The sequence below is a fragment of the Lissotriton helveticus genome, chromosome 9 (assembly GCF_964261635.1).
Source record: "Lissotriton helveticus chromosome 9, aLisHel1.1, whole genome shotgun sequence".
In the NCBI taxonomy this organism is placed as follows: Eukaryota; Metazoa; Chordata; class Amphibia; order Caudata; family Salamandridae; genus Lissotriton; species Lissotriton helveticus.
Genome location: NC_136070.1, coordinates 771000258 through 772153690, shown reverse-complemented (window position 1 = coordinate 772153690; position 1153433 = coordinate 771000258). Strand labels below are relative to the sequence as shown.

The 1153433-nt window shown below is 45.0% G+C and overlaps 1 protein-coding gene across 1 annotated transcript; it reads left to right on the top strand.

Annotated features, from left to right (window-relative positions):
* Positions 1-208404: 208404 nt before the first annotated feature.
* Positions 208405-1140246, top strand: KLC3 (kinesin light chain 3). The gene is made up of 13 exons (XM_078660896.1): positions 208405-208445; positions 415581-415860; positions 628971-629198; positions 697221-697296; positions 847774-847999; positions 902748-902835; positions 931279-931380; positions 999029-999202; positions 1045195-1045291; positions 1080715-1080752; positions 1133456-1133586; positions 1136352-1136418; positions 1138821-1140246. Exons 2-13 carry the CDS (start codon positions 415594-415596, stop codon positions 1138908-1138910), a joined length of 1584 nt encoding a protein of 527 aa, XP_078517022.1. The 5' UTR covers positions 208405-208445; positions 415581-415593; the 3' UTR covers positions 1138911-1140246.
* Positions 1140247-1153433: the final 13187 nt, after the last annotated feature.

Here is a 1153433-nt window from a genome sequence, read left to right as displayed (position 1 = left end):
CAAAGAAGGGACCCATGGAGGCACCGAGAGACGTGGGACCGGACCTCTTGGAAGACCCCTCTAACGCTGACTGCGCAGCATCAGAGGCACCCTCGATGCTGTGCTTTGGGGTTTGAGAAGCCCCAACCTCGAGCAGCCCTTGCACTGAAGATCCGCCCCCCAGCATCTCCACGATCTGCGTGAGGCCCTTTTGCATCATGCCACTCGACGCCCCATCCCGGCCACTTGCCACGTGGCTAGCGGCCATCTTGGCGACAAAACCTTCAACTTACACTGCAGGTCTGGTTGCTCCAGACTTGCCCTCGCTCCTGTAAAAAGGAGCCCCTGCTCTGACCTTGCTGGTCCGAGTAACAAGCCTTTTTTGATTCCTGCGTGGCTTGCATTAGCCAAGGCCTGTTTGCTTCAATCAAGTTGCCGACACCGCCAACAGCGAAAAGCCTGCGTGGGACAGCTCGTGACCGACTCCTGGACGTCTTCAACCCCTCGTGTCCACGTGGCTGCAGAGAGAAGCTACACAACATCACCTGTTTGCACCCGACATCACCTGGTTCCACTCTGGTTCCACGGTAGTCACTGGCTAGTGACTTTGAACATTGTCCCCTCTGCTTTCAGGTCTTCACCTCTTCAGATCCACCCTTGGATCCACCGGAACTCTTCACATCGAGTCGCCTGTAGCATCTTCAGCTCCAAGCACCATCGACCTGCGTGACGAAACCCGACACTACTTCGACCCTATGCACCCGCTTCCTGTGGGTGAGGTAACTCAGCTCCGCCGGTGTTCCCACACTGGTACACACCTCTAGTGTCTGTGTCTAAAGTTTCATCCTTCTAGGTCACTCGGAAGGTTCCTTTTTAACTAACTTTGTAACTTTTACGCACCATTGACATTGCATTGGTAAAGCGTGCACTTTCCGCACTGCACCCGAGTCCCGCGGGCCTTTCCCGACTTCTTCACTGCTAGTCCCGAACAGCTCCAGCGATTCCCCAGGCCCTAGGCCTCTTCACTTTCCCCATAGTGGTTCTTATACCACTATTTTAGTATATGGTTTAGGTGGCCCCTAGGGCTCATCCAAATTGTGCAACGTTTGTGTATTTAAACTGTGTTTTGTTTTAACGCATTTTCTTCTGTGCTCATAAAGAGTATCAGGGATATTTGTAGAAATAAATCTATATATATTTTCAATATATATCTGTGTGATGTCCTTTCATTTGGTATTCAAGGGATTGTGTATGGTAAAACAGCTTGCTTCACATGCCTTTACAGAGTTTAGCCTAAGACTGCTTAGTCCATGCTACCCCTAGGATAGCTTGTCTATAATGTTGACTTTACAACCTGCACCATAAGGGTTGCTTGGCATGGTACAAGGTGATCACTAGAACTAGTGAGCATCATATACCAGGCCTACTTCTCACAGGGGCCCGCTGGGGGTCGTGATGGAGTTAATGTTAATGTTAATGTTAATGAAACTTATGAAGCGCGCGTATACCCTGAGGTGTCTTGGTGCTGAACTAGAGTAAAAAACCTGTGGACGGGGAAGGTAACAAAACGGCTAATTTGAAAATAGCCAAGTTTTTAACTGTTTTCTGAAGGAAGAGAGGGAGTTCAACCCTCTCAACGATACAGGGAGAGCATTCCATAATTTTGCTGTACAATAGGCCGTGCTCCGACCTCCCCAGTTGGCGGTTCGGATCTTAGGAACCATCATTAATCTGGTGTTTGTCGATCTTAGCTGCCTACCTGGATGGTACCATGAGAAGAGATGTTTCAGAGGTACCTGTCCTGCCCCATTCAATGATTTATGTGCCAGGCAGAGAGCCTTAAACTTGGAACGTTGCACCACAGGCAACCAGTGGAGATTCCGTATCTCTTCTTTGACTGATTGGTACTTGGGGATTTTCAGTAGAAGCCTGGCTGCAGCATTCTCTACCATCTGGAGCTTCTTTAGATGTTGTTTCTGTAACCCAAGGTATAAACCATTACAGTAGTCCAACCTAGGCAGCACCAGGGTGGTCACCACTGTTTTCCTAAGATTCTGAGGGATAAATGGTAAGACCTTTTTGAGTTTCTTCAGCAAATAGAAAGCAGTTGAAACTATAGCATTAATTTGATGCGCATAAGTGAGACCATTATCTATCAGGACTCCGAGGTTTTTTGCCTTCTTCACTGGTTCCGGAGTCCGTCCCAGTTCAGCCGGCCACCATAGCCCATCCCATTTGGGCTGTAAATTGCCGAAGGTAACCACTTTGGTTTTATCCCAGTTGAGTTTTAAACAGTGTCTACCCAGCCAGAGGCTGATTTCCCTCATGCAACTTTGAAACTGCACTGCCGGGGATAAAGTGTTTTTGTAAGTTACGACTTAACTCATAGGTACTACCAGATTGGGTTTTTTATCAGGAGGCTAATAAAGGGTTAAGAGAAAGTGACCAATGAAAACTAGTATAGCAATAGATAAGAATGAACAGAACGTTTTTATTTGCTAAGTATATATCACAGGAAAATGAAAGGGAAAAATTGTCATTACTGGCTCTTTTTTTCCAGAGAGAGATACTTATTATTTTCTCTGAGAAGAAATTTGAAGTGAAACAGTGCTAACATTTAAGACTCGACAAAGCAAATTAACAGGTATGTTAATAATGAAGAGATTCATAATGTATTTATATTTATATAAAGATAGACTGTTATAAGTATTAGGTTTAACTTATTAGTTATATAATTGTATGATAAAAATGTGAACGATTTGAAATGTTTGTTTATTGATGAAGTGAAGAGGATGTACAACTAGTAAAATATTTGAAAAGTAATTTATATATACTAGTAAGGACTATCATAGATAGGTATTTATATAATGAAACAGTTAGTAGCAATAAAACGTCTGTTCTCAATTTTGCATTTCGAGTTAGGTTATTGAAAATTTTGTAAATGGTTTATTGAATATTTTTAGATTTCGTTTTGGTACCTTATCTGCAATTGGTATATTTCATTTATTTGTAAGGGTGCACTTCAGTGGTGTACTTGTAGTAGGATCAGGTGATGTAGAGCATGCGTATGAAGCGTTACTGCTTGTATGTGTCAGGCCTGGTGCAGTTGAGCCTGTTCATTGAGTTCTTCTGCTAGGCCGACTTGGTATTTAAAACTGCTTCACAAGCTTTAACCTGCTGTTGTTCTACTTAAAAGTCACCGCTAAGACAGCCTGTAGCTAGGCTATAGGGTAAACTGCTATGTGCTTAAAAGCAAAGACATGTAGTTAGAAGTTTCAGTAAGCTACATGTACACTTTCATGCGCATATGCTGAGTTATGCATCTAGTGTTCTACATTGAGTTGAATCTGATGTAAGCACTCATGAATGGGTAGAGCTACTAATACATCCTCTCACAGAGTGTTTCAAGCACCTACATTTTCACTCACATGCACAAACACAACACTTATGTATCTTGCACTAATTGAAGCAGTCAGACACTCACTTCGAAAACCCATTTGCCACGACACACCCAAGAGACAGTCCATGCCAAAACTTATATATATATTTACAGAATCATTAAATCACAAACAGAGGCAACGATGTAGTAAGAAACTTCCATACATATAGAAACAGACCCTCACATCGAGACTAAAACAATCATTCAGATATCTAGTAAACAACTCACACTACCAAGTGAACCATGCAATGAAGTAGTCCTTTAAATATGACTCAGGCGTGGTATACTTGAGCATGTGCATGCAGTTGTACTGCTAGGCCGATTTCCATCTAAAACTCCTTCACAAGTGTTACTGTGCTGTTCTACCAGATGTAACTCACAGCTAAGGTAGGCTGCAGCTACGCCACAGGGCACGCTCTTATCTGCATAAAAGCTAAAATGTAGTTAAAGTTTCAGTGAGCTATATAAGACCTTCCAGGCCCATATGCTTTCTTGTACTTTCAGTGATCCACATTGAGTTAAATCTTATATAAGTGTATATGAAAGTGGAGAGCTACTGATGCATCCTCTTTGAAAGTGTTACAAGTATCTAAACTTTTACTCACATACACTGAGATAACGCTTATGTATGTAGCGCTAATGGAGGCAGTGAGACACTCACTTAAATAACCTATTGATTACTGAAACACGAAAGAGACAACCCATGCCAGCCCTTATATATATATTTAACAAGTCGTTATGTCCCAAATAGAGCCAGCGATGTAGTCAGAAACTCCCATACATATAGAAACATACTTCTAGAAAGGGATAGAAACACCCCTTCAGTTATCTAGTAAATAACTGACACTACCAAGTGAACCATCCAGAGAAGTAGGCCTTTTAATATGTCTCAGGCGTAGTACACTTTAGCCTGCGGAAGCTGTTCTACTGTTAGACCATAGATACTCACAAACATTTTCCAAGGGGCCGCAAAGTTTTGTCTATAGTGATCCCAAGGGTCACAATGATGATAGCAGGATAGGAGTTGGGCTTTGTGGGTTGTTTAATGTTGAAGGATACTTTACTGGATTATTTTCCTTTTTTTGAGTTAGCTTGTAAATAAAAACTTGCCCATTTATTTAAAGTCTTTGGGCCCGATTCACAGAATGAACTTAAGACTCAATCCTAAATTTACTACTATTTTGGTATTCACAGAATGCACTTACTACTTTTGGCATTCACAAAATAAACTTACTACTTTCGGTATTCACAAAATGAACTTACTACTTTTGGTATTCACAGATTAGACTTACGACTACTTAAAAAGTTTAAAGAAGGGGAAGGCCCCTGGCCTCGAAGGACTTCCAGGTGACCTTTTCAGTTCGGAGCCGGCTGCTTGGGGCCCGGTCCTGACTGTAGTTTTTAATGCTATCCTTAAGGGTGGTATGCTCCCGCCCACATGGTTGGGCGCAGAAATCATTCCTCTCCATAAGAAGGGGGACAAGAGGTTACCAGAGAACTAGCGGCCAATTAGCTTAATTGACGTCCCCCAAACATTTTTTGGCAAGGTAATCCTAAATCGAATTCAAGATTGGAGGGATGAAGTAAATATTTTGTCGGACCTCCAAGCAGGTTTTAGGGAATCCACGAGCACAACAGACCAGGTCCTCAGGTTTATGATGGTGATCTGGAAAGAGGTCACCATTAACAGCGGCCACCAGTATGTTGTGTTCATGGACCTGAAGACCGCCTTTGATTCCATAAATCGGTAACAGCTATGGGCCACCCTGAGGGATATGGGGATGCCGGTTTACTTGGTTAACATCTTGATCCGTATGCACTATGAAACCTATGCAAAGGTGAGATGGAGCAGTGACCCTGCCCTTTCTGGGAAAATATCTATACAGAAAGGAGTACGCCAGGGGAGCGTCCTGGCACCGACTCTTTTTACCCTTTTTATAAATGGCATTATAGGGGAGCTTTATAATTGTGGTGGGGACCCCCCAAAACTGGCTGGTCAGCAGATCCCATGTTAATTATTTGCTGATGACACGCTACTCATTGCAAAAACTCCTAGTGGCATCAAAAATGTGTTAAATAGATTTGAAAAAGCCTGCCAGAGTAGGGGATTAATGATAAACTGTGGCAAAACAAAATACATGGTTTTCAACCCTTATAAGAAAAGCACAGGGCCTTTGTTATTGGACTCCGAGGCCCTAGAGAAGGTCAAAGCCTTTGATTATTTGGGAATCAGGATAAGTGAGGATGTATCCTGGTCAAACCAGATTAGAAAGAGTACTTTGACCCTTCAACATGTTGATAGAGCACTATTGTGCAAGATCAGAACCTCCCCCTATAGACCACTAGCCCCTATATTAGAAATTCACAAGGCAAAGGGCTTAGGAGTGGCCTTCTATGGGGCTGAGCTGTGGGGTCTGGATAATGCAAAAGAGTTGACCAGGGCCGAAAATAAGTTTATAAGGGCAATCGTGAACCTCCCAGGATGCACACCCTCAATACCCCTTAGATCTGATCTAGGGTTGAGATGCATAGGATATTATGTTATCCTAAGGGCGCTCACCTTTTGGTTAAGAATCTGGGTGAGTAGCACGAAGGTACCGCTGAGGTGTGCTATGGGCGAACTCCTTGATTTACATAAAAAACGGGGCGGGTCAAATGGCTCAAACAATTGAGGGATTGGTTCACCAAGCTTAGTATGAGTTATTTATGGGATGATCCAGGTTGTATCCAGAAGGCGACTATTCCGTTTTTTAAAAAAAGGTTCTGGGCTTTTATGGACCATGATTTCTTGATAAATATTTCTAATGCCAAAACAAAAGGGGAGCGTAGAGGTACTGATAGAATCACCCTCCAAACGGAACTTTTATAATCAAGGAGATTCTATCAAAAAAGTGAAAAAGTGAAATATTTTTAATTTTTAAGATTTTTAAGATACTATTTCTCTAGTGAACGTGCTAGGCTCTCTCTTAAAGGTGGAAAGACCAGAGCGCAATGTGCTTATTAAAATACCCCTCACACACTAAAAAAATCCAATAGTGTCATGCTTCATCATAGGGGTCTTCCCGCCCCTATAACGGGACGGGGCGTGCTGCGACCAAACGAATACGCGGGAGCACTTATATTGTGACAGTGACTATGTGTGAGTGCACAGGTGTCAGTGAAAGTGTAGGGACCTCAAAAAGTGATTTAAAAAAAAGTTAAAAATTCCCTGGCGTAGTAGAAAAAAATACTTTATTCGCTTCGCTAGCTGGGAACGTTAAGAAGGGGTTGTGAGGTAGAGCAGTAGCTAGCTACCTGGTCGACATGTTTCGTAAGCAGTCCCCTACTGCTTACTCATCAGGACTAAAAAAGCGATCCCTACTAAAGTATACTCAGTTACTACAGAATATGCCTACTGTCCTATGAACAGTGCAGCAAAAATCAGCTGACTGTTTCGTGCTTCGGGGCATGAGTTGGCCCAGTGAAGCAAAAAAGAATACAAATAGTACCCAAAAAAACGACCTATTATGGTCTCTGTGGAGAAAAGGAGGAAAAAGAGAAAAGCAACACATATACGTAAGTTCTACGTTGTGATCCAAAGAAAAGTACAGACAATCGGCTATGTACCAGTATGCCTTATATATCAAAGGCAATCATATCCCTACATGCTTTAAGGAGGGATATTGCTTTGGTTATAAACAGCGTCTTGTTGCTGGTTACAAAAACAGGGACCTCAAACTGCTTGGTTCCACTGTCATCTCGTCATACATACACACAAAAGCGACTCAATGCATTACCAATAAACAAGCAATTCAAAATGAAGGGACCTCCTTCACCTTTGGTTTCTAAAACAAAGAAAACAAGAAAACGCTAGCTATTAATTCGGCACTTTCTTAGCCCTACAATACGTACACTTTTCAGTTAATTTCAATGCCCCATGAGCTTGCAGGCGAGGGGTGTTCTTCCGCGGTACTGTGAAAACAAAACCGCACCTTGGTTTTACTTGTTGCGCCAAGTTCAGAATTATCGCTTGTACCCGTTACCCATTTATTAGAGACTCGGGGTAAGAGTCTATTACTCACATGTCCGGCATGGAAAAAACGCATTGTTCCCACCCCCGTGCTTCTCTGATGAATGCCCGGTTCGTGTGTCTCGTGTTCCTTAAGACACGGTCGTTTCTGCATTGTCACTCTACAATCTAGTATCAATTAGAACGCAACCCTCCCAAAATGGCCACCAACTGGTGGGACGATGTGAGGAGAAAGACGGAAGTCTTTCTACTCTTTCTTAACTTTCACTCGGGTGGTGCGTAACAAGAGAAATGACACATACACAATTCACAATACTGCTCTAAGATACTAAGAAAATTCATAGTATATAAATAAGATTATATGTGTACATTTGTCGACTCTTCCAACACAACGCTCATTTTCAACTATCATTCTCTTTGTTGTGTCCATGTTTTAAGCAATTAAAAATGAGTACCTGAGGGTCGCAGTGTTGGTGTATTTACACACTCTCTGTCATGCTCACTGTAACTCAGACAGGGGGGGGGGCGGGCGCATGCCCCTCATTGTCAACTATTTGCGCAATATGAGAATTGACACATACACAGTTCATAATACTACTTTAGGATATTGAAAAAAAAATGTTGCCAGCAGACAAAAATGATCAACTCTTCCAACACAACGCTCATTTTCAAATCTCATTCTCTTTGTTGTATCCATGCTAAAAGCAATTAAACAAGAGTACCTGGGGGTCACAGTGTTGGTGTATTTACACATTCTCTGTCATGGTTGCTCTGACATGCACAGGGGGGTGCATGCTCCTGGTTGCCAACTATTCGGTCAAAGAATGTCATATCATTAACGAGACTACAGAAAACTCACAGCATATTACGTGGGACAGTTCCAATGGGATGCCTTACAGTTGCGCCCACGGGATGTCATCGTTCAACCCAATCTTGTGCGACTGAATACGAAACACCCATCTTTGTTCCTTTTCATGAAGGGTTCTCTCGTTGCTGACGATTTCAATCACTGTCCATTTTATTTCTTCTGGTTTGTGACCTAATTCAAGGAAGTGATTGGTCAGTTTTGTGCTGGATTTCCTACATTTTATTGTACTTTTATGTTCGCCTATCCTGATTTTCACTGCCCTGCTTGTCATCCCTACATACTCAAGTTTGCATGGACAGGTAATCAGGTATACAACGTTCACACTATTACAGTTACTGAAACCTCTTTGTTCCCAGTTTGTTCCATTATTGAATGTTATTTTTTTGCTCTTCTGGGTAAGGCAGCACACCTTACACCCTCCACATGGATAATGTCCCTGGACAAAGTTTGGGTTTCTTAGTACAATATTAGTGTCAGTTTTCGGTCTAGTGTGCACCAAAACGTCTCGTAAACTCTGAGCTTTCTTGTGGGCAAACATGGGTTTGGGTATCTGTAGTCCTCCACTGTTCAGGATCTTCCAATTTTTGTTGATTATTTTTGTAATCAAATCTGAGTTGGTATTATATGTGGTAACGCAAATTGGTCGTTTCTCTTCGATCTTTGGTATCTTTGGCTCCAGTAGGCTTTCACAGCAGTTGTTCTTTGCTCTTGTGTATGCCTGATTGATGATACGATCTGGGTACCTCTGCGCTTTTAATTTCTTTTTTAATTCCTCCGATTGTTTTTTAAAATTGTCAATCTCTGTGCAGTTTCTGCACAATCGCAGGAACTGACCGTACGGGAGATTGTCCCGCAGGTGTCGAGGATGGAAACTTGTGAGGACGAGTTCCTGGGATTCACAAGTACAACCTCTAGGAGCAACTTGGTTTTCCTTGACTTGAACATCTTTCCGAAGAACGGAAGATTGATGACGACAACCCACTTCAAAGGCACCTCAAAGAATTGTCTTCTCATGTACAATAGTTTCCATCCTCGACACCTGTGGGACAATCTCCCGTACGGTCAGTTCCTGCGATTGCGCAGAAACTGCACAGAGATTGACAATTTTAAAAAACAATCGGAGGAATTAAAAAAGAAATTAAAAGCGCGGAGGTACCCAGATCGTATCATCAATCAGGCATACACAAGAGCAAAGAACAACTGCCGTGAAAGCCTACTGGAGCCAAAGATACCAAAGATCGAAGAGAAACGACCAATTTGCGTTACCACATATAATACCAACTCAGATTTGATTACAAAAATAATCAACAAAATTTGGAAGATCCTGAACAGTGGAGGACTACAGATACCCAAACCCATGTTTGCCCACAAGAAAGCTCAGAGTTTACGAGACGTTTTGGTGCACACTAGACCGAAAACTGACACTAATATTGTACTAAGAAACCCAAACTTTGTCCAGGGACATTATCCATGTGGAGGGTGTAAGGTGTGCTGCCTTACCCAGAAGAGCAAAAAAATAACATTCAATAATGGAACAAACTGGGAACAAAGAGGTTTCAGTAACTGTAATAGTGTGAACGTCGTATACCTGATTACCTGTCCATGCAAACTTGAGTATGTAGGGATGACAAGCAGGGCAGTGAAAATCAGGATAGGCGAACATAAAAGTACAATAAAATGTAGGAAATCCAGCACAAAACTGACCAATCACTTCCTTGAATTAGGTCACAAACCAGAAGAAATAAAATGGACAGTGATTGAAATCGTCAGCAACGAGAGAACCCTTCATGAAAAGGAACAAAGATGGGTGTTTCGTATTCAGTCGCACAAGATTGGGTTGAACGATGACATCCCGTGGGCGCAACTGTAAGGCATCCCATTGAGTTAATGATATGACATTCTTTGACCGAATAGTTGGCAACCAGGAGCATGCACCCCCCTGTGCATGTCAGAGCAACCATGACAGAGAATGTGTAAATACACCAACACTGTGACCCCCAGGTACTCTTGTTTAATTGCTTTTAGCATGGATACAACAAAGAGAATGAGATTTGAAAATGAGCGTTGTGTTGGAAGAGTTGACTAATGCACAAATAAGATCATTTTTGTCTGCTGGCAAAAAAAAAAAAAAAAAAAATTTCAATATCCTAAAGTAGTATTATGAACTGTGTATGTGTCAATTCTCATATTGCGCAAATAGTTGACAATGAGGGGCATGCGCCCGCCCCCCCCCTGTCTGAGTTACAGTGAGCATGACAGAGAGTGTGTAAATACACCAACACTGCGACCCTCAGGTACTCATTTTTAATTGCTTAAAACATGGACACAACAAAGAGAATGATAGTTGAAAATGAGCGTTGTGTTGGAAGAGTCGACAAATGTACAAATATAATCTTATTTATATACTATGAATTTTCTTAGTATCTTAGAGCAGTATTGTGAATTGTGTATGTGTCATTTCTCTTGTTACGCACCACCCGAGTGAAAGTTAAGAAAGAGTAGAAAGACTTCCGTCTTTCTCCTCACATCGTCCCACCAGTCGGTGGCAATTTTGGGAGGGTTGCGTTCTAGTTGATACTAGATTGTAGAGTGACAATGCGGAAAGGACCGTGTCTTAAGGAACACGAGACACACGAACCGGGCATTCATCAGAGAAGCACGGGGGTGGGAACAATGCGTTTTTTCCATGCCGGACCTGTGAGTAATAGACTCTTACCCCGAGTCTCTAATAAATGGGTAACGGGTACAAGCGATAATTCTGAACTTGGCGCAACAAGTAAAACCAAGGTGCGGTTTTGTTTTCACAGTACCGAGGAAGAACACCCCTCGCCTGCAAGCTCATGGGGCATTGAAATTAACTGAAAAGTGTACGTATTGTAGGGCTAAGAAAGTGCCGAATTAATAGCTAGCGTTTTCTTGTTTTCTTTGTTTTAGAAACCAAAGGTGAAGGAGGTCCCTTCATTTTGAATTGCTTGTTTATTGGTAATGCATTGAGTCGCTTTTGTGTGTATGTATGACGAGATGACAGTGGAACCAAGCAGTTTGAGGTCCCTGTTTTTGTAACCAGCAACAAGACGCTGTTTATAACCAAAGCAATATCCCTCCTTAAAGCATGTAGGGATATGATTGCCTTTGATATATAAGGCATACTGGTACATAGCCGATTGTCTGTACTTTTCTTTGGATTACAACGTAGAACTTACGTATATGTGTTGCTTTTCTCTTTTTCCTCCTTTTCTCCACAGAGACCATAATAGGTCGTTTTTTTGGGTACTATTTGTATTCTTTTTTGCTTCACTGGGCCAACTCATGCCCCGAAGCACGAAACAGTCAGCTGATTTTTGCTGCACTGTTCATAGGACAGTAGGCATATTCTGTAGTAACTGAGTATACTTTAGTAGGGATCGCTTTTTTGGTCCTGATGAGTAAGCAGTAGGGGACTGCTTACGAAACATGTCGACCAGGTAGCTAGCTACTGCTCTACCTCACAACCCCTTCTTAACGTTCCCAGCTAGAGAAGCGAATAAAGTATTTTTTTCTACTACGCCAGGGAATTTTTAACTTTTTTTTTAAATCACTTTTTGAGGTCCCTACACTTTCACTGACACCTGTGCACTCACACATAGTCACTGTCACAATATAAGTGCTCCCGCGTATTCGTTTGGTCGTAGCACGCCCCGTCCCGTTATAGGGGCGGGAAGACCCCTATGATGAAGCATGACACTATTGGATTTTTTTAGTGTGTGAGGGGTATTTTAATAAGCACATTGCGCTCTGGTCTTTCCACCTTTAAGAGAGAGCCTAGCACGTTCACTAGAGAAATAGTATCTTAAAAATCTTAAAAATTAAAAATATTTCACTTTTTCACTTTTTTGATAGAATCTCCTTGATTATAAAAATATTTCTAATGGCCCGCTTACGATACATTTTCTTAGTTTTAAATGTGAGCTTACCTTTGAACAATTTTTAGATGATATTAAGCCCCTTCAGGCAAGAGCTTTATATTTGCAGTTCAGATATGGGATTTTACCATTGTAACTAGAAGAAGTAATTGGGCCAATGCATCTGTTTAATCTATATGCCCTGTGTGTTTGGATAAACCAGAGACCATAGAACAATTTCTCTTTTTCTGTACTGCATATAATGATTATCGGAAAAAATGGATCATCCCTGTGTGTCACATTTTATGTTGCATTCGCCCCTCTAATGCCATTAAGATATTTACGTTTGATAATACCAGGTGGCTTGTATTTGCAGTAACAAGGTATCTTCTGTATGCGTGGCGGAAACGTATGAAGTTTTTTAAATTTAATTTTAGTACATATATAACAGCATTTATTGAAATGAACTGTCATTACTTCTTAACTTTAATTGCTCTTATTTGGAACATGATGTTTTTATCACATTTTATTTAATTGTTTTTGATATATTGTATTATGATGGTTTTTATTCTTGAAAATGATCAATTTTTCTCTTGATCGAACAATTTACTACTACTTACGACTACTAACTTTACGTCCGCACCGGGCTGTAATTTCCGCCTCCGGGTTGGAATTTACAGCTATTCAGCGGGATTTACGATTCCGGGCCGGAATTTACGGCTCTATGTTGGAATTTCCGAATTTAAGCTGGAATTTCCGATTCCGGGCCGGAAGATACCAATTTTGGCAGTTGGTCATGTTAGCCAAGGGTAAACACCTGTCCAAGTGCCTACCATCCCCAGCCATGGATCAGCTGACACCCTGCAGCCAATCGCAGCCAATAGCTCCATTTTGCCATGATGAATGTTGCCAGTGCCTACCCTCCCCACCACGCTCCAGCTGAAGCCAATTAACACTAATTGACCAGCACCACAAAACACATAAAAGCAGCACACATTGAAGGAACGGGTTTGGCCACAGAGAGTTTGTGTCCACAACGCTCACATTGCCAGAGGAAATGGAAATAAGGAGAAAGAGGAACTTCACTGCAGAGGAGACCACCATGCTTGTGGAGTTCATCGTCAGGCACCACAAATGCCTATATGGACTCCCACCCTACTGCACCAGTAGGACACAGAAGGCAGTCCTATGGCAGCAGTTAGCCACTGCTGTCTCAGCATTGGGGGAGGAGAGGCGCACAGTACAGGACATCAAGAAAAAGTGGCAGGATGAAAGGCAGAGGGTGAATGAGAAGTACTCCAGAATTGAATTAAGCAGGATCCTCCCTGCTGCATACCCAGGACCATGCATCCGTCTCACCCCACTGGATATTCTGACCACAATACACCCCCACTTGGTCCATGGGCTGCCTGTCAGTGATGTTCGCTACATGGTGCCAGGTAAATGGAATGAAAATAAAAAGTGCATGAAAAGATTGTCTGTGTTACACTGTCATTGTGAGTAAGGAACTTGTCCAAAGTGTATATAAAAATATAGTCAGTCAGAGACTCATGTGTCACCCTCTATGTAGCATTATTACTAACAAGGGGGGGAGAGAGAGATATATATCGAAATGGATTCGTTCTCCCTGGTCAAATGTACATAAACAAAAAGAATCCACTCCTTGGGTGTATCCTCCCAAAGTGGGGAACACCCTTGTTGTTTTTGGTCCCCTCACACACCAACAGGCCCCTTGGTGTCATGCTTCATCATCGGGGTCATCGTACCCCTCTGCGGGGTACGGCGTGCTGCGACCTACGAATACGCGGGAGCACTTAAGATGACTATGTGTGGTGTGGATGGGGTATTCAAATGTGAGTGTAAAGTGGGGTTTAGATCTAAGTGAGTGAAGTTTAAAAAGGAACCTGGCCTGTGGGGTAACAAAACACTTTTAATGGGCCCCCAGGCTGGTACTATTAAAATAAAGTGTGGGAGGTTGATAATGCAAACAATGTGCACTACCTCCTCTCTGTGTGCGTCGACATGTTTCGGTGAAAACACCTTCTTCAGGACGGGGTACACAAATCCCCACCTTACTCACGTTTCTCTATCTTATATCAGGATTTCTAATAAAAGTGAGATTATAAAGTGCAGGTAATAATGTACCTAACAAAAACGTCGCTTATTGGTCGACCTGTTGGGAGAAAATAGACAAAAAAGTTTTTTGTGGTGGTCTACTTTTCACAACCATAGGTAAAGTGACCGGGGGTTACAGGTGACTTGATAGCGGTAAAAGTATCAGACTATAGGTGTCCATTGTGCCTATAGTGGAAAAAAGGACAAACTAGACTCACTAACATATAACATAAAACACATACTTTTTCTTAGTGAATATGGCATTATAGCGACATTCTGAACATTGTATCCTAGGTGGTTAAGGGTTGTCAAATCTAATGTTGAGTGCTCCTGTGAATAAAAAGGGGGAGACACTACATGCCCATATACACTGGTAACATACTGTTTTCTTAGTGAATACGACATTATAGCGATATTCTGAACATTGCACCCTTGGTGGTTGGGGATTGTCAAATATAGTGCTGGGTGCACCTGTGAACAAAAAGAGAGACTATGCAAGCCCATATACACTTGTAACATACTGTTTTGTAGGAGTAGAAGTGCCTCATGAGCGCATCGTCAGGGTCTTTTTATGCTAGTTAGCACCTGTCAAAAGAATGGAGTGTCAGATTGCCATTTTTACTTACATTGGCGTCGTGGAGATAACCTTGCTCTCTACCCAAATTACTCACGATTTCAGCTAGGAAATTCCTCCCGACCGACCCCTCCGTGGCTCCGGTGATTGTGTCAAGGGAGGTGCCGAGTACCGGTATTTGTACTTTTTCTCAGGCTCCGATCATTTTAAGATTGGATAATTGGAGTTTCCTGCCTGCCCTTGTAAGGGCTTGGTGCCGGTTCTGCTCGCGTCCCCAGGCATTAGTGTTGCGTTACCGCCCATGCGTGCTGCCATCCCGCACAGATGTAAATGTCTCTTGAGCCGCGCATGCGTACTGCTCACCCTCACGTGTCTTGCGCACGTTGGATTGAAGTGGGCAGCCCAGGCGTGTATGTCTGTGGAGCCGCGCATGCGTGGTGCTCATTCTCATGAGTATTTTGCTAGGTTTGCTGCGGGCGAGCGCATGCGAGTACTATTCTTATCGCCCTACTTCTTTCATGCAAACATTATTCTGGCTAATTATTAAAAAAAAGAGAGGCATTAAACGCTAATGTGTCTAGATATGTTACCTGACCATGAGTGGGAGTTGATAAAACCCACTTGGTATTACTGATAAAACATATGCAATCCAGGGGGGACCCTATTGCTTTATGAAAAGGTGTGATCCACCGGGGAGATCGAATACATCTAGACTGTGTTCAATGTTAGACATATTGATGCAATAACTCAGTCTATTCGCTCATTGTTCTATAATACATTGGAACCGGTTGGATGAGGTCCTTTCTAGGCTAAGTGAGTATTACAGTGTCATCCCTTAGGGTATAGGTGGGGACGCTCAAGTCCTTGTTCGGATTGTAGTTGTTCCACCACTGTCCACCTTATGTCGTTGACACAATGTTCGTTCTCCAAGAAATGGGTTGCCATTTTTGTCGTGATTTTTCTGCAACGTATGTTGCTCTTGTGCTCACCTATTTGTACCTTCACAGGTCTCGTTGTCATGCCAATGTACTCTAAATTACACGGGCAGGTGATCATGTAAATAACATTTCTGCTATTACAGTTAGTCAGTTTACGTTGTTCCCACTTGGTACCATTGCTGAAGGTCAAATGTTTACTTTTCTTTGTGAGATGGCAGCTTGCGCAGTTTCCACAAGGGTAGTGGCCACCCAGACCATGTTGTGAGAGGTGGACTTGCTTTTGTGGTTTTGGGCGCGTGTGTACCAACATGTCTTTGAGGTTTTTACCTCTTCTATGAGCAAACATTGGCTTCTCAATATTCAGGGTCTCACTATTCAAAATGCGCCAGTGTTTGTTCATTAATTTGGACACTTCGTTGGTGCTGGAACTGTAAGTGGTAACGCATATAGGTCTAGTGGATGCCTCATCTGGTGGGATTTTGTTCTCCAGCAGAGCTTCCCTGTTATTGTTTCTAGCCCTTTTCATTGCTACATCAATGATCTTCTCTGGATACCGTCGTTGTTGCAATTTCTTTTTCAGGTCTTGTGCTTGTGTTTTGTAATCCTTGATTTGGGTACAGTTACGCCTTAGTCGTAGAAATTGTCCGTACGGTAGATTGGTCCGTAAATTACGCGGATGGAAGCTGTCATACCTGAGGAGGCAGTTCCTAGAAGTTGGTTTGAAATGAGTGGTAGTATGCAATATGCCATCCTTAGAAAAAATGTTAAGATCAAGGAACACCAGCTCTTTGTTAGAGACTGTGTGGGTGAATTTCAAGAAACGGTTCTGCTGGTTCAGCCATTGCATGAACTCGCTCACTGTTTGGTGGTCACCCTGCCAGATTACAAACACGTCGTCGATGTATCTCCTCCAGATGACTATATGTTGTTTGTATGGGTTGTTAGTGTGTAGAATTTTCGTGCTTTCTAAATGATGGACGTACAGTCCGGCCAGGCTTGGCGCGAATGTACTGCCCATATTGGTGCCATGGCTCTGGAGGTAGAGGGTTCCCTCAAACTCAAAAAAGTGTTTTGTTAGTGCCATGGTGATGCACTCCATGACCGCACCACGTGGTGTCTGGTACTTCCAGTTGTCACTGTACAACACCTCCTCAATTATGTTAATGGTTTCATCATGAGGGAGGCTCGTGTACACCTTTCCACGTCAAGACTTAGGAGTAGTTGGCTGTTGGGGTCAAAATCGAGGTTCTGTAATAGTTGCAGTACAGATTTTGTGTCCTTGAGGTAGGTATTTGTCCCTTGTACCAAAGGGCGCTGGAATGCATCAGAGAATTTCGAGAGTGGTTCCAAAATGGAGCCAATTCCCGAGACCATAGGTCTACCAGGTGGACTTTCTAGACTCTTATGTATTTTTGGAATACAATAAAAGTACGGTATTCTCTGAGTTTTTTACACTAGGAATTCTGCTTCCTTTTTGGAAAGCCAGTTGTGTGCTAGGGCTTCCTCCACCATGCCTCCGATGGTGATCCTGATGGATTCTGTCGGGTCTGTGGGAAGGATGGTGTAATTTCGTTGATCTGATAGCAACCTCATACACTCTCTTTTGTAAGCTTCTGTTGTCTGCACCACTATCGCTCCCCCTTTGTCAGCGGGTTTAATGGTTATGTCTTGATTGCTGGACAGTTCGCGAATAGCCTCCTGTTCTCGGCGGCTGGTGTTGTGGAACACTTGTTGGTGTACTCTGGTCATGTTTTTTAGTTCGGCCATTATTGCGTTTTCAAAAGCCAGAACCTCGACTGGAAAAGCGTTGTCCGGTGGTGTGAAGGTGGACTTAGGTCTTAAACCCGTGTCGGTTTTGGGGCTCTTCTCTCTCCCTTTGAAAAAGACTTGCAGTTTGATCTTTCAAATAAACTCCTGTACTTCAGTATGTAACCTGAAAATATCCAGTTTGTTGGTGGGGACAAAACCGAGTCCTTTATTCAATACCTCTTTTTGAGGGTCCGATAATTCCCATGGAGTGATGTTTATTACTAGGTCCTCTTCCGGCTGGTCGATGGATTGTCCGGTAGGGCCCCTGTCATGCTCCTCGTGTTCATCCTGGGATCCGGTTGTATTGGGTCTTGCCACATCACCGTGTTTCCTTTTCTGTTTCAGCCGCGGCGTGGTCCAGGGCGTGACTCTAAAAAAGGCTGGTTCTGATAAAACCCAGTGTCAAACTCGTTTGCCCACTGTGGGTACATAGGACCTGGTGGTGGTGGACCATAGTTATGCGGAGGATAAGGGCCCGGCACCCCGAATTGGGAGTAGTATGGTTGCGGTTGAAACCCTCTCCATCCTCTTTGTCTAGGGTATTGTTGGCCTCGTTGTCTTGGTGTTCCACTGTACCTAGGGTTGCTGTTTGTGCTTGATCCAGACGATCCTGTATCGGAACCGTCGCTGTCAATATCGTCACTGTCAATATCGTTGTTCACGTTGCGTGAAACGTAGTCATCTTTTGTGTAAGGGTATGCAGTCTCTGGGGTAAAGCGATCCTTGTCTTTCCCCAGTTTTTTGAATTTGCTCTGTTTAAGTGTGGCCTCGAAATCCGACATCTGTTGGTTTAATTCGTCCAGTCTTCTCTTGAGTTCAGTTGGTTTTATATATGTTTTTTGTTGGACCTCAATTTTTTGTATGTCAATCTTTAACTCTTGTGTGATCCGTTTGCTGGCTAGTGCTAATCGTAAAGACAGCCAAACGGATCACACAAGAGTTAAAGATTGACATACAAAGAATTGAGGTCCAACTAAAAACATATATAAAACCAACTGAACTCAAGAGAAGACTGGACGAATTGAACCAACAGATGTCGGATTTAGAGGCCACACTTAAACAGAGCAAATTCAAAAAACTGGGGAAAGACAAGGATCGCTTTACCCCAGAGACTGCATACCCTTACACAAAAGATGACTACGTTTCACGCAACGTGAACAACGATATTGACAGCGACGGTTCCGATACAGGATCGTCTGGATCAAGCACAAACAGCAACCCTAGGTGCAGTGGAACACCAAGACAACGAGGCCAACAGTACCCTAGACAAAGAGGATGGAGAGGGTTTCAACCGCAACCATACTACCCCCAATTCGGGGGGCCGGGCCCTTATCCTCCGTATAACTATGGTCCACCACCACCAGGTCCTATGTACCCACAATGGGCAAACGAGTTCGACACTGGGTTTTATCAGACCAGCCTTTTTTAGTGTCACGCCCTGGACCACACCGCGGCCGAAACAGAAAAGAAAACACGGTGATGTGGCAAGACCCAATACAACCGGATCCCAGGATGAACACGAGGAGCATGACAGGGGCCCTACCGGAAAATCCATCGACCAGCCGGAAGGGGACCTAGTAATAAACATAAACATCACTCCATGGGAATTATCGGACCCTCAAAAAGAGGTATTGAATAAAGGTCTCGGTTTTGTCCCCACCAACAAACTGGATATTTTCAGGTTACATACTGAAGTACAGGAGTTTATTCGAAAGATCAAACTGCAAGTCTTTTTCAAAGGGAGAGAGAAGAGCCCCGAAACCGACACGGGTTTAAGACCTAAGTCCACCTTCACACCACCGGACAACGCTCTTTCAGTCGAGGTTCTGGCTTTTGAAAACGCAATAATGGCCGAACTAAAAAACATGACCATAGTACACCAACAAGTGTTCCACAACACCAGCCGCCGAGAACAGGAGGCTATTCGCGAACTGTCCAGCAATCAAGACATAACCATTAAACCCGCTGACAAAGGGGGAGCGATAGTGGTGCAGACAACAGAAGCTTACAAAAGAGAGTGCATGAGGTTGCTATCAGATCAACGAAATTACACCATCCTTCCCACAGACCCGACAGAATTCATCAGGATCACCATCGGATGCATGGTGGAGGAAGCCCTAGCACACAACTGGCTTTCCAAAAAGGAAGCGGAATTCCTAGTGCAAAAAACTCAGAGAATACCGTACTTTCATTATATTCCAAAAATACATAAGAGTCTAGAAAGTCCACCTGGTAGACCTATTGTCTCGGGAATTGGCTCCATTTTGGAACCACTCTCGAAATTCTCTGATGCATTCCTGCGCCCTTTGGTACAAGGGATAGATACCTACCTCAAGGACACAAAATCTGTACTGCAACTATTACAGAACCTCGATTTTGAGCCCAACAGCCAACTACTCCTAAGTCTTGACGTGGAAAGCCTGTACACGAGCCTCCCTCATGATGAAACCATTAACATAATTGAGGAGGTGTTGTACAATGACAACTGGAAGTACCAGACACCAGGTAGTGTGGTCATGGAGTGCATCACCATGGCACTAACAAAACACTTTTTTGAGTTTGAGGGAACCCTCTACCTCCAGAGCCATGGTACCAGTATGGGCAGTACATTCGCCCCGAGCCTGGCCGGACTGTACGTCCATCATTTAGAAAGCACGAAAATTCTACACACTAACAGCCCATACAAACAACATATCGTCATCTGGAGGAGATACATCGACGACGTGTTTGTAATCTGGCAGGGTGACCACCAAACAGTGAGCGAGTTCATGCAATGGCTGAACCAGCAGAACCGTTTCTTGCAATTCACCCACACAGTCTCTAACAAAGAGCTGTTGTTCCTTGATCTTAACATTTTTCTAAGGATGGCAAATTGCACACTACCACTCATTTCAAACCAACTTCTAGGAACTGCCTCCTCAGGTATGACAGCTTCCATCCGCGTAATTTACGGACCAATCTACCGTACAGACAATTTCTACGACTAAGGCGTAACTGTACCCAAATCAAGGATTACAAAACACAAGCACAAGACCTGAAAAAGAAATTGCAACAAAGACGGTATCCAGAGAAGATCATTGATGTAGCAATGAAAAGGGCTAGAAACAATAACAGGGAAGCTCTGCTGGAGGACAAAATCACACCAGATGAGGCATCCACTAGACCTATATGCGTTACCACTTACAGTTCCAGCACCAACGAAGTGTCCAAATTAATGAACAAACACTGGCGCATTTTGAATAGTGGGACCCTGAATATTGAGAAGCCAATGTTTGCTCATAGAAGAGGTAAAAACCTCAAAGACATGTTGGTACACACGCGCCCAAAACCACAAAAGCAAGTCCACCTCTCACAACATGGTCTGGGTGGCCACTACCCTTGTGGAAACTGCGCAAGCTGCCATCTCACAAAGAAAAGTAAACATTTGACCTTCAGCAATGGTACCAAGTGGGAACAACGTAAACTGACTAACTGTAATAGCAGAAATGTTATTTACATGATCACCTGCCCGTGTAATTTAGAGTACATTGGCATGACAACGAGACCTGTGAAGGTACAAATAGGTGAGCACAAGAGCAACATACGTTGCAGAAAAATCACGACAAAAATGGCAACCCATTTCTTGGAGAACGAACATTGTGTCAACGACATAAGGTGGACAGTGGTGGAACAACTACAATCCGAACAAGGACTCTTTGAAAAAGAGCAAAGGTGGGTTTTTCGCCTGGGGACCAGTACCCAAGGCCTGAACGATGACATCCCGTGGGGACAATTGGCCTAGGGTTGGTCTACCTGAGCGTCCCCACCTATACCCTAAGGGATGACACTGTAATACTCACTTAGCCTAGAAAGGACCCCATCCGACCGGTTCCAATGAATTATAGAACAATGAGCGAATAGACTGAGTTATTGCATCAATATGTCTAACATTGAACACAGTCTAGATGTATTCGATCTCCCCGGTGGATCACACCTTTTCATAAAGCAATAGGCTTCCCCTGGATTGCATATGTTTTATCGGTAATACCAAGTGGGTTTTATCAACTCCCACTCATGGTCAGGTAACATATCTAGACACATTAGCGTTTAATGCCTCTCTTTTTTTAATAATTAGCCAGAATAATGTTTGCATGAAAGAAGTAGGGCGATAAGAATAGTACTCGCATGCGCTCGCCCGCAGCAAACCTACCGAAATACTCATGAGAATGAGCACCACCCATGCGCGGCTCCACAGACATACACGCCTGGGCTGCCCACTTCAATCCAACGTGCGCAAGACACGTGAGGGTGAGCAGTACGCATGCGCGGCTCAACAGACATTTACATCTGTGCGGGATGGCAGCACGCATGGGCGGTAACGCAACACTGATGCCTGGGGACGCGAGCAGAACCGGCACCAAGCCCTTACAAGGGCAGGCAGGAAACGCCAATTATCCAATCTTACAATGATCGGAGCCTGAGAAAATGTACAAATACCGGTACTCGGCACCTCCCTTGACACAATCACCGGAGCCACGGAGGGGTCGGTCGGGAGGAATTTCCTCGCTGAAATCGTGAGTAATTTGGGTAGAGAGCAAGGTTATCTCCACGACGCCAATGTAAGTAATAATGGCAATCTGATACTCCATTCTTTTGACAGGTGCTAATTAGCATAAAAAGACCCTGACGATGCGCTCATGAGGCACTTCTACTCCTACAAAACAGTATGTTACAAGTGTATATGGGCTTGCATAGTCTCTCTTTTTGTTCACAGGAGCACCCAGCACTATATTTGACAATCCCCAACCACCAAGGGTGCAATGTTCAGAATATCGCTATAATGTCGTATTCACTAAGAAAACAGTATGTTACCAGTGTATATGGGCATGTAGTGTCTCCCCCTTTTTATTCACAGGAGCACTCAACATTAGATTTGACAGCCCTTAACCACCTAGGATACAATGTTCAGAATGTCGCTATAATGCCATATTCACTAAGAAAAAGTGTGTGTTTTATGTTATATGTTAGTGAGTCTAGTTTGTCCTTTTTTCCACTATAGGCACAATGGACACCTATAGTCTGATACTTTTACCGCTATCAAGTCACCTGTAACCCCCGGTCACTTTACCTATGGTTGTGAAAAGTAGACCACCACAAAAAACTTTTTTGTCTATTTTCTCCCAACAGGTCGACCAATAAGCGACGTTTTTGTTAGGTACATTATTACCTGCACTTTATAATCTCACTTTTATTAGAAATCCTGATATAAGATAGAGAAACGTGAGTAAGGTGGGGATTTGTGTACCCCGTCCTGAAGAAGGTGTTTTCACCGAAACATGTCGCCGCACACAGAGAGGAGGTAGTGCACATTGTTTGCATTATCAACCTCCCACACTTTATTTAAATAGTACCAGCCTGGGGGCCCATTAAAAGTTTTTTGTTACCCCACAGGCCAGGTTCCTTTTTAAACTTCACTCACTTAGATCTAAACCCCACTTTACACTCACATTTGAATACCCCATCCACACCACACATAGTCATCTTAAGTGCTCCCGCGTATTCGTAGGTCGCAGCACGCCGTACCTTGCAGAGGGGTACGATGACCCCGATGATGAAGCATGACACCAAGGGGCCTGTTGGTGTGTGAGGGGAACAAAAACAACAAGGGTGTTCCCCACTTTTGGAGGATACACCCAAGGAGTGGATTCTTTTTGTTTATGTACCCTCTATGTAGCACCACAAGTCCCAGAATCCTTTGCATTAGAAAAGGCTAATCCCTCCTCCCCTTTTGAAAACATGGGCACAGTACTGCTGTCGTACATACACAACCCTGCTAAGTAGCAAATGACAAATATTAGCAGGGAAGCGTCAGTACCAATGTGACATGCAATTCAACCCTTGCGCAACCACGGATGCGTCGCAATTACATTGTGGTGCACTGTGGCGCAGGGATAGACAGATGTGTGTTGCATCTGATGGTGTTTAGGGGGGTGCTCTGCTGGAGTCGTGTCGCAAGTGCGATGCAACTCCAATAATGTCCATGGACCGCCCATACCTAAAGTGCTGCGCCACTCCTTACGTCTGCTTCAAGCAGGCGTAAGGTTGCGTCGCAGCGGTCTCTGAAAAGTAACTCTGTGAAATCTTGCATCACTTATACGTGGCATATCCCAAAGGAATGCCCACCCTGCCTACATCAAAGCTGACGCATGTTCAATGTTGCGCACGGCCTCACAACGTGACGTTTGACCATAGATGCGTCACGTTGCGAATAATTCAAAATGTGTCGTCTGTTGTACTCCACTGCTGTGTCACAGAAGTGATGCAACAGCAGTGTAAATCTTTTTCAAGGGGCGTGGAAACCTGCATCAAATTCTCCAAGAAGTAAATCACCCTTGTCCAGCCTAAATCACAAAGCAGAAGGTGAGAGAATCATCAGATCAAAATATGTCATACACATACTCTGTTGTCCATTTCCCACTCTGCCATGCCATTACATCCCCAACATACCACTGCTCCTACCTGCCCTATCTGCGGCAGTACTTCTCAACACTGTTAGCACGCAGAAGATATGGGGAAATCCCTGAAAAGTTCCACGAGCACATTTCCCATTTGGTTACTTTTCTCTCTTCTCCCCCATTGACACATCCAGCCAGAGCACAGACAAATGCAGTAGCAGAGGTCACCACATCTACTGGGAGGAATCGACAACGTACAGAGGAAGGCATTACAACCTCACTAACTGGTAAGTCAAACTGGCCAGGAGATGGTCAAAATGCATACACTGTCAGGAGACGACAGAGGGACAAATAGTGCCCACCTATGAAAGTCAACCAGAGATGCAAAAATTGCTTCATTACAATTGGAGTTATAATGGACATTCACCTTTACCATATGACATTTGTGAACAGCGAAAGACAAAATATAAAATGTCTTGGTTCATCATACTTTTGTAATTGTGGTTCATAACATGTATTTCACCAACAGTCCCAGACCGGGGAATCCAATCCTGTAATCGAGTGCCACAACTAGTCAAAAGGGTGGGCCCACTATATTGTAATAGTGTCTGTAGACCTAAACAAGAAATCCTATTTGCACAGATATGCTAATGATGAACAAGCGGTGAGATACCAGTCTCAGTAGTATTGACAATGCATCCACTGTCCAACTTCAAATCTTTCCAAAGGGCATTAAATTGTGCAGTCCACACAGCTGGTCATGTACTTCTTACATTGGATGGAATATTTGTTGGGCATCAACAAAACACGATAGTGGACCTTACCTCTGGATTCGTAGGCATGTAATTGTGATATAGGTTGCATCTAGGTAGTGGGCCCATTCTAAGTCATATGTGGGATCACTCATAACATTATAAATTACACACTTCTGCAACGGTGGTGCCCACAACTGCTTTGCTCGTCCTTTGTGCCAGAAATCGAGTGCATTACGTGTGGCAGCAGAAATGTAAAGTTGCAAAACACACTTATCATTGTAGGTACAATGCGGTCCTCCCAGAATCAAAGACATGCACTGACTTCTGCTACAAGGTTGGATGTGACATCTGTTCAGGGACCACACACTGCTCCGGTGCTGGGCCAAGGTAAGTCAACCCTAGAATAAATCTGGCTGAATTCTCATTAATTGGGCCTTTCACCTCTACTGTATGTTGTATGTGTTGTACAACACTCTTGTCCTGCATCACAATATGCTCACATATGGCATTTGAACACATGGTAGATCAGACAGTGGTGGCAAACGAGAGGCTGACACAAAATGTTTACCAAGTGAGTGCAGAATGGACATACAATAGAACAATGTGTCATATGAACTGACCAAAACACAACAGGCTTGCAATTCAATGATAGGATAAATCTCTAGCAAAATATACATGATTAAAGCAAAATGAAATTGGTATGGTTGAGGCACACACTGATGCCAGTTGTGTACCTTTGAGATGGGTGTAGGGGCTGCTAAGGTGAATCTTCATGTAGTTACACCTGCAAAATGACTTGGCTGAAGAGCATCACGACAATCCAGTGCAGGCGGGAAGCCTCAAAGCTTCTCACCTCATCTGCAATGAGTGATCATAACCAAATGTTGTTTTCTGCTTGCCTCACTTCTATCGTATTCAGATGTATAGGTGAAAGTTGAAATATGAGGTTTGGTTGTCTGCTGCACAAGACACCATCCATTGTCAGCTAAGTAGTACCATGATGTTGGAAATAGAGTATGGGAACAGAGGACACTCAAAGGATGAACATAAGAAATCTGTGTTCTCTCATTCAAAAATGAGCTGTGTGACCTCATGGGTAGGGAAGCACAAATAAGCATCATCATGTCCCTGACTACTGCACATCGCACAGATGAACTCCTTTCTGACTTGTTAACAGACAACATTACACTCATGAAAAATGTTAGTCTCAATGGCAAAGGTGAAATCAGTGTGACGCGGATGAGTCCGGGTCATTTATCCTCTTCCTTGAAATATCAGTAACCTTCTCATACAAGTTTTTCAGGGGATTGTGTCATCTTATTGATGTCAGTGCTGCATGGAGGTAACAGCTGGCAAATGCTGCATGTGAGCAGGTGCCCACATGTAAAGTCCATGAGGTAAACAGGCTGCACATTGTCCTGGATTATCCGCAAATGGTTATTGGGAATGACATGTTGGCTCATAGCTACAATCTGTTGTACTAAAATATGGACATGTATGTCTCATCACAGGTGCTGACAGGATGATACCACTGCAGCGGACAACATCTCGGGGGATGCATGACATCCTGGTGCAGCAGTGAAAGGCTTGCGGGCCTGTCCTTCAGATAAATCTGGCATGAGGTGTGTCACTTGCTTAGATTACTAGGCCATGACAGAGATCAGGATCCCCTTCTGCATGGAATCAAAAGTTGTTGTTTACAAAGTGAAATACAAATCAGGAGTGTCACATGTGCCTGTTTGTCAATTGGTGATGCAGATCATTGAGACTGTTGTCTCTACCCTCTACAGCTATGTCTACAACATCTATGAGGAGACAGGTTCAGCAGCATACACCAGGGGGGAACCCGAAGGTACAGAAAGTTGTGGCTGGAGCTGGTGAGTTTGCTAGTATTATGTATATCTCCGTGTAACACCTCAGTGCTATGGTGTGAGCGGTCATTTGTGGGGGTACCCTAACCAGGTCACATGATCCTCATCTGCTGATGCAAAGTACAGTTAATACAACCCTGGTGTTGCACCAGATGTAATACCATGTCAATCCCTAATACGGTTGCAACTTCTGTGTTCCAGATGATGCTGAGGAAGAGATGACAGACCTACGACCAGTGCTGCAGACGGGGAATCAGAAGGGAGAATACCCTGATCCTCCAGGCAGTCGTGTCGGCAGCAAGTCATGCTCAAGAGGAGGAGGGAGATCATGATGGCGTTGACTTTGTGGATGATAATTACTTCATATCTATCCATTCGGGGGATGACGATTCTGATGTCACGGCATCACATCCTCCACCAAGCAACGTTCGTCAGCCTCCTCCGAAACCCCAGCATAGAGTAAAGAAGCCACAGCTCACACGCATCACAACACAGACATCACTCCCTCACAGCCCTCATGTCCTGGACCGACATGGTGGTTCCCGTACCCGCTCTTCCCTGCACAGTGTATCCCTGCCATTCTCTTCACCATCTGTGGGAAGTACCAGCCCTATTGTGGTGCAGGTATCCCCTGGGCACCATTCTCCTGCCCACAGTCTTCAACCTGCCACACCCCTGGTGTTGGACCTGCTCACCCCATCCCTGGCAGACACGTGCAGAGGGGGCCTGCACTTGGCGATGGTGGCCAGTGGTAGCAGGACTTCTTCCAACAGCAGGCAGATGTGAGGCAGGACATTCGTGCCATAGGGGCTACCCTGTCAGACATGTCTGGGTCCCTGCAGGACATGGTCCAATTCCCTCAGGTGGTGGACAGGGTGAGCCAAGCTTTGGATAGGATGGATGGAACTTGGCAGGACATGTCCAGGAATATAACAGACCTGATATCCATCCAAAGGGAAGAGAGTGCAAGACACCATGCCTTGGCCATGAAGATGATGGAGGGCATAGTGAGTGTGATCCAAAGTCTCCCTTCACGGCCAACGCAGGGAGGGGAGCAATCATATCTGCCTGCAGGACAGCACATCCACACACCTGTACCACCAACTGCACAGCACCACAGCAAAGGTACACAAACACACCGGCACCCTAAACAGGCACCCTCACCACCACACCACCTGCACAACTACCACAAACCCCTGTACTGTCACTCCCACCACCCCCACCACCAACCTATGCACAGTCACCCCCACCACCTGCACAACCAACACCAACCTCTGTACAGTCACTCCCACCACCTGCACAATCAGCCCTTGTCCAGGCACATTCAGAAAGGGGGTGGTGATGGACAGAGCATCTGAGTTAAACAGAACACTCATACCCAGTCAAAAGATCAGGGCTTGATCCATCACCGTTTTTTAGCTCACTGCACCATCCCAGTTCAGAACCTGGCTATATGCAAATTAGTCTGACCCTGGCCCAGTGCATCATGGGAACAGTGCAGACCAAACTACCAAGCCAATTCTTTACTGGAAAGGAAACAAGCTTCCGGGGACCGGTTTCTGGCATTACAGCCGTCTTCGGCCCGGCTTGCTTGAATCCTGATGGTGCAGTGAGCAAGGGACTCACATCTGAGCATACCCTGCCACTCCTATAGTGGCCAAAACGATTCAGAAAGGGGGTGGTGATGGACAGAGCATCTGAGTTAAACAGAACACTCATACCCAGTCAAAAGATCAGGGCTTGATCCATCACCGTTTTTTAGCTCACTGCACCATCCCAGTTCAGAACCTGGCTATATGCAAATTAGTCTGACCCTGGCCCAGTGCATCATGGGAACAGGGCAGACCAAACTACCAAGCCAATTCTTTACTGGAAAGGAAACAAGCTTCCGGGGACCGGTTTCTGGCATTACAGCCGTCTTCGGCCCGGCTTGCTTGAATCCTGATGGTGCAGTGAGCAAGGGACTCACATCTGAGCATACCCTGCCACTCCTATAGTGGCCAAAACTTTTCAGAAAGGGGGTGGTGATGGACTGAGCATCTGAGTTAAACAGAACACTCATACCCAGTCAAAAGATCAGGGCTTGATCCATCACCGTTTTTTAGCTCACTGCACCATCCCAGTTCAGAACCTGGCTATATGCAAATTAGTCTGACCCTGGCCCAGTGCATCATGGGAACAGGGCAGACCAAACTACCAAGCCAATTCTTTACTGGAAAGGAAACAAGCTTCCGGGGACCGGTTTCTGGCATTACAGCCGTCTTCGGCCCGGCTTGCTTGAATCCTGATGGTGCAGTGAGCAAGGGACTCACATCTGAGCATACCCTGCCACTCCTATAGTGGCCAAAACGATTCAGAAAGGGGGTGGTGATGGACAGAGCATCTGAGTTAAACAGTACACTCATACCCAGTCAAAAGATCAGGGCTTGATCCATCACCGTTTTTTAGCTCACTGCACCATCCCAGTTCAGAACCTGGCTATATGCAAATTAGTCTGACCCTGGCCCAGTGCATCATGGGAACAGGGCAGACCAAACTACCAAGCCAATTCTTTACTGGAAAGGAAACAAGCTTCCGGGGACCGGTTTCTGGCATTACAGCCGTCTTCGGCCCGGCTTGCTTGAATCCTGATGGTGCAGTGAGCAAGGGACTCACATCTGAGCATACCCTGCCACTCCTATAGTGGCCAAAACGATTCAGAAAGGGGGTGGTGATGGACAGAGCATCTGAGTTAAACAGAACACTCATACCCAGTCAAAAGATCAGGGCTTGATCCATCACCGTTTTTTAGCTCACTGCACCATCCCAGTTCAGAACCTGGCTATATGCAAATTAGTCTGACCCTGGCCCAGTGCATCATGGGAACAGGGCAGACCAAACTACCAAGCCAATTCTTTACTGGAAAGGAAAAAAGCTTCCAGGGACCGGTTTCTGGCATTACAGCCGTCTTCGGCCCGGCTTGCTTGAATCCTGATGGTGCAGTGAGCAAGGGACTCACATCTGAGCATACCCTGCCACTCCTATAGTGGCCAAAACGATTCAGAAAGGGGGTGGTGATGGACAGAGCATCTGAGTTAAACAGAACACTCATACCCAGTCCCCCTTTTTGTAATTGTTTTGGCCACCATGAGTGTGGAAGGGTATGCTCAGACATGAGTCCCTAGCTCATTGCACCATCAGGATTCAAGCAAGCCGGGCCGAAGACGGCTGTAATGCCAGAAACCGGTCCCCGGAAGCTTGTTTCCTTTCCAGTGAAGAATTGGCTTGGTAGTTTGGTCTGCCCTGTTCCCATGATGCACTGGGCCAGGGACAGACTAATTTGCATATAGCCAGGTTCTGAACTGGGATGGTGCAGTGAGCTAAAAAACGGTGATGGATCAAGCCCTGATCTGTTGACTGGGTAGGAGTGTTCTGATTAACTCAGATACTCTGTCCATCACCACCCCCTTTTTGTAATTATTTTGGCCACCATGAGTGTGGAAGGGTATTCTCAGACATGAGTCCCTTGCTCATTGCACCATCAGGATTCAAGCAAGTCGGGCCGAAGACGGCTGTAATGCCAGAAACCTGTCCCCGGAAGCTTGTTTCCTTTCCAGTGAAGAATTGGCTTGGTAGTTTGGTCTGCCCTGTTCCCATGATGCACTGGGCCAGGGACAGACTAATTTGCATATAGCCAGGTTCTGAACTGGGAAGGTGCAGTGAGCTAAAAAACGGTGATGGATCAAGCCCTGATCTGTTGACTGGGTAGGAGTGTTCTGATTAACTCAGATACTCTGTCCATCACCACCCCCTTTTTGTAATTATTTTGGCCACCATGAGTGTGGAAGTGTATGCTCAGACATGAGTCCCTTGCTCATTGAACCATCAGGATTCAAGCAAGCCGGGCCGAAGATGGCTGTAATGCCAGAAACCGGTCCCCGGAAGCTTGTTTCCTTTCCAGTGAAGAATTGGCTTGGTAGTTTGGTCTGCCCTGTTCCCATGATGCACTGGGCCAGGGACAGACTAATTTGCATATAGCCAGGTTCTGAACTGGGATGGTGCAGTGAGCTAAAAAACGGTGACGGATCAAGCCCTGATCTGTTGACTGGGTAGGAGTGTTCTGATTAACTCAGATACTCTGTCCATCACCACCCCCTTTTTGTAATTATTTTGGCCACCATGAGTGTGGAAGGGTATGCTCAGACATGAGTCCCTTGCTCATTGCACCATCAGGATTCAAGCAAGCCGGGCCGAAGACGGCTGTAATGCCAGAAACCGGTCCCCGGAAGCTTGTTTCCTTTCCAGTGAAGAATTGGCTTGGTAGTTTGGTCTGCCCTGTTCCCATGATGCACTGGGCCAGGGACAGACTAATTTGCATATAGCCAGGTACTGAACTGGGATGGTGCAGTGAGCTAAAAAACGGTGATGGATCAAGCCCTGATCTGTTGACTGGGTAGGAGTGTTCTGATTAACTCAGATACTCTGTCCATCACCACCCCCTTTTTGTAATTATTTTGGCCACCATGAGTGTGGAGGGTATGCTCAGACATGAGTCCCTTGCTCATTGCACCATCAGGATTCAAGCAAGCCGGGCCGAAGACGGCTGTAATGCCAGAAACCGGTCCCCGGAAGCTTGTTTCCTTTCCAGTGAAGAATTGGCTTGGTAGTTTGGTCTGCCCTGTTCCCATGATGCACTGGGCCAGGGACAGACTAATTTGCATATAGCCAGGTTCTGAACTGGGATGGTGCAGTGAGCTAAAAAACGGTGAAGGATCAAGCCCTGATCTGTTGACTGGGTAGGAGTGTTCTGATTAACTCAGATACTTTGTCCATCACCACCCCCTTTTTGTAATTATTTTGGCCACCATGAGTGTGGAAGGGTATGCTCAGACATGAGTCCCTTGCTCATGTCACCATCAGGATTGAAGCAAGCCGGGCCGAAGACGGCTGTAATGCCAGAAACCGGTCCCCGGAAGCTTGTTTCCTTTCCAGTGAAGAATTGGCTTGGTAGTTTGGTCTGCCCTGTTCCCATGATGCACTGGGCCAGGGACAGACTAATTTGCATATAGCCAGGTTCTGAACTGGGATGGTGCAGTGAGCTAAAAAACGGTGATGGATCAAGCCCTGATCTGTTGACTGGGTAGGAGTGTTCTGATTAACTCAGATACTCTGTCCATCACCACCCCCTTTTTGTAATTATCTTGTCCAGGCACAGACACCAAATGTGCAGACACCAAATGCACCTGCACTTGTAGATCACCCAGTACAACACCCACATACATGTAAGTGACAAGCTCAACCTGACCCCTCACAGCGATCATCACCCTCAAAATTGCGGAGTCACAAGCACGATCGCCAGTGACATTCATGTGGTAAATTTGTCTTGGGGTCCTTAGGTGTGTAGTGAAAATAATAATCTACAAAAGTAATATTCTGTTGTGTATCATGTCCTGTCTAACGATGTAGGCATGTGTGTGTGTGTGTGTGAGACACAGTTGCAACACGCTATTATGTGCATAGCATATGACTCACAAATTATGTGTCCATATTTGGAAACAAACATTCAAAATGAAGTCAAACAAGTTAAACTAAGTAGATTTCCTCAAAGATATTTATGTAGGTACAGAAAATAACCGTCCGTTTGGAAGGGAGAAAGGAAAACAAATGATGATCTTAATCCAGAAGGAGAAGGGAACTTGGATTGGGGTGGGGCAAAAAAATATATAATACGTCAGGGAGCGTCAGGGAAACCAGTCTATTTACAAAGGGAAAATGAAATCTTTGTCCACAACAACGTCTCAGTCAAAAAGTCAAGTGTCCTTCTGGTCATCCTCCAGGACCACAATGTCCAGATCCTCAGTGTCCGATGCAGGCACACAGCAGGCTGGTGCAGGAACAGGCACCACATGGGATCGTGACACACGAAGAGTACGGGGGAAACAGTGTGGGGCAACTGACAGAAGGAGACATTGACAGTGGTATGGGAAGGGATTTGGGAGACAACAGACGTCATGGCTGTGGTCAGAGAAAGGACGTTGGTGGCGAGGTTGTCCAGAGATCGGAGAATGTCCGCTCGCATCGTGCTATCTCTAGACACACTTGTAGAATGATGCGAGCGGACATGTCAGTTTGACCCTCAACCATCCAACTCAAGTCCCCTGGCACAGCCGCAGGAGGAACATCACCGGGAGGGGCCTGGGGGGGACAGGAGGGATGTGGTGCCTCATTTCCGGAGCAAATGTGTTTAGCTTGGCGGCTACGAGGAGGGGAACAGGTTGCAGGGGATGGAGCTGGAGCCCCCGATTGCATGGGGGACTCTAGAGGTAGGGAGGGGCTGATGACAGGCCCAGACTGAATGTTGGCCACTTGTGAAGAGTGTGGGGGAGAGTCGCTCCCCACCACATCATGTTCAGAGATGTTGGGTCCTTCCCCCTACCTTCAATGTCCACAGCCTCCACCCGGAACGTAGCACCAGAGTCATGTTCTTCCTCTTCCCGGGTGGGCGCAATCCCCTTGCCTCCTGATGTTGAGGTCCCCTCCTCCTCCTCTTTTTCCTCGCTGGCGGAAAGAGGGTTTAGCCGCCGGCGAACTGATGTCCGCCTGCTCCGGACCTGTTCCTGCAGTTCTTCTGTCTCACCAGCCATGCCTGCTGAAATGAAAGAAACATCCTGATGTGGTGGTTGTTTCATGCAGGACGAGACACATACATAGATGAGCCAAGGTCAGAATTTGTTTTCCTCTGATCACACTCTACAATTGTCAGGGGCCGATATACGACTTCTGACGCATCTCTGCTAATCAACAGAGATGTGCCAGAAGAGTTGCGACGCATCTGCCCACCCGTGCGCCACCACTGATGTGCCGTATTTACCATGCGGCGCACCGTGGCGCTTGGGTGGGCAGATGCGTGACGCATCCCCGGCGGAAAAGCGGCACATTGCTGGAGTTGCATCGCAAGCGCGACGCCACTCCAGCAAGGCTCGGGGTGCCCTATCTCTAACATGCTGTGTCAATCCTTACGCCTGCTTCAAGCAGACGCAGGGTTTTGATGCAGCATGGCCCTAAAAGTTACTGAGTGAAATCTTGTAGATTTCACTCAGCCACTTTTAGGAGGAGTTCCTGCACCGGAACGGTCCCCCCAGTGCCAGAACGCCTACATGTGGTGCAGGGCTGTACAGCGTGACACATCCCCCAGATGCGTCACGTTGTAATTACCCCGCAGCATGGCGTTTGGTTGGCGCCACCGCAGCATCACAAAAGTGACGCAACGGCATTGTAAAAGAGGCGCAAGGGCCTTGTAAATCTGCCCTTCAGTGTTTATGAACTTACATTCCATGTATGTTTACAGTCATTTACTGAATTGAGTCTGACATGTACATCTCATGTGTATTATTGTGGCTTACGCAACTGTATTGTCCAACCCTCAACCTTGGCATTCTTGTGATCTGTGTGTCCTGTCACTGCTACATGTGCCAGTTCCAAAACCAGTCCACCAAAGGAGAACATGAAGAGTCCAGATTTAATTGAATTTGGCCATTGATATGGAGTTGCAGCTCTTTAACGTCTGGACAAGTGTCATCTGCTTTGTAGCAAGCATTTTATGGGATAAACCGAATGCCGAATGTGGGTCACACATCTACATAGGGTCTGGGCTACTTCTCTAGCTACATTGTGAGTCTACCCTTTTGCCGTCCCCACACATCATCGGACAATCCAGTGCCGCATATTGGCTTTGTTGACTTTAAAGGTAGTGCAGTACACCGGTGAACAGTGGTGGGTGGTTGTGACAGCTACCTGTACATGTGAAATGTCATACAGGCCACCAAGGGTGAGACGTCTGTCAGTGGACACACCTTGCAAATTTAGGAAAACTTAAGAGGGATGCAAGGATCTCAAAGTCTGTCTTGACTCCATGGCACATGATGATCTGTCTCAATTGGAACCCAAACTCTACAAATGTAATGCAAGTCACAGCATCCAATACCCTTTGGCTGGCCATGCACACACTGGACAGTGTCTGTACCATTGCTCATCCAATGCACACATCAGTTATGATTGAATGGTAGTGGTGCTGGCAAAGCAGAATTCAAAATGAATGCACAAGTGTGGCTCATTTACCCAGTTGTCATGAAGAAACTACAACTCCCAAAATGCACTCTTCCCTGTACAGTACATATGCCACCGTGTGCCTTTTTAATCTTGGTGACTGCTGCATGGACACAGAATTGGTGAATGGAGGCATGGGACACACAATGGTACAGTACTGTTTCACTCACATCATACTCCCAGACACATATTGCATATGATGCACTTACTAGATCCCAGCTGCTCATGCTCCTCCAGATGAGCATGGAGGGTTGGCCAAGATGCTCGCAGGACCCTCCTGTACGGTGGGGAGAGGCAAGGACAATGCACATGGTGCTGGGAAGACAGGCCCACCAGCTCCCTGGCCTTGTGGCGGGACCAGCGCTTTAGGTCCTCCCAGCGCTTGCGGCATGCCCTAGCACTCCTGGTGTACACTCCCACTGTACTGCAGCGCTCGCCGATGTTGGCCCATAGCCAGGCCCAGGCTGCCTAGGCTGCAGTGCTCAGCTGGTACTCAGGGTCCCTATATAGCTGAGGAAATTTGTCCAGCACCCCCTCAGCACAAATCTTATCTATACAGTGCTAATGAAGACAGTGACACTTACTTAAATAATTCATCAGTAAGTGACACACCCAAAAGAAAATCCATGGCACCTCCTACATATAGATGTACAAAGCTAAATAGTCACAAACGGAACAAGCTGTGTGCTATGAGACTTTACTACACATAAAAAAACCAGATAGGAACAGATACAGGTATGCCGATTTGGAGTAATTCTCTGACACTACTAAGTGAACCATCCAGAGAACTAGTCCTTTCAACATGTCTCAGGCGTAGTATACTTGAGCGTGTGCATGCAGTTCTACTTCTAGACCATCTTCCTATTTAAAACCTCTTGAAAATCCTCATCGTACCGCTGTACTCCTGATAAGTCAACCCTAAGGTAACCTGTACCTGGATCATAGAGTAAACTGCTATATGCATAAAAGCATGGAGATGTAGTTAGTAGTTTTAGCGAAGTATAAGTACACTTTCAGACACTTATGCTGTGTTATACATCCAGTGCGCTACATTCAGATGAATCTCATGTAAGAGCTTAGGAAATGGCAGAAGTAATTTGAAACTTGTTTTTATTAGCATTTTGATATTGCACAATCCAGACCATATCATGAGACATTTAAACAACAATTTGTACAAACAGCATTGGAAGTCTAGAATAGGGGAACAGTGACAATTGGGTCGGGTCTGTATGGTCCGTGTATCAGCGGTAGCAATAGCAAGAAACGTGTGGGGTATAAACTAGGGAAAGAAGCATGTAGGTGCAGAGTGCGCGTATGAAAGGGGCGGTACGTGTCTGGTGGGAATGGACGTGGTTAGTTGTATCGTAGAATCGTGGTGCTGTTAGAGAGGGGGCATAAGGACTAGGATCATGACTGCACCGGGGGGCTAGGGGTGGAGGAATTGGGCGGGGGAGTTTCCGGGGCTTTCTCCTGTGTCAGCTGTTTAAAGCTATGCAGCGGCATGGCGCATTCCATGGAGATGGGATGTTTCCGGACCCCCTTAACCTCTTCTTCGTGCAAAGCATCTTCCTCCACTGCCGCCCACTTACATAGTGCTCCCACCCATGCCGCTAAGGGGGGGCCTGCGGGGGATCGCCACCAGTGCATGGCTATGCCCCTATTTGCCAGTAATAGCGCTAGGGAGATGAAACGCTTGTGTGCCTTGAGATGCTTTTGGATCCTGAATATGCCCAGCGCTGGCTTCCCATGTGGTGAGGGTTGTACGTCCCGTGAGTTCCGTCAGAGTGGTATGAACCGTCTGCCATAGAGTGTGGAGGGTAGGGCAGCTCCAGAACATGTGGTGGAAGTCTGCGTCCTGGGAGTGACATCTGGGGCAAAGGAATTGGGAGTCGGGGTAGAATTTGTGTAGGTGTGCTGGCGTTAAATATGCCCTATGAAGAATGTTGTACTGTATAATTTTGAAACAGGCATTTCTAGATGTCTTTTTGGGGGCTTCGAGGGCCTTGACCCATTCAGAGTCGTGTAGTGGACGTCCAATTTCGTCCTCCCATGTGGCACGTAAAGCTGTCAGGGGTGTGTGTGCAATGTCTCGTAGCGCCTTGTATAGCCAGGTAACCAGGTGTCGGCCCATCACCATGCGTAGGACTGCGTGCTTGGTTCCCCAGCCTGGAGGTTGTGATGGGGGCAGAAGCCTTCCAGGAGCTGGCGATATCGTAGGAACTGACCTGGGGGGAGGTCGTACTCGGTCACAAGCCGCCGGAATGGTTTGAGTTGCCCCTCTTCAAAGAGGGATTCCATTTCCGTGATCCCACATGTCGTCCATGCAGTGAGCATGTTGGTCGGGAAGTATGTTTCGAGCCTAGGCCAACCGATCAACGGAAGCAGTGGGGAATATGGGGGTGTACCGGGTGATATGCGATGTACCCTGAGCATGCATCGGCGTGCCACCGTCATCTGTAGGGGATATGTACGCCGTGGTTTTGTTCCCGGAAGAAGGAGACGGGTGAGTTCCGGTATGGGGATCTCGCCCGTCGGGGTATGTGTTTCGCTCATGTATCGCCCCGCTGTCCAGTAAGATAACCACTGGAGTTGGGCCGCCAGGAAATAAGACTCGAAGGATGGGGCTCCTAGGCCTCCCTGGGTGGTAGTCAGTTGCAGTGTCCTCAGCGCTATTCTGTGCCTGCCCGATCCCCATATGAGTGTACTCAGGAGAGAATCAAGGTCGTGGAAAAAGGTTCTGGGTGGGATGACCGGTAGGTTCACGAAGTGGTACAGGAGTCGGGGGAGCATGATCATTTTAGCTAAGGCTACGTGACCAATCGGGGCAAGTGGGAGCTTGGACCAAAAGCCGACCGCCGATCGGATGCCGGCCAGCGCCCTGCAATGGTTCCCCTCAAATAGATCGGTCGGGGAGTGGTAGAGACGGATCCCGAGGTATCGAGGGGCCTCCGCTGTCCAGGACACTTTCTGTGTCCCTATTCAGATGTCGCGAGGGGGCAAGTCCGGATGAAATGGGTATACTGTGGACTTGTCCCAGTTGACTCGGAGCCCGGAGGCGCTCGCGAAGTCTGTGAGTGCCGACCATATGGGAGTAAGGTCGTCCGAGATGTCTCTTACATAAATCAAGAGGTCATCGGCGTACATGGATACGCTGTGAGTGACATCTGCGAGCAGAATGTCCCAGTGGACACCCTCCTGACGCAATCTAATGGCTAGGGGTTCGACCCCGAGGGCGAATAGGAGAGGGGAGAGCGGACAGCCTTGCCTCGTACCCTTTTACACCGCGAAGGTCACAGAGATGTGTTTCCCTATTCGAACCCGTGAGGTAAGATCTGTGTACAGAAGCTGCGTGTACGCTATGAGGACAGGGCCGATGTTAAGCCGGCGCAAGACGGAGAACAGGTATGGCCAAGTGAGGGTGTCAAACGCCTTCTCAAGGTCTAGGATGAGGCAGGCAGAGCGTGGGAACAGATTTTTCGCTTGATCCTGTACGTGAAAAATAGGACAAATGTTTTGGGATGTGTTCCTGCCTGGGACGAACCCGCATTGATCCGGGTGTACCAGGGGGCGTATAATTTGAATATATCTATCTGCCAATATTTTCCCTAGGATTTTACAGTCGGCCGACAGAAGTGTGATGGGACGATACGATGACATAAGTTGTGGATCCCGGTGTGGTTTTAGAAAGGGCACTATGACAGACTCCCGTAGGGAATAGGGCAGCTTCCCTTGTTCGAGGGCTGTCGCAAACATCAAAGTTAGTTGCGGTACTAGTAGTGGGGAGAATGTTGTATAGTATTCTAGCAGGAGCCCGTCTAGGCCTGGGGCCTTATTACGGGATAGGGCGCGTATCGCGTGGGTGACATCCGTAGATGTTATCGCGTAGTCCAGCGTCTGTTTGGAAGCATCCGCGATCGTAGGTAATGTCAATGGGTCAAGAAAATGGTCCGCCGAGGAATGTGAGATTATGTGTGGGGCATTATATACCGCCGCATAATAATGTTGGAACGCTAGGAGGATTTCGTGTTGGGAGCGCACTAGGGTACCATCAGGAGCGATTATGTCGGTGATCGGTCGGATCTCAGTGTCTTGGCGCGCCAACCAGGCGAGCATTGTGCCGGTTTAAACCTATCTTTATGTACTCAGGCAGCATATGCCCTAAAATTGTATTTGCGGAGGTCGGCGCAAGCCGACTGATAGGCCGTTTTAGCCTCTGCCGTGAGTCAAGCATGCTCCTCGGAGAGGTCGTCTCGCTTGGTGACCATGGCGAGATGTTGTTCCGTTTTGGTGAGCGCCTGCTCTAGTGTCCGTTGATCCCCGGTGATTTGCTTGATGCATTCCCCGCGAGCCACCACCTTGAATGCATCCCACTGTACCAACAAGGACGAGGCTGAGCCTGCATTGTGGGTAAAAAAGTCTTGTATGCTCTGCGTGTGTGCGTGTTTAAAGACCTGGTAAGTCAGACACTCCCGAGGTAGCCGCCAGGTGGGAACTGGAGGGTGTGGGGGGCGGCAGTTGAGTCGCAGGATGTGGGTGTCATGATCCAAAACGATCCTACCCATGTAATCCGTTGAGACGACTTTGGGGAGAATCGGCGTGGAGCAGAGGAACCTGTCTAGGCATACCCGTAAGTTAAGGGGGACAGAGTGGAAGGAGTACAAGCGGGTGTGCGGGTGAAGGTGTCGCCATGCATCTGTGAGAGCCCAATGCAGGGCCCAAGCGCGGAACTTCTCTGTTTGCTTATGAGCCGGGGAGCTCTGGGGTGGGGGGTGTGAGCGGTCTAGGGTGATGTTGAGTGTGCAGTTGCAATCCCCTCCCAGAAGCCAAGGGGTAGAGGTGAACTGGGCTAAGATTCCCGTGAGGTGGTCCCAGAATTTATCCTGCTCTACGTTAGGGGCGTAAATGCTACCCAGAAGGACTGCTTGGCCATCAAGGAGCCCCTCGAATAGAGCGTATCTGCCTTCCCTATCGATCACCCGGCGAAGTTCCCGGAAGGGGGTCCCTGGTTTGACCCAGATCAGGGCACCCCGTGCAAGCGCGGAGTAAGTCGTAGCGCAAATTGTGCCGCGCCATTTTGCCTGTAATCTGCCCACTTCGGTGCTGGTAAGGTGGGTTTCCTGTAGGAGTGCTATCCCGGCAGCCTGACATTTAATGTAAGAGTACACGGAGTAGCGTTTCCGTGGTGTGTGCAGGCCCTGGACATTGAGTGTGAGGACGTTAATGTCCGATTGTGATGCCGCCATCATCTAACATGTGCACTATAGGGGGAAAGCACCCATGTGACCCGTCAGGACTAATGTCAGGGTATTGAGTGTACACTGACACGCACCATGCTTTAAACGGGGTGGGACCATAGTAAACCGGGAATGAAACTGGGGGTGGGAAACAGTCCCAATACATAGGACATGTCACCGGTGGTGACATATCCAAACGAATACCCTGCTAGGGGGCGGGTATAACAAGAATCTGTGGGGGCAGCAGCATGTGTACTTGCGAGGCTGTGTGCGGATCAGGCCTTTGAAGGAGTGATGAATGTCGCGCGTGAGCCAACATTGTACCTTGGTGGCAGGAAAGCTGTGTTAAGGGTGAATCCCAGCTGTGTGAGCCAGATGTCCACAAGGGCGGTAATGAAATACAATCACTTCAAAGATGCACCCGATTGTCCATCTAGGATAGCATCTGCTGTTTGTGGGGTGACCAGGGGAGGGGTGGTGGAGCCACCGCCAGACACTGTGCCATCACTATCGTTGTCTCCTTCCGACAAGGCCGACCAATGTCCTGCATGAGGGGCGACGCCTGTAAATCGATCACAGCCTGTAGGTGCTTCTCGGCGTTCCCGTACGATCTGTGTCAAGTCCGGGGATTCCGAAGGGGGGGACCCAGTCCTGCTGGCCGTTCCCTGGCGTGATCGTCTCGAGCCTCGTCTTATAGATCTTGCTGGTTTGGGACTGGGGTTGTGTTGGATCTCCGCCCTGTATTTTGGGGGACAATGTTGGTCCACCCAATCTTGCGCCTCTTCAGCGGTGGTAAAGAAGATGGCAGTGCCTTTGTGTAAGATCTTGAGGCGCGCCGGGTATAGCAGGGAGTATTGAACGTTGTTTGCCCGGAGGCGCCTTTTGATGTCGAGGAAGGAGGATCGCAGTTGTTGGATAGCTTGTGCGTAATCCGGAAAGATCATGATCTGGCTGTTTTCCACTTGCAAGGGACCTGCCGTCCGAGCCGCTCAGAGCACCGCGTCACGGTCGCGGAAGTGTAGGAATTTTGCAAGCATCGGTCTTGGGGGGAGTCCCAGTTTCGGTCTCCTGTTTGGCACCCTGTGGGCGCGTTCTAAGGAGAAGAACACAGTGCGGTCAGTGGCCGGGGTGAATGATTTAATCCATGTTTCCATGTAGTCCAAGGGGTGGAGGCCCTCAATTCCTTCCGGTAGGCCTAGGACGCGAATGTTGCAGCATCGAGAACGGCCCTCCAAGTCGTCTGCGCGTTCCTCCAGGGCCGCCATACGATGCAGGACCTCCTGTAGTGTGGTTTGCTGTGCTCTGACCGTGGGTTGCAGATCGGCCAGTGTCTTTTCCCCATCTCTCACTTTATTCATGAGTTTCCGGTGATCGTCGCGGATCAGGCCAATGTCCGTGGTCAGGGTGCCTAGTCGCTCCTCCATGGATAGCCGGGACAATTCGATGGCCGCCAGCACCTGGTCGAGCTTCGCCGAGAGAGTTGGGTCGGCTGGCGGTGCGGTAGATTGCGACCATGCCCTCGTGTGTGGCATGTTTTCGGGGCTGTCTCGGGTACCAAGGTGGGCTGTGTGCCCCTGGGTTTCCCCATGGTGGTGACGTCCGGGGTAGTCTCTTGGTGGATACTGTGGGGTAGGTGGAGGCGCCCCGCACGTGTTTTGTTCGGACTGATGAAGGTAGGGTGCAGTTCGCTGCTCTGCAGGTAGGCGCCGACCGTAGCGAAAGGAGGGTCCAGCGAGGAGCGGTGTGGTACAACCCCCCCACGCTTGAGGAGCAGCCAGTCTGTGGGGAGAAGGGGGAGTAAAGGTCCAGATGCAGTGTTCCTCCGACAGAAAGGTTATTCGGTTGGCAGCAGGGGGTCTCCCAAGTCCCACGACCTTGTAGCGGGAACCAAGCGGTCAGCGGGACAGGGGAGGGTACCTCGATGAAGCACACCAGAGTCAGGCAGCCACTGCAGTGGAGAGGAGAGCTGACCGTCCGATGGGAGTCTCCGGCGGGTCGCTGTAGAGAGCGTGACAACAGGTGCACAGGTGCCCTTGAGGAGTGGCTGCGTGAAAACCTCACTGTCCGTCCCGACCGGGCGCCATCTTATGGCCAGGCACAGTGGTTGTCGAGGCGGATTCAGGGGATCAGCAGTGGTCCAGTCCCAGGAATGGGGCCCCAGGTCTCAACGCCTGCAGCACGCACCCTACTCAGGAGGGAGATCGCCGAGCAGCACTACGATGTAGGGGCTTCGTGCCGGAAGCCGGGTACACAGCTCTGGTGGGGTCGCGCCGATTCAGAGTCCCACGGAACAGGAGGCAGGTTCCCTCTGGAAGGGTGAGTCTCGTGGGCGGTCACAGCAGCATCCGACGCCCCTCAGTAGTCGCCGCCGAGTAGGGGAGATCGTTAGGAGGTGGCCAGGGACAGCCGGCTCTGAATCACCGGGTCGCGGCCGCAATCTTGGGATCTGGCGCGCGCCTCCGGTGAAAGTATTTTCTTTCTTCTGCGGCCACCAGTGAGGGTGCTCGGGACCGCGGTGCTATGTCGGCCACCGGGTACGTTCTGATCACTGATTCCGACGGGGATGGGCCGCCGCGACCTCTGGAAACGGGCAGGATGCGGGCCCGATCGCGGAGCCTCAGCAAGTCACAGCCGCCATCGTGGCTTGCGTAGCCACGCCCCCTTAGGAAATGGCAGAGGTACTAGTACATCCTCTCAGAAAGTGTGTGAAAAATCTAAACCTTCACTCACATGCACAGACACAACTGGTATGTATGTAGTGCCAATGGAGGTAGTGATACTGTCAGTTAAATCACTTGTTACTAACTGTCACACCTAAGAGACAACCCATGCCAACCCTCACATATAGCTTTATAGAGCAAACCATTCAGAAACAGAGCCAGCGATGTACTAATACATTGTTCTACCTATAAAAAAAAATGCCCACATAGTAAATGACACACTTATTCAGATATCTAGTAAAAGACTTTCACTATCAAGTGAAGGATCTAGAGAAGTAACTTCTTCAATATGTCTCAGTCCTAGTACACTTGAGCCTGTGAACGAGGTTCTGCTTTTCGGCCAACTTGGTATTTGAAACTGCTCCACAAGCCTTAATCTGCTGTTGAGCTAGTTAAGGTAACATGTAGCTAGGCCATAGGATAAACTTGTTTTTGCATAAAACAAAAGACATATACTTAGACGTTTCAGTGAGCTACATGCACACTTTCAGGGGCATATTCTGACTTATACATCCAGTTTTCTACATTCAGTTAAATCTCATGTAAGCACTTATAAAAGGGAAGAGCTACTAATACACACTCTTAGTCAATGTTTCAAGCACCTAAATCTTCAGTCACATCCACAGACACAACTCTTCTATATCTAGCATCAATAGAATCAAAGACGCTCTCACTTAAATAAGTTAATACTGACTGTCACACCTAAGAGACAATCCATGCCACCCCTTACATATAGATTAACAAAGCTAATCAATCAATCAATCAGAGTTTTATAGAGCTCACTACTCACCCTTGAAGGTCTCAATGCACTAGGGGTGGGTGTGAGCAGCTTAGTTGGGGTCATTCAAACAGCCTGTTCTTGAGGTCCTTGCTGAATTGGTGCTGTGTCAGGCTTCGTCAGAGGTGAAGGGGGAGTTTGTTCCAGGTCTTGGCTGTGAGGTAAGAGAAGGATCTTCCACCTGCTCTGGTCCTGTAGAAGTGTGGGACAATGGTTAGAGAGCGGTCAGCTGAGTGGAGATTTCTCTTCGAGGCATGGAAGGAAATTCAGTTGTTGAAGTATTGGGATTCGCTGTTGTGGGGGGCCTTGTAGGCATGTATGAGCAGCTTAAAAGTTCCTCTTCTTTTGACGGGGAGCCAGTGGAGGTCACGGAGATGTTGGGTGATATGGTTGTGCCGTGGGATATCGAGGATCAGTCTGGCTGTGACGTTCTGGATAATCTGGAGTAAGTATGGGCAGAAAATTCGCTCCGCTCGCGGAATTTACGGATTTTCTGCAATTTCGCGATCCGCGAATCTCGCGGAATTGTAGAAAACTCTGCGAAATCGTGAGCGGAACGGATTTTGCAAAACTGAAGTACATGAAGCACTTACAGGGTTACAGCAGGTGCCCAAGTTGAAGCTAATTTCTTTGTAACCATTTACAAAATGGTTACAAAGAAATTAACTTCAACTTGGGCAACTGCTGTAACCCTGTAAGTGCTTCCTGAGCAGCGCCTCCAGAGTTCGTTGCCTACTTGCAACTATTCTCTGACCCTGCTCTGACCCTCGAAGCAGGGTCAGAGAATAGTTACAAGTATGGCACAATACTCCTGTCACAAAAATTAAACCGCAACAGGAAGCACTTACAGATAAGGAAGCAGGTGCTGGACTTGAAGCTCAAAATCAGTAACACATTAACCAGCCCCAAATAAATTTGTCTCGGTTGAGGCTGGGCAGGTGTGCTTTCTTCCCATAATCTACAGTGGTGAACCAGAGGGTGCTGTGATGAACCAGAGGGTGACAGTGGTGAACCAGAGGGTGGCAGTGGTAAACCAGAGGGTGCTGTGATGAACCAGAGGGTGGCAGTGGTGAACCAGAGGGTGGCAGTGGTGAACCAGAGGGTGGCAGCGGTGAACCAGAGGGTGGCAGTGATGAACCAGAGGGTGGCAGTGGTGAACCAGTGGGTGACAGTGGTGAACCGGAGGGTGTCAGTGGTGAACCAGAGGGTGCTATGATGAACCAGAAGGTGCTGTGATGAACCAGAGGGTGGCAGTGATGAACCAGAGGGTGGCAGTGGTGAACCAGAGGGTGACAGTGCTGAACCAGAGGGTGGCAGTGGTGAACCAGAGGGTGACAGTGGTGAACCAGAAGGTGGCTGTGGTGAACCAGAGGGTGCTGTGATGAACCAGAGGGTGCTGTGATGAGCCAGAGGGTGGCAGTGATGAACCAGAGGGTGGCAGTGGAGAACCAGAGGGCGACAGTGGCGAACCAGAGGGTGGCAGTGGTGAACCACAGGGTGGCAGTGATGAACCAGAGGCTGGCAGTGGTGAACCAGAGGATGGCAGTGGTGAACGAGCGTGTGTTGTGATGAACCAGAGGGTGGCAGTGATGAACCAGAGGGTGCTGTGATGAACCAGAAGGTGCAGTGGTGAACCAGAGGGTGGCAGTGATGAACCAGAGGGTGGCAGTGATGAACCAGAGGGTGGCAGTGGTGAACCAGAGGGTGGCAGTGATGAACCAGAGGGTGCTGTGATGAACCAGAAGGTGCAGTGATGAACCAGAGGGTGGCAGTGGTGAACCAGAGGGTGGCAGTGATGACCCAGAGGGTGGCAGTGGTGAACCAGAGGGTGGCAGTGGTGAATCAGAGGGTGACAGTGGTAAACCAGAGGGTGGCAGTGGTGAACCAGAGGGTGGCAGTGGTGAACCAGAGGGTGCTGGGATGAACCAGAGGGTGCTGTGATGAACCAGAGGGTGGCAGTGATGAACCAGAGGGTGGCAGTGGTGAACCAGAGGGTGACAGTGGTGAACCAGAGGGTGGCAGTGGTGAACCAGAGGGTGGCAGTGGTGAACCAGAGGGTGGCAGTGATGAACCAGAGGGTGGCAGTGGTGAATCAGAGGGTGGCAGTGATGAACCGGAGGGTGGCAGTGGTGAACCAGAGGGTGCTATGATGAACCAGAGGGTGGCAGTGATGAACCAGAGGGTGCTGTGATGAATCATAAGGTGCAGTGATGAACCAGAGGGTGGCAGTGGTGAACCAGAGGGTGGCAGTGGTGAACCAGAGGGTGGCAGTGATGAACCAGAGGGTGGTAGTGGTGAACCGGTGGGTGACAGTGGTGAACCAGAGGGTGTCAGTGGTGAACCAGAGGGTGCTATGATAAACCAGAAGGTGCTGTGATGAACCCGAGGGTGGCAGTGATGAACCAGAGGGTGGCAGTGGTGAACCAGAGGGTGACAGTGCTGAACCAGAGGGTGGCAGTGGGGAACCAGAGGGTGACAGTGGTGAACCAGAGGGTGGCAGTAGTGAACCAGAGGGTTCCGTGCTGAACCAGAGGGTGCTGTGATGAACCAGAGGGTGGCAGTGATGAACCAGAGGGTGGCAGTGGTGAACCAGAGGGTGACAGTGGCAAACCAGAGGGTGGCAGTTATGAACCAGAGGGTGGCAGTGATGAACCAGAGACTGGCAGTGGTGAACCAAAGGGTGGCAGTGGTGAACCAGAGGGTGCTGTGATGAACCAGAGGGTGGCAGTGATGAACCAGAGGGTGCTGTGATGAACCAGAAGGTGCAGTGGTGAACCAGAGGGTGGCAGTGATGAACCAGAGGGTGGCAGTGTTGAACAAGAGGGTGGCAGTGGTGAACCAGAGGGTGGCAGTGGTGAACCAGGGGGTGCCGTGATGAACCAGAGAGTGCTCTGATGAAGCAGAGGGTGGCAGTGATGAACCAGAGGGTGGCAGTGGTGAATCAGAGGGTGACAGTGGTAAACCAGTGGGTGGCAGTGGTGAACCAGAGGGTGGCAGTGGTGAACCAGAGGGTGCTGTGATGAACCGGGGGGTGCTGTGATGAACCAGAGGGTGCTGTGATGAACCAGAGGGTGGCAGTGGTGAACCAGAGGGTGGCAGTGGAGAACCAGAGGATGGTAGTGGTGAACCAGAGGGTGGCAGTGGTGAACCAGAGGGTGGCAGTGATGAACCAGAGGGTGGCAGTGGTGAACCAGAGGGTGGCAGTGGTGAACCAGAGGGTGCTGTGGTGAACCAGAGGCTGCTGTGATGAACCAGAGGGTGGCAGTGATGAACCAGAGGGTGCTGTGATGAAGCAGAAGGTGCATTGGTGAACCAGAGGGTGGCAGTGGTGAACCAGAGGGCGACAGTGGTGAACCAGATGGTGGCAGTGGTGAACCAGAGGGTGGCAGTGATGAACCAGCTGGTGGCAGAGGTGAACCAGAGGGTGGCAGTGATGAACCAGAGGGTGGCAGTGGTGAACCAGTGGGTGACAGTGGTGAACCAGAGGGTGGCAGTGGTGAGCCAGAGGGTGCTGTGATGAACCAGAGGGTGCTGTGAGGAACCAGAGGGTGGCAGTGATGCACCAGAGGGTGGTAGTGGTGAACCAGAGGGTGGCAGTGGTGAATCAGAGGGTGCTGTGATGAACCAGAGGGTGACAGTAGTGAACCAGAGGGTGGCAGTGGTGAACCAGAGGGTGCTGTGATGAACCAGAGGGTGGCAGTGATGAACCAGAGGGTGGCAGTGGTAAACCAGAGGGTGGCAGTGGTGAACCAGAGCGTGGCAGTGATGAACCAGAGGTTGGCACTGCTAAACTGCCCGGGAGCCCTGTGGGTGTGAGCCCCCGCGCTGCTGAGCTGCCCAGGGGTTGTGAGCCCCCGCGCTACTGAACTGCTCCGGGGCCCAGTGGGTGTGAGCCCCCGCGCTGCTGAACTGCCCCGGAGCCCTCTCAGTGTGAAAATCATTCGTGCTCAATTGCCTGGGAGCCCTCTGGCCCTGCCCCCAGTACATATATACCCATACCGCACAGCACCATTATGCTCTTGCAGCATGAAGTCTGGTGCCTGGATGCTCCTGATCCGTGTGGGTGGTACCATCGTCTGGTGCAATAAAAATGTAAAGTCATAACTTGCTACACAGCACCAATAATACGTGTCCCCCCTGGCACCGGTATGCGCATGTACCAGGTGTGCAGCACCTGCATGCCACTGCACCTTACTGCCCAGCACCAGCATATGACTGTACGAGGCAGTTTAGTATGAGATGGGACATTGTCCAGCAGCAGCAGCTGCATGCGCCTGAACCCACTGAGCAGGATCAGAATGGCTTTGTACCAAAACGCGCAGCCGAGCTATCTTGGACATCTGAAGGATTCTGGGGTCCTGTGCCAAACGTATTTTTGCATCCATGAGTTTCCCGAGCACCATCCCCGTGTAGCTCCTGTGACCAGGAGGCTGCTTTCTCCTCATCTGCTGCTCTGCTCGGTCTCTGACCCTTTATAAACAAGATGCATGTGAACTTGCATAGAAGATCCGCCCGTTTGCCCCCGTCTACCACACACTTGCGGTATGAAACGTCTTCCCGTCTGTCCCCACTATAATGGCCAGCTCACTCAAGGGACCTCGGCGCCTTTTGGCGCCCTGGCAAAGTTACAGGCACATGTGGTCACATATTTGTGAAAATGGCAAAAAAATCCGCGAGTTCGCGGGTAAATTCGCGAACTCGCGGATTTTTTTGCCATTTCACGCTAATTCGCGGACTGCGAATTCGCAAATTTCGGCCATATTCTGTAGTTTGCGGATGAGTTTTTTGTTGATTCCGGCATAGAGGGCCTTGCTGGTCTGCTGGTGATAAGTATGTGAATGGCGGTTTTCCTGGAATTGGGGGAGATCCACTTCTTGTGTAGTATGAGGAGGGTGTTGAAGCATGTGGAGGAGACGGGGTTGATCTGGCGATTCATGGTGAGTGATGAGTGCAGGATGATGCTGTGGTTGCATGTATGGTCAGTAGAGGTGGTTGAGTTTCCGAGGGCGGGGACCACCAGGTGTCGTCCCATGCAGAGGGGGTAGAGCCAAGGATGAGGACTTCTGCTTTACCCGAGTTGAGTTTCAGGCAGTTGTTCCTCATCTAGTCGCCACGGCTTTCATCTCTTCTCGGAAATTGGGCCTGGTGATGTTGGGTTCCTTGGTGAGGGAGAGGAAAAGCTGGGTGTCATTGGCATAGGAGAAGTTGTTGAGCCCGTGTTTTCTGACGATGGTTGCAAGGGGAGGCCATGTAGATGTTGAAGAGTGTGGGGTTGAGGGAGGATCCTTAGGGTACTCCGCTTCTCATCTCTGTTGGTTCTGTGAGGAAGGTTGGGAGTCTTATTCTCTGTGTTCTGCCTGAGAGGAATGATCATAGCAAATCTAAGACCTTTCCTTGGATGCCGGTGTTGTGGAGCCTGGTGACTAGTGTGCCATGGGATATGGTGTGGAAGGCTGCTGTAGGTCCAGGAGGATGAGGGCTGCCGTATGGCCTTGGTCAAGGAGGGCACAGATGTCATCGGTGGTGGCAAGGATGGCAGCCTCAGTGCTGTGGTTGCTGCGGAATGCAGATTGAGAGGTGTTTAGGATGTTGTTGGTTTCTATGAAGTGTGTTAGCTGGGTGTTGATGGTCTTTTTGATGACTTTGGCTGCAAATGGAAGCAGTGAGATGTGTCTGAAATTCTTGGGGTCCGTTGCGTCTGCAGAGGGTTTCTTAAGAAGGGGGTTGACTTTGGGGGATGTGTCTGTCTTGAGGAAGAAGTTGATAGTTTGACGTAGCTCAGGTGCGATGACAGTGGCAGCCCTGTGGAAGATGTGGGGGGGCAGGGGTCAGAGAGTGCTCAGGAGTGGATGCTTTACATGGTCTTCTGTTGTGAGAGGGGTCCAGGTGAGAAGGGTCTGTTGGGTGGCGTCATTGGGGGTGGGGGTTTGGGCGGTGCAGGGGTCTTGGTCTTCGAAGTTGTCATAGAGCATCTTGATGTTGAGGTATAAGAAGGAGCTGAATCTGTTGCAGTGGTCTAGAGAGGGAAAGACGTCAGTTGTTTCCCTGTTGGGTTTGGCAAATTCCTGTATTATGGCAGAGGTCTTTGGAGATGTGGGAGTTGGAGAGAATTCTCTCTTGGATTACATATTTCTTTGTTGATTTGATAAGTTAGTGGTGTGCTGGGATGGTTGTTTTGTAGGTAGAGAGTGCTTCCGGGATTTTGCTGTTTCCTCACATCTTTTCCAGTCGTCGGCAGGAGCACTTGGATTCTTGGAGAGCCATGGTGAACCAGTTGGCTTTCTTGTTGTTTCGTCTCGTGGTGTTCTGGAGGGGGGGCGAGAGTGTTGGTGCTGTTGGCGATCATTGGTGGAGGTTGCTTGCCCCTGTGTTGGCATCTGACATAATTGGGGTGGAGAGCAGGTGAGCGTGGAGACAAGTTGCTTCAGTCCTATGTTGGTGAGGTTCTCTAGGAGGGCGGTGGTGTTGGGGTCGCTGTGGTTGTCCAGGTGGAAGTTCCGGTCTCCAAGCAGTATGTAGTCTGTGGAGGCGAGGGCGTTGGGTGCGATGAGGTCGGCGATTACATTGGCGAAAGGAGTCCAGGTGTTCTCTATGCAAGAGTTCCGTGGAACGTCGTTATGGGGTTGGACTGGATCTGGAAGTGGCTGTGTTTCATGGGGTGTGAGGCGATGTCCGAGTTAGTGGTTGTCAATCAGAGGGAACTTTTGTGGATGACGGTGAGGCCTCCTCCTGGGTGGTTTAGGGCGGCCTTTTCTCAGGATCTTTTATCCATCGCGGATCACGTTTGCGATGTCGGGTGAGGAGCTGTCATTGGTCCAGGTCTCCGAGGAAGGGGACAAAGAGAGGCAGCAATGTAGACTTTACTACCTATAGATTAAAAAAACCTAGATAAGAACTGAAACACATATACACATATCTAGTTAAGGTCTGACACTACCAAGTCAACAATCTACAGAAGTAGCCCCTTTAACACTGTTGCTGCTAGGCCTCCCCCCGCCCCTGTGCTAAGCCATTTTTTGGCTATTTGGGGTAATTCGCTTTTAGGCCCCTGTACCTTTTTGTCCACATATGGTATCCATTTAAAATTTACGTCCTTTTTTTCAACACCCTGAGGATTCCAAAGCTACCCAGAGATTGTGGATTCCCCTGGAGGGGCCCCAGAAATTAGCCAAAATATAGCTATATTTTAATTTTTTTTTTAAATGGGAAAAAAGTGCTGCAGAAAAAGCATCTGATATTTCCCTACAAATGGCATCAACAAAGGGTTTGTGGTGGTGATATCACCATCTTCTCAACTTTCAGGGATAGGCATACTTTTGACATAAAACCTACATTTTCTACACTGTTTTGGCATTTTACTGGGACATAGCCTATTTTTGCTATTTTTGGTGCTTACAACCTGCTTACAGTTAGTGGAGGAAATGGGTGTGAAAGTAATAATGGATCCCTGGAAAGCTGTACATTTCTGAAAAGTAGACAACATTGTGAATTCAGCAAGAGGCCATTGTGTAGAACCTTTTAAGGTTTTTGTTATCGAAACTAACAGTTAAAAATAAATAAATATTGAAATTGAGATGAAAATACATCCATTTGTGCCAATGTTTTCACTGTAACCTCTTCTAAGTATGACAGATTTGTAAAAAGCAATATACTGTTACATCCACTGGACCCTCTGGTTTCGGGGATATATAGGACTTGTAGGTTCACCAAGAACCCGAGGAACCCAGAGCCAATAACTTAGCTGCATCTTGGTTTTCCATTGTGTACAGGGGATAGAGCAATTCATTTGGTAAAATATAAAAAGTGAAAAATAGGTACCAAGGAAACCTATATATTTCCAAAATGGGAAGAAAATATAGAGTTTAGAAGCAGTGGTTATTTGCACATACTTTTTTTTATAAATTGTCGTACATTTGGAAGGCAGAAGAGCAAAGAAAGTAAATTGGTAATGACACTTGTTCTGCGATTCTGTGTTCCCCTAAGTCTTCCGATAAAAAATGCTATCTCATTTGGGAGGCTTAGTGCCCGTGGCAGGAAACAGCCCAACATGCAACGTGGACACATCACATTTTTCGAATGTGCCTAGCTGTTGATTTTGGACCCTAGCTCAGCCGGACCCTGGGGAAACCTAGCAAACCTATACATTTTTTATTTTTTATTTTATTTTAGTGAAAATCTTTTTATTTAAATAACCAGCTCCATAACAGTGCACATCAGTTAGCAACCGAAGTTCATTGACAATTACAAATAAAATCAGCCGCAGATTCAGTAATAAAACCTTTAAACCCACCCACCACTACAGACCCCCCATAAACACTGACACATCCCCAGTGGACCCCCAACTCTGGACCCATCGAGCAGACATATTATATTCACCAACCCCACCCCACTCCCCTTCCCTCCCTGCTAGGTCCGCAGCGCGGCCCTCCCTAGTGCATCCGCATCCTAAGGAATCCAATGCAGAACGAGTGCCACAATACGTCAGTAGTAAGTGCACCACTATGGAGTACAAAGTTCCATACCGACCCTCCCTCAGGTCGACTCCTCATCCTTTTGTGAGTCCATCCACTCTCCTCGGTACCTCCTCTAAGCCACCCATATTTTCTCCCATTTCTTAGGACAACCTCGACTCTTATAAATAACTTTTTCAGCCCGTTGACACCAGTCCAAATCTCGCTCCCACTCCTCCACCGTAGGCACAAGATCACTTCCCCATAACCTCGCAATATTTCTCTTGGCTACCATACTCGCCAGAGCCAAGCACACTTTGTCCCATTTCGGCCAGGTGATGTCACTAGTGACCCCTAAGACAAGCCATCTGGCCTCCAGCGGCACGTCTGCGATGTTATTAATAAGCTTCCTGTACGTGAGGGAGATAGCTTTATCAATCATAGGGTCTAATAGTAGTCTATCCTCGAACGGAGCATATTCAGGTAACTCCAACCCTTGAGTCAGGTGTCTGTGCAGGGCATGTTTAAGCTGTTGGCAGTGTAGGAACTCCCCATTCTTGTTTCAAAGAGAAAGGGAGGTCTCCTCACGGTTCCGTTTTTAGAACAATACGAGGTGCGAGAGGAGCAGGGAGGCCGAATACTAATAGAAAGAGTTGGTAAATTGAAAAAGACCGCTCACAATAACCTTTGAGTGACAGCTTGCAAATACTTGACAATATCCAGTCATGCGCAGTCCCTTAGGCTGAATCCCTGCTTTTAAGGAGAACATTGAGAAAAAAAAACATTACGGTGGCTCCCTTGCCCTCAAAATAAAAAGAACATTCCGAAACATTTAAGACAAAGGTATCTGTGTCGGAAAATACACACCTAAACCAAAAGGTGGTGTTTTGACGGTCCATGAAAAGCCCCTCTCATTGATTACAGAGGAACATATTTTGAATGTAATGACATCTTTTAACCAATAATAATTTTTGTCCTGATGAAGGTGTCATCACTAAAACCGAAACGCTGCGTCGACAACTTGTTTTTAATTGTCCCTTGATCACTTTTTTTATTGTCTTTTTATGAATTGTATTATGTGAACATGGAAGTGTATATACCCTACTTTTTTAATATTTCCTATTGTGGCACTGTAATTGATAAATGATATTTTACATCATATGGAATAAACTGTATAAATTTCATAAGACTATTTTTGTCCATTTGCATATGTTTTTTAAAATGTGGTTTGTTCTTGTGAGGATCTCTTGAGTTATGGCGGTATACAAATAATAATCCATTGTGTGGTATTAATAGCGATCTGTTTAGTTTTTCCGGAACTCCCCATTCCCCATCTGGAACTCAGCCTGCAAGTCTGCAAAACCCACCATCTCTCCCCGTTTCCAAACATCACCCAGCACATCAATACCAATCAGGCTCCACTGACGCAGACCCTGAAGTTTCACCACTGCCGGCAGGAATGTCCCGGCCCACAGAGGAGTCTGCTCCATAAGCTTTGCCTCCCATCCTAGCAATTTTGTTGCCCGTTTCCACACTCCAACCACCGCTGCCGTTTGGGGAGGTAGAGGACGACCGCTCCTACCCCTAGTATAGAGGGCCGCTAAATAGGTACCGCTGCCAAAGGCTAACCTATCTACCATATAGGCTGGTTCGTCCAACGGGGCAAACACCCATCCATTTACATTAATCAACTGCGTCGCCCAATAATATAGGCGGACATCCGGCACAGCTAATCCTCCCTCATAGGGCCCCCTCTGCAGTTTCTTAAGAGCAATTCCTGGACACCCCCCACTCCAAAGCAGGGAACGTTGCTCCAATTCAATCGTCCTGAAAATTTGGTCTGGGATCGGGAAGGGTGTATTCTGTAGGGCATAGAGTAGGCGTGGGAGTGCCATCATTTTAAATAAAACGGCACGCCCCATCAAGGAGAGCGGGAGGGACCTCCAGTGCTCCACGTCTCAGCGGAGTCGATCCAGTTGCGCTGACACATTCAGGTGCAGGAACTCCGAGTCAGACTGTGTAATAATCCAGATTCCCAAGTATTTGAATACTTCCTTCCAGGCCAGGCCGCAACAGTCTGCCGACAGCTGCGGCTGCGGCCCCACTAGGACATGTCCCAGGGACTTGTCCCAATTTATACAGTACCCGGAGTAGGTACCAAACTTGTGCAGAATTTCCATCAATCTCTGAATGGAAGCAGCCGGCCTCTGAACATACAGGAGGATGTCATCGGCGTACAACGAGATGCGCTCCTCCCAACCCCCTCCCAGGTCTATGCCCCATACCATGGGGTCTGTCCGAACCCAGTGCGCCAACGGCTCTAGCGCTAACGCGAACAGGGTGGGAGAAAGGGGGCAACCCTGACGTGTGCCCCGACTCAGGTGGAACTCCCTTGACGTTACTCCGTTGACCCGGACTCGTGCGAGCGGCTCAGTGTACAGCAGCCGTACCTATTCTCTAAATTGGTCTCCGAAGCTCATTTTCTCCAGAACTGCATATATGTACTGCCAGTCCATACTGTCAAATGCCATATGGGCATCGAGGGATAATAGGGCTGCCGGTACCTCAGGTCTCACTGATACCTCCTGTAAGACCCCGAACAGGCACCTTAGATTTAAGCACGTGCACATGTGGGGCATGAAGACCGACTGGTCCGGGTGGATGAATGACTGGATAACTGCCCCTAGTCTCATGGCCAGGAACTTACCAACACCTTCGTCTCAAAATTAAGTAGGGATATGGGTCTGTAGGAACTACACAGATCCTGCGGCTTACCGGTTTTATGGATTACTACGGTCGTTGTCGACCGCAGATCCTTGGGGAGTTTCCCTACCTGTTTGGCTTCGTTAAACATATTCAGCATATGGGGTGCGAGTCGACCCGATATGCACCCGAACGATTCACCGTTAACCCGTTGGGCCCCGGCGCCTTCCCCGCCTGCATGTCTACCATAGCGTCTTCTACCTCCTGAACTGTTATCATGGACTCCAGGATATCTCTGTCTGCCTGTTCCAAAGCCGGCAGCTGCAAGGGGGCCAGGAAGTCCTGACACTCCTGCTCTCGCTGGGCAGTATGCGACCTATAAACTGTCTCATAGTACCGTGCAAATTCTTCCGCTATTTCTTTGACCGTAGCATGCACCGACCCGTCCGACCGCGCAATCCCCGGTACCTAGTTACTTTCCCGATCCCGTCTCTCTAGCCAGGCTATCATTTTATTGGCCTTATCCCCTAAGTCATACACCAGTCTCTGGACAGCCAGGGCGCAGGAGTGCGCCTGGTCCGTAAGCAAGTCTTGTGTCTCTTTTTCCAAGAGCTGCCTCCTATGCCTTCTATCCTGCTCCTGGTCAGGAGCCCCTTCACCCACTTCCTCTAGGGCCTGAGGTTCCCATTCTAGTGTGTCAATGTGCGCAAATTTGTCCTTGCGACGTTTTCCCACCTCCGTCTGCACAAAATCTCTAGCCACAGTTTTGTACGCCTCCCACACTATCCTGTGCGAGCTGACAGAGCCTACGTTATCAGTGAAATATTGGTCTACCCACTACCTGAACACCTCCTGGAACTCCTGATCCTTAAATAAGAATGTATCAAGTCGGGGGGAGGTTTAGTCCATTCTCGCTCCGGTCCTCGCAGCTGTACTCCGACTGGGGAATGGTCAGAAATCCCTCTGGCCCTATGACACCCACCCTGGAATAGACCCATGCGCCCCACCTGTGTGAATAAGTAATCATTCCTGGACCCTGAGCCGTGAGCCGCCGATATGTGTGTGTATTGCCGAACCAGGGGATTGTGTGCCCTCCAAAGATCCACCAGGCCCATAGCATGTATAAAGTCCCGAAAGTGACAAATCCCTCCCCTGGCAGGCTGATTCTGTGACCTATCTAAGTCCCGCTCCATCACTGCATTCATGTCGCCCCCCAGGATCAGGATCCCTGATGTCATCTCCCGCAGCAATTTCCCTATGTCGGGGAGAGTGGTGCTGTGTAGCTCAGGAGGGATGTACAGCGAACATAGATTAATTGTCTTGCCCTCCCACTGAGCCGTCAGCGCCGCGTAACGCTCTAAGGGGTCCAACCATTGCCTCCCAATTATCAGCGGTAAGGCGTTCTTAATGAGTATCCCCACCCCCCTTGAGCCTGTGGTAAAACCGGCATGTGTCCGCAGTGTATAGCCAAATCTATTAAGGGCCTTACAATGGTTCCCAAGCAGGTGCATCTCCTGGAGTAGGACAATGTCTGGTGCTTGTCTGTGTAGGTATTGGAGCACCATGGTGCGCTTTATCTTGTTCTGCAGGCCTTTAACATTCCATGACAAAACACTGATTTGTCGTGCGTGTGGTGTATGCATTGTAGATACTTAACACGAACCTCCGAGGAGACGAGTGCCTCCTCCCCCTCCCTCCACTTTCCACTTGCCTACCAATAGTGCCATTGGAGCCAACACAAAAGAAGAAAAAAGAAAAGAAAAACACAAGTACAATCTTCTCCCCCCAATCCCCAGAACGAACCCCCCTCCCTGCTATGCCGGCCATCCCCCAACAAGCAGAGCGCCTGTAGCCCTTCAAACGAAAACCTAGGGGGTGAGTACTGCCAACCTGAGGGCTCCCGTCGACTCCCCACTGCTAAATATTAGCTGCCACATCCTATCCTAATACCCCTGAATAATGCAATCACTAAAACACTCAAGGCCTCTAACCCACATACTTTAAACATCCTTCCCTCCTCCCAAACAGTGTCAGCTGGGCCCTCATGCAATTCCCACATCATAAGGACCCCCCCTCCTATGGGCCAACCTCCTAGACAATATCCATCGCCACTCCTGGCGCACAGTCAATGTCTACATACGAGAGTCTAAATACATCACTTGCATTCCAGCCATTTCCTGCGCTCCAAGTCCATCCTGGCCACCTCACCTGTCCGGCGAGGCCAAAAAACTCCGAGGCCGATTCCTACTGTAAGGCAAAGTATCACAGTGTTGTCAACGTCCTTTCCCCGTTGAGCCAGCCGAAGACGTTGGAGATTGCGGCACCGTGTTCCTCCAACCGCCCCCCAATCCAGGGCCTCCCGATGCACCTGCGTGTTCCTCCAGCCAAGAATGCACATCCTCCGGGGAAGTAAAGAAGAAAGATTTCCCATTTGCCAACAGCTTGAGACGTACTGGAAAAAAACATCATATTTTTGATGCCCGGATCTCAAAGCAGTTTTTTAACTCCATCAAAGGATCGGCGCTCCTGTTGAACCTTCAGCGTGAAATCCGGAAAAAGCCTGATGGTGGCATTGTCCAGTCGCAGATCTCCATGTTGGAGTGCTGCCTGCAGGATGACATCACGATCTCTGTAATTGAGAATCCGCGCAATTATTGTCCTCCGTGGAGCGTTCGGGCGCGGCGGACGGACCGATGCCCTATGTGCACGCTCAATAGCGAAGAACTTTGAGAGGCGTTTGGGCTGTAGATGCTTGAGGATGAGGTCCTCCAGGAACAAGTCCACGCTCGGCTCCTTCATCCTCTCCAGCACACCCACCACGCGTATATTATTTCTGCGGGCCCTTCCTTTCTGATCCTCCAGGCAAGCCGTCACTACCTTCTGTTGATGAGACAGGCGCTGTACCTGTTGTTGCAACTGTTTGGTGGTAATTTGGAGTTCTGCAATGTCCGCCGCATTCTGAGTGGCTTTCTCCGACATTTTGTTCAAGTCCGCTATCTTTAGCGCCATTTCAATGGATACCTTATCTATCTTTGTTCCAGCGTGGTTCCCAGTGTCTGTATGGCCTTCATGATCGACGTTAAGGATGCTTCTTGTGCTTCTGCCAGAGCACCGGTCTAGGCATCGCCCCCGCCGCCCGTAGTGGCCGTGTAGTTATCCATGGTGTTGGTCTGAGTCATCGTGGATTTCTTAGGCCTCATTACCGGTACCTGACGCGCTGGGTCCACAATGCGGAAGGGGGGAAGCACTTCACGAGAACACCCCGGCACCACTCCGTCTGCACCCCAGACGTCAGCTCCACGCTCTCCTAGGGTCTCACTCGAGCCAAGAGACTGGATCCACGATCAGTCCCACGGGCAGTGCAACCTCTCCTCACGGCCAGTACTCATCCGGCCTCTTTTCCACGTGGGCGCACTGCGCCGGACCCTTCCGCCCGAAAGGTTCACAGCGCCACTCAATGGCCATGAACTGGTGTCTCTGACCCCCTCGCCCTTGGTGCCAAACAATGTCTCCGGTGCTCCCCCACCAAAGAGACACCTCCTGTGCTGTCGAGGATCCTTCCACTCCTGTCCCAGAGCGCTCTCGTCCGCAGTCGTGCTCTCGGCCTCCCAGCCTCCGCACCTGCCGCCTGCTGGGCTCCACCACAATGAAGGGCCCTCCGTCCGCACTGGTCTCATGCCCCCTCAATGCACCAACTGTCTCACCCGATCCGCAGGGCCGCTGCAGGTCTGTGCTGTGGCCCTACCTCCTCAGACATTCAGGGATCACCACCGCCTTGCCCGGGTTCCCATCAGCCACGTGTCTCGTGTCCCAGCGCTACTGGCTGTATTCAGGTGCTTTGCTGCTATGTCCGCCGGTGCCCCCGGGGTCGCTGTTCTTGCCCCTCACCTGGGGGGGCACACTCCCAATGTTGCCTCTCGCGATGTTGCGGGCTTCTGTAAGGAGCCGCTGGGCTCACCGCTACTCTTGGTGCCCGCCGCTGGCACAGATCAGCCGCCTCCGGCGTTGGAATAAATTTAGGCCGGTGCCTGGCGCGCTCCCACTCATGCACTAGGCCACAGTAGGCCCCGGATGTCGGGCGGACACTGCGGCACTTCCGCGCAGCCGGGGGAGACCGGACAAGGATCCCCTCGCACCGGAGCACTTCAGCGCCACGAATCTGGCCTCCAGGACAGTGAGGCTTCCGGATATGCTGCGGATTTCAGGGGCCTTCGGGATTCCTCACGGGAGCTGCGCTAGTATGCGGCGATCTTAGGTGCCGCCCGGCCACGCCCCCAACCTATACATTTTTAAAAACTAGGCATCCAGGGAAATTCAGTATGGGGTGACTTGTGCGGCTCTCACAAGGTACTGTTACCCAGAATACTTTGCAAACCTCAAACTTTGTCAAACAAACTACATTTTCCTCATAATCTGTGACGGAAAGTTCTGGAATCTGCAAGGAGGCACAAACTTCCACCTACCCCTAACTCGCCAAAGTCTCCTGATAAAAATGGTACCTCACCTGTGTGGGTAGGACTAGTAACTGCAACAGGAAACATCCCAAAACGCAACGAGCCTAGCTGTGGATTTTGTACCCTAGCTGTGCCCGCACCTTAAGAAACCTAGCAAACCTATACATTTTTTAAAACTAAACACCGAGGGAAAAGCAGGATGGCGTGACTTGCGTGGCTCTCATTAGGTTCTGTTGCCCATAATCCCTTTCAAACCTCAAACTTTATTAAAAAAATAACACATTTTCCTCACAGTTCTGTGACGGAAAGATCTGGAATCTGCGTGGATCTGCAATCTTCCACCTACCCAGCATTTCCCAAAGTCTCCCGATAAAAATGGTACCTCACTTGTGTGGGTAGGCCTAGTGCCCGTGACAGGAAACAGCCCAAAACGCAGTGTGGGCACATCATATTTTCCCAGTAAAAACTGACCCTTTTTTCAATGTACGAGCAGTGGAATTCGAACCATAGCTTAGCCGGCTCCTATTGAAACCTAGAAAATCTATACATTTTTAAAAATTAGACACCCAGTAGAATGTAGGATGTGCTGACTTGGTGGCTTTCACCAGGTTCTGTTACCCAGAATCTCTTGCAAACCGTGCAATTTGTACAAAAAACAAATTTTCCTCACATTTCTGTGATGGAAAGTTCTAAAAACTGTGATGATCCAAAAACTTCCACTCACCCAGCATTCCACAAAGTCTCCTGATACAAATGTTGCCTCACTTGTGTGGGTAGGCCTAGTACCAGTGACTGGAAACGGCCCAAAACGCAATGTGGACACATCACATTTTTCTACCAAAAACTGACCCTTTTTTTACGATGTGCCTAGCGGTTGAATTTGAACCACAACTTAGCCGGATCCTAGGGAACCCTAGCAAACCGATACATTTCTGAAAACTAGACACCTCAAGGAATCTAGGATGGGGTGACTTGCGTGGCTCTCACCAGGTTCTGTTACCCAGAATCCCTTGCAAACCGCAAAATTTGTACAAAAAATACATTTGCCGCTACTTTCTATGATGGAAAGTAATGGAATCTGCGTGGATCCACAAACTTTCTCCCACCCAGCATGTGCCTAGCGGTGGAATTTTAACCATAGCTTAGCCGGCTCCCAGGGAAACATAGCAAACCTATACATTTTTTAAAACTAGACACCCAGAGAAATCTAGGATGCTGGGGAATCTAGAATGTGTGACTTGCGTGGCTCTCACCAGGTTCTGTTACCCAGAATCCCTTGCAAACTGCAAAATGTGTGCAAAAACACATTTGCCTCTAATTTCTGTGATGGAAAGTTCTGGAATCTGCATGTATCCACAAATTTCCACACACCTAGCATTCTCCAATGTTTCCTGGTACAAATGGTACCTCACTTGGGTGGTAGGCCTAGTGCCTGCGACAGGAAACAGCTCAAAGCACAACCTCTTATTTTGTGCCTGGCGGTGGATTTTGAACCTAGGCTCAGCCAGCACCTATGTAAACGTAGCAAACTATACATTTTTGAGAAAACTAGACACCCAGGGGAATGTAGGATGGGGTGACTTGTGTGGCTTTCTCTGAGGTCTGTTACCCAGAATCACTTGCTAATCTAAAAATTAAGAAACAAAAAACACATTTTCCTCACATTTCTGTGATAGAAAGATCTGGAATATGCGTGGACCCACAAACTTCCACCCACCCAGCATTCCACAAAGTATGAAGATAAAAATGTTACCTCACTTGTGTGTATATTGGCCAAGTGCCCGCGGTACGGAAGGGCCCAAAACGTATTGTGGATACATTAAAATGACCTATCACAAAACTACTTGGTTTGGCAAGGTGGGTCACCTGGGTTTTTGGTCATGGCTCGTCGGCCATCTAGGGATATCCACCAAACCCAGATATTTCTAAAAGCAAGACACATGGGGGAGTCCAGGGAGGTATGCCTTGTGTGGATCCCCCACATATTTTCCTACCCAGAATCCCTTGCAAACCTCAGATTTATCTGAAAAAAAATCTATTTTTCCCCACGTTTCTGTGTGGGAAAGTTGTGGGATCACTGGGCTGACACAAATTTTCCACCACCCAGTGTTCAAAAACCCCCGGGTGTCTAGTTTTTAGAAATGTGTGGCTTTGATATGTTTCCCTAAATGGTCGCCGATCTGGGCCAAAAACGCAGGTGCCCCCCCTTGCGAAACCAGGTTGTTTTGAGATGGGTCATTTTGATGTCTCCACAATACGTTTTCGGCCCTTCCCAGAAGCGGGTACTTGGCCCACCCATACAAGCGAGGTACCATTTTTATCAGTTGACCTGGGGGAATGCTAGGTGGTGGGAAACTTGTGTCAGCCTAGTGATCCCACAACTTTCCCACACAGAAACATTAAGAAATGTGATTTCTTTTCAGCTACATTTGAGGTTTGCAGGGTATTCTGGGTAGGAAAACCTTGGGGCATCCATGCAAGCCATACCTCCCTGGACTACCCCCTGTGTTTAGTTTTCAGAAATGTGTGGGCTTGGTAGGTTTCCTTAGATAACCGCTGAGCCCAGGGCCAAAACCCCAGATGATCCGCCTTGCAAAATCATGTTGTTTAGTGATAGGTAATTTTGATGTCTCAACAATACGTTTTGGGCCCTTGTCTGTCGTGGGCACTTGGCTCACCCACATAAGGTATAATTTTAATCGGGAGACCTGAGGGAATGCTGGGTGGTAGAAACATTGTGATTTTTCTGATACCAGTAGATTATGACACATTAATGCAAGGAAAATGTGTGACTATAATCACATTTTGAAGTTTGAATTGCATTGTGAATAAAAAAAGTTATTGGGATCCATGAGAAGCACACAACCCAGTACTTCCCATTCTTATTAGTTTACAAAAATATCCAAAGTTGGTAGATTTTCCCAAAAAATAACCTACATCTTGGCACAGAAGACAGACAAGACAAATATTACTGCCTATCCGTCTGTTCCTCAAGAACACACACATACTAGTTGGATTTGGCATGAGGGTGAGTGAAAGGTTCAAAATGTACATCTTATTAACAAGAGATTTCACTAAAAGGATAAAACTCTGGACCAATGACTCACAGCTCGTGAGCTGTGAAGCCACGTCACGGCACCAGCCTCTTTACAGGCCATTCACACACCTTTCATACTTGACACACATGTTCAAACCACCAACTGCGGGCCCAGCACATTACAACGCTCACATCAACAGAAAATGCGGAGACAATGTACACCATGGCAGAGAAGGACAGAAAAGACAAATATTACTTCAAAATTAATTATTCCTTAAGTACACACACATACTGGTTGGATTTGGCACGAGGGTGAATGAAGGATCAGAGCATAAAATTTTATTAACAAGAGATTTCACAAAAAGGAAATGTACTCTTAATAATTAAAAGGTTAAAAGCCTGAACCAATGACTCACAGCTCGTGAGCTGTAAAGCCACAGCAAGGCACCAACCTCTTTACAGGGCCTTTACACACCTTTCATAGGTGACACACACAAGACCATTCACACTGCCAGCTGGAGGCCAAGCACATTACAACATTCACATCAACAGACAGTGCCATTCAAGGGCCCATCACTTTCACTGGCCCACATGACTGACGAACCAATCACACCCGCTGGCGGTTAACGTTGTTGTGTTCAGATGCACTTGGCTAGTATTGTGTGTGTAATGACCAGCAGCAGGTCACTATTCACACACTACCAGCCAAAGACCAGTCCACACACCACTAGCCAAGCCCCAGTCCACTCATATGGCCAGCCAAGCCCCAGTCCATGAACACTGCCAGCTAAGCCCCAGTCCACGCACACCACCATCCAAACGCCAGTCCACACACACGGCCAATCAAGCCCCTGTCAATGTACACCACCAGCCAAACGCCAGTCTACAATCACTGCCAGCCAAGCCCCAGTCCATGCACACTGCCAGCCAGGCACCAGTCCATGCACACCACCAGCCAAGCACCATTACATGTACACCATCACCCAAACGCCATTCCACGCACACCACCATCCAAATGCCAGTCCACGCACACAGCCATCCAAGCCCCAGTCCATGCACACTGCCATACCAAACTCCAACACACGCACACTTTCATCAAAGACATTTTAACAAGAAAGAAAACCCAAACCCCTTAGAAATAGAGATAAAACATTGGGGAACATGCATCAAAGTTAGGGATTGCGAGTCCTTATTAGCGATCATTAAGGAATAGCTATTAAGAAGTCGCAATTACCTATGCATGTAGGTTTTGCAATTCCTACATATTCTTTAATAGCCAATCGCAAATTGAGATTCGCTATTAAGGAATGGCTTACCATTCATTCCTAAGGGCCTAGAGGCCCATAAGAATGAATGGGATTGCATTCGCAATTTGTGAGTACCAAATAGGTACTCAGAAATTGCGCATGCAATTTTTTAAGGGGGCCAAAAGGCCAGCCTGATACACCCCCCAAAACAGGTAAGTATGCAATGGGTAGGCAGACAAAATATCGAAATTAAAATATCGATATACAATAATATCGATGTTTTAATATCGATGGTATAGTATATCGATGTGCCATAATATCGACAGACAGAATATCGAGATTAAGGTATGTATGTTAGTAATATCGAAATTTTGATGTTTAGTGTTATATATTTTATTATGTTGTTTATATGTTTGCTAAATATGTTTAGAAATGTATGTTTGAAAATTAGTAATTATGTTAACATTTTGCGTTTTAGTATTAGAGCGGGTTGTGGGTTTATAGGGGAATAGGGTGGGAAGTAATTCAATAATAATTAAATAATTCATATATATTTTTAAATATTTTTTAATTAATAATTAATTTGTAATTAATTGAAACTAATTAGTTAATTACATTAATTAGATTTAATGTGGTAATATATTTAATTTAGTGTTATTGTTAATTAATAATTAATTGGTAATTAATTAATATTAATTAGTTAATTAAATTAATTAGATTTAATGTGCTAAGATATATAATTTATTGTTATTGTTAATTAATAATTAATTGGTAATTAATTAATGTTAATTAGTTAATTACATTAATTAGATTTATTGTGCTAATATATTTAATTTAGTGTTATTGTTAATTAATAATTAATTTGTAATGAAATAATATTAAGTAGTAAATTAAATTAATTAGAGTTAATGTGTTAATATTTTTAATTTATTAATTTTTGATATTGTTAATTAATAATTAATTGGTAATTAATAATTATTAAGTGATTTTTGAACTTTTACAACGCACTACCATTACAACGAAACTTTTACAACGCAAAAACTATTACAACGCATGCATTTACAACGCATGTTTTTACAACGCAGATACCTTTACAACGCATACCATTACAACGTAAGTATTGGTAAGTATATAATTATATTTAAAATGTTATAGTTTTGGGTTTTTGGGTCAAGGGGTATTTTTAGGGTTCAGGGTCAGTTTTTAGTTTTTGGGTAAAGGGGTATTTTTAGGGTTCAGGGTCAGTTTTTAGTTTTTGGGTAAAGGGGTATTTTTAGGTTTCAGGGTCAGTTTTTAGTTTTTGGGTAAAGGGGTATTTTTAGGGTTCAGGGTCAGTTTTTAGTTTTTGGGTAAAGGGGTATTTTTAGGGCACAGGGTCAGTTTTTAGTTTTTGGGTAAAGGGGTATTTTTTGGGTTCAGGGTCAGTTTTTGGTTTTTGGGTAAAGGGGTATTTTTAGGGTTCAGGGTCAGTTTTTAGTTTTTGGGTAAAGGGGTATTTTTAGAGTTCAGGGTCAGTTTTTAGTTTTTGGGTAAAGGGGTATTTTTAGGGTTCAGGGTCAGTTTTGGGTTTTTGGGGTACAGGGGTACAGTGTAAAAATTAAAGTAAAATTAAATTTAAATTAAATTAATTAAATTAAATTAAATTAAATTATATTATATTAATTTTAATTAATTTACATAAAAAAATTATTATATACTTACCAATACTTACGTTGTAATGGTATGCGTTGTAAAAGTATCTGCGTTGTAAAAACATGCGTTAATATTTGTAAAATTATATGTATTTTTAAATTAATTTTAAATTATTATTAATACATTTAAAAAACGATATTTTTAATTTCGATATTTTTGTACAACGATATTATTTTTTCGATATTTTTGTACTTACCATTATGTAGATATAATTTCGATATTTTTGATTTCGATATTTTTGTGTCGATATTTTTGTATGTAGATATTCTGTCTGTCGATATTATGTCATACATTCTATGCAATGTGGTGGGTATGCACAACAATGCACTTTGAAAAATGAATTTTTTTGCATTTTTCAGAGGAATTGCAAATTACCATCAACTTGAAGTTGTTGGTAATTTGGGAATCCAAATTGCAAAAACGCAATTTGCAAATGCATGATGCATTGCATTTAGGGAATCGCAATTTGCGATTCCCTCACTGCATTAATAATTAAGGGATTAACAAAAAATTGCGATTTCCTTAATTACGAATTGCAAAAAAGGTACATGCATCTGAAAAGGCCATTTTGCAATTGCAAATGGCAGAATTTTGCTATTCACACTATTTGCAATCGCAAAATGGTTGGATGCTTGTGTCCCTAGAATTATAAATACAACAGTAACTAAGTTCATCATTAAAATGCCAACTATGATACAGAACTACAAATATAAAACAATACAGGCCAGGCAGTTCACTATAAGACTCATGATTGCTCCCCAAAACTCTTTTGAGTGTGATACAATCTGAAACATGTGAGCACAAACAACCCAGGGTTAGAAGGACATCCAGCACAGTGCATTCGACTCGCCTTCTGCATACCTCTTCACAAACAGACTCTACATCTCTTACAGGGATTGTTTTTTTGTAGGCATGGGAGGAATTAAATCAGGAAAGTGGCAATCTTTGAATCTAGCCACATTCTCTACCACTCTAACTCCAGGAACATTTGCCTGTTCCACTGCAACAAGGCTGCCTATCACAGACTCCTGAATCTGAACATAAGTCATCCTTGACGCTCTAGAGCACTCCTAGAACACAACAAAAGCATTAAAAGTTGCTAAGTTGAAAAGATGGATGGCCAACTTCTTATACCAAATGTAAGCCTTACAAACAGTGGTGTAAGGTTCCAATTTCTGGTCTACTCTATCTACACCACATATGTGCTTATTTTAGTCTACAATGCATACAGGTCTGCGCACTTCAGCAACCTGACCCCAAACAGTCACAGATGATGTACTTTCATCATGGATGGTAGTCAGCATGTAGACATCCCTTCTGTCAACAAATGTTACAGCTAGCAGTTCATCACTACCCAAGGCACTGCACTGGCCCCTTTCAAGTTTTTTGCAAACAAGCTCTTTTGGGTAACGTGTACCGTTAGAGTAAATTGTGCCACAAGCAAGAGTTTCCACTTTGTACTATTCCTTAAACACTTGCACAGCAGTGTAGAAGTTATAAAGGCACAAATGGTGACCTTTGTTAAAAAGTCCTCTACCAAGATCCTACACAATTTTCTCTGAAACTCATAAAGTGGAAGGACAAGCAGGGGGGTCAATAGTGGAATCCCCACCAGTGTACACCCGTAAATTATAGACATATCCTGTCCTACTTTCAGACAACATATACATCCTAATTCCACAATGTGCCCTCTTGCTAGGAATGTACTGCCTAAAAACCAATTGGCCTTGAACAGGACCAAAGACTCATCAACAGCTATTTCTTTACCTGGAGTATAGATCTCTGAAAATCGGTCTACAAAGTAATCAAGGACAGGCCGGATCTTAAAAAGACAGTCACAGTCAGGGTGATCTCGTTGCAACACTGAAGCATTATTAACAAAATGCAGCATCTGAAGCAAAAGTAAATACTGATTACAACTCATAATTGAAGGAAATATGGCCATTGTCATCAAGGGACTGAAAGACCAATATGAAAACAGGGACGGCTTCCTTATCAAGCCCATCAAAAAAGATAAACCCAAAAACGTATTAATCTCATCCAGATTTGTAGGAGTCCACCGGGTAGCTCTAGAGCGGGGCCTAAATCTGGCACTGTTGTCCCTCAAATACTGTTTAGCATACAAATTAGTCTGCTCAACAATCTCAGCCAAAAATACATCATCCATCAACAATTGATAAAACTGTATAGGTAAAGAAGTTTCACAATTCGGCTGCACCATGTTTGGATCAACCAGGCGTTCGGTACTTCCAATGGGAAACCTTGCACTCCCAGGCTGCAATCCAGATGCCTCTTGCTGCACCATCGACACATCAGTGTCCTCCTCTAAAAAAGGCACTTCATCTGCACTGAGAGTAGCTTCATCCGCACTGAGTGTAGCTTTATCATCAGATGATTTCTCGTAGACAGAAAACTCACTGCCAGAATTTTGCACTTCCACCTCTGCCTCATACGCACTGCCATACTCATAATCATGGTCAGGGGAAGATTAAAAAACATACCACCCCCTGCTTAGCAGTAATCCTGCAGCTAGCCATAAACCTTACTGATAAAGGTAACTTGACCAACAAGTCAACAACAACAAACACTTTGCAAGATAAGTAAGAAACAAAATGTGGCTTTACACAAAGACCTATATACTTCAAAACGATACCACTCACTTGCCAGAAACAGCTAGACTCACCACCAACTACTTTGCACAGACACAGCAATGACCAACAATATCCCACTGAGAAAGAAAAAGAAAGGAAAATTACACATCGGGCATTAATCCAAAAAGAATTTCAAGCTCCAAACATAAACTAAATATGCTGCTATTATGACAATACTTACAAAAAATTCATTCCTGCGTGACAATAATACTCATTTGGAGTAAACACAACAGCAAAAAATTCTTACTAAATACATGCAACTACGCAACTGTAGATCAACCACTGCCGAAACGCTAAACAAGAATGCAAATGTTTGCACTAGAATAAAGAGGAGAAATAAAACATTACAATCACATATGCAAATAATGCACCAGTCCACACACAATCCACCAGATAAGCTGGGTGCAGGTGGACCTAAAAGCATAATGCTGATCTGCCACCAAGGGGAGCAGAAACAGGCAAAATATTCACCCCTTATAAGGCGAGGGACCCTAGCCCAAGGGGCAGCTCGCCCAATCGCAGAAATAGATTTTGACAAAATCCCTGGTATCTGGTGGCTTCTGATAAAATATTCACTCTCCAACAACAACATTTTAAAAACCCTGGTGTCTAGTGATTTCTGCCCCCCCTCCGGGGGACAGATGGACCTAAAAATATATGTCCGATCTGCCCCCAAAGGGGGCGGAAACGGCCCCAATGATCACCCCATAAAGGGGACCGATCCTTGCCTAAGGGGCCGCTCCCCAACAACAACAACAACATAAAAGATCCCTGGTGTCTAATAGCTTCTGCCCCCTGGTGGCAGATGGGCCTAAAAGCATAAGGCCAATCTGACCCCAAAGGGGGCAGAAACTGCCAAAAAAATCACCCCCATAAGTGGATGCTCCGCAACATAAAAAATAAATAAAAGAAAACAGTGGTGGCATAGTGGGCTACCCACCTCATCCACCTTTCCATAACCCTTCCTTTGAGGACCCCCGTTTCCAGACCCCTCACTTTCCTACCACACAGTTTCAACATTTTCAGGGGCCTTTTTTAGGGAGGGGCTGCAACAAAGGCAGGGGCAAACAAAGAGGCCAACAGAGGGTGACCTGGGACGACCAAGACCAGGAGATCACACAAAGAGTAACCAGGAGTATGGCATCGGTCAGTGTACCAGGGACCAGCCGCCAAAATCCCTAGTGGTCAATCTGTCCTCTTATGTCTTATATCCAATTCAGGAACATCTTCTAAACAAGGGATTGGGATTCGTTCCCACCAACCAACTAGACCCTTTCAGAGTGCGTCAGGATTTGGCTGTGTTCTTTCGTAACTTGAGATAACGGGTCTTCTTTGAAGATAAAGACCTTGTTGACCCTTCCAAGGGGGATACTCCCTTCCGCCCAAAATCCACGTTCACCCCGCAGTTGGCAGTGTTACCTCCGGAGGTGGCTACCTTCGAACAGGCTGTGGTATGTGATCTAGAAAACTTGAATACATCGCAGTCACACTCCTTCTCGAACCTTTCAACTGTGGAGAAACAGCCTCTGAGGGATCTTATGGACTGTGATGAGATTATCTTGAAACCTGCTGATAAAGGAGGTGCCACGGTACTGCTGGACATCGGAACATACAAGGAAGAATGTCTCCGGTTGTTAGCCGATGAGAGGAATTACCGGAAACTATCTGAGGATCCCACTGAGGTAATCACTCTGGAAATTGTGACTGCTGTTGAGGAGGCCAGATCCAACGATTGGATTTCGGAACAAGAGGCAGTTTTTCTAGTAAACAAACAACCAAAAGCGCCCTACCTTTATGTCCTCCCAAAGATACACAAACCAGCAGGACCCCCTCCCGGAAGACCTATTGTTTCCGGGATGGGGTCGTTGCTGGAACCCTTGTCACAATTTTGTGATTTTTACCTTAAACCCCTGGTCCAGAAACTTCCGGCCTACCTAAGGGATACCCTGGACATTTTGAACCATCTCAAAGATATGCATTTCGACCCTGATTTAGAATATCTTATCGGGCTTGATATTGAGGCATTGTATACAAACATCCCGCAGAGGGAAACCCTGCAAGTGTTGGAAGACATTCTTTTTCAGGAAGACTGGCCTTACCAACCCCCCAGGACATTTATCCTACATCTGACAGAGAAAGCACTAACTCAGAATTTTATCAAATTTGAAAACAATCTATATCTACAGACCCATGGGACCACCATGGGAAGCGTTTTCGCACCAAGCTTGGCGGGACTTTATGTCGGTGCATTTGAACACTCTGTTATCTATCATGAAGCTTGCCCATGGAGGTCCAACATGAGGCTGTGGCGTTGATATATCGACGATGTCTTAGTCATTTGGAGGGGTGATGAAACATCTGTCGGCCTCTTCCTTGAGTGGCTTAACCAGAGAAATCCCCTGTTACACTTCACTTCCACTGTTACCAAAACCAGTTTGCCCTTCCTGGATTTAGTCATCGAACGAGGAAAGGGTGTCCTACAAACCAGGGTGCATCATAAGGCGACAGACAAGAATGCATTACTAGCTTTCACCAGCTTCCACCCCCGTTCGCTGCGTGAAAACTTACCGGTGGGACCGTTTTTTCGTATTCGTCGAAACTGCTCTGAACAAAGTGATTTTATTGCAGAAGCCAGCCTTTTGTCTGCAAAACTACAGGAGAGGGGGTATCCGAGAAAAATAATAAAACAAGCCAATAAAAGAGCATGGAATGTTGATTGTGAAGCTCTACTATCTAAAACTAGTAGACCATTAGTAAAAAAAAACAGTCTTTGTATCAACATTTAATACTGCATCGCAACAAATCAGACAAACCATACTAAAAAACTAGAAAATTCTGAATTCTGGAAATCTACAGATGAATAAACCACTCTTTTCTTTCAAACGCAGCCAGGATCTCAAAGATCTATTAATCCACACGAGGCCAAGGACACCTAACAGTCAGGGCATGGTTGGTACCATCGTGGGCCTGCCCCCTGTTACTGGACACTTTTGCTGCGGTTCTTGTAGTGTTTGTCACCTCACCACCAATACCAAACAGATTGACCTGGGTTTACCAACTCCCTGGGAACAGAGGTCACACACTAACTGCAACTCACAAGGAGTGATATACTTGATTACATGCCTGTGTGGTAAACAATATGTGGGCATGACGAGCAGGAAGGTCCGGACCCGTATTACCGAACACCGCAGCACTATTAGATGTGGCAGATTTAATACTAGGCTGACAACACACTTCTTAGAGGCAGGACATACTGTGGAGGACTTAAAATGGACGGTCATAGAAAAACCTGCAGTAGGGTCTCGTGGACAGGATGCCAACAGAGCCCTATTTGTGAGAGAACAGAAATGGGTCTTCCATCTCCACAGTGACCGTTCGGGTCTCAATGACGATATACCGTGGCATGCCCTGAGTAGGTAATTCCTATGAGTCAGGCCAGTACAGTATCACATAGTATATCTGCAGAGAAACCCTTTTTATCATAGTGCATTCCAGCTAGACACCCATGCGTACCCTGGACACCAATATCTAACCATCAGAGTAAGATCAACCTTTGAATCAGGGGGGGTGGTTTCCTTATACTACCTCCTTGAACAGTACTCCAGTGCATGCACCATTCCGCTCTTGGTCAGAGCACTCAATTCCCTCATTCCACCCAGTTGACATTTAGCCTGAGCCAGGGCCTTCTATTATACTGGTCTAGGAATAAACTATATTGCCCGAGGCGCCCTCGCACATGCACAGCAAGCCCTACGTGGCCAGTGTCTGCACCGGTAATGTGCCTGAGGGCGTTGTCTCCCTGTCATGGGCAGTTATCAGGACTGGGGCTTCTGTGGCGGGACCCGGACATATCTTTCTAGTCCGTGCATGGGGTGATTCTCCCACCTGTAGCTGTGTGTTATTAAGCTATGGGGCAGAGTTTTTCCTCCCGGGTTTTGGCGGTGTCGAAACTCTCGCTAAGTACAAACTACATTTCCCGGCGGCCCTGCGCATGTCATGACGTCTCTACGTGGACGTTCACGTCACGCTGAGCCGCCCGGGAACGACAAACTAGTTGCTTTAAATGGCGCAGGCATCTTCACGCCGACACCTTCGCGGCGTTCCAGGGAGCGGGCACAAGTGATGTTGGAGCTACCTTCGAAACAGTAAGAGGGGAGAGAGGGGGGTCTTTTGGGCTCCGGATGGAGCGTTTACCTAGTTAGACGTTTGCGTGGTATATATTTTGTATCGACGGGGGTGATTTCCAACGGAGGCTTAGCAAATGACTAAATGGCACTTATGAAGTTTGTATGTTCCCCCAGTGAATAACTTATGACGTAGGCAGTACTCAGAGAATTGGTGTACCACCACTGGGGAACAAGAAATAACTTTCATATTGAGTATGTTTTTCTTTGAACACAGGTTGTGTTCTTTGGAACTCCCCCCGCCTGACGCCAGTACGAGCCTTATGAAATAATAGACTCGGTAAGCCTTTCGTGCATTATCAGTACTGGGTGGGGGTGATATGTACACAGTGACGTGGTATACGCGAATGGCTGTTGAGCAATTATGTGGGATGTGTTAGCATATCTCCACATATTTTAACACACATATATGTATCTTTGTGACACGTGTCTTATTTTTAACATAAGCAGCCAAATGCTGACTGGGGGGCATTGATACACAAAACAACCAATTTCAGGAAATACCCCTGGAACACGAAGTTCGCCTGGGGGTACAAATGGTATCCACGGGCTCTAGAACCATCGATGTATGCAAATATTCTTGAACCAGCGGCAGCATTTCTTTTTAATTGACAAAGCAGAGCACGGCGGAGTCTTAGCTCACCTCACCTTCTACCAGCGTTTTTAGCCCACTCTTCGCAGCACCCGCTCCGCGGGTGCCGCTTCACAGGCTGCGGACACCGGACCAACTGGGCACCTTTCTGTGGCGGTAAGGCGGCTGAGGGCGCGAGGCGTCAGCGGGGCTGCGAGCGTGCAGGGACTTCATTTCCCAGAAGTCCCTGCTAGACCGACGGAGAGCTTCCGGTCCGCTCTCCCTGCTGGCCCGCCCCCCACTCCCCCTATATTACAGCTTCCGCCTCCCGCAGCGCGGGACGCAGCCCGGGCGAAGACAGGGCAAAGACTGGGCCGTTTGAGGCCGTTCGAGGACGGCCGAGGACTGGACTGGCCTACCCTCCTTCGCCTATCCGGGGAAACTGTTCAACTGTGGTTGGTGTTGTTAGAAATTTTTTTGATCCATAGAAGGTTGTATTTGGGTTTTCACTGTTTATGAACATGTCAGTTAGGATAACCCGTAGCAAGACTGGCAAGGGAAACACTTCAATCAGTGGCCCAATGGATGATTTTATCACCCGTACTAATCAGGCAATTGATGAGGAAATTTTTAAGTTACAGTCCCGTGTTTCTCTTGAACTGGCAGCCGCAAGAAGATTATCAGAGGTAATTACTGCCTCGAAAAAATCTTCACTGGGGCATATTGCAACTGCTGTCACCCCGGATAGACCTGCCACTCTTAAATCATTAGTCCTGCAGGCAGAGGTTCACCAGGTTCCAACTCTACAGCTTGTTTCACAGGCTGCAGAGTCTATTGAAGATGCCGGTGACACAATTCCACCTGTATTGTCCCCCGTGAAAAATGTATCTTTTAACTTTTTTAATCCAGCAATTGTAAAACCTTCTGCTGACACGCAGGTCAATAGTTCTAATTTCCCTGACCCTGTAATTTTTAATTCTTCAAGATCTAATCTAGATTTGGGCACCTCCCTAAAAAGGAAAAAGATTTCCCGGTATGCTTATTATGGAAAAAGGGCAAGAGCTGTGCAAAAACCAAAACTGCCCCCTACGCAAATCTCTAAAACGATCGAAGGGATTATTCCTAAGGAACAGATACACGTAGAGGGTGCCAAGGGTGTGTCACTATCTGCTAAAAACCTTATTACCCCTCAGGAAGGGGGTTTAACTGTTGAGGATCAGATAGGGAAGGAAGGGAAGGACGGGGAATTCATAAGCATGGTTTGGGAAACACTTAAGAAATTACTCTCCCCCCTTGCACATAGACTCTCCTCCATCGAAAACAGTTTGTTGGAAATGGAGAAAAGCATCATAGCCTTGGCTACTCTTGGCTTGAGAAGTCTAGAAAATCAGGGCATTGGGGTAGAGGATCCGATTCCACAGGTATCTAACTCTCCTTTACCTATACCTCCACCTGAACGTCCAGTTCCGAAACCACGATCAGTGGGCGTGAATCAAATTGTTGCACCTCAACCTGTTGTCCCTTCCCGTCCTTGTACTAAACTTACCTCAAACCCTACTGTAGTTCCCCCTCCTAAACAACGGCCGACAGAATTTCATCAACAGTATCCCCGGGGTACATCTGAAAAGAATAATTTCAGAGGGGGGTATATCGATCTTCCCCCAGAGGCAAACGACTACGTGGTTGTCTTGACGGGCGTTCCAGAGCTTGAAAATGGCCATCACGAGAACCATTGGTCTTTGAAGAACAAAACAATGCACTGGCTCAATGCAAACCGTGCAATTCCCAATGGTAGGAAGAGTAGAGTGCTGATGGTACGACGTGTTCCTTGGGTGGGCCCTACAAAGAAATCTGTGGTTGGAGATTGTGTAGTGGTGACCTTCGAGGACCCCCATACAGCACGTTATATTTGCTCTTGTCCCAATGGGGAAGGTTCCTGTGTAATTCCTAGACTTCTGTCTTTTTTCTATCCTCCACCCCCTAAAAAACCCCTGTATGATGGTTGGTCATTGGTACAGCGCAATCCTTGGAGGACTTATTCCTCCAATTACCAAGATTCTTCTATGTGCTGGAATGGTCTACCCACCCAGAATAGGTTCAGCTGCCTTGAGGAGGTAGACTGACTTACAAGGCAAGCAACGGTTAATGTAGAATTAATGGCCTCTGCAACTCCGATGTCAGGGCCCCCTGTAAGCCCCCTTGTAATGTCTGATTATAATCACGGACACATGGAAAGTTATCCAAACCCGATATTAGCACATATTGATAATGCTGAGGAATGCGCTGTTGCTATGACTAGTCCCCCACCCAAGGTATCGTTCATAGTCGACCCACAGCAAGATAGTGCAGTTCCCCCCTTGGTACCACCAGTCTTTAATGCTGAACCAGATCCTCCTAGTACTGAGCCAACCCCTCAATTGATTTTCCTGTCATGGAATATCGCTGGAGTGGGCAAAAATCTGAAAGACCCAGAATGGGCAGATTACATTGACACCAGCGATTTCTGCCTATTGCAGGAAACTTGGGCATTGGATATCCCGCACAGGATGGGTTACAAAACTTTTGGTATCAAGGCCACTCAGTCCGGCAGGGGAAGGCCTTGTGGGGGATTGCTCATATGGCTCAAAATCACCTTAACTATAAGAGCTGAGGTTATAGATACAGGAACCCCAGATATTCTGGCTCTAAAAATTGTATCTACCAATGGGGGTGAATATTACATTATTAATGTTTATAATAGACCAATAGGGTACTCTAAAGTCTCGCCCACCCTGGAAATCCTGGATACTTTCATGAAAAGGGTGGTGGGCGAAACTCCTGTAATACTAGGGGGCGATCTAAACTGCAATTTTGAACCGATTCATGGGATCTCAGATATATTTCAAGAGGAAGACCAAGCATATAATATCCCCCAGCTTGACACCCTGAACTATGTCCCCTGTAGCACTCTGGCGGTTCAATTAATGAGGCTAACAGTTGATCATGGCCTCAGAGCGTGCAATGGTCGACTTCCCTCAGATTTTACAAAACAACCTACCTTTGGGAAATCGAATAGTAGATTCGATTTTATCTTTGTCTCATTAATTATTTGGCATTTTATGCTTGATTTTAAAGTCTCACTGAGGGCAGAGAGTGATCACTTTCCCTTGGAACTTTTTATTGACCCGCATATAATTAGTGACACTATTGGTCCGGCACCATGTGAGGTGGGTGCTGATGTCCAATGTGAGCAGGCACATATAATTAATAATAATAGACGTGCTCTAAAATGGCCACATCTTTTAAGTGAGGGTAAGACCCTGGCTGCAGTTTATTCATTGTTTGATAAGACCTTTTCACCCTTAGTAGGACAACCTTTATCTACTGATAACTGTGATTATTTTGTTGAGCTACACGCTGTCTTTTTTGATGAACTAAGAGTTCATATGTCTAAATTGCCGAGGAAGAATCGCCAAAATGTACGCGTGGGATGCCATGGAAAACTGTGGTACGACCACGCTTGTAAAATGGCTAAGAGAAAGCTCTTATATGCAATTAGAAGTAAAGTCCAAGATGATGTTAGACTCGCTAGGGAGGAGTACAAGCGAGTTCAAAGGGTATCACAAAAAACATGGGAAGAGTCAATCTGGGCTGAAATGTTGTTTGCTGCTAAACACAATGACAATGTCGGCTTTTGGAGGTTGGTTGCAAATGGGGGACACGCCAGTAGACCCGTGAGGGATTCGTATATTGATGAAATGACATGGGTAACGCACTTTTCAAATCTGTATAAACTATATGATAATGATAACGAGGAGGAGCCCCCATGTCCACTTTCACCACCTGTGTGTCTTGATTTCACTCTGGAGGAAACATACAGAGCAATCAATGAACTAAAAAATAATAAAGCCCCCGGACCAGATAAAGTATCGGGTGACCTCTATAAACATGTACCTGAAGTTTGGGCACCCTATATTAACCGTTTGTTTAATGCTTTGTCCATAAGTTGTAATTATCCTGATAGTTGGCGTGCAGCAGAAGTTGTCCCGATTTTTAAAAAGGGAAAAAGATCTGTACCCTCAAACTATAGACCTATTAGTTTAATGGACATTCTGCAAAAACTCTATGCCAAGCACCTACTATTTAGGATAAATGACTGGTTGGAGGAATCGGCCATACTTTCCAAATTTCAGGCAGGTTTTAGGTCCAAGACCAGTACGCTAGATCAGGTCTTTAGATTTTGTTGCCTGATTTGGAAGTACGTCCAAATTCGGAAAGGTCATTTGTATGTAGCCTTTATCGATCTAAGGGCGGCATTCGACCTTGTCCCTCGCAATCTACTATGGAGAACGTTAAACACAGCCGGTCTGCCAGCAAGTCTATTGGTCCACATTATTGAATTGCACGCTAGAAATCACGCAAACATCAGATGGGGTCCGAAAGGTGAATTGACGCGTGACATCCCGATTAAGCGTGGTGTCCGACAGGGATGCGTCCTGGCCCCCACTTTGTTTTCTATTTTTGTTAATGATGTGCCTGATTATCTTAATGCTTGCAATAACGATTCGCCACAACTAAATGGAGAGAGAGTGCCTGCGTTGCTCTTCGCGGATGATACCATCTTAATATCCCAAACCAAGAAGGGCCTCCAGGCACTCCTAAACTCCTTTAGCAGTTACTGTGTGACCAAAGGACTAGAAATAAATGTTGATAAAACAAAATGTATGGCTTTAAACCCTATTAGACCGGATAAAGGGAACTTGACCCTGAATGGGGAAACTTTAGGTACTGTGGAGAATTTTATTTATTTGGGGGTAGTACTCGATTCTAAATTAACATGGAAGGCTCAAATCGAAAAAAGTAAGGTGTCATATGCCCATAATGTAAAACCTATAATCTGCAGATTGAATGCTAGTACAAGCAAAAGTATAACTCCTGTACTTGAACTTTTTAAATTCAAGATTCAGTCTGCAGCATTATATGGGGCTGAGATATGGGGACCTTGGGCCAAGGAGAGCTTTCAAGGCCTCGATAACAAATTCATGAGATCAATTGTAAGGGTCCCAACCAGCACACCACTAATACCTCTCCATCTCGATTTGAACTTCAAACGAACCGACCACCTAGCTATCTTAAGACCGCTAATGTTCTGGATAAGGACTTGGTCCACTCCGGAACTGGTAGATTACAGAAAGGGTCTTCAAGAAATATTAAATTTAGATACTTTCAATTCCCTTCGGTGGTTCGGGCATGTTAAAAAATGGTTCTATAATTTGGGGTTGAGTTCATTTTGGGAAAATCCAGAGAATTTACCAACTCTTGCTAAAAATACTGTGAAAAGAGCATATTGGTGCTTTATGAATGATAGACACACTCATGACAGTAGAATTGGCACCCTAACAAGAAACTTCCTAACCTTCAAAAGCGAACCATGTTTTGAACTGTTCTTGGACGAAATAGAGCCGCCCCTAGCCAAAACTCTCTTCCTGAAGTTCAGGTATGGGAACCTCATGCTGAACTCTAACGTTGAGCGTTGGACAAATAAAAAACTGGATTGTCCTAATAGTACAAGTGAGAGATGTCCTATGTGCTCAGATTTATGTAAAGAGAATGAGGTCCATATGTTGTTCATATGTAAAGCATATCTGAAAGCTCGGAAAAGATGGCTCAAACCCATGTGTGCTCTTTTAGGAACTAGATCTTGCTTTGTAGCATACAGGATCCTAAAAACAAATACTGCACAGTTTATTGTATTTAGTATCAGTAGGTTTCTTTACTCAGTGTTTATTGTCCGAAAGAAAATGGGACAGGTGCTTTGAAGATGGATAAATTTTAATAGTGAATCTTGCTGCTAAAAATTTGTATTTTCCCGCTGAATGAATTATGTCTTTGATTTCATTGGTGAGAATTTAATTTTACACCATATTAATGTAATTATTGCCTCAATTGATTTCACGTATATATTGTGTATGAATTGATGAATGTATATATGTGTCTCTTTTATGGCCGTTGGCCGAAATAAAGATTACTTCAGTGCAAATACATGTTGTGGGACATCTTTCCCAATTTACGGCATCCCATTATATTATTAAAATGGCTTTTATTTGTATCTTTTCTCTTTTTTTTAGTAATGATATTCCATGTTGGTGGAAGTTCCCTCCACGTGGGTTTCCTCTAATTTGCCAAATTGAGGTAAGAGGTAACAATGACTGGGGCAGATAGACTGTCTTGAGGAAGACCGACTTGACCCATTTAAAAGAGGGCACCCTAATACGGTCGAAACATGTTGACCATCGCAGTCAAAGGAGTAGTGTTTTAGGATCTTGACCTCCTGCCTAAACACTTTTCATCCTTCACATTTTTTAATCCTGACAATGGAACCTATGAATAAAGGGTTAGCAGGTATCCACGAGCCAGTTTTACCGAGCACTACCTAACTGCACTTTTTGTCTATTACTCACCCAGTCTTTAAGGGTAACACTTATTGTTGTGATCACTGTTAGTCACATTTGTGTTTGTCCTTGTTCTTTTTGTGTACTGTGTTTTCCCCCTCCCTATGCTCCACCCCCTGCATGGCTACGCGGGGACGTATTGTAAGCAGGTCCCATGATGAAGAATGTCACATACATTTGTATGTGAGTGAGGGCAGTTTTTCAAAAATTTATGATTTTTCATAGCCTTTTTCTTCATCTTAAGTTGGGTTTCTTTCTCCCCACCCCTTTATGTGTTTACACGGCATAGAGGGGTACACGTAATTCTAAATAAATAAGCCAATTGGCCCCCAGGAGGGAGAAACAGCCAAAATATTTGCTCCCCAAAAGGGAGTAACCCTTGCCCAAGGGTCGCTCCCCTATTCCCATTTTTTTTTTAAACCTGGAGGCCTAGTGGGGCACACACACACACAAAAAATAAGCCGATCTGCCCCCCTAGTGGGGCTGAAATGGTCAAAATAATTGCGACCCAAAGGGGAGTGACCCTTGCCTAAAGGGCCGCTCCGCGAACCACGAAACTGATTAAAAAAGAAGAAATACATGGTGTCTAGTGGACATTCCTTCTGCACGATCGCGCTCCATGCGCGATCATGCAGAAGGAATGCTACAAACAGACATCAGAGGAAAGGGAAATCCTTTACTTTCCTCCAAAGCCTCTTTGTTTAAAACCCACCACCCTCCCCAGGGAGAAACTTATCTTCTCCTCCCGACATGCTGGAAGCAAATGGCTTACAGCAGGTCCAGTTGCATCTAATGCGGTGCCTGCTGATGTCATTAAATGATATGGAGGGATGGGGGGGTGGGAGGGTGGTGAAACGGCTTTTGCTGCAATCCCTGGTGTGGGCCCACGTGACATTAGACTACTCCCCTCCATCCGGAGCATGGAACGGGTTAACATGTCTCAGGCCTAGTACACTTGAGCCTATTCATGTAGTTCTACTGACAGGCCAACTTGATATTTGAAATTGCTTCAGAAGCCTTAACCTACTGTTGTGCTACTTACAATTAACCCTAAGGTAGCCTGTAGCTAGGTCATAGGATAAACTACTATGTGTATAAAAGCAAAGACATGCACTTAGAATTTTCAGTGAGCTACATGCACAGTTACAGGTGCATATCCTGCCTTAGATATCCAGTGTTCTACATTGAGTGCAATCTCATGTAACTTATGAAAGAGTAGAGCTACTAATACATTCTGTCACACAGTTCTTGAAGCATCCAAATCTTGACTCAGATGCGCACAGACACAACACTTATGTATGTCGCACTAATTGGAAGAAGTGAGACACTCACTTAAAAACCCATTCCTCACTGACACACCCAGGAGACAATCCATGCCAGCCCTTACATATATATTTACAGTGTCATACAATCACAAACAGAGCCAGTGATGTACTAGGAAACGTCCTTACATATAGAAACAGACCCCCACAAAGGAACTGAAACAGTCCTTCAGATATCTAGTAAAGGACTGACACTACCAAGTGAACCATCCAGAGAAGTAGCCCATTAAACATGTCTCAGGCCTGGCATACTTGAGCATGTACATGCAGTTGTATTGCTAGGCCGATTCCACCTAAAACTCCTTCACAAGTGTTACTGTGCTGTTCTTCGAAATGTAACTCAGAACTAAGTTCGGCTGCAGCTACGCAACAGGGCACATTCTTATCTTCATAAAAGCTAACATGTAGGTAGAAGTTTTAGCTATATAAGTACTTACATGTCCAAATGCTGACTTGTACTTTCATTGTTCCACATTGAGTTGTAGCATATGTAAGTGTATATGAAAGTGGAGAGCTACTAATACATCCTCTTCAACAGTATTACAATCATCTAAACATTTACTCACATACACTGAGACAACGCTTACGTATGTAGCGCTAATGGAGGCAGTGAGACACTCACTTAAATAACCTATTGATTACTGAAACTCCAAAGAGCCAACCCATGCAAGCCCTTACGTATATATTTAAAGAGTCATTAAGTCTCAAATAGAGCCTGCATTTTGGTCAGAAACCTCCTTACATATAGAAACAGACTTCTAGAAAGGAACTGAAACACTCCTTCAGTTATCTAGTAAATAACTGACACTACCAAGTTAACTATCCATGGAAGTAGGCCTTTCAATATGTCTCAGGCATAGTACACTTTAGCCTGTGGAAGCTGTTCTACTGATAGCTGTTCGACCATAGATACTCATTAACATTTTCTGACGGGCCGCAAGGTTTGGTCTGTGGTGATCCTGAGGGCCCCAATGATGCTAGCAGGATGGGAGTGGGGCTTTGTGGGTTGGTGAATGTTTCAGGATACTTTTTTGGTTTATTTCCCTTTATTTCAGTTAGCTTGTAAATAAAATCTTCCCAATTTATTTAAAGTCTTTTTGAATGTTAGTGATGTCTGAAGTAAACAGCAGCACAGTTCTGCTGTTAACCCGAATGTCATATATGAAAGTCAGGATGGCCGCAGGTGGCCCCTGAGCCGTACTTTGAATATCACTGTGTTAGACCATCTTGATATTTAAAACCCCTTGACAAGCCTTACCTGTTGTTGTACTACTGGTATGCCGACTTGGTTTTTAAAACTGTTTCACAAGCCTTAACCTGCTGTTCTACTGCTTAAAAGTCACCCCTAAGGTACCTTGTAGCTAGGGCATATGTTAAAGTGCTATGCGCATTTAGGCAAAGACATGTAGTGAGAGGTTTACGAGAGGAACATGCACACTTTCAGGCACATACGCTGACTTATACATACAATGTTCTACATTGAGTACAATCTCATGAAAGCACTTATGAAAGGGCAGAGCTACTAATACATCCTCACAAACAGTGTTTTAATCATCTAAACCTTTACTCACATACACAGCCACAACTATGTATGTAGTGCTAATGAAGACAGTGGCACTTACCTAAATGATTCATTAGTAAGTGACCCACCCAAAAGACAATCGTTGGCACCTCATACATACAGATTTACAAAGCTAAACAGACACAAACAGAGCAAGCAATGTGCTAAGACACTTTACTACATATAGAAAAAGCCAGATAGGAACAGAGACAGTTATGCTGATATATAGTAAACCTCTGACACTACTAAGTGAACCATCCAGACAACTAGTCCTTTCAAAATGTCTCAGGCGTAGTACACTTGAGCGTGTGCATGCAGTTCTACTTCTAGACCACCTTTCTATTTAATACCTCTTGACAAGCCTTACCATGCCGTTGTACTCCTCATAAGTCAACCCTAAGGTAACCTGTACCTGGACCATTGAGTAAACTGCCATATGCATTAAAGCATGGAGATGTAACATATATGCACACTTTCAGACACATATGCTGAGTTATACATCCAGTGCTCTATATTCCTTTCAATCTCATGTAAGAGCTTATGAAATGGCAGAGGTAATAGTATATCCTCTCAGACGGTGTTTAAAACATCGAAACCATCACTCACATGCACAAACACAACTGTTATGTATGTAGTGCCAATAGAGGTAGTGATACTGTCAGTTAAATCACTTGTTACTAACTGTCACACCTAAGAGACAACCCATGCCACCCCTCACATATAGCTTAATAGAGCAAAAACATCAGAAACAGAGCCAGCGATGTGCTAATACATTTTTCTACCTATAGAAAGAAACTTCCAGATAGGAAATTATACACTTATTCAGATATCTAATAAAAGACTGTCACTATCAAGTGAAGGATCCAGAGAAGTAACCTCTTCAATATGTCTCAGGCCTAGTACACTTGAACTTGTGAAAGAGTTTTTACTGCTAGGCCAACTTGGTATTTGAAGCTGCTTCACAAGCCTTAATCTGCCATTGTGCTAGTTAAAATTTGCCCCTAAGGTAACCTGTAGCTAGGCCATAAGGTAAACTGCTATGTGCATAAAACCAAAGACATATAGTTAGAAGTTTCAGTGAGCTACATGCACACTTTCCGGGGCATATTCTGACTTATACAGCCAGTGTTCTACATTCAGTAAAATCGCATGGAAGCGTTTATAAAAGGGAAGAGCTACTTATACATCCTCTCAGTCAATGTTTAAAGCACCTAAATCTTCACTCACAACTCTTATATATCTAACATTAATAGGAGCAGTGGAGATCTCACTTAAATAAGTTATTACTGACTGTCACACCTAAGAGACAATCCATGCTACCCCTTACATATAGATTAACAAAGCTAATCAATCAATCTAAGTTTTGTAGAGCTCACTAATCACCCATGAAGGTCTCAAGGCACTGGGGGTGGGTGTGAGCAGCTTTGTTGGGGTCATTCAAAGAGCCACGTCTTGAGGTCCTTTCTGAATTGATGAGGTCGGGCTCCATTAGAGGTGAGGGGGGAGTTTGTTCCAGGTCTTGGCTTCGATGTAAGAGAAGGATCTTCTACCTGCTCTGGTCCTTTAGAAGCGTGAGACAGTGGTTAGGGAGAGGTCGGCTGAGTGGAGGTTTCTCTTAGAGGAATGGAAGGAGATTCGGCCAGTGAGGTATTGGGGTTCACTGTTGTGGGGGGCCTTGTAGGCATGTGTGAGCAGCTTGAAAGTTATTCTTTTTTTGACTGGGAGCCAGTGGAGGTTGCGAAGATGTTGGGTGATGTGGTTGTGCCGTGGGCTATCGAGGCTGTGTCTGTGACGTTCTGCAGTTTACGGACAAGTGTTTTGTTGATTCCGGCGAAGAGGGCGTTGCCATAGTTCAGTCTGCTGGTGATGAGTATGTGAGTGACGGTGTTACTGGAGTTAGGGGTGATCCATCTTAAACATCTTGCATAATGTGCAGAGAGTGTTAAAGCATGCGGAGGAGACCGCTTTGATCTGGCGATTCGTGATGAGTGCAGAATGATGCTGTAGCTGCGTGCATGGTCCGTATAGGTGTGTTGGGTTCCGAGGGCGGGGGGCCACCAGGTGTCATCCCATACAGAGGTGGTGGAGCCAAGGATGATGACTTCTCTTTTCTCTAAGTTGAGTTTCAGGCAGCTGTTCCTCATCCAGGTCGCAATGGCTTTCATCCCTTCTTGGAAATTGTGTCTGGTGATGTTGGGTTCCTTGGTGAGGGAGAAGATAAGCTGGGTGTCATGGGCATAGGAGAAGATGTCGAGCCCGTGGTTTATGACAATTGTTCCAAGGGGGGCCATATAGATGTTGAAGAGTGTGGGGCTGAGGGAGGATCCTTGGGGTACTCCACATCTGATCTCTGTTGGTTATGTCAGGAAGGACAGGAGTCTTATTCTCTGTGTTCTGCCTGGGAGGAATGACCGTAGCCAGTCTAAGGCCTTTCTTTGGATGCCGGCGTTGTAAAGCCTGGTGGCTAGTATGCAGTGGGAGACGGTGTTGAAGGCTTCTGTAGATCCAGGAGGATGAGGGCTGCCGTATGGCCTTGGTCGAGGAGGGCACAGATGTCATCAGTGGTGGCAAGGATGGCAGTCTCAGTGCTGTGGTTGCTGCGGAATCCAGATTGAGAGGGGTCTAGGATATTGTTGGTTTCTATGAAGTGTGTTAGCTAGTTGGTGATGGTGTTTTCATTGACGTTGGCTGCAAATGGAAGCAGTGAGATGGGCCTGAAATTCTTGAGGCCTGTCTGTTCTGCGGAGGGTTTCTTTAAGAGGGGGTTGACTTTGGCACACTTCCAGTTGTCGGGGAATGTGGCTGTCTTGAGGGAGCAGTTGATAGTTTGACGTTGCACGGGTGCAATGGCAGTAGCAGCCCTTTGAACGATGTGTGGCGGGCAGGGGTCAGAGGATGCACCAGAGTGGATGCTCTTCATGGTCTTTCGGGTGTCTTCTGTTGTGAGAGGGTTCCAGGTGAGAAGGGTCTGTTGGGTGGTGTCATTGGGGGTGGGGGTTAGGGCGGTGCAGTGATCTTGGTCTTCAAAGTTGTTGTAGAGCATCTTGATCTTGAGGTAAAAGAAGGAGCTGATTCTGTTGCAAAGGTCTTGGGAGGGAGGGACGTTGGTTGTTTTGCTGTTGGGTTTGGCAAATTCCTGTATGACGAAAAGTTCCTTGGAGTTGACGGTGTTAGAGAGGATTCTCTCTTGGATTACATTTTTCTTTGTTGATTTGATGAGTTGGTGGTGTGCTGTGATGGCTGTTTTGTAGGTGGAGCGTGCTTCTGGGGTTTTGCTGTTTCTCCACGTCTTTTCCAGTTGTTGGCAGGAGCACTTGGATTCTTGGCGAGCCGTGATGAACCATTTGGCTTTCTTGTTGTGTTGTCTCGTGGTGTTCTGGAGGGGGCGAAGCGTGTTGGTGCTGTTGGTGATCCATTAGTGGAGGTTTCTTGTCGCTGTGTTGGCATCTTTTACAATTGGGCTGGAGTGCAGGTGAGGGTGGAGATGAGGTGTTCTTTGGAGCCTTTGTTCCAGATTCAGCTTGGGAGGCAGCGGGTGTGCGGTGGGTTTCATAAAGGGTGAAGTGGATGCAGTGTTGGTTGGTCCAGAGAAGTTCCATGGTGTGTCTGAAGTGAATGTTGTTTCCTCCAGAGAAGATGGGGTCGAGTGTGTGTCGTGCTGTGTGAGTGGGGGTGGAGACAAGTCGCTTCAGTCCTATGTTGGTGAGGTTTCCTAGGATGGCGTTGGTGTTGGGGTCACTGTGGTTGTCCAGGTGGAAGTTCAGGTCTCCGAGTAGTATGTAGTCTGAGGAGGTAAAGGTATTGGATAAGATGAGGTTTGCGATGACAGTGGTGAAAGGAGTCCTGCTGGTCTGTAGGCGGGAGTTCTGCTGAGCGTCGTTCCGGAGTTGGACTGGATCTGGAAGTGGATGTGTTCCATGGGGTGCAAGGCGATGCCTAGTTGGTGGTTGTCAATCGGAGGGAACTTTTGTGGCCGATGGCGAAGCCTCCTCCTGGGCAGTTAGGACGGTCTTTTCTCAGGATCTTGTATCCACCACGGATGACGGTTGGGATGTCGGGTGAGTAGCTGGCGTTGTTTTATGTCTCTATGCGGAAGGTGACAAAGAGAGGCAGCAATGTAGACTTTACTACCATAGATTTTTTTAAAACTAGATAAGACCTGAAACACTTATCCACATATCTAGTTAAGGTCTGACACTACCAAGTCAACAATCTACAGAAGTTGCCCCTTGAGCCCCTTAGCTTCTAGGATTGCCCCCGGCCCTGTGCTAAGGCTTGTTTTGGCTATTTTGGGTAGTTCGCTCTGAGGCCCGGACCTTTTTGTCCAAATAAGGTATCCATTTAAAATGTGCGTCCTTTTATGACAACGCCCTAAGGATTTTAAACCTACCCAGGGTTTGTGGATTCTCCTGGAGGGGACCCAGAAATTAGCCAAAATACAGCTACATTTTTTTAATTTTTTAAAAATGGTAAAAAAGTGCTGCAGAAGAAAGCAAGCGTCTGATTTTTTCCCTGCAAATGGCATCAAAAAAGGGTTTGTGGTGCTGAAATCACCATTTCCTCAGCTTTCAGGGACAGGCAGACCTTTGACATAAAACTAAAATTTTCTACATAGTTTTGGCATTTTACTGGGACATAACCTATTTTGCTATTTTTTGTGCTTACAACTTCCTTCCAGTTAGTGGTGGAAATAGGTGTGAAAGTAATAATGGATCCCGGAAAGCTATACATTTCTGAAAAGTAGACAAAATTGTGAATTCAGATAGAGGTCATTTGTGTAGATCCTTCAAGGTTTTTGTTATAGAAACAGTTGAAAATAAAAAATATTGAAATTGAGATGAAAATACAAGCATTTGTGCCAAAGTTTTCACACTAACTTCGTCTAAGTAAGACATATTTTTGAAAAGCAATATACCATTACATCCACTGGACCCTTTTGGTTGTGGGGAAATATAGGACCTGTAGGTTCACCAAGAACCCGAGGAACCCGGAGCGAATAACTGAGCTGCGTCTTGGTTTTCAATTGTGTACCGGGGATATAGCAATTCATTTGGTAAAATATAAAAAGTGAAAAATAGGTAACAAGGAAACCTATATATATTTCCAAAATGGGAAAAAAATATAGAGTATAGAAGCAGTGGTCATTTGCACATTTCCAAAATTGTGGATACCCATACAATCATGTGGATTAGAGGTCATTTTTCAAAATGACTTCGTTTTTTACAAATTGTCCTACATTTGGAAGGCAGAAATGCAAAAAAAAGTCAATTGGTAAGAACATTTGTTCTACTATTCTGTGTTCCCCTAAGTCTCCCAAAACAAATACTACCTCACTTGTGTGAGTAGACTTAGTGACCACGGCAGGAAACGGACCAACACGCAACATGTGTTTCCAGTGAAAAATGACCCTTTTATTGCAATGTGTCTAGCAGTGGATTTTTAACCATAGCTCAGCCGACACCTATGAAAACCTAGGAAAGCTATACGTTTTTGAAAACTAGACACCCAAGTGAAAACTGACCTTTTTTTCTAATATGCCTAGCTGTTGATATTAGACCCTAGCTCAGCCTAGGGAAACCTGGTAAACCTATGCATTTTTAGACCCTAGCTGAAGTTAGGGAGACCTAGTAAACCTATAAATTTTTTGAAAACTAGACATCCAGGGGAATTCAGTCTAGGGGGACTTGTGTGGCTCTCAGTAGGTGTTGTTACCCAGAATCCTTTGCAAACCTCAAACTTTGTCAAACAAACAACATTTTCCTCAAATTTCTGTGAAGGAATGTTCTTTAATCTGCGAGGATCCACAAACTTCCACCTACCCAGCACTCACCAAAGTCTTCTGATAAAAATGGTACCTCACTTGGGTGTTTAGGCCTAATAACCACAACAGGAAACGTCCTAAAACGCAATGTGGACACATAACATTTTTCCACAGAAAACTGACCATTTTTTCGCAAAGTACCTAGCTGTGGATTTTGGACCCTAGCTGTGCCGGCACCTAAGGAAACATAGCAAACCTATACAGTTTTTAAAAGTAGACACCCAGAGAAATCCAGGATGGGGTGACGTGCGTGACTCCCACGAGGTTCTGTTGCCCACAATCCCTTGCAAACCTCTAACTTTGTAAAAAAAATAACACATTTTCCTCACAGTTCTGGAATCCCAAACTTCCACCCACCCAGCATTTCCCAAAGTCTCCAGATAAAAATGGTACCTCACTTGTGTGGGTAGGCATAGTACCCACGACAGGAAATTGCCCAAAACACAACATGGATACTTCCCATTTTTTTCAGTAAAAACTGAACCTTTTTTTGCAATGTGCCTAGCTGTGGATTTTGAGCTATAGCTCAGTCGACACCTAAGGAAACCTAGCACCCTATACATTTTTGAAAATTAGACACACAAGGCAATCCAGGATGGGGTTACTTGCTTGGCTCTCACATGGTTCTGTTACCCAGAATCCCTTGCAAACCTCAAACTTTGTCAAAAAATCCAAATTTTATGCACATTATTGTGATGGGAAGTTTTAGAATCTGCGTGGATCCACAAACCTTTACTCACATCACTCACCTAGCATTCCCCAAATTCTCCTGATAAAAATGGTACCTCACTAGTGTGGGTAGGCCTAGTGCCTGAGACAAGAAGCTGCCCAAAACGCAACGTGGACACATCACATTTTTCCACGGAAAACTAATCCTTTTATTGCAATGTGTCTAGCGGTGGATTTTGAACCATAGCTTAGCCGACACCAATGAAAACCTAGGAAAGCTATACGTTTTAGAAAACTAGACACCCAAGGAAATCCAGGATGGGGTGACTTGCGTGATTCTCACCAGGTTCTGAGGCATGTGAACTCGCATACAAGGCTTGTATGCGAGGTCACATGCCTCTTATGTGTAAACAAAGTCAGAGACCGATCAGAGCAGCAGATGAGGAGAAAGAAGCTCCTGGACACAGGAACTGCACGGGGATTGCGCTTGTGAAAGAGAAGGATGAGAGGCCTCAATCCAGCATCACAGCTAATTTTCCACTGTAGATATGGGTGAAAGCACACCTGCCCAGCCTTGACAAAGCTCACGATTGTTTTTGGGCTGATGAATGCGTTATTGAACTTGAGCTTCAACTCGGGCACCTGCTTTATTTATATCTGTAAGTGCTTCCTGTTGAGGTTTATTTTTTGGGACAGGAGCATCGCGCCAGAATGAACCCTGCCCTTCATATTTTCCAAGAAGACGCCATCATTTTGTGCAATTCCTCTACTCAACTGGAGTACTTTCTACTGGCTAATCAGTAAGTGCTACCTCGTTGGGTAAATGTATAGTGCTTTTCCTACACTACAGCTGTGTAAAGTGCCAGAAGAGTTGTCTCCAGGGACCATGTGTGTGTTACTATGCCATCGCGCCGAAGGGCGCAGGGGTCCCTTGAGTGAGGTGGGCATAAAAAATTTCAAAGATCCGCCCGCTCGCAAATTCGCAAATTTTCGGCAATTCCGCGAGATTCGCGGATCGTGAAATTGCTGAAAATCCGCAAATTTCGTGAGCGTAATGGATTTTCGGCCCATACTTCTTCAAAACTAGACACCCAGGGGAATCTGGGATGTGGTGACTCGTGTGGCTCTCACCAGGTTCTGTTACCCAGAATCCCTTGCAAACTGCAAAATCTGTACACAAAACACATTTTCCTCACATTTCTTTGATGGAAAGGTCTGGAATCTGCATGGATCCACAAACTTCTACTTACTCACCTAGCAGTCCTTAAAGTGGTGCCTCACTTTTATGGGTAGGCCTAGTGCCCGTGGCAGGAAAAGACCCAAAACGCAACGTAGACACATCACTTTTTTGTTGTAAAAACTCACCCTTTATTTGCAATGTGCCTAGCGGTGAATTTTGAACCATAGTCTAGCTGGCACCTAGGGAAACCTGGCAAATCTATACATTTGTGAAAACTGGACACACAGGGAAATCCAGGATGGGTTGACTTGCATGGCTCTGACCAAGTTCATTTACCCAGAATCCCTTGCAAAACTCAAACTTTGAAAAAAAAATAGAAATTTTCCTCACATTTCTGTGATGAAAAGTTCTGGAATCTGCGTGGATCCACAAACTTCCACTCACCCAGCATTCCCCAAAGTCTCCTGATACAAATGGTACCTCACTTGTGTGGATAGGCCTAGTGCCTGTGACAGGAAACAGCCCAAAAACTCAACAGGGGCACGTCACATGTTTTCAGTTAAAGTCACCCTTTTTTGCAATGTGTCTAGCGGTGGAACTTGAGCCTTTGCTTAGCAGGCTCCTAGGGAAACCTAGCAAACCTATACATTTTTTTAAACTAGACATGCAGGGGAAAATAGGATGGGGGACTTGCATGGCTCTCACTAGGTTCTGTTAACCAGAATCCCTTACAAACCTCAAACTTTTTAAAAAGAAAACACATTTTCCTCACATTTCTGGGAAGGAAAGTTCTTGAATCTGCGTGGATCCACCAACCTCCACCCACCAAGCATTTCCCAAAGTCTCCCAGTAAATATTGCACTCACTTGTGTGGGTAAGACTAGTGCCCTCGACAGGGAATGACAAAAACACAACGTGGACACATCACATTTTTCCAGTAAAAACTGACCATGTTTTAGCAATGTGCCTAGTGGTGGATTTTGAGCCATAGATTATGCAGCACTGATGGAAACCTAGCAAATCTATACATGTGTGAAAACTGGACACCCAGGGAAATCCAGGATGGGGGGACTTGCATGGTTCTGACTAAGTTCAGTTACCCAGAATCCCTTGCAAACTTCAAACTGTGTAAAAAAAAAGACATGTTCCTCACATTTCTGTGATGGAAGGTTTTGGAATCTGCGTGGATCAACAAACTTCCATTCACCAGCATTCCCCAGAGTCTTCCAATAAAAATGGTACCTCACTTGCGTGGGTAAGCCTAGTGCCCGAGACAGGAAATGCCTCAAACAATGTAGATACATCACATTTGCTCACTGAAAACTGACCCTTTTATTTCAATGTGCCTAGCGGTGAATTTTAAACCATAGCTCAGCCAGCACTTAGGGAAACCTAGCAAACCTATACATTTTTCAAAACTAGACACCTGGAGAAATCCATGATGTGGTGACTTCCATGGCTCTCACCAGGTTCTGTTACCCAGAATCCCTTGCAAACCTCAAACTAAGAAAAAAAATATATTTTCCCCACATTTCTGTGATTTAAAGTTCTGGAATCTGCGTGAATCCACAAACTTCTACTCACCCAGCATTTCCCAAAGTCTCCCGATACAAATGGTACCTCACTTGTGTGGGTAGGCCTAGTGTCCGTGACAGGAAACAACCTAAAGCACGACATGGACGCATCACATTTTTCTAGGAAAAACAGCCCCTTTTTTTACAATGTTCCTAGCGGTTGAATTTGACCCATAACTTAGCTGGCTCCTATGTAAACCTAGCAAACAGATACATTTCTGAAAACTAGACACCCAGGGCAATCTAGGATGGGGTGACTTGCGTGACTCTCATCAGGTTCAGTGACCCAGAAGCACTTGCAAACCGCATAATTTGTACAAAAAAACACATTTGCCTCGAATATCTGTGATGGAAAGTTCTGAAATCTGCACGAATTCACAAACTTCCACCCACCCAGCATTTCCCAAAGTCTTTCAATAAAAATTGTACCTCACTTGTGTGGGTAGACCTAGTGCCCTCGACAGGAAACATCCAAAATACAACGTGGACACATCACATTTTTCCAGAAAAAATTAGCCAGCACCTAGGGCAACCTAGCAAACCTTTATATTTTTGAAAACTATACACCCAGGGAATTTCAGGATGGGGTCACTTCCATGGCTCTTACCAGGTTCTGTTACCCAGAATCCCTTGCAAACCTCAAACTTTGTAAAGAATCCACTTTTCCGCACATTTCTGTGATGGAAAATTCTGGAATCTGCATGGATCCACAAACTTCCACCCACCCAGCATTCCCCAAAGTCTTCCTAAAAATGGTACCTCACTTGGGTGGGTAGGCCCAGTGCCCGCAACAGGAAACGGCACAAAATACAACTTGGATGGATCATATTCTTTCACTGTAAACTGACCCTTTTTTTGCAATGTGCCTAGCCATGGATTTTGAACCATGGCTCAGCCAACACCTAGGTAAACGTAGCAAACCTATACATTTTCAAAAACTAGACACCCAGGGGAATCCAGGATGGGTGACTTGCGTGGCTCTCTCCAGGGTCTGTTATCCAGAATTCCTTGCAAACCTATAACTTTGTAAAAAAACACATTTTCCTCACATTTCTGTGATAGAAAGTTCTGGAATATGCATGGACCCACAACCATCCATCCACCCAGCATTCCGCAAAGTATAATGATAGAAATGGTACCTCACTTGTATGGGTGGGCCAAGTGCCCGCGGCAGGGAAAGGGCCCAAAACATATTGTGGAGACATCAAAGTTACCTATCACAAAACTACGTGGTTTGGCAAGGGGGGTCAGCGCCATCTAGGAAAACCCACCAACCCCAGATATTTCTGAAAACCTGGGGTTTTGGCCCTGGGCTCAGCGCCATCAAGGAAAACCCACCAACCCCAGATATTTCTGAAAACCTGGGGGAGTTCAGGGAGGTAAGGTTTTCCTAGATGGCCGATGAACCCAGGGCCAAAAACCCAGGTGGTCCCCCTTGCAAAACCCGGTTGTTTCATGATAGGTAATTTTGATGTCTGAACAACATGTTTGGGGCCCTTGTCTGTCGTGGGTACTAAGCCCATCCACACAAGTGAGGTACCATTTTATGGAACAAATCTTTCTATTGAGTTAGTTGGTAGGTGTCTCGACATCTGCACACAGGCAATCGCATACAACCACAGGGGCCGGCGGCTGAAAGACAATGCATTGAGTGTATACATAACTCCACCGCATTAATAACGACATCCCAGAGGCTGGCAGCGCTCAAAGTCAAACCTAACAAATAGGAACAGCATAAACTCTCAAAAGCAAATGCCTGGCTAGAAACGAGAACCCACCTTGAAGGGAGGACAGCAAATAAAGAAAACCCACCATCTCGACCACCCCCCAAAAGAGAAGGGAAAACAGAGGGAGACCCGTACCAAGGTTTGCAGGAGTTGTATATCAACCGGTGCCACCCACCAAGACCAGCCCTAGCCCTCTCACTCGCTTAGATGGGGTACTACCTATTCCGAAGTTGGAAGTATTAGACGTAGCACTTGCAGGAGTTTGGGGCAAGTGACCTCACGGAGGTCCTTCGACAGCAATGTTATGAAAGGAGCCCAAAGCTCTGCATATTTTGCGCTCTTCTGACCTTAATTCAGCAAGAGTTGTTCCATGGCAAGAGCCATCCAGAGCCTATGGAGCCAAGCTGTGTGATCCGGAACCATGGCAGTGCCCCAATGAACTAATATCGCCTGCCACGCTGCAAGTAATGCCAACGCCATCTGCCGGCCTCGTAGTGAACGCAAAGGGAAAGTGAGTGGGTTTGATAGCCCTAGCAGGGTGTAAGCCGGGAAGCGAGGGATCACAGTGGCAAATGCCGTGTTGATGTCATTAAGTACCTGCTCCCAAAATTGCTCTAGCCTCGGACAGTGCCAAAGAAGATGTGTAAGGGAGCCTGTCAGGCAGCACCCTCACCAACATTCTTCAGTGTGATTCTTGTCCCAATGGTTCATCCTAGCTGGCGTAAGATACCAATAGGATGCAACCTTGAACGCGGATTCAGTCCCAGCAGTGTTGTATGCCATATGGTGAGCTCTGTAGTGGATGTTGTCCCATTCCTTGTCTGTGAGGGACAGCCCCAGTTCTGCCTCCCACCGGAGTTGACCGCGAGATCGCTTCCCTATTGTGTGCGGAGAAAGGAGGACATAAAGTTCCGCTATGAGATGTTTGTCATCTTACTTATTTGCTATCCATTTCTCGAAAGGAATAAGCTAACGAGAGACATGTAGTAGATAGGCTTTAGAGGTAGCCCAGTGCCCTAGATAATAAAACTCATCAGTGCGAGGAAGGTCAAGGTCTTGGCGAACCCGATCAAATGGGTGGATGCCCTTGAGGTCAAATAAATGACCCAAGCGCTTACAGCCAGCTTCCCTCCATCTCTGGGCAACCGCAGTCTTATCTCTCATAAGAAAATCCAGGTTATCTACCATCATCGTCATTGGGGAGGAAAAGGTAGTAAGGACTTTTGAGAGCGCCCCCTCATCCCACATTTTGATTGTCGCTGCCATGACTGGGAAGAAGTAAAGGTCCCATGATCGTGATCGATGGAAAAGCTAGATTTCACGCCAGACATTCGCACCGGCTACTGTCTGGTCCATAAAGGTCCAGTGCTTCTCTGAAAGTGGGCAGTTTCCCTCCAGCACATATCGAAGGTGCGTGGCTTGTGGATATCTGTGGACTAGCGGCAATTTCACCCCTCCGTCACCCTTGGTGCGTGACAGTTGTGCCACCGAAAGTTGTACCTTCTTATTTCCCAAATGAATTTGTTCATAGCAAGCTGCAAGACTCGCAGGGCTTTAGGTGGCAGTATTAACGGGAGGGTCTGGAACAGGTAGAGTATTCGCAGCAGGATCGTCATTTTTACTGCGGCGATGCGCCCAAACCAAGATAAATTGTGTTTTAGTCCGCCCGTCCAGAACCTTCTGTGTCTGGGCCACCAAGGTCGAGTAGGTCAGCTCCAGGGTACGTGGGAGCGAGAGGGTCAGGAGGATGCTCAAATAGGGCACAGGGTCGCTAGACCAGTGTAGAGGGAAAGTCTGCCAGAGGGCCTCCACCTGTATTTGCGGTAAGGACAAGTTAAGGACCTGGGACATGCTAAGGTTGACCTTGAAGCCAGAGAGACGTCCAAAGGACTCAAGTTCTCTGACCAGCGTGGGAAGGGAGGTTAAAGGTTGTGCGAGGGGAAGGATGACATCATCTGCATAGAGGCTTATCTTGTGGATGTCGCCTCCGAACTTGAGACCCTGGATGCCCGGTTGATCGCGAATTTTCTGCGCGAGAGGCTCCATGTAAAGTGCAAATAAGATAAGCGAGAGGGGTCACCCTTGTCTCATGCCCCGGGCGATCTCAAAGGGGGAGGAGGATACCCCATTAACACTAACAAATGCCCAGGGGGCACATAGATGCACTGCACCCATTGGATGAAGCGGGGGCCGAAGCCCCGCAAGACGTTGAAGAGGTATTTCCAACATACTCTATCAAATGCTTTTTCGGTGTCAACAGAAGAGCACAGCTCCTACCTGGGAGCAATAAACACAGTTGATAAGGTGGAGAAGGCGCTTGGTATTGTCGCCTTCCTGATGAGTGGGAATGAACCCCACCTGGTCTGGATAAATTAGGCCCGCCATTAGGGGGTTAAATCGAGACGCTAGTATGCCCTTGAAGAGTTTCGCGTCGATGTTAAGCAGCAAGATCGGGCGGTAGAAACTACAGAGCCCTGGGTCTTTATTAGGCTTAAGGATGAGGGAAATTGCCGCCTCGGACATAGAGTCCGTAACCGCCCCACTGTCTTGAAAGGAGTTGAACAGGTGGTTAGAAGAGGGAGCCAATTCGTGACAGAATGTTTTATAAAACAGGACAGGGTAGCCGTCGGGGCCCGGTGATTTGTCAGCTTCAGCTGTGGGATGGCTGAGATTACCTCGTCCAACCAAATGGGGTCCTCCAGGGGTTCTGCCTGCGCTTTTGGGAGGCGAGTAAAGTTGCTAGATCCAGGGTAGTCTCACACATCAGGGGGACCATGTGCATCCGCGCTATTGAGAGAGTGGTAGAAGCATTGGAATTTCTAAACAATCTGGGAGTCCAGGTGGATCTCCTCGCCTGTAGGCCACTTGAGGGAGGGTTAGACCCTGCCACTGCCCTGGCACGCAATTTCTGTGCTAACATCCTTCCTTATCTGTCACTACCCAAATAGAACTTATGATGGAGGCGAAGCAAGGCATATTCCGCCCTGTCAAGGTCAAAGCGTTTAAGAAGCATCCGCTTCTTCTCTAATGACCGCCCAACCCTCGGGCCCCCGGTGCGTTTATGTATCGCTTCCAGTTCTGCCACTTCCTTTTCAAGGCCCGAACAGGCTTCCTTACGTCGCCGGTTGTCAGCGGAGGTGATGGCCATAAATACCCTGCGGATCACCGCTTTGAGGGTTTCCCAAACAGTAGCCAGGGATGTCTCACCAGTGTCATTGTGCTTGAGGTATTCTAATAGCTTGGCACGCACACCCACTACAGTGTTAGGGGAGTGTAAGAGACCTAAGCGCAGGACGTGCCCGACCCCTTCAGGTCGTAAGGAAATAGAGATATATGCATGGTCAGAGAGGGAGCGTGTGGCTATAAAGGTGTCACTGATTCTGGGGAGAAGCGTATTAGAGATCAAAAACATATCTAGACGTGCATAGGATTTGTGCGCTGCAGAGTAATGGGTGTAATCACGCATGTCTGCATGCTTAAGGCGCCAGACATCGTGAAGCCCGCAATCAGTCAGTCATTGTTTACCCTCCGGGCTCCCACCTGAGTGTAGCGCTGCCCTGAGCGGTCCCAGCCATTGTCCATGACCAAGTTTAGCTCCCCACCCACCACTAATGCAGAATCCAGTGAAGCCAGACCATCTGTAACATGCCAGCGGAGAAAGGGCTCTTGATGTGCATTGAGTGCATATATATTAACTAAAGTGAGAATAGTCAACCCCCATTGAATCCGGAGAGCTAGGACCCTGCCCTTGGACTCATAAAAAGTAGACAATACCTTGCCATCAAATTTAGCCCCCAGAGGATGGCCACCCCATTCTTTTTCGCTGCTCAAGAAGACCAATATTGACGAGGGTATCGCTGTGTACGCATGCGGGGAGAATCTTTAGCAAGCAGATGGGTCTCTTGAAGCAGACATATTTCCTTTGGACTGTTCAAGTAGGGAGAGGATTGCAGCATGTTTTGTAGGGTGGTTCAGGGCCCGAACTTTGAGGCTCACAATTTTCAGGTCTCTAGTCATAACAGATGGGGGCTAGCATGCAAGGCACATCCAAAGGGTTTAGGGAGCAAAGTGCAAGTGGCGGGCTGGAGAGCGTGTGGGCCAATGAGGGGTAAACTTAAGCGCGGGCCTGGTACGGGAAACCCCTAAAAGAAACCCCAACAAGTATACATAAGAAAACATCCCATAATAACTCAATCCCATAAAGGAACAATAGACATAAGTCTGTCTGCAAGGAAAGACCAAAAGGGATCGTGACCTTGGCGGCAGACCACAGAACAGAGTACCTGGAGAACCAAGAACTGCGGAGGGGCATTCCACTGGACTAGGAAAGGTAACCGTCCCATGTGCCCCTCCGGCATCACTCCATGACGTCCATCCCCGCATTCTTGACTGGGGTGCTCAAGGGGAGTCATGGGGCTGCGAGAGAGAGGAGATCACAGCAGCCTTCCGTTCCTTCGCCATATCCTCTGGGTCTGGTTTCGTAGAGGCCATCGGCTTACCAACAGTGTCTTTGAGGCCTTCCCTCTGCTTTTTGCCCACCATGTTGTTCAGTCCCATCAGATCAAGAGCCTTAGCGAGTGAGCGAATATGTTGCAATTTCCCTTGGTGCTTAAATATGATACGAAAGGGATAGCCCCAAGAGTATGGAATTCCATTATCGCGAAAGTAGGAGGTGACGCTCTGAATTCTCTCCTTTTGGTTAACGTGGACGCTGCAAGATCCTGAAAGAGGACTGGTGAGTGCCCCTGGAACTGGATCGGCTGGGCCACTCGAGCCTTGCATAGGATCTGCTCCTTGAGCTGGAAATCATGCACGCAGATGAGAACATCCAGCGGGGGGCCTTTCCTCCCCTGGGCAGACCCACACGATGCACCCGGTCCATCTGAATTTCTTGTGGGCCGTCGTCCCCCAATACCTGCCGAAAGAGAGACAGGATATAGGATCGAAGGTCATCCCCCTCCGCTAACCAGGGGACCGTGCGAATACGGATATTGTTCCTTCGTGAGCGGTTCTCTAGATCCTCTGCGTTGGCCTGCAGGTCTAGGTTTTTATCCCGCAGCCGAGTACTTCCTGTTGTATTTGGTGCAGGTCTTCTTCAGGGTGCAGGTCTTCTTCCCAGCTCAACTCGTGCTCCTCTAGGACAGCTACCCTTTCCCCTACTTCGTCGATGTTTCGCTGGACTTCTTTGAGATTAGCAGAGAGTTGGCCCTTCAAGTCCAGTATGTCCTCTATGATGGCGGTAAATAGCTCCATCATGAAAGCTTTCGTAGCTGGTCCGTCTGCCCGTCCGATTGTTCCAAGTGCCCCGGGTCCCGGGGTGCTGCGTTTGCTGCATCAGAGCCATCTGACTGTTTCAGTAGCAAGTCTTTGAGGGTCTTTTCCCTTTTCACTCGGGCTGATGTCATGGAGCCATGCTGAGCTCGAGGAGGTCTGTGATGCTGTAGCCCAGTAGCTCCTCCGGGCCTGAGGATAGGACAGCTCTGTGGTACTGGCCCGAGTCCGTTAGGGCAACCACGGGGCCGGTGTCCCGTCAATGTGGGTCTGCAGTACGCGGTAAAAATACGCCCAGTCTCGCAAGTCCTCTTCAATCAGGCCTTGTACCTCCCAGGTGGCCCTCTCGCTCCAGAAATCCCAGCACTCACGTGGCAGGGAGGCGCTTGAAGAAGCCCAGATCCACTCAGCCGGTAGTCAAGTGAAGGTCCCGGTGGTGTCACAGGCGAGAAGGTGGCCTGCATAGAGCAAACTTGCAGCTTGCGGCCCCCCTTCCGAGGCAGATCAGCTCTCCGACTGGCCAAGGCAACAGGCCCTCAGTCTATGTCCTCTGTCAGCCGCGGGGGGCCCGTGGGGGCTTGATGGTCAGCTGGGCCTCTCCCTACAGTCAATGCCAGGCTTGTGACGCAGTCGCTTTGCAGCCGGGCCCTCTGCCCCGGGCAGACGTGTAAATGGGAGACAGACCCCCACTCACTGGACTGTTTGTCCCAGCGCCGGAGTTGGCGCCCGCCACAGCTGCTGATCTTTTGGTGAGCGCAGCATTGGTCAGATGACCAATGCTGCACTCACCAAAAGAACAGCAGCTGTGGCGGGCGCCAACTCCTGCGCTGGGACAAACAGTCCAGTGATCCGGCCTCTCCCTTGCGCCCCGTGAAGAGGTGCTGGCAGGCCCAAGGAGCGTGGGCCCGGCCAGAGCGCTCCCCAGGAAGTCTACGGCTGCGGTGGGGGCCAACTCCTGCACCGGGTAGATAGTCCACTAGTCCGCCTGCTCCCCTGGGCTCCGTGAGGTGATGATAACAGGCCCCAGGCCGGGCGCCCCCCAGAGGGCGATCCCGGCCGGCATAGTGAAGGAGACAAAATAGCAGGTGGTCCGCAGGGCCTCAGCAAAGCAGTCGCTGCATCCCCACGCTGGTCCGGAGTTCTTACAGCCGCGGGCTATCCCAATCCCCCAGGGCTACACTCAGGCTGTGCAATGGCTCGGGGCTGGTCCGAGCAGCGCCGCCGTGGGCAGATCCCAGGTCCGTCTAGAAGAACCGCTGCAGTCGCTGCCATCCCCGCTTCAGGGCCCTCGTGGTCCGACCAGGCACAGGGTCAAAGAACGCCGAAATGCCTGCTAGCCGCCTCCACACCGGCACCAGAAGAAGCACTACTGAATTCCGGTTCCCGTATGGCTGTTTGGGGACCAGCGATGGGGCGATAACAAGGCGATGAAGTGGCAAAGCCAGAGGGACGAAATCACATGTCCTACCATGCCGCCATCTTGGCCACACCCCCTGAGGTACCATTTTAATCGGGAGAACTGAGGGAACGCTGGGTGGTAGAAACATTGTGATTTTTCTGATTCCAGAAGATTATGACACAGTAATGCAAGGAAAATGTGTGACTATAATCACATTTTAAAGTTTGCATGGCACTGTGAGAAAAAAAAAGTTGTTGGGATCCATGAGAAGCACACCACCCAGTACTCCCCATTTTTATTAGTTAAAAAAATATCTAAGTTGGTAGATTTTCCCTAGAGACAAACTACATCTTGGCATAGAAGACAGACAAGATAAATATTGCTGCCTATCCATCTGTTCCTCAAGTACATACACATACTGGTTGGATTTGACACGAGGGTTAGCGAAAGGTTAAAAATGTAAATTGTATTACCAAGAGATTTCACAAAAAGGAAATGTACTGTTAATAATTAAAAGGTTAAAAACCTGAACCAATGACTCACGGCTCGTGAGCTGCTAAGCCATGTCAAGGCACCAACCTCTTTACAGGCCAATCACATACCTTTCATACTTGACACACACGTTCACACCAACAGCTGCAGGCCCAGCATATTACAACACTCAAATCAACAGACAATGTAGAGACAATGTACACCCTGGCAGAGAAAGACAGAAAAGACAAATATTGCCTTAAAACTAATTATTCCTTATTTACAAACACATACTGGTAGGATTTGGCACGAGGGTGAATGGAGGTTCAGAGCGTTAATTTTTATTAACAAGAGATTTCACATAAAGGAAATGCACTATTAATAATTAAAAGGTTCCTTCAACAGACTGCTGCTCCCGCTGATCTTTTCGCCCTGTTCTTTGGCTACCGCGCTGCCTCTCGCGGCCCCCGCTTCGCGGGAGCCGCTCGCCGGATTGGGACTCTGCTGACACCGAATCTCCTGGAACCGGAGGATTTCACATTAAGTGCCTGAACTATCCACAAACAAGAGGCAGGACTGCGAGGACCAGACTGCCCAGCGCCGTTGATCGGCCGCAGCTGGTCCTCTTCCCGCCCCCTCCAGCACAAAGACCGTGCAGCGTCCGTGCTCAGTGGGTTCCTTCAACAGACTGCTGCTCCCGCTGATCTTTTTGCCCTGTTCTTTGGCTACCGCGCTACCTCTCGCGTCCCCCGCTTCGCGGGAGCCGCTCGCCGGATTGGGACTCTCCTGACACAGAATCTCCTGGAACCGGAGGATTTCACATTAAGTGCCTGAACTATCCACGGACAAGAGGCGGGACTGCGAGGACCAGACTGCCCAGCGCCGTTGGTCGGCCGCAGCTGGTCCTCTTCCCGCCCCCTCCAGCACAAAGACCGTGCAGCGTCCGTGCTCAGTGGGTTCCTTCAACAGATTGCTGCTCCCGCTGATCTTTTCGCCCTGTTCTTTGGCTACCACGCTACCTCTCGCGACACCCGCTTCGCAGGAGCCGCTCGCTGGATTGGGACTCTGCTGACACCGAATCTCCTGGAACCGGAGGATTTCACCTTAAGTGCCTGAACTATCCACGGACAAGAGGCGGGACTGCGAGGACCAGACTGCCCAGCGCCGTTGACGGCCGCAGCTGGTCCTCTTCCCGCCCCCTCCAGCACAAAGACCGTGCAGCGTCCGTGCTCAGTGGGTTCCTTCAACAGACTGCTGCTCCCGCTGATCTTTTCGCCCTGTTCTTTGGCTACCGCGCTACCTCTCGCGGCCCCCGCTTCGCGGGAGCCGCTCGCCGGATTGGGACTCTGCTGACACCGAATCTCCTGGAACCGGAGGATTTCACATTAAGTGCCTGAACTATCCACGGACAAGAGGCGGGACTGCGAGGACCAGACTGCCAAGCGCCGTTGATCGGCCGCAGCTGGTCCTCTTCTCGCCCCCTTCAGAGACTCTTTGTATATTAGCTCCATCAGCAAAGCGCACGCGGGACGTGCGCGGGACCCAGCCCGGGTCTGGGCCAGAACCCTTGGTTTTGTCAAATCCAGCCGTTTGTGTAGATACCGGGGTCCGCTATTATTGTGATTGTTTCCCCTTCTCTTACTGTACTTGTTTAGCATTTTGGAAGCAGGTCTTTCGGTTTGCTTTTTGGTAGTTAGGACCAACCCCTTGCCATAGGAATGTGTACCCGTGAAACACGTAGTAAGACTGCGGCCGGTGCCTCCAAATTGACAGGCACTTTAGATAACTTTATTGTACGCACTAATTCATTAATTGATGAAGGTATCGCCCTTATGGAAAGAAGGGTGTCCCAGGATCTCGCATATGCGAGAAGGTCTTCCTTAGGTATTATAGCCTCTGCACGCACGCCACTAAAAACCCATTCAACCCCCGAATTAAATCCAATCGTCTCACCGCCTATTTCCCACTCTACTAATAGTAGCCAGCCTGCTACACTGGATTTTCCCACCCTGATAGCCCCTCCCTTAGCTCTTCTTACACCATCTGTGATTCCCCAGGCAGCTATTGACTGCCAGGAAGAGACATCTAATCTTAGGGGCATAAGGGAGGGTGCTATCCCCAAAAATCCAAAACCATCTAGTAAGGAAAGTAAGGATTGAATAGAGGTTGACGATGGGGCGGTGGGTCCTATAGAGATTGCCAGTAACACCAGTGGCAATATGGAGGGAAGGGTTAGTATGGTCAACCCGGTTAACAGTGTAGCGAGAGTGGAGGCGAGCCATGCGCCCCATTCCCTCCCGATGGGTCTTCCTGACAACTCAGCCTCCAACACCAGTCTTGCGAGTCTCCTTGAGACAAGCAGCCTGGATGAAACCACGGAGGGATTGGAAGATAGAAATGGCATATTCATGAGTTCTTTATCTAATCTTATCAAATCTTTACTCACACCCTTGGAGACTAGATTACAGGGGATTGAACAGCAGCTCCAGGCTATACACCTGGAGCTTAAAATCCACTCAAAAGCGCCTGTCCAAAAAGTCTCGAGTACCCCAGTACTGTCCAATACTAAACCACCTGTATCCTCTAAACAGCTAGCAGGGAAAAATGTGTCAACTACATTACTTCCACCTAAAACCCCCACTTTGAAGACCACCAATAATAGTGCTGCCAAATTGTCATCTAATGCCCCTAGTAAATCCAAGACTTCTGATGGACCCCCCACCTCAGCACCCAAACCATCAACCCCCCACCTGTGAAATCTAAGGTACGCCGTAATACTAATTTACCACCTGACGCATGCCCCTATGTAATAGTGCTAACAGGCGTCCCTGAGCTGGCCCCTACAATAACTGAATCCTTTTGGGCTCTCAAAAATAAAGTCTGCCATTGGTTAGATCAAAATTATCCGTTACCACCAAATATCCACAGTAATCTACTTATGGTAGAGAGAGCCCCTTGGGTACGCGAGAATAAACAAAATATTCAAGGGGACTGTGTTGTTGTGACATTTGAGGATTCGTGTTCGGTGGAACATATAATTGCTGGGCCCCCATGCAACACTAACTCTTCAGTTTCAGCCAAACCTCTATCCTATTTCTATATGGTTTCAGACTATCGTAGTAATAGGTGGAGCTGGCTAAGAGGCTCTAACCACACGGGAAGAGGAACAAGAGGGGAGCCTTGGCGGGACCACAACCTAAATCAGTGGAATGGTAGTAATACCGGAGGGTGGACTCCAATGCAGCCTATAATGGGTAGCCATCCCCATAGCTACAACCAGCAAAATGGGGCATGGTCTGGGCAACATCATAATAATACTAGTCAGTGGCATGGTGGCAACAATGGAGGGTGGAGTACAGTCCCGAGAAGAATTGGCAGGCCCCTGTATGAGGCAAACCATTTTGATGGAGTATGGTTAGGACAACAGCATAACCCTCCTCCTATACCCTGTTTTAACCGTTTTAGTGGGTTGGAAGCAGTTGACTGACTCCCAGTTTTTTCATCGGGGAAAGTAACACCGAGGGAAGTGCTAGACCCTTCTGGGGCTGATGTATGTATGTCTAGAGAGACTCAAGTATACCTGGAAACCTGTAGCCCCAGTGATAGTAAAGAGATAGTTGGCCCTTCACTCTTAACCACACCGGATAAAGAAGTAGTGAGGGAAAAGATAGACCCTTCGGAAGCTGAAGTTGGTAGTCTCAGGGAGGACGAGTTACACTCGGAACCTTGTGGCCCTAGTTTCAGTGAAGAGGAACCCGGTCCCACACATTTATTTACTGTACCGACTGTAGTCGGCACTCCTATTAGTATTCTTTCCTGGAACATAGCAGGGCTCAAGAAAAACCTTGCAACTCCAGAGTGGAATGATTTCATTGATCTCTTCCATATCTGCATGTTCCAGGAAACTTGGTCTCTCTCTCCGCACTACAAAAATGGGTATTCTACCTATTATGTTCCGGCAGTCTCCTCAGGGAAAGGTCGCCCGTCTGGTGGCCTCCACATATGGGTGAAAGTTAATCTAAATTACGTTGTCACCATGCACAGTGTCCCCTCAAATGACATCTTGCACATCTCCCTGAAAAGTCCCCATGGGGATAAAATACAAATTTTTTGTATTTATGCAAGAGGGGCACAGGGTTGCCAAATTTCACAAACAATTGAGCTGCTGGATTCCAAGTTATCAGAACTTCCACCTGGTTCAAGAATCCTGGTAGGGGGTGATTTTAACTGTACATTCGAACCTCTGGATGATGAGGACATATTGGGTTGGAGCTCGGAGGACTGGAGACATTCTATACCACCTCTAGATCTGGCTCCCATCAAGAAATGGTACCCCAGAGCAATACAGTTGAATGCTCTGGCTTTGGACCATAACTTACGAGCTCTTAATGGGTGGACCATTTCTGATCGTAATGGGGCGATGACCTATAATAGGATAGGCTCCCCATCGCGAATTGATTATATTTTATTAGATGTCCAATCCTGGGCCAACCTTGTAGATATGGAGATCAAGCAGTCCTCAGACAGTGATCACAACCCTTTGTGTATGGGAATTAACTGGGCCAATGGGTTAAACGAGAGTGTAGGACCGAAGCTGATCACTAAGGAGGTCTTTCCCTCCAACTGCAACAGGAAACTAAAATGGGATGTGGTTATGTGTGAAGAGGGGAAACTTAACCATATCAGGGAATTAGTTATCGCAGAAACTTCCAATTTCACAGCGATGGATCTGGTAAACACAAATCTCTCGGGCCAAAATTACTAGACCATTATCAGAACTTTGTAGTTAATATAGGAAAGTATTTCCTTAAAAATTCTAAGGGGAAGCCACCGGTCGCTGTGCGAACCCCGAAGACCAATCTTTGGTATACAGCAAACTGCAGGGAAAAAAGGAAGGCGATTGGCCTAGCCATTAAACTAAAAGATCCAAGAGCCGTGAAACTGGCCAGGTGTGACTATCGCAAAACCATTACCCTAGCCAAAAAGAACTGGGAGGAGAACCATTGGCAGCAGCTTTAAATCGCGGCATATGAAAAGAACTCAGTCACTTTCTGGAAATTAATTAATATTCTAGACCGTAGAGGAGTTGATCCCATTTTAAATCACATAAGCGAACAGCAATGGCATGCCCATTTTTTAAAACTATATTGTGATGATGACGCTCAACCTCACCCAACACCATTAGCTTTACGTTACCCAGGAATAGATTCACCCACCGAGGCAATCCTATTTACTGTGCGAGAGGTCCGAGATGCCATCTCTAAAATCCTTCCCGGTAAAGCAGCCGGTCCAGATGGCTTGCCCGGAGATCTGTTATCTTACGACCCCTTAATATGGGCAGATTTCATTGCATGCCTAATGAATTTACTCCAGCTAGGCCACCCCGTCCCGGAATCATGGAAAGGGGCGGAGGTGATCATGATTTATAAAAAAGGAGATAGAGAGGACCCTGCCAACTACAGACCAATTAGTTTAATTGACACAATTCAAAAGGTAGTTGGCAGGGTCATTATAAGCAGAGTTGAGACATGGCTTATGGATGAGGGTATATTAACTCACTTCCAGGCTGGGTTCAGGCAGAATGTAGGAGCAATGGACCAGGTGTTTCGGTTTTGTGGTGCGGTCTACTGGAAGTCAGTATCTATTAATAAGGGCAGCCTTTATATGGCTTTCATAGACCTCAAAACCGCATTTGATGTTATCCCACGTGCCAAACTGTGGGAGGTATTATTGGCCATGGGGCTTCCTAGCTATCTGTTGCAACTTGTCATCAAGCTCCATGAGGACAATTTTGCAAGGATACGGTGGGGGAGTCAGGGGCAACTGACAAGGAGGGTACCAGTAAATAGAGGGGTGCGGCAGGGATGTGTGATGGCCCCAACGTTGTTCTCCCTCTTTATAAATGGGGTGGTGGACTATTTGAGGGAGGACCCTGCGGACGCGCCCGTCCTTGCCGGGGAGAAGACCCCCACACTCCTCTTTGCGGATGATACCCTCCTGATGTCCAAGACCCCGAAGGGCCTGCAAAAATTGCTTGACCGTTTCTCTCTCTTCTGTAAAGAGCGTGGTTTATCAATAAACACCCCGAAAACAAAGCTAATGGTTTTATCTGCAAGAAGAAAGGTGAGAAAAGTACACATCTCACTTTTCGGGTCACCTCTGGAGGTGGTAAATGAATTTGATTATCTGGGGGTGAGGTTATCCAATAATATGTCCTGGGGCTCCCACATATCCAAAATGGTACTTAACCTCAAAAGGGTGTCTGGAATGATATTAAAAAACCAGCGCCTCTCCATTAGCAGACTGGTTGCTCCAGCCTTGGCAATCTATGAGGGGAAGGCTGTAGCCTCGGCAGTCTACGGTTCTGTACTATGGGGTACTGAAAACATCAATGCCCTGGTGTTTGCAGAGAATAAGTTTATTAGAGATTTGGTATCACTTCCAGTGTCAACCCCTTTGTTACCATTATTTTTTGACATGGGCAAGAAATCAATTGCTGATAAAGTCCATCTCAGGCCACTGTTATTTTGGGTGCGCCTCAGAAGGACCCAAGAACTAATTGAATATGCCCGAGTGTTGGACAAATTAATCTCCCTCAATGCCAACAATAAAATAAAGTGGCTCAACAACCTTAAGCTGTTGGTAACTTCTATAGGTTTGGGAGAATCATGGGTCTCGCAAAGTCCACCTCCCAAACAATTTGTCAAAAAGTTATATTGGGATTGGGTTGAGACCAAGGTCCATGCCAACCCCAAATTGGGATCCCTGACGACCAAATTCCTTGAACATAAACCAACATGTAAGCTGGAACCCTTTTTGGACTTTATCCAGCTACCCAGAGACAGGACCTTGTTTTTGAAATTGAGATATGGTACTTTGCCCCTTAAGAAATTTATGGAAGGATGGAAAGGCATGGGGGGGGCATGATTTAAATTGCCCAGGTTGCACTTGCCCGAAGGAAACCCTAGGTCATTTCTTATTCGCATGCACAGCATACAAGCGTGTTAGGAACAAATGGCTGAAACCAGTATGCAGGGTTCTGGGTGTGAAAGATCATAGATCAGCCCTGCGTATCATGTTAACTAACACTGCCTCAATGTATATTGTCTGTGGGGTTACAAAATATCTTGCGGGTGCCTGGATAATTCGATCTAGGTTGTTGGGCAATGTACAATAACTCATCTGAAACGACTGTATAGTTTTAATCTTCCCCTTTATTTTAAAATAACCACGTCTTTTTAAATTGTTTGAGTTATTCTGTTGGAATGTAGTACTTTTGGGTAGATTGTTTTTATGTACTTTTGTATGTATGTTTGTACTTTTATGATAAATATCTATCGAATAAAGTATTACAACAACACTATTAATAATTACAAGGTTAAAAACCTGAACCAATGACTCACAGCTTGTGAGCTGTAAAGCCATAGCAAGGCACCAACCTTTTTACAGGTTATTCACACAACTTTCATAGGTGACACACACAAGACCATTCACACCGCCAGCCACGGGCCCAGCACATTACAACATTCACATCAACAGACAGCGCCATTCAAGGGCCCATCACATTCAGTGGCCCACATGGCTGACGAAGTAATCACACAAGCTGGCGGTTGACGTAGTGTGTACAGATGCGTTTGGCTAGCAGTGTATGTAATGACCAGCAGCAGGTCACCACTCACACACCGCCATCCAAACGCCAGTCCACACACACCACTAGCCTGGCCCCAGTCCACGCACACTGCCACTCAAGCCCCAGTCCACGCACCCTGCCAGCCAAGCCCTAGTCCACATACACCACCATACAAACGCCTGTCCACGCACATGGCCATTCAAGCCCCAGTCCATGCACACCGCCACCAAAAAGCCAGTCCACACACACAGCCAGCCAAGCCCCAGTCCACGCACACCGCCAACCAAGCAACAGTCCATGCACACCACCAGCCAAGCGCCAGTTCATGTACACCACCAGCCAAACACAAGTCCACGCACAACAATCCAAACACCGGTCCACACACATGGACATCAAGGCCCCAGTCCATGCACACTGCCATGCCAAACGCCAATCCATGTAAATTTTCATCAAATCATTTTTAACAATAAAGAAAACACAAACCCATTGGAAATAGATACAAAACTATAATTATAAACAAATCAACAGTAACTAAATACATCATTGAAATGCCAACCATGAAACAGAACTACAAATATAAAAAACAATTAAGCATGGGCGGATTTTGCGAATTGGCAATCCGCGAACTTGCGTATTTATGGATTCGCAATCCGCAAAATCCGCGAACTCTCGCGAATTTGCGGATTTTTTTTTGTGTGTTCGCAAGGGTTTCTGCCAGTTCGCGAGGGTTGTGTACCAGTTCGCAATTGCGAACTTACTTGCCGGCTCGCAACAGCCGCGACTATGTTGTTTCTACGTCTGGTTCATCATCACAGGTTCACAGCACCCTTTGTTTCACCACTGCCACCCTCTGGTACACCCATGCCACCCTCTGGTACATCACTGCCACCCTCTGGTTGGTTTATCACTGTAGATTATGGGGGTGAAAAAAAGCAAGCACACCTGCCCTGCTTCAACTGACATGAATTAATTTGGGGTTGATTAATGTGTCACTGAATTTAAACTTCCAGTCTGGCTGGCACCTGCTTCCTTATCTGTAATTTGCTTTCTGTTGCAGTGCAATTTTTTTTCACAGGACCTTTGTGGCCTACTTGTAGCTATTCTCTGAGCCTGCTGTGAGGGTCAGAGCAGGGTCATAGAATAGTTGCAAGTAGGCAACTGAACTCTGAAGGGGCCCCTCAGGAAGCACTACAGGCAATGGTTCCTAATGATAAGATTGAACTTTTGCACCTGCTGAGTGCTTTCAGTTTTGTCTGTAATTGCTTTCTGTTGCAGTGTAATTTTTTTAACAGGACCTTTGTTGTATACTTGTAGCTATTCTCTGAGCCTGCTGTGAGGGTCAGAGCAGGGTCATAGAATAGTTGCAAGTAGGTAAATGAACTCTGAAGGGGCCCCTCAGGAAGCACTACAGGGAATGGTTACTAATGATAAGATTGAACTTTTGCACCTGCTGAGTGCTTTCAGTTTGGCAAAAATCCAAATATCCAGCAGCATCCACAAAAAGTAATCCTTCCAGGTCAAGATCCAAATCAAAGTGACCAGCACATGAAGAAAGCACTGGGAGGAGCCTGCTGGACAGGAACAGGAAGTTGGAGACTGTGGGGCACTTCCTTCCTCCCACCCCCCCCCCCCCAAAATGGACTCCTTGCAAAGAAAAAGTGCAGGCAAATGTCAACCTGAGGAGTTATTCTGATAAAAATCATAATTTTCAAGGTTTATGCTGCCTGCTGGTGAATTTCTTGTGCGAAATTGCAAATTTTGTAATCTCGCAATTGCGAGATTGTCGCTGCCCGCCGCATCTACGTGTTCGCAAGTGTTTAATCCCGCGAAATTATATAGTATTCTAGTTAGCAAGTGCGACCAAGCAAAAAATCTGCTTCGCACGGATTTTACGAATTTTCGGCAAGTTCGCGAGAGTTCGCGGATTGCGAATTTACCGAAAATCCGCAAAATCCGCAAGCGGAACGGATTTTACGCCCATGCTTAAAAACAATACAGGACAGGCATTTCACTACAAGATTCATGATTGCTCCCAAAAACTCTTTTGAGTGTGATACAATCTGAAACATGTGGGCACAAACAGCCCAGGATTAGGACAATCAGCACAGTGCATGTGACTCTACTTCCGCATACCTCTTCACAACCAGACTCTACATCTCTTACAGGAATTGTTTTTTGTAAGCATGAGAGGAATTGAATCAGGAAAGTGGCAATCTTTCAATCTAGACACATCCTCCACCACTCCAACTCCAGGAACATTTGCCTGTTCCACTGCAACAAGGCTGCCTATCACATACAATAAAAACTAGAAGACAGAGAGAGGGTCTAAGGGAACATTTAAAGAACTGGCATGGATTTATTCCTCTATCAAGTACTGCATACAGTTGATGAGTGATTAGAATCCGTTCTTTTTAAAAGATATTTTCTGTTTGTAAAGAAGTGTTAGTGTTGCAGTTTCTAGAGGGGGGCGATACCAAAGGGGATGATGGATGGAGCGTTTGAGCAAATAAAACACTCACCCCCAGTCAACTGATCTGGGTTTAATTCATCACCATTCTTTATCTCACTCCACCACCCCAGTTCAGACATGGCCATATGCAAATCAGTCTGACTCTGTGGCTCATGGGAACAGTCCAGCCCTAACTGCCAAGCCATATCTTCCCTGGACCAGAAAAAAAGCATCCTGGGACTGGTTTTGGATTCATAATCCTCATCAGCCAGGCTATCTTGAATCCAGTGGTAGAGTGAGCAAGGCACCCACGTCTGGGCATACCCTGCCAACATAGGGCGAACAAAGCCATACCAAAGGGGATGATGGACGGAGCGTTTGAGCAAATCAAACACTCATCCCCAGTCAACTGATCTGGGTTTAATCCATCACCATTTTTTAGCTCACTCCACCACCCTAGTTCAGACATGGCCATATGCAAATCAGTCTGACCCTGTGCCTCATGGGAACAGTCCAGCCCGAACTGGCAGGCCATGTCTTCCCTGGACCCGAAACAAGCTCACTCTACCACTGGATTCAAGATAGTCTGGCTGATGAGGATTATGAATCCAAAACCGGTCCCAGGATGCTTGTTTCCGGTACAGGGAAGACATGGCTTGGCAGTTCGGGCTGGACTGTTCCCATGCGGCACAGGGTCAGACTGATTTGCATATGGCCATATCTGAACTGGGGCGGTGGAGTGAGCTAAAGAATGGTGATGGATTAAACGCACATCAGGTGACTGGCCGTGAGTGTTTGATTTGCTCAAACGCTCCGTCCATCATCCCCTTTGGTATCGCTTTGTTCGCCCTAAGTTGGCAGGGTATGCCCAGACGTGGGTCCTTTGCTCACTCTCTCACTGGATTCTAGATAGCCTGGCTGATGAGGATTATGAATCCGAAACCGGTACCAGGATGCTTGTTTCAGGTCCAGGGAAGACATGGCTTGGCAGTTTGGGCTGGATTGTTCCCATGAGGCACAGGGTCAGACTGATTTGCATATGGCCATGTCTGAAATGAGGTGGTGGAGTGAGCTAAAGAATGGTGATGGATTAAACCCAGATCAGTTGACTGGGGGTGAGTGTTTGATTTGCTCAAACGCTCCGTCCATCATCCCCTTTGGTATCGCTTGGTTTACCCTAAGTTGTCAGGGTATGCCCAAAGGTGAGTCACTTGCTCACTCTACCACAGGATTCAAGATAGCCTGGCTGATGAGGATTATGAATCCAAAACCAGTCCCAGGATGCTTGTTTCCGGTCCAAGGAAGACATGGCTTGGCAGTTTGGGCTGGACTGTTCCCATGAGGCACAGGGTCAGACTGATTTGCATATGGCCATGTCTGAACTGGGGTGGTGGAGTGAGCTAAAGAATGGTGATGGATTAATCCCAGATCCGTTGACTGGGGGTGAGTGTTTGATTTGCTCAAACGCTCTGTCCATCATCCCCTTTGGTATCGCTTTGTTCGCCCTAAGTTGGCAGGGTATGCCCAGACGTGGGTCCCTTGCTCACTCTACCACTGGATTCAAGATAGCCTGGCTGATGAGGATTATGAATCCGAAACCAGTCCCAGGATGCTTGTTTCCGGTCCAGGGAAGACATGGCTTGGCAGTTCGGGCTAGACTGTTCCCACGAGGCACAGGGTAAGACTGTTTTGCATATGGCCATGTCTGAACTGGGGTGGTGGAGTGAGCTAAAGAATGGTGATGAATTCAACCCAGATCAGTTGACTGGGGGTGAGTGTTTGATTTGCTCAAACGCTCCGTCCATCATCCCCTTTGGTATCGCAGTTTCTAGAGGCCCAGTGTGGTTCCCAGACACATAAATAGATTACTGTTGTATGAGTAGACTGGTGGATATCTTGTTGTGTATGCCTATCACAGACTTCTGAAACTGAACATAAGTCATCCTTGACGCTGGAGAGCTCTCCTAGAACACGACAAAAGCATTAAAAGTTGCTAAGTTGAAGAGATGGATGTCTAACATCTTATACCAAATGTAAGCCTTACATACAGCAGTGTAAGATTCCAACCTCTGATCTACTTTATCAACACCACCCATGTGCTTATTGTAGTCTACAATGCACACAGGTTTGTGCACTTCAGCAACCTGGCCCCAAATAGTCACAGATGAAGTACTGTCATCATGGATGGTAGTCAGTATGTAGACATCCCTCCTGTCCACACATTCCACAGCTAGAAGTTCATCACTACGCAAGGCACTGCACTGTCCCCTCTCAAGCTTTTTGCAAACAAGCTCTTTTGGGTAACTTTTAATGTTAGAGTGGATTGTGCCACAAGCAAGAGTGTCTACTTTGTATACTTCCTTAAACACTTGCACAGCAGTGTTGAAGTTGTCTAGGTACAAATGGTGCCCTTTGTTAAAAAGTCCTCTACCAAGATCCCATACAATTTTCTCTGAAACTCCTAAAGTGGACGGACAACCAAGGGGGCCAATAGTGAAATCCCTCCCAGGGTACACCCGGTAATTATAGGCATATCCTGTCCTACCCTGGGACAACATATACATATCTTAATTCCATAACGTGCCCTCTTACTAGGAACCTACTGCCAAAAAATCAAGTGGTCTTTGACCAGCGCCAGGACACCTCCGGGTAAAAGTGCGCTTTAAAAATGTCAAAAATAAATAAATAAATAAACAGGACCAAAGACTCATCAAGAGCTATTTCTTTACCTGGAGTGTAGATTACTGAAAATCGATCTACAAAGTAATCAAGGAAAGGCTGAATCTTAAAAAGACGGTCCAGTCACTGTGATCTTGTGGCAATGCCGAAGCATTATCCACAAAATGCAGCATCTAAAGCAAAAGTAACTACCAATCACGACTCATAATTGCAGGAAATATGGCCGTTGTCATCAAGGGACTGTTAGACCAATATGAAAACAGGGAGCGCTTCCTTATCAAGCCCATCAAAAAAGTTAAACCCAAAAACGTATTAATCTCATCCAGATTTGTGGGAGTTCACCGGGTACCTCTAGAGCGGGGCACTGTTGTCCCCCAAATACTGTTCAGCATACAAATTAGTCTGCTCAACAATCTCAGCCAGAAATACATCATCCATAAAGAACTGAAAAAACTGTAAAGGCAAAAAGTTTCACAGTTCACTCCACACTCTGCAGCGCCACTAAAGTCAACCAACACCGGCTGCACCATGTTTGGATCAACCCAGAGTCCAGCACTCAGCTTGTTCTGACTCTCGATAAGAATAATTCTAACGCAGAGCAAGTACTTAAAGAGTGTCTGTCAGCAACCTTCAAATGGATGTCTCTCAACGATCTAAAATGTAACTCATCCAAGACTGAGATTATTCCATTTGGTCCCAATAATTCCTTTTCCCCTCAAGATTGGTGGCCCGATAAAGCAGAACCCCCTCCTAACACTCTTAATGCTGCCCGTAACCTTGGCATAAAATTTAACAACTCCCTCACATTCAACCAGCAGGCCAAAGAAGTAGCAGGAACATGCTTCGGCATCATTAGAAGCCTTAGAAAATTATTTGACTTCCTCCCTCTGAGTGCCAGACGTACGGTAGCTGTAGCCCTTATAACATCAAGGTTGGACTATTGCAACAGCCTCTATGCAGGACTAAATAAATCTGCCCTGCATAAGCTCCAAATTGTCCAACACGCAGCTGCCAGACTGGTTCTCAGAATGTCTAAGAAATCCTCAGCCTCCACAGCCATGAACACACTACATTGGCTTCCAATACATAAGCGCATCCTGTTTAAGGTTCTCACCATTACCTACTGAGCCTTTTACCATCATGGCCCACTCTACCTTCGCAAATAATTCAGACATTATCAACCTTCACGTTCTCTTAGGTCCTCCACTGCTAACCTGTTGCACGTTCCCAGGTTCAAAATGTCAACCAGAGGAGGTAAATCCATTGCGGTCATTGGAGCAAAAGCCTGGAATAAGGTACCCATATGGCTGCATCAATCCACCACGGAACGAAATTTTAGAAAGCTTTTGAAAACCTGGATTTATTCCCTACCCAACTCCGAATGTATGAGGCTCCTAGGATACGTTGCGTAGCCAGGTAGCCTTTTTACCTCTCTTACCGTCTCTCTGCCTTTAAGGAATCCAAGCGCCAAGATACTCCTTGGAGTGGTAGTTGCGCTATATAAGTGTTGTCTCACATCACATCACATCACACTTCCAATGGTAAACATTGCACCCCAGGCTGCAATCTTGATGCCTCTTGCTACACCATCGACACATCAGTGTCCTCCTCTAAAACAGGCACTTCATCTGCACTGAGAGTAGCTTCATCAACACTGAGAGTAGCTATATCATCAGATGATTTCTTGTAGACAGAAACTCACTGCCAGAATCTTGCACTTCCTCCTCTGCCTCATACTCACTATCAGTCTCATAATCATGGTCAGAGGAAGATTAAAAAAACAAACCAACCACCTTCTGAACAGTAATCCTGTGGCCATAATCCTCACTAATAAAGGTAACTTGACAAACAAGTCAACAACAACAAACACTTTCAAAATAAGAAATAAACAAAATGTGGCTTTATCACAAAGACCTATATACTCCAAAATTATACCACTCACTTGCCAGCAACAGATAGACTCACCACCACCTACTCTACACAGACACAGCAAGGACCAACAAAATCCTTCTAAAAAAAGAAAATTTCACATAAGACAACATAATACACATCGTGCACAAATCCAAAAAGTATTTCACGCTCAAAACTTACATTAAATATGCTGCTATAATGACACCACTTATAAAAAATGCATTCATGCATGACAATAATACTAATTTGGAGTAAACACAACAACACAAATTCTTACCAAATACATGCAACTACCCAACTGCAGATCAACCACTACTGAAACCCCAAACAAGAATCAAAAGCTTTGAACTAGAATAAAAAGGAGAAATGAAACATTACAATTACATACGCAAATAATGCACCAGTCCACACACAATCCACCAGAAAAGCTGGGGGCAAGTGGACCTAAGAGCATAAGGTTGACCTGCCCCCAAGGGGAGCAGAAATAGCCAAAATAATCACCCCCAAAAAGGTGAGGGACCCTAGACCAAGGGGCCACTCGCCCAATCGCAGAAATAGATTTTGAAGAAATCCCTGGGGTCTAGTGGCTTCTGCCCTGAGGCAGATGGGCCAAAAATGTAAGGCCGATCTGCCCCCAATGGGGGCAGAAACAGCCAAAATATTCACTCTCTAACAACAAAATTTTTAAAAATCTGGTGTCTAGAGGTCCCTACCCCCCCCCCCCCCCGGCGGACAGATGGGCCTAAAAACATATGGCTGATTTTCCCCCAAAGGGGGCGGAAACTGCCCCAATGATCACCCCATGCCTAAGGGGCCGTTCCTCAACAAAAACATTTTTAAAAAACTGGTGTCTAATAGCTTCTGCCCCCCCCCCCCTTTAGTTGGCAGATGGGCCTAAAAGCATAAGACCAATCTGACCCCAAGGGAGGCAGAAACTGCCCAAGAAATCACCCCCATAAAGGGGAGCGACCCTTGCACAAAGGAACGCTCCACAACATCAAAAAATAAAATAAAACGCTACTGGCCTAGTAGGGTACACACAATTCAAAACAAATAAGCCAATCTGCCCCCAGGGGGGAAAAACGGCCAAAATAATTGCTCCCCAAAGGGGAGTGACCCTTGTCAAAGGGTTGCTCCCCAAATCCCAAAAAATAAAAACAAGCTGGAGGCGTAGCGAGGCATTCCAAAATAAATAGGCTGATCTTAAACAGCCAAAATAATTGCTCCCCAAAGGGGGGCGACCCACGCTCAAGGGTCTGCTCCCCAAAACTACAAAACTGATTAAATAAAAGAAATCCATGGTGTCTAGTCGGCATTCCTGCTGCGCAATCGAGCTCCTTGCGCGATCATGCAGCAGAAATGCTCCAAAGAGACATCGTAGGAAAGGAAAACCCTCTCCTTTCATCAGTGCGTCCTTGTTTAAAAACCCCCACCCTACCCAGGGAGAAACGTACCTTCTCCCACCGACGTGCTGGTAGCAAATGGCTTCCAGTGCGTCTGGTTGCATCTAATGATGTCGGTGTGCGGTGCATGCTGACGTCATTAGATGTTGTGGAGGGGTGTGGGGGGCAGGGGGCAGCGAAAGGGCTTCCTCTGAATCCCTGGTGTGGGCCCGAGATGGGCGGCCCACAAGGGGAGCCCCAGTGCTTCCCCCATTGGTGGGTTCTAGGATGGCTGGGAGCCGTCCAAAGCACACACTCACCGTGACATTGGACGACTCCCGGACGTCCGATGCACGGAACGGGTTAACATGACTCAGGCCTAGTACACTTGAGCCTGTGCATGTAGTTCTACTAACAGGCCAAATTGCTATTTGAAATTGCTTCAGAAGCCTTAACCTATTGTTATGCTACTTAAAAGTCACCCATAAGGTAGCCTGTAGCTAGGCCAAAGGATAAACTGCTATTTCTATAAAAGCAAAGACATGCACTTAGAATTTTCAGTGAGCTACATGCACAGTTACAGGTGCATATCCTGCCTTAGATATCCAGTGTTCTACATTGAGTGCAATCTCATGTAACTTATGAAAGAGTAGAGCTACTAATACATCCTGTCACACAGTGTTTGAAGCATCCAAATCTTGACTCAGATGCACAGACACAACGCTTATGTATGTAGCAGTAACAGAAGAAGTGAGACACTCACTTAAAACACTCATTCCTCATTGATACACCCAAGAGACAATCAATGCCTGCCCTTACATATATATTTACAGTGTCATACAATCACAAACAGAGCCAGTGATGTAGTAACAAACTTCTGTGTATATAAAAACAGACCCCCACAAAGAAACTGAAACAGTCATTCAGATATCTAGTAAAGGACTTACACTACCAAGTGAACCATCTATAGAAGTAGCCCTTTAAACAAGTCTCGAGCCTGGTATACCTGAGCATTTGCATGCAGTAGTACTGCTAGGCCGATCTATCTAAAACTCCTTCACAAGTGTTAACGTGCTCTTGTACCACATATATCTCACACCTGAGGTAGGCTGTGGCTAGGCCATAATGTACGCTCTTTTCTGTTTAAAAGCTAACAAATGTAGTTAGAAGTTTCAGTAAGCTACATGTGCACATAAAGGCCCATATGCTGATTTATATTTTGAGTGTTCCACATTGAGTTGAATCTTATGTAAGTGCATATGAAAGGGAAGACCTAGTAATACATCCTCTCAGACAGTGTTACAAGCATCTAAACTTTCATTCACATACACAGAGCTCACTGTACGGAGTGTCAATGGAGGCAATAACCCACTGACTTAAATAATCCATTGATTACAAAACACCAAAGAGACAATCCATTCCAACCGATGCACATATATTTAAAGAGACATACAGTCTGAAACAGAGCCAGCAATATAGATCTAAATTTCCTTACATATAGAAACACACCATAAGAAAGGGACTGAAACACTCCTTCAGATATCTAGTAAAGAACTGACACTACCAAGTAAACTATCCAAAGAAGTAAGCATTTCAATATGTCTAAGGCCTAGTACACTTGAGCATTTGTATGCAGCTCTACTGTCTTGATATTTAAAACCCATTGACAAGCCTTAATCTGCTGTTGTACTGCTGGTAAGCCAACTTGGTATTTAAAACCATTTCACAACCCTTAACCTGCTGTTCTAATACTTAATAGTCACCCTAAGGTAGCATGTAGCTAAGCCACAGGGTAAACTTCTATGTGCATAAAGGGAAAGACATTTATTTGGAAGTTTCAGCGAGCTACATCCACACTTTGAGGTGCATACAATGACTGATACATCCATTGAGTTGAATATCATGTAAGCAGTTATGAAAGGGTAGAACTACTAATACATCTCTCAGTCAGTGTTTCAAGCATTTAAACCTTCACTCGTGCACAGATACAACTCTTCCATATCTAGCACTCTTACATATCTAGCACTAATGGAACCAGTGACAGTCTCATTTAAATAAGTTACTATTGACTGTCCCACCTATGACACAATCCATGCCACCCCTCCAATATAGATTTAAACTTGTTATCTCTTTTTAAATGCTCCACCCCTAAACCAAAAGTCTTTTTATTCCTTTTTTTGTAATAATGATCTTGTCTGACTATCTGTTTTCAATTGGATCATGAGAAATGGGCATGGTTCCCTTACACAGTTTTACAGTCTGAGGTGTTCATCACAAGAGACGTCATATGCAGTGGCACTGTATGTTTTAAGTCATTATTGCAGGTTGTATATAAAATGACACCCTTGTGTAGGGAGCAGGCTGTGAAACTATACTGAGATCAAAGAATGAATTTGTATGTTTATTGTAATACGTTCTGCACAAACGTTCTGCACAAACTGTTCCTTTTTATGTTTTTATTGGTATTGTAACTGTGCTTGTTTACTATAGCTTTTATGACACAAGGTGTCAAAATACAGCTTATAAAACAACAACAATTTAGATTTACAGAGCTAATCATTCACACACAGAGGCAGCAATGTAGTAAGAGACTTTACTACCTATATGTTTAAAACAAAACATATGAACTGAGACACTTATCCACATATCTAGTAAAGGTCTGATAGTACCAAGTCAACCATCCAGAGAAGTAGCCCATTCAACATGTCTCAGGCCTAAGACACTTGAGCCTATGCATTCAGTTCTACTGATAGGCAACTTGGTATTCAAATCTGCTTCAGAACCTTTAACCTGGTGTTGTAATACTTAAAAGTGACCCATTAGGCACAGGGTAAACTACTATGTATAAAAATCAAAGATATGTAGTTAGAAGTTTCAGTGACCTACATGCACGTTTTCAGACACATATGCTGACTTATACATCTAGGGGTCGATTCCGATTCGGGAACAAAACGCTCCGAATAGCCGTTCGGAGCATTTTTCCCGTACGAATCGTACCCTGCAACGTCCCCCATACGTATGACGAAGTACGATTCGTACCAGGAGCCGTACTCCGTACGAGTCGTACAAGACACCGTATGACTCTAATCCCCGTACGATTCTCCCTCGGAACCCGCTGTACGCGACATCTGTACCGTTCGCGATATGTGTCGGGTACGCACCGTACGACCCTTTTTCTACGGGAGCTGGAAACAGCCATAAAAGCAGAGTTCGTGCCGAGACAGGTACGGAACGCCCCCCCCCGGGTACGGTGCGTACCCCCCATGATCGCAGGGGTACGCACCGTACCCCTGCGATCATGGGGTGTACGAGCCATACCCCCATTGTACGATCGGTGTATGAGCCGTACCCCCCATTGTACGACCGGTTTACGAGCCGTACCCCATGTACAATGGGTGTACGAGCCGTACACCGATCGTACAATGGGGGTACGGCTCGTACACCGATTGTACATGGGGTACGGCTCGTACACCGATCGTACAATGGGGGTACGGCTCGTACACCAATCATACAATGGGGGTACAGCTCGTACACCCCATGATCGCAGGGGTACGGTGCGTACCCCTGCGATCATGGGGGGTACGGACCGTACGGTGTGTATGTGTTTGTGTGCTTTTCCATACGACTCGCCCTTACCTGATGTGAACCATACGAATCGCGTCCTCATACCCTGGTCCGGATCGTACTCGTCGGGTCGTACGACATGTGTAGGAGTCGTACGGTATGTGTACGAGTCGTACGGTTCACGGTTTCAGCCTTGCAATACGTACGGATCGTGACGATTCGGACGGATTCACGGAATACGGATCGTACTTCGCGACTCGGACGGACGGGTACGATTCGTACGGAGAGGGCTCCGGATACAAATCGCACGGACCGTTTTTTTCCCGATTCGGAATCGACCCCCTAGTGTTCTACATTGAGTGCGATCTCATGCAAACACTTGTGAAAGGGTAAATATACTAACACATCCTCTCACACAGTGTTCAAGCATCTAAACCTTCACTCACATGCACAGACACAACATGTATGTGTCTAACACTAATGGAGGCAGTGACTCTGTCAGTTAAATAGCTTATTACTAACTGTCACACTTAAGACACAACATATGCCACCCCTTACTATGTTTATTTGCAATTTTCAAATATAGGTAACAAAAAGGAAAAATAAACAGCACATGATGAAGAGACAGATATAGCAGAAGTAATAGACATTCTTTTGCGCATTGGCTATACATATCGAATTCTGCACATAACTTCTGTCATGTCCATTAAACAATTATGAATGTCTGACAAAATATAGAAAGACAAAATATCGACCTACAAAAATATCGGAGCAAAAATATCGATGTCAAGAATATTGACATCCTATCTACAACATGGTAAGTACAAAAATATCGAAAAAATATATAGATGGCAAAAATAATGTTTTTTTTAAAATATTGTTTTTTTAAAATCAAATAAAAATATGTAAAATAAAGCAAAGAATACTTAAAATTATATTAAACATAGTTAAAAATATTTTATAATATTTGAAATTAATAAGTAATATATAACTTTTAATAAAAAATTTGTTAAACATATACATATAATATGTAACATAGATACGTAGTTAATAATCAATTGTAATAATTATTTCAATAACTTATAAATATTTATAAATATTATAAATCACAAATTCATCTATACACATAAAAACATAAATAAAAATTAAATAACAGAGGGAATAAAATACTATTACAACTCTAAAAAAACAACAGTAAGGGAAATGTTGGATAGCGTAGGGGTAAAAATGACTATTCCCACTCCAAAGAGTGCAACAGTAGGGAAAGTGTTGGATAGCGTAGGGGTAAAATTTCTTTTCCAACTCCAGAGAGTGCAACAGTAGGGAAAGTGTTGGATAGCGTAGGGTTAAATTACTATTCCCACTCCAGAGAGTGCAACAGTAGGGAAAGTGTTGGATAGCGTAGGGGTAAAAATTACTATTCCCACTCCAGAGAGTGCAAAAGTAGGGAAAGTGTTGGATAACGTAGGGGTAAAAATTACTATTCCAACTCCAGAGAGTGCAACAGTAGGGAAAGTGTTGGATAGCGTAGGGGTAGAAATTACTATTCTAACTCCAGAGAGTGCAACAGTAGGAAAGTGTTGGATAGCGTAGGGGTAAAAATTACTATTCCAACTCCAGAGAGAGCAACAGTAGGGAGAGTGTTGGATAGCGTAGGGGTAAAAATTACTATTCCAACTCCAGAGAGTGCAACAGTAGGGAAAGTGTTGGATAGCGTAGGGGTAAAAATTACTATTCCAACTCCAAAGAGTGCAACAGTAGGGAAAGTATTGGATAGCGTAGAAGTTAAAAATAACATTCTTATAAATAAATTAATATTAAAAAATATTTAATACATTCATTATTAAATAAATCTAAACTATTTAAAAATACCAATACATAATTATTAAAACCATAATTACCAATGAATAATTAATATCCAATAAATTAATTATTAATACACAGCTATAAATGTAGTAACTACTTAATTACATATTAATTACTATACACACTATTCCCCTATAAACGCACAACACACGTCAACAATAAAATAATACACTTAACATAATTATCAATTAATAAAAATTAATTACCAATTAATAAAAATTAATTACCAATTATTATTTAATTAACAATATTATAATTAGCAAAAACAATGAATGAAAATACATTATTACTCAATTACATTTAAATTACTTCCCACCCCATTCCCCTATTAACCCATAACCTGCTACAGAACATAATTATCAATTAATCAATCAATTACTTTTTTTACCAATTAATAAAAATGAATTACCAATTAATTAACATTAAGTTATAATTCCTAAAAATTAATAAATAATTTAGTATAATTAAATTACTTCCCACCCTATTCCCCTATAAACCCACAACCCGCTACAGAACATAATTATCAATTAATCAATTAATTAAAATGTATTAACAAGTAATACAAATTAATTACCAATTAATTAAAATTAATTTATAATTCCTAAAAATTAACAATTCATTTAGTATAATTAAATTACTTCCCACCCTATTCCCCTATAAACCCACAACCCGCTACGGTACTAAAATACAAAATTTACTTAAATTACATTAAAAAAAAATACATATTAAATACATAACAATATACATAAAAATCATATAAAAATCGATATTAGTAACATCGATATTAATAACATCGATATTAGTAACATCAATATTACTTACCTTCGATATTCTGTCCCTTCTATATTAAAAAAAATCGATATTACTTACCTTCCATATGCTGTCCCTTCGATATTAAAACATCGATATTATTGTAGGTTGATATTAAAAAATCTATATTTTGTCTGCCTACCAACAATTACATATATGTATTTAGTTTACGTATTTGCTTTTGGAAGTGTATTGCATATGAACTACAATCATGCGCTCATTGAGCTGTCTGTGGTGTGTTCAACCCCATCCTCAAGAGGGTCATTTGTTTATGTGCCCATTCAGTATATATTATATGATGATACATTTTGATGCAATTATCATACAGTTATTTACCAAACAATCAAACAAAGCAAAGAAACCATCACCAATCCATTGCGGCTGGGTCATGCACTGGAAAGGTAGTCCGTCTTTTCTTCTATTCTGTAATACGCCTGTTATGTCATGTTATGTTAATAACTATTTCTAAAGCGCACGTACACCCGTAGGTTTCATGGCGCTATTTGTACGAGACACTAGGCACAGTTCTAAGCGTAAGCCTGTTGGAAAAGCCTGTCTCCTTCCCTTTCCAATACCGTGTGCGGTGATCAACTGGGTCTCTCGTGTCTCCAGCATTCCGTGCTCCGTATCTAATCTTACATGGACATGACAGTATTAGATTCATTGTGATTCCGAAGCACGGGATGTTTGATGATCAGCGTCTAAGTCTCGCTCATCCACCACCTGTGAGAGTTGTTTCCAGCCCCCCTGTCTGTGTATTTTAATTTCACCAGTATTGTATCCCAATGTTGCACAGTAGGATATTTACGCAGAGCTGCTATTTCCTCCCTATGCAAGGATGTGCTCTCTGCCTGAGCCCACACTGCAAGTGAGTTTTTCCAGCTATTCAGGGCGGGGGCTTCTGCGTGCTTCCATCTTTTTGTTATCAGTCTTTTGACCACTATGAGGCTCAGATCAGTGAACCTTGCTGTGACTTTATGCTTTTTTGATCTGGGGTAAAAGCCTAGTATACATTCCTCCCAAGTCTATAGAGGTGGTCTTCTGGTATACTTTGCTAGTGCAAAGGAAACAATTGACGGACGGAATGCTGGACAATGCAAACATTCACGCCCAGTCACGAGTCTGATTTTGCATACGCTGGGGCCAAACTAGAATGGCATGGTGAGCAAAAAAAACAATGGATTTAGGCCCAGACCTCTGTACTGGGGTGAATGTATGACATTGTTCTTCATTCTGTCCATCAATTGTTCTTTTTGCATTTGTCACCCCTAGTGGGATGGGTATGCCCAGACGTGGGTCCCGTGCTCTCCATGCCACTGGAGTCAGTCAGTCAGTCAAATTATCTTTATTCGATTTAGTTAAAAATCATACAAAGAGCATAAAAAAGTGTTATATACAATTAAAATACAATTAAACAATTTCATTACAATCGAATACATATGACAGAGTGTTATTATAAAAACAAAGATTAAAAATCTATACAAGCAAGTTATACAGGGTGATTTTCTAAGCTCCTACATGATCTAGATCTAGCTGCCGCCACTAAAAAGTTTGCCATGCAAAATGTAATGCGGATATTTTTCAAAGATTGTAGGTAAAACATGGCTGGTCTCACCTGAGAAAAGCCAGCTTCCCTTAAAACAGGTAACAAATGTTTTTTTCTTTGTTCGGAAAAATAATCGCAAAACATAATAAAGTGCATGGTGTCTTGTGCAGAAAAATTGTCACATGTGCACGGTGGAGCTAGCTCAGGTTTTGTCCAGGTGTTGAAACTGCCCAAATAAAAATGAATAAGATTAAACCTGAATTTCGTTAAAGGAAACCTATGGAATGAATTAGTGACAAAACATAAATAAGGTTCAAGTGCGGGTGAATTAACTAACAAATAATGGCGTCTAACTGATGGCTTTGACAGTTCAGTTTCTTCACGGCTCATTCTTGCGTTTAGCATAAATTGTTTTTTTATGGTATCCACATCAAGTTTAGTTATTCCAGAAGGGTCAGTAAACAAATCTGGCCGTCCCAGGTTCGTAAAGGTTTTTTCCGAATAAGCCAGCCATGGAATTGCACTACTATGCTCCAAGCACATAACATCTTTCATGATCAGATGGTTAAGGGTTAATTCTGGATTTAGCCATGTCTTGAGCCAATATATTAAAGGCGCTAGTTTTAACCTATCTTGGACATAATCCATTCCTACCTCCGCATGAATGGAAAAAGTCGGTGTCGATTGGGGAAGGCACAAAAGAGAGCGTAAAAATCTATTTTCTGCCTTCTGGATGTTTTCCAAACAAACATAACCCCATAAAGGCGCACCATAAAGTGCCACAGAGAAGCATTTGCTGTTATACACCTTTAAGATGGCTTCCATCGGTCTGTGGCCCAACCTTTTAGCAAAACCCAAGAGGGCCATTGATGTCCTTGTCACAACTAAGCTTTTGGCCCTTACCTGGGGACCCCAGGTACCCTTGTTGTCAAAAAGCACACCCAGATAGGGAAAAACAGGAACTCTAGACACTACTTGACCCTTACATCTAAATGTCTTTACCATGGTTCTTTTGTTTTGCGGTCCAACGATCATAGTATGTGAATTATTTGAATTAACCTTCAAATCAAGATGGTCCATGAAGATACCAAATGCATCCAAAAGCTGTTGGAGACAAACGCCAGTACGGGCTATAAGCACTGTGTCTTCCCCATATAGGAGAGCCGGGATCTTAACTTCTCCTACACGCGGAACGTCTGTCGCAGCCCCCTCTAGATGATTGCCAAGGTCGTTGATATCGATTGTAAAAAGCAGAGGAGCTAGTATGCAGCCCTGCCTAACACCTCGCATCGAGTTAAAACGGGGTGTACATCTGCCTTCTCTAGTGACCCTCACTACAGCATAAAGCTCTTGATGAAGTGAAGCCATGAACCTAACCAGGGCCTCATCAATCCCCATCCTCAAGAGGATATCCCAAAGCTTGGACCTGTTGACCAAGTTGAAGGCCGAGGAAAGGTCCATGAATGTACAAGGACCCCTCCTTGGCCACCGTATACTTTGAGATCAACAGGTGCAAGTTGGAGCACTGCTCAATCGTACCTCTTTTCTCTCTGAAGCCATACTGGATGTCGGCCAACCCACCACAACCTTCCAGGCTATCCCTTAACCTAGCCAAAAGCACTCTACCCAAGATCTTTGTTGAGGAGTCCAGAAGGGATATAGGCCGAGAACACCCCGGATCGTCCCTTTGCCCCTTTTTAAATATTGGGACTATAGTAGAAGTCACCCATGTAGTTGGGGGAGGGGTACTATTTGCAGCTGTGAATACATTAGCTAAGATGCCCGCCCATAGTTCTGGTGAATGTATATAAAAATCCGCTGGTACCCCATCCGGGCCAGGGGCTTTGTTCCTAGTTGTGACGCGGATTGCTTTCTCCACCTCAGCCCTGTTAAAGTGCAAGGGAATGGCCTCATGGGAGGTGGTATCAAGTGGTTGGGTGATGGTAGCATTATCTCCATAGACAGAACTAAAATGTGCCAGCCACTTGTCATCTGGGATGACACAGTCCGTGTCTAAGTTTGGTGAGTCGGAGAAGTAAGGCTGGTTGATAACAGACCAAAACTGCCTGCTATCCCGCAAAATGTCTATGGAAATTAAATTCTCCCAAGCCTCCTGCTTGATCTTATCCTGTCTGTTCTTGATAGCTCTTTTATATTCTTTTCTTAGGCTTGCAACCAATGCCCTGTCCCTAGGGTTTGCTTTAAGGGCCAGTTTTAGGGCTTTATGGGCTTTCGAACACAGAGCGTCAAACCATCGGCAGTGTTTAATCTTTCCCTTCCTCAGTTGGACCATGAGACCGGAAGAGACCTCACTGCAGATCGTTTGAAAAGCATCCATGATGACCCTGCCCTGCGAGGATGGATTTGGCAAATCATTATCAGGTCGTTTATCTGTGGGCCGATATCAGCATAAAAATCATCAGGGACCACGCTTGCCCACTTCAGCCGTCTACCCTGGTCAATTAGGCTTAGTGCAGGTCCAGGGGAAACCTGTCCTGGCTTGGGGCCCATACAATCCCCCCATGCCACCACCAAAAGGACGGGATTATGGTCACTAATAGAGGAAGGGACTGTACAGAAAGAAATAGTACGGGTAAGAATGGCAGGAGTCGCAAAGATATAATCAATCGTTGTCCCAGGCATTGTCCCCTTGAAGGTGGGTAATCTAGGCTCCCCCTCCCTATTCCCAGATTCAAAGAAATTAAAATAGGCCAAAAGTTCTTCAAGTTCTTCACCTGCTTTAGTGTGCTCAAAGTGAGGGCCCTCCAGACCCGATGTCTCCATACAATCAATTGAACCACAGCCTAGATCACAGGGGTGGATATTAAAATCACCCATTAACACATATTCATAATTAGTGTGAGTATTATGACTGATTGAGTTTAAAATCGAATCCAGTGCAGCAATGTTGTCACCTCCCCAGTCCTTATTACTGGAGTTATAAAAATTAATAAACAAAGTGCTCTTGGAAGGACTAATTACCCTTTCAACAATCAGGCAATTCAAGGAGTCATGTTTAATCTGTTGCAGCGACCCTTTAAGGTCAAGTGAAAAGAGAGTCAAAAGGCCCCCCCGGCTCTACCTGCATTACTTGGGCTTGCAGCTACAGCGAAACCAACAAAACCGTCCAACCAGAATTGGCGTGAGGTGTCCCAAGTTTCCTGTAGGGCAATAACATGATGTTCTCTGATAAAGCTCATCCAATCAGTGTCATTCAATTTAGATTTAATTCCTGCAATGTTCCAGCTAAGGATTTTGCAGCCCGTTGCTCCCATTGGATTGCTTCCTCCCACAGTCGACGTTAGCTCAACCTTTGATAGTCAATCATTGTCGTCCAGGCCGGACAGGGGGGCATAATGGTTACTCAAAATAAGCCCACCATCCTCGCTTGGGTCATGTGCGATCTGTGGGCTGATGAGCGGAGGGACATTTGGGGCTATTGCTGATTGAGTCGCTATACCAACATTAGCATTTCTGCGTACCACTGATGCCCTCCTGCCCTGCCATCTAGCTTGGTAATTTATTTTGGGTCCCGAGTAGGCTGGAGGTTGATAAAAGAAGCCTAAAGGAACGGGTCTCAAGCGGTCCCTAAACGAGATCGCAGAACCGTCCCAGAACAGCCTATCGGCTACACTGTCCCTACAAAAGTTGATCACCACACAATCACCATATGTAGTGTTCGGTTGTTTGCCAATCCTGACCACTCTCCTTGCATGGATTATCATATCAGCAATGTTCTCCCCACAACATTTCTCAGAGCACCACATTTTCACTTTGGCCATAAGATCCCTGGTGGATTCCCTCTCCCCTTCCATAAGGGGTTCCACGCCAATAAACACAGCTACCAGGGGAGAGGCCTCTGGGGGAAGGTGTAGTTTGTATGAGCTTGGGGTGGCCCTCCTCAGTGGGGGTAAGATCCTCGGGGGTTGAGCCGATGGTTGGGCTCCTGAAATAGGGGCGTTCACCATCTGTTGAGGGGGAACTGGTGTTAAGACCTGGGGTCTGGCATTTTTACACATAGTACTACTTGTGGGGAGTATATTTATCGTGTTGCCTACTGGTGTGAAAACCCCACCCACCACCTCAGGTATACATTTGTTTGTTAGAACTGGATAGGCCGGTAAGGAGCTTACAAGTCTGTCAATGAGGGAACATTTCTTCAGAAGGCCTTCCAAGCATGTATTTAAAGTGTCCACAATGTCTTTTGCAATACCCACCAAAAGGGGTTCAATCCTCGCCACAAAAAGCTCCTCCAATTTATCCTCCAAACTGTCTGAAATGTCAATTGTATGTGGCTTCGTAATTACTTTTTTCCCTTTTTTAATTAGCTGAGGCGCCCGCTGGGGGGGACACCCTTGGAGATGTAACAGTAGGAATGGGGACAATGACTTTACTCGTTTCACCGAAAGGGGGAGGGTTTACTATAGTGACAAGTGGTTCCAGGGGGCAACTAGGTGCATTAATGGGGCCTGGCACGCCTGCCTCCAGAGACTGTGATGATGCAACATATCGTGGGGAAGTTGGAACAATGCCCAGTTCTTGTTTGGCAGTGGCAAACTCCTTGGTCAGTGCCCCCACAGCAGAGGAGAGGTATGACATTATAGAGTTAGAGTGTCTAGGTACTTTGGCATTTTTCCCACCATCCTCCATGGTTACCTGTTTTTTCCTCTTACCCATTTGTAGTGGTAGATGTTAGCAGGGTGGCCCCGCCGCACCTCCTTCTGCCTCGGACTGCCAAAGACTGCCCCGCCCTTGTCCCGGGCTTCTCCCGCGCGCAGCTCGCGGGACGAGAGGGCTCTCTCCCCTTTGTAGCGCCTCCGGGCGCTCTTGTGGCGTGTGGGAGACGCGACGCCCCAGGGGCTGCTGGGAAATGTAGTCGGGACTCGGAGAGTCTCCCGGCGCTCCCGGTCTGCAAATGTTTTCTGCCGTTCCCCTCACGGCGCTCGCTGCAACGCCAGGAGCCGATGCCCCCTGCGCTGTATCAGCAGGTAAGGTTTTGTGCCAGTTGTGCCAGTTGTTGTTCCCAAGGGGCTCACGGGCTCTCTCCCCTTTGTAGCGCCTCCGGGCGCTCTTGTGGCGTGTGGGAGACGTGACACCCCAGGGGCTGCTGGGAAATGTAGTCGGGACTCGGAGAATCTCCTGGCGCTCCCAGTCTGCAAATGTTTTCTGCCGTTCCCCTCACGGCGCTCGCTGCAACGCCAGGAGCCAATGCCCCCTGCGCTGTATCAGCAGGTAAGGTTTTGTGCCAGTTTTGCCAGTTGTTGTGCCACTGGAGTCAAGCTATCCTGGCTCATGAGAGCTGAAAGCCCGAAACCGGTCCTAGAATGCTTGTTTCTAGACCAGGGAGGACCTAGCCTGGCAGTTCGGGCTAGACTGTTCCCATCCCATTGGGCGCAGGGTCAAGAATGATTTGCATATAGCTGGGTCCAAACTGGAATGGCATGGTGAGCAAAAAAAACAATGGACTTCGGCCCAGATCTCTGCACTGGGGTGAATGTATGACATTGTTCTGCACTCTGTCCATCAATTGTTCTCTTTATACCTCGCTAGTGCTGCTGTAATTGCCTACCAATACGTGGTTAGGGAGGCGTATGACCACAACATATGAAGAAAATCCGCATTTATCTGTAGACAACGGGGGCATGCCGAAGTGGTCGTATTAAAAAATGTGTTCAATTTGTCTGGCAAGAGGTATTCCCTGTGCGTGATATATGTTTGTATAAGGCGGAATTCTCTGTATGCATGTGGGGTTGGCTAATATTGTCTCCCACTCGCAGTCTGTCCATGGGCTTACCCTGTCTTCTTCCCATTCCAAACGCAAAGCTGTCATCGGTTTTGTCGTGTGAATTAGTAGTGCCTTCACCAACCTATATACTCTGTGTGACCCATTGCCCACCACGTGCAAATATTGTATCAAGAGATACATCTTTGGTTCTACATTTATCTCTCCCCAGGCCGCTGAGAGCGATCTCTTAATGAAATTGTGTAGCAGGAATTGTCCTGCTGGTAGGTCGTTTATCTCCACTAAAGTCCCAAATGGTATCAAATCCCCGTCAGCATAAAGATCTACCAGTGTATGTAACTCGGCTGCATGCCAATGCGTAAGCGTCCCGTTGGAGGTATCCATCTTTCCTCTGGGGGTCCCCAAAAGTGGTAGCAAAAGGGCATTCGGCACAGTATTTCTGGTAAAGTAGAAGCTCCTCCTATAGCAGTGATGGGCTAATGCAAGACAAGCCTGTGAGGGGCTGTGGGGCAGGCAATCGGGTGAAACAGATGGCATATCTGATATTGGGACCATGGTGGCTGCATTGAGGCTGTCTCTAACCACTTTGTCACTCACTGCAGTTGTGCTGCCAGATAATATAGTTCCAAGTTGGGTACTGCTAGACCTCCCCTGCCAGTAGGGGTGTAGAGTTTCCATAATGCTATCTTGAGACGGACCGAGTTCCAAATAAGTACTCAGATCATATGCTCAAGCTCACAACATATCTTGGCTGGGACATAGACCTGAAGATTGGAACAATAATATAATAGTTTGGGCAGCACTACCATCTTGCTCAAAGCTACTCTACCCATCATGTTCAATGGAAGTGCCTTCCAGAACTTGATCTGCGCTCATATAGCAGCTACAGCCCTGGTCAGGTACCCCTCCAATATGTCTGTAGGGCCCGGTATATAAATATACACAGCTACCGGAAAGTGGACGCCTGCCAATGGAGGAGCAAGTTATTAATGTGGAAATTCGGATCCGTGGTCTCGTCCTGCAACGGGTATAAACATGATCTCGACCAGTTTACCCTCAGTCCGAAACCTTCTCAAAATTCCCAAGGGTATCTGCTATGGAGATAGGTACGTTATGTAGATCTTTCAGGTTTATTAGTAGATCATCTGCGTAAAGAGAGACTGCATGTAGACCATCTGCCAGCCAGATACCCCAGTCTACTCTGTACCCTCCCTGCATAGCTGTGCTGCCAATGGCGACAAGTCAGAAGAGGAGCGACAACAAAAGGGCAACCCTGCCTAGTGCCTCTATTGATAAGTATATTCTCTGATATTAGCTGTCCTGTCCAGACTCTGACGGGAGGTTGCTTGTAAAGTATTCTGATCATATGTAAAAATGAGTCTCCAAAACCGTATCCACTCAGCACCTTGAATAGGTACGACCATCTCAGGGAACCAAAGGCCTTTTCTAAATCTAACACCAAGCAGGCTGAATGAGGCCAGGCGTCTGTAGCATATCTCTAAACCCTGAAGAGCCTGCAGATGCTAAGTGCCGTACTTTTAGTGGAGACAAATCCGTTTTGGTCCATATGTACCAAAGTTCGTACCAATGGTGCCAGCCTTGCGGCTATTGTGGATGCCAGGATCTTGTAATAAGTGTTAAGTAACCCCAGTGGCCTGTACAACCCTAGCATTAGTGAGTCTCTGCCTGTCTTGGGAAGAGAAATCAACAGTGCTTCATTTTGTGTGACTGAGAGCATAGAATCAGTTAACAAGGTATCATAAGCTTTCTTAAGCTGAGGTACCAGAGTTTCTGCACATACCTTATATAACTCTGCCGGCAGGCCATCTGGACCAGGTGTTTTGCTAGTTGCTAGTGCACTTATACTTGCTCTTATTTCGTATAGGAGGATAGAGTCATCTAGCTCCAGCCTTTGCTCGGGTGTGATCTGTGGTAGTTGAATGTCTGCTACGTACCTTTGAAAGTCTTCGGGTGTAGCTAGGATCGCGGACTTATAAAGTGCGGTGTAATGGGTCATGAATTCCCTATGTATGTCCCTTTGTGAATACAGTGTGGTGCCTTGTGCAGAGCAGATTGAGGTGACTGGTGAAGCAGCATCTTCTGTCCAGATCAACCATGCTAGGAGTTTACAGGAAAACTACAGGCTTTTTCTCCGGAGTGGTGCGTGCCCGGAGAATGCACTGCATAGTTAAGGCAGCGGAGCCTTTCCAGCAGTCAAGAATGTGCCTCCTCACTGTCAGCTAGATGCTTGGTCAATCCTTCGATTGCATCATTCTTGTGTGCTGCCAGTGTCTTCTCTAAGGTAATACATTATTTTTCCAATTGCTTGCGCATGCCAGCTTGCACTCCAATGCAGTGTCCTCTACTAATTGTTTTGAAAGTGTCCCATTCTACCAATGGTGAGACGGGTGAGTCTGCATTTACCTCAAAATATTGTTCTACCGCCTCCCCCTACTGAATCCTGATATGTCGCATCCATTACTGTGTGTAACCTCAATCTTGGAATTGGTGATGTGTCTGTGTTTCAATCTAATTGCCGTGTATGTGGGTTATGGTCCGAATGGGTTCTCCATAAATATTGGGGTTCCATGATGACTGGTAGGAGTTCCTCAGACACTAATATCCGATCAAGTTGGACGTGTAACCCATGTGCCCCAGAGTAGAATGAATACATTCTATCATGCTGGTTCCTGTGTCTCCATCCATCTAGTAGATGCCACTGTGAGACCCAACCATTTAGTGCCCTTATGGCAGCCACTGAAGGCGTACCGGGAAGGGGGGAAAGGAGCGATCTAGGGTTACATCTAAAACATTGTTATAATCACCACCCAGGCTCATGGGAATTCCGTGCCAAACAACCAATTTGTTAGACAGGATATCTAGGAATAAGGCCTGTTCAGTATTGGGTGCATAGATCGATGCAATAATGATTGGTTGGCCATCTAGTCTACCCCGTGTTATATCATATCTGCCCTCTGTGCCAGTCAATGTTTCCTCTAAGTGAAAAGGAGTACCTGGTCGAACCCAAATCAGTACGCCACTGGCGTACGCCGAAAACTTGTGGCATGTAGCTGCACCCTCCATCTCCTCTTGTAGGTTCCTGTCACCTGGAGAAGGGCAATCTGAATGTGGTGTCTCTTGAGATATGAATAAATTAAGTATCTGCAGGAGGGGCTATGCATGCCTCTCACGTTCCAAGTACATATTTTGGTTGGGGCCATGGGTAAACAGTCTAAATATCGAGTTTTTTTATATCGATCTAAAAGAATATCGAGTTGGAAATATCGTAGGGACAGAATATTGAAATCAAGAATATCGATGTCCAGAATATCGACCTGAAGGTAAGAAATATTGTTTTTGTTAATATTGAAGTTAGTAATATCGATAGCAAAAATATCGATGTTACTAATATCGATATTATTATTAGTGTTATGTATTTTATTATGTATTTTATATGTTTGTTTTTATAACTTTTTCCTAATTATTGTACTAGTTTTAGAATATCTCAACAAGCATACTCTCCAAACTTCACTCCAGGCGAGAAAGAGAGACGGACCCAAACGGCACTGGCAGGTAGATGTTTATTCAAAACTCCCCTCTGCGACGCGTTTCGAGCACAATGTGCCCTTGATCACACGGAAAATACAGCGTCTGCCATTGTTTAAAGTTGCTTAGTGTCCAACCCCTTTTGTGAATCACATGATCTCCATCAATAGACATAGAAGAAAAACTCCGCTATTTCACACTTATACAAACATATTATGTCTAGTGTTTTCTCTTTTCTCAAGAGTTGGTATAGCATTTTTTCTTTCTGTAATTATAGCTTTATATTGAGGTTTATGTGTTTTAATTTTCTCAGCAGCATGAATGCTTCAAAGTGCAAATGCAGCAAATCAAAATAAATATATACATATAAATATATAAATATTGATACAATCTTTTCTCCATCTGCACATTAGTACACAGTAGAATAATTCATAGAACCCACATACATAATTATTTCATATATCAATAAATATGTAAACAAATAACTGCAAAAAATCGCAATATGGGCAAAATCCGCAACTCTGGGTCAACACTAAGGGCCTGATTCTGATGCGGGTTGGAAAGCTTCCCGACTGAATCGGGTTGGAAATGGTTTCCGACACACTCGGATCGGGAAAGTCCGACCGACGGAGTACGATGCATCCGGATGCTTCCAGATACGATTTTGTTGGACTCCCATTGACTTTAATGGGAGCATTTGTTCCTAACCGCATCATAATTGGGCCCTAGGTTGGGAAGACACGTTCCCGATCCGATTTGAAAGGAGCAAATGCCATTAGGAGGCCTTCCTACCTGCATCAGAATCAGGCCCTAGGTGCGAATGCTTTCCTAACCGCATCAGAATTAGGCCCTTAGGAGTAAATTCCTTGTGATAGTTCCTCTAAACACATAATGAAATTACTCATCACCACTCTTTTTTAGTCTGCATAAATGCATTACAAAAATGTATAGAAATAGCCAACTTAATTCTGCGGGTTCAAATTATTAAACAATGTCTAGATGGATGCCTCTTAATGCTAAAAAGGGGTTTGTAAATAAATAAAGTGCTGCAGTGCTCCTAATAACCTACTGAATGCACCTATGCATACCTGACTCAATATTGTATAGACACACCTCACTAACAATTCTATAAAAATACCCTACTGTGAAAGTAATAACGGTTAAAAATACGGGAATAATTCATTACCTCAGATTGCATATTGCACACTGTGTTTCAATTATTTTGATCATAACAGTAAAAATTGATTTATTTGTATCCACAAATCCTATTTCAATCAATCCTGAAAGATGAACCCTGTAACCCACATTGGTTGTAGATATACAATAACACTACCACTTGCTCGTTCAGATATAAATACGTAAAACCACATTTTGTACCCATGCTCATAAATAATCGTTGTCGTTAATAACTATGGCTCTGAGATGCTGCAAAATTCTGACGTGCACCTGTAGCTTGGTACTGCCAACATAATGCAAGCCACAGGTGCACGTCAGAACATACACAGCATACTCACTTCTACAGCCATAGTTTCCTTTAATTGCCACACTTGTATCCGAAAAAGGAGTATTGTAATGGGTTGTATTAGTGCCGAACTTGCAGGCTCGGCATGATGAGCATTTGTGGAAGCCTGATTTAGTTTGAGCCATGTACTAGCCATGCAGATTTCTGGACTCATTTTGACCAGTTGGCTCCTTATAGATCTAAATTTTCTGAATGTGATGGTAGGTGTCTCTGGTAATCTACTTCCCAGGACTCCATCTGTAAGCATAATTGGGCAGTTCTTTTTAATGATTGATTGGATTTTTCTCTCTTGCTTACTATATGTTGTGATGAGTCTAGGGCTCTCTTCCTCCCTGTTGTCTGTTATTTCTTTTGGGGCTAGCAAAGATTCTCTTGACCTTTCATTAGCATTGCTCAAAGCCCGAGAAAGGACTGATTTGTTATACCCTCTCTCTTGTAACTTCCCTATCATCTCTTTGGAGCACTTTTCAAATTCATGTGGTGAACTACACATACGTTTGAATCTTAATAGCTCGCCAAACAGAATGCTCTCAATGAGGTGTCTTGGATGCCCGCTACTAGCGTGCAGTATGCTATTGCCCGCTGTCACTTTCCTGAACAAAGTTGTTTCTACAGTGTTGTTGTGGACTTAGACTTGTACATCCAAAAATTCCACTTTTGTTGTACTAATATTGGATGTGAAGTTAAGGTTACTAGAATTGTTGTTTAAAGTCTTCACAAATTCCTGTGCACTTTCCTCATCTCCATCCCATACCCAGAAAACATCATCTATAAACCTTAACCAGTGACAAGCATGCTGTATGTTAGGTGTTTTACTTAGGACCTGTTCCTCCCACCAGCCAACATGCAAGCATGCATAGCTGGGGGAGAAACAGGATCCCATAGCCACGCCCCTTTCTTGCTTCCAAGTCTCTTTACCAAACAAAAAGCAGTTGTTATTTAAACACCAGGCAGCCATTTCACATAACATTTTGTTATGACCATAATATTGACATGGTCTTTTATCCAAAAAATGTTTGACAGCTTTTAGCCCTGCTTCATGGTTGATGCTGGTGTATAACGACTCGATGTCTAATGTTAATAGGCACCAGCCGTCTTACCATTTGATGGTATTAAGTTTGTTCAGTTTTAGAATATATGTATTACATTTTTAGAACTTAGTAATAATTTGTTTAAGTAAATTATGCATTTTAGTACCATAGCAGGTTGCGGGTTTACAGGGTAATAGGGTGAAAAGTAATTTAATTATGGTAAATGAATACATTTTTTTTAGGAATTAGTAAATAGGTTTTTTATAAATGTTGCCCTTTGATTCTGTTGCGGGTTGTGGGTTTATAGGGGAATAGGGTGGGAATTAATTTAATTGTAATTAAGTAATTATTTATTTTTTATTTATTGGTATTGATAATTAATTTTATGTTAAATAATTATTAATTGGTAATTAATTTGTATTAATTGGTAATTCATTTTTATGAATTGATTAATTGGTAATTATATTAAGTGTATTAATTTATTATTGAACTGTGTTGTGAGGTTAAAGGGCAATAGGGTGAGAAGTAATCTAATTGTAATTAAGTCATTCTTTATTTTAGTGTTGAGTATTGATAATTAATTTATTGTTCATTAATTAGTAATTGGTAATTAAATTTGAGTAATTATAATGTATTGGTATTGATCAATAATTTATTGTTAATTAATTAGTAATTGCTAAATGTTTTATAATAATTATTGTTTTTTGGTATTGAAAATTATTTTATTTTTATTTCATTATTATTTGGTAATACATTTTTAATTATTATTTAATTGTATTTATCATCAATTTAATTGTTAATTAATTATTAATTGGTAATTCTTTTTAGGTAATTATTTATTGGTATTGTTAATTAATTTATTGTAATTTAATAATTAAATTATTATTATTGTTTTTTATCCCCTTCCGTGCGGGGCTGTTTCCCCCGCTGTGCTGGGGGGTGGGGGGGGGCGCGTACAGCGCCCCGGTGCTCATGACGAGGTCAGCTTGTCATGAGCTACGGCGCTCCGGTGCTCATGACGAGCTGAGCTTGTCATGGCCACACCCGTTCCAATGGAACGCTCAGCACTGCAGGGGAATCAGCCCAGCATGCGAGCGTTCCACGGAACGGGCGTGGTCATGACGAGCTCAGTTCGTTATAAGCACCGGAGCGCCGTTGCTCATGACGAGCTGACCTCGTCATGAGCATTCAAGGGGTTAATATTTTAATTATTAGTAAGTTATTTTAACCCCTACGCTATCCAACACCTTCCCTACTGTTGCAACCTCTGGAGTTGGAATATTAATGTTAGCCCCTAAGCTATCCAACAGTTTCCCTACTGTTGCACCCTCTGGGGTTGGAATAGTAATTTTACCCCTATGCTATCCAACACTTTCCCTACTGTTGCACTCTCTGGAGTTGGAATAGTATTTTTTACCCCTACGCTATCCAAAACGTTCCCTACTGATGCACTCTCTGGAGTTGGAATAGTAATGTTCACCCCTACGCTATCCAATATTTACAGTTTTCGTTAATGAAGTGTATAACTTTTTTTTAAAAATAATTTGTTATATATAGTTTTGATGTTTTTATTTATATTATTGTTGTATGTGTATGTATTTATAATTTATCAAATGTTTTTTAACAATTTATGTTATTATAATAATTGATTGTAAGTATTATTAAGTAAGTATATATATTATATGTTTAATTTTTTTTAACATATTTTTAACTATGTTTATTTTAATTATATATATTATTTATCTAATTTTACATAATTTTTAAACATTTTTTTTAAATGATATTTTTAACAACAATATTTTTTTCGATATTTTTGTATTTCCAATAATGTAGATAGGACTTCGATATTCTTGACATCGATATTCCGCCTCCGATATTTTTTACGTCGATATTATGTCAGCCATTCGGGGCCATGATACTGTTACATGAGCAAGTGTGTGGCGTGCACACCGATCAGAGATCTTATCTTTGGGCGTGGAATAAAACCTAGATAGAGACTGTTGCTGATCTACCTTGAATTCAGGGAAGTAATTGTGTCAACTCAGCACGTGATGGATGGCATAACGGCACCAAACTAAAACATACAATGCCAAAAGGGTGAGAATGCAACTAGCAATTGTCCAAACTATAGAATAAACAAACAACATTCCGACAATGTCAAGGAGGTTTGCTGCACAGGCGTAATACGGTTATAAGGCAAAGCACATAGGTTCATATTACCTCTTAATGTCCCGGTATTAAAGGCATAAATCGGGGTCATACACTGCAGATGTAAGTTGGGTCCGTATGCATAGCTATACATTTTTTTGCAGTGTATCATAGTTCTTTAAGTCCCATCCTCTCTACACTCACCTCTTGCAGCACTTAATGGTACATAGGAACAAACATTTTGGAGCATTGTTACATGAGTCATAAACTAGGCTATTTGTACTTTGTGTATGCCAGCTTCCTCGCGATCAGCGCGTTCATTAAGTACTGAGTCAGAGACTAAATTACATTATCCGCAGTTTGTGGGGTGATCCCTGGGAGGTATTCTGAGTCTTGTGAATTAAGGGTCTCATCAGATCGTTCACCTTCACTGTCTCACTCCTCTATGCCCAATTCAGACGATACCTCACCTTCCCTCCAATTCCTGCTGCCACTTGTAAAGCTCTACGCTGATCCTGTTTCATCTGTTCTACTTTGGGCCCAAGGGTCTGCGACCTTAGGGTTTTAATGTGTCTCCTCTCTCTCCCACTCTTTCCAGTCTGGCCACTGGCATGCATTTCCTTTGTTCCAGTTGATACTGATGAGCTTCCTGCAGATTCTCATATGTCCAACCATTCACCTGCTGCTTCAGAAGAATTGAAGAATTGCTATTTACCTTGTGCTATCACCCGTAGTGGAGCTGGGAATAACAAGGAGTATTTGAGGTCTTGCTGCCGGAGCTGGCGTTTCACAGCCATAAAGGAGTATCTTTGTTTTTGGACCATTGCTGTGAAATCTGGGAAAAACATGACAGTACTGTTACCCACTTGTACTTTGCATTTTTCTAGTCTCTATCCCTGTAATTCAACGCACAGATCAGGTGTGGTCTAGAGTTAGTTCCTGGTGGTGGAGGTTTTGACGGCACCCTATGTGCTCTCTCAAAGACAAAGTGGGGGGAGAGTGCTTCTGTCGGTATCAGGTCACAGAGCCAGGACTCAATGTATGCCGCCGTGTTTCTTCCTTCCATACCCTCTCTCAGGCCACCTACGCGCACATTATTATGCCTCGACTGTCCTTCAGCGTCTTCTGCACTGTTTTTCAGGAAATCAATATGGGTCTCGAGGTCTTTAATGCGCCTATCCATGGTCGCCATTTGCGGAAGAATCTTTACCACTGCAGCTTCCGTGGCCAATGTGCTATCCACAAGTTTACGATGGTCTGCACGTAGTAGATTCAAATCAATTGCCACCTTATCAATTTTACCTTTTAAAGATGCGCAAGTTTGATCCATAGTTTTATTCAGCATCTATACCGCTGTCAGGACTGCGTCCAGCTTGGCGGTCATTTGTTCTGTTGGCCCCTCTCCAGCCATCCTGCCTGTCTGTGCGCAGGTTCGGGGGGGGCTGAACAGAGTGGCCCCAGTGCTTGTCCATGGTTGTCCTCTTTGTGACATTGGGTCACCACGAGCTCGCAACAATAGTCTTCTGGGCTTTAGTGGTATGGTAGCTGAGGGGGGCCGTTTCGAGATCCTTCTGGTCCAGGTGGGCGGTATGCTGCATTGTATGCCCAATCGCGGGTTGGGTTTATATTTGATCGCAGTTGGAGACCCTCAAATCTCACGGTGCTGCGTGTCCCTTGCATCAGCAACAACTTATACGCTGCTTGAGGTCCCACCGATAATGTGTATTATGGATCCTGTGCAGCCATATTCGAGATCTAAAAGTCTCTTAAGGCAAAGCCAGGATGCCAGCAACCTCCCTCCTGCCTATAGGAGTATGCCGTAGAGCCCTTGAAATGCGCGCTACCTCCCTGTTCTCAACCCTTTGAGTCCATGTATTAAAGGCAAATAATCCTGTCCTATTTCGCTCCTGTCACGTCACCAAGTTCCTCAGGCCTGCCGGGCTGTTCCCGGAGTCTCCGCATGTGCGGCAGCAGTCTCTACTGGCCGTGCATGGCCGCCGGCCTGTTTTGCAAACACTGTGTAAATTACCGATCTCATGTATTGGCCTGTGTTCAGGACTCCTATCCCTTTGCGTGTGCTTTCTACAAGCCGCAGTCCTCTCAATGCAAGTGCGATTTGGGTGGGCCGTGTATGGTGGCACACCGAGAGCTTCAGTGTGTCGCGGCCTGCTGGGCGTGTCTCATCCCCGGCACTGCCTTGGAATTGCAGCCAGGCTGCCTTCACTTCCGCCTAGGCTCTTCTGTCACCCCGCGCCTCCAATCACAGTGCATGATGATACCGGCTCTCGTAGGTCGCCCAAGACACTCTGGACCCGGCCACAGTTTGATGAGCTTAATTGTTGACCCCGGCAGTGCACTAAATCAGGTGCATTTGGTGGATGTTGGGCATGTCGGGACGGAGCTCTAACAGAGCGCGTCCAACGCCATTGCCTGCTTGTCCACGCCGAACCAATGCCACCCCTTACATATTGATTTATAGAGCTAAACATAAACAAACGGAGCCAGCAATGTACTAAGAGAGTTTTCTACCTATAGAAAGAAACCAACACATACAACTGATGCACTTATCCAGAAACATAGTAAAGCTCTGACACTACCAAGTAAATCATCCATACACGTAGCTCTTTCAACATGTGTCAGGCCTAGTAAACTTGAGCCTATGCATGCAGTTCTTTTGCTAGAGCATCCGGATATGTAAATCCCCTTGACAAGCCTTAAGCTGTTGTTGTTCTACACAAAAAGCCTCGCCTAAGGTAGCCTGTAGCTAGGTTACAGGGTAAACTGCTAAGTGTATAAAATCATAGAAGTGTAGTTTGAAGTTTCAGTCAGCTACATGCACATTTTGAGGTTCATATGGTGACCTATAGATTCAGTGTTCTACATTTAGTTCACTCTCATGTAAGCACTTATAAACGGGGAGAACTACCAATATATCATGTCATATATAAGCATCTACACATTCAGTCAGATGCACAGATACATTTTATTTATCTACTTCTAATGGAAGCAATTGGACATTCACATAATTAGTCCAGAGAACTAACATTGAAACATAACTTTTACTACTAGATCCCTAACAACTTATTTAAGTGAGAGTGTCACTGCTTCAATTAATGTCAGATATATGAGTTGTCCTGCACAGTTTTACTGCTAACCACTCTTCATATCCATAACTCTTTGTAAACGCAAAACTTTTAAATAGTAAATACAAATGATTTGTAAAGTAACCTGTGAATAAACTATAGCACCACAATGGTATAAAATTGTAAAATAATGGTATATCTATAAATTTAGATGATGTAATTATAGAACTTACAGTTCTTTTAAGATTTCTATTTCACTTGAAACAGAAGACTTAAAAATGACACTAATGGAACGAAAGAGAGGAGTGCATAACCAAAAAACTGTACTACATCAACAAGACTCAAAATAAAAAAGTGGATGATGGACACAATATTAGGGATGTAAAAAAATCTACTGGTAAGAGAATTAAGCAGTTTCTAAAAAAGTATTATGAGGAATGAAAAATGTGGAAAATGATGAGAACAAAAAGAAAATTTTGACAACAAGTCAAAAACAAAAAGGAATAACTCATGTTCAAACTATAAAGATTTGTATAAAAGCACGTCGTTTAACAACAAGGCAAAAACAGTACATACATTTAAGAAGAAGAATGTTTAGAAATAAGGTAATGCGACATTTTGCAAACAACATAAAACAGTATAAGAGAAGATCAGCAGCTCATAAGCAAAACAACACATAGAAAGTGAGGTAGAAAAAGCATTTGCCTTAAAGTGAAAAACTATTTCTTAATAATAAACAGAAGGAAAAGTTGGATAAAACAGTGCCCTCTATGAAGAAGTAACTCCAGGAAAAAGGCTTGTTGATAGAAGAAACATTTGTAAAACCTACACTGGTATATGGAAACATACTTTCAGGACTGAGCTTTTTTTTAATGAAGAATGCTATTTACAAGAGAACACATTAGTGCATGCAGTTAAAACAGCTGGTCGATGTTATGAGGTGAAAGATGGTAGTCCCATTCCAAAAGAGGATATGGTTCCTAGGAATGTTGAGGAATGATAGCTGAAGAAGTATAGGGAAAATGTAGACATGATTCCATATAAAAGTTTAATTGTTGTAGTATTCAACAAGAATCTATTCATATTTTACGTCAGTTTCCAGATAGGAGAAGGATTGGCATTTTGCAAGGATTTGATTCATGTAAAATCAGAAAGTATGGTAATTTACATGTACATTCACTAGCTTGTCTATCAAAGAAAGTGTGCCAAAGCACCTTGCATCATTTCAGAACGTTAGCTGTTCACCACTCTGAAATGCGCAAGTTAGAAGACTTTACTATGTGAAAACACCTGAACTATGTTTAGGAGAAATGAACACAGCTCTTTTACATGGTTCAGTTTCAAATGTAGAAAATGTTTGTGATGATGTTTTATTTCGTTTCTTTGGTCCTGAAGAGGAGTGTAAGGAAAGTAAAGACTTGACATCTGCAGGTGTTGTAGAACAGGACAGAGAGATTACTATTGATAACTTAAGACAAGAGAACGAAAAGTTTAACACAGTTTCCTCTGAAAAATTAAACTGTGTTTGCATTTGTTGTCGACACACTCACTAAAAAAGTCAAACTAAGAATGTTGATTTGTATTTAAAAAGTGAAAAAGAAATCAATGATAAGTAGCCACAATTTGCTGTTTATTTATTTGTGGAAGAACAATTAGACTTGTTCACTGATCAAGTTAAATGTAACTACTTTTACAACAAATTAGAAGATAACAAAATGCCAGATAGAACAGTACATAACTACTTAGGGCCCCATTCACAGAACTAATATGAGACAAAATCCTAAACTTACTACTTTTGGTATTCACAGAAGGCACTTACTACTTTTGGTATTCACAGAATGCACTCACTACTTTTGGTTAACTTTACTACTTTTGGTTAAATGTACTACTTTTGGTTAAACTTACTACTTTTGGTATTCACAGAAGGCATTTAGTAGTAGTAAAGTTAGTTTACTACTCTTAAATGCCTTATTTGAATACCAAAAGTAGTAAGTTTAACCAAAAGTAGTAGGTGCATTCTGTGAATACCGAAAGTAGTACGTTTAGGATTTTTTCTCAGATTAGTTCTGTGAATCGGGCCCAGGGAGTTGGTACCTATTCCTCAAGAACTAGCAGACTTAAATGTTTATTAGTCGAATCTATGTACTCATTCAAGGCCATAGTTTGTATGGAGCCTAAGACAGGGAAGGTGCCACCAACTGACATAAAAAGACCTTAAAGGAAGAGTTGTGTACTTAACATTAGATTTTAAACAGTATAATAAAACTATTGGTGTAGACCGAGAGGATAACAAATCCCGTGTTATTCTAGTAAATGGTGTTCCTACAAAGAATAAAAAAAATCTAGCAAGAGTTAGTAGATATTAGTAAAGTTAGAAATGCGACATTATACCTGGTACAAAATAGTGTTTATTACAAGAATGTGGATGTTCTTCAATCAATCAATCAATCAACCAATCAGGGGTTTGTGAAGTGCACTATTCACCTGTGAGTGTCTCAAGGCCCTGGGGGGAAAGGGGGGTCGAGCAGTTCCGTCTCATCCGAAGAGCCAGGTCTTGAGGCTCTTCCTGAATGCTGCAGAGTGCGGGTTCATCTAATGCTGAGTGGGAGTTTGCTCCAGGTCTTGGCTGCGGTGTAGGAGAAGGATTGCCCCCCACTCTGGCTTGGCAGATGCGTGAGATTTCAGCCAGGGCAAGAACGGTGTAGCTGAGGCTTCTCTTAGATGCATAGAAGGATATTCTTTCATTGAGGTATTGGGGTCTGATGTTGTGGAGGGATTTGTAGGTGTGAGTGAGGAGCTTGAAGGTCATCTCCTTTTGACAGGGAGCCAGTGGAGTTCTTGTAGGTGCTGGGTGAAGTGGTAGTGTCGAGCTATGTGGAGGACCAGTCTAGCTGCAGTGTTCTGGATTGTCTGGAGGTTGAGGAGTAGAGATTTGTTTATTCTGGCGTAGAGGGTGTTCCCGTAGTCCAGTTTGATGGTTATGAATGCGTGGGTGACGAGCTGTCTGGATACGAGGTGGATCTGTTTGAAGGTCTTGTGGAGGATGTGTCATGGCTGTAGCAGGTGTGAGGCACAGGCAAATAAGGGGTACACATAAACACATACTTGCCTCCTTAGGTCACTGAAGAATGACTGGAAGACAAGGGTACGGTGAACTACATCTCCCAGCATCCTCAGGGAATGTCACAGGAAGGGGCTCCAGTGATCGGCAGTTGAGGGAGGGCAGTATATAAGCCCCTTCTGTCTTCTGACCCGGTGCTTGTCAATCCGACTTCCTGGATGTGGATCCTGCTCCCAGCCGATCCTGTTTTCCACGTTGGATTACCTGGCCAATTTACATCGGCTTGCTTGTGCGAGTGTTCTGCTCTGCTTTCTTCTGCGCTCAGTTCCTGCCCCGGCTTACAGTGCTGTATTTCTTTCACCTTGGCGCAGCGGTTTTGGAACTGTGCCTTTGCAGCAGTGAGCGCCTAAAGTGTGTGCCACGTCTGTGACCCCCCCTTTTACTGCATGTCAGTCACCCCTAAGGTATGCCCTAGCTAGCCCTATGGGCAGGGTGCATTGTAGGTAAAAGGTAGGACATGTACCTTAACTGCGTGACATGTCCTGGTAGTGACAAACAGCCATTATAGTTTTTCACTGCTGTGAGGCTCCCCTCTCATAGGAATGCATTGGGGATTCCCTGGTAAGTGTTTCAGTGGTAATTCCTGATATGAGAAGAGCAGCATGGTCAATTTTGGTATGTTTGGAATAGTGATAATAAATGCTGAGTAATGGTGTGCGCAGATTTATGATCACTATTTTAGAAATGCCACTTTTAGAAGTTAAACTAATGAGTGTGAGAGTGCAGCCCTTTTCTTAAATTGAAAACCGTCCTTGAAATCTCCAGTTGTATGTGCGTGCATACAGCGAACTGTGGATCGCCTCCACCACAGCAATTGAAACAATGATCAGACCAGACTTTTAGAAGTTGACATTTCTGTGTGCTATGTGGCTCCCTGCCTGGCTTTGGTGTGACAGGGCCTGGGGAGTTGTGTGGCTCCAGGGAGGGCAGGGTGAGTCAGTGCTAGGCAGAATCTGCAGATCTGTATTTGGAGTAGGTGGAGGAGTAGTCCCTGACCCTGAATAGGTTTGTGACTGCCTGGGTGAATGATGGCCCCGCCCCCCTGTGGTGTGTCTGAGGACCGAGCCCCCACCTGACAAAGGGGAGTAGAAGCACGGTAAACCGAGTGCTCCAGTACTCCCCCAGAACCAGTTGAGACTTTTTCCCCAGCCCTGTGCCAGGGCAGAAGAAAGGGAAGATGTAGTATTAATATTGGGGATGTTATCCGATGCAGGGTGTGCTGCTTGGGGCTTACTGGGACTGGACGGATGCCGCTAGGAGGAACAGCAGCTAGGGCTGGACCTGCTGCCCTGCTTGGCAGCTGAGAGGGTATGTTGCCTGTTTTTGAGCCCCAGTGCACTGGCCTGCCTGTGCACTTTTAGAGGGAAGTGCTGCCTGCTTCCTACTGGTGCCTGCAGGTGAGCCCCTGACCACTGCCCAAGCTTCAGATTAGGATTTGGGCTGACAGCGCGTGGTAAGCACTTTTTCCTGTACCCAAGAAGGGGGAGCTTCTGCAGGCAGGCGCCCGTGTGCGCTTTACCTTTATTGCCCCCCAGTACTCCAGTACCAAGATGCACCCACCTCTCTTGCATTTTGAGGACAAGAGCAGGTGGCAGGGCGCTTTGCTGTTCAAAGGGCCAAGGCGGGGTGAAGTACAGGAAGAGTGCGGTGTCCGCACCCCCGCAGTGAGTTGATAGCATATTCTCCTGTTCCTGCCTGAACAAAGGAGGCAGGTGAAACTAAGCGGAAGTCAGGCAGGACGAGCCTGACGGTGGGCGGGACATCGCGCCCTCCATGAAGAAAGCTGGCCGGAAGTCAGGCATCGGTTGCCTGGTGGTAGGCATGGCTGAGGAGCCACAAGTGGAGACTGGGCAGAAGGTTTCTGGTTCCCTTGCCGGCTTTGAGAAGTACGGAGCCTCGCGGGCTCCCGTGGTCCAGTTTCGCGCCTTTTTCCACAGGGCCGGACGTGCAGCGCTGCAACAAGATGACCTGGTGAATGGTGCTTGCAGGGGAGCATGTGTGCAGGGTTCCTGTGAAAGGAAAACCGAGAAGGAGAGGCTCCACAGATCTGAGGTGGCGAGACCGGTAAGAGGCCAGGAGAGGGGCCGTACCAACATTCCCCCTAACTGCAGAGCAGCTGCCCCAGGTGGCAATGGGCAGCTGCCCCTAAACGAGTCATAGTATTGGGGGCATTCCTTCGAGGTGACCAAGGTGGGTGGCATCCCTGCCCCCTTGCACTACGGGCATTTGTTCTTGCTTCAACTGCAACCAGAGGACTAGTGGAAGCCCAGTGAAGGGGCTCAGAGTTGGGAAAGCCCTCATTGAGAACGGGCATTGTGGGGTGACCTCAGGACAGGGTCCCCCGCTTGAGAATGTCCTGGTGAAGGGGACAGCAACACTAAGTGGGGATACGCCTGTTGAGGGGCTGAGGTTCCCAATAGGTTGCACAGTAATGATGGGACCTACTGATGATGCGCAATGATGGTGCATTGGTTTCCAGCTGTATTGACAAAAGATGTTATATGGTGCCATGTTGTGTTTTTGATGCCTAAATGTGGTTTCATAATATGGTTCATACCTAATGTGATGGATGAATAATGTGTTTATGCTAATTGTGCCTTTACCAGTAGTTTCTGGTTGTTTTATTTCTTACTACTTGTGCTTCCTAAAGGTTCTGACAGTGGCCTGATTGGCCCTGTCATGTATATAATCCCCTGTGAAGTATTGCCTACTGCCAGGTGGTACAGTGTACTTTTGTGATTATGATTCTAATGGGTTTTATGATAATAAAAATGCTATTGTTTATATAACCTTGAGTGGAGTTTCTTTTGTGATGTTCCTAGTGTGTCGTTGCTGTGTGTGTGTGTGTTGTGCAAACAATTTACACATTGCCGCTGGGAAGAGCCTGACTGCTCGTGCCAAGCTACCAAGGGGGTGAGCAGGGTTTATCTTCAGCGTGTAACTCCCTAGCCCTGACTAGAGTAGTGGTTTCTCCCTGGTTTAGGCTTGTGCACAGCCAACCAAAAATCCAATTCCTAACAATGGGGGAAAGGTTAAGAAGCTTGCTGTGTTCCACAACTGTTCCCCACTGAACAGGGTGGACGATTCGATGTCCATCCTGTACAGATACCAGCATCTGAATACCGATCAACAAGATTATTCTTAGAAGATTCAAGATTTTGGCAGTGTATTCCCAGTATATGTCATGTTCTGTGATTTGCCTGGACATTCATATGCAGTGAACCATATATTGAAAACAGGACGTTTTCTGCAAAATCTTTCTGTAAGAGAATTTAAGAACAAAGTTCAAAGAAGGGATGAAAATTTGGAATGCAGCTTTATCAATTTGATGGTGAGCCAACGTAGCACCAACATATATTAAAATCGCTGTCATGATGAACTTGAATGCATGTTAAGAAATCTAGGCACACCTACCTCTACCTGGTTTCTAACACTCAGCTTTGCTGAGTATGCGTGGGATGACCTGCTTGAAGTCATGCGTGAAGTAAATTCAGATACAAGGATCATCTAAGTCAAGACAGGTTTGCAGATATTTTCGCTACTGGTTTCAAACTATGATATGATTTATCTGCAATAAAATAAATCTACCTCTTGGAGAGGTAATTGATTTTTTTGGGCGACAAGAGTACCAAGTCAGAGGTGTTCTTCATATACACATGCTACTATAGATAAAGGATGCACATAATTTGAAACAGATAGTGATGGGGCGGTCCTGTCTACCATTGAACAATATGTGCCATGGAGAGAACAGCTTGAAACAACATGTTTTACAGTTTCAAAGTCATAGATGTGGAAAATACTGTTGTTGAAAATATAGATGCAAAGGTAAATGTTATACAAGATGTTGTTTCAGATTCCCACGACCTGTCATTTCACAAGGTGGAGTAAACATCTTCTTCTCAGCGGTAAGACACATAGTAACTCGGAAATCATCCTAAAACACATACAAGCTAAGGAGAACAGAAACTTCAAAGTATATTAATAATTATAATACAGTCAGTTGGAAAATGTGGAATGCAAACATGGATATTCAGTTTGTTGCAAACAATTCAATTGCTGTTGCTCATTACATCACATCATACATTGCAATATCTGAGAAGTCAGAGATGAAAGAGGTGTGGGGTGAGATTTCTGCAGAAAAGAGTCTCAGCAAGAAATTGTACAGCTTTAGCTTAAAGATGCTTTCCCATAGAGAGATTTGATCCTCTGAGTGCTTTTATTGGTTGAGCTTGGCCAGTTTATTTTCCAAGTCAAGAGGAATCGTTTGGGTAAGCCTAGGCCTAGCCAGGGCACGGAACAGAGTATTGAAGTCTCCCCCAGAAATCGTATACTTAGCACAGTTTCAGCCAGAAAGCACTGATATTGTTAAAAGAAATATGGTGGATAAATACTATCCAAGAAGTAGTCAACATCTGTAAAATGTATGCATCTATGAGGTACCTCAAAACTAAAGGTCAAAAACGAATGCAACAGAAAACATACATGAAGAAAAAGATGCAGTGATAGGATGTGTTGGATGTTTGGTCAAACATACTAAAGAAAATCTTATTATCCATTAAAAACTCAGTTGGCAAATTCCGGATAAGAGAGAAGTTTTCTATTTAGCTCTCCTGCAGCTCTTCAAGCCTTGGAGTCTTTCCTATCTAATTGAAAATGTTGAATGGTGAGATTGAACAAGAAGAAATCCTCGCAGCTGAAATAAATAAAGAACATTCACAAAGTAGCCAAAGTTCCGGACCATTGACTCAACCACCGTTCTGACACGGGATCTTTTCACTCACACTGATGATGGTTTTATTTACCTGTCACAGCACTGTGTGTGCACGCATTGACAACCATACCGATAGCTATCTACCCCACCACGCTGCTACCCTGATCTTTATAACATGCATGAATTCAGTATGGACGTTAGAGACGCTAGTGACTTTGCGAGGATTTCCCCACTTGAGACCATATATATTATCATTCTCCTTTCTTTTTAGGATGTCCCCTGACGAAGGGCAAATCTTGTGCCCGAAATGCATTGGGATGATGTATGAACTCTAAATGCATACCCAGTTATACATGTTTGATTTTATCTGGAAATATGCAACGTTGAAGAATACAATGATCATTGAAAACAAGTGATCATTAAAATATTGGTTTATGGACCTGTTTACATCAACTCTTTAATTTTGGATTCAAGTTTGATTAAAATTCTCATCACGCTGTGCGCTGGGGGACAGCCCCTATCCAGAGGCTGCACCTGACTGAGTATTCCGACAACAATTTTTGGACTAGAAAGTGAAGCCCCGGTTGCACGCGACAACCGTACAACACTCAAATTGTCTAAGCACCTGGTTGTGCGCTTCCTTCATATTTGTTTATTTTACATGTTCCTGTCCTGGACACGGCACACCAACTGTTTAAAATGAATTATGAAACCATTACCAACCTTACTGACTCTCGAGCAGACACCTTTGCATTTTCTGATGATGATGATGCCACCAAAATATACGGTCTCATACAGGAGGATATCTCCCTATTGTCGAATGCAAGAAACAAAGAAAGTAACATAAAACAACTATTGTACTTATTGAAAAAGGAATCCAACCAGAGGCTCCACGCTAGCACGCTCATTAGATATCACCGTGCACAATGGATACCCAGGGGCCTGAGGGTCCCATTAAAACCGTTACTCTGCAAAAACAACTCAGGATTTGTTGAGAAATGGTACGCCATTCTCAACAAGTGCTCTCTGGATCTCATCCTACTAATAATAGAGGAACTGTCGAAAGCCCTGGAAGAACTAACCATTGAGATTAACATCATAAAGACCGAATTGACGGGGGCGTGGCTTAGCACGCGATGTAGACGGACGTGCCTGGGATGAGCTCCGAGTGAAGCTCCCCTAACACGGGCCATTTCTCCGGCATTTCTCACTGTAGCTGACCCAAACTCGCACCGAGTGTGCCCGGGAGCCTGATCCACCGCCTGAGAGACTTTGGGGCGGATCGGCGATACGGACCCTCCGACCAGCGGAGGCCTCAGCAGTTACCCGGCCAGGGCCCACTTCCGGCCGGCAGCTCCGATTACTCGAGCCCGGGGATCCGGCCCTTCGAGGTAGGCCACGCCGCGCACGCCCACCCCCGGACTGCACGGGGTGGGGGACAGGTCCACACCGCAATGTCTGGTGCCCCGAGCGACCCCACTGCCCGGGAGCCCCTGCATTTGGTAGCGGAGGCGGCACCCTCGGCCACTCAGGCTTGGAGCATCGGCCCGCTTAGCCGGCAGCGCCAGGGACACCCCGCTGGGCCACACGGTGATCAGGAAAGAGCCACACCACACCGATTGGGATCTCCATTGCCCTGCTGCCCGAGAGCCCTTGCAATAGAAAGTGGAGGCGACGCGCTCGGGCGCGCTGGATCCCTGCCCCCCCCTCTCTACCCGGGGGTGATTTCCAGCCCACGTCGGACCCGGCCCGTGCCCAGGGACCCGGCCTACACCTCGCAACGGTCGCATACACACTTGAGCAGCCCTGTTGTAAGGCGATTCCGCCGTACTTACGGTGGCATAGTGCACGCCGGGGGTGCTGAACTTGGCTGCGCGGGTGGCGGATCCCGTGCAAACCCGCGCGTAGCGCCCCGTGGTTCACCCCTCGCCGAGGGACACGACGCCCTACACCACAATTGCTGTTGTCCGGTACCACCCGGACAGATTGATCCTCCCACACCCGGAGGAACGAGGGCGGCCAGAGAGGCCACGTGGCCTGGATTGACCAGTCTACCCGCGGTCCCACCAAGAGGAGAGTCGCCGTCGTGTCATTTGAAGCGACATCCAGTGGCGCACAGGCGCTCCTACACCGACTGCGACGCAACCTTTGCACCCTCCCTGGGCGGTGTCGCTGAGCGGGATCCCGAGTGTCCTGGCGGAATAGCGATCCCCTCACCAGTTATACCGTGCCCGGAGTGGGCGACGCGGAGTGCCAGACCTCGTGACAAACACGCCCAAGACCCTGCAGTACTGGTGGTGGAGGCCTGCCATCCCGGCTGCCTTGCAGTGCTGACCAGTCCCATGTCAGGAGGGACTAGAGCGAAGACCGGAACCGGAGGGGCACTTAACAAGGGGAAGATGGTGAAGAACCTCGAGGCTGACCAGACTGCCTCCAAACTGGACACCATGCTAGCGGCCATGGAGCGCTTAGAAGAATCCATGCAGTTGACCCGTACGTCACTGGAGACCAGGATAGACAAGGTGGCAGTGGACTTGACGCACCTCAGGGCGGACCACAAGAAACTATCCGAACGCACCTCAGTCCTGGAACAGACTTTGGCGGAGGCCTCGCCCAAATTGGTACAGACGGATAAGCATATACGCGACCTCCTCAATCGAGTGGAGTTCCTCGAGGACAGGGCGGAGGATGCGGAAGGACGAGCCCGGAGGAACAATGTACGCATAGTGGGCCTGCCGGAACGCTGGGAGCGGAGGGAGGCGGCGGAACATATGGAGGACTGGCTCCGAGGACTGTTGCCGGAGGGCACGCTGTCGCCGCACTTTGTAGTGGAGAGGGCGCACCGGGTGCCGTCCCGTCCACCCCCGGAGGGCTCCAACCCCAGACCAATGCTTATGCGAGTGCTGAACTACCGCGACCGGGACACCATCCTGCGCGAAACCAGGAAACTATCGGACATTAAAGTGGACAATGCAAAGGTGATGTTCTTCCCCGACTACACGGTACAGGTCCAGCGGCAGCGCCACTCGTTCATGGCAGTGAAGCAGAGACTCAGGAGTGTGGCTCTCAAGTATTCGTTACTATTCCCGGCACGCCTCCGGGTGGTAGCACAAGATAAGACACATTTCTTTGACACTCCTGAGGCAGCTGCGGCCTGGCTGGATTCTGGAGTCGATACGGGTCGTGGGACCGCACCACCAGAGCCGCGCAGAAACCGCGGCGCCCGCAGACGGAGGCACCGGCGCCCCTCGCCGGCTAGGTCGTCCGCTGCGGATACAGAGATGGGCCCCACACCAGAACAAATACAAAGCGAACAGCAAGAAGCCCTCCGGATGGCAGCCAAGCTCGGTGGATCACAGTCGCCTATCCTGATCTCCAACGCCAGCCCCAGATCACGCGGGAGCGAGGATGACGAATCCTTGTACGGGCTGCCGGATGAACAAGTCATGGAAGGCCTACCGGATGTCACACCCCAAACGGCGGACCTAATAGCGTAGTGAGGTCCCTCACTCTGTTCTTGAGCGGACCACGGTGGTTGGCGCCACGTAGGAGGCAGTGCACTACATTGGAAGACCCACTTGGCGGACCCACCGGGGCTTCTGAAGTCCTCAGACAGCACAATCGGCGCTGTCCTCGGGCCCGCGCCCTGCCCCCGCCCCCCCCACCCTGGTGAACCCTGACTTGCTCCCACTGCCAGGAGGGGGGTCGGGGTTACGCTGTCTGCGGTGCGCCAGAGACATTGTGTTGAAGGGGTGGCCGGACCCCTAGAGGTGAGTGTCCCCCGGGAGGTGAAGGAGGGGCCTCCGGAACAGAGTATCCCGGCTCTGGGACGGTGGGCACTTTTGGCCCTGGATGTGCACACTGACATTGACTTCTGCTGGCCTTTGGCTCACAGCCCGTGGAGGGGAGGCACCACAGCTCTCTTAGCCTGGTGAACTAACATACATTGCTTGTGTTGCGCACTCTGTCACCCCCCCATTGAACTCACGGATTACTTGAGGCTCATTAGAGCGTTTGGGCGACGACACGTTTTGTTGTTGCCCTTTTGGCATTATGGTTCTGTTAATATTCTTTTTGAGACTAGTGTCGGCACTGACATGTCACAGTTTATGTCCCTGTGTCTGTGTGGGATGGCGGGCTGGAATCCTGGTCATTGGTTTCTGCTGTTGTACTTATGTGGCCGGGGCGGGCTGGAGGCTGGGGGGGGTGTGCGGGTGATTGGGAGATGTGGAAACTGTGATGGCTACGGTTAAATTTTGTACCTGGAATGTCAGGGGCATGCACACACCCTCACGTAGATATCAGGTGTACTCCTATCTTAGAAGCCAGATAAGCCTTACAGGCAGTAAGGACAACTTCTAAGCACTCTGATAGGCACCTTGGTGCGTAAGATCAATAAAGTTTTAAACTGAAAAGTTGAACGTAAACTTATCATGAATTTTATTTCAGCAATCCTTGTGCATGATAGTAGTCATTTGATCACGAATTCAAAACATCATCATCATATTATGGTCATATGATCCAATGAGTATAAGTGTTTGCATTTCTTTTACGGTTATACATTCAAAACTGTCCCCGGTTATATATTCAAAGCTGTCCCCGATGCATTTCGTGCTGGGATGCACTTCTTCAGGGGGAATCTAAAAGGTAAAAGGAAACCACATGTAGGGCGCTGATACAGGAGTCCTAGACACATGCTATGTACAGCGATACTAAACAATAGTGAGTAAAGACCATGCCAAAGTATGTTGAGACGAGAGGGTGAAAAAACAGTGTGGTTTCATCCGTGGTACATAGAAAAAGCACGTGACTAAAGGCCGTTTCAAACGTGAAGGTAACATGCCTGTGTGTTAGAGGATAGTGTCCAAAAAGTAGCACACCAAAGGAATCAAGAGATAAAAAATAATAAATGAAAATACGTGATTAATCAGCAAAGGCACTGTGCAAAATTAAAATATCTAAAAGTAGAGCACCCGAAATATCAACGTGTGGGATTGTAAAAGTAACGGTGCGCATAGGATGCTACTTTGCCAAACTTAAAACGCTGAAAAAGCGAAGCTCTTACCGAGTGTACAAGAGGTTAGACCCATTCCGCAAAGTGAGTACCGAGCTCAAATTCGAGAACCCGGAAGACGCCACGCATGCGCGTTGAGTGGAGTTAAAAGCGCATGGAGACGAAACAATGAAAACAGACTTAACTCGCAATGCGAGTGAATGGAAAAAAGAGAGAAACGAAGGTCTACAGTTCAGCAATAAATTGGGGGTGAATATGAAGATCAAATAATAATATAAATCAATAAATGGGCAGGCAAGGGAAAGCGCAAAAGAGAGGCCTGTGCAGAAGAGAAAGAATAGAGAATAATAAAGATATCGGAAGGAGTGACGTGTATCAGAGACAGTACATAGATGAGTATAATGAGAAAAAAAAGAGGATGATGCAGGGAACAAAGGGAAGGTCATAGAAAAATAAATTACTAACACATCCAGGTGTATGCAAGACAATTATACATAAAAGGCAAATATGCAAAAAGGTTATCAATCAAATGAGCATGTCAATTTGCAAATAGAACGAACACAATATCGGAATAATATATGTTTAAAGGTAACAACTGTATTCCAATCTATCATTGAGTCCTTTTGGGTGCATCGCTAGAAGACGGTGTATCCAATATAATTCACGACGTAGCAGATTTTTATTATTGTCTATGTGGGAATGTTTGTCCACTACTTCCAAGACAAGGAAGCGGATTTGGCTCGGATTGTGTCCATGTTGCACAAAATGGGCTGCTACACAAGATTTGAGGTTTTTAGTGCGTATGTTGCTACGGTGCTCCGTCAATCTAGTTTTGATTTTCCTTTCAGTTTTACCTACATAAGGTAGGCCACACGGGCATTTCAGCAAGTATATAACGTTGGTCGAGTCACAGGTGGCATTGACTTTCAGATGAATAGGCGTCCCTTGGGTAGGGTGTGATAGACAATTCCCTGGAATGATACTACTGCAATGGCCACAGTTGTGGCATGGTATAGTGCCTTTGTAGGTTGTTTGTTTTGAAGTTGGAAGTTGCTTAAGCATGGACGCAATATTTTTAGAGCGTTGGTGTGCAAAAATTGGAGGTTGGTCAAATATCTTGTTAAAGTCCGTTTCAAGTTGTAGCATTTGCCAGTGCCTGCGGATGGACTGTTTGATCTTTGAGGATTGTGTAGAATATTTTGAGACAAATACAACTCGGGTGTCTGATTCTGTAAGCTGTTCTCTAGGTTTTAGTAGCTCTTGTCTGGATTTGTTCAAGACTCTGGTTCTGGCTGTTTCTGTAATTTCCTCTGGGTATCCCCGTTGCTTGAATTTGGTAATAATGGTGGAACTGTTATGCTCAAAATTTTCAGGGGTAGATGCAATTCTTTTGGCCCGCAAAAGTTGCGAGTATGGCAGGTGTCGTTTTAAGCTGGGTTGGTGGAAACTCTTGTAATGCAAGTAGTTATTCCGGTCGGTGGCTTTTGTATAGATTGAGGTGACAAATTGGTTGTTGTTTAATGTGATTTGTACATCCAGAAAGGATATGGATTTTGAATCAAAACTGTAAGTAAATTGAATACGATCATCTACTTGATTGAGGTAATTGATGGCTTGGTGAAGTTGGTTCTCATTGCCTGTCCACACTAGAAAAATGTCATCGATATAACGGTAATAGGCATGTATGTGTGGTTGCCACAATTGGTGACTCAATATGTATTTGGTCTCAAACGAGTACATGAATAGATTAGCATATGCAGGAGCCGCACAGTTGCCCATGGCGACTCCTGATAACTGTTGGTAGAATTTGCCAGTTGATGCTTTAAAATAGCTGTGATGCAAAGTATACTGCATAAGTTCCATGATGAAAACTTGTAAGTCCATAGGTTTTTCACTATGTACCAAGGCAGTTTCTAATGCTTCCAATCCCAAATTGTGAGGTATCGACGTATATAAAGAGTTAACATCAATAGTGCATAAGATCACAGGTTGATTGGGTTGTATATTGATGTTTTGAAGCTTGATTAAGAAGTCTGTGGTATCCTGTATGTAAGTAGACATGTTTGTCACAGATTTTTGCAAATGTTTGTCGATATACTTGCCAGTTGGTTCGTGGATGGAATCACATGTGCTCACTATCGGTCTAAAAGGTGGCTTGGTAGTATGCTTATGAATTTTGGGTACAAGGTAAATGTATGGTATCTGAGGGTAATCTTTGACTAGAAATCTTTTGTCTTTTTCGGTGATGGTTCCAGATAAGACAGCTTTAGTAACGATGGTAATCAGAACCTGCTTGTATTCGTAGGTAGGATCAGTATCCAGAAGCAAATATAGATCAGGATTATTCAGATGCTTATCTAAATGAAGATTGTAGTAGCTGGTGTCTAAGGCTACTAGTGCTCCTCCTTTGTCTGCCTTGCAAATTTTTATGTTGCTGTTAGAAGAGAGTTGTCTGAGTGCTTGAAATTCGTTAGTTGGTAAATTGGAACGATGTTTAGAGGACGTTTTAAAGATGGTGTGAATGTCTTGTTGTACAGCTATTTCAAATGTGTCCAACACTTTGTGACTCGTAGGTGGGATAAAAGAACTTTTTGGTCTTAATCCCATTAGGGTACTTTGATCTTGAGTAGTTTGTGAGGGACATACATTAGTGAAGAAATGTCTTAAACGTAAAGTTCTCATGAACTTGTAAAAAGAGATGGTAGTATCAAGTTCATTAGTGTGATACGTTGGTACGAAGTTCATGCCTTTTTGGAGAACTTGTTGTTGAATGTTAGTTAATGGAATTTGTGAAATATTTATTACTAAATTCTGTGACTCCTGGTGGATTTCGCCGGTGGTAAATCGGTGGGTCACAGACCCAGGAGGTCCCGCAGGACCCACCGATTTACCACCGGCGAAATCCACCAGGAGTCACAGAATTTAGTAATAAATATTTCACAAATTCCATTAACTAACATTCAACAACAAGTTCTCCAAAAAGGCATGAACTTCGTACCAACGTATCACACTAATGAACTTGATACTACCATCTCTTTTTACAAGTTCATGAGAACTTTACGTTTAAGACATTTCTTCACTAATGTATGTCCCTCACAAACTACTCAAGATCAAAGTACCCTAATGGGATTAAGACCAAAAAGTTCTTTTATCCCACCTACGAGTCACAAAGTGTTGGACACATTTGAAATAGCTGTACAACAAGACATTCACACCATCTTTAAAACGTCCTCTAAACATCGTTCCAATTTACCAACTAACGAATTTCAAGCACTCAGACAACTCTCTTCTAACAGCAACATAAAAATTTGCAAGGCAGACAAAGGAGGAGCACTAGTAGCCTTAGACACCAGCTACTACAATCTTCATTTAGATAAGCATCTGAATAATCCTGATCTATATTTGCTTCTGGATACTGATCCTACCTACGAATACAAGCAGGTTCTGATTACCATCGTTACTAAAGCTGTCTTATCTGGAACCATCACCGAAAAAGACAAAAGATTTCTAGTCAAAGATTACCCTCAGATACCATACATTTACCTTGTACCCAAAATTCATAAGCATACTACCAAGCCACCTTTTAGACCGATAGTGAGCACATGTGATTCCATCCACGAACCAACTGGCAAGTATATCGACAAACATTTGCAAAAATCTGTGACAAACATGTCTACTTACATACAGGATACCACAGACTTCTTAATCAAGCTTCAAAACATCAATATACAACCCAATCAACCTGTGATCTTATGCACTATTGATGTTAACTCTTTATATACGTCGATACCTCACAATTTGGGATTGGAAGCATTAGAAACTGCCTTGGTACATAGTGAAAAACCTATGGACTTACAAGTTTTCATCATGGAACTTATGCAGTATACTTTGCATCACAGCTATTTTAAAGCATCAACTGGCAAATTCTACCAACAGTTATCAGGAGTCGCCATGGGCAACTGTGCGGCTCCTGCATATGCTAATCTATTCATGTACTCGTTTGAGACCAAATACATATTGAGTCACCAATTGTGGCAACCACACATACATGCCTATTACCGTTATATCGATGACATTTTTCTAGTGTGGACAGGCAATGAGAACCAACTTCACCAAGCCATCAATTACCTCAATCAAGTAGATGATCGTATTCAATTTACTTACAGTTTTGATTCAAAATCCATATCCTTTCTGGATGTACAAATCACATTAAACAACAACCAATTTGTCACCTCAATCTATACAAAAGCCACCGACCGGAATAACTACTTGCATTACAAGAGTTTCCACCAACCCAGCTTAAAACGACACCTGCCATACTCGCAACTTTTGCGGGCCAAAAGAATTGCATCTACCCCTGAAAATTTTGAGCATAACAGTTCCACCATTATTACCAAATTCAAGCAACGGGGATACCCAGAGGAAATTACAGAAACAGCCAGAACCAGAGTCTTGAACAAATCCAGACAAGAGCTACTAAAACCTAGAGAACAGCTTACAGAATCAGACACCCGAGTTGTATTTGTCTCAAAATATTCTACACAATCCTCAAAGATCAAACAGTCCATCCGCAGGCACTGGCAAATGCTACAACTTGAAACGGACTTTAACAAGATATTTGACCAACCTCCAATTTTTGCACACCAACGCTCTAAAAATATTGCGTCCATGCTTAAGCAACTTCCAACTTCAAAACAAACAACCTACAAAGGCACTATACCATGCCACAACTGTGGCCATTGCAGTAGTATCATTCCAGGGAATTGTCTATCACACCCTACCCAAGGGACGCCTATTCATCTGAAAGTCAATGCCACCTGTGACTCGACCAACGTTATATACTTGCTGAAATGCCCGTGTGGCCTACCTTATGTAGGTAAAACTGAAAGGAAAATCAAAACTAGATTGACGGAGCACCGTAGCAACATACGCACTAAAAACCTCAAATCTTGTGTAGCAGCCCATTTTGTGCAACATGGACACAATCCGAGCCAAATCCGCTTCCTTGTCTTGGAAGTAGTGGACAAACATTCCCACATAGACAATAATAAAAATCTGCTACGTCGTGAATTATATTGGATACACCGTCTTCTAGCGATGCACCCAAAAGGACTCAATGATAGATTGGAATACAGTTGTTACCTTTAAACATATATTATTCCGATATTGTGTTCGTTCTATTTGCAAATTGACATGCTCATTTGATTGATAACCTTTTTGCATATTTGCCTTTTATGTATAATTGTCTTGCATACACCTGGATGTGTTAGTAATTTATTTTTTCTATGACCTTCCCTTTGTTCCCTGCATCATCCTCTTTTTTTTCTCATTATACTCATCTATGTACTGTCTCTGATACACGTCACTCCTTCCGATATCTTTATTATTCTCTATTCTTTCTCTTCTGCACAGGCCTCTCTTTTGCGCTTTCCCTTGCCTGCCCATTTATTGATTTATATTATTATTTGATCTTCATATTCACCCCCAATTTATTGCTGAACTGTAGACCTTCGTTTCTCTCTTTTTTCCATTCACTCGCATTGCGAGTTAAGTCTGTTTTCATTGTTTCGTCTCCATGCGCTTTTAACTCCACTCAACGCGCATGCGTGGCGTCTTCCGGGTTCTCGAATTTGAGCTCGGTACTCACTTTGCGGAATGGGTCTAACCTCTTGTACACTCGGTAAGAGCTTCGCTTTTTCAGCGTTTTAAGTTTGGCAAAGTAGCATCCTATGCGCACCGTTACTTTTACAATCCCACACGTTGATATTTCGGGTGCTCTACTTTTAGATATTTTAATTTTGCACAGTGCCTTTGCTGATTAATCACGTATTTTCATTTATTATTTTTTATCTCTTGATTCCTTTGGTGTGCTACTTTTTGGACACTATCCTCTAACACACAGGCATGTTACCTTCACGTTTGAAACGGCCTTTAGTCACGTGCTTTTTCTATGTACCACGGATGAAACCACACTGTTTTTTCACCCTCTCGTCTCAACATACTTTGGCATGGTCTTTACTCACTATTGTTTAGTATCGCTGTACATAGCATGTGTCTAGGACTCCTGTATCAGCGCCCTACATGTGGTTTCCTTTTACCTTTTAGATTCCCCCTGAAGAAGTGCATCCCAGCACGAAATGCATCGGGGACAGCTTTGAATATATAACCGGGGACAGTTTTGAATGTATAACCGTAAAAGAAATGCAAACACTTATACTCATTGGATCATATGACCATAATATGATGATGATGTTTTGAATTCGTGATCAAATGACTACTATCATGCACAAGGATTGCTGAAATAAAATTCATGATAAGTTTACGTTCAACTTTTCAGTTTAAAACTTTATTGATCTTACGCACCAAGGTGCCTATCAGAGTGCTTAGAAGTTGTCCTTACTGCCTGTAAGGCTTATCTGGCTTCTATATTCGTACACCTTCTGGACCAGGAAGGTGATTTTCTAAGCACCTATCAACTCAGACTACTGATCTCACTTAGTGTATACACCAGTTTACCCTGGAGTGCAGCGGTTCTTCACATAGCTCCTATCTTAGAAGACATCAAGTACAGATCGCATTGTTGCAGGAGACCCACCTGACAGCCGCGGAGGTTGCCACACTTCGCCGTAGATGGAGAGGGCAGGTATTTGCCACGAGCTTCTCAGCGTTTGCTCGAGGGACCCTGATCTGGGTGCGACCGGGGGTTCCATTTGCACTGACACATAGCGACATTGATACAGAGGGGCGTTATGTCTTCATACAGGGCAGACTAGACGGGCAACAGATAGTAATAGCCTCCATCTACGCGCCAAATGTCGAGCAGGGGAGGTTCCTGGCGAGACTGTCGACGGTGATTGCACCTTGGTCTGACGTGCCACTATTGTTAGGTGGCGATTATAACAGTGTACTAGATGTCTCCCTTGATCGCTCGTCTCCTCCGGCGGCTGTCGCCCCAGCCCAAGCAACCTCCAGGGCCCTTCTTGATTGGGCAACGCAGTGGAACCTGCAGGATGCTTGGCGGGTCAGGAACCCTAACGCCCGGGTATACTCCTACTACTCTGGGGCCCACTCATTACATGTTAGATTAGATAGGTATATGATGTCCCGTGACTTGATTCCCTACGTAACAGACACCGACTACCTGGGGCGGACGCACTCAGATCACAACCCACACACTTTGGATTACGGGTGGAAGCGTCCACGCCCGCCTGTGCCCACATGGCGGCTACAGCCGGATCTCTTACTCGATATTCCATTCCGAGAGGAGATGTCCAGGGGGATAATACAATACTTCGAGGACAATGGCGACTCTACCTCGTCCCCGAAAATTGAGTGGGACGCCTTTAAAACGGTGACCCGAGGGAGCTGCCTCGGTGTGCAGGCAGGTGGAGCGGGATCTGATGACAGCGGAAGCGACTTTGCTCGACAAAGAACGGGAAGCGGTAGAGGGCGATGACGCCCAATTGTTTACAGCCAGGGCAGATCACGCCCTTTTGATGGAGAGGCTGAAGAACCTTAACTTTGCAGCACACTCGGCACGCACCCACAACACAGGTGACAAGCCAGGTAGACTCCTATCATGGCTGATCCGTCAGGATACTCAGTCTGCGTCGGTGCTGTCGATCCGCACGACTCAGGGCACTGAAGTCTTCACCCAAAAATTGATACATGAGGCGTTCACAACGCATTACAGGTCCTTGTACAGCTCGCGACTGAGAGCCACCGAGGTGGAAATCGCAGATTACCTAGCGACACTGCAGCTACCAGCGGCCACTCGTGCCCAACGGGCGGAGCTTATTGGTGAGGAGCTACGAGAGGTGATTTTTTCCCTCTCTAATGGCAAGGCGCCGGGCCCGGACGGGCTCCCGGCAGAATTTTACAAGGCCTACTCCTTGTTACTAATACCGGAACTGTTAAGGGTGTACAAGGCGGCATTTGAAGATGCTGAACTTCCAGCGTCCCTGAACGAGGCCAATGTGATCTCCCTGCTGAAACCAGGCAGGGAAGCGTGCGAGCTGGGGTCGTACAGACCGTTAGCGCTCCTTAACACAGACTACAAGATCTTGGCGGCAACATTGGCTCGGAGGCTTGCGCCCCTAGTTCCCACGCTGGTGCACTCTGACCAGAACGGCTTTGTGCCCACCCGCAGCACGTCTTACAACATACGTCGCTTCTTTAGAGTCCAACGCTACGCGATCTCCAACTGGCCATGCTCAGGGTGTATAATACTTGATCTAGAAAAGGCGTTTGACTCGCTGGAGTGGCCCTTTCTGCTCCAGGTGCTCAAAAAGTATGAGCTGGGCGACGCCTATATCCAAATGGTGGCGCTCCTCTACCAAGCGCCCGAGGTGCGAGTCCGGACTGGGCGGCTGTTCTCTGACAGAATAAGGATCGGGAGAGGCACCAGACAGGGATGTCCACTCTCTCACCTGATATTCGCACTCGTGATGGAGCCGTTGGCAGAACTGCTCCGGACCTCCGGAGCCGCCTGGGGCATCCCACTGGCGGATGGAACACACTCGGTGTCCCTGTATGCCGATGACCTGCTGTTATATGTCAGGGACCTCACCCACATACCAGCGGCACTCACGGACATCTTTCGGGTGTTCGGGGATATGTCAGGGCTCCGCGTCAACTGGTCAAAATCAGGGGTCTATGCGTTCAGTGACACTATGCCACAATGTGAAGTGCGAATGATGGGCGAGGAGCTCCGATGGCACCCGACGGTATTCCGATACTTGGGGATCCTCCTATATCGAGACCCCGTTGCTCTCCTAGAGGGGAACCTTGTGAGAGCCATCTCCTCGCTGTCGGCCCAGGTCACGTTCTGGAACTCCCTCCCACTGAATGTGCCGGCTCGAGTGGCGCTGACAAAGATGATAATGCTCCCCAGGCTCCTCTACTTTTATGCTAACCTTCCGGTGTATGTACCGACGCGCATATTCAAGGGGTTGGAAGCCCTCACCAGACGCCTGATCTGGAATAAAGGACGCCCCCGGGTGGCATTGAGGACCCTCAATGCGGCTACGGAATCTGGAGGCCTGGCGGTTCCCAATCAGGAACGATATTACCTAGCGGCCCAGCTGCAGTGGGTTGCCTATTGGCTTAGTGGCAGGAACCTGTTGGACACGACCACGGAAGACTCTACCCTGACCCCAACTCAGGTGCTAACGCTCTTCCACCCCCTGACGCGAGGCCGGCCTCCCGACCAGATCCACTTAGCTGTCGCAAGACAGTGCTTTGTGCAAAGCCTCAGGCTTACTAAAAGCACGGTGCCATATGCCCCGAATCTGCCGCTGCTGGGGACCCCCTGGGGGGGTGGCGTGATGTCCTCTTCCGTGCTACGCAGTTGGACTGCGGCGGACCTGGACATTCTAGGTGACTTGTATAGTGATGGGGAGCTACTGACCTTCGAGACTCTGACCGCCGACACAGATCTGCCGGCGGGACAGTTTCTGACACACGCTCGGCTTCTCCGAGTGCTGACGGAGAAGTGGGGAGATCTGTCTCAGGAGCCGACCACACATATGCTCATACAGTACCTACATGTGATGGGCGATGGTTCCCATCTGGTACACTGGCTGGCACAGGCGCTGCACTATCATACTCAGTTCTCCTCCCAACGACTGAGAGAGAAATGGACAGCCGACCGGGGTAGCGAATTGTCAGATAAACAATGGGCCGCAGTACTGGCTGGCGCAAGGAACATTCCTCGTAATGCGAGATTTAAGATTATCCAATATTACATAATACACCGCGCGTATTTGTCCCCGGACAAACTAAATCGCTACTTTGGCCTTGCCTCTTCAGCATGTCCCAGGTGTGGACTTCTGAACTCGGATCTGCTACACGCACTTTGGAGTTGCCCTCACCTTACCATGTACGGGTCGGCGGTCGCTGACACATTAGCGGCTGCCACGGGCGGCGCCCTTCCCAAGACGTGGGAGGCATGTTTACTGGGACTCTACAAGAGGACCAAGCAGACCAGACTACAGGCACGTTTCTGGGACCTGGGGCTCATTACAGCCAAGCGACTCATCACGAAACGCTGGAAGAATACTGCCCCCCCGCGACCTGTGGACTGGTGTCGCTCATTTGCCAACTGGGCCAGCGCAGAGAGCGTGATATTACACAGAGAAGAGACGGCGGGACTCCGTATGTACCCGATTGCCCAAGAGTGGGACGCTACCCTGACTGCTTACCTTCAGGCTTGTACCCAGGCTGGTATCACATGACCGCTTCGTTACAGAGTGGTGATGGACCCGCCATCCCCCGCCCCGACATGCTGCTCCCCCCCTCACCCCCCCCGGCCGTTGGGGTAACGCCCGACGAAGTCTGCTAGCTATTATTCCCTCCTACCACCACATGCCCGCAGCGGTCCTCAATCCACGGGCATTCCCGCCCCCACACTGTCCTTATACAGCGTCACATACACCATTAGTGTCACTGATACACTACTGTACACGCTCACACTAGTCCGATTGTTGTTGATGTGTTTTCCCTCCTGTTTCCGTTACTTCCCTATTATTTCTCTTGATTGGCAGTTGGTTTGTTTCTGCTGTGCTCACGATGATGTTGATCTCCCCCGCCCCATTTACCCTCTCTTCAATGTTTATTGCATACTGCCATGATCACACGACTATAGCCCTGTGTCCCAAATGGTAATGTGGGACGCGATTCCTGTCTTTAACAACACCCGTGCCAACCAGGGAACACGGCCCAGGGTAACCGCTGTTGGCTATCATGACCACTTTGGCCCTCCTGCAGTGACGTACGCTGCAGGCACTGCAACCCAAGATTTCTCCTGGAACTGAGAATTGCGGACTAATGCATCTTCCCTGGCTACTGTTTATTTTTCACCTAAACACGACTGAAATGTCGAAAATGTTACTGACCGGGTACTGATTGTCGTTTATATGACATTGTATGATCTATTGGCTTGTTACTTGTGAAATTAAATAAAATCTGGGACCGTTGGTCTCAAAAACAAAAAATAAAGACCGAATTGACCAACACTATGGAAGCTTTGGATTTCACTAAGACCTTGGAAGACATCACCATACAATTGAACAAATATACCCAGGAAATACAAGAGCGGAAGATCCGCAAGTTCAAACGTGATACCATTGACTATAAACTGGGGGAGGTATACACGTGGGCTGAAGTGTATGCCCGCCGATGCCAGAACCGCCCATACAATCCGTACACCGCTACCGACACTTCCTCATCTGAAGGGGAATCTCGATCACAGACTTCCCAACAATCGCAAGAACCATTGCTATACCCTCCACATCCACGGTGACCTCGGTTCATTTTTTAGAGGAAGGCCCAAGCGTACAGGACGACCCAGGCGGGGCAAAAGACGCAGATGCACTGAAAGTTCTTCCGGAAATCAAGAACAAGAGGGTCAAGAAAAAATAATGGACTTCAACAACCTGGTCATCAATATTTCCTCATATGAACTAACACAACATGAGACCCGTACTCTCCAGAAGGGACAAACATTTGTACCCACCACCAAGACGAACACCCTGGAACTTGAAGTCAGTCTCTTTAAATTGGTGAGGAACATCAGATTAAGACATTATTTTGAAAACTTGGTGCAAACAACCACCCAAGACGATGATATCCTACCTTTCTAGTACCTGCAAGTCACAAAATATTAGACACCTTTGAAAACCTTATCAAACAAGAAATTTCTTCTATGAAATTCCAATCGACTTCCAAGCATTGCAACCTTACAGCCAAAGACAGAAGCATACTCAGCAACCTGGCCAAGAATCCATCCATAGTCTGTCAGAACGCTGATAAGGGTGGTGCATTAGTCATCATGGACAGCGAATACTATCGTGAACAAGTGATGATTCATGTTTCTGACACCAACACCTACGCTCAACTAAATTACAATCCCACACAGGAATTTGCGACCACACTCTTGAATATCATTCAACAAGCATTAGAGATGGGCACCATCAACGAAAGAGTCAAACGCTTTTTGATTCAGGATAACCCGAGATCACCATCATTGTATATGCTGCCTAAGATACACAAGAACTTACAGAGACCCCCATTCAGGCCCATAGTTTCTACGAAAGGCAGTATCCATGAAGCAACCGGGAAGTTCATTGATAAGCATTTACAACCATTAGTGATTAAAACCAATTCCTACATCCGTGACACAACAGATTTCTTGAATAAGATCAACTCCATTCAAATCTGTCATGATGAAGAAATATGGCTATGCACAGTGGATGTTAAATCACTATACACCGCAATTCCTCACAACCTTGGCATAGAAGCCATTGAGCGAGCATTGTTGGATTCTACCATTGAATCTAAATGACAGATTTTCCTGATGGAATTGTTAACGTTTTCCCTCTACCACAGCTATTTCAAATGGAATGACAGTTGGTACCTACAATTAAATGGCACTTCCATGGGCAATTGTGCAGCTCCTGCCTACGCAAATTTGTTTTTGCGATATTTTGAAGAACAACATATTGTCAACACCAACGCGTGGCTAGAACATGGTAAACTTTTCCTCCGGTTTATCGATGACATTTTCATCCTGTGGTCTGGTCCCGAGAGTTCACTCCAAAATTTTCTACACCAACTGAATGACATCGACAATCGGATACAATTCACATGGGAATTCAATCACCAACAAATCAATTTCCTAGATGTACAAATCAACCTCACCGAGGGCATGATTTCCACCAATCTGTTTTACAAAGACACTGATCGCAACAGCTTACTTCATTATAACAGTTTTCACAGACCGGGTTTAAAAAACAACCTACCCTTCTCACAACTACTCAGGGTCAAACGCGTTGTATCATCATCACTGGAATGTGATAAACTAATTGACGAAATGCTGACTAGATTCAGCAATCGGGGTTACCCACAAGAAATCCTAGAAACAGCGAAAACCAGATGTGCGAGAATCAACAGACAAGACTTACTGTCAATCAAAAGTAAAGAGAGTAAGAACCGCATGGTCGTAGTCTCTAAATACTCGACAACAAGTACCAAATTTCGCAACATCATTCTGAAACACTGGACACTATTGAGCAGAGAACCAGATTTTAGAGGTTTATTCGAGAATAAACCCATTTTCGCATACACCAGGGGATCCAACTTAAAGGACCTACTCAACAAACCTGTGACTGATACACAAGGCACTGAATACAAGGGTCTAACACCATGCTATAATTGCAGTTACTGGGCCAGGGACAGACTAATTTGCATATAGCCAGGTTCTGAGCTGGGATGGGGCAGTGAGATAAATAACGGTGATGGATCAAGCCCTGATCTTTGGACTGGGTAAGAGTGGTCTGCTTAATTCAGACACTCTGTTCATCACCACCCCCTTTTCTGAATCATAATTGCAGTAACTGCCACAATTCAATACCCGGCAATTACATTCACCATCCGATGAAAGGGACTCAAATCAAACTCAAAGTTAACGCCACATGTAACACTCCTAATGTCATCTATATGCTGAAATGTCCCTGCGGCCTGTGTTCTGTTGGCCACACTGAACGAAAAATTCGCACAAGCATATTGGAGCACAAGAGTAATATGCGCACTAAGAACTTGAAATCTACTGTGGCTGTCCATTTCGTCAAACAAAGACACAACATTTCACTATTGAAATTTTTGGTACTAGAAATCATTAAACAGACTGAAGGGGTTAACAACAAAAACAGACTGCTACAGAGACAGAACCACTGGATCCGTTTTCTCTGCACGATGCAGCCTAATGGGCTAAATGGCAGAATGGAATTTCTTTGCTATCTGTGATGACCTCCCGGACTTATAGCATGTTGTTCTATAACTGCTTTGTTTTCTATGATTGAATGTCTTCCGTTAATATGCTTGTTCACAAGATTGAGTTCATATTTTTCCCGGAGTGGTTTTAGTTCTCACACTTCACATTAACCTTCACTTTTCATCGCGTTCTTTACACCTTTTTCACTTTTTTACCCCTTTCCAACATGGCGTCCATCTTAGTTTGAACATGGTAGTCCTTCGTTCATCTTTATGATTTTGAACGTCCCATAATGCGATCATGGCTACCGCACTCACTTTTTGCTCACAACGCGTTTCACAGGCAGGAACCTTATATGCGAGATACTAACTCCATACACTTGTAAGTACCCCTTCATGGGAGACGCTTGTTAAACTACGATATTGCATTAATTCAGTGTGAAAGTCTTCGACTTTTTAACTCGTTACACTGTTTACACCTTACAGGTCATTTTGTGACACGCCACGTTACATGGGAGCTATTTTTAACTACTGCACGAGTTTAATATGCATGGCACGTTTGTTTCGATTTCGCAGTTATCACAAGCTCTATATTGGGTTTCACTTCTGTTTATCGATTATCTTACTCTATCACCGACTCTTTTACCCCGGCAACCTTAACCCCTTCCATGCTCATGATGAGCTCAGCTCGTCATGCAGTACACTGCTCGTGTGCTCATGACGAGCTCGTCATGAACAATGGGAAAAAATGAGTGCCAGCGCTTAGGAGGAAATGCTGTAGCATTGATGGTGTTAAGTGATGTTCCGCTTTACCAGGGGATTACAGGAGGGCATTCCCGCTGACTTTTCACCGTTCTGACACGGGATCTTTTCACTCACACTGATGATGGTTTTATTTACCTGTCACAGCACTGTGTGTGCACGCATTGATCACCATACCGATAGCTATCTACCCCCACCACGCTGCTACCCTGATCTTTATAACATGCATGAATTCAGTATGGATGTTAGAGACGCTAATGACTTTGCGAGGATTTCCCCACTTGAGACCATATATATTATCATTCTCCTTTCTTTTTAGGATGCCCCCTGACGAAGGGCAAATCTCGTGCCCGAAATGCATTGGGATGATGTATGAACTCTAAATGCATACCCAGTTATACATGTTTGATTTTATCTGGAAATATGCAACGTTGAAGAATACAATGATCATTGAAAACAAGTGATCATTAAAATATTGGTTTATGGACCTGTTTACATCGACTCTTTAATTTTGGATTCAAGTTTGATTAAAGTTCTCATCACGCTGTGCACTGGGGGACAGCCCCTATCCAGAGGCTGCACCTGACTTAGGTCTATTAATACCGATCTGCTCTTGTCCACAACTGCATAGAAGCCAGGATGTATAGTATACCACTAGTCTAATCGTTGTTTTCCTTTTCCTTCTCCTCTTTCTTCTTTCCTTTTTTTTCTTTCAGTTTCTTTTCCTCTCTCTCTATTGATCACTTGGGTTAGCATTTTGATACCCTTATATGAATAACAACCCTTTGTATGCTTGTGGACACGCTATATTTTTTTATATATATATATATATATATATTAGATCCACAGGTTGCTTACAAAGCATAAAGGACGCACTCAGGAAATTGCAGAAAAGCGGATTTATTTATCCAGCAACACGCTACGCGTTTCGACAACTGATTTGTCTTGATCACACGTGAAAACCCCCTGGTGGTGACAATGAGTTATACATTTCGATCAAGTAAACACAGACAACGGACATACAAACAGTTCCACTAAAGTAATGTAGTAAAACGACCGCCATATTGAACTGGTGAAAAGTGACCATAATATCTCATACTCGGACAGTGCCTGAGAACAAGGAATTAATGCAGCGCAAGTTACTGCAACAAAATAAACATTTGAGGACAAGTGCCCTCTTAGACTTTAAAAATTGTTCAAATGAAAAATACAAGTAAGTATTACTAATGTATCTCGTAGTAGGACAGTACCTACAAAACAAATTCATATTACCATGCAAACTATTGTCATGCAACATTTTAAAGAAGAATGAGGACTAGTGCCCTTCCAACTGAAACAGCTATTCAGTCGTGGATGTGAATATAAGCCAGATTCACTAGGTACATTGGTTACGGCGGTCTGGAACAATAATCAAAACATGGACTCGTCAATTGACATGTCTAGCCATGTACCAGAAAAGTCTTGCAAACAAAACGAATATGTATACATCGGACAGCAGGGAGAGTGCAAAGAAATCAAAAAAGTGAAAATTCTACTTTCATTCTTGTGGTAGTGTCATTCATCCAAAGTTCCATATGATAGAGGACCGTGACAATAAATGTGACAGGATTGAACACAGGAATTCTCCATCATATCCTGAAAAATACACATAAAACATACAGTTAAAATCAAATAAAATCAATGTAAACCTGCAAAGGAAAACATGAATGATTATATCTTTTTAACTTATTCATTTTACACAGCTTGTTCTGAAGCTAACATTAATATTGTTCATAGAACTAAGGGATCCTAGGAAATGGGGGGGGGGTGTGTGGGGGGTTTGGTTGGGTTTTTTTTTGGTGTACGAGGGAGGTGAGGGAGTAATTTATCCCTCGTGTAAATGAGTGGCAAGCTCCTCATCCCAGTTATGCCCTCCCGGAAATTTAGTCTCGAGGTCCATGATCCAGCGTGATTCCTTCTTCCTCAACGCCAGTTCACGGTTACCCCCTCTTCTTCCAACATTTACCTGTTCTACCACAAAGAACTTGAGCAGAGAATTGTCTGAGTTGTGGAATTCTCTAAAGTGCCTTGCAATAGGATAGTGACTGTCAACATGAGTGATGGCCCTGAGATGTTCCATTACTCTCTTTTTGGCTGTGCATGTGGTGCTACCCACATACCTTTTGTTACATGGGCATTCGAGTATATAAACAACGTACGTGGTGGAACAGGTGAGGAATTGCTGAATAGATTTATGTTCCTTCTTCCCTGGTATGTTGATATACTTCACCATGGTACTGTTGGAGCACGCCTTACAATGCCCACAGGGGTAAAACCCTCTAAGACCTTGAGTGTGTTTTATGTTGTCAGTTATGTCACTTTTAATGAGCATATCTCTCAGATTCCTGCCTCGTCGGTAAGTAATTTGGGGTCTAACAGTGAGGAGGGGACCTACGATATTGTCACTACGTAAGATTTTCCAATTACTGGCAAGTATTTTCCGTACTTTATCGGATTCCTGATTAAAGGTGGTTATAACTCTCACGTTATTCTGGGTATCACTACCTATGTCTGAGGGTGTTGGGTTGAGAGCTTTCGTTCTATCCACACTCCCGACTTTTTGGACAGCTTTATTCAGTACACCTTCGGGGTATCCTCTCTCTCTAAATCTGTTCAACATGCAATCTTTTTCAGCTAAAAAGGTGAACTCATCGCTACAATTTCTCTTTGCTCTGAGTAGCTCACCATACGGAATGCTCCATTTAAGAGGGTCCGGGTGAGCGCTGAGGGCATGGAGGAGGGTGTTCCCTGCGGTGTCCTTTCTATGCAGTTTAGACGTGAGATGCCCATTGGTGACTTCTATTTCTGTGTCAAGGAATTCCACACATTTCTCACTAATGTTATGAGTGAGATGTATATTATAGGAATTCCGATTCAATGTATCAATAAACGTGACAGCTTCTTCACGTGTACCTTGCCAAACGACGAACAGATCGTCGATATAACGTATCCAGGTAGTGACTTTATCAAAGTATTTTTTGAGGTCAATGTCCGATCTGATTTCTTCCTCCCACTTCCCTAGAAACAGATTCGCAAAACTAGGCGAAAATGCTGAGCCCATGGCCGCCCCACGTACTTGTTTGTAAATTGCTCCATCGAACATGAAAATATTGTTCCGTAAACAAATTTTCATCATGTTTATGAGCATGTGGGTATGGTCCATGAAGCAATTATCCCTTTGTCTAAGAAAATACAAGCTAGCTTCCATGCCCTGTACATGATCAATGATCGTGTACAGTGCATTGACGTCCATAGTAATGAGAAGAGAGCCCTCTACCCATTGTAAATTATCAATCTTTTTCAAAAAATCAGTGGTATCTTTGATATATGCCGGAAGTTTGAAAACATATTCTCTCAGGAAGTGGTCTACATACTGCGAGAGATTCTCATTGACACTACCTAGGCAGGAGATGATGGGTCTGCCCGGGGGGTTGAGAGCATTTTTATGGACCTTGGGGAGCAGGTAGAATATGGGGAGCTTGGGATAATCTTTCTTCAAGAAGCAGAATTCATGCCATGTCAATAAGCCCTTGTCCCGCCACTCAATAAGTGATTCCCAGGTTTCAAGTATACATTCATTATACTGGACCATAGAGCTTTTAACATAGAAGTCACTGCTGTTGAGTTGTCTCAATGCTTCGTTTACATACATATCCCTACCCCATAGGACAATATTTCCCCCTTTATCTGCAGGACGCAGAACAACACTTTTGTCTTCTGCTAATGAGAGAATGAATTCCCTCTGATTTTTGGTGAGATTGAAATCACCCTTTCTGCTAGATCTCGGTGCGTGTTTGAGATTCTTCAGTTCTCTAGTAACCACATCGTGGAATGTATCGATAGAATCGTGAGGCATGATGGGACAAAACACAGATTTGGGTTTAAAGGAAGAACCTGCCGCTTTGTCCGTTCTATTCTCTTCCATGCTGCTATTATAGGTATCCTGTTGACTTTCCCAAATAGTCAAATCCATGATATCAGCGGATATTTCCTCAGGAATAATATCCAAAGGGTCACCTCCACCTGCCGTATATACCTCTCCTTGGTTATGTTTGAGATAGTGCCATTTCATAAGTTTCAATTTCCTAGTAAATTTAAAGATATCCACTCTTGTGTCAGGGTAATTGAACAATTCTGTGGGGCAAAAAGTGAGACCTAAACAAAGAGTTTGTTTCTCAGAGTATGTGAGGGTTCTAGAGGAGAGATTGATTATAGTTTTGTTTACCATTTGTGCATCCATGGTTATTTTTTGTTTTTGTAACCACTTCTTTTGTTTCCCACTGGTTTTTGTTGTTTCTTTTCGTCTCCTCTGCTGGAACTTGAGTCGTCGTCTGAAAGACCTCCCCTTCCTTTCCCTCTGCCCCTTGGGCGCCCTCGTGTTGGTTTCTTCTGGAATATCGGGGTTGGGTCCTGGACTTTCTTGTGTCGTGTTCTGAGAACCCTGAACTCGTCTAAAAAATTGGCCTGCTTGGTGATTGGTTCCATCTCGGATGCGGTACTATCGCTTTGTCCAGATGCATCGCTATATGATTCAGTGCGTACACTGGACGTACCTGCTTCCACCGATGCTGTACTAGTGACTGTATTCTGCTTGGTAAGGCCAGCTTGATTATAAAGATAGTCATATTTGGGGCTATATGTAAGAATTCTCCCGCTTTCGTAATCACCGCAGTCTCTATGTAACTTGCGTTGTTTCCGATATTTGATATCGTCTTCATATTTTTTAAGACGAGTTTTCAATTCCTCTTTGAATTTGGTGATAGTCTCCTGATCAGGGTGGCTGGCAAATTCATCGTCTAGTTCCTTGAGTTGTTTCAAGATGCCATCACGTTCCTCCCATGCATCTTTAATAAGTATCAATAGCATGTTTTTGCTGCTAGTTGCGGAATTCAGTGCCCAGTCCTGTAACATTTGCGGGTTAGGTGATTCATGGGTTGGGGTTATATAAATCCTAAGTCCCCGTGGCACCATTTCTTTATCCACATAGTCTTGCAGGGAGGTGGCCTCCCACCATCGCGAGCTTTCCTGTTTGCGAAGTTTCTCATATTTCCTCAGCTGAATAGATAAGGATTTATTGTCCACAGTTACACTGTTAATAGGCACAGTGTAAGCTTTGCCAGGGGCCCTAGCGAACAGAGTCGCTGCTTCGCGTTTCCTCTCTCCGTCGTCATCCATTGAGAAAAGAATTGTAAATTAAAGGGCGTCACTTGAAAACACTGTGTAGAACGAAATTGTTATTTTTATTTTTTGCACTCTAGGTCTGACTGGATAACACAGCGGTAAATTACCGTCTTGTAGGTTCAATACTTCATTGTGAGTAACTGCAATCTCCCCCGCTACAATGAACGGTTCCTGATGCCACACGAGTAATTTCAGAATGATAAAACCCCCCACACCCCCCCCCCCCCCCCATTTCCTAGGATCCCTTAGTTCTATGAACAATATTAATGTTAGCTTCAGAACAAGCTGTGTAAAATGAATAAGTTAAAAAGATATAATCATTCATGTTTTCCTTTGCAGGTTTACATTGATTTTATTTGATTTTAACTGTATGTTTTATGTGTATTTTTCAGGATATGATGGAGAATTCCTGTGTTCAATCCTGTCACATTTATTGTCACGGTCCTCTATCATATGGAACTTTGGATGAATGACACTACCACAAGAATGAAAGTAGAATTTTCACTTTTTTGATTTCTTTGCACTCTCCCTGCTGTCCGATGTATACATATTTGTTTTGTTTGCAAGACTTTTCTGGTACATGGCTAGACATGTCAATTGACGAGTCCATGTTTTGATTATTGTTCCAGACCGCCGTAACCAATGTACCTAGTGAATCTGGCTTATATTCACATCCACGACTGAATAGCTGTTTCAGTTGGAAGGGCACTAGTCCTCATTCTTCTTTAAAATGTTGCATGACAATAGTTTGCATGGTAATATGAATTTGTTTTGTAGGTACTGTCCTACTACGAGATACATTAGTAATACTTACTTGTATTTTTCATTTGAACAATTTTTAAAGTCTAAGAGGGCACTTGTCCTCAAATGTTTATTTTGTTGCAGTAACTTGCGCTGCATTAATTCCTTGTTCTCAGGCACTGTCCGAGTATGAGATATTATGGTCACTTTTCACCAGTTCAATATGGCGGTCGTTTTACTACATTACTTTAGTGGAACTGTTTGTATGTCCGTTGTCTGTGTTTACTTGATCGAAATGTATAACTCATTGTCACCACCAGGGGGTTTTCACGTGTGATCAAGACAAATCAGTTGTTGAAACGCGTAGCGTGTTGCTGGATAAATAAATCCGCTTTTCTGCAATTTCCTGAGTGCGTCCTTTATGCTTTGTAAGCAACCTGTGGATCTAATTGGATTTTCGGCTTGTGGTTCGCCGAACTTGGACGCCACCTGACTCGGGAGCGACGATCCCGGTAGAACCCTTTTGTGCCTACATATATATATATATATATATATATCAATCACAAAGTTGCTCACAAATGAAGGCGCCACTCATAGCATGTTGAACTCCTTTTATTCAATGACTGCAGGCAATGACAGCCACTTTCTTAAAACAAAAATCCATCGCCAGACGCGTTTCAAGCATATCCTGCCCTTGTTCACTGGCTTCTGCATGGGGAGAGGCAGCGTCGAATGCGGAACACCTGCAGCACTTTTAAATACGCTGTACTTCCCTAGTGGGCGTGTGTAAATTGCATCCTGGTTATTGCAGTCCACATTCGATTCAAACCCCAGTGGGTGTCGCCATGGCCCATAAGTTTGTGCAAGTATTTACCCCAGTGGGTGGTTAAAAGTGAAGAAGCTGCAATCCTGCATCTTACTTCGTCATTTGAATCGGACATGCCATCCCTTTCATCAGCGCACAGGATCCTCCGCGCTGAAGGTCTGCTTACTCTGCAGCAGGGCACCTTCGCGGCCAGAGCAGACCGCTAACATCAATTACAAAGTTGCTCCCAAATGAAGGCGCCACTCATAGCATGTTGAACTCCTTTTATTCAATGACTGCAGGCAATGACAGCCACTTTCTTAAAACAAAAATATATATACATCCAATACCAGTCCAAACTCTCTTTCAAAAGAAGGCGCTGACTCCGTGAATATGCTTCAAAGTAATATTTCTTTATTCCGATTAAAACGACCCAGGCGCGTTTCGACGATATTCACCGCCTTGCTCACTACCTGCCTAATATATATATATATATATATATATATATATATCATCACACTCTCCCTCCAGCAAGAGGGATAAATGGGCGCACTCCCTTAGATGCAATATTATGATGTAATAATCATGTGACTGCCTTAAATAGTTTTGGAAAACAGCAGGAAGTTGATCGTGACCAAGATGCTTGCGTCATCGAAACGCGTTGATCAAATGCTTTCCATTGCCCAAATTTAACCTTGAATAAACGAAAATTGTGGCAAATCTAAGGGAGTGCGCCCATTTATCCCTCTTGCTGGAGGGAGAGTGTGATGTTATAAAACTGCATGGTTCCGCCGTAGGTGTCAGCACCCGTGATGAGCGCTCAAGGGTCGGGGACTTGTGAACCAGCGTGTGGATATATATATATATATATTCACTGAAAAAACCATAGGTTATAGACCATATATAGTTAGGAATTAGCATTTAAAAAACCTTATTTTACTCACACAAAACCATTGAAATTCCATATATAGTTAGTTGCACTAACTATATATTGCGCACCCGCAATCCACTGCTGATGATGTCACATATTACATCATTCATGACATGGTCAGTGACATCACTGATGACAACATCCAGTGACTATGTTTCTGTAAAGTTAAAATATGTCTTACATATTGAAGAATGAGTGGATGTATAAGTGTCTGGACGAAGGATTTAGTAGGTGCATGACTGAATGTATGAGTGAGTGATTAAATGTGTCTCACTGAGTGCATGGGTTAGTGACTAAACTGTCTTAATTTGTGCATCATTATGTCTGTTGTTCTGTAAACTGCTGCATGTGTTGATCAGTAGCTATATGAGTAACTATATGGGTTATTGATTGATTGCCCAAGTATTTGCATGGGAGACTGAGTGTGTGTGTGGCTGGATGGGAGGTGTGTGACTCTGTACAGATCAATGTGTACTTGTATCAATGATTGTATAAGAGAGTAAGTATGTGTTAGTATATGGTTGAAAACGTAAGGTGCTCTATGTTTAACTGTATAGAGTAGAAAATGGAAGTGTGATTGATTCTTTACAGGACTGACTAGGTGTGTGAGTAACTCCATGGATGAGTGGCAGAGTGTGAGTGTCTGTATAGGTGTATGAGTGCATATGATTGTGTTGTAAACATGAGTGATTGTATGTATGAATGATTGTATGGGTGAATGAGTGAATGTGTGTGTAGACGTAGGAATCAGTGAGTACGTATGTAGTAACTAGTATTGGTGTGTCAATGGTTTCAAAAATTATACTCTGTTTTTAACACTGGGTGAAACAGAGGTTATATTAAAATGTGAGGAGATGCATTGTATTGTCACATGAATGATATCATCAGTGATGTGGTCATTGATGTCAAATGAGATGTCATCAGTGATGTCATTTGAGATGTCATCAGTGATGTCATCAGTGATGTCACTGACCATGTCATGAATGATGTAATATGTGACATCATCAGCAGTGGATTGCGGGTGCGCAATATATAGTTAGTGCAACTAACTATATATGGAATTTCAATGGTTTTGTGTGAGTAAAATAAGGTTTTTTAAATGCTAATTCCTAACTATATATGGTCTATAACCTATGGTTTTTTCAGTGAATTTTCAAGGTTTTGTAAATGCTAATTCCTAACTATATATGGTCTATAACCTATGGTTTTTTCAGTGAATTTCAATGGTTTTTTAATAGCAAATATCATAAGCTGTCGAATGTCAAGTACGTGGTAAGAATTTTTTTTTTCGTGTTTATGCACACTGATCTGCTTTGATTGCTGCCCCCCACCCCTCATTTCTATTAGGAGTACTCTCTCTTTGCAGATAGTGAAGGGTAGTTAACGCAGCCCTTTCCCCCTTTGTAATCTGTCGTGCCTGCTTCTCTCTCCATTTGATTGATTGTTCTCTTTGGTTCATTCTCTATTTACAAACAAGCACAGAGTCGCAATACTCTGTTTAGTCTTTGCAGATAGCGAAAAATCGTGTAAAAAAACAAAAGGAATCGAGCAAAATCAGTAGGCCACTAATGGGATCTCTTTTTGACCTCGCTAAAATAGAAACATTAGGAACAACCTGTTGAAAATAGCAATGCGTATGTACATAAGCGGCGTTCATTTGTGTTCACAGTACCCCTTGTTGATTGTTTCAATCGAGCATTGAATTGTTCGATGTTAATTCTCTTAAGGATCTTCTCTACCTGCAAACGAGGAAGAATAGGAATATTCTCTCTCCCTTTGCAGATAGTGAAGGGTAGGTAACGCAAGCCTTTAACACGTCGTACCTATTTCATTCCTCATTGATTGATTGATTGTCCGAACATTGACTGTTTGGGAATTAGTTCTTTTTGGAGGTATTCCCTGTTTGCAAATAAACGTAGGAAAATCTTTGCAAGTAGTGAAAGGGTACGTAATGCGGACCTTTCTCCCCCGTTGTAATCTATCATGCCTATCCCCACTGATTGATGCACCTGTTTCACCCGGACCATTTACTAGACATACGTCATCTGGCCCGACCAGAGAGCACCCCTAGTGAAAAGGACATATGCAATAATAACGAAGTGATCACTGTATCCTGTTAACAGAAACTTTAGCATGAAACAACCTGGAAAGAAAAGAATAGGAAAACGAAAATCAGTAGGCCACTGATGAACATGAACTTTTATTAAACAACGAACAAAGAAACGATAACATAACGTAATGATAAAACCTATTAATGTCCTAGAAACAAGAAAACGTTAAAATATGCCAGTGGTGAGAGACCAGAAAAACAGTAAGAGAAACCAAATCACCCCTCGCTGTCCCACCGCCTGCCACGCCAAAAAAATCGATAGACTAGGGAAAATGCAAGTCAGTAGAACATCCGCCCCCACTCTGGAAACTTCCAAGGTGGGGCAGGGTTCCGGCTACGCCCAGCCGGGAGCAGCCCATATAAGGCAGGTCCTGCTGCCACGCCTCGGCCAGGAGATCCTAACGTAGGGTGTAGCCGGAGGAGAGGCCGAGACCAACGGGACCCGGCCAGGGGATTGCCTTTACAACGCTGAACAGTTGCAGGGGGGGGGGAATGTCTCCTCGACCCTCCCCTCTCTCTCCCAGTCCGGCCGCGGTGGCCCTTGAGAGTTGCAGGTAGTCCCGCCACATGCTCTTCCGGTCCGGCCACCAACGGTCGGGGGGCCGAGGCCGACGGAATCCGGCTGCAGCCGATAAACCAAGAAACCCGTTCATGGGGCCAGAGCCAGGGGCGTCCGGCCGACATCCACCGGAAGCCCGGCCCGAAGACGGACGGGACACTTCTTTCTTTTATAATGGCTGCGACAACACTGGGGGGGGATGTCTTGCACATGCCTCCGACCCCCCCCTCGTCCTCATCGCCTGGTCCGGCCATAACAAATCTCAAGCGAGACGCCGTGGGGTGCACTGGGAGGGAGAGACGGTGCGAACAGGCCTCTCCCGCCTCCCCAGTGTAGGCTTCCCAGCTGCACCCTCAGCGGTCCAGGCGCCCGGAAAAGAGTTCTTCCACTGTGGCCATGCTGCAACGTCTCGCCCGGCAGGGTGGAGCCCGTCCGTTCATTTGACCCCGCGATCGCCAGTAGCTACCGAACTCTCAAAATGGCGGTCGACCTGGCAAGAGCGGGCCCAGCATAAAGAAATGGCCCGGTCACTGGTTGACTCCACCACCGTAGTCCTCCACGACCTTGAAGATTCTAGAGGAGCCGCGGGAGTCTCCCACCCCCGATGGGGAATGACTGCCATGATCACCCGTGGAGTGACGAAACTGTATCCGCGGGACGTCGGCGCCAGCCTCACTTTGAATTACTAGAATCCTGCAGACCTCACTTCCGGTGAAAGCACAGTGTGACCCGGTAGGAAAAATTGTTGCACCCCCTCCCCTTTTTGACTGATAGTTCAAACCACCGATCCTTTCCTTTGCCCTTTTAACGGAACTTTGGACTGCCTCCCCCTCTTTTACATTTTCTAGAGAAAACAAAACATTAACCACTACATTAGCATAGCAGTTGACACCAGAACTGTTTTCAAATTGAAAACCAACAACATCTTCAACAGAATCCTTTTTGTTTCTGCTGTGACCCTGCTCCAGCACAGGCATTGTCCCCAGCAGTAATTCTGCAATGCCGGTAAGAATAGCTGTGGTGCCTACTGGACTCACTCACCCCCGCGGCGCCCCACGCCGTTATTTGCTGGGCGGCAACTTGCTAGACATCACCTTCGTGACATCCAGATTTCAGCGCGTTCTGCTGCCTTGGAACTATTCGCACAACAGACCGCTACTGACAAGAATATTTCATTATTGGTGCTGTCAATTTCAATAAATCTATTACTGTTTTTGTTTTGTTGTATATATTTATATGTTATTAAAGTTTTATATTCCTACTACTTTGTTGGAGTGCTATATATTTTTTATGTGACACATAATTGTAAAAACTTTGATGTACAAAGAGTCATTCCTGGAATCTTCCGCTTCAGGCTCGGTCCCCTCCCCAATCACAATACAGGATAGTTTTCAGATAGTAGGAACACGTGTGGTGTGACGGATCTCATCGGGTGTGGGCCTTGATCTACTATAACTCCTTTGAAGAGGGGTAATTCTTTACAGCTGGGGCCATAAACTACATCTGCAGGGCTAGCTGATAGCCTGGACAATCGGACACAGAGGAAGAGGAGTGTCACAGGGTGCGGTAGTGAATAGGGCGAAAGGGAGGTGTCGGGCGGGCACAGTGTGATTCTCAGGGAAGAGCAGCGCAGATGGGGGGAGGTTTATTGCCCATGCATAAGACAGAGAGCGGGGGTGACCAGTGCCTGGGGAAGATGCTTGCGAGGGTGAGGAGCCATGCTACGAATCGACAGCGTGCAGAGAGTGGGTCTGGTCAAGACATCTAAAATGGCTGCCGTGCACGACAAAAGTGTGGCATTTCAAAAAAGGCAAGATGGCGCAGACAATGTTTTTCAACACTTCCTCATTTCCTTCGAATCGAACGTTAACAGACGTTGGGGCATATTACCAAAGTTAAGCGATATTTATCGCTAACGATGCTTACCAACCAATTTTTTACCACTAAGCATCGTCAGAAATTATCGAAGATAAACCTTACTATTATCAAGGTTTATCGCAAATGCGATAATAAACGGCCGCAATGCATGAATATCGCTAAAAACTCAGCGATATTCATGCATTACCGAGCTAATACTCTTAGCCATGTTATCCACCTCCCATTGGATAACATGGCTAAGAACTGCTCAGGGCAGGTGTTACTTTTTGGAGATATTCGCGCTTAGCGCGAATATCTCCAAAAGTTGGTAATAGGAGATAGATATCTTGCATGTTGTAATGCAAGTTATTGTGGTATATGGAACTCATACCATAATCTCTCAGGAAAGCAGAAACTGATCCTTTTGGGACCGCCTAAAAAGGCCTAGGGGGTGAGGAGTACTCTACTTTGCCCCCTTTTCACGTTCCGAACTATTTTATTTTACTCTCTTCTGTAATTACACAAAATACCAGCGATAAGATGCATCGGAGACACACAGTGAGAGAAAGGAGGCCGGAGATGAAGAAGACATGTCAAATACACATTGGAGATAATATAGTGGCAGAAGGGAAGTAAATATGAGTAAACTTACCATGTAACATAAAAATGTTGCACTCTATACTATAAGTCTCATTTTATACTACAATCACTTCGCTACAACCTCATAAATTAAAAATAAAAATAAATAATGTCTCAAACAATTTTTGATTTCTAAATATAAATTTATTCTTCAAAATTTTCTAAATTTGAAACAACTAGTAACATGTCCTCATCAGTAATTTCCTCTTCAATCATCTCATCTGGAATCTCCTCATTAAAAGTCTGCAATGATGATTCTTGTAACTCTATGGTCTCCAAACACTCGATAAATTCGCCATCAAGAGATTGATCAAAAAAATCATTCAAGTCATCTCCTCCTTCTGACAATATTTCATTATTGGTGCTGTCCATTTCAATCAATGTAGTGGAATCATTCAAGTCATCTCCTCGTGACAATATTTCATTATTGGTGCTCTCAATTTCAATCAATGTAGTGGAATCATTCAAGTCATCTCCTCCTTGTGACAATATTTCATTATTGGTCCTGTCCATTTCAATCAATCTAATGGAATCATACAAGCCATCTCCTCCTTGTGACAATATTTCATTATTGGTGCTCTCAATTTCAATCAATGTAGTGGAATCATTCAAGTCATCTCCTTGTGACAATATTTCATTCTTGGTGCTGTCCATTTCAATCAATCTAATGGAATCATACAAGTCATGTCCTCCTTGTGACAATATTTCATTATTGGTGCTCTCAATTTCAATCAATGTAGTGGACAATTCAAAAGAAATTGCCACGGTCTCTTCATTGTGAGCCATTTTATTTTGAAATTGCTTGCTGTAAATTGCAGAAAAAAATAATCACTTTCATTTATCGTTTTTAGTAATACATAATATAAAACTAACTTCATCAACTATTTAGTATAACAGAAGGACTGCAAATAAATAACAGAAAACATTTTTCAAATTATCTTCAAGTGTACAACATAGTTCCCCTTACAAATTAACAACTCACCTTTTTAAAAGTAGCAGAAGTGTTAGTACTGTGTAAATCAAACACCAGAAATTCACCACCAAAAATTCCTCACAAATGTACCTCAGACAGTAGTATCACAAAATGGCTGTGGTTTCCTCTCATTTGACATATATACATAACCAATTAACTTTCATCACACACAAATACAAAACCAAAGTAACATTTTAATTGGTTCTAAATTTCAACACTTTCAAATGTGTTTTCCCCATGCAATTTTCCATAGGACATTTACATACGTCTACAGCCTGAATGGCTGAACGGAATTACACCAAACTTGGCAAAATGGTACATCAAACCTAAGAGGTCAGGAAGGATCTACTATGACCCCTTATGGTCATTTCCCCCTTCGCTTTGGCCTCCTCTTGTCTCTCAATCCTACCGAGAGACAAGATGGCGGCCGCTACGGACTGTTTGGAATGTTGACAGACGCCGGAGAACCAATCAGCTTCGCAAAGCTCCGTAACGCGAAAAGTACGCGAAGCGGAGCGCTGTTACAGATATATATCTTTTTTTGAACGTTAATTTCTCAAAATCCACTGGAGCACATATATTGAGACCTAGCAAAGGCACATCGGGCTACCAGTCCCTAATATTTTGCCAAGTTTCGTGCAAATCCATTCAGGTGTTCGATTATTATTATTATTATTTTTTTTTGCCCCGCGGGGCCCTTTTAAAACCTCCACATCAAACCTAGGGGGTCAGCGAGGATCTACTATTCCCCCTTATGGTCATTTGCCCCTTCGCTTTGGCCTCCTCTTGTCTCTCGATCCTACCGAGAGACAAGATGGCGGCCGCTACGGACTGTTTGGAATGTTGACAGACGCCGGAGAACCAATCAGCTTCGCTTCACAAAGCTCCGTTGCGCGAAAAGTACGCGTCCTAGGACGCTGCCCGGTCCGCTGTTACAGATATATATCTTTTTTTAAACGTTAATTTCTCAAAATCCACTGGAGCACATATATTGAGACCTACAAAAGGCACATCGGGCTACCAGTCCCTACAATTTTGCCAAGTTTCGTGCAAATCCATTCAGCCGTTCGGGCTAAAAGTGAGGCCAACCGCCCTATGGAAAACTCAATGTTAAAAACACGTTTTGGGACCCCCCTTTTTTCTCGGCCCCCCCTTGACGAACCCCCCCCAAATTTTCAAGGGCTGCTCAGAAACAAAATGTGCCATTTTCCTGAAAATTTCAGCCAATTCCGTCCACAAACGCCAAAGTTATTAGACATAGAATTTTCAAAAAACCCATAGAGAAAAAATCCTAACTATATATACCTACTGGCGACCGCCAGTAGGTAATATATATATATATATATATATATATATATATATAACCTACTGGCGGTCACCAGTAGGTAGTTATAGTTAGGACCTATTATGCATAGGAAATCCACCACATTCAATTGCCAATAACTTTGACGCCGATTGATGAATCTTCTCGGAATTTAGCAAACTTTTAGCCAGCTCAGTTCCAATCGTTCCCTGAAAGTTTGGGGGTGATTGGTCAAGCGGGGGCCGAGAATAAATGGGGTCCCAAAACGTGTTTTCCCCATGCAATTTCCCATAGGACCTTTAGCCACGGCTACAGCCCGAACGGCTGAACGGAAATACACCAAATTTGGCAAAGGGGTAGTCCTCAGTTCAGACTTGTGCCTTTTGCATAAATGGTGTCAATCTGTTCAGTAGTTCCTGAGAAAATTACTGTTGAAGCCATTTATATATCTATGGGCGCGGGGGATACGCGTATTGTGCGAGGATTGTAATTGTATCATAAGCGCAACGTCCCAATCACACGCTCAATGCTAATTGGCTGTCAAGCGGTTGTAAACATTCTAAAACAGGAACTGTTGGCAGCCATGCTGTGCCTCAGTAGAAGCAAGGCTGAGGAAGTCAGTGGAATATGTGTGAAAAACGGTGAAAGGGGGCAGGGTAGAAATAATTTTACCCTCCAGATCTGCTTAGGGGGTGCCAGAAGGACCCCCAGGGCTGACAATTTTTGTTTAATTGCGGGCAGGTGGGTGTAGGGTGCGCGGAGTCTGCTGTAAAATAAATGAAATAAAAAACAAGGTTTTTTTATAATTCGCTCCCGCGGGCGGTAAATACCGGGGGCAAAATTATTATATTTTATGGGGCACCCTTATAGTTAGACCTCGGGGGGGCTAAATACCGGGAGCAAAATTATTAAATTTTATGGGGGGCACAGAGGTGCCCCCCAGCCCCGGGGATCGTCAACCCCCGAGGCTTAAAAGAAAAAAATGGTGGGGGGGGTCGAAGGTCCTCAAAGGTATCGGGGACCATCATCTCTCAGGCTTTATGTATTGTGGGAGGGGGACTACGTGGCCCCCCTTGTGGAGCACTTGAGGGGCCTGTTACCCCCCGGGGCTACAAAAAAAAATCATGATTGGGGAGGTGGGGTCTGTAAGGTCTCCAAAGACCCGGGGACCACCACTCCCCGAGGCTTTATGTATTGTGGGAGGGCCGGCTTTTGCAATGTCCCAGGGTGCCCATCCCACCCTCCCAAAGTAAGGAAATCTGTTCTCTCTTTCAAAATGTAAATCAGATTGGTTTTCCACATGGGGAGCTGCATGTTAATAGTTCCTGATGTGGAAAAGTAATGCAGGATCCCAAACGCGTAGAAGTTGTGCAGCAAAGGCGCTGGAGTCGCGCAGCCTACAGATTATGAGTCGTGCATCCAGCATGTGCAAACCACGGGCCGCACTGAGCGCTGCTCGGTGCGCAACTTTTACTTTTTCTGTAAAAAAATAGCCCCTATCAGTACTTTCTAATATTCCCGGGGATCGTATCCCCAGGGTCTCAGAAAAAATGTTGGGGACCGTGAGGGGAGCCACAAGGCCCCCATGGTCCCGCCGGCTTCCCGCGTTCTTCGGGAGCCGGCATTGCTTTTCCGCAAGGGAAGATGCTAACTTGTATGTGGAAATGCAATCTTGTTTGGATTTTGAAAGTGAGAACAGATTTCACTGCTCTGTCTTTCAAAATGCAAACAAAGTTTGCTATGGGAGAGCGGGAGCCGCAAGACTCCCGCCTTGTCATAGCAAACAGCAGTGTCCCGGTGGTAGGCACCCCGGGACACTGCAGGAACCAGCACTGGGGCTTGGCGGTCCCCAGGGCTCTCGAGGGTACCATGTGGAGGGCTACGCAGCCTGACTGCCACTATATACAAATCTCCGGGGGTGGTGGTTCCTGGGGTTTGAGGGATGTTGTTGAGGCCTACACACTTTTAATTTTGTAGGGGGGCTTGGACGCGAAAGTGGCACAAGGGGGTTGTAAATCTGGTACACAGTGTTTTGTTTTACTTTGCTTTCCTTTCTGTCTTGTAGAGGATTCACGGTAAATATAACGGTTTTCGTACAGCCAGTACCTTTCAAAGCTAACCCAAAACGGCTTTCTGCCTGTTACCATAGTAACAGTTCATAGAACACTTACGTGAGCACAGAGGTTAGAAGCTCACCACACTATGTTGCTAATGGAAAAAGTTACTGTGCTGGAGTTTTAAAACTTTTCCATAGGAACCGTTAGTCGTAGCTATAGACTCTGGTAGAGATCTGGTAAAGAGTTAGCTTCAGAATTTTACTTCAAATTATGAATATAATTTCAATTGGGGACCGACATCCCCCCAAAAAAAGACGTATATACTTTTTTTGATTAACTTTTATTAAAACAACAATAACTGAAAACGTAACTTAAAGATAACAATACAATAACTAGAAACATACGTTTAACAAAATAATATAATAAACAAAATGTCATATGGATTAGCGTGCTACTCGCCAAAAAAGAGCTTCGAAGTCAGGGGTAGTAAGCGCTATATAAATGCAATAACAATACAATACAATATGGACTTGAATAGAATTACTGTAGGTAATCTGCAAAACAAAAAAGAAAATTAGTGTTTAAAATTAGATCAATGTGACTAAATGAGGTCAAACATTACAAGTCAAGGTAACACTTGACGATATTTCCTTATTTTAACGTGTGCAGTGTGCCTGATACATTTCACTTGTCGTATAGGCCCGCGTTCAAGCGGTATCTGTATGGAAGTGCCTACCACGTCAGATTTACATTACAGATCAACAGGTCTTTAAAATAATTCAGAGATGAGACAGAATTAGGTGAGAGATCAAGTCATTATTCAGGACAATATTCTTTAGGGTTTATTTACAAGACTCTTGCGCCCCTTTAGTGTTACTTTTCTCATGTTGAAAGTGACGCAAAAATGGCGCAAGGGGCTTGTAAATAAGGTCTTTTAATTCTAATGCATTTAATCGGAGGGATTGTATATGTACGCCGCTCTGCTTACCTTGTGTAAACACTGTGACCAACAGAGTTCACAACTTGAACTCAGCTTTGGTTCTACACGTCAGAGTGGACAGCAGTGTCCATAACTTTAAAAGAGAAAGAAAAACAATGTGAGAGAAAGTGAGCGAGAGAAAGAGAGAAAAAACAACATTAAAAGTGTGGGAGAAAGTTATAGATGGAGCAGTTAATACTGGAGAAAATACTCGTAGCTCACCTTTTGCCTCCATTGTGTGTCCAAGGACGTGCTGCTTCATAGTGCACCCTCCAGTTTAGTGATCTGAAAGATAGTATATAGAGTTAGTAGTTAGTAATAGCATAGTACATACAAATGCACATGTACATTTTTGGTTTATTTTTTTTGTACACTCAGGATACTATATTACAACAAGTTCCACTGTAAGGAGGTGTCTGTGCGGTGTTTTTTTCAAAAGTACTATATCCCATGCATTCCCACTGCATAGCGGTGAGTTCTCAATATTGGGTATCTAGACTGTTGCACCCCATTGACCTGCAGAGTCCGAAGGTGAGTGTTTTTCTTGGGAAGTCAGAGGCAGAATTAGAAGCTTCTTGCGCTACTTTTCCCATGTTAAAAGTGACACAAAAGTGGCGCAAGGGGCTCGTACATCTGCCCTTCAAACTGTTGTAACCTATCTATTCTCACTGGCCGGCGGTAATTGTACATTCCTACGCAGTGAAGCTGCCGCACACTACCCACTTTCTCCTTTTACTGATGACTTGTCATTGTTTCGGAAACAAGCTTCTTTGCTCACCTTGTGCCATTGGCCTGATTCAAAGAGGGTGCACTACATGTCGAAGCAGCTTTCTCAGAAGTTGGTACAATGGCCAAGCATCATCGCAGAGTTCTCGAACGTTGAGTTTTAGAGGTGTTGGGGGGGCGCCAACTTGTGAAACACAACCTCTAACATAAAAAGGAAGTTAACATTGTGTGTAAGTTTTTTTATCAAAGGAGAGAAGAAGTGAGAGAGTACCTGCAAAGAATATTCGCAGCTCAACTTTGTCACCAGTGTGTTTTTCACTACGTGCTGGGACATAATGCACCCTGAAGCTCTGCATCTAAAAGATATTAAAAGAAAGATGTTATGATTGGTAATTGTTACTATCTTAATGTGGAGTTGAATAACATCGCCCTTTCACACACGTTCCATCTCACATTTGAAAGAACTATTTGTATAGTTTATATTCCGGACGTTTGAGCGATTATAAAAACGTTCCTGCTATTGGAACAAATATATATACATGTCATTTGATACACTATAAGGACTGCGTTCATCTAAATCGCTGTGTCACCTTTTTATATCCAGTCTGCTGCAGCCCATCGACTCCCTCCGATGCGCACCCAGGCCTCACTGCTCACCTTTTCGTGGACAGGACACGTTCTACATCATGTAGTCCTGATTTGCCACTAAGAAGTCTCACATATAGTGCTGAGTCTTAATATCTCTATGGCTAACGACATACTCGTGCTCCCATCATCATCATCGCAGGTTCTTCACCCTCTCAGTCCTTCCTGTACCACTAATTCAGTGGCCAAAGAGGCCATGCTCGTGGTAGTGGGCCCCCTTGTTCGGTAGTTCGGGCCTACATGAGGCTTCCGAAGCACTAGGACGGACCATCACAGCGCTTGCGATGGAAGCAACTCTAAAATGGCGTAGAGCACAGGCGCCCAGTCTTTTTTATTGGTAGGGTCACGAGTGTAGTGACGCATGTGCTGGATGGGTGTGGTGTGGGTGTATACCAGCCATGAGGGAGTGTGTGTGCCGTTTTGACAACTAGATCTGGAACTAAGAAAGAACTAAAATGGAAATTTTGGCAATGTTTCGTTCTTGTGTTTTCCTGGAAGCGTAAGTGGAGTGGGCTGGCCTGACATATGCCAGTGCTGCGCGAGGCTCTGAACCATGATTCCGGGGCTATGGGCGTGGTCCCGTCGTGAGCTATATGAGAATTCAAGTGATTCGAGTGTCCGTTTTGTAGTGCTGACGTCACCAGGGTCTTAAAAGCAAATGTGTCATTATATCTGTAAAGTGGTACAATTTGGCCAACATGGAAGGTACGGGGTATCACTGACTGTATATTTGTTCATAGTTGCACACATAAAAGATGGTGGACATGACGTATTTCTGCGATTATGAATGTTTATTGTACATTCAGTGGAGTATTGTAACTGTAGTAATACAGGGCTGTGAAAGATTTAAGTTGCAGTTTTTGGCACATGAAGGGCTGTTAATATATATACATATGTGGTCATTCAGGTAGACTGAAGAACTTGATGCTGGAAATCAGTGTTCGAGTCTCGGAGTTGCATCCACATCCTGTTATTGTAGAGAAATGACGTAATCTACACGTGCCAGAAAATGTACTGTAAATACGGTGCTCATGTAAATTGCTGATATACTTTTGGGTTGATTTTGCGCTATATAAATATGCTTTTAAAAAAAAAAAGGAGGAATAGCCCACTCTGACTTTCACAGGTAAGATGGTTGCATACGCTATCTATAGTACAATATAATGTGGTAGGACCCTGGGGCAGCATTTTACAAACATAATAAATACACAGACACAGTTAGATAGTTGAAGTGGGTACGGGCACGTGTGCTCAACTCCATTTTATTACGTTGTTGTTGGTAACAAGTAGAATAGTAATCATGATATCATACACAGATATTTAATCATAAACGGTTTACTAGTTCTGTTGTACAAATGTAGGAGCATTGTATGTGAAATAATACACAGAACATTCTATCGTAAAGGATTCATGAGTTGTGGTGCACTGAGGTAGGGGCGGTTTGTGTGCAGCCTGCGATGATGCGTGGTCCAGGCAGATCGCACTGGTAAAAGTGTGTTTTGACTATTGAATTTTGCCTTAACAAGGGCATGTGGCAATTATTTACGGTGTACTGAGTTAGTGGTACGTCTGGCGTTTATCGTGTGCTCACCCTGCGATGATGCGTGGTCTGAGGGGGCTGTACTGAAATCATTCACTGTTGTATACTGGAGTATATGAACTTTGAGGGGGACAAAAAAAAGTAGCATTGATGGTTATCAATTGCTCTGCAAACTAGGTTACTGTTTGCTCCCCATAACAAATTAAACAATTGCACTTCACTCTGTGCATTCTAACTTTCTCAAATTGTGGACGTATGTCTGGTGGCGATGTTGAAGGTGATACCCCAGAGGTACTTGGTATTGCCGATGGTGGAGGTACATTTTGGCGCAAACTTCTACATTCTTTGTTATCATAGTTCACAGAATGCAACAATTGAAGGTGGTTGCGCATACTAGCAGTGCAACAGCACTAATTTTTCCCTGCTTTAAACAAATTGAGGCTGAATTTAATGATGTCTATAGTGTAGATAAAAAGGTAAATTCAAGTTGTGAACCCTATTGTACCCAGTGTACATGGAAGCTAGTAGTCAGTACAGTTATAGAACAATGCTTTTTTTCTCTTTTTTTTAACAAAATCTGAATACATACAGTATAATTGACTCTGCGTTAAATAAATCAAGGTTGAATTTCCTACTGTCTGTAGTGTATATGCAAAGGTGAATTCAAGTTGTAAACCCTGCTGTCCGCAGTGTAGGGTGGAGTGCATCATCTGCAATCATGGTGGAAGTGGAAGATAGGACATATATAGAAGACATTATTAAAATATTTCTGGGACATATAAAAGGGATAGAATGTGTCTCCGTGACATAAAACTCTTCACTCTTCTTTGTGATAATTCATGTGAATTTTAACAGAATCATAACACATACAGTACAATTGTTTCTGCATTAAATTAATCAAGGTTGAATTCCCTACTGTCCGTAGTATACATGCAAAGCTGACTTCAAGTTGTGAACCCTGCTGAGTGTAAATTGAAGGCAGTAGTTGACACAAACATCGAGGAATGCTTTTTTGTTACAGTTAACATATTCTAAGGACATAGTACAATTGTCTCTGCCTTAAATTAATCAAGAATTAATTAAATGTTGTCTGTAGTGCTTAAACGCTTCTGGTATCAAGTAGTGAACTCTTTTGATCGCAGTGTACATTTGAAAACAGCACTCAGTACACTCATTGAGGAATGTTTTTTGCGGCATCCTTTAAGAAAATTGTCTCTGCCTTACATAAATCAAGGATCTCTTGAATGCTGTCCGTAGTGTAGATGGAAAGCTGAATTCAAGTTTGAACCCTGTTGTACGCAATGTAGATTTAAGGCAGTAGTCGACACAAAGATCGATGAATGGTATTTTGTCACATTTAACAGTATCTGAGGACATAGTACAATTGTCTCTGCCTTAAATAAAACAAGGCTGGATTCAATGCTGTCCGTAGTGTTGATGCAAATCTGAATTCAAGTTGTGATCCCTGCTGTCCACAGTGTAGATTGAAGGCTGTAGTCAGCACAGTTATAGATTAATGCTTTTTGTCACATTCTTTTACAAAATCGGAAGACATAGAATCCAGTTGTGAACCCGGTTGTACACAGTGTAGATTGAAGGCAGTAGTCGACACAAAGATCGATGAATGGTATTTTGTCACAGTTAACAGAATCTGAGGACATAGTACAATTGTCTCTACCTTAAATAAAGCAAGGCTGGATTCAACGCTGTCTGTAGTGCAGATGCAAATCTGAATTCAAGTTGTGAACCCTCCTGTCCGCAATAGAGATCGAAGGCAGAAGTTGATATAGATATAAGTCTACGGTGCTGTGGCGCTGAGTTCTCAATGGGCCTGTATCGAGGAGGCACATGGTCATGGCGGCAGCCACGTGGCAGGGTGTGGACCTTTGCTGTGGCAGGGTCTCTTCTCTTCGCAGAAGTGAACCACGGCCAAGGCGTAGCCTAATTATTTATAGTCTTACGTTGACGTTGTGTACGTTGGATTAGCCAACTCTGCTTCTGTTTCAAAGGGGGGAGAGTTGAACACAGCTACATGAGCAAAATATTCCCCAGTGTCTGAGATAATATGGTTGCATCCACTATTCAGTACATTACACGTATCAATGATATATGTACACACTGTCATGAATGATATAATATGTGACTTCATCACCAGTGGACTGCAGGCGCGAGAGTTACAGTTAGTACATCTAACTATCATGGAGGAATTTCATTGGTTTTGTATGAGTGAAATGTCCAGATAACTATAACACCCCTTAAATCTATGTTTTTTCCAGTGAATTTCTAAGGTTTTTTAAATGCTAATTCCGAACTATAACCTGCCTGAAACCTATGTTTTTTCAGTGAATTTCTAAGGTTTTTTAAATGCTAATTCCTACCTATAACCTGCCTGAAACCTATGTTTTTTTCTGTGAATATATATATATATATATATATATATATATATATATTCACTGAAAAAACCATAGGTTATAGACCATATATAGTTAGGAATTAGCATTTAAAAAACCTTATTTTACTCACACAAAACCATTGAAATTCCATATATAGTTAGTTGCACTAACTATATATTGCGCACCCGCAATCCACTGCTGATGATGTCACATATTACATCATTCATGACATGGTCAGTGACATCACTGATGACAACATCCAGTGACTATGTTTCTGTAAAGTTAAAATATGTCTTACATATTGAAGAATGAGTGGATGTATAAGTGTCTGGACGAAGGATTTAGTAGGTGCATGACTGAATGTATGAGTGAGTGATTAAATGTGTCTCACTGAGTGCATGGGTTAGTGACTAAACTGTCTTAATTTGTGCATCATTATGTCTGTTGTTCTGTAAACTGCTGCATGTGTTGATCAGTAGCTATATGAGTAACTATATGGGTTATTGATTGATTGCCCAAGTATTTGCATGGGAGACTGAGTGTGTGTGTGGCTGGATGGGAGGTGTGTGACTCTGTACAGATCAATGTGTACTTGTATCAATGATTGTATAAGAGAGTAAGTATGTGTTAGTATATGGTTGAAAACGTAAGGTGCTCTATGTTTAACTGTATAGAGTAGAAAATGGAAGTGTGATTGATTCTTTACAGGACTGACTAGGTGTGTGAGTAACTCCATGGATGAGTGGCAGAGTGTGAGTGTCTGTATAGGTGTATGAGTGCATATGATTGTGTTGTAAACATGAGTGATTGTATGTATGAATGATTGTATGGGTGAATGAGTGAATGTGTGTGTAGACGTAGGAATCAGTGAGTACGTATGTAGTAACTAGTATTGGTGTGTCAATGGTTTCAAAAATTATACTCTGTTTTTAACACTGGGTGAAACAGAGGTTATATTAAAATGTGAGGAGATGCATTGTATTGTCACATGAATGATATCATCAGTGATGTGGTCATTGATGTCAAATGAGATGTCATCAGTGATGTCATTTGAGATGTCATCAGTGATGTCATCAGTGATGTCACTGACCATGTCATGAATGATGTAATATGTGACATCATCAGCAGTGGATTGCGGGTGCGCAATATATAGTTAGTGCAACTAACTATATATGGAATTTCAATGGTTTTGTGTGAGTAAAATAAGGTTTTTTAAATGCTAATTCCTAACTATATATGGTCTATAACCTATGGTTTTTTCAGTGAATTTTCAAGGTTTTGTAAATGCTAATTCCTAACTATATATGGTCTATAACCTATGGTTTTTTCAGTGAATTTCAATGGTTTTTTAATAGCAAATATCATAAGCTGTCGAATGTCAAGTACGTGGTAAGAATTTTTTTTTTCGTGTTTATGCACACTGATCTGCTTTGATTGCTGCCCCCCACCCCTCATTTCTATTAGGAGTACTCTCTCTTTGCAGATAGTGAAGGGTAGTTAACGCAGCCCTTTCCCCCTTTGTAATCCGTCGTGCCTGCTTCTCTCTCCATTTGATTGATTGTTCTCTTTGGTTCATTCTCTATTTACAAACAAGCACAGAGTCGCAATACTCTGTTTAGTCTTTGCAGATAGCGAAAAATCGTGTAAAAAAACAAAAGGAATCGAGCAAAATCAGTAGGCCACTAATGGGATCTCTTTTTGACCTCGCTAAAATAGAAACATTAGGAACAACCTGTTGAAAATAGCAATGCGTATGTACATAAGCGGCGTTCATTTGTGTTCACAGTACCCCTTGTTGATTGTTTCAATCGAGCATTGAATTGTTCGATGTTAATTCTCTTAAGGATCTTCTCTACCTGCAAACGAGGAAGAATAGGAATATTCTCTCTCCCTTTGCAGATAGTGAAGGGTAGGTAACGCAAGCCTTTAACACGTCGTACCTATTTCATTCCTCATTGATTGATTGATTGTCCGAACATTGACTGTTTGGGAATTAGTTCTTTTTGGAGGTATTCCCTGTTTGCAAATAAACGTAGGAAAATCTTTGCAAGTAGTGAAAGGGTACGTAATGCGGACCTTTCTCCCCCGTTGTAATCTATCATGCCTATCCCCACTGATTGATGCACCTGTTTCACCCGGACCATTTACTAGACATACGTCATCTGGCCCGACCAGAGAGCACCCCTAGTGAAAAGGACATATGCAATAATAACGAAGTGATCACTGTATCCTGTTAACAGAAACTTTAGCATGAAACAACCTGGAAAGAAAAGAATAGGAAAACGAAAATCAGTAGGCCACTGATGAACATGAACTTTTATTAAACAACGAACAAAGAAACGATAACATAACGTAATGATAAAACCTATTAATGTCCTAGAAACAAGAAAACGTTAAAATATGCCAGTGGTGAGAGACCAGAAAAACAGTAAGAGAAACCAAATCACCCCTCGCTGTCCCACCGCCTGCCACGCCAAAAAAATCGATAGACTAGGGAAAATGCAAGTCAGTAGAACATCCGCCCCCACTCTGGAAACTTCCAAGGTGGGGCAGGGTTCCGGCTACGCCCAGCCGGGAGCAGCCCATATAAGGCAGGTCCTGCTGCCACGCCTCGGCCAGGAGATCCTAACGTAGGGTGTAGCCGGAGGAGAGGCCGAGACCAACGGGACCCGGCCAGGGGATTGCCTTTACAACGCTGAACAGTTGCAGGGGGGGGGGAATGTCTCCTCGACCCTCCCCTCTCTCTCCCAGTCCGGCCGCGGTGGCCCTTGAGAGTTGCAGGTAGTCCCGCCACATGCTCTTCCGGTCCGGCCACCAACGGTCGGGGGGCCGAGGCCGACGGAATCCGGCTGCAGCCGATAAACCAAGAAACCCGTTCATGGGGCCAGAGCCAGGGGCGTCCGGCCGACATCCACCGGAAGCCCGGCCCGAAGACGGACGGGACACTTCTTTCTTTTATAATGGCTGCGACAACACTGGGGGGGGATGTCTTGCACATGCCTCCGACCCCCCCCTCGTCCTCATCGCCTGGTCCGGCCATAACAAATCTCAAGCGAGACGCCGTGGGGTGCACTGGGAGGGAGAGACGGTGCGAACAGGCCTCTCCCGCCTCCCCAGTGTAGGCTTCCCAGCTGCACCCTCAGCGGTCCAGGCGCCCGGAAAAGAGTTCTTCCACTGTGGCCATGCTGCAACGTCTCGCCCGGCAGGGTGGAGCCCGTCCGTTCATTTGACCCCGCGATCGCCAGTAGCTACCGAACTCTCAAAATGGCGGTCGACCTGGCAAGAGCGGGCCCAGCATAAAGAAATGGCCCGGTCACTGGTTGACTCCACCACCGTAGTCCTCCACGACCTTGAAGATTCTAGAGGAGCCGCGGGAGTCTCCCACCCCCGATGGGGAATGACTGCCATGATCACCCGTGGAGTGACGAAACTGTATCCGCGGGACGTCGGCGCCAGCCTCACTTTGAATTACTAGAATCCTGCAGACCTCACTTCCGGTGAAAGCACAGTGTGACCCGGTAGGAAAAATTGTTGCACCCCCTCCCCTTTTTGACTGATAGTTCAAACCACCGATCCTTTCCTTTGCCCTTTTAACGGAACTTTGGACTGCCTCCCCCTCTTTTACATTTTCTAGAGAAAACAAAACATTAACCACTACATTAGCATAGCAGTTGACACCAGAACTGTTTTCAAATTGAAAACCAACAACATCTTCAACAGAATCCTTTTTGTTTCTGCTGTGACCCTGCTCCAGCACAGGCATTGTCCCCAGCAGTAATTCTGCAATGCCGGTAAGAATAGCTGTGGTGCCTACTGGACTCACTCACCCCCGCGGCGCCCCACGCCGTTATTTGCTGGGCGGCAACTTGCTAGACATCACCTTCGTGACATCCAGATTTCAGCGCGTTCTGCTGCCTTGGAACTATTCGCACAACAGACCGCTACTGACAAGAATATTTCATTATTGGTGCTGTCAATTTCAATAAATCTATTACTGTTTTTGTTTTGTTGTATATATTTATATGTTATTAAAGTTTTATATTCCTACTACTTTGTTGGAGTGCTATATATTTTTTATGTGACACATAATTGTAAAAACTTTGATGTACAAAGAGTCATTCCTGGAATCTTCCGCTTCAGGCTCGGTCCCCTCCCCAATCACAATACAGGATAGTTTTCAGATAGTAGGAACACGTGTGGTGTGACGGATCTCATCGGGTGTGGGCCTTGATCTACTATAACTCCTTTGAAGAGGGGTGATTCTTTACAGCTGGGGCCATAAACTACATCTGCAGGGCTAGCTGATAGCCTGGACAATCGGACACAGAGGAAGAGGAGTGTCACAGGGTGCGGTAGTGAATAGGGCGAAAGGGAGGTGTCGGGCGGGCACAGTGTGATTCTCAGGGAAGAGCAGCGCAGATGGGGGGAGGTTTATTGCCCATGCATAAGACAGAGAGCGGGGGTGACCAGTGCCTGGGGAAGATGCTTGCGAGGGTGAGGAGCCATGCTACGAATCGACAGCGTGCAGAGAGTGGGTCTGGTCAAGACATCTAAAATGGCTGCCGTGCACGACAAAAGTGTGGCATTTCAAAAAAGGCAAGATGGCGCAGACAATGTTTTTCAACACTTCCTCATTTCCTTCGAATCGAACGTTAACAGACGTTGGGGCATATTACCAAAGTTAAGCGATATTTATCGCTAACGATGCTTACCAACCAATTTTTTACCACTAAGCATCGTCAGAAATTATCGAAGATAAACCTTACTATTATCAAGGTTTATCGCAAATGCGATAATAAACGGCCGCAATGCATGAATATCGCTAAAAACTCAGCGATATTCATGCATTACCGAGCTAATACTCTTAGCCATGTTATCCACCTCCCATTGGATAACATGGCTAAGAACTGCTCAGGGCAGGTGTTACTTTTTGGAGATATTCGCGCTTAGCGCGAATATCTCCAAAAGTTGGTAATAGGAGATAGATATCTTGCATGTTGTAATGCAAGTTATTGTGGTATATGGAACTCATACCATAATCTCTCAGGAAAGCAGAAACTGATCCTTTTGGGACCGCCTAAAAAGGCCTAGGGGGTGAGGAGTACTCTACTTTGCCCCCTTTTCACGTTCCGAACTATTTTATTTTACTCTCTTCTGTAATTACACAAAATACCAGCGATAAGATGCATCGGAGACACACAGTGAGAGAAAGGAGGCCGGAGATGAAGAAGACATGTCAAATACACATTGGAGATAATATAGTGGCAGAAGGGAAGTAAATATGAGTAAACTTACCATGTAACATAAAAATGTTGCACTCTATACTATAAGTCTCATTTTATACTACAATCACTTCGCTACAACCTCATAAATTAAAAATAAAAATAAATAATGTCTCAAACAATTTTTGATTTCTAAATATAAATTTATTCTTCAAAATTTTCTAAATTTGAAACAACTAGTAACATGTCCTCATCAGTAATTTCCTCTTCAATCATCTCATCTGGAATCTCCTCATTAAAAGTCTGCAATGATGATTCTTGTAACTCTATGGTCTCCAAACACTCGATAAATTCGCCATCAAGAGATTGATCAAAAAAATCATTCAAGTCATCTCCTCCTTCTGACAATATTTCATTATTGGTGCTGTCCATTTCAATCAATGTAGTGGAATCATTCAAGTCATCTCCTCGTGACAATATTTCATTATTGGTGCTCTCAATTTCAATCAATGTAGTGGAATCATTCAAGTCATCTCCTCCTTGTGACAATATTTCATTATTGGTCCTGTCCATTTCAATCAATCTAATGGAATCATACAAGCCATCTCCTCCTTGTGACAATATTTCATTATTGGTGCTCTCAATTTCAATCAATGTAGTGGAATCATTCAAGTCATCTCCTTGTGACAATATTTCATTCTTGGTGCTGTCCATTTCAATCAATCTAATGGAATCATACAAGTCATGTCCTCCTTGTGACAATATTTCATTATTGGTGCTCTCAATTTCAATCAATGTAGTGGACAATTCAAAAGAAATTGCCACGGTCTCTTCATTGTGAGCCATTTTATTTTGAAATTGCTTGCTGTAAATTGCAGAAAAAAATAATCACTTTCATTTATCGTTTTTAGTAATACATAATATAAAACTAACTTCATCAAGTATTTAGTATAACAGAAGGACTGCAAATAAATAACAGAAAACATTTTTCAAATTATCTTCAAGTGTACAACATAGTTCCCCTTACAAATTAACAACTCACCTTTTTAAAAGTAGCAGAAGTGTTAGTACTGTGTAAATCAAACACCAGAAATTCACCACCAAAAATTCCTCACAAATGTACCTCAGACAGTAGTATCACAAAATGGCTGTGGTTTCCTCTCATTTGACATATATACATAACCAATTAACTTTCATCACACACAAATACAAAACCAAAGTAACATTTTAATTGGTTCTAAATTTCAACACTTTCAAATGTGTTTTCCCCATGCAATTTTCCATAGGACATTTACATACGTCTACAGCCTGAATGGCTGAACGGAATTACACCAAACTTGGCAAAATGGTACATCAAACCTAAGAGGTCAGGAAGGATCTACTATGCCCCCTTATGGTCATTTCCCCCTTCGCTTTGGCCTCCTCTTGTCTCTCAATCCTACCGAGAGACAAGATGGCGGCCGCTACGGACTGTTTGGAATGTTGACAGACGCCGGAGAACCAATCAGCTTCGCAAAGCTCCGTAACGCGAAAAGTACGCGAAGCGGAGCGCTGTTACAGATATATATCTTTTTTTGAACGTTAATTTCTCAAAATCCACTGGAGCACATATATTGAGACCTAGCAAAGGCACATCGGGCTACCAGTCCCTAATATTTTGCCAAGTTTCGTGCAAATCCATTCAGGTGTTCGATTATTATTATTATTATTTTTTTTTGCCCCGCGGGGCCCTTTTAAAACCTCCACATCAAACCTAGGGGGTCAGCGAGGATCTACTATTCCCCCTTATGGTCATTTGCCCCTTCGCTTTGGCCTCCTCTTGTCTCTCGATCCTACCGAGAGACAAGATGGCGGCCGCTACGGACTGTTTGGAATGTTGACAGACGCCGGAGAACCAATCAGCTTCGCTTCACAAAGCTCCGTTGCGCGAAAAGTACGCGTCCTAGGACGCTGCCCGGTCCGCTGTTACAGATATATATCTTTTTTTAAACGTTAATTTCTCAAAATCCACTGGAGCACATATATTGAGACCTACAAAAGGCACATCGGGCTACCAGTCCCTACAATTTTGCCAAGTTTCGTGCAAATCCATTCAGCCGTTCGGGCTAAAAGTGAGGCCAACCGCCCTATGGAAAACTCAATGTTAAAAACACGTTTTGGGACCCCCCTTTTTTCTCGGCCCCCCCTTGACGAACCCCCCCCAAATTTTCAAGGGCTGCTCAGAAACAAAATGTGCCATTTTCCTGAAAATTTCAGCCAATTCCGTCCACAAACGCCAAAGTTATTAGACATAGAATTTTCAAAAAACCCATAGAGAAAAAATCCTAACTATATATACCTACTGGCGACCGCCAGTAGGTAATATATATATATATATATATATATATATGTGTGTGTGTGTGTGTGTGTGTGCTAACCCTGTAACAGTTTTACTCTATGTATCTTTCTTATGAAAATCAATAAAGTACTTTGAAATAAATAAATAAAAATGGCTACCTCTTAGAAAAATGCCACAACTGCATTACAAAATTAGGTTTTTTGATTCATCTCTGCATGTTCCTGCTGAAAGCGGGTGACTTTAGTATAGTAAACTGTTCATGGACTCAATTTTTTATGAAAAAACAGACACTTTTATCTGAAGAACTTTATCCCTATTTTCCCCCAAAACTCAAACATTTGCTATATATTGCCTATTTTCTCAGTACCCTCCAGGGTAATCTATAAACCCTGGGATCTTAAATATCCCCTGGATGTTGGGGGGAAAATTGACACAAATGTTGCGAGGATACCTTATGTTGAAAAAATGTTATGGAGACCAAAGCATGAACTACCCCAAACAGCACTCAGCAGATAAGGGGTTAATGCTAGTGGTAATCGTTCCACAGCATCCTGTAAGTGCAAACTTCCCTAAGTGACCCTCTGGCATCCCTGTACACGAGAAAGACCATTTTATTTTTTGCAGATTTATATAGCGAGAACGCGACCCGAAGGTATAGGAGCCCTGTACATGAGCACCAGTTACCTTACACAAGAACACATTCATTTTTGGTATTTTTGGCTGGGACGGCTGGAGTTTTGCGCTCTGTTTATGAGCGACGGTACCGGAAATCAGAGAGTAGCCCACGGCAAGAAATTAGAGGCGACGGCCCAGAGAAGGCGAGCTGAAGTGACGGGATCGCCAGAATATCCTAGTGCTGGCTTACACTCCCAAGATGGCGGCTCTCTGATGTGAAGGAGAGACCTGGTGTCAGAAAAAGCGGAGAGTGGGCCGAGTTGCGGGAGAAACGACTGGCCGCTGAGACGCGCGCCTTGAGTCTGGAATCACAGCACTGGGAGGTAAGAGGGTGAAGCAGCGGACTGAGCGGCAGACTGTAAGATAGCGGCTGGACCCCGTGACTGACAAGATCCCGGCGGGGGAGGCTGCTGCACGGCACCGGAGGGTGGTTAGTAGTTGGGGACACCCTCTGGACTTCCTTACACAGCGTGGGGACGATCGACAGCCAGCTGGGGGCCACGCTTTGAAGACAGCAGAGAAGAGCAGAGGTAATTGCAGAATGGCGGGTGAGCTGACATGCGGACATCGGAACGGAGAACCCGCTACCGCAGCTGCTTGATCCCGAGTGCGGCGGAGCTGTGATTTCGATTCCCTGACAGCACTGCGCATCATGTGGGAGCGTCCCTCCTAACAGAGTCTCCATATACGGGGCCATGAGGTGAGAGCGCGCGACCCTTCCTGGGAGGCCAGGGGGCATCCAGTCAATCACTCAGAGCCTCTCACACCACGCGCCGATTTGAACCGGCCCACACACCGCCAGGTTAGAAGCTGGGATGCTGTAAACCACGAGTGGCCTAGAACTCGTCCTGCCTGTCCTCCTTGCCTGGCCTTAAGATGGCTGCCTGAGCCCTCACATCTTGGCAGGAAGCCCACGATCCGCTACAGGACATTACCTATATTTGTAAGGAGTTCTTCACCCCTATGCTGACCCCTCGCCTGGTAGCCTGCCAGCACTTCCTTGCCTTCATTCACTCATGCATAAAGAGTGAAATGGGCTGGTTCCACCCTCTGCATTTGGGGGCCATCTTGGAGTGGGAAAATTGACATTATCCCAAGGATCTGGTTCAGGAACTCTCCTCTTAACATCATCCATGTGCCACTGATAAAACATTACCATCGGACAATAGCGTGGGCAGCTGCAACATTTCTTCCTATCTATTTAAGGGACACATTGAGTGCCCTGGCGGCCTTTCGCTCATTACAGCTGCGAAGTAAGTAGTGCCAGCTGCACCATTTAGGCCTTTTACAGCTGTGCAGCAAGTAGTGCCAGCTGCACCGCTTAGGCCATTAACATCTGTGAGGCAAGTAGTGCCAGCTGCACAGTTTAGGCCACTCTATCTGTGGGGACAGTTCTGATTGAGTTAGGAGTGAGATGCACTCCTTCGCCCCATTCCCTCACAGCTGCGCAGCACTTAGTGCCAGCTGCAACGCTTAGGTTTGCGTAAGTGAGCATCCTTTGGCTTTCGCTGCATTGGCAGCAGCCCTGACATTCTGGATACAGGGCTTCTGAGCCCCCCTCTGAGATTACCAGTTGGCCAGGGAGGCTGGGAGGTTTGCTGGGCGCCAGGTCCTATTATGATTATGTGGTGCTAGGAAATGTTTTTCATGTAGTATGATTTACTCACCCTGCTCTGAGCGAGTGAAATGGGCTGGTTCCACCCTCTGCATTTGGGGGCCATCTTGGAGTGGGCAAATTGACATTATCCCAAGGATCTGGTTCAGGAACTCTCCTCTTAACATCATCCATGTGCCACTGATAAAACATTACCATCGGACAATAGCGTGGGCAGCTGCAACATTTCTTCCTATCTATTTAAGGGACACATTGAGTGCCCTGGCGGCCTTTCGCTCATTACAGCTGCGAAGTAAGTAGTGCCAGCTGCACCATTTAGGCCTTTTACAGCTGTGCAGCAAGTAGTGCCAGCTGCACCGCTTAGGCCATTAACATCTGTGAGGCAAGTAGTGCCAGCTGCACAGTTTAGGCCACTCTATCTGTGGGGACAGTTCTGATTGAGTTAGGAGTGAGATGCACTCCTTCGCCCCATTCCCTCACAGCTGCGCAGCACTTAGTGCCAGCTGCAACGCTTAGGTTTGCGTAAGTGAGCATCCTTTGGCTTTCGCTGCATTGGCAGCAGCCCTGACATTCTGGATACAGGGCTTCTGAGCCCCCCTCTGAGATTACCAGTTGGCCAGGGAGGCTGGGAGGTTTGCTGGGCGCCAGGTCCTATTATGATTATGTGGTGCTAGGAAATGTTTTTCATGTAGTATGATTTACTCACCCTGCTCTGAGCACCTCTAAAGGTGATTTCATGATGATGAGGTTGTCTTGCATATTTTGGTTATGCTAGTGAGATTTTGTTCCACCTTGTGCTTTATGCCCCCAATGTTTAGTGATTCTCAGAATATTAGGGTCCAATATTAGTCTGTTGAGATTATGGGCGTACAATGCGGTTGGTGCCGAATGTGGTTTTTGCTGCAGGCTGATGCTAAGTATAGTGATCACCAGTGGATACTGGGTGTTCGTTTATGACCTGTTTTACTTTTACTAAATTTGCTTTGTGATGGTTATGACAGTGGTCCAGTTGGCCCTGTCATATGTAAAAAAAATTATCTTGTAAATATCATCTAGTGCCAGGTGGCATCATGTATACCTAGATGAAGGGCCCAACAAATACCAGCGGAATCACTGAGACTCCCAAGCCCCCCATCTTCTGCTAACCATCTGTTCCTAATCACCTCACCTCCCAGACGGCACACTAGTTCAGATATCTTCACCCGACGTCTGGAATATGTGCCCCCTTTATGTCCTTTTTACTTCTCCTCATCACCGCTTTCTTAGTAACACTCTTATCCCCCCCACCCGCATCCTCCTCATTGTCCCAACATGGCCACCACTCGAGTTAAGGCTAAAATTAACTGTTACAAAATCATTTATCCTCCCAACCAGACTAAAGCTTCAGTAAAACGATTGAAGCATAACACTATTGAACGTTTCCCTGATTCACTTTTTGTTGATCAATTTTACAATGGTCGTTTTGGGAGGCTCAAAAACGATTTCATTTTCTTCACTCACGACACCCCCTCTTGGTCCACCAGCTTATATAATTCCCTTAACGTCACCTCCTCCTCCTCTATCCCTCATGGGAAAGAACTGCAAATGTCCCCTCCACGTTTTTCAACGGCTCCCTCACTATCTCACTCTATAACAACGGTACTGTCATGATCCCAGGCAAAGACACCTGTCTCTCTCTCTTTGGCCACCTCTTCCCCTCCCTACTTTCCTCCTCTGCGACCGGGTCATCCCCTGACTCTTCATCTAGCTCCACCCATTACTCCCTTTCTCCTCCCCTGACCCCCTACACTCCAATAGGCTGCATCCCCGAGAAGCACAGGTCGACCAACTTCCCTCCCCTTCTCCTGTGCCCTCCTCTCCCATTCCTCCCCCTCACAGTATGCCCCCCTTCATCACTTCAGCCTTACCTTTAGCTAATACGCTCCTCGTCCAATCTGCACCATCCTGGGACTCCAATTTCATCTCCTCTCACCTTTTTTTCTTTCCTGCCACCCCCCTGTTTAGTCCACCTCTCATCCAACCTTCTCCACCAGTTAACTTTCCTTTCGCTCCCCTTACTCCTCCCTCTCCCACTATTCTCTACCCCCTCCCCCCTCGCTTTTTACCCTGATTTTTCACAAACCCATTGCATCTCTCTCCTTCCCCCCACTCCTCCAGCATTGCTATGCTACCCCCTCTCCCCCCTTGGTAACCCTTTCCATTTCCCTCCCTCTGCCCAGCAGAATCATTTCCTTTCTTCAACTTCCCTTTCTGCCAACCCCCCTCACTCTGCCAGATGCCCGTTCCCTCACAGCCACCTCTCCTAGCTGACAGGACCGCTCCAACCACCTCCACTCTTTTACGCCCTAACCTCCTACATCCCGATGATTCCACACAGTCCTCCCCTCTCATTCTACCTCACCGCCTTGATCCGCACTCATCTCCCCCTAAATATGTCCTTAGTTTCTTTCCTTCTTGCAACGCCAACAAAGACAACCCACCCTTCACCTCTGATACACCAACTCCCGCTCTCAACCTCCACTTTCCCCACCTATGAACCCTATACCCCAACTCTCCTTCTGTCCCCCAACCTCTCCCCGTCCTTCACCACCAATTTCACCCCCTCCTGTTTCCATCGAGCCACCTAACCTTCCGTGCTCTGCCCTACTCTCTCTGGAAAATAAGCTACGCTCTCTTATCACCTCCATCTCCCAACTTGTAGCTACCATTTCACTTTTAAGCTCCAAAATCTCCACTTTTCCTTACACCTCAACTCCTTTGGAAAACTCTCACCTTCCCACGACATGCACCTCACCCCCCACCCCAGTATAGCTAAGCATAACCAGTCGTCTGCAAACATCGTTAACTCACACAAGCCCTTGAACGCCACCCTTCTTCAACTTGCATCTCCGAGTAACCCAACTATCTACACTATTCTGACCATCTCCTCTGTCAGAACCAAGCATCCACCTAAACCCTCCCCGTATAAGAACAATACCCCTATCACCCTTCTTAGCCCAAGTGCCCCCGTCACCAAAACAGTCTTGACAGAGCTGCGCTGTCTGCTCCACAACTGCAGATCTGCAATAAAAAAACACAAACTTGAAATCTCCGATACCATCACCCTTCACAATATTGACATGCTTTTCCTAAAAGAGACCTGGTTCAACGATACTTCTCACTCTAAGTTTGATCTCCTATACCCACAGGCTATTCTATTTTTATGAATGACAGAACTGAAAAAGTTGGGGGAGGTGTTGCAGTCATCTTTAGAAACTCCCTTCACCTTAAGGCTTTTCCTATCAGCGCCTTCCGCCCTATTGAATGCCTAACTCTTTAGCTTCAACTACACCACCGCTCACCCCTCAGATTCCATGCCATTTACCGCCCGCCTGGCAGCGGCCCTTCATTTATGGAGGAACTCACTGACTTCATCAGCAACCAATACTCGCAAAGAGACAATCAGACCTTCGTGGGTGACTTAAATCTCCACTGGGGCTCCCCGCAAGACTCTTCCGCGAATTTGCTGGCCACCTTCCTCTCTACAAACGATCTTATCCAACACTGCACAGAATCAACACACTTTAAGGGCTCACTCATGGACCTTGTTATTTCTAAACCAGGCATGCTTTCTATCGCTACCCCTATTCATGTAGACAGGTCTGACCACCTCCTCATCCCATTCTCTCTTCACCTAGCGCACTCTACAACTCTTGGCCAACCTAAGAGGGCTATCTCCTGGTTCAGTGACACTAAAAATATTGACACTGTTTCCCTCTGTGAATCAGCTTTGCTGTCACTTCCAAGGCTAGACCCGAACCTAGATGTTGACGAACTCACCTCCCAATGCCTCTCAATCCTTGCAGTCTAAATCAATAACGTCGCTCCTCTCCAAAGCAAAAAGAAAAGGCACATTCCCTCAGCACCTTGGTTCAACAAATCCCTCAATGAAGAAAGGAAGCACCTGGGACTCCTGGAGAAACCATGGAGGCAAGCGCCCTCCCCCGATAATTTGGCCACGCTTCGTTCAGCAAGATCCAAGTACCACAAGGACATCTTACTTGGGAAAGCGTCGCACTTCAGAACCCTCCTTGACTCAGCCAAAAATAGACACAAAAAACTATTTGATCTCATCAAGAATACTAACTGCTCTCCCCCAACCTCTAAGTTGGAGGATTCTACAAAGAAAGCAGCTGACTTCGCTGTATTCTTTGACGAAAAAGTTAAATCACTTGTGGATCAGGTCGCTCATCCTACCCCTCCAGAGGAGCGCAAATCACTAGCCATTTGGCAGAACTTCGACCCCATCTCTAAAGATGCCCTCCTCAATTGCATCCTCGAAACAAAGCCCTCCAACCATTCTCTTGACCCCATCCCTAGTGCCATTGCCATTGACTTCTGTACCCATTCTCTTCCCTATTGGACCACTCTGGTCAACCTCTCCCTCTGTCAAGGCTCCCTTCCTGTTCCCTTCAAAACTGGGCAGGTCACCCCTCTGCTTAAAAAACCCACTGCTGATGCGAATGACCTCAACAATTTCTGCCCCATCACTAACCTACCCTTTCTTGCAAAAATCACAGAAAGATGTGTAGCGAAACAACTCTCTCGTCATATCAAGGACAATGATCTTCTTGACAATTTTCAGTCAGCTTCATCCAAAACTGCAGCATTGAAACAGCATGCTGCAAGTGATTGATGACGCGCTGCGGATACTAGATTCGGGGGGGTCTTGTCTTCTAATTCTCCTTGACCTTTCTGCAGCCTTTGACACTGTCAATCACAACACTATCCTCAACACTCTTCAACAGAGAATGGGCATGGAGGGCACTGTGCTTAAATGGTTTGCTTCCTTCCTCTCTGATAGATCCCAAATGATCAAAATAGCGAACAGTCTTTCATCTACTTTGGCGGTAGGTCAAGGTGTTCCTCAAGGCTCTATACTTGCACCCACATTGTTCAATCTCTATTTAGAACCACTGGGAAATCTCCTAAGTAAATCCTGGGTCCACTATCATCTCTACCCAGACGACACTCAAATCTACCTCAAGGTTGCCTCCACTCACAAGCTCTCCGTCCTAAGCTCTACTCTGGACTCCATTCAAAACTGGATGTCAACACATCAACTGATTCTGAATCCCTCCAAAACTGAATTCCTCCTCCTCTCCTCCTCACTTTCTCCTCCCCCGGTTCAATCATGGATGGATCAGAGTAATCTACTTAACAATAAACCCATCATTGTCGACAGCGCAAAATCCCTGGATGTCATACTCGACAAAAAACTCAATCTAATCTCCCACATCAACTCCACTGCAAAGTCTGCTCGATACCAACTGAGCCTTCTTTGGGGAATTTGTTGCTTCTTCCCGGAGCAAGACCTTAAAACCCTGGTCCAATCGCTGGTCCTCTCCAGACTGAACTACTGCAATTCTCTTCTCACTGGCCTCCCCAAATCCCACCTGTCCCCCCTTAAACTTGTTCTCCATTCAGCTGCTCGCTTCATTTATGGGGCCAAAAGAAGCGATCACATCACACCCATGCTATCCACCCTCCGCTGGCTTCCCATTGACGCAAGATCTATCTACAAGACTGCCTGTATCACCCACAAAGCCTTGCACTCCTCCTCTCCTCGCTACCTGGCGAATAAACTGAAACTCTCTGGAGGCTCTAGACCATCACGTAATGCGTAAAATTTACTGCTGGAACCTCCCACTTTCAAGAAGGAAAGATCGATGGCCCAATCCTTTTCAGGCAACGCAGTGAGAATCTGGAACTCACTTCTGCCTCAGCTCCGGACCACCACCTCCTCCCAAGCCTTCAAAACTGACCTCAAAGTTCTCCTCCTTCAAAGACACTTCTAAATTTAATTCACACCCTCTCTATTATCTGAAGGAAGACCTTCCATTATAGTGAACCCTTTTCTCCATGACCTTGGAAGTGCCTTCCCAGTGTGTTCTGCCATGTATTGCGGTATTATCCTTCTACCTGTGTTCGGTACTCTTTTGTAACATGCACACGTCACTTTCTCTTGTAACACACTGTTTGCTACCTCTTACATTTTGTTTGCTTTCGATACTTGCACAAGTGCCACCATTGCCTATGTAACGTTTGTTCTTGTGTTTGAGTGTCTGCCGTATATTGCAGTACTATACCTCTACCTGCACACGTCACTTTTTCCTCCTGTAATGCACCGTTTGCTACCTCTTGTATTTTGTTTGCTCACAATTGTCACTTTTGCCTCATGTAACTTAACGTTTGCTTTTCTAATTTGTTCACTTGTAATGTTCTCCTTATGTATCAGTTCTGTTCCTAATGTGAAGCGCTCTGACACCTTCGGGTAAAGTCAGCGCTATATAAAAACGCATAAAATGAATAAAAAAATAAATGAATAAAAACCTAGTTCCCCAACTCCGACGTCGGCAGCTCTGGTCGTTAATGCCATACCCTCTCACCTTTGGAGACGGGTGGCAGGCAGACTCTCCTACCCGACCCACGAAAGGTGCTGGAGCATCCCCGACTCGGTCATTATCCTCATTCTTTTCCCGCTGTTTTATTTACTACAAGAATACACGCACCCCCTCCCCCTGTTGTTGACAAGCATATTTTTATTGCGATCTAAGTGGTGTTGCCCCGCCCACACCGCCGCCTGCTGTCCCGTAGCCCCGGTGCGGGTGCGGCGTCATGACAAAGAATGAGAAGCGGCCAAACCTAACCCTTCGGCTCTTTCGCTCATCGAACTTCGGCATCCAATAGCAGCCTGCTGCCACCTCCAACATGGCCGCCAGGGTGGGGCCCCCAAGCACCCGCACCTCTACCAAGGTGAGAGCGTGAAACCAAGTCACGCACAACATGGCTTCCTGGGACTACCAAGCGACTTGACTAGCAATCCCCAGTGCATTGTGGGTGATGTCACTGACAGCTGAGACTGATAACAACAAGAGAAGCTGAGGTACGGTCCAAGGGCTCTTTCCGAGGGATGGAGCTGGGGAGAGGGGAATTCGGGGTTATCTGAGATACGGATTGGAAGTATTTAATGACAGGCCCTACATCTTCCAAGACCCCATAGTTAGTATGTGTCTGGAAGAGGGTACAGTGGAGACAGACTGTTTAGGTTGCCCCGTTTTGAGGGATTAATCACCTGTGCACGCATCTCGCGTGAGGATGCGAGGGAGAAGTAGACTAACGAGAGACGTTGTTTAAAGCAGCCTGTTATCTTCTGTGATTTTCATACTATTGTGTCAATGTATTTACTTACATAATCTTTGTATTTAAGCACCATTTTACTTATTGCATAAATAGTCTCAAATTTGCTCACCAAGAACGTAATGGTTTCTTAATAAGTGCGTGAGTGTTCGTAGGTTTAGGAGAACGCGTCAACTGCACTGCATGTCTGTCAAGTACGGGTGTTTTGGGATTATAAGGAAGTCTTTGAAGGGAATAAAGTATGCTTGTGCCAGTTTTGAGAATGTCGTTTCGTCAATAAGAAAGTATAATTTTGCTTGTAATGACTTCTCCCCCTGCGTTGTCCCATGGTGATAGATATCTCAGTGGGTTGTATACTTATAGGTAAATTATCTGTCTGACGTAACATTCAAACCGAATCTCTACATCGCCGTCTTCGCCTTCATCTTTCTGTTGTCGGAAAACATTGCACATGTGTATCTTTCAATTAAAAACCATCAATAGACTATAGATTTTGTACAATTTGCTATTTTTTAATTAAAAGTATTTTGTTTTATGGAACATTTATATTGCACTGTGGTGCTCTTCTCGGTTGACCCGACTATTCGTCACTATATGTATTTAAAGCCATCTCCGACGTATTTCGCGATGAGAGTGTACTTTGAAGTGGCTACAGGCTTATCACTGACCGCTCTTATTTGGGTAAAGTAAAGTGTTCTATTTTATGCAAAGTATAAGCCCTCTTTTTCAGCATCAAGTGAGTGAGTATCTGCCAAGCATCCCATGTCCCCGCAAGACTGGATTGACTAGTCCTACTTTTTCTTTTAGGGTTCTGGGACTTGCCGACTTCTTTTTTTACAATTCTGGACTTGTAGTCCTGGTTATATACAGGGTTAAATAAGACTATAATGCCCAGAATAGTAAAAACAAAAAAAAAAACATTGGTAATGCATCTTTTTTGCCTATGTGTTTAATAATACGCAGTTGTTGTTGTAAATTGTAGCTTCGTGAGCGGTTGTGCACTAGTGGGCTTGCTAGGATGGAAAGAAATCCAATAACTGCACCCGTTCTACACCTTAAAAAAATATATGATGAGAGATGCACGTAGAAAACATCATTCAGTCAGTGTCCGGGTCAAAGGAAAGAGCTAATTGAAAAGTATCACAGGAGTGGAGAGGATGTAGTGCAGGGACCAGAGATGCTGACTCGGGAGCTGGACATGTCGGTTCAAGTCTCAGCAGCGCCAGAGTCTGTGATTCTGGAAATCAGTGATCAGTTGCACTAGATAAATATGCCAATTTAAAGTATCACACAAGAGTTTTTCTAACTCAGTTTAAACTGTATTTATAATTTTTAAGTAGCGGAAAACAAACAATACAATCATTTTGTGTTTGAAACTATTTCAAAATGAACTACATTTCACATAATGCATTTCGCTAGTACAGCATATACATGTAGTGTAATTGCTTAAAACATGTTATTGGGACTAAAATGATATAAATTGTATGAAAAATAATAAATATGCTCCATATAATACATCACTTTAAGTGGGATAAAAAAAACTAGGGGGTCTCTCAAAGGGACGTGGCCAATGTAATTAAGGGCACGGCTTAAAAGCACGTAAACTAAAAATCTGTGCTTAGCATAGTGTGCCGCCGACTTGTATTTTGCTGTTTCTGTCATTGCATCCAGATATATGATATAACAAGTAAAATCATACTTACAATTTGTTAATAGTTGTTAGTTGTATAAGATAAATAAGTAGCAACTATGGCTTGTATATAATATTGAAAAAGCTTCCACTTAAAGCCCTGGTGACACTCCGACAATGTTGTTGCTCCTGAGTTTCAAAAAGAGAAGGGAAATCCAGAGAGAAAATGACTCTATTTAAAGGATTTCCCTTCCCCTACAACGCTCACCTGGCATGACATCATGTTGTAACTTCTCCACTAGTGAGAGGTGAGCAGTGTGAGCAGCGCACATCGATGTGCCTGTTGTCACTGTAGGGTGGAAAAAAACGGGCCGCCTGTGCCAGGGCACAAAACAGAGCCCGATAGAGACCCGTTTCGAGGCCTCCTTTAAAAAACTGCCAGTGCTCAGCACCGGTGAAACCCGGCCCACTTAAAGCCCTGCTGACAACTGACATAAAACTAATATGTTTGCCTCACTGTAATGCCACTTGATCCTCTACTTTTTAACCTATGTTTATGTTTTATATTTGATTGCACTATATGTACCCATTACTGTGACTGGGCACCTAGGTCCATGAGAAAGGCCGTGCTAAAACGAGTCAGCCCGTAGCTGCTTTTCTAATAAACATGGGGGTGTAGCAGCAGAAATTAGTAAGTGCAGAAAAGCTTGTATCGAGGTGAAAGAAACATAGTTAATTTAGTAAGCACAGGCATCCCAGTCGGCCCACATTCCGTCGCTGAGGGTGGCATTGGGAGTATTCTTGGAGCAACTTCAAGTTCAAACATTTCCTCCTTGCCCGCCCAAACTGTGATTTCAATCTTATGAAACCTGACGCTGCATGGGAATGAACCGCATTGCCACAGTCCCAGTACCAGTGACATCCAAGCTTAGCTGGAGAGAAACCATCTCTTGTGGGCTTGCTAGGTTGGAAAGAAATCAGAAAACTGCACCTGTTCCACACCAAACAAGCATTATGGGAGTGGAGAGGTTCTGTTGTAGCGGCGAGAGCTGCTTACCAGAGAGCTGGGTATCCCAGTTCGAGTCTTGGTTGCGCACAACATCCTGTGATTCTGCTCAAATCACTTAATCTCTCCCTGTGATAAATTGCATATTAATCTGCTGCTAAATGAAAAAGCAGAAAGAGGCAAAATTTATGAAAAAATAGTTCTACCAAAGCGGATGTTAACAGTATTTCGGCTGCAGGAAACTGATAAGAGAAGCAGACGGGGCCCGTGCATTGGTAAATGCAGGAAAATATGCTATGGCCAATAGAAATGGAAGAAAAGTAGTTGGCACACATAGGAACCAATGAGATGCCAAGGAAGATAGGAGGCAGGATGTAAGTCCCTTTTAAGTTTATAATAAAACCAATAGATTTCTCAAGCACAGCGCACTCACTGTGCAGGCAAAACCTAAAAAGCAGGACTGTCTGACTTAGTTTGAAACTTTTATGTAAGGCGGGTGCAAACACTTGACCCACGAGTGCTAAAAAAGGGGTGACATGATTGCCTTTGCAGCGTGCGCTGCCAGAATCCTAATTCTACCTAGGTAGTCTAGCTAAGTGATCATTTGTGTAAGTGATTAAACGAGTGAGCAAATGAGCAGGTAACTAAATGATGAAGACATTGAGAGGGTGACTGAAGAGAAGGATTAACTGATTCAGTGAGTGAACAAAGTATTTACAGAGCGCCACATAAGCTTTAGAAGCATTTTGGGTTATGGGTACTTGATCCGTGAGCAGGTTAAATAGAGTTGAGGCATGGTTTCTACTCCCCTCTCCATTACATCTGTTGTGCCTTCCTCCTCTCCCATTCTCACCATCACCTACTTGTTCCTACCACCTCCCCCTCTTTTTTCAATGTTTCTGTTCCTCAGTCCTTTTCAGCCTTTCCTCCTATACGTTTCTCTCTCCTTTGCCATCCTTATCCTCTCTCTCTTCCCTTTGCTTAGCTCAAGGGGAGTCATGAGTGTGCTGCGGGCTAGACTCCTGGCTGCTGTATGGGTGGAGAAATACAGCAATGTCAGCATAGATAGTAGATGACACACCTATTGTAGTCAAAATCATCATAATAATTTCGAAATGCTCAGTGGCAACGTTTTTAGGGGTGCTGTCCTGGTATGTGCTTCGTCCCATTGCACTTGAAAATAAACACTCCATTACAAAGCTGATGCATGTACATTTTTCAGTCCCAGAATGTGACAACTGTCAGAACCAAGATGAAATAATCATCAATGCATTCACCAAACGTTATAAATTTTATTAAATCATATGTTTTCATTCTTCTCCAGTTTTAACCAAACATTGTGATTCTGATATTCAGATGCATTAAAGTGCCCATCCATGCATTTGCTACAGCATGTCGCAATTCACAGTTCGTCAAATAACAAGATATAGTGAACCCCATTGCATTTTAGGCCTTTAGCCCTTCCTCAGGTGTAACTCTGGTATAAAAAAAATGACACATCAGACAGGCAGAAGCCAAATCTCTCATAAATACAAGCGTAACCATTGATTAGACTGACGCCTCATGCCAGTAAGAATTCAAAACCTGCCAAGTGCTGAAAACTCGATTAAGTATATGCTCGTCAAGTTTGGAAACTGTGCCCCATGCAAAACAATACATTAAAAGGTGAAGAATGAAAAGTAAACTCGTGTCCACAACCCAATAGGAAGCCCACTGTCATAAGCTTCTAACTGTAATGTGCTCCTGTTGTAACCAATCACACCTATTTTGTAAATCTTATTGACTCACCAACCTTTAAAACGGCAATGACTCCAAGATGGAGGCTGATCGAAACAAGCAGGCACTTAATTAGTCCTCCATAAGTGAAAATACAGCAATACTCATGGTTCAGTGGGCCCTTCAGGCTTTTGGACCCAGTGCCACTGTACCATTGACAGCTATGCCACTGCGTATCTTCTTTCTTCCCATCCTTTTAGATCCACTCTTCACTCGCAAGACGTCTTTCGTTGGTTCTACGCGGGTTTCTATTCACCCACTTTTCCATAGTTCTCACAGTGAAGTTCTGCAGATGGGGCCTTTTTCCAGCTCCCTTGAAGCACAGGAAGCCACTGCTCAGTATCCCAACTACTGACCATCAAAGTTGGTCAGGTTTTTTTCCTGCAAATATTAAGGAGCGATTTGAGGACAGTGCCCTGGGAGACATCACCAATGTCGATATGCCGATACCATTCGCAAAACCTTTGGAACCCTGTCAAATGGGATAATAGCTGGTTATGCCAGAGGGGCATTTCATGGGTGATGCAGCCCCACTACCTCATTTTTCGGAGGGATTTGATGGTGGGTAACAACATGCAGTGATTTGAATTACTGTATATATGGAAGGTAAGAGTCGAGTCATTTAATATCCATCATTCTCTTACATATTCTGGGTCGTCACTAGGTCCATAACGCCAATCCTTGATCACCTGGAGATTTGATGTGGTGTAATTGGCCTGCATGTCTGCGTCTGCAATGCCACCACCGTATATGAATTGGAAGCATGTACGGAGCGCTACTCGGGATGCACTGCCCCCACCCCCCATAGGAATTGTCCCGGCAAAGCATTGATGTCCCTAAACAAGGAAGGCTGAATCGGGAACAGGTGGTTCTGTAAATGATAGAGTAGGGAGACCATTTTGAAGATAGCAGATCTTCTATATAAAGATAAGGGCAGCCCGAGCTTAATGCTGGAACGCACTTTTTCCGCAACAGTGCCCAGATTTCTATCCCACGAGACCTGGGGAGAATTGTAGCGAGGCAGGAGTGTAAATAGATATGACCAGCATATGGAGTCAAAGGCTTTGTCCATATCAGCTAGTAGTAATGCTGCTGGTCTATTTAATCGATCCACAGCTGCGATTGCATTATGTGCTCACCAGATGTTATGACAGGTAGAGCTATGGGGAATAAAGCCAGCTTATTCTAGGAGGACAATATCCAACATATATGGTAGCAGCCTATTCGCTAGAATTTTAGCTAGGTTTTGGCCTCAATTTTTAGGAGGGATATTGGATGGAATGAGGAGTGTTGTTCGGGTGGTCTGCCCGGTTTAGGGAAAACCACTATCTCTGCGTGCCCCCAGTCGGATGGGAGACGCGTCATCTCAACCCATTTTTGGATGGTATTAAGGAGATGGGGGCCTACTTGAGAAAAAAATGCTTTGTAGAACTCGCTAGGGTAATCGTTAAGGCCAGGGGCTATATCCGTCCGTAGGTCCGACATGGCTGCTGTGACCTCCTCTAGTGTAATAGGTGTATCTAGGGAGTCTCGTACATCTCCTGGGACAGTACGCTGTGGGAAATCATCTAGAAAGCTCTCGATCAACAATACATGTATCACTGCTCTTGGTCGATAGAGGTATTTGTAGAATTGTCCAAAACTACTTGCAATTTCTGTCGGGTCTGTGATGGTCATTCCCTGTACATCCTTGATAGGGGAAAGAGGGGCGGATTTCGTAGTCTGTTTACATAATCTATATACTAATTTGCTAGACTTATCTCCCCACTGATATATTCGGCTTTGGTATGCCAGCCAAGCTTGCTTGGCTTCCTCCAATAATGTGCTTTAGTATTGTTGCTCAGCCAATCGTAGATTCCTACGCCCTATTTAAGATTTACGCTCGAGGCAGCGAATTTCTAGTGTTGTAATTTGTGTTTCTAGGTGTAAAAGCTACCTTGTCCGGCGCCTTCGATCTGCTGTGGTTTAGCTTATGTCCACCCGCGTATAGTGGGCTTCATGGCTTCCCACAGTATCTCTGGCGATGAGACGTTATGAGGACGTGCAGTCTGTGGACACTACGACGGAACATTTTCTTCCTCATATCACTCCCTCTACCCTTCTGTGTTTTCAGCCCGAGGACTGCTAAACCTTTAAATTCCTCGACTTGGCCCGTCACACTTACACCCCTTCAAGACAGAAGATGCCGGAGTTGGAAGGCGTTCGTCAGGACCATCTTGTGGAGTCAAGGAGGAGGAAGAGACACTCGTGCAGACCTTTGCAGTACTACCTTGGAACGACGCAGGACCAGCGCGTACGGCGAAGGAGGAGTCATCCTACACCGAAGAGCCGTTCCAGGGAGCGAGGCCGGAAGGAGAAACAGACGGGCAGCCAGACCCTAGCTGGCAACGCGGAGACGCCCGCCACGGCCCCGGAGGGACGTGGCTTGACAAGGTACAAGGAAGCCTTGGGTTGGTGGGACATAACATTGCCATACCTAAGGGTGGGGGTGTAGAGGGAGAGAACCACTAGGTACAGCACCCGGTTAACACTACGCGCGGTTGAAAGCGCTTGCGAACACTGGTGACGGTAGTGGTATATTTTCCCCTACACTCCCTGAGCTACCCCCGACACTCGCAGGAAGGAGAAACCCTTCTTTACCATTTCCTTTTGTTCTTTCTTTGTTTTTTCGGTCCCTTGCAACCTTGAGACACCTACCTTCCGAGCCAACTACAGAAGGGGGGAACATCAATTCATAACATTCTCATTATGGACAAAATAATCAGCGACTGCTACATTTATATGATCCCTGTATTTTCAGTTGTATAGATGCCATGGGGATAGCCGCCACAGGAATGGGCGTCAATGTGAACCAGTTGCAAGTGTTAGTGTGATGGGGGAGTTATCAGATAAGCCGCGGGGAAGGATTGTGGCTGAATATGATGCCCGGGTATGAAAAGATAATGTAATCGGGAAGATGTATTGTGTACAGCAGAGTGATATGTATAGCTCTTGTCATGAGGATGCTTTACCATCCATGCGTCTACCCAGCCCAGCATGTTCACCAGAGTTAGTCATTTGGACTTCTTGGCATGCCCTTTGGCTCTGGGGGGCGTCCCCTATCGATACAGACATGCATTGTATCATTCCAGTCCCCACCCATGATTGTGAGACACTCGGATATAAGAGCCCACACCTTTATGAAACAATCCATGAATGTTTGAGATAACGGGGGAGTGCCATAGATGCTACCCATAGCTACGTGTTCGCCATTGATGGATCAATGGACAATGATATATCTCCCATGTGTGTCACTCCATTGGGAGGTATGTATGAATGGTACACTACGGTGTATGAGAACGGCTACACTCCTAGAGGCCCGAGCGAACCCTGCATGGTACACTTGATTATAGCCAAAGCGGGCAAAACATGGTGTCTTGGTGCCCAGAAGATGCATCTCTTGCAGCATCACAACGTCGGCTCTAGAACACTTTGCATTCTGAAGTATCACACCCCTCTAGACTTTATCAAGTATCCCTATAGCATTCCAGCTCATGACGCGCAGCTGCCCCAGAGGGGTATCATCTATCGGCAACAACATTGATATGTGTTTAAATGACGTGATGTATAGAATTGCACAGTAGGATCCCTAGCTAGTATTGCACTGTCTAAGCATTGGATACAAAAACCATAAAAACCAACATCCCCCCACCACAATACCTCCGAGAACATGAAGCATCTGTCGCAGATGGGACGTCCAGATGGCCCCAATGGGGGGCCGACGACACGTACCTCCAAGGGAACCCCGAACACCCATATGCCAAAATGGCAACTTTATAACAAAGGCGGGGTGCACCTAAGCAGTCCAGCCCATGAGTAATTAACTGGTGGCTAAGTGATCAGACCACAAATATCTTGATGCAAAGTTTTTAGGTTTAAAGGTATGTTAATTTCGATTGTGTAGAGGCACTCCCGGCTGAATCTTCACCTTGATCGCCCTCTTGGGCCTTGGATCGTCAAGTAGACCTGGACCGGTGTCGCTGTCTGTCCTTCTGCTGTCTTTGTCTGCGGTGGGGTTCACCAGTGGACGAATCTGAATCCTGTCTAGGAGTAGTGTGGGGCCTGGGCCGAGTCCGCTTGTCCGTTTAGCTGAAGACCGCTTCCGCTTGTCAATGAAAAGGGTCCGTGTGTTGTATATGACTCGTAGTCGGGCCAGGAATTGAAGTGAGTACTCTATTTAGATCTCACGCAGCCGTGCCTTAGTAGCTTGAAATGACTGACGCTGCTGGATGACCATTTGCGTATAGTTCAGGAAGATCATAATTCTCTGGGACTCATAGAAGAGGTCCCCCCTCATCCTGGCATGCTTAAGAATTGAGTCCCCGTTGTGGTAATTGAGGTAAAAAGCAATCATGGGTCGCCGCCGTGCCTCATGAGGTGGATGCTGCAACAGGGCCCTATGTGCATGTTCTATGATGAAACAAGGGGCTATAGCGCCCTCTGACATCCACGAGGCCAGCCATTCTAAGAGGAATTTTTCAAAGTCTTTACCTTCCCTGTTCTCCGGGAACCTCCCGAAACGAAGGTTATTTCTGCGGCTCTTCCTTCCGCATCTTCCACCCGGGTGGTGAGGCCCTTGGTGATTTTCTCTAGGGATGAGACCTTCGCCTGCAGCTCGGGGACAGCATATTCTACCCATGATACCCTCATCTCTGCCTCAGTGATCCGCTCCATGGCTCCCCTGAGGTCCTGGCGTAGCAGCGACACTTCAGATCCGACCAACCCTATCTGGACCTCCAGAGCCATTCTCGTCTGGGTAATTGCTGCTAGGAGTACAGCGTTATCTGGTGGGACGGCTTGGTCACCCTCAGATCCTGTGGATTCAGCACCTGCCCCACTGAACTTGTCCATGGTGCTTTGTTTGGGGTTCCCACCGGTTGCTTTAACTTTTGTCATGGTGAGGGTGTTGGACTTGGCCCTTTTTGCAGGGTCATCCCATAAGTTTTTGCCTTCCTCCTGTATTTTGTCTGACTTGTTTTTGTTGGTTCTATGACTCTGGGCACTTTACCACTGCTGATCAGTGCTAAAGTGCATATGCTCTCCCTATTGTAAATTAGTGTATGATTTGGTGATTCCATCATTGGATGGTTTAGTTTATCTGTCAGACCCTAGTACAGTGCACCAGGGGTGCCCAAGGCTTGTAAACGAAATGCTGCTAGTGGGCTTGCAGCACTGGTTGTGCCACCCACAGAAGCAGCCTTGTAAAATGCATCTAAGGCCTGCCATTGCAGAGCATGTGTGCAGTCTGGTACTGTCATGTTGACTGAGCACATGCCCCCACTTGCCAGTCCCTAAACCTTCCCTTTTCTTCATATCAGACACCCCTATGGTAGGCCCAAGGGCAGTATGCATTGTAAGTATAAGGTAGGACATGCTCTGGTGTGTGTGGCATGGCCTAATAATGAATTACAGCCATTTTCGGTTTTCACTATTGCAAGGCTACCTGTTCTCATAGGCCAGAATGGGCAGTTAGATTACATTTGATAAACCTAACTGACTCAGGAAACATGGTAGAAATTCGTGTTTAGTATGCCTGAACTCAGAATGATAAAATACACCTTTTAGTGAAGTTGGTTTTAACATTCTGTGTCTGAAAATACCACTTTTAGAAAGTAGGTATTTTCTTGTCCAACCTTTCCAAGCCTGCCTCTGCTAGGTTGTGTATTCCTTGTCTGGTGTTTATGAGTGACAGGGCTGGGGGATTCCAGGAGACCGAATGAGTCAGCCCAGTGGTGATCAGAGAGATGTGCATCTAGATAGGTCGGAGGAGTTGCACCTGGGACCTGAATAGGGTTGTGCCTGCCTTACACAATGCCGGCTCCACCCCCTGCGGTGCGTCTGATGTGTCTGCCCTGCACTGTGAAAGAAGAGAAGGAATCATGTCAACAAAGTACTCCAGGGCTGTGCTTTCCCTCCACAATGCTGGCTCCACCTCCTGTGGGGCATCTGATGTTTCTGCCCTGCACTGTGAAAGGAAAGAAGGAGTTATGTAAACAGAGTGCTCCAGAACTGGTTTGGACTGGGCAAAGGCCCCTCTGCCCTCGGAGGACAAAGGATTTTGGGGTATAAATATTGGGACCCTGATCCCAAGAAATTAGATCACTTTTGGACTACAAGAAGAAACCTTTGCTGAGGAGAGGATCCTGAAGAAACTGAGGAGAGACTATCCCTAAGCTGAAGTGCTGCTTGGGGGATTGGCCTGCAGTGGTTGCCTGATTGCCAAAGATAGGAGAAATACCTTTGTGTACTTTATTTTCAACTTGTGAAGGATCTTCAAGGGCTTGGAAGAGAGCTTGTCCTCTGACCGAAGTCTCAGGACCAGTAGACTTCATCCACCTTTGTGGATTGCTGCTGGAAACGCTGTTTCAGTGGCTACAGAGGCAGGCAGCTGTGACCGACTCTCACGACCGTCCCGGTGTCCTGTAGGCACCACATCGAACAACGTCTGTATCTTGCAACATAAGCTCTGAGCTCACTGACTCTGTCCTGACGCCGTCACCAAGCCATTGCCTGCACCGTAACCTGTGACCACCGCGACGTGCAACGCCTCGCTACACCGACTGGTACTGATCTGACCGACGTGGTCACTGTTGCTGACTTTGAGTCCTGTGAACGCATCGAGTTGGGCACCGCCTCGCACGCTTTGCAACGCACCGCCCGACTCGTACCGCTGTCCGGACTGATCAACGCCAGCTCTCGAACTCCGGCTCTGCCACCGCACCGCAAGCTGGAAGCACCGCAACGAAGCACCGTCTCGCCCTGCAACGTACGTCTTGGACCCACCGACTCCGTCAACGGGCCGCTGCCTGCACCGCATCGGGGGACAACGCGTCCTGCAATGCTTTCTTTTCTGCACCGCGACAAACGCCGGAACCGGCTTGAACGCCGTGCCTGCCGCATCAAGTAAAGGTACTGTGACCGAGTCTGTCTACCCTTGAGTGGGCCCGTATCGATGCGGTCCGCTGGATTTGTTAGACTCTGTGTTATTTCATCAACACTGTAGCCGGACAGGGCTACCGACTTGCATAGAACTCTGATTTAAGCATTTTTAACAAGAACTCTTGGTTTTTAATAGTACTGTGGATTATCCTTATCATTTTTGGTCTTGTGGTAAATCTATATAAAATAAACTTCTTTTTATAAATATACAACCGTGTGGTGTTTATTTGTAGTGTTGTCACATGATTACTGTATGTGTTCACAAATGCTTTACACACTACCTCTGATATAAGCCAGTCTGCTCATGTCAAGCTACCAAGGGGGTGAGCAGGGGTTATTTTAGGAGTGTACTCCCTTACCCTGACTAGAGAAGAGGGTCCCTATTTGTCACAAGTACCTACCTGTGCCAACTGGCGATCCCCAATTCTAACAGAGGGGATATAGCATAGTTTGCTTACACCGTCCATAGAGGTGACCACCAGTAACAAGGGGGGGAAGCGCGCCAATGGCTTTTCAGTCCCGCATACAATGAGCCGTGGCCTTATTCTAATCCCTTAGTTGTGATATAATTGCAACACAAATGGCATTCACATGGAGGTCCCTCTGCCTGGTAGGCACCAAGGGGCGCTGGCCTGACACAACGCACATCTAGTAGGTGCACAGCACTCCAGACACAGTCTCTGGGATGAGCGCAACCACCCACCTCCCGCAGCTGTCCGTCGGTTTCTCCTTGGGGGGTAGTCCCCGGTAGCCCAGTGGTGCCTTTACACGCTTCGCTGAGGTCCAAGACCAACCAGCGTCCCCCAGTGGCCCAATACAATGCTTAAGGGCATCTCCACTACCTCAATGTGATCCCAGTTTCATAGCCGCCAAGGCTGGACGCTCCAGAGGAGACTGCGTCCTGCGTTTTTTGGGCCTCCTCTGTTTCAAATCAGAAAACTCCTCAGCTTCTCCATCAAGGCGTCAGTAATCTAACGCCTCTCCGTGGCCGGCACAGCATCTGGGGGGCATCACAATCACACCAGCACTGTCCTGAGCCCCGCAACCGCCATGGCCTCACAGTCCGTGGTAATCTGTGTCCCGCATTTTTACCTTGAAAGGCCTCCCCTTTTAAGCCCAAGCCACACAGGGAGCGGGGGAGGCAGCCCAGGTGCTGATAAGATGTAATCTGCTCACCCCGCACCAACCGCGGGGACCGGGCCACCAGACAGCAGATTGTCCTGGGCAGCCCCGTTCACTCACCGGCTGCCCCGGGTCCCACGACGGCCAGACATCACAGGAGTCCCTCAGATCAACGACTCCGTCATCTTTGCTGCGTCTCCGTAGGTCCTCCTCGCTGCTATCACAATGCGCTCAGGGTATTAGCAGATTAGTGCATGAGCTGGATACAGCACAGCCCGGGCTGTCTTAGCAGCCACGCAATGCCACAGGCTGGATTGTAATGTCCACTTGTCACTGCGAACCATGCCGCTGCCTGCCAGCCACCAGTCTCCCCCTCTCAGTCTTCTTGGGCCCCTGGCATTGTCACACGAGCCACAGACGACATGTCGCTGCAGTCTCTGCCCGAGCTCCATCTGGGGAACCACAGCAGAAGTTTTGGGCAGCCAGCGGTCTCGTGGTGCTATGGATTTTGGTATTGGGCTGGTGGAGCCGCTCTAGCTTGCATCCGCCATGATGGCCTGCCCAGCCACGCTCCCCTTATCTCTGTTTTTAACTTAGTAATGTTTGTATCATCACTTTTAGTCCATGTTAACCTGTCATTCTATGCTTTAGCCTGTTTGATAGATGTGAGAAGTTGGCCTGGTAGGGGATGTTTCCAATTCTGGAACCACCTACTACCTGACCAAACAATCCCCTTATGGTGTCTGGTTGTAAGTCAACCTTATTAGACAAGCTATCCTAGGGGTAGCATGGACTAAGCAGCCTAAAGGCTTAACTTAAGAGGTCGTGTTAAGCGAGCTGTTTTACCACATACAATCCTGTAATACCAAATGAAAGGACACCACACAAGTATATATTATAAAAATATATGTGTTTATTACTAAAAACAATCCCCAGTATTCTTTATGAATAAAGGGGCACAAGCGTTAAATCAAAAGCACTGTTTAAACATACAAGTTGCACAATTATGGATGAGGGCGGGGGGCCACTCAAACCATATACTAAACAAGTGGTATAAGAGAGGCCACTCGAACAGTGGTTAGGCCTAGGGCCTAGGGAATCGCTGGGAGCAGTCAGGACAAGCAATGCTGAAGTCGGGAATGGCCCTCGGGATTCGGGAGATGTGCGGAAAGCGCACGCATGCACCAATGTTAACCAATGGTGCGTAAAAGTCAAATAGTTAAAGTTTAAGGACACTTCCGCTGAACCTAGAGGAACAAAACTTAACACACAGACCCTAGAGGTGTGCACCAGTGTGGGAACACCGGCGGAGCAAAGTTACCTCACCCACAGGAAGTGGGTGCACAGGGTCGAAGTGGCGTCGGGTTTTGACACGCAGGCTCTTGGTGCTTGAAGCTGAAAGGGCTGCAGGCAGGGTGAAGACGAAGTGTCCGGTGGAGTCCAAGAGTGGACTCAAGTTGTAGAGTACCTGAAAGCAGAGGGGACAGAGTCTGGGTCACTCAGCAGTGACCAGGGTGGAACCAGGACGGAACCAGGCAATGTCGGGCGCAATCAGGTGGTCGTCGAGGTGCTTCTCTTCGCTGTCACGTGGGCTCTGGGGCATCTGCGACGTCCAGGAGCAGGTCACGATCTGTCCCACGCAGGCTCTCACCGTCGGTGCAGTCGGCTTCCGGTTTGGAGCAAACAAGCCTTGGTAAGAGCAATCCACGCGGGATTGGAAGATGGCGTCTCACTCGGACCAGGAAGGTCAGAGTCGGGGCTCCCTTTCAGGGGAGCTGGTGTGGATCTGGAGCAACCAGAATCACGAGTCTTCTTTTGTAGTTCGTCGGCACAGGGACCACAAGCCAGCTGGCAAGTGACCGGGCCAACGCGTTGAGCCAAATCGTGCCAAAGGGCCCCACGCAGCACTCGTCGAGTGTGGAGGGCTGAACTTCGGCTCAGGAGTAGCTCAGGGTGGGGGCTTCTCAAACCCCGGTGTACAGCTTCGAGGGTCACTCGTGGGCTGCACGGTCAGCGTCTCGTGGTCACTTCAAGATGGCGTGCCCCACGCTTCCGGTCGCCTCCACGGGTCTCAGCTTTGCATGGACTGTGGATCGGGCTGTTAGAAGCAGGGCAGGCTTGATCTCGTCGATCTCAGTCGCTCGAGTTCCGGCGGGAACTGCAACTAAGTAGACGTCGAGGGCTGGATGGTGCCTGCTGCTGCAGGGTGGTCACTCCTTGACCACAAGGGAGATTCTTCGGGCTTCCACGTTGAGATGGAGGGCGAAGGGTCCAGAATATCGTTTCAAATGTTTCTTCCAGGAAATCTGATGTGCATTGGCACTGCTCCCACTCTTATTCGAATCTGGTGGGCGTGATTACCTGCTAGGTCCCCTCCTATGGGTGGGACCCAGGAAGTGGGTGGATACACCCCCTTCCTTTGATCCAGGCCGCCCTGGCACGAGGGCTGGAGTGCCCCAGAACCGGTTTGGCCGGATTATGCAAGGGGCAGCCTTGTGCGCCCCAGGCAGTGTCTGGTTTCTTTCAAACCTCCCTGCTACAATACACTATCTCCTGTCTGGAGGGCGGTGACACCCTCCTGTGACAGGAAACCCTTTGTCCAGGACCCCCTTGACTGGGTTTCGGTCAGCTCCAGGGGTCCAGACATTTGTCTGTGGCAGAGGCATCCATTTTGTGGATCTTAAGGTCTTTGGAGAAATCAACCGCATTAAAGTGAAGTAACATGTCTTACCCCTCTAGAGGGGTGGAATGCCATCCCCGTCGCCAGAACTGGCGAGGGGATGGTATTCCAAAGCGTATGACACCTTACACGACATGTTTTGATAAAGCCAAACCAGAGTTGCTAAATAACCGCGAGGATTATAAGGCACTTAATAGTATATGGTATGGCATTATCCTGAAACAGCTTAGGGATTTGTTCCCGACGGCTGCAGACAGGCTCAGCTCATGCTAGAGCTCCATCTCACATAAAAACCATGCACCCAGCCTCCAGGATTGGTGAGGCCTGTCTATAGGAGTGGCTCACAGGTTTACATGTGTCCAGATATAGGTTTAGACATAGGTATACTATATCTAAGCAAGGGGTGTGTACACCACCTTACCCCAGCTGAGTGATCAGCCAGTTGTGTCAATTTAAGAACCAGCCAGGGGTGGCAAAAGATATGCTGCAGCCCCTGGTAGGCCTTAGTGGCTCCTGTGCCCTGTGCACCTATAGTGCATTCTACAGGGGCTGACAAGGAGTCCATTTCCAATTGGTATGTACCTAGGGTACATGGAATCCATTTTACAGAGAGAGCAGATGGCCTGGGGCCCTGATTAGCAGGGAACCAGGTCAACTAAGTCAAAAAACCAGCTAAACACAGGCAAAAAATCTGGGGTAACCAAAGTCAGGTAGCCACCTTCCTACATAACCCCCCCCCAAACGAAAGGAGATAAGGCTATCCTTGGCCAGGTAAGCCTATATTGCCTGAGTGGCCATATAAGGAAGTACCTGCACTAGCATGGGTACCCCCTGTCTCATGGTCCACTAAGCAGTCCCTCACCCTTTGGGTATTAGAGGGTCTCCACCATAGGGAATCACTACCTTGGGTGTGTTTATGCAAAGTTAAAGGCTGGTTTGGATATGGAGTATTGAAGCGAGGCTCTACTAATTTAGGGCTTAGCTTCCTCCAATTATCTTCCACCATGTGTGCCTTTCTCTCTTTAACTGAGTTGCACTGTGCTCTCAGGGTCAACCTCTGGCTACCTAAAGCTGGAGGCTGGGTCCCTCTGTTTGGCTTGCTGGAGGGACAGTTCAGGTTTGGGCCCCTTGGGTCCCAGGTTTGGCTGTGCCCAACAGAATCCATCTGTGGGAGGTCCCTAACTGTTTTTAAGGGGGCTCCCTCAGGAGTTTTTAAAGTTTTCACCTTACTAGGGCTACTAGTTTTGGTGCACCTAATCTTTTGATGGGGGTGCTTTATTTGACAGGGGGCCCTCTGGGTCTCACTGTCCTTCTTGTCCTCTGCAGCCCTGGGCTGGCTAAGGCAAGGTAGAGAGGGGCAGGTTACCTGCTCCAGACTGGGTCCCACCTGAGAAGGGTCCACTGACATCAGAGGTTCTGTCAGGCTAGGCCCAACCACCTCTGGGGCAGCTCCTTCATCAGGGGTAAGATCAGTTCCCTGAGGAGGCTGATCCTGTCCTAAAGTCTGGTGAGGGGGAGATTTCTCTTCCTCCTCCATGCTCTCAGTTTGTGTGGAGTTATCCATCATTTCAGGTTTCACAACACACATGTCAGTTTGAGTTTGGGCTGTGGCCATCACAGCCCCACCAACCTTTTCAGGAGGAGACTCAGTTTGGGTTTCTGCTGTTATCATAACAGCTTTGCTATTCTGTTCAGGAAGAGCTTTTACTAAAGATGGGGCAGAGAGTTTCTCAGCCCTACCAACCTTTTCAGGAAGGACATCTTGGATTGGGGCTGTAGCCAGTACAGCCTCACTAACCTTTCCATGGGAATTCACCATTCTAGAATGGGTTTCCTGTTCAACCTCAGCCCAGGCTGAGATCTCCAAATCATTACCCAGTAGGCAGTCTACAGGCAAGTTTGGTGACACTGCCACTCTCTTTGGGCCAATGACACCTCCCCAGCTGAGACTTACTACTGCCATGGGATGATTTGTTTGGATTCCATCAATGTTTGTAACCTGGTATGTGGCACCAGGTAGAAGTTGCTTAGAGGGGACTATGCCATCAGCCACCATGGTGATGCTAGCCCCTGTGTCTCTAAAAGCCTCAACTTTCAAACCATTGATGATGGGTTCTTGTCTATACTTGCTCAAAGTATTTGGGCAAGCAGAGAAGTTGGCAAACCCCATGCCAGTCTCATAAACAAGATCATTGGGTGATGGGGACCTGGATAGGCCAGGGTCCACCTGAGCTCCAACCGTAAACCCACCCAGATTCCTGGGTGTGCTTCCACTTCCTGGGGGATTACTGCTGACAGTAACAGGAGGTGTTGAAGCTGGCTTTGGAGGTATATTTTCTTTATTGTTATTCTTGGGACAACAGTTGTCTGTTTTGTAATGCCCAACCTGTTTACAGGCATAACAATAAGGCTTTTTCTCTGTTGAAGAAGTGTCTTGGGACCCACCCCCATTCTTGGAGTTTTGGGGCCCTGGGGAAGTCTTTTCTTTATTTTTATCCCCACCCTTATCTTGAGGCTTGGTAGACTCCTTCTTCTGGTTACTGTCCTGATTCTTAGGCCTAATCCTGGTTCTGACCCATTTGTCTGCCTTCTTTCCCAATTCTTGGGGAGAGGTCAGATCAGAGTCTACCAGGTGCTGGTGTAAGAGCTGGTTCTGACAATTACTTAGGATCTGCTCCCTCATAATCAAATTGTACAATCCTGTAAAGTCATGTACTTTGCTGCCATGTAGCCAACCCTCCAGAGCCTTAGTTGCACAATCAACAAAATCAGTCCAGTCCTGAGTCTGTGTCTTCTGGGTGTCTCTGAACTTCAACCTGTACTGTTCAGTGGTTAAGCCAAACCCATCTATCAGAACACTCTTCAGGACGTTGTAATTGTTTGCATCCTCATGTCTAACAGTGAGGAGCTTATCTCTCCCTTTCTCTGAAAAGGAGTACCATAAGATTGCTGCCCACTGTTCCTCAGGAACCTGCTGTACCATGCAGGCTCTCTCAAGAGCAGTCATCCATTTGTGGATGTCATCCCCTTCCTTGTAGGGGGGCACAATCTTTGTCAGGTTTCTACTATCATAGGACCTGGGTTTCTCTTTAGGAATATTGCTGCCACCAGTGGCATCTAAGCCACACAATTTTTTCTCTCTTGCCAAGGCAAGTTTAGCTTGGGCCATGCTAAGTTTAGCTTGAGCCAAGGCTACCTCCTCCCTCTCTATTTGGAGTTGGACAGCCCTCATTCTGGCCCTATGCTCAGCTTTCTGAGAAGCAGTCATGCCTCTCTCTGATTCTCTGGAGGCACTAGAAATATGAGAGTCCCCTGAGGGAGATCTCACTCTTCTGTTGCCTGGGAGAATCACATGTTGGGTTCTGGGGAGGTGCTGGCCCTCTCCATTCCCCAGTAGGTCCAAGTTGGCCTGGCTAAGCCTACCAACTGGAACCTGGCTACCCTGATCCTGTACTTCTAAGTCCTCAACCTCTGAGTCCTCATCCAAGTCATCATCATCCTCCTCTTCAGGGGGATCAACTACAGGGGGGTTCCCTCCAGTTCCTGTATCTAGGGAAGCTGCTTTTGCCTTCTCTAAGTCATCCTGTTCTAGGATTTCTACCAGGATTAGGCAGGTGGGGCTTCTGCCCCTTTTTAACCCTCTTGCTTTGCACAAGGCAATCAAGTCTCTGCGGGTTAGTTTGTCATATCCAAAAGTTGCCTGGGTAGGGTCAACTGTCACAGGACTAGACCCTGAGGCCTTTCCTGTGTCAGACATGGTTACTAGTGAGGTGTAAGTGGTGCACTTACCTACACTAAGTGTTTTCCTACTGGACCTTGCTAGTGAGTTGTAGTCAGGGGTGTGCTACTCCCTTCAACCTACAACTACTAAGTTCAGTAGAACTTAATATGCTAAGCTTTTGATTTTATATGTACCTAGAGGTACCTGATGTGATCTTTCAATTTGATATAAAGATTGCAATGGTAAAACAACAGCAAGCTCAAATCCGCACCGCTGCTCACCAATGTGAGAAGTTGGCCTGGTAGGGGATGTTTCCAATTCTGGAACCACCTACTACCTGACCAAACAATCCCCTTATGGTGTCTGGTTGTAAGTCAACCTTATTAGACAAGCTATCCTAGGGGTAGCATGGACTAAGCAGCCTAAAGGCTTAACTTAAGAGGTCGTGTTAAGCGAGCTGTTTTACCACATACAATCCTGTAATACCAAATGAAAGGACACCACACAAGTATATATTATAAAAATATATGTGTTTATTACTAAAAACAATCCCCAGTATTCTTTATGAATAAAGGGGCACAAGCGTTAAATCAAAAGCACTGTTTAAACATACAAGTTGCACAATTATGGATGAGGGCGGGGGGCCACTCAAACCATATACTAAACAAGTGGTATAAGAGAGGCCACTCGAACAGTGGTTAGGCCTAGGGCCTAGGGAATCGCTGGGAGCAGTCAGGACAAGCAATGCTGAAGTCGGGAATGGCCCTCGGGATTCGGGAGATGTGCGGAAAGCGCACGCATGCACCAATGTTAACCAATGGTGCGTAAAAGTCAAATAGTTAAAGTTTAAGGACACTTCCGCTGAACCTAGAGGAACAAAACTTAACACACAGACCCTAGAGGTGTGCACCAGTGTGGGAACACCGGCGGAGCAAAGTTACCTCACCCACAGGAAGTGGGTGCACAGGGTCGAAGTGGCGTCGGGTTTTGACACGCAGGCTCTTGGTGCTTGAAGCTGAAAGGGCTGCAGGCAGGGTGAAGACGAAGTGTCCGGTGGAGTCCAAGAGTGGACTCAAGTTGTAGAGTACCTGAAAGCAGAGGGGACAGAGTCTGGGTCACTCAGCAGTGACCAGGGTGGAACCAGGACGGAACCAGGCAATGTCGGGCGCAATCAGGTGGTCGTCGAGGTGCTTCTCTTCGCTGTCACGTGGGCTCTGGGGCATCTGCGACGTCCAGGAGCAGGTCACGATCTGTCCCACGCAGGCTCTCACCGTCGGTGCAGTCGGCTTCCGGTTTGGAGCAAACAAGCCTTGGTAAGAGCAATCCACGCGGGATTGGAAGATGGCGTCTCACTCGGACCAGGAAGGTCAGAGTCGGGGCTCCCTTTCAGGGGAGCTGGTGTGGATCTGGAGCAACCAGAATCACGAGTCTTCTTTTGTAGTTCGTCGGCACAGGGACCACAAGCCAGCTGGCAAGTGACCGGGCCAACGCGTTGAGCCAAATCGTGCCAAAGGGCCCCACGCAGCACTCGTCGAGTGTGGAGGGCTGAACTTCGGCTCAGGAGTAGCTCAGGGTGGGGGCTTCTCAAACCCCGGTGTACAGCTTCGAGGGTCACTCGTGGGCTGCACGGTCAGCGTCTCGTGGTCACTTCAAGATGGCGTGCCCCACGCTTCCGGTCGCCTCCACGGGTCTCAGCTTTGCATGGACTGTGGATCGGGCTGTTAGAAGCAGGGCAGGCTTGATCTCGTCGATCTCAGTCGCTCGAGTTCCGGCGGGAACTGCAACTAAGTAGACGTCGAGGGCTGGATGGTGCCTGCTGCTGCAGGGTGGTCACTCCTTGACCACAAGGGAGATTCTTCGGGCTTCCACGTTGAGATGGAGGGCGAAGGGTCCAGAATATCGTTTCAAATGTTTCTTCCAGGAAATCTGATGTGCATTGGCACTGCTCCCACTCTTATTCGAATCTGGTGGGCGTGATTACCTGCTAGGTCCCCTCCTATGGGTGGGACCCAGGAAGTGGGTGGATACACCCCCTTCCTTTGATCCAGGCCGCCCTGGCACGAGGGCTGGAGTGCCCCAGAACCGGTTTGGCCGGATTATGCAAGGGGCAGCCTTGTGCGCCCCAGGCAGTGTCTGGTTTCTTTCAAACCTCCCTGCTACAATACACTATCTCCTGTCTGGAGGGCGGTGACACCCTCCTGTGACAGGAAACCCTTTGTCCAGGACCCCCTTGACTGGGTTTCGGTCAGCTCCAGGGGTCCAGACATTTGTCTGTGGCAGAGGCATCCATTTTGTGGATCTTAAGGTCTTTGGAGAAATCAACCGCATTAAAGTGAAGTAACATGTCTTACCCCTCTAGAGGGGTGGAATGCCATCCCCGTCGCCAGAACTGGCGAGGGGATGGTATTCCAAAGCGTATGACACCTTACACGACATGTTTTGATAAAGCCAAACCAGAGTTGCTAAATAACCGCGAGGATTATAAGGCACTTAATAGTATATGGTATGGCATTATCCTGAAACAGCTTAGGGATTTGTTCCCGACGGCTGCAGACAGGCTCAGCTCATGCTAGAGCTCCATCTCACATAAAAACCATGCACCCAGCCTCCAGGATTGGTGAGGCCTGTCTATAGGAGTGGCTCACAGGTTTACATGTGTCCAGATATAGGTTTAGACATAGGTATACTATATCTAAGCAAGGGGTGTGTACACCACCTTACCCCAGCTGAGTGATCAGCCAGTTGTGTCAATTTAAGAACCAGCCAGGGGTGGCAAAAGATATGCTGCAGCCCCTGGTAGGCCTTAGTGGCTCCTGTGCCCTGTGCACCTATAGTGCATTCTACAGGGGCTGACAAGGAGTCCATTTCCAATTGGTATGTACCTAGGGTACATGGAATCCATTTTACAGAGAGAGCAGATGGCCTGGGGCCCTGATTAGCAGGGAACCAGGTCAACTAAGTCAAAAAACCAGCTAAACACAGGCAAAAAATCTGGGGTAACCAAAGTCAGGTAGCCACCTTCCTACAATAGATGTAAGCAGTGGGGCTATTAAAATATTATAATCAAAGACCCGTTGTCCGACATAGTTACATAAACCCAAGAACCTCTACATTCTTTTCAGTCTTTGGCTCTGCCATCTGACTGATGGATGCTGCTCTGATAATTGTTGGCCATATGTTGCCCTTGTCTGGCCATTACCTTCATCATTCTTTGTAGACGTGCATTCTATAATAAAATGTTCTGGCTTCCTGCAATAGTAGAATTTTTGTCCGCTCTAAAATATATTTGATCTATGTCTCCCAGAACGCCCTTGCCCTCCTCTTCTATTCATGTTATTTCTTCCTTGGGACTATAGTTGGCATTGTAGAATGACTGCAGGGGGCACACCCTCGGATACTGCGACTAACTTAGTAGTGGCTTTTGGCAATTCCTCCCTCAGTTTTCTTAACCAACTTCTGCTGGATAAATGTAACCGCTGCTTTGTCTGTTTTGTCTTTCTCACTCTTTTCTCTTTCTTGCCTCTTCTTACAATAGTGTAGTATGAGTGCATGTATCTATATCCATGGTTTGGTATTTAAAGCTACTAAGTTATTTAATTTGTCTTGTACTTCAGTTGGTAGTCACTACTTCACCATGTTATCACTAGGACCCTCTGCTCTGGCTTTGGCCATTGTTAGTGCCTCTCTCTTAACCTCTTCTATACCTGTGCACCTTCTACTTGTTTCTGTGAATGACTTTTCTTTCTCCTGCCCTTCGGTCTGTCTCTGGGTCTCTTTTGAATGGGAGGACTGGCAGGCTCTTGGGGCCATGGGTGCGTGTGGTGTGTTGTGGCGTCTTACCATTCTGCCTATCTAAGCAAAAATCCCCTTGATGCCTATTCACAGTTCCGAAATATAAAAACAATACAAAAGAGAACTATATAAAGAACTTATATCTTTGTGTTATTTATTACAAATACAAATTCATACATATGAGATTAAAAATACAAGTAATGTATGTCCTAAAATCAAATCAAGGATACAAAATATAAAAATCACAAGTAAAATATAACTAATACATAATCAATTATGACCTGCATAATCTGAACGACAGACAGAAACATGTACAACATAAAATGTGTTCAATACAACATGTACATTCGAAGTCCTATGTATACATTTTGTCATATACAAAGATAAAATCTGTATTAAAACACCAGTGCTGGAATCTTGAATTGTACTTCGAAAGTGCGTTGACGCGTTTCGATGGATACAGCAGTTTATACCATCTTTGTCAAGACTTGTGATATTCTGTCATGTCAAGGGGGTCAACTGAAAATACACACCCTACAATAAGTACATATACAATTAGTACATTACAGTTATACAGGAAGTCAGTTTAATCATTCCTTAAACTTTTATTCACACAATAGATGCCACTGAATATTCCTCCAATATAGGTGAGGTCATCTTATATGTAAAAACCCAGTTGTTAGAGTATCTTTTCTGTTCACATTCTTTATTTACTCCTTAATCGAACTATAGAGACAAACAGAAATGGACTCCTATACACCCTGGTTGCCATGCCTAGTTAAAATTGCGACCATAGGTCTGTTAACAATCTTATGAAATGCTGTACCATCTAACAAGAGTAATACATGGGGTAATGGGCATCTCAGGGCAGTCTGTTCCGTCTTGTCACTTTACATCTAACAAGACTGCATATATTAGTATTATCTGAAGTATAATGCCCTTTATCTTTTCGTAGTGCAAAGAAATTTAAATAAATTAATCATACTATGTTGCTTTCTTACCCTTGCTAATAATGCTTTCTGTAAAGATGAGGGCAATTTCTTGAAAGAGTCTGTAATAGCTTGCGGTAAAGTCTGGCTATCCGCATGCCTCTCAACACCCTGTAGAAGGCTAAGGAAGAATAGAGCGCTCATTACCAATATGCCCTCATGTGTGATACACCGAGCTTTCCTCGTTAAGCTATATATATTATAACCACTGGCAAAAAGGCGCGCTCGTAAAGGTAAAGAAATTTGTCATGTACCTTTAAAAATTTAATACTGGTGGACACCCCAGTCCTCACGCCGGATAAAATACAGTGTGTACGGTTCCACTATATTCTTTTCTATTCGTGACATCCAAATGATAAGGGGATCTGTTTGGGACATAGTTTAATTATATGTTATTTGAAGCTGTACTTCCCCCATTATGCTAAACATCCTAAAAACCTAATTTTGCCAAGAATCCTACCTAGAAGGCGGCAGATTGCTGGTAGCGTTACCCGTTATGGACGAGGTAAATCAAGCCGAAATGCTCATGGCACAACAGGCAGGTTGCTGTAGAGATACACAGAAAAGAACACTCAGTTCCAGACTATGCCTGTTTTGAGTTAGACAAGGTGAGGCTAAGCTATCGCGCCAAAATAGCCAAGTTACCTGCAGATTTCTTTCGTGCTACCTATGACTGGGGTTCCGCGTCGAATGGCAGAAGGGATGCTGAAAATCGTTGGTTAAATACGATGTACTCTATGGTTTCATTGGTCAACTTCAGTACTGGATGTCCAATGGCTAAGTGTCTACCACAAGGCTCCATGTAAATGTGTCCGTGGTCCGGACTCTCGTTTCATTGGGTGGAGGGCAAAACCGGAAACGGAAACACTTGGGAGCGGTTCCCTATTTGGTCCTCAGTCCAAGACTATGATCTATTTACTTGCTAGGTAGCTGGTATTGGCCCGTACTGAATCACGTGACATATCCAGCTTGTACATAATAGGCTGTTTCTTCTCAAAACAGAGAAGTCGGCCGATGTACTATCTCGTACCAATTCGTACGTAAACTGTCTCAGGAACTTGCCCGCACACCGCGTGGTGCAATCTTAAAGCTACGGAAGTTCTAACGGTACACGAAGGAATGTTAATGTGCACCGAATCCTACTTAGAGTGCAATAATAAACTCACTGAGACCACCTCCATGAATCAATGAATTAGTGGGCACGGGTGGCGTATACGTATGTTCCTGATCTGTATAATACAGAAATATATAAGGGAAAAAAAAGAAAAATCATCTCATAGAAAAATATAAAAATAATTTTTATTCAACCGAGACTGTATAAATTGGTAAGTGGCTACAGGTCAGAGACTGCTATATCAGATAGCTACAGTCACTGAGGGGAAGATAGTGTTGCTCAAAGAATACAGGTCAAGACTATAAGCTCTGACCCTGCAACATACATCAGGAGTAAAATTAAATACACTTTGCCCAGTCCTCTCTCGAATTAAGTCCTTTATAAACTGTATTAAAGTGACAAATGAACCACTGTTCCCGGATTTTCCTAAGCGAGTCTACATCGCCCCCACGTCTGTTAACTCTGATTTTTTTCTAAGATGAACCATTTAAGATCCTCACAACTGTGGTTCATGTTGTTATAGTGTTCTGTCAGTGGGGCATTGATCTTATTGGTGCGGATGGCTGATTTGTGTTCAAGAACACGCTTGCGAAGTTCCCTACTCGTCTCGCCAACGTATCCTAAATCGCAGGGACATATCAGTAAATACACCACATTTTTGCTGCGGCAATTGTTAAGTGTTTTAGGTGTAAAAGTTTTGCCACTGAATTTCAATTCTCTGCTGTCTATGCAGTGGGGGCAGATGGAACATGTGCCACATTTGTGGTTACCACTTGCTACAGTTCCTCCCATTGTGGTTTGTGTTTCTTTTGGGGTTTTGTAGGTTTTCACTAAAGAGTTCCTAATTGTTTTATTCCTTCTAAAGGAAAACAGGGGTTTGTTTAACTGGGTTTCAGCGTTATAGTTTAAGATCTTCCAGTTCCTGTTTACAATATTTTTGATTTGGTTGCTAATGTGGGAATATTGCGTCACAAAGACTACTCTATCCATTGAATTGTTTTTCTTGTTTTTATTTTGATCCAATAGGCTGTCTCTATCGTAAAAGCGCGCTCTTTTTAATGAGTGTTTAATTAATTTGTTGGGGTATCCTCTAGCTTTGAGTTTATTTTTAGTGTTCTCTGCATGATGCTAAAAGTCCTTTAAATCTGTACAATTTCTCCTCAGTCTAAGGAATTCGCCAAAGGGAATATTATTCTTTTGTGCCTTGGGATGGTTACTCGTATAGAATAGTAAAGAATTCTTATCGGTAGGTTTTGTGTATAACTCAACTTTTAATACCTCATCATCACTCTTGATGATGATATCTAGAAATTCTACCTGTTCATTACTATAATGACCAGTAAACTTGAGATTGGAGTCACCCAGGTTAAGCCATTCGAGAAACATATCAAGGTTACTGCTCTCACCGCTCCAGATGAATATGATGTCATCTATATAGCGGTGCCAGCTAGTGATGTTTTCGAAGAACGGGGCGACCTCATTGAATATGTGTAGGTTTTCAAAGTTCCCTACGTAAAGGCAAGCCAGGCTGGGGGCACATGTGGACCCCATGCTGGTCCCCTTCGTTTGTAAATACAGTTCGTCCTTGAACAGGAAAAAATTTCTTTTCAAGATGAGATGATTACATGACAGAATAAGCACTTATTACCCCCTCCTAAATCTTCAGTGTCTAAAATGGAGGAAATGACATCTATGGTGCTGTTCTGAGGTATGTTCGTATACAGAGCTTCAATGTCCAGGGTGACCTAGAACTGGGTCACCCTGTTGAAGCTCTGTCCCTCAAAAGTAGCCATGGCATGCGAGGTGTCTTTTAAATATGACCTTTGTTCGGTTGAAGAAAAAAATCCACATAGCGACTCAATAGCTCCAACATGGAACCTATGCTACTGATGATGGGCCTCATAGGTGGATTGACTACGCTTTTGTGAATTTTTGGAAGGCCGTATATCGCTGGGATGACGGGGTGTGTATTTAACAAAAATTTAAATTCGTTATCGCAGATCCAGCCTTCATCTTTTCCTAGATTTAAAAGGGCATTGACATCCGTTTTAAGTTTCCTAATCTCTGTGAATTTGGATCGTTGATAATGTTCTTTCACATTAAGAAGATCTCAAATTTTTTCTTCATATTTCGGGGTGTCGAACACGACTGCCCCCCCCCCCCCTTATCGGCGGGTTTTATAGTTAACTCATTACAGTTTTGTAGAGTGGTTAGGGCTGTTCTTTGTTCCCTTGATAGGTTGTTGTTATATCTATTCTTGTCTGTGTAAAGGGTTTTTATTTCAACCTCAACTACCCTCTCAAATATTCAAAGGGATTTGGAGCACCCTGCTGACACGTCACAGCTGAATTACCTCATGCATCAATGTTGCTCGCTTCACACACAGTTCTCACAGTTTGTTGGCCAGTGCCAGTACCAGTATTCTTTTCAAGTGTATCCCCAGACACGTGTTTCTAGATTCCTCTTTCATCAGTGGGGAAAATGTTCATAGGTGCCTGGACGTGCTGCCGCAGTTTCCTCAGGGTTAGTGCCACTCTCAGCGCACAGGGGCTCACAGAGCTCGTCAGCTCACGGCCCACGGGAGCCATCTTAAATAGTCAAAGGGATTTGGAGCACCCTGCTGACATGTCACAGCTGAATTACCTCATGCATCATGGTCGATGTGGTTCAGTGTTGCTCGCTTCACACACAGTTCTCACAAATATTTCAACATTTTTGTCAAGTTGATGTAAGTTGGGAAGGAAAGTGGATTTAGGTTTAAATCCTGTAACACTAGGGGCCGGTTGGTATTACCTATTTTCAAAGAATCTATTGAGGCGAATTTTTCTAAAGAAGTTCCTCAAGTCACTTTCTAGCTCAAACAAAGTATGTTTATTGGTGGGGGCAAAACTAAAACCTTTTTGGAGCACGTCCTGTTCATCTTTAGTTAAAATTCTATGTGATAAATTGATTATAGGGAATTCACCCATTTCCAATACTGCTTGCTCCTTGTTGCTAGGTTATCCCGGGCGCCATTCTGAGGTTGATGATTCCGGGGTGTTACGGCTCGATTCTAACCCCTGAAATTTCTCTGGCCCCGGTTTGGTCGCCTCTCTAAAAAAGGCTCCCGTTCAAAATTGGGTCCTCCTCTACTTTCCTGGGGTCTATCTTGTTCTTCCTCGCTACTGGACCCAGATGTGTCGGAGAAGGTGATACGCTTGTTACCACCTCGAGAATACACAGGTCTTTGATAAGTGGGTTTATCCCATTTTTGTCCCTTCTTGTTGTCAAAGTAGTCTTTCTAAATGTAGGGGTAGACTCCCTCCTCAGTATATCTTTCCACATCTTTCTTAAATTTTTTCAATTTCTTATTTGTTAGATATTCTCTATAACCCTCCACATCCATATTAACTTCTTCTAGCTTCTTCTTGGCGTCCTCCAACGCTGGGGATTGTTTAAGAAGTGTTTCTAAATTCTCAATTTCCTGTTTTTCTAACTCAATCAGTTCCTGTGCAGTTTCTAATATGAAAATAAGCCAGTCGCGACTGCAACGGTTGGCGATCAGAGTCCAGGTTTCAATAAATTTGGGGTGTTCTATGAACAAACCAGGCTCATTGCGTACCTGCAGACTGATTGGTATTACCCCTGCTTTAAAATAGTCTATCAGGAATTCAGAGTGAAGTTACGTGCGTATTTGTTTCTTTTTAAGATTCAGAGTCTTCACGAGTTGTTCATGACTTGTATTATTAAGCCCCTTATACCCTCCCATATGTGGTTTCAAGTTCATAAGTTTGTTATACTGGTCGTCAGAGAACCCGAAGGTTTTCAATTTGTCCATACCAGTATCAATGACGTGCTTTCACTACGTACAAACTCTAATGTTTAGTCAATGAATGAGACCAGAAAGCCTCTCCAATCAACCGGTTGTACAAACTATGTACATTCTGTACACTGTTTTTCTATCCACTCTTTGTCTCCGCAGAAGACTTCAACCAGGTGTTCTACAGGGGACCCCATATCTCTTTGTTAAACACTTAAATTTAAAGAGGGATGTTGATCCGAACAATGCATCAATATTTACTCTATTAATGGATTATCCACGTGTCTCTCTAACCTTCAAACATCCCTACTTGGTAGCCCTGTTGCCTTAATACTTTTATTTTAACTTTTTGTATTCCTCAATTCTTTTTATATGATCATATACTTCTATGTATTCCATATACATACTATTTGTCTTCCCTTTCAACTCACATATGCTGATACCTGTAAGCAGAGACTAGACTTACATCCTATATCCTGTATCCTGTACACATGTAGATACATGAGACAAATATTTTATTTTACTTTTATATGTATGTTAAAATATGATTACAATCCCAAAGAGCAACATTTTTATACTGCAGTTTTCATCTACTAAATTCAACCATAGGAGAATGTTTTCATATACTGACTGCCTGTTATTAACGCTGTCCATAAATCTGTCTCTAATACACCTATTAACACTATTTCTAAGTTTTGTAAATTTCCTGGTCCTGAACAACATGTCTCTATTTGAATATTCAAAGACACTGTCAATTCAATTTTTTGGCTAATTTATATTATTCCTCTATGTCTGTCATGTTATCCTTGTCAATTTTAGTGCACGAGTAACAGGAACTTTTGGTGCCATGCTGAAGGGTACGTCCTTCAGTATTATTGGAACTATTATATATATTTCATTCACTATAGAGAACATATCTATTTTGTTATATTACATAGGGACATTTAATATGAAGCATTACGTTCAAAATCGTCATACAGTTCACTTTGTGGTATTTAATCTGTTACAAGGTCACAGGGGAGAGTCAATTAGAATCATTTGTTAGTCGTGGAGATTTGAACAAAAATAGGAAAGCCTACGTTATATACTACACAAAATAAAATGGTAAAATTCATTAATTTCTACTTACTCATACATATACATCAATGCTTAATTACATACTAATGCAAAACCAACAGTTGATGGACAGAATGCAGAACAATGTCATACATTCACCCCAGTACAGAGATCTGGGCCTAAATCCATCGTTTTTTTGCACTCCACACCACCCCAGTTCAGACATGACCATATGCAAATCAGCTTTGACCCTGTGCCTCATGGGAACAGTCCAGCCCGAACTGCCAAGCCATGTCTTTCCTGGACCGGAATCAAGCATCCTAGGACCGGTTTCTGGATATCAGCCGTCTTCAGCCAGGATAGCTTAACTCCATTGGTGTGGAGAGCAGGGGACTCACGTCTGAGCATACCCATCCCACTCGGGGTGACAAATGCAAAACCAACAGTTGATGGACAGAATGTAGAACAATGTCATACATTCACTCCAGTACAGAGATCTGGGCCTAAATCCATCGTTTGTTTGCACTCCACACCACCCCAGTTCAGACATGGCCATATGCAAATCAGCCTTGACCCTGGGCCTCATGGGAACAGTCCAGCCCGAACTGCCAAGCCATGTCTTTCCTGAACCGGAATCAAGCATCCTAGGACCGGTTTCTGGCTATCAGCCGTCTTCAGCCAGGATAGCTTGACTCCAGTGGTGTGGAGAGCATGGGACTCACGTCTGAGCATACCCATCCCACTCGGGGTGACAAATGCAAAACACACAGTTGATAGACAGAATGCAGAACAATGTCATACATTCACCCCAGTACAGAGATCTGGGCCTAAATCCATAGTTTATTTGCACTCCACACCACTCCAGTTCAGACATGGCCATATGCAAATCAGCCTTGACCCTGGGCCTCATGGGAACAGTCCAGCCCGAACTGCCAAGCCATGTCTTTCCTGGACCGGAATCAAGCATCCTATTTATTTATTTTATTTTGTGTCTTTTATAAAGCGCGCAGCTACCCCAACGGGGTGTCCCGGCGCTAAGTGATTGCGGATCTCAAGGAGGGACCAGAGATGGGCGATTAACGGCAGAACAGGAAGGTTTTCAGAGCGCGACAAAATTCTTGTTCGGTCTTGCTCATGCGTAGTTTAAGAGGCAACCTATTCCACCGCTGGGCCGCACCTAGTTCAAAGGTTCTTCCTCCAGAGCGAGATTTTTTGAATCTCCGAATGACCAATAGGCCTTTGGAATTGGAGCGTAGAGAGCGGGAATTACAGTATGGACGAAGAATTGATCTGAGGTGAGCAGATCCGTTACCCTGGGTGGATCGGTAGGCGAGTGTCATTGCCTTAAACTCGATACGTTTGCTCATGGGGAGCCAATGCAAGTCATGAAGGTAGGAAGATATGGGGTGTCTCCGAGGGAGACCACCTATCAGTCGAGCAGCGGCATTTTGGGCGGTTTGAAGTTTGTGACAAAGGCCAGCTGAGAGTCCTAAGTAGAGTCCATTAGCGTAATTCAGATGGGAAATGATCAACGCGTGGACTATTGTCTTTCTATTGTCACTTGAAAGGTAATTAATCAGTTTTCTTAAAATTTTAATCTTGGAAAAACAGGCAGCTACGACTGATTGGACTTGACAGCTCAAGGATAGCTGTTGGTCCCAGCGAACTCCGAGATTCCTAACTGAGTCTTTAGGGATAGGGGCTAGGCTCAGATCAACCGGCCACCAGATGTTAGGGTCGAGAGGAGAAGGTTGATTAAAAAATAGCACTTCCGTCTTAGTGGCATTCAATCTCAAAGAGTTGCGATCCATCCAGTGAGCAATGTCTCGGATACAGGATTTGAGGGGATCAAAAGTGTTAGTGGAGGGGTTATCAAAAGTAAAAAGCAGTTGAATATCATCAGCATAGGATGTAGCTTTGATGCCGGTTTTAGAAATCATCTCAGCTAGCGGGGAAAAATAAACATTGAAAAGTAGGGGGCTTAATGAAGAGCCCTGGGGAACACCCCATTTCAATGGCTTGGGGGAGGACTTAAAAGGGGGGGTGTGCACTAGTTGAGTGCGGTTTGATAAGAAGGAGCTGATCCAGTTGAGGACATTGCCCTGGATTCCAATGGTTTTCAGACGATCCAGTAGGATTGGGTGAGAGACGGTGTTGAATGCTGCTGATAAATCCAGCAGCACCAACACCGCTCGCGATCCTCTATCTAGGGCCCATCGTACGGAGTCTGCCATATCTATGAGGGCTGACTCCGTGCTGTATCCTTTGCGAAAACCATGTTGGGAATCGTGAAAAAGGTCATGAGTCTCAATGAAACTCGCAATTTGCTGATGGGCGAGCCGTTCAAGTATCTTAGCCGGGGCCGGGAGGAGGGATTTTGGCCTGTAATTACCTGGATTACCAGGGTCGAAGTTGGCTTTTTTTAAAAGGGGAACAAGGTAGGCCTGTTTCCATACTTCCGGGTAATGGCCTGTGCTAAGGGAAGTGTTCCATATTGTGTTAAGGTGGGGATTGAGGAGTGGGGCCAAGGCTTTAAATTGTTTTACTGGCCAGGGATCCACTGGGGATCCAGATCTGCATCTTAGCAGCTCCTGTAAGGAGGCCTCTTCCGATATAAAATCAAAGTCAGCGAGGACAGGACCTGACATAGTGATTTACGTATAATTCTCAGGGTTATTGATGTTCTCGCTGATGGGGAATGAGGCCTATTATCTGGGCAATCTTGTCCTCAAAAAATTCAGACAACTGGGAACAGAGTTCTTGAGAAGTAGGTTGTTGTCGAATCAGGGCCTGAGGGTCAGTGAAGGATCGAACGATAGAGAAAATTTCTCGTGGGGCATTGCTAGCTTTATTGATTTTCTCCGCTAAGAAACCTCTTTTGTGCTTAATGATTTGTTTTCGGTAGTCTTTAAGGGCCTTACGGTACGCCAATTTGCATTCTGTAGAATACCCAGATCTCCAGCGCCTTTACAGTATTTTACAGAGCGATTTTTGTTGACGTAGTTCGTCAGAGTACCAGGGGGCTGCAGGTGAGGCCCTAAAGGTCTTTATAGGTCTAAGGGGGGCTAATACATCAATTGCATTAGTGATCCAAGTGTTCAAATTGGTGATACGAGAGTCCAGATTGATAGCAGGGGGGGGCTGCTGTCTTTAAGATGCTCTTCCATGGAGGACAAGGAGATTTTACTCCAATTTCTTCCTTGTACTCTTGGAATGGAAATAGGACGGTCTAAGCGGGTCAAGAGGATGGAAAAAGGAACTAGACAATGGTCTGACCAGATAACTGGAAGGGGGGCTTCTATTGTTATATCAGGAAGATTAGAAAAGATTAAGACCAGAGTGTGGCCTGCCTTGTGGGTGGGATAAGCGACTAGCTGTCGCAAATTACAAGCAGCCAGAGAAGATAGAAAATTAGAGCTGGCTAGACAAGAGAGGTCGTCAATGTGTAAATTACAATCTCCGAGAACCGAGAAATTGGCGTACCGGGCACAGGACTGGGTGAAGTAATCTAGAAGAGCTGGGAGGTGAGAGGGGCTAGAGGAAGGATGTCTGTATAGAAGGAGACCTGTGAGGGATATAGAAGCCGAACATTTCACCCAAAAAGGAAGCCCTTCGATACTATCGATAGGGTCGAAAGGCATGGATGAGATGGCCCACTTGTTTTTATGGATAATGGCCAACCCACCCCCCTTTTTACCACCTTGACGGTTGGCACAGATAATGCTAAAACCCTCTGGGATGGCCAGAGAGATGGCAGGGTTGGTGTCTTCAGTAAGCCATGTCTCGGTCAGAAACAAAAGGTCCCAGTCATTATCTGATAGAGATTGATGGATGTCGAGAGAGTGCTTGACTAACGACCGGCAGTTAATCAGGGCGAGTTTAATGGATATAGACAAGTTAGGAGCTCTCGATAGTATCCGCCTAGGAGATTTAATAGGGGCAACCAGAGTGTTAAATGAGGAGTTACAGAATATACATTGGGTGTTCCCTCTATATAGATCTAGGGGGTTGAGTTGATGCTGGACACATTCCGTAGGACGCAAGGAGAGTAATGTCTTACGGTTGTAGACAAATCTTACCGGGCTTGTGTATCCAGCAGCGTGGTTAGCCCCGGCCGCGATCTGGTCGCGGACGGGCGCTCAGACGGGCTAGACTTAGGCGCGACTTCGGCGCGCTGTCGGCGCGCCCGCTGCGCGGCCGGGTTGGAGGGGACATTTTATGCAATGGGGGGCGTGGGAGGGAAAACCACTAGAACTCCACCCCCAGCCTCGCTCCAATATGGCGGCTCCGCTTCGTTAAGATGCTTCCTACCTCAGCGCCTTAATCGGCGGAGGGGAAGATTGACAAGGGTCAGGGTAATGTGCAAATATGCGGGCAGATAAAATCAGGGGTCCAAAATAAGCAAATACGTTTTTAAAAGCTGCGAGCGTCTATGTCCTCGTTGTGTTGCTTCCCACCTCAGTGCCTAAATCGGCTGGGGGGAAGGATGTCATGCAGTGGGTCAGGATACTGTGCAAATATGCGGGCAAATACAATCAGGGATAACAAAGTAAACAAATGCTTTAAAAAGTGCGAGCGCCTATGTCCCCGGCTTCCGCCTCAGAGACCAACAACAATCAATGACTAGGACCGGTTTCTGGCTATCAGCCGTCTTCAGCCAGGATAGCTTGACTCCAGTGGTGTGGAGAGCATGGGACTCACGTCTGAGCTTACCCATCCCACTCGGGTTGACAAATGCAAAACCAACAGTTGATGGACAGAATGCAGAACAATGTCATACATTCACCCCAGTACAGAGATCTGGGCCTAAATCCATCGTTTTTTCCTGGACCGGAATCAAGCATCCTAGGACTGGTTTCTGGCTATCAGCCGTCTTCAGCCAGGATAGCTTGACTCCAGTGGTGTGGAGAGCATAGGACTCATGTCTGAGCATACCCATCCCACTCGGGGTGACAAATGCAAAACCAACAGTTGATGGACGGAATGCAGAACAATGTCATACATTCACCCCAGTACAGAGATCTGGGCCTAAATCCATTGTTTTTTTGCACTCCACACCACCCCAGTTCAGACATGGCCATATGAAAATCAGCCTTGACCTTGTGCCTCATGGGAACAGTCCAGCCCGAACTGCCAAGCCATGTCTTTCCTGGACCGGAATCAAGCATCCTAGGACCGGTTTCTGGCTATCAGCCGTCTTCAGCCAGGATAGCTTGACTCCAGTGGTGTGGAGAGCATGGGAATCCCGTCTGAGCATACCCATCCCACTCGGGGTGACAAATGCAAAACCAACAGTTGATGGACAGAATGCAGAACAATGTCATACATTCACCTCAGTACAGAGATCTGGACCTAAATCCATCGTTTTTTTGCACTCCACACCACCCCAGTTCAAACATGGCCATATGCAAATCAGCCTTGACCCTGTGCCTCATGGGAACCGTCCAGCCCGAACTGCCAAGCCATGTCTTTCCTGGACCGGAATCAAGCATCCTAGGACCGGTTTCTGGCTATCCGCCGTCTTCAGCCAGGATAGCTTGACTCCAGTGGTGTGGAGAGCATGGGACTCACGTCTGAGTATACTCATCCCACTCGGGGTGACAAATGCAAAACTTACAGTTGATGGACAGAATGCAGAACAATGTCATACATTCACTCCAGTACAGAGATCTGGGCCTAAATCCATCGTTTTTTTGCACTCTACACCACCCCAGTTCAGACATGGCCATATACAAATCAGCCTTGACCCTGTGCCTCATGGGAACCGTCCAGCCCGAACTGCCAAGCCATGTCTTTCCTGGACCGGAATCAATCATCCTAGGATCGGTTTCTGGCTATCAGCCGCGTTCAGCCAGGATAGCTTGACTCCAGTGGTGTGGAGAGCATGGGACTCACGTCTGAGTATACTCATCCCACTTAGGGTGACAAATGCAAAACCAACAGTTGAAGGACAGAATGCAGAACAATGTCATACATTCACCCCAGTACAGAGATCTGGGCCTAAATCCATCGGTTTTTTGTACTCCACACCACCCCAGTTCAGACATGGCCATATGCAAATCAGCCTTGACCCTGTGCCTCATGGGAACAGTCCAGCCCGAACAGCCAAGCCATGTCTTTCCTGGACCGGAATCAAGCATCCTAGGACCGGTTTCTGGCTATCAGCCGGGGTGGCTGAGTGAGCTACAGAATGGTGATGGATTGAACCCAGATCAGTTGATTGGGGGTGAGTGTTTGATTTGTTCAAACGCTCCGTCCATCATCCCCTTCTGTATCGCTTTGTTCGCCCTAAGTTGGCAGGGTATGCTCAGACGTGAGTCCTTTGCTCACTTGGCCACTGGATTCAAGATAGCCTGGCTGATGAGGATTATGAATCCGAAACCGGTCCCAGGATGCTTGTTTCCGGTCCAGGGAAGACATGGCTTGGCAGTTCGGGCTGGACTGTTCCCATGAGGCACAGGGTCAGACTGATTTGCATATGGCCATGTCTGAACTGGGGTGCCTGAGTGAGCTAAAGAATGGTGATGGATTAAACCCAGATCAGTTGACTGGGGGTGAGTGTTTGATTTGTTCAAACGCCCCGTCCATCATCCCCTTTTGTATCGCTTAATTACATACTAAGGCAACCATGGCCCTACTGCATCAATTCTAACTTACATACTAGGGCAAGCAAAGCACTTCTCTCGGGATTTGTAGAGAGAACAATGTTTCACTATTTGCAACTATAAATTGTGACTTCCAGACTTAAGGTCTGGATAGTTTGAGTGTTCTAATTTTACTCGGGGTGAAGTTCCAGTGAAAACCGGGTTACTTACCAGTCCCTTTGCCACACTTCGGAACATATGCTGATTACGCAGCCTCAAACCCTGTTCTACCTTGACCACTTTCAAATTATTTAGCTGAGCCCATAGTATCTTCCAAACTTACCACTGGGATCCCTTAATATTGTGTCAATGCACAATCTTGCGTGCAAACAATAAAATGAGATATTAATATTATTTTTATTTTTTTTGTCCTCATTTGTGCGATCTTGTTGTGAAAAGCAACAGGGTCACCTCTTGCCATTGGCCCTTAGGAAGAGTTAGGAGACCAGGTCTTGATGCCATCAGATTGCCATCTTTGCGTGGGTTTATACATTGCTGTCCCAGCCCCTACAAACCACATATGGCTCTTGATCGCATTTGTTTAAATCATCGGACATCCCTTTTTATCCTACCCTCTAAAAGTGTCCCACAGACCCCAATACTTTGTACGTTTGCTTTCCCCTTTGAGACTATCCAAGTTCCGGAATTTATCTACTGACCTAACCCAATCTTCTACCTTAAGGGGAGAGGGAAGACCCCAATTCATACAGATCTCACGTCTGGCAATTAATATGTGTGAACAAAAGGTATTTCTGGTTCCTTGTTAGGATAGTATTACATTAATTGATATCTAGTATGCCAAAAATAACATTAAAGGTTCTTACCTTAAAGGGCGCTTTTAGACTTTCACCAATAATCTTACCAATTTAATTCCAATATGTGTCTAAATGGTGACACGCATGGAACATATGAATATCATTGGCCTCACTCTCTCCACATCTCAGACAATTCTTAGTCACCTGGGAATTCATTTTAGATAGCCTTTCGGGGGTCCAGTAAGATCTGTGCAAAGTAAACAAATGATTTTTCCTTAGAGGTGCAGAAATTATAATGTGCCATAAAAAAGTGCAGGATACTTGCCATGGTTGTTGCAAATCTTTTTTTTTTTCAGTTCAGAGATTATATTGTCAGAAACAGATGAGTCTTTAGAGATTTCCTAAAGGCTCCAAGATTGGAATTTTGCCTGAGAGAAAGGGGTAAAGTATTCCAAATGGTGGGGCCCCTATAGGAAAGAGTCTTTCCTTTTTTTAAATGTTTCTTTTTTTAATTTTTTTATTGAAATTAACAACAAACAACAAGACATAAAGCACAAGGCAAAAGTACAGTGATGGTGATCCTGAGTCCATGTGGGAGCAGCTCCGAACATTAAAAAACGTACAGTATAGTTAAAAGCAATAGCGGGGGGGGCAGCGAGGAAACAATGCAATATATACAGTTGAATCAAAACACTGGGAATGCCAATTAGGGGGACATGGGGACATCAGAGGTAGAGTCATGTGGGGGAGTACATATATTTCCACGATAAGCATTCCACTGTGACCAAATTCTGTTCCACTTTCTGGGTCTGTCCCGAGACAAATTTACTGTTTTTTCCCTAAAAAAGCACCAGTCCATATTCTCCTTCCACGCCAGTACAGTGGGCGGTCTGTGGGAGCTCCATAGCTGTGCAATATCCCTCTTAGCAATCATGTTGCCGAGGGTCGCCCAGCAGATCTGAGAAGCATTATAATCGTTGGGTTCCCACACATTCAAGAGACAGCACCGGGCCTCGGGTAGAAGCAGAACGCCCGTGACATTTTCCATAATCGCATGCACTCGGAACCAGAAACCAGCCACTTCGGGACATTCCCACAAAATGTGAAGGAAGGTGCCAATCATGCCGCAGCCACGCTTACACAGCCCATCCAAAGAATAACCCATTCGAACCAGACTCGGACCAGTGACATACACACGGTGAAGGATCTTAAGTTGGACAAACCGAAGGCGGGCGGGTATGGCAACCTCTTTAGGTGAGGACAAAGCAGACTGCCAGTCCTCGTCGTCCAGTTCCAATCCGTCGGCAATCCATAAAACCCTGAGGTGCGCAAACAAGTCAATTCTGGTGTTGATCAGTTTTTTATAAATCAGTGAAATTGTACTATCAGGGACATGGCCGTCCAGGATACGGTCCTCGAGAGGCGAGGATTCAGGAATAGCAGTTCCCACAGCAAAAACTGACCGCAGAGCATGACGTACCTGAGCATATCTAAAGAATTCCCTGTCTCCAAGCTCATAATCCGTCTTGAGCACCTCGAAGGTCTTCACATTTCCTTTAGTCCAGAGGTCACCTACCTTACTTAGACCCATCATGTCCCATTTATCAAAGCCTTTCGTCCGCCACAAATTGCCCAAACCTTCGGAAGCATACAATGTAGACCTATTACACCATCCCAAGGCCGCATTCGCATCGTGCCACACTCTTACAGCGATTTTCGTGGGCCCGGTCAACGTCCTATGAAGCCCCTTGGAATATAGCGCTCTATTAAAATTCCCACCGGGCAAGAGGTGCTTGTCCATGGCAAAGGCTGGGGTAGGACCAGGAGCGCAAGTTGCGTGGTTAACAGCACTTAATTGAGAAGCCCAATAGTAGCGCTTGATATCTGGGAGGGCAATACCTCCATCGTACCACGGAAGCATGAGCTTAGACAGAGCAATCCGCGCACGCCCGTCCCAGATCAGCCGCCTCTGCAGGTGCTCCACTTCACGAAAATAACCGGATGGAATGGGGTCAAACATTTTTTGGAGTGCATACAAAAATCTGGGCAGCGACATCATTTTGAAAAGAGCCGCGCGACCTAGTGGCGACAAAGGCAACTGCCTCCATCGTACAGCGTCAAGCTTGAGCCGGTGAAGAGGGGGTAGCAAATTGCGTTCATAGCGAACTGTGGGATCCAAGGAAACATAAATCCCCAAGTATTTAAAGCCAGTATCAGCAATTTGAATCGGGAATCTACGAGGCAGTGGAGGAAGCTCACCGGACAAAACGTGGACGCGCGATTTAGTCCAATTAATAATGAGACCTGAGTTCTTCCCGAAGAAGGTCAGAACTTCAAAAAGCACATTAAGGGATTTCTGGGGGGATGTAAGATATAAGAGGATGTCATCCGCATATAGCGAGATTCGGTCCTCAAAGTCGGGAGTCCACCTAATGCCTTTCATTGAAGGCTCCCAACGGAGCCACTCCGCCAGCGGCTCCAAAGCAAGGGCAAAAAGCAACGGGGACAGCGGGCAACCCTGCCGAGTGCCACGCCCAAGTGTAAAGACACCGGAGACCTTACCGTTAACAACCACCTGGGCGAGGGGCTTTTCATAAAGAAGCTTCACCCAGGCAATGAATGTCGGACCAAACCCAAATTTGGAGAGAGCCGCCCAGAGATAAGGCCATTCTATAGTGTCAAAAGCCATAGTGGCGTCCAAGGAGGCTAAAATGGCCGGCTCAGTAAGAGTCCCAGCTCTCGCGAGAACTCCGTGAAGTCTCCGAAGATTAAGGGCGGTATTCCAGTGTGGAATGAAGCCGGATTGATCCGGATGGATCAAGTCACTAATCACCGTAATCAACCGATTAGCTAGCAATTTTGCCAGTATCTTGGGTTCGGCATTCAGTAGTGAAATGGGCCGATACGAGGCGCAGCGATCGCGCGGCTTACCCTCCTTGTGGATTACAACGATGGTAGCTAGTCGCTGATCAACGGGGAGGGAACCAGAATCGAAAGCCTCAAGGAACATATTCCTTAAGTAGGGCGCCATTTTGTCGGGTCGTAGCTTATATAGTTCAATGGGCAAACCATTAGGACCCATTGCCTTGCCAGAACGAAGGGAACGTATGGCAACAGCGACTTCATCTATAGTAAAAGACGCATCCAGTAGGGCTCTATCATCATCAGAAAGGCGAGGCAATGCTATGTCTCGCAACAACAATTGGGAATCCTCCTCGTCCCTATCACTGACCGAGGCGCATACGGTTCGGAAATGATCAACAAAGCACTCAACAATACCAGCTGGGTCAGTAACACACTCACCATCCGGCCTTTCAATCACAGGGACGACACGATTCACTCTCTCTTTCTTGTCCAGCCACGCAATCAGTTTACCAGCCTTGTCGCCCAAGTCATATATCCTGCCCTGTTGCTCTCTATTCATCGCCGCGTCGGTCACAAGGGCCCTATAATCAGCTTGTTTTAAACTGAGGGAATGCAATTTAGAACGAGTAACATCACCTTCAAGATCAGTCTCAAGCACAGTTATTTAAGTTTCAATGCCTACAAGTTCCTCACATTTAGCCTTCTTGGAAGCAGCAATCAAAGATAAAGAATATCCACGAATGACAGTCTTGAAGGCCTCCCACAGTGAAACGGAAGAAGAAACAGACCCCTCATTTTCATCGAAGTAATGGTCAATGGATTTCAGCAGTGCAGAGCGGGTTTTAGGATTGCGAAGATACCAGGGATTTATAGGAGCCACTCTACCCTCGCCACCCACCCCAGCCTCGACACAGAGCCACAGGGGGGAGTGATCAGAAATGCCCCTGGGAAGCTGACGGATCTCTTTGATGGAGGGTAGTTGCGCTGCTAGCATTAAGAAATAATCTAACCTGGAGAGACTACCATGGGCCCCCGAGTGGAAGGTATATTGTAGCTGCGTAGGGTGCATCAACCTCCAACTATCTATAAGGCCAAAAGTGTCCAGCAGGTCAGCCAGCCACAATTGAGACCTAGCCAAATCTCTAGGAGGGTGGCGATCCAAAGTGCCAGAGACCACCGAGTTAAAGTCTCTGCCACGGATCAGAAGACCCTCAGGAAGACCCAATAAGAGCCGCCCAAGGTCAGCAAAAGTCGACGTCTGCAGGCCCGGAGGGACGTACAGTGTGAGTATGGAAAGCGTCTTACCCTCCCATATACCGGTGAGCGCAGCATAGCGCCCCCTGTCGTCGAGTATTACATCATCAATTTCAATGGGGAGAGAGGACCGGATGAGAATACCCACTCCTCTGGAGCCGGAAGTGAATCCAGAGTGAGCGATCAGTCGGTATCCACGTCTATTCATCGCCTGGCATGCGTTACCAATTAAATGCGTTTCTTGCAAAAGAACAATATCGGGGGAATGACGTCTAAGGAACTGCAGCACAACCCCTCGTTTTATCCTGTCTCCCAAAACATTGACATTCCAGGACAGCAGTCTTAACTCACTACCCCCCATCCCCGTGAAGGAAACAGAGCACACCCCTCACAGGACCCAATGATTGAAATGGATGTGAACAAAAAATAAACACACGAACACCCCCCACCACCCCCCAACTTGAACCCGTTACAACGCCCCCACCCTGCACCCCTGCGTACGGCTCAAAAGCCACCCCAACTTGCAGTGTGCCTGTCGCCCAATCATAAAACTAATCTACACAAAGAACCCAGGAGGAGGAAGAGTCCCCTTACACCCCCGCCACCCTTGGGCCGATCCAGAATAGAACAAAAGAACAATTGTCCAAACTCAGCTGACAAACAGGCGGAAAGTTCAGACGTCGGGAACCATAATGTCACTCTTGCTCCGGCGAGCCACCGTCAGCGCCACCGGGGTGCTCAGTTCGATCACCTCTTTTTGGCAGGGAATCAAGCCAGTCACTGACATTGTCCGGACGATCAAAGAAAAACGTTCGTTCCTCATAGTCGATCCGTAGTCTGGCTGGAAACAACATGGCGTACTCAAGGTCCAAATCGCACAACCTTCGCTTCACTCCCTGAAACCCCATTCTCTGCCGCTGAACCAGTGGAGTAAAGTCGGGATAGAAGTTCACAGTGGTGTTTTCAAATTTCACAGGGCCGCTCTCCCGAGAAGCCCGAAGGATAGCGTCCCTATCCCAAAAGTGTAAGCGTTTGGCAATTATGGGTCTCGGGGGGGCACCCGGTTTCAGCTTCCCACCAGGAAATCGATAGGCCCGTTCAACAGCGAAGAATTTACTGAGGCCGGCGGGGGCGAGGTGATTCAGGACCAGGTCTTCCACCAAGAGGTCGGTGGCAGCATCCTCGGGATTTGCCGGAACACCTATAATGCGTACATTATTACGCCGGGCCCTATTTTTAAACTCCTCAAGCCGACGGGCCACCAAGTCCTGCGAAGAACGCAAGTTGCCGATCTCAGTCTGTACTTCCGTGACATCAGTAGTCAGGCTGGAGGTCTTCAGATCCAACGCCTTGACCCTTTCATTGGTCTTCGCCAGGTCCGCTCTAATCAGCGTGACATCGACAGCCACCGTATCGATCTTGGAGGCGAGGGCCTCGTACTGTTGTCCCATGGAGGCCTTCATACTGGTGATGGCGCTCATGACGTCTTGAAGCGATACCTCCGTGGGTGCAGCAAGATCCACCGTGGGGTCTTCAGGAGTACGGCCAGTGCCACTGGGGGATCCCTTAGGATGGGTGTAGCGATCCATCACATTGGTTTGAGTTTGCCCCCCACGGAGAGGCGTTTTCGTCTTGCGCTTCTGGTGGCCATATTGGAAACAGTGCCCCGGAGGGGCCCTCGAGACCTGGTGAAAATGGCCGATCACAATGAGGCCAAAAGTACACAAAATGGGGCCAAAGTGAAGAAAATGCCAATAGGGCTAGAGGCCAGACACTCACGGAAGAAGGCACTCAGCAGTAGAGCGAAATCAAGCCGGATCCGGAGTAGATCAAAAAGAATGCCAGTCAATCAGAGCCTGGAGTAGGAAAGTGAAACTGAAAGTTAAAGTGAGGCCGCCTGGGGAAAGACCCCTCTGGCCGTTGTTGTTCAACTACTCCTCGGCCTGAAGATCAGCAGAGCCCCGTCCCCGTCCCGGGGCAGGCCGTAAAAGTACAAGTCGATGTTAAAGTGGCCCCCGACGTCCGATTTCAATTTTGAAAGGAATATTTAGGTCAGCCAAAGATCGCCTTCAAAAGCCCACCTTCAGAATCAGGATATAAGCAGGATATTTGCGAAGGGCGGCGCGGGTCTCGGGAGCTCTGTGCTCACGCGACCATCATGGATGCCCGCGAAGCTCCTCCCTGCTTGTTGCAAATCTTGAGCTGGAAAGAACTTCTTCCACTTTAGAACCGGAGTGTCGTTTTCCGTTTCCATCTTTTCCACCAAATGCCGGTACCACTTTGAGACTTCTTCCTACCCGGGGGCTTTATATAGTTCGTGGTCTAGAGACTCAACGTAGTCTGGCCATGACGCTTGCTCTTTAGCCCAGCTCGCCAACTGGTAGAATTTAAACCTAGATATTCCATTGTTTGTCATTTCCACTAGCTCGTCCCAAGGTTTTAGATCACCAAGTTCCAGTAACTCTCCCCACTTGGTAATTCCTGCTCTTTTCAGTGGCAGTGCTAAAGAGTCTCTCACTCATAGATTCTGGGGTTCCAGGAGAGTTCCATACCGGAGCTTGGGGGCTATAGTATGGATATCGCCATAGTTTCCTCATACCAGTCCAAAGTTTGAAAGCAGCTCTTGGTATCTTTAACCTAATTTTTTTTAAATACTTTTGATGGCCAAATTTATGTAAGCAGTGACCATGTTTTATCACTGCTTTCCAGTAAGGGGGGTAAGTCTCATATCCTCCGAAAAGGTGTCTTATATTCTTAAACTGAAAAGCTTTGTAGTAAAATATGAAGTCTGAGCTAGCTATCCCCCCCTGGTTCTTCTTCTGGCTCAGTTTCCTCCAAGCTACCCTGACACTTTTGGATGCCCAAATGAACGAATTTATTTCGCCCTGAACTTTTTTCAGATATCGTAAATCAAACTCCACAGGAATCGTATTGAAAAGGAACGTAAATTTCGGAAGGATGGCCATTTTTATAACATTGGCCCTCCCCATAAAAGTAAGCGATAAGCAATTCCAAGACTTCAGTAATTTCCTTATCTCTTTAGCTTTTATTTCTATGTTTGTCTTAGCTATGTCATCAATATTTTTCAAGACTTGGATTCCAAGATATTTGATTTTACTTTGGGACACTATTCGTGGGTTTAATATATTCCAGTGCATTACCTCGGTTTTCTGATGATTTATTTGATAACCAGATATTTCTCCAAAGCTTGTTAATATATCAGTTATGCTATCAAGTGACTCATTGAGACTGCTGGTGTAAATCATCAAATCGTCTGCATATAATGCCACCTTTAAATCCCAACAGTTAAAACTAAAAGGGATAATCTCATCCGAGATCCTGATCACATTGGCTAGCGGCTCTATATATAAATTAAAGAGATGTGGGGAGAGTGGACATCCCTGCCTGGTGCCTCTTTTAATTTGAAAGACATTTGAGGTACTTCCATTAATGAGTATTTTCCCTGTTGGTGCAGAATAAATATTATTAATTACTCATGAAAAATTCTGACCTAAGAATAAAATTAGATATTATTGTAAAAAATTGTTAATGTCTTTACATATAAAAGGGAACAGACCTCGTACTATACCCACCTTAAAAACACCACACTCAGTATTTTGGGCTGGCAGTTTGTGAAGTCAAGCAGAACTCCTGCCTGGCTCACCAATATGTTGGGAGTAAAAAGCTACTAATAAAATAAGACAGAACAATTGTAAACAATAATATGGTTTCAATCAATCAATCAATTGGGAATATCTGCCACTCTCAAAAAGAGACAGTCTGAAGTTCAAAGTTCTGGATTACAGGCATTAGTATATATACTGCAAAAGCCCAAAAACACAGGTTACAAATTCCTACATGACGCACATAGCAAGCTGGACAGATTATATATTACCTAAACACTTAAGTATTTCCAAGAATGTATGTGCCTATGTTTAGCAGAAGCCCCCTCTTCTGGATTAGTTCTCAGAGTTAAGATGGGATAACATAGAAACACATTTTTGGTTTTCTGCATAGCTAATGATTATTTCTTGTTTGACATCAGTGGGCCCAATCAAGCCTACCTGACTTGAACATATTCTCAACAGGCTTGCGTTTACAGCCTGTAATCAGCACTCCCTGACAGTACAAAAAATAATTTCTACTGTCGGCCTCTCGTTGTTTAACAAATAGAAATGTGGGGGCCTTTTCTGTGTTGTCTGTACTAATTGCTGATGTCCTGTCAAGTTTGAGTCTGCAAAGAATCCTAATCTATTTATGTATTTGAGTGCAGCTAAATTGACCATACAACAGTTTGTGTGTTTTCTAAAACTAATGTGCACTGTGACCCATGTAATTCTGTGGAACCCACAGTTCTCTTTTACAGCACGCCCTTGTATTAGCCTAGGTGGATTCACTACTGACATAGGTTTAAAACTATCCTTCACCTGAAATGTGTGTATTGGGGTTTTATTATTTCCCTACATGGGAACCAACCTACTTAAGTGGAACTGAACACTGTACACTGGCATAAAGATGCGAGAAATAGGATGGTGGGTGGGGAAGACACTTTGAGTACATAGCCAAGAGGGGACATAAGAGGGAACACACTACAGAACTGCTCACACAAAAGTGTTAAATTAGCCATTTTTAGTTAATTAGATGCCCTTGAAGAGAGGTTAGTGGATTCAAGTGATATATTGAACCTGATACACATTACATTTATCTGTTAGTTTGGGTGGTGTGCAATTGTTGCTGCTTCTATGAGATATTGATGGTCTTGAAGATGATGCAGTCTTGAAGTGATAGCCAGTGCATATTTTTTAGGGTGGCTGATAGGCTGTTGAATTTCCTGAGTCCTTTGATGAGATGAGCAGCAGCATAGAGGATGTTTTCAATTGGTTTGGGTATCGCTGTTTGTGATAAATGGACTGCAGCCATCCAGATGGGTAAAGCATTCTTTGTGGAGAGAAGATTTAAGAATGTTCAGAAGGGAGAGTTGGCCCTGCTTTCTTGCGTTTTCTTTGCAACATGAGCTTAGGTGCTTTTTGAATGATAGGTCCAAAATCATTGATGAATCAGAAGAAATTTGTGTTTGGGCTGAGTAGTTAAGATAATTCACCCAGTTACATGTTATTGCGTCGATGCGTGATTAGAGGCAATTACTTTTTTTTATTTGCTGTTCAAAACCTCGATGTCCTACTTCAGAGTAGCTTTGGAAATGTGCATTTTCCCTCAAATCATTGCTTCTTTAGGAAACATCTTATAGAGCCTTGAAGCTGGTGGTCTCTTCTGTCATATTTTCACCATCCACCAGCCCAGTTGTCCTGTCAATTCATTGCTTCTTCGTCCTGCCCATACTGCAGGGATCTTAGGGTGATTACTCTTCAGCAAAACTGCGTTTGTACAATTAAAGTTCTACCACCAGGTCCAAATGTTAATGTTTTAAGAAAAAATGTAGATTCATAGGTTTAACATGCCATTAAAATCAAAAGTATTATGAAGACAAACACAGTGACCATGCTCCAAGGTGTAATACAACAGTGAGTGAGACTGGAGATGCTTGTTGTTTTATAAGGAATGCTTTTTAAAATATGTTTGATATATAGTTTATTAGTCAATTAAAACCATTAACATGACTCAATCATACAGTACAGCGCAATTAAAAAAGAATCTAAAATAATTGTTATACATCTTCTTTAGTTGATAGCAAAAAAATACATCCAGGCAATAACAATGTAGACAACTGGCACAAACTTAGTATAACATTGTAAACACAAGTAAAAGAAAAAGATATAACCAATGATTATGATAACATAAAATTTAATAGCGATGATAAAAATTGATAAACATGTTCATTTGGATACAAAACATTATAAAAAGATAATAAAAGAGGAGAATACAGTATTTGATTGCAGTATTCACTCTAGCATTAGGGAGAAATAAAAAGCTGTAATGATTCCCAAGGCTGATTGTCAGAGTTGATGTCTGTCTGTCAACGTGTTTCGACACAACCAGTGTGTCTTCATCAGGACAACATCAGCGTATTTCTATAATTCAAAAGGTACCAATTTTAGAATAAAATTACTTGTGTTGAGAGAAAAACAACTTTTTCCAAACTTTTTTAGTTATGCTCTAACAGATTGCCAGATATGTCTTACAAAACAGGACAAATTAAACCACAATAATGAAGACACATAGAAAGAGACACTCAACAATTTAAGCGTTCAGAAAAGGCTTCTGTATGTATCCCACTAATTCAAAAAAACATATACAAAAGGCACTCGATATAGAAACTAGTAATTGCTGGTTCAACTCAAGGTATTATCGGCAACATTGGTAACATTTTGTTTTTCAGAGATTACATTCCGATAGCTATTCAAAATATGAACCTTAGAGACAAAGGAGGGAAAGTAGAAAAACATTGGTGCTACTGTCCTACATAATTATGAGTATTGAGAGCAGGGATACAGATTGTTTCACAAATATAACTGCGACCTGTACGTTATCTAATTATTATCTAATTAAAGACAATTCCCTTAAAAAACGAGGCCAGAGTATTTGAATATAGAGCGGGACTGTAGATTGATTTACAAAGTCCTATGGCTCTATAATTATGAATGCTTAGGGCTATTTTCTCTATCATTCTTGTATGTGTTCCTCCTTTAACTGTTCTCGTTTGTAAATACATTATAGCAGCGAAATTATTAACTTTTTATAAAAACATACCAATAGGTTTCTTCATACGTTTTCTCAAGATTCGTAGATATAAAATGGTACAGTATATGATGTACTGTCTTATTGCTACCTCGCTGTCTGTAAAAAAATATATAATCGCCATAAATGATGATTTCATAAGGCATATTTGTAAACAAAAATGATTCATTTCTCAGATTGTCTTCTATTGACACTGTCGAGTTTTACCTTTAATTTTTCATTTAGATGAGTGTAGCGATTATGTCAAGCTTTATCGTCATCAGGAACTCATCATACTAGGGGCCACTCTTTAGTTAGTTCTGCAGAGAGAAAATAGCGGACTTTGATATAAATTACCCCTTCCCTATGTGTCCTTACGGTAACTGAGTTCTTTAGGCAATCTTACCTTGATACATTAGAACATGCTCATTAGCAGTTAGCATCCAAGAGTCTGAACTCGAGTGACGTAATACGTATCACGTATCAGGCAGGCTCATAAACGAGTATTATTTTCTGTAAATAGTGATATAAAACAGAGAATAACTATCTTTTCGGCAATTGTTTACTTAACAATCTGTTGGCATAAGATATGCCAATTCGAATGAATCTTGTCTCTCTGACACATACGTTAAAATATTACGCCTTGCATGTTCGTATTAAGGTGTCCAGGTAAATTGGAGAGCGTTCGATGGTTGGGACGACGGCGTAATAAGGAATCACGGCAGTCGACTTCCGCTATAGTAACCTTATGCCCAGAAAAAACATATATCGTGTGAGGCATATGCACAGAAGTGTATGCACAGATAAGCTCACTAGAAGAGACATAAGCACGTGCGCTCTGCCTAATATTTTTTAACAAATAAGCCCGGAAACCAGAATATTTAACAGGTCACCCAGTAGGATTATATCCATGGTCCCCATGGGACATACGATAGTTTGTTAATACAATATATCAGATATGCTTATTCCTAATACGAAATATCTATCTACGAGGCGCATACCTGTCTGCAGGTCGAAGCCCGGCGTGTTCAATGGCGGCGGCTGAGTCCGTAACAAAAAGGAAGGAATTGTAAGGTACAAGCTGATAGGTATATATATATATAGTGATTTCTAATAGGTTAAACAAGGTAGCCCCACCTTCTCTTAAAGCAAAAGGTTACCATACCATAATGCACACGAATGGCATGCATCCACAACAAAGTGGGTCGCAATGACTGGGATGTGAAAAAGGGTAAAATACGGGAGAGATCACGGGATACAAATCAGCAAGACAGGGGAGGGGGGCTGGGACGGGGGGGCGATTTGAGGGTTCTTTTCGCGAAGGGATGGGGGACGCTTTTTTTGTTGAGGAGGTTTCAGTACAAGCGAGTCTATAGTTAAGGAACATCTTTTAGTGTTGAAGGGAGAATCTTTATAGTGTCAACAGGCATTGGGATGTCGTAAAGTATACTGTTTATTGATTCCCTTATGTGATTGTGTTTTCCCAAGGAAGTTCCAGATTCAACCCTCGGTCGAATGTACCCAGGGTGAAAATCCAATACACTTCTTTTTCCTTTCTTATTTTCTCACCTCCTTTATTTTCAGACATATGTATTTTTTCTAGAAGGCACCATTTCATCTCTGTTGGCAAGTGGTTGTGTTCCACATAGTGGCTCACCAACGGTGCCTTATGCTTCTTTGTTTTGATGGCGGATCTGTGTTCTGTTAGGCGCGTTTTTACTGCCCGGGCAGTTTCACCCACATAGCCTAAATTGCAAGGGCACACAATTAGATAGACTACATTACGAGTGTTGCAGGTACATAGTTCCTTATCATTGATGGTTACATTATTGAATGTTGCAGTCTCACCAGTGATGATAGAGTCGCAAGACTGGCATGAACCACAACGGGATGTGCCACTGACTCCGTTCTTTCCATCAATGGATTTCTGCACATACGGAATATTTGTTGATTTAGTTAAGCGGGATCGAACAATGAGGTCTTTTAGGTTTTTATTCCGCCGATGGGCGAACATGGGTTTAGCAAGTTTACTTCCATTTTGATTGACATTAAGCAGATGCCAATTTGAATTGATCACCTGTCTTATAGTAGCATCTAAGGTCGAATGTCTAGTGATGCAGACAAGCTTTTGTTCTTGTACCTGTTTCTGAGTATTTAATAAAGAGTCACGGTCAAAAAACCGTGCCCTTTTATAGGCTTCCCTCACCAGCCGGTGTGGGTAACCTCGCTCCAGAAATTTCTTCTTCATTGCAGTCGACTGAAAGTCGTAGTCCTTGAGGTTAGTGCAGTTTTGCCTCACCCTAAGAAATTGAGAGAAAGGGATACTATCTTTTTGGCACCTGGGGTGGTAGCTTTTGAAGTGTAACAGGGTGTTTCTAGCAGTTGGTTTCGTGTATAAGTCAACTTCAAGGTGTCCATCGTTGTTGTATCTAATATAGATATCCAAAAATTCCACTCTCCGTTTGTTGGTGTGAGCAGTGAAGCGTAGGTTGGTATTAGTAAGATTCAACCACGTAAGAAAATCTTCCAGAGTCTGTTCCCCATCGGTCCATACAAAAAAGATGTCATCAATGTAACGGTACCAATGGGAAACAGACTCATAAAAGGGGGCAATTTCGTTATAAATGAATTTAGATTCGAAAAGCGTCATGTATATATTCGCTATTGATGGTGCCATGGAAGCCCCCATACTCACACCCTTTGTTTGTAGGTACATGTTGTCCCCGAACTCAAAGAAATTTTCCTTCAAAGTTAATGACAGACATTCTTTAATGAAAGACTTCGAGCAGGGGATATCGTACCTATCAATAAACCACATTGTTGCATCAATGGCTTCAGTCTGTGGAATGTTGCTGTACAACGATTCTATATCTAGGGTGACTAGTATATCTCTGTGTTTATTAAAAGGGAGATTCTCTATTTTTGAAATGATGTCTCCAGTATTCCTGATATACGATGGTGTCAAAGGGATATAAGGGCGTAGAATTTTATCCAAGTATTTAGAGACAGCCTCAAGTGGTGTCCCTAAGGTAGAAACAATTGACCTTAGAGACACCACTTGAGGCTGTCTCTAAATACTTGGATAAAATTCTACGCCCTTATATCCCTTTGACACCATCGTATATCAGGGATACTGGAGACATCATTTCAAAAATAGAGAATCTCCCTTTTAATAAACACAGAGATATACTAGTCACCCTAGATATAGAATCGTTGTACAGCAACATTCCACAGACTGAAGCCATTGATGCAACGATGTGGTTTATTGATAGGTACGATATCCCCTGCTTGAAGTCTTTCATTAAAGAATGTCTGTCATTAACTTTGAAGGAAAATTTCTTTGAGTTCGGGGACAACATGTACCTACAAATAAAGGGTGTGAGTATGGGGGCTTCCATGGCACCATCAATAGCGAATATATACATGACGCTTTTCGAATCTAAATTCATTTATAACAAAATTGCCCCCTTTTATGAGTCTGTTTCCCATTGGTACTGTTACATTGATGACCTCTTTTTGGTATGGACCGATGGGGAACAGACTCTGGAAGATTTTCTTACGTGGTTGAATCTTACTGATACCAACTTACGCTTCACTGCTCACACCAACAAATGGAGAGTGGAATTTTTGGATATCTATATTAGATGCAACAACGATGGACACCTTGAAGTTGACTTATACACGAAACCAACTGCTAGAAACACCCTGTTACACTTCAAAAGCTACCACCCCAGGTGCCAAAAAGATAGTATCCCTTTCTCTCAATTTTTTAGGGTGAGGCGAAACTGCACTAACCTCAAGGACTACGACTTTCAGTCGACTGCAATGAAGAAGAAATTTCTGGAGCGAGGTTACCCACACCGGCTGGTGAGGGAAGCCTATAAAAGGGCACGTTTTTTTGACCGTGACTCTTTATTAAATACTCAGAAACAGGTACAAGAACAAAAGCTTGTCTGCATCACTAGACATTCGACCTTAGATGCTACTATAAGACAGGTGATCAATTCAAATTGGCATCTGCTTAATGTCAATCAAAATGGAAGTAAACTTGCTAAACCCATGTTCGCCCATCGGCGGAATAAAAACCTAAAAGACCTCATCGTTCGATCCCGCTTCACTAAATCGACAAATATTCCGTATGTGCAGAAATCCATTGATGGAAAGAACGGAGTCAGTGGCACATCCCATTGTGGTTCATGCCAGTCTTGCGACTCTGTCATCACTGGTGAGACTGCAACATTCAATAATGTAACCATCAATGCTAAGGAACTATGTACCTGCAACACTCGTAATGTAGTCTATCTAATTGTGTGCCCTTGCAATTTAGGCTTTGTGGGTGAAACTGCCCGGGCAGTAAAAACGCGCCTAACAGAACACAGATCCGCCATCAAAACAAAGAAGCATAAGGCACCGTTGGTGAGCCACTATGTGGAACACAACCACTTGCCAACAGAGATGAAATGGTGCCTTCTAGAAAAAATACATATGTCTGAAAATAAAGGAGGTGAGAAAATAAGAAAGAAAAAAGAAGTGTATTGGATTTTCACCCTGGGTACATTCGACCGAGGGTTGAATCTGGAACTTCCTTGGGAAAACGCAATCACATAAGGGAATCAATAAACAGTATACTTTACGACATCCCAATGCCTGTTGACACTATAAAGATTCTCCCTTCAACACTAAAAGACGTTCCTTAACTATAGACTCGCTTGTACTGAAACCTCCTCAACAAAAAAAGCGTCCCCCATCCCTTCGCGAAAATAACCCTCAAATCGCCCCTCCCGTCCCAGCCCCCCCTCCCCTGTCTTGCTGATTTGTATCCCTTGATCTCTCCCGTATTTTACCCTTTTTCACAACCCAGTCATTGCGATCCACTTTGTTGTGGATGCATGCCATTCGTGTGCATTATGGTATGGTAACCTTTTGCTTAAAGAGAAGGTGGGGCTACCTTGTTTAACCTATTAGAAATCACTATATATATACCTATCAGCTTGTACCTTACAATTCTTTCCTTTTTGTTACGGACTCAGCCGCCGCCATTGAACACGCCGGGCTTCGACCTGCAGACAGGTATGCGCCTCGTAGATAGATATTTCGTATTAGGAATAAGCATATCTGATATATTGTATTAACAAACTATCGTATGTCCCCATGGAAATAATCCTACTGGGTGACCTGTTAAATATTCTGGTTTCCGGGCTTATTTGTTAAAAAATATTAGGCGGAGCGCACGTGCTTATGTCTCTTCTAGTGAGCTTATCTGTGCATACACTTCTGTGCATATGCCTCACACGATATATGTTTTTTCTGGGCATAAGGTTACTACAGCGGAAGTCGACTGCCGTGATTCCTTATTACGCCGTCGTCCCAACCATCGAACGCTCTCCAATTTACCTGGACACCGTAATACGAACATGCAAGGCGTAATATTTTAACGTATGTGTCAGAGAGAAAAGATTCATTCGAATTGGCATATCTTATGCCAACAGATTGTTAAGTAAACAATTGCCGAAAAGATAGTTATTCTCTGTTTTATATCACTATTTACAGAAAATAATACTCGTTTATGAGCCTGCCTGATACGTGATACGTATTACGTCACTCGAGTTCAGAATCTTGGATGCTAACTGCTAATGAGCATGTTCTAATGTATCAAGGTAAGATTGCCTAAAGAACTCAGTTACCGTAAGGACACATAGGGAAGGGGTAATTTATATCAAAATCCGCTATTTTCTCTCTGCAGAACTAACTAAAGAGTGGCCCCTAGTATGATGAGTTCCTGATGACGATAAAGCTTGACATAATCGCTACACTCGTCTATATGAAAAATTAAAGGTAAAACTCAACAGTGTCAATAGAAGACAATCTGAGAAATGAATCATTTTTGTTTACAAATATGCCTTATGAAATCATCATTTATGGCGATTATATATTTTTTTACAGACAGCGAGGTAGCAATAAGACAGTACATCATATACTGTACCATTTTATATCTACGAATCTTGAGAAAACGTATGAAGAAACCTATTGGTATGTTTTTATAAAAAGTTAATAATTTCGCTGCTATAATGTATTTACAAACGAGAACAGTTAAAGGAGGAACACATGTTATGTTATGTTATAACGCTTTTGTATAGCGCACGGCTACTAAAAGAGAGTGTCCCGGCGCTTTCCACCTGCAACTCAGATTAAAAATAACACAACACAGCAGAAAGTAAGAAAAAATCAAAGCAGAAAACGGTGAAAGCAGCCTAAGGATTAAAAAGCCAGGTCTTCAGGCTTTTCCTGAACTGGAACAAATTGGCAGTGCTGCGAAGCGTGAGAGGGAGCGAATTCCACAGCTGGGGAGCTTTACAGCTGAAAGAGCGTCCACCCGCGGGAGCCTTCCTCACCCGCGGGACCACCGCTTTATAAAGGGATTCAGAACGCAATGAGCGGACTGGTCGATAGAAGACGAGTCTCCGCCGCAGGTATCCGGCCCCTGATCCATACAAGGCTTTGTGCATCAGGGTCAGGGATTTAAACTGGATCCGCTTCCGGATGGGCAGCCAGTGTAGCGCCTGTAACAGCCCGGAGGCTCGGGCTCGTCTGCGCAGGCCAAAAATAGCCCGGGCGGCCGAATTCTGTACCACCTGTAGTCGCTGGACTAGGTAATCAGGGAGGCCAAGAAAAAGGGCATTGGAGTAGTCTAGCCTTGAGCCAACGAGAGCCTGCACAGTAATCCGCCTGTGCTCCTCAGACAACAGGGGCAGGAATTTGCGGAGCATTTTCAGAATTCCATAGCAGGTGCCAGCCAGACCCAGAATGTGAGTTCTCAGCGACAGCTGGTTGTCAAGCTTGACACCCAGATTTTTTGCTACCAAGGAAGACTGTGCAGGAGGGCTCATGTCAGACGGCCACCAATGCTGCCACTCCGGATCGGCTAAGCAACCAAAGAATAGAACCTCGGACTTGCTTGAATTGGCCCTTAGACTGTTCCGTTGGAACCAGCCAAAGACCAGAGCAAGGCAGTCCCGAATTCTCCCTCCATCAAACTCCTGATCTTTCCTGCATGTGAAGAGGAGTTGCGTGTCGTCGGCGTAGGAGACGATCTGGGCCCCGTATACTTCCACCAAGGCCGCCTAAGGGGACATAAAGATGTTAAACAACGTGGGGCTCAACACAGAACCCTGTGGAACCCCAACTCCCAGTGGCGGCATCTCGGCAGAGCTCTGGGAAACCCAGACCGTCTGGCGGCGGCCTTCAAGGAAAGATGTGAACCACCTGAGCGCCGTCCCCCTAAGGCCGATGTCATAAAGCCTCGCTAGAAGCGCCCTATGGGGGACGGTGTCGAAGGCCGCCGATAGGTCTAACATGACCAACATGGCCCTCCCGCCGACATCCAGAGTCTCCCTGATGATCTCAGTAACTTCTAGCAGGGCCGTTTCCGTACTAAAATTAGGACGGAAACCGGATTGAGATGGATGGAGCAGATTGTTAGCTTCCAGAAAGCTCGACAGGACACCGTGGACATGTTTTTTCGTGATCTTCGCCAGGGCCGGAAGAAGTGAAATCGGCCTGTAATTGGCCAGAACCTCGGCGTCGAGACCCGGTTTCTTTAGGAGGGGGATCACCATCGCTCTTTTCCAAGAGCTAGGGACCCTCTCCTCCCTCAAGGAGGCATTGAGGATGGGATTGACCAGCGGGTTCACCACCGCCGCCATCCCAGCCAAGAATTTGGTGGGGCAGGGGTCGAGTGAGGAGCCAGATTTCAGATTGGCCAACAGCTGCCTGGACACATCGCTGGATACAGCTGGGAAATCAGACAGCACCGCCGCAGATGTATGCGGAAGTCCGCAACCCGCCCCGGTGGCGCCGCTTCCATCATATCCACATACAAGAATGATAGAGAAAATAGCCCTAAGCATTCATAATTATAGAGCCATAGGACTTTGTAAATCAATCTACAGTCCCGCTCTATATTAAAATAGTCTGGCCTCGTTTTTTAAGGGAATTGTCTTTAATTAGATAATAATTAGATAACGTACAGGTCGCAGTTATATTTGTGAAACAATCTGTATCCCTGCTCTCAATACTCATAATTATGTAGGACAGTAGCACCAATGTTTTTTCTACTTTCCCTCCTTTGTCTCTAAGGTTCATATTTTGAATAGCTATCGGAATGTAATCTCTGAAAAACAAAATGTTACCAATGTTGCCGATAATACCTTGAGTTGAAACAGCAATTACTAGTTTCTATATCGAGTGCCTTTTGTATATGTTTTTTTGAATTAGTGGGATACATACAGAAGCCTTTTCTGAACGCTTAAATTGTTGAGTGTCTCTTTCTATGTGTCTTCATTATTGTGGTTTAATTTGTCCTGTTTTGTAAGACATATCTGGAAATCTGTTAGAGCATAACTAAAAAAGTTTGGAAAAAGTTGTTTTTATCTCAACACAAGTAATTTTATTCTAAAATTGGTACCTTTTGAATTATAGAAATACGCTGATGTTGTCCTGATGAAGACACACTGGTTGTGTCGAAACGCGTTGACAGACAGACATCAACTCTGACAATCAGCCTTGGGAATCATTACAGCTTTTTATTTCTCCCTAATGCTAGAGTGAATACTGCAATCAAATACTGTATTCTTCTCTTTTATTATCTTTTTATAATGTTTTGTATCCAAATGAACATGTTTATCAATTTTTATCATCGCTATTAAATTTTATGTTATCATAATCATTGGTTATATCTTTTTCTTTTACTTGTGTTTACAATGTTATACTAAGTTTGTGCCAGTTGTCTACATTGTTATTGCCTGGATGTATTTTTTTGCTATCAACTATTCTGCCCTGATCCAGGAATCTGATCTTACTCAGGGGGTCCCTGTTTAACGCTATAGATCTTCTTTAGCCATTGGACATCTTGTTAATGGCCCAGACACATTTTTTAACTGCCCTTCCTAACTATATAAATTAAAATGCCAAATACAGATGATAAGTGGCTTAAGGTAACTGATTGAGCACTAACATTTTCCCTAAGCGTGAATTTGCAATGCAGAAAATTGTAATACTAATAAATAAACCGCTATAAGTAGTTAAAGTCCTTGGATCCTGGTCCAGAGGGTGAGAATATGTGCTATACTAAATGGACAGTGATTTTTCAACCTAAAAAGTGCTGATCTACAAAACTAAAAGACACACAGTTGATGGACGGAATGCAGAACAAATCAAAACATTCACCCCAGTCAAGAGATCTGGGATAAATCCATAATTCTTTTGCTCACCACGCCACCCCAGTTTAGACCTGGCCATATGCAAATCTGCCAAGCCAGGTCCTCCCTGAAAGAAGCATCCTAGGACCGGTTTTGGGGTTTCATCAGCCAGGTCCTAGGATGACTTGGCCTGGCAGTTTGGGCTGGATTTTTCTCATTGGGCGCAGGGTCAAGACTGATTTGCATATGGCTGGGTCCAAACTGGAATGGCATGGTGAGCAAAAAAACGATGGATTTAGGCCCAGATCTCTGTACTGGGGTGAATGCATGACATTGTTCTGCATTCTGTCCATCAATTGTTCTTTTTGCATTGATCTACAAAACTATGCATTATTAAAGTGCCAATGTGCAAGACAAAACTGCCAGGGTAAGCACATTTTTGCCGTAGCATGTTGGTATAAGGAATAGCACCTATAGAAGTCCCTAATAGCCCGTCCTTGCGGTTTACCTGCTCATGTGAGTTTACCTAAAAACAAATGTGTTGTCACAGCCTAATATCAGGGTGCCCCCTCAAGGTACACTCAACACTCGACCTATGTGCTAATACATTTTTTAACATGACCAAAAACTAGACTAGTCTAATGTACAACATTGTGTTACTTGGGTCCCTTGACTCCACGAGTGCAGTCTTACAAGACCTGATTTCCTGGTCAAGAAACTCTTGTCTTAATAGACTTCTTTGTTGGTCGATCAGCGCTGGGCAGATACATACAATGTGAAGCAAAGTCTTGATCCCCTGCTGGCAGAAACGACAGCTCCAGTCTTCACTTAGGCCACCCATTTTGGCATGAGCTCTAATGTGGGTGTCTCACCAAGTCTAAGGGCCACAAAAGACTGTTTAACCTTCTAGTGATAAGGTGCTGCAAGCAGGAGTGATTGTCGTAGGCTTGAATATGATTTCAGTACTAGCCACCCGTGATGACCTAAGTAAAGCTTTAGTCTTCTCCTTGATCATCAAATTTTAGCAGGCTTTTCAGTAACTTATGTGTTTTTCATAGATATCCTATTCCCACTCAAAGTAATAACAATTCCGTTCGCAGTAAAACATTTACAACATTACAAAATATACCACAGAAACACTTTGGAGAAAGACCTATGAACTTGATGACTTGCATCCAAAATCAAACCATTCTTTAATAAATAATCAAATACCCCATGATCACGAAAAGATTAAAAAACTTAGAATCATTGAGTTTCTTGCAGGAAAGGTACCTTTTATGAGCAGATCGATTTAAGCAGAGGACAGCCTTTGGTCAGGGTGGATTGAGAACCAAAAGCAACCCTGGCAAACATGCTGAAATCTGCTACCTTCCTTTCCTCCCTCTGTGTCTCTTTCCAGCCATCCATCTGATCTGACCTTTTTCTCATTGCCCTCTCTGATCTCTTGCAGTCCCTCCTTCTCTCACGCTCCTAAAGACTACTGTGCCTGCTGCAGTTTATCCCTCAGAGCTGGGGAAAGTACCAGAGGCACCACTAGCCACCCTGGGCTGTCAAAACCAGCTCATCGCCATTCAGGGAATGCCAGATGGAATAAAAGGCCACTCCAACCCTGCTTTTGGTACAAATTTGCATACAAGACCTCGCTGAGGCCCCAGCCAGATGGTATGTTTGAACTGCCCAAAGTATTTCTTCAGGTTGACTTACCACCCAATGGTCCTTTTACTCAATTGTATTTGATGTTTTTCAGTTTTATGTTGGCACAGAGATAAAGTTTTGCCCAAACTATCATTATCAAGTGCTCAAACAAACTTCAGAGCCTTAGAATCTGTACAAACTTCTTCTCTACTGATAACGCCTGATTCTTATCTTATCTTTTTATCTGTCTTACAAATTTATAAGAATCCTTGGTCGACTGGATCTTTATTATCTGCTAAGAAGTGTAAAGGGGAAAACTAAAATTTACCACAAAATCAATCAACTCAATTTTTTAACTCTAAAGGATCACTGACTGAAGTCAAATGTTAAAGGATTTATTACAAAGCCAAAAATAACTGAACATACAAAGACCTCAACACAAGGTTTAGGATATAAATGGGCACTAATACAAACATAATCGTACGAAGGAGTTTCGTCTGACTCAGAATAAGGCATCAGGCACGCGATGACTGCTCCAATCTCTATTTTAGTATTCATTAACCTAGAAAAGAAAGGCAATTAATCTGTCCCTGCACTGTCGCTAAAGTGACATCCCTACTTAGCATTATCCCCAGGCAAGAGAGAGAAAGGTGTCAGTAGTGAGGACTTCTTCAGAAGTACACTCACTTGCATAGGTAAGTAGCCAAAGCTACAGAGCACGTTCTAAGATGCTCCTTCTAGCTTCCCTCTAGTCCTCATCTCCTCCACCCTCCGGGGCACTGTCCCTAATACAAAATCACAAAACAGTAGAACACACCCTTTACACACCCCTTTGGACAGGTCTCCTTTCCTGTACTCTTCCCTAGAAACTATGACTTCATCCAGAAACCGTTGATGTGTCCTTGGGTCCCAGACGCCTTCTCAGTTGAAAGTATCATATCTACATTCCTGTACACTCCCATGGCAGCTTCTCCTACCATCCTAACTCCTGAAACAAAAGGGTTATTCTGCCTAACGATATGTGTGTCCTTGCACCTGCTACAAGACGCATGTGAGCGAAGCAACCTTGCACGCACACAAAATCTGCTGCCTACCTTCGACTGAGAGCCTTCCCAAAGAAAAATATATTTCAGGCCTGCAATATTCAGCAAACATAAAAATCACAAACAGGCCTCGCATTGCAAAGCATAGAAAATCAGATAAGCCTTTACACGTTTATCATACGTTGCTATGATCACATTATAAGTATTAATTTCATTACTCTGCATACATGAATAAGAAAACTACACGTGCAGACTTTAATATGGTGCACATTTACCCCTAATGCATTACTTTATACATGTACTAATTAATTATGCAACATCTAAAACACATTTTCGATTAAAACACGACATTAATCTTCATAAATGAATAATCACATTTCTACTAATATATGCTGTTTTTAGTACTGCACTTCTAATGACTACACATTAATACATTCCTTTAAATATGTGGGTGCTGACTATCTGTGATTACGATGCACCCCTACAATTGTCAAAACAACATGACGCTCTATCAGTTCCCCCCTGTCATCACACATTCACAAAACTCCTGTGGAGAAAGACCCTACCTAAACAGCACTTGTTGCCATCCTTTCTCGTCTGCGTCTTTCCATATTCTTAAGACTTTGATAATGACTGTCCTGTAGTCTTTCCATCCTTCTCTCTTGTGCTCTAAGTGATCTCTCAATTCTGTTGGCCATATACCACTTGCAAGCTCTCACAAGACCCACAAACAGATCACACAAACAACAACTATAATGAGAGGTTTCAAGACAAAGCCAAGGAAACCTCTTCCCAAATTTGCAAACCAAGTTCCCACTCGACCAAACACTTTGCCAACTTTCTCCCAAACTCCTTCTTCAGTCAAATCCTCAATATCATGATGAATCGAAGTGATGTTACTTATGTATTTCTCCAGATCCTTGCTGTTATCTGGTATATAAGTACAGCATTCCTGAACTTTCAACATCTGACAGACTCCGCCCTCTTTTGCTAAAAGGACATCTAAGGCAAGACGATTCTGCAAAACCATGGTCCTTATCGACAACATCTCTCCTTCCACCACCGATTTTGCTGTGCTCATCGACAACACATCAACCACAGTCGCCAACCTTCTAATCTTCACATCATTCAATATTACACCCAAACTTGTATCATTGCTCCAAAAATATCTCCACCTATTGCTCCCACACTTTTACCTCTTTTCATTCTTGAATGCTTCCCTCCTTCTAAAAGTTCCAAATCTTCTGCATGATAGATTTTTGGGAAAATAATTGGCAAATAACACGTACCATACCATTTTGCAGACAATCTTCCATAAGCATTCGTACCACACACATAATCCACAGTTGGTATCACTTGTACAGGACCTTGCGAAAAGTCCTTTGCAGAATCTTCCAAGGTGAAAACATGATCACAAGTAGTCTGTCCCACTGGAACATTCTCATACTAAGTCTGGTGACGTCTTATACACAACTTCCCTCTCAGCTCCTTTTATAGCGCTATAGGGCCATAACTCCTTTTTGACTTTGCAATCTCTCTTCATGGATCCAATCTACCATACCCTCTCCTGAATCTCGTATCTGTGTTAGTTTTCTGTATCTATCTTTTACCTGATCTACAAACTGTTTCTCTACATCTGTTAATGAACAGGTGAGATTGTGTCTATGGGCATATGCCGTATCCAATTCTAATGAAGGTATAAAATACTTTCTAAGCCTATCCTCTGATTTGTAATAATCATACTTATACAAATGCTTATAAGCTGGTACTTCAGGAAGCACTGCATCATCAATAGAAAAGAAATATTCAAGCTGACCTCTTTCATAAAAGATACTAAGCAACAAGCTAGATGAAATATCAAAGTCAGTGGGAGATGATGATATCGAATACCCTCATCCACTGAAGAAGGTAACTGCATACACTCATAACAATCCTTCGCATCCATGGCATCTATGTATTCGTATAACAACTTAACATACTCATTGAGCTTGAAATCACGTCTAGAAAGATCTAGATGAAATCTACAATTTTCTTCTAGTAACAGCTCTTTCAGCTTGTGACCTCTTTCTGGCTAGAAGTGGTAGGTGTATGGTTTGCCTGAACATCCACTGCCTGCTCATGTGGAACTAAATATGAAAGTACAACTACTAGAATTTTCAAGGCTATCACTCCACCTACAAGAGTACTTATTATACATTTGGACCTACTATTCAGATTTCCAGCCTCCATGATCTCAGAAAAGTTCTCAAGATTCTCAGTTCCAGCAACAAATATTCAAGAGTCTCCTTTTTCCTCCTTCAGTTGCTTGTAAACCAGTTCGAACAATACTCCAGAAAAGCTGGAAGTCCCCCTTTATGTTTTCAGTTAATTTTTGACACAGTCCAAAATACTTCCTTAACCCTCCTCCTTCCTCAATGGTAAGTCCATAAAGATCTTCTTCTTCCACTCGGACCTAGGTTATCTTCGTTCACCTCATTCACAATAAATGTCACCTTTAATCCAAAATAACATTTGCTCCAATTATCTCTAGAACATGCTGTAAAAGTTCAAGACGGAGAACAATCACTTTGTGAGACGGAGCTTCATGACCAAACGTAGGAAACGTTAACCTGTGCAAAATCAGATGACGTATTCTGCTCAAAACTGTAGGATTTGGAACTGTGAGGGTTAGTACTCCTTCGATTTCAAGTCCTAGAACCAACAACACCACATCTATTTTTACATTGGGACTATTGCTGACCACTGTCACTGCCCTCAGCCTCCCGGAACTCCACACTCCTGGCATCAGTCACAACGTATGAACACTCCGGAGTTGCATATCTGTGGTTAGGCACTCTTGTTTGTCTTGATCTTCTCAGACCTCCACGAGTTTGCCCTTCTTCGTTCTCTTCTGATTCCGAGTTCAGACACAGGAGCAAGATCTCTCTCGGAAGCCAGTTGCAGAGTCAGTCACCTCTGCCTTTCAATCCAACTTCTTCTGTGTTTTGAGTTCTTCTGCTTTCCTCCCGCTCACCCTGCACGCCACTTCCCTCTGCTGAGTCTGATTCTGGACCACTCTCACAGCAACTTCCTGTCTCTGAAGCAGTATCTGTGTCGCTGTTATTGCGACCCTCCTCAGCTTGGCCCAGTGAGCAACCAGCTTCTTCAGCCACCCTCACAGCTTGACTTGTCCCCTCCAGGGACCCTGCCACCTCAGCTGGATTTTCACTCGGGAGAGGAGCTGTTTCTTCCAAGGGTGCTGAAACTCTGCAGGTGTGCGAAGCGTGCACCCAATTTGGCAGTCCTCCACACTTTACTGCAGTGCTCGTTACCAGTATCACCTGGTAAGGGCCTCTCCAGTGAACATCCAAGCAGCTCTTCCTCGCCTGCTTTCGGACAAGCACCCAATCCCCTGGACTCAGATCGTGACAAAGATCACATGAAACTGAAACAGCAGCAGCCTGCACCTGACACAGAACGGACACATCCGCGAGTCCATTGCAATAATCAAGGATGTCATCTGCGATGTTTATTAAGGCTGTTGATGGCACTGCTGGCAACCTCATTGCCCTCCCCAATAATACTTTGTGGGGTGAAGGACCTGTTCTCCTAATGGGTGTAGTGCGGACACTCATCAGCACCAAAGGCAGAGCATCAGGCCACTTCAGAGATGTAGACAAACACACTTTCGCCATTCGAGCGTTCAAAGTCCCATTAATGTGTTCCACTGTTCCAGAAACCTCTGGTCGATAGCTACAATGGAGTATTTGATCTACATTAAAAGCTGTGCTAAGCATCTTCATGATCTCACTATGGAAGTGGGTCCCTCTATCTGTTTCCAAGGAGGTCGGAAAACCGAATCTCGGTATCAGCTCCCTCAACAACAGCTTAGCTACTGTGAGTGTGTCGCACCTACATGTTGGGTAAGCCTCCACCCATCTCGAGAACACACACACCACCACCAAAATGTACCTCAACCCATTGCACTTAGGCATCTCAATGAAATCCAAGTGCATTCTATTGAAAGGTCCCCCGACCTCCCAATGTGACTCAACGTAACCACAGTCTTCTTTCCAGCATTCATTTGTTGACAAGTGACACACCTCTGACATACAGCTTCTGCCACTGCACAAAATTGCAGCTTGTACCACGTCTGTTTGAACACTCTCACCATTGCATCTCTTCCTAACTGTACCGCACCATATATTTGCCTTGCCATCGGGTTTAATAGATCATCTGGTAACACCGCTCGGCCATCACTCGAAACCCAAATGTCAACATCCCCTTTCTCACATCCTGACTTGATCCACGCACTTTTCTCCTGTTCTGAAATCTGTTCCTGCAGGCGCTTGAGTTCATCCCAAGTGTCTGCCATGGCTAACATCATGTTGAACTTGGTTCTTTCTTGGCTCTCTCCTGTGTAATCTCCAGTGAAAATACAACCTTGTTCAGCACAAAAACGTGAAACTTCATCAGCATATTTATTACCAAGAGAGACAAAATCCGTCCTCCTCCCATGTGTAGCACACTTCACCACAGGTATTTCCCTTGTGCACTTCAAGGCTTCCAATAGTAGCCTCACAAACTCCCCATTCCTAATAGGACATCCAGATGATGTCATATAACCCCTCTGTGACCATAACTGTCCGAAGTCATGAACCACACCAAATACATATCGGCTGTCGGTGAAAATGGTGATTCGAATTTGATCAGCTGCCAGACAGGCATGAGTCAAAGCAATGATTTCAGCTACCTGTGCGGAGTATACTCCTTCTAGACAAGCAGCTTCAACCACTCCTGTAATGGTATATACAGCAAATGCTGCTCTCAACTGACCGACACCGTCTCTTAAACATGAACCTTTAACAAAGAATATTTCATCAGGGTCAGACAGAGGTTCATTAACAATGTCAGGTCTCGGTTTGGTACAAAGTTCAGTCACATTGAGACAGTCATGATCCTCACAATCTTCATCAATCATTTTTGGTACGGACATCAAGGTGGCAGGGTTCAACACAGAACACCTTCTTAGTCTCACATTCTCTGCAGCAAGTATACCTTGCTCGTAGCGTGTGAGTCTATTATTAGTCAGGTGCTGTGTTTTTGTCCTTGTCATGAGCAGTTCAACAGAATGCAGAACATACACAATCAAAGAATGCCCCATCACAATGCTTTCGCATCTTTCAATACTGACCCCTGTTGCAGCAACTGACTTGAGTCATCCGGGCAACGCTGAAGCTACTGGATCTAAAGTAGCTGAGAAACAGGCAACTGGTCTACGGACACCTCCATGATCAAAACTGATAATGCACAACCTTCTCGTTCACAACAGAATAGTGACAAGGTTTTTTATAATCAGGCATTCTCAGAGCCAGAGCATGACACAGGTCCTCTCTCAACTCCAAAAGCGCCTTCATACAGTCATTGTCCCATGGTACCACATCACTCACATCCTTGTGCGTCAGCCTCTGCAGAGGTTTCGCTTTCAGAGAGAAGTTGGGAATCCATTGGCAACAGTAGCCAACTATCCCTATGAACATTCTGACTTCCCACTGTGTGGTAGGCACAGCCATACTTATGAGTGCCTCAATTCGATCAGGTGACATCTTTCGCTTGCCTTTCACTATACAGTAACGCAAGTATTGTACCTCATTCAGACAATACTGTAACTTATTTGGAGATACCTTGTGTCCATTCTCTGCCAAATGATTCAATAAAGAAATGGTGTCAATCTTGCAAGCATCCTCTGTCTTGGATGCGACAAGGAGATCGTCTATATACTGCAAGAGAACTGAGTTCTGCGGCAACACACAACTCTCCAGATTCTTCTTAAAAATCTGATTGATGATCAATGTACTCTCTCTGTATACCAATTAACACACAGTTTCCAGCTTAAAAGCAAAAAAAATTGTCTCTCCTCATGAAGTGGTATCGAAAAGAAGGCGTGACACAATTCAATCACCGTGAACCACTCTGCTTTACATGGAATCTGAAACAATATCACTGATGGATTCGGTAACACTGAGCAACATGGAACAACTATTGTGTTGACCTTTCGCAGGTCTTGCACAATCCTGAATTTCCCACTTTGTTTCTGTAACCCCGTAATAGGTGAGTTGCATGGACTGCCCATTATCTCTTTCAGAATTCCCTGCTGAATCATAGAGTCAATTACAGGTTTTATCCCTGCAATAATTTCTGGTGACAGATTATACGGAGGTGTTCTTGGAAACTCCACATTTTGCTTAACCTGGATCTTAACTGGCTCAACTCCTATGATCAGCCCGATATCCTCTCTTGTGAAATCCCACACCTTCAACAAGACTGAATCTCTTAAGTCAAGTGGAAGCTATTCCACAGTTACCACAGGGTACATCTCAATGCACAAGTGCTGGTTTGCAACCTTAAAGGTGGCATCGTCGTCATTGGTCTGCAATTCCACTCCCTTGGGGGTGCAGTAAATAGTCTAGTTAAGCTTACACAAAAGATCCCTTCCTAACAGACAGACTGGGCTTGAGTCGCATACCACAAACTTATGTCTATCTCGGAAAGTCCCTATTCTCACAGGAATCAGCTCAGTCAATGGGTTTGTTATTTTCTTGTTCGCTACTCCTACAACTTGGATGGATTGTCCCGAGAGGGATAGGTTGGGAACTACTGCAGATCTAACAGTAGAACGGGTAGCACCAGTATCAACCAAAAAGGTGGCAAGATGAACGTCAACGTCAGCTTCTACAAACTGTCCTCTCTGGTCTACCTCCAAGACTACCCCAGGAGGTCAGTCTTTCTCTCCCCTCAGGCACCCTCATGCCAACGGGTCGAGGCTGTACTCATCAGACACATCAAGGAGAGGCATCTGCTGGTATGTCCGAGTCCCTTGCGGGATTCTCGGTGGCTGGGGAACCTGCGCATGTGGAACTAATGTCCCCTCTTTCATCGATCCTGGCCTCGTCACAGTATTAACCATTTCAGGCACCTTCACTGCCTCTACCTCCTGCTGCAGCTGATTTGCTGGGTTCAATGGACCCTCGCATTTCCAGGGCCGATCTGGTGACAAAGATGACATGCAGTGGTCTTTTTCAGTGACGCCACATCTATTCCCATTTTGGGGTCTACCGATTTTCCCTTCCCTTGGCCCTGGGCAGTTTGAGCTCCTCCCCGATTGTTCCCTTGTCTCCTTCCTAACGTCCATCTACTTGGCTACATATGGAGTCCCTTGTCAGCAGTTTGCATCTGGACTAGCATCCGCTTATGTTTAAGCTTCCTATTTTTTGAGTCCACCTCATCACTGGGGTACCTGGCATATCGCAGTATCTCGTCCACTGGCTTGTTCTGCCAACAGATCAAATGCTGCTGAATCAGAAGGCTAATCTCTGATCTCAAACCCAGAACAAACTTTGAAACGAACTGGCCCATGTCTTTAGGGTCTAGCGTTTCTAACCCAGTGTACTGTTTAAAGACTTGCAAAAGTCTTTCATAATACTCATGTACTATCTCCTTTGGTTCCTGATCTGTTCGATCTATCTTAACCCAGTCAATATCCTGTGGCGCTACCTTGGACTTCAGTCATGTGATCACCTGTTCAAACTTCTTCATGACAATAGGCGAAGGACCATTCATAACAGAATCCCTGTCTGGTTCAGAAGTAGGCCAATCAATAGCAACTTTACCAGCTGCCCACAAATCGCTCAGAACTACAATGTCAAACAGCGTATTCAAATCAATCCACAACACCTTTGATATCTTAAAGCGATCAACCTGTTTGTACCATTCAACTGGCTTCTCCCTCAGCTTAGGGAAGTCGTTTGTGAACGCTGCTAAGTCACCTCTACTCCAAGGCACATGCACATACCCTCCACTAGCAACCTCTTGCAAAGGATAATTCTGTATTCCCAACACTCCCCCTCCTGGAGGTGGAGTCTCTCTTACGCTCTTTTTAGCACTCTTCTTCTTGGACCATCTTTCTTCCCACGTATCGATCATTTTCCATGCGCGTATCCCTATGATCAGCTCCCGAATGTGGGTCCTCAATCCAATGACCCTCTTCTCTTCCAGTTCCTGGTCACTGTACTGCAACCTGTTACCTCCTTGTAACATCTTTGTTTTGGACAAATCCACCTCGTACCTCTTCGCTAAGTCAGACAGTTTCTCATGTGCCCACCTTGCATTACGATCAAAAAGAAACAACGAAGAACCCTGCCAAAAACTTTTCAAAAAGGCCCTAAATAGGGTCCTATATATTAGACAGAGCAACGGAGCCGTCCAAACACAAGTAAGGGGGAAAGATCATTGATGTTTTAACAATTAATTTTATTATTCATTTTTTCATATTTTCATTTTATATTTTTTAGAATAAGCTATATAGTATAAAAAAAGGTACAAAGGTAACAATCATTTCATTGAATAGTCAAAAACACAGTAGCAGCTTTCTATAGTCCCACACAGACCAACCACTCTCACATTCATAAATACACACATTCATTCATATCCATGCACCTAATCTCTCATTCACAACTAGAGCCGTAATCACAATATTACATTAGCGCCATCTGATAGATGGATGACACGGTGACAAACAAATCATCCGATGGAAAGGAGGTGGGGGCAAGAGCACATATAGGACTACGGATGGATAAAACAATCCTATTGCCCACTGTGGTAAAGCCAACGCGCGTTTCGGTGTCTGGTCCAAGCAAGGGACCACACCTTCATCAGGGCGAAGATGTAATCTGGAAAGGGGGAAAATAACATCTGTGAATAAAAAAATATATATCACATATATGAGAGTCAGTTTTAAAATATGAACTTCAACTGCTAAACAAGCTACATCATTATATATAAACATCAATGTCATTCTCACATTGTATAGGCTTGTGCTTCAGTGGAGGGCTCCGTGTCAATATACCTCATTCATTTATTTATGGAGGGTCCCAATAGGTGGGTACTCAACAAAAAGGCCTGGAGGGAACGGTTCGGGCGCACATATGCACAGTCATATCCTGTGATTGGTGCTGGCTCATGTTAATACACGGGAGCCAGTTCATACATTCATACACTATGGTGAGGCTACTGATTCATAACATATAAAACATTTCAACGCAGAGAATTAAGGCAGAGGTGAGCCTATGAGATTTTCAGAGAAAAAGTGTTACATACAGAGATCCATCCCGTTTGCCGAATTCAGTCTAGATTTAGGCCCGATGTAGCGGGACCTTTCAGAGTAGAAAGAGCATGATGGATGCAGTGGTCCAGACTGGGCCAACCCTGTCAGGACAAAAAAGGGGAATATAGATCTCTCTCATTCTACATTCGAGAGAGATCCAGATGACTTAACAGGGGCCAGACCGATGCACGGGTCTAGTCATAGAGGGGCATTATAGTGGGGGTTCAGACACTCGTAGGGATAAGCAGGGGTCACCAAAATCTATGTCCCAATTGGGTATAGCCTATTTATATTGGACTCACCAGTATAAGCTTCACGCAAACAAATTTGAGATGCTCGGCAACTCCAATGGCTCATTCGCTGGAGTCGCACATAGGCTATTTCTTCAAGTAGGCGCCACCTAAGGGGGACGCTAGGGAGCAGCGTCTTCAAAGGCGGTGGTTCTATAAAGAAGCATGAAATATATAGAAAATTATATGGGTATGGCCTGAAGATACAGTAGAAGGGGAGGTGTACATTAGCAACCAATAAACCCAAACGCCTGGCTAGGAATGCTAAAGGTAAAAATATTCAGGCTTACCTATAATAAGGTATTGGTGGCTGTGAACGGCAACGTCAAAACAGCGGCGTCCTGGGATTCAGGGATTCTTCGGGACTGAGATTCTATTAAGACAGGTGGGATATATATATATGTTGAGTCACGGTCCTAGCAGGTATTGCCAATAACTCGACACAGTAGGTGCTACCTGGTAGGGCGACCATACCCACAGAGACCCAGGGAGCGGGGTTATAAACGGTCAGGGGCACAACGTACCTGGGCTCATGGGAAAAACGTCCAGCGCAAGAGATTCTAATCTTCAGAGCAGCGGTATCCATCCGCACCGGCGGTTCAGGCTTTAAAATGTGCTCGCTGCACACGAGGCTGGGAACTTAGGGCCAGGATCTGCAAAGTTCAGAAAATCCAACAAATTACCGTCCTAATAGGCGCAAACCAAAGTCAGGGATCTAGATATCATCCAGTCATTAATCGCACTTAGTGCGAGATAGATGGTAAAGAGGCTGGGGATATGTCGGCCGAGCCTCCGTTTACCTGGCTCTGTCAGGGCGGATAGATCTCATTTCTCGTTGAGGAGGTGCATCATTCAAGGGAATTGCCGGAGTCATCAGGTACGGGGGATTCGAAAATACGTATTTAAAAAGCCGGAACTATGCACGATAGCCCAATCAAGGCAGGCGCTGGGGGGCGGGTCTAGACATTTAAGGCAGGGGTCATTCTTTATGCGATACGGGTAGAAATAGGACTACTAAGATATAGACCGGTGGCAATACAGTCTGCGGCCATAGTGGAAGCTGTAGGTAGAAAACAGCATCCACGGCCGTGCATTGAACAACATAAACATTTTCACCGACATTTGAACTGTGAGACTAAGCACAAGGGGCTAAGATACACGAGACTGACACACAAAATAATAAAGAAGCAAATAAATACACAAGGGAGGGGGGTCGGGGACGGGCCTTTCAGATCTCACAATATACGCGCGTTCCATATGTCAGAGAGGCAGCAAGATCTCTAATTAAAGGTTGGCGAATAACAGAGCCCCAGGGGTGCTGCAGCTCACTGGACATATGTCAATAAAAGTTTTCAAACGTAGGATTACTGCCAGGGGGCAGCGTGATCAATGGGAATATGGCGCTGAGTCCGTCTAGGGGGCAAAAAGCCCTGCACCAAGCAGGAGTCAATCGGGAGTCGATGTTCGCTCCCAGGGATAAGGGAGCCCAGGAGAAATTGGTGTGCATCACCCGCCATTCCAATTTTGATCATAAATTGAGACAGACCATTAATTTCTGTTAGCACCTCTTGAACATGGGAGACAGCCGCTAGTCCCTTCTCAAACCCATTTTTGCTTTCCGAAGGAACAAGAATTTGAAAAACCATCCGAGGTAAATTACCAACCAAGCCACCCTTGTTACCCACTGCCTTGAGCCCTATCTACGGTAATCATCGCTGAGGCAATTGCCAGGCTTGTCCGCATGCTTTGACTGGTGATGTTATCATCTCGTGTGAGCGCACCATCTCGCTGGCCCAGAATAAGAAAATGACCAACTGCCGTACATCCAATGTAACATACGTAATTTTATGTCCATGTAAAACCCCCGATTGTTGTGAACGTATCTAGGACCCTATTTAAATATTCCCGATTTATGCCCTTATGTGGTTATAACAAATCATATCCTTATAAAGGCATAAGAATCGTATCCATATTTAGTCATAGCCAATGCAGTCCAAATACGGCAAAGCTACTCCCATAGACTCCTAAAAAGTACAACGCGTTCTTTAAACAAACTAAGCTTCCAGCAGCCCGGGAATTCCCCCTGCTTTTGTTTTGATTTGTCCAAGAACTCCTGGAGTCCTGAAAGAACTGTAAGTTCTTAGTGACGTCATATGTCCAAACCTTACGTCAAACTCGGCACCTTCCCGTTATAAATATACCAACAGCTGCCCTAGCAAACACACGGTGGTTTTAGAGCAGATCGACTATCTACTTGCCCGACGCCCTGCTGTGGCAAGTGCCGAAGGAAGCCGACCCTCCCATTGACGCACTGAGAGAGACGCTGTCTTTTCTCCTGCCGAGAAATCCAGCTCCAGTGTTTCCAGTCACCCTTGCGGGTTGCTGGGAGATCGAGTCCTGAGAACGAGATACAAGACCTCCTTCATTCTCTAACCAAGGTACGGAGCTGATTAGATCCTTAGAGAATTCTTGATTCAGATTCTTGGCAAAACTATCTGAACTTAAACTGCAGCTCATATACTCCTTCCCACGTACTAGGCTTAGGTTAGGTACACCGGGGTAGGCGTATCTTAGAAGCACCAGTTGAGTACGTTTAGTCATGGTTTTATATATGTATATATTTTATCTATTTTAAACACGGTATGGCTTAGAAACTGTACCATGCTTTTACAGTATTATTTCATAATACTCCTTTTACTGTACGCACTTTACTTTATGACAAGTATTGCAATTGTGGCAACTCACTTCTCTTGCATGAGAAAGAAGACTGTTCAATAAATAACCACTTTTATTGAAAACGCCCGTCTCTCTATTTCTCTGCGCTTCTGGTGAAACTAAGTATGCACGATTGACTGAGTGAAATAGTTATCTATCGTTTCCGCGACTCTGGAGATATACTCCTTATTCTGGAGGGAGCAAAGTTGTCATGTTTATGCGGTTGTCAGAAACTAATCCCTTCTTGTCTATTCAGGAAAGTTACCTCCTTCCTGTTCACTCGAGAAAGTTTCTAGTGACCTCTGAGCTAGCTGGCATTTATAATTAAGTCTAACATATTTAGTAGAGACCTAGTCGACCTCAGTCCTACGTCTAAACTATCGTTTATGTTATTCCAATGCGCAGAGCCTATTGGGAATATAGAAAATACACTACATGGCGCCCAACGTTTGGTAAGGCGTTAATTTAATGCTAGATGCTAGAGTAACTCAGTCGTGCTTTTTCACACAGATCCCTTACTCCCGTAAATACTCCAATAGACGTCTGGAGTGGGTGAAAGGTTAATATCCGCCGAAACTTAGTAGGATGAGAATCCTATGTATTCGTTTTTGGTTTAGTCAACGTTGAAGGATACAGTGTTCCAAAATATTGTGCACCTAATCTTTGTTTCCTTGAAACTCCATCTGCAAACTTTCTGTCAGAAAAATGTCGGATAGTGAAGACGAAAGGGAGAGAGCTAAATTAGCAACTCAACTTTTAGCAGAAGACACAAGTCTCCAGGAAGAAGACCCGGAGGCTATACTCATCCCAGTCAATGTAAGGAAGAGTGTAACTTGCAAACTTATAAAAAATGGAGTATCATCAAGAGGTGGTAAAGTCATATTTGTGGTAGAGGCCCATGAATATCGGCAGACAGAGGTATTCTATTCCTGGATACATTTTCCAGCAGCACATGCTGTGACACACGAGTTCCACTACTACAAAATAGGGGAATCTCCAACGGAATACGTCCCCTTCGTGGACATTGAAATTCCACTAACATACCAAGAGCACCAGCTCTGGTTTAATGGCGCCCTAAAACATCAAAATCACTTCACCAGGCTCGGTCCACTAGGTAGACCAGGAGCCACATGGCCGGTTCTAGCCGGCTATACACCACATCCTAACATCGAAAAAATGACAAGCGGAGAACTTTTAGTTCAGCTAAAACAACTAATTAAAATACATAGATAATTGGTCCAATATGTCATGTGGACTTTAACAGTCCAACCAACAATAAGAATTCCACAGCAAACCCCTCACCAGGGGTACCACAAATAAAATTACACCACAGACTATACAATCAGTCATTGGCAAACTACCCGCAAAACGGGAACAAATCACGTTCTGGTTAGCTAAAAAAATAACTCAAATAGAGGCAATATTTCCTGATACTACACCTATGAGAAACACAGAATTCTGACTATCTGCCTTCCAGTGGGGATCGCACCACATGTGGAGGACTGTGACACTTGGGGCACAGTCTTTGCTTCAATATACACAAAAACACATGGTGTTCCGTCTATGGCGGTTATACCAGACGTACTAAGACAGATTCAAAATGAATATGGTCCAGAGCCTTCTTTAACTCTAGGTATAAAATTACTGAAAGACTTTAAACAGGTCTCGGCTATACTATTAGCCAACATAAAAAGAGAAGCAGCATCTGTGGCGATCCGCCAGAAATTGAAAGAAACAGATATAGCAGAACAACCTTTTGAACTTGCCAGAATAATTGAAAAATCCTATGAAGAATTAAGTAGAGATAGTTTGGGTGGGAAACCACTAAAACCAGAACTAACTGAAAATCCTGAAAAAAGTTTATTAAGAATAATCTCAATACTCCAAAAAAGAGGTGGGAGGGTAATAAACAGACTACTCCCAGAGAAAGCAATTCCAGTCTAGAGGAAGGTCTCCCCAACGGAGAAATAGATCTCCAGAACGGGGGGGCAGGTCTCCACAACGGGAGCCCTCTGAAAAAAGATACAACCTTAGAGATGGGGATAAATTAAGAAAACCTGACAGATATCAAGATAATGATACACGTCCCTCTCGATCTTTTCAGACTTCCTCACAGAAATCGGAAAGAAGAGGACGGTCAGAACACAAAGAAGAGCGCGTCAAGTCCAAAGACAAGGAACCTGCTCTTCAAAGTAAAAAATTACAATTTCCCAAAAAGAAGGTAGCGAGCATTAAAATAAAACATGCCGAGGATTCTGAGGACATAACTGAAAAACGGAGAATGGGCCCAGACAATGCTAGACAGCGCAGCAGAAGTGACCATAGCTCGCAAGATCCTGATGAATCTTCTGGAGACAGTGGACACGAATGAATACATTCAGGTGCAAACTGCAGACACCAGAGTTAGTGTGCCCCATAAATTATATGAAATAACATTACGTATAGAGGGGGACAAAACTAGGAAAATAAAGAGTCTCTTTTGGGATAACCTATCTAAAGGCTATGATATCCTGCTAGCAGAAAAAGACTGGCCACCAGAGTTTGTCAGGGAGTGCCCACATGACGAAGAAATGATTATGAATGCCTTCTCAAATCACATTCCAATTCATAAAAAATACACATATGCTAGAAAATGGGCAGTGGCCCAAGCCCCTGCATTATATAAAAAATCATGTAGGATGGGATGAGGATTCTCCTCACCATAAAATTCAGTTAAAAAAATCAACCTACTGCACAAAGGCAGTATCCTGTTAAGCAAGAAGCTAAAAAACAAGTCAGGGAGATCTTAGATCAACTTGAATATCAGGGGGTGATTGAAACATGCACCTCACAAATGAACAATCCTTCGTTTCCTGTCTCCAAGCCAGACGATTCATATTGTCTAGTTTTGGACTACAGACACCTAAACTCCTGCTGTAAAACATGTGCAGTACAAAACTCACACAGTGCAGCACTAATGAATAACATCGTGCGCAAAAAATATAAAACAACATTAGATATCTCAAATGGTTTATTTTGTCAAAACATTGCACCAGAAAGCAGGCATTTGACCGCTTTCTCCTGTATGGGGGCCCAAAAGCAATTTTGTCCATTCCCACAGGGATTCAAGAACAGCCCAGGATTATTTTCAGCCAGGGAAACAGAATTACTACAAATGTATGATGATGAGGCATTATCCTATGTCGATGACACCTATCTTACAGACGATGACCTGGAGACACACTTGAAAAGAGTGAACACCATTATACTTGGATTCGCAGCTGAAGGGTACAAATTCAACTTTAAGAAGTCACAAATTGCCCTCCTCACTATCCTATTTTTGGGATATGAGTCATCAAGTGAAGGCAAAAGCCTAGCAGACAACTTCTTAGAGAAGTGTGCAGTACTCCAAACTCCAAAAACGCTGAAAAACTTACAATCAATTCTAGGTTTCCTGAATTTCGGAAGAACATACATTCTAAATTATGCAGAGAGGGTTAAACCTCTCTATGAATTAATAAAACCTGATTTCAAACCAATCAATTGGACTCCGAAACACACAAAAATTTTAAGATCAATACAAACAGATCTGTTAACTAAAACAAAACTGCAAACACGCGCAAATGAACTTAACCTTGTAATCCGAGTCGTCCCAGGAAGATGCGGATTCACGTACCTGACCTCTAATAAGGGAGAAACGGTACCAATAGCTTATAAATCACACTTGTACACACAAGCTGAAATGAAATTCAGTTCTACTGAAAAAATTCTGACTGCGGTTCAAACTGCTGTAGCAAAAGAAAGAGCCCAAGGCAAGAGCATATCTGTTTTAACAGCAGTATCAGCACTTGAGGCAGTAACAAGACCAAGCATTCCGAATGCTAAAGCTTTAGTTCCAAAATGGATACAATGGGAAAATTCTCTTGCTGCAACAGACGTGAAACACGCATTTGATCCGAAAATGAAAAGACTAGAAGATCTGGAATACGAACATGAATGTCCTCTGTCAATCGAAATTCTACCTCTCGAACAATACACCTGTGTAATATACACAAACAGATTTGCACAACACTACGTTATGAAAAAACAAGTTTACAATGTAGCATGCGCGATTGTTAAAGGTCGCTGGTGCTTAGGTAAATTCAGACCGATGGTCACTAAAACTGAATCACTCAGATACTGTACAGCTCAGCGAGCTGAAATAAGATCTTGAAAGATGGCGCTTGAAAATGCCGATCGCGAATTCCCCACACTAATAGTGTGTGATTCGCATTACTGCGTCCAGTCTTACAATAATGACATGCAGACCTGGATCAAAAACGGTTACAAAGATGAGACAGGTGCCACAATAAAGCATAAAAAACTTTGGGAACAAGTAGTTCTTTTGCAGAAAGAACTACAAAATACTCACGTGATACATACACTGAGTCATCAACGTGATGGCGTTCACGTTGCGGGGAATTCATTGGCTAACTGAGCCACAGCGGCAGCGGTCAAACCGGCTTCCCTAGCTACAAAAAAGTGTTCTAAAAAACAAATAGATGGAGAAACGCTACTAGCAGTAAAAGCCTCAATGGAAGGCAACTATGCGGCGTTACCTCTAAATTATCCACTCGGAAATATATACATAATTGATGCAAACTCCGTTCCGTTTGCTCGAATCCCTGGAGTGGGGGACAGAGTAATCCCAAACACGAACCGGAGGGCTTACTTGATTCAAGAAGCACACATGGGAATGGGTCTGAGGCACCAAGAGATCTTGAAATCTCTAATAGAATTACAATCACAATACTGGTGGCCGGGGATGAGTGTGCAAATTTATTACTTTGCAATGAATTGTCAGGACTGCAACAGAGATCGCAGTTGTGAAACGGACCAGACACCAGCTCGGACACCTCTATTAGAAAGCATTAGGCTATCTGTACGCAAACATACAGACGGAAAAATGCGATCCCATAATTATTAAGACGAGATTCAATTAGATGAGGCCTCAGCGCTCGGCTGACGCCAGAACTGTTATAAAAGATTTGCGAGTCTTTATCAGCACATACGCAATTGGCTTGCTACATTCTGACCAGGGTCCTGCGTTTAGCTCTCGAGCTTACAAGGAGGCCATGGCCAGCATGGGCATTGCATTGCGGTACTCTAGTCCATTCCATCCCGAGGGAAATGCGGTAGTTGATAGTAAAAACCGAGACATAAAGCAATCTATAACAGCGAGGGTATTAGGTTCGGGTGACGGGTGGGTCAAACATCTAACAAGTGTCCAACGTAGTCTTAATAAACTGCCAAGAAATTCTCTAGGAGACATCACTCCGTACGAACTTTTGTTTGGTACTAGAATGATCATTCATGACCTCGATTGTCAGACTTCAGTGGTGAAACAAAAAACCTTTGATATCAAGGATCGTTTGGCTGTTTTACAGGACTTGAATGAAACAACAAGAAAAAGTCTAAGTAACATAAAGCTAAAGCCAACGGCCACTGAAGAAAAAACACCTGTCCCAGCAAGACCTGTCTGGATTCCAAAAATTGTGGATCTGGTCAGAGAAAAGATCGCGGTGAAGAAGGAATTTGGGCCTTCTTACAGAAAAGCAGTACCTGTCTTAGCTGTCAGCGGAACAAGATCAGTAGTACTACCGCCCCTTGCTGGTAAAAAGGAGAACAGAGTTGTATCAATCAACCTGGTAAAACCACAATCATGTGGCCAATAATAAGTAGTAGGCCCAGTGGACTCCCAAAAAGTAGCAGAAGACCAAACCTTGCTACAATCCAAGAGGTTCAAACTGAGAGACTAATCACATTTGATAAACCTGCAGTGATTAAAAAAGGACTATGCAACAAAGCCATGGAACTTGTGCCTCTTGAAACCCAAATTGCAACAGTTCGTCAAGAAACACCTGTCTACAATGATGTAGCATCTGAACATACATATCCAAAGATAAATGAAAATCCGGAAGCAATTCCAACAATTGACAGAACTGCATCTGGCTACTTCATCAATTTCGATGACTTTTCTGATGATCCAAGTGAACATGAAGAAACGCCAGCAACTAAAACTTTCAAAGAAAAAATGACTGAACTATTTCATCAACTCAAAGAAATATATCTGATTTCACCATGGATTGAATTATGGATTGTGTTAGGTGTACTTTTCCTCCTACTATGGCTCATTTTTGTTTTAATTTTGGGAAAATTCATTGAAGGAAAATATAGTACAATGGACACAGCAAGTCAGAACATCAACTTGGTCCTAACGCCTCACAGATCTTCTCACATCAAAAAAAGATAACTATCATCAGTGAACATCACAGCCATTCCTATACCTGGTGGTGTAGCATGGGACAATACTGATTACAACATATATGGCCCGGTTGAGCTTTTGAGATATCCACATGAGTTCAAGGTTTCATTAAGTGACTTTTTATCACCAAGTACTTTCTCTGATGATTGGGACTTTGAAAATATTAACAATATGATATCAGATTTAGAAATGTCAGCAAAATTTACAGAACATGATTATTTAGAATGCTCATCAAAATATGAAGAAATGTATTGCTTTAACCATAATGGGCATCACTATTTGCATAAATCTGCTAATCCTAGAAATGTTTTTACTTATAATCAATGGGAACATTGTCCAACACCGCCAAAAGGCAGCTCGAAAACATTTTATGAGAAATTCCAATACCTCTCAGGGTTTAACATCACTGATCCAGAAACGTTTTATTTTAAAATGCAAAATAAGACAGGAATGAAAAACATGTTGACAAACACTAAATTGATATATTCCACAAAATTTTATGAAAAAATGTCTACATTTGGTCTTGAATTATGGAAAAACAACATTGAAACAAAAACCATTTGGGGTACAAAAGATTGGCAGGTACAAGGTCTAGAATCATTATTTAGAGCCTGCATGATCCCTGAACAAATGATGTTCCTGAATGACACCATTCAACAAACAACCTGTCTTGGCCTAGCCAAGATAAAAGACTTAAACAAACCGTCTATTCCAAAACCAATGCCTGATAGTTATAGTACTACAGATGTGGAGATAGACGTACCCCATATTTTACACCAAAACAGAACAAATCCTGATTGGAGAAAATGGTTGATCTGGCCCACAGACACTAATAACTGTCAAGATAGATTCCTGAATAAAAGACAGGGGTTGAAACAGAACAGGCCAGACCCAAGATATTCCCAGAGACTACATCCAGGGATAATTACAACATACAGTGTAGAGAAACTATGCCTCAAATGGCTACAGAGATCCAAACTGCCTTAGAATTAAGCAACACTTAACTTTACTTAAAGAAGGTGCTGACTTGCAAGATTTCATACTGGGACCTCGCAAACAGCGTCAAAAACGTTTCATATACGCCGGTATATACGCTGCGTACAACGAAGCTTGGAAAGTAATGCAAATTGAAACTGCTGAAAAAATACGAGAAATTGATCGTATTCATTTGGAAAAATCACTGTCTGTAGTGGACAATGGCTTAACGACTCTGTCCTCCAGAATTTATTCACTGGACAGCATTGTATCATCTGCTATTGATATAATAGAACAGGATATACTAATATTACAACATGGCCAGTCCCAATTACGTTCTATTGTACAGTTAGGCTGGACGTTGCAAAATTTGCGTTCAGGTTACGTGCCACGGCGTCTAATCAACAAAACGTCATTATTTTCTATCTTTAACCTTACTCATAAACAAATCTCTTTGGCGCAAAAAGGAGCAGACTATACGATACTGAGCATTGAAAAACTAGAAAAATTGCCATTGACAATGTCAGAACGACCTGTCATTGAATGGATAATACATGGTACAATTACAATTCCGATAACAACTTTTCAGTTTCAATATTGCCAAAAGTATTTACCAGCAGGCCTGTATGAAAGGTTGGGTAAAGGATACATCAAGTCAACCTGGAATTTACCTTATACACATAGATGTTATAGTGAAGGGAAAAAAGAGGTATTTCTTAGTGGTAATAACTGTATAAAATCACTAACCGGTACACTTCTGTGTCAAGGTATTAACTTGCATGGAGCCTGCGAAGGTTCATCAAACAACCTTTCATGTCAACTGCACGGCACCTCTGCAACACAGATAGAGCCTTTTTTCAGACAGCTTTCCAACGGCAGCTACGTTATAATAAGTGACTGCAGCTGTTGTGGCATGGTGCCAGGAATAGCCTAGCGCGTGAGCGTTACTTCCAGGGTCATTTGCTGTATGCAAGTATTGTATCCAAACAGCAAACCAGACAAGGAGGCAGCAATATGGCCTTCTCTGAATATCTCTTCTATTCGAATTGATACTTTAAGTAGAATGAAATCCATTCTTTTCCAAACAACTGTGCCTTTAACCTCGTCCAAAGAGACGTATGATCTGCAAGTTGCAAGGACAGCGGCAGAAATACATACATTATTATCAACCAATTGCCCCGTGTATTTCGCAGAAATGTTAGGTCAAATTTTAAACATGTCTGATACCAGTGGCATCGCACATGTATTTAAGACAATTTTTTCGGGACTATTAGAACCCTTTGAATCAGTCCTGAACATCTTCCCAAATTTCGTGCACTCTGTGTTCGGTGGCCTGCCTCTTCTCTTGGGACTCGTAGCAGGAATTTTATTTTTGTTCCTTCTGCTCCGATATGGCAAATCCAGCCACAAACAAAACTCAGGCTACCATGGAAGAAACGATCCTTGTGATGAGATGCAGAGAAAGAATAACTAAAGTACTCGGTTTAGCTCGACTAAGAGATCTGAATACCACATGGTTTCTTTCATTCAGACCAATCTGGCAAGATTGCATCTTACCTGTTCTACGATGCCTGCTATGCGGAGAAGAATGCGTGTTGGACGTCTGTCTCACACTACCATCAGCAGTACCTTTGGATATCGATACTTTGCTTGGTTCAGTAACGACTCATGCAACGTGTTGTCCCCAGCGGCTACCTATTCTGATGACGGCATTCGTTGAGACTTCACCATTACGATTAGGTGACGGTGAGGTACGAGATGAAAGCAGCACACAGGTGCCACCTTCTGTGACCATTGCTGATCTAAACAGCGACGACAGCAATGCCTCTCATGTCTGCACTATTTCTGCTTTTTCGAACTTGGTGGAACTTTCCCCTACTGTTGTAGACAAATTCTTTGCAGATCTATCTGAGTTAATGTTCTCTCCTAACAACGAGAATAACTTTGTGCACACAGCGTTCCCTGAACACTGAATTCGACCTTCAATTTTTAAAACAGAGCTTCTAAAAAACTGTGGAACTATTTTTTGCCCTGAAAGCGAAATTATTTTTCCCCGTTCCCAAAATATTTACATATTTTTTGGCACATGATACTCTGCTTAAAGTAGAACTATTCTTAGAGAACAAGATTTCTATTTTCAAACTCTAGAGACAATATTTTGATTCAGCCTCTAGCACATGTACAATCTTGTAAAAATATGTGATGAAATGGTCTCGACCTTCTCTTCTGTATTAAGAGCCATTTCATAAATGTAATTTTCGTGATTTATTCAGTCATCATTCTAATGTACAATATATGCATAATCTGAATGATATCATAGCTTGAAAAGCGTACAGTATACTACTCATTTTTCGTGTACATACCATTTCAAATGCATTTTATGTATTTTGGGGTGGGCTGGAAAACACATGCATAGTTATATGTTTAATATTGCTTAGTATTTAGTAATGATGGACATTATACGTGGAGTGGGTGTTGTGAACGTATCTAGGACCCTATTTAAATATTCCCGATTTATGCCCTTATATGGTTATAACAAATCATATCCTTATAAAGGCATAAGAATCGTATCCATATTTAGTCATAGCCAATGCAGTCCAAATACGGCAAAGCTACTCCCATAGACTCCTTGAAAGTACAACAAGTTCTTTAAACAAACCAAGCCTCCAGCAGCCCGGGAATTCCCCCTGCTTTTGTTTTGATTTGTCCAAGAACTCCTGGAGTCCTGAAAGAACTGTAAGTTCTTAGTGACGTCTTATGTCCAAACCTTACGTCAAACTCGGCACCTTCCAGGTATAAATATACCAACAGTTGCCCTAGCAAACACACGGTGGTTTTGGAGCAGATCGACTATCTACTTGCCCGACGCCCTGCTGTGGCAAGTGCCGAAGGAGGCCGACCCTCCCATTGACGCACTAAGAGAGACGCTGTCTTTTCTCCTGCCGAGAAATCCAGCTCCAGTGTTTCCAGTCACCCTTGCGGGCTGCTGGGAGATCGAGTCCTGAGAACGAGATACAAGACCTCCTTCATTCTCTAACCAAGGTACGGAGCTGATTAGATCCTTAGAGAATTCTTGATTCAGATTCTTGGCAAAACTATCTTAACTTAAACTGCAGCTCATATACTCCTTCCCACGTACTAGGCTTAGGTTAGGTACACCGGGGTAGGTGTATCTTAGAAGCACCAGTTGAGTACGTTTAGTCATGGTTTTATATATGTATATATTTTATCTATTTTAAACACGGTATGGCTTAGAAACTGTACCATGCTTTTACAGTATTATTTCATAATACTGCTTTTACTGTACGCACTTTACTTTATGACAAGTATTGCAATTGTGGCAACTCACTTCTCTTGCATGAGAAAGAAGACTGTTCAATAAATAACCACTTTCTCTATTTCTCTGCGCTTCTGGTGAAACTAAGTATGCACGATTGACTGAGTGAAATAGTTATCTATCGTTTCCGCGACTCTGGAGATATACTCCTTATTCTGGAGGGAGCAAAGTTGTCATGTTTATGCGGTTGTCAGAAACTAATCCCTTCTTGTCTATTCAGGAAAGTTACCTCCTTCCTGTTCACTCGAGAAAGTTTCTAGTGACCTCTGAGCTAGCTGGCATTTATAATTAAGTCTAACATATTTAGTAGAGACCTAGTCGACCTCAGTCCTACGTCTAAACTATCGTTTATGTTATTCCAATGCGCAGAGCCTATTGGGAATATAGAAAATACACTACATGGCGCCCAACGTTTGGTAAGGCGTTAATTTAATGCTAGATGCTAGAGTAACTCAGTCGTGCTTTTTCACACAGATCCCTTACTCCCGTAAATACTCCAATAGACGTCTGGAGTGGGTGAAAGGTTAATATCCGCCGAAACTTAGTAGGATGAGAATCCTATGTATTCGTTTTTGGTTTAGTCAACGTTGAAGGATACAGTGTTCCAAAATATTGTGCACCTAATCTTTGTTTCCTTGAAACTCCATCTGCAAACTTTCTGTCAGAAAAATGTCGGATAGTGAAGACGAAAGGGAGAGAGCTAAATTAGCAACTCAACTTTTAGCAGAAGACACAAGTCTCCAGGAAGAAGACCCGGAGGCTATACTCATCCCAGTCAATGTAAGGAAGAGTGTAACTTGCAAACTTATAAAAAATGGAGTATCATCAAGAGGTGGTAAAGTCATATTTGTGGTAGAGGCCCATGAATATCGGCAGACAGAGGTATTCTATTCCTGGATACATTTTCCAGCAGCACATGCTGTGACACACGAGTTCCACTACTACAAAATAGGGGAATCTCCAACGGAATACGTCCCCTTCGTGGACATTGAAATTCCACTAACATACCAAGAGCACCAGCTCTGGTTTAATGGCGCCCTAAAACATCAAAATCACTTCACCAGGCTCGGTCCACTAGGTAGACCAGGAGCCACATGGCCGGTTCTAGCCGGCTATACACCACATCCTAACATCGAAAAAATGACAAGCGGAGAACTTTTAGTTCAGCTAAAACAACTAATTAAAATACATAGATAATTGGTCCAATATGTCATGTGGACTTTAACAGTCCAACCAACAATAAGAATTCCACAGCAAACCCCTCACCAGGGGTACCACAAATAAAATTACACCACAGACTATACAATCAGTCATTGGCAAACTACCCGCAAAACGGGAACAAATCACGTTCTGGTTAGCTAAAAAAATAACTCAAATAGAGGCAATATTTCCTGATACTACACCTATGAGAAACACAGAATTCTGACTATCTGCCTTCCAGTGGGGATCGCACCACATGTGGAGGACTGTGACACTTGGGGCACAGTCTTTGCTTCAATATACACAAAAACACATGGTGTTCCGTCTATGGCGGTTATACCAGACGTACTAAGACAGATTCAAAATGAATATGGTCCAGAGCCTTCTTTAACTCTAGGTATAAAATTACTGAAAGACTTTAAACAGGTCTCGGCTATACTATTAGCCAACATAAAAAGAGAAGCAGCATCTGTGGCGATCCGCCAGAAATTGAAAGAAACAGATATAGCAGAACAACCTTTTGAACTTGCCAGAATAATTGAAAAATCCTATGAAGAATTAGGTAGAGATAGTTTGGGTGGGAAACCACTAAAACCAGAACTAACTGAAAATCCTGAAAAAAGTTTATTAAGAATAATCTCAATACTCCAAAAAAGAGGTGGGAGGGTAATAAACAGACTACTCCCAGAGAAAGCAATTCCAGTCTAGAGGAAGGTCTCCCCAACGGAGAAATAGATCTCCAGAACGGGGGGGCAGGTCTCCACAACGGGAGCCCTCTGAAAAAAGATACAACCTTAGAGATGGGGATAAATTAAGAAAACCTGACAGATATCAAGATAATGATACACGTCCCTCTCGATCTTTTCAGACTTCCTCACAGAAATCGGAAAGAAGAGGACGGTCAGAACACAAAGAAGAGCGCGTCAAGTCCAAAGACAAGGAACCTGCTCTTCAAAGTAAAAAATTACAATTTCCCAAAAAGAAGGTAGCGAGCATTAAAATAAAACATGCCGAGGATTCTGAGGACATAACTGAAAAACGGAGAATGGGCCCAGACAATGCTAGACAGCGCAGCAGAAGTGACCATAGCTCGCAAGATCCTGATGAATCTTCTGGAGACAGTGGACACGAATGAATACATTCAGGTGCAAACTGCAGACACCAGAGTTAGTGTGCCCCATAAATTATATGAAATAACATTACGTATAGAGGGGGACAAAACTAGGAAAATAAAGAGTCTCTTTTGGGATAACCTATCTAAAGGCTATGATATCCTGCTAGCAGAAAAAGACTGGCCACCAGAGTTTGTCAGGGAGTGCCCACATGACGAAGAAATGATTATGAATGCCTTCTCAAATCACATTCCAATTCATAAAAAATACACATATGCTAGAAAATGGGCAGTGGCCCAAGCCCCTGCATTATATAAAAAATCATGTAGGATGGGATGAGGATTCTCCTCACCATAAAATTCAGTTAAAAAAATCAACCTACTGCACAAAGGCAGTATCCTGTTAAGCAAGAAGCTAAAAAACAAGTCAGGGAGATCTTAGATCAACTTGAATATCAGGGGGTGATTGAAACATGCACCTCACAAATGAACAATCCTTCGTTTCCTGTCTCCAAGCCAGACGATTCATATTGTCTAGTTTTGGACTACAGACACCTAAACTCCTGCTGTAAAACATGTGCAGTACAAAACTCACACAGTGCAGCACTAATGAATAACATCGTGCGCAAAAAATATAAAACAACATTAGATATCTCAAATGGTTTATTTTGTCAAAACATTGCACCAGAAAGCAGGCATTTGACCGCTTTCTCCTGTATGGGGGCCCAAAAGCAATTTTGTCCATTCCCACAGGGATTCAAGAACAGCCCAGGATTATTTTCAGCCAGGGAAACAGAATTACTACAAATGTATGATGATGAGGCATTATCCTATGTCGATGACACCTATCTTACAGACGATGACCTGGAGACACACTTGAAAAGAGTGAACACCATTATACTTGGATTCGCAGCTGAAGGGTACAAATTCTACTTTAAGAAGTCACAAATTGCCCTCCTCACTATCCTATTTTTGGGATATGAGTCATCAAGTGAAGGCAAAAGCCTAGCAGACAACTTCTTAGAGAAGTGTGCAGTACTCCAAACTCCAAAAACGCTGAAAAACTTACAATCAATTCTAGGTTTCCTGAATTTCGGAAGAACATACATTCTAAATTATGCAGAGAGGGTTAAACCTCTCTATGAATTAATAAAACCTGATTTCAAACCAATCAATTGGACTCCGAAACACACAAAAATTTTAAGATCAATACAAACAGATCTGTTAACTAAAACAAAACTGCAAACACGCGCAAATGAACTTAACCTTGTAATCCGAGTCGTCCCAGGAAGATGCGGATTCACGTACCTGACCTCTAATAAGGGAGAAACGGTACCAATAGCTTATAAATCACACTTGTACACACAAGCTGAAATGAAATTCAGTTCTACTGAAAAAATTCTGACTGCGGTTCAAACTGCTGTAGCAAAAGAAAGAGCCCAAGGCAAGAGCATATCTGTTTTAACAGCAGTATCGGCACTTGAGGCAGTAACAAGACCAAGCATTCCGAATGCTAAAGCTTTAGTTCCAAAATGGATACAATGGGAAAATTCTCTTGCTGCAACAGACGTGAAACACGCATTTGATCCGAAAATGAAAAGACTAGAAGATCTGGAATACGAACATGAATGTCCTCTGTCAATCGAAATTCTACCTCTCGAACAATACACCTGTGTAATATACACAAACAGATTTGCACAACACTACGTTATGAAAAAACAAGTTTACAATGTAGCATGCGCGATTGTTAAAGGTCGCTGGTGCTTAGGTAAATTCAGACCGATGGTCACTAAAACTGAATCACTCAGATACTGTACAGCTCAGCGAGCTGAAATAAGATCTTGAAAGATGGCGCTTGAAAATGCCGATCGCGAATTCCCCACACTAATAGTGTGTGATTCGCATTACTGCGTCCAGTCTTACAATAATGACATGCAGACCTGGATCAAAAACGGTTACAAAGATGAGACAGGTGCCACAATAAAGCATAAAAAACTTTGGGAACAAGTAGTTCTTTTGCAGAAAGAACTACAAAATACTCACGTGATACATACACTGAGTCATCAACGTGATGGCGTTCACGTTGCGGGGAATTCATTGGCTAACTGAGCCACAGCGGCAGCGGTCAAACCGGCTTCCCTAGCTACAAAAAAGTGTTCTAAAAAACAAATAGATGGAGAAACGCTACTAGCAGTAAAAGCCTCAATGGAAGGCAACTATGCGGCGTTACCTCTAAATTATCCACTCGGAAATATATACATAATTGATGCAAACTCCGTTCCGTTTGCTCGAATCCCTGGAGTGGGGGACAGAGTAATCCCAAACACGAACCGGAGGGCTTACTTGATTCAAGAACAACACATGGGAATGGGTCTGAGGCACCAAGAGATCTTGAAATCTCTAATAGAATTACAATCACAATACTGGTGGCCGGGGATGAGTGTGCAAATTTATTACTTTGCAATGAATTGTCAGGACTGCAACAGAGATCGCAGTTGTGAAACGGACCAGACACCAGCTCGGACACCTCTATTAGAAAGCATTAGGCTATCTGTACGCAAACATACAGACGGAAAAATGCGATCCCATAATTATTAAGACGAGATTCAATTAGATGAGGCCTCAGCGCTCGGCTGACGCCAGAACTGTTATAAAAGATTTGCGAGTCTTTATCAGCACATACGCAATTGGCTTGCTACATTCTGACCAGGGTCCTGCGTTTAGCTCTCGAGCTTACAAGGAGGCCATGGCCAGCATGGGCATTGCATTGCGGTACTCTAGTCCATTCCATCCCGAGGGAAATGCGGTAGTTGATAGTAAAAACCGAGACATAAAGCAATCTATAACAGCGAGGGTATTAGGTTCGGGTGACGGGTGGGTCAAACATCTAACAAGTGTCCAACGTAGTCTTAATAAACTGCCAAGAAATTCTCTAGGAGACATCACTCCGTACAAACTTTTGTTTGGTACTAGAATGATCATTCATGACCTCGATTGTCAGACTTCAGTGGTGAAACAAAAAACCTTTGATATCAAGGATCGTTTGGCTGTTTTACAGGACTTGAATGAAACAACAAGAAAAAGTCTAAGTAACATAAAGCTAAAGCCAACGGCCACTGAAGAAAAAACACCTGTCCCAGCAAGACCTGTCTGGATTCCAAAAATTGTGGATCTGGTCAGAGAAAAGATCGCGGTGAAGAAGGAATTTGGGCCTTCTTACAGAAAAGCAGTACCTGTCTTAGCTGTCAGCGGAACAAGATCAGTAGTACTACCGCCCCTTGCTGGTAAAAAGGAGAACAGAGTTGTATCAATCAACCTGGTAAAACCACAATCATGTGGCCAATAATAAGTAGTAGGCCCAGTGGACTCCCAAAAAGTAGCAGAAGACCAAACCTTGCTACAATCCAAGAGGTTCAAACTGAGAGACTAATCACATTTGATAAACCTGCAGTGATTAAAAAAGGACTATGCAACAAAGCCATGGAACTTGTGCCTCTTGAAACCCAAATTGCAACAGTTCGTCAAGAAACACCTGTCTACAATGATGTAGCATCTGAACATACATATCCAAAGATAAATGAAAATCCGGAAGCAATTCCAACAATTGACAGAACTGCATCTGGCTACTTCATCAATTTCGATGACTTTTCTGATGATCCAAGTGAACATGAAGAAACGCCAGCAACTAAAACTTTCAAAGAAAAAATGACTGAACTATTTCATCAACTCAAAGAAATATATCTGATTTCACCATGGATTGAATTATGGATTGTGTTAGGTGTACTTTTCCTCCTACTATGGCTCATTTTTGTTTTAATTTTGGGAAAATTCATTGAAGGAAAATATAGTACAATGGACACAGCAAGTCAGAACATCAACTTGGTCCTAACGCCTCACAGATCTTCTCACATCAAAAAAAGATAACTATCATCAGTGAACATCACAGCCATTCCTATACCTGGTGGTGTAGCATGGGACAATACTGATTACAACATATATGGCCCGGTTGAGCTTTTGAGATATCCACATGAGTTCAAGGTTTCATTAAGTGACTTTTTATCACCAAGTACTTTCTCTGATGATTGGGACTTTGAAAATATTAACAATATGATATCAGATTTAGAAATGTCAGCAAAATTTACAGAACATGATTATTTAGAATGCTCATCAAAATATGAAGAAATGTATTGCTTTAACCATAATGGGCATCACTATTTGCATAAATCTGCTAATCCTAGAAATGTTTTTACTTATAATCAATGGGAACATTGTCCAACACCGCCAAAAGGCAGCTCGAAAACATTTTATGAGAAATTCCAATACCTCTCAGGGTTTAACATCACTGATCCAGAAACGTTTTATTTTAAAATGCAAAATAAGACAGGAATGAAAAACATGTTGACAAACACTAAATTGATATATTCCACAAAATTTTATGAAAAAATGTCTACATTTGGTCTTGAATTATGGAAAAACAACATTGAAACAAAAACCATTTGGGGTACAAAAGATTGGCAGGTACAAGGTCTAGAATCATTATTTAGAGCCTGCATGATCCCTGAACAAATGATGTTCCTGAATGACACCATTCAACAAACAACCTGTCTTGGCCTAGCCAAGATAAAAGACTTAAACAAACCGTCTATTCCAAAACCAATGCCTGATAGTTATAGTACTACAGATGTGGAGATAGACGTACCCCATATTTTACACCAAAACAGAACAAATCCTGATTGGAGAAAATGGTTGATCTGGCCCACAGACACTAATAACTGTCAAGATAGATTCCTGAATAAAAGACAGGGGTTGAAACAGAACAGGCCAGACCCAAGATATTCCCAGAGACTACATCCAGGGATAATTACAACATACAGTGTAGAGAAACTATGCCTCAAATGGCTACAGAGATCCAAACTGCCTTAGAATTAAGCAACACTTAACTTTACTTAAAGAAGGTGCTGACTTGCAAGATTTCATACTGGGACCTCGCAAACAGCGTCAAAAACGTTTCATATACGCCGGTATATACGCTGCGTACAACGAAGCTTGGAAAGTAATGCAAATTGAAACTGCTGAAAAAATACGAGAAATTGATCGTATTCATTTGGAAAAATCACTGTCTGTAGTGGACAATGGCTTAACGACTCTGTCCTCCAGAATTTATTCACTGGACAGCATTGTATCATCTGCTATTGATATAATAGAACAGGATATACTAATATTACAACATGGCCAGTCCCAATTACGTTCTATTGTACAGTTAGGCTGGACGTTGCAAAATTTGCGTTCAGGTTACGTGCCACGGCGTCTAATCAACAAAACGTCATTATTTTCTATCTTTAACCTTACTCATAAACAAATCTCTTTGGCGCAAAAAGGAGCAGACTATACGATACTGAGCATTGAAAACTAGAAAAATTGCCATTGACAATGTCAGAACGACCTGTCATTGAATGGATAATACATGGTACAATTACAATTCCGATAACAACTTTTCAGTTTCAATATTGCCAAAAGTATTTACCAGCAGGCCTGTATGAAAGGTTGGGTAAAGGATACATCAAGTCAACCTGGAATTTACCTTATACACATAGATGTTATAGTGAAGGGAAAAAAGAGGTATTTCTTAGTGGTAATAACTGTATAAAATCACTAACCGGTACACTTCTGTGTCAAGGTATTAACTTGCATGGAGCCTGCGAAGGTTCATCAAACAACCTTTCATGTCAACTGCACGGCACCTCTGCAACACAGATAGAGCCTTTTTTCAGACAGCTTTCCAACGGCAGCTACGTTATAATAAGTGACTGCAGCTGTTGTGGCATGGTGCCAGGAATAGCCTAGCGCGTGAGCGTTACTTCCAGGGTCATTTGCTGTATGCAAGTATTGTATCCAAACAGCAAACCAGACAAGGAGGCAGCAATATGGCCTTCTCTGAATATCTCTTCTATTCGAATTGATACTTTAAGTAGAATGAAATCCATTCTTTTCCAAACAACTGTGCCTTTAACCTCGTCCAAAGAGACGTATGATCTGCAAGTTGCAAGGACAGCGGCAGAAATACATACATTATTATCAACCAATTGCCCCGTGTATTTCGCAGAAATGTTAGGTCAAATTTTAAACATGTCTGATACCAGTGGCATCGCACATGTATTTAAGACAATTTTTTCGGGACTATTAGAACCCTTTGAATCAGTCCTGAACATCTTCCCAAATTTCGTGCACTCTGTGTTCGGTGGCCTGCCTCTTCTCTTGGGACTCGTAGCAGGAATTTTATTTTTGTTCCTTCTGCTCCGATATGGCAAATCCAGCCACAAACAAAACTCAGGCTACCATGGAAGAAACGATCCTTGTGATGAGATGCCGAGAAAGAATAACTAAAGTACTCGGTTTAGCTCGACTAAGAGATCTGAATACCACATGGTTTCTTTCATTCAGACCAATCTGGCAAGATTGCATCTTACCTGTTCTACGATGCCTGCTATGCGGAGAAGAATGCGTGTTGGACGTCTGTCTCACACTACCATCAGCAGTACCTTTGGATATCGATACTTTGCTTGGTTCAGTAACGACTCATGCAACGTGTTGTCCCCAGCGGCTACCTATTCTGATGACGGCATTCGTTGAGACTTCACCATTACGATTAGGTGACGGTGAGGTACGAGATGAAAGCAGCACACAGGTGCCACCTTCTGTGACCATTGCTGATCTAAACAGCGACGACAGCAATGCCTCTCATGTCTGCACTATTTCTGCTTTTTCGAACTTGGTGGAACTTTCCCCTACTGTTGTAGACAAATTCTTTGCAGATCTATCTGAGTTAATGTTCTCTCCTAACAACGAGAATAACTTTGTGCACACAGCGTTCCCTGAACACTGAATTCGACCTTCAATTTTTAAAACAGAGCTTCTAAAAAACTGTGGAACTATTTTTTGCCCTGAAAGCGAAATTATTTTTCCCCGTTCCCAAAATATTTACATATTTTTTGGCACATGATACTCTGCTTAAAGTAGAACTATTCTTAGAGAACAAGATTTCTATTTTCAAACTCTAGAGACAATATTTTGATTCAGCCTCTAGCACATGTACAATCTTGTAAAAATATGTGATGAAATGGTCTCGACCTTCTCTTCTGTATTAAGAGCCATTTCATAAATGTAATTTTCGTGATTTATTCAGTCATCATTCTAATGTACAATATATGCATAATCTGAATGATATCATAGCTTGAAAAGCGTACAGTATACTACTCATTTTTCGTGTACATACCATTTCAAATGCATTTTATGTATTTTGGGGTGGGCTGGAAAACACATGCATAGTTATATGTTTAATATTGCTTAGTATTTAGTAATGATGGACATTATACGTGGAGTGGGTGTTGTGAACGTATCTAGGACCCTATTTAAATATTCCCGATTTATGCCCTTATATGGTTATAACAAATCATATCCTTATAAAGGCATAAGAATCGTATCCATATTTAGTCATAGCCAATGCAGTCCAAATACGGCAAAGCTACTCCCATAGACTCCTTGAAAGTACAACAAGTTCTTTAAACAAACCAAGCCTCCAGCAGCCCGGGAATTCCCCCTGCTTTTGTTTTGATTTGTCCAAGAACTCCTGGAGTCCTGAAAGAACTGTAAGTTCTTAGTGACGTCTTATGTCCAAACCTTACGTCAAACTCGGCACCTTCCAGGTATAAATATACCAACAGTTGCCCTAGCAAACACACGGTGGTTTTGGAGCAGATCGACTATCTACTTGCCCGACGCCCTGCTGTGGCAAGTGCCGAAGGAGGCCGACCCTCCCATTGACGCACTAAGAGAGACGCTGTCTTTTCTCCTGCCGAGAAATCCAGCTCCAGTGTTTCCAGTCACCCTTGCGGGCTGCTGGGAGATCGAGTCCTGAGAACGAGATACAAGACCTCCTTCATTCTCTAACCAAGGTACGGAGCTGATTAGATCCTTAGAGAATTCTTGATTCAGATTCTTGGCAAAACTATCTTAACTTAAACTGCAGCTCATATACTCCTTCCCACGTACTAGGCTTAGGTTAGGTACACCGGGGTAGGTGTATCTTAGAAGCACCAGTTGAGTACGTTTAGTCATGGTTTTATATATGTATATATTTTATCTATTTTAAACACGGTATGGCTTAGAAACTGTACCATGCTTTTACAGTATTATTTCATAATACTGCTTTTACTGTACGCACTTTACTTTATGACAAGTATTGCAATTGTGGCAACTCACTTCTCTTGCATGAGAAAGAAGACTGTTCAATAAATAACCACTTTCTCTATTTCTCTGCGCTTCTGGTGAAACTAAGTATGCACGATTGACTGAGTGAAATAGTTATCTATTGTTTCCGCGACTCTGGAGATATACTCCTTATTCTGGAGGGAGCAAAGTTGTCATGTTTATGCGGTTGTCAGAAACGAATCCCTTCTTGTCTATTCAGGAAAGTTAACTCCTTCCTGTTCACTCGAGAAAGTTTCTAGTGACCTCTGAGCTAGCTGGCATTCATAATTAAGTCTAACATATTCAGTAGAGACCTAGTCGACCTCAGTCCTATGTCTAAACTATCGTTTATGTTATTCCAATGCGCAGAGCCTATTGGGAATAAAGGAACTACACTACACTATGTGGGCGAAACTGGACGCGAGTGCCGCCTTAGAATAGGGGAACACAAATCTAATATCCGTAATGGCAAGACCTCGGCCCCCGTTGTCTCACAATGGCAGGAGGCTAATCATACTGAAAAATACCTTAAATGGTCCGTTTTGGAAAAAATCCAAGCACCGGTGGGAACTGATCCCACATCTGTGCGCAAAAAGAGGGAAGTCTTCTGGATTTTCTATCTCAATTCAATCAAAAAGGGATTGAATGAAGAATGCCCATGGGCCAATGCCATTCTGCCTCCTTGAACTGTGGAGCTAGACTCCTGCTTGGTGTAGGGCTTTTTGCCCCCCCTAGACGGACTCCGCGCCATATTCCCATTGATCACACTGCCCCCTGGCTGTAATCCTAAATTTTAAAACTTTCATTGACATATGTCCAGTGAGCTGCAGCACCCCTGGGGCTCTGTTATTTGCCAACTTTTTATTAGAGATCTTGGTGCCGCTCTGATGTATGGAACGCTCATATATTGCGAGATCTGAAAGGCCCGTCCCCGACCCCCCTCCCTTGTGTATTTATTTGCTTCTTTATTATTTTGATTATCAGTCTCGTATATCTTTGCCCCTTGTGCTTAGTCTCACAGTTCAAATGTCAGTGAAAATGTTTATGTTGTTCAATGTAAGGCCGTGGATGCTGTTTTCTACTTACAGCTTCCACTATGGCCGCCGACTGTATTGCCACCGGTCTATATCTTAGTCGTCCTATTTCTACCTGTATCGCATATAGAATGACCCCTTCCTTAGACGCTTAGACCCACCCCCAGCGCCTGCCTTGAGTGGGCTATCGTGCATAGTTCTAGCTTTTTAAACACTGTAGGAAGGTGAATACCTGACTATGGTTACCCCAGATTTTTTGCCTTGTGTTTAGCTGGTTTTCGACTTAGTTGGCATGGGATCCTGCTAATCAGGGTCCCAGGCTATCTGCTCTCTTTTAAAAATGGACTCCATGTACCCTAGGTACATACCTAATTGGATATGGGGTCACCTTATGAGCCCCTGTGCAGTGTACTATAGGTACCCAGGGCATAGGTGCATCCAAGGCCTACCAGGGGCTGCAGCATATCTTTTGCCACCCCTGGCTGGCCATCCAAACTGACACAACTGGCTGATCACTCAGCTGGGGCAAGGTCGTGTAATCACCCCTTGCTTAGATATAGTATACCTATATCTAAACCTATATCTGGACACATATATACCTATAAGTCACTCCTATGGCAGGCCTTAACAATCCTGGAGGCAGAGTGCTTGGTTTTATGTGAGATGGTGCTCTAGCATGAGCTGAGGCTGCCTGCAGCTTTCGGAACCATTTCCTTATCGCTGTTCCAGGGTATTGCCATACCATATACTCTAAGTGCATTATAATCCTCGCGGTTATTGCTAACTTTGGTTTGGCTTTATCAAAACATGTTGTGTAAGGTGTCATACACTTTGGAATACTACCCCCTCGCCAGTCCTGGTGACGGGGGTAGCATTCCACCCTTCTAGAGGGAGAAGACATGTAACTTTACTTAAATGCGGTTAAATCTAACCAGAGTCCCAGCATCACAAAATGGATGCTGCTGCCACCGACACAAGTCTGGCCTCCTGCTGCTGACCGAAACTTGGCAGGGGAGGCTTGGACAAAAGGTATCCTGTCACAGGGAGGTGTTACACCTCCCCAGACAGGAGATAGTGGATTGAGGCAGGCAGGGTGAGTGAAACTAGACACTGCCCGGGGCGCACAAGACTCCCCATGCATAGCCCAGTTCAAACCGGTCCTGTGGCACTCCAGCCCCAGCTCTGGCGCGAAACTGGACAAAGGGAAAGGGGTGTAACCACCCCCTTCCTGGGTCCCACCCATAGGAGGGACCTAGTAGGATATCCAGCCCCTTGATTTGGAATAAAGGTAGGAGCTGTGACCATTGAAGGCAGATAATCCTGACTGAAACTTTGATACAGAACTCTGGACCCTTCGACATCCCACTCAACGTGGAAGACTGAAGAATCTCCCTTGTGGTCAAGGAGTGACCACCCTGTGCAAACAGGCACCATCCAGCGCCCATTGGTTTGCTTTGTTGCAGTTCCAGCCGGAGCTCGAGCGACAGAGATCAACAAGAACCAGCTTCCCTGACTTCTAACAGCCCGATCCACAGTCCCAGTGAATCTGAGACCCATGGAGGCGACGTGAAGTGTGGGGCTGGCCATCTTGAAAAGACGGCAAACTGCTGACCGTGCAGCTCCTGAGGCACCCTCGAAACTGTGCGTTTGGGTTTGAGAAGCCCCAGCCCCGAGCAGCTCGTGTACCGAAGATCACCCCTCTAGACTCACGGAGTGCTGCGTGGGGTCCTTTTGCATTTTCCTGCTTGACGCGTCTGTCCGGTCACTTGCCCGTTGGCTAGTGGTCACTACGACGCCGAAACTTTGAAACTACTCTGCTAGTCTGGTTGCTCCAGACTGGCCCTCGCTCCCCTGAAAAGGAGCAAGCTCTCTGACCTTGCTGGTCCGAGTAAGAAGTGATCTTCAAATCCTGCGTGGGTTGCATTTGCCAAGGCCTGTTGACTCCGATCCGGAAGCCGACACCGCCGACAGCGAGAGACTTCGTGGGACAGCTTGTGATCCACTCCTGGATATCCTCGATGCCCCAGAGTCCACGTGGCAGAGGAGACAAGCTTCTCGACAATCACCTGATTGCGCCCGACTTCGCCAGGTTCCTTCTTGGTTCCATCCTGGTCACTGGCTAGTGACCCAGACTCTGTCCCCTCTGCTTTCAGGTACTCTACATCTTCGATCCACCCTTGGATCCAACCGGACTCTTCTCTCCTGGCCGCCTGCAGCATCTTCATCTCCAGGCTCCATAGATCTCCATGACGAAACCCGACACACTTTGGCACCTATGCACCCGCTTCCTGTGGGTGAGGTAACGATTGAACGCCGGTGCTCCTGTAGTGGTTTACACCTCTAGTGTCCTAGTTTTAAGTGGCTAAGTTCTAGTCCAGTCGGAAGACTTTTGAAACAGTAACTTATACGCACCATTGACTTTGCATTGGTGCATGCGTGTGCTTTTAGCGCTGCACCCGAATCCCGCGGGCTACTCCCGTCCTAACTACTGTTAGTCCAGTTTAGTCCCAGCGATTCCCAAGGCCCTAGGCCTTACCACTGTTCGTAAAGCGGTACTTATACCACTTAATTAATATATGGTTTGAGTGGCCACCGGGCCTATCCATAATTGTGCAACTTTTGTATGTTTAACTGTGCTTTTGTTTAAACGCTTGTGCCTCTGCACTCATAAAGAGTACAGAGGATTATTCTAGTAATAAATACATATATTTTTATAATATATAACTTGTGTGGTGTCCTTTCATTTGATATTACAGGACTGCATATGGTAAAACAGCTGGCTTCACATGCCCTCTTGAGTTTAGCCTAAGACTGCTTAGTCCATGCTACCAATAGGATAGCTTGTCTATAAGGTTGACTTTACAACCACCACCATAAGGGATTGTTTGGACTGATACAAGGTGCTCACTAGAATAGTGAACATCATACATCAAGCCAACTTCTCACATTGGTGTGCAGCGGTTGGGATTTGAGCTTGCTGTTGTTTTACCATTGCAATCTTTATATCATTTGAAAGTTCACATTAAGTACCATAGGTACATATAAACAAAGCTTACATACTTAAGGTCTACTGAACTTAGTAGTTGTAGATTAAAGGGCTTCGCACACCCTGACTACAACTCACTAGCAAGGTTCTAGTAGGAAAACCCATAGTGTAGATAAGTGCACCACTTACACCTCACTGGAGTCATGTCTGGCACAGGTGAGCAACCCAGTCCTCTACCTGTGGTAGGTGACCTTACCAAGGCACCTTTCAGCTATGACAAACTCAGCTTCAGAGACTTGAGTGCCTTGTGCACTACAAGGGGGCTGAAAAAGGGTCACAACCCTACCATTCCCATCCTGATAGGTATCCTAGAAAGGGATGATCTTGAGAAGGCTAGTGCAGGTCCCTTAGCTAATCCAGGAGAAGGAGTGAACCCCCCAGATGATGAGAACACCACCCCAGAGGTAGAGGATGAGGAGGTGGGTCCAGATTCAGATGATCAGGGGGATGTCCAGGTCCAGGGTAGAAGGCTTAGCCAAGCTAACTTGAACCTACATGAGAATGGAGAGGGTAACCACGTCCCCAGACTCAATAGCAGAATACTCCCTGGCAATAGAAGAGATAGGTCCCTTTCCAGGGACTCTAACCTTTCTAATGCCTCAAGGGCTTCTCAAAGGGGAATGGCTTCCCCTCAGAGAAAAGAGCATCAGGCCAGGATGAGAGCTGTCAAACTCCAGATAGAGAGGGAAGAGATAGCCCTGGCCCAATCTAAACTTGCTTTAGCAAGGGAACAAAAATTGTGTGGATTAGATTCCACTGGTGGCAGCAATATTCCTAGAGAGAAAGACAGGTCATATGACAATAGAAACCTGACAAAGATTGTGCCCCCCCCCCCCCTATAAGGAAGGGGATGACATCCACAAATGGATGACTGCTCTGGAGAGGCCTGCATGGTACACCAGGTTCCCCAGGATCACTGGGCAGCAATCTTATGGTACTCCTTTTCTGAGAAAGGGAGAGATAAGCTCCCCACAGTTAGACCTGAGGATGCTAAAAACTACACTGTCCTGAAGAGTGCTCTTATTGATGGGTTTGGCCCAACCACTGAGCAATACAGGTTGTTGTTCAGAGACACCCAAAAAGCCCAGACTCAGGACTGGACTGATTTTGTAGATTGTGCTACTAAGGCTCTGGAAGGTTGGTTACTTGGCAACAAAGTACATGACTATACAGGATTGTATAATTTGATTATGAGGGAGCAGATCCTTAGTAATTGCAAAAACCAGCTTTTGCACCAGCACCTGGTGGACTCAGATCTTGCCTCTCCACACGAATTGGGTAAGAGCGCAGACAAATGGGTCAGAACCAGGATTAGGCCTACGAATCAGGGTAATGACCAAAAGAAGGATACTTCCAAGGCTCAAGAGAAAGGTGGGGATAAATCAAAAGAAAAGTCTCCCACAGGGTCCCAAAACTCCAAGGATGGGGGTGGGTCCCAAAACACTTCCTCTAACCCTAAGAAACCTTATTGCTATGCCTGTGAGCTGACTGGCCACTGGAAGACAGATAGCTGTTGTCCAAAGAATAACAATAAAGAAAATATTCCTCCAAGTAAAGCTCCAACACCTCCTGTTACTGCTACTGTTAGTAGTAATCCCCCAGGTGGTGGGAGCACCCCCAAGAATTTGGCTGGGTTTACTTTTGTAACTCATGTGGACTCTGGCCTAACCAGGTCCCCAACTACAGCTACTCTTGTCTGTGAAAATGGCATGGGGTTTGCCAACTTCACTGCTTGCCCAAACACTTTGAGCAAGTACAGACAGGAGCCCCTCATCAATGGTCAGAAAGTTGAGGCCTAGAGGGACACAGGGGCTAGTATCACTATGGTGACTGAGAATCTAGTCCCCTCAAGACAACTTTTACCTGGTGCCACATACCAGGTGACCAATATTGATGGAGTGCAAACCAATCATCCCATGGCAGTAGTAAGTCTCAGCTGGGGAGGGGTCACTGGCCCAAAGAGTGTGGCAGTGTCAACAAACTTGCCTGTAGATTGTCTACTGGGGAATGATTTGGAAATCTCAGCCTGGGCTGAGGTGGAACAAGAAATCCATTCTAAAATGGTAAATCTCCATGGAAAGGTTAGTGGGGCTGTGATGGCCACAGCCCCAATCCAAGATGTCCTTCCTGAACAAGTTAGGAGGGCTGTGCCAGTCTCAGCCCAATCTCAAACAGATTCCTTCCCTGAAAAGGTTAGCAGGGCTGTGATGATAACAGCCCATACCCAAACTGAGTCCCTTCCTGAAAAGGTTGGTGGGGCTATAGATGGCCACAGCCCAAACTCAAACAGATTCATGTGTTGTGAAGCCTGAAACTATGGATCACTCCACACAAACAGAGAGCATTCAGGAGGAAGAGAAATCTCCCTCCCACCAGACTTTAGGAAAGAATCAGCCTCCTCAGGGAACTGATCTTACCCCTTGTGAAGAAACTGCCCCAGAGGTAGTCAGACCTAGCCTGGCAGAGCCCCTGATGTCAGTGGACCCTTCCAAGGTGGGACCCAGTCTGGAGCAGGTAACCTGCCCCTCTCTACCATGCCTCAGTGAGCCCAGGGCTGCAGAGGTCAAGGAGGTCAGTGGACCCCAAAGGGCCCCCTGTCCAATAAAACACCCCCATCAGCAGATTAGGGGCACCAAAGCTAGCAGCTCTGGCAAGGTGAAAACTTTAAAAATTCCTGAGGGATCCCCCTTACAACTAGTTAGGGCCTCCCCCAGATGGACACTGTTGGGCACAGCCAAACCTGGGACCCCAAGGCCCCAAACCTGACCTGTCCCTCCAGTAAGCCAACCAAAGGGACCCAGCCTCCAGATGTAGGCAGCCAGAGGTTGACCCTGAGAGCACAGTGCAACTCAGCCATGGAAAGAAAGGCATCCATGGTGGACAGTGATTGGAGGAAGTTGAGCCCTACCTTAGTGGAGCCTCACTTCAGTACTCCATCTCAACACCAGCCTTTTGCTTTGCCAAAACACACCACAGGTAGTGATTCCCTATGGTGGAGACCCTCTGATACCCCTAGGGTGAGGGATTGCTTAGTGGACCATGAGACAGGGGGTAACCATGCTAGTGCAGGTACTTCCTTATATGGCCACTTAGGCAATATAGGCTTACCTGGTCAAGGATAGCCTTATCTCCTTTTGTTTGGGGGGGGGGGGTTATGTAGGAAGGTGGATACCTGACTATGGTTACCCCAGATTTTTTGCCTTGTGTTTAGCTGGTTTTCGACTTAGTTGGCCTGGGATCCTGCTAATCAGGGTCCCAGGCCATCTGCTCCCTCTTTAAAATGGACTCCATGTACCCTAGGTACATACCTAATAGGATATTGGATCACCTTATGAGCCCCTGTACAGTGTACTATAGGTACCCAGGGCATAGGTGCATCCAAGGCCTACCAGGGGCTGCAGCATATCTTTTGCCACCCCTGGCTGGCCATCCAAACTGACACAACTGGCTGATCACTCAGCTGGGGCACGGTCGTGTGATCACCCCTTGCTTAGATATAGTATACCTATATCTAAACCTATATCTGGACACATATATACCTATAAGTCACTCCTATGGCAGGCCTTAACAATCCTGGAGGCAGAGTGCTTGGTTTTATGTGAGATGGTGCTCTAGCATGAGCCGAGGCTGTCTGCAGCTTTCAGAACCATTTCCTTATAGCTGTTTCAGGGTATTGCCATACCATATACTCTTAAGTGCATTATAATCCTCGCGGTTATTGCTAACTTTGGTTTGGCTTTATCAAAACATGTTGTGTAAGGTGTCATAAATTTTGGAATACTACCCCCTCGCCAGTCCTGGCGACGGGGGGAGCATTCCACCCTTCTAGAGGGAGAAGACATCTAACTTTACTTAAATGCGGTTAAATCTAACCAGAGCCCCAGCATCACAAAATGGATGCTGCTGCCACCGACACAAGTCTGACCTCCTGCTGCTGACCGAAACTTGGCAGGGGAGGCTTCGACAAAAGGTATCCTGTCACAGGGAGGTGTTACACCACCCCAGACAGGAGATAGTGGATTGAGGCAGGCAGGGCGAGTGAAACTAGACACTGCCTGGGGCGCACAAGGCTCCCCATGCATAGCCCAGTTCAAACTGGTCCTGGGGCACTCCAGCCCCAGCTCTGGCGCGAAACTGGACAAAGGGAAAGGGGTGTAACCACCCCCTTCCTGGGTCCCACCCATAGGAGGGACCTAGTAGGATATCCAGCCCCTTGATTTTGAATAAAGGTAGGAGCTGTGCCCATTGAAGGCAGATAATCCTGACTGAAACTTTGATACAGAACTCTGGACCCTCCGACATCCCACCCGACGTGGAAGACTGAAGAATCTCCCTTGTGGTCAAGGAGTGACCACCCTGTGCAAACAGGCACCATCCAGCGCCCAACGGTTTGGTTTGTTGCAGCTCCAGCCGGAGCTCGAGCGACAGAGATCGACAAGATCCAGCTTCCCTGACTTCTAACAGCCCGATCCACAGTCGCAGCGAATCTGAGACCCGTGGACGCGACGTGAAGCGTGGGGTCGGCCATCTTGAAAAGACTGCGAAGTGCAGACCGTGCAGCTCCCGCGGCACCCTCGAAGCTGTGCATTGGGGTTTGAAAGCCCCAGCCCCGAGCAGCTCGTGCACTGAAGATCACCCCTCCACACTCACCGAGTGCTGCGTGGGACCCTTTTGCATTTTCCTGCTTGATGCGTCTGTCCGGTCACTTGCCCGTTGGCTAGTGGTCACTATGATGACGAAACTTTGAAACTACTCTGCTAGTCTGGTTGCTCAAGATTGGCCCTCGCTCCCCTGAAAAGGAGCAAACTCTCTGACCTTGCTGGTCCGAGTAAAAAGCGATCTTCAAATCCTGCGTGGGTTGCATTTGCCAAGGCCTGTTAACCCTGATCCGGAAGCCGACACCGCCGACAGCGAGAGCCTTTGTGGGACAGCTCGTGATCCACTCCTGGACATCATCAGTGCCCCAGAGTCCACGTAGCAGCGGAGACAAGCTTCTCGACAATCAACTGATTGCGCCCGACTTCGCCTGGTTCCTTCCTGGTTCCATCCTGGTCACTGGCTAGTGACCCAGACTCTGTCCCCTCTGCTTTCAGGTACTCTACATCTTCGATCCACCCTTGGATCCAACCGGACTCTTCTCTCCTGGCCGCCTGCAGCATCTTCATCTCCAGGCTCCATAGATCTCCACGACAAAACCCGACACACTTTGGCACCTATGCACCCACTTCCTGTGGGTGAGGTAACGATTGAACGCCGGTGCTCCTGTAGTGGTTTACACCTCTAGTGTCCTAGTTTTAAGTGGCTAAGTTCTAGTCCAGTCGGAAGACTTCTAAAACAGTAACTTTGTAACTTTTACGCACCATTGACTTTGCATTGGTGCATGCGTGTGCTTTTAGCGCTGCACCCGAATCCTGTGGGCTACTCCCGTCCTAACTACTGTTAGTCCAGTGTAGTCCCAGTGATTCCCAAGGCCCTAGGCCTTACCACTGTTCGTAAAGCGGTACTTATACCACTTATTTAATATATGGTTTGAGTGGCCACCGTGCCTATCCATAATTGTGCAACTTTTGTATGTTTAACTGTGCTTTTGTTTAAACGCTTGTGCCTCTGCACTCATAAAGAGTACAGAGTATTATTCTAGTAATAAATACATATATTTTTATAATATATAACTTGTGTGGTGTCCTTTCATTTGATATTACAGGACTGCATATGGTAAAACAGCTGGCTTCACATGCCCTCTTTAGTTTAGCCTAAGACTGTTTAGTCCATGCTACCACTAGGATAGCTTGTCTATAAGGTTGACTTTACAACCACCACCATAAGGGATTGTTTGGACTGATACAAGGTGCTCACTAGAATAGTGAACATCATACATCAGGCCAACTTCTCACAAACACGTATTTTCGAATCCCCGTACCTGATGACTCCGGCGATTCCCTTCAATGCCGCACCTCCTCGACGAGAAATTAGATCTATCCGCCCTGACGGAGCCAGGTAAACGGACGCTCGGCCCACAGATCCCCAGCCTCTTTACCATCTATATCACACTTAGTGCGATTAATGACTGGATGATATCTAGATCCCCGACTTTGATTCGCGCCTATTAGGACGGTAATTTGATGGATTTTCTGAACTTTGCAGATCCTGGCCCTAAGTTTCCAGCATCGTGTGCAGCGAGCACATTTACCGCTGGTGCGGATGGATACCGCTGCTCTGAAGAATAGAATCTCTTGCGCTGGACGTTTTGCCCATGAGCCTAGGTACGTTGTGCCCCTGACCGTTTATAACCCCGCTCCCTGGGTCTCTGTGGGGATGGGCGCCCTACCAGGTAGCACCTACTGTGTCGAGTTATTGGCAATACCTGTGAGTCAACATATATATATATATATATATATATCCCACCTGTCTTAATCGAATCTCAGTCCCGAAGAATCCCTGAATCCCAGAATGCCGCTGTTTTGACGTTGCCGTTCACAGCCATCAATACCCTAATATACGTAAGCCTGAATCTTTTTACCTTTAGCTTTCCTAGCCAGGCGTTTGGGTTTATTGGTTGCTAATGTACACCCCCCTTCTACTGTATCTTCGGGCCATACCGATATTATTTTCTATATATTTCATGCTTCTTTATAGAACCGATTCAGAAAAGGGGGTGGTGATGAACAGAGTGTCTGAATTAAGCAGACCACTCTTACCCAGTCCAAAGATCAGGGCTTGATCCATCACCGTTATTTAGCTCACTGCCCCATCCAAGCTCAGAACCTGGCTATATGCAAATTAGTCTGTCCCTGGCCCAGTGCATCATGGGAACAGGGCAGACCAAACTACCAAGCCAATTCTTCACCAGAAAGGAGACAAGCTACCGGGGACCGGTTTCTGGCATTTCAGCCTCGTCGGCCCGGCTTGCTTGAATCCTGATGGAGCAGTGAGCAAGGGACTCATGTCTGAGTATACCCTGCCACACCTATAGTGGCCAAAAACGATTCAGAAAAGGGGGTGGTGATGAACAGAGTGTCTGAATTAAGCAGACCACTCTTACCCAGTCCAAAGATCAGGGCTTGATCCATCACCGTTATTTAGCTCACTGCCCCATCCCAGCTCAGAACCTGGCTATATGCAAATTAGTCTGTCCCTGGCCCAGTGCATCATGGGAACAGGGCAGACAAAACTACCAAGCCAATTCTTCACCAGAAAGGAGACAAGCTACCGGGGACCGGTTTCTGGCATTTCAGCCTCGTCGGCCCGGCTTGCTTGAATTCTGATGGAGCAGTGAGCAAGGGACTCATGTCTGAGTATACCCTGCCACACCTATAGTGGCCAAAAACGATTCAGAAAAGGGGGTGCTGATGAACAGAGTGTCTGAATTAAGCAGACCACTCTTACCCAGTCCAAAGATCAGGGCTTGATCCATCACCGTTATTTAGCTCACTGCCCCATCCCAGCTCAGAACCTGGCTATATGCAAATTAGTCTGTCCCTGGCCCAGTGCATCATGGGAACAGGGCAGACCAAACTACCAAGCCAATTCTTCACTTCACTAGTGAGCTAAAAAACGGTGATGGATCAAGCCCTGATCTTTGGACTGGGTAAGAGTGGTCTGCTTAATTCAGGCACTCTGTTCATCACCACCCCCCTTTTCTGAATCATTTTGTCCACCATATGCGTGGAAGGGTATACTCAGATGTGAGTCCCTTGCTCATTGCACCATCAGGATTCAAGCAAGCCGGGCCGACGACGCCTGAAATGGCAGAAACCGGTCCCCGCAAGCTTGTTTCCTTCCCAGTATAAGAATTGGCTTGGTAGTTTGGTTTGCCCTGTTCCCATCATGCACTGGGACAGGAACAGACTAATTTGCATATAGCCAAGTTCTGAGCTGGGATGGTGCAGTGAGCTAAAAAATGGTGATGGATCAAGCCCTGATCTTTGGACTGGGTAAGAGTGGTCTGCTTAATTCAGGAACTCTGTTCATCACCACCCCCCTTTTCTGAATCATTTTGTCCACCATATGCGTGGAAGGGTATACTCAGATGTGAGTCCCTTGCTCATTGCACCATCAGGATTCAAGCAAGCCGGGCCGACGACGCCTGAAATGGCAGAAACCGGTCCCCGGAAGCTTGTTTCCTTCCCAGTATAAGAATTGGCTTGGTAGTTTGGTTTGCCCTGTTCCCATCATGCACTGGGACAGGAACAGACTAATTTGCATATAGCCAAGTTCTGAGCTGGGATGGTGCAGTGAGCTAAAAAACGGTGATGGATCAAGCCCTGATCTTTGGACTGGGTAAGAGTGGTCTGCTTAATTCAGGCACTCTGTTCATCACCACCCCCCTTTTCTGAATCATTTTGTCCACCATATGCGTGGAAGGGTATACTCGGATGTGAGTCCCTTGCTCATTGCACCATCAGGATTCAAGCAAGCCGGGCCGACGACGCCTGAAATGGCAGAAACCGGTCCCCGGAAGCTTGTTTCCTTCCCAGTATAAGAATTGGCTTGGTAGTTTGGTTTGCCCTGTTCCCATCATGCACTGGGACAGGAACAGACTAATTTGCATATAGCCAAGTTCTGAGCTGGGATGGTGCAGTGAGCTAAAAAATGGTGATGGATCAAGCCCTGATCTTTGGACTGGGTAAGAGTGGTCTGCTTAATTCAGGCACTCTGTTCATCACCACCCCCCTTTTCTTTATAGAACCACCGCATTTGAAGACGCTGCCCCCTAGAGTCCCCCTTAGGTGGCGCCTACTTGAAGAAATAGCCTATGTGCGACTCCGGCGGATGAGCCATTGGAGTTGCCGAGCATCTCGAATTTGTTTGCGTGAAGCTTATACTGGTGAGTCCTATATAAATAGGCTATACCCAATTGGGACATAGATTTTGGTGACCCCTGCTTATCCCTACGAGTGTCCGAACTCCCACTATAATGCCCCTCTATGACTAGACCCGTGCATCGGTCGGGCCCCTATTAAGTCATCTGGATCTCTCTCGAATGTAGAATGAGAGAGATCTATATTCCCCTTTTTTGTCCTGACTGGGTTGGCCCAGTCTGGACCACTGCATCCATCATGCTCTTTCTACTCTGAAAGGTCCCGCTACATTGGGCCTAAATCTAGACCGAATTCGGCAAACGGGGTGGATTTCTGTATGTAACACTTTTTCTCTGAAGATCTCATAGGCTCACCTCTGCCTTAATTCTCTGTGTTGAAATGTTTTATATGTTATGAATCAGTAGCCTCTCTCCATGGTGTATGAATCTATGTAATTGGCCAGAAGGGGTTTCTTTTAGATTTCAGAGTGGAGAATGGGCGCACTGCCTCCAATGAACGCAATGTAAGTTCAGAACTCTCAGTGTAACTGTGGTGCAAATGGCGAGCGGAAAAGAACCCTACAACCGCTCTAAAGTATGTGGAACATACAAAAACATATAATTCATAAATGCCGATTGCACACACTTAAAATGTTATTTCGTGGTTCATTCCTAATCAAGGAGAAAAAGATACGTATATGCCAAAGACAACAGTGATAGACAAAATTGTAGGTTCTTGTTATTGTAGTTGTTGTAGATTTTTTAATTGGTTACACAACCTGCCGACACGTGTTTCGTCACCTCTTTGAACATTAGTTCGCGACTCCTCAGGGCTGAGAAAGATACAAAAAGTATACAGTGGAACATCTGACAGGAGGTTAAATAGATGGCCAGTCGGCGCAGCATCCATTCGTGTCATTAAATAACAACATAAGTGTCACCCGGTTGGAGCGAATATCGGGTGAGGTACTGCGATTTATATCTCATGTGAACACTAAGCTGAATCCCTCATCTGTTCCCGCATGCGCAGATGTTAATCGGTGGGAAATTGAAAGACGAGCATCTGTATTAGCTGTTGATGCACCTGAGTATCGACGCACCACCAGGTGTGCCGCGAAGTGCATAACCGTGACGTAACATCATACATGTTTACAGTGTCTGATAGTGCTCGTGTGGTGAAAGAAAAAATATGTATCTTTATTATTTCTATACATGACCATACCTGTGGTGTGTGAACCAAGAGATAGACGGTCTGATGGTAAGAAAAATACAAAAGAAAAAGGAGACAAGGGTCAAGAATGAAGTAACGGGAGGTTAAAAAAAAAAAGGAGACCAGAAACAAAATGAGTGCCACAGAGTTAGGTTCCATGGACGGTATAGATCTTATAAAAAGTTGCTCACCGCTCCACCGGTGATAGTTCCGCCCCGGTGGGGCCCGTGACCAGTAGGAGAAAATATCTTTTGTAGCGAGGTTGCTGTGGGGTAAACAGCAGAGAACACAAGTCATGATATATGTGATGCTTGGTTTAAAAGTTCAAGATAGCATGGTACAAGTAAAGAGCTAGATAGTTCCCTGAAAAAGATGTACCCTTGAATGCTTATGAGTTCTGCATTTATTGCTCGGGATAGGATGGATCCGTGATGGTGTAAAGTTCCAGCGGAGACTTGGAGTGGAGTTCGCACTGAAAAAAGGGGGAATGTTGCTATATGAGTACACACTTCCGAGAAGTGTGGTTGTACAAGTTTATTAGGGCAGACTGCCTAACACAACCACACTCAACTTTGTCTGACAGTAAAAATTTCAACTCGTGAGGAGTACCTTTTTTGTTGAGTCTTGCCGTGGAGAGCCCGGAATGAGTGGTTGTTTTGTCCCACAGGTGGCGGATAACCATCTGTAGTAGTGAGTCCTATAACCAAAACTCATCCATGAGGATTGTGGTTTCTAATTGTTAAGGAGCAAAAGAGCTCATAGATAGACGGTAACCTCATCTGCTGAGAAACAGTGTGGATAACTTACTTGATGTGTATGGTGTTCTCTGAGCGATCTTCCCAGGTTTCCGTGTTCCGGATAATGGACACGTGACCGGAAGAGGAATAACGCTTAAGTAGTGGAAGGAACGTCTCTAGCAGAAAGACTAGAACGCTACCCAATGCATCTAATGATAGAAACCACTTCTATTGCTCGTGGGAGCGTTGATCAAAGTCGGAGAAAGCCCGGTCCTGTCAGGAGCTAACGGGTGGAGCTGGTAACAATCTTAGATAGCATAAAAAAAGAAATAAGTATAAAAGAACAGTAGTAAAAGTACCAGTAAAAGTAAGAGATAGATGGTGAAGTGTGGCACCCAAATTGTGAGTTAGCCGAGAACCTGTGTCTTTGTCTCGGGGTCCATTGTGGACAAAAAAACTTTTTTCGTGGCATAGTGAGGGACACGTGTGTGTTCCATCACAACTCGCATTTGGATCATCATAAGTCAAGTGTGTAGTTAAGTAATGCATAACAATCAGTAGCAGAGCAGTGCATATTCAACATTACATAGATATATACTGTTCCTAGCTAGACAAAGCATTACATGTACGTGTGCGTAATTGTATCTACTATTTAAAAACAGCAGTCAAATACCAAAATATACCATTATTTGACACTTCATGAGCATATAAACCTCATTGTATACGAGACATAACATAGTTATAAACAGGAGTCACACATATACCCTAATGGACCAAGGGTTCATGAACCAGTGTGAGAAGAAAAGCGTTGATCTATTACCTTCATTGAGTCACAGCCCAAATTATATTGGGATTCGAAAAGACAAAAACATGGTGTATGTAACAGTACAGCGGGGGCGGAACTTTCAGCGGTGGAGCGATGAGCCACTTTTTATTAATTTTATGAACTGGCTCCCGTGTAATTACATGATCCAGCACCAATCACAGGACATGACTGTGCATATGTGCGCCCAAACTGTTCCCACCAGGCCTTTTTGTTGAGTACCCACCTATTGGGACTCTCCATAAATAAATGAATGAGGTATATTGACACGGAGCCCTCCACTGAAGCACAAGCCTATACAATGTGGGAATTACATTGATGTTTATATATAATGATGTAGCTTGTTTAGCCGTTGAAGTTTATATTTTAAAACTGATTCTCATATATGTGATATATATTTTTTTATTCACAGATGTTTTTGTCCCCCTTTCCATATTACATCTTTGCCCTGATGAAGGTGTGGTCCCTTGCTTGGACCAGACACCGAAACGTGCGTTGGCTTTACCACAGTGGGCAACAGGATTGTTTTATCCATCCGTAGTCCTATATGTGCTCTTGCCCCCACCGCCTTTCCATCGGATGATTTGTTTGTCACTGTGTCATCCATCTATCAGATGGCGCTAATGTAATATTGTGATTACGGCTCTAGTTGTGAATTTGAGATTAGGTGCATAAATATGAATGAATGTGTGTATTTATGAATGTGAGAGTGGTTGGTCTGTGTGGGACTATAGAAAGCTGCTGCTGTGTTCTTGACTATTCAATGAAATGATTGTTACCTTTGTACCTTTTTTATACTATATAGTTTATTCTAAATAAGAGAAAATGAAAATATGAAAAAATGAATAATAAAATTAATTGTTAAAACATCAATGATCTTTCCCCCTTACTTGTGTTTGGACGGCTCCGTTGCTCTGTCTAATATAAAGGACCCTATTTAGGGCCTTTTTGAAAAGTTTTTGGCAGGGTTCTTCGTTGTTTCTTTTTAATTGTCTGGTCTTTTCCCCCGCATACCTGCCTATATTTTCCCCTGGGTAGCCCCCTTCTATTAAGCACCTTGCCTTACGAGTCACATCCTTTGCTACAAACAATAATTCGTATGATTCATAGTGTTCCACTCTCTCCAAAGGCAAGTTTCCCCTCAATGATCTCATCTACCTCTGCTTTCTGCCCCTTTCAAGTAGTTGAGTCAAATGATTGGCAGTGAGGAAGCCCCAGAATATAATTGCCAGTCCACCACCCAAAAAATCGTCCTATCTTGAGTGAGAATAGAGTATACTGAGCGATATCTTGATTGCACCAGTCCTTTAGCCATGTTTCTGTAATAAAGAGGAAATCCAGGCCGTAGTCAAGGAGCAGGTCATGAATTTCTTGAATGTGTTTACATAAGGAACGGACATTAACCAGGCCACCATATAATGATTTCCTGCTTGAATTATTTGCAAGAGTACAAGTGGAGTCAAGACCGCCTACCATATGGGTTTTGCATTTAAGATATGCTAAGGGACCATACATTTTGTTGCGGGATATCCTTAGTTCACAACCCCCAGCAAAGTTGTTTAATTAATTTAGTACCGCGGATGACATTTTTGTATGTGGCTGTGAACATTTAGCATTGGCTGGCGCTGGACGCGTTGTGGACGGGCGCATACGGGCTGGCCTTTGGCGCGCCAGCAGTCCTCCATAGTGTGTGTCCCATTAAGTACCTTCAGATAAAGAGCCACTAGAGCTCCAAAAGCCAGAAAATGGCTGCTCTATGAGGGACACCAGAGGTGAGTGTCGGAAAGAGAGCAAAGTGCAAGCGGGAGTAAGAAGTATTGCGAGGCAGATGAGACAGAAAATGAAGCACCTCGCAATTAGCACACCAAAGTTAAAAAGATACAAACAGCTCCCCGTATTTAAGAACAGATTCAAATTCAATTACAGGTTCAAGTTCAAATTCCCTCTGTGTTCTAAAATGTTAGCAAAGTTCCCTCCGTAATTTAAAACTAGTAAAAGAGAGTAAAGCAGTTTTAATTCACCACTTTATACTGCTAACCAACCGTATTCTTTAAACATTTATTGTATATCCCATATATTTGCACTCCTTGTAAAAAAGATTAGGACAAAATCTTAAGCCGCTGCAAAGCTCAGTAAAATACTAGTACAATCCTCTATGACAAATTATTTGGCTTTGATGAATGTTGACTCATGGAATATAGTTATCTCATATATGTATGACATTGTCAGCGGAGTTATGTCTCTATAAGCATACAGGTGTGTCTTTCTAGGCAAGGTGCTAATTCTGGCCTTGGAAGTAATTGTAAGAATTGCTGTCAGACCCTGCTGTGGTCTTTTCTACCTGAACGATTTACCTTCAAATGAGATGAGAGAATCTGCCTCCTCTCCCCTAGACATCCTGGATGAAGAATATGCCCACTTTTAAGGTCCATGAGAGAAGGTCAGAAGTGTGCTGTAGCCCCGTTGTTGTCACTCTCCATTTTGTGTGGCCTCTCCTGCTACCGTAACAGATTCTTGCAAAATTATGTGGTCTTCTTCATGCAGAGCAAGTGTTGCCTTGTGCAGACAGTCATCTGACAGATTGTACTCTGCATTATCCAGAGGATTACCTACTGCTTACCTTCCCCTCGCCTGATATTGGAAGCATACCCAATACGGGTTCTGCTTCAAAACAAATAAACAGACTCCATCTTGGTGGCTTTGTAGTCATCCGGATTGTGCCTTTACTTTATTATTCTCAAATGCAGTATTTATCATCGCCACCCATTCATTAGATAATGTATGAGACCTTCCAAGAGTAAACTGTAATTTAGAACCATTCAGGGTTTGTGGAGTATGAGACCTGTCAACAATGATGAACCGCATCCTTGAATCAATGTAGCCTGCGAATATATGATGTTACCACGATTGCAAGTTCCACGCATGGCATTACCACGCGAATTTTAGTTCGCAAGTGGCTTTACCACGCTGGAATTTACAACAATGGATTATAACACGCGTAGAAACGTCCACTAAGCACAAATGAAACATAATGAAATTGATAGGCAAAAAAAGTATGTCTAGAGTTTGTAGTAACTGCTTAACCCATTCGATCGTTTTTTTTCAACATTCAAAAACAACAAATTACCCTAGATTTATAAATTCTTTTATTTTACTGTGCGCTTAAATATTTATATATTTTAAATAAAGATTATTTACTTACCTTACACCTTCCCGTCTTTCACCAGCAGCCCTTCCTTCCATCCACCATCGAAACAAGCGTCAAAACACGTCTACCAACATTAAAAACGGACTGCTATTTTGACGTACACGGCACGTCTTTGGGGGAGGCACTTTCCTTTTTCTTCAGTGGTACTGAAGTGCGTATTTTTATTTTCGAAGTAACCTGCTCCTTTGTTTTTGGTTTTTTTTTGGGGGGGAGACCCCCCCAGCCCCCCCAAGTACCCCCCCCAGCCCCTCCCCAGCCCCCAAGCCCACGCAGAACGACTGGAAGGAATACCACGTCTCCCCCCCCAAAGCCCACGCAGAACGTACTTGCGTGGTAGTGGAGGTCGTGGAAGGCACCCGCGTTTAAAAGACGTTTTCGTGGTAAGTGACTCGTGGAAAACGTTATTAGTGGTAATTAATTCGTAGTAAATGATGTTTCCCGTAGCCTGCACCTCCTTGTTTGCGTCATCAGTACATCTGCTGGCGATCTCTCAAATTCTGGCATAAAACTTGTCAATTGATTCGACTTCTCCCTGATGTGCCTGGTGCAAAACAGTACTTTCGTAGTCCGGTTTCAGTTGTGGATTAAACCAGGCTTCAGGGACATCTACTGCTGCATTTTAGTTGGCCTTATCCCTCGTGATGGATAGACTGTGCAATAATTTAAATATCCCTTCTGCGTAGTGAAGAAATAAGGAGTGTTTCATTCTGCGGTCATTTTCTATCGCAGTTGTGAAATAATCATAGATAATAATCATCCACACTGCGCACAGGGCCGCTGTCTACACAGGCGCAAATATTTCACTGAATGGTAGTGGGCAAGCCATTGCACTTACATGCATGTTGGGTGGAGATGCAGCAGTGACTTGCACATGTTCCAGGTATTAGCCAACCTGTCTAAGGATTGTTGACCACCACCATCCTTTGTGGTAACGCCTAATTCAGAGTTTTGTTAGGTACTATCAGAAATACACACCTCTGTAGAGTACTCGTAGATGCTGCAGCGCCTCTGAGCGGTAAACCGGAGCAGATATTGCTGTTATGTACCTCGAATTTCAAGTGACATTTCTGTCTCGGGTACGAGACGAGTGCATGCTTTCCGGCCCTGCAGACGGTGTTTCTTGCAAGACATGTTTAGACAGTATTTCGATCTCAGGCTGTAGAATTGTCAGTCATATTTTTTTTCCAGTGTTCCACCACAGCCGTTTGAAAAACAGTTGTCTTTCGCCAAAATGCACCTGCTATCACTGATAGCCTATCAGCAGTCCAGCTATATGGCAACCTGCACAACAGTTATGGCTGCTCCCATGAATCGGTAGTGGAGCGGGAAGGGGTGAGGTGTGACTGTGCTCAGCCTGGGATTGTACTCCGCACAGGCTGTAAGACTTACCTACTCCATAAAACACATTTTGTGTCACAGCCTGATGTGACAAGCAGCTGCAGGGGTCAGGAAAGGTGTATAGGAATAAACAAACTTATTTTCTCCTGCTCTGCATAGAAAAGGAAATATCCACACAGCAGAACAGTAGGCAAAAAGGTGACTGTTGTCAAAGAAAGGATTTGTCGCCTTTCACAATGTGGAGATGAAGGGGTGAAAAAATATCAATGATCTTTTAAAGACCTGTGAAGTACTCGGGTGCGGCTGCGATAATCTCTACGACCAAATTTCCAACTGTGACACAGCAATGCAAGCCAATATAGGACAGGACAAAGTTATAAACATCAACCCTCTAACACCATCTATAGTAGAATATTACATAAAAAAGGCGAGACCCTCGGCTGCAATGGGTCCAGACCAAATTCCTATAATGGTTCTAAAGAACAACTCAAAGGAGTGGAGCAAGTTTTTAGCACACCTGTTTAACCATATAATTAGTACAGGGGAAACTCCAAAGTCCTGGAAGGGAAGTATAGTAATCCCAATTCATAAAAAAGGCTCCAGAATGCTTCCCGGCAACTACCGACAGATTGCTCTCCTTGATTCAACCGGTAAGATTTTTGCAGCCGCTGTTCTAGATCACCTAAAAGAATGGGCATTCTCAACCGGCTCCATTCCACTTTACCAAGCAGGATTTAGAGCCAAACACTCGGTTACAGACAATATAGCAGTACTCCAAACAATACTAGAAAAATATGTGATCAAAAGATCGCAGGTAGTATATGCAGTATTTATAGATTTTACCACTGCCTTCGACAGGGTTGACCGAGTCAAACTTTGGAGCAAACTCCAGAAAATGGGAATACCACAAAATCTTCTCCATTTATTAACATCATTATACTCAGGGACCTGGTGTCAAGTCCAACTAGGGAGGGAGAAGGGCCTAACCTCCCCAATATCAACTCCAAACGGGCTGCGCCAAGGGTGCCTTTTAGCTCCCTTATTGTTTTCCTTATATTTTAGTGATTTACCGGAAATTCTTAATCAGGTCAATAACCTCCCGCCGAAGATCGCTTCCACTAAAATTCACTGTATGATGTATGCCGATGACGTAGTAATCCTGGACTTGACTCTATTCGGCCTCCAACGAAACCTCTCGGCACTTACTAGATATACAGACGAAAATTATTTAATTCCAAATATCACTAAAACTAAAATTCTACCATTTACAAGAAAGAAGTCTCACTATAAATATAATTGGTTATTAGGAGCAAAACCACTGGAAATTGTTAAAGAATACATATACCTTGGGAGAACATGTACTCGCTCTTTGCACAACCAGCCTCATCTGCAAAAAATGGGTAGAAGTGCAGATGTCCACGCAGGGGCCATTCAAAGACTCTATTCATCCACTGCCCGAAGACAATTCTCCTCTTTGCTCCAGGTATATAATTCAAAAATCCCAGCAGTTTTATCATATGCAATAGAATATATCCCAATAAAAGAATGTATTCAAATAGACATTAAAGAAGGAAAAATCCTGCGGAAGTTAACCAGGATGCCGCAAGCAGTTCCGGTCCAAGCTCTTAGGTTAGAACTATCGTTAACCAGTTCCTACGCCAGAGGGATTACAAACATAATAAGATGGGCATACAACTTGGTTAATGCCGATCCAGGAACCCTTAGAGCCCTGTTAAAAATAGAGTCACTGGAGCAAGACTCAATAGCAAGAATGAAGGGACCCCCTCAGAAGGTTAATTTAGGCCAAGGAACAGAGGGGTAAGAAGAAAACAACACTGAAGAGGGATGTTCCAACAGAGGCCATAATCTTATCATACAGGTGTATATTTCATAATAAATTACAAAAAAAGAAGGGGGTGACAGGACCACACCACTATTTTTTTTTAAAGAGTTTTTTCAAAACCATAAGATTTATTTTATTACAATTATCAGTTTGTTAATGCTTTTTATATACTTCATCAAGTTTTCATTTCATAAGAAACATTTATATCACACATGTGTGTCTACAAAGGTATGTACAATTCTCTGTAAGACAAGAGAAATCTAATACACTAATCCATAAATGTGAAAAAAATAGCACAAAATACCATGAATAAATAACCCCTGGAGACAAACACTCAATCACTCACAAACTCACAGACTACCACTATCATACACAGACTCCATCCACAGCCATAACGTCTGGAAAAGCTGAAGTTCGTTAGCCGTGTATTCATGCCAACTACTCGGTCTCAAAAATGAGAACCCGCACTGGGTCGACGCGCGTTTCGGCGGCTCAAGGCCACCTTCCTCAGGACCTCTTTCAGGCGGTACAGTCCATTTAGCCTGGGGACCTAAAATGTATAAATAAAACTGTCACCATAAAATACTCTCAGAAATTGTTTTGAGAGAGCATTCGTGTATACAAACAAATCTTATTCCTAATTATAAACACATTGCACAGCAAAGCACGGTAATTCTACACAAGACCGATCAAGAGAAGGGGGGAAAACCTAAAAAGAAAACTACACAATGGACCTGAAAGGAAAAAAAGTATTTGGTTCGTACAATTTATTTAAAGAGACACATACAAAATACTTTAAGATTCCAGAACGTGACATCTTCAGTGATCAAACCTAGCGGAAAGCAGTGCTACAGGGAATTCAATCGTGGACATATATCCTCACAAACCTATAATAACAAAACATGTTTTAACAGCGACCTACTTACAGTTAAAATAGGTTCTTGTTCACAGATCCTAATTCGTGATATCAAATAAGTAAGATCATGTGGCCATTTGAATGGGGAGATTGAGTTCAACAGATTTGAAAAGTAGGGTAGAGTACCAAATGTAATTATTATACATGCTCTTTCGTAATATAAGTAACCATATCCTACCAATCAGAACCTAGTCCTACCAAAGTCATGACTGACGAAGGACAAAAGTCTTTGGCACCAAAGCGAAAAAAGTTTTTTTGGTCAGGGGTGAGTATAACGTTCAGCACAGAAGTCTACGAGAAAAAACACATGTATTGATAAATACTCAAATATTGTGGTGGCGTTCGCCGTTACTCTCCGAATCTTGAGGTGTAATATGGAAAAAAGGCCCACCTTTTAATGTAGATGAGAGATTCCTATTTCCCGTTTTTTTCAAGATTAAAGAATATTCTTTCATTAAATCCGATAGAGATAAGTTCTTCTATTCGTATTTTGCCCTAGAACAGGAAAAGATATGACCTTAGTATGTATATGTGTAGTCCGAATACGACGTATCAGGTCGGACTGAATCGGCCCCAGACTCTAATCAGGAGGTAACGACGATGGTAAAAAACGAATCTCAGTTGGCGTATGAACGGTCTACTTACTTTAGCGTTCCTTCAGTTGCAGTTTAAGTATCCCACCCGTCTGTTGCTTCAGATGCAAACAGTAAAATGCACTGATCTACGTGCTTTTACGTTAGCAGCGAGGTCGCGTAATATCGCGATATTTCCCAAATACCGGAACAGATCACAGCCTAGTAAGAGGCTGGAAATAAGTAACGGACTGCGCTAAATCTAATTTACAGCCCATGGAAACAAACATAGGCGCATTGGGAGTCCTGAATAGGTTGTATTTTTACACGGAATAGCGGCAAAGAAGAAGGAAATAATTGCCGGCAATAAAGATGAAAAATGCCCAATGCCGAGTTTTGTGATTGCTTATAAAGAGAGCAGATCACAGCCTCAAAAAAGGCTGGGAATAAATAACAGACTGCATTAACTCTAATTTTCGGCCCATAGATGCAAACATAGGCGCATTTGGGAGTCCCGAAGTAGATTGTGTATTTAATACGATATTGCGGTAAGAAAGAAGGGCAAATGCCGGGACTAGAGGTAGACAATGACTTATGATGAGTTTCGTACTTGATGAGAGGGGTCGTATGTAGGATGTTAGCTATATTACTCGGTAAACTGGCTTACATTAGAAAAAGTACGATCAATCATGTATTTTATATTTATATAGGGGAAGAATTAGAAAAAAGAGGCTCAATTTAAAAATGTAGGTGTCAAACCAATTCTGAAAAAAATGACAGGTACAGAAAGGAGAATTTGACAATATAGAGACAAAAGAAGATATGTCCAAGATAAATCCACAAAAACTGAGTGGATAGAAATAAATAATACATCACTTAAGTATCTAGAATGGTAAGGACTAAAACAATATTGGGTATGAATGAGGAATAACTATTGTGTGACATACCAAGATATTTCCTCATTCAGGCCTCGTTTGACACAATCGAGATGGTAAATCCAGAAAGTCTCACGTTTCTTCCGTGTAATTTCAATCGGCTGGCCTACTTTGGATTGAACCTTTTCCAGGATAGACCATTTAATTTGCTGTTCATTATGGTTCATGTCTAAGCAATGCTGTACGAACGGAGCCATCAGTTTCTTTGTCCTGACGGCAGATTTGTGCTCACTGAAACGGAGACGGAACTCACGTCCTGTTTCCCCCACATATGCCAGTCCACAGCTACAGAATAGAATATATATTATATTACTGCTGCGACAGTTTGTTATATGGTGAAGACTCTCCAACGTATATATTTAGTAAAAACCTAAGCAACGTTTTTAAACTAACTTCAGTTTCCTTAGAAATGTTAAAATCTTGGACACCAGCCCAGCTGAAACTTGCCCTGAAGCACTTAACACCAAGGCTAAGAATGGAACTTGACATCTAACACTGCTCCAGGCTCTCAATGTACAAACAGTACGCGGCCACATTAGTTTTTAAAAAAATGCAACCATATATCTTTTTTAATGTAAACCATGGAGTAAGGCGAAATATTATTCAAGTACGGCTAGGAATACTACCTCTGAAATCACACACCTTTAAGTGGTCATCAAATCAAGGAGGAACTAATCAATGTGACTTATGCAAAGGTGGGGTGCAAGATCTTGAACATGTTCTATTTGCATTCCCAAATTAGATCGTGGTAGCAGCCAGAAACAGATATATCACTCCGATCAAAACAAAATGTAATATAAATTCGGTCCAAATGTTGATTTCCCTCTTCAAAAGTCCACCCAATGAATTTGTCTGCATTAATATGTATTACTTTTTTTAAATTATATTAACGTGATAATTTTATTAACAAAAATTTAAAATGTTATTGTTTATGTATTTGTTGTTCTCGCAAGAGAACTGAATCAAATAAAAACTACTACTACTCTATAACTGTCTGTGTGTGTGTGCCCCCGGGAAGCTTTTCTCAGCCCGGGAACACACACACACACACACACACACACAGACAGCCCTGTGAGCCCGATGACGTTGCGTGCTTGCCTTCAAGCCCTCACTGCGAGGGCCAAGGCTCCTGTTTGGGTGGGCTTGGCCCACCCTGACCACCCGCTAGAACCGGACCTGGCAATCAGCAGTCCAGCTATATATGGCAACCTGCACAACAGTTATGGCTGCTCTCGTGAATCGGTAGTGGAGCGGGAAGGGGTGAGGTGTGACTGCGCTCAGACAAGGAATAGGAGCCTGGGATTTTTCTCCGCACAGGCTGTTAGACAGCCTGGGTGGAGAACATGCAAGTGCTCACCACTCCATTCTGCTTCAGTCGCCAGAGCAGCCTCGCCCTGCCTTAGCACGGAAAAATAAAATAATAGCCTTGTACTATTATCATTTACTCTTTCTTTTTTTAAGTGCTGAAAGGCAGTGGAGTGACGCTCCGCCCCTTCAACCATCTCAGAACACTATAGGAGCGTTCACTCACCCCCCCGTTGCTCATTGTGGCCAAACGGAGTACCAGATGTGGTGTGCAGTACGAGGCAGTGTGTGGCAGCTCCAGGCATCAACCATGTTGCGCTGGGAAATGGGCATTGTACTGTTTTGCAGAGTTTGACCTCACCAGAAGGGAGGCACGTATTTGGTTCACAGCGTTGACGCCAGTGCAGTGGTGGTGGGGGTGGCGCAATCAAGAAAGTCTTCGACACCACTGTAATCTCTTTAAGACTAAGCTCATGTGCGCAAGTTGCCCTTTTATTGACTCTTTGATTACATGACTGGCATTACCGTGCTTACGACAATGTGAGAATTTGTATGTGCAGGTGGCACATTAGTGGCTTGCTCCCTTTAGCAACGCAATAAATCGATAATGCAAGTACGCTGCTTGCCTGGTTGGCTAACCCAACCCCCAGAGGAACTCCTATATTACACTTGGCATCCCCGACGGGGACCCTGGTATACACAAAAAAGGAGATTAATAGGTTGTTCTTTGACTATTAGAATGAGTTGTCCCGGAGTAAACTGCGGGTTACTGGGGATGATATAGGGAATTTCCTGGCCGACAGTGTGCTCCCACAACTAGAAATGCAGGTGAAATTGCTCGGACAAGAGATTACACTAGGGGAAATTAGGAGCGCAGTAAAGCAGATGGCGCGGAATAAAACACCAGGTACGGACGGGTTGCCCATAGAGTTTTATTTGGCTTATATTGATATCTTGGCCCCTAGGCTGTTGGCGGTTTTTAAGGAAGCAAGGGAGACGGGAGTACTGCCGGCTTCTACCTGTGAGGCGGTTATTATCCCACTGCTCAAACCTGGGAAGGACTCCTCTTATAAGACGGTTTATCGCCCCTTATCCATGCTTATGTCCGATTACAAAATACTGAGCCAGATCCTTGCGACCTGGCTCCTGCCATATATGGTACAATTGGTCCAATCGTGATCAAGTGGGATTTATACCAACCCGGAATACGGCCACTAATGTGCGACGGCTACTTCGTATATTAGGGGAGAACCATTCTGCGGCTTCTACTGCGGCTAGCCTCTCGGTGGATATTGAAAAGGCGTTTGACAGTCTTGAATGGCCCTACTTGTTTCATGTTATGCAGACATTTGGACTTGGAGAGGCTTTTGTGGGATGGACTGAAATCCTTTACAGATCAGCAATGGCCCGGGTTCGGACGGGGACTATGATTTCCCCCTTATGTCCAGTGGGACGAGGTACGAGGCAGGGATGTCCGTTGTCTCCTTTATTGTTCGCATTGGCCATTGAGCCTCTAGCATCACACGCCAGGTCGGGACAGAACTATCTCGGGTTAGAATTACGATGGGCCGTGCAGTATAGTTCACTCTATGCCGACGATTTGCTTATGTTTCTGGCTAATACGGAGGAGGCCTTGGATGGAGCGATGACGTTGCTCTGCGAATTTGCAGGGTCTCAGGAATTGAGGTGAATTGGGGGAAGACTTGCCTGTTTCCAGTGACCCCATTGGAGACTAGCCCCGCCCATGTCAAGGGCATCCGGTGGGAGTTTAGTTGTATGCCCTACCTTGGAACTAACATCTATCATGCACCTGATGACCTGTTAGAAGGGAATATAGACAGGTCTGTGCGTGGATTTAGGGGTAGCTTAACATTTTGGAGTACCTTGCCGCTTTCGGTGGCCGGTCGTGTAGCCCTACTAAAGATGGTGGCGCTCCCCCGGTTGTTGTAATATTTTAGGACACTATCGATTTGGATACCGGGCTCCACTTTTAGACAACTTTGCTCAATGATTGGGGGATTTTTGTGGGAGAATGGAAGATGACGGGTGGCACTGGACACAATGATGCACCTAAGGATTGAGGGGGGACTGGCGGTGCCGGACCTTGAGCTTTAATATTTGGCAGCGCAACTGCAGTGGCTTACCCAAGCGGTGGCATTCTAGTTTAGGTGTCCTAGTGACCCAGAGGGACGATGGATACCGCGCCATGTGTTGTCCTTTATAATTCTTCAGCAGAGTCTGCGCCTGGGGATGCTTACTAATGAGGAGCAGACATGGAGGTTATGCTGGAATCGGAGTCAGCCTAGGGCTGGGATTGCTCGTCCCTATGCTCCGGAGATACCACTGGGAATGTGTACAGCTCTCGCACACTAGGGGACTGGGCTGCATTGGCTGAGTGGAAGGCACTGGGAGTTCAGTTAGTGGGTGATCTGTACAAGGACGAAGCCCTGTTGCCCTATCAGGCCGTGCAGGATAGATATGGTGTCCCCGTGGGGATTACTTATTGCATTCCTCCCTGGTTTCCGTGGTGCAGCGACATTGGAGGGAGGGACTCTCAGAACCACGGACAGCCATGGTATGTCAGTATGTGGTGATGGCGGCGGGGACCTTTTTTTAAAAACTTTATTTTTGGCATTTTGTGTAGAACAACATACAATTTCACAGTTCAAGACAAGCAGCAGCATGGTATATCCATTAAGTCATTGCATCTTGGTGTATATACATTACATATGGCATCATTAGTATTGGTGACAGTTCATATATCCAGTATCACATAGTAATACACATCACATTGACGGACCCGCAGACCCCCATCATCAGCAGTAGTCAGCCCCCTCCCTCTATGCAGTGCATTTTGCAAGGTAACATCTTGCTCCAAGTATTTCGCATACATTCTTGTTAGAACGCATCTGAGATAATCTCTACCACTCACTACCCCGTCTCTCCATTTCCAGCATTGTCGTCAACCCCCAGTGCCATTGGACTAGCATGTCCCCCTGATGCTGCGCCCTGTTGCAGTAAGTAAATCTGTAGGGGTCCCCATATGTCTCTAGGTCTAGTAGACAGCGGTAGAGTTTCTGCATGTATTTTACTCTGGTCTTGACAATATATCATATCTCGTATCCATACTTTAAATTTAGGGGCAAGTCCTCTTCCCCATCTGCAGGCAACTCTCCTTTTAGCTAGCAATAATGCTACATCCAGAAAGTTGCGGCTAGGTTTTGGTATTTGTGCAGTGTACCCCAATAGATACAGCAATGGCTCAGTAGTAACTTTCATGTCTAACATTTTTTCTAATGCACCGTGCACCTCCTCCCAGTATTGTCCCACCTGTAGACATTCCCATGCTAGATGTAAGAATCCAGCCCCAGACCGACCACATCGTTCACAGCAGTCATTGTCAATTAACCTATATCTGTATTTCCGCATCGGAGTATAATACATTCTGTGTAAATACTTATAATGTATGATCTTAAAACGGCAACTGGCCGTCATGCACCCCGTAATGCTACAGCAGTACTCCCACTGGTCGACCGTTATGTCACTCCCGAGATCTACGTTCCAGTGCCTCCTTGCTGTGCTCATAATTGCGGGTGTGTGTGTACGGAGGCTTTCATATATCCTTGACACCATATGTGCACCATCATTGCTATTCACCACAACATTCAGGGGTTCAACGCTTTCTGGCTCTCTCGGGTAATCTGGAAGGAGTATTCTCATGCTCTCCCTCAACCTTATTTAATAAAACACCTCCAGTGGGCTGGGATCGTGGTCCCCAAAAAAGCCTTCCTGTGTGCGAAATTAGTTTGCTACAAACAGATCCCCCCAAGATGTTATGTGCAATACCCGACACAGTTTCTGGAATCCAGCCTCCTGCAATAATACTATCTCCGGATGACAAGTAAGAGGCATACGCGGTGCATACAGTATGGGTGCCCGAACCCTACGTTGCACCCTCTGCCAAGCGTCTATGGTGCAGGACACTGTGGTTGGGGGAGTATCCAACACTGCCGTGGGTCCATATACCACGCCATTCAGTGGGATGGGGTGTGCTATCCAGTCTTCCACTGCAATCTGGGGCATATAGCGAGTGATACAAGTAGTGAGCCTGTGCGCTAAGGTAGTATGCTTCAAAATCCGGAACGTCAAACCTCCCCTTATCATATGGTTGTGTTAAGATCGCCCATTTTAGCCTAGACTGCCGCCCCCCCCAGACCAGTCTAATTAATTCCGATTGCAGAGTTTTAAAGAAGAAAGCACCGGAATGGTAAGGGATATTGAGGAAGTAATATAGGAAACGTGGCAGTATTACCATTTTGACAAGGGACACTCTGCCAGCCATTCATAGTGGCATTGCTATCCACCTCGTAATGGTATCTGTCAATTTTGTTATGGCCGTCCCATAATTGAGTCTCAGTGTTTCGTCCCTATCCTTTGAAATCTGTATCCCCAAATAGCGTAAGTCACCACTGCACCATTCCAGAGGGAAGTCCAGCGAAAACTCCCGCACCGTTGGAGTCAGCGGGAAGAATTGTGATTTCCCCCAATTAATTGCGACTCCGGAGAGTCTGCCGAACTTAATGAATTCCTGCAACAGTGCATTCAGTTTGTGTTCAGGGTCTGCGACATATAAAGTTGCGTCATCAGCATATAGAGATATGGACAGCTGGCGTTGAAAGCAATGGAATGCACTCCCCTGATGGAGCTGTCGTATCCGGCATGCCAGCGGCTCAATCGCAATGGCAAACAATAGAGGGGAGAGCGGGCAACCCTGCCGGGTACCCCTAGTGATCTTGACTGCTTCCGAGAGGAGCCCATTCGCAAGCACTCTCGCCGTTGGTGCCGTATACAGTAACTTCACCCATGATATAAAGATTGCAGGAAACCCCATTTTGTGTAGCACGGTAAATAAATATCCCCACTCCACAGAGTCAAAAGCTTTGGACGCATCCAAGAACACCACTGCTAGAGGAAACTCCGGTGCCACCGTCTGTATGAGGGAGAATAGTGTTCGTAAGTTATGAGACGTCGCTCTCGTCGGGACGAATCCCGATTGATCAGGGAGAATGATTTTGGTCATAAGCAGGGACAGCCTCGTGGCCAACACTTTAGCCAGAATTTTTGCATCGCAATTGATGAGAGAAAGGGGCCTGTACGAATTCACAGCGTGTAGGGTCCTTTCCCGGCTTCAATAGGGACGTGATCACAACCTCCCTCATAGATCGGGGCAGCATCCCCGCCTCCAAGGATTCTTCAAAAACCTCCTTCAGCACGGGCGCCATGATGTCAAGGTAACACTTGTAAAACTCAGCGGGAATGCTGTCAGATCCTGGCGCTTTGCCATTCCCCAGTGACATTATGGCATCTTTGATTTCGTCCATGACGAACGGTGCACTCAGGAAGGTTCTATGCACGTCACTTAACCAGCATAACGCCAGTTCCCCTAGGAACCCGTCCAATTCTACTTCACCAGTGGATTGCGAAGTGTATAATTTTGCATAGAGCGCCTGAAGTGTCCCTAGTATCTGGTCGCTGTCCCGCCGGGTCTCCCCTTCCTGATCAACAAGTTCCAATATGACATTGGTACCTCTCTCGAACCGCACAACTTCTGCCAGTGCTTTCCTTGGTCGTTCTCCTTTATTGTAGTGATGAGCACCCCAGTATTTGCCTCTAAATTTGGCTTCTCTCTTCGCCTCTTCTTCATACTCAGTCAGTTTTGTACGGAACTGATGATGAGCTGCCCCACTATCCCGACCCGTCATCTGTCTCTCCAGCGCTTGCATCTTCCTTTCCAATTTAGCGAGAGAGTGACGAATGTCCCGGAGAACTCCAAAACTCTTGGTCATACACCACCCCCGCACTGTGACTTTAAGGGCTTCCCAGATCATCTCCACGCTATCCACCGAGTTCTTGTTACGAGGAAAAAAGTCCTCTATGTCCTCCCTCAATTCCTCCCGGAATACTAAGTCCAGCAATGCTGTGGGTTGAAGTCTCCATGTGCGCTTAGGGCGATCATAGGCAGGCAGCTTCAGTGTGACTAAGACAGGGCAATGATCAGACTGGGTTCTAGCAAGGTGCCGAGCGTCTACAACCCCAAGGGCCAATTCCTTAGTTAAAAAACAATAGTCCAGTCTCGCCCATGTACCCGTGTAGGACGTAAAATGTGTGCCCTCCTACTTTGTGGGGTGTGTGTGTCTCCAACTGTCCACAAGGTTTCCCTTTGCTATAATGCCCCCCAAGGCCTCCCGTATCCTAGGGTGAAAGTGCGTCTGGCCATCGGTCCTATCCATGGACGGCACCAGGGCCACGTTAAAATCTCCTCCCCAGACAATCCTTCGGGGTCCCGCCTCTACTATCTTGCCCCATAGCATCGTGAAAAACCCTGGTTCATCCGTATTCGGCGCATAACAATTGACAATTGTAACAGAGTCCCCCCCCAGCCTTCCCCATAGTATAACATAGCGTCCTTCCTTGTCCACCTGCTGACCCTGCAGTGTGAAGGGGATCGATCAACGTATCAGTATAGCAGTGCCTCTGGCATAGGAAAAATAATTGGAAAATGCTCTGGTGCCCGCCCATCTACTGGCAAATGTGGGATTAGTCTGTGGGGCTATACGAGTCTCCTGCAACAATACTATGCTCACGTTATGCCTATCCAAATAGGCCAATACCTGTCTGCATTTGCGAGGGTCTTTAAGGCCTCTAATATTCCATGACAGAATCGTGCAATTATTAGTGACAGTATCACCCATCAGAAAAATACCTCATGCATGCATCATACACCCACGATTGTTGACGTGATGCCTCTAGCCATCTCATTCCACTGCTGCTACGTCCTGTGAACTGTGTGGCCACCAACAACAAGTGGCCTTGTCCCCTACCCCCCTCCCACTTTCCTTTGCCAATCCTCCCCCATGTGTGTCCTTCGAAAGCTTCTGCTCGTGTATCTACACCAACCCATCCCACCAACAGCCACCAACTATGTTGCCCCCCTCCCACACCCTCCCCCTTGTCCTCCCCCCCTACTGTCAAGAAACAGGCAACTTTCTCCCCATTCCCCTTCCCCCCCTCCCCTCCCCACCCACTGAAGCAATCCCAACTTGCCAGATGATTCTCCCACCCCCCCACCCCTCCCACTCAACAACCCACACAATAATAAGGTTAAACTCAACATGGGGGAACTCCCGTAGAGGAAACGCTTCAGAGAGGCACACAACCACCAACCCTCCAAAGCCCCGGACCTTTTGCGACCTCTGGGCTCTTAGTCTAGGAGGGATGGTGGGGCCTGGAATACGTTACCACTGGAACAGCACAGTTCTCCACCTCCAGCCGGATGGGAAGTGTCCCCAGTCCCTTCGCTCCCATTCAGTTCACAGATGACCAGCTGTCCATCCCGGAATATTATCAGTAGGAGCAACACACAGTCTCATGTATGAGTAATCATTCATTATCTCCCTCTTCCGGAAGCTGTTCATGCTGGTCCTCTTCCTGCTCATCAGCTACCCGTTGTGCCCTCTTCCATTGCTGCAGATAGTCCTCCACATGCTGCGGGTTAGTGAAGAAGCGTTGCTTGCCTTGGTGTGTTATTCGCAGCTTCGCAGGATATAGTAGCGCATAGTCAATCTGGGCCGCGCGCAGTTTCTTCTTCACCTCCAGAAATTTACGACGCTCCTCTTGGACTAGGGGGGTAAAATCCGGGTAGATCGAGAACGTCACCCCCTCGTACACCAATTTCTGTTTCGTGCATACAGCCCGTAGAGCCACATCGCTGTCCCGATAGTTCAGTAGGCGTGCGATGATCGGCCTGGGCGGCTGTCCAGGCTTTGATTGGGGCCCCAGGGACCTGTGAGCACGCTAGACTATAAATTGCGCAGAAAAGGCCTCAGCTCCAAATGCGGACTGTAGCAGCTTCTCAATATAGTCCTCCATTCGTCCTGTGTTGGTAGATTCAGGTATATTGCCTACGCGTTTGTTATTCCGTCTACTACGGGCTTCCAAATCTTCAATTTTCGCCGCGATTGTCCGAAGAATGTTGTCCATCCGTGCCAGTCTCATTGCATGACTGGCGGTGGCGTCATCCGACTCCGAAATGCGCCTTTCCGCCTTTGTCAGCCGTTCCTCATGTAGATCGACCTTATGTACCAGGGCATCCATTCTGGAGGTCATCCTGTCCACTTCACCCACTACCTTGGCAAATCCCTGCCGCATTTCTTGTAAGATTTGACGCAGGTCACTATCCGCCGACGTCTCTCCCCTCTGCGCCGCATCCGTACCTTGCAAGCCCGCCGTCGTGGTGCCTGTCTTGTGTCCCTTTTTAGGCGCCTCAAAACTAGTCTCGACTGGTAAGTATCTAGCTTCCCCATGGCTTCTTCAGGTAGGTCTTATTAATTTCTTGATTTCGCCAGTGCCAAGGCAATCTCCAAGGGTGTCCTCTAGTCACGAGCCCCGGACTGCACTTCCACACTTCTGGTACACTACCCTTATAAATATCAGCCGCCCAAATATCTGTGCATCAGCAATGCTACCGCACTCCTCTCGTATGCTGCAGCGAAGCGTGTCCTCTGTTATGCGGTCTCAGTCATCATGGTAAGTCGCTAGGACATCAGCGTGACCACCAATGGACAGCAAGCTCTGTATTGTCCAGTTTAATCACTGCTCTCGATTTAGGGCCCACTTCTCACTCCCTTTAGCAACTCCAGGCTTTGTCACCAGGGACCAGTGATCCTTCGGTGTGGGTTTCCCCACTTGCCTCACCTTACCGCCCTTTGCCGTATTCCCTGGCCGGACGGGCCGAACCTGTGCTGCCCGGAGCTCCGGAAGACCAGGCAATCACTCAGGGGAGGCCACGCCTGGGAGTACAATATCTCGTGTTCCTCCTCCCGCCGGCCCGATCTTAAATTAATCCGTGTGCAGGGATAGACCCTCCGATTGCACCCCGCTGCAGATCAATGCACTGGGTGCACACTATTTTCAAATCCCCTGTTCTCCCCCTCTGCCGTGGTGGCCGCGATATTCCTGCAGCCTGTGACCCGCCGCCAGCAGCCCAGGTCTACTTGCCTCGTGTCAAGCCACGGCCTCTCCTGACTCTGGCGCTCCAGCGCCCGTCTCGGGGGAAAGTGATCAGTCGCGTTTCTCAGGCTGGGAGCGTCCAAGCAGCTTCAAACTTTCACCGAGTCTGGGGATAATTATCAGCAATCCATACAGTTCATGGTCCCTGTAGTGTAGCCAGTTATGAAGGATTATTGTAGGATTATCCAAGCCACGGGAGCCTCACCTAAAGGCAGCCATTCCGTTCATGCGCCCTCTAGCGCCCCATGGCGGCGGGGACCTTCAAGGCAGTCGCATGTCTATACAGGCGCATGAAGGGGGAGGGAATGGAGCACCTGAGGGAATTGCAGCGGAAATGGGAGATGGACTTAGGCAAGGAGATTCCTGAGAAGACATGGGCTCAAATAGTCAGGAGAGCATGGAAAAGTACTAGGAACGCCAGATTCCAGCTGGTATACTTTTTTATATTGCACAGAGCATATCTTACACCTGCTAAGATTAACAAGTATTTTAAAATAGACACAGTCCGGTGCCCACGTTGTAATTTAGAGGGAGCGGAATTTCATCACATGATGTGGGGTTGCCCGTGACTGGGGACGTACTGGGAGGAGGTGGTGGACTGGCTTTGCGAAATCACGGAATGGCGGATTGAACCTGACATGGGTACTTGTTTATTGCACTGGTTTCCGCATACACCCAAAACAATGGTAACAAGCAAGTTTTTGGACCTGGGATTGTTGTTAACTAAACGAGATATCACAGCACCCTGGAAGTCAAGGGGGGGACCCAATATTGCGAGGTAGAAGCAGAACTAGTAAAGTGGCGACGAGCGAAAGTACAGTCCGGCTTCAACATGCCAAGCGGACTACCAACGATAAGGCGCTGGAAACTGTAAGTGCATGGGAGGCCTTATTTGTGGTGCTGCGGACACCAGAGGTAGGGTCAGATGTAAACTCTGACCTGAATGCACAAACGGGGTCACCCTGAAATATAAGGGCGGCAAGGAACCCCCTAGTGCAGACATGTTGTGCTGATTTTGCAATGGAGTGGTTAGAGATTAAAGACGTATTGTATGAATATTATTGTGACAAGTGCTGCTAAGGGAATGTTTGATCTGGATTACATAGGCAATCAGTAGTTGGGACACACCAGTGGAAGAGGGTGGGGTGGGAAGCTGGGAATGAGGGAAGTTTGTTTAGGCTGCATTATAATACTCTGGTCTCATGGAATGGGCGCACCTCAATAGCTAGCAAGGAATGGGCCCCTGCCAGACTGCTGCATGTCATACGGGGATACGGCTAGCGGGAGCTGGTTTATAGAGTGTTAGCATATAAATACCGTGGATATGTCGATGGGGGCAGGGAGACTCCTGACTAAGAGGGGGCCATTACCATGAAGAGTACTGAGCAGGAGTAATGCTGTATTATTGCCTGTCGAAGTGTTGTAAAAATCAATAAAACAATTTAAAAAAAGGCAGCCCAGACAGCACACAGGCTCTGCAATGGCAGGCCTGAGCCATATTCTACAAGCTGCTTCTGTGTTTTGCACAACCAGTGCTGTAAGCCCACCAGCAGCATTTGAATTACAGGCCCTGGGCACACATGGTGCACTTTACTAGGGTCTGACAAGTAAATCAAATAAGCCAATCATGGAGTCACTAATCCATTACAACAATTTACAATGGAGAGCATATGCACTTTAGCACTGATCAGCAGTGAAAAAGTGCACAGAGTCATTAAACCACCAGAAACAGGTCAGAAAAAATACAAGAGGAAGGCAAAACGTTCAGGGATGACCCTGCAAAAAGGGCCAAGTCCAACATCACTCTACATGGGGATCACCACTCAACTACTCAACAGACTCCAGACCATTCAGAAGACAGAAGCCAAGCTCATCCTCGACCTCCGAAGCAGACCCACATCTCACCTCACCTAAGAACCCCACACTGGCTCCTGGTCAGAAAACGGTGCCAAACTTCTCACCCACGCCTGCAAGGCCCTCCGCAACAATGGTACAGCCTGCCTCAACCAGAAGGTAAACTTCCACCAACCTACCTGCATCCTTTGCTTCACTTCCCTCTTCCTGACCCATGCCCCCACTTTCACAAAAGCAGAAGTGGCGGCCATGCCTTCTCACACCTGGCAGCCAATTCATGTAAACAGCTTCTCGCTCCACCTCTGGACTTTATCCACCCTCAAAGAAGACCTGGCTCTTTGACTAACTCAGCTCAGCAGTAGAATTCGCCCTCACACCTAAACAAGTAGATAACTAAAGGGGTGATAAGCCGCACTTTATAAATCCTACTTAATTGATTGATTTTATCACACACATATACACTAGCATCTCACATATTATGAGTTTAGGGACAGTGAGATAAGGTGATTTTCCCAGAACTGCACAATTTTCATTTAAGTGCCAAGCAGCATTCAAGGCCAGGTCCCCAGGTGACAAGATGCTGGTGTTCAAAATGTTACATTCGAGATTGGTGCCTGTGGCATGCACTGCCAGGGCTGACATCACCTGCTGTTCAGTTCAGTTCACAGATCCTTATTCAGTTACACAAGTAGCCATGAAAGTACAAATATACATAAAATAGTTATAATAATTAAAACAGACTTGTGCTCTAGATCATATCCATTCCCAAATAATAAAATCAGTGCAGGCTCCATATCATAATGCCACTAAAAACTGCGCACTAAAAGACAGCCATTGTTTGTCGGGCCCTCACTGCAGTTTTCAAAAATGGCCTAAAAGGATGCATTTCTCATTATTCAGCTGGAGCAAGATGTAATAAGTTTCTCACAAATCTGCGATACAATGCCTCTTAACTAATGGTAATGAAACGCTTTTAGTGTACGTTGAATAAAAATCACAACACAGAATTTTTTTTAACATTGATTGACCCGACCTCCCTTTGCATATACAGAGGCAGGAGTCTAAGTTAGCATGGAAACCTAATGGGAAGCTTAACAAATATTTGACTATACCTCCTCTAAAGCGATACAGCAGAGTGTGCCCCCACTGCCCCATCAGGCGTATTAAATATCATTCACTGGGGGCACACCCATCACGGTTCACATTCAGATAAGCTTTTACTCTTGATTTACCAAGCTCATTCTTCAGCCTCTCCACTTGCATGAATTCAAACTAGGCAGTTCGCAACTGTCTTTTACTAATAGTATAAGGGCCATCCGGGTTCTTGAAAAATTGTTGAAAGCCTATCCTAAACATGCAGGATTTTACATACGCCAGCCATGGAATATTTCTACCTTTAGCACAAGAGAGACCGTCTGTTGTAATGTATCTTGTGAGATCTACCTACGTGTTTTTCCAAATTGCTAACCATAGGAGCAGTGGAGAAGCACAAATGTAATCTTCGACATAGGGAAAATTCAATTCACTTCACCCTGAATTCTTCCAGTTGGATTTGGGGGCATTTATTAATAGTCCAAACTTCAGCCAATAAGTGGCAATTGGGAGACATCGTGTTTTAAAGATGTTCAGTAAGGGCACTAAGGCTCCCTCATTCCTGGGGCGAGGTAAACTGAGTAGTGGGTCTATGGCTCTAAAATGTTTACTCCCACTATGTGCTTTGTGGGCTTCCCAAGAGCCAGTATCAGAAAAGATCATGCTAAGGTAAGAAAAAGTACTTGTGCATTGAAGTGATAAATCACCCACTTTCGGGGTAGCCAGTTTATACTTTTTTGGACCACAAAACATTATGAATGGTTTATTAAAATGTGTGCGCAGATCTAAGAACACTATAAAATTTACAAAGCCGCTTACTAACTGCTGAAGTGCATTAGAAGCACGGGCCATCAGCACAGCGTCATCAGCATAAAGTAGTGATGGTAGTAGAGAGCCTTTAATTTTAGGGACATCTGAACTGATGGGAGTAAAAATGGGTGAAGGTCATTTATATACAAAATAAATAAAAGTGGAGGTAAAAAGCATCATTACCTTACTCCTCTAGGCATGCTAACATCTCTGGATACTTCCCCCTGCATATTGATTCTAATTCATCGCTTTCATGCCTCTGTGTAAATATGCCAGAAAGTGCACTAGTGTTTTGTCCAGTCAGATGGATATTAAAATGGCCCACAGCTTTGAGTGATTCCCACTGTCGAATGCAATAGAAAGTTCCATAAAGGCCAAATAAATTGGAAACTTTTCGACGACAGTGTATGTACCTTTTATCAAATTTAAGTTAAAGTACTGCTCTACTGTGCCAACTTTTGCTCTAAAGCCATATTGGTTGGGATAAATTATAGGCTTCTCTTTTGCCCAGTCCTTTAACTAATTATATAAGACCCGGCCTAAACATTTTATAGGGTGGTGTCGATTGAAGCTATTGGTCTATAACAAATGGGCATGGAGTGATTCCCCCTTTTAAAAAATGTGCACAATTATGGAATTAAACCATGTGAGAGGTGAGGGAGTAAAGGCAAGAGTGTTAAAAATGTTTAGTAATAAAGGTGCCCAAAAACTGGTGTTATATTTTAAAAGATCTATGGGAACCCCGTCAGGGCCAGGAGCCCTGCCTCCAGCACCTTGATGCAGTGCCACCCCTACTTCTTCTAAAGTCTTTTGTATTAAAGCAAAGCTAGGCTCTGGCAAAATATCTACATCTGGTTGGTGAAGGGCATATACACTAATAAAGTGTGCCTACCAATCTGGCTAGTGATGTTACAGCTAATCTTAGTCTCTTTTATGTATGATTGCTTTATTTCTTTAACAGTAGTCCAGAAAAGTTTTCTGTTTTTATCATTAGCCGCTGTGACTAGTGAATCCCACTGTGTGTTTAATAATTCCACTTTCCTGGGTAAGGTTGCCTGTTTGTATTGCTTGCTTTACTTAGCCACAGTCTGGGGATTCCTTGGCGATGCCTTAAGGGCACGTCGCAACTGAGAACTAGCCGTGCAGTACGCCCGGTTAAACCATCTCGGCTTAGCTGGGAGTGAGTTAGTTGGAACAAACACAAAAATTGGTGTTAAACCCTCAGAGAAATGCTGTGTGCTTAATCAGCAAGTCAGCAGGTTACTGCCAGAGAGACCCAATGAGTTCTCTGTGTGCTGCTAGTTGTTTGTTACCTAAAGTCAAAGCAATTCCAAGAAGTGGACAAGGATGGATCACTCACGTAAAGTGACATGCTTCATCATTTGCTACCTCGTCCAACCCTGGTAAGATGTTACTACCAGGGCAGATTCAACCTCAGAATGGGGTTTTTCTGAGGGAGCTCTTAGATTTTTCTTCTCTCAGGACAATGATTTAGGTCCAGTTTATGAAAAAACATGGGATAATCCACTAAAGTATCCTTTAATTTGGTGTTATCCCTCGTTGGTTAAAAGATTACCAAGGGGTAAGTACAGGAGGCATACGTAGGTGTAATGACTTGTCTGCCTCACCCTACAAATAATTATGCCAACATGTTCCTGCCTCTAATCAGATTTTTGCCAATGATCAGGTCATGCAGACATATCCACCCATGGGACCTACAAATATGACACTCTACAATACTCTACAATACTTACCCAAGTAGGAATACCACTTATACCTTATCTCTTGCTGAGAGTATTTCTACAACAACAATCTTCCTAGTGATAGCCGCTGTGCATGAGACAATTAGCCGATCCTCTCTGCTACAGAATACTCGCCTAGGAAGAACCACATGCAACAAACACAATGCCTCTCACCACAAGAGAATAGAACCAGTCAGTATATTCTGGGGGTGCAATAATTAGAATTCGCACATCACTTGCCAGGAGTAGAACAACTTCCTATAACACAATTATCTGCTAGAAGGGAGAATTCACCCATCTTTCTACAACATAAGCATTTGGCCAAGAAGAGTCCATACCTCCTGCTACAAGGAAAAGGCGAATTGGTATTTCTGGGATATATATATCACACTTGACATAGAGTCGTTATATACTAGTATCGACCACTACCAAGGACTTGAGGCCACCAAATACTATTTATCTAAGCGCCCCATTGAATACTATGCACATAGTAAAGTCATCATTGCATTGATTGATTGGTGCTTGCACAACAATTTTTCTTTTTAATGATGCCTTATACAAAAATTAAGAGGAGTTGCTATGGGGGCCTGTTTCTTCCCCAGCTATGCATGTTTACATGTTGGCTGGTGGGAGGAACAGGTCCTCAGGCGTACTCACAAGGCTATATTTGAAGTACATGTCACTGCATATTATCGTTATATTGATGATGTGTTCCTATTATGGCAGGGAACACAAGAAAAGGCAGAATCATTCATTGCAGCCATAAACGATAATTGCATGAATTTAAATTTTACCTCCACTATCAGTAAACTACAAATTGATTTCCTTGACGTGAGGCTTCAGGCCAAGGAAGGGATATTATCTACTATGCTATTTCGTAAACCTACAGCTGGGAACATAACGTTACATGCTTTAAGTTCCCACCCTAAACATCTCATAGCGAGCATCCCATATGGCGAAATTCTAAGATTGAAGCGAATTTGTAGTGACCATGCAGATTTTTTGACATGCCAAGAGGAAATGTGCAAGCGTCTTAAAAGCAGAGGATACAGCAATAAAGTTATTCAAAATGCCATTGCTAAAGCTAGTGAGCGTCCTAGAAGTACTCTGTTCACTAAGCTCCATACTGGTAAGGATCCAGGAAAGGAAGTTTCTGATAGTCCTAGATTTATCACCACTTTCTCTAGGCAAGAGAGAAGAATTAGAGCCATCATGACTAAACATTGGCCAATTGTTTTGACTGATGTGATGTTACAAGAAAGGTTACCCAAAGTACCATCAATTACTTTTAGAAGAGGTAAATCGATGGGCACTGAACTTGATAAAAACTCTCCAGAAACTAGGAAACCACCACTTTGGTTACATACTGCCAATGGCTTTAGACGCTGTACCTCTTGTCGAGCCTGTAAATTTGGGTGCAATAAGACAAGTTATTGCACACCCTTTGAAACGTCTCCTGTTCCAATAAGAGGCAGTTACAATTGTAAAACCGAATGTGCAATTTACGTTTTGACGTGCACTTTCGGGCTAAACTACATTGGTAGTACTAAGCAGCCAGTGCACGTTAGAATATTGCAGCACATAAGGGCAAACTACACAACGATCCTGCTTACCCTGTGGCCAGACACTTTGCCAGTTGCCATGGTAAAGATATCAATTGTCTATCATATTATGTTGTCAGTGCCATTTCGAAATCCAAGAGGGGTGGCACCAGAGAGCGCCAGCTCAGGCAACTTGAAACAAAATTTATATTAAAGTTTGATAGTAAGTGGCCACAGGGATTAAACAACACAGAAGATATGCACACCTTTCTGTAACGATATAATATGGATTGTTGTGTTGACAATAACAATGGTTACAATTTGGTTGTCTTGTAATTTCCTGATACCAATATAAATTTATAAGAATTTCCTAATAGTCAGCTGATACCTTTTCTATACCTCACCTTGATTGTTTTTACAATGTACTGTTTTTTAGCAATATGTCAATTTTTGTAATAATTTTATCAATTTTTAATATTTTACCCTGGATGGAGTATCTTATTAATGATGAATTATAATACGTGCTGGCTATCAACTATGTATATTGTATTTTATAATATTAATCAAGGTCTTAATATATTTAATATTGCACTGCACTTTTTTAGGCTATTTTGCACACAACTGTTTTTTGCACTGTCTTGTTAGTTCTTATTTTAGGACCTTTTTGCACTAACACTTTTATTGGGTACTTTGGTTGCCTGGATTTATCCGGTTAGAATTACAATGCACATGGGCAGTGAATGAGTGAATTGTCAAAACACAACGCCGATACAATGTTGATTTATCCAGAGAGAAATTTTTGTGCATTCATGTACAATTTAAATTTGTATCTCAGTAACTAAAGTTGCCGAAAATTGCTATATTTGTTAAAAGTAATGTTGTGCGCGAAATACACAAACATTTTAAATTAAATTTATAGCGTATAAGCATGTATTTGTGTCAGGTATAGAAGAAATACTTTGCACACCGTGCTCTTTAAGTCTTTTCACACTGCCGTTTGACCCTGTGACTGTTACTTTAATGCAACCCAGGTGTACACATTCACTATATGTATATAAAGAAAAAAATGGCGCAATTCAAGCTGAATGTGATCAAGGGCTGCACAGCCCGAAACGCGTCATCGTGAGGGGTGATTAATAAAGTATTTCTTGCTTGAAAACTTTGCTGCAGAGGCCTGAGTCTCCTTCCTCGCCAGGGGCTTTCTGGAAGTGGTTGGGATTATCTTCGGATATATATATATATATATATATATATATATATATATATATATATATATATTTTTTTTTTTTTTGTTTTCTACAATGTGCCCATGCGCTTAGGAGCGCGCTCGACATCACTCGGCCAGAGGGCTTTGAATTGCAGCATGCCTTCCTGCTTCATAATTCATTTCCAGGCCAACGCGTTTCAGGGTTCCACGACCCCTTCTTCTTGGGCAAGACAAAATGGCATTTAAACCTCGCTTTGTTTAATTTTCCGGTATTTATTCATTTGCATAATGATCCCAATTAGCATGCGCACAACGCTGAAGCTTTCCAAATGCACGATGGGACATGAAGTTTTAAAGCGAGCAAATTGTCCTTTAGTAAGTTAAATGTCCAAATTGTACTGATTAATTACATTAATTCCTTAGTAGGTAATGCCACAGGCAGGCAAGCTTGATGTGCATATCGAGTGGGGTGTTATCCAGTTCTGAAGGTTCAGACGGCAGCCTCATACAGCAGGTAGTCAGTTTCACTCACAGCTGATGATGGCGCAGCTCCCAACAACAGACATAATGATGCACAAATTAAGACAGTTTAGTCACTAACCCATGCATTCAGTGAGACACATTTAATCACTCACTCATACAGTCAGTCACGCACCTACTAAATCCTTCATCCAGACACTTCTACATCTACTCATTCTTCAATATGTAAAACATATTTAAACTTTACAGAAACACACAGTCACTGGATGATGTCATCAGTGATGTCATCAGTGATGTCATTTGAGATGTCATCAGTGATGTCATCAGTGATGTCACTGACCATGTCATGAATGATGTAATATGTGACATCATCAGCAGTGGATTGCGGGTGCGCGATATATAGTTAGTGCAACTAACTATATATGGAATTTCAATGGTTTTGTGTGAGTAAAATAAGGTTTTGTAAATGCTAATTCCTAACTATATATGGTCTATAACCCATGGTTTTTTCAGTGAATTTTCAAGGTTTTGTAAATGCTAATTCCTAACTATATATGGTCTATAACCTATGGTTTTTTCAGTGAATTTCAATGTTTTTTTATTAGCAAATATCAAAAGCTTTAAAATGTCAAGTACGTGGTAGGTAAAAACATTTTCGTGTTTATGCACGCTGATGTGCTTTGAACGCTGCCCCCCCCTCTTTTCTTTTAGGAGTATTCTCTCTTTGCAGATAGTGAAGGGTAGGTAACGCAGGCCTTTGCCCCCGTTGTAATCCGTCGTGCCTGCTTCCCTCTCCATTTGATTGATTGTTATCCAAGCATTTACTGTTTTGGAATTGCTTCTCTTTGGTTCATTCTCTATTTACAAACAAGCACAGAGTCGCAATACTCTGTTTAGTCTTTGCAGATAGTGAAAAATCGTTAGAAAAAACAAAAGGAATCAAGCAAAATCAGTAGGCCACTAATGGGATCTCTTTTTGACCTCGCTAAAATAGAAACATTAGGAACAACCCCTCATGAGAAATATGAAACTAGTGAGAGGAACCGAGCTCGACGCCATGATGGCTGCAAGACAGCTCGGCTCCGCCGCCCACCCCGCCCAAAATAACGACAAACCCTATGCAAATATTATAAATATATACAACACACCAGCAAAGTAACAGGGTAAAACGTTTTATTAAATAACTATTTACATGGCAGCCTGCTGCAACATCGATTCAAATACATGCCGCCGTTCCCGGGATTTCTCCCCGACTACACTGCGGCCTACGAGATGGAGAGGCCGGGGCGTTGACTAGGCGGGGCCTCCGGCCGCAACCACAGCGCCAACGATCGCTGCTGACGGAGGGGAGCCTTGCCGGTGAGACCACTGATCTGAAGAACCGCTGCCTGCGGTGCCTCCCTGAGCCGCTTGACGGAGGCCCCCGAGGGGCAGTGTGGTGGCGCGGACTCGGAGGGGGCGCTTGGCTCCTGCCCCCTCCCCAAGTCTTGTTGCCCTGAGATCGCCCCCGACATAGGCGGCCGGCTCCCGGGGTCTGGCGGAACTTTTTGCCTTTTGGTGACTCTTCCATTCTGGACCTTGTCCCACAATCCGTTTGACCTGAAGACACGTCCTGCGGTGCCCTGGTCCGACCATCACATATACCTGCGCCAGGAGACGGCGTGGGGTGCACTGGAAGGGAGAGGCGGCGCGAACGAGCCTCCCCCACCTCCCCAGGTGGAGGTTTCTCAGCTGCACCCCAGCGCTTCACTCGGCCAGCTGAATTGCGCCCGCTCTTGCGGCACAGTGCCTCGCTCGGCCACCTGAGTTTCGCCTGCTCTTGCTATTACAGCGTCTCACCCGCCATCCGGCTGAATTGCACCCACTCTTGTGGTACAGCGACAGGCGGCTGCCACGGAGCTCACGAAATGGCGGTCGGCTCCACAGACTTGGGCCTGGCCTGCAAGGATGGCTCTGGGCAACCCTGGAACTCGGACGCTTGACTGCTAGGGCATGGGCCCCATTCCCAAAAGCGTCCCCTCAGCCTTGAAGATTCTACAAGAGTCACCGGGGCCCCCGACTCCCGCAGACTTCCGGTGGGGAGCGACTGCCATGATTGCTCGCGGAATGGCCACGACGTAGCCACGGGGTGCCCTCATGCTGACGCCAGCTTCAGTCTGAAACATCCAGAAACACTGTAGACTACCAATTCGATCAGTTCCGGTGGAGCCCCAACGTGACCCGGTAGAGAAGAACTTGCCCTCCCCTCTTTGACTGATGGTTCTTGTTGCCTGTCCCTTCTGTTGTCATTTAACGGAACTTTTTGGACTGCTGAAAGGGGTTCTGTTCCGACCGCTGGTTGGTGGAGACATTTTGACTATATTCTGGACCTGCCCGCCCTCGCCCAAAAAGGTCGTCGGTATAAATGAGACTCGCAACTCCTTGATGTGTACTGGTTGCTCAGCCTTGATATCACGAGATATGTATGCAGTTTTGGAGCACATGGCGGGCGGGGACGGGTACTGATTGAACATTTGCACATCCCTATTGATATTAAGTTCTGATGTATTATTCATTACTGTACTATTGAAAGTTCGAATTAACGTTACTCATGGTACTTGCCCGCAAATGTATATCTAGATAATTTCATTGTAACTGGTCCTGTCGTACTTTCATTATAAAATTAACGTCCACCGATTCCGCAACTGTTAGACACCTTAATTCTTGCAACCTAATGGCCCGCCCGTTACATTTTTCTACAGTGTAAAGGTCTCCTCATCATATACGATTCCAGTTTGCTCCGTGGCCGGCCCACGTGGTTGTAGGCCCGTATTTGTATACTGAAATTTTTGCAAAAAAAAAAGTTTTCGAAGGAAGTATGGAATCAGCGTCATAACAATCGTCTAGGTTGGTAGGATTTTAGAATAATGGCTGTTATTCCCAAACAATAGAAGACAGATAATGCAGACCCTTTGCCTGAATTTTGGATTGATTGAAATTTGTATCCGTCACACCTGCCCTTTTTCCAGAATTGTTAGAAAATGGTCGACCGTAGCTTAAGGTATCTGCCGAATGTAAGGTGTGGTATTTTGTCCCATAAAATAAGACTAATTGAGAAACAAATACACGAAGAGGGAACTCGAATTTAGAGACAAACAAAATGAAACATTTTTTGGCATCATAAGAAGGGGAGGATATGTTACACAGAAAAATAATGCGAAAGGGATAGCCAAGATCTGTTGTATCACACGTTCCTGCAGCTAGTCTGATACATGGTAAGTAGAAGCTTTTTCGTGTTTGCGCGCGCTGACATCCTCTGAATGCTGTATCCCCCCCCTTTCTTTTCTCCTCTGTAGGTTACATCGGAGTTCCGACTGAAGAATGGAGTGGACATGGACCGCACCGTGCTCCATGTAAGGAAAGACATAGACAAGCGCTGTCAGATATTGCATGGAGTGCAGACCATCACTGTGAACGTGAAAAATTGTATGGTGTGACTGAGCGTACATGCCCTGATTGTATGGTATGAATGTGTATGTATTCCATATGCCCGGCCGATAAACGTTCTGTTTGCGCAACTGCCGCGTTAGAAAACAACATTGTGACGCGTCGCGTAACTGCGACATATCGCGTTGTCGCGTAATGCGTCATATGACGAGCCGAGTTAGCGCACCCGGAAGTGCTCCGGTGCGCGAGGCGCGAAGCGCAGCTTCCCGGAAGCGATCCGGGGCGCGGCGCGGAGCGCGTAACGTAAGCATAACAGGTCATGTGACTTGTTAATAAAACTTTTCATTGGTTCATTTCACTTTTGGGTTCCTAATGATGTAAGGCTAGGTCATGTGACCTAAAAATAACACTTTTCATTGGTTTAGAACTATTTTTTGTCCCAAATGATGAAAACCCCTCCTTGTTTCCTCACTCTGACTTTCATCTTTGTGAGAGGAAGACCTTTTTTCATCACTTAGCAATGGCAAGTGTTGTAGCTTCAGCTGGTGCATCCCCACCACCACCACCACCACCTCCTAGGAAGAGAGTACCACCTCCTCAAGTGGTAGTTGAGCAAGAGGTGCCCCCCCACCTTCTTGTTGCCTGATTCGGCCAGCTCAATCGATCGAGCATGAGACTCAGTTGTGATCTGAAGAACCGCTGCCTGCGGTGCCTCCCAGAACCGCTTGACGGAGGTCCCCGAGGGGCGGTGTGGTGGCGCGGACTGGGAGGGGGCGCTTGGCTCCAGCCCCCTCCCCAAGTCTCGCTCGGCCAGCTGAGTTGCGCCCACTCTTGCGGCCTACGACATGGAGAGGCCGGGGCGTTGACTAGGCGGGGCCTCCGGCCGCAACCACAGCACCAACGATCGCTGCTGACGGAGGGGAGCCTTGCCGGTGAGAGCCACTGATCTGAAGAACCTCTGCCTGCGGTGCCTCCCTGAACCGCTTGACGGAGGCCCCCGAGGGGCGGTGTGGTGGCGCGGACTGGGAGGGGGCGCTTGGCTCCTGCCCCCTCCCCAAGTCTCGCTCGGCCAGCTGAGTTGCGCCCGCTCTTGCGGCACAGTGCCTCACTCGGCCGGTTGAGTTTCGCCTGCTCTTGCGGCTACAGCATCTCACTCGCCATCCAGCTGAGTTGTGCCCACTCTTGCGGCCTACGACATGGAGAGGCCGGGGCGTTGACTAGACGGGGCCTCCGGCCGCAACCACAGCGCCAACGATCGCTGCTGACGGAGGGGAGCCTTGCCGGTGAGAGCCACTGATCTGAAGAACCGCTGCCTGCGGTGCCTCCCTGAACCGCTTGACGGAGGCCCCCGAGGGGCGGTGTGGTGGCGCGGACTGGGAGGGGGCGCTTGGCTCCTGCCCCCTCCCCAAGTCTCGCTCGGCCAGCTGAGTTCCGCCCGCTCTTGCGGCACAGTGCCTCACTCGGCCGGTTGAGTTTCGCCTACTCTTGCGGCTACAGCGTCTCACCCGCCATCCAGCTGAGTTGCGCCCACTCTTGCGGCCTACGACATGGAGAGGCCGGGGCGTTGACTAGGCGGGGCCTCCGGCCGCAACCACAGCACCAACGATCGCTGCTGATGGAGGGGAGCCTTGCCGGTGAGAGCCACTGATCTGAAGAACCGCTGCCTGCGGTGCCTCCCTGAACCACTTGATGGAGGCCCCCGAGGGGCGGTGTGGTGGCGCGGACTGGGAGGGGGCGCTTGGCTCCTGCCCCCTCCCCAAGTCTCGCTCGGCCAGCTGAGTTCCGCCCGCTCTTGCGGCACAGTGCCTCACTCGGCCGGTTGAGTTTCGCCTACTCTTGCGGCTACAGCGTCTCACCCGCCATCCAGCTGAGTTGCGCCCACTCTTGCAGCCTACGACATGGAGAGGCCGGGGCGTTGACTAGGCGGGTCCTCCGGCCGCAACCACAGCGCCAACGATCGCTGCTGACGGAGGGGAGCCTTGCCGGTGAGAGCCACTGATCTGAAGAACCGCTGCCTGCGGTGCCTCCCTGAACCGCTTGATGGAGGCCCCCGAGGGGCGGTGTGGTGGCGCGGACTGGGAGGGGGCGCTTGGCTCCTGCCCCCTCCCCAAGTCTTGTTGCCCTGGTGTGGCCTGAGATCGCCCCCGACATAGGCGGCCGGCTCCCGGGGTCCGCGAAACTTTTTGCCTTTTGGTGACTCTTCATTCTGGACCTTGTCCCACAATCCGTTTGACCTGAAGACACGTCTTGCGGTGCCCTCGCAATGCGGCCTGGTCCCTGAATGTGTGCAGGGGGACGGTATTGATTGGATCAAGATGGCGGCTTCACACAAAGCTGACTCAAGTGTTGCTGCTGATGCTATGCAGACAAAAACTGGTTTTCAGTTTGTACATTCTTCAGGATTTTTCCATCCAAGGCTGGTTGAGAGTTTGTAGAACGATGGCTTCAGATTTTCAACATACTACTCTTCAACATTCTTCATAAATGTAACAATGTGAGACTCACTAGGAGAACGGCCGTTTATCTTTCCTTTCAAAATGCTGCCAACAATATTTTCTGAATGGAAGACACCATCTTGTAGCATAAAGGGCTGCGTCAAGGGTGGTATTACCCAGAATGTCTTGTTTTCTAGTGCTCGTAATGACAAAGCCAGAACTGCCGAAAGGGATTCTGGTCCTGCCGCTACTTATTGGAGACATTGAACTATACTCTGGACCTGCCTGGCCTCGACCAAAATGGCGCCAGTATGGGAGCGACTTGCAACTCCTTATGACGTTCTAGTTACTTAGCCTTGACGTTATGGGGGATGTATGCGGTCTTTGTGCACATGGCGGGCGGGGAAGGGTACTGACTGGGAATACGGACAACCCTATTGATGTCGATTTTTCATTATTGATTATTGATTATTGTATTAATAAAGCTTCGAAGTAATGTTACCCATGATACTCGCCCATGGTGTATGGACGATTTTATTGTAACTGATCCTGTTATACTTTCAATTATAAAATCAACCTTCACTGATCCTGCAACCGTTTGTCACGTTTAGTTTTTTCAATTAAATGGCTCGCTTGTTACATACTCCTATACCCCTGGCTTTTGAAAGACACCATCTTGTAGAATAAAGGGCTGCGTCAAGGGTGGTATTGCCCAGAATGTCTTGTTTTCTAGTGCTCGTAATGACGAAGCCAGAACTGCCGAAAGGGATTCTGGTCCTGCTGCTACTTATTGGAGACATTGAACTATACTCTGGACCTGCCTGGCCTCGACCAAAATGGCGCCAGTATGGGAGCGAATTGCAACTCCTTATGACGTTCTAGTTACTTAGCCTTGACGTTATGGGGGATGTATGCGGTCTTTGTGCACATGGCGGGCGGGGAAGGGTACTGACTGGGAATACGGACAACCCTATTGATGTCGATTTTTCATTATTGATTATTGTATTAATAAAGCTTCGAAGTAATGTTACCCATGATACTCGCCCATGGTGTGCGTATGGACGATTTTATTGTAACTGATCCTGTTATACTTTCAATTAAAAAATCAACCTTCACTGATTCTGCAACCGTTTGTCACGTTTAGTTTTTTCAATTAAATGGCTTGCTTGTTACATACTCCTATACCCCTGGCTTTTGAAAGACACCATCTTGTAGAATAAAGGGCTGCGTCAAGGGTGGTATTGCCCAGAATGTCTTGTTTTCTAGTGCTCGTAATGACGAAGCCAGAACTGCCGAAAGGGATTCTGCTCCTGCCGCTACTTATTGGAGACATTGAACTATACTCTGGACCTGCCTGGCCTTGACCAAAATGGCGCCAGTATGGGAGCGACTTGCAACTCCTTATGACGTTCTAGTTACTTAGCCTTGACGTTATGGGGGATGTATGCGGTCTTTGTGCACATGGCGGGCGGGGAAGGGTACTGACTGGGAATACGGACAACCCTATTGATGTCGATTTTTCATTATTGATTATTGTATTAATAAAGCTTCGAAGTAATGTTACCCATGATACTCGCCCATGGTGTGCGTATGGACGATTTTATTGTAACTGATCCTGTTATACTTTCAATTAAAAAATCAACCTTCACTGATTCTGCAACCGTTTGTCACGTTTAGTTTTTTCAATTAAATGGCTCGCTTGTTACATACTCCTATACCCCTGGCTTTTGACCCTTTCCTACGCGCGGTCTGTACTACCGCCCTCGGGCGATCTATGTAATGAACAGACTACCATTGCCGAAACACAAGGGAATGCATCTCAGAGAAATAAGTCAAGTACGTGGTAGATAAAAACATTTTCGTGTTTATGCACGCTGATGTGCTTTGAACGCTGCCCCCCCCTCATCATTTAGATTACCACCGCCCATTGCACAAAAGCGTACCGGGCGCTCCCCGCGGGGCCCTTTTAAAGCCTCCACATCAAACCTAGGGGGTCAGGGAGGATCTACTATGCCCCCTTATGGTCATTTCCCCCTTTGTTTTGGCCTCCTCTTGTCTCTCGATCCTACCGAGAGACAGGATGGCGGCCGCTCCAGACTGTTTAGAATGTTGACAGACACCGGAGAGCCAATCAGCTTCCCTTCGCGAAGTTCCGTTACGCGTCAAGTACGCGAACCGGAGCGCTAACCGGAGCGCTGTTACAGATATATATATTTTTTTGAATGTTAATTTATCAAAATCCACTGGAGCACATATATTGAGACCTAGCAAAGGCACATCGGGCTACCCTACAATTTTGCCAAGTTTCGTGCAAATCCATTCAGCCGTTCGAGGTAAAAGTGAGGCCAACCGCCCTATGGAAATTAACATGAGACAAATGCGTTTTGGGACCCCCCTTTTTTCTCGGCCCCCCCTTGACGAAACCCCCCCAAATTTTCAGGGGCCGCCCAGAAACAAAATGTTCCATTTTCCTGAAAATTTCAGCCAATTCCGTCCACAAACGCCAAAGTTATTAGACATAGAATTTTCAAAAATCCCATAGAGAAAAAATCCTAACTATATATACCTACTGGCGACCGCTAGTAGGTAATATATATATATATATATATATATATATATATATATGTATATATATATATATATATTACCTACTGGCGGTCGCCAGTAGGTATATATAGTTAGGATTTTTTCTCTATGGGTTTTTTGAAAATTCTATGTCTAATAACTTTGGCGTTTGTGGACGGAATCGGCTGAAATTTTCAGGAAAATGGCACATTTTGTTTCTGAGCAGCCCTTGAAAATTTGGGGGGGGTTCGTCCAGTGGGGGCCGAGAAAAAAGGGGGGTCCCAAAACGTGTTTTTAACATTGAGTTTTCCATAGGGCGGTTGGCCTCACTTTTAGCCCGAACGGCTGAATGGATTTGCACGAAACTTGGCAAAATTGTAGGGACTGGTAGCCCGATGTGCCTTTTGTAGGTCTCAATATATGTGCTCCAGTGGATTTTGAGAAATTAACGTTTAAAAAAAGATATATATCTGTAACAGCGGACCGGTTAGCGCTCTGGTTCGCGGACTTTTCGCGCAACGGAGCTTTGTGAAGCGAAGCTGATTGGTTCTCCGGCGTCTGTCAACATTCCAAACAGTCCGTAGCGGCCGCCATCTTGTCTCTCGGTAGGATCGAGAGACAAGAGGAGGTCAAAACAAAGGGGGAAATAACTATAAGGGGGCATAGTAGATCCTCGCTGACCCCCTAGGTTTGATGTGGAGGTTTTAAAAGGGCCCCGCGGGGCAAAAAAAAAACAAAATAATAATAATCGAACGGCTGAATGGATTTGCACGAAACTTGGCAAAATATTAGGGACTGGTAGCCCGATGTGCCTTTGCTAGGTCTCAATATATGTGCTCCAGTGGATTTTGAGAAATTAACGTTGAAAAAAAGATATATATCTGTAACAGCGCTCCGCTTCGCGTACTTTTCGCGTTACGGAGCTTTGCGAAGCTGATTGGTTCTCCGGCGTCTGTCAACATTCCAAACAGTCCGTAGCGGCCGCCATCTTGTCCCTCGGTAGGATTGAGAGACAAGAGGAGGCCAAAGCGAAGGGGGAAATGACCATAAGGGGGCATAGTAGATCCTTCCTGACCTCTTAGGTTTGATGTACCATTTTGCCAAGTTTGGTGTAATTCCGTTCAGCCATTCAGGCTGTAGACGTATGTAAATGTCCTATGGAAAATTGCATGGGGAAAACACATTTGAAAGTGTTGAAATTTAGAACCAATTAAAATGTTACTTTGGTTTTGTATTTGTGTGTGATGAAAGTTAATTGGTTATGTATATATGTCAAATGAGAGGAAACCACAGCCATTTTGTGATACTACTGTCTGAGGTACATTTGTGAGGAATTTTTGGTGGTGAATTTCTGGTGTTTGATTTACACAGTACTAACACTTCTGCTACTTTTAAAAAGGTGAGTTGTTAATTTGTATGGGGAACTATGTTGTACACTTGAAGATAATTTGAAAAATGTTTTCTGTTATTTATTTGCAGTCCTTCTGTTATACTAAATACTTGATAAAGTTAGTTTTATATTATGTATTACTAAAGACGATAAATGAAAGTGATTATTTTTTTCTGCAATTTACAGCAAGCAATTTCAAAATAAAATGGCTCACAATGAAGAGACCGTGGCAATTTCTTTTGAATTGTCCACTACATTGATTGAAATTGAGAGCACCAATAATGAAATATTGTCACAAGGAGGACATGACTTGTATGATTCCATTAGATTGATTGAAATGGACAGCACCAAGAATGAAATATTGTCACAAGGAGATGACTTGAATGATTCCACTACATTGATTGAAATTGAGAGCACCAATAATGAAATATTGTCACAAGGAGGAGATGGCTTGTATGATTCCATTAGATTGATTGAAATGGACAGCACCAATAATGAAATATTGTCACAAGGAGGAGATGACTTGAATGATTCCACTACATTGATTGAAATTGAGAGCACCAATAATGAAATATTGTCACGAGGAGATGACTTGAATGATTCCACTACATTGATTGAAATTGACAGCACCAATAATGAAATATTGTCAGAAGGAGGAGATGACTTGAATGATTTTTTTGATCAATCTCTTGATGGCGAATTTATCGAGTGTTTGGAGACCATAGAGTTACAAGAATCATCATTGCAGACTTTTAATGAGGAGATTCCAGATGAGATGATTGAAGAGGAAATTACTGATGAGGACATGTTACTAGTTCTTTCAAATTTAGAAAATTCTGAAGAATAAATTTATATTTAGAAATCAAAAATTGTTTGAGACATTATTCATTTTTATTTTTAATTTATGAGGTTGTAGCGAAGTGATTGTAGTATAAAATGAGACTTATAGTATAGAGTGCAACATTTTTATGTTACATGGTAAGTTTACTCATATTTACTTCCCTTCTGCCACTATATTATCTCCAATGTGTATTTGACATGTCTTCTTCATCTCCGGCCTCCTTTCTCTCACTGTGTGTCTCCGATGCATCTTATCGCTGGTATTTTGTGTAATTACAGAAGAGAGTAAAATAAAATAGTTTGGAACGTGAAAAGGGGGCAAAGTAGAGTACTCCTCACCCCCTAGGCCTTTTTAGGCGGTCCCAAAAGGATCAGTTTCTGCTTTCCTGAGAGATTATGGTATGAGTTCCATATACCACAATAACTTGCATTACAACATGCAAGATATCTATCTCCTATTACCAACTTTTGGAGATATTCGCGGTAAGCGCGAATATCTCCAAAAAGTAACACCTGCCCTGAGCAGTTCTTAGCCATGTTATCCAATGGGAGGTGGATAACATGGCTAAGAGTATTAGCTCGGTAATGCATGAATATCGCTGAGTTTTTAGCGATATTCATGCATTGCGGCCGTTTATTATCGCATTTGCGATAAACCTTGATAATAGTAAGGTTTATCTTCGATAATTTCTGACGATGCTTAGTGGTAAAAAATTGGTTGGTAAGCATCGTTAGCGATAAATATCGCTTAACTTTGGTAATATGCCCCAACGTCTGTTAACGTTCGATTCGAAGGAAATGAGGAAGTGTTGAAAAACATTGTCTGCGCCATCTTGCCTTTTTTGAAATGCCACACTTTTGTCGTGCACGGCAGCCATTTTAGATGTCTTGACCAGACCCACTCTCTGCACGCTGTCGATTCGTAGCATGGCTCCTCACCCTCGTAAGCATCTCCCCCAGGCACTGGTCACCACCGCTCTCTGTCTTATGCATGGGCAATAAACCTTCCCCCATCTGCGCTGCTCTTCCCTGAGAATCACACTCTGTGCCCGCCCGACACCTCCCTTTCGCCCTATTCACTACCGCACCCTCTGACACTCCTCTTCCTCTGTGTCCGAATGTCCAGGCCGGTCCTAGGCTATCAGCTAGCCCTGCAGATGTAGTTTATGGCCCCAGCTGTAAAGAATCACCCCTCTTCAAAGGAGTTATAGTAGATCAAGGCCCACACCCGATGTGATCCGTCACAGCACACGCGTTCCTACTATCTGAAAACCATCCTGTATTGTGATTGGGGAGGGGACCGAGCCTGAAGCGGAAGATTCCAGGAATGACTCTTTGTACATCAAAGTTTTTACAATTATGTGTCACATTAAAAATATATAGCACTCCAACAAAGTAGTAGGAATATAAAACTTTAATAACATATAAATATATACAACAAAACAAAAACAGTAAAAACATTTAAACAACGAAGAGACCGTGGCAATTTCTTTTTAATTATCCAATAGATTTATTGAAATTGACAGCACCAATAATGAAATATTCTTGTCAGTAGCGGTCTGTTGTGCGAATAGTTCCAAGGCAGCAGAACGCGCTGAAATCTAGATGGCACGAAAGTGATGTCTAGTAAGTTGCCGCCCAGCAAAAAACGGCGTGGGGCGCCGCGGGGGTGAGTGAGTCCAGTAGGCACCACAGCTATTCTTACCGGCATTGCAGAATTACTGCTGGGGACAATGCCTGTGCTGTAGCAGGGTCACAGCAGAAACAAAAAGGATTCTGTTGAAGATGTTGTTGGTTTTCAATTTGAAAACAGTTCTGGTGTCAACTGCTATGCTAATGTAGTGGTTAATGTTTTGTTTTCTCTAGAAAATGTAAAAGAGGGGGAGGCAGTCCAAAGTTCCGTTAAAAGGGCAAAGGAAAGGATCGGTGGTTTGAACTATCAGTCAAAAAGGGGAGGGGGTGCAATAATTTTTCCTACCGGGTCACACTGTGCTTTCACCGGAAGTAAGGTCTGCAGGATTGTAGTAATTCAAAGTGAGGCTGGCGCCAGCATGGGAGCGCCGACGTCCCGCGGATACAGTTTCGTCACTCCACGGGCGATCATGGCAGTCATTCCCCATCGGGGGTCGGAGACTCCCGCGGCTCCTCTAGAATCTTCAAGGTCGTGGAGGACTACGGTGGTGGAGTCAACCAGTGACCGGGCCATTTCTTTATGTTGGGCCCGCTCTTGCCAGGTCGACCGCCATTTTGAGAGTTCGGCAGCTACCGGCGATCGCGGGGTCACATGAGCGGACGGGCTCCACCCTGCCGGGCGAGACGTTGCAGCATGGCCACAGTGGAAGAACCGTTATCTAGGTCGTTCCGAAACTGTGCAGCACTGTAGTTGTTAGGATGCCACCGCCTGGAGCGCTGAGGGTGCAGCTGGGAAGCCTCCACCTGGGGAGGCGGGAGAGGCCTGTTCGCACCGTCTCTCCCTCCCAGTGCACCCCACGGCGTCTCGCTTGAGATTTGTTATGGCCGGACCAGGCGATGAGGACGAGGGGGGGGTCGGAGGCATGTGCAAGACATCCCCCTCCAGTGTTGTCGCAGCCATTATAAAAGAAAGAAGTGTCCCGTCCGTCTTTGGGCCGGGCTTCCGGTGGATGTCGGCCGGACGCCCCTGGCTCTGGCCCCATGAACGGGTTTCTTGGTTTATCGGCTGCAGCCGGATCCCGTCGGCCTCGGCCCCCCGACCGTTGGTGGTCGGACCGGAAGAGCATGTGGCGGGACTACCTGCAACTCTCAAGGGCCACCGCGGCCGGACTGGGAGAGAGAGGGGAGGGTCGAGGAGACATTCCCCCCCCCCTGCAACTGTTCAGCGTTGTAAAGGCAATCCCCTGGCCGGGTCCCGCTGGTCTCGGCCTCTCCTCCGGCTACACCCTACGTTAGGATCTCCTGGCCGAGGCGTGGCAGCAGGACCTGCCTTATATGGGCTGCTCCCGGCTGGGCGTAGCCGGAACCCTGCCCCACCTTGGAAGTTTCCAGAGTGGGGGTGGATGTTCTACTGACTTGCATTTTCCCTAGTCTATCGATTTTTTTGGCGTGGCAGGCGGTGGGACAGCGAGGGGTGATTTGGTTTCTCTTACTGTTTTTCTGGTCTCTCACCACTGGCATATTTTAACGTTTTCTTGTTTCTAGGACATTAATAGGTTTTATCATTACGTTATGTTATCGTTTCTTTGTTCGTTGTTTAATAAAAGTTCATGTTCATCAGTGGCCTACTGATTTTCGTTTTCCTATTTTTTTCTTTCCAGGTTGTTTCATGGTAAAGTTTCTGTTAACAGGATACAGTGATCACTTCGTTATTATTGCATATGTCCTTTTCACTAGGGGTGCTCTCTGGTCGGGCCAGATGACGTATCTCTAGTAAATGGTCCGGGTGAAAAAGGTGCATCAATCCGTGGGGAGTAGATAGGCATGACAGATTACAACGGGGGAGAACGGTCCGCATTACGTACCCTTTCACTACTTGGAAAGATTTTCCTACGTTTATTTGCAAACAGGGAATACCTCCAAAAAGAACTAATTCCCAAACAGTCAATGTTCGGACAATCAATCAATCAATGAGGAATGAAATAGGTACGACGTGTTAAAGGCTTGCGTTACCTACCCTTCACTATCTGCAAAGGGAGATAGAATATTCCTATTCTTCCTCGTTTGCAGGTAGAGAAGATCGTTAAGAGAATTAACTTCGAACAATTCAATGCTCGATTGAAACAATCAACAAGGGGTACTGTGAACACAAATGAACGCCGCTTATATACATACGCATTGCTATTTTCAACAGGTTGTTCCTAATGTTTCTATTTTAGCGAGGTCAAAAGAGATCCCATTAGTGGCCTACTGATTTTGCTCGATTCCTTTTGTTTTTTTACACGATTTTTCGCTATCTGCAAAGACTAAACAGAGTATTGCGACTCTGTGCTTGTTTGTAAATAGAGAATGAACCAAAGAGAACAATCAATCAAATGGAGAGAGAAGCAGGCACGACGGATTACAAAGGGGGAAAGGGCTGCGTTAACTACCCTTCACTATCTGCAAAGAGAGAGTACTCCTAATAGAAATGAGGGGTGGGGGGCAGCAATCAAAGCAGATCAGTGTGCATAAACACGAAAAAAAAAAATCTTACCACGTACTTGACATTCGACAGCTTATGATATTTGCTATTAAAAAACCATTGAAATTCACTGAAAAAACCATAGGTTATAGACCATATATAGTTAGGAATTAGCATTTACAAAACCTTGAAAATTCACTGAAAAAACCATAGGTTATAGACCATATATAGTTAGGAATTAGCATTTAAAAAACCTTATTTTACTCACACAAAACCATTGAAATTCCATATATAGTTAGTTGCACTAACTATATATTGCGCACCCGCAATCCACTGCTGATGATGTCACATATTACATCATTCATGACATGGTCAGTGACATCACTGATGACATCACTGATGACATCTCAAATGACATCACTGATGACATCTCACTTGACATCAATGATCACATCACTGATGATATCATTCATGTGACAATACAATGCATCTCCTCACATTTTAATATAACCTCTGTTTCACCCAGTGTTAAAAACAGAGTATAATTTTTGAAACCATTGACACACCAATACTAGTTACTACATACGTACTCACTGATTCCTACGTCTACACACACATTCACTCATTCACCCATACAATCATTCATACATACAATCACTCATGTTTACAACACAATCATATGCACTCATACACCTATACAGACACTCACACTCTGCCACTCATCCATGGAGTTACTCACACACCTAGTCAGTCCTGTAAAGAATCAATCACACTTCCATTTTCTACTCTATACAGTTAAACATAGAGCACCTTACGTTTTCAACCATATACTAACACATACTTACTCTCTTATACAATCATTGATACAAGTACACATTGATCTGTACAGAGTCACACACCTCCCATCCAGCCACACACACACTCAGTCTCCCATGCAAATACTTGGGCAATCAATCAATAACCCATATAGTTACTCATATAGCTACTGATCAACACATGCAGCAGTTTACAGAACAACAGACATAATGATGCACAAATTAAGACAGTTTAGTCACTAACCCATGCACTCAGTGAGACACATTTAATCACTCACTCATACATTCAGTCATGCACCTACTAAATCCTTCGTCCAGACACTTATACATCCACTCATTCTTCAATATGTAAGACATATTTTAACTTTACAGAAACATAGTCACTGGATGTTGTCATCAGTGATGTCATCAGTGATGTCATTTGAGATGTCATCAGTGATGTCATCAGTGATGTCACTGACCATGTCATGAATGATGTAATATGTGACATCATCAGCAGTGGATTGCGGGTGCGCAATATATAGTTAGTGCAACTAACTATATATGGAATTTCAATGGTTTTGTGTGAGTAAAATAAGGTTTTTTAAATGCTAATTCCTAACTATATATGGTCTATAACCTATGGTTTTTTCAGTGAATATATATATATATATATTGCAGCTCCAGAACACCAGCCTGCCGCACTCTTAAACGGGTGCTTGCTTGACGGGGGTGTGCCCGTCTTCGTATTTCAGCTCCCAATTTCCACCAGGCATTTCCTCCTGATAAAGAAAGCAGCACACACAGGGGTTGCCTCCAAACAACTTTATTGGAGACCTCCGCACATCAAGACGCGTTTCGGCGCTTAGCCTTCGTCAATTGCTCCACGATAGGCACCGCAGCCGCCATTGCTTTTAAACATTTCAATCTTAGTCAGCGAATCATTGACATAGAAGAAGGACGAACAACATGATTTACCAGATGCCGCCATCTTATAACGTGCATCTATCGAGCATTTAGATATAAATTCGTTTATATACTTATGATACAAATGTATACTATTACATCCACTCATCCTGTAATAATGCATCTATTACATTTACATGTTTCAGTTAATCATGCCCTAAATGGGCAATACCTTTAGATAGGTTTAGTTCAATCACGCCCTAGATGGGCCTCCCTCTATATGTCCAATTGCTGCTAACATTCATGAAATACAAAATCTCAATTAAAAATGTATATACAAATATGGAAGACATTCTCAGAGTCACAATATCATCAATTGAATCAGTAAATTTAGCAAGATCCTTCATGCATTTTTTGAGATACCTGGAAGTAATTCATCCCAAGTGTACTGCTAATTCTTCACAGCTATTCAGACCTTTAGGATTCTTGCTCTGTAAATCAATAATATATCTCGATTCCAAACGTCTCAATTTTTGTAGGCGGTCAGCACCCCTAGGACTCGCTGGAACACTATCCAGACAAAAATATGACAATAGATCCCTATTGTGCCCATGTACCTTGTTAAAGTGTCTGGCAACTGGATATGCCTCATCTATGTTGTTTATGGCACGCATGTGTTCTAATATGCGCATTTTGACTGGGTTGATCGTGCTCCCAATAGATCTTAGTCCGCATAGGCATATCAAACAATAGATGGCATATGGCGTGGAACAAGTTAAAAAATGTATTTATCCTTTTGGGTGATGTCAGACCTGGTACTTTGTAGGTCAGAGTACGTTTGCTGATTTTACAGGCTTTACAGCGGCCACATGGATAGAAGCCGTTTAGAGGTTTTAGTGAAGATTGAACAGGTTTTGCTTGGTGATGACTATGAACAGGTTTTGCTTGGTGATGACTATGCACTAAGTCATCCTTCAGTGCCCTAGCTTTCCTAAAAGTGACTAGAGGATTGGGAGGCAAGTCCTCTCTAATGACATTGTCTGTCTGTAAGATGTTCCAATTTTTACGTAATATTCTCTTTAGTTGGCCTGCATTCTCAGAAAAAGTGGTTATTAATCTAAACGTGCCACGATCAGAGCTACGTTTTTCCTTATTTTTTAGCAGTTCGCTTTTCTGTATGTTGTTGACTCTGGTTAGGGCATTAGTTAATACTTTCTCATTATATCCTCTTACTTTGAAGCGTTGTATGCTAGATTTAGCTGCCTCCTGGAATTCATTGTCACTTGTGTTGTTCCTTTTTAGTCTTAGCAATTCTCCATATGGGACACTATTTATTAGTTTTTTTAGGGTGATTGCTCGTGGCATGCAGTGTCGAGTTCCCTGCTGTAGTTTTGCGAAAAAGTTTAGCGTGTATCTGTCCTTTGTCTATGTACACTGTAAGATCCAGATAATCTACCGTTAAGGTACTGATTTCCCCACAAAGTTTCAGGTTCACATCATTCTTATTTAGTACCTCTACATATGATGCAGCCAGTTCAACTGGACCATCGAATATGATAAAAAGATCGTCGATGTAACGTTGCCATGTTACAATTCTACAGTTCCAATTTTGGTTCTCCTTGGCCCAGGCCACCTGCTCCTCCCACCAGCCCACGAAAAGATTTGCGTAGCTGGGGGCCAAGCAGGTTCCCATGGCCACGCCCGTTAGTTGTTTATACAATTGGTTGAGGAACAAAAACATGTTATTTAGGCAGAAAGTTGTAAATTCCATTAACATTTTATTGTGTTCATAGAATCTCACTGAACGTGTCGCCAAAAAACTCTCTATTGCCCTTAAACCATCTTTATGTGCTATGCACGTGTATAGGCTTGTTATATCCAATACCATCATGCAATAACCTTCCTTCCAGTCAATCTCACTTATTTGATTAAAAAAATGCTTGGTATCTTTGAGATATGATTTCAATGTATTCACATGTGGAAAGAGAAAAGAATCAATATACATTGACAAATGCTCTGTTTGCCTCCCCTGTGAGGCAACAATAGGCCTCCCAGGTGGATTAATTTTGTCTTTGTGTACCTTAGGCAGGTAATAAAAAGCCGGAGTGATTGGATTAAGGCATCTTAAAAACAGATATTCATCACAGTTCAACATATCAATTTTATACCATTTTGAAATCATATTGTGGTATTCTGTGATACTTTGGTTATAAATCTTATCTGTGATCTTATTATAACACATGGTGTCATTAAGTTGTCGAAATGCTTCTGTTTCATACTGTATTCTAGTTAATAGCACAATGTTCCCCCCTTTGTCTGAGGGTTTGCAAACAAGTGCAGAGTCTTCACATAGTTTATTAAGTGCATCTTGTTGGGTCTATGAAAAATTCCTTTGCCTTTTTACATATTTATTGTTATTCCTTAAACGTTCAAGATCTTTGACCACCGCTTCAGCGAACGTGTCTATGGCATCATTTCCAGTTATTGGCATAAAACAAGAGGCAGGTTTAAACGTACTTGCTCCACCTTTCTGTTGGACCTCCATTTGTGCTAACATTTGTGTATTTCCAATCTCCGAGTCTCCTCCTTCATCAATTTCCCTTCTAAGTTCTTCCATAGTTCTAATGCCTGCCAAGTCTTTACACAACAATTCATCAGTTTCTCTACTTTCCATTCCTACAGCCGTAGGTTTAATAGGGGATGGTTTTAACTTGAAGAATTTGTATAATTTCAATTTTCGAGTGAACTTAAATAGATCTATTCTGGTCTGGGCGAATTCCAGATTCTTTTGAGGTCAAAAGGAAAGACCTAACTTTAAAATTGACTCCTCTTCCTTAGTTAGTACTTTCGGTATCAAATTGATTATGGTTAGGTTTTCTTCTTCATTTAATTTTTCTTGTTGTAGAATTTCTTGCTGCGGGTTACTGGTGGTGAGCCTGCGACATTTCTGCCCCCCCTCACCCCGCCTCGTCTTCCTCTTCCCGCTCTTCTTTCTGGTGGTTTCCCTCTGCCTCCCTCCAGTTGTTGCTTCCTCATCAGTTTGAATTCCTCATAAAAAGGAGACGGATCTGCTTGTCCATCTTCACTTGATAACTCGTCTCCTGTTACTTCAGATTCAGAGGTTTCAGGCACCATTGCTGTCGATCCGGTGATTTTCTTACGAAGTTCTTTCCTTGGATTATCGCATTTTTTAGCAAAGGTAAGTACCCTGCCCAGACTATAATCCCGTTCATCTCTGTCGAATTTTTCTTCCTTACGTTCTTTTATTTTTTGTTCATATGATTTCAAACGTTTTTTCATCATATCTCGTTTCTCTTGCAATTTACTTTGATCCTCTTCCTTTGACAATTCATCTTCCAATTCTTTAATGAGGACTAAAGCCTTGTCGTGCAGGCACAGAAAATGGCTTCAGTCATGAAAATGGAGTTAGTTAAGCCATGCACACAGAAAGGCCCAAAGCAAGATGGAATTGAAAAGCAAGATGACATGAGAGCATGTCAAAGGCAATAGTCAGCACTGCCATGAAACAAGGTAAAGTCAGAAAACAGAATGACATTAAACCACGTCAAAGCCAATAGGTCAAAGTCATAATTCACCTAACCCAAATAACATTATATACATAATCCCTCAGTATCCAACATTGAGCACATGTGTGCACCATCACCAACAACACTGCACCTCAACATCCCACACCTTCTATTCTTGGCAAGACTATTCTACTGAAAGACAGTAAGATTATAGAACAGAAGAGAAGTAGGCATATGCAAGTCCATCCTACATTAAGAGTAAGGTAACATAACACACGGAAAGAATGGTGGTGGTTGAGGGTCATCATAGGGTGTCAAGACCACAAATGTTTCTCATTCACTACAGGGTCTAAGGCATTCGTCAGGGCCATGTCTATGCCCCCTACACTGCAATTAATAAGTGCTGGGTGGGCTTAGATATAAACAGAGGACCAACCTCTAAATTGGTATCATAATTAGTGATAACCTATGAATGGTCTCTTTTACGATTTAAAAAAAATATATGTAGCACTATATGACACAAATTAATTAACAGACAATTGATTAGGGTGAGTAGACTAACTCTAGCCTTTGGTCAAGTCCCAGATTTGAATCCGTATAATACAGAAGGTAAATGTGTCGCCTGCAAAGCACATCATCTAACACGAAGATGACAGAATTTTATTTTATGTAGATAGTAAAGTGGGTTACTGATTTTAACACAGAGATCCTTTTGTTTCCTGCAGGTCATACATTTGAATCTTTGTAATATAGCACAGTGAGTTATGAAGGACATGCAACTACAACACCTTGTAAGCCTGTCTCATGTAACCCATCTTGCACCACATGTACATTATTTATTGTCAATGTGAAATTTGTATGTTCCGTTAAAAGCTCGGACACCCCGCAATAAGTTACATGGCGCTATAAAAGAAAAAAAATAGTGCTATTGAAATTGTTATTTTTGTAAATACTGGGACAGACCAACACACCTGACATTCTTAAATTGCAGTAAGGATATGTTGACTAGTAAACGGGTTGGTATGCTGTGTAAGTGGGAAAGATATGTCCTTAACAGACAAGAACCCTCATTCACCCAAGGGTTACATGCTTCATCATTGGGCTCCCTCCGCACATTGGAGCCAGATGGTCCCTGATGTGGGCTACAACTTCCCACCTAGTGTGGTGGTGTGGGGAGGAGCTGAGGTGTTTTAAGGCAAAGGGATGCCACAAAGTGAATCTAGTGAGTGAGGGACAGAGTGCAGTGAAAAGCCACTTTTCTAGCCTATATGCAGCATCCACGAGCAATGTAGAATTTAACCGGCAAAATTATGTAACAGGCTCGATCATAGCACCTCTACACTTTAGCTTGGATGAAACATTGGCTGCAATAGATGTGGTCAAACAGGGGAAGGCACTGGGACCAGATAAGATACCAGGAGATCTATGGGAACATGACAAAGAAGTTTGGGGCCCTTATATTAATCTTTTATGTAATTCAGTCGCCGCAGATGTGTCTATTCCAGAATCATGGAAAGGGGCTGAAATAACAACTATTTTAAAAAAAGATAATCGCCAAAACCCTTCGCATTATCGACTGATTAGCTTAATAGATGTTTTACAGAAAATATATGCTCGGCAAATTTTAAACAAACTAAATGATTGGATTGAGGAGAACAACATTTTATCAAAGTTTCAGGCGGGATTTAGAGCCAAAACCAGCACAATTGACGAGGTCTTTAGATTTCTCTGCATGAGTTGGAAATACACAGTATTTAAGAAGGGACATCTGTATATCGCCTTTATGGATCTGAAGGCTGCCTTCGACCTCATCCCTAGAAATCTCCTTTGGAAATCTCTAAAAAATCAAGGGGTACTGGGAAAAAAAAATACTCTTGCAAATAATACGACTCAATGAAGATAATTTCGCAAGGGTTAGATGGGGTCCAAGGGGAGAACTTACTGAACCAATTCAGGTAAACGGGGGAGTAAGGTAGGGATGTGTGCTGGCACCCACCCTTTTTTCATTATATGTAAATGATATTCCTGAATATTTATTGGGCTGCGAACACTATTCTGCCAAATTAGGGGGGTACCAGTCCCTGTGCTTTTATTCGTGGACAATACTATTTTAATTTCCCAAACGCCCAAAGGTCTACAATGTCTAATAAACACCTTTGGAGTATACTGTGAATCTAAGGGTCTAGAAATAAACTTTAACAAAACAAAATACATGGCAATTAAACCACACAAGACTTTTAAAAGGGGTTTAACTCTCAAGAATCAGAAAATAGAGTATGTGCAGAGTTTTAATTATCTAGGTGTTACTTTGGATACCAAAATGCTCTACCAATAGTACAGAAACATGAGAGCAGTTTATCGAAAGCGGTATCCCCTGCCCTTGAGGTATACAAGTATAGGGCACAATCAGCATCCCTATATGGGGCAGAATTATGGGGACCTTCAAGCAGTAATATGTTTGTGGTGGGAGAAAACACGTTTTTTAGAAAATTGTTATGCATTCCAGTGCGTACACCACTCATACCTATTGTAATGGACCTAAATATATGCCGCATAGATTACCAAGCAATTTTACGATCGCTGTTGTTCTGGGTGCGACTGTGGTCAACTGTAGAGCTCGTCCACTATCAGGAAGGGCTGGAGGAGATTCTAAGGTTAAAAAATAGTGCATGGTCGCCATGGCTGAAGCATGTCAATGACTGGTTTCATAAATTATATATATTTTAAAGAACAAGTGGACCCCAGCACTGAGACCTCGGGTAGTATAAGGTTGGTTGATATAAACAATGGTCTATTGGAGGCCCGAAGGGTCCTCTGGAAGCCTGGGCTACAAATAGTTTAAGAACAGATTGAATCAAACTTACAATTTCACGAGAGTCCTGAGAGGACTAGGTTATTTGATATATATGGACACAAGGTTTTGTTTGAAATGACAACACATTTATTATCTGCATTAATGGAATATCATATATTTAAGTAGTATTTCTAGTGCTCATTTAGGAAATGGCAGAGCGTGAAGTGAAGGTGTGTAGGTGACATTTTAAAATGTACATCGCATTGAACAACAATAGTAATTATCAAAACTCCACAAATAAATTAAAGTGATGATGGAGATTTTTGTTGAGGAGGTCGATGGCATTTCGATCTCAAACTATTGAGATCATCATCAGGACGTGAGCATGTGAGCAATTAGAATCTACAGGAGGAGAAAATATTTTTAGAACCTTGGCCCAAAGTGATGGTGGAGATTTTTGTTGAGGAGGTCGATGGCATTTCGATCTCAAACTATCGAGATCATCATCAGGACGTGAGCATGTGAGCAATTAGAATCTACAGGAGGAGAAAATATTTTTAGAACCTTGGCCCATGAGGCTGTACATACATTAAGTCAAGTTCACTGTCAATTTTGAATTAAAAGGAAAAAGGATGCGCGTGATGAGTATGGCAAACAATTACAGGCGGTGATGAGTCCTATGCACAAGGCGAGATAGCCATAAAAAGTTCTTCATCATAATCATAGGAAAACTGTATTGTTGAGGCTATTTAACAGGAGTGAAGCCTGCTTAGGGCATAGCGCTATTTGTTCACCGAGTTGAGGCTAGTAGCAAGAACAATTGAACCTGAAGCGTGTGGTGGGGAAGTGGAAGCGAACGGTGATGAGTTCTAATCATGCATTTGTTACAGAAGTTATTACTAATCCTGTGAATTATCATGAGAAGCGGCGCGCCAAGAGTAAAACCAGCTTACTGAAAAGTATTCAAAGTGATATTCAGCATGCCCGGAAAGGGGCTTGTGGATGGAAGCGTTGTGAAAGGTCACAGGCCTGTTTCTAAAAATGGGGGTGAGCTATTAGTTGCAGCATTGCACCGAGTAACAGTATTTCTAGTTAGTGCAGAAAGTAAGGGGACTTACTGTTTGGGATTGCACGTGGCTCAATAGATTCCGTGCAGACATCAGATAACTATCTCATCGGTATCGGTGATCTAGGGGAAAAAGGGAGGGTTGTAGGAGCTCTAGTGTGAGGGTAATTTATTAACCAGATGCGTGGTGAAGCATGAATGTCCAAAGGCCACTTACTTAGAAAGCCCACATGGGGTGAAGAGCGAGGTCGGAAACCCGTGTTAATTCGGGATGGATCAGTTCGTCAGGGCGTCTAAAGACCTTAATCTGGGGGTGAAAAATTTGGAATTAACTGGCTACCTGGGGCGGGGCCACAGGTAAGAGGAAGCCACTCGTGCGGCAGTAACTACTTACTTGGAATAGGTAGCTCAAGTCAGCGGGGTGGACCGGAGTGATCCGGTACCATCAGCGGAGTGAATCCGTCAATCTAAGGGCGGCTTTCGATCTTGTCCCGCGTAATATTCTGTGGCAAGTTCTTGCAGGGCTGGGGATGGCAACTGAGCTGTTGAGCCTAATCGTCCGCCTACATGAGGATACGTTTGCCCGGGTTCGGTGGGGCCGTCAGGGAGAGGTAACGGAAACCTTCATGGTTGAGCGGGGAGTGAGGCAAGGTTGCGTCATGGCGCCGACCTTGTTCTCGCTCTTCGTGAACGGGGTGGCTGAGTTCCTCTCCCTGATCCCAACTGATGCCCCGGCGATGTGCGGTGAGCGGGTCCCGATCCTCATGTTCGCCGACGATACATTGATTATGTAAAAAACGCCACGTGGGCTCCAGCGCGCTTTGAAGCGCTTTGAAGATTTTTGTCTGAAGAGGGGTCTTGAAATAAATACGGCAAAAACAAAGTTTATGTTCCTTAATGGCCGTATATCATCTGGGCCTGCTAAACCCTTCAGAGGAGTGATGTATATGAATGGCGCCCCGTTGGAGCGGGTTGACGCCTTCACCTATCTGGGGGTCACACTCCAGAGAGATTTGGGGTGGACCAGCCAATTAGATATTGCAGTATTAAAACACCGCCAGCAGGCTGGCATTCTTCTGAAAAGGTTTAGCTTATCATCAACAAAGCCCATTAGCCCACTACTGGAAGTCTATGGGATGAAGGTGCTAAGTTCGACATTGTATGGTGCCGAGCTTTGGGGTTTTCAGAATTTGAGAAATTTGACGATAGCAGAAAATGAATTTCTGCGAAAAGCAACTAGCGTCCCTATAAGTACCCCTCTAACACCTCTAATATGGGATCTGGGGAAAAAAAGAGGTCCAGGATCTTGCCTCTCCACGGCCTTTGTTGTACTGGCGCCGAATGTGGACCACAGAGGAGCTCCAGCAATATGCACAGGGACTAAGGGAGATTATGGTTAAGGATGTTTGCCAAAAAATATACTGGCTGAAGTCCATTTGGTCCCTATTACTTAGGCTGGGGTTGAGAGAATTATGGGACGACCCGATAAATGCTGCATTCCCTTCCAAGAAAATGTTGAAAGAAAATTATTGGGGGATGGTAAACGCAGAAGCTTGTACAAGGGGTCTTTCCTCACACCTAACAGGCCGTTTTCTAGAGTTCAATGCCCAACCGAAACTGGAAATATACTGGGATGCCATAGAGAAACATCAGGATCGCAAACTCCAATTTAGAGTAGGCTCCCTTCCAGTTAGGTCCTTTACAGCTAAATGGGCAGGGGAAAACGGTAAGGATAAATGTTCTAAGTGCGGGGAAGAACGAGAGACAATAAGCCATCTCCTCTTTTTTTGTCCTTTATATACTGCACCTAGAGCCATGTGGGTTAAGCCTATTTGCAGAGCGATTGGTATACGCAGGCATGCAGAGGCCTTAAGAATTTTATGTACTGACCCCAGCCCCTTAATTGCTATTGCTATGGCCAAATTTCTGAAATGGGCCTGGGTGATCCGTATGCGCCTTATTGCGGCAGTGCTCTGATTACTAAGTATTTATTACTGATAATTATGTGTAAATATGTGGGACGACTTATTTTATGTGATCTATGTGCAATATCCCCTGTTCTGTTAAAAAAAATGATGGATTTTGTTTTATGATTCTAGATTTTATGAAATTGAAATAATTGATATTCGGCAATAATCCATAGCAGTTTAATTTATTCTTAGATATTTATTGTACTGTTTTTATTGGAATTTTACCATTGAAAAACTGTGGTTTTATGTATGTTTTTATGAATGCTTTTATGACTTAATTTTCGAATAAAGTTTATGAACCGGAAAAAAAAAAAAGAATCCGTATCTCCTTCCGCTTAGGGCCAAGGACAGTTTAAGGAGTGACGCATGTGCGATCTGAGCATGCACATAAGGACGGGCACGCGTAGCTTGCGTCAGAGGCTTACATAGACGCCATGTTGTGATGGGCGCCTAGGATTAGAGAGGACACCTAATGATTTCCGATTATGGATCGGATAAGAAAACACGTTAAAAACAAGTAAAACCAATCACGATAAACAATTACAATTTGGACAAAAGCATAAGACAACCGAGTCAATATGTAGTTAGCCACTGCTTGGGTTAAAGATACAAAGTGTGAGTAGCAGCTCATGTTGGATTATAGTCCAACCATTACGTTTTCACAGTGTTATGTTCCATTCTTCAAGAGTGTGAGTAGCGGCTACTATTAGATTAGAGTTCAAGCATGACAGTGTTCACAGGATTATGTACCATTCTTCAAGAGTGTTGAGTCCTTTCTCAATGGAGCGGTAGTAGAACATCCACTTGCATTCCAATCTGTTGAGGATAGTATGAGGATCCCCTCCTCTTGCATTGGGGCTTATAATGTCAATCACTTTCCAGCGCAGATCTTTTTCAGAATGGCCTTTTTCAATTAAATGTTCCACCATAGGTGCGTTGGTAACCTGACAATCTATTCTGCTTTTGTGCTGGCTAATTCTTGCTATCACTTTTTGAGTTGTTTGACCCACATAAATGAGGTCGCCAGGGCATTTTAATAGATCACATTAGTGGAGTTGCAGTTGGAGTTGGAGAAAAACTTAAGTTTGTGAAGTTTTGCAGACATTAGATAACTATCTCGTCGGTATCGGGTATCTAGGGGAAAAGGGGAGGGTTGTAGGAGCTCTAGTGTGAGGGTAATTTATTAACCAAATGCGTGGTGAAGCATGAATGTCCAAAGGACACTTTCTTAGAAAGCCCATCCTATTACATTTCAGATGGGTATGATATACATTCTTACAGAGTGACTTATATTCACATTTGCTCTTGACAAATGCCTAAGAACTCATTTTGGAGTCCATGAAAGGCAGAAACATGTTGAAATCTGAGGGGGCATACTTGTTTTGAAATCCCTGTCCTCTGCTGTTTTAATCCTATCCAAGTACACTACCTAATAAAATTATTTGAGCCCTTAAGATAGTTTTATCTATCCCTGCACTTTTCACTGCACACTGTCCCTCACTCTCTAGAATCACTTTGTGGCATCCCTTTGCCGTAAAACACCTCAGCTCCTCCCCACTAGGTGGGGAGCCGTATCCCATATCTGGGACCGTCTAGCCCCGATGTGCGGAGGGTGCCCAATGATGAAGCATGTCACCCTTGGGTGAGTGAGGGTTCATGTCCATGAAGGACATCTCTTTCCCACTTACACAGCAAACCAACCTGTTTAATAGTAGAACATATACTTATTGAGTTTCTAGGTTTAGATAGGGAGTAATATCTTTCTTGTTGATCTCCCTTGGATCCTACGTGTGTTATTATTATTAGTACAGTGCATGCATCTCTTGTATACAAGGACTGAATAAAGGCAAAAGCATGCCTCTCTTAAGTATTCGTGAAGCGAAAATAAGCTGTGTGCCTTTCTTTCCCCTCCGTGGCATTTACATTCAAGTGTGACGTTCCAGGTCGCCTCCACTCAGTATATTCAAACAAAAGGAGGCCCGATGGCCCCTTAACTTTGGCCTTTATCTTCAGCCCAGCTAAAGGTGAAAAAAAGCTCCCTCACTGACTGCACGTTCCTGCTGGGAATCGAAAGCATTAAGACAGAATGGAAGGTGCACTCTAAAAGAAGTCAGTATCAGGATTTGCTTTTTTGTATAAATTCTTTCAAACATCATAGGCACAGCCAACGCGTTTCGTTCCTTTCTTGGCTGTTTTGGAACTTCGTCAGGGCGATAAATAATAAACTCGAGTCTCCAAAGGAAAAAAGATTCAAAGTGTCATACGGTTCCACATAGTAATCCGTACAGGCCGAACGTGCGTTCTCAAAAATAAGGATAGCGTATAACAGCCTGTAGGTCTTGGGGTTGTCCTGTTTCTCACGTAGCGAGGTTAATAACCAGTTTTAGGTTTGAGCCAGCCTCTTATTTGTATTTCGAACGTCGAGGTTCCCCGAAAAGTAATCCCAGCCCAAGTACTTATGAGCAATGCTAGAAACGTAAACTGCAAGGTGCCGAACCTGTGATAGGGTATCGACTCTCCAACCCCCGGCGTACGCGGCGTTCGCGAGAAACAGGACAACCCCAAGACCTACAGGCTGTTATACGCTATCCTTATTTTTGAGAACGCACGTTCGGCCTGTACGGATTACTATGTGGAACCGTATGACACTTTGAATCTTTTTTCCTTTGGAGACTCGAGTTTATTATTTATCGCCCTGACGAAGTTCCAAAAAAGCCAAGAAAGGAACGAAACGCGTTGGCTGTGCCTATGATGTTTGAAAGAATTCCAAAATAAAGAAGAATTTATACAAAAAAGCAAATCCTGATACTGACTTCTTTTAGAGTGCACCTTCCATTCTGTCTTAATATTTTCATTAATTATGCATCCTGCGGCAGCGGATGTTAGAAGTGTTTGCACCACTGTTACTAGGAACTAAATGAATCGTTGTGCATGACCTGGTTTGCTGCTGTGGTCCTTCTGTCTAACGGGAATCGAAAGCAGGCAATGTGCAGGTTCTGAAAACGTGTCCCGGTGTCTGAAAGTAACACCGGTACATGTTCAACATATTTCTGTGGGGCCAGCTTCTTGGCAGGGGGGACGGCATCCACCCTGTGAGAAGAGTGGGTGGACGCAGTGTACCTGCGTGTACCCCCGACTTGTGCCCTGTGTATAAGAAAAAGTTTAAACAGATATCATCTCTACGGAAAACACCAGAAAATGTTTTTTTAAATTATATATATATTACCCTACTGTGGTTAGAACAGGAATGGTAGGCAAAATATTCAGGCCCCACATGTATTATAAGTTTTATAAGGAAACACAACAACACTTCAGATACACTTAAAGCACAAAAGCACACCCCTGTCCTCTTTTGAAATAGGAGCGATGTACAAGGATACCAACATATCCTGTTGCACTGCCTCTTGATGGGCCTGCATTCTAACAATCCTCAAAACACTCCATATAAGACTTACTCCATCATGGTCAAGAATCCCCTTGTCACCTAACTTACCCCATTGAACAGACATCTGGTGCCGTGATTTTTTGCCTGGGAGCTCCTGCTTTTAAGCTTCCAGGTCACAGTAAAATGAGATGACCATTTGCACCTGTGTCTGCAGGCCATAGTTGAGGGGCAGGTGAGGAAATCCGGACCTGAGCCGAAATCCTCAGCCAGCATGCAATTCGGATCAGAGAGTCCCGCCCAGCTGTCCAACATTCCTGCACCTTGTGTCTCGATCATATGTCTATTTAGGGGCGTTTCCCCAAGGCCTATGGCACGTAAGTATGCATGTGGGAGGAGGCGATGTAACTGAAAATCCGGTTTGTTTAACCCGGGATTGTCTGTCATCCTCATGTGACGATCTCTTTTGTGCTGCATTATGGGACATGAAGTCCCTCATCGTATTGATAACTGGACAACCTGTAGTTTTCTTAACAAAAAAATATATTTATAAATTCAGCCAAAAGAGTATTAAGACATCATACGTCTGCTCATTGTCAAAATTACTGTGATCTGAGAGACATGTGGGACAGAGCCCTCATTTTCGAAAAGGAAAATTATATATTTTCCTGGATTTTTACATGTGCCACCAAATTAACATTGTCTCCCATGGATAGGCTTGGGAAGATGCATTATGATTATTTACAGGTAGACCCAGTTTTATACACAAAGGCAGATATAGAACCTTATGATGGAAAGACCAAGTGTTGCTACCTTTTGTTTATGGATCCCCATGGGATATCGTTGTTTAGACCCTGTGGATCAGTTCGGAGTCTATACACCCATTGTTGTTCACACCTGAGCAGTGCTCTTGTGATGTCGGTGTTTCTTTGTTCCAGTTTTTCTAGAACATACTATTCTATATGGTTTTGAGTAGGTTGTCTTTCTATATAATGTCTTTTTCAGTTTGGTATTATCTTTCTTGCATCTGATGTTCTGTTATCCTTTCCATAACCTTTTGTGAGGTCATCCTTATGTATAGGAGTACACACAGGCATTTCAGCATATAGATCATGTTATTTGAGTTACAGTTTGTTAGATGTTTTAATTTCCAGGGTGAGGAAATGCCCACATCCACCTCAGTTCATTTCTTTGTGAAGGTACGTACTCCACAGCTTCCACATGGGTAGTGGAGGGAGATTCCAGAGTCTCTGTTGTGACTCCACTCTCCTCAGTGAGTTAGTTGGAATCATAAGCTCTTTTTTGATTTTAGTGCAGAGATGTGTAAAGGCAGCGACTGCAGGGTTAATATATTCATCCTCGGTAACGCATGCCTTCACCAGGGGGAGATTTTTACCAATCACCTACAGACAAGGTGACATCCAGACTTCTGGTGAAGAAGGGAGCAAAGGGAATTGGTAAAATTGGCTGTATATTTTACCGTAGCATTGTTGTTGTATTGCTTTTTTCACTAACCACTCACTCTGCCATCTCTCATTTCACCTTCCTCTCTTCTTTACTGTCAACACACATTCCCCTCTCATTTCTTTCTCCTCCATATTCTCTCACACTTTGACTTTCTTCTTTTTCACTATTCTCTATCTCTTCTCTCTATCTTGCTCCACAATTTATACCGGCAACCCTTCCCTCTCACTTTCATCCTCTTTCCCTCCTCCTCAATTCCATGTTGGAGACTAACTGAGATAGAGGTCTGTGGTAACTTGCACTGAATATAAGTTTGTCCCGCCAAGTATCTTAATCCCCACAGAGATCAGTTTTTACTTTGTTGGAATGAGTACTGAACAGCTCACCTAGGCCTGTGAACTGGCTCTTTGTGTATACAGGGAATCCGCTCTAGTTAAACAAATCAACCGTCTGTAAATGAGCTCAACAATATATTTACATGACCTCTGCTCCATCTGTACTTGGGGTATGCTCTATCTGTACAGGGTTTAAGCACTTTATAGGCAGGGACTCGGTCATATCTATGTTGCAGCTCAGCTCTACAGGAAGATGGGACCTGTCTGTGACAGAGTCCCACTCTTTTCAAATGTGCAAAAACGAATTTTATCAGCACAGGAATTACTAGATGTCATCCCCAACTCAAGATGAGTATTTAACTTTAGTTTTAAGTTCCTCTCCTTAAAACGGGCACTGAAATGTGCTTCTCTATGCCAAGCAGTCCTAACCCTTTCATTGGTGCACTGTGCAGCAACATAGTAGACATGATGCTTTGCACTGCAGTTGAACTTCTCATCTATATGTACCTCGTCTTCTAGTCCACTCTCTACTGCACACTTCTCTTTCTCCCCAATCTCCCTCACCATCTACACTTTGTAATGAATGTTGTTTTGATAGTTATTTTAGGTCAATTAGATATTCTTTTTGGCCTTCAAAATAAAAAGACAAAAGTGAAATGTAAGGAGTTGTAAGCAGTAGATGGAGAAAAAAGGAAAAGGGAAGATGACAGAGCAGAAGAGGTGGCAGTGGCATGAGGAGGAAGGGCGGGACGAACAGTGCGAAGGCCCAGGTGACTTCCTATAGGATGATGTAATAGTAGTCAAAATGCACTGCAGCAAATAGTAAAGAAAAAGCAGTCTTGGGCAGAAAATCAAAAGGCAACTAAACAATTTGTTACATTTCACGTTGTGTCTGCACTCCTAGCTTGAGCTTTAAAATCCACTTTTAATGCACACTGTTCTTGAACAGGTACCTAGACTGTGTCACAGCAGCAAGTGTGTTAACCCACAAGACGACACTTGCTGGTTTGAAATTGACACTGAGTTGTCCAGGGTGAACCAGGCACTAACTGAGAGCATACATGAATCCGCTTAATGAACAGCAGCAAGGCCCAGCAACTGCACAGCCAATATGCATTTCAAGTCAGACTTTGAAATTAATGTGTGTCTCAGATCTAGAGCTTGACACCCTCCTTCTCCCTTCACCTCAAGGTTTTCTAAGCACCAGCTGTCACTTGCAGAGAAGGTAAAGATGACCAAGAGGTAGACCCCACGATTGCCGAGCTGTTTAGGACAAAACATGCTGCGGCAGCAGAAAGCTTCAGTAGGCGTATGCCAAGTACTGACCATGCACAGTGCCAAGCTGATCCACCTCTTTAGTATATTATGTGTCCTTCCAACAAACACACAGGGGGAGAGGCACACAAGGGCCTTCTGTAAAGTGGACTATGAGAGGTTCGCACCAAGGCATAACGAAATATTGCACCAATTGTGTCATTTCTGTAATGTGGATGTCCTGCTCTAACCAAACTAAGCCAAAGAGCATATATGAGGCAGAGGAGTACTATGACGGACTGCACTGCACCACTGTCAGTGTATTGACTGTTAGATGTGTGGCATGACGTTATTGTTAAGCCGTCACCCTGAAGCCAATACTGCATGACAGTCTCACGAGCAACATCAGTGTTTGGGTCAAGCTCGCATTGCCTCTGAGATAGATCAGAAAGCCATAGATATTTTAATCAGAGGATCTAGGCTGCTGCCTGCGGGGCCATTTTTTAAAAAGACTCTGTCTCCACAAACAAACAGTGCCACTGGAATTATGTAATTCTTCTGCCCCAGCATTATTTTCGCCTCATTTCGCCTGTATTTGCCAAATGTTGCATATTTTAGCAGTACAATGTGTTTACAGCTCAAATGGATCAAAAGTTACTGAAAATTCAGCGACATGTGTTGCTGCACAGTGGAAGGCCTTATGTAAATCATTAGTTGCTTATTTCTGTATTTAGGTGGTAAGCTGGTACTAGTGAAGTGAAACCTTAGCTCATATGGTAAACTAATGAAGTAATACCATCACAAAATGTGCCACATTACACAGCATAGTATCCCTATTCTTGCAGCATTATTTAGTCAATTATGCCGCCTAATTTGGTCGTTCCTGTAATATATTGCCAATGGCCCTGTTAATAAGTTCCATTCACCAGCAACTCAGAAGCAAAGTACTGCCCATAACCCTATTTGCCTTTAGCACTATGCTGGTTCTTATATTTTTTAGCCATACTAGTTTTTCTTTTGTTTTCAAGAAAAACCACAATCCCCCTTTGACCCAACAGAATGCTAGACACAATGCTACTGCCAGAAAAGTCTGGACTGTCTGGTGGGCACTGAACCACTGCAAACCCATTTATAAAGAGAACATTACTCCCCTTCATTGCATTGATATAGTGCTTGCTACCGCTCCTCATGGGTAATAAGCACTCTATAAATGCAATTGCACATAATACAATTTTTCATTTTCTGCCTTGCTTTCTTAGAAGCACTCAAAGGGTATCAGTCAAGTTGGGAAGTGGCAGAGACCACCTTTTCAGTACAGGTGGTCTCTCTCATCCCAGTGCTAATAGGCAGTCATTAGCTCTCCTATAAAATGATAGTGAAGCCTGAAACACATTGCCCTGCACAGCAGAGCCCCCATCATAAGGTCTGCCCTCTGCACGCTAGGATATTGTGAATCACTAGTACCTCCGCCCCTTATTCAGAAAAACATTTTGTAGCAACAGTAAACACTGAATTTGTATTTTTAAAGAAAATTAAATGTCGTCCCTGACGCCACTTTTAGAGCAATGAGACAAGTACACTCGAATATTCAGCCAGGGCTATGACCCATGACGTAGAGGGGGGCAGGACGGAGGAGCTGAAGCCCTTTAGCCCAGTGGGCATTGCTCGCCTGGTGTGGCACTCAAGGAAAGTATGCAGCAGAAGCTCTGAGCTTAAGAGTTTCTGAATAGTGAAATACTGCAGAACACGTCGAGAAACAATTCAAAGGCATTAAAAAATGAGAAATTACTTTACAGCATATAGGTGAAAACTCTGCTCAGTTTGTGAATATAAATGTGGATCATTGAATCGAAACCTCCACGCTTCCCCAAGAAAGGTCGAATGCAAGCAGTACTGTAGGACAGCTGAGTCTTGACGAGGCACACCCACGTAAGTGGCAGCCCTTGCTGGACAGGTTCTGTGAGTCCAGGAAGGCGAAAACACTCATTAATAGTACAGCATTCCTCCTCTAGTTGCTCCTCTGACACATTTGTCCTCTTATACCAATGGTGCAGTTATGGAGTAGTAGTAGTAGTTGTACTTTATTCGATAAAAAATTTCATCATAAAAGTATACAATTTATACAGTACAATTAAAGATTAAAAAAAACAAGAACCCACCAATCCTTGTATACATACAACATTACATACTACCCAATTCTAAAATCATTAAAATATACATTAATAAACGAGTGCAAAAGAGCCATAAAAACATCCTACCAGGGTTGCCAATCTAGCAATTGGGTTATGCTAGGGTGGGCTTGACCCTCCTCATACTTGCCTGCCATGCACTACCCAAGTATTTCGCTACCCCACACACCATGGCAATAGAAGACGTGACAGTGCACAGGACCCGTAGGGCCATTTTATGACATCTAAGGCCCAACCCCATGCATAATGGTTTTAGCCATATCTTCCTAGCAACCCTATACGCCGGACAGGCAAAAAGAAAATGCGCTACAGACTCGTTAGGTGCTGCGCAGCCTGGGCAGGCTTTCGATAGACCACCAAAATTATTCCACCCAACGGTGAAATCATTCACCGGGAGAGTCCCGAACCTAAGTTTTAAATAGAGTGATCTATCCAAAGGTTTCCCTATAAGGTCTAGAAAGGGTTCAAGTTTCCTTGTCCATTTGATCTCGAGGAACCGCTCAGAGAGAGGACCCTCTGCATCTCTGCATATGGCCACCTCTTGCACCCAGTCCCAATAAAGCTTCTTGATCACTAGCTTGGGAGGCGGTGTTTGGCTTATCCATGATTCACTCAAGCCCAATTGCACAACCAACTCCCTCAGATTACACAGCCACTTGATCTTATTACCCGTATTAAGCAAAATAAGTTCATCTAGAACTGCTGCATAATTATGGAGTTCCCGGGTCCTTCTCAGTCGCACCCAAAAAAGTAATGGGCGCAAGCGCACTATGTCTTTAAGGGGTCGCCTACCCAAATCTAGCCTTAGTGGGATCAGCAGGGTAGAAGATGGGAGGGCCACCAAATCTCTCATAAACTTGTTTTCGGATGTAACTAAATCCGCTGTGTTCTCGAACCCCCACAACTCGGATCCGTATGGGGCAGCCGGTAATACTTGGCCATCATAAATTGTGAGGGTCGATGCAACGGGTTTAGTCATCGACTCCCGCTGCTCCCTCAAAACCACCCCTGAGACTCTTTTATGATTTAATAACATTTTGGCCAGGTGATCTTTCCAATTCATCCGACTATTTACCCTAACACCCAGATAGTCGAAGGAATCTACCATCTCCAAAGGAACACCATTGAGCGAAACGTTATTCCTAAATCTCTTGGAGGGTGAGATGGTCATAAGCTTTGTTTTAGAGGTGTTGATGGTGAGGCCTCTTTCAGTGCAAAACACACTAAAACGGTCCAGGAGCTTTTGGAGGCTTGTAGGAGATTTGGAGATCAAGATGGTATCATCCGCGAAGAGTAGGGTAGGTGTTTTTTCCCCCCCGCCAGGGATGGCGCATCTGCCGCTTCCTCCCTCAGATGGTCCACCACTCCGTTCACAAAGAGGGAGAACAGGGTCGGCGCCATAACACATCCCTGGTGGACCCCACTCCTCACGGGCACCCTCTCTGTCAGATGTCCCTGGGTGCCCCATCTAATCCTCGCGTAATTCCCCTGGTGGAGCTTCACAATAAATCCCAAAAGTGGCCCTGGGAAACCCATCTCCTCCAGGATATCCCACAGCCTTGCATGAGGGACCAGGTCGAACGCCGTTTTGAGATCTATGAATGCCAGGTAAAGACTACCCTTGTTAATGGTCACAGCCTTCCAATAGATCGCAAAAAAATGGAAGACCTGGTCCACCGTGCCCCCACTTCTGTCGAAACCCTGGTTGGAAATGGGAAAGAACATGCTCCTCTTCCATCCATACACCCACCCTGGAGATGATGACCCGGCCAACCACCTTCTGGATCACGTCTATCAAACTGATCGGTCTGTAATTGGCAGGGTCATCTCTAGCGCCCTTTTTATACACAGTCACCACCTCTGCTCCCTTCCAGCAGTCTGGCACAGGGTAGCCCTTGGAGATCAGATTCATTATTACTGCAATGAGTCTGGCCCAGGCTACAGGTTCGTCCAAGAGTAGGTCCCCTGGTATCCCATCAGGGCCAGCTGCCTTCCTCGGGGTCAGATGTCTAATGGCCAATAATACCTCAAAGGGCTGAAATGGTTCCTCAAACACCAGTGGAGATTGAGCCCTAATATCGGGGTCTGAGGGAGGTGAGGATATCACTTCTATCCCGCCATACAGTGCAGAGAAGTGGGAATACCATTATTGTTCTGTTATATGGTTGGCGATGGGTGGCGTGGTTTGCTGCCTAGCCTTGTTGATCAATTCCCAGAACAACGTGGCATTCTTCCTATTGGCTGCAGACTTAAGATCTTGCCAATGTTTTTCCTCCCACTCTCGTTTGGCCAGCACTAATGCCCTCGCATAATCCTTCCTAGCCGCTCTAACTAGTGAGGGATTCTTTTTATGCAGGGCAACTGTTAACTCCTTCCTTTTTACCTTGCACTGGTCAGAATACCACGGGTTACTGGATTTAGCCACTTTACTATTCCCTCTACCCCTTTTATATATACTAGCAGCCCGTCCCGACGTTGTACGGGTATGAATTGCTGCCGGCCAGTAGTATATTGTTTTGTAGGATTTCGTTTAGATAGCATTTCTTATCTGTGACAGGTCTGTGAAACGCTCCGATTCACAGTGCACTGCTGATGCACTTAAGAGTGCGCATACAGTAGTGTGTGAACTCGAGTTTCCCTACTTTATTTTTCCTTGCAATATTATATAGCTCGAACTCGACAACATGGCATGAGCACAATTTACATTACAGAAGAACACATTCATTTGTGGTAGGCACGGGGAGACAAAGCGATTTGCCTGGAATCACAGGATGTTGAGCTGATGCCGAGATTCGAACGTAGCTCCCCAGCTCTAAAGTTCGCAATTCTAGAACTTGTGGCTGAAGGTGTGTCTAAAAGTGTATGTCGGTGCTGGCCATCAATGAGAGAGACCTGTGCATTTTTCAAATGGGTGGTGAAAAAATATGATTATGTTGCTGGAGATGTGGGCCGCCGTGCCACCAATGTACTTACCGGGGGAGGGTAAACACCCATTATTCCGCAACTTTCTTTCCGCATACCATCACTCCGCATACTTTCATTACGAAAGTACCATGACTCCGCAATGCCATTATAACGCATGGCATTACATTTTATATGCTTTTACCACGCATACATTTACATCATGAATGGTAAAAGCATGTTTTTTTTAATGTTTGGATATGGTAAGTATGGGTATAGGGGTATATGATTTGGGGTACTGAGGTATATGTTTTGGGGTGTTTGGGTATTTTAAGGGTTCAGATATAGTTTTGGGTTATGGGGTACAGGGGTAGTTTTAGGGTTTAGGGATATGTATGGGTTTTGGGGTACAGGGGTATTTTTAGGGTTCAGGGCTAGGTTTCGGTTTTGGGGTATAGGGATATTTTTAGGGCGCAGGGGTAGGTTTGGGTTTTGGGGTACAGGGGTATTTTAAGGGTTCAGGGCTAGGTTTGTGTTTTGGGGTACAAGGGTATTTTTAGGGTTCAGGGCTAGGTTTGGGTTTTGGGGTACAGGGGTATTTTAGGGGTCAGGGGTAGGTTTGGGATTTGGGGTACAGGGTTATTTTTAGGGTTCAGGGCTAGTTTTGGGGTACAGGGGTATTTTTAGGGTTCAGGGGTAGGTTTGGGTTATGGCGTACAGGGGTATTTTAACGCTTCAGGGCTAGGTTTGGGGGTACAGGGGTATTTTAGGGTTATGGGGTAGGTTTGGGTTTTGGGGTACAGTGGTATATTTAAGGTTCAGGGTTAGGTTCTGGGTTTTGGGGTACAGGGGTATTTTTAGGGTTCAGGGGTAGGTTTGGGTTTTGAGGTACAGGGGTATTTATAGGGTTCAGGGCTAGGTTTGGGTTTTGGGGTACAGGGGTATTTTTAGGGTTTAGGGATAGGTTTGGGTTTTGGGGTACAGTGTATATTTATAGGGTTTAAATGGGTTAGTGTTTAAGGGTGTTGGGGTATTTTAAGGAGTAAGGATGGGTTATGATTATGGGGTGCAGGGGTTTTCAAAGGGAGCAGGGTGGGATTAGCACACGATATGAGACATGGCATGAAGGGCGGAACGAAACACACGCCCCCAGCGTTTGTCACGCCCCCAGCACACGCCCACAGCACAACGCAGACACGCCCACAAGGGACTACTTTGCAGGCACGGTTCTTTTACCTTTTAAATGTATATGGTGGGCGTCTGCATAGCCTTTGTCCTTCTGATGCAACTGCCCTTTCCAACGCTGTATTGGGTGTTGTGATTGGTGCTGTGGTTCCTGAGATTACCCACCTCACAGGTTTGGCCTCTCTCTTTATTATATTAGTATGGATATATACACTGAAAAAAACATAGGTTTCAGACACCTTATAGTTGCCCCCGCAATGCACTGCTGACGGCGTCACATATTATTACATCATTCATGACATGGTCAGTGACATCACTGATGACATCTTAAATGACGTCTTAAATGACATCTTTGATGACATCACTGATGACATCATCCAGTGACTGTGTTTCTGTAAAGTTTAAATATGTTTGAAATATATATGCCAAGGTGTATTGAAGAATGAATGGGTGTATAAGTGTCTGGATGGTGGATTTAGTAGCTGCATGACTGACTGTATAAGTGAGTGATTAAATGTGTCTTACTGAATGCATGAGTTAGTGACTAAACTGTGTGAATGTCTGTATCAGCCTTTTGTTGCGTAAGCTGCTGCATGGGTTGGTCAGTAGCTACATGACTGTCTATATGGGTTAGTGATTGGCTGCCTGAGTAGTTGTATGGGAGACTGAGTGTGTGTGTGGGTGGGTGGAAGGTGTGTGACTCTGCATAGATGTGTGAGTGGTTGATTCACTGGGTGTATGGGTTCAAGAGTGCATGTGGAAACACCTATATGGGTGGATGAGTGTGTGTATGGGTATGTTGGTGCGTGAATGGATGTCTCAGTGGTACATGTCCAAGTAACTACATATGTAAAAGGCAGTATATGTGAGAGTTGGAGTATATAAATGACTATATGCGAGAGGCAGTGATTGTGAGAGTGGCTGTATGGATCAGCGTGTACTTGTGTCAGTGATTGTATAAGAGAGTAAATATGAGTTAGTATCTGTATTAATAAGTGAGGTGGTGTGTGTATAACTGTATAGGTGAATAAATAGGAGTGATATTGATTCTTTGCATGACTGATTAGGTGTGTGAGTAACTCCATGGATGAGTGGCGGTGTGTGTGTCTGTATAGGTGTATGAGTACATATCATAGTGTTGTATTGATGAGTGACTGCCTGTATGGGAGCCCATTACCAGTTTGAAAATGCTTGTACCTGCACCAGCACTTTTTGAGGATCTTTGCCCGCAGCTGACCAGGAAGCACTGAGGAGACCGGGCAGATGCCGGACGGGAGAACTACAACTCCCAAGATCCCTAGCGGCGCTGCATGCCACGCACGCAGCCACCGGTGCGCCAGGATGCACCTTAACGGGGGCTAGGGCTCCCGCAGCACGGGACGCGTGCGGGCGTGCCCGGTCTGCTCGGGCAAAGCCCGGACCAAGGGCGGGCCCGTCCGCTCCCGTCAGAGACCAACTGAGGCTGGGCTGGGCCACAGCTCTGAATTTCATGTCCTAAGGTACTATGACTTTGACTTTGATATTTATTTGCCAAAAGGTGCAACCATCTTCAATGAAAGGATCATTATAGCTGCCTGACACAATCTTGTTTGGACATTGGACTTTTGTTCTTTTGTTATTTCTTCACTAAGGGAGTGTGCTTGTAAGGCTTATAGTCTGCCACGCCCACTAGCAAATCGTTTTTACTTTTTCTATCTTTTTACGTATTTTACAGTTTTAGCCCGCTGTCTATCTTGTTCTTTGTTATTTGTGTGCGACATACTTAACATGGGGAAGCGAAAAACAATGTACGCCCAGAACAAGAAGTTAGTTAATACAGGAGAGCATTCCCGTCAGTCTTTACTCAACTACCTCACTGGTGCTGTTGGCGCCATAGAAAGGCAGATCAACACAGTTGAAGAGGCCTTGAAGCCTGGGGTAAATGAGAGTACCTTACCGAAAGTCAGTTCTGAAATAGTTGAGGATCACAGAGGTAAATCGGGCACAAATGGATGTGTGGTGAATATTTCTGACCATCTGTCAGGTAGTGAGCAGGAACTCGATGTACTGAACCAGCCACCGAATAGGCGTGCTTGGAACCCGAGTAATTGCCCTAGTAGCGGCCCAAGTTCCACCGGGAGGGAAGTTATAGACCCTATTGTAGTAGAGAGGCTTTCCCCTAAAACCCGAAAAAGGGCCCAGAAAAGGACCAAGTCCACACCAGCTAATAAATCTGAAAATTGGGAAAAAGCAATAATTAGCTCAAATATGCGTACGCAGACTGAGGTAGAAAAATTAAAAGTAAAATTGGACGCCCTAGACAGTTTGATAAGGGATAGCCTAGGTAGCTTGAAAACCAGAATAGGTGCTATTGAGGTGTCCCTAGCCAAATGCTTAGATATTGTTCAGTTCTCATCATCAGGTAGAATGGGATAGGTTGGCCACACTGTTGAAAATGACCACCTAGCTCCTAGCTCACTTACAAGACACACGGGTTATGCTATTACTAGTATTAAAGTTCCTTTAGTTGTACCCTCTCCAGCAATCCAAGACACGTTAAGCGCCAATCCATCAGTCCAACTAGCCACTAGCGCACCAGCCCTGTTGAAGACAGCCACACTTCTTTGCTAGCAAATCCTAGTACTGCAAAAAGACTCCAGGGTTACAACACATTACACGCTTAGATTTACCTCCAGCTGCCACACCGTATATAGTGGTCTTAGTTAATGTTCCTGCATTGACTGACGAGGTGGGAGAATCATGGGTGAATTTAAGGAATAAGTCTCTACCGAGGCTGGGTTGTAGAACAGGATTAAGTGGTAAACTATTTGACAAATTCAAGATGGTAAGGAGGGTGAGCTGGTTGGGGAGCGGACCAAAATATCTTAAAGGGGACTGTGTTGTGTTGACATTTAAAACGCCAAACTTTGTGAAATTAATTCTGAATAGAGTTGGGGATAACTTTACCGGTAATTCACAGATTAGTGCTGTTCCCCATGGATACTTTTATTAGCCCCCAAACTGGAATCCCCCTAGGTCAAACTGGGTAGATTCTACGCTGTCCTACTGGAATCAGTTTAATATTCCCATCCATAATCGCTTTGATAGACTCAATGAGCTCGAAGAAGTACACTGACTGAGATTGGGTGATCTCACGGATGCTGTTACTATCAGCCCACTTGTTGATGCACGACAGAAGGGCCCTTTATTAGACAGCCCTAGCTGTACTAGCATAGCACAACTACCACAAGTGATACCAACCAACACAGCCACCAATTGCGAAGAGAAGTGGGATGATTCTGTGCATTATTCCACCTCCCATGATGAAATTATCCCCCCTCATGGTGTGGGTTTTGGTGGTTATGTGGGCAGCAATACAAAGGATACTAAATGTCAGATCATGTTTTGGAATGTGGCTGGACTAAAAACAAAAGCGACTAATAAAGTGTGGGTGGATTATGTAAACAAATTCGAGATACTTATGTCATATAGTTACTGCTTATCTATATACTGGGTTAAGTTAGCATGAGCTTAATAAATGTTTAAACGCCATTTTTCCTTTTGTTGCTTCTGCACACGACACTTAATTGTTGATTTAGCTTTCAACCTACAAGAGTGTTGTGATTTACATGAGAATAATATGTTATTGCTCTGACATCAGCTTTGCTTAGTAAACTAAGTCTGTACAGAGAGTGCTGAAGCTTCAAGGATAACTCGACACAGAATTGTTGTTAGGTCTGATCTCCGCACCTTCATAGACATAACATAAGTGCAGCTCCTGCCAAATTCTGGCTTTAGGCGCGTTTTATATTGCTTTGCTTAGAGCACACATACACACTTGATGCGGTTCGCATGCAGAGAGAGCTGGTGGAAGCTGATGTGATCTCTTCATACTAGGATCTTGAGGTATGGGCCCGCCCTGCTAAAACCCAAAGAGACCTTCTTAGATATTAATATAATATGCTAGTTAGGGAGGGTGAGAATTAGGTGTTGTTAACCCTTATTCATTACAGCATTTTAGTATGCTGTCACCATTTGCCTTTTATGGACTAGTAACTATGCTGATAACTTTGCTTCTGATAATATGTTTCCTTGTATTATCTAAGATACTGCGTTTGAGAAAACGGCATTAGTAAATAAATATTTCAAATGTGCACGTGTCCTCATTTACTCCACGTTCTGGTTTGAAATGATTGTATAACGAAAGAGTGCTCATGTGTTCCACGTGACCTGAGGTATCCTAAGTTCATGTTCTGGTTTGTCTAATCATTGGAAGTATTGTGATGACCAATGAGATACTGTAGCTAGCCTGGTAAGGGGATTTTGGGTACTGAGGTGAGTTTTGGGTCACCCTAATTCGCCGAGGTTCCAAATCTCTATGCACAGTTTTGTGGGAGAACGGAAACCCTGCTACATGGCGCCCAACCGTTGGTGGTCTTATATCATGACACTCGAGTAGTATATCATTCAAACCTTAACCCCTTCACTGTCATTTCCGGAAAACGGTGGTGTCGGACAAACCTACCTATTTTTGAAATAGGTCTTTTCAAGCTTGAATCTTTCTAAAACGGTTTCCTTGAATTACTACCCAGTTATGCTACAAAGTTTACTTTGTTTTTCTAAGTTCCTTTGCAGTCATGGCCCAGCCTGTGGACATTCCGCAGCATAGTCGAATTGCTGTGCGCAATCATTTGCAGACTTATAATGTACCCATTGATGGCTTGGCTGTGATTTTAGTGGTGAGTGCGGAAGCAGCTTACCCGTACGAACTCTTTTATTCGTGGGTGACATTTTCGGCTGTGGACGCAAATTTGAATGTATTCCACACTTACACTCCCTCTCCTGTGCCGGCTGAATATACTCCGTACAGGGCACTGGAAATACCTATTGATCATTGGCAGCATCGCGTTTGGTTTGGTGACGCCCTACCCCATTCTTTAACCGCTCCGAGGTTAGGTCCTTTGTCCATTCCAGGCGCAAATTGGCCTGTTTTGGCTGGATTTACTCCCATCCTTAACACGGCAATTGTACCTTAGCGGAGGTTCGTAGACTACATGTATTTCTATTGCCGTGATTCGTGCGTTAGTGCAATACAATGGTCGTCATCTCCCGGGGGGTCCGGCTCTTCCAGCGGGAGAGGGCGGTTTGAAGCTCAGTCCTGTGATGGTCAATGCAGTGATAGGTAAGCGTCCCCAGGAGAAGGATGATTTTCCTTTCTGGCTTGCTGAGAAATTTGACCAGCTGGAAGCAGTGTTTCCTAATACAACTCCTGGAGATAAACATATAATCTTAACAATTAGTTTACCGAAGGATTTGGCCCCCGAACTCGTTGACTGTGAGACCTGGGGAAGAACATTTGCGGCGGTCTATGCGAGGTGTTACGGCACTCCGTCTATGGCTGTCCTGCCTGAGATCGTTAAACGTGTTCAAGATGATCACGGACCGGAGGCAGCGGTTGAATTGGGTATGCGCCTGTGTGGCTCCTTTGATATAGTTTGCGATCTCATTCTTGCTAATGTCAAGGGGGATGCAGTGAACTTTCAAGTGGCTAATGCTTTGGAGGCGATTCCCGATGCCGATAAACCCAGGCAGTTGGCGAGGATTATTGTGGCTGCTTATAGAAAGGTGGGTCGCAATAGCAAGGGTCTAAAGCCTTTTTCTGTAAGAGAGAAGAAGCAACCCCAAGGGCAGACTTCAGAAACGGAAGTCCAGCCCCAGTCCAAAAAACAAAATTGGCCTAAAAAACAGAAACAGGGTAAGCAACAACAACAACAGAAACAGGAGTCTCATCCTGCGTCTCAGTTGCCTGCGCAAACAGAACGTGTTTATGACTTGCGTGACAATTAAATCACCTGATCGTTTTCAGGTTTCTGATCAACGCTCTCCTCGTTCCTTTCAGGACTCACAGGCCCCGAAGACCGGTGGTGGAGGAGGCGGAAGGGGTCGGGGTGGTCAGCAAAGTCGTGACCAGCCCCGCCAGACAGAAGGCACGGGACAGCAGGACGGCTCAACGCCGAAGAGACCGCAGTTTGCCAAAAAGAAAGTCTCAGCTTTAACAGCGCATCGATATGCCACAGATAGTGAGAACGCGGCTTCGGAATCTGACATGGGCTCTGACTTTGCTGGACAGCGCGGTGGAGATTACCATTGTGAGAGAGGCCCTGCGTCCACTACTGAAGGTGACAGCGACTGATATTTACGTTGTGATAGAAACAGCCGATACAAGAGTTGCTCCCCCTGATAGACTTTATGAAATTGTCCTGTTAGTAGAAGGTGACATACAAGGTACCATCAAAGGGGTATTTTGGGAAAATCTTTCTTCTACGTATGACATTTTGCTTTCGGAGGCTGACTGGCCCCCACCTTTTGTGCTTGCAGCGCCGCGAGGGGAGGAGGTAATCCTCCCGAGTTTCGCGAACACTGTCTTGAAAGAGCATGCGCAACATTTTGCAGAAGAGTGGGCTAGGGCTCTAGCGCCGGCTCTGTACCGCAACCAATGTGGTTGGGATAAATTGTCCCCATGCCACGAGATTCCTTTGCGGTCTCAGCCGCAGCCTCAACCTCAATATCCCATACGGCGTGAAGCAAAAGCTTCCGTCGTGGCAATCCTTGAACAATTGGAATATCTGGGAGTTATTGAAACATGTGTGTCACCGATGAATAACCCTCTTTTTACTGTGACCAAGCCTGACGGATCATATCGTTTGGTTTTGGATTACCGGTATTTAAACTCGCATTGCCGTAACTGTGCAGTACAGAATACTCACGGCTCTGCCCTAGTGGATAGTCTAGTGCGTAAGCGTTTTAAAACAACGCTTGACATTTCCAACGGTTTTTATGCCCATAGATTGGATGGTCTTAGTTCCCAATGGACCAGCTTTAGTTGTGGCGGTGTCCAAAAACAATTTCGGCGTCTCCCAATGGGCTATAAGAATAGTCCTGGGATTTTCACCGCCCGTATCGTGTCTCTCTTAGAGAGGATCGACCCAGATGCTTGCTCGTATGTGGATGACATATATCTCACAGACGAAATTTGGGAGCATCTGTGTCGAGTGAATTCCATTATTTGTACCTTTGCTGACATGGGTTACAAATTTAACTTTGCAAAATCGCACATTGCGGAGTATACAGTGTTGTTCCTGGGCTATGAGCTCAACAATGAAGGTAGAGGTTTGGCTCCTCACTTCTTGGAGAAATGCGCACAGTTGCGCGCTCCTACAATGCTGAAAAAATTACAGTCTTTACTGGGCTTTTTAAATTTCGGGAGGACATACATTCCAGAATATGCCCAGCATATCAAGCCTTTCAATGCTTTGATACAACCAACTTTTTCCAAGTCATGCTGGCTGCCTGAGCACTCAGCCATCTTGCAATCTTTGCAGGCTGATCTGCTCGCTTCTAAATTCTTGCTGACTCGTGATAACCACACTAACCTGGTGATAAGAATCATTCCTGGGACGGTGGGTTTCACGTACCTGACTTTTAATGAAGGAGACACAGTACCTATTGCCTACAAGTCACACTTGTACACCTCGGCTGAAATGCGGTTTTCCACTGTGGAGAAAGTTTTGACGGCTGTGCAGATGGCGATTCTTAAGGAACGTGCTCTGTCACAGGGGAAACGCATGTTGGTTGTAACACCCTGTCCTCATTTAGAGGCAGTTACGAAAGCCAGTGTACCAAACTCTAAAGCTTTGCACCCTCGGTGGATTCAATGGGCTGCTTCCTTAACGTCCACGGATGTCACGTTTATTTTTGACGCCTCGTTACAGTTGCAGGAGTACTTGCAGTATGAATTCGTTCATCCTGCTCCTCTGGCTATGCGACCATTGGAGGACTTCCATTGCATCATTTACACTGATGGTTCGGCGCAGGTTGCGCGTGGCTCTAAACATGCCTACGTTTCCGCCTGCGCCATTGTGGTCGGTGCCATGGTGAACGATGAGTTCAAGTCCAGGTTTGTGCACACGCAGACTCTCGGGGACTGCACCGCACAGTTGGCAGAGCTTTGTGCTCTTTTACTAGCGTTGGAGTACGCTGATCCTAGTGTGACTACTCTTATTGTGAGTGATTCTTACTACTGTGTCCAGTCTTACAATGAAAACTTGTTCTTTTGGATTCAGAATGAATTTTGTGATTCCAAGGGTAGCACAATAAAACACAAGATGATCTGGGTTCGAGTGGCTGAGCTTAAGGCTAATCTGCCGCTCGTTTTTGTGATTCATACTCTCGGCCATCAGCGCGTGGGAGTTCACGCTGTCGGTAACTCGCTTGCTGATGAAGCAGCGAAATCAGTGGTGTCTAAGTATCTAGTTGCAGCTGTTACACGGTCCAAAAGTAAGATTGATGATAACATCTTGGCGGCTATTGCTGCCACTGAGAAGGGAGGTAAACATCCTACGGGGTTCCCTTCGAAGTACACATACCACTTAAGTCCCGAAAAGGTTCCTTTTGTGAAAATTCCTGATGTTGGTGAACGTTTAATTCCCAACTCGGATCGCAGAGCAGGCTTGATTACAGCGGCGCATGAAGGTGTGGGGTCTGCGCATGCGGGCGTCTCGGCCACTGTAACTCAATTACAACAGCGTTTCTGGTGGCGGGACTGTTCAAACAGACGCGTGATCATGTCCTTCAATGTGACATTTGCCAGCAGATTAAACCTTCAACTGCTACGCGTCCGCCACAGACACAGTTGTACATATCTAATAAACCACTAGGTTGTGTTTATTTAGATCACTGCGGTCCTTTTTCCTCTGATACTGCGTATAAGTACATCTTAGTAGCAGTTGATTCATGCACACGCTTTGTATGGGTTTGGCCCCATCGCAGCACTGATTCACGGACTGTCATAAGAGATTTGCGTGTCTTTGTAGGGATTTTTGCCTGTGGTACTTTCCATTCGGATCAGGGTCCGACTTTCGCCTCTAAGGCGTATAAGGATGCCATGAGTTCGATGGGGGTCCAAGTCAAGTTTTCGTCTCCCTACAGACCTGAGGGTAATAGTGTAGTGGAGCGAATGAACCGTGACTTAAAGCAATCTTTGACAGCTCGAGTTATAGGCACTGGCAGAAACTGGCTGGCCCACCTCAATGGCGTGCAGCGTGCACTTAATAATCTCCCTAGAAGGTCTCTGGGTGGGCGGACCCCATACGAAATGCTCTTTGGCATCAAGATGTACGTCCCTGACCTTGATGGTCTAGACTGCGTGGTTCGGGCCACAACCTTTGATGTAGATGAACATTGCAATGTTTTACAGGATCTACAAAAGACCAGAGACTGTCTTGCAAAGGAACATTTGCCCTCCACGTCGGATGATGCGTTGCAGATCCCGGTACTTGGCTGGCTACCCCAAGTTGGAGAACTGGTTCGAGAAAAGATCGATATCAAGAAAGAATTTGGTCCTTCCTATCGAGCTCCGGTTCCAGTCCTTGGAGTGAAGGGCACGAGAACAGTCATTTTACCACCGCTTCCAGGTCGTAAGGAAAACAGGTTTATCTCCATTGACAATGTCAAGATACACAGAGTGGCCGATTCTTCTTAGTATGACACCGGCAGTCTCCTGTCCTTCCATTGTGAGAAATTCTGTTTTGGCCACTGCTTCTAATCCTGAACCAGAAGTGGCCATCGAGTTACCTGCAATTTCCAGTCCTTTAATAAGTACTTTGCCTGGTACTGACCGTGATGACATTGATTACACTTACCCCACTGACTTATCTATGCCTGACCTGCAAACACGTTTGGCCACAGAATCCAGATTTTCTTTTGACACTGTTTCCAATGCCTCGAAGAAGCCCTCAAGGTTTGCAGTTTATGCCAGCTTATTTAAAACACATTTTTTGATTCCCCCTTGGACATATATTTGGCTAGTGCTTTTTTCAATTTACCTTTTTATGTCAATTGGGTTTGTGTTTTATTTTTTTCGAATTGTGAATGGACATTATGTCGAGGAAAGAACATGCATTCGACATCTCAATGGAACTTTGGCCCCGCTTTCCTCATCGCATTCTGCACACAGACTGAAAAGAGACTTGACATTTGTTAACATCACTGCTTGGCCTGTTCTTGATGGGATAGTGTGGGATGCCGTTAGATTTCAAATTCATGGCCCTACAGAGGTTGTTAAAGTCCCTAATGTACTTAGAGGGGCCGAGGTGGCTCCAGAAGGACTTTCCCAGTTTTTCGCCCTGGAGCGAGCCCACAGGGTCCCGGCGCGCCCTCCCAAGCCGGGAGGGCCGCCGCGGCCTATCGTGATGCGCCTCCTGCACTTTCGAGATAGAGATCACATCCTCCGAAGAGCCAGGGACCTGCCGGACCTTACTAGAATAGATAATAGCAGGATCATGGTCTTCCCGGACTTCACGAGAGACGTACAAAAACAACGGGCCTCCTTTCTGGCGGTCAAGCGGAAGCTGAGGTCGCTGCAGCTGCCCTATGCTATGTTGTTCCCGGCCCGGCTGCGGGTCATCGCTGGAGAACGGTACCACTTTTTCAACACACCGCAGGAGGCTTGGAGCTGGTTAGATACCAGGGGGGAGTCGGACGTGGGCACCCATCCGATGGCCTCACCTGGCAGGCACTCCGCTGAGACGACGCCGCCACGGAGATCTGGTTCCCCGGCGAGTTGGCAACAGGAAAGAGCTAAGGCGGTGCTGGCGGTGGCGGCCATCAGCCAGGGAGGCGCCAGCCCTGCCAGCGGCACGTCGGAGCAGTCAGGGGTCGGTGCTCCCAGTCCTGGCTCCAGTAATGGGCACGACCTCTCGGAGACGGACCTGCCGGTGGTGACTCCCAGACAGCGGACGGCATCTTTGGCTGATGTGGACGACAAGCAGTTGGACAAATTTGTAAGGTACTGGGATGTGGGTGGGAGCTGCCTTCGGTCGCTATGCAGCGAGATGCGGAGGCCGCCTGAGGCTCATCACTGAGATGTGGGGGAGGTAGAGCAGGGGGGGTTCCTCCTGACTGTTCCGGGGGGTGCGGGGCGGGGGCGGGGGGCTTCGGACCTGCTTGGGTAGGTGTACTGGCCACCCTAGCCCTATTCACTTGAAATACACTTTTGTTGCTTGAGTTTGGATGGGGTTTCCACGTTGGTTGTGTGTCCGGGGGGGTGGGTGTTGGGGAAGTTTGTTTGATCAGTTTGGGGGGGGAATGGGGGTGGGACCCAGGCGTGCCAGAGGGGTCGCTGAGAGTGTGGATGAAGCGCAATAGACTCTACAATGGGACCCGACCTAGGATACAAATGTCTTACGTGGAATGTAAGGGGGATGCACACGATGCAGAGGCGCCACAAGATTCACTCCTATTTAGTCAGGCGGGGTATTCACTTCGCCTTCCCCCAGGAAACGCATCTGCTAGACAAGGAGGGTAAGGCGCTACAAAGGAGGTGGAGGGGACAGGTCTACCACACTGGATACTCCGCATATGCCAGGGGGGTGGCCATCTGGGTACGGGCGGGGGTTCCTTTCCAATGTACACAACACCTAATTGACCCGGAGGGGAGGTATGTCATGGTGAGGGGCAAACTAGATGGAAGGGACCTTACTCTGGGCTGTCTATACGCCCCGAACGTGGACCAACCTGCGTTTCTCTCCTTATTGTCCAGCAGGCTGGCCCCGTTTCTGGTGGAGCCCTTGCTCCTTGGAGGGGATTTTAATAGCATCACCGACACCACCCTGGACAGGTCGCACCCCCCCCTGCCCAATGCACCAGCTGGCAAACTAGCACTTGCGCGCACTGCTTGGCAGCGCCAATGGGGCCTGGTCGACTCATGGAGGGCTCACCATCCATTGGACAGGGATTATTTGTTTTTTTTCGCTCTCCACGAGCTACACGTTCGTATCGATGCCTTCCTGTGCTCTCAGGGCGTGCATGCAGAGGTGTGCCACAGCGAGTACCTCACGCGCACGATCTCGGATCACAACCCGTTGCTTTTGCAATTGGGCTGGTCCCAATACCGCCCGCGAATCCCTGCCTGGAAGCTAAGCTCCGGAGGCGCTGGACAACCATCTCTTCCGCACAACAATAGCCTCGAATTTCGAGGAATATTTTCAGATCAATGCGGGCACAGCGGGCTCGGTCACGATAGAGTGGGAGGCCTTCAAGACGGTGGTGAGGGGTCAATGCATTGCGGCGGCGTCGGGTGTTAGGAGGACATTGCTAGCAGACATCGCGAAGGAGGACGGGAGATTGCGAGACCTAGAGAGAGCGAGACCCGAGCGGCCGGACACGCATGAGGCGCTACTTGAGGCGCGGGAAGCAGTGGCGGCGACAGTGGAGCGCCTCAGGTGCTTCGACTACAAGACCTACCTCACGCGCACGCACTCGGAGCGCGACAAGTCGGGAGCTCTTCTGGCCTGGCTGGCCAATCCGGCTCGCCGGAGCTCGGTCATTCTTGAGCTCAGGGACCACTCGGGAATGGCACGGTTTGACCAGGGGGGGGATCAATGAGGTATGCTACGATTACTACACGGAGCTCTACCGCAGTAGGATCCTGCCGTCGGCGGAGGAATTCCAGGGTTTCGTGGAAGGCCTGGACTTGCCCGAGTTGGATAGGGAGGGCGCGAAACTGCTCGGGGGCAAAATTGAGGAGAGGGAGGTGAAGGTCGCCATCTGGCAAGGAACAAGACGCCGGGTTCAGACGGGCTCCAGACGGAATTTTATCTCACGTATATCGACCTCCTGGCGCCCAAGCTGACGCGGGTCTACAATGAGGCGAAGAGGCTGGGCAGCCTACCGAAGACCTCTGGCGAAGCACTCATAGTCCCCCTACTGAAACCAGGCAAGCAGCCGTGGGACAGAACAGCATACCGCCCGTTGTCCATGCTCAACCTAGATTACAAGATCTTGAGTAAGATCTTAGCGACGCGCCTGCTCCCCCACATGGCCTCGCTGATCCACGCGGACCAGTCCGGCTTCATCCCGGCCCGCAACACGTCGCTTAATGTGCGACGGCTCCTGCACGTGTTGGAGGCTGACACCTATGAAGGTGATGAAGCGGCGGTGTTTGCAGTCGACATGGAAAAGGCCTTTGACAGCCTGGAATGGCCTTATCTCTTCCATGTAATGCGCACGATGGGTCTGGGCGATGGCTTCATAGATTGGACGGCGCTGCTATATCGAAATGCGACGGCGAGGGTCAGAACTGGGAGAATCATCTCTGAGATGTGTGCAGTGAGCAGGGGCACCCGCCAGGGATGTCCTCTATCTCCCCTATTGTTCGCCATAGCTGTTGAACCACTTGCGGCAAGGGCCCGACTAGGACGGGCGTATCAGGGACTAGATGTCTATGGGCAGGTACACCACATAGCTTTGTATGCGGACGACCTGCTAATGTTTCTGGCGGACTCGGATGACTCTCTGCGCGGTGCTAAGGCCCTCCTGCAATCACTGAGTAGGGTGTCAGGTCTCCGGGTAAATTGGGCGAAGTCGTATTTGTTTCCAGCCCGACCGCGCAGAATATGCCCCCAGCCCTCGGAGGGGGTGACGTGGGAGGAGAGGAGCCTGCGCTACCTCGGGACCTCAATATTTCATGACAAAGCGGATATTCTTGAGGGGAACGTCGGTTCGGCAATCAGACACGCCAAAGAGAACTTTGAGTTTTGGAGTACGCTCCCGTTGTCGCTCATGGGGAGAGTGGCACTTCTTAAGATGGTGACCCTACCGCGACTGCTTTATCTCTTTAGGACCCTCCCGATCTGGATCCCGGTGAGCTTCTTCCAGCGGTTAAGATCGTTAGTAATCGGCTTTCTGTGGGGGATGGGCAGACGCAGAGTGGCGCACGGCACACTTCTCCGCCCAAGAGAAGAGGGGGGACTTGCGGTACCAGACTACGAGCTGTACTACCTGGAGGCTCAGCTACAGTGGCTAACTCAATGGGTCGCGTGAGCCAGGAGAGAAGGCGATGGATCCGGAGAACCGGCGGGCCCCGTTCAGGTATTATCCCGGATTGTTCTGGGGCTCCCGATGGGAGATTTCCATCTCACGCAAGAATTTGCGACGGCCCGGAAGTGCTGGAACAGATACCGCCGGAGGGGCCGCGTTGGGGTGCCATACGCCCCTGAGATCCCGCTCCAGCTGTGCGGGGCACTGCCGCATGGGGGCTCCTGGCATGGACTAGGGGATTGGGAACAGCAGGGACTCAAGTCCATGGGGGACCTCTATGAGGACGGGGCGATGCTGCCTTTCGACCTACTGAGAGACCGCTTTGAGCTGTCGGGGGGGGACTTCCTCCTTCACGCGGCGCTAACATCGGCAATCCGCAAGCACTGGAAGACGGGCATGACGGAGCCGCCACTGTCTCTGGGATGCCAGTACGTGGTGATGATGGCGGGGACGATCAAGGCAGTCACGTGCCTATACAGACGTATGGTCTCGGAGACTGTTGCTCCTCTGCTGGTCCTGAAGACGAAATGGGAGGCAGATCTGGCGATGGAGATCCCTGAGGAAGCGTGGACTGGCATAGTGGCGCGGGCCCGAAGCGGAACGCGCAACGCTAGATTTCAGCTGATGCACTTCTATGTCCTACACAGGGCCTACTTGACACCTGACAAATTGCATAAATACTTCCCTACCCACCCGGCGGCCTGTCCGCGATGCCCGGCAACCTTAGCTGATTTCCAGCACATGTTCTGGTCCTGCCCAGAGTTGGGTCCCTTTTGGCGGGAGGTAGTGGACACCCTGAGGGAGGTCACGGAGAGAGACTTACATTTATCCATGGCACACTGCATCCTACACTGGTTCCCACACACATCGAAGAACAAGATTACTAGCAAGTTCTTGGACCTGGGTCTGCTCCTGGCGAAGCGTGCCATAACATCCCAATGGAAGCCGAGTAGGGGCCCTGTGGTGGAGAGGTGGAAGGCTGAGCTGCTCAAATGGGCCCGGTGTGAAGGAGAACTCCGTATGCAGGCTGCGCTTAGAGCAGAGAATGACACGGCACTGGAGAAGGCCAGGGCATGGGAGGGGCTGATCTTAGACCTCACACTTTTGGGCCTGGAGGAGGAGGACACCCCGGCACATAGCCCTGCCCCGGCGGACCGCCTGCCCAGAGAGGTGGCGACCTAGACTCCCTCCCTTATTCCCCTACTTCCTGAGTGAGGACTACGTATCATTTGTTGGATACTCCTGATGGTCCACTTCGGGACTGCATTGGTCGGGATGACTGTGATCTCGCACTGGTGGTGAGCTGGCACGCTTGGGAGGGTGGGGGGAGGAGTTGGGGGAAGGGGGGATAGTTCTGGAGGGGGGGAAGGGGTGGAGGGGGACAGGGTGGGTTGGGGGGGTGGGGAGTTCTTGCTTAGACATGTACAAGAAGAGACCTTCCTGATTTCTCTGGACAACGCGATTCGGGGGGGGGGGAGCGGGAGGATTGCAAAGCAGCATTGTCTTGCCCCAGAAAGCTGGTAACAACTGTTCCGTGTTATTCCTCCCTACACAAGTATTTCTCTACTATTGTGCTGCTCGACCTCCGGGGTGTGAGCTGAAGAGCTGTGTAACACGAATGTTGATAAGTCATAAGAGGGATGTTTACCAGCAGAAATGACTCATATGATGTGAATGTACCGCTAATATTGCTGCAATAAAAAGATATGTACCAAAAAAAAAATGGGGGATGTAGTGAAACAAAACATACGTTCTGATGATTGGGATGTTCAGGCCGTAGAGACTTTGTTTTCTGATTTGAAATACTATGCTGCCTTTGATGCTGAAGATTTTTACTTAGAATCTGCTAATTATGGTGATTTGTTTTGCTTTCAACATTTTGGCAATCACTTCTTACATAAAACAACTTCCAGAAGGAATACTGTTAATTATACTCAATGGGAGCATTGCCCAGCTCCTAAACAAGGCAGTTCAAGTACTTTTTTGAAAAAGTGCACTTATTTTACAGACTTCAATCAGTCTAATCCCGAGTCCTTTTATTTTAAAATGACACAGAAGCCTATGTCCAAGGTTAGACTTACCGATACCAAATTATTGTATTCGAAGTCCTTTCTTGATCGGCTGGCTGTTGGAGGCTATGAATTGTGAAAAGAAACTATTGACCTTAAATCAGTTTGGGGTTCTAAAAACTGGCAGGTACAAGGCACTGAGGCTTTGCACCGTGCTTGTCTCATCCCGAATCAAATGTTGTTTTTGAATTCCTCTATTTCACAGACAACATGCTTTGGATTGGCTACTTCTAAAAAATTGAATACTCCAACCATCCCTGAGTTAGAAGAATATTCTGGCTGGAGTAATTATACTCAGTTTTTGATTAGGGACTTGCAGACCCTATTGCTGAATTCATCCTTTAATATATCCAGTATGGATCCAAAGGGTTGGCTGATGTGGCACAGAAGTGCTGATTCATGCCAGCACCGTTTTCTGGGTTTATCTGATGGCTTTAAACAGGTCAGACCTGATCCACGTTTTGACACTGAACATTCTGTCACGACTTACTCAGTGGGCAAATTATGTCAAAATTGGCTGAAACATTCAAATTTGGCTGCAGTTAAATTACATCTTGTGAAGCTGAATGAAGATGTAGATTTAAATGATTTCATAAAAGGCCCGGCTAGTGGTAGGTCAAAAAGATGGATATATGCTATTTACAATGAAATCTGGAAGACATCACAGATTGAGGCAGCGACACGCCTTAGAGCTATAGATCAAGCTAATCTGGAAAAAGTGCTTGCAGTGGTAGACAATAGTATTAACATGCTTTCTTCCCGCATTTACACGTTAGATAATATTGTGTCCTCCCTAATGGATATTGTGCAGGATGAAGTATCTGTCTTGTACCATGGTCAAAATCAATTGCGTTCTATCATGCAATTTGCGTGGACCCTACAGACATTGAAATCTGGCAAGGTGCCATGGACCTACATGAATGTTTCCTCTCTCTTTGCCCCCTTTAATTTGACTGACAAGCAGCACTTGCTTTCCATGCGAGATGCATCCTTTTCAATGTTACATATTGAGAGATTGGAGTCCTTGCCTTTTTCTGTGGTGGAGGCCAGCGCTGCAACGTGGCTTATCCACGGTTTGATAACATTACCTTTTGCTTTGTATAAATTTACAAATTGTATGCGATATGTTGCCATAGGTCGATATGAACCATTAGGTAGTGCGTTTCTCCATGAAGTCTGGTCCCTTCCCTTTACTTATAGATGTTTAAAAGACGGGCAGGAGGTTTATCTGAAAGGGGAGGAGTGTACAGAAACACCAGATCACTCATTAATGTGTAGGCACATACAATTGCACGGTTCTTGTAACCAGGACCGGCCAAATTTAGCCTGTGTTTTAAAGGGAACGCCAGTTCCAGCTATCATCCCCACTTTTACCTTACTGGTGAACGGAAGTTATTTACTTTTAAATAATGAGGATTGTTGTGGGTTAATTAAAGGTGTTGGTTATGTGGTGACCGTATCTGAGCGTGTGGTTTGCTGCAAAAATGTACTTTACCCACCCACGCATGGGAACGGGGATGTTTCCATCTGGCCGCGCATCCCAACCTTGACAGCGGAGTTCAATGGCATGAGTAGAATAAGAGCTCTTTTGTCCCAAAAAGAAGGGGCCTTGAGTTCGGCTCGAGAAACATTTGTGCTTCACATAGCTAACACTCGCACAGAAGTTCAGGCCCTTTTAAATACAGACTTGCCGTTGCATTTCAGCGAGCTGGTTCATTCAATCTTTAACGCGTCTTCCACGACTGGGCTGGCGGACTTTTTAAAAATAGTTAGCAGCGGACTCTTGACTTCATTTGAGAAAATATTTTGAGTCATTCCTGCTTTCTTCCAATCTATTTTTTCAAGTCTGTGTGGTGGATTCCCAGTTTTGCTGGCACTGGCGACAGGCGTTCTGGTGATCTTTTGTTTCATTAAACATGGATGCCCTTCCTGTGCAAGAAGCCGCGCAGCCCCTCCTGGCACTGTTTCGCAACAGGATGCTTGAATATTATGGCACACTGCCGCTTGCGACTTTAAGCACGGCGTTTGGATTATCGTTTCGATTTTCCTACTTCACTTGTCTCCAGCCTGTATTTCATTGCCTGAGCTGTGATTTTGACTGGGCCATTGATTTGTGTCTCTGAAAGACGGTTTCTCCTGACGTCGATTTTAATCATCTGATGTGTCCCGTCGTGGCTCACGAGTTGGTTTGTTCTGGTGATAGGATTATGGCCTTGGCATTGATGCATGGACTAATGGGTCCTTGAAACATACTCTCAGCGGCGCAAGATTTCTTGGCACAGAGTTTTCTTGAGAACCCACCGAGTTGTCCTCTGATGGTAATAGAGGCTCCGGTACTAGAAGAGCACGTATGTTCTTTCGCACTTTTAAATTGGATGGCTGAACTGTTTTCGGATGAAGACGGTGATTTCATGTTGGAGGCTGTTGCTGCATATTTTGCATATTCGGTCTTGTCCTAAAAACCTTTCCAAGTTTCAGATCACGACCCCTTATTTCTACTGACATATCTTTTTGCAAATTTTGCTTGACTTTGTCAACTCCCAGACCTATTGGCATGAGCAAAAGTGAACAAAGTATTGACATTTTGGATTTTTTTGATACATGAAATATAAAAAGATGTTTTCCCATCGATTTTTATATTATTAACATTGCTCATCGTTCTTGAACTCTGTTTTCATGAAGAGGCCCTTATCTTATCTTATCTTATCTTATCTTATCTTATCCGTGCTCGGATCATGGGGGGTGTCATATAATTACTGCTTATCTATATACTGGGTTAAGTTAGCAGGAGCTTATTAAATGTTTAAACGCCATTTTTCCTTTTGCTGCTTCTGCACACGACACTTAATTGTTGATTTAGCTTTCAACCTACAAGAGCGTTGTGATTTACATGAGAATAATATGTTATTGCTTTGATATCAGCTTTGCTTAGTGAACTATGTCTGTACAGAGAGTGCTGAAGCTTCAAGGATAACTCGACACAGAATTGTTGTTAGATCTGATCTCCGCACCTTCATAGACATAACATAAGTGCAGCTCCTGCCAAATTCTGGCTTTAGGCGCGTTTTATATTGCTTTGCTTAGAGCACACATACACACTTGAGGCGGTTCGCATGCAGAGAGAGCTGGTGGAAGCTGATGTGATCTCTTCATACTAGGATCTTGAGGTATGGGCCCGCCCTGCTAAAACCCAAAGAGACCTTCTTAGATATTAATATAATATGCTAGTTAGGGAGGGTGAGAATTAGGTGTTGTTAACCCTTATTCATTACAGCATTTTAGTATGCTGTCACCATTTGCCTTTTATGGACTAGTAACTATGCTGATAACTTTGCTTCTGATAATATGTTTCCTTGTATTATCTAAGATACTGCGTTCGAGAAAACGGCATTAGTAAATAAGTATTTCAAATGTGCACGTGTCCTCATTTACTCCACGTTCTGGTTTGAAATGATTGTATAACGAAAGAGTGCTCATGTGTTCCACGTGACCTGAGGTATCCTAAGTTCATGTTCTGGTTTGTCTAATCATTGGAAGTATTGTGATGACCAATGAGATACTGTAGCTAGCCTGGTAAGGGGATTTTGGGTACTGAGGTGAGTTTTGGGCACCCTAATTCGCCGAGGTTCCAAATCTCTATGCACAGTTCTGTGGGAGAACGGAAACCCTGCTACACTTAGTTCACAAGAAACCTGGGTTGAGGAACCTATTCACTTTTGTGGCTTTAAAACATTGCATACCCCAGCCACTAGCTCGACACATGCCAGAGCAAAAGGGGGTCTTTTACCTATATCTCCAATCATCTTAAATTCAGGAAAGTTGAGATGGTTACTGGTAACAGCTATCATCACATTATTAGCATGCATGTGGACAAGGAATCATGTGTGATTATTTTTAACTTCTTTAACAATGCCCCCTCCGAAACTGTGGAGGAAATTTTGGGAAATCTATGCAGAAACGTAAAAGACCTGCTTGACCAGATTACTAATGATGTCTTTGTCATCTGGGGAGGGCATTTTAGTTTTTTCTTATGCCACAAGGGAGATAGGGGGACGTGCGGGATCATACTTGGTAAAGACACTAGTCTTTGGCACTTTTCACATACATTGTATGGGGATCTCCTGAATGACATCATGTTCTCCTGCGATCTGGGTTTGTTAATAGTCTGTGTCTACCGGAGGTCCCTTTCAGTCCAGCTTTTAATTGTAGAAGTGTCTTTTCAACTATTGATTACATCCTGATATCTTGTAGACACTCTGCCCGTATTAGGAATTTTATTACACACGATACCACTAAGCGACCACTTCCCGTTAAACGTTGATATTTTGGTGTTTAATCAAGACTTTAAGAGGAAAAATAGATCTAGGCAGCTCTTGAATAATATTACTCTGAGTAGACAAAATGGATACGCCTTGAAGTGGACGAAAGTGATACCAGAGGATTTCCTCTCTAATTTACAGACAAAGTGTAATGATAGTTTTTGTGCCTGTTTAGATGAAAATTCCCCTCATTCTGTAATCATCAAGAACTTTATAGCTTTCTCAGCCCAAATCAAAAAATGTCTTTGGGTAGATGCCAAAAGGTGCAGTGCTAAAAGTGAAGGGTGGTTTGACTCCGCCTGTACTAAGGCCTACTCTAGACTCGAACATGTCTTAAAAGCCACAGTTAAGGACCATGACTTAATAAGGGAAGCCAGAAGGAGCTACAAGAGGGCACTTACAAAAGGGAAGAACGAAATGAAAGAGGAAGCGTGGAATGCCCTGCATGAGGCATCTACGAATTGCAAAGTCAAAGTCAAAATTATGCTTTATTCGAGATTTCACTCATAAAAGCAAGAACGTGCTAACTTTAAGAATACCATTAAATTTACAGACAGTTATATTAAAAACTAAAGCATAACATTTACAGTTTATGACTCAATATTCAGTTCAAATTTTGAAAGATTTCATACAATACACAATTAGCCATTTTTTAAAAAGTAATATATGGAAAGAAGTTAAAAAACGACCTGGATATAACAAATTTTTAGTAAAAGCATAGATAAAACATGCAACAAATTAACCAGACAGAGAATAGTCAAGTGACTAGCAGTCTCTGTCTGATCAATCATGCCCATCCAAGATATTTGGCAGTGGCTATTGATATCCATATCTCACTACTGGTGCAAATGATACGCAAGGCAACTGAACTACTAGTAGTACCTAAATTCTTGCACATCGGTTTTAACCATACACGTCTTGGGTCCGAATAGGCCGTACAAGAGAATAAAAAATGGCCAATTGTTTCTTTAAAGGACTCACAAGCAGGGCAACTATCGCTCAGTCCTCCTTCCCATTTGGCTGTCAAAAATCTAAGGGGAAGCGAACCTGCTCTCAATTAGAAAAAAAGTTTTCTAGCACCAGGTTTGGTGATAATATCCCAATAGGGTTCCAGAGAAGGGTACAACTTAGCTTCTAAGAATCCTTCAGTCATAGATCCTGGGCTACAACTATTCCAACCCCAGGAGGCTACCTTTTCCCAATAAATTTCTTTTAAAGCACTTTTAGTAGGAAATATAGCTCCAGCTGGGTCTGTCCAAAGCGAACTCAATCCAAGCTCGGTTAAAATTACTTTCAACGATTTAAGCCACCCGTTTTTATGGAATATATCCGCTTTGATGATATCTAGAAACCCCTCAGCGTAATGAGAAAGCTCGGGCGTGGCCCAGAGCCTTCTCCAGTACAGAATCGGTCAAAGCCTGACCAAATCTGTAACCGCTTTTCTGCCCAGATCGTACCTCAGGGGCAGCAAGGGAGTACTTCTAGGGACACCAGTTATTGCCCGGAAGAACTTATTTTCTGAGATTTGCAGGGCAGCCACCTTCTCGAAACCCCATAGCTCAGCACCGTATAGTGCGGAGCCAAGAGCCTTTGCTTCATATACCTGCAATGCAGGCTTAACAGGTTTCGTCAGGGACTTCCTATGCTCAGAACTAATAGCACCTGATAGTTGCCTATGCCTCAATGTAGCAACATCTATATGTTGGCACCAACCGCTCTTTTTCAAGATGTGGATACCCAGATATGTAAAAGTGTTCACTACCTCTAGGGATCGGCCATTCATGATAATTTTAGATTTAAAACTACGGTGAGGATTAACAATCATAAGTTTTGATTTGGTCACATTGACCTCCAGGCCGTGCTCCCCGCAAAATTGATCGAAGATAGACAGTGCACGCTGTAGGCCACTTGGGGTCTTTCATAGGATAAGCGTGTCGTCTGCAAACATTAAAATAGGTATTTTTATACCGGCTAGTGAAGGTGCGTCCAACTTTGCAGATAACATGCAGGATACAACACCGTTAATAAACAGTGTAAAGAGAGTGGGAGCCATTGAGCAACCTTGCCAGACGCCCCGTTCAACCGGGAAGTCCTCTGTCACCATGCCCTGCCCCCCCCCCCACTGAATTCTGGCAAACGTTACTTCGTGGAGCCGCATTATCAATGTCAATAGATCGACTGGTACTCCCAGATTCTTGTGAACAGACCACAGCTTCGACCGTGGTACTAGATCGAAGGCAGCCCTTAAGTCGACAAAAGCCGCATATAGACTACCCCCACCCAGCACCACGGTCCTCCATTGCAACAGATTAAAGCGGAAAACCTGGTCCACAGTACTTGTGGACCCACGGAATCCCGCCTGAAATGGCGAGAGAGCTTCATTATCCTCTGCCCAATCAAGAAGCCTGTTCACGATAACACGCACATATAGGTGCATTGTTATGTTACGTTAAATCATTTTATAAAGTGCGAGCAATTGCCCAGAGGCGTCAAGGCGCTACTGAGTATTGGAGCATGTAAGCTAAGTTAATAGGTGAAAAGCCATGTCTTCAATGACTTGCGAAAGGAAAGCAAGTTTGTCTGAGATTTAATGTGCCGTGGCATAGAGTCCCAAAGTTTTGAAGCCCCTGTCACAAAACCTCTGCCGCCCCAAGAGTCTTGCCTGAACCTAGGGGTCATATTGGTTTTGAATGGAGGGGCCTCTCCGACGGATACCATTTGAGCTTATCCTTGAGGTAATTTGGGCCAATATCGTGCATTGCTGTAAAGGTGAAACATAGGGCTTTGAAATTTAGACTTTGTTTGACCGGGAACCATTGAAGCATCCCTAGAGCTGGTTTAGCAGATTGGAATTTGGGGATTCCTGACAAAAGGCTAGTAGCAGCATTCTGAGTGGATTGCAACTAATTTAGATACTGCACCTGTATGTTTAGATCCAACCTGTTGCAGTAATCTAGTTTTCACAGTACCATAAGGACGCCAAGATTTTTGACCATTTTCACAGGAGATGGTAGCAACCCTAGATTTTGTGGCCAGGAGGAGAGTGTAGTACAAAAGGTGGTGTCCTTGCCGAAAAGGAGGACCTACGTCTTGCTGGAATTCAGTTTTAGACAATTTTTGTCCAGCCAGTCCTTTAAGGCCATCATGCAATCATGGAGTCTAAGCACAGTGTTATCAGGGGATTTGTAGAAGGACACCACAATCTGGGTATCAAGTACCAAGTTCTACATGTTGTTCCCCATTATACAGGAAATACTTGTAATTGGGAGTTATTTATTGGATCCGATAAATTCGACCCAGCAGAATGGGATTTTATTGGGTTAGATTAATATCAGCCCAAACACCAGCATACTCATAATAGGAGTATTGGCCAATTTGTCTCCTTTCATTTGATCACATCAGCCAGGCAGAATTTCATCAGATGGAATGCTGTCACTAGGCAAGCCTTGAAATGAGACACTGAACTGAAGGTCATCAGCTGTTGATACGCTAGAATATGCCTCTAGATTTTTTTATCAAGCATCCTAACTTATTGATTGAACAAAAGCAGCAAGAACATGAGCAACATAGGGACCACAGCAGAAGCTGCACCAAGAGGCAACACACAGGACTGCATGGCGTCATGCATTGTGCTACAATCATAAAGTAGTCCATTGTATTTGGTAAGATTGAACTTGCAAGCACCAGAACAACTCCCACATGACCAGTTGTAGCCAAAGACATTTGTAAATCCAAGATTAAATATTTGAATTATGTCAGTTTGCCTAGCCTTAAGTTAATCTTCAACAATGCACACAAGGACAGTCTCTGTCTAATGAGATGATTTCTAGCCCTCCCAATCTATACCAGTCAGCTCTCTTTTCCTCTATACCTTGGAAACATCCAACTGCTTTAGTGCTTTAATTGCAAGGGATTGGTTGGTGATAGAGTGATAAATTGCACACACATCGACATATGGACCTGCATTAAACATGAGCAGATACATCAATTCACGATTACCACCGCCGTGCCTCCCCCCCTCCCCTAAAATCATCAAACATAGGAAATTAACCAGAAATCATTACCTTTTCCTCCTGGCAAACTGGAGACAAAGATCAAAGCACAACTACAACTTACACCTCCCTCCCAAAACGCAAATGACCTTGCCGAACACTACAACAAATCCATCTTGGAGGTCCTTGACCAAATTGCCGCCGTCAAATTAAAACTGCAAAAAAAACAACCCGCCAAATCCTGGTTCAATGCTGATCTCAACAACGAGAGATGCTCTCTTAGGCTGACCGAACGCACATGGAGACAACACCCTTCCCCCTCAAATCTTGCTCTCCTCAGAGCTGCAAGGGCTAATTACAAAAAACACATCCTCATTGAAAAGGCCTCCTACTTCCGTGCACAACTTGACCGGGCTAAAAATAGACCTAGGGAACTATTTAGCATTGTAAAAGGGCAAACAGCTTCTGCCCCCCCCCCCCAAATTGATGGCCTCTATCGAAATATGCAAAGAAATTGCAAACGTCTTTTCCGAAAAAATCACCAAGATTGATCAATCCTTTGCCTTAACCCCACCTCCACATTGCTCATCACCCCCATGTGACTTTCCCTCCAAGTCCCCTTTTACACCTTCACCCCCTCCTGACTCTATTTATCTCCCTCTCACTTTCGGCCCTCCGGAACTCTACTTCACCAACCTCCAGCTAAATAATAATGCATCTTGGCTTAACTTCAGCCCAGTTACAGAGCTTGAAGTCCTCAACATCATCACCAAGCTTAAACCTTCCTGTCATACCATGGACCCTCTTCCGGCTAACCTTGTTCAAGATCTAAACCATATCATTGCACCATATTGGACCACCATCATTAACTCCTACTTGGCCTCGGGTTGTGTCCCTGTTTCCCTCCAGCTTGGCCGAATCACTCCCACCCTCTAAAATACGACAGCCTATCCCAATGACCTCAACAATCTACGACCTATCTCTAATCTTCCTCTTCTATTCAAGGCCCTCGAAAAATGCGCCCAGCCCCAATTGGACAAGCACATTGACTCTTTCAACCTTTTGGACACATTTCAGTCAGGCTTTAGAAAAGGCTACAGTACTGAAACTGCCATGCTCAACATCATTGATGACATCCATCACTCCCTCGACAAGGGGGAGGCCTCTCTTCTCATTCTCCTTGACCTCTCTGCTGCTTTTGATACTGTTAACTACTCCGCCTTACTCAACACCCTCAAAGATTATTTCGGCTTCAATGGTCCTGTCCTCAAATGGTTCTCCTCCTTCTTCCAGCACAGAACCCTACAAATTAAAATCAACGACTGCCTCTCTAAACCTATACCTGTCTCCTTGGGTGTCCCCCCAGGGTTCCATTCTCTGCCCTTCTCTATTCAACCTCTTCATGGAACCACTCGCCCTCATTCTTAAGCAAGCAGGAATCAACTTCCACCTTTACGCTGATGATACCCAACTCTACTATAAGATCAAATTCCATACCGACATTCTGAACTTCAATGATGCCCAGACTAAGATTCAACACTGGTTTCATCACAATCACCTTAAACTCAACCCTAAAAAACGTAAATCATTCTCTTTGCTCCTAAAGGCAACTGGCTCCCCATTCAACGCTGGATCTCTGACCTTAAAGCTCTCAACTGCTCTCTTTCTACTTCTAACACAGTTAAATCCCTCGGTATAATCATCGACCAGAACCTCAGTCTTACTTCCTACACTAAAAATTTAGCCAAAGGAGCTCTCTTCACCCTCCATCACCTTAAGAAAATTAAACCCTTCATTCCTGCTGATGATTTTAAATTAGTTGTTCAATCTCTGGTACTGTCCAGATTGGACTGCGGTAATGCTATTCTCTTGGGAACACCGAAAGTCCGCTTAACCCCAATCAAATCAGTCCTTAACCTTGCAGCCAGGCTTATCACCAATTGTAAGCGGTTTGACCACATCTCCCCTGCCCTCAAAGGTCTCAAATGGCTTCCCATTGAAGGCAGATCCTCCTACAACCCACCCCCTACTGTACTAGGCTCCCACTACATTATACCTGACTCACTTTCCCCCCTCTTCCCATTCCTGCATATACTTCTACCCTCCCCTCTAGTTCTCTTGTAATTACCGCCTACTCCCGCATACTATCACCCTTCCCATCACCCTCCTCAGTCCCCCCCCTACTTTTATACTCCCCCCCCCCTCATCCCTGACCATCCATGCTAGTTTAACTATTCAATACTGGCTAGAGTCTAATGGTATTCCTTAATTATAGTCCCATGTTATAACCGTACTGTGTAGATTGCTCCAATTGTCTTGCTTTTTACCTTGTTGTACTAATGTTTTATTGCAATTTTCTTTTTCTTCACCTAACCATTGTAAAGCGCTCTGATACCCTTGGGTCTAGCCAGCGCTATAGAAAACCTTTAAAATAAATAAATCAATGTTTTTGCAGTGACTCTAGGACCTTACCTGTCTAGATGTACCTGCAGATGACCTTCAGCATTCTTGCAAGGTGCTCTTTAGTAAGCTTGGCAGATAGGGCTCTAAGCCATACGTGATTGCATTAATCTTAATGACAAATTTATGAATTCCTGGGGCAGGCAGTAGGTTAAATACCTTCAGGACCAGAACTGTTTTAGGCATGGGCATAGTGGGTAATTAACCTTGGCCCCCGCTTTCCAAGCAACCCCCTGGAAAAGCAATTGGGACGCTCTCTCTACCACTCTTTGTGCCTTTATTTCTCTGCATCAGTATTTTTACCAACTTTCTGTATCCCAACTCTCTCTCTCTGACATATCTTCCTCTCACCCCACTGTTCTGTTTCCATATCTCCTGTATCTACTTAACTTCTCTCCCTCACCTCTCTCTTTACTTCATCTCTCAGCCTTTCTATATATCTCTCTGTACACCTCTCTTTTCCTTTTTACCTTGCCACCCTGCTGTCTACCTCCGTTCTCTATCCGCCCAATTTCTCTGTCGTATATCTTTCTCACTGTCTTGTCTCTCTCCACCTCGCTTTCTCTCTCTCTCTCTCACTAACTTTCCTTTTAATTAGCCTTACCCTTCATTTGCCTCCTCAACTCTCCACCAGACCCCTCTCTTTCTACCTCTGTCCCTTCAAACCCATTTCTCTCAGGTTCATACTCCTTTCTCAGTATGTTTCTTTCATTATCTCTGTTTATCATTACCTCCTCGCTCTTTCTCATCTCTCTGTCTTTACCTGCCCTGTCTTTGTATACCTCACTCACGGATAGGAGATAACCGAGTAAACCAAGCCAAGACAGAAATACTGATGTTTAATTACACCGTATCACAGCTTCTTAGCAATCCATAACATCGCGACCTATTAGATATCTTGGAATATTTGTTACAAACAATTATGATCAATTCTTTTTGCTTAATTATTGGAATACTCTTAAAAAAATTGAAAAATATATTAGATCGGTGGACCCTGCCCCCTCTGTCATTAGTAGGCCAGGTATCCGTGAATAAAATGTCTATTTTACCCTTATTTTTATTCTTGTTTCTTAATCTTCCTCTTAAAATATCTTATACACATTTTGAAGAGCTGGATGGGATTATTCGAAAGGTAATTTAGGCTAAAGAGCAACCAAGAGTTAAACTGTCCATACTCCAATGAGGGGCGGGGGAGGGGGCGGGGGAGTACTTCCACATTTTGTGACATATCAGGCATCGTTGGTATATCTGACAATCCAGCTAGTCGCAATATCTTCAAAATACGATACATTTATATTTAACTTCATCTTAACGGAGAGTGCAATTAAATTACCTGTTCTTCTGCTATTTCCAAAGTTACAGAAAAAAACAAATATAAGTTGTTATTGGGTTTCGTATCTTGCATACAATTATTTTTTAAAGCACGTAATATACCTGCGTGCCACACATTCACTCGAATACAAGACTGCGAGATTTGGGGCCTACAGTTTCTTCAAGATGTTTTACATCAATGGAGAGATTTTGGTTTTGAACAATTGGGCGATTTTTACAATCACACAAGACTGATTACTTGGGATTCTACTGTACAGCAGTTTGGCAGACCGAATGCAGCCTTTTGCTTAAGTTTTAACCAACTAACTAGTTTTTTTAGGAATAACTCTAGGTTGTTGAGTGATTCTGCAAAGACAATAATTTTGCAAATGCAAAAGAACAAGTTGCTCATAGAGGGTAAAAGTGGAGGAAGAAACAGGATGTAGATTGAATACTAAAAAATGGCTGATACTAAGTGAGATTGGATATAGTGTACTAAGAGCATCAAACTGTATAAGAGGATGGCCTTTTTTTATCAAGGTGGTTGACCTATTGTGCCCCATATAGATTGTATAAGATGTTCCCATCACTTCTAGATCAATGCTTTAGGTGTAAGGCTAGTGGAGCTGGAGGATGGAATCTTATATTTGTTTTCTTGCTGTCGTCTACAGCAATTTTGGGGAAATGTTTTTAAGGTTATTGATCAATGTATGGTGACTTCATTTTCTCCATCACTTAGGCTGGTACCATTCGGATCCTCGTGTAAGAAATACCAGCCACGGAAATATAAGCAATATTTTATTTCATTTGCAAAAGCGGTAGCCAGATCATTGATCCCACAGAACTGGAAAACAGACAGGATACCATCAGTAGAACAATGGTTTTGTAAGATGTCCAGGACGTATGCTTTTGAGGAGTCATATGCTAAATGTGTAGGCGCAGTTTGTAGATTCAAGGTTATCTGAACATGTTTTTCTTTATTTTTGCTGGAGAATGAATAATGATTATGATTAGTATTTTTCCTGCTCCAAAGCTGCTATTCAAAGATCAAGATTAATGCTGAGTTTAAAATTGATTTAGGCAATTGTTTAGATTAGCTGTGTGCATTTTAGGCCAAAGGATAGTGCTATTCAGCTGCTGTGTGATGTATTTGTATTTCCTCCAAGCAGTGTTCAACCACTTCCATCCCGAATCTTATAGATATCAAGTAAATACGAAGGTTTTTGGGAAATCTAGCACTTTATCTTGAAATCATGCTGCTTCTTAGGCTGGTTAAATTGCACTAAAAATGGTCGGTTAATAATATTTTTAAATGCCCATTATTGCACTTTGCAATTTATGCTTCTCACCCTGATAGGTAGAAACCGGTAGCTTATTTCTGTCTGGTTAGTTGATTTCTTAAATTATGATCATGTTTTCTGATATTGGGAATTAGAAATCTAATTGCTTATGATATCTTAAATAGGCTTTATGGTTTTTAGATTAATAGATACATAGTCATTTTTAAGATTTATAATATAATTGTGGTATGGTTTTTGTATTTTCTGCTTCTAATTTTCCTAAGCAGAAAAAGATCATGTTTGACCTATTTAATCCATGCAATCCATTTACTTGAAAGCTGCTATGGAGAATTCTATTGGTATACAAAAGAAGGTCGTACAAAAATATATATATACAGATATAGGTACACAGATGGCGGTCATATCTATTGTTCTCCCTCCACTGGAGAAGAAAAGAGAAAAGAAGAAAGGAGAGGAGGAGAAAAAAAGGGGGGGGGGTTTCGACTGGTTAGGATAGGAGCCCAGATGCATCAAGCAAAAAAACTGTCGCAAACAGGCAGATTCTCAGAATCTGCCCCTTTGCGACCGGTATTTTTGCATTTGGGATGCATCTTCCCAAATGCAAAAATCGCAATTAAGGAATCTCTAAATTGAGATTCCTTAAATTGCGATTGCATTTAAGGAATCTCAAATTGAGATTCCTTAAATGCAATGCATCAAACTAAAAAAAATAGCGATTTCGCTTATAGGAGTAGCAAATTACCATGAAGTTGAACTTCATGGTAATTTGCAAAAACTTTGAAAAATGCACTTTTGTGCATTTTTCAAAGTTTCATGTTGCATGCACACATGCCCTAAGGGCATGTGTGTGCGCAACATATGTGCACAGATCAATTTCAGGGGTGCTACAGGGTGTCCTTTGGACAACCCTGCCCCCTTGAAATTGCATTCTCAATTTGCGATTCTCTAATTGAGAATCGCAAATTGAGAATGTCTTCCCATTCATTCCTATCGGCCTCTAGGCCCATACGAATGAATGGAGAGGTATTCCTTAATTGCGACTCGCAATTTGCGAGTCGCAATTAAGGAATATTAAGAAATCGCAATTTGTTTTGCGATTTCTTGATGCATTGCATTTTGCGATTCCTTATTTGTGATTCCATATTTTTCGCAATTAAGGAATCGCAAAAACCAATGTTGATGCATGTGCCCAGGATGAATTGTTAATTTCGCACTTTGCACTTTCTTTCTTCTGTCGGAGATGTAATTAGATGTGATTTTGCTTTATATATGTCAGATTAAAAAATGTTCTTGAATGAACTGCTTTCTCGACCTACTCAATTAAAATTGTGTAAACATTTTTTTATTTCACCCTATGTAAAGATAGAAATCAAGGCAACAGTACTTTTCACCTTTCTGCAAGAATCGCAATTGCGAAATGGGATTTAATGTTGATTACGAATATTCGGCAATTCAATCTATTTCTAGCTCTATGTGCATTTATCCTATTTTGATATTATGCAGTAGTCCATTAGCAATTCACCAGGCCACAGTTGCCGTGTCTTTCCTTCAATGGGAGTAAAGACTGGTTTAACAATCTAGTAGTAGCAAGACAAAGACAACTTGGATTCAAGCGCAAAAAGAAAGGGTTTTATCAATGCATATTTAAGCTTTAGTTTTTGTTACTCTTTGTCTGTGGACGGCAGGCAGGTTGTGCTCTCAATTTCTGCTTTGTGTGCCCTCGTTAGTTTAACATATAATTAAGAAGGTCCGAAAAGGTAGACAAGCAGTCATCGCAGCCTTAAACCCCGCGAACACTGATCTGAACATTAAACTAGTTTAAATTCATTGCAATTGCTTTGTTTACAAGATAGACATAAACATTAGATGATTCATATATATGTTGGACTAAATACAACAGGAAAAACCTTTTTTAGCCTAAAAAAAATCTTTGTTTAGCACGTAACAAACAAATTAATCAATTGTGCACCAGTGTACCTTTTAAAATAATTTTCATTCCTGTTTTATTGTGTGTATCTTCATTCATGGTTTTAATTAATTAAAGCATTAGAAATATTATTTACTAAAGTAATATTTCACTTCACGAGGTATTTAATGAACTGACACTTGGCAATAGATACATATTTGTTTTAAACTGCGGACCTAAATATCTCTTGCTGGTCTGGAGCTAAAAAAATCCTTAAGATGGCCGGATACCACCTCTAGGTGGCTCAAGCAGTATCTTGTGACCCCTGGAGCCAAGTCAGGTTTACTGCCAGCACAAGTATGTTTTGGCCAGGTTTATAGCCTATCTATCTATTGTCTGTTTTTAAAAACAAGTAGTTACCAAGGAATCCTAGTCGTATGTCCATTATAAAGAATGATCTTCATATTTATCCTTGTTATATTACTGATTTATAGCAACTGCTGTTACTTTGATTGTGTCATCTAATGGTGCATTCTTGTTATTCCCAAACACAGGTTCCAACACGTCATGAACACAATGGTGGAGTGCAGCGAGAGTCAGGTGGAGAAGATGGGTACCGATGACATCATTACCAATACCCGGCATGTGGTGAAGGGGCTGGAAGCTCTGCGGAATGAGAACAAGGCTATCTCCCAGCAGCTGCAACTTGTCCTACTTCAGGATGATGAGATGAGTAATAGCTGGGGCAGCCAAGACAGAGAGCTATTAGAAGAGAAGCATGGCATAATCAGCAAGTTTCTGGAAACCATTGATCTTGGGCTCAGTGAGGCTAAGGTAGGCACCTAGCAAGATGCTACATGCATTGCTTGTGGATACTGGCCTTTAGTGTTGCAAAGTACTTTCTCATAGAAAAGTAATCTGTGCGGAAGTGGGATAAGGTATGAAGCTTGGAGAGGTCTTACTCTGGAGTAGTCCCTGATTGTGAAATAGCTCGAACTCTGCAAAGCTGTCTGCTCATGGATAACACAGTAGAGGCATACACATTCATTTGCATATTCATTGATAATTATGTAAACTGTGGCAAGGCTACATTCTGAGAGCAGGATTTACTTCTCAATAAAATGTGCTCATATTTAATCGCAAATTCTCTTTGCTTTCAGGATCATTTTAATCCTGTGCCTGCTGGAGTCTCAATGGCTGGGTCTAATGCTTACAGTTCCATTGTTGATGCTGAATGTTCAGTATTGCGTTGCTTGGAGTTCTGAAATGGGGACATTAATGTCTGTGTTTGCTAGGAGGGAAATTGAAGAAGGACACTGACACCCCCACAAACAGACCCACATCTTGGGTCGCACCACTCTTCAAACCAAACAATAGAACAGCAGTGGTGCCGTTGTTAATGGTGATCGTATATCCAAACTCCATGTTGTGATTTATTAGTCAACAATGTGTTGTAAGTTACAAATAAGGTTTATTCACATGGGGTCCATGTCATGTTACAGTTAAAGAGAAACGTGAATACACTGAGATCTTGTCCCATGCAAACACTTTGACCACAGTTATGCAGGCAGGGATAAAGTACTACGGAAAGAAGATGTAGCACAACTCCTTTTCTTATATGAATACATTGACTGTCAGCCTCAAGCACACCAAGGGTCCCTAAAAAACAGTACACTACAGCCATATTGAAAAAGACAGACAAATGCACAACACTCCCACAGATGAACATCACCTACTTACCCTCGAACAAGCAAGCAATGGAAAATCACACGGACAATGCACAGAAAAGCACAACTAAAACTTGCAGATGAAAAAACAAACTGATGGGATGACACACATGCATACAATACATCAACACAAGTGGGTACAAAGAGTTTAATTCTTCTGAGAAGCTTGCAAGGCAGAGAATCCCGTCTTTTGTTTTGCAGTAACAAGTTCTTCCCTTGGGAGTTTGTTGCTACGAAGCATACGTGAATGCGGAGTGGGCTTCTTTAATGTAACAGCCCACTTGGCATTAAACAGCAATGTAAGTGCCTAGATATATGCACTTTATTACTGAAATACCTGTGGCTGGTTCTCCGCTAAGGGGTTTGGAGGCCAGGGTATCCCCATCATCCTGACAAGCCTCAAGTTCAAGTCTAAATTCTATTCTATTCTAAGTACTTATAGAGCGTGCCATAAGATTATCCTGGTCCTAGAGAAAATGCTGAGAGCACAGAGCTATTTTCAAAGAAGCAGAGTCGCTGTGAGGAGGTTCTTGAAGAAAGTTAAGCAGTAAGGATAGATTTTTGCTATGGATAGATAACGCTTTCTTAATCAGAAGCACGAAGTACCAGGCAAACAGACTTAAAAAGAATGCAATTGGGGTTGGAAGGCCAGTGAAGAGAAGAATGAAATGAAGACATATCGGAGGCTGGAAGATGACGTGAATACCCACATTCTGATTTCAAATAAGGTATGCAAGAGGAATGGAAGGCCAGAGAATTGCTGTAACACAGATGTGAAAGAACTGTCACCTGAAGAATAATCTGAAACTTATTTGCTTAACGCATACAGCCTTACAACGTAACAAACCAAGTTACCTGGGAGAAAAGATTAGAATCTCAGGAGGCAACCGCTCACTCAGAAGCACAAACTATCTCAGGTTGGAAACCCCAGATTCAGAAAGAAACAACCTGCACACGCTCCTTTTCCGGGTAAGCTCCAAGGATCTGGAACTCTCTACAACCCAAGGTTCGGTCAAAACCATCAACCCACGTCTTCAAAAAAGAAGTGAAAGAGATTCTAATGAACAGATTCCTCTCCTAAAAGTCACAATGAGCCTGTCCACTGGGCGCATTGGCTGCTACAATGACTGTTATACCAATACAGTGCTGAAGCACATAAATCCCAGTAGAACCCACACAAACATTGTTCCTGGAATGGAACCGACGCAAAGCAGAATCATGAAAAACTACCCTGGTGTTCCAGTGACTCATAAACGAATGGAGGTCGTCTATTAATAACTCTGTTACCACATACCATATCTTACTGGAGTTCTTAAAAGTTGCTATTTGTTTCTACCAGATGTAATTTCTATGTATCAGCTCTTCGTTTATGTTTATCTATTTTATGAACCCTATACCCTTGGATTATGTTCGCGCTTTATAAAACACCAAAAATATATAAATATATGACACAGAAATTTGTGAAGAGAAGGAAATTTAAGGCTTGTTTCCCAGCATGTGGCACAGAATAGGTTGTCAAAGACTGGCAAACTTCAAGTGATGATCCAGAGTGGATGTTTTGGGGAATGTATTCATTTCATTCGCAAGTAAGAGGCACAGAATCTGAAAGGAAGGGTGAAGTAGGGAGTGTGGCCTGACACCAATGGAGTTGCATATGATCTGTGAAGCTCACAGCTAGCCGCCAACATCAGAGACATCAGAGCAGTGCTGGGCCATTCAACTGCCTTCCAATACCCCCAATTCTGAAGAGCAATAAGCTGCCGTAGAATACAGGATTTGGCACTCTAGCCAAGTGCAAAGAGAGAAACCGAACACTAAGCGATGCAATACCCAGGCTGTGCGGGTGATACAAGATGGTGGCTACGAGCAGCAACGGAGATAAGAGGTTAGGGCACAACAGCTGTGGGCTCTGGGCACGCTAAGGACAGTTTTGAGGTGAGAGACTATTGTGTCTCTACTCTTTGAGCCCATGTGAGCACCTGGAACAAGGCAGTAACTCAGGATGGTGAGAGCTCAACTGAGTACCCCCCATTGTTGTCTGAATTGGGTGGAGAGAAGTTGTAAGATGGCAGACTCATTTCCTTCCTCACATCCCTGTAATCATGACTGGTATGCACTGCCGATCTGGTGGCACCAAGCGCAGGGCAGTATAAGCTCATTGAGCTGCCGACTGAGGTCCTTGGGACCTGGGATCCCACACTCTGCTCCTCAGATACTTTCCTGGAATACTGAAAGGATATACACTAGAATTCTCTGGCGAGGGTGCTAACCATCAAATGGCAGAACAATACCACCACTTGGGAAATTGGACAGACTTCGCACAGTCCACAACACCATCATGGATAGACTCTCTAAAGTGAAAAATGCCACTGTGATGGACCAATCACAGGAAGAGAAAGGAGGCCCGACAGACACCCTGGCGCCCCTCTTGGAACTATGTGGGGAACTGAGAGATTATGTTAACTCCGTTAGCAATGCAATAGCAGCAGGCGCCCCAATACTGGTAACACGGAGAGGGGCTGAAATTGTCCCTATCAACAAAAAAGGCAGCAAACAGAAACCTGAGAATTACAGGTCAATTAGCCTGATAGATGTACTTCAAAAAATCTACGCCAGACAGTTATTGAACAGGCTCGATGACTGGATAGAGACTAACAATATATTGTCCCAGTATCAGGCAGGATTCAATAGATTACTTTATTTTGACAAAAATGCCTTTAAAAGTGTCACATACAACAGGTCGATAAAATCATTCAATTTAAGAACACATTTGTACAAGTAAAAGTAAAATTTCATTAAAATATAAGTAATGGCAATCGGAACAACACTTAAGAATAAAAATATATATATGTATATATACTCAATATTAGGACACCCCAAAATCTCATTAGTAGTAGTTATACAGTTAAAGCCTCCTTAGTTGTTGGTCACCAGCTTATATTGGTGCACTGCATCACATTTGGGGATGCACTGCGCGCAACGAAATTCATTTTATTTATTTATATGTTTACTTACCTGTAATCCTTCATTATCCATAGATTACTACCCCCACCCTGCCCCTCCCCCTCCCCCTCCCTGCATCACTGCCCGGCAGCTACTCCCACCACCGACCGCTACTGGTATGAATTCTAACGGTAGTTTACCCCTATTGGCACTGCCAATGTCTACTTGTGCGACCCATTCCCAATAGTGCTTCTTTAATATAGCTTTCCGATGCAGGGGTGAGTCGTCATTTTCCCAGGCTTCTTTTAGCTCTATGTTAAATACAAGCTTCTTTATGTTACTCAGCAACCCCACCTTGCTAAAAACATCAAAGCAGATGACCTCTGCCATAGCTTCAGCATAAGATGACAACTCTGGGGTCCTCTTGACTCTGGCCCAGAATAGGGGTGGACAAAGCTTAGCAATGTTGCTAAGGGGACGTTGCCCTATATCTAACATAAGTGGGTAGGTTGGGGTACATTGGGACAGCATCACTAGGTTTCTTATAAGTTTGTGCTCTGATCTAGTGAGTCCCAGTATCTTTTTGAATCCCCACAATTCGGAACCGTACAGGGCAGAGCTAACAGCTTTAAGGTCGTAGGCCTGTAAAGGAATATGTGACGTTACAACGCCACATATTTCATCGTGGTAGGTAACAACACAGACATTACATCATCCGCGTCGTTACCACGCATTACAACGCAAGTCGTTTCTACAACTTGCACTAGATGGCGCGCTGGACTTAGGAATAGTATAAATTACTATTCCTACTCCAGTTAGCGCAACAGCAGGGAATAAGTTGGACTTAAAATCCAACACATTCCCTGGTGTTGGGCGCCATCTAATGCCATCTAGAAATGACTTGCGTTGTAATGCCATGCGTGGTAACAACGCGGACGATGTAACGTCCGCATTGTTACCAACGCGCGTGGTAGAACGCTGTCTCCCCCTGTAAAGCTGAGCCAACTGGTCTAGTGTGAAGAGAATGATGTTCTTTCACTAGTGCCCCGGTAACTTGTTTGTGATTTAATGTCATTTTTGGTTTGTGGGGGTTCCAAAACATTGCCTCCAAGAGTTTAACCCCTAGATAATCGAGAGTACTTACTCTCTTCAGGGGTGTCCCTCCCAAAGTTGGCTTACCCTTGTATGACCTGTGAGGGTAGAAAGCGATGAATTTTGTCTTGGAAGTGTTGACTTCAAGTCCCTGAACTGTACAAAAATTATTAAATCTATTGTATAGTGACTGCAGCCCCCCCAGGGTTTTGGACACCAATAGGGTGTCATCTGCAAATAAGAGGGTCACTACCTTCTCTCCACCTAAACACGGGGCATCAGCCGGCTCTTGAGATAAAAAGCTTATGACTTAATTCAGGTAAAGTGAAAACCGGATGGGCGCCACAACACATCCTTGGCGAACACCCCTACTAACATGAATGTGGTCAGTAAGCTGCCCCAGTGTTCCCCATCTTATTTGAGGAAAATTATTTTCGTGGAGTCGGATGACTAGATTCAGGACTGGAGAAGGAATTCCCATGTCATTCAACACTTGCCATAGCTTAGATCTGGGGATTAAATCAAAAGGTGTCTTCAAGTCAATAAAAGCCAAATACAGGCTACCCTGACCAAAAGTTACGAATTTCCAAAAGAGCAATAATAGGCGAAAAACCTGGTCAATGGTTCCTGTCTTTTCTCTGAAGCCAGCTTGGTATTGTGTTAATATAGCATTATCATCTGCCCAGGCCAAAATCTTCTGAAGGAGGGCTCTGCTAAAAACGTTTTGCAGCGCATCTATTAGGCTGATAGGCCTATAGTTGCAAGGCTGAGCTCTATCCCCTTTTTAGGTTGAGCCTGTAACAGCGCGCATGCACTGTTCTGGGGAAGACTTCATGTAGGGGGTTTCAAAACTAACCTAGGAAACACACACGCTCGTGCGTGCGCTTTTAGTTTCGGCTCACGCTATTGGCCTTTGCGTGCGTCTTTTTAACAAAGACAGCACACAATTTGGCAAAGGGGGGCACATTGCTCCGCCCATGGACTATTGGGGTCGGTTACCCACATGGCCGCCATGTGGTTTCAATTATCGTGACCTGACACGGGCGCGATAATTGAAACCAGACGTCTCACTGTGGGGCGCACGCGCACCACTCGCGGCCTTATGTGTGCAGCGCCTGCTTCCTGGCCGGGAGGAGGTCTGTGTGCGGAGGTGAGGTAAGGAGCTCTTTAGGATGGTGGGTGAGAGTGTGCCCCGAGTCGCGGCTGCGTGCTCGGGGGTGAGGAGGGGGATGGGGGAGATAGGACAGACACGTAGAGTGTCCCCGGGCAGAGCCTGTGCCCTCACCACTTGTTGAGTTGTGCCTGTTGGTCACGACCGAGCCTCAGGTGGCATTGCCTCGCAGCAGCCCGGGCGTCGCCCCTCATTGAGCAGGCTGCGAGACGGGCTGCCCTATGCAAACACAACGGCTGCTCCTCTGCCTAAGCAGGACCTTCTCGGTTAGGAAATGTCACTTACAGACATCTATTTCCACGATCGTCTCGCTAGACATTTTAAAACTGCCTTCAATTTAGAGCGTTTTTGCCATTGAAACTTTCAGAGGGTTGGCGGCAGGTACGACATGGAAGGAAGGCTTGGGTGTTGGAGAGGTCTGAGGTAGTGATTGGTTTTCAGGCGCATCCCACATCGTTTTGATTAATGATCTTTTTGTTATTAATTATGGTGACACAGTTACCATGCAAACCTGGGCTTTAAATGGGATGAAAAAAAAGGGGGGGGGGTCCGCTGAAAGGGGCGTGGCCAGTATAATTAAGGACATGGCTTAAAATCGGTGCTTAGCATACATAGTGTATTTTGCTGTTTCTGTCATTGTATCCAGAAAAATGATACATTAGGTAACATCATACCTACAACAAGTCGGGACTATTGGCTTTATCAATGGTTGTTAGCTGTATAAGATAAATAAGCAGTAACTATGGCTTGTATATTATATTGAAACATATTCCACTTAAAGCCCTGGTGACACCACGACAATATTGCTGCTCCTGAGTTTAAAAAAGAGAAGGGAAATACAGAGAGAAAATGACTCTTTAAAGGATTTCCCCCTACAACACTCCCCTTGCATGACGTCATGCTATAACTTCTCCACTAGTGAGAAGTGAGCAGTGTGATCACTCGTACATCGATGTGCCTGCTGTCACTGCAGTCAGGAAAACAAGCATTTACAATGCAATAGGTCTCGCATTATCAAAGTTTGAGCTATTGTCATTGTAAATGACAATGACTTTTATTCATTTGCATCGGTGCGTAAACAATCACTTTGTACTTATAGTCCATGCTTATGAGAAGCAAAGCTGGCAGTCTCTTTTACTGGCAGCCTTGCTCATCGTAAGCAAGGACTATACGTTCAAAGTGCGTGTTTATGCACGGATTGCAGGTTTTAAATACAAATGAATAAAAGGCATTGTCATTTACAATGCCAATAGCTCAAACTTCAATAATGCAAGACCTATTGCATTGCAAATGCTTGTTCTACTTGCTAAGATGCTTGCTCCCTCTGAGAGGAATCAGAGGACAGTTCTTTCAGTGATGATGCAGCGTCTCAATGGGTGCCTCTGATCAGCTAGGCGCATTATCTTCAACAGACCGGTATATGGAAAATACTGCTTGATGCGACTTCTTGTTTAAGAGACTTTATGCTTAATGAGCACCCCTTAACTAAATCGAGCACGCTCGCAATCAGTCAATAGTACTACCTGTATTATTATCTAAGACCTCAGCATATCAGTGAGCCCTCCACCCCGCCCACCCACATTCCCTAAGCACCACAGGTAGTAGAGAATGTCACCTGCACAGGCTGAACACCTCTTGCGTCAGTAGTCTTCCCCCAGACAGCCGCTGCCTCCGCCACCCACACACACACTGGATTCACGAGATACCCACTACTTTACTGCAGCACCTCACGTGCTGGCTAAACACCACCTGTCAAAGCTTGAAGCCCTCTGCATTTTATCAGAGCACCGTGTAGTAGCTGAGCACATCCTGCAGAAGGGACGTTGTGGTGAGCTCCTCGTGCAGAAACTGAGCAGATGCAGAACACCCTTGCATTATTTCAGACTCCAGCATCAGCTGAGCACCCTGAATATGAACTGAGCCCCCTCACCCAACATATATATTAGCTGAGCACGCCCGCATCCACCGACATTTGCAGATCGCCGCCTGGTTTTATAGAGGCCCCCAATCAACAGAGCCCCTGTTTTAGCAGAGACCTCCATGCATTAGCCGAGTATGTCCTGCTGAAGGGACGTTGTGTTTACAAGCACATCCTGTCTGAAGCAAGCGCTTAGTCATAGAGCCGTCACCCGAGCCCCGCTTGCACACCATGAGAGCAGACTTGACAGATGAATCCCCCTGCACTGGCTCAGCACCCCCATGCATTCTCTGAGCAGCCCTGCTTTGGTTCATCGCTTGTGTGACTCTAGCGCTTTGGTGCGCAGAGCACATGACCTTCGCCGCCTGTCAGTGATGGGTGACAGCAGCCGGCCTCTCCCACCCCACGCACCAGATCCCCACTAATGTACATCAGTGTCACATGCGGCACCTACTCGAGCTTCCTCCTGAAGCGCTTCAGGCCTCCCGCGAACCCGCAACGGATGTGTGTGAGTGGTGCTCGGAGCCTTCCTCTCCTTTCCAGTGACAGGGTGCCCTCCGCTCCTCCTCCATTCCCCCGTCGCTCCCTCCCGCCTGCGAGACAGACGCAGACGCGAGCGGCTAGGGAAAAGCAATAGAACGCAGAGAGCAGGAGCACGCCCAGCAATGAGTGCAGCTGTTTCACGACCCTCACACATCTATTTACACTCCTGGGAAAGGACCAAAAGATGCTGCGCTCAAATCTTTTCATCAGTGCGAGAGTGTACTACAGCGATCAGGGCCAGGTAAAATTCAAGAAAACCCAGGTAAAAGTGAGCTAACAACGAGTAACAAGCATTTGCAATGCAGTAGGTCTCGCATTTATGCCAGTTTAAGATATTGCATTGTAAACGACAATGCCTTTTGTTTATGTTTTAAAAACGAAAACAAAAATAAAAATAATTTTCATTTGCAATGTCACTAGCTCAAACTTGCGTAAATGCGAGACCAACTGCATTGCAAATGCTTGTTAATAAATAGGGACCCCACTGCCCCCAACCACGAATATGGGACAGAGGCACCACTTGCAGTGGCATTAGAAAGAAAAAGTATGTAACGGGCCCAACTTAGAGTATCAGATATAGAAAGATCCCCAGGAACTCCATCTGGCCCTGAGGCTTTGGCCTGTATTATTCGTCCAATTGCACCCTCAATCTCCTTCAGAGAGAAAAAGTCTAAGTCCATATGCTGGGGAGGGCACGAGTTATCTGCTGCAGAGAGAGGATCTGCGGGATCAGTGTAAAGCTTTTTGAAGTAATAGTGCCAGACTTGGGCTTCAATATAGTTAGGGGGCGAGGAACCGCCTGAGTCGTTTCCCCAGACAAATAAGGACCAGAATAGTTTTGCATCTTTATCGGCACAAGCCTCCTTAAGGGCATGTCAGCAGGATTTGTCCCACTCCTTCTTCACATGATTGATGGCAGCCTTATAGCTACTTCTAGAGGCTCTGATTTGGGTGGTCTCTTTAGATTTAAGTAGCCAAGGCAAGTTTTTGCCGTTGGGTATTACAATCCTTGTTCTACTGGGTTACTTGACCCGTTTTCGATTTTCTGACACTTGGGGCCAGATGTAAGAAGTCGTTTGCGATTCGCAAATGCCGGAATTCGCAGAATTTCAGCGATTGCGAATCGCAAAAGTTGTTTTGGTATGTATGAGCAAAATCGCAAAATAAGGAATCGCAAAAATTGTGATTCCTTATTTTGCTCAAGCATTTAAGGAATCGCAATTTTGCAATTCCTTTAATGGTATGCATCAAGCATTTTTTTTGTGAATCCACATTAAGAAATCGCAAATTACCACCAACTTGTAGTTGGTGGTAATTTGCGATTTTCTTTTACAAATGCACTTTTTGGCATTTGTAAAGGTGCCATGTGGCGCTCATACATGCATGTGCACCATATGCCAACACATGCACATTTCAGGGGTGCAGCAGGGTGTCCTTAAGACACCCTTGCACCCTTGAAATTATTCTCAATTTGCGATTAGCAAATTGCGAATTGCAAATTGAGAATAACTTCCCATTCCTTCCTATGGGCCTCCTGGCCCATAGAAATGAATGGGAAATTATTCCTTAATTGCGATTTGCAATTTGCTAATCGTAATTAAGGAATTTTAAGAAATCGCAAAAAAATAGTGATTTTCTAAATTCATCCCAAATTGCAATTGTCAAATAGCGATTTCTAAAAAATCGCTATTTGGGAATCGCAACTGATGGTGATGATACATCTGCCCCTTGGTTTGTGTCCTGTTTCAATAGAATAGTAGCCTCTTTGATCAAAGAAACAAGAGTGGACAGAACCTACTTTTGCTAACCCTTCGTGGCTCTTGGGTAGAGATTGTAATTCAAAGAAACCCGCCAACAGATCCTGCCGTAGTTGCTGAAGTTTGTCTTCACAGACTATTACCCTTTGCCATCTCAATCTGTGACCATCGTTTGTTGGAACGACCTCCTTTGAAATATTCGGAGGTGGGAGCTCATTAAGGGTACCGCCCCACACTGGCTTCATGCCTAGGCAAAGCGGGTTATGATCACTGTCAGTTGTGTGTCCCACAATCATATCAACAACACTCCTTCATAGCCTCAAATCTATCAAGATATAATCAATTTTGAGTTAGGCTATTTACTCTATTGAAGGTGTTTGCTCCAGAGGAATCCGATTTTGATCTCCTGTTCACTGCCCTCAGCCCATACTCTAGGTTTAGGGCAGTTACTTGAATAGCTAATTGTGACCATCTCTTTACTGGCGGCAGGTCTAGGGAGGGAAATCCCCACATCTGGTCTTCTTCACTCGTCCCTGTTTATCAGTTGAGTCTAAAGGTTCAAATGAGATGTTTAAGTCCCCTGCTACCATCAGCCTTGACTAAACTGGGTACTTGTCCAGGAGTTTCCCCCAATGGGCAAGAGTGGCTGATGGTCTACCCCCCTTTGTTTCCCTCTCAAATATGTTAAATAACTCAGTGGATTTACCTAAATAGCCCATAATACTTAGCCCAAGAATATCTGGGCTATCCGAATTCAGGAATGTAATCTTATAACACAGGGAAATCTTGACCCAGATAATCAATTCCCCTGACGGGCGCCCTTTCCCTTTCGAGACTGCAGGGGACCAGGTTTCCTGAAAGATACACACATCAAAGCCCTCTCTAAATCTGTACCAATGGCGGAGGGACATTTTGTTACCTAGTCCTGCCACAATACTGTATTGAGTTTGAGTCAGAACCTAGCCTGGAGTGCAGACAGATATTGGTAGCAGCTGGGATCATATTATTAGGATTGGGTCCAGATTTCATGCCGGAAAGAACTCCCCAACTTTGATTTGTTCTACCACCTTAATTTTTGCTAGTCCTGCTCCACTCCTTGATTATAGATGAAGTGCCTTCATGATGGAGACTAGGAGTATGTATCATGGTAATAGTGCAAGAATTTTTATCCTGGTGACGATTTGAACCTTGAAGTCAATCAATGGTTTCCAATGTTGATTTGGGTCCTGTCTGGTCCAATAAGATGGATGGCTTTGGTTGAGTTTGTGACTTTTCTCTGGGAATATGGCGTCTCGGTTGGATATGAGACTAATCTGGTGGACGGCTTCTATATTCTAAGGCTAGAAGATTCTCAGCTATCTTGTTCCCTTTGAGAATTAATTCTATGCAATCAGTGGTCTGATTTGGGACTACACATCTTCTTACCCCTAGGATGTCGTCATGAATTACTGATCAGCATCCCACAACATGGCGAATCCAATGGATCGCTTTGTTTGTCAGTGAATCTCCGCTCTTATACACTTTCCTCTCGCCCAGTTTGGGAACTTCGATCTTCGAGGTGGCATATGGGGCAAAAGTGCTTGGGCTTGAGGGATTTGCTGTAACCAGCCAGATTTAGCCGGCGGAGCCCCCTGGTATACACTATTTCTTGTCGCACCGTGGTGAATAAAAAATGTAATCCTAGCCATGTGGTTAAGAGGGGAATCAGTTGTGGGGGAGGTTATGTTTGATACACCTTGGTCATGGCAGACAGTAACAGAATGTTGGCTGCTTTGTGTGTAGAAGGAACCCTTCTATGCTTAATAAGGGGTGTTAGGAGAGGAGATATATAAGAAGGTTGGCTAGGTTCTCTTGGTACTTTCGCAGCCGGAGGAACAGTTCTTGAACTATTCTCCAACAGTTGCATCAGTAGCCCTTCTAATCCAGCTATCATGGATCTTACAACCCCCACTTCTGTCCTCAGGTCACTAATGAGCTGGAAGGTATTCAGGTTGTGATCTTGGGAATTTGGAATTGACTCACTTATACCTCTATAACGGGGTGCATGTTGTCATTTTTTGGGTCAGTGTTTAAGTCAAAAAGAGGGGAGTATCTATTACTACACTGGATCCCTAAGGTGGGCTGGCTCATTGTGCAAGTATCAGTTGGTGGTGAGTGAACTCTCACAATGTGGCATAAATCTCTCTGTTTGCCAGGGGTGGGATTCTTACTTGCTATTCTATTAAACATTTTTGAAATAGACGGTGTATCTTGTATTATTTTGGGGGAGTATGACTGCCTGATGGACTTGGTGAGGCTAATGCTTCGGTGTCTAGTATGCCTTCACACTCATCTAGTAAGCAATCGATTCGATCTAGGACACAATTACTACCAGGGTGTTTCTTCAATTTCTTTGCTTCTTTCCCCTTCCCCACTAACCCCCCCCACCTTCTGCCGCTTTCCTTTTCCTCATGATCGGCACAACCGCGTTTGACAAAAAGAAGACTGCTCCCGCTTGTGCGCCTCCCTAGATGTCCTCTTTTCTCTGAAGAGAAGACACAACAAAAATACCTAACCAAATTGAAGGGCCACCATAAAAATACAAAAGAAAATGTCCCACAACTGAACAAGTGGGTATTATGAGGTTGTGAGGTTATGGATCAATAGTCTCGACACGCAAATGGTCAATAACTTCCGCAGTGTAGGGTATGGCAGCACAATGGAGGGAGTTTGCAGTCATTCAAGCTTTAATGTCACGGGTCGGAAGGAATGTCAACAAACCGTCCTCCTAGCTGAGGATAGAATAGAACGACTGATTACCTTGTAAATACAGCAGCCGACCTCAGCAGATCTGAGTTCTGAGGCGCACTGGGGGTGGCCCTGTCCTGCCTCTTCCTGCCAATGACGGGCAAGGATGGGCCCGCCCTTGGCCTGGGCTTAGCCCGGGCACGGCCCTCGCGGGTACCGCGCTGCGGTAGACAGCGGGCGCTTTTATAGCGCGTTGCTCCCTCCAGGGAGTGAAGGCTTCTGGGGCATGTGGTCCTGTGGCCCCCAGCAGCAAGACAACAGCAGATGCAGCGGTAGTTGCTCCCACGCCGCGGGTGACAGCGAGCGATTTTATAGCGCGTTGCTCCCTCCAGGGAGTAAAGGCTTCTGGGGCATGTGGTCCTGTGGCCCCCAGCAGCAAGACAACAGCAGATGCGGCGGTAGTTGCTCCTGCACCACGAGTGACAGCGGGCGCTTTTATAGCGCGTTGCTCCCTTTAGGGAGTGAAGGCTTCTGGGGCATGTGGTCCTGTGGCCCCCCAGCAACAAGACAACAGCAGATGCGACCGTAGAGGTAGGATTCAGATCATGCACTAGTACAGTAGATCAAGTTTTCAGACTTACGTGCATTATCTGGAAATATGTCAAGATAAAAGAGGTCCACATCTATGTAGCATTTGTTGACTTGAGGGTGGCTTTCAACCTTGTACCCAGATGTTTACTATGGGACTCACTAAAAAAACAAGAAGTTCCCCCCCAGCCTATTAACACAGATAAAAAGGTTGCACAGTGAAAACCATGCTAGAGTCTGTTGGGGCATGAATGGGGAGCTCACAAAACCAATCCCAATAGACAGAGGAGTGAGACAGGGATGTGTACTTGCTCCCACCTTGTACTCACATCAATGACGTGGCAAACTATCTGCAAAGAACTGGAAACGACCCTCCCAAATTGAACGAGAACTTGGTACTGGCGCTGTTGTTTGCAGACGACACCATCCTGATTTCACAGTCTACAAAGGGATTACAAAACTTGATGGATGATTTAAACAGATATTGCAACGCCTAGAAATAAACACTAGTAAAACCAAGCATATATGGCCATAACCCCACATAAGGGTTTTCGAAATAATTTTAAGTTGAGTAATCGGAGAATAGAACATGCCACTACTTTGACTTATTTGGGTATACTACTCGATTCCAAATTAGCATGGAAACAGCAAGTCAATCATTCAGCACTACGGCTAGCCCAAGGGGCAGGGGCAGTCCTTAAGAAGTATAGTTTGTACTCAAGTAAACCTGTGACACCAGCGCTCGAGCTATATAAATGCAAGGTCCATGTGGCAGCACTGTATGGATCAGAGCTATGGGGCATTAGTGACACTAAACAACTAACAGTTCGAGGAAAACAAGTTTGCGAGGAGACTACTGGGGCTGCCGTTATCAACACCACTTATTGCAATGTTCCACGATTTAAACATGAGGCGTATAGGGCACATTACAACTCTACGACCACTTCTTAATAGAATATGTCTGTGGATAACACCAGAATTAGTAGCATACAGAGAAGGTACATGAGAACGGAAGGCCATTGACACATGCCTCACCTTTTCTTGACTAAGACTTGTAAGGGAATGGCTCACAGAGTTAGGTCCCAGATCATATTGGACTGAGCCGTTAGTTTAACATTGAGTTGCAAAGACACACTAAAGAGAACTTATTCGCAACACATACTGAACGCACTCCACTGTGATCCAAGACTAGGAAGGTTAACAACTCAATTCCTTACCATTAAATCAAACCAGAGTTGCGACAAACTTCTTGACAATGTACAGCCATACTTAGCAAGAGCTCTGTATCTAAAGTTAAGGTACAACATCTTACAGACTAAGAGCCATACAGCAAACTGGGCGGTTAAGGGAGACCGCTCTTGCACTTTATGTACTACACGCACTTTAGTGTCCACACAAAATAGAGCACATATCTTCTGCCGACATATGACATGGCAAGGAGGAAATGGATCCGGCTGTTATGCAAATCATTGAGATTTAGAAAGCACCAAGAGGCACTGAGGGTGTTGAAAACTAGCACTGCACCACATGTCATATTTGCCCTATCCCGATATCTGTTTATAGTTGGACTAATAAGATGCAAAGTGGGTCTAATCCTGTGATGTCCCAAGGACCAATGCACCTATGACTGTGAAAGTATCCTGAACTGTATAAAATAACCAGACATCTCTCTTCTTTTATTGTATTATATGAAGTTTGTTATTCAATTTTTTAAAAGAGAAGCTATTGAGGTGGTAATAATGGAATGCTTAGTGATGGTCTAAATTGTTTTAAATTGATGCCTATTTTACTGAGAACACTATTATTTACTGGTTGATGTATTTTAGATCGTATTGTGAATAATTGTAATACTATGAAACTTTTATGGCTTTTGGCAGAAATCAAGTATTTACTTACTTACTTACTATTTGTGTGCTTGAGGGTAACTAATCTTCCATATGACATGCTCTTTTTTGTCCATATGTTTCGGATGCTGGGCTTTCGTCAGCACGAATTTTACCCCTTTTGGGTAAATGTTCCCTACATGTCAGTCAAATGCATTGTAAATGGATTAACAGTGGAGTGTTGTTAAGAAAAGACCTAGTAAAGTTGCCTCTAAACCAATCTTGGCTTTACTCTAAAGTGGGACAAAGTGGACGAGCCTAAACTACTTGCTAACCTATTAGTAACAAACTGTGAGGATTTTCACTGTTGCTTAGATCCACAACTGAGCAGCAATCTGGTGATAGAAGCATTCAAACCCTTATGCAGACTCTTAGGCACCCGCCAGCACACAATGGCCTTACGCATTCTAACGTCCGACACATCCGCTTTGGTTGTTTGCGGTGTCTCAAATTTTTTAAAGTGGTCATGGTTGATTCGTGCAAGAAGGCTGTCCTTGTCAATTTAATTCTTGTTTTAACTGTTTTTAACATTTTATTACCTTTTCTTCCCCTTCTGTGTAATTAGGAAGTGATTGTTTTAATTGTTGTGTTTTATAATTGTTGTACAAGCTTTTATGATATTTTTATATATTGAAATAAAGCCTATCAATCAATCAATTAATATCCAAGCTGTAGGAAGGTGGATATCTGACTATGGTTACCCCCAAACGTTTTGCCTGGTGTTTAGCTGTGTTTTTTTTACTTTAGTTGGCCTAGGATCCTGCTATTCAGGGCCCCAGGCTAATTGCTCTCTCCTTAAAATGGACTCCATGTACCTTAGGTACATACCCAATTGGAACTGGTTCACCTTATTGGCCCCTGTAACAGTGTACCCAGGTACCCAGGGCATAGGTGCTTCCAAGGCCTACCAGGGGCTGCAGCACGTATTGTGCCACCCCTGGCCTGGTCTCCATATTTGACACAATTGGCTGATCACTCAGCTGGGGTAAGTCGGTGTAACCACCCCTTACTTAGGTGTAGTATGCCTATGCCTAACCTAAAATGGACACATATGTTCCTATCAGCCACTCCTATGGAAGGCCTCATCAATCCTGGAGGCAGAGTGCTTGGAAATATGTGAGATGGTGCTCTGGCATGAGCTGAGCCTGTCTGCAGCTTTCGGAACCATGTCCTTTAGCTGTTTCATGATACTGCCATACCATATACTCTTAAGTGCATTATGAACCTCGCGGTTAAATGCTATCTTTGGTTTGGCTTTATCAAAACATGTCGAGTAAGGTGTCATACGAATTGGAATACTACCCCCTCGCCAGTTCTGGCGACGGGGGTAGCATTCCACCCTTCTAGAGGGATACGACATGTACCTAACTTGAACCCCGCTTAAAGTTAAACAGAGCCTCAGCATCACAAAATGGATGCTGCTACCACAGACACAAGTCTGACCTCCTGCTGCTGGGAGTCCTTCCAGCGAGGGAGGCTTGGACAAAGGGTTTCCTGCCTTGGGAGTTGCTAGCACCACCCCAGACAGGGTTTTGTGTATTGGGTAGGACAGGGCTGCATAGAATCAGACATGCCTGGGGCACACAAGGTGTCCCTGTGCATATGCCAGTTCAAACCGGTGCCGGGGCTCTCCAGCCCCAGTCTTGGCACGAAGCTGGACAAAGGAAAGGGGGTGTAACCACCCCCCTTCCTGGTCCCACCCAGAGGAGGGACCTAGCAGGTAATCCGGCCCCTAGAATTCGAATAAGAGTAGGAGCTGTGTCCCAAGACTTCAGATCATCCTGAACTTGACTTGAAAATAAGAAGAAAACTGGACTTCGACATTCTGCTGCACAGAAGACTGAAGAGAATCTCCCTTGTGGCCAAGGAGTGACCACCCTGTGAATACAGGCACCAACCAGCAACTCGACGTCTGCTTTGCCGCTGCCTCCCGACGGAGCCCGAGCCCAGAGCTTGACAAGACCCAGACTCCCAGACATCTCAGAGCCCGATCCACAGTCCCTGAAAAGAAGAGACCCGTGGAGACACCGAGAGACGTGGGACCGGACATATTGGAAGACCCCCGAGAAGCTGACTGCACAGCACCTGAGGCACCCTCTACGCTGTGCTTTGGGGTTTGAGAAGCCCCGACACGAGCAGCATTTGCATCGAAGATCAGCCCCCCAGCATCTCCACGATCTACGTGGGGCCCTTTTGCACTTTGCCACTCGACGCGCCATTCCGGTCACTTGCCACGCGGCTAGTGGCCATCTTGGCGATGAAAACTATGACTTGCACCACTGGTCTGGTTGCTCCAGACGGGCCCTTGCTCCCATGAAAAGGAGCACTCGCTCTGACCTTGCTGGTCTGAGTGTTAAGCTTTTTCCACTTCCTGCGTGGCTTGCATTAGCCAAGGCCTGTTTGCTCCAATCAAGTTGCCGACACCGCCATCAGCTAGAGCCTTTGTGGGACAGCTCGTGATCGAGTCCTGGACGTCCTTGACCTCTTCGTGTCCACGTGGCTGCGGAGACAAGCTGCACCTCTCCACCTGTTTGCACCCGACATTGCCTGGTTCCATCCTGGTTCCACGGTAGTCACTGGCTAGTGACTTTGAACATTGTCCCCTCTGCTTTCAGGTCTTCACCTCTTCAGATCCACCCTTGGATCCACCGGAACTCTCCTCCACGACCCGCCTGCAGCATCTTCAGCTCCAAGCACCATCGACCTGTGTGACGAAACCCGACACTACTTCGCACCTGTGCACCCGCTTCCTGTGGGTGAGGTAACTCAGCAACGCCGGTGTTCCCACACTGGTATACACCTCTAGTGCCTGTGTCTAAAGTTTTATCCTTGTAGGTCCATCGGAAGGTTCCTTAAACACTAACTTTGCAACTTTTACGCACCATTGACTTAACATTGGTGCATGCGTGCACTTTTAGCACTGCACCCAAGTCCCGCGGGCCTTTCCCGACTTCATCACTGCTAGTCCCGAACAGCTCCAGCGATTCCCCAGGCCCTAGGCCTCCTTCCTTTCCCCATAGTGGTCTTATACCACTATGTTAGTATATGGTTTAGGTGGCCCCTAGGGCTCATCCATATTGTGCAACTTTTGTATATTTAAACTGTGTTTTGTTTTACCGCATTTGCTTCTGTGCTCATAAAGAGTATAGGGGATATTTGTAGAAATAAATCTATATATATTTTCAATATATATCTGGGTGGTGTCCTTTCATTTGGTATTCAAGGGGATTGTGTATGGTAAAACAGCTTGCTTCACATGCCTTTACAGAGTTTAGCCTAAGACTGCTTAGTCCGTGCTACCCCCTAGGATAGCTTGTCTATAAGGTTGACTTTACAACCTCCACCATAAGGGTTGCTTGGCATGGTACAAGGTGATCACTAGAACTAGTGAGCATCATATACCAGGCCAACTTCTCACATTGGTGGCAGCGGTGGGATTTGAGCTTGCTGTTGTTTTACCATTACAATCTTTGAGAGTATCATTTGAAAGATCATACAGGTACCTGATAGGTACACTAAAACAAGACTAGTATACTTAAGTTCTGTTGTAGAGGATAGGGAGTAGCACACCCTGACTACAACTACTAGATAGGTTTGGTAGGCAAACACCAGTGTAGGTAGATTGCAACATATCCACCCACACTAGAGCAATGTCTGGAGCAGAGGGATCCACTGGACCTATCTCTGTTGAGAGTGACCCTCCAAGGGCACCATCCAAATTTGCCATCTTTACTTTTAAAGAACTGAGGCAGCTGTGTTCCTTAAGAGGAATCAAAACGGATCCTACCCCTACAGCAGGTCACCTCAGAGAGCTTTTAGACCAGTCTGAAGCTCTAAAAACCTCCAAACCAGGCCCCTCAGGGACTGGAGATGGAGGCTCTCCCACTGAAGATGACAACACTGACACCCCTGCCCCTGTCATCCAGATAGATGAGGAAGACAAGGTCACTGGAGATACTCAGCCAGAGGATGAGGAAGAAGAGGAGGAGGAGGAGGAAAGTGGGTCTGAGGATGAGAGAAATAGTCCGGTGCTAGTCAGCAGGCTTAACCAGGCTAACTTAAGCACATTTGGGACTGAAAGTGGGTCCAACCCATTCAGACCCCCAAGTGGACTTAACCAGGAGCAAAGGAGGAGAAGGAATCACTCAGGTGAGTCCAATGCCTCCCAAGCTTCTAGAGGTTCTCATGGACACTCCAGAAGGGAGTTGTCTAGCCCTCAGAGAAGGGAACATGAGGCCAAAATGAGAGAGGCTGAACTTAGGATCCAGAAGCAAGAATTAGAAGTTGCCCTGGCCAAAGAGAAACTTGCTAGAGCAAGGCAGCCTAGAGAGAGTGGATTAGGATCCACTGGTGGCAGCAATATCCAAAAGGATAATGACAGGTCCTATGACAATAGAAACCTGAGTAAGATAGTGCCCCCCTACAAGACTGGGGATGACATCCACAAATGGATGACTGCACTTGCGAGAGCCTGCAGAGTACAGCAGATCCCTCAGGAGCAGTGGGCAGCAATCTTGTGGCTCTCCTTTGAAGGTAGAGGCCTAGACAGACTCCTCACAGTTAGTGATGGGGATTCTAGAAACTACCTGGTCCTGAAGAGTGCTCTGATTGATGGGTTAGGCTTAACCACTGAACAGTACAGGTTAATGTTCAGAGACACCCAGAAGACACAGACTCAGGACTGGTCTGAATTTGTTGAATGTGCCACTAAGGCTCTGGAGGGCTGGTTGCTGGGAAGTAAGGTTACAGACTATACAGGATTGTATAATTTAATTATGAGAGAGCAAATCTTAAGTAATTGTCGAAATCAGCTTCTACATCAGCACCTGGTGGACTCTGATCTGACCTCCCCACAAGAATTGGGTAAGAGGGCAGACAAATGGGTCAGAACCAGGATCAGGCCTAAGAACCAGGGTGGTGACCAAAAGAAAGAGACTACCAAGCCTCAAGAGAAGGGTGGGGATAAATCAAAAGAGAAGACTTCCCCAGGGCCCCAAAACTCCAAGGATGGGGGAGGGTCCCATGACACTTCCTCTACAGAGAAAAAACCTTATTGCCATAACTGTAAAAAGCCTGGCCATTGGAAAACTGATCCCAGTTGCCCTAGGGCCTGCAATAAGGAAAATATACCTCCAGGTAAAGCTCCAACACCTCCTGTCACTGTTAGCAGTGGTCCCCTAGGTGGTGGGAGCACCCCCAAGAATTTGGGTGGATTTACTTTTGGAGCACAGGTGGATTCTGGCCTAAACAGGTCCCCTACCTCAGATACTCGTGTCTATGAAACTGGCATGGGGTTTGCCAATTTCACTGATTGCCCAAATACTTTGAGCAAGTGTAGACAAGAACCCCTCATCAATGGTTTGAAAATTGAGGCCTACAGAGACACAGGGGCTAGTATCACCATGGTGACTGAGAATCTAGTCCCCTCTAGGCAACTTTTACCTGGTGCCACATACCAGGTGACAAACATTGATGGAGTTCAGAAAAATCATCCCACAACAGTGGTAAATCTCAGCTGGGGAGGAGTCACTGGCCCAAAGAAAGTGGCAGTGTCCTCAAACTTGCCTGTAGATTGTCTACTGGGGAATGATTTGGAAAGCTCAGCCTGGGCTGAGGTTGAACAAGAAACCCATTCTAGAATGGTAAATCTCCATGGAAAGGTTAGTGGGGCTGTGCTGGCCACAGCCCCAATACAAGATGTCCTTCCTGAAAAGGTTCGTAGGGCTGAGCAAACCTCACCCCCATCTTCAGTATAAATTCTTCCTGAGAAAATTAGCAGGGCTGTGATGGTAACAGCCCATACCCAAACTGAGTCTCCTCCTGAAAAGGTTGGTGGGGCTGTGATGGCCACAGCCCAAACTCAAACTGATACCTGTGTTGTGAAGCCTGAAAAAATGGATCACTCCACGCAAACAGAAAGCATTGAGGAGGAAGAGATATCTCCCTCCCACCAGACTTCAGGAAAGGATCAGCCTCCTCAGGGAACTGATCTTACCCCTGATGAAGGAACTGCCCCAGAGGTGGTTAGGCCTAGCCTGACAGAGCCCCTGATGTCAGCGGACCCTTCTCAGGTGGGACCCAGTCTGGAGCAGGTAACCTGCCCCTCTCTACCTTGCCTTAGTCAGCCCAGGGCTGCAGAGGACAAGAAGGGCAGTGAGCCCCAAACGGCCCCCTGTCAAATAAAGCACCCCCATCAGCAGATTAGGGGCACCGAAGCTAGCAGCCCTAGCCAGGTGAAAACTTTAAGAACTCCTGAGGGATCCCCCTTAAACTTAGTTAGCGACCTCCCACAGATGGATTCTGTTGGGCACAGCCAAACCTGGGTCCCAAAGGGCCCACACCTGAACTGTCCCTCCAGTAAGCCAACCAAAGGGACCCAGCCTCCAGCTTTAGGTAGCCAGAGGTTGTCCCTGAGAGCACAGTGCAACTCAGTCAAAGAAAGAAAGGCCTACATGGTAGAGAGGGATTGGAGGAAGCTGAGTCCTACAGAGGAATCTCACTTCAGTACTCCATCTCAACATCAGCCTTTAACTTTGCCAAGACACACCACTGGTAGAGATTCCCTATGGTGGAGACCCTCAGATACCCTTAGGGTGAGGGATTGCTTAGTGGACCAGGAGACAGGGGGTAACCAAGCCAGAGCTGGTACTTCCTTATATGGCCACTTAGGCAATATAGGCGTACCTGGTCAAGGATAGCCTTATCTCCTTTCGTTTGGGGGGGGGGGGTTGTGTAGGAAGGTGGATATCTGACTATGGTTACCCCCAAACGTTTTGTCTGGTGTTTAGCTGGTTTTTGACTTTAGTTGGCCTAGGATCCTGCTATTCAGGGCCCCAGGCTAATTGCTCTCTCCTTAAAATGGACTCTATGTACCTTAGGTACATACCCAATTGGAACTGGTTCACCTTCTTGGCCCCTGTAACAGTGTACCCAGGTCCCAGGGCATAGGTGCTTCCAAGGCCTACCAGGGGCTGCAGCACGTATTGTGCCACCCCTGGCCTGGCCTCCATATTTGACACAACTGGCTGATCACTCAGCTGGGGTAAGTCAGTGTAACCACCCGTTACTTAGGTGTAGTATGCCTATGCCTAACCTAAAATGGACACATATGTTCCTATCAGCCACTCCTATAGAAGGCCTCATCAATCCTGGAGGCAGAGTGCTTGGAAATATGTGAGATGGTGCTCTGGCATGAGCTGAGCCTGTCTGCAGCTTTCGGAACCATGTCCTTTAGCTGTTTCATGATACTGCCATACCATATACTCTTAAGTGCATTATGAACCTCGCGGTTAAATGCTATCTTTGGTTTGGCTTTATCAAAACATGTCGAGTAAGGTGTCATACGAATTGGAATACTACTCCCTCGCCAGTTCTGGCAACGGGGGTAGCATTCCACCCTTCTAGAGGGATACAACATGTACCTAACCTGAACCCCGGTTAAAGTTAAACAGAGCCTCAGCATCACAAAATGGACGCTACCACCACAGACACAAGTCTGACCTCCTGCTGCTGGGAGTCCTTCCAGCGAGGGAGGCTTGGACAAAGGGTTTCCTGCCTTGGGAGGTGCTAGCACCACCCCAGACAGGGTTTTGTGTATTGGGTAGGAAAGGGCTGAATAGAATCAGACATGCCTGGGGCACACAAGGTGTCCCTATGCATATGCCAGTTCAAACCAGTGCTGGGGCTCTCCAGCCCCAGTCTTGGCACAAAGCTGGACAAAGGAAAGGGGGTGTAACCACCCACCTTCCTGGTCCCACCCAGAGGAGGGACCTAGCAGGTAATCCGGCCCCTAGAATTCGAATAAGAGTAGGAGCTGTGTCCCAAGACTTCAGATCATCCTGAACTTGACTTGAAAATAAGAAGAAAACTGGACTTCGACATTCTGCTGCACAGAAGACTGAAGAGAATCTCCCTTGTGGCCAAGGAGTGACCACCCTGTGAATACAGGCACCAACCAGCAACTCAACGTCTGCTTTGCCGCCGCCTCCCGCCGGAGCCCGAGCCCAGAGCCTGACAAGACCCAGACTCCCAGACATCTCAGAGCCCGATCCACAGTCCCTGTAAAGAAGAGACCCGTGGAGGCACCGAGAAACGTGGGACCAGACATCTTGGAAGACCCCAGAGAAGCTGACTGCGCAGCACCTGAGGCACCCTCGACGCTGTGCTTTGGGGTTTTAGAAGCCCCGACACCGAGCAGCATTTGCACCGAAGATCAGCCCCCCAGCATCTCCACGATCTGCGTGGGGCCCTTTTGCACTTTGCCACTCGACGCGCCATCTTGGTCACTTGCCACGCGGCTAGTGGCCATCTTGGCGACGAAAACTACAACTTGCACCACTGGTCTGGTTGCTCCAGACTGGCCCTTGCTCCCCTGAAAAGGAGCACTCGCTCTGACCTTGCTGGTCTGAGTGTTAAGCTTTTTCCACTTCCTGCGTGGCTTGCATTAGCCAAGGCCTGTTTGCTCCAATCAAGTTGCTGACACCGCCATCAGCTAGAGCCTTTGTGGGACAGCTCGTGAACAACTCCTGGACGTCCTTGACCTCTTCGTGTCCACGTGGCTGCGGAGACAAGCTGCACCTCTCCACCTGTTTGCACCCGACATTGCCTGGTTCCATCCTGGTTCCACGGTAGTCACTGGCTAGTGACTTTGAACATTGTCCCCTCTGCTTTCAGGTCTTCACCTCTTCAGATCCACCCTTGGATCCACCGGAACTCTCCTCCACGACCCGCCTGCAGCATCTTCAGCTCCAAGCACCATCGACCTGCGTGACGAAACCCGACACTACTTCGCACCTGTGCACCCGCTTCCTGTGGGTGAGGTAACTCAGCAACGCCGGTGTTCCCACACTGGTATACACCTCTAGTGCCTGTGTCTAAAGTTTTATCCTTGTAGGTCCATCGGAAGGTTCCTTAAACACTAACTTTGCAACTTTTACGCACCATTGACTTAACATTGGTGCATGCGTGCACTTTTAGCACTGCAGCCGAGTCCCGCGGGCCTTTCCCGACTTCATCACTGCTAGTCCCGAACAGCTCCAGCGATTCCCCAGGCCCTAGGCCTCCTTCCTTTCCCCATAGTGGTTCTTATACCACTATGTTAGTATATGGTTTAGGTGGCCCCTAGGGCTCATCCATATTGTGCAACTTTTGTATATTTAAACTGTGTTTTGTTTTACCGCATTTGCTTCTGTGCTCATAAAGAGTATAGGGGATATTTGTAGAAATAAATCTATATATATTTTCAATATATATCTGGGTGGTGTCCTTTCATTTGGTATTCAAGGGGATTGTGTATGGTAAAACAGCTTGCTTCACATGCCTTTACAGAGTTTAGCCTAAGACTGCTTAGTCCATGCTACCCCTAGGATAGCTTGTCTATAAGGTTGACTTTACAACCTCCACCATAAGGGTTGCTTGGCATGGTACAAGGTGATCACTAGAACTAGTGAGCATCATATACCAGGCCAACTTCTCACACAAGCTAACATCAAAACTCAACTGACCCACTCATTTCCCACAAAAGACATAGCCCAGCCTCGATTGTTCGACAAGAACGGTTCAGTAGCTTCCCATAACCTCCGGAAAGCTATAAAAGTCTTACCAAGAGATAACGATCATATTGGTGAATTGAGTAACATGTAGAAATAAGCCAGGGATGAAAGACAGAAAGAGCTAAAACACTAAGCTTGGGAAACTCTAAAGAAAGCATCTGACCAGAAAGATAGCAAAACTCTCTGGAATGTGTTTAACTCAGTTTTCCTTCCAGATAAGGGCGGCCCTTCCCTGGACGCTCATATAGAGGAAGAGTCATAGATAAGTTATTTTCAGGATATCTTTCATAGTCCAGAGGGCCTATGCCCTGTGTCAGATAATTTACCTATCAAGGCCAAAACCTGTCTCTCATTTGATTTACAGGAAATAGAGATTGACTTGTCACAGTCACCACCCCTAAAAGCAGTAGATCCTGACAGGGTTCCAAAAGATATCTTCATAACAAATAGACCGTTGTGGTCCCCTCTAGTGACCGTAGTTTTTAGGTCTCACCTATGCAGCGCGCATGCATAGATGACCTTTAGCAATCGATTCCCCTTTTCTGTCAAAAACGCGCACGCATTGCATTGCTTTGAATGGCAACGCGTGCACATTTGGCGATTCCATTGCAGGAGCGAGCTTTGAAACCATCTGTTTGTAATTAACAGATGGCTCCTGCTCGTTCCCTGCATGGGAAACCGGTGCAGGCCCCCTCTTTCTACCCTCCCCCTGCTGCCTCCTTTCATCGTGAGGCAAGGGCGCTTATTTACTTTGAGCGCGAGGCTCGGGCGCTTGTTTCCCAGTTGCTGTTCTAAGCTGATGCAGGGTGCCCTTTCAAGGGGGTGTGTTTGGAGAGGAAAATCACGCTGTGCAATGCACAAAAACATCGCTTGAAACGTGCATGAATAGGGATGAAAAGAACTGTATTTCCCTCCACAGCATTTCTTTTGCTGGCCTGGCCCCGGTCATTACTTTTTGCCCCGCTGTTTGTATCCCCCCCTGTGTCGTGTGTGCCACCAGCCCCCTGCCCCACCCTCTCCCGTGATGCATATTTTCAGTTCAGCTTTCTACTTTCCATTGCAAAGCTTCGGTGTCTGATGTAATATAAGGTAAACGGTGTCCACAGTTACTTCGTCTACGAGCTGGTATAGAATTCCACGCCCAATAGCTGGCCAAAACTGCATTATTCATTTGTTCATACCCTGTCTTTAGTAGGTTGTAGTGGAGACTGGTAACGTAAAACCGCTGTTCTCAGATGCAAAAACAAACTGCTGCTACAAGTTTTAGAAAAGAAAGCATAATACCCAAGCCATGTTTACTTTGTGATGACGTGCGAGGAATCACAAAAAAATATTCATTTATTCATTTGGCTACGTGCCCAACATATTGAGAAGCCTCTCTGGAGATGTCTGGGACAAGCTGGCGAAAGGGGGTGGAGCTAAATAGACCAACTTGAGGTGTATGTTCTTCTTTGCCAATCGAACACACAAGTTGCCTCATTTTACAATTAAACGAGGATAATGACTTATACACATCTGAGACCTGATGGAGTTTAGTATAACAAGCAAAGAAGCCTATACAAGTAAAGTGTTCTGAAGGATTTTGGACTAAGATGCATTGTAGAATTTATACAGTGATTGATACAACGCTTCGGAACTTGATCGTGTGCAAGTTTCCAGGTACGTGGTGAGCAGTTCAGGATTTGTTTTGTGATTCTGGAGTTTAAAGTCTGGATTTTATAATGGGGTTAACAGGACTATATATATACTAGTGCGAGCTTTCTGAGGGCGTGAACTGTATGTGCTGTCAGTATCTATGCAAACTGCACAAGTTGGAGAAGTGAAGAAGGAGTTTTCGAACAGTTTAATCTCCTTCCACAGACCGCTTTGCGCAATTCTCTTTAGCAGTGAAAGGTATTTGATCCTGCTACGTTAAGTACGGTTGCATATATGATTTACCAAAGACACGTGTTCCTTGTTGATGAATATAAGAAAAGCTGCCCGAAATAATTATACCAAACGTGGCTCTTTTTCCCTGTGTAATTTCCGGAGGGTGATATTTGGTTGCACTTTGACCACCACTTCATCTAATTAACAGCTCATAATTGTGCGCCTGCGATGTACCGCTACTGTAAGGTGAGATCATTTATATGTGTGCAATTTGCACCTAATTCTAAACTGTGCACATCATTTGTATCAACAGGTGTTAAAATAATCAAATAGTGACGTTAAACCTGCCACAGAATATCATAACGCGCTGTATTATCTGCCTTTTCTTGCTGCTGTGCAGCATGGCTAAAAGTAAAGTTATTAAAAATAAGTGCTGGTTGCATCATAGCCGTATTTTCCTAACTTTACTTTTAGCCATGCACAACACAAAAGGTCATAAAAACATGTCTCTGTTTACTGACGTCCGTCTACAAGCTTCCAGCTCCCCATGATGCATTTGAAACGAACGAGTCACAACCACACCACATGGCTACGGGATAACAACTTCTAAAGCTAAAGGCACCGATTTCCTAAAACGCACAAGTAGACTGTGCAGGCTCTCATCTTCCTCGTGGGCTGCGATGACACAGCTGAACAACTTGAAAACTCCATTAAATCCACTTAGTCTTTAAATTTGTTATCTGAGAAGAAAAATACACTGTATAGTGAAACGCATAAGGACTATTAAAAGTAATAGCATAATAGTAACACAATAAAGTATAAACATAACCAAACCCAAACCTCTCAAGGAGAGGAAGGTGGGATAATGTTAGCCTCAGTTTGTCTTTAATGAGATCAAGATTCTTTCTGCATAATTATTGGAGAATCGTAATTTCATTACAAGACCGGAGGCTACCATTATGCATGTTTAAAGCCATGTAGGGCTACACTGCTAACATGCTCTATTGGTCTCAAGTAAAACTTAGAGAAAGTACTTGCGTTAGACCAATCTGCTGCTTTAAGTATTTTGGGAAGAGAACCTCCTGCCCAGAATACTTTGCTAGCCATTGCACCTCTAGAAGAGTGAGCTCAGAATCTAGAAAGGTCAATTCCAGCCTCATGCATAATCAAGCGGATCCACCTGGCTAGGGTAGCTGAGGATACAGGTCTAAAGGGTCTAACATATGATAAAAGAAGTTGATCACAACCAACAGCTCTAAAACTTGAAACCTTGTTTGCATAGCATTTCACAACACATACTTTTTCACATTCATGAAAGATAGGATAAAAGATGGACTCAGACATTGTTTTTGTTCTTTTCCAGATGTCAAAATGGATGCCTTCACAATGAGTAAAATCTATTAGAAAGTTCTAGTGCTCTAATGTCTGATACCCTTCTAAATGAAAATCAGACACAGGAGAGTAGCCAATTTCATTGAGATTCTTTTAAGGGAGAGTGATTTGTTGTGAGGCCAAGAAAGGAAGAGATTAAAAATAAGGTTAACATCCGAAAGGGATTGGTAACTTGCCTTGGGAGGTCTTCCTAATCTAATACCCTTCATAACTCTTTTGAATTTCTCCCAATTGCAAGATTATTAATGAGAGTGTGACCTGAAGAAATTACTGATCTGTAGCAATTTATGGTTCTAAGGAAAGACTTAAATCAAAGAGATGAGCAAGATAGTTAGCTACCTGTTGAAGAGGACACTGTAGGGAATCCAAATCCCTTTCCAGGCACCAACAAGATCATTTTCTCCAAATGCCCTTGTATCTTTTTCTTGTACCTGGAGCCCATAAATCTTCCAATAAGCTTTTAGCTTCTCCAGAAAGGTCAGAATATCTTTCTGAATTCCTGATATCCTCCAAGCAAGAAGGTTCATGTTCCTTTATAAGACTAAAGGGTGTTCTTCTCCGTCTAGACCCTGGAGTAGGCCTAAGGAGGATGGACTCAGCAGAGGAAAGTCCACCTCTAACTCCATCACCCCGGGAAACCAAGCCTGGGATTTCCAAAAAGGAGTTATCAGAATGATGGAGCAAGACTTGAGTCTGACCTTCCACAATAGTCTCTAAATCATTGGGAAGGGGGGAAAGGCATAAGTCTTGTTCCCTTCCCAAGACTGGAGAAAGGCATCTACTCCTGAGGCATAGGGGTCCGGCCTCCAACTGAATTATCTCTCCACTTGGTGGGTCAACCTGCTGGCAAATAGGTCTAATTGTATCGGGCCCCAAAGATCTTGGATCTGAGAAAAAAATCTCTGGATTCAGTTTCCAGTCGCTTGAGTCATGGAGGAAACGTGAGTTCCAGTCTGCTCTCACATTCTGTGAACCCGGGAATTCTGCTCTGAGGGTAATCTTTTGGTCCCAACAAAAATACCATATTCGTTTGGCAAGATCTGAGAGATTTCTGGATCTTGCGCACCCAAGGCGATTTATGTAGGAGACCGCTGAGAAGTTGTCCAAGCAGATTAGGGTATTCAAGTTCTTTAAAAGTTCCTTGAAGCTCATAATTGCATTCAGAGCTGCTAGCATCTCCAAGGAATTTATGTGAAAGGATTGTTATTCCAAAGACCACCTCCCTCCGGTCTCTAAATCTTTTAGGTGAGCACCCCATCCTTGATTGCTTGCATCTGATTCTATTGTGAAATCCAGAACATTCCCGATGATAGCTTTCACGTTCCAGGCTTGGAGGTTTTTCAACCACCGATGAAGATCCTCTCGGGCATCTTGCGAGAGAGGTAGAGTCTTCGTACCCGAGGCCCTTCCTCAGGCCCAGTGCTTTCAATCTTTGCAGACCCCTGTAATGAAGAGGACCTGGTGAAATGGCTTGAATAGAGGAGGAGAGAAGTCCTAAAACTCTGGCCAGATCTTTTAGTCGGATAGATTCTTTTGAAAGGATACTGAAACATGTTTTTTTATTTTGGTAACCTTACTATGGGGAACGATTACATTTGAATGAATAGTGTTTACATTGAAACCAAGGAATTCTAGTTCTTGTGAGGGGGTCAGAATAGATTTCTCCATGTTTATAATGAAGCCCAAGTCTCGAAGGAGGTCCATGGTCATTTTTAAATGTTCCATATTTTGTAACTTGTCTTGGCACATGATGAGGATATCGTCTAGATAAATTATTAAACAAATCCCCCTCTTTCTGAGATAGCTGACCACTGGACGAAGGACCTCGGTGAAGCACCAAGGGGCTGATGATAGGCCGAATGGGAGGCAATGGAACTGATAGAGTTCCTTTTCAAGTAAAATGAAGGTACTTGCGACACTCCTCGTTCCATGGGTATGGTAAAATAGGCGCCTTTCACGTCCAATTTTACCAGCCAATCCCTTGTTTGCAAGATGTCCCTCAAAAGATGGATACCCTCCATCTTGAAGTGTTTGTATGTTAGAAATTTGTTTAGATATTTAAGATTCATGATGGGACGCCAACCCTTGTCCTTATTTTTGACAAAGGAAAACAGTACTTAAGAAGCTCTTTGGGATTTCGGAAAGAGGAATTTTTACAATGGCTCCTTTGTCTAACATTTGTGAAATTTCTAGATCTATTAAATTTGAGTTCTCCTTGTCCAGAGTCATTTTGTTTGGAATCTTTTCTTTAAAGGGCTCTTTACAAAAATCTATCTTGAAGCCAGTTTCCAAGAGCCATGGATTTTGGGTGATTTTAAGCCAATTGTTTGCGAAAAGATTGAGTCTTCCTGCCACTTTAGAAGGAAATGAGGGATTCAGACTTACCTTGGAAAGATTGGTTGGCGAACCTTGATCACGACCTCTTGAACCCCTTCTTCTCTCGGGGTAGAAGTGTGAACGGGACCCTCTGTAAGAACGAGTGTCTCTTGTTTCTTGTGGATAAAATTGGGACTTGAAGTAACCACAGCTGACAGGTTGTCCCCTCCTGTCAGCCCTTCCATAAAAGTGGTCGTCCCCCGAAGACTCTTCGCATGATAGACTGCGCCTTACTAAATGCATTGAAGGTGGCCACATATTTTCCCAAGGATCTGATGAAGTTATCACTGAATAACATACGCTTGGCACCGCACATGTCTTCTTTAGCGGAAAGGTCCGCGAGTTTGGGGTTCATTATGAGAAGGACCGCTATCCACGCTCAGTGATTGGGTTGGCGTTAGCATTCCCAATAAAGCAGATTGCACGTTGGGACCAACCTCTTAAGAGCTTGGTATTAATCGTTGCATTGTTGTTCCTGGCTGCTTCCGTCATATCAAGAATTTTTTAAAGAGAACCCAGGACGTCAAGAAGCTTATCTTGACACTGCTTCAAGCATCTTTCAATTCCTTTCCTTGGGTCCCTCCCCTATTTTAAAAGAAAGGTGATCAATTCGGGGTCAAGGTTGGAGGTATTACAGATCTTATCCTCAGAAGAGGGGCGAGGGCATTCATTACGTAGTAAATTGCTTGTGTCTCTGTCCACGGGTTTCCGGACCCATTTGGATAAATATCTACCAACATGGTCCATAGGCCACCATTCCGTGCTGCGAGGATGACGAATAACAGTGGGATTGAACATCTCCTCCCTAAGGGAATCTTTATTAGTAAATGAGGATGTTAAAGGATGTTCTAAGTCCTCGTCAAGATCCTCAGGGGTATCTTGGGCTCAAATACAAATTCATCTTCCTCAAGGTCTTTAAAAAAAGGTAATGAATCCTTACTTAAATCATTTGTATTGTATAAAATACCATTCTCTATAATGCCGCTCTGGGCACCTCTTCTCCCAGTCCCAGGTATCTGGGATCTCTCTATTGTCCTGCTACGAGCACCAACATCTCTTGTAGCGCGAGCGCTACCAACTTCAACAGCATGGGTGAATGCCTCATTCAGGTATTTTTTCTTTTGAAGTACTTTACCCCTTATCTGAGGTCTGCTGCCAGAGGTGGAGTCCCCATCAGAAAGAGAGAAATAAATCTCTTCGGGAGGGGAGATCCTCTTCCTCTTAAGTAGAGCAGCATTAACTGCTTCCCTGACGGACGATTTGACCTCATGGTCGATTTGTTTTTTTAAATTATCCCCCAAAGGTTCCTTAGTGGCCTGAGGTGGGGTATTATGGTCAGGGTTCAAAATGATAAATATTCCAAAAGGTAAATAATAATTAGCCTTAATATGGCTTAATCAGGCAGAAATAGATAGTATCAAAATTAAACTTGTCAATAGTTCGCCCTGGCAGGCTTACTCACGGTTGTGCAGAATCTGCACTGTAATCGTTTAAGGAATATACCTCCAAAGTGTAAAGACACTGTAGCGTGAAAGCAGGCCACCGGGTGGCGATCTTGTATTAAAATATGTGCTTGTTGGAGGCAAAAATCTTGAGAGAGGCTCCGGCTCCGTCAGGTATCGTTACGCGCTCGAGAAAGAGGCAGCGTAACTATGGAAAATGACGTCAAGCCTGAGAGAAAGGACATGACTTCCTGCTCACATGAGCCTGAAGCGCGTCTCGTATCCTAGCATGTTGCTAGGATATCAGACTTCAAAGGAGGCAAGCTCCGGTTCCGGTATTTTCTTTTAAATCTCTTATTAAGGGAAAAGGAAGAAGTTCTCTGAAGCGTAGCGGTTATTGGAAAAGGAATAAAGGAAGGGTGAAACCGGTTGCCCCTTAAATGCTCACATGTGCAGCACAGTCAAGGAGCAAACCAGCACTTACCTCGTGAAGACACCTTTTGGGTTTACACGGCTGAAACGTGATCAAGCCGCAAGGTGAAACGCGTTGTTTCCTGCCAAATAAATTTCGTGCACCAGCAACTCTACGTGTGTCTAGTACGTCTATTCGGATGAATGGAAAGTGGATATATATATATATATGAAGTTCCACAAGGTGCCCAAAAAGCAGAGTGCACTCCCTGCTTGCCTTCTCCAGTAAGGGGGGGTTTACAGATGCAATCAGCGCCAGCAGAGCCTGACGCGTATCGAGTTATCCACTCTTCCTCATAGGCTGTCTGCAAATTGAGTAACTGCAAGCAAAAAACAAACCAGTATCTTAGTCCCTTATTTATTGCCATTATGCACCATAGAGATCACCTGATTATTTTCTTCACAAGTGAACAATATCAACATAGTGTGTGCTGGGACTGGTAGTCTTTCAATAATACCCCAGTGGGCTGCTTGCAGTTGTCTCAATCAAATAGTTCATAGTCACGAAAGCACTTGCATGATAACCTCCCCGTTCAAATTATCGGCAAACCAGATCCGCCCTGCCGATATTTGTACCAGCAGCGGAACCATTATATATATATTCACTGAAAAAACCATAGGTTTTACATACGTTATAGTTAGGAATTAGCATTTAAAAAACCTAGCAAATTCATTGAAAAAACCATAAGTTTTTTATCTGTTATAGTTAGCTGGACAATTTACTCATACAAAACCATTGAAATTCCCATGTTATAGTTAGTTGTACTCACTATAACTGGCGCACCCGCAAAGCACTGCTAATGACGTCACATATTACATCACTCATGACATAGTCAGTGACATCACTCATGGCATCACTGATGACATCTCAAATGACATCACTGATGACATCATCCAGTGAATGTGTATCTTTCTGATAAAAAAAATATATATTTTATATATGTGTACCTAAACATCGATGGAAGAACAAACGATTAAATTAGAGTTTAAATGGATGTTTTTTTTATTTGATTGTATAACTAACTTATTAAGTGGCTGTTACTAAATATATGTATTACCAAGCCTCCTTCTTACGTTTTGAAACTTTTTTGTAAATCGAGTTGAACGCCATTTTGAGACAGAGTGCGTGACCGGGTGCGCACACCCAGCTATTTTTCAACAAAACAAAAACAGTTTTTTGGCCCGTCGAGATTCTTCTAGGACCCCTTGAGAAGGTCTAGGAGGTCAGGGTGCTTCTACCCTGCCCCCTTTTTGTGTTCTACACATTTGTTTTTCTGCTTTCCTCGGTCTACCGAGCACAAGATGGCTGCCAACACTTCCTGGTTTGAAGTGTTGAAGGCCAATGAGCATGCAGCTTGTGCTCGAGAAGTTTTAGAACTCAAAAAGGGGGCAGGGTAGAAGCACCCTGACCCCCTAGGCCTGCTCAGGGGTTCCCACAAGGACCCCCAAGGCAAAAAAAAAAATTGGGGGGGGGGGAAATCATGGGGTGCGCACACCGTGCGCGCACCCCGCGATTTTTCGATAGTTTTTTTTTTTTCGTCTTGGGGGTCCCTGTGGGACCCCCTGAGCAGGCCTAGGGGGTCAGGATGCTTCTACCCTGCCCCCTTTTTGAGTTCTACACTTTTTTTTCTGCTTTCTTGTGCCTCAGTCTACTGAGGCACAAGATGGCTGCCATCCATTTCTGTTTTGGAGTGTTGACAGACAGTGGCAGCCAATCAGCATGAAGCTCGTGCACGGCAAGGTGCGCGCACGGTGCAGGTCCTATGGAAATTATGTTTTCGGACCCCTCTTTTTTCTCGGCCCCCGCTTGACGAATCTACCCGGGACTTTCAGAGAAGGAGCGCAGCGGAGCTGGCCAAAATTATGGAAAATTACAAGCAAATTCCTCAACCGGCGCCAAAGTTATTCCCAATAGAATGTTGCGGATTTCCTATGTAACAAGGTCCTAACTATAACTACCTACTGGCGACCGCCAGTAGGTGTTATATATATATATATCCAGTAGGTGTTATATATATATATATATATATATATATATAACACCTACTGGCGGTCGCCAGTAGGTAGTTATAGTTAGGACCTTGTTACATAGGAAATCCGCAACATTCTATTGGGAATAACTTTGGCGCCGGTTGAGGAATTTGCTTGTAATTTATATATCCACAAAAGTGCCCAACAAAAGACGGAAGAGCCCACGCAGGTAAGATCTGCTTTTCGATTTTTAATAAGACTGCTGCAAGAATGAAACAAGTGTGCCTTCAGCTTAGTTAATGTTCGAGCCGACGCGTTTCGTGCTGTATGCACTTCTTCAAAGGCTGCTTCCCAAAATGCGAAGAGACTTTCCCAACATTTACATTCAATTCCAGTACCCACCCATCAGGGCGTGGCCACTTGCGAGGCCTTCCGGTACTTGTAGTGCCGTAGTATTCCTTCTGTGAGTTGCTCTTCACATTCACCATTTATTCTCAATATATTCTGCCCCAGTGGGTTGCTGAATACAGTCTTGGTCATACTGCACATAATTTGGAGTCTTAATGCACAGCGCCTGCCCCAGTATAGGTTACGCCGGTTGGCATTAGCCTTGGGCCTGCATAGCAGTGGGGCTCCTTCCACGGCTTTAGGCTTCGCCGCAAATAATCCACAAAAGTGCCCAACAAAAGACGGAAGAGCCCACGCAGGTAAGATCTGCTTTTCGATTTTTAATAAGACTGCTGCAAGAATGAAACAAGTGTGCCTTCAGCTTAGTTAATGTTCGAGCCGACGCGTTTCGTGCTGTATGCACTTCTTCAAAGGCTGCTTCCCAAATATATATATATAGGTAATATATATATATATAGAATTAATCTCCTTAAATATAGCTGAGGACTTTATGAATTGTTTCTCTACGATTTAGCTGCTGCCACCTTAATACACATTGGGGCTCCTTTGTGTTTTCACTATGTATTATGTCCCAGCCTTGGTCGGGTTGTTTAGATATATCTTTTTGTCTTACAATCATTTTAATCATGCACGTAACAACACATTTTTGCACATGGTATTTTGCACAGTTTTGAGAAAAAATTAATATTGCTGCTATGCTCTGCAATTATTTTGCGAATCCCTTTTGATCAGAGTCACTAATTAACGATGGAATATATGCATTAATGCAGTTGTGTCAAAATTGTTACATTGCACTTTATTTGTATATATGGATTTATCCAGAAATTTTATATTGCCCTTTGGACCAATTTGGTTGAGATTAGAATGTGATTTCAATTAAATGTTTTCATGACACAAGTGTTAAAACTAAATTTTCGTTCTATCAAATTGTATAGTATGAATTATTTCAGTAGGTCATGATAAGTGGTCCTGTGGTCAGAATTAATCAATATGTATATATGTGTAATTTTCAATTGACTGTTTTGTTCCCATCACGCAGTCTGTTTGCTATGTCTATAACTAGCTTGCTAAACATGTGACCGGAATGGGAAGGGCATATTATTTAAAAATGGCTACAATCAGTCACAGCCTTTATGTGATCAAGGGCGCCTGAGCCCGAAACGCGTCATCTGCCGTATGCTGTTGAGGAGGTTGTAATAAACATCTTGCCTACAAAGAAGTGGTTCGCTTCTCCTTCTTCGCCGCCGAGGTCTTTGGTGGAGGTGGACGGAGTGGTTTTGTTGATATATATATATATATATATATATATATATATATATATTACCTACTGGCAATAGCCAGTAGGTGTATATATAGTTAGGATTGTTTTCCATAGGGAAATCGCAACATTCTATTGGGAATAACCTTGGCACCGGTTGAGGGATCTGCCTGTAATTTTCCTTAACTTTGCCTCGCTGCGCTCCGCTCCTTCCCTGAAAGTTTCGGGGGGATTCGTCAAGCGGGGGCTGAGATAAAAGGGGGGTCCCAAAACGTGTTTTCCCCATGTTAATTTCCATAGGGCGGTTGGACTCACTTTTAGCCCGAACGGCTGAATGCTTTTCCACCAAACTTGGTAAAATTGTAGGGACTGGTAGCCCGATGTGGATTTTGAGTAGTTTAGGTTAAAAAAAAAATATATATCTATAGCAGCTTACCCGTGAGCTTACCCGTACGCTTACGGTACGCTTACCGTACGCGTACCGTACGCGCACCTACGCGTACCGTACGCGTACCTCTAGGGCGCGAGCTGCATTCTGATTGGCTGCCAATGGCTGTCAACACTCCAAAACAGAAACTGTTGGCAGCCATCTTGTGCCTCGGTAGACTGAGGCACAGGAAAGCAGAAAAACAAACGTGTAGAACTCAAGAAGGGGGAAGGGTAGAAGCAGCCTGACCCCCTAGGCCTGCTCAGGGGGTCCCACAAGGACCCCCAAGGCCCAAAAAAAAACAAAAAAATTTCGTAAAGTCGCGGTGTACGCTTACGGTGCGCGTAGCTCATTTTTTTAAAAGAAAAAAAAAGATTTGGGGGCCTTGTAGAAACACCCTGACCCCCCTAGGGCTGTTCAGGTGGTCCCACAAGGATATTAACATATATAAACGTTATCCGCTAATAGAATTAGCATTTAAAAAACCTTGCGAGTTCACTGAAAAAACCAAAGGTTTCAGGCCTTATATAGTTAGGAATTAGCATTTAAAAAACCTTTGAAATTCACTGAAAAAAACATAGGTTTCACACCAGTTATAGTTAGGAATTAGCATTTAAAAAACCTATGAAATTCACTGAAAAAACCATAGGTTTCACACCAGTTATAGTTAGGAATTAACATTTAAAAAACCTATTAAATTCACTGAAAAAACCATAGGTTTGACACCAGTTATAGTTATCTGAACATTTTACTCATACACACACACACCCCACACACATACCCCCCCACACACACACCCCCACACCCACAGCCCCCACACACACACCCCCCACACACACACCCCACACATACCTCACACATACCTCACACACCCACACCTCCACCCACACCCAAACACCCCACACACCCACACCCACACCTTACACACCCACACCCCCACCTACACCCACATACCCCACACCCCCGCACCACACACACCTCACTCCTCCCCCACACACACACACCTCACAGACACACCCCACACATCCCCCACACACACCTCACCCCCCCACACACACACACACCTCTGACACACACCCCACACACACACACACACACACCACACACACACCTCACACACACACGCACACACACACCCACACACACACTCCTCACACACACACACCCCCACACACCCCCACACACCCACACACACACCCCCCACACACACCCACACATCCTACACACACACACCCCACACACACCCCCCCCACACACACACCCCACACACACACACCCCACACACACACACCCCACACCCACCCCCCACACACACACACCACACACACACACTCATTATTTTTTTTTTTGAGGGGGTGCGCGCCCTGGTACACGTATCGGTACACGTACTGGTACGCGTACCCTGGAGAAAAAAAGAAAAAAGAAAGACAGAGTTTTTTAAAAATGTAGCATTTTTATATAAATTGGAGGTACCCCGCGACTTTTTTTTAAAAAAAAATATATTTTTTTTTTGCCTTGGGGGTCCTTGTGGGACCCCCTGAGCAGGCCTAGGGGGTCAGGGTGCTTCTACTCTGGCCCCTTTGCGAGTTTCACACCTTTGTTTCACTGCTTTCTTGTGCCTTGGTTCTAACAAGGCACAAAATGGCTGCCAACACTTCCTGGTTTTGATTGTTGACAGACAGTGGCAGCCAATCAGCATGCCTTCCCGAGAAAGCTGCATGGTCATTGGCTGTCAAGACTTCTAACCAGGAGGTGTTGGCATCCATCTTGTGCTAGTGTTGACAGACAGTGACAGCCAATCAGCATGCCTTCCCGAGAAAGCTGCATGCTCATTGGCTGTCAACACTTCTAACCAGGAAGTGTTGGCATCCATCTTGGGTCTTGGTAGACTGAGGCACAAGAAAGCAGAAAAACAAACGTGTAGAACACAAAAATGGGGCAGGGTAGACACACCCTGACCCCTTAGGGCTGCTCAGGTGGTCCCACTAGGATATTAATATATTTAAACGTTATCCGCTAATAGAATTAGCATTAAAAAATACTTTGAAATTCACTGAAAAAACCATAGGGTTCAGGCCCTATATAGTTAGGAATTAGCATTTAAAAAACCTTGCGAATTCACTGAAAAAAACATAGGTTTCAGGCCTTATATAGTTAGGAATTAGCATTTAAAAAACCTTTGAAATTCACTGAAAAAAACATAGGTTTCAGGCCTTATATAGTTAGGAATTAGCACTTAAAAAAACCTTGCAAATTCACTGAAAAAAACATAGGTTTCAGGCCTTATATAGTTAGGAATTGGCATTTAAAAAACCTTGCAAATTCACTGAAAAAACCATAGGTTTCATGCCTTATATAGTTAGGAATTAGCATTAAAAAAAACCTTTGAAATTCACTGAAAAAACCATAGCTTTCAGGAGTTATATAGTTAGGAATTAGCGTTTACAAAACCTTTGAAATTCACTCAAAAAACTATACGTTTTAGTGGTGTTATAGTTAGCTGGACATTTTACTCATACAAAACCATTGAAATTGCTCCTATATAGTTAGTTGTACTAACTATATTTCGCCCACCGCAGTGATGTCATTTGAGATGTCATCAGTGATGTCACTGACCATGTCATGAATGATGTAATATGTGACATCATCAGCAGTGGATTGCGGGTGCGCGATATATACTTAGTACAACTAACTATATAGGAGCAATTTCAATGGTTTTGTATGAGTAAAATGTCCAGCTAACTATAACACCACTAAAACCTATAGTTTTTTGAGTGAATTTCAAAGGTTTTGTAAAAGCTAATTCCTAACTATATAACTCCTGAAACCTATGTTTTTTTCAGTGAATATATATATATATATATATATATATATATATGACATCACTGATGACATCATCCAGTGAATGTGGTTTGCTTCGTTATTTAAATATGCATTATATATATAGCAATTTGCATTGAAGAATGAGTGGATATATAAATAAATATTTGGATGGAGGATTTAGTAGCAGTGTAATTGACTGTTTACTTGACCAATTTATAATGTCTCACTAAATATAGTGGATAGTGACTAAACTGTGTGAATATCTGTATCACTTTGTCAGTTGTTGTGTAAACTGATTCTACAGTTGGTTACTAGCTATGTGAAAGTCTATATTAGTTATTGATTAGTTAACTGAGTATTTGTATGGGAGTGTGAAAGTGTGTGTGGTTCGGTGGAGGGTGTGTGACTGTCCAAAGATGTGTGAATAGTTTATTCAGTAGATATATGAAGTTAAAACTACATGTTCTAACAGTTTGGGTGAGGGAATCTCTTTATGGGTGTGGTGATGAGCAAATATATTTCTCAAAGGTACAGGTCAAACAAACTAGAAAAATAAAAGGCAGTGTATGTGTCAGTTGTTGTATATAAATAAGTATACATAAGACACAATGATTGTGTGAGTGACTGTATGGATAACTGTATACTTGTAATAATGATTTTATAATTCACTAAGTATGACTTACTATCTAAATGAATAGAAGAAGTGGTGTTTGTATAAGTGTTTTGCTAAGTAAATATGTAAGTATGATCCATTGTTTGCATAAATGAGTAGGATGACTTCATATGTGAATAGGATGCGTGCTGTTGTTTAATGTCGATATAGATGTATAAGTATTTTTGATAGGTTTCTATTGTTCATTGACAGCATGTATGAGTGAATCCATGGGTAAGGGATTAGATGTGTGTATACATGTATGAATCACTGAGTGGATTTTTAGATACTTGTATTGCTGTGACAATGGATTAAAATATGATACTCTGTATTTTACAAAGAGTGATGAAAAATTGTAATAGTGTATGAAAAGGTGTATGTGATTGTCACGTGGATGATGTCATCAGTGATATTATCAGTGATGTCATTTGAGATGTCATCAGTGATGTCACTGACCATGTTATGAATGATGTAATATGTGACATCATCAGCAGTGGATTGCGGGTGTGCGATATATACTTAGTACAACTAACTATATAGGAGCAATTTCAATGGTTTTGTATGAGTAAAATGTCCAGCTAACTATAACACCACTTAAACTTATAGTTTTTTGAGTGAATTTCAAAGGTTTTGTAAAAGCTAATTCCTAACTATATAACTCCTGAAACCTATGGTTTTTTCAGTGAATTTCAAAGATTTTTTTAAATGCTAATTCCTAACTATATAAGGCCTGAAACCTATGGTTTTTTCAGTGAATTTCAAAGGTTTTTTTAAATGCTAATTCCTAACTATATAAGGTCTGAAACCTATGTTTTCTTCAGTGAATTTCAAAGGTTTTTTAAATGCTAATTCCTAACTATATAAGGCCTGAAACCTATGGTTTTTTCAGTGAATTTCAAAGGTTTTTTAAATGCTAATTCTATTAGCGGATAACGTTTAAATATATTAATATCCTAGTGGGACCACCTGAGCAGCCCTAGGGGGTCAGGGTGTTCCTACCCTGCCCCCTTTTTGTGTTGTACACGTTTGTTTTTCTGCTTTCTTGTGCCTAATTCCTAACTATATAAGGCCTGAAATCTATGTTTTTTTCAGTGAATTTGCAAGGTTTTTTAAATGCTAATTCCTAACTATATAAGGCCTGAAACCTATGGTTTTTTCATTGAATTTGCAAGGTTTTTTAAATGCTAATTCCTAACTATATAAGGCCTGAAACCTATGGTTTTTTCAGTGAATTTGCAAGTTTTTTTTTAATGCTAATTCCTAACTATATAAGACCTGAAAGCCCACCAGGAATCTCCAGTATGCACCAGGGGACTGCATTGCAGAGAGGTGTAATTAAGCCACGGCCCTTTTTACACCTCTCTGCAACGCAGCCCCCGTGCATGTTTGAAGAGGGGGAACTCATTCCCCCTGCATACTGGGGGCCCCTAGGGGCCAACTAGCCCACCTGGAACCTCCAGTATGCACCAGGGGGCTGCATTGCAGAGGTGAAATGAGGCTATGCCCCTTGTTACACCACTCTGCAATGCAGCCACCTGGCGCGTTTGCAGAGGGGGAACTAATTCCCCTTGCATAATGGGGGTCCCTGGGGGCCACTTAGCCCACCAGGAGCCTCCAGTATGTGCCAGATGGCTGCATTGCATAGAGGTGTAATGAGGCCACACCCTTTTTTACACCTCTCTGCAACGCAGCCCCCGTGCATGTTTGAAGAGGGAGAACTAATTCCCCTTGCATACTGGGTGTCCCTGGCAGCCATCTTGTGCCTTGTTCGAACCAAGGCACAAGAAAGCAGTGAAACAAAGGTGTGAAACTCGCAAAGGGGCCAGAGTAGAAACACCCTGACCCCCTAGGCCTGCTCAGGGGGTCCCACAAGGGGTCCCACAAGGACCCCCAAGGCAAAAAAAATAATATATATTTTTTTTTTAAAGTCGCGGGGTACAAAAAAACAATAAAAAAATATATAACAACAATAGGAATAAAAAAACAGTTCTTTTCAGAACTACCTCCAATTTATATAAAAATGCTACATTTTTAAAAAACTCTGTCTTTCTTTTTTTCTCCAGGGTACGCGTACCGATACGTGTACCGAGACGCACACCCCCTCAAAAAAATAAAAAAAATAATGAGTGTGTGTGTGAGTGGTGTGTGTGTGTGGGGGTGGGTGGGTGTGGGGTGTGTGTGTGGGGGGGTATGTGTGTGGGGTGTGTGTGTGTAGGATGTGTGGGGGTGGGGGGGGGGGGTGTGTGTGGGGGGGTATGTGTGTGGGAGTGTGTGTGTAGGATGTGTGGGGGTGTGTGTGGGTGTGTGTGTGGGGGGCTGTGTGTGGGTGGGTGTGGGGGTGAGGAATGTGTGTGTGGGTGTGTGTGTGTGAGAGGTGTGTGTGTGGGGTGTGTGTGTGTGGGGGGGTGTCAGTGGTGTGTGTGGGGGGGTGAGGTGTGTGTGGGGGATGTGTCTGTGAGGTGTGTGTGTGTGGGGGGGAGTGAGGTGTGTGTGGGAGGGGGTGTGTGGGGTGTGTGGTTGTAGGTGGGGGTATGGGGGTGTATGGTGTGTGTGTGGGTGTGGGTGTGTGGGGTGTTTGGGTGTGGGTGGAGGTGTGGGTGTATGAGGTATGGTGGGGGGTGTGTGGGGGGGTGGGTGTGGGGTGTCTGTGTGTGTCGGGGTATGTGTGTGGGGCACCCCCTAAAAAAATAATGAGTGTGTGTGTGGTGTGTGTGTGTGGGGGGGTGGGTATGGGGTGTGTGTGTGGGGGGGTATGTGTGTGGGGTGTGTGTGTGTAGGATGTGTGGGTGTGTGTGTGGGATGTGTGTGTGTGTGTGGGGGGGGTGTGGGTGTGTGTGTGAGAGGAGTGTGTGTGTGGGTGTGTGTGTGTGAGGTGTGTGTGGTGTGTGTGTGTGTGTGTGTGAGGTGTGTTTAAGAGGTGTGTGTGTGGGGGGAAGGGGTGAGGTGTGTGTGGGGGATGTGTGGGGTGTGTCTGTGAGGTGTGTGTGTGTGTGTGTGTGTGTGTCTGAGGGGGGATGAGGTGTATAGGTGTGTGTAGGTGTGTGTGGTATGTGGGTGTGGGTGGGGATGTGGATGTGTAAGGTGTGTGTGTGGGTGTGGGTGTGTGGGGTGTTTGGGTGTAGGGGGGGGTGTGGGTGTGTGAGGTGTGTGTGGGGTGTGTGTGGGTGTGGGGGGTATGTGTGTAGGATGTGTGTGTATGTGTGGGATGTGTGGGTGTGTCTGTGAGGTGTGCGTGTGTGTGTGTGTGTTGGGGGGGAGGTGTGTGTGTGGGATGTGTGAGGTATATATATATATACAATTTCTATGGCAAAATGAAACCCCTCATTTTGTTCCTTTTCAAATTAAATGTATTAAGTGTTACCACTTTATTCCAATCAAGATGCCTTCAGGTGTGCCATACTTTTGTCATAAGTAAGACTGTTAGCGTTCTAGTTGTTCTTTAGAACACTCTGGGACATTCTGTCATTGGGCTATAGTTGGGCTACATCTGGCTGATATGTGGGCTACATTTGGGCTCTTTTGTCCTTGGTGGCCATCTTGGGAGACTGCATATCAGAATTTTTTTAATGAAATATAATATAAATCCATTCAGCCGTTCGAGCTAAAAGTGCGACAGACCTCCCTATGGAAATTAACATGGGGAAAACACATTTTGGGACCCCCCTTTCATCTCAGCCCCCGCCTGACGAATCCCCCCCAAACTTTCGGGGAAGGACCGGAGCGCCGCGAGGCAACGTTGCTGAAAAATTCAGGCAGATTCCTCAACCGGCGCCAAAGTTATTCCCAATAGAATGTTGCAATTTCCCTATGGAAATCAATCCTAACTATATATACCTACTGGCGACCGCCAGTAGGTAATATATATATATATATATATATATATATATATATATATATATATATATATATATATATATTACCTACTGGCGGTCGCCAGTAGGTATATATAGTTAGGATTTTTTCTCTATGGGTTTTTTGAAAATTCTATGTCTAATAACTTTGGCGTTTGTGGACGGAATCGGCTGAAATTTTCAGGAAAATGGCACATTTTGTTTCTGAGCAGCCCTTGAAAATTTGGGGGGGGTTCGTCCAGTGGGGGCCGAGAAAAAAGGGGGGTCCCAAAACGTGTTTTTAACATTGAGTTTTCCATAGGGCGGTTGGCCTCACTTTTAGCCCGAACGGCTGAATGGATTTGCACGAAACTTGGCAAAATTGTAGGGACTGGTAGCCCGATGTGCCTTTTGTAGGTCTCAATATATGTGCTCCAGTGGATTTTGAGAAATTAACGTTTAAAAAAAGATATATATCTGTAACAGCGGACCGGGCAGCGTCCCAGGACGCGTACTTTTCGCGCAACGGAGCTTTGTGAAGCGAAGCTGATTGGTTCTCCGGCGTCTGTCAACATTCCAAACAGTCCGTAGCGGCCGCCATCTTGTCTCTCGGTAGGATCGAGAGACAAGAGGAGGTCAAAACAAAGGGGGAAATAACTATAAGGGGGCATAGTAGATCCTCGCTGACCCCCTAGGTTTGATGTGGAGGTTTTAAAAGGGCCCCGCGGGGCAAAAAAAAATAATAATAATAATAATCGAACGGCTGAATGGATTTGCACGAAACTTGGCAAAATTGTAGGGACTGGTAGCCCGATGTGCCTTTGCTAGGTCTCAATATATGTGCTTCAGTGGATTTTGAGAAATTAACGTTCAAAAAAAGATATATATCTGTAACAGCGCACCGCTTCGCGTACTTTTCGCGTTACGGAGCTTTGCGAAGCGAAGCTGATTGGCTCTCCGGTGTCTGTAAACATTCCAAACAGTACGTAGCGGCCGCCATCTTGTCTCTCGGTAGGATCGAGAGACAAGAGGAGGCCAAAGCGAAGGGGCAAATGACCATAAGGGGGCATAGTAGATCCTCGCTGACCCCCTAGGTTTGATGTGGAGGTTTTAAAAGGGCCCCGCGGGGCAAAAAAAAAAATAATAATAATAATCGAACGGCTGATGACCATAAGGGGGCATAGTAGATCCTCGCTGACCCCCTAGGTTTGATGTGGAGGTTTTAAAAGGGCCCCGCGGGGCAAAAAAAAATAATAATAATAATAATCGAACGGCTGAATGGATTTGCACGAAACTTGGTAAAATATTAGGGACTGGTAGCCCGATGTGCCTTTGCTATGTCTCAATATATGTGCTTCAGTGCATTTTGAGAAATTAACGTTCAAAAACAAGATATATATCTGTAACAGCGCTCCGCTTCGCGGAGATAAAATTATATGTGTATTACCTAGCTGTTGCTAACACCAGTTAGCGACGGCTAGTAGGAGATAGCGACCATCTTGGGTCCCACTTTGCATGTGAGTGATATTTATCACTAATGACATGCAAAGTGGGCATGCCAAGATGTTAGCGACTGGAAACAGTCGCTCACATCGCTATCTCCTATTATCAACTTTTGGAAATATTCGAGATAAGCGCGAATATCTCCAAAAAGTAACAGCTGCCCTGAGCAGTTCTTAGCCATGTTATCCAATGGGAGGTGGATAACATGGCTAAGAGCATTAGCTCGGTAATGCATGAATATCGCGGAGTTTTCAGCGACATTAATGCATTGCGCTCGTTTTTTATCGTATTTGCGATAAACCTTGATAATAGCAAGGTTTATCTGCGATAATTTCTGACGGTAAAAAAATCGTTGCTAAGCATCGTTAGGGATAAATATCGCTTAACCTTGGTAATATGCCCCAACGTCTGTTAACGTTCGATTCGAAGGAAATCAGGAATTGTTGAAAAACATTGTGTGCGCCATCTTGTCTTTTTTCAAATGCCACACTTTTGTCGTGCACGGCAGCCATTTTAGATGCCTTGACCAGATCCACTCTGTGAACGCTGTCGATCCTTAGCATGGCTCCCCACCCTCGCAAGCATCTCCCCCAGGCAGTGGTCACCCCCGCTCTCTGTTTTATGCATGGGTAATAAACCTCCCCCCATCTGCGCTGTTCTTCCCTGAGAATCACACCCTGTGCCCGCCCGACACCTCCCTTTCGCCCTATTCACTACCGCACCCTCTGACACTCCTTTTCCTCTGTGTCCGATTGTCCAGGCCGGTCCTAGGCTATCAGCTAGCCCTGCAGATGTAGTTTATGGCCACAGCTGTAAAGAATCACCCGTCTTCAAAGGAGTTATAGTAGATCAAGGCCCACACTCGATGAGATCCGTCACAGCAGAAGCGTTGCTATTATCTGAAAACCATTCTGTATTGTGATTGGGGAGGGGACCGAGCGTGAAGCGGAAGATTCCAGGGATGACTCTTTGTACATCAAAGTTTTTACAATTATGTGTCACATTAAAAATATATAGCACTCCGACAAAGTAGTAAGATTATAAAACTTTAATAATTTATAAATATATACAAGAAAACAAAAATAGTAATAACATATAAACATTTTTAGAGAAAAACAACGAAGTAGCGGTCGGCTGTGCGAATAGTCCCAACGCAGCACAACGTCCAGATTTCCGGCGTGGGGCGTCGCGGGGGGTGGGTGATCAGTAGCAAACTGTTGTGCGAATAGTTCCAAGGCAGCAGAACGCGCCGAAATCTAGATGACACAAAAGTGATGTCTAGTAAGTTGCCACCCAGCAAATAACGGCGTGGGGCGTCGCGGGGGGTGGGTCATCAGTAGCAAACTGTTGTGCGAATAGTTCCAAGGCAGCAGAACGATGGCACCAAGGTGATGTCCAGTAAGTTGCCGCACTGGTTTTGGTATCCTACAATGCTGCTCCGAATAACGGCGTGGGGCGCCCCGGGGGAGGCGGCGTGAACGGGCCTCTCCAGGTGGAGTCTCGTCTGTTGTAGTGGGGCGCCCCTTTACCGTTTCAGTTGCCATTCCGTCCGCTTTTGGTCCACTGTGTCAAAATCCGCCATTCAGCTGAGTTGCGCCCACTCTTGCGGTGCAGCGATAGGCGGCTGTCACAGGACTCTCAAAATGGCGGCAGGCTGTTTCCTTTTTGGGCCTGGTCCACTGAAATGGCCCTGGGACACCTTGGAAATCGGACGGTTGTCTGCTAGGTCTTGGACCCCATTCTCGAAAGCGTCCCCTCCGCCTTGAGAATTCATCAAAAGTTTTGGGGGCCCCGACTCCTGCAGGCTTCTGGTGGGGAGCGGCTGCCATGATTGCTCGCGGAATGACCACGACGGAGCTACGAGATGGTGGTGCTCTCATGGTGACGCCAGCTTCAGTGTGAAACATCCAGAAACAAGGTGGGGCTTTCATCGTTTGGGGGAAAAAAAAAGTTTTCATCCAATGAAAAGTGTTGTTTTTAGGTCATATGATCAAGCCTTCCATCATTAGGAAACCAAAAGTAAAATGAACCAATGAAAAGTTTTATAAACAAGTCACATGACCTGTTATGCGGCATAGGGTATAAAATGCGGAGAAAATACGTTGGCACGTGAGGCGGCGTCAGTAGCGGACCGATGTGCGAATAGGCCGAAGGCAATACAACGCGCCAAGATCCGGATGGCATCGAGGTGGTGTCATAGTTGAGAGTTCTGAGCAGCGGTTGTAACACTGTCTGAAGCTTATTTGCAGCTGCTGCAGCTTCACTACGCGCCAAGATCCGGATGGCACCGAGGTGGTGTGTAGGAAGTTGCCGCACTGGTGTGGCCATCCTACAATGCTGAAAGTCGGCGTGGGGCGCCCCGTTGGCCTGTGAGTTTGCGTCAGTAGCGGACCGATGTGCGAATAGGCCGAAGGCAGCACAACGCGCCAAGATCCGGATGGCACCGAGGTGGTGTCTAGTAAGTTGTCGCACTTCTGTGGCCATCCTACAATGTTGAAAGTCGGCGTGGGGCGCCCCGTTGGCCTGTGAGATGGTGTCAGTAGCGGACTGATGTGTGAATGGGGCCAAAGGCAGCGCAACAATATTTTCTACTATATTTCCGGTGTAGAAGAGACCACAAGGCGCTGAGATGCCAAGATCCGGATGGCACCGAGGTGGTGTCTTGCAAGTTGTGGTACTGGTGTGGCCATCCTACAATGCTGAAAGTCGGCGTGGGGCGCCCCGTTGGCCTGTGAGATGGCGTCAGTAGCGGACCGATGTGCGAATAGGCCGAAGGCAGCACAACAATATTTTCTGACTGACACCACAAGGCGCTGAGATGCCAAGATCCGGATGGCACCGAGGTGATGTCTAAGTTGCGGACTGATGTGCGAATGGGGCCAAAGGCAGCGTAACAATATTTTTTGTATGGAAGATACCACTAGGCGTTGAGATGCCAAGATTCGGATGGCACTGAGGTGATGTCTAGCAAGTTGGTGTGGTCATCCTACAATGCTGAAACTCGGCGTGGGTCACCCCATTAGCCTGTGAGATGGCGTCAGTAGCGGACCGATGTGCGAATAGGCCGAAGGCAGCACAACGCGCCAAGATCCGGATGTCACCGTGGTGGTTTCATAGTTGAGAGGCACTTCATCTGCAGTGGGGCGCCGAGATCCGGATGGCACCGAGGTGATGTCTAGCAAGTTGCTGTACTGGTGTGGTCATCCTACAATGCTGAAACTCGGCGTGGGTCGCCCCATTAGCCTGTGAGATGGCGTCAGTAGCGGACCGATGTGCGAATAGGCCGAAGGCAGCACAACGCGCCAAGATCCGGATGTCACCGTGGTGGTTTCATAGTTGAGAGGCACTTCATCTGCAGTGGGGCGCCGAGATCCGGATGGCACCGAGGTGATGTCTAGCAAGTTGCTGTACTGGTGTGGTCATCCTACAATGCTGAAACTCGGCGTGGGTCGCCCCATTAGCCTGTGAGATGGCGTCAGTAGCGGACCGATGTGCGAATAGGCCGAAGGCAGCACAACGCGCCAAGATCCGGATGTCACCGTGGTGGTTTCATAGTTGAGAGGCACTTCATCTGCAGTGGGGCGCCGAGATCCGGATGGCACCGAGGTGATGTCTAGCAAGTTGCTGTACTGGTGTGGTCATCCTACAATGCTGAAACTCGGCGTGGGTCGCCCCATTAGCCTGTGAGATGGCGTCAGTAGCGGACCGATGTGCGAATAGGCCGAAGGCAGCACAACGCGCCAAGATCCGGATGTCACCGTGGTGGTTTCATAGTTGAGAGGCACTTCATCTGCAGTGGGGCGCCGAGATCCGGATGGCACCGAGGTGATGTCTAGCAAGTTGCTGTACTGGTGTGGTCATCCTACAATGCTGAAACTCGGCGTGGGTCGCCCCATTAGCCTGTGAGATGGCGTCAGTAGCGGACCGATGTGCGAATAGGCCGAAGGCAGCACAACGCGCCAAGATCCGGATGTCACCGTGGTGGTTTCATAGTTGAGAGGCACTTCATCTGCAGTGGGGCGCCGAGATCCGGATGGCACCGAGGTGATGTCTAGCAAGTTGCTGTACTTGTGTGGTCATCCTACAATGCTGAAACTCGGCGTGGGTCGCCCCATTAGCCTGTGAGATAGCAGTTCTTTGGATTTGGGCCTGGCTCGTCTGCTGTAGTGGGGCGCCCCTTTACCGTTTCAGTTGCCATTCAGCTGAGTTTCGGCTGCTCTTGATGCTACAGCGACAGGCGGCTGCAACAGGACTCTCAAAATGGCGGCCTGTTCTTTGGATTTGGGCCTGGTCCACTAAAATGGCCCTGGGACACCTTAGAACTCGGACGCTCGATTTTTTTTTCCTTTCCTGTACATGCAAAAAAAGGTAAATGCCCGGTACGTTACACGCTTCATCTGCCACGATGAACTCTCTAGAGGAACCGAAAAAAAATATAGTTGTGGTAACTATACCATGCATTGTCATATGGAGAGGTGGCACCAATTAATTATAGTGCTGCATAAAAGAGATTTGGAGGAGAACCCCTGACCTGCTAGTACATTCATCAAAGAAGTGGCACTGAGAGCTTCAGAGGCAAGGGAAACGGTCCCAAATATTTAGAAGAACTTTGGAAAGATTAAAATGACATGTTTAGATTGTGGCAAATTTATTTCATGTGGACATCTGAGTGTTACTCTAATAAATACAGTATATGAACATCATCATAGTCGATGGTTGGTAGAGACATTTTGACTATATCCTGGACCTGCCCGTCCTCGCCCAAAATGGCGCCAGAATAAATGGGACTCGTAACTCCTTGTTGTGTACTGGTTGCAGAACCTTGAAATCACGAGATACGTATGCAGTTTTGAAGCACATGGCGGGCGGGGACGAGAATTGATTGAATATTTCGACATCCCTATTGATATTAAGTTCTGATGTGTTATTGATTACTGTACTGTTGAAAGTTCGAATTAACGTCACCCATGGTACTTGCCCGCAAATGTATATCTAGATAATTTTATTGTAACTGGCCCTGTCGTATTTTAATTATAAAATGTACGTCCACCGATTCCGTAACTGTTAGACACCTTAGTTCTTGCAACCTAATGGCCCGCCCGTTACGTTCCTCTACAGTGTAAATGTCTATTTATCATATACGATTACAGTTTGCTCCGTGGCCGGCCCACGTGGTTATAGGCTCGTATTTGTATAATGAAATTTTCACAATAAAGGTTTTTAAAAGAAAACATGGTAGTAGTATATACATTGGTAAAGTTTTTAATAATAGTCACTGTTTTAGAATCATTAAAAGGCAAGTGAAATAAAGCAGACCAATTACATGAAGGGTAAAAGGTATAATACGAAGGAACGCAGTAAAGATAAATGGTCAAGGGCTGTTGTGTTTTCTATTCCTGCAACATAAAGTGATCGATAAGAATCTCATATTCAGGCGTATCGGCGACTAAGACAGCAGGTCGACCCTCTTTTGCTCAACGGCTCCGTCATGGGACGAAGAAACGCTCTTTTTCTCGAAAAAAGAATATATTTTACTTGCAGGACAGTTGTAAAATTTCCGGGAAAGTACATTAGCCTGGAACATTATAACATATATTTAAGAAAAAATAATGTTCGGAAGTAATGAAAAGCGTAATTTTTAGGTCATATGACCAAGCCTTTCATCATTACAATAAGAAAAGTAAAATGAACCAATGAAAAGTTTTATTAACAAGTCACATGACTTGTTATGCTTACGTTACGCGCTGCGCGCCCCGGATGACTTCCGGATGCGCTAACGCGGCGCGTCATATGACGCATTACGCGACAACGCAGGTACAGAATATAGTCAAAATGTCTCCACCAACCAGCGGTCGGAACACAACCCCTTTCAGCAGGCTAAATAGTTCTGTTAAATGACAACAGAAGGGACAGGCAACAAGAACCATCAGTCAAAGAGGGGAGGGCTAGTTCTTCTCTACCGGGTTACATTGGGGCGCTACCGGAACTGATCGAATTGGTAGTCTACAGTGTTTCTGGATGTTTCAGACTGAAGCTGGGGTTAGCATGAGAGCAGCACCATTTCGTAGCTCCGTCGTGGTCATTCCGCAACCAATCATGGCAGCCGTTCTTTATCGTTATTTTGGGCGGGGTGGGTGGCGGAGCAGAGCTGTTTTGCAGCCATCATTGTGTGGAGTTCAGTTCATCTCACTAGTTTTGTATTTGTCATGAGGGGTTGTTCCTAATGTTTCTATTTTAGCGAGGTCAAAAAGAGATCCCATTAGTGGCCTACTGATTTTGCTCGATTCCTTTTCTTTTTTTTTACACGATTTTTCGTTATCTGCAAAGACTAAACAGAGTATTGCGACTCTGTGTTTGTTTGTAAATAGAGAATGAACCAAAGAGAACTAATTCTAAAACAGTAAATACTTGGATAACAATGAATCAAATGGAGAGAGAAGCAGGCACGACGGATTACAATGGGGGCAAAGACCTGCGTTAACTACCTTTCACTATCTGCAAAGAGAGAGTACTCCTAATAGAAATGAGGGGGGGGGGCACCATTCAAAGCAGATCAGTGTGCATAAACACGAAAATGTTTTCACTTACCACGTACTTGACATTCGACAGCTTATGATATTTGCTATTAAAAAACCATTGAAATTCACTGAAAAAACCATAGGTTATAGACCATATATAGTTAGGAATTAGCATTTACAAAACCTTGAAAATTCACTGAAAAAACCATAGGTTATAGACCATATATAGTTAGGAATTAGCATTTAAAAAACCTTATTTTACTCACACAAAACCATTGAAATTCCATATATAGTTAGTTGCACTAACTATATATCGCGCACCTGCAATCCACTGCTGATGATGTCACATATTACATCATTCATGACATGGTCAGTGACATCACTGATGACATCACTGATGACATCTCAAATGACATCACTGATGACATCACTGATGACAACATCCAGTGACTGTATGTTTCTGTAAAGTTAAAATGTGTCTTACATATTGAAGAATGAGTGGAAGTATAAGTGTCTGGACAAAGGATTTAGTAGGTGCATGACTGAATGCATGAGTGAGTGATTAAATGTGTCTCACTGAGTGCATGGGTTAGTGACTAAAGTGTCTTAATTTGTGCATCATTATGTCTGTTGTTCTGTAAACTGCTGCATGTTTTGATCAGTAGCTATATGATTAACTATATGGGTTATTGATTGATTGCCCAAGTATTTGCATGGGAGACTGAGTGTGTGTGTGGCTGGATGGGAGGTGTGTGACTCTGTACAGATCAATGTGTACTTGTATCAATGATTGTATAAGAGAGTAAGTATGTGTTAGTATATGGTTGAAAACGTAAGGTGCTCTATGTTTAACTGTATAGAGTAGAAAATGGAAGTGTGATTGATTCTTTACAGGACTGACTAGGTGTGTGAGTAACTCCATGGATGAGTGGCAGAGTGTGAGTGTCTGTATAGGTGTATGAGTGCATATGATTGTGTTGTAAACATGAGTGATTGTATGTATGAATGATTGTATGGGTGAATGAGTGAATGTGTGTGTAGACGTAGGAATCAGTGAGTACGTATGTAGTAACTAGTATTGGTGTGTCAATGGTTTCAAAAATTATACTCTGTTTTTAACACTGGGTGAAACAGAGGTTATATTAAAATGTGAGGAGATGCATTGTATTGTCACATGAATGATATCATCAGTGATGTGATCATTGATGTCAAGTGAGATGTCATCAGTGATGTCATTTGAGATGTCATCAGTGATGTCATCAGTGATGTCACTGACCATGTCATGAATGATGTAATATGTGACATCATCAGCAGTGGATTGCAGGTGCGCGATATATAGTTAGTGCAACTAACTATATATGGAATTTCAATGGTTTTGTGTGAGTAAAATAAGGTTTTTTAAATGCTAATTCCTAACTATATATGGTCTATAACCTATGGTTTTTTCAGTGAATTTTCAAGGTTTTGTAAATGCTAATTCCTAACTATATATGGTCTATAACCTATGGTTTTTTCAGTGAATATATATATATATATATATGTATATATATATATTACCTACTGGCGGTCGCCAGTAGGTATATATAGTTAGGATTTTTTCTCTATGGGATTTTTGAAAATTCTATGTCTAATAACTTTGGTGTTTGTGAACGGAATTGGCTGAAATTTTCAGGAAAATTGAACATTTTGTTTCTGAGCAGCCACTGAAAATTTGGGGGGGTTTGTCAAGGGGGGGCTGAGAAAAAAGGGGGGTCCCAAAACGTGTTTTTCCCATGTTAATTTCCATAGGGCGGTTGGCCTCACTTTTAGCCCGAACGGCTGAATGGATTTGCACGAAACTTGGCAAAATTGTAGGGACTGTTAGCCCGATGTGCCTTTGCTAGGTCTCAAGATATGTGCTCCAGTGGATTTTGAGAAATTAACGTTCAAAAAAAGATATATATCTGTAAGCGCGCTCCGGGTAGCGCTCCGGTTCGCGTACTTGACGCGTAACGGAACTTCGCGTAGCGAAGCTGATTGGCTCTCCGGTGTCTGTCAACATTCTAAACAGTCCGGAGCGGCCGCCATCTTGTCTCTCGGTAGGATCGAGAGACAAGAGGAGGCCAAAACAAAGGGGGAAATGACCATAAGGGGGCATAGTAGATCCTCCCTGACCCCCTAGGTTTGATGTGGAGGCTTTAAAAGGGCCCCGTGGGGCAAAAAAAAAAAAAAAATGTTTTTTTTGCGTGGGGAGCGCCCGGTTCGCGAACCGGGAAGCGGTCCGGGGAGCGTACTATAAGGAAAAAAGAATGATAGACTTTTCAAATATTGTATGTTAATTGATTGTTTGTTTTGTTGATTTTTTTTATTTCTTTATTTTTTAAGCAATTATTTATTATTGTGATTGTGTTTCAAAATTTAATAAAATGTCTAACATTTCACTGTCTGAAATGTCGTTATTTTCATTGAACATAGCTTGTAATGTTTGAGTGTGTAAAATGTCCTCATTTTCAAGGAGGACATCTACTGATTGCACACATTGCAGTAGTTCTTGGTCCCAAGTTTCATCCATAAATTCAATGTCATTTGGATCAATGATTTCTTGGTTGGTCTCTGCAAGGACAATTTCAAATGAAACTTTATGTTCGCCTTCCATTTTGCCTGAAATTTGCATAAAAAAATATATATTAGTAGAGATAGGGCACTGTTGGGATTAATTTTAGATAGGCAGTTTTTAACAGTGAATTTATCTTTGGGCAGTGTATAGTATCAGAGTGGAAGTAGGAATATAAAAAAGTGTATGTGATTTAACGTAAGTAAATTCATAATTATACAAGAGAAGCCTAACTCCATCCATAACTATAACAGAGAAGTCTATCTAAATCTATAACTACTACAGAGGGATAGTATATAACTATCAGAAAAAGTTTACCATATTAACTTAAAGTGCACAATATACTTCAGTTTTTAAAATAACAACTTACCTTTAAAAAGAAGTTGAAGTTATTAGTGAAAATCCTATTGAAATGTACACCAGGAAGTAGTAGTCAAAATGGCTATGTTTCCTTCTCTTCCTTTATATATATTCAGGTACATAACCAATCAAATGTCAGGTAAAAAAAAATAGAAAATGAAAGTAACATTTTAATTGGTTGTCAATTCCAACACTTCAGATGTGTTTTGTGAAGTAATTTACCTCAGGGTATTTAGAGAGGTCTACAGGCTAAATGGCTGAATGGAATTCCAACCAAATTTGTGAAAATGGTAGGGATTGGTATGTAGTATGAACAAATCTATATTTGGTGAAAGTGTCTGCAGGGTTTCTTCTGTAAATTACTTTCCCACCTTTTTTAATGGAGCGCTTCCGGGAGTCCACCATTTTGTGTTTCGGTCGAATTAAAATACAAGATGGAGGGCAAATAATGTTCAGAATGGGTAGAAGGGGGCACGGTAGATGTATCTTGACCCCCTAGGTTTTCTGAGGGTGGCTGAGGAGGCCCATATGTGCGGAAAAAAAACATTTTTTTAAAAAATTTCGCGCGGTTAGCTTCCGGTTCGCGTACCGGGTAGCGCTCCGGGGAGCGTACTTTGTTGAAAATTTGTGAAAAAAGTTAGAGTAAAATAATAATTGTGAGTGATCAGATGTAGGGTAGCTCTGAGAAGAGCTTTTGGGTTTATGGTACATTTAGGTACTTATAAGTAGGTACCAATGCACAGTCTTAAATTCAAAATGAAAACTCTGTTGCCCTCATCTGAGAAGTGAACTCCATCTCCTCTGTAGATATCTTGCATGTAGTAACGCAAGTTATTGTTGTACATGGAGCCCATTCCATGGTCTCTCATGTAAGCTGAAACAGATTTGTTTACATGCTTCCTCGACTTCTCAATTTGTGGACAAAATTGGTTCGACCACCTCCATTTCTGTCTTTGGCATATATTTGAATATACCAAGGCAGTTTGAGGAAAAAGTGCCATCAATTGCTCAAAGGTGTCCTTTAAAAGCATTTCCAGACCTACACCAGTCAAAGTGCCCAAGTCATTACCTCCACAGTGCAAAATTAACAGGTCAGGTTTAGGCAAATGCATAAAGGTTTTCACCAATGGTATCAATTGGTGACATTTTAATCCTCTGTGGCCAAACCACTTAATTTCCACATCTTGTAAATTGAGGTTAGGTAAATTTCTGTTCTCAGCATACCTTTGAGCCCAGTAGATGTAACTATGTCCAACAATCCAGACAGAAAACATGGTGAGAGAAGGTTCTGCTGCAGTCAGATGAAGTGTGGCAATGAAATGGCAGTTGGAAAAATAAGAGTTTAAAATGAAAAAAACTGTGGAGTTTCTGTGTTAATGAAGCAGTAGCAGTGATTGGTGGATTTTGATTGCTGAAAACAGAAAGTTAAGGTGCATGGATGAGTTCTTTGAAAGATGTAATTTGAATGGTCAAGAAAAAATCATTTAATGAAAGATTGCACTGGATACGCAGGTGCACTGAGAGTTCAGAGTTCAATTGAAACATTGTTGTGTGAACTTGCAAACATCAGAGGTCTTTCAGGAGGTGGTTGCTATGCAAAAAAGGCAGAAAGGGCAGAGGGGGGAAGGGTGTTGATTTGAAAAAAGTGAGGGAAGAGTTTTGATTGGGTGACATGAGAGATATGTGTGATGAATTACAGGTTTTCTGTGCTTTTTATGGCTGCAGACTCTGGAGTGCATACCTTTTGCTCTGCTAAAGACAATTTGGTGTGTTTCTGAGACTGTTTTGAAACTCATAAAGTATTTGCTAAGGTGAGAAAAGATTCATTTAATTTAGATAGAGAATAGTATGGTTTAGGGAGAACATTATGAAGAAAGTTGTGTATTTAAAATTTTGATTTGTGTCAAGTGTTTTACAAATAGATTTTGTTTCTTTGTGTTACATAGCCATGTCAAAAGTGACGCTAAAATAGTGCAAGGGTCTTACAAAAATGCTTTCATGTGTCTTAGGGTATTTTAACTCACTTCCCCATGAATGTATGAATATAATTGCTTTACAAGTTGTGTTTAAAAACGTTTTTTGAAATCAATTAGGTTTCTTGATATGTACTGCTAGAGCTTCATAGGTTGCTTGGGGCATATTTATAAGGCCTTTGTGTCTCTCTGATGTTATTTTTCCCATTTTAATTTAAGACCTTTCCCTGTGGTGCAAGGTCCTTGTAAATACGCCCCCATCTGTGCTTGGCAAATTTAGATCTTGATTATTTGACTTACATAGCCATGTTAAAAGTGATCTAAAAATGGAGCAAGGGCTTAAAAAAAAAACGATTTCATGTGTCTTAGGGCATTTTAAGTCACTTCCCCTTGAATGTAGGTATATCATTTATTTAGATGATGTGTTTAAAAACGATTATTGAAATCAATTAGGTTTCTTGATATGTACTGCTAGAGCTTCATAGGTTGCTTGGGGCATATTTATAAGGCCTTTGTGTCTCTCTGATGTTATTTTTCCCATTTTAATTTAAGACCTTTCCCTGTGGTGCAAGGTCCTTGTAAATACGCCCCCATCTGTGCTTGGCAAATTTAGATCTTGATTATTTGAGTTACATAGCCATGTTAAAAGTGATCTAAAAATGGAGCAAGGGCTTAAAAAAAACGCTTTCATGTGTCTTAGGGTATTTTAAGTAACTTCCCCATGAATGTATGAATATAATTGCTTTACAAGTTGTGTTTAAAAACGTTTTTTTAAATCAGTTAGGTTTCTTGATATGTAATGCTAGAGGTTCATAGGTTGCTTGGGGCATATTTATAAGGCCTTTGAGTCTCTCTGATGTTATTTTTCCCATTTTAATTTAAGACCTTTCCCTGTGGTGCAAGGTCCTTGTAAATACGCCCCCATCTGTGCTTGGCAAATTTAGATCTTGATTATTTGACTTACATAGCCATGTTAAAAGTGATCTAAAAATGGAGCAAGGGCTTAAAAAAAACGCTTTCACGTGTCATAGGGCATTTTAAGTCACTTCCCGATGAATGTAGGTATATAATTTATTTAGATGATGTGTTTAAAAACGATTTTTGAAATCAATTAGGTTTCTTGATATGTAATGCTAGAGCTTCATAGGTTGCTTGGGGCATATTTATAAGGCCTTTGAGTCTCTCTGATGTTATTTTTCCCATTTTAATTTAAGACCTTTCCCTGTGGTGCAAGGTCCTTGTAAATACGCCCCCATGTGTGCTTGGCAAATTTAGATTTTGATTATTTGACTTACATAGCCATGTTCCATACAGTTCTAACCTTCTGCGTAGTCTTTGATATGCTACACTCCATCTGCACTATGAGATACCTAAGCAAAGGAAACACAGGTGATGTGATTGTGAAATGAGGAAAAGAAACTCCACATTTTTCAATTACATCACATGTGTTTCCTAAGTTTACGAATGACATTGTGCAGATGAGGTTTAGGTCTGTCCACGGACACAGAAAAGGTCTGGCCTTTGTTCAAGAGTGAAGTGGACATGACTTACTTCATTGGTAGGCCTTCACATGTATTATCTCCTATGTACTCTTCAAAAAGCGTAAATTTCATCTGCAACCCTGAGTAGGCCTCACCTCAAACAAAGCCTCATAATCGAAGCAGAGACTAACGAATGGATTAGTAAAAAAGAGGCTGATTTCCTGACCATCACGGAACCTGTCACACCGTACTTCTACACCCTCCCCAAGATCCACAAAGGGACCACCCCAGTCCCAGGGAGACCTATAGTCTCAGGAATTGGATCACTCTTGGAGCCCCTATCCCAATTTTGCGATGCCTTTCTCCAACCACTGGTAAAGCAGATTCCTTCGTACCTACAGGACACCAGAGACGTCCTACGTCTGATTAATGAAGTGGATGGCAGAGAAGATGTTGATCTCCTCCTCACTTTAGACGTAGAAGCGTTGTACACAAATATACCTCAACTAGCTACCCTGGAGGCTGTGGATTATGCCCTGCGTCAGGAAGAGTGGTCTTGTGCCACCCCGATAGCCTTCATCATGGAACTGGCTCATCTAGCCCTTACTGAAATTTTTTTTAGGTATGAGACCCAACTCTACCACCAGATTCGCGGGACCTCGATGGGTTCGACGTTTGCACCGAGCCTGGCATGTATCTATATGGCAAGCTTTGAAAAGAACCACGTCTACCCACCAGAGCAGAACCCATTTCGAGAACATCTAACACTCTGGCGTCGATACATCGACGATATTTTAATCTTTTGGAAGGGTGATCGGACTAGCTGCGAAGCATTTTGTGTGTGGATTAACCAGCAAGACCCCTTCTTGAAATTCACAGGCACGATCTCTGAGGACTCGGTACCCTTTCTGGATCTGACAATCAAACTGGAACCCACAGCAATCACGACAACGCTGTTTAAGAAAGGGACAGAGAGGAATAGTCTACTGCTGTACGACAGTCATCATACCAGAGCCCTGAAGGACAATCTGCCCTTTGGGCAATTTCTGCGGATTCGCAGGAACTGCACATCAGTCACAGACTACAAGCATGAAGCTAACATTCTTCAACATAAACTCCAGGACAGGGGGTACCCGACCCGACTCCTTAAGTCATCATCGAAAAGGGCCCTCAATAATAACCGAGACTCACTGCTGGAAATCCACACTAAGGAACGAGACAACATTATTACTTGTGTAACATCTTACACAAGAAATTCCAACTTTATCAAAAAGACTGTGAACTCGCATTGGGGAATTCTGAATACGGCGGGCCTTGAAATACCTCGACCTCGCTTTGCGTTTAAGAGGAAACCTAACCTCAAGTATACCCTGATCCATACCCGCCCCAAGATAACAAGCACGCGCCCAATCAATACACTCTGGGACCTGCCACCAGTAACAGGCCACTATCGTTGTGGCTCTTGTGTTGTTTGCCCCCAGACCATCCAAGGCAAAACCATAGAACTTCCAAATGGTTTCAACTGGCATATCAACAAGCATACGAACTGTAACAGCGTGAGGTGCATCTATATGTTGACATGCCCATGCAAGATGCTCTACATCGGCATGACGATGCGCACCGTGAAAGTGCGCATTATGGAACATAATAGCAATATCCGCTGTAAAAAGACTCATACCAAACTGTATGAACATTGTAGACAACACAATCATCTGGCGGACAGCATCAAATGGACTATCCTTGAATGTCACCCTTCCATCAACCAACAAGCACTGTTCAAAATAGAACAACGATGGGTGCATCGTCTTCAAACAGATGCACATGGGTTAAATGATTCGGTGCCCTGGAATATGCTAGCCAGATAACCTCGCCTCACTTCTGTTCTCACCCATGGCGATTTATCATTGTACCGTATCCATTAACTGAACCCACAGTTATGTCCCAATTGGGTTTTCACCACTCTAAGATGGCGCTCAACTTAGAACGTCGATCCGGGTTGTGGCCGCCCTCTCCTGCCCACACTACGCATCCCTGCGTTACCTAGCAACGCCCTGGACACACGCCCACTCACGGCGTTCGCGGTATTCTACTTCTGTAGCAGTTCTGCCGGACGCCGATCGAGCGACTGTCCTGCGATTCCGCCGTGTGGTAGGGGTAGGTGCTTACAAGCCCAGTGCCTCGAGCATTCAAGGTAAGATGTGGTTTACGGACATGACGGTGGATGTACCATCATTGTGCACTTGCCTTCGGCTTAACCATTATTGATCGTCTTGTTCCGCGATCCACAAACCTAACTGGAGTAATTATCCTATCCAGGTAACTACCTTACAGCTCAGGCCCCACAAGGACAGTCAGTGGGGTTCGTCTATCGGGGACTCCGGGTAAGGAACCTTCTGTCAATAATTGCTCCTATTTCCCGCTACTCTGTACCAATTAAGTGCTTTGGTTCTGATTGCAGAGTTTAAATTTTCGTTCAATTCACAGTTTAATTGATACACTACCCCTTGGCTGTAAACCACAAACGAGTGACTAAGCATGGAGTGTATAGCCTTATGTACATTACCCTTTTGCACCCTGAATATTTAAGACATTAGGCACTTTAAATGCAAACCGTCTCCCCGTTTACTTCATGTTGTAAGTAAACCTTGTGTCTCTCTCCAGCACACTCACTTTGTGTTCACAGGGTTCCTTGTACTACACCTTGAGTGCATGTTAACCATACTGTATAATCTTCGAGTGAAATGGCACATCTTTGACTGTGCCCTTCTCCTTTTTTCTCTCCCTACTCCTAGGGCGGGAAATCACGCAGAATTCTATCCTGCGACCTCTGGCAGGTTGTATATTTAACTTTCATGCTAATGGTTAAATAATCCCTACAAGTTGATGAGCATTTAGGTCCTGAAGAATTGCCTTAGTGGCATGAAACATGTTGACCGCACTATAGGCGAGGGTTGAACGAGGCCATATTACTTTACTTTTTGTGCCTCGGTACCCCTCCCTTCACCAATTTTAAATGAGGCAGCGAGCCATGTCATTAAAGGTCTTAATGGACTCTACTGACCTGTTTTAACTTCACTCACGCTCACAATTGCACTTTGCACTGGCCCCCCACACACATGCATCTACTGGCTAAGGAATAAAAGATCTCCATTAAAAGAGTAGCACCCTGTGCTACCCGACAGGCATTGCACCGCCAGCCTGCCGTTGGAGCAGGAAGCCAATGATGACACAAAACAATCATCGGGTGGGATGGCAAAAGTCGTCCAACCTTTGAATTGTGTGAGGCGTCCTCAATTCCGTCAAGGGATTACCTCAATCCCGCGAACATTGCACACTCTTTAGAGAGAGACATTCCCTTAATCAACTCTCTGTGGGGAACTTTGTACACCTTTTTGATTGCAGTAATAGGACACGTACACTGGACCCCGGTAAATATTGTCCCACTTCCGTCCCCCTTGTTGTTATAATTGTGAAATGAGGAAAAGAAACTCCACATTTTTCAATTACATCACCTGTGTTTCCTAAGTTTACGAATGACATTGTGCAGATGAAGTTTAGGTCTGTCCACGGACACAGAAAAGGTCTGGCCTTTGTTCAAGAGTGAAGTGGACATGACTTACTTCATTGGTAGGCCTTCACATGTATTATCTCCTCTGTACTCTTCAACAAGCGTAAATTTCATCTGCAACCCTGAGTAGGCCTCACCTCAAACAAACCTCTGGATAGGCCACACTTTATCGTCATCCTGAATCAATCATTTAAAATGTTAGGGACAGATTTATGATAGGTGTAAGCTTATTTTGCGTCACTGTGCTTGACTTTTGTGACGCAGCGGCGGTGCAAAAGATTTGCTATGTGGCGACATATTTACAACTTGATGCATCTAGGCAGATGTGTCATGCTGTAAAGTCCCGTGCCACATGAAACCGATGCACCAGTGATGCAAAACATGCACCATGTTGCAAGACAGGCCTCATTTCATCTCCAACAAGATAAGAAGCTGAATCTTCTGTAAATGTGAAAATTGTTGTATACACTGCTCAACTTATGTGTACTCTTTGATATGCTACACTCCATCTGCACTATGAGATACCTAAGCAAAGGAAACACAGGTGATGTGATTGTGAAATGAGGAAAAGAAACTCCACATTTTTCAATTACATCACCTGTGTTTCCTAAGTTTACGAATGACATTGTGCAGATGAGGTTTAGGCCTGTCCACGGACACAGAAGAGGTCTGGCCTTTGTTCAAGAGTGAAGTGGACATGACTTACTTCATTGGTAGGCTTTCACATGTATTATCTCCTCTGTACTCTTCAACAAGCGTAAATTTCATCTGCAACCCTGAGTAGGCCTTACCTTAAACAAACCTCTGGATAGGCCACACCTTATCGTCATCCTGAATCAATCATTTAAAATGTTAGGGACAGATTTATGATAGGTGTATGCCTCTTTTGCGTCACTGTGCGTCACTTTTGTGACGCAGCGGCGGTGCAAAAGATTTGCTATGTGGTGACATATTTACAACTTGATGCATCTAGGCAGATGTGTCATGCTGTAAAGTCCCGTGCCACATGAAACCGATGCAGCAGTGATGCAAACGATGCACCATGTTGCAAGACAGGCCTCATTTCATCTCCAACAAGATAAGAAGCTGAATCTTCTGTAAATGTCAAAATTGTTGTATACACTGCTCAACTTATGTGTACTCTTTGATATGCTAGAGTCCATCTGCACTATGAGATACCTAAGCAAAGGAAACACAGGTGATGTGATTGTGAAATGAGGAAAAGAAACTCCACATTTTTCAATTACATCACCTGTGTTTCCTAAGTTTACGAATGACATTGTGCAGATGAAGTTTAGGTCTGTCCACGGACACAGAAAAGGTCTGGCCTTTGTTCAAGAGTGAAGTGGACATGACTTACTTCATTGGTAGGCCTTCACATGTATTATCTCCTCTGTACTCTTCAACAAGCGTAAATTTCATCTGCAACCCTGAGTAGGCCTCACCTCAAACAAACCTCTGGATAGGCCACACTTTATCGTCATCCTGAATCAATCATTTAAAATGTTACGGAGAGATTTATGATAGGTGTAAGCTTATTTTGCGTCACTGTGCGTGACTTTTGTGACGCAGCGGCGGTGCAAAAGATTTGCTATGTGGCGACATATTTACAACTTGATGCATCTAGGCAGATGTGTCATGCTGTAAAGTCCTCTGCCACATGAAACCTGCTTCAGTTTTCATATAGGTGTTTTGTTGCAAGGTATGCATTAATTTGCATGAAAGCCCTGTAAAACTAACACAGTGAAATTTAGAAGATTTCACAGAGTCAGCTTTATAGCATTGCTGAATCAAATCCTTACGCCTGTTTGAAACAGGCATAAGAAGTGATGCACCATGCAATGTGAGGCTTCCTCCTGTGCATTGCAGTAGACATGTCACGCTTATGACGTGATTCCTGCAATGTGCTGCTTTTGCGGCACAGATGCGTGACGCATCTGTGCTGTTTTTGCTCAATGGTGCTCCACATTGTAAATGCGGCACACTATGGGTGGCAGAGCAGCGGTGCACATTAACTGGTGCATCCGTGGGGATGCGCCACTTAGCATAAATCTGCCCCTGTACATTTAAGTATGAGCAGGGGACACAGAGTCGGTGAGGCTTATCCAAGGTTAAGAAGAGATGAGTCCTGTTCACTGAAAACTTGGACATAGGCCTCACCTCCTCAGCATCGCTGGACATGGCTAAATAATAGCTGCAAAATGTTACTCTTGTTAAACAATTTTACTATTATAATCTCTGAGATTTGTCTCTTACTCTGCAACATCTCATTGTTGTTCTCTTTCTTTAAAGATAACGACAACATCAACCATGAGTGACAATCAGCAATCAGTTGATCTCGACCTCATCATTGAACTTGTAATTGAAACGTCAGTGGAAGTAGATCCCTTGGATGATTTAAATCCTGAGGATGATGAAGAACATGATGAGGATGCCGATTTGTCAGAATTGTATGACATAGGGTGGGAAGCTGACCTGCTTGAGCCTATGGAACTATAAACATTTATTTTTTAAATTTACAATAAATGAAAAGTAAAAATGTAAACCGTTTCATTTAAAATTAAACACACCTTCAAAAACAGGTTATGTGTAGTGTCTTCAATAAAATATTAAAATATGCTCATAAAATTAGATCAGATTCACATATAAAACAGGACAGGTAAAATGAAGAAGAATTCCATTTCTTTTCTGCTATTTGTATATTCTAAATTTGCCAAAGCACTAAAAAATATTCTATGTAAAAATGTCAAGTAGTGTGTTAAGTTTTTGATGACTGTTATTGATTTACTGTTTGGTAATAGTGGTTAATAACATTTTTTATTATATTTTACCACAGATTCAACTGCAGATCATTTCAAATTTTGAGAATGCCAACTAAGGATAGAATGAGAAAGGCTACAAAACGTCAAAGACAGCAGGTCCATCATTTACTGCAGCAGTCCTCTACAATAAAAAATCGTCAAGTCACCAAGAAAGCACCGGGTAAGACCACGAAAACATTCATAAGAAACATTTCTAGAAAAAAAAGTAGTACTACAGAAAATGTTTTTGTCCAGAAAAAGAGAAGCAATGTAAACGGAAAGGAAAGGCCAATCAAAAATGTTACTGCTAGAGCAAGAGATAACTCTGTGCATGATAGTAGAAGGAAACAACAGTTTAGGGACATTCGTAAACGAATGTTCCGCAACAGGATAATTGGCAATTTGTTAAAAAATATTAAGAAAGGTCAACAGAAAGGGGTTTTTTATAAGAGAAAAAAAAAGTTGAGAAAGTTATTGATCAGGCATTTGAAATTAAACGAAAGTTATTTATTTTGATAATCAATAGAATTAGGAAGCTAAACAAGGCAATTTATGATTTCAAAAGAAATAGTAGATGGAAGAGAATAGTTAATCGTAGTAATTTTTGTGAAGTTTTTTCCGGAGAATGGATGCATAGTTCAAGTTGTGAGGCATTTTTCAATGAGGAGAGTTATTTCCAGGATAATGATTTGGTGCATGCAGTTGACACCAGCGGTCGAGCTTATGAGGTGAAAGATGGTTGTCCAGTTGAAAAAGAAAAACTTGTGACAACAGAGGCAGAAGAGATGTTAGGTAATCAGGTTTTAGGAAGACGTCCTAAGGGACCTGTGTACACCTGGAAGTGTAGTAGTATTTGCAGTGTGCGACAGGATTCCATCAATTTGCTTTGTGATTTTGTACGGACATTTAATAAGAAAAGTTTGAAGCAGAAAATGAAGTTGTTGCAAGAATTAGATCCTTGCAGAGTGAGAGAAGTGACAGGTTTGCATGGTCATTCACTGGCTTGTCTTTCCAGGAGAGTATGCCAGAGTGTTTTTCATCATTTCAGGATGCTAGCAGTGCATCATAATAAAGTGAGGAAATTAGTTAGAATGTTGTATTATGCTAAGAGTCCAGCAGTTATGCTTAAACAATTATGCGCTGCTCTTTTGCATGGTTCTGAAATAGATGTGAAGAATATGTGTGAAGAAATTGAGTTTTGTTACTTTGGAAGTAAAGAGGAGAATGTTGAAATTGACCCAGAAGAAGAGGGTAATGTGGAAGATAGTGTACAGGTTTCCAGTACAGATAATTTTCAGAAGGAAATTGCCACATTTCAGGTGAAATCAAGTGAGAGGCCTAATTTCACTTGTGTGTGTTGTCGACGCACTTGTTATAAGAATCAGACTAAGTTAGTGGATTTATATGCAAAAAGTGAAAGGGAAAATAATAGTGAATGGAAGGATTTCGCTACATACTTGATGGTAGAAAATGTTTTGATTTGGGATCGGATCAACGTGTGTGTACTTATTGTTGTAATAAATTAAATCAAAACCAGATGCCTGCTAGAGCGGTTCATAATAATCTGGAATTGGTTGAGATTCCTTCTGAATTGAAGGATTTAAATACTTATGAATCTATTTTGATTCAAAGTATCCATCCCTTTCAGGCTATTGTAAGAATGGAGCCAAAGACAGGGAAATTGCCTCCATCAGATTTACAGAGAAGATTAAAGGGAAGAGTTGTTTATTTGCCTCTAGATTTGAAGAAAAACATTAACACAATTGGAGTAGAAAAAGTGGAAGAGGAACCTCTGGTTATCTTAGTTAATGGGGTTCCGACAAAGAATAAAAAAATATGGCAAGATTTAGTGGATGTTAGGAAAGTCAAAAAGGCAACATTGTATTTGAAAAAAAATAATAAGTACTATAAGAATGTATATGTTGCAGAAGAGGAAGTAAGTGAGGAAGAGGATAGCGATTTGTGTGCTGGTCAAATTGAGAAAGTAGAACCCTCTAAAAGGGAAGAAATATATGAACATTATAGTGTTCATCCTTTGCATTCCAAGGAAGTCATGGGGAATGCTATTGAGTTGTTTCAAATGAAACAAGCCAAAGGGAGTCCCATTAGTGTCTGGGAGGAAAGTTTGGAAGCTCGATGTTTCCCACAGCTATTTCCAACAGGTCAAGGAGGAAGATATGATGAGCGACCTCATCAAATTCCTGCTTCTGAATACCGGACTTTACGATTGTATGCAGAAGATGCTAGGTTTCGACAATGCATTCCCTATTTGTTTCATCTCCTGTTTGAAAGCGATCTGTCTGGACTGTCATATGCAGTGAACCACATCTTGAAAAGTGGTATACAGATGCAAAACATCTCGGCAAGTGACTTTATGGATAAAGTCAATGTCCAGGACAGTATTTTGGATTGTCACCTGATTAATCTCATGGCGTGTCAGCGTGGTACTAATGAGTACTGGTACCGTCGTCATGGTGATTTAAAATGTATGCTGAGGAACTTAGGAACTCCCATATGGTTCCTCACTCTGAGCTGTGCCGAGTATGGCTGGGAAGACTTACTTGAATTTCTACGAGAGGCAAATGGAATTATCGAAAACATCGAATTCAAGACAGCCGGAGAACTGTGCTCTTTGGATCCAGTGAATGTATGCAGGTACTTCAATCATAGATTTGAAGCTATGATGTCTTTCATCATGAATAAGAAGAATCCACCTCTTGGAGAGGTGTTGGATTTCTTCTGGAGAAAGGAGTACCAAGCAAGAGGTGCTCCTCATATACATATGCTGCTGTGGATCAAGGATGCACCTAAATTTGGAACAGATCCAGAAGACTTAGTGATGAGTTTCATAGAACAGTATTCTACATGTGCTGTTCCAAACGCAAAGGAGGACAAAAGCCTAAGAGAACAAGTTCTACGCTTCCAAAGCCATCGTTGCGGAAAGTACTGTCGTCGTAAATTCAGAAACAAGGACAAGTTCTACACCAAATGTCGTTTCGCCTTTCCACGACCGGTGATTTCTAAAGGAAGAGTGAACAGTTTGATGTCTTCGCTGCGACATAATGTGATGAAGAAATCACCTAAAAACACATACAATTTGAAGAGGAACGAAGAGTCCAAGTACATCAACGACTACAACCCAGTGATTTTGTCCATGTGGAATGCTAACATGGATATACAGTTTGTGGCTGATAGCTGTATGGCTGTGGCTCGGTATGTGACATCTTACATCACCAAAAAAGAAAAGACAGAATTGAAGGATATGTGGGAGGACATTTCCCATGAAAAGAGCCTCAGTAAGAAGTTGTACAGTTTCAGTCTGAAGATGTTGTCGCATCGAGAAATCGGAGCTTACGAATGTTCTGACCGGTTGTCTTCAGCAAGTCTCTATGCCAAATCTAGGAGTATCGTTTGGGCGAGTCTTGGTCTTGCTGCAACGCGTAATCGAGTTCTGAAACCTGTGCGGGAAATTGAGTATTTGGCGGAAAAGGAGCCAAACAGTACCGACATTTTGAAGACCAACATGTTGGATACATATTATCCAAATCGAAGCAGTCACCTCGAGAATGTTTGTCTGTATGAGGTTCTACAAAATTACATATTCAAGAGGAACATCAAAGAAGATATTGATAAAGGAGTGTATGCTGTAATTGGAAGTGAGGGATGTCTGGTCAAGCAAAGAAAATGCCACTTGGTAAACCATCGAAAATTGAGTGGCGAATCTCCTGAAAAAAAGGAGTTTTTCTATTTAGCACTTTTGCAACTTTTCAAGCCTTGGCGTGCAGAAGAGGAACTGCTTGGAGATTTCCTCTGTTACGAAGACTCTTTCACTGCCGCCAAGGAGACCATAGAATGTCCTGCTTTTCCCAAATATGTAGAAATGTTGAATGCGGAAATCGAGCAGGAAGCAACGATTGCAGCCGAGATTGCCAGAGACAGTTCTCAGGACAGTCAGAGTTCTGTTTCATTGAGTCAGGATCCACTAGGAGGACCTGTTATCGAAAATGAAGCTGCCACTGCCATGAATGAAGTGGAAAGAGCCATGGCACATGCTCAGGAGGATGCGGTTAACTTAGAAGACTTGGAAAGACAACTCAACGTTGAGCAGAGGAAAATATATGACGAAGTTACCAAGCAAATTGATCATGGATTAAGTCATGAGAAGAAAGAGTGCTCATGTACGTCGTTGAAGCCTGTCCGACTGTACGTAAGTGGAGAAGCGGGAACTGGAAAGACTTTCCTCATTAAAGCAATTTCATGTTATTTGAAGGAAAGGACTGAGTCATCGCTGTCTTGTGTTGTCACCGCTCCAACTGGACTGGCAGCTCATAACATTAAAGGTATTACTTTGCATCGTCTACTGATGCTGCCAGTGGAGCATGATAACAAATTACAATACCACAAGTTATCTGGAGATGCTTGTTGTGAAGTTTCAAGAGTCTTGAGGAAAATGAAACTTCTTATCATTGACGAAGTAAGCATGGTTTCCAATGTCATGCTTGCCTTTGTGTATTTGAGAATGCAAGAAGTTCTTAAAACAGAGTATGATGTGTTATTTGGTGGTAAACACATCATTGTTTTCGGAGATCTTCTGCAGCTGACACCAGTGAAAGGACAACCTGTGTTCAAAATGCTCACGCATGAAGATACCAGGAAGTGCCTAGGGAGCATTGGCAACGTCAATATATGGTTAAACTTCAATTATGCTGAACTGCATGAAAATATGCGTCAGGCGAAGGATGAAGTTTACAAGAATATTCTACAAGATGTTAGAATTGGAAAAGTGACCGAGCATGGGAAACAAGCTTTACATGCACGATTACTGTCAAATTTATATGCAGAACAAGACGTTGTGCCTGAGAATATTTTTCAGAAAATTACTGAGAAGAAATCTGGAATATGTTTGATGCCAACTCTTGGAGAATGTGCCATCTTCAACAACAAAATGTTGCATTTAGAAAACCAAGAGATTGTGAAACTGGAAGCTATTGACAGAGTAGAGCATATGGGATCAACAATTATTTTGTCTGAGAATTTGAAAACAAAATTGGATTCATTAGAGAAGACTATATCTAAAACTGCAGGTTTTGAAAAGACTCTGAATGTGTGCTTAAATTGCCGTATAATTTTAAGAAGGAATTTACATGTTGAAAGAGGTCTGGTAAATGGATCAATGGGTAATGTTGTTGATTTTGTGAAATACAGAAATTGAGATGGAATTGAATTTTTAAAAATTCAATTTGATGGCATTGAGGAAGTACAGCTAATTGGTCGTTGTTCTGCTAGATTTTTGCTTGTAAAAGACTTATATGTTCGCCGTAAGCAGTTTCCTGTTTGCTTGGCATATGCGGTGACAATCCATAAATCACAAGGTTTAAGTGTAGACAGTGCATTGGTGAATATTGGCAGTTCTGTGTTCAAGGAGGGTATGGCATATGTGGCATTGTCACGAGTTAGAACTTTATCAGGATTGTACTTGATTGAGTGTGATGTCACAAACATTTGTGCGGATCTAGATTGTGTTAAGGAATACAATAGGTTAAGAAGAGAGTATGCGCCACATTTGCCTCAATATCCTTTGTTTGAGAAACGTGTGGTAGGGCGGGAACGAAGAAATGTGACCAATACTAGGGAGGTTGTAGCAAAAAGACGAAAAGTCGATGAACCTGAAATTATAAGCAGAAAGAAAAAGGATTCTGTTGAAGATGTTGTTGGTTTTCAATTTGAAAACAGTTCTGGTGTCAACTGCTATGCTAATGTAGTGGTTAATGTTTTGTTTTCTCTAGAAAATGTAAAAGAAGAGATTGTGGTCAATTCGGATCACAGATTTTGCAGTTTGTTAAATTCTGTGTTAGAGAAATGTAGCACTGATAGAACAAAAATAGAAAGTGTGTCTGAAATTCGAAATCTGTTAGACAGATGTTCAGGTCAAACACAATTCTCTCAAAATATTCAGCAAGATTGTCAGGAGTTTTTAATGTATATGCTTGATGTATTGCATGCTGAAGGTGTAGATGTAGATCACCTGTTTGGGCTTTCTTATCAATGGCAGCATGACTGCGAGAACTGTAGGGTATCAAGTACTACTAGTGTAGACTCAGAAAGATTTATATATTTAACTTTGCCAGACAGTAAATCAGTGTCCTTTAATAAGCTAGTAAAAGCAGCTGATCACAACATGGAGTGTAGCCAATGTAAATCTGAAATGATGTCAACATTATTTATACGAACATATGGCCAGTATGTCATTTTAATGTTCCAACGATGTAGGCCTGATGGAACAAAATTGACAACTTTAATTAAAAATTTTGTAGCTTCGCAGTTGTCAATATCAGGAAGGACTTTTGTAACTGCAGCAATTATATATCATGACGGTCCTTCAATAACATCAGGACATTACACAGCTTATTTAAAGTCTAGAAACGGCTGGTCATTCTGCAACGATTCTGTTTTAACTTTCAAAAAAAATTTGCCGTATGACCTTAAAAATTCTTACCTGGTGTTTTTAAAACCAAAATTTTAGGGAAAGAATCTCGGGATGTGCTCTGAGGAATTTCAAGAGGTTCTAATGGCTCCTACACGATTTGGCCTTGAGGATAAGTGTAGTACAGAGACAGAAGTTATTTTTGAGTATTAAATAGTTCCTGGAAAAAAAGAAGATTTTCTTACAGAAAGTGGTGGGCACAGATTAGTTGAAGGACAACAGAGTATTTCCCAAAGCAAACGGTCTTCTTACCATAACACTTGACGTCATGGAAAAATAACTGCACTTTGAATGAGTTCAGAAAAACTGTTTCTTTTTATAAGCTAATTCAAGCAGCCAATCAAAACATGGAGTAGAGGGAATGTAAGTCTGCAATGCTGTCTAGATTATTGGTCCAAACTTTTGATTATAATGTCATTTTAAAAATCCAACTATATAAACCTGATGAAAGTAAGTCTTCAACTTTAATTACAAATGTTGTGGCTACACAGTCGTTGATTTTAGGAAGAACATTTGTAACTGCAGCTATTATATGGCATGATGGTCATTTGACAGATCCGCTTATTACACAGCTTAAAATGTAAAAAAAAATTGCTGTTTCGGAAATTATTCCCATTTGACTACGATACAATGTTGCCTTTTTATTTAAAAATATTCTTACTTTCTGTTTTCAGAAAAGAGAATTTAGGGTAGGTAACTGGCGTATAATGATTCTAGGGGTTGATATAATTTTATCTACTGTTTTATATTGCTTTGTGATTAAAAGTGATGTAGACAATTAAATAATTGTAGTAGTCATAGAGGTAGTGTAAGTCTGCTTCATAGTAAGCAGTATCAGTGTCATAGGAAATGTAGAACATGAGTGAGCAAGAAGGGTAAGATATTACTAGTCCAGGATTGTGAAAGTGATCTTGAACGTTTTCTTTCTGAAAGTTGCGGAAATACAAAATGACGGGATTTGCTTACAAGAATTCCAAGAGTTATAAATGGCTCTTACATGATTTGGCCTTGTGGAAACATGTGGTAGAGAGCGAGAAGTAATTTATTGTATGTAACATATTTTTCAAAACGATGGAGGTTTTCTTTCAGAAAGTGGCGGGCTGAAAATAAAAACAGCACAACCGAGTGTAAGCTGTTCATAGGACATCCTTCGACGTCATGGAAAGTAAGTTACTTTTGAGGAGTTCTGATTTCTGATTGGTTATGTTATATGGGTTTTTTAAACACAATCATTTTGATTGTGTTTTTTTCCCCACTGTTATATGATGAATACCTTCAAGTCACTGTTTTTAGTGAAATTTGATAAATTCTGAGAACAGCAAAAATAAACCATTTAACATGTATAATTAATTCTGTACTTTTTGTATTTATGATATACATTTAAAACTGTGTAGGGGGCATGCAGAAGCTGAGGCTTCAGTAAGTGTCAAAGTTGTTGCATGCAGTGCGTACTCTTTCATATGCTGGACTACATCTGCACAATGAGATACCTAACCAAAGGAAACACAAGTGATGTGATTGTGAAATGAGCAAAAAAAATTGCACGTTTTTCAAATACATTACCTGTGTTTCGTAACATTACGAATCAAATTGTGCAGATGAAGTTTAGGCCTGTCCAGGGAAACAGAGGAAGTCTGAACTTTATTGGTTGGCCTGCACATGTATTATCTCCTCTGTACTCTTCAACAAGGCTAAATTTGATCTGCAATCCTGAGTAGGCCTCACCTGAAACAAACGTCTGGATAGGACACACCTTATTGCCATCCTGAAACAATCATTTAAAATGTTAGGAACAGTTTTATGATGATTGTGCACCTCTTTTGCGCTGCCATTGCGTCACTTTTGTGAGACAACAGCAGTGCAAAAGATGCACCATGTTCCAAGATAGGCCTCACTTCATCTGCATCAAGATACTGTTAGTTTAAAATGTATATCTTTAGGACTGTGTAGGGGGTCTGGAGAAGCAGAAGCTTCTGTAAGTGTCAAAGGTGTTGAAAAACTGTTTGTCCTTCAATCTTTTCCCTTGTCTTTTCTAATTTTTAAATACATGTTTTAATATTTTTCAAATGTTTGTTCTCTCTTTCACAGATTGAAAGTATAAAAATAACAAGTGACTAAGTTAACGACAATTATAAGGTAAATGTTTTGTACTCTTCATTACATTTCTATCACATTTAACTACTATTAGTTCCACTGCTTCATTTCTTTAACCCTCACTTTCCTGCCTTTGCTACTTCCCTCATTCCTTTCTCTATTACTTACTTACTTTACTCCTTCCACTCCTTTTCTCAGTCCCTCTCTTCTCATAGTTCCTCACTCTTGTTCACTCACTCCGTCTCTATTACTCTTAGTGTCTTTGACTGATCACTCTTTCACTACTTGTTCATTATGCTTTCTCTGTGTAGTTGAAGCACACTAAGGGGCATATTATGAACAGAGCCAATAAAATTATTGCTGTTTTTATCGGCAGAAAACTGCTGCAAAAGCGGTTTTAGCGGCAGTTTTCTGGCGCAAAAGCGGCTTTAGCGACACATTTCTGCCGATAAAAGCTGCAAAACTTTTATTGCCTATGTTGATAATATGGGCCTATGTTATTTACATTTCTTTGCTGTTTCAATTATTCTTTTTCTGTTACTTCTTCTTTTCTGCTTTCTGTTTTTTCTCTCTGTTATTCCACATGTTTTAATCTTATTTTGAACATTCACTCACATTCTCTAAGAAACTCTTCTGTGTTATTCTTCTACTCTCCTTTTTTTCTTTCATTTCCTTATCTATTTTGTTTTTCACAATTATATCCTCTTCCATCTTTTCTTCGGTAAATAAATCTATTAAACAGTATCTCTGGTTTAGTCCCTATAGCTGTCTTTCTTTTAACATTACTCTCTGTTTACTTCCCTTATACTTACTCTTCTTTTTAAAAAAAAAAAGATTTTTGGTTCGCTCCCGGTTCGCGTACCGGCGAGCGAACCGGGAAACGAACCAAAAGAAATAGAGCTTGCCAGAGTGCTAAACATTCTAGCAATATTTTTATAAAGGGGAGGTAGTTCTGAAAAGAACTTTTTTTTTAATGTTTTTGTTTTATATATTTTTTTATTTTTCTGAACATTTTTTGTTTTTTTTGTATTTTTTGAACAATTTTATGTTTTTTTTGGTTTTTTGGGGGGGAAACAACAAAAAACTGGCATTGGAAAGGGCTCAACAGGAGCAAAAAATTTTTTATTTTTTGGGGCGTTTAGAGCACTTGTGGTTTTCAAATGCTTTGTTTATTAAGTTAATGCTCATATTGGCACATGAGAGTAAGGTACCGCAATATAAACAGACAATCTTCATGTGGATAAAGTTATCCTGAATGTTTGGCACTGTTTCCCATGCCTCTGGCCCCGACAGAGATACCTGTGCCGATGTCCTGGCCACAGGAGTTGGTGGGTTGTCCTGGAGGTCACGCATCTGTGCCCGGCTGTAATTTAGTGGATGCCACCTCAGCATGTGACGGTGCATAGTATAGTTGCCGTAACTATACTTCTTATCTGTGCCTCTAGATAAGTCCTCTTTGCATATGAGGCACGTCACATACCGAGCATTAACTTTTTTCTGTCCTTCAGGAAAAGAAAAAAACTGCCAAATGAAACTATTTTTATGATGAGATACCCGGGGCTCCTCTTGTAAAAACTGTGTTCCCTGTATTTCCTCTTCCTCTTCTTGATCCTCTTCCTCCTCTGTGTTGGGAAGGAACTGTGGAGGTGGTCCTCTCTTCCTATGAGGAGGTGGTGGTGGTGGTGGGGGTGCACCAGCTGCAGCTACTAGTGAAGCCATTTTCCACTGAGCAAAATAGGTCTTCCTTTCACAAAGTTGAAAGTCAGAGTGAGAAAAAAGGTGGGGGCTTTCATCATTTGGGAAAAAAATAGTTCTAAACCAATGAAAAGTGTTATTTTTAGGTCACCTGACCTAGCCTTACATCATTAGGAAACCAAAAGTGAAATGAACTAATGAAAAGTTGTATTAACAAGTCACATGACCTGTTACGCTTATGTTACGCGCTGCGGAACGCGCCCCGGATCGCTTCCGGGGAGCTGCGCTTCGCGCCTCGGTTCGCGCTCCGGAGCACTTCCGGGTGCGCTAACGCGGCGCGTCATAAGACGCATTACGCAGCAACGCGATACGTCGCGCTTTCGCGACGCGCCCCGGATCGCTTCCGGGGAGCTGCGCTTCGCGTCTCAGTTCGCGTACCGGAGCACTTCCGGGTGCGCTAACGCGGCGCGTCATAAGACGCATTACGCGACAACGTGATACGTCGCGCTTCCGCGACGCGTCACGATGTTGATTTCTAACGCGGCAGTGGCGCAAACGGAACGTTTACCGGTTCGCGGACCGGGTCGCGGCACCAAATTGAGCTAACGGGAAGCTTCCCGGTTCGCGAACCGGGAGCGAACAAAAAAAAATAATAATAAAAAAATTATTAATAAACATATAAAATATATTTTTTGATTTAAAGAAGAATACATTTTACAGCTATAGATATTAGCTTTTAAAAAACCAATGAAATTCACTGAAAAAACCATAGGTTATAGACCATATATAGTTAGGAATTAGCATTTACAAAACCTTGAAAATTCACTGAAAAAACCATAGGTTATAGACCATATATAGTTAGGAATTAGCATTTAAAAAACCTTTTTTTACTCACACAAAACCATTGAAATTCCATATATAGTTAGTTGTACTAACTATATATCGCGCACCCGCAATCCACTGCTGATCATGTCACATATTACATCATTCATGACATGGTCAGTGACATCACTGATGACATCACTGATGACATCTCAAATGACATCACTGATGACATCACTTTTCGTTTGAGGAAATTGCGTGACATTTTCCAAAATTTTGGCCAGCTCAGTTCTGCTCCTTCCCTGAAAGTTTTGGGGGGATTCGTCAAGCAGGGTCCAAGAAAATTAACTTCAAAAACACATATATATCTATATAAGCTTACTGTAAGCTTACTGTACTCTGTACCTTCCCGAGTACGAGCTGCATTCTGATTGGCTGCCAATGTCTGTCAACACTCCAAAACAGAAATTGTTGGCAGCCATCTTGTACCTCGGTAGACTGAGGCACAGGAAAGCAGAAAAACAAACGTGCAGAACTCAAAAAGGGGGCAGGGTAGAAGCACCCTGACCCCCTAGGCCTGCTCAGGGGGTCCCACAAGGACCCCCCAGGCCCCCCCAATTTTTTTTTTGAAAAATCGCGGGGTACGCGTGAGATCTGATTGGCTGTCGGCACTTCATCCAAGAAGTGTTGGCAGCCATCTTGGGACCAATATACATGATAGCACCTCATTAAAAAGCATTGTAGTTAAAAGAGGGTTTTAGGACTTTAGTTACATTATAAATCATTTGTTGATGGTACCATACTCATTTTAGGAATTGTGGTGTGTTCTAAGGTGATTTTACCATGTGAAAAAGCCTTCTGCTGGGATATCATGAATCAAAAATTTGCTAGCATTCGCGCCAAGAATTTTCAATTCTATTAAGGAAACCCAGGCGAGGATTATGCTTCTCAATCTTTACTGCAAAAACACAGCAGCCTATGAAAATGCATATTTTCATCATAACAGTATAACAAAACTACATTTCCCATGATGCACATATGTATAGGCACGCCCCCACAGTCCATAAGAACCCTTAGCGTGCTGCCATCTTCCTCTTTCTTTGAAGCGAACAAGTCCAAACGATAACTTGAATAATTGTACAACTCCTCCAACGTGGAAGAAAAAATGGTCCTCAAGAATATGATCCTGACATCCATCTTCGTCTAGTCAGACTTCTTTTCTGATCCTGAAACAAAGGAAATGAAACCACCGTAATCACTGAATATATGGATGGGCACGCTTGTTACACTTAACCAAGCCTCGCCTCCGTGTCCTTAATAGAATTGAAAATTCTTGGCGCGAATGCTAGCACATTTTTGATTCTATTACAGGGCCGGAGGCTTCAGATTATGCTAGTTTAACGCTCTTTAAAAACCACAGAAGTAATATCATCCACCGGCTTATAATAAAAAGTCTTAAATGTCGACTCAGAGGACCAATCTGCACAACGCATAATGTCCTGAATGTTAGAACCCAACATGAATGTTTTTGACGCCATTGCGCCTCTCACAGAATGAGCACCAAATATTTGTGTGTCTATACCAGCTTCTTGCATTATGAATCGAAGCCATCTGGCAATGGTGGCGGCTGCCACAGGTTTAAAAGGTTTCTGCAGTGCAACCAACAATTGACAACAACCCTGAGGCCTTAAGGCCTCGTGCATTCCTCATATATCTTTAAACATTGTACGACACATAATTTTTCATTTTCTGGAAAAGCATTATAATTAACATATCTTGACAATGTTTTAGTACGACCTGTAATATGAAATGAAACCCCTTCAGGGGTAAATACTCTACCTGTAACGTCGAGTGCTCTCACATCCGAGGAACGTCTACACGACGACAGGCAAAGCAGCATGGCCATCTTGGCAGATAGCTGTTTCCTAGATAGGAGTGCATTAACAGGCCATTTGTTGAATAAAGATATCACTAAGGAAACGTCCCACAGACCCCTATATTTGGGCTGGGGAGGGTTGGCAACCCTAATACCTTTAAGCAATTTGCATACTACCGGGTGCATACCTACCGGTTTCCCGTCTATCTGGGTATGCCCCGCAGAAATGGCCGTTCGGAAGTAGTTAACTGATCGATAAGCCAGACCTTCCGCCGCCCTATCCGACAAAAAATTCAACACATGGGTTAATCCTGCCCCCACGGGATCCAAATGTCGTTCCACGCACCAATCCACCCAGTTCTTCCAGGCCGAGAAATACCGATTTCTGGTAGAAGGTGCCCAGGCCTGTCTGATAAAGTCCGAAGTCCTGTCCGAAACTCCTGGCATTTGCCACTGTTCCCTGAAAGCCTCCATGCCATCAGCGTGAGCCTGCCCTCTAGAATCAATGGATGCTGCTCCTGAAGAGGACCCAGCAACAGCGATTCCGACTCCGCTAGTAACCTCGGAAGATCGCAACTCCATTGTAACAATTTGGGGAACCACGACTGGGACGTCCACCATGGCGCCACCATGACCAACTCCCCCCTTTGCCTGATGACCTGCGTCATCACTCTGGGGATCAGCAAGAACAGGGGAAACGCATACTGTATCGCATTCGACCAGTCCTGCAGAAAGGCATCTGTCGCCTTCGCCAATGGAGCCGGCCTCCAGTTGAAAAACTGGGGAATCTGGCACCTGAGTCTGGAGGCAAAGAGGTCCATCTGGAATGGATCCCAAATCTTCTGAAGCCACTGGAAGACTTCGGGATGCAGCTTCCAGTCGCTGAAGTCCCTGAGGTGCCTGGAGTTCCAATCCACCACCTGATTGGACTGACCCGGAATGTACTCTGCCATTACTGAGATCTGATTCATGAGGCAGTAATGCCAGAAGTCCTTGGCTATCTGCACAAGAAGATACGATCTCGTGCCGCCCAACTTGTTGATGTATCTTACCGCTGACACATTGTCCATGCGGAGGAGGATACAACATGAGGTCTGCCTCGGGGATAGCGTCTGAATTGCGAACAACCCTGCGAGCAGTTCTAAGCAATTTATGAGCAAGGAAAGTTCTTGCGAAGACCATCTGCCGCCCGTGGAGATGTCCCCGCAGCGTGCGCCCCAGCCCCATCGGCTGGCGTCTGACTCGTTTACCACCTCTGGCTGAGATCCGAAGATTGCTCTGCCGTTCCAGGCATCCACATGACCTAGACACCACTGTAGCTCTGACCTGACTTCCTGTGACAGTGGGATGACGTCCGAATAGGACAGTCCCTTCTGGAGATGTTTGATTTTTAGGCATTGAAGGGCCCTGTAATGAAGAGGGCCCGGGAATATCGCTTGAATGGATTTGGCCAATATCCCCACTACTCTTGCTATCGCCCTGAGCGTGACTGTTTGACTGCTCAATAACTTTAGGATCTCCTTCTTGAGGTCCTTCAGTTTTGTCTTTGGAAGGCACAGTTGGGCCGACTGTGAATCTATCGTGAATCCGAGGAAGTCTATCTTCTGAGTCGGAACAATCACCGACTTCTTCGGATTGATAACAAACCCTAGGCTCTGAAGCAGCGATGTCGTAAGGACGAGGTGCTGCCTGAGAGTTGCTCGATTCTGTGCCCTGAGCAAGATGTCGTCGAGGTATATTATGAGCCGTATACCCCTTTCTCTGAGATGGACCACCACTGGTTTCATCACCTTGGTGAAGCACCAAGGAGCTGAGGAGAGCCCGAAAGGAAGAGCCAAATATTCGTAGCATCGGCCGTTCCAGCTGAACTGGAGGAACCTGCGATGCGGCTGGAAGATTGGAATGGATGCATCCTTGAGATCTAACCTGACAATCCAATCTCCTTCCTGCAGCAAATCTGCTAGAAGATGGATACCTTCCATCTTGAAATGGTTGTACGTTAGGAATTGATTGAATTCTTTGAGATTCAGAACCAGTCTGTTACCACTTCCTTTCTTCTGTACAATAAATATGTTGCTGCGGAAACCGTGAGGCCCCCTGGATGGTGCTATTGCGTGCTTTCGCAGCAACTCTGCAATCTCCTCGTCTATAAAACTGTGATCTTGTTGGGAAAAATTGACATTTGCTGGGGGACTTGACTGAAATGGACGAGAGTAAAACTCTAACTGAAAACCCTGTACGGTTTGCAACACCCAGGAATCCTGAGTTAGCTTCTGCCACTGATGTAGACAGTGTTGAGTGCGACCCCCCAAAGGAAGAAGAGAAAGGTCTACAACGCTCACCTGTGGGCTGCTGGGCCTTGAAGTTCGCCCTGGTTTTGCCGGACTGGAAACGCCCTCTGTTGAACCTGGTGAACCTGCGGGATGGGTAGAAGGTACCACCACGAGTGGAATCGTAGTCATTTCTTCTGTGACCGAAGTCGCCTCTCTGGGAACCTTGGTGACCACCACGGCCTGACGAGCGGCCCCCGCCTCGCCCGGCCCGATTAAAAACACCCTGGTTGAACACTCGTTTTATCCCGGATTGCGCTTTGTCGAGGGTAGTAAAGGTACCGACGTACTTTGCAATGTCCTTGATGAATCGCTCCCCAAAGAGCTGTCCTGCCGCAAGGGGTCCAGGTTCTGCATCCCCCAGCTCCATAAGGTTGCTGTCCATCCGGATCAGAAGTGACTTCCATCTTTCCGATGAGATTGCGCTATTTGCGTTGCCTATGAGGCATATGGCCCGTTGGGTCCAAACTGCCAAAATATCAGCATCTATCAGAAGAGAGGACTCCTTGGCTGCCAAGGCCATTTCCAGGATTTTGGCCAAAGGGACCACAACATCCAGCATTTTATCCTGGCATCCCCGCCAGGCGCGGTCGATGCCACGTTTGGGGTCCTTTGAGAATTTTCGCAGGAATGTTAGCAGGCTTGCATCAATTTCGGGCGTCTCCGCCACTTTGTCCAGCAGCTCGGGGTGCGGACACTCTGACTTTAGGCGATTGCGTACTTCCCTGGGGAAGTTTTTCCTCAAGTTGTCATGAAGATAGGCCGAAATTGCGGGGGGAGGCACCCAGTCTGAGGATCGAGGGTGCATGATGTCGGAAGGATCAAAGGTGAAAGGGGTAGAGGGAGGAGGACCCGCCCCTGACGGCGGAGTTGTCTTCGCCTTCTTTGGAGGGGGAGGTTCCTCCGAGGTGTCGGTGTCGGTATCTGTATTGGTAGTGGCAGTGTCGGTGTCTGTATCCATGTAGGTCTTAGACTTGGCTTTGGCCTTGATACCTGAATAGGAGTGTTCAGCTGTCCCACTAGCGGGCAACGTGGAAAGAGCCTGTGCATGTGGCCACTGCTCTGCGTTAGAAGAGCCCTGGTCGGATATGGAAGCCTCTGACTTCTTCTCTGCGGCTTTTTGTCATAGCCGTGCCTCTTGGCGAAGCACTCAAGCTGTTTCCTGATAGGGCGCAGCGCTGCCGCTAAAGCCTGTTGAACAGTCTGTGGGACCGTGGTCTCCATAGCCCTGTTCACAGAGGACTGGACCGAGGCGTCCAATGCATTCACTAGGTTGTCCTCCAAAACAGCTTCCTGCTGTTGGTCATATGTTTCCTCCTCAGCATATTCTTCAGAATATTGCTCCCACTCAGCCATTTGTATAGTGGTGTGAAGTTAACAATGGGTATATGCTAACAATGTAATTGAAGGTCTATGAGTCCTTCACAGCCACAAGGAGGATAATGGGGGGGGGGGTCAGCCCACCAGCACACAAAATATCTCACTTCACAACCCCCTCAGCAAAGCTCTAGTCAGGAGGGTCAGAGACCCAGGCCAATAATACAATCCACAGAGCGTGTGCTCACTCTCTTGGCCAAGATTTTACTACCTGCAGACAGGTGATCACTAAGGCAGAGCGATGCTCGTACTGGAAACACGTTTAAATTCAGGTGATTTTCGCGCTGCTAACGCGCTGCCCAAACGCTACTGAAAATAGCCCAAAACAAGCCCAATTCAGCGCGTTGAGGAGCGCGTTGCTGCCGTGAGCCACCCGGTGCCTACAGCATCAGAGGGCGATCAGGGGAGCCCTTGCGCATGCGCGAGGAGCGCTTGTAACGGGGAATGAATACAACCGGGAACCAGGCTCATTAATGATAGAAGCGGTATCGGTCTGCCTCCGGTCAACGACCGTCACTTCTACACACCCGAACCGGCGTGAATCTAGCCACAAGGAATGCGATTGACAGTGGGTGAGAGCGCCGCGCTAGCAATAACGCACTCGCCCGCTAAGGCACAAAAATTCAAAACACACCAGGCATATAGCGGATTAACCTGACAGTATCAAACAATTGTAATCATCATTTTAAATAGAAATATCGCAATATATACACAACATGCAAAACAGCAGATGGAGGGAACAAAGTGCACTTATCTCGCTGTGAGCAGCAAAGAAAGAGGAAGATGGCAGGACGCTAAGGGTTCCTATGGACTGTGGGGGCGTGCCTATACATATGTGCATCATGGGAAATGTAGTTTTGTTATACTGTTATGATGAAAATATGCATTTTCATTGGCTGCTGTGTTTTTGCAGTAAAGATTGAGAAGCATAAACTGAAGCCTCCGGTCCTGTAATGGAATCATGTTTGAAAGAAAACTATTATCTCATGCTTTTCCCACAGTGGTTTGGAAGGGGATCTATAAGCTAAACTGAAAGCATATTTTCTGTAAATTCACATTATCTTTCTCAGTCATGTGAGAATGAAGTCTGACATTCTCAGTAAAACATGTACATCCAACAAGGACAGAGACTGTCAGTTGATTCCTTTGTGTTCTACTGCAGCCTCCTAGAGTGTTCTAAAGAACAACTAGAGTGCTAACAGTCCTACTTATTACAAAGGTATGGCACACCTGAAGCCATCTTGATTGGAATAAAGTGGTAACTCTTAAAACATTTAATTTAAAAAGGAACAAAATGAGGGGGTATATTTTGCCATAGAAAGTATGATTAGTGCTGCTGAAAGAAAAATTAGGGCACATTTTGAGTGACTTCTCAAATCCTCTTCTATTTCATTAACAAATTCTGACATGCAGTCTCCCAAGATGGCCAATAGAGACAAAAGAGCCCAAATGTAGCCCAAATATCACCCAGATGTAGCCCAAGTATAGCCCAATGACAGAATGTCCCAGAGTGTTCTAAAGAACAACTAGAGCGCTAACAGTCTTACTTATGACAAAAGTATGGCACACCAGAAGCCATCTTGATTGGAATGAAGTGGTAAGTCTGAAAACATTTAATTTAAAAAGGAACACAATGAGTGGGTTCATTTTGCCATATAAAGTATGATTAGCGCTTCAGAAAGAAAAATTAGGGCACATTTTGAGTGACTTCTCAAATCCTCTGCTATTTCATTAAAAAAATTCTGACATGCAGACTGAAACATGCACTTTGAATACCATCAGCAGACTTCCCTGGTGAGCAGTAGCTTTACTACAGTGATCTAATGAGCAACTAGAGTGCTAACATTCAGAATTTATGGCAAATGTGTGACACATCTGAATGCCTTCTTGATGGAACCAAAGTAAACAAGCATTGAAAATGCAATAGATATCGCCCTCGTTTAAGTTAAAGCCATTCTGTTTGTAATGAGGTGGCTTTTTAGCTTTGCTTTTATTAGTGTTTTTAAAACCTTTATGTAAATAACATGCATATGTATGCATATATGTATATGTATGCATGCATTTATATTTGTATTTATATAGATATGCAGATTATATATGTTTATATATGTATGTATATATATATACACATACATATATATATATGCATATTATATATATGTATATGTGTGCGTGTCGAGAGAGGTAGAGGTGCAGAGGTAGAGAGGTAGAGGTAGAGAGGTATAGACTAGTAGAGAGAGGAGTAGAGAGAGGTAGAGAGGTAGAGAGTGAGTAATAGAGAGTAGAGAGTGAGTAGTAGAGAGTAGTAGAGAGCAGTAGAGAGAGTAGCAGAGAGTGAGTAGTAGAGAGTAGTAGAGTGAATAGTAGAGTGAGTAGTAGAGAGTAGTAGAGAGTGAGTAGTAGAGAGTGAGTGGTAGAGAGTAGTAGAGAGTAAGTAGTAGAGTGAGTAGTAGAGAGTAGTAAAGAGAGAGTAGTAGAGAGTGAGTAGCAGAGAGAGAGAATAGTAGAGAGTAGTAGAGAGTGAGTAGTAGAGTGAGTAGTAGAGAGTGAGTAGTAGAGTGAGTAGTAGAGAGTGAGTAGTAGAGAGAGAGTAGTAGAGAGAGAGTAGTAGAGAGTGAGTAGTAGAGAGTAGTAGAGAGTGAGTAGTAGAGAGTAGTAGATAGTGAGTAGTAGGGAGTGAGTAGTAGAGAGAGAGTAGTAGAGAGTAGTAGAGTAGTAGAGAATGAGTAGTAGAGAGTGAGTATTAGAGAGTAGTGGAGTAGTAGAGAGTAAGTAGTAGAGAGTAGTGGAGAATATTCCAAAGTTTAGCACAGCACCACTTGCACAATAAGTCCAATCAAATCTTATCACTTGGAGTCCTTATTGAAGCGCTGAATCTTGGTGTATATTCCAATGCTTTTATTTTCCTTAAGTTTATGTACCACAGCCAGCCAACGTGTTTCGTTCTGTACAACAGAACTTCTTCAGGGCGTTCCTATTTCCTTCAAGTTATGTCGGTATCCTGTTGTCATATAACTAGATATTTCTTCCAAATGTTAGACGAGACGTAAGTACATTCTTATTCAAAGTGACTAGGTATCAATTTTACCCACACAATTCGGGCAGACTTGAGTAATGTATAGCATCCTCAAAGTCAGTCTTTCAAAAATTCCAAAGTTGAGGACATGATAATCCAAATCCAAATGTTTCTCAAGAAAAGTCATTTTCAATCGTTTGGCATATTGGCGTTTGGGCAGATATGACCCAGGGACCCCCAGTATGCAAGGGGAATTAGTCCCCCCTCTGCAAACGCGCCAGTGGCCTGCGTTGCAGAGCGGTGTAAAAAGGGGCATAGCATCATTACACCTCTGTGCAATGCAGCCCCCTGGCGCATACTGGAGGTTCCAGGTGGGCTAGTTGGCCCCCAGGGACCCCCAGTATGCAAGGGGAATTAGTTCCCCCTCTTCAAACATGCACGGGGGCTGCGTTGCAGAGAGGTGTGAAAAAGAGTGTGGCCTCATTACACCTCTCTGCAATGCAGTCCCCTGGCGCATACTGGAGATTCCTGGTGGGCTTTCAGGTCTTATATAGTTAGGAATTAGCATTAAAAAAAACTTTGAAATTCACTGAAAAAAACATAGGTTTCAGGCCTTATAGAGTTAGGAATTAGCATTTAAAAAACCTTGCAAATTCACTGAAAAAACCATAGGTTTCAGGCCTTATATAGTTAGGAATTAGCATTTAAAAAACCTTTGAATTCACTGAAAAAACCATAGGTTTCAGGCCTTATATAGTTAGGAATTAGCATTTAAAAAACCTTTAAAATTCACTTAAAAAACTATAAGTTTTAGGGGTGTCATAGTTAGCTGGACATTTCACTCATACAAAACCATTGCAATTGCTCCCATATAGTTAGTTGTACTAACAATATTTCGCGCACCCGCAATCCACTGCTGATGATGTCACATATTACATCATTCATGACATGGTCAGTGACATCACTGATGACATCTCAAATGACATCACTGATGACATCACTGATGACATCATCCACGTGACAATGACATACACCTTTTCATACACTAGTAAAATGTTTCATCACTCTTTGTAAAATACAGAGTATCATATTTGAATCCATTGTTACAGCAATACAAGTATCTAAAAACCCACTCAGTGATTCATAGATGTGTACACACATCTAATCACTTACCTGTAGATTCACTCATACATGCTGTCAATGAACAATAGAACACTATAAAAAATACTTATACACCTAAATCGACATTACACACCAGCACACATCCTATTAACATATGAAGTCATCCTACTCACTTATGCAAACAATGGATCATACTTACATATTTACTTAGCTACACACTTATACAAACACAACTTCATCTATTCATTTAGATAGTAAGTCATACTTAGTGAATTATAAAATCATTATTACAAGTATAAAGTTATCCACACAGTCACTCACACAATCATTGAGTCTTATGTATACTTATTTATATACAACAACTGACACATACACAGCCTTTTATTTTTCTAGTTTGTTGGACATGTACCATTGAGAAATATATTTGCTCATCACCACACCCATAAAGATATTCACTCACCCAAACAACTGTTAGAACATGTAGTTTTAACTTCATATATCTAGTGAATCAACTATTCACACATCTTTGGGCAGTCACACACCCCCCCACCGAACCACACACACATTCACTCTCCCATACAAATACTCATGTAACTAATCAATAACTAATATAGACTTTCACATGGCTAGTAACCAACTGGAGAATCAGTTTACACAACAACTGACAAAGTGATACAGATATTCAAACAGTTTAGTCCCTATCCACTATATTTAGTGAGACACTATAAATTGGTCAAGTAAACAGTCAATTACACTGCTACTAAATCCTCCATCCAAATATTTATTTTTATATATCCACTCATTCTTCAATGCAAATTGCTATATATATAATGCATATTTAAATAACAAAGCAAACCACATTCACTAGATGATGTCATCAGTGATGTCATCAGTGATGTCATTTGAGATGTCATCAGTGATGTCACTGACCATGTCATGAATGATCTAATATGTGACATCATCAGCAGTGGATTGCGGGTGCGCGAAATATAGTTAGTACAACTAACTATATAGGAGCAATTTCAATGGTTTTGTATGAGTGAAATGTCCAGCTAACTATAACACCCCTAAAACTTATAGTTTTTTGAGTTAATTTTATGTTTAAATCATTTTTATTGAAGCAGCACAAAGACACAGAACATACATTACATGTGAGATGCAAATCTGTAATGGCTAGAAGCGTGTATGAGGCTTGGAAGCCCTCCCACTGAATGTCCAAAAGTAGTCGAGCCAGCAGAGTTACACCAGTATATGCAGTGCTGTAATAAGAGAAGAAACTCCCTCCGAACAAACACCCCTCCCCGAACTCCCAACTCCTCATCCCCTCCCACCCCCGCTCTTTCCGTCCAGCGCTCAGGTCTATATTACCCCGTATCTCTACGCCCCCACCCTGGATGGACATCCCTTTGAGTGAATTTTAAAGGTTTTTTTAAATGCTAATTCCTAACTATATAAGGCCTGAAACCTATGGTTTATTCAGTGAATTTATATATAAATATATACATATATATATATACTCCAGTCCATGATTCCGCCGAACCACAATATAAAGTGCACTCAAAAGCAATACAAACATCCCAGGGTATGGATTTGAAATGGATTCCCATCATTCGCTGCTAAATCGACAAACGCGTTTCGGCGTCACCGCCTTCGTCAGTGTTAACTCATTACTTACAATTGTGTGTTTAAATAAAGTTATGCTGAAACAAACTTCATGGAAATAGAAAGTGTCTTAGTGAAAACAAAACATCAACATCACATGGCGGCCATTTTGGAACGTCTCGTTTGCACATAACTATGGGTATGGTATTCGTGTCTGTGATTCAACATAAATTAATTTAGAATTAAGGCGGTAAAAAAATTATATATATATATATATATATATATATATATATATATATATATATATATATATATATATATATATATATATATATATTACCTACTGGCGGTCGCCAGTAGGTAGTTATAGTTAGGACCTAGTTTCCATAGGAAATCCTCAACATTCTATTTGGATTAACTTTGGCCCTGATGGATGAATCTTTGCGAATTTCTCAAAGAAGATGGCTCCGTCCGCTGCGCTGCTTCCCTGAAAGTTTGGGGGGGATTGGTGAAGTGGGGGCTGAGATAAAAGGGGGGTCCCAAAACGTGTTTTCTCCATGTTATTTTCCATAAGACGTTTAGACACGGCTACAGGTCGAACGGCTGAATGGATTTATAAGAAATTTGGCAAAACTGTAGAGTCCGGCTCGCAGATTACGCTTTTTTTGGAATGGTGTAAATCTGTTCAGTAGTTGCTGAGAAAATTAAACTTAAAGTCAATTATATATCTATAAGCGCGCACGGGTGCGCACACTCAAGCGGCTGCGCGCGAGCGGAATTTTTTTTTGCTGCGTGACGTCTGTTAACGTTCGATTCAAAGGAAATCAGGAAGTGTTGACCGCCATTTTGTCACTGCGAGTAAATATATTGTCATTTCAAAGCGTTGGAACATGGAAAGGGGAGAAGGTAGAGATTGTTTTGCTGCGTAGGTTCTCTCAGGGTGTGCAGTAAGGCCCTTAAACGCGAAAATATATATATATATTTTTTTTTAAATGTGCGGGGTGCGCGCACCCGGGCGCGCACACCTATTTACAAGAGTGTGAAAATGGAGATAAATCAGAAGTTTGAGTGCTTTGATATAAGGTGGCTCTGAAAAGAGCCCTTGTGTTAATTGAGTTTTTTCTGCATTTATAAGTAAGTACCGATGCAGAGTCTGATGTTGCAGAGGAAGATTCTGTTTCCCTCATCCGTGAAATGAACACCATCTGTCCTATAGATGTCTTGCATGTGGTAACGCAAGTTGTTGTGGTAAATAGAACCCATGCTATAATCTCTGAGGAAAGCAGAAACAGATTTATTAACATGTCTCCTTGCTTTCTCAATTTGTGCACAATGTTGATTGGACCAATTCCATTTCTGTCTTTGGCATATATTGGAATATACCAAGGCAGTTCGAGGAAAAAGTGTCATCAATTGTCGAAAGGTGTCTTTTAGAAGCATTTCCAGACCTACCCCAGTCAATGTGCCTAGATCGTTCCCACCACAGTGCACAATTATAAGGTCTGGTTCTGGGAGATGTATAAAAGTTTTCACCAATGGTATTAATTGCTGACATCTTAATCCTCTTTGCCCAATCCACGTTATCTGCCCATTTGGTAAACCAAGGTTGGAAATTCGTCTGCTTGCTGCATATTTTCCACTCCAGTGAATATAGCTGTGTCCTAAAAGCCAAACCTTCATTTTCAAGGCAGATGCACTCGTACTCCGATGGGTTCTGGAAGTGGAATGGCAGTTAGAAGCTGAAAGTCAGGATAAAAAAATAAATGGATGAAGCTTGGTGTGGTTGAAAAACGAAAAATGATTGGTTGATTCTAATACGTGAAGATTGAAGACTACGTTGCATGTTAATGTTATGTAAAAGAAAAAGTAGTATTGGGTGTGAAAAAAATGACATGCAACAGAGCTGTGGATAGGCAGGTGTTTCTGGAGGGAAAACAGTGTTGTTAGTTTGCTGTAGAACGTTGAGATATGAACTTTTGACCTGTGCCTTCAGCCAGGTGCAGAATGAGGTGTTACCATGGAAACAGTCAGAGATGGCAGTGGGTGATGGGTGACTTTTATGTGACATTGAAAATATTGTGAGGGACAACCAACTGAAATGTAAATTTGAATACAAAATTTTGCGGGAGAAAATATGATTGGCTGAAGAGACATATATGAGTCTGTATTGACTGGATATCTGTGCCATTGAATTTTGGTTGCAGTGATAGCAGCATAATTGAGACTTCCGTCAAACGAATATCTATTTTGTGACTGTCACTGTTGTACATCGTACAAAGCATTGGTAAAGGTAAGTCTGTAACTGTTTGTTTTGTCATGTACCGTAAAATATGGTTTACTCACAAACAATGATTGATTTTCCTCATAGTTTGAAACTAAACTCATTTTTGGCTGTCATAATGTGTTGTATTTCTAAAACTATTTTTAATTTAAATGTGAAATATGAAGTATAAAATATGTTTAATATAAAGAGCAATTATTTGTGTGATTTTGAAGCCTTTATATATAATGAGAGAAGTTGTTTATGAAGTGAAAAAATGATATTAGCAGAGAGACAGATAATGCAGATAGAGAGAGAAATGGTAAATTACATGTGATACCGTCGTGAAAAAATGTTAATGGTTAATGAATTCGTAAACTTTCTGTCACACGACAAAATTAGAGTGCGGTTTCTGAACGCGGCCTGCATTGGTGGGTGTAGGGTGAGAGGGGCAGGTGGTTGAGTGAAATAAAATGAAAAGTTGGTATATTACATGTGATACCGTCTTGAAAAAGTGGTAATGTTTAATGAATTCTTAAAGTTTCTGTCAGACGACAAAATTATAGTGCGGTTTGTGGCCGCGGCCTGCATTGGTGGGCGTAGGGTGAGAAGGGCAGGTGGTCGAGTAAAATAAAATGAAAAGTTGGTACATTACATGTGATACCATCTTGAAAAAGTGGTAATGCTTAATGAATTCTTAAACTTTCTGACAGACGACAAAATTACATTGTAGTTTGTGGCCGCGGCTTGTACTGGTGGGGTGAGAGGGGGAGGTGGTCGAGTAAAATAAAATGAAAAGTTCTGACCATGAGGTTGTACACAGATTTGTGCAGTAAATGTGTTCGTAAATTGAGGTACCAAACGGAGTATACAAATATCTCTCTCACTCCTGCTGTTTGACTGCATCTTCATCTGCCTTCTGTTTTCCATCTCCGTTGCCCTGTGTTATCTTATTGTGTGTGTGTCTGTCTGTGTCTGCCTTCAGTCCGGGCTGAGGAACTTTGCTGTGGAGGCACACACAGATAGTCGCATCAAAGTAGTTGGAACGCTTTCAAAAAACTATTTATATAATTGAAATGCTTTTTTGAAGCGCTAGTGAATGTTTTCTTTCAGAATTATCGCTCGGTTGCTTCCATAGAGCAGAGGGTATGTTGTATTTCACTACTTAGTGCCTCTGCATCTGCACTCTGTTCTCTGGTGGCTGGCGGAGAAGTGTTTGTTATTGTGGAGATTAAAGCGTGATAAGGAGTGAAATACGACATAGCGTCTGGTCTGTAGAAGCGTGGGAGCAGTGATTAACACTGAGTGAAGCGGAACTGCGACGGTGCTTGAGAAGAGTAATAAATTATTTTTTTACAGAGGTACAACTGTCTGCATGGTGCGCGACCTACTAAGAAAGGGTTCACGGGCTGTTATAGGCCTGTGGGTTCTAGTATGAGTAAATCAGGTCGACAAAAGAAAATATTAAGTTAGTACAGCTGAAGTTACGTTGAACACATGAATACTGTTTCAGTATACAATCATTTTAGTTGAGATTATGGATTAAAAGAGAGAACGTGTATATTTGAAATGTTTATTCAGAAATGCACTGTTTTCAAGGCAAGTTTCTAATCTAATACGAGTAGAGACATTGCAAAAAACAAAGTAATCGGTATAGTCAGTAGTACATAGAATACAAACGGTATAGTTGATGAAAAATGAATATGGTTTTGCAAAATTAATTATACACTCTTATGAGGAAGTATATTATATTTTAATAAATGGAAGAAGGTCTCTGCCCTTTCAGTTTAGGAACGATACATGAAAATGCAAGTGGTTAGACATTATGTCTTTATCAATCAGCTCTCTGCATGCGAAGCACTATCACGTTTCTGTTATGCTATTGTGTAAGGGAAAAAAAACGCGCCAAAACTGACAAAATGGCGAGAGGTGCATGTATGTAATCAAAATATTTCAGTTTATGGAAAATTAAATGATCAGAGGTGTCTGAGGCGGAATTAAGCAGTTCAAATGCGAAATTGCGTTTACAGTTATAAAAAACTCATTCTATATTTACACATTAATTAGGGCACATGTAGCATATATTAGCGATTTTTGGTTCGAGTACGTTTGAAATAACATAAGATAAGATATACAATAGAATTGTTGAGATTAGACTTTAATAAAAAATAAAGTTAAAAATCGAGTAGGTGAAGAAAAAAAATTTTGTCCACATAAAAGATCAAAATTTAACCAGTAGGAAATCATAATGTCCACTGTTAGTAAAGCCAATAGGTCTGTTCATGTTAAGAAAATATCCAGGAAAACGTGAAAAAGATAGGGAGGCAAAACGAAATGTGGACGTCAATGGCTTGCATAACAGTCAACCCAGGATTGTATAGGCAAAGTAGGCAGCAACTGCTTCTAACAAGAAGTCACTGTTATGATCCGAAAATATGTCAGCCATCCAATTGAAAAGAGGAAAGCAGCATTCATGATCTGTTATTACCGGAGCCTCTAGTACCATCAGAGGACAGCTCGGTGGGTTTTCAATGTAGCTGTCTGTCAGGAAATCTTGCGCCGCTGCAAATATATCCCAATGACCCAGAACTCCTTGTATCGCTGCAAAGGCCATAATCCCTCCGTTGCAACAAAACTGTTCATGATCAATTAACGGATTCATGAGATGATTGTAATTCACTTCAGGAGGTACCAAGTTGCAGAGACATAAGTCCAGGGCCCACATGAAATCACAGGTCAGGCAATGAAATACAGGCTGCACACAGGTGAAATAGGAATATCGAAATGATAATCGATATGAAGTATTCAGAGTCGAGAGTGCTAAGATGCCGTAGTAGTCAAGCATCTTTTGGCGAAATAGTTCTAAGTGTTCCGGCTTGTTTGCGAAGACAGGAGGGACATCCATTTTGAAATAAACGAGATGGGAACACAAACGTCGCAGCACTGGCAGTTCAACAGGAAGTCCACAGAAAAAGGTCGTAGAGCATGGAGTGAAGAGTAGCAGAATGACTTGATATAATTTTTGGCAGTCCGGTCACTAAACCATTGCTTAGTAGTTATAAAAAAAATAGCCTGTCTTAAAGTGGAGGATGCGTTTAAAATTAAGGGAGTCACCTCAGTACATTGTAAAGGAAGGCCACTCTTTTATAAGGAATGGTGTTGTCTGTGAATATTAGCTAAGTGAAAGATATGTTCGCGAACAGATGCTACGCTAACTTGTTTTTGTGACAATAAGGCTGTTGTTCATGTCTTGTGATTCAAGGTCGGAATTTGCTGCCAGATGGAAATATCAAGGTTCACATGCGTGGGGTAGATAAACTACATTCTTAAAGGGAAGCAAATGCAGAGTGATTTTTACCGCATAAGCTTTGTCGTTTAAAAAGTCATAGTGATTTTCATTATATGTAAAAAATAATATCACTGATGAAGAATGAAAAAAAATCGTTATAATAATAGGCACTGGTGTATTTTTGGAAAGATATGCAACATTACAGGGATTCCACTTAAATAAGTCATGTAATTGAAAGTGCCTGCATGTGGACGACTAAATATATGTTTAGGCGTTTAATATGCAGCTTTGAAAAAAAAACGTGCGTTTGTTTTAAAAATGAAATGTAAAGGTTTAGAGCAGGAGTTTCCAAAGCGGTCGTGGAGGGCTAGATGCATGGCAGATTAAAAAAATTACTACATGTTTTTCAATGGGGTTATCTTAAACATATGGGGGCATATTACCAAGCAATAGCGATAATTATCGCTATTGCTTGGTTAGAGACAAAAATGTACCGCTGCGCTGCGGCAATTTTTATCGCAGATAAACCTTGGTATTACCAAGGTTTATCACAAATGCGATAAAAAACGGCCGCAATGCATGAATATCGCTGAAAAGTCAGCGATATTTATGCATTACCGAGCTAATGCTCTTAGCCATGTTATCCACCTCCCATTGGATAACATGGCTAAGAACTGCTCAGGGCAGGTGTTAGCTTTTGGACATATTCGCGCCTAGCACGAATATCTTCAAAAGTTGGTAATAGGAGATAGCGATGTTAGCGACTGTTTCCAGTCGCTAACATCTTGGCACGCCCACTTTGCATGTCATTAGTGATAAATATCACTGACATGCAAAGTGGGGCCCAAGATGGTCGCTATCTCCTACTAGCTGTCGCTAACTGGTGTTAGCGACAGCTAGGTAATAGGGAGATAATTTTATCTCCGCTTTCTTGGCTTTTAAAGCCAAACAAGCGGAGATAAACCCCCTTGATAATATGCCCCTCGTTTCTTTATCTACTGTGCAGTTTTTCTGCATGTTGCCTATTCTTTGATTTTTACTGTTGCTGTGTCTTATACATTTTCCAGGGGCGGGTATAGGGTCATGGCAGCCCTGGGCAGGGAGCGTAGGTAGGGGGCTCTGTAACAGGGGGTTTGGGCGGAGCGTGCAGCCCACTGAAGAGGGGGGGTGGATCAAGGTGTTTGGAAGTGGAACAGAGGCAGAGCACGCCAAATTCCTGCCATGGTCCGCTACGCAAATATGTATGCATCCTTAGAGGATTATTATATTAAGGATATATATTAATATGGTGGCTCCTGGGGTTTGGTGGTCCTGTGCAGGTGTACTGCTTGCATATGCCCATGGTTGGCCCTGTATTTTCTGTCTATGCACTTGTTCTCCGTCACATGGGCTTTTAGTTATGAAGGCCTTGTGTCGCTGGTGCATGAGTTTTAACATGGGAAAAAGTGATATATCTGTGGCGCAATGGTTTCATAAATGAGACATTTTGTATCTTATTGTAATGATAGAGAATCTTGGGGAATTTATCTGTTATGCTTGTTCTTTGCTATAATGGCTCTATGCTGTGTAAGAAATAAGTCTGTAATAAGTTAATTAAATGTTATTATTTTCTCTTTTACAGTGTTTGGTGCTGAAAAGCAACAACCTGCCTTCTGAATTACAGAATTTGAGGAATTATATTCTTTTTTTCAGGTGAGTTGGTATTTTTGCACAGGCAATTTTTTTGGGTGCACATGAAAATAATGAAGAAGATTTTTTTAAATGTTTGTAAAATTTCATTTTGGAATATGATTTTATCTTGAATTATTCACATGGGTTGTATCTACTTATACTAGATATGTATTTTGAGATATTCTCCACTGACAATTGAAATTATCTTTTAATGGGCTTGGTGCATGTGTTCTTTTTGATGGAGTTCAGATTTACGGATCATTGGAGTATAATTCTTTCATTTTTCCATTACTTAAATCTTGTGAAGTGCTCATGATTTTTGAAATCTTGTTGCATTATGTTTGGCAGTTTTTCTCCTTTATTTACAAAGAGGTATTATGATATGGTTCTAGGTGTGATGGGTATCTTTCCTGCATATCTGTGATTATACTATGTATAGGCATTGTTTTACATATTCATGCAGAGGTTTATTATGAGGTTGTTCTTCATGCTTAGTATGACATTTTGTATATGCTATGACTTTTACATGGTGAGTATGCTGTTGAAACATAAAAGGAACTGTCTCTGTGGGAAGTAGTAATCTGTTAAGTGAATGCTATGGTTTGTATAGTGTGAGCCTTCTCTTCAGAGTGCATATAGTTTACATAGCTCTTTGTACTGGTGAACTGAAAAAATGGGTCTGTAAAAATTAATTCTACAGATTATCAATATTTGTGATATCTAGAAGATTTACTTGAATTTCTTCAGGAGGCGAATGCAAACATAGAAAATATAAACTACAAGACACCCGGAGAACTGTGTTCGTTAGATCCGGTTAATGTTTGCAGATATTTTAATCATAGATTTGAAGCTATGATGTCTTTTCTTACAAACAAGAAAAATCCGCCTCTTGGTGAAGTACTGGATTTCTTTTGGAGAAAAGAATACCAAGCAAGAGGTGCTCCTCATATTCATATGCTGTTATGGATCAAGGATGCTCCTAAATTTGGAAGAGACTCGGATGAGACTGTACTCTCTTTTATTGAACAGTATGCCACTTGTGACATACCTAATAGTACAACTGATAAGGACTTAAGAGGAAAAGTGTTACGCTTTCAAAGTCATCGTTGTGGAAAATATTGTCGGCGAAAATTCAAATCAAAGAGTAAATTCTACACCAAATGTCGTTTTGGATTTGCACGACCGGTACTTTCAAAAGGAAGAGTCAACAATTTGATGTCATCTTTGCGACATAACATCAGAAGAAGGTCACCTAAAAATACGTACAATTTAAGAAGAGGTGAAGAATCCAAATATATAAATGACTATAACCCAGTCATTTTGTCCATGTGGAATGCTAACATGGACATACAATATGTTGCAGACAACTCTATTGCTGTGGCTCGATATGTAACGTCTTACATCACAAAATCTGAAAAGACGGAACTGAAGGAGATGTGGGAAGACATTTCTCATGAAAAGAGCCTAAGCAAGAAATTGTATACGTACAGTTTGAAGATGTTGTCTCATCGAGAAATTGGAGCATATGAATGTTGTGACCGATTATCATCAGCAAGTCTTTATGCTAAATCAAGGACTATTCTCTGGGTGAGTTTGGGTCTTGCAGAAACACGAAACCGTGTTCTAAACCTGTGCAAGAAATTGAATATTTAGCCCAGAAAGAACCAAACAGTACAGACATTCTGAAAACAAATATGTTGGATACATACTATCCAAATAGAAGTACTCTTCTAGAAAACATTTGTCTGTATGAAATACTTCAAAACTACACTTTTAAAAGGAATGTTACAGAGAACATTGATAAAGGTGTATATGCTGTAATTGGACAAGAAGGATGTCTGGTGAAGCAAAGAAAAGGACACTTGATTAATCATCGGAAACTGAGTTGCGAAACACCTGACAAAAGAGAATTTTACTATTTTGCTCTTTTGCAACTCTTTAAACCATGGCGTAGAGAAGAGGAACTACTTGGGGACTTTGATAGTTATGAAGATTCATTCAACGCATCTAAAAGTAGTATTGAATGTACTGTTTTTAGTAATTATCTGCAAATGTTGAATGATGAAATAGAGCAAGAAGTGACAATTGCAGCGGAGATTGCTAGAGATAGTTCACAAGATAGTCAAAGTTCGGCTTCATTAAGTCAAGATCCACTGGGACAACCAATTATCCAAAATGAAGCAGCCACTGCCATGGATGAGGTGGAAAGAGCAATGCAGCAAGGTCAAGAGAAAGTAATCAACTTAGAAGAATTAAAGAAGCAATTTAATATTGAGCAAAGACAGATATATGATGAAGTGACAGAGCACATTGAGCATGGCTTTCGTCATGAGAGAAAAGATTGCTCATGTATGTCATTTGAACCTATTCGATTATATGTAAGTGGAGAAGCTGGAACTGGTAAAAGTTTCCTAATTAAAGGAATTACTACATATTTACAGCAAAGAACTCAGTCAACACGGTCGTGTGTTGTTACTGCTCCAACTGGATTGGCAGCACATAATATTAAAGGTATTACTTTACATTGTTTACTGATGCTGCCAGTTGAACATGAAAATAAATTACAATATCACAAGCTATCTGGAGAAGCTTGTTTTGAAGTTTCTAGAGTGCTTAAAAAAATGAAACTTCTTATTATTGATGAAGTAAGCATGGTATCTAATTTAATGCTTGCTTTTGTGCATTTAAGAATGCAACAGATACTTAAGACAGAGTACGATGTGTTATTTGGAGGTAAACATGTCATAGTTTTTGGAGATCTACTCCAACTAACTCCAGTGAAAGGACAACCTGTATTTGAAACTGTTACGCATGAGGAGACTAGAAAGTGCCTGGGCAGTATTGGAAATGTTAATATATGGTCACATTTCAAATATACTGAACTGATTCAAAATATGCGACAGGCAAAGGATACTAAATATGGAAATATTCTTCAAGATATCAGGATTGGAAAACTAACTGAAGATGCGAAACACACTCTACGAACACGATTACTTTCCAAGCTGTTTCCTAATGAAGATAATGTACCTGAGAAAATATATAGTAAAGAGGTAGCAGATAAATCAGTGATATGCTTGATGCCAACTGTGAAAGAATGTTCAGTTTTTAATGAGAAAATGTTGAATTTAGAAAATCAACAAATTAGGAAACTGGAAGCTAAAGATAGAATAGAGCATGAAGGTAGTACTATTGTTTTGTCTGAAAAGTTGAAGTTAAAATTGTATTCTCTTCAAAAAAGTATATCTAAAACTGCTGGTTTAGAGAAAAATCTGTATGTATGTTTAAATTGTCGGATAATTTTAAGGAGAAATTTACATGTAGAAAGAGGATTGGTAAATGGAGCAATGGGTAATGTTGTTGGTTTTGTTAATTATACAAATAGAGATGAGATTGAATTTTTAAGAATAAAATTTGATGGAATTGAGGAAGTTCAGCAAATTAGTCGCTGTTCAAATCGTTTTTTGCTTGTGAAAGACTTATATGTCCGTCGGAAGCAATTTCCAATTTGTTTGGCATATGCAGTGACTATTCACAAATCTCAAGGTTTAAGTGTAGATTGTGCTTTGGTAAATATTGGAAGCACTGTATTCAAAGAGGGTATGGCATATGTTGCTTTATCGCGAGTTAGAACTTTATGTGGACTTTATTTAATTGATTATGATGAGACAAAGATTAGTGCAGATTTAAATTGTGTGAAGGAGTATAATAGGTTAAGAAGAGAATATGCTCCAAGTTTACCTCAATATCCTTTAATTGAAAGGCGTATGGTTGGTCAGAAAAGGAAAAATGAGGAGAAATGTGCTGAAGTAGTTGAGAAACGACGAAAAAAAGATGTCGCTGTTGTTGGTAGGCATAAGAAAACGGTTAGTATTGAAGAGATTGTTAGATTTAAGTTTGAAAACAGGTCTGGTGTCAACTGTTATGCAAATGTTGTAGTTAATGTTTTTTTTCTAAAAAATGTTAGGGAACAGATTGTAGAAAATCAGGAGCAAACATTTTGCTATTCCTTAAATTCTATATTTGAAAAATGTAGTAGTGGTGAAAGTGAAGTAGGAAGTGTTTCAGAACTAAGGAATGTTTTAGACATATGTGCAGGAGTAAATCAATTTTCACAGAATATTCAGCAAGATTGTCAGGAATTTATTATGTATATGTTTACAGTTTTGGAAGATGAAGATGTAGATATTGATAATCTTTTTGGCCTTTCTTATAAATGGGAACATAACTGTGATAATTGCTCATTTTCAAGTAGTACTGATATACACAGTGAAAGATTTATATATTTAACATTACCAGACTGTAAAGAAGTGTCTTTTAATAAACTAGTTAAAGATGCGCATCAGAACATGGTCTGTTCTCAATGTAAGTCTGAAATGTTATCAACTTTATTTATTCATAGATATGGACAATATGTAATATTAATGTATCAACGATGCAGAGCTGATGGGAGTAAATTGTCAACTTTAATTAAAAATGTTGTGGCTACTCAAGTATCTATTTCTAGAAGAACATTTGTAACTGTAGCCATTATTTTTCATGAAGGGCCTTCCACATCATCAGGACATTATACAGCTTATTTGAAGTGTGGAAGTGGGTGGACGCTTTGCAATGATACCCAATTGACTTTTAAGAAACGTTTGCCTTTTGCCTTAACTAACTCCTATCTGCTATTTTTGGAACCCACATTTCAGTAGAATCACTTGCTGTAGGAAGATTAATACTGTAAAGATATGAAACTTTCTTGTTTACAAATATCATGTGACTGAGGGTGTACAAATCTATAAATGAAATTTGTGTTTGGTATAGTGATAACATCAGGTAGAAATTTAGTTAATGTTTGGTGGTATAAAACATTTTACACATTTTTACTGTAAAGGTTCAGAAAAGAATAGATAAGATTAAGATTAAGAAATTTCAGAAAAAAACTACTTAACTCATAGTATTTGGCCATGTGGAAAAATATGAGAGAAGAAAATTAGTACTTTAGATAATTATTTTAGAACATATATGGACGCAAGTTTTTGGGAGAGGTATTTAAAAGGTAATGAGTTAACTTATACAATTTGGCCATGCGGAAAGGTATGAGAGAAGAAAATGTATACTTAAGATAGATTTTTATAGGAGATACTTGCACGGTGTTTTTTTGAGATATATTTAAAAATAGGTCGTATAGTTTAATTAGTTTGTAACTGTGGAAGATGTAGTGTGCTTACTCAAGAAATTGCGAATTTGAGAAAAACATTTAAGATATGTTTTTTTCAGGTATTTATAATATGTATGGAGATTTTGGATGTTTTTTTTAAACACAATCATTTTGATTGTGGTTTTTTTCCCCGCTGTTATATGATGATTAATATTGAAATCACTGTTTATAGTGAAAATCAATGTATTCTGAGGACAGCAAAAATAAACCATTTAATATGTTGTTTGAGTTATTTTGTTACATTGAATTTAGAAATATGTATTATAACATATTTTTTTACTGTCTTCCACAGATATTATATTTATAAGGTAAGTACAACTAATAACATCCGAGAGTTTTCTCTGCCTCTCTCTTATTGACTCCTACTTTTTTTTATTTTATGAAATGTACATTATAATCTTATTTTTACTTTTCTTCCACAGGTACTACATTTTTAAAAGAAATTTACTTTACTTTTTTATTATTTTTTAGGTAAGTATAAAAATAAAGAAACTTTTACATCACTGTGTCATTTCTTTGTCTATCCTGCTTAAAGCAATGTCATGTTTAATATAAGCACTTCCACATAGGATTGGGTGCATTGTTATAAGGCATGCTTTAAAAGTGATTTAATGAAATGAGCGACATTTCACTGAGTGAGTTCAGCAACACTGATATATGAAAACATTGGTGGGAAATGATATTAAATGTTACATGTTGTTCTTTCCAGGAGTTTAAGTTCTTTGCTGCAGTGGCAATTCTGCCACAGCATTAGGGGGCCGGGGGGCTGAGTGGTACTTCTATGCTCATGATAGAGCTACTCCTTCATGAGGCACGGTTGAGATCTGTTCATGATACAGTGGTTCTGTCATGGCTCTGCTTAGTCAATAGAACGTGTCATGGAGGCGCAATATTAGTGCTGTGCAAGCACAGCGGCAAGCCCATGACAAAACTGGTCCATCCTGAGGACAGCTGAGGCAATGCTCGTGATGGAGCGGCTCTGTCATGAGCATGGAAGGACTTAACAGGTGTTAAAAAAACCTGAGGGGTCTCTTCAAAGAGAGTGTTGGTTGTAATTTAAAGGGCACTTTAAAACACATTGTGGCAGCTTTATGTTGACGTTGCGTCTCTTTGCGCCACAATTTCGTCAGTTTATTTAATACAATGACAGTGGAAATAATGTACCATATTTACAACGTTATGGATCTAGGAGATATGTCACATTCTAAAGCCCTGCACCATAAGGAAGTGTTCCTCTGAAGGAATGCGTCTTGAAAGTGGCTGACTGTAATGCATGATATTTCACTCAGTGACTTTCAGACCCATGCTGTTTCAAAACTGTGCATGTGCTTGAAGCAGGCGTAGGTATTGACGCAGTATTGTGAATATAGTGCATTGGTGAGCCTTGCTGGAGCTGCATCACACTTGCGATGCAACTCTAGTAATGTATTACTTTTTCAGCACAGATGTGTTACGCATGTATGATGTTTTTGTACCATGGTGCGCCACATTTCAAATGTGGCACACCATGGGTAACGGAGCACTAGCATACTGTGGTGCACATTAACTGGTGCATATCTGGGTATGAAGTAGTTAACATAAATCTGCCCCATAGGTTACAAATCCGCGTTTAGTAGAGTGTTCGGCCTTTGTAGTGTTATGTTTTTTCTGTTATTCTATGTAGGTATGTAATATTGCAAGATTTTTGTCACGAAAAAGAAGCCATGAGTATTGGGTTTGTGAAAGATTGCAAGATTTTTAAAATTAAAAAGCAAGAACCATGGCATTGTTTAATATAGCATTGTAAATACTTATCTTTAATAATGATGAGAGAGTAAAAAAAGGTTAACCTGATGTTTTAAAGTTATTCACAGGCTTCTTTAGAGGAAGTGTTCTATATGATTGTAGCGTGGGTGTTTGACTTTTTTATAGGTAATAGAATGCATTTTGTATGCTGTAGCAGGAGGAGTACTACATACTTGAATATTCTTCAGTGCTTATTTTCATTTTGTAAGTGGTATTGAGACCGACACAGAACTTCAATGGATCGGAGGGGCTGTTCCTGTGCATCTGGAGGACTGCCAAGCCGTTGCAGCAGTGGGAGTGAGGCCTCTCACAGGGGTGTAGCGCAGCTCCTTTTGATGCTCACAATTGCAGATAACAGGGTAGAGATGTCTGTGGAATTTATAGATAGTTAGTCACACTAAAGTGTGGGCGGCGCCCCTAGCACTTCATTACGGCACACAGGGGAGCCGCGTTGCACAGTTTGAGAATCAGAGACTTAGGAGATAAACCTTCATAATAGGAAGGCTTCTAAGTGATAAAAATCGCCGGTGCTCGGCGTTAAAAATATCACTGCTATCGGTGGAATTTTCCACGGTGTTAGTGCTTCAACAGAAATGGGAACACATATCTGATAGAAAATCCTGTAACAATCTCAGTATTTCACATTATCGCGTGAAAAGAAAGTCTTTCGAAAGATGTTGAACATTGTTCTCTTTTGAGAGTAGAAAAGATAGTGAGAGAAGTGGGTGGAGTTCTCCGTGTAAATTGCAGAATAGAAACTACTAAGAACCATTGGAAGTGTTGTTTTCAAGTCACATGACTTCACATGCGCGTCTCAGGACGTGTACGCGGTGATAGTATCTGGTCACGTATGCCATTTGGAAGTAGCGGTCTAATTCAGCGAAGTTTCAAAACATGAAAAGGAGTAAATCCAAACACATCCGGATTTAATATATCTTCTGAGCTCGATTGAAGCATACAATTGTTAAAGTATAAAACCTTTTATATATTTTTTTTAAAATACCAAGGTGTGTACATTCGGTCACGCACGAAAGTTTAAAAAGACATTCGGCTCCATTTAATGAAAATGTTCATAATAATAAAAAAGAAGCCTAGGTTTAGTGTCTTTGACGTAGTATAAGTTCTTTGATGGGTCTATGAAGAAATTTAATAAGTTGCAATTGCAAAGTTTTCACGAAATATATAGGCGGGTGCGCGCACACGGTCGCGCACGAACGAAAGGCAAAAAAGCGGAGATAAACCCCTTTATAATATGCTCCTGGAGCTGTTTTTGGTACAATGAGTTAGTTCTGAAAAGAACTTTTTTTTTTTTTTAAACAACTGTTATGTTGTTTTTGATTTTTTAAACTTGCAACAACATTTTCAAGTGTGACACAGGATCAAAATGAAATGAAGAAATTTATCTTTTCTCGGGGCATTTATGACTCTCAATTTTTAGTTTAGTAAGAATGAGGCTCTGCTCTCCGTACAGAAGAATTTCTCCACACTCGTTGCATTTCATGTGCACCTTTGCAAGATATGGTCTCAAGTCCATCAGAGCACTCGATGGAGATACAGGTCGTCCACCAGAAGATGTGCTGGCCACCTCTGATGGTAATAGCGTGGCCAGGGCTCTTGTCGATGCCTTTGCAAATTCCACAGGGTGCACTTGTTTGACATGCCGCACCATGGTATGTATGGAAAAAGAATATTTTTTTCTTGGATTTCCTCTTGAGAGAACCGAATTGCATATCGTGCAGGTAACTTTTGGCGCATTCACTTTCTTTTGTTCTTCAGGATAAGTGAAAAATTGCCAAATAAAAGATTCCTTTTTTCTTTTTAAAGGTAGTCGCTCATTTCCTTCAGATTCGGAAGATGAATGCGGGGCGGCAGCCATTTCAGCAAAGTCTTCCGAAGGGTGTTGAACGTTGTTCTCTTTTGAGAGTAGAAAAGATAGTGAGAGAAGTGGGTGGAGTTCTCCGTGTAAATTGCAGAATAGAAACTACTAAGAACCAATTGGAAGTGTTGTTTTCAAGTCACATGACTTCACATGCGCGTCTCAGGACGTGTACGCGGTGATAGTATCTGGTCACGTACGCCATTTGGAAGTAGCGGTCTAATTCAGCGAAGTTTCAAAACGTGAAAAGGAGTAAATCCAAACATATCCGGATTTAATATATCTTCTGAGCTCGATTCAAGCATACAATTGTTAAAGTATAAAACCTTTCATATTTTTTTTTTAAATACCAAGGTGTGTACATTCGGTCACACACGAAAGTTTAAAAAGACATTCGGCTCCATTTAATGAAAATTTTCATAATATTAAAAAAGAAGCCTAGGTTTAGTCTCTTTGACGTATTATAAGTTATTTGATGGGTCTATGAAGAAATTCAATAAGTTCAGATTGCAAAGTTTTCACGAAATATATAGGCGGGTGCGCGCAGTCGGTCGCGCACGAAAGCCTGGAAATGCACTATCCATTTTATTGAGAACTGTTGCCAAGAGTGCGCACACCGGGTCGTGCACGAAAGTTCAGAAAGGCAATTTTTATTTACAGACAAATTTTAATGCGTTGAAAAAAAGGCAAGGTACGGCTGTACTAATTCTGTATCGCTTTACAAGGAGTCTCTATGCAACTTGAACAGTGAAGAAAACGGCTTGTTTCCGAAAAAAATATTGCCAGAACTTTATTGGCAAAAGTATAGGTTGTATACACGAGATATTTCTGAATTAGCATTTTAAAAACCAATGAAATTCACTGAAAAAACCATAGGTTTTACACACGTTATAGTTAGGAAGTAGCATTTACAAAACCTATGAAATTCACTGAAAAAACCATAGGTTTGACACCAGTTATAGTTAGCTGGAAATTTTACTGATATAAAACCAATGAAATTCCACGTTATAGTTAGTTGGACTCACTATAACTTGCGCGTGTAATGCACTGCTGATGACGTCACATATTACATCACTCATGACATCACTCATGACACCATCCAGTGAATGTGTGTCTTTCTGAAAAATAAATGTGTTATATATGTATATATTATTGAATATCTTAGTGAATACATATATTACTGAGTAATGCTTAAATATTTAAATATATGTATTAGTGTTTCACTTTGTGTATAAGTGGCTGCATGGGTTGATGAGTAGGTACATGTGTATGTATATAGGTTATTAGATGTTTTTCTTAGTATCAGTATTAGTGTTTGCATAGTTTGGTGGAGGTATTACTTAGTACATAGATGCAAGAATGACTGAGTCTCTGTTTGTATGTGTTTTGAAGACAGCATATGTGAAGGACTGTATGGGTGGATTAGTGTGTATATGTCTGTGTTAGTGAGTGAATGACTGTCTTATTAGTGTCTTTATCAGTAACTACATATGTTTTAATGTAGTGTATGTGAATATTGATGTATATAAGTGACTATATGTGAGAGTGAGGGATTGTAAGAGTTCCTGTTTAAATTAGTATGTGTTTCTATAAGTGATTTTTTAAGAGAGTAAGTATGTGTAAGTTTCCTTAGAAGTAAAGTGGTAGTGTGTGTGTAGCTGTTTATGCAAATAAATGGATGTTTCTCACCTGTTGCCTGTTGTGGACTGACGAGGGAGCTTTGGACTGCGAGCACGCAGGAGCTGCTCTTCCTTTAACTTCTCTCAACTCCTCGCGGAACCCGCTCCGCGGGTCCCGCTTCGCCCTTGGTTCTGTGTCAGCGCTGCTGAAAGAGCGCTGTGTCTCCAGGATTCTTAGTGACTGAGCCTCTGTGGCGGTGGTGTGGGCAGGGCTGCGAGCGTGGTCAGGCGAGGACTTCAAGTCCCAGGAGCGCCTGACCCTCGGCATCACCAGCAGCTGACCCGCTCTCCCTGCTGGCTCCTCCCCCGCCTCAGCGCGGCTAAAACCAGCGCCTCAGTTTGTTCTGTGGTTTCTCACCTGTTGCCTGTTGTGGACTGACGAGGGAGCTTTGGACTGCGAGCACGCAGGAGCTGCTCTTCCTTTAACTTCTCTCAACTCCTCGCGGAACCCGCTCCGCGGGTCCCGCTTCGCCCTTGGTTCTGTGTCAGCGCTGCTGAAAGAGCGCTGTGTCTCCAGGATTCTTAGTGACTGAGCCTCTGTGGCGGTGGTGTGGGCAAGGCTGCGAGCGTGGTCAGGCGAGGACTTCAAGTCCCAGGAGCGCCTGACCCTCGGCATCACCAGCAGCTGACCCGCTCTCCCTGCTGGCTCCTCCCCCGCCTCAGCGCGGCTAAAACCAGCACCTCAGTTTGTTCTGTGGTTTCTCACCTGTTGCCTGTTGTGGACTGACGAGGGAGCTTTGGACTGCGAGCACGCAGGAGCTGCTCTTCCTTTAACTTCTCTCAACTCCTCGCGGAACCCGCTCCGCGGGTCCCGCTTCGCCCTTGGTTCTGTGTCAGCGCTGCTGAAAGAGCGCTGTGTCTCCAGGATTCTTAGTGACTGAGCCTCTGTGGCGGTGGTGTGGGCAGGGCTGCGAGCGTGGTCAGGCGAGGACTTCAAGTCCCAGGAGCGCCTGACCCTCGGCATCACCAGCAGCTGACCCGCTCTCCCTGCTGGCTCCTCCCCCGCCTCAGCGCGGCTATAAACCTCCTCTGTGACACCGCAACGCGGGAGCGCGCGGGAGTGCGCCGGGAGAAGCCCGGGACAAGGGCGGGACCGTCTGAGGCCGTCAGAGGCTGAAGAAGGCTGGGCTGGGCCCCCCCCCTTGGTTCTCCGGTATCAAATTAGTGTGTTATCTTATTCAAAGGCTTGCATTGTATTTTAAGGCTTTGTTTATTAGGTTTTATATTATATATTTGTTCTTATTCTTTTTTTCCCCCTCTCTAATATAAGTCTCATGACGGCTAAAAAACTACGCTCTGGGCGAGTGATTGTGGGGAGATCTGGGTCTAAAACCAAATCCAATCCTCTACGGAACAAAATTGCATCTTCCATGCAATTGAAAGGTCAATGCCAGCTTTTCAACTTATGGGACAAAGGGAAAGATAAACCCACTGATTTGCAGTCCCCGAATGTCATTCCGGGTTCTAATGAATCGGTGCCTGTTAACCAGGTCATTGATGTTTCTTCTAGTTTAATCTTGGTCGCAAGTCAATCTTTGCCTATTTTAGCTAGCCCCGAAATTTTAAGGGGTTCGCCGTCGGCGTCTAACAATGTACAACTGAAACAGAAGGCTCCCCTTGAATCTCTGGGTAATATGTCCTCAAAACTTGTTAAAACTGTCCCCTCTCAAGTTGCACCGATGGATGCTCCTAAAGTTCCTGTGAATATTGATCTTTTTACAGCCGCGTTGGTTAAATCCCCTGTAGTGGGGAATGATTTTACACTGCCTGACATTGATTTAACAGCTCATAGGGCGCGGGTAGGATCAGTACAGGGGAACCCTAAAGGAGAACCTCTAGAGGAAGCAATAACGATTTCAAGTTCCGGTCCTCTAAATAGCACACCTTCTAATAAAATAGATTTTTCCCTTCCACAATTAAATTTTACATCTTGTTCAGGTCAAATGTTGAACAATGTAGTGGAGGGTTCTCCAAATATTAATGGGAGGTTAATCTCTAATTCTTTATCCTCTTTGGAATCAATTCTCTCTTCGATTTTAAGTCTGCTTGAAAAGTTTGTGGGAGGTTCGGAATGTATTTTTGACACTGTAACGCAAATCTTGCAAGTTCTCTTGTTAAGTAAAAATGAGTTAGTGTCAGATCTTCCTATACCATCGGCCCCTTTGTTGGTACACCCGAAAATAATCGCACCCTCTGCTTCGGCAGTTTTGGATTCAGCTTTATCTTTTCCTTTGATAGAGGGACAAAAGGAAAAGAAGCCGGTAGCCCTCCTAGCTGTCCCCAATCCTGCCAAAGTAGTTTCGGCTGGCGCTAATTGTATAGCTCTAATTAGCGACAAGATAGATGCAACAATATCTTCCCCTCCCATTCCCAAATCCGAAATCCCATCTCTCTTTCCGATATTCTCCTTGCCATTAAGTAAAGAAGAGGAGATTCCTAAAGTAAATACGGGATTGATGGGAAAAGAGAGTCCTTTGAAACATAAAAAGACTAAAATAAAGAAGAGGAAACCCATTCGAAGGTTTGCTAAGAAAAGACAGAGGAAACTTTTCTTTGATAAGAATGCTGAATTAAGTATGGATGATTCCCTGCAGGCGGAGCAGTCTCCTCCTCCTCATGTAGAAGTTAGGGTTGTCTCGCCCAAAGAAAATGCCCCCTCCCCTGGGCTAGGTCCTATGAGCTTCACTAATCCCTTTCTTCCCAAGGTTTCCTACCCCTCCGCAAATCCTTTTTCCTATTGTAACGGTAAAGCAGGTTCTGGCCAAGTAATTTCTAAGGTTTCCTTACCTTCTGTCCTCCCGTGTGCGCCTCCGTTGAATCCGTCAGCTAGACCCTTTCAGGTTTCATCCTTAAAAGAAAAAATAAATGTGGATACGTTATATCTTGATTTCTCTCCCTTATTTGAACCTGATTTAATTTTAAATCGATCTACCCTGTTGATCTGTTTTAAAGAGATCGAAGGTTTGAAATTAATTCAAACTTCCGATTTAGATATTGTATTTCTCCTTAATTCTTATATGGGGAAACCATTAAGATCATCAAGGGTGAAATTTTATTCGAAAGTTGTATTAAATCTTGTTCTACAGTGGGCAGAGGAATTACAAGTTAGAGGGATAGATGTCATGCCATACTTCGGGGAAAAATTTTCCCAAAGTATTGTTGCTGATTCTCCACTATCACTTCCCTTAAATACGGGAGTGCAGTTGTCGGATTGGTCTAATTCTAAATCAGAGGACCTAAAAATTTGTGTGGCTAAGAATGAAAGGCTAGTCTCATACAAAAATCCTCCCCTTAAGCAGACAGTGAAGGATGATCAATCCAAATGGAGTTGGTTACCTGGAGTTCTAGCGAGTAGATCTGCTCCCGGTTTTAAACACCATTCCAATTTTTAACAAAGAGCTGAAATTTATTTCATGGAACACTGCTGGATTTAAGGATTATAAGGAGAAATTGGGTTTCCTACATTCTCAAAAGGCTGACATAATCTGTTTGCAGGAAACATGGGTTGAAGGAAGATTAGCTTTGGAAAAAGATTTCTTTGTTTTGGATTGCAGTGCAACCAGTACTAGAAGAGGCCATGCCAAGGGAGGGTTAGCATGCCTGTTATCTAACAGATTGCATTGGAACTATTCATATTACTTAGATCCAGGAAAACTGTTTCAAGCAATAATGCTAAAAGATGTTTTTGAGGATTGCTCTAATAGATTGTTGATTGTGATAAACATTTATATTCCTCCTAATTGCAGTTTTAATGCTGGTCTAAAAACTCTGTTTTCTTTTTTAACTAAAGCGTTTGATATCTCCCCTACTCCGCACGTGTTAATGTTTGGGGACCTAAATTGTAATATATCTAACTGTGGGTTGGAGTTGTTTAGAAATATTTTATTAGAAGAGTCTCTGAATATACCACCAGCCCAGTTTCCCTCCAAAATTAAAATTAACAAAAGAGGTAAAATTATATTAGAGGGTCTACTTAATGTTGAATGCTTAATAGTAAATGGGAGGCTTCCATCTGATATCCCGGCAGCTTACACTCGAAAATCTGAAAAGGGAAAATCTATTATTGATTTTATCATGGTAGATTATGCCGGTTTTCACCTACTGAAGGATATGAAGGTCATTGAGACTAATCTTAGTGACCATAATGTGTTGACGCTTTCTGTATCCGTCAAGCTTCAAAAAGCAGATCCGTGGAGTCTGGATATAGATTCTGTGAATTTTGACTCCAGCTCAGGGAAATGTTTTTGGAACCCTTATATTGTTGGAAATCTGATGCCTCTTTTGTATTTTACTGTTGAGAATTTACCCCTCTGGGAAGGGAGAGTGCTGTTATGTTTTTATAAATTTTTAGATTCTGTAACGGCTAGTGCAAAAAAGAAACCAGGTCTGAAACAATCCCCTGTGGTCCATTATCCACTAAGGGCCTTAAATAGAGAAATAAACAAAGTTGTAAGGGCGCAATTTTTATTCTTTACTCAAGAAGCTAAGTCTAAGTTGCTTATCTTAAAACGAAGGAGAGTTAGGCTCAAGGCCCGCTTAAAACGGTCCACGGAAGATGCCCTCTGGATCCAACTGAGGGAAGCTTCTTATAATGGCCGAGCCAAGACTTTCTGGTCCCTAATTGGCAAAGGTTGTGGTACCAGAGCCAGTCCTACGCCTATTGCCATTGAGGAACAGGTGTGGGTTAATTATATTGAGAAGTTGTACAGTAGCAATAATTTTCATGTTTTAAATGTTGAATTGGATAATGTCTCACGTATACCTGACTGTCCTACAGAAAAGGAAATTGAAAGTGCCATCAACAATATGCGCTCCTCTGGTGCGATGGGGCCTGATAAAATCCCAATTTTAGTATTAAAAAACCAGAGCGAACTTTGGAGTAAAATACTCTTCCCAGTGTTTAAATTTTGTTTTTCTAGCGGAACAGTCCCCCCCTCCTGGAAAGGAAGTATTATTGTCCCTTTATATAAAAAAGGGGCACGAGATCTACCACAAAACTATCGTCAAATAGCTTTGCTTGACGCGATTGGTAAGGTCTTTGCAAAATGCGTGCTTAGTTTAATGAATCAATGGGTATTTGAACATAAAATCCTTCCCATGGAGCAAACTGGCTTCAGACAAAATCACGGAACTCTTGATAACTTGACTGCATTACAAGTTATCAATGAAAAATATGTGAAAGTCCGTGGTGGCCAGGTATATGGCGCATTTATTGATTTCTCCACCGCCTTTGATAAGGTAGATAGAATTTTGCTTTGGAGAAAGTTAGTTAACTTGGGTATGCCTTCATTCCTTATTAAGTTAATTCGCGCCCTTTATTCTGATACTTGGTGCAGAGTTCTACTTGGAGGTGAACGTGGTGTATCTAAATTAATTCCCACCTCCAACGGGTTGAAGCAAGGTTGCCTTTTGGCTCCATTGCTATTTTCCTTATATACAGTTGATTTACCCGTCACCCTCTCTGCTTGCGCCGGTATTGCCCCGTATTTGGGTGGAGCTCCAATTGCATGCCTTATGTATGCAGATGACATCCTGATTTTGGATCTCACCCCAAAGGGCCTGAACAATCGGCTGCATGCATTGTCTGAATATGCCGAAGGCCATTTCTTATCTATAAACACGGCAAAAAGCAAAGTTATTTGTTTTTCTGGTAGAAAGAAGTCTAAATACCTTAATTATCCATGGGTTGTGGGAGGGAAAAACCTGGAATGTGTGAAATCTTATACCTTCTTAGGTAAAATTGTCACTTATAACTTAAGTGACAAACAACACATTGACAATAACTCTCGTAAGGCTATCTCGCAGGGAAAGAGCTTAGTTTCCCTATATAAAGCCACAGGTAGAAGGCATTTTTCTATTCTTTTAGATGTTTTTAGAGCAAAAGTTCCTGCCTCCCTGTTATACGGTATTGAGTTAGTTGATCTAAAAAAGTGGAGTTTTTTAAACTCTGTGGAAGGGAAAATTTTACGTAGTTTATTGTCTGTAGGTACTGCAAATTCAACTGCCTCCTTGAGACAGGAGCTGGGTTTACGTAGCAGCTGGGTCCAAGGTTTGGCAAGCATTATACGTTGGGTAGTAGCTTTATCTAAAGGTGAACCTGATACTTTACGAGTTCTCATAAAAAATGAATTATTAGGATCTCTTAATGACTTTTCACTGATTGTAAAAAACTTCAGATTTGCCGTGTTAAAATTAAAATTGGATGAGGAGACTCTATTTTTATTGTCCTCTCTCCAATTAAAAACGGTTCTGAAGTCAGCCTCTTGGGAATTGGGGTTTTGTCAGGATAGAGACCTTTGTCTAGCAAAAAAAGGTTGTACGCCTGTTATTGAATCTTATACCCTGCGGAAGGCTCAACCATATATGCATTGGAATATTTCCCATGGCGCCAGGCGCCTTGTGTATTTATTAAGACACAATTTGCTTCCGCTGAAAGTTCTATATGCCAGCTGGTTTGGTCATTCGGCACGCTGTGATCTTTGTCAATTGTATGATCAGGACTTAGATCACGTCATGTTTGTCTGTCCGACATTGATGCCTTCTAGGCGTAGATGGTTAAGACCAATTTGCTTACAACTCAACATATCATCTGCTTCTTTGTTTAAGGCTGCCTTGATTAACCCACCTAATGAAATGTTTGCTTTTAAACTGTACAACTATTTTAAATGTTTTTTAGACCTATATTAAGATGTCTCTTGTAATTTTGATGGTATAATATTTTAATATATTTCTTGTTTGTATGTATATGCTGTTTTATGTGGACCTCATAAAGAGTTCCTTATCATAATAAAATAAAACTTGAAACTTGGATGTTCAATAGTTTATTTGCATGTGTGAGTATGTGTGTGAATAACTTTTGGATGATTGTCAGTGTGTAACAGGATGTGTAGGTGTATCACTACATATGATTAGTGAATATATGTATGAGTGACTATATAGAACTGTTGGTGAATTAGTGCATGTGTATATAGATGGTGGCATTATTGAATTGGTTGTTGTAACTGGTATGGGTATCTCCATTTTTTTGAAAATGTTAGTTTCTATTTTTGAATATTGTTTCAAGGGTTAGATTACAGTGAAAGGAGGTCTGTCACTGTGTCACAAGGATGGTGTCATCAGTGATGTCATGAGTGATGTAATATGTGACGTCATCAGCAGTGCATTACACGCGCAAGTTATAGTGAGTCCAACTAACTATAACATGGAATTTCATTGGTTTTATATCAGTAAAATGTCCAGCTAACTATAACTGGTGTCAAACCTATGGTTTTTTCAGTGAATTTCATAGGTTTTGTAAATGCTTCTTCCTAACTATAACGTGTGTAAAACCTATGGTTTTTTCAGTGAATATATATATATATATATATATATATATATTCCCAAGGAAGTCTGCCCCAAAAGAAGAAGACTTGAGGCACACATTAGTTTCCACATAATTCATTACCCAAAATTGATGGATTGTAATCTGATTCGACCATCAATGTTTGGTGAATACCAGCCTATATGGACCTTACTGTTTACTGAAGGTTTTTTCACACCCGAAAGTTAATATCACTTTCTCCTGACTTCTTTATGTGCTTTAGACATTCCGCCGCACCATTTATTATGCCCTGTATGGTCTAATGAAGCAGCAGAGCTTCGTTCTGTTTACATGATGAACAAGTAATCTATACTCTTCGATTTCTTACGTGTTCGTCTTATCTTAAGGAGATCATGCCCTGTATGGGCTTGTCGTGTCTGCTATGACACAGTTTGTATTCAGCAAAGTTTGGAACACCAAGTACCTCATTGGTCTCTATCTCATTTTTGCAAATGGGAACCTTACTTCCTCAACAATCACTATGTATACGTATTTAACCTACATTAATCCACATCTCTTCTTCGTTACTTAAGCCTCTCAGTGCTTTGGTTTGTAATCTGATAATATATCTTGACTCCAATGTGCGTAACCGAACTGTATCCCCTCCTCTTTCCCTTTTCTCAATCTGATCTAGACAAAAGAATGTGAGTAGACTGCTATTGCTCTGATGTTCTGCCTCGAAATGTTGAGCTGCAGGATAGTTGTGGTCCCTGTTATTGATCGCTCTTAGATGTTCTAGTGTTCGTTTCTTAGTGGGATGGATAGTACTCCCCACGTATTGTTTTCCACCGGGGCATACTAAGCAGTAAACAGTATGGTCTGAATTGCAGTTCAGGAGTTTGGATATGGGGGTCTTAGTTCTCTTTCCAGGTATCTGATATTCTTTTACCTTATGGCTGTTCCTGCACGCTTTGCATTTCATGCATGGAAAGAACCCCTTAATCAGAGATGTATTTTTCTTTATATATATATATATGTATGTGATCAAGGGCAGCTCCTGCCCGAAACGTGTCGTGCCAAAGAAAACCTGTAAAAAGGATAATAAACTTACCTGTGACACTCGTAATGCTGCGTGGTGGTCCGTGATTCCTGTGGTCAGAACCGATTCAAGCAGAGACCTGGTTATATTATATATATATATATGTATATATATAAATATATATATATATGTTCGAGGCATTTGAGCTGCAGATTACACACTGTAGCATAGATCGCCATCTAGTGTTGGGCTTGGATGTTTATATTTGTTTTTGTCCTGAAAAGTTCTTTGGAAGTCACGAGATAGGTGATTCCTCCTTTGGATCATATTGCGCATGGGCATCGGCTCCATCCTCAGATTGTTTTTTCCGCCATCAGGCTCGGATGTTTTTCCTGCTATACGGTTTGGAACAAAGTTTTGTTTTGTTCGGTGCGCAATCCCTCACCCGTTGTGACGGTATTGTCTCTAACGCGCTTCCCATCTCAAAGCGAGTTTCCACAATTTCCAAGTGTTTGCTTCCGGTCGTCGACGAAGGCCTTCGGGCCTACTTAGGCCTCATCTTCTAACTCATGGAAAGGACGCCATTCAAGAAGTGTCCTCAATGTAGGTCGAAGTTTCCCCACACCAATCCACATGAGGTGTGCAACCTTTGCCTCTCACCAGAGCACGAGCCCAGGGACGGTTCAGCTTGTGCCTCCTTCTGCTCCAAAAAGACAATTCGAGACAGACGAGCTGGAAGAAAAACGGCTCGCTTGTCCGCTTTGATCCCCGACAACATCTTTGAAGAGGGCGTCAATGTACCAGAATGGCAGCGGGCTGAGGAAAATGCCAGTTACTTCGATGCCGAATACTCAGACGTCGAGGACATCACTCCAGCTCAGTGGGTCGTAAGTACACACGTCGGCTGGACCCTTCCTCGACACCCTCCAAAAAGGCTTCAGTGACACCCTCGCCTTCGGGCCCGGGTGCACACCGAGAGACTGCTTCCCATGCCCCGCCTCCGGGCTCGGCAAAGAAGCCTACCAAGCCTTCAGGCGACTCAGGCTCGAGTCAGCCTACTCCCGGTGCTGACACACACCTACTGGCACCGAAAAAGAAGCCGTCCTCTTCCTCATCCGCGCCGACCGCTGCTTCGACATCCAAGCACTCGGCGCCGAAAACTGGCACCGGCTCATCGATGCTGAAACCGCACTCAGAGCCGAGCAAAAAACTGCCACCTAAAGGCCCCGATTCCCATACTTCGGAGCCGAAAAAGGCCTCGGAACTGAAAAAACACCATGTTCCACCAGCCAAAGACATTGCAAAAGGTCACGGTTCTAAACAAAAGACTCTAGAACAGCTACTGAGTCCGTGCCGAAAAAGCCTCTGGAATCGAGAACTTCAACACCGAAGGATCAGCCTACTACAGAAGAGCTTTTTACACCAGATCCTACTCAAAAGACTCTTGTAAAGGATCCTAAGACTGGACAATTGGCTCTTAGCTCCAAAAAGAGACCACTGGATGTGCCTGCACCAGCTCCTCCTCCTAAAAAGAGAGACATTGCAACCTCCCCATTAAGGATCCCTTCTCCACCTCCTCCTCCACCTCCCCCCACCACATCACTCTCCTACACCATCCCCTATTCCAGTAGGATGGGATGATGATGATGTGGATATAGATTCTGATGATACAGGGGGAGGTGCGGATGAGCCATCAGGGAACACTAGTCCCCCTCAATCACCTAACCCATGGGATGATTATAACACCCCTGATGTCCCTTACGTTTCACAGGACAATGTATATCCCTCCAGGCCTTCCCCACCAGAGGACACTATAGGCTTTAACCTACTTGTCCATAGGGCTGCCCAATACCATGGGGTTGACCTACACACAGACACTGTGGAGGAAGGTTTCTTAATGGACACTTTTGACACCACACAAAGGTCCACTTCAATTCTGCCAATGTTTAAGGGGGTCATTAAGCATGCACCAGAGGTATTTAAAGATCCAGTCAGGGCTCGAGTCCTCAACCCCCGAATTGAGAACAAATACAAAGCTTCCCCTACAGATCCAGCCTATATTAGAGGCCCTGCACCCCTAGACTCCCTTGTAGTCTCCAATGTACGGAAAAGGGCCAATTCCCAAACATCAGGCGAGGCCCCCCGCCAGATAAAGAGTCTAAGCTCCTTGACGCTTCTGGCAAACGAACAGCATCACAGGCAGCGAACATAGGGTGCATCGCTAATACTCAAGCGATGTTAGCAAGGTATGACAGGGCACATTATGATGAGCTGGAATCCATAATGCAGCATCTCCCAGAAAAATGAAAAAATAGGGCCAATGAACTCCTACAGGAAGGTAAAACTATCACCAATACCTCCATCTGTTGTGCCCTAGATGCTGCAGATACTGCTTCAAGGGCAATTAACACCAGTGTCCTTTTGCGTATGCATGCCTGGCTACGTATTTCAGGTTTCAAACGTGAAGTCCAGAGTTCCATTCTTAATCAACCATTTGATGAGCAACACCTGTTTGGCCCTAATGTCGATGTATGTCTTGAAAGGATGAAAAAGGATACCAACACAGCTAAATCTATGGGAGCCTTGCAGTCGCAAGCTCCCAGACGCTCCTTTCGTCGCTCATCCTACAGAGGCAACACAAGAGGCTATTCTTCCGATAGCCCCTCTACTTCTTATAAGACCCCTAGCCAATCCACCTTCACTAGGGGCTACCACAGAGGGGGTTACAGGGGTAACAATAACAAAGGCAGAGGCAAAATTACAACTCCCGCTCTGCCTCCACCCCTACCCAATGACTTTCCTCCACTTCCCCCTCACAATTCCACTCCAGAGGGGGGGAAGACTACAACAATTCCTTCCTGTCTGGACCAACAACCCATCAGACAGGTGGGTGCGACAAATTATTCAATCAGGTTACTGTCTCGAACTAACATCAGCGTCCAATGTCACAAGAGCATCTGTTACTGCTAAAGCAAGAGGTAATATCCCTACTAGAAAAAGGTGCAATAGAACCAGTTCCTCTGCAACAACAAAACAAAGGAGTTTACTCCCTCTACTTTCCTATCCCAAAGAAAGACGGCTCTCTAAGGCCTATTCTAAACCTCAGACCCCTAAACATATACATACAGTCAGACCATTTTCACATGGTCACACTCCAACAGGTCATTCCTCTTGTTTCGCAAAAGGACTTCCTTGCTACTCTACATCTCAAGGACGCCTACTTCCACATTCCCATTCACAACACTCACAGGAAGCATCTCAGATGTGTAATAGACGGTCAGCACTATCAATTCAAAGTACTCCCATTTGGAGTCACAACAGCACCAAGGGTATTCACCAAGTGCCTATCAGTAGTGGCAGCACACTTAAGAAGACAGCATATTCATATATTCCTATATCTAGACGAGTGGCTCATAAATGCCAGCTCCTACAACCAGTGTGTACAACACACTCACGACACTATCCACCTGCTTCAACACTTGGGGTTCACAATAAACCACACCAAGTCCCATCTGCAACCGTCTCACATACAACAATACCTTGGTGCCACAATAAACACCTCAAAAGTGATAACTTATCCTTCTCCTGTCAGGATAGCAAACATGCAAGCTCTTCTCACAAAACTTCAACCAGAACACTCCTTTCCAGCTCGAGTGTTCATGCAGCTCATAGGGATGATGGCCTCTTGCATATTTATAGTGCCCCATGCAAGACTACAGATGCGTCCCCTTCAACAGTGCTTAGCAAGACAATGGAACCAGGCTCAAGGTCAATTGACAGATCTAGTGTTGGTGGATGGTCATACTCATCGCTCTCTGCAGTGGTGGAACACCAAAAACCTTTCCAAATGGCAACCGTTCCTGAAGCCAGTTCCTCAGATATTCTTGACAGCGGACAGATCGCTCTCCGGCTGGGGAGCACACCTACAGCAACACACCATGCAAGGCAGGTGGATGTCACAACAAAAGTTACTCATATCAACCACCTGGAGTTACTAGCCATATTTCTAGCCTTAAAAGCATTCCAGAAGCAGATATCAAACAAGACTGTATTAGTCCGCACGGACAACATCAAAGCCATGTATTACATACAGAAACAGGGCGGAACACACTCCCTGCAACTCTCTCAGCTAGCACAGAACATATGGCGCTGGGCTAACATGTTCCAGGGGTACAAAACACCATGGCAGATCTGTTGAGCCGTCAAACACAACAGATCCACAAGTGGGTACTTCATACGCAAGTTCTTCAACCGTTCTTTCAGATGTGGGGACAACCTCAGATAGACCTCTTTGCCACCCACGAAAACGTCAAAGACCCAAGCTTCGCCACCAGATATCCACACCCACTGTCCAAAGGCAATGCAATATGGATGAACTGGTCAGGCAGATTTGCGTACGCTTTTCCGCCTCGCCCACTCATGCCACTAGTAGTGCGCAAACTACAGCAGCACTCTCAAACACTCATTCTAGTTGCTCCAACGTGGGCCAGACAAACGTGGTACACCACACTACTGGAACTTTCTGTGGTACCGCACCAAAAACTGTACCTATCTCCACGCCTCTTAACCCAGAACCATGGAGAGATCAGACACCCGGACCCAGCTCAGCTCAACCTTGCGATCTGGCTCCTGAGGTCCTAGAATTTATTCGGTTACTTTATCCTTCCTCCTGACTGCATGAGTGTCATTAAAGAAGCTAGATGCCCAACCCCTAAAGCATGCTATGCACCTAAGTGGAAATGTTTTGTAATATATTGTCGTAACAACAATATCAACCCTCTAGGTGTGTTCATTCAACACATCATAGGCTACTTACTACACCTCCAGAGATGTAATTTAGCCTACACGTTTATCAGATTGCTTCTTGCTGCCATAGCAGCATATTTACAAAACAGACAGCATCTATCACTCTTTGGAGTACCTGCTATTAAAGCCTTCATGGAAAGACTTAAAAAAATAATTCCGGGAGGAGGAGCCTCGCGCGCACCCAAGATGGTCGCGTGAGCACAGGGCTCCCGGACCCTCGCCACCTCCATCGACTATCCTGTCCTTTATCCTGGTTCAGACGACGGGTGTTTATTGGCACAGTTCTACTGCTTATTTATTTGTTTCAACGAACTTTTTTGGACTTCGGGGTCCAGAGCTACAGACTGTCGCAGTTTTCAGGCCTGCTCCATGGCGACGCCCCGCGCTCTCTTGTCTCGCTTGCCGTTCAGTAAGTGAACAACAACGGACTGCCAGACTTGCGTGGGCTGGCAAATGCTTTCGGTTTCGATTTCTGTCCGGAGCTTAACCTGACTTTGTCGGCTCCGTGGGCGGCCGGACACTCCTGCATCCTTGGTCTCTCCGTTCCTACTGCCGATCTGTAGCGGTTTCCAGATCTGAGACTGGCACCACCTTCGCCCTTTTGGTCCTACATTTGCCACCGCAGTCACCATTTTTACCCGTCAACGGGCGACCCGTGCGGGTCCAGGATCCAAGATGGCCACCAAGCCTGAGGGTGGGAAGCGCGGGCCTAAACCAGGCGTTCGAGGGAGTGCTCTGCAAACGAACATTATGGACCGGTACACCCAAGCTAAGGGATCGCCGGGAGCAGCAGCTAAAACCTTGACGACAATGCCGGAGGACTCATCGATTGAAGACGAGCCCTCGCTGCGAGATCTCATGGGCGCCATCACTGGTATGAAGGCCTCATTGGGGCAACAATATGAGGCCTTGACTCTCAAACTGGATACGGTGGCGATTGACGTCAATCTGATCAGGGCGGACTTGGCGAAGACAAACGAAAAGGTCAAATCCTTGGATCTTATGACCTCTAGCCTGGTCACCGACGTCTCTGATTTGCAGGGTGAAGTTGGGAATCTGAGGAAAGCCAATGATTACTACTCTGGGCGCCTAGAGGACTATGAAAGCCGTGCCAGGCGCAATAACATTCGCCTGATTGGGGTCCCGGAATCATCGACTGCTGCCTCGACGGACCTATTGGTGGAAGACCTGGTGCTGAACCACCTGGCGCCCAAGGGTCTCAGCAAGTTTTTCGCTGTCGAACATGCACATAGGATCCCCGGCGGCACTCCTAAATCAGGTGCTAACCCTCGACCTATCATTGCGAGGATTTTTCATTTCCGGGACAGAGACGCTATCCTGCAGGCTTCGCGGCAGTCAGGTCCCATTGCCTTTGAGAACTCTACTGTCAGCTTCTATCCGGACTTTACACAACAGGTCCAGAAACAGAGGCTGGGGTTTCAGGGGGTCAAGAAGAGACTCCGGGAAAGGTCAATGAAGTATGCCATGCTCTTTCCGGCCTGTCTGCGGGTGGTACATAAGGATCGTACTTTTTTCTTCGACCATCCTGGGGTTGTGAGTGACTGGCTTGACTCGCTGCCTATGGATCATGAACCTTTTGAGGACTCTGGCAAGTCGGATTGGGCGGAAGGTGGCCCGACGGAGCAAGAGTAACTGTTGACTTTGACCCCGTACCCTTCCCGTTGGCTTTGAACTGTGCTGTGCTGTGTTCTTAATGTTTGCAAGTGATAGTCTCTTTTTTGGGGGTGGGTGGGGGGTGGACGGGTCCTTTCTCCTCCTGGGTTTTCTTTTCGTAGATTAGTTGGGTGGTTGGGCGACAGGCACACTGCGAGTTTATGGGGCTCTTTGGTCTTCAGCAGGGGTGCGGGGTGGGGGGTATAGTTGTTTTGACATTTCTGGGGGGGCTGGGTTGTTTGTTTGAATTTTCTTGTTACTTGCAAGGCGAAGGAAAGGCGCTCTCCTGTTTTTTGCAGTTGCTCTGGGTGTGGGGCCGGGGAGGGGCTGGGCACGGGGATGGGGGGTAGGGGACTTAGGTTATTGTGTTGGAACGTGAACGGGTTGGGGGATGGGATTAAGAGGAGGGTGGTGTTACAATTGCTGAAACGTTTGACTCCAGATGTTGTCTTACTGCAGGAGACTCATTTGCTCGGCAACAAGTGCTACGCCTTGAATAGGCGTGGTTATCGCCTTGTGGCGCACTCGGGTTTCACTTCGGGCTCTAGGGGGGCGGGCATTCTGGTCCGGGCCTCCCTCCCCTTGGCCATTGATGATGTCATATTGGATGATAAGGGACGATATGCCGCCATTGTGGGGCGCTGGGAGGGGAAGGTTCTTATTCTGATTTCTGTCTACGTGCCCCCGGGCCTCCAGGCCACCACCTTTGCTGATCTGAGTGGACTTATCCTGGGCCTCCCCGAGGGTTTGCTTTTGGTTGGGGGTGACTTTAATGCGGTGGTCTTGGGAATGCTTGATCGTCACCCTCCCAGGGAACTGCCGAGGGCCCAGACTTGGTTGAGCGACTTCCTGGAGACGTTGGGGCTCACTGATTGCTGGCGGTTGCTTCACCCGGGACAGTTGCAATATACCTATCATTCTGGTGCTCATGGTAGTCTCTCGAGGCTAGATCACGTTTTACTGCCCTCGGCCCATGCATCCCTCATACGGGAAGTCAAACATCTGGCACGGGGTATCTCGGACCATTCTCCGCTTTGGCTGGTGGTTGATGCACGGCAGGGTTCGGCGGGCCGAGTGGCCCCGATCAACCCCTGGTATTTGAAGGACCCCAGGGTCAGGGATGAGCTGGTTAAAGCACACAATTGTTATTTTGAGGAAAATGTGGGCTCTGTTTCCTCCCCTAGTGTACTTTGGGAAGCTTACAAGACTGTCATTCGTGGCCAGGCCCTCTCATTGATTGGTAGCGTGAAGTTGGCCAACCGTGCTGAGACGGTTCGACTTGAGGGGGAGGTCACGGCCCTGGAGGAGGGCTTGGAATCTGGGGTTACCACTGAGGGGCTACATCTGCTGGAGTTGAAACAACATGAATACAGAGCTCTGGTCACTGAAGCTGCTAAGGAAATGGGGCGGGAACAGCAGGGACGCCTGTATGATGTGGGTGACAAGGCTGGGAAACTGCTTGCTTGGTTGGATAGGAGGGAAAGTGCGAGTCGTGTCGTCCCTGTGATTGTTGCGGAGACTGGAGAGTGTTGTACGGACCCTGTTGATATTGTCGCATGTTTTGCTGATTATTTCCGCGAGGTGTACTCCCAGGTGTCTGATCGATCGGAGCAGGACTCCCACCTGTTATTGCGTGATATTGCACTTCCCCGATTGTCTGATATTGATAGGGATGCTCTGGATGCTCCGCCTACTGTGGACGAGATTGCCGCTGCTGTCCGTTCGGTCCGATCCGGCAAGGCCTCGGGCCCTAACGGGCTCCCCATTGAGCTATATAAATTGCGCCCGGATTCGCTAGCTCCTCATTTGCGCTCTATGTTTCTTGAGTCTTTGGAGGTGGGGTTTCTCCCGCCAGACCAGAGGCTGGCCACTATTGTTGTCATCCACAAGGATGGTAAACCTCGGGATCGCTGCGCCTCTTTTCGGCCCATTTCGTTGATTAACGCGGAACCTAAAATCCTGGCCAAGCTGCTGGCGACACGTTTGGCGTCCGTTATTGGGGACCTGGTTCACCCTGATCAATCCGGCTTTATACCGCATCGTAACACGGCGCTTAACCTCCGAAGGTTGCATGGAGTTCTGGCACGGGCTGAGACGCTGCGTGAGCCCGCCATCTTGGCGTCCTTGGACGCTACGATGGCGTTTGATACAATAGAATGGCCGTATTTGTGGGCGGTTCTTGCTAAGTTTGGTTTCGGTTCGGACTTTGTTCGATGGGTCAAATTGCTCTACGCCGGTCCCAAGGCCCAGGTGGTGGTCAATGGTCGGGTCTCTGCGCCCTTTGCACTGAGCAGAGGGACGCGACAGGGCTGTCCCCTGTCCCCCTTGTTGTTTGCTCTTGCCTTGGAACCTCTGGCGGCCTGGTTGCGGTGGGAACCATCCCTGAAGGGCATTAGATGGAATTCGGAGTTTGAGGACCGTGTATCTCTCTACGCTGATGACATTCTGCTTTATCTTACATCACCCCGTAAATCCCTCATTGTGCTGTTTGATGTCTTGACGTCCTTCCGCAAAAACTCAGGTCTTGTCATCAACTGGTCGAAGTCCTGTGTATACGTTCTGTCGGGTACCGCCCCCCTTCTGCCAAGCGGCTGTCCTATCGCGATTGTAGAAGATGGATTTAAATATCTGGGCATTTTTATCTCGCTGAGCCCTGCACTGCGGTTCGACCGTAATTTACTGCCCCCTCTTTAGCGCCTTGGGGCGGATGTGGTCGCCTGGGGGAAACTTCCTCTCTCTCCCCTGGGTAGAGCGGCATTGTTTAAGATGATGTCACTGCCCCGATTCCTCTACGCATTGCAAAACACGCTTGACGTTGTCCCGGCTACATATTTCCGTGAGGTCGAGAGTTTACAGAGACGACTGGTGTGGGGGGGTAGGCCCCGGATTGCCATTGCTAAATTGTCACTCCCGTGGTACGACGGTGGAATTGCTTTGCCTGATATTCGTCGCTATTATTGGGCGTCTCATCTGGGGGCAATAAATCATTGCATGTATGGCCCTTTGCCGAATCCGGCCTTCGCGATGGACAAATGGTTGCCACCGGGGGGCGACTACAATAGAGCCCTCTACTCGAAACTCACCCCTCGCAATGTGACGGGCCCCACTAGGACGGCCGTCCAGGTATGGCAACATGCTTCCATGGCGCTTGGGTGGACTGATAAATTGACTCGTGCCACCCCCCTGTACGCCTCAGATAGACTTGGCTCACTTTGGCAGTCCCGGGGGTTTGATAGGTGGGACTTGATTGGTATCAGCAGGATTGATGATGTTTGGACTAAGGGGAGAATGAAGACGTTTGAGGAATTGAAAACCGAGTACGCTTTGAGCGATCGCAAATTCTTTCGCTATGCACAGATCCGCCACGCGGTGCTCTCGGTCTTCCCTTCGGGTGTGGAGATTCCGGAGTCGTCCCCGCTTGAGGACAGGGTACTGGACGGACATGTTCCTGATAGTACGATTTCGCTTATTTATAAAAAGTTAATCAACTCCAGGTCTGACCTCCTGTCTCGACTTAGAGAGGTCTGGACTGGTGATGGGCTGGAACTGGACGATGAGGACTGGCAGGCGGCGATCTCCTCCCCTAAAGAGGTGGCCATCCAGGCGCGCCTTAGATTTGTGCAACTTAAAATCCTACATAGAGTGTATGTCACTGGTCCCCGTTTGGTGCATATGGGCTTCTCTGTGGATGGTTTGTGTCGGCGTGGCTGTGGTCTCCTGGGCACCTTTCTACATATCATCTGGGAGTGCCCTGAGATAGTACGATTCTGGACCCGTGTGCACGAGGTGATGAGTGAGGTTACCGGGGTGCGATCGATGCCGGAAGCTAGGAGATGCCTGCTGAACGTATGGGAACCAAATGATTACTCCGTGTCGCAGCTTCGGTGGGTGCCTTGGGCAACATGATTGCTAAAAGAGACATTGCGCAATTGTGGGGCGCTCAGGGCCCGCCCAGACTTCAGAAATGGAAACAAAACATGGACTGGTGCATGTTCAGAGAAAAAACTGTGTATATTTCTCATGGTACCCCCCGGAAATGGGGAAAGATATGGACTCAGTGGAACACTTATCGTGGTGATATATGTGCCTCTCCTCTCCCTGACCCTGATGTTGCACCTATGTCCCCGTAACCCGAAGGTTCCTCCACACACTATTGTATACTGATTGCAATTTGTTTCTTCTGCCCCCCCCCACTGTGTAACTCTTTCTCGATAGAACGAACGCTCATTGGATTGTCCTTCCCGCCCCAACACCATGTAATGCAACGTTGTGTATATTGATGTCTCTTTTTCTTCTTCCTTGCAAGTTGTTTGTGTTTGTGTTATAAAATCAATAAAAAGTTTTCAACAAAAAAAAAAAAAGAATAATTCCTCCCAGAGCACCACCTTCACCAGTGTGGAATTTAAACATTGTTCTCACACTGCTAATGGGACCTCCCTTCAAACCTTTACATGAATGTGAACTACAATTTTTAACATGTAATTTAACGTGTTCCTGGTAGCTATTACTTCTCTATGGAGAGTTAGTGAACTACAAGCACTAACTATTCAGGAACCTTTTCCGAAAATGCATAATAATAAGGTTGTTCTCCGTCCTAATCCTAAATTCCTTCCTAAAGTAATTTCTCCCTTCCACCTCAATCAATCTGTGGAACGGCCCTTTTTTTTCTCGCAGCCACAAACGGTCACAGAAAGAGCTCTCCATACACTAGATGTCAAAAGAGCATTGCTATACTACATTGAAAGAACACAACCCTTTCGTAAGACCAAACCGCTTTTCGTGTATTTCTTACCACCACATAAAGGCAACCCTATATCAAAATCAGGGTTAGCTAGATGGATTGTCAAATCTATACAAATTTGCTATCAGAAAGCTAAACGTACATTATCCGTTCCACCTAAAGCTCATTCTACAAGAAAGATGGGGGCTTCAATGGCATTTTTAGGGAACATTCCCCTAGATGACATCTGCAAAGCAGCTACATGGTCTACACCGCACACATTCACAAAACACTATTGTGTAGATGTGCAAACTAAACAACAAGCTACTGTGGGCCAGGCTGTACTCAAAACGCTATTTCAAACTACTGCAACAGATACGGGTGGTCGCCGCTAAGAGTGGGCACTGCTGTATAATCTATGCTATAGTGTGTAATATGCAGCTCATATGCCTCGAACAGAAAATGCTACTTACCAGTTTGCATCTGTTCTTGGCATGTAGAGCTGCAGAGTTACACACGCCCACTCGCCTCCCCGGCTACCTTTATCTGTTCCAGTATTATCTTAATTAGATACAGCTTACATGGACATCCTTCTTTACTTGCAAAGCTCCATCATTTCCCTAATGGCGTAAAACAATCTCAGGATGGAGCCGTTCACATGCGCAATGTGATCCAAAGGAGGAGTCACCTATCTTGTGACTTCCAAAGAACTTTTCAGGACAAAAACAAGTGCAAACATCCGGGCCCAACACTAGATGGCGATCTATGCTACAATGTGTAACTCTGTAGCTCTACATGCTAAGAACAAATGCATACTGGTAAGTAGCATTGTCCATGTATATTACCTACTGGCGGTCGCCAATAGGTAGTTATAGTTAGCACCTAGTTACCATAGGAAAATCGCATCATTCTATTCCCTATACCTTTGGCACCGATTGATGAATCTTTGAGAAATTTTCAGAGCGTATGGCCCGCTGCGGTCTGCTCCTATCTTGAAAGTTTCGGGGTGATCCGGCAAGCGGGGGCCGAGAAAAAAGGGGGGCCCAAAACACGTTTTCTCCATGTAATTTTCCATAGGAAACTTCAGACACGGCTACTGCCCAAACTGCTGAACGGAATTACACCCAATTTGGCAAAAAGGTATCCCTTGGTTCAGAAAGAGCCCTTTTTGTTAAACGGTGTAAATCCGTTCAGTAGTTTTTAAAATATTAATGGGAAAAGAAATATATATATCTGGGCGGAGCCTAACCACACATCTCATCGTGAGATCTGATTGGCTGTCAGCACTTCATCCAAGAAGTGTTGGCAGCCATCTTGGGACCAATATACATGATAGCACCTCGTTAAAAAGCATTGCAGTTAATAGAAGGTTTTAAGACTTTAGTTACATTATAAATCATTTGTTGATGGTACCATACTCATTTTAGAAATTGTGGTGTGTTCTAAGGTGATTTTACCCTCTGAAAAAGCCTTCACTGGGATATCACGAATCATGTTTTAGAGAAAACTATTTTCTCATGCTTTTCCCACAGAGGTTTAGAAGGTGATCTATAAGCTAAACTGAGAGCATATTTTCAGTAAATTCACATTATCTTTCTCAGTCATGTGAGAATGTTGTCTGACATTCTCAGTAAAACATGTACATCCAACAAGGGCAGAGACTGTCAATTGATTCCTTTGTGTTCTACTGCAGCTTCCCAGAGTGTTCTAAAGAACAATTAGAGCGCTAACAGTCCTACTTATGACAAACGTATTGCACACCTGAAGCCATCTTGATTGGAATAAAGTGGTAACTCTTAAAACATTTAATTTAAAAAGGAACAAAATGAGGGGGTTCATTATGCCATAGAAAGTATGATTAGTGCTGCAGAAAGAAAAACTTAGGGCACATTTTGAGTGACTTCTCAAATCCTCTTCTATTTCATTAAAAAATTCTGACTTGCAGACTGAAACATGCACTTTGAATACCAGCAGCAGACTACCCTGGTGAGCAGTAGCTTTACTACTGTGATCTAATGAGCAACTAGAGTGCTAACATTCGGAATTTATGGCAAATGTGTGACACATCTGAATGCCTTCTTGATGGAACAAAGTAAAAAACTGAGGAGACTGCAGTAAATGAGGAAATTAGGAAACTTCATAACAAATAAGTCTCCCAAGATGGCCCCCAGAGGCCAAAGAGCCCAAATGTAGCACAAATATCACCTAGATGTAGCCCAAGTATAGCCCAATGACAGAATGTCCCAGAGTATTCTAAAGAACAAATAGAGCTCTAACAGTCTTACTTATGACAAAAGTATGGCACACCTGAAGCCATCTTGATTGGAATAAAGAGGTAACACTTAAAACATTTAATTTGCAAAGGAACAAAATAAGGGGGTTCATTTTGCCATAGAAATTATGATTAGTGCTGCAGAAAGAAAAACAAGCATTTGCAATTCAGTAGGTCTCGCATTAATTAAGTTTGAGCTATTGGCATTGCTAAATATTGCCACACCAATTGCAACAAAAGTCTATACATTGTAGGCCAAAAAAATGTGTATTTATTTTGTAGCAATGGTGGCATGCTGCGCTTTAGATGAATATGTTTAAAAGTAAAGTGCGCCATACTGCGATTGCTACAATAGTTAATTGTGGATGCGTCAACAAATGATGTGTGCACTGATGTGTGCACTGATGGCTGGTGGTGTGTGTGCTGTAGAAATTGTGCACTGCAAACTCAATGTATTCATAAAGTAGAAGCAGTTATGAAAAACTGTGTGGGTTCAGACACTAGCAAATATTCAACAGAATAGCATGGAGGGGAGACTTTAGGAACGCAGGCATGAAATTCCCGAAAACACACTAAAGGCGATGCCTGGAATACTTGGAAATAGTCTAAACTACTGACACTCGCTCTAGGTAGCATTCCAACCCAACATATATTTCTACCACTATGCCACTCTTGACAGAGGCCCCCCTCATGGGAATGGTTCAGTCTGAACTGCTAGGCGAGTGAGGCTCCTTCCACAAGGGTACACAAGCAACCCCAGACCATGTTAGATCTTGTCAGTAACCTATAACATGGTAGACCTCCGGCAACAGTAACCACAGGGAATACGGTTTTGTAAATACCATCACAGAAGAGTTAAAAGATGGCATCAGAAGTGGATGCCATAACAGCGATAGATACAGTCTGCCGGTAATGCTGCACAAGAATAAAAACAAGTTTGGTTAATTGTTTCAACCAGAAGGCCACAGTGAAAAAAATGAAACGTATTCTTCCATTAGTCACGGTGGCTGGGGGTAAGTCGAAAAATAAAGAGTGTAGTGTAATCTGATACAAATGCGAAGGAATTTGCATGCCTAAGATTGAAAACACTTGCCATCTTGCATTATAATCATTAATAAAGAGTGGCAGGGGGCCAGAGCAAAAGTTGCCTCACTTGTTTTCAGGTGTGTTTCACCAGTATAAACTAATCCGTGCATTTTTTTAATGCTCCCCCCCCACCTTTTTTATAAAATTTCACTGAAGCAATGTTTTGAGGAAAGGCAATATGCAAATGTGGGTCACTTTTTTTGCGTGCCCGGGCCGATTTGTATTCCCAATCCAACCCTGGTCGCCAACTGCCCTGCGGGAGAGGGAGTGGTTGTTTTCTCGAACCACGTTGGTGTGTGGTTGGGTGGCCTGAAGGGTGGGCATTTCCACACGGGGTTATTTGTGCACAGAGGTTTTCACTGGGGGTTCTAGCCTTGCGTCCTTGCCCATGACGCTCTTCTTGCATGCAGTGAGGGTGATGCCTTCGACTCAAGAATATGTATAGTTAGAATGAGAAAATACACTCCGGTTGCTCAACTGCAACTCTTCCGTCCTAGTGACAGCGGAGTTCTTCGTGTCTGTGTTTCCACCTGAACTCTTGGTTGTGCTTAGTTCTAAAGCATGCACAAGGCAGAGAAAGCCACGGGGGGGATCCCTGCTGGTGTCTTCCTTTTCGCGTGCTCTAGTGACAAACCATTGAGGCTGTCATGGTGCCGCCTCTTCTACTCATGAGCCAGAAGGTTCCGCCCAGCGTACATGAGAAAAGGATTCTGCTGTCTTTGACGTGACATCTGCAGCTGGCCAAAAACTTTCTACCTAGGTGACACCGGTGCACATGGAGAAAGATGCAGAAGGCACCACTGAAAGAAATAGTAAACAGAAGAAGAATCACTGCCACTACTTATAATTAACAGAGGCCGAAGGGGCAGGAACGCGTTCCTTGTAAAGTTGGTCTGTCGAAGGAGACTTCCACTGAATCGACCACAGCGACAAACTGATTGCCACATCCGGAGGACAAGCGGGGAATCTGGAATTGCCTATATGACGACGCCACCCAGAGTCTGCTGAGAGGAGAACGGCACAGAGTCATTCATAGAGAGATGGAGGCTCAAACAGGCACAACAAGTTGCATATGAAACTTGTGCATAAACAGCTAACGATAGCTCGTTATCGTTGCCTTATGCTGCCACCTGCTGGAGAATTCTGGGCACAGCAATGCAGTCTGTTTATGATAAACTGCTGTTTTCCCGTACGTGCTGGAAACCCTGTCGCACGAACATGAGAAAGTAAGAGCAGCTGAATCCTGTGAAGTCCGGTTAAACCTAGGAAGTTAATGTATACTATATATTTAACAAGCATTGACCGCGCGACTGTAAAAGTAAAGCGGCGCAGCCGCGAAATGAAATACATTTTAAAAAACGCGAGTGGTGACGTGCGTGGTGTGCACGTGCGTCACCGCAAGTGCTACTTAGCCAGCGATCATGCGCGTGCTCAGAGTGTTCTTAAGAACAACTAGAGCGCTTACTGTCTTACTTATGACAAAAGTATGGCACACCTGAAGCCACACAATGAGGGGGTTCATTTTGCCATAGAAATTATGCTGAAGAAAGAAAAATGAGGGCACATCTTCTATTTCATTAAAAAATTCTGACATGCAGACTGAAACATGCACTTTTAATACCAGCAGCAGACTTCTGTGGTGAGCAGTAGCTTTACTACAGTGATCTAATGAGCAACTAGAGTGCTAACATTCAGATTTTATGGCAAATGTGTGACATATCTGAATACCTCCTTGATGGAATCAAAGTAAAAAACTGAAGGCATTTCCTACTGAGGAGACTGCAGTAAATGAGAAAATTAGGAAACTTCATAACAAATAAGTCTCCCAAGATGGCCAACAGAGACAAAAGAGCCCAAATGTAGCATAAATATCACCCAGATGTAGCCCAGATGTAGCCCAATGACAGAAGTGTGTAAAACACTTTTTATTTTTTGTGTTTTTGCAGTTTTATATAGTGCAGACTTGTCCGGTATTGGAGTGCTTTACATGAGCATTGGTCACATCACACAAGAACAAATTCATTTTGGTTTTAGACATGGGGAGATTAAGTGATTTGACCAGAATCACAGAATGTCGAGCTGAAGCAGAAACTCCAACCTGGTTCCCCAGTTGCAAAGCCTGCAGCTCTGGAAGTAACCACATCCTCTCCCCTAAGTGCAATATTTAGTCAAGTGGTCAACTGGATAAAAAAAACATAACAAATAATTTAAAAGTGCTTTGTCGCTATTTGAAAACTCAGAAAATATGACCTCATTTTAGTTTTTTAGAGCACTAACATTAATTTTGATTCAAATAAAACCCTCTCTTATATATAATTTCCAAAGGAAATACTCTAGGTATTACAGTTTTGATTACATCAAGATGACGTCTTTGTAATAAATATAGAATGTTAGCAATCTAGTTGTTCATTAGGATACTGTTGAGAGGCAGAGGCCAGGGGCACGGACTCTGAAAATTGTAGGCAGGTAGGAGGGTGCAGAGGCAACAATTTGACCACACTGGGCAGGCAGGAAGTGCAGTGGCAGCACAACAGACTATGGAGGGCAATGGAAAGGGGGCAGGGGCAACAAACCAACAATACAGGACTGGCAAGAGAGGCTGTGGCAATATAGTAGACCATTGTGGGCAGAAGGAAGAGGCAGTGGTAGTACAACCATATATGCCAACAGACCCGATTCAGCCAGGAAACGTCCAATGTTTTTAAGCCCAAATGGGCTTTATTTGATCTGTCTCCTGTCTACAATCTCCTCTTTTTCAATGTAAGTCAAAGGGGAAAATCAATACCCCAGTCTTTTTTAAAAATCTCCCTCTTACCAGGTTCAAAATGTTAGCAAGTATGGTACATTAGATCATGAAGGCAGGAGGAATTGGGGTAGGGACATGGACTCGGATAACAGAGGACAGGAGGGACATGGAGAGTTGCACCAAACTGACTCTACAGGACAGGCATCAGGGTTTGCAGCAGCACAATACACCACACAGGTAATGCGGGATGGGAGTGCAGCACAACAATCCATAGAACGCAATAGGGAGGGGCCAGGACCATGCACATGGTCAACAGAGAACAGAGGGGAAAGAGGCAATTGTAGCTAGCTGACCGTAATGGACAGACAGGAGAGAAAGCTGCAGCATTACACACCATAAAGGGCAGGAGGGACGGATCAGGGGCATTACAATGGAACAGACAAGCCAGGAGGGAGGTAATAGGGGTCTGCAAATGGAAACAGAGGACTGGGGGCAAGGGGGCAGGGCAGGAGCAGGAAGATAAACATGGAGGTCAGGCAGGATGGGCACTAGAAGCAAGACACACCATGGAGAGCAACAGTGAGACTATAATGGCATACACACAGACCATGGAGGGAAGGTGGGAGGGGGTCAGGGGCAAGCTAGCTGGCCACACAGGGAAGGTGGTAGGGGCCGTGGCAGCACAGAAGACCATGCATGGCAAGCGGGAGGGTTTGTGGCAGCACAATCAATCAATCAATCAAGCATTTATATAGCGCACTACTCACCCGGAGGGTCTCAAGGCGCTTGGGGAGGGGGGGTCTGCTACTGCTCGAACAGCCAGGTCTTGAGCTGCTTCCTGAAGGCGAGGTGGTCTTGGGTCAGGCGGAGGCGGGTCGGGAGGGAGTTCCAGGTCTTGGCGGCCAGGTAGGAGAAGGACCTTCCTCCTGTGGTGGCTCTTCGGATGCGGGGGGCGGTGGCGAGGGCGTGGCTGGTCGATCGAAGTTGGCGTGTAGGAGTGTAGAAGTTGAGGCGGCTGTTGAGGTCTCGGTTGTGTAGGGCTTTGTGTGCGTGGGTGAGGAGACGGAAGGTGATTCTCTTGTTGATCGGGAGCCAGTGCAGGTCTCTCAGGTGTCCGGAGATGTGGCTGTGTCGGGGGATGTCGAGGATGAGTCTTGCTGAGGCGTTCTGGATCCGCTGGCGACTCTTCTGGAGTTTGGCGGTGGTTGCGGCGTAGAGGGAGTTGCCGTAGTCCAGTCGGCTGGTGACGAGGGCCTGGGTGACCGTCTTCCTGGTCTCTGTGGGGATCCACCGGAAGATCTTACGTAGCATGCGCAGGATGTTGAAGCACGACGAGGAGACGGCATTGACTTGTCTGGTCATGGAGAGGGAGGAGTCCAGGATGAAGCCTAGGTTGCGTGCGTGGTCTGTGGGTTTGGGTGCGCTGCCCAGGGCTGGGGGCCACCAGGAGTCGTCCCAGGCGGAGGGCGACGATCCCAGGATGAGGACTTCCGTTTTATCTGAGTTCAGTTTCAGGCGACTGTTCATCATCCACTCGGCTACGTCTTTCATCCCTTTGTGTAGATTGGTTCTGGCGGTGTCGGGGTCGTTGGTGAGGGAGAGGATCAGCTGGGTGTCGTCGGCGTAAGAGATGATGTTGAGGTTGTGTTGGCGTGCGATGGCCGCGAGGGGGCTCATGTAGACGTTGAAGAGGGTGGGGCTGAGTGATGATCCTTGTGGTACTCCGCAGATGACTTCGGTGGCCTCGGATCTGAACGGGGGAGGCGGACTCTCTGTGTCCTACCGGCGAGGAAGGAGATGATCCATTCTAGTGCCTTCTCTTGGATTCCGACGTTGCTGAGGCGCTGCGCTAGGGTGCGGTGGCAGACAGGGTCGAATGCCGCGGAGAGGTCCAGGAGGATGAGGGCCGCGGTTTCTCAGTTGTCCAGCAGGGCTCGGATGTCATCGGTGGCTGCGATGAGGGCGGTCTCAGTGCTGTGGTTGGCCCGGAAGCCAGACTGCGAGAGGTCGAGGGATCCGTTCGTCTCGAGGAACACGGCCAGCTCCTTGTTGACGGTCTTCTCGGTGACTTTGGCCGGAAACGGGAGGAGCGAGATGGGGCGGTAGTTTTTGAGTTCGGTGGGGTCTGCTGACGGTTTCTTCAGGAGCGCGCTGAGTTCGGCGTGCTTCCAGCTCTCCGGGAAGGTAGCGGTGTCGAAGGAGGTGTTGATGATGTCCCGCTGGTGGGGTGCGATGACAGCGTCGGCTTTGCTGAAGACGTGGTGAGGGCAGGGGTCGGTTGGGTATCCGGAGTGGATGGAGTTCATCGTGCGGATGGTGTCTTCGGTGGTGGTTGGGGTCCAGGCGCGGAGGGTGGCGGTGGGGGGCATTGGTGCGTTGGTTGCGAGCTGAAGCTGTTGTGTATGTCTGCGATCTTGTTGTGGAAGTAGGAGGCGAGGGAGTTGCAGAGGTCTTGTGATGGGGTGATGTCGTTGTTTCCGGCGTTGGGGTTGGAGAGCTCTTTGACGATGTTGAAGAGTTCCTTGCTGTTGTGTGCGTTGTTGTCCAGTCGTTCCTTGAATGCGGTTTTCTTGGTGGTCCGGATCAGTTGGTGGTGTTTTCGGGTTGCAAGCTTGAGGATGGTCATGTTGTCTGGTGTAGGGTCTCTGCGCCAGGCTCGCTCGAGGGCCCGGCAGTTCTTCTTGGAGCTCTTGAGTTCGTCGGTGAACCATGGTGCTTTCTTACTGCCGGGTCTGCTGGGTGGGGTTCTCAATGGGGCGAGGTCGTCTGCGCAGTTGCTGATCCACTTCGTGAGGTTGTTGGCGGCCTGGCTGGGGTTCGGTGAGCTGGCGGGGGGGTCTTGGCTCAGGGCTGCGGCGAGCTGGTCGGCTGTGATCTTGTTCCAGCATCTGCGTGCGATCTGTTGCTGGTGGTGGTGGATAGTGTTCTTTCTGAAGCTGAAGTGGACGCAGCTGTGGTCCGTCCAGTGTAGTCCGGTCGTGTGGCTGAAGGCGATGTGCTTGCTGGATGAGAAGATGGGGTCGAGTGTGTGTCCGGCGTAGTGGGTGGGGGAGGTCACCAGCTGCTTGAGACCGAGGTTGTCGAGGTTGTCCAGCAGGGTGGTGGTGTTGCGGTCGTTGTTGTTCTCCAGGTGAAAGTTGAGGTCCCCGAGGAGGATGTAGTCGACGGAGGGGAGGGCGTGCGGGCTGATGAAGTCGGCGATGTTTTCGCTGAATTGTGTGCGTGGTCCCGGGGGTCTGTAGATGAGGGTGCCTCTGAGGGTGGTCTTAGGGTCGGTGTGGATCTGGAAGTGGAGGTGTTCCGCGGCTGCGAGGGTGTCGTCGGTATTGGTCGTGATGCGGATGGTGTTCTTGTGGACGATGGCGATGCCTCCTCTGGTCTGGTTGATGCGGTCCCTCCGGGTGATCTTGTATCCGTCCGGGATGGCGATTGCGATGTCGGGCGCTGAGGAGGCGTTCATCCAGGTTTCCGTGAGGAAGGCGACGTCTGGGGATGTAGTGTCGATCAGGTTCCAGAGTTGGACGGCGTGCCTGTGGACGGAGCGAGTGTTGAGTAGGATGCACTTCAGGTGGTTGCTGTTGGTGCTCGGCTTAGCGGGTGCGGTGCAGGTCCGGATGCAGGTGAACTTGCAGGAGTGGCAGCTGAAAGGTCCGTGGGTGCGTCTTGGGGTGGCTCGGTAGCATCCAGGGATTCGGCCGGCGTTGAGTTCGGTGGCGTCGTAAGTCCGGCGGGTGGGCTGGTCTCCTCGGGGGCCAGGGGTACTGGCGCTGGGCACGGTCCAGGCGCGGACGGGCGCAGACGGGCTTACCTTTGGCGCGCCCGCTGCGCGTTTGCCACTCTGCCATAAGTGGAGAGTGGGGGGGCGGAGCGAGGGTGGGTCAGCTGGGAGGCGGGAGCGGGGCGGCGAATGGGAAGGACGCTCGAGGTGAGGGGGCGGGGCCACAGGGGGCAGCGGCGGGGAGCGGGGAGGTGGCGGGGAGCGCGGCAGGGGCTGGGTGCGACCAGGCGATAGCAGGGACAGAACAATAACGCACAGATGAAACAACACGGGGCACAAGGAGATACAGACAGCTAGACAAAGGTGCACAGGGTAAAGGTAATCGCAGCGCTAGTGGGGCAAGATCAGCAGCAGCAACAGCGGAGTCCCAGGATCATGGCGGCAAGGTCAGCAGCCGAGGTGTGCCAGGATCGCAGCTGCGGGCAGTGGCGGCAAGGAGGGGCAGCCTGGGCTCACTCACGAGGAGTGTGCGCGGTGCGTGGTGTGACCGGCCCAAGGGACAGTGGTCACTGCTCACCACCGCGCGCACTCCGTCCTTTATGGTTGATGGGCTATGATGGGCAAGAAGGAGGGTGCAGGGGCATGCACAAAGAACCATGGAGGATGGAAGGGAGGGTCAGAACCTGGGTACAGACAAGAGAGTTCAGGGGAAGGGGCCTCACAACAGACCATGCGGGGCAGGCAGGAGGAGCTGTTGCAGCACAACAGACCAGGGAGGGCAGAAGGGTGTTGCAGTAAAATGGACCATAGGGGACAGGAGGAAGGGTATAGGGGCATGGAATGTGGACAGGAAGGGTGGAGGTGGCAGGGACAGGTTGCAGCCATCTGACAATGCTAGGCAGGTGGGAGGGGAGTGGCAGCTCACCAGAACACTCAGAGTAGATAGGAGTCTCAGGTCCATGTAACATGGTGGGTAAAAATGATGGAGCAGGGGCATGCACAGAGACATCGGAGGGCTGGGGGAAGGAGAAAAGGAGCAGCAAGCTAAGCACAGAAGCTAAGCAGCACAGGGCTGTAATAAGGGAGCAGGGACATGGATTGGACAATGGAAGGCTAGGAGGAGGAAAGGCAGGAGCAGCAAGCTTGGGTGGGGCAGCACAATGCCAGGCCCTGCTTCCAACCCCCACCATCTATTGTGATATGCATCTTAATTAACGTTAAAAAAAAACTAGATATTTGCTGAAAAAACAAAGGTTACAGGGACGATATAGTTAGACTCAGATTTCACTCATACACAACTAGTGAAATTCAGCAGTTATAGTTACCTGAGCTAACCATAACTTACGCCCCGCAATGTACTGCTAATGACCTCAGACATTACATCATTCATGACATGGTCAGTTACATCACTCATGACATCACTCATGACATCTCAAATGAGCTGTGAATAGAATGGAACTATAATCGCTAGAACTTTATTTAGGTATAGTGTGTGTATATTAACACCCCTTTTTTTCTTTTCTTTCATGTAAGAACCATTATAATACACAACGTGCCCAGATTAATATGGCCGATAGCCTTTCACTTTAAAGTAATGTGTAGTCCATTGTTTATGTTGATGTTTGCAGTCCTAAGTATGTTTATTATGAATAAGTCATGTTGAGGAGCCTACAGGTATGGCGGTCACGGGGCAAGATATGCTGAACTGACATTGTGTGCATATTAAACCTTGTTTTCTTTTCTTTATTGTATCAATTCCTGAATTTTCACATCGTGACCAGGCCAATATGGCCGCCAGCTTTTTGGATTAAAGTAATATGTAGTCCTTTGTTAATGTTGGCAACTTTAGGCATTTGTACATTTAAATAAGGATGCTACAATTACGTCTTGTATCATTATCAAGGTTCGGATGAGCCGAAACGCGTGGATCACGTCCTTTGTAGATTAAATACTTCTAAACAACAACCTGAGTGCTGGTTCCTTCCTTGTAAGCGTGAGAGGAGATTACATATATATATATAAAATTCACTGAAAAAAACACAAGTTTCAGGGACATTATAGTTAGAAATTAGCATTTAAAAAACCTCAGAAATTCACTGAAAAAGCCACAGGTTTCATGGACGTCATAGTTAGTTGGACATTTCACTCGTACAAAACAAGAGAAATTCAGCCGCTATTGTTAGTTGTGCTAACTATAACTCGCGCCCCCGCAATGCACTGCTGATGACGTCACATATTACATCACTCATGACATGATCAGGGACATCACTGATGACATCTCAAATGACATCACTGATGACATCATCCACGTGATCATCTGATGCACCTCCTCACACCCTAAAATACAGACTACCATTCTCGAAACCATAGACACACTAATACTAGTACAGCTACAATATTCTGTGCACTATGCATGCAGAGCTCTAACCAGCTACATACTTTTGATACGCTCTTCTAAATACCCAGTTAGTACCTATGCAGTCTAGGAATCCTTCTGTCTGTCCCATGCACTTCTCCATTCACCCATCCAGCACTATCTACGTATCCTTTCACCTCACCAATACCTAAGCACTTATAAATTCAGCACGCACTTTCTTTGCAACACTGAAATTACTCCAGTTATTCGTCGTATACTTAAGGAATGGCGTAGTCCCTAACACAGGTGCAGGTACAATATTTTGTACACTATGCATGCACACCTCTAACCAGCTACAAACTATTGATACGCTCTTCTAAATATCCAGTTAGTACCTATGCAGTGTAGGAATCCTCCTGTCTATCCCATGCATTTCTCCAATCACCCATCCAGCACTATCTACATATCATATTACTCCACCAATACCTAAGCACTATAAATTCACTATACACTCTGTTTGTAATTCTGTAATTATTCTAGTTACTAGTCATGAACTTATGTAATGGCCTAGCTACCAACACAAGTACAGCTATAATATGTTGTGCACTATCCAAGCAGACCTCTAACTAGCTACATATTATTGATACACTCTTCTAAATACCCAGTTAGTACTCATGCAGTGTAGGAATCGTCCAGTCTCTACCGATGCACTTCTTTAATCACTTATCTACCACTATCTACTTATCCTATCACTCCACCAATACGTAAGCACTTATAAATTAAGTGTTCACTCTGTTTGCAGCACTGTCATCATTCCAGTTACTAGTGGTATTCTTATAAAATGACCTAGGCACCAACACAAGTACACATAAAATATTCTGTGCATAATCCCTACAAATCTCTAAGCAGATGCATACTATTGGTCCACTCCATTAAATACTGAAGTAGTACCCATGCAGCGTAGGATACCTCCTGTCAGTCTCATGCAATACTTCAATCACCCATCCAGCACTATGTTCTCATTGTATTAGTCTGCCAATACCTAAGCACTTATGGGGCAGATTTACAAGCACCCTGCGCCACCAGTATGACACTTTTTGTAACGTAGTGATGGCGCCAGGCACTCCTTCATATTTACAAGGAGAGGAAAAGCCACCCTGCATGGTTTTTCCTCTCCTTGTAAATACGACCCCTTCTTATACAGAGCTTTGCGTTGAAGGGGCGTTCCATAGGTGTTGCTGTGTGCGTTCCCACGCAACACCCATAGAACAAGACACATCTCCAGATTTATGAGAAATCGTAAATCTGGAGATGTGTGTGAATGCTGTGCCATCCTACAGTTGGTGTAGCAAGGCGCAACAAGGAGAATTGTTTTCATTTCTCCTCATTTTTCCCTCTTTTAATGCATGCTGCATTCCACAGCATACATTAAAAGAGGAAAATGCCTTTACTGATTTTGTGCAGGAAAGTGTCCCTTCCTGCACAAAAACAATCTCCACACGACACAGACATCCTTGCACCAAGGCGCAAGGGTGCCTGTGCCATCGCATGGCTGCAGTTTGTGCAGCAGTGCAGAGGGAAGCACAGAGTTGCAACATATTCATGTACATATGTCACATCCCTGTGCTTCGGAAGTGCCACAGTGCAGTGCAGCTAAAGAGCTTGCAGTGTCACGCTGCAGTACTTCCTCATAAATCTTCACCTATAAATTCACCATACACTACTAATGCATTCTTTCAGTCAATCATGCTGTATACATATATTCAACCAAACTATAACACATTACCTTGTAATTATAGTTCTTTCTTTAACCAAATAAGGTAGTTCTGATGAGAACTTTTTTTTTCTTCTTTTTTCTTTAGTATTTTTTTAACAATTTTGTATGTTTTTTCAAAAAAATGAACAAAAAAAAAGAACGAATAAAACAGGAAACTTTTGGAATTAAAGACACAAAAAAAGAGCTTGGACAGCACACCTACAGTCACTATTTAGTCAGCAAATATATATCACATCAATGGGTATTTCACCCATTGAACACCAATAGGAATATCAACAGTAACAGTAACAATAGTCAAAATATAAGGATCCAAGGCATGTAGCAGTCTTGATAATGTTTATTCCAAAATCACTTCATTAAACTTCCCAGCACACAACTTGCCGACACGTGTTTCGTCTTTCAAAAAGACTTTTTCAAGGCAATAATAGATGTCCATTATCCTGGAGTCTGACACAAAGGCGTGGAAGCTGATCACAAATGTGGAGTGGCATTCATGGATAGCCACCATGTAGGCAGAATTTTCAACTGCGGTCAATAATGAGCCATGGAATGTTACTCAAAGAAGAAACAGATAATATTCCAAACGTTCTTGTTACACATTCAGGGGTGACGTCACCATTAACACAAAATTGGAACACTAAATGGATCTGTGATTCGGTAACTATCCAAACGGATAGTACTTATATAATCTTATCTTGACTGGCGAAATAACCCAAAAATGTATAAGATGAGTAAATATGTAGATACTCCGTCTGGTCCAAATAAAGCCCTTCTATTAAACTGGCGAGTCCACCAAGGTCACTACCGATATACTGTGTATTCAAGTTGTCCTCTCCTGCGCAGTGTATAGTGTAATGTCAAACTAACAGCAATCAGAATGGATGGTCAAAACCATGATAAGTCCCGAACTAACGGCGGTGCCCCCGCGGTCACAGTACGTCCAATTTCATGTGCAGAGGTTTCTCTATTTAGAGAACACTACTACCCACCTTTGTGATGTTAACTTTTGGAATTACTTATCATTCCAAAAACAACAACAACAAAAAATTAACAATGATGGTTGCGTTGCGCAGCACAAACTGCATCCACCGGCTGCCCACCGAAGCATGTAAGTTTCTTACACTTCACGCAGTGTTGCTCGAGAAAGGCGATTTCTGGCCTAATGTCCATTGCAGGTGTTCCTGAGGATGCTCCAGACGTACTTGCCACAGCAGGTGAGGGGTTCAAAGCAGCTCACCTCATTTCCTCCCCAGCAAGATTGAGAGGATGTGTGGTCCGGAGATGCTTGTACATAGATGCAGATTGCATAAAACACAATTGATGGACAGAATGTAGAACAATGTCATACATTCACCCCAGTACAAGGATCTGGGCCTAAATCCATCGTTTTTTTGCACTCCACACCACCCTGGGCTAGACACTGGCTATATGCAAATCAGCCCCGACCCTGTGCCTCATGGGAACAGTCCAGTCCGAACTACCAAGCCATGTCTTTCCCAGACCGGAATCAAGCATCCAAGGACCGGTTTCTGGCTATCAGCCTTCATCAGCCTGGATAGCTTGACTCCAGTGGTGTGGAGAGCCTGGGACTCACGTCTGAGCATACCCAGCCCACTCGGGGTGAAAATTGCAAAAAACACAGTTGATGGACAGAATGTAGAACAATGTCATACATTCACCCCAGTACAAGGATCTGGGCCTAAATCCATCGTTTTTTTGCACTCCACACCACCCTGGGTTAGACACTGGCTATATGCAAATCAGCTCTGATCCTGTGCCTCATGGGAACAGTCCAGTCCGAACTACCAAGCCATGTCTTTCCCAGACCGGAGTCAAGCATCCAAGGACCGGTTTCTGGCTATCAGCCTTCATCAGCCTGGATAGCTTGACTCCAGTGGTGTGGAGAGCCTGGGACTCACGTCTGAGCATACCCAGCCCACTCGGGGTGAAAATTGCAAAAAACACAGTTGATGGACAGAATGTAGAACAATGTCATACATTCACCCCAGTACAAGGATCTGGGCCTAAATCCATCGTTTTTTTGCACTCCACACCACCCTGGGTTAGACACTGGCTATATGCAAATCAGCTCTGATCCTGTGCCTCATGGGAACAGTCCAGTCCGAACTACCAAGCCATGTCTTTCCCAGACCGGAGTCAAGCATCCAAGGACCGGTTTCTGGCTATCAGCCTTCATCAGCCTGGATAGCTTGACTCCAGTGGTGTGGAGAGCCTGGGACTCACGTCTGAGCATACCCAGCCCACTCGGGTGAAAATTGCAAAAAACACAGTTGATGGACAGAATGTAGAACAATGTCATACATTCACCCCAGTACAAGGATCTGGGCCTAAATCCATCGTTTTTTGCACTCCACACCACCCTGGGTTAGACACTGGCTATATGCAAATCAGCTCTGACCCTGTGCCTCATGGGAACAGTCCAGTCCGAACTACCAAGCCATGTCTTTCCCAGACCGGAATCAAGCATCCAAGGACCGGTTTCTGGCTATCAGCCTTCATCAGCCTTCATTAGCCTGGATAGCTTGACTCCAGTGGTGTGGAGAGCCTGGGACTCACGTCTGAGCATACCCAGCCCACTCGGGGTGAAAATTGCAAAAAACACAGTTGATGGGCAGAATGTAGAACAATGTCATACATTCACCCCAGTACAAGGATCTGGGCCTAAATCCATAGTTTTTTTGCACTCCACACCACCCTGGGTTAGACACTGGCTATATGCAAATCAGCTCTGACCCTGTGCCTCATGGGAACAGTCCAGTCCGAACTACCAAGCCATGTCTTTCCCAGACCGGAATCAAGCTTTCAAGGACCGGTTTCTGGCTATCAGCCTTCATCAGCCTGAATAGCTTGACTCCAGTGGTGTGGAGAGCCTTAGCCAGTGTCTAACCCAGGGTGGTGTGGAGTGCAAAAAAACGATGGATTTAGGCCCAGATCCTTGTACTGGGGTGAATGTATGACATTGTTCTACATTCTGTCCATCAACTGTGTTTTTTGCAATTTTCACCCCGAGTGGGCTGGGTATGCTCAGACGTGAGTCCCAGGCTCTCCACACCACTGGAGTCAAGCTATCCAGGCTGATGAAGGCTGATAGCCAGAAACCGGTCCTTGGATGCTTGATTCCAGTCTGGGAAAGACATGGCTTGGTAGTTCGGACTGGACTGTTCCCATGAGGCACAGGGTCAGAGCTGATTTGCATATAGCCAGTGTCTAACCCAGGGTGGTGTGGAGTGCAAAAAAACGATGGATTTAGGCCCAGATCCTTGTACTGGGGTGAATGTATGACATTGTTCTACATTCTGTCCATCAACTCTGTTTTTTGCAATGTACATAGATGCAGTGCCACAAGAGTATTTTTTTTTCCACTGCCTCTTGACAGGACCCGGTTACAAATTGTGCACGTCACCTTTCTCGCATTTACTTTCTTCTCTCCAGGTGGAAAAGTGAAGAATTTCCACATGACAGATTCCGGCCTCTGAGGACGTGGTGCTTCCTGCAAGAATTCTTCTTCAGAAGATACTTCCTCCTGCTGCTGCTGCTCTCCAGATGCCATTTTGTTTGATATTTTTTGAAAACCACCAAGAAAACAAGCAAAAAGAGTTCTTGTAGGAAAAGAGATGTCTCTCTAAAGATGCTCCTACAAGAATGATTATAATGGGTGGGGTCCTTCAATAGTTACAGTGGGAAATGTTAGGAACCAATGAAATCTTTTTTTTTTTAGGTCACATGGGATCCGTGGACTCTGTGCTCACGAAGCACGCACCCGACGCAACTTCGCGAAAATATATTTCATAATAATATAAGTTTAATATAAGTACAAATATATTATTTTTATGAATATTTTAGATAATCTCTTGCCCTAATATGTATATTAAAGACACATACCTACCATTTTAGAACATAAAAAAATGTTGGGGGAGTCGCGCACCCAGCGTGCCCCAGCACGTATATACTGCCACGCGGGACCCGCCACCGCGCAAGCGTTGTGTACCGTAATGCGCATGTGTCGTGAATGCGCAGGAGCAGGAGTCGCGGACTGGTCGCATACCAATCTCGTACATCACGTAATATTAAATGTATATGATCTAACTGAAAAACACGCAGCCGTCACACACCGTACGTGGATCCTACACGGCTTTTCTAAAATGGCGGCTAGAATCCGCGCAACCACCGTGATGTGTACGCTTTGGGTGTGCGACTCAGAAAAAAAAATTGAAAACAAGAAAATAATATAAATATATTAAAATAAAAAAATAAAACCAACAAATTAAACTATTTCTTGGTGATTTTATTTTAAATGTATGTAATTTTAAGAAAAATATGTAATGTTATTTATTATTTAATTAATTTTTGGGATTTTATATACATACAGCGAAACAATTGTTATGTCGGTTTCCCGCCTTTGTTAATTCAAGGTATGAAAGCAGAAAGTACATTTTTGGCGGGTCCCCCTGTACTGGCTATAGTTTCCGGATATGATCAAGATAGGAGAGTACATGATAGCTAGGAATAAGTGTAGGAGAAGGATAGGACAGGCATAAATCTAACTATACCAACCTGCTGCAATTGCAACACAGGCAAGGGGGACCTAGAACATCTCATCTTTCTGTGCCCAACACTCAAGGGGTTCTGGGGCATGGTGTTTGACTTCATAGACAACACGTTCAAAGCCAAATTGTAAGAGACTTTGCCTCACTCACCACAGCATTCATCTGAACCAACCTCCCCTGAGAGGGAGAGAGGGAACTAACGGACCTACTTCTAACCGCGGCAATCAAACTAGTGCTAACGAACTGGAAGGATTCCACCAAAACTACGTATAATGTTATTTAATAAATAAAATATTGATAAATAAACAGTTAAAAAACTGTCGAAAATCAGTACAAAAAAATAGGTATAACTACTATTACACTTAAAAATTAGCATTTAAAAAACCTTTGAGATTCACTGAAAAAAACATAGGTTTCAGGGGTGTCATAATTAGCTGGACATTTCACTTGTACAAAACCATAGAAATTCCTCCGTTATAGTAAGTCCTGCTAACTATAACTCGCGCACCCGTAATGCACTGCTGATGATGTCACATATTACATCATTCATGACATGGTCTTTGGGGAATGCAAGAGAGTGGAATTTTGTGGATCTACGCAGATTCCAAAACCTTCCACCACAGAAATATGAGGAAAATGTTTTGTTTTTTACAAGTTTCGAGATTTGCAAGGGATTCTGGGTAACAGAACCTGGTGAGAGCCAGACAAGTCACCCCATCTCGATTCTCCTGGGTGCCTAGTTTTTAGAAATGTATAGGTTTGCTAGGATTCCCTAGGTGCCGTCAGAGCTAGGGTACAGAATCTGCAGCTAGACACTTTGCAAAAAAATGGCCAGTTTTCACTGTAAAAATGAAGTGTGTCCACGTTGCGTTTTGAGCCGTTTCCTGTCACGGGCACTAGGCCTACCTACACATGTGAGGTACCATTGGGATCGGGAGACTTAGGGTAACACATAATTGTAGAGCAACTAATATTACCTATTGACTCTCGATGCATTTCTGCCTTCCAAATAAAAGACAATATGTAAAAAATAAGTCACTTTGAAAAATGTCCTATAATTCTCATGCTAATATGGGTTCTCACAATTTCCGAAATGTGCACATAGCTACTGCTTCTAAACTTTATATTTTGTTCCAATTTCAGAAATACATAGGTGTCTTTCATCCCGATTTTTCATTGTATATATTTTCCCAAATTAATTGCTAAATGCTCAGTACCTAATAAAAAACCATTGCACAACGCTGCTGGGTTTGTCGGGTTCTTGGTGAACCTAAAGTCTTATATATCCCCACAACCAGAAAGGTCCAGTGGATGTACCAGTATATTGCTTTCAAACATCTGTCGTAATTAGAAGAAGTTACAGGTGAAAACCTTGGCACAAATGGCTGTTTTTTCAACTCATTTTCAGTTTTTCTTATTTTCAACTGTTAGTTTCTATAAAGAAACCTTGAAAGATCTACACAAATGACCCCTTGCTGAAGTCAGAATTTTTTTAATGTAGAGCTTTCCAAGATCCATTATTGCTTTCATACCTATTTCTACCATTAACTTGAAGAAGGTTAAAAGCACAAAAAAATAGCAAAATAAGCTATGTCCCAGTAAAGTGCCAAAACTGTGTAAAAAATGTTGGTTTTCTGAAAAAAGTCTCTCAGTCCCTGAATGCTGGGAAAATTGTGATTTTGGCCCCACAAACCAGACGCTTTCATTTGCAGCACTTTTTTCCAATTTTTCCAAAAAACAAACAAAATTGAGCTGTATTTTGTCTAATTTCTGGGTCCCCTCCAGGGAAATCCACAAACCCTGGGTACCTTTAGAATCCCCATGATGTTGGAAGAAAAGGACGCAAATTCAGCGTGGATGCCTTCTATGGTCAAAAAGTTACAGGGGCCTAAGCGCGAACTACCCCAAATAGCCAGAAAAGGCTTAGCACTGGGGGAAAAGGCCTAGCAGTGAAAGAATTAATGGCTGCCGCTGTGTGCTGATTCACGCTCCAGCGTTACAATGTTGCCTTTTTTTTCTCCTGGTGCTGAATGTTTAGAGACGAATCCTTCGGCTCTTCCGCATTCCTTGTTATATTTCATATCGGTACCCTAATATAGGTCCAGGGAACATTGTACTCTTTCCCTACATCCTCTCCCCTTCATTTCATATGAACGAGACTTATAAGGACAGAACTCCTCATAAGGACAGAACGTCTTATAGGGACAGAACGCTTTATAAGGAGTGACACCTTTTATGGACTCATGCAGAGGGAGAGTTTTTGCCAATCGATATTGCGATGACGTCATCATTAGCACATATAAATAATTTATGAGGACACTACCGAGGGGGTATACTTCACCATCCTCTACCTACGCACAAGGTTTAATCCCCTACATCATCCTCATACTAAACAATGGCTAACACACGCACAAGGACTGTATAAATACAGCACCTCTTGCTATCAGTACTGGGGAGGGAACCGAGACTTCAAGGCCAAGACACTGACCAGAGATGCTGAGACTCCTGCATGCAGTCGCTCCAGCTGACAGTAATCTGATCATCCCTTGTGGGGTGTCCAACTCGAGACCAGGAAGAGGTCCCACACTCTCATTCTTCAAGTAATGGTGTTCGACTAAATCCTAGCTGGATTCTTGGTTCTTAGGCCTATTAGCTCTTTCACACCTCCCCACATGCTAGATACACTTAGGTGCATCTACACAGGCATTTTAGGAGTATGTGCTTTATTTTATAAATGTATTTTATATTCATGTATCTGTTCATGACTATTGCAAATTGGTAGAACTGTACTATTCATTTTTATTCACTGTTCTGCTGATCCTATATCTCTGCTACTGTGTAACAGTTGTAGCAGCGCATATATATTTTACATTAGAAGAACAACGGTGCAATAAATTCTCATTGTAAACACGCTCAACTGTTTCTTCCGTGTATCTCTCTGAGACAAAATGAGGAAGCACAAGTGACTGGGTGAAAAGTAGTATATAATGTTTCCACGAGTCTACGGAATCAGGATTTGTTGTGTTCTGAGGTTGCCAAAAACTAATCTCTCTGATAACAGGATATTCTAATGGCCCTGTGAGCTAGCTAATGCAAACTAGGCTAACATACTCAGTGGGGGTGTACAGAGTCAGTCTGCCACCAGGCCCACACTGTATGTTATCCAGAAGCGCAGGTCCTGCAGTGATACTATAGGAACTTCACTACATCCTGTGCTGTCTCAAGTACAATCCTGCTGCCTTCTGCCTAACGTGCGTTCGCAGAGCGTCTTACCCCCTGGATCTTCTTCAAATCGCATCAGTGTCCTCCAGCACCGGTGCTCCGGTTTGATCTGCTCGGCTTAACAGTCCGCTGTGCTCGGTTGACTCAAACCACAACAGTGGTGTGAGTTGTTTCCACTTGCATTTAAGGCATTCCAAACTACGGTGTTGACCGCTTCTCAAATTCCTTGAAGTGATTCAGGCTTTGTCTTGGGCGCCGATGCTCCACAATTAATGTTCCAACTAATGTTCCCTCTCCTAGCTTGCTCACGACCGGTGTCAGTCTTGCTAAAGGGATCGAATTCCTCTTTAATTCTTACCACCAAGGAAGAATGGCTAGCACTCCAGGTATTTAGGTTGAAGGCTTATTTAAAGCAGTTGATAGCCATCACCATCACCAGTTACAACCAACGCGTCTCGACCAGATTGGTCTTAATCACAGTTAGCAGTAGTCCATCTTTAATTTTCTTTCATACCCAAAATCCCAATCAGCCTATAATCAGGCATTGTGGGATTCGTAGTTCTATTCATTTTTGTCACTCCACACTATTGGGGAGTCTTATGTTCTTGACACATTATGTACATATTTACAAATTTACTATGGTCTTTTTGTCCCATATTGGATTTTGTACGTTTATGTTACACCATGGATTATTCGCCTCCTATGGGCTCAGTGCCCTGTTGTCTTTAGTGTCATTTATTTTCTCATAAATTTTCATGTGTGATATTTTTCATTGGTTCTTTGGGTGTATTTACATATATGAATATTTCCACTGTAACACTGCTCTTTATTCTGATCCAAGCATGTGATATATGAAGGATCCAATGCTGGATAAGAAAATAAGTTATGTGTAACTGGGGTTCTCTAGTATTGGCATCTTTCATAGATTCACATGGTACCCTCCCTCCTCCCCATGGGGGCTCACCTAGCTATTCCATTATCTTTACTTATCTTTTGTGCGAGAAAATCGGAGAGCCTGGTGCCTCTGTGGTGAGTGTTCTAAAGGGTGCTATTGCCTGATTTGCTGTACTTTGGGCTGTTCCTCATTACTAGGATGAGTTATCAAAGTAAATGTTTTTTCTCGATTTACTTCAATGTTAATGTTATTGCTTACTGCTTTATATATACCTTGGGACTCCCACTTTGATGACAGGGAATTATTCAAACGTGTGAATCTATGAAAGATACCAATACTGGAGAACCACAGTAGAGGTAAGTAACCTATTTTCTTACTGCTTACTAAAATGCAAGCATAGATTATCTTCAATATCATAATACTCGCATTCCATCCTTTCATAAATAGATTTGGAAACCACTATTTGTATACACACAGCACACTTGAATGCAGGCAAATGCATTGGAAAATACAATTTTTACTGGGTAGTACCATGCATTAAATTGACAAACAATATTTAAAAGATGTGAAACAGTGTTCAGCAAACTTAAGTGAAACACTGCTTAGTTGCAAAATGGTTGAGAAAGGCTCTTTTTCTTGTGTTGCATTCATTTTGCCAGGCAACATAGAAAGTATGTGACATACTTAAGCAAACGTAAGTGAAACGCTGCTTGGTTGCGAAATGGTATTGAAAGGCTCACCCCAAGATGTTAAGAGGGCTGCTTCAAGGGGGAGAAACATGCCAGCTAAACGGCTGTGGTCCTGCTCCCTCTGGATTGTTAATGGGTATTACCACAGGGACGCCGACTTCCCAGATTTCCCCGTATAGAAACTCGGCTACCCCCCTCTCTCCCTCCACTCGTACCTCAAGGGGGCTATGTGTGGCAAGCTCCATTTCTCTGACCCCGACAGGCTCATGTAGGGGCTTGCAGACCTGGATGCCTGCAGCGGTCCGCAGGGAGCTGGCGGCTGGGAGGAGGCAGCGTGGAAGCATCAGCATCGGGATTCTGCTCGCTTTCAGCTCTGGGTCGCCGGAGGCAGGGCCAGCACTAGTACTGGCACGTACCCGAGCTCCTGGACTTGCATAGATTGGATGGCAGAATCCGGTCCCTAGACAGGGAGCCGGTGTCGGAGCCAGAGCTACATCCTTCTCGAGGACGCCAGCTCTGCTAGATGGGATGAAGGTAAGAGGGGACACAGTCTCTCGGTAGGAAGTTTAAATGGCAACGTGCATTTACCTCTCAAGAGGGTCATTATAATCTCTAAGCTACTTGCAGAGGGGGAGGCTCACCCCAACTGCATGGAGACAAGTGAGACATTGAAACTGGACGCCCCGCCACTTATAATCAACAGGTATACTTTGCGTGCAAGAGTGGTGCATGCCTCCCTCAACATTGCCATCACCAAGCCTATCTTCCCCCACGAGTATCCCCTCTCTGAAGTAAGAACATCAGCAAAACAACGTAAGCAGAGAGGGGCGACAATGGTCGACAAAACCACCTCCAAGGGGAAGGAGGCTAGTAAGGGCAAGGGAAGAGGTAGGGGTAGGGGCAAGAAGCCATCGCCCCTAAAAGTGAAAATTACCCCTTCACTGAAAACATATTACAAAGCCACGTCCACATCAACCATTTCTGCCTGTGATCCCTCAAAGGAGCGCTGGTCAAGATAGTCCCTTGGTGGATGTCCATAGGTGATTGAGTTTCCCAGTGGTGGACATAAGTAAACACCCGAATGAAATAAGTGCAGCACCCGAAGGAATGCTTAGTGCCCCGCAGAGCAATCAGAAGGGGCAAAGACAACCACCCCTTCTGGAAGATCCAGTGGTGAGTCTCGACGACGCATCAGAGATACACCCAGCAGTGAGTCTTTCTAATAGATATTCCATCCTGGCGACTCATGATACTCAGGAAACGCTTTAGTACGTCTCAAAGGCTACAGATGATTGTGTAATTACAGACTCCAGAACATGCTCCTTGGCAGATATACTACTTGCCTTGAAGGACGAAATGACAAGTAGGTTCACCGTCTCTGAGATCAACCAGGCTGGGATGGCTAGTAGATTCTCCATTTCAGAAGCAAACCAGGCAGCCATTCAAGCCTCCTGTGAGGAGTTGGCTCAGAGATTGGACGAAGTTACTATGAGAACAGATGCAATTGAGTTGGAGATCCCCAAAATCAAAGAAGCTATGCACACCACCTCAGTGGATTTGGCAAAACTATCGCCCCAGAACAAAGAACTTAAAGATGACCTCGAACGTTTCGAAAACCACTCCAGGAAGAATAATCTGAGGCTCATGAATGTACCTGAAGCCCTGGAGGGGTCAGATATAAAGGGTTCATGATTTCTTTATTAAAAGGGACAGTAATGAAGAACTCACCCGACGTGGATCTTGCACATGAGATACAAAGGGTGCACCGCGATCCCTTTAAGAGGAATCTAACTAGGCAAAAACCCAGGAAGATCTTGGTCTACTTTTTGTCATATTCTGTTAAGGACCTGATTCTATCTTTAGCCCTCAAGTAAGGCACTATAACATCTGCGGGTCTGTCCCAGGGTCTGGGGGCTGCCTAGGTTTGGGTCGGTGGCTACTGGGATGACCGAGGGGGAGGACGCTAAGTGAGAGGCTGAGTCTTTTAGTAAAGGTTTATTTTGATGTAACAGCGTCTTTGCCGACTGGTTATTCGTTCTCTGGCAAACGCTGCGGGATCAAAGGGTGGCTTTCGTGGTGAATCCAGTTTGCTGCACGGGAGACTCCGGGCTGACTTCGTCTCTGTTCCTCTCCGACTCCAGGGTGGGTTACAAGAGAGAGAGAGACTGTGTCAGACAGCTATATGAGACCATACAGTTCTTTAGGACCGGGGGTGAGGGAAACCGGTGCAGTTGTGCAACCTGTACACGCCGTGAGGGAGGTGCTCGTGTAGGAAAGGGTTCTTGAAGGGGGCTAGTTTACAAGGGCTATACAATCAGTCTGGAGGCGGGACACGGTGCCCCACCCAACCCGCTACTCGGCCCCGTACCTGTTGGAGCCACGCCCCTCCCTTGGGTGCGTGGCGGGGCGAATAGTGGATCCGGTGGCCTCCTGGCTTCGGGTCAGTATCTCCGCTCCCCGGCTCTCGTCTCCGTTCTCCTTCTCCCGAGTCTTCTCTGCGCTCCAATCTCGATTCTCCTTTCTCCGCCTGGGAAACGCCGTCCGCTGTTTCCGGGGCTGGTCTCTCTTTTGAAGTTCCTCCCGGACTGTTGATGGGCGGGGCTAAGTCTTCCCATGCCGTGTAGTTAAAGGGACCGCCGTCCCCAGGCTCACTCGGCCAGCATGCTTCCTGCTCCTCCGTCCAAGTGGGGTCAGGCGGCTGTTGGGAATCAAAGGTAGTGGGTAACAGGCGAGTGGTGTCCCACCAGTCAAGGTTTCGTTCTTCATCCGGTAGACTCGCCCCGTCACAGGGTCTAAGCCCTTTTTCTTTCTCCATAAGTTCCGATAGCTCCCACATCACTGCTATAAGACAGTGAGAGCTAGGGAAGAGGCTTGAGGAGTCAAATAACCTGGGGTCCAAGGCCCAGCTGAAGTTTCCTGCATTACTGTGCGTAATGCGGAACAATCACACGCACCAGAGCCGCACAATCGCGGAGGCGGATGTTCTTGTTAATAAAATCAAAACAGAGTTGGGGGGAAGAGAGGGTGGCCGCTGAGGTAAAGGGAATTTTTAGGTAGTAAGACCCTAGATTTAACTGTATTTTTTCATAATGCCGGGGGAGTATGGACCGAATAGGCTTGGCCTATTGGAAGGGAGGGTTCCTCATGGGGGAGGGGGTCACGGGGTGGGGAGGGAGGGGAGGAGGGCGGGGCACACAGGGTGGGGTTCAGTGGGTAAAATAAAAAAACTCATCTCACTTTAAGTTTAAGGAAGGCCCGTCTTGTCGATATCAAAGGTTTGCGAGCTGATGGCGGGAACTCTAATAAAAGACAGTAAGGTTAGCTTTATCTCTTGGAATGTTGATCGGTTAAGATGCCCCATAGGCAAAGGTTGATTTTGAAATATCTAGAACTCTCCCCAGCTCAGATCTGTATTTTGCAGGAAACGCATTTAAGTTTGGTAGAAAGTAATGTAATTATTTCTAGAGTCCCCTGTATAAAATGTTACTGCACCTCACAACAGACGATCAACAGTAGAGGTGTTGCAATCTTAATTAAGCAGGGGGGCTCTTGTTCTATTAAATCTGTGCAGACTGTTCAGACTGGGAGGTTGATAGTAGCACAGTTGGACTTTGGAGGTTTGGAGTTAGTTTGTGCTTCGTTCTACGGCCCTAATGTCGATGACTGAACCTACATCTGCAAGTTACAATCTAAATTTATCACCTGTAACTCCCCCTCTGATTATAGGTGGTAATTTTATTGTCCTTTTGGATCCACTAAAAGATAGGTCTAATCAGAGTCACTACGTAGGGGCTCCTCGAGTCCGTCGAGCAATGATAAATCTCTTGAACGACTTGGACTTGGTAGACGTCTTGAGGCAAAGAGGGGAGATCTTCAGGGGCTCACATTTCATAGTAAAAAATATTGTCATTCATCCAGGGTCGACTACATTATAACCAATAAGTCTACTCTGGTGGGCCTGACAGAGATCTCGGTTCTACCAAGTCACCTTTCCGATCATGCCCCAGTTTTATTTTCATATCTCAGTAAAACGTATATGTTACAATCTAGATGGACGCCTAACAGAGCCATGCTCCTGGACCCTGAGATTATTCAGGTCATTAAGCTATCCTCTCTAGAATTTATTTAATTAAATATGGGTTCTACGACCATGGATGTTATCTGGGACGCCTTTAAGACCAACTTGAGGGGCAGGCTCCATGGACTCATATGCTCCAAGAATAGGGCTGAGGCCCGGGTGCTACATGTCATCGAGGAGAGAATACTGCAGTTAGAGAATGAGAGGAATCGACTTAGCCATGGGCGCCCAGGAAAGCTGGCACACGTCCAGGGTGACCTGGATTGTGCTAGGCAGGAGTACAGAGGTAAATTATATCAGAAGTGCAGGGCACAATGGCTCACTAAGAGCATGCAAAACTTCGAGTATGGGGAGAAGGCCGGTGCTTTACATGCCTGGAAAGCAAGAGCTGACCGCTCATAAAAAATAACATCAATGAATTGATAATAAACAACAACGGGGATAAGTCAAGCAGTGTCGAGGACATGCAAGCCTGCTTGCTCTCCCTTTTTTCAGACCTCTATAAAGAGGACTTGGCCCCGTCCCCAGGTCACATACAAACTTAGCTGAGGAGTAAATCTTTGCCAACCCTCACGGATGAGAGTCGTGACATCTTAGATGCTCCCATCACCCTCGAAGAGATTAAAGATCAAATAAAAAAATTTAAGAATAAAAAAGCAGCGGGCATGGATGCACTCCCGAATGAAGTCTATAAACTTCTAGCAGAGGAATTGATTCTGGCACTGGGCACCATGTTTGACTCAGTATACTGCCCTACAGGTAAAGTCCCCAAGTCCTGGAAGGAGGCTACCATTGTATTAATCTTAAAGCCAGGAAAGGACCCTTTAAAAGCTGACTCTTAATACCCAATCTCTCTGCTGAACGCCGATTAGAAGATCTTTATGGGTATTTTGGTGGGGATACTGGCTAAACTGGTCCCCAACCTGGTCCACATCGATCAGAAGGGCTTTGTAACAGGGAGGTAGATCCAGGAGCAGACACAACTGTTTATAGGTAAGATAGACTTGGCCATTGGAAGATCTGATTCCCTGGCCATAGTGGCCTTGGATGCGGCCAAGGCCTTCGACAGGGTCTGCTGGGTGTACCTCTGGGAAGTACTAGAGGTAATGGGCTTCGGTCCCATTTTTATTCAAATCCCGAGGGAATGCTATCAAGGAGCCTCTGCTAGGATCCTTCTGAACGGTATGTTGACCTCTAGCTTTAACATCCAGAGGGGAACTCGACAGGGTTGCCCTATCTCCCCCCCCCTCCTGTTTAACATCTACATAGAGCTATTAGCGCAAGCTATCAGACTAGATGATTTGATCTATCCTTTTAAGTCCCAACACTATCGTTGTAAGCTAGCTTTGTATGCCGACAACTTAATATTATATACCAATAACCCCAAGGCGGCTATCCCACGGGTCGAAGCCCTTCTGGAGGAATTAGGGTCTAACTCGGGCTACTTAGCTAAACCTGAGGTGATGTGTTGGAACATCGACCAATGGGAGGGCACAGTCAGCAAAGAGTGAAGATATTTGAGTATATACATCGTTAAAGATCTGGATAAAATCTCCCTGATTAATTTGAATAAAACCATCAAGGAAATAGATCGCCTCTTTAGTAGATGGAGGAATCTTACCTTGACAATCTATGGGAAGGTAAACCTAGTGAAGATGGTCATCCTCCCCAAGCTGACCTATCTGTTTAACACAGTCCCCTTGGTGTTACCAGTGAGAGCATCAGTAAGGTTCAGGGTAAGATTGGAAGCTCCATCTGGGGTGACAAGGGAGTGAGGCTGTCTTGGAAGAAGTTGAGGCGTAGACTTATCAAAGGGGCTCTGGCTCTTCCTGATATCGGCTGGTACTCGGTCACATTTCAATTTAAAGGCGTTAGGATTTTACTCTCAATACCAGAGGAGTCAGCGTGGGGAAGGCTGTTGGGTGAAATGGCTATGATGGAGGGAGGAGGAGGTGGAGAGGGCTTTTTATATAAGTTCGGGGTCCGAGGTATTTTAAACGAGTACGCCTGAAGGTCCTTAGGGCAGCCTTGTAAACTTGGTACAAAGTGAGACGTAGATGGGGAATCGGATACTATTCAGATTTTGCACCTATTTGGGATTCCCCCGGTACACCCCCATGTCTCAGGGATAGTTTTGCTGTACCAATTAAGAGAGCAGGCATCACCATCTGGTCTGACTTGTTAGATACAGAAGGGATCCACCCTTGGGAGTTGCTAAGGGCCAAGATGGGCACAGGGTTTTCCAGGTTTAAGTACCTACAACTTGTTTCCTGGTTTGAAGCAGAAAAGGGCAATGTAAGAGGAGATTGGGAAACGGAGCACTTTCTTCAATCAGTGCATCCAAAAAAGAAAGAGAACTCTATTTGGTATAACAAGTTTTTAGAAGCTGAAGATCTGGAAATCCCACCACAGTCCTTGGAATCAATCCCCCTTGAGCCCTCTATAGATGCCCTGTTCGAGCCCTCTCTGAAATTACTATACAAACTTACTAAACCAGCAAGCCTAAAAAGAACCACATTTTTGTTATCAATAGACTTTACTACACACCGGCCAAGATAGCCAAGTTCGACCCACTGCCTATTCCAAAATGCCCAAGATGCATGACTTCTAATGCCAATGATATCCATATCTTCTTTAAGTGTACCGAATTAGGAACTTTTTGGAAGGGGGTGCGGGACACCCTTCGTGGCATTTTTAAAGTAAACATCGAAGTCAACTTGTCGTTAGTGTTTTTTGGTGATGATGGTTTGTTTAGCCAGAATGCTTCACAAATCCGTAGTGGGCTGTTGTTATACTTGGTGCTACTTGCCCGGAGAGAGATCTGCAAGAATTGGAAAGACCCTCTACCCCCGAAGAGTGAGGACTGGCGTAAAGCCACATTTGCTATGGCTCACTTAGATCAGGATGGAGCTGGGGAAAGCCCGATAAATATCTGGCAGCCCCTTATGAGCTGGGGCCGTGATCTGAGATTAATATAATCGGTCTTATGATTATACCATGCTCCCACCAAATGGGGCCGGTCTGGGCGACCTAAGGAAGTGCGGTAAGCCGTAGGGCGCAATGATTGAAAACAACAGCTTTGTAAGATCCGCAGAAGCTTATTGGTGAGATGAGGACAAAAAAAGAATGCTGCTTCAGGGGAAAGCACAGGAGGCACGTCCCTGTAATCATAATCTATGGAGGTTAATATAAATTAAAAGTTAGCAGACCCCGAACTTATCTTTAAAAAAAAAAAGTCTAGTCTAAAAATTAAACAAAATCAGTTCTCGTAATCGCTGCGTAAAGAGTACCATGCTGGGAATTCTTCTAATGCTTTAACCTGCTGCAGTCCTGGCCGCATACTGATTATTGTGTATGGTGTGCTTTTAAAAACATCTTCGTTCTGGTTCCTCACTAATCCAACAGGGGTTTCGGTCCCGTGGCAGGATGTGATGTAAATTAGTATATCCTTCTCAGAAAAAGGAAGCCATAAAAAATGCTGTCTGATCCTTGCGCTGTGAAATAAGTACTTAATTCAACCTAATATAATGGCAGAACAACTAGGCCTAAGTTTACTGGATGAAATTGCATTCTTAATCCTTTCAGCACCACCTCTGATTTGTGATTTAAACTTGAACAAGCACTGGCACAGGTATAAGGCTGGGAATCTCAAGCAGAGCTAATTAAAATCTAGGTTAAAACAAACTGTTACATAGGGCTATTATTATTGAATATTTAACTGCAAATGCAGCCCGACAGGTTTTATTGTAAACTGTAATCCTCTTATGTTTTTTAGAGAATAAAGGGCCAGATATACGACCCTTTCATTTAGTGCCTCGCACTTTGCGACTCATTGTGAGTCGCACATTGGGAGGTGCTAAATGAAATGTACAACAGTGTTATTACACTGTTTTGCGATTCCCAATGCGGCCGCAAAGTGCGAGGCTCATTAATATTAAAGAGCCTCACGCAATTTACGAGCACATTGGGAATGCCAGCCCTCCCATTGATGGTGGCCTGCTGGGCTCAGCAGACCACCATGTCTGGGACTGCTTTTTAGTAATTCAGCTTTTTGTTTTTTCAATGAAGCCCATTTTCCTTAAAGGAACATGGGATGCATTTTAAAAAAATTAAATGAAACGTTTTCGTTTAATTTTTGTAAGGGCGGGCAGGCAGTGGGCCCCTGCCCTTAAAAAATATTTTTAGAGACAATCACAAAGTGGAAAGGGTCCCCTGGGGACCCCTTCCAAATTGCAAATTCATTACCACCCTCTTGAAGAGGTTGGTAATTTGCGAGTGTTATGCGACCGCAATTGCGGTCACAAAACATTCACACATAGCATTGCGGGCACAATTAGGAAGGGAACGCCCCATCCTAATTGTGACTCACAATTCCTAAATAGCGAGTCGCAAATCAATTGTACATGGCCAACAGTGATTTTGCATGCGCAAACGGGTTTGCAAACTCATTTGTGCATGCAAAACCACGTTGTACATCTGGCCAAAACTCTTTAAAAAGGATTGGTCATTAATAGCTGGGGTGATCCTGCGACTGGCTAATCCTAATCATCAATACAGCAAAATGCGTATGAGAGGCTATTCTCATTTAGATCAAGGGAAGTGAAGACTACCTAAAAATTCAGGTTCAAATCAGTTTCTGTAAGAAATTTGTTTACGAGATAAACAAAGAAACCACTGAACTAAGGTTTCTCACACAAAGCAAAATTACCAAACTGCAAATGGACATTAAAAAGTTTAAACTGGAGAAAGTCTATCTTTACACTCAGGATGAATATTTATATGTGATTGGTTTATAGGGATCAAGATGAGACCCGATTTTGAAGCATGCCACTAATCCAGTGGGTGAGGGTCTTAAAAGATATAAATAAATATTCCTGCTAGAATTTTTCAAAACTTATGCTCGATAGGATACCTGTGCTAGTAGTTTTTACACAGAGAGATTGTATACTATACTCCTGGTAAAAAAATCAGACAATGGGGAAATAAGAAAAGATAGATAATTCCAGTCATCAGCATGGGGAAACCAGAGATGAAAATTGAGGTCCTGGCTTCGTTTACTTTATGGACTTTGAAGAGTATCTTGAAATAGGATACCTGAGTGGTCAGCTGGGCTGATGGCTGTTTTGGTTCAGACACCCATCAAAATACTAGTTGATACCAAGTTAAGATAGGTGTTGGAAGTTGAAGCCTATTTATTAAATGTTTTGGTTGTGGGTGGGGGGCTGCTGTCTAACTGTTCAGGTTGAGTGAGTTGGGTAAGTTATGTTTTCAGTTTTTTATAAATACAGAGAAGACACTTGTGCAGACACTAAAGCAGATGATTATTTGAAACGGAGTGAGGGAAGGTACCAGAGATACCCAGGGGCATAAAGTTTCCTCTAACCTGAGTGCAGTATGTAACATCCCAGAATTAAGTTACTCACTGGAAACACAAGGGGATTAAATAGCATGGTCAAAAGATATAATGTGCACTCCTATATAAGGAGGAGGGGAGTTAGGATAGCACTATTACATTAGATTCACCTTACTCTGAAAGAAGGTCAGGCACCACGAAAATGATTGAGAGGCCAGATTTTCTTTACCAAACACTTGATCTTTGCCAGGTCAGAGGCCTAGCTATCATTAGTGCAGCAGGTGGAGTGGCACCTGGGTCCAAGGGTGGAGGCGGCCCTCTGGACTCCACTTATGGCTGAATTTTCATACAAAACGGTGGCAAGGTGACATTTTCCTTGCTTGCATAAGGGCCTATGGCATTTTTGGTATGCCTCTGTGCCCTAAGGAGTACTAATCTGGATAAGGCCAGGATTCCCTTTTGAAATAACTGCTGACATATAGGACCAAAACGGGTGCTACATTATATTGGGAGAGAGAATAGATCAGAGAGATGTAACCCTGGTGAATGTATTTGCACCAAACGTGAATCTAACAGGGTCCTTTGACATACCCAACCCGTTACCCACTTTCAGTATAGCCCTGTGATAATCAGAGGGGACTTTAATTATTCAATTGTTTGACACATTTATTTACTGAACCGATCACTTCCGTGACTAAGGGACTCTCTATTAATTAAAATATCAAAAATGTTGCCAAACGTAATATTGCGCAATTGTGGGGAGCCAGTCAGGGGCCCCAGATAGGGAAATGGATGGAGGATTTAGACTGGTGCATGTTCAGAGAGAGATCGGTGTATGTGGCCAGGGGTAGACCCAGGAAATGGGGGGAAATCTTGGGAGCCTGGAACAGCTACAGAGGGGATATATGTGTTCTTCGGATTGTAAATGAAGATACTGTAGTGTTGGAATCTCCATGATCCCAGAGTACTATCCTAATGTGTATCTTGCTATATGGAAGACGTATAAATAGCTACTGTGTTAGCTCTGTCTGTCGCCTGATGCTTTTATTGTTTATATGTTAATAAAAAAAATATATATATAAAAAATGTTGGAGAAATGGTTGGCTCAATGGAGACTGATAGATTAATGGAGAGCACACAACCCAGTAACTAGAGACTTTTCATTTTACTCGGGAATGGCTGACCTGCATGTAAGGTTAGATCTCTTTATATGCTTTCCTCAAACTCAAGCAGATGTAGAGACTATAGACTACCTACATAGTACAATCTCAGATCTTAACCCACAATTGGCCATGCCATGGGAAGAGTAATTATATAGATCAAATGGCTATAGTTCACTTGGGATAGCATCAGCCACCAAGAGTGATGCAATATAACTGAATTAAAACACATAAAATAAAGCAATACGCCTAACACACAAAACAAATGCCACCCAAGAAAAAGCCATTATGTTATCCACAAACAAACTCTAATTTAACGCAATTATTCCCTACTAAGATATTATTGATCACTGAAATGTATATACACATTGTCAAATGTTGGTCAAAAAACAAACAGAGAAAGCAATTCTAAAACAACACACATAATATTGATATAAAATATACAGGGTAATTGCTGCCACTGATTCAACAGCAGTCATAGGGCTAGTTAAATTTGATAACAACTCAATTGAGTTACACAATCACAAACTTTAATAGATTTTCAGCAGTCCATATTAGCTGAATATAGGTAAATGTTTCAGCCCACTGTAACCAAGGCCACCATCAGGACATAGTGTCACAAAATACAAAAATATATCTATACACTTTGTAACCTAAACAAAAGAAACAGGGAGATGGAACAATTAGAAATAATTTTGTATATACATTTATATATATCAAAACAACAAAAGGAATAAAAGTGGCAATTAGAGAAAGACAATCACAGAATGGTGATTCAAAGAGCAAGCTAAAGAAAAATGCCATTTTAGATGTACTATTTCAGAATGTCTTTATTTATTAAAAAAAACATGCTGCAGGCGAATATAACCCCTGTGTCATATTTATTTTTAAAGATACAAATATTTTGATTTAGTACATGTTTCACTGGGACTTCTTCGTGACCTAAACCTTCTATTCAGCTTTTTTTAAATTCTCTTTGTAAGCCTACACACAGGGTGACATATACTTCTTTAACGTGCTCTTTGCATCACCATTCTGCGGTTTCTGTGACACAATAACAGTGTACGGTTTTTATTTGATTCTGGAGCATTTCACTCTGTGTCAGAGTGTCTACCACCCACTTTTGCATCCTAGGTCATTCACTATTTATGCACATAGATTGTATAGCACCAGTACACTTTACACTCGCCTATTTCACTTGCACTACGTTGTTTGGTATCACCTTTATACTTTCAATTTTACTTGAATACATAAATGCAATGTTTTGCATATGTATACCCCAAAATCCTTTGCTCTCTGAGGGGAGAGGGGCCTGTGCCCAGATCAAGACAGTTCTGAAGCACTCTGTTTACCAGACTTCTTCTTTCCTTTCACAGCGCAGGGCAGGCACATTAGAAGCCCCACAGGAGGTGGAGCCAGCATTGTGGAAGGCAAGTACAGTCCGGGAGCACTTTGTTGACAGTCTTCCTTCTCTTCTTTCAGTGTGCAGGGCAGAGATATCAGACGCACCACAGGGGGTGGAGCCGGCATTGTAGGAGGAAGGCCCAGCCCTATTCAGGTCCCTGGTGCAACTCCTCCCACCTATCTAGATGCAGATCTCTCTATTCACCACCGGGCTGCCCCAGCCTGCCTCCTGTAATCCCCCAGCCCTGTCACTCACAAACCCAGACAAGGAATACACAACCTCGCAGAGGCAGTCTCAAATGGTTAGGCAAGCAAATACCTACTTTCTAAAAGTGGTATTCGCAAACACAGAATATTAAAATAAACTTCACTAAAAGATGTATTTTATTATTCTGAGTCAAGGCATACTGAACTCGAATTTCTACCATGTTCTTTGAGTCTGCTAAGATGATAAACAGAACACGTGTTCTTTTAAAACAGCTCCTCTCCCTCTAAATCTCCTGGGCTCAATTTCCCGCCTGCCCGCCTCGTTCCGACCCGGCAATAGTGCCGTTGTGCGGAGGGCGGACAGGCAAGAGCCAGGCAGACTGCACTTCCGGTTTTCCCCGGAGTTGAGGTTAGCGCTCTAGTGGCTACCTCACTCCGGGCTATTTAGCCACGCCCTTCCCATAAGCGCGCAGCGGTTGCGCGCAGGGGGCGCCTTCGAGCGCGCCTAAGAAGCGCCGAAGAAAAGCCCGTCTGCGCCCGTCCGCGACAGGACGGGGCGAGGGGCGATGGACTCTGACCCTACCCAACGAGCTCTGACCGGTAAGGGCACACGAATAATCTGCTACTCGGCCCAAACGCTTCTGACCCTCAGACCATCATGGTCATGTAGCACGAACATTCCTTGGCACCGGGTAGAGGGAGGTTTCTCCTGTTTGCAATGCCGGCGTCTATCTCGAAACAGTATTCCCCCCTCAGTTCATAAACCCCCTCCTTTGGGTCTCAGGAGTTTTTTTCTCAATGTACGGTCATTACCTAAGCATCAACATCAAGTGTGGGATCTAATCTACTCTATGCAACCAGATATCTGCTTCCTGGCCCAAACATGGCTAAAGCCACACACAGTCACTGCCATTGCCATGGGGATCCCTGCTGGGTATAAAATCAAACACCTTGACCGAGAAATAAAAACCGGAGGCGGCCTTGCTATTATACATAAGGATTGTATAAAAGTAACTATAAGTGAGCAGCACATGCACCCTCAACTAGAAATAATGATTTTTAAATTTACCCTTACCAGTCATGTTTCCTGGAAAGGTGCTTTGGTATACCGACCCCCAGGCACTGACTCGAATTTTGCTCTTCTTCTTCAAGAAATCCTGGCCCCTCATATCAAATCTAAAGAAGACTTTCTTCTTTTGGGAGACTTCAACACACATGTCGATCTACCCACACACTCTGATGCCACCGCCTTGATTACAGACCTTGCCAACTTAGGTCTGGAGTTACAGAATCACGGACCCACCCATAAAGGTGGACACACGTTAGATCTGCTTTTCTGTAACTGTGCTAAAGTTAGTTGTTCCCCGGCAAAAGAAATAGCATGGACAGATCATTCCATGCTTGAATTCCTTTTGGCTACCCCCATAAAAAAGGTTAAGAGTGTTCCTCTTCCCCCTACTTGGCGACGAGAGTGGCACAAGGTCACCACCAATAAAATCCAGGAATTCTGGATAAATCCAGAAATCTCAGCAACCGACACTGCTGATATGGCCTTAACTAAGCTTAATGTCTCAATCAAGCAAGCTATTGACTCTATAGCCCCACTAAAAAAGCACAAACAATACCCAGTGTCCAAGCAAGACAGCTGGTATACCCATGAGCTGAGGGTAGCTAAACAGAACTGTAGACGGGCTGAGAAAGCTTGGAGGAAAGGGAAGACCGAGAGCAGTAGAGTAGCTTTCCTAGATACTCAATCCAAGTACTACAAAAACATAAAGCAAGCCAGGAAGCAACACTTAACACAGCAGATTGCACAGGCCGGCAACTGCTCTAAGGAGCTCTTTAACATTCTGCAGAATTTTATTAAGCCGATTGCCTGTGACAGCTCCGAGGATTTTTCACAAGACCTATGTGATGAAGTCTCTAGATACTTTGAGGATAAAATAAAGAACATCTACGAAAAAATAGTGGCTGCCAATGATGCTATAAAAACCTCCAACACAGGCCATCTTTATCCTCAAACACCGGTATCTGGTAACAAATCCACCCTTTCATCCTTTCCTCCGATCACCAACACAGAGCTCCTTTCACTCTGCAGCCACATTAAATCTGGGTCGCCTAATGACCTTATTCCAACCAAAATGGTCGGCCCCATGATCCCTATTCTGGGCCCGCACATGTTGGATGTGACTAACATCTCCCTAACTAAAGGCCAGGTCCCTGCAGATTGGAAAAGGGCAGTGGTGAACCCGATCAGGAAAAAGGCATCTTCTCCTTGGACTGACCTCTCCAATCTACGACCGATCTCCCTCCTGCCTCACCTGGGTAAGGTTACAGAGAGACATGTGAACACCTATCTCTCTCAACATCTGGAAGCGACGGAAGGCCTGGACCACTCACAATCTGGTTTCAGGCCTAACCACAGCACAGAATCAGCCCTTCAAACAGTGACCAACAACATCAGAATGGCACTGGATGAGGGCAGCTCCCTGATTCTGGTGCTGTTGGACCTTTCCGCCGCTTTCGATACGGTGTCTCACACGGTGCTCCTTGACCGCCTAGGTGAGGTGGGTGTGGAGGGAGAGGCTCTGACCTGGATGAAGAGCTTTCTGACTGGTCGTGTCCAAGAAGTTAGGCTGGGCTCCCACAAATCCACACTAAGGGAGCTCAATAAGGGAGTGCCACAAGGCTCATGCCTTAGTCCTACACTCTTCAATGTGTATGTGGCACCCCTAGCCAACCTGGCTAGATCTTTCGGGTTCACCCCGGTGTCGTATGCTGACGACACCCAACTCCTTTTCCCGTTTAAAACTCTCACATCTGCAATCAAAAGATCTTTTGCAGATGGTATGAGAGCCATTGCAGACTGGATGTCAACTAACTGTCTGCAGTGCAATGTGGGGAAAACGGAGGTAATGTGTTTCGGGCAAGCAGCAACATATTGGTCATCTGACTGGTGGCCCGCGGAGCTTGGCCCTGTCCCCACCCCCAAGAGTTCCGTTAGGAACCTGGGAGTGCTTTTTGACCAGCAACTCACCTTCAAGGGACATGTCAATCAGGTGGCTGGTACCTGTTTCCGGGCTATCGGGATGCTGAGACGAGTCTTCCCCTATATACCAGACCATCATAGAAAAACGCTCGTGCAGGCTCTGGTCATCAGCAGGGTGGATTACTGCAATGGGCTGCTCCTCGGAGCAAACGAGGAGCAGCTCAGTAAATTGCAAGTAATCCAAAACACAGCGGCAAGGATTGTCCTGAATGTTCCAGCTAGGACTCCTTCAAACCCCCTGCTGAAGAGACTCCACTGGCTTCCAGTGAGGAAGCGAGTCCAATTTAAGACCCTATGCACAATTCATAAGAGCAGGATAGGGGAGGGCCCGAAGTACATGACTAAGATCTTTCAGCCCTACATCCCCGGGCGTTCTCTGCGCTCCAGTCATCAGCAGCTCCTACAGACACCAAGAGTAAGGTGGCCGTGCATTAGCTTATGCCGGCCCAATACTCTGGAATTCCTTGCCCCCAGAACTCAGATCAATCTCCAGTCATCTGTGTTTTCGGAAGAATTTAAAGACTTACCTATATCCCGATAAATAAATTACCCTTCAGTTTCGGCACTCCTTAATAATCATGCTCTCGTAACTAGCACAATCTCGTGGTACAGCAAGCGCAGAGATACCCCTTCGGGAGTCTAGTCTGGCGCTTTATAAGAATATAAAATAAATAAAATAAATAAATAATCTAGCAGCCCCTTCTGGCCTATGGAGAACAGGTAGCCTTGCAATAGTGCAAAAATGAAAATGGTTGTAATTCACTATTAGGAAATGCCACACACATCAGGGCTTGTCCTACCTTATACTTACAATGCACCCTGCCCTCGGGCCTACCATAAGTCTGACAAATATGAAGTCAAGGGAATGTTTAGGGACTGGCAAGCTGGTGCACTTGCCCAGTCAGCATGACAGTACCGACCTGCACGCAGGCTCTGCAATGGCAGACCTTAGACATGTTTTACAAGGCCGCTTCTGTGGGTGGCCCAACCGGTGCTGCAAGCCCACTAGCGGCATTTGGATTTACATGCCCTGGGAACACTCAGTGCACTGTACTAGGGTCTGACAAGTAAACCAAACATCCAATCATGGAACCACTAATTAATACATCAATTTACAGTAGGGAGCTCTCGCACAGCACAGTGCCCAATGCATCTAACGCCAGCAAAAACACATGAGGCAACAGCAAAAATGGAAGGCAGACCCACGCCAATGGTGCAGGTCTGACACCCAGGTTCCAGGATTACTGGGTTGCCCCTTATTCTCATACATTTATGCTCTGTGCAGAGGGGAGGAACGTTTAGATTGGGATGTATTGATTGCTGCCCCCGCCCTTCCATTTACGGATGTATACTATATAGAAGGTCAGAAAAGAAAACCAGATACTTATGGCACACCAATGTCAAAGAACTGTGATTTAATATGGTACTTCCTACCTCCTTTTAGGTCGCTTGTGAGTTAGCGATACACCAGATGTATATCCAATGCTGAAGACAACTTAATGGACAATAATCTCTACTTGATGGGACAGGAAATGGTTTGAGGTAATCTAGAAAGACATGTAGAGCAATATGTGGGCTTGATATATGTTAATGAGAAATTAGTGGATGCCAAGGAGCATAAGTTGAGTAACCTCAAGAATGTAAGTGTATTAATGGTATGTGATGAGATATGAAATGGTTATTAAGTTGGCTAATTAATGATACATTTTAAAACCAATAAAAATTGTTTCAAAAATTGAAAATGAAGGGGAGGTACTAGAAAAAAGAGACATGGATGTGGAGGTGGGGTGGGCAAGAGCAATAAAAGGACCAGCAAGTTTTCTGAACGTTGCAGAAAAAGGGGGAAGGGAGGCCCCAAAGAGTTTGTGTGGGCTGAGGGGTAAGATTGCAGCTGGAAGGATTCAACAATTTAAACATTTCCTTTGTCAAATTGGAGGCAGTGGAGATAGTCAGCGAAGAAGCTAGCATGGGCTAACAATTGTTTTTTACTGTAGGCTTTAGGTTTTTTTCTACTGTGGGTACAGGTTGTATCGTCCCTACTCTTATACTCTTGTTCATTGATTTGTCATATACTTTTTTGTTTTCTAACACATATAACAGTAGCAACCTTTTAGAGCAGTGGCCCTGATGAAAGCCAAGGGACGTGTTGCCCGGTAGGCAGAAACATGTTGGCCGTAATTGCGACAGTCATTTGTTTCATACTGTCGTTTGCGCTGTTCCTATCTTTTAACTAGGGGATGTGCCTGGTTTCTATTAAAGTATCTGTTTCAGACATATCACCCTATTTTAAGATTCCCCACTTTTTGTATGTTGCACTGTTTTTCACCACTTCCTATTGACCATCACAATCTGTCCAACAATTGGAGGCACACTGTGGACCGTATCCAGTACTTATCAAGACTGTGTGGCATATGGTCTAGATGATCTAAGGACCTGCCAGGTCACAGTGTGGACGACCAAGTGATAGGACTAATCATTTGGTTTGTTTGATGGTTATCCACAATATACACATGTACTGGATTTGGTTTGATCAGTTCTCTAATTGATTATTAGATATCACTGCTCCCCCTTTTTTCTTCTCTTCTTCTGTATACATTGTTATATGGTGACTGGGGCACCAACTGACATAGAGATAATTCCTGCCAGTTTTTTGCCAGCAATCTGCTTGGCCTTTAGACCTCCTAGGTTCTTGTGTGTTATCCAGGCAGTGGAGATAGTCAGCGAAGAAGCTAGCATGGGCTAACAATTGTTTTTTACTGTAGGCTGTAGGTTTTTTTCTACTATTGAACAAACTGAAAAAAACTGTCTTGTTTAGAAATGGAGCCAATCTTTTGATAGTTAAAATGTGTGTCTCCAAGGAAGTAGAGGTTCCCACAATTTCCCCTTGAGTGACCACTTTTATTACCTGATTACCCAGTGTTAGAATTGGGGGTCTCTAGTTGGCACAGGTGGGTACTTGTGACAAATAGGGACCCTTTCCTCTAGTCAGAGTAAAGGGGGTTACACTCCTAAAATAACCCCTGATCACCCTTTAGGTAGCGTGGAGTGAGCAGTCAAGACTTATTTCAGAGGCGGTGTAAATTAAGCATTTTTGACCACATACAGTAACCAAATGACAACACTACAAATGGACAACACACAAGGTTTTATATATCAAAAATAAGTATATTTTATATAGAGTTACCACAAGACCAATAAACGACAAAAAGAATCCACAGTACTATTAGATTTCAAGAGTTCTGGTTAAAAGTCTTAAATCAAGGTTCTGTGTGAGTCGGTAGTCTGGTCCAGCTACAGCGTTGTTGAAAATAACACGGAGTCTAGCAAATCCAGCAGACCTCGTTGGTACGGGCCCACTCAAATATCGACAGGCTCAGTCACAGTACCTTTTACTTGGGGCTGCCGGCACGGATGTGCGAGCCGGTTCCGGTGATTGTCGTGGTGCAGAAAGGAAGCGTTGCAGGACGTGTTGTCCCTCGATGCAGTGCAGGCAGCGGCCCCTTGACAGAGTCGGTGGATCCAAGGCTTGCGTTGCAGGGTGAGACGGTGCTTCGATGTGGTGCGTGCAGCTTGCGGTGCTGCGAACGAGACGGAGTTCGGGAGCTGGCGTCGATCAGTCCGGACAGCGGTGCAAGTCGGGCGGTGCATCGCAAAGCGTGCGCGGCGGTGCCCAACTCCGGTGCGGTCCAAGGACTCGAAGTCAGCGGCAGTGACCGCGTCGGTCAGACCAGTTCGATTTGGTGTAGCGAGGCGTTGCACGTCGCGGTGTCCATCCAGTCACGGTGCAGGCTACGGCTCAGTTACGGTGTCAGGACAGAGTCAGTGAGCACAGAGCTTGCGTTGTTCGAGGTGGACGTTGCTCGATGCGGTGCTTACAGGACACCGGGCCGGTTGTGAGAATCGGTCACAGCTCCCTACCTCTGTAGCCACTTAATTCCAGCAGCAATTCACAAAGGCTGGTGACGTCCACTGGTCCTGGGACTTGGGTCAGGGGGCAAGCTCTCTTCCAAGCCCTTGGAGACCGTTGCACAAGTTGAAAGTAAAGTCCACTAAGTCCTTTCTACTCTCTTTGGCAGTCAGGCAACCACTGCAGGCCAATCCCCCAAGCAGCACTTCAGCTTGGGAATAATCTCTCCTCAGTTTATTCAGGTTCCTTCTCCTTAGCAGAGGTTTTGTCTTGTAAGTCCAGAAGTGATCTAATTTCATGGGATCAGGGTCCCAATATGTATACCCCAAAATCCTTTGTTCTCTGAGGGGAGAGAGGCCTGTGCCCAGTTCAAGACAGTTCTGAAGCACTCTGTTTACCAGACTTCTTCTTTCCTTTCACAGCGCAGGGCAGGCACATCAGAAGCCCCACAGGAGGTGGAGCCAGCATTGTGGAAGGCAAGTACAGTCCTGGAGCACTTTGGTGACAGTCTTCCTTCTCTTCTTTCAGTGTGCAGGGCAGATACATCAGACGCACCACAGGGGGTGGAGCCGGCATTGTAGGAGGAAGTCCCAGTCCTATTCAGGTCCCAGGTGCAACTCCTCCCTCCTATCTAGATGCAGATCTCTCTATTCATCACCGGGCTGCCCCAGCCTGTCTCCTGGAATCCCCCAGCCCTGTCACTCACAAACCCAGACAAGGAATACACAACCTCGCAGAGGTAGGCTCAAATGGTTAGGCAAGCAAATACCTACTTTCTAAAAATGGTATTCGCAAACACAGAATATTAAAATAAACTTCACTAAAAGATGTATTTTATTATTCTGAGTCAAGGCATACTGAACTCGAATTTCCACCATGTTCTCTGAGTCTGCTAAGATTATAAACATGTAATAATCTAGCAGCCCCTTCTGGCCTATGGAGAACAGGTAGCCTTGCAATAGTGAAAAATGAAAATGGCTGTAATTCACTATTAGGAAATGCCACACACATCAGGGCTTTTCCTACCTTATACTTACAATGCACCCTGCCCTCTGGCCTACCATAAGGGTGACTAATATGAAGTCAAGGGAAGGTTTAGGGACTGGCAAGCAGGTGCACTTGCCCAGTCAGTATGACAGTACCGACCTGCACGCAGGCTCTGCAATGGCAGACCGTAGACATGTTTTACAAGGCCGCTTCTGTGGGTGGCACAACCAGTGCTGCAAGCCCACTAGCAGCATTTGGATTTACATGCCCTGGGAACACTCAGTGCACTGTACTAGGGTCTGACAAGTAAACCAAACATCCAATCATGGAACCACTAATTAATACATAAATTTACAGTAGGGAGCACTCGCACAGCACAGTGCCCAAAGCATCTAACGCCAGCAAAAACACATGAGGCAACAGCAAAAATGGAAGGGAGACCCACGCCAATGGTGCCTGGTCTGACACCCAGGTTCCAGGATTTCTGGGTTGCCTCTTATTCTCATACATTTATGCTCTGTGCAGAGGGGCGGAACGTTCAGATTGGGATGTATTGATTGCTGCCCCCGCCCGTCCATTTACGGATGTATACTATAAAGAAGGTCAGAAAAGAAAACCAGATAATAATGGCACACCAATGTCAAAGAACCGTGATTTAATATGGTACTTCCTACCTCCTTTTAGGTCATGCATGTGAGTTAGCGATACACCAGATGTATATCCAATGCTGAAGACAACTTAAAGGACAATAATGTCTACTTGATGGGACAGGAAATGGTTTGAGGTAATCTAGAAAGACATGTAGAGCGATATGTGGGCTTGATATATGTTAATGAGAAATTAGTGGATGCTCAGGAGCATAAGTTGAGTAACCTCAAGAATGTAAGTGTATTAATGGTATGTGATGAGATATGAAATGGTTATTACGTTGGCTAATTAATGATACATTTTAAAACCAATAAAAATTGTTTCAAAAATTGAAAGTGAATGGGAGGAACTGGAAAAAAGAGACGTAGATGTGGAGGTGGGGTGGGCAAGAGCAATAAAAGGACCCGCAAGTTTTCTGAACGTTGCAGAAAAAGGGGGAAGGGGGCCCCAAAGAGTTTGTGTGGGCTGAGGGGTAAGATTGCAGCTGAAAGGATTCAACAATTTAAACATTTCCTTTGTCAAATTGGAGGTAGTGGAGATAGTCAGCGAAGAAGCTAGCATGGGCTAACAATTGTTTTTTACTGTAGGCTGTAGGTTTTTTTCTACTATTGAGCAAACTGGAAAAAACTGTCTTGTTTAGAAATGGAGCCAATCTTTTGATAGTCAAAATGTGTGTCTCCAAGGAAGTAGAGGTTCCCACAATTTCCCCTTGAGGGACCACTTTTATTACCTGATTACCCAGTGTTAGAATTGGGGGTCTCTAGTTGGCACAGGTGGGTACTTGTGACAAATAGGGACCCTCTCCTCTAGTCAGAGTAAAGGGGGTTACACTCCTAAAATAACCCCTGCTCACCCTTTAGGTAGCGTGGAGTGAGCAGTCAAGACTTATTTCAGAGGCGGTGTAAATTAAGCATTTGTGACCACATACAGTAACCCAATGACAACACTACAAATGGATAACACACAAGGTTTTATATATCAAAAATGTGTATATTTTATATAGAGTTACCACAAGACCTATAAACGACAAAAAGAATCCCCAGTACTATTAGATTTCAAGAGTTCTGGTTAAAAGTCTTAAATCAAGATTCTGTGTGAGTCGGTAGTCTGGTCCAGCTACAGCGTTGTTGAAAATAACACAGAGTCTAGCAAATCCAGCAGACCTCGTCAGTACGGGCCCACTCAAATATCGACAGACTCAGTCACAGTACCTTTTACTTGGAGCTGCCGGCACGGATGTGCGAGCCGGTTCCGGTGATCGTCGCGGTGCAGAAAGGAAGCGTTGCAGGACGTGTTGTCCCTCAATGCAGAGCAGGCAGCGGCCCGTTGACAGAGTCGGTGGATCCAAGGCTTGCGTTGCAGGGTGAGACGGTGCTTCGATGTGGTGCGTGCAGCGTGCGGTGCGGCGAACGAGACGGAGTTCGGGAGCTGGCGCCGATCAGTCTGGACAGCGGTGCGAGTCGGGCGGTGCGTCGCAAAGTGTGCGAGGTGGTGCCCAACTCCGGTGCGGTCCCAGGACTCGAAGTCAGCGGCAGTGACCACGTCGGTCAGACCAGTTCGATTTGGTGTAGCGAGGCGTTGCACGTCGCGGTGTTCATCCAGTCACGGTGCAGGCCACGGCTCGGTGACGGCGTCAGGACGGAGTCGGTGAGCACAGAGCTTGCGTTGTTCGAGGTGGACGTTGCTCGATGCGGTGCTTACAGGACACCGGGCCGGTTGTGAGAATCGGTCACAGCTCCCTAACTCTGTAGCCACTTGTTTCCAGCAGCAATTCACAAAGGCTGGTGACGTCCACTGGTCCTGGGTCTTGGGTCAGGGGGCAAGCTCTATTCCAAGCCCTTGGAGACCGTTGCACAAGTTGAAAGTAAAGTCCACAAAGTCCTTTCTCCTCTCTTTGGCAGTCAGGCAACCACTGCAGGCCAATCCCCCAAGCAGCACTTCAGCTTGGGAGTAATCTCTCCTCAGTTTATGCAGGTTCCTTCTCCTTAGCAGAGGTTTTGTCTTATAAGTCCAGAAGTGATCTAATTTCATGGGATCAGGGTCCCAATATGTATACCCCAAAATCCTTTGTTCTCTGAGGGCAGAGAGTCCTGTGCCCAGTTCAAGACAGTTCTGAAGCACTCTGTTTACCAGACTTCTTCTTTCCTTTCAAAGCGCAGGGCAGGCACATCAGAAGCCCTACAGGAGGTGGAGCCAGCATTGTGGAAGGCAAGTACAGTCCAGGAGCACTTTGTTGACAGTCTTCCTTGTCTTCTTTTAGTGTGCAGGGCAGAGACATCAGACGTACCACAGGGGGTGGAGCCGGCATTGCAGGAGGAAGGCCCAGCCCTATTCAGGTCCCAGGTGCAACTCCTCCCGCCTATCTAGATGCAGATCTCTCTATTCACCACCGGGCTGCCCCAGCCTGTCTCCTGGAATCCCCCAGCCCTGTCACTCACAAACCCAGACAAGGAATACACAACCTCGCAGAGGCAGGCTCGAATGGTTAGGCAAGCAAATACCTACTTTCTAAAAGTGGTATTCGCAAACACAGAATATTAAAATAAACTTCACTAAAGGATGTATTTTATTATTTTGAGTCAAGGCATACTGAACTCGAATTTCTATCATGTTCTCTGAGTCTGCTAAGATTATAAACATGTAATAATCTAGCAGCCCCTTCTGGCCTATGGAGAACAGGTAGCCTTGCAATAGTGAAAAATGAAAATGGCTGTAATTCACTATTAGGAAATGCCACACACATCAGGGCTGGTCCTACCTTATACTTACAATGCACCCTGCCCTCGGGCCTACCATAAGGGTGACTAATATGAAGTCAAGGGAAGGTTTAGGGACTAGCAAGCGGGTGCACTTGCCCAGTCAGCATGACAGTACCGGCATGCACGCAGGCTCTGCAATGGCAGACCTTAGACATGTTTTACAAGGCCGCTTCTGTGGGTGGTACAACCTGTGCTGCAAGCCCACTAGCGACATTTGGATTTACATGCCCTGGGAACACTCAGTGCACTGTACTAGGGTCTGACAAGTAAGCCAAACATCCAATAATGGAACCACTAATTAATACATCAATTTACAGTAGGGAGCACTCGCACAGCACAGTGCCCAAAGCATCTGACGCCAGCAAAAACACATGAGGCAACAGCAAAAATGGAAGGGAGACCCACGCCAATGGTACCAGGTCTGACACCCAGGTTCCAGGATTACTGGGTTGCCCCTTATTCTCATACATTTATGCTCTGTGCAGAGGGGCAGAATGTTCAGATTGGGATGTATTGATTGCTGCCCCCGCCCGTCCATTTACGGATGTATACTATAAAGAAGGTCAGAACAGAAAACCAGATAATAATGGCACACCAGATGTATATCCAATGCTGAAGACAACTTAATGGACAATAATATCTACTTGATGGGACAGGAAATGGTTTGAGGTAATCTAGAAAGACATGTAGAGCAATATGTGGGCTTGATATATGTTAATGAGAAATTAGTGGATGCCCAGGAGCATAAGTTGAGTAACCTCAAGAATGTAAGTGTATTAATGGTATGTGATGAGATATGAAATGGTTATTAAGTTGGCTAATTAATTATACATTTTAAAACCAATAACAATTGTTTCAAAAATTGAAAGTGAATGGGAGGAACTGGAAAAAAGAGACGTAGATGTGGAGGTGGGGTGGGCAAGAGCAATAAAAGGACCAGCAAGTTTTCTGTACGTTGCAGAAAAAGGGGGAGGGGGGGCAAAGAGTTTGTGTGGGCTGAGGGGTAAGATTGCAGCTGGAAGGATTCAACAATTTAAACATTTTCTTTGTCAAATTGGAGGCAGTGGAGATAGTCAGCGAAAAAGCTGACTATGGGCTAACAATTGTTTTTTACTGTAGGCTTATAGAGTCCTTTGATAAAGAGTGATCTATGGGTCAAAGTCTTACAGGTGTCTTTCAAAGTAAATATTTATTTCTGAAATCTTGATTATACCAAGGGCGGATGGGTACGACAGCAGCATCAAACTGGTTTGAGAGTAAAGGTACTATCAAGTCACTGGGCAATACAGATAGTGACCAAATATGTAGCTTTGTCCTAAGAAATATTTAAATTGGAAATGGCATGTCGTGGATGAGAGAGGGATCAAGAGGGTGTTTATCAAAAGAAAAAGGAAGCACTAAATGGTCATACCATGGAAGTTGATTAGGAGTATCCATCACAATCTAGTCAGTGACATCCAGTGTGCTATTGGCTAGTAAATTTATGTGGGAATTTAGCTTCAGTATAAATCCCAAAAATGTGACACAGCCAGTGATAGAGGATATACAGTTAAGCATGTTGAGACTGTCAAGCCAGGTTTGTACTGTAATGGGGACATTGGTGGTGGGAGGTGGTGAAATCTGTGAGGGTTAATGTTAAATGTTGGATTTGCCAGAACTGAATATTAATGAGTATCATAGTGAGGGAGGCAGCTGCTTCAGAGGGTGTGATTTTCATATATTAGTGACCTTCTTAGCATAGAGATGGTAGGGGGTGTTGAAGAGTCTCAGGAGTAAGGCTGATTCTATTTACAATTTATAGTATGTGTTAAACTAATTAAGCACTTTCATTAACTTTTGTTGTTTGGGGGCTGTGATGTGCGCTCAGCAGAACTCAGTTTTGGGGGAGGTTTGGGCAGGTTTGACTGGCTTGCTAAGGTGGGGGTATTCTGACGTGCACTGTAGTTGGTGAGGTCACTGTGGGACACTCCACCTTGCCACAGATTTCACGTATTTTGTTCATGTCATTGGAGTATCCAATCCAATCCAAAAGTTCTTTATTTTGGCTATTAAGGCAATAAAACTACAATAAAAACAGTAAAATCCTCATGTCATAAAAATACAAGCTAAAAGTAAAACATATCGACATACAATGTTATAACAATTGCAGGGAAGCAGAAACTAACTTGATTCATTATATGTGAGGATCCAGGGAAGTCAAGATACTATTCACTGCAATTCATCTAACAGTTAGGGATTAGCCTTTCAGCATTTTTTTTCTTTTCACCCACATAGCCATTAAGTACTTAGATAGTGCAAATACAATACAGTGTAAAGTGCTCGACTTTAAAATTCTAAACGAATGTAAACAGTGTCTGAAGCCTAGATTCCTACACAAGGGTACTAGCCAGTGCTTTCTTGGTCTACTATAAGCAGGGCAAAAAAACAGCACGTGTAGTTCATCCTCCACAATTGCGCTGCACCCTGGACAGGTTTTATCGTCCGATGTAGACCATTTGCTTGTGAAGTCTTAAATGGGCAGTGTACCAAACCTCCATTGGATAAAAAGTTTCCTTGCAGTAGTTGGAAAAATGATGTCCATAAATTCTTCGAACTTAAATGAACTTTTGGAAACCAAAAATTGTTCAGTGCGGGTGCCAATTTTTTGGGCGCACAGGAGCGTAGTTAGGCTTTTGTCCTTGAAGTTCTTAGTGAGTGATTTACGAGAGACCTCAAGACAGCCTCTTTCGGGTTTATCCCACAGATCAGCCAAGCCTAATCGGGAAAATTCTCGTTTTACATAGGCCAACCATGGGATTCTGTCAGAACAGTTATGGCTCAGGACATGCTTCAAATCTTGCCTATAGTAAGACAATTCAGTAGTAGACCATAGCCTGTGCCAGAACCTCAACGGATTTAGGGCTAACTCGTCCCCTATAGAAGGGAGGCCCAGATCTAGTCTCAATGGTAAAAGAGGTGTGCCTTGTGGTAGAGACAGCAGTCGTCTAAGGAAGTTGGTCTCCACCTTAATGAGTTCTGTTCCAGCATTATAGCCCCACAGTTCAGCACCATGTGATGAGGCTGCTCTGGCTTGAGTTTTGTACATCTCCAGTGCTGGATTAACTGGCTTGAAGGTTAAGGAAATTGAAACCTTCAAAATGGCCCCCACCATTTGCGTTAACTTTAGGCGCGATCTTGCTATCTGTGGACCCCAAGATAGGTTTTCGTGCAAAGTTACCCCCAAGTACTGGAAGCGGTGTAACCCTTTCCAGCCTATCCGATCCCAAGGTTGGATTTGGCCTAGTTGTTGCCGAGGGATTGAATACCATAAACTTGGTTTTGTCTGCATTGATCTCGAGGCCGTGGGCTCTGCAGAAGTCCCCAAACCCGTCCAGTATCCGTTGGATCCCCATGGGGGATTTGGGGAGCAGGAGAGTTTCATCGGCAAACATAATTGCCGGAACCCTCCTGCCTGCCAGCCTAGGGGCGTCATTGTTGATGACGTTGTCAAGGTGGGATATTACGCCGTTGACGTAGAGGCAGAACAGGGTTGGTGCTAAGACACAACCCTGCCTCACTCCCCTGCCAACTGGGAACCTAGATGACAATGCCCCATCCCTTCCACACCTAACCTGGGCAAAATTCCCATTGTGAAGCCTGATAATTGCATGCAGGAGCTGTGATGGAACACCTAACTCCCTAAGAACCGCCCATAATTTCTCGCATGGTACTAGGTCGAATGCGGACCTCAGATTCACAAACACCATGTATAGACTTCCCCCCTCGATCCTTGCCGTTTTCCAGAAAAGAAGAACGAGGTGAAAAATCTGATCCATGGTGGATGTGTTCTTCCTAAAACCTGCTTGGAGAGGACTAAGGATCGCATTGTCCTCCATCCAGTCCAAGAGCTGGTCCAGCAGAAGACAGGCGAAAAGTTTTTGCGGTACATCTATAAGGCTGATCGGCCTGTAGTTGGCTGGGAGCAGAGGAGAGCCCTTTTTAAAAATCGGTACTATCTCTGCGCCCAGCCAAGTACAGGGGATCTCCATTCCCCTCAAAACTGAATTAAAAATAATGAGCAGATAGGGACCCCAGATCTCTGGTTGGTGTCTGAATAAGTCTCCAGGGAGTTTGTCCAGGCCTGGATCCTTCCCCCGTGCAAGTCTCCCTATTGCATTTAATACCTCACCCAGAGTGAACTCTAATTGTTCATTATGGTCAGAAGGGATAGTAGAACTATCTTGATACAATTTGCTAAAGTGGGATTCCCATACCGTAGCAGCAATATTTGGCTCTACAGCAGCTTTTGGTTCCCCCGATCCTGTATATAGTAATGACCAAAATTGTCTAGAATCCCTGGTTTCCAAGGCCATTGTTAGATTGTTACCTCAATCATCATGCGCAGGAATGGACACTTGTATCTACAATAACCATTGGTTATCCTTTGAAAACCCTCATAGACGTTGAGATGTTACAAGTGCGGTGTATCTTTTATCCGCCCCTTCTCTAGCGTCATGGCATATTCATCTGGTTAACAAATGACGTGCTATATGCCTGCCTCACCCGAGGCAACCTCTGGAAAGAGTAGAAGTGTCCAGAAATGAAAAAATGCACTTGTCCAGAGGGTTTTTAGTGTAGTGCTAGTGAGCCAGAAAATTCTAAAAACAATTTTGCACCCAAACACACAATTTATTGAAATAAGGGGTGTAAACTGTGGTTAAAAAATAGTGGTATACGAGGTAATCGAGTTACAGGACTACCATATAACTCCATCTAGGTCGACATGTTTCAGCTCTATTTGGCCCGAGGGGTCTGTAGAGCTTTCGTCAGGACAATACATAAAAGACAAACTGAATACTCACACTATTCGTGTAGTGTTCATTGGAAGTATGAAAGTATCACACTCAGTTTCCTGTGTTTGGGAAAACAAATATAAGAACAATTGTACATCGCGGCATATAGCATGCACAGCAGGAGGCTCAATTTGGTAGCCCGGTGCAGGGAAGTGATATAAATTACATCAAGCTCCGTTAGTATATTTGTATGCATCACATTATGGATACTATATTACATGGGAGTAGTGAGGATGTGGAACAATGGATCGTGACACTAGGACTTAAAGATGATTTAAAATGAAATTAATACTCATTTAGTAACTCGTGAAAGTTGCTATAAGTGGCCCAGATGCCCGTTAAATGGTTATAGGCACGGGGGTCTAGCATTGTGGGTCATGCACGCAGTGTTTTAATTCATGCGCTAATAATATTAGTACCTTAATTTGCAGGAAATCTCTCCGCATCAGACGGGCTGTTAGAGTCGCTTGTCACAAGACATTCGCTAGAATAATAATAGGCAATACATGTTGCAAGAAGGTATCATAATGATAGTAAAAGCGCAGCCGTTACTCACTGCGTTTGGTTAGACGCTCGTCTCGCGCCATTCTTACCCTCATGTTGAATGCAGTTACTGCTTGTGCTGACTCTGCCCCTGGGAAGAGGAACTGCAATCCCTCGTTTGTTTTTAACGTCATGAAGAACAACAAGGGACTACTGCCAGCCATGATTCTTAAAGTGGCAGAAACACTTTGTTTGTCATCGTTCTAAGAAACGAGATGGTAACTAAATTGTTAGATTGTGCCATCTATCCCAATCCCATTCAGACTTTGCATGAGCAATTGCCTCCTTGTATTTCCGTCTGAGCTCATGTATTTTGTGTTTATCTGTACCAGACTTGACCATTGAAATCAGCTCAGTCTTGATCTTTTTACACGTAGAATTATACCAGGCTGAGGTTGGTGACCTCTTCTTCCTTCTCACGGACACAGGGTAAAAAACCTCTCCTAGCCTGTCAACTAGGTCTACATGGATTTGCCCTAATTTCTCATTAAAATCTGTAGCTATGGGTTGATTAATCAGGTCGTCCATTTCAACTAGTTTTGGGAGCGCAAGGTCATAGATTTTCCTGACACACTCTGTAGAGTTAACTAGTTTCCCCCATTTTACCCTACGTCTATTGTTGGATAATACTAGAGCCCCTGTGTCTTGTTCTGTGTCATTTAGTGGTGAGGTTTCTTTAGGCCCTGGGTGAACCATATTCAGACAGAGAGCGTTATGGTCGCTGTCAGCTCTCACCGTCACTGTAAAATCCCGGACCTTAGACCACATGCTAATATCCACAAAAATGTAATCTAGGCGTGATTCGTGGCCCTTCCTATTGAAGGTACACACTGAGGGACTGTCAGATGGAGTGCGCCCGTTACAAGCCCTCAGGGCGTAGTTCAGGGTAAGGGACATGATGTGTAACGCCAAAGGAGACCATGATTTCGGACTTGGCGATTGACAGGGGGGAATCCCCCAGTAGTCATCCTCAGCCATAAGGGCACCCTCCTTTAGTCCATGTAATGGTTCAAAGTGGCAGTTGACGTCCTTGAAGATCTTACAGTCAGCGGGTAGTAGCCCTAGAAAAAGAGATAATTCATCTATAGTGGGTGATTCCATAGACACACTCACTGGACGTGAGTATACATTCACAATAGCCAGGTTACAGGCATGCGGCCATTTAAGAAGAACGCATTGTACGTCTTCCGAATGTGTTGGTATAATTTCCGCTGTACAACCTAAGTGGGTAGCCACCCAAATTGCAAGTCCACCAGACGGCCTCCCTTTGCCTCCCCACCTAGCAGGGACATAAAAAGTTGCATAACCCGTCCTGGGGTAAACTTCCCTAGCCCAAGTCTCCTGAAAGAGACAGATGTCATTACTATCCACTAGGGAGCCCCATTCACTGCAATCAATTTTATTAGCGATACCTGCAAGGTCTCATGAGAGAACCTTCATTCTTTTTGGGCCCAAACTATGCACTCTTCCCACCTCGCACTCACCATCTAGATCTAAGTTGGTGGCTAACACCCCCACCGGGAGTACCTGCCCTTCCCGGACCCCCGAATCTGAGGCGTGTTGTGTTCTTGTATTCCGAGGAAGGATTTTTAATACATGGCGACCGGGGGATGTGGTGGACGATTTTATAGGGGATTCTAAAGTACTAGTGGTACTTGGCCTAACGGTAAAGAGGTGGGGGGCCACCTCTTTACTTCCCCCCGTGCATTCATGCCGTGGAAGTCAGTCTACCTGATCAAGGCAGCTATACCTGTTGACATGAGCATAGTTGTTCTGTGTTAGTGTATCATGACGTATGGGCCTATACCGCGAGCCATCAGTGGCAAAACCCACCCTTGTCCAGCCGTCATTCACCCAGGATACAAGTTGTTATTTCTTGGGTAGAAAAAAGACAGCGGTACCAGTTGGATAGTTGTGTTTCCTAAGCTCCCCAACCAGTTACAAATATGGGGAACGATCTGAGAATCCCTGAAACTTATCAGAATGCAATCACTCCTTATTTTCTTTGTGGTATATCCCACCCAGGGGACCCTCCTGACCATCAATATTTCCCCTCTCAAGTTTGGTGGCAGGGGCCTATGAATGTTTAACCAACTAATGACTTTGTTTCTTAAAGAATCGAAGGATTCTGGTACAGAGTTGGAAAGCTCAGGGACCCCGGTCAAGATTACAGTATGGGCTGCCGCCTCTGGCGGCAGATTGACTATATTTGACCGAGTTAGGGTGTTAACATTCTGGTGGGGGCGGTTATCCGTCCTAGTGGACGTCTTTTCTTGCCTCATTATGGTCGTTGGGATAGGCAACTTTGATTTCCGCGCTAAAGGCACAGGTGGCAGTTGCCTTGGAGGGGGCAAAGGGTTAGGTTTTGGTATGGTAACTATGGGTGCACTCACCGCAGAAGGGGGGTTGGTCTTCTTTGAAGTTAGGGTACTGGGAGGATTAGAGGAAGAGGGAGTCCCCACGTTCATCATAGTTACCCCTTGGATGTTAGTCAAAGTTCTTAACTGATCCTCCATACCCCCGGTCACTTGTTCTATTGCTTGTAGCCTCGTGTCTATGCAGTCAAGCCTGGCCAGCAGGGGGTCTAGGAGTTTCTTCAGGACATTGGTAATAAGATGAATAGACTGTCCCCTCCCAACACAAGACCCCTCACCAAAAATAAACGGGCCTGACTGCACTGGCACCTGTAATTGGGAGGGCTGCGTTGGACTCGCAGTTTCATTAACAATCATGGTAGGAGAGGATTCCGTCGTGTCAGGCATATTATCTTTAATAATGGGAGCACGATCCATTTTAGCCCTTTTTGCACCCCTAGACTGTCTAGCTCTTTTCCTTTTCGGGACAGCACCTTCCCGGAGACCCCGTGAATGAGTTAAATTGGGATCACTCCCCTCATCCAGAGTCAGAACTGAGTCAGATGTTGGAAATGAAGACACCTCAGGTATGGTATGGAGGGAGTCTCGATGTGAGTTTGAGGAGGTCCTCAGCTGTTGTAGGACAGATTCAATAGTTTGATCAATGCTATCCAACAGAGATAGATGGGAGGCATCCAGTGTTTCTGGGGATCTGGCATTCGTAGTTGAACCCAGAGAAGATCGCTTAGCGCTCTCAATCCCATCCGCGAGCTGTCTTTCTAGGGCTGTCAATTCGTTATTTACCACAGTGTTAGCTCTAATGAGCAAACTATCCAAAGTACCTGCAACCATGGTGGACGATGCCGTGGCTTTCCTTCTCGTCTCCCTTGTTGATTTGGTCTTGGTAGATGTGGGCCTCAGCCAGGCCTTAGCGGTGGGGCACAGAATATGGAACAGCTTAAGCAACTAAGCACGGGCCTAGAGGGGTGGCCCGGTCCGGTCTCCCCCGGGCTCGAACGGCCTAATACGGGCCCGCCCTTGGCCCGGGCTTCGACCGGCGCTGCCCGCGTGCGTCCCGCGAGCGCGGGTTTGGGTGAGGTTAAGTAGGAGGAGGCGGGGGCGGGAAGAGTCTCCAGGTGCGGCTGGTGAAGCGCCGCAGTCACTCCTGGGACTCGCAGTCCCACTCCGTCCGATTTCCGCCCAAAATGCAGGTCCGGTTTTCCTCAGGGAACAGGAAGGCAGCAAAATACCTCTTGCCTCGCCAACACAACTACAAGCGGCTCCCGCGGAGCGGGGGCCGCGAGTCGTGGAGAAGAGGACCTGGGAGGCGGGGCGGAAAGAGTCTCCAGGTGCGGCTGGTGAAGCGCCGCAGTCACTCCTGGGACTCGCAGTCCCACTCCTTCCGATTTCCGCCCAAAATGCAGGTCCGGTTTTCCTAAGGGAACAGGAAGGCAGCCAAATACCTCTTGCCTCGCCAACACAACTACGAGCGGCTCCCGCGGAGCGGGGGCGCGAGTCGTGGGGAAGAGGACCTGGGAGGCGGGGTGGGAAGAGTCTCCAGGTGCGGCTGGTGAAGCGCCGCAGTCACTCCTGGGACTCGCAGTCCCACTCCGTCCGATTTCCGCCCAAAATGCAGGTCCGGTTTTCCTCAGGGAACAGGAAGGCAGCCAAATACCTCTTGCCTCGCCAACACAACTACGAGCGGCTCCCGCGGAGCGGGGGCCGCGAGTCATGGTGAAGAGGACCTGGGAGGCAAGGCGGGAAGAGTCTCCAGGTGCGGCTGGTGAAGTTTCGCAGTCACTCCTGGGACTCGCAGTCCCACTCCGTCCGATTTCCGCCCAAAATGCAGGTCCGGTTTTCCTCAGGGAACAGGAAGGCAGCCAATTACCTCTTGCCTCGCCAACACAACTACGAGCGCCCCCCGCGGAGCGGGCCGCGAGTCGTGGAGAAGAGGACCTGGGAGGCATGGCGGGAAGAGTCTCCAGGTGCGGCTGGTGAAGTGCCGCAGTCACTCCTGGGACTCGCAGTCCCACTCCATCCGATTTCCGCCCAAAATGCAGGTCCGGCTTTCCTCAGGGAACAGGAAGGCAGCCAAATACCTCTTGCCTCGCCAACACAACTACGAGCGGCACCCGCAGCCATGGACGTGTGACTACATCCAGGTCAGTCTGTCGTCCCCAGCCTTCAACTACAACAGTGCAGTTGGACATCGAGCAGCTGCTGTGATCAAATTGGATTTGCTGACAGCTTGAACAAAACATCACACTACTCTCACCCTAGTAGCCGGCACTGCACCAAGCATGGCTCTGGAACAGCTGTTAGTTGTACAGGTATATGCAAGGCACCAACTAAGTGTTGGACAGTGGCAGACTATGGTCCATGATTCGAGACCTTCAAGTAAAGTCTCAACTGAAACAGGGTGACCGTCAGTACTGAACATGTGACAAGGCAGCCAGAAACGCTGTGTTGTGTATCAATTGTGGTTGAGGTGAGGTTGCTTGGGGTTTTGTTTCGACTGAGTCAGCCCTGCTAAAATTAGCCAGGTCTAGGAAATGCTGTGACGAAGTAGAACCTCACCCACCCCATATGACGATTTCATATGGATGCATGGGAGGATGGACTCGAATCACAATGCATCACACATACCACATCATATGTGACATGATGCCGAAAGCAAGACTTGTTTTGTTATGGAATGAATGTTGGTGTTCCTTCTGTATCTCTGGGAAGCTCAGCTCATCTCCCCGAAGGCAGTAAGTGCACGCAAACAGTCCCACCCTGTAAAATAAGTGCCAGAATTCAGCACCAGCAAACAGTGGCACAAGTCAAGTATTGAGATTATGTGTGTTTGAGTTTATTTTAAGACCCGTGGGAAGCTTTGCTCACCGAAATTCATTCAAGGTTCATTGGGCCAGACTTAGAGTTTGTCGGGCAGGGTCGCAGTACATCAGGATGCAGTCCATGCAGTAGTCTCTGTACACTGAAGGGAACCACTTCATGGTGTTCTTTTTCAATGTACTACAAGTTTGGTGGATGGCTTTTTTGGTTTGGACAGCCATCCGCCAAACCTGTAACCCTTTTTTGTTTTTCAAAAAGAAACCCCCAAAGTGAAACTTTTCTTTTTAAATAATAAACTATGCAACTTTTCCAGGGTGTGGTAGTCATTTTAGGTTTTGTTCTATCCATCACCGCCAGGATTTTCTCGGCAGTGAGGTGATGCAGGGCTCTTCCGGAAATAATTTCTAAATCCATGTCACCTTTCCCTGAAATATAACTTCTAACATATTCTCATCAGTGGGGCCCATAACACTGCAAATCACTCATAAACACTATACACTCTACTTCATGGATCTGTGAAATTCAAAGGAAAAGCTGCTGTATCATAGTGGAGTATCTAAAACTAAAATTGAATATTTACACTATTTACACCTGCAGTTTAGATGTGTTTACCATGGTTTTCATTGAATACGACATTTTAATTAGACACACCACCATTGAGATCAATGGATCTGCTAGTAAAAAATTAGGCGTAGAAAAACTCAAGACCAGCTTAATTCTCCATTTATCTAATTTTTATTAAGAGCAAATTCAGCATGTCTAAGATTAATCACTTTATTTATTTCTTTATTTTAAAAAGACGACATTTAAAGAATAAGGGTTTAAATTCAAGATAGCTAGATTCATTTATTTAAGAAAACTCGAAATTAGACATTTTCATTTTATTTTATAAAGCAAGAATTAGCAAAAGACAGATAGTTCCCAAATAATCACTTATTCTCCTAACCTCCGTAGCTAAGCTCTCAGCTAAAGTGCATCTCCCTGTGAAAGGAAATTGAACAATTATTCAGAGTCTTACATCTCAGGAAAATCAGCATTCCAGCAGCATCTCTGGAGGAAATCGAAGAGAAGTTTTTTCTTCAATAAAATCAGCACTTTTTTATACCTTTTTCACTAGCTCTATCTATCTACAAGTGTAACTTTCAGCCTAAATTTGAGTTCTGATTGGACAATCTTGGGGTGGATGAACATCATCTCGTCATCATAATATTACATTTTCCTTCCGTCCTCAATTTTCTAATGGGTCCTTTGTTTGGCCCAAGTCCAGCCTAGTCCTGTTCTCTACTCGCAACTTTAGCATGTATTCCCACGTTCTATACCATTGTGCTCATCATTTTGGTAGCCATCTATACTTCCAGGCCATCATGTCCTTGAACCGTAGTCACTCCAGGCACAAGCAGCTCGCATTCAGACTTTGCTCGCGCATGCGTATTTCTTTTGTGACCACAATAATCAAGTGGCTCCATTTTCTTTTAGGCCTCACGAGTCAAAATGGGAACTATCATAGAAACAAAAACAAACAAACATTAATTTTAAATAATTTGACCCTTCTGTTTACTGCCTCTCTTTGTAAAGTTTTCCCTATTAGTAATTACCTAGCAAATAGCCACATTTAAGCATGATATACTCACTTATCCTCGCGTTTTGCAACGATAATACATAAACAAAAGCACATTTATGCTGCATTCCATTATCTTAAAGCTGTTCATTAGTTTATGACATGACAAAATCACATAATTAGTTAATTATGATTGCAACATAAGCAAAATCAGTTCCCACATGTATTCGTATAGGTGCATTTCTTATTCTAAGTTGATTAGTCACGTATATCATTCCATTAGTACAAATTATGTTTATGGAAGTGTGACTTTGCAAGGGGTACACAACATTTTGCTTCTCCACCTCGCTCCATCAGAGGCACAGGAAAAATAAGACATTCCACCGTCTACCCTAAATAGGGTGGGATGTGTAATGGCCTTTCTTTGATGGACCTTACTCCACTGGGACGTCAGGAGAAGTATTTTATTGAGGGTGTCAACGGGGGACCAGTTGACAGAATACTTCTGGTCCATCCGACTAGAAATGAGGAGAGCTGACCCAGGGTTTGGCAGGCATGGTAATCTGTTGCTGTCTGCCAAACTCTAAATAATGCGCCTTGTTACTAAAGCATGAGCTAATGTTTCTGGGTGCAAGTTAGCAGATTTTAAGCAGACTGTTGACAAGGAGAGGTGGCATGCTGCAATAGGTGCAGGTTAAAAACATCTGCAGTGAATGTATGCTCTGCCCTTGGAAAGTCCTCACTCTTTTATTGAGAAAGAAAAGCCAGAAAATGCAAATCAGCTGGCATTCAGTTTTAGAATTAAAGACTTCAGCATGTTACAGCATAACACAAGTACAAGTAATGAAACTGGACACTTCTGCCCAGAAAAGGTTTTGTCTTATGAAGCCATCATCTAGATTTCCCTTTAACCAATTTTCTCAAGATGACACTTCTTAAGTTCCCTTCTATTTGGATATTATGTTCTGTCTCCCTAGTCCTTTTTGTCTTTCTGTGTGAACGATGGCATATTATGTCATAGTGTTTAGCATGCATGATGCTTGTGGAATATATGGGTTGTGTGTTGCATATCTGTCAGTTGAGGGAACTCATTTTACGATGAGCTTAGTTTTCGTCAGCATTCTCCTGGTGGAGTGCAGCTTGGGTGAACCACGAGTTTCTCGTTACCTGTAACCTTGTGTGGACCTGATGTAAATGAACTTGTGTACCTACATCGGTGCAGACTACTTTATCATGATAATAACCAGGCAACAGCGTATTTGTCAAAAAACAGTCTCTCAATGTATTATGTGTCAAATTGTGATCCTATCAACAGACCTCTGTCTCCTTTCTTAAAGTGAAATATCAAACTAGGGCGCTTCAATTCATATAAAGTCCTCTTCTACGAATTTTCAATATTGATCACAGTCCGAACATCTTTCATTTTTTTTACTTAACAGATATTTCCTTAATTAAAATCAAAGAGAGACATATTGGGACCCAGAGGAATGCTCGACACATTTCTGTAAAAAAACACTATTCCTGAACTTCATCAGGATCTTTTCTAGCATTAAGATCTCTGTGTACTGTAAGAAAATAACTTGAGAAGGGCTGCGAAAAGAAGTCAAGCACATGCCACAGAAAATGTCACCTGTATGTCACAGACAACGCTGGTCATCACAACGCGTGCCATAACAACGCGGTTGTTACAACGACCACGTTGTTAACATGCAAAGCCATTACTACGCAAGTCACTACATCGACTTGCAGTAGATGGCGTGCTGACATTAGAAATTTATAATTCACTATTTCAACTCCAGCCTACGTAACAGTAGGGAAGATGTTGGAATAGTAAACTATACACTATTTCTAATGTTAGCACGACATCTACTGCAAGTCCATGTAATGACAGTGCGTGGTAACAACGCGGTCGTTGTAACAACCGCGTTGCAAGGGCATCGCAATGTGATGCCCGCATTGTAGTGGCTGTTTCCCGTACTGGACATGGGGTGGCTAAAACATTAAAACATTGTACAAGCATTTTAATTCATTTCTATGAAACGCAAAGCAGGCACTGTGGATCAGCCAATTAAAAAGGCCACACAGTGATCACACTCGTCCTTTGCCACTCTTGGGACTGTACAGTGCATATATTTTGATAGAACCAGTAAATCAAAATCCTCTTAACTGAATTAAAAATAAGTCTGATGGTCGGTTTGGGCCGTTTACGTGGGGGGTGTTAGCGGGTGGCACCGAGAGTAGTGGTCTCCGTGGACCCTGGCACTTTTGATTTTTTTACGAATTTGCTTGCATGCTGCAACCGTAATTAGACTTTTAAGTCCCATTTCCCCAGCTTCCATGGCATTTTGTGAGGTTTTACATACAATTGAAGGTTTCTCTAAAGATTTGAAAGTTACCGTGTGGCATTTGGCTTGTTTACTCAAGAGTTAGTCTTACTTATTGACGTGATGACCAACTATTAGATTCTTTAGAAGTTGATCTGATGTAGTTTGATGTGGACACAATCACTATTTGGGCATCATTCCTCTCTTTCTGCTCATTGTTCAGTAGCCTTTGTCAGCAGTATCGATTTTACTGGAGCAATTGTTGGCTACCCAGCTCAGCATGTATGCCCATGTCTTATCCCAGGCCAGTACTTTATTTCTGTTATTGCATCATTTGTGCTTCTATGAACTCCTCGGTGGTAAGGATCATTTGACAAAACAAAATATTCCTTTTCTGTTGTCCTTATTTTAGTTCAACACAGTGATATTTTGACCATACAGATTTTGACCACGCCCCACGAAAAGCCGAACTAAATATAACCAGGCCAAATTTACATCCTTGTTCCCATATAGTGGATTGGAATTGATTCTGATTTCCTCTAGTGGGCCTGAGAAAATAGCTAAAATGAACCATAAAAAATAAAAATGTTTATACGAAAACTGGGAATAGCGTGTTGGGAGAAAATGTGTGTTTTCTCTCCTAAAAATGCCTAAGAAACAATTGATGGACGTAATGCTGGACAATGCAAACATTCACCCCAGTCACAAAGATATGGGTTTAATCCTTCATTCTTTTGCTCAACACCCCACCCCACTTTGGACCCAGGCATATGCAAATCAGTCTTGACCCTGTTCCTCATGGGAACAGTCCAACCCGAACAGCCAAGCCAGGTCCTCCCTGGACAAGCATCCTGGGACCGGTTACAGGGCATCACCCTTCATCAGCCAGGCAAGCTTGAATCCAGTGGTGTAGTGAGCACGGGAACCACGTCTGGGCATACCCTTCTCACTTACGGCGACATATGCAAAAGAAGTAATTGATGGACGGAATGCTGGACAATGCAAACATTCACCCCCAGTCACAAAGATATGGGTTTAATCTATTATTCTTTTGCTCATCACACCACCCAGTTTGGACCCAGCCATATGCAAATCAGTTTTGATCCTGTTCCTCATGGGAACGGTCCAGCACGAACTGCCAAGCCAGGTCCTCCCTGGACCAAAAACAAGCATCCTGGGACAGGTTTCAGGGCATCACACTTCATCAGCCAGGCTACGATGATGGATTCAACCCAGATCTGTGACTGGGGGTGAGTGTTTGAAAAGTTTCAGCACTCCGTCCATTATCTCTTTGTGTTTGCTTTGTTCGCCCTAAGTTGGCAGGGTATGCTCAGACGTGGGTCCCTTTGCCACTGGATTCAAGCTAGCCTGGCTGAAGAGGGGTGTTACCCCGAAACCAGTCCCAGGATGCTTGTTTCCGGTTCAGGGAAGACCTGGCTTGGCAGTTCAGGCTGGACTGTTCCCATGAGGCACAGGGTCAAGACTGATTTGCATATAGCTATAGTTAAAATATTTGACGTTACAATATAGCACAAGGCCAAAGATCCCAGATTTAAGTTCTCATGATTTTTCAAATGACATGCGTTATCTGTAAAAAGGTGTATGCCGAAGGGGCGCAAAAGCTGTGTTACTCAAATAGGAGCAATTCCATTAAAACACAGTTATTTAAGACGGACATAGCAAAAGTCCTGGGAAGTCCACCTGTCCAATCTACTCACTTTAAGACTCTATCTAGACTGGTGGGAATCTCTGCATAAAAAAGGATATGGTTTCTGGTAAATGTAAATGTAAAATGTAAATTGATACTTGTATAGCACACTACTCACCCGCAAGGGTCTCAAGGCGCTTGTACGAATACCGCTGTGGAACCCATCCTGGCTTTCCCTGTGAGGTGTCCACTCCTGGGCACCCCCAAGGTGGAGGCAGGCATCCTTAGCGTTGTGGGGGCCGTTGTGGAGATTAAGTAAGCTATTGCCCAGAGTTGCAGAGTGGGGCTCCATGATTGGAATAGGCACCGAGGCGAGAATTATCAGGTCTGTGGAATTTTGAGCCCAAGACCCGCCGAGGCGGGGAATTGAACCTTGGTCCTGGGCTAGACCTCTGCATCAGGGTCTGCCGCTCTAACCATTGAACCACACTTCTCCACCTGGTGTCGCCATGAAGCTCAGGGCAATGTGATGAAGTGAGTAGCCAGTAGACCACACAGTGCAGCTAACAGGTTGGGTCAGAAAAAGAACGGCGACTGATTGTAATTTATGTGAGAAAAATGACTTGGTACAGTAAAAAAAGGGGATATGGTTACTGGCACTCCCACTGCATTAAAGTTGTTACCGCTCTTGTAACGAAATTGGTGAACCGGATATTAAGAAATGGGTTCTCTGGATTCATGGCTCCTATGATGGCTTGGTGCAGGAGCAAACACCGAGTTTATTCTATTCGCCCCATAGCAGCATCCTTCGATTATTAAATAAGGTGGGACAAACACATCCCACGTGCTCAATCAACTCTGAGGGGCACCCACACCACCTGCACACTGTATTGTGATTTGAACGGCTCCAATCGGGTGCATGGTACAAGAAAGGCCATCCACCCATCCTGAGTGCCAAACATCTTTTTTTCATTCTACTGCCTAGGTGCGTGATAGATGTGGCACTGTGACGCCTGGCTTAAACCCCGATAAAACCATCCAGGCATGTTTGTGTTTTGCCGTGGTGCCCTGTCAAAGTGAAAAGACTAGGACCGGACTCTTTTTTTAATTGTACGTTTTAAGGGCCTGCTGGGGTGGGTTAGTTAGTTCCCTAGAAATCGGTTGCATCGAGCATTTGCAGTGAGTGTTCTAGATAGCAGTGATGTTTTCATCCCACTTGGCTGGATGATATTTCTTGCTACAGCATAGCCTCAAGGCTTCCTTCCCTTGAGGTGCGCAGTTTGTTACACAGCTTGATGAGAGCGCTGGCTCCAACCCCTCGATGGTCTAGAAGGCCGACCTCAAGTCTTAACTGAGCTGGGGATGAAGTTTTCAGTAGACACCATACTGGCTTGAAAATTCTTGTTATTGTCTTGTTCACCATACGGGAGTCTCTCCTCAGCATAATCTCCTGGCCATATGATAATTAATTGGAAGTTTTGGCTTTCTAAACAGTTAAGTGAGGGGTCAGATTTGGGCCGGATAGCTGCCTCGCGAACTTCGTTAGTGCTGCCTCCATTGACAGAGCCTTAGCCCGACCTCTTCCTTCTGTTTGGAGAAAGTGCCACTTGAGTCCATGTAAACCCCAAGATATCTGTTGAAGTCTGTGTTTTCAATGCTTTTGCTGTTAAATTGCCACCCACCACTTAGCAGCTTCCATTTCCCAAAGGTAATTGTCTTTGTCTTTGATAGGTTTAATTTTAAATTGTTGCTAATTGTGTAGGGGAGCAGCTGATCAATAAGCCTCTGCAAGCCAACCCTTGTGTGGCTAAGCAAAAGGTGATCATCTGCATATAGCAGATTGCTTACGCAGGTGCCGCCAAGTTTTTGAGAGTGGGAATTTACATTGTCAAATAGCTGTGATAAATCTGAGATAAAAAGGTTAAAAAAAAGGAGCGCCAACACGCATCCTTGTTTTACACCACAGATGTTTGTATTTTCCTTGAGACATGAGATCCATCCCCCAAATTTAATGCTAATCCAGGTATTGGAGTGACGCTGGATTATGGCCTTTAAAAGAGGAGAAAATATTCCCCATTTCTGCAGTTTAGGCAATAGAAGACTCCTGGGCATGCCGTCAAAGGCCGCATTGAAGACGGCAAAGCAACAATGAAGTGGCATTCTTGAGGCTGATGCTTTCTCCATCAGTACAAATAATTCAAGCAGAATAGTTGTGGTTCCTGATTTTGCCACAAAGCCGGTTTGATTGAAGGGTAAGAGATGATTATTGCAGGCCAAGTACAACAGCTCTTGGAGCAATAGGCAGGCATAGTATTTGATTTCAACGGCCAGGAGGGCTATCATTCTGTATTTTTTGGGGTCAGCTCTCCTAGCTCCTTGGGTGGATGATGGCTCCATGCAAGAACACTGGTATATGCTGACTGAACCAGCAATCGGAGAATAGGGGTTCAAGGTGTTCGGACCACAGCTTGATGTCTACTTTGTACAAAGCCTGAGGAAAAACATTTGGCCCAGGGGCCCCATCCGACTGGCTGTTGCTTATAATTTGTGCTATTTTGGTTCTTAGTACTTCAGGTGCCTTTGATGCCTGAGACCAAGGCTCCTCTTGCTGATGAGAGATTTCAGTAATATTTGTGACTTGTGTTTGGGAAGCTGTGTCTGTTGGTTGCTCTTGCCTTCCGGTGGGTGATGTGCCCAAGGAGAGGTGCAAGTAGTTAGTGATGGACGAGAAGGCGGGTGATTTGGATTTAGCAGATTGTCCCTCTTCATTTTTTGACGCTTTGAAGTGAACTTTCAAAAATGATACCCATTCCTCTTCACCTATATTAGCACTGCTTTTCCCTCTAAGGGCCTTGTGTCCTCCTGTTCACAAGAGACCAGAATAACTTTCGATTAGCGTTTTTGCTTGCATTGACTAATTTTAACCAGAACTGGTCAGAGCTTTTTTGTTTGTCTTGTTATATTGTTTGCCTGAATGCTTTTTGGGGTTGCTTATAGATGCTAAATAGCTGAGCGTCCCCCGGGCACTTCCGGGCATGTCGTATAGCTGAATTACGTAGGGTTTTTAATTTTTGGTCTCTGCAGAAGTGAGTAATAGAATCCTGGTTGAGGGTTTTCAAGAGTGCAAGGAAATTTGCTGAGTGATTGGCTTGAAAAGAACTTTCATGCTGCGGTGGGTACCATTTCAACAGAGCTCCTTACACCTAGAAGACCTCTGCACTTTGTCATTATATTGGGAATGGAAAATTCTGACCATTTTAACCTTTTAAGTTTCTCTGTATAGATTCCATTTGTTGTATGACTTGTTATCGCGTGCCGGCGACACTGAAAGACATTACTTGGGGGAGATGGTCGCTCTCTCCCCGTGGCACGATGGAAACATTTTCTGTCAAGCAGAGCATTTCGTTGTTACATAGTGGGTAGCCCAAAAATTATTGGGTATGTCTGTTTGTTCTTGTCCAGTTTGGCAGTTTGGCCCTGGGGAAATGGCCATTCAGTATTGTATAACCCAAACTGCTAAATTGTAGGACCGTATATTCTCCTAGTTTACTGTGGGCTTTGTTAGATCCATGAGGTATTGATTACCCCCCCCCCCTCCGCCCCGGATAAATATCTTCATGCTTTTCTGCTGTATTTTGGAAGAGGTTTGTATTGAAATCACCTAAAATTAGACAGGTTGTGCTTCCGTGTTCACTTATGAGATTAACCATAATCCGGGTCAAGTGTTCCAGTTTAGCCTTTTTCCCTCTGGAATTTGGTGGAATTTATACACTAATCAGGAACAGTTGTTTGATGGAATTAGGGCTACTGATGCCGATGATCCAGTCTTCTTCAAATTCAAGCTGGTTGATATTTAAGTTCAACTTGCCAGCTACGTATATCGAAAGCCCACCCCTGGGTCTACTATGCTTGTACAGTCTTAAGGTAGAGGACCGAAATTCCAAGTAACCTTCTATTGGAATGCTTGCCTCCAAACATGTTTCCTGGAGGAATATGATCTCATGATTTTGAAAAAACGTTATTGTGGCCGGGGATTGAGATTTCGCAGTGAAACTGTTAAGGTTCGAGCAGCATATTGTAAGGCCAAGGTGGGTGCTATTTCAATCATGGAAACCCCCAGACAAGGTGGCTGTCAGCCAGGTCCAGTCTGCCGTTGTCATGGCTGAATCCTCTGGTGCACTGTACTACAGGCTTACTAGTAAATCAAATATGCCAATCGTGGAGAAACCAACTTCCATTACATTTCAGACATGGAGCACTTGCACTTAGCACTGGTCAGCAGTGATAAGGTGCCCAGAGTCCTAAAGCCAGCAAAAACAAAATTCAGCACAAAATCAAATACAAGGGGTCAGAAGCTAAAAGACAGGGCAAACCACGCCAAAAGAGGCCTGGTCTAACAATGTGTAAAGCATTTTAAAGTACCAAAACAGTATAAAAGTTAAAGACACAATACAATACAAATCCCACTCTAATTAAAAAAAAGAGACACATTTATTAAGAAAAATGACACATGTAGGAAGGTACTATCCTTCTGCATGGTTACCTCCACTTTTTTACTGGTGATGTGATGGTTTCTGACTAGTCTGACTTGAATCCTGCTGATCAGGACCCACTTCTCTGTGCTTTCTCCCTTAAATTGGCTATGGTGAATTACTTAGGTACATCCCAGATTGGCTACTGGTGTATTCTTTATAAGTCCCTAGTATGTGGTACTAAGGCACCCAGGGCATAGGTAGACCAGGGGTCTCCCATGGGCTGCAGCATTTATTATTACACCCATGAGAGACCACTCATATTATGACTACAGGCCAGCCATTGCAGCCTGTGTAAGCAGGTGCTATCACCACTTACGACAGATATAGGTTTCCTTACAGCTGAGGTCACTGCACTTAAAACCTACAAGTCACCCCTAAGGCAGGCCTTTCAATCCTTAAGGCAGGGTGCTTGGTTCTAAGTGTGAGGGTGCCTCTGCATGAGCAGAATAACCCTACAACCTTCGGAGTCCATTCTTCTGTGTTGTGAGTGCATCAGCCATTATGATACATAGAGTGGCCATGCGTCATTACGCGATGACCATCTCTAAACTGGCTGTAATGAACCCTGTTGTGTTTAGTGTCAAACATGTTGGAATCATACCCCCACAATGTAAACGGTGTGGGAGGTATGATTCCATGCACTGTAAAGCTCTTCTGGGAGGCCCTCAGAGCTCCCGGTACCAGTCTTCTAGACCCGGACAGCACAACATGGCTGCTGCCGGCCGGAGGCACGAATCTGCCCTCTTGCTGCTGAGCCAAGCTCGAGCAGGGGAAGGCAGGACAATAGACATCCTGTCACAGGGAGGTGTGACCACCTCCCGGACAGGGTTTAGTGTATTGGTGCAGGGTGGGAGCGCTTGCCAGCGCCACTTAGTCTGCTTGAGGGGCACATTTGGTGCCCTCCTTGCATAGTCCAGTTCAAACCAGGTCAGTGTGCCGTTGGCTCCCGCTCTGGCACGTAACTGAATAAAGGATATGGGAGTATACTCCCCATTGTCCAAACCTCTCCCCTGGGAGGGAACACTGATTTGTCCCAACCCTTTCCTTAAAGTACATAAGGGCCTACCTGTGGGTCGGTCCCTTGATTCGTCTTGGGACAAGATTCATATCAAGACACCACTTCATCTTCAACCGTCTGGGCACTGTGGACTTCGCTCGGGGTATCAAGATTGTAACTTGGAAGACTCCTGCTGCTCCTGGTCTTGTTGGGACAGGTGGACCGGTGAGTTTCCCCCTCCTCTCCTGTGCCCCTCCCCTGCATACCCTACACGTCTGCTGTGGGTGTCGGCGGCCTGCGGCGTAGACCCACAGGTGTTCACAAATTGGGTGACTCTGCACCCTGAAGTACCCCCTGCCTCTGAGATTACGACCCTGTGAATACTGGTGCCTTTCCTCAACACTGCCGCAGTGCCCTGTCGGAGGGCGGCAAGTTGTGTCCATTGCGTGTGGAGGCAGTGCGGGGCCTGCCTGAAACCTGGTCAGAATAAAGGAAAAATAGACGGCTGCAGGTTTATTCTCTGGGTGCGTTCAGCCCGAGATGCATTGCTTGTAGGTAAGTTATTGGATGTGGACTGACCCTGAGGCTTGAGAAACTGCTTCTGTGTGTAGAGACTATTCCTTTATGCCTGTTGCTTCAAACATTTGTCAACCATGCATGATGAAGGGGTCACTGAGGGCTAGGATCCCAGTGGACAGCTAAAAACTGGAGGTCCCCTTGCCTTGAGGGTGAGAGAGAAGAGAGAGGGTCACCCCTGCGGCTGCAGGATTGGGAAGGTGGTCTCAAGCCCCCTGATGGTGGGGCCTGAAGCAAATTGAACTTGGCAGTTGAGGGGACGCGCCTTGATAGCAAAGTGCTGGGGAGGTCCCGTGCCCATTGGCCTGGCGGGGTAGTGGGCTCTCTCTGAGGAGGAGTAACGACAACACAGCTCTTATTGGCGGTCACGCTGCGAGAAGCAGAACGTAGCTTGGACCACAATGGGCAAAGAGGAGGCCCAGAAACTGACTGGATCCAATACTTTCACGCAATACACCACCCCTAGACACCCCCCAGCGGCTAACCAGACAAATTGGAGGGGGGTAGCGGGAGTCAGGAGGGGAGAGCCCGGAGTCCACTATGGCAGAGCTTTTGGCAGCTATACAGGGCTCTAGGAAGGCACTTGAGCACCAAATAGAAACTGCCTCAATAGATGTTAACCTACTACGAGTGGACCTCAGTAAGGTGGCTGAAAAAGTCACGAGTGCCAAAGCGGACATACCGGACCTGAAAGGAAAAGGGTAGGGCAAGGCGTAGCAACATACGTGGAATGGGCATATCGGAAAAGGCAGAGCAATGAACAGCTGAACAATTTCTAGAACATTGGATCCGTACCCAGCTACGACCCAAGGGACTGTCGGACTTGTTTGTAATAGAGAGAGCTCATAGGGCCCTTGTCTCGCCCCTGCCTCCGGGGTCACAGCCCTGGGCTATCATAGCCAAAATCCTCAATTACCTGGACAGAGACTGCATCCTCCCGGCAGGCGGGAGCACCAGAATCTCCAGTATGAAACTACCAAAGTCGCTGTGTACCCGGACTACACCAAAAAAGTCCAGGACCTTCGAAAATCCTTCCTAGGGGTAAAACGCGAGCTGCGTGAATTGAATTTGCAATACAATCTCCTGTACCCTGCTAAATTGAAGATGTTGGTGGGGGACAGGGCGCACTTCTTTGACTCCCCAGATGACGTATAGGAGTGGCAGGAGATCCGGGGAGGTGGGCTGCCACCCGGCAAGCCGCGGAGACAGAGAAGAAGGTAGGGAACCAGTGCAGACAGGGGCCCCGGCAGCAGAAAAGTTGAGCGGGGGCACGGAGCTTGGTTAAGCCCTCGCAGCGGAGGATCATGGTGGGAGAGGACGGATCACTACAGCTGGATGCCCCTGTGGATGAAGATATGGCTCCCAACTCACTGGGATCTGTTCCCACCGAGCTGGATCAGGAGACCAAGAATCTGGGACTGACAATGGACACTGTGCCCGAGATTATGATGGAAGAGCCTCCTGAGGGGAACGGGACTAAGTGATGAGCACAAAAGCCCTGGTATTGAGAACAGCAACACAAACGCTCTATAGATGTGCGGTAAAAATGCACAACGTTTTTTGTTGATATGTTGAGAATCAGCTGGATGCTCCACCAGAGAGAAGGGGCGGGAGTTAGGGTACTCGCAGGAGAGAATAGACATGGCTGAGAATGTTGAGAAATCGACAATGGATGTATAAGTATTGTCCGTGGGTGGCGGGTAGGGCAGTTTTGTTTTTCGTTTATGATTCAATGCAAGTTGTGTTATGAAAATGGGCGGATTGACACATGAGAGTGGTTAGTCCAGGGACACGGTTAGACAGATCATACAAACATCTGAATATGGCACAGGAGGTAGAGTTCCTTAGTTGAAATGTCAGAGGGTCGGGCACCTGCACCAAACAACAGAGAGTTCTTTTATTTCTTAAAAGACACAATGTAATGTCCACATGCCTGCAGGAGAGGCATTTAGATGATGCTGGTGCTGCACGGTTAGCGAAAAGGTAGAGGAGCCACGTGTTTCACTCCTCGTACTCCACCTACGCCTGATCTGGGTGGCTCCTGGGGCCCCATTTATGCTTCAGTATACCGATGTTGATGTTGGGGGCCGCTATGTGTTATTAAGGGGGAAACTTGGTGGCAGGGACATAACCTTATTGAATGCTTATGCCCCAAATATTGATAAGCCTGTCTTTTTTATGACATGTCCTTCCAAGCTTGGAGGGAGGGCGATGTATGGTAATGACACCTTTCATTACTTTTGAGCAGGAGTGCGAAGGGTTTGGTCTGGGACAGGGGCAGTATCTCCAATATGCAGGTCTGTGGAACTGGCCTGGGTTACATGGCCCACATATCCAAATATGCCTCAGACGACTGAGAATTGATATTCTGCTCACATGCAGTAGCAGTCGTGGACTGGTATCACTGCTATACAAAGCTATGAAGGTAGACTCGGGGTCCCTAGCCCTTGAGGCATGGGACTCATGGAATGAGGACCTACAGGTTCCGCTGCTGGAAAAAAGTTGGACGAGGGCATGTGCATAAACATGTAAGGTGTCCAGTAATGCCCACCTGAAGCTGTTGCATTAGAATTGTTTGCAGCAGGTGTACATGACCCCCGTGAGGCTCCATTGTATAGATGCCAGCTGTTCCCATGAATGACCTAGGTACAAAAGGCACACTCTGTGTTTATGTACCTGGCATGGGAGTGTCCAGAGGTTCAGCAGTATTGTTCTAATATAGTAGCAAGCGTCTGCAAGGGGGTGGGAATACCAGTGGAGGCAAAACCTGAGCACTGCCTCCTGGGGCTAGTTCCACAACCCAAGAAATGGAAAATCCACAATAGATTGCTACAATTAACTCTGATGCTGGCCAAACAGATGGTGTTTATATGCTGGATGAGCACACGGCCCCGAAAAATGAAAGCGGATAGGGGATGTGGGATAGTGGTCTCTTGCCGAAGAATTGCACATGAAAACCTGCCAGAAAGACAATAAACCAGCTGAGGACATTGCACTCTGGAGAGAGTTGTGTAGGAAGGTACTAAACCCAGCAGGAAATGGAATTGGTCAGATCAATGGATCTGACAGCAGCAGCAAAATGTAATACTGGGAACTGTGTAGTACTGTAGTCCTGTATGATGCTAAGCCTTCCGTTATGTCAGAGATAAATATACAATAATAATGTGTGCATTGGACTCCGATACAAATTGGAAACAAACTGGATGGAGATATGTTGTTAAACACTGTGTATGACCACTCAGTTAGTGTGAGAAATTGAATAAATAAAGTGTTTAATTAAAATAAAAGGATGGGATGAGAGAAGGGTTGATTGACGTGGCTGTGAAACAAGGGAAGTCAGAACCGTACGACAAACATCCTGAGGAAAAGAAGACTGAAATGAGGGCAGGAGGAAGGGAGGAAAGAAGTAACAAGGATTGGCCAGCGCAGCTAGAACACCAAGGCGAGGTCGTCGAAGCAACTACCTAGGATGTGTGCATGTCTACCGCTATGGGTGTATAATAACAGGCAAATCAAGTCAGGCTCCCGTGGAAGCATATGGGTGTGTTCAGGTAGCCAGAGGCGAGGCAGGGTAAGGGGGCTGAGCAACGTGGCTGGATCTCCTAGGGCAAGATTGCTGAAGGGAAACTTATTGTGTGTAATGTGGAAGCTTCACATTCCAATGTGAAAGGTCCCGGGCAGGCCAATGCTCTGCCTCACTAAATACTGCTCAGCCGGGAGCGCGTAAGCCTGGTGAGAGGTCCTAAATACCCTAATGGGTTCAACCACTTGTCTAGTGGTTGCGGTGCGATATGGCCGTAAAGGTGCTCTGGGGGCAGGTGAGTGAGGGAGATGGGAACTTGAGGAGGGAAGGGTGTCCCAGGCATCTGGGCTTAAAAGGTATTCAAAAGAAAAAGCAAGGGGCAAATTGAAATATACATATTTACAGACATTATTATTTAGAGATTAGCACTTCCACTGCCATGAGAACAAAGAGGCAATCAATTTACAATGCCAGGAATACAGATAGAATTTCATTTCAATTGGAGAAAAGCAGAAAAATGCAGGCATTGATGTTTTTAGAGCTGCTGTGGACAATGAGAGCATGGATCTCCAGGTATATAGAGCATTTGAAAATAGTTAAAACGTGTCTAGTCAGTTAATTGAACTATAAACATGGAAAAACCATAGTGGCATAGACTCCGTTATGAGTAGCAAGGAAAAAAGGGCAGAGTTATGGCCATGCTCTAGGGAAAAGGGAAGGTTGTGTATGATAGAAGCCTAAGTGTAGACATTATTGTGCCACTCATCCAGTGTGTTGAGGCCCTCATTAACCGAATTGCAACATGTGATCCAGCGACATTCGCATCTTTGCAACAGAAGTGAGAGATCACTGCCCGCAGTGGAGGGGATGGTTGATCCGTCACTTGGCAAATCATGTCAGTCTCTGAATGGTTCATGGCAATATAGTGTTTGTATATACAAATTCATCTACGATCCAACAAGTTTTGAAATACCATGAAAGACCAGGACTTTAACTTTTGCGGACACTCGTTTTCCTTAAGGAATGCACACAACAGCAATTTAGCACCACAAATACACAACCTGATCTCTACAATTTTCACATGCACAGGTGCTTCCGGATAAATTCACGGAGTGAATGATCCCCTTGGTTTCCCATCCAAGAATTATTGTGGCATTGTGCCAATACATTTGCGGATAAAATCTGACAGTGTGGTGACGTGCACACAGAAGTTCAAGATTTAAACTAAGTGTCAAAGGTTTCCAGTAGTGCAGTGACACGCACTACTGCTACACATCGCTGACAGTGTGGTGACACACACAAGGAAGTTCAGGTGTTGTATCGGCTAGTAAGGTTTCTATTAGCGTGGTGATGAGTACAGCGGAAGTTTGAAAGCACTGTGATGCGCATATCAGGAAGTTCAGGAGTGAAATTGATCAGCCATTGTGTTAAGTGTAAAGAAAGCAATTTTGATCCACAGTAGTAAACTAGTATATTATTGTGTTTTCTCTCTGTATTTTTCAATATTATTGTAAATATTTTGAAGAAAGGTAGAAACCAAGAATTTTTAATTGCCTGTAAAACAGTACATATAGAAACAATGCAGGCAGTTAATCCATCACCACCTTTCCTAGATACACCGGGTGAACCTCTTATTTTAAGGCGTCAGTGAATCAATGCTTTCAAAACCTATTCAGAAGCAATTGGTGCTCATAGATTTAGGCCAGAAAGAAAAAGTATATTTTCCTCCATTGCAGGATTTGAGGGAAGGGCAACAGTCAAACCTCTTCCAGACCTTGTATTAGGACAGTAAGAAGAGTTGGATGAATATCAGGAAACCATCAAAAAATTAGCAAATATGTTTAATGTTGAACCAAGTCTGGTTATATTACGCCATCCATTTGTCAAGAGTACAGAAGGTAGGGGAAGACGTTGATACCACTTAACTGATTTAAGGAAGTTAATTGCAGAGTGTGATTTTCAAATATTTTGTGATAATTAGTGTGTGATCAATTCATCAGCCACTGTTCAGACAGAGCCAGTCAGCAGAAGTTATTTTTAGGAAATCCCTCTCTAGAAGAGAGTATAAGAATAGCCAAGAATATTGAAATAGCCCAGAAATCCAATAAAGAGTTGGATAAAAAAGAGTTTGAGTCGGTTAATCCAGTACATTTGACTGCTGATACCACAAAAAGGAAAAAGATTTTTCCCAGAAAAGTTTTTTCAAACGTACAGCCGTATGGTTTAGGTGTGGCAATCCATGCCATAATAAAAGTGGAAGAACATGGCTGACTAAAAATATAGTAAGTAGGTCATGTGGGAAGCTTGGGCATTTTGAAAAAGAATGCCAGGGACAGAAGAAAACTGAAATAAAGTTTGGGTATGTTAAAGATAACAGTGATAGTGAGTTAGAGAACATGATTTTGGACATGAAAGACATGGTTTTGGTCGTAGGTGATGAAAAGATAAGAACAGGAGATTCTTCGGATTGTGGTGATCCTTATGTGAATGTAAAGCACTACGAAGAACTACGAAGCACTACGTCTTCTGGTTGATTGTGGGGCACGCATTACATTGATTACACAAGCTCCATTTCTAAGTAATTGGAAGAACGGACAGTTGTCGCCGCCGGATCGTGCGCCGTTTTCTTATGAAGTTTGCAGAATAGATTTACCTGGTTATTTTGAAGATGTCTTGGAATTCAAAGGTAGATGCATCCAGGGCAAAATATATGTTGCAATCAAGGGGTTGAACATACTTGGGTAGTTCGGCCAAGGTCTGTTTGATATGATGTTGTGTCCTGGTGCTAAAGAACAGGTTTTAGCTGTAAGAGATTCTAGTTTTGTTGAAGAACCTTTGAACAATTACCCCAAGGTGTTTTGCAGGAGAATTAGGAAGCATTAAAGGATTTAGGCATAGAATAAAGGTTAAGGATGGTGCAGTACCAATCAAGCACAAGATGAGAAGTGTTTCTTTTAGTGTGAGGAAAGATTTAGAAAAAGAGCTCACATTGCTATGTGATAGAGGGATAGTCTTACCAATAGAATCTTCAATCTGGCTTTCTCCACTGGTAGCATGGAAAAAGAATAACAAACAGAGTATGTGTAGTTCTTCAAAGTCTAAACAGAGAAATCTGGATAGATTCACATCCACTTCCCAACATCACAGAAACGTTGTCCGTGGTTGACAAAACTTAATTTGGCAGCTGTGTACCACCAAGTGGAAACGATCCTAAATCAAGACACCTTAATGCTTCTTATCTCGCTATCAGGAATGTTTCAATATTGTTGTATGCCGTTTGGCCTAACATCAGCTGCATCAGTGTTTCAGTGCCTCATGGTGAATCGGTGTGTCCATCTTTCAAGATGGCATTCTTATTCATGCCCCAGAGAGAAAGACCCATGATGATATTTTGTCCATTTTTCAGAGTCAGAGGGTAGTCTTGAAATGTGAAAAATGGGAATTCCGCTAACAGTCTGTGGATTACTTGGGGCACATAATTTCCAGCACAGGAGTCCAACCAAGACTAGGTTTAGTGAAGGCTATTTTACAGGCACCCCCACCTAGTGATAAAACTGGTGTGAAATTGTTTCTTGGATTAATCTTTTGTATTTGCTGTTTATACCTCATTATGCCACTAGAATCAGACCGATCTCTAATTAGTTAAAAAGAAAAAACATAATTCAAATGGGATAAAGATTTTGAGACAGCTTTCGAATGGTTGAAAAAATAATTGAGTGAGGTTAAAGGCATATGATCTCACTGCACTGTAGATGCAAGTAGCCATGGTTTAGGGGCATTTTTGACACAAAATGTTGACAATTAAAAACAAACAATAGGGTTTGCATCGAGGGTGCTTAAAAATACAGAGTTACACTACTCAGTCATTGAAAAAGAACTTCTGGCATGCTGGTGGGTGATTGAAAAATGTAGATGTTTTTGTGGGGTAGGAGTTTTACTATACAAATGGATCAAAAACCTTTCTTATACATATTAGCAGATACATCTAATAGGAACAATACTCCCAGTACAGCCAGATTGCCCCCAGGTTGCTACAGTTTCAGTTTAAATTGAATATATCTCTGGTGGGAAGAATATGAGAGCAGACTTTCTCTCACATTTTCCTATAAATGTAGGTGATATAGAAAACAAAAAGACAAGTTCAGGTTCTTGTGACGATTAAGATTTAGATGATTGCATAATAGAGTAATTCGAAATTAAAAATACGTCTGTTGTTTCAGAAGTGTGGAATGCTGCTGAACAAGATAGTGTCTTGAATGTATAATCAAATTCAGAGTTGAGGGATGGCCAAAAGAAAGGAATGTGGATGTGATCATACAACCTCATGTCAAGGTATGTGATGAATTGTCAGTAGAAAATGGTTTAGTAAGGAGATCAGAGAAAATAGTCCCTCCTCAAAGGGTGAGAAGTATTCTGTTATCAAAGGCGCATGAAGGGCATTTTGGGGCCACTCTCATGAAGCGTAGAGTAAGTGAATATTTTTGGTGGCCACAGATGGATAGAGACATTGACAGTATGGTACTTGATTGTGTAATTTGTTCCAGAAGTGACAAGGTATTACAACCATCTACTCCCCCTTTGACTCCATTCCGCTTCCTTCAAAACCCTGGGAAAAATTGGGGATCGATCTGATGGGACCTTTTCATTCTCTATCTCATCACTAATGGTTTGCTCTAGTACTAGTTGATTATTACTCAAGATGGGCAGAAAGTACATATATTGGTGAACCAGATTCCAAAGCAGTTTTAGATTTTTTTTTTGTTCAAATCATTTTTATTAGACAAGAGGAAAGTAAGGAAAGGAAAGCAAATGTAAAAACAATAATACAAACAATCATGTCATTACATTGCAGAGGTCAAAGAAAAATAAAGTAACACAGAGTATGATCCAGAACCACACCTACATAACTGAAAAATGGACAAGCGTAAGGATGGTATTGATACTTGAGGTGACATTATACACAATAAATGCATTATGATTGGTTATGACAACCAAATTTACAGTTCAGCAATACAATGATACAATACAACATCCTAATGATCTCAGTGTGGACTTGACTAACAGTTGGTTTTCAAAAATATACAATGTATAAACAACCGTCATGCTCATGTGTCTAGTTATATAAGATATGGGTTGTGCAACCGCAATGGGGCTCAACAAACAATGTACAGGATCTTACTGTTAATATATGGTCTTGTGCTGGTCCATTGTCGAATACCTGCGTGCTATTCGTGACTTATCTCCGGATGGCTACTTGTCGGCGTTTTTTTAGGCGCCTAGCGAGTGATGGGCATACTACGGCGGGTCAAAGTAAAAGGAAGGTGCGTCCAGAGAGGTCCAGAGTCTCTTGCTGGTAACTTGCCACGGGGAAGAGTTTAGAGCAGGATTATCTATTCCTCTGATACAAGATAACCACTCCTTCCAAGCAGTGAAAGAGACCTCTGAAGCTGCCTTCCAGTGACAGAGGACAACTTTGCACGCCAGGGTGAGTAGCAGGTCAAGGAGTTGGCGATCGTGGTCTTTTACTAACAATGGGTCGATGGCCCCCAGAATTAAGTAAATGAATTCCCTCTTCGGTTTGATGTTGAATATGCGTTCAATATAGTCAAAGACGTTGGACCAGTATTTATGTAACAGAGGACAATGAAATAGCATGTGTAACAGGTCACCATCAGTTAGGGAGCAATTCCAACAAGTGGGGGTCTCTCTTAGATTAAGTTTAAACAATTTTTGGGGGGTCCAGAACACTCTATTGAGTATCATGTATTTGGTTTGCGAGAGGATTGGTGATACTTTGTGTGTGAGGGCTGAAGCACGGATCTTATCCCAGTTAATAACTATTCCGGTATTGTTAGGTTCTGCTTCCCATTTAAGTTTGTTTCGTCTAAGTGATTTGCTCAGTGTCGGCGCGAGCAATTTGTAAACTTTAGATACAAAGTGACCTGAGGATTGTAGGTGAGGGAGTGTCGATTTTAACCACGGTGTCGACAGTGTGAACGTGCGCGTGGACATAGCTGACTTTAGTTTTAGGAATGCATAGAAGTCAATTGGCTCAAGGGAATGTTTAGACTGGATCGTTGAGAAAGGTAACGGCATGTGTCCGTCGTAGAGATCCGAGACCACGTTGATTCCTTTGTCTGACCAATGTTTCCAAAAAGGGGACGAGCCATTGATCTTTATGAGTGTGTTACACCATAGGGATGAGGAAGCGGACTTCCTTACCTGCAGGCCGGATTTATGTGTTAGGTCTAGTCTGAGAAGAGCTCTTTTGGTGTTGAGCATGATGTACTTAGAGTGCGTGAGGTGTGACAAGTCCATGGTGAGTACCGCTGCGAGAGGGGCTTTGCCTATGACAGCCTTTTCAATATTGATCCACAACGGCGTGTAGCCAGGTGCTTCATTGAACCAGGAAGCTCCTTGTTTACATAAGAAAGCCGTTTGATAGTTTCTGAAGTTGGATAATCCTAGCCCACCTTTTTGTTTTGGGAGTTGCAATTTTTACATAGAGATTCTGGGTTTTTTCCCCTTCCATAGGAAGTTACTAAATAATTTGTCTATTTTTTGTAGAAAGTCCTCTGTAAAGGTCATAGGGAGCATGCTTGCCATATAATTGATTAAGGGGGTGACCATCATCTTTAATGTCTCCGCTCTACCCCACCATGACAAGAATTTTGGAGACCACCCTTCTAGGAGCTTCTATACTTTCTTGAAGAGTATATCTTCGTTGATTTTCAGTGTCATGATTAGGTCTTTCTCAAACTCCAGGCCAAGGTATTTGAAGCTCTTCTGTTGCCAGGTAAGCCCAGAATCGCCTAAAATATTTCTATCACTCATGTTATTTAGCATTTTCACCTCAGTTTTGTCCTTATTCAGGGAGTACCCGGACACACAAGAGAATTCCTCAATCGAGGAGAGCAACGCAGGTATAGCTCTATCAGCCTGTTCACTGAGGACTAAAACATCATCAGCATATGCCGTGAGTTTGATAATGCAGTCATTGAATGGAATTCCAGGGATGTCAGCATTCTCCCGAATTCGGTACAGGAAGGGTTCAATTGCCAGGAGGAACAGGGATGGGGACAAGGGGCATCTCTGTCTGGTCCCTTGCTCCAGTTTGAAAAGTGAGGAGAAAGCTCCACCGGCCCTCACTCTAGCAGTGGACAGGCATAAAGTGACATTACCAGTTTAGTAAAAAGAGGACCCAACTCAAATTTATGTAGTACCGCTTCCAGGTATGTCCAATCCACCTTGTTGAACGCTTTTTTCTGCATCGAGTGTTATCGCAGCAGTGGGCGTGGAGAGGAGCTTAGCCTTTTCTATCACGTGAGCTAGGATTCTGGTATTGTCACTTGACAATCTATTTTTCAGAAAGCCGGCTTGTGAGGGGTGGATTAAGAAGGGCAGTACTTTCTGGATGCGTTTTGCAAGGATTGATGCCAAAAGCTTACAATCCAAGTTTATTAACGAGATGGGTCTGTAGTTTTTGGGGAGTTTTGAGTCTTTTCCCTCTTTGGGTATCACGTCAATCACTGCCTCGGCCATCGTTCCCTTTACCTCTCCCGTAAGACTAATCTCACTAAACGCGTTCAGAATTGGTTCCGTAAGCGTGTGTGAGAAACATTTATAAAATGTTACCGTAAATCCATCTGGGCCAGGGGCTTTCCCATTCTTAAGAGACTTGATCGCACCTGCAACTTCTGCCTCAGATATCGGTTCGTTTAAGCACTCTTGTTCTGAGGGGGTAAGTGTTGGTAGTGCGCACTTGGAGAGGAAATCCACCACTTTTCCTTTATCCACATTTATATTCTTGGCATAAAACTTCTCATAGAAATCTTTGAATAAATCGGCAATTTTATTGGGGTCCGAATTGGGGGTGCCTTTGTCATCTAGTAAGGAATTGATCGCGTTCTTTTGAATTTTAAATTTAAGGTAGGCTGCTAATCCTTTTCCCGCCTTATTAGAGTCACAGATTTGAAAGCGTTCCTTTCTGTCTAGCCAGACTCCTGCCCTTTCACTCACTAGTTTATTATAGGTATATTTCCGGTTGGTCAGTTTTAGAATTTTTAAAGGAGCGTTTCATGTGGGAGGGGTTTACTGAGACAGTGGTCTCTGATAGTGAAGTCCAATTTGTTTCAACTGAAGTAGAAAAATCTTTCATAGCAAGTGGCATCAATCATCTCAAAAGTTTCCTTTACCATCCCCAAACCAACGGCACGGTTGAGCGCCAGAACAAAGTTTTAGGCAAATGTATTAATTGGGCAATTGTACATAAATGTGTGTTACCAGTAGCTGTGAGGACCATGCTCTGGTTTTATAGAACAACACCACATTCCACAACTGGTGTTTCACCATTTCAACTATTTAGAAGTAGAAAACCTTCAACTGAGTTCAAGCTAGCTTGGATGTCTAAATGGCTTAAAAGAATTTGTCTTTGTCTGAGTTAGACATAGTTGAAAGGAACAAGGTTGAAGGTGGACAAGTTAAACAAAAGATGTTTTATGACAAAAAGAAGAGTGTGTCTGTGAATTTTTTTGAAGTGGGAGATGTTGTACATATTAAGAAGGTGTTTTTTGTAAAAAAAAAAGAAATTAAAGGTGAATCAAAATATTCAGAGCCTATGAGAATTGATAAGAATAGTGGTAATGCTGTGCGTGCCAGTGGATGTAGCTGGTGGAACATGAATAAAGTTATAAAAGAGTTGATACGAATATGTTATCCGAAGGTCTCCAGGACACATGAACTGTAAGTGGGGAGATTAGAGAAATGAGAGGGAGAAAGAGAGAGAGATTGTTTAGGATGGGAAATATTCACTTATGACAAAGTATGTTATTTTATTGCCAGTATGAAATGTAAGTAGTGCATTGATGTTTTTTGTATAATTATATATATTTATTTATGATTATTTATAGAAAGTTAATACTGTCTAATAAGATTAATAAGGAATGTATTTTTCCATATATGGTATTCTCCAGAGGCACAGTTCATCTTACATTTCCTCAAACACTATGTTATTGTGTACATTATGTTTTCTGTTTTCTTATTTTGGTTGGTTTATTATTTGTGTAAGGTAAAGAAACATGTAGTATGTTGCCTGCGCGGGTATTCCCCGTGTGAGCATTGTATGGTGCCATGGCTTGTGGAGGGTCTGTCTGACGCAGTTCGCAAAGCCGACAATGTCAGTTGAGAAGACAGTCATGAGCTGACGACACTGGATGGTCTGTGGGATGATGTACTATGTGTGTATTAAATAAAATACATCTCAATCAATCAAAAATTTGTAAAGCACACTACATACCCGCGAGGGTCTCAAGGCGCTGGGGGGGGGGGGCGCTACTGATCGAACTGCCAGGTCTTGAGTATCCTCCTGAAGTTCAGCAGGTCTTGGGTCTGTCGTAGGCTCAGTGGGAGGGTGTTTCATGTCTTGGCGGCGAGGTGGGAGAAGGATCTCCCACCGGTGGTTGTTCTTCGGATGCGCGGGACGGTGGCGAGTGAGATCTAAGTTAACCACTACCAACCACTACAACCACTACCTTATTGTGGTTACTACAGATTCTCTCTGTATTTCTGGCATTGTAACTTGCTTTCCTGGCTGTGCAATTGCTTATCTGAAAATATTTAAATAATGGCTGTAAATATGTATATTTCAATTTGCCCTTTGCTTTTTCATTGGAATACCTTTTAAACCCAGATGCCTGGGACCCCCTTCCTTCCCTCACGTTCCCATCTCCTTCCCTCGCCTGTCCCCCAGGGCACCTTTGCGCCCATATCACGCAGCAACCACGTGACTAGTGGTTGAACCCATTAGGGTATTTAGGACCTCCAATCAGGTAAGTATGCTCCCATCTGAGCAGCGTTCAGTGAGGCAGAACGTCGGCCTACTCGGTACTTTTCACATTGCAATGTGAGGCTTCCACATTACACGTGGTAAGTTTCTCCTCAGCAACCTTGCCTCGGAGATCTCTCCACGTTGCTTAACCCCTTTTCCGTGCCTCGCCTTCATGTGGAGTGGCTACTTGAACACACTCATGTGCTGTCATGGGAGAACGGCTACATTTGCTCATCATTATTCACCGACAGCGGTAGTCATGCATGTGTCAGGAACCAGCTGCCCTCAGCATGAGCAGTTGTGTCACAACACCCGTCACCGACCCAACCCTCTCTCTCCCTTACAGCCACAGATTATGGAGCGCCTCTGGGAAGAGCAAGGCGAATACCCGGAAATGCAGAACTGCCCCTTTAACACCCTACAGCCGGACGAGTACAGCCCGCCCCCTGGGGGTGGGATTCCACAACGTCAGCCCAGGATAGGATGGTCTGGAACCACAATGGGAGTGGTGATCCCCGGAAGGAAAAGGTGGGCGACAGCGAAACCACTGAGACGGGACCGGGAAGAAAAGCACCTGAAGACGGAGGTAGAGGTGGGAACGACCTGAACGAGGGAGAGACGGAGAAGCCCTGAGGCCAACGATCCAGTGCAGCGCCGAGCCACGTGGCTCCAACAGGTACGAGCGCGCCTCTTGGGAACAGGGAGGAAAGTGGGGACAGCACCAGCAAGGGCCGCGCAGACTTCGGCATCCTCGCAGTATGCAGAGGTTGCGAACTATCCCGCTGCATTTTGGTGACGGTTTACCCCCTCCCTCTTTTCCACTCACTACCTCAACCAGGCGGGTGATTGTATCCTCACTCCCTTCCCCACATAAGTGCTGCAGCAAGGCACTAACGTAGGTACTTTCTTTTCTTTTCATCCATCGGTGTCTTGGAGCCCTGGAGGGAGACCTGAGAATGAGACGCCAAGGAGGGAGAAGAGAAGATCCCCTGAAGACAACATCGCCATCAGAGCCTCCATTTGTGTTCTAAATTGAGAGTTGTACCCCAAGACTAAATAAAAAAAGTCTTCTGCTTATCACAGTGTCACGCGTTGTTCCTGCTCTGCCCAACAGCGTGGGTCCTAGGTAATTGCTTCGGCGGCCCGCCTTGCCATTCTAGTCGCGCTGCCCAACCTGTTAATTCTCTGCCCTTTTCCTCCTACTCTCCCTTCTTGTAAGTCTTCCTTTCCTTGGGATGTTTGCCCCAGGGTTCTAACTTCCCTTGTTTCAGAGCCGCATTAATCACCCCTTTTCTCCTTCCCTTCTTTACAGTAAATTGAATAAAGGTTAATTGATTGCCCCATCTCGCGCCTCCAACATCGACCTCCATTTTGGACATTGGTTTTCTCCGGTCGGGTGTGGGACATTTCACAAACCTTGACTAACCCAACATTAGTGCTTTAACCCTGGTAAGAGCTTTCCTTGTACTTTTTGCGGTATCGGTCCTCCAACCAACCCAACCACACCTGTCTCACGCCTTTCCCTCTTCACAGAAGTCCCCCTGCAGGTATAACTTTTGCGCACCCAACATCTCTCTATTTGGATTGGTGCAACTTTGTGCACTTCTCTGGACTCCCAAATATAGCAAGATCAGTGTATTGATATTCCCTCCCCATCTGTGAGATCTTGAATTCCACATTACGCTTCAGATAGTTTACACCTTTAGCATTTTTGTAGTTCCTTCTCTCTTCCCACCCGCTTCCTCCTGACCCTATCCTTTGTCTCCCTCTCATGCTGCTACAGTTAATTGATTCTTGTTATCTTGTCCTGATGATGACCTGAAACAACACAGATCGAAATACTGGTGACAACATTCAGCATATTTACGCCCTTCTTGGCACTTAACATGTTTCTAAAAAAAATATTTTTAAAACCATGCCCTCTCGCTGTTCCACTGTCTTACCTGTCTCACATTGCGCCTTCACCTTGCCACCAGTACTTTTGTGCGCATATATTTTAGATTACACTTACATACGCTGAAATTTAATATTCCTGTTTGTAATTACACTTGCATACGTTGAAATTCCTGTCTGAAATCATTGCCTTTTCACGTATTCAAATACAGACCGCAATATCTAAACCTTGGTGTTTCTCCTTCCATGTCGCCTTTTGTAATTTAATTTACGCTTCAATATTTTTCCTCCAAAAAGTACCTGTTACAACATTGTTGTTTGTCATTAGTGAATTCATATAGCACAGTGGCCACTGCAGGATAAATTTAGCCAAGCTGCATCTCTGATTGGTGCCCTGTGGGCTGGGGACTGCACATTTTGAGCTTTATTACCTGGTGCTGGCCTCCAGTGGCTAAGCCATTAGCTTTCTGGGTATTATTCACTAGAAGAATCATGCTTCATTCCACACCCCCTTGCATCTGGGAAGATTCCATGAATTGCTTCTCCCAGGTACCAACCTTGGGAGCAGATTGCCCTAGTTATTACGTATCGCTCTGAGGTGCTTCGCACAGAGCCTACTCCTCACCAGGCATATTACATCCTAGGGCCCTGTCATACCTTGTTTTGTATGCCTAGGCACCTTGGCCGCCTGACGACTGGTGATCTGACTAAATGGGAGGACGTGGTCATCACATCAGTGGGAGATCTGTTGCAGAACAGCCAGCTGTTTTTGTTAATGCACTGAAGAACAGTTTGATTTACATGGAGAACACTTTCTGATGTACCTGCTATAAAGCGGCTCCTGCTACAGACGCCATTGTCATGCAAGCCCGCCACAATGTATGAGAAGCTGAACTAGGTATCATGCATAATGACAAGGCGTTGGAGAGAGTAAGAGCATATTCACACACCGTCTCGCCAGACTCAACAATTCAAAAAGAACAATTGATGGACAGAATGCAGAACAATGTCATACATTCACCCCAGTACAGAGATCTGGGAATAAATCCCTTGCTCAATCTGCCACTGGATTCAAGCTAGCATGGCTGATGACGGCTGATTAGCCAGAAACCGGTCCCAGGATGCTTGTTTCCGGTCCAGGGAATACATGGCTTGGCAGTTCAGGCTGGACTGTTCCCATGAAACACAGGGTCAGACTGATTTGCATATGGCCATGTCTAAACTAGGGTGACGGAGTGAACTAAAGAATGATGATGGATTAAACCCAGATCAGTTGACTGGGGTGAGTGCTTGCAATGTTCAACACTCTGTCCATCATCCCCTTTGGTTTTGCTTTGTTTGCCCTAAGATGGCAGGGTATGCCCAGACGTGGGTCCCTTGCTCACTCTGCCACTGGATTCAAGCTAGCCTGGCTGATGACGGCTGATTAGCCAGAAACCGGTCCCAGGATGCTTGTTTCCGGTCCAGGGAAGACATGGCTTGGCAGTACGGGCTGGACTGTTCCCATGAGGCACAGAGTCCTACTGATTTGCATATGGCCATGTCTGAACTGGGGTGGCGGAGTGAGCTAAAGAATGATGATGGATTAAACCCATATCAGTTGACTGGGGGTGAGTGCTTGCAATGTTCAACACTCCGTCCATCATCAGCTTTGGTGTTGCTAGACTCAACAATTCAACATAGGGCCTACTTATATCCCAATAAAGACAATAACATGTTCGCTACTGCTGCCACCTCCTATCTCTGTTATGCAGCATCCTCAGCAAATTTCCAACACATGCTATGGGATTGTCCATCTTTTGCGGCCAACTGGTCTGAGGTTGTAGACAGGTTGGCTACTGAAACTGGGTTAGTAAAAAAACTGTTCGGTGGTGTGTGTTCTTAGACTCTATAAATGGCCCAGAATTAATTAAGTCCCCTCCCACTTTCTTGATCGTGCTTTATTCCTTGCTAAACAGGCAGTTACCATGAATTGGTAGGCTGTGCACCACCAGAGGTCAAGTTGTGGCATCCAGTCACTCTCAAGTGGGTTGAGACTGAAAGGAGAGCCATGCGCAGTGAAGAAGTTAGAGCGCTGTGCAAGCACCCTATCGCTGGTCACTGGGGTTAACCTATTGCTCAACATAAAAGAGTGATATAAAAATTGCAATTTGCTGTCATAATTTCTTAATGAAGCTTTGACCAATGCTTTAGGCTGCTCCTACCTTCCAGCCCTGGTGGCGAACTGGGTCGGGATACTGCACTTTTCTGAGCGCTTGCAATACATCAGCCAATTACCTACTTTGCAACTTGGTCCCACCTCCACCTGTCTGTTTGTGCGGATGATCTACGCTATTAATATTCATCTTTGTGCAGCTTGCTTTGTATTCTAAAATGTCAGGAATTATTGTATAAGAAAAAAAATAGGTAGCAGTGTTATATCCTTAAAATCTTCCATTTTACTTACTGTTTCCTCCTTTTTAAACATGGGTACAATCCAGTTTATGTTAAATAGTATCTTGTGTGGAATTGTCCCTGTAACACAACCCAGTCATTGTTATTATTCCCTCCATAATGTGCTAAGCAGGAGAATTTTAAGTCTCAACCTTATTACTTAGTCATTGGATTCCTCAATTTCTGACCTTATCACCTAAGCAGATAAAGCTTAGGACAGTGACTGGTGTGAGGCTTACTGTGATAGACCGAACTAGAAAAGTGTCAGAATCTCCAGTAGGATGGTAACAGTAGGTTATTTTTATAGTTTTATATAACGCAAACTCGACCCAAAGGTATTGGTGTACTTTACATTAGCACCAATTGTATTACATAAGGACACATTCATTTTTAGGTCGAGCCTGGGCAGCGGATGCGCTGCTCTGTGAGGCATGCTGTATTAGAGTATGGACTTGAAGCCCCGCCCACTCTCCGCCCATATTTGTCATTGGCTTGTGTCATTGTCCTTCGTAAATGCTGGTTTCTGATTCGTTAATACGCTTGTTAGTACCTCCCTAGTACCGCCTTTTCTTCATTTGTAGACTCCCAAGAGGACTGGCCCTATTACTTCGGTTGTTACACAGTATGTGTTATTTAGTCTGTAACTACTAGTTTCTTTATTGTGTTTCTCCTACTGCAGGCAAGTCATGCGCACTTTCACTTTCCAAGCAGCTAGGGGCAATGGTAGCTGCTTCTTAGAAATGTAACAGGTCTTGCATTTACAAGAGTTTGAGATATTGGCCTTGTAAATGGCAATGCCTTTTATTTATGTGGTAATTATCAAAACAGATACATTAAAGCATTGCCATTTACAATGAAAATAGCTTAAACTCTCTCATATGAGAGACCTATTGCATTGCCAATACTTGTTTTTATTAGGCACAGTGAGAGTAAGTTATTTGTGTAGAATCACAGGATGTTGAGCCAAAGCTGAGGCTCTGACTTGGTTTGCTCGTTCCAAAGACGACAGCTCTGGCCGTTAAGCCACACCCTGTCCCCACTGAGATTTCAAGATTCTCATTAACCTCAAGGTACCCTGAATATTCTTTCTAGACTGCAAGAATTAGTATAGCTGAGATCCTTAACAGTGGGGATGTGGAATTAGTACCCCTGAATCTGGGCCAATATGAGTCTCATTTGGGGGAAGTACAAACCAGGTGGAAAACTAGTATTGAGGACTGTAATGCATGTACTGCTGGGTTATCCACTTTACACTATGCACCACAAAACACATTTTGGGTAAGAGTTATATCTCCCATTTTCCTCAGTACTCTGCAGTCCGGTTGGGTTCACCAAAGTAAGAAATGTCATTGTTTTATGAGGAACAGATAGTACACAATTTTAAAGTGACCAATGGATTGGTTAATGATTTGTTTATGTCGACACGATGAATTGTCTTTTGTTTAAGAAATGTATTGCTATTCAACCTATTGTTTAAATATGTAGCACAAAGACGCTTCACCAAGAAAGCATTAATGATTTTGGAGACAGTGAACAGTGAAATTGACTGTGGCATAGAATGGTTGTGAGTTGAACTCCCTAAATTTAAGGGTGTTGGGCTCTCATGTATTTCTTAAAACATCACAGAAGCCTGGAATGCCCTGATTTCCAGAATGTTATGGAAGATTGACATTTCCCCACTGGTCTGGTATGAATGTTTTACTTAATGTATTGACATTTGTATTTTATTCCCTTCTCTGTGATGCCGTCATACAATACAAGTGCAAGCAATGTAACATAACAAGAGCATTTGTAATATGGTTGAAGTCAAACTACTAATGATGAAAATACTATTATTTGTGTCTCAGGTGATGATTGCACTATCTGCTCACATTGGACATTTGGAGGCAGAGAAACACAAGCTGAAGACTCAAGTCAAGCGTCTGTGCCAGGAAAACCTTTGGTTAAGGGACGAGCTGGCAAGTACACAGCTGAAGCTGCAGCAGAGTGAACAGATGGTGGCACAGTTAGAGGAGGATAAGAAGCATCTGGAGTTCATGAACCAACTCAAGCAGTACGAACCCAAGGAGGAGCAGGTATTGTGTGTAAGAAGGGCGCAGAAGTAGATCTACACATAGCCATAATTTTTGTTATGGTACTCCTATCTGAGTTTTAAATTGTTTCATGCATCATCATATGGAGACCCTTTCAGCAAATATTAATTGTGAATAAGACACAAGGCAGTAGTTACCCTCATTGAATAAAAGAGTTTAGTTTGACATCAGGTACAGATGGAGCTATCCTACTCTCAGTACATTCGAAAGACATTTGTATTTGAAGAGGAACACTGTAAGGATACAATGCAAATGTAGCAATCTTTAGACAAATAACTTCATTGTATGTTAATTCTACTAGAAGAACTAACCAAGTACCAGGATAGGGAAATCTTTCTTGTACTTATTAGAATGTTATTAGAAATTGAGGCACTTTTATGTGGAGAGGTGTAGTGCAGTGGCCAGGGCAGCTGACTTTGGAGCTCAGGGCTCACGGTTCGATCCCTGGCTCCGGCGGCAGCTCAGCACCATGTGACTCTGGGCAATAGCTCACTTAATTTCCACAACGGCCCCCTGCGCCTTGAGACCGGTAAGGGTGAGTAGTTAGCGCTTAACAAATACGGATTTATTTATTTATTATTAATGTTGTGTTGTAAGTAGACTCCGGTTACGGCAAGTGATTTTAGGGATTTATTCCTAATGGTACTTGCCCTCGACAGACAGAGACCGGCAGGCCCGGATCTTAGGATGAACTGACCAGTCCACTGGACCACTTAGAAATGTAGTTGTCTAACAATATGACATATCTCATTTCACCAGGAAGTGAGACAAATGGTCCAGAAAACTCCAGGGCCAATTTGTTCCAAGGTGCTTCAGGGTATGGACCAGGGGGCAAGGGCGTCTTTCTGACGGTCCAATGTTTATCAGAAAGAAGACACTCTGGGTATTTATCAACCACTTGTTTGACCTGACTGTCCAGAGAAGGCCACCAGTGATGCTGATACTCTCAAGGATTGACTATTGAAATAGTCTCATGCATAACATTGCGACAGGTCCCCTGAAGAGGCTCCAGACTCTAAAAAAATGCAGCCACACGGTCCCTTTTTAAAATTCCAAAATATGAATCCGCTAACGGAGCCATTAGGAAACTCCACTGGTTCCCAATTAGACAACATTGCTGTTTCAAACCATTATGCTTAGTCTATAAATCACTGTACAGCCAGGGACAAGTACATTTCAAGGAGAAGCTTAGTTGGTGTATCCCAGGGAGGACTCTCAAATCTGTTTCCATCATGAACCTGACTGTGCCCCCATTCAAGAGGACCACTTGGGGCAGAAAGAGATTTTTCAGGGCCACGGCAGTGCTCTGGAACAGCCTACCATTGACACTAAAAGCCACTCCATCCCTACTCGCCTTCAGAAAATCTTTAAAGACCTGGCTTTTTTCACAAGACTAGCAGACACCTAAGCTCAGCAAGAAGCCAGTTATTGTCCATCTAATTGCTAACTTTACTCATGCAGGTCTTGAATGCAGAGCTCAAGTTAGTTTCTGGTTTTGTTAGTGACACCACAATTTGAGTGTCATCGGCGTATGATGCAAGAGAGAAAACAGAATTTCTGATGAGTGTCGTTGGCGGTGTAACATAAAGATTGAAGAGTGTAGGACTCAGGGCTACGCCCTGGGAGACTCCACAAGGCAAAGAGAAAGGCCTTGATGAGATGTTGCCCAGTAATACACTTTGTGAGAAAGGATTGAAAGAGATCTAGTACAGTGGCCTTGATCCCAAGGCTTCGCATAGGTCAACCAGGATCTCATGGTTGACCATATTGAACCCTGCCGAGAGGTCCAGAAAGACCAGAGCCCTTGTCCCTCCATTATCCAACCTTTCTCTGATGTCTTCCATTGCTATTATCAAGGCAGATTATGTACTCATTTTTTTCCTGAAACCATGCTAAGTATCATCCAGAAGAGCGTTTTCCTTTATGTACTCTGAGAGTTGCTTATTTATCACCTTCTTTGCCAATTTGGCTGTGATGGGGAGTCTTGATGTGGGCGATAGTTGTTCTGGTCCAGTTCATTCCGGTTCTCCTTTTTTTAACAAAGGCTGAGCAGAGGCCAGTTTCCAAATAGAAGGAAAAATTCCCTCAGCAAACATCTTGTTAAAGATTTGCTCAATGTCTTGTGCCATTTGTGTAGAGATCATGTGCATTATTTTAGGAGGGCAGGGGTCTTGTGGGGTGCCCGATTTAATCAATGGGATTAACTTTGTGAGTTGTTCTGTTGAGGGGGGGGGGGGGCTTGGAAGTGGAAAGACTAGCTTGAGCTAATGTTGCAGTTGATGGTTGTCCGTCCGATTGGCTGGCCGTCCTACCCACATTTAATTTATGAACATTTTTTCGGAACCTTTTCTTGAAAAACGTTGGCCAGGATACAGGTCTTGGTGGTGCCCAAATGTCCTTGATGTGCTTTGGATATGAAGGACTCACCTGGCTTGAAAGAAGGAGCATGTATATACCCTCTCAGGACCAAACCTTTGAACAAAGACAGTTCACCGGCTACCTGAGCATAGGTCTTCAAGTCACACTGTAAACATCTAATTTCAGGCCAACTCTGAACTATATACATACTGACCTACTTAAGGGTTTCATCCTTTTGTAAGGCATTATTCCATTCCTCCTCGGAAAACATGGACTCATCACCCAGACAGGCCTGTACAGCATCCACATATGCAACACAAACATCATCATCCATTTCAAGTTCTTCATCTAGTTCAGGCAGAGGCATACGAAAAAGGCAATCAGCTTGAAAATGTTTCCCTCCAGCCACATGGCTTATGTTAAACGTATATTCATGCAACTTTGAAACTAACCATGTAAGCCTTGCGGACACGTTTTTATGAATCCTCCCTGTGAAAATGTAAATGGGAGGCTTTATGATCTGTTTGTAAATCAAAATGACGTCCCCAGACATACATATTAAAATTCTGAACTGCCTAAACGCATGCCTGGACCTCACGCTCAATCGTGCTATACTATCGTTCATATTTCTTAAGAGACCTAGTAGCAAATGCAACAGTTTATTCTCTGTCTCCTTTCCTCTGGCTTAAAACTGCTCTTAGACCACAGAGGCTGGCATCTACAGTGATAAGGGGCGTGCAATCCTCCCTGACAGTAGATAGTGCTGGTGCTCTCACAATCAAGTCCTGCACTTTGTTTAAAGTAGTCTGCATCTCCTACCCCCAAATGAACGTCTGCCCTTTTTGCAACAGAGGTCTGAGAGTTTTTACTACTACCGCATATCCTGACACAAACCGAGCGTAATATTCTGCAAGAGCTAAAAAGGAACGTAGAGCATCACAATCAGTGGGCGCACTGGCATCTTTAATAGCCTTGACCAAAGAGAACTTTAGCTTGATTCCAGTGTCATTGATGGTAGGACCCAGTAATCCAAAACCTTGGTGGCAAATTAGCATTTATCTTTTCTGACAGTCATGCCTCTGTGGTTGAGTATGGACAAGACTTTATCTAGAATGCAATTATGTTCCTCTAACGACTGCTAACATCAGAATATCATCCTGATCTGCTTGTACCTCTTTAAGATCAGAAAACAGGGCATTCATGGGGTTTTGGAAAACACTGGTGGCTGATGCTTGTTAGTCCCTCCTTAGTACTGCCTTGTCTTCATTTGTAACCTCCCATGGCTACTGGCCCCTTTACTTCGGTTGTTACACGGCACGTCTTATTTAGTCTTGTAAGTATTCTCTCTTTATTTACTTTGGTTGCAATTGACGGACTCGTGCTTAACTGTGAATATCGTAAGCTAAAGTGCTGGTGCTGTAATTGCTTTTCAAGTTAAGAAATAGATTTTTTTTCAATTTCTTTACTTTTGAAACGATTGTGGCACTGCACTTTAGCTTAAGATATTTACAGGTAAAGCGTGAGTGGGGCAATTGTAACCAAAGTAAATAAAGAGAAAAAAAAGATGTGCAGACGCTATTTTTTTTTCTTTATTTACTTTGGTTACAATCGCTTTAGCTTAAGATGATTACAGCTAAAGGACGAGTGTCACAATAGCATTCAAATGCTGGTTTATGGGACAGGAGCAGAAATAGTAGTAGTAGGCACAGAGTAGGCACAGAGTGTGCGTAAACATTTCGTTGTAACTTCAGTATGGATACACTAAAGCCATGGTACTCAAAGTAAGGCCCGCGGGCCGTAGCAGACGTTCCTAGGCGGCTCACGGACCTTTTCCACGGCATAATAATCGTAGCTGGTCTTGGTAAACACAAAAGAGGGCCTCATGAGCATGCACATGCTCCAGCGCCCTCTTTTGTCTTTACTGAGAGCCTGGGTGATGTTGTATGCCTAACACTGGTGGGAAGCAAAGGCCCCTTTGAAGTCAGCTGTTGCACATTCATAGCTGACTTCTACGGGGCCTTCCGAAAGCTCTGCTGCCTTTGTCAATGACGTCACTGCCCACAGCCGGCTGCTTTCTACGCCGTCTGCAGCTTTGAGCACTGCAGTACCTGTGCCTCTCCTCTCCATCCGCAGACAAGTTTATTTTCAAACTCAATTGCAGCTAGCCTGTCCTCTTCCAGGTCAGTGATGGACTGTTTTTTGGCTGTTTGTGGGCCAGTTTTACAGTGTGCTGGGTTAGGTATAAGATACAGTGCCCACACTATTATAAAATGTATGGGTCTGAAAATAGGTAAAACATCTAACCAGCTTTAAAATGTCGATCTTGTGTTATGTATTGTCACTAAAGACTTTAGAATTTCTACAAGATTTTGTTGACTGCTCGCTGGTAAATATACAGCTAGCAAAAAATATACATTTCAGTAGTAGACAGGCAATGGTACCCACAACCCTGCATCAAGCCTCAGTCAAAATATGTGATCTTCTGGTTGTACTTTTTTGTGCAATATTTATGCCTGGTCATAACAGCGACAGTAATACATTCTGCAATACCAAAATGGCACTACGTTGCCGCAGGAATTTTCTCATTGAAGTGCAGGTCATGCTGCTAATTTCCACATATCTTTTTCTTCGTAGCACTTGCTCTGTTTCCTTTTACCACAGGGTGGGAATTCAGTTAGCTGGGAGAAGAGAAGACTGGGCAGACCATTTCCCTCAATTCCTCACAGTATATTGTCCCAAACGTATTGGGGGCGGGGGGTGGCATTCAGGAGCAGAGAATGTAAGCTAAGGGAAGTTACACACTGGGACACTGGGAGAACGTGGAAAGTTACATACTTCTTTGTGACGTGTGAAGTTCCCTGAATTTATCTGAATTTGCAGCTGTAATTATAATTTGCAAGCACATTGTAAGAAGCCTAATTGTACATGCACAGTGTCAGGCCCCCTGCCCTTCCATATCTTACCTGCCAAAGCATGCACAAGCCCCCCTTAGTCCTCCGTATAAACTGAAACACACATCCAAAGACCATCTCAATTCCCTCTCTTAGCTTCTGAAGCAAACTCAGTGCCTCCCATCACCTCTGATACTACATCCAGAAAGATAATGTGATGCCCACTTTACTGTCCACACAGTTGCTCGAAGCACATCCAAAAAACCCTCTCTGCTTCCTCTGTTGGCTGCCCAAAGCTCAGTCTAGGGTGCTCTCTGCCTACTTAAGCTGCTCACCCAAACCACACACAATGGCTCCTTCACCAATTTGCTTGAGGCATGCCAATATTTATCTCCCTCCTCCTTTGAATGCAAATAGTAACTTTGCCTGCAGTATTCAAGCCATGCACAGGAGGGGAGATGCAGCCCCTGGCAGTGGGAGTTGGGTGTAAAAAAACCAACTTGAAATGCCTCAAATACTGTGTGTTTGTATGTGAGTGAGTGTGTCTGAATACGCAAGTGCATGTCTATGAAAGTGTATGTGTGCATGGTTATTTGTGTGTGTATACATGAGTGTGTATGAGCCTTGTGCCCATTGCCCACAATGGTGCAAAAAATAATTCTGAATGCATTAAGGTCAAAGTAGGCTCAGAGAAGTGGCGGTGCGTCCATTAGGGCACTGGGGCGTTGACCCATAAGCCGCCCACGCCTGCATCCCTCGGCGGCTTTGACTAAAGGAAACTGACAATGCATGTCAGTCAGCATGACGCCGAACCGCCCTCCCCCTTCAGAGTTTCAAGGGGGTGGGCGGTCCGGCGTCATGCTGACTGACAAGAATTGTCAGGTCAGGGGGTAACGAAGTGCACAGAAGGCAACAGCACAAGTGTGCATGCAGGGTTTAGGTCGGAGAATTTTTCCAACCAGCCCAGTCATGCACACTAGTGTTAGCTGGGGCTGGCGGCTGCGTATTAGGAGAGTGAAGGGTTAATAAACGCCGCAGCCCTCGGTCTCCTAATGGGCTGCAGGGCGGTGAGTATCCCTGCTAAGCCAATCCTGGTGCTGCTGGAGCAGGTTCTGTTCAGAAGTCAAAGGCGCCAACGAGGGACCCCAGCCCAGGACGTGCATATGAAATACACATTGCTGTGTTTTTACCTCGCGTATGACTGTATTTGTATTGGAGGACGTGATAAGTTTTGGAGAGTCTTGAAATGATGAGGTGACCTTGATGCACATCGTCTGCCCTAATTATTCGCCACCTGTTTTTTCCTGGGACTTGTTTTCTGCTTTCGATGTTCAAGGAATGGCAAGCTATAGTGACTAGCACTGCTTGTTTGGCATCACACAGAATTAATACGTTCCTTATTTATTGGTATTAAATCAGGACGAGTTCTTTCATTCGCAGTCTTTGCCATGAAGTGCATTTGAATAACGCCATGCATCGAGACACACTCGGAATTTCCCATCCTTTGAACTGCTTAAGCGACCTGGGCCCCACCAATAATAAGGTGAACCTGGCTTTCATGATAAATACAGCATTATGTGGTAGATCCGACCACCGTTTCTTCGCTGTTCCTCTGTCTGTAACACTGACACGGAGCTGCGGACCCGAGCGAGGCCTTAACATGCTGCGGTCAAGTTACTCCCAGACTTAGTTCTCGGCTGTAGTTGGAGCAGGCTTGTGAGGCCTCTTGTGTTCTAGGCATCCATACCCTTCCTCACCCCCACCACCCTTCTTCATATGTTCCTCTAAATGCGCAATACTAGGATGGGAAGGAGCCAAACAGAGTGCTGTCTGGCTCAGAAAAGGCTATCCTGCAACACTCAAGTGCCAGGGGACTGGCGGCCTGAGTTGGTAATGGCAGAGGTGGCGCAGACTTGGTCACTCAGTTAAGTTTTCTTATTTTAATTTTAAACTTCCCTAGCCGCCACCCGACCACCCTACCACCCCGCCCTCACCGAAAGCGAGAGGGACGTAACTGCTTAGTTGTCCAGGTTTTCCTCATGAATGGGAGTCCTAGTAGCAATGGATGAATTTGTTGGTATTAATTAGTAGTGGTGGGAGAGCCGCAGGAAGCTGAAGCCTGGCCGAGCTCGTGGTACTGTTAGAATCTCGAGTTTGCCCATGGCTTCTGCTTATCTCTCTCCCTACTCAGGATGTGGCATAGGGGTCAGAACTGACGGCTTTAGAGCTGGGGACTAATTTAGAATCTCTGGGTCGGGTCAGCATCTTGTGATTCCGGTCAAAGCCCTTAATCTCCCCCTGCGTACTCACCATGAATGTGTTCTAATGTAGCTGGCGTTAAGGTAAAGCGCTATAAATTTGGGCTAAATATAGCCAAGAACCCGACACAAAGGTTAAACGAAGGCAAAGCCTTAACATAATGAGACAAATGGATTAATCATGGCTTCCCTGCTTAAATTCTGTGATCTAATGCACCCCTTTTTATTGCATACGAAAGATCTTTAAAACGTGGGTTTAGAATTAGTTGTTCAAAAACCTATTGTTTGTTTTGATAAAACTATAACGTTGCTGTATAATCTGGGCCATGTACAGGATTTACATGACAAGTGATTTGTCTATGTGTATTTAGACATGAACTATTAGAGAACTCGCTCTTAATAAATTCTTATTGGAGCAGTGTTATGTGGCTTATTTCAGAGCCGTTCCAGGGAATGAGATCTGTTTCTTCATCGAAATAATACTTTACGTACAGACCAAAGTAAACCATGGACACCAATGTTTAAAAAGCAAACATATTTCACAAAGCTGTTAAGCACTATGAAAAGGCGGTGTCGAGTCAGCACCAGCAAACTTTTGTAAGAGCAGACAGACAGTGCAGTGATGGTTCCACCCTTGATGGTTTTATGATATATATGAAACTATTTTAACAATATTGACTTTCGAGTTCAGGCAGTGCTGTGATGGTTTTATGCACAATGGTTTTATTATATATCTTAAACTATTTTAACAATATTGACTTAAGAGTTTGTGTAATCAGTCGCTAGTCTTGGCTGCAAACTAAGGACAAAGGTCATTTTCCAGAATGGTGCCGTGAAAAAAAGTGAAATACCATCGAATTGGTTGTTTCACTTAATCATCACTTCAGCTGGCTCATGACGCACTGCGCAGTGTTACTTTCCCTTCGGCATAGCGAGGTGTTGTATGTGGAGCGCCTTCCTATGCATCTGGAGTTGCTGTATGGTTGAGTCTGTTCCAGCATTGAGCACCTCTTCTGGATAACGAGAAACTGTGTAGTTGCGTCTGTCTCTACATTGAGCTCCTCTCCTGGCTTAAGACATGCTGTATGTTCGTGTCTGTCCCTGCACTGAGCTCCTCTCCTGGCTCAAGAGGTGCTGTATGTTCGTGTCTGTCCTTGGATTGAGCTCCTGTCCTGGCTTAAGGCATGCTGTATGTTCGTGTGTGTCCGAAACTGAGCACCTGTCCTGGCTCAAGAGGTGCTGTATGTTTCTGTCTTTGTTAGAACAGATTCACAATTGCTTTATTACCCTAACTGCTTTCTTAAATTTGCCTGAAAATTCACCATATGCCCACTCTTTTTTAAAAGAAATTCTTGGGGGAGAACCTCTCCCAAACCCCCCGTAGGTGGTTCGGGCTCGCTTGCTACAGCAATTGTTTTCCACTTCACCACTTTCAAATATCACCAGCGGCCACTGAGAGTGGAACCAATGCAAGTGAATGCATGCAACGTTACACTACAGTACTGACTTAGCCAACCCTCTTGCCTCCTCTTTGAAGTTACATCTGCTTTTGAAATACAGCACTGTTAAGTAATGTCTTGAAAATGTGACTTTTCTTGACTCTAGTAGCCCCGACCCCACCCCACTTATAACCCCACCCTCACCTGCAGGCCCATCGGTGCGGCCCTCGGCCACAAACCAAACTATACTATTGACCCCCAAGATAAAGTTTGTGAGTACCGATGCACTAAAGGAAAGTGCGAGGTGCTGCTCAATTCTTAACCTCAGTGATTGTCCTTCAGAGCAGCCTGCAAGGTGGCTTTTAACTACATGTCTAGGGCAGCAGGGAGTGCACCGGGAGGGTGCCTGTCTCCTGTGTGCACCCAATGCCAGGCTGGAAAACAATCAATACAGAGATGCAGTGCAGACAAAGGCGGCTGAGTTGTGTTTTCCTCTCAACCGGTGGACGTAAAATTACATGAATAAAAATCAGCTCCCAAACCCCGCCTCGAAGTAGTTGTGTCAAAGGCTGGTGTAATAGGTCCGTGAATTCTTAATAGCTCTGTGCAAATGGAGGCATGCCGAACTGAAGGACATGCATGAAAACCGTAACAAGAAAACACGGTTCAAGGAAAAAGAGGCTTTTTCTTCATACTGGTATTATGCGCTTATTGTCTCATTGCATCGTTTTTAGGTCTCCCCTAGCAACGCAGCACATGCGATGCTCACCTTGGCGAGACCTATTGTTGTCGGTAGGGTCGGCGAAGGGGGACAAGAGTTGTGCATGCGCCTGAACAGGCGATTTGCACATCTCCTCGTGTACGGCTCGCGGCTTCACAGCAGATCGTAACCGTCAGGGTACTCGCCCAGACAGGAGATGTAAATTGATACTTGTATGGCGCACTACTCACCCGCAAGGGTCTCACGGCGCTTGTACGAATACCGCTGTGGAACCCATCCTGGCTTTCTCTGTGAGGTGTCCACTCCTGGGCACCCCCAAGGTGGAGGCCAGGCATCCTTAGCGTTGTGGGGACCGTTGTGGAGATTAAGCACGCTATTGCCCAGAGTTGCAGAGTGGGACTACATGATTGGACTAGGCCCCGAGGCGAGAATTATCAGGTCCGTGCAATTTTTTGAGCCCAAGACCCGCCGAGGCGGGGAATTGAACCCTGGTCCCAGGCTAGACCTCTGCATCAGGGTCTGCCGCTCTAACCATTGAGCCACACTTCTCCACCACAGGCGTGCATAGATGTGCACGCCTATGGTGTGCGGGCTTGGCGCGCTTACGTCAGCTGCTTCCATCGCTCGCACGCATACAGCGGCATTAACATTGCGCTCTGTGAAGTCTTTCAGCCACCCTCTGACCGGTCCTTGTCTCAGTTCTTGGGGCTGGAAGAACATTCATCTCTGTCAATTCTGAATGTAAAAAGGGATTTCATGAATGTCTTGGTAAGTTGTGACACAGTTACAAGAATATGTGGCTGTGATATTAACTGGGTTGGGGCAATGCACTCTAAAGACTTTGATCCTACAGAGATGTGGTATATTTGATTTGTTTTGACTTATTCAATGAGCAACAAATGTTACCCTTTTGCTGATGGCCTTCATACTGTAGTGCACCAGTAGAGTTTTCCTAAGTTATCAATATTTTACATTAAAGATGAACAGTATTTTGCCACTTTATTTTCGATGTCCTTAGACAGCCTCTCTGCACTCCATAGACGGGATGTGAGAAATCTTTGAATCCTCCTTGATAACAGTTTGACAGTCTCAGATTCGGGTTCTAAAGACTTGCTTAACTGCGGGTACTTTGTTAAATTTCTGCTCCCGGCGCGTTATGTTCTAATAATCTTGTAAGGCATAGAGGAGGCTCAGGTTCCGTTAGTGAGACGATTTTCCACAGTTGATAGTTTTAATATTTAGATTTTCAAGTTGTAGTGCAGGACTACAAGTTTGTACATTTCCCGCATACAGAAAGAAAATAAACTCCAAGTGTGTTTTGTTAAAACAAACGTTAACTCACTTCCTACTATCCAGTTTAAATTATATGTCGTTAAAACCAGTGCTTGGAATGGAAAATAGAAATGCAGGTACCTCTGTAGCAGAGTACTGCTTGTTTCTGAGTTCTGGAGTCTCCAATTAAAAGTATCACTTCTCTCCTGAGACATGACGGTACTCTACCTCTCAAAATAAAAAGGTGCCGGTACTCAGTACCGGCCCATTTAAAGCACTGGCTAAAACACAGTGTTTACTGTCACTGTACCTTCCTATTTTGGTTCCCTATAGTCTCACTCGACAAGAATATCCTCCCTTTATCCAGTATTGGGGTATCTTTCATAGATTCACATGCCTGAATCATTCCCCGTCACCGAGGCGGGAGTCCCACAGTAAAATACAAAAGCAGTGACCTAAGTAAATAACAGTAGTAGGCAAAAAGAAAGCCAAAGGGCCTAAATCTTAGTATCCTATCTACATCATGTTATGAAAAGAACAAAAAATTAGTTCCAACCAATCAGCTACCAGCTCCCTCTAAAACCTTCCCAGCAGCGGCAGTTCTCCTCAGATTTTCACTGCACGTCGTGTGGAAGGGAGTCTCCCTGAGTGCCTACTCAGTTCTTCACTTCATTTCTTCAAGGATGTCTGATAAGAAGGCCGTTTTTAGACCCTGCAGGACTTGTGAGAAGAAGAGAGTCCATGTGGATGACCAGCACAAGGACTGCATTTACTGCCTTCATCCTAAGCATGTTGTTAAGGATTGTAGAATTTGCCGTACTTTCCCTACTAAAACTCTGAGGGATAGGGAGGCAAGACTTCTCTTATGGCTCAAATCTTCCTTGGCTGAGGAGGATGATAAGGCCTCAGCTTCAAGTAAAAGGGCTAGATCCCATGACAGCTTTTCCAGTGAGGGAAGAAAACATCATAAGGCTTCCCATGATGTTTCTGACCATTCACAGAGGTCGCCTAAACTTTCCTCTGGGTCAACGCTGTCTTCGTCCTCCGAGGAATCCAAGAGACCTTCGACTTCTAAAACCATGAGTAAACTTCAGGTCAAAACTCTCACTCTGGTTCCATCATCGACGATTTCCGTGACTTCTGCTGCCCCCTTGTCAACGGCTACTGTCTCGACAATGGCCATTTCTTCACCTATTGTATCTACTAAGATCTCTGTCACGTCTAAGAAACCTGTTCTTAAAGACTCGTCGACGAAGAGTTCATCGTCTAAAACACCTTTGACGACTGTGTCGACGTCGAGCACATCGACGAAGGTTCCATCAACGACGAAGGTACTTTTATCTTTAAAGTCTATCTCGTCGACGACTGTCCCGTCAACGACTACTTCAGTGATGTCCCCGTCGACGAAGAGCCCGTTGACGAGGAGCCCGTCGACAACAGTCCTGTCGACGAAGAGCCCATCGACAACAGTCCCGCCGACGAAGAACCCGTCGACGACAGTCCCGTCGACGAAGAGCCCGTCGACGATGATTCCGTTGGCGATGATTCCATCGACGATGAGCCCGCCTACAAAGAGCCCGTCGACGACGAGTTCGTCGACAATAATCCAGTCGACGACGAAGAGCCCGTCGATGAAGGATTCATCGATAATGATTTTACCAGTCTCTCAGCCATCACACTCAACGCCCATATCATATACTCATTTTCAGTTGAAAACTTATCAGAGGCAGGATTACAGTAAAATATCTCCTCTCTTGCCATCTCACATCTTGGAAACTTACATTGAAGATGAAGATTATGACAACGAAGATGACGAGGGACCGTTTGGCATAGTTCACCACCCCTCTAAGCTTAACATAAAGTGCCAAGAAGAAGATGATGAAGAATACCAGGAACTCTATTATCAGGAAGATCTTACTACCCCAACAAGCCTTGGCAACAGCAACCCACGCAAGATAACAAGATTGGCTTCGGAGCAGACCAGCAAAATCTGAGGGACTCACCCATTAGAGGGGAGTCAGGGCACATCTGGAGAAACCAGGGAAGCCCAAGAAACAAATGATTGTCCTTTGTGGGGACCCACTAGCCAACGGACTAGAGATCGCGAAGGAGCCTCGAGCAGAAATGCTGAAAGCAGGCCCACGGAACACTCGTGGAGTGTAGGCCCACAATCTTTGATACAAAAGGTGCCCAGGGCTTGGACTACAAGTAGCCCAATGCACAACTTCGGGAAAGCTCGGGAAGTTGATGCACTAGCAAATGTGCAGGATGTCCAGGAGTACTGGTCCCACGTCTCTTGTGATAGCTACAGGTATCAGCTTTGCTGGGGACTCGTGTCAGCCTCGGAGATGTCTGGAAGTCTGTGTCCTGTGTCACAGATTCGTTGGGATCTGGCGGGCGCCTCGAAAATGTAGACCGGCAAGATGCTTCTTTGGTGCCTGTTTGAACAGGGGAGTCACTCCTTGACCCCAAGGGAGATTTCTTCTGTCTTCCAGTCGATATGGAATGTCGAAGGTCCAAGATTTCTGTATCAGAGTTTCGTCCAGGGTACTCTAAAGTCCTAGTGACTAGGGTCCTATACTTATACCAAGTTTAGGGGTTGGACTAACTCTAGGGTCCCACCTATGGGAGGACCTGGGGAGGGGGTGGTTACACCCCTTCCCCTTTGTCCAGTTTCACACCAGAGCTGGGGCTGAGTGGCCTAGCAACCGGTTTGAACTGGGAAATGCATGGGACACCTTGTGTGCCCCAGGCAGTGTCTGAAAAACATTCACTGAATGCAACCCACCCTGCCCCAATACACTAAAGCCTGCCTCCCTGGACAGGAAACCTATTGTCCAGGCCTCCCCTGCCGGAGTTTCGTCCAGCAGTAGGAGGTCAGACTCGTGTCTGTGGCAGCAGGATCCATTTTGTGATGCTGGGGCTCTGTTTATCTATTACCGGGAAAGTAAGTGTGTACATGTCTTCTCCCTCTAGAAGGGTGGAATGCTACCCCCTCCACCAGAACTGGGGAGGGGGTAGCATTCCAAAGTGTTTGACACCAAACACGACATGTTTTGTTAAAGCCAAACCAAAGTTAGCATTAACCGCGAGGATTATAATGCACTTAAGAGTATATTGTATGGCCATATAACAGAACAGCTATAAGGAAGGGATTTCGAAAGCTGCAGAGGGGCTCAGCTCATGCTAGGGCACCTTCTCAAACACAACCAAGCACTCTGCCTTCAGGCTTGTTAAGGCTTGCCATAGGAGTGAATTATAGGTTACTATGTGTCTGTTTTAAAAGGTAGATATAGGTATACTATATCTAAGTAAGGGGTGCTTGCACCACCTTACCCAGGCTGCAAGTGCAGACCTGTGGTGCCATTTGGAAGGCTTTCCAGGGGTAGCATAATACATGCTTCAGCCCCTGGTAGGCCTCTTGGGTACCTATGCCCTTGGTACCTAAGGTACCATACACTAGGGACTCACAAGGGTAACCCAGTAACCAATCTGGTGTGTAGCTAATGTACAGGTAATCAATTTAGAGAGAGAACAGCTAGGTTGTGGTCCTGATCAGCAGGGCCACAGCCAGACTAAAGTTGATAAACCAGTAAAACACAGCAAAAAGTGGGGGTAACCATAGTAAGCAGATCCTACTCTCCTACAGGAACTAAATACTGTGTTGGCACAATTGATGAGACAACCATTTGAGCCTTTCAACAAAGCAGATCTCAAGTTTCTCACATGGAAGGTTGCCATTCTGCTGGCCCTTACATCTGCACAAAGGGTTAGTGAAATCCAAGCTTTCACTATCACAGAACCCTTTTTACATTTCACTAAGGATTACATAACTCTTCGAACAAATCCTAGATTCATCCCTAAAGTACCATCTCAATTTCACTTGAATGAACCGGTAAAGTTAGAAGTGTTCTTCCCGGATCCATCCACGCTAGCTGAGAGAGCATTACACTCTCTCAACGTTAAGCGTTGTTTAAAGTTCTACTTACAGAAGACTACGGACATCAGGCGATCCAACCAATTGTTCGTGGCCTATGGTCAAGCCACACTTGGGACTGCATTAACAAAGGCAACAATAGCCAAATGGCTGGCTTCTACGATTCATTTCTGCCATGACAAGGCCAACAAACCTTTGCAGAGAAAGGTCAAAGCACATTCTACCAGGACTGTAACAGCTTCTACAGCATTGTTTGCTGGAGTGACTTTGGAGAATATATGTCGTGCTGCGACATGGAAAAATGTCCACACGTTCACGAACACTACTGTCTGCAATCTGCACAACAGGATAATGCAGCTATAGGACAAGAGGTTCTTCGACATCTTTTTCATTACGGTCAGATTCAGGTATTTTCCCTTTATATGCTGAAATGTTTCATGAGACTTATTTTACGTGTTTTTCCACTAAATATATGCATATTTCTTTGTGTTAATAATCTTGCCTTACTTAAGTAATGTTTCTTGTTATACATTCTATTTCTTTAAAGGCTTGTTTAGGTCCAGCCTTTAAGGATGTGTTTTGGGAGTTTATGAACCTTGTCTCCCACCATCCGCAAATGACACTGTTTTTAGCTTACTGCTTGCTATTCTGATTCAGGCATGTGAATCTATGAAAGATACCCCAATACTGGATAAGAAAACAAGTTACTTACCTGTAACTACAGTTATCCAGTTTTTCATATAATGATATAGATGGCTACTAAGATTTAGGCCCTTGGGCTTTCTTTTAGCCTACTACTGTTATTTACTCAGGGCACTGCTTTTGTATTTTACCATGGGACTCTCGCCTCGGCGACGGGGAATGATTCAGGCATGTGAATCTATGAAAGATACCAATACTGGATAACTGTAGTTACAGGTAAGTAACTTGTTTTCTTTCTCCAGATCTATATGCACACAAAAGTATATAATAGTTACTGAGATGTGATCTGCAAAGTTGCTTCGACTGTCACTTTGGCTTTTGTTTTAGCGCTTAAATCTCTGACTTAGAAGACATTTTTGGGGGGAAAACTTTTGGTATGGCTGCAGCGCAGATGACGGTGATCTCTCCCTAGAGATGCCGAAGAAGAGCAGCTGTGTGTGTCTGCAGGCTCCCAAGCATCCCTGAAGAGCGTTGCCTTCATCAGCAACCTTTGCACGAGCCTTTGGTATTTCAATCTACGGCTCCACTAGTGGATTCAGGCTCCCCAGGACTGATAGAGTGCTAGCTGGATGGTCCAAGGAAATCTCGACAAACTGGTTCTTGCCTTCGTGCGCCACTTCTTGCTGAGTTCTCGCAGGTATACACAGGTGCAGTAAAATGCTGGCTCCAGCCACGGAGGTGGCGGCCATTCTACAAACCCTCTACAAGTCTGCCGCCTTGGAGGAGGGAGGAGGGTTTCACGCGTAACCCGAAGACACTCAATTGACGGCCACATCCTAGTAGCTCGGAATTAGCAACATCGAAGTGATACTTTCAGTCAAATTCACATTTGAGGGTTAGAAAGCGTGTAGCTCTGCATCATATTACCGAGGTGCAGATCTGTGATAAGTACATGCTGCTCTAGAATCCAGTGCTTCTGGTTTCATTCCCTTCTTCGGGTGGGGGTACGAGGGTATAGTATACATTAAGAACCGTACCTTTAATTTCAAAACACTCCGGTGTCTTTTGTTGGGAGAAACGGATGGTTACAAGTGCTACAGCCGTGATTGATACCCGTTTAGGTCAAAGGAGTTGTCTCTTCTTTGGACCCTCTGAAAGATCGCGGTTCCGCTCAAGAAAATTAGAAATCATATGGCGCTCACTGGGTTGTCTCATCCATGAGGTCTCCTCACTTCAGATGCTGTTTATTTAAAATGTCCGGCTAACCAGTGTTTACTGCGCCCTGTACACCCACTTTTGCAATGAAATCTAGCCTCAGCTGAGAAGGCTACTCTGTTAAAACACCATCGCACATACCCCTTTGCCAGTGGTCAAAACCACTAAACTCATAGGCTGGACTGCAAAAGCAAGTTTTTGCAATGCAATAGGTCTCACATTTGCGAGAGTTTGAGCTATTAGCATTACAAATAACAATGCCTTTTATTTGTTCTACAAACCAAAACATAAATAAAAGACTGTCATTTACAATGCCAAAAGCTCAAACTCACGTCAATGCGAGACCTATTGCATTGCAAATGCTAGTTGTGGCCTGTTTACGGCTCTGGCGGTGCTCCCCACAGTGCAGTATGTTTGACTTTGTGTCTGTTTTCCCGTGAATGGTTGGAGGCCCTTCATATTTTTGCTGACCAGATTTGTGAATTACACAGTGGTGAAGATGCTGCTAACAGGATGTCGTAGCTCGTATATGTGTAAAGCCAAGTGAGCAATGTATAATTCAAAGAGTCCCCAGTAATCACTGGAGTTTATTTATGTTTAATCTGAGCTGTACTCTTCGCCTGTTGTGTACTGTATCTCAGAGCATAGCGTTTTACGACTGATTAAGTATAACATGCATTCTGTTCTGCATAGTTAGAGACTTTCACGCATGTTGTCCAATATATAACGTTTACTCCCTGCAGTGCGACAGATATATGGGTTAACCTCATAGCTGCAGCACGGCCATGGTCCAGACAGACCTTGGCCAGAGGAAAATACACAGAGATTAATGTTAGTGGCTATTGGGCCCGGGAAACGGCCTCTACAACGAAGCCGTTTCCACAAAATCATTTACCACGCATGCACTACAACGCATGCGTGGTTACAACTAAAGGCTTTACCACGCATACCTTTACTACGAAATACGTAGTAAAGGCATGTGTGGTAAATGAAAAGAAAAACGAAGGGGGTTTTGGGGGGGTCTCCCCCATAAAAATAAATAAATCGCTGGGATAAAAAGGGGGGCTGGGGGGGGTCTCCCCCCCAAAAAACAAAACTAACCTGAGGAGCCGAAGCTAAAGTTGAGGTTATCAACGTCGTTAGGGAGGAAACGGAAAGTAACTTCGCTTCCTCTTAACGACGTACGTCCGACGTAACCAGAGAAGATGGAGGGAAGGCGAGTTAAAAGGTAAGGGGTATTTTAGTAAAATACATATATATATATATATTAAGGGTTAAGGGTAAATATAAGGAATGAGGCTGGGGGAATGTAATTTGGTGAGTTTTAATCTTTATAAAGAGTATGCCCTCACCATGCATACATTTACAACAAAAAACGGTGTAAATGTATGCGTGGTAAAGGAATATTCGAGGTAAAGGTTAAGCGTGGAAAACAAATTCCGTTGTAACGCATGCGTGGTAAAGGCATGCGTTGCAACGGAATTCGTTGTAACGTCATACATTCATTGGGCCCAGACGGCTACATTTTCTTCTTAGTTGAACAAGTCTCACGTTAGCACTTGACTAGTTAGAATCTATTTTAATAATTGTCCTATTTCATCTACGCATAATATTTCCCACAATATTTAATCACATTTTAGAAACGTGATCAGGTTTTGTGCTGTGTGCTGATTGCAGCATCCTGTATTACTTATGAATGTCATCTGCTCTACTACTTATGTTTGATTACAGAGAATTGTTGTTTGCCAAGAAAGTGTGCTTCTTTTTTTCTGCATTTTATTAGCCTTTAAATCTTTTAACTGCAAGTTATTTCACTTCTTGTTGTAGATAGATTATGCATTTTATTGGTTTCAAAATGTGTCTGCTTTATTTTAGATTGAAAACGAAACGATAAATCACTGCTGTTCAGTGAGTGAATTGAGGGACGTCCCCTTTGCTCAATATCAAAAGTTATAGGAAATGAAATCCTCTGAGTAGAACAACAGCTTAAGCCACACTTGAATAGACTTATTCGCTCTGCTGTTCTTAGCAAGTCTTCAAAGCAGTTAGAGTATTTCTGAGGCTATCTGCATACAGTTGCATATAAGTGATGTGATGGTTGTACTACAGCCGTAGTTTAAGTTTTCCATTTATTTTAGTATTTGATATAGGGTGATGTTGAGACCAAGGAGCACTGGAGCAAGTTACAGCAAATGTTGTTAGCGTATCATGGGCATCTTGTAGATCTGACCCCGTACACAGGTCATTGTGATAGTTTAAATTGATGCTGGATCACAGATTCCGTATATGTTCTGTTTTGAAGAGATACGGAGGTGTGGATACCTAATTTCCATGTTCTAAAAATCCACATCTGTGGTACACAAGGCCCACTCACCACTCCCTCCCTTTCTAGTTTGTCCTCTGTCACCTTCTACTGATATGTTCTACTCTTACCCTTACCCAGATCTTCTACGCACAAAGCCCCATTGGGTGGCTGCATCTGATTATTTCACAGGCGCAGTGATACATTTATAGCCACGGAGATCTACCTTGCACTAATGTGAGATAAATGCTGCATCACTAACTGGCACATGCACCAAGCATTTTACCGGTCGCAAACGGGCTGATTCTCAGAATCGGCCTGTTTGCAGCTGGTAAAATGCCAATTCCGATGCATCAAACCCAAAACCCATTCGCAACATAGGGATTCGCAAATTTTGCGATTACCTAAATTGCGAATGCTTTTAGGGAATCGCAGATTGTGATTCCCTATTTGGGATGCATCAAAGCCTTTCCTAAATGCGACTTCGCATTTAGGAAACGCTAATTACCATCAACTGCAAGTTGATGGTAATTTGCTAAAACTTTGAAAAATGCACAAAAGTGCCATGTGGCGCACACATATGCCCTTAGGGCATATGTGTACACTTAAGGGCATATGTGTGCGTCACATGAGCACACATGCCAAATTTGGGGGTGCAGCAGGGTGGCTTTTAAGGCCCCCTAGCACCCTTCAAATCGCATTCGCTATTTGCGAGTACCTATTTGGTACTCACAAATTGCGAATGGCTTTCCATTCATCCCTATAGAGGCCCCTAGGAATGAATGGGAATTGATTCCTTAATTGCTACTCGCAATTTGCGAGTCGCAATTAAGGCATTTTTATGAATCACATTTTTTTTCCGATTCCTACATGCATTGCAGTTTGTGATTTCTTAATAGCGAATCAGTAAAATTCACTATTTAATCGTGAAATGCCTCCTTGATGCATGTGCCCCAAGATTGTTATAAGGTCCCAAAGGCGAGACTGATTGCATTGCAAATGCTTGTTGTACCTGGCTCTTCTTTACTGGAATAAGCTGCCTTTTGAGGTTCGAATTTGCACCGATCATCTTCAAGTAAGGAAACGACTGAAGACTGCTGGCCAGTGCTGGCTTCCTGCTGAGACACCCTCCCTGAGGTGATTTGTGCGTGTTAAAAGTTAAAATAACAAATAAAAAAATAGTACTTATTTTGCGCCTGTCTTCTTATTGGATTGGTTTAATAGATCAGTAACTTTCTCTCCTATGTTTCAAACAGCTTTATCCTCTGTCCTTGGGAATGTAATTCACTCTTTTAAGAAGAAAAAAAATTATTGGGTTTTTTAATAAACATCTGATAAGTTATATAAGGTTCAAACTAAAGCAAAGTATTCGTCGAATAACATTCAAGCATGGATTGTGGTAGTAACCTACACAAATATAGCTATCTATATATACACCGCTAATCCCGTTAACTGTTTGACTCTTATCAAATGTGCATTTATAAATATGAATAGTAGCTCTGGGAAAGTTTGCAGCCTTCATAGTGTCCTGCACTCGTGAGCAGGAAGTCATTCCGTTACTTTCTGCTCAGATTCCTCAAACACAGTAACATTACAACATGTTTATTTATGAAGGCTCCCCAAATGTTTTCATATTTTTGCAGCTGATTATTAAGTGTGTAGATTACTTGTTCATGTGACGTCATGTCCGACATGGCCGTTGACAAACGCATCCACCGTCGGAGGTGTCGATTAATTCCAATGTCTCAGTATACTAAATGTAGCTACTGCCAGGGAGGAATCTAGCCAGCTTTTTTTGGGTCGGATATGCCTTCAATATCATATGTGCCATGTAAGAGCGCCAGCTGTAGTTTTTGGTCAGAAATATCTTGTAAGATTTTCATAAAAGAGTCCCAATGTAGCCTAACCATTGGACATGCCCATTAATTCTTTTTTTTTACTAACAGCATGGCAATACACATCTCAGCAGACAGGATCATATTCTTATGCACAGGGCCCATTACAGGGGTACCAGTATTACAATGTCATTATACAAAACAATCAAACAATAAACCTTGCATGTGCACCCAGCTGTGTGTAGATGATCCCTCACAAGAAAAAGAACAAAGATATCTGAATAGGAGGCAAAGCAGTGCGTGGGTTGGAAAGTATTCGCCATCGGGATAAGGTGGAACGGACAGCTAAATGTAACTAGGAGGTGATGCCACAAAAAAAGGATAAGAGATGCCTAGCAGCTGGCGAGAACCAAGGAGGGTTTTGGTGTACCAAGCAGGTCCTATATGTAAGCATAGGGAACCACCAGTGAGGGGCATTTTAGGTTGTGTCGTCGCCCAATCCAGGGTCCATTAGGTTAGTCTTCCTTGGTGGAAATATCATCAAAGATTGGTATTAGTCACCCCATGTCATATAGTCAGAGGCAATTTTGAAGTATCATGTCCCATGCTTTTGCATGACCAGGGTTCCACAGTACTTTCCATCCTTCAGTTTGAAGCATTGATCCCTCACACGCAGCCCATTTAGATAGCTCCCAGGGAGCAGACTATGGGGCACCCCGTGGCAGAGTTGATAAAGTTCATCACTGTCTCCCAATAAGAGGCAAGAGCAGCGGCATCCCCACACTGCATGAAAGAAGTCAGTACCTATTTCTCAGCAGCGAGGACATGCCACCTGTGTCCCCGGGAACATGGGATTAATGCCTTTAGGCGTGAGATATGCTCTCTGGATATAATAAACCAGAATGAGATAGAATTCGACATTACAGTATATGCATTGTGTGTTTTCATAGGATATTATGCCATTCCTCATCTAGGAATGCTCGGCTCATGTCTCAGGACCAGATATCTCTGACATCAGTCATTTGCACTGGGTCTGTGCTATCAGCGCTTCCTGGATGAGTGATCATGTGGGACTGGCCAGTGATGGTGAAATAGTCTATAGAGCCCTATGGCCCAAGGGTTCTTGTCCTTCTTCCCCCCATGTCCAACTCACAGTGGCTGCACCTGCCCCGAGTAACAGGAAATGGTGAGCAGTGAATTCATAGTCAACTAATTCAGCGAAGTCTTCCAGTTTCCCATTCTCATACCAGTCCTGAAGCATTGTCATACCCCTCCCTTTTCAGTCTCGTATCCTGGACCAGTTGCCCTCATGTGGGAATTGCAATTATGTAGTCCAGGGAAGGTCCTTTCCATAGGGTGTTACTGTCTTTGTGTGAGTTGCAACTCCCTGGCCCATGTGAACTGGAGTGTTCAATAAAAGCCCAGGGCGGTTGTTGCCCAGTTGAGCACTTGCATCAATCAATATTGACAGCAGAGAGGTGCGGCTCAGGATAACATTGTAGTGTGTTTATCTAGGGACCTGTATCGATACTCCAATTTCTGACCCTTGTCCGGTTATAAATCACTAATATCCATACAACGGCACAGAAACCAGTTTCATAAATTAGTCATAGCGCATGCTGTCACATTAAGCAAGCACTATTCCTCCAGCCCCCTAGAAAGCACACCGAGTTCTCTAAACAAACCAAGCCTCCAGCAAACCTGGGAAATCCCCGCTGCTATTGTTTTGATTTCGTTCGAGAACTCCTGTAAAGAATGTAAAAACGACCAGTTCTTAATTGACGTCTTATGTCCATCCTTACGTCAAACCCGGCACCTCTCAGGTATAAATATACCGACACTGCCCTAAGTAAAGACACGGTGGTGATGAGCTTGGAGCAGCGACTACTTGCCGGAGAGCCCAGCTGATGCGAGAGCCCACGGACGCTGCCCCTCCCCTTTTGACGCGCTGAGGAAAAACGCTGCCTTTCCTCTTGCCGAGGAATCCAGCCTCCAGCGTTTCCAGCTTGCCCTCACGGGTAACTGGGCTACCGAGTCCTGAGAAAGAGATACCAGCCCTCCTGCCTTCTCAATCCCAGGTACTGAACTGACTAACCCCTTACAGAGAATTCTTGAGTCAGACTCTTGGCAAAACAAACTTAACTTAAACTGCTACTTACTTACTCCCTCCCATGTATTAGGCTTAGGTCAGGTACTCCGGGGTAGGCGTAGTTAGAAGCACCAGTTGAGTACGATTAGTCAATGTATATATGTATGTATATCTTTTATCCATTTTAAAGTAACATATGGCTAAGAAACCATATCAATGCTTTTACAGTATTATTTTATAATCCTGCTTTTACTGTATGCATTTTACTTAACCATCAGTATTACAATTGTAGCGATTTATTTCTCTTGTATGAGAAAAGAGACTGATCAATAAATAACACCTTTTATTGAAAACGCCCGTCTCTTCTTTTCTCTACAATCTGGTGAAACTAAGTATGCACGTATTGACTGAGTAAAATAGCTGTCTTTTGTTTTCACACGACTCTAGAGATATACTCTTGATCAGGGAGAGCAAAGTTGTCATGTTCTATGGTTGTCAGAAACTAAATCCCTTCTTGTCTATCCAGGGAGGTTAAACTCCTCCTCGCCTATTCGAGAAAGTTTCTAGTGAACTCTGAGCTAGCTGGCACACAAAACTTAAGTCTAATATCGTCAGTAAAAGACCTAGTTAAGCTCAGTCCTACGTCTACACTACTGAAGATATTATTCCAATGCGCAGAGCCTATTGGGAATATAGGAACTACACTACATGGCGCCCAACGTTTGGTAAGGCGATAAATCTAACGCAAGGCATTAGAGTAACTCAGTCGTGCTTTTTCACACAGACCCTTTCTCCCATAAATACTCCAAAGACGTCTGGAGTGGGTCAAAGGTTAAAAATCCGCCAAACTTAGTAGGAGGAGACTTCTATGTATGGTTTTTGGTTTATTCAACGTTGAAGGATACAGTGTTCCAAAATATTGTGCACCTAATCTTTGTTTCCTTGGAAACCTGATCTGCAACAAAAAACCTTTCTGTCAGTAAAAATGTCAGAAACCGAAGAAGAGAGGGAGACAGCTAGAATAGCAGCTCAACTCCTAGCGGAAGACACAAGTCTCCTACAGCAAGACCCGGATGCAATACTCATCCCGGTTAGCATAAGAAAAACTATAACACTTAAACTTATAGAAAATGGACTAACACCAAGAGGTGGTACAGTCATATTCGTAATTGAGGCACACGAATATCGGCAGACAGAGGTATTCTATTCATGGATAAACTTTCCAGCAGCAAACGCTGTCACAAAAGAGTTCCACTATTATAAAATAGAGGAACCTCCGGATGACTACACTCCTTTCGAGGAGGTGGAAATCCCATTAAAATACCAAGAGCACCTGCTCTGGTTTAAAGGCGCCCTAAAACATAATAATCACATCACCAGGCTCGGTCCACTAGGTAGACCAGGAGCAACGTGGCCGGTTCTAGCCAGCTACACACCACATCCAGACATTGAAAAAATGTCAATACCAGAACTTTTAGCACAGCTAAAACAACTGATTAAAATACAAAGACAATTAGTCCAATATGTAATGCGGACTTCAACAGTCCAACCAGCTATTAACATTCCACAGCTGACCCCTCATCAGGGGAACACAAATAAAATCACACCACAGAACATACAGTCCTGTCTAGGTAAAGTACCCGCAAAACGGGAACAAATTCCATTCTGGTTAGCACAAAAAATCACTCAAATAGAGGCAGTATTTCCAGATACTACCCCTACTGAGAAACACAGAATTCTGACTATCTGCCTTCCAATGGGGATCGCACCACATGTGGAGGACTGTGACACTTGGGGCACAGTCTTTGCTTCCATTTACACAAAAACACATGGTGTTCCGTCCATGGCGGTAATACCAGACGTACTAAGACAGATTCAAAATGAATACGGTCCAGAACCTGCTTTAACTCTGGGTATGAAATTACTGAAAGACTTCAAGCAGGTCTCAGCTTTATTATTATCTAACATAAAAGGGGAAGCAGCATCTGTAGCGATCCGCCAGAAGTTGAAAGAAACAGATATAGCAGAACAACCATTTGAACTTGCCAGAATCATAGAAAAATCCTATGAAGAACTAGGAAGAGATAGTTTGGGTGGGAAACCAGTGAAACCCCAACTAACTGAAAATCCTGAAAAGATATTTATTAAAAATAATCTAACAGCTCCAAAAAAGAACTGGGATGGAAATAAACAATCCACTCCCAAAGAAAAAAGATTCCAATCCAGAGGAAGGTCTCCTCGGCGGAGAGAGAGATCTCCGGACCAAGGACACAAGTCTCCCCAGAGGGAGCCCTCTGAGAAAAAATACAACCTTAAAAATAGGGATAATTTGAAGAAGCCTGATAGATATCAAGATATTGATACACGTCCATCTCGATCTTTTCAGACTTCCTCGCAGAAATCGTAAAGAAGAGGACGGTCAGAACAAAGGGAAGAGCACTTCAAGTCCAAAGACAAGGAACCTGCTCATCAAAGTAAAAAGTTACAATTTCCAAAGAAGAAGGTAGCCAGTATTAAAGTAATCAAACATGCCGAGGATCCTGAGGACACAGCTGAAAAACGGAGAGTGGGCTCAGACAATGCTAGACAGCGCAGCAGAAGTGAGCATAGCTCGCAAGATCCTGATGAATCATCTGGAGACAGTGGACACGAATGAATACATTCAGGTGGAAACTGCAGACACCAGAGTTAGCAAACCTCATAAAATATACGAAATAACATTACGTATAGAGGGAGATAAGACTAGGAAAATAAGGGGTCTATTTTGGGATAACCTCTCCAAAGGCTATGACATCCTTTTAGCTGAAAAAGACTGGCCACCAGAGTTTGTCAGGGAGTGCCCTCATGGCGAAGAAATGATTATGCCTGCCTTCTCAAATCACATTCCAATACATAAAAAATATACACTTGCAAGAAAGTGGGCTGTAGCCCAAGCTCCTGCATTATATAAAAACCATGTAGGATGGGATGAGGACTCACCTCCTCACAAAATCCAGTTAAAATCACAACCAACTGCACAGAGGCAGTACCCAATTAAGCAAGAAGCTAAAAAACAGGTCAGGGAGATCTTAGATCAACTTGAATACCAGGGGGTGATTGAAACATGCACCTCACAAATGAACAATCCTTTGTTTCCTGTCTCCAAGCCAGATGATTCATATCGTCTAGTTTTGGACTACAGACACCTTAACTCATGTTGTAAAACATTTGCAGTACAAAACTCACACAGTGCAGCACTAATGAATAGCATAGTGCGCAAAAAATACAAAACAACATTAGACATCTCTAATGGTTTCTTTTGTCAAAACATAGCACCAGAAAGCAGATATTTGACCGCTTTCTCAATAAATGGCTCGCAGAAAAATTTCTGTCGTTTGCCACAGGGGTTCAAGAACAGCCCAGGATTATTCTCAGCGAGAGTAACAGAGTTACTACAAATGTATGATGATGAGGCATTATCTTATGTCGATGACATCTATCTAACAGATGATGACTTGGATACTCACTTGAAAAGAGTGAACACCATAATACTTGGGTTCGCAGCAGAGGGTTATAAATTCAACTTCAAAAAGTCAAGAATTGCCCATCTAACTGTCCTGTTTTTAGGATATGAACTATCAAGTGAAGGCAAAAGCCTGGCAGACAATTTCTTAGAGAAATGCGCCGTAATCCAAGCACCAAGAACGCTGAAAAACTTACAATCAATTCTAGGTTTCCTGAATTTCGGTAGAACGTATATTATAAATTATACAGAGAGGGTTAAACCTCTCTATGACCTAATAAGACCAGATTTTAAAACAATCAATTGGACTCAAAAACACACAGAAATTTTGAGATCATTGCAAACAGACATGTTAACTAAAACAAAATTGCAAACATGTGATAACACACGCAACCTTGTAATCCGAGTCATCCCAGGAAGATGCGGCTTCACATACCTGACCTCTAATGAGGAAGAAACGGTACCAATAGCATACAAATCACATTTGTACACAAAAGCTGAAATAAAATTTAGCCCAACGGAAAAAATTCTAACCGCGGTACAGACTGCTGTAGCGAAAGAAAGATCCCTAGCACAAGGTAAACGAATAATCATCGTTACACCAATACCAGCCCTAGAGGCGGTAACAAAGGCAAGCATTCCAAATGCTAAAGCATTACATCCGAGATGGATACAGTGGGTTAATTCTCTTGCTGCAACAGACGTGGTATACGAATTTGATCCTAATTTAAAAACACAAGAATTTCTCCAATATGAATTTGAATGTCCTCTGCCGACCGAAATCCTGCCTCTAGAACACTACGGCTGTATAATATATACAGACGGATCAGCACAGCCCGCAGTTGGGGGTAAACAAGCTTACAGTGCTGCGTGCGCCATCGTTAAAGGTCACTGGCACGGAGGAAAATTTAGACCACTGGTCACTAAAACACAATCTCTAGGAGATTGTACAGCTCAGCGAGCAGAACTACTAGCATTTAAGATGGCGCTTCAAAATATCGATCGTGAATTCCCCACACTCATAGTGTGCGATTCATATTATTGCGTGCAGTCTTATAATGAATACTTGCAGATCTGGGTTGAGAACGGTTTCAAAGACGCAAAAGGTGGCACAATCAGGCACAAAACGCTTTGGGAACAAGTAGTTCTTTTACAAAAGGAACTACAAAAGACTCACGTGATACATACACTGAGTCATCAACGTGATGGCGTTCACGTTTCAGGGAATTCATTGGCTGATGAAGCAGCGAAGGCAGCTGTCCAAACGGCTTCCGTAGCCGCTATCACCCGGTCAAAAACAAAAATAGACAGCGAAATATTACAAGCTGTCAGCGCTACAGTAAAAGATGCGATAGAAACACTCCCAAAAGGGTTTCCAGTAAAGTACTCATACATAACTGATGCAAATAACGTTCCATTTGCTCGAATCCCTGGAGTGGGGGATAGGGCAATTCCAAACATTGAATATAGGTTAGGACTCATTATTATGGCACACAAAGGGCTCGCTTCTGTACATGCTGGTGTTTCAGCCACAGTATCGCTATTAAAACAGAGATACTGGTGGCCACACATGAGAAGACAAACTAGGAACTATGTTCTAGAATGCGAAATATGCCAAAGGATGAAGGTATCACCCGTGAAACGACCAGCACAGACGCCCCTTCTAATCTCAGATAAACCATTAGCATGTGTTTACCTGGACCACTGCGGTCCCTTACAAAGGGATGGCAACTATAAATATATCATGGTCGCAGTGGATTCATGTACGAGATTTATTTGGATGTGGCCCCAGCGCTCGGCTGACGCCAGAACTGTTATAAAATATTTGCGAGTCTTTATCTGCACATACGCAATTGGCATGCTACATTCTGACCAGGGTCCTGCTTTTAGCTCTCGAGCTTATAAGGAGGCCATGACCAGCATGGGCATTGCATTGCGTCCCTTTCATCCTGAGGAAAACGGAATTGTGGTAAGAAAAAACCGTGACATAAAGCAATCTATAACCGCAAAGGTATTAGGTTCGGGAGCTGGGTGGGTCAAACATTTAATAAGTGTCCAACGTAGTCTTAATAATCTGCCAAGAAATTCTCTGAGAGGTCTCAGTCCGCACGAACTATTGTTTGGGACTAGAATGTTAATCCAGGACCTCGATAGTCAAACTTCAGTGGTTAAAGAGAAATGCTTTGATATCAAAGATTGTTTGGCTATTTTACAGGACTTAAATGAAACAAGAAAAGACCTGAGCAACATAAAGTTTAAACAACAGCCAACAACCACTGAAGAGAAACCACCTGTCCCAGCAAGGTCTGTCTGGATTCCAAAAATCGGGGATCTGGTCAGAGAGAAAATAACGGTGAAGAAGGAATTTGGGCCTTCTTACAGAAAGGCAGTACCTGTCTTAGCTATCAACGGAACAAGATCAGTTGTACTACCGCCCCTTGCTGGTAAAAAGGAGAACCGAGTTGTATCCATCAACCTGGTTAAACCACAATCATGTGGCCGATAATAAGTAGTAGGCCAAGTGGACTCCCAAGAAATAGCAGAACACCAAAATTTGCTACAAACACAGAGGTTCAAACTGAGAGACTAATCACATGTGATAAACCTACAGTGAATCAACAAGGACTATGCAACAAAGCCATGGAACTTAAACCTCTTGAAACCCAAATCGAAATCTTACATCAAGAAACACCAGTCTACAATGATGTAACCACTAACCACTGACTATGCTAATGCAACAAAGCAAATTCCAAAAACAAAAAGGAATCTAGAAGCAATTGAAACAATTGACAGAACTGCATCAGGCTATTTCATCAACTTCGATGATTTTTCTGAGGATCCGAGCGAACCTGAGGAACTGCCGACACTATCAAAGACTTTTAAAGACAAAGCAAAAGAACTCTTTCATCAACTACAAGAAACCTATTTGATTTCTCCATGGATTGAATTTTGGGTGGCACAAGGTGTATTTGTCCTCATACTTTGGCTCATCATGGTACTATACTTGGGACATTTCATTGAGGGAAAATATGTTACAATGGACACAGCAAGTCAGAATATCAACTTGGTCCTAAAACCACACAAGTCTTCACACATCGAGAAAAGAGACCTTTCTTCAGTAAACTTCACAGCCAATCCTATACCCGGTGGGGTAGCATGGGACAAAACTGATTACGAAATCTATGGCCCGGTCGAGCTCTTGAAGTATCCTCATCAATTCAAGGCTTCATTAAGTAACTTTGTAAAACCAAGCACATTTTCTGATGATTGGGACTTTGAAAGTATTAATGGTATGATGTCAGACCTAGTTATGTCAGCTAAATTTACAGAACATGAATATTTACAGGGTTCATCTAATTATGACCAGTGTACTGTTACAACCACTATGGTAACCATTATCTGCATAAATCTGCTCAACCTAGAAATGTTTTTAATTATAATCAATGGGAACATTGTGCAACTCCACCAAAAGGAAGCTGGAAAACATTTTATGAAAAATTTCCATATTTTTCAGGGTTTAACACAAGTAATGCAGAAACGTTTTATTTCAAATTGTTAAATAAGACAGGAAGGAAAACCATGCTTACAAATACAAAATTAATCTATTCAGAATCATTTTTTGACAAAATGAATACATTCGGTTTTGATTTCTGGAACAATAATATTGAAACGAAAACAATCTGGGGTACAAAAGATTGGCAAGTGCAAGGTACAGATTCCTTATTTAGAGCCTGCATGATCCCAGAACAAATTATATTCTTGAATGACACAATTCAACAGACAACCTGTTTTGGCCTAGCCAAAATTAAAGACTTGAACAAACCGTCTATTCCAAAGCCAACACCTGACAGTAATAGCACTACAGATGTTGAGATAGACGTATCCCATATTTTTAACCAAAACAGAACACATCCTGATTGGAAGAAATGGTTGATCTGGCCCACAGACACAAATAACTGTCAAGATAGATTCCTGAACAAGATACAGGGGTTAAAAATGTCCAGGCCAGACCGTAGATACTCCCAGCGACAACATCCAGGGATTGTAACAACATACAGTGTGGGTAAACTCTGCCTCGAATGGCTACGAACATCCACACTGGCAGAAATTAAGCAACACTTGACTTTACTTAAAGAAGGTGCTGACTTGCGTGATTTCATTATGGGACCGCGCAAACAGCGTCAAAAACGTTTCATAGCGGCCTCTATATATGCAGCTTACAACGAAGCTTGGAAAGTAACTCAAATTAAGACAGCAGAGAAAATACGGGAAATTGACCATGTTAATTTGGAAAAATCACTTTCTGTTGTGGACAATGGGTTAATGACTCTGTCTTCCAGAATATATTCACTGGACAGTATTGTATCATCTGCAATCGATATAATAGAGCAAGACTTACTGATGTTACAACACGGTCAGTCCCAATTGCGTTCTATTTTACAGCTTGGCTGGACGTTACAAAATCTGCGTTCAGGCTACGTGCCTTGGCGTTTAATCAACACAACGTCACTATTCGGTATCTTTAACCTTACTGATACACAAATCAGCTTGGCACAAAAGGGTGCAGAATATACAATTCTGAGCATTGAAAAACTTGAGAGATTACCATTGACAATGTCAGAACGACCTGTCATTGAATGGATAATACATGGAATCATAACTATTCCGATAACGACTTTCCAATTTCGATACTGCCACAAATATATACAGGCAGGCCAGTATGAAAGGTTGGGTAAAGGATACATTAAGTCAACATGGAACTTACCTTATACACACACATGTTATAGTAATACAGGACAGAGTGTATTTCTTAGTGGTAATAATTGTGGAAAATCACTAAGTGGTATACTTCTATGTCAGGGTATAAGTTTACATGTGGCATGTGAAGGGGCTTCAAATAACCTTTCATGTCACCAGCTCGGCACACCTGCAACAAAAATAGAACCATTCTTTAGAAGACTTTCTAACGGGAGTTACATTCTAATTGTAGATCACAGATGTTGTGGCTTACTGCCAGGAAAACCTTATCTAGTAAGCGTGAGCTCCATGGTCACTTGCTGTGAGCGAGTATTGTTTCCGAATGACACTCCAGACAGGGAGGGAAAAATTTGGCCCAGTTTGAAAATCTCTTCTATTCGAATTGATACTTTAAGCAGAATGAAGACTGTGCTCCTACAGACGCCAGTTCACTTGACGTCATCAAAAGAAACGTATGATCTCCAAGTTGCAAGGACAACGGGAGAGATACATGCATTGTTATCAACAAATTGCCCCCTACACTTCGCACAAATACTAAGCGAAATCTTAAATATTTCTGATACAAATGGTATCGCGAGTGTATTTAAGACCGTTTTTTCGGGACTGTTAACTCCATTCAAAGCAGTCCTGGGAATATTTCCCAATTTCGTCCATTCTGTCTTTGGCGGACTTCCACTCCTGTTGGGACTCGTAGCAGGCATCTTATTTTTGCTACTCCTGCTTCGTTATGGCAAGCCATGTCACAGACAAGACTCCAGCAACTATGGAAGAAACGATCCTAGCTATACGCTATCGGGACCGCATAACTAAAGTCCTTGGATTAGCCCGGCTAAGAGATCTGAATATGACCTGGTTTCTTTCGTTCAGACCCATATGGCAGAATTGTGTCTTACCTGTATTGAGATGCATGCTATGCGGCGAGGAATGCGTGTTGGACACATGTCTTACACTACAATCAGAAGTACCATTGGATGCAGATACTTTGTTGGGTCCAGTAAAGGCTCATGCATTGTGCTGTCCCCAGCGGCTACCTATCCTGATGACGGCATTGGTGGAGACTTCACCACTACGATTGAAGGGTAGTGAAGTACAGGATGAAAGCAGCATCAACCAGGTACGGCCTTCTGTAAGCAATGCTGAGCAAAACATCACTGAAAGCGAACATGCGCACGACTGCATGGTAGCGACATTTTCCAACTTGGTCGAACTTTCACCTGAGGCAGTAAACTGTTTTTTTGAAAATCTGTCTGAAATGATGTTTTCACCAGAACAGAGAGAGTGACTATAAGCTAACGTGCACACAGCATTCCCCGAACTCTGAATTTGGCCTTCGGTTTTAAAAACAAAGCTACTGACAATTTTTTCCTTCTTCCCCTGAAAACGAAAACTTTTTTCCCAAATCCAAAATATTTACTTTTTGGCACTTATCTTCTGCTTAAAGTAGAACTATTCTTAGAGAACAGAGCTTCTATTTTTAGGAACTCTAGAGACAATATTTTACCTCAGCGTCTAGCGTATTTACAAGTAATTGTATTTATATGTGATGAAGTGGTCTCGCACCTTTTCTTCTGTATTAAGAGCCATTTCATGTGTTATTTTCGCAAATCATTCATGCTGATATAAAATGTGCATCTTTTTTTGAATGATTACACTGCTTGAATGCATACAGTACCTATACTCATTTTCGTGTATTTCGAATATGCCTATTTTCAAATGCAACAAATGTATTTTGGGGTGGTTCGGTATACACATGCACTATTAGTTATGTTTACTATTGATTAGGTTAGTAAATATGGACATGAATTCGTGGAGTGGGTGTAGTGTGTTTATCTAGGGACCTGTATCGATACTCCAATTTCTGACCCTTGTCCGGTTATAAATCACTAATATCCATACAACGGCACAGAAACCAGTTTCATAAATTAGTCATAGCGCATGCTGTCACATTAAGCAAGCACTATTCCTCCAGCCCCCTAGAAAGCACACCGAGTTCTCTAAACAAACCAAGCCTCCAGCAAACCTGGGAAATCCCCGCTGCTATTGTTTTGATTTCGTTCGAGAACTCCTGTAAAGAATGTAAGAACAACCAGTTCTTAATTGACGTCTTATGTCCTTCCTTACGTCAAACCCGGCACCTCTCAGGTATAAATATACCGACACTGCCCTAAGTAAAGACACGGTGGTGATGAGCTTGGAGCAGCGACTACTTGCCGGAGAGCCCAGCTGATGCGAGAGCCCACGGACGCTGCCCCTCCCCTTTTAACGCGCTGAGGAAAAACGCTGCCTTTCCTCTTGCCGAGGAATCCAGCCTCCAGCGTTTCCAGCTTGCCCTCGCGGGTAACTGGGATACCGAGTCCTGAGAAAGAGATACCAGCCCTCCTGCCTTCTAAATCCCAGGTACTGAACTGACTAACCCCTTACAGAGAATTCTTGAGTCAGACTCTTGGCAAAACAAACTTAACTTAAACTGCTACTTACTTACTCCCTCCCATGTATTAGGCTTAGGTCAGGTACTCCGGGGTAGGCATAGTTAGAAGCACCAGTTGAGTACGATTAGTCAATGTATATATGTATGTATATCTTTTATCCATTTTAAAGTAACATATGGCTAAGAAACCATATCAATGCTTTTACAGTATTATTTTATAATCCTGCTTTTACTGTATGCATTTTACTTAACCATCAGTATTACAATTGTAGCGATTCATTTCTCTTGTATGAGAAAAGAGACTGATCAATAAATAACACCTTTTATTGAAAACGCCTGTCTCTTCTTTTCTCTACAATCTGGTGAAACTAAGTATGCACGTATTGACTGAGTAAAATAGCTGTCTTTTGTTTTCACACGACTCTAGAGATATACTCTTGATCAGGGAGAGCAAAGTTGTCATGTTCTATGGTTGTCAGAAACTAAATCCCTTCTTGTCTATCCAGGGAGGTTAAACTCCTCCTCGCCTATTCGAGAAAGTTTCTAGTGAACTCTGAGATAGCTGGCACACAAAACTTAAGTCTAATATCGTCAGTAAAAGACCTAGTTAACCTCAGTCCTACGTCTACACTACTGAAGATATTATTCCAATGCGCAGAGCCTATTGGGAATATAGGAACTACACTACTACATGTACCCCAGGAGGCATGCCCCCCCTTCTGCAGTGTCTTCAATAGGCTGCCCACTTTTAGTTGTGCCACAAGGTAGTAAAGTTCCAGGTTTGGAACTGCACGCCCACCATGGTCTGAGGGTAGACGCCTGCCTCCGTTGTCCTGTGTCCCAGATGAGAGAAATTAAGAGGCTGTCCATCTAGCGAAAGATGGATTTTGAAAGCCAAAACGGCAGGGCTGCAAAGTAATATAGGAGGCGTAGAAGGAGAACAATCTTTGACAGAGCGACTCTGCCTGCCACGTATAGAGGTGGGGTCAGCCACAAATTAATGGAGGAGCAAAGGGGCGTCAATGCTAATTGCAAGTTGCCCTCAAGAACATTGGCCACTCTGTGGTAGTGTTGTAAATGAATCTAGGACTCTAGTGTAATTTTTCCTGATTCATGCCCTTATATAGGTATAGATTATCCTATCCTTATATAGGCATAGAAATCATTACCATATTTAGACTGAGCCTATGAAGCCCAAATACGGCATGGCTTCTTCCACTAAATTCCAAGAATCAACAACGATTTCTTAGAGAAACCCGCCTTCAGCAGCTAGGGATTTTCCCTTGCCTAAATACTAATTTATCTAGGAAATCATGGACTTTTCGAAGAACTGAGTCTTCGGTGAAGTTATTAAGTCCAATCACACGTCAAACTCGGCACCTTCAAAGTATAAATATGCCTAGATTTGCCCAGACAAACACACAGTGGTTTGGAGCAGATCGACGTACTACTTGCCCGACGCCCTGCAGCAGCGAGTGCCAAAGGAAGCCGACCCTCCAGGTGACGCACTGAGAGACGCTGTCTTTTCTCCTGCCGAGAAATCCAGCTCTAGTGTTTCCAGGCTACCCTTGCGGGTTGCTGGGAAATCGAGTCCTGAGATAGAGATACAAGCCCTCCTTCATTCTAAACCAAGGTACGGAGCTGATTAGACCCTTAGAGAATTCTTGGATAGATTCTTGGCAGAGAAATACTAAACTTAATCTACTCCTTACTTACTTCTTCCCTTGTACTAGACTTAGGTTAGGTACACCGGAGTAGGCGTATTTTAGAAGCACCAGTTGAGTACTTTTAGTCATTATTTCATCACTGTATGTATTTTATATGTTTTAGGCAATTTATGGCTTAGAAACCATATCATGCTTTTCCAGTACTACTTTATAATACTTTTCGTATTATATGCCCTGTACTTTATAACCAGTATTACAGTACAGTACATTTCTTATGCTCGAGAAAGAAGACTGTTCAATAAATACTTTTTATTGAAAACGCCCGTCTCTCTATTTTCTCAGCACCTCTGGTGAAACGAAGCATGCACGATTGACTGAGTAAAATAGTTATCTATTGTTTCCGCAACTCTGGAGATTGATTTCTTATTCTTGTCATGTTTATGCGGTTGTCAGAAACTAATCCCTTCTTGTGAATTTGAGAAAGTTTCTAGTGACCTCTGAGCTAGCTGGCACTCACAATTAAGTCTAATATATACAATAGAGACCTAGTCGACCTCAGTCCTACGTCTAAACTATAGTATATGTTATTCCAATGTACAGAGCCTATTGGGAATATAGGAACTACACTACATGGCGCCCAACGTTTGGTAAGGCGATAATTTACCGCTAGATACTAGAGTAACTCTGTCGTGCTTTCCACACAGACCCCTTTCTCCCGTAAAAACTCCAATAGACGTGTGGAGTGGGTGAAAGGCTAATATCCGCCAAAATTGAGTAGGACGGAAAATCTTATATATTAGTTTTTGGTTTGTTCAACGTTGAAGGATACAGTGTTCCAAAATATTGTGCACCTAATCTTTGTTTCCTTGAAACTTGTTCTGCAAACTCTTCAGTCAGTAAAAGATGATTAGGAATGAAGAAATAGCTGCAGCAGCAGCACAAGCAGATTTAGATGACAGAAATAGGTTCCATAATGACCCAGATGTTATAAACATCCCGGTAAATGTAAGGAAAACTATAACTTACAAACTCATAAATAATGGAGTATCATCGAGAGGTGGTAAAGTAATATTTGTTATAGAGGCACATGAATATCGGCAGACCGAGGTATTCTATTCATGGATTCACTTTCCTCCAGCAGATGGAGGGACACACGAGGTCCACTACTACAAAGTATAGGAACCTCCAGAGGAATACGTTCCTTACGAGGACATTGAGATTCCATTAACTTACCAAGAGCATCAGCTCTGGTTTAAAGGCGCCCTACAACATCAAAATCACATAACCAGGCTCGGTCCACTAGGTAGACCAGGAGCAATATGGCCGGTTTTAGCCAGCTATACACCAAATCCTGACATTGAAAGAATGACAGGTCCAGAACTGTTAGTACAGCTAAAACAGTTAATTAAAATACATAGACAATTGTTTTAATATGTCATGCGGACCTTAACAGTCCAACTTATTGTAAGGATTCCACAGCACACCCCTCACCAGGGGAACACAAACAAAATCACACCACAGACTATACAATCAGTCATTGGTAAACTGCCTGCTAAAAGGGAACAAATTCCGTTTTGGTTAGCACAAAAAATTACTCAAATTGAGGCAGCATTCCCTGATAGTACACCTCATGAAAAACACAGAATTCTGACAATCTGTTTACCAATGGGGATAGCACCACATGTAGAGGACTGTGACACTTGGGGTACAGTCTTTGCTTCAATCTACACAAAAACACATGGTGTCCCGTCTATGGCGGTAATACCAGACGTTCTAAGACAGATTCAAAATGAATACGGTCCAGAACCTACCTTGAATCTAGGTATGAAATTACTGAAAGATTTCAAACAGGTCTCGGCTATACTATTAGCCAACATCAAAGGTGAAGCAGCATCCGCGGCAATCCACCAGAAGTTAAAAGAAACAGATATAACAGACCAACCATATGAGCTTGCAAGAATTATTGAAAAATCATATGAAGAACTAGGTAGAGATAGTTTGGGTGGGAAACCATTAAAACCCCAACTAAGTGAAAATCCTGAAAAAATCTTTCTTAAAAATAATCTCACTGCTCCTAAAAAGAAGTGGGAAAACACTAAGCAAACACGGGGAGGTAGGTCTCCCCAACGGGAGCCCTCTGAAAAAAGATATAACCTTAGAAATAGGGATACTTTAAGAAAACCTGATAGATATCAAGATACTGATACTCGTTCCTCTCGTACCTTTCAGACTTCTTCGCAGAAATCTGAGAGGAGAGGACGATCAGAACAAAAAGAGGAACGCGTGAAGACCAAAGAAGAACAGCACGTTCCAAAAAATAAGAAAACTCAATTCACCAAGAAGAAGGTAGCAAGCATAAAGATCAGACATGCCGAGGATCTTGAGGACACAACTCAAGAACGGGGAGTGGGCCCAGACAATGCTAGACAGCAAAGCAGAAGTGACCATAGCTCGCAAGATCCTGATGGATCATCTTGAGACAGTGGACTTGAATGAATGCATTCAAGTTGAAACTGCCGACACCAGGGTTAGTGTACCCCACAAGTTATATGAAGTAACACTCCGGATGGAGGAGGACATACCTAGAAAAATAAAGGCACTCTTTTGGGAGAAGCTTTCTAAGGGTTAAGACATTCTTCTAGCTGAACAAGACTGGACACCTGAATTTGTCAGGGAGTGCCCACACGGCGAAGAGATAATTATGCCAGCCTTCTCAAATAACATTCCAATTCATAAACAATATACATATGCCAGAAAATGGGCAGTAGCCCAGGCTCCAGCATTATATAAAAATCATGTGGGATGGGATGAGGACTCTCCTCACCGTAAAAACCAGTTAAAAAATGAACCTACTGCACAAAGGCAGTATCCAGTTAAGCAAGAAGCTAAAAAACAAGTCAGGGAGATTTTAAATCAACTTGAATACCAAGGGGTGATTGAAACATGCACCTCGTCACTGAACAATCCTTTGTTTCCTGTCTCCAAACGAGACAATTCATATCGTCTAGTTTTGGATTACAGATATTTAAACTCCTGTTGCAAAACGTTTGCAGTACAAAATGCACATAGTGCAGTACTGATGAATAACATTGTGCGGAAAAAATATAAAACCACATTAGATATTTCAAATGGGTTTTTCTGTCAAAATATTGCACCTGAAAGCAGGCATTTACCGCTTTCTCAATAATGGGGACACAGCGACAATTTTGCCATCTCTCCCAAGGATTCAATAATAGTCCAGGGTAATTTTCAGCCAGAGTAACAGAGTTACTACAAATGTATGATGATGAGGCATTATCCTATGTCGATGACATCTATCTTACAGACGATGATTTGGACGGGCACTTGAAAAGAGTGAACACCATAATACTCGGGTTCTCTTCTGAAGGGTACAAATTCAATTTTAAGAAATCAAGAATTGCCCACCTCAATGTCCTATTCTTAGGAAACGAGTTATCAAGTGAAGGCAAAAGCCTGGCAGCCAACTTCCTAGAGAAATGTGCGCTGCTTCAACCTCCAAAGACGCTGAAGAACTTACAGTCAATTCTAAGTTTCCTGAATTTTGGAAGAACTTGTGTTCTAAATTACGCAGAAAGGGTTAAACCTCTCTACGAACTAATCAAACCTGATTTCAAACCAACAAATTGGACTCAAACACACACAGAAATTTTGCGTTCAGTGCAAACAGACATGTTAGCAAAAACACAATTAGAAACACGCGATAATGCGCGCAATCTTGTGACCCGAATCATCCCAGGGAGATGCGGATTCACATACCTGACCTTTAATGAAGGTAAAAAGGTACCAATAGCATACAAATCACACTTGTACACACAAGCTGAAATAAAATTCACTTCTACAGAAAAAATTCTGACAGCTGCTCAAACTGCAGTAGCAAAAGAGAGAGCCCTCGCACAGGGTAAATGCAAATTAATCGTTACACCTGTACCTGCCTTAGAGGCAGTAACAAAAGCAAGCATTCCCAATGCTAAGGCTTTACATCCGAGATGGATACAATGGGTTAATTCTCTTGCTGCAGAAGACTTTGAATACGTTTTTGACCCCTGCTTAAAGACACAAGAATTCCTACAATACGAGTACAAATGTCCTCTACCGACCGAGATTCTGCCTAGAGAACATTACAGATGTATAATCTATACAGACGGATCAGCACAGCCCGCAATTGGGGGTAAACAAGCCTATAGTGCTGCGTGCGCCATCGTTAAAGGTCGCTGGCGCGAAGGTACATTTAGACCTATGGTCACTAAAACTCAATCACTCGGAGACTGTACAGCTCAGCGAGCTGAACTACAGGCTTTCAAGATGGCGCTTGAGAATACCGATTGCGAATTCCCCACACTAATAGTGTGCGATTCGTATTACTGTGTCCAGTCTTATAATGAATATTTGCTGAACTGGGTTTAATACGGGTTCAAAGATGCAAAGGGATGCACAATTAAGCATAAAATGCTTTGGGAACAAGTAGTTCTATTACAGAAAGAACTACAAAAGACTCACGTGATTCATACACTGAGTCATCAGCGTGTTGGCGTTCACGTTGCAGGGAATTCATTGGCTGATGAAGCCTTGAAGGCAGCTGTGTAAACGGCTTCCGTAGCTGCGATCACTCGGTCAAAAACAAAAATAGACAGCGGAATAATGAAAGCTGTCCCTGCTTCAGTCAAAGACAGTGGTAAGACACTCCTGAAAGGCTTTCCTATAAAGTACTCATATATAACTAATGCGAATAATGTTCCTTTTGCTCGAATCTCTGGAGTGGGGGATAGGGCAATTCCAAACATGGAACATAGGTTAGGACTAATCTTAGCAGCACATGAAGTACTGACCTCTGCACACGCAGGAGTTTCCGCCACAGTATCATTATTAAAACAGAGATATTGGTGGCCGCGCATGAGGAAACAAACTAGAAATTATGTTCTGGAATGTGAAATCTGCCAAAAAATGAAAGTTTCTACAATAAAGAGACCTGCACAGACACCCCTTCTGATTTCAGATAAACCACTGGCATGTGTTTACCTGGAACACTGTGGTCCCTTACAAAGGGACTGTAACTATAAATATATCATGGTCGCAGTGGATTCCTGCACAAGATTTATTTGGATGTGGCCCCAGCGCTCGGCTGACGCCAGACTGTTATAAAGTATTTGTGAGTCTTTATCGGCACATATGCAATCGGCACGCTACATTCTGACCAGGGTCTTGCGTTCAGCTCTCGAGCTTACAAGGAGGCCATGGCTAGCTTGGGCGTTGCATTGCGGTATTCTAGTCCCTTCCATCCTATGGGTAATGCGGTAGTGGAAAGAGAAAAACGTGACATAAAGCAATCCATAACAGCTAAGGTTCGGGTGAAGGGTGGGTCAAACATCTAATAAGTGTCCAACGTAGTCTTAACAATCTGCCAAGAAATTCTCTGGGTGGAAACACTCCGTATGAATTACTGTTTGGTACTAGAATGTTAATCGAAGACCTCGATCGTCAAACTTCAGTGGTGGAACAAAAAGCCTTTGATGTTAAAGATCGTTTGGCTGTCTTACAGGACTTAAATGAAACAAGAAGAAGTCTGAGTATCATGATACAGAAGCCAACAACCACTGAAGAAAAACCACCTGCCCCAGCAAGACCTGTCTGGATTCCAAAGATTGGGGATCTAGTCAGGGAAAAGATTGCGGTAAAGAAGGAATTTGGGCCTTCTTATAGAAAAGCAGTACCTATCTTGTCAATCCAAGAACCAAGATCAGTAGTAATACCGCCCCTTGCTGGTAAAAGGGAGAACAGAGTTGTGTCCATCGACCTGGTCAAACCACATCATGTGGCCGATAATAAGTAGTAGGCCCAGTGGACTCCCAAGATGTAGCAGACGACCAAATCTTGCTACAATCCAAGAGGTTCAAACTGAAAGACTTTTCACCTTTGATAAACCTGCAATAAGAAAAGAAGGACTATGCAACAAAGCCATGGAACTTGTGCCTCTGGATACCCAAATAACAGTTCGTCAAGAAACACCTGTCTACAATGATGTATCATACTATGATTTGTATATGCCTCTGACTATACAAATATGACAAAGGAAGAAGCAACTCCAAAGATTAATAACAATCCTGATGCAATTCCAACAATTGACAGAACTGCCTCTGGCTATTTCATCAACTTCGATTTTTTTTCTGAGGATCCCAGTGAACCTGAAGACAAGCCAGCAAATAAAACTTTCAAAGAAAAAATAACAGAACTCTTTCATCAACTTGAAAAAACATATCTGGTTTCACCATGGATTGAATTTTGGATTGTGCTAGGTGTACTGTTCCTCCTGCTCTGGCTCATACCAGTTTTAAGCTTGGGAAAGATGATGGATGGAAAATACAGTACAATGGTCACTGCAAGTAAGAAAATCAACTTGGTCCTGAACCCTCACAAATCATCTCATCGTGAAAAAAGAGACCTGTCATTAGTGAACATCACAGCCGTTCCTATACCTAGTGGTATAGCATGGGACAGAACTTATTATTTTCTCACACATTTATTTGATTTATTTTATTTATTTTGTTTAGAGAGTTTTATATAGCGCAAACGTGACCCTTGGGTATCAGAGCGCTTCACAGATACATATACATGATGTAGAGCTATAATTCGCATAACATTGCCATACAGTGAGTGAGGTAGGTAAGTATAGAGCTATATAGTAAACATTTCCCTTGATAAGAGGTAGGTTAGGTATAGTCTAAGGTATAGAGCTATATAGTAAACAAATACATATTCATATAGTTCGTACAACATTACCATATAGTGAGTGAGGTAGGTAAGTACAGAGATATGTAGTGAACATTTCCCTTGACAAGAGGTAGGTTAGGTATAAGTCTAAAGTATAAAGCTATATAGTAAACATTTCCCGCTGATAAGAGGTAGGTTAAGTATAGGTCTATAAGGAACCTATCCTAGCATATGTACAATGGATTCGTAAGAATAGACTAGTGTTTGACATCGGTGTTACACCTTTCTATATACTTTCAGACTGCGTCTGCCAGGTTACTCTACTAGTCTACTATATCTGTATGTTGTATTCCTGTACAAATGATCCGCATTGTCTTTTATCTGTGTATTCTTCATCCCGGTTCTGGGGAAATAAAGTGCCTCCAGCTTGTCCTGTCTAAGTAGAACTTTCTCTTTCTTCCATTCAATGTTCAGATTTGAACACATTTAGTACGTGGTGGCGGTGAGGTCCCTTCTTGTCTATGTAAGGAACTTACTCATTGGGAAGATATTTGTTTCCCTTTTGAATGCTGTCGTGTTTGTAATTTTTCTGATATTTGGAGGGAGTGAGTTCCAAATTCTGGGGGCTGCCCCTGAGAAAGCTCTGTCGTATGTTTTCTTTTTCCGGAAGATGGATGGTTTCAGCATCAGCAGATTGGCGCTCCTTACTGGTCTGCTTCCTCCAGACAGCTCAATCTTCTGGGCCAGGTATCTTGGTGTTTTGTAGTGTAGAGCTTTGTGGGTGACACATGCCATTTTGAATTGGATTCAGGCTTCGTATGGCAGCCAATTTAATGCTTTTAGATGTGGGTAGATATGGTCGAATTTCCTCGATCCGGTAATGAGCCTTGCTGCTGCATTGAGGCATGCTTTCAGTGGTGCTGTGGAAATTTTTGGTAGGCCTGCTAAGGTTGTACATCCGTATTCAATCCTTGAGATTACTAATGATTGTATTGCCAATTTAAGATCTGCTGATGAGATGAATGGTTTCACTTTCCTTAAGTAGTTCAAGTGAAAGCGGGCATTTTTTGCCATTGAGTTGAAGTGAGCTTTCATGTCTAGGGTTCTTATCTAATGTGATTCCTAATGATTTCGCTGAGTCCACTAGCGTAGGGGTGCAGTTCAAAGCTGTGATCAATCTGGTCCATTCTTCTGCCTCTGAGTGGTTCTTTGGTGGTAAGATTAATAGGAATTCCTTTTTTTGTGCATTGAGTTTCAGGTGATTACTTGTTAGCCATTTTAATGTCATTTTTAAAGTCTCATTCATTAACTTGATGTCTTCCAGGGATTCGATCTTGATGTAAACTTGCGTGTCGTCCACGTACATGTGGTAGGATATGTTTGCGTCTCGGAGGAATGGAAGGGAAGAGGGTCTACACGCAACTCTACCACCCCGAACCTCCTAAAGTAAATTTAATATACACAAAAAGGGGTGGAGAGGAAAGAAAAACATATAAAGAGGCGTACAAGCAGTGACACATTTGTGTAATATGAAAAACTGCCCTCACTCACACACAATGTGTGTGACATGCTTCATCATCGGGTCTGCTGCGAAGCCCAGGCGTAGCCACGCACAGGGCGGAGCATAGGGAGGGGGAACATAAAATACAAGAACAAAGTACAACACAAAACTGAGAGTGACGACAATGTTCACCACAAGAAATCACAATCCAGGACTAGGTACAGTGATAGAACAAAAAATTGCAGTAGGGAATAGTGAGGTTAACACTGGCTCCTGGATACCTGATATAACTTTATTAATAGCTTCCAAGGTCAGGATTAAAACTATGTTATGGATGGTGGTGATAAGGTAGGATATTAGGACCCCCTAACACCCCTCCTTTACTGCTAAAGTCAACATGTTTCGACCTAAGCGTGCCCTCAAATGGTCAGTCACATTGATCTTCTTCAGGACGTCTGACTGTCCCAGTCTCCTATAGTACCCTCCTTACCTTAGTCTGGCGCTACAGCAGTACTAGTCACTTTATCAACCAATTTGGTCCGTGTGGAGGGAATTCCGCCAACACGGGTGACATATACTGCAAGAAAATAATAAATAGCATTCATAATTGTAAGCAACACCAAATGTTACCTATACTGCAGTGTTTTAAGGCATCTTATTCCCATATCTTGCATAATGCCCCTCCATCTCAGGTATAATTACTGGCCACTGCTATACAGTCAGTTAACCTTGCCTCGAACCAATCGTTCCAACAATTGATTAAAAAGATATAAAGACGTGTGTCCCAATTTAGATACCAAACATATCGTAAAAGTCTGTCACATGAGATGTTTGTCTCCACTAAGTAAATTTATGACCTTTTCATAATCCAGGGTATTGTAACCGCATGTATATAAAATCCCCATCCATTATAAACAGTAACAACTCACCAAGTTTATTGAGAAATTAAACTCGACCTGACGTCTGGGGGGGTGAAGTTCCAAGGAACACAACCTGTGTTACAAAACAAATGGAGATTCACAAATGCAGAAATGCCAGGGTCCTGGTAAATGTCCGTATCTACATAGTTAAACGCCCCTTTTAGGACCCCAAGAAAGGCAGGTCTCCTCTCAGTATTGCATTCGAGAAGAGAAACCTGGCCGACGTTCAGAAGTCTGCGTGCTGCCTATCGAGACTCCTTAAGATGCCTGTACTCCATAGTTTCCCGTAGGACTCAATTGTATTACAACCCCCAGTCAGGGCCTGGGCCAGCTTCCCATGAGGTCCCTAGTTACAAGCTTCTAAATAGCGAAGACCGAAACAGGCCCCATCGTGCTCCCAGTAGTATCAGTATATCAAATGGAATCGCAATCACTCCTAATGACATACATACATGCCCCTGCGGTCTAATCGAACGGAGGGGAAAATGCTCAAACACTCTCTCCACATCAGCCCGCTATCGAAACCCAAAGCCCTGCATCTTACTGCTCCGGTGGATGGCTCCGACACCACTCGTGCCCCTCACATAGACGCCGCGAAGATACCGGCGGGATGTTAAACACGCCAATATCAATGTGTGTGGAAACCTTTGCGTGTCTCGGTCGTCGCTTGAGCAGTGACAAAATCTTGCGCATGCGCGATGTCAAAGTATTCTGCCCGCACTCTGGGAAATGTAGTTTTAATCCGCACGGCCATCCCCGGCTAGATTTAATTCATTGGAATGATTATTCATACATACTATTACACACCTTGTGCCCTGAAATGCATCTATGTATGCCCACATCGGCGGGATGGTAAAAAACCCAATATAGACACTGTAAGGATTATTATCACTCGTGTAGTTGCCATAGTTGAAACTAAGGTGTGCATACTGTGGTGTAGGCGTGTCTGTATGTCTTATTCTCCATCAGAGAGTGTCATACGAACCGCAGTTCTCTGTTTTGTCAAGATGTCAAAGCCTCAGGGGCTTAGTCCCTTCATATACCCCCAAATGGGTAGGATTTGGGTTTAATCTCATAAATACAGTTTATCTGCTCATGGAGTACCAAGGTATGTCGTCATTAAGTCCATATAAATGGCTCTTAAGGCGAAACACCCATTTTTGTTCGCGTAAAAATAGTGCTCTATTTACGTCTGAAGTCTGCAAATGAGGTTTTTCAATGACCGTCCACCTCAGGTCATCCTGTGAATGACCCGCATCTCTGAAATGTGTTGTTAATCGCGTATTAGATCTGCCACATCTAATCGTGCTGCGATGTTCGGTGATGCGGGTTTTCACTTTCCTGTTGGTCATTCCCACATATTGTTTTGAATAGGGGCAGGTCATTAAGTATATCACTCCCTGTGAATTACAATTTGTGTGCCCCCTCTGTTCCCAGGGTGTGGGTAGGAGTGAGTGAGAGGGATGGAGTGAGTGAGAGGGAGGGAGTGAGTGAGAGGGAGGGAGTGAGTGAGAGGGAGTGAGTGAGAGGGAGGGAGTGAGAGGGAGGGAGTGAAAGGGAAGGGAGTGAGTGAGAGGGAGTGAGTGAGTGAGTGAGTGGGAGGGAGGGAGTGAGAGAGAGTGAGGGAGGGAGTGAGTGAGAGGGAGGGAGTGAGTGAGAGGGAGTGAGTGAGTGAGAGGGAATGAGTGAGAGGGAGGTAGGGAGTGAGAGGGAGGGAGTGAGTAAGAGGGAGGGAGGGAGAGGGAGTGAGAGAGAGGGAGTGAGAGAGAGCGAGTGAGAGGGAGCGAGTGAGTGGGAGTGAATGAGTGAGAGGGATGGAGTGAGTAAGAGGGATGGAGTGAGTGAGAGGGATGGAGTGAGTGAGTGGGAGTGAGTGAGTGAGAGGGAGGGAGTGATAGTGAGAGGGAGTGACTGAGAGGGAGGGAGTGAGAGGGAGGGAGGGAGGGAGTGAGTGGGAGTGAGTGAGTGAGAGGGAGGGAGTGAGTGAGAGGGAGGGAGTGAGTGAGAGGGAGAGAGGGAGAGGGAAAGAGAGGGAGGGAGAGAGAGGGAGAGAGAGGGAGTGAGTGAGAGGGATGGATGGAGTGAGTGAGAGGGATGGAGTGAGTGGGAGGGAGGGAGTGAGAGGGAGTGAGTGAGAGGGAGTGAGTGAGAGGGAGGGAGTGAGAGAGAGGGAGGGAGTATGTGAGAGGGAGTGAGAGAGAGGGAGTGAGAGAGAGGGAGTGAGTGAGAGGGAGGGAGTGAGAGAGAGGGAGTGAGAGAGAGGGAGTGAGTGGGAGTGAGTGAGGGAGTAAGTGGGAGTGAGTGGGAGTGAGAGGGAGTGAGTGAGAGGGAGTGAGTGAGGGAGTGAGAGGGAGTGATTGAGTGAGAGGGAGTGAGATGGAGTGAGTGAGTGAGAGGGAGTGAGTGAGTGTGAGTGAGTGGGAGAGGGAGTGAGTGGGAGAGGGAGGGAGAGGGAGTGAGTGAGACAGAGAGGGAGTGAGACAGACGTGGTAGGAGAGGGAGTGAGACGGAGACAGAGAGGGAGGGAAAGGGAGGGATAGGGAGGGAGACGGAGAGGGAGGGAAAGGAAAGGAGAGGGAGGGAAAGGGAGGGAGACGGAAAGGGAGGGAGACGGAGAGGGAGTGAGAGGGAGGGAAAGGGAGGGAGACTGATAGGGAGTGAGATGGAGGGAAAGGGAGGGAGACTGATGTGGAATGGCATGGAGGGAAAGGGAGGGAGACTGATGGGGAGTGAGATGGAGGAAAAGGGAGGGAGACTGATGGGGAGTGAGATGGAGGGAAAGGGAGGGAAATGGAGGGAGAGGGAGGGAAAGGGAGGGAAAGGGAGGGAAATGGAGGGAGAGGGAGGGAGAGGGAGACGGAGAGGGAGTGAGAGGGAGGGAGACGGAGAGGGAGTGAAAGGGAGGGAGACGGAGAAGAAGTGAGAGGGAGGGAGAGGGAGGGAAAGGGAGGGAGACGGAGAGGGAGTGAGAGGGAGTGAGAGGGGTGAGAGGGAGCGAGAGGGAGGGAGAGGGAGGGAACAGGAGGGAGAGGGAGGGAAAGGGAGTGAAAGGGAGTGAGACAGAGAGTGAGTGAGAGGAAGGGAAAGGGAAAGGGAGGGAGGGAGGGAGATGGAGAGGGAGGGTGAGAGAGAGGGAGGGAGAGAGAGGGAGGGAGTGAGAGAGAGGGAGTGAGAGAGAGGGAGTGAGACAGTCAGAGAGCGACAGAGGAAGACAGGAGAGAGGGAGGGAGAGAGAGCTAGAGAGAGGGAGAGAGAGCTAGAGAGAGGGAGGGAGACCGAGAGATAAAGAGAGAGAGAGATGTGTGTATGCTGGGACAGCTCAGTGGACGAAGGCGTCCGCTGCAGGGACCTGTGACCAACCTCATGGTCAGTTTTATGTTGTTGCTCTAGCCCCGCCCCCTCCCCCACTGACCCTGCCCCCCACCGATGCGGCCCTCGGACACAAACCAAACTGTAAATTTGGCCCCCGAGAGAAAGTTTGTGAGTACCCATGGCGTAGAGGCTAAAAGGAGGTTTTTCTAGAGGGACCTTCGGGTGTGGGGGCCTAGGCAGGTGAAGGGGCAGGGGGCAGAGCTAAGAAGCAGGTGGGGCAGGAAAATGGGGAGGCGGCATTTCTGCCTACTCTCCCGCCTTTTCCTGGGTGACGGGGTTGTTTAAAAGTTGGCCAAGTTTGGCTAGAGTTTTGTCGTTTCTTGTTAAGTTTGGGGAGTTTGTGAACAGGAGCAGGGAAAGGGTAAATAGGTAGGATAAGTTTACATTAGAGGTTCGTTAGTTACAGTTGCATAAAGGCAGGTAGGATTTTAGGTCATGGGAGGTTAGGGTTTACAAATGCTATATTGTAAGATTGTGTAATATTATTGTTATGGAAAGGTATTTATTGTATGTTGCAGGGTGGGGGTTATGATGTCGGGATCGTAGGGGTGGGGGGAACAAGGGGTCAGGTATTTTATGTATAGAGAGGTTTTAGTTTTGTAAGGCAAGGTGCTAGGGTTAATAAAATTGGGATATGCACCTGTTTCAATAAAGCGGCCTTTTACACACACGAAATGGTGTCAGTGTGGCTTGCCCCCCCTTCCCCTCCTAAGGAGGGTTTAGGGGGCATCCGAGCACCGCGAGGTCTGCCCCCTGGGCAGATTGGGTGGGAGAGGGGCTAGACAGACGCGGCCATTTTTGGGCCTTTGGGCTGCATTGGGAGCAGCCCAAATAACAGTAAAGTAGTCCAATGTATTTAAGGGGTCTTCGCGCCCTCCCAGCCACCATTTTAGGTTTGGTGCCTGGTGGCTGGGAGCGCTGCGTAGTGAGGTTTTTTGTCCCCGCCCACCCTCCCTGGGTTTTGGTTTTTTTTTGTGGGAGGCAGTTATAGACAGGTTTTTCACTGGAGGTGTTTTGTTGGAACAGGTTCATAGGGGGTCTAAGATGTTGTGGACTTGTCGCTTTGAACAGGTGCTGGAGTGAGAGAGTGAGAGTGAGGGAGAGAGTGAGAGGGTTGTTTGAAAGTTGGCCAAGTTTGGCTGGAGTTTTGTAGTTTCTTGTTAAGTTTGGGGAGTTTGTGAACAGGAGCAGGGAAAGGGTAAACAGGTAGGATAAGTTTACATTAGAGGTTCGTTACTTACAGTTGCATAAAGGCATGTAGGATTTTAGGTCATGGGAGGTTAGGATTTATCAATGCTATATTGTAATATTGTATAATATTATTGTTATGGAAAGCTATTTATTGTATGTTGCAGGATGGGGGTTGTGATGTGGGGATCGTAGGGGTGGGGATGGACAAGGGGTCAGGTATTTTATCTATAGAGAGGTTTTAGTTTTGTAAGGCAATGTGCCAGTGTTAATAAAATTGTGATATGCACCTGTTTCAATAAAGCAGCCTTTTACACACACAAAATGGTGTTGGTGTTGCTTGCCCCCCCTTTCCCTCCCAATATCTGGTGTTCCAGCTAAGTACTGCTATATTGTCCAGGGCACAGCGCTCCACAATATTGGCTACGAAGGAAGCCCCTTGTGTGAGATGTCACCTCTGCCTGACCAGGGCCTTGCTAATTGTTATTGGCAGCACCTCCCTCATGGCTCACCCATGCAGCAGTCCCAGGCCATGCAGCTGTGTCAACGTGTCACCTCTCCCTTGCCTCGCCCCGGCAAGCATCAGGCCCTGGCTACAGGCCTTACAATGGCTCTCTCCAGTCCCCGTAACCCCACTGGAGGTCTCAGTTCTGGTGCCCAAGTGCACTGCCATAGTACCCCCGGCCTCCTCACTGACCCTGCAACAAGCATCTTTTGGCCCCATGCCCTGCTGGCAACCAATGTCCCAAATAATATACGTGCTGCACCAGTGCTTCATTGCCTGCCACCTAGATCAATGAAAAGGCAACCTAGCCCACCTGGTTCGATTGTCGGGGGCCATCACACCCTGCACCGTCCCGCCACCCTTCAGACTGCATCTTGCCTGTGAAAACCCTGGATGTGTCCCATTCACATTGCACCAAGACCCAGAGGTACAACAAGAGCTCTGTACGCCATGGCAGATTATGCCAATGTTGCATGTGTCATTGCACCTCAGCAGTACTACCCAGTTGTGGTGCTTCAGCAAGCTGGTCGATTCTGCTACCGCAGCCCCCAGATGGACAACATGGGTGGGCCAGCTGAACAATTACTTTAACAAGACCATAAAACCCACAGCACCGTCAAGCATTCCCTTCTGCTTCATTGCTGAGGGTAAGAGATTTAAAAACTGAACACAACTCTGGCACGGACGCAGATCACTATGATGCTGCCATGAGGGCCACTTCGACCCCCAGTTGAACCCAGACTTTGAGCATTTCGAACTGCGCCAAGCACACCATCGCAAAGCGGAGTTGATCAACAACTTCTTTACTCATCTCTGAGAGTTGGCTAGCGCCTGCACAGCTGACGACCAACCAAAACAAATCTGAGCACAGATCCTCCAAGGGTGCCGATCTAAGACCCACTGAGGCCTGATCCTGAGACAGCCCAACATCAGCCTTGACGACGTCCTCATCCTGGTGCAGTCCCATGACCTATCAGCAGCACGAGCTGCCGTAATGGACATGGTGCTGGCTCACAAGGACTGCAGCAGCACACTGCCCGTCAAGATAGAATTCATGGACGTGGTGTCCACCGGAATAAAGAGCCCCTGCCCAAATTCATGGCACCTGAGCCCAACGCTTGGTGCAGAAACTGCAGAATAGACGAACGTGCCCTTGAGCATTGCCTAACCCAAGGAAAAACATGCTTCAACTGTGGCAAGCTCAACCACTTTCTCAAGGTTCACCACAGAGGACAGAGGAGGTAAACAGAGGATGGCTGTAAAAAAAAGCCATTCGCAACTCTCACTGTCTGACGCTCGAAACCAGAGCGCAACCCCACAGCGCACGTGGCTGAGCGCCCCCCAAGCCGAGTTGCCCTCAGAAGATAAAGAGGTCTTTCTCATCTCCTTTTTGAAGCAACTCAAGAAACACAGAAGGCCCCAACCCATGTACGAAGTTGATGTAGTGAGGCTGACCATCAGGGCACTCATCGATACTGGTGCTTCCATCAAAGCAATGTGCTACAACCAAGACCGACGCCTTTGCCCTAGGTCATTGCCCTTCCCATCAACAACTAAGATCTATCCCTTTGGAGCACTCACACCACTATTGTTTAAAGGGACGATGACCATATTGGTGCGGTCCAACGACAAGGAGACCCCGGCGAAGTTCCACATCATGGAAGAGGAGGTGCCACAAAGCAGAGGACCTAGGCCTTGTGTTCTTTGCCCAGAACCTTCAGGCCTTCCAGGTGGACAAAATCACAAACCAGTTCCACAGTCTTTTCTAGGGTTCTTGGATGCCTCTGAGCCTTCCCAATAAACTATACAATGACAAAATAATCAAGGCAGTGGCGCTGAGACACCAGAGAATCAGCCACTAGTCTAGCAGGAGTTGGACAATCTACAAAAGCTGGGTGCCATCAAGAAAGTGTCTGGGAAAACTCTGTGGATGTCCCCAATGGTTCTCGCAGAAAAATCCAAGCAGCCAGGCAAGATTCGGCTGCATATAGATATGCGCCTAAACAACAAGGCCACTAGACTGGTGAGACACATTACACCCACAATGGACTATAACATCCCTGACCTCAGCGGGGCCCGCTGGTTTTCAAAGCTCAACCTTAACCCTGGATACCACCAACTGCATCTCCACAAAAGCAGCAGGTATATCACCACCTTCTCCACACACCTAGGCTTGTAAAGGTACATGCATCTAAGTTTTGGGATCTCATCCGCAGCAGAGGTGTTCCAAAATGCAATTCGGGAGGTTCTCTTTGGCCTCTAAGGAGTAATGAATGTCAGCTATAACATTCTGATGTATTCCACCACAGCAAAAGAGCATCACCGCCAACTCAGATCCACCCTGAAGCGACAGTGCGATCACAGCCAGTCAATCTTAAAAAATGCTCCTTCTTTGAGGCAAGCAACAAATTCTTTGGTTATGTCTTTACCAAGGACGGCATTCAGTTCAATCCCCGGAAGTCAAAGGCAAATCAGAAGACTCCGGCACCTTGCAGTGCTACAAAGTCGCAACTTCCTGGGCATGGCCACGTGCTGCAGTCAGTCCATCCCTAACTTGTCGACCATCGCGGACCCTCTCTCAGCCCTAGGGAAGGCAGACACCTGGTTGGCCTGGGGCCCTAAACAAGATGACTTGTTTCAACATATCAAGTGTACACTCCTCAGCAAGTCAATGATGGCCTACTTTGACCTCAAGCACAGAATGGAGCTCATCGTTTACATCAGCCTGGTGGGACTAGGGGCAGTGCTGATGCAGGAAGTAGATCCAAGGTGGTGGGCTCAGTTCGCCTTTGCAAGCAGAGCCCTCACTCCGACGGAAGCCAGATACGCCCAAATAGAAAATGAAGCCCATGCCATCCAGTGGCACCTAAGCTTCTATTGGCAACCTTTGTGAGTAGTCACCAACCACAAGCTGCTGGTCCCACTCATCAAGGGCCCTACACCCAATCCTCCGCCCAGCATAGAACAGTGGGAGATACAGCTCCAGCAATGTCACCTCGAGGTTGTATATCAACAAGGTTCCCAGAACGTAGCTGACTTCCTCTCCCGACATCCATCTCCAGAAAACAGCTGGGCGAAGCAAGAGGCAGACGATCAGAGAAGTACAAACGGATTGTAAGCAGAGGAGTTTGCCCAAAGGCACTGAATCTTCAGGGAATCATCCAAGGAACCACATAGATGCAGTACTGATGAAAGTCGCTACTATGCTTCAGAAGGGGGTCAAACACGTTCCTGCAGGACGCTAACCAGTCGGGAGGCCATGTCAAAGAACAGCTGATTCAAGTCTGGAGGGTCAGGAATGAGCTGTGCTCCCCGCCCCGATGACCTCGTTCTACACGTTCACTGTATAGTTATACCAGCAGAGTTAACAAGCCAAGTAGTGGAGCTAGCCCACAGAGGGCATCAAGGGGCTGCCAAGACTAAGAGTCATCTGAGATAGAAGGCGTGGTCCCCCTGGCTAGAAGCAGCTTTGGAAGAACTGGTATAATGATGTGTAGCCTGCCAAGTGACCAGTAGTCCAGAAGCCCCGGCACCGCTGCTCCCGGAGGAACAAAGTGATGACACGTGGAGGCAAGTCAGCCGTGACTTTGGCAGCTTCCCGGATGGATGCACCACCATGGTGCTAGTTGACAGCTACTGCAAATACCCCATAGTGCAAGTAATTGAGTCACTGTCATTTCCCAACATTTGCCCTGCACTAGAGAAGGTCCTGGCCCTGTTGGCCCTCCCACAGTAGAGCAGGACAGACAATGTCCCACCGTTTTGAGGCCTTGAATGGCAACCCTTCCTGCAACATCTTCGCATACAACACCGACAAATCACCCCACAGTGGCCACAAGCCAACAGCGATGTCTAGTGCTTCATGCACACTTTGAAGAAGCCGCTAAGGATCGCCATCCATGAAGGAGCCGACCTCAAAGACAGCCAATATTGATTAGTGCAGGAGTACTGAGGAACCTCACACTGCACAACCAGGTGTTCTCCATGGGCCCTTATGCTGAAAGGACACTAAAGGGAGACTATCCCGGTCCACCCTGAGTGGTCCCCTCCTGAGTATGGCCCAGATTGCACCCAAGTGCAGAGAAAATAGAATAGCTCAAAGGCAAGCTGGCAGCGGGTAGACCGACACAGCCACTTGGAACCCAGAGACTATGCGATTCTTAGAAAACATTGCTTAAGATGGAAGTTCTGCACGCCCTACGAACCCGGGGTGTGGAATGTGACAAATGGTCACACAATTTTGACTGCGGACAAGGGTGAGGAGATGGTGACAAGAAGACAGTGAATGCCCCGACAGGAAATAAGAAAAATTGCAAAGCGGTCCAATGGACATTATGGTAGGGGATGGGCTCAGTAACCAGAGACCAGGAGGCGAGCAGTCACCAGTTCAAATCTGCCCTGAAAACCTGACTGGAAGACCCTATGGCGAAGCAAGAGAGAGGAGCCAATCAGTGATCCCAGGAGCCAGAAGTACAACCTGTGCCTAAATCCCCAACCTAACCAAAGACTGAATGACTTTGTATAAGTGTGTTAGGGAACAGATGTAGTGAGTCACCTGGCCCCTTTAACTCGGATATATTGCACCACAACAGTCAAGGGTGTAAGACCGCTTGTGGTCTTTGCCCGTACTCAGTATTTGGTGTTGCAACTGTCTGGTGTTCCCGCTAATTACCGCTCCAGTGTCCAGGGCACAGCACTCCACAACACATACTGCAATTATCCGTTCTCCCATTTCACTCTAATAGGAAGTGTACTGTTGGCATGGTGTGTCGTTTTAGTATGCTTTCTGTATCTAAGACTCTGTGGTGTTCTTCATTAGAAAACATATTTCACATTAAGAAAAGGGAACTGCTCATTATCTCCCACATTCAGAGAAATTATAAAAGCATCATTGAGATACTTATGATGATACTTAGGTCTTCAAAGGTACCTCTTCTGACATTGAGCAAATTGTCAATGAAGCTTCCCAAAAAACATAGCATTTTGCACAAAGGCATCTATCCTGTCGAGCAAGGCATGCTTTCTCTTGTGAAGAGGTTGGTTTTAAGGAACTCTATTGCAGTGCACCACAGGTGTTGGTGTGCTTCATTATTGAACATGAACATTTTATTTTGAATTAGTAATTACTTCATCTGCAAAAGTGTGTTAACCTGAGCAGTAAAACCTACTAAACTGGCATACCTAGTGCTTCTGTATTTACACATATCTACAGGCAGCGGCAAATATCAATAGTAACCATAAGCAAATTGACTATTAAATTCCACATTTGTAAAGGGCAAATTAATCACCCCTCGGGGTATCCAGGTTCTGGGGGGCCATTGGGGGGATTGAGTCATATTAATGCTGAGCTGAGCTGAGCTGCCGCTGGGGCTCGAACCGTTAGCCCCGTGCTCCGGAGTCAGCTGCTCAGGCCGGTGCACCGCACCTCTCCCACTACTGTCGACTGTGTATCACTATTTGATCAGAATGTGTTGAATTTCTCTGACTTAAGAGGGCGATGCGGTTACTAAAAGTAGCAGCAACGCATCTACAAATTCAGTTAGATGTTCTGCGAGAGAAACTATTTGTAAAATAATGAAGCCACCCTTATGACACCCAGTATGTTAAATGTATTTGACAACAGATGGAGTCTGGGCATTTTGTTGAGATCTATAAATCAATCATTAGTTAACAGACTCACATTTCACCATTCTTCCACACGGTGAGCAACAAAATTAATTGTTGTAATAACGGGTAATTTCAACTTTTTGATTTGACTGCATCGCAATCCATTATAAAACGCTTTATTCGGTATGCAATGCACAACCATATAAGCAAATAACAAATACACATGTTAAAATCATCACAAGTACATAAATATATATATATTTTTTTAATCAAAGATGCTTTATTCGAGTTATTACTCATAAAAGCGCATACAATCACAAATATAAAAGACATCCATTAAAAAAGCACCTCAGTTATACACATCAATAGAATTTCAGACATATTATGCCTTTTTGACAAAACATTGATTCATAGATAAAAAAAGAGATTAAAAAATACAAAGAGATAAAATACAGACGAAGCCCCGATACAATATAAGACAATCAACTGCCTAAAGCCCTCTGCCTGATAGTCCATGCCCATCCAAGATATTTGGCTGTTGCTATAACTAGTGGCATAGCAGTGCTAGTGCAAATAATTCTTAGAGCTACAGCACTACTAATGGTACCTAAGTTTTTGCACACTGGTGTTAACCAAACACGCCTTGGTTCAATGTAGGTCCTACAAGCAAACAAAAAGTGACCAATTGTTTCCTTGTGTGCTCCACAGGCTGGGCAGCTACTGTTAGATATATCCCCCCCCCCCACCTGCCTTTTAGGGACCTGAGGGGGAGGGCACCTACTCTCATTTGAAAGAGGAGCTTCCTATCCCTTGGCGTATTAATTGCATCCCAGTAAAGTTCTAAACTTGGGTGCGATTTACCTTCTAAGAAGCCGCCAGCCATAGAACTAGCGTTGGTGACTCTCCAATTCTGAATAGCTACATTTTCCCAATAAATTTCTTTTAAAACTTTTTTACTTGGGAACGAAGCTTCTGTCGGATTATCCCATAACGATTGGAGACCAAGATCACCCAGCACGGTTCTAAGAGCATTCAGCCAACCTATTTTATGGAACACATCCACTTTAATGATAGCTAAAAAACCCTCAGCATAATGGTGGAGCTCAGGTGTGGTCCAGAGCCTCCTCCAATATAGAATAGGATGAAGCCTCGCCAGGTCTACTACAGACTTCCTACCCAGGTCATACCTGAGTGGAAGCAACTGAGTACTTTTAGGAAGGCCTGTGATTGCCCTAAAAAACTTGTTTTCTGATGTTTGCAAGGACTGAAGCTTCTCAAAGCCCCATAACTCGGCACCATATAGTGCAGAGCCAAGGGCCTTGGCCTCGTATACCTGTAATGCTGGCTTAATCGGTTTAGTCCTAGATTTTCTATGCTCTAAACCAAGAGCACCAACCAATTGTCTATGCCTTAGGACTGCAATGTCTATATGCTGTGACCATCTGAGATCATTCGTTACATGGATACCCAAGTACATGAAAGCTTTAACATCTCTAGAGGGCGAGCATTCATGGACAGCTTAGACCTAAAACTTCGGTGGGGGTTAAAAGCCATAAGCTTAGTTTTAACCACCTTGACTTCTAAGCCATGCTCCCCACAGAAGTTGTCAAAAATAAGTAATGCTTGTTGAAGGCCGCTCGGGGTCTTTGATAAAATCAGGGTGTCGTCTGCGAACATTAAAATCGGTATCTTAGTACCAGCCAGAGAAGGTGCATCTATGTTAACAGATAGCATACGAGCTACAACTCCGTTAATGAACAGGGAGAAGAGCATTGGGGCCATTGAGCATCCTTGCCGAACTCCCCGCTCCACCGGGAAATCTTCGGTAAACACACCCTGCCCCACCCCCACTGGATCTTGGCAAAGTTCGCTTCGTGCAACCGCATTATCATTGACAGCAGTTCTTCTGGCAGACCCAGGTTCATTAGGACCGACCACAGCTTAGACCTTTGGACCAGGTCGAAGGCAGCCCGCAAATCGACAAAAGCCGCATACAGGCTGCCCTCGCCCAGTAACACAGTTCGCCACTGCAGCAAGGTAAACCGGAAAACCTGATCCACCATACTGGTGGACTTCCGAAACCCAGCTTGGAATGGAGACAGGGCGTTGTTCTCCTCAACCCACTCCAAAAGCTTATTGACAACCATCCTCCCCATCACCTTTTGGATGGTATCAATTAAGCTTATGGGTCTATAATTCCCGGGTTTAGAACGGTCTCCCTTTTTAAACACAGGAATTATGATAGCACCCTGCCAGGATGACGGTAGAGGTACTCCCTGGGCCACTAAATTAACAAGGAGAAAGATGTACTTACACCAACGCTCCTTGTCGTGGATAAAGAGATCCACCGGGACCCCATCCATTCCTGGGGCTCTACCACTTGTCACTGAGTTGAGGGCCGACATTACTTCGTTATTGCTAAAAGAGTTTTCTTTGTAGAAGACAGGCCTAAACCCAGCCATGTCACTACCTGGTTGCGTTTCAGCATACTGGGGTTTAAAATAGTTAACCCAATCCTCCTCTGATACATTGTTATCGGGGGGTCGGGTATCCCACCCCTACCCCACTTTACAATGTTTCAAAAGAGCCTGGAGTCTTTTTTCCCACTCCCTTCCTTTAACTCATTCCAGTGGAGCTCATCCCATAATTTCTTAGCTATGGATATACTCTCCCTATACTCCTTTCTGGCGATACGAATAGCCAACAGTTCTCTACTCTTGATTGCGGTGCCTAGAACTAATCGGGCATACCTACACTGGGCGTTGTACCACTTTGCTGGCTTAATAATTGCCCTGCTGACCTTCTTTATCGGTTTCAGGAAATGATTACTGATAACTGAAAAGAAATTATCGTGAATTTCTGTTGCTTTATTCAGGCCTTTTATGGTTATGTTAACCTGGTCCATGTCCACTGTGGCTCTATCCACCTCAGCGTTAATAATATCCATGGACTGTTGGTTTGACAAAACATATGGCCATTTTAACCTGCGCAAATCATTTGTAGGGACAATCAAAGGTGCACTGTCCCTCCCTGCAGTCAGGATCTCATTATCAGATGACCACCACTTGTGTTCTACGCACAGCGGATTGTGATCGCTTTCGACCCTCCATTTGACTTCCATATCGCAGACCAATTCCCAGAGTATCAGGCTACACATGACATAATCTATTCTGCTCCTGTGTCGTCCATTATCAAAGGTGAATGCCCCCCCCTTGTCGCTCTTGGTTCTCTCGTTTAGTGCCCTTAAACCCCTTTCAAGACAAATGGCATTTAAACAGATAATGTCTTCAGACCACCGAGTGACTGGATTCAATTCTAGTTTGGGGACCCCCCATTGCCTATCCTCTTCTTCCCCAGCAAAATCATCATGAATAGCCAGAGGTTCGAAGGTGCGGTTTAGGTCACCAGCTATAATAATATTATTGTCTAGGGAATGGGTTTCAAGGAGGGAGCCCAAAGCCGCTAAAACTTCTGACCTCCCACCCTTGTTGCCCCTGGCATAGACATTATAAATGTCAAGCCATCCTCGAGGGCCTGTGTCCATTCTAATAAGTTGGATGTCTTTACTTCCAACCTCTATCACCTTGACTGTTAGTGCCATACTTTGCCGAACCCATATAGTCAGGCCACCCATAGGTCGGCCCTTGGAACCTTTGGTTGCTGGGACTGAACAATTCAGATACCCATGGGCAAAAGGGGGTTCACACAACCACGTCTCCTGGAAAATGCACACGTCAAAAATATTTACAAAGTTTACCCAATCCTGCGTTTCCTGTTTGAGACGCATGCCAGCTATATTCCATGAGACTAAATTTCCCACACCAACCCTATCAGTATTGGAAAATTGATAATATTGCCAAATTATTAATAATAAATAAATATAGGACAAAACATCTGTCTCTTGCGGCCTAAGCTAGATGCTGTCACTATACAAAGTCTAAAACAGTTCTGATTTCAAGTGAATTACAGAAATAGCAAAAATTCTTAACAGAAACCATCATGTGCAAATAGCTCAAATAAAGTGCTTAGTTCACTCTAGGCTCATTGGTGTGTTCTTAGATGACTTTAGGAAATACAAAATTACACAAATTACGCCATAGGGAGCCCTACATGTTCTAGATACTGCAGAGTGCAAATTTCGCTGGATACGTCACTTAAAAACCAAATACAGTACATTATAAATTTCCTACTGCAACTTATAATCACAAAGGGCGAATACAGTTTAAGGTAACATCCTAAAGTGCATTCTTAAACATACTTTAAGGTATTTCTTGAGTAGATTAGAAACATCATTTAGCAATATTTTTAAAATAAAATTGGTCTCAGGCTATGGATTGGTTTGGTGCCGGATACAACATTTTAGATACCTTGCCATATTTATAGATATAAGGTCTGATTCCAACATTTGTAGAACCAGGAAAGCAGGGCGGCAATGTCGAAGACCCATAATTTTCAACATTGGGGTCAACCAACGTTTTCTGGGTTCAGAATAAAATTTACAGAATAAAGTTACATGAAGGAGGGACTGCGTTGAAATACCATCACAAGGACATTGGGTTAGCTGCTTGGACCAATCGTTTGGAGATGGAAAACTTACAAAGCAATGAAAGATATTTAATCTGAATCTAATCAATAAAAATGTGTCAAAGCTAGATAACTTCATAGTTAAGTAGGGCTGGATCGTATCTGTTGTTTGGATTAGCAATGAATGCTGTACAGAGATTTTATTCACTTCAGCAGACAGTCGGAGATCCACTAGGTGGTTTAACCCCTTCCATGCTGATGACGAGCTCAGCTCGTCATCAGCGTTACCTACCGTGTGCTGATGACGAGCTGAGCTCGTCATGTAACGCGGTAAATTTAAAAATGCCGCATACAGCGGGAAAAACGGCCGACGTATGCGGTTAAGCATTCATTCCTTAGCGCCCTTCTTGAGATCCTGGCCATTTCTAGGAGTCTTACAATAGTAATTCTGGAGGCCCAAATCACAAAGAAACGTCTTAACATACTGTAACCATAAAATCTTATGGACATGTTCTAACTTGACACAATCTGTCACGATTGCTTGAGTGAACTTTAGTTTGTTAGATGTCCAGATACGGTGCCATAACAGGACTGGTTGCATCTGAATGATGTCGGAAATATAAGGAATACCCAACTCTGTATGGCAACTGTATGTTGACGTACTTTGTGGTACTGCAAGTACGAATCTTAGAAAGCTGTTTTCAACCTTTTGAATAGTTTCAAACTGCATGTGCCCCCAGACCCCAGCCCCGTAAATGGCTGTGCTAACACATTTAGCATGACAGATTTGAAGCATCTCTTTAGGGGGTCTTTTTCCAAGCCTCTGTGTAAATGCAACTAAGGCCATTGTAGCTTTCAAGAACTGGAGCTTTCTAACCTCAATTGCCCTTTTTCAGGTGCAATTTTCGTCTGTAACCACTCCCAGATAGGGATAGGTTGGAGTGTGGTCAATCCTGCAATTGCTTAAGTATATTCCCTTTCGTAGCTTTTTACCAGAGGTCATTATAAAGGTCTTTTTTATGTTAATTTTTAAGACTAGGTATGACATGAATGAATTGTAACGATTTAGGGAACGCTGCAATTCAAGGGGAGTGCGGGCAATAATGACCGCGTCGTCCGCGTATAGAAGTGCGGGAATACGGCCGTTCTGAAACTAGTGGGAGGTCCTGGCTCCCTTCCAGCATAGCTGTTTCCAGACCATTTGTGTATAGTGTGAAAAGGAAGGGAGCCAGGACACAGCCCTGCCTTAGTCCCAGCTCCACTTTGAAGGCTGAGGATAACTGGCCCACCACGCCATATCTTTCCCTTGCAGTTGCGTTAGAGTCGATTTCTCGCTGGTAATTGACCAAGAGCTTGTCAACCCCCATTTCTGTGAGAATGTCCCAGAGTTTCACATGGCCCACGCAGTCAAACGCTGCATTCAGATCTACGTATGCCATGTATAATCTACCGCCCTTCGCGTCTACATATTTGCCTCTGATCAGTGTAAGGTTAAGAACCTGTTCGATGGTGCCGAGACCTTCCCTGAAGACGTACTGGAGGTCAGATATGATGTTGTTATCTTCCGTCCAGCACTGCAAACATTCTAATAGGATTCGGCCCACCACCTTTCCCAGCAAATCGAGTAGAGAGATAGGGCAGTAACACGTTGGGCTGTTACGGTTGCCCTTTTTGAAAACTGGAACCAAGATGGACTCCGACCAAGAGTCCAGGAGTCCAACCTTTCCTGTAGCTTCTAGGACCCTCGGTAATAAAGAGGCCCATAGATCCATTTTGGATTTGTATAGATCCACAGGGACCCCATCCGGGGCCTTCCCTCCTCTGCTTAGTTTCAGGGCTTGCACAACTCCGGCCAGGGTAAAATCTAATGCCAATGAGCTAGGAAGGACACTTAAGTTTTCGGGCCCTTGCCAGGGGGTACCAGATGTTTCATTAATAGGCTCCGTGAGTCTAAACATCTGGGAAAAATAGGCTATCCATTTGGTTTCGGTGATTGTAGCTTCTATTTTGCTTTTCTCTCTTGGCCCCGAAAGGAATGGTGAGTTAATAACCTCCAAGAATGCTGTGGTACCATTGATTTTACAGCTATTATGTAGGGCGACCCAGTGTTCCTCTTTCAGTTGGTTCCTTCTCTGCTGAAGTGTTTTATTATATATTTTTCTTAGTTGGATAACCTCTGTCCTATCTCTAGGGGATATTTTGAGGGCTACTTTAAGGGCAGAATAAGCTTTAGAACAGGATGAATTAAACCAGGTGGTCTTAAAGTTTCTTTTTCCTTTGGGAAGAATGGTTAGGGCTTCATTTACAGATTTAGTTATTAATTTGAAATTGTCTATGATCTCCTGAGGAGATGAACTCTCTGCCAGGCATAGACTAACTGCTGTCTTAGCTGCTCTGATGACCTTTTCAGATATTATTTCAGGATCAGTGCGGGTCCACTTTATTGCGTAGCCATTTTATCTATTCATGGTGAGGTTTTCATCCCGGAATAATGTCTTTGGTTTTTTCCGACCTTCTAACAGTTGCATTATAACAGAAATGGGGAAATGATCGCTAAATGCGCAATCATGCGTTATAAAGTTGGTAATGGGGTTGGGGGCGCTGCTTGCCATGAAGATGAAATCAATGCAGCTAGACGCTCCTCTGCCGTTAAAAGTGGGACTTAAGTTAACAGAAGGTGTTAACAGCTCATTTGCAAAAGCCAGTTGGAGTAGTGACATTGTCTCGTTCATACACTCCCCTTTAAGGGAGTGGGGAAAGTGAGTAATGTTATTCTCTTGGGGATCCTGATAGCCGCAGGTGATATCGTTGTTTCTCTCACATAGAGGTAAATTAAATTCACCGCCCCACATAATTGTGGGTTTTTTCTCGTGATTGATATTAATATAATCTAAAAGGAAGTGACGTATTTCCTTCAGTGTCTCCACTAGATTTATTTCCTGCAAGTTATTGTAAAAGTTTACTACCACTATATAAGCTGATTTATTTACAATTATTAAGATTATCTGGTAGTTCTCATTTTTTAGGGAGCTGGTTTCTACAGGTTGGATTAAGTTGGAAACATAGATCACTAACCCACCTTTAGCTCGCCCTGAGGCTGAGGTAAGTGCCGGGGAAAAGAATGTTTTTTAGCCGTTTAGCTGGATAGGTGATACTGCCCATGTCTCCAGAAAGCAAAGGATGTCATAGCACCGCACAAATGTTATCCACCCTTCTTGATTGATCTTGGGTCGGAGACTGGCAATATTCCAGAAAATGACTTTGATAGCAAGCCCTCCCAATGTGTCAGCCACTAACTGGGAAGATGGATTTACTGGACTTCTCTCTTTGGGGGGGGAGCTACTAGTTAGAGAGACCATGGCTAATTCTGAGTGTATTATTTCATGGGGGCTTAATTGATTTGCTTTGTGATCATTGTTGGGTGTTGGCAGCTCCTGAGCCTGTTCCTTGGGGGGCGGGACGATTTGGGGGAGCGAAGTCAGAAAGTTTACCGGAAATAGGTTATCTTGGGGGGGATCAGGGACTGTTAGCCATTGCCCATCGCGTCTTGCTCTCTCAGAGTTGGGCCAAACAGGACTTATAGGAAAAAGTGGTTGTCAGTCCACCTCTTCTATTAGTGACAGAAGTTCGAATCTATTCTGTGTTAAGATAGAACCATTGGCATTCATTGTAGGATTGGGAGACGGTCTATAAAAGAAGCCAAGTGGGACAGAAAGGATTGCTGTGGATGGAGTCAGTGTTTCCTCCTTATCGGCTAAGAGTGAGCGAACAATTAGTGGAGTATTGAAATTAATAACAATGCAGTCACCCTTGATACTTTTTTGAGAAGAGCCGACCCATCCTACTCTCCGGACGATAAGGATTTGCTTGGTATTCTGAGGGTGGAAGTGCTTGTATTTTACTAGCCAATCCACCACTTTGTTCCGGAGAGAGAACCAGGATTCGGACACTCCTTGCTTTAAGGGTGGAACGCCCGTTAGTACCAGGACATAGGGACATTGATGCGGGTGGCAAATTTAAGGAATCTGTGTTTGGTTGAGCCCTACTATTGGGAGGATTATGGTTCGCCTTCTTCTGCCCAAGGTTTGTGAGGTTCTGCTCCCTATCAGTAACCTTCGGTGTGGGGCCCCCAGTGATATGATTTTGATTCACTTATTGCAGGATCATGGGGGAACCAGACCGGACAGTTTTATTAAGTTGATTGAGTGGATCTCTTAAAGGCGGTACAGTGTTATTTACACTAAGTGTCAAATTGGGAGCTTCTAGTCGGGCTCTAATTGAGTCGATGTCCACTTTCATTTGGTCCATCTTGCTCTCTATACGAGTAAGTTTTTCATCAAAAGTGGAAGAAAGAAGGGCAGCCATTTCACAGATTTTTTGTTCTAAAATGTTTTTTACAAGTGTTTACATGTGTTTCCCTAGGTTTTGTACGGTTGCATACGAGTTATCAGTAATGGGACTTAACTGGGCTACAGGATGGGATTGGCTTTCGTCTGTTTGGGTTCCCAGTGAACAGGAACCAGGCCCAGCTGACGCCTTTCCCTCTTTGACCAACTTGCCTCCCTTTTGTTTTGTGCCCGTTACTCGGCCTTTCCTTTGTTTGGTTTGACCCCGAGTTTGGGGGCCCTTCCCTCTTGGGATGGGGTTGCAGGGGGACTTTCTCGAATTTCAGGTGATTTTAGTAACGAAGAATCCACAGGTGAGGGAGAGAAAATTAGGGAGGGGGAATTAGTCAATAGTAAAGAAGTGTTAGGGTCCTTCTCTCTGATAGATGGAATTTATGATGGATCGAGTGAAAGTCTACGCTCTGTTAAGTGGATCTCATGATTAATTAGAGATTCAGCTCTTAATAAGTATGCAGCTAGGGTGCCCGCGGTACTCTTACGTTTCTCCATCGATGGTGAAGCACTATATAAATCTTAAAAATCAGTAGATGCTGTGAGTTCTAACTTGGCGGGAAAAAAGAAAGCTCTTTATACAATAATATGAAGGTAAGCAACCACTGTTATGTCCCGGTTATAAAGGTTCTTACCAAGGCTCTTAATGGGTCCACTTATGTAATATCGCCAAGGGACCGGGCCACGGTCGGCCCCGGACGGCCACAGACGGCCCGCCCTTTGCCCGGGCTTCGCCTCACGCGCGCCCGCGTAGCGGTGAGCGTAGCCAGTAATATGGGCAAAGAGTGATAGGGGGAGGAGCTCGGAGTTGTTGGCTGCAGGGGCTCCTGGGTCGTGAAGTCCCACTGGCTCCCACTCTCCCGGTAAGTGCTGGTGGCAGGAAACAGCCGCTGCGAGCGGCTCCCGCGAAGCGGGGGCCCTGAACGGTAATAAGGCAGCAGGGGGAGGAGCTCAGAGTTGTTGGCTGCAGGGCCTCCTGGGTTGTGAACTCCCACTGGCTCCCACTCTCCCGGTAAGTGCTGGTGGCAGGAAATAGCTGCTGCGAGCGGCTCTTGCGAAGCGGGGGCCGCGAACGGTAATAAGGCAGCAGGGGGAGGAGCTTGGAGTTGTTGGCTGCAGGGGCTCCTGGGTTGTGAAGTCCCACTGGCTCCCACTCTCCCGGTAAGTGCTGGTGGCAGGAAACAGCCGCTGCGAGCGTCTCCCGCGAAGCGGGGGCCGCGAGCGGTAATAAGGCAGCAGGGGGAAAAGCTCGGAGTTGTTGGCTGCAGGGGCTCCTGGGTTGTGAAGTCCCGCTGGCTCCCACTCTCCCGGTAAGTGCTGGTGGCAGGAAACAGCCACTGCGAGCAGCTCCCGTGAGGCGGGGGGCGCTAGCGGTAATAAGGCAGCAGGGGAAGGAGCTCTGAGTTGTTGGTTGTAGGGGCTCCTGGGGTGTGAAGTCCCGCTGGCTCCCACTCCCCCGGTAAGTGATGGTGGATTCGCAATCAAATGATATGTGTTAAGTGAGTTAAGAGCAATATTTTCTTCTCGTATAATCTCGTCTCTTGCTTTTGCCGTTTTTCTAATGTTTTCTGATATGTGTATACATTTTTGCGTAAAGTCTAATCAAATAGGTCAGTGCTATTACCTTTTGGAACGTTTCTCACAAATGTAGATTCACGCCGAAGATGCGAGTCTGGCGACACGTCTGTACTGCAACTCTGTAGCATCCTGATGGTTTAATCTGTCGGCATTGACAGATATTAGGGCTCTGGATATCGTTAATAGGAATGTGATGTGAGCTACTCTGTTGTGAAATGCAGCAAGGCTTTTTTCATCATATATCAATAACTGTCTAGAATCTACCATATGAAGACAAATATCAAGAACACAATGGTTCTACTCAGTGGATATGCAATAAGCAACTCAGTTATACATTTAAACTGTTAAAATAAGTGGTGTAAGAATTTGAAACATGTCAAATCCAAACACGGGAGATGATCATTGTATGTAGTTCATACAATTTCTGTAATGGGGCATGAAGTATTGAAACGAGTGGCTGATACAGTGGCCAGTGCAAATATGTGATACACTTCTGTGATAAGTGAGGAATGGCATAAAATGGGGAAAAACCTATGAGCCCCTTTGAGAACAAGTAGCAAGAATGTTTGTAACAGGGTTATCCCACAAAGTTGCTGTTATATTCTAGGTCTCAATTTAGACCCCAGTTGTCTTGTGATGCCTCTTATCAGAGGTAAACGTGTTCACTCAGACCATTGACACTATGCACCACCATCAGAACTATCTCAAAATTGAAAATGCATTGGAGATAGATGAAATTAGTGAAGAGCCCCACAGGTTGCTTACAATTAAAAGCAATTTGCTAGTCATCTGGGCAGCAAACTGCAAAAATGGAAGATCAAAATAAATGTAGGAAGTGTTGCATTGATCCATGTGGCAAAGCATCTTGATGGCTTACAATGTCGGCTGAAGGAGAGCTCAGAGTGGCTGCTGAATGCCACAGTCTGGAATTTGTTGTATGATGTAATTTTACATTCTAAAATGTTTTCATTTTATTGTGATAATACCCAGGTTCTACTTGAAATAAGGTTACCTTGTGTAAAGAATGATTGATCCAAAATGTAAGTGTTTCCAAGTATCTTTATTGGAAGACAAGCAGGTACACCTTATCCTGTCCAGCTGTACTCAACTGACTACAGTCCCCCCATTCTAGAGTCTAGCCGTAGTGCATCTTCCATCACCATGGTACCAGGAGAATGCACTACACCCAAGACACCACACCTTGTTAGTATCTCTGTCTAAAATCTACCATGATACTGCATGTTCTACAGTAGTTGCCTTAATCCTTGGTGCTTTTGTGAGGTGACAGCTACGTTTATTTTATCTTGACATTTATAGAGCGCAAGGCTACCTCCAACGGAGGTGTCCCGGCACTAAGGTAGCAGATTCACACAGAAGGCACAGGAAGAAGAGCTAAGTATGGTTAAAGAGCCAGGTTTTTAAAGCTCTCCTAAAGGCCTATTCTGGTTTCGTCATGTAGAGATGGAGAAGCATGGCATTCCATAGCTTCACAGTTCTGACTACCGATGCTCTGCCCCCTATCCTGGCCTTACAGAAACGAGGAATAGTGAGTAATTTCATGTGGTTTGATCTCAGGACCCGGTCTTGTTGGTAACTTTGCAATCTGAGTCTAGGTGAAGCAAAGCTGTAGAATACATTAGTCTTTGTACATTATGCCAGGGAATATATAGTCCATAATTACTTAACCTGATGTCAACAATTTTAGGCCCCCATCATAAGCTAACAGGATAGCAAAGATTGGGTTTTGTGGAATCTGTTAAGAACAAAGGAGAAAATAGGAACTGTAAACAGTGTGTGATAATATACTTTGAGCATGAGACTACTGAAGTGAAGTATCATTGAGATGTTCGTGGGGTCTTTTAAAAAATATAGGTAGCTTTGTACGAGATTTTATCATTTGTTTGCTCCAGTAAATTGCAAAACCTATCTCAGTATGAAAGGGATTTTGAAATAAGGAACAAGAGAATTACTGACCTAGTTGTCATACCTCTGAATACCAAAAAGATTTTTTTTTTACCACTATTTTATGGTCAAAAAAGTAACCTTCACATATATTGTGAACATTATACAGACTCCCAGACCTTGTTGTGGTAAAAAAAAAGCGATAGAAAATCAACACTTACGTTGTTGATACTTTAGGAGTTAATCTCAAGGTCCTGATAGGTGAGTAGGTCGATAGTTTGGGGGGGGTCAATAATGTCACATAAACCTAATGATTTGTACATGAGTAACCTATCATGGTACTGCATGAACAGGATAAGGCACCTGGCTAGCCAAACCTGGTGTCCTTTAGATCTCAATTTGAACACTACTTATTTGTTCTGAGCTAGTGTAACCATTATGTAACATGGTCACATTTTCTCTCAAAACAGGAAAAAGATGATTCCCAGTCAAGAAAAGACAGTCTTGCAGATCTGTTCCCCAGCGAAGAAGAGGAGCAAAGGAACAGTATGTATGGAAGTCACTGATTTATTCGCTTCAGAGAGATTAGATACTTGAACGTTCAAGTAATCACAATATGCCACAGCACAAAAAGACACATCACCCTTCCTGGTTACCCAATGCGATTATTAGTGAGGCCTTGAGAATAGAGGCAAAACAATAATTGTTATTCCCTGGAAGACTATATGGAAACTCATAATCGGAATGTGAAAGCAGAACATAACATTTCTATCTGTAAAGCACTGTCTTGCCCTGAGTATTGAATCTTTAGTGTATATACAATGTAAACCTGCTAGGAGGCTAGACACCTTGTTTTTGTATGACAACACTAACCCAACCCAATAAACTAAAAGACAACTTTACAGGATTATAAGACATTCCTGAATTACATCAGTCAACACATTCAGTGTATTGTAACAGAACTAACAGCCTGATTCATGTACATGCCGTTTTGCGTGTCCCTAATAGCGAATCATAGCGATTCGCTATTGAGGACACGCAAAACGGCATTCATGTAGGAATTGCTACTTAAATAGCGATTCCTACATGTTCTTTATTTGCGAGTAGCAATTTGCTACTCGCAAATACTTCCCATTCATTCCTATGGGCCAAGAGGCCCATAGGAATGAATGGGGATTTGCGAGTAGCAATTTGCTACTCGCAACTAAGATAGCGATTTTAAGGGTGCCAGGGGTGTCCAAAGGACGCCCTGTAGCACCCCTAAAATGCACTTTTGGACAGGTGTTGCGCACACACATGTCCAAAGGACATGTGTGTGTGCTACATGCAACTTTGAAAAATGCTTTTAAAAGCATTTTTCTGAGTTTTTGCTATTTACCGACAGGTCTGACCTGTCGGTAAATAGCGGCCCCAAAAGTCCAAAATCGCTATTTTGTTTTGTGTCATGAATAGCATTTGAGGAATCTCTATTAGAGATTCCTTAAATGCCATTCCACGCAAATATGCGAATTCTTACATAGCGATTTTTGCATTTGGTATCATGAATACCAAATGCAAAAATCGCACTCGCAAAGGGCCAGATTCTCAGAATCTGGCCCTTTGCGAGTGCAATTTACCTACATGAATCAGGCTGATAGTACTTGTCACATTCTACATGCTCTCCAAGATGCACAAAGAAAACAAACAGGGCAGCCCAATCTTCTCTGCATCAGACAGGCTGCTGAGAACATCTCTTACTCGGATTGAAAGAAGAATTTCAAAAGTGCCCTCAGGGCACAAGACTCTCTTACTGAAACAGTAGCCATGAGCATATACAGTTTGACTCACAACTATCTACACTTAGAAATTACACATATCCAGATGATAGGTAGGGTATTTACCCCATTGCAGTTATAGTTCTACCCTGCACTCTGTCCTAACCCCATACCAATCCTTGAACACAGGGCTACTACAAACAGCGACGTACCCAGGCCATGTACTTGGCGCAGACATTCAGATACTACATTTCTCATTCTAAATGCCCGTGGAATACACACTGCATGGAAACGCTATGCTATCCACGCATAAATTATGCACCACCAAGCTCAGATCATATAACTACAGGAAACACATCGGCAGTATCTACCAATATGAAACAAATAAAGTTCTGGGAGACCTCATCTAAGGTCTTAGCGGTACAAAAGGGGGTGGTGATGGACGGAGCATCTGAACTAATCAAACACTCACACCCAGTCAAAAGATCTGGGTTTGATCCATCACCGTTCTTTAGCCCACTCTGCCACCCCAGTTCAGACATGGCTATATGCAAATCAGTCTGACCCTGTGCCTCATGGGAACAGTCCAGCCCGAACTGCCAAGCCATGCCTTCCCTGGACCGGAAACAAGCTTCCGAGGACCGGTTTCTGGCATTACAGCCGTCTTCAGCCCGGCTTGCTTGAATCCAGTGGCAAAGTGAGCAAGGGACTCACGTCTGAGCTTACCCTGCCACACTTATGGCGGCCAAAGCGGTACAAAAGGGGGTGGTGATGGACGGAGCATCTGAACTAATCAAACACTCACACCCAGTCAAAAGATCTGGGTTTGATCCATCACCGTTCTTTAGCCCACTCTGCCACCCCAGTTCAGACATGGCTATATGCAAATCAGTCTGACCCTGTGCCTCATGGGAATAGTCCAGCCCGAACTGCCAAGCCATGCCTTCCCTGGACCGGAAACAAGCTTCCGAGGACCGGTTTCTGGCATTACAGCCGTCTTCAGCCCGGCTTGCTTGAATCCAGTGGCAAAGTGAGCAAGGGACTCACGTCTGAGCTTACCCTGCCACACTTATGGCGGCCAAAGCGGTACAAAAGGGGGTGGTGATGGACGGAGCATCTGAACTAATCAAACACTCACACCCAGTCAAAAGATCTGGGTTTGATCCATCACCGTTCTTTAGCCCACTCTGCCACCCCAGTTCAGACATGGCTATATGCAAATCAGTCTGACCCTGTGCCTCATAGGAACAGTCCAGCCCGAACTGCCAAGCCATGCCTTCCCTGGACCGGAAACAAGCTTCCGAGGACCGGTTTCTGGCATTACAGCCGTCTTCAGCCCGGCTTGCTTGAATCCAGTGGCAAAGTGAGCAAGGGACTCACGTCTGAGCTTACCCTGCCACACTTATGGCGGCCAAAGCGGTACAAAAGGGGGTGGTGATGGACGGAGCATCTGAACTAATCAAACACTCACACCCAGTCAAAAGATCTGGGTTTGATCCATCACCGCCACCCCAGTTCAGACATGGCTATATGCAAATCAGTCTGACCCTGTGCCTCATGGGAACAGTCCAGCCCGAACTGCCAAGCCATGCCTTCCCTGGACCGGAAACAAGCTTCCGAGGACCGGTTTCTGGCATTACAGCCGTCTTCAGCCCGGCTTGCTTGAATCCAGTGGCAAAGTGAGCAAGGGACTCACGTCTGAGCTTACCCTGCCACACTTATGGCGGCCAAAGCGGTACAAAAGGGGGTGGTGATGGACGGAGCATCTGAACTAATCAAACACTCACACCCAGTCAAAAGATCTGGGTTTGATCCATCACCGTTCTTTAGCCCACTCTGCCACCCCAGTTCAGACATGGCTATATGCAAATCAGTCTGACCCTGTGCCTCATGGGAACAGTCCAGCCCGAACTGCCAAGCCATGCCTTCCCTGGACCGGAAACAAGCTTCCGAGGACCGGTTTCTGGCATTACAGCCGTCTTCAGCCCGGCTGAACAGTGATGGATCAAACCCAGATCTTTTGACTGGGTGTGAGTGTTTGATTGGTTCAGATGCTCCGTCCATCACCACCCCCCTTTTGTACCGCTTTGGCCGCCATAAGTGTGGCAGGGTATGCTCAGACGTGAGTCCCTTGCTCACTTTGCCACTGGATTCAAGCAAGCCGGGCTGAAGACGGCTGGAATGCCAGAAACCGGTCCTCGGAAGCTTGTTTCCGGTCCAGGGAAGGCATGGCGTGGCAGTTCGGGCTGGACTGTTCCCATGAGACTGTTCCCATGAGGCACAGGGTCAGACTGATTTGCATATAGCCATGTCTGAACTGGGGTGGCAGAGTGGGCTAAACGAACGGTGATGGATCAAACCCAGATCTTTTGACTGGGTGTGAGTGTTTGATTGGTTCAGATGCTCCGTCAATCACCACCCCCCCTTTTGTACCGCTTTGGCCGCCATAAGTGTGGCAGGGTATGCTCAGACGTGAGTCCCTTGCTCACTTTGCCACTGGATTCAAGCAAGCCGGGCTGAAGACGGCTGGAATGCCAGAAACCGGTCCTCGGAAGCTTGTTTCCGGTCCAGGGAAGGCATGGCTTGGCAGTTCGGGCTGGACTGTTCCCATGAGACTGTTCCCATGAGGCACAGGGTCAGACTGATTTGCATATAGCCATGTCTGAACTGGGGTGGCAGAGTGGGCTAAAGAACGGTGATGGATCAAACCCAGATCTTTTGACTGGGTGTGAGTGTTTGATTGGTTCAGATGCTCCGTCCATCACCACCCCCCTTTTGTACCGCTTTGGCCACCATAAGTGTGGCAGGGTATGCTCAGACGTGAGTCCCTTGCTCACTTTGCCACTGGATTCAAGCAAGCCGGGCTGAAGACGGCTGGAATGCCAGAAACCGGTCCTCGGAAGCTTGTTTCCGGTCCAGGGAAGGCATGGCTTGGCAGTTCGGGCTGGACTGTTCCCATGAGACTGTTCCCATGAGGCACAGGGTCAGACTGATTTGCATATAGCCATGTCTGAACTGGGGTGGCAGAGTGGGCTAAAGAACGGTGATGGATCAAACCCAGATCTTTTGACTGGGTGTGAGTGTTTGATTGGTTCAGATGCTCCGTCCATCACCACCCCCCTTTTGTACCGCTTTGGCCGCCATAAGTGTGGCAGGGTATGCTCAGACGTGAGTCCCTTGCTCACTTTGCCACTGGATTCAAGCAAGCCGGGCTGAAGACGGCTGGAATGCCAGAAACCGGCCCTAGGAAGCTTGTTTCCGGTCCAGGGAAGGCATGGCTTGGCAGTTCGGGCTGGACTGTTCCCATGAGACTGTTCCCATGAGGCACAGGGTCAGACTGATTTGCATATAGCCATGTCTGAACTGGGGTGGCAGAGTGGGCTAAAGAACGGTGATGGATCAAACCCAGATCTTTTGACTGGGTGTGAGTGTTTGATTGGTTCAGATGCTCCGTCCATCACCACCCCCCTTTTGTACCGCTTTGGCCGCCATAAGTGTGGCAGGGTATGCTCAGACGTGAGTCCCTTGCTCACTTTGCCACTGGATTCAAGCAAGCCGGGCTGAAGACGGCTGGAATGCCAGAAACCGGTCCTCGGAAGCTTGTTTCCGGTCCAGGGAAGTCATGGCTTGGCAGTTCGGGCTGGACTGTTCCCATGAGACTGTTCCCATGAGGCACAGGGTCAGACTGATTTGCATATAGCCATGTCTGAACTGGGGTGGCAGAGTGGGCTAAAGAACGGTGATGGATCAAACCCAGATCTTTTGACTGGGTGTGAGTGTTTGATTGGTTCAGATGCTCCGTCCATCACCACCCCCCTTTTGTACCGCTTTGGCCGCCATAAGTGTGGCAGGGTATGCTCAGACGTGAGTCCCTTGCTCACTTTGCCACTGGATTCAAGCAAGCCGGGCTGAAGACGGCTGGAATGCCAGAAACCGGTCCTCGGAAGCTTGTTTCCGGTCCAGGGAAGGCATGGCTTGGCAGTTCGGGCTGGACTGTTCCCATGAGACTGTTCCCATGAGGCACAGGGTCAGACTGATTTGCATATAGCCATGTCTGAACTGGGGTGGCAGAGTGGGCTAAAGAACGGTGATGGATCAAACCCAGATCTTTTGACTGGGTGTGAGTGTTTGATTGGTTCAGATGCTCCGTCCATCACCACCCCCCTTTTGTACCGCTTTGGCCGCCATAAGTGTGGCAGGGTATGCTCAGACGTGAGTCCCTTGCTCACTTTGCCACTGGATTCAAGCAAGCCGGGCTGAAGACGGCTGGAATGCCAGAAACCGGTCCTCGGAAGCTTGTTTCCGGTCCAGGGAAGGCATGGCTTGGCAGTTCGGGCTGGACTGTTCCCATGAGGCACAGGGTCAGACTGATTTGCATATAGCCATGTCTGAACTGGGGTGGCAGAGTGGGCTAAAGAACGGTGATGGATCAAACCCAGATCTTTTGACTGGGTGTGAGTGTTTGATTGGTTCAGATGCTCCGTCCATCACCACCCCCCTTTTGTATCATCTAAGGTCTTGGCCCAATTTACAGCCTCACCATGGATTGTGGGAGGAGATTACAATAGCACGCTAGACCTCTCCCTGGACGGGTCCTACCCCCATTCCGACTTCCCCTGTCCACACGCAAACAGCCCGTTTCCACGCATGGACGAACCAGTGGTCACTAACGGACGCCTGGCGACACACGCACCCGACAATCAAACTCTATTCCTTCCACTCCATCCCACACAATCTACGAGTGCAACTAGATCGATTCCTGTGCTCACCTACACTCCTTTCCATGATTCAAAATTTTTAATATTTAGGCCGAATAGTCTCGGACCATGACGCACACGTCGTAATGCTTCGATGACTCCCACCCCTAACACCAATCCCCACATGGCTACTGCCATGGGACTGCCTCGAAGACCCGGTGTTCAGACATGAACAGAGTGAAAGCATCCAAAACTACTTCATCGAAAATGAACACACAGCATCATGCAGAACATTAAAATGGAATGCCTTCAAGGTCGTCATGAGAGGAGCCTGTGTCCGGCAAATCTCCGGGGTGCGCAAAACACTAAAACAGACCATGCAGTTGACGGAGTCACATTTAGCAAAACTGTCAAGAGATGCGGACACCGGCACGATACCCTTAACACAGATAACAGAGGCAAAGACTAAATACGTGGAAGCATGCGCAGACTTATGCAGATATACCTCCAGAGCTTACGCCGCCAGAACAAATAGAGAGGGGGTGGAGCTGGGACTTTGTTGGCCTGGCTAATCCGGCAAATTTGGATTCACAACCAATCACTAGCATAACAGACTTGGCCGGTATCGTTACTTACACACAAACAGAGATTCTGAAGGCCTTTCATGAATACTACGTGGAACTATACAAAGAACTGACACCAGACAAATCGGAATACATAGACAAGATACTAAACCTACCGTTAGAATATTACAGCACATTCTCCTCCCAGTTAGACGCAAGGCTCAAAACAGTCATCATCACTGAATTACAAACTGGGGAACTCCCCAAGTCAATGCGCGAATCCATACTAGTGACCTTTTTCTAAACCGGACCGAGATCTCCTATTACGATCTTCATACCGACCAATCACATTCCTATCATCAGATTGCAAAATCTTAGGCAAGATTCTAGCAGACTGGGACACTGGGATGCTCCCCAAACTAATACACACGAACCAATGCGGGTTCGTACCCAAGAAAAATACCTCCCAGAACATCTGCAGACTTTTCCACGTCCAGGACGGGGTGCGGGGCCAATTCCCAAATGCCACGTGCCTTATTTTGGACTTGGAAAAAGCTTTTGACACCCTGGCTTAGCAGTTTTTGTTTGCAGTGCTGCAGTGGGTGGGGGTCGGTCCCAAATTAATGGCCTACACCAGACTGTTGTATACACGTCCCAGGTTCGCATTGGCTGACACATCTTGGCTCCCTTTCGAGTGACCCGCGGCACACGCCAGGGTTGTCCGTTATCCCCCCTCCTTTTTTGCCCTCGCAATAAAACCACTAGCAATCAGGCTCTGCGAGGGAGGTGAACACTGGAGCTTACCATTGGCGAATCACACCCACAGAGTGTACCTATTTGCAGACAACCTATTAATATACATACAGGATATCACCATGGACCTGGCTCCCCTCTGGGCCATACTGAACGACTTCGGGAAGGCAGCAGGGCTGAAAGTCAATTGGGCAAAATCCACTATATACCCTCTCCACCCAGACATCCCCCCACAAGAAATATGCTTTGGATTGGTTGAATTAGCGTGGAACAGAGACGCCCAGGGTACCTCGGAATCAGACTATACCACTCACCCCCGAGGCCTTCTTGCACGAGCTGAACTCCCTGCTAACTTCTCTGGTTTGGGGAAAGGATGCCGAAGGGTAGCCCTGGCGTCGCTACAGTTGCCAAGGGACCTGGGTGGATTGGGCACCCCGTTCTTTGAAGCTGTCTTCCTGGCAGCACAACTCCAATGATTGTCGCTCTGGACGGCCTGACAACACTTGGAGGGAAGGGGCTCTGGCTCAGGGCCCCTGGCGATTCCAGTGGTGCATCGTCTACTCGTTCAAGGTACCCAACCGGACACAGCCCACCCCATTCAGGTGGCGGTGGCCGGATCCTGCATGCAGATACTCTATCGCTTATCTCGCAGTGCACCGCTGTACTCCCCACTGTTACCACTGGCGGGCCTCCCCGAGGCCAGGACCACTACATGTCCTGAGATGACGCATCTGGACAGAACACTCACGGAGGTGGAGTTCCTGTTTGTGGATGGACACCTTAACTCATTCGAAAGCCTGATAGCAGGGAGCGGGCTCCCAGCTTGACAATTCCTCCTACACAGACAAATTGTCTCTGATTGTAAACAGACCTGGAATCTAGCGGAGGTAGAACCCAAGGCACACCCTACACTTCACACGATATTGAACATGGGCACAGGGTATCACCTCATTACCTGGATCTATAGATCCATCCAAGAGCTCATAGCCACGACACTCACCCAACTTAGGCTAAAGTGGGAGGAGGAGTCTGGACGTGCACTGCACGACAAAGAATAGCAGACAGCTGTAGAGCACCACAAGAAGGTATCGCTGTACCAGCGCTTTAAAAACATCCAATTGAATGTATTACACTGGGCGTACTTGACACCAGCAAGCCTCAAACGATTCTACTACATGACACAATTTGGATGCCCACACTGCCACCTGCCTAGTGCCACATTTATACATATGTTTTGGACCTGTCCTACTTTGCAACCCTACTGTACGAAAATACACAACCCAATACAAGAAACCACAGGGCTCGGGGCCTTAACAAATGGGAGGCCAGCGCATTAGGAATTATTAGGCACAGGAAAGGTAGGACAACAGAAACATGATTTGCATCGTTAGCCATGTTCCTAGCAAAACGAAACATCATAATGCAATGACGTGCGCCTGCAGGTCCCCCAATAGAGGCCTGGAGAGGAGCCATCATAAAATGGAGCATGGCGGAGGAAGAAGCAATCAGGCTCGAAGTGGCACGAGGGACGCACCGCCACCATATCTCCATGGAATGGGCAGCGCTCCTCCAAAATTTTAAACAAAAAAAGACACCAACTACATCTTCTAGAACCACCCCTGAGGCGTCAAACCCCCGATCCTCGCAGCTTCAAAAGTAAATATACGCGAAAGTCCCCTGGCTGTCCTTCGCCCTTCCCAAACCCTCTCACAAGGATTCTAGTTAGACCTCCAACCGGGACATAGTGCATCTCTTCAAACACTACAATAGTAACTTAGAGCCCAACTGCAGTAAGGTCCTTTAAGAAGGTCATACAAAGTTGGGCTCAACGTCTACCCCCAACCACACTCCCCGAGTTATACCCCCAGTTACCTATAACGTTCATACTCAATATTCACACTCATCGACAGAACCCTAGAACTAGAGTCAGTGATCATAGGCCCTGCATATCTTTAACCTGTTCACACAAGACACAACACACCTAAACACTCAGAAAACTCAAGTTAGCCATATTTCAGTGATGTAATGAAACCACATGACTGCCAGATTTAATTTTAAAAAATACAGATAATAGGTACAACAGTAGTAATCCGAGTGGTACTACAATTAGCAAACCTATTTATCGCATACATGCAGCAGGATTTCATTGCTACTTGTAATAGGTCACTATTAAAGTACTTGAGCTACAGTGATGATATCCTCTTGAACTGGACTGTTGTGGAACAAGGCCTCTTACAGTCCAACTGAAGATTTGATCATTTCACCCATCAATCAATAACTTGTCTACCATCTCCAAAGCATGCATTTCCTTACCTTTCCTTGCCTTGGCGAAAGGAACTATGAAATACACAAACAAGTGGTGGTTCAGCAGCAAGTTCATAAACACAACAAATATAACCTAGACCCCACATGCAGAACAGGATTACAAATTATTCAAGACATTCATTTGTTCTTCTCACAATGTGATATTTTTTAATGTGTGTGAAATGCTCATAGAGACACTTTTACACTGAGGAAACAAACTGGGCACAGCATAAGGTAGGCGCATATTCACTTGCACAGCCTAACAAAACCATACATCGCAATGGGTGAAGATTTTTTGGGAATGCACGTCTCTGTGGGCTTATTGACTAAGAAAAGATTGGACCAAAGCAGTGACCATGTGAAGACCACACTGATATTACATTGATTTTACATAGTGACAGTTTTCATCCGTTCCGACACATAAATGGGGTACTGTTTTTATTGAAAGACTTGTGGGAATGCTGGATGGTAACAATTTGTGTATTCTCATAGATTCCAGAACATTCAATGGCGATGCAGCGTGCCCAATGTAATTCGTTTTAATTATTTATTCATGTACTTACCTCCGTTCGGCCGTATGCTGGAGTTTACTTCCACCCACCCTGCCCCTCCCTCGCCCCACATCACTCCCTCCAGGAGCCGCTACTGCCGTGGATCAGCAATCCACTGAATATTACTTATAACCTATGTTTTGCTGGTATTAAAGTGATATCTACAGATTAAGTGGAATAGTAATGGCACCCTGAATGCTGTCACATCATCCTCATAGAAATGTTTATTTCATTTTCATTGAAAACCATGGGTCTAGCCTGGATCATTAGACAGCTAAGGTAGTGCTTTAGATAGAGGGTAAGCAACAACAGCAAAATAGGTCGCACAGGACAGGTATGATTGGATACATAAACAAGTTCTGGGACCGCTTCTATTCTGACAACATGTCAGTGGGGACTTTTGAGATTGCATGAATATTATCCCCCAATTTATACTAAACTCAGGCATGTCATGAAAGAATATAGACCCTTCCCGAAGACACAATTAAATGCCTTGTTTATTGTCCAGAAGAACCAGGCCAAGCTTTTCACCTCTAACTGCCACCACATAAAAGAGTTTAATTGCCATATTATTATGAGCTGCGTGGTATCCTTCCCAGGGACGAATCAATGTTGCCAAGTTGAAATAATCTTTGGAATGAACCTGCTAAGATGTATTGCATCTATTTTAGGGCAACGTTTGTAGTCGTTTCAATTAGAAAGAAGGGCAAATACGGCCCAAGTTATCTAGCTGGCGTTTTCTTTCTATGAAATATAATAAAGGTAATTTTATTTCACGACTCCAGAACCTCTACACCCTGCTTAATGCTGGCATCTAGTTATAAGAATACCAAAGCAATGATAGAAGCAAAGACTTTAAACGTATACGCGATACTTGGGTAAGTGTATCAGAAAATAGCTGGAAAGAGTCGGCCGGAGCTTCAGGGGGTCGGTAAATGAGTGTTCCAAATAGGGCAAAGGAGGGGACTAAGACAATACCGAAGGACAAACCTTCCATGATGTTGAAAGTCAACAATTCTGAGATAGAGCAAGAATAGGAGGAGTGGTATATAATAGCAAGCTCTGCACCATTTTTCTGCAAACAATCCACATGTTTAATGGAGAAGCCAGGAGGGATGGCCAAGGCTATATCAGCCGCCGACCAGTCCTTAGGCCAGGTTTTTGTTAGTAACAACAGGTCCCAGTATTTCTCAATGAGTATATTATAAATGTCCAAGGCATGTCTCAGTAGAGAGCGACAGTTAATGAGACAAGCAGAGAAAGTTGGGCTGAGAGTTTGTGAAGTTATTGCCTCTGACGCAGTGCAGGGGGTTAAATCCCCACCCTCATCAATGGGCAGATAAAACTTGGCGTAGGCGTAGTTGTTAATATCTTCCTTAGGTCCTTTGCCATCTTTATCATAGAGCATTTGATAAATGAGTGGAAATGTTTCTATAATATTTAAAGTTCCAGAACCCGATAAGGCATCATTATTTATAACGGAAGAGAAATTGTGGTATATACTTTATAGCTCTAGTTTTGACCCCTGGTCTTGCTCAGTGCCTCACTATATTCATATCATACTTCCTTATGACACCGGTATGCACATGCAAACTTCAACCACAAGTATCTCAGTTTCTGTGCCTGTGATGTGATGCAACAAGCTACTGACAGATTTTGCTTTCATTAGGGTCTTTGAGCAAACCATTTCACAATTTTCCACCACCACTATTGGAAAACACTAATTTACAGTTATTTAATAATTTTGTAGCGTCTCACCTTTAGAAATGCCTAATTGTTGCCCCGCTGATAAAAGCTTAGAGTGTTTTAGTGCCTCCATATATATCCTATTTTAGAAGCATGGCTATAGGATTGCGATCTGATCTCCTAATTAGATGAATAAATATTTGAGCTGGCACTGAAAACTTCTGACACTTGCCCCCACATGCATCAAAGGTTTTTGGAATCGCAAACGGTGCGAATCGGAAAATTCGGCCGTTTACGATTCCAAAATCACTTTTTGCTATGCATGAAACTTTTAGGAATTTTTTGCACTTCTAAAAAATGCGTTTGCATTTAAGGAATCGCATGTGTGCGATTCCTTAAATGCAATGCATGATTTTTTTTTAAAATGCGAATTCTAAAATAGGAGGTGCAAATTAACACGAGGTTGACCCTCGTGTTAATTTGCGAAAATTTAAAAAAAAGCAAAAAAATGCATTTTTTAAACATGCATGTTACAGACACACATGTTCTTAGGACATGTGTGTGTGAAACATGCACTTGAAAATACATTTCAGGGGTGCAGGGGGGGGGTCCTTTGGACCCCCCTCTGCACCCTTGCAATGCATCAACAAATTGCGAGTGCAAAAAAAAAAAAATGCAAAACGGCATTGATTCCTATGGGCCTCTAGGCCCATAGGAATCAATGTAATGCCATTCCTTAATTGCGATTCGCAATGAAGGAATCGCAATTTCCGGAAATTAAGAAATCCTAAAAACTTTTAGGATTTCTTGATGCATAGGATTTTGCATTTCCTAAATAGCGAATCCTTAATTTTCGCTATTTAAGAAATGCAAAATCCTAGATTGATGCATGTGGGGGTATGAATTTATGTGGAAAATAACAAAATGTAAACCCAAACTTTTCTCCCTTCAATAGCAGCCATCGGACCTCTGGACCCAAAATATCTATTAATCATACGACGCAAACTGAGCCTTCCTCATATGATACTTAGCCCCAAGATCAGTAATATCCATGGGCCACATGTAGCAGACAATTTTGCCTTCGCAAATGGTGCGAATCGGTATTTTTGTCCGTTTATAAATGCAAAATAGCCTTTCAAGATGTATGAAAGGCTTTGTAGTTGCAATTTTTGGTAATCTCAAAAATAGTGATTATCTAAAATTGCGACTACATTGTGATTCCCTTAGCACATGTACCAAACATTTTCTAAGTGCAAAACTGTACATTCAGGAAAATGCTATTACCATCGACTTCAAGTCGATGGTAACCATGTGAAAACTGCAAAGAAATGCATTTTTTTGCAGTGCCATGTAGCGCACGCATGCTACTAGCGCATGTATGCGCTATACACGTGCACATTTTTTTGGGGGTGCTTCAGGGGGGCCTTAGGCCCCCGGGAACCCTTGGTTTTGCATTCCCTAATTTGCAATTACCAATTAGGTAATCGCTAATGCAAAATCATTCGCACCTATCGGATGGAGTAGTATTACCTAATAGCGATTACCCATTTACCAAATCACTTTTTGGTAATAGTAAGGAATGGCTAAATCTTTAGTAATTTCTTACATATATAACATTTTGTGATTACCAAACCGTAATTTCGTAAAAATAGCTGTTTGGTAATCGCAAAATGCTTTTTTGATACATGTGTCCCTATGTCCCTATTTTACTCACAGTTGAAATATTCAAAGAAGCACTTTGATCGAGCAAGTAACGCAACCGTGCAAATGGAGATCTGTTACGAAATGCTAATAAGTTAATGATCCATGTTTTGCAGCAAGACCCGACCTTTACCGGAGACATACTAACTGGCTGACAGACCTTTCTTGACTTTATTTTGAGTACTGAAACCTTTAACATTCCAGGTTGCAATTTTCAAATTGGTCACAGCTATCAGAGACCATGCCATTGATTTGTCATCTTCTAATGTTTGCTGCAAGTGGCCCTCCCCTCCCCAAACCCAACTGACAACCAATCCTGGGGAAAATCAATCTTTAAAAAAAAATATATATATTAGGTATTTTTAACCCCTTTTTTTTAGACAAGGCAACATATATATACTGATGGCAAAATACAATTATGATACACTTCAAACAACAATGAATAACATTTCATAGACAATACATATAGAGCAAAAAAAAACATTGTCAAACTTATAGGTGGGCAGAGTTTCCCTAACAACAACTCATTATTTATACAAGCTTCACACTTCAATTAATCAATTAAAGCCATTCTGATATTGGAGACCAAATTTTTGCTCCCATAGTTTTTTTCCTTCTCCCTTTGGTTTTATGAATTGATAACTCCAGATTGTACATTGCTAGCAGTCTTGAGCGCCAGTTCATAAAGATGGGTGGATCAGGGCTTATCCAATCGTTTGTGATGCAAGCACGTACCACTGCCATACATATAAATAAAAAAGAGATTATTGCTCTAGATCTAGTGTCAGCCACCCTATCCGACCCTACCCCAATTAGAACTAATTAACTTGTTATTGTCACAGGGGAGCCCATTATTAAACCCCAAAATGTCTCAATTTCCTTACAAAACATTCACATAATTTAGGACATGAAAAAAACATATGTATTGAATCCGCTGCATATAAGCTGCACCTGTTACATTTGACTCCAGCGGTTGCCCCCGATTTAGAAATATTCCTTGGTGTATAATATAGATCATAAAGGGCCATAAAATGTTGACTGCGGGTTCTTCCCGTCATTTAAACTTGATTAGCAAGCTCAAGGGATTTTTTTCATATCAATAACCTTAACACCCAATTTATTTTCCCATTTTATTTTCCAAAAATATAAGTCATCAGGATATGTTTCCATTAATTGTTCATAGATTTGACCAATTGGTAGTTTTTCTTTCTTCATGTTTTCAATTAAAGGAATCTTTACCATTTCCTGACCCCAACCGAGCAAATAAACTACGAATTTGGAGATATTTAAATAACTCATGATTGCCTAATCCATATTTTTCCTGTAAGTCGAAAAATGATAATAATTGGCCCTCATCACACGTATCCCCTAAGCATCGTATACCTTTTAAGCCCCATCTATTTGACACTTGATCTCGAAAAATTAAAGGAAGAAAGGCAGAAGCTGAAAATGGGATGTAGGCATTCAAAGTTAAGACCCTATCTTATGTTTGATTTGCTTCCAAACTAGCTAGGCAGCCTTAAGATTATTTTTTTATTTTTATTTTTAAATAGCTAGGTTCAATTACCTTGACTAGAAACTCATTAGTCTCCTCCCCCACCCCAAATTCATAAATTGATGATCCATGGCATTGCATAATTTCAGCCTTGGAGAAAATTAATCTAATTATAGATGTGAACATGAAAGCCATTTGAGGGTCATCTGCTTCGCTTACACCAGCGAGAAACCTCCAGCCCCAAGCTCCCAATGATGATTCTTATGATATTGTCAAACAAGTATCAAATACCGAAAATCTAAAAAATAAGTTAAAAAGAAGAAAATAAATTGCTTTAACTCAAAATAAATGTATATTAATTAATAATATCTGTGTGCCAGAATTGCAAACTCCCCATCAGGCAACTGGTCCACGCACTAGTTTCTGCCCAGTACCAATTCTTATCATCTGTTGACTTGAGGCCTGATGTATCAAGAACTTTGTGAATTTGTAAAGATAGCCAATTTTGAGAAATTGCAAACCCATTGCTTTTTGACCTTTGTACTCAGGCCTTAGGTATAAGTTGCGCATTGGAAAATCAATGAATTCACTAACAGGTTTAGAAAATTGCTGCCTTTTGGTTCACTTTTTTTAGTCCTTTGCATTCATCGTCAGAGCATGGTGCTTTCAAAGACTAAGCTGCCTTCTAATACCAGGTGCGTGGGGAGGGATTATGACACCCGTGCAGATACAGACAACTGTGGTTTGGTAAATGCTGTCAACCTTTCGACTGGTGCACCCCTGCCTTTGAGTGGGAGGGGTAAAACCTCAACACAAGCAAAAACTATGGAGTGCTTCTTGTGGCACATTTATAGATGGCCAGCAAAAAAAAAGCCCTCTGTCGCTGTGACCTTGGTGCTGTAGATCATAGGGGACCTGGAGACCTTTTCAGGTAGTCAACCAGGCACACATAAACAGTGTTTTCCTGTGCTCCTAGGCAAATGTCACATAATAAGGCATATGATGGGAGTCTGCTACACGAACACGTTTTATTTTACTGGATCTTAGAGCTTACTTTAATGGCACCCCAAGTGCTGTTCGCACCTGAGGTCAACCATAGGCCTGGCCCGGTATGCTTAAAAAAAAAGTATTTGCAGACCCTGTTTTGCAGTTTGAACCCAACTTTGGCATCCAAAATGGTCCCCATTCTCGAAGGGGGAGTTTATTTTCAAACTTAGGACCACGGATTGCAGGGTAACGGCCCAGATATTTATAACTTTTCACCCTTTCATGCCCAACATACCATTTTCGTAATATTGAGTATTTGAAAACCGCTGAATGGCTTTACACTAAACCAAGCAAAGGCACTTACGTAAGTAAAGTTTTAAAGTTCTTGCCATGTTTGCTGTGATTGTGTTCCGTTTTTTTTTTCTGTAGCAGAGATTAAGGATCTTAATGAGAATTTAAATGGGACAGGCACTTTTTTTTACCACCCTTTACTAATGCCCCCCTTGACAGGTTTGTATGAAACTCAAACTATCAAGATTAAACTAAACAATGTAAGTGCCTAAGTGTTGGGCAGATACATAAACGTGTTGTAAAAGTTAATAACAAATGAATGACTTTTTGACCTCCATTTAACTACCAACTTGTCAGATCTGCATGAAACCTGACATTCCTGTACTGGATTTGAAGTGCCAAAAACAACCTGCCAAATTTCATGCAGATTCCTTAAAAAGCACCAATGTTATTAGCTCGTGGAAACATTTTTGTCACCCTGTAATAGATCTACATGAAATTGCCATGCCCACAAAAAACTTTCAGTGCTAAATGTTTCCATGTAGTTTCATCAAATGATACTTCATTCAATAGCAAATGAGCATTTTTTGGGCTCCCTTCTAGCTGTGTTCGCCTGGACGAATGTGCAGAAATTTAAAAATTACCAAGAATAAGCTAAAAATGCTAGGCATCAGGCAAATTTAGTGCAAATTCATCTGAGAACTCCACAGTTATAGTTAAACCATAAATACACCTTTCCAGCTGTCAAGAAAAAAAGCATAAAATTTAGTCTCTTCATGTGCAGACAAACACAAATTTTAAATGCTGCACCAAACCAAGCAAAGGCACTTGCTTTTCTTGTCAAGTTTGGGGTAATTCTGTTCAGATGTTTTTTCTATATCGGGAGTTAGTATTTTACTCTCCCCCTCCCCTTTTTTCCCCCAGCACACCTCTTTGGTGGATCTTCACGATCCTAGCCTTGATAATCCTAAAGTTATTAACTTTTTATTTGAGAGTTTTTTGTATATTTGAACTGGGTATTAGGAAAAAATGTCTAACAGGCACATGCATCAACCTTTTTGCGAGCACAAATGGTGGGATTCTCAAAAATCATCCGTTTGCTCCCGCAAAAAGGGCTTCTGCGATGCATCAAACTGTAAGGCTCTCATAATTTAGGAAATCGCAATTTATTGTGATTTCTTAAATTGCGATTGCATTTAAGGAATCGCAAATTGCGATTCCTTAAATGCAATGCATGATGAAATTGCAAATAGCGATTTCGCTAATAGGGGTCGCAAATTACCATCAATTTGAACTTGATGGTAATTTGCAAAAACTTTGAAAAATGCACTAAAGTGCATTTTTCAAAGTTGTAGGTTACACACACACATGCCCGTTGGGGCATGTGTGTGCGCAACATGTGTGCACAGATCAATTTCAGGGGTGAAGCAGGGTGTCCTTTTGACACCCTTGCACCCTTGAAATTGCATGCACAATTTGCGAGTACCTATTGGGCACTCGCAAATTGCACATGCATTTTCCCATTCATCCCTGTAGGCCCATAGGAATAAATGGGAAGGCATTCCTTAATTGCGACTCGCAATGTGCGAGTCGCAATTAAGGAATGTTTGGGAATCGCTAATTTTATAGCGATTCCTACATGCATAGGCTTTCGCAATTCCTTAATTGTGATTCCTTAATAATCGCAATTAAGGAATCGCAAATACCTACATTGATGCATGTGCCCCTAACTCTAAATTCAGAACCGCTAGCGCAGGTGTAGTTATGGTAAGGTCAGAATTTCCAATGTACAGGCTTTAAATTTTTTTTATGATACAACAATATTGTGGCCTAAATATTGAGGACCAAATATCACAAACGTAAGTATCTGTAGGTAAGTAGAGGTTTACCATTGTTTACATATAAGCTTTCTGAGAGAGACACTTTGATACCAACTTATTCACATTTACCAACAGTCTCAGTTTGAGGAACTCATTATTTGCTGCTCCCAAATCATATCAATTCAGAATTATTTTTTTCACACTCATTTTATGTTGCAATTGAGAAAATATTATTTGTTGTCACCGTTTGTTTCAAAAAGCCAAGAGTATTATCATAACTAAGCATGCTTTTAATTTGTCTTAATGGAGTATGAACAGCACTAATGCATTATAAGAGCATGATTTAGGTTTACAGCATTATTTCACTAATTATAATACAAATATTATCAACAATTATGGTCTCATGTTGGTCAGCTGGTGTTTAATGTTTCCTCTTCAGCAGGTGAGTATTCTGCTGTCCAAAAGTCCCTTGTCACTGAACAATGAATTCTGAAGGAATTGATAATGGTACATCATTTGAGCAATAGGCACCATTTACGCTAATACTGTAACAATAAAGCATTCCAGCTTCGCAGAATACTTTGAACGCCTGAATAATCCTTTGGAACCAGTTAAATTACTTTATTATTGCTCTGTGGTGATGTTTCAAGGATAGATACATTCAGTCCTGGCACTTAACCTGTATTTATTTGGAGAGAAGATTTAGATGATGTTGTGTGGTTTCTACTATTTCAGTAAGACTACCCTTGGGCAGCATAAGGGTCAAAACTTTGTGGAACTGAGTCAGTGCACACCATTAGAATATGTTGACCTAATTCCTGGCTACCTCACAGTGTGCCACGTGGACCTCTAAATCTTACAAGGTGAGGGACGTGGCCAAGATGGCGACCTGAGGAGACGTCTGAGCGTGAGGCTTCTTGTCCCTAACCCCCGTTAATGCCCCGTTATTGCCCAATTTGACCCCCCGAGAACTTTGATTACTGCCCGCTGTTGGGGAGCGCACGGAGGAAGCTTTGGAGAGGCCGGGCACGACGCAGAGATACGCCTGTGCTCCTAAGCGGCCAAGATCGCTGTTCCTGCCCCGCGGAATACAACATGGCGGCCGGACCCGCCAAGTGACTGCGGACGGCCTGGTCCCCGGGGGCTGGCCGCCACAAGCAGCGGACCAGCACCGAAAACGACATCGCTCCCCGGATCTGGGAGGTGGCTGACAGCAGAGTGAGAGGCGAGCCGCGGGCCCATCATCGGGTGGGCCGCGGCGAGACGTGGCCGAGCCAGCCGGGAGAGGAATCACCTGAGGCCCCGATCGGGGCCTGTGCTGAGCCCTCTCCGCGCGCAGCAGTAGCGCCTGCGGGGACGGAGTGTGCAGCGGCCGGCCGAATCGCGGCCCACGAACCCCCCCAGAGGAGGTGAGGAGAGCTGGGCTGGGCTGCTTTGGGTGCGGAGCTCAGGGGGCGTCTACTCGAGCCCCCGGCGGGAGGCCTGGCGGGGACCATCAGGCCGGGGAGTGTGCCATTCGGCGCCCAGGCTAGCACAAGACCAGAGGCAGACCCCACGGACAACCCAGAAGGCACGGGTCACATTGCAGCACTGAGAGCCCCGGGCAAGAGAGAAGAGCTACGCCGGGCCGGAGCAGGCCGGAGCTCGGGGGGAGATAGTCAAGCCCCCGGTGTGGACTGGTGAGGGGGTACAAACTACGCTATATCATGTGGGGCCCCTATGCAGGACAGTAGAGCAGCACCGGACTGCCGAGTTCCGTGAGCCCGGAGAGAGCTGTCCGAATCCCAGGTGGGAGCCTGGTGGGGCCTACCAGCATTGTGACTGTAGTGCTGCGGCGGCGCTGCCGTGCGGGACGAGGGACCTCGGCCTACGGCCCTCACGAGTGTTTGTCCCCAGGGTCGACTTGGCCCCCCCGGACTGGTTTGATCCTTACTTGGGCCCACTAGAGGCGGTGCATCCGTTGGAACGGTGGACAGATGAGATCATGCGAGCTGGGACCTTGCGCGCGATCGAGCATGGCTACCACGAATCGCAGAGGGGGCCGCACAATCCATGACATGCTGACTAAAGGCGCCCCGAAAGGAGACAAGAGCCCCGACAATCCAACACCAACAGATCGTCCCAAGGAGACGGAGCGAGAGGTGGGAGAGGCCCCCATCACCAAAGCTTTCTTGGAATCACTATCCATTCCCTCAGGGAAGACTTCCAAACCCTTAAGCAGGAAATGGCGGGCGAACACAGAGAGCTGCGCCGCGATGTCGACAGCCTCGGGGAGCGAGTGGCGGTGATTTAAGACACTGAGCACACTAGAAGCGAAGAGGTCGAATTCCTGCAACAGGAGATTATTAAGATTCACGAACAACAGACTGACCTACAAGCACACGCGGAGGACCTCGAGAACCGCTCCCGACGCAATAACATACGGGTCCGGGGGTGCCTTCCGAATTAGTGTTACGATCTACTTGCAGCGATTGTTTCGGGACATACTGGGTGAGCCGGAGGATTTCGAGAACCGAATTGATAGAGCACATAGGGTAGGCCTGGCCAATGAAGGTGACGCAACGGTGGAGGGTTCATCCACGCAAAACACCCAGCCACAATCCCTGTGGACGTCGGGGGACGAATGGCAGCGGGTGGGACGCCACCGATCGCCCAAAAGCGATCCCAAGCCGGACCCCAGGACTATAGCTCAAGAACACGCAGCAGCAATACAAGAGGTCTCCAAAGACACGAAAAACGGAACTTGATACGGCACCGATGGGGGAACCGATGCACGGTATCATAGCACTGGGTTGGGGGGATGGGACGGGGGGCCTACGAGGTCGCCACTGCCACACACTTCCTTAACTAGTAACTCTACTACAGGCCTTGACTCAGTTTGTATAGGCCTGGGACAATGACCGATTGTTGGGGTTTCACAGTTGGGGAGGGAGGAGCATGGGGGGTGGAGGGGCTGGGGGAAGTTGGGGAGTTCGAGAATTCGGGACGAGTGGGGGGGTCAGTAGGGGGGTTGTGTTGGGAGTGGGGTGTTGGGTGGGTCGGGGTGGGATTGGTTTGGGGTAACGGGTGGGACTGCGGGTGGGAACCAGTGTGCCAAAGGGGGATTGCCAGAGATGAAATAACCATAATCCACATTTGTCTTCTGTTGCCTTGCTTGCCTCTTCAGCTAGCGCCTTCTCTCTGTCCACCTTTCAATGTGTCTTTATCCACAAGCGGCGCTCCAGGTACACTTACTTTAGGAACCAAGGTGTCGAGGGATCTTACAGTGATGACTCGCTCACTACATCTCCATTTGCCACAGAAGCGTGCCTCTGATCATGTGACATTCCACTCACCCTCCTTACTATGGCAGACACTAGTTTGAAGGTACTGACCCTTAATGGGGAGGGGTTGAACAACCGCATCAAGATTAGGGCCGTGATTTCATACCTGGAGACTCTGGGGCCGAGATTTGTTTATTACAAGAAACTCACCTTTTGCCCAAGGATTGGCACAGGATGCGCTCCCGTGCCTTCCCCCAACAGTTCTTTTCCTCTCTCCCAACGAAGAGGGCTGGGGTGGCCATTCTAGTATCTAGGCGCTTCCGGGGAATGGTGGGGGACAAGGTGGGGGAGATTAAGGGCCGCCTCTTGGCTTACACCTTTCTAATAGGAGACCGACGCTTGACGATAGGCTCCATCTATGCCCCGAACACGGGACAGGAGGCTTTTTTAAAGGGTGCAGTTTCGGAGTCACTTCAACCAATCCAATCCAAAAATTCTTTATTTCGGCCTTTTAGCCATAAAAGATACATATAAAACACATAATTACAAGAATGCATGTTATGTTTAAAATGTTATGTTAAGACATAGTTTAAAAAGATAAATGAAAAAAATACATTGGCAATACAATTTGTAAAAAGCCATCTTTTGGTGATCAGAGTTTTAAGAGCTTCCTCCTAATGTGCCACATGGCCGTTAGAAATGTAGCAACAGCAAATACTATATGAGGGGAAGTATTTGTTTTCAATATTCTGTAAGAAGCCGCAAAGCTCCTGATGCCCAAATTCCTACATAAGGGGACTAGCCAGTGTTTCCTCGGTCTAATGTAGGCTGGACAAAAGAACAAAGCATGGATTTCCTCCTCATCAAAGATGCAACAGCCAGGGAATGTTTTGTCATCCCCCTTGGCCCATTTACATGTAAAGGATTTAAGTAGCAAAGTACCGAACCTCCATTGGATGAATAATTTTCTTGCCAATATCGGAAAGATAATGTCCATAAAATTTTCAAAGTAATAAGAATTTTTGGATTCAAGGAAACGTTCAGTTAAACTCCCATTTTGGGGTGCAAGCACAAGGGAAGCAAGACTTCTCTCCTTGTGAATCTCTATAAGTCTTTTCCGCGAAACTTTTTGGCAGCCTAACTCGGGGGCCTCCCAGAGCTTGTGGAGACTCAGCCGGAACAGTTCTTTCTTCACAAAGGCCAGCCACGGGATTCTGTCGCATTGGTTCAGGTTCATTACATCGGTGAGGTCTTGCCTATAATGTACAAAGTCAGCAGTGGTCCATAGCCTGTGCCAGAATCTTAGTGGCTTTGATTCCAGATCCTCACCTATGGGGGGAAGACCCACATCTAATCTTAGCGGAAGCAGGGGCGTGCCACGGGGGAGGGCCAGGAGGCGTCTCAAGAAATGGTTTTCTACGCTCGCCAACGCTGACCCTGCTTTATACCCCCATAGCTCACTGCCATATGATGCAGCAGCTTTAGCCTGTGTTTTATACATTTCAACTGCCGGGGCAATCGGTTTGAAGGAAGAAGTATTCGTGACCTTCAAAATCGCCCTAGACAGTTGAGACAGCCTTATCCGAGAACTTGCTATTTGTGGTTCCCAGGATAGATTTTCGTGCAATGTAACCCCCAAATACTGAAATGTTTTTACCCTCTCCAACCTTACAGAACTCAATGAGGGATTTGGTCTTGTCTTGGATGAGGGGTGTCACTTCAACCCTATAATTCTCTCTTGCTCATGGTGGGGGGACCTCAATCTGGTTATGGACACGAATAGAGACAGGTCAGGGCATCGCTATGGGGATTCAGGTGCTATTACAGCCGCCTGTACAGAGTGGTTATGGGAGAGAGGCCTGGTGGACCTGTGGAGGACCAAGCACCCTAACACGACGCAATTCACCTTTTACTCTCACGTGCACCGCATATATGCCAGGTTAGACCATTACTTGGGCTCCTCTGAGCTACTCGCGACCCTCGGCGATGTTTGCATAGTGCCTGCAGCCCTCTCGGATCACGACGCGGTGGAGCTGTCGCTCACGATCCCTACGCCCTGCCGCCCCCATGGGTCATGGCGACTGCGTGAAACCCTCCTGAAGCGACCGGATGTCACCAAGCAGCTTCATAAATGTATCGTGGAATATTTAGCCATTAATGGTACTTCGGAGACGTCGGTGTCGGCTCTGTGCGGTGCCCTGGAATCAGTGGCCCGCGGTGAACTTATCGCGATAGCCGCGGCCGAGGCCAAGGTCCGTAAAGCGAAAAGAGACTACCTCACCGCTCAGGTTTCTGAGCTAGAGAGGGTTCATAGCCGCACTTGCGCTCCACGGGTCTGGAGACAATTGAAGGCAGCCAGGGCCCAGTTAGCCAGCCTAGACACTGACAGGGCGGAATTTGCTGCTCTCCGTCTCCGCCATACGTATTACGTTGGGGGTAACAAAACTGGCCGCTTACTTGGTAGCGCCCTGAAAGCTAAAACCCAACATTCAAAAATCTCTCGCCTTACAGATGACTCGGGCGCAGTCCTCACTGAGGAGACTCAGGTTGCGGAGGCGTTTCGGACCTTCTACGCCTCTTTATACGGGGCCGACGCGGTGTCCCTCGAGGATGTCGATGCTTATTTGGATTCGGCGGCGATCACCGAGTTGTCTCAGGCAAACGCAGACGCTCTGGATGCTCCCATCCGTCTGGATGAGGTGCTGGCCCCTATATCCCGCCTTCGCCCGCTCAAATCCCCGAGACCGGACGGCTTCTCAGCCGGGTTTTACAAAACCTTTAGTCAGCTGTTAGCTCCTGTCCTCACCCGGCTTTTCAACTCCTTTGAAGGCCCAAGCTCCATCCCCCCGGATATGCTGGCGGCCGAAATAGTCGTGCTACCTAAACCGGGTAAGAAACCTACGCACTGCTCCACGTTCCGCCCTATTTCGTTACTCAACTTAGACCTGAAACTCTTTACCGGAATTTTGGCTGCGCGTCTTGGTCCCTGCCTACCTGGGATCTTGGAGCCTGACCAGTCAGGCTTTGTTCCTAATCGCAATGCAGCCATAACACCAAACGGGTACTGCATTTGGTTGACAAGGCCCATTTCCAGGACTCGGACTCTGCGCTGTTGGCCATCGACGCTGAAAAGGCGTTCGATCGCGTCGACTGGACCTACTTACAGCGAGTCTTGATGCGCTTTCGGCTGGGAAACCGCTTTCAGTCCTGGATCGCAAGTTGTTACCACCGCCCCCAAGCTCGGGGGCCGCTTGGGCGGCCTCCGATCGAGCCCTTTTGAGATCCAGCGCGGCACGAGGCAGGGGTGTCCCCTCCTACCCCTCCTGTTCGCCTTGTACATAGAGCCCCTGGCGCAGAAGATCCGGGATAACCTTGCTATCCATGGCATCACCTTCGACCGAGAACCTCACACGGTCGGCCTTTATGCCGATGACATCATAGCAGCTCTCGAACATCCAGACCGGTCTGTACACGCTTTTTTGGAGGAGCTGGAATCTTTTGGTGCTGTCTCAGGCTTCAAAATCAATAGAGGGAAATCCCTGATATTACCCCTGGGAGAAAATGCCCACCCTGGCAGGAATACATCTGCATACGGGGGTGACTTACAGCTGACCACACAACTCCCATACCTGGGTGTCACTCTCACTTCCTCGACGGAGTCGACGATAGCTCTTAACTACAAAACCCTCACCTCCCAGATCCGGACCGACCTTACGCGCTGGTCCAAGCAACCCCTCTCCCTACTGGGGCGTGTCGCAGCGGTGAAGATGTCAGTTCTACCAAAGATCTTATACCTCTTTCAAACCCACCTGGTCACGCCACCCGCTGGTTTCCTCGCGGACCTACAAGCCGCTCTCCACCATTTCATCTGGGAGGGGAAGCGTCGCGCTTACATAAACGGCTGGCATACAGGAGCACAGATGAGGGGGGTCTCGGAGTCCTCAACCTTTTGCAATATTTCCAGGTCTCCCAACTCCGCTACTTGGTGGAATGGTATAGGCCGAAATCCGAGAAACTGTGGCTATTCCAGGACAGGGCGATGGCCCAGACGCCCCTTTGGAGGGTTCCTTTCCTCCTCCGGCAGCACCGGCCGCGATACCTCTTGAAGTCACCTATCACCCGCACCATCATGTGGGTTTGGGACACGGTCGCTGTTACAAGAGGTTTAACAACCTTCCCCTCCCCATTTTACCCCTATCCTGGACAACCCGGAGTTCCCGCCGGGCAATGACCCCCACGCCTTCTCGCAATGACGCGGTACCAACTGCAGTGCTGCCGGCGACCTTTTCGATCTACGGGGCTTTCTCCCCCTTTTGGACGTTAGGCAGGGCTACGACATAACAAATCCTCACCTTTTCCAATACTTCCAACTCTGGCACTGGCTCACCATTCCGGTCTACGCCCCCCTAGTTGGCCGACCGATGCCGGTCTTTGAGAAATGGCTGATGACAAAAGACTCGGATAGACATCTTATTTTGGACATCAACAAAATGCTCACGCCCCCGGCCACTCCGGGCAAAGCGGCGGGTCAGAAGTGCTGGGAAGCGGAACTTGGCAGAGCTCTGACACCAAGAGAATGGAGCGATATATACTATAGGGCCTCACACACAACACTGCAGGCAGGGAAACAGCGGTGAAGCAGCTGGCCATGTATTGGCATCTCTGTTCAGTTCAGTTCAAACGTCTTTATTTCGATAAATGTCAACATAAAAGACATCATAAAACACTTTCTTCTTCTTATTACAACATCATTTACCCTAAGAAGAGAAATATTTAAAATATCTAAGAACTTAATTTAACCATAAATACCCAGACTCATCTCCTACCAATACAAAATTACACATTAACACTATGATCCTAAATGGTTAATTGATTAATATACATAAAACAAGATTAAATGTACATATAAAGACGTCCCAAAAAATACATTAATGTTTAAAACATCAGTTAATCAACAAACAAGTAGCAGTTGGGTGCCTCGCTCTAATAACCCATGAATAGCCCAAGAATTTAGCAATAGCTATGGCCACCGGGGCTGATGTTATCGTCCTCAGCAGCCATAAAGCCTCCTGTCCCACCCGTGTTCTCAGATTTTTACGAATTGGTTTTAACCATTTTCTCCGAGGGGCAAGGTATTCGGGGCAGACAAAGAAGTCATGGTCAATAGACTCTATCTGGTCTCTACACCATGGGCAGGTAGCCGTGGTCTGACCGCCCCATTTTTTTGTAAAAGATCTTAGTGGTAACGTCCCAACTCTAAACTGGTGGTACAGCTTCCTGTCAATACTCTTAGTGATAACATCCCAGTAGGTTTCAAACGATGGGTCGAGCTTATGATTCAGGAACCTACCAGTCAGGGAAACTGAATCAGACTGGGCAATAAGCTGATTCCTTTGGGCCGACCAATATAGATCTTTATAAGCCCTTTTAGAGGGGAATACATTACTACTGGGGTTCAACCACAGCTGACTTAAGCCCATATTCTCTAGTATGGTTTTAACAGTCTTAAACCACGGGAGACTGCCAGAGCCTACTATAGATCTAACATCTTGCATTTCCTTCGCAAAGGATGCGAGTTCCGGCGTTGTCCAAATCCTCCTCCACAGGGCAATAGTCCTAAAGCGTGCAGCGTCATCAATCGGTTGGCAGCCTAGATCCAGTAACAGGGGTTTCATAGGAGTAGATTGAGGCAAACCAACCAGGGAGCGCCAAAATTTATTTTGTACTCTGACTAGGGGGGACAAATCCGAGTAACCCCAAAGGTCCGCACCATACAATATTGACTAATTTATTTTAGCATTGTATATTTTAAGTGCAGGACCAATTCTTTTTGTTATTGAGGATCTCTGTTCCTTGACAAGACACCCAGTCAGATGGGCAAACTTCAGAGAAAACACATCAATCTGGGCTTTCCATCTAACCCTGTTTTCAAGAACAACCCCCAGGTAGGTCATCGTCTCCACCTGTTCTAACCCAGTACCATTCATACTGACATAACCCGCCAGCGGCCTATTTTTCGTTAGCACCATAAATTTGGTTTTACTCACATTGACCTGAAGGTCATTGATCTTGCAGAATTCCTCAAATTTATTTAGTGCTATTTGTAGCCCCTTTTGGGTTTTGGAAAGGATGAGGGTATCGTCTGCAAAAATGAGGAGTGGGAACTTTGTACCACCTAGAGCAGGAGCATCAGTCGGTGTGTCCGCCAAGAAACTGCACAACTCTGTTGATAAATAATAAAAACAGGGTCGGAGCTAGTACGCACCCCTGGCGGACACCACGAGTGACCGGAAATCTCTGAGTAACCTGCCCCTGCCTGCCCCATCTGACTTGTGCAAAATTTGCCTCGTGCAGTCTTATAACCAAATCCAGGAGATTACTAGGCATTCCCATATTCCCCAAGGCCTCCCATAACTTGGCTCTCGGGACAAGATTGAAAGCAGACTTTAGGTCTACAAATGCAGTGTAGATTGTTCCTCCACCCAGGGACACCACCTTCCAATAGATGAGGATAAATCTGAACACCTGGTCGATCGTGGTGACACAGGATCTAAAACCGGCCTGCATGGGGGATAAGATGTTCTCAGTATCCATCCAGACCTGGGTTTTAGCCAACACCATCCTAGAAATAATTTTTGGGATTGCGTCTATCAGACTAATTGGACGGTAGTTCCCCGGGACCGAACGATCCCCCTTTTTAAATATCGGAAAGATTTCAGCCCCCAACCAAGAGTCCGGGATCGGAGCCCTATTTGCAATTGCGTTCGCAAGAATAGTAATGTACGGCACCCATATCCCGGGGGCATGTTTAAATAAATCTGCCGGGATACAGTCCGTGTCTGGGGCCTTACCGGCTTTTGTTAGACCCAGAGCAGTCTCTGCATCTTTTGACTCAAATACTATGGGGGGGGGCACCGCAACCTTGGCAATGCAACAGAAAATTCCGATACACCAATAACCGCTATTTCAGGACCCTTGAACTGGGATTTGAAATGTTGTACCCAGTCCTCTTCAGCAACATGATTAGAGGGGGTTTGCAGTTCAAAACTCCTCCCCCACTTTACAATCTGCAAAACTTAGTCTGGTTAGTAGACAATCTAGCCTCATATAAGTCCAACCAATGAAGATCCTCCCATTCCCTCTTAGCCTTTATCTGGATCTTTTTATACTTGAACCTTGCCTTCCTTATATCTGCACTAACACGAGTTTTTAATGCAGTAATCAAGACACTATGTGCCTGCCGGCACTATTTGTTATACCATTTGTGTCCTGGTTTCACAGCCGAGATATCCACAGGCTTAGTATTTTTGGAAAAAAGGACTTTCAGGGATCTAAAGAGGTGTTCATGTAAAACACTTATTTGCGCCAGATTATCCAGGGGATCAACCAATGCCTGCATGGCATGCAGAGTATTTAGAACTGTGTGGGAGATCTTATCCAAAACTGCAGGATCTTCCACTATTCTAGTCCATCTTACCCTCCGCCTATCATTTGTTAAAATGGCCTCAGCTGTAGCATATTCGGTATCTCTAGTATGTACTGGATTATTTTCGAGCTTCAGACTAAGGACCAGAGGGTTATGGTCGCTCTCCGGACGGGCAAGAACAGACTTGTCCACCAAAGTTGACCAGCACTCTACTTTTAAGAGAATATAGTCAATTCGACTCGTTCTCACCCCATTGTCGAATGTGGCCCTACCAATTTTGTCTGAGAATGATCGGCCATTTACTGCTCTCAGCCCCCATTCGAGACAGAAACCTAACCAGTGTAGTGCCGCTTCAGTCCTATTCTTGATAGTTTTTAATTTGAGGGGTGGGATATTCCAAAGCTTATCTTCTTCTGTAGCAAAGTCCTCCCCGCCCCCCACATGGGGCTCGAAGGTACAATTAAGGTCCCCAGCTACAATTACAATCTTGTCCCTCCCTATCGAACTAAGCAGAGAGTCAAGCTCTTTGAGGATGGTCGCAGGACTTTGCCCTCCAGGTAAGCCACGTGCATAAACGTTAACAATAAAAAATTCTCGGTGGTTAGGTCTAGTTAGCTTTATTTCAACAATATCTGGGTTGAACACAGTCACCTCAGTGGGCCTGTATTTAACTGACTGCCTTACCCAAATAGTTAGGCCTCCTGATGCTCTACCCTTTCTGGCCCTTATGGCGAGTTTGTGAAAATTAAGATATCCTAAACGGTAAATTGGATCAGTAGCCCAGGTCTCCTGGAACAGTAGGATATCATGAATGTCCACAAATTCAACCCATTCGCCAATTGCTACCCTGCTTTTCAGCCCTGCGATATTCCACAAAAGCTATTTTAAGGGGGACTTCCTGGCTGACCAACTGGGGTGGAACTGCATTTGAATCTGGTGAACTCTCAACCTCCAACAGGGAATCTTTACCTGACAACTCTACGGTGCTACCACCCACAGGTACATTCTCCCCCAAAGAACCCATCTCTAAATGTGGGCTGCCGGGTTGCCTAGACAAGACATTTCCACTGGAGACATTGGGGAGTCAATCCACACCCTCTAAATCTGAAAGAGGATCAAAGCTATTAAACACGGATAAGAGATGCGCCACCCGATTTGAGGGAATTACACCATAAGGTCCTCTCCGGCGTTGGTTTGGATATGCTATTTGAGGGCCATATTTCATACAAGGATAAAAATAATCAAGGCCCAGAGATTGTATGTCACCTTCTCTTCCAAACCTAGGCGCTCTTCTGATGTAATCTACCACCCAGGGATCTCTGAAGTTCACTACGACGCAATCCCCCTCTAAATCCTTGGGGTTATGGCCCACCCAGTTCACTCTTCTAACTCCCAAAATCTCTGTATTTGAAGAAGGAGGAAGAGTTCTATTCCTGTTTAACCAGTAGACCACCTTATTTTTCAACTCCCCATAGGACTCTACTTTCTCCCCTCCTATTGCTCGTACTCCCACCAGTATAATCGTATATGGCGCAGACTCTGGGGGGAGATCGATACAAGGGAGACATTCTTTGCGGACCTCCTTCCCCTGCGCGGATTGGCCATTAGTCTTTTTACCAGCTTTCAATTCACTCGACACAGGCTGCAGCCTAGGCACCGCCTCCATCAGCCTCCCCTCCACCCCGGTGGTAACTGAAACTTTTTTACATACTGGCTGTTTCTTCAAACACGATTTTTTCGGCTGACTATTAGACTTTATGCCAGAAACCTGAAGGGCCACCCTAGAATTACCAGATCCCGGACCCTTGTTAATAATATCTGGGACCTTGGTATTGACCATACTTCTTGCCAGATCAGCCAATGTAAGTGAGTTATCTGTGACCTGTTTCTCAATCTGGTCTAGTTTGGAGTTAATCATTCTGGTTCTCTCTAAGAGTGGTAACATCAAAGATTTCACCAAAATTTCAATTTTGCCCAGAAATCCTCCATCATCAAATACACCGAGGGGAGAATGATGGATAACTTCTGTTGGAGCCCTAATTGGGCTAGGGGGCTGAACAACAACTGGCGGTGGTGTCAAAATGTTGGATTTCTTTTGTATTTTTACCCGACCACCCTTCAGAGGACCACCCCCTCTTTTCTTGTTGTTAGGCTTATTCTTAACTATTGACCCCATGTTCTGGGTTATCAGAGATGAACTATGTAGGAAGCGGTCGCTCGCCTTGCACCCTGCCCGATTGCCACAGCGCTTCGCAGAGACTGTGATTGGTATCGTAGCGCTATACGCCTGCCTGCCATTATTTTGCCTGCCACTGCTGCCGCTTTGTATACCTGCACTTTGTGTGTTTGAAAATTGCATTGTGTATTTAACTCTGATTGTGGAAACGTGCACCTCGTCATTGTATCATTCATTGTCAGCCAGCGCTCAGCTTGCATTGTTGATTGGCTGTACTACGCGCTTTTCATATTTAGCGTACTGCCCTCAGCGTCTCTCCTCCCTGCGCCCCAACCTCGCCCAGGCTGAATTTCTATCCCCCCACCATTTTTTTTCTTGTGCCTAACCAGCACCTACAGCCCACCTCCCGCCTCCCAGCTGCCCCTCCCCCGCACGGACTCAGAAGGCTTGCCTTGCCTGCTGCTCCTCTGTGACCTCTCCTACCACGTAGGAAGCGGTCGCTCCCCTCGCACCCTCCTGCCCGACTGCCACAGCGCTTCGCAGAGACTGTGATTGGTATCGTAGTGCTATACGCCTGCCTGCCATTATTTTGCCTGCCACTGCTGCCGCTTTGTATACCTGCACTTTGTGTGTTTGAAAATTGCATTGTGTATTTAACTCTGATTGTGGAAACGTGCACCTCATCATTGTATCATTCATTGTCAGCTAGCGCTCAGCTTGCATTGTTGATTGGCTGTACTACGCGCTTTTCATATTTAGCGTACTGCCCTCAGCGCCTCTCCTCCCTGCGCCCCAACCTTGCCCAGGCTGAATTTCTATCCCCCCACCATTTTGTTTGTTGTGCCTAACCAGCACCTACAGCCCACCTCCCGCCTCCCAGCTGCCCTTCCCCCGCTCCGCCCCCTCCACTATCCATATTAGACCGATGTCCCAACGCGCAGTGGCCACGCGCTGCGGCCACGCAGAAGGTGCGCCAAAGGTAAGCCCATCTACGCCCGTCCACGCCTGGACCGCGCCCAGCGCCAGACCCCCTGGTCCCCGCTTCACCCACCCCCCCCCGCATTACTTACGACCCATCCACCCTCCTAACACTCAACCCCGGCCGACTCCCTAACTGTGCCCTGGCCGCACCGGGACACACCCATGGACCCTTCACCTGCCACTCCTGCAAATACGACTCCTTCGAGACCCACACCAAATCCACAATCTCCAACCAGAGATCCGACACCAACCACCTTAAATGCATCCTTCTCAACACCCGCTCGGTTCACAAACACGCCATCGACCTTTGGAACCTACTCGACACCTTTTCCCCGGACGTCGCCTTCCTAACAGAAACCTGGATGAATGCCTCTTCAGCCCCAGACATCGCCATAGCCATCCCGGACGGCTACAAGATCATCCGTAAGGACCGCACCAAGCAAACAGGAGGAGGCATCGCCATCGTCCATAAGAACACCATCCGCATCTCAACCAGCTCAGAAGACAATCTCGCTATCGCCGAACACCTCCACTTCCAGATCCACACCGACCCCAAGACCACACTCAGAGGCACCCTCCTCTATAGACCCCCAGGACCCCGTACACAATTCAGCGAAGACATCTCTGACTTCATCACCCCACACGCCCTCCCCTCAGAAGAATACATTCTACTGGGAGACCTCAATTTCCATCTGGAAAAAAGCAACGACAGGAACACTACCACCCTCCTGGACAATCTTGCCAATCTCGGACTCAAACAACTTGTTAACACCCCCACCCACTACGCAGGACACACACTCGACCCTATCTTCACCTCCAGCAAGCATATCTCCTTCACTCACTCCACAACCCTCCACTGGACGGACCACAGTTGCATCCACTTCACCTACAACAAGACCACGATTCACAACCACCCTCAACCAACTCTGCGAAGAAATTGGAACAAAATCTCAATCGACCAGATCTCCACATCACTTCTTCTAAAACCCCCTGCCTATTCGACGAATCCTAACCAAGCCGCCACCAACCTCACACATTGGCTAACCCAAACCGCCGACAAACTAGCACCCCTGAAAAAACATCAAGTCAAGCAAGGAAGCAAGAACGCCCCATGGTTTAATGATGACCTTAAGAAATCCAAAAAACTCTGCCGATCCCTTGAAAAAACTTGGAAAAAAGACCCAAACACTATCACCCAAACCGCCTTCAGAAACGCCACCCGCAAACACCACCAACTAATCCGGACAGCCAAGAAATCAGCACTCAAAGACCGACTAGACTACAACGCCCACAACAGCAAGGAACTTTTCAACATCATCAAAGAATTCACCAACCCCACCGCCAGCTCCAACGACATCACCCCCTCTCAAGTCCTCTGCGACTCCCTCGCCTCCTTCTTCCATGACAAAATCGCCGACATTCATAACAGCTTTGACAACCAACCCGTAAACCAGCCTTCCCCTCTCTCCCCCGAACCTATAACCCCTCCGAATAACTTTCTCTACTGGAACCCAATCACCACAGAAGACACCATTCGCCTAATGAACTCCATCCACTCTGGATCCCCCACAGACCCTTGCCCCATCACATCTTCAACAAAGCAGACTCCATTATCGCACCCCATCTCCGAGACGTCATCAACTGCTCCTTCAACTCAGGCACATTCCCTGAAAAATGGAAACACGCCGAACTCATCGCCCTTTTAAAGAAACCCACAGCCGACCCCACCGAACTCAAAAATTACCGCCCCATCTCGCTCCTCCCATTCCCTGCCAAAGTCATTGAGAAAGCCGTCAACAATCAGATCGCCGCCTTCCTCGAAACCAACAAATCACTCACAGTCTGGCTTCCGAGCCAAACACAGCACCAAGACCGCCCTCATCGCAGCAACAGACGACATTCGAACACTACTGGATAACGGAGACACAGTCGCCCTCATCCTCCTCGACCTCTCCGCAGCCTTCGACACAGTCTGTCATAGCACCCTAATACAACGCCTCAGCAACATTGGAGTTCAAGGAAAAGCATTGGACTGGATCACCTCTTTCCTCGCTGGAAGAACTCAGAGAGTCCGCCTCCCCCCTTTTAAGTCAGAGGCCACCGAAGTCATTTGCGGCGTTCCACAAGGATCTTCGCTCAGCCCTACCCTCTTCAATGTTTACATGAGCCCCCTCGCAACCATCGCACGTCAGCACAACCTCAACATCATCTCCTACGCCGATGACACTCAGCTGATCCTCTCATTCACCAAAGACCCAACCACCGCCAAAACCAACCTTCATGAAGGGATGAAAGAAGTAGCCGAGTGGATGAAGCACAGCCGTCTGAAACTGAACTCGGACAAAACGGAAGTCCTCATCCTAGGTGCATCCCCTTCCGCCTGGGCGAATCCTGGTGGCCAACGGCCCTAGGAAAAGCTCCCATACCGACGGACCACGCACGAAACCTGGGCATCATCCTGGACTCCACTCTTTTGATGACCAGACAAGTCAACGCCGTCTCATCATCATGCTTCAACATCCTACGCATGCTCAAAAAAACATTTAGCTGGATCCCCACTGAAACAAGAAAAACGGTCACCCACGCACTGGTTACAAGCCATCTGGACTACGGAAACACCCTTTACGCCGGCACCACCGCAATACTGCAGAAAAAACTCCAACGCATTCAAAACGCCTCAGCCAGACTCATACTAGACATCCCCCGCACAGACCACATCTCCGGTCACCTGAAAGACCTTCACTGGCTCCCCATCAACAAAAGGATTACGTTTCCATCTCCTCACCCACGCACACAAAGCCCTCTACGAACTTGGACCTGACTGCCTCAACACGCGCCTTTCCTTCTACACTTCCACCCGCCATCTGCGTTCGTCCAACCAAGCCCTCGCCGTTGTTCTGCGCATCCACAAAACCACCATGGGGGGAAGATCCTTCTCCTACTTAGCGGCCAAAACCTGGAATTCCATTCACATCTACCTCCGCCTTACCCAAAACCACCTAGCCTTCAGAAAACAGCTCAAAACCTGGATATTTGATAAGTAAACCCCCCCCCCCTCCTCAAGCGCCTTGAGACCCTCTGGGTATGTAGTGCGCTATATAAATTTCTTGACTTGACTTGACTTGACTATGATTCAAAGGAGAATTAGATACTCCTGAAGTGTTGCTATTAGAGACCGGGCTGGAAGGAGATGCAATTACAATAGTACTGTGTCAGGATTGGCAGTGGCTCAAGAATAATAAATGCCACTAACCTTAACCTTGAGCCCAGCGGAGACGCTGCATGAAGAAATGCCTCCCAATTCCACCCTGGCACGATTCCCCACAGGGTAGCTTAAAACCCTCTGCGTGAACTCGTGCCCCGGGGAAAAAGGGAAGTGGACAAAATAATAAAAGAGCTGTGTTCTCTGTGGTCCCCTCAAGATCTGGTCAAAAAGAACTGCCAGGCACCAGGAAGGATTCCCACTCTGCAGAAGGGGAAGATAATACAATATAGATATAACACCTGTTCTTTCCCAAAGGTTAACAAACAAATGCAAGGTATAGGTGTCTCTCCTTACGAGAAGTACTACAGCTAATCAAGATATTTCTGTCCCTTTTTCTTTCAAAACAAAAAAATAATGTTAAACAAAAATATGATTGTCCAATCCAAGGGATTCTGTAGACGGCTCATACAGCAGAGACACAACAAGTGTCTTAGTCTGGCAAAATAATCAGAATGCGTCCCAATGTCACTTTAGCATAGTTTGCAAAGAGAAGCCTTGTCCATAAAACAAGCGTTGTTAGACACACAACGCGATGTAAACGAACTGATCCCCCGCCTGTGGCACTTAGTTGGAGAGAGTGCAGGAATCAGCTGTTCCGAGGATTTCTCTACAAACACAAAAGCCAAACTCCTTCCCCGAAGCACTTAAAATGATGTCACCCAGAACACGTCTTAAACATCAGACGCGCGTATTTTACCCGCTGCCTGTAGTGGAAACGCGAAGCCTTGCGTTTAAACTGCACCGCGGCTTTTTCTTCTCATGCACACAAGAACACGAGACAAGAAGCGGAGGAGGCGAGCCCGCACTCCTACCGCTAATGTACCTGCTACAAGTCTCGACTAAACACGAAGCTCCTGTAGAATGTCCCGAACAACAAAGGCTGCAATCTTCAAGCTGAAATCCGGCGGGGAACACCATCCGCCATCCCTCGAAGAAACCAGATTGATTGACAAGTACCTTCTCAACGTGAAGGAGGTGCTTTAATAAGTTCCGCCCTAAGCCTCATAATTCCTACCCCTAAGCATGCTGGTAGATGTAGTTTTCAGGATGAATACCCTTGCATTTGGTCGACCAGGGAAACAGCGAAACCTACGGGAATGGTATGGTAGTATCCCTGTTGGCCACGTGATCGCTACATACTGCCCACAACATCAACAGTGTCCACAGGCAGGGGGCTAATGTCAAGACCAGGTTGAACTATAGGTACAGGGGAGACCACAGTCCCAATACGTCCTACGGACGAGCGCTTCCCCATTAATAAGTCTAGGGACAAGCGCTTCTCAGCAAAGGCAATCTCCTTTTCAATAATTGTGGTAGCCCTTTTAAAAAATTGATCCAAGGTACCCGTAACCACCCCGCCTGAAGAGGAAAGAGTTACATGTCTGTCCTTCCCAGACCGTAACGACATGATAGCTTCTTCCTTAACGCCTAGACACAAATGTAAGAGTCAAAAAAATCAAAATAGGATACTTAGCTAGAGTGGAGGGGTACAGAGGATCATGGGAAGGATGCAGGTAAAAGAGAGGGGGCCCGGCCCGACCTTGAACGTCCTTGGACGGCCTTAGACGGCCCACCCTTTGCCCGGGCTTCGCCCGCCCGCGTCCCGTGTGCGCGTGTATAGATGAGCCTAAATAGGGAGTGCTGTGGGGGTGGTGCGGGAAGAGGACCCAGGTGTGGGCGGTGTCTGTGGCGCTAGGCAACCTGATCCTCGCAGTCCCGCAGTGGTGAAGAAGGAAGCCCCAAGTCGGCGTTAATCCCGGTACGGCAGGCAACGGCGTGCAGGAGAGTTCCACACAAGTCTTTAGCCTCAAGCGCCCCCCGCAGAGCGGGGGCCGCGAGGCGCTATGTAGTCCTGGAGGGCGGGGCGGGAAGAGGACCCAGGTGCGGCCGGTGTCTGTGGCGCAGGCAACCTGGTCCTCGCAGTCCCTCAGTGGTGAAGAAGGAAGCCCCAAGTCGGCGTTAATCCCGGTAAGGCAGGCAGCGGCGTGCAGGAGAGTTCCACACAAGTCTTTAGCCTCAAGCGCCCCCCGCAGAGCGGGGGCCGCGAGGAGCTGTGTAGTCCTGGAGGGCGGGGTGGGAAGAGGACCCAGGTGCGGCCGGTGTCTGTGGCGCTAGGCAACCTGATCCTCGCAGTCCCGCAGTGGTGAAGAAGGAAGCCCCAAGTCGGCGTTAATCCCGGTAAGGCAGGCAGCGGCGTGTAGGAGAGTTCCACACAAGTCTTTAGCCTCGAGCGGCACCCACAGAGCGGGGGCCGCGAGGTGCTATGTAGTCCTGGAGGGCGGGGCGGGAAGAGGACCCAGGTGCGGCCGGTGTCTGTGGCGCTAGGCAACCTGGTCCTCGCAGTCCCGCAGTGGTGAAGAAGGAAGCCCCAAGTCGGTGTTAATCCTGGTAAGGCAGGCAGCGGCGTGCAGGAGAGTTCCACACAAGTCTTTAGCCTCGAGCGGCACCTCACTCCGGTCAGGCTCCATAAGGGAAACCCGACCCGTAGCGCTTTGTGCTGGAGGGGATGTGGGGAACGGGGCACCTTGACCCATCTCCTCTGGGACTGCTGTGAAGTTCGGGGCTATTGGGAGACGGTCCTAGACAACATTGCTTCAACTTTCGACACCGAAATCCCGAGATTTCCGGCATACACTGTCTACCCAATGCACTCACTTTTCCCCTGAAATCTACTCGGGTCGCCAGATGGGGATCGCCATGCAAGCGGCTACGCAACATGTCCTATCGCTCTGGGGCTCGACCACCAGGCCTACACACATGGGATGGCTACACAAACTCTGGTTCACTTTGGGGATGGAACGCATCCAGGCTACACTTACACACACCACAGCTGCATTCCAAAAGGCCTGGCTCCCGCTGCTAACTCTCTTGTCCAAAGAGTTTAATGAAATCACGTGCCCCAAGTATCTCCGCATTCTGCGACTTACCGAAGCTACGCATGACCCTCTGTGATCTCAAGTATCTCTGCAGTACTCACTACCTGATTGTTTCTGAGATTGTTTTCCATGCACGGCACACTGGTTGGGGTGGGAGGGGGGGGTTGGTTGGGGGCGGGGATGAGTTCCTGGTTTCTGTTCTTACAGTTTTGTTCTCTTACAACGCCTACCATTCAATGCCTTGGCATTATACCTCTGCTCTGGCATGTGTACCTCGCCTATTGCTCGATTTACAGAGAAGACGTGTCTGTCTGTCTCGCTAGCAATGTATGCCTATTGCCTTTCCATCGTACTGTGATGCCTGTTTTTGCTCTCAAAATCAATAAAACACATTTGAAATTAAATCTTACAAGGTACTGGTGTCTGCATCCTCAGAACATGACCACCCTGATTGCTCAAGGAAATGGTGGAAACAGATCTACCCATTTGTTGTTAACACAGGCACCCCATAGGGAGATACAAGAAGTACATCATTTGGCATTTCAATTACTTATTGGAGTAATTGGACTCGTATAAAATAGATGCAGTGCAGTGATTAATTGATTTATGGGCCATTAACATCCTCTTAAGCAGCACGACTCGTCAGAAACATCGCTTGATCTCAGTCTCCTTTTACGCCCTCTGGGGCTACAATAAATGTTTAGAGCTGGGCTCTAGGGGCCACAGGTTACTCGCTCCATTTATAAACAGCTGGTTTATATTTGCTGCAAGTACTCCTGACTTGTGCTACACAGAAGCCTGTTTGGGGTTGACCTCCACCTCACTTTTACCTCCTGTGTTTGTCTGATTGACTTCAGGGGATTTGTTTGTTTGCTGCTGTCCGGCTCGCTTGGGACTCACCTATGCTCCACGGCGCCGTGAGGGTGCCACAAGAGTTCGCCATTTGACACCTGCCAGCGGTATCCTTCTTTAACCTGGGAGTCTTGGTTGCCGCGGGGGCGAGCCGCTGCAAGGTGCAGCCACTGGGGCACTACATCGCTCATAACCCGCTGTGCACCTCAACAGCTGTCTTGAATCAGCCCTACTTAAGGACTACAGACACCCGCTGCGCAACAGAGTGACTACATCACGTACCCGGAGGTCTATTGCATGCCAATTTTCACGATTTGTTTTTTTATTGATATTTACTTTTCCTTGTCTTTGAACCCCTTGGACCCTGGCCCAGCAACAAGCACTGGTCTAGACGCTAATATTCGAGATACTGACAGTTCCAACAAAGACCTGTTTGGTTTTGGACTGAAATCTTGTCCCTCTTTTTATTTATCAAGAATCCTAACCAAAGGTGGTTGCAACCTGATTGTGTTTTTACTAGGCATCTCACAGTAAGGAATTGATTATTTTATTTATTATTATTTTTTTTGCAGAGTTTTATATAGCGCGAACTAGAACCGAACCGAATCAGTTATCAGAGAGCTTTACATAGCACCAGTTACGTTACATGAGGACACGCATTCATTTTAGGCACGGGGAGATTAAGTGATTTGCCCAGAATCACAGGGGGGTTTTGGCGTCGTTACCGAGACTCGAACCCAGATCCCCAGGTCCGAGGTCGAGCGCCTTAGCCGTTAGGCCAACCCCTCTCCCCAATTATGGGGAAAAGGAAACATCCAGGAACGACTGTGGTGAAATCCCAAATAAAACTCGATCTTTTATCGTGAATTACATCAAGGGCGCAATGGGGGTGATAGAAAAGCATATTAAGAGTGTGAAGGAAATCTTTTGTCCTAGTTACTGGTTTGGCCAACTCTAAAGGAACCCCTTCTTTTCATATTAAAAACTGGAAGTAATGCAGTACTTTCCTTATTTAGGTGTCACATTTGATAAAAAACAATCAGGGTCATATATGGTGCATAGTAGGGCAGTAACTATGGCGCGAATAATGGTAGCAGTTTTGACCTTCACTAAAAATTTAGGCTCAAAACCCATTGCCACCATAAAAAAGACTTACAGTGCCAAATCAATCTCTGCCACAACATACGGGCAGGGCTTTGGGGAACAGCACCAATAGACTCTCTCCAAAAGTTAGAAGATGCCTTTTTTAGACGTTGGTATCTCCCCCAGGCTCATTTTCAAACCATGTCTGTCACCTTTAATTAGACTTATCATACGTAACCGACATTGTCAAACTTGCCCCGGTCATGCTTTGGCACTCGATATGGAAAAGGGACTCCGTGGATTTAACTCAGACCATTATATAAAACTGTTTATCGTGGACAACGTACTAAAAATTGCATGGTTGCAATACGTTAAATTGAATATGTTCTCATTAGAAGTACCTGAACTATTTACAAACCCTGAGCTTTTGTGCTAGATTTCCAAAAAAGATCCTCAAAGCATTATTTTTGGCAATTGCATATTATGAAAGAAAAGAAAAGCACCATGCAAAATTCTCTGTAATGCTGTACAAACAGACCCCAGCCCTAATTGAGGGTGAGTACTCACATTTAGAAAGTGTCAGAAACCTACAACATAGATTTATCTTTTGAGGTTCCGTATTAACTTAATTCCGTTGATGCTGGGCTTCACTTTGAAGAAATACTCTATTAAAGATTTGCCCCCTGCCTATGTGGCAATTTCACCGACCAATTGAACCTCCATGTTTTCTTTTTTTGTCACTTTTGCAAAAAACAACAAGCTAGATACTTCCTTCCCCTTTCAACACTTTATAATTTTGCACAGTGTCGCCCTGCCCTGAACTTTCAAAAAATGCTCAATGATCCCTTCGCTTGCTTCGCTGAAGTTGCATTTCTCTGGGCCTGCTTGCGAAGGAGATAGCTTATAGAAATGTGATTTCTATAATTTAATTCTCAATTAACTGTTTTATTTATTACTCAGCAATTTACTGAGCTGATAACAGAGCATTAGGTGGGTTTTTTTAAATCCTCTATTCAGCAGCTAATTGAGGTGATAAAAGAGCATTTAGGGCAAGCGGGATACTTGATCTTGCACTATGTTCACTTTATCGGCTTGTGGCACCATTTACCTGAACGCCGTACACCGTCTTGCACGCTGTGCCCACTCGGAGATCAGAGTGTGTTTGCTGCCTCTCACAGGACCTGACAGTTTGCCTTCTAAATGCGGTGGGAGCCGCGAGTGGTGCCTGGTGTGCGGCTGAAGCCGCGAGGGTCCCCTGAACGCGGCGGGAGCCGCGAGTGGTGCCTGGTGTGCGGCGGAAGCCGCGAGGGCTCCCCGGACGCGACGGGAGCCGCGAGTGGTGCCTGGTGTGCGGCGGACGCCATGAGGGCTCCCCGGACGTGGCGGGAGACGCGATTGGAGCCTGGAGTGCGGCCAAAGCCGTGAGGGCTCCCCGGACGCGGCGGGAGCCGCGAGTGGTGCCTGGTGTGCGGTGGAAGCCGCGACGGTCCCCTGAATGCGGCGGGAGCCGCGAGTGGAGGCTGGTGTGTGGCTGAAGCCGCGAGGGACTCCTAATTGCGGCAGGAGGTCATGTCCACGGTAAAAGCCACAAGTGTAAGTCCCTTCTGTGTAATGTGATAACAAACGCTGCATTTGATCGTTAGTAACCTTTCACCTTCAGTGGAGCTGCAGTACATTTTGATAGTAGTAGAGCAGCAGAGCAAGGATCCCGTAAAGACGCTGTGAGGAGCTGCGTGGGATTTTGAAGAGAGTCTGTGAGTACAGGAGTTGATGGGCATTGTGAACAAAGGGGTGGCGGTGGATGAAGCCTACCACTGGCACCTGTCTATAATCTCATCTAAGTGGCCATCCGTATTTACTATAGTGTCCCTTCAAGGCCCGGGTTGTGCCTTAAGACTTTTTGTAAACAGCCTTTAAATGAACAGGATGTCTCAGCAGCAGGAATAACCAGCGGAATTAGCAGTACAATAATCAATTAACTAATGACTGATAATTAATGTCTGATGTCTGTGGGAATTGTATAATCGCAAAAGAAACTGTGATTTAGGGAATTGTATAATCGCAAAAGAAACTGTGAGTTAGGGAGTGGTAACTTGGCGCTAGGTGCGGTGTTGCATGAGCTGCGCACCGGCGTATTGGCTCTTTGGAGCATAAGCTCCCTGGTTGTGTTGGCTGAAATTGGACAAGGGTATTTTTCTAACGTTAGATCTTGTTGGCTCAGCAAGGAGTGCACCACTGTCTAGCGCTTCAACTTCGCTGGATCAATAGTATGGGACAGTAGGCATTAGCAGATTAAGTGCATGGCTGGCCACAATCCACCAGGTAATACCTCCTTGGCATAACCAGGACGACTGAAATTACAACTGAAATAACACTAAGTGATCGTCTGCACTCTAATGGCCTATAAAAAATTAAGATAAAGAACTATCTTTATGAAGAGGATGGGAACAGAAGAGGCAACTAGAAAGAGCACTGGGAAGATGATAAGAACCGTAAAGTCTGTATCGTGCCCTGGAATTAAAAAATATTTTGCAAAACTAAACCAAGATGAACAGGGGCAATCACAAAAAGACCATCAGATAGTCCAGCAAAAAAAAGGGAATAACGAGGCTGGAAAGGATGGAATACAAACCATCGATCAAACCCAAACTCAAAATCAAAGAACACAAGAGGTCCTCCAAAAAAGTACGTTAATAAACCTGGAGGAGTCAATTTCTAACTTTACTATATTGGAATCAATAATACCGGAATCATTTAAAATACAACAATCTCAAGAGTATAACATCACCTCTCCAGATATTAACATCAAAGATCTGATATTTCACATGGGATACCAAAAGGAGACACAGAATTTTCGGAAGAGTACTCCACAAAACCCATCTGATCAAAAGGGATTCCTTGAAAATTCACCAGATCTTCCTCTTTTTAAAACTACAGGACTCTCTAAAAATTACACCCCAGTATCCAAATTTCTATTCACTCTGCAAAGCATCCTGGAATCAGTTCTTACTCATCTAGGGAACATATTGGAAAATTCTGATCAAATGCTTGATACTCAATTAGGAATGCTAAAATATCTAGTAGAGAAAAAAAGGAAGAAAGAGCAGTTAAAATCAACATTAATAGCAGGGGTTTGTGGTAAATGTAAAGGGGAAAATTCTCCCAATCCAAAAGTTGAAATAATAAAAACTCTTTCCCCACTGAAGAAAGAAATTGCAATCCAAACTGGAAGGAAATTATCTAAGGAAGCTAAGGACAAACAGGATCATAACCAGATATATTCACTCAAAAAACTTTTTAAGGAGGAAACCAAATCAGAGACTCACCAACTACCTGTAGCATATTATCCAATCTTTACAAAACAAAAATCACACCCAAATTGCCTTTGAGCAGTCCCGCAATATTACATTCTAAAGTAACTGCTGAGACTGAGCTATCTAACAATGCCACACAGGGCCCAGAAACTACAAATGGCAAAAGAAACCAAAAGAAAGACTAAATTGAAAAGGAGAAAGGCGTTAGGAAGAATCGAGAAAAAGAAAGCCCGTAAAACAAGATTCCAGAATAATTCCCCCTCACCAATCCAATCACTAGATAAAGAGGAAAGGGCAGAAATGCCTCAGAACCCCGAAGGAAAAAGAGCAGAAGTCGCCGGTGAAAATTCAAAGAGTCAATTCTAACCAACTTAACAAACTTAATCCGAAGGCAACACATTTCTTATTAGTAGATCACGGACCTACGACCCCGGCATTAAGAGATATCTCAAAAAGAACTTTTACTATCGAGAAAAAGTATCTACAAGTAGAGGAGATCCGGCCTAACCATCTGGAAATCACAGAATTATTCCCCTCAGGTGAAGCTCCACTTAACCGCGACCGAATTATCAGTCTGCTTCAAAAGATTCAGACGTTACACTCTCTAGCGAGAAATTAAATAAAACTAGCTACCTTCCTGGAAAAAACTAAAACAACAACAGCGATTGTAGAATTCTGGTCTCCAGTGATACCAGGTATTATATTAAAGGAGAGTGAGATTCTCCACAAATATGGCTATGATTTGACTCCAGTATTAAATCACGAAGTCCAAAAGCTACAAATAACAGAAGAATCTTTTAAAACGCAGAGACTGAATCAAAGCTTTAACACCATGAACAACCCTCGGATGTATGACATTACAACGCATGCTTTTACATCACATGCCTTTACAACGCGGTTTTTACAATGCAAACCTTTACAACGCATAGCGCTTTGGGGTGCTGGATAGTGAATAATTTAATTTACTATTCCAACTCCAGTCCCCGTGGACACTAGGGAAGGTGTTGGATAGTAAATTAAACGTATTCCCTATCCTAGAGCGCCCCCCAGCGCAATGCGTTGTAATGGTTTGCGTTGTAAAAGTTGCGTCGTAAAGGCACTGCGTGGTAAAAGTTGCGTTGTAAAGGATGTTTCCCACAACCCTCCAGACCACTATGCAGAAAACATATTTGTCTCCATAAAGAATGGCGAAAGAGGAATCTGAAGTAAAAAAACTCCTAACAGGAAAATAACAACGAGGGATTATTCATGGGCCTGGATCTCGGAGACCCTGAACAGCAACAAACAAATTAAGGATAACAAATCTTCAGTTTAGCACAGGCTTGACTATCTCTTCTTGGAATATTGCTGGGAAAACTCACGATAAGAGGGCTGAAATAACAAAAAATTGTCCAGCGATAGTGGCCCTGCAAGAAACTTGGTCTACATCAAATTTTGATCAAGAAAAATACTTTGTATATGATATTCCCGCAGAGCAGGTTGATCGAGGACATGCGAAAGGTGGGATAGCGATTTTGCTTAATGAAGGTTACAAATGGGCCCAAGAAATAATTCCAACTAACTCAAAGAACTATCAATGTATCAAGATTAAGTTCGGGATAAATCCTCTAGTAGCTCTAGAAGATCTACTAATTTGTAATGTCTATATCCCCCCTGGAGCAAAAATGGATGTACTTGCTATAGAAATCCTCGAAGACATAAAAAAACAGTAGAAGGACAAGGCTATCCATCGCTTTTCATTATGTGTGACTTCAATGGGAAAGTGTCTAACCCAGGGTGGTGTGGAGTGCAAAAAAACGATGGATTTAGGCCCAGATCCTTGTACTGGGGTGAATGTATGACATTGTTCTACATTCTGTCCATCAACTGTGTTTTTTGCAATTTTCACCCTGAGTGGGCTGGGTATGCTCAGACGTGAGTCCCAGGCTCTCCACACCACTGGAGTCAAGCTATCCAGGCTGATGAAGGCTGATAGCCAGAAACCGGTCCTTGGATGCTTGATTCCGGTCTGGGAAAGACATGGCTTGGTAGTTCGGACTGGACTGTTCCCATGAGGCACAGGGTCAGAGCTGATTTACATATAGCCAGTGTCTAACCCAGGGTGGTGTGGAGTGCAAAAAAACGATGGATTTAGGCCCAGATCCTTGTACTGGGGTGAATGTATGACATTATTCTACATTCTGTCCATCAACTGTGTTTTTTGCAATTTTCACCCTGAGTGGGCTGGGTATGCTCAGACATGAGTCCCAGGCTCTCCACACCACTGGAGTCAAGCTATCCAGGCTGATGAAGGCTGATAGCCAGAAACCGGTCCTTGGATGCGTGATTCCGGTCTGGGAAAGACATGGCTTGGTAGTTCGGACTGGACTGTTCCCATGAAGCACAGGGTCAGAGCTGATTTGCATATAACCAGTGTCTAACCCAGGGTGGTGTGGAGTGCAAAAAACGATGGATTTAGGCCCAGATCCTTGTACTGGGGTGAATGTATGACATTGTTCTACATTCTGTCCATCAACTGTGTTTTTTGCAATTTTCACCCTGAGTGGGCTGGGTATGCTCAGACATGAGTCCCAGGCTCTCCACACCACTGGAGTCAAGCTATCCAGGCTGATGAAGGCTGATAGCCAGAAACCGGTCCTTGGATGCTTGATTCCGGTCTGGGAAAGACATGGCTTGGTAGTTCGGACTGGACTGTTCCCATGAGGCACAGGGTCAGAGCTGATTTGCATATAGCCAGTGTCTAACCCAGGGTGGTGTGGAGTGCAAAAAACGATGGATTTAGTCCCAGATCCTTGTACTGGGGTGAATGTATGACATTGTTCTACATTCTGTCCATCAACTGTGTTTTTTGCAATTTTCACCCTGAGTGGGCTGGGTATGCTCAGACGGGAGTCCCAGGCTCTCCACACCACTGGAGTCAAGCTAACCAGGCTGATGAAGGCTGATAGCCAGAAACCGGTCCTTGGATGCTTGATTCCGGTCTGGGAAAGACATGGCTTAGTAGTTCGGACTCGACTCTTCCCATGAGGCACAGGGTCAGAGCTGATTTGCATATAGCCAGTGTCTAACCCAGGGTGGTGTGGAGTGCAAAAAAACGATGGATTTAGGCCCAGATCCTTGTACTGGGGTGAATGTATGACAGTGTTCTACATTCTGTCCATCAACTGTGTTTTTTGCAATTTTCACCCTGAGTGGGCTGGGTATGCTCAGACGTGAGTCCCAGGCTCTCCACACCACTGGAGTCAAGCTATCCAGGCTGATGAAGGCTGATAGCCAAAAACCGGTCCTTGGATGCTTGATTCCGGTCTGGGAAAGACATGGCTTGGTAGTTCGGACTGGACTGTTCCCATGAGGCACAGGGTCAGAGCTGATTTGCATATAGCCAATGTCTAACCCAGGGTGGTGTGGAGTGCAAAAAAACGATGGATTTAGGTCTAGATCCTTGTACTGGGGTGAATGTATGACATTGTTCTACATTCTGTCCATCAATTGTGTTTTTTTCAATTTTCACCCTGAGTGGGCTGGGTATGCTCAGACGTGAGTCCCAGGCTCTCCACACCACTGGAGTCAAGCTATCCAGGCTGATGAAGGCTGATAGCCAAAAACCGGTCCTTGGATGCTTGATTCCGGTCTGGGAAAGACATGGCTTGGTAGTTCGGACTGGACTGTTCCCATGAGGCACAGGGTCAGAGCTGATTTGCATATAGCCAGTGTCTAACCCAGGGTGGTGTGGAGTGCAAAAAAACGATGGATTTAGGTCTAGATCCTTGTACTGGGGTGAATGTATGACATTGTTCTACATTCTGTCCATCAATTGTGTTTTTTTCAATTTTCACCCTGAGTGGGCTGGGTATGCTCAGACGTGAGTCCCAGGCTCTCCTCACCACTGGAGTCAAGCTATCCAGGCTGATGAAGGCTGACAGCCAGAAACCGGTCCTTGGATGCTTGATTCCGGTCTGGGAAAGACATGGCTTGGTAGTTCGGACTGGACTGTTCACATGAGGCACAGGGTCAGAGCTGATTTGCATATAGCCAGTGTCGAACCCAGGGTGGTGTGGAGTGCAAAGAAACTATGGATTTAGGCCCAGATCCTTGTACTGGGGTGAATGTATGACATTGTTCTACATTCTGTCCATCAACTGTGTTTTTTGCAATTTTCACCCTGAGTGGGCTGGGTATGCTCAGACGTGAGTCCCAGGCTCTCCACACCACTGGAGTCAAGCTATCCAGGCTGATAGCCAGAAACCGGTCCTTGGATGCTTGATTCCGGTCTGGGAAAGACATGGCTTGGTAGTTCGGACTGGACTGTTCCCATGAGGCACAGGGTCAGAGCTGATTTGCATATAGCCAGTGTCTAACCCAGGGTGGTGTGGAGTGCAAAAAACGATGGATTTAGTCCCAGATCCTTGTACTGGGGTGAATGTATGACATTGTTCTACATTCTGTCCATCAACTGTGTTTTTTGCAATTTTCACCCTGAGTGGGCTGGGTATGCTCAGACGTGAGTCCCAGGCTCTCCACACCACTGGAGTCAAGCTATCCAGGCTGATGAAGGCTGATAGCCAGAAACCGGTCCTTGGATGCTTGATTCCGGTCTGGGAAAGACATGGCTTGGTAGTTCGGACTGGACTGTTCCCATGAGGCACAGGCTCAGAGCTGATTTGCATATAGCCAGTGTCTAACCCAGGGTGGTGTGGAGTGCAAAAAAACGATGGAGTTAGGCCCAGATCCTTGTACTGGGGTGAATGTATGACATTGTTCTACATTCTGTCCATCAACTGTGTTTTTTGCAATTTTCACCCTGAGTGGGCTGGGTATGCTCAGACGTGAGTCCCAGGCTCTCCACACCACTGGAGTCAAGCTAACCAGGCTGATGAAGGCTGATAGCCAGAAACCGGTCCTTGGATGCTTGATTCCGGTCTGGGAAAGACATGGCTTAGTAGTTCGGACTCGACTCTTCCCATGAGGCACAGGGTCAGAGCTGATTTGCATATAGCCAGTGTCTAACCCAGGGTGGTGTGGAGTGCAAAAAAACGATGGATTTAGGCCCAGATCCTTGTACTGGGGTGAATGTATGACAGTGTTCTACATTCTGTCCATCAACTGTGTTTTTTGCAATTTTCACCCTGAGTGGGCTGGGTATGCTCAGACGTGAGTCCCAGGCTCTCCACACCACTGGAGTCAAGCTATCCAGGCTGATGAAGGCTGATAGCCAAAAACCGGTCCTTGGATGCTTGATTCCGGTCTGGGAAAGACATGGCTTGGTAGTTCGGACTGGACTGTTCCCATGAGGCACAGGGTCAGAGCTGATTTGCATATAGCCAGTGTCTAACCCAGGGTGGTGTGGAGTGCAAAAAAACGATGGATTTAGGTCTAGATCCTTGTACTGGGGTGAATGTATGACATTGTTCTACATTCTGTCCATCAATTGTGTTTTTTTCAATTTTCACCCTGAGTGGGCTGGGTATGCTCAGACGTGAGTCCCAGGCTCTCCTCACCACTGGAGTCAAGCTATCCAGGCTGATGAAGGCTGACAGCCAGAAACCGGTCCTTGGATGCTTGATTCCGGTCTGGGAAAGACATGGCTTGGTAGTTCGGACTGGACTGTTCACATGAGGCACAGGGTCAGAGCTGATTTGCATATAGCCAGTGTCGAACCCAGGGTGGTTTGGAGTGCAAAGAAACTATGGATTTAGGCCCAGATCCTTGTACTGGGGTGAATGTATGACATTGTTCTACATTCTGTCCATCAACTGTGTTTTTTGCAATTTTCACCCTGAGTGGGCTGGGTATGCTCAGACGTGAGTCCCAGGCTCTCCACACCACTGGAGTCAAGCTATCCAGGCTGATAGCCAGAAACCGGTCCTTGGATGCTTGATTCCGGTCTGGGAAAGACATGACTTGGTAGTTCGGACTGGACTGTTCCCATGAGGCACAGGGTCAGAGCTGATTTGCATATAGCCAGTGTCTAGCCAGGGTGGTGTGGAGTGCAAAAAAAACGATGGATTTAGGCCCAGATCCTTGTACTGGGGTGAATGTATGACATTGTTCTACATTCTGTCCATCAACTATGTTTTTTGCAATTTTCACCCTGAGTGGGCTGGGTATGCTCAGACGTGAGTCCCAGGCTCTCCACACCACTGGAGTCAAGCTATCCAGGCTGATGAAGGCTGATAGCCAGAAACCGGTCCTTGGATGCTTGATTCCGGTCTGGGAAAGACATGGCTTGGTAGTTCGGACTGGACTGTTCCCATGAGGCACAGGGTCAGAGCTGATTTGCATATAGCCAGTGTTTAACCCAGGGTGGTGTGGAGTGCAAAAAAACAATGGATTTAGGCCCAGATCCTTGTACTGGGGTGATTGTATGACATTGTTCTACATTCTGTCCATCAATGGTGTTTTTTGCAATTTTCACCCTGAGTGGGCTGGGTATGCTCAGACGTGAGTCCCAGGCTCTCCACACCACTGGAGTCAAGCTAACCAGGCTGATGAAGGCTGATAGCCAGAAACCGGTCCTTGGATGCTTGATTCCGGTCTGGGAAAGACATGGCTTAGTAGTTCGGACTCGACTCTTCCCATGAGGCACAGGGTCAGAGCTGATTTGCATATAGCCAGTGTCTAACCCAGGGTGGTGTGGAGTGCAAAAAAAACGATGGATTTAGGCCCAGATCCTTGTACTGGGGTGAATGTATGACATTGTTCTACATTCTGTCCATCAACTGTGTTTTTTGCAATTTTCACCCTGAGTGGGCTGGGTATGCTCAGACGTGAGTCCCAGGCTCTCCACACCACTGGAGTCAAGCTATCCAGGCTGATGAAGGCTGATAGCCAAAAACCGGTCCTTGGATGCTTGATTCCGGTCTGGGAAAGACATGGCTTGGTAGTTCGGACTGGACTGTTCCCATGAGGCACAGGGTCAGAGCTGATTTGCATATAGCCAGTGTCTAACCCAGGGTGGTGTGGAGTGCAAAAAAACGATGGATTTAGGTCTAGATCCTTGTACTGGGGTGAATGTATGACATTGTTCTACATTCTGTCCATCAATTGTGTTTTTTTCAATTTTCACCCTGAGTGGGCTGGGTATGCTCAGACGTGAGTCCCAGGCTCTCCTCACCACTGGAGTCAAGCTATCCAGGCTGATGAAGGCTGACAGCCAGAAAACGGTCCTTGGATGCTTGATTCCGGTCTGGGAAAGACATGGCTTGGTAGTTCGGACTGGACTGTTCACATGAGGCACAGGGTCAGAGCTGATTTGCATATAGCCAGTGTCGAACCCAGGGTGGTGTGGAGTGCAAAGAAACTATGGATTTAGGCCCAGATCCTTGTACTGGGGTGAATGTATGACATTGTTCTACATTCTGTCCATCAACTGTGTTTTTTGCAATTTTCACCCTGAGTGGGCTGGGTATGCTCAGACGTGAGTCCCAGGCTCTCCACACCACTGGAGTCAAGCTATCCAGGCTGATAGCCAGAAACCGGTCCTTGGATGCTTGATTCCGGTCTGGGAAAGACATGACTTGGTAGTTCGGACTGGACTGTTCCCATGAGGCACAGGGTCAGAGCTGATTTGCATATAGCCAATGTCTAGCCAGGGTGGTGTGGAGTGCAAAAAAACGATGGATTTAGGCCCAGATCCTTGTACTGGGGTGAATGTATGACATTGTTCTACATTCTGTCCATCAACTATGTTTTTTGCAATTTTCACCCTGAGTGGGCTGGGTATGCTCAGACGTGAGTCCCAGGCTCTCCACACCACTGGAGTCAAGCTATCCAGGCTGATGAAGGCTGATAGCCAGAAACCGGTCCTTGGATGCTTGATTCCGGTCTGGGAAAGACATGGCTTGGTAGTTCGGACTGGACTGTTCCCATGAGGCACAGGGTCAGAGCTGATTTGCATATAGCCAGTGTTTAACCCAGGGTGGTGTGGAGTGCAAAAAAACAATGGATTTAGGCCCAGATCCTTGTACTGGGGTGATTGTATGACATTGTTCTACATTCTGTCCATCAATGGTGTTTTTTGCAATTTTCACCCTGAGTGGGCTGGGTATGCTCAGACGTGAGTCCCAGGCTCTCCACACCACTGGAGTCAAGCTATCCAGGCTGATGAAGGCTGTCAGCCAGAAACCGGTACTTGGATGCTTGATTCCGGTCTGGGAAAGATATGGCTTGGTAGTTCGGACTGGACTGTTCCCATGAGGCACAGGGTCAGAGCTGATTTGCATATAGCCAGTGTCTAAGCTAGGGTGGTGTGGAGTGCAAAAAAACTATGGATTTAGGCCCAGATCCTTGTACTGGGGTGAATGTATGACATTGTTCTACATTCTGTCCATCAACTGTGTTTTTTGCAATTTTCACCCTGAGTGGGCTGGGTATGCTCAGACGTGAGTCCCAGGCTCTCCACACCACTGGAGTCAAGCTATCCAGGTTGATGAAGGCTGATAGCCAGAAACCGGTCCTTGGATGCTTGATTCCGGTCTTGGAAAGACATGGCTTGGTAGTTCGGACTGGACTGTTCCCATGAGGCACAGGGCAGAGCTGATTTGCATATAGCCAGTGTCTAACCCAGGGTGATGTGGAGTGCAAATAAACGATGGATTTAGGCCCAGACCCTTACTGGGGTGAATGTATGACATTGTTCTACATTCTGTCCATCAACTGTGTTTTTTGCAATTTTCACCCTGAGTGGGCTGGGTATGCTCAGACGTGAGTCTCAGGCTCTCCACACCACTGGAGTCAAGCTATCCAGGCTGATGAAGGCTGATAGCCAGAAAGCGGTCCTTGGATGCTTGATTCCGGTCTGGGAAAGACATGGCTTGGTAGTTCGGACTGGACTGTTCCCATGAGGCACAGGGTCAGAGCTGATTTGCATATAGCCAATGTCTAGCCAGGGTGGTGTGGAGTGCAAAAAAACGATGGATTTAGGCCCAGATCCTTGTACTGGGGTGAATGTATGACATTGTTCTACATTCTGTCCATCAACTATGTTTTTTGCAATTTTTTCCCTGAGTGGGCTGGGTATGCTCAGACGTGAGTCCCAGGCTCTCCACACCACTGGAGTCAAGCTATCCAGGCTGATGAAGGCTGATAGCCAGAAACCGGTCCTTGGATGCTTGATTCCGGTCTGGGAAAGACATGGCTTGGTAGTTCGTACTGGACTGTTCCCATGAGGCACAGAGTCAGAGCTGATTTGCATATAGCCAGTGTCTAACCCAGGGTGGTGTGGAGTGCAAACAAACAATGGATATAGGCCCAGATCCTTGTACTCGGGTGAATGTATGACATTGTTCATTCTGTCCATCAACTGTGTTTTTTACAGTATTTTTCATGGTTTATGGTTGTATAATGAAACGCCTAACGATGTACCGCTCTGATATTGATTCCCTGATTATTTTGTATTTGAAAACTGTAAAATAAAGGTTTAAAAAAAACTGTACACAGAACCATACCGCCCTAAAAAACTCAACTAGAGCACAAAATAAAAAGACGGCCACAATAATTAAGGATATGGTAAAGCTTTCCTTTAGTGCACTTACTGAAAGATTAGAACACATTGAAAGTACTATATCGGCTTGTGTAGATCTGTTGGGGAAGGTATACTTGCAACCTGATAGTTGCCCCATGACGGGAGACAGTACGGAAACCCTTTAGCATCTTGCTGACGCCACTTGACCATGTCCAGGGCATTACTAGCGATCTCTGTCACTATCTGTAGTAGCTGGACCCACGTTTGTTCCATCTCTGAATATTCCATTGACTAGCCACAGGGTCAATCCAACTCCTCTGTTTCAACAGGCTCATGCATTTCTTGATAACAAGCTCCCTACTATCTGTAATCCCCTCCCCAATACCCCCCTTAGCTAAATGTTTTAATAAAGAATCAATTTATGATCAGGTCATCAAATAAATCTGACTTCCTGGACCTTCCCCCAGCAGCGACACCGTATGTAGTTATTTTGGCAAATGTCCCTATTCTTTCCACGCCAACACAAGAATCCTTGGACTCACCCAGAAACAAATCTTTAAACTAGTTAAATGCCAGGGTAGGTGTAGGTGGAGGTCTCTTTGCAGACATTAAGATGGTAAGGAGAGTTAAATGGGTCGGTAAGGGACGTAAATCACTTCAGGGGGATTTTGTGTGGTGTTATCTTTTCAAACTCTAGAACTGGTTGACACTATATCAGGCAGAGGCAGTTCATCACATTTGAATCCATACCAAATTGCAGTTTTACGGACTTTAACCTGGTGCAGCCTCCCCACTCATTATATACCATCCTGACTCATAATAGATTTGACAAACTTTCTACATTCAATGGAGTGGACTGACTGAAGGCCGCCAACTGGATCAGAGAGGGCAATTGTGTAGGCTCACATAAAACGTTTAATATAATCCGTGTGCCCGAGCAGATACAATGGTTGACAGATGTTCTTTATCTCCAAAGACTCGTCCTAACCGGATTTCTACATCTACCTTGGAGGATTAAACCCAGGCTAATCTAATAAATACTGCCACCACTGTCCTATTTTGGAACGTGGTAGGGTTACGCCGTAAGAGTACCATGAATGAATGTTTTAATTGTGTCTAGATTCCAAATTGTATATGTACAAGAAACCTGGTCTGTTGAACCGATACATTTTAATTGTTTCAAAACTTTTTATACCCCAGCAGTTCCTTCGATCTGTGGCAGTCCTAAAGGTGTCTTATGTACCTATGTGTCGAACAAGTTAGTCTCTCCAAACATTGCTGTGATGTCTACTAAGTGTACTACCAAATTATTTCTATCCAGTTTTCACTATCAAGGATAAGGGTGATAATACATGTTTACAATAATGCTTGCAATCTGGATATTATATCCGTTTTACACCAACTAGATACCGACCTTGATTCATTACATTTGAACGATTCAAGAAAAATTATTATCTTATGTGGTGGTGACTTTAATCTTCGAAGGTGCCCCTTGCCATCCAATAAGGTCTGTGGTCTGGCAAATCCTAATAAAGGTGATATCACTCATTTCTTGCATACTGGCTATGGGGACCTAGTCAATGAGATACTATTCAAATATGATTTAGATTTTTGTAACAAACTAAGTAACCCTTCGGTTGAAGTTAATTGCACAACAGTGTTCTCGCAGTCTGTCCCACTTAAAAAACAGTGTCTTCATTTCTACACCTGTAATCGAAAGGTAGGACCCATGTCCCTTGTACAGATCACTCCCCTAAGGCTTCATATCTGCCTACTTGATATTGTTGTGAGCAATTCATAAAGTGGAATGTTGAAGTTGGCAGAGATGTAAACCCATGAATTATCTGAGTGGCTGATGGTGTTTCTGCAACAGTGAAAGGTAATTTCTCTTGATGTTCTATGTTTAACATCATGTATGTGGTGTCCTTCTTTGCCCTAATTGTCTGCTCTCTTGTTAAATTGCATGGCAGGAATAAATCAGTTGTGTTCAAATGCTCCCAGGGCATGCTACCATTTCGCAGAGTCTGTAAAGTAAGCTCAATAGCATGATGGGTCTAAGCTGACTTTGCCATGTTGTAAAAGGAACATGTCACTTTGTGTGATATCAATAGCTGATGTCACAATGCTACTCAGCGAATACATTCTAGTGGATAAAGTAGCCATTCCATTGTCAACTGCTGCTAGAGCCTTTTCTAAATTTACACTATCAATTACACGTATCAGCTTAGCAGCTTTCCGCGGTGAAACTTTCCACACTTCATTGTACATAGCCTACAAAAGGTGCTTTTGACGTGGCTTTCTAGGACCTAACAAAAAGTTCTGTAAGTCCATGTCATTTGATTTTTTTTTTTTTAATATATTTTATTTTTCCGCCTTAAATTGCACACATTGTATTACATATATTATACATTTGCCAAATAATGATTTTGAATTTATAATTAACCACATCTGGTTTGATGAGACTGCTCCTAACAAGAAAAAGGTTACACAATATCCTCCTAGACTTATGGTTTACCAATATCAATATTTCCTATAACATTTCAAAAACAAATAGGTTCCTATATTGCCATGCCCTCTTTCCATTTTGCAAGTGGCTCCCAAATTTTTAATCCTAACTTTCTTCCCCTTTTCCCCTTACGTGAATATATTGCCCTCTCCAAATTATACATGCCTAATAAATTTGAAAGCCAAGTTTGCATTACTGGGGGGATCTTATCCAACCATGCTCTTGCTATTGTGAGCCTTGATACTGCGGTGGCAATAAACGTAAATTCTTTATAGGTATGATCTTCCCCCGCGTCCCTCCCCAACAAGATTAACAACGGCGTCAGTTGTACTCGTAATCTTAAAGTGCTACCCATAAAATCTTCTACATTTTTGATCAGAGTGTGTATCTGGGGGCAGGTAGCAAACATATGTACAATGTCTGCATCTAATGCATTACAGCGAGTTCCAGTCAAGCCTCTCCATTTAGCTATTCTGGCCGGAGTATGGTACAGCGAAAACAGAGTCTTGTAATGCTGAGATTGGAGGGGACCCGAGCATAAGATAGTATAACCCAGGTCGAGTGATTCCGCAAAGCTTTCAGGTTCCCCCCCAGTTTTTCAACCCATTTGTTGCTAAATTTAATCATGTCGTCTACCTTCCCTTTTACGAGACTTGCATAAAAAGATCTTATCGTGCAATCTCCTCCTAATATTATTTTCTCAAGTATTTCATTTCGGGTAAAGCCCGCTTCTCCACCCCGCTTTCTGCTGAGAAAGCGCCTTATTTGTAAAAAAATTTAAAAATCCCTAGTTCCAATACCATATTAGTGGGTTAAATCTTCAAATTGAACAATCCCCTCTTCATCCATTAAATCCCCGATCTGTGTTATCCCTTTTTGTGCCCACGCAGCCATTGTGGAATCAGCAAAGACTTCCGCCAGGAAGGATTTATTCTTGTATAACCTGGTATACCTATTATATCTTCCTAGGTTCGCTTTTTTTAAAAAAGCATTCCATATCTTAACTGCTGCTTCTACGGTCTTAAATCTAGTCCTTTTATAGTACCCATACTCTACTCGATTTAATAAACAGTTTTCCGTCTCAACCCCCAGCACTGCTGAATACACTTCCGTGGACATGGTCGTAACTCTTTGCTCGAGTCCCCCACCCCCAATTAATCCTTGCATATACTGTAATGCTGCTGCCATTTGGTACATTCTAAAATCAGGGCCCCCCACCCCCCCCTCCCCTTTCTCTCGAAAGAGACATATAGCGATATGCACGCCGGGTCTTCCCGTGTGCCCAAATGAATCTGTTCAATAGATTCTCTAACAAATTAAACCATTTAACTTAAAAAACCAAGGGGATAGTTCTAAAAAAATAAAGAAATTTGGGCAAAATCAGCATTTTTATTACATTAGTGCATCCCATCAGGGAAAGATGAAGATTATTCATTCTCTCTAAATCGCTCTTTACCTTTGAAATTAATGGAGTCATATTACTCTCGACTACTGCTCTCAGGTCCGCCGATAATGAAACCCCCAGGTATACTGCCGAGCTAACCACTCTGTTATCATCGCACCTAGCAAATAAATTCTTTATAATCTGCGTTTTAGCTCTGTTCAAACTATACCCGGATATCTGACCAAACATCAAGGCCTCTGCTTCTACCTCTTTTATAGCTAGAGTAGGATTTGATGTTAAAATTGCTAAGTCGTCTGCATATGCAAGGGTCTTCACTATGCAAATATTTACTCTTATTGGTGGTATGTCCAGATTGGTTTCAAAACGCTGCAATAACGGCTCCAGATATAACGCGAAAAGAAGGGGCGAGGAAGGACACCCTTGCCTGGTCCCTCTAGCAATATTTACTGCAGCTGAGAGCCCTCCGTTAACTCTAATCCTGGCACTAGGGGTGATATATAAGGCCTGTATAGCTTTTATAAACTTTTCCCCTATCCCACACCACCTCAAACCATACCACAGATAGTCCCAGGAGACCCTGTCGAACGCCTTCCCAGCGTCAAGAAAAAGCGCTGCAACAGGGTCTCCTAAGACACCTACAGCATCAAAGATGGTAACTACAGTCCTAACATGTTGGGTTGTCCCTTTACCGGGTATAAACACGTGCTGGGTGGGGGTTACCAGTTGCTCAATAATTTTTTCCAATCTTTTTGCCAGGATTTTAGAGTATACCTTTACATCTGAGTTCATCAGTGTTATGGGTCTATAGGACTTCTTCTGGTGGTTTACCTTTTTTTAAAATAACAATAATATCAGCTCCACCCCAGGATTCCGGAGTAGATTCCCCTATTTGTGCTTGCAACAATATGTAAAACATATCTGCAAGTAGTACATCCCTAAATGTTTGGTAGAATTCGATTGGTATTTGGTCTGGCCCTGCTGCTTTCCCTACTGGTAGGCTTGCAAGGGCAGACTTTAGTTCTTCCAGGTGAAAAGGACCCTCCATTGTCTCCCGATCTTCTTCGGACAGTGTCGGTGGTAAAATATTCATCAGATAATTTTCAATATCTCCCGGGCTTGCTATGTCCTCCGGGGTGTATAGATCTGCATAAAACCTTCTGAAGACTTCCCTTATCAAATTAGGATCTAAAACCAACTTCCCCTGTCCATCCCTTATCTCTTTTATTACCGCAGCTGCTGTTCTCTGCCTAGTTCTTATTGCTAGTACTTGCCCTATTCTCTCACTATATTCATATGTTCTTTCCTTTTTTGTTAAATAATTACCTGCTGCTTTCCTGGCCAATCCTTCGACAGCTTCGGCTTTCAATGCTATCATTTTAAATAAATGTTCTTCTAGTGATAGATTCCGTACAATTGCCCTACTCAAATTATCGTCTTCTCTTAATAACTCTTTTTCTATCTGTTCTCTCTTATCCCTTTCCCTCTTCTGTCTTGCCAGAACAAAACTCGTAGTTTCTCCCCTTACTCCAGCCTTAAAGGTGTCCCAGACCACCCCTGGGGATGCTGTCACTCTATTGATTTCCCAAAAGTATTGTATCCATGGAATCATATGCTCCCTATATGCAGCATCTTTTAACAAAGTTCTCTCAAAAGACCATTGGGAGGGTGTTCTTTGTATTTGAGTAATTTTAAGCGTGAAAATCAATGGACTGTGGTCCGAGATAACCCGTGGAAGTTTTTCTATATGTAAGCCATGAAGTAAGGTGGTGGACATTAAGAAATAATCCAATCTTACCATTACTTTGTGCGGTGCTGAATAAAAAGTGCTCCCATCCAAATATGGGTGTAACTTTATCCATGGATCAGCCAAGGCATTGTGAGCAACCATAGCAGCTAATGTATTATACACCTTCTTCTTCCTTCCCCGATATGACCCCCCAGGCTGTATAAATGAACTCTCTGGGTCATGTAAATTAAAGTCCCCACAGCACACTATGGGCTCGGGCCACTGAGCTAACTCCATATCTAAGAATTTAAACACATCTGGATCGTCTTCTGTGGATCCATAGACTGAAACAATAGTTATTGTCTGACCCCTAAATTTGATTTCCAAGATCACCCATCTACCCCATTTATCTTCCTTCTTTCTCTAAATAATCACGTCCCTACTTTTTCCCAGAATTGCTACCCCTCTAGTCTTCGTACCCTGTTTAGTGCTTGCAAGAACAGAGAATCCTAATTGCTCCAGAAGATAAACCTTACTCCCTTCTATATGGGTCTCTTGCAGACAAATTAAATCCAAACGCAGGGTTTTTAGATATGCCGCCACTTTCATCCTCTTATTCATGTCGTTGAGACCACATACATTGATTGTTGCTATCTTACATGCCATTGCAAAAATTGTTGGAGAACGTATCTAACTAGACCAATTCTTTTTAAGATCATCAACCAGTATATAGGCACACCGTACATTCTAGATAAATACCAATGTGTTAAATCATATATTAAAAAACAAATCATTGTTGCTATTTTCCCGCCCCCCCTCCCCTGAGCCCACCCCCTCCTCTCCTCAGCTCTCCCCTCTCCCCCCTCCCCCCTTTTACAGGCAAATAGGTCGAGGGACCTATGTGTGCCCGTGTTAGGTCGCGCTAGTCGCATCCCTCTCTCACTTGACTTTATATGTATGCTATGCTGCCCATTTACCCTTCTAGCCTTCTAGCTGAGTTCTGCCAGTAGTGATTAATGTAAACACCCATGCCAGACCTATTTTAACCTTCCTTCTGCTTTTTCATCTCTTCCAAAAATAACTGTGCTTTAATTTCGGATGAAAACATCCAGGGTTTCCCCCTCACGACGACCTTAAGCCTGGCAGGGAATAAGAGATACGCCTCCATACCTAGGGCCTTAAAAGGAGAGATCATCTGTCTTAATTTCCATCTCCTCTCTATGGTTGCATGACAGAAATCAGGCCTGGCAAAGAAAGTTACACCTTCAAATGACCTCCTATTATCAGGCCTTGCCTTACTGATGATCTCTTCCCTGAGCAGGAAGTTTCCTACATTTACTAAGATAGCCCGTGGGTGGTTCCCCTGCCCATCCCTTCCTGCGCCCCCTAGGCCATGGGCTTTCTTCGTTATAAATGGGAACCTGTGTGCTCTCTGTATCTCCCTATCCCACTGCCACTGAGGTTCTGGGAAAGCTCCCTTCAGTAAGTCGACCACAAATTGCCTAACGTCCTGCCCTTTTGTCCCTTCTGCCACACCCAGTAGCCTGACATTATTCCTCCTCTGCCTGTTCTCAAAATCCTCCATTTTCCAACACATGTCCACCGCTAGTTTCTCCTGTTCTGATTTAAATGTCTGCCAGCTTCCAACATCGTCCTCCAGTCTTCCAGTGCGCTCCTCCACCTCTGTTACTCTGTCCACTATCCCATCATAGAGCTTATTGACTTTCCTCAAAGTGTTTTGAATTTTCTTTGTTGCCTGTCTTGCTCTTCGACTTTCTGCCCTAGCCTCCCCTTGCATCTGCTTGAGGGTGCTAAATAAAGCTTCGAAAGGATCTCGCTTGTGGGGTGGAGGTCCACCCGCAGCTCCCTCAGCATCCAATGCCGCTCTGGTATTATCATTGTCATCCTCCTGATACACCTGTGATGTTGCCGCATAATCCCATATCAGTCGCTTCTCGGCGTGTTGGGAAAATTCAGATGTCTGCCTCCTTAGCTTCCCGTGTCTTTTCTTCGCCGTGGATTCTTTTCCTGAGGTACTGTAATCTGTTCCATTTATACCCTCCCCCTCCTCCTCTGAACTAGTGTCGATAGATAGTGCTGATTCGGAGTCCTCATTTACTGAATAGAATTCTGCTTCCACAGAGGCACAGTCTCCTCAACCCATAGCTTGCCTGCTTATACTTGCTTCAAAGTTATTTTTATCAGCTAAACTGGCCATGCTACCCCAAGTATCGTTCGCTGCTTTGAGGCATTCATTTCTTCCTCAACAACCAGTAGGGCCCGAGCATGTCAGCTGTCGTATCCCCGCTTGCAGTATCTACGATTGGGCCCCCTCTGCTTCCCTCTTTGGCCCCGTTCAGTGCCTCACCTCTGTCGTGTGCTCGCCCAGCTGCTTGAGCCTCCGAAGCGGTGTTTCGGTCGGTGTTCCATGCCGGAGCCGGTCGTTGCTTAGCAACCAGCCTCTCAGCGACTCCAGCGCTTGCAACGTCTGTTGCATCCTCGAGGCCGATGATGGGAATCAGGGCCGCTGGTTCGTTTGTCTTCTTCGGAGGAACGGGTTGCTCTGGGAGCTTCGTCGCGAGTACCAGAGTAGGTTGTCTGAAAGCCGTATCCCGATTCTTGCCGATGCTCTCCCCTTTCGCGGAATTCGACCTGGTTAGGTTATGCTCCTCCGCTAGATGCCCGCTCAAGCTTTTAGCCACTGTGTTTAGCTTCCCCCGCATCTCTCCTTTTTTCCCACCTTTCTCAATCGTAGGGGGAGGGAGTACCTTCCTTGTCGCTCCGGTGCCTTTTCCAGCGGGGGTATCTGATTTCACGTTTGCAGTCAATCCTGTTTTAGTTGCTGTAGGATCTAGCGTCTTCTTGCTTTTCTCGCCCCCCTTCTCCTGGGTTGCGGTCCGAGAGGGTACCTTCGGTGCCATGCTCCGCCTGACGAATAGTTTCACAACTCTACCCTTAGCCCAAGTCCAGGCCACTCCGATCCGATATATTTGTTTCTGGAAGTACTTATAGTCTAAAGTCCGGCTGTACCACCAACTCTCCGACTCCATTAAGGGTAGATTTTTAGAGCAGCACAACGTCCTTCTCCTTGATCATAGCGTTTCTGTGAGAGAGGGATTAGGTGCGACCTCTCAGCACAACGCTGCTGCGGCCATCTTGCCTCAAGTCCATGTCATTTGAAAGAAGAGACAAGTGTTCTTTCACCTCATCTAACATGGAATGTTTTAGCCATTTGAGGCATAATTTTTCCATGTTATATGTCGGTACTACCCCTGAGTGTTGTGTCTGCATGTAACGTGGGTCTGGTCAGTTTATCCTACAACCCTTCATGTTGTTTAGAAAACGTGCATAACAACCATTAGTATCTAATAGCCATCCCTCTGGACTGGAATGTGAAGAATTAAATGTACCATTCTTGAGCATGTTGTTGAACTTTTCCTTTGTGTAATTTGTGTACGGTTGCCAATACTCAAAATGTGCAAATGTGGGAATGTTTGGTGTGTTCCTATCCTTTGTCTTGGCCAGGCCGAGGCAGGATGTTTGTTTCACAGTTTTGTTCAGAAAAATCATTTGTCATAGCATTTAACTTGCCAGTCATCAGTTCTTTAAACAGATATTAAATCATTATTGTCTTTCCAAAAGTTGACTGCTGGGAAATAAAGGGGTACAAAAGGGGGTGGTGATGGACGGAGCATCTGAACCAATCAAACACTCACACCCAGTCAAAAGATCTGGGTTTGACCCATCACCGTTCTTTAGCCCACTCTGCCACCCCAGTTCAGACATGGCTATATGCAAATCAGTCTGACCCTGTGCCTCATGGCAACAGTCCAGCCCGAACTGCCAAGCCATGCCTTCCCTGGACCGGAAACAAGCTTCCGAGACCGGTTTCTGGCATTACAGCCGTCTTCAGCCTGGCTTGCTTGAATCCAGTGGCAAAGCGAGCAAGGGACTCACGTCTGAGCATACCCTGCCACACTTATGGCGGCCAAAAGCGGTACAAAAGGGGGTGGTGATGGACGGAGCATCTGAACCAATCAAACACTCACACCCAGTCAAAAGATCTGGGTTTGACCCATCACCGTTCTTTAGCCCACTCTGCCACCCCAGTTCAGACATGGCTATATGCAAATCAGTCTGACCCTGTGCCTCATGGGAACAGTCCAGCCCGAACTGCCAAGCCATGCCTTCCCTGGACCGGAAACAAGCTTCCGAGGACCGGTTTCTGGCATTACAGCCGTCTTCAGCCCGGCTTGCTTGAATCCAGTGGCAAAGCGAGCAAGGGACTCACGTCTGAGCATACCCTGCCACACTTATGGCGGCACAAAAGGGGGTGGTGATGGACGGAGCATCTGAACCAATCAAACACTCACACCCAGTAAAAAGATCTGGGTTTGACCCATCAGCGTTCTTTAGCCCACTCTACCACTCCAGTTCAGACATGGCTATATGCAAATCAGTCTGACCCTGTGCCTCATGGGAACAGTCCAGCCCGAACTGCCAAGCCATGCCTTCCCTGGACCGGAAACAAGCTTCCGAGGACCGGTTTCTGGCATTACAGCCGTCTTCAGCCCGGCTTGCTTGAATCCAGTGACAAAGCGAGCAAGGGACTCACGTCTGCGCCTACCCTGCCACACTTATGGCGTCCAAAAGCGGTACAAAAGGGGGTGGTGATGGACGGAGCATCTGAACCAATCAAACACTCACACCCAGTCAAAAGATCTGGGTTTGACCCATCACCGTTCTTTAGCCCACTCTGCCACCCCAGTTCAGACATGGCTACATGCAAATCAGTCTGACCCTGTGCCTCATGGGAACAGTCCAGCCCGAACTGCCAAGCCATGCCTTCCCTGGACCGGAAACAAGCTTCCGAGGACCGGTTTCTGGCATTACAGCCGTCTTCAGCCCGGCTTGCTTGAATCCAGTGGCAAAGCGAGCAAGGGACTCACGTCTGAGCATACCCTGCCACACTTATGGCGGCCATAAGTGAAATAGGGAAATAAAGGGGCCCAATAAATTAATTTTGTGTTGGTCAGCATATTTTTCTTTGCCGGGAAAGGGAGAAGTTTATAACAATAAGACTCTGGGTGTTCCGGGTTATTGCCAGAAAAATACGCAAACATCTGTGCGAATATTTTGGAGCTACCCAAAGGTGATGTAGGGCAATATTTCCATTGTGTGTAAATATTGAAATTGGAGTACTAGCTCTATGTAAGTCATGGTGCACATAGTGATGAGACCAAAATATTTCATCATAATTCGATATTTCACTATACATATCTTCACTTTCAAATACAGTGTAATGTACTAGCTCATCAAGCATAGATTTGATTGTGTTAATGTCCTAATTATCAGAGATGCTGCCAGGATTAATTACATCATTCAGTGATATGTTAAACACATTTGTTATCTGTAATGTTACTTTTAGTCCGCAAATATCATATGGTACCTTATTCCAAACTATTCCATCAATTACTGAAACCACCAAAATATTCACAAGAGACAGGTCTATTGTGTGATGAAGTATGAGGCTTCAATACCTCGGTTACCAGTTCAACAGCATAGCATTCTGTCAAATAGAGGACATTCAGAAGCGCAAAAAATACTGTCACAAAACCAATCCAAAGGAATAGCAATGAAATAGAAATCCAAATGTAAATACAAGGTGGAATAAAATATGTCATTTTTCAGCCAAATTATAAATGCAGACGTTTCATGCGGTCCAAGGAAAAGTCATCAATGGCAACAAAATAACCAGAGGCAATCTGTGCAAAAACAGGGACCTCATGTAGTAGTGTAGAGCTCGTAGTAAACTCTAATGTTGAATCATAATCAACAACTTCCTTGTTCCAATGTGGTGTTGAAACCTATGAATTTTCATACAGTAATTGTATGGTGTTGGTAGATGTAACTGGAAGTAACAAGACTTCAGAGTCCGATATCCCCAGCCGGGGAGCAGAAACCTCAGTGCTGGTTAAAGCTTGTAATGATAGTGAAAGGAGGCAGGTAACTACCCAGGAGCCCTCGTGCCCTGCTGTACAGGACTGGCCACATGGTGCGGTTTGATTAGGTCAATTGACACAAATCTTTTGTGTTTACAACCAGCAAGGGTTGGTAAAATATCAATTCTCGTAGTTTCAACAGCCAGGACCGGCACAGGCACTCTGCAAGATTGGCCAAACTCCTTCTTGTCCACAAACCTCTCTCAAACCAGATCCCCGATCTTTGGAATCCATCCAGGAGTTGCTGGTTGTCACGTCACTTTGTTAGTGGCAGTATGTTGCTCAAGCTTGTTGCTTTGCTTGTCCTGGAAGTCTCTCAGTTGCTCTAAGATAGCCAAACATGTACTGATATCAAAAGGCGTTTCTGCCGGCACTGTACTAGTAATGTCAAGGTCTGTAACCCACATCTTGACCCTAGACAGGACCTCATAGGGAGTGCGCCCACCCAAGAATCTTCTTGGGGGATTGTTTAAGGCTCTCTGTACCCCATACAGGTGGTTGACCCAACTGTGACCTGAACCTAATACTCTATATGTTAAAGACTGTGTTAATTAACGTTTTCTCCATTCCACTATGGCATTTCCCTCAGGATGATAGGGGGTGGAGTAGAGCACAGTCACACCGAATGTTCCCATGACATTCCAGTAACCGTAAGAGGCAAACGCTGGGCCCTGGTCCAAATTGAATGCGTCTACTGCATTTGTGCTGAGTAAGACTTGCAAATCTTTTATAACCGTTTGAGCGTCAGCCGATTGCTGCGGCCATGCCCATAGGAATCCACTGCTAACAGAATCTATTTAAAAGATCAATCAGTCAGTAGTTGCCCGCAGTGGTCCAGATAAAACCAGTCATAGACTTGCTTGAAATTAAGAGAGGTGTCTGTGGTGGAGACCTTTTATATATTTACAAATGTCACATTTAAGGACAGAGTCTTTAGTCTGTTATAAAGACCTGGCCACCAGTAGCATTGCTGTAATAGTGAAACTGTAGCCGCCACACCTGATTGAGCAGATGTTAGACCCTCGTGTGCTGCCATGATTAATTCTGGCCTGTGGTCAAATCTGGAATAACTCTATCCCCAGTATGGGAAGACGAGCAAACAGAATTTTGTGTGCACTTAACTGGTAGGGATATTTTGCTGGAAAAGATTTTTGAAAGGGGATGCCACAGCGCAAAACTGTGACAGCCATCATTATGTCTCCATCTATCCTCATATTGGAACGAGTCACTGCAGCTACAACACCACTTTGCACTGCTGCTTTTGTGGCTTCTTCAGCCAATGAATTCCATGCAACATGTATTCCTACACGTTAGTGGCTCAGCGTGTGGATAACATGAGCCTTTATCAAACTTGTTTTAAGATTAGCATCCTTTCCCCAAAGCAACTTTTGCTTGATAGTATATCATATCCAGTCTCTGAATCTGTTCTGGCTCCAATAGTGTAAATGCTTATTGTAAGATTGGACACAATAAAATGAATCACACACTAGAAGTATGGGAAACTCTGGATCCGTATTCTCAAGTGCCAGAATTAGAGCTTTCAAAAAAATGTTTTTAGAGGTTGGAATACTCAATCCCTCTTTCTGCCACTGAGCTCTGCACAATATGTGGAGAATAGCTGTTTTGTTCCAACTGCTGACTGGACAGATCCATCAGTGTAAACGAGAAAGTCATACTGATCTAAAGGCATTATTTTACTGGGCACAGGGTATTCTTGTTCGTATTGTTGTGTTTGTAAAGTGGAGTCAAAGACATAGTCTACCTCTGTTGCTGTTAATGAATTGGGCCCCTGTATCCATTTGAGATGCCCTTTGTGACCACTCCAAGGCTGGAATGGTATTCATGACAGTTATGCCTTTCCCCTGAGCAAACGATGTTTCTTTCACTACAGCTGTCTGTACTGTCGTCAGTATTTTTTCTGTTGGTGCAAAACACATTTCTCCATTGGAATATAAATGCAATTTATATGCAATTGGTACAGTGTCACTTTCGTTTTATTTGACATATGTAGAGCCTGTGGTCCCCACGATTACATGTATCATGAGGCTTTTGGTGTTAACATGTGTGTAAGTGCTTTGAAGTTAGCATGTCATCTTGTACTAAACAAAAGATGTGTGTGTGTCTGGTGTCCAATGTGTGCTTGAAACATATGGGTGAATTAGCTTGTAAAATGGTTTTACCCATTGTGCATAATCTGCTATGTATGTTCTACCAAACTTTAGAAAGCTCAATAACAATTGTAGCTTATTTACTGTGTTTGGTGGCTGTAAGAGTGCATATTTCTCTAGGAAATGTGGCACTAAGCTCTTGCCTTCATTTAATAGCTCTTATCTCAGGAACAGGACATTGAGAAAGGCAATTTTGGATTTCTGGAAGTTGAATTTGTAGTCTATTTTAAGCAAACTCTACAATAATTCAATCTACTCTGACTAGATGTGTTTCCAAGTCATCATCCATTAGATATATGTCATTGACATAAGACAATGCTTCATTGTCAACATTTTGTAACAGTCATGTTACACGTGCAGAGAACAAACTGGGCTGTTCTCATACATGTTTGACTATCGACAACATTGTTTTTGTGATCGGAAGGCGATAAATGATGTCAAATACCGGCTCTCAAGTGCTATATTTTGGCAGAAAAAGCCGTTTGAAATGTCTAATGTTGCATCATGTTGTTCGTTAGTGCTGCGCTGTGTACATTTTGTACTACAAATGTGTGAGCATGGCTGTTTTTCTATATTGTAAGACTAGGCAGTATGAATGATCTAGTTCTGCTACTGCGAACAAATGATTGTTTATTGGTGAGGTGCAAGTTTTGATCACTCCTTGATATTCAAGTTCTGTTAGAATTTCTGTAACAGGTTTGGCTTCATGTTTGATGGGTATTGTGGTTGCACTTGTGGGCTGGACCTTATGGGTATTATATGGTAAGGTGCATCTTCATCCCAGCCCATGTGATTACAATAGCATGCCTAGGGCTTGTGCAACAGCCCACTCCTTGGCATATGAAGGTTTAACTGATCCTGGAACAAGAGCAGAGAAGGCTGGTACTATAACACATTCTCCTCGTGGGACATTTTGTACATACTCTGGTGGGCAGACCTTTTCAGCCAAGAGAATGTCATAACCAAAATGTTAGGTTCTCCCAAAATAGAAATTTAAGGGTGTAAGTTATATCACCCATCATGTGGAGTTGCAAATCATATAATCTGCCAGAAGAACTAACTCCCTGATCCAGTGTTTTCACCTGAACAAACTCATTAGTTGCTCTCGACATCAGAAACTCATGAAGATTCTGGCGAACTATTGTGTCTTCTGTCACGCTGTCTAACAGAGTCAGAGCCCACTCCTTGTTCAGAATAGAAGTAGAGTCCTCATTATGTGTGGCATGTTTAAGTCAGATCACAGCCACTTCTTTTTAATTTGAGGCTTTTGTTGTGGAAGCATTTCTTCCTTTTTAGGTCTCGCCTACGCAGCGCACAAGCGCTGCTTTGGGGGACTTCTTGGGATCACTTTGTACTTTCTTGGAAACTTGTGCATGTTTTGCACTGTTTCCAATGAGTACTCGTGCATGCAGAGCTTTTGCCTTGTGGAGCGAACAGTGGCGCCATCTGGTTGCAATTATCGCGCCTTGCTGCTCAATCCCGCAAGGCAAATGCTGTGCATGCACGAGTACTCTTTAACTTTCGCAGCCGCAGGCCGCACGTGTCTTTCAGCGCTTGTTTGTTTTGTGAATAGAAGACAACAGAAATGGATTGACATTCAGGGTTACCTAGAGACTACATAGCAGGCTGGTGCTTTTGACACACAGGCAGGACTGGACAGAATATTTTCTGACTACATACCGCTGGCTCTTAAGCACAAGCTCTACCCATTTGCCTTTCATTTCACCTCTCAAAAACTGTGTTTGTAAAATGAATGAATGATTTCTTTAAAGGGGCCAGATATAGCCTAGCATTTCCTTCCTTCCACAAACATTAATTTACAGCATGAAGACACAAAAATGTAATAAAATCTGGTGGTTCGATAAACTATGTGCAATTAAGTGTTATTTAATACTGAAAATATTTTACTTCAACAGGAATATTTAATTAATCTCCAAGCCCCAAAGCTGGAAGGAATACCATGCCCAGTAATCTTTGCAACAGATGAGCCTTATTTAAATACTTTTCACAGGTGGGAATGTGCCCTGATGCTTTCTCTAGTAATCACAATGTTGAGATTCAATGAAAATACTCTATCCATTACGCCTCTGCCATCAATTGCTCTGCACTGACGCTCAGGCTATTGATGGTTCAGTTGTACACTGCTGCTTATGAAGCTCAGAAGGTGGGCTGCCAGCCAAGTGAAGTGGCAGGGATGGAGATCAAAGACACCAATCGCTGGTCACTATTGTACCCGATTTTCTTTGGGGCTGAACCTATGATGAAGTATGACAAATGTCACAGGAAGACAATAAGCAAAGCATATGAAGCAGCATTGCCACTTGTCAAGCATGCTAGTGAGTCTTTATGACCACAAAAAGTTCTGAAACAATCCACAATTGGCAGCTGAATCAATCAATAAATAAATCAATTCCAGTCATCCTAAACCAGTTTATTCACGCCCTTGCAATTGAAATTTCTTGAATTTTAGGCAACGGTCACTGAAAATATCTTATGTTCTCTTGGTAGATATTTTTGGGGAGCCTTACGATCTCAATAAATGTACAACACGGGCCCTACAATTCACAAACTGCACTAAAAAAATGTTTGGCAGATTTATGGCAGATTTTTAGGATTTTTTATGGTGATGCACGAAGATTGTTTAGGAGAAGAGTATTTGACATTTCCTTTCTGATTAGTACTTTGTTATGAAAAGAACTGCAGGAAAAATAGAATCAAAGTTTCTATTCAGTTTGGAGTCCCAATGTCACTAGACCAATTATCACTTCTCAGCCAGGCTCACAAGGTTAAGTACACAATATCGTAAGGACGCTGCTCTGAATGCTTTTGCTGGCTGTGGGAATCCGCTATAATGAATTTGATGTATCATAAGATCTTTTGTACAAAATTAAATCTGCAAATGAGACTATCCTCGCTTAGAACACTGGACCAGGGCTCTTCTGCAAGTCAGAAGACAGTCAAATGGTTCAATCCCGATCTAGCTAACCTGAACAAAAAGTGGGTTGGAAAATGGAACAGAGGTGGAGGAAATCCAAATCAGCAACCTTACGAGGGAATAGCATTGAACAATAATGAACCCATGATGAAGTATGACAAATGTCACAGGAAGACAATAAGCAAAGCATGTGAAGCAGCATTGCCACTTGTCAAGCGTGCTAGTGAGTCTTTATGACCACAAAACGTTCTGAAACGATCCACGAGTGACAGCTCAATCAATAAATAAATAAATTCCAGACACCCTAAACCAGTTTATTCACGCCCTTGCAATTGCAAATTTCTTGAATTTTAGGCAACGGTCACTGAAAATATCTTATGTTCTCTCAGGAGATATTTTTGGGGAGCCTTACGATCTTACAAATGTGCAACATGGGCCCTACAATTCACAAACTGCACAAAAAAAATTTATGGCAGATTTTTAGGATTTTTTATGGTGATGCATGTAGATAGTTTAGGAGAAGAGTATTTGACTTTTCCTTTCTGATTAGTACTTTGTTATGAAAAGAACTTCAAGAAAATAGGAGCAAAGTTTCTATTCAGTTTGCATTCCCAATGTCACTTGACCAATGATCACTTCTCAGCCAGGCTCACAACGTTAAGTACAAAATATAGTAAGGACGCTGCTCAGAGTGCTTTTGCTGGCTATGGGAATCCTCCATAATGATTTTGATGTACCAGAAGATCATTTTTTTACTAAATTAAATCAGAAGATGAGACTATCCTTGCTTAGAACACTGGACCAGGACTCTCCTGCAAGTTAGAAGACTGTCAAATGGTTCAATCCAGATCTAGCTAACATGAACAAAAAGTGGGTTGGAAAATGGAACAGAGGTGGAGGAAATCCAAATCAGCAACCTTACGAGGGAATAGCATTGAAAAATAAAGAACCCATGATGAAGAATGACAAATGTCACAGGAAGACAATAAGCAAAGCATGTGAAGCAGCATTGCCACTTGTCAAGCGTGCTAGTGAGTCGTTATGACCACAAAACGTTCTGAAACGATCCACGAGTGGCAGCTCAATAAATAAATAAATAAATTCCAGACACCCTAAACCATTTTATTCATGCCCTTGCAATTGAAATTTCTTGAGGGAATAGCATTGAAAAATAAAAGAAAGTAAAGAAACAGCATTACCAAATCAATCAAGGACTAAAACCACACCAGGAAGTTTATCCAAAAATATTTAGAAACTTAACTGAGTGGGGGGATTTAAAATACGTCCCTGTAACTTTAGACCAACAGTACAAGAACTTGATGTCTTTTTTCAAAGATATGATCCTCAAGACAAAAGCTTAGACATCCTTCCTGCAGATCCATTTGGTCGGCTTAATATCCTATTCTCATTTTCCTCCTTAAAAAACACTGCAGGTTTTGCACAAAAGTTAAAGGATGCTGATAAGTTGAAACCATCGAATATCACTGGAAAACGTGCCCTCTATCGGCCAGGAGATAAAGGGAATTATAAATGACTCATTCTACCAAGGATCACTCCCTAAGCAATTAAAGAATGCAATTATCACTCCCTTACTAAAGAAATCTTGACTCAATACTTCAGACAAATCCCAAACCTACGCTTCACCAGTTAAACCAAGCTTGGTAGGCTACACCCAAGCTGTGAGAACTTCTAGAACCAAATAATATTCTACACAAGATAAGGTTCTGGAACAGGAGCTGAAATTGTAAATATCACAGAAGAGCTTCCTTGAAGCAGGATAATCAGAAATCCAGATCCTTATCGGACTATATATAGATGGAGTCCAGGGTCCACTAGAACTACTCTTAAATAGAGCCGATCATTTTTGAAAAAACAGAATTTGCATGTTAGAATGGTTCACCCTCTTAGTCAGTAAAATAGAATAGATATTATGTGGGATCACAGACACTGTCACTTTTTCTTCTTAAAAAAAAATATCTGTAAGTTCACATCCGGCTGGGCAATGAATCGTAAGTAAATGAAACGTTTTGCTGGAACAAGGAGAGCCACGTTTACATATAAGGATCTGACACCATAACCCTGAAAGTGGAAGACCAAAAAACAGCCTGCTTTTCCTCTGTCTTATAGTGTTGAGAAACACTCAAATCCTAAAACATGCAGTAAAGTCTGTATGAAAATGGTTGGTCAAGGACGTCACGTCTGGTCATTAAATCATCATAGTGGTAAAAAATACCAACATTTATATCTTGCTGTTATTCTAAGGAGCCTGCCACTGCGCCAGTTTCCTCCCCTGCTATGAGTTATAGAATAAAGCAAAATATTGTTTCTAGAGTTACAAGAATGGTGAACAGAATGAACAATTTAGCCATTGTGAATTTGCATTGGATATTATGAATACAGCGGACCAGGTGGGGGTTCTGATACCGCAACATCCTACTTTGCCATTTCGCACAGAAAAACTGATTATTATGTAGGGGAACCTGGACCCTTTAAAAAAACTGTGTTTTAGGTTGTTTTTAGCTGGTTTGAGCGTGGTGCACGGGTTAAGTGTCCCTCTCTTTTCATGTATTCAGTGCAGCCATTTTTGTGAGGCCTTCTATACCGCTTAGTTATCGGTCTAGTTTCTCTGACACTCCAACACACTGCTCTATGTAGAGGAGTCATGCGCAGGCAAGTAGCGGAGCAGGTGGGGTTTTGATACCGCTAACTCCTACTTTGCCATTTTGCACTGAAAAACTGATTTTTATGTGGGGGAACCTGGGCCTTTTTTGAAAACTGTGTTTTAGTTGTATGTAGCTGGTTGAGCATGGTGCATGGGTTAAGTGACTTAGACTTAAAAATATTTTATTTGGTCTGTTTTGTAATCTACAGATCATAAAAGTACAAAAGGATATAAATGCATTTAAAACCATGTTAAGTTAAATAAATCAAATTCAGTTACAATCTGACAAGTTAATTAGTCAAGTTAAAAAAAATCACGACATCATCTAAGTCCTTTAAAAGTCACTTGAAACTATATAAACATGTTAAATAACAATTTCGATAATAGAAACAACGTGATGATCAATCATTCACATATGATCATAAAATAGCCCGTGCATAGTTATCCATTAAATATAACTAGCTGAACATGTTTCATGTGCAGAAAGAGCCATCTTTTTCCTTCTTCTTAGGCAGGCTAGCAAAAAAAGAGGCTGTCGCAAAACAGATATTTGGATTCTCAAATTGTTTTATATACAATAATGCTGGACGGCATTGCCTAAACTTTAGCTTCTGTAGGATTGGGAGGATAAATCTATCTCTTTTCATCTCAGAGAGCCCACAGAAAAAAAGGTATGAAGGTCTGACTGCACCAACTCCCTATCACATGGGCGTGCTGACAGGCCAGAGCTCCTATACCTTCTTGAAGGATGACCTAACATCAATGTAATTAAGTTTAAGCAGAATCTCAGCAAACAAAATCTGTGCTGTCTATTTCCAATGGTATACAAATCGGAGAAATCCCCACAATTATAGGTGGTAATTAGATACATAGCATCACTGATTACTTCTGCCGATTTCCTTCCTGGCGCTCATATGCCGCCTTTGCGAAGAAGGCTTCCCTCAGTTTGTGCTTCGAAGTTATTCTACACAAGTTGGTATTGGTGAACAATTCCTCTCAACCTAAGGCAGCTAGGTTTACCCTCACATACTGAAGGGAATTTACATGTATTTTCCAAAGCAATACATTTTTTAATTATAAGCTGCGTTAAATCTGCAGTATCTCTGTGCCATATTGAGTGCCATCTGGGTGGGGCGATCTTGATAATATCTGTTATATAGGGTAGTCCTGCTTCCGTGTGGCAAATGTAATTCGAACACGATCTGGGGAGAGAAAGTACTTTCCTAAAAAATCGGTCCACTAGATTTTGAAGTTGCATTACCGGTACCGTCCCCATGTACCTGCCCCATATGTGGCTGCAGAGAGTGTCTTTGCCTGGTACATTGACTTCATAACGGCTAGTGGTTTTGTGCCCAATCTCCTAGCGAAAGAATTTATAGCTTCCATGCTCCTTTCCATCCCCAGAGCTCTATTTTCTACCATATTAGCCCAGGACTGTTTTTTGTCAAAATGGACCCCTAGATATGAAAAAGAGTCAATCACCTCTAGTCTCCTTGGGCCTAGGGCAAAGGATTGCGATCTCTTTACCACAGGAGTACCTACTATAAGGACAAAGTACTTTGCTTCATTTACTTTTAGACCCAGTGAAGCCATATAGGAAGCAAAGGCAGTTATCAGTTGTTGAAGGGCCACCCCCGTACGAGCTAATAATACTGTGTCATCCGCGAATGCGAGAATCGGTATAGTTTGGGAGTAAAAAATGGGCACGTCTAATATATATCTCCAGTCAATGCAACACCAATCCACTTTGTGTATACAAAAAAGAGGAAGGGGCGAGAACGCACCCCTGCCTAACGTCACTTGCGATCTTAAATGAGCGGGTGCACTCCCGACCTTCCTGTATCTGACACTGGCATTCGCATTTGATTACAGCTGCTGAATAAAACGGGTACGTTTTGGGTACATCCCCATTTCCTCCATTATCTCCCTCAAGTGAGAATGGTTTTTGCAATCAAAAGCAGAACTTAGGTCCAAAAAACCCCAAAAGATCTGCCCTTGTTTTTCTCTCGTATATTTATCAGTTATCATAGCTAGGTTGAGGTTCTGGTCTATAGTGCCTCTACGACCCTGAAAATCATATTGCGCCTGCATCAGGATCTTATTCTCCTTTGCGTTCCATTAGCTTTGCTGTAGTATCCAATAATGAAATGGGTCTTTAGTTCTGTGGTTTTTGCTTGTCGCCCTTTTTATATATAGGCACGATCGTGCTAGTGTTCCATGAGGCTAGTGGGGTTGTTTTAGCAATTTCATTAGAAACATTAGTTAGCAGAGGGGCCCATAAGTCCTGGAGGTCAAGAAAGAAATCTATGGGGACACCATTGGAGCCTGGAGCCTTTCCACTAGTGCACTTAGCCAGTTCCCTAGTAACCTATTATACTGAAACGGTCAGATATTCATTTATTGGTCTTTCTAGGTCAGGACCATTAGATCCAGAAATGTTATTTGAATAAAAAATCTCTTTGAAATGGGCTACCCATTGATCTTCGCTTACATGAGCATCTAGAGAAGGGCCACTGTTTTTTTAAGTGAGGAGCGTTGATTACTCTCCAAAAGTCTTTTGAATTCTTGGAGGCGGCCGCTATCTCCAGTTGTTCCCATGCTTCTTCTCTTATAGCCTTTTCTCTATCCTTTCTGGCCTCCGCATATGCCCTACGAAACAGCTTGATCTGATCTCTGTCTTTTGGTTGTTCCTTTAGGGCCTTATGCAAATTCCTATGAGATTTTGAACAAGCCCAATCAAACCATCCTTTCTCCTGTGTTTTTGGTGGGGTTTTAGTACTCGGCAGGGTCAGTTTTACTTTCTTCAGTAGGGTCTCAAAAGAAGAGGGCAAAAGGGAAGTATTGCCATCGCACTCTTGCCATTTTAGGACAAGCACCATATTCTCAGCTAAGAATTGTGGTATTACTTTCATCTTGTCTATTTGTGCCCACTTCAGCTGGTAGCCATTTTTACGAGCTAAGAAAGGTTTATCACTTTTTTGGTATGAGTTTTCCCCCCTTAGATTTATCATTAAAGAAGTGGAGAAGATCGCATGGTCACTAAAAGCAGTACATTGTATTGCTAGTTTGGCAATCCTACCCCGTATTGGGCCCAACACTATAATATAATCTATGGTTGAATCATAATCCTTTCTATTGGAAGTCTTATGAAATTCGCCATTTGCTATGTCCAACTCATTTATCATTTCCAAATCCCTTGCATGGTGGAGTCCATTTAAACAGTTTCCATACTCATGATGTATAAAGTGGACTACATTTTCGCCCCGTATATCTTCAAGACCACAGATCTTGGTTGATTTGAGCTTGCATGGCTGCACGTTAAAATCTCCCATCCACACTATATTTATATCTTTTTTCTTCTTTCCTATGCTAACTTTTCTTAATTCAATTTCTAGAAAACTCACCACTGTTTGAAGTTATTATTATAGGAATTTATTAATAGCCAATCCTGATCGCTATCTCCCTCTATCAATGATACATGAAACTGTGGGCTTGGGAACACAAATTTTAAAATGTTAATACACAATGTGTTTGCTATTAGACTTAGCAAGCTTCCTTTTGCTCTCCCTGCTGGAGATGGAACAGCGTTTGTTTCATAAGATCGAAACCCATCTACACAAATGTTTTCCAGGGCCCAACTCTCCTGGAAACATAAAATATCATGGTTTTGCCACAATGCCAACCATGCGTAAATATTCAGTTTTTTGCCCAAACCTGCTAAGTTCCAGGAAGCTATTTTTACAACTGCTTTACACCTCTCTCTACAAGGGGGAATAGTACTCTCTTTCCCTTGCTTAGGAGACAAGTGACCCTCCAATAATTGGCCTTGCGGGATTTGTTTTAAGCTAGGCATCTTTAGTCAATCACAGGCCTCAGGGTCTGTAAGGGGTGTAAATCTATTTCTCATTTGTATCCCCACATTTTGGGTCACATTTACCATATTCATTGGATTTGGGTTGTCAAGAGGTACTACAGTAGTAGATCTTGCCAGGGGTTAACATATGGAGGTATATATCTGTAAAAGTACTCCAAGGAAGAAGGGAAGATCTGTGACCTATGTGGGGTATGGCCGTTCATCTGCGCCAATATTAGTCTAGCTACTGTTTTGTGGTTAAAGCTTATTACAACACAATCTCCTGGGTACACTTTAGGTGAAGATCCCACCCATCCAATTCTCCTGGCCATTATGTTGTGATTGAACAGGCCTTCAGGTGTTCTGTCATAGTGACCAAGTTGCCTATTTATCCAATGTAAAGACTTATCCATCAACTGTCTTGTTGATTCCCTTTGACCTTCTCTTAAATTAGGCAGGTTTACCAAAACCAATACTAATGTTGACGCGCAAGGTGGCAGATCCAAATATTCAGTCCGTCCTATCTTACTGTATTGGTTTCCTACATGTGGAAGTGAACCTGGCTGATCGACTACGGGTTGGCTATCCAAGACCCTCGCATGTATGGAATCTCTATTTGATAGAATAGAATAGAGCAAGCAGTTGTGCATCTGTTGGGTGGCGCTGTTTATTTTTCCCCTTATTCGGATGTTGGAGAATGTCTCAGGGGAGGTCCTTACCTTCAGGTTGGTGATCTAGGTGTACCTCAGGGTCTTCTTTCCCTATGTGCCCCCTATTTGGGTCTCCCCCCCCCTCCCCTTGCACAGAGCCAACTAAGCCCTGCCCTTTAACACCCACAATCTCCCTGTTTGTTGGCATGCCCAAAAGCCTCTCTTCTATTTTACTTAGTCTAATCAGTATAGTCTGTGATAAACTAGCAATCAGTTTGTCTATTTTTTCCCAGAGTACTTCATCATTCAAAGAATGGGGTAGAGTATCCACAGGAGTGACCTTCATGTAAGGTTTTGGGTCATTCTCTTTAGCCAGTCCCCGGGTTAAGTGCACCGCTCTTTTCTTGTATTTAGCGTAGCCATTTTTGTGAGGCCATCTATACCGCATAGTTAGAGGTCTAGTTGCTCTGAGGCTCCGATGCACGGCTCTATTTAGAGCAGTCATGGAATGCCGAAGGTGTGCCAAGGGCAAGCACATCTGCATCCAAACGAGTCCAGGGGCCAGAATCCCTGCTTCTTTCACATTAAGAAGAAAGTACTTCCCCCGGGACCAGTTGAAAGCACTTCGTTCTTTCATGTTCAGCGGCCTGTTCGGCATCCATTGATCCCATTTAACTGCAGATTTTGCCATTTTTCATGTAACCACACTAACACTAAAGACGGAGCAGCCCAGGTAGAGGGTACTTGCTGGTGTTGCAAAAACTAGGGGCACGTTTTACTTCCTATGCCTGATATCATTGCAGCAGTACCAAAGAATTACAGTATAATTAGAGTTGACCGTAAGGATAAGCCAGGAGGTGGAATTGCCACAGTTTTTTAAAACATATACCAATGTAAAATAGAAGAGCTGCCTTTCTCTGCTTGTGAAGCTTCATTCTTTTCACTTGGCCTTACCCCTAACTCTGGCCTTTTAATGTACCGCCCTTCTGATTATGCTGGGTCCTGTTGATCGGCAATTCCTGATTTGATCGCTACCTACATACTTAAGAGCTCTAATTTCATTTTTTTGGGAGCTCTAAATATTAATTTAGAGGACTCTACTTGTTGTCTCAGCCAGACCTTCATTCAGGATCTGGGCACCCTGAATCTTATTCTCAGCAAATTTGTCCCTACTCACAAAGCTGACCATCTCTTTGACCCTATACTCTCTAACATTACGAAACCTCACTATGGAGCCTACCAGGCAACTACTTTGGACTCATCATCTTGCAGTGTCTTTCTACATTATCTCTTATTCTTCATTCTTGCTGAGGATAGCTAGGCCCCAATTTAGGATTGGAAGCTGGTCTAAATTAGATATACCCTCCTTTAACACCTGCTTATCAAATAACTGCCCTCAGCTGACACAGAAGGTAGATATAGACCAGCCCATGGTGGACAACTGGCTTTGTGACTCCTTGGATGAAGTCTAGGCCTGGGCAGTGAACTTCGCTCCATTTGCGGAGTTTTCTGCACTCCGCGGAGCTCGCGGAGTGCAGAAAACTCCGCTTCGCGATGTACAGCAGAGTTTTTTTCCCCGCTGGCAAACGGTAAGTTCACAATCGTGAACAGTAAGTTCGCAAGCGCGAGCTGCCGCTCAGGTAGAATTTCTGCCAGAGCAGCAGGAATACCAGCACAAACTGCAGTTTGCACTGCACTCCGCCACTTGCGAAACTTTGCAGAGTTTTTTTTGTAACTTTGCGGAGTCCCGCCTAGCAAAACTCTGCAAACTACACCCAAGCTTGATGAAGTCCTGTCTGCTAAACTTAAATTGTCCCCTATAATCCATCCTTTTGCTCCGTGGTTCAGCATGTTAGAATGCAAATATTTTGGTGGTGTTAATTATGTATTGTTCTATGTAAGTTAGCATTTGTGGCGCCATTTTATATTTGGCCGCCATTTTGGGGGTTTTTTTTGGTTGTTTTTTTTTGCTTGAAAGGCCTGGATTTTATTTATTTGTGCATTGTAAGTATTATAATCATGGTTCTTTTTCAATAGAAACTGCCAGACCTTTTAAAAGGATTGTTAAAAGAAAGTCTAAGACTTGAAAGGTTTTTGCCAAATGGTGACATCCGATCACCCTACACATCATATTTCCTAAAAAAGAAAAACAACATACATAAAAAAGATTGGTGTATCCTATCCTCAACACATGGCCGCCATTTTGAACCATGATCGAAACTAATCTTTCCCTTCCTGAAAAAATACCTTTTGGTGAGTCTTGGTTCTCCAAGGTTGGGCCAATCTTTTTCTCTATTAATAAACTGTCCTTATTAGTGCATACCTTTCCCACTAGATAGGGGCCTTATCCCCCTAGTCTAGCGGTGGGCACGTACGGAGTGACCTTGAGTAGGAGATAGTGTGTGCCCGGCCCCAGGATCGAAACTTATTCTTCTGTAGTTCTTTGTGTAGATGCATCTGCATGGAAAATTCCATTGTGGGCGTGCCTTCATTGGTTCTGAATTGTACATAATGTATCACAATGTTTGCGGATATTAGTCCCTCTGCAGCAATCCTAAGAGACTGGGCAGACTGGGCTCTGCTCAGTGTATCTGAATTGATAAATTGGTTTGTATTCTCTACTGTCTAACCGACCCTTCATTTGTATGGAAGGCTTAGAGGTGGTCGTGACTGACCAGGGTGACCCTAATTGGGTCACTTCCTTCAAGCAAATCTCTTTTTGAAAATGTTTTGCAAGAGACAGTAAATGGACTGGCGAAACAGTATGAGAGGAACTTAAAACTCAAATACAAAACAGCCCTAAATCTGTATCATGTGCACTGTAAGTAAGCTTGTGTCTCGTGTTATTCAGTTAAAGTCTCTGAAGCATAAAACTGCCCCAGCACATTAATAAAGTGGTGCAAGAATTATCTAGTCCTAGCAATCTGGCACCACCTCCCTCGCTTTCCCAATTGCATTGTGATGAACTTGCGTTTTTTTTTTATTAATATGGCGACTGTGATCCAGTCTGTGCTGATCGTAGCGCAGAAAAATAAATCCCAAGCGGAGATTGATAGCCTGGAAAATAATCGATCATTATCCCAGACCAGGGAAGGGAATCTTCAGGATTTGGTAGGTATGCAGTCATGGCCCTTTTTGGATGTGCTCCTCCTTTTGACACTGGTACAATTAATAAAGTCTGCTTTGCCTTTGGGCCCTTTTCCTCCTTCTAAATTAAGGACCTTGAACACGCACCAGCTTCAATTACTGGTAGGACTCCTCCCTTCAGGAGGGACATATACCTAAATCATGGAAACATTCGATGGTTCTACGTTTAATAAATAAAACTCACCTCAACCCTTCTATTTGGTCTAGTTTTAGACCCATCTCTATGCTGCTCATACTTGCGAAGGTGTTGGAAAAGCATGCCAATCTTCAACTGACCACCTTAGTGGAGGCCCAAGATACCCTTCACCCGTCACAGTCTGTGTTTAAGTCAGGACACAGCACGAAATTCGCACTTCTGGGAGTCATAGAACATCTTAGACGGCTCCTGGATTCAGGCGGTACAGCTGCGCTGATTTTATTAGATCCCAGTGCATCGTTTGATACTGTATCACATGACATCCTTGCTAAGAGACGGACTCTGCAGGATCTTCTAGGTACTGTGCTCACTTGGTTGACCTCTTTTTGATGGATTGTTCTTTTCAGGTCTTTTCGGCCAATGTTGTGTCTAGCACTCTTGCTCTCACATCAGGTGCCCCACAGGGGCAAGCCATCAGCCCTACACTGTTTAATGTATATGTTGGCCCTTTAGCAGATCTGGTTGAAAGCTGTGGTCTCACCCTGTTTTCATATGCTGATGGCACTCAAATTATCTTCTCTTTGTCCTCAGAACAGGGATACAATTCTGGAGACTTAAACTCCTGTCTTGGTCTTGTCTACTCCTGGGTGAGTGTTAACTCGCTTAAACTAAATGGAGACAAGACCGAGATAATGGTACTTGGCTAGAATCCCCAGCTGTGGGGACCCCAACACTGGCCTGCCTCTCTAGGGGCTATTCCAGAACCTGCTCAGAATGTGAAAATTCTAGGCTTTTGGCTGGACCCAAATTTGTCTATGAAGCTGCAGATGACCAAAATAGTGTCTACATGCTTTGGCATACTGAAATAGTTAAAATAGATTCTGTGGAAACTTCTGCTGTCTGCCTAGAGGACAGTGATCCTGACCATGATTCTATCGAGATTGGATTATGGCAATGTCCTCTATTTGGGGACCGAAAAGACCATAACGTCTTCAAGTAGTGTAATACTCTGCTGCTAAGCTCGTGCTTTGATTGCCTAGACACGCTTCAGTGTCCTGTTTATTGCATGAACTACATTGGCTCACAATAGATAAACACATCCAATTCAAGACACTCTGTCATATGCGACCATCTCCCTGCCTCCTGGCAGGTCGCTACATGCACCGCGCAGCTCCACCTGTTCGGCGCCAGAGCTCCCAGCCAGCTCCTGCCAGGGTTCAAAGCCTGCTTAGGCTCTGCCCATCGTTGGTTCTTTTCGTGATTGTTACTGTGTTGCTCTGCATAATTGTGTTACTCTATAAGTGCACTAACGTTTTGCTCCCCCACTGTCCCCCTGACCTCTGCTCTCCCTCGCCTCCCCCTCCCATTCCCGGTTCCTGCCACTGTGTCCCCTGCGGCCCCGCCCCCTCATCCCCCATTGGCCACCCGCACCCGCCTCCCAGCTCCACCTCCCTCCCACCTCTCCATTTATGGCAGCCGTGTGCAGCGGGCGCGCCTAAGGCAGGCCGTTCTGCGCTTGGACTGCGCCCAGTGCCAGAACCCCTGGCCCCCGCGAACGCCACAACGCCCGACTCCGCTTCGATGCCAACACCCTCCACGCACTCAACCCCAGACGAAAACACACCTGCTTCCGGGCCTCCCCGAAGCGCACCCACTGACCCTTCTCCTGCCGGAACTGCAGCTTCACCAGCATCCAGCCCACCAAACCTCCAACAAAAGAACCCAACTGCCTCAGATGCATCCTCCTCAACACCCGCTCCGCCCCCAAACACACCATCGAACTCTGGGACCTTCTCGACTCTACCTCCCCAAACGTCGCCTTCCTGATGGAGACCTGGCTGAATCCCACCTCAGCCCCCGACATCGCCATAGCCATCCCAGAAAACTACAAGATCACCCGCAGGGACCGTACCAACGGCATTGGAGGAGGAATCGCCATTGTCCACAGAAACACCCACAGATTCTCGTCCAACACCGTCGACACCCTCAGCACCGCCGAACACATGTACCAGATCCACACCGACCCCAACACCACCCTCAGAGGAACCCTTGTCTACAGACCCCCGGACCCCGACCACAGTTCAGCGACTCCATCGCCGACTTCATCAGCATACACGCCCTCGCCTCCACAGACTACATCCTCCTCGGGGACCTGAACTTCCACCTAGAGACCTACAACAATATCAACTCCACCACCCTGATAGCCAACCTCGCCAACCTCGGACTGTGGAGAAGTGTGGCTCAATGGTTAGAGCGGCAGACCCTGATGCAGCGGTCTGGCCCGGGACCAGGGTTCAATTCCTGCCTTGGCTGGTCTCGGCGGATCTTGGGCTCATAATTCCTCGGACCTGATTTCTCACCTCGGGGCCTCCTCTAAGCATGGGTCCCATGCTGCAACTCTGGGCAATAGCTTGCTTAGTCTCCACAACGGCCCCCTACAGCGCTAGGGATGCCTGGTTGCACCCCGGGGATGCCCAGGAGTGGACATTTCACGGGGAAATACCAGGAAGGGTTCCCTAGCGGTATGAGTACAGCGTCAGGACACTCAGGAGTATCAGTGCGCTTTACAAGTAAGTCTACATTTACATTTACATTTACTTAGACAGCTCGTGAAAACACCAACCCAAGCTGATGGCCACACGCTGGACCTCATCTTCACTGCAAGCCCCCACGTCTCCTTCAACCACACCACCGAACCCCACTGGACTGACCACCACTGCATCCACTTCACCTTCAGGAAGCCCACCACGCACCACCGCACCCAAAAAATGCCCCGACGCTGCTGGAGCAAGGTCACGGAAGAACAGCTAACCAACACCCTCGCTCAGAGCCCACCTGCCGCCGCCCGCAACCTTAGACAGTGGATCGACAACTGCGCCAACACCCTCGCCCGCTCAAGACACCCTCCAACAACCGCACCAGCAAGAAAGCCACCTGGTTCATCGAAGACCTCCAGACCTCCAAACGAACCTGCCAAAAACTGGAGAAGAACTGGCTCCGCGTACGAACACTGGACAGCTACGCAGGCCACAAGGACGCCACCCGCAGACACCATCAACTCATCAGAACCGCCAAGAGGGCCTCCTTCAATAACCGCCTGGATAACAACGCACACAACAGAAAAAAGCTCTTCAACATCGTGAAGGAACTGTCCAACCCCAGCTCCAACACCAACGATATGCCGCCTTCTCAAGACCTGTGCGATTCACTTGCCACCTTCTCCCACCGCAAGATCGCCAACATCCACAACAGCTTCAACACCATGATCCCCCTGACAACCACTACCCCCACAACCACCACCTGCACCAACCGCCTGCTCTCCTGGACCAGCGTCAATGACGAGGAAACCAGCGAGACCATGAACACCATCCACTCCTGATCACCACTGGACCCATGCCCCCAAAACATCTTCGACAAAGCCAGCACAGCCATCGCACCCCATCTTCGGAAAGTAATCAACACTTCCTTTGAGACAGCAACTTCCCAGAAAGCTGGAAGCATGCCGAGATCAACGCCTTACTCAAGTAACCCAAGGCGGACCCCAAGGACCTCAAGAACTTCCGACCCATCTCCCTGCTCCCGTTCCTGGCGAAGGTCACCGAGAAAATCGTTGACAAACAACTGACCCGCTTCCTCGAGGAGAACCACATCCTGGACCCATCCCAGTCTGGGTTCCTCAGCAACCACAGCACCGAGACCGCCCTCATTGCCGTCATGGATGACATCAGGACCCTGCTTGACAACGGAGAAACAGCAGCCCTCATCCTCCTGGACATGTCAGCCGCCTTTGACACGGTCTGCCACCACACACTATGCACACGCCTACACGACGCCGGGATCCAAGAGAAGGCCCTGGACTGAACAACATCCTTCCTCTCCGGCAGAACTCAGAGCGTTCGCCTCCCCCCCTTCCGCTCCACAGCCACCGAAATCATCTACGCCGTACCCCAGGGCTCTTCCCTCAGCCCGACGCTGTTCAACATCTACATGGCACCCCTCACCCACGTCGCCCGACAGCATGACCTCAACATCATCTCCTATGCCGACAACACCCAGCTGATCATATCCCTCACCAAAGACCCTCACATCTCCAAGACCAACCTCCACGAAGGGATGAAGGCCGTCGCCGAAGGGATGAGGAACAGCAGACTGAAGCTGAACTTGGACAAGACGGAGGTCCTCATCCTCGGCTCCACCCCCTCAACCTGGGATGACACCTGGTGGCCTGCAATACTAGGAACAGCTCCGACGCCCACTGACTACGCACGCAACCTAGGGGTCATCCTCAACTCCACCCTCTCCATGACCAAGCAGGTCAACGCCGTCTCCTCATCCTGCTTCAACACACTCCGAATGCTCCGCAGGATCTTCAAGTGGATCTCCACCGAGACAAGAAGAACAGTCGCCCAGGCCCTCGTCACCAGCAGGCTGGACTACGGAAACGCCCTCTACGCAGGAACGTCGGCCAAGCTCCTGAGGCGATTGCAACGCATCCAGAACGCGTCAGCACGTCTCATCCTCGACATCCCCCGCCGCAGCCACATCACACCCCACCTGAGAGACCTGCACTGGCTCCCCGTCCACAAGAGGATAACCTTCAAGCTCCTCATCCACGTACACAAAGCTCTCCACAAGATCGGCCCGGCATACCTTAACACTCGACTCAACTTCTGCACCCCCACCCGCCAGCTCCGCTCCGCCAGCCTCACCATCGCCACAGTCCCCCGCATCCGAGGAGCAACCACCGGCAACAGATCCTTCTGCCACCTCGCTGCCAAGACCTGGAACACCCTCCCCACCAACCTACATCAGACCCAGGACCTGCTGGCCTTCAGGAGACTCCTCAAGACCTGGCTCTTCGATCACTAGCAGAACCCCCCACACCTCCAGCGCCTTGAGACCCTCACAGGTGTGTAGTGCGCTTTACAAGTGTTATGATTGATTGATTGATATGTACAAAATTAACTCTCGGTCTGGACCACGATACCTACAAAAATTGGTATCTCCCTACCACCCTTCTTGCGCATTGCACTTGAGTAATCAGTCATTGTACATATTCCCCATATTCTCTAGAATCAGATGAGCTCGGATTGGGGGGGTGCTCCTTGTTTTTCCTCTGCCCTTAAATGTGGAACCTTCCCCCGGACTCTCTGAGAAGTTGTATTTCTCTCACTACTTTCGGTAAGAATTTGAAAACTCGGCTATTCTAGGATGTATGTGTCGAGGCAGGCCTGCCACATAGCACTGGAAAACCAGAAGGGGTAGCTTTGTGTTTTACAAAACCACAATAATAATAATAATAATAATAATAAAATTGTACTCCTACCTAGTGCTGCCTATCCTATAAAGGGTGTGCAGGTCTGCCAGAATACCTTAGAGTTGTCTAACTCCTCATTTACCTGTGTGGGTGTGTCATATGGTAGTCAGCCTTGGTGTAGAACAGGCGGACGTCATTCTCAGGATAGTGACAGAATTCAACTGGGCTAGAATTCCTGCATGGGGTGACCTTGACAACCTCCTCCGTCTGAACAAAGGCTTGGTGCAAATTCTATAATGAACTGTACCCATTTGCTTTGAGCCTGAGCTCTGGTCCGGGTGTCATTGTTGATTCTGCCCACCCAGAGCTGTCGTTGAATAGACAACAACAAACAACTACATTTTATTTTTTTTTAATTCTTTTTATTAAACAAAAGGACAAGCTTCAGAAACAAAGCAGACCTAGACATACATGTACAGTTTATACAAATGACACGGTGGGTACATAGCTCCTCAGCACATTCCATACAATTACATGTTGCGTAATTTAGCACGGTACTAGATTGAATTCTCTACTTAGCTCTCATAGGATAACATATACAACACACCTCACGGCCCGATTTAAAGACCTCTATACAGTGTCCACGCCCCCCATATTTTCTCCCACTTGTGAGGGCATCCATGATTTTGATAGACCACTTGCTCTACATTATAAGACCAGTCCATATCACACAGTCGTGATTCCACTGTCGGGACTTTGTCGCCCCCCCATGCCCGGGCAATGTTCCTCTTGACAACCCCCCCCCCCCTGCTAAGGCAACCCTGAGCTTGGCCCACTGTGGCCATGTGATCTCTCTTGTGACGCCCAAGATGTGCCATCTGGACTCCATTGGAGCCTGCTCGCCCACTACTGCCTCCATTATACGGGTTAGGCCCCTCCAGTACTTCTGAATCCTGGGACAGGACATACTATATGGAAGAAAGACCCTTGCTCCCCACACCCCCTAGCACGCAGCTCAGAGCCACAACCACCGATACGGAACTGTACCATTCTCGAGGCATATGATCTGTGAAGAATGCAGAGTTGAACAAGCCTAAAGCGTAAAGTGTGCTCTGATGGCTATTCCTCTGGGACTCTGAAGGGCCTCCGCCCAGTCGTCATCTTCCAAAAGTCCCACTTCAGATTCCCAGGCCTCCCTCAGGGAACTCATGCAGTCCGGGAGTTGTTCACCAGTTTTTTATAAGCAAGGGACATTGCTTTCTCAATCATGGGGTCTAAGAGGAGTCTATCCTCCAGGGGAGAATATTCTGGTAGCACTGTCCTTCTTTAAAATGACAATGGAGTGCCAAAGGCAGTTGTCAATATCTGAGGAATTCACCTCCTCCCATTTGAAAGCCCTCCCGTAGGGTATCTAATGTCACCATTTTGCCTCCCTTCCAGACCTTCTCAAGTACGTCAATGCCAATAAGGCTCCATTTCCGGAATCCCTGAAGCATTCGTACTTCTTTCAAAAAGTCTCCCTCCCATAGTGGAGTCTCCGCTCTGTGAGTATCATCTCCCAGACCATCATTTTAGTTGCCTTATTCCAGATGTTAACAACTGTCCTTGTATGTGTTGGTAGATGTACGGAACTTCTACCCCTACGGTACAGTTCAGCTAAATGATTTCCATTGCTCAATGCCAGTCTGTCTGCCCTATATGCTGGTTCCTCACATGGGGAGAAGACCCATCCATTGACATTGATGAGGTGAGCGGCCCAGTAATATTTCCTAATATCCAGAACTGCCAGCCCCCTTCATATACCCCATTCTGGAGCTTCTTAAGCACAATTCTGGGACTGGCCCCACCCCCATAACAGCTTGCGCAGTTCAGATTCGATCTCTTGAAAGAACGTTTCCTGGATCCAGTAAGGGGTGTTCTGGACTGCCTACAGTAAGCTTGGAAGGGCTATCCTTTTAAAGAGGACAGCCCTGCCCATGAGGGAGTCCTCCCAGTGTGCTGCATTGTCCTGTAGTCTGTTAAGTTGCACCAGCAGATGCAGTTGTGTGAACTCCTCCACAGACTTGGTTATCCAGATACCCAAGTACTTAAACTTATCCTGCAGTATCAGCCCCGATGCATGCCGAAGTCACTACTGTAGGATCACCAGCCAGTGAGAAAACCAGGGATTTGTCCCAGTTGATGAGGTGCCCAGAGTAGGAACCAAAGGACCGTATTATGTGAATGAGCCTATGGAATGTTTGTAGGGGCCTGTGCGCATAGAGAAGGATATCGTCCGCATATAAGAATATGCTCTCTTCCCATTCCGCCCCCCCCCCTATATATGTGCCCCTTACTACCGGGTCTCCTCTTATCCAAACTGCCAGTGGTTGAAATGCCAGCGCGAATAGCATCAGTGACAGTGGGTAGCCCTGAGGCGCCCCCTGTGTAGCGCAAAAGATCTGGAAACAACTCAGTTGACCCTGATGCGTGCCATCGGAGCAGTGTATAACAGTCAAACCCACTTTAGCAGATTCGGGCCAATGCCCACCTTCTTCATGACAGCAAAGAGGTAGGTCCACTCGATGCTGTTGAATGCCATCCTAGCATCCAGTGATAGGAAGAAGGCTGGTACATATGGCTGCTTTTGGGTCATGTGCATGACTCCGTACAAGCGTCGCAGGTTGAGCCTGGTGCTCCTATGTGGCAAAAAGCTAGATTGATCTGGGTGGATCAGGGATTGTATGACATGGCTCAAATGATTCGCAATAATCTTGGCCAGAACCTTAGCTTCAAAATTCAGAAAGGAAATAGGTCTGTATGAGCTACAGAGGTCGTGTGGTTTGCCTTTCTTGAGGAAACAACTACATTTTTAGCAGTGTACCTAGTCCCTGTACAAAATGTTCCGAGGCCTGATAATGTTCCTACAAAGAAGTGTAAGTGGAAGCAAACACTATCCGATATAGGCTCAAAAATACATGTGTTAAAAGTCATTGTTTAAAAAAATGTCAACCTTAAATGTGAACATGTAAAATGGAGGTGTTTGTGCCGGGGGCCTATGTAACCTCACGACAATGAAGTCCAAAGCAGTACCGAACTATGTGCTAGGAGCAGAGTTGCCTTTCCTTGATAAGGAGAATTTGGTTTTTGCCTTTAATTACTGTCCACAACATGAGCGGTAAACACTTGGATTTAGCGTTTAGACACACACTTTCCATACAGTATTTTGTCTCAAAGGCCAGCAAAGTAAAATGACGTAGATAAATATCAGTTTACACTCCTGCGACATTAAGTAGAGGCAGGTTTTCCGAACAGTATACGGTCCGTGCACAAATAAATATCATCAATATGTTTCCATCAGTTGGCAGGGAAGCCAATTGCACATCAGGAAAGCCGGTCATAAAACTTTGTATGAGTCTCCCACCAGCCACCACAAAGGAAAACCCAACGAAGACTCGAGTCAGCTTATCACTTAAATGTGCTGAGCAAGCTAACCTTAAATGGTGCATCAGATAGTTTACCCTGATTGAATAAAATGGGAAGGTGCTCACCATTAAAATTAGACCTTTCTTTGCGGTTTCTTTGAAAAACCTTTATCTGTTTATGTAAAAATAAAATGTGCATAATGAAATCATCTAGAAGTAATTATTTTCTACTTATTTATAAATCTGTGCGCGTAAATATTTATATGAAAGTGCAATCACCACAAAATGTAAATCTACTCTTATATTATTCATTATTTACAAGTTTGCTAATACCTCACCTCCTTGAAATGTACCAAGAGGATATGACAGCCAATCTCTACCCCCACCTTCCGGGAGGCGTTGTTAATTGCTCATTTGAAACCAAGGAAACCGCCAGAAAAAGTAGACTCATATCGCCCGCTGTCACTTATCAACACTGACATAAAAATATCGTCGAACATTATTGTATCCCAGCTGCAGCCATTGCTGCCGTCCTTGGTAATGCCAGACCAAGAGGGGTTCATCCCCTCTACGTCCACCTCTCCAATCTCTGCACCCTATTTGCCGTCATACACCAGCTGAACCCCTCGCTGCCAGCTGCAGCAGTTTTCCTGGACGCTGCAAATGTGTTTGATTCCATACAATGGTCATACATGTTCACTGTGGTGGCCCAAATGGGGATGCCACCAGCTTTCCTACACTGGATTCAGTTGCTGTAGGTGGACATGGTCGCACGTGTTCCCATAAATGGCACAATCTTCAACCTCATGCGAATATATAGGGGAACGCAATAGGGCTGTCCCCTCTCCCTGATTGTATTTGTCTTGGTGCAGGAGCCCCTCGTATGCATTATTAGACAAAAGCACTTGTCTGTGGCCCTGCACTGCAGCCAACTCCCCCTAGCGATTTCACTCCACGCCGTAATATGATGGTGTACGTGAAGGAACCTATTGCTAAATCTAGATCCGACGGTGTGGGAGTATGTCAAATACAAATGGTACTCTGTTATAAGCATCAATTAGACAAAATTGGTTGTCTCTCCACAACCCTGCCACGGTTCCTCACGTGCTAGAGGACTCTCTAGAATGGTGCACGCAATCCCTTAAATTCCTGGGGGTCTAGATAAATCGCAATCTAGAGGTTGTAATACGCCAAAACTACAGAATAGCCTTACAAGTACAAAACCTATTGCACACCAGTTAACGATAGTATAGATAAGGATGTCTCAATGGACATTTAGTAAGTACAAGTTACAACATTCGCAGAAAAGGAAAACGAAAGGTGATGCGATTCCTCTTTTATTGCATGGATGGCCAGCCGACACGTGTTTCGTCGTCAAGCGGTAACAATGCTTGCACGACTCCTCAGGGCTGTAGCAGGAGGGTACTGTACCACAGGTCGCTTTGCCGGTGATAATTCCGACCCGGCCCCGCTCGAGACCAGGTTAATTATTTTCGTAAACCTTTGTGTAGATCCAGAGTCACTAAGGGTTCATACGATATTAGCGCTTAAAAAGTAGGTAAATAGTGCTCTTGATCGCCTGTTGTTCAGCGTTATCACACGACGGTAAAAGCATCCACTCAGATGATTGCGGTGATTAAAGAGTATCTCAGCCTTTGCAACTGAATGTCATGTAGTTACATCCAGGAATACGATCCGTGTAGTGCAGAGAGAGCCGGCAGGACGAGTAATCCCACGGGATGGTTCCGGGTGCGGACCGCTGAGATACTCTTTAATCACCGCAATCATCTGAGTGGATGCTTTTACCGTCGTGTGATACCGCTGAACAACAGGCGATCAAGAGCACTATTTACCTACTTTTTAAGCGCTAATATCGTATGAACCCTTAGTGACTCTGGATCTACACAAAGGTTTACGAAAATAAGGTCCGCACCCGGAACCATCCCGTGGGATTACTCGTCCTGCCGGCTCTCTCTGCACTACACGGATCGTATTCCTGGATGTAACTACATGACATTCAGTTGCCAAGGCTGAGATACTCTTTAATCACCGCAATCATCTGAGTGGATGCTTTTACCGTCGTGTGATACCGCTGAACAACAGGCGATCAAGAGCACTATTTACCTACTTTTTAAGCGCTAATATCGTATGAACCCTTAGTGACTCTGGATCTACACAAAGGTTTACGAAAATAATTAACCTGGTCTCGAGCGGGGCCGGGTCGGAATTATCACCGGCAAAGCGACCTGTGGTACAGTACCCTCCTGCTACAGCCCTGAGGAGTCGTGCAAGCATTGTTACCGCTTGACGACGAAACACGTGTCGGCTGGCCATCCATGCAATAAAAGAGGAATCGCATCACCTTTCGTTTTCCTTTTCTGCGAATGTTGTAACTTGTACTTACTAAATGTCCATTGAGACATCCTTATCTATACTATCGTTAACTGGTGTGCAATAGGTTTTGTACTTGCAATTGTATATTGTGTGCCTTTGCACACATTTGGAGGGGTTTAGGGCATTTATCCCCTCACCTACTTGCACCCTGACCTATCAGTATTACATGTACCACCGTGAGCAGTGCGCCCAGTATTTCCCTAACTCTAAAAAACCCCAGTTCTCGTTTGGCTTTACAGAATAGCCTTACTTAAGTTGGAGAATTAGATAGCTAGCTGGATTCGTCTTCCCCTCTCACTAGCAGACAGGCTAGCAATCATGAAGATGTCTTGTAACCTACCTTTTTATATGTGTTTGTCAACATTTCCATTCCCCTAACACAAGAGCTCTTCAAAACATTACTATATTGTATGACGACTCTCACGTGGGCCGGAAAATAGCCTAGCATTTGATGGCAGACACTCACATGTCCCAAACTCCTTTTATCTGTATTACTTGTGTGCTCAGGTTCAATTTGCTTACTACCGATACCATCCCCAGTGTTACACAGCACACATTGCTGTTGAGTACGATGAAGCCCACTGAAGTGTCAAAGTAGGTAATACGCAAGGCCAATTGAGTTTATATAAGTGATTTATTATAATTATAAAGACCCGCGGGTGCAGGACTGTTGAGGCAAACAGCTGGGGCTAGAATGACAACTGAATACAACGGAGACTGATAAATACGGTGACGTAGGCACCCGATGTCCAATGAGCAAGGGAATAGGAAGAGAATACAAGGAAAAGCTGGAACGCCAACCTTACAAATATAACGTGAACATTACATGTTACAACATCTCCCTTCCATCAAAAAGAGTGAATGAAATTAATACATTATAAAATCTCTAAACTTATTAGGCATCTGCACCACTCTTCCTGAACTAGTACTAGCAGAATCAACAGTGTTAGGATAAAACAATAACTCCTGCTCATCCTGCAAACTTTCACTTTCATTGGACATATTTACAGCAGAACTTTGGGAATTCAAATCTTGAAAGTTAGAAGAGGCACCTTTTAAACACAATTCTCTATTTGATCTTAATGCAACGTCAGCAGATTCTTTTCGCTGACACATTTCCCCATTGGGATTTGAACCGGGACACATTTCAGACTCTTTATCATTAACCTTATTCTCATCACTAGATGTCACCTCATACCAAAAACTATCAGAAAGTGATACAGTATTCTGATCTTTATAATCAGACATCAACTTCTTTTGAAAGTCTTTGATTTTGATTACATCACTTTTGTTCCTCCAACCCAATTCTGAAACACGAATTGCACCTCCTGATACCTCTACAACTTCACTAGGATCAAAGAATTTAGAATCTCCTTTCTGTTTTACAAATGGTTTTTTCACTAAGACCCAATCCCCTACAACAATGTCTTTATGAACAGCTTTATGCGTGTCATCATAGTATTTCTTGGATTTTAGTTGTTGCTTGCAGATAGAACTCTTGACTTTTAGACTATCATCATCCACAACTGTAAAGTCACTTTTCCCTTTTTGATGTACAGAAAACTTGGGTGATATAGTTGTGACGGCTTGTCTACCTCTCATAAGAAAGAAAGGAGAGAAATTGGTAACGTTATTGACAGTTCTGTTATACATATCCACTCTATCTTGAGTGAATTCAACAACTGATAGATTGTTTGCTAGGGCCATTTGAATACCATCTTTAATGAACCTGTTGACACGTTCAACTTGCCCATTGGATCTGGGGGAGTACAAAGGAGTCTTTTCTTGTGAAATTCGATTTTTCTTCAAAAATGTCATCATCAATTCTGATGTCAACTGTTTACCATTATCTGACACCAAAATTTGAGGTAAACCTTCGATAGTAAAAAGATGTTCTAAAAATTGAATAACACTCTTAGAATCTATATTGGGAACAAACTTGAAGTAGACCCATTTGCTGTAATAATCACAAACTACCATTAAAAACTTACATGAACTTTCTAAAGCATAAAAAGGGCCAGAGAAATCTATGGCAATTTTATTCCAAGAAGAAGATGGTATGTCCACTAATTGCAACTCCTGAACTCTGGACTTCCAACGTTTGTCGGAATTCAAACATGTGGCACAAGATTCTACAAATGAATTAACCTCAGAGTCCAAACCTGGCCACCAATAATATTGTTTAAGGGCTTTCTTGGTTAATGTAGATCCAAGGTGAGTTCTGTGAGCCTTTTGCAAAAGAATTCGTCTTACCTTAGGGGGGGGTACCAACAATTCACCTCTCATTATGAACCCGTCCTCGATGCTTAGATCATCTGCCACTTGTGCATACGTTCTCAGATCTGAACTCAAATTTCTTACAGGGGGCCAGCTACTGGAAATAAATAATTTGACTTTACTTAATACAGGGTCATCATTAAGCTGCGAAACCCAATCAGATTCCTCACAAATACTGGTAAATAGATTGCTACTGTTTACAAAAGAAACAACACATTCAGTGTCATCATTTTCCTTACACTCATCAACTTCAAGTGGAAGGCGTGATAAACAATCAGCTCTCACATTGCATTTTCCAGAAATATGTTTGATAGTGAAGTTATACTCTTGTAATTTTGACAGAATCCTGATTAATCTAGATGAAATTTTTCCATTCCCTCTGCCACAACCATCCATAAGAAAAGTGAGAGGCTTATGGTCTGTAACCAAGTCAAAACTTTTGCCCCATAAATACATTCTTAGTTTCTCAACTGCCCAGACACAAGCCAATGCTTCTCTTTCTATGGTGCTGTAGTGTCTTTCGGTTTCCTGTAACCTCCTAGAAATAAAAGCGATAGTATGACTTTCATTGCCAACCCTTTGTGAGAATACTGCTCCAATACCCACTGAACTAGCATCCACGGTTACAACATTATGACCTTCAGGATTGAATGGTTTCAAAGTTGGAGCATTAAGAATTGCATTTTTAATCATTTTAAAAGACTTATCTTGTTCTTCACCCCACAAAAATTTCTCACCTTTGCGCAACAATACACGTAGAGGTTCAACTATACCAGAGTAATTATCCACAAACCGCGAATAATATTCGCTAAGACCTAGAAATGATCTAAGAGCATCCTTATCGCATGGCCTTGGAGCATCAGTAATAGCTTTAACTAAATCAAGTTTGGGCCTAATACCTTCACAGCTTAACACGTGGCCTAAATATTCAACCTCCTCTTTTAAAAATTTACACTTGTCTTTAGATACAGTCATCCCTCTATTGAACAATTTACTTAAAACAGTATTCAATATTTCATTATGTTTTTCAACTGTTTTCGCATGTATAAGAACATCATCTTGGAATTTTTGTACTCCGTCAACTCCACTTAAAATAGCTTCCATCAATTTCTGGAATACACTGGCCGAAGAAGCCAACCCAAATGGGAGTCTTTTAAATCTGAAAGCACCCAAAGGAGTGATGAATGTGGTCAACTCCCTTGACACTTCTGATAACTGCACCTGATGATATGCAGACTTGAGGTCAATAATTGAAAAATATTTTGATCCACTAGTGGCTGCCAAAATCTCCTGTATATTTGGCAGAGGGAAACAATCAACAACAATATTTTTATTTAACGACCTCAAATCTGCACATAAACGAATTTCGCCATTTCTCTTTTTAATTAAAACAATAGCCGAAATCCATTCTGAGGAATTTGTTGGCTCAATTACATCTTCCTCGACCAGCTTGTTTAAGAGTTGTTGCAAATCAGATTTTACTGATAAAGGAACTGCCCTTACTTTATGTTTAACTGGTATTGCACCTTTCTTCAACTTAATTTCATGTTCGAAACCTTTAACACAACCAATTCTATTGTCAAACAAAGACTCATATTTGTTAAGAATATTATCCAAATCATCACTTACCACCGGACTTACCAAAGAAATAGAAGCTTGTACAAAATTCTCATCCAGAACAATAGGGTCCTCCGCACCTGGTTTAAGAATAATGCCCAGCTTAGCTAAATCCTTCCAACCTACGATGTCTTTTCCCTTTTCAGCCACATATATTTTGGTGGAAATTATCCTGCCTTTTATATTTAACAAGTCATAAAAATACCCGTATGCATTAATGTCAGACTCTCCGAATGCTTTGGCATATATATCAGTAGCAAACAGGTCTGTATCAGGCCAATATTTAGCGTATTTCACATCTGAAATGATAGTGATCGGAGATCCTGAATCTGCCATAATCTTTAACTCTACATCTCCAATGTGTGCCACACCTAATGGACCCTTAATATTTCCCGATTGGTCATCAATAGACAGAACAATATTGGCACACATATCCTCCTCAAAGTCATTAACATAACTTACTTTCACTTTCTGGAATCTTTGAGATCTGGAATTATTACAACATGAAGCGAAATGGCCAATTTTCATACATTTAGTGCACTTTCTACCTTGTGCTGGACATCCTTGAAAATCAGCTTTATGGTTCTTTGACCCACATCTATAACATATAATAACATTTGAATCAGTTCCCTTCCCATCTCTATTTCTTTTCTCATAAACAGGGTACTTTTGTTTTAAATCATTAACAACATACACATCAGCCCTTGAGTTTGAGGAAGCAGATAAAACTTTAGATGTCTGAAGAGATCTCTCAATCCCTTTGGCAATATCAATTGCCTCTTGTAAAGCAGGATTTTTACAAGACAACAGCCTCTCTTGAATTTTCTTTTCATGACAGTGAAACACGAACTGATCCCTAATATATATATCTACCATGTCATTATATTCGCATTTAGTTGCTAGAACACGCAAAGCACCAATATACTCCTCAACAGATTCATTCTCCTGTTGTTTACGCATAGTGAAATGATGACGTCCAATCATAATATTAGGCTCCTCTCCAAACTGCCTTTCCAAACGTTTGAGCGCCTCTTGGTATTCATCTAATGGTATAAACTGTCCCGGGGGTGGCTCATACTCAGGCAAACTATCGAAAATTTCTTGACCACTTGCTCCTAATAATCCAAACAAAATTGCCACCTTCCTCTCCGGATCATAATTCTTACCATCAATTGCGATTAAATAACTCTCAAAAGCCCTCAACCAGTTCTTCCATTTCATGCTTGGTTTCCCTGGATCATTCAAGAAAGGAGCTGGAGCACATATATTTGAATTTGAAGCCATTTCTGGAAGTTTATCTTGAACCTCTTTCTTAATAAGAAACGCTATTTTCAAAACTTACTATTACTCTAAAAAAATATATATTTTTTTTTTTTTTTATATAAACCACTCACTAATTTCACAAAAATGATAATAAATATTCTAAATGTTAAGTTTATATTCATGAAAGAATGCTTATTGAAAAGAGAAATTCTAAACAGGTAAGATCCGTTTTTCTTTCAACAAGTAACCTAGATTCCTCTCATGAATAACGATGTTCTGAGAGAAAAATAACCTTTTTAGAAAACAAAATGGAGTCACGCTCCAAAGCGTAGGCTACGCGATGACATCAGCAAACAGCCCCAATGTCAGTTACAGCTGACAGGAATGCCTGGCCGATACACTGAACTGAAAATTCCAACGGCCGACGTTGAAATAGATCTGACCGTTGACAGTTCACAGCTGAGGAGAATGCTACTTGCTTCCTCGAAAACGCTGTCGAATATGAGAAATTCAGCACATCAGCACATGAAAGAAAATAGATGAAAGAATGAATTAGCGCTAGAAAAATCCTTAGGCAAAAATCGAAATATCGTAACTTGCCTTAAAGTAAATCTTAGAAGGTCGCCGAGTCTTGAGTCAAAGGAACCTCTTCCGCTTCCTAACTCGTACTCATATGAAAATTAAAAAAAATTAATTAGCATTGAATAACACGCCCCGAACAAAGAAATCTGAATAACTTGCCTCGAAAAGAATATTTTGAAGAAATGAGACGATCCTCTGTCACACACCGGCGGGTCTTGAACTTTTTTCGTATCCCGTCCTCGTCGCCATCTGAAGTGTCAAAGTAGGTAATACGCAAGGCCAATTGAGTTTATATAAGTGATTTATTATAATTATAAAGACCCGCGGGTGCAGGACTGTTGAGGCAAACAGCTGGGGCTAGAATGACAACTGAATACAACGGAGACTGATAAATACGGTGACGTAGGCACCCGATGTCCAATGAGCAAGGGAATAGGAAGAGAATACAAGGAAAAGCTGGAACGCCAACCTTACAAATATAACGTGAACATTACATGTTACAACACCCACCTGATCCCCCTTAACGCAATATTGCAGGGGCGTAACACTGGCTCCAAGGGGCCCCCTCGGCACTGAACTCTGGCCGGGAGAGCTCCTGATTGAGCCCGGAGGGGGCCCCCCTAAGTACCATGCAGGGAGACCCCCTCACTTTTCGTTACGCCAGTGCAATATTGTTGCATGTGCAGCCGACAAGTACCCTTAAGTCTGTTGGTCCAGTACATAGCACAACCAGAGCATGGCAGGCACTCTCTACGTGTGCACATACGACTCCACTATATGGCATGTCACTACCACTAAACTACCACCCATCCCTTCTAGTTACAAAGGAGGCAGGGGCACTAACTATACTGCATGAGGTGGGAGTGAGGACTATGGGTGATGCTTTCTCTGCGGCATCTTTTCTTACACACAGAGTTTGGGGGAACCAAGAATGTACTCCATTGCAGAGCTTTGTACGCTAAAGGTAGCTTTGAAAGTGATATATTCCTGATTTCCACAATAACCGCCTACGCTGCATTCACTGCAAACCCTACTTTCATGTGACGATCAGAAAAAACATATTACCAAACTGTACAACTCCTCCCAGAGGGAGCGAAGTGGGCCCACAGACATGGCCAGAGAGAGCTGAAGTGTGATCCTGGATGCCCCACTAACACAGACAGATTGGGAGTTTTGTTGTGTCCAACTGGACAAGCTTGCATCCAATTATAACCTCAAGAAAATATATTTAAATATCTGCAACAGTCCTACTACTCCCCCGCCAGCTTCATGAATTTGGATTACGAACAGAGCCGACGTGTGTGCGGTGCGGGGCAGCTGAGGCGGATTTCTTGCACCTGCCGTGGACCGTGGCCTGGTGTTCCTGTACTGGACGCAGGTTACGTAGACCTTATCTCAAATCGTAGAGGCACAGATAGATTCCACTCCCACAGTATGCCTTTTTGGTTTTATTAGATTGCTCCCACCTGCGAATCGTAAAATAGTGGCATTACTAATGGCCAAACTCAGAGCAGAATGTCAATATGTTAGTGAGGGAGGAGAGCGCTAAAGAATGCCGACTGGCCTCATGACATAGTGTATTGCAAAGCTGGAAACATACGAAGAAGAGGTACCTCCGGCATCAAGACCAAGAAACTTTTGGGCCCCATATGTAGCCTATATGCTGTCCACAAAATCAGGATTGAATAGAGTGACTTATCGGACTATACCTGATGTACAATGTGGGGGAAGGCTGGGTAGATGTGAGGAGCAATGACAGTGTTTACATTTTTTAATTATGTACGGAGATGGTATGCCAGTGTCTCTTATTTGTTCTGTGGTTTTACTGTACAGATGTAAACCTGAGATATGAATACAACTTTAATAATAAAAAAATTTAAAACATTATTTACAAGTTACACTGACAACTAAATATAATACGGTTTGAAGATGATTATTTAATATTGAAATGGAAGATACAATATTTGTATAGAACCATAACCTGTCGCTCCAATCTAGCCATGGCACAGATCCCGGGTTCTGTCTGTATCTAAAGCCAAATTCCATCAATTCTCTTGCACCCTCGGTCCTCGTGTTTCCAAATGTTTCATAAAAATATTTTTAGATGTGGTGGAAAAATCGTTATAGTTGGGTTTTTTGCAATTAAAGCTTATTTTAGTAGAACCATATTTTGAAGTGTTCTAAATTACTTATGCGTTAAAATTGTATTACTGGATTTATTGCTACAATAGTAACAATACCAGCAACAATAACATAGTGGCTATTTTTAAGTAAGTGCAAGGATTGTAATATGAATGCAAAATAGGAATATCAATAAATACTTTTGCTACAATTACTACTACAATATCTGCTCTTTCTTTGCACCTCGCTTGGCTTGATTCACATTTGAAAACTTTTCCCAGACATTGGCACTTTTTGCTAACTTAGCACTTTTAGGTTTCGCCTGTGTGAAATCTATTGTTTTGAATATAAACCTTAAAAGGGGCTTACATCTCGCCCCCTCGCTTTCTTGGCTTTTCTTTGGTTCCTGTGCTTGCCACTTAACTTTTCCTCCATTTCTATTGGCTGTGGCATATTTTCCTGCATTTGCCAATGTTGTTCCTTCTTTGCTTTTCTTATCTGTTTCAAGTAGCCGAAATACTGTTAACATCCACCCACTTTAGTGGAACTATTATTTTTCCATAAAGTTTTGCCTTTTTCTGCTTTTGGTCGTGCAGCAGATTTATATAGCTTATCACCTGGAGAGAGTAAGTGATTTGCCCAGAATCACAGGATGTTGTGCCGCTGAAACTCAAACCGGGATCCCCAGCTCTCAAGTCAACAGCTCTGGCCGCTGCGCCACATCTTCTCCACTCCCGTGATACTTGTTAGTGACTATTGTTGTTGTAAAGAGAACTGGATTTCATTTTGTAGAATGCCATTTTAAGAAGAGGCTTGGCGGGCTGCAAAAGGATGAGAGCCACCATATTCGCTGTCTGCTCACGAACTTTGCTAGCGGTGAAAAAAATGCTGCTGCAGATTTTTTATTATAATCTTGAACGACATCATGCCATGCTAACCTCCTGACACCCTGTCTGCAGGTAGTGCTCGGGTTTTTTATTGTCCTGGAAATAAACATAGATGACTCTAAATAAAGTCTAACTTCTTTTCATTTTACACTTTTCAATTAATGCTTTCTAAACTTGCTATTTATATGGTACATACAGATGAAGGAAGTTCATGATTGGCACGATTACTTTTTTTTGCAAATTTGAAAAATATAAAAAGGAAGTTCCCCATGACAAATATTTATTTTGGGCATTGATTGACCCACAATCCAAAGTCTCAGAATAAAATGCTCTTTTTATATTTTCACGTGCAGCCTCAGACCCGATTTCCCATCGTTAGCAGCTGAAAGTTCACACTTGGCAACTGCCTCTTTCCTCCCTCGCATATTTTAGGTGGAAGAAAAGCTCTTGCTACTTTATATTCTTTTGCAGTCTTGTGTTGCTAAAGTGGCCAAAGGGCACAAGAACCAGATGGAAAAAAATGTACGTATGGTGAAATAAGCGATTTGCCCCTAATCCCAGGATGTTGAGCCTAGACCAGGACTTGAATCTGGTACTCTAGACTCGGTGTTGGTGGCTCCGGCCGTTGGGCCATATCTTCTCCCCTTTATGTGAAACCATCACACCAATGTTTCTATGTAAAGCAACAAATGCCTTTCTTACAGGTAAAATATGTCAGTGACTAGCAAGGCGGGAGGAGATTTGCACGGTCCCACTAATAGAGTTTAGCTGTGAAAAATGGGCAAGTGACAGCAATTACGATGTAATATATAATCACTGCAGGCACGGCCTGGGCCGGGCGTTATACTGGGGCGGTGACGTATAACGAATTTGGCGATGCAGCGTGGGCAACGAAATTCGTTTTATTTATTTTTATTGGTACTTACCTCTAATGGTCCATATTCCGCATTTTACAACCCCCCACCCTGACCCTCCCCAGCCTGACGTCACCGCCCCAGTATAACGCCCGGCCCAGGCCGTGCCTGCAGTGATTATATATATGTAATTTTGTATTGTGCAACATTCGGGTGACCAATAAAGCGTTTGGTGGAACTTCTTATTTAACAAGTTTCCAAATAATTGTGACAGTTTTTCTAATTTTATTTAAAGTGCTCCTGTTTGTGTTCTGCTGGCAGAGGGAAGTCCAATTAACCGTACAGTATTTTACAGGGTATTCCTTTCCTCTGGTTCTTACCACCCTCAGTTCCTGCCCCCGAGAGACATTTGCAGAATGCTTCCTCGAGGGGTCTCATCTCATGGGCTTTGCTTCAGCCAAGACCATGCGTGAGTGGTCTCCATGTTAAGCAGGTGCTAATGCAATTAATAATTAATAAACAGCTGTTTCTGTTTTCAAATAAGCTCTTTTTCATGAGGCCGAATTAGCTAACACCCAGGTTACTCCCAAGGAATGCAAAAGTCAAAAACATCTAGCTAGCTAAGTAAACAAACAGAATGGCCCAGATCCTAAGCAGTTAAAGGAACTTCCATCTGAAACAAATGGCTTCTCTCTTCTGTTACTCAAAGGAAGAAATACTGACACACATTCTGTAGCATTGTGTAAATGCGGGACTCATACTAACACTTTCAACGTGTCACTTTTGAATTACATTGTATCAAAAATATGCATGTTGCTGGGTAGATCCAGGAGAGAATTCTGCATTTCGAACCTCAGTCCGAGTAGTGCAAGGTTGTAAGTCTGCATGTTTCTGTTGAATTACCAACCTGCACAATTTCTAGTTTTACCAGTTCAGGAACGCATACGATATAACCACATGCTTTTCAGCTGACATTTTACAACTGCTAAAAGCGCTAAGGAAAATGTGCGTGGAAAGAAATAATGGAATTTGGGAAAGGCATGCAGTAATGGTAACAGTATTTGCGGGACTCACGTGTTATTTTGTTTTATGCCAAAACTATGTGCCTAATTTAGATCCTTGCGGAGGGTAATACTCACAAACGTGATGAATATCCCGTCTGCTGTATTAAGAGCCCATTATATCCTGTGGAAATCGTAATATGGCAGACGGGATCCCATCGCGTTTGTGATGGAGTTTTCCATCCCCTGAGATCTAAATAAGGACTTAAGGGCCATATGTATCATAGTTCCGTTTTGCGAATTCTAAATAGCTATTCCTTAAAAATCGCTATTTAGAATTCGCAAAACGGTATGTATGTAAAAAATCGCAGATTTTTAGCGATTCTTTAACATTCCTAATTTGCGATTCATTTCTATGGGCCAGGAGGCCCATAGGAATGAAGGGGAAATTTGCGATTAGCAATTTGCTAATCGCAAATTAGGAATATTTTCAAGGGTGCAGGGGTGTCTCAAGAACACCCTGCTGCACCCCTGAAAATGACATGTGGGGGCATATGGCGCACATACATGCCCTAAGGGCATGTATGAGCGTCATATGGCACCTTTGGTTTTTTTTTAAATTGCTTTTTGAAAAGAATTCGCAACTTACCACCAACTAGAAGTTGGTGGTAATTTGCGAATCCTTATGGGCATTTTTGCATTATTTTTTCTTTGATACATTGCATTTAAGGAATCGCAAAATTTGCAATTCCTTAAATGCAATCGCAAAATAAGGAATAGCAAATTTTGCGATTCCTTATTTTGCAGCAAAAAAGTTTCATACATACCATTTAAAAATTAGCATTCGCAAAGGCCGAAATTCTGCGAATTTCGGGCTTTGCGAATGCTAATTCGCTTGATACATATGGCCCTAAGTTTGGTAACAAGGGTGGAGATACCAAACAGTATCGGGATCACTAGGTTTGGAATGATGAGAAAATGTTATCCGACACTTGCAGTGAGCCATAGGTTACCATACCATGAGATCGAGATATGGTTCAGAGGCAAAAAAGTGGTCTTTGTCGTCTTGAAAATGAATATACTAACATCGTTGTGTTTACTATTTCAAAACCTTTGTTTGCAATGTGTTTTTTCTTTATGGTAAGAGAAGTTTTCTGCCGCAAAAAAAGCTGTTTTTGTAGGTTTTGCCTCAATATCGCTTGTGCTTTGCTTCTGAAATCTCTTGTATTTAATATATCTTAAAAGGGGGCTCTCATCAGTTCCCATCGCTAAATTACTGTGTTCATTCGTGTTTGTGTGGAACCTTTTTTTTGTTAACTTCTCCTGCCTGCACGCATTTACGATACTTTTACTAAAGCTGTTCTCACTGTTTAAGCCCCATTCACTGTCAAGATAAGGGGCCAGATGTAGGTAACTTCTATTTACCGACTCATAAATACCGAATTTTACCGATTCTGTATTTATGAATCGGTAAATATGAAGGAGGGAGATGTAGGTAATTTTTTTGGGTGAATTACCGAATCGGTAACATTCGGTATTTACCGAATCGGTAAATACCGATTGGGTATTGCCCATTGATTCCTATGGGCCTTGAAGCCCATAGGAATCAATGGGCAATACCGAATCGGTATTTACCGATTCGGTAAATACCGAATCCTGCAAGGGTGCAGGGGGTGTCACTTTGACACCCTCTAGCACTCCGAATACAGGCACGTGTAACATGTGGCATACATACATGCCCTAAAGGCATGTCTGTGAGTCACATTGCACAGGTGTGCATTAACAGATGTGCATGCACACCTGTATTCGGTATTTTACCACCCAATAGGATTGGGTGGTAAAATACCGACTCTTAAGGGCCTGTGGCACTTTTTGAAGTGCCACCTACATCTCATTTACAGAATCGGTAAATTTACCGATTCGGTATTTTACCGATTCGGTATTTTACCGATTCGGTATATTTACCGAATCGGTAAATTTACCGATTCTGTAAATGACATGTCCCCTACATGCCAAATCCTAAATACCGATCGGTAACGGCCAAAATCGGCCGTTACCGACCGGTATTTGGGCTCCTACATCTGGCCCAAGATCTCTTACTACGGAAAAGGCAGACAGCTTCTAACAGTATGCTGGAATGCTTGCTTTTTATTGCTTAAATGTGTGAAGCAGATGCTTTAGCTTTAAAACATTTGTGACATTTTCTATGCATGCCTCAGTACCTTTCTTTGCACTTTGCGACTTAATCTATTTGGTCATAATGATCAAATTCTAAATGTTATAATAAACATTGCTCATTTAAAATAAAGTTAATATACTAGAGCTATGGTATATTTTACTACTAAACAGGCATCCACAAGCGCAATCACCTTGCAGACAACAGGGCCATGATTTGAATGGTGCTGCAGGTGCAGTAGCACTGGGGCCAAAAGCTCTTAGGACCCCACTAAACCCATATTATTGCAAAAACTCCAAATTAAACAGGCAATCAAACGTGCAGTTACCTAGCAGACAACAGTGTCATGATTTCAATCGTGGAGTGGGTGCAATGAGACCAGGACAAAAGCTCTAGGCACCCCACTAAACACCTAAAATTGCTATATTTTACTACTATACAGGCAGCCACAAGTGCAGTTACCTTGCAGTGCAGTTTTTTGGCAGGCACTAGAGTCATGATTTGAACAGTACAGCAGGTGCCATGGCAGCGGGCCAAAATGTTGTCAGAACTCCTCTAAACACCTAATATTGCTATATTGTACTACTAAACAGGCAGCCACAATTGCAGTCACCGTGCAGTAGTAAGGGGCTTGATTTAAATGGTGCAGTGGCACCAGGCCAAAAGGTGTCATAACTCCACTAAACCCAAATTTTGCTATATTTTACTACTAAACAGGCAGCCACAAGTGCAGTTACCTAGCAGACAACAGGGTCATGATTTGAATGGTACAGCAGGTGCAGTGGCACCAGGCCCATAATTGTCAGAACTCCTTTAAACACCTAACATTGTTTTATTTTACTACTATACAGGCATTCAAAATTACAGTTATTTTACAGTTAAAACGGGCTTGTTTTGAATGGTGCAGCAGGTGCAGTGGCGCTGGGGCCAAAAGCTTTAGGGACCCCATTAAATGCAGAATATTGCTACATTTTACTATTAAACAGGCAGTCGCAAGTGCAGTTGTCTAGCAGGGAGTAGGGCCATGATTTCAATGGTGCTGCAGGTGCTGTGGCACGGGGCCCAAAAGTTGTCAGAACTCCTCAAACACATAATATTGCTATTACATCAATCAATTCTATTGCCCTCTTTCATTTTTGAAAATGTTGCTATTACTTGCCCACACTATACCACTTGTAACAGCACAATATATTGCCTTTGTGTAGATAAAAAAGTCATAATGCTTTACCAGACTTACTGTAACTTATATTGTACAACTGCTCAGCAAGCTAGAACTTACGACAAAAACCAGCATATTATTAATTGCATAGGCAAAAATGAATGCATTTACCAATGCTTGTTGTATATTTAAGTTGCAAAGTTGCAGTGTAAACTTTCGCTAACATTTGTTTGTGGCCCTTTTTCTGATTTTGTACATTGTGAAAATGTGAGAAATTGGACTGGTATATGCTGTCCACTAATTAAAGTGGGCACCTTGCACCAGTCCAAACGACCCTTATGATGTCAGAGGTCAAAGATAACCTTTAGAAAGCTATCCTAGTGGTAGATGTGGAGAGCAGCATTCAGGCTTAATCTTGAAGGAATGTAAAGCAGCTTGTTGTATCAGAATACCACCTCCTGAATGACTACATGAAGGAGAACCACACAGTAGTTATATAAAAATATGTATTTATTAATATAACACTCTCTAATATCCTCTTCACAAGAATAGGACACAAAGCACACAAACGAGAGTAATAGAACAGTTGTAAGTAGCACAATACACAGAGGGCTCCAGGGGGAGACCAAACCATATACTACAATAGTGGTATAACAATCACAACTTGAGTCAAGACACAGTCTAGAGCACGTGGAATCGCTGGAACCCAAGGAACCAACAAAGGGGAGTAGACAGGGACCCCACAGAGGACAGGTGCAGTGTGCTAACACAACCGTGGGCTCCGTACAATTCTATGGGAAAGTCGCGGTTGCAGTTTTAAAGGTTAAGGACCCTTCTAGAAAGACTTTGAGAAAACCCTGTGGAACTTAAGAGGTTCGAGAGCCACCCCACCCGAGTATACCGTAGTACCCGAGTTACCTATCCCAGAGGAGCCGGTGCATAGTTCTGGAGTGGTGTCGGAAAATGCTGTCATTCTCAATGAAGGGTTGTAAAGAAGTACTGCTGCTTTGAAGGTGAAAAGGGTCTGGAAGAATCCAAGCCTAGATTATGGAAGGAAGGAACCTGAAAGCAGAGGGGAGAGAGTCTGTGTCACTTCAGAGGGACCAGGGGCTCGGTAGATGAATGCTAACCGATGTCGGGTGCTTCAGGTGCAAGGAAGGATGCTTGACTCTGCAGCCACGAGGACCAGGGGATGTCAAGGATGACCAGGAGCCCGAGGTGAATTGTCCCACGAATTATGTTGAGTGCTGAGTGGTCAGTCTCCGGCTGGAGCACCAACAAGCCTTGGCAAAAGCAAACCACACAGGAAGGTCAAGAAGGTTACGGTGTGGACCAGCGAGGTCCAGGAGACTCACCAAGCAATGGGGAGTCAGGACATGTCTGGAGCAACCAGGAAAGCCCAACAGAAATCAAGATGACCCTTGGGGGGGACCCACAGGCCAAAGGACCAGAAGTTGCGAGAGGACCTCGAGCAAGATTGCAAAGCACCAGCCCACAGAGCACTCGGTTTGAGGAGGTTGGAGTTCTTTGGTGCAAATACTGCTCAGGGTCGTGACTACACGGAGTCCAATGCACAAGCTCAGGAATCACCAACAAGCATATGTAACTGCAAATGGAGGCGGTGTAAAGGGGTGCCGGTTATGCAGTCCCCACGAGGGATACTGGCCTCAAACTTGCTGAGAGGGCAGATCGACCTCAGGGACCTTCAGAAACCCACCTCCTGGGTTGCTGTAGTCTTCGAAGTCTGCGGGAGCTCAGGAGCAGCAGACCGGTCAGTTACGTTATTGTGCCTGCAGTTGCAGGGAAGTTACTCCTTCACACCAAGGGGAGATTCTTAGGTTGTCCTTAGTGCACCACAGGTCCTGCACAGAGCCTGTATGGAGCAAGGGCTCAGACATAGCTTTGGACGGAGAGGGAGATGAAGTCGGGCTCAATCGAATTCAGCAAAGTCTAGAGTATCCAGACGGTCGAAGGTCAGTGGTTTCTTCTTGTAGAATCTTGACCATGTAAAATCTAAAGTCTTACAGCCAGGTAAGCCCTTTTGTACCCACGGGAGAGGGTTGGACAGATTGAGGGGACCCTCCTAGGGGAGTGGCCGGACAGAGGGGTGGTTACACCCATGTACTTTGTCCACTTTCGTACCAGAGCAGGAGCCAATGGCCCCCAGAACTGGTTTGAGCTGGACTATGCACAGGGACATCAAATGGGCCCCGATTGCAGACTTTCTCGCACCCACCCAGCCCCAATACACTAAATCCTGTCTGGGAGGTGGTCACACCTCCCTTTGACAGGATGCCTATTTTGCTGCCTTCCCCTGCTCGACGACCGTGGCTCAGCAGCAGGAGGGCAGAAATGTGTCTCTGGTTGGCAGCATCCATTTTGTGCTGTCCGGGTCGAGAAGGCTGGCACCTGATAGACCAGTGACCCCACAAAGCTTGCTTCAGAAGGTGGAATCATACCTCCCACACCAGTTACTGGTGTGGAGGTATGATTCCAAGGTGTTTGATGCCAAACATGGTATGTTTCTATGCAGCCGTTTTCGAGATAGCATTTACCGCAAGGTTGTAATGCACCTCTACCTATATGTCCGGCTGAGTCACAGACACGCGGGAGAGTGGTCTCTGAAGGATGCATAGAGGCTCTGCTCATGCAGGGGCACCCTCTACACATAAAAACCAGCACCTTGCCTTTAGGATTGTTATGGCCTGCTGTAGGGGTGACCTATACGTTTTAAGTGTATTGACCAATATATATAGTTAACCTATATCTACCGTAAGTGGTGCAAACACCAGCTTACACAGGTTGCAGTAGCAGACCTGTAGATCCATTTTGCATGGCCTCTTATGGGTGGCATAATACATGTTTCAGCCCAAGGGAGGCCTTTGGGGTACCTATGCCCCGGGTACATGGATACAATATACAAGGGACTGATAAGGGTCTTATTGTTAGATTTATTCAGCATCCATGAAGGAAGTCTTCATGAACACTGAACCTGTGAGTCTGAGTCTCAATCTGACAAATCAGGAAAAGTCTTTTGAAAATGTTGGACATTAAATTGTCTTTAATTGGTGCCTTCAGTGCCTCTGCAATACCTAAGATGGGATAGTCTTCCAACACTGTTTAATTTCACTGTCTTCCATTGCTCAACACATGCCGATCCCCCCTGCCCTGTGTTAATGGGGTGTGGTCACCCTCCAGTCTGTTCAACAACACCTATTTTTGAGGAGAGGAGCATATCATAGGTTTCAAAGCAAAGTTCATTGCAAAACGTTAGCTTGTCTCAATGAAAATTGAGATGGAAATGTGTTTCCACGAACCAGTTCACAAACCTAACTGCCCATATATTTTAAATGTTTTGATGCTCATTTTATTTGCATGAGAGATGTTTTTTAACCTCACCACAAAAGTTAGTAATCTAAAGCCATCCTCAGCTTCCTGTCCATGTTTTAGGGTTGTCAGTCTAGCTGCTCCTATAGTGCCAGTGATCAATATGGGAAAAGTATCTTTTGCAGTTTCAGCTTTTATTTTTGTTCCTATGGCCCCAAACTTTCCAAGATTAAGTTAAAGTGATCATATGTATTTTTTTAATGAAAAGCGTGTGCTTATTTGTTACACAGAGCCAAAAGTTATAAGCAACTCAAATAGTTTTTAAAAATCGTAGTAAAATGTATTGATCATTCAGGATGTTTCAAGTTCAAGTTTTTTTTTATTTGCATAGTTACTAAAAACCATTGCTAAACAGTAAATAGAAACCATAAATACATACAGTAAAATATACATGCAGTAAAACGTGATGCACATGTGTGAAGATAAAAATAGCTCCTCGTGGGCAAGAGCCAGCTAAAATCAAGCATTGGTCATACAGAAGTGATATCCTGGGTATAGTTAACACGACTTCATTCCCCAAACCACCTGACCCTTTCTCAAGACCAAAGTGCAGGATTGAGTGCAGAGAGTGCTACTTGGAACTGCTTCGCATGAGCTGAGACTCTGAAGCCCCCACCCAACAACCAGACTCTGGGTCCTAGTGTAGAAAGTGCCAGGTGCAAAAGTTCATGAGAACAAAAAGTGCCAAGTTTAGGGCTGCTGCTTATGTTTCAGCGGTGGGGCGATGACATGGGCAGCCAAGACCGGTTCCTAAAAAAGATGCGGTCAGGGTGCCTTAATGTCTCATTTTGGCATTTTCTTGATCACCAGTGCAAGGAATTTTACTAACTGTGTTGAAAATTAGTACGTTTTGGTGAACATTATCTGCGCCATCTTGCCTCTTCCCCTGATGCCACACTTTTGTCGTGCGCGCCCGCCATTTTAAGATGCCCCGATCAGAACAAACCCTTTTGCATGCCGCTGGCCCCTGACATAGCCCTTTGCCTTCGCTAAGCCTGCACGCTGACCACCCCCTGCTTGCACCTGCCTTGAGTCATAAACCCCTCTTCGGCGCTGCTCTGCCCCAGGCCCTCATCCTGTTCCCAGCGCGACACCTCCCTGCTTCCCTTTCATGATCTCCGGCCCTTAGATGCAAACCCCCTTTTCCCCGTGTGCCCGTTTTGTCCTCCCCGTTCCCAAGCCGACACCCAGCTCTGCCGATACCATCCTTGCCCCTCCCCGTACAATAGAAAGCTTCCCCCATCAAAGAATCCCCGGGTTGATCAAAGCCCCCACCCCATGAGATCCGATCAAACCCCCCACATTCCGTGAATCGGCGGATTATCCAGCTGCGCGATGCTCATCACCTGTTGTGACTAGGGTGGGGACTTCAACTGTAAATGTGTGTGGGAACGGGCCCAAAGGGGAGTTCCGAGAATGTCTTTTCCGTACATCAAAGCTTTAACATGTATGTGTGATCTACAATAAAGTCATAAATGTGTGTATAAGAGGCCAGGCCTCAGGAATACAGTTAGAGCACCTCAGAACGATACCTTCTGTCCGTTTCGTTGTGTTCTCCTCCGGAGAGAATAAAAAAAACCTTGTTTCCTGCTTTCCAGTCTCCAGCGCCTGCCTCTTCATTTGATTTAATAACTAGAGGGTCACAGAGGCAATACCGCCGGGCAAATATCGATTGTCCCCGACCCGATTGAACTTTTTACAATTGGCGTCCCAAGCGTGGGGCCCATCAGCGACTCGTGGATCCAGTGGGAGAGGTCCCGACGACAGAGTGAACGACTGCAACGATCGGGAGAGCTCTTGCCCAATAGACCCTCGTCTGGCAGCCGATCATCCGAACTTCACTAGTTCCGAACAGACCTCTCTCGAGTGATCTACGGTCCTGACTGGGAACCATCAGGAGTGCCGTGAGAAATACGAGAAAAAGAGGACGATCGGGCGCTGGATTCGGAAGACAAGAAACTGTCCACATGGTCCGGGTAAGGTCGTGTTGCCACGACAAGTTGCGAAAAAATTTGTTTGATTGCTTGATTGTTCAAAATACTAGTATTGCTCTTTTTATTTTTATTTTTTTTATTTGGAGATTCACTGTCTGCAAACAGAGAAACAACAGGCTCTCTCTCTTTGCAAGCAGTGGAGGATAGGTAGGGTAGCAGCCGTGCTTGTTTTCTTTCTCCCCCACTTAATAATTGCTTGAAACTGAACTGTTGTTCGCAAAAATATTGTTTCCTGGAGATTCCCTGTCTGCAAACAGGGAAGTGACCACCCTTTTTGCAGATAGCGAAAAGGGTAGGTAACGCAGATCTTTGCGGACCTACTCATTCTCCCCATTGTTATTTATTGGTCTTTTGGTTTTTTGGTCCATGAGGTATTCACTGCCTGCAAACAACGTAGAATAGAAATATTCTGTCTAGTCTTTGCACCTAGTGATAAGATAGGCAGTGCTGACTTTTTTAGTCCCTCGTTACGAGCCGTCATGTCTGTCTTCTCCCCACTGATAAATAGCCTGTTTAGCCCGGACCGGGTGTTAGAGGTGGACCATATAGCTCCACTAGAAGGCACCCCTAATAAGGACATGTTCATAAACTATGGGTTAGTCACCATAGCTTATAATAAATTATGGCACAGGTATACCGAAGAGAGTCAAGACAAACAGTGGCCACTGGCAGGATCCTTTGACCTTGATAAAATAGAAACGTTAGAAATAGCCCTTCGAAATAATAAGACAACGCCAATTATGCTCGACAGTCTCGGTATGTGGCGCAGAGAGGCTACGAAACGACAGAGAAAAGACGAGGATAAACCAAGTAGGGAAATATACCGACAGGACAACCCCAGGACACCGCTACCCACAACTTATCCCCCGACACTATGCAAAGGACGACCAGACTTAGGGTCAGACCAATGCGCTTTTTGTAGGTATGTCGGACACTGGAAAGCCCAATGCCCGACTCTACTGAGCGTGAGTAAAGGCAAAGGGCCGACAAGAACGACAGACCGACAGTACGAGAAAAGGCGCGAGACAAAGAAGAACCCGACTTACATAGACAGACCAGACAGAACCACCACGTTTGATTATGCCCGATGGCACAGATTTCGCCAGGAAAATCTCAGCGGCATGCTCACGTTCTCCTAGGTCGGACAATGTCAAGACGGGAACCCAGCCTCGTTTAAAAATTCACAGACGGAAAGAGATAATTATGACCAATAACTGTTTTTATATTTGTCTTGGGTCTTTGTATGTCGTACTTGTACTGTCCCCTGTCTGAGTTTGTGTGTATGTAATGTGCAAATCTGCGTCATCCCTCTACACGTGTTTCCGTGTTACTCGACCTCTGTTAGCAGAAACTTAGCATAAAAGCAACCTGGAAAGAAAGAAATGGTGAAACAAAATCCGTAGACCATTAATGAACTTGAACTTTTAATTTAACACAACAAACAAGGAATAATAACGATAAACTGTAGAAAATGAAAGTCAAACAGAGCATTCGCCCCCCCCCCCCCCATTCTGGAACCTTCCAAAGTAGGGCAGGGTTACGGCTACGCCGAACCAACGGCAACCAATATAAGGCGAGCCCGGCCGCCAACTCTTGGTCAGGAAATCTTAACGTATGGGGGAGCCGGAGGAGAGGCAGGAGCCCGCAGCCTGGGCATTTGCAGGTAGTCCCGCCACATGTCTCCTTGGCCGGCCGCAACGGGCCTGGAAAGACTAAGGTAGTCCCGCCACATGTCCAGAGGAGAACGAGGCACCTCTTCCTTTTCTCTTCCGTCACAGCCGCAGCAGTCCTGGACGGCGGGATGTCCTGCACGTACCTCCACAACAATTTGTCCAAGTTGGGCTGGGAGGGAGAGGCGACGCGGACGAGCCTCTCCCACCTCCACCGGTAGGAGGTTTCCCAGCCCCCAGCCCGACGCCGAACACCCCCAGTCAGGCGATGGTGCCAATACTTCCACAGCACCGAACGTACAATGGTGGCACCCCAGTACTTGCGCAGCACCGAACGTACAATGGTGGCACTTGGGGAACACCGGATGTGGAGAGGCCTTCATGCGGGGCGATGAAAAGGAGCGGCATGGAGTACACCGGGAGAAGGAGACGAGGCGAACGAGTCTCCCTTGCCCCCAGGTGGGGGCATCACAGCCGCACCCCAGCCGAACGTCCCGCTTTCACAAAACAGGGACCTCTTCCTTTCACTCCGAAGGGTCTCTTCCACTCTTGCAAACTCGACGAGAGTGGCCCCGGTAGGGCCTCAAAATGGCGTCTGGGTCCGCTGGAAGGTGGGCCCCGGCCACTAGAGTAACTTTGACCAGCAATATAACTCGAACATTTGCCCTCTGGAGCACGAGCCCCCATCTCCGACAGCATCTCCGCAGCCTTGAAGATCCTACAAGGGTCCCCGGCGGAACCTTCGGCCTTTGCAGGTTTCCGGTAAGGGACGGCTGCCTTGATCGCCAACGAAACAAACATGACATTGCCACACCTTCTGTTAGCGTGAATTCTAGAACTGCCGAAAGGGACTCTGGTCCAAACTGCCAGTAATGGAAACATTTCCCCCTGATGCTGCTTCCGGACTGAGCCGGCCCCGCCCAAAATGGCGCTGGTATCAATCGGAACTTACGAACACCTCGTGGTGTTCCTTCGCACTAATATAAACTTGATGTTCTGAGATTTTATATGATCCTTTGTACACTTGGCTAGAAAAGACAAGGAGAACTTACTCGACGAACAGTATGAAAAGATCCCCGTTACAAATGTTGATTACGAATGTACAATGTATTATATTTTTATAACTGATGTAAACCCCATTTACGACGCACACGTACTGTATGCATATAGGAAATCTGATTACAACTGTTATGATTATGCTTCTAAATTATGAAAATATATGCCCCCGAACCCCCAGCCAATTAATAGACGTTTTAGTCTCTTACAAATGAATGAGTAAAACTTTCCGATGTTTTTATTGCTGCAAACGACACCCCCCACTGTACGCACTTTAGCCATTGCCACGACCGGCCAAATACGACCGCACCCTCATAATCCATATGCTGAAATGATTTTGCAAAATAAAGTCTTTGAAACTATGGACGGGTATTGCATGCTTTATTTAAAAAAAATATGGGATGGGTGGGAAAGTTCTTTTCTGTGCACCCTACTCTGCTCTCTCTTTAAGGTTAAAAGAAGATGGTTGCCCAGCCCTGGAGGACGGATCGGATCGACAACACGACACTCCGCCTTCAAGGTACGCGTCTGACTCATGAACTCTCGCGTAGAGGAAGACCTTGACTTCCAAGGATGGGTAAAACGAATGGTGTAAATGAGGGAATGTAAAAGGAGGGTGAAATGAAATAATGTAAATATTATAAAGTACAACGTTCCAAAGTAGCAGGGACCCAAGAACCGAAGAACCTTAGAACGCCACAGCGTTGAAAGAGGTTTAAGGACCCCGATAGTGAGATACATCCTTTGACTAGATACCTCGCACTAGGCACCTCTGGTTTCCTTTTTATGTTTCCCCGCACACGCCCTACATGAACACACTACCCCCCCGACTCCAGAAACCATATCCCCGGGGACCCTGCCCCAAGGAGGAAAGACGAGTAAGAGGTAAGTAAAGGACTTATGAATCCATGTATTTGAATGCGCGCGAATGCTGTCTCCCCCACCCCCCCCCTTTTTTCCTCCTTCTGCAGGTTACATCAGAGATTACAGCCGAGGTGTGGCGAAGATCTGAAGCCTTGCCACGTCTAATACACGAAGCGGACTAGCGCCGCAAGGTGGTGTCTAAGCACGCCTGCAGACTACTCACGTACCGAACAAACCCGAAAAATTAGCACAACCTGATAAAAAGTGATCACCCTTAAACCAGACCGGACGAATGAACCCATGTCACGTATGATGCGAAACTATGAGGGAATGTGTGTATGTGTGACTGAGGCGTTGGCCCAACTGGTCGAAGGACCGAGAATGCGAGAAAGTGCGACAACATGGTACCTCCTTTCTTCTTTCCTTTTTCTCAAGGCACGTCCCCTCTACCCTGTCTAATGCTCAAACTGCATGATTACAAGATTCTAACGCAGACTCGTGAATGCCCTTTTCTGTGTAATGCACTAAATAGCCTTTCTTGAATACACTGCCACCCTCTCTGTTGCACGTGTACTATTTAGCCTGCCGTTGCACTCTCTCTCTCTCTCTCTCTCTCTCTCTCCCTCTATTTTTGCACTCCCACTCTTCCGAGTGGTTAGCCCCGAAATTGGCAGACTGCCACCCCTAGCACCCCACCTAATTGGCTTCAAATACCGCCAGTATTTGCACAAAAACTTGTCTTTAATACAATCACCCTGAGACCGCGTCATTACCTCTCCTTTTCCGCTAGAAGTCAATGAACCCAGGTGGGGCCGTAAGGGAAAGGACAGGTAAGACGACAGAGGTTCCCTAATCTGACCTGAAATAAGGGAACTACATGTCAACGGCTCCTATAGTATAAAACAAGGACCCCAGAATACGCGACCCTCCCCTCCCCGAATTGTCGCAATACCCAAGCCGAAAAAATGATCACCCCCGTTACCTCCCCTGTATATGTCCCTGGTTGTTTCCCATAAAACCCCTGTCCTTCCTGATTAAGTAATCGGGCTGTAAAAGGTTACGTAGGATCCAGAATGATGTTTTACAAGGTTAACAGATTAGCCCAAGGTAAAGAAATAACCGAAATGAACCCCGTAGTAGTTTAAAAGCAGGATGCATCTATAGAAAGGAGATGTTTTAGTCATGTTCGTCTCTCAGCAAAATACCTGTGTAGTACCATGTTGATGACTTGCAGTACCCTTTGTAAATGTAAAACTCTAGAGAACAGCATATCTTCGCCAGGTTCGTCTCACGAAGGTGGGTCACCATCAGATTAACTGTCGTGAACTAATTATGAAGGAAAGTCATAAGTAAATCCAACAGGCCCGTCACCGGTCATTTCATATGCCAGTTGTGAGAACGAGCATTTTCATTCTTTGCCTGGAGCTGGGAGAGAAATAGACTTTTTTTGATTATCTCCATCTGCAAATTTTCTAAAGACTGTCTTTTCAAACTTGTTTAAGGGTACTGCTGTTGGAGGAGAGAAGGACCGGATGTGGGAGCACGAGGCCTGACTGCAGACTAAGGAACACCTGCGACATTAGCCAAGGCGAGACCACGACAGAAAAGAGCTGCAGGACGAGGCACTGTTTTCGACAGCATGAAAAGAAAGGGTCGACCTGATGCCCCTGCTCGACGTCCAGTGCCTGTCGACAAGTCCCCGCTCTCTGAATTCTGTCACACGCCCGCCTATTTGAAGTCTCTCGTTCCCCTAGTTTGTTCCCAATTTGGCCTTGCTCCATCCCCCTTTTCCCTCTGACCTACCCTATGGACTGTTTTGGACGCTCTTCTTCCATCGGAACTTTCTGACAATCACCTCAAAGGACACAAGGCGAAAAGGACCTTACCGACCAAAAACGCGAGGAAAGGGTCGTGCCCTGCAATGCAGAACTTAGAACAGAGCTGGACTCGTAGCTCCACCGCCGGTGCTCAACAGCGCCAACGAAAGACCACAAAGAACAATGAGAACGCGTAAAACTTCGAACATTTGACATCCACAATCACCGTTTTTGCTAATGCCTCATTTCTCTCCCAGCCGCCATTGTATTGATCCTGCTCCAATCCGAATCTGAAATATGTAATAACCTGCCAGTTCACGTTATGATATGTACTTGCTGCTCGCTACAGAACCGTTTTTTTGTATTACATTCCTATGACTTTCCTGCTGAACAAGTTTATCAAAGTTTATCAAATAGGCCCACCCCCTAAAAACTAGAAATCTCAAAATGTATTGTTTACAATTTTTTCATCTAGGGTTCCTACCGTTTTCCTTCTCATGCCCACCACAATAGACCCGAGTAGAAAATGAACCAGCAAGATGTCTTGAATATGTTAAAGGGAGGACTGTTGAAAATTAGTACGTTTTGGTGAACATTATCTGCGCCATCTTGCCTCTTCCCCTGATGCCACACTTTTGTCGTGCGCGCCCGCCATTTTAAGATGCCCCGATCAGAACAAACCCTTTTGCATGCCGCTGGCCCCTGACATAGCCCTTTGCCTTCGCTAAGCCTGCACGCTGACCACCCCCTGCTTGCACCTGCCTTGAGTCATAAACCCCTCTTCGGCGCTGCTCTGCCCCAGGCCCTCATCCTGTTCCCAGCGCGACACCTCCCTGCTTCCCTTTCATGATCTCCGGCCCTTAGATGCAAACCCCCTTTTCCCCGTGTGCCCGTTTTGTCCTCCCCGTTCCCAAGCCGACACCCAGCTCTGCCGATACCATCCTTGCCCCTCCCCGTACAATAGAAAGCTTCCCCCATCAAAGAATCCCCGGGTTGATCAAAGCCCCCACCCCATGAGATCCGATCAAACCCCCCACATTCCGTGAATCGGCGGATTATCCAGCTGCGCGATGCTCATCACCTGTTGTGACTAGGGTGGGGACTTCAACTGTAAATGTGTGTGGGAACGGGCCCAAAGGGGAGTTCCGAGAATGTCTTTTCCGTACATCAAAGCTTTAACATGTATGTGTGATCTACAATAAAGTCATAAATGTGTGTATAAGAGGCCAGGCCTCAGGAATACAGTTAGAGCACCTCAGAACGATACCTTCTGTCCGTTTCGTTGTGTTCTCCTCCGGAGAGAATAAAAAAAACCTTGTTTCCTGCTTTCCAGTCTCCAGCGCCTGCCTCTTCATTTGATTTAATAACTAGAGGGTCACAGAGGCAATACCGCCGGGCAAATATCGATTGTCCCCGACCCGATTGAACTTTTTACAACTGACAGATCAGCAGTGGATCCTCAGGCCAAGCAGGCCAACACTGCCTGTATCCATGAGCTGATCCCTCTTTGGTTGAAAGGATCTTTTAACAACGGTCTCCTTTCCTCCAACAACTCTTTACAGGAGCATAGTAAGTGCAGCAGATCTTCATTGGGTGTGCCACACAAGAAGCAGGCCTTTGTTGTGGCTTCTCTCTGCCTGTGGGAAAAGTGCAGACTCACGGTAGCAACCCCAAATGGTGTTTTAGGAATGGCTTCTTGATGGTTACGGCGTAGACTAGGCTGAAGTATTTTGGGGGGGGCAGACGCGCTGTAGATGTCTAATGACATCCAGGCATGAATTCTGCCTGAGAATGCTGCCTTGTCTTCCGCTAGCGAGAGAGCTTTATCGATTTCCCTACTCCTTTTTTAACACGAAGTGGCTGGTAGAAGTTTCCCATAGCTGGGTCAGCCTGGTGTTAATTAGGGATTCCTTAAGATAAGTTCTGGTGTGGGATGAGTCTTTCTGTTTCAACTCCCGCCATAATTAGTAATTACGAGTGCTGGGAGCAGCCTTCCTGATTTTTCCCAAGCAGATAATGAAAGCTTCTTGCCCCGCCCGGGACTGTTTTTGCTGTCTGAACTCCAGCCTGATCTGTGCTGGCGAGGTGTACTTTGACAGGCTGAAGAAGATTCTATATGCTTTCAATATGGTACTGTCCAGTATTTTAGCATCCCTACCTCTCTGGCCTTCGCTGCTCCATCTTATAGTGGTAAACGTTTGTCTTGCACTACCCAGAGGAGGGATGACAGTGTTAGCCCCATAGTCTTGATTTTAAATTCTTTAGCGAAACTACAAGTGCCATCCCTTTCCTTTTAATTGTCTTCCTCTGACGTACAAATTGACCTTCTTTATCGACAATCACCCCTAAATATTTGTATTCTGTTGCTGTCTGAATTCGGGTCTTTCCCAGAGCCAGGCCGGTGGCTTTTTCCTGTTTCTGCTAATCATCATAGTACATCTTGTCAGAATTGATGTTCAATAAATAAAATTAGAGGGTCCCTGAAAAGGTTGAATACATATGGAGAAGTAAGCAGGGAAACAGCACAGTAAGTAACAACAAAGACTTCTCCAAATCCTATTAATTAGAGTATGGCAATATGTCCATAATACATAAACTGTTATCAAACACACCAATGATTTTGTATCTTTTATTCAAAGTATAAAAATGCAATAAATATAACTATTTTGTTTTTCTTAACTTTTTACATATATATTTTTATTATGTAAGCCTACCGTGAAACAAAGAAATATATAGAAAAAAGTATTTAACACATAATATATTAAAGAGCACCACCAACAACAAGTGAAGCAAACACTGGAATACAGAATAAAAAGTGAAACATCTTGTACATAAAACAGCTAACAAAACATGTGAAGACTTAGTACAATGCAGAAACAGATAACCGGGTGTACAATAAACAATCATGACACAAAGAAGAGAGGCATTCACAAAAAAAGCCAACAACAAGGATTATTATATATAATCAAAATTATTCAAATATTCATTCATCCATATTTCAGCAGCAAAGCACTGACGCGCGTTTCGGAAATGACTAGACAATGGACAATTCCTTCGTCAGGGCGCTGTGTATACAAATATATTTGTTATAATCTTTCCCTATATCCAGGTTTCATCCCTGCAAAAAATTATCTTTCTTCCCTCTTTAGTTTCCCATTTTGGTATGTGCCACCCCTATACCTGAATTCTGTGATTCTGTCCTAGAATGCAAGCAGGAGTGCACCTTAGAATGATGGCACTTCTGCCTGAGGAGCGTTAGGCATGGCAGTTTGAGGAATTGTATTCTGAAATAAACCCACGTCTTTCCTTCAAAAATTGCTTTGCTTCTTGGAGTCATTTCAACATTTTTGGCGACAAGGATGAGATATGAACCCACGCGTGCAAAGCACAATGGACTACATGCACAAAATAAATCTAAAAAAGTATTCATTTTCCGGTCACACACAAGACCAGGTCCATTCCTTTGGTGATGCGTGAACCTTTGAAAAAAGAACTGGAGAAACCAGAGAAGCTGGGCATTATTCAGGCTGTGGAAAGTTCAGAATGGTTGACCCCCATTGTTATAACTTCTAAAAAAGAGAGTAATGACATCCACATGTGTGTGGACTTGAGATGTCTTAAGGCCAACATTTGGGTAGACAGGTACCTGCTTCCCAAAATTAGTGAAATGTTATCCGTAATAAATGGTGCCAGATACTTTTCTGTATTAGACCTCACATCAGCATATCACCAAGTGGCATTGCACCCCGATTCACAAATTCTCACAGCTTTTACCACACCCTTTGGTACCTACAAATTCTTGAGGATGCCATTTGGCTTGGCCTCGGCCTCAGCGCCCTTCCTAACAATAATGCAACATATTTTCGTGGGGGTGGACAAACCCATCCGTTTCCAAGATGACATTCTCATTTACGGGTCTGATGAAGATGAACACAATTTCAACTTGAGGAATGTGTGTGCGAAACTTAGTGAAGCAGGTTTCACCATCAAGAAGAACAAGTGCAAGATTGGAGTAGCATCTGTCGAATTTCTAGGACACACCTTGTCCAGTGAAGGCATGAAACCCAAAATGGATCTAATAGAGTCTGTGGTAGAAGCTCCGATTCCTGTCAACAAGGATGAATTCGAAGCTTTTTTAGGTTTGGCTGTGTATATGTCTAAATTCATTACAAATTTCTCAGATCTGGTACAACCTATTAGGGATCTACTGAAGAAAGAGAATACATTTAAATGGTTACCCATCCACAACAGTGCGTTTGTGGGACTCAAAAAGGTTATTGCTACTGCACCCTGCATAGGTAATTTTGACAGTGCCAAAGACACGTTCCTCACCACAGATGCTAGCAATAGAGGCATTGGTGCCCCTCTTTCTCAAATGCAAGAGGTCAAAGAAAAAATCACAGCCTTTGCTTCCAGGACACTCAAAGATGCAGAAATTAACTACTCCTCTATTGAGAAAGAGGCCTTATCTTGTTTTTGGGCAACTAATCATTTTAGATTTTTTCTATGGGGTATACCGTTTGTGCTCAGGACTGACCATAAACCTTTAGTGTCTTTATTTTCATCTAAGGACATTGAAAAAACTATAGCCAGGATTGGCAAATGGCTTGTGTCCCTACAAAATTTCAATTTCAAAATTGAGTAGGTTCCAGGCAACAAGAATCAGGTTGCCGACTGCCTTTCTCGCTTACCTCTCAATAAGCATGTGGAGGAAAATATAGAAGAGTTCAAAGTCTTACAAGTAACCATTCCTGCCATTTTAGAGGAAGAGCGGAAAAGCCTCATGTTGAGGGATGTTACGTTGAAAGCGGTGATCGAAAACATCGCTAATAGTTGGCCCAAGAAATGTAGTGGCCTTCCTTGTGAGTTACAACCATTTTGGAATGTTAGCGATTAACTGTCTATTGCAGGAACTAATGTGTTCAAGTCTGACAAGATAATTCCCCCTGAAGAACTCAGGATGCGCATCAGTGAAATAGCTCACGAAGGCAATCTGGGAAGGAGCCTTACAAAAAGCAAGCTTCGGTCAGGGTACTGGTTCCCTGGCATGGACACTCTTATAGAGAATTTGGTTAAGGAGTGCCATGCTTGTGGCCTCAGCGACAAAACTAAAAGCACACGGAAAATACTGTTGGTACCAGTGCATGTTCCCATTAAGGACTTGGACAAATTAGGCTTGAACAATATTAGCACCCTACTGATATCAGGATTACAAGAGAGGTTTGTTATAGTTTTAGTAGACTATTTTTCCAAATGGGTCACCCTAAAGTTTGTCAATAAGGTGGACATTAAAACTATAATGTTCTTCCTTTCTGATGTTTTTGCGAGTGAAGGTATCCCACACACGCTTATTACTGACAATGAAGTGCAGTTGGTTTCTGAGGAAATTAAAGAGTTTCCTGTCAGTTTGGCCATAAACGCATTTCCATTCCCTTATATTGTCCTCGTGCCAATGGGTTGGTGGAACGCTGCAACAGGATGATCAAAGACGCTTTACAATTAGTGATGGTTGCACATAAACCCATTGTTCAGTCTTTTGAAGACATGATTTATCGTATCATATTACACCCAAAAGTATGACTGGTTACTCTCTTTTTTGTCTTCTAAGAGGGCGCACACCTGGACTCAAACTTACACCAAGCTGGGTATTCGAGGACAACTCATTTTTATATGGGATGGCAAATTGACAAAGGAAAGGATTGTGCATCACCAAAAGAAGTACAAACAAGTATATGATCACAGATGGTGAGCCAAACCATGTGATTGGAAAGCAGGGGAACTATTGAACTAACTGCTACTGACCAGGGAGCTCGTGGAATATCCCTGCAACGTCCTTATTGCCGGATCAATTTGAACTGCTGCTACGCCTCGCGGAACCCGCTGCGCGGGTCCCGCATCGCCCGTCCTGCTGGGCTGCCTCGCTGAGGCGAAAGACCTTGTCGGCGTACTGGGTGCTCGAAGGGAAGGAGAGGAGAATTTTCAGCCAGGGCTGCGAGCGCCAGGTGAGGGACAGGGACTCCATTTCCCAGGAGTCCCTGTGTAGCCATCCCCTGCACCTGGACGCTCTCCCTGCTTGTCCCGCCCCCGACCGCCGGGCTAAAGCTGTCGCTCACTGAAGCCAGCTGGGAACTATTGAACTAACTGCTACTGACCAGGGAGCTCGTGGAATATCCCTGCAACGTCCTTATTGCCGGATCAATTTGAACTGCTGCTACGCCTCGCGGAACCCGCTGCGCGGGTCCCGCATCGCCCGTCCTGCTGGGCTGCCTCGCTGAGGCGAAAGACCTTGTCGGCGTACTGGGTGCTCGAAGGGAAGGAGAGGAGAACTTTCAGCCAGGGCTGCGAGCGCCAGGTGAGGGACAGGGACTCCATTTCCCAGGAGTCCCTGTGTAGCCATCCCCTGCACCTGGACGCTCTCCCTGCTTGTCCCGCCCCCGACCGCCGGGCTAAAGCTGTCGCTCACTGAAGCCAGCTGGGAACTATTGAACTAACTGCTACTGACCAGGGAGCTCGTGGAATATCCCTGCAACGTCCTTATTGCCGGATCAATTTGAACTGCTGCTACGCCTCGCGGAACCCGCTGCGCGGGTCCCGCATCGCCCGTCCTGCTGGGCTGCCTCGCTGAGGCGAAAGACCTTGTCGGCGTACTGGGTGCTCGAAGGGAAGGAGAGGAGAACTTTCAGCCAGGGCTGCGAGCGCCAGGTGAGGGACAGGGACTCCATTTCCCAGGAGTCCCTGTGTAGCCATCCCCTACACCTGGACGCTCTCCCTGCTTGTCCCGCCCCCAACCGCCTCATCTCCTCATTAGGAGCCACTGATACCCGCTACGCGGGACGCGTGCGGGACGCCCGGGGCTAAGCCCGGGCAAAGGGCGGGCCGTCTGAGGCCGTCCGAGGTTGACCAAGGTTGGGTTGGGCTTGGTCTCTTGGTTTGTTGTCCTGATTTCGACGCTTCTGCGCACATCATCATCCCGGCACATTCCATCGTAAGTTTTTAACTTTGGTTGTGTGCAAAGAGTATCATGCCTCCTAAAAAGCTACTCACTCCTAGCAATTCTATTGAGAACTACTTGGTACAAGTTGTCGAAAAAATTAACATTGGCAGGAGAGCATCTTTGGGAATAGATTCATCCACCCAATCTCTCTTAATTGATATCGAGTCAGATGATCCCTTTGGCCATCAGATTAATAACAGCACAAATTGTGCAATACCCGACTCACTTCCGGATACTATATTCATACAGCCAAGTGGTACTGTTGCTGGACCTGAAGACCTTAGCGTTAATGAAGTACTGACAGAGATAACCACTAGTCATGATTCCTCCATCTCTCCTCCATCACCCGTTCCGGGGAAACGGGAGTGTCTAAGGTCAGCTAAGAACAAAGTTGTAAACCTCCCGAGGAAACAATCAGAGGAAGAGGAGTTCAATCTTGCTAATGAGGCTTATGTCACACTTTCAAATGCCCAATTTAATAAACTATTGGTTATGATGGATACTAAAATCAAAGGTGTGGTTAAACCTCTGGTCAGCAAAATAGATAAGCTGACCTCTGAGGTTAATCGACTGGAAGGGCTACTGGAAAAAACCTTGGGTGAGTTAGGTAAACTCCCGGAAAATGTCTCTGCCAAGTTAGAGGAATCTCTAAGCAAATTAGTAACTGCAGCTAACAGTGGATTCACCCCTACCCCTGCACCAAACCCCCAAACGGCAACTAATAGTATTTTTTCTGGTGTCTCTCTTATTGCCCCAATCCCTGCTCCTGCTGCTGAAGACCCATCTACTGAAAAAGGGACTTTCGAGCTTGTGGTTGAAGCTTCCCCATTGGTACTTGTTCTTGCTAACGTTCCTCCCTTGGCTCAAGGTGAGTGTGAATCTACATCTTCGTTAATAAACAAATCTCTATCATGGTTGACCAACAACATGGTAATCACTCCATGGGGAAAACAGCAACTCTCTGAAGAGCTCGTTAACGCAAGAAGGGTCCGGTGGATTGGGGACAGGGAGAAAAAGTTCAAAGGGGAGTGTGTCGTCCTACATTTTTCTGATCCTGGGGTTTTGCCTAACATCTTACCTAACATCCTACCACCACAACGGAGAACAACCTCAATAGTTCCATTGACTTTGGACTTCTTCTATCCAAGTAAGGGAAGTGGCCCAAACTCAAGTATTTTGAGAACCAAATGGAACATTGTGACCAAGAGGGGGAGGAAGGATGTTGCTTCAGTGGACTGGGGTTTGGGGTTGGAAAATCGTTTTTCTGCATTGTCTAATTTAAATGATTGCGATTGACAACCATCTATTTGCAACTCTATCCCCTTGCCCCTCTCCGACCAAAGAACTTTTGATGCAGTCAATAATTTAACTACAGGTTGTATTCAGGGGTATCCGTCCGATGATTCACCAGGGCCATTAAATGTAAAAAGCATAAATCAGGTCATAGGGGGTTGTATGTTACACAAGACTACTATTAACCCCTGTTCTCTTACGACATCTAATTCTGGGAATCTTTTGTCCTGGAATGTGGCTGGACTTTGTTCCAAGATGGATTGCGCTGATTGGTTTGAATTTATTAATAATTACGACCTTTGCATCTTCCAAGAGACCTGGGCGTGCGATCCTATTTTTGCCTTGGGGTATGTAAATTTTCATGTTCCTGCTATTAAGGGCCCTAAAGGGCGGCCGATGGGGGGCCTTATCATATGGATTAGGCAGTCTTTAAAATTTACTGTCAAAAGTGGGGAGTTTGACCAAAAAGATATCCAGCTCATTAGATTGACTAGTGATCTATCCATCTCCATAGATATTTATAATATCTATGTTAGAGGTGGAAGTAAAGGTAAATCTGAGGTTCTTCTGAGTCTTTTTAATCTTCTTGAGACACAATCTGCAGGAAAAAACATTCTAATTGCAGGCGATTTAAATCGCACTTTCGAACCTCTTATCACTGGTGATTCTCCTCTTGGAGCTGAGGAAGATAAGCTTTGGAACATCCCCACACTAGATTCCCCACCGATAACTCGGTGGACGGCTGACATCCTAGGCCTAAACGCTATGTGTCTGGAGCACGGGCTACGAGCCTTGAATGGTCGGACCAAATCAGATTGTGTTCCCGCCATGACTTTTAATAACGGGCGAAGTAAAAGTCGCATTGACTACGTCATATGTAGTATATCCATATGGTCATCTCTCAGTGACATGGTAGTAACAGCTAGGCCAGAAAGCGACCACGATCCGTTATGTGTCTCTCATAACTGGTGGACATCTAACGAAATTGCTCCAACCCCTTGTGACCAACTTGTGCTCCCGACGATCATTCCATCTAATAACATGCGTAGGTTAAGGTGGTCTGGTGTTAAGACAGACCAGCAGGTCCTGATAAAGATAGGAGCAGCGGCAGACAAGGCCATTTTGGCACTGGAGAGTATTGCTGGGTCTTCACAGGGACATGAAGATATTAATAAAGCACACACGACTCTTTTTAATGAAGTTAAAAGTTTCTTCTTAAAACCCGTACATAACATTAGGGCCCGCCCGCATAAATCAGCAAAGTGGTACAATCAAGATTGCAGGGTAGCAAGATTTAAACTAGGAGCTGCAATCAAAAGTAATAATTTGAGTGAGATCCGATCTGCCAGGAAGCACTATAAAAACTGCATCGCTAGGGCTAAAAGAGAATGGGACGAAGACCACTGGCAGAAACTGAAATGTGCTAGTGAATGCAAACACTCTAGACTATTTTGGCATATTGTCAAATGGGGCCACGACAGATCTCCAGAAACTCCCAATAATAATGTCTCCCACGATGCATGGGTTAAATTTTTCAGCGAGCAGTACTCCTCCAGGGATCAGCTTGATAATAGCGCTAGCCCAACTTATCTGTTCGCAGATGAAGACATTTTTGTGCAGAGCTAAGTCCTGACTGCCCTGAAATCTGTGCACAGTGGCCGAGCTCCGGGTATTGACGGAGTCCCGGCGGACGTCTTTCTAAATGACACCGACAGGTGGAGTAAGTACATCTGCCTTCTACTAAATCATATTGCTAGGGGCGCTGAAATCCCGGTATCCTGGCGGGGTGCTGTTATTATCCCAGTATATAAAAAGGGAGATCGCGCCCAACCTTGCAATTACCGCCCAATCAGCTTAATTGACACGGTTCAAAAAGTTGTAGGACGTGTAATCATTAACAACTTGCTTGATTGGGCAGAGGAGCAGAATGTTTTATCTCCTTTTCAGGCTGGGTTTCGCAGAGCAACCAGCACTGTGGACCAGGTCTTCCGTTTTCAATTGATACAGTGGAGGACAGTGGTTCTGGGTGGATGCAGTCTCTATGCAGCTTTCGTTGACCTAAGGGCTGCATTCGACCTGGTGCCGAGGGCAAAATTGTGGGAGGTGCTGGCTGCCCTGGGGGTCCCGATGACCATTTTAACTTTGATCATGAGACTCCATGAGGGTACTTATGCCAAAATTCAATGGGGTGGTTATGGCAATGATACCATTGATTTTCCTGTCGAGCGTGGGGTACGACAGGGCTGTTCAATGGCACCGACATTGTTTACACTTTTTATTAATGGAATTGTTCCCCGCATGCAAGCCGAGCCAGTAGATGCTCCCTCACTTGCAGGTGTAAAAGTTCCTATTTTAATGTTCGCAGACGACACCTTAATTTTATCAAAATCCCCCAGCGGTCTGCAAAAGGCATTGGTAATTTTTGACAAATTTTGTAGTGACCACGGCTTGGAGGTAAACGCAGCCAAAACAAAACTCATGGTATTTAATCCTCCTAAAAAATTTAAATCTAAAATATCCATGAGTGGGCGTTGCCTCGATGTAGTAAATTCTTTTACTTACCTGGGGATCCACATTTCAAATGATAATAGATGGAACCATCATTTAAACATTGCAGTATTAAGACACAAACAACTGGCTGGTACCATCATTAAGGAGCATAGCAAATCTTTGACCAAACCAATTAAACCCCCCCTGATCATATATGAGGCTAAGGCAATAGGGTCAGCATTGTATGGGGCAGAGATGTGGGGGCAAGAAAATCTCCAGGAGTTACAGACATCAGAGAATAACTTCCTCCGGAAATTAACTGGAACCCCACAGAGTAGCCCCATTTTGCCTCTCAGATATGACCTTGGCAGGAAGGAAATCTCGGCAATGTGCAAACTCCGTCCGATATTATATTGGCGTAGAATCTGGACCACCCCTGAGTTGTCACAATATGCAGCAGGGTTTGCTGATGTCATCAAAGCAGACCGATTCCATAAAATCAGATGGTTTAGATCATTAAAAACAGCATTAAGTGAACTAGGGTTAACCGAATTGTGGTCCGATCCAACTGGGTCATCCTTCCCATCCAAGTTGTTCATAAAAAATCTTTTTTTGGGAACAGGTTGAAAACAGGAGCTTCCTTAGTAACAATAATGGGTCTATGACGACTGCTTTCCTTGAAGCTAAACTGTTTCCCATGTTTGAAATGTATTGGGATCTTATAACTAAACCCATGGACAGGTAACTGTTTTTTCAAATGAGGGCTGGCTCTCTACCTCTGAGTAACTTAACATCAAAATGGAGAAATGGAGGTCCAGCTATCTGCCCAATTTGTGGGGAAGGAAAGGAAACGTTGGGTCACTTCTTGTTTGCCTGTAATGCATATTCTGCTCCCAGACGTGTTTGGTTGGCTCCAATGTGTAGAAACCTGGGCACTAAAAGCAGTATGGTAGCTCTACGCATTGTTAATTCTACCTCCTTAAATTGGATTATCATAGCGACTGCTAAGTACCTGGGGTGGGCGTGGGTAATTAGGCAGAGATTGCTAGCAGGGTGACTACTCTCTGCTTAGTTGAACAGAGACTGCTAGATCATCTATTCTCTGTTCCCATGCGAGGTGTTATCTGATGAACGTATATTTTTAAAATTGATTTTTTATTATACGAACTTTGCACCTTTGTCTGTAAATAACAGGATGAAATGTAATTTTAACCGTCTTTTTAACGTGTATCGTGCTTAAGTCATATTTGACTTTGTAATTTAATAGTATTTTATTATGTGTTTGTTCGTCTGCTTTTATGAGTAATACTCGAATAAAGCACTTTTGAATTGAATTGAATTGGAAAGCAGGTCAACATGTTCTGGTTAAAAGACCTGACAATAGCTCGAACAGGTACAATAAATACTATGGTCCTTCAAGAATAAAGGATGTCAAGAAATATGTGGTTACCATTGCCGATCGCAAAATGTGGAGCATGAACAGATTAATGCCATATTCGGAGCAAAGTAGTGGTAACAAGTCGAATGAGAGTTTTAATTTGCAAACCAACATGCCTGGAGTTAAACGAAGTGATAGAATTGTAAGATCACCCAAGTTGCATGGTGATTATGTCATAAAATAATTTTGAGCAATGTATGGTAACCAGTTGAATGTTGATTTTAATGTTCTAACTCACATCTGATGTACACGCTGTTAAATTACTGTTTTTCCCTGTGGTTTGGGGATTTTGTCAATTGCATTTTTTCCTTCCTTTGTTTTATCTCTACCTTTATCATTCCCTCCTCTTTCCTTTGCCCCTTTTTCTATCTTTCCTTTTCACCGCTCCCTGTTTCCTTTTCCACATTAACTTTTGGGAAGGAGGTGTGTTATAATCTTTCCCTATATTCAGGTTTCATCCCTGCAAAAAATTATCTTTCTTCCCTCTTGTAACTTTAGTTTCCCCTTTTAGTATGTTCCACCCCTCTGCCGGAAGTCTGCGGTTCTGTCCTAGAATGTGAGCAGGAGTCCACCTTAGAATGTTGGCCCTTCTGGCTGAAGAGCGTTAGGCATGGCAGTTTGAGGAATTGTATTATGAAATAAAACTTTTACCACACCCTTTGGTACCTACAAATTCTTGAGGATGCCGTTTAGCTTGGCCTTGGCCGCAGCGGCCTGCCAAAGAATAATGCAACATATTTTGGTGGGCGTGGACAAATCCATCTATTTCCAAGATGACATTCTCATTTACGGGTCTGATGAAGATTAACACAATTTCAACTTGAGGAAACTGTGTGCTAAACTTAGTGAAGCAGGTTTCACCATCGAGAAGAACAAGTGCAAGATTGGAGTAGCGTCTGTCGAATTTCTAGGACACATCTTGTCCAGTGAGGGCATGAAACCCAAAATGGTTGTAACTCACAAGGAAGGTCACTACAATATTCAGTGGCAGGGGGCCATCTGTGAATAATGCACTCTCTCTGGTTGAGAATTACATGGTGCTCAATATCAAGAGTATAACCAAAGGTGTGTGAAATAGTGAAACAAAAATCGGGGAGAATAGGTTAAATTCAATAATACATAAGACATGAGTAGGTGGAGCCAAACCAGAACAGAGTAAGGAGAATAGATATATCATCGATAGCATGTACGATTGGGGAAAAAGGATACCACATCTGTGAGTAATCATGCTACATCATAAAGAATGGAAATATAGTAAAGACAAAAAATGTTGTGCCAAGATCAAGAAGATATAAGCCAAGTAATACAACACCAGAGCATGAAGGAAAGAGACCAGAATGTGATAAAGTTACTGTGAAAAAGGTCACCAGTAATATTAGAAAGAGACAATGGTCTGTAAAGACACCTACTTGGTGAAACTATGCTCCAAAGAATGTGGAGATAAGAACGAGATGGTGGTTCTTCTGACTGCAATGAGTCCGGGACTGAGGAGAGGTCCCTAATCAAATGTATATTCTAAGGATAAAGGACAAGACCTAAGACTCATGCAAAAACGCCTAATTTGAAAAACAACAATGTGCCTGAAGTAGGTAGCGATGGCCAGGTACAACCGTCTACAGTATCCACAAATTGATAGAAAGAGCCGGCCTGCAGCTAGTGACATGGTCTAAAGAATGCTGCGGTGAATGGTAAAAAATGTCCAAAGGACACATACACCTGATGTTAATAAAGAAACACTTACCTTAAAGACCAATCCAGATAAAGGGCACTACAAAGGGATACGTAAGGTCCCAGGGAGTGTCGGAATTAGACCGCACGGACAGGTCTAAAGTAAAACAAAATCTGAAGTTAAGCCACAATAATAACAAGCATTGGCATAGCCAATAGGTCTCGCTTTTGGGACCTTATAAGTATTTAGTTATGCAGCACAATATCCTTGGTGCAACAACAAATGTTGCATGGCTAAACACATATAAGGTCCCAAAGGCGAGACCTATTGGCTATGCCAATGCTTGTTTAAATAGCTCTATTTAATACCCTGTGAACCTTTCTGCCTACCTCTCCCAAACACACATGCAGCTCTATGCGCTATTTGTCACCGGCCCCCGACAGCACACAAACACACGTATGACACACATAACAGACACAGGAAACAAAAGAAAGGTACCATACCTGGAAACACTGAAACCGTCCGGCAGAAAATAAATGTCTGAAGACTCTTTCCTTCTCTACTCACATTTAATGTGCACTCTCTCTCCCCCAAAGCAACATTTGCTCTTGCCAGAGCCAAACCCTTTACATCTGATCTTCAAGGCCAGGAGCTGTCAAGCCCTGCTCGACGAATAAGATTGATCGAGCCCCGGTTTTCCTTCCAGCTTTGTTAGAAGCAGAATCTAGAAAATTAAGGGGCTCGCTTTTTTCATTTGAGTTTTCATTTTTAAGGCCCCTGCGTTTAGATATTAAATAACTGTACACTTTAGCGTGTTCTCTATAAACAGAGGCTTGGATTGCAGGTATCCGATGTTGCATTCCCAGGTATGGCTTTGTTGTGTCTGTGGACTAAAAAGAAGCTGAGCCCAGAAAGCACAGATAGGATACATGTGTGAGGGGGCAAACGTCTCTTCCTGGCAGTCAGAATCAATGCGAGGAGCTTGCTGCAAACAGAGGCAGGGCCAGCCTAACCTGTAGCACAAAACGCTAAAGAGGAAAAAAAATTCTAAAAGGAGAGCGTGTGTGTAAAAAAAAAGTGTAAATAAATCCGCGTATGGGGCAGAATGAGGCATGCCTTCCTGCCTTTTTTTGTATCAATCACACAGACAGTGGCCTCTTTTCATTAAACTCCAAATTGTAATTGGGCAGCGGCAATCATGTTATAAACAAATAAATACTTAGTTCCCCAAACTAGAAAAAGATGAGAAGAAACGAGGTGTATGGAGCTAGGGGAGCGTGTCAGTCAGTCAGGGAACAAGGTGTTCCCTTGTTGGAACTAGGGGACCTCACACACCCAGACGGGAGCCTAGGTGTCATGCTTCATCATCGGTCTCCTGCTCCTCGTCAGACTGGCGCTGCAATGTCTGACGGGCGCCGTAGGCGCTCTTTGTTGGAGATCTTTTGTTCCAGCCAGTTTTTGCGTGAGTGTGAGGGGTCTGGTGTAAGTGTAGTCGTGAGTGAAAAGGTGAGGTTAAAAGAAGGTAAGTCAGTCCACAATGAACTTTATTTGGGGTGGCTGACTCCCTAGTTTAAAAGGGTGGGAGGGGAGAAAGGGACTGTATAGGCTACAGTGAACTTGCTCAACCCTCTAAGAAGGTCGACATGTTTCATGCCAATGTGGCAATTCTTCAGGACCTCAAGTGTTGGGTACTACACAGTGAAAAAATGAAAATAAATAAAGTTTCTAAATACAACCTCAATGGGTCAATCAGGGAGCAAGCCAGCAGGTCTTGCTCTGGAGGGGCAGACAATTCGGTCCAATTTCAACCTTGTCTCCATGAATTCAATAGTTTAATGGTAGGACGGTCCCCATACGTGTATTAAAAAAAAATAACACACTTGCCGAGATTTTATGAAAGTTTTAGTATTTCTGATTATTAATTGTAGTGCACAAGATAAGACTGGGAGGGTGGGGCTGTCAAGCAGAGTAGTGCAGTGTGTCTGTGACTAACCTTAGATTTTGAACATTATTCGAATTTGCAAACCATTACAGACATTGGTTTACTTAAAAAACAGTGCAAATTTCCTCAACTCTCATCAGTGGAAGATGGTATTTGAAAACGTATTTCCAATGTGTGGAAAAGGTAAACATTTGAGGCTTTATCATGAACAAAGACATGGAAGCAACTACTTATGCTACTGGAGACAACAGAAAACTAAAGGACATTTTTGCATGTTTTACCCCAGCTTGTACATCTGCTCAAATTGACCTACCGTGGATGCAAACCATGATACAGTCAGGAAGATTTTTTTAACATGTCGTTTTTGAAACATTGAAGGATCTGAAATAGTAGCAAATTGCATTCTGTTTTACCTCACACGCATTCTAGTTTATGGCATATTGCAGAGGATGTTAAACTAGTAAAAAGGAGTGAAGTGGTCTTGATGCTTGCCAGACACAGGAAGAATCACAACAGAAGCACGAGTGCTTGAAAAGTGCAGACCCGCGCACAGCCAGGTTAATTGCACTTAATGAGGCCAGGAGAGTGACGAGATCTGTGGTGGGGGAGGGGGAGGTAATTGAAGCGCTGAGAGAGGCACGCAAAGCGCCGCCTGCGCACATGCACTCAAGCTCTAGGCTGGCCATGGCAGCATCTGGTAGCACTTTTTTTTACCCCTTTACTAAAAGTCGAGCAAACAGCGCATGCGCTGCTCTAGGCTTGACCCAAAAAGGAATGGCTAAAATCTAAACCCAAAGGACAAACACAGGCAGAGACTTGCCCGGGCGCCTCTGGTGAGACACAGTAAACTGGGGACTATCGTAAAGAAGTGCTGCGGTTGAAGTGGGCACTCTAGGGGCCAAACGGGTCCTGCCCAAAAAAACAAGCATTGGCATAGCCAATAGGTCTTGCCTTTGAGACCTAATAAGTGTTTAGCCATACAGCACATTATCCTGGGTGCAATGTCACCAGGGATTGGATAGTTATACAAATACTGCATAATGGGTCTTGCAGTCTTGTTCTAAGTTTCAACACAGTAATAGTGCATAGATACATTAATTCAGGCCTTTAAGTGGGATGAAAAAACTGGGGGGTTTCTCAAGGGGTCGTGGCCTATATAATTAAGGCTGTGACTTAAAAACACCTAAGCTAAAAACTTGTGCTTAGCATAGTGTGCCTCCTGACTAGTATTTTACCTTTTCTATTAATGCATTCTGATATATAATACAGCAAGTAACATTGGGCCATATTATCAAAAACGGCAAAAACATTATCTCTGCTTTAGCAGCAGGAAACTGCAGATAAAGTGGCGATGAGAGGCTTGATAATATGCCCTTGTGAATTCCCATAGAAGCCCAGGTTCTGGTGTGAACCTGGGCTTCTATGGGAATTCACAAGGGAGTATTATCAAGCCCCTTATCGCCGATTTTGCTGCAGTTACCTGCTGCTAAAGCGGCGATAATGTTATCGCCGTTCTTGATAATATGGCCCATTCTACCTACCACAAGCCAGGACTATTGGCATTGTCAATGGTTGTTAGTTGCACAAGATAAATAAATAACAACTATGGCTTCATTGTATATAATATTGAAAATGCTACAGTTCTGAAATTATGAGACTGAAAGAACTGTAACAGGTCTCTTTGAAATTGAATAGCAGCGAAAGATGGTACTGCTGCAGAGTTAAGATTTTTTTTCACACTGAGGGTGAGTGCAAATATGGAGAGCCCCTTAGGGACCCGTCTCTGCGCCTGCTTTTTAGAACTGCCGTGCTGTGCACCAACAGGACCCGGCCCACTTAAAGCCCTGCGTTAATTTTGTGGTTGGTGGATCACCCAAAAAGTTTGTTAGCACCTGCACCCTTAGACTTCCATGTGTATGGTGGGGCCAGCAGCTTTTGCAATAAGGCATGCATGTTTGTGAGTGAGAATAAGGGGGAGGGGTGATTGGAAAAACAGTGCGAGAGCTCAGCAGCATGTGAATGTGCAGTATAAATGGTGACTTTGGTCCGAAAGCACAGAATATCAGTAAAAGACTATTGTAGAAGGAGTGGAACCCCACACAGGAGCCCCATGAACCTCGCACATTAGCAGCTTGATGGGGGAGAAGGGGTGTCCCACTGGGTGTAAATTCAAATTTTAAAATGCCTTTTGTCTCACTTTTGATGGAGATACTAGTCTCTAAAGAGTAGTTCCTTAATACTTCTGCAAGGTCATTTTTATGATGAAGCAGTGAGTAGAGAGAACAAATGAAACAATCTATCATGAAAGAAAATATGAATGGAAAGAAGGATGGAGCGAAGGATGAATGTATGAAGAGAGGATGGAAGAATTGATTGGTGTGTGGGTCTATGGATTGATAGATTGTTGGTTGGATAGAGATGAGTGAATAGATGGATGGATGGATGAAGAGAAGGAACGATGGATACGGAAAGGAAGGAACAATAGATGTCTAAAATTGTTAAGGAAGGGCATCCTTTGCTAGATTGAAATGGGGAAGGATGGAGAGACAGACAGTCAGCTGGACTGTCAAAGGCACATAATCAACGGTAAAAGGGTTAGGAACAGTCTGCAGGTCAGAGGCTCTGACCAGTCCTTGCTCTCTCTAATCTCAGACGTCACGTGCCATTTGGTGTAGTTAATGACGTCACGCTGTCAGGTAAAATGCAGGCCAGAAGTGGTCAGAGCTGATCAACATCTCGCTCCCCGAGCCACAGTTTGTAAACCCCTCAATGAGAGTTTCTGGCCTACAGCAAACCAGGATAAAGAGGTGAGGCAATATTAAGTAGTCCACTTCAAACAAACATAACTCCGGAAGATGGGCAGGCTTGTGATGCTTAAAAACAAAGGAAACAAATATAACTAAGATCGTAGACTAGGCTTCTTCTTGAACCCGCATTAAACAAGTACTTTTTGAAAATACAGAACTCTTAATAAAAAATAATAAAAAGATATTTTTGGTCTAATGCAAGGAGCAAATACACCAACGCTCACACTGAGACAGATTAGATATCCAAGTCTCATGTAATCTACAATGAATGCTATATCCCCAAAAACAAAGTTGTGATCACTCCACTAGTCCCACGCACTGCTCAAGAAGGTTGCAAAAAAACCTCCCACTAAATATAAGGAATAAAAGGGCATAGTGATGTGAGATACTTACAAGAAATGCTCAATGGGAGTACAGACACAAGGAATTTAACTGTCTGGAAAACAAGAATGCCTAATCTTTGCATTCCATTTTAATATTTGTAGTCACATTTTTTAATAAAACTCTTAGTGTTTTGTTGCAGCGAAAAATCACAGAAACAAAGATTATATACAATGGTAGAGCAGATCTTACTGACTAAACCCACTGCCATTTGAATCCAGGATGACCTAAAAAAAAGTGAGGTAAAGAAAACACACACACAAGGCAATAACTTTGTTTTACAGACCACAAACAACACCCATTCTAAAGGGAGCAGCAAATTCATGTTTTTGGGCCATAAAGTGTTTGCTAGCGGTAATTCAATGTGATGGCATGCACAGCTAGATGTGATAGGGAGAAGAAATTTAAAATAAACCGCGGCCTTTGTTGAGACATGAACGTACCCCACGGTATGTGCGGTGTGAGAAGCAATTGAGAATACTGGGCAGATAGCAGTTTTAGTGCTCCACCCTCTTGCCGGTGACTATCAACGGCAGCCCTACAAACAGCATCAGAAAACAAGTCTTGTCTGCCTAGCGCTATCATGGCCTTCTTGCTGGACATTGGTCATCTACCTGTGCGTACAGAATGACAGTGCTTCTGTTCCTTTTGGGGTATTCACATGATAGGCTTGTGGTGGGGAGGAGAAGAGTGGAATTAAAAATATGATTTAGAAGAAGACTTAGACGCACGCTCTTGTCTCCCTCCTCCCGCACTACTCAGTTGCTGACAGTTTGAGAGCGACATGGGTGCATGTTCAGAAGGAGAAAGCTCTAGGCGCAGCTTCAGCATGGGAGAAACACTAAGCTCCAGCACAGTGCATAAATAAACAGACACAGGGCGCATGCAGGAGGACACTGTAACACCGGGCGGCAGCACAGTGCATAAATAAACAGACACAGGGCGCATGCAGGAGGACACTGTAACACCGGGCGGCAGCACAGTGTATAAATAAACAGACACAGGGCGGATGCAGGAGGACACTGTAACGGCGCTCGGCAATACAAAAAACATAAAGCATAAATAAACGGACAAAGGCGCATGCAGGAGGACACTAACGCTGCGCGGCAATAAAAAAAACATAAAGCATAAATAAACAGACACAGGGCACATGCAGGAGGACACTAACGCCGCGTGGCAATAAAAAAAACAAGCATTGGTCACGAAAGTCATCGCGTTCACGATCGCTGTGAAAGCGAAAGTGATTGCGATGACCCGCTACAACTCGCATTTGTGAGTTCCATAGATGAGGTTATTGCCTGTGATGGATCTCTGGGTGTATTCCCTCTCTTCTTTATGGACAGCTTACACCAGTGAGTTACGGACGTTCCTATTACGGCGAAACGCTAAAACTGGTTTTGGGAGATGGGCAGACTGCTTACCTGAGTTGTGAATATTCCACTGGGAGCCAATCTGATGGATTTTGTTGTTAAAATTGGACTGTTGTGACACAAACCAATTTCCTATCATCCATATCTGTTTTATGTTGGAAGAGGCACTCCCTGTTGTAGTATGTGGCCCTATTATACGAGTCCCTGATTTGTCTGTGAGGGTATCCCTTGTTAAGAAGTTTGTGTTTCAGTTGGTCTGCATGCTGATCAAAATCGCATATATTGGTGCAGTTTCTGCGTAGTCTCAAGAACTGACTAAAACGTATGCTGTCTTTCTGACAGTGAGGGTGAGAGCTCTCGTAATGCAAGAGAGTATTCCTTGCTGTGGGCGTGGTGTATAGAAACACTTCAATATTCTATTTAGTAATTTGCATACAGATGTCAAGGAATTCAATCCTTTCTTTACTTATTTTGGGGGTAAATTTTAAATGGGGATCACACAAAATGATCCACAGAAGGAATTTAGAGAGCTGTTCTTCTGGCCCTTTCCAATTAAAAAAGAAACCATCTTCAAATGAATGCCAGTGATGGATATTTTCGGCAAACGGGGCGATCTCATTATAGATGAAACGTTGCTCAAATGTGCCCATATAGATGTTAGCCACATTCGCGCCCATACTGAAGCCTTAGACTCATTTGAAAATAGAGCTGTTAAATTCAAAATAGTTCTCTTGTAGGACTATGGCCAGACATTCAAGGATGAACATGTTATCGTCTTGGCTGACACTGCTTTCCAGGGCACTTTTAACTGATTCTAGGGCTCCCTGCTGAGGGATATTCGTATAAAGCGCCTCAATATCCATCGAGACTAATACTTCAGTATGGGGGTTAAATGGGATGCATTCAATCTTGTATATAAGATGGCCAGTGTCCTTCACATAGGTTAAACGCCAAAAGTTTTAAAAAGATGTCAACATACTTAGACAAAGGTTCTGTTATAGATCCAATGGTGGATGCAGTCGGTCTGAATAGGAGTTTGGTGGTATCTTTATGAGTCTTTGGCACCCCATAAATGACAGGGATTCTAGTATTTGGTCTGTTAAGAAACTCGAACTCCTGCTCACAGATCGAGCCTCGGTCTAGGGCTCTCTGTGTGATATTAAGGATTTTATGTTTAATCCTCTGTCCTGGAAAGATGTCAACTTTAAAATAGTGTTCAGGCACCTCCAACATTTTCAAAATCTGTTCTTTATAATCTGTGGCATCCAGTATCACGATGCCTCTACCCTTGTCCCTGGGTTTTATAGTGACTTTCATTGTTGGAATGGGGACTTTTAAGGGCGTTGTGTTCTTCATAGTTGAGGTTAAAAGATGGTTTGGGAACGAATCTCATAATTGTCTGAATTTTGGAGTATACTATTTTCTCAAAAATACCCACTTGAGGGCCTACCTCATCTAAAGATGGAATAAAGGTGGAATATGGACGCAATCCTGTTCTGTTGTCATTATTGGGCAAAGTCCTTTTGTCAAAAAAGTTTCTTAATCTAAATTTCCTAAAAAAGGAATATATATCTCTGCACAATTCGAACTTGTTAATGTTTGTGTTGAGAACAAATAACGACCCCCTGGAGAGTAGGTTAAGTGTTTGTCATATGTGTTGTTGGCGGTGCTCTTTAATTTATTAATGAGTGTTTTATATAGCGCTAGCCAGACCCGAAGGCATCGGAGCGCTTTACAACACTTCGTAAAGAGGAAAACACATATTATAGCAGTAGTGAACAGGAAGCCACAAGGTGCAGTAGAGGTCTGCGCGCGTTGTATAAGAGGGAAAGTTACATAGTCTTGTAATATATTATGTGTTAAATACTTTTTTCTATATATGTCTTTGGTTCACAGTATGCTTACATAATGGAAAAAGTTAAGTAAAAGAAAACAGTTCTATTTATTGCATGTTTATACTTTTGAATAAAAGATACAAAATCATTGATCTGTTTGATAACAGTTTGTGTAGTATGGACATATTGCCATACTCTAATTAATTGGATTTGTAGAGGTCTTTGTTGTTACTTACAGAATTGATGTTCAATCCATAGTCAGCAGAGTATTTCTGTATTGTATTAAGGAGATGCTTTAATCCCACCTGGGTGTGGCTGACCAAAACTACATTGTCTACATAGAGGAAGCTCGACAGCGCCAACCCCCCTAGCCTCGGGGCATGGAAGTTGCAGGCATTAAGTGACTTCATCAGGTCAGCCAGAATAAGGTTGAATTGGGTGGTAGTCAGGACACACCCCTGCTTCAACCCTTTGCTTGTTGGTATTAGTGTTGAAAGGTGCATTCCTCAATCCAGCTTCACCTGCACCCATGTGTCCGTGTGAAGAGTAATTAAACTGTCCAGCAGAGACTGGGGAATCCCCCAGTGTGCCAGCATACTCCAGAGCCTGCCTCGCTCCACTTGGTCGAAATCTGCCCAGAAGTCGATAAAGAATAGGTGAAGAGGCTGTTTTGAAGCTTTTGTCATGTCAATGAGAAGTCATATGGCCAAGATGTTGGTTGTCGTGCCGGAGGTTTTAGAGAATCCAGTTTGATTGAGTGGTATTATTGCTTTCTCGGTTGCCCATGTCGAAAGTTCCTCTAGTAGTGTCCCTGCAAAATATTTTGCCTCGTCAATCAGGGCAACTAAACTTTAGTTTTTTGCCACGATCTTGTACCCACTGTTGTATATTGTATATATTAGTGCACCTCTCCAAGAGACCAGGATGTTGCAGCAAAGCCTAATTTCAGAAAAGAGTGGGCGCTTCTGCCCAGAATTCCTTGTACTGTTTACATATTTCTGGGAGATGCCATTGGGGCCTGCAACCTCTTCTCTCCTGCCTTTGCCGATTTGCCATCTAATTGAGTTTGTTTGGGGTGACCTAGGGGAGTGCCATGGTCGTATTATTGGTTGAAGGGAAGGTGCTGGAAGGCTGCCTCTCTCTGAAGATCTGTCAAGAGGGGTATTCATTAGTTGTTACTGGTTTCCAGGCCTGTGGGTTGTGCCCGACAATGCTGATTGAAGTGGTCCCCAAGATAGGTTGCCCTGGTGTCTTCTGATAAGTCAGAGGTGACTCCCCCATGTGATGGACATGTTAGCTTATTGATTGTCCCCCAGAATCAGTCACTGGCATTGTGCTTGATATCTGCAAACAACTTTACCCAAACCTCATCTTCTTGTGGTCTGTTGGCGGCCCACTTCAGCTTATTCAGTGTTGTTTATTTGCTGTCTAAGTGATGTCTGCAGAGTGTTGTCTTTGAGGTTGTTGTCGAAGGGACCTTAGAGTGCTGTTTATATTACTTTTAACTTGCTTAAGTTGGATCCATTGAGCCTTTGGCATGCATCCCACCTCATTGGATGTTTGTAGTTGTTTTACTTTAAGTGGCACAGCAAATGTTTCTGCCAGACTGCTGGTGAAGGACTCCCACCTTCCTATTTCTCTTACTGCCAGGCCTCTTTATGCTTGTAGAAGTGCCATTGTGAACGGTGACAAATGCCCTATGGTTGACTGTGCAAACTTGATCCTCTTATAATTGAGCATAAAGATGGAATATGGTGTCTCCAACGACTGATTGAATGTGGGTGCAGTTACTTGTAGATATACCTCTTGAGGCCAATGGTCGCTATCGCCCTTGTCTCCTAGGCGGAATTTAGACAACCTGGTAAAACAGTGAAAGGGGAATGAAGGTATAGTCTATCGTCATGCATGAGGAAGAAGAGTAGTAGGAGGCAGCCAGTGGGTTATCTTCCAGAAACCTGCCATAGAGAGAGGCCCTTAGTTTGAGGTGCTCTAGATTGTCAAGTAGGCATATATACAAATTCAGGGCAAGTGGCCCTGAGTGTTTCTTGCGCTGATATATCCCAGAGTGAAGTTTGAGCTGTCGCAGAATTGTCAGATGAGGAGGCCAACAGTAGGTTTAGGTCCCCTGTGAGGATAATGTTCACAGTTTCTCCCTTGCTTTTGTATGCCACGAGCTGCTCTACCAGCTGCTGTGCAGCTTTAGCTTCTATATTTCGGGTGGGTGTAGGCATTGATTATTATTATCTCAGTTGCCATATTTTGGAGCAAGGTGATGATATTGACTGCGTTGATAGCTCGCAAGGCGAAGTGTAGTAGGTGTGCCGAGGCTGTGCAGGCTATTGAAACATAAATTGCCAGGCCGCTGTAAAAAATGGCTGTTTTTGCACCCTTGACTGCTGGCGTGAAGAAGCACATCTATCCCTGCAGATGATGTGGTTCTGCCAGCAAGGCTTCCTGCATCAAAATGATATCGTAGGCTTTTTATGTAATGAAGAAAGTCCAAGTCTGAAATTTGGCTGGCGAGGCTGTTAACATTCCATGAACACATGCGAAGGGGGTCTTGACAGTTCTTCGCAGCTGCAGCTTTTTCCAGATTCTGTCATTGGCTGCCAGGTTGACTGTTGATTGTTCTGGAGATCCACCTAAGATCAGTGTCTCAGTAATGTGGGTCGGGTGCATTCCAATGATGTCTGTGTACCTCTGGGGGGCAGCTTGTTGATGTGACTAGCGCAAGTTTCCTCTCGACATGGGGGGCTACTCCTTTGGCAGTAGTGCACAACTACCTGTGGCCTCGTTTTTTAGGTTGTTACATAAATTACTGAGTATAGATGGTAGAGAGGATAGTATATTCACCATTGAACCACATCTGCAACTTAGTTGTGCTAAAGTGAGCCAGACTGTGCCCTTTTGAGAAGTGAGTTCAGGTCGCCTAACTTCCCATCAATGCCCGCGACGTAGACTGCCAAGGTGTTAAGTAGTGTCAGCAGAACATCCTCTTTAGCTGATTGATATTGGGGAGCCTCCACCAGGAGCAACATGGTGTTAAGAAGAAATGCCTATGTGCCGTCCGTCTTCGATTGGTCATCTCTGCCCAGGTTGGCCTTTTTTCGAGCTGGGGGTCACTGTGCTGCCTTGTGGGATAGCTGTAGGGTTGGTGCCCATGGATTCTTCTTGTGGGTAAGACACTAGCATGTCCTTCCATTCTTGTGTACCAAGATAAGAAAGCAGATCTTGCGCTTCCACCGAATGCCCTTTAACTTCCTTCTGGTGCTCTTGGTGCACAGATGAGTGACATAGCTTGTCGCAGTTTGCCGACGGAGAAAGCTGGGACGTTTGAAGTTGTTGAGCCTTCAGATGGTTAAAGAGGTTGGAGTTCGTTTTCAGAGAGATTGAGTTGTCCTCCTGGGTTAGGGACTTATTTAATTGACAGTTCTGCAGCCTTATGCTATGACTTTTGCCATTTTCCATGTGGCATCCTTATGTGACCCTGTTTTGGGGCATCGGTGTGAGGGGGGCTAGGCCTGTGCTGGTGTTTTATGGTGTTGACAGCCTCCACTGGCCAAGCCCAATGCAGGGTCAAGCTAGCAAGCTGCAATAACATCCTCCCAGGCCGTGGATCCTGTTTGGTGCTAACAGCACCAGGTCAGGGGATGGAGGAACCATGCAGTAATAGGTCCGGGCCTTGGTCCTCCTGGCTTAGTGTTGGGTAGCTGAAGGATTCCTTCCCTCACTTGGGTGCCTGCTTCTAGTGGCTCAGGAGGAGACTGCAGGCCTTGAACCCCACTATTGCTTGAGGTGAGGGCCAAGTCTGCATCTTTCAAGAAGCAAAATTCTGAATATATGTATGGCTGGAAAGAGTTAGTGTGACACTTCTTGGCTTTTCTTTTACCTCTTCTGTGTTGCTGCTTCTTGTGTCTTCCTTGCCAGGCTCAATTGCAATGAGTGGAGAGCCTGGCTGAATTTGTAATTGGGTTTGAGTTGATTGCTGCCTCCTCTTGCCCTTTCTCCCCTCTGGTTTAATGGCTGAAGGCCCCCTTGTTCACCCTAACCTCATTGGAGTCTGTGCTGTCACCCCCTAAGGCCGGAGCTTATTAAACAGTGGTCACTTCCTTGGGGCTTGATAAGTTATCCTTTGGTTGGATGGTTGCACTTGCACCACACCCCACCCCTGAGGGTTGGATCTAGGTGGGGGCAGGCACGAGCAAACACATCTTGTGGATCGAGAGCCCCTAGCCAGAGACAGCGTGGAGGGAGGGTGTGAGGAGCTGAGGTGGGCAAAGGGCGGTTCGGAGCGGAAGCGAGACTGCAAGCTGGGCTACGACCTAGTTTGGCCATTTCTCCTACCACTGCTCCACATTCCACTGACACCCCCCTAATGAGTGACTGCAACAGTGCATTCCTGCCCTCACTCTGTGTTTCTGACACTCTTCATGTCCATGGCGCAGCCAGTTAATTGGGGGGCTGATGAGGACAGATGAGATGAAAGCTTGAGTGTTTGTGCCAAGCAGTGATTATTGGGCGTACTGCTGAGTTGTACTGCCTCGCCCACATCTTTGCCAGCTGCAGCTCCCCCAGCTTCATCTGCTTAAAGGCACTTCGGGGTCACCCCTGCTTGCATCGTGTGCTGATTCCTACGGGCTTTGAGAGTAGCACTTGTGCAAATCGAAACCGCTGCAGACTGTGCCCCCGGGGTTAGGGTGACCAACCGTCCGTAAATTTCACGGACTGCCTGTAATTTGGGCCTCTTGTCCGTTGTCCGTGAAGATTTCTTTCATGGACGCCTTTTGTCCGTAATTTCAGCTGCCCCCTGCAAGCAGTCTGAGAGTCCTGTAAATGTCACAGCAGGGGCCAGCTCACGCTCCTGCTGTGATCAGTGGCCTGTAGCAGCCCCTCCCCGACCTGGCACAGGCTGCTATCAGGCTCATTATCATTCTGTATGTCGGCCTAATTATCACACACAGAATGATAATGGGCCAGTGACAGCATTTGCTGGGCCGCCTCTTTCACTCACTGCTCTTCTCAGGGATCGATCATGTGTGCAGCAGCATTGCTCCGTGAGTGTTATCAGCTGCGATACCACTTTCATCACATCGAATCTGCCTTTAGTGTATCACAGTTTGTTCTGCATTCTTAGAAGGTATTACAGCCCCAAAACACAAATTAATCTTCATTTCAAAGGATGAAATGTCTTGCAATTTTTCGGACTGTAATGCTTGAAGAAGTTGCATATTTTAGACACAATGTAAAACAGGTGGTTTATGAAGCTCCACTTTTTTCCCTCTACATGAAAATGTGTTTGTATCATAAGAAGAAAGTTTAGGAAGCCCAAAGATTTTACTTTCTTTTAAGCTTATTTTAAATTGCAGTGCAGTTCGAATAGGCCCCTGATCTATTATGATATGGTGCAGTGCAATGGTTTTGATTACCTTTAAATCTCTTAACATCTCAAATACTTTAGTTATTTCAGAAAGAAACTGCTCTTTGTACGACAAAGTTAATTGGAAGTACAAAGGCAAATAGAAATATTTTAAGATCCTGCTACCTACCCTGATTCTCACTTAATGCATTGTTTCCTTTCACTTTCTACACAAAAATAGTTCATTTTTAAATGGCTTAAATAAAGGGAGGTAGATAGTGTTAGCTCTTATATCATGCCTTTTGGAATTATATAGGGCTGCGGAAAATCAATTGAATCTACCCAAGCTATTTGTTGAACGTAATCTGATGTTACAGTTTAGCAGGGATCAGAAAGCAGGCACATTGACAAGTACCAAACAATTTATGTCCATCTAGTGTAGGAACAGAAATGACAATTATGCATAATGATCACTAATTTTATTCCTTTACAAATTATGTTGAGTGATTGACACCAGCTTGATCTGAGCCCAAAAGCAACTCTAATCGATAGAATTTTCTCTGAGATTATTCACCATCATTCAGTGAGATAATCTTTCCAAAACATGCTTTTTCACTTTGGTATTTATTTGACCAGCCTTAGTGTATAAAGACTTCACTCAGCAAATAATTTGTCACTTGTGCGTCCAGCCCAGAGAATTGCCTATTGTGTGTTACATTAGCCAACGCAGTTCCAGTTTCTAATGGGCTAAAATGATCCTTCGGCCACGGAAACCTCTCAAGGGGTGATTTCCTCCTCTGTTTCATTCTTTGTCTACTGGATTCTGCCAAGTTATTGACTGCAGGTAATCGGTCTAGTCTAGGTTACTCCTTTTCTCAATTGTGCATTTGTTGATGAAACAACAGCTAAGAATAATGAAGGAATTGTAGATGAGACAGAAACCTGCAGCAGAGACAGAAACCTGCAGCAGAGACGGAAACCTGCAGCAGAGACGGAAACCTGCAGCAGAGACAGAAACTTGTAGCTGAGACGGAAACCTGCAGTAGAGACGGAAACCTGCACCATAGACAGAAACCTGTAGCTGAGACAGAAACCTGTAGCTGAGACGGAAACCTGTAGCTGAGACGGAAACCTGTAGCTGAGACGGAAACCTGCAGCAGAGACAGCATCTCCAACAGAAAGAGAGCTGCAGCAGAGCTGGAGACCCTGCAGCAGGAACCCCGAAGCTGAGACGGAAACCTGTAGCTGAGACAGAAACCTGCAGAAGAGATAGAAACCTGCAGCAGAGACGGAAACCTACAGCAGAGACGGAAACCTACAGCAGAGACGGAAACCTGCAGCAGAGACGGAAACCTGCAGCAGAGACGGAAACCTGTAGCAGAGACGAAAACCTGCAGCAGAGACAGCGTCTCCGACAGAAATAGAGCTGCAGCAGAGCTGGAGACCCTGCATGAGGAACCTGTGGCATTGACGGAAACCTATAGCTGAGACAGAAACCTGCAGCAGAGACGGAAACCTGCAGCAGAGACAGCGTCCCCAACAAAAAAGAGAGCGCTGCAGCAGCTGAAGAACAGCAGAAGAGGGGCTGCCCAGAGACCGGCACTTTTCCCCCCTAGGAGTACGAGGGATATGAAATGCCCTATCTTCCAGACATTAGAGTGTGCAGATGCCGCGGCGTTTCTGGCTCCGTGATGCAGTGAGTGAGACGCGACCGATCCTCCTGCACAAACGGCCCGGATTAACAGAAGGCAGTGGGTGCGATACCAATGTAAGGATATCCCGCTGGCAGTGGCGGAGCTGTTAACAATATATAAAAGACAATGATAACTATCATGTGGCTGTGATGGCAGAATTACCCTCTTAACTATTCTATGTGAATGGATATTTATCATTTGAAAGTGGTTTTATCATCTAATCATTTGTTAAGTAATAGTTTCACAGTTCTCATTTTCCGGAGAAACAAACAGTGTTAGTTATCTCCTATACACTCTCCTGTTAATTCTGAACTAATGTACGCAGCTATTTGCTTGATAAATTTCACCAAATCCAAAATGCAGTGACTTACATAATTTATTCCAGTAAGCAATAGCTATCATTAAAGGAACACACACAATTAAATCATTATGTATGGTACAAAAAACATCTGGGCTCAATTGTTTCCGTTTTTTCACGTTTTAAACTGTATGAACCTCAGAAAGCAATGCAGACCGCAAAAGAACATGTTGCTCTGTTGCTCTCAACCTAATATAAACTTATTTTGGCTTGTGCTTGTGTTGGTTGTCTGTTTACTTATGTAATATTGCGCGACCTCCTCTGATGTGTCTGTAAAATGTACCTTTTGTCCCAAATTTTTGTCCTGAATTCTGACCTACGGTCCTGAATTTTTGTCCTAAATTTTGACCCTTTGTCCTGAATTTTTACACTCACTGTACTGAACTTTCACCCATGCCAGTTGGTCACCCTACCGGGGTGCTGGTGACAAACAGAAGAGGCCTGTGTGCAGGGGTATTATTTACAACAAGGGGTGGTGATGGACAGAGTCTCTGAATTAAGCAGAGTACTCTCACCCAGTCAAGAGATCAGGGCTAGATCCAACACCGTTTTTTAGCTCATTGCACCATCCCAGTTTCAGAACCTGGCTGTATGCAAATTAGTCTGTCCCTGGCCCAGTGCATCATGGGAACAGGGCAGACCAGACTACAAAAGCCAATTCTTACACTGGGAAGGAAACAAGCTTCCAGGGACCGGTTTCTGGCATTTCAGCCGTCTTCGGCCCGGCTTGCTTGAATCCTGAAAAAATTTTGGCCACCATGAGTGTGGAAGGGTATGCTCAGACATGAGTCCCTTGCTCATTGCACCATCAGGATTCAAGCAAGCCGGGCCGAAGACGGCTGTAATGCCAGAAACCGGTCCCCGGAAGCTTGTTTCCTTTCCAGTTAAGAATTGGCTTGGTAGTTTGGTCTGCCCTGTTCCCATGATGCACTGGGCCAGGGACAGACTAATTTGCATATAGCCAGGTTCTGAACTGGGATGGTGCAGTGAGCTAAAAAACGGTGATGGATCAAGCCCTGATCTGTTGAATGGGTAGGAGTGTTCTGATTAACTCAGATACTCTGTCCATCACCACCCCCTTTTTGTAATTATTTTGGCCACCATGAGTGTGGAAGGGTATGCTCAGACATGAGTCCCTTGCTCATTGCACCATCAGGATTCAAGCAAGCCGGGCCGAAGACGGCTGTAATGCCAGAAACCGGTCCCGGAAGCTTGTTTCCTTTCCAGTGAAGAATTGGCTTGGTAGTTTGGTCTGCCCTGTTCCCATGATGCACTGGGCCAGGGACAGACTAATTTGCATATAGCCAGGTTCTGAACTGGGATGGTGCAGTGAGCTAAAAAACGGTGATGGATCAAGCCCTGATCTGTTGACTGGGTAGGAGTGTTCTGATTAACTCAGATACTCTGTCCATCACCACCCCCTTTTTGTAATTATTTTGGCCACCATGAGTGTGGAAGGGTATGCTCAGACATGAGTCCCTTGCTCATTGCACCATCAGGATTCAAGCAAGCCGGGCCGAAGACGGCTGTAATGCCAGAAACCGGTCCCCGGAAGCTTGTTTCCTTTCCAGTGAAGAATTGGCTTGGTAGTTTGGTCTGCCCTGTTCCCATGATGCACTGGGCCAGGGACAGACTAATTTGCATATAGCCAGGTTCTGAACTGGGATGGTGCAGTGAGCTAAAAAACGGTGATGGATCAAGCCCATATCTGTTGACTGGGTAGGAGTGTTCTGATTAACTCAGATACTCTGTCCATCACCACCCCCTTTTTGTAATTATTTTGGCCACCATGAGTGTGGAAGGGTATGCTCAGACATGAGTCCCTTGCTCATTGCACCATCTGGATTCAAGCAAGCCGGGCCGAAGACGGCTGTAATGCCAGAAACCGGTCCCCGGAAGCTTGTTTCCTTTCCAGTGAAGAATTGGCTTGGTAGTTTGGTCTGCCCTGTTCCCATGATGCACTGGGCCAGGGACAGACTAATTTGCATATAGCCAGGTTCTGAACTGGGATGGTGCAGTGAGCTAAAAAACGGTGATGGATCAAGCCCTGATCTGTTGACTGGGTAGGAGTGTTCTGATTAACTCAGATACTCTGTTCATCACCACCCCCTTTTTGTAATTATTTTGGCCACCATGAGTGTGGAAGGGTATGCTCAGACATGAGTCCCTTGCTCATTGCACCATCAGGATTCAAGCAAGCCGGGCCGAAGACGGCTGTAATGCCAGAAACCGGTCCCCGGAAGCTTGTTTCCTTTCCAGTGAAGAATTGGCTTGGTAGTTTGGTCTGCCCTGTTCCCATGATGCACTGGGCCAGGGACAGACTAATTTGCATATAGCCAGGTTCTGAACTGGGATGGTGCAGTGAGCTAAAAAACGGTGATGGATCAAGCCCTGATCTGTTGACTGGGTAGGAGTGTTCTGATTAACTCAGATACTCTGTCCATCACCACCCCCTTTTTGTAATTATTTTGGCCACCATGAGTGTGGAAGGGTATGCTCAGACATGAGTCCCTTGCTCATTGCACCATCAGGATTCAAGCAAGCCGGGCCGAAGACGGCTGTAATGCCAGAAACCGGTCCCCGGAAGCTTGTTTCCTTTCCAGTGAAGAATTGGCTTGGTAGTTTGGTCTGCCCTGTTCCCATGATGCACTGGGCCAGGGACAGACTAATTTGCATATAGCCAGGTTCTGAACTGGGATGGTGCAGTGAGCTAAAAAACGGAGATGGATCAAGCCCTGATCTGTTGACTGGGTAGGAGTGTTCTGATTAACTCAGATACTCTGTCCATCACCACCCCCTTTTTGTAATTATTTTGGCCACCATGAGTGTGGAAGGGTATACTCAGACATGAGTCCCTTGCTCATTGCACCATCAGGATTCAAGCAAGCCGGGCCGAAGACGGCTGTAATGCCAGAAACCGGTCCCCGGAAGCTTGTTTCCTTTCCAGTGAAGAATTGGCTTGGTAGTTTGGTCTGCCCTGTTCCCATGATGCACTGGGCCAGGGACAGACTAATTTGCATATAGCCAGGTTCTGAACTGGGATGGTGCAGTGAGCTAAAAAATGGTGATGGATCAAGCCCTGATCTGTTAACTGGGTAGGAGTGTTCTGATTAACTCAGATACTCTGTCCATCACCACCCCCTTTTTGTAATTATTTTGGCCACCATGAGTGTGGAAGGGTATGCTCAGACATGAGTCCCTTGCTCATTGCACCATCAGGATTCAAGCAAGCCGGGCCGAAGACGGCTGTAATGCCAGAAACCGGTCCCCGGAAGCTTGTTTCCATTCCAGTGAAGAATTGGCTTGGTAGTTTGGTCTGCCCTGTTCCCATGATGCACTGGGCCAGGGACAGACTAATTTGCATATAGCCAGGTTCTGAACTGGGATGGTGCAGTGAGCTAAAAAACGGTGATGGATCAAGCCCTGATCTGTTGACTGGGTAGGAGTGTTCTGATTAACTCAGATACTCTGTCCATCACCACCCCCTTTTTGTAATTATTTTGGCCACCATGAGTGTGGAAGGGTATGCTCAGACATGAGTCCCTTGCTCATTGCACCATCAGGATTCAAGCAAGCCGGGCCGAAGACGGCTGTAATGCCAGAAACCGGTCCCCGGAAGCTTGTTTCCTTTCCAGTGAAGAATTGGCTTGGTAGTTTGGTCTGCCCTGTTCCCATGATGCACTGGGCCAGGGACAGACTAATTTGCATATAGCCAGGTTCTGAACTGGGATGGTGCAGTGAGCTAAAAAACGGTGATGGATCAAGCCCTGATCTGTTGACTGGGTAGGAGTGTCTGATTAACTCAGATACTCTGTCCATCACCACCCACTTTTTGTAATTATTTTGGCCACCATGAGTGCGGAAGGGTATGCTCAGACATGAGTCCCTTGCTCATTGCACCATCAGGATTCAAGCAAGCCGGGCCGAAGACGGCTGTAATGCCAGAAACCGGTCCCCGGAAGCTTGTTTCCTTTCCAGTGAAGAATTGGCTTGGTAGTTTGGTCTGCCCTGTTCCCATGATGCACTGGGCCAGGGACAGACTAATTTGCATATAGCCAGGTTCTGAACTGGTATGGTGCAGTGAGCTAAAAAACGGTGATGGATCAAGCCCTGATCTGTTGACTGGGTAGGAGTGTTCTGATTAACTCAGATACTCTGTCCATCACCACCCCTTTTTGTAATTATTTGTGTGCAGGGGTAGGCAGACCAGAAGTGCGGGCAGCGCAGGCGAGGAAAGTAGGCAGGGTAGCAGGCAGGCGAAACGGCGGCCCCCATATACCTCTGGAGCCTGGCAGCCATTACCCTCTTTCGCTGCCCATGGTTTCCTCAACCTCTGCAGCTCCACTCCTCTGCAGCCGCTGTGCTCGTCTGCCATGCTGACCAGTGAACTCCTCAGTGAAATGCTCGCTGATTGGCTCAATCTTCTGTTCCATTCCGAAGTTAATCTCTCGACCTCTGAGGTCTCAGCCCAAAGTCACAAACGGGTAAAGATTTTTTACACTGGACAGCATCTGGTTCTAGGCCCTAGGCTTCAGGGAGGGTGTTTGGGGTGTTACCCCCCCCCTAATAAATGGTTTCTCCAGTGAATAGCCGGGTATGCTTACAGTCTGGTATGGTGAAGTGGCTTTCATATTTCTCCTTGGAGTTTTAAATGCATACAAAGACAATAACGTGCACACACACTCTCCCCTCTCTATTTTGGAGATCTTAAAACTGTTTGTTATTTTACAACAGGCTGTTTTTCCAGTAACCCCAATCCACACTACTCTCCCTTATCATTGCCCCTTAAGCTCCCTCATACTCTACTTCTTAAATAACCTATTTTACCATGATATCCCAGCGTGATTGTGGAAAATTTAAAGCATACCCCCTCCCCAAATCTTACTGACCAAGCTACGCCCGTGATCATTCCTTCTCTTTTATTCCTCGCTTTCAGCTGAATCTCCTAACGCTTTCTCCTTGAATACACCTTTTTCGCATTTGTTGTCTTCCCTTTACCATCATTCTATTCCTCTTGCTTTCCTTCTCTTGGTTTCTCTTTAACATCACATCATTTACTCCATGTGTTCATGTTTTCTCCCTACACTATGTGTCCTCACATTTAAATCGTAACATCTCTCCACAGAGACCCCTCAGATGAGCAGCGCCTTCTCTGCATCCCAGCAGGGAGGCTATGAGATCCCAGCACGTTTGCGTACCCTGCACAACCTGGTGATCCAGTATGCCTCACAAGGCCGCTATGAGGTGGCAGTGCCACTGTGCAAACAAGCTCTGGAAGATCTGGAAAAGAGCTCTGGCCACAACCACCCTGATGTAGCCACCATGCTAAACATACTGGCTCTTGTGTACAGGTGAGAACATTTAATACCTTCCATTGTTCCTCTTCTTTATCCAAGTATCATTTATTTAATCTTTTCTTCCTTCTTCTATCTCTCTCTCTTGATCACCATCTCTCTCTTTCTCTCTCTGCCTTTGTCTCCCTTTTCATCTAATTTGTCACACCCTCTTCCCTTGTCTTTCAATATACCGAGGGAGTAATATCAGATTGCTGTTGAGTAAGATCAAGCAGAGACTTGTTTGTTCTATTTCGACATCACCAAAGGATTTCAAAACAGGAAGCTCATAAAAGCAGCTCAGTAGGTCACAATAGAGGCAAGAACAAGTTAGAAATTGGCTGAGTGATGGAATAATGGTGAGTAGCGCCAATTTATATAAAAAGAAAATAAGGTTACTCATTCCTACCACATCTCGTTGTACTGACACCATACCATTTCAGGTTGCTCCCTGAGAAAAGCTGAAAGGAATAGGTAGTCAGTCTTTCTTCTCTGATCCTGCATGTTTTTCCCATTACTGTGCCTGTTTTCATCTGAACATTTTGCCTGCTTTTAGAAATATGTGGGTGAAAGTTTTCTTCCTCCATTTTATTTTTACAGTTCCTACAATAGCAACAATTGAACGATTAAAGACAGCTGGTATCCAGTTGCAAAGCAGAATATGTCCTTCTGATGGATACTTCTAATCACAGATTTCCCAGCATTAGGATATTCCCCAGGTGCCAGACTGGATACAGAGGTTTTTTTACAGCAGTACTCCTGCATGCCGCTAGGTAGTGCAGTGCGACTCTGAGTTGGCCTCATTCTGGAATGGAAATGATGGAGCAGAGCTGCATATGAGCATCACCCCAGCACACTAATGTTAGTTTCTTCCTTTCCATGCCTTTATTTGCGGATCCAGAGCTGTGCTCACTTTTTTGTTGCATTGACAAGATGGTTTGAATTCCAGTGTACAAGGGGACGATGTCTCCTCCTAAAACTACAGGTTTCAAACCATGCCATTCTTCAGGCCACAAGGATCCACAGTGGCCACTATTCCGGTTAATGCTGGCAGATTTGCCCTGATGCCATCTGACCTCCTGAAACCTGCTTCAGTTTCTGCACCGACACAGGTGCCGACTTCCATTCTTGGTCCAAGGCCTGTACCAGTCCCTCTTTTGCCGATGTCTTTCCCGACATTACCGGCACCAGCGGAAGATTCTTCACAGACTCAGTGGAGTACTCACACTAACTCTGCTCACCTGGTTCCTGTACTGTCTTACTCTGACAAAGTACCCCCTTTACTATGGAACTGTCTTCAGTTGCTCCACCAGCTTTTCAGTTCCGGCTCTGACCAGAGCATGACACCACTAGGAGATGACAATTGTGATGATACAGATTTATGCACAAGCACATTATGATGATTTAGGGGGGCAGTGAGCTTGATTTCAGTCCCCCGATATAGGGCTGATTTTCCCCATTCTTCTGAGTCCTTCTTACCTTTGCAATGATCTTCTAAATGATACTCTTTAAGGCACTTGGTTTAAACCTTGTTCTGGCCCTTCAGTAAACAGGCAGATCGGCAGACACCACAGACTGGCGCCTGATTTTCTTTCACAGCATCCTACTCCTGAGAGTTCTGTGGTCCAAGCTTCCACCAGTAAAGTGAATCCTAGTTCATTCCCCATGACCCACCCTGACAGGGAGTCAAAAAGGATTCAGAGGTGTAACTTCCATTAGTGCAGAAGGTGCAGTGGAACTGGGACCTAGATACCTGAAGGGCCTACTGGACCCTGCGTATTGCTGTATTTCATCGTTGAAACCGTATTACCTTCCTTACACTAGCCCATGGCGCACTGACCATGCTACTGAAAGTACGGAGGTGTTGAGAAATATTTGTTCTCTTCGGCCAGCCTAGCCTTGAGGTCAGTCAATGCAAGTTACTTGCTAGAACATTATATTTATGTCCTCTGGGACATGGGCAGCAAACGTCTTCTGGCAATCCCAGAAGAGTTTAGGGCCTCCTTGGTCAAACCATTCAAGATGGCTAGGATGCTGTAAAATATGTGAATCGGGCTGGACTGGATAACAATTACTAACAATTGCTTAGGTGAACATGTATTTATTTTGAGAGTTTTATATAACGTTGGCTAGACCCGGAGGTATCAGAGCGCGTTACATAAGGTTCCACAGAAATTACAAAATTACATCAGTTACACGTTACATCAGTTACTAGAAAAACATTTCAAGAGAGTAGATGACGAAATAAATGGAGCTTAGACGGGTGAGGGGGTGGGGTAAAGGGGTAGGAGGTAGATAGGGTGGCGAGACGAAGGAGAGTTAGTGGCACTAGTGTGATCTGTCCCCATGCATGGATGCGATCCGCAGACTTTTCATGTCATGTGTCGGCATTACTTATGGATATTCCTTTTGATAGAAAAGGCTGATTACACCCCTGAATGCTTTAAGGAAAGTAGAGCCACAGTGTGTTCCTTGGGCCTTTCCACCCCGCCAGACAGTTTCTCCATCAGTTTCGACCCTTCAGAGTCTGCTCCAGAGGTTTAGCATATGGACAGCAAAAGACCTCCTTTTCTCCCGCAACTGTCATCCCAGTCATTTTGTTACCTGAAAAGGAGATCAAGCCAACACAGCACAAGTCAACAGATACTCTTTTTCTACCTGTCCCCCTGACCTGCAGCATTAGCGCCCAAGCTGATTCAGTTCGACTTCTCTGGAGCAATATCACATTGTGGGAGGCAGGATGAAACATTTCTCCAAGGGTTGCAATCCATCACCTCCGACAGATGGTATCTCCAGATCATCTAAAAGGGCTATGCCCTTCGGTTCCTCTTCCAACCCGGTGCAGCTTCTACTGTTATCAGAGCAGCACCTATCTATCTTACTTCAGGAAGTGCTCATGCGAAAATAGAGACTGGATGTTACTCCAGTTATTTTCTTGTGCCGAAGAAGGATGGCGGCCTACATTCTATTCTAGATCTTTGACTGCAAATCCCTCCCTGAGGAAGGAATAATTAAAAATGCTCACTCTGCCCCAGGTTCTCTCTGCACTAGATACGGATGACAGGACGGTAGCCTTGGACCTGCAGGACTGTCAGATGCAGACTGGAAATTCACTAACCTTAGGTCCTGAGTACAGCGGGAGCGATGTATGAAGCTAATCAACCCTATCCCCTGTCATGGAATATCCTGAGAGTACATACTTAGATATCACTCAAACAGGAAACACCATTTTGGTTTAATGGGAAAAAAGGGACAAAAGAAACAATAAAGTTGTGGCTGTGGTAAACACAAGATGAGAGATCTTCCTCAGGATGTAAGACTTCAATCCAATTCTCTCTACTCAGGCTGTCTAGCTCCGTGTTCCCTGCAGCAAGACAAAAGAAAGACACTTTGTACAAATTACACGTGCCAGCATGCGTAATGCAATATATAACTATGTGTGAGCACTTACTTCCACATTGCTTCAATCAATTCAGTTCAATTCAGTAATCTTTATTTCGGTCATAAAAGACCATAAAAGATATGCAAGTATACAAGTAATTTCCATCATAAAAACATTTGGGCTTATACAGAAAGACTTATGATTAAAACTAATTACTAAAAAACATTCATAATACAAAAAGGGTAAAGAGAGGGAAAATAGAAATATTTCATACAGCTTTAGTATTCCTAATAATCAATGCACGTGTTCGCCACATTGCTTCAATCATCCTCATGCAGCGAAAAGGCCAAGATGGCTGAATGACTGACACACACTGCTATGATTTCATTCGGGCATATGCCCAAGTATTTGATTAAGCTTTCTTATGCCAGTTCTCTGAGAGATGACATACAACACTATAGGATATCATGGATAGACTTGCATGAAGGGACAAGAAACTATGAGCATTATTGATCTGTATTGCTGTACGGGTGAACTACTGTGATATGTTTGGCTGCAGATCGACATACGATGCCTCTACTAATTGATTGTCATTAAGGAGAATGTACAGATGCACTATTGATGTATGCTGAGAATGTATTTCCATTGTTACCTGAGAAAAATGAAAAAAAAAAAATCATCCTCACGCAATTACATAAAACACAAAAAATAAACAAAAGAAAATGAATTTGCTCTCAATATATGAGGTGAGGAGACAACCCTCCTTGCTGGGAAAACACACAAGTCTGTTTATAAGTTCCTTAGATGAAGAGAAAGGTAAAAAATAACTCTGCTTCATACAATGTACTTATCTGGACTTGTTTTTTTTAGTATAGGGCGCTTTAATGTTCTGTTCTCTTCACAGAACTTGCATTCCTATTGATATTGCTTAATTCGTGGCTGTAAGTATGCCTCCACACCGTGAAAAAAGCTTTTGATAAAAATGACTGTTTTCATCTACAGTATAGGCGGCAACAAAAAATGAAGAGGGGCAGCGCTCCAGCATGACCTCCGTTGGTCCCCGAGGGCCCTCGGAAGAAGGAAAGAATATGTGTTCACTGACGGTCCGCGCACCAGCGCTGGCAGAGATGAAATTCACTCCAGTGCGATTGGGTCAATTACCAAGGTCAGCGAAGGTAGAGCCTTCTAACGGCTCGCTCGCTACACGAGCACAGCGCTTGTTGTACAAAAAGCTTGAAAAGGCCTGCACCAACCCGCGACAGGACGAATGCGCCCCAGAGCTGGTGTTTCAATGTGGGAGTCATCCAGGAAAGCGCTCCAGTGAGAACAAATGAGAAGGTCTCACTGCATGCTGATTCAGATAGAGTTTGACAAGCACCTGATCTTCTGCAGGCGGAGCCTCGCAATTGGTGCTGACAGTGTTTGCTTCACCACAGGTATTCTGGGAGATTTAGTCCCCTTACACTTGACACAATCACTGGCGCTTAGACGGTCTACCAGATTTAGAAGATAACTGGATGGGAAACCGTCCTGTAGCCCCGGACAAATAAGGTTACTTCTAGGTTCCCAAGTACTGTCTTCAGGTCCATACCCCTTACAGTCAATAAGGTAATGCACCCGCTCTCTAACAAGCTTGGAATCGAGAATGCGCTTGACTTCATATTCCTTTTCTCCATCAACATCAAAAGGAAGGGTTTCAAGGATAGTCTAGTATGTGGGGGGCAAGGAGATAACAAGGAGACGTGAAACACAGGATGGATGTGACATGTAGAAGGGAGAGATAGTCTCATGGCTACAGAGTTAATTATCCTGTCTATTGGGTAAGGGCACACGATTTTAGGTTTTAATCTAGTTTCCGTTTCATTCTAAGATATTTTGTGTTTACCCAAACTCTATTCCCCACTTGATAAGAAGGTTCTGGAGAACGTTTCTTATCTGCATACTGTTTATCATATGCTTGTGCCTAAGCCGACTGTGATTTAGGGTCCTTCAACACTGTTCTAAGATGAGTTTGATGCTCTTGAATGGAGGGATGTTTAGACTTTACAGGCCATTCGAAGGGCAACATATTAGGATGGTGTCCATTCAAGCAAAAGAAAGGAGAACATCTCAAAGTTGAATGATTGGCTTTGTTATAAGCAAATTTTGCCATCAATAGGAGTGAACTCCATTCTTCTTCATGTTTTAGCGTAAAACATCTTGAATATTGTTTGGGTGTTTGATCTGAAAGAAACACGTAGTGATAGATTCCTTACCTTAGAATATCCCCAGGTGTGAGACTGTATCCGGAAAGTTTTCGTCAGCAGTATTCCTGTGCGTCGGTAGGTGGCGATGTGCGGCTCTGTATCAGTCGTCGTGACATCGCAGCCAGTAATTAGACACCACCGATGCGCGCTGACCTCAGTTCATTCATTTTTAGCGTCGGCAAGCGCAGTTCCGGGAAAAGCTCGTCTCCTCAGTCATTTTTTGACTGAGATTTTTAGGCCGTTTGTCTCCTATTTTTCTTGAGTCTTGATGCCCAGGTTTAAGAACTGTGGAGACTGTCACCGCATGATGTCGGTGATGGACCCACACCTAGAGTGTCTCTATTGCCTGGGGCGCGACCATGACTCCAAGTCATGCCCCGACTGCCGGGCCATTGCGCAGAAAACTTTGCTGTAGCGGTTCCGAAAGTTGCTGGAAGTCCAGCAGTCAGCTCCACGTCGTTCAAGGGCCCGGTCCCGTGGGAAGTCAAGGGACCGGTTGCGGAGTCGTCACCATCATTCATCTGGATCTAAGTCTTTGCATTCGGGGTCAGGTAAGTCGAAGCATTCCAAAAAGAAGTCGAAGAAGCGTTGTTGCTCTTCGACTTCCCCTCGTCCGTCGCGTGACGCAGCTGAGGGTGCAGGCGGTGTCACTTTGCCACTGGATTCAAGCAAGCTGAAGAAGGCTGGAATGCCAGAAACCGGTCCTCGGAAGCTTGTTTCCGGTCCAGGGAAGACATGGCTTGGCAGTTCGGGCTGGACCGTTCCCATGAGGCACAGGGTCAGACTGATTTGCATATAGCCATGTCTGAACTGGGGTGGCAGAGTGGGCTAAAGAACGGTGATGGATTAAACCCAGATCTTTTGACTGGGTGTGAGTGTTTGATTGATTCAGATGCTCCGTCCATCACCACCCCCTTTTGTACCGCTTTTGGCCGCCATAAGTGTGGCAGGGTATGCTCAGACGTGAGTCCCTTGCTCACTTTGCCACTGGATTCAAGCAAGCCTGGCTGAAGAAGGCTGGAATGCTAGAAACCGGTCCTCGAAAGCTTTTTTCCGGTCCAGGGAAGACATGGCTTGGCAGTTCGGGATGGACTGTTCCCATGAGGCACAGGGTCAGACTGATTTGCATATAGCCATGTCTGAACTGGGGTGGCAGAGTGGGCTAAAGAACCGTGATGGATTAAATCCAGATCTTTTGACTGGGTGTGAGTGTTTGATTGATTCATATGCTCCGTCCATCACCACCCCCTTTTGTACCGCTTTTGGCCGCCATCAGTGTGGCAGGGTATGCTCAGACGTGAGTCCCTTGCTCATTTTCCTACTGGATTCAAGCAAGCTGGGCTGAAGAAGGCTGGAATGCCAGAAACCGGTCCTCGGAAGCTTGTTTCCGGTCCAGGGAAGACATGGCTTGGCAGTTCGGGCTGGACTGTTCCCATGAGGCACAGGGTCAGACTGCATATAGCCATGTCTGAACTGGGGTGGCAGAGTGGGCTAAAGAACGGTGATGGATTAAACCCAGATCTTTTGACTGGGTGTGAGTGTTTGATTGATTCAGATGCTCCGTCCATCACCACCCCTTTTGTACCACACCCGTGGCTCCGACAGAGCCTGTGATGTCACCGCTGGCCTAACCCCCTTCCCAGGTCTGGCAGCGATGCCTGCCCAGGTGCAGAGTTTCTTGCTGCCATGGCCCAACTCTTTGGGCGGTCTGGCCCCGTGTGTGCAACTGGGGGTCCTGTTGTTCCATTGCCCCAGGCTCTGGCCCTGGCATCGCCGTCGGCTCCAGCGCCGCAGGCCTCCATGGGATCCGGGATCGAACCCCGGTCGACGCCAGTTGACCTTGTCACGCCTCCACCGATGTCGACCACACCGGCACCGCTTCCGACATCGCCCGCTCCTTGGGAGGGCATTGTCCCCGGCTTCAGCCCTGACCCGCACAGGGAGCCGGATCGACGTAGCTCGACACCAATTCCGGCGCCAATGGGATTTGTTCCCTATGTCCGTCCTCTGTATTTTCAGCCTGTTCCACCGACTTCGGAGGAAGGGGAGGACTGGGAGGGGTCTGAGGACCCTCTTGCACAGGACTGTGCTTATGATCTGGACTGGGCAGAGGATTTGAGGGAAGCCAGTGGTCTTGACATCTCGCCTGACCTTGGCATGCAAGCTCCTTCTTCCGTGGCTACGGAGGAGGCAGCCAGTTATGCAGTGGTGTTGCGTTGGGTGGCCGAGGCCCTCCACCTCGAACTCCCTACAGTGGGCATCAGGACTAACATCCTGACAGAAGTGCTCCAACCGGCGGCAACCTCTTCAGAGCCCTTGCTGCCCTCTTATGATGCACTTTCTGACGTTCTCTTGGGCACCTGGTCCAGGCCCAACAAAGGGGCTCCTGTGGACAGGAACGTGGCCCGACGCTATCGCCCGGCTCCGGGCGATCCCCTCTTCTTCTCTCAACACCCTACTCCTAAGAGCTTGGCTGTCCAGGCCTCTGCGTCCCAAAGCACGTTCCCTTCTGCACATCTGGATAGGGAATCCAAGAATCTGAAGCAGCTTGGCAAAAAGCTGTTTTCATCTGCCAGCTTAGGGCTGCGGGCAGTGAACACCGCATGCCTCTTGGGCCGTTATTCCCACTCTGTGTGGGACGTGGTTGCGCAGGTGCTGCCTAGCTGTCTGGAGGAGGTTCAGACAGTACTCACCCAAGCTGTTGCTGCTGGGAGAGACGCAGCTAAGTTCACCAGCCGTTGTGGGCTTCACACCGCCGACTTGCTGGGCAGGGTGATTTCCACAACGGTGGCACTTCGACACCATGCCTGGCTGAGGACAACTGGCTTTTCGGGGGATGTCCAGACTGATGATGGACATGCCCTTTGATGGCATTCGCCTTTTTGGCAATAAGGCAGATGGTGCGCTGGATCGCTTTAAGGACCACTCGGCCTCATCTGCCTTCTGCCTTTCGCTCTTTTCGTAGCCGCGGAAGGGACGCCCCACTACGTTCGCAGAGCCACAGGCCGGCACAGCAACAACCTCAGTGCGGCCGCAGACGTGGGAAACGTCGAGGCGGTTCAGGGGGCCAGCGGGCGCGTCAGTCCACCTCCAACCCTGCGGCATCCACTGCAAATCCTTCCTAGTCCTTCTTTCAGTTCCATCAAACGCCAGTGGGCGGACGGATTCACCATCATCTCGCCCACTGGCGCACAATCACATCAGACCAGTGGGTACAGCAAATTTTCCAAAGGGGCTACTCCCTCCCCTTCGAGACCACCCCTCCAGCCATGCCACCTCAGTACCACCGTATGTCGGGGGATCACTTGGCACTTCTCCAGCAGAAAGTTGCGGCCCTCTTGGCCAAGGGGGACATCGAACGCATTCCGACGCTCAAAGTAGGTCTTGGTTGTTATTCCCACTACTTCGTGGTTCCAAAGAAGGACAAGGGCCTGCGTCCTATCGTAGACCTTCAGAACGTCAACGGCTTCCTCCGGAAGGAGAAGTTCAAGATGCTCGCATTGGCTCAGGTCTTGTCTGCCCTAGACCCGCAAGACTGGATGGTAGCGTTAGACTTGCAGGACGCCTACTTTCATATTCCTGTCCTGCCGGCCCACCGGCGTTATCTGCGGTTTACGGTTGGCCACGAACGCTTTCAGTTCACCGTGTTCCCTTTTGGCCTCACCAGTGCCCCTCAGGTGTTCACACGGTGGTCGCAGCTAATCTGCGCAGATCAGGGGTTTCAGTCTTCCCCTACCTCGACGACTGGCTGTTGAAGGCAGGCTCTCCCCATGCAGTCGTCTCCCACCTCTACACTACGGCCGACCTCCTGCATTTGCTGGGGTTCTCCATCAACGTGCCGAAGTCACACCTGGTACCCTCTCAGAAGTTCCTTTTCATCGGAGCGGTTCTGGACATGGCGCAGTTTTGGGTTTATCCTCCCGAACAGCGAGTCCGGGACATTCGGGCTATGATTACGATCTTTCAGCCCTTGTCCAGGGTTTCGGTCAGGATCACCCTGAGGCTGCTAGGCCTCATGGCCTCCTGCATCCTGCTGATCAACCATGCCAGATGGCGTATGCGGGCTCTGCAGTAGGACCTGAAGTTCCAGTGGGAGCAGCATCAGGGGGACCTGTCCGGACACGTCAAGATCTCGGAGGGCACTGCACAGCAGTTGCAGAGGTGGCTTATAAACCAGCATTGGGTCAGCGGCAGATCCCTCTCCCTTCCTCCTCTGGAGCAAACAGTAGTGATGGATGCATCCCTCTTTGGATGGGGGGCCACATGGGAGAGGCGGAGATCAGAAGCCTCTGGTCTCAGGCGGAGTCCAAGCTCCACATGAACCTTCTGGACTTTGTGCGATCCATCTTGCACTGAAGGCATTCCTTCCCTCTGTCAAGTGGAGCGTAATGCAGGTGTTCATGGACAACACCACCGCCATGACGTATTGCAACAAGCAGGGCGGGGTGGGGTTGTGGACCCTATGTCAGGAGGCTTTGCGCCTCTGGACATGACTGGAACATCAGCGCATTTCCCTGGTGGTTCAACACCTGGCAAGTTCGTTGAATGCCAGGGAGGACAAGCTCAGCCGCAGGTGCATGATGGATCACGAATGGCGACTTCACTAGGAGGTGGCGCAAGGTCTCTTTCACCAGTGGGGAGAGCCTTGGTTACATCTATTTGCCACCGAAGAGAACACGCAATGTCATCAGTTCTGCGCGTTGGAATTTCCAAGGCGGCACTTGCTCAGAGACACTTTTCATCACGAGTGGAGTTGCGGTCTATTGTACGCCTTTCCGCCTATACCAATTCTACCCAGAGTGCTGCAGAAGATCAGACACAACTGGGCCCAAGTCATTCTTGTGGCGCCGGACTGGGCTCGAAGAGTTTGGTATCCAGAGCTACTCAGTATGAGCGTGGATCCCCGGATTTGTCTGCCTCTTCGGGATGATCTTCTGTCGCAGCAACAGGGGACGGTCCTGCACCCGAACCTGTCCAGTCTCTACCTCCTTGCGTGGAGATTGAGCGGCAACAGTTGATTCCCTTTGGCTTGCCTCCTGAAGTCTGTGATGTGATTCTAGCAGCCAGGCGTCCCTCCACGAAAGTGGTATACACCAGCAGGTGGAACAAATTTGTGGCATGGTGCACAGCAAAGGCTGTGGATCCCCTTTCTGCCCCTCTCTCCGAGGTCCTTTTGTTCCTTCTTTCTTTGGCATGGCAGGACTCTGCTCTGGGCACCATCAAAGGCTATCTTTCTGCCATTTCAGCCTTTCTCAAGCTATCTGATCAGCCCTCTCTTTTCAAGTACCCTGTTGTAAATAGATTTCTCAAAGGCATTACACTCCTTTTCCCTCCTATTCCGTTTGTGATGCCACAGTGGGACTTGAATTTAGTTTTGACCTATTTGATGTGCACTCCTTTCGAGCCTCTTCACAACTGTCCTCTTCGTCTTTTGACTCCGGAAACTGCCTTCCTGGTTGCCATCACCTCCTCTAGGCATGTGAGTGAGCTCCTGGCTCTTTCTTGTAAACCTCCTTTCCTTACCATTGATCCGGACATGGTTGTGCTCAGGCCCGGCCTTCCTTTTTGCCAAAAGTTGTCCTGGCCTTTCATATTGGGCAGACTGTTACCTTGACAACTTTCTTTGATCCTTCCAGAGAGGAAGAAAGGCTCCATCGTCGGGATCCAAAACATGCGCTTTTGTTTTACCTCCACCACACACAACAGTTCTGGGTGGATTACCAACTCTTTGTTGCCTACGTTGGCACCAAGAAAGGTCGGGCGGTGCAGAAGAGGACTATCTCCCGCTGGGTTGTCTTGTGCATCAAAGCCTGTTACTCCTTGGCTAAAAAAGAGCCTCCGGTGGGGCTGCGTGTTCATTCCACTCGAGCAACTGCAGCCACTACTGCATTGAGATGGGGTGTCCCCCTGTGAGACATCTGTCAGACAGCCACTTGGGCATCGCTGCACACGTTCACGAAACATTATTGCCTGGACAGCCAAGTCTGGATAGACAGCTTTTTTGGCCGTTCTGTTCTCCAGGACTTCCTGGTGTGATCTTGGTTCGCAGACCCACCACCGGGATTGGTATTGCTGGGGTATCTATTCTAAGGTAAGGAATCTACCACTACGTGTTTCTTTCAGATGAACAAGTTACTTACCTTTGGTAACAATATATCTGTAAGAAACATTAGTAGTAATAGATTCCTTACCGCCCACCCATCCTCCCCGTTCTGCGAACTGATTTCTAGGGTTACGGTCATCCCTTTCAGGGACCTAGTTTCAAGGAACCAGTGGTCAGTATCTTGCATGGCTCTGTGTTCCTGGCGTGGAAGTTGTGTACAGAACTGAAGTCAGCTCGCGTGGGCGTCGTCTAAGTTCTAGCCGCGACGTCATCCCAGCGATCACGATGCCTACGACGGACGCGGAGCCGCATGACGCCACCCACCGACGCGCAGGGGTACTGTTGACAAAACTTTCCGGATCCAATCTGACACCTGGTGATAGTCTAAGGTAAGGAATCTAACTAATGTTTCATACAGATACATTATTACCAAAGGTAAGTAACTTGTTCGTTGAGCCCCTCGGTTTTGCCGTCCGTCTCCGGGTGGTAGCTTGTGGAGAGATGGGCATCTACTTCATTACGTTACATAGCGCCTTCGAGAAGCATGAAGTGAATTGTGTACCTCTGTCAGTAATAACTGCTGGTATTCCATGAGAGCGCACAACATGCTGTAAGAAAGTCTGGGATAATTCTAAGGAGGTGAGTAGTCTCTTCATGGCTATAAAGTGACCCATTTTGGTTAGATGGTCAACAACTATCAGGATGATATTGTTGCCTAGACTGAGAGGCATTTCAACTATAAAATCCATTGTAAGTGTATGCCACCGGACAGGAGGTATGGGTATGGTTTGTAACAATCTGCTAGTTTGTTGATGCAGTGATTTCCCTTGTGCACAGATGGCACATTCCGTCACCTATTCAGTAGTATCCGCCTGTAGTGTTATCCACCAGAAATGCCTCTTCATAGCTTGAACGTTTTTCCGGATTCCCAAATGTACACCCAGTGTAGAATCTTGTATACAATGTAATACTTGCATCTGTAGAAGACCATCCGGTATGTACAACTTTTTATCATGGTACAGTAAGTTGTTATCAGCTGAACGGTGTTCGGAATCCTTCTGCAACCACACCCGTTGATCCACTCCAGCCGTCTGTCTTCTTACCCCGTCCAAGAAATCTTGCGTAGTGATAACTGCAAGGATCTCATCAGGAAAAGAAGCCTTCATTCAAGATGACAGGGAGTTCGTCCAATGGGGTCTGACTTTTCTCTAGCTTAAGATTAGGTCTTGAAAGAGCACCAGCTTTGCCATTTTGGGGTCCTGGTCGGTACTTTATCACAAAATTGTAATGTGAGAAGAATACTGACCAGCAAAGTTGTCGAGGGGTCAGAGCTCTTGCCGGCTTAAGAAATAGCAAATTACGTGGTCGTGTATATTTCAATGGTGTGATGAGCCCCCAATAGGTAATGCCTCCACTCTTCACAACTTCTCTTTATGGTCAAAAGCTCCTTGTCACTGATGCCATAATTAACTTCACAGGATGTTGGTTTCTTGGAAAAGTATGCCACAGGATGTAGTTGACCTGTGTCCAGATGTCTCTGGGATAAAACACCTCCTACTGCATAGTGTAATGCATCTGTTTCCACCACGAAAGAAAGAGCTGCATCAGGATGTCTTAACACGGGGCATGTGTAAAGCATTTCTTCAGTGTCTGAAAAGCTTGCTCTGCCGAATAATTCCACACAAATTAGGTTCCTTTCCATAACAAATCTGTTAATGGTTGTATGATTCTGGAAAAGTCTTTTATAAATCTCCAGTAGAACTTTGCGAAGCCTAGGAAGCTCTGCAAGGCTTTTACACTGGAGGGAGTTTCCCATTGACTATTGGCTTGTATCTTTTTGATATCCATGCATAGACTGTTGGTTCCTATGGTGTAACCCAGGAACTCCACTTCTGAGGTGTGAAACAGACTTTTTTCTACCTTAGCTTATCGAGAAAACTGCTGTAAGCATTCCAGTACCGCCTTCCCATGAGGGATGTGTTCTTCTATGGATGCTGAGTATATAAGGATGTCATCTATATATACAATGCAAGAAAAGTCCAAGAGCCCTCATAGTACCTCATCCATAAAATACTGGCACGCGGCAGACGCACTGCCCAGGCCAAAGGGCATTACCTGGTACTCATATAATCCAAACTTCGTCCGGAAGGCATTCTTCCATTCATCACCTCGCCTTACCCGCCCCAGGTGATATTCTCCTCTAAGTTTGAGTTTGGTGAATACTCTGGCTCCTTTCAACTGCTCCAATAAAACAGGAATTAAGGGCAACGGGTATCTGTGTTTTTTTGGGATACCCTATTGATTGCCCTGTAGTCTATATAAGCTCTCAAGCCTCCTTCCTTTTCGGTATGAAAAACAGAGGCGAGGAGGCAGGAGAAGAAGAAGGACGTATGAATCTAGAGGACAGTAGTTCTTCTAGATATTGCTGCAGGTATGTGGTCTCTGGTTCCATGAGAGCATAGATCCAACTGCATGGAATAGAGGCTCCTGGGACCAAGTTGATTCTACAGTCGTAATCCCTGTGAGGGGGCAACTTCCCAGCTTCTTGTTTACTGAATATAGCATGGGACTGCTTATACACATCTGGTAACGTAGAGATACAACACAACTTTTTGTCATAGCATCCAATGGAGAGAAAACTAACAGGGTTTTCCTCGGGTTTTGTGTTTTGTACTTTTTCTTAAGTGCAGTTTTATTTGCAGAACGAAGAGTTTATTGTGACAGTGCATGCAGCCCAATTCGCCGTAAGATCGTGATGAGTTAACCATGGCATTCCCTGTATAAGCTTGAAATGAGGAGCATCAATTTAAATCTAACTGTATATATTCAAAGTGGCTCTCTCCTACTTGCATCTGTATAAGATGTGTGTGACTGCTGATCGATAAAGTTGCAGGTGGCCCCTGAATTGAATAAGGCATGTACTACTACAGGTTCACTATGGGACAACCACAGCGTTACACATACATTCATATGAGCTACTGATGTTTGAACTGTATTGGCCACCGCTGAAGAGACCTCTACTTTATACATCCTCAAACAAGGGGGTCTCCATCTTGTTTGAATATGTCAGTTTGCCGAGTTCTCAGGTGTGTAATCTACCACCGGTAGGTTTCTGGTTCCCTGATTGGTTTTATCTACGGGCTTAGTTTTGGCCTTACTGTCTCTGATATAGTGTCCCGGCTTCCTGCAATACATGCATAGCCTTTGCCTACGTCTCTTTTCCCGTTCTTCCTGGCTTATGGGCCATCTGATTCCTCTGATTTGCTTGGGTTCTGTTCCATCACTGACATGTGGGTGTTCTTCAAGTACCAATTTAGGGCGAGGTGCGTAATACCTGACTTCAGCCCCGGTTTTATCCCCTTTTCGTTCCTGGAGCTGGTGTTCTAACTGTATCGTGAGATCTATTAACTTGTCGTAGCTTTTAGGCATATGTACTACTTTTCCTAATACATTTTTAGTTCCTCCCTCAAACCCTGATAGAACAAGGAAGTTCTCTTTCCCATGGGCCAATTCGTCTCCACTAGAAGCCTATTAAAGAAGGTGATGAATGTAAGCAAGTCTTGTGAACCCTGTTTTAGGGAAATGAGTTCTCTATCCAGGGATAACTGATTTGCCTTTCTGTCAACCAGCTTACGCATTTCAATGCAGAAATCCATAAATTGTACAGGACAGGATCATCTCTTTCTATGAAGAGGAAGGACCAGCTAGCTGCATTACCACCCAAATAAGACATAACAAATTGGGTTTTAGTTTGATCATTAGTAACCACTGCAGGCTTACACATGAAATGCAACCTACACTGTCCCCCAAAAATCTAAAATTTCTTACGGTCCCTAGAAAATGTTTCAGGAGGGGCCAAAGGCAACTGCATGGGTTGAATCACCTGAATAGAACAGAGCCCTGATTGGGAAGTGTTAGCAAAAGTGGTTGTGAAAGGTCCTGAACCAGGATCTCCCCCTCCTTGAGCTGGGTCCATAAGTCTAGTGTTAGTGTCATGTGTTTGTAGAGGGGGCGGTAAAGTCCATTCTTTTATATATCAACTTCCTCTATTACTGCTTGGGCTTTTGCGAGACAGTCCAACTACTTCTCTTCTCATAGTGCCCATCTCGTTTCCTAATTCTAGGTTTTCCCCACGAAAAGCATCTACCTCCATTCACAAAGCGGTCAAGGACTCTAACACTGATGAGAGCACAGTGTTGGTATCCATCGCCCAAGCCGTAAGTGAACGTGGGCTTGTCAATCTGTCAGATACAGACTGGCAATTCACTAACCTTAGGTCCAGAGTACAACAGGGGCGATGTATGAAGCTAATCAACCCATACCATCATAGAATATCCTGAGAGTACATACATAGATATCACTCAAACAGGAAACACCATTTTGGTTTAATGGGAAAAAGTGACAAAAGAAACAATAAAGTTGTGGCAGTGGTAGACACAAGATGAGAGATTTTCTTCAGGATGTAAGAATTCAATCCTGTTCTCTCTACTCAGGCTGTCTAGCCATGTGTTACCTGCAGCAAGACAAAAGAAAGACACATTGTACAAAGTACACGTGCCAGCATGCGTAGTGCAGTTATATAACTATGTGTAAGTACTTACTTCCACAATACCGCAATCATCCTCATGCAATAACAGAAAACACAAAAATAAACAAAAGAAAATGAATATGCTCTCAATATATGAGGTGAGGAGACAACCCCCCTTGCTAGGAAAACACACAAGTCTGTTTATAAGTTCCTTAGATGAAGAGAAAGGTAAACAATAACTCTGCACTATACAATGTACTGATCTGGACTTGGTTTTTTGACTATAGGGCGCTCTCATGTTCTGTTCTCTTCACAGAACTTGCGCTCCTATTGATATTGCTTAGTTCGTTTCTGTAAGTATGCCTCCAGATCGTGAAACAAGCGTTAGATAAAAATGCCTCTTTTCATCCACAGTATAAGCAGAAACAAAAAATGAAGGGGGGCAGCGCTCCAACGGACCTCCGTTGGTCTTCGAGGGCCCTCGGAAGAAGGAAAGAATATGCGGTCACAGACTGCCCATGCACCAGCGCTGGCAGAGATGAAATGCGCTCTGGCACAATCTGGTCAATTACCAAGGGCAGCGAAGTTAGAGCCCTCCAACGGCTCCCTCGCTAAATGCGCACAGCGCTTGTTGTACAAAAAGCTTGAAAAGGCGTGCACCAAACCGCCACAGGACGAATGCGCCCCAGCGTGGGTGTTTCGATGTGGCAGTCATCTAGGAATGCGCTCCAGCGCAAACGAATGGCAAGGTCTCACTGCATGCTGGTTCGAATAGAGTTTGACAAGCACCTGATCTTCTACAGGCGGAGCTTATATGGCCTCCTGATTGGTGCTGACAGTTTTTGCTTCCCCCCAGGTATTCTGGGAGATGTAGTCTGTATACACTCATCACAGTCACTTGTTCAATCATAACCAGTGCTGTGTCTGTGTATAATCTGGTATATACGCATGGTCGTGACAGGGACATATACTTCAATGTGCCTGTCCCACACTCCAATAGACTTTACCTGCGGTTCAAGGTTGGCCAGGAGCATTTTTAGTTGGTCATGCTCCCCTTCGGCTTCACCAGAGCTCCTCGGGTGTTCACGAAAGTGACGGTGGTTCTTGCCTTAAATCTTTGGAGGTCGGAGACAGCAGTTTTCCCTTACCTCGACGACTGACTGTTAAAGGTGGGCTTGCCACAGTCAGTCATCCACCAGCTCGAAATGACAGAAAGCCTCCCGACATTGTTGGGGTTCAGTTCCATGGGATATATTAATCAATAGTCATAAGCAACAAATATATGTATATATATATATGTATATGTTTAAAAAAACGTAAAAGTATGAAGTACCCTAAAAAATACATAGATATGTATATTCACATGCATGCAGCCCAAATCACTAAATACAAAAAGAACAGATGATGGACGGAATACTGAATTAATCAAACATTCACCCCAGTCACAGATCTGGGTTGAATCCATCGTGTTTTTGCATGCCACACCATTCAAGTTTAGACCCAGCCATATGCAAATCAGTCTTGAACCTTCTCGAACTGCCAGGCCAGGTCTTCCAGGTGGTGAGCAAAAGAACGATTGATTAAACCCAGATCTTTGTGATGGGGATGAATGTTTGCATTGTTCAGCATTCCGTCCATCATTTGTTCCTTTTACGTCAAACCACTAAATAGGCAATAATGCCAAAATTGCATTGAGTTTTACATTTGAAATAAACATATATCTTATAGCATTTCTGTAACATAGACATGCACGCTTTTACTTTTAAAACATAGCCTTTATTTATAAAGAAAAGGCAAAGTAATAGAAGGCTTGTTAGCTCGTAGGCTACATAGATAAACCCCAACAGAATAAACTGGCGCAGTGCCTTTAAGACATCCAAGACCTCCATGCTCCCATCATGCCCCACACGTGACAGTTAGGTCAGTTTGTTTTTCACAGCTCCTTCTTTGAGGATCCTGGAGCATTGAGCATGTCAGTTTTTGACTTTTCTGTCCAGAATTGGTATCTAGAAGTTGTTTATTGACATTCATTCGTTGGTATATAGTACAAGCTGTACTTTTAACCTGTTTTTCTGACTATGTTGCCATATTCTTTTGTAGAAATGCCAGCCTTATTCAACAAATGCCCTTTGTGTGGAAAAAAGATGTCAAAATCCGATCCACACTCTGTCTGCATTGTGTGTTTGTCATCTTCTCACGAACCAGACAAGTGCTACTACTGCCAACAATTTTCCTGAAGGACTCTGCATGACAGGGAAAGAATAAAGCTGCATGACATACTAGAGAAAGGAAAGGTGAGATCCGCAAGTGGCCTGCAGGGTCTCAACAACCTTTCAAACAGCCCTTTTCTCAAGTAAGGTCTGAGCACAGGGGCAGAAAGGAAAAGAGAACACACTGTTCTGATTCGCCATCAACGGAGAGAAGATCAATGTCGCGACAGCTGTGTGCTTACCATCAGCATCACAATTGACTTTCGGAAAGGCCTCTGCAGCAAGCAACGATGTCAAGGGAGAACTCCCTGTCGAGGCATTCTGCACCAGCTCCGTCGACGAAGAATAAGTCGACATAGAGACCGCTTACTTTGGCGTAAGGTGCTGAAGTCCACATATCATCATTACATTTGACTATACATAAGTTGAAAAACAGGCTTAGGCCAGCTTCGAGAACTTCTCCGCCATGTCCCCAATTGACATCGTCAACCCCTCGACGGCGGTCGACTTTGAAAACTCCGCCGACATCAGAGCATAGATGTTCAATTTTGAGAGCCTTGCCACCATCCAGGCATAGATGGTCGACGTTGAAACCTCCGTCAATGTCAGGAGATAGATGTTCAGCGTTGTGGACCTCACCGTCATCCAGCCTCAGGTGGTCGACGTCGACAGCTCCCAATGTAAAGACAAAGGTGGTCAGTGCCTAGACGGTCGATGTCGAGACCTATGTCTTCGCAGCTAGCAAAGAAACTGTGGACTTCTGGTTCGCCCTCAGAAGATACGCACTTGGCGTTTAGAGTCAATGTTGAGACCTCCCACAATGTCAAGAGAAGTGCAAGTGGCTGAATTGCAGGGATCGGCGTCGAGATCTAGGCGGTTGACGTCAAGAGGCGCATCATCCTCCCCACGAATCAGGAATGTGCAATTTACTCCGGAGGGATCTCCGGTTCGAGAGCAACAGACGCCACCAGTCAATCTTTCATCATGCTGGTTACAAAGTGTGAAAAAGTGGAGAGTACCATAACGAAGTCCAGGTTCAACCTTTTCTCAAATCTACTCACCTTCTAGGATCTCAGCTGGTACTCCTCCTCTTGCGAAAACTCCCACAAGATCTCATTGAAGATCTCCAAGGAGAACATAGTCTCCTTTTACAAGAAGGTCTTGTTCTAGGACACCTCAAAGACGATCATTTCCTACATCTCGCCACTCTCATTAGTCTAGATCTCAGAGACACAGGAATAGATCTCCTTCCTGATCCACAGACACGTTTAGATCTTCTGTTTGGGACTATTCACCAACCCTGTCTGCGACTCTTCCAGGCAGGGTGTCACTTGTGGACAATATTATCTCCTTCAATGAGATCCTAGGTAGAGGTACAGCTAAACAAAATGTTAAAATGCTTGCGCCAACCACATCAGTATCTGTGATTTTTAAAAAACTGCATCACAGTTTGTCTTCTAGACCTATGCTTCCTATGGTCCCTGGTCTGCTCGAGCCGACTGGTCTGACATTTCTTATACCAGCATCGATAGGGTCTGCAGCATGGCGCACTACAAAAAAATACAAAATACCAGATCAGTATCCACTCTTTCTATGAGCTGATCCACCACCAGACTCAGTCATAGTGGCAGTGGCAAGGAAGGCACACCCAGATTTCCAAGATATTTCCAAGAGGGTGGATTAGTGGCAAAGCGGGTGATCAGCACAGCAGCTGATGTGTCGGACCTGCCAGCCTATGGATACTTGCATGGCATCTGCGCTAGGCGTTCCTCCTGACTATGGCTCACTGGATTTAAACCAGAGGCTCAGCCCAGGATTTTAAACTTACTCTTAAGTGAAAACACATTATTCAGCACACATGCTGATGATGAAATGGCAGAAATTAAATCTGAGCTGGACATCCTGACGGCAGTGGGAGAAGCGCACATATGTTCAGTTACCATCCCTACGACCGTTGCCTTTATCAGCAGAGGGTTCAAACCCCTTACTGGGTAGCGCAACAACAGCATCAGGCCAGGTCCCACTACCATTAGCGCTGGCCAGAATGGGAGCAAAGCAATGAGCATTTTTTCCTCATCTCTGTTTCCCACTTGGTTGGGGGGAAGTATTACGGCACACCTGAACGAGTGGCACAAAATAACAAATGGGTGCTCACTATTGTACAGAATGGCAACTCAATCAAATTCCAATCCCCCCCTCCAGCAGTTCTAACACTGAGAACGTCTGCCTATCAATGAGAAGTGCTACAAGGAGAGGTTCTGCTATAAACAGAAGCCATCGAAAAAGTTCCCTTGTCCCAATGACAGCAGGGAATTACTTCCGCTATTTCTTGGTGTTAAAGAAGGCCCAATCTGGGAGTGCAGACCCATTCTCGAATTAAGACTCTTAAACAAGTTTATCCACAAGAGAAGTTTAGGATGTTGGCCCTGCACCAAATCTTTCCCCAGCTCCATCAGGGGGTCTGGATGTGCTACATCGACCTGCAGGACACATATTTCCATGTACCGATTTCCAGAAAATACTGGAAATTCCTATGGTTCCCAGTGACGTTCGGGCACTTCCAGTACAAGGTCCTACCCTCGGACTCAAATCAGCACAGCGCATGTTCTCAAAATGTATGGCGGTGTTAGCAGCCTTCCTGCGGAAACAAATGACTAGATGACTGGCTGCTCAAGAGCTCTTCACCTCGTCCGAGACCCCACACAGGAAGCTGCCATGCTGGCCGGATCTACTCTCCAAACTTGTGTAGATGTTCCACCCCAACCTTCCTTCTCTGAGCTTGACGGCATGGCCCCTGAGTTCCTCCAATATGGACATCTAGGTGTTCCACAGGACTGTATGAACATTCTGAAAGAATCTAGGAGGCCATCTACACAGAAGTCATATGCTTTTAAATTGAAGTGTTTCTATTTATGGTGCACCAACAATGGTCATAATCCCATCCTAGGGCAAGAACAAGTTATCCTCCCCAACCTATTGCATTTGGCCAAACCTGGGCTCCAGTTTGCATCAATAAAGATGCATCTGGCGGCCATTACAGCATATCGGGAATCACCTATGCAGATTTCTTTTTTTCAAATGCCTATAGTTACGGACTTCCTTGAATGGTTGAAGAAGGTCTAACCACCGGATAGGTCTCCCTCCCCTCCTTGGGAGCTTAATGTAGTCTTTTCTAAATTAATGGGTCCTTCCTTGGAACCCATACATAAAGCGTCCCTACAGCACCTAACTTGGTAGGCTGCTTTTTTAGTGGCAATTACCTCTACTCACAGAGTTGGTGAGATCCAGGCTGTGTTCTAAGGACCCTTAGCTGATTTTCCATTCCAACAAGGTGGTTTTGACAACACATCCTAGTTTTTTTACCATAGTTTATTTTTGATATTCTTATTAATGAGTCTATTACCCTACCTACTTAATTCCCCGGACTCATCCACCTTCTTGAGAGGGCATTACATTCTCTTGATCTTAAGATGGATCTTACATTTTAGCTTGATAAAACCAAGAACATAAGCAAATCAAACCGTTTATTTATAAATTATCGTCCCATGCGCACTGATTTTCCTTTCTCAATACAAACCATCCCTATATGGATAGTCTCTTGCATTTCCTTCTCTTGCCAGTTAGCCAATAAACAACTCCTTGGTAAGCCAAATGCTCCTTCTACAAGGGGAAAGGCTTCCACTACGACCCTTCTTAGAAATGTACCCATAGCAGAAAGATGTAAAGCTGCCACGTGGCGATCAGTGCACACCTTCGCTTGCCAATATTGCTTGTATTCTGACACTCAGGCAGATGCCTAGTTTGGGAAGCCGAGTATAGGAACCTGTTTGCGTAAATTACTCCTAGTGTTGCTAACTGCTTTGGTGTTCATCCATAGACATTAGGGATGGGCTTGCTAATCTATTCGGTGCTTATTACTATTGATGAGTATCCCCTGGAAGAGAAGGATAAGTTACTTCTGTATAATCCTAGTTCTCTTCGAGGGGTATACTCATCAAAGTCATAAGCAACCCACCCTCCTCCCCAGACGAATAACATATCCTCTCATCTCCAGGCCAATCCTCCACACTGACTACAACAGGATGGGTGATTGATCCCAAGGGGAAAGGGGCGTGAATACAACCCCACCAGATGCTGTTGGGGTTGAGGATAATGGTGACTGGCGAATTCTGGAATTTCGTGATAGGGGACGGAGGGGACCGTAGACAGTGTTGATCTGGTTAGAGTCTGAGGATCAACGGGGGAGGCCACGGTCTGGAAGACATAAACAGGAGTGGGACTTTAGAGAAGGAAAGAAAAGAATAAAGTAAGTACACAACAGACCTCCTCTACTGGAGAAGAAGAAACACAGAGATTTGCACTCACCGGTATTTAAAGAAATGTAGAATCTGTGAAGCAATCGGATACTTCCCCCAGATGACCTCCAAGCTCCGATGGGATAAAGCAGTGAAAAAGAAGTTCCAGCAACCAAGGAACCGCACCTGTGGTCGTGAAGAGGCTTTGTGATATTTCTGGCTCCTGCCGCACACCAGGAAAGTGAAACAATAAACAATGAACCGCACCTGCGGTCGTGAAGAGGCTTTGTTGTGTTTCCGGCTCCGGCCACACACCCAGAAAGTGAAACAATAAACCAGGAACCGCGCCTGCAGTCTTGTGAAAAGCTTGTGAATGTTCACTGCTCCTACCGCACACTGGAAGAGAGAAAAAAGAAATAGGAACCATTTGGTCTGGGTTGGGTAATTGCAAAGCCGTTTATGGAGCCAGCCGTGCACTAGTCTTTGAACAATCAAAGAACTGTGTTCGCGGTTGGAAATGTCTCCGAGGTGCTCACGGCTCCTGCTGTGCACCTGTGAACAAAGCAAAGGCCAAGAAACCGCATCCGCGGTTGGAATAGCGTGTAGAGGTGCTCACGGCTCCTACCAGGCACCCGAGAATGGGACAAAGAACGAAGGACCACATCCGCGGTCGAAAGCGTTGTAGAGGTGCTAACAGCTCCTGGCGTGCACAGGAAAAAGGATTCAAAGAGCAATGGACCGCACCCGTGGTCAAAGGAATCTTGATCGTGCTCGCAGCTCCTGCTGCGCATGGGAACAAAGGGAAGAGTTGAAAGACAAGCACTCCTGCTCGCTCTCTCTCTGCCAAAATTCAAACAACCAGTAAATCATTTAAAGTCAAGCAACGCAAAGGGTGTCAGTTGTCTCTATATAGCAACACCTAACGTCACAAGGTGTGCCATAGTCCGATGAGGAAAGAGAGGGGTCTTAACGGGTAAGGTAGAGGAAAACAGACATGAAAGCAGTATGCTAGGAAATTGGGCGTGACAGTGACACGAGTGGTAACAAATTGAGCATGAAAAATGATTCTGGCATGTGAATACTTTCTGAGAGATCGTCCCATAGAATGGTAGGGTCATACACAAATGCTGCTTGAGATGTTAAAATACTGTCTTACACAAAATGTTTTTATCTTCAACAGTATGTACTACCAACAAAAACAGGGGACAGCGATGGACACCTCCTTCGCTTCTACACACGCAAACTTGTTTATGGTGTGGTGGGAATAGGAGGTTGCCTGGGTCTAAGAGAATAACATCTTCACTTAGAAAATCACAATGTCGAGTCGGTTTATAGATGATTTGTTTATTCTATGAGAGGGCAGTGAAAGTAAACTCGATGCCTACCTCGAAATATTGAATAATAATGAATAAAATGAGCAATTACTCAGAGCTGTTTCTCCTGTGATTTTCTGGATGTAGCATTGGAGGTGCTTAATGATGTACTTATTATGAGGATCCATAGGAACCAGACAGCGACCAACTCCTTGCTACATGCAAATAGTGCAAGAAAGAACAAAAGTGGAAAAGGAGAAATAGATATCTGAAATCTTTTCTAATAGGGGACTATCAATTCTCCTATACAAGGGACAATGTCCACTAATTCAATATTATATAAAGGCAGACAACCATATCATACCATTGAAGACGTGATTACATATTTTATATATAGTAATCAAGGGGAATATTCCATCCTATAACTTCACATACGTTTCAAATTTACAATGTACACAAATATATACAACAAGACAAAACAAATAAACAGAATTCATACAAATGATGCGTAATCTGAAATTCCTTTTCACCCAAAAAGTTAAAGCAAAGCTGAGTGCCCTCCTAATTGTTACAGGAAGTACACTTAGAGGTAGTCAAGCACAATCGGTTCTATTGAATCTTGAAACTAAATGTGAGGATTGTGTCACCAAATATAATTCCAAGTTAATTCCAATAATTTCATCAGACTCCTCTTTGTATAATGTTTCGACGCTGTCGCGTTTCGGCCTTCTGACCAATCTTGACCTCCTCAGGACAGGGTGAATCAAGGACTTAAGCCACACGAATCTGGGTGCCAGGCCTCTTACCAAGCTGTCATATGTAAATAACTCCAGCAAGAAAGAAACGCCTTGTGGGAAGCACTGCTCAAAAAGGTAATTTTAAGTGCTGATACCACAATGTTAAAACTTCTTTAATCTCGGGACGCGAGCAAATCACTCTGCCAGGTATCCTACTATCATGGCAGCCCGCAAGCGCCCAACGACAAGGCAAACTCCATTAAGTTGAAACCATGCAAATAGTGGTCATCCGAATGCTTTAAAGTGGAGCACCCCCTATAGCAGGGGTCTCCAAACGGTCGATCGCGAGCTACCGGTAGCTCGCTGAGACCCTGTGAGTAGCTCCTCTCCTTCCTTGGTACAGATCAACGTGACTGTCTGTGCACCCCCTGCCTTTTCCTCACTGGCACCACGCTCATTGAGTGAGTCGCGAGTGTGAAGGGTGCTAGTGCGGAGCTGCTTCAGGCGTGGCAGGACAGAGCAGCTGGTTTGCAGGTCACGCAAGGCAAGCAGTATGGAACCACCGGTACCCGCGCCATCTGCCCTTTTCAGCAGAACAGAGGTAAGCCGTGGTAGCACACAAAACACTCCATGTAGTCTTACAGAAGTTGAGAAAAATCTTTATTTCCACTGTAGACGACACTGCGAGGCAAAAAGCACAGTGCGTTCTTATTTGCAGCTGCTGCAGTTTTTTCAGAGAAAGGAGTAATGCCCTTGAACACCTTTGTGTGACTCGGCATGTAACAAAACAATGTCAGTTTTAAAGAAAACATTATTTGCGCTGTGGTGATGCTCCAACTATGCCCAGTAAAGTAGTAAAGAAGTAAACAAAACAGAGAGGTATGTGAATATTTATAGACTTACTTCAGTAGGGCACACGATAGGAAGATGCCAGCCGATGTCGGGAGATTTCAGGTGAAAAGGTGAAGTTTGTCTCTTCAGCCACGAGGACCAGGAGGCGTTGACGACAACCAGGAACTGGATTCGAGCTGTCCCACAAAAGATCTAGTTGACTGCGGTGTCGGTATCCGGATTGGACCCAACAAGCCGTGGCAAAGGCAATCCACGCAAGATGTCGAGATTGGTTTCGGTGCAGACCAGCAAGGTCTGAGGAACTTCTCTTTTAGGAAGAAGTTGGAGCAAGCCTGCAGCAACCAGGAAAGCAAAGGAATTCAAGATTGGTCTTCAGGCGGGCTCACTAGCCAAACCGACCAGGAACCGTGAAGATGTGTCAAGCTGAAATGCACAAAGCGGACCCACGGGACACTCGTGGAGTGTGGGCCTCTGAGCTTCAGTGCAAAAGGTGCTCGGGCTGGGGTTTCAAGCACCCCAATGCACAACTTCGGGATACCTCGGGAAGTAGGTGCTGCGTGCAAAATGCAGGCTGTCCAGGAGTTCCGGTCCCACGTCTCTCGTGTCCCCCACAGGTCTTAGCTTTGCTGGGAGCACAGGTCAGCGATGTCTGGAAGTCCATGTCCTGAGTCGCAGATTCTTCTGGATCCAGTGGGAGCCTCGAAAATGCAGACCGGCAAAGTTGTTGTCTGTGCCTGTTTGAACAGGGTGGTCCCTCCTTGACCACAAGAGAAATTTCTTCCATCTTCCAGTCGATATGGAATGTCGAAGGTCCAAGATATATGTTGCAGAGTTTCGTCCAGGGTAATCTAAAATCCTAGGGGCTGGGGTTCTATACTTATAGTAAGTTTAGGGGTTGGACTAACTCTAAGGTCCCTCCTATGGATTGACTTGGGGAGAGCGTGGTTAAGCTCCTTCCCCTTTGTCCAGTTTTGCACCAGAGCTGGGGCTGAGTGCCCCATCAACTGGTTTGAACTGGGAAATGCATGGAGCACCTTGTGGGCCCCAGGCAGTGTCTGAAAAGCATTCACTGAATGCAACCCACCCTGCCCCAATACACTAAAGCCTGTCTGGGGAGGTTCCAGCACCTCCCTGGACAGGAAACCTATTGTCCAAGCCTCCCCTGCCAGAGTTTCATCCAGCAGCAGGAGGGCAGACTCGTGTCTGTGGCAGCAGCATCCATTTTGTGATGCTGCGGCTCTGTTTAACTTTAACCGAGTAAACCAGTAACTACATGTCTTCTCCCTCTAGAAGGGTGGAATGCTACCCCCCGCCGCCAGGACTGGCGGGGGTGGGGGGTATTCCAAAGTGTTTGACACCTTACAGAACATGTTTTGATAAAGCCAAACCAAAGTTCGCATTAACCGCGAGGATTATAATGCACTTAAGAGTATATGGTATGACCATATCATAGAACAGCTATAAGGAGATGGTTCTGAAAGCTGCAGAGGGGCTCAGCTCATGCTTGGGCACCCTCTCACAGAAAACCAAGCACTCTGCCTCCAGGATTGTCAAGGCCTGCCATAGGAGTGACTTATAGGTTACTATGTGTCTATATATAAGTTAGATATGGGTATGCGATATCTAAGTAAGGGGTGATTACACCACCTTACCCAGGCTGTGAGTACAGACCTGTGGTGTCAGTTTGGAAGGAAAACGGGGGGTGGCACAACACATGCTGCAGCCCATGGTAGGCCTAGGGTGCACCTATGCCCTGGGTACCTATGGTACACTATACAGGGGCTCACAAGGGTGACCCAGGAACCAATCTGGTGTGTACCTATAGTACATGGTATTAATTTAGAGAGAGAACATCTAGGCTGTGGGCCTGATTAGCAGGACCACAGCCATACTAAAGTCGAAAAACCAGAGAATCACAGCAAAAAGTGCGGGTAGCCATAGGAAGCAGACCCTACTCTCCTACAGTGCCACCATGTGGCACCTCTCATCAGTGGTGTGCCAACGCCGAGCCTCAGAAACCACCGTCTCAAAAGCACTGCTAACCTCCCTTTTTTTCTGCTCCCTCAGCCCATTAACTTTTCCAGCTGACAGAGTGGACGGGAGTATGGGATACTTCACTACCTCCATTTGTGCACATTTTAACTTTGTGCAAAGGCCAAGACATGATACGAAAATCGAACTGTAAATGACACCCCTCAATTTAGTAACTATACCTAACCTCACCTGTTAATGTGCTTGTGTGTGCTACCCCGTTTTTTGTGCCAGGTGTAGAGCTGAGGGGTCACAGTGCCCATCCAGGCTTTGGCGCAGTGTTTCCGAGAACCCTGTGTAGAGTCGTGGACCCTTGGCTCACAAGCTGAATAAAAAGATAACAGGCTCATGGTTCTGGTGGGTAAACTGCCCTGAAAGAGCTCGAAGCCACCGTAGCTTGCAGTAAAACACATGTTCAAGCAGCAAGTTTGTGAAAACATTGCAGTACCATTTATACATTAAGTAAGTAATTTCAGATGGCCAGGCAGGACCTTCTTCCTTTTAAGCACACCGGCGCCATCCTCAAGACAATTATCTCCGATATTCAGGAGGGTTATGAGGATTTGGTTAACAAGTTTGCAAGCAGTAGGAGGAATCAGGAATCTCGCGCCGGAGAAAAAGTGTAGAAGAGTCAGGGTCAACAATGAACATTCTTTTTCTAAATTAAGGGATCTCTTGAGGAAGGACTTTCGTCAAGTGCTTGACAATACAGGACTCGGTGACAAGTTCTTGCAAGGCATTGTTTTTCTTTTACAAGCATTGCATGGCTCTGGTTTTTAAGTTCCCGGAAAGCGGGCTTGATCTGTCACTATTTCAGGTATAGATGATTCCTTGCTGCTGCTAAGTAACCCCAGAGCGTCTCTATTTAACGATTCTTCCACTCAGGATATCTGCTTTTCTATAGCACCTACAGCCTCCGAAAGGTAATTCGCCCGAGATAATCCAGACCCAATGCAATGAGACAAACATCACTGGTAGCATAAAAGGCCACTTTTATTCGTTAGATCAGGCAATTTATAAATATCCGTAAACCTTCAAACAGTTGTAATTTTACATTTATCTTCAGAACCGTTGAATTTGCATATTGTACCAAAACCATAACATTTATTTCTGCACTTGTTTGTTTATAACTGTATTGTTCCAAAACCAATATAACTTCCTTTTTCTTGAATTCACCACCATGTTTCAAAATCTTTCACTTTTCCATCTTTTCTTTCCTTTTCCCCCATCCTGTACCTCCCACCACCCTCTCTCATGAAGGACGGTCAAGTCCGCTCTAGATCTTGACCTCCCCCTATTCCGCCACTCCTAGATAATAGGATACACATCAATTGCCTGACCTACAGTGGCATATTGCATGTCTAACATCTCTGTCTTTGCATACAAGCTTGTTAACAACATAAACCATTTTATTGAACATCTTGTCATCAAAGGGTGGGTGGGTGGGCCTCGCCTAAAAACTCCTACCTCCTATGCCTGTAAACTCCCATGGCGCCTCTCCCCTGACTAAACTCCTGCGCAGCAATCTACGCGCGCGCCCTGTCCTAACGCGTCATTGCTCCGGGTCCGTCCACCCGGGCGAAAATCCGCGGGGGGAGACTGCTTCGCTCTGCTCCCCCCGAGGATCGCATTGCCCGAGATAATCCAGACCCAATGCAATGAGACAAACATCACTGGTAGCATAAAAGGCCACTTTTATTCGTTAGATCAGGCAATTTATAAATATCCGTAAACCTTCAAACAGTTGTAATTTTACATTTATCTTCAGAACCGTTGAATTTGCATATTGTACCAAAACCATAACATTTATTTCTGCACTTGTTTGTTTATAACTGTATTGTTCCAAAACCAATATAACTTCCTTTTTCTTGAATTCACCACCATGTTTCAAAATCTTTCACTTTTCCATCTTTTCTTTCCTTTTCCCCCATCCTGTACCTCCCACCACCCTCTCTCATGAAGGACGGTCAAGTCCGCTCTAGATCTTGACCTCCCCCTATTCCGCCACCCAGGAAAAACCTTGGATTTTTCCTGACCCCACCCGAAAACCAAAACCATTCTTATCTTACTTTGTTGTTACTCAGTTCAGCCCGCTTTTTTTTTTTTTTTTTTTTTTTTGGAAGACACCCACAAATCCACTTTCCAAAGTTTGTATAACATGTCTCTAATTTCAAGCATGTAATACGCCATCCCCAATTGTGTGAGGTGGACAAACAAACAAATGGCCTTCCTTCCCAGTGATGCTGTCATGTGCGATTGTCTGTATCCCCAAACCGACACAGAAAATCTGCATAGCCTTGTTTAACTGTTCTTGGCTTTTGCCATGGCACTATGGCACCTTGCATTCCTCCACTGTTGTCTAAACGCAAATTTGTTCCACCCTAGACTGGTCCCTAGCCAATTCTCGTATACCACAGCTAAATCTAATTGCATGCTTTGAATAAACTTAAACCCAATAATGCCACAAGGTCATTCTCCCCTAGATGGAGGATTAGCATATCAGGGCCACCTCTGTCATACCCGATCTTTGCCAATAAAGGGAACAAAATCTCTCAGCGCATTCCCCCTTTGCCGCACCAGTAAAGTTCATGTCCAGCACCGGGGATACCCAAATTCCTTCCCTAGCTTTGGTGGTCAGTAAAAATCACGACCCACTTCACAAATGAGTGTCCCATGATCCAGATTTGTTTTTTGGCCAGACTCAAGCCCCAAATTGCACTTAGAAATTCATGCCATGCAAGCTACCTACGCATAGAACGGGAACAACCATCAAACTTCCAGCCACCGGGTAGTTTTTTTTTTTTTTTTTTTTTTTTTTTTTAATTTATATATCTATATATATATACATACATACACATACATACACATATATATATATATATATATATATATATATATTCACTGAAAAAACCATAGGTTATAGACCATATATAGTTAGGAATTAGCATTTACAAAACCTTGAAAATTCACTGACAAAACCATAGGTTATAGACCATATATAGTTAGGAATTAGCATTTAAAAAACCTTATTTTACTCACACAAAACCATTGAAATTCCATATATAGTTAGTTGCACTAACTATATATCGCGCACCTGCAATCCACTGCTGATCATGTCACATATTACATCATTCATGACATGGTCAGTGACATCACTGATGACATCACTGATGACATCTCAAATGACATCACTGATGACATCACTGATGACAACATCCAGTGACTGTATGTTTCTGTAAAGTTAAAATATGTCTTACATATTGAAGAATGAGTGGATGTATAAGTGTCTGGATGAAGGATTTAGTAGGTGCGTGACTGACTGTATGAGTGAGTGATTAAATGTGTCTCACTGAATGCATGGGTTAGTGACTAAACTGTCTTAATTTGTGCATCATTATGTCTGTTGTTCTGTAAACTGCTGCATGTGTTGATCATTAGCTATACGAGAGGCTATATGTGTTATTAATTGGTTGCCCAAGTATTTCTATGGGAGATTGAGTTTGTGTGGGGGTGGCTGGAAGGTGTGTGACTCTATGCATAGATGTGTGAACAGTTTATTCACTAGGTGTATGAGTTCAAGAGTGCATGTGGAAACAGCTACATGGGCAGTTGACTGTGTGCATGAGTGTATTGATGAGTGAATGGATATCTCAATGCTACATGTCATAGTAAGTACATATGTAAAACACAGTACATGTGAGAGTTGGCATATATAAATAACTGTGCATGAGAGCCACCGAATGAGTGAGTGGTTGTATCGATCATTGTGAACTTGTATCAGGGATTGTATAAGAGAGTAAATATGTGTTAGTATATGTTTCAATAAGTAAGGTGTGTTTAACTGTATAGTTGAAGAAATGGAGATGAGATTGTTTCTTTGCATGACTGACTGGGTGTGTGAGTAACTCCATGGATGAGTGGCAGTGTGTGAGTGTCTGTATACACTGAGTGTATCTAAGGTTATATTAGAGTCTGAAGAGGTTTATCGTATTAGCACAAGAATGATGTCAAATGAGATGTCATCAGTGATGTTATCAGTGATGTCATTTGAGATGTCATCAGTGATGTCATCAGTGATGTCACTGACCATGTCATGAATGATGTAATATGTGACATGATCAGCAGTGGACTGCAGGTGCGCGATATATAGTTAGTGCAACTAACTATATATGGAATTTCAATGGTTTTGTGTGAGTAAAATAAGGTTTTTTAAATGCTAATTCCTAACTATATATGGTCTATAACCTATGGTTTTTTCAGTGAATTTTCAAGGTTTTGTAAATGCTAATTCCTAACTATATATGGTCTATAACCTATGGTTTTTTCAGTGAATTTCAATGGTTTTTTAATAGCAAATATCATAAGCTGTCGAATGTCAAGTACGTGGTAAGTGAAAACATTTTCGTGTTTATGCACACTGATCTGCTTTGAATGGTGCCCCCCCCCCCCTCATTTCTATTAGGAGTACTCTCTCTTTGCAGATAGTGAAAGGTAGTTAACGCAGGTCTTTGCCCCCATTGTAATCCGTCGTGCCTGCTTCTCTCTCCATTTGATTGATTGTTATCCAAGTATTTACTGTTTTAGAATTAGTTCTCTTTGGTTCATTCTCTATTTACAAACAAACACAGAGTCGCAATACTCTGTTTAGTCTTTGCAGATAACGAAAAATCGTGTAAAAAAAAAAGAAAAGGAATCGAGCAAAATCAGTAGGCCACTAATGGGATCTCTTTTTGACCTCGCTAAAATAGAAACATTAGGAACAACCCCTCATGACAAATACAAAACTAGTGAGATGAACTGAACTCCACACAATGATGGCTGCAAAACAGCTCGGCTCCGCCACCCACCCCGCCCAAAATAACGATAAAGAACGGCTGCCATGATTGGTTGCGGAATGACCACGACGGAGCTACGAAATGGTGCTGCTCTCATGCTAACCCCAGCTTCAGTCTGAAACATCCAGAAACACTGTAGACTACCAATTCGATCAGTTCCGGTAGCGCCCCAATGTAACCCGGTAGAGAAGAACTAGCTCTCCCCTCTTTGACTGATGGTTCTTGTTGCCTGTCCCTTCTGTTGTCATTTAACAGAACTATTTAGCCTGCTGAAAGGGGTTGTGTTCCGACCGCTGGTTGGTGGAGACATTTTGACTATATTCTGTACCTGCGTTGTCGCGTAATGCGTCATATGACGCGCCGCGTTAGCGCATCCGGAAGTCATCCGGGGCGCGCAGCGCGTAACGTAAGCATAACAAGTCATGTGACTTGTTAATAAAACTTTTCATTGGTTCATTTTACTTTTCTTATTGTAATGATGAAAGGCTTGGTCATATGACCTAAAAATTACGCTTTTCATTACTTCCGAACATTATTTTTTCTTAAATATATGTTATAATGTTCCAGGCTAATGTACTTTCCCGGAAATTTTACAACTGTCCTGCAAGTAAAATATATTCTTTTTTCGAGAAAAAGAGCGTTTCTTCGTCCCATGACGGAGCCGTTGAGCAAAAGAGGGTCGACCTGCTGTCTTAGTCGCCGATACGCCTGAATATGAGATTCTTATCGATCACTTTATGTTGCAGGAATAGAAAACACAACAGCCCTTGACCATTTATCTTTACTGCGTTCCTTCGTATTATACCTTTTACCCTTCATGTAATTGGTCTGCTTTATTTCACTTGCCTTTTAATGATTCTAAAACAGTCACTATTATTAAAAACTTTACCAATGTATATACTACTACCATGTTTTCTTTTAAAAACCTTTATTGTGAAAATGTCATTATACAAATACGAGCCTATAACCACGTGGGCCTGCCACAGAGCAAACTGTAATCGTATATGATGAATAGACATTTACACTGTAGAGGAACGTAACGGGCGGGCCATTAGGTTGCAAGAACTAAGGTGTCTAACAGTTACGGAATCGGTGGACGTACATTTTATAATTAAAATACGACAGGGCCAGTTACAATAAAATTATCTAGATATACATTTGCGGGCAAGTACCATGGGTGACGTTAATTCGAACTTTCAACAGTACAGTAATCAATAACACATCAGAACTTAATATCAATAGGGATGTCGAAATATTCAATCAATTCTCGTCCCCGCCCGCCATGTGCTTCAAAACTGCATACGTATCTCGTGATTTCAAGGTTCTGCAACCAGTACACAACAAGGAGTTACGAGTCCCATTTATTCCGGCGCCATTTTGGGCGAGGACGGGCAGGTCCAGGATATAGTCAAAATGTCTCTACCAACCATCGACTATGATGATGTTCATATGCTGTATTTATTAGAGTAACACTCATCTGTCCACATGAAATTAATTTGCCACAATCTAAACATGTCATTTTAATCTTTCCAAAGTTCTTCTAAATATTTGGGACCGTTTCCCTTGCCTCTGAAGCTCTCAGTGCCACTTCTTTGATGAATGTACTAGCAGGTCAGGGGTTCTCCTCCAAATCTCTCTTTTATGCAGCACTATAATTAATTGGTGCCACCTCTCCATATGACGATGCATGGTATAGTTACCACAACTATATTTTTTTTCGGTTCTTCTGGAGAGTTCATCGTGGCAGATGAAGCGTGTAACGTACCGGGCATTTACCTTTTTTTGCATGTACAGGAAAGGAAAAAAAAATCGAGCGTCCGAGTTCTAAGGTGTCCCAGGGCCATTTTGGTGGACCAGGCCCAAATCCAAAGAACAGCCATCTCACAGGCTAATGGGGCGACCCACGCCGAGTTTCAGCATTGTAGGATGACCACACAAGTACAGCAACTTGCTAGACATCACCTCGGTGCCATCCGGATCTCGGCGCCCCACTGCAGATGAAGTGCCTCTCAACTATGAAACCACCACGGTGACATCCGGATCTTGGCGCGTTGTGCTGCCTTCGGCCTATTCGCACATCGGTCCGCTACTGACGCCATCTCACAGGCTAATGGGGCGACCCACGCCGAGTTTCAGCATTGTAGGATGACCACACCAGTACAGCAACTTGCTAGACATCACCTCGGTGCCATCCGGATCTCGGCGCCCCACTGCAGATGAAGTGCCTCTCAACTATGAAACCACCACGGTGACATCCGGATCTTGGCGCGTTGTGCTGCCTTCGGCCTATTCGCACATCGGTCCGCTACTGACGCCATCTCACAGGCTAATGGGGCGACCCACGCCGAGTTTCAGCATTGTAGGATGACCACACCAACTTGCTAGACATCACCTCAGTGCCATCCGAATCTTGGCATCTCAACGCCTAGTGGTATCTTCCATACAAAAAATATTGTTACGCTGCCTTTGGCCCCATTCGCACATCAGTCCGCAACTTAGACATCACCTCGGTGCCATCCGGATCTTGGCATCTCAGCGCCTTGTGGTGTCAGACAGAAAATATTGTTGCGCTGCCTTTGGCCCCATTCGCACATCGGTCCGCTACTGACGCCATCTCACAGGCCAACGGGGCGCCCCACGCCGACTTTCAACATTGTAGGATGGCCACAGAAGTGCGACAACTTACTAGACACCACCTCGGTGCCATCCGGATCTTGGCGCGTTGTGCTGCCTTCGGCCTATTCGCACATCGGTCCGCTACTGACGCAAACTCACAGGCCAACGGGGCGCCCCACGCCGACTTTCAGCATTGTAGGATGGCCACACCAGTGCTGCAACTTGCTGGACACCACCTCGGTGCCATCCGGATCTTGGCGCGTTGTATTGCCTTCGGCCTATTCGCACATCGGTCCGCTACTGACGCCGCCTCACGTGCCAACGTATTTTCTCCGCATTTTATACCCTATGCCGCATAACAGGTCATGTGACTTGTTTATAAAACTTTTCATTGGTTCATTTTACTTTTGGTTTCCGAATGATGGAAGGCTTGATCATATGACCTAAAAACAACACTTTTCATTGGATGAAAACTTTTTTTTCCCCCCAAACGATGAAAGCCCCACCTTGTTTCTGGATGTTTCAGACTAAACTGGCGTCAGCATGAGAGCACCACCATCTCGTAGCTCCGTCGTGGTCATTCCGCGAGCAATCATGGCAGCCGCTCCCCACCAGAAGCCTGCAGGAGTCGGGGCCCCCAAAACTTTTGATGAATTCTCAAGGCGGAGGGGACGCTTTCGAGAATGGGGTCCAAGACCTAGCAGACAAGCGTCCGATTTCCAAGGTGTCCCAGGGCCATTTCAGTGGACCAGGCCCAAAAAGGAAAGAGCCTGCCGCCATTTTGAGAGTCCTGTGGCAGCCGCCTATCGCTGCACCGCAAGAGTGGGCGCAACTCAGCTGAATGGCGGATTTTGACACAGTGGACCAAAAGCGGACGGAATGGCAACTGAAACGGTAAAGGGGCGCCCCACTAAAACAGATGAGACTCCACCTGGAGAGGCCCGTTCACGCCGCCTCCCCCGGGGCGCTCCACGCCGTTATTCGGAGCAGCATTGTAGGATACCAAAACCAGTGCGGCAACTTACTGGACATCACCTTGGTGCCATCGTTCTGCTGCCTTGGAACTATTCGCACAACAGTTTGCTACTGATGACCCACCCCCCGCGACGCCCCACGCAGTTATTTGCTGGGTGGCAACTTACTAGACATCACTTTCGTGTCATCTAGATTTCGGCGCGTTCTGCTGCCTTGGAACTATTCGCACAACAGTTTGCTACTGATGACCCACCCCCCGCGACGCCCCACGCCGGAAATCTGGACGTTGTGCTGCGTTGGGACTATTCGCACAGCCGACCGCTACTTCGTTGTTTTTCCCTAAAAATGTTTATATGTTATTACTATTTTTGTTTTCTTGTATATATTTATAAATTATTAAAGTTTTATAATCTTACTACTTTGTCGGAGTGCTATATATTTTTAATGTGACACATAATTGTAAAAACTTTGATGTACAAAGAGTCATCCCTGGAATCTTCCGCTTCACGCTCGGTCCCCTCCCCAATCACAATACAGGATGGTTTTCAGATAATAGCAACGCTTCTGCTGTGACGGATCTCATCGAGTGTGGGCCTTGATCTACTATAACTCCTTTGAAGAGGGGTGATTCTTTACAGCTGTGGCCATAAACTACATCTGCAGGGCTAGCTGATAGCCTAGGACCGGCCTGGACAATCGGACACAGAGGAAAAGGAGTGTCAGAGGGTGCGGTAGTGAATAGGGCGAAAGGGAGGTGTCGGGCGGGCACAGGGTGTGATTCTCAGGGAAGAGCAGCGCAGATGGGGGGAGGTTTATTACCCATGCATAAGACAGAGAGCGGGGGTGACCACTGCCTGGGTGAGATGCTTGCGAGGGTGGGGAGCCATGCTAAGGATCGACAGCGTGCACAGAGTGGGTCTGGTCAAGGCATCTAAAATGGCTGCCGTGCACGACAAAAGTGTGGCATTTGAAAAAAGACAAGATGGCGCACACAATGTTTTTCAACAATTCCTGATTTCCTTCGAATCGAACGTTAACAGACGTTGGGGCATATTACCAAAGTTAAGCGATATTTATCCCTAACGATGCATTGCAAAGATTTTTTTACCGTCAGAAATTATCGCAGATATCGCAAATACGATAAAAAACGAGCGCAATGCATTAATATCGCTGAAAACTCCGCGATATTCATGCATTACCGAGCTAATGCTCTTAGCCATGTTATCCACCTCCCATTGGATAACATGGCTAAGAACTGCTCAGGGCAGCTGTTACTTTTTGGAGATATTCGCGCTTATCTCGAATATTTCCAAAAGTTGATAATAGGAGATAGCGATGTGAGCGACTGTTTCCAGTCGCTAACATCTTGGCATGCCCACTTTGCATGTCATTAGTGATAAATATCACTCACATGCAAAGTGGGACCCAAGATGGTCGCTATCTCCTACTAGCCGTCGCTAACTGGTGTTAGCAACAGCTAGGTAATACAGATATAATTTTATCTCCGCGAAGCGGAGCGCTGTTACAGATATATATCTTGTTTTTGAACGTTAATTTCTCAAAATGCACTGAAGCACATATATTGAGACATAGCAAAGGCACATCGGGCTACCAGTCCCTAATATTTTACCAAGTTTCGTGCAAATCCATTCAGCCGTTCGATTATTATTATTATTTTTTTTTTTTGCCCCGCGGGGCCCTTTTAAAACCTCCACATCAAACCTAGGGGGTCAGCGAGGATCTACTATGCCCCCTTATGGTCATTTGCCCCTTCGCTTTGGCCTCCTCTTGTCTCTCGATCCTACCGAGAGACAAGATGGCGGCCGCTACGTACTGTTTGGAATGTTTACAGACACCGGAGAGCCAATCAGCTTCGCTTCGCAAAGCTCCGTAACGCGAAAAGTACGCGAAGCGGTGCGCTGTTACAGATATATATCTTTTTTTGAACGTTAATTTCTCAAAATCCACTGAAGCACATATATTGAGACCTAGCAAAGGCACATCGGGCTACCAGTCCCTACAATTTTGCCAAGTTTCGTGCAAATCCATTCAGCCGTTCGATTATTATTATTATTTTTTTTTTTTGCCCCGCGGGGCCCTTTTAAAACTTCCACATCAAACCTAGGGGGTCAGCGAGGATCTACTATGCCCCCTTATAGTTATTTCCCCCTTTGTTTTGACCTCCTCTTGTCTCTCGATCCTACCGAGAGACAAGATGGCGGCCGCTACGGACTGTTTGGAATGTTGACAGACGCCGGAGAACCAATCAGCTTCGCTTCACAAAGCTCCGTTGCGCGAAAAGTCCGCGAACCAGAGCGCTGCCCGGTCCGCTGTTACAGATATATATCTTTTTTTAAACGTTAATTTCTCAAAATCCACTGGAGCACATATATTGAGACCTACAAAAGGCACATCGGGCTACCAGTCCCTACAATTTTGCCAAGTTTCGTGCAAATCCATTCAGCCGTTCGGGCTAAAAGTGAGGCCAACCGCCCTATGGAAAACTCAATGTTAAAAACACGTTTTGGGACCCCCCTTTTTTCTCGGCCCCCACTGGACGAACCCCCCCCATATTTTCAAGGGCTGCTCAGAAACAAAATGTGCCATTTTCCTGAAAATTTCAGCCAATTCCGTCCACAAACGCCAAAGTTATTAGACATAGAATTTTCAAAAAACCCATAGAGAAAAAATCCTAACTATATATACCTACTGGCGACCGCCAGTAGGTAATATATATATATATATATATATACACATACACACACACATTTTATTTTTATTTTTTATTTTTTTATATCCCAACCATGACGCCTCCGCTCATCTCTCCAAGTCTAACAGAAATGGATCCCATACTATAAGGGATTCTGGACAACTAACGTCAACAAATTTACGGAAACACCTCCAGCACCAGAAAAAGATAATATTGTCCCAGTGTGCAGGACAAAATCCCACCCGTGACTGAAATGAGGGGGTAGTAAAAAGGATTCCCATTCTTGCCGTGGAAAACTAACCCCAATACCACTCCCACTCAGTGAAAACCATGCCCACCTGCCCCTTTGATCCGGTTGTACTGTCACGACCAAAATCCAAATTACCTTCTGGAACCTATACATTTGTAGATTTCCTGCCCAAAGGACCCCTTAAGCCCCTCAAATCTGAAAACCAAAAATGCCCCAAAGAACTAATATCATATGCAGCCGAACACGACTAAGCTCCCACCCAGCAAAACAGCAAACGAGCAAGTACCGTAGAAGCTGTTGTAACCAATCAAAAGAAATTGGCTCCCGCTAAAGCAAACTGAATGAGCCCTCCCCTTACTGAAACTTGGAACCTTCGCTTCAATAAAACCACACCCTTCAACTCTCTACCCCAACCACTGCCCCTTAAAAGAAAGCCTTGAAAACTTGCCCGCAAAACGTGGTATAATGACAAAACTTTGCACGCTACCGGTCGTGCCCACACAGCCTACTAGCTATTACCTATCTGACTTTAGCTGCGCAGCCCGCTGCTGAAAATTCTTGGGGATCATCACGCCCACGATGTCCCACTCGCTGACCTTGATTCATCGTGAAATCCGCTCGTGACCTCTGAAAAATACTGGCAGACACGAAGTTACCCCGAATTCCGGATTGACTACCACCGGAACCGCATTTCCAATGTATACCCCATATTATCGACACCACTGTTCATTCATAGCCAAAATTTTACTCCGTTTCATCAACCAGAAAAGTTGCAATAGTATCGTAGTATTTGGCAATTCACCCTCACCAATTTGCCATCATACACCATCAAGAGGTCCCTGCCTGCGTCGCGACTGGTAAAAATACACCTTATGACCCTCCCTAGTAGCAAGGTCCTCCACCAATTTCTAACCGCTCCAGCTAGAAACCGCCATATACTTACCCTTCGCAGTAACCCTGCGAAATACCTTTCATCACCGCAGTTCCAACGTCCGAGTGTGTAACCCCACACCCGAAGCGACCACATTGAGGATTAGCAGCAGAGACCACCGCACTAGTAAAGTCTCGTGAATACTGTGACCTACGCAAAGCCGCTCCTGCTTCGCAGTGTTGATAAAGAAAAACTAGGACCTGCCCAAGGAACAGGTCCGCCACCAAATTTTAACCGCTCCGGTCAAAACCGCCATATACTTACCCCTCGCAGGAGCCCTGCTGATACCTTTTGTCTCTGCCGTTGTTACAAGCCACCCCCATTGAATCACAGTCAATGTCCACTTGAGGGTGGCAGGTGGATGACGGGGTTCCCTCTAGACGCTGCACGCCGTGGCCACTTATCTCCTCCGTCTTCTTCCATAACCGAGCCCATCCGAAGCAAGTCAAGGACGATGGAAATGCCGTCCCAGTGTGTCCTTGAGGTTTGATAGACTGCCATTATTGTAGTACTACCCTGTACCTGAGTTCTGCACTCTTTGGTAACCTGCACATAACTGTCCTTCTTGTAACACAGTTGTCTACCACCCGCTTTTGCTTGCTGACGATACCTGCACCATTGCCGCCACTGCCTATGTCATGTGCATTCCCATGTTTGAGCGCCCCCGACCCACTGCAGCAGTATACCACCGCTTGTACGTAGTACGCTTCATAACCTGCTCATAAAACATTTTGTTCCTTATGTAATGCACTGCTTGCCAACCCCTGTACCCCGTTCTATCCGGACCGTCACCCCGCCCCAATCAATGCCACCCTCGCTTCTGCCAGTTGTTCAGCTACAATGCTCCCCCACATCTCCAGACATATGCCTTCTCTATGTATATAGAGCTAACTCTAATCACTAGTATATGCAATAGACCTTTGTACTATCTACCCTGCCTCTGAGGCTCTTAGAGTATATACATTTGTATCTCCTCCTTATCCTTATGTGACTTTACATCTTGTACATTTGCAATAAAACATTTTTTTTTTTTTTACCTGTATGTAAAGCATGTAATCTAAATTCCTTAAGTTTCTCAACCAGTTCCCCTGTAAAGCGCTCTGACACCTTCGGGCCAAGTTCGCGCCACACAACATTGCACAAATAAAGAAATAAACAATAAATCACTGTTCCCCTGTGAAGCACTCTGACTTCCCTTGACAAAGTCCACACTGTACAAAAACGCCCAATTAAATTATTGAATAGCGGCACACCGCCCTGCCTGCAGAAGCGCTCTCGTCGTCTTCCTCGCCTAAAAACTCCTACCTCCTATGCCTGTAAACTCCCATGGCGCCTCTCCCCTGACTAAACTCCTGCGCAGCAATCTACGCGCGCGCCCTGTCCTAACGCGTCATTGCTCCGGGTCCGTCCACCCGGGCGAAAATCCGCGGGGGGAGACTGCTTCGCTCTGCTCCCCCCGAGGATCGCATTAGCAGGGTAATTTTAGCATCTTTAGCCTTGCTAGAGTGTTTCGCAGTAGTGTTAGCTGTTACTTTTCTTTCCCCCTGGTTAGTCACGGTCCCAGCAAGTTACTACTTAGAAGAAAACGTTACTGAAAAAAAATTGAAATAAAATACCCCTTTTGCCAGTCACTTAATGAATATGTGATTTACCAGAAATGCACGAAAAAAGATAAATAAAAAAGTCAGCTTATTGTCTATAAAAGTACTTGCCCCAGATTGTACGGAGTCAAAATCAAGAGGGGTGGCACCAGCCCAGCATCATCCGGCCTCTGACTGGCTCAGACGGGCCCGGACGCAGCCCGTGCGCATCCTGCGCTGCGGGAGGCTAGGGCAGGTTTTATTGCGCCTCCAGGTGTGTTGTGCGGCGTCACAGGTGGCGACAGGCTATGGGGGTTCTGGGAGTGGTAGTTCTTGGTGACCGTTCCCCTCATGGCAGGCAGGCAGGTAAGGGCAGAGTCAAGACCGGTTTGGCCGTTCTGCTCACGGCGGAATGTTGTGTGCACCCCACTTGCTGATAGCGCATCCCGCACTACAGGAGGCTAGGGCAGGTTTTATTGCGCCCCCAGGTGCGTTGCAGGGCATCACAGGTGGCGACATGCTGAGGGGGATCTGGGAGTGAATTACATTTTTCAACGCCCTGATGAAGCCCCAGCCTGGATGGCCATGTAAGGGGGCGAAACACGTGTTGGCTCCCTTTTCTGAATAAACTCCTATACAGGAGTCTTTTCATCAGCATAAAAAATACTACAAACAAGCTATCAAGTCTGGGAATTTCTTCTGTGATTCTACTACAATATTCTTTATTTGTCCTGACATAACTTGGTTTGATCCAGTAGCAGTTTCTTTGTTGTGGCGTCGCCCTCTATTTGTATTGGTGCCCATGCCCCCAGTTTACTTTACCGATTATATACATTCATTTTAATATTAACTTTAATTAGGCGTACAGAATGGCTCTGGCTTTATTAAAGTCTACTATAGTGGGCGAACATGAGGGGGGCCGTCACTGGAGTCTTGAGGATTTACAGGCATCTTTAGGTGAAGTGCGCACGTCGAGTTGGACTGGTGACCTGCTCTGTCCAGCCTGACATACAAACTTAAACCCTCGCCTACCAGTGAACAGTATAGGAGCTTGGGAATTGCTGCCACAGCCTCCACGTCTCCTAAGGAGCGTTCCCAGTGCCTGACTCAGCCAATAATTGCATTGCTCTGCAGTGCCCTGATTGGCACAGGCCAGGAGTCGCAGGTGTGGGACAGAAGGCCGAGCTGCCTTTGCACGCTTTCAAAAAGTGTGTGATGACACTCCTTGGCGCTCTTGACTTATAGTGCCTCGGAAGCAAAAGTGCTGCACAATTTTTATCCTGCTTCCTGGCCCTTACCCTTTTGAACTTGGGAATACACTACTGAGTTATTTGCAGTTTTGTATTTGTTTTCCTCAGCACCCTACTCCAGCAGTGGTTTCCCACCAAGTTATTGGCAGGAAGAAGTGATGTGACTCCCAGGACAGCTCAAACTTGTACATCCTCTGCCTGGCTGGGTCAGTAAGCCAGCGTGCGCCTCGTTCCATGGTTCGGTGCCAGTGGTCAGTGAGTGGGCAGCTTCTGCAGCAGGAAGCGAGAGCGGCCTCTCTGCTGTATGCCTTCCATTTGAAATAATGAGGCGCATGTCCACTGAGGAAGAGTTGGTGGTGGTGATCAGTTCTGAGGTGTTCCTACCCATCTTGTACAAGCTGGGGATTACCCAGCATTGTAGGAAAGAAATGAGACCAACTCATTGGCGTGTCACTAGGGACCAGCAACACTGTTAGAACCGATGATCTAGTGCCGCCACCACTGTGTCTCCCTACTGGTGCTAGAAAACTGACCTGATTGCATTAATAACTCTCTCATATGTTCTGCATATCTTACAAACCCAGCCCAGTGCATGCAAAGTGTGTATATTCCTCTGCGGGAGTCTAGAGATGCAAAGGTGCTGGAAGGATGCGCCAAACCAGCTCTTTACAAAATAAGCGATGCGTCTCCTTGCTGTCAGTCATTCCCTTCAGACGAAAACTTAAAAGTGTATCTCCCCTCATGGCTTCCCAATAACCTTTCAGTTTACATCTTTAGCAAGGGTAAAATCATGTTCCACGCTAATGACACAATCTTGACCACTGTTGACAGTCTCTTTCCTACTCTCTTGTCTTCTGACTCTCATCCAGCTTTCCCAAGTCAATCCCCATATACTCTGCTCACTCTACCTATATCATCTTCTCCAGTCAGTTCACCTACCAATTCCCCTCTCCACTCACTATTGTACCCCCAACTCACCATCCCCCTTCCTCAGAATGCTCTTTATTCTCCTCTCCCTCACTCCCACACCCACCTCCATCCTTTCTTCACAAATGACTCCCGCAAACCCCATTCCAGATCTCTTTTCTTCAATGTGTACTGTTCTCCACTCTCTCACTCCCACTGTCCACAATCTCCCCCAACAAACCAGTATGATCCAACTAACCTTCCGCTACTTCCACGCCAACACTCCAAACCACACATCCAACACCTGATACCTAATTAACAGACTCCCTTTCCTATCTCCCCTTCCATGCCATCCATGCTTAATTCTGCTGCATCACCCCATGCTCATCTCATCTCTCTTCCTGTGCCTCCATTCAGCTCTGGGCTCTCCCCATCTGCCTCATCAGTTTGCCCTCCATCTGCACATCTGAACCACAAACATAACTCAGAACATGTTTGTGAAGAGCAACATAAGCCCTCACCCTCTCCTGAGCCTCTACTGCCTCTTTCTCAGAACTCCTGTCTTCTTTATCACATCTCACAAAGAAAATCGACATCTTTACATAGGAATTATTTTGTTTAGCAACTTGATTACAATTCATAAATGTTACCTACAACATCCTTTTTAGAACAGTAGATCAAAGCAATTCAGTATCCCCAGGGACAATTACTCTCCTAGACCCAAATGGGCATACCTTCCCCTCAGTGAAAACGACCATACAGGCTTGTCAAAAGCCAAGAAAAGCACCAAATCATATGACTTTCAGCTTCCTAGCCAAGCACACGACTGCCTACCCATTCCCACCATCATCTTGAACCACAGTCACTCTGACCCATATGACACTACCTCCCAAAATCACACAATCTCCCCTAACATTATCCAAGTGCCACTCTGCCTCCAACACCCTGTGCATAAACTCACCAGAACTTCCCTCACTTGTTTGCTGCAAAACTGATGTTCTGCAGTCAAAACACCGCCTTGAGATCTTGGAAACGATCAAGGACTTCAACCCTGACATCATGTTTCTCACTGAAACTAGGCTCAATGATAACCTCAAACAATGCTCTGCCCCTCCTTGTACCCCTACTCTATTCCATTCTGCCCTACGACTTATAACACAGCCAATGTGCGGGTCTAGTGGTTATTCACCCAAACTCAAAGTTACAGGCACCTCCTCGTAAACTGTTTTCAATCCTTCAAGTGCATGTCTCTGCAAATCTCCTCATCCCCTGCTCCCAACCTCAGTGTAATGTTGTAGAAATGTATGCAGGGGCACTAGGACCTGCGGACGAAGAAGAGGAATGGTAGGAGGCGGAGGAAGCGAAAAAGGAGGAGCTAGGAGGGTAGTCAGGGAATGGAGTTCGAAGAGAACGGAGATTACAGAATAAAGCTCCAGTACTATTTACTCCCTCCGAGTCCCTGTCATCTGTCCTGCTATTACGACATGACAAATGGCGACGAGGGTAGTCGTTGGAACCCTGCTGCCACCCTTGTGCAGACAGAGAAGCGAAGTAAAGAGCTTCGGCTGTTTCGAACCTGCCTCTGCTGCGACGTGACCCCGAAAGCCTACCCCAGTCGCGTAATACTGCTGCCATGCAGACGCGCTGTCAAGAGCCTACCCTGAGCGCATGCACTGCTGTTTCCTGCTTCGTACATCTAGACTCGACCCGGGAGCCTACCTCGGTCGCGTAATACTGCTGATGTACAGACGCACTGTCAGGAGCTCACTCTGAGCGCGTGCACTGGCGTTCCCTGCTGAATACGTGTAGACGATACCCGGAAGCCTACCCCAGTCGAGCAGAAGTACTGTTGTGCTGGCCACCACATGTACGCCCGCGCTATCAGGAACCCACCCCGAGCGCATGCACCTGTTTCCAGTTGATGCCTGTCTCTGCTCCGGAGGCTGGATCTGAGCTCCGGTTTCCTTCCTGGTTGCCTGCTTGCTTTTCTCACTGTGTGTTTGGCAGCGTGCTGTCCCTGTGTAGCCTGCACACTGTTGCTGCCTCACGCCTCTGATTCAGGCTCCCGAACCCTGCAAGGAGTGAGCCCTGCTCAGCAGCCATCTTGGGGTCAGGCAGTTCCTCCAATAGGCTGCCAGGATTCAAGGGCGGCCATCTTGAATTCAGGCATCTGCAAAAAACAATTACACATCAATCCTATTCTGTAACACTATTACCCACATTGCGTACAGTACCTCCCATGGTATTTACTGCACCTTCTGTAATCTTGGGCTTCACATCATTGGTTTCTCCAGCGCCACGTACAGCCATACTTCAAATTGTGATGCTAGTGCCTGGTACCATACGTTGTGGGCCTTCCTGGGTCAAGCCACATACCTGTCGCCTGTGTGCATAGCCAGCTACCATGTCTGGCTCTCCAACCTCGAGACAACCCCATGAATCCGAGAGCAGAGGAGCCCGGCTAGAGTCCCGTACATCATCATCGCAGATTGGAGGGCACAGATCTGCCATGGTGAGAGTCCCTTTTTTGCGACCGCCGGAACCCCTGGCTCACGTATCTGGTGGAGGTATGGGCCTTCGCTGGCAAGAATGGCTGGAAGACTTTGAGGACTTCATGAAAGGCTCGCAAGTTTCCGACTTGGATCAGCAACTCATTGCACTACGCAATCTAATTTGAAAAGACGTTGTCCAGATCATAAAGGAACTTCCGGCTAATGTTGCGTCTTCCTATCCTGATGTGCATGAAGCACTTAATAAAAAATGTCTTCACAAAAGAAACATTGATTATGAATGCTACAGCTTCAATTTGGCATCTCAAGAGAAAGATGAATCCATGGGAGACTTCATTACGCGCCTCAAACGGTTAGCACGTTACTGTATGTTCGACTCCTTAACGACTGAAGACACTCTTTGCTTGAGAATCATTGAAGGATGTCAATCAGAGTCCCTACGCAGACGCCTTCTAAAGAAAAGTTACTCCCTCAATAAAAGTGAAGAAATTACTAGAGTTAATGACGAGGTAGAAGAACATGCAAAAAAATTGGAAGCCGGGAAAGGTGAAAAACGAGAACAAGCTTTCCAGCTCCAATCTCGCTACACGGACAGACACTCATCTGCCAGTCAAAGACCATCGAGGTCCAAGGATTATCCCCACCGTTCAAGCCATCATCGCAGTCCCAGCCGAACTGATAACAGACATGAGCACCAACTTAAATGCTATCACTGTGGACAAGACTTTCCCCACACTGAGATGTGTCCCGCAGTGGGTCAAAGATGTAGGAAGTGTGGCAGAGATAATCACTTTGAGAAAGTATGCAAAACATCCTGCAAAGACATTCACAGACAGTCAAGACAATCCAGTACTCGCCATCATGCCAAGGCGGTATGGGACCGCAGGGGCACTTCCACCAACTCGTCACAGTCCACTCTCACGTCACCCACAGATCACGACGCTCAGGATCTCGGAAGTCGATGTCATTCTCGCCAGTACCAGCGCCTACATCTTCAAATGGGCAAACAACTAGCCAATTTTGTGCTGGACAGTGGGACATCTCTCAACTACATTTCAGTCGCGGAGTACAGCAAAATTAATCCACAACCTCACCTGCACAAGGCTGCTGTGTGAGTTTACATATGGATATCGAAAGAACCTCTTCCTTGTCTAGGACAATTTCTGACTGATCTCGCATACCAACATATAACTATTCCAGCCCGTGCTAATGTCATTGAAGGGCCTTGAAGCAGACTGTCTCCTTAGTTTTCCCACAGCGGAGCATCTTCAACTAGTGGAAATATTAAATCGAGTGGATGATGAATCCGACATAGTCCACAAGCTCCCCATATTATTCACAGGGCTTGGGAAGAGGACTCACTTTCAGGTTTGCTCGCACATAAATGACTGTATGTCACTTATAGCCCAACATCACAGGAAAATACCATTCCATCTTCAACAGTCCATGGAGGAGGAACTGCAAGATCTTTTCCGGTCAGACATCATCGAGAGAACTTCGGGACCTACTCCCTGGGTGTCTCCAGTGGTCATAGTACCCAAAAAAGGATCGGACGGCAAAGTACGTTTCTGTGTTGATATGAGAGCACCAAATACCACCATCGAAAGGGAGAGGCACCCAGATCGCACATCAGTGATATGACGTTGTTGAATGGGGCACACATATTTTCCAAACTAGATCTCAATAAGGGCTATCATCAGCTTGAACTTCATGAAAAATCGAGATATATCACTACGTTCTTGACTCACCAAGGCTTGTTTAGATACAAAAGGCTCAGCTTTGGAGTTTCTTTTGCGGCTGAGATTTTCCAAGAAGCGATCAGAAGGTCATTCACCATATTCCCAACACCCTCAATTACAGTGACGACATCCTCTTGTACGGAGCAACAGTACAAGAACATGACTAGGCACTTGACATCGTATGTCACGCCCTCCTGGAAGCAAACCTAACACTCAATTAAGATAAATGTGAATTTCACAAATCCACATTGAAGTTCTATGGACACGTCTTCTCAGGCACAGAAATGAGGCCAGATCCTGAAAAAATTGCAGCCTTGAACGATACCCCTCAACCTAGAGATGCTGGTGATGTTCTCTCGTTTCTAGGAATGACAAACTACTGCGCACGCTATATCAAGGACTATGCCACCCTCATCTATCCATTGCGAAAAGTAACTAAACAAGGCCACACATTCCAATGGACAACTAGATGCGATCAAGCGTTTCACTCAATCAAAGCATCTGCTGAGTCAGCCAACAATCTGGCTTATTTCAACCCTCGTCGGAAAAATGAAATTGCTGAGGATGCCAGGCCTGTGAAACTTGGAGCTATATTGGCTCAATATGACAAGGAATGTGATCAACGTCACATCGTAGCATATGCCAGTCGTAGCCTAACTGACACCGAGAGAGCTTACTCCCAGCCCGAGAAGAAAAGTCTGGCTGTGGTCTGGGCCTGTGTGCATTTTGCATATTCATCTATGGCAAACACTTTACGCTCATCACGGACCATCAGGCTTTGATAACCATATTCAGAAACCCCTGGGCCAAAATGCCACCCAGAATAGAGCGCTGGGGAATCCGTCTTCAAGAATACACAAACACAATTGTCCACAAACCTGGAAAAGCAGCAAATCCAGCTGACTGCATGTCATGACACCCTAAGACATCCTCCAAATCAAACCAGTCAGTAGCGGAGGGATACATACACTTTGTCGTGGCTCAAGCAAAACCACCCACAGTTCCTCTTGAGGCCATTCTTGAAGCCACTACTATGGATGCTACCCTGCAAAACGTGAAACACCACATCCAGACGAACAGCTGGAGACATCTGGATGAGTCCAGATAGAATAAACAGGTCGACAGGCATGAACTGACCTCTTTTCGACACGTAAAGGATGAATTGTCCATTACCTCAAATGGTCTCCTGCTAAGAGACAGAAGGATTATCATTACAAAGCAGCTACGCCAAGTAGTTGTCAACTTGGCACATGAAGGGCACCGATGTGTCATAGCCACAAAGAGAGCGCTGCATGAATGGGTCTGGTTCCCCTCTCTTGATCAGATGGTCTAATCCACACTGAAAGACTGCCCTCAGTGTCAATTAGTTATTCGGGAAGATCCACCTTCGCCTCTACAAATGTCTGAACTTCCTGAGAGTGTCTGGCAACATTTTGCAGTAGAATTCTTCAGCTCGCTGCAGTCAAGCAAATACATTCTTGTCATCATAGATGAAGAGTCCCGCTTCCCAATTGCTCACCTTATATCATCAACCCAAACTGCCATCACTATACCCGTGCTGGATGAAGTCTTCGCAGCGTGGTGCATATCAAAAGTAATAAAAACAGGCAATGGCCTGCCATTCAATGGACAAAAAGTGCTGCTCGGAAATTCACTCCCCTGTGGCCACAGGCCAATGGGATGGTAGAAAGATTTATGGCCACTCAGAAAAAGGCCGTACAGCAAGCCGAACTATCAAGGCGAGATGTTCAAAGTGCACTAAACGAGGTGTTACAAGCATATCGAACCACACAACACCACGGACAGATGTCCAGCAACGTTGATGTTGGGTCGCACTGTGCGCATAAGAATGCCGGCCTGGGAAGACTCGACTGCCTGTACTCGTCAGGACTCAGATCATGCAGAGTTAGCAGCGAGAGAGGGATTCAAGAAAGCCAAGATGAAGGAGTGTGAGGACAGTCGTCTGAAAGCTAAACCATCATCCATCCAGGAAGGAGACTGGGTACTTGTACAGCAAGAACAACAAAGAAAATCTGACAGTCGATGTCATGCTCGCCCACTGATAGTAACAAAACCAAAAGGGGACTATGATCATGGCCGCCTCAGACAACAAGAGAATAACAAGGAATGTGGTGCGTTTTCATAGATGCACACCAACCACAAGCGAGACATTGGCTGCTCCAGAAGGTGAAAAGAAGGACACTCACTTGATGGGAAGTGAGCACCAATTTCACATCCCTTTTGGTGAAAGGGAGCAATCTACTCAAGAGGTAGCCCACCGGCCACCGCGCCTTCATCAAAAGCCTGTCCGCCTCATTGAAGAACTGTAACTTTGTTTGTTTTATTCTTATACCCTGTGGTAAATGTACCAGTTGATTCAAGTTTTGTAAGAAGGGGGAGATGTAATGCTGTAGAAATGTACGCAGGGTCACTAGGACCTGTGGACGAATAATAGGAATGGTGGGAGGCAGAGGAAGTGGAAAAGGAGGAACTAGGAGGGTAGTCAGGGAATGGAGTTCGACGAGAACGGAGATTACAGAATAAAGCTCCAGTGCTACTTACTCACTCCGAGTCTGTGTCGTCTGTCCTGCCATTACGACACAACACTCAGGTAAACGTTATTCATCAGCCCCGGGCCAAACTAACACACTAACACTTTTGTTGAAAAATGCAGGGAATTCTTCACATCATTGATTAATCAGCTCTGACTGCATCATCTTCCTTGATGACGTCAATCTTTGCTAGGGCACCAAAGGCAACAACAAAATAGACACCTTCTACTACTTTGTCAGCGGCAATGAACTCCATAATGAAGAACTGCCAGCAACCCACACACTGCAAGGGTGCCACTCTGGATCTGATCATATCCAGAGCTCTCTATATTACAATTACTCCATCCCGGTAGGCTGGTCAGAACACTTTCAAATCCCCCTTCACAGTGTACTCTACCTACACTGAAACCTCCAGTCAACCAAATAAGGAGAAACTATGGTTCAGAGACGTAAATAACATCAACATCGAAGCCCTTGCTAGCATGGTCCCCCAACCCAACATCAATAAGGCCACAGACAGATTTCTAAGTTTTTATGGCTGAAACATTGTTGAATTGAACGTTTTTATAATAAGTTAGAATTGTTGTCCTGTTTATTCAAAATCTGCACTATTGTATTCAGTGTTGTTCTGCGTTATTTAATTCATAGCTTTTTTACTGACCCATTTGTATTCATGCTGTTTTGTTATGGTGACCATCGCAGAAATAAACATATTTGATGGTGGAGATTTAATAATGTCTGCATGGAATCCTTGATTGAAGAATCTGCACCTCTCAAGAGCAAATGCAGCAGACACAAACCACCTCTACCTCGACACTCAAAAGACATCTCTGAAGAAAGGAAGAATCTCAGAAAGCTTGAGAAAGAATGGGGAAATCACCACCCAACTGAATCTGACTAAGCTGCGATATGTGAGTAACAATTGCAGAGATCACATCCCTAGAGACAAATCATCAATATCTGATTCTTCCTGCTAAGAACAAGCCTAAACTTCGATTTGAAGTAATCAACCAGGACAATGCTCCTTCTCCCAATTCCTCACACACGTTTTCTAAAACCTTATGCAACAACTTTGTGGGGTTCCTCACCAATAAGGTCAAATACATAAAAATTCCCCTACCAGTCACCTTTGATAATAAAGCCAATGATAATCTATCTTTTAAGGAACTGCAGACATGGTCTTCTTTCCCCAGGTTCAGAGTTAGAACTACTGTTGACCATATCCAAGGCGAAATCCTTTTTGCAACTCTATTACTGGCTCACTCAATTAAGTCCTCGCCAAACAGAGGCTCCCATTTTGGCCCATCTTGTTCAACTCCTCCCCCAAACTGGGTACATTCCCCAACTGTCTAATAGTTGGTCAAATATTCCCTCTTCTGAATTTTTTTTTTTTTTTAAATTAGTAGGCCCCATTCGGTTTAACAATTTCCATCAAGCCTCCACTCTTCCATTCTTAGGTAAAGTGATGGAAAGCTGTGTAGCTGAATTGACTTTTCACATCAATGCAAACGACCTCCTTTACACTTTCCATGCTGGTTTCTTCTATGGTCAGAGCACCAAGACTGCAGTTCAGAAGATTTTAGACGACAATCTCTACACCCTAGACACTGAAAGTTCTTTTCTTGTTCTCCTCAACCTATCTGCTGCATTTGACACCGTCATCCACCAGGTTTTGAGAAACACCATGAAGCATTGAATGGGAATTTAAGATGCAGTCTTTAACTGGTTCACCTCCGATCTAGCAAACCACTCTCGAGTAGTGAACATCAGAATCTCTATTTCAAAGACAGTTAACCTGGGGAAAGGGGTTCCTCAAGGCTGGATCCAGGGCCGGACTGGCCATAGTGGGCACTGGCATTTCCCTGGTAGGCCGCTAGGGTGGCGGCGTTTTTGTTACCTGGGTCAGCAATATCGGTCCCCGGTAACAAAATCGGCCGAAACCTCCCCTCACAAACTGCTCGGCTGCACTCCCCCTCACCCTGGGGAGGAGGGGGGGGGGGGGGCAGGGGGGAAGGCTTAGCAGCTTGCCAGGGCCGGTTTCTGTTCCCAGCCCAGCCCTGGCTGGATCTCCTCTCTATCTACCCTATTTAATCTCTATCTCAAAACTCACTGTGTGATCCTTAGGACTTCTAGGATCCTATTCCTCCTGTACACCGACAATATCCAAATCTACCTGAAGGTCATATCCCTGGACGAGATCACCCTCCTGTCCAACACCTTGATAAGAATTCAATCATGGATGTCAAATCACCACCTCAACTAAACCCTGCAAAAACAGAATTACTTCTTCTATCCCACAAAATAGCTAATCTTTCTTTTTAAGATTTGATGGAACTCCTACCTCGGAGGGCCAACCCTCCAGAATGCCAAGTCACTCGGTTTCAATCAATCAGGGAATTGTAAGCGCACTACTGACCCGTGAGGGTCTCAAGGCGCTGGGTGTCGGGGAGGGAGGGGGGTAACATATCCGTTCAACCGAAGAGCAGCCAATTCACCCTTGACAGCCAATTCAACCGCTAGAGTTAATTTGCAGCCAATGGCGATCGTCCACTTCCAACTAAGGCTGCTCTGGGGAATCCGGAAACTCATCCAAGAACAGGACCAAAAGTTAGTTGTACAGGTGGTGGTTGTCTCAAGACTTGTCTACAGGAACGCTCCCTTCTCAGGCAACCCCAAAGTTCACTTATGTCTGCTGAGAGAGGTTCTACATGCTGCAGCCCGCTTTGTGACCAGTTAGAAGAAATAGGAAAACATCACTTCTATCCTGCTAGCCCTTCAAAGGTTACCTGTAGAGGCCAGAGCACAATTTAAAACCAACTGCACCACACACAAAGCACTGCACTTATCGTCGCCTATGTACCAAATTGATTAACTGAAAAATTCATCCGGAATACAGGGATTATGAAATGCTCAGCCTTCTCCAGGAGCCTTCCACCTCCAAACGAGAATGGTTCATGAATCAGTCATTGTGCGGAAGCACCACAAAAATTTGAAACTTCCTCCGTATGACCACATGCCAAGCTACCTTCAAAAAATGATCTTAAATCGCTTACCTTTGAAATACACTTTGTGTAAATTCCTTTTGCCTCCACCTGCTCTCTGTCTGCTTTAATTGTTCCGATATATCTCAAATATTCTCTTGCGCTGATTGTCTGGGACCTTTACTCACGTACAGCTTATCTCGCATTCACTCTTGATTGTCTGCTTTTATTTCCTCCTAGGTTGCATATTGAATGTATTCCTGCTGTGACTGTTTGGTACTGTTCTCTTGTAAAGTGCTGTAATGCCCCCGGGTCATGTGAGCAGTATATAAATCCAAATATGCTTATTCAGAGTGAGGTCTGCCTGATTAAATACCATAACATGTCTTGCAAAAGTTAGGCTGTACCGTTGGCCCAAGCAAAGCACGTGTTGGCATTCTATGTGCGTACTATAAATAGAAACTACCATCTATCCACCCTATACAGACTGTGCATTAATTATTTTACTAGCAATTAATGCGTGTGAGAGTTCTTAGTTTGCAGGCTCTTTGGTCTACAGCATATTCCTCCAGGTGAAGTGGTCGCTCGTAGTTGAGGCTACCGCACCTTTTATCAACTTCATGAAAGCAGTTTGGAAATATGTTTTTCCAGAAAACTCACTGTCTTGCTTCTTGTTTGCACCTATGTTCCCCCTTGGTCCTAGTTCCTTCTGCTGCCTTTCCACTCTACCCTATTGCCTTCATATTATCACTATTTTTCGATTTGGATAGTAAAAACTGTTCACCAAGGTTCTTAACCCAGGTTTCCACTGGCACACAGAATTCTTACAGGAATGGTGGCAGCGTGCTGCGCTTTCTCCACACCCAGAACAGTTGCATTACATGCAGCTGTGTAAGATTTCCGACATGTGCGACACATTCACTATTGCCTCAAATGTGACTATATCATCTGTGTATTACTCCAGCTTGCAAAAGTTTTTTGAAGTGTGAAAGCCAATATGATTGCAATTACCTGTTTATAATCCAATGAAGTATTTCTTGTCTCTATAGGATGCTAGAAATTAACATGATGGTGTCTAGAAATGTTTGACATATCGTATGTTTTCCAATTGTACTCACGTATTCACTCATCTTGTGCTTATGTTTTTTAGTCCTTTATTATTTGCTGGCCCTGAAAGATCATATTACGAAAAGAAATTTGGATATAAATATAATGTTTGGTTTCTCCACCACAGGGATCAGAACAAATACAAGGAGGCAACAGATCTCCTAAATGATGCCCTAGAAATTCGCGAACAGACGTTGGGCGTAGACCATCCTGCAGTAAGTGTCTCTTTCTTCTTCTGATTATACAGGAAGTAGGAACAACTAGCCCACCGTCAGGGCGATTACACAATTTTACTTAACCTTTCACATAGACAGTGTCAAATACACTATTCTATTAATATCACATATTGTCAAAGGGCCCTGTAAATTTCAGTCCACATCCCTGTAGCCAAAACAACTACAATATTTTGTCAATTCTCACTCTGATCCCAAAACACACATGCCCTCTACAGACAGCACAACTACTACACTATGCTGTTGATTGGGTTTGCAACCAGTATATATACACTATTGCATTGATGCTCACCACAGACAGCACTACTGAATAATTCTCACCCCTTAAACCCCCCCCCCTCTGGCCTGAACACCCCAGGGGTACGATAACTGCACCATTGTTTTTAGTGTTCACTCATAACAATCACAAATTACTGTTAGTGGTGGCACACAAAGACCTACAACAGCATTCAGTTAATATTCGCTCACACCCAACATAGCTAGACAATTTTATCCATGCCACCATATAAGGAGTGAATAACCCATTCTATCAATATCGATCAACAGACATCACAACTGCATGTTCTGTTAGAATCAACGTAACCATCACTAGAACTTTCTGCTCAACAACAAACAGCACACATGCAGTATCCAATTAACATTATACCACCATCCCATGTAGCTAGAGCACATGTATCATTGTGTCCAAAATAACCCTCACCACATCAGCATTGTATCTTTACAGTAACCAGACCGAAATTGTGTTATCAATAGTTCATACGGTCTGCAGAGCTGTATCATTCAATTAACATCCCTCACAGTCAGCATAGCGACCCCATTCTATAAATACCACCTCATGCAGTACACAAATCACCGGATATGCTCCATCAAAACGCATGGAGTAGCACAATTCTGTCAGCAGTCTTCATACCCAGCACAACTACTTCAAAAGATCAACACTCCACACTGAATAAATAAATCCATTACTCTACCAAGATCCCCCATATCCAAACCCACTGCACCTTTATATTAACATCCTCCATTACTACCCCTTTCTATGGAATTCCAACAAAATAAATCATAACCATTATTACTACACTATGAAATTAACCACCACAGAGACCAGAACAACTGCACTAATCATTCTGCCAACGTTTACTCATTCAGCACTACTACGCCAGTGTTTTAACATACCACAGTCAGTACCTATACATAAATCAGTCACCATTCCACATAGACTCTAAAAAAAGCATTCACACCCACAATATTGTATCTTCATTCATATTATTGGATCTACATAGTCTCATAATTGTCTTAAAGGAGGAGGAGGAAAGATGGCAGGTTGACACTCGCCAATGAGGGTGTGAGCTCCACAGTGCTCCGGACCGCCATCACTCTTCTCCGGCTTCCAGCTCTCTGCCGGCTCAGCAAGCCGATGTTGTCCAACTGGGAAAGATCTCGCTGAGTCTGAGATGCCGATGCAGGCATCTCGTAGCTGACATTCTCATATCGCTGCTTCATGCTACGAGGATTTTGGAGACTAGTAGGCCACCTGGGTGGGTCTTTTCAGTCTTTTCAGCCTTGGATTAGTGAACTTGTTCCCGACGGAATGGCACCACAGAGATGGAGTGTGCTCTGCGGGGCAAGGAGCCTGTAGAGCTGCTAAGGGGCGCATTTTGGAGGGCCATCAGCAAGAGTGTAACAAGGAGGGTGAGGCTAGCCTACCGGTGGTAAGTCTGTTCCTTGCAAAGCTCCGTGTTGGGTGCCTCATCCTAAAATTGCTGCAGTGTGGAACAGCAAAGGATTGCTTGCAACTAGCAGCCAAAGAACAGCCAGTTTTTGGCAAATCTCCACTAGTTGAGGCATTAATGGCAGCAGCCATGGTCTGAGGGAATAGAGTAGCATTCTTGAGTACCACAGACTTTGCAAGCAATGGCAGTACCTGTGTAACGGACCCTGAGGACCCCGCGGACCTACCTGCTCTCTGTCAGGCTATCAGCTCCCAGACCCAACATGGTAACTACAGCAATTTACCCACTACTTCCCCCACATGTAAGATGATGAGCTGAATCCTCTGGCGGAATCTCAAGCTTGGGATCATATTGTAAACATTGTGAGTACTGTGGCAGTCATATTGGGGCAATAGGAAGAGGTTCCTGGGGTTCCCAGCTGGGACAATAGAAAAAGTCTGCTGTAGGCCAATACTTGGAGGGTTGAGTGGCAACCAGTTGACTCAGACATGCAGCTCTGTGATTATGAGCCTCCCCCTGATATGTGCACTGCTGGCCTGTTTGTTGATGAAGGGCTTAGCCGCAGTGATACGGGTGGTCAAGAGATGGGGGGGCGGGGCAGTCTGCTCTGAAGGGCCAGGGCAATACTAAGAGGAAGCCTTCAGAAATGAATAGACCGCACCAAGCTGTGAAGCAGCGGATGACGAGCAAGTCAGTCAGAACTGGGTCACTTCAAAGGGTTAGGTGTAAGCACTTATTTCCCGTTTGTCAGAGGTCCAGGGTGGGATTGGGGCTACCAAAAGTAAACAACCTATTGAAAATCAATCCCCTCTTTGGTGCTCCACTCCTATACCTCACTCATGCTCTGATATATCCGGTGGCACTTCCTCTGAACATTCTGCCTCCCTGGCCTTTACAGAAGTTTGTATAGATGATAAATCACAAGAACTGTCTTTGGTGGCAGTCATGCAGATACTCCAGATCCAGCGTTCTGAAGCACAGTCTTACTAAGCACAGTGAAGGGCAGACAATCTGTTAACACAGCAGTCATTGTCAGAGATGTCGGGGAAGATCACTAGTCTCACTACAGAGATAGCCGAGCGTGTTTCGAATTCCGGGGAGGTGGGAACAGCTACAGTTAAAACAATTGTCAATAATGGTAGTCAGTTGGAATACCTTCAAACCAAGGTTGACGACATGGAGAACCGACAGAGGCAAAACAACCTGAGGATATTTGGAATACTGAAAGGAAAGGAGGGGGTTGACCCTCTCCAATTTATTGTGCAACTGTTCAGTAAAACTCCCGGACCTGATTGACTGGGACCGACAGATTCAACTCCCCCACCACCTTCCTCTCAATCGCAATGTGGAGTGCAAGTATTCCTGCAAGAGCCAGCTCGATTTAAGATTATTAAGAATGGTCACAATTGATGTGCTACTCTGAAATGGACGCTACGCACGCTATAACTCAATTAAAGGGCTCTACTATTTAGAACTCTTAATCACAGATGCTTTACTGCTGTTCTCTCCCAGCTCTTTTTTTTCTTTCTTCTTCTCTGCTTTTACTCCTTCTCTCTTGATGAGCTTTCTTTTGTTAGAAACGCTGTTTTTTCTGTATATTTCATTAATAGCATTCTTGAGAATTTAATTACAGGCTTGTCGATTGGTCTGGGAGGCTGGTGGGTGATGGGTGGTTGGGGAACTGTGTTGGGCACACTCTCTCAAGGGCTGTCAGTTCACCGACAGCTCACAGAGTTGGGATGATTCCTTCCCAAAAACACAGGGGGTGGGTATGAAGGAGTGGCTGTGGTCTGGAAGTGTGGACACATTTGATCTTTTTGTGATGAAGAGTACAGTGTCCTCAATGTTTGAGGGTGGGTGGGGGGTTGAGTAAATTAAGTTAGAATGTTCTAGTTTTTCCAAAAGTATACTTACTACTAATTTTTGTAATCCATTTTTGTCTTGAGAATGCAGGATTGGCCATCTTAATTTGTCAGATTTACGGCTAGGATTAAATGCGTGAATTGGAATGTTTCTGGTTTAAATTCACAAAGAAAACAGCAGCTGATTAGGGATGAAACAGGGGCTTATAGACTCAATTTGCTAGCTTTAACAGGGACTCATTTAGCATACAAGGATCGTCTGCTACTAAAGCAACAGGATTATGACATAATTAGTTGTACTTCACAAACGGTTTCCATCCGGGATGGTGCTTTATTATCTGCAAAGAACTTCCAAAGAAACATTTTGAAAACTGCAGCGATTCAAGGGGAAGATGGGTGCTGGCACAAATGGTATTTAATTCCCAGACGTTTGTTATATGTGCAGTTTACGGGTTAAATATTGATGACCCCCAGTTATTGGATATGCTCTCCTTAGAGCTTTTAGACTGGGTGTGGTAACTGATTTTAATTGCTTAATGGATTAAAGTATTGATTCTGCTAATCACAAATCTACCCCCGCGTGACTAAGACTAGGGCATCAATTCACAAATTGATCCAGTTTCAAGGGCTGTGTGATGCATGGAGGACTATATTCCCAGCTAAGCCTGGGTATACCTTCAATTCATGTCCGCATAAACACTACTCCAGGATCCACATGTTTTTTCTGGGAGACCCTTATTAGCAGGTGCCAAGATAGAAGTATGTCCCAGGACGGTATCAGATCATCACATGCTCTTATTTACATTTTGTCTTATCAATGCAAGAGGTAGGCGATCTAAGTTTTCATTTCCCCACCATCTTCTGTCCAACGACGATTATATGAGTCACACCTCTAGTTTATTAAGGGAATTTCTCATTACTAACACAGGCACAGCGACACCCTCCATTATCTGGGATACCATGAAGGCATGCATACGTAGTATCACATTACAATTTATCATTAAACAAAATCGAGCTGCTATTGAAATTGCACGTTTATTGTGCTGAGAAATCTTACAGCTTTAAATATTACATGCACAGAAGGTTATTCAAGGTACCGTGGATGATCAGGCTGGTTTTATCCAGTTAATTGAAAAACAATCTTTGTGTGAGCTATTTTTCTCCAATTAATTGAAAACAATCTTTGAGCAGGATTTGAAAGAACAGATAACAGCCAATTATGCTAAGAATAAAACTCTGCAATACAAATACGGTGATAGAGTTGGCCGAGTCTTAGCCCATCGATTCTCCAGTAGGCAGTCTAAATGTAAGATCCAATGTATTAACCTCTTCCATGCTCATGACGAGCTGAGCTTGTCATGAGGCATGGCGCTCCGGTGCTCATGGCGAGCTCAGCTCGTCATGAGCCGTGGAACGCTCACACGCGGGGATAATTCCCCTTCTGTGCTGTGCTGAGCGTTCCACGGGAACGGGTGTGGTCATGACGAGCTCAGCTCGTCAGGAGCACACGAGCGCCGTGCCTCATGACGAGCTGAGTTCGTCATGAGCACCGGGGCGCTGCGCGCGCCCCCCACCCCCCAGCACAGCTGGGGAATTACCCCGGCATGGAAGAGGTTAAAAGCATGAATGGTATGTCTCATACAAATCCGGACTCTATTATAGAGCAGTACTCTTTGTTTTATCAAGCTATACTATCAGCCTAATGTATAGTGCCAGTCGGCGATTACAACATATATTCAGAAGTGCAGGTTAACCCATTTAGGGGAATATCAGGCAGGAGCCTTGCAGACTGAGTTTTCTATCGTAGAGGCGGAGGCAGCCTTCTTAGCTCTCCCTTCAGGCAATGTGACAGGGGAGGATGCTCTTCCAAGTATTTAGGAATATGATAGCTAAGGACTTTGTGAAGGTTCCGCAGCATATATATATATATAATTGGGGGGGAAATACCAGATTCTTGGAATGTAACCAACATCATGGAATTCCTGAAGAAAGGCAAGCCTTTAGAGGGTATGAGGTCATAACAACCTATTTCCCTGATCAATTTAGATGATAAGTGGTTTGCTGAGATCTTGACGATGAGACTTGCCCCTCTTCTTCCGATACTATTTTCCCAAAAACAGCATGAATTCGTACAAAGAAGGGATACGACCAGCCACACCAATTCAGCAATTGCGGCGTTCGATGCTGCAGGGAAATCTAATACTATGATAGGCATGATTCTATTAGATGCCAAGAAGGCCTTTGATCGCGTAGCCTGCGTATGTATGTGGGCTTCATTGGGAGCTTTCGGTGTTGGGGACAAATACATCCAAATGTTACAGGCACTATACAAGACCCCACGTTCTAGGTCGATATACTCTGGGAGGAATTCAAGTACATTTGGGATATACCGTGGAATGAATGTCCATTGTCTCCCCTTGTATTCGCTTTGTATATTGAGCCATATCTTTGTTTGTTATATCTGAATTCTGGCATCCGGCCATTGATTTTCGATGGTCATAAACTTAAAATTACAGCCTATGCAGATTATGTGTCTGTCTTTGCATTAAATCCGTTGACAGCCCTCAGACAGGTGGTTAAGGAGGCCACTGATTTTGGCAGGGTTTGGCAGGGTGTCAGGGTATAAGCTCAACATTTCCAAAACACAGGTTCTATTTAATTCTGGGACAGACGCCTCAACGGTAGGGGTAATCTCAACTGAGGTGGAGGATATAATCAAATTAAATTATGAGCCCTTGTTAATATCTGTTGTTGCCACCAAAATGAAGTTATGGAATAAACTCCCACCTAGCATTATTGGACAATTCAATATAGTTAAAATGAATATCCTTCAGAAATTTCTTTATCTTTTTAGGGCAATTCCTTTCAAAATCCCGGATTCTTTTTTTGGGATACTTTGAAGGCACCATTGGAAATTGTATCCGGGGTTACAGGTGTGCGAGACGAGCAATCCGACTTATGAAGCTCCCATGTCATCAAGGGGGCTTTCAACTCCCGGAATTTTGGGCTGCGTTTGGGAGGCGTTTTCGCAGTTTATTTATCCCAGCAGGCCACGACCAAGCGACTTTCTGCTATCAGCTAACGCTGAGGTTCATCACCACCCCCTTTTCTGTATCAAGGATAGAACATGGGCTTTTTTTATACCGGCCGGGCGACCCAAATTACTACAAGAGGGTTTGTTTTAATGTTGTGAAGGATGCTATTTGTATCAGGCAGGAAATGTGTAATAAATATTCAATTGCATTTTTAAATATAGAAACACCACTGTGGGCTAATCCTGCTTTCCCAGTAGTTTCAAAATCTAATCAGAAAGCCTTAGGTGCGATATGGGGTTCAGACTATCGGACAGGTGTACGACTTAAATAGCTACTGCTCACTTACGGAATTACAGGCTAACTATGGGCTCCCTAATCACTTAAAAATGTATATATTTACAAGTGAGGGGCTACTTTTTGACCGTATGTAAATACCCAATGAATCTGGAAGGTACAGAGTTAATGCTGCATCTTATAAAGCAGGTAGAAAACCATTGATAAGTTCGGTATATCAGATCCTTTGTCTGTATGTAACTGATGACAATGTGCTTCAAAATGGAGCCGGCAACTGGTGTCTGATGTTACATCTCAGAGCTACAGAGGGCTCTTGAGATTTTGGATAAATCAGTCCACTCTATCAACCTGAAACCGCAACAAGTCAAGACTATGTGTCTCTTATATTACAGGCCAGAAAGAATCTCTAAAGCTAGTGTTTCTGGGGATAGAACTTGGCGCCCAAAATGTAAGCAGCTTTCTGCAGATATGCTACATATATTCGCTGTATGCTCTGCCCTACAGGACTTCTGTGTTGATGTAACTAAATTAATGTTGCATCGCCTAGGCCTCCAGGTTTCTTTATCTTCTAAAGAGATTTTGATGGGTGTTAAGTTTGAGTATGATGGTGGTAACAAGTACCTTTACTACTATAATGATAGTATGTATGTTTTGCTCGGGTTTGGATTTCTGATTCTCCCCCTAAGGCAATTGAATGGTGGGCTCTTTTGAGGCAAATTTATGAGTTAGAGTTGGCTCTTGACAAAGCTAAAGGTCCTTCCTCTCTGAGGAAACTCGATAAAATGTTGGTAGGTCTCATCTGGGATTGATCAAATTATAATTTTGATTGATGTTATTTCCTTTAGATGGCCATCAGGTTTCGGCCTAATCATTATTTATTCATGTTTTTTCTTTCTTCTTTTTTCTGTATGCATATTTTGTTCATTGAGTGTTATGCACTGAACATTTCTGACTGGAAAAATAAAATTGATAAAAAAAAGATCCACATTGTCAACAGCTGACATAACTCCATCATGCTTTCAAAATTCACCTCAACTGGCACACCTACACCATTCTATCAGCATCTTTCACAACCATGGTGAAAGCACTATGCAAGCCAGAACATGAATTGACAAAGCCAGCATAAGGTAGCATGATGGCTAACCTTCTTGAACGGCACAACTTGCTTTGTCTGAAATGTTTAAACTTTACTACAGTAACAGCATATCTGCAGCAAGACATTAAACCAACCAACTCCACAGTTTGTAAAATATTAGGTACTATACAACAGCACTACTGTCACATAGCGCGCACCTAGACATCACTGAACGCTTGCAGTTGCTAGTGACCAATGCTGTGATTAATCATTCACAAGTGGTGATGTATTGCATGTTTTACAGCCAAAAACTCAAAGATTATTTATCTGTAAACCTGGATAATGTATGAATATTGACAACGAATTTGCCAAATTTCTTCTGTAATATGCAACTATAAAAAAATGTAGAAATGTGTATGACTGTATAACTCATGAAAATGTGAAAACCTAATAAAAACAGATATTACAAAAATACATTCAACCAACCACACATTCCAGTATTCAGAAACATAAATGCTCAGTAGCGGGGATTATCTCCTCTGGCCACTAAAGTCACTGCTCTTACAGAAAATGACAAGGAGGTGGCAGTGGGATGCTTCAAATAAGGCACATCACACTGTGATTAAGTCAGTAAGTAAAAGACTTACGATCTAGAGAATAGCTAGCTTTCAGAAGCTGCCTTAGAATCTAACCTCTGATGGTACGAGTATCTTTCAAAGCATTTAGTTTAAAGCATATAAAAGTATATTCCTTGCAAAATAACATATACCAAAACAAAGAAAATGTAAAACATCGAGTAGAGATTAGGTTTAACAGTTTGGGTTAGGGCTACTATGTAGTATTGTGGACTGGGGATAGGTTGAAGATTAATTATAGGGTAAGTGTTTGTGTTAGGGATTCAGTTGTAATAATCACCATTGGTTTACAATTAGCTGTTTTCTTTTCTTGTGTTGTAGCATGCACAAAAGCAAGAATTTCAAAATACTAAATTTTTCAGACAGCATCATAACGGTAGTAGCGGTCCACGTTTTCAGCGATAACAGCCAGACAACCATTTGTGGGTTACTTATTGTAAAATCTGCAGCATTATTTGATGCATTGAAATACTATTTTAAAATTACAACCTCTCTCTTACATTCTTGTGGCGTTGTTTATTGAATATACTGTAAGTACCACATACTGTAATGCAAGGCAGTACTACAGACATCACAATGGCCTATCATCTGAGGTACATCCCAAAATCTTGAGGTCTACATATCAAATGTCTACCTTCATTTAACATACTCCATTATATGTTGCAATCTTCTCACCTAGCATTAAGCTGTTAGCATATTTGAACAGGTCCACTGTCCACAGTTTCAGTGAAGGGACCAACACTTTTCACCCAATAGCACATAGCTATATATCTCTTAGCCAACACATTTCACCCCACATTTCCCCTGTGCTGTCAACTGAGGCTTTTCCAAGACACATGGTGATTGATGTAATAAGTGTTTTGGTTATTCGTAAACATTTACACTATTGCAAGTGCTGAGAGTGGGTTCTTATTGCGTGAGGTTGAGCGGTTAACCATGGCAGGCGAGGGGTGCAATTGTGCAGTGATTATGTTGCACTAGTTGCAACAAAGTTGGGGCTGAGTCCTGATATATTTGCAAAGGGCCCCAAATGTCTTTTGGGCGGACTGTGAGACCGGTATGCCAGCATATGTTTCTGCTGTCTCATTGGAGTATGCGGTGTCCTGAAGCCAGGCTTTTGCCGTAGGGGGTGGGCCTTTCATTCAGGATATAAGGAGATCAGTCAATCTGTGTCTCTGTGATTAGGCTGACTAGTTCAGCAGTTCTGGGAGTTCCGCTGGAAATTTTGGCCATAGTTTTGAAACGAAGTCGCCTCATTCTGTAATTTCCGAAGACATTCAGGGAGTTGGTTTGTCTATTTCCCTTAGCTGTTCAAGGGATAGGAAATTGTCATCTGCGAATACGTGTCTGACTCGAGTGATTCCTGCCTCACCCATGCATTTCGTGATCCTGGCTTCGAGCGTGGCAGATATGACGGGATTGCTAGCTAACTGTACAACTAATGAGTAGTCACCAATATGGATGCATCATTTCCCTTTCTTTCAACAACAAATGCCCACACCTCATAATCGCTCTTTTTTTTAGGAAGAGGCAGGGGAATAAGGCGAACAGAGAAGGAAGAAGCAAGCAGGTGCAATGGGAGAAGGAGGAAACTCAAATTGTGACGAGGAGCAGAGGGAAAGAACAGAACAAGACAACTTAGTTGTCAATCTTTCCAATAGACGTCTGACTGAGAAAGAATCTCAGGTCCTGCATAAGTGCCTGGGATTTGTATCTGCCCCACCGGAAGATGCCTTTTACTTCAACTGTGAAATGTCTGACTTTTTCCCAAAAAGTTAAAGTACAAGCTTTTTTTCAAAACAAGGGCTCCACAACCCCTATTACAGATTCAGGACTCAGGAACCCTTCCACTTTTACCCCTCCAACAAGTTCTATTCCTTGTGAAATTCCCACCTTTGAGAAAGCGGTGATGACGACATCCAGAAAATACCTCCCAAACCTTCTTTTCAAAATCTGATGAGGTATCAAAGGGAAGTTATCAGCAGTCTCTAGCCAAATATGATACCATCACTATAAAACCAGCTGATAAAGTTGGAGCTATTGTCATCCTCTCCACTGGCGATTGCAGAAATGAGTGCTTCAGATTACTGAGCAACATCAATCATTACAAACTCCCTACTGAATATGATATGCCCAGACTGCAACAAAAAATCTGTATAATGATAAATGAGGCAGAATCTTATGGGTGGGTAACCAAATAGGAAGCTGATTTTCTTCTTAACCTACATTCAAAAACATCCTACTTTTATTCTCTACCCACTATCCACCAGTATTCAAAGCCACGCCCTGGTAGACCCATCAACCCAGGGATCTGATCTCTTCTAGAGCCCCTGTCAAGATTTTGTGACCACTTCCTAAAACCAGTGGTAAAATGTACACCAACCTTTCTGAGAGACACCAAGGACATAATAAACCATGATATGCTTGGGAATATAGATCTATATATTACCCTTGAGGTAAAGGCCCTCTACACAAACATACCTCGGGATGCCAACTTAATGATCATTAAGGAAATGCTTAGGACAGAGATATGGAATTCCATTAACACTGTTTCACTTCATCATGGAATGTGTCACCCTAGCCTTCAAGGAAAACTACTTCCAGTTTGAGAGTGAACTGTACCTCCAAACACAAGTGACGCCAATGGATAGTACATTTGCCCCCAGTCTAGCATGTCTATATATATGTACAATTTTAAGAAGAAATTTACCTTAAACAAAGATAATCCTTATTTTCAACCGATCCAGCTGTTGCGTAGATACATTAATGACATCCTCATCATTTGGACAGGTGACACCTCAGACATACTGGAATTCACCAATTGGATCAATGGGTGGGATCCTTACCTGAAATTTACAGCCTCAGTATCCAACATGGAATTGTCTTTTCAAGACCTGGTAATTTTAATTGTTGATGGGTGCCTTAAGACCAGGACTTTCCATAAAGATTCAGATAGGAACAGCCTCGTTTTATTTTACAGTCATCACCCTCGGGCCTTCAGAAACAATCTTCCTTTTGGGCAGTTCCCTGGAATACGAAGGTACTGCAGTGATGTTACCATCTTTGAGGCCCAGTCAGATGCATTTGCTAACAAACTGCAGAACAGGAACTATCCTAGGCACATTATAAACACCGCTCACAAACAAATCTAGAATAACCATAGGGACTCTATCCTAGCGTCATGCCCGAAAGACATTCAACCAAAACGTACATGTGCAACTACATATAACCCAACATTTAACATCATCAAGAAAATAATAAATGATGGTCCATACTGAACACCGGGGTAATAAAATTGAAAAAGCTCTCTTTGCCTTCAAACATTCAAGTAACATCTTGGACCTCGTAGTGCAAGCAAGACCATGGCACACTAACACTCAAAACAGTATCATAAAAAGCTGGAGACTCCCCCTGTGACTGGACACTTCCCTTATGGTCATTGTAGTGTATGCCTCCTTACTCAAACCACAAAAGAAGTTGATTTGGGTTTAAGAATGAAATAGAAGTAAACCAAATATGCCAAATGCTAGACAAAAAATGGCATCTATCACATTACATTCCCATGCTGTCTACGTTATATTGGAATGACTGTAAGACCAATCAAGACCAGAATCAATGAACAACAAAGTAATATCAGGTGTTGTCGAACAAATACTAAAATGAACTCCCACTTCATCACATCCAACGTGTCTTCTGATGATATAAGATGGGCCATTCCAGAGATTATGTAAGGGGGCAAAGACATCACCTATAGACTATCTGAAAAAGCGGTGCTGGATATCTAGGCTTAACACTAACTCTGTTGGATTAAACAATGACATTCAATGGTCTGAAATCAGAAGACCATGACATGATAATACACTGAATTTAAAATCAACCCACCATACCACAGTAGATGTGGTACAGCATACACATTTTAATCATGAACATTTATATCCCACAGTTACTGTATTAGCAATTATAATATATCATTCCATCTAGAGACAATATGATTTAATGTGTGGATTTCATTTGAACCCCTTCTAGAAGGCCCCCGGGCTGTTACATACAGTAGAATGGGAGGCATAGTATCACGGATGAAAACCAGAGAGTATACCTTACTGGTTTCACATCCACTACCTTTTTGTATATTTAAAGAAATCTGGTCTATTGATATAGTGAAGCAGTTTACCATGTCTTCTTTTCCAAATTAAAATAGCCAATCTTATCCATTTCTTCCTGTGTACTGGCTTCAGGGCTGATGCCAAGGGACACAATGCCTCTGCTATATCCAGGGGCGTGGCTTTTTTCAGATGCACATCCCCTCTACCACATGGGAATGCAGGGGAACCGTCGCCGTGCTCCGTTGCTATGAGTAGTAGCATATGACGCCTTTTCCTTTGCTCCACAACTGTCCCTCAAGCTGGCCATGAGGCTGTCGCACAACCATGGCCCTCCCCCGTGAGACATGGGCAATTCAGGGTGGTCTCTCATTTTGGACAAATAATACGGATTGCTGGTAGTCTCCGCCCATCAAGAGTCACTCACCGATTGGCCTCTACCTTTAAAAACCAAGGCTACGAATGGGATTCCACTTCCGGAATCGAGTACGGGGTAGGTTAATTTACCATCGACATAATTTGCACAAGTAAGCGGCCTGGTGGATGATAAAGTCCATCACTTTGTTTATTTCTTTTACCGCTGGGTTGGATCATTCACCTTTGTTTTATTTCTTCATGTTACTTTGTATACTCCAGAGCCATTGAGCGAGTCATGTCCTCGATGTCCAAGGGGCTCATTCCAAAGTATAGGAGGGTGAGAAATATATTTTCATGTTCCTACTAGCATGTGGATGTCTGTCTGAGATATTCTCTTCCTATCACCATCTGGAACACTTTCACACATTCTTGAATGCTCCATGGTTTGCAGTGCGATTCACCACTGATCACAATTTTGCGAATAGGCCTGTCTGAATGTTCAAATTGTATGTGATGTATTGTTATATTAATAGGTGTATATATAGTTAAGATCCTGAAGATGTGGCTGTTGATCATTTTTTACATACAAGGCATGAAACATGTCAACCAAGAACCAGCGTCAATGAAAATACATTTGATCCTACTGATTTCAATATACCATAATCTGTCTCTTTAACTTGGAAACCAGAATCATCATGTCTTCGATTTGGATGTATGACATTACAACGCATGCTTTTACCACGCATGCTGTTACGGCGCAGTTTTTACAACGCATGCTGTTACAACGCATAACGCTTTGGGGTGCTGGATAGTGAATAGTTTAATTTACTATTCCAACTCCAGTCCCCGTGGATAGTAGGGAAGATGTTGGATAGTAAATTAAATCTATTCCCTATCCTAGAGCGCCCCCCAGCGCAATGCATTGTAATGACATGCGTTGTAATGGTTGCGTCGTAAAGGCACTGCGTGGTAAAAGTTGCGTTGTAAAGGATGTTTCCCCTTTGATTTTCCTAAACTGTTTTTAATTTGACATAGATCTGGGTCTTTATTAAAACTAAAGTTGTTTTATTGATCTATAGTCAATTTTAATCCACATTTGTCCAATCTTCTCATTTACCGTCTGGGGCAAGTCAGCGTTCCCAGTCAACTGGGACACAGTGTGTGAAGGGAAATGTTAGAGAGTTCATTTGCGAAGCGGATCAGGAGAACATACGAAGGGTGAGAGCAGATTATAAATTGTACCACTAGACATATGTGTTTTATGGTACTAATATTGGTCAGTTGATTAGCGCCCAGATTGGTACTACAGGCGCTCAGCCCACTGAGCTATTTTACCGGTTTATAAAGTGACTTTAACTCACTCAAGCATGGCGCTTTGCTAGACATGGTTGGCATCTTCTTGTCAAGGGCTGGGATATTGGTCTGTCCTACCGGCTGTGAGTCTCCACCGGGGAAGGTAAGTTGCTGGGAGATGGATTTGAGCAGCACGAGCCCCTGGGGCACCCCCTAAGCATAGCCTGGCCTGCAAACCTTCCTTCAGATGGGTGGGGTTGCCCACCGAGTGAAGGGGGCACCGGTTCAGTACAGTGAGATGATGTCCACATCTGCACTGCAGGCACCCCGGAAGCGCACTTGTGTATTCACGCTGCTGGCTCACCAGCACTCTGCTCATACCAGCGGGAAACACATACCAGCAGGATACACTCACCTGGAGAATACTACTGTCCTGGGTGTACACGTTTTCTGGCGCTGTACATGGAATACACCACTTAATATCTATTAGTGCGGTGCTCTCGAGGGGGAGATACACCCTGCTCCTCCCAATTATCAATCAAATGATTGAAACATCAATGAACTAAATTCAAGGCACACGCATAACACAATCAAAACTGCAGTTCGTAGTTATCTTGTAAACAGAGAACGATGCTGTAATTCTTGTTCTTCTTTATGTTCTTAGAGAACACAAAGAAGAACAAGAATTACAACTTCGTTCTCTGTTCACAAGATAACTACGAGCTGCAGTGTTTGTGTTATGCGTGTGCCTTGAATTTGGTTCACTTGGAGAATAGCATGCTTGGGGGTAAGTGCACGTGTGCACGAGCAGTATTTAACCGTTTGAAAGGGAAAGTGTGAACCTGAATGTCTGAGAGGAGTATGAAGGGAGGTAAGGTAGGTTAATGCTTATGCTGAAGAGATCGCAAAAGAGTCAAGTCCCGGCAAAAATGCACAGCGGGCATCTTTCTTAGCCTCTTTGTCACATGGTCAAATGCCAGTCAGATCACTCAGTGCATTTTTGCAAACTATGGGTCTCAAGATTCAATCCAAGGAAAATGGCACTGTGAGCTAATGCACCAGAGCATCACAGGATATTACAAACTTCATTAAACGGTTTTGTAGGCAACTGCTTTATGGCTCCACCACAAAAGGACACACGGTGCCAGATAACAAAAATGTCTTTGTTGATTTAAGAAATGGAGCACCCAAAATGCAAAATTCACCTTTTCCCCGTGACATTTTTGCTGGTGCCAAGAGAACCTTTAGTTTGGGGAATAAGCGATGCAGACTTTAGTATAGCCGATGTACAGGCACCTGTATTAATGTGTATGTGTTTTAAAACATGTTTGCGATGGTCTCTCTATGCATACTTTTCTCTTAGTCTATATGTAATGTAGAACCTAGCAACAGAGCAAGCTGTCCCTGTGCACTTATCAGTGTATTCCCACTGCTACCCCACGTGACTACAGCCACTCCATGAGAACACGTCGCTGTTGCTAATTTGATATGCATTAAAGTCCCATGATGGATGTGCAGCCTCGTTATGCATATATTCTACAATGATTTCTATCAGCCTTCAGGGAAATCTGATGCAAGTGCCATTGAAATTGAAAACTCCTGCAGATTCTGTCAGTCATTTGCCCCAAAATCTATTGAATTTAACAGAAACAAATCGTTTTCACCCTGTACAGTAGTTAAACAAATTAACTTAATGTACGGTGTATAACATAAAGTAACAAGCATTGGCATAGCCACTAGGTCTCGTCTTTGGGCCCTTATAAGTGTTTAGCCATGCAACAGTTGATGTTGTTGCACCAAGGATATTGTGCTGCATAACTAAATACATATAAGGCCCCAAAAGCGGGACATATTGGCTATGCCAATGCTTGTTTAATCACTTTCCATTCAGAGACTGCGGCCTGAAACACAAAATATCCAACCCTGATATGTCTACTATTCCTGAAGATGATGCACCTTGATGATTCTGCTGGGGTCCGAGGTGTTTATTCAATATTATTCAACTGTTTAAACTTTAGATTAATTAAAGGCTCAGCTATGCGCCTCTGCATGTGTGCGCGCCACTCAATGTGTCAGTTTTGAGTTGTTGTCAACGGTAAAAGGTGAGGAAAATGTGCACTGCCATAGACTATCAGGATGCACCTTTCTGTAACACATTTTCAAGTATTTATGTCAACTGACAGAAAATCCATGATTCCATTTCCAACGTTTGCATACAGAGCCCCTCATTGCGAGTAGCCTGTTAAAATCCCAGCTATTTCAGGAGCCTCAAATTAAGGATAGCGGGGTCCTGGGAATTTCAGGTGCGCATAAATAACAAATTGCATGTTTTGGGGATAACATGCAGCAATATCATTCTTCGCATCAATTCCCACGTGTTTCCCCCAAAAGTCTCTGTGTGACCTTTAGGTGATGTTGTGAAAGACAGATGTATCCACTGTCTGGAACATAGAGGGGATTGGATGGCGATGCGAAGTTGTGAATTCTATTTCACTACATTGAGAGGATTCTGGAACATAATAAAATTTCAACATTCTTAGGCAAGTAAAATACATACCAGTGAGGGCATATTCATTTTAAATACATTGCATGTGTTGAGCGGTGGGGGTTAAACAATGATTGCAATTAAAATAGCAGGCGAAAAAAACAAACGTTGAAAGCTCAGAAAATAAAGACAGACACAGCTTATAAAATACAGACGTGCTTTAAATAAACAGATCCCCTTTGCCGGCCTGCAGCTGCAGAGCTTTTGAATGATATAGTCAAAAAGCAGCAAATTAAGTGGGCAGATAAATACCTACACTTTAACATTTGGCATCAAAACTGGACAATTCCATTGACAGACATGTGGAAGTTTTAGTTAGGTATCTTCCTCTGTCCCCACCTTTTATCAATGCAAAAGAAATATATGATTTTTTAGGTAACTAATCCTGAGAAGTGGAATCTGATTATTTGATGTGAATCATGCCAGACGCCACTTAATCCCCATCCTTCAGGTGGGCTGGAATGAGACAAGAAGCAGGGCAGGCGACAGATGCGAGCACTTGCTCCCAAGCAGCCGCTCAGTGGTTGTTGTATTTTTCCTCAGAGTGCATGTTTCTGAATGAGACCCGGGGGGGGGGAACGAGAGCAAGCAACAAGGGGGAGGAGGTGGAGGGGCGGAACAATGAATATAGACGCCAGCAAACATGTGCACTCCAATGGAGTGCTAGATTAATATTTAAAACACGGGAAAGCCTCTGATGCACTTGAGTTGATCCCTGCTTCGGCCCGATGGGACTAGTGAGTGTGTGTTGCAATCTAAACAAGCGCCGGCCTCTGATGCACTCGAGTGGGGCCCTGCTTCGGTCCCAGAGAGACTGGTGAGTGCGCGTTGTGTGTAGCAGTATAAACAAGTGCCGCGCTCTGAGTCACTCGAGTGGGTCCCTGCTGTTGATGTAACATAACTGGTGCTCATTTTGAGCATGTTAAGCGCTTCAGTACCTTCAGGTCGATATCACGCTATGTAGAACAGCCAAAAAACAAACAAAAGGGTTTGGAATCACCAGGGCACCAAAGCGGATGAAAACGGTGCTTTGGACTCGGGAGACTGATAAGAGAAACTCAAGAGGAACACATAGGAAATAGTATGCTACAGCCAATAGAATACTGAGGAAAAGTAAGTGGCAAGCACAAAAAAATCATTGACAAGCAAGGGTGGGATGTAAGCCCCTTTTAACATTTACATTAAATACAAAAGATTTCACAAGCACAGCACAAGCGCTGTGCAGGTAAAATCTAAAATGGCCAATCCGGCTGTGCTCAGCGACTTGCAACACCTTCTGGGATAACAAGTGCCAACACAGCATGAAAAACATTCACGGTCCAAGGAATCAGTATGAATATGCTGTTATGAATTGCCTTTCCGGGGGCGTGGCCTGGAGCCGTTGATGGTGGACGCGTAGTTCTCCAGCTCCGTCCTAAGCCCTGAACAAAAAGCTGATTATCCTGCACTCCCCTGCCTGCAACCCACCTGATCCCTCCACAGGTTGTCTCCGGGGGCGAGCGGCGTGAGGCGGTACGATATTGCCCCTCTCGGACCACTCCATTGGCGAGTTCCGGCGACGGAGCCTGTTGCGGCCTGCGGGTCGGCGTGAAGCCCCGGCCTCAGGTGATCGGCCTGGCCGGCCTACCTCCAGCCTCCTTCGCGGTCCGGACGGGACCCAGGATTGGACTTATCCGACATTGCCGGCCGGAACCACGGCCTGCGGTATGGTGCCCCACCCTAACTGAAGCCCCGCTACCCCCCTGCTTGGTCGCTTCGCCACAGGCCGGCCGCCTACTACGGGGCCCCTTCGGGACACGAGAACGCTCCCGGGCCGTCCCCCCGCCCACCCACAGAGCCAGCGGGACTCCGGCATTCCGCCGCAGGGACAAGGAACGGCGGGCGGGCGGCACACGCCATTCACTGCCAACCCCCGCGAGAACGGCTTCGCCCTGCACTGGATGCCAGCACCACAACGCGGATTGGCCCGACCCTGACGATATCCTGGCGCCATTTTACCAACACACCTGGGCTTGGTAGAGACCCTCAGGCCCTGGCAGTCTCGCCTCGCGTGCCCCCGAGCCGACAGTCGGAGGTCCTGAGACGGTCACGTAACACAGAGGGGCACGCATCGGAGACACGCGGACCTCAGGTACAGGGACCTGAAGAGGGGTGGTGCGGCACGCGTTTTGGTGCCTTATTACAGCGCTGCAGCCCCGACCTTTGCCGCGCTCCCGACGGCCACGACAAACTCCCTCTGCAGTGGCCTGCGCCCACCACCTCCACCCCCCCACCGCCTCTACGGACCTGGGGTTATACCTGCATGTGGAGACGCCGGAGGCGCACCGATCCACCCCACATTGACGCCTCGCCTAGGTAGCCTGCGCTGTCCCTGCCAGCCCTGGGGTCTTCGCCACCTCCGCCTATACCCAGTACTCAGTGACCCTTCCAAGACCACTGCCGGACACTCCAAGGGACTGCGGCGGTCTGCTGCTTCCACTACAGCGCCACCCTGCTAACGAGATCCATGGGCAGAAACAAGGGCAGACAGCAGGGCCAGGTCGCTCAGACGGACGTGCAGTCCACGGGCTCTGAAGACCCGCTGGCCTCCTCCAGCATGGACATCATCCCGCCGACCGGCAAGGGGTCGCAAGACGCCAAGCTAGATCTGATCCTGAATGAAATACGCGCTACGCGCGAAGCGCTAGAATCGCGCATGGACAACATGGCGACTGGCCTGTCCCTGCTGAAGGCTGACCATAACAAGTTGGCGGATCGAGTGGCAGAGCAGAAAATTGCGCTAGATGACCTTATCCCGCAGCAAACGGAACACTCCACGAAATTAGAAAACGTAGAGAAGCAACTGACACAACTGTGGAGTAGAGTGGACGAAGCTGAAGGACGCGCCCGCCGCAACAACGTCCGCATCCTGGGCATTCCGGAAAGAAGCGAGGGGAGGGACCCCACGCAGTTTGTGGAGGATTGGCTACGAAAGCTGGTAGGCCAGAGAGACCTCACCGCCCTTTACAGTGTGGAACGGGCCCACAGGATGCCATCGCGGCCCCCACAACCAGGGGCACCTCCTCGCCCCCTGATCGCTCGTCTTCTCCACTTCAGAGACCGAGACACTGTCCTACGAGCGGCCAGGGAGGAAGCGCCACTACTCTTCGAGGATAAGAGTGTCTCGGTCTACCCGGATTTCACACCCACTGTGCAGCGGGCCAGGTCCAACTTCATGGGAGTGAAGCGCAAATTGCGGGACAGGAATATGAAATATGCACTATTGTTCCCTGCTCGGCTCAAAATCCTACATAACGACAAGTCCCATTTTTCCGAATCGGCTAAGGAAGCGGCAGAATGGATGGAGGTCACTCTGACCCCGCCGGCATCACGGGACCCATTCACAGACCACCACAGTGACACCCACAGGGGCTCGCCAGGTCGACGGAACAATACTCACAGCCCCAGCCGTCATTCATCTCACGGAGCGTCGGCGACGACGCATCCCCCTGGACGCCAGACGGCGGACCACTCGTCATCGTCCCCGCACCATCGTCTAACAGAGGAGGCACTGGCTGCCCACGACGCGGGAGCAACCGGAGACAGACTCACCGTCACCACCGGCACTCACACTGAGGTGTCTGGCTCAGTTGACAGCTTGCAGCTCTTCCCGAAGATCACGGCCCAGATGGCGGAGGAGTTCTGAACCACGACACGATTGATCCTCTTCGGGTGGTAACGTATGACTAATCCCCTCCTTCACATCTGGTGGGTAGTATGTGCAGGGACCCTTTGTATTGTGGGCTGTCTTGCCCACGCAGACCGTTCAGTGCCAGCGAACGGAGGCCTACCACCCCCGGTATGCACACGGACTTGACTGACTTGTGCCCACGTTGGGCACCATGGTTTGGCTCCTGGGTACGTTGGCTCAGGGACCTTTTTGTTCAGGGGTTACTTGTTTACGAGACACTCTCACCTTTTAGCACAACGGGACATGTGGGGTCACCCAGTTGTTTCACATTGCCACACCACACAGATGGTAATGGGACCTCTTAACACTTACCAAATGTGCTCCTGGAACGTGCGTGGCATGGGATCAGTGCACAAACGACATAGACTCCTTGCACAACTCAACCGAAGGGGGACACAGATTGCTTGTTTGCAAGAGACACATTTGAACGCTGCTGAAGCGGTGAAATTACGCAAGAAATGGAGAGGGCAACTCTTTGCTACCTCATATTCTGCATTCTCAAGGGGTGCGGCGATTTGGCTCCGTGGCTCTCTTCCCTTCCAGATGCTGGAGCAACGGATTGATCAGGAGGGTCGCTATGTATTTGTACGGGGACTGTTGGATGGGGAGGCGGTTGTCATTGGATGTGTATACTCACCTAACACAAACCAGTCGGAATTTTTGCTAACTGTCAACGGGGTACTTGCAGATTGGGCTGCCCATCGCTGGTTCATCGGGGGTGATTTTAATGCTGTACTTGATGTTATGCTAGATAGATCACACCCCCCCTTACAGGCCACCGAGAGCAGGAAACAAGCTGATGCGCTTGCGAGATGGGCTGAGGGCTGGGGTTTGGCAGATGTATGGCGCAGCATACACCCTCTAGAAAGAGAATACACTTTTTTCTCCCCTCCCCACCAGCTTCACACCAGAATTGACCATGTTTTCTGCTCCCGTTCCCTTACAGCAATGATTGTCCGGACCCAGCACATGGGGAAAACTCTATCGGACCATAACCCCGTGGAGGTTACATGGCAGTGGGGTAGGAGGCTAGCTCCCATTCCGACTTGGCGACTGTCTCCTGATCTCCTCGAGAATTCGGTCTTCCGGTCCTCCCTGTCCGACACTATAGATACCTACTTTTCCACGAATGCGAACACTGCCAGCTCCCGGCAGATAGAATGGGACACTTTCAAGGTCTGTCTTAGGGGGGCTGGTATGACTACTAGGGTGGGTAGGAAGCGAGAGGTGATCAGCCAACTGAAGGAGGTGGAGGGCTCACTTGCGTCCCTAGAAAATGAGGCAGCGGGCACCAACGCTCCCTTTACACCACTGCAGGAGGCACATATTAGGCACGCGGAGCTACTGGAAGACCTGCGGCTTATAGACTATAGGGAATACACAAACAGACAGCATACACAGGCAGACCGAGCCGGTCCCCTACTGGCCCGCATCCTACGGGACTCCCCGATCAGCCACCCCATTTTGAGGGTCGTGGACCAATCCGGCCACTCGGCTACCACCCAAATAGGGATTAATACGGCGTTTAAAGACTATTACGCCACGCTGTATGGTCCCCCACAGCCCTTATCAGAACCCGCACTTGTGGCCTTCATGGAGGGTCTGGATCTCCCACAACTTTCTGCCAACCAGAGCAAAGACTTGCAGCGTACTATTTCGGTGGCGGAAATTAGACAGGCGATACGAGCCCTTCCAAAGGGTAAGGCCCTCGGAACGGATGGCCTGCCAGCTGAATTCTACGCAACATATATAGACCTCCTGGCCCCACGGTTACACACTGTTTATCTGGAAGCCCTACGTACAACCTCTCTGCCACAATCTTCCATGCAAGCACTGATCACGTCCCTCTTGAAACCGGCCAAAGATGGTCTGCAGATGGCCGATTACAGACCCCTGTCCCTTCTCAATACTGATTCTAAAATATTGAGCAAGGTACTGGCGTCGAGGCTCGTGCAGTATGTGCTTCAGCTGGTCCACCCGGATCAATGCGGTTTTGTAACGGGCCGTAATACGGCCATGAACCTTAGGCGCTTAGCCCAGCTCATGCTCGGAGGCGATGTGGACACGGGCTCTGAAGGATGCATTTCTCTGGACCTAAAACAGGCTTTCGACTCCTTAAGGTGGGACTATATGTTCGCCACCCTGTCAAAATTCGGGATACCGCCCGAATTCCTCGCTTGGATCAGGTTGCTATACACCATCCCCACGGCCAGGGTGCGCGCCTCCAATCAAATCTCAGGTCCCATAGCCATTGCAAGAGGCACCAGGCAGGGCTGCCCGCTCTCCCCTCTCCTCTTCGTCCTTGCCATCGAACCATTGCTCTGTAGGCTCAGGTCGATGGCCCCCCGCTATGGCATACAACGGCATGGTACGGACCACATTGTATCTGCGTACGCGGATGATATCATATTATATCTCCGTGACCTGAGGGGTGACTTGAGCCCAGTTTCCCAGGTTTTTGAGGATTTTAGAGAGATCTCTGGTCTCACCATCAGCGAGTCTAAGTCCCATGGGTTCACCTTTGCAGCCACAGACGGATCGGCCTCCCTGCTTTTTGCCCCTCACGAATTCCAGATGGCGGAAACCACCTTCCGATACCTTGGGATACAGATATATCGAGAGGCGGGCATGATGATAGACGGCAACCTGGGGAGGGCTATAAGAATGCTGAAGTCACAAATTCAGTTCTGGCTCACATTGCCGCTCTCAATACCCGGTAGGGTGGCAATATCCAAGATGGTGATGCTCCCCCGTCTCATCTACTACTTCACCAATCTGCCATTCCATATCCCGGCGGTGATATTTAAGACCCTCGACTCCCTCCTCACCGAACTTGTGTGGGGGCATGGCCGCAGGCGCATAGGTCTGGCCAAGTTGCAGCTCCCCTCCGACTCCGGAGGCATGGGCTTACCGGACTTCAGAGCTTATAATTATGCCAGTCAGCTACAATGGCTAGCTTACTGGGTGGCGGGCCGCAATCTTCATGAGATTAATGTCTCAAGGAACGACCATGCTAAGGGGAGAATGCACATCTTGCTCCTCCCTGGCTCGGATCTGCCTAGAAACGCCCCGCCGCTTCTCAAGCTGGCGGTAACATACTGGCGGAAGGCATTAAAATACACGTCCCCCGGGACACCTTATGCCCCCACAGTCCCACTGTTGGGCATACCTCTAGGCTCGGGCACACTCACGGCGACCTTGCTGGAGCCCTGGCATGACGCAGGTGTGACACATGTGGGTGACCTGTTTGCGGAGGGGCACCTATTATCTTTCGCAGACTTCAGAACTAGGCAGGGCGTCCCCAGCGCCATTATATCGCACGCAAATGGTCGCCTGATGGGCGGGAGCCTGGTACGAACCCTCTTGTCACAATGCTCTACCTCATGGGAACGGGCGGCCATCTGACCAGGTGGCTCACAGCTAGCATCAAAACGGGGAGGGCACTTACACTGTCACCACTACGGGCAGCATGGGAAGCAGATGTTGGAAGGCCACTGAGGGACAAGGAGTGGGAGCGCATACTTCAGTTCCCCAAAAAAGTAGCTAGGAACCCCAAATACAAGTTCATCCAACTGATGTTACTCCATAGAGCCTACCTGACTCCGCACCGCCTCCATGTGATGTTCCCTGCATCCAAGAGCAACTGCCCCCGATGCGATGCAGACGACGCATCACTGGTACATATGCTGTGGCAATGCCCTAACCTAGGGTATTTCTGGACCACTGTTCATGACTCACTCGAGAAGGCTGGTACTCTGCACAGACCACCTACACTGGAACGTACATTACTGGGGCTGGGGCCATCCACACGCACCAGGACCGTGGCGACGCACTTCTCAGATCTGGCCCTGTTGCTGGCGAAGCGCGCCATCACGATGAGATGGAAATCATCTACGCCGCCCAACCCTGACCTGTGGCGGGCAGAAGTAGTGCGCTGGGGTAAGGCTGAGGGTGAAGCACTACAGAGAGAGGAAAGTAGGGGCCTCCGAAAAACTCCGATCTCACTGGAATGGTTTGCCACATTGGGGGCATTTGAGGCTGGCAATGACGAGGACGACGAAGATGCAAGTGAATAGCCGCTTGTGATATCACTATGCTCTGATTCACTCTCCCATGCACGGACACTGCCTGCGGTGCACTGCGATGGGATACGGGGGACCCCGACCCATCGAACACGTTACCCCACACTACCTGTGTGTTCAACTTACACTACGTATTCATACATTGAGAGTGACCCACTTGTTGATATTTCAATTATGTACCTGTTGAGAGAGTGTCGGGTGGGTTTCCTAGGGGTGGAGGGTGGGACTGGATATGAACGGGATTTGTTAGTTGTTCTGGATCATCGACAAAATGAAAAATCTAATTCGCTGTGTTTCTATATCTGCTATGAGCTTACGCATGCATGTATCACTGGGATTAATGCTGAGCTCGTATATATGACAATGTCTGCATGTTACTGCTCTACAAACCATGCTAATAAACAGATTTTAAAAAAAAATGAATTGCCTTTCCAGCTTGCTTTGACGGCTGCTGTAGGCTTAAGAAAGGTTAAGGAACTATTTGTATTATCTTAATCTCCATTTAAAACATGGGAAATCAACTATGCTCCCTGTTTTTGCCCCTAGTGAGGGTACATAGTTTGCTACGTATGTTGTGCAACTGTAGTGTTAAAAAAATATTGAATTTTTAAGCTCACAGTCAGAACGTGAGCACTATAATTATTAATGTATATCTTTTTTGTATAGCACTCAGCCATGGATGCTGATTCAGCATGACCCAACTTTTACCCCCTCAACAACTTTCCATCTGCTGCTGATAGAAGGGTATAAAGTACAGAAAGTGGACCAAGCTCTTATAGACCTATTTTATTTCTGATCCTGCTGCTGGTTCATGACTTCTAAAACCAAGGGCAGTTTTTTAGTTGAAGCGTAGAGTCTTCACTCAAGAGTCTGGAGCCGCTCAGGTAGGAAGAAAGTTCTTTATTTCATGGTAGGCCCTTGGGTTACAGTTTCAACCTGCGAGGTCAGTTAATGCTCCATCCAACTGTCCCTAAACCACCAGGCTTCACCCCAGCATGCAGAAACCAACATTCCATGCCTCATCACACTCTCAGAGCACCAACACTCAATATTTTACAGCATGTCCACTTAGCTCACCCACACTTGACATTCTATAGCTGGCCCACTCAGCCCCACCCACACTCAACATTCTGCAGCTGGACCACTCAGTCCCACCCACATTCTACAGCTGGACCACTCATTCCCACCCAAGTTCAACATTCTACAGCAATTTCACTCAGCCCCACCTGCACTCACTAGTCTACAGCATGCCATCTCAGCATCCACCCACACCCATCACTGTACAGCATGCCCACTGAGCCGCACCCACACTCTACAGCATGAGAAGTGCTGTGGATACCGAGGAGCCAGATCGGAATAGAATACCTTACTTCCTGAATAGGTGGTCCAGGTGCTCAGGTGCCAATATGTCAAGCTTCTACTTACAAAACCTTTAGAATAAGTACATTAAAAATATTTTGGGGATCACATTTTTTAAAGGTGACCCTTAAAGTATATTTTAACGTGTTTGCATGACGCCGTCATGCAAAAAAAATGGGCGGACGGGTGATAATATTTTTTTTACTCCCCTGTGTTTTCAAATCCTACAGATAGGCTGGAATTTTGTACCAGCACGAATGGGCTTGGGGGCATAGCGCCTACTGGAATACGGGGGTGGGGTGAAGCTTCGCACAGATGTTTTCCCAGGCCGCTGTATTGTTGATTACCAAAGTTGTAATAAGTGCAAAAGAAGGGCGTGACAAATTAATGTGACAGAAAGGAAGTGCAAGCAAAGCTGTTATCTCTTGCTCAAGGCACTACAAAGAGCTTGGTAGCCTCGGACAGCTTCCACGCCAGTGCAGAGGCGCCATGCGTGCAAATCAACCATCAGCAGAAGGCCAAAACATGGGCAGGTAAAATAACATGACTTGTCTTCCTGGGGAAGGCCCGCCGCTCTGGGGCAAACAGATGTGTTTAAAGTGTATTCATGCATGAAACACAGGAGCAACCGTTTACAACACGGGCACACGTATCCAAGACGACGACAGCAAATTAACTCTGCCATTTACAATTGTATATTCTGTTAACCAACTATGTATGAAAAAGGACAAATAAACAAACAATTTTAGAAATGTCTTTTGGTACAATAGCAGCCAAAGTCTCAGTTTGGTCACAAAGAAGCGAAGCGATGACGTCACTGGGGTTATGCGTTGTACTTCAGATGGACTCCCATGCTCTGTAGTTTTATGGAAACGGATGATTTTTCTGCAGAATGCTCTGCAAATGACAAGAGTAGCTTCACCAAACAGAAGCAGGAAACCAGGAATAATGTTTTTTCCCCCCTAGAACAGATAAGCATGACAAAGCATGATGATACTGTAGTTAGTCCCTGATCCGTGGGAAGGAACAACAGAGAAAAGGAGGGACAAAGAGGCAGGACTGACCACTAGAAAGCAAGCATTTTTAAAGGACACTAAAATAAGCAAATGAGAAGCAGGAGGAATGGCTTTAAGCCCACAGAGGTGTATATTAAAGTATACACGAGGTCATATGCTTACGCACAACCTAAAACTGAGTATTCCATAATTTACATATGTAAAATCAATGAAAATTCATTAACAAATAGTAATTGTTATAAAATCGTACTTAATTAACTTCCCAACGTAGACCCCGACAAACCTAACAACCAGTAACTAAAATATAAATAAAATAAATAAGTTTTCCGTAATTTACATATATGACATTCAATTAAATATTTCAAAATTACGAATCAATTATTAATTACTAATTACTTAGTTAATTTCCTACCCTATACCCCTGAAAACCTAGCAGTCCGCAAGTGAAATATAAGTAACATATATTACATAATTAAAATAAATTATGTAACTATTAATATTGAATTAATTACTATTTAACCTCCCACCCTATACCCTTTTAAACCTAACTGCCCGCAAATACCATTTAACAAAAATGAATCAATATTCAATTATTTACATAATAAATATCAGTCATATAATTAAATAACAGTTATTAAAGGATTCCTAATTATTATTAACTAATTTACTTCCTCCCCATCCCCTCTATAGACCTGCAACAACATTATATATTACTGTAAAAACAATTAAGTAAAACATTTGAAATCACTTATAATTATAAGCTATATTTCTAAAAAAAACTTTATATAAACAATAGTAACATATAAAATCAACATATCAACAAAAACACATTCAAAACAATATTTGTAACTACTAGCTTATTGAAAACCATTTTTTTTCTCTTCAATATTATTTAAAACAATATACCTTACCTAAAAAACGATATTCTTGTCAACAATATTTATGCATCAAAATATTTGTATATCTCAATATTTTATTTTCCGACAGTTCTGCCTCTCAATATTTTTAAATCATTCATTGGTGCAAACAACATCTGATTCGCTAATGCGGGCCACTTTTATCTCGGTGCCTCGGCCTATTTTCTGTCCCAGCCCAACACTGGAGATAGTTCATTGGGGGCCTCCAGCACTAAAGCTGGTTCTGCCAGAGTATGCATGTGATGGGACTCTTAATGCCTAAACTCCTCCAGAGCTTATTCGTCAATGTAACCTCATATCTAATGTCCTCACTGGCCAGTTTTCTCTGCATAGTCACACATTCCTAAACTTTGTCAATACTTTCATTCTAATGGTATGCATTCTGTTTCCTAAAGGTGGCTGCAACCCTAAATAACCTTGCTGTACTCTATGGGAAACGAGGCCGCTACAAGGAGGCTGAGCCACTGTGTAAACGAGCATTGGAGATCCGTGAGAAGGTAACATTAGAAGTGCTGCACACATCACTGGCTTTAAGCTTATTGTAAAGGGCAGGGTTCTCACTGTTGCATTGTCCGAGAAACAATTTAGAATCCAGTTTTTATCTAAAAACATTAAAATGTCCTTTCCTTCTTAGTCTTACCTACTACTTAGAAAGGAAGCTTGGTCTAGAGATTAATTTGAAATGTGGTTCTGTCGCCATATAGAAATGATAAATAAAAGTTATGCGGATGTATGGTCTGGTGGTGGTGGTGGTCTGGCATTGTGGTTAAGTTGGGATGTAGCCTATATTAGAAATACAATTCAAAACGTGTCAAGTTGAAATAAGTACATAAGATATCCGCAGTCCCATTCACTGTTCAGAGTAGTGAAAATCCACTGATTATTAGAGGGAGTGCTAAATTTGCAGGTAAATCCACTCCTAGAATCTCCGCCACCATGCCTTCAAGATGGAAGAAAATGTAGCAGTTGATTCCACTATTGATTTAGCATGTCCTCCAGAATTTGGTGGAATTTCTGTTAACCTACATAATGTTACATTTCTCCATGATTGTGCCTATCATAATTTCACATGCTTTTAAACAGTACATTTCATCAGCCTGGAAATCTTTTGGAGATTTACAGGCCACCCTCTCTTTCCTTTGTCTGTACTTTCCTCCAGATATTTCCACAGCATCTTCAGGTTGTGGGAACAACTTCAAAATTACTTTTAGGGTAAGTGTAACATAGTGTTTAGGTTAAAATACTTACCAAATAATAAGGAAATAGTTTATGATTTTGCTTCTTTTTGTACCAAGTTAAACATCACTGACATACACTTAAATAACTGGTATTCCTGAGTCTGGTACTTTTTCCTCATTCAGGGGAAATACTTGTAATCCCTGTTAACTCACTGAGCGATAGCAGCTGGAATCATTAATTACGTTAACAGGGGACTTTTAATGAGCACTGCTGTGTCAAAAAAGTAATTACTGAGGTGGATAATCCTAAACTCCTCCCATCAGGGGTTTGTAGTCACAAAGGTGGATAATCTTAAACACGACCCATCAGAGTCTGTCTTCTGCTTTTTGTGTACAGATCTGGCCTAATTCATAAAATACTTTCAATACAGAACACCCTAATGGTTAATTGTCTTACAAATGAGTACCTGGCGGATGGGGCATCTGGAAGTAGAGGTCCTGATAAATGATAACTTTTGTTGTCAAAGCCCTGGCAGGTGTCACCATTCAGTCACAAGGTGCTGGTAAATGTGGCATCTCATTGATGAGCTCCCCATGGAGCAGACCTCTAATTGATCAGGCCCTGGTTAGTGAATTCTCTCACTGATCAATGGTACCATCAGTGATGTCAGTAATGATGTAATTGAACATGTCATGAGGGATATAATATCTGAGGTTATAAGCAAGGATGGCATGGACACAAGTTATAGTCGGCTCAGTAAATTGTAACTGGTGAATTTCAGTAGTTTTTATGTTAAAACAATAGTTTTATATTATTCCAAGACCTAACTATAACAACGCTTTATTTTTTTCAGTGATTTTCTAAGGTTTTTCTAAATGTTAAACTTCAATAATATTACAATAGCTAACCATAACTTCACTTTATCCTTTGGGTTTTATCAGTGAATGTGTAAAGTTTTTTTTACAGTACAGTAAGTTCTAATTACTATATCTAACTATAACACCACTTTGACCTTTGTTTATTTTTCAATTAATTGTGTTTTTTTTAATCATAATCACCCAACTACCTCACGGAGCATACTGAATGGCTGTGCGAAGTAGAGGTTTGAATGCATGGCCGGGCCTGTGGAGAGGCCCTGTGCCCAAACCCACGATCAGACCGAACCCCACAAACTGCCAACCCCTACAGGCCCCACTCCCAATTTTCAATTTATTGTGTTTTTTTCAGGGTCCTTTGCTACTCTTGCTCAACTACACAGGGGAGCCTGGCTGGATCTCACTGGAGTCCTGCTGGATCACATGGGATGGCTTGTTGGTTCTTCCTGGGAGGCCCTCGGGACCCATGACATGGAAAAATGTTTTGGGGCTGTTTGCCCCCTTGTACAGAGTCTTTAAAAAGCAGCTGCAACATTTCTGTTGATGTTGCAGTAGCCAATCAGATTGCTCTGTGCCATGGGAACTTACTGGGGTCACAGGACCAAAGCAGCTGACTGGGGAAAAAGCCCTGTAGGCCAATCAAAATGCTTAAGTCTTTTAATTTGTGATTCCGCTGGAGGCCTGTGGGACCAATGGTCAAAATATCACTTACTTTTGAGAGATAATTATGTAAAACATGCTGAACGAATTTACACCAAAGATTGTACTCTTTTTAAGTCAAGATCTAGATTTCCCCCAAATTTGGTGTAAAATTATTCTGTCACTTTTTTCTAAAAAGCTTCTTAAAATTCTGATGGTTAATTGCATAGGGTAAATACATTGTAATCCCCCTTTTTCTCCTCCGTGGATTACCTGGAACCTTTCCAGGAAGGAGTAGAGGTGGACAAATGTTTTGGGGAAAGTTTTGCAAAGATTCTTCAAATGGCGGAAAAGTTAGTAGTGAAACAAAAAAATGCACCTACTATGGGAACTCTGATCTAACTAAAACTACACAGTGGCATACACACACACAAACACACTGAAACAAAAAGCTAAAGTGATGTTATAGTTATGTGTTGAAATAACTTAATGTTTGTGTGTGTGTGTATATATAGAATATGTATATTTGTATTCATTTAATGTATATAGTGACAGTTGCCACTGTATAACTCTAGTTAGGACTGGGTTTCTGCAGGTAATTGATTTTTTGGGTTTGCTAATGACTGGAGTTATTTGACGAATCTTCACAAAACTTTCTACAAAAAGTTTAAGCCAGTTCAGCTCCTTCGAGAAAAGTTTCAAGGAGTGGGGCCTTGAAAAAGGTGGGGTGTCTCAAAACACATTTCCCCCATAGGAAAATTGCATAGCGCTAGAGCTGAAACTGAAAGCTAGATCTTTATCCAAAAAGTGTGCTTTTTGTGATTTGGTGTAAATCTGTTTTGTAATTAGCAAGTAGTAGTAGAGCGGGGCAGACAGATCAAAGGATAACAATCTGATTGGCAGGCGTCTACAAAGATGTTGTGGCAGACGTTTTAGGACTCAGGAACTTAGTCCCTGTGTCCAAAAAACAAACAAAAAGAAGATGTAATATATTTGGGACAGAGTATTGATACCCAGGCCCCATAGGCCCTTTAAGACCCACCCCTCGGGCCAAAAACTGATTTTTGTTTTCTTAGCAGGAACGCCCTGCTGTCAAGATGTCATTTAAAATGTCATCAATAATGTCACCAATGATTCTCTTGAACATTTGAGTGATGTAATGTGAGGTTGTAAGCAGTAGATTTCGGTTACGCAAGTTATAGTTAGGCAAGTTTATTAGAAGTGGTGAATTTAAGTCGTTTTTTAATTTTAACTGACATTTTAACCTAACTATAACATTACTTTAACTATAGTTTTTTTTCAGTGAATAGCCCTAGGGCATGGGGTCCCTGGGGGGCAAAATGGGCTCTGGGAGGGGAGCCCTACTTACACCCCCTCCCTGTATATATTTATGAAAAAATAGCAGTGGCCTTTTTCTTCCTTTTTTGTTTTTGGGCTGCAATCCCGTGGGTGTCCCGCTGGATCACATCAAAAATGCGGATATTCTTATTATTTTAGTCCCAGGGTGTGTCCCTCTGGGTCCTATCCACAGGGCCCAGGGGGGCAGCGGATCCTTACCCTGCCCCCTTATATATTTTTTTAAGCTTTAGTACAGGGGACTACTCCTGTAATGGCTGCCAGCAACATTTTTCTAGAATTACTGGCAGCCATTCTGAGCACTGCTCCTGCAGGACTCTGACTCCCTTTGTAGCGAATTGACCCAAAGGAAAAAATGCTCCCTGGGCCACTCAGAAGGCTCTATTTATAAAAATTTGGCGCGACGAACTCTCGCGACCAGATATGCAAATATTTTCTAAACTTCATTTGTCAACAACTACTGAACAGATTTACACCAATATTTAGGGTATTTTGTCCAGCAGTTTTTGCAGCAGTTCTGTTTAAAGAAAAATGCATGAGGAAATTTGCTTTTGATACACCCCTTTTTGTCTGCCCTCATTGACAGATTACCCTGAAAAGTTCAAGGGAGGAGCTGGGTGGATGAGATTTTGTTTTGGAAAATTTCGTGAAGATTTGTCAAATGGCTCCAAAGTTATTAACATACCAAAAAGCGATCTCTTTATAGGAAAGCAGATCTAACTAGGGCTATCCAGTGGTGACTGCATCTAGGGTTTATAGATAGATAGCAATCCAAACAATACTCTATCAGGCTTAGTGTGTTGCATAAATTATGCAGAAAATAACAAGAGAACTCTGGATAGTTCCCAAGTTTAGTTGGAGGGTAAGCTCCTGTATGAAGCACCCTAGACAGTAGCAACACTCCAAAATCTGCTCACCTCACATGTCTGCTTTTCTATCAAACATTTTAAACATAGAATTGGCACAGTGCCATCCACGCTGACTTAAAAAGGGACAAAGTCTTTTGCCATTTCTACAGCAAAGTCTTTAAGCATAGGATTAGCCCAGTGTGCTCTACGCAGTGCGGTGGAATGAAAAAAAGCAACCCCTGACACGTGTTTCGCTATCATTATAGGTCTCCAGAGAGGTTTACCTTTGTCTATACACACGAGAGCACCCAGTATAAGTCAAAACAATACCCTTTCAGGCTTAGAGTGCTGCATACATTATGAAAAAAAGAAGCACAAAACTCTGAGTAGTTCCTAAGTTTAGTTAGGGAGCAGCTCCTGCATAAAGCACCCTACAACACCAGCAGCAATCTGAATCTGCTCACCTCAAATGTCTGGTTTTCTAGCACAGAAAGTCTTTTGCCATTGCAAAAGAAATAGCAAAAGGCTTTGTCCCTTTACAGCTCGGCATGGATGGCACTGTGCTAATTGTATGCTTATAAACTTTGCTAGAAAAAGAGACATTTGACGTGAGCAGATTCAGAGTGTTGCTGGTGTTGTAGAGTGCTCTGTATAGGAGCTGCTCTCCACCGAAACTTCGGAACTACACAGAGTTCACTGCTATATCTTTTCACTGAAAAAACTAGGGTTACAGGAACCTTATAGTTAGGCTCAGATTTCACTCGTACAATACCAGTGAAATTCAGCAGTTATAGTTACCATATTACATCACTAATGACATGGTCAGTGACATTAATAGAGCGAGCAGGTCACCCGACCAACAATTTTACCATATGCACACTTGGGCCCATAAATTTCAATTTATCATATTTATTAATCGGGTAACCTACACTCTACTACCAGCAACCCTGTTCCTTCCTATTTATTTCCAACGTACCCGACTTACCAATCCTCGTCACTGCTACCTATGATCACAATGGATCAGGGAGCTAGCTGTAAAAGATAAGCAGTCATCAAAATACAATAACATTTATAATCATGTGTACTCTTTATAATAACCACAGACTCAGGAAGTTTTGAAAACCTTTATCTAGTCTTCATCAAAAGTAGAAAGCATAAAGTTTACAGTGAGTAAGCTAGATCATGAAAAGTGTATATCCATGTAAGAATAGAATAAGGCCAACCATTTAGAAGTCTAAAGGGAAGGTGAGAACAGGGAACATGCTAGTAAGAAATTTCAGAGTTTTAGACTTGATATGGTGTGACTAAAGGACGGGGAAATAAGGAACATGCTAAAATATCACAGTTTGAATACCCCTCGAAGATGGGTAAGGCAAAGAACTTTAATTTGTACTAGAAAGGGAACATCTATAGTTCACGAGCAGTATTTCACCACTTCCTTAAAGAATGGGAAGAAAATTGGAACATGCTAATAAAACAGTAAAAGTGTAAAACTTTATTATTGATCAGCACAGGGAGGGTAAGGAAAAGAACAAGGTGTAAGTACGATAAGCAAGGAAAAATAAAGGACATAGATGGGTTCCCTCACAGATTTATATTTACCTAGAACGGTGTGGAGACCAACCCTGGCCACGGGTCAGTTAAGGACAGTAGAAACCCCAAGGAATACAGTCGCCAGTAGGCCAGCAGGTGCAGAATGGGAAACCCAGGACAGGAAAACCAGATTAGGATCAGGACAGGACCACCAAGGTAAGACCAGCACCCGCAGTTCAGTTGCAACGCCTGCGCTACACCCTCTCTGCAGCTATCAGTCTGTACCCCGATTGGGTTATCGAATTCCCCAGCAAAGTGCTTCGCCAGCACTTAAGGTTCTCAAAACCCCGAATGGGTCTGTGAGTCTGTCTGACAGAGTGCTCAGCAGCACCTCTGTTTCTCAATCAGCTATTGAGTGCGTTGGGTCAGTGACAGGTCAGCTATTCAGACAAGCCGGACAAATTCTCTAGCTTAACCTAGGCTAGTTATACTTTTTTCGTGACAGTGTACCACCCCCCAAATGTTGCTAGTGTAAGGATCCCCAATTTCGATTGGACAAAAGAAAGGACAGGTCATCACATTTCCCGTGATTTGACTTTCTCAAACCCATAATTTACATTTTTATACACGCCCCTCGAACTCTAGTTTCACATGACATATGCTCTACACATAACAATGGAGAATTTATCTTCAAATACATTGTATTTCATTGGGTACAACTCTGCTTCTTCAACTAGGTGAGAAAACCTCTTCCCAGGCGCATCTTGGCTTGGACCTCTGTGTTGGCACTAGTTCAATGTCATATAGTTCATCCTCTGGCCGAAGACTGTCATGCGCAGAAGGGTTTGACAACATGGCGTATTCCCGTCCCTCATGCCCAAGGATTTACGATACATGAAAAGTAAATAGAAACAGTTTTAAAACACAGAAAAAATAAATGCACTGTATACCAGGAATCCCTATATTACTCCCATTATTTATAATAACTATAGCATTAGGATTAATGCAAAACAAACACTATAGCGAAAGCAGCGATGCAAGCTTCGGGCATGTGAGAACACAAGCAGCCATCTTAGTACTACTGCGCAAGTGCAAAAGGTTTCCCACCAGAACTGCGAGTACGTCACCTCACATGGGTGTGACCGACGCATGCGCAGAAGAAATTCCCGCGTAGCAGCAGCCATTTTAGGTTGCAAGCGTATTAGGATTAGTAAACACAATAGACAAGCGTCACTGGGACACCCCAAATGTCATAATAAAGGGAAAATTAATAAGACAAAACAGATTGATTAATAAATTAGGGTTATTCGAGGTTCTTGATTACAAGCAAGTCGCTTTACGTGCGAATCCTTGCTCCATCAATCCCCTCTTTGATGATATTTTATATCATCACAAATTAATGGAACCAGATGCCAACTTTTCACATTTTCCCCAGTTCAATCCTTTCAAACATTCTATGCAGCTTTTTCTCAGTCTCTTTATTAGGGTGAGAATTTTTCACCCTTTTGTAAATCTGATTATTTAATTCTTCTAATTCAAGTTCATCAACATTTCGTTTCACTCCTCTCTTGTTCACAGTGTATTTCTTTTGGTGTTTTCGACATTTGCAGCAGAATATTATGATGAATACTGCTAAACCTATTCCCGCAATTGGCATCAGTATTTTACTCAAAAGACTTTTACCTAGGTTAGAAAACCAATGACCTACAGCAGAGAGGCCATCAGTAAGTCTCTTCCATGCACTGTCAACCTCATGTGGTTTGAGCTCTTTTTCCAAATTTGTAATGTTCCTTACATACCCTTTGATTTCCACACTTTTGTCAGGTATGTGAGTGCAACAATGTTGCGCTTTCAACATTCTGCAGACTCCGCCCTCTTTTGCCAATAATGTATCAAGAGCAAGACGATTTTGTAAAACCATAGATCTGATCGCAACCATTTCGGTATTGACCATCAGGAAACCTCCAGCAGTGTCAGTAGATAACCGATCCACTACTGTTGACAATTTGCAAATTCTGTGTGTGTTCAGGGCTACTCCCACTGTAGGTATCATTGCACTAAAAATATCACTACTATTTCACCAACACTTTCTCTTTTAGTACGTACTAATTCATTAGTCTTTTCAGTGCTTCCAGTGATTTTCCCCACATGGTATATCTTTGGGAAGACAATACCAAAGTAACAGCTTCCGTACCAATGGTCGGGCAATTTGAAGTAAGCCTTATTTCCACATATATAATAAATTCCGCGAAACACAGGCTCTGACCCATCTTTGAAACCCCAACCCCCAATTACCTTGTAATTATGTTCGCATTCACTGGAACCAATGAATATGTTATTATAATAACTAGTCATTTCTCTATGAAGACAACGTTTCCCTTTCTTTTCGAAATCCAGCAACATGGCAGCGTTAGCTCCACCATTAGAGGTGCTCCTATGCTTTCAGCCCATTTAGGAATTTTCTGATTCTTGTCTTTGGCTTTCTTTTGGAAACTTTCTCTTCTTTTCTCTACCATGTTAAAAAATTCTTTCTCTTTTTCGTGTAATGAACAGGTCAGGTTATCTTTGTGTGCGTCATCTATATTTATTTTACCTACAGTTAGAAAATAATCACTCATGTATTTTGCTACATCTCTAGTTGTATGTACAGGGTTCAGGTTTCTTCGGACAGGAAGTTCAGAAAATGTTACATCAAGGTTTGAGTAATAATACTGCAAAGGTCCTCTTCTATAAAATAAACTAGTTAGAATACTACAGGAGATTCCATAGGTTAATGGCAAGTGGTGGTAAGTCACACCTTCAGCTACTGAAGTGGGTAGCTTCATGCAGACATAACAATCATCTATTTCCATAGCTTCTACATAATGTACTAATAGGTTTGCGAAAACATTTAAATAAGTTTTGTTCTTGATTTTGTTAAAATGTAATCCTTCCTCATCTGGTGCTTCTAAATCTAACTTTGTTGCTTAAGACTAAGTGGCTTGTCTAGTGCGTCTACTCTTTGTGGTGTACTTCTAGTGTGTGATTCTACAGTATCATCTGGTAGGTTATTATTAGCGTACAGACTTGGGTTTTTACTCATCATAGAAGGAATAGCTATTGTTAGTACTATCCAAAGTATTAGTACTATTGCTGCACTACATAAACATACTTGACAGTATGTTTTTAAACAACTTCGTCTCGGTCTCCCATTCACAGAAGAATCAGACATTTTGGCTTAAAAGAAGCTTCAACCCCTCTTCGTAACTCTGCACAGTTTGCTTACTCGAGCAGATTTTCAGGTTGGTTCCGCTTCTTCTTCAGCCTGGTCAGTAATCAATTCTTCATCACTTTCGTCACTTATTTCCAGATTCTCAAATTCTTCCAATACAAAATAAGTCCACTCAGGACTCGGGTATTTGTTATTCAGTTTCATTATACGAGCACTTTTTCTCTTATGCTTTACTACTGCTGGGTCAATTTGACTCGAGACCTCATTTATCTGTTCAGACTCTTCGTTTATTCTCTTTAGACTCAATCTCAATCTTTTCACAAATCTAGGTACTGAGTCACCTTTTCTGAGTCTTTTAACTGGCACTGTGTCTTGGCCTTCTTCAAACGTTCTTTTGTTGTTGTTCAGTTGTGGCACATTGGGATCAAGTTTGTCTTCGGTATTGTTCCCTAACTGACTAGGTCCAGGTCTTTCATCGATTTCTTCTGCCTTGTCCCTAAACTGTCCTTGTTCAGGGTTATGCTAAATTTGGCTTTGATCTGTTTCGATTTCTTCTTCCTGAACACAATTATCTAGTCCTACCTGTTCCTGTTCAAGCTCTTCGAACTCTTGATTTTCTTTTGCTTGAACCTCCGCCCTAGTTTCTCTCTGTCCCTCTTCTGGTTCAGGTGTTCTTGGTGGAGTGTCAATTACCTGTTCTTTCCCTATCTGGTCCTCCTCAGAATCAGATTTGAATTGGATTTCGATGATTTGAGTGTCTTCCTCTATTCCTGTCTCGTCCTCACTATCCCACTGTCTATCTAAATAGATCTGTCTTCGGGTTCGTATAGGGTCGATTGTCAGGTCGATTATTGGGACCCAATCATCTTGACTGGAGCTCGGTTGTTCTTCTTCAGCTACTTCAGGACCGATATCTTGGGACCCCTCAGCTGCGCAACCTTCAGCTTCAGTTCCTTCAGGTTCAGTCACTTTCTTTGTATGGCTGGCATGGATCCAGCGAGGTACTCCTGCACACTTCACAGCTGTGGTGGTTACTAGGATCACCTGTCGTGGCTTTCCCCACCTTGGTGCAAGGCAACTTTCCCGAGTATGTTTCTTTATTACGACCCAGTCACCTGGATTCAGGTCATGTGCTGGAGTCATTGGCCTGGCAACGGCGTCTCCCCCAACCTTGCGAGAGATAGAACGCACTTGGTCAGCCAGTTCTTTACAGTACTCTAGTACCAAATCATCAGATGTGCTTATCAGTTTGTATCCTGGCACCCATGCTCGCCGCATTGCTCTTCCCATTAGTATTTCGTGGGGACTCAAGCCCGTGTTCCGGTCTGGAATACTTCTGAGTCCCATCAACACGAGTGGCAAAGCATCAGGCCATTCTAATTGAGTGTATTCACACATCTTTCCCAATCTTGCTTTAATTGTGCCATTCAGTTGTTCTACCACTCCAGAAGCCTCTGGGCGATATGCAGAGTGCAGTTTTTGCGTGATTTTGAATGCTTCACAGATTTGTTTTATTATTTCATTTTGGAAATGCCCTCCTCTGTCTGATTTAATCGTGACTGGGAATCCGTACCTAGGTATTAGTTCTCTAAGTAATAATTTGGCTACTGTGATGCTGTCATTCCTACGTGCAGGGTAAGCTTCCACCCATTTTGCAAACAGGCAGGCAATGACAAGTAGGTATTTCATTCCTCGACAAGGGGGCAACTGAATGAAGTCAAGTTGCAGTCTAATAAAAGGACCTTCTGCCTTTCCAATCTTTCCTGGCAACACTACAGTTTTCTATCCTGGGTTAAATTGCTGACAAATCAGGCACCTCTGGCAGAGTGCTTCTGCTACGTTTCTGAATTTTGAATAGAACCATGTCTGGCGGAACATGTGAATCATCGCATCTCTTCCCAAATGTGTGTCTCCATGTAGCAACCTAGCCATAGGAGCAAGCAGACAGTCTGGCAACACAGGCATACCATCCAAGTACACAATGACACCATCTTCCACCCTCCTCTGGCAACCAAAGTTTCTCCATCCTTGCTTTTCCTGTGGCTCTGCTGCTTCCTGTAAGTCTCTCACTTCCTCCCAGGTATTCACGCCCTCTAGCATCAAAAGTTGGCAGCTGTTTCAGTTTCCCCCAACCTTTATATTGATTGCTACTCGGTATCTTGCACAATGTTGGGCTAACTGGTCAGCATATCGATTACCTGCTGTCACCTTGTCATCACCAGATTTGTGAGCAGCACACTTGACCACAGCCAATTCTTTTGGTAACTTGATTGATTCCAGTAAATCCTGTACATATTTTCCATTTCTGATAGGGGTGCCTGAAGAAGTCAGGAACTCCCTTTGCATCCACAACTGGCCAAAATAATACACAACCCCATAACCATATTGGCTATCAGTATATATGGTTATCTTCGAGTTCCTCCCAAATTTGCAGGCTTTTGTCAATGCAACCAATTCAGCTATTTGTGCAGACTTGACTCCATGTAAATAGGATGCTTCTACTGGACCTCCTAGAGTACACACTGAGTAGGCAGCACTTAGGCCACCTTCCTCATGTCTCATGCATGAGCCGTCTACAAACAGCTCATAATCGTCATTGATTAAAGGATTTTCCTTTATGTCTGGGCGTGGTTTTGTACTAAACTTTGTCAAATCAATGCAATCATGTTCAATTTCCTCCCTCACTTCTGCTGCGAATGAACTTGGCAGTAAGGTAGCTGGATTCAGAATATTACATCGGGCAATGGTCACGTTTCCTGCACCTACGAGGATTCTCTCATACTTAGTCAGCCGACTAGGTGTGAGATACTGAGTCTTTGTTCTTGTCAGTAATATTACAACCAAATGTGGAACATATACAGTTGCTGGATGTCCCATCACAATGGACTCACTCTGTTCAAGACTCGTTCATGTTGCAGCTACAGCTTTCAAACAACCGGGCAATCCAGCTGCTACTGGGTCCAATGTGGAAGAAAAATATGCCACTGGGCGTCGAGTCAAACCATGAATTTGGGTCAGGACTGAAAGTGCACAATTATCTTGTGTGTCACAGAAAAGTGCAAAATCTTTTGAATAGTCAGGCATTCCTAATGCAGGAGCTGTACACAGACACTCTCGCAGTTTTACAAAAGCAGTCATGCTTTCGTCATCCCATTCAACAGGATCTTTTGCTCCTTTCTTTGTCATCTTTATTAATGGTCTTGCTAGGACTACAATTCCCACAATCCACTGCCTACAGTATCCTACAACTCCTAGAAACATTCTGATTTCTTTCTGGGTGTTGGGCAATTCCATGTTTTGAATTATCCTAATTCTTTCTGTGGTAACTTTCCTGATACCTCTCTCTATCTGGTGCCCCAGACATTTTACAGATGAGGTACAGAATTGCAGCTTTTCTGGCGACACTTTATGTCCACCTTCACCTAAATGGTTCAGCAAGGCAATTGTGTCAGTAACACAGTCTCTCCTGCTCTTAGACGCCACCAAGAGGTCGTCTATGTATTGCACCAGGACTGATTTTCCGGGCAATACCAGGGTTTCAAGGCACTTTTTCAAAATTTGATTACAAATCGAAGGACTTTCCGTGTACCCTTGAGGAACACGATTCCAGACGTACACATGGCTGTTGAATTCAAATGAGAAAGAAATTTGCTGTCTGGATGCAATGGAATTGAAAAGAATCCATGACATAGGTCAATGACGGTAAACCATCCAGCATTCCATGGTATTTGGTATAGAATTACTGCAGGGTTTGGCACAACAGGACAACAATGAACCACAATTTTGTTAACCTTGCGCAGGTCCTGTACGACCCTGTACTTACCACTAGGTTTCTTTATGCCAATTATCGGTGAGTTACAAGGACTGCTCAACACTTCTTGCAAAATTCCTGCTTCTAGCAATCTTTTTATTTCAATGGTAACTCCTGCTTTCACTTCTGCACTCATTTTATACTGTTTAGTATTTGGGTAGACTGCATCTTCTTTTATGGCTATTTTAATTGGGTCAACATTTGCCATTAATCTTACATCTTTTCCAGTAAAATCCCATACTTCTGATTTCACTGTCTCTTGGAGTTCTTCAGGTAAGTCTTGTATTGTCAGTCTTTTAATTTCTGAGTCAGGTCTTGCTAACATTAACTTGTAAATTCCATCTTCGTGTGGGGTCTGAATTTCAACGCCATTTGGAGTGCAAAAAATAGTGCAGTTCATTTTGCACAGCAAATCTCGTCCTACTAGGTTTACAGGACTGGAATCACAAACAACAAATCTATGCATTTCTTTAAAATTCCCAATTTTAATTTCCATAGGTTCTGTAACTGGGGTACTAATTAGTTGATTAGAAACGCCCACTACTTGGATCGCTTCTCCCGAGAGGGGTAGGTCTGGAACGTCTTCTGTTCTTACAGTAGATCGGGTAGCACCAGTGTCCAACAGAAAGGTGACGTCATTTCCCTCTACCTTTCCCTCAATGTATGGCCCAGACTGGTCCACCGGCAAGGAGGCGCCAAGCATGCACTCCTCGTCCTCCCCCCTCAGGCACCGTCAGTAGGTGTAATCACAGAGAAATGTGTCATTTAAGAGAAATGGTGAAGTTCCTACATTTCTATCCCCGCTTCCTTCCCAAACTTCGGTGTCATCACCCTGTTGTGCTTTGCTCCTGTAATTTGGCCTAGATGCACGAGGCAATTGATTGTGTTTTACCTGCTGCTGGGTCTTCCGTGGATTTTCATTCTGCGTCTGTGGATTTAAATCATTAATTTGCACATTACCATTCTGCACAGCCTTACACTCGTCTCTCCAGTGACCTATCTTTCCGTGCTTCTTCTCGGCTCATTTTTACTCTGGGCTTTCCCCCACCCCCGGGGCCCTGACTCTGATTACTAGTCATTTTACTCAGTTGCTGTTCTTGGTGTTCTGCTAATTTTGCCTGTGCCCACATAACCTTTTCCTTTAACTCTTTCCGTTTATCTGCCAGCTCATCTTCGCAGTATTTAGCATACTTCAGGACTTCATCAATTGGTTTAGCATGCCAGCTGATTTTATTGTCTTTGATCCACTGTGAAATCTCAGGCCTTAACCCTAGCACAAATATATAAATGATGTGGGTCATGTCCTTCATTTCGATGTTATCCAGTCCGCTGTACATTTTGAACACCTGTAACAGTCGTTCATAATAGGAATGTACAGTTTCATCTCGATTCTGGGTAGTTCTATCTATTCGGGTCCAATCAGTTTCCTTTGCAGGCAACTTTCCTTTCAGATACAGCATTACCTGGTTGTACTTCTTCATGACCTCCCCTGAAGGGGCCCCTGTCTATGGGTCTCTAGGGAATTATTCTTCACTAGGCCAATCAACAGCAATTTTACATTCTGTCCACAAATCTACAGGAACTACAATGTCAAAGAAACCATCTAGATCTTTCAGGAGACATTTCTGAACTTTCACAAATCTCTCGACCTGTCTGTACCAATCTACAGGTTTTTCTCGTAACTTTGGGAAGTCATTTGTAGAGGATACAATATTCTGTCGGGACCATGGAACATGTACATATCCTCCACCTGGTACTTCTCGCATAGGATATCATTTTTCCCCTTTTTCTGCCTCTTTTAAGACATACTCAGAAGCCATTTGTTTAGATCTACTGTCTTCCTTTTTCTAGGCCCACCTGGCTTTCCATTTTTCTAAATCTCCCCATTTTTGTAACAGGTTTAACAATTCTCTGATCTGTACCTTTTTCCCAGACACATTCATATTTTCCAAATCTGTGTCTGAGAATTCTGCTCTGTAGGGTTTTTCCAACACTTTAGATCTGCTAATGTCTATTCCCATACTAGCTGCAGTGTCCATTAATTTCTCATGGTACACTCTGGTATTTCTGGTAAGGCTTTTACAAATGAATAACAACTCCTCTTCACTAAGGGTATTCAGTCTGTCCAATCCCACATTCCCAGCCATCAGTTCCTCCAATTCTATTCTCAGTTTGTATATATCTAATGGTTTTGGCTGAGGATTTGGTTACTCTAATTCTCTGGTCCATCTGTCAATTTCTTCAGGAGTCACCACCGTAGCACTTCTAGTATCGGATGATGACTCAATTTGAACTTCTCTCGAGGTAAAAGGAGTCTTCTTTCTCTGTGAACTCCCTTCTGGTTCCCTTATCGGGAAATCCATCAAGGAAATCACAGATTCACATTCACTTGCCTGATCATCTACTATTAAAGGCTCTTTTCTTGGCTGTACTACAGATGGGGTAATAATTGAAGTTTTCGGGCTACTCTGCTTATCCCCATACAGAGGAACAACTGGTCCAATAGTTACTGGAATTGTCAGAGCTTCAGGACTGGTATTCAGTTGGGAGATTTTCTGAATTAATTCTGTTCTTTGTTTAACTAAAGCTTCTCGTTCTCTATCCTGAAGTACTTTGTCCATGGTGGTTTCATGTACTATCTGCGGAACTAATGAAGGGCTAAAGCTTGGGGCAGTCGGGTGTGTCATACTCGGTCCCTCACCATAATTAGGTTTCAGGAATGGGTTTCCCGTACTTAAGGATCTTGATTCCTCCTGATAAGGAGGCCTTAGACATGCATCTCTCGCACTTAAGGATCTTGGTCCTTCATTATAGGGTGGTGGATTCTTCATTAATAAATCCTCCAGATAATCATCGTCTCAATCACCACTGGTCATTAAATGCTTTGTCTTTTCTGTCCTTTTCCCACCCATGGGCTCTTCTACTGTTATTACAGGGTACAGTCCTTCTACCATCATGTTCTGTCTCCATTCTTTCATTATTTTGTCTCGGGTCTCTTTATTTACTTTTGGGTAAAATTTTGTTAACCCTTTGTCATTTCTGGGTCTGTCTCGCTTAAAAGCCTCTATTTCCCATTCTTCTTAGGCCTCATATTGCGTTAGTCTGGGTTTGGGATGTAAATCATTCATTCGGGTCCTCAAATTGAACAGAATCCTGCCATTAAATGTACCTTCTAACTGGAATGCCAAAATTCCGTCATCTTTAGTATATTCCACCCAATTTTCCAATCACACGCAAGCATGGTAGCCTCTATCAAACATCATAAATGATGCGGGAGTATTAGGTGGTGGAATGATAACTCCTTCTCTAGTTTTGATGGGTTTGTCTTTCTTGAAGTAATTATTTACTTTGTCTACTAAGGTCATCTTTCTCTTGCTCCCATTCATAATGTTATATCTAGCTGTTCTCCACTGATCTCTCACAAACCCTTGATATCTAGGATCCGGTCGGGACTCGGGATGATTCGAATACCACATATACCTTTTTCGCAAATTACTTTTGTTTACAAAAATCACTTCCAATACAAATGCGCCTTTTATTTTCCTGCAGCCAACCAAATGCGCGATTTCAAACAATTTCAACCTATGGGTGCGCTGCTTTTCTCGTGAGACGAGTTCCCACGCTCCTGCGTTCACCCCTCCTTTACAATGCTGTCTCAGCTACACGCCCGCTGTCTCGACCAATACCAGCGCGGCACTGAGTGACGTCAGCGCAGCTCCGCAACTGACTCTCTCCTTCACAAGGTAAGGAAAACTTCGATTTCTACCCTTCAAAGTGCAAGTGCTCTGTTCAATTCACAACGCAAAACACATTCGCCACTGTACTCGAGTATCTAGAAAGAAAAGATTTGTTTCACTGCAAGTAAATCTCTTCCCTTTACTTTTCAAATACTGCGAGTAGATCCCTTCTGCCTACTCTTCACTCAAGCATTAGAGAACCTGCTACTCCTTTGACTCATCCACTTTGGGATATATACTAAGCCAAAAGTTTCACCAGTGAACCCCTATGCTATCAATCAAGCTCAGACGAACCTGCTACTCCTTCTCTGTGACCCTTACTAGGTGATATCACAATAGAAGTTTTGTCAGCGAACTCTTTGCTATCATTTATTCATACATTTATACAGAAAACCCTAATTAGTGCTTCCACTTCTGCCCAACCTGCACCAATTTTCCTCGAGCAACTGACCTCACTGCGACATGGATTCTCCTCACCACCCGCTATTCTGCCCCCGGGGATTCCAGACAAACATATAACAATTACTAACGAGTTTATTGGCACATGTATCAATATAGCCGCATATCAGAAAAACCTTTTAAAACATTTCATAACATTTCAAAGCAAAAAAAACACTTTTACATTTGATCGATCGATACTTTTAGTAGCAATAACATTTTCACAGTTAGCAGCAAATAACCTATCTACCTATCTTAACTAGTCCTACCTACCTTTAACTAGTCCCTAACCATACCTCTGCTACCAGAAAATTACTGATAGAGCGCGCAGGTCACCTGACCAACAATTTTACCATATGCACACTTGGGCCCATAAATTTCAATTTATCATATTTATTAATCGGGTAACCTACACTCTACTACCAGCAACCCTGTTCCTTCCTATTTATTGCCAACGTACCCGACTTACCAATCCTCGTCACGGGTACCTATGATCACAATGGATCAGGGAGCTAGCTGTAAAAGATAAGCAGTCACCAAAATACAATAACATTTATAATTATTTGTACTCTTTATAATAACCACAGACTCAGGAAGTTTTGAAAACCTTTATCCAGTCTTCATCAAAAGTAGAAAGCATAAAGTTTACAGTGAGTAAGCTATCAATAGCCAAGATCATGAAAAGGGTATATCCATGTAAGAATAGAATAAGGCCAACCATTTAGAAGTCTAAAGGGAAGGTAAGAACAGGGAACAGGCTAGGAAGAAATTTCAGAGTTTTAGACTTGATATGGAGTGACTAAAGGACGGGGAAATAAGGAACATGCTAAAATATCACAGTCTGAATACCCCTCGAAGGTGGGTAAGGCAAAGAACTTTAATTTGTACTACGGAAATCTGGAAATACCATGTAGCTATAGGGAAGGTAAAACTGGAACACGCTAAAGATTCAGAGCAATCACTTTAATTCGGCTAAAAAGGAGGGTAAAGAAAGGGAACATCTATAGTTCACGAGCAGTATTTCACCACTTCCTTAAAGAATGGGAAGAAAATTGGAACATGCTAATAAAACAGTAAAAGTGTAAAACTTTATTATTGATCAGCACAGGGAGGGTAAGGAAAAGAACAAGGTGTAAGTACGATAAGCAAGGAAAAATAAAGGACATAGATGGGTTCCCTCACAGATTTATATTTACCTAGAACGGTGTGGAGACCAACCCTGGCCACGGGTCAGTTAAGGACAGTAGAAACCCCAAGGAATCCAGTCGGCAGTAGGCCAGCAGGTGCAGAATGGAAACCCAGGACGGGAAAACCAGATTAGGATCAGTACAGGACCACCAAGGTAAGACCAGCACCCGCAGTTCAGTTGCAACGCCTGCGCTACACCCTCTCTGCAGCTATCAGTCTGAACCCCGATTGGGTTATCGAATTCCCCAGCAAAGTGCTTCGCCAGCACTTAAGGTTCTCAAAACCCCGAATGGGTCTGTGAGTCTGTCTGACAGAGTGCTCCGCAGCACCTCTGTTTCTCGATCAGCTATTGAGTGTGTTGGGTCAGTGACAGGTCAGCTATTCGGACAAGTCGGACAAATTCTCTAGCTTAACCTAGGCTAGTTATACTTTTTTCGTGACAGTGTACCACCCCCCAAATGTTGCTAGTGTAAGGATCCCCAATTTCGATTGGACAAAAGAAAGGACAGGTCATCACATTTCCCGTGATTTGACTTTCTCAAACCCATAATTTACATTTTTATACACGCCCCTCGAACTCTAGTTTCACATGACATATGCTCTACACATAACAATGGAGAATTTATCTTCAAATACATTGTATTTCATTGGGTACAACTCTGCTTCTTCAACTAGGTGAGAAAACTTCTTCCCAGGCGCATCTTGGCTTGGACCTCTGTGTTGGCACTAGTTCAATGTCATATAGTTCATCCTCTGGCCGAAGACTGTCATGCGCAGAAGGGTTTGACAACATGGCGTATCCCCTTCCCTCATGCCCAAGGATTTACGATACATGAAAAGTAAATAGAAACAGTTTTAAAACACAGAAAAAATAAATGTACTGTATACCAGGAATCCCTATATTACTCCCATTATTTATAATAACTATAGCATTAGGATTAATGCAAAACAAACAGTATAGCGAAAGCAGCGATGCAAGCTTCGGGCATGTATCGGCATACACACAAGCAGCCATCTTAGTACTACTGCGCAAGTGCAAAAGGTTTCTCACCAGAACTGCGAGTACGTCACGTCACATGGGTGTGACCGACGCATACGCAGAAGAAATTCCCGCGTAGCAGCAACCATTTTAGGTTGCAAGCGTATTAGGATTAGTAAACACATAGGCAAGCGTCGCTGGGACACCCCAAATGTCATAATAAAGGGAAAATTAATAAGACAAAACAGATTGATTAATAAATTAGGGTTATTCGAGGTTCATGATTACAAGCAAGTCGCTTTACGTGCGAATCCTTGCTCCATCAGCATATAAGTAAATAAGTGGATATGTGAGTAGCAGTATGGGTGAGTGTATGGTAAGGAAATGGCAGTATGGGTGAGTGACTGGATGTATGAGCAGCTGATTGTGTGAGTGCTTGTATGAGTAAGTGGGTGTGTGAGTGACTCTATGGATGAGTGAGTACTTGTATGGGGTGGAAGTGTCTATGTGGATGATGTTATCAGTGAAGTCATTTGAGATGTAACCGGTGATGCTGATGGAGCACTTGCTTGGCTGATAGAGAACTATCTCTCCGTGCTCCACCAGGAAGAAACGGATCTCTTGGCCAAGGGGCCTTCAAGAGGGTGCCGCCATCAGAAATAGGTTTTGGTTGATATTCCCACTACTGTCTGGTGCCCAAGAAGAATGGAGTTTTCGTCCTATCCTAGGCCTGCACCCTTTCAATTTTTTCCTGAATAAGGGGAAGTTCAAAATGCTCATATTCGCTCATATCCTGTCGATGCTGGACCTAGGAGACTGCATGGTAGCATTGGACTTTCGGAACCCATAATCCCACATTCCCAACCTGCCTACCCACAAGCGTTACCTGCGGTTCACGATGGGCCTGAGCACTTTCAGTGCTCCCTACTCCCTTTTGGCCCTACCATTCCTACCCTTGGGTGTTCACCAAGGTTATGGCGGTGGTTGCAGCTCATCTGCAGAGATCTGCCAATCTTCCCCCTTTCTCAACGACAGGCTGTTGAAGGCAGGCTCACCCCAGGCTGTCGTCTCCCACCTTCAGACTAATGCGAACATCCTGCATTCACTGGGGTTCACTATCAATGTGCTGAATTCAAACATGACTGCCTTTCATTGGAGCTGTTCTGGGCACAGTGAAATATCAGGCTTACCTTCCCGGACGGTGAGTCTAGGATGTTCAGGCTATGATATTGATGTTTGAGTCTCTATCCTGGATTTAGGTAAGACTGACTCTGAGGCTGCAGAGCCTCATGGCCTCCTGCATCTTCCTTGTTACACATGCCCACTGACACATGTGGGCTCTACAGTGGTACCTGAAGTTCCAGTGGGCACAGCATTAGGGGAATTTCTCCGACATGGCCCAGATCTTGGAGGGAACTGCGAACGATCTGCAGTGGTGTATAACAAACTGTGATTATGTGAGTGGCAGACATCTCTCTCTTACCGAATCAAATCTGACAGTGGTGACAGATGCGTAACTTCTGGGATAGGACGGCCATCCGGGGGAGGTGTATATCAGAAGCCTCTGGTCTCCGGCAGAATCCAGACTGCACATCAACTGTCTGGAGCTCAAGGCGATCCAGCTGGCTTTAAAAGTCTTTCTACCCTTCATTCAAGGGAAGGCTAATGCAGGTGTTCACAGACAACATCACCACCATGTGGTACTGCTACAAAGAGGGTGGGGTGGGGTTGTGGACCCTTTGTCAAGAAATCCTGCTTCTCTGGACATGGCTGGAACATCAGGACATTTCCCTGGTGGTTCAACACCAGGCATTCTCTCTGAATGCTTGGGCGGATAAACTCAGCCAAAGATGCATAGCGGATTACAAATGACGTCTCCATCTGGAGGTGGTGCAAGGTATCTTTCAGCATTGGAGGGAGCCTTGGTTAGATCTGTTTGCCACCGTCGAGAGCGTGCATTGCAGTGGCGTCACTAGGGTTGGTGTCACCCGGTGCGGGTAACTCATGGTGTCACCCCCTCACGACTTACCGCATGGGCTCGAGTCTCGGCAATGACGCTGAACATCCTGCGATTCTACGCAAATAACTTAATCTCCCGTGCCTAACAAAAAATGAATGTGTCTTCATGTAATGCAACTGGTGCTATGTAAAGCACTCTGATACCCGATTCGGGTCAAGTTTGCGCTATATAAAACTCTGTATGATATCCGATTCGGGTCAAGTTTGCGCTATATAAAACTCTGTAAAATAAAAAAATAAAATGTAATATTACTTTTCCCCTAGTCTGTCGGCTTCCACCACCCCGCCCCCCTGCTCATACCTGTGCAAGCCGGTACTGGGTCTAACTCGTGAATGCACAGTACCATAGCTGCCAAGGTTTCCGATTGCTAATGTGTGACATTTTCATAATTGCAGTGTAATTATGAGTGACATTCAACGACTATGAGTGACACTTTCTCGCAAGCAAAATCAAGCAATTAAGAAGTGCAAAACATATAAATAACAGACATTACACCCATTTGGGCAACGAAAACCTCAGATCTTAAAACTGCTGTCAAGTGGTAGTAATGGAAGGGCACTAACCTAGTAAAAAGCAGTAGCTCACAGATAATCCTCATAAAATACAGTTTTGTGAACGTGTGGTTCCTGTTCTTTCTTTCCTTCCTTCTCCCCTTTTATCCTCTTTCTTGCTTTTTCCCTCCTTCCCATTGTCTCATTTTCCATTTTCCTCTCTAGTAAACTTTTTCTTCCTCTTTCCTAACTCAAAAGGTAACAGTGGTAAAACGGGTTAGCCATGTGGCATCATTTGGGATCAAGGTGTGCATGATGTTACTTCCGCTAACCCATACCTTTGGGCTTACACTTTATAAAAACTTCCTCTGTATGCTAATAGCACCAAGAGGCCTTATTGATCCAGAGCCCCCGTGCAGGCGTCTCTCTCTGGAGGGCGAAAGGGCGCTGTAAGCTGCCATCGACCCTGGCTGACTTTAGCACCCCGTTCGGGACACAAGCACAGCTGTCCACGTGCAGCTATTAATGTATAATTAGTCTAGTTACTGCCAGACAAGGTGATCAGGAAGGTGCAGCTAAACCTGCTCGAGCAATGTACTGTAAAAAAAAACGTCTCTGGAGCATCCAGGCAAGGAAGCACTTTCCTGGCTCCATTCATTAATTGTATTGCCCCTTTTCTGCAGTCTTGGCCACGGTGCCCTGCCCCACTTTAAATACAGATAGGTCAGTTGCCCGCTACCTGTACCCTCCGACCGCTGGTGTGTGAAAGCTGCCGCCTGCTATAGCATACGCTCTAATCAGACCCTCCAGGATATCGCGATTTCGCGATTTGCCGCGAAATCGGCACTTTAGTAAAAATGCCGCGATTTTTACAAAAGTGCCCGCGAAATCGGCACTTTTCGTAGAAATCGCGGCATTTTTACCAAAGCCGCTATATCCTGGGGGGGTCTGACTTACTTTGTTTATTGGGGCGGGCGGGAAGGACACAGAAGCACAAAAGAATAACATTCCGGGCTTGCTTAATGGGGCATTAGCAGCTCACTCAGCTCACAATCGATAGAAGCGCACAGACCGACCCGGGGCCTGCAGGTGGCCAGAGGCTGGGGGCATCTATCTTCCGGAGGGGGCGGGGCAGAGAGCAAGAGGTGTCTGCTGGAGGGGGGCGGCGTGCTTTGCAGTGTGTGTATGTGTGCCCTGTGTACAGACTGCGCTCCTGTGATGTGGGGTGCGTATGGACACCGCTGCAGGGCGGGCGGGGGGCTGCAGGTGGCCAGAGGCTGGGGGGCATCTATCTTCCAGAGGGCGGGGGGGGGGAGGAGTAGAGACAAGGTGGGGGTGTCTGCTGGAGAGGAGCGGCGTGCCTTGCAGTGTGTGTGTGTGTCTGCCCTGTGTACAGACTGCGCTGCCTGTGATGTGGGGTGAGCGTGAACACCGCTGCAGGGCGGGCCGGGGGGCTCGAAGTGGACACCCGACCCCCCCCACCCTGAAGACAAGGCTTAGTGTAATCCCGACATTCCTCTCGGTAATGAGCTCTGGAGCCGGGGGGGGTCTCGGGAGGGAAATTAAACAAACACGAGGATTGTGATGGGATTGGATTCCCAGCAGGAAGCAGGGGCTCGCACCTCCACCGCCCCCCATACGGCAGAGAACCCACAGCACTGAACTCCTCTTGCTTCACAGATAAAATTGGCAGTAAACCTAGGTCTGAAATGCAAAGGCAGGTAATGAGTTTCAAAAGGAAATACGCTCATTATGGATAAACGATAATTAGAGTCAAATGTTCAAGTGTCCTAAACGATAAAGCCATGCTACAATTTCTACCGGCCCCTTGAAGATATCCTCAAGACAGTCTTGATACTATCAACAAATCACGTTGCAACGTCAGCAACTACAGAGTAGCACATCGGAATAAGTGCTACTTTCAAATTGCACATTATCTAGCATCGAAAAGTGTGTCACTTTCACTTAAGAGCCTGAGTAATCACCGATGTGAGTAGCAATGGAAGACAGCCTATAGCAGCCTGTGCCTACTTTTGCCCTATCCAGTAGCAGTAGAGCGCAAAGGTAAAGAGGGGGAGCAAGAATGAAAACTGAGGGTATGGGGCAGGTGAGACGAGAAAGAAGGGGTGAAAGAGAGGGGGAGTGAGCAAAGAAGTCACAGGTGGGAAAGAAGTAAAGGGTAGTAGGGGGTGAGAGAAACTGGGCGAATGAAAGTGAAAGGTGGAGAAAAGTAGAGAGGAGTGAGCAGGAGAGAAAGAGGGAGGGTGAATGCGCGAGAAATAGGGCGAGAGAGGAAGGGGAAGAAAGACAGTGTCTGGTAGAACGAAAGTATGAGAGTTAGAGAGAAGAGAGGGCTAGGAAGGGAGAGAGGGCGACAATAGAGAACTAGAGAGGCAGGGTGCTAGAGAGATACGAAGATGGAAAGAGAGAGGGACGGGGGAGAAGAGACTGGGCTGATGAGAGAGATATCGATAAGGAGAGAAAGATGTGTGTATGCGTGAGAGAGAGGATGAGTGAATGAGGCACAGAAAGGAGGGGGCATGAGAAACAGAAAGCTGAAAGGGACAGTGGAAAGAGTGAATTAGGAAGGAAGATAGAGGAGCTACAAGCGGCAAAACACAACTAAGAGAGGGAGAATTGGGAGGCAGAAAGAGTGTTAGGAAGGGCGGGTGACGGATGGGGTCACTGGAGGCCGCTTTATGAAGGTCCAGGGCCAAATGAAATGCCGCAAAATTGCTGCTAAATTTCCATATTTGTGCCGCTAAATTTCCATTTTTGTGCCGCTAAATTTGCTAATCCATGCCGCTATATCCTGGGGGGTCTGTCTAATTATGTTCTGCAAGGTACAGGTGATGGCGATTGTGCATTTAAACTTGTAGCGCAGCAAATAAAACAAAATGCTGCACAACCATTCAACGTGCCCCCAAACAGCCGCCACTTTGGTGTAATATCGGGAAAACACCGTCCTGTGCACAAGACTCAGCAAGGCCTGCAGGCAGCCAAAATAAACTAAAGCAGAAACCACTGACCCGCACAGGTACTGGCCTCTCGGAACTCCGTCAGTGCCGGCCGGGGTAATACCGCACAATCAGCACAGCGCGACTACCCTTCAGCCCCCTAAGCACAGTTATTCGACTGGAGTACTGTCTTGGAATATTTGTTGGACACTATCCTTACCCATAGCTGCCAAGGTTTCAGATTGCTATGTGTGACAATTTCATAATTTCAGTGTAATTATGAGTGACATTTCTACAACTATAAGTGACACTGTCTCGAAAGCAAAATCAAGCAATGAAGACAAAGGAAACATAAAGATCAGAAATAACAGACATGACAAGCTTCTCCCACCCACACACACACATGTAGCCTGCGGTTTACTTTTAAGGTATTGGAACGTTTTTCCGACCTCAACGTTATAAGCAACAGCCTTTAACTGACTGTAGGATGTGACCAGCTGCAGAACAACTGTACTTTTCAATTCAACTCTGAAATTAAAATTATTAAGTCGCAAGCGTGACTGGAAAATCAATATTTTCACATCAGACACAAAAGCTAATATGAGTCCTCCCTCTCTCAGTTGAGCCAGTAGCGCAACACGTCAGAAAGGTTGGACCTGGGAAATAACTGCCTTGCCTACACATTAACAATACATATCTCGGAATTCAGAATTAAAGCAGATGGAATATTTTAGCTGTTCTATCTTATGCCCGTAGTTACTGACAACCCAGGGGGATTTCCGTTACACTATCAAAGCCGACACCCAGTTCCCACTCATACATCAAAAACATGTGCTGAAAAGGAGTTCTTCGAACCCCTGCCGTAGCTGCACACTTTCCCGACCGGGCCATTAAGCAGTGTGATTAAATCAATAGCTGAGCATTGCCCCCGGGTCTGTGGTGCAGCCGCCCGTTATTAATAACGAGTTTCACTGCCCTCTCTGTCCACGTACCCATCACCTACCAGCAGCCAAAAAACAGGTCCTGGCTCACTCACTGGTAACTTTCTTTTCAAGCAACTACTCCATCTGAAGAGCACAGAGCGTGACCACGAACGGAAAAGGAGATGGCCTGGAAAGTCGAAACAGCAGCACAGAGGGGATGCTGCAGAGGAAGGGCCAGGCTAACGGCAAAATCAACCCCTGCAGCTCTTGTTTTTTACCACCACAAAATTGCCAAGCAAACTTTATAGCAACGAAATTACAGCACGGCAGGTGTTACTGTATGAAGACAAATACTGCCACTCACTTACTGATTCAGGCGCCGGTGAACTTGGATCGGGTTACATGGCCAGGGTGCGATCCAATCGTCATTACAACCTCAGGCCGCGATGACGACGTGACAGCAGGACGTAACGTCGCGTGGCACGTATGACGTCAATCAGAAGGTAATATGGGTGGAGGTGGGACTGGGAGTCGTCTATTGATAAATGTTAGCACTTGTAGCCGCAGCTTCCAGCGCTAGTACCAGCCACTTCAGTTTAGCCATTATAGCAGCCCTACCAACTTACCAGCCGAGGCGCTATCTATGCATATTATGTGTGACAATGCATTTCAGTGCGGTGATGCGGACCACCGCACTGAAACGCATTAGTGTCACACGTGTTGTATGATACTTGGCAGGGCTGCTTCCCTGGCATTTGCAGTTCGGGGCCGCGGTGACTCGGCAGCGCCCGAGGCCACTCAGGGGCCATGCTGATGAATGATGCTGCCCGTGAAAATTACGGTACTCCTGCTGTGTGTGTGTGTGTTACACAGCGCGAGCCAGAGCAGCGTAACCAGATTGGTGTCACCCCATGATGGGGTGACACCCGGTGCGGTCCGCACCCCCCGCACCCCCCTAGTGACGCCGCTGGCGCATTGTTCTGCGAGCTGGAGTTTCCAAGACAATTCTTGCTTGGAGAGGATTTGCATCTCGAATGGAGCTCAGGCCTCCTGTATGCCCGTCAGCCCATACCACTCCTGCCCAGAGTTCTCAAGAAGATCAGGAACCACTGGGTCTAAGACATCCTTGTGGCTCTAGACTGGGCTCAGAGAGTTTTGTATCCCAAGCTGTTGAGCATGGCCTCCTATCAGGCTGAACCTTCGGGAGAATCTTCTGTTGCAGCAGCAGTGGAGGATTCTCCACCCAAACTTGTTAATGCTTGGCCTTCTTGCATGTAGATTGAAAAGCCACAGTTGGCAGCTTTCTACCTTCTGCCCAAAATCTGCAATGTTATTCCGGCAGCCAGGTATCCCTCCACCAAAATGGTACATGCCTACCGTTGGGGCAAGTTTGTGGCATGGTGTGCAGAAAAACAAGTTGAACCCCTTTCTGAACCTCTTCCTCAGGTTCTTCTCTTTATTCTTTCCTTTGTCCAGCAGGGATCTTCTCTGGGCACCTTAAAGGGCTACCTTTGTGTTCTGGAGTTGACTGACGTGCCATCCCTCTTAAAATCCACTATTGTTCATAGGTTCTCGAAAGCTTTACAACAAATGTTTCCTCTTTTTCTCTTCATCATGCCTCAGTGGGTATTATCCACTTTAACCTATGTAAACCAATTGGGGTCCCACTGGACTCTCCGCCAAGTGTACTTCTTTTTAGGACACTATATAGAGAGCCAGCTTCCTATACACACGTTCCCAATGTGCGCACCCTTTGAGCCCTTGCACAGCTGTCCTCTCAGGCACCTCACCATCAGGACGGCCTCCCGGTGGCAATACCATCTGCCTAGAGGGTCAGTGAACTTCAGATTTTGTCATCCAAGCCTCACCACTTAAACATCTACCCAGACAAGCTGGTTCTACAAACTAAAGATTCCTTTCTGACAAAAGTCCCCATTCCCTTTCATGTAGGCCAGACCATCACTCTGCCTACTTTTTATGCTTCACACACATCCCTCTAAAGAAGAGTAGGGACTTCACAAACTGGAACCAAAAAGAGCATTATCTGTCTAACTTGACCGCATGAGAGAGGTCCGGGTGGACGGCCAACTCTTCGTGGGGTATGTCATAGCGAAGAACGGAGAGGCTGTGCAGAAGTAGACCATCTCCTGGTGGATCATGCTCTGCATTAAATTCTGCTATGCATTGGCTAAGAAGCAGCTCCCAAGGGCTTGAAAGCTCATTCCACCGGGGCCAAGGCTGCAACCACTGTGTTAGCACTTGGAGTACCGGTCCTGGACATATGCCAGGCAGTAACATGGGCTTCTCTGCACACGTTCACAAAACACTACCACACTGGCAGTCAGATCCACTGGGACTGGCACTTTGCCTGTTCTGTCCTTCGTGATTTTTTGGTACAGAATTGCTTTTCAGAGAAACCTCTGAGAGGTACTGCTTGAGTGTATATTCTAAGGTAAAGAATCCGAAGCTATATGTCTCTATCAAATGAACAAGTTACTTACCATTGGTAGTGCCTTATCTGGTAGCAGCTCTGTCTAGTTGCAGATTTCTTATGGAGAAACCCCTCCGCCCAGCTTTGTAAATGGAATTCTAGGGACAAGGCTTTCCCCTTTCAGGGCCTTAGTTTTCCACACCCCTGATCAGTGTTCTTCGTGGCTCTGCATGCCTGGCTTGGAAAGTTCTGAAAAGAATATGCTCACAAAAATATTTTGGATCTAGTCTGATGCCTGGGGCTAATTCTGAAGTAAGGATAGATAGAGCCTCAACTACATAAGGCATTACCAAAGGTAACTTGTTAACGTGAAACTGTCAGAATTTTATTTGCCAACGTTTTTCCACCTGTGCACCTTCCTGCCTAATTTGAACCCTTTCCCTTTCCCTTGCCAATCATAAATGAATGTGTCCCCAATACGCTTGTCATGAGTAGCTTCTTCTCCCACTTCTATATACATACTTGGCCTGCTTACCTCTCCAAAACGTGCAAAAGCTTTCTGTGATCGCCCTGCTACTGTCCATGCGTTGTACTTTTTGATTGACCACCAAGAGTGCCACATTCTGAATGACCAGCTCAGCCCCCTAAGTCTTAGATCAAACACTACAGACGGCTCCATTCCTTCCATATCTCAAGCCATTCCTCGACACACCAGTTTCTATTCTAGTATCCAACATTAGAAAATATCTCAGTTATCCATGTAATCTTTTAGACACATGTCAGTTCACAAATATCTGCTGTGTCCACATGTCTTGTCTAACCAGGTGGGACTCTCTGATCCTGGGTTAGTTACTTCCATCATTGACACTGCCATCTCTTTGCAAAAGGCCATGTCCAAAGCTACCAGCCTATAGGTGACTTTCAAATGCCGTAGCATTTGTTGTAGTTATTTCAGCTAACAGTTTTTTCTCCGACTAGTATCCTCACCTTGTGTAATTTGCCTGAGGTAACAATCTCCATGGTATTCAATTTTAGCACCAAGAATGCCAGCTTGATATCCTTGCCTTGTGTTTTTCGCGACCCAGCAGCATGTCAAACCTTCTTCTTAATTCTTCATACTCTGCTAGCAGTCTGTTAAAATCTTTATCTTTTGCTCAACCTGTAAACAAAAAAGATGATACTGCTTTAAATACTGTACGGGCTGATATATTACCATGTCAGTGACCAGACCTCTCACCTCATGTGCAAAACATGCTATAGTTTTGTCACTATCCTTAGTAAGGACGAGTTGCTCTGTCAGGGAAAAAAGTGCCCAGTGACTATCTGTTAGTTGCCTTCTACGTTCAACTTGGAATGTGGCCCACCTACCATCTGTTCCTTCTCTTCTCATCCATTGTTTCTTCCCCAAGGTTTATGTTTATGAGTTTTCTATAGTGCATAGCTGCCCAAGGGCTTACCAGCGCTACAGACAGGAGATAGCGGTAAACGTTGAATCATCCCGGAAACAACTGTGTCTTCAGTTTTTTCCTAAAGCTAGGCTCGTCTGTGAGAGGTCTTAGTTCCTTAGGCATGGAGTTCCAGAGTTTTGGTACCATGTGCGAGAATGATCTTCCTCCATGCCTTATATCACTTATTTACTGAGGGAAAGCTCATCTTTCCCCCCAACTATCTCAGCCTGTATGCCCTTTTTCCTCAGTCTCAATAAAGAGGGTCAAGCACCCAACACTGATTCCTCTATAATCCCTGTGGTGTCCTGTTTCCCCTGTCAGGCTCTTCACTCCCTGGCCTGGCATCTCTAGACATCCTCCTCATATCCTTGATGACCTTTTTCGGTCTGTTCTCCTGCTTTCCATACCTTCATGGCCTAGTTGTTCTCTGGTCACCTTTTTGGATGCCTTGGTGCATGACAAAATAACCAGTCAGTCAGTCTAAAGCTTTTATTTAGGTTCAAAACCATAAAAAGGCATATTTACATACAACAATGCAGTTTTAGTAGGGTTATACATGGTAAAAGTATTAAAAGACCTCAAAGGATCAAATTTCATAACTAAAGATTAAAATATTATAATTACATAGTATCTCACTAACGCTCCAAGGATTCCCACCAGGCTGCCCAGTTTACTTTAATAAAAGAAACCCTCCCCATTTTTTTTCCACAGCAGGTTACCCCGAGGGGAATAGTTGGTGAGAATACCTTTTTTTAGTGTTGCACACCTTGTAAACCACATGGACAGAAGGAATTTAGATGTTGCACAGACTGTCAGAAAGGCAGTATCCGTTTTAAGAATTCTGTAGGTCTCCCTATAATCTCTAATACTCCTGGACTTACAGAATTGAATTATTCGTTTCGCTCTAGCCCGAGAGTACGAGGGGCAGAAGAGCAGAACGTGGAGATCTGTCTCTCTGTTTCCCTGGCACCCTGGGCAAGTGCTCACTGGAGGTGTGACTTTTAACCACTTAGCTGTTGCGTCCCTGAGGGGGAGAGAGCCATGCCTAAACTGGGTATAAAGTTTCCTGGCCAAGGGGGGCTGAATATCATCCAGAAATCTCTCAAAGTTAGGGTGGGCCTTGGTCTCTAAGAAGGTGTCAGTCAGCCTACCCAGAGAAGAACATGAAACTAAGAGAGCCGAACCATACTCTCTCAGTGCCACACTCAGAGTTTTCTTAGGGAGCACGGGGCAGGTCTCCTCGAGGGAAGACCACAGACCCCCCCCTACCGATGGCCCTGGAGAGGTGCTGGATGTGCTTTAGCCATAGAATATTTCCCGCACCCCTGGTTGCTAACAGGTCCCGTAGATCCTCCCTGTAACTCTCAAGTTCCGGGGTGGCCCATAGTCGTCTCCAATATAACAGAGGATGATTCAAAATGACATCTTGGATAGGGACTAAACCCAAATCTAGCCTTAGTGGGGTAAGAGGTGTGCTCTGTGGTAGCCTCAAAAGGCGCCTCATAAAGCTGTTCTTGGTAAGGGAGAGAGGGGCCACACTTGCATGTCCCCAAAGGTCCGCGCCATATAGTGCGCCACCTCTCGCCTGGGCTTTATATATTTTAACAGACGGTCCCACCAATTTGAGGGAGGATTCGTTAAAAACTTTCAAAATACCGCCCGAAGATTGGGCAAGCTTCAGATTAGCTTTGGTAATGTGCAACCCCCAATCCATTCTGTCATTTATGGTGACCCCCAGGTACTCAAAAGTGGACACCCGGTCCAGGGCCACTCCATCCAGGTGCGGGTGGGGACAATTAGAGCATTTCAAATTAAACACCATGTACTTGGTTTTAGTAAAGTTCATTTCTAAGTTCCTCACTTTACAAAACCTAGAATAGGCCTCCAATGTACGCTGGATACCCCCCGATGATTTAGAAAATAGGAGGGTATCGTCGGCGAACATTAGTGCCGGAACCTTCCGTCCCGCTAGACTGGGGGAATCCAGATCTTTTGCTCCTAGTAGGAAGGCGATCAGGCCGTTAAGGAATAGAGAAAATAGCGTGGGGGCAAGGACGTGCCCCTGCCTCACGCCCCTTTCCACTCGAAACGGGGTTGACAGCTCACCACCCCTCCCGTGCCTCACCCTGGCATACGTGCCCTGGTGCAAACGTTTAAAAAGATCACACAGGTAGGCCGGGGCTCCCATCTCCTTTAGAATAGCCCAAAGCTTGTCCCTCTGGACCAGGTCAAAAGCGGACCTGAGATCCACAAATATCAGATACAGGCTGCCCTCGCCTAAGGTGACCGTTCTCCAGTATACCAGCTGAAGCCTGAACAGCTGATCGATCGTAGAAACCCCCGCCCGGAAACCTGCCTTCAGGGAGGTCAGGATGTGGTGGTCGTCCATCCAACACTGCAACCTGGTTAGGAGGACTCGGGCGAAGAGTTTCTGGACGATGTCGATCAGACTTGTGAGGCGATAATTTGCCGGATCCAAGGGAGAAGCCTTCTTATGGATGGGTATTATTTCTGCCCCCAGCCAGGTCGGGGGGATGTCCATGCCCTGCATGATGGCATTAAAAAAGGTGCAAATATATGGTGCCCAAACCCCTTGCTCGGTCCGGTATAGATCCCCAGGAATCCTATCACGGCCCGGGGCCTTCCCCGGTATCAGACTCCTGATTGCTGCCTTGACTTCCAGGATCGTGCATGGATAACTATCATGGGCACTACCCAGCGCAACGGCTAAATCAGGGAAGTTTGAAGATTCAGCTGTCACTACTGGGGAGGCCACGCAATCTAGTGAGTAGAGGGGCTTAAAATGAGCAAGCCATACCTCTTCACAGAGGTTGGGGACAACCGCGGACAGCCCTGAGGCTGGGCCTCCACGCACCAAGTTCCAGAAAGCCCTTAACTCTTGGGCATTGAGTGCTGCTCTGATTTTCTCCCATATGTCAGCTTCCCACTCTGCCTTAGCCGCTTGAGTTAGACTTTTATATATTTTCCGTGCATTCCTAATAGAAATCTGGGTGCCCGTTTTCACCTCCTTTAGAGGGATGATTTTGCCTCCCTGCAACTTTTATTAAACCAGTGATCTCTCTTAGAGGTTCTCCCCCTACCAATTTCGGGAGCTGTGAACAGACCAGCCAGTGTCGTAAATAGCGTATTGTGAGTGGTCTGGAGGGCCAAGAGATACGAGGACTCAGAGTTACTGCTCCTCAATTCGCTGACCTCAGCTAAGGCCCCAGCAACCCGATTATATATCTCTGCCAATTTATCAGGTGCCTGGGCGACCCTCTCCCACCTGACTCGCCTGCCACCCGCTGTTAGGTGTAGATTCTGGTTAATGAGGGGCCCTGCTCCGGCCTGTATAGTTTGGTTCCCAGAGAATAGGCTAATTTGAGTGACCGCAAATTATGGTCGATGTCGACTCTTGGGATTACTCGGAACGTTTTTAAGTGAGCCCAGAATTCCACGTTAGTCAGAATATAGTCAATTGTCGTGCTTTTCCCTGGTGTGTTATAGGTGCGAGCACCCGGTATATGAGATGGAAGCCTGCCATTGCAGGCCCTTAGGGAAAATGCTATGACCAACTTATTAATCGAGAGAGCCAACGGCATCAGGCGATTTTCTGGGTACATGGAACATTCCGGGATTAGCCATGTCTCATCCTCCTCAGCAGTGACAGATGGAAATCCCGTAAGCGGCTCAAAATGACAAATGAGATCAGCCCCAATAATTATGTGATGCAGGGGGGGAAAGGAGGATAAGAGTACCTCCAGGGCTTCCAGGGTGGATAGACCTTTTTGTCGGGGGAAGGGGCGTAGATAGATGTTAATTATTGCCAATACCATACCCCCTTTGAATGACAATGTGATGCACAAGATGTCCAGGCAGTTAGTGTCAATTACCTTTACTGCCACCCAAATACACAACCCTCCAGAGGGTCTTTCCCTTGGTCCCTGGACTGCCGCTCTATGATATGATGCAAAACCTACCCTCACAGGGGCAGGCAGGAGCCAGGTTTCTTGGAATAAACAGAGATCATACCCGTCCACCAACTTCCCCCATTCAGGGTTTAGTAGCTTAGTCCCCAACCCGGCTACGTACCAGGAGGCAATCGGAGAGGGACATTGGGCCGTTGAGCCAGAAGATGCTCCAATGGGATGCGCTAGGCCGGGGGCGATAGATGTTGCCTGTGGGTGGGAGTCTGACTCTGTTCCGTCAACTGGGGGTACACAATTATCAGATGAGGGGGGTGAGCCATGCATCTCTGGGTTGGTGGTCTGTACTAAGGGCGCTATTACTATGCATGGGGCTCCCACCTCCAAAGGTACCCAGGGAGGTGAAGCCATGGTAGGGGCTCCCAGCGGTAGTCAATCCACGCTACTTAAAGCCCTAAATCTGATTGCCACAGGGATGTTATACTCAGGGACTGTGTTGCCAAATAAGGGAAGAGGTTGTTCCAGCGTGGCCTGAGTCTGATTCTGGCAGTAAAAGTACCCCAGGTGCCTAGTATTAATGGTGCCTGGAGAGTCTGGGCCACTGCTCCCTAGCAAGTGCTTAACAATTACAGGGTCCCTAAAATTAACAATGATGCAGTCACCCTTGATGTCTTTAGGTCTTAACCCCAGCCAATTGACCCTACGTACAAACATGATCTCCCCCTGTCCTTGTCCCTTAAGGGGTTGATGCCTATTTAACCAGTGGACAACCTTATTCTTTAATTCAGGAAATGTTTCATCACGGGCGCTAGACAATGGTGGAACGCCCATGAGCACCGCCACATACGGTGCAGCCTCAGAAGGTAACTGGGGGCAAGGTGGAGACTTCTTATGACTAGTTTCTTGTAGTTTGGGTAGGAAGGAAAAGTTAGGTTTACTCCCAATTGCGATGGAGCTCGTACTAGTACTCCTTGGGGGGCCCATAGCGGCTACTAATGTGGGAATTTTCCTCACAGCTGCAGGTTCCGTGGGTTGTAGGGGGTATGCAGGAAAGGGACTAGCTTCCCGCCCGGTATCTAGGGGGGTGGGCAAGGAAGGACCAGGGCCCACTCTTGGGGGCGGGTTCCCCGGTGCACTGGTTACCTGATCTCTACCCAAACTTTTGTTGTTAATGTGAGATGCTAGTCGGTCAATCCTGGAGGACAGGGTTTTAAAATTAGAGGTTATGAGCTGGTCTATGTGGGCCTGCAGATCGATTATTGAGTGTGTAGCCCACAGTGGGGGTCCAGTGTTAGGTAAATGGGATCCAGGCTCCAAATGCGGTGTAGGGAGTTTTGAAGGCATTTTATTCACTTCTTTTCGTGCAAATTTTGACTTCCTTCGTTTAGGGCAAGGATTGGGAGCCTGTTTCCCTGCGGGTAGAGAATGTAACAAGGGGTCTACTACAGGGGAAAAACTTCCGAACCCTGTTGAGCACAGGGTAACTCTGAGAAGGATGAGGTGTATTCGGAGGGGTTGACAGTGGTTTCTGGAGAAACCCCTACAGGCGGAGATGGGACGATCATTGGAGTGAGAGAGAGTCGCCTCTCAGTGTTTTTAATAGCAGTTGAGACGACTCCAATCGTTTTCTGAAGCATTTTGTCTATTGCCGTAAGGGTTGGTAAGGGTTGAGTCGTAGCTGCCAACTGTCTAGTCATGGGACATGAGGTAGGAACCTTGTTGCTTTTACCCATGTTACTCATAGTCCGATAATAAAAGGAGGGGGAAAATCCAGACTAAACAGTTTATAATAAAAACAGATTAAACTAAGGTTTAGTTTACAAAGTCCCACTAAATAATACCGCGATTAAAAGTCCCTACTAGATATACCTAAACATTTAGGGACGAGCTTTGACTGCTGGATAATAATAGAATTAAGTCAAATACAAACTGGAAATTGGTTCCCACAGGTGCAGTGCAATTCAATGTAAATACCAGTCAATGTCAGTGGTTGCTGGGAAGAGTAAAGGGGGTGGCCCAGCCCAGCCTCGTTCGGCCCCGGACGGCCACAGACGGTCCCGCCCTTGTACCGGGCTTAGCCAGGCACACGCCCACGCGCGTCCTGCGGGGCTGGAAATGTAGCTTGTTTAAATCACCCCGGTATCAAGGGGGAGGGTCCGCTGGTCTCCTGGTCAGCGCTGGCTGCGCTGGCTGCTCCAGGGTCCTACCGCTGACAAACGCTGCGTCTCCCGTGGAGCGGGAGGCGCGAGGTCAATAATTATACCCCCGGTGTCAAAGGGGAGGGTCCGCTGGTCTCCTGGTCAGCGCTGGCTGCGCTGGCTGCTCCTGGGTCCCACGCCGGTAAACGCTGCGTCTCCCGCGGAGCGGGAGGCGCCAGGTCAATAATTATACCCCCGGTGTCAAGGGGGAGGGTCCGCTGGTCTCCTGGTCAGCGCTGGCTGCTCCTGGGTCCCACCGCCGGCAAACGCTGCGTCTCCCGCCATGCTTTAGTTCAGAAGGTGAACCAGAAATAAAGATGCCCTTACATTTTGTTTTCGTCTTGCCATATCTGCTGTGCATTCAAAGACAGAGGTCAAATGTCAGGTCATGTCTTCTGTCAAATTGCTACTTATAATTTTGACAAGGAGATTGATGTTTACTTTTTTTCTCTGACAGGAAAGAGAGCATTTTGTAAAGTGAACTATGTGACAATCGTGTTGGGGTACAGGGAGTGTAAAAGAAAAGGCTGTAGGATGTCAATTGGTTTCTAACACAAAACAGTGCACAAATGCAACCCTTTTTGTAATTCTGAAGTAGAATGGAAACAAAGATTTTAATATAATCAAAATAAATCAAGGCACTTTACTTGATGATGTGTTAATTATAAATATTCCTGAAACCCGATTTCCACACATTGTCAGTTTATCACTAAAACAATATGTCCGTGGATATTTATTGACTATTTCAATGGAAAATGTGCTGTCTACAAATGGCAGTGCACTTCCACACTATGCTTTACTAATATAGGTGTGACAGTGTGCTCCAAAATACATCAGTATATATATATATATATATATATATATATTTATATCATACCTACAAGGTTCCCACCTGTTGGAGATGCACTCTGACATCCACTGCAGCAACCTTCATGAGGTAAAAGCAAGATCGGCTGGCGGATCAAGTTCACAGCATGCCTGTCGATTCACGTCTGACGCGTTTCGTGCTCATTGCACTCTTCAGAGGCACGACAGTCATTTTGGCATAGAGGCTACACCTCCCACTTAAAAACATGAGCCCTCCAATGGGCGACTCAAATGAGTCTGCGTTGGTTTGTGGGTCTTGCAGTGTGTGCCTCAGTTATGGGCAGCTGTCTTAGAAATTTCAAGCCCACCAATGGGCCTCCACTCGCACATCCGGCTTGTCAATCCTCCATGGATGCCTCCACATTGAGACTCCGTGATTCAGAGCTCCGTGGCCCCAAATTTCCGGGTGGTGCATCTCCCGCGGCTGGGAGGCCGCGTATAAATCAAAGCTACAAGGTTCCCACCTGTTGGAGACGCACTCTGACATCTACTGCAGCAACCTTCATGAGGTAAAAGCCGGATCGGCGGACGGATCCAGTTCACAGCATGCCTGTCGATTCACGCCTGACGCGTTTTATGCTCGTTGCACTCTTCAGGGGCGCGACAGTCATTTTGGCGAAGAGGCCACACCTCCCACTTAAAAATATGAGCCCTCCAATGGGCGACTCGAATGAGTCCGCGTTGGTTTATGGGTCTTGTAGTTTGTGCCTCAGTTATGTGCCACTGTCTGAGACGTTTCAAGCCCACCAATGGGCCTCCACTCGCACATCCAGCTTGTCAATCCTCCATGGATGCCTCCACATTGAGACTCCGTGATTCGGAGCTCCGTGGCCCCAAATTTCCGGCTGGTGCATCTCCTGCGTATAAATCAAAGCTCCAAGGTTCCCACCTGTTGGAGACGCACTCTGACATCCACTGCAGCAACCTTCATCCGGTAAAAGCTGGATCGGCGGGCGGATCCAGTTCACAGCATGCCTGTCGAAACGCGTCAGGCGGTTCCAGTAGGTAGTTATAGTTAGGATCTAGTTACCGTAGGAAATACGCAACATTCTATTCCCAATAACTTTGGCGTCGATTGACGAATCTTCGCGAAATCTTCAAAACTTTTGCCCCCTTCCGGTCAGCTCCTATCTTGGGGTGATTCATCAAGGGGGGGCGAGAAAAAAGGGAGGGTCCCAAAACGTGTTTTCCCCATGCAATTTCCCATAGGAAACTTTAGCCGCGGCTACAGCCCGAACTGCTGAACGGAATTACACCAAATTTGGCAAAAGGTAGCCCTTAGTTCAGAAAGAACTCTTTTTGTTAAATGGTGTAAATCCGTTCAGTAGTTCCTGAGAAATTTGAAAAAGAAACAATATTGATATCTAGGCGGAGCCTAACCACACATGTTATCGTGAGATCTGATTGGCTGTCAGCACTTCATCCTGGAATTGCTGGCAGCCATCTTGGAACCAATATACATAATAGTACCCCATTGAAATGCATTGTAGTATATCGAAGATGTTGAGGGTTACCAAAAGGAGAACTATAAAGGGTGATAACAGACTTTAGTTACATTAGAATTCATTTGTTGATGGTACCATACTAATTTCAGCAATTGTGGTGGTTTCTAAGGTGATTTTACCCTGTGAAAAACCTTCTGCTGGGATATCATGAATCATGTTTGAGAGAAAACTATTTTCACATGCTTGTCCCATAGAGTTTTGTAGGTGCTCCAGAAGCTAAAATGAGAGCATATTTTCTGAAAATTCACATTATCTTTCTCAGTTATGTGAGAATGAAGTCTGACATTCTTAGTAAAACATGTACATCCAACAAGGGCAGAGACTGTCAGTTGATTCCTTTGTGTTCTACTGCAGCTTCCCAGAGTGTTCTAAAGAACAACTAGAGTGCTAACAGCCTTACTTATGACAAAAGTATGGCACACCTGAAGCCATCTTGATTGGAATAAACTGGTAACACTTACAACATTTAATTTAAAAAGGAACAAATTGATGGGGTTCATTTTGCCATAGAAATTATGGTTAGTGCTGCAGAATGAAAATTTAGGAAAAAACAACAGTTGATGGACAGAATGCAGAACAATGTCATACATCCACCCCAGTACAGAGATCGGGGCCTAAATCCATCGTTCTTTTGCTCACCATGCCATTCCAGTTTGAACCCAGCCATATGCAAATCAGTATTGACCCTGCGCCCCATGGGAACAGTCCAGCCCGAACTGCCAAGCCAGGTCCTCCCTGGACTGCAAACAAGCATCCTAGGACCGGTTTCGGGCTTTCAGCCCTCATCAGCCAGTATAGATTGATTCCAATGGCATGAAGAGCACGGGACTCACGTCTGAGCATACCCGTCCCACTCGGGGGGACAAATGCAAAAACAACAGTTGATGGACAGAATGAAGAACAATGTCATACATTCACCCCAGTACAGAGATCGGGGCCTAAATCCATCGTTCTTTTGCTCACCATGCCATTCCAATTTGAACCCAGCCATATGCAAATCAGTCTTGACCCTGCGCCCCATGGGAACAGGCCAGCCCGAACTGCCAAGCCATTTCCTCCCTGGACTGAAAACAAGCATCCTAGGACCGGTTTCGAGCTTTCAGCCCTCATCAGCCAGGATAGCTTGATTCCAGTGGCATGGAGAGCACGGGACTCACGTCTGAGCATACCCGTCCCACTTGGGGTGACAAATGCAAAAACAGTTGATGGACAGAAGGCAGAACAATGTCATACATTCTCCCCAGTACCAGCAGTAGTCTTCCAGTTAACTCCCTGGTGAGCAGTAGCTTTACTACAGTGGTCTAATGAACAACTAGAGTGCTAACATTCTGAATTCATGGCAAATGTGTGACACATCTGAATGCCTCCTTGATGGAATCAAAGTAAAAAACTGAAAGCATTTCCTACTGAGGAGACTGCAGTAAATGAGGAAATTAGGAAACTTCATAACAAATAAATCTCCCAAGATGGCCACCAGAGAAAAAAAGAGCCCAAATGTAGCACAAATATCAACAAGATGTAGCCCACATATAGCCCAATAACAGAAGTATGCAAAACACTTTTTATTTTTTGTTTTTCGGTAGTTTTATATAGTGCAGACTGGTCAGGTATTGGAGCGTTACATCTTACTTGGACCCCTTATTGCGTATTTTGCACGAAGTATCTTGTGAAACATTGAACTTTACGATTCTGTTAACCTGAAGTAGCTCTGAACCGGGCTTTATCACACCTATTTTTACCTACTGGTTTTAATTCATTCTCACTGTATTGTATTAGGAAAGAGGATTTACTGTCTTTATGTACACTTTTATGATCTATGTTTCTAAATCAGATCGAATAAAGTTTAATTAATTCTATGGCAGGACGGAGGAGAGACTTATGCATCTCTTTCCTCACTTTATTTGCATAGCAGTTCAAAGAAAACGTAACACAACAATCATTAAACAAAAGACTACACATCCCATGAACCATTAGGGGGGTAGTCTCCAAGGCAACTATAGTCCAATCATATCACAGTCCATTGTATATAATATTGTGACGTCCCTTCAGCTTCCTCTTTCTTCACTGCTCATCAGTTCCTTACATTCTTGGCTTAATCTGACATTGTTACTGTTTGTATAGCGGTTTCTTGTGCACGTTATTAGCATTATTGCCTTGGTATTGTTTCATATTCCCAGCGCAATAGGCTCTTGCCCAAGCGCATACTCCCCCTCACAGCTTCTCCCGCTGTGCGCTCTGAGCGCGGTGAGATCCTGTCAGGCGCGTCTGGTTCAAGCGAGGCAGCTCCGTCGAGCTCTCCCGCTGGTCTTTACGTGCGTTTGGGAATCCGGTCACTCCTTTAGTGTCCGCTTGATTCCCGACCAACCCTCGCCTAATTTTGACACCGCTATGCGGTGATTTCCTCACACAGCCACGTTTGTGACAGGTGCCGCCTGGTGGTGGTAATTGGTATTGCGCCTCAGTCTATTCTTATAACAGCTTCGGGGGAAGCCCAGCTGTTGGAGCAGCGGCGAGGGGGCTACCTTAAGGATTTTAAGGGCATTTGTTCTGTGCTCACACCCTCTGCTATCATGTCTTCTCCAGAAGACCATTTTTACTCCTCCTACCAGGAAGTGGAGGAGGAATAGCCCCCCAAATTCTCCTTCCAGCAGTGGACCAAGCCCTCTCTCTGGCTATTTCTAGAGTGCTGGCTCCTTAGGGATCAGGTTGATAAGCTGGTGAAAAGCATCCCTGGGGTGTTCAGTGACCCAGATCTTGTGGTGGCGGGTCCCAGTAGCTCCCAGATGGGGAATAAAAGGGCCGTTAAGCATAACGTGGGGCACTTGGAAGGATTTGATAAACTTACGGAGACCTTCCTAAAGAGTGCGCAAATGCTAAAACATGCACCCTGCCGGGAGGAGGAGGAACCTGGAGAAAATTGCGACACTGTCACCACTATTGTAGACCTTGATCGCGGGTTTCCCTTAGAGGGAGAGGGTGTATCGAAGGACGATTTCTCCTCCGATGAAGATAAGGACTCGAGGCATCCCTGGCGTGTCCGAGTGGACAGGGTCCACTCGGACATGTTCGAGCCTACCCAAATTTACCATCTTAGGTCGGCAGAGTGGACTCCTGACCCAAAGTGGCAGAGTATGTGGTGGGGAAATTCCTTTAACCCCTTGAAAGGGAGGTCAGGAATAGGATGAGGGGAGAATGCCCCAGGCCCTCACTGAAGGGGAAGGTGGTGCACACGCATGAAATTGATGAGAAACTATGTACCTTCTTCTCCAAGTATATGTGGGATCACGAGAAAGGAATTGATAGGTCTTACGTGGTAGGGCCCTTGACCCAAATTATTCAATTGGCGGAGCGTTCAAAAGAGTCAGGATCCCCTTTGTCCATGGATATTATGGCTGGTTGGGCGGGCTACCCTTAACCCTAAAACACTACCTCATCCACTACCCAAACAACACTGCACTACCCTAAACCCTAAAACAATACCACCAGCACGACTCCCTACACTAACTGCACTACCCTAAATCCTAAATCTACCCCCAGCACAATCCCCTACACTACACACACCACTGCACTACCCTAAACCCTAAAACACTACCCCCAGCACGACCCCTACACTACCCAAACACAACTGCACTACACTAAACCCTAAATCTACCCCCAGCATGACCTCCCACACTACACAAACACCACTGCACTAACCTAAACCCTAAAACACTACCCCCAGCACGACCCCTACACTACCCAAACACCACTGCACTACCCTTAACCCTAAAACTCTAAGCCCAGCATGACCCCCTACACTACCCAAACACCACTGCACTACCATATGCCCTAAAACACGACCCCCTACTCTACACAAACACCACTGCACTACCCTAAACCCTAAAACACTACCCACAGCATGACCCCCTACACTACACAAACACCACTGCACTACCCTAAACCCTAAAACACTACCCCCGACACTACACAATCCCCACTGCACTACCCTAAATCCCAAAACACTCCCCACAGCATGACCCCATACACTACACAAACACCACTGCACTACCCTAAACCCTATAACACTACCCCCTACACTACACAAACACCACTGCACTACCCTAAACCACTAACCCTAGCATGACCCCCTACACTACCCAAACACCACTGCACTACCCTGTACCCTAAAACACGACCCCCTACTCTACACAAACACGACTGCACTACCCTAAACCCTAAGACACTACCCACAGCATGACCCCCTACACTATACAAACACCACTGCACTACTGTAACACAAAACACTACCCCAGCACGACCCCCTACATTACCCAAACACAACTGCACTACCCTAAACCACTACCCCCAGCATGACCCCCTAAACTACACAAACACCACTGCACTATCCTAAACCCTAAAACACTACCCCAGCACGACCATCTACATTACCACAACACCACTGCACTCCCCTAAACCATTACCCCCAGCATGACTCCCTACGCTACACAAACACCACTGGACTACCCTAAACTCTAAAACACTACCCCGCATGACCCCCTACACTACACAAACACCACTGCACTACCCTAAACCCTAAAACACGAACCCCTACACTACACAAACACCACTACACTACCCTAAACCCTAAAACACTACCCCAGCACAACCCCCCCACAACACAAACACCACTGTACTACCCTAAATCTACCCCTAGCATGACCCCCTACACTACCCAAACACCACTGCACTACACTAAACCCTAAATCTACCCCAGCATGACCTCCCACACTACACAAACACCAATGCACTACCCTAAACCCTAAAACACTACCCCCAGCATGACCCCCTAAACTACACAAACACCACTGCACTATACTAAACCCTAAAACACTACCCCAGCACGACCCCCTACACTACCCAAACACCACTGCACTACCCTAAACCATTACCCCCAGCATGACCCCCTACACTACACAAACACCACTGGACTACTCTAAACTCTAAAACACTACCCCGCATGACCCCCTACACTACACAAACACCACTGCACTACCCTAAACCCTAAAACACGAACCCCTACACTTCACAAACACCACTGCACTACCCTAAACCCTAAACCACTACCCCAGCACAACCCCCTCACAACACAAACACCACTGCACTACCCTAAATCTACCCCTAGCATGACCCCCTACACTACCCAAACACCACTGCACTACACTAAACCCTAAATCTACCCCAGCATGACCTCCCACACTACACAAACACCACTGCACTACCCTAAACCCTAAAACACTACCCCCAGCATGACCCCCTACACTACACAAACACCACTGCACTACCCTAAACCCTAAAACACTAACCCCTACACTACACAAACACCACTGCACTACCCTAAACCCTAAAACACTACCCCCAGCACAACCCCCTCACAACACAAACACCACTGCACTGCACTGTACTAATTCTACATTTTGGTACCAGGGCATTTTAACCGCTTCCAAGCGGGGCTAATTCCCCCACGCGCGGGGGGAGGGGGGCCGCGGTGCCGCGGTACTCATGACGAGTCCAGCTCATCATGCTGCACAGTGGAGCTGTGCTCATGACAAGCTGGGCTCGTCATGCCTCCGCCCACTCCTTCAGAACGCCCACACAGGTGGGAAATTCGCCGCACGTGGGATGGGACAGTTATGACGAGTTCAGCTCGTCATGAGCACAGCTCCACTGTCCCTCATGATGAGCTGAGCTCGTCATAAGCATCGAAGGGGTTAACTTCGTTGTGCCTGCCAGATATAAAGAGAAGATCCTGTGTTATTCAGTGCCCTTGTTACCTTTTTTGTGGGTTGTGGTGCTTGTCACTTCGCTGCCCCGCCGGTGCACACAATTCGGCACCCCACCTCGTGTGCCATCTGCAGAGCCTCTGCCCTCGGATCACTGGTTTCGGTTTCTGGAGTGGCAACATAAATAGTTGCTCCAAAAGGACTAGCCTGAACACTTAGGTAAATATCCCCTGCACCAGCATTCCACGGAAATTCTTTCCTAGCTGTCCCAAGTCGACGAGGACGTCATAATAGCACGGCTCCGCTCACAACAGCGTATGACGTAATCGGAGCCATAAGAGGACCTTGTCAGCTTGCGGACGTCAGTTCCACCCATTTCTTACGAGGCAAACAGGGTGACAGAGACATTTTCACATGTATACATAGTATATAAAATATATATATATTCACTGAAAAAACCATAGGTTTCAGGCACGTTATAGTTAGAAATTAGCTTTTAAAAAACCTTAGAAATTCACTGAAAAACCATAGGTTTCAGAGACGTCAAAGTTAGTTGGACATGTCACTCGTACAAAACCATAGAAATTCCCCTGTTATAGTTAGTTCAGCTAACTATAACTCGCATGCCCGCAATGCACTGCTGATGACGTCACATATTACATCACTCATGACATGGTCAGTGACATCACTCATGACATCACTCATGACATCTCGAATGGTACCACTGGGCTATTTCAAATTATATTGGGAGGGGCCCTCTTGAACCTCCCCCTGCCCCAGAACTGCCACCTCCCTGTGGCTCATTAAAATATTATGAGGGCCACGTGGACCCTCCTCGCCACCTCCATGGGGCTAATTAAAATTATGTGATCAAATGAGGGGGACCGCGCACACCCCCTCCAGGAGCCCTACATGGCCCTGGGGAATCCCCCAGGGCCATGCAAACCCACACAAACCCACTGTGCGGGACTTGCTGGAGGTAACAGGAGGGGTAGTTGGCCCCAAGGACCCCCAATAGCCAAGGGGAGTTCATCCCCTTAGTAAGAGTGCGCTAGGAGGCAAGTTTGCAGAGTTGTGGAGAAAGTGAGTGTGGCCTGCTATCAGGTCTCAGTAATCCTGGTGTATGGGACTTACTGGAGATAACAGGAGTAGTTGGCCCCCAAGACAGCCTTGGGGGCCAGCTACGCCTCCTGTTATCTCCAATAAGTCCCATACAGCAGGATTGCTAAGAGGTCTTCGGATGCCCCGCCCCCTTTCTCCACCACTCTGCAAACGTGGCTCGTGGTGGACTACTGGTTGGGGGATGAAGTACACTTTACTTCTGAGGGACCTTGGGGGCCAAGATGCTCTCCTGGTGCCTCCTGTAATTCCTACAAAGCGGGATTCCTGAGAGCTGGTCGGATGCCCAGCCTTCTTTCTCCACCACTCTGCAAACACAGCTACTAGTCAAACAACCATTTGCAATGCAATAGGTCTCGCATTTGCAAGAGTTAGCGCTATTGGCGCTATAAATGTAAATGTTTTTTCTTTATGTGTTTTGGAGTGGAGTGGAGTGGATGTATGTGGTGCCTCGTGGAATTATGTGGTACATTGGGCAGTTGAATTATGTGGATAGAAATATTGTGGTATTTAGTGTATAGGAATTATGTGGACTAGGATTGTGTGTAATGGAGAGCAATTATGTGGTATGGTATTTTGTGTTGGGGAGTGGAATGCATTGGAGTTTTATCATTTGGTATCCTTTTGTAAATTTGTGGTGTGATGTTGAATTGTGTGGTGTGGAATGTATGTTTTTGTTGTTTTACGTAATTACGTTTGTGATTGGTGTTATGTGGTTTCTTGTTGAATTATGTAGTTTGTAATGGAACTGTGATGTGGAACCATGCAATTGTATGTGTAAAAATAGATAACGTTTGTTAAGTTTAAAACTGCACTAACCCCACTCCCACCCATTAATTTTAGCTATACATTTTAAATGCTCTTTTTATGCCTTTTAAACCTTTCACATTTTTTCCAAATAAAATGTATTAAGTCGGTTAAAGAAAAGGTCTACAAAGTGACCCCCAAACAGGATTTAACACATAATTTGTAATTGATGCTTACCCCCTAAGGCAAAACCATGTGCTTTAGAAAATAAAGTAAAACGAAAGTTAGAGCTGTTGGTGTTGGTAATGTGTTTGGAGGGGAGTGGATGTACGTGATGTGTAGTGTGTGTTGGTTTGGAGTGGTTAAGTGTGGCATTGTGTGGAGTGGGTTTGTGTAGTGAAATTATGTGGCTTGGTGTTCTGTGGAATTTTGTGGATAGCAATTATGTGGTATTGATTGTATTGTAATTATGTGGAGTGGGATTGTGTATCATGGAATTTAAATATGTGGAATGGTATTTTGTGTTTTGCAGTATTATGTAGTGGAGCTTAATTATGTGGTGTGCTGTTGAATTTTGTGGTATGATGAATTATGTAGTGCGAATAGAATGAATGAGGGGTATTATGTCATTGTGTTATTGAGTACAATTATGTGGTTTATTATTGAATTATGTCTGCACAAAAACACAATGTTTGTTTGGGAATGTTATCACTGCTGTCTTGAAAACTGCCTTAGAGTTAGTGATGGAAACTGTACATAAGAAATATGGTATGAGTTATGTAGGTGCACACCTATGACAGCTGCAAAGAGTGCAAAAGTGACCTGTCGTGCACAGTAAATCACACTGATGATGAATTGTGAAAGATCTGATAAAGCGCCCCACACAGAAGCCTGTTCTTTCTGTTGTGTGCAGCGTGCTTTGCCAGAAATGTATGCTTGACCCAATTGCAGAATGTATCCACACATGAACAGAGTGACTAAACCATGTCTAAAGTGCAGAATTTGTGAGTGTTACGGAAGGGGCACTCGTATGAAGTGCTAATGTGTCCCACACCGAAGCCTGTTCCTTCTCTTGTGTGTAGCGTGCTGTGGACCGGACAAGGGTGTCAATTGCAACCGGCAACAGAAGCAGTGGTACAAACAGGTCAATAATTATTTGTTAGAGGGGTGATAAAGCACAGGTTGACAGTGCCAGTAGCTCTTGAATTACTGCTTAGCCTTTTGGCTTTGTCAATGCTCGTTGTGTTTTATCATTGTTTTTGTAATATTTATTGATGGGGCAATTAGTAGAACCTCAAAATATTTCTTTGGCCTGAAAATGCATGCATTGCCATAGCAGTTCCTTGAACTGGAGGGAAGTACTTTGTGAGTGTAAAAACAGATTGCCCTATGCTGGATGCTGTATAAGGCAGAAGAAACATTTAAATGATACTGCAGACTACTGATTGATGAGGGTCAGCTGGAAACCCCTAGTAGTAGATTATGCATATTATTTTAGTGGAAAAAAAATCTTGGCTAACACTATACCTAAACACGTTCACTGCATTTTTGAGGCCGGTGAAAAAGTCTATTTTTATAACATAGGTGTCTTTTGGAACATTTGATGAGTGGTACCAAAGGTATACATTTTAAACCCACAGTGTTCAAATGTGCTGTTGCTGAGCAAAAGGCCTCTTGCTTGTTAGCATGCCAAGCTGGTAATCAGCTTGTGAAAGCATAGGCGAGTATAAATATTGCACGTGTTTTGTAATACATTAAAACGCTGCAAGATGTGATTGGCTGAGAAACCACGTCTCATGCTGTGCCAACTGACAGAACAGCTGATTTGTGTATTCCAGGTTTGATGAGGTATCATTTAAGCACTATACAGAGGCATATGTTACAGCAGACATTCTCTCTTACTTTCTGCAATTCTTAAATAAACGTTCCAAACTGCTCATGAATATAGAAATTGAATACAACAGAGCTACTTCAGCATTCAGTCCTAGAGGCACAGATCTCTTAGCTAGGCAGACCTCATGGAAGCACTTGAACACACAGCTTCATACCTGGCTGTCCTTTGTAATGAGAAGAAAGTGACCCATACAGTTTCTTCTGCACACATTTAGAAATCATGCGGTGTGAAAATAGCTAGCCTATTAACTATAGGATTCTTTACATGTGTAAGTGTGTATCTAAACAGGCACTGAAACACTCATTGAGGTATCTAGAAAGTAAGTGTGGCATGACGGGAGTTGGCCTGTCATTTTTGCTTGGGCCTGGCATTGCGAGCTCTGCCTCTCCAATTAAACTGGTAGAGAAAAGTAAGGTTTAAAACATGTTGCCAGATGTATTAATCTCTATCGGAGTCCATATAAGTCTCTGCAAAGGCACATTGCATGAAGGCCATAGATAGAGACGTGTGTGCTTTAAACTGAAAGCGTACTCTGCCAAGTTTGAATGTCTGACTGCTCCCATGTCTCAGGTATGTCTCTACTTGTATGTGTAGTCTGACACATGAGCTGCAGCTGATGACCCCAACTTAAAAAACAATAGTGTCCTGCTCACAGAATGTATACAGAAGAAAGACACTCCCCTAACCTATCGTAAACTGATAAATAATATGTCGGATCCAACGAGTTCCCTGCGTGACAAATGGTCCCATGACGTGGGAGACCTTGATGAGTCTGAGTGGCAGGAGGCACTAGCCTCTACGAGGCAAGTGGGCATACCTTCCTGACTTAGGCTGGGGCAGCTCAAATTATTACATCGCTCCTATTACACTAGGCACACCCTTCATAAAATAGATAGAGCACTGCACCCATTTTCTTTGCGAGGATGTGGAGAAGAAGGCACCTTTTTCCATACCACATGGGACGGCCCTCGAATAATGGAGTATTGGAGACAGGTGATGTGGACGATCTCACAGGTAGAGGGAGTTTCACTAGTACCGGAACCTAGACGATGCTTACTAAATGTATGGGAACCCAATGATTTAACTCGTCCGGCTCAAGGTTGGGCTATGCTGGGTATTATAAGCGCTAAGCGGAACATTGCCCAGAAATGGGGCATGCTGGAGGCACCTACCCTGGCCGCATGGGGGAGCGATATGGATACTACCATGATTGCCAACAAATCAGTATTTATTAATCAGGGATGCCCCAAAAAATGGAGTAAAATCTGGGGAAAGTGGAATAAATTTAGAGGTGACATTTGCGATCCTCCGCCCGAACAAGAAGATGAGGACTCTGATATGGAATAAAAGGGTGGGGGAGCTGGGTTCCCGATGGGACAAGGAATACAATGATGTAATAATGCAATGTTATGTACTTGTGATTATGGCTGTGCTTATATGTACTGAAGAAAGAAATGTTTTTAATGTCATCTGTACCAAGTCTGTTTGTCTGCAGTTCATGACAATCAAAATAAATTTTTTTATAAAAAAACAATAGTGTCTATCATACCTCTGAACACATTTTATTAGAGCTAGGTCAGGATTCAATTACAAAAGCACTGATCTGTTAGTTAGACAGGCATCACAGGAGTCGATCTTTGTTTGTGGGTTAGGGCTGGCATTGTGAGCTCTTCCTTTCTAATGAAGAGCGAGCTTTAAAACATGTTCAAGATGTATTAACCTTTATCCTAGTCCATATAATTCTCTGCAACGGTACACTGCAAGTAGGCCATACTTATTGATGTGTGTGCTTTAAACTGAAAGTGCATTCTGACAAGTTGGAATTTCTGACTGCTACCATGCATCAGATATGTCTGCACTTCTACATGTAGTCTGACACGTGTGGTGCAGCTGATGACCCTAACTAAAAAACTATGCAGTCTATGATACCCCTGCACAAATGTTGTCTGTTACTTCAGCCTTCAGTCCCACAACCTTGAATCTCTTAGCTAGGCAGGAGTCATGGAAGCACTTGAAAACACAGCTTTATAGGTGGTTGCCCTATATAATGAACAGCAAGTGATGCATGCAGCATCTACCACACACATTTGGAGAGCATGCAGTGTGAAATCTATGTAGTCTACTACCTATAGACTTACATGTGTAATCTTGTCCCCTAAAATGCACTGGCACACTCATTCAGGTCTCTAGAAAGATGCTGACAGTCACAAGAGTGGCATGACGGGTGTCATTCCTTCATTTTGGCTTAGGCCTGGCATTGTAAGCTTTGCCTCTCTAATGAAACTGGTAGAGAAAAGCGAGCTTTAAAACATGTTGCCAGATTTACTGGAAGGTAGTAGCCCGAAGCAGCAACATAACTATGTTTTCGTGCATTCACAGGTGTTGCTGTGAACCAAGGCCTCACAGACTCCGAGGGGATTCAAACCTCCTTGGGTTCTGAGAGGCGTTTGTTTTTAGTAATTATTACATTCTTCCCACTGCGTTGAGAGTGTTCTAATAACCTTAGAGCCTAACAGTCATTAACAGCCCTCTCCCTTGTTCAAGACCCTCATCTTTGGTTTGGACTTTAACGGTAAAGGGGTCCATTAATGGCCAGTAGAGCCTGATATGTCAGGCTCTAAGGCTATGCTAATTTTATGCCGGAAGGGACACCTTCCTGTACATAATCAATCAATTAACCCAATTTTCTCTTTCTATGTATAGTGCACAATACGGCACACATAGAAAAAGGAAATAATAAAGAGAAATTAAAATATTTCTTCTTGCTGTGCCTTTCTTATATTACCACTGGGTGGTGTTAGATTCTGACACAGTCCCAGATTTATGATTTTCACGAATCTGGGAATGGTTCAGTGTTGTGTATGGACACCATCAGCAACAGCCATAAATACTCTTTTCACTCAGTGTTGTGCATCAAAGGGTCTCATATCTACAAAGAGAGGAAAAGCCATGAAAAGTGGCTTTCCATAGCCTTATAAATATTCTGCTGCACTTTTACACCTTCAAGTATCAAAAAAATGACACTGTGGTGGTGCAAAAGTGCCACCAGGACCCTTATAAATTAGCCCTCAGAGACATATTCACACATACAGACATACTATTAACAAATAATTGCTCTTTAACCAGAATAGGGGGTCCTGAAGAGAACCGTTGTGTTTTTTTCAAACAAGTTTTTTAAAAAACTTTTCTACCTATATTTTTTTTACTTTTTATTTTATTTTTCAAAAAACTTAGGAAACAAAGTTTAATAATAAACCCTGTGAGCTGCAAAAATGATGTTTTTTTTTTTAGCACTTATGTGCATTGATGGTTTGAATCAGCATTGAAACGAATTGTTCGGCCACTCCACTGCATTTAGGACAGTATATTCTGATTTTCCAAAGTTCAGGGATGGTGACCGGAATATTGATCAGTGCAGTTCCTGAATATGTTCCAGCAGCACTTCCTCCAGCTGCAGCCTCTTGATCTCAGAGTCTCTGAATCTCAGCCAGTGCCAGGCGAGTCAGATGTATGATTCTGAAATGCTTGTACATGCTGGCAGTGCTGCAGCTGTACTTTTTCTCACTATCCCTGGAAAGATTATTTTTTTTGCTAATGGTACATCTAACTTCCTGGACGTTGACCTTCTTTTCACCTTCTGGTATGGTGAAAAACTGCCACACAACGCTTTCTTTCTTCTTCCTGGGTGGCACTTCTTCCTCAAACAATCCCAATTTTTCCTCCTCCTGTTGCCTGGAAGAACCAGTCATAGTTTTCTCAAACAAAACAAGCACACCCAAAAAAACAGCCTACTGCCTAACTAGTAGAAATCAGAATGAGAACCACACCCTCCTATTTCTAGAAACAAGTGCAAATTTGAAGTTCCTATGATTGAAATGTGCTACACTAATCAAATTCTTTTTTTTTTGTTGCTCACATGGGGGGGCACCCCACCGCACCGGGAGCGCTATTCCGTAAAATATATTAAATCTTAATCTATCGGACACATTTTTGAAAATGTAATTTTTTTTATTATTGTTAATAAATCTCGTCATGAGTTATTGCAATTTAAAACCTCTATACACTGATTTAGAGTGGTTTTTCAGACTCAGGAATCGCGACCCCAGCGCGACCCCGTAAATACATAACGGTGCCTGGTGGTATCGCGGTTCCTTAGAATACTATTAAGGTTAACATTAACAGAAATAATTTTAGTGCTTTATGCATTATTATTGTATTATTTATGAATTCTACTTTTATAACTAAGAATGTAAACGTAACATTATATAATTATCTCCAAAATTGCAGATTTACAAAATCCACGCACCTAGTACGGGTATAAAGTTGTAAAAAATTAGAATTGAAAACTATAATAAAATGATCGTTAAAAACCTAAATATTAATCTTTTTTCTAATTAATTTGTTAAGAGTCGTGCTGGGTGCGTTACTCCTGTCAAAAATGTAACAAAATAAATAAAGAGGTCCAGCGCTTTATTTAGAATCACACCCGGGTGGGTCAGGTCCCAGTGACATCAACAAAAAATACATTTAAAAAAAGTGAGGGATGGCTTATGGCTGCCCTCGCTACCCCGGGGTCCAACACCACCCCTGGGCTATATCTTTGAGAAATGCGGGGAAGGGCATGCGGGCCCCCACTGCAGCCCCAGGGACCACCAAATCCCCGGGGTAATATTAAAATAGTGAAACCTGGGAGGGCTATAGCCCCCCCCCCCCCACGCAGGCCCGGGACTCAAAAACATTAATAACAGGAGTCCCTTGTGGACCCCGGCCTCGGGGGCAAACATCGCCCTGAGGCTAAATTAACTATTAATGCATGGGGGTCTACACCCCTCGCAAGCCCCGGAGACCGCCACCTCCCCTGGGTAACTCATTTAAATTGTATACAGGAGCTGCGCAGCCCAAGCAATCCCGGGTACCACCACCTCTACTGGGTTTAATTTACAAAGGAGGGGGTGCCCTGACTTCTTTAGCCTCCGGTGCCACCACTTTTGCAACTGAGCGTGTTCCACTCTGTGCCCGTATGCCCTCTAGTTGTTGGTGTGGTGCCTCCACTGTCCTCAGACCTCCTACTGGCTACCCCCCTAGCATCTGCCCTGAGGGTGGGGTAAGCTGCACACAAGACCAGCATGTGTCTGTTGGTGCAGCAGGAGTGCCTTTAGCCATTTTGCGTGAATATGTGTTGTTATCCCACAAGACATTACTCCGTATACCATCACCCCGCATGTTTTTTTTTAAAAGTGCAATTACTACGCGATACCATAGCCCCGCAAACATTCACTCCGCATATGACTTTACCACACATGCCATTACAATGCAAAGGCATGTGTGGTGAAGGCATAAACTGTGTGAAAGTGCTTTACCTAAATATATTTTTATATATATATTACCTACTGGCGGTCGCCAGTAGTTATACTTAGGACCTAGTTTCCATAAGAAAAGTGTTTTTTGTTTTCCTAATAACTTTGGCGCCGGTTGACAAATCTTCGCAACATGTTCAAAACTAGTGGCCCACTCCGGTCAGCTCCTGCCTTGAAAGTTTCAGGGTGATTCGGGCCGAGAAAAAAGGGGGTCCCAAAACGCGTTTTCCCCATGTTATTTTCCATAGGAAACTTGAGACAAAGCTACACTCCGAACTGCTGAATGGAACTACACTAAATTTAGCAAAAAGGTAGGTCTTGGTTCGGAAAGAGTCCTTCTTGTTAAATGTTGTAAATCCGTTCAGTAGTTCCTGAGAAATTTGAAAAAGAAACAATATCTATATCTGGGCGGAGCCTAACAGCAGATGTCATCGTGAGATCTGATTGGCTGTCAGCACTTCATCCTGAAATTGCTGGTAGCCATCTTGGGACCAAAAGACATGATAGCATCCCATTGAAATGCATTGTAGTGAATAGAAGATTTTGAGGGTCACCAAAAGGAGAACTATAAAGAGTGATAACAGACTTTAGTTACATTAGAATTTATTTGTTGATGGTACCATACTAATTTTAGGAATTGTGGTGTGTTCTAAGGTGGTTGTACCCTGTGAAAAACCTTCTGCTGGGATATCATGAATCATGTTTGCGAGAAAACTATTTTCACATTCTAGTACCATAGAGTTTTGGAAGGTGCTCCAGAAGCTAAAATGAGAACATATTTTCTGTAAATTCACATTATCTTTCTCATTCATGTGAGACTGAAGTCTGGCATTCTCAGTAAAACATGTACATCCAACAAGGGCAGAGACTGTCAGTTGATTCCTTTTTGTTCTACTGCTGCTTCCCAGAATGTTCTAAAGAACAACTAGAGCGCTAACAGTCTTACTTATGACAAAATTATGGAACACCTGAAGCCATCTTGATTGGAATAAACTGATAAAACTCAAAACATTTAATTTAAAAGGTGCAAAATGAGGGGGTTCATTTTGCAATAGAAATTATGGTTAGTGCTGCAGAAAGAGAAATTAGGGCATGTTTTAAGTGAGATCTCAAATCCTCTTCTATTTCATTAGAAATTTCTGACATGCAGACTGAAACAATCACTTTCAATACCAGCAGTAGTCTTCCAGTTAACTCCCTGGTGAGCAGTAGCTTTACTACAGTGATCTATTGAGCAACTAGAGTGCTAACATTTTGTTGTCGATTTCAATGGCGAGCTGCTGTAAAGTGCTGCTGGGGACCAAGTGGAAAGTGTCAGGGTGGATCCAAGGGTGGATTAGAGATGTGAAGAACCTGAAAGCAGAGGGAACAGAGCCTGGGTCACTTGGCAGTGACCAGAAAGGCGATGAGCGGATGCCCACCGATGTCGGGTGATTTCAGGTGAAGAAGGAGATGCTTGACTCTTCAGCCATGAGGACCAGGAGATGTTGACAATGACCAGGAGCTGGATTCGAGCCGTCCCATAAAGGATATTGAGTGCTGCGGTGTTGGTTTAAGGATTGGACACAACAAGCCTTGGCAACAGCAAACCACGCAGAAAGCATAGATTGGCTTTGGTGCAGACCAGCAAGGTGTGAGGGACTCACCACTTGGTGGGGAGTCAGGGCATGTCTGGAGCAACCAGGAAAACCCAAGAAAAGGAAGAGTTACCTTTGTGAGGACCCACCAGTCGACGGACCAGGAATCGCAAAGGGGCCTTGAGCAGAAATGCTAGAAGCGGGCTCACGGAACACTTGTGGAGTGTAGGCCCACAATCTTCGGTGCAGGTGGTGTTCGGGGCTTGGACTACAAGTAGCCCAATGCACAACTTCGGAAAGCTCGGGAAGTAGATGCACTAGCAAATTATGCACGGTGTCCAGGAGTTCCGGCCCCACGTCACTCGTGAGGGCTGCGGGTCTCAGCTTTGCTGGGATCTCGTGTCAGCCTCTGAGAAGTCTGGAAGTCTGTGTCCTGAGTCACAAATACTTCAGGGTCCAACGGGAGCCTCAGAAATGCAGAGTAGCAAGATGCTTCTTTGGTGCCTCTTTGAACAGGGGAGTCACTCCTTGACCCCAAGGGAGATTCTTCCACCTTCTAGTCGTGTAGAATGTCGAAGTTCCAGATATATGTATCAGAGTTTCGCCCAGGTTTAATCTGAAGTCCTAAGGACTGAGGTCCCATACTTATACTAAGAAAGGGGGTTGGACATACTCTGGGAACCCACCTATGGGAGGGTCTGGGAAGAGGGGTGGTTACACCCATTTCCTTTGTCCATTTTCGCACCAGAGAAGGGGCTGAGTGCCCCTGCAACCCGTTTGAACTGGGATATGTACAGGGACACCAAGTGTGCCTCCAGCACTGTTTGAAAAGCATTCCCTGAATGCACCCACCCAGCCCCAATACACTAAAGCCTGTCTGGGAGGTAGTTGCACCTCCCTGTGACAGGAAACCTATTGTCCAGGCCTCCCCTGCTGGAGGTTCGTCCAGCAGCAGGAGGTCAGACCAGTGTCTGTGGCTGTAGCATTCATTTTGTGATGCCAGGGCTCTTTTAAACTAGTACCGGTTAGACCAGTGTGTACATGTCTCTCGCTCTAGAAGGGTGTAGTTCTACCCCTGCCGCCAGGACTGGGGGGGGGGGGTAGGATTCCAAAGTGTTTGACACCAAACACGACATGTTTCCATGCAGCCATTCCAAAGTTACAAATACTTCGGGGTCCGACTTAAGAGTATATGGCTGCATCACAGAACAGCTTCAGAGAATAGGCTCCGAAAGCTGCAGAGGGGCCCAGCTCATGCATGGGCACCCTCTCACACAAAACCAAGCACTCTACCTTCAGGATTGATAAGGCCTGCCATAGGAGTGACTTATAGGTTTATATGTGTCAGTGATTAAAGGTAGATATAGGTAACCTATATCTTAGTAAGGGGTGCATGCACCACCTTACCCAGGCTGCAGTAGCAGACATGTGGTGCCATTTTGGAAGGCTTCCCAGGGGTGGCATACTACATGCTCAGCCCCAGGTAGGCCTCTGGTGTACCTATACCCTTGGTACCTAAAGTACCATATACTAGGGACTCACAAGGGTAACCCAGTAACCAATCTGAAGTGTACCTAAAGTACATGCAATCATTTTAGACAGGAGGCAGCTAGGCTGGGGTCCTGAATAGCAAGGCCCCAGCCAGACTAAAGTCGAAAAACAGTGAAACACCAGCAGAAAGTGGGGGTAACCATAGTAAGCAGATCCTACTCTCCTACAAGGAGCAGCCTGTCAGCTGATGCCTTGTGTTCTACTGCAGCTTCCCATAGTGTTCTAAAGATCAACTAGAGCGCTAACAGTCTTACTTATGACAAAATTATGGCACACCTGAAGCCCTCTTGATTGGAATAAACTGGTAAAACTCAAAACATTTAATTTAAAAAAGTGCAAAATAAGGGGGTTCATTTTGCAATAGAAATTATGGTTAGTGCTGCAGAAAGAGAAATTAGGGCATGTTTTAAATGAGATCTCAAATCCTCTTCTATTTCATTAGAAAATTCTGACATGCAGACTGAACCAATCACTTTCAATACCAGCAGTAGTCTTCCAGTTAACTCCCTGGTGAGCAGTAGCTTTACTACAGTGATCTAATGAGCAACTAGAGTGCTAACATTCTGAATTTATGGCAAATGTGTGGCACATCTGAATGCCTTCTTGATGGAATCGAAGTAAAAAACTGGAAGTATTTCCTACTGAGGAGACGGCAGTAAATGTGCAAGAGGGTTTACCTTCGTCACGATGTTCTTGTGCTGTTCCCTCAGTGACATTCTTCATTTCGACGTCAGAATCCTCAGCAGCTACGTTCCAGATCTGTTTCAATTCTTTAAACGTTTGGATGCACGCACTCACCGTAAACAATTCGGCCATGCGTAAATAACGTTCCGCCATCTTGATGAATTCCACATTCCTGCCAACCACCTTAAGCCATCCACGTTTTTTTTCTTGTTCAGTTTCAATAAAGTTTTCATCATCACGCAGCTACTCCTTATTTCTTCAGATGTTCCGATTCTCTTTTGGGGGCGATTTCATCTACCTAAATCTCCAAGTTACTGGCGATACTCACACTACAATGTTCAACACGTTAAAGGTATTCAAAGTGAAGGTAATATCGGAGTACACAGGTACCTTTCTACTCTTCAAATCTTCTACATTACAAGAACATAAATGCCGCGCATGTCTTCCTGCTTTCGGTGACATGCACACCATGTAATATATTTATATTTTACAGCAAGTTGCTGTGCATTGTCCCTGCTGCATGTTCATTGTTTCTACATAATTCTGCTTTGTCCATGCTGCGAGTCCTCTGCGCCGACTCGCACAGCCTTTAACTTTCCTTAGTTCATATTTAAGCACATTTACAACGGTGACCACTTTAATTATTTTATTTCATTATTTTCGTGCAACTGCACGACTTTTGGTTGAGATTTCTCTCTCCTTTCCGTTTCATTACTTTTGATTTTAGTATGCTGCATTATGTACAATATATTAAGGTCCACTGTATTGTCATTATATTTCATTTTCTGCTTCAATACTTTTGATTGATATACTAAGTTGAAGTTTATAAACATGCGTTTTACTGTTATTGTATATTTTTTCTTATGCTTTTCTTTGCAGCAGGTATCAGAACCACTTCTTTATTTACGTGAAATTTTTCAATGGGTAATGCTTGGTTCTAATTTCATCTTGATGATGCATTTAGCTGTTTCTGCTGTTCATTTACTTAATGAAATATTTCATATTTCTGTATTTTTATGAGTGGACGTTCCTTGTCTACATTTACCGGTTTAAAATGTTAATTGCTGACATCAGCCTTCAGGTTCAGTGCACTAAACTTTTTTATGATTTTCATGAGCTCTATGATTGTTATTATTTTCTCCTTTGCGAAAATGTTTTTATTTCTTCTAAACATTTTTTTGTGCATAGACGTACGCTACATGAAATTTAATTATTATCGTAGTCACTACGTATGATTTTTTAATGTCCTGTGCACGGAACGCTTTTATGTGATTGTTATGCCAGATTCTCACTGCCTTTTTAAAGGTTTCATTCTGAATTAATTATTCTTACTGGCAATTGAGGTTTTCCTCTGTTCGTGTTCCTGTTAGGTGTTAATTTTCACCTTTCTTCTTAATATTCCTGGAGTTTCTAATTGTTTTCTCCTGTGGGAGCATTTCCTTTGTTCATGTATATTCTTTGTGTGGTTCTGCCTTTCACTACTTCATTTGCTGGTTCACAATTACACCAGTCTTGCCAATTGGTGTGCTTGGCGATAGCGTGAACTTTGTGTTCGGTGTCCACCTTCGTATTATCTCTTTCTCCTTGTCCTTTAAAGAGAGGATTTGTTATCTTTCTCATTTTCCGCCCTTTTATCTCCATTCCTTTCTTTGCTTCTTTTCGACTCTTCTTAGTTTTAATCTGTCTTCTTAGTTTTAATCTTGCTTGATTTCTGTACCTCTCTTACCTCTTTCTGCACTTCACTTGCTTCTTTTTGCAGTTCACTCTTCTTTCTGCGCCTCTCTTGCCTCTTTCTGTACCTCACTTGCCTCTTTATGTATATTTCTTCCCTCTTTCTGCAGCTCACTCATATTTTTGCACCTCTCTTGCCTCTTTCTGCACTTCTCTTGCTTCTTTCTATCACTTTCTTCCTGTTTCTACACCTCGCTTGCTTTTTTCTGCACCTCTCTTCCTATTTCTGTACCTCTCTTGCCTCTTTCTGCACTTCTCTTTCCTCCTTCTGCTCTTCGCTTGCCTCTTTCTGTACCTCACTTTCCTCTTTCTGCAGCTCACTTTGCTCTATCAGTACATCTCTTGCACCTTTATGCATATCTCTTGCCTCTTTCTGCATCTCTCTTGCCTCTTTCTGCACCTCTCTTCCTTCTTTCTGCAGCTCACTTTGTTCTATCAGTACATCTCTTGCACCTTTATGCATCTCTCTTGCCTCTTTCTGCACATCTCTTGCCTCTTTCTGTACCTCTGTTGCCTCTTTCTTTACCTCTTTTGCCTCTTTCTGAACCTCTGTTGACTCTTTCTGCACCTCTGTTGACTCTTTCTGCACCTGTCTTGCATCTTTCTGCATCTCTCTTGCATCTTTCTGCAGCTCACTCTCGTCTTTCTGTACCTCTCTTGCCTCTTTCTGCACCTCTCTTGCCTATTTCTGCACCTCTCTTGCCTCTTTCTGTATCTCTCGTGCCTCTTTCTGCATCTTTCTTGCCTCTTTCTGTACCTCTCTTGCCTATTTGTGCTCATCTCTTGCCTCTTTCTGAGGCTCCCTTGCTTCTTTCTGTGCCTTTCCTCCTCTTTCTGTACCTCTCTTGACTCTTTCTACACCCCTTACCTCTTTTTGCACCTCTCTTGCCACTTTCTGCATATCTGTTGCCTCTTTCTGCACCAGTCTTGCCTCTTTCTACACCTCACTCTCTTCTTTCTGCATCTCTCTTGCTTCTTTCAGGACGTCTCTTGCTTCTTTCTGCGCTTCTCTTGCTTCTTTCTGCACCTCTCTTGCCTCTTTCTGCACCTCTCTTGCCTCTTTCTGCGCCTTTCTTCTTATTCTGCACCACACTCTCTTCTTTTTGCAACTCTCTTGCTTCTTTCTGTGAATTTCTTCCTTCTTTATTCAATCTCTTGCTTCTTTCTGCCCCTCTCTTGCCTCTTTTCTCACTTCTCCATCTTTTTTCTGCACCTTTTTTCCTCTGTTTGCACCTCTTGTTTTTTTCTGCACTTTTCGTGCCTTTTTCTGTACTTCTCTTGTTTCTTTCTTCACTTCTCTTGCTTCTTTCTGTGCCTTTCTTTCTCTTTCTGCACATATCTTACCTATCTAGGTGTAGTTAGAAATTATCCTTTAAAAAACCTTAGCAATTCACTGAAAAAAACACCGGTTTCAGGGATGTTATAGTTAGAAATTAGCATTTAAAAAGCCTTAGAAATTCACTGAAAAAAAATAACAGGTTTCAGGGATGTTATGGATAGAAATTAGCATTTAAAAACACCTTAGAAATTCACTGAAAAAACCATAGATTTCAGAGACGTTATAGTTAGAAATTATCATTTAAAAAACCTTTGAAAGGTACTGAAAAAACCATAGGTTTCAGGGACGTTATAGTTAGAAATTAGCCTTTAAAAAAAGCATAGAAATTCAGTGAAAAAAGGATAGGTTTTAGGGACGTTATAGATAGTTGGGCATTTTACTAGTGCAAAACCGGCCAAATTCGCCTGATATAGTTAATTGAGCTAACTATAACCCGCGCCCCTGCAATGCACTGCGGATGACGTCACATATTACATCATTCATGACATGGTCAGTGACATCACTGACGACATCACTGATGAATAGAAGGCCCATAGGAATGAATTGGAAGACATTCTCAATTTGCGATTCTCAATTAGAGAATCACAAATTGAGAATGCAATTTTAGGGTTGCAAGGGTGTCAATAGGACACTCTGTTGCACCCCTGAAATTAACATGTGTGCACATGTGGCCCACATACGTGACCCACATGGCACTTTGAAAAATGCCATAAAGTGCACTTTTCAAAGAAATCGCAATTTACCACCAACCTGAAGTTGGTGGTATTTTGCGATTCCTTAAGCCACAATTTGCACAACTTTGCTGCTTCCTACATTGCATTTAAAGAATCGCAATTTGCAATTCTTTAAATGCAATCGCAAAAAAAGGAATCGCAAATTTAGCGATTCCTTATTTAGCATGTGGTTTTTTGCATGCTACATAGCACACTGCCTTAATTTCGATGGCAAATGCTGAAATTCTGCTAATTTCAGCATTTGCAAGTGCAAATAGGCTTCCTACATATGGCCCTATATTCCCTCGTTTATCCGCATTTCGGATTATGACGTCAGGATTAGTTTTCAATTTCTTTATCAGTTGGTCGTATTGACGTTCTATCCGATTGATCTTGTGTTTTTTGGCCCTTTGCACTTTATAGTTGAGTTTTTTAAAGCCTTTTACCAGCTGTTCTTGAAAAATATCTATTGAATCTCTTATTGTGATTAGATTGAATTTAGATGCTGGCTTAAAAGGAGTGGTGGTTCTGGCTTGTGTAACATCAAGCCCCATGTTGTTTTCTTGGGAACAATTTTCATTAGCTAAGTCCCATAAGTCATCTAGTAGAGCTTGTTCCGAGTCCTTGGGATTAAGGAGAGAGGGACTTGTGGGATTCGTTGGCGTTGCTGTTTCTTTATTCTTACTTTTGTTTTTGTTTTGTAGATGATATTTATTTCATCCATTTCAGTTTTTTTATGCCTTTGAAGACATCCAACCTAGTGCTGGGGTAGTCAAATGAAATGATTGGGCAATACGATAACCCCAAAGATAATAGTTGTTCCTCCGCTTTGTTGAGGTCAATGTCAGTTAAGTTGATTACTGTTTGACTACTTTGATTAATGTGATTGGGATTTTCTATTGCCATCTCCAATTCCGTCTGGGTGGGCGTAGGTTGTGGTTTCCTTGTATCTTCTTGATTTAGCTTTTCGGGGCATTTGGTGGATCTGGTTTTTGCCCTCTGTTTTGCTGAGTCCTTGGTCGCAAGGTGTTGCGCCTTTCATATACCAAAAATCCACCTGTTCAATCAGATCAATTTTTGCAGGTACTGTTTCACTTTCTACTGCATAACTCCATTCCGAGTTAGATGATCTACTCTGTCCTGCTTTATTGGCCCCTGCCTGATTTGTTGTTGAATTACCATACTTTGAGACTTTTAATGCATCATATATTTTGGCGAATGTGAAGATGCGCCTGTCTCGTAATTTGTGTGAACACAGTGAAATTTGTAGGCTTTCCTCTCCCGTATCTTGTCTTCCTCTTTCTTCAGTCTTTTATTCATTTCTTCTTTGAGCTTAATAATTTCTTCAGATTTGCCCATGACAGCTAGTTCTTGATTCACTGTTTCAATTTGCTCCTGAAGTTTGAGGCGGTCCTTTTCTTCATACTTCACTAGGATTACTACATTACAAGTCTTCTGAAGGAATCTAAATTTGTCTCCGCCCACTCCCTCATCATCTCTCGGTCCGGATTCTCATAACTCGGAGCAGTTAAAATCCTTAATCCTCAGGGTATCCTCCCTGTAGTGTCCTGCTGGACACGTTCTAGTTGTTATGAAGTAAACCTACACTTTACACCCACCCACCACTGGTGTCACGAGTCACGTGACCCAGTCGATAAAGGGGGCGGAGCGCACGTGCTCTGGGCCCATTCTACCAGCCCACTATCCTGGTTTCCGTGTGTCTCTCATTACCATAATGCGGGCCTAGAGCCCAACATTACATTGGCGACGAGGTGGCTGTGCCCCGCGTGCACCAGCTAAAGAAGAAGGGGGAGATAGTGCTGCCCGCCTAGGGGCACCCCTACTACGATCGGCGCCGACCGCCAAGAGGCCCGCGGGGCATGCGCTGAGCCCCGGGCCAATATGCCAATGAGGAGGTGACCGGGAGCCCACCCCGCACCTCCCTAGCCCTGCCGAGTGCTGCCGAGCCGTCGGAGTGCCCACAGAGATAAGCCGGCCGGCCAGACCCCACCTGCACAGGCCGCAATAGTGTGACCCCACACGCGTGGGGTCACACAAGCAGAGGCCGCGAGCAGCCTGTAGCGACATCCAGACTCCCGCGCAGCCCATGTGCCGAGAGACTGCGGCGAGGGGGCAGGAGATACCAGTAAACACTGTGTGCGGCCAAGCCGCGAATTCCCAACCAAAGCAACTCACCTGAAGGTCTGAGGGAGTTGTCCTGCGATCTTCGGCCGCCCACCTGTGTCTGGGGGGAGGCGAGAGCGTCGAGGCTTCAGGAGAGAAGCGGGAGCGGCCGGAGCAGGGTCGGTGGAGCGCTGATGATAGGGAGGCCAATAAAATAGGTACGGAGGAAGCACCATCCACGAGCTGCTTCCCAGCACTCTGCCCCTAATGAACCAGTGTGAAAAAAAAGAAAAGAAAACAACTCTGCCTGCACCACGAAGGAACCAAACAAGGCTCCAGAAAAGGGTATAATAAAACGACATGGACGGCCATTAGTTACCCTACACTATCATCTAGTGGACACCTGGTGTTTCTGCGCCAAAAGAAATAAACAAGCCTAGCACAACCAAGAAATAAGCAAGCCTAGCACAAGCCAAGAAAGGGATTCCCGGGGGGAAATCAAGCCTGCAGCAACGCGGACGGAGACTACACAGCCTGCCACATCCAACAAAACACTGCCATGCCCAAATGGCGCAAAGCCACCACACAGCCTTGTGGTAACAAAAGGGGGACGGCGCAGGTTTGCACCAGAAGCGCACCAGGGGTGCAGCAACCCAAGGCACTAGAGGAGCGCGCAGGAAAATGACAAGCAGTAACGCTGGACAAGCGAGGGACACTCAGGAACTCCACACCAGGTAACTGCGCAGCTAAGCATTAGGAGCACGTGAACGCAGAGACAGGGACATGCTCACCCCTGCCTGAAAGTAATGCCACGACTAGCCAAGAGAAACAGCCAAGCATCACCCGGATGGCGGATAAAAGCCAACACTAGGGCACAGTGAGAGCTGCCAAGCACAAAGGCGAACGCACAAAAAACTCACCATACTAAAAGTAGCGCCAAACCATAGCAAATGGGAGGCGCAGGAAACACACGAAAGGAGTGCAGTAACTCCACAAAGGACGCTTAAAGCACGCAGCAAGTGCGCCCAAGAAAAGCAAGAAACACAGCCATCGGTGCACGAAAATAAAGACCAGACAAAAAGATCAACGGAGCGGTGATGCAACCCTCCTGAAGCACTACACCGACACCAAAGCCGGTACCCCACACGGGAACGCCAGCGAAAGTCACAGGAGCGGTGGCGCAACCCTCCGGACACAGTGAAGCACCCGAAGAGCGTGGACAAAAGCGCGCCAAAGCAAAAGCATCGCAACAGCAAAGGAAAGTGAACACGCAGATCACCAGGAGCATGAAGACTCACAACAGAAAGCCGACCCAGCCTGGTTGCAAGGAGAAGAACGCCGACCACCCGGTCTGGTCGCAAGAAGGTAAAGCCGGCCACCCAGTCTGGTCACAAGGAGGAGAAAGCCGGCCACCCAGCCTGGTCACAAAGAAGAGAAAGCCAGCCACCCAGCCTGGTCGCAAGAAGGAGAAAGCCGACCGCCCAGTCTGGTTGCAAAGAAGAAGGTAAAACAGACCACCCAGTCTGGTCGCAAGGAGGACGAAGTCGCAAAGAAGAAGACAAAGCCGACCCCTGTCTGGTCGCCAACGAAGATGAAGTCGCAAGGAAAAAGGGTGAACACCCAGCCTGGTCACAAGGAAGACGAATTCAGAGAATCGCCTAGAAAGAAAAGTGGAACGACCAGTCAGATGGTCGCCAGCGCAGAGAGACCTGGCAGGAGGTCTGCTCCGAAGACAGAAGACGTTCGTGAACCACATGCCCAAGAGAGTGTCCGGAAGAGGACCCGAAGGGACGGACGCAACACCTACAAGAACCAGAAGTAACAGGAAGCAAGAAAGATCGCAACAACCGGTCCAGTCACAGAAGAGAAGAAGACAGTGTCCGAACGCCAGGAAAAGACCAGTGGGAAACAGGCGGAGTGCACGCTGCCTGGAGAAGCCTAGTCAGGAAGACAAGGACAGCGAGATGGCCAGACCGGTTCACGAAAAGGAAAACGGAGAAGAAGGGCACGACACCATGAAGGAAGGAGAAGAAGAAAGGAGTCATGTGGCACGACGCCATCAAGAACAACAACATCCAGAAAGGTGAGGAGGGGTGTGACAAGCCTACACACCCACCAGAAAAAGAGGTGACACGCACCACAACACTGCATACAGTGACCCACATGTCCAGGAGAACATTGATGGCACTAGGAACAGAACAGGCATCTACTTACAAGTTCCCCGATAACCGGTCGACTACAGGAGAGTACAGGCTGGACCATTGGTGACACCTATCTTTGGGATTGAGCGGAAGATTGGATGCGGAGAGCGCTCAGACGTCCGGCAGAAGGAGAACTGACCACTCCACACCAGCCCGTGGATATCCAAGGGGCAAAGGCCTCAGGGACACCGGTGGCAGAGGGTCCCGACAAGAGAGCTGGATCCACCGCCGTCTATCCTGCACGTCCTGGGAAGAAGAGCAACTTGTGCGCAAAGGCAGGAGTCAACAGCCAACCTCCAGGTGGAGCTACGGACTGCGTAGTAATCTCATCGCCTCCTCCATTCACACCCAGACTGTGGAGTTGGAGCAACGCTGCAGAGAACACCCAGCCGAAACCTGAAGAAGAGGGCCTCCGGGATATCTCGTGGCAGGAGAACACCCGCAAGAAAGCGTCCCAGTGAGAGGGATGTCCTTCAACCACTCCCTCCTTTGCAATGTGAAGCCAGGCTGCCTACAGTGAAGAAACCAGATGGACTAGTGGAAGATAACAGCATCCATCAAGGCTACCATCTGGTCATCTTGTTCGGCGTCACCCTGAAAGCAAGATCTCAGTGGACTGAAGAACATACTTCCTTGGCGCAAGTCCAGAAGAGCACGCCCGCCGAGAACCAGGACGCCGAGCCCAAGAGAACGAACGTTTCAGCTGCAAAATTTCCACCGGCGTTATCTAGCAGGCAGCTGAAGAGCCCCCTTCTAAGTTTACAATATTGCATATTTATGTCTTTCCTCCCACAGGTTCGGACTTTGCTTTTCCTCAATTTTTATTAACGTTTGGGAGGAATGTAGTGTCCTGCTAGAATCTTTTTCCTGTACGTGTTACTCGCCGCACTGCTGACTGCACACCTTCCTAACCCAGGCGCCCACTCAATTAGGCTTCGTGCTCCCTTGTACAGCTTCAGGTTAAGCCAAACGCACGTCCTCTGACTCAAGTCCGCTTACCTTAACGCTGTTGTTTTGGTTCGCCACATTTAAGGGTGCTGGGGAGCCACGCTGATAATCCTCCCGGATGACTTTCCTTCGCCCGCTAACAGGCAGCAACTCCTTTGCTTGCATTTGGCCACAATTCCAGAAGGGGGTCCGTGTTTAGCTGAAGGAGTCTCAAACCAGCAACACATATCCAGAAAACTTCAACTGCTTGTTAGATAAGACACCGGAGCACAGCCCACAGGTAAAGCGCAGATTTCTTTATTTAGATGCGTCCACCATCTGCGCTAGCAGCATAACGTTTTTCGGCACTACAAATGCCTTGATCACATGATGCACGTTATAGGTCACATCCTGTTTTTATACAGTCATTTTTTTCAAACTTGAGTTGTTTTTTTCTCTTAATACTGTTGCTGTTGCTCATTGTTTCTGACATGCCATTTATGAAGTTTCAATTAAATAATACTGGTATAAATATCTTAAAATCTTAAAACTCATATATTATTTAATACCCATTTCAACCCATATATGTCTATTTATATCCCAAAAACGATCCCAAAAACGAAACTTCCCCAAAATGTTTAAATTACCCATACCACCCCAATACCCATATCCGCTTAAATCTTAAATTACCCTTGGCACCCCAAAACCACTCTTTACCCTAAAATTACCCTGTGCACCCCAAAACTCAAACCCACCCTGGACCCTAAAAATACCCCCTGCACACCAAAACCCTATCCTACCCTGACCCCTAAAAATACCCCTGCACCCCAAAACATACACGCACCTTGAACCCCAAAAATACCCCAGCACCCCAAAACCTAAATGCACCCTTAACCCTAAAAATATCCCCTACACCCCAAAACCCTATACCACCCGATCCCTAGACATACCCCTGCACCCCAAAACCCTAAACCCACCCTAAACACTAGAAATTCCCCCTGCACCCCAAAACCCTAACCCACCCTGATCCCTAAAAATACCCCTACAACCCCAAAACCCTAACGCCCCCTGACCCCTAAAAATACCACAACACCCCAAACCTAAACGCACCCTTAACCCTGAAAAAATACCTCTTGCACCCCAAAACCTAACTCCACCCCGAACCCTAAAAATACCCCCTGCACCCCAAAACCCTAACCCACCCTAACTCCTAAAAATACCCTAGCACCCCAAAACCTAAATGCACCATGAAACCCAAAAATACCCCAGCACCCCAAAATCTAAACGCACCCTGAACCCCAAAAATATTCCAGCACCCCAAAACCTAAACCCACCCTGAACCCTAAAAATACCCCATACACCCTAAAACCCTATTCAACCCTGACCCTTAAAAATACCCCAACACTCCATAACCTAAACCCACCCTAAACCCTAAAAATAAACCAGCACCCCAAAACCCAAACATACACTTAACCCTAAAATTACCCCTGAACCCCTATAACATATACCCCTACACCACAAACCCAAAACTCTTTACTTACCTTATACTTACATATAAAAAACATATGCTTTTACCATTCATGCATTTACAACGAATTTCGTTGTAAAAGCATGCGTGGTAAAAGCATATCAAATGTAATGCCATGCATTGTAATGGCATTGCGGAGTGATGGTATTTGTGTTGTCATGGTATGCGGGGTGATAATATGTGGGGTAAAAGATTCATTGTAATGGTTGTTAACCATTTTGCGCAGGTATTTGGGTTTTAAATTCAAGGTAATGTAAAGAAGAGTGTCTGCTTAATGTTTGTAACTCCAGAAAGCTGATGACTTTATTCTTACCCTCGTTTTGAATTTTTACAGGTGTTGGGTGTAGATCACCCAGATGTGGCTAAGCAGTTGAACAATCTGGCACTGCTCTGTCAAAACCAGGGCAAATTTCAGGAGGTGGAAGAGTACTATGAGCGGGCGTTGTGCATCTACGAAAGCACTCTAGGGCCAGAAGATGCAAATGTGGCGAAGACCAAGAACAACCTGGTGAGACACATTGATGCTGTTCGCTGATACTTACTTGTGCTTTTATAACCACTCCCCTACTTACACAACCCTCACATTCTTTCATCATTTCAGTAGTGTTCCTTCTGTTGGCGTGGAGATGGCACTGTCTTTAGGGCTCTTAGCTGCACATCTTGCTACCAGACACATGTAATGGTTTGAAGAGACACCTGTACAACAAAATTTAATTGGATCGAATGTGCTCCTTTCCTAAATTCTATCACGCTTCTTTTTTCAGAGGTCTTTAACACCGTTAATATTTGTCATCAATTTCCCTAAAGCATTATCTTGTTTTTATAATATGACCCTTTCTCTTTTTAATTAAATTGTGATAACATCCATTTAGGATCTCAGGAAGACCAACTAGCTTTGTATTGTTAGAGTGAAGTTGCAGTCTTCAATCAGGTCCTCAGAGAGATGTTCCAGTATGATGCTATGTTTCTGGGAGTAATGTTACAGATTGACACCAGGTCCTGGAGGGACCTGACAGTATGGCGCCAGATCACTGTCAGTGTGTATGGTGTGGACAGTTTAAGAGCATACTGTGAAATATAACTATAAAAAACAATACTAAACAAACATTTACCTAATTGACACCAAGGTATATACAATAACAAAATAAGGTGCTCAGGTAATCTGACTTTCTAAAGAATCCGTGGATGCCTTACTCACATATCGTAAAGATATTCATATCAGTGGTCAACAAAGCCCGATACAGCCACAATTGTTGAAAAATTGCAAATTGGATCTTAATGTGGTTCTCAATTAAAAGGAGGAATTAAATGCATCTGTCCCCCTGGTGTGTCTGAAAACAAAAAAGAGCCCTTTTAAATGGGAAACCTGGGCTACAAGCAATAGCTGGATACGAGAGAAGAAGGAGAGCTGTGAGAAAGGGGCCTTGCAAATGGCGGTGCCAAAAATGTAAGAAGCAGGTCCTAAAAACATATCTGCACTGGCCACAGAAATACCTAACAGAGGCAAGGAGTCCACTAATCCCCCTAGCTTAGGTAAAGATATTCAGGTCATGGCTGAGCTGCACCACCATACTGGATACATTACGGCCTGACCCAAGTTCAATATGGAAGATCTAGATGGAATAGCCTCTATGCGGGGGACAGGCCTGGAAATTGACTCAACAAACTTTTTAGTAAGCCAACCCCTCAACTCATCATCCCTGCAGAAAGAGGCACAATCAGACAATGACTACTCACTACCCATGGGGGAGTTTCAGGCTGAGAAAGTACATGTGCTGGGCTTACATCCCGCCATAGTGAGTACCCCTGTATTGGGCTCCCCTGCCATTTGTACACAAGCCGATATTCCAAGCAGGCAACCCACCGGGGAACAAGGTCCTGAAAGTAGTTCCTGGGAGATTCTGCTTAATTCATTTCAATCGGTTGTTAATGCCCTGACATATCAGTCGAGCAAGTTAGATATTCAAGTGGACCTTTTAAATACAATGGCGTTCTACATTAGCGGCAATTGACACTAAGATTGGAGCACTAAATTTGTGTGTACAAAGGGCGCAGTCGAGGCACAGTTTACTTCTACCTGTAGCCCTGTTTTGGACAAACTGACCTCGTTCTCTGGGATGCTCAAATTGGTTCTGGTAGAGATTAAGGGGCAGGTAAAACTGCCCACCATGCCATGGCTGTGACAACCCCTTCAAGGTGAATTATAAACAAGAGGAAGAGGAAGCGAGTAGGAAATAAAACTCACCCGAGAAAGCCATATAAAGCAGGCTTGGGCGAGACTACTATTGTGGAGAGCACACAGCAGAGGAAGGAAGTCGAAGCGCCACTACAAAGAAGCGCTGGGAAGGTGTCGCTCAGCGGTGCAGGTTTTACCAAGAAGTGTCTCACAAGGGGAACCAGCCAAGCCACCCAAGTCAGTGCAAAAGACTTAGGAAAAGTCACAATCAAAAAGTTAATACAATCATAGCTGGTTGTCACATTCGTCACCAAGGGGAGGTGTACCCAATTTTCCAAAGTCCAATTGGTCGCACACTGCTTGTCCTATCAGCGTGTTGCCCCAAAGCATTGTGGTCCATGAAGTAAGCATCAGCGGTGCGCCTCTGCCAGGGTCTTGAGCAAAAAAGTCACTGTCGCGTTGGCCATCCCTGGACACGTGTTTCGAGGTTGTTACCTCTCGTCAGCAGGGAATAGGCATATATGTAGGGGTGCTGCGTAGGCTGCCAAAAAATATCCTCAGGTCCGGTACCACTCGTGGCACGCAGGTGCGTAACCCTGGCTCGTCAGCCCCACCAGCTCAAGAGAGCTTGAATATAAAAGAAAGTCCAATTGGTCGCACACTGCTTGTCCTATCAGCGTGTTGCCCCAAAGCATTGTGGTCCATGAAGTAAGCATCAGCGGGTGTGCCTCTGCCAGGGTCTTGAGCAAAAAAGTCACTGTCGCGTTGGCCATCCCTGGACACGTGTTTCGAGGTGGTTACCTCTCGTCAGCAGGGAATAGGCATAGATGTAGGGGTGCTGCGTAGGCTGCCAAAAAATATCCTCAGGTCCGGTACCACTCGTGGCACGCAGGTGCGTAACCCAATTTTCCTACCAAAGTAGTTAAGTCAGGGGTGCCCCCAGAAAGCAAGCAAGAAGACTCTATAGTGGAGAAAGGCATAGAAGGACAGGAGGTTAAATTTACCTTTTTTCAAGTCAAAGAACAACTAACGAGGAAGGAAAAGGACCGACAAGTGGGCCAGATCCAACTGTTGCCAGCCCAATCCTTTTCGGAAGAAAAAGGAGCAAACATTTTCAACCAAAAGCAGTCAATTCAGCTGTGCCCCTAGAAAGAAAGCAGAAGACCTTGTAGCAGAAGAAGGCACTGAAGATAAGGAGGCTAAATTGACCTTTACTCAAGCCAAAGAACAACTAATGAGGAAGGTAAGGGACAGACAGGTGGACCAGATCCAACAGCTGCCAGTCCACTCCTGTTTGGGAATAAAGGGGCCAGACCCAATAGTAACCAAAGAAGATAGCTACTCCCTCAGTCTGAAGATATCGGTCGATTCAGTGCAACGTAAAATAATAAGGGTCAGTGAAATAAGCAAGTTGACTTCAAAAGAAGGAAACATACACACTTCCAAGGAAAAGTTTAATCCGCAGGAGGTCGGAAAAGAGAAAAGGCAAAAACGGAACCTGGAACAAGACCCTATAGATCTACTACAAAGTTAGCATATTTTAGAGCAAGTTCATAATACCCAGCAGGTAATAGTTCGCACCATACAGCAAGGCCAAAGAGAATCGTTGACTCACTCTGGTCCGCCTGGCAATCGCTGTAAAGTGACATTTTATCCTAAATACAAGTCAAGGGGGCATTTTGTAATAGAGGGACTGTGATACGTATTGCCAAAGAAAAACCGGTGTTAAACCACACTGAGTCTTCAGATATATATTCAGTCACATTTGTAAATAACCAAGGCCCTTCCTCAGTGCATCCTTGTGTTATACTTGTGTCACTTTACAACCACTTAATGCTGTGTTGTTCAACGATGACTCTTACGAATCCCCTCATGTACCTCTTGTAAAAGTTATCAAATAACATGTAAAGCGCTCTGATACATTTGGGTCAAGCTAGCGCTATATAAAACTCTAAATACTAATCAAGTCAAGTCAAGTCAAATGGTCTTTATTCGGATATAAAATATCCATAAAAGTACAAATCATCATACCAAATAGTACATAAATATTTGATCACATAAAACACATACATAAAAACGGGTTGGAAATAAAAACATCATTATCGTCATGAAACTGATGTGCAAAAATAGCAATAAAGTGCGAATAGTTGCTGTATATACATTCAGCAAACAACAGTTCTAACGATATCTATGTGCAAATCTGCAGTATGTAAACTTTAGACTATGTGCAAAGAGCAGGTATATGTGCAAAAGGGTTCACTTTGTCTTTGACATATTCATAGAGACTCGCAAGCGTATCGTGGATTTCAGAAAGGAGCTTACTCTAAAAATCATGTCATCACTACCTAACTGCTGTATTTCATGAAATGCCAAATTAAAATCAATAATAACATGTGATTTAAAATAAGGAATCAAATACAGTTTAGTATATCTCACATAAAATCCACAAAAAAACAGAAAATGTAACAATGTTTGTTTACGACCGAAGCCGCACGGGCAAGACAGGTTCTCTAAACTTTTATTAAAACCTAACGGGAAACAAAGTGAGTATCTTATACTCCCGTCTCTTAGGAGAAATAGCAGACTCCTATTCCATCTCCCAAGGTTTTTTCTGAGATATACCTGAGGCATGTTGTCGTTCCTGCCCGGTAACACCAGAAGAGGGGTGTATCTAATGTTTGACGATTTATGGAGCACCAAGTTTTCTCTTTCCTTACGGTATAAATCAAACAATGCCCCTCTCACAGACTTTTAGTCTATACCGTCTGTAACTGGAGGAGAGAGGAAAATATGCTCCAGCCTTATACTGGCTAGGCTTTTCTTTACTGCTCCTAGCCAGGGTATATAACTACCCCTGTCACATTTAAAACATTCTGTGATTCTTTCTTGAGTTAAGAGTGCGGCAGGATTTTGCCATATCTTTAGCCAGAATAATACTGGCCACGACTTGATGATATCCTCCGCATAATGAAGATTTAATTCCTTACGACATATAAAAGTAGGTGCTGAGATTATGGCCCCTAATACCTTTCTACAGAATCTGTTTTCTTAAGTTTGAATACTTCTACAATTTGCGTACCCCCACACCTCTGCGCCGTAAGTCGCCGTCGGTATACATTGGGCCTTGTAAATCTGTAGTAATGGAATTACAACCTTTACCTGCTTTGGCTGTCGAAGGCTTATGATTGAATTTATGGCCTTGCCGAGTTTGTTTTTTCCGTGGACCACATGTGGCTGCCAAGATCCTGAGTCTGAGAAAACTAGGCCCAGGTAGGGAAAAGTGCTAGTGCTTTGTAAGAGCTCTTCTACTGACACAATATGATGAATTCGGTGCTTTTTAGGCCCGCAAGACATTATATATGATTTATTAAAGTTGGTACACAGGTCCAAATCTGCCATAAAGGATACAAAGCCCGTTATTAAAGAGCGAAGTGCTTTAGGTGTGCGGCCCATCAGGACCGCATCGTCCGCATATAAAATTACGGGGAGCAGTTTACCGTTGATTTTTGGAACATCGCAAGATAATTTAGACAGGGATTTATTTAATTCATTTATATAAAGGATAAAAAGTAAGGGGGCTAAGACACAACCTTGTCTAACCCCCCTACCAATTAAAATATCCCCGGAGACCTCTCCTTCATTGTTTATCCTAACCCATGCTTTCAAGTCTCTATGCAGATGCGCCAGAAAGTGTACAAGTGCCTTATCCAGCCCGTAATTTAAAAGAATCTCCCATAACCGAGAACGGTTAACAAAATCAAATGCCAAACTTAAATCCATAAAACCCAGATACAATGGGACTTTTTTGGCGATAGTGTATTTGCCCAGTATCAGATTTAGGTTCAAGCACTGTTCTACAGTTCCCACGTTACTCCTAAATCCCAACTGACAAGAATTGAAAATTTGAGTGTCCTCTGCCCAATTCCTGATTTTATTAAAAATTACTCTTCCTAAGATCTTCAAAGTATTATCAATCAAGGATATAAGGCGATAGCAGCTGGGATTAAGTCTATTGCCCTTCTTAAAGATGAGAACAATGATGCTATTCGACCAGGTTTTTGGGATGGTAGTATGGGACAAATTGTTAAAAACGTTATATAATAAGGGGGACCAGAAATCAGGCTCAGATTTGATTAAATCAATTGATAATCCGTCAGGACCTGGCGCTTTATTTCCTGCGCTTTGGTTTATGGCATCTTCCACTTCAGTTATAGAGATATTGACCGTGTTAACTGGGCAATAACTATCAGCAGTCGTTGTTGATGCTGTATATATTCTTGAGAAGTGCTCTTCCCGCATGTTGCTAGCTATGTTGCAGTTTATCGGGGTGATATTTGAGCCCAAAGACCTCATAGATTTTACCTCACCCCAAAACCCAGTGACATCTTTAAGTACAGCGGAGCGTGCGAGAGAATCCCACCGCTCCTTCAGTAGCTCCTCTGTACGTGTTTTTGTTGCTATCTTGTAGCGTTCTCTCAGGACTCTAACCAGAGTCCTGTCCCTGGGTTACGCAGCTAGGGCATCACGTAATTCTCGATTTGCCCGAGAACAAGTGCCATTAAACCATCTGGGATTTTTACATGAGTTACTAACGGGTTTAGAAATTTCTTGTTTAATGCCCGCGCATAACCCAGTGAAAGCCTGAATGATCTCTGGGCCTAGGCATCCACTAGACAAGCACGTTTCCACTAATATGGGATGTGATTTTATGATACGTGCTAGGAGGGCCTTGTTATCTATGCCCTTCCAAATTACTTTAAGTTTGTCAGCTGATGCAACCAGATTCTTTGCCCCTATTTCCTTACGTATTATACATTTATTAGCAAATTTAATAGTTGTCAGAATTGGGTTATGGTCACTGTGAACAGTACTTATAACATCGGCCTTTGCTACACAGTTCACAAGGGAAGAAGATATAAAAACATAATCAATTGTGGATGAACAACCACGTCCTCTGAAGGTAGGCAGTGGACCTTTATCAATCATGCAACCTACTTTCTCCATAACGTTGATTAAATCCCGAGTGGCTAAGTGATTATGCAGTTCTTCCCCTCTTTTGCAAGGGATTACCTGGATGGATGTGACAACTGGGTTATCCATACTATTGTTCAAATGCGCATTAAAATCACCCCCCAGACAGATACCATCCAGTTTGCCATACCTTTGTTCATCTACAATCTTATCAATAAAATCAAACAAATTGATAAAATTCCTATAGGGTTGTGAGATAAAATCATTATTATAAAAATGTATTAAACATAATGTGATCCCGTTAGAATAGATTGTGGCCTGGAAGTTACTATCATTTGTCTCCAGGGGTTTAATGTTACTTCCTGCACTAATCTTTGTCCATGTGGATAATCCCCCACTAGGTCAGCCTGCTACAGGGATAGGTACGATTTTATTATGACAAGAAAATCCCTCAAAAAGTAAATCACTAGTACACCATGTTTCTTGGAACATTAAAATGTCAAAATTACTAATCCAATCGGTCCTCTCTGCCATTTCCATCTTTGACCTTAGACCGGCGATGTTCCAACTAAGTATGTTTAAGTTTTGTGCTGAGGAACCAAGGTCATTAATGGCAGGGCAGAATGGCAACGATTCTTCCAAGTAAACTTTATGACAGGTACAAGTGAACCTAGGTTTGATCACGACCTGATTGACCATATCTACATCCTGGGGCCGTTATACAATATTAAGGGATTCTTAAGGTGGTCAGTCCTGGCTCTCCAGGTCAGATAGAGCACTAAACCCATTTTGTATAGGATATATTGGTGTAACTAGGTTATAGGCTCTCTGAGGAGGTCTGTAGAAGAAAACTAGGGGTAATGAGGTTATGACAGTTGGGGAACTAAAGTGATCGGTGTTACATTTTAATAAATATTTCACCAGGGAAGGATGTCTAAAGTTCACGACTATGCAGTCGCCCATGATATTCTTAACCGAAGATCCTATCCATCCCACCCGTCGTACCATCAGGATTTTATTACTAATCTCCGTACCCATCCCTTTGTACCTGAACAACCAATCAATGCACTTATTTTTAAGCTGGTCCCAGGACTTGCTTTGCTCTTCTTTCAGAGGGGGTACTCCAGCTAAGATGATAACGTAGGGGCATGCTTCTGGAGGCAGATGGAGGACGGCCTCCGCATGTTTTTTAGCCCGTGTGGCATGAATAGGCTTGTTGTTTAAATCTTTCACCGATTTTGCGGGGGCTAACACGGGTAAGGCAGGCGAGGCTGCCATAAGCAAGGAGGCTTGGCCTGTGTGCTACGGACAACAATGGCGGCAACAATGTGCCCGCCACAGTGCCAGGCGTGACATTAGAGGATGGAAGATTTTTTCCAACATCACACTTTTCACATAAATTTTTAGTACTAGATGTATTATGGTTGACCAATCCCCCCGTGCCCCTGTTGACAGCCTCCACATCTTTCAAAAGCCGTTTGCCCCTGATTTGGTCAATAATAGTAACCCCTTTTCTTTTAGCGTCTTCTTTCATCACCAGGCTTTCTAATCTATCCAAACGTTTAAAAATAAGATTAAACTGTTTATCCATTAGACTTTTCAATTGGTTAAAAGTTGAGTCTACTATGGTGTCAATTAGATTTCCATTTATCCTATCTTGTGTACCATTTGCAGCAATTAGCTCAGTCTGTGTGCAAATGGAATTAAGTCCCGTTTCCGTTGTAAATAAATCAACAGTGCATGGTCACACTAGCTGGTACCCCGCTTGTTACAGTTTTTCCACGTGAACACATACTTTGCGGAGTTGGTTGACTTTTATTGCGGGTGGTTGTTTCCTCTTGTTAATTGGCAATTTTGAGGGACCTCTCTTCCTCTTCTCTCCTACAGTCTTAATGTTAGAGACCAGGGTGGTGTTAGCAATAATAGCTTCACTGTTCTGCTGGGAGTCAGGAATAACAATCACATTACTATCCGTCATCGGGCCCACAGGTGGTTTATCATTATGGGTGGGTTTGACAATTATTATGCTCGGTGATAGCGGCTGAGAAGTTGTAGGACTGCCATTTTCTGAGCCTTTAAGAGAATTTATATCTGGTACTGATAATCCCATTGACCTTCTTTCAGTATTTGCGATCTCTATTGTGACCATATTAAAGGCATTCTCAGGCATGCTTTCGAAGGAAGAGGAGATGACAGACGTATTCTTGGAAGCCTGGGTGGAAGTAATAGTGGTCCGTTTCCCCATAGTACAGATATACACTCACCGCAGGTGCAACTTAGAGGGGTGGCCCGCCCGACCGCTGTTGTCCGCGGACGGCCTCAGACGGACCCGCCCAAGTCCCGGGCTTAACCCGGCACGACCCGCGCGATCCCGCGACGCGGGGGCTCTCTTTGTTTTTATGCGCCTCCGGGCGCGGTGCAGTGCAGGCGGTGGCGGCTTCAGCTGCAAGGGCTCACAGGAGGTGTAGTCCCCCAGTCTGACCATGCTACTCTAATGGCCAGATGCAGCAGCAGGAGGGAAGCAACAGCGGGACACACAAAGTGGCAGTTGCAGTATGAATTGCCATAGAGCCCCGCTCCACCGGGGTTCTCTTAGTTTTTTAAGCGCCTCCGGGCACGGTGCAGTGCAGGCGGTGGCGGCTTCCGCCGCAAGGGCTCACGGGAGGTGTAGTCCCCCAGTCCGACCACGCTGCGCTAATGGCCAGATGCAGCAGCGGGAGGGAAGCAACAGCGGGACACATAAATCGCCAGTTCCAGGAATCAGGTATGCCCCCAGTAAGAATTGCCACATTGCCCCGCTCCACCGGGGCTCTCTTCGTTTTTAAGCGCCTCCGGGCGCGGTGCAGTGCAGGCGGTGGCAGCTTCCACCGCAAGGGCTCACGGGAGGTGTAGTCCCCCAGTCCGACCACGCTGCGCTAATGGCCAGATGCAGCAGCGGGAGGGAAGCAAGAGCGGGACACACAAAGGGCCAGTTCCAGGAATCAGGTATGCCCCCAGTAAGAATTGCCACAGAGACCTACTAATACTAAATACTAATCCCAACCTGGGGAGGTAAAGGACCAACGATGATCACGTGGGTTACACCTGCCTTAACAGATCAAGTATGGACAGAAAGAGAGACATTTGAAAAATGGGGAATAGACATGACGAGGGAACAGGAGAAAGCCAACCCCAGTTTTTCCATCCGGTCAGTCGTGAAGCTCGCCTTAAGGAGGAAGGAGAGGGGGTCGGTAAGGGTCGCCAAGAAGAGTTAAAAAGATGTCAAAAGCCTACGAAAAGCCCATTAACCCCTTCGCCGTGCTCGTCATGAGGAACGGCGGTCCTGTGCTCATGACGAGCTGAACTCGTCACAGTTGCACCGGCTCCCGTGGAACGCTCAGCACAGCAGGGGAATTCTCCCCGCACCTGAGCATTCCACCGGCCATGACAAAGTGAGCTCGTCATGAGCACCAGAGCGCCGTGGCTCATGACGGCTCAGCTCGTCATGAGCATGGGAGGGGTTAAAGTGTAGGAAGAAGCATCAACTGGCGGTAACTTCTATTTTAGAAGGGGCAAGGAGTTTTTTGGTTTTTTAAAAGTTTTTATTACATTTTAAACCTCATCAACATGAGATTCACATTACATCATATGCATAATAATGATGTGTTGCAATTAGATACTTCTGCACCATACAATTATTGTAAACAAAACGTCTGCTGAACATTACACTTGAGTTTTCGTCCATCGTCCATTCTTGACATTTACTTCAAGCAATGTTATCAGAAGCCTGATTTCAATAACTTTGGACAGAGACACTGTCACCAACATTTCAATTATACACTTTAGGGTCCAGGAGGGGATCTTGCTCCTTCCTCATTTACACTGTCACCTTCATTATCATCTTTGCTTTCCACATAGGTTTATACAATGCCCAAAAATGTGTGGTCTACTTCTTGGAGGGATCAGTTTGCTGTAAACTTCAGTTTACGTCCTGCAATAGAGCATTTCCCTAGACCATTGCGCAATTGTGGGAGGAGGACCTCGCATCCAGCATATCGCCACACATCGTTTTGCAAGCAACAAACCCATATCTATTAATCTCCTTACACCCTTTGGTATCGCCCTAGAGTAACCCAGTAAGGCGAAAGCCAGCTCTGGGATCAGTGTCAGTTTTACCACTTGGTTGAGTTCAGCAAAAATTAACCCCCAAAAATGTGCTATTCCCGGACAAGTCCAGGCCAAATGAACAAAATTAGCTACCTGCGTATTACATCTATCACAGGTCGACTCTTCACGGAGCCCATACCTATGTAGTCGTTCCGGGGTGTAATATATCCTGTTGAGGTATTTGAATTATATTAATCTATGCCTCCTGTACGAGATATACGCATTGTGCTGAGACAACAGTATGTCCACATATCGTCCGTGATGTCCCTCTGCAGATCCCGTTGCCAGGCTAACCTCACCTTAATATAGTCGCCACTCCTAGTAGCCATCGAGACATGGTAGACCCGGGATACTATTTTGGTAGATGCCTGTGTAGTGCTAATGTTAGTTAAGGCTTTCACTTCTGGGGGCTCTGTCATATCCTCACCCAGCTGTTCACTGAGTGCGTGACGAACTCTGTAGAATTGGAATCGCGTAAGTAGAGTCGGGGTCTCATTTTCTGTGTCCAAATCCCCCCAACTTTTTGCTACTCCATCTGAGAAGAGGTCCCCTATTGCAACAACCCCTTCATCTGCGCATGGCGATAACCATGGACACCAGTCGAGTCTAGCTACCAGTGAATATAGGATGACACAAGCTTGGAGCTGTAGTAGGTAGTGCCAAGCGTGAACTACTATTGAGGGAATCCATAATCCCCCTCCGCCTATCGGGAGGCCTAAACAGCAAGGCCTGGAGCGGGATTGGATCCGCCACAACTGATTCTATACGGATGTACGGTATTTCAAGTGGCCCATGAATCCAGTAATGTGCCCGCGCACTCTGAGCAGCTCTGTAATATAGGTCTAAGTCAGGGGCTCCAAGTCCTCCCATAGAGTTACGGGAGAGTAAGGATCCGCCAACTAACGCATGCCTGTTTACCCGCCCAAGCTAGATGGATCATCAGAGATTGGAGACATCAAAAAAAACCTTTGGTATCACCATGGGAATATTTGTGAAGAGTAATAGGAAACAAGGCAGGATAACCATCTTCATAATGAACACCCTACCCATCAAAGACATTGGAAACCAAATCCACCTCTCTGTGTCTTCTTCAAGCTTACTAATCGCCATCCCATAGTTCTCCCGGAATACCACTTCTGAATCTGTATGTAGTTTGATACACGAATATCGCACCCACTCCGTAGACCATCGTAGCTGGTATTCTGGCTCAAAGCCCTTAGTGGACGGGGTTAGAGGAAATATGATAGACTTGTTCCAATTAACGCGCAAACCTGACAAGGCTCCGAAATGCACCACCTCCCGTAGCACTGTGGAGAGGTTGTCTTCACGCTCACGGACCTACAACAACGTGTCATCTGTGTATGTAGAGACAATCAGTGCATATCCCGGGAACCTTATTCCCCTGTGGCTATGATATTCCTGTAATGCACAGGCTAGCGGCTTGGCTACTAGGGCATATAATATAGGAGACAAAGGACAGCCCTGCCTAGTACCTCAGATGACTCGAATACTGTCCGTAACCAGGTTACCTATTTTTATGCGAGCTGTGGGAGTGTTATACAATGCCCCAAGTAATTGAATAAAGATCTGCCCAACCTCCATCCGGAGTAGAACTTGGCGCAGAAAGGGCCACTCTACTGAATCAAATGCCTTCTCCATGTCTAAAAATACTGCAACAGTGGGGATTTCGGGTCTAGTGTGTTGAAGGGCAGCAAATACAGTACGCAGATTATATGTCAAATTTCTGCCCAGCACAAAGCCAGCTTGTTCTGGCGCTACCAGCGTGGGGACCAGAGAGATCAGACGGTTCGCTAGAATTTTCGCTAACATTTTGGTGTCCACATTAAGTAAGGACAAAGGCCTATAAGAGGCACAATCACTAGGGGGTTTACCCGGTTTGAGGATTGCAACTATGATCCATTCCCTCATAGATGGCAGCATCGTCCCAGTAACGCACATATCTTCAAACAATGTAGTCAGGTGAGGCAATAGGAGGTCTAAAAACACCTTATAAAAGGCTACCGTCAGGCCGTCTCCTTCCGGAGCGCTCCACGCTCTCTTTCTTGATATCGCCGAGAATATCTCCTCCCGCTCAATAGGTCGCTTTAAGAATTCCCAGTATTCCCGGTGAGTATTAGTGAGCCATGGCAGTTTGATATTGGTCATGTAATCGAGCACCTGTTCATCCGAGCTGTCCCCCGAGAGGTATACAATTCCGAGTAATATTGGCAGAATTCCTCCGCTACCTTCAAATCTGTGAGCAGTGAGTCGCCGTCCCGCGCCACAAACTCTGGCGCCACCAGCTGCTTCCTGCGCAGTGCGAGGACCGCCCTGGGGCGCTTCCCCTCTCCATACACTCGGGCTGTGGCATACTTGCCCAAATGTTTAACCTCCGCGTCAGCTTCGTTATAGAACTCCGCCAGGGTCGTCTTTAGCTCCTGCAGAATCGACTCCTCAGGCCTAGCAAGTTGGGCTGTTTCCAGGGATACCAGCTTCCACTCTAGGTCCTTAAGACGTTAGTAGATCAACCGTAGCACACCCGCATGTTTAGACACAGCCACTCCCCTTATATATACCTTACACGCTTCCCACACTGTCTGGAAGTCTTCTACCAACCCCACGTTTTTCTCAAAGAATATTTCGATAGCTTCAGCAATTTCTTCCTTGAAGACTGCGTCTAATAACGAGTAGGTGGGGAATCTCCAAATAAAGGGGCATCCGTGCTTTTGGTGTAGCTAACACCAGGAGCAATGTGGAATGATCGAAATAGGTTTGGGGAAGTATCTTACACGTACGGATATTTGTAAGCAGGTGCCTAGCCACAAACCAATAATCTTTTCTGTTGTGAAGGTTGTAGTATGCAGAATATTGTGTGTATCCCCCTTGCAACTGGTGCCTGTGTCGCCATACATCAGACATATCCAGGCGAACCAGTGCGCTATCCATCACTTTAGCAGAGGACGATACATGTCTCTCCGGGCCACCAGATCTGGCCAACACCGGTCCCTGATGGGTCATCATACTTTTGTCTGAATACATTAACCAACAAGTATTCGATACCCTTCCCCATGCACCTTGTGATTACGAATCTACCCTCCAGGTCTATCACTACCGGTTCCAGCTTCAATGCTTTCTTAGGATTAACCCACGTTAATACCCCTCTCGCATGCGTAGTAAATCCAGCAGCGTGAATATTACCTTGTAAACAACCGCGGCCCGTTAAGGGAGTTCCGTGGGGCAGAAAGGCAGGGCGGGGAGGGGCAGGGGTGCTAAACACCGGAATATGGATAATGTGAGGTAAGTAAACAATTTAATAAATAAAACGAATTTCGTAGCGCACCCTGCATCACATTTTGAGATGCAGAGCGTGCAACAAAATTTGTTTTATTTATTACACTGTTTACTTACCTCACATTATCCATATTCCGGTGTTTAGCACCCCCCACCCAGCCCCTCCCCGCCCCGCCGTTCTGCCCCACGGAACTCCCTCCACGGGCCGCGGTCGCTTGTAAACCTCTAAGGCGCAGCATAGGGCTGTCCAGTGGCAAATGCGTCTCCTGTAACAGTGCAATGTCCACGTCATGTCTGTTCAAATAGCTCAAAATCTTACGTATTTTCTGATGGTCATTCAGGCCCCGCACCTTCCATGTAGGTGCATTTACAGTGTCAAGGCCCTTGTCTCTAGAGACACTATCCATACTTTTTGTGGTGTGGATTTACATGGTTCCATCTAACTTGTTCCACCACCGTGCAAATGTATATGTTACAGATACCAATCCTAAAAGTACCATTGCTTAAAACTAGCATTGTGTGTCTCGTTTCTGGCCCTCCCCCCACCCACACCAGGCAAATCCCAACTGTGCCTGGCCGACAAGATCCCTCCCATCTCTCCCCAAAACCCCCCAATAATAAACTTAAACCCCCCAGTGTGTGATTCACTTGTAGATGAAGGTTTCCAACAGTGTACTATCGCTCTAACGGTTGGTAGTTATCGGTCCCCTCTGCACATCAACTTGCCAGTATTACGCATTAGCGTTAAGAATACGTATCCTACAAACAGCTTATCAGTGTTGCCAAACATGTAACTATGTCCGCCCCTCAACCTTCCTCTGAAGTGTCCAACTGCGAGAGGTGATGGGAATACTCAGATTGTCTGTGCCACTTTAAGAACAATCAAGGACCCTAATCAACCCGCCAGTACCTCCCAATACCTGGAATTTGCTAGTAGGCTATATTTCAATTGCCAGCCCCCACAAATGCATGTGTCTTATCTGTGTTGTGGTACAAAAGGGGGTGGTGATGGACGGAGCATCTGAATCAATCAAACACTCACACCCAGTCAAAAGATCTGGGTTTAATCCATCACCGTTCTTTAGCCCACTCTGCCACCCCAGTTCAGACATGGCTATATGCAAATCAGTCTGACCCTGTGCCTCATGGGAACAGTCCAGCCCGAACTGCCAAGCCATGTCTTCCCTGGACCGGAAACAAGCTTCCGAGGACCGGTTTCTGGCATTCCAGCCGTCTTCAGCCCGGCTTGCTTGAATCCAGTGGCAAAGTGAGCAAGGGACTCACGTCTGAGCATACCCTGCCACACTTGTGGCGGCCAAAAGCGGTACAAAAGGGGGTGGTGATGGACGGAGCATCTGAATCAATCAAACACTCACACCCAGTCAATAGATCTGGGTTTAATCCATCACCGTTCTTTAGCCCACTCTGCCACCCCAGTTCAGACATGGCTATATGCAAATCAGTCTGACCCTGTGCCTCATGGGAACAGTCCAGCCCGAACTGCCAAGCCATGTCTTCCCTGGACCGGAAACAAGCTCCCGAGGATCAGTTGACTGGGGTGAGTGTTTGATTTGTTCAAACGCTCCGTCCATCATCCCCTTTTGTATCACTTTGTTCGCCCTAAGTGTGGCAGGGTATGCTCAGACGTGAGTCCCTTGTTCACTTGGCCACTGGATTCAAGATAGCCTGGCTGATGAGGATTATGAATCCGAAACCGGTCCCAGGATGCTTGTTTCCGGTCCAGGGAAGACATGGCTTGGCAGTTTGGGCTGGACTGTTCCCACAAGGCACAGGGTCAGACTGATTTGCATATAGCCATGTCTGAACTGGGGTGGCTGAGTGAACTAAAGAATGGTGATGGATTAAACCCAGATCAGTTGACTGGGGGTGAGTGTTTGATTTGTTCAAACGCTCCGTCCATCATCCCCTTTTGTATCGCCTTGTAGTGTAGTTCCTATTATCCCAATAGGCTCTGCGCATTGGAATAATACCTTCAATAGTATAGGCCTAGACCAGACGTTAACTAGGTCTACTACTGTCGATATTAGACTTAAAGTTTTGGGTTTGCCAGCTAGCTCAGAGTTCACTAGAAACTTTCTCGAATAGGCAAGGAGGAGTTGAACCTCCCTGGATAGACAAGAAGGGATTTAGTTTCTGACAACCATAGAACATGACAACTTTGCTCTCCCCTAATCAAGAGTGTATCTCGAGAGTCGTGTGAACAAAAGGCAATTTATTTTACTCAGTCAGTACGTGCATTCTTAGTCTCATCAGATTGTAGAGAAAAGGAAGAGACGGGCGTGTTCAATAAAAGATGTTATTTATTGATCAGTCTCTTTTCTCATACAAGAGAAATGGATCGATATTATTGCAATACTTATGGTTAAGTAAAGTGCATACATTAAAAGCAGAAGTATAAAATAATACTGTAAAAACATTGATATGGTTTCTAAGCCATATGAAGGTTTAAAATGAATAAGATATATTACATACACATATACATTTGACTACTCGTACTCAACTGGTGTTTCTAACTACGCCTACCCCGTGTACCTGACCTAAGTCTAATGCGTGGGCGGGAATAGAAAGTTACAGTTTAAGTTAAGTTTGTTTTGCCAAGTGACTGACTAAAGAATTCTCTGTGAGGGGTTATTCAGTTCTGTACCTGGAGTCTAGGATGGATGAGGGATGGTATCTCTCGTCTTTGGCCTCGATATTCCAGGCTGCCTGCGAGGGCTACCCGGAAGCGCCGGAGCTGGATTTCTCGGCTGGAGAAAAGGCAGCGTCTCGTTCTCAGCGCGTCAGGAAGGCGGGGCTGCGCCAGCGGGGTCTGCTCTGCTCTGGGCTTCGGCAAGTCTGGCTGCTCCGATCTCGTCACCACCGCGTGTGTTTGCATAGGGCAATATCGGTAATATTTATACCTTTAAGGTGCCGAGATTGACGTAAGGATGGACATAGATACGTCAATAAGGATGTCATACGACCAGGTCGTTAGCACATTCTTTTGCTGAAGTTCTCGGTGAAATCAAAACAATGGCCGCAGGGTTTTTCCCAGGTTGTCATAGGTTTGATTTGTTTTGAGAACTCCGTATGCCTTATCAGGGGCTGGAGGAATATCGCTTGTCTAATTAGATGGCAAGCGTTATGACCTAATCAGATAACACGTTCCTGTGCCGTAGTGTGGCTTTATCAGATAACGGTTCCTGCATCATGGGGGTTTTCTGCCTCATGGGATGGCTGCTAGTTAACTTGTTAGTTTGTTAACCAGAATAGGGTCAGGAATAGGGGGATCGATACAGAACCTATAGGAATACATGACACCCACTCCACGCTAACTATGGACATATTTACTAATCTATGCATAGTAAAACATACGGTAGAGTATCGTGTATACCTTACCACCCCAAAATACATAAATGCATTTTGAAATTATCAAATATACGGAAAAAAAGCATTTACATGTATCGTATGCACTCAAGCTGTGAAATAATGCTAAAGTAATCACGCATTTGTATACATTATTGCTAAATGGTATATGAGAATTTACACATGAAATGGCTCTTAATACAGAAAAAAGTTCGAGACCATTCCATCACAGAATAAAATAATTATGAACATACCAGCGGGCAGCTAATGTCTATAAGCTATCTAAAAAGTAGAAATCTTAGTTCTCTAAGAATAGTTCTTACTTTAAGCAGAAGATAGTGTCCCGAAAAATATGCAAAAATATTTTGGGGCTGCTGTAAAAATTGCTGTCCGTGAACTGGAGGGAAAAATGTTCATGGTATTTTGCTTTTCTAGTTGAAGGCCAAATTCAGGGAACGCCGTGTACGAGCTTGCTCAAAAGTCTCTATTTCTGCTCTGGTGAGAACATCATATCATTTAGACTCTCGAAAAAGTTGTCAACAGCTTCCTGGGAGAGTTCCACTAACTCGGAAATAGGTGTAACCATGCATTTGTGCGCATGATTGTCTCCATTGACATTCTGATTTGGATTGCTGACAGAAGGTCGTACCTGATCGATGCTGCTTTCATTTTGAACTTCACTACCCCCTAATCGTAGTGGTGAAGCTTCCACGAATGCCGTCATCAGGATTGGTAGCCGTTGAGGGCAGCACAAAGCATGAGCCTTTGTTGGACTCAACAATGTTTCTGCATCCATTGGCGCATCCGATTGTAGCGTCAGACAGGTGTCTAACACGCATTCTTCTCCGCATAGCAGGCACCTTAATACAGGTAAAACACATCGATGCCACATTGGTCGAAATGAAAGAAACCCAAGTCATGTTCAGGTCTCTAAGCCGGGATAGTCCCAGGATTTTTGATATCCGGTCCCGGTATCCAATGGCTAGGATTGTTTCTTCCCTTGTCGCAGGTGTTTTGTCTGTGACATGGTTTGCCATAACGAAATATAAGGACCAAGAATAGGATTCCTGCAATTAGTCCTAAAATGAGGGGAAGTCCGCCAAAAATCGAATGGACGAAATCTGGAAAAATACCCAGTATGGCTTTGAATGGTGTTAATGCCATCGAAAATACTGTCTTAAATACTTTTGATGCTCCACTGGTATCAGAAATATTTAAGATTTCATTCAGGATTTCTGCGAAATGTATGGGGGAATTAGTCGATAACAATGAATGTATCTCTGCAGTCGTCCTTGCGACTAGGAGATCATACGTTTCTTTTGATGACTTGAGCCTTGTCGGCGTCTGAAGAAGCACTGTTTTCATTCTGCTTAAAGTATCTATTCGAATAGAAGTAATTTTCAAGTTGGGCCATGCCCTTGCCTCCCTGTCTGGAAAGGAGCTGGGGAACAATAAGCGTCCACAGCACTTCGCAGTCGTAGTTACGAGATAAGGAGTCCCGGGCATAAGACTACAGCATCTGCGGTCCACAATTAGAATGTAACTCCCATTATAGAGTCTTTGAAAGAATGGGTCTATCTCTGTAGCAGGTGTGCCTAGCTGGTGACATGAAAGGTTATTTGAGTTCCCTTCACAGGCTCCATGCAAACTAATTCCATTACACAGAAGTGTACCGCTTAGTGACATCGCACAATTATTGCCACTAAGAAACACTTTCTGTCCTTTATTACTGACACATGCATGTGAATAGGGCAGGTTCCATGTTGTTTTAATGTACCCTTTTCCCAATTTTTCGTACATGCCAGCCTGTATATATTTTTGGCAGTATTGAAACCTGAAGGTTGATATTGGAATATTAATTATCCCATGTATTATCCATTCACTGACAGGTCGTTCTGACATTGTCACTGGTAATCTTTCGAGTTTCTCAATGCTCAGGATTGTATAATCAGCACCTTTCTGGGCCATACTGATTTGTTTATCAGTAAGGTTAAAGATATTGAATAGTGACGTTGTGTTGATTAAACGCCAAGGCACATAGCCTGAACGCAGATTTTGTAACGTCCAGCCAAGCTGTACAATAGAACGCAATTGAGACTGACCGTGTTGTAACAACAGTAAGTCTTGCGATATTATGTCGATTGCTGAAGACACAATGCTGTCCAGAGAAAAAATTCTGGAGGACAGAGTCATTAACCCATTGTCCACTACAGAAAGTGATTTTTCCAAATTAATACGGTCAATTTCCCGTATCCTTTCTGCTGTCTCAATTTGAGTAACCTTCCAGGCCTCATTGTATGCTGCATATACAGAGGCTGCTATGAAACGCTTTTGACGCTGTTTGCGTGGTCCCATAGTGAAATCACGCAAGTCAGCACCATCAGTAAGTAAAGTTAGGTGTTGCTTAATTTCTGCCAGTGTGGAAGTTTGTAGCCATTGAAGGCATAATTTGCCCACACTGTAGGTGGTTATTATCCCTGGGTGATGTCTTTGGGGATATCTAGGGTCTGGCCTGGTCATTTTGAACCCCTGTGTTTTGTTCAGGAATCTGTCTTGACAGTTATTAGTATCTGTGGGCCAGATCAACCACTGTTTCCAATCAGGATGTGTTCTGTTTTGGTTTAATACATAATTTACGTCTATCTCCTCATCTGTAGAGCTATTGCTGTTCATTGTTGGTTTTGGAATAGACGGTTTATTTAAGTCTTTGATTTTGGCTAAGCCAAGACAGGTAGTTTGTTGAACAGTGTCATTTAAAAATATAATTTGTTCTGGGATCATGCAGGCTCTAAACAAAGATTCTATACCCTGTACTTGCCATTCTCTTGTGCCCCAAACACTTTTCAATTCAACATTTTTGTCCCAGTAATCAAAACCAAAAGTATTCATTTGTTCAAAGAATGAGTCTGAATATATCAATTTTGTGTTGGTTATCATGGTCTTTGTCCCTGTCTTATTTGACAATTTGAAATAAAATGCTTCAGCATTACTTATGTTAAAACCTGAAAAGTATGAATATTTGTCATAAACGGTTCTTGAGCTTCCTTTTGGAGGGGTTGCACAATGTTCCCATTGATTATAATTTAAAACATTTCTTGGTTGTGCAGATCTATGTAGAAAAGGGTTACCATAGTGGTTATAACAGTACATACTATCATAATTTGTAGAACCCTGCAAATAATCATGTTTGGTAAATTTAGCAGACATCACTAAGTCAGACATCATATTGTTTATACTTTCAAAGTCCCAATCATCAGCAAATGTGCTTTGTTTTACGAAGTCACTCAATGAGATTTTAATTTGGTGTGGATATTTCAGGATTTCAACCGGACCATAGATTTCGTAGTCAGTGTTGTCCCATGCTACCCCACCCGGTATAGGATTGGCTGTGAAGTTGACTGAAGAAAGTTCTCTTTTCTCGACGTGTGAAGATGTGTGTGGTTTGAGGATCAAGTTGATTTTCTGACTTGCTGTGTCCATTTTAGCATATTTTCCCTCAATGAAGCGTCCCAAAGTTAGTACCATGATGAGCCAAAGTATGAGGATAAATGCGCCAAAACCCACCCAAAATTCCATCCATGGAGAAATCAGATATGTTTCTTTCAGTTGTTTCAAAAGTACTTTAACTTTATCTTTAAAGGTTTTTGTTGATGGCTGTGTTTTTGATTCAGTGAAGCCTTCGGAGGAATCATCGAAGTTTATGAAGTAGCCGGATGCGGTTCTGTCAATTGTTCCAATTGCTTCAGGATTACTGTTTCTTGCATAGTCGTTTGTTACTTCATTATAGGTTGGTGTGTCTCTGCTAAATGTTTTTATTTGGGTGTTCAGAGGTCTAAGTTCCATTGCATTGTTGCATAGTCCTTGTCGTTCTTCTGTAGGCGTTTCGAATGTGATTAGCCTCTTTGTTAGGACCTCTGTACTGGTAGCGAACCTTGGTGTTCTGCTACTTATGGGGAGTCCACTTGGCCTACTATTTGTTATCGGCCACATGATTGTGGTTTTACCAGGTCGATGGATACAACTCGGTTCTCCTTTTTACCAGCAAGCGGCGGTAGTACTACTGATCTTGTCCCGTTGACAGACAAGACAGGAACTGCTTTTCTGTAAGAAGGCCCAAATTCCTTCTTTACCGCGATCTTTTCTCTGACTAGATCCCCGACTTTTGGAATCCAGACAGGTCTTGCTGGGACAGGTGGTGGTTCTTCAGTGGTTGTTGGCTGCTGTTTCAACTTTATGTTGCTCAGGTCTTTTCTTGTTTCGTTTAAGTCCTGTAAAATAGCCAAACGATCTTTGATATCAAAGCTTTTTTTCCTTTACCACTGAAGTCTGACTGTCAAGGTCAGAGATTAACATCCTAGTTCCAAATAATAATTCGTACGGACTGAATCCCTTCAGAGAATTTCTTGGCAGGTTATTTAGACTACGTTGGACACTTATTAGATGTTTGACCCACCCAGCTCCCGAACCTAATATCCTTTCCGTTATAGATTGCTTTATGCCTTGGTTTTTTCTTTACACCATCCCGTATCCCTCAGGAAGGAAGTGAGAAGATTCCCGCTGTGCTATGCTCATTTGGCCATGTTTCCCCTCAGGCTGGAGGGCTAGAGTGAAAACAATGGTCAAACGTAGCATGCTCTTAGCGTATATGCCATTTAGACTCGCAAATCTTTGTATAACAGTCCAGACGTCAGCCGAGGGCTGGTGATCTACATTATAAGTGGAAACTAGCCTGTATATGTTAATCGCAAGCCTTGCTTTTTACTGTTGATTTTTTCTGGAGTGAAACGACACGGTATTACACCGTTTCTCTCACCACTGCGATTCCTGTTGCAGTTGGGGCACTTTTTGACAAACACGGTGTGATGCAGGCTCATGCCTGGCCACCAGTACCTTGATTGTAATTCTTCCAGAGAATCTTTTAGTTTGAGGTGTCTGAGACCCTCGCCCATATGTGCGTCTGCGATTAACAAGTTTCTCCTGTCCATGTTTGGAATCACTCTATCCCCCCACTCCAGGGATTCGAGCAAAAGGGACGGAGTTTGCATCGATTATGTATGTATAATTGAGTGGATAGTTGATCGGTAGCGCTGAGCAGTCACCTTTTGATGACGTTTTTACTGCCAGCATTGTTTCACCGTCAATATACTTCACTGTACGCTTTTTTCGAACTACGGAAGCCGATTTAGTTGCTACCGCTGTGGCTGTCTCAGCCAATGAATTCCCTGCAACGTGAACGCCATCACGCTGATGACTCAGTGAGTGTGTCACATGAGTCTTTGGTAGTTCTTTTTGTAAAAGAGCTATTTGTTCCCAAAGCAGTTTTTGCTTTATTGTTGCACCTGTGTCATCTTTGTAACCGTTTTGAATCCATGTCTGCAAATCGTTGTTATATGATTTGACGCAGTAATATGAATCGGACACTATAAGTGTCGGGAATTCGCGATCCGCATTATCTAGCGCCATTTTCAATGCTATTATTTCAGTCTGTTGTTCTGAATTAGTTTCTACTGAGTGTGTTTTTGTTAATAGAGGTCTTAGTTTACCTCCGCGCCACACTTCTTTTGTAATCTCACATGTTGGGTTGTATGCTTGTTCTCCCCAAACGGAGGGTTGAGCATGTCCGTCTGTATAGATTACACAAGCGTATTGTCGTAAGGGCAGAATGTCGATTGGCAGAGGGAATGTTCTTTCATATTCTAGATTTTTTAGTTCCTCTACTTCTGGATCAAAGTAGTAGTATACTTTGTCCGTTGTAATGGAATTCACCCATTGTATCCATTCCGGATCCAATGTTGTTGTTGGTAAATTACACGGTGTTGTTAATGCCTCAAAGGCTGATTCTGCTGTTCTGACTGTGATACGTCTACCGTCAGCTTGATCTTTTTCTCTAGCTATTGCGGTTTGAACTGCATGTACAATTTTTTCTTTAATGCTGAATTTCTGTTCAGCTTCTGTGTACAAGTGTGATTTGAATGCAATTGGTACCTTTTCTCCCTCATTAGAGGTCAGGTATGTGAATCCGCATCTTCCTGGGATGACTCGAATCACAAGATTGCGTGTGTTATCACGTGTTTCTAATTTTGTTTTAATTAGCATGTCTGTTTGTAAGGATCTCAGAATTTCTGTGTGTATTGGAGTCCAATTGGTTCTTTTAAAATCTGGTTTTATTAGATCATAAAGGGGTTTGACCCTTTCTGCGTAATTTGCAATGTATATTCTTCCGAAATTTAGGAAGCCTAGAATTGACTGTAGGTTTTTTAGTGTTCTAGGTGCTTGGAGTACGGCACATTTCTCTAGAAAATTGTCAGCCAGGCTTTTGCCTTCACTTGATAATTCATATCCCAAGAACAGGACTGTCAGATGGGCAATTCTGGATTTTTTAAAGTTGAATTTGTAACCCTCTGCTGCGAACCCAAGTATTATGGTGTTCACTCTCTTCAAGTGAGTCTCCAAGTCATCATCTGTTAAGTATATGTCGTCGACATACGATAATGCTTCGTCGTCATATGTTTGTAGTAATTCTGTTACTCTCGCTGAGAATACTCCCGGGCTGTTCTTGTACCCCTGGGCTAACCGACAGAATTGTTTTTGAGTGCCATTTATTGAGAATGCAGACAAATATCTGCTCTCTGGTGCTATGTTTTGACAAAAGAATCCATTAGAGATGTCTAATGTTGTTTTGTATTTTTTGCGCACTATGTTATTCATTAGTGCAGCACTATGCGAGTTTTGCACTGCAAAAGTTTTGCAACATGAGTTAAGGTGTCGGTAATCCAAAACTAGACGATATGAATTGTCTGGTTTGGAGACCGGAAACAAAGGGTTGTTCATTTGTGAGGTGCAAATTTCAATCACCCCCTGGTATTCTAGCTGATCTAGGATTTCTTTTACCTGTTTTTTTGCTTCTTGCTTAATTGGGTACTGTCTCTGTGCAGTAGGTTGTGATTTTAACTGGATTTTGTGAGGAGGAGAGTCCTCATCCCATCCTACGTGATTTTTATATAAAGCAGGAGCTAGGGCTACTGCCCACTTCCTAGCAAGTGTGTATTTTTTATGAATTGGGATGTGATTTGAGAAGGCAGGCATAATTATTTCTTCGCCATGAGGGCAATCCCTGACAAACTCTGGTGGCCAATCTTTTTCAGCTAGAAGGATGTCATAGCCCTTGGAGAGATTATCCCAAAATAGTCCCCTTATTTTTCTAGTCTTATCCCCCTCTATACGTAAAGTTATTTCATATATTTTGTGAGGTTTGCTAACTCTGGTGTCTGCAGATTCCACTTGAAGATATTCATTCGTGTCCACTGTCTCCAGATGATTCATAAGGACTTTGCGAGCTATGCTCACTTCTGCTGCGCTGTCTAGCATTGTCTGAGCCCATTCTCCGTTTTTCAGTGGTGTCCTCAGTATTCTCGGCATTGTTAACTACCTTGATACTGGCTACCTTCTTTTTTGGAAATTGTAATTTCTTTTTTAGCTGAGCAGGTTCCTTGTCTTTGGACTTGGCGTGCTCTTCTCTTTGTTCTGATCGTCCTCTTCTTTCCGATTTCTGCGAGGAAGTCTGAAAAGATTGAGAGGGACGTGTATCAATGTCTTGGTATCTATCAGGCTTCTTTATATTATCCCTATTTCTAAGGTTATATCTTTTCCCAGAGGGGTCACTCTGGGGTGACCTGTGTCTTTGGTTCGGAGATTTTTCTCTTCGCCTAGGAGACCTTCCTCTGGACTGGAATTTCTTTTCTTTAGGATTGGATTGTTTGTTTCCATCCCAGCTCTTTTTTTGTGATGTTGAGTTATTATTAAAAAATATTTTTTCAGGACTTTCAATCAGTTGTGGTTTTACTGGTATTCCACCTAAACTATCTCTACCTAGTTCCTCATAGGATTTTTCTATGATTCTAGCAATTTCAGCTGGTTGGTCTGCTATATCTGTCTCTTTTAGCCTCTGGCGGATCGCCACGTTCGCTGCTTCTCCCTTTATGTTGGCTAATAATATAGCCGAGACCTGCTTGAAGTCTTTTAGTAATTTCATACCAAGAGTTAAAGCGGGTTCTGGACCATATTCGTCTTGAATTTGTTTTAGCACATCTGGTATTACCGAAATGGATGGAACACCGTGCGTTTTTGTGTAGATGGAAGCAAAGACTGTACCCCAAGTGTCACAGTCCTCAATGTGAGGTGCGATTCCCATTGGAAGACAGATAGTCAGAATCCTGTGTTTTTCTAACGGGGTCGTGTCTGGAAACACAGCCTCTATTTGGGTGATTTTTTGTGCTAACCAGAATGGTATTTGTTCCCGTTTAGCTGGTACTTTACCTAGGCAGGATTGTATGTTCTGTGGTGTAATTTTATTTGTGTTCCCCTGGTGAGGGGTCAGCTGTGGAATTTTGATTGCTGGTTGGATTGTTGAAGTCCGCATCACATATTGGACTAATTGTCTATGTATCTTTATTAATTGTTTTAGTTGTACTAAAAGATCTGCTGCAGGCATTCTTTCGAACTCTGGATGTGGTGTGTATCCGGCTAGGACCGGCCACGTTGCTCCTGGTCTACCTAAAGGACCGAGCCTGGTGATGTGATTATTGTGTTTTAGGGCGCCATTAAATAAGAGCAGGTGCTCTTGAAATTTAAGTGGTACTTCCACCTCCTCGAAAGGAGTATACTCTTCAGGAGGTTCCTCTGTTTTGTAATAGTGGAAGTACTTTGTTACAGCATTTTCTGCTGGAAAATGTATCCATGAATAGTATACCTCTGTCTGCCGATATTCGTGTGCCTCAATTACGAATATGACTGTACCACCTCTAGGTGTCAGTCCATTTTCTATAAGTTTTAAGGTTATAGATTTTCTTTTGATGACCGGGATGAGTATTATATCCTGGTCTGCTTCTTGCAGTGCAGTATCAGCTGCTGCGAGTTCAGTTGCTAATCTAACTGCCTCTCTTTCATCATCACTGTCTACCATTTTACCAACAGGATGGTTACTTTGTTTGTTTGCAGATCAGGTTTCTTATGGAAACAAAGATTAGATGCACAATATTTTGGAACGGTTTATCCTTCAACGTTGACTAAACCAAGTACCATACATAGGAGTTTCCTCCTGCGAGGTTTGGCGGATATTACCTTTCACCCACTCCAGACGTCTTTGGAGTATTATGGGAAAAAGGGGTCTGAGTGAGAAAGCACAACTGAGTTTCTCTAAATGTCTTACGTTAGTTTTATCGCCCTTCCAAACGCGTTGGGCGCCATGTAGTGTAGTTCCTATTATCCCAATAGGCTCTGCGCATTGGAATAATACCTTCAATAGTATAGGCCTAGACCAGACGTTAACTAGGTCTACTACTGTCGATATTAGACTTAAAGTTTTGGGTTTGCCAGCTAGCTCAGAGTTCACTAGAAACTTTCTCGAATAGGCAAGGAGGAGTTGAACCTCCCTGGATAGACAAGAAGGGATTTAGTTTCTGACAACCATAGAACATGACAACTTTGCTCTCCCCTAATCAAGAGTGTATCTCGAGAGTCGTGTGAACAAAAGGCAATTTATTTTACTCAGTCAGTACGTGCATTCTTAGTCTCATCAGATTGTAGAGAAAAGGAAGAGACGGGCATGTTCAATAAAAGATGTTATTTATTGATCAGTCTCTTTTCTCATACAAGAGAAATGGATCGATATTATTGCAATACTTATGGTTAAGTAAAGTGCATACATTAAAAGCAGAAGTATAAAATAATACTGTAAAAACATTGATATGGTTTCTAAGCCATATGAAGGTTTAAAATGAATAAGATATATTACATACACATATACATTTGACTACTCGTACTCAACTGGTGTTTCTAACTACGCCTACCCCGTGTACCTGACCTAAGTCTAATGCGTGGGCGGGAATAGAAAGTTACAGTTTAAGTTAAGTTTGTTTTGCCAAGTGACTGACTAAAGAATTCTCTGTGAGGGGTTATTCAGTTCTGTACCTGGAGTCTAGGATGGATGAGGGATGGTATCTCTCGTCTTTGGCCTCGATATTCCAGGCTGCCTGCGAGGGCTACCCGGAAGCGCCGGAGCTGGATTTCTCGGCAGGAGAAAAGGCAGCGTCTCGTTCTCAGCGCGTCAGGAAGGCGGGGCTGCGCCAGCGGGGTCTGCTCTGCTCTGGGCTTCGGCAAGTCTGGCTGCTCCGATCTCGTCACCACCGCGTGTGTTTGCATAGGGCAATATCGGTAATATTTATACCTTTAAGGTGCCGAGATTGACGTAAGGATGGACATAGATACGTCAATAAGGATGTCATACGACCAGGTCGTTAGCACATTCTTTTGCTGAAGTTCTCGGTGAAATCAAAACAATGGCCGCAGGGTTTTTCCCAGGTTGTCATAGGTTTGATTTGTTTTGAGAACTCCGTATGCCTTATCAGGGGCTGGAGGAATATCGCTTGTCTAATTAGATGGCAAGCGTTATGACCTAATCAGATAACACGTTCCTGTGCCGTAGTGTGGATTTATCAGATAACGGTTCCTGCATCATGGGGGTTTTCTGCCTCATGGGATGGCTGCTAGTTAACTTGTTAGTTTGTTAACCAGAATAGGGTCAGGAATAGGGGGATCGATACAGAACCTATAGGAATACATCACAGCCTTATCTGTGTTGTGGTCAAGCGAGGGATCAGTCCTGCTCTTCCAATAATCCTCCTACCGCACCAGACCAGGCTTTTTGCAGGGTCTTTGGGTCAGTGAAAATCAACAACCTGCCTTGGCGATGTACACGTAGGCGAGCCGGGTACAGCATTGCATAGTCAATGTTCCTCTCCATTAACTGTTTCTTGAGTGGGATAAACTGGTGACGCGCCTCTTGGACCTTCATAGTAAAATCGTCAAATAAGGCAAGCGTAGATCCCTCGTAGTGCAAAGTCTGTTTCTCCCTGGCTACTCTCCGCGCTGCATCCCTGTTGCGGTAATTGAGTAATTTTGCTATTATCGGCGGCGGAGGAGCGCCTGTTGCCGGCCGCAGGCCCAAGGATCGATGCGCTCTCTCAACCACAAACATGGGCAAGAAGGTGTCGCTGCCTAGCCGCGTGACCAATAATTTCTCGATAAACTGTTCCATATTGCCAGTGGGAGTCGACTCCGGAAGGCCCGTGATCCGTAGGTTTCTTTTTCGGGATCTCGCCTCTAAGTCTTCAGCTTTATCCTGCAGCATCTTGTCCATACATTTGCAGCCTGTGTCCATTTCTGTCAGTGACTCCTCCACCTCTGTGATGCGACGTTCAGCCATGTCGATGTGTTCCGCATGCTGGTCGAGTCTTTCGGACTTCCTATCCATGCAGTAGGAAAGGGAGTCAATCTTCGTGCCTAAAACTGTTAGTGAGTTTTGGAGGCCCTTTTCCATCGAAGCCAGGATGGACTTGATGTCGCCATCTTGCGGTTCCCGCTCCCTCTCCCCACCTTTGTCTCTGTCGTCTGCTGACGGTGCGCGTTCTCTGGGCTTGCGTTGTTCAAACGTCAATCTTTGCTGTGTTTTTGTCTGTTCTGCTCATAGCTGCTATCTGCAATAGGACTCACCAAGGCTTTTAAGGTCGACTCGAACCCCACCAGTATGGTCGTGAATTGTGGCAGGTGTGGGCCTGTGTAAGGGCAATATTCCTATTCAGCTTGTTATGCTTCCCTCAGGGACAGTTGCTCAGCCCAGGCATCCACCCCTAGAGACACCGGTCAGCCAGCATAAGCACCCCTGCAGCAGAGGGCACTCCAGTCAGCTCTGCCCGAGCTTCAGCGCAGGTTGGTGCGCCTCCAGGATGAAATTATGCACTCCCCGTAGCAGGGCACAGCTGGCTCTAGACAGTCAAATCAGGGAAGCTCCTCGTGTCCTCGAGTCGCAGAAAGTGAACTTGTAGTAGCTGGGGTACACGACGAGGGCGGCCACATGGAAGCAGCTAGCACCAGGAGCCACGTATTCCCAGGACTCAGTGCCAGGTCGGGAGCATGCCAAGCCCTGCTGTGTAGCATGCAGTGGAAGTCCAGCTTGGGGCACAGCCCATGGGGGGGTCGTACCTCGCTCTCCCTCCACCTCATAGGCACCAGCCGCGTTATTCTGAAGGGTAGGCCGCTTGGCAGAGCTCCCGAGTCCTGCAGCACATACCAGGTTGCGGATTCTTCTCTGTGCTCACCTCGTCCCTGAGTCGTCTCCTCCAGCAGGTCGCATCCCCTAATCTCTCGGAGCTCACAGTCTTCTCCCAGCCGCGTACGCCGCCGAGACACGCCACCCGCTGGGTAAAGGGGTCGCTAGCTTGGCTTCACCCTCCGTGGCCGGTATTTATTGCGGGGTCAATCTGCACATGGCCAATGATCCAGTCGGCACGTGTGAGCACGCGCCCCCAGCCAGGTCGCACTTCCGGTCGGCTAGCGATGTACCTAGGTCCAGGGATTTGCGGCCCAGTCAGCGCGCAACGATACGTTGCCGTCACCGTTTTGGCACACTTCACCTAGGTGCAAACTGGAAGAATCTTCTGGCAGCGGGTTCAGTCAGCAATGTAGGACTGTGCTTAGCGGAGTCAGTGCTTCACGCCAATGCCGGATAATTAATGATCGTGCATTGATAGTTGCGAGCCCTTCCTTTAGGCGGCCAATTTCGGCGCCGGCAAGCTGCTCCCTCCAGGGGTAAGGTGTTCAATTTCATCACACAGTGCCACTACAGCCCCCCAGTTAGTTAATCGTTATGAAAAATACATGGCGAGCAATGTCCTACCTAAAAATAAAGATTGTTCTTAGCTCCCGGGAGCCATGTTTTCCAGTACACACGAAGAACCTAGTATCTGACAGAAAAATGGCTTACTTGTTACCCATAAAGTGAACAAGGTTGACGTCTGCTCATGGAATATCGAGGGATTGTCTGCAAAAATAGATGATAAGGAATTCCGAATCTTCATTAGAAGATACCAAATAGTGCTCTCCCAAGAGACATGGGCACAAGAGGAAATTGATCTTCCACCATACCTATGCTACAGCAAACCAGCAATTAAAACAAAATTGATGGGGTGTGCTGCAGGGGGCTTGGCGTTGTACGTTACAGTGGATCGTAATATCAAAATTGAAGACATCAGAATTGACCACCGAAACATACAAACGATTAAGGTGTAGCCCCTCGTCCCAGCTAGCGTATGCCCCTGTTGATAATAAACGCTTATATTCACCCTCTCGGAAGTAGGAAAAATGAATCTATTGAAATTATACTGAGTCTCATAACAACTCAATGTGTAACAAATCCAGTTCCCATGATTCTCCTGTCGAGAGGCTTTAATATGAATCTTTTTCAGGTGACACCTAGGGATCAAATAATAGATATCATCAGCCACATTTGGCATATTTCGGCGAATGAAGCATTTAAACAACGATCTGATAGAATGGGGAAGGATGGGGTGCGTAACATGGAGCACGAAGGTTCACGAGTATTGAACAGCCGGATGCCTCCGGACATTCTGGCACAGCCACCTCACCACTCGGCAAAATCCCAAGCAGTTATAGACTACTCCTTAGTATCACTACCACTATATCATATGGCCATAAGCTGTGGTCTGGGTAATAGGCTGGAAAGCGACAGCCAAATGTAAATAATCAGTTTTAACTTAAACATCACCTTACGCGACCAATTGGCTTCGGATTAGGCTATCCTATGGGTCAAAATTACAAAAAGCTACATCGGTCAGTAGCCTGTATAGAGAAAATTGAGCACCAAGCAAGAGAGTTGTGGGAAGACTTATATGACGTAGATCAAAATCCTCTGATCCACTGTGACCAATTTTCAAAGTGCCTAGTAGAGAAAAACGTCGTTCAGCACATAGAGTACCAACAGTTACTTCACTTCCCAAGAAAATTTCCGCGCAACTCATAACAGCCAAAAATAATTTGAATCATGCTCTGAGGATCCTAAGAAACAATCCGTCCACTAAAGTCCGGTGAGAGACTTTACCTAAACCTAGGTGGCTCTACAAAAAAGCAGTTTGGGCCCAAACGAAAACTGAGCTTGATTAGTACTGGTGTAAAACCCACTATGCCGCTAAACGTAAAGATGCAAGTGAATTTTGAAGATTGGTAAATCATTCCACCAGTAGGAAATTTCAACAATTAATGTCAAATATATCCGAAGAAGCGTGTAGAAAACACCTGTGCATTATGTCAGGGGGTATAAATTCCGCAATTGGCTTATCGAATCAGCCACTTGTAATTATATTAGGGAACACTTGCCTATTGAGATCTACCCTAAAATCATGGAGGCAATTATTAGCAACAGTCGCCGGGTTGGTGCCCCGGGGCCGAACCGTCTCCTCCAGACACTTTACAAGAAGAATCTGCAATATTGGGCAAAAAAACTGACATTTTTATTTAACAATATTCTGTTGATCGAAGAAATTCCAGATAATTGAAGGGGCTCAATCCTGACTCCGATTTATAAAGCTGGACGAATCATGGACCCGCCAATTATCGGCTGATAGCCCATATGGACTGTGAGGCAAAGTTTTTCACCAACTGTTGCTGGCTGATTTGACGCCTGGGTGGCTTCTAAAAATCTGTTGCAAAGAAATAAGACTGGGTTTATTAAAGGCAAGGGTACCACTATTAATATTCAAATGCTAGCACTCACAATTGAATTGGCAAGGCGTTGCTCACGGAATCTCTATTTGTGTTTTATAGATTTTCGTTCTGTTTTTGATATTTTGCAGAGGGATGTTCTCTGGGATAAGTTATCGAAACTAGGAATTCCACCTAAACTCTTGATAGCGATTCAATTGCTGTGCACGAATTCTTGGACAAAAGTAACGTTGGGCCAAGGCACAACTATTTAATAAAAAATAATAATATCAAATATTTTAAAACAAGGTTGTGTCTTGGCCCCAATCCTGTTTAATTTGTATCTTACTGATATTTCTTCAGGGTTGAAAGGCATTAACTCACACTCTCCGTTGGTGGCTGGGTTCAAGGTCTCCACCTATTGTATGCAGACGATATTGTTCTGCTAAACTACACAAAGGTTGGGCTGCAGCGGTTAATTAGTGAAACTGCTTTGTATGCTTCGTCCCACGAGTAAAGATCAACTTAAGCAAGACAAAAACCCTGTTGGTGTCAAGGGGTATGGCAGCTTGCCTTGATACTCAGCATTGAAGGGCCCATGCTGGAGTTGGTTCGAGAGTATAAATATTTGGGTGTCATACTAGATGCGAGGGGCTGATTTAAGAACCAGCAACTCAAGACCTGGCTGTTCGAGCAGTAGCAACCTCCCCCCCCAGCGCCTTGAGACCCTAACGGGTGAGTAGCGCGCTCTACAAATTCCCTGATTGATTGATTGAGTGTGCTGCACTACAAAGAAGGAATAATTATTTAACTGTAGCATTTACTTCCCTCCAGAATAGTTTAAAAAGGTTGTCCCTCAAACCACTATTACAAGTTATGTCAGCTAAACATGTTCCATCTTTGACATATGGCATGGAGATTTTAAGAGGGAAGGCTGATAACAACATAGATAAGCTTCTGACAGGAACGTATTGTCGCCTGTTCAATCTCCCTCAGCAGGCATCGCCAGCACAAATTTAATTAGAGTTTTGGCTTAGAAGACAGTACTTAAACAACTTAGGGAGGCAATAAGTGATCATAAACACACGCAGGCCCATGAACTTTTTAATTTGGCTTTATCTACGTTTAAGGTATAACAACTATGGGCCTTACCCCTCTCTCAGGCAACATTACAGTTATCAATGGGTCCATGGAAAAAAATGTCATCACTATTGGATAGAGAGGCTTTGGCAAAAAGATCCCATGCATGGATGGTAATTGCAACATATGGCAAGTTACATCCTCAGAATTATCTAGGAGATCTGAATGGTTTAAATGCTGAGCTGAAGCTTATGAGACTCCTGCTTGTCGATTTTCAATTTTGCAGTGACGCACCAGCTTGGAAAAAGAAAAGTAGTGAAACGTCAAGCCACCTCTGCAACTACAAGAGAGACGATATTTGCAATATTGTTTGTAGTTTACCAGCTTTATCAGCTGAACACAGAAGTCTATTAAAGCAGGACTTTAATCGCCAATCTATACGAATATGCCGCCAAGCAGTAATGACCTGCTTGCAGAGAGAAGCTTTAAAATGTACTTAGAAGATTTTTAAAGTTCACAGATATAGCAGAGAGGTTACTGGTTAATAGTGCCCAGTAAAAGGCTCTTATCGTACTTATTCTATTAATTCATGAAAAAACTCCTAGAAAGGGCAGATAAATAAATTACATTGAATGGCAGGTAAAGCTTAAACGAGTGGAGCGAAGTTTTATATACACGAGTAATTGGAACACCATGAAATAATTAGGGCTTAGCATTGGCAAGCCTTGCAAGGATTTAAAAAAATTAAAAGGTTTGCTTGGTAACACTAGGTGTCAAAAATAAACTGACTAGGACCCCGCATGCTACACATTATGAATGGTTAGAAATACTCATAGTGTGTAGCAAGTTAGTAACAAACAGAATAAATGGGGTTCCATAGGTGAGAGGAAATAGTAAGCGAAGTGTGTCATCAGTAAATGCATTTTACGTGTAGGGATTTCACAAACATTTTATTTAGATTAATTGAGTGTTCTTACTGTAGAAATAGCCCTTATTTTAAATTTGTTTTAAAATGTTTACTAGTGGTAATATGTAGGAAATGTGTATAAATGTGTTATATTGTAAGTCTTTATTAACTGAACAATACATTTTTCATTCATTCATTCACCAAATTAACGATATAGCTTTGAAGGGGGGGGTGTCATATCTATATTTTCATATCTCTCTAACTTTGGGAAGTATACAGTGGTAAATTGCATAAACCATGAAGCAAGCAGCTGGAGCAAGAAGCATCTGATGCAAGCAGGCACATTACAGCAAGATGCACAGCTCAAAGTGAGAAACATACCAATCCAGAGCACAGTTTGAGAAGGGCAGGTAAACTCATTCAGTCTACAAACAGAGAGAAGTTCGATGGTGAGAAAAACCATCATAAACACAAGATGGCAAAGCTTACAGAGAAAGGCACAAACCGGGGAACACATTTAGAACTGTCTACACGGGGCGTGGCTTGGATGGCAACGCAGGCGGTTGCCTAAGTTCGAGAGCTCCGTGACCCCGGGGAAATAACCGCGAGCAACACAGCGAGGAGACACCCGTTCCCTCCGTGAACCAGCACAGAAGGTGTGGGAACGTGAGGAGCAGAAGGCTCAAGGCGCGGAGGTAGGAGAAACATAAGGAAAAAGGAGAAATAGCCAAGAGCCCTGAGGAAGCGACGAAGAAAGCGAGGCGGACCAAGATGGCCGGCACTGAATAGGAAGACACAGAGGGGGCACACGATACCGCAACACCGGACACGTCCAGAGACCCCCAGAGGCGCTGGAAGAAACAGCGGGGTAAAGGCAGCGAGCGGTGACATACGCAGCAGCGTGAACCCCCAGCGAGCAAGCATCTAGAGCTCCGTCGGAGGAGGGGGGAGAAAGCGAAACCGAATCCCGCTAGCCGGAGGCGGCCATCTTAGCACCACAACGTCGCAAGAAGGCAGCGAACGCTCCGGTGGCAAATCGGAAGCACGAAGCCCACAGCTCCAAACAACGCCGTTTTCCGCCCACAGGCGCAATCAGACCTAAGACTTTAAAGACACAAGCAGCTAAAGCAAGCAACTAACCGGAGAGCGAGGAGTACAACAAGCGTAACAAGCGGTGGCGGCCATCTTAAAAAGGGCACAGAGTTGGCAAAAAAGTTCAGAGGAAACACCAGCAGAAGGTCAGTGGGCAAGGCGCTAGAGGCAAAGAAATGGGCGCAGGCCCGGTGATGCGCTGATCATTAACGCACAACGCTCCAACCAGCCGCGGAGTGCTCACATCCCCAGCGATCTCTGGAAACTCGAGAAGGTCGCGAACGCTCCGGGGGGCAAATCGGGAGCACGCAGCCCATAGCGCCAAACAACGCCAGTTTCTGCATCCCAGGCGCAGACCTAAGCCTCTAAAAGCACAAAGCAACTAAAGCAAGTAAGCAAGCAACTAACCGGAGAAGCGTGAACAACAACAAGAGTAACAAGCGGGGGCGGCCATCTTACGTAGGGCACGAAGTCGAGACAAATACTCCGGCAGAAGGTCAGTGGGCAAGATGCGGGAGGCAAGGAACAGGGCGGAGGCCCGGTGGCGTGCTGATCATTAACGCAAGACGCCCCAACCAGCCGAAGTGTGCTCACAACCCCCGCTAACGCAAGAAGCCACGGGAGCCATCTTGAGAGGGGCAGCAAGGGTAGGCGGCTGCCATCTTAGAGTGGGACAGCAAAGGGAAACCAGAGCAAGGGCAGACGCAACTCTATTACAGCGGCAGGAAGAGCCTACAGAGAGCCGGGAACCTCACGGCAGTGCAGGCAACCAATATCAGCCAAGCACGTTGGAGCGGACATAGGCTCAGGAGGCCCCCTAAACAGGCAATCGGAACAGGGCAAAGTCTCAACGAACGCAACATCGAAGCCACAAAGAACCTGGGAGCAGGCGTAAGCACGCAGCAACTGGGGAGGGGTGAAGCAAATACGAGGGCCCACGCAGCCCAACACCAAGCCAAGGAACACAGTGAACACAAGTGGGCACCAGGAACCTCAACCAACAGCCCCCCTGCGCAGATACAGAAGCCCTGGCGTCCGGGAACACTAGAACGAGAACTGTGAGGTGGCCAAGCAGGTTCACATTCGGGGGCACCACAAAGAACAAAGATACGAACAATATAAACAACAGCCCACCACAAGGAGCCCAACAAGCGGATCAGCAAAAGAAGGACAGGCTGTCCATCTACCAGGAAAGAAGAGGCTTTGAAAGGATGTCGGTCAGTGACAACAAAAAAATTAGGAAAGACCTGGACTCACCAATCAAACTGAAGAGCATTCAGAACACGGAGACAGCAATGGACCTGCTCATCAAAAAAATAACGGAAGCCAATGACCTGGCCAAAGCCACCAAGAACTCCAATGACAATCTTCAGTTAGAACTCACAGCCATACGTGCAGACCAGAGCAGAATAGCGAACAGAGTAGGGGATGCAGAAAGAAGAATTAGCGAAATAGAAGACAAATCAGACACCATGGACAGAGACCTACGTTACATTTCCAAGATCTCTAGTGACATGCAGAGACTACTTGCGGAACAAGAAGACAAAAACAGGAACGGGAACATCAGGATCCTAGGAGTGCCAGAAAAAGATGAAGAGGCGGCAGGCTCATGCGCAGCACTACTTGAGGCACTAATCCCCAAACTGACAGGCCACAACTTCGAAAGAACTTTCGAGATCGACAAAGCGTACAGAGTACCGGCCATAAGACAACAGCACATGAAGGGCCCAAGAACAATCATTTACAAACCCCTGAGAGCAAACCACACCCATGCCATCTTCGCCTTTGCACGTAAGGGCCAATCTCTCAACTGGAAAGGCAAAAAGATAATCATCACCCAGGACTTCTCAAAGGGCACGGTAGAAACAAGGAAGGGCTTCCTGGCGCTAAGAGACACTTTGAAGAAGGCCAAGATAACGTGCAGCTTTGCAGGACCAGCAAAAATGAAAATATCAGACAGAAAAGGTACACGCTTGTTCGACGACCCGTCAGAGCTACGTAGATACCTTCAGGATTCAGATCAGGAGGTGATGGAACAAAACAGCCCGGGAACGGCAAAGAGAAGGGCCTCATCGGACGGCTCGGAGACAGGAGAAAATGTGGCAGCAGGTCGCCGATAAGAGACTCTGACACGAGACCATAGAGAAAAACGCTGACAACAACTACCTCAAAGAAAACGGACACCTACCTCATGACAAACGGAAAGAAGAGCTAAAGACTACCAGACAAAGTATTACGAGACTCTCAGGAATGTTCACTGAAGGGCAGGCCCCAGAGACCAACAATAGATATCCTTTTATCGTATGCACAGCACGGAGGGAAGCAAGGGGTGTTCTTAATTTGTACCTGGGGGGGCGGAGGGCGGAGAACCGTTGCTGTCGCACGTTTACAGTACGTTGACGGGGGGGAGGGGGTGGGGAGGAGGGGGGGAGAGGGCCGGGGGGGAGACCATGAAGCACGGACAATCACATCTTGGTGGAGCTATTTCTTCTTCTTTCTTTCCTTCTTCCTTCTGCACATACACACATCCCCATTCCTATCCACACCCCTGGGGGGGCCCAAAGACCGGTGGCAGGGCGACACCAGACACAGAAGTACAACATAGGAACCAGCTCAGTTAGCAGCGAGATAACGAAGGTATCATGACCACACCGGACACTCAGGCCCTAGCAAAGATAGCAGCAGACATCAAGATCGTTTCACTAAACGTCAAAGGCCTAAACCACCCCGTCAAGCGACGGAAGACATTAGACTACCTACATAGACTCAAAGCAGATGTATACGTCCTCCAAGAAACCAGAGTATCCATAGAGGATGCCAACAGGCTCAAGGCAAACTGGATAAGCGAGGTTGTATGCTCACCAGCCGTCAATAAAAAGGGAGGGGTGATCACCATTATCAGCAAGAAAGCAAAGTTCAGGGTTCACGACAACGTAGCAGACACAAAAGGTAGGAGACTACTCACATGCATCAAAAGGGGCGAGGAAACTATGCACATAGCAAACATCTACGGGCCGAACGCAGCAGACAAAAAGTTCTGGGAGGAGGTAGAAAGCGAGCTCAGCAAGATCCCATTGGGGGAACTACTAATCACAGCGGGAGACATGAACCAGGCGATGGACAACGCCATAGACAGGCACCCACACAGGCCTAGCCATGCTACACAAGAACAGAACACGCTTAAAAACGTATGTACCAAACTTGCATTATCAGACCCATGGAGATTACAACAACCCAGCGCTAGAGAATACACATTCTACTCGAACCCCCACAACTCGTACAGTAGAATAGACTATATACTCATGTCAAACACACACACACCTGACCAACACAACGGAGACAGGACCCATAGCAATCTCAGATCATGCCCACATCTCCCTCTCCATAAGCGGGAAACACAATGAAACACCAAGCAGGAGATGGCGCCTCAATAGAGACATACTAGAACACCCCGCTAACATCACCGAAATAGAAGAGGCGATCAAAGAATATCTCCAATACAACGACACAGAAGACACAGAAGTCATGACACTGTGGGAAGCACTAAAAGCCACAATAAGAGGGAAACTCCTAAGCATTAAGGCAAGAATGAACAGAGGCAGGAACAAAAAAATTAGAGAGCTGGAGGAGCAGATAAAGGAGCTAGAAGGGAACCACACTGTAAATTTACTGGACAGGAACACACTTACGACACTCACAAAGAAAGAGTACGAACTCAACAGAATATTAAGCGAGAGGGCCTCCACATGGATCAACAAATACAAATCCATAAACTTATGCTCAGCAAACAAAGCAGGAAGGGCACTAGCAGGATACTTAAAAGCCAAACAGAGGCAACACTCAGTTGCAGCAATCACCGACACAGACAACAAAACGCACACGGCAAACAAACAGATCCTCGAAACGTTCAGGAGGTTCTATAAGGATCTATACACAGCCGACACATCACTGGAGGCAGATGGGGGGGCAAGCCTGCTAGAGAAACTAGACCTACCCAAACTAAGCAACGATCAAAGAGAGGCGCTAGACCAAAACATAACCAGAACAGAAGTAGGAATGGCCATAGACTCGCTAAAAGCCAACAAAGCCCCAGGGCCAGACGGCTTCACGGCAACATTTTACAAACAGTTCCAACCGCTGCTCAAAGACACACTGGTCAGAGTCTTCCAGACATGTGCGGAAAAAGGGAACATGACAGACTCAATGGCGGAGGCAAACATTATTGTCATCCCCAAAGAAGGGAAGGACCCTCAGTTCCCACAAAACTACAGGCCAATCTCCTTAATAAACGTTGATTGTAAAATCTACGCAAAAATAATGGCAGCGAGACTAAATGCATATCTCCCCTTTCTCATACACAAAACGCAAGTGGGCTATCTGAACAACAGACTATCACAAGACAACACCAGACTGCTCTGCCACCTGATAAACCGCACTGTAAACAGTACGGAGAAGGCCGTTATGATCGCGCTAGACGCAGAAAAGGCCTTCGATAGAGTCTCATGGCCATTCCTAGACCAATGTATGCGCAAATTCGGACTTGGGGAAAGATACAGAGGCATGATCATGTCTCTGTACAAAAACCCCCGGGCTCGAGTGGTGGTCAATGCGGCCACATCAGAAACACTCAACCTAGGCAGAGGGACAAGACAAGGGTGCCCTGTATCACCGGGGCTATTCCTGCTGGCACTAGAGCCACTCCTCCACATGATTAGGTCTAACCCGCGGATCACAGGAGCGCAAGTAGAGGGTCAAGCCTTCAAGCTAGCAGCATACGCGGATGACATCCTGATCACCACAAGCAACCCACAAGAGTCAATAGAAGCACTCGTACAAACAATAGAGGAGTACGCACAAGTCTCAGGGTACAAACTTAACAGGGATAAATCCGAATGCAAACCGATGAACTGCCACACCACCAGAACAGTCCTAGGAACGTCCGGACTGGCGTGGCAAACCAAACCCCTAAAATATCTTGGCCTCCTCCTAGGGAGGGACCTTAGATCAACCTTAGACCACAACGAGGAAGCGATGCTGAAAAAGATTAAGACCAAGCTAGAAACATGGGGCCCCAAATTTATTAGCTGGTGGGGAAGAATTGAGACAATCAAGATGATGGTCACCCCTATGCTAAACTACTTGCTGTCCATGTTGCCACTTACTCTAACAACGGATTTCCACAAACACATGGACAAAGCTATCAACACGTTCCTATGGGGGGGGGGGAGCCAAGAATCAGCCAAGCAAAACTCAGACTTAAAAAAGAACAGGGAGGACTGAACCTCACAAACTACAAGACCTTCCAACCGGCATGCCTTGCCAAACAGGGACTACACTGGGTTGCCCCCACACCAGAGTACATGCCGGTATGGCTCGACCTGGAAAGGGGCATCCTAGGAGGAGCAGACCCGATCATGGCGCTTACGGCAAACAGACACCCAGAAGTCAAAAATGCGATACTCCGGAACACAAAAACAGAGCTACTGAGAGTAGATAGGGAACTTGAAGTAAGCATCAGAGGAACCAGATGGGAGTCAATATGGCATAACCCCAAAATCACATACAAAGGGAAGGCGCTAGACAGCAAAGAGTGGTATAGCAGAGGAATTATGACGCCGGCACAACTAGAAGTAGGAAACAACCCACTCACCTACAAGGCACGTCAGCAGATAACCAGACTACCAAACAGGGAATTCTACGAATTCCTAAGAATCAAAGCAGCCATCACCAGGGCAAACCTCTCCAAACACAAACTCACCATCATACAGTATGCACAGAATCTAAACAAGACAGGCCACCAAACAGCGCAGATCTACAAACTAATCACACCACGCACCACAGCTCTAAACAACAAAACAATATCCTTCTGGGAGGAGACCATACAGAGACCGCTAAACGAAGAGAAGAGGGCTAGAGTATGGACTTCGGCATCCAAAAACAAAGTAACACCGCAGTTGGCACAAACAAAATACTGGATACTACACAGACTACACTGGACACCAGCGAAACTAGAAACAGTGGGGGCAAGCAAAAGTAGCACCTGCTGGAACTGCCATAAAGCAAGGGGAGACCTAGCCCACATGATATACGAATGCCCCAAAGTTAAAACATTCTGGAACAAAGTATACAACCTCATAGACACAATCACAGGAAGCCAGACACAACGAGGCCTAGCGGGTATTGCCACCGCCTTTCTAGCACCACAGCTTCAGTCCAAAGAAGAACGTGAACTAATCGACGTTCTGCTGTCGGCAGCGGTAAAAACCATCCTGGGGAACTGGAAGAACACTAGCAAAGCCACCTTTAAACGCTGGTTCAACTGGGTTACATTCCTTCGGGGGGCAGACAACATTACCGCCAAACACAAGGTGGCAAACCATACAGCCAAAGAGGACATGTGGGAAGCCCTCCATGCCCACCTGAGGCAGTAAACCGTAAACCCCCCTCTCTCTTCTCTCTTCTTCTCTCTCTCTCTGGCTCCACTATGCCAAAGTACACATTGTAAGAGCTGCCCAAAGTATGACAACTGTTTTGTTTTGTAAAATTTATTTTCAATAAAATATTTTGAAATTAAAAAAAAGAAATAAAAAAAAAGAACTGTCTACATCTGTAAACTTTTCTCAGCTATGTGGTTGAATCCCCTATTCTTACTATGTATTTCACAATTAATATTTGATAATACATTAGTATGTTTAAAGCTTTTTGGTGAACGAGCTAGGTGATATGAAGGCTGCTGTTTGGGAAATAGAAAAACTGCTTGCCTCGAAATCATTAATGAAATGAGGGACTATTTATTTAAAAGACCTAAAGAACATGTAAGTCAAAAGCCAATTGGAAAAACAAGAGTCAGTTCAGAATTCATATGATATCATTCCTAAAACTGAGAAAAGACTGAAAAAAAGGTTCAGTGGAGCACCATGTCATGGAGTTGCATGTTTGCTTGTTTGCAAATTGTAAATTCTTCTGTCTAGAAAGGGAGTGTTCGGTTCTCTACTAGAGAAGCATGAAAAGTCTGTCAGACTCCCTGCTAGAATGAAATGAGACAAGGATGCATTTTGTTTGTCAGCTAGAACATTCCCCCAAAACTGAAGATAAAACGAAAAGCGGGTTGAGAGATTCGTCCCAAAAACTCCTGTCCAAAAATCTGTTGGGGATATATATACATGTCAACATTTGGTACCAGAGAAGAGACAGATTCAGGGCGAAAAAACGTGGGAATTTTCCCGTTAGAATGCATTGAAACTGAGGACGCAGTAAGTGGGAAGCAGGCCAAATTATTCTTGTATCACATGTTTAAACTTTCATGACTCTCCCACCTAAATGAGTAGTGTTAGCAGTCATTAGGGGAATCAAGTTGGTGTATCCCAGTACTAAGACCAAGAAAGAGGCTGTACAGAACAGGAACTCTATGAAACTGTACTTGCAGATCCAACCAACACATGTACTTTTTTAGAACATGGTAGTCTTAATTGCAACCCAAGGTTCAAGCTACTTCATTATAGGGAATCCGGGTGAATTTACTATGCCCAAAAGGTCTTAGAAGCAGGTATCTCACTGGATTGAGTGAGGCTAAGTTTTGACCGAGGGAATCCCAAGCCAGTTGCCTTTCAGACAGCGAATAAGACGTGTGTGGCTCAAAATACAGAAGATTAGTTCAATTCAACTGTATTGCTTTTTGAGCAAACACTCAAACATACCATCATTACAATCAAATCATGTTGAGTTAAAAAACAGTACACTGCAGGCCTTCACCACAGAAGCTAAAATAAAATGTAGTCACTGGAATATAGTACTTCACTCGCTTACTTCAACTTGAATCGAGATTATATGTAGAGTTTGCTTCAATGTTTACACAACCAGAATAATAAAATGGATAATGTCACTGTCATAATGAACACTGACACTTGGAAATGTAATTGTCATAAACTTGTATTGACAGCAGATGCTGTTCAGGAATTATTTAAAGCTACATTATTAATTTCCTTTAATAGGTTTCTCAAAATTCTTTTGCTAGTTTCCTCATCAGCCCAGGAATCCCTGACCGAATAGTTTATATCAATTCTTCAGTGTACTCATAGAAGTTGTTTGGTTGCATGATTAAACTTTATGCTTTAGGGGCAGTAATCCAAAGTAAGCTCAGAAATGATCTGGGTAGCCTTTTCCAGCAGGAAGCAATATTGAAGGCTCGACCAATGCACTACAACCAAGTAAACCAAGCTTGAGTATTATAAGAACCTGAGGAGTGGCCTACCTGAGGCTAAATATTCGTCTTGCAGCAGTCGCTTCAATGCAGTTTATAATGCCATAGGTCCTCTGTGAAAAACTGGGGAAACGTGAAACACAGTAGATGGTATTTTTGTTTTGAAAGTATTGAAAAGAGGTGATACAGAAAGTCCACAGTCACAATTACTTTAATCTACTATAAGCCACCATGACGTTTGTTTCAACACTGTCTATGTGAAGACCTCAGCTTAAGTTAGAATTTTAAGGTAACACCTAAAAACACGTAGTTTAGTTTTATTAAGATTAGTTGTTAAAAATGTAATGCTTTTTTAAACTGATAAATCTAGCTACCACTGAAGGCCAATGGCAGTCTAATCTAGCAAAATCAGATTATCAGATAACACTAGCCTGGAGACTACATGTTTGTTTTTTTAGATTAAACAACTTCTCCCCTAGTTAAATAGGAAGGCAGAACTGCAAGATAGAAATTGAAAAGGGTGGGACTCGGAGGATGCCAGGCCAGGTCTACCTCAGCAATGAGAAATCCAAGCATGCAATAAGAGAGGACAATAGCCACAGAGGACACACCGCTACAGAAAAATCCTATGCCAAGAAAGAACAAGCAGAGGAGGAAAAGAGCTTATTTTTTTCAATAGAAACCCTAAACTTCGTTGACATCTCATATGGATAAATATTTTCAACCCAAAAAAATAGATAATGGCGTTATACAACCTGCTCCCAATAAGAAAAAACTCAGATGAATATGAGCTCCTTTTTGATAAAACACCATATACCACACCACTGCCATTTCTAAATTCTGTAAATAGCAGGTATTTTAATTATCCAATTTGTAGGTACTTAAGTTAATGCCATTGGATGGATAGAGTTGCTTTTGTCCGGATTCAAACTTTGTGAACAGTGAGCATTTTAACTCACTGAGCCATGGTACCTGTTTTATTAGTTACAGCATATGTGTAAAAAAATCAAATGCTAACAATTGTATTCTTCCTCACCAGCAAGATGTATCCATCGATAAATTAAATAAACTATTTATTTTTTTCATATGCAAATATATAAAAATATATTGATGGCCCACCTTAATGCGATGAAGACTGATGCAATATCATTCCTACAGAGGAACAGCTGTCCAAGCTCTGGTTCTATTTCACCTCATTATTGGCAACTACCTCTCTAAAATACCACCTATACTTACTGATGAACCTGCTCCATGTTGTATCCCAAAATGACAAGAGGAGAGAGTAGACTGCCTAGCATACCGGCACACAATTAACACAGATGCATTGTGGTCCATGTAGTGCATAACACTCATTCCACTTAAAAGTCTTCAGTATTCAACATTGATGGTTCAGCCAGTGCTGTGTATCTCTAGATATGTGTTTCAGGATATTTATTCTTCCTCAGTAGAGAGTACTACTTAGAATTTGGGGGTGCTGGCAATGCTGTTCAGTCTTCTCAGGTTTCTTTACCACTTCCAAAGTGCAGGTACATCCCATTGTTGTCAGCCAAGTGACTCAACAAGGAGGCATCACAAAAGGAAGAGGGAACACAGTACATGGCATACCAGCACACAATTCACACAGATGCGTTGTGGTAAGTGCAGTGCATGATAACACTCACGTTAGTTAAAAAGTCTTTAGTATTCACCATTGTTGTTGCAGCCAGTACTGTGTGTCTGTAAACATCTTTCAGGATATTGTCCTTCAGAAGAGAGTAGCATTTTACATTTTGGGGTGCTGGCAATGATGCTCACATTTTTCCCAGGTTTCTGTTCCACTCCCTCAGCACATGTACCACTCCCAGAGCACATGTGCATCCTAATTAGTTTGTCTGCCCAATTACTCAACAAGGAGCCAATCACTAAAGGGGAAGGAAGCACACTGCCTGGCATACCACCACACAAGTTGCCCAAATCCATTGTGGTAAATTCAGTGCAGAATAACAACTGGATCCCCACCTCTCCTACAAAGCATTAACACAAACCCTATTTGTAATGTTTCATCCCCTGTCGACAGTTCATCTGGCTTTTTAGTGTCCTTTGGTCATATGGGCATGTTATAAAACAATTAAAATAAATAACCCCCCATTCTGGCAGTTAACTTGATGGTCTTTCCAACAAAAACAACTTGCCCACATCAGTTGTTACTATTTTCAAGTGAATGAATATGGTATATGTGAAAGAAGTTGATCTGTGAAGCAATCTACCTCATTCTTCCAGATTGGTTTTAATAAAAATCTGCAAATTTCACAAATGAAAAATGATGACACCACAGCACAGGCTTGTAATGTAACTTGATCACTCTTGATAGTGCTCTTAGTTCAGACTTTTGCAATAAAAGAGATTAAATACCTATTTTAGTTGGGACGTACATGTCCTGGGGCTATTTATTCTGTGATGTTTAATAGCGTGTATTATGCTGTATTGGGTCTGGATATAACTCTTTAAAAATCACACGAAGTGTAAAACATATAGTAAACAAACAACCGCCACTTAATTCCTGAACTTCTGTAATGCTAAAATGTTTCTCACTGAATAGTTTTCTATAATGAGAAAACAAGGCTGACGGCACTGCACTTTTTTCCTCAGCCTTGGCCGTAGTTTTGCATGAGTTCTGCATATGCTAGTTGTGAAAAAACCATCAGTAGCTTTCTAACCATAATTCTTAATGTTCCACAGGCCTCATCCTACCTGAAACAGGGGAAGTATCAAAAGGCAGAAGAACTCTACAAGGACATCCTCACCAAACATGAAAAGGACTTCTCCGCTGCTGAGGGTATGACTCCATATGAACATGCGTTTGGCCCTTATTGTACATATTAAGATAAGATAGTGGAGCAAATGGTTTCTGGGTCTCAAATGTTGATACAGTATCATAAACACTAAGGGGCCGATTAGGATGGCGGACGGACTTGCGTCCGTCCGCCACCCCTGAGTAGGAGGGACCATCCGCATGGGCAGCGGCGGTCCCTCCATGGCAATTAGGATGTGACCGCCACCTTGGCGGTCACATCCTGTATGTTTTACATTGCGGCGGGTGCTGCTTGAAGCAGCACCCGCCGCAATGTAAAAAACTAAAGCTGTGCATTTGCATGCACAAAGCGGCAGGCACCGCGCGGTGCCTGCCGCTTCGTGCACGCAAAGGCAGGGGGGTACCATAGGTACCCCCCATGTGCACCCCCCACGCAACCTTCACCCAGGGGGCCCGCAACGGGCCCCCAAAGTGATTGTCCGTATGCTCTTCCACGGCGGAAAAGCCGCCGCGGAAAAGCATGACTTTCCCTACATCCTAATATGGCTGGCGGTGTCTGATAGACACGGCCTGCCATGTTAGTGCTTTTCCGCCGTGGTCGCCTTCCGACCGCGGCGGAAAAGCGGCGGACAGATTGTGAGATCCACCTGCCATCCTGATTTGGCGGTGGGTCTTTCAGGCCTCCTCGGCGGATTTCCCGCATACTCCGGGCCGGCGGTGGCTTCCGCCGGCCCGGAGTAAGCGGAAAATCCGCCATCATAATGACCCCCTTGATGTTGGAGCAAAAACCATACCCCAATATTTTATTTTATTTTTTGTTTAAGAGATTTTTATTAAAGGTTTTGCAAAATACAGAACACAGGCCATAAATAAACACCATGTGAACATGAATAGAATAATACAGTCGGGCCAAATAATACAGGATAAATTGTACTTAAAAGAGAAAGAAGAGAAGGAATCTAAGAAACGAGAGAGAAAAAGAAAGAGTAAGGAAAAGGGAAAAGGAAAAGAAAAAGAAGGAGGTGTCATAAAAAGATACATAGTAACATTGTAGAGAATAAGTGAAAAAGGATTAACAGATAGGAGGGTTAGAGGAAAGATAAGTAGTGAAAGGGAGCCATAGGAGATCAGATTTAATTTTTTGAGAGATAGAAGAAGAGGAGACAGTAGCAATCCTATGTTCATCACAAATAAAATTCCACCAAATAAGCAAAGATAACTTGGAATTGTCTTTCCAGGATGATAAAATGACCTTAAAAGCTAAAGCAATAAAAAGGTCAAACAGTCTAGAGGCAGAAGGTACAATATCTATATCAGGGGATAAGGATCTTAGAAAAATGTGTATTAGTGATAAAGTAGTATTAAACTTAAATATTAACATGCAAACATTCCAAACTGAATTCCAAAAGTAAAGAACAGAAGAACGGTCATATAATAAATGTTTTAACGTTCTGTAACACTGGAACAAGACCAGCAAAGAGGAGAGGAGGTTGGTGAAAACTTGCAAATACTAACAGGAGTAATAATCGCTCTATGATAAACAAAATATAAAGATTGAGTTATACGCGCAGCAGCAGAAACTTTAAACAACTTAGACCACAGTTTTTCCCAAGTTATAACAGAAAAAGAAACAGACAAATCATTTTCCCAAGCAACTTCAATATTGGATTTTGAACGAGTTGCAATATTGGATAACAATATGGTGTACACAAGAGCAGCCTTAGGTCTGTGGGTGGAAAATAAAGGGAATAAAGGAGTAGAGGGCGTTATGGAGGGAAAATCAGTTGGGAATGAAAAAGTAGCTAAATGAGATTGAATGGCGGTGGTGATGATAGTGTATTCACCATAGAAGGAATCAGGTAATTGATATCGTATTTGCAAGTCATGGAAGGTAAGGATAGAAAAATGATGGAGAAACTGATACACAAAAGAGATATCCTTCTCCTTCCAGTATTTGTAGTAAAAAGATTTACCTTTATATTTAAGAAATTTTTTATACCATACACAGGAGGATAAAAAACATTGCAGAGGAGTTAAATCTTTAGAAAAGGTATTAGAGATTAGAGTCTGGGAGTGTTTTAAAATGGGACTTTTGGCCAAAAAAGAGCAATTGGACATAAAAATGACATGTTTAAAAGGAAGATCTTTCAATATTGATCGCTCAAAAAGGATCCATTTGGGGACCGGTAAGTCCAAGAAATCATAAGCTAATGAAAAAGATTGCTTAATCAGAAACGCTGAATGATAGGCTTTAAAGTTAGGGAATCGGACACCCCCTTCATTTTTAGGTCGAGTAAGTTTATGCAGAGCAATACGAGGATGCTTATTATTCTATAGGAATTTCGTACAAATAGATTTTGTTCGGGAAAAATATACATTTGGAATTTTAACAGGAAGCATAGAAACAGTATATAACACATGGGGAGTAATCATCATTTTAATAGTATCAATCTGCCCCACCATGAAAGAAATAAGGGAGACCAAATGAGAAGGAGGGATTGAAGTTTCTTAATCAAATTGTTAAAGGTAAATTTGAGAGTATCCGTTAGGATTGACGAAAACCAAATATCCAAATATTTAATTTTGGAAGGACACCAAGTAAATTCTGTATCACTAAACATAAATTGATAACGGGTAGCATTTAAGTGCAGAACTTCAGTTTTAGATAAATTGAGTTTATAACCAGATGTAGAGGAGTAAAGTCAAACTTCATTCATAAAATGTGGTAGGGAATCAACAGGGTTGGACATATAAATCAAAATATCATCCGCATAAGCAGATATTTTAGTTTCAATAGAGGAAAACTTAAAGCCAGTAATCAGTGAGTTAGTCCGAATACGCTCTAAGAATGGCTCCAGGCATCAAATAAATAATAAGGGAGAAAGGGGGCATCCCTGTCTCGTACCACGAGATAAAGAAAAAAACTTAGAAAACTGATAATTAACAAAAATGCTAGCACGAGGACATGAATATAGCAATTTAATATAAGAAATAAAAGAAGGCCCAAAACCAAACCAATGGAGAGTCTGAAAAATGAACTGCCAATTAATTCGGTCAAATGCCTTTTCGGCGTCCAAAGAACGAGCAGCAAGGGGGTCTTTAAATTTCTTGCTAAGGAAAATAATGTTAGTAAACATACGAGCATTGTCTGAAGCCAGTCTTCCTTTTACGAATCCAACCTGATCAGTTTTAATCAAAAGGGGGATAATATTATCAAGGCGAGAAGCAAGGATCTTGGCAAAAATTTTACAATCATAATTAATTAATGAAATAGGACGATAATTTTTATAGTAAGAGTGGTCCTTGTCGGGTTTAGGGATAATAATAATCAATGCATCCATAGAAGACCCGAAAGCTCTAGCATCAGCAATAAAGGAGTTAAAGAGTTGTAAAAGTATAGGGGCGAAAATGGAATGAAAAGTGGAATCAAATTCTACGGGGAGCCCGTCTGGGCCAGGGGCTTTTGATTTCTTCAAATCATGAATGGCAGTAATTACCTCCTGAAGGGTAATATCTTTCTCTAATTCGGCAAATTCATCAGGAAGGGATGGTGGTGGAGGAAGACCAGAAAAGAAAGAATCTACATTTTGATTGGAGGGAAAAGTATCATCTGAATAAAGAGCCCGATAATAGTCCTGGAAGACCTCTGCAATATCTTCTTCAGATGACACAAGTTTGTTAATTTTTTCATTAAGGATGGGACCAATGGTTTTGCGTTTAGACTTAATTTTTAGATAATTTGCTAACATCTTGCCTGCTTTATTCTGACCACCATGGTATTTAGATTTAATTTTAAGCAAAATGTTACAAGCTTCAATAGTTGCCAGTTTGTTAAGTTCAGTTTTTGCTGCAATTAAGGAAAGAAGGGCAGTAGAGTCTTTAGATGTAAAATATGAATGTTCTAATCGTTTAATGTTTTGCAGTTGATCTTCATATTTTGTTTTAGAAATATTTTTTTTTTTTGCAAAACAAAGGAAATAACAAAGGCACGAAGGGCAGCTTTAAAAGCATCCCATGTATTAGGAACAGAGGTATCTAAGGGATCATTGAAAGAACAAAATTCATTAATAAATGTAGTGACATCTTTGATAAAAAACTGGGTCAGATAATAGGAAAGTATTAAGTTTCCATCGGCTAAACTTGGAGGAGGCAAGGGAAAAGTCTAATGTAGCATATACAGGTGCATGGTCTGAAATAAAAATAGATCCAATTTCGGATTTCTGAATTGAGGGGAGTAGAGATTTACTGACCAAAATGTAGTCAATTCTAGATCTAGTATGATGCATATTTGAGAAAAAAGTATATTCAAGTGAATCAGGGTTACAGGTTTTTCACACATCATATAACGGACGAGAGGCAATGGCCGATTGGAATGATTTATGAGATTTGTCTGGTTGAAATTTACATTTTGATATTCTGTCAGAGTAAGGGTCTAACGATTGATTAAAGTCACCAGCAACAATAATATTAGAGCAATCAGTAGAGGATAGGAGTATTTTGATATCGGTTAAAAATTTGGGATCCGGGCGAACAGGACCATAGATATTCAACAAAACTAATGTTTTGTTTTGTACCACAATCTTGGCCATTACCCATCGTCCATCATTATCATTTTCGGTAGATAGAATTTGAACTGATAAAGCTTTGTGAAATAATATAGCAACACCTCCTTTTTTATTAGAAGCAGGGGAAAAAACAACCTGACCCACCCAATGTCTTTTTAACTTTAATGATTCCACATCGGAGCAGTGAGTCTCTTGGAGAAAAGCAATCTGAGAATTAAGTTTAGATAAATGTGACAATACCTTTTGTCATTTTATAGGGTTCCCAAGACCTAAGACGTTCAACGAAACAAGGTTACACATAATGGAAGGTTGGGAGGATGGAGAACACATGGGTTAGGAACACTGCAGGGATGAGACTACAAACTAAGACACACCAAACAAAAAAGTTACAGGGAGATAAATCACCATAGAACTCCACAAAACCATAACAAATTAACTCCAATACATTAAATAATAATAATGAGGAATAAATAGAAATACTGAATGACCAAAAATTTGTAATCAAAAAGAAAGCAGAGAGAAAAAGAAATGAAAAAGAAGAAGAAGAAAAAGTAAGAGAGGAAAGATAGATAGACAGATCAAGGCAACATAGCCAGACCTGAACAACAAAGAGAGTACAATGAAGATGGAGCATGATGACGCACGGCAAGGCAGACCACGGGCAAAAAAAAAAGGAATAGGGGATACGGAAAAGAAAAGAGCATCACAAGTCAAAAGTGGACATATTGAAGAAAATAGAGGAAGAAAAATAACAAATATCAAAACGAGATGAAAGGATAGATTAATGATCTAAGACCTAATAGGAATATAGGAAGAACACAGCTTTGTGGGCGGGGTTTCCAGGCGGGATAAGGTTCAAAAGGTCAGCCTAAAAGCGAAAGGTATACCGTGAGCGGAACTCGCATTGCAGTTTATGAGTTTAACTGCCCAGAGGTTAATTGCGAACGATAGCTAGAATCACAAAGAAACTCACCCTCTGGCGGACATAAGCAGATCGAAAATGCTGTAGTTCGGATGGATGTAAGCTGTTTGAAACCTCGGAGAACATGAGGATGCATAGGGATGCCTAGAGTGTAAAGAAGCTTACCTAGAGGATGCCGATTTCTAGCTCGCTGTAATGCCGGTCTGTCCTGGCGTGAACGCGGGTTCAGCTGTTCGCAGAGCTCTGATCACATTCCCGCGATTTAAAGGGACGAAGGGAAGCCACACCCACTATCTTAATTACAGTATCAAGGAGGGACAATTCGGTAAGAGGGAAAGCCTGGGACGGGCGTACCACCTGTAAGAGAGCATTCGGAGCGGGACTCGTTTCCCGGTATGGTAAAACCCGATCTGGCCAATCCGAAACTCGCCACACGGAACGGTAGAACACTGAAATGCTTTCTTCCCCACTGTATTACACGCGATGCAGAGACGGATCAGTTTGCATCGTGAGCCTTAATAGACGTTGCTGAAAACAATTAACCCTTTGACGAAAAGGTGAAAATAAAAATAAAGACACAAGAGAGCCAACTAGGACGCCGGTAACTGACATATGTAGAGTATACAGGGCGAGGGAAAGATGAATATTCATACCAATATTTCAACTCATGGTAATCAAGTGCCAATGTATCTGCAGACTAAAACCTGCTACAGTTATCTAGTTTCTTATAGAATTGCATTCTCCCATGGGCACCACTCATTCAGGCCTGAGTTCACAGCGTCCAAAAGGAAAATCCAATAGCCTCCTGTTTTTTTCTCAGCGCAGTGGTATCCTTACCTGGGACATTGCGAACTTTTTCCAAAATCGACTACTTTAAATCCGCCTCAGAATGTTTGGCCATTATCCAATGGGCCACAAGTGGAGCCCCACTTTTCTGATTGCGAATATTCGATTTGTGTTCGCCAATTCGAACAAAGCAAACCAAAGGGGATGATGGACGGAGTGTTGAACATTGCAAACACTCACCCCCAGTCAACTGATCTGGGTTTAATCCATCATCATTCTTTAGCTCATTATAACACCCCAGTTCGCCCTAAGTTGGCAGGGTATGCCCGGACGTGGGTCCCTTGCTCACTTTGCCACTGAACTCAAGCTAGCCTGGCTGATGACGGCTGATTAGCCCAGAACCGGTCCCAGGATGCTTGTTTCCAGTCCAGGGAAGACATGGCTTGGCAGTTCGGGCTGGACTGTTCCCATGAGGCACAGGATCAGACTGATTTTCATATGGCCATGTCTGAACTGGGGTGGCGGAGTGAGCTAAAGAATGATGATGGATTAAAACCAGATCAGTAGACTGGGGGTGAGTGCTTGCAATGTTCAATACTCCGTCCATCATCTCCTTTGGTTTTGCTTTGTTCGCCCTAAGTTGGCAGGGTATGCTCAGACGTGAGTCCCTTGCTCACTTTGCCACTGGATTCAAGCAAGCCTGGCTGAAGACGGCTGAAATGCCAGAAACCGGTCCTAGGAAGCTTGTTTCCGATCCAGGGAAGGCATGGCTTGGCAGTTCGGGCTGGACTGTTCCCATGAGGCACAGGGTCAGACTGATTTGCATATGGCCATGTCTGAACTGGGGTGGCAGAGTGGGCTAAAGAACGGTGATGGATTAAATCCAGATCTGTTGACTGGGTGTGAGTGTTTGATTGGTTCAGATGCTCCGTCCATCACCACCCCTTTTGTACCGCTTTGTTCACCATAAGGTGGCAGGGTATGCTCAGACGTGAGCCCCTTGCTCACTTTGCCACTGGATTCAAGCAAGCCTGGCTGAAGACGGCTGAAATGCCAGAAACCGGTCCTAGGAAGCTTGTTTCCGATCCAGGGAAGGCATGGCTTGGCAGTTCGGGCTGGACTGTTCCCATGAGGCACAGGGTCAGACTGATTTGCATATGGCCATGTCTGAACTGGGGTGGCAGAGTGGGCTAAAGAACGGTGATGGATTAAATCCAGATCTGTTGACTGGGTGTGAGTGTTTGATTGGTTCAGAGGCTCCGTCCATCACCACCCCTTTTGTACCGCTTTGTTCATCATAAGGTGGCAGGGTATGCTCAGACGTGAGCCCCTTGCTCACTTTGCCACTGGAGTCAAGCAAGCCTGGCTGAAGACGGCTGAAATGCCAGAAACCGGTCCTAGGAAGCTTGTTTCCGATCCAGGGAAGGCATGGCTTGGCAGTTCGGGCTGGACTGTTCCCATGAGGCACAGGGTCAGACTGATTTGCATATGGTCATGTCTGAACTGGGGTGGCAGAGTGGGCTAAAGAACGGTGATGGATTAAATCCAGATCTGTTGACTGGGTGTGAGTGTTTGATTGGTTCAGATGCTCCGTCCATCACCACCCCCTTTTGTACCGCATAGATCGAGTCACCTACCAGTTCTAAAAACCCTGCTGAGAATAGATCGGATGCTGTCTGGCTACTTTGTGCATTATGATGATTTCTCATCAGATCCAAGTGAAACTGAACTGCCAACACCGCCTCTCTATTTCAAACTACAAGTGTACGCTTTCCATCTTTAGCTGAAAAAGACGTACTTTGTTGTTCCCTGGATACATCTCTGGATTACAATTGGATTACATATCCTGGTACAGTGGATTGGTATATTGACTGTCTTTTTCCTACTTCTGAATGGACACTTTCTGCCAGAACGCTCTGCAGTACAACTCGTGAACTTAGTTCTTAAGCCACATGCATCATCGCACCGTGAACTGAGGTACCTGCCCCGGTGAACATTACAGCAATTCCTGTTCCTGGAGGAATTGTATGGGACAGGGTATCGTATAAGGTATATGGTCCTACTAAGCTTTTTCATATTCCTTATTTGCTTAAACTTTCTTTAATTTACATTATCACCTCTACTACTTTCTCTGATGATTGGGACATTGGAACTGTGCATAATTTGCTTTCAGCTTTAGAGCAATCAGCTGCATTTTCTAATGGTGAATTGTATGATGGCACAAATTGTTTTGGAGACATGCTCTGTTACCAGCATTATGGTCACCATTTTTTAAATGAAGCTAGTATCCCATGCGCAATTGAAACACTGTCCAACACCACCATAAAGATATTCAAAGTTTGCTAATTTTTTTTAGGTTTTGCTTCGCCTTTTTACTATAGGCGTGCACCTACACCTGCAAAGAAAAATATGCAAACAAACGCCAAGCTGATTTATTCTGCTTCCTTTATTTCCCAACTGTCTATTCAGGGTTTTGACTTTTATAAAGAAACCATAGACATTAAATCTATCTGGGGGACAAAAGATTGGCAGGTTTAGGGGACGGATGCCTTATTTAGAGCATGCCTCATAACACACTAAATGATTTTCCTGAACAAGATAGTGCAACAGGAGGCGAATGGTCGCGCTCTGAGGCGACTCCTCGGCCCTCCCTGCCCTGCCATCATTAATCCTGCGCTAGTGCCCATGTAAAGCCCAGGATCATTACTACATAAATCGCTGACCTCCTGGGTACCCTCATTCGGCCCCTGGTGCCCGCTGAGTCCTCCTGCACACCGGACTCTGATCCCAGAGCACAGCCCTCCTCCGATCCGAAGATGGCGGCTACTGACGCCTGACACACTGCTCCAGCTTCCGAGGCTAATACAGACATCGTGGGACTGTGTGTCCCGCCAAACTGTGCCGCCGAGTCTTTGCTAGGCGATTCTCCTAGCACCACCGCTTGCCTGCGCCTCGCTGGACCCCCCAAGTGCCGCGCAGCGCGGTGGACAGCGGGCCCCCCAGCCGCCCGGCGGCATCGCCTACGCGAGTCCCCGGCTTTGGGCCTACAGCCGGGGACTCCTCAGCAACCTCCGGTTACGTTCGGATTTCGGCCGCTCTGCTGCACGGGGATAATATACACGGCCCCACCAGACCGCCCACCTCCCCCCCTGCCTAACTCAGTGGCTGCACCAGCGGGGGGGCCTCTAGGGCCATAGTGAATCTAGCGGAGGACGAGTCCGCCCACTTCCCTGGGCCCCACTCTGAAGCGCCGTGTATGACACTCAACCCTCCACCTGGGTGACTTCGAAGTAGATCTTTGGGACCATCCTCACTGTTGGGGACGTCTGGAGGACGGGGGGCCCCCGCATTTAAGTGATTAACCCTCCCGGGACTCTCAATACTGCCCCCGGGAAGAGACCGGGAACATACTGTGCATTACTCTAGATCCAGCTGGAAGATGCAGCCATCCTGACTGAGAGTGATATCCCTGACCCCCACACTCCGCCTGCGAGCTGCTGCTTGTCTCCGCCTCCTGGTGCCCAGTGGACTCCTGACTCCCCCTGGGCGAGGATCCCATACGACACGGGATGAACTCCCCCCCCTCTACGCTTGCCGGGGGGCCTCCTCCAACAGGTGCGCACCTCAGATCTTCGCCAGTCCCACCGCCTATGGGACCTGCACTTCGCAATGGCCTCCAGCATGGGTAATAGACCTCCCAATCAAAGACAAATCAACAAATTGTCATGGGGCTCCAAGGGAGAACCTAAAGACGCTGCCCCGGATGCCATACCCAAAACAGCGACTCCCCCGCCGCAAACAAGGCCCCCCACCCTGGATGATGTCATGGAGGCGATCGCTGGAGTCCGTTCGTCATTGGAGACCCGCATTGACTCCGTGAATATAGAAGTGACGCTGTTACGCGCGGATCTTCGTAAAATGGACACTAAGGTTAAGGATATCGAAGTCAAGACCCTGGCACTCGTTGACGATACCTCCACTCTGCAACAGCAAGTAACCCAACTTCAGAAACAACAGCACCAAATGGAGATGCTCCTGGACGATTATGAAGGACGCGCGAGGCGCAATAATCTCCGCATCCTGGGTGTTCCGGAGCGCCTCGAGGAGCCGGCCGCCGATCTCTTTGTGGAGAAACTGATCCTGCAACATCTCCAACCAAAGCAGCTCTCCAACTACTTCTCCATAGAGAGGGCCTATAGAGTTCCTGGGGGCGAGCCGAAGCCGGGTGCGCCCCCCCGCCCTATCGTTGCCCGGGTATTTAACTTTCGTGACCGAGATGTCATCCTCCAGACGGCACGCGCGGGACCGCCACTGCGAATTGACAATGCGCAGATCCTGATCTTCCCGGACTTCACCATGAAAGTGCAAGCTCGACGACGCAGCTTCCTGGAGGTGAAGAAGGCGCTCCGTGCGCAGTCCATCAAATACTCAATGCTGTTTCCCGCGAAACTGCGCATCGAATGGGAAGGCAAGACCTGGTTCTTTAATTCCCCAGCTGAGGTGTGGGACTGGCTCGAGGGGGGGCGTCAATCCGCGTCTGCCCAGAATCGTCGCAGGAAATCCGTGGACCGCTCTGATGCTGAGATACTACCTGAAAGTCAGGACCTGTTTACAGACAACCTTCAGGGCGAGTAGCGACCAGTGGGCTTGTGACCAATATAGCAGCAGAAGCACTGTTGTCCTAGGCCGTGTACATCCGCGACGCCTGTTGCGTTGCCCTATTCCCCACGAGTTCCCTGCTGGCTCCATTGGCGAGGATCCACACCTTCATTGGTCCGCTACCATGCCTATACTGTTGGGGCTGTCCACGCTGATCAGGGCCACACCTGACTGCTGAACTTTGATCTCCATGGGTGTATCCTCCTTCAAGCTTTGAACTTCGGACCTATTGTTCTACGCCCAACCATGTACTCTGGTGTCCCTCCTCTCCGGATGGACTCCATTTCACAGTCTGCAGCCCTTCCTGATCCATGTATATCCTTTTGGTCATAGCATAAGTGTGCATGTTGTTCTAATTTTCGTTTTTACCTGGCCTGCTAATGTTGTTATTCCTTTGGATCGCTCTAGGGCATGCCGGATTACCTCACCCAGTACTCCTACGGTGGGGATAGCTCCTGGTCCTTTGGGGGAACTCTTGGGCGTGAAGGAATGATGTACACTATGCCTGGCAAGGGAGAGTGACATTGCAGACTTTGGTCATCCTCGCTCTGGTAGTTACTAAGTACTGTCTCTCTACAGGGGGCGTCATCTCGCAACAATGTCAATCGCCTGCACTGATGGGCTCGGGGCCCTAGGCGTAGGGCTGACCTGGGCTTAATATGTTAAATAATTTTTACTATGTGAATGCTATTACTGACGTAAGTCGTTTCTAACCGCACTAGCCGATACTATCCTATCGATGGACGGCGGGGGCACCCACGGCTCTCTACGCACCTCGTTCATGTTTGGGAGGGCGACAGGCACTCTGCCTAGTTGGGGAGTGGATAGTTTAAGTCCGCGGGCAGGGGGGCAGGGAGGGGGGTTGAAGGGGAGGGAGTGGGAAGGGGGGAGGGCCCGGGGGAGACAGGGGTTGTTGGGAAATTTGCTCAGACAATGTTGTTGTTTTTGGTTTTGTTTCCATTTACGTTTCTGTTTCGGTTCGCACATTGCAGAGAATTCTTGACCATGGAGCATGCTGCACAGCGGAATGCACCCTCACATGCCATCTATTGCGACTTCCCAGACACGAGGCCAGCTACATTACACCGTATGCCACCGCGGAACACCCATTGCTCAACTTCTGGATACACTAGGCCTCTCGGGTACTCCACCACATGCCTCTCCTTGGCCGTCCTTTGCTACAGGATATACTCGTTGCCCCAAAAGCCACTGATCCGGGCACAATCTCCGTTCTTTAAGCCACCATGCCACCCTCCCTGACGACGTCTCTCTCCATCATGACGTGGAATGTTAATGGCCTAGGTAACAAAATGAAAAGAGGGATAGTCATGCAATATCTCAAACGCCACGCTCCAGACATGGTTCTCCTCCAGGAAACACACCTAATGGGCAACGCGTGCCAAGCTTTACACCGGGGAGGCTATAAACTACTCGTACACGCAGGCTTCACCTCTGGATCCAGAGGAACCGGAATCCTGATTCGAAAGAATGTGGCGCTGATGTGTACAAAAACGTGGGCTGACCCTCTGGGTCGCTTCGCGGTCCTCGAGGCCACCTGGGTGTGTGGGTGGAAGTGTGGCTCACTGGTTAGAGGAGGCAGACCTGAAGCAGAGGTCAGACCCGGGACCAGGGTTCAATTCCCGACGCGGCAGGGTCTTGAGCCCAAATATCCACGGACTCGATAATTCTCGTTTCGGTGCCTATTCGAATCACAGGTTCACACTCTGCAGCTCTGGGCATTAGCCTGCTTAATCTCCACTACGGCCCCCCTGCGGCGGGATGCCTGGCTTTCACCTTGGGGAAGCCAGGACGGGTTCCCAAGGCAAGCGCCGAGATGCCTACGGGTAATCGAGCGCTATATAAGAACGCATAATAATAATAATAATAATAAGGCAAACCGTTGAATGTCATTTCAGTCTACATCCCTCCGACCTTGGGCACGGCCGCTCTGCAGGCCCTAAAGCGCATAATGTTAGATCTCCCACAAGGACCCTTGCTTATCGGAGGCGATTTTAATATGACGATGAACGACGCTCAAGACCGGCACCCCCAGCGTACTTCACACAAGCCGAGCTCAGACCTATTTGACTTTACACAGACAATGGGGCTTGAAGACCTATGGCGCCTGTCCCACCCGACTACTTCTTACTTCACACACTACTCCAATGCCCACAACAGCAGCTCTCGTATAGATTACCTGTTCTCTCCTACCACTGATCTGGAGTTTTTTCGCCACCCTGATGGGCTCCCTAGGGGAATCTCCGACCACTCCCCACTCACTGTGGAATTCACACACTACCGCCGGAGAGCACGCGGCCCCATAATCATAACGCCCTGGCTCCTAAAAATCCCTGACATAAAAGACTGCCTGCTAGAACATACAGAATTCTACTTCGCGGAAAATGTGGGCTCTGTGACATCGGCTATAACCATATGGGAGGCGTACAAGGCAGTACTTAAGGGTAAGGAGCTAGCTCTAAAAACCGGCTACATCCACAAACAAAGTGAACACCTATCACAGGTAGAAACAGACCTGACCAACCTGGAATCCCTCCACAATGCAAGCCCCACAGATGAAACGGCGGCCCGCCTCCGCGCGAAACAATTAGAATACAAAGTGTTGGCCCTTGAAAAGGCGCAAGCCAAGCTCCTGAAGACCCGTCATCGCGTTTACGAACTAGGAGACAGGGCAGGTAAAATGCTAGCATGGCTTGAGAAGCGTGAGCAGGGGTCTCGTTGGATCCCAGAGCTGACCCTACCAGACCACTCTACCGTCACGGACCCAAGTGACATAGCTGAGGCCTTTGCCACCCACCTAGAAGGTGTCTACACGGCCAGAGCTCACTACAGCGCTGCAGAATCTAAACTACTTCTGGCCGAGATGAGACTTCCCACTCTCTCCGAACCTGAAGTGCAGGAATTGGAGGCAGACCTCACGGCGGAGGAGGTTGGTAGTGCCTTATTTGCCATCCAATCGGGTAAGGCTATGGGCCCCAACGGTGTCCCTATCGAGTTCCTGAAGGGCATGGCGGGCGAGATCCTCCCACACCTTAAAGCAATGTTTGAAGAGAGCCGCGACGTCGGATGCCTACCGTTGGACCAGCGGTTGGCATCAATAGTGGTCATTCGTAAACCCAACAAACCGGCTGATGACTGTGGATCCTATCGACCAATCTCTCTTATCAACACCGAAGGGAAAGTCCTAGCGAAACTCCTCGCTACCAGACTTATGACAGTCCTCCCCGCCCTGATACATGAGGATCAATCGGGCTTCTTGCCAGGCCGCAATACAGCGCTTAACCTCCGACGGGTCCACAACGTTATGAGTAGGATACCACATATTCAGGAAGACGCAGCCATCCTCTCTCTTGACGCTACGCTTGCCTTGATTCTATCGAATGGTCGTACCTCTTCGAAGTACTACTCCGCTATGGCTTTGGTCCCAAATTCATCCAGTGGATCCGACTACTATACACGGATCTCTGGGGTCAAGTTTATGTCAACGGGCATACATCCAGGAGATTTCCCCTACACAGAGGTACAAGACAGGGGTGCCCTCTGTCCCCTTTGTTGTTCGCACTTACCCTTGAACCTCTGGCTCATTGGATCAGAACTGACAATTCCATCCGCGGCCTCCGATGGAATGCCGATACTATCGACAAGATCTCGCTATACGCAGACGACATCCTCGTCTACGTCTCCTCCCCCAAATCCTCTCTTAACAGTCTGTTACACGTTATCACTAACTTTGGCAAATACTCGGGCTTCTCCATTAATTGGTCCAAATCTATACTTTATGTTCTACACGGCCCACCCCCTCCCCTCCCACGAGGCTACTCAATTGAAATCGCCCGGGACGGATTTAAATATCTGGGAATCTTCATCACTCCGGACCCAACAATATTTTATGACCGCAACCTAAAAGGCCCACTTCAAAGACTCCATAACGACATCTCTCATTGGAGATCACTCCCTCTCTCTCTCCCAGGCAGAGCGGCCCTATTTAAAATGCTCGCACTCCCTCGATTTCTATATGCCCTACAAAATTGTCCATTTCCCATAGCTGACTCCTATTTCAACTCACTCGAAGGAGACCTTCGCCTCCTCCTATGGGACGGCGGTTCGCCCCGCATTGCTCTCATTTCACTTACACAGGGATGGTACGATGGGGGTATTGCCCTTCCAAATGTTCGACTTTACTACTGGGCTACTCAATTGGTTGCCACTAACTCGTGGATCCATGGTTCACCCACGAACCCTGCTTTTCACCTTGAGAGGTACCAGACTGGCCACGGGGGCTACCTCGAGGCTCTATATGGCAAACACTCTCGTGCCCGGTATATAGGCCCGATGTCCCACACACTCACAATCTGGCACCGTGCGAACAAGCGACTCGGCTGGACCAACACCCTCACATTGTCCACCCCACTTTGTACTTCACATAAACTCGGCACATTATGTCATTATCGAGGCTTTGATAAATGGGACGTAATAGGCATATCCACCATAGGCGACATGCTTCGCAAGGGCGAATTGCTGACATTTGAAGAGCTCCGGAAGGTATATGACTTGGCCCAATCCGAGGCTTTCCGGTATCTCCAAATTAAACATGCTATACTTGCCAACGTCCCGGACCTCTCTTCTCTCCCACAATCCTCGCCCCTCGAGGACAGACTCCTGTCCGAACCCATTCCGGCCAAAGCAATATCCTACACCTACCGTAAATTATGTAATAACATGCCAAACACTTTCCACCTTTTGAGAGATAAATGGCAGAACGACATCGGAATCTTAGATGAGGCTGAGTGGCAGGCGGCATTGATGTCCCCGCGCGAATCAGCTATCAATCACAGATTCAGACTTATACAATTAAAGATATTACACAGAACATACATGTCCGCTCCTCTTCTGGCCAAAATTGGTAGACGCTCACCTGACGTCTGTCTCCGTAACTGTGGTCACACGGGTACCTTCTACCACATTTTATGGGACTGCCCGGTGATTCAAGACATCTGGAAACGCGCCACCCAGAAAATGACTGATGCAATGGGCAAACCTGTCCCTCTGACCCCCAAATGTGAACTCCTCAATGTATGGGACCCCACAGATCTAACTGCACTGGAACAACGGTGGGCGGCTTTGGGTTTTCTCTTACTGAAACGAGAAATAGCTATGCATTGGGGCTCGCCGTCTAACCCGCTCCTGATTAGGTGGATAGCTGCTATGGATGTGTGCATGTTGTCCGAGAAAACGGTCTACAAGATTAGGGGATGTCCTGGTGTTTGGGATAAGAAATGGGGACGATGGAATATTTATAGAGGCGAACTGTGCACTTCTCCCTCATCGGACATGGAAATGACCAGACCTAATCCCCCCTTGTAATCATGTTTGTGGTGCGCTGCTGTGATATGCGTGTTCTGTGTCAGGATTATAACCTGCGACTGTCTGCTAAATATTACCTCTGCTTTTTGTTCAATAAAAAAATATTTAAAAAAATAAAAAATAAAAAAGATAGTGCAACAAACTTCATATCTTGTTATAGCAAAAAAATAGGTTTTGAACACACTGAGTATTCCTGCATTCTCATGCTTTGAGGATTGGCAGATCTTTTACACACTTAAGTGAGGATACACTGGATACCATGATACGTAATGGTTCTTTCAATTCATCAGACCCTAATTGGAAGGGATGGCTGGTTTGGTCTGTGGACACAAACTGGTGTCAATCTAGATTCCTGAGTAACACCGAAGGGTTTAGGATCAATAGGCCTGATCAGCGAAATGTACAAACAGAACACTCTGGGCGGTGACGTCATAAAGTGTTGGGAAGTTATTCCTAGATTGGCTACAAACCTTAACACTTTCCCAGGTGAAACAAAACATGACCCATCTTTCTGATGACAGGGATCTCAGTGATTTTTTAATAGGTCCCAGGAATCTTCATCGAAAGTGCTTTTTTGTACGGAATATACAACGAGCTGTGGAAGATATCTCAACAGGAAGCTGCTGAGAGATTGTGCAAGATGGATAGGGTTAACTTAAAAAAGGCTTTGGCTGTGATTGACAACGGTATGACCAATTTATCATCCAGAATGCATTCACTGGGCAACATAGTGGCTTCTGCAATTGACATAATGATCATGTCTTTATTACAACATGTTCAGTCACAATAGTAATACTGTGCTGGGCGTTACAAACATTATGTTCTGGCCACGTGCCATGGCATTACATTAACAGAACAAACATTTTTTTCAGGATACAATCTAAAAGAAAGACAGATAACAATGGCGCTTAGAGGTGCGAATTATACCACGTTGCACATTGAAAAATTAGACCATTTGCCTTTCACCGTGGATAATCCATGGTTACATCACCCTACCGGTCACAACTTTCCAATTCCACTATTGTCTCCAATACCAACAGGTAGGCAGATATGAAGTGCCAGGGGAAGGATATGTGCACAAGTGTTGGGAATTACCATTTAGGTTTAGGTGCAGGAATGGGGACACAGATGTTTTTCTTAGTGGATCCAAATGTGAAGATGCTTTAAGCGGCTCCTTTGTTTGCAAGTTCATTTTGTAGGAAAGTAGGATCTGCTTACTATGGTTACCCCCCCTTTTGCTGTGTTTCACTGGTTTATTGACTTTAGTCTGGCTGTGGCCCTGCTAACCAGGACCCCAGCCTAGTTATTCTCTCTCTAAATTGATTACATGTATCTTAGGTACACACCAGATTGGTTACTGGGTTACCCTTGTGAGTCCCTAGTATATGGTACCTTAGGTACCAAGGGCATAGGTACCCCATGGCCTACCAGGGGCTGAAGCATGTATTATGCCACCCCGGGAAGCCTTCCAAAATGACACCACAGGTCTGCTACTGCAGCCTGGGTAGGGTGGTACTTGTACCCCTTACTTAGATATAGTATACCTATATCTACCTATATATAGACACATATAAACCTATAAGTCACTCCTATGGCAGTCCTTGACAATCCTGAAGTGCTTGGTTTTGTGTGAGAGGGTGCCCAAGCATGAGCTGAGCCCCTCTGCAGCTTTCGGAATCCCTTCCTTATAGCTGTTCTATGATACAGGCAGACCATATACTCTTAAGTGCATTATAACCTTGCGGTAAATACTAACTTTGGAATGGCTGCATCGAAACATGTAGTGTTTGGTGTCAAACACTTTGGAATCTTGGAATCCTACCCCCCCCCCGCCAATCCTGGCGGCGGGGCTAGAATTCCACCCTCAGAGAGGGAGAAGACATGTACACACTTATTTGCCTGGTAATAGTTTTTGTTTTGTTTTTTAATCTTTTTATTGAATTCAAATAACAGAAAACATAAAAAAGAAAACCGAAAACAAGGCAGTACATTACAAATGTGTCATTTTGGCGCTGGGGGGGGGCACATTTTCAAATCAGATGTCAGAAGTATGTGATGAGATTGGGGAGGGGGGAGGAGACCAGGAAAAAGCGAGATATCTAGATTCCCGTGGAGGAAACATCAGGCTGGGAGGATGACAGGTCAGTGTCCAAGTCTGAATGGGGGGGGGGTACATATATCACCACGGTATGCGTTCCATTGATTCCAGATTTTCCCCCATTTGCGGGGCGTGCCACGGGAAACATACACTGTCTTTTCCCTAAACATGCACCAATCCATGTTTTGTCGCCACACCAGAACTGTCGGCGACAGCTGGGCACCCCACAACTGAGCAATGTCTCTCTTGGCAATCATATTACCCAAGGTCACCCATCGAAGCTGCGCCAGGTCATAATCATTCGGCTCCCAGACATTCAACAGACACCGTCTCGCCTCAGGCATCGATTGCACCCCGTGACCTCACTCATAACTTCATGCACGTGAGTCCAATAGCGCATCACAGCAGGACATTCCCAAAGGATATGGAGAAACGTGCCTACCAAACCACAGCCACGCCTGCACAGGCCATCCACAGAGAATCCCATGCGCACCAGACGGGGACCAGTCACGTATACCCTATGAAGAATTTTGAGCTGGACAAACCGGAGTCGTGCTGGGATAGCCACCTCCTTCGGGGAAGAGATCGCAGCCTGCCAATCCTGGTCATCGAGTTCCAGACCATCACTAGTCCATACCTCTCGAAGGTTACTCAGTAGGTCGGTTCTGACATTGATCAACTTTTTGTAAATGAGCGAGATCGTACTATCAGGGACATGCCCGTCCAGTATCCGATCCTCAAGCGGGGACGCCTCCGGAATATCAGAGCCCAGGGGAAAGACCGACAAAACCGCATGCCGGATTTGCGCATATCGAAAGGATTCTCTATCAGTCAACTCATACTCAACTTTCAGCTCCTCAAACGTCTTGATTCTACCCTTGATCCACACATCATTCACCCTGCTGATACCGATCACATCCCACTTATCGAAGCCCTTCGACTTCCAGAGGGATCCAAGTTTTTCCGACGCATAAAGCGGGGTAGCACGAGTCGGCTTATCAGCCCAGCCCAGGGCCGCTGTCGCGCGATACCACACCTGCACTGCCGTCCCAGTGGGGCCCGTGAGAGATCTGCCGGCAGATCTCGCGTACAGAGCCCTGTTGTAGTCTCCACCGGGCAGCAGCCACCTATCCATCTCAAACGCCGGGCTCGGCAAGGGACCGTAAGTGCAGTGGTTGATGGCCCCCAACTGAGAGGCCCAATAATAGCGGCGGATGTCCGGGAGCGCGATACCCCCGTCATACCACGGGAGCGTAAGCTTCGCAAGAGCGATACGAGAACGCCCCCCCCCCCCCATATCAATTGTCTCTGTAGACTCTCAATCTCACGGAAGTAGCGGGCAGGCACAATATCAAGTGTATTTTGCAGCGCATAAAGGAACCGAGGGAGCGACATCATCTTAAACAGCGCCGCCCGTCCCAGAGGAGAGAGAGGGAGCCTACCCTACGCAGTCACATCAGCACGGAGGTGCTGGAGAGGGGGCAACAAATTGCGTTCATAACGAAGCACAGGGTCCAAGGTGATAAAAATCCCCAAGTACTTGAATCCCTCCCGCACCACCGGGATAGGACATCCACGAGGCAAGAGAGGAACCTCGCCGTAGAGAACATAGACGCAAGACTTCGACCAGTTGATGATGAGACCGGAATTGTTACGGAAAGAAGTCAAGACGTCAAATAGGACAATCAACGATTTCCGAGGCGACGTAAGATACAGGAGTATATCATCAGCGTATAAGGATATCCGATCTTCAAACTCCGGAGTCCATCTAATGCCCTTCAAGGACGGTTCCCATCTCAGCCATGCCGCCAATGGCTCCAAAGCAAGGGCAAACAAGAGAGGAGACAAAGGGCAGCCCTGGCGCGTTCCCCTACCGAGAACAAAGGAGGCCGAGACACGACCGTTTACCACCACTCGGGCCAAGGGGTCGGTGTGTAGCAGTTTCACCCAGTCAATGAAGGTAGGGCCAAAGCCGAATTTAGAGAGAACCGTCCAAAGATATGGCCACTCCAGCGTATCAAACGCCATGGTGGTGTCCAGTGACGCCAAGATGGCCGGTTCACGCAGAGTTGCCGCCCGCGCAAGGACTCCATGCAAGCGCCGGAGATTCAGTGCCGTGTTGCGATGGGGTATGAATCCGGATTGGTCCGGATGAACCAGCTCGCCTATGACAGTGACCAAGCGGTTGGCAAGCACTTTGGCCAGGATCTTCGGTTCAGCGTTAATCAATGATATGGGCCTAAAGGAGGCGCAGCGGTCACGTGGCTTGCCGTCCTTGTGAATCACCACTATGGAAGCCAATCTTTGATCAGGAGGGAGAGAGCCTGCCTCCAGCGATTCTAAAAACATCGACCGTAGATACGGCGCCATCACATCCGGACGGAGCTTGTAAAGCTCTATAGGGAGCCCATTAGGGCCCGAGGCCTTCCCCGAGCCAACCGAGCGGATGGCAGTCGCGACCTCATCAACCGCAAGCGGAGCCTCTAGGAGAACCCTTTCAGGGTCGGACAAACGTGGCAGCGAGATATCGCGCAGGAGCAAGTGGGAGTCCTGCTCAGGTCGATCAGACACCGGGGAGTACACTTCCCGGAAATAGTCAGCGAAACATTCAACAATAGCAGCAGGGTCGATGATACTCGTGCCATTCACATCCACAAGCACAGGGACCACTCGACTCGCACATTCCCTCTTATCCAGCCAAGCAAGCAATTTCCCCGCCTTATCCCCCACATCATACAGACGTCCCTGTTGTTCTCTGCTCATCTCCTTCGCCGCATCAGTCACCATCGCCCTATACTCGAGTTGTTTTAGACCCAAAAGGTGCAGCCTCTTCGGGGTGACCTCGGACTCCAACTCCCCCTCAAGAACGGTGATGTCACTTTCAAGACGGACAACCTCCTCCCGCCGACGTCTCTTAACATTGCCAATCAAGGAGAGGGCCTGGCCCCGAATGACAGTTTTGTACGCTTCCCATAACGTGAAAGAGGAGGACACAGAACCCACATTTTCAGCAAAGTATTGACCAAACGCTTTAATTAGTTCCGCTCTGACCTCGGGATCGCGGAGATACCAGGGGTTTATCGGGGCCACTCTACCCTCCGACCCCAAGTAAGCGTCCACTACCAGCCAAAGTGGGGAATGGTCCAAGATGCCCCTAGCTAAATGTTTCACCTCCCTTAAGAGGAGGCCTGGGAGGAGGGCATCAGCACATAATCAAGTCTCGAAAGACTGCCGTGGGCCCCAGAGTGAAAGGTATATTGCAATTGACCAGGATGAAGCAGGCGCCAGCAGTCGGTGAGCCCTAGAGCCTCCAGGGAGTCCCCCAACCAGGATTGGGACTTCGCAATTTCCCGGGGTTGGTAGCGATCACACATCCCCGAAACTACAGAGTTGAAATCCCCGCCCACTACAAGCAGACCCTCGGGGACTCCCAAGATCACTCTTCCCAGATCCGCATAAGTAGTAGTCTGGAGACCCGGCGGCACATACACGGAGAGTAGGGTAATAACCCTCCCCTCCCAGCGCCCCACAATGGCGGCGTACCGTCCCCTATCATCAAGGATGATTTCATCAACAGCAAGAGGGAGGGAGCTCCGAACCAGAATGCCCACTCCCCTGGAGCCAGAAGTGAAACCTGGGTGCACCAAGAGACGATAACCACGCCTATTCATGGCATGGCACGTATTGCCAAGCAAGTGCGTCTCCTGAAGCAGAACCACATCAGGGGACAAACGTCGCAACAGCTGCAACACCACGCCCCGCTTGATCCTATCCCCCAAACCATTAACGTTCCAACACAGTAATTTAAGTCCCCTCCCCCATCCCAAAGATCAATCCCATCCCCACCCCACACCAGATGCGACACCATACAGCAGGAGATCATCGATACTATGCCTTGAAGAAAACAATGAAACATGAACTGCAACCCCCAACCCCCCAAAAGACCCCGTACAACACACCCCCCACCCCGCACCCCTGCGTAAGACTCAAAAGCCACCCCAACTTGCAGTGTGCCTGTCGCCCTATCATACAACTATTCTATGAAAAGAACCCCAGAGGAGGAAGACTCACCCACCCCCCCCGCCCACACCCCAATAAGATAGCATGTTAGCAAGCAATAGTGGTATAGCACCAAACCACACCCGAAAGTCAATACGATGGACCGGGAGCCGATTCCGCCCCCTATTCCTGCTCTACCGGGCCTCCCTCCGCTCCACCGGAGTGTCCAGAGTGTTCAGAATGATCTGGCCCCGGAGGCAGCGTGCCCAGCCAGTCATTTGCCGCCCCTGGATGATCAAAGAAGAATGTTCGTTCATTGTACACCACACGTAGCCGGGCCGGGAAGAGCATAGCATATTTCATGTCTCTTTTCCTTAGTCTCTTTTTCACCCCCTGGAATCCCAGGGGTATATTATCAAGGGGTTTATCTCCGCTTTTTTGGCTTTAAAAGCCAAGAAAGCGGAGATAAAATTATCTCCCTATTACCAAGCTGTCGCTAACACCAGTTAGTGACAGCTAATAGGAGATAGCGACCATCTTGGGCCCCGCTTTGCATGTCAGTGATATTTATCACTAATGACATGCAAAGTGGGCGTGCCAAGATGTTAGCGACTGGAAACAGTCGCTAACATCGCTATCTCCTATTACCAACTTTTGGAGATATTCGCGCTAAGCGCGAATATCTCCAAAAGCTAACACCTGCCCTGAGCAGTTCTTCACCATGTTATCCAATGGGAGGTGGATAACATGGCTAAGAGCATTTGCTCGATAATGCATGAATATCGCTGACTTTTCAGCGATATTCATGCATTGCGGCCGTTTTTTATCGCATTTGCGATAAACCTTGCTAATAGCAAGGTTTATCTGCGATAAAAATCGCCGATGTGCGGCGATAATTTTTGTCTCTAAACAAGTTAGAGACAAAAATTATCGCTAGTTGTTGGTAATATACCCCCAAGTCTTTGTTTCTGAACCCGCTGGGTGAAGTCCGGGTAGAAGCTGACTGTAGTATTCTCATAAGCCGTTGGACCAGATAGGCGTGACGCTTGCAGGATCGCATCCCTGTCCCGAAAGCTAAAGATCCGAGCAATGATGGGTCGCGCAGTGGCCCCCTGCTTAGGGGGGGCCACCCGGGATCCTGTGTGCACGCTCTACAGCAAAAAACTTGCTAAGTCCCTTGGATGCTAGATGATTCAGGACCAGATCCTCCACCAGCAGGTCCACCGAGGATGCGTCCGATGTTTCCGGGACACCGACCAGACGGACGTTGTTCCGTCGTGCACGGCCCTCAAAATCGTCCAGGCGTCGAGTGAGATAGTCACTGGCGGCCCGCAGGTTACCGACCTCTGCCTGTAAATCGGAGACGTCAATGACAAGACTAGATGTCTTGAGATCGAGGGACTGGACCCTTTCATTGGTTTTCGCAAGGTCAGCCCTGATCAGGGTAACATCGATAGCAACCGTATCCAACTTGTGGGCCAGGGCATCATACTGTTGACCCAGTGCGGCCTTCATCCCGGCAATGGGGCCCATGACGTCCCTCAATGACAGATCTTCATCCATCGGGGATTCTTCTCCAACATTGGCCGGGGACTTAGTCGACCCGCCCGGAGAGCCCTTGGCGAGGGTGTACCTGTCCATGACATTTGATTGCACGGAGCCTCCTCGCATTGCCGGTCTGGTCTTGCGTTTCTCTCCCTCAGGCTTGGCGGCCATCTTAGTTTGTGCGCCCCGAAGGGTAGTCTGAGACCTAGTAAAAATGGCTAAACTCGATACACCCGCTGCAATGTGGAAAATAAGACGGGGACCTAGCACCAGGTGATGAGTAGCAGGAGGCCGAGTCGCCAGTCGTTGAATCGTGGTTAGGTTGAAAGCAGCAAGCCAGGGTGATCGAGACAAAGTCAAATAGGTCTAAGCGCGAGAAACGAAACTGAAAGTAGACGACCGGGCAAGGGAGGCTCGCATGATCCGTTGTTGTTCAATTACTGTCCGGCTGGCAGAGAAACCGGGCCCGGGGCAGTACCATGGAGCAGGCCGGAAAAGTTCAAGGGTCCATATCTTCGGCTCCCGAGGTCCGAATCGAAGTCCGAAAACGGATAAACGATCAGCAGGGCCGTGCCAGTAATAACCCGTCCTCTAAGTCAGGATAGGGTACAGGATAGTTGGTGGAGGTGGCGAAGGTCCGCGAGCCCTGAGCTCACGCGACCATCTTGGGTGCGCGCTAAGCTCCTCCCCACCGGTAATAGTTTTAAAGAGCTCCAGCATCACAAAATGGATGCCGCTGTCACAGACATGAGTCTGACCTCCTTATGTTGGACGAAACACTAGTAGGGGAGGTCTGGACAATAGGTTTCCTCCCCAGACAGGCTTTAGTGTATTGGGGCAGGGTGGGTTGCATTCAGTTAATGCTTTTCAGACAGTGCCTGTGGCACACAAGGTGTCCCCGTGCATTTCCCAGTTCAAACCGGTTGTTTGGGCACTCAGCCCCAGCTCTAGCGTGAAACTGGACCAAGGGGAAGTGGTGTAAAAACCCCTTCCCCAGGTCCTCCCATAGGTGAAACCCTAGAGTTAGTCCAACCCCTAAACTTAGTATAAGTAAAGGAACCCAGTCCCTAGGACATTAGATTACCCTGGGCGAAACTCTGAAACATACATCTTGGACCTTCGACATTCAATATCGACTGGAAGACGGAAGAAATTTCCCTTGGGGTTAAGGATTGACTCCCCTGTTCAAACAGGCACCAAAGAAGCATCTTGCCGGTCTGCATTTTCGAGGCTCCTGCCGGATCCTGAAGAATCTGCGACACAGTACATGGACTTCCAGACATCGCCAAGGCCGACACGAGTCCCCAGCAAAGCTGAAACCTGTAGCCATCACGAGAGACGTGGGACCGGAACTCCTGGACATCCGGCTAGGTATAAAAACGTGAAGGATGGTGGTGACAGGAAAAGATTAAGATTCCTTCACCTCTCCTTACTGCCAAGGTGTCGACATGTTTCTGCCATTTAAATCATGCCTACAGTGTCGGATCATTCCGGCATTCATCAGGACCCTCCGGATCTCAAAACGTATTACCCTCTGATCCTGCCTTAGGTATCTATGGAATGCATTCCTTCCAACATGGGGTTCCCTATTGATCGCACACTTCGTAATCTGTGGGGAAAGCACACAGAGGGGAGAGAATTATGACTAGATTGCCATTTGATCCTCCACAAAGTATCAAGGAGTGGAAAATCTGAACCCCTCAGTGCTTATTCACTCTTTACACCGCATCCACGCACCACCTCAATGCTCACAGTACCCTATTGGTATAATATTTCAAGCATCGCGTCCTAATCGGACTAATCATCCTGTAACTGTGTCCACACCACATAACACACATGTAAAAGTTTTACCATAACCAAAATCTGTTTCAATCAAATGCGCCCGCTAATGCTGCGCAAGAAAATCTCATTCACAGAGTTTCATCAAACAAATCGCTAGAATTTGCGAGGTGTTGGGAGTGACCCCCTGTATTCAAACTCCATAAGGAGAAAAAACATATACATAATGGTGTTATAAATAGGCATGATTATTTGATGTGTATAGAAGGGGAAAATCAATAAATCCAGAAGCAACTCATAGTGTCGTTTCACACAGTCGTAAGGCTCATGACCGCAGAAAAATGCCTCGATTAGAGTGGAAATGATCCAGTTCACGCTATACATGCATATACCATCACACATAGTCAAAATTAAAGTAAGCGATCACGTATATACTTTGTCGGTGTAACTGCACACCCAGTACTGTAGGCTATGGCCACATCTTGTAGATGTTGCATCCCACTGAACCCCCACCCCTAGCTCCTTACTTCGTCAAGGGGATCAGGACCAAGGTTTCCCAAGGTTCAGGTAGGCACTCAAGTTGCACCACCAGCGGCACTGGGGCGGCTGGGGCAGAGGGTAGAGGCCCAATGTTAGCCAATGGGGCTAAGGGGGGCCTTAGGTCAGGGACTGGTTACGAGCAGACTACTCGGGTTTTGAAGCAAAGCTCCAGGGGTTAAGGTCAGCACTGCGCAGGCAAGCGATCAGCAGAGGATCTGCACCACCAGCGGCACAGGGGCGACCGGGTGCAGTGGGCCAAGAAGACATCGAGACCCTGTGGGTGGCATTGGAGACCTTCAGTTCGTAAAGCGAGGGGGACTTCCTGAAGGTGGCCACCAGCTGGAGAGGTAAGCTGGGTTCTTGGGGGATGCTTGCACACCGTCGGTTGGGCCACCCAAGGCCATGGGGAGTCAGGTGCGGGTGTCTTCTGGCATCTGGTTCTTCTTACCGGCTCTGGTCATGGTCGGAGGGACCCTTCAGGTTGAGGTCCCAGGCTTCTGTTTGAAGATTGAGGGAGGTCAGGGTTCACCAGATCCCAGGTCAGTTTAGCTGGGGAGACCTCCTCATGGTGTTGGGCCATTATTTATTTATTTGCGAGTTTATATCGCGCTTGAATCAACTCCCTAGGGAGTATCTCTGCGCCCAAGAAACATAGCAGACACAGTTAGAGAGGGGACCGGATGGAGCTAGTTTTGGAATAGGAAGGTTTTGAGTTTCTTCCTGAACATAAGGTGTTCCGAACACTGTCTGAGATCTAGAGGGAGCTTATTCCATAGCGATGGACCGGCCACGGAAAGGGCTCTACCTCCGTGCCTGGCCTTCCTTGCGCGGGGCACAACTAGTAGGGATTGGTTGCTTGACCTAAGGGAACGCGAAGGGGTGTAGGCTATAAATTTATTTTTCAGGTATGCAGGACCTAGTCCGTTTAAGCTTTTGTGGATTAGGCAACAGGTCTTAAACTTAGTCCTCTGCCGGACTGATAGCCAATGCAGTCTGTCTAAAAGAGGCTTAGATGCAGACCGGGGGGGGGCGTTTAAGACCAAGCGGGCAGCAGTATTTTGCACCACTTGGAGTTTTGCCAATACTCCCTCATTTACGGATAGTAACAGGCCGTTACAGTAATCAATGGGGCTAAGAATCAGAGCCTGCACTAGCGTTTTCCTGACGGAATCTGGGAGAATAGGGAATATTTTCCGTAGCATACTGATTACGTGGAAACATGATCCCACGACGTAGTTGCTGTGTTGTTTTAACGAGAGTTCCTGATCTAATCGGATTCCTATGTTTTTTACAATTTGTTTGGGTTCGGGGACTGGACCCAGATCATGTGGCCACCAATCTGGGGTCCAGAGAATCTTAGCCTCCCCGAACAGCATAACTTCGGTCTTGTTCACGTTACACTGCAAACAGTTAGATGACATCCACTGTGCCACTGCTCTCATGCCTTGTGAGAAGGAGTCCTTTACCTCGGCGGTCATAGATTTAAAGGGGAAAAGGAGCTGTGTGTCGTCCGCATAGGATACAGGGACGAAACCATATGCTCGCATAATTCCAGCCAGGGGTGCCACATAGACGTTAAAAAGGGTTGGGCTCAGACAGGAGCCCTGTGGTACCCCTTTGGAGATCTCCACCTCCGCCGAGCGGTAGGCACCCATGGTGACAGTTTGGGTGCGGTTGGATAGGAAGCTTCTTAGCCATGTCAGGGCTTTGTCTGTTAGACCGGTGTTTTCCATTCGGCTAGTCAGGATGCTGTGTGACACCGTATCAAACGCCGCTGACAGGTCCAACAGCACCATGATAACAGAAAGGCCCCTATCTTGATACATGTGCAGGTCGTCCATGACTGATATCAGGGCCGACTCCGTACTATGTTTAGGCCTAAAGCCGGATTGTGAATAATCCAGTCCTCCTGTTTGTTCGATGTACATGGATAGATGGTGATTCACATGTTTTTCAAGGAGTTTTCCCAGGAATGGAAGCAGGGATATAGGCCTAAGGTTGGACAGATCTGTCCAGGGGATTGTTGTATTTTTCCTAATTGGTCTGACCAGAGCCCTTTTCCACCCTCTGGGGACCACACCGGTATTCAGGGAAAGATTCACCAATGTCTGAATCGCAGGCCCTAATTCGGAAGCAATCATAGGCATGATTCTTGCTGGGATGATGTCATCTGGGCAACCACTCTTGATTTGGGATATGATAGCTGTTACCTCCTCAAGAGTGATAGCGGGAAATATGACCAGGGGGTGTGTGGTGGAGATCGGATATTCCTTGCTTAGTGGAGGAGAGTTGTTTCCACCGAAGGACAGGTTTGCGCTAGTGATTTTTTCATAGATGTTATCTATTTTTTTAGTAAAAAGCTGTGAGATATCGTCACACAGTTGCTGAGATTTACACTCCGAACTCTCGCAGGCCACTGGTTTGATAAAAGATTGTAAGCTTTGGTATAATACCCTTGGGGTGCTTCCCGCAGCTTCAATTTGGGATGCGATATGAGTTTTGCGAGCCCTACGAATGGCTTTGTGGTATATGGAGAGGGATTCCCAGAAGCGACTTTTGTCATCATTCTGGTGGGACGATCTCCATTTCTTTTCAAGTTTCCTGGCCGTTCTTTTTAGGGATCTTAGATGTTCTGAAAACCAGACTTCTTGTTTGTGTGCCGGACGCGGTTTGAACAGTTTAAGGGGGGCAATTTCATTCACTGCGGTTACCAGCGCACCTTCAAATTTAGTTAGGGCCTCCTCAATGTCCTCTGTGGGCCTAGGGGAAGGTTCAACAAATCTGTTTTTAAAAGAATTTTGGGTGATTTTATGCCATTGCCTACGTTTGTTTGGCAAGGCTATAACGCTTGAGGGGGGAGTGCAAAGGTAGGGGGTATAAAATTCTATAATAAAATGATCTGTCCATTTTACTTGCGTTGGAGGGAGACATTTAATTTCTGCTAGATTGGACAAGATTAAATCCAGAGTGTGTCCTGCCTGGTGTGTGGGACCACTGTTGGCTTGTTTTAAGCCCAGTAGAGACAAATCTGTCAACAGGGTTTGTGCTTCGGTACACTCTTTTAGTTCGCTATGAATGTTGAAATCTCCCACGAGCAAAAAATTTCTTTCTTTACTTACGTGGGGAGCTAGAGCTTTTAATAGTGTGGTGGAAAAATTAGCACAGGGTCCCGGAGGGCGATAGATCAGTGCTCCTTTTTGACTGCATTTGGGTGAGGTGCTAATTTTAAAAATTAGCAGTTCCATTTCTGGGGTGCATAGTTCATCTAGGATGGAGATATTTATTTCTTGTTTGTAGACTATTGCAATCCCGCCCCCAATTTTAATAGGGCGGTCTAGTCTGACCATTTTGTATCCTATTGGGATTCCTAGGGTTATGGCCGGGACCGAGTGGGGTTTCAGCCATGTTTCCGTCAGGAAACATAGGTCGGGTTCTGTTGATGAAATTAGGTCCCATACTTCGGTGGAGTGTTTAGATAATGACCGAATATTACATAAGAGGTTCTTATTCCCAGGTGATGTATTAGTACCCACCCTGTCAGCAATAGTGGGGCTGTTCCCAACAAAGTCGCTTGACTTAGTAATCGCACTTCGGGATTCGACAGCAGGGTATGTATTTGTTTTGTCCTCCAATGCCGTATGAAACTGGAATTTGCAGTGCCGGCATGTGAAGGGCCCCTCCAAGCTGGTATAAACACCCATGGTGCATGAGTCAGGAAGTGTGCAGCGTAGGGCCGTGAGAGTCTGAGGGGAGTATGAGATATGAGACGTGGACCAACGATCTGCATTGGTCGAATTTGGTGCCATTGCCCCTGGCCCCGTCCGGTCGCGGACGGGCGCAGACGGGCTGGTCTTTGGCTCGTCTTAGGCGCAGAGTTAGGCGCCACCCTGCGCGCCAACGCTGCGCGCTGGGGCCGACGAGGGCTAAATAGCCTTTCAAAATCGGATGTCTAGAGCGCTAACCGCTCGACTCTCCGTGTGGTCTGTCTCTGCCCCGCCCTCCACACACCGCGATAGGCTGCAGTGCTGCAGTACCGGTTCAGGGGTCAGGAGGCAGACAGATAGATCACTAGTTGTATGCAAGTAAGTGAATTCAAACACAGCGTGCCTCTAATTATCTAGCCAGGAGCGATACACATTTAAAATCAATATTCAGAGTTTGTAATCAGGATTTGTGGCAAGTTATTACGAAGTGCAAGGAAAATTTTTAAAAACGATCATTAAAACATTCTCGAGCTCCCTTGACAATTTTATAAGTAACCCAGCGTGTCTGTACAATGTCAGCGCAAAGCGGAGTTAGAGTAGCTGCCACCCACTCCTTACCGCAAATGCGTCTGCCTCCTCGCTGCCTAAATAGCCTTTCAAAATCGGATGTCTAGAGCGCTAACCGCTCGACTCTCCGTGTGGTCTGTCTCTGCCCCGCCCTCCACACACCGCGATAGGCTGCAGTGTTGCAGTACCGGTTCAGGGGTCAGGAGGCAGACAGATAGATCCCTAGTTGTATGCAAGTAAGTGAATTCAAACACAGCGTGCCTCTAATTATCTAGCCAGGAGCGATACACATTTAAAATCAATATTCAGAATTTGTAATCAGGATTTGTGGCAAGTTATTACGAAGTGCAAGGAAATTTTTTTAAAACGATCATTAAAACATTCTCGAGCTCCCTTGACAATTTTATAAGTAACCCAGCGTGTCTGTACAATGTCAGCGCAAAGTGGAGTTAGAGTAGCTGCCACCTACTCCTTACATTAAAACTCGGGCTGTGGGCGGCGGGTGCAGAGTGGTGCAAAATCGCGGAGTCGCCTGGATCTAGACTCTGTGAGTGAGTCTTGGCTTGGCAAATCCAGTGATCATGGTATACAGAGTCTTACAGATGGTTACAGGGCAGGTCTTCCGGGCTCTGAGGGCTGCTGGACTCTCTGGGGTTCTCGCTGTAGGTAGGTCAAAGTCAGGACAGGCCGGTACAGCTGGGGCTAAAGTTGTAGATGTCCTCTTCTTCCTGGGTCAGCACGGCTCTTTGGTCCTTCTTCTTTCTTCCTTGAATACGAGCAGGCAAGGTTCAGAGTTGCCCCAATATACAAAATTTAAGGGTGTTAAGGGGCGTGAAAGCCGGTACCAATGGATCCCTTCGATGCGGTGAGTACACTCCCTATTATGCCACCCTCCAGTGGGAGAGGGCATGAGCCTCCCGCTAATTGGCTGGGTCCCCTCATCTTCAAGATGGAGGGAACTGAGATGTGTGCTTCATCTCGCCTCCCCATCTGAGGGGTGGGATTGTCAAAGGTGGGAACACATCTCCTCCTATCTTGGTTTTCTAGCTGATTCTCCCACTTAAAGTGGGGGGCAGATCTGGCTGGAGCCAGTTGCTGGGGGCAGCAAAAGGTAGGAACAGCTTACAAAGAAGGCAGACCTTTGATGCTTCCCCTTCGTGTTCCCAGTCCATCCTGGGGAAGGAGGCATGACGCCTCTGCCCAGGATGGGCTTTGTTTCTGGACCCAGAGAGCAAAGGTTCTCTACCCAGGGGTCCAGAAACCTGTCTGATGGTGACAAATGGTGGGTAACGTTTCAGGCTGGTTGTGGTTCAGGGGACATCACCGGCCACCTAAGAGACCTCCACTGGCTCCTAGTCACCAAAAGATCCCCTTCAAGCTCCTCACACACGCCTACAAAGCCCAACACAATGCGGAACCTATGTACCTCAACCAAAATGTTGCATTCCACGTACCCACAAGAGACCTTCCCTCTGTCCAACTGTCGTGGCCACCGTCCCATGTACCCTCAAGACCACAGCCGGAGGCAGATCCTTCTCCTACCTCACAGCACAGACCTGGAACACCCTGCCTCTCCACTTCAGACAATCACCGTCACCGTCTCATTTCAGGAAGGACCTCAAGACCTGGCTATTTGACTGAACCACGGTGCTTTCGAGGGACCAGCAGCCCCCCCCTCCTCCCCCCAGTGTCTCGAAACCCTTACAGGTGATCAGTCGCGCTTTACAAGCCATTGATTAATTGATTCTGCTCACGCAGGTCTCCAACTTCCCCTCAGTGCTACACACAGCTGTGTCCAGTATGGCAATTTTGTCCTACAGATTAGTTTATAGGTTCTGTATTAATACAGGAGCACCGGTTCACATATGCAGTCACTCATCCAGTTCCTCTACAACATCCTACTTGGTGGGTCTCAAGGCTTTACCTTTGAGGCTAAAGATGTCTTCCTTCCCTCTCTTTTTATTTGCCATGTTTCCAACTGTGAGAATTGCAGTGAAGCTCTAAGTGAAGCTCAATGTCCCATTGAGGACTCCAGAGAGGTTGGCGGTAGGGCCAGAACCCCTGGTGGGATGTTAAAAGCAAGCCATCCGAACTCTGATGGTCGAAATATAGGCAGCAGTCAGTCTCAGGTAAGCAAGGCCTCCATGGTTTGTCCAGTCCCAACACCCCACCTCCTTCAGTCCAATATACCCCACTCTCGCATCCTGCCAGGGGCCCAGGCAGGTCTTCTACTGATGCTTCTCCAGCTGTACCCCACCGCTCACTAGAAGCGTTGACTTTTGGGAGACTACCACCACCAGCATACTCCCATTGATCAACAGTGTGTGTCACACCACCTAGGTCTAGGCAACGTCAGGAGCCTCCAACAATGTTGTGCCACCACCACAGTTCTGCAAAACAGGCAATGTGTCACTAAACCGCCTTTATACTTTCTGTGAGGGGGAATGAATTTCTGTTGTGAGGCATTTATGCTTATTAATGCTTGGGGACACTGAGGCATCTGACTGCCTGGGTGATTGCTACAGGAGAAACATCAATCGAATACTTTGCTCCCAGTCACCACCTGGGTAGGGATTTATCTATTGGGGTGATTGGATGCCAGAGAGCCCTTTCCAGGAGGAAAAGACATGCTGGATGCCAACAACTCTAACTCAACACTTGGTCAAGGCTGGGTGTATATTTGTACTGCCAAACCATATGCTAAATGTCATTAACTGCGCTCCCCTTCTTGCTGCCTACCCATGATGCTGCCTTCTCTTGACACCGCTCAACATGATTATTTACTCCGCTGCAGCCCTCACCACACTTTCAACCTTTCATTTTGTGCGTGTCCTCACATGGTCAGAATTAATTGGAGAACCCTTAGTTAAGTTTTTAATGGAGTTGATGTGGTTAATGGAGTGTGGCTAATCGCCTGTTAAGGTACTGAATTAAATCTGCATACAATATTTTGAGTCCTCTCACTATTTGCCTTGAGGTTTCCAAAAGAAATACATGTAAAGTGGGTAGGTTTCGTAGTATGCTTACTTACATTTTATTCTAGCTAGAAATCACATTGGATCATCCATATTTTCCAGCTACTCAACTACTGCAGGTCCGATCTAACTGAGAACTGCCATTATAATTAGGCCTTCGGTTTTGTAAGTATTTAACCAAAAGATCAAGTTAAGAGCCTGTGTATCCTCCATCTGTCTTAGTGCAGTTGAAGCATGGCAGCTGGTGGGTATTTGAAGGCAGCTATTTAGAGACTGCACCAAAGGTATGCAAAAGACAAGACCATCTGCGCCCATCTGCCCTGATTCCACGTGAGGTGCTGATAGACTACCTTTGGTGCTAACCTTGGTGGGTCAAGCCATATAGCTTGCTGCTGGCTCTCTGCCCTTCATAGCCATATAGCTTGCTGCTGGCTCTCTGGCCTTCTTGACCCTGCCTAAATGCGTTTTCATCACCGTATGTGACATGGAGACCGTGTTAGTCACAGTATTATTGAATTGTCTGAGGCTTGGTAGTGACAAAGGTTCCCCAGCAGGTCTGATCTCATTAAATATTTTGGCCGCCTTTAATACTGTGGGCCATAACTTTTAGATCCACCAGCAAGCAGCAGCTGGCCTTCAGGGTGTTTCTCTTTTACAGTTCTCTTCATTCCTGTCCAAATGGACACAGACTTTGGGTCTTCCCCCATTCGATCTAAGTCAAGAATGGTCACTTGCAGTGCTCTGTACTCTTCTTCCTTCTCTTCCATCCTTTTTGATATTTATTGCAAGTCTGATTTGATCCTTTGGATTACAAGCTGCTTCTTATGTAGAAGGCACTCAGTTGATCGTGTGTTTGGACCTCCTCTACAAAGTGTTCCAGCTAATGATTCAGGCCTACCTTGCCATCATTCAAGGTTGGATGAGTACAAGCCCACTAAACTGCAATACTGGGGTGACTGAGGTCTTAATTTACAGAAGAAATAAGTTGTGACAGACCGCTTTATGGCATATCCACATGGACCCAATGCACTGACCTTTGGGCAGAATTAATCTTGTTTTTTCTTCTGCTAAACACCTGTCTGTGAAAACCCAGATTAAGGTGAAGACTTCTCGTGGCTTTTTTCAGCTGTGCATATTAAATGGCTACTTCCTTTTAAGCCCCGGTTTCTCAGGGCCATGGTAGTTGCATCCAGTGTTCTGGCCAGACTACATTATGCCAATGGCTGCTAAGATAGGCTGTAGAAAATGCCTGTCAGGCTTGCTGTAAGTCTTTGGAAGGTCAACCATACATCTATCTGAACGGTGCTGCAAATTCCACTGGCTTTCTTTCTCAGAGCATATTCAGTTTCAGGTTCTCTGCATCGTCCATCTGGCCTTCTAGTACACAGGACCCTTGTGCTTTCGGACCAGGAACATTTATTATGCTCCAACTAGATGCTTGCACTCGGACGAACACATCCTTCAGTTAGCATTTTCTATTCTCGCTTCTCCATTATGGAATCATCTGATAATGTTCTTCTGCTTAAAAAGTCAACCATGTGCCCTTTCTAGACGTGTGAAGGTAGCGTTGTCTTCAATGGGATCAACCTCTCAAGATTAATTTTGTTTTTCAGTTGCCTCCTGTTTTCCTCCGCTTTAGCAGTCCTGGCTGTAGTCATTTTTCACAGTGTTGTGTACAAATTTCAGCTGTAACCTTGAACTGATTGACAATGTACTCCTTCTCAATAATGTCAGATAATCATCCAGACAATTATTGGCTCTGTCCTTGTTTCTCGCAAATGACATATAGGTGCGTATCTGCTAAATTCCAATTAGGTTGATGTTTTTCTGACTATTTTTTCTCTTGTTGTTTGCTACTTGTGTAGTTTTAACTGCTTGAAGGCTGCAATTCCCAAGCAAAGCAATTCAAATGTATCTCTCTTATAGGTGAAAACAGACAAGGATTGATCAACGGACAAAACCAAGTAAGGACTTGATTGCATAAAATGTTATAGAGCGAGTTCATTTTCCTGTGTGGGATGCAGCATAAAAATATGCTAACTGATTGACGTTTCATTGAGAACTGGGCCCGTGCGCCAAGCATTATACAGTGTGTTGCCATGTTCAGAACCGTGTATAGTTTTATAATGCATGAGAAACCACACCCGTGTACAAAAGCTAATCTCTAATTTCAGTATTTCAGGCAGTTTGTGACATCTCTAGTCACCAACGAAATGATGTAGTATTCATTTTCATTTCATATGTCTTTATTTCGAATTATTTCATCATAAAATACGTTACCATAATAAAATACATCATATTAAAAAAGAAAGAGATCACACATCGATTTAAAAACATACAAGTAAGTTATGTATGCACTCATAACCTTACATAAAAACATATTAAAATATAAAATGAGATTGGTGATCCTTAAAAGACAAACAAAACATGGCTACATAAAACCAGTCAAATGCTTAATGTTTAGCCCTAATAATCCACACCCATCCTAAGAATGTTGCTACAGCGATTACAATGGGTTCACTCGTCTCTGTCCTAATGATCCTTAAAGCTTCCAACCCGACCCTGGTACCCATGTAACGACAAATTGGTTTAAGCCACTTAGCCCGAGGGGCTGCATACGCTGGGCATTCGAAAAATATGTGTCCGACAGACTCCTTACGGACAGGGCACCAGCGACAGAATTCAGCCTCCTGGCCCTTCCAATTTTTTGGTAAATGTTCTAATTTGGAGAGAGCCTACCCTCAGCTGATGGTAGAGTTTCCTATCGCTAGGCTTAATGATGGTGTCCCAATAATTTTCTAGAGATGGATTAATGTTATTCTCCAGAAACAAACCGGACAAAGAGGTAGCTGGTATTTGTCCAATGTGTTTTTGGAGGACAGCTGACCAGTATAAACTTTTAAATACTTTTTTAGATGGAAAGCGGTTATTAACAGGGTCAGTCCACAAATTGCTCAAGCCCATGGTCTCTAAGAGGAGTCTAACTTGTTTAAACCAAGGAATATTACCCGAACCCATTATAGATCTAACATCCAAAATTGATTTTGTAAAAAAGAGCCAATTCGGGGGGTGGTCCAAATCCTCCTCCATAAGGCCGCTGGCTTAAAACAAGCAATGTCATCTATGGAATGACTTCTCAGATCCATTAATAGCGGCTTTATAGGGCTAGAACAGGGAAGGCCTGTTAAATTCCGTAAAAATTTGTTCTGGACTTTGACCAGCGGGGAAAGGTCCGCAAAACCCCAGAGGTCCGCTCCGTACAGGATCGCTGAACCTATCCTGGAGTTATAGATTTTCAAAGCTGGACCTATCATTTTCGTCTGCGACGATCTCTGTTCTTTAACCAGACATCCTGAGAGCTGGGCAAACTTGAGGGATAAAGTATCGATCTGGGGTTTCCAACTAATTTTACTCTCTAAAACAATCCCCAGATAGGTCATGACATTAGTCTGCTCGAGCTTAGTATTGTTCATCATGACATGGCCAACCACAGGACTGCTTTTTGTGAGGACCATGAATTTAGTTTTAGATACGTTAACCTGCAGATCATGATCAAGGCAGAATTCCTCAAATTTGTTCAATGCCACCTGCAGGCCCACCTGTGTCTGCGATAGTATAAGTGTGTCATTCGCAAACATAAGTAGCGGAAACTTCAAGCCACACAGGGCCGGGGCATCTGTTGGAAAGGCTGAGTAGTATTGCACAACCCTGTTTATGAATAGCAGAAACAGGGGTTGGCGCTAGAACGCACCCTTGCCTGACACCACGAGACACCGAAAATCTCTTGGTGACCTGCCCTTGCTTACCCCAGCGGACTTGTGCAAAATTCGCCTCATGTAGATTAATGACAGCATTCAAAAGCTCCTGTGGCATCCCCATGTTCCTTAAGACCCCCCACAGTTTGCCCCTGGGAACTAAATCGAATGCTGACTTAAAGTCAACAAAGGCGGCATAGATAGTACCACCACCCAAACTGACTACTTTCCAGTAAATCAGTAGGAACCTGAAGACCTGCTCGATGGTACTTATGCAAGATCTAAACCCAGCCTGAAAGGGCGATAGTATATCCTCAAGCTCTATCCAGCTCTGGATTCTGGCCAGGACCATCCTTGCAACAATTTTTTGTATGGAGTCGATCAGACTGATCGGTCGATAATTGCCAGGAATGGAGCGGTCCCCCTTCTTGTGAATGGGCAAGATCTCGGCTCCTCGCCAAGAGTCCGGGATACTAGCCCCCTTGGCGATTGCATTTCCCAGAAATACGATATAAGGGATCCAATTCGTTGGGTCGTACTTAAAGAGGTCTGCTGGGATGCAATCCATTCCTGGGGCCTTTCCGCAGGGAATCTTTTTCAGTGCTGCCTCGACTTCTCTACAGTCAAATGTTATGGTTTTTGTATTCGGCATAGGACCAAGGTCATAGGGGAGATGATCACTATTCAGGTCCAACCCAGAAAACTGTGACTCAAAATGCTCCACCCAAGCCTCAATGGGAACATGGTTTGTAGGGACCTGAGACAGGTGAGAATTTCCCCATTTGACTGTATGCCAGAACCTAGTTAAATTTTTATGCTTACTGGCAGCAAGTAAATCAGACCAGTGTTGGGTGTCCCAATCTTGTTTTGCCCGGTTCCGTACTTTACGATAAATCAGCCTCGCCCTCCTAATATCGGGCATAATTTTAGACCTAATGGCTAGTGCTAATATACCATAGGAAACCTGACACAATTTATTATACCATGATTTACTCATGGGATGGGCGGTTGTTTTTTTTAGGCTTGTCGGATCTTGAAAAGTGGGCTTTAAGATCATTAAAAAGGTCATCATGTAATTTGATTATTATCCCATTGGTATCTTCCTGGGTTGGGAGTGAGCGCAGGACCTCCAGAGCCCGTGTTACTTTTAACCTGATCTCTTCCCGAGCCCCAGGGTCGATGGCAATTCTTGCCCATTGCACCCTGCGAGTATCATTTATAAGCAGGGCATCAGCGGTGGTAGTCTCTGTCTGGATATTACGCTTCGTACCTCCGTTTAATCAGAGACTCATTGCAAGGGGGTTGTGGTCGCTCTCCAGGCGATCCAGGATCACCATATCCTCTAATATGCCCCAGTACTCTATTTTAATAAGGATTAAGGGCCAGATGTAGGTAATTCTATTTTACCGAGTCATAAATACAGAATTTTAACGATTCGGTATTTATGAATCGGTAAAATAGAAGTACCGAGATTTAGGTAAATCCAGATGTTGATTTACCGAATCGGTAAAAGTCGGTATTTTCCGATTCGGTAAATACCGACCGGTAATGCCCATTCATTCCTATGGGCTTTGAAACCCATAGGAATGAATGGGCATTACCGAATCGGTATTTACCGAATCGGTAAATACCGATTTTCACAAGGGTGCAGGGGGTGTCACTTTGACACCCTCTAGCACCCCCAAAACAGGTTTGGGTGCCATGTGGCAGGCATACCTGCCCTAAGGGCAGGTCTGCCTGTCATATGGCACAGGTGTGCATGCACACATGTGCATGCACACCGGAATCGGTATTTTACCATCAAATAGAATTTGATGGTAAAATACCGATTTTGTAATGCTTGTGGGACTCGGTAGAGTCCCACCTACATATCAATTTTACCGAATCGGTAAAAATACCGATTCGGTATTTTACAGAATCGGTAAATTTACCGATCGGTAAATTTACCGATTCTGTAAAATACAGGGCCCTACATCTCAAATTGCATTTACCGGTCGGTAACGGCCGAATTCGGCCGTTACCGACCGGTAAATGCCTACCTACATCTGGCCCATAGTCTATTCTACTTTTATGAGGGCCATTATCGAAAGTTGCCCTTCCCATTTTGTCAGAGATAGACCGACCAATGGCTGCCCTAAATCCTCACTCTAGGCAGAGACCCGTCCACTGCAGGGCAGATTCCGTCCATTTCTTGACAGGCTTAAAGATCAAGGGGGGGGATGTTCCACTGAACATCCTCCTCTGTCAAGAGGGTTTCTCCATCACATTGTATGGGCTCAAACGAGCAGTTGAAATCACCTGCAATTATTACATTGCTGTCAGGCCTAACGGAGTCCAAAAAGGTGTCCAGATCAGCAAAGGTTCTGGAGCCACGCCCACCGGGCTGTCCTCTGGTATACACATTTACGATGACAATATCTTTTTTTTTATATATATTTTTATTGATTATAACACAAGAGTAGAAATATACATATCGGGTATCATTTGGAGGAACATATTGTAGTGGTGAACGGGCAAATGAGTTAAAGAAATATACAACAATTATAGGCATCTGAAAGTCAACAATACCAGATTAGAGCTGGGGCAAAACAATACGGTACAGATAACCTTAAGCAAACATCATCGAAACCCGCCCACTCAGAATACAGGATATGAAGATCGGACACTCGACACCCGGATATGAGGAGAAGAAGGCTCAGGAGAATATGCCACATCTCTTGTGAAGAAGGGAAAAGGGAAAAGAAAGGCCATAGAACAAAATAAAGAAAAAAAAAAAAACTCAGCCCCCCACCCTGCACCCCTGCAGATGGCTACGACCTAACCCCACTAGCAGCGTGCCTGTCGCCCACTAAACTAAACCCCAAGGAAGGGAAAAGCTGGAGGAGGAAATGTCATACAATACAATACGGGCTCGTGGACTCCCCTCCCCCCGCCAAAAGCAGACATCCCCTACCGTCGTACTAAACGAATTAAAGCAGACCAATAAGCAAACAGATAGGGGAGTCACAGAAAGAGAAAAGAACCTCCCGCCCAACCCCCGGCACCACAGAGGCAGCAGATCCCTTATCGAACGTAGCCATTGCACCAAAACCAGGCAATCAGACTTCCATCTGGCCCCTACGCTCACGGACACAACCCAGCAGAGCCAAAAGAAAGTCACTGTATCGAACTCAGAAAGTCAAAATCAGCCCTGGCCCTTACGATCCATCGCACAAACCCCATCCAGTAGGACCAACATAGCAGCAAAAAAGTCAAAACGTTGTAGAAAAAGGAGACCAATACATCCTGAAAGGGTCAAAAATGTTAAGTCTCGAAGTATACCGGATACACGAAAGTCAGTCCAAAAAATATTAATGGAAGTCTTCAGAAGCGAAGGAAGAGATGAGTCCTGCGCGGGCAATGACTCTGCCGATCTTGCTAGTTGTTCAGGGGCTCCAGGAACGTACCGCTGTATTCGTGTATGGACAAATGGCACCAGGTCTTGATTATGTCCTGGGCTCTCCTCTCGAGTTAGATCGAACTTCGCCGGGGTCACCGTATGTTGCAGTTCTGACACAGGGCTGGAGTCCGGTCTCAAACACACAGTCTCGATGCTAACAGTCAATTTGTGGAAAGCAACCTCCATTTGCAGGTGAAAAGCCCCGATGTCGGCCATCACGGTCCCCAGTGTTGGTCCACACATCGTCCGATCCATCGCCGCTTGCACGATAATAGAGTAGGTCCTTAACCCCGTAGGCCGGCTTCTCCGGGGAAACAAACAGGAGCGGGATGGACGGAGGCGACGGGCGACTTGTAGGCTTGACGCTCTTTACTCCGGTGCCGCAAGCGGGGGCCCCACCCACGGACCCTGAGGGACGCAACAGGGTCCCCGGGACCCGGCCCCCCACCCACCGCAGCAATCACGTCTCGTCGCCGTCTGTCTAGTATTCGCCGGGACCAAAGACCACCACCAGGATCGAGAAGAAGTTTCACTCCGATGAGACCGGACTCCCCCAGGTACCCGCGGCCGATGTTGTTCAACTGAAACCCGGCTGGGTCAGTACTCGAGGCCCCGGCTCACACACTGGAGTAGGCCCTAAAATGAAAGACGATGTAACTTCGTCAATCAAAGCGACAAAAACTCCGGGATTGCCCCCCTGGGCTCAGCAACGATTCAGACACACGGGAGTCGGGCGGGAGGTCAGGATGAGTTTCAGGATAGGTCCGCCAGCGACGGAGGTTGACAGAGCCGGGAGCTTATGCGGCCATCTTGGTTGCTAGCGTAGCTCCTCCCCCCAACAATATCTTTTAAGTCTGGCTGGTGCAGGGTTATGGCAAGAAGATCTACTAGTTCAGAGGGTCTAAAGTTGATTATTTGTCCAACCCAGATAGTTAAACCCCCTGACGGTCTGCCTTTTATCCCTCTGACTGCCGCTTTACAAAAGTTGATATACCCTGGGCGATATATGGGGTCCACTGCCCACGTCTCCTGGAAGACCAATATATCATAATTTTCCACCAGGTCTGACCATTCTAATATGGGTATTTTGCTCTTAAGACCAGCGATGTTCCAGGAGATCAGCGAGAGCGTGTGTGTATCGTTAGCTAAGGAGGGCTGTGGAGAGGTCATGTAGTAACTTATTATAGTTGAGATGGTAAGTCATAATGCCTCCTGCCAGGGCTAGCACACAAGGTGAAATTCAGGTCACTGAGCTTTTCTAAAATGAACAGCAGAAACAACATATTTATGAGAACATGTTTATTTTTTGCATGGTGGTCAGTAGTTCCCAACCTGTGGTCTGGGGACCTCTAGGGGTCCACGAAGCCTCCTCAGGGGGTCTGCTACTACTTAGGAAATTAGATATTAACTGATTAATAAAAATGTATCTGTAGGAAAGTAGGATCTGTTTTTATGGTTATCCGCACTTTGCTGGTGTCAGTATGTGTTTTTGACTAGTCTGACTGGGATCCTGCTAATCAGGACCCCAGTTGCTGTGCTTACTCCCTTAATTTGACTACTTTGGTACCTCCACTGATTTAAAGGGCACACGTGGTGCCCGACTTATATACTCTAGTTAGAACCAGTTCTGGGAGCCCTTGGTTCCAGCTCTGGCACGAAACTGGACCACGGACATGGGGGATCCTACCCTCTGTCCAGCCCCACCTCTGGGAGGGACCCATGAGTCATCCTAACCCCTTTCCTAGGGTCTAAAAGGGCTTACCTGTGGGTAGGTCCTCAGATTCATCGTGGGACAAGACTCAAGCTTGAAGCCATGTCACTCTTTGACCGTCTGGAGACTTGGACTTCCTTGGACTTTGCCTGGAAACGAGACTGCATCACAGAAGACTCCTGCTGCTCCTGGTCTCGGTGTTCTGCAAGTCCACTTCATGGTAAATATGGTTTACTGCGATCCCTTTTATCCGCAGGCAATTACAACACTGTTGTTACCATAACCGTGTTGTAACAATGCATACCATTTCACCGCAAGTCGGAACAACGACTTGCGGAGGGGGCATAAGGTGTTGGATTTGAAATCCAACACCTTCCCCACTGTTGCAGATACTGGATTTGAAATAGTAAATTATACTATTCCAACATCCAGCGCCCCCCCTAGAGTAAGTCATTGTTACGACTTCTGGGGTAATGATATCCATTGTTACAATGCAGCGTTGTAACGACAACGCTCTAATTGTATGCGGGGAAAAGCATGCGGAGTACAGTGGTATATTACTACTTCGTTTTCTGGGTTTCATCCAGGATCTTCAACAGACCTGTGGGCATCAAGGAATCCCAAAGTAATCACCCTTGGAGTGAAGGAGTCACTCCCCTGTATCTGCAGGCACCGCACCAAAGCGAACCAGTCTGCTGCTCCTGATGTGCCATGGGCTTCAAAAGGCTCAGTATGAATCTGTAACCTGTAAAATATGACTCTTTGAAAGAAATGTAGCATCCCTTGCTGCCCTCCCCTTGTTTTATGATTTTGCCAACTCAGTATTTCCCTTTCTTCCAATTCCTCTTCGTCATCCTCACAGTCCAATCCCTACTCCAATTGCCCCTCAGCATATGCATTACTGTAGGAGAGTAGGGTCTGCTTTCCTATGGTCACCCCACTTTTTGCTTTTTGCTTCACTGGTTTATGACTTAATGTGGCTGTGGGCCTGCTAATCAGACCCACAGCCCTGCTGTTCTCTCTCTAAATTCACAACCATGTACTTTAGGTACATCACCAATTGGGATTGGGTCACATTATGAGCCCCTGTACAGTGTACTATAGGTACCCAGGGCATAGGTGCATCCAAGGCCTACCAGGGGTTACAGCATATCTTTTGCCACCCCTGGCTGGCCATCCAAACTGATACAACTGGCTGATCACTCAGCTGGGGCAAGGTCGTGTAATCACCCCTTGCTTAGATATAGTATACCTATGTCTAAACCTATATCTGGACACATATACACCTATAAGTCACTCCTATGGCAGGCCTTAACAATCCTGGAGGCGGAGTGCTTGGTTTTATGTGAGATGGTGCTCTAGCATGAGCTGAGCCTGTCTGCAGCTTTCGGAACCATGTCCTTATAGCTGTTCTAGGATATTGCCATACCATATACTCTTAAGTGCATTATAATCCTCGCGGTTAGATGCTATCTTTGGTTTGGCTCTATCAAAACATGTCGTGTAAGGTGTCATACGCTTTGGAATACTACCCCCTCGCCAGTTCTGGTGACGGGGGTAGCATTCCACCCTTCTAGAGGGAGAAGACATGTTACTTTCCTTAAACGTGGTTAAAACTAACCAGAGCCTCAGCATCACAAAATGGATGCTGCTGCCACAGACACAAGTCTGGGCTCCTGCTGCTGACCGAAACTCTGGCAGGGGAGGCCTGGACAAAAGGTTTCCTGTCACAGGGAGGTGCGAGCACCACCCCAGACAGGAGATAGTGGATTGGGGCAGGGAGGGCTGAATGAAACTAGATACTGCCTGGGGCACACAAGGTGTCCCATGCATAGCCCAGTTCAAACCGGTGCTGGGGCACTCCAGCCCCAGACCCAGCTCTGGCGCGAAACTGGACAAAGGGAAAGGGGTGTAACCCCCCCCTTCCTGGGTCCCACCCATAGGAGGGACCTAGCAGGTAATCCAGCCCCTTGATTTGGAATAAAGGTAGGAGCTGTGTCCATAGACTTTAGATAATCCTGACTGAAACTCTGATATGAAACTCAGGACCCTTCAACATCTTACTCGACGTAGAAGACTGAAGAATCTCCCTTGTGGTCAAGTAGTGACCACCCTGTGCAAGCAGGCACCATCAAGCGCTCCAAGGTTTGCTTTGTTGTTGCTCCCGCCAGAGCTCGAACGACAGAGATCAACAAGAACTGGACTTCCAGATTTCCAACAGCCCGATCCACAGCCACAGCAAAGCTGAGACCTGTGGAGGCGACGTGAGATGTGGGACCGGCCATCTTGGAAAGCCAGCGAAGTGCTTCCTGTGCAGCTCCCGAGGCACCCTTAAAGCTGTGCATTGGGGATTGAGAAGCCCCAGCCCCAAGCAGCTTTTGCACTGAAGATCACCTCTCCACACTCACTGAGTGCTGCGTGGGGCCCTTTTGCATTTTCCTGCTCGACACGTCTGTCCGGTCACTTGCCCTTTGGCTAGTGGCCTCTGTGACGACGAACCTACAAATTTTCATTACTGGTCTGGTTGCTCCAGACTGGCCCTTGCTCCCCTGAAAAGGAGCAGCCCATCAGACCTTGCTGGTCTGATCCAGAAGCCATCTTTGATTCTTGCGTGGGTGTCATTTGCCAAGGCCTGCTGACTCCGAATCGAGATCCGACACCGCCGACAGCGAGAGCCTACGTGGGACAGCTGTGTCCACCACCTGGTTGTCGTCGATACCTCCTGGTCCACGTGGCAGCAGAGACAAGCTTCACGACATCACCTGATCGCAACCCGACATCACCTGGTTCCTTCCTGGTTCCTTCCTGGTCACTGGCTAGTGACCCAGACTCTGTCCCCTCTGCTTTCAGGTACTCTACATCTTCGATCCACCCTTGGATCCAACCGGACTCTTCTCTCCTGGTCGCCTGCAGCATCTTTTCTCCAAGGCTCCATAGAACCCCACGACGAAACCCGACACACTTTGACACCTATGCACCCGCTTCCTGTGGGTGAGGTAACGCTAGCACTACGGTGCTCCTGTAGAGATTTACATCCCTAGTGTCCTCGTTTTAAGTGGTTAAGTTCTAGTCCAGTCGGAAGACTTCCAAATCTGCAACTTTCTAACTTTTACGCACCATCGACTTCTATTGGTGCACGCGTGTGCATTTAGACACTGCACCCGCATCCTGTGGGCCTCCTACGTCCTAACTGCTCTTAGTCCAGTGTGCCCCCGGCGATTCTCAAGGCCCTAGGCCTTACCATTGTTCGTGACGTGGTTCTTATACCACCATTTTAGTATATGGTTTTAGGGGCCACCGGGCCTTTCCATATTTGTGCAACTTTTGTATGTTATATGAAGTTATTTGTTTAACGCTTGTGCCTCTGCCCTCATAAAGAGTACAGAGGATTATTCTAGTAATAAATACATATATTTTATAATATATAACTTGTGTGGTGTCCTTTCATTTGGTATTAAAAGGATTGCATATTGTAAAACAGCTGGCTTCACATGCCCTCTTGAGTTTAGCCTAAGACTGCTTTTGTCCATGCTACCCCTAGGATAGCTGGTCTATAAGGTTGACTTACAACCAATCATCATAAGGGTTGTTTGGACTGGTGCAAGGTGCTCACTAGAATAGTGAACATCACATACCAGGCCAACTTCTCACATTGGTGTGCAGCGGTTGAGATTTGAGCTTGCTGTTGTTTTACCAATTGTAATCTTTGACAATATCATTTGAAAGATCATATCAAGTACCTTAGGTACATATAAGCAAAGCTTTAAATACTTAAGTTCTACTGAACTTAGTAGTTGTAGACCAAAGGGCTTAGCACACCCTGACTACAACTCCTAGAAAGGTTCAAGTAGGTAAACACTTAGTGTAGGTAGGTGCACACACCCACACCTCACTAGTCATGTCTGGCATAGGTGAACAAGCCAGTTCTCTACCTGTGGAAAGTGACCCTACCAGGGCACCCTCCAGCTATGAAAAACTCAGCTTCAGAGAATTGAGGGGCATATTACCAACAGCTAGCGATAATTATCGCTATGTTGGCTTAGCGGTAATATTTTTATCGCCGACCTGCGGCGATTTTTATCGCTTAGGAACCTTGCTATCAAGGTTCATCTCCTAAGCGATAAAAAGCGGCCGAAATGCATGAATATCGCTGAAAAGTCAGCGATATTCATGCATTACCGAGCTAATGCTCTTAGCCATGTTATCCACCTACCATTGGATAACATGGCTGAACTGCTCAGGGGCAGGTGTTAGCTTTTGGAGATATTCGCGCTTAGCGCGAATATCTCCAAAAGTTGGTAATAGGAGATAGCGATGTTAGCGACTGTTTCCAGTCGCTAACCTCTTGGCACACCCACTTTGCATGTCATTAGTGATAAATTTCACTGACATGCAAAGCAGGCCCAAGATGGTAGCTATCTCCTTCTAGCTGTCGCTAACTGGTGTTAGCGACAGCTAGGTATGGGGAGATCATTTTATCTCCGCTTTCTTGGCTTTTAAAGCCAAAAAAAGCAGATATAAACCCCCTTGATAATATGCCCCTGAGTGCCTTGTGTACCTCAAGGAGGCTGAAAAAGGGTCCCTGCCATCCCAATCCTGATACAAGTCCTAGAGACAGCTGATCTTGAGAAGGCTTCTGGAGCAGGTCCCTCAGGTAATACATGAGAAGGTGTAACCCCCACAAATGATGATTCCCTCACCCCAGAAGTTGAGACTGAAGAGGTAGAGGAAGATGATGATTCAGATGATGGAGGGAATGGCCAGGATCAAGTCAGGAGGCTTAGCCAGGCTAACCTAAGCTTACATGGGAATGGAGAGGTGTTTCACCTTTCCAGGCCTAATAGTAGACTTAATCCAGGCAATAGAAGGGAAAGATCTCCTTCCAGGGAATCTCTCCTCGCTAATGCCTCAAGGGGTTCTCAAAGGGGAATGACTTCCCCTCAGAGAAAAGAGAATGAGGCTAGGATGAGAGCTGTCCAACTTCAGATAGAGAAAGAGGAAACAGCCCTGGCCCAAGCTAAACTTGCTTTAGCAAGGGAACAAAAATTAAGTGGATTAGATTCCACTGGTGGCAGCAATATCCCTAAGGATAAAGACAGGTCCTATGATCACAGAAACCTGAGTAATATTGTGCCCCCCTACAAAGATGGGGATGACATCCACAAATGGATGACTGCTCTGGAGAGGGGCTGCATGGTACAGCAGGTTCCCCAAGATCAGTGGGCAGCAATCTTGTGGCTCTCCTTTTCAGAAAAAGGAAGAGACAAACTCCTCACTGTTAGCCCTGAGGATGCTAAAAACTACACTGTCCTGAAGAGTGCTCTTATTGATGGGTTTGGCCTAACCACTGAGCAATACAGGTTGTTGTTCAGGGATAACCAAAAAGCTCAGACTCAGGACTGGACTGATTTTGTTGATTGTGCCACTAAGGCTCTGGAAGGTTGGTTGTAGGTAGTAAAGTTAAGGACTATACACGAGTGTATAATTTGATCATGAGAGAGCAAATCCTTAATAACTGTCAGAACCAGTTGTTGCACCAACACCTGATTGACTCAGATCTGACCTCTCCCCAAGAATTGGAAAAGAAGGCAGACAAATGGGTCAGAATCAGGGTTAAGGAGAAACCCCAGAACAATGGAGGTGATCAGAAAAAGGCAGACCAGAAGGGTGGAGATCAAAACCAAAAAGACCAGAAGTCTTCCTCAGGCCCCCAAAATACTTCTAATGAGGGGTGGGGGGGGGGGGTCCCAAAATGGAAAGAAAAAGAAGAAGAAGAAGAATGATGGCTCAAAGAAACCTTGGTGTAATTACTGTAAGTCAGTTTCTCACTGGTTTAGTGAGTGAACTAAGAAAGGTACAGCCCCTGCCACTGCCACTGCAGCCCCTAAGGCAACTGCACCCCCTAGTACAATCAGCAGTGACAGCCCCCAAACTAAAGCTATAGTGGGGTTAACCATGGGTACTGAGATGGAGTCTGGCTTAGTCAGAATTCCAACTCAGGCAGTCTTGATCTGTGATGTGGACATGGCTATGTCCACTACTGTGAGTCCCAATACTTTGGGCAAGTACAGGCAGACGCCTTTGATTAATGATAAAGTGGCTCACGCCTACAGGGACACATGTGCCAGTGTCACTATGGTGACACCTAACTTTGTGGACCCTGGACAAATTGTACTGGGTGATAATTACCTAGTGACCAATGCTAGCAATGTCACTACTCTACATAGTGTGGCAGTTGTTAATTTCTCCTGGGGAGGGGTAACTGGCCTCAAAAGAGTTGTGGTAAGTGCAGACCTCCCAGTTGAATTTCTTTTGGGCAATGATCTAGAGGACTCAGTATGATCAGAAGTGGAGTATAGGACTCATGCAGAGATGCTAGGTATTTCAGCACATGTCCTTGCTGTAACCAGGTCCCAGGCCAAGAAGTGCCTACCTGAACCTGTGCTGGATCTTGAAACTATAGACCAGACACACCCCAAGAGAAAGAGCAAGAGGGTTAAGGCAGTGCCTTCCCCTTGCCCCAGGTTGAGGATAAGCCCTCTCAGGAGGATGATTCTGTGGTCCAAGAGGAGACTGTCCTGGAAGAGCTTGAACCTGATCAGGTTGAGTTTCTGGGGACAGGGGGACCCTCAAGGGCAGATCTGGGGCAGGCTCAGTTAACTTGCCCTTCTCTTGAACCCCTCAGACAGCAGGCTGCTGCTGAGGCTGCTGGAAATGTTCAAGGTACCCATAAAGTATATTGGGATGATGAGCTCCTTTATTCAGAGGCTAGAGACCCCAAGCCTGGTGCTTCCACGAGGTTGGTTATACCTCTGCAATTTAGAGGCATCCTTCTAACCTTGGCCCATGATATTCCTCTAGCAGGACACTTAGGCCAGAACAAGACTTGGGACAGGCTTGTCCCTCACTTTCACTGGCCCCATATGTCAGAAGATGCCAAGGAGTTTTGTCGCTCCTGTGTGACCTGCCAAGCCAGTGGCAAATCAGGTGGCACAACAAAGGCCCCCCTCATACCACTACCTGTGGTGGGGGTACCCTTTGAAAGAGTGGGGATATACATTGTTGGCCCAATGGTCCCCAAACAGCATCTGGACACAGATTTATACTGGTGGTAGTGGATCATGCCACCAGGTATCCAGAAGCTATTCCCCTGAGGACCACAACAGCTCCTGTTGTGGCAAGGGCCCTACTTGGAGTTTTCTCAAGAGTGGGCTTTCCAAAGGAGGTACTTTCAGACAGAGGTACCAACTTCATGTCTGGATATCTAAAAGCAATGTGGAAAGAGTGTGGTGTTAACTATAAGTTCACTACACCCTACCATCCACAGTGCAATGGGCTTGTTGAAAGGTTCAACAAGACCCTCAAAGGGATGATAAAAGGGTTACATGAAAAGCTTAGGCGAAGATGGGACATCCTTTTACCCTGCCTTCTGTTTGCTTACAGAGGGGTCCCACAAAAGGGGGTTGGCTACATCCCGTTTGAACTTTTGTTTGGGCACCCTGTAAGGGGACCCCTGTGTCTTGTGGGGGAAGGATGGGAGTTACCTCTCAAAAAGCCTAAACTTGACATAGTGGACTATGTACTTGGTCTCTGTTCCAGGATGGCTGAATACATGGAGAAGGCTTCCAAAAACCTTGAGGCCACCCAAGACCTCCAGAAAGCTTGGCATGACCAAAAGGCTGTGCTGAATGAGTACCAGCCAGGGCAGAAGGTGTGGGTTTTGGAGCCAGTGGCCCCAGCAGCCCTCCAAGACAAATGGTCTGGACCCCACACCATAATTGATAAAAAGGGAGAGGTGACCTACTTGGTGGACCTTGGCACCCCTAGGAGCCCCCACAGGGTGCTCCATGTCAACAGAATGAAGGCATATGTGGACAGGGCAGACATGGGCTTGCTCGTGGCTACAGATGGGGAACAGGAGGAAGAGAGTGACCCTCTCCCAGACCAGTTATCCCAAAACCCTGATGATGGTTCAGTGGATGGAGTAGCCTAGGCAGGCAGCCTCTCTGACCAGCAGCAATGGGACTGCAGACAAGTTCTACAGGCCCACAGACATATGTTTTCATTAACACCTAGTCAGACTAACTGGTGCACCCATGAGGTGGACACTGGTGACAGTCTGCCTGTGAAGAGTAAGATCTACAGGCAACCTGACCATGTCAGGGACTGTATAAAGACTGAGGTGCAGAAAATGCTTGAACTTGGAGTAATTGAGCCATCAGAGAGCCCCTGGGCCAGCCCAGTAGTCCTTGTGCCAAAACCTTACACCCAAGATGGTAAGGGAGAGATGAGGTTCTGTGTGGACTATAGAGGTCTCAATGCTGTCACTAGGACAGATGCTCACCCAATTCCAAGGGCAGATGAGCTCATTGATAGGTTTGGCTTCTGCCAAATTTCTGAGCACATTTGATTTGACAGCTGGCTATTAGCAAATCAGGTTAGCTGAGGAGTCCAAGGCCAAAACTGCTTTCTCAATCCCAGGAGGTCATTATCAATTTGTGGTAATGCCCTTTGGTTTGAAGAATGCACCTGCCACTTTCCAAAGATTGGTGAACCAAGTCCTTTCTGGGTTGGATGACTTTTGTGCAGCTTATCTTGATGATATTGCTGTCTTCAGCTCCACCTGGGAGGATCACCTGATCCACCTGAAGAAGGTTTTAGAGGCCCTGCAAAAGGCAGGCCTAACTATCAAGGCCACAAAGTGCCAGATAGGGCAGAGTAAGGTTGTGTACCTGGGCCACCTTGTAGGTGGGGGTCAGGCTCAACCACTGGAGAGTAAGATCCAGACCATACAGGACTGGGCTCCTCCAACTACCCAGGCTCAGGTCAGAGCTTTCTTGAGCCTGCCTGGGTACTACAGAAAATATGTCAAGAATTATGGGTCCATTGTGACACCACTCAATGATCTGACATCCAAGAAGATGCCAAAAATAGGTTCAGTGGACAGTTAGCTGTCAAAAGGCATTTGATAACCTGAAGTAGGCCATGTGCTCTGCACCTATCTTAAAGAGTCCTGATTACTCCAAAGAGTTCATTGTCCAAACAGATGCTTCTGAGTTGGGGGTGGGAGCTGTGCTTTCACAACTTAATGTAGATGGTCAAGACCAGCCCATTGCTTTTATTAGCAGAAGGCTGACCCCTAGAGAGAAACGTTGGTCAGCTATTGAGAGGGAGGCCTTTGCTGTGGTTTGGGCCCTGAAGAAGCTGAGGCCATACTTGTTTGGCACCCATTTCAAGATTCAGACAGACCATAAGCCCCTCTTGTGGCTAAATCAGATGAAGAGTGAAAATCCCAAACTGCTCAGGTGGTCCATTTCCCTACAGGAGATGGACTTTACAGAGGAGCACAGACCAGGGACTGACCATGGCAATGCAGATGGTCTCTCCAGGTATTTCCACTTAGAACATGAAGACTTATCTGGTCAAGGTTAAGTTTAATGTCCCTGCGTTTGGGGGGGGGGGAGTTATGTAGGAGAGTAGGGTCTGCTTTCCTTTGGTCACCCCACTTTTTGCTTTTTGCTTCACTGGTTTTTGACTTAATGTGGCCGTGGGCTTGGGATTGGATCACCTTATGAGCCCCTGTACAGTGTTCTATAGGTACCCAGGGCATAGGTGCATCCAAGGCCTACCAGGGGTTGCAGCATATCTTTTGCCACCCCTGGCTGGCCATCCAAACTGACACAACTGGCTGATCACTCAGCTGGGGCAAGGTCGTGTAATCACCCCTTGCTTAGATATAGTATACCTATGTCTAAACCTATATCTGGACACATATACACCTATAAGTCACTCCTATGGCAGGCCTTAACAATCCTGGAGGCAGAGTGCTTGGTTTTATGTGAGATGGTGCTCTAGCATGAGCTGGGCCTGTCTGCAGCTTTTGGAACCATGTCCTTATAGCTGTTCTAGGATATTGCCATACTATATACTCTTAAGTGCATTATAATCCTCGCGTTTAGATGCTATATTTGGTTTGGCTTTATCAAAACATGTTGTACAGGGTGTCATACGCTTTGGAATACTACCCCCTCGCCAGTTCTGGTGACGGGGGTAGCATTCCACCCTTCTAGAGGGAGAAGACATGTTACTTTCCTTAAACGCGGTTAAAACTAACCAGAGCCTCAGCATCACAAAATGGATGCTGCTGCCACAGACACAAGTCTGGCCTCCTGCTGCTGACCGAAACTCCGGCAGGGAAGGCCTGAACAAAAGGTTTCCTGTCACAGGGAGGTGCTAGCACCACCCCAGACAGGAGATAGTGGATTGGGGCAGGGAGGGCTGAGTGAAACTAGACACAGCCTGGGGCACACAAGGTGTCCCATGCATAGCCCAGTTAAAACCGGTGCTGGGGCACTCCAGCCCCAGCTCTGGCGCAAAACTGGACAAAGGGAAAGGGGTGTAACCACCCCCTTCCAGGGTCCCACCCATAGGAGGGACCTAGCAGGTAATCCAGCCCCTTGATTTGGAATAAAGGTAGGAGCTGTGCCCATAGACTTTAGACAATCCTGACTGAAACCCTGATACGAAACTCTGGACCCTTCGATATCCTACTCGATGTAGAAGACTGAAGAATCTCCCTTGTGGTCAAGGAGTGACCACCCTGTGCAAGCAGGCACCATCAAGCGCTCCAAGGTTTGCTTTGTTGTTGCTCCCGCCGGAGCTCGAACGACAGAGATCAACAAGAACCGGACTTCCAGACTTCCATCAGCCCGATCCACAGCCACAGCAAAGCTGAGACCCATGGAGGTGACGTGGGACTGGCCATCTTGGAAAGCCAGCGAAGTGCTTCCTGTGCAGCTCCCGAGGCACCCTCGAAGCTGTGCATTGGGGATTGAGAAGCCCCAGCCTCGAGCAGCTTTTGCACCGAAGATCACCTCTCCACACTCACAGAGTGCTGCGTGGGGCTCTTTTGCATTTTCCTGCTCGACGCGTCTGTCCGGTCACTTGCCGGTTGGCTAGTGGCCTCTGTGACAACTAACCTACAAATTGTCACTGCTGGTCTGGTTGCTCCAGACTGGCCCTTGCTCCCCTGAAAAGGAGCAGCCCAACAGACCTTGCTGGTCTGATCCAGAAGCCATCTTTGATTCCTGCGTGGGTTGCATTTGCCAAGGCCTGTTGACTCTGAATCGAGATCCGACACTGCCGACAGCGAGAGCCTTCGTGGGACAGTCCGTGTCTACCACCTGGTTGTCGTCGATACCTCCTGGTCTACGTGGCAGCGGAGACAAGCTTCACGACATCACCTGATCGCAACCCGACATCGCCTGTTTCCTTCCTGGTCACTGGCTAGTGACCCAGACTCTGTCCCCTCTGCTTTCAGGTATTCTACATCTTCGATCCACCCTTGGATCCAACCGGACTCTTCTCTCCTGGTCGCCTGCAGCATCTTTTCTCCAAGACTCCATAGAACTCCACGACGAAACCCGACACACTTTGACACCTATGCACCCGCTTCCTGTGGGCGAGGTAACGCAAGCACTACGGTACTCCTGTAGAGATTTACATCCCTAGTGTCCTAGTTTTAAGTGGTTAAGTTCTAGTCCAGTCGGAAGACTTCCAAATCTGCAACTTTCTAACTTTTACGCACCATTGACTTCTGTTGGTCCAGTGTGGCCCCAGCGATTCTCAAGGCCCTAGGACTTACCATTGTTCATGATGTGGTTCTTATACCACTATTTTAGTATATGGTTTTAGGGGCCACCGGGCCTATCCATATTTCTGCAACTTTTGTATGTTATATGAAGTTCTTTGTTTAACGCTTGTGCCTCTGCCCTCATAAAGAGTATAGAGGATTATTCTAGTAATAAATACATATATTTTATAATATATAACTTGTGTGGTGTCCTTTCATTTGGTATTAAAAGGATTGCATATTGTAAAACAGCTGGCTTCACATGCCCTCTTGAGTTTAGCCTAAGACTTCTTTTGTCCATGCTACCCCTAGGATAGCTGGTCTATAAGGTTGACTTACAACCAATCACCATAAGGGTTGTTTGGACTGGTGCAAGGTGCTCACTAGAATAGTGAACATCACATACCAGGCCAACTTCTCACAATTACTCACACCCGGACATTCCCCATCAGCCACACCACCATCAAAATAATTCAAATCAACTTTTTTAGAGCATCGGTGGCTGCACCGATGAAATCTTCTTCTCCCGCGCTGGCAGTGTAGTTGCACCAACCTCTACCTCTCTTCAGGACGGTCGTCCCAGGTCGCTGCAAACCCAACCGTTTGATCATCACTGCATCTATTGTTGCCATTGAGTATCCTCCCTCTGTCGCCCTGCAAGCCGCCACAACCTGCAGGAATTGTGGTGTCCTGCCTGACCTGCTTCTCTATTGGTCTTCTCAGCCTCTTCAGAGACCCACACCCATTTACCTGCAGGGAAACATCTTTGAGCTCACTCTGAACTTTAAAAACCACACTGCCTGTCTCTATAAGTCCCAGCTGAACACCTTCTCCTTGACTGACTGATAGATATTGCTCTAGTGCCTGTATCACACACTTCTCATCATGTTCTGCCACCTTTCCTTCTCTAAACAACAGCCTTGCCTCAGCTGGACCTTTCAAATACCCCCCTGAAAAGAACATGTAAAGGCAGTCAGGGTTCTTTCAGATTTAGATTGGTTTTTAGATTGAGTGCTAGCGCTGGACACATACAAGCACTCTGCTGCCTCCTGCTGGCTCATTCTATAAACTGAGCAGCCCGCAGATGGGGCTGACACAGCACGTTGTGTGCCGCCCCCACATGGCACAACCATATCCCCTGGAGCCAGATTTTCATTTTTCTGGGCGTTTTCCTATAGCAACATGTGTATGTGCATTGCTTCTGCCTCCTCCTACCTCACTCGCTGGTTGCTCTTCATTTGGTAAGTATACAACCACCTCCCCTTCTGCAGCTCCTACCACCGCTTTACACTTGCTTCCCCTAAACAATGAGCACTTTGGAATTTCTATGTTTTGTTGTGGCGGCGAACATGCTAGGACAGCAGCTGCAATCCCACTGGCTGCAGACTGTTTTGGCCACAACGTGCCACGTGACATGCCCCCCTCAGGCCTGCGATAGCACCTCAGGCTGTAAAAGTTGTTACTCCAGTATTGGAACTTTCATAGATTCACATGCTTGAATCATTCACGGATGTGAGTCCCCTAAACATCAAAATAGCAACGCAAAGCTATTACTAACTAGAAACTAGGCCCAGGCCCATTTCAGCTTTGTAACATATCTAACTCTTTTTGTAAAAGAGACTAAGCATGGGCGCAAAATCCGTTCCGCTCGCGGATTTTGCGAATTTTCGGTAAATTCGCGATCCGCGAACTCCCGCGAATTTACCGCGAATTCGCAAATCCGCGAGCGGCGGATTCCGGGGGCAAAAGTTGAAGCCTTGCTGGGCTGTTGTAACTATTTTACGATGGCGCCGGCAAGCTGCCAGCGCCATCCTAAAATAGTTACTAAGTTAGCTTCAACAGGAAGCTCTAATAGATAAAATAAAGCAGGTGCTCGAGCACCTGCTTTATTTTATCTATTAGAGCTTCCTGTTGAAGCTAATTTAGTAACTATTTTAGGATGGCGCTGGCAGCTTGCCGGCGCCATCGTAAAATATTTATAACATGGCCTTCTGTCAGGTGTGCCTTCTTCCCAAATCTACCCTCGAAAATCAGCTGTGATGCTGGATAGCGGCCTTTGCATCCTTGACTTTCACAAGCGCAATCCTCGTGCTGTTCCTGTGGCCAGGAAGCTGAAGGGACCCCTGCACCCCTCGGGGAGATTGCATAGTAACACACACATGGTCGCTGAAACTAGTTGAAGCTCAAATGCAGTGACTCATTCCTCTGCCCAAAAAAAATCGTGAGCGTCGTCGAGGCAGGTGTGCCTTCTTCCCAAATCTACCCTCGAAAATCAGCTGTGATGCTGGATAGCGGCCTTTGCATCCTTGACTTTCACGAGCGCAATCCTCGTGCTGTTCCTGTGGCCAGGAAGCTGAAGGGACCCCTGCACCCCTCGGGGAGATTGCATAGTAACACACACATGGTCGCTGAAACTAGTTGAAGCTCAAATGCAGTGACTCATTCATCTGCCCAAAAAAAATCGTGAGGGTCGTCGAGGCAGGTGTGCCTTCTTCCCAAATCTACCCTCGAAAATCGGCTGTGATGCTGGATAGTGGCCTTTGCATCCTTGACTTTCACGAGCGCAATCCTCGTGCTGTTCCTGTGGCCAGGAAGCTGAAGGGACCCCTGCACCCCTCGGGGAGATTGCATAGTAACACACACATGGTCGCTGAAACTAGTTGAAGCTCCAATGCAGTGACTCATTCCTCTGCCCAAAAAAATTTGTGAGCGTCGTCGAGGCAGGTGTGCCTTCTTCCCAAATCTACCCTCGAAAATCAGCTGTGATGCTGGATAGCGGCCTTTGCATCCTTGACTTTCACGAGCGCAATCCTCGTGCTGTTCCTGTGGACAGGAAGCTGAAGGGACCCCTGCACCCCTCGGGGAGATTGCATAGTAACACACACATGGTCGCTGAAACTAGTTGAAGCTCAAATGCAGTGACTCATTCATCTGCCCAAAAAAAATCGTGAGCGTCGTCGAGGCAGGTGTGCCTTCTTCCCAAATCTACCCTCGAAAATCAGCTGTGATGCTGGATAGGGGCCTTTGCATCCTTGACTTTCACGAGCGCAATCCTCGTGCTGTTCCTGTGGCCAGGAAGCTGAAGGGACCCCTGCACCCCTCGGGGAGATTGCATAGTAACACACACATGGTCGCTGAAACTAGTTGAAGCTCAAATGCAGTGACTCATTCATCTGACCAAAAAAAATCGTGAGGGTCGTCGAGGCAGGTGTGCCTTCTTCCCAAATCTACCCTCGAAAATCAGCTGTGATGCTGGATAGCGGCCTTTGCATCCTTGACTTTCACGAGCGCAATCCTCGAGCTGTTCCTGTGGCCAGGAAGCTGAAGGGACCCCTGCACCCCTCGGGGAGATTGCATAGTAACACACACATGGTCGCTGAAACTAGTTGAAGCTCAAATGTAGTGACTCATTCATCTGCCCAAAAAAGATTGTGAGCGTCGTCGAGGCAGGTGTGCCTTCTTCCCAAATCTACCGTCGAAAATCAGCTGTGATGCTGGACAGAGGCCTTTGCATCCTTGACTTTCAGGAGCGCAATCCCTTTGCTGTTCCTGTGACCAGGAGCTTCTGTCTCTTCACCTACTGCTCTGATCGGCCTCAGCCCTTTTACCCACACAAGAGGCATGTGCACTCGCATGGAAGCCCCGCCCTCACACTCGCGGTGTGCACCGTCTTCCCGCCATTGACCCACTATGATGGACAGCTCACCTAAGGGACCCCTGCGCCCTTCGGGGCGATTGCATAGTAACACACACATGGTCGCTGGAACTAGTTGAAGCTCAAATGCAGTGACTCATTCATCAGCCCAAAAAACAATCAGACCTTTTACCCACACAAGAGGCATGTGCACTCGCATGGAAGCCCCGCCCCAAATCTGCGGATCCGCAAATCCGAAAAATCCGCCGATTTTGCGGATCCACGATCCGCAAATCCGCGAATCGTGGATCCGCAAAATCCGCCCATGCCTAAAAGAGACCAAACAAAGCACACAGCCAATCAGATCAGCCTTACCCTCTAGAATCCCCCTGAGAGAACCTCAGACCTTCAGGTTTTTTACCGCACATTGTGCTAGGGAGTCTCCACTAAGCTCTGCTCAGTTATTCCTTTTTCTATTCTCGTAAGAGATATCTACAGCTAATTTTTCACACAAATTACTCTACAACTTGATTCCTAATGGCAGACAAGGAGAAAAAGGGCCTTTTTAGAGCTTGTGCCACTTGCTATAAGAAGAGGCTTCACGTGGACGATCCTCATAAGGACTGTATATACTACCTGTATCCTGACCACAGAGTCAAGGATTGTAAGGTATGTCGTACCTTTTCCACTAAAACTCTGAGGATGTCTCCTTATCTGGCTCTAGAAGTTAAAATCCAGGAGGGATCCTGTTTCTAGTGATGACAGTGATGAGGCCTCATCGGCTTCGCCTTCTAGAAGATCTACAAAGAGGGGAAGATCTGAGCCCCTTTTCAAAAAGCCTTTAAAAAAACCTCCCATGGGTCTGACAGGCTTAGTCCGTCTTAATCTCCTCACCGAGGTGAAAAGGAGAGTATAGGACTTATAACAGGAGATGGTGGAGCAAAGAAGGCGAGCCCTGTTCCTCCTTCTTCCCCTCCAGAAGGAAGGAAAACATTCAAGAAACCTTCTTCTGTTCCTCTTGAGGAAAAACCTTCAAAGAAAACCACTGTCGTCGACGAACCTGTTGATGTCATCGTCGGTGAAGAAACCGTCACTGACATCGTCGACGCGGAGAAAGGTTCTTGTAGGCAAAGGACAGTCTTCTCAGCCTTTAACTCGACAATGGGATCGCCGCCAAGAGCTCTTCTGTTGTCGACAGTTCCGCAACCTTCGACGAGGGAACCGACTGTGGCAGTGATGACGAAGCTATCGATGTCGACGGCGAAGATGACGACGGCGACAAGAACGATGGCAACAAGAATGGATATGACGACAACAGCAGCGATGACGGCAATGACGGTAATGACAACAGTATCGTCTACAGAGCTGATGATGGCTTTGACGACCTCGACGTCGGGAGGAAATAATTAATGGAGAAAAAGACAGGAAGCGTCATATAACTCCTGAAGTCACTTTACCTAGCAAGGTGACTCCTTTACTACCTTCTCATCTCCTGAAAGAGGAGGAATCAGATGATGAGGGACGTTTTGGTTTTGCTCATAGCCCTTCAGAATTGAACGTTAGGTGCCAGGAGGACGATTTTGAATAGGGCTATGAGGGGGAACATTACTATAATCCTCCCCAGGAATACCATGGTGGATATCAGGAGGAAGTAGTCTGCCTGCCTTCCTCTTTCATATCTGACTTGCAATTCATGCTGTTGGATTACAAGAAAAGTTTCCCAATGCGGTCCTTGATTTCGAATCAGGCACCAGTTCCCCCGAGACAACACTCAGTGCCTTCCACTACTCAGGCACCGCCATGGTTGCATACAGTAACGGACCCTCCACCAACGCCACCTTTTGTCTGTCACCAGGATACCTCGTATGCTGATCAGGGGGACATAGATCTTCGCAGACCAAGTGTTTTTTTATATGACTTTAAGGAGCCTTTTAAGAAGTTGGTTCAGGCCATTCCCATTGTTAATTATTTATGAGATGAGGGTCTTAAGGTCATGAAGACCCCGGCCACGGTGGTTCCTGTCCTTCCATGATTAGAGAAACATATAAGGCCCCAGAAGATAGCCTGGCTTGCCTGGTGAGTCATCTGAAATCAAACTCGTTAATATTGCAGGCGGCGCTGCGAAAGTCGAAGAATCCAGCAGCCCCTCTAACACCACCTCCGGACAAGGAAGGTAGGCGCCTGGACAACACAGGCAAGACATTTTCTTCTATGTCAGGTTTAGTGGTCAGGGCACCTAATGCTTTAGCCATTTTAAGCCGCTACAACCGGCAGATGTGGTATGACCGTTCCCCTTACATCGACCAACTCCCAGAGGAAAGCAAGTCTGAGGCCAAGAAGATCCTCCAAGAAGGAGAGAAAGCTTCCTCAGAGGTCATAGACTGTGCGATGGACATCGCTACAATGGCTTTTCGATCATTGGATGGAGCAGCAGTCCTACGTCGACAGAGTTGGCTTAGAGCAACCCCGTTCAGACCAGAGGTCCAGAACAAGATATTGGATCTTCTCTTTGTTGGGGAGGCTCCCTTTGGAAAGCATGTGGATGATGCTCTCCAAGATATAAAAAAGGACACAGACACGGCGAAGTCGTTGGGGACGCTCCAGTACCGTAAGGTTCCCTTTCGAGGAGCTCGGGGAAGGGGGCTACCCTCGTACAGAGGAGGATTTCAGCAAAACAAATATTCCTCCTATACGTCTGCCGCGCAATCTTATAACCCGCAATACAGTCAGTGACAAGGCCAATCTGCAGCCTTCTTTAAGTCGGCACCCAGAGGGAGAGCAGCACGTCAGGGGAAGGATCCTTCACAATGTCAATAGCAACTTGCCGGCTCCGGCCACTGTTCTTTCCCAACACAACACCATACACCTGTAGTGGGAAGGATTTATTTGTGCTTACAAAACTGGCAAAAGATAACAACAGATCAATGGGTGCTCAACATAGTTCAATTTGGCCATATATTGGAATTTGTTCAACCTCCTCCACCTGTCCCTCCTCGCATGCACGTCACAAAACATCCACATCGCCTACGCCTAGAAGTCCAAGTAATTTTACAGAAGGGGGCAATAGAACAAGTCCCGTTATCTCAGAGAGGAAAGAGGTTCTACTCCAGTTTTTTTTCTGGTTCGAAAGACTGTTGAAAAATGACATCCTATCCTGGATCTGAGGGCGCTCATCGCCTATCTCATCAAGCAATCATTTTGAATGCTCTCCTTACAGGACATACTTGTGCTTTTAAATTCACTTTAGACCTAGAGGACGCTTATTTCCATGTTCCCATACATCCATCGCACAGGAAGTTCCTCCGCTTTATGGTAGCCAGGAGCCACTACCATTTCAAAGTTCTCACTTTCGGCTTCAGATCGGCACCAAGGATCTTTACAAAATGTCTGGCTCCTGTAGCAGCCTTCCTCAGAAGCCAACAGCTCCTTCAAAGGCGGCAGCCAGGGAATCTGTGACAGCCTGCACAAGGTTATTCAGAGATCTAGGTCTTACCCTCAACAGGAACAAGTCAAACTTGCGTCCTTCCAAGAACGCAGTTTTTCTGGGAGCCATATTAGCCATGGCCCTGAACAGAGCATTTCCATCAATACAACGACAGGCCAAGCTTGTGTCAATGGCTCCACTACTTCTAAAAACAAAGTCACTTTCAGTTCGTCTCTACAAACAAATCCCTTCTGGGATCCATGTCATCCTGCCTTCCTCTGATACCCCTTTACAGGCTGCGGATGCGGCCTCTTCAGGAGCAACTGGACTTACAGTGGCCTCAAGTGGAACGATCTTTCGAGGACCTGTTCACGGTAACGTCACCAATGAGGCAAGCCACTTCATGGTGGACTCACAAAGCAAGCCTTTCTCAAGGTCTCTCTTTTCTGGCCACCCCAGCTCCATGCATAATTACAACAGATGCATCTCTAGAGGGTCGGCAGCAGTCTTACAAGACCTTCAAATAAGTGGCCGTTGGCAACAGCATCATCGCCTTCTGCATGTCAACTTGCTGGAGCTAAGAGCAATTCACTTGGCCCTACAGGCATTTCTCGCAAGGGCCAGAAACTCGTCGGTCCTCATCAGGACAGACAATACGATGACCATGCATTCCATCAACAAACAGGGCGGCACAAGGTCCTGTCTGTTGTCCTTAGAAGCTCTAAGTATCTGGGAATTGGCGATCCACTATGGGGTTTCGCTGGAAGCAGAGCATCGTCCAGGAAATCTCAACGAGACAGCAGATACACTAAGCAGACTAAAGTTGGTCTGCCACGAGTGGGAGCTGGATCAGAAGACACTGAACAGCATCTTCCGGCTATGGGGCAAGCCATCCATAGATCTTTTTGCAACACCGTAGAACAAGAAATGCCAGTGCTTCGCAAGCTGGCATCAATCCAGGATCCTTGGGGAATACGTTTTCGGTGGCATGGTCAGGCGCCTTTGTTTACGCTTTTCCCCCCATTCCTCTTCTGCCAAGGCTTCTCATGAAGATGCAGGCGGAACCCTGCAAGATGATCCTCATAGCACCGTCTTGGCCTCGCCAGTATTGGTACACAGAGCTTCTTCTTCTGTCAGTGGAACAACCGATTCTCTTGGCTCCTATCCCATCATTGCTGACGATGTCCCAGGGCAAAGTGCTGCATCCTGATCCCAGATCTCTTCAATTGTCAGCATGGCTCCTGAACACAGAGTTTCTCGACCTGAATCTGTCCACGGAGTGTAGAAACTTTCTTTCTCAAGATCGAGCTTAGAGTACGAACAAGACATACCGAATGAAGTGGAAAAGGTTCTGTCTCTGGTGCCAAGAATCGATCGGGAGATCATCCTTTCTCCTCTTCGGATCATAAGATTCTTCCTTACATCCTTTCATTGGCCCTAGCTGGCTTACCTCACACATGCATTACACTTCATCTTGCAACCATCTCTCGTTTAAGAAGAACATCTCTGGGCCCTTCTCTATGGTCAGCGAGAATAATAAAGCAATTTATGAAAGGGCTTTTTAGGGTTTTCCCTCTGATCAAACCTCCTGTACCACTATGGCACCTTAATGTGGTCTTGGCTCAGCTCATGAAGCATCCCTTCGAACCTATCCTTAAAGCAGAGTTAGAATTCCTTTCATGGAAGGTGGCGCTAACATCTGCAAGAAGGGTTAGCGAATTGCAGGCACTCACTATCCAGGAGCCTTTTCTTCAGTTCAAAAATGACAGAGTGGTTCTTCGTACTAACCCCTAATTTATCCTTAAGGTGCCTTCAGACTTTCATCTGAATGAACCTCTGATTCTTAAGACCTTTTCCCCCCAGCCTACTACACCAGCTGAGAGATCACTTCAGTCTCGGGCTATTCAGCGTTGCTTAAAATTCTATCTCCAAAAAACTAAGCACTTTGGAAAGTCACCTCAGCTCTTTGTAGCTTATAGGTCTTCTCGTAAGGGGGTTCCCCTGTATAAATAGGGCATTGTACATTGGATTTACAGCTCTATCCAATACTGTCATCAATTGGCTGGAAAACCCCTCAAGGGAAAGGTCCGTGCTCACTCCACGAGGCCAATCTTTTCCTCTACGGCTCTCTGTGGTGGGGGAACCTATTTGGGGGACATCTGCAGAGCAGCCACCTGGAAGAATATCCATACCTTTACCAGACATTACTGCTCGGATTCTTCGACACACAGTGATACTGCCGTGGGCCAAGCAGTCCTGAGGAATCTGTTCAATAGCGGTGAGCTTTCTGTTTCATCCCTCCTTCCTTTTCTTTCCTAAAAACCTTGCATATTCTTTGATAAATGTATTGTTTCTTGGTATACTGCCTGCATATGAGCTTTGCGCATTCTGAGGATGCCTATTGTTGGGCTGATGATTCTTTGTGTTTAATTGTATAGTTAAGGCTTAATATTAAAGGTTTGTCTTGAGGTATTACAGAGTCCAGGCTGAGGAGACGATTTCCTCTTTCTACTCTCTTCTGTGCTTATGTACTAATTTAAAGAAGATCAAGACAAGAAATGTGCTCATAACTGCTAGCTGCTCTGATTCAAGTATGTGAATCTATGAACGTTCTAATACTGGAGAAAGAAAATAAGTTACTTACCTGTAACTTTAATTGTCCAGGATTGGAATCTTTCATAGATTCACATGCGACCCACCCTCCTCCCCTGGGAAAGCTCAACCTTCTTATTTTGTTTTTTACCTCTATTGTTAATCCTATGGCACTACTGCTACGAAAATCTGAAGGTCTGAGGTTCTCTCAGGAGGATTTTAGACGGCGACGCTGATCTGATTGGTTGTTTGCTTTGTTTGGTCTCCTTTACAAAAAGAGGTAGATATGTTACAAAACTGAAATGAGCCTGAGCCTAGTTTCTAGTTTGTAATAGCTTTGCATTGCTATTTTGATGTACCGGAGACTCCCATCTTGACGACGGGAAATTATTCAAGCATGGGAATCTATGAAAGATTCCAATAATGATGAAGTAAAGTTACAGGTAAGTAACTTATTTACTTCCCTGCTCACTTTACACAACACCCTAATTGCTTCTCTAACCACTGCCACTTAATCTGCCATGCTAAAATATAACTCACTAATAAAGGCCCTACGCCACTTATTACAAGGAAAAGGAGACCCCTACCACCTAACAGGACCACAGCGTCAAAATGACGCAAACACTAAGGGGAATAAACAAATGGCTATCTAAACCTCGTCCCCTGCATAGAAAAGGACCAATGGGAGCTACTCAAAGGCCTGGGGTACACTATTCGCCCAAAGCTGCCCTGGGGTGGACATCCTATAGGATGCCACCCCCTGGATCCTCCAGTCTTGCCCAATGACTTTGCCTGTCTTTCCTGAAGATAACATGTGTTTAAAGGAAATGGAATTAGGGTTTTACCCCGTGTGGAAACTGTGCAGAATCAGCCATGTCCTGTAGTAACTAGCTAGCATCAAAGTATAAGCTTCTAGTATCGAGGAAGATGAGACGGGCGCTATTAACTCTAAATGTCATTCACATCCTTTCGCTCATTCTAAATATGCCTTAGTTAGACCACCTGGCACATCTAGGTTGTTTGCCTGTTGCATCTCTCGTATCGCAAGAATTATAACATGCATTCACAGAGCTGTTGTTCTCCATTTAAGGAGTATAGGCTCCTGTCTGCTAGTGAGCTGAGAGTCTAATGTGAGCCTCTGTAGGATGAGGCATGCCAGTTTGCTCCTTGTTGCCATCTTTGGTTCGCATTAGGCCAGTCATTATGTGCTCAGCAGTGCCCATTCTCCCTGCCATGTGTCAGAAGTCGCAGTCCTTGTAGCCGAAGAGAGCACGCCTAGTTTGCTGGCCTCTCACCCTCAGGCCCATTTCCTCTGTTGGCTCTAGTATTATAATGCACATTCTCAGCGTTCTAACTTTCTTTTTTCATTTCTTTCCTCCTTCCTTTTTTAAAAATAAAAAAGAATGTTTGCTTTCACCTGTAGAGAGGCTAAGGTATTTCGTTTGTGGGTCAGGGGACCAGTCCTGACAAGTACCACGCATCAGGCATTAGACTAACGCATTTTAGTGTGGTGGTCCGCATTACATATTAAAATGCATCAATCACGCATTTTGGCCACCTGCGCGCTGAGGGTAAAGCAGGTAACTGCCCGCGACAGTCGCAACTGCATTTACAGCAGCGCATTGTCGCAGTGGTCAATGAGGACTGGGGTAGCTCTGAGAGGGAGCACAGAGCGAGCTCCTGTGGCGGCAGAGCAGCTCTAGAATGACAGTAGCGGAGCCCCGGAGTCGCCCCCACCCCCGGAGTTGCAGCCTGCCGCAATATAAGCAATCCGAAACCTTGGCAGCTATGCGTCGCATCCTCGCACATGGGTGTTTTCTTGGTCAACTTCTGAAATTGCATGGGACATGGAGTACAGCAATCGTATGCATCCCCTGTCTTTGCCTTGTAGTCATCTAAGTTTGGCTCCATCTTAGACATAGCTCTTTTAAGGGTCTGTTCTTGAACCTGGCCCGATTCAGAATCCTAAATCTGACTTCTGTTGGTTCAATCGAACATGCCAGCAATTGGCTCAGCAGATCGCTTTTGACGCTCACATTTTTAGGTTGAGTCTAGCGTTGCAGCGCATGCGCTGCTCGCTTTGCGATGCATACAGTATTCAGTATAGCGTGGAAGCTTCATGGAAGCTCGGCCCACTCTCTGCCCATCTTTTTAATTGACTTAGGTCCTAAATGCTGCCTTCCAATTAGGTTTAGGCTTGTTAGTCCCTCCTCATGATGGCCATGTCATCATTTGTATCCTTCCATGACTACTAGCCCCTTTACTCCGAATACTATTTTCTTCCCTGTCTCCCCCCCCCACAGTCCGTGACTTCTAGCCCCCCCACTCCTGTTCGTGCCTTCTTGCCCGCCCGCACTCCAGTTTCCAATGCAATAGGTCCTGCGTAAATTCGAGTCCTATTGCATTGCAAATGCTTGTTTATCGCTATCCATTCTCATTCTCAGCAGGAGTTGGGGAGGGGCTGCTTCAATGAATGGCATGCTTAGGTATGCCACCTATTGTTTCTTAGGCGCATCTGCATTGCCATGCTGAGGTATGCCACCTGTAAGATTGTAAAGTGCACCTTTGTCATTGTGTTAAACGACGCAAAGTTTGAAATTCATTTCGCGCCTCTCATTGTCACCACATTCAGTTATCCAAGGCACATTGTTTCATCCCTCTGTTCCTCACTATAAAATGGAACCTCTGAAAATCGGCTAATTCAAGTTAAAAGTGAAAACATAAAAAACGGATATTTAAATGTACAATTCGCCTGAGCATTCCAAGCGTAGTGGTGAATGAATGTATGTCAATACATCGCATACTAATACCACACGTGCCATTACAATGCGGGTATTACTACGCGATGTCAATGACATCACATACCATTACATTGCATACTTTTCCAACGAGTATGCCTTTACCACGCATGCCATTACAACGCAAAGGCATGCGCGGGAAAATCATACTCGCAGTAAAAGTATGCAAGGTAAGTAAAATCCCTATCCCTACACCTACACAACACACTACTCCCACCCCTACACTACCCCTAACCAAAAACACTACCCCTACCCCAGACACTACTCACACCCCTACACTACCCCTAACCCAAAAACACTACCACACTACCCTTACCCCTACACCAGACACTACTCCCACCCCTACACTACCCCAAACCCAAAAACACTACCACACTTCAACTCTACCCCTACCCCTACACCACACACTACCCTCAACCCAAAAAACACTACCACACTACAACACTACCCCTACCCCAACACCTACCCTAAACCACTACACAAACACTACTACTCTACCCTAAAACCTAAATCACTACACTACATAAAAACTACTACACTAAACCCTAAACCACAACACTACACTAAACCTAAAACACTACCCTAAACTAACACTACACAAACACTACTGCACTAAAACCTAAATCACTACACAAACACTACCCTAAAACCTAAATCACTACATAAACACTACTACACTACACCACCCTAAACCCTAAAACACAACACTACCCTAAACCCTAAAACACTACACTACCCTAAACCCTAAAACACTACACAAACACTACTACACTAAAACCTAAATCACTACACAAACACTACTACACTACCGTAAAACCTAAATCACTACACTACATAAACACTATTACACTACCCTAAACCCTAATACACTACACTAAACAAACACTACACTAAAACCTAAATCACTTCACTACATAAACACTACTACACTACCCTAAATCCTAATACATTACACTAAACTAACACTACAACACTACATTACACCAAAACCTAAATCACTACACCACATAAACACTACAACACTACCCTAAACCCTAATACACTACACAAACACTACAACACTACACTACACTACCCTAAAACCTAAATCCCTACACTACATAAACACTACCACACCACCCTAAACCCTAATACCCTACACTAAACAAACACTACAACACTACACTACACTACCCTAAATCACTACACTAAATAAACACTGCTACACTACCCTAAACCCTAATACACTAAACAAAAACTACAACACTACACTACCCTAAAACCTAAACCACTACTCTACATAAACACTACTACACTACCCTCCCTAATACACTACACTAACCAAACACGACAACACTACAACACGCACAAAAACATTTTAAAATAAAACACACACAACACAAACTTTACCACCCTACTTATACAGTACCCTACACACTACAAAAGTAACTCCCACCCCATGCGCAAACCCCCTTACCTCTGTCCTCTCCAGCGTCGCCGAGGGATCCAACTTCCTCCTTCCTGCTTGGTGCACGTCGTTGTGAGGAAACAGCCTAAGTTTCCTCACAACAACATTGATAGCCGGCCCTGCCGCCGCCGCCATTACATCGCATGCATTGTAATAGCGCTTGCGATGTAATGGTATGCATGGTCTTACCACGCGTTGTAACATCGCATGCGTTGTAACGCATGCGCTGTAAAAGCACCCGTAGTAAAACCCGCGTTGTAACGGCTGTTTCCCGTGGTGAATAGTCTGGGAATATGTCACTGCCATGGATGGTGTTTGGCCGCCCTACACTCATCCCACACCTTGCAGACACTGAGCCATCCCGCTAAACCCACCCAAGCCCCCAGAGGCGATTAGCTCATAGTGTGCATTACACAAAATTCACCCCATTCTCCATCGAGCCTAAATTTCGATATTTAGAGAGTATAGAAGCAACATTTTGTACGCATCGTGCTATAACAACTTAGTTTACTTCTACAGAGCCCTGGCGAGTGCTGTCAAATTTCGCAACGTTTTTGCGCATTTTAAATGTTCGTGGACATTTACAAAGGATTGTATGCAGTATTAACGGACCCCGCACACGTGAAAAAGGTTTGTGTACTATTTTTAAATGCTGAAATTTAAATGAATTCGTACTTGTATAGCGCACTTATACCCTGAGGTGTCTTGGCGCTGTACGCATACTGCTGTGGAACCCTTCTTGGCTTTTCCCTGTGAAATGCCCACTCCTGGGCACCCCCAAGGTGAAGCCAGCCATCCCACCGCTGTTGGGGCCATTGTGGAGATTAAACAAGCTATTGCCCAGAGTTGCAGAGTGGGACCCATGATTAGAATAGGCACCGAAGCAAGAATTATCAGGTCCGAGGAAAGTGAGCCCAAGACCCGCAGAGGCGGGAATTGAACCCTGGTCCCGGGCAGACCTCTCCATCAGGGTCTGTCGCTCTAACCATTGAGCCACACTTCTCCTGCTGTAAACTTTAAAAATTCTCAAACACTTCTTCCAATTTTAAAGAACGAGATGCAGCTTTTAACTATTTCTTTGCAATACTACAAAATGAGGCACACGCTAAATTATTTCTCAACACCATTGAAGGATGCCATGCGCATTTAAATGATGTCTGTGCCCCACTTACATAACGAAATGCACTTTGAAAGGCTTTCTGAACACTAATAAATAATAATGAAGATTTTTAAATAACTTTTTTTTCACAATTCTATAATGAGGTGCACTTTTAAATAATTTATTTACACTATTACAAATGATCAATACTTTCAAGTTATTTCTGTGCACTACTGAAGAATTCCACCTGACTTAAGAATTATTTATTTGTACTGTTAGGGGTACTTGAAGATTGTGGTGCACTGTTAAAGACTGAGATGTATGTTTTTATTAATTTCTGTCCTATGTTAGGGAACGTTGAGGATTATGGGCACTGTTAAACAATGACATGCACGTTTTATTAATTTCTGTCCTACGTTTGGGAGTGTTTGAGGATTGTGGTGCACTGTTAAACAATGGGATGCACGTTTTATTAATTTCTGTGCACTGTTAAGGAATATTGAGCACTTAAGAATATATAATGCAGCGGTTTGAAATACATTTAATGCACTATTAAAGAACTGCGTCTACTTTAAGGTGACTTATGTTCAATATTAAATAGCTTGTTTAGCTTGTTTAATGGCTTTATTCGAGGATTTATCTCATAAAAGCACGAACAAACATTTAAAAAACATCATTTAAACAATTGTTTCCTCGCTAAATACAATAGTTTAGAAAAAGATTTAACAAACATACACAATTAATTAAAAACAAATAAATATAAAACTAAGTACAGATTTGCACGGAAGCCGGTGGAGATACTCCATTTAGTGTACTCTTGGGAGCAGCCCTCCTTCTAATAGACCATGCCCAACCCAAATACTTAGCTGTTGCTAAAACTACAGGCATGTGAGTGGAGGTGCAGATGATTCGTAGGGCCTCTACACCCCTAGATGTTCCTAAATTTTTGCAGACAGGGACTAGCCAAACTTTCCTCGGGATAGCATAGGCTTTACAGGAGAATAAGAAGTGGCCTATACTTTCATTTGGTGCTCCACAGACTGGGCAATATTGAGTGGAGGAGCTCCTCCACCTACCTGTCAGTGATCTCAGAGGAAGGGCACCTGATCTTAACTGGAAGAAAAGCTTTCTGTCCCCAGGATTGGTTATACTATCCCAGTAAGGTTCCAAAACTGGATACAGTGTAGCTTCCACAAAGCTCCCCGTCATGGAATCAGATTTAGTTTTACTCCAAACCCTAGCAGCTACATAATCCCAGTACAGATCTTTAATCACTTTTTTGCTCGGAAAGAGCTCCCCGGTTGGATTATCCCATAGATTTGAGAGGCCAAGATCACATAAGGAAGACCTAAGATTTTTCAGCCATTCTATCCTATGAAAGGTATCAGCTTTTATTATGGCTAAAAACCCCTCTGCATAATGCAGGATCTCCGGGGTAGTCCAGAGCCGTCTCCAATAAAGAATCGGGCGCAACCTCACTAGATCACTAACTGCTCTCCTCCCCAGATCAAGACCCAGGGGAATTAGTGGGGTGCTCTGCGGGAGTCCTGTAATTCCCCTAAAAAACCTGTTCTCGGAGGACTGCAAGGGGAAAAGTTTCCCAAAACCCCACAGCTCAGCCCCATACAAAGCAGACCCTAGAGCCTTGGCCTCATACACTGCCAAGACGGGCTTTATTGGTTTGGACCTGGATTTTTTGTGCTCCACCCGAAGTACCCCCGAGATTTGTTGGTGCCTCAGAACCGCCATCTCTATGTGCTTGGACCATCTCAAATCATTTGTTATCTGGATCCCAAGATAGGTGAATACGGTAACCACCTCTAACAAACCATTGTTCAAGGATATTTTCGGCCTGGGTCTACGTTTTGGTGCAAAGGCCATCAGCTTGGTCTTACCCACATTGACTTCCAGGCCATGTTCCCCGCAAAAGGAATCAAAAATATTCAGAGCTCGTTGCAGACCGCCTGGAGTTTTGGATAAAATTAGCGTATCGTCGGCGAACATCAGGATCGGAACCCTGGTGCCCGCCAACGATGGCGCATCTAAACTGGCGTCCAACATTCGAGCCACAATCCCATTTATAAATAATGAGAAAAGCAGGGGAGCCATTGCACACCCCTGGCGCACTCCACATTCAACCGAGAATTCATCAGAAGATTCACCATGCATGCCCCATTGGATTTTAGCGAAATTGCATTCCTGCAACCTCATAACCAGGGTAAGTAACTCGGCCGGGACCCCCATATCACTCAGAACTGCCCAGAGCTTTCTCCTTGGGACCAGGTCAAAGGCAGCCCGTAGGTCGACAAAGGCAACATACAGACTGCCTTCGCCTAGCACCACTGTCCACCACAGTAACAAAGTAAAACGAAACACCTGGTCAATTGTACTGGTGGCCCGCCGGAAGCCAGCCTGGTAAGGGGACAGGGCATTGTTCTCATCAACCCAGTCCATCAATTTGTTAACCACCATCCTACCTACCACTTTTTGTACGGTGGCAATCAGGCTTATCGGCCTGTAGTTGGCTGGAAGAGAGCGATCCCCCTTTTTATATATGGGTATGATGATCGCTCCCTTCCATAGTTCCGGAACGGCCGCTCCCTTCGCAATGGCATTTCCCAAAAGGAATATATATCTAGCCCACCGTGCCTTGTCATTGATGAAAACATCAGCTGGTATGCCGTCTAAGCCCGGGGCCCTTCCCCCGGGGACAGTGCTTAAAGCATCTTCAGTTTCCTTAAGAGTAAATAAATCCCCAGTGGAATATACAGCTAAAATTTCTTCCTTGCCCTTGTACTGTTCAGTCTCTGCATATTGGGGTTTAAAGTGATCTACCCAGTCACCCTCTGGGACATTGTTGCCAGGTTTGTCTGGAATACCACCTCTTCCCCACTTAACAATGTTCCAGAATAACCTAGAATCCTTCGCCCCCGAGGCCTCTTTTAATTCGGCCCAATGCTGTTCGTCCCATAGTTTTTTAGCTAGGGATAGGCTGGCCTTGTAATGCTTTCTGGCACCACTAATCACTGCCCCATCCCTACTCCGGATTGCTCTGCCCAAGCTTAGCCTAGCTTCCCTACACTGGTGATTATACCATTTATCCAGTCTAGGTAATTGTTTACTATTTATCTTGCGGGGCCTCAGGAAGTGCGGTTTTAGAAGGGAAAAAAATGTATCATGAATATCAGTTATTTCCCTTGACCCTGGAATTGCTGGGACTGCATCCTCCATAGCGGTAATTGCAATATCCACCTCAGAGGTTATAAGTGCCATGGATTCCACATTAGCCAATACGCACAGCCATTTCAATCTGCGCATGTCATTAGTCATATCAGGCAGCGGAGCATTGGTCGGTTGAGAATTCCCTACTGTGACCGACCACCAGTTGTGGGCCACACAGAGGGGGTTGTGATCACTCTCCAGTCTACCTTTTACTTCCATGTCACATACTAGCTGCCACAGGTTCAGGCTACAAAGAACATAATCTATCCGACTTTGACTGCGACCATTATCAAATGTGCAAGCGCCTCCTCTGTCGCTCTTCGTTCTCCCATTTAGGGCTCTTAGTTCCTGTTCCATGCAGATGGCATTCAGTCGTATTATGTCAATGGTCCACCGCCTAACCGGGGCCAGATCTAGAGTTGGTATGCCCCATTGCATGTCCTCCTCCCGCCCAAAAGAGTCGTCAGAGATATCTAGGGGTTCAAAAGTCCGGTTTAAATCGCCAGCAATAATAACATTGTTGCCCAAGGACTGTTTTTCCATAAGAGAGGACATGGCCTCTAGGATAGGTGACTTCCCTCTTGTGTTGCCCCTAGCATAGACATTATAAATGTCTAATCCTCCCCTGAGGTCTAAAGCCATTCTTATCAATTGGATATCGTTGCTACCCGATTCGATCGACGTAATTGTAACGGGTAGACTTTGACGTATCCAGATAGTTAGACCCCCCATGGGTCGTCCCTTTGCACCTTTGCTAGCCGGAATTGAAAAGTTTAGATAACCCGGGAGGAATATAGGATCACAGGCCCATGTTTCTTGGAATAGACATACATCAAAATCATTGATGAAGTCTATCCAATTTGGAGATTCCAGTTTACTACATAATCCCGCAATGTTCCATGAGACCATCATACCTAGACTGGAACCATCTGCGGGAGCCATTACTACAGGAGGAGCCCCAAGATGACTAGTTGAGATTCCTACGTACACCACCTCTACTAGATTTTTATCCTCCTTGTTATTCGCAATATTATGATTGCCAGGAATGCTAATTTCATTTAAGTCCTCATTTCTTAAAACCCCAGAGATTTGTGCAGACTCCCCCACCCTTACCTCTAAATTCATACTTTCCAGATTAATCATGGTGTAATCTAGGTTGAAATTTACACGGCCTGATCCCAGTGGATCGTTTCCATAGCATCAATCAGCCCACCCGGATCAATCATTGCATCAAAGCGATTGAAAGTTGGTACATTATAAAAGTTTCCCTGTTGGTAAGGTACAGCGAAGGGAACAAATCCGGGAGTGGGAAGGTTGTGATAACGACCCACCTCTGGAGTGATGCCAAAATTAATACCAGGTGGTCTCGGATAGAAAAAGGTCAGGTCGACTACACCAATACCAGCGCTACTTGTGCCCAAGTTCCACCTCGAGATTAAATGAGCCACCCTGGAATCCTTGAAATTAACTATTACACAGTCCCCCTCAAAGCACTTGGGTGTATTACCTACCCAATCTATCCTTCTAACACCAATAATCAACCCGTCCACTTCCCTGGGCAGTGGTCTATTGATCTTTAACCAGTGCATTGTTTTAGTTTTCAGCATCTGGAAGGATTCTTGCTGCCCACCCATCAACGGTGGTACGTTGGTAAGGATGGCAACAAAAGGATAGCAGTCTGGGGGCAGATTCATGGGTGGTGTCCTACAGGGCACTTTAGTAGGGATTGTGTTGGGCAGGCTAGAGAGGAGGGGTACAGGGCAGGTCAATGGGATTTGAGATGGAGCAATGAAATTTTTGGGTCCAGGATTCCCAGATTTGGGTCTGTCATTAGTTCCCGTGACCACAGTAGCTAAACTCTTCTTCGGTTGAGATGTATTAACCCGTAAATGGTCTGGAGGGTGGCAAGTGTTCTTGGGGATTTGCCCTGAGAGGCGGAGCCCAGTTTTGGTACTAATAACAACAGGAGGAAGGGGCACTGGAACAGGTACTCCACTTACCAGCCCACTTATATTAGTGGGATTATTAATGTCCCCCGTCCTAAGGTGGGTCTTAATTAGGGATTTAGTTGAAAAGAAGTTATCAAGGGTAGCCTGTTCAAAGCAATCTAACCGATCGGCTAACCTTTTAACTCGTTCTACAATGGGGGTCAGTAGTGACTTCATCAACTTCTCTAGCTGCATGAGCAAGGGCGAATCCGAGGATGAAGTCTCGACAGGCCCTGTCACCGGAGGATCACTAGGGTTGGATACAGAATTAACCGGGGTGACTCCATCCTTAACTGCTTGTACCCCACCTAGACTAACCTCTTTGGGCTTGCATGAAGCTCCCAGACCTATACCAAGTTTCCTAATTTTCTTGGAGTGCTTAGGGATACATCTCTTCCTCTGGGTAATATGTCTTTTCCTTTTAGTGCAAGGGTTATTCGATGCCGCATGAGATAACATACCCGATTGGGCAGTGTTATCTTCACCAGTAGAAGAAACATTTAAAGTGATAGACAAAGGGGGAGGCAAGATGGTCGAGGCAGCGACCGAAGGGGTAATTCCGGACTGGAGGTCTGAACCTAACCTCGATCAAACTGGACAACTGTGAAGAGACATTGGACTTTTCTATTATCACTGGCATGGTTAAAGATGGTGAAGGGGGAACCGATGCCAGGGAATCCAGAGCTGGCCACTTTTCCATAAGGAGTTTAAGGAGTTCAATAGATTGCCTACGCTTGGCGCGTCTCTCAGCTAGGGCAATCCCTTTGTCAATTTCACTAGTTGCCCTACTAAAATATTTGTCTAGGGGACCCAAGATTGTTATCCCTACCGTGGGCGGGAGAGGACTCGGTACAGGAGTGGTTGGGGGGGAAACCATACTTGGTAGTCAGTGCCGCTTGATGAACGAGCTAAAACAATGTAAACCAGATGCGGGTCCTCCCAAGGCACGGAAGCGAACTAATACTACAGCCCGTGTGTTAAACAAATCAAAACGACGGTTTGCCTCACTTGTTACAGTATTGTCCGATTGGAAGTGTAGGATGACAGAGAGTGGGCCCAGCCCAGCCTCCTGCAGCCCCTGACGGCCACAGCTGGCCCGCCCTTGTCCCGGGCTTCTCCCGGGACGCTCCCGCACCGCGGGGATGATATATAACTTAAATAGAAGTGGGAATATCCAGGGGGTGTGTCCAGCAGGGAGAGCGGCCAGGTGGAAGCAATTGGGCACACAGGGACTCCTGGGATATGGAGTCCCTGACTCGGCGCTCGCAGCCCTGCTCCACAGCAATTCCACCCACAAAGGTCCTCTTCAGAAGTATAGCCCCTTGGCAATTCCTGCTGAATAAAAACGCACTGCGGAACCCGCGCAGCGGGTCCGGCGAGCGGTGCTGGAATGATGGTGACAGCAGGAGATAAGGCAGCAAACAGGGTCCAGCCACAATAATCCAGGCAACAATGTCAGAATAACTTTAAGCACCTTAAAAAGGTATATCTGCTCTTTCATGGAATATAAGGCACTTCAATAATTTGTCTGCACTACTACATCCTTAGAGTCTGCTCTACCGGCCATTAAAGGCCCGTTCCAGAGTTCGGTGAGGGCCTTTAACATGGCAGCGAGTGGGCCGTTAATGGCTATTAGAGCCTGCTATGAAGGGCTCTAAGGCTATATTAGAACATTCTGCCCTTTCGGGGCGTAATGTTCTAATACAGGATGAAGTGCTCTCAAATGATTTCTTTGGGTATCAAAGAATGCAACACACTATTGAATGATTTCTCCATGAACCTTATGTACTTTTAAAATAATCTCTGTGCTCAGAATAAATATGTCTGTGCGATATTAAAGAAATTTGGACATTTTGGAAAGTTCAGCACGTTATAATATTTTCTGTACAGGATACTGATCGCTTTAAAATATTGCTGGAGACTTATAAGGATTTCTGCGCATTGGTAAAGAAAGCTAAGCACTTTAACTTGGCTTCTGTACATTCTTTAACAAGCATTTGCAATGCAATAGGTCTTGCATTTACGCGAGTTTCAGCAATTGACATTGCAAATAACGCCTTTTATTTTTGTTTTTAAAACATAAATAAAAGGCATTGTCATTTACAATGCCAATAGCTTAAACTTACATAAATGCGAGACCTATTGCATTGCAAATTCTTGTTTTTCCTGTACTGGCATGGCGGTGGCTACCTGGTTTTAGGCTCCCAGCTTGTCTCGGCCGCCAACAGAACGTTCTTGCCGGAACAATGAAAGCAAATGTGTTCAATCCGGCTACAGCCTACTTCAGGAATTCCCGAAAAGTAAAAGTAATGACACATCTCAGCTAGGTCTAACTGACAGACGGTATGTTTTTCAATTCCTTTTTGCTCGGTTTAACATTTTTGTTTCTTTTTCGAGACTGGGATTTCTTGCATGGGCCCTAAACTGTAATTTCTTTTTCAAGCGCGTGATTTTGGTATTTTAACAACAGCTTAGAGGTTTGAACGTTTGATTCATCCTGATCAGGCCGGTTATATTCCTACTCGCAACACCGCAGGTAATGTACGCCGGTTGCTACGTATTCTTGGTGAGGACCATGGTGGGGACAAACTGGCGGTAATCCTCTCCGTGGATATTGCAAAAGCATTCGATAGTTTGGAGTGGCCCTACTTGTTTTTTATTATGCGAGCCTTTGGACTCGGAGAGGGTTACGTGCGCTGGACGGAAATACTATATTCTTCGGCGAGCTCCAGAGTGAAGGTCGGAACGGTCATATCTTCCTCGTACCCAGTGGGGCGTGGTACACGACAGGGATGCCCGCTATCTCCGTTGTTATTTGCCCTGGCCATAGAGCCATTGGCTATTCATTCCAGGATGGGGAGAGCATACCAGGGCCTGCGACTCCGAGGTCATATGCACTTTATCTCGTTATACGCAGATGATCTCTTGATGTTTTTAAGGGACGCAGAAGATGCCTTGGAGGGGACACGTGCGCTGCTTCACAGGTTCAGAGATATTTCCGGACTCAGAGTAAATTGGGCAAAGACTTGTGTTTTCCCGGTTGATCCATCATGCGACTTGCCAGCACCCGTGCAGGACATCAAGTGGGAACCCCGCTGTCTTCCTTATCTTGGGACGCATATTTATCATACCCAGGAAGACTTACTGGATGGTAACATTGGCAGGGTGCTGCAAGGTCTTAAGAGTAGCATGCAGTTTTGAGGAACCTTGTCTCTCTCAGTGGCAGGTCGTGTGGCCCTACTGAGAATGGTGGCACTTACCCGTCTGCTTTATTATTTCCGAACCTTACCAGTGTGGATACCCGCCACCTTTTTTTGGCAGCTCCGATCTATGGTTGGTGGCTTTATCTGGGGGAACGGGAGACGGAGGGTGGCGTTAGATACACTGATACGCCCGAGAGCAGAGGGGGGCTTGCAGTACCTGATTTCGAGTTGTACTATTTGGCTGCACAGTTCCAGGGACTCACCCAGGTGGTAGCGCTGGAATTCAGAGGTCCCGAGCGAGAAATTGAACCGGATATACCTCGGCACGTGTTGTCGTTTGTTGTACTCCAGCAAAAACTACATATGGCCTCACTATCCATTGAAGAACGCACTCTTAAATTTTGCTGGAGGCGATACCAATGTAGAGTTAAGATCCAGCGCCCTTATGCCCCGGAGATACCCTTGGGTATGTGTGCCGCTCTCCCTCATGGTGGGGACTGGTCTGCACTTGCGGAGTGGGAGTCACTTGGAATACATGTAGTAGGAGACCTATACGAAGATTGCGCTTTACTACCTTATAGGTAACTGTAGGAGAGATTCGGGCTCCCGCGGGGGCACTATTTAATTCACACGGCCCTGATAGTTGCCGTCCAAAAGTACTGGGGGAGAGGCCTGTCGGAGCCACCGGTGAGCTCAGCATGCCAATATGTGGTAATGGCAGCGGGCACCTATAAAGCCGTCACCTGCTTATATCGACGCATGCTTGGGGAGGGCTTACCACCACTGCAGAAGATACATGATCAATGGACGACAGATATTGATAAAGAAATACCAGACTCGGCCTGGTCACAGATAGTTAAGAAGGCATGGAAGAGCACTAGAAATGCCAGATTCCAACTAGTTCATTTCTTCATACTGCACAGGGCATATCTTACCCCGGCGAAGATAAATCAATATTTTCATGTAGACACAGCACAGTGCCCCCGCTGCACGTTAGTGGATGCGGGCCTGTTACATATGCTATGGGACTGTCCGCAATTGGGTACATATTGGGAGGATGTAGTGGCGCTACTTTGTAATATTACAGAGCGGCAGATTTCTCCGGACAAGGGTACCTGCCTACTGCATTGGTTCCCCCACACTAGCAAAACAAAAGTAACTAGTAAATTCCTGGATTTGGGATTGTTGCTCGCTAAAAGGGAAATCACAACCCACTGGAAAGCTGGAGGAAGGCCCTGTTTCACTAGATGGAAGGCTGCATTGCTTATATGGGCAGGGAGTGACAGCATAGTTCGCCTGCAGCAGGCCCAGAGATCCCATAATGATAGGGCGCTAAAGGCAGTGAGGGCATGGGAAGGCCTGGTCACGGACTTGAAGGCTGCAGATGCAGACTCTGGTTCGGAGTCAAGCGAACATGCAGGAGATGGAGCCCCGTAAATGATTAAGCCAATAGACAGATATAGGAGCGTGTGAGTGTGTTCCCCCCCACTACAGTCATGTTCTTGTACACAGACATACACACGGAGCCCCATGGATTTTCTTTTTCCCATGCTTCTGTAGTAAGAAATAGCTTAGCCCACTCAGCTTGTTCGTGGGTGTTCACGGGTCAACCTTATGACCAGATTTACGGAACAAGTATTTTTTAACATGCAAAACCTAAAGTGGTGAAATCAGATGGGGATACTTGAAATTTCAGCACAGGAACTCTCTTTAAGAATACAAGATGGGAACGCAGGGATAATCAGTAACTTAGTGCGGGTCCATAAAACAATCCAAAGTCCAGGTGCCAGATGAAAGAGGGGTGGCCCTGCCCCGCCTCTAATTGGCAATGACGAGCATCCCGCGCCACGGTGATTCTTGGCGCTATTTGAGCGCGAGAGTGGTGTCACGCTCCTCCCTCCAGGGAGAGCGAAGGATCCTGGGGCTTGCAGTTCACCAACAGCAAGACAGCAGATGGTGGCAGGCAGTAGGCGTGTCCCGCGCCGCGGTAATTCTTGGTGCTATTTGAGCGTGAGAGTGGTGTCACGCTCCTCCCTCCAGGGAGAGCAAAGGATCCTGGGGCTTGCAGTCCCCCAACAGCAAGGCAGCAGATTGTGGCAGGCAGTAGGCGCGTCCAGCGCCACAGTGATTTTTGGCCCTATTTGAGCACAAGAGTGGTGTCACGCTCCTCCCTCCAGGGAGAACGAATGATCATGGGGCTTGCAGTCCCCCAACAGCAAAGCAGCAGATGGTGGCAGGCAGTAGGCATGTCTCGTGCCATGGTGATTCTTTGCGCTATTTGAGCGCCAGAGTGGTGTCATGCTCCTCCCTCCAGGGAGAGCGAAGGACCCTGGGGCTTGCAGTCCCCCAACAGCAAGGCAGCAGATGGTAGCAGGCAGTAGATGCGTCCCGCGCAGTGGTGATTCTTGGCGCTATTTGAGTGTGAGAGTGGTGTCACGCTTCTCCCTCCAGGGAAGAGCGAATGATCCTGGGGCTTGCAGTCCCCCAACAGCAAGGCAGCAGATGGTGGCAGGCAGTAGGCGCGTCCGGCAGTGATTCTTGGCGCTATTTGAGCGCGAAAGTGGTGTCATGCTCCTCCCTCCAGGGAGAGTGAAGGATTCTGGGGCTTGCAGCCCCCCAACAGCAAGGCTGCAGATGGTGGCAGGCAGTAGGCGCATAATTAACAGAACCTTTGAGTACCTAAGTGTGTATACTCTCTCTTAGTCTCTGCTAAATTTGGTTGGTAATGGTTTATAGCGGTTTTAGTGCGGTCATGATCAGCTGCCTGCCAGTGCCCTGTGTGTTGCTGACGGTCACACAGTCTAGTGTCTCTGCGGTGTACACAGTACTTTTCAGGAGCCCTGAGCATCATAGTTGAAGTCACATTTACTAACTCGCTTTGTGCCGCCCGGTGACAGTCAGATGACTCTAGTCACTGCAGAAGGAGCTAGTGTCACTCATAGTCATTGAAATGTAACTCATAATTACTCCGAAAATGTCACACATAAGAAATCTGAAACCTTGGGAGCTATGAGGGACTGACTGGTTTCAAATGCGTTGACCTTAGTGAGATGGGAAGCGTTAGATCCTTTCATGTTGTGAGCTCTTGGTGGCCATCTTTGCAGACTCTGCTGAGCAACGGGCCTAGAGGAACATCCGACCACTCAACCCCTTGCATTATCAGCATTCCTGCAACCTGGCATCACCACTAAATATTACAATTTGCAGCTACCAAAGCTGGAAAGAGGCTTCATGGACGTCACGGCTCGGGAGCTTAGGCGATGTGTGCCATGTTGGATCCTCTCTCAGGTCACACCCTTTAGCATTGGGTTTGGTATGACAGATACACGGGGAGCCAGTTTAACAATAAACCTTCAATGCCCATTCAATTCATCAGGATGTTGATTAGGGGTAAATGGTTGATCGAACCAAAATCTAAGAAGTGGCTTGCATCGTCTACACCTTGAAGAAGATTATTCTCACATTTACCACTCTTGCCTGAATTCAAATGGAAATTTGTCCAGTAGATTGTTCACTTGGATGTTGGGAGGCAACACAGCTTTCCATCATCTTCCACAGGAATGGTAGAGCTGATATAAGGTGGATGTTGTTGAGGTAATTAGGTCAGATGAGTGTTTTTTCAAAATGTGTGAGACTTGACCTGTTTTCAAACTGTACGGAAATACCTCCTCTACAACTGACTAGTTCACTAAGGAGGTTCAGTATGGTAACAAATTATTTGGCACGTCTTAACAAATTTTATCAGGCACTGCATCAGTGAACCAGTTTGAGGGTGTGATGATTTCGAGAAGTTCAGGTCATGCTGCAATTGTTAAGTGAGAGCAGGATGTCGTCCTTCTCGAACATGACGCATCTGTTACGATCTTTCACCATCCCCTTGATCGAAAGATTGAATATCATAAATGGGAAGCTTGACGCCCTGAGTGAATTAGCTAATGATAATACACGTAGGCTTGATATTTTAGCAGTACCTAAGTCCAACATGGATAGTGGGTCAGTGCATGGCAACAACCGAGATTCCAAAGCCCCTGTAGCTAAAACTACAAATATGGTCACTGAAGATTGTAATAGTACTGCTCAAAAACGGAAAGTATGATTTGGGACGGGCGTCCACGTATTGCCCTCGCGAAACTCACCATCCCTTGGTACGACGGGGGCATGGCGCTCCCCGACATCAAGAGATATTATTGGGCTTCCCAGTTGTCTGCTATTAATCACGTGATGTTTTCACCGGGTCGAAATCCTGCATTTGAGATGGATAAACTCCAGCTGCCGGGTGGGGACTTTAATAGAGCGCTTTATTCTCGATCAGCCGGGCGCCATCTTGTGGGTCCGTCCAGGATTGCAGTCACTGTGTGGCGAGCCGCGAATGAGAGTTTGGGATGGGAGGATCGAATGACATTGGCGACGCCGCTTTATGCCTCTGAACGTTTGGGGTGCCTCTGGTCTACTAAGGGCTTCGACCGCTGGGATATGATTGGGATATGTAAGGTGGGTGATGTCTGTTCGAAAGGTAGTGTGAAGTCGTTCCAGGCCCTCCAGGCGGAATACGGTTTGAATGGTAGAGAATTTTTTCGTTATTTGCAGGTCCGACACGCCCTCGCCTCAGTCCTGACTCCTGATGAGACCCTGCCCGAGTCTTCCCCCCTCGAAGATCGTGTCCTTGATGGCCACCTGCCTGATAGCACTATTTCCCTGATCTATAAGAAGCTGATCAATAATCGGGCAGACTTATTGGTCCGAATTCGGGAGGTTTGGGTCGGCGATGGGTTGGAACTGGACGACGAGGATTGGCAATCGGCACTCTCTTCTCTGAAAGAAGTAGCCATCCCTGCCCGTCTCCGTTTGGTTCAACTTAAAATCCTTCATCGAGTTTATGTCACTGGTCCGCGTCTGGTGACAATGGGCTTTTCCCCGGATGGGTTATGTAAGCGTGGTTGTGGGTCGAGTGCTACTTTTTTACATATTTTTTGGGAGTGCCCAGTGGTGGCGGCCTACTGGACTGCTGTGCTTGAGGTGATGACTGCTGTGACTGGTGTTGCCCTGCGGCCGGAGACACGACGGTGTCTGTTGAATGTGTGGGAACCCACTGACTACTCTGTAGCCCAGACCAGATGGGCTACCCTGGGTTACATGATTGCAAAACGGGATATTGCGCAACTCTGGGGCGCATCCAGACCCCCTGAGGTCTCGAAATGGGAGGACAACATGGACTGGTCCATGTTTCGCGAGAAGACTGTATATGTGGCCAGGGGCAGACCCAGGGCGTGGACGAAGATTTGGGGCCAGTGGAATGAATATCGTGGGGATATCTGTACCCCTCCCCTTGTTGGCACCACTGATGTTACTCTATCTCCCTAGGCGAGCGTTCCCGGAACCTTTTCATACTGTCTTGTGCATTTCCGGTTCTCCCCGCTGCTCCCCCCCCCCCCCCAACCTTATTAGAGTCTCAGGGCTCTTGTTATGTTCTCCTGATTGCTGACCATCCCCTCCGTTCTTTGGGCTGACCTTGATTACTATGCATTCGCCTTTTTTAGTGTTTGTTGTGTTTATGTATAAAACAGAAAATCAATATGCTCTGTGATATGTTTGGAGTAATGCCTGGTACTTGATTTGTGCCTGACCACGGGAATACATTTCTACTTATTTCCTTGTGCCTTATTATTAGCGGCCAGCCCGTGAGGTTGTAGGCCCGTTCTTGTATTTTTCTATGCTTGCTCAAATAAAGGTTTTTGAAAAAAAAAAACGGAAAGTAATCGCAAGTAAACCCCCTGAAATTAATACACCTATTACATCATTGCCGGAATCAACTGAGAATATTGGGGGGGAGATAGAACAAGCACAACAGGAAGATCGGGTCCCCTTGCCAGTAATTAATCTCCCGCCTGAGTCTTCACCGTTGGTTTTAGTGCTTGTGAACGTCCCTGTATTGAACAAAGGCATGAGGGAGAACTATGGCCTATTTAAAAACAAGGCAACCCACTGGATTACAAGCAACACTTCAGTAGGCAATAAGATTTGGCAAGATATTATAATGGCCCGCAGAGTGTCCTGGATAGGCAGAACTCGAAAGAATATAACAGGGGACTGTATTATATTGAACTTTAATAGACCCAAGCCAGTTAGACGAATCCTCAGCGAGTCCATGTTTAACCCCAAGTCACGATGGAAGGGTATTGAGATTCTCCCACTTGACTACTTCTACAGGGATCTGAACAGACCCAATCTACGCAGAGAAATCGATCAGGGTTTTAGCAGGAACCACCATAAATCATCTGGGCAGGGGTGGGAATTTCCTAGAAAGTTCTTCCCAAATCGAACATGGAGAGGAATTGAAAGGCAGGCCTCAAGATACGAAGGGGTTAATCGTTACTCAGCTTTGAGTGAACTGGAAGGAGTCGACTGACGTCCAACTACTGAGGCTGGAAATATTTCTAGCGTGGGGGCAGAAACAGTGATAGAATACACAGCGGCAGCCAGCGAGGGAGACCGACGGCAGGAGATTTCCCCGCAGGAACCGGTGGGGACTCTCTCAAAGCAAGGGACGAGGTTCGCTTTCTGGAATATTGCGGGCCTTCGCTCAAAGATAAACGACCCAATCTGGTCTGATTTTATCAAGGACATAGATATACTATGCCTGCCAGAGACCTGGTCTCTCGATGCCGTTCATATTGATGGTTTTAAAACATATTATGTACCAGCCAGCTCTTCTCAACATGGGAGGTGTAAAGGTGGGTTGACTATCTATGTAACAAATTTGATGGAGGTGGTAACACTGAAAACGGTGAGTTCGTGTTGTAACTATCAAATCATTGTAATTCAGGTGACCCTTAAGGTTGAGGTAATTATCATTAACTTGTACAATAACATTGAGAAGGGTTTAGTTAATGACATGATAAATACCCTTAATAAGGTAGTAAGGAATTTGGTGGATAAATCAACGAGGGATTCCATTCTTATCTGGGGAGGTGACTTCAACCATTATCTTTGCAAACAGTACCAGAGCGGTTGTGGTGATCATGAAAAGTATAAATCTGAGAATCAACCTCATTTTTCCCACAATAACGGGGGTGACTCATTAAATGACATGATGGCCTCATTTGATATGGGTTTCGTTAACATACAAAGTAGGCCTCCAGTGGAGTTTAGCCCCACATATGTGGGGAGAGGGCACAGCACGCTGATTGATTTTATCACCATTACCAATTCCCGCTCACACCGGTTAATTGATTTTGCAACCCATATGATAGGGGTGAGTGACCATCTCCCACTCAGTTTTGGTATCCATCTTCCTAAAAATAAAGATTGTACATTGGTAGAGAGGTTGGCCTGGACAACCAACTGTACTTTAAGTAGACAAAATGGGTATGCTCTTAGTTGGTCTCAGAGTAACTCAGAGGTCACCAATATGAACATAATTAAACAAGCACTAACATCTATTAATAAATTTCTTCAGGATGAGGTATCACATTCAGAAGTTTTAGATTTTTTTTCTAATATTACAAGGATTATTAAAGCGAACCTACAGCGCCCCGTCAGAGATAGGAAACCACGTAGAAACGGGTGGTTTGACTCATCATGCACAAAGACCCATCTACAATTAAGGAGGGCTCTGAGTAAAAACCCGAGAAACCAGGCAGAAATTAAAATGTGTAGACATGAATATAACTTGGCAAGAAAGTTACGGAAACGTAAAATAAAGAATTATGCGTGGGCGAATCTATACGAGGCCTCTTTAAAAAGAGATAGTTCCTCCTTCTGGGCAGCTGTTAAGGCACCGTTCCTGAATTCAGGGGACTTGGCGAGAATGGAAGTAGCGATAACAGAAGATTCATGGATAGATTTCTTTGCAGAGGTCTATAATCCAGGTGGGGCATATAAACTGGTAGATATGGGGAGTAAAACCAAGGGGCGACAGGAGGATAATTTTGTTCCAGTTGATTTAGCAGTTACAGTAACTGAAATCTCAGACGCCATCACTCAGAGCAAGGGCAATAAAGCCCCGGGTGCAGATGGCATCCCTATAGACCTATTTAAATATCAGACTGAGCTATGGAAGCCGTTACTCACGCGTGTACTCGGTGCTAGTTGTGAGTTGGGCTTTATCGATACCTGGGCGGATTCTATCATCATCCCTATTTTTAAAAAAGGGGATCGGGAAAATCCCTCATGTTATCGCCCCATATCCCTCCTGGATTCTTTTATGAAAGTTACAGGGAGGATAATTCTGAATCGCCTGCAACAATGGGCTGATGACGTTAACATCTTATCCCCTGTACAATATGGATTTAGGGAGGGACGGGCACACTAGAGCAGGTCCTAAATTTCTCAATGCTCTTAGGTAAATATACCCAGGCTAAGGACGGCAAACTCTACGCAGTGTTTGTCGATCTAAGCGCTGCGTTTAATTGTGTTATCCATAACCGTTTGTGGCAGATCTTGAGAGACATGAAGGTGGAAGAGGTGTTAATCTCCTTTCTAAGACAACTTTACGCCGGGGCAAGGGCGAAAGTGAGATTTGGCACTAAAGGGGAATGCACTAAGCCTTTTTATGTAATGCGGGGAGTGAGACAAGGGTGCGTACTCGCCCCATTTCTTTTTAATTTGTATACTAACGATCTGGAAAAGGAATTGGTGGCTGAAGCACGTGATTCCCAGCGGATAAATCACCGACAAATTGTGTCCCTCTTGTGTGCGGATGATGCCGTGATTATGTCACGGACCCAAAGAGGCTTACAAACGGCACTGGATACATACTTAAACTTTATGGATAACAGGGGTCTAAAACTTAATGTTACCAAAACCTTTGTTATGACCTGCGGCAGATCTAGGAATAAAGAGTGTCGCTTGTTTGCTGGAAAGGAGAAAATTGTGCCAACCAAAACTTTTTCATACCTGGGCATTGTGTTAGAAGAAACTGGGTCTTGGGGGCCTGCCATTAGAAACAGAACAATGATGTTTAAGAGAGCTACAGCTGCACTCATGTCTTTCTCTAAAAAGATGGGGAAGAGACCTCCCAAAATTCTATAAAAAATTTACCAGGCTAAGTGCTTAAGCACTTAAGCACAGCCACTTACGGGGCAGGTATTTGGGGAATTTCCAATTCCACCCGCATACAAAAGGTAGAAAATGCATTTTTAAGATTTATTCTGGCAACTCCCGTTAGTTCCCCTGTATTTAATGGTCATGCAGAATTGGGTATTCGCTATGTGAGCGATCTTATTAGTATTCAACCACTCTTGCTCTGGCATAGAGTTTGGACATCGCCTGATCTCTTTTTAAATAGAAACATCATCAAGGATTGTATGGGGCTGGACAGGATCACTAGGATACCTTGGCTGATGTATATTTGTAAATTTACTAGGGATCTAAAAAGACCCGAGTTTTACCACCATCCTGATTCATTGAGCAAGATATCGAGGAAGGCTTTGAAGCAGTTATGTTGGTATCACGTAGAATCCCTTAGACTAGGAGTGGAGTTAAACAAAAAACTTGTAATACAGCATCAACTCTCCCTAGTCTCTTATACTATTCAGCCTTATTTAATTTGGTGTCTGGAGGGATTTGACCGTTATTTATTAACAAGATTCAGGTTTGATGTCTTTTTTCGCTTAATCACATTTCCTAAAGTAAACGATTGGGGAAGAAATCTGTGTAAATGCCCGTGCGATCACTTGTCCACCCAATCCACGCTGCATGTAATTTGCTTTTGTAAATTCTACACGGTGGAAAGATCTAGATGGACTAAGCCACTTTTAAAAAAACAAGGTACATGGAGACAATGCCGCCCAGCTTTACTGTTTTTAGTATCTTTAAATGATGTAAATTGTGTGGCCGTAATGCTGGGTTTTTTAAAAAGTATTTTAAGGAAAAGGAAAAGCTTAATTAATTTTTAAAAACATATGTATTTATTTTAAAAAAAACTATATCTGTATGATTCTTTTGCTTGTCCATGTAATGAACTTGTTGCTTTTATGATTTTATGTATTTTGAAATCGAATAAAGCTTTTTCATTCATTCATTCATTCTACCAGTTGATGAACGATTGAGTTAGAGTTCAATTGATTTTACTGTTTCAGTGAATGACTCTTCAAATGACTTGGTTGCTCCTTGGGACAGGCACAAGTGAGAGTCAAACTTGTGGCTTAAACCAGGCTCGAGTCTTCATTGGCATTCCACCCTATTCTGCTGATCTGTCCCAACACTGGGTGACCAGGCCTTCTTCAGGGCAGTTTCTAGAATTTGGAATACATTTGCACTGCACTTTTTTTCCAAACACTCAAACTGTTCTGGGAGTGGTGACTACAGTTAGTGTTATTTCTGTCTTCTTGTGACATTTTGTCACATAAAATTGATTGTATATTATTTGTTTTGTCATATGTGTGTTTGTTTTCCAGTGCTCCCATGAATGAGTCATTCAGTATTTACAAAATAAGACTAATGAAGGAAATCTTCTGTTGCGTAAATTATTTTTATTAATTCAAACTCTTTATTATCCATTAAACACATACAATGAAAGAGGCATATAATGTCATAACCATTAAACTAACTTCGGAAAAGATTTTTTTAAAACACAGAAAAAAAGGTATCTGCTTCTCAAGCCCCCCATAAGATATGCTTTTTCCTCTTAGTGTAAAATACTTTGTATATACATTAGCCAATATAAAAAAGGCGTAACCGTGTACAATATTACACTCACTTGAAATACAAATGTTATCCTTAGGGTATGGTGGGAAACTTGAGAAGAAGCGGCTCTTTTACTAAGCTTCGAGAGTCAATCAGACGGAGCAGTGAGAAGCTTGTACGCCGACTCAAGGGCGAGGCAATGCAGAATACAGCACCAATCAGCGCCGGGTAAGACATTTACTTTGTGTCGTTCACGACAATCTCTACATTTCAAAACATCTTGCTAGCTCTGATTCATAAGGTACTAGGCTTAAAATGTGTATTTTTACCTTGGACAGATCCATAAATCAATCAGAACCTTTCACAGTGTTGGGCCTTAGGACCCCCACTGAGCTGCCAAAGGACCCTAGTGCTATCCTGCAGCACATCTAGTTACTCCAGTAGAGAGCTACCTAAAGTTCTGCAGGTGCACCTCATTCAGGAGTGGACACTCATTGTCCTAATCGAAACAGAACTATAGTCACGCAGTTCTGCAAATATACCTCAGTTCTTGACCTGTAGCACCCTCATATTCCAGTATAGAGATTCACAGGTGACTTTGTCAATTCATCTCAGTCATGACCTACATCATTGTCTTGCTGTTTCAGTACTGCAACCTATACGCTGCACATTCCACCCAAGCAAGCTAATGCTGTATAGTGCCCCTGCTGTTCCAGCTTTGACCAATACACATCTTTTCTAGTGCATCCCAATACTGACCTGAGGCATCCGTGCTATTTTACTCTCACCCACATATATTCTGCCACTGTATTTCATACTTGGCCTTAAGTACACTCTGCAGTTAAAGAACTGAAACCAGTCACTGGTTTGCCAAGGCACCTATTGTAAGAAATTGGGTTACTCGTTGAGGAAGGTGAAACCCTACTCAAGCAGAAACCACAATCCTTGTCAGGGTGAAGTCACAAGCAAACCCTAAATAAGCATGTGTCAAACCTTGGGTAGCTTGGCAGAGAGCAGTCAGGCTTAACTTGGAGGCAATGTGTAAAAGTATTTACACAGCACTGTAAACAGTAATAAAGGGAAACATAACACAAGAAAAATCCCACTCACGTTTAGAAAAATAGAGTAAAATGTAATAGCTAATTAAAGACCAATATGATCCAAGTCCAATCCAAACCAAATCCAATCAATAAAACGGGAGTTATGCAATTTGAAAGAGTTAAGTGAAAATTAAGCCAAAAAGCACAAAATGCCAGCTTTGGATACCTGGTTATATTAGATAGGGATAAAGTCACAAGTTCAGGACCAAGAGGCTGCAGGGCTTGTGGTGTGAGGTCCTGCTTTGTTGCCTACACTCCCATCCACAAGAGGCTTACTATGTGAGGGCCTACCTCCAGGATGCATTGCATTGCAGCAGTTTTGATTAGGCTGCAGGCTGCGAGGGCAATGCAAATTCCTGGCAACAGGAAAGTCTATGCAGCAGTGGTGATGCGTCAGTTCTGCTCGGGGGTTGCCCGCGCAGCAGAGGAGATGCATCGGTTCTGCTGGGTCCATTTATGGCCTGGCAGAGCACATTTAGGCCCAATGCCAAGGGTCCTCGACTGGGGTGGCACCACGTGGCAGGGTAGGGCTCACAGATGGCAGAGTCCAGGTGCTGGGTTAAAGGTTGTTGGAAGCCTGTTATGTCCCTAAGGCTTCTGATCAGGAAGTCAGCCAACTAGCCCTTGGAGTCACTCTGAGGTCCTGGGTTTAGAGATGCAGGTTCAGTCCTTCTCACCCAGGCATGAGGTCAGTAGGCCAGCACAGCAGGGTAGCAGCCCTTTAGAGCAGCAGTCCAACAGAGTTGCAGTCCTTTCAGCAGCACAGGTTCAGAGGTGTACTGAAGAGTTAGTTCCCACCTGGTGCCCACTTTGAAGTAGGACAAGCGTCCAGAGGTGCTTGGAATGTCCTGCCTCCCTGCCTTAACACTAGATTGTCTGGGGTCACAATAGACTAGTGTCATACCCCTTTGTGAGAGTGCTCAGACAGGGCCTTTGTGATATGCAAGTTCGGTAGGTGACCGCTTCTCCCCCTGATTAACTCAGAGTGGCCATCCTGCTAATAACTAGCTTCCATTTGTCTTACTGCCTGGGAACAATACTCAAAGAACATCTGACAACTACACCTAGTCATGTGACCCAGGATACAGACAGCAGACACCAAATGGTTGGGACAAGAAAATGCCATATTACTAAAAGTGGCATTTTCATAATTGTTATTGAAAATACAACTTCACCATTAAAGTGGGCTTTGGACACCAAACTTGATATATCTACCTGCTCCCAATCGGAAGTTAGAGCTTGTTAAATGTAAAAAGGTAATTCCAATGTTATCCTATATCCTTGCAGTAGTGAAAAATTAATTTTAGGATTTTTCGCCCACAGGAAATGTAAACTTTAAAACTATATATCCAACTTTTGAAATACACTGCACCCTGCCCTCTGGGCTGGGTAGGACCAGCCCCAGAGGTGGCAACTGGGTATAATTCAATTCCACCATGTTTTAAGGAGAGATCACAAACACATAGCAGTGGTTAGCAGTGGTAAGGTGTGCAGAGTCCTAAGGCCAGCAAAACGAGATCAGCAAAAATGGAGGGGTGAAGCTTGGCGGAAGACCACCTTAAGGCTTACAGGTTCAAAACCTATATATTGGCTTGCAGCACACCCTGCTATTCAAGCACAGGAGCATACAAAAGCGGTGCTAAGACACCTTAGTGCTTACCTCAGCACCCATTGCTAAGGAACCAACACACAACTCTGTTAGTGACACTCAGTTCTCCCATCACACTACAAAGAATGTTTGATAGAATGATCACTGGAAAGTATTCACAGTGAAGGCCCTGTTAGCAAAGTAAAAAGTGGAATTGCTACTTTCATGCAGGGAGAACAAACTTAGCTAACCAGTGTGTCTTCGTTAAAAAAAATATAATTTAATTTTTTTTGCTTTTGGTGCAGGATGAAAAGGGCCAAATCGTTAACTGTGCTGAATGTGGACAGCAGGACATCTGCCGATCCTCTACAGGTGAGCACCAGGTATATGGTGGGTACATGAGCATGTGGGGGGTATCATTTCCTTAGGTGAAGATCAACTGCTCACCTGCTGCATGTGAGTGCTGGTGGGAGTGGGATGTATACCTCCTTTGATAATGACCTTGGATTTGTCTGAGTACCAGTTAATGGGGGTCAACAGCTTTGCTTACATTTGGCACCCACTAGCTTCCTATTCCCATTCTCCTTTATATCTGGCATGTACTTACTCATGAAAAGTAATAAAGGCTGTTTTCATTCCTTTATTTTTTGGCATTTATGGCAGGAAGGAAGATCTGTTGAGCAGTTGTTTATTTTTGTGTTGAATTGAATTGAATTTGGGTTTTGTAAAGCACACTTCTACCCTAAGGTGTCGTAGCGCTTAGGACGGGTGGGCGGGGACATCACTAGGAAATGCAAATTAGTGAAAGAGGAAGGTTTTCAGCAGTTTGCGAAACTTTAGTAGATCTGATTTGCTACGCAAAGAAAGGGGCAGGGAGTTCCAGCAGGAGGCAGCATTCCAGGAGAAGCAACGACCCCCCCCATCAAGCACATTTTATTTTCCGTGATACTGCAAGAAACGTTGTGCTAGAATGCAGATTCCTGGAGGGGTAGTAAGGGGTCACTAAGGAACAGATCATAGCAGGGCCTCCGTGCCACATAGCCACATTGGCTGGGTAGGAGTGGCATTCTAGAACAGGCACTATTGATTCCTTAGAATATGGTGAAGTCCCTGGTTTTTCCCGAGTAAAAAAGTATTGATATAATAATTAAATTGGTTTTCAAAGGTGGGATTGAGCAATTTGGTCAAGCCAAGGTGTGTGGGTAGGAGAGTACTATTTGGCTGACTGTGTTAAACATGCTTTTGGAAGTATACTCAGTGAATGCTAGAACCACTAGCTGAATTGCAGACAGTCATTAAAGATGAAAAGGTACTAGCTCATATAAGGAACCTCGTGTGAAATACATAATTTGTATAGACATGCATGTACGAATATCTGGGTGCAAAATATTGGTCACAAATTGCACCCAGTATTGTTGGGTCCAGTAAAGATTTTTAAGAACTGACCTATGTACTAATCGGTCTGCCCATATTACACAATTGGAGGCCATCACAACGATGATCGCCTTCTGGCCCAGCAGATCAGGAATTATCAGATTTACGAACACCAAACCCAATAACTCCAGGCCCAGAGACCTTGGGCACGGTCTCCTCTATAGAGATGTGGGGGCCACAGGGAGCTGCTATGCCCAGCCCTGCCTTCTTTCATATCGGAAGTTCCCCCTGTCTAAAGTAAAAGGAGGACTGCCCTCATGCCATCTCCCATCCTTTTCACTCCCTTCCATGGGCAATTGAAAAAGTCCCCACCTTATCCAAGCAGTTGATAAATGGCTGCCCATTTGGACTTGTCGATTTACCCCGGAAGGTGAGAAAATGTGGAATTGGGCCATGTATTCCAGGGACCGCATGTTATTTCCTATTCCAGAGATAAGCAACTTGTAATCCCCATTATTTTATGGGACTGTACTGGCCAATCGTGTATATTTCATCCCTGGTATCGCCCCAAGGAGATAATGGGAAACGTGTAATGGAGCCTTGGTGTCCTGTAGACAGTTCACCTAGGAACCTGGGCACTGGCTGTGGTAACCCACGAATGCATGTAGTCGAATATAAATGGAGACTGTATCCCAGTGAAAGATTCTGCCTCCACATCCATAAACATTCAAAGAATGTAAAAAGTATCCCCCAGGAACAACCTTGAGGCTTTAGTGGATTAGAATTTCTTGAGGGCAGGTACCTTTTGACAAAAAGCTCCACTCTTGAGAAAGTCAGAAATTAGGCTGACCTTAAAGTGTATCCCAACGATTGTGGAGTTGTTGCAATTGTCTTGTAGCTTGTACCCAGGTGTCACCCTGTTTTGCTGACAGGTTTTCTAGTGTGCCGCATCACAACAAATTGCACTACATGGGTCATTTTGCTTTGGATTTATTATGTTATAAGGTGATAGATGATTCCAAAGCATGCAAAGAGGGATTCATTGAGGGTGGATTGAAACCTGTGCTGATGCTTATGCAAACACGTTTTGACGGGCTGAAGACATGACATTAGTAGACGGTTTTTTACCTATTTTGGAAGTAGGGGTAAGAGGACATTTCTTGCCAGGCAAAGGACCATTTGATGATATGTTTAGAATGCCCTGAAAAAGTTAATAGTAGCAATCGGAATGCATTTTCTTTCAGTTTATGGTGTGGACATTGATATGGAGATATTCATGCCATGGAAGTCCTTAACTTCACGTGCCTGTGTACATGAACTGTAACATGTTGAATGCACAGTTTTTGAAAATAAGGAATTACGTGGAGGCTTTATTCAACTCTTACATGTGTCTCTTGCAGACGTCCAGAGGCTGCCTGGCTGATACCCGCTCACTGAGTTCCAGCACCCAGAATCTAACCTGTCAAGACTCCTTCTCTGGCTCCAGCTAGAACAGGCAATGAGAGACTTTAACCTGAGCGAATTACCCCATACAACTGCAACAGGACAAAATGCTGAGCGGGTAGAAATGGGGTTCACAAAAGCATCACGTCCTCAGGACAGCGCCTTCTCCTCCTCCACTCCAAAAAGTCTTCTGCTTGCCACTGCTAAATACACAGATACACCTCACCAAAGAATATGCTTGGGAAATACCGGTTACATTCGTTGACACTGCTTCAAAGATAATGCACTGCCTCCAGGACATTGGGCACAGAATTACCCACTGTGGTTCAAAAATCAACTTTCACATGTTTTCTTTACGTACCTCACTTCTCCAAATCCTTCAGTGCCTGGATTCAGTCCTAATATAGACAGTCTCACATTAGAGCTCTGAAAATAATGCAGTTACCCCGCCTTCAAAAGTAAGCTCCGGACTCGCCTTTTTCGTGAGACCACAGGATGCAAATAGAGCTTGGAAGCTTCGAGTTGAGAAGTTCTTAGTTGCTAGTACTTACTAAATGCACCTTACAGAAAAAACATCAAACACCTGGGAGACTGCTCCAGTGCTGCTCCTCGACCTTTTAGATGTAATCATTCACATGAGAGGAAGATGAATGTATGTGTATCATGTATGGCCTGGTGGTACATCACCATCCCCTGAAAGAAGAGGGCACTTATGAAAAGCAAACCGTTCTGTATATTTGGGAAGAAAAAAATATCCCTTCTGAACAGCACGGTTGACTGGCCTATGTGGCAATCTGGCAGCGCCACAAGGGCGGGTCTGAGAGGTCAGTGTATGCGCTGGCTTTTTTGCTGTTTGTGGGCCAGTTTTATGCACTGGTGGGCTGGTTTTTACTGTTAACTTTGCCTGCACAGGGGCATAGCTGCCACTGCTGCAGGAAGGGCAATGGCACCTCAAGCACAAAGGCATGCATTTAAAACACCTATATAGCTCGTCTTTAAATGTTCAAAACTACCACTATTTGTAAGTGTGGGCCATGTTTTTCAGCTGTTTGATTTGCTAATAGGGGACTACAATTATTTTGCTGCCTGGGCCCAATTTCTGTCCCAGTCTGACCCTGCTGAATAGCGATTATCTCTTTTTGACACCAATGGTACTTTTCAGACGGGGACACTTAGGGGCATATTTACAAAGTAGTGGTGGAGCGTGTCGTTAGCCTTCTAGGCTTAACGACATGCTCCGTCAGTTCTGAAATACAGGGCTGCACCATATTTACAAGCATATGGTGCAGCTTTGCGTTTCCCCTTATGCTGGCGCTAAGTTTAGTCTAGGCTAAGTCTAGCACCAACGCAGGCTTCCTTGCACCATAGTGCAGGGTAAGATTGTTTATGTGCAGGAAGGTCCCCCTTTCTGTACATGAACAATCTTTAAATGTCGCTTTGTAACTTCTATGTGTGCTGCTTAATGCAGCGCACACAAAAGTTGCAAAACGGCATTTTAAAAAAATGATTGTTTATGTACAGGAAGGGGGACCTTCCTGTACATAAACAATCATTTGCCTTTTGCTGATTTCATGTGTTCTAACCAGTCTTCCTCAGTCGAAACCTGAGAATTTTGGACTGGACAAACATGTTCTTTTCTGTGCTTATTAAGGTGAAGGCCACTCGTACACAACTTGTGGAGAGGCTAAACATTGGGGGCCTCATTTATGACGTCGTGCGTCACTTTTACACCGCCGGTGCGTCACTTTTTGTGACGCCCCAGCAGCGTAAAAATGTGCCTTGTTGCACCATAATTACAAAATGATGCATCGAGGTAGATGTGTCACTTTGTAAACCCCTGCGCTACATTATACCTACGCCAGGTATAATGTATGCAAGGGGAGCGTATTGACGCAAGAAAGGGTCGTAGAAGTGACGCAGTGAAATCTATGAGATTTCACTGCGTCACTTCTAGGACGCCGTTCCGTCAAAATCTTGCGCCGGCCTCACAGCAGGCGTAAGACTGACTCAGGCTCTTTCACATGGGGCTTGCCCCATGTGAAAGGACGCATTGCTGGAGTTGCGTCACTTTTGTGACACACTCCAGCAATGCGTCACTTTTGCGCTTACAGATACGTCAGAAATACTGACGTATCTGTCAGTCCTTGCACAATGATGCGTCATACTGTAAATATGACGCATCATTGGGGTCGCAAGGAGTGCGCACTGAAAAGTGACGCATCGCTGTTTTCTCGCAGCGATGCGTCACTTTTCATAAATGAGGCCCCCGCTGTTTACTAGAGAGGCTGCCCCCGATACTCATACGTGTACTTGCAAAGAAAGCATCTTTTCTCTGGTAAATGTTAGGCAATTAGACTGTTCTCACTTCTCACCTGTTTATAAATACTTTGATTCAGTATGCATTTGGATATGCTTTGTGACAGTTTTATGCTACTGCTCAGACCGCCTCTTCTCTGCGTTGCATGGCTTTGCATTGTTACTTCATCACTGTGTGCTTCTACTTGAAAGTTCTCGGCATGTCTCTCTCAAAGGGTGTGAGTCATATGCATGGAAAACAGCCTCAGTCACCCCATACAATCTGACTATGGTTAACTAACAATGATTGGGAAACAGAAGGCAGGTCTAAAACTGGAACATATGTTATTTATACTACAGCAGGAATCAAACAGTAAGAAAGGGTTGTCATTTGGCTTTGGGTGTTATCCAAGTCTGTAGCTGGAGGACTCTCCTTTGTAGATTTAAAATAAAGACGGAGGCACCATGCAGCCACTCGGTGCAACAGAGGTTACCTCCATTCTTGGAAATGAGCTGAGCTGAAATTGAATAACAAACATATTCAGGTGCTGCAGTCAAAACTCTGGGGTGGGGCAGAGGTTATGCTGGTGAATTGAAGGTAGATCCTGGGAAGTTTGTTGAAGGCCACAACTTTTATGACCCTTCTCGAGATCTCTTCAGTTTACAACATAGATCATAACGTTTTGCACACCAGATTGAAAGATTCTTTTTTCTGCAATCTGGCACCCAGCAGTATGTATGCTTTAAATCAATAGTGATCTCCAATTGCGAATCACTGTCAGTGATTAATTGCCAGTCTCCGATCAGTTTCCAGAAAGACATGAAGACACATGGGATAGGACCAACTGAACCATTCTAACATAACCAACCGCCTGCATTATTACCTCCAACTGTGGGTGAGGGCATGTTTAAAATGTATTTAGAAGTTTTATATTGGCCTGAGTTAGGACATAAAGGGGTCAAAGTGCCTCACATGTTAGACATTTTTGATTGAGTTATTAACAAAGCTTGGAAGTTATATCAGTTCATAAGAATAGATCTTTCAAGAGTAGTTCCATAGATATGGAGGCAAAAGTTAACAAAAGCACACAAAAACATATAAGAGACTGTGGGCCAGATATACGACCCTATTTTACATGAGCAAACGGGTTTGCAACCCGTTTGCGCATGCAAAAATAATGTGGGCCATGTACAAACCCTATTTTGCGATTCGCAAAATAGTGTTTTGCGATTCGCAATAAGGAAGGGGTGTTCCCTTCCTAATTGCAACCCCACAAGCCATGTAAGAATGTTTTGCAACCACAATTGCGGTCGCAAAACGTTCGCAGTTTATCACCCTTTTCAAGAGGGTGGTAAAGTACTCGCAAATGGGAAGGGGCCCCCAGGGGACCCCTTCCACTTTACAAATTCTGGGGCAAATATTTTTTAGGGTCGTGCAGTGGTCCCAGGGGCCACTACCTGCCCTTAAATAATTAAACGAAAACTTGTCATTTTTTTTTAAATGCATCCCGTTTTCCTTTAAGGAAAACGGGCTGCATTTAAAAAAAAATGCTTTATTTAAAAGCAGTCCCGGACATGGAGGTCTGCTGAGCCCAGCAGGCCACCATCCCTGTGAGGGCCAGCCATTCCCAATGGGGTCGCAAATTGCGAGTGCCTCATGAATATTGATGATGCATGTAATTTGCGACCCCATTGGGAATCGCAAACAGTGTCTGAGACACTGTTGTACATTGTGATTTGCGACTCGCAATTTGCGAGTCACAAATCACAATGGTCGTACATCTGGCCCTGTATCCTTATGCCACTTCAAAGTTAGAGTGTTTCCACATTAAGCATACTTGAAACACCTTAACATGCTATCATTTCAGAACCAGATTCAATAGAGTTTCTCAAGAAATTGTGGATGAGGACTGAAATATTAATATGGAAGGTAGCTTTTCAGGTAGTGCTTAAAATGGCTGAAGGAATTAACTAGTCTCATAGATTCAGATAATGGGTTACATAACTTAGACGCATGTCCTTAGAAAGCCCGAGAATCAGAAGATCCTTTCTTTAAATGCCGAATCCAGGATCAGTAATTTTCTCTGCTTCTCACCAGCCTGAAGCCCCTGGATATGGTCAGTTTATTTGAAAAGTATTTAGATGCGGTGGCTTGTAATTTAGACAGGGTTGTAGATGCGACTCTCTGTAGTCAGGTGCCACATAGAGGAAGAGGGGGCAGGTGTGATGTGGCGGAGGAGACTAATCACATAGCAGAATGCAGGATAGCTTTCAGAAGTTCCAGACTGTTTTAAGTAATTCCGTGAGAAGGGTATTGCCGTAATCTAAGCTTAACAAGATACATTACATCACTTATATTTTTAGATCTTCAGTTTGTAAGGAATGTTAACAGTTCTGAAGTAGTTTAAGTTGATAAAGTCCCCACTCTTCTAGATTCTTCTTAATATGGGCTTCAAGGTTCAGTTTTTTTATTGTCCAGCTTCAAGCCGTGGGACGTAGCTAGTAGGACAATTTTAAGCTGTAAACTAGAGGAGTGTATTTCATTTCCAAAATGTAGTTTGTCTAGGTTGCTTTTAGCAAAGTGGTTTCAGAAGTATCATGCAATTCATTTATTTGCAGTCCAGTTCACCACTGATTTTCTGAACAGGACTACTCAAGTCTGCTTCCCGACACAGTAATGAAGGGTCAGAGCGTTGGCCCTGTGGTCTGTTTAGCATGCCTCAGTGCACTTTCAGAGTCGAAAAACAAGCTGCATCAGTCCAAACACTTGGGGGTGATTATGCAAAAAGAAGCATCTCCTTACATGGCTCACCCTCCAGGTAAAAGGTGATAAGCAACTAACCTTCACCCTGGATGTTCTCAACATCTAAGTGGAAGACTGTGAAAAATCCATCTGCATTGGCATGGTCAGGCCCAGGCCTGTGTTCCACTATAAAGTCCATAAAGATTGGGGTTCTCTCCTCTCATCTGCATAAGCCATCTGAGAGGTCTATGGTCAGTTTGACCTCTGAAGTGAGTCCCAACAGTTAGAGTCTCCGCTTTCTTCAGGGACCAAAACGCAGCAAAGGCTTCTCTCTCAATGGCAATTCAATGCTGCAACACTGCTTTCAGGGGAGGAGTCGCCTACTAATAAAGGCAACTGATTTATCTCTCATCATTTACTTGTGCTAAGACTGCCCCAGTCCCATGTTGTTAAGCAGCTGTCTGGACAATAAACTCTTTAATGCAAATCAGGTGCCTTTAGAGCTGGTGCTGAACATGAAGCCTCCTTTAGGGTGTCAAAGACCTTTTGTCACTCATCAGTCCAAATAACATTTCTGGGATGCTTCGTTGAAGTGAGATCTGTCAATGGTGCTAAATGCCAGCACACATCTACACAAATGTTCTGTAATATCCAGTGAGGCCAAGAAAAGCTCTGACCTTAGTCTTAGCCCGAGGAGCCTCCCAAGCCAGGATGGTCTGGATCTTAGGTTGGAGAAGTTTTACATGTCATCCACCCTCAGCTTTGAAGCAAGCTTTGACCTTGTCTGACAACCTATACATTTTAATTTTCAGAGGCAAGCTGTCCCCTGTATCCACTTCATGGACACACCAAATTGTCAGGCCTGGGGTCAAGTAGAACAGCCCAGCAAACTATTTCAACAAGTTGTAACAATCAATTTGCTGTTGTTCTGTCAAAGTGGAGGAGGCGACTACTCCATCCACAGATAAATCTTTGGCATTGCTTGAGAGTAGGTCAAGGAGAGGTTCACTTTCCTCTAAGTCCCCTCCATCTGTCATCATGAGTATGTCTTACCTGTTGTGGTTTAATTTTAACTTGTTGACATGGTTTGTCCTATGAGGGTTCCTTGGGGTGCCTGGTTCTACCAAGTAGGTGACGTATCCTTTATTTTGCAAAGCTAGACAGGGCCCAGTCCAGGCACGCAATGTCCATTGGGCTGAAGGGCGTCAGCACCCCCCATCGTGTGTGGCAGACCGAGCTGAGACAGTTTCTCTGGCACACACACAGGCACCCAGAGTACTTCAGAGGTCTTTAATAGACCATTTACTTGCTAACAAGGCTTTGTTGTTTTTTCACCTCTTCTTAGAGCCCCTGCACCTCCACTCTAACTATCATTGGATGACTTAGCCCTCCCACATTTTTTGTGGCTCTAGTTGCTCCTCTGGCCCAGTCCACTTGCTTGCCTACAACTGCTCCACAACCCACCACAACTGTTCTGATTTGTAATCTACTGAAGAAGAACTCTGGTCATACCAGTGCTTGAAAAGCTCCTGGCTGGCCTCCAGATTCTTGTTTGCCATCCTCTGGTACTCTGCCATCCTGGAGCGAAGGCCTAATACATAGTCCCTATTTCTTCATTTGGTTCTTTGATGGGATTCTCCTATCCCTCTGTCATCAAACTCAGTGGACCTCTTATAGGGTGACCAAACTTGAATTCAGAGGGGCTGAAGCCCACTCCTTTGTGGAGTACCTCCATGTAGGCAAACAGAGGAGAAGGCATGGAAAGAAAACATCCCATCTCCTTCTGAGTTTCTTTGGCAAACCCATTATCATGCCTTTCATAGTCTTGTTGAACCTCTCAACCAGACCATTACCGTGTGAATAGTAGGGAGTGGTGAACTTGTAGGTAACACCACACTCATCCTACATTGTTTTCATGTAGGTGGACATAAAGTTGGTGCCTCTGTCTGAAATGAATTCCTTAGGGAAACTCACTCTGGTGAAAATACCAAGTAGGGTCCTGGCCAATGCAGGGGTAGTTACAGTCCTGAGTATACTGGTACCTAGTGGCATGGGCTTATACCATCAGGTTGTACCTGTTTCCAGATGCAGTCAAAGTCTAGGGAACCAAGAATGTCTATTCCCACTCTCTCAAAATGGGTCCCCACCGCAGGTATGGTTTTAGGGGAGCCCTTGGCTTGCCTCGTCTCGCCACTAGCTGGACAGATGACACAGGGCCAACAGAACTCCTTCACCTATTCTGACATCTGGGGCCAATAAAAGTGATCAACTTTTCCCAGATTTTGGTCAGCCCTAGCTGACCAGCTAAAGGAAAGTCTTGGGCTAGGCTGAGGAGGAATTCTCTGTCTTACTGGGGGACCACCACTTGTCTGGTTGTCCCTGATTTGGGGCCCCTTGCCTCACTGTTTAGGACTGTACAGTATCCCTTTTTTAAATTTTATTTAATTGAACACAGCTGTGTGTACAGTCCAGCGGTTAGATCATTTGCATACAGTATGATAATATGTGGAATTACATAAGTTGGATCAACAGTATACATAGCGGCTACCAGTATAAATATATTTTTTCCTTCTTCCTGTGTAACGTAGATTTGTATCAAAGATACACTGTCATATCTGCAGTACCAGACAGGAATGGGGGAACCAAGGAAAGAAGAAGGGGGTTGTGAGGGGGGGAAGCCGGCCTCCTCTAAGTATGTACCGATATGCCTTCTTTATTGACCACCTGACCTGCAGGCATATTTCTTTTAATTCTATGTGTCTATCTCCTGGCCTGAGGCGGGAGGATCACTTTGATCTTGTGTGTTCATTCTGAGGTACCTCTGCAACGTTTCCCAGATGCCTCGGGGTCGTGCCTGTGTGGGCATAAGTTGCCAGTAGACCGATAGCTGCCCATGGCAATATGCCGCATCCCTAAGCCAGTCTTTAGCTCGGGGTGTCTTGCAGCTGCCCCAGCACATCGCTATTCGTCATTTAGCCAGCAGCAAAAGCATGGACACTAGCTTTCTACTGTCCGCTGGTACATTTCTCACATAGCAAAGCAACGCTACCAAGGAGGATCGTTCTATCTGAAACTCCATCATCTTATCCAGTGCATCAAGAATGGTTTCCCAGTAACAAGTAATATCAGGGCAGTCCCAGGCCAGGTGTAGGAAGAATGCCTCCTGGGCACGGCATCTCAGACATCTCGCATTCACACTCAAACCAACTTTATATAACCATTCTGGCGTCCTGTATAATCGATGTAGAAACTTGAAGTGAATCAAACGTACCCAATAATTAGGGGACAACTTCCGAGCCTGTGCGCAACAGTATGCCCACTGGTCTTCTGCTATAGGTAAGGAAAGCTGTGTCTCCCACTCCCGCTGTGGCCCAGGAACGCAGATCGGTGCTGTGCGGTGTATGCCTGTGTATAGTCGAGTGATCAGTTTGCGGGGTGACAGGTTCGTCAAGAAATCTTCCAGCACCTGGAATGTGGGCGGTGCCACTGGGGAAGAAAGTGAAACCAGCACGCAGCATCTCTTGGAGCTGGTAATATCTCATTCTGTCAAGCAGCCCTAGGTCCTCCCCTGCCAGCACCCTGCCTGGCTCAAGGAAGACGCGTCCCCCATTGTATGAAGTTGGAGTTACCTAAGTATACAGCAGACTCCCATATTCCCCGAGAATGGCTGTGCTGGGTGCCGGGGCATCCGCATCGATGGGGCATATAACACCTCCAGTTGAGCCCTGCGTCGCAACCCCTGCCACGCCCATACCGTACAGCCCACAGTATCTACCCTAGTTGGGTCTAGTCTGTGGTCTGTAAAGGACCGCGTTCAGCAGTAGTGGAGCCGCTTGGTCATACTCCAGCGCTGTATGCGCCATAAATTGCGTTGGGACTATCCAATGAAATCTAAACTGAGCTTGAGCATAGTTGTAGTAAAGACCCATGTCTGGGGCACCCAATCTGCCCTGTTCAAAAAGTAGGGTTAAGGTTTCCCAAGAGATCCTGAGTTGTTTTCAGGCCCAGACAAGGGATATCAGTCTAAACATGTAGAGGAACTTGGAGGAGAACAGCCATTTTAGCTATGGCCAGATGTCCAGCCTGGGAGAACGTCTGAACCGCCCATTGTCCAAATTGACTCTCTAGCCAGTCCCATGAGTCACCCGTAGTTGCATTGCCATAGTTCCTCAATATTGCGACTCAGCCAGATTCCTTGGTATTTTACTGGGCCCTCAGCCCAGCAGAGTGGGTACTCCGATTGGAACTGCTCTGTGACTGCCCATTAGTGGAAAGATAACTGATTTGCCCGTTAATGTTTATGCCAGAGAGACCTCTGGATCTTGTGATCTCCCTGATCAAGGGGTCTAAGTTTTCGCCGGGTGTTTGACACACAGAGTCTCATCACACGTGTGCAGAAAAAGTAGTATTACCGATGGAACGAATGCCAGACCTTGGTTCGCATGATGCTGCTGCAATTGAGCTGCCATGGGCTCCATAGCGATGGCAAAAAGAAGGGGAGACAATCGGCATCCCTGTCTTGTGCCCTGGGATATGGGGGAAAGGAGAGGATATCATCCCATTAATCGGAAGCTTTGCCTTAGGGAAAGAGTATAGGAGAGTGATCAGTTTGATGAATTTGTAACTAATGCCCAATCGGGAGAGAAGGGCAAATAAATGTGGCCATTCTAAGGAATCGAATACCTTGTGACATCTAAAAATATTGCGGCCGCTTGGAGTGAGGGGTCAATTTCTTGCATTGTTGCAAAAAAGGTATGTAGATTGTGAAATGTAGCCCTTCCGGAAACAAAGCCCCGCTGGTAGAGGCGCATTACGAGGGGCAGCAGCGGAAAAAGCAATTAGTTTAGCCAGGATTTTGTTCTCCAAATTGATGATAGAAAGCGGCCTATAGGAATGACACTGCAGTGGATCTTTAGCAGGTTTTAGAATCATAATAAGCGCTTCTTGGAGCGATTGGGGATGTTCCCCCGACTCCAGCGATTCCTCATACATGTTTATTAGATACATGCTAGCAGAGATGCTTATTCCTTGTAAAAAGTGGCCGTCAGGCCATCCAGTCCGGGAGCCTTGTCCCCGTGTAAACCTCGAATGACCCTGATCACCACCTCCTCATAGAACGGCTCGTCCAGATAGCTGCGGTGCCCGCTCTCGAGCCACAACAACTGGATGGAGTCAAAGAAATCGCCCAGATCCAGAGGTTGGTGCTTTGCCTCACCTCATAAAGGGAGGAATAAAAGGATACTATTTTGGTCTGCAAGGCTGTCTAAACAATTGCTGTCTCATTGTTCGAGGTGCGTAATTCACTGGTATAGTCACAAGCCCATTTTATTTAGTAGTCTAGCTAGTCTCTTGCCAGCCCTATCCCTCTCTCCATATCTCCTAAAATGCCTCCTTCCTGAGATAGTGAGTCTCATGCACGGCCGCCTCTTAAAACTCCCCAATCTTACCCCTAATGTCACCCAGGGTCTCCGTTTTGTTGGTAGCAACAAATTCATTCTCCTAGGCGCTTAAGGTCTCCTCGCATTCTCCCCAAATGACAGACTTAAATGCCTCCTAAAGCATAGAGGGGGATTTGACCGTACCCTCATTTAACTCAAAGTACTCTAATATCGCTTAACTGATGGTGTCTCAGAATACCTGATCCCGTAGTGCACCCGGTGGAAGTCGCCAACTGAATGCTCTGCTTGGGAATTCTGGCAGTGTCAATTCGGCAAGTACTGGGGAATGATTTGACAGGGTTCCTGTTAAATGCGTGACCGTAGGAACCCATGCGAGTGTGTCTCTCGAGGTTAGCCAGAAGTCGATTCTTGACCATGAGGGGCCAGCTGAAGATATGCATGTACCCTCCTCCCTTATTGCATTTCAACTGTGCCATTTATCTATCAGTTCGTGATCGGCTATGACAGTGTGTAATTGTGCCACTGCTCTTGGGTGAGGGCAACGGGCGCTGCCCGATCTGTCTCTGCACGGATCTAAAACTAGCCTGAAATCCCCACCCCACAGATTCACTCCTGGGCCCAGGATATCTGCTAACCTCCAGAACTCTCAGAAGAAATCCGGGATTGGATGTCCCCCCAGCGGACCCACTAGTATCACATATCGTCCCTGTGTATCTCATAGGGCTTTCCACATGCGCCATAGCAGTCCCTTTCGGATGAGAATGACCACCCTTCATGCATAGTTGGAATAATATGCAAAATGTTTCTCCCCCAGCCTGCCCGAAGGCGTGCGCAAGTGTGCTCTGTCAGGTGTAGTTCCTGCAAAAAGCAAATGTCCGCTTCATGGCGGTGCAAGTATGCAGCTACCAGTCTTGCTTTCTGTCTGTCATTCAGGCCTCGGACATCCAAGGTTATTACTTTTAGTCAGTTCATTCCCTCACCTCGTTCATCCAATTGTCCAGCAGTAGTCTCACTTTCACGCATAAAGGTAAATCACAAAATGCCTTATAATAGGAGGAGGCCAGTGGGCGGCAGGAAGAGAAAGGACAGCAGAGAATCATATTAACCACCCAACTGAACCCAGAATGAACCACCCCACTCCTATTACAGCCACCCAACCTGGCTGCATAATGCCGCCCCAGCCACAATACGGCCACCTGTGGCCAACATATAGACAGAAAATAGGAATCATCCCTGAGGGGAAACCACTAGGGGCCCGGCTCATCCCAGCTGTTGGTACCTGAGCGGCTAGGCAGGGTTAGCACAGCAGGGAAGAATCTCTCAGTTGCTGGTAGAGCAGACATCAATTTAGACTGCATAGGCTATAAATAAAAAGGTGGGTAGGTACGTCCCTGTAGATTAAGAGTAGATGCACTTCGGACCAACCCGGTCCCCAGTTCACATAGGGCCAGCTTATCTGTCATTTTAGTCATTGTCACTGATGCAGCTATCATCTCTTATGTCTTTCTCTGGTCGTGGGGACTGTCTGGCCGAGCGAAGGTCTTGCACGAATTTGGTGTCAGTCTTTGAATTAGTGAAGTGCAAGGTCTTTCCCGTTTGAAAGATACACAGTTTCACGGGGTAGAGCAGGGAGTACATAATGTCCTGTTTTTGAAGTAGCCTTTTCACCGGCACAAACTCTCACCTTGCTGCTTGAATTGCATAGTGAAGTCTGGATAAAACGACACAGTGTTCCCTTGGTACATTACAGCTTGCTGATCTCGCCATCTGGAGTACAGTGTCTCTGTCCCCATAGTTTAACAGGCGGGCAATTATCGGTCTGGTGGGGGTCTCGGGCCGAGTGTGTTGTGCTCCCTCTCCACAATACAAACTGCAGACAATAAATCTCCATATAATGACCTCAGCATCCTTCCACATAGTCCTCCGATCGTGTCTAGGCAGTAGATTCCGAAATTCTCACTATTCGCAGGTTATTTTGCCTGGACCTGACTTCCAAGTCCTCATTTTTGTTTCTGATCACTTCCAAGACTTTTTCTATGTTTAGCAGCTTTTCTCGTGTCGCCACTCTATCGTCTTCTAAGGTAGAAGTGGATTGCTCCAGTTGGCCATCATGGCTGGAAACCTTGTCTTTCAGTCTATGCAGTCTATCCAACATGGAGTCAATTTTATGGTCAATGTCTGTGAGAGAGGTCCTTAAACATCTCTCGAATATCAGGCTCCTGTGAGGATGCTGCACCCATGTCTGTCTCTTGCTGTCCATCCTCGCCGTGCTCCTAGATGGTTTGCGCTGCTCAAATATCAGCTTGGATTGTCGGGCGTCCAGCTTCCCCATGGTGGGCCTGCTTTGTGGCACTTTCCCAGGGACCTTTTACAATCACCCCTCAGTTGTCGACCCTGTGTTTCTGCTATTAGATAATGGGACGGCTGCACAGGTCCACCCTGGACCTTAGATAGAGTGTCCGGTTGGGTACCATCCCCGGGGGCAATTTGGTGCTCTCTGAGGTGACTGCTTTAATATAGCGGGCTGCACTTCATATGTTGCCCCTTCTCTGCATCTCTATTTGCCTCTGGGAGCCCTCTGGGGTGCTCTCACCTCCTGAATTGTCACTGCTGGCTGCCAGAGTTTTTACGCCTCTCTGGCACTTGCTTGGGGCTGCCAGAGTCTCCTCACCGTCTAGCCTCTTTTATTGGGCCTCACCGTCAGGGCCTCAGTTCAGGCCGGTCTTTTTCCCAGGCCTTCTCAGGCGCATCCCCCTCCAGCAGGCACTCTTAAATTACTTGTTTCCCCCCTCCTATTGGCGTTCTTACAGTCGTTGAGGGTTGTGTGGGCATTGGAGTAGGGAGGCTCCCGTTTCCGCTCGAGTGGTTTCAGAGGGCCGTTCTTATCCACCTCTCATCCGTCAGTCTTCAGCAATGAGGTTCCTTGCCAGGCCATCCCCCAGTCCGTCTCACCCCCTGTCTTCTCACTCTGCCTGCGCTGCGATGCCTCGAGCCACTCCACCCAGCCTCTTGCTGGTTGCTACCTTCTCTGTCTTCACCTGGGGTTCTTGACCATCCTGGGCAGACGTGGCGAGAAGTGCTTCGTTACAGGCCCCTCCACTCCGCCGCAAAGAACCCGGGGCTTCCCAGTGCACCAGCACTGCACACTAATCGCGCAGTGGCTGCTGCGAATGTTCTGTTTCTCGCAGTCTCTCTCCCTGGTTTGTTTTGCCCTCAGTGCAGGGCTCCGGTGGCCTCCTCTCCTCATCTCTGTCCGTGCCATTCCGCCATCAGTGCTTCCCGTCAGGACGGGTCTCTTGGCCTCACACTACACACCGGTGGGCCAGTTCCTCGACTTGCCGAAAGTGCCTGACTTGTTGCACCGCAGCTGTTACTGAGGATCCTATGTGGCACGCCATTACAGAGGCCTCACTAAGCTGCCATCTTTGGATGCCTGGCTGCTTGCTTTCCACTTCAGCTCTTTTGCGGCGTCTATACGCCAACAGTCAAGGCCAGTCAGGCCTCTGAGAGCCACAGGGCAATCTCCTTTCTTTTGTTAGCTGCGATATCTGCTTATACTGCCGGATAACTTGTGAATTCACTGTCCAGTTAGCAGAGCCTCACTGAGTGGCGGCCATCTTGCGGCACCAGCCCTTCCCCACAGAGTTAGGCTCCATCTGGGCCTCCGGTCTCTGCAAAGACGGCTGACCAGGCTTTCCGCCCTTTTTTCTTTTTGCTAGGGTCTTGGGTCATTCGTCCAGACTCCAAAGTTCCTTGATTCTCCTTTAAGGCTGCTTGTGCTCTAGGTGTCACACACACACACACACCCATTCAGGGCGGCCAGTCATTGCTCCACGAGCCCTCCTATCTAGACCTGTCCCCAGGCAGATGTTCTCAGGTCTTTTCCCAGCATCCCACTGGTATGGCAGGGAACACAGCCACCTTTTTCAGGAAAGTATCTCCTCAGCACTTAATTTTCACTATAGCAATGAGATGAGACTTTTTCTCATTATCACAGTTCAGTATCTAGTGCACCTCATTGGGAATTATTTGCTCAGGGGGAAACCAGCTTAGGCATGATCATGGTTATGCTGGCACCTGTATCCCTCAAAGCCTTGAATTCAACCCCACTGATTCTTGGCCACTGGCTGTAC

What these genes read in the sequence shown, in the direction of transcription:
- KLC3 (XM_078660896.1), top strand. Translation starts at nt 415,594, where the DNA reads ATGAACACAATGGTGGAGTGCAGCGAGAGTCAGGTGGAGAAGATGGGT. An exon ending in TGGGCGTAGACCATCCTGCA is followed by an intron (nt 902,836 to 931,278) that starts GTAAGTGTCTCT and finishes TGTTTCCTAAAG; the next exon opens with GTGGCTGCAACCCTAAATAA. An exon ending in CGAAGACCAAGAACAACCTG is followed by an intron (nt 999,203 to 1,045,194) that starts GTGAGACACATT and finishes AATGTTCCACAG; the next exon opens with GCCTCATCCTACCTGAAACA.